General features: G+C 35.3%; 1 protein-coding gene across 24 annotated transcripts; it reads right to left on the bottom strand.

Annotated features, from left to right (window-relative positions):
* Positions 1 to 167,179: 167,179 nt before the first annotated feature.
* Positions 167,180 to 914,684, bottom strand: DGKB (diacylglycerol kinase beta). Of its 24 annotated transcripts, none has more exons than XM_078342642.1 (26): positions 914,147 to 914,684; positions 849,893 to 850,149; positions 761,155 to 761,231; positions 757,438 to 757,458; positions 739,817 to 739,970; positions 723,599 to 723,739; positions 708,918 to 708,967; positions 705,393 to 705,467; positions 702,104 to 702,223; positions 693,418 to 693,535; positions 690,948 to 691,036; positions 690,748 to 690,864; positions 681,171 to 681,269; positions 646,279 to 646,314; positions 637,320 to 637,436; positions 629,072 to 629,145; positions 623,728 to 623,802; positions 600,302 to 600,387; positions 598,087 to 598,176; positions 590,809 to 590,969; positions 492,076 to 492,140; positions 365,153 to 365,243; positions 358,562 to 358,757; positions 212,731 to 212,851; positions 211,487 to 211,547; positions 167,180 to 171,033 (listed from the first exon to the last, which is right to left on the bottom strand). In XM_078342642.1, exons 2-26 carry the CDS (start codon positions 849,960 to 849,962, stop codon positions 170,926 to 170,928), a joined length of 2,412 nt encoding a protein of 803 aa, XP_078198768.1. In that variant the 5' UTR covers positions 849,963 to 850,149; positions 914,147 to 914,684; the 3' UTR covers positions 167,180 to 170,925. The 24 variants fall into 24 exon arrangements, with proteins under 24 accessions (XP_078198768.1, XP_078198771.1, XP_078198769.1 ...); XM_078342645.1 differs by having other exon boundaries at positions 646,279 to 646,311; XM_078342643.1 differs by lacking the exon at positions 914,147 to 914,684 and adding an exon at positions 913,567 to 913,752.
* Between the last annotated feature and the right edge of the window lie 175,828 nt (positions 914,685 to 1,090,512).

The raw sequence follows: 1,090,512 nt of genomic DNA, 5'->3' as shown, positions 1-1,090,512 counted from the left end.
ATAGCGCTGTTGTGCGGTTCTTGTATACACTTCGAGGAGCGATCCACAATGCCCCTACCTCCGTATTCAGCCGCCCTCCCCTCAGAATCTCCAACCCCTCGACTCTTGCCCTGACTAGGAGCCCACCTCGCTCTCTAGCCTCATTCCCACTAAGCTTTTGGACCAATTTCTTTTCCCGTTTTTCAAAACCCACCATCACCATTATGGTTTATCCAGACCTTTTTTAAAACAGACATCCTCAACTAAAATTAGATCCTGTCGTTCGTGGGACAGAAACATAAAGAATCTATGAGGAAGGCATCTAGGAGATGCAGAATTGATGATTAGCAGAGGCTGTGATGGGAGGACAACAGAGTAAGCTAGGTGAAAAAGTGTAAGTCAAAATTGTCCCTACGTGTGCACTGGGAAAAGGTACTTCCAGTCCACTGTGGTTGTGGGGAGCAGGAGGGAGGGCTTGGGGTGGCTCGTATATCCTAAGACCCGCACGTTTCCTGAGCCTTTGTTATGTATACACGAAGGCGGAGGGTGTCACTTACTGTACTTGACGCTTTCACTTCCTCTCCAGCTTTTAAACAGCCAGAGCCCAGGGTTGGGGGCGAGCGGTGAGGCGGCTCGGGTTTCAAGGACAATAACTAGGACGTTAAGAAGTGAGGGCTGCATCTCTGAAGCCACTTGCCCTGACCCTCCTATGGGACTCAGTACAGTAAAGCGTCACTTTAAGGAGCCAGCGTCCAACAGGGGACGGGAGGCCGCAGGGATGGGACCAGGGACTCGATGCTGTTGAAATTCATATGTGACCAGAACTGGTGACCAAAAGACGTTTCCGGCAGCTGTTCCGCCCGTTAGGAAACGTGCTGCAGTTCTCAATTTCTATTTGAAAGTTTCCTTCCTTAAATGGAACGTTATGGAGACACATGAAAATGGAGTGTAAGAGCGCACAGCACTCAACCCCGGACCTATGCCGGAGAAAGACCTGTTTCCAAAACAAGCAAAGAAACAAACAAAATCACACTTATTACTGGGAAAACAACCAATAACTATGGACAGCAAAGACAGACCCCGCGCATTCCCTGAAACTACTAAATCAGAGTTCACAACGCGCGCACCTATAAGCATTTTGAGCGGGAACTACATTTTAACCCCTGCCCGGGAGAGATTCCAGGAACAGCCTGGGCCCCGAGGCCGGAACAGTGAACCTCACAGGCACTCTCTGAGGGTGCAACTAAGCAGGGGGTCAGTAACAGGGGTGCACCACCACCCTGCACTCCTGGAATAACCCAGCCCCTGTAATCTGAGCAACAGTTTCCAAAGACCTTCTCCACAGCCGGAGCCTGACGGGTATCCAGGGTAACCGCGAGAGGGCGGAGCTTCGGGTTAGGTCCCCGCGAGGTTCTTTCCGCAGCCAATAACGAGCCGTAAATCTCCAGCTCATTGTTTTTTATTGCTGACCCCTCAGCGCTCCGCTAGGAGATTGGCCGCTTTGGGGAAGGGGGCGGAGTCCCGCCCGCCCCACAGCCACCTTTCGTCTCCATTCACAAAATTCCGGCCTCTCTTGGTCACGTGGTTGGGGGCGTGGAGGGGTAGGGGAAATGACACAACAAAGGCCCAAGTATCCCAAACCACAAAACTTTTTTAGCTCGCTGCCTCCTCTTTGTCCCGTCCCTGCAACGGATACTAGATGAGAAAAAAGAGGATGGGGTCTGGGAGTAATAGCAAGAGAGAAAAAAAATTAAGACCAAAATTAGAGGAAAGCTCACGTGGGGATAATTCCGGCGTGCACTGGTTAGGCAGCTTTTGCACTAGAGGAAAGAATTGTGAGGAGAGTCTTAAGGACTGGGAACTTTTTCTTGCTGCTTCAAGTCATTGCTTTTAAAAAGACAAACTGTTCGACTGTAGATGGATTTCAGTTATTTCACTTAACATTCTGTAATTTTCATTTCTACATTTGATGTATCCTACAGTGTCTTGTTACTTTTTTAAAGCTTTCTTTTCCTTCATTTTAGGAATATTGGGAGTTTTTGCCGGCTGATAGTTTTAGTTTCCATTTCCAAAGTCTCCTCACTCCTTCCCAGGCCCCCATAAGCTCTATGCCCCTTCTCCCTCCCTTTAGTGGACTGGCACTCTCAGGAGCCGCGCTGTAAGCCTCAGATTTTATTACGTACTGCAGTGGCTCGGTATTTTCCCTTTTGAGTTCTTTAAACGAATTCATATCTTTTAACTCTTTGATCTTCATAGTAACTGAAAATGATGTTCTCATGTGAATAAGCAGCTAGTCTCGCTACAGCTCGGTTTTGTTGGAACAGCATACAGTTTTGAGATAAATGTGTCCCTCTTGCCTGTGAAGGATTGAACCTCGCTCTTTTCTTTCTCCCACTTTCTCTTCTGTCCTTTCTCTGCATTGATACTTAATGAAACACTCTTCTGTCCTTTCTGTGCCTTGATACTCAGCGAGACACTAGCTTCTAGTTTGACAGTTGTTTATCTTCTATGCTTGGCACTGGGAAAAACCAATAGACCCATTTACTGAAGACAGTGGAAGGGCTGAAAATTTGTTTTTCAGTAAATGTAAGATCTTGGAAAATATCTTCAGCGGCAGCTGTTCTGTCTACAAGACAGGAACATAAAAAGCTGGACAAAGTTTCCACTACTTTTTGAGAATGTCTTTTAAAAATCAGTTTAGTAAATGCCAGTCCTTCTGAATGGAAAATTTCATTTTGGCAGGATTTCAGGCATAGAATGGTAGAGCAGAGGCCAAGAGGCTTTGACATTTATTTACTTGTATTTTGAAATCCCATTTGGATTTTGAAATAAGAGTTCTTGAGAGAAAGCTACCCACCCCCTCCAAAGAAAGTCCATTTTTGAGTTTGGAAAGTTTTTAGTTGCATGTAAAACTATTTAAATGTTTATAGTTCCCTTGCTGTTTTTTAATAAAGTAAAACAATATTCATTAGTACTTCTCTACAGTTAACTCACTATGGCATTATGCTGAAAATGCATGTTGTTAAAGAAAGTGAAAGGAAACAAGCTAAAATGGCGCTGCTTGTTTTAAATGGTTGCTATGATTAAAATCAAATGAATTTGCTCAAAATTCAGTAGAGTATTAAGTACAACAGTAACTTCTAAAATTTGTTTTATTAAAACAGTATGTAAGGCAAATTGTTAACGATCTAGTTTGCACAGAGCTACATCAAATAGATAAGAAAAAGACAATTAAACAGCAAAATTGGCCAAGAAAATGAACAAGTGAAAATAATTCCAAAGGAAAACATACAGCCTTCACAGAAGGGTGAAAGATAATCAGTGGCTTTATGAATGCTCTGTGGGAGAAGTAGCAGAAATTTGGGAGGAGGGTGGAGGCTGGAAGGTAAGGGTATCAAGGAAATTGATATTATGTAGATGTACCCTCTCTTACTCTCGATACTGTCATTTCAGCTGGTGAGTATCTGTAAACTCCCTCAAGTAGAGGAATTGCAAACAACTTAAATAAATGTGATTTTTAAAAAAAGGTAGGTGCCGTGGCTTATGCCTATAATCCCAGCACTTTGGGAGGCCAAGACGGGCAGATCACAAAGTCAGGAGTTTGAGACCAGCCTGGCCAACAGGGTGAAAACCTGTCTCTCCTAAAAATACAAAAACTAGTTGGGCATGGTGGAGGACGCCTGTAATCCTAGCTATTCTGGAGGCTAAGACAGGAGAATTGCTTGAACCCGAGAGGCAGAGCTCTCAATGAGTTGAGATGGTGCCACTGCACTCCAGCTTGGGTGACAAAGTAAGACTCCATCTTCTGGGGGGGACTTGATTTAAAAAAAAATTTTAACTGCCCCCCAAATCAGTACATTACACTGTACACTTAAAAAATAAAGAATGCTTTTAACTCATCAAGTTGGAAGCAAGTTTCTAATATATGGAGAGTTGGATCGTAGGATAAGGGCACTCATATATATTGCTGGTTGGAACATGACTTTTTGAAATCTTTTTAAAGTAAGCTTACAATATCTAGCAGACTCTAAAATGAACATCTATTAGACCCTAAAATTATACTCAATAATCCTCACTCAGGAAATCTATCCTACAAAAATAAAAGCAATGATGCATAAAGACATTTATTGAAATATTATGTACCAAGGAAAAAAAAATCTGGCAGCAACTTCAATATCCACCAGTAACGAAATGGATTTAACAAAGTATGATTCTCTTATACTTCAGAGTTCAATTATGGTTACATATCTTTTAAAAAGGATGCTATATGGTTGGTTCTCAAATTTCAGATTATATAAGAAACTTCTTGTTTAAAAAGTGAGATCCCTGGCTGGATTCATAGAGTTTCTGATTCCATAGACTTGAGCTAATCACATTGAAATTCTGTTACAGGAGGTTGTCTGCAGTTAGTCTGTCAACACTTCTTTGAAAAATCTGATTTGGCTGGGCATGGTGGCCCACGCCTATAATCCCAGCACTTTGGGAGGCCAAGGCAGGTGGTTCACCTGACGTCAGGAGTTGGAGACCAGCCTGGCCAACATGGTAAAACTCCCACCTCAACTAATAATACAAAAAAATTAGCTGGGCATGGTGCACACCTGTAATGTCAGCTACTTGGGAGGCTGAAGCAGAAGAATCACTTGTACCCAGGAGATGGAGATTGCAGTGAGCTGAGATTGCGACTCTAGCCTAGGCAACAAGAGCAAAACTTGAAAGAAAAGAGGAGAGGGGAGGGGAGGGGAGGGGAGAAAGAAGGGAGGGAGGGAGGAAGGGAGGAAAGGAAGGAAGGAAGGAGAAAGAAAGACACTGAGTTGAAAGAAGGAAAGAAAGAGAAAGAAAGAAAGAAAGAAAGAAAGAAAGAAAGAAAGAAAGAAAGAAAAGAATAGAAAGAGAGAGACACTGAATTTAACTTCTGCCAGAAGTCCAAAGGGAAACCAGAATGTATGCTAGTGCAGACCCATTTTTGCTTGACCCATATAAAGTTGACCCTCATAATGTTGATCCTCATGGGAAAGTTATTGTCAACATTCAATATTCAGACTATACATAAAAATTTAGACTTCCTTTGCATGAAAAATTAGAGAACATGATAACACTGTCCTAAATTCCCACATAGCAATGATCATCTGGAGCTGATGTAAAGGAGCAGATGTTCCCTACAAAGAAGCATGGGCTCACAGTTTGCCATGGTCCACACTCTTCCCAAAATGTTGTTTGTTTTCTTGATGTTACATACCTTACCTCTGAAATGATTTACAAACAATTATGATTTACATGTGACATCCACGTTAAATGATAATAGAAGCAAGAGACAATACACAGTATCATGTATCCTGTTTTTGTTAAAAAAAAAATGGTGTACATAAAGGTGTGTGTATATACACACATACATGTATTCACAACCATTTTTTTTGTTATTGCCCCAAGGAGCTTTTTTAGACATTTTTATTCCTTATCACCTCCTTCCCATTATATTTTAATACCACAGTTTTACGGTATATCTGTTTATGTCCTATAATCCTTTAGAGTATCACAAACCATTATCATGCCTCAGATACATCCCTCCAAGAACCAGTTTTCAACACTTGGGGGCAATATCACCCCCACTAAGAATGTGTGGTATATATCTATAGTTTTATTTTTAAAGATACTATATTATCTATACATTAAAATGCTTATGATCAAATTTAATGGCATGGAAGTATGCATACTTATCCTTCACATTAAGTTACATTTATTTCTAATAGGTTGGATTGCAAGTGGAAAGCAAAAGATAATTTTTTTCTGATACTTGAAATGGTTCGTTACAACATGCATGTTTCAGAGACATATTTTTCTTAATCCACTACTTGAAGGAAGAAATCAGTAGTTTATTAGAGTTAACTAATTAAAGATAAATTATTAGAGTTCAAATTAGGGTTTGCAAAGACAACAGAACTTTTTATTTATAGAACAGCAATATATCTAGGTGGTTACAGATCTTAATTTTTGAGTGATACATAATGTTTGGAATAACTAATAAGCACAAAACACAGACACTCTACCTGCCTTTAAAAATGTGATCATTTGGCCTGGCATGGTGGCTCATGCCTGTAATCTCAGCACTTTGGGTGGCCAAGGAGGGGTGGATCACGAGGTCAACAGATCGAAACCATCCTGGCCAACATGCTGAAACCCCATCTCTACTACAAATACAAAAAGTAGCTGGGCATGGTTGTGTGTGCCTATAGTCCCAGCTACTCAAGTGCCTGAGGCAGGACACTCCTTTGAACCAGGGAGGCGGGGGTTGCAGTGAGCCAAGATCGCACCACTGCACTCCAGCCTGGTGACAGAGCAAGACTCTGTCTCAAAAAAAAAAAAAAAAAATCATTTGCATTTCTTTTAGAATGAAAAGTATGATTTTGATGACTTTTAAATAAACAGTAAAACATCACCAGACTTCACTAATCTCCACTTTGTGTCCTTGATTTAAGGACAGCAATGAGAGATGCAGGTGTGGTTGCTATGATTTCTTTACATTTAAAAGACAGGTTAGTAACAAAGAAAAAAAGGATCCCAAAAGTTTGATTAGAAATATAATTTTATTCTTCTGAGTTACAACTCAATTGGGAATGATTTAAAGCACAAACAATAAAGTTAGTTTTTTATATGTATTACCCATTAGAAGGAATAATATTTCCAGCCTGGCTGCCTAAAGTACCTCCTCTGTAAGGTCTTTCTGGAATAAGTTGGTTTTCCCCAGTTCTGAATCCCCAACTAGCCACAGGGAACCTCTTCTTGTGAGCTTTCACAGCTGACATTTCTCCATAGCTCTATATTCTGTATTAAATATTTGTTACCATTTTTTTAATTTGATAAACTTTTTAGGACCTTGTGTTCCTATTCTCTGGCACATAGAAGGTATTTAACGCATGTTTTTGGATGAATGAATTAATGAAAGGGTAGCATATTTTTGAACTGCCTTTCTCTACAAATTTAAACCAATTTTAAATATTAACCTAAGCAATGTTTTGGGAAATAACATTTCTGAAAACAAACAAACAAACAAAAAATTACTGGACAACTAACACAGCCTGATTATCTGTGTACAAATAAGTTCTGGTTAAAAGATCTTGCTTATTTTTCTGAGTAGATCTCTTACCACATTCTCCCCAAAAAAAGTAACTATGTGTGGTGATGAATATGCTAATTAACTTGAGTGTACTAATCACTTCACAACATAAACACAGTCATGAATAGCTTAACGATTGGGATATGTTCTGAAAAAAATGTTTGGTTAGAGCATTAGTCAATTTTTATGCTGCTATGAAGAAATGCCAGAGACTAGGTAATTATAAAGAAAAGGAGGTTTAATGGACTCACAGGTCACCATAGCTGGGGAGACCTCACAATCATGGCAGAAGGCAAAGGAGGAGTAAAGGCACATCTTACATGGTGGCAGGGAAGAGAGCATGTGTAGGAGAACTTCCCTTTATAAAACCATCAGCTCTCCTGAGACTTAGTCATTATCACAAGAACCGCAGAGGAAAAGCCAACCCCTTATGATTCAATTACTTCCCACAAGGTCCCTCCAAAGGTGGGGTTTGTGGGAGATACAATTCAAGGTGAGATTTGGGTGGAGACAGAGCCAAAACATATCACGTTGCCCCTGGCCCTTCCCAAATCACATGCCCTCACATTTCAAACCCAATCATACCTTCCCTCCCAACAGTCCCCTAAAGTCTTAACTCATTTTAGCTTAACCTCAAAAGTCTGAGTCCAAAGTCTCTTTTGAGACAAGGCAAGTCCCTTTTGCCTATGAGCCTGTCAAATCAAAAGCAAGTTAGTTACTTCCTAGATATAATGGGGGTACAGGCATTGGGTAAATACACCCATTTCAAATGGGAGAAATTGGCCAAAACAAAGGACCTACAGACTCCATGCAAGTCGAAAATCCAATAGAGCAGTCATTAAATGTTAAAGTTCCAAAGTGATCTCTTTTGACTCCTTGTGTCACATTGAGGTCACACGGATGCAAAAGGTAAGTTTCCATCATCTTGGGCAGCTCCACCCCTGTGGCTTTGCAGGGTACAGAGCCCATCTCAGCTGCTTTCTAAGTGTTTGCCCCTTTTCCAGGCACACAATGCAAGCTGGTGGTGGATCTAATATTTTGGGGTCTGGAGGACTGTGGCCTTCTTCTCACAGCTCTACTAGGCAGTGCCCCAGTAGGAACTCTGTGTGGGAGATCTGACCCCACATTTTCCTTCTGCACTGCCCTAGCAGGGGTTCTGCCTGAGGGCCCCACCCCTGCAGCAAATACAAAAACCTGTAATAGTCATTTATTATTAACTATTATGTACCATATGAAATTGTGCTGTATATTTTATACAATGCCGGAGGTTTGTTTCTATCAGCATCGACACAAGCGGGTGAGTATCACATTGCACTACTAGGCCATGCCCATTAGACAATAGAAACTTTTCAGTTCCATTGTAATCTTATGAACCCACTATTGTATATGCGGTCTGTGGTTGACTAAAAGGTTGTTATGCAGTACATGAATGTATATTAAAATGCCACATTATATACTTTAAATATATACGATTTGTATTTGTCAATGATACCTCAATAAGCCTGAAAAATAAAATGAAACAAGTTTTTTTTCTTAAAATCATTATCAAAAGAAAATTAAAAGCTGTACTGAACTAAATATATTTCTCTAATGCGTAGGTTTGTTTCCTTTTTTTTCCTTTGGCACAGAAACAGATTCTTTGTGATTTCTAAGGATGTGATATTTACATGACCAACACAAAGTATCTGAAGTTTATAATTCAGAGTCAGAGCTTGCACTAATGTGACCTTTCTTTCACTCTCTCTTTTCTTAACATATTAAATAAGGGATTTGTACTGGGTGCCCTTAAGATCTCTTAAAAGAGAAATCCCTGGTTTTAAAATTTTTAATCACTGGTTATGTTTAACTCACTAAAAAAGCAAAAAACAAAAACACAATATAGTAGAAAGAGGATTTGGCATGAGACACAATCGTGGATTTGAATGCTGGCTGCATCATAGGTCAACCAATTCACCTCTCTGAGTCTGTTTCCACATGTGAATAATGGATATAAAAACCTATATTCCTAAATTGGTGTGAGAAGAAAATATGCTAACATATATAAACTGCCTTGCAGAGTTGGTACTCTGTAAAAGTCGCCATTTTGGTTTGTTAGAGCTTTTTCTATAACATTTGATAATAGACCTCTCCTCTCTAGTTCAGCCTCCATTGGCCTGTTGCCATTGAAATCTACCCATATGACCTTCTGGATGGCTTTTAGGACTGTCCTTCACATCTGGCAATAGCCTGACATCCTGCCTATGTTTAGAAAAATTTTCTAGCTTCCTGTTCCTGTAGGAGCAAATTCCTGATACGCAACATTCACTTTCTCAGACAGGGGATTGCCACATCAGAGTCCTCTTCCTGGTCTTCGGTGGTCAGCTGACCTGATGCCTGCCACAGCATACCAATTATATTGCAGTTGAGATCTTACTGAGTTCAAAATGCCTAGCACAACAGGAGAATTAGTCTTAAGGAAGTTAAACATAATAGTGATCCAAAATCAAGAGTTTCTGAAAAGGGGGCAAAAGAATGGCCTCATGTCTATCACTTCCTTAAACCCTAGAAAGTATCCCCTGAATGAGGGTCACCAATGGTATTTAAGTCTGCTTCTTGATATTTGAAGAACAATGGGTCTTTGAACTTTTGTAATAGTGATTTCACTTCTTTGTGATCTCCCTGAATTCCCTTTTATATTTAAAATGTTCCTTTTGTCCTGAATTTCTTCTCAAGTTTAAAAATAGCCGTTTGACTACAGGCATTTCATGTGAGCACATCAAAGAAAGCTACAAATCTTCTTTGTATCTTATGACACACTCTAAATAAAACTCAGAGTTTTGTTCTTGATTCACTTTTACATTGTAAGTTAAAATTACTCATTTCTGTTGTGTCATATCACATCAATGCACACTGGTTTATCAAATATATTTGGAAGCAAGTGATCCATCCAAAAAATAAGTTATTTAGGAAGAAGAGTTTTACCTTTGTTAGGAGAAATTTGTATGCAACACACTTGACAAACATTTGAGTCAATAAAGTCAGGCAGCGTTTTCAGGAAGGCATTCAGGAAGGAAAGTAGCATTACTTCAGGTACGTGTATGGATGGGACCTAAAAATAATCTTTGCATTTAGAGTTAAAGCAAAAATATTCTTTTCTATGCATACGCACATTGTCACACCCACTCCTACTAAAATCTACTGAGAATTCTTAAAATAATGTGTTATCAGTTAAAATAGAGGAAAAGGCCATGACATTTATTATAAATAGCTCCTGCTACTTGACTCATTTCTGTTGTAATGGGGGATATCAGTGCTAGGATTCTGATACCTCAATCTCAGAAGAGGAAGAGGCATCAGTAGATCATCTGATTTATGATCAATGCCATACTACTCTTCTTATTTTCCAACACAGACTCATGCTTAATATGAATTTGTCAATTCATATTTGAGCCTTGAATATATTTTTATTGGGCAAGAACACTGCAAATTATTGTTTCTCAAACTATCTGCAGTGAAAGACCTGTATTAGTTTTCAATCGCTGAGTTACAAACTATCCCAAAATTTAGGAGCTTAAATTTATAGTCTTACAGTTTCTATGACTCAAGAATCTAGGAGCAATTAGCTGGTAGTTTCTGGTTCACAGTTTCTCTTGAGGTAGTAGTTAAGCTGTTAAGTAGGGCTACAGACATCTGTGGCTAGGAAATCTCCTTTTAAGCTCACTCATGGTAGTTGGCAAGGCTCAGTTTGTTGTTGACTTTTGGCCATATACTTTCACTTTTTGCCCTGTGAGTTTCTTCATAAGGCTGCTGACAACATGACCTTCCTTGTTTGAATAAGCTGAGAGAGCTTAAGATGGAGTCCATGGTCTTTTGCAATCTTATCTTGGAAGTGACTTAACTATCACTTCTGCCATATGTTATTGATCACACAGGTCAATCTTCTTACAATATAAGATGGGATGTGAATAACAGGAGACTGTGATTGTTGGTCATCATTTTAGAAGTTGGCTAAAGACGTATTTTTCTTTTTGGGATGTTCGACTTATCACAGATTGAAGACATTTATTGGCTGTCCTTGTTTATGAAATATTGTTTCCACAATTAGACTTATGATTCCAGGAGGACAGGCATTTTACCTTATTCACGATTGTAATCTCATCATCTAGCAGAGTGTTTGCCACCTTGTAAATATTCAATGACTTTGTTGGTGGAATTAATAGCTATACATAGTATTTTTAAAGCTGCTAAAACAAAGAAGATTCATAGCTTTAAATAATGATATTATTTAGGGACTTGGGGTTATATTATCTTGGGATTAGGTTATATTAATTATACCTAAACTAAATCTGTTATGCCAAAGTTTAAATTTATTTCCTCATGTTAAAATCTCTATTCACATTCATTGTCTGCAGTGTGCAAACATTGTATTATATTAGGAATGCACAGATAATATAGCATACCCCCACTAAATCAAGAGCATAAACTAAAAATAGAGACATAATAACCATGAAACACCTCTTCAGGGGGTCTTCTGTAATCCTCCTCATGTTTCCTCTGTTAAGGAAATGATAGCAAGTTCAAAATGGAGTTACTCATCCTAAGGTACTGCACCACCAAACTGAAACCTAAGTTGATTACTTGTAAGATCTGATCGTCCAAGAAATCAGGAGGAAGATAAATAGCCAAATCTCATTAAACCAACATGTTTTTGTTTACATCCCTACAAGGAAAGTAACTTTGAAATGGCCAATCCACTATTGCCCCTTTTTCCTGCTTTCCTTCCAATTTTTTTGCATGTAAAACTTACCCACTCAGTTTAGTTCATCAGAGCTCCCTTCTAATTTATAGACTGAATGCTGCCTGATTCACAAATCACTAATAAAAAGCTAATTAGATCTCTGAAACTCAATTTGTTGAAACTTTGGTCTTTGACACTTCTGACTCAGTCCCTAGCATATTAATCTGTTTTATTTTCATCATAGGATTTAGCCTGTTTGAGGCAAAATGGAATCTATTACTCTTTTCTATAAATCCTGTTTCAGATTTTCCATGACGAGGTATAAAATTCTGCTTTGTTTCATTATGGTTTCACTTAAACTCTTAACTTATCAACATTTTTTAATTACTGTTTCATTTTTACTCTGAGTCCTCATGCTCTCCCTAGTTTTTAAATTTAAGTTGTGGAGCAACAATATGAGCACAAGGTTCTTGTGTCTATTCAGTTATTTTGCTTTTATAATTTACATTACCTAATTTAGTTAAGAACTAAGTGATGCCAATGGTAGTTTTGCATGAATAAGGACTACAAATGAATCTCTTCAAATTAAATGAAAATTAAAGAGACATTTTCAAGGGCATTTGTTCTGAAAATTGATCTGCTTTGCAGTTATCCATATGTAAAGTTATTTTTCAGTAGTCATGGAAATAACAGGTAGCCTGCTAACCCAAGATTAGTAGAGTAAATCATTTCCTTGGAATTTATAAAACTTTGTATTGGAGAGGCATTTTTTTTTAAATTAACTTTTAACCGTTTGTTAGTGTTGGGTGGCAGAGGGCTGAGAACAAACATTTAATGGAGTTCTGCTTGATGCTATGTGGTGAACTGAACACTTCATTTACTGCATGAATTCTTTCACTGGGTCTTTAGAACAACCGTGCTTCGGCAGATGAGTGTGCCATTTTACAGCAAAGAAAACAGATGCTAAAGAAAGTGAGAGGATTCACCCAAAGTCATAGAGCCAACAAATGGATGAACAGAACCACTCAAACTGTGAATAACTGGTTGCTAGTTAATTGTTCAGGTCTGATTTGCAGCCCTTTCTAATGTGCAGTCTAAATGCCTGCAGTTAACACAATAAACAGAAGGACACAGTTTCCCAAAGTATGATCTGAGGAAAGAACATTATCAGGGAATGCTAATAGAAGTTATCTGGAAATAAAAAGCAAAAAGTTCAGAGGGTAAGTTTGAAAGTTTGAGAAATGCTGGTTTGGACACAATTAAACTGATTTTAAACAACATTAAACAAAAAACCCTCTGGCACTTTTCAGAGCCTTTACCAAGCTTCCTGTGAATAAATCTCAGGGTTAGTGTTTTGGAGGGGAGGGTGCCTCTGAGAGATGGGGATAGGCCAGGCTGGGGTAAAGACAGACTATGCTAAACTTTCCAAATGTGTTTGATCATTTTATTCCCTTGGCAAACATCTTGTAAGACTGATACTGTATGGATTGCAGTTTGTGAAATATGCGTCTAAATTATGAGAGTGAAAACAATAAAATATTTTTCAGGGAGTTTGCCGTGAGGACTGCTAAATATATTGATTCGACATCACCATGTAGGCATAAAGTTGCCTTTTTCTAAGAAAAGCTTATAGTAAGAATAGTGTAAGTTGATATCAACTAATACTATCTGAAATGCTTGCTTGAGGCACATTTCTTTTTCTCTGCCTTTTTTCCCATCTCTATTTTTCTTTTTTCTTCTAATGGTGCCCTGAGTCTATCAGTTCATCAGGTACCACTTAGTCATGTAGGAAAATAGAGAAATTGTTTCACACTTAGAATACCAGAAACAGTTTTTTGGTAGAGACTTGATGGTTTCTAAATAGCTCTTCAGTTTGCTCAAATTTTAGGTTGATAAAATGTAAAAAAAAAAAAAAAAGATATCGAAAGGTCAACGTTAAGCTAACAACATTTTATTTTGCCAGATAAGAACACAAGTATTGTAAACATGGTGAATACATATTCATCATACTCTTCTATATTTCAAGAATATGATATGTATTGTATTGAAAAACTGAAAAATGCTGAGTAGATTGTAAGCATTCTCACCACAAAATAGATAACTATTTGAGGTAGCAAATAGGTTGATTAACTCAATTTAGCCATTCCATAATGTATATATATTTCAAACATCATATTGTATTTGGTAAATATATATAATTTTATTTGTCAATTAAAAGCAACAACAACAAAAAGGTGGGGGGGATAACCTACTTTTGACTATCAAATTATTTTATGAAAGGAATACATTTGTTCAATTACATTTATAGGGTATCGTTGGTTTGGAATGAACTCCTGCACTACACTCAACAGACCAAAACAAAATGGAGTTATTTACACTGACGTTTCAAACCACCAGGCAGAAAATAAGTCACTTATCTGACCCTCACTGAAATCAGAAAAGAGAGACATGATAACCAATTCCCCACAAGCTAGTTTAGGCAGTATGACAAGGAAGTCCCCTCTGCTTAAACCTTTACAAACAAACAAACAAACAAAAATACCCTTTGAAACTACCAGTCTGCTTTTGTTTTTTGATTCTGCTTTCCTCAGCTCTTTTCTATCTATATTACTAAAAGCAAGTTTCTCTGCTGGGCTCATCAGAACACACATTCTCTTTTATGGAATGAGGTGTTACTGCATTCTAGAATAGCAAATAAAACCCAATTATTATCGTTATATTAAATTTGTTTAAACTTTGTCCTTTCATGCATTTTAACAACAACAAAGAAAGTACAAAGAACATATATTTAGAATATGTTCTATATGTTAAATGGTATAGCCTTCTAAAATCTCCGTGTGTGTTGTGTGTATGTATATATTTCATTTTGCCTCATACTTGTGAAAACTTTTTTTCTGTATAAACACTTGACTGTGGACCACAATTGAGAAACTACGTTTTTAACCTGAATCTCTAAACCAAAGTACCAGCCCACAATCTCTTATTTGAAACTTGTTATTTTTCACAGTAGGGGAAAGAAATCTATATCTCAATATACAGTGTACTGTATAATTCTTAAAGATTATTGGACAACCCTCTGGAATATAATACAGATATATTTTTCTGCAGAAAAATATAGATCTATATTAAAAATTAAATAAATGTAGACTATAAAAAGGCCTAATGTCAAGTTTACATAAGGATGCAGCATCAAAACTACCTTTTGGTAGCCAGGCATGGTGGCTCACGCCTGTAATCCCAGCACTTTGGGAGGCTGAGGTGGTAGGATCACCTGAGGTCAGGAGTTTGAAACCAGCCTGACCAACATAATGAAACCCCGTCTCTACTAAAAATACAAAACATAGCTGGGTGTGGTGGCACATGCCTGTAGTCCTTGGGAGGCTAAGGCAGGAGAATCGTTTGAACCTGGGAGGCGGAGGTTGTGGTGAGCTGAGATCGTGCCACTGCACTCCAGCTTGGTGACAGAGCAAGACTCCCTCTCAAAAACAAAGAACTACCTTTTGGTTTTCAGAGCATTATTGAACCTATGCTGTGTACCCTGTCCACAAGTGCCCCCCACCCCACCAAGTATATATGGCTTTCCATTAATCTAGCCTAATAAAAAATTTTAATCACAGAATTTGTGAAATTGACATCAGCTGTGTGTTATTGAGTTTACAAGCACCTTCCCGTATGATTCCGAGTATGGGATTTAGCAGTAATGAGTGATATTTGCTAGAAAAGGAAGATCATAAATAATAGGTAACTTATTGAAAAAATTATTTTCACAACTACATTTAAGAATGTTTGACTGTGGGCCAGGTACAGTGGCTCACGCCTATAATCCCAGCACTTTGGGAGGCAGAGGCGGGTGGATCACGAGGTCAAAAGATTGAGACCATCTTGGTCACATGGTGAAACGCTGTCTCTACCAAAAATACAAAAAATTAGCTGGGCATGGTGGCACGTGCCTGTAGTCCCAGCTGCTCGGGAGGCTGAGGCAGAAGAATTGCTTGAACCCAGGAGGCAGAGGCTGCAGTGAGCTGAGATAGTGCCACTCCACTCCAGTCTGGGTAACAAGAGCAAAACTCCATCTCAAAAAAGAATGTTTGATGTTGTTTGTTAATTAGGGGCGCGTGGCACAGTGATTAAGATAATGGCTGCATACTGGTTTTTACCGCCCTGTGTACTTTTTCATTAATTGAGGAGAACGCAGTGCTTCTCCTGTTTTCCCCTAGATTCAATTTGAGTAAAAAAAAAAAAAAGAAACTTGAAAACTAAGGCAATACTCCATTATAGATGTAAACTTTTTATCATTAGAATATCTTTCTATCTTCTCAAATTTTTACAAACACAAATTCTTTCTTAATGTGTAATTAGTATGATCAATTTAGCCTTTGCTAAAAAAAGAAAGAAAATGATGAAGTAGGAGAGAAATGTTAGGCACCATTTCCAATTACATCGATTGTATGTATCATTTATTCTGAGGAGGAATCTTAGATAAATAGACATAACTAAGAACGATTGAGATAACATGTAATGCAGGCCAATTCTAAATATTTTTGGGACCAGGGACAAAAGTACAAGTGAAGGCCCACAGACCATATTTCATTATAAAGTTTGAATTAAGCTAAGCTCACAGCCCAGCAACAGCCTTCATCCCAAGACAGACTATTTGCTTGATGCAGAGGACCTGAGCACTGTTGCCTGTGAGTCTGCACCATGGCTCGGCAGAGCAGGATGGAACTTGGTCCCAAGTGGGGGTTGAATCTGCCTCGGCCTAGGATGGGGACTGTCCTGTTCCAGCACTTCAACCAGCCAGGTAGGCAGGTTTCCGTCTCCTGCATCTCACTTCTGCCTCTCAAGAATTTTAGGCAGTTCTAAGTGTCGATCAAAACTGGACCAACCAAGAAGAGAGGGGGAAATGGTTATCTTGGCAACCAAGTCTAAGTACCTCTCTTGGGGTGATTGGGTGTTGCCAGTTTAAGCAAACTCCCCACTCTACCTGTGGTTTCCATGGTGTCTTCTCCAACACGGACTCCTGGGCTCTCTACCCTGGTCCTCTGGCCTGAGGGCATCCTCTTCTACATTTCTGTTTTGTGTAATTCCCACTTACTCAGCCAGATACCAAACTGTCAAGAAAACTTTTGTATATGACAAAATACACACACGCACACAACATAAAAACACTGTTTTTGTGTTTGTAAAACAATGAGTTTTTCTTGGTTGAGTCTAAAGACAAAACTGCTTAGAGCCATCAGTGTCTCCCAGTCTCTTCTCTTACACTTTTAAGAATAAAAAAGAGTGGGATATACACATATATTTGGTATCCATTATCTCATCCTAATGGCTGGCTTGTGTTCAACAAAAGTTTCTAATACAATGAAGTGGTATATCTTAATGGAAGAATTACAGAGAAGGGAAATTTGTATTTTCTGCTTAGTAAAATGAATACAATATATAAAATTTAAGAAGTGGCTGCTAATATTGTCAAGAGGTGGTTTATTACAGAGATTTGCTTCCTGACTGAAGTCATATATATGGGCTTAATTTTTGTGTCTATAAAGGAAAGAGTTGAGAATTTTAAACAGAGAATTAAAAACATAGGTACTTTAGGGTCTTTGTGTGTGTGTCTGTGTGTGTGTGTGTGTGTGTATACATATATATGTACCTATAAAGGTGAATGAATATTTCAAAAGTAACAAGGTGCAGAGGGTGGGGAGGAAACATATTTTTTACATATTTGTATATTTATGAAATATACAAATTTTACAATATGCAAATCTGCAGTTTGACTGCGTAGCTTATTTTCTGTAGGTCACGGAAACCAAATATATGACTCGTTTGTTGTTTAGATGTAAAACATTCACAGAGAGTTCAATAAGACAGGCTCCATCACCCATGGTACTATTGGGGCTCAGAACACAATACCCCAAAGTGTGGTGCCTTGAGGTGCTGAGTACTTTGAACTGAAGGACAATAAAAAGACCTCACAAGCAAGGTCTGTCTGACCTCCAATCCTCCTGTCTCTCACCCACCTTTCTCTTCTGAAGCAAGTTATTGAAAGCAGAATTCAACTTCCCCAAGGCAAGTCAAAGGATTAGAATCCTTCTTCCCCAAAGCAAGCCATAAAAGCTACAAAGGTCACTCTCTTCCCTCTCCCTTCTCCCTGATGATCTCTATTCCAGAGGGGTCCTGCCCCATATCTGGGATGGAGAAATGCTACGCTGAAGGACCAAGAAGAATATGGACAGACATGCTTTTTTGGGTTTTCCCCTTCAGTCCACCACCATAAGATCATACTGTTTGGGCAGTCACATCTTTACCGGGCTGTCCACTCTTTATCAAATCTAAGCGTTGAAAGACAGTTTTCCCTGGACCTTGAGATCTTCATTTCTGAAATTTCCCATGTAATTTAAATACATTTGTTATGCTTTTCTCTTGTTAATCTGCCTTTTGTTATAAGAGTATTGGCCATGACACTTAAGATGGGTGTTGGAAACAAGTTTATAACTTTGGAAAAAATCCACATCAATCCAATGGATTACTGAGCAAGGCTAGTTTACTTCCTGCGGGAAGGGTGCAACTCTCCGGAAGTCTTGCCACGAGAGCACACCTGAACAAAGGAAACAGGGACATTTATAACTTTCATAATCTCATGCAATCGCCCTAATGCTGTATTCAGTTTTCATTGGCCGGAATGGGACCTCACATTCTGTGCTTGATTCAATCGGCTAAAAACATGGCAATTTTCTAAAGAAATAAAGGCAGAGGAGAACAAAGGAAAAGAGGATTAACTTGAGGAATGCTTAGAGAAACGATAACATTTCCAGATAAGGGAGGGGAATAAGCGATGAGCTAAGACTTGCCTGGGCTTGTCCAGGTGTGTCGGCAAATATCTAGGTTGAAGTGTAAGAACTAAGAACACAGGCTGCACTTACTTCTTTATTATGACTAGCAGCTACTTTAAGATTATTAGCAAAAACTTTAAAGTAAATTAACCTTTGAAGACACTATATTTATTTGTAAGGAACTAAGAAGAAAGCTTTGAAAAGGAACCTTTTATTTATTCTTATTTCCTACAATGGGTGAAGTATTACACTTTTCTGTCCCTACAGTATTCTCTATTTTGTATTAGTTATTTCTATTATTGTTTCTTTAGAGAATGTGAGAAAATTCACTTTACTGGCTAAATATTCTTACACTTCAGTAAGTACAAAGTATAACCACAAAGATTTACTGAGGGAATGAATCTATCTGACCTTAATTATAATATCTATTACTATCAAAATGAAAGACAAACAGCATAAGATTATTTGTATTCTCGACTTAACAGTACCTACTCCATAACTTTGCAGAAGTCAGTGATGTCTATGTTGTAAGTTTTCTGAACTATAAAACGGAATCACTGCTTTTGTCCGCTTTCCAGTCCTAAAAGCATGTGGACAAATGCAAATATTTGGAGTTCAAATGAATGCCTTCATTTTAGTCTCGGTAAAGTATTATAAACAATTCTCGTTGATAAGCGCTAAGGTACAAAAATGTGTATACAAATTTTGATTTTTACAATGATTAGCCTGATTTCCAGCAAATATTTAAGAACTTTAGATTTAAAAGAATGTGGGCCGGGCGCGGTGGCTCACGCCTGTAATCCCAGCACTTTGGGAGGCCGGGGCGGGTGGATCACGAGGTCAAGAGATCGAGACCATCTTGGTCAACATGGCAAAACCCAGTCTCTACTAAAAATACAAAAAATTAGCTGGGCATGGTGGCGCGTGCCTGTAATCCCAGCTACTCAGGAGGCTGAGGCAGGAGAATTGCCTGAACCCAGGAGGCGGAGGTTGCGGTGAGCCGAGATCGCGCCATTGCACTCCAGCCTGGGTAACAAGAGCGAAACTCCGTCTCAAAAATAAATAAATAAATAATAAAAGAATGTTGGTGCTCTGAGATTCTGTATCTTTGCTCCACGGTTGGCACGTGCCTATTATATGTGTCTGGAAAAGAGCATTTTTAAAGAAAATCATAATTGAGACTAATGCACATTCCTTGTTTTTAGTGAATTGAATGCAGTATATACACTAAAAGATGATGCTGATTTCAAAGATGCTGCCATTCCCTAAAACATTTTCAGATCTCATCCTTTGAAGCTAGCTGACAGCATATTGTTGGTAAATAATTTGAATGTAAGAGACTCTTTGAGTGTGGGTTTTCACTGAAACAACTTAAACTACTCTGAGGGCTTCTTGTGAACAAAACAAGGTGGCTAATGCTGGCTTTATTCAACACTGATGTGAGTTTTCCTAGTAGCATTGAGACTTTGATGTGTTACTCAAATGGACTCTTAAGACACGAAGAAAAGGGAATTCTGAAATCGATACTTGATGACAGAATCATTTTTTGACTACTTTAACTGGCAGTATTTCTTTTAGATGAATGACAGTGAACGTGGCAAGATTTGGGATATTTGGCTAAAGAACAGGAAAATAAAATGTTTCAAAGTATTAGGATTATAAAAGAAATTTGGAGTTGGTTGAAGCCACAGAATATCCTATTACAATCTTTTTAATTTACAGGTGATACCACTGAGAATCAGAAGAGTTAAGTGATTTAACCAAATCCACTTGTTAAGACTAGAATTGGGGCTAGTCAGCGTACTTGACACAGTATGTGAATGATGACAAGTTCACTGGGTCCTCTCTCAGAATAACTAAACTTTATAGAGTCAAACCTCCTAAATGTTTGGTGATAGGTATAGATAAGTGCTAAAGAATGCTGTATTTTTAAAATTTTGGTTTTCATTATTTGGGTTTATACAAATAAATTCAGCCGCTTTAAGTTTTTCTATGCACTGAAAAATCCTAGAGGTTCTTTACCTATGATAATCTATCCTAACAAACAAGAACGCTGTTTTAATTCTATTTTAACATTTATGTTTATTTGATATATATGGTTTGAACTTTTCATTTTGATATGTACATAGGAAAATAATTTTAATCTCATTATTCAGAATTATGTCTATGATTCATTTGCTAAGGACGTTTTTATTGCTCAATACTTGCAGTCATTATAATTTCTAGTTCCTAAACTCTCAAGCAAGAAATGTCATATTATCTTTATGTCATTAAATCAAATTGAATCTGATTTCAAACCTTATCTCTTTTGGCTGATAAGAGAGCCAACCTCGGTGTTCTAACAACATCCATCCACCTCTTTAGAGCAACTGGGGAATTTAGGATTTCCCTCGATGACTGGAAAATGAGGGAAGATCTCTGTGGCTCAGTCAAGTACTACTATGATGAAATGCTCCGTATCCAAGCCCACTTTTTCTTTTCTTAGAAATTATTTTCAGTTTTTGTTCAGGAGAGATACGTGTTTGTTTGTTACATAGATATATTACATAATGGTGGGGGGTAGGGCTTCTAATATAACTATCACCCAAGTATTGAACATTATACCCAATAGGTGATTTTTCAACCTTCACCCTCCTCCCACCCTCTCACCTTTTAGAGTCCACAGGGTCTATTATCTTCTTTATGTCCATATATATCCATTGTTTAACTCCTGCTTATAAGTGAGAATAGGAGATATTTGATTTTCTGCTTCTGAGTTAGTTCACTTAGGATAATGGCCTGCAAAGGACATGATTTAATTTTTCTTTATGTCAAGCCCACTGCTTGAAGGTAAATAATGCCAGTCATAGGGATCTTTGCTAAGCCCTTCAGGAACAGTCTCTCTGGACATCTCATGTCTCAGCCAACCTCCCCCAGTTCTTCCATACCTCAGGGAGTTCAGCAGGTGCTGGGACATAGATCCCTGTTAATCATGGGACCAGCAGATCTCCACCCCCTTCCTAGTCAAGATAACCTTATTTCTCTTCTTTGATGCTCGTGGTCCCCTGCAACTTCCCCCCAGTTCTTTGCTTCCCTCTCCAGCCTCCGGCATCATCCCTCAATAAGCTGTGCCTTTTGAAAACAAAAGCTGGGAAAAGATTGTATCTTCAAGTAACAAAAGGAACACAAATTCTGGCTACTTGTTGGAATGAGGAAGGAGGGGAATACGGCCATGAAAATACAGATAGATCTGATTTTTTTCTAATCCTTTTCTATCAGTGAAAACAAAACACAAAATAGTATCTCAACAAATTATCCTGTCACATGCTCCACACCTCAGTCTGGAGTATGGATTGATATTAAAAAATAACTAAACAGAAGTCTCTACTACTACAATAGCTTAGCATTAGAGGAAGCGCTGAGATGATGCAGTACCAATTCTTTATTTTATTTATTTATTGAGACGGAGTCTCGCTGTGTCGTCCAGGCTGGAGTGCAGTGGTGCAATTTTGGCTCGCTGCAACCTCTGCCTCCCAGGACTATAGGTGCACACCACCGCACCTGGCTAAATTTTGTATTGTTAGTAGAGATGGGGTTTCACCATATTGGTCAGGTTGGTCTTGAACTCCTGACCTTGTGATCTGCCTGCCTGGGCCTCCCAAAGGGCTGCACTTACAGACACGAGCCACTGCACCCAGCCCTAATTCTTTATCTTACAGGTAATAAAATTAAGGACCAGGATGGGATATCTTACCATTAAATACTTTGTTACTCAGTGAAGTTAGTATTATTTACCAGCCCAACATTTTTTGCATTAGAAAAATTCGAAGGGATTTTCTTCTGAATAGTAATAAATGATTCTAATGAGAGCTGAAGAATTTTTTAAAGCACCAACATTGCCAAAGTGAGCGATAGTTTCAGAGTAATTTGTACATAGCTCTTGCCTTGACCTGAACCCTAGTTAAGCCAATTAGTAGAACATAGGGAAATCATCACAATAAACAACTTATTTTCATCACAAATTACTTCAAATTGGAATTCTCCTCTTGCCTCTCCACCCCAGCTTATACACATTGCAAAATAAATGAAATGCTTAGACAATAATACGTAATTTTTGGTATTTTTCTTTGATGAAAGTTTGAAAATGGGGGTCCATTTTCCTATGGGACCTCCTTTACCCATTCTTACCTATTGTGACTTGGGGTGAATAACACATTCAATGTGTCACCTTCTTCAGAATTCTTGGGAAAAGAAAAGAGAACCTGTTGTTATTAAACTGTATATGGCAAAAGAAAAACAAAGTCAGAATGGTTAACCTAGACCTGAAATTTATTGCTGCAGGCATCTTGTGTTGCTCTAAAATGATCCTGAGGCTGAATAACTTAAGAAGAAAAAAGGTTTATTTGGCTCACGATTCTGGTGGTCAGAACATTCAAGATTGGGCGCCTGCATCTGGAGAAGGCCTCAGGCTGCTTTGACTCACAGAGGAAGGTGAAGGGGAGCTGTGTGTACAGAGAGCACATGGGGAGAGAGGAAGCAGGGGAGAGGGGAGGAAGGAGCCAGGCTTTTATGGTTAACAACCTGCTCTTGAGGGAACTAACAGTGAGAATTCTTTCACTCCTCCCTCCAGCTCCTCAGCATATGAACTTATTGATTAGGGATCCACCCTCACGACCTGAACACCTCCCATTAGGCCCCATCTCCAACTTTAGGAATCAGATTTCAACATGAGATTTGATGAGGACGAAAAAACCATATTCAAACTATAGCATTTATTATCAAAGTCGGCTAAGGATTTTTGATAGCCAATCTAAAGAGATTCAAAATAACAGAGAGAATTCAGTACTTAATCTCTAAATTTTGCCACAGTAATACACTTTATTTGTCTTCATTTATTTGTTTATTTTAGACAGAGTCATGCTCTCTCTCCCAGGCTGGAGAGTAGTGGTGTAATCTCAGTTCACTGCAACTTCTGCCTCCTGGGTTCAAGCGATTCTCCTGCCTCAGCCTCCCAAGTAGCTGGGATTACACGTAGGCACCACCAGGCCCAGCTAATTTTTGTTTTTTCAGTGTGGACAGGGTTTCACCATGTTGGCCAGGCTGCTCTTGAACTCCTGACCTTAAGTGATCTGCACACCTCAGCCTCCCAAAGTTCTAGAATTACTGGCATGAGCCACCATGCCTGGCCTACTTTAAACTATTTTTTTGCTTTCATTTTCAGCTTCAAGGTTTTAGTTATGACCATTATACAGCAGTTACTAGTTGCATGTTAATTTTAAAAAATCATTATTAAGCTCTAAATTCTCTAATTAACGCTTTCAAACACTGACCCATCTTATATAAAAGGGGCTTGAGAGGAATTTCCGGCTTTGACCATTGTATTATTAACACAAATATGCAGCTATGGATTTTACTAAGTTTCATGGCAAAGTAGTAAACTTCTGAAATGAGATTATGTATAAATAAGATAGCCTAGCAAAGTACTTATATATAAAATTTTCCTTAGATTTTAGGCAATCATGCAGGAAGCCAAAGATTTGGTAATATATATATATAAGCGATTTTGGCTCACTGCAACCTCTGCCTCCCAGGTTCAAGCATTCTCCTGCCTCAGCCTCTCAAGTAGCTGGGACACAGGTACGTGCCACCACATCTGGCTAATTTTGTGTATTTTTAATAGAGACCATGTTAGCTAGGATGGTCTCAATCTTCTGACGTCATGATCCGCTCTCCTCAGCCTCCCAATATTTTAAAATAGAGTTTTACTCATTTAAATTGCTAGCCTGAATACAGTCATTGTAATCTTTCACAGTAATAGAACTAAAAATAATAAAGAATAGTACAGCCAGACATATGAACATTTTGTCAAGTTTGAAGTCAAAACTATTTGTTTTTCAGTTTCATAATGGTTACATAGAAAATACATTTCTATATGACTAATTTTCACTTAATTTCCTACAAGTTGCCTGATGTTACAAAGAGTAACTATAATTTTATCTTTAGGAATGAATTATTTTGATATATGCAATCCAGTTTTTAGATATTTAATATAAATATATGCATAATAAAAAGTAATCATAGAGACAGGTGGTAGGTTGGTCAGTGTGCTCCTCACATCTTTCCCATACTTCCATGCAATTTGCTATGTGGCTTCAGAGTTTTCTCCACTAGAAATGGTGTTGTTGGACTTGACCAAATATTTCTTTTGGCCAATGGAACGTGGACAGAAATGATGGGGTCTAGTGACATGCCAAGAAAAAAGGTAAGCCCCAGGTGGTTGCTGCCTCTTTAACTTGGTCTTCCAGAAAGAACACACATGAATAAAACATTAACCCGCTTGTCCATCTGCAGCTAAGCCCACTGAACGGCAACCTGAAGCAGAACACAGTGTAGTTCAGGGGAACTACAATCAACTACTGTCTCCTAAGCATGAGGATATGTGCTTCCTCTACACTACCATAACTTTATGATTGTTAATTATGCAGCATTGTTGTAGCAATAGGATAGGCATCTACAAAAGTTAAAAAAAATTCATGGTGAAATAAATGTATAAACGATTTGGGTAGAGACTTAGTCCAAAATACTTTCTGTCCTAGTGTCATTCTTAGCAATACTATTTGAGCAAGCCATTGTGGTTTTCAGATTTATTAACTGTAGTGAGAATGTTTAGATGGAGTGAATTCTTAGGTCCATACACTTTCAGTAAAGTAAGAATGCCTTTTCATTCAAAGAATAATTAAAAGTACCCAAAGATAAATATTTTATAAGTTGAGTGTCTCTAGAGATCATTATTGCAAGTTACATGTTACTATCATTTATTTGTTCAGTGGTTACTTTAGAACGAATATCATGAGTTCAGAATTATGTCAAGCACTATGAGGGATCATAGGATGAAGAGGCAAAGTCTTCTTCACCTGTACGAAATTAAAAACCTAATGGGGGCATAGCAATACAAAGAAAAATCTGAGGGTTATAAAAGTGCTCCTAACTAAGGGTTTTAAGAGGGTACTCTCCATCTGGAGAGATTAGTAAAAGCTCTTGGGAGGAGATGGTATTTGAACTGGATCTTGGTGGGTATCATTTCAACAGGAAGAAAAAATTTTTTTTTTTTTTTTTTTTTTTGAGACAGAGTTTCGCTCTTGTTACCCAGGCTGGAGTGCAATGGCGCGATCTCGGCTCACCGCAACCTCCGCCTCCCGGGTTCAGGCAATTCTCCTGACTCAGCCTCCTGAGTAGCTGGGATTACAGGCACACGCCACCATGCCCAGCTAATTTTTTCTATTTTTAGTAGAGACGGGGTTTCACCATCTCTACCGAGATGTTGACCAGGATGGTCTCAATCTCTTGACCTCGTGATCCACCCGCCCCGGCCTCCCAAAGTGCTGGGATTACAGGCGTGAGCCACCGTGCCCGGCTCAACAGGAAGAAATTTAATGTCATTTGCTGATGGAAGTAAGGGCTTGGAAGCAGGACAGAAGAAAGTATTTAAAATGGTAAGTTCTTTTTTGTTTCAGTGGGGTATACTGTGTCATGGACAGGATGGAAATATGGCTGAACGGAGAGGCAGGGGCTATATTTTTTGAGGATTTTGATTTCTATGTTCAGAAGCTCAGAATTTATCATGTAGAGAATGATTACTAAAAGACTTTGAAAAAGACAGTGTCTAATGAGTGTTTTAGAAAAATCCAACTGGTACTGTGCAGGGAAAAAAGAGATGAGTAAGACTCAAGAGAAGATGGTCTCAGAATGGGAGCAGTTTTATATGGGCCCGAGCTCAGATGGCTGGGGGGTGCGCATTTCAAACACAAAACCCAGCAATGTGCATTTGTTTTCTTCTAGGAATAAGAGAGCCTGTTGATAAGATACATGATGCAGTTACTTAAAACAGGCTTTATAGTGCTACGAGATTATAAGAAAACAGTATTTAAAAATGAAACTAATGGATTTCGGTAATTATCTTGAAATTTTAATGTGCATAAGAATTCCTGGGTTCTTTTTAAAAATACAGATATCTGGATTTCAACTCTAGAATTCTTGAAACAGTAGGTGTGTGACAGACCCATGTATCTGTATTTTAGTAAGTACCTCAAGTTATAAGGAAGCAGGTGGTCTGCAAATCACTCTTTGATGCTGGCTGGAGAACATACTATTAATAATAAAAGGAAACATTTATCACCCACTTCCTGTGTATCCAACACTTGGCTAAGTGCATATATACATTACCACCTTTCATCCTCATAGTAAGCCTAGGAAGTGACTATTAATATTATTTTCTAACTTACTGAAAATCAAAAGTAGGAGGGGTTCAATAGCTTTTTGCAAGTCACTGAGCTGTTAAGTGATGAATTAAGGATATGAACTAAGGACTGTCCAACCTCAGAACTCACATCAGAGAAGTTCATGATATTAAAGGCTGCAGTTTTTTGTCTTTTCTCTTGTACATTCTTTTTTTTTTTTTTTTCAAAAGTTTCAACTGATTGGGACCAGTGCCACATTTAACAAGATTGCCTGATTAAATTTACTCCAGTAAAAAATTTCATTCCTAAGTAGAGAAAGACCAGCTGGAACATAATCAGTCATCATAGTGGGATGCCCTAGATATGAAGATGCCCATCCTACCAAGAATAATACATATGCACATAGCAGTAATTCCAAAATAAATATAGAAAATTTCTACAGCATGTGTTATTATAACCATTTAAGCAAAAACACAAGAACTTTAAAGTGGGACATTATCATTGCCTTGAACATTTTTTTCCTCCCTGTCTTAAAATTGACATCTCAAAATAAATTCGTGGTCTTGAAACCCAAGAATTAATTGTCTGAAGGAATGGCCCACAATAAAACACGATAAAAGTCAGATTTAATTTTATTCTTCTTAACTATCTCTTGGCCCAAACTAGTATGTCTTTTTAGACTGAAAGGCCACTCATTTATCTACATTTCCTATGATAATGGAAACATAGTAGCTTATGTTTCTTCAAGATAAAAAAATGAGGTAAAAAACGTTATGAGTCATATTCAAAGTCCAATCAACCCACCACAGATGTTAATTCTCTCCACTGTGAGAAACAGGCTTAAGAAAGGAATCATTAATATAAATTTTTGTCCTCAAACTGAAGAAGAAAAAAATGCAACAAATTTTCCATGAGTTGGGGTGGCAATTAATATTTATCATCAGCTGTAATTTTCCAGTTTAAGACCCAACAGCTCTTCACTGTGAGTTTATTTGTTCTGGAAGACGGTGGCTGAGGAACAGGTGGTGATAGTAGTATATGTCCATTTGAATTGACACAGCGTTTTCATTTGCTTTTTTATCAGTGGTGTTTTTTCTTATAGTGATATTGTCCCTAGAAGTGAAGATGACAGTGTTAGAAAGATCTCCTTTTAATTTCAAACTTATTATTGAAAGTCAGTTTATCAATTTTTTATTGTTTGTCTAGGCCTTTTGGAAATGGCTTTTGTTGAGAGTTTATTCAAAATCAGCTGTTTCTCAGACGCGGTGCTAAACTATGTGCAGTACACCAGTGGACAATGATTTCTCTGCTTTACTTTCTGTTTCCATTTGCTGTGTATCTTCTTATGTCTTTAAGGAATTTATTAACTCCCCCAAAAAAGAAAGGAAAATGAAAAACCTACTCAATACCAGAGACATAAATTTTAGCATATAATAAGGAATATAAACAATAAAATCAAAAAATTAATTAAATTAAATCAATTCAAAAATTGATTAAATTAAATTAATTTAAAATTTAATTTAAAAATTAGGTTAAATTGAAAAAAATACCATATGCAGAAGTTGCAGATTTTTAAACATTTCTTTTAAGGAATCATGCATTACAGGTGCTAGACATTTGGCCCTGACAGAAGGTACATTGGATAACCCTTCACATCCCATTCCACATATGTCTTCTGATGACTACACTTGGAAACATACTTTTTGATTGCCTGATAATCTGGCAGCTTTTTATAGAAATGGAAGACTGAGAGCAGAATTGCAAAATCATTCTATACTTACAATTTTTTATTGGTAAATCAAAGGAAATCAACTGAAACAGCATAAAACTAATGTATAAATATAAAAAGTGTATAAAATTGAATGCATTTACATCAATAACATTTTTATAAGTAGCCAAAAATAGCTACAAGATAAAAAGAGTCTATTCTTAATAACAACATATCCAGCATAAAAATGGACAGAACTTATACAGAAAAACTATAGAATATTAGTATCGTTTTTATATAACAAGCTTGCATAAATGAGACATGACATGAAAATACTCAATTGCAAATATGTTGATTTATTCCAAACATACTATAAGTTTCGCATAATTTCACTCAAGATCCCAATTAGATTTTTCTTATAAAAAGGAACAAATTTTAAAAGCCCAAATTGTGTCTTAAGAAGAGTATTTGAAGTACAATTTAAATGTATCTTATACATTATTAATGAACGCAATGTGGTTTAGGCACAAGTCTTAACAAGCATATAATTGGAATGAAAGGGAAAATCTGGAAATGGAAGGTAATATATGTAGCAACTCAAAATGTAATAAGGTAACTCTTGACTAATAGGAAACATAATTAAATATTTGGTACTGGGATAATTGGTTAATCATTTAGGAAACACGTATTAAGAGTTCCTTATCTCAAAGTACTTTATTGCCATTAGATTTGAAAAGGACGAAAGACAATACTAGCTAATATTAGTCAGCTGAAAAATTTGAGCAAGAATTTGGCAAAATGTATTAAAAATTTAAAAAGTCACATAAGAAACTAATAATTTACTTTGTAAGAATTACAGTAAGAAAAACATTGAACAAACATGAAAATATTTATGTATAAAAATTTAGCGTATTAGAACTGACTAAATGGCCAATAGTGGAGAATGTTTTGATAAATTATGGCAAATATTATGCAACGGAACATTATGTAACCATTTAGAATGATGACTGGAATGTTTATTCAGTCCCGTTTATTCAATATACCAACATTTTCTTTTGTATGTAAATATAATTTTAAAATGTTTCCAAAACACATACCTTGAAGGAAATACATAGAAATTTTAATACTAGTTATCTCTTGATTGTACAGACATTTACATTTTTGAGAACTCTTTCCATTTTTTATTCTGCTTATATGAATTTTCTTATTTTCAAACACAAATATGCTCTGCTTTTAAAACTAAAAGGGAACAAAAATATTCATTTTTTTCTCTATTCTGGAAAATGAAACAGATAAAAATTAAGTAAATAAATATCCCTCTATTCAATGTAAACTTTCATTGTCATTTTGATCGAATTTTCTTCCCACATCAGTCTTGTGAGAGTAAATTCCCAAATTATCGGTACCAGGATTCATTCACTAAGTTATAAAAACCATTTGGTATCTCCGGGTAACACAGAGGAAGTGAAGTCATTTGACTTGGAGGATCTTAGGAGATTCCACTACCTATTCAACATTTATTTTGCGGTGAAAGTTAGGCAACATCTTTGCACAAGAAAAACAGAGGGAATGTTTTTAAAAACTTCACTATAGCATATCCTCTCCAGTCTCTTCCAAATCTCTTTCTTTAGTCATAGCCCACAGAACAAAAGGGTAAGTAGAAATGTTTCTGATGTTTATCATGTCACAGGCATTAACTTCCATTGGATATGGCATGGGCAATCACTTGGACATTCCATGCCAGGCATTTCAAATCTTAGATGATCATGATCATGAGGCGGTGATCATGTACACGCACTCTCCAGCCTGTATGTCTGGGTTGAAATTCTAACTTTGCCTCTTAGCCAGTTGTGCAAATCTGAGTACTTTGTACAACAGTTTTCTAATTTCAGCCTGGGAATCTGGATTTTACATGAGTTTTTCTGATTTTTAAATGTCATGTTAAGTTTCCTCTGTAAACACTACACTGTTTTAACCAAGTACATACATAGGCAACTAAGTCTGGGAACTAAAGTTATCAACTTTATGGACCTTTTGAGGCTTTCAGGATAAACCTTAAACTACATGGGTTAGCATGAAAGATCCATCTTTGATCTGATTCTGTCTTTCCTCATCTATTTCTTAAAACTTTTTAAGCAGCTCTCAATCCTTCATGCACAGTATACTCAACTCAATGCTTTTGCATGTCATATCCTTCTGTCTGAATTCTATCCCGACTTGTTCCTTTTCTGAAAAGCTCTTCTCATGTAGAACCCAAGCATCATGTTCCCCAGGAAGCACTTCTGACTTTCACTATTAGTCTAAGCTGTATTTCCTTCTTAGATTTTCACAGACCCTCATATGTATTGCTCTATCATAGCACGTAGCAAATTATATATCTACCTCTCTAAACTGCAAATTCTTTATACTAAACACAAACTCTCTACACTAAATTATATATTTATTTCTCAACACTAAACAAAAAAGTCTCTACAGTAAACTATATCTATATCCATCTATATATAGAGGTATATGTATCTCTCTATATATATGTCTCTATACTGTGTGTATATATATATCTGTACTAAACTACAAACTCTTGGAAGACAGGAACTGCATCTGTTATTCTAAGATTCTTCCACAGTTCCTTGCCCCAAATGGATGTCAACAAATTCCTTGTGTTTCCCCGTCTTTGTACCTGGCAACGATGATCAAATTCACACTTGTTTATTTCTCACAATCCTTAAGTATGGCTTGTTTTCTGATCGTTATATTAGCTGTAGGTTCCCTCATGTAGTAACACAAACGAACAAATACTTATCACTTTATTATTTCTTCAAGGTCAACTATTTGGTGTTCTATTTATGATACTGCACAGAAGACACATAAAACATGAAGGATTCCGAATGTTTAATGATGAGTATTCTGTTTGCTTGTTTGCTTTCTTCCTCTGTTTGCTATCTGTTAGGTTAACTGTTAAGATGGAGAGAATCTAAAGTGAAAAGGATAGAAGAAGAACCACTTATAAAGAACATGAGTAATCTATAAATTGGATAAAAGTTGTTTCGAATATTTGAGAATTGACTGCTTTACTCTACTGCAACCCCTCTTCCTAAGAGCAAATCGCTATAGTGGAATAAACTGCTTTAAACTCCTACTAGTAAAGACATGGCCCAGTCATTTACATATAAACTCTAAAATTAAGACTCACAAACAATTATCTAGTCTCAGTTAGAATTAAACTGTTTTTTTTTTTTTTTTGGTGTTCATAGGAGATATAAAATAAATGAAAGGAACAAATAGCTAAAACATAAAATATGCTTATATTTTATTCCAGAAAGATAACCTGAACCTGTAGAACCTGGGCCTTCTTCAATTTCACTATAGTCCACTTCCTTGCCTAGCTCTCAGCATTATAGCATGCCTGCCCAACATCTCATCACAATCTCAAAGACCTATGTAGCTCTAACTCTATTAATAGAGTTTCTCATCACATTCATTCAGGACTGTATCATCAGAATCGTCCGGACATGTTTATTAAAAATGCAAATTCATTGGCACTATTCCAAACCTACTAAATCATTTTCTGAATATTATCAGCAAAAATCTTCACTTTTTCACCAGTTCTCCAGGTGGTGATTACTCACAGTACAGTCTGAAAACCACTGCTACAGATGGGGGAGAAAATGCTGTGTAGTGCTGCATAATTGTGGAAAAATTATACAAAATGAAAAATAATATCAGTTACACAAACCCTGAATCATGAGTCATAATTTTACTTGTTTTTCAACAATCAAAAGCACAAATATTTTATTAATATATCAAAATACAGGTGTATACACACACACACACACCCATACACAGACACATATATACACACACAGAGAGGGGGAAAAAACATGTAATAAAGATATTTATTGCTTTCTCATCAGATTTTGCTCCCGTTTGCATTTTTCCCCACTCAACATTTAGGGTAGAATTCAAAAAATCTGTTCTTTTAGTTTAAAAAATAATTACGACAGACTAGTTTCTTCCTTGAAATTAGTGCATTTTTTTTTTTCATGAAATGACTTCCTACTTCCAACTTTTGCTTCATCTTCTGGAAACTATTTATATTCTTTAAATGAATTATCAGCATGCAAACCTCCTGTTATTTTTCCTAGTTAAAAAAGCCTCTCTTGACCTCGCTAACTCCTCAAGCTAGCGCTTGTTTCCCCTCCTCTATTGACAGCAATACTCCATCAAAGATTTGTCTATACTTAACATTTACAAATTTCCCTTTACCTATTCCTTTTTCAATGCATCTTATGCCCGCCAGAATGCTGTTATCATGGCTACCAGTGACTTCCATGTTGCTAAAATCTATGGTCCATTTTATTGTATATGTCCCGTCAGCAGCATTTGACAAAAGAGATGTATTTAAACACAACTTACCTAAGCAGTTTTTTTCTCTTGACTTCTAGGACACTGCACTTCCCTGGTCTTACTTCCTGATAATCTGGTCTCTCTCAGGATCCTACTTATAAATTCTCCACAGCTCCCTGACCTCTAAATTTTGGGATGATTTTCAGTTCAGTACTTAGATTACCTTTCTTTTAGTTAATGTAAAGCTCTAGAAGGTCTTATCCAGACTTAAGGCTTTAAATGCTACGTGTATTTTGCATATTCTTAAATTTATATTTACAATTCTCCCCTGATCGTTTGATTCACACCTCTAGTTGATCACTTGGAGCTTCACTTGCATGTCTAACAGGTATATTAAATGGGACAGACCTCACACTGAGCTCTCATATCCTTCATCTTTAAATCTACTTCTCCTGTAGCTTTCCCCATCTCTGTAGATAGCATATTAATCTTGTCAGATACTCTGGAGACCTTCTTGACTTTTTCCCTTCTATTTTACAGCTTACCTCTATCCCATCAGCAAAGCCTTTTGGCACTTTCTGCAAATGTGTCACACTCTGACCACTTCTCATCACTTCCGCTGCTTCCACTGGAGTTCAAGCCTTCATCATCTCCCACATGAACTAGGGAAATAGCTTCTAAACTCCTATTCATGCTTCTGCCTTTATTTCCCCAAAATCATACTCAATGCAACAGCAGCAGCGATTCTTTTAAAACATAAGTCATCACTTCTCTTCCCCAAATCTTCTAACGGTTTTCCATTGCATTCAGAGAGATGAAAGTCATCAAAATGACCTATGAGATCTTGACTAGCATATATTAGTCATCTATGACTGCATAACAATTTGCCCCAAAATGTCACAGCTTAAGACAACAAACATTTACATATCACAGTTCCTGTGGGCCAAGAATTTGGGTGCAACTTAGTTGGTTTCTCTGAGTTAGAGTCTCTCATAAGGTGTCCGCTGAGGCTGTGGTCTTCTGTGAAGAAACCCCTTGTGGAAGATCCTCTTCAAGTATTGCTGATGAGGATGTTGGCAGGTTTCACTTCTGTTGGATGGAGGCCTCTCTTCATCCTTGCCATGGCCCTCTACTTAAGTCAGCTCACAACATGGCAGCTGGCTTCCATCAGAGGGTGAGCAAGGAAGTAAGAGTACATGAGCAAAATTGGAACTATCGGCTTTTTGTAACCTAATCTTGGAAGTGATATCTCACGATTTCTGCTGTACTTTATTCATTAGAAGCAAGTCAGTAGGTGCAGCCCACACTCAAAGTGTGAGTGTTAAACAAAAACATGAATTCCAGGAGGTGGGATGCATTAGAGTGAACTTAAAAACTGCCTACCAGAAATAAACTGCACCCCACCCTCCCATTATATATCTGAATTTATGTCTTGTGACTTTTTGCTTGATCACACTGCTTCAATTACACTGGCTCCTTTGTTATTCCATGTGTGAGTCATACACTTTCATGCCATTTGGCCTAGACATGTAAAGAGATGTTTGATTTTTAAAGGTTACATCAAAGCTCTAAGAAGTTATCTGAAGCAACAAGGATGGTGGTGATCTCATATCAACATCGTAGGAGTCCATTGTTGTCTTGAAGTCAGTGGCATGTTTAGAGTCTTGTTGCTGAGAGTGGGCTCTGTAACATATTACCGTGAACTTATAGCATCATGCGTAATGAAAATTATCTCAGGATTCTTATGGAGCTGGATTTGTGAGTTACAGGATTCTCTTGGCCAGCACAATTCTATTAGCAGGGAGGAAGTGAATCACTATTATCCCAGCATTTGTGTATTGGTAAAGACAAGAATTTCATGATGGATGCAATGCTCAGGATGATCAGAGGAGAAATACTGTGTAAAACTTCAAAGAACAAAAATCAGATGGAAAGCAAAAACCAACACACTATTCATTAAACAAAGAAGAGGAAAACAAAACTACTACTGTACAAGTTAACCAGATTGAGCTTCAGAGGAACTGAAGCAGCCTCTACAGACAACCCCAAAAGTCCTCATAAATGAAGTGCAAAACTCGGTATAAAAAGATATGGGTAAAATAATCCATTGTTATAGAAGCAAAACCAGATATACAGCCCTGAAATGTAACTATAAATACAGTCCACATTAATAATCTGTTTTGATAGAACAGTGATAAGAAATGAAAAAGTCTAAAAAAATATTAGAATGCCATTTTGGTAAAACGTTTGTCTTTCATCTACTACATCTTTCACTAGTACCTCCTTACAAAGGCTGGTTATGTTACTATATGCACACTCAGACAAAGATCAGGCTTTGTGGGTTTTCAATGAATTTTATAGATGCTTCATAAAGATTAAATAATCAGTTTCAACTCAGCAAACAATGACAAGATCTTCAATAGTAGCACTACATTTTTCTGACCATTACATTATATACAGATAAATGAATTTTTTAAAAAAAGACTGAATGGGACGTTTATTTAAAATATATTTTCTTAATTATTTTACTATCTCCTATAAAACAGTCATAGCTCATTTATTATGAAATCATGTTTTCTACTTAAATGCCAACATAATCTTTGAGTATTATAATTGCTAATGTAAGTATCAAATACTAAGAAAGAATACTTTTTAAAAATAATTTTGCTATGTATTTTAAAAGTCTAGAACTTTAAACATTTTTATTCTGAAAAAATTTTACAGTAAGTTAGATTAGTAAATCAAACTTCCCAATTTCTATGTAGTACACGAAGAAGAAGGTTTTAAATATTATATATTAACAGAAAAGGACCAGTTTTGATTAAATGTATCTACTATTTGCTAATTATATTCTCAGTCCTCTTTGCTCACCATTGTTTACCTGACATTTGAAAATTAAATAGAAAGAAATGCATCAAAATCTATGCTATCCATTTGAAATTGATAGTTTATATTCAGTGTAAAACGGATAAAATTTATAGTCCTGGGTGACAATTTTATGTAACAAGGCATGAGAATGTAAAATTCCATTCAAATTCCTTTCTTATCACTATTCATGAAAACAGCATTTCTCAGCTGGGAAAGCTAACAGTGATATTACATGGTGACATTATTTCAGAAGAGTTGTCTACGATGCAGAATATCTAATTTTTTCACACATGAGTAAGGACTATGTAAAATTTAGCATTTAATTTGCATTCTATATGCAATATTTTAAAGGGCAAGGTTAAGTATTTTTGAAGTACTATCATAACCTAAAATTAATTTGAAAACAAGAATTTAATATTTATGGACCTCTTTTCTTCCAAGTCTTTTCAAATAGCTTTGCCAAAAATAATAGTTTATCTTGATATACTAAAGATACAAACACTATTATTGCTGCTTTAGTAAGAAGAAAACTGGAGCATGGAATTGCATAAACGATTTTTCCAAGGCAATCCAAATATAGTATAGGAGCATAGGAATCATAATATGGCTACAGCTTAGTATTCCTCATTTCAGTGTTTGATACTTTTCTTTAAAATATCAAAACCAGTAAAATAGCCTAATAACATCATGTGCAGGGGACGAAACTTTTAACTACACTGTTTTCAAGACGTTATGGAATCACAGTTAATGCAAGATCATGCAATTTTATTGCCTGACCTTATGTACAGGAAACCTTAAATCTATAAAGATTGTGGCTTGCCCAAGGCCATGGAGTATGTTAATAGCAGTCTACACTGAAATCCAGGGGTCCTCTACTCCGTGCACAGTGCTGTGTCTACCATGATTAAAGTGAAATATTGAATCAGGCTAATCAAGATGCCTTGACCCTTTCATGTAATTGGATTAATGATATAAAGAGTTTTGTTACAGTAGATTCTGACTTTAATATGTTTCAAATATAATCTGCATTTGAGGCATTAGTCTCACCTTTTATACAGAAGAGACAATTTTAAAAATCATTTTTGCGTAATTTGGAAAGGTAAAATGTTTAATACTCTTCACTTCTTATTTTACACTTTACTTATTTATTTATTTATTTCATTTATCAAACAACACCACTAATCTTATATTCTTGTAGTTTGATCATCAAAAGCAGGGGTCAACAAAATTTATTTGCAAAGTGCCTGATAGTAAATGTTTTTGAACGACTCAATTCTGGTGTAATTACTGTTGTTTGTAGCACCAAAGCAGCTATAGACAGTGTGTGAATAAATGAAAATGGTTGTGTTCCAATATAACTTCCTTAAGAAAATAGGTGATTGGCCCATGGGCCATGATTTGTCAACCCTAATCTAAAGCCTGCTGATTGCAGAATGAAGAAACAAGATGATGACAACTTGTGGTATTTCATCCCAAGAGTATTTTAGTTCTGAAGCAAAATCACCATCAAAGTCTGGAGCACAAAATTTTCTAAGTTATGTATATCGACTTGCTGAATTGGCATACCTTTTAAAAATAAGACTTATCTTTATCCTCTCTGAGATTCCTTTTTTTTGGTAAAGTTATCTTTAGTGTTATCATTGGCATAATTTTTTTGTAGGCGAGAAAACCCAAGAATTTGGCAATATATAGGGTTTAAATAGCACATTATGTGATTTCTTAATTTAAACAAAAATATTCTAAAACCTTTTATCCTCATTCTGCTTTGTCTCATATCTCACCTCTGCCTCTTGAGAAACCCCATGAAATGTCAATAAAATAATTTTAAAAGGTTTAAGCCGTCTAAGTTGTAGAGAACAGGAGAGAAATCAATGGAGCACAATTCTTAGCACAGTTTGGAAGGTAAAAAGGAGGAGTGATGGTGACTTAGATTAGTGGAGGAGGCTAGCATCAAGTGCTGCAGAGGAGGGCATGAATGAGAAGTGGGCCAATTCAAACTTCAAAGTGCAAAATTTCGGGAGATTCAGACCTTGAAGCACCAGTTAACAAGGAAGTTAAGATATGAGGCATGGGGGCAAAAAAGTAGGAGAATCAGGTTAAAGTTTGCACATAAAATGTATACTTGTATCCTTAGCCCACCCAGATCCCAAACACTTTTGCACCCCTCCAAATCTCATTGACACCTCCTAAATAGACTGGAAGCGTACTCTGAAGAAACTAAGCCACAGAAGCTCAGGGTCCAGGGACAGCCAGTCCAATAGGAAACTGCAGAGAGGAATGGAACAGAAGCAATCAAGTCACAATCAGCACAGTGAATATTAAATCCTCTGCGATTCTTTTTCTATCTTGTTTCTGGTACATCAGCCATACTGCCAGAGGAGTTTCTTCTTGGAAGATGCATGGTCCTTCAGAAAAAGTAATCACTATATATTGACACATGAGGGCCCCAATTATCCAACTTTAAGTCCCCAAACTTCTTTCTTTCTCCTCCTTCAGTCTCTTCCTCTTCCTATCCCCTGCCCACAGTTTCTATCAGCTTTTTAGCTTCTTCTTATTAGATGTGATTTGTCAGCTAAGGTTTACTAATTAAGGTAAGAAAATCTCCAATCTGAAGAAAAACGACAGCAAATAAAAAATTAAAAACAATAAACTCCCAAAACAAAAACCCGGAAGACATAGACCCAACACATAAATGGAAGGGAATTTACATTTAATATTATCAGAGAGAAGAAAATACTTATTAAATCCCTGAAATGGAAACAGAAAGCTATTATAAAGAAACAATAATAGAATTAAGAGAAATCTTTTAAAATTAAAAATATGACAATATAAACCGTGGGTACTAAACTGTAAAAAAGAAAATCTCATAAATTGTAGCAGACAGAAATAAGGGAAAAATAAAGGAAAAAAAAAAACAACTTAGAGGATTAATCCTTATTTCCTAAATGGCCAACATCCAACAGTTTCCAGGAAGAGATGAGAGACAAGAGGAGTAAATTATCAAAAGAGCAATAAGAAAAACGTTTTTGAAAATTATGCACGTTTTAAAGAAATGTATAAAGGGTCAAGAATATGTAAATATTTTCTAATCTATGCTTTTTTTTTTTTTTTGGAGGCGGATAGAATTTCACTTTTGTCACCCAGGCTGGAATGCAATGGCGCTATCTCTGCTCACTGCAACCTCTGGCTCTCCGGTTCAAGCGATTCTTCTGCCTCAGCCTCCCGAGTAGCTGGGATTACAGGCACCAAGTAGCCGGAATTACAAATTCTTGCCACCTCGCCCAGCTAATTTGTGTATTTTTAGTAGAGATGGAATTTTGCCATGTTGGCCAGGCTTGAATTCCTGACCTCAGGTAATCCACCTGCCTCGCCTGGATTACAGGCATAAACCACTGCACCCAGCGTTTGCTATTGTTATATGTAGAGAGTAGTTCTATTACACATATGAGAATGTAATACCTGAAATTTAGAGTAAGTTTAAAACTTTGACAATGAAAATAAATTATGTAAAAAAGGCTAATTTTGATATATTTTGTTTTAGTCAGATCTCAAATAAGAGTAGTTTATTCTGTGTTGGGTACCATAATTTCATAGAGATAGAAACTCTAAATGATTGGAAAGGGCAATGGGCAGTTTGCTGTATTTATTATTTATTGCTCGGTAACAAAGCAGACCAAAACTTTGTGGCTTCGAACAACAATAATTTTATCTGTTCATGCTCAGGTGAGTGGCTCTTCTGCTATTCTCATCTGGGGTCATTCATGCAACTGTAATCATCTGGTTGTTAGGCTGGGGCTGAATGCCTCCTATAAGTGGCTGAAGGTTGCTGATGGCTGACAACAGAGCTGGTCTTCCCACAAGGACACTAGTTCAGGCTTCTTCACAAGGATCTCTCAGGTTCCAGGAAAGTGAGTGTGGAAGTGACAAGTCTTCTCAAGGCTTCTACTTGAAATTCCTGTCACATCACTTCTGCTGTGATGCTCAGAGCAGAACACAAGACGAACCCGGATTCAAATTTCCAGAGCACGTATATCCTCCTCTACCTGGGATAAGCTCCATGTGCATTCAGGGATTGAAAGAATTTGTGACTATTATTTTGCAATCAACTGTATTTACTCCAAACCACATCACATGAAGACTAATTTTAAAAAATTAGGCCTGATTAGCCTATAGTATGGTATAGGAGCTATGGTAAATATTTTGGACATTTGAAGTGTTGTAATGTGAAAAGGATATTCCTTTTTTTACAAGCACTGAAGGTCAAATCAAAGATGTGGATGAAAGTTTGAGAATGCCAATTTCTGCTCAATGCAAACAACAGCTCTTTAAAAATTGTGAAATGTTGTATCACAAGAAGGCTTTAGGTATATGTTGGTCCAACCCACAGATGGCAGGCTGCGTGAGGCCTATGACGGCTTTGAATGTGGCTCCACACAACTCATAAACTTTCTTAAAATGTAATATTTTTGTGATTTATTTTTAGCTCATCAGCTATAGTCAGTGTATTTTATGTGGTGCTTTTTCCAATGTGGCACAGGGAAGTCAAAAGATTGCACACCTCGGTTTAGAATATGGCAGAGAGACTTGCTTTAAGATGTTAGGCTAGAGTACTTTTAATGTCTCTTCCAGTGTGGAATCCCTATGAGCCTTTACAATTTGTAGGGAGCATAAGTTGGTGGTCAAGACTAGATATGATGTTTGGGGAAGATCTGTGAATAAATGACTCATCTCAGTTGTGAGTTTAAAACAGGGAGAAGAATAAAAGAGAAGGGCAACAGAACCTTGGCTGATACGGGACTCTAGGGAGGAAGAGCAGCAGTGAGAAAGAAGTGCAGGGGAAAGAAAAAACAAATAAGAACGACTGATTTAATATAGTATGTCACCTCAGCATTTATCTCCTCATGCAAAATGTTGTACTGCTTTCAGAATATCTATTTCACCTGGTTCTTCTCTGATACATAAATCTTTTTCATCTGAAATTCCTATTTGTGAAGTTATTACTTGGTTTCAGAGTTATTCAGGCTCAAACGGCTCCCTCCCCTTAGAGTTTTCCATTTATTACAGCATTCTAACTAGTATATCTTTCCTAGGAGGATAAATTACTACAGCTGTGGGTTTAAAATCTGTGGTTACCTCCCAACCTCCTGCATTTTTAACTGAGTTTATATTCAGGCTCTTCAGAGAGAAATATGACTGAACAACCAGAAGAATGTTGCATTACCTAATCCAATTGTACATTAGTGGCAGGATAAAGACAAACTCTAGGTCCAATAAGCAAGGTAGACAATTTCCTGGAGACTCTTGTATCTGCAACTTCTCAATTTAGCTTTTACCTGCGCCTGATTCCAGTATCAAAATGGTGAAAGTTATTGATAAAGAGACATCCACACTTTTATGAATCCCTCCCTACTTATATAGCAACAAGACTTTTGTGTTGTAAATTTAGTAGATGGAAGACCACAACGGATAAAAACAAAACTGTCACTAAAAGATTATTAAAAAACTTTCAAATGGAAAATGGATGCTGCAGGTAAATCAGATCAATCTAAAAGAGATAAATGTAGTGTTAGCAGGAGAAATTATGAGCAAGCAAGGCTCTGAGTGAGATTTCTTCCACAATCAGATTTAGAATTGTATAGATTTTGACTTGTGGGTGTGTCATTTTGTTGAGCAGTTGAGGAGGAGGGTATTTCTGGTGCTTGGGAAGATGGCGTGGCTTGGTCTCATGCATTCCTTAGGCTTTGCTGAACTGTGCCTTAACAATGAACAGGTATGCCTGCCTGCCTGTTTTCCTACCTGGAAATTTCCTGGCTGGCATAATTGACATTTATTTCCTTGAGGAATGTCTGTTAATATAGATGTCTCTTCTAATACATCTGTTACTAGTATTTCCCTATGTTCTATAATTGCACTGTCTATGGAATTCACATTCAAGATACTTGTGATGGTAATGTTTTGCAGCAAGGTAACCCATGTAGTGTCTTTGTTCTCCTAGCTTTCTAAATAAACTTCTAACTTCTAATTTGTACATATATCTACACACACACACATACACACACACACACACACACAAAGTTATTTCAGTTTTCTTTTTCTATATCTTGTGAAAATGTGAAAAATCAAAACAGGTCTTTTAGAATTCCTTAGGCAGAGTTTCCTTTTTGATTCCTGTGAGCCTTGGTTTTTGTCCTCACTTTCTTTTTTTTTTTTTGAGATGGAGTCTTGCTCTGTTGCCAGGCTGGAGTGCAGTGGTGCAATCTCAGCTCACTGCAACCTCCGCCTCCTGGGTTCAAGCGATCCTTCCGCCTCAGCCTCCCTAGTAGCTGGGACCACAGGCGCGAGCCACCACGTCCAGCTATTTTTTTCATTTTTAGTAGAAACGGGGTTTCACCATGTTGACCAGGATGGTCTCGATCTCTTGACCTCGTGATCCACCCGCCTCGGCCTCCCAAAGTGCTGGGATTACAGGCATGAGCCACCGCGCCCGGCCTTGTCCTCACTTTTTAACAGAATACCCAGCACTTTATTTATACTCACAAAATAGAAAACATTTTAAAGTAAAACGATCACATTTCAATAACGTCAGCACCTAATTTGTGTGTCTTCTTCCAACACCTAAGCAATCCATGCTTCAAATGCTTATTGCACATTCCTCATTTTCACCAAGAGCGTCCCTCATTTACCTCAGTGTCAGTAGTTACTATATTAGCTGGCTCAGGTTTTACGACTTATTACTGGTAAACAACAACCCATATTTAAGACAAATTTGAGAAAAATGTATCAAGTAAGAAGGGAAAATTATCTACTCTTTCACTAAACTCAAGCCTTTTTGAGATAGAGTTTCACTTTGTTACCCAGGCTGGACAGCAGTGGCATGATCCGCGCAAAAAACACAAACAATACAAGAGTGAGCAGAGGATGTAAACAATCAAGTTACAAAACTAATAAGTAACAAATAAATAAGTGACACCGGTTACTTCCGCTACACATTAAATAATTAGCAATTGAAGTTTTTTTTTTTTTTTGCGCATTAAAGCTCTAAAGCTTAAAATACTTTGACACGATTATTGGAGAAAAGATATTCTCAAGAACTGTTGGTGAAAGTACAAATTGATACAGCTTTTTGTTGGCAGGTAATTTTTAAAAATTATTCAATTTCACTTCCAGAGTTATGCTCCATAGAAAAAAATAGTCTTTTTGTCCCTCTGTGTGGTATATACATGAATTTTCACTGTGATTTTGCAACAGAGAAAACAAGAAATGCATTTTGCATGATTATTAATAAAGAAATCATTAAATAAAACACGGGAATATTCTGCAGCTCTTAAACAAATGATAGGACCATTTGTGTGATCCAGAACAATGTCAATAATATGATGTTATCAAAATAAAAGTATGTGGCATATTGCCAGCTAATGAGGAGAACAAAAGATCAATGTGGGGGGAATTTGAAAGGCCGCAGAAGTAAAACACTCAGCAGGGATTACTTTAAGCCTTGAGTTGGCCGGGCACAAAGGTTCACACCTCTAATCCCAGCAGTTTAGGAGGCCGAGGCGGGTGGACTGTTTGAACACAAGAGTTTGAGACCAGCCTGGGCAAGATGGTGAAACTCCGTCTCTGTTAAAAATACAAAAACCTAGCAGGACGTGGTGGTGTGCACTACTGCTCCCAGCTACCAGGAAGGCTGAGGTGGGAGGAGGGCCTAAGCCTGGGAGGTGGAGGTTGCAGTGAGGGGAGATAGCACCACTGCATTCCAACCTGAGTGACAGAGCCAAATCCTTTAAAACAAACAAACAAACAAAAAAAAAACGCTGGGCGCTGGGGCTCGCCCCTGTAATCCCAGCACTTTGGGAGGCTGAGGCGAGTGGATCACAGATCAAGATCATCCTGGCTAACACAGTGAAACCTCATCTCTACTAAAAATACAAAAAATTAGGTGGGGATGGTGGCACGAAATTATAGTCTCAGCTGCTCGGGAGGCTGAGACTCTCCTGCTTGAATCGGGAGGCGGAGGTTGCAGTGAGCGGAGATCACACCACTGCACTCCAGCCTGGGTGACAAAGGTAGACTCCATCTCAAAAAAAAAAAAAAAAAAAAATACACACACACACACACGTATAATTTTACCATATATATTTATATATAACATTCTCTCTTTATATAGAAGTATATATAAAAATATATTTCTATCTAAAATGATGTGTACATTTAGAAGCAATATGGTGCTAAATTTTGCTTGTTTGAACTCTATAAAAATGAAATTCTACTGTTTTTATTCTTGTGTACTTTGCTTTTTTCACTCAATAGAATATTTTTGAAATATAATTCATGTTGAAATTTGTAGCTGTAGTTTATTTCTTTTCACTAATTATTCATGTTCAAAAAACTTGCTGAACCCTATTATTAATTATAATAAATTGTCCATGTATTTGGTTATGTTTTCTATGTGGACAATCATAAGTTTACCAAGTAATGATTTTTATGTCTTCCATCCCAACCACTATTTTAGTTATTGTCCTTACCTAACTGCTCTAACTTGGCCCTCTCTCAATGGTATGTTGACAAATTAATGCCCTTCCACTCACCTTCTTACTCTTCCAATTACTAATTTGTAATGTTGACAATTTCCATAATGCAAATACTTCAACTGGGGTCAAACATGTGCTACAACAGGCTCATGCCTGGGGAAGTCAGTGGTCTTACCATCTTCCCCATTATCCTGAAGCAGCTAGCTTGATAAAATGGTGAAATTGCCTTTTAAAAACACAGTTATATTGCCAGTTAGGCTGGGGCAAAGTTCTCCAGAAGGCTGTATGCTCCGAATCAGCATCCAGTATATGGTAGTTTTTATAGCCAAGACTGTCCCTACCAACTAGACTCCGTGTGATCTGGGTCCATCAGGCCACTACATTGCAGGCATACTAGTCTATTTAATAGTTCCCAACCTCTTATTATTAAATTAGATGTTTGCTATAAGTTTTGTTTCTTAAGTAGAAACCCTAGAAAGGTGAGAGAGTTCTCTTCCATTTCAAGTTGCTGCTAGTTTTCATCATGGTTTCTGAAAGTTCCAGCAACTTTTCTGCACCAGTATAAGATTATCTTGTTTGTTTTTTTCTACTTCCTCCTTGAAACTGTTAGTGTGTAAATGAAGTTCATAAATTGTCCTGTGCTGATACTCTTTTACTCCTGGGGTAGCCTCACTTGGTAATTATCTGTTATTTTCTTTACATAATGCTAGAGTCAGTATGATTCAACTGTCTAAAGGCCCTTTCTCATGTCTCTCACTTATAAATTATATTCTTAGGATGAAGTATATGATTGGTTCTGCTTTGGTTTCCAGACATTTCTGGAGTAATCCACCAAAGTCAAAGGTGACAACATATGTGGAATAGCTCTCCTTGCTGGAGCACTTCACGTTGAATTAAAGTTTTCTGAAAAGGAGACACTGTTGTTATGACATTGTTAGCTGTACTAAGAGATCTTTAGTTATCCACTATGAAGGATACTCTGAGTATAATGTATACTAGGCATTTCACTTTTTGGAGTACGTTAGGGGAGAAAGTATTGAACACCATCATGAAGTAAATACATAAATTTCATAAAGACAATTCAATGATAAACATTACATATGCGATGTTTTGTTTTTATAAATTCTTGACTTTTGAGTTTACCACTTTAATGTTTTGGGTGACATTACTGCCAAAATGTAAATTTAATAGAATTTTAAATTGACAAATAATAGTATATATTTATTATATTAATTTCACATGTTGTGATGTTTTGAGATATGCATATATTATAGAATGATTAAATCAAGCTAATTAACATAGCCCTCACTTCACATACTTTTTTATAGTGCAAATAATTAAAATCCGCTCTCTTTGCAATTGGGAAACATACGTCTCATTATCATTAACTATAGTCACCACGCTGTGCCATGGGTTTCAAAACCTTATTCCCCTGTATAACTGACATCTTGTACTCTCTGAACAATATCTCCTCAATCTTCCTCGCTACCACCCCAGCTCCTGGTAACGGCCATTTTACTGTTTCTACGAGTTTAATTCGTTTAGATTTCACGAGTGATATCATGAGTATTTGTCTTTCTGTTCCTTGCTTACTTCACTTATGTTCTCTAGGTTCATATATGTTGTCATAAATGAGGGGATTTTCTTCTTTTTAAAGGGCGACTGGCATTCCATTATGTGTATACAGCTTTTCTTTATCCAATTATCTTTGTCCTCAAGTGTCTTCAGGGACACTTAAGTTGATTGCGTATCTTGGCCATTGTGAATAATTCTTCAATGAACATGAAAGTTCAAATATTTCTTCTACATACTGATTTACTTTCCTTTGACTATATACCCAGTAGTGGGACTGCTAGATCATAGGGTAGTTCTATTTTTAATTTTTTGAGAAACCTTCATACTGTTTTTCATAATGGCTATACTAATTTACATTTTCACCAACAGCGTACAAGGGTCCATTTCCTCCACATCTTTGCCACATTTATCTTTTATTGTTTTTGGATGAGAGCCCTTTTAACAGTCATGCAATAATACTTCCTAGTTTAACTTTGAATTTCCCTGATTATTAGTGACATTGAGCATTTTTATATACCTGTTGTTCATTTGTATGTTCTTTTTTTGAGACATACCTACACAGGTTCTTTGTCCAGTTTTTAAATTGAGTTATCTGGTTTTTCTTTTGCTGTTGAGATCTTTTAATTTCTTATATATTTTGAATATTAACACTTTATCAGATCCATGATGTTGGAGCATTTTCTCCAAATCCATAGGTTGCCTTTTCACCCAGTTAATTGTTTCCTTTGCTTTTTAGTTTTATGAAATTCCATTTGTCTAGTTTTGCTTTTGTTGCCTGTACTTGTCAGGACAACAAAATGTAAGTGCAAAGTGCAGTTCTTTAAATACATACTAGAGTCTAATAGTAAAAAAAAGTAAGCAATTAGTTTCACCAGGAGGTAAAAAATAAAATTTCTTAGATAATGAAATTATGTTTATCACATTGCTATTGATTTAAGAAGAGTAGTGACTGAAAATCAGAGTGTTACTTTAGTTAGACATGAATAGAGACTAATAATTTTGACCTATTAAAGAAGAGATTATAAGAATTAAGTATACTTAGAGGTATTTAGGAATAAAATTAATACCTCTTTTATTAGGAATAAAATAAAAGTTGAAAAGATGACCTTGTAAAGGTTTATTCATGGTGTACTTTTCCCTGAATAGTTTTACCAGATAACTGTTAGCTTGCGAATTCCCTGAGGACAGCAACCAAGTTCTTGTCACTCATTATTCCTAAAAATTGTGGCAAATGTTCAGTGACTGTGCATTTGGTAGAAGGAAAGTAGTCCTGTGGGAAAAAGACAAATGGAATTACAATGAAAAATATACTTAAAATGAGACTAATAAAACGATATTGTAAAGGTGAACTGGAATAGAGACTGATCAGGAATGTGTACACAGAAGGGGGAGAATTGGAAAAGTAGAGGTCACATCTAGGCTGGCCCAGAACACAGGCACATGCAGGAGAACTTGATCATCTCTTAAACTCTGCTACCCCAGGCAACCATTAATCTTCCTCTTGTATTTGTGCCAGATTTTCAGTCTCCCCTGATTCCATGAAACCATGCAAATTCTGTAAGAGTCCAAGGAATATTTCTCTTTTATGGCTTTGAAACTTTAAATCATATTGGGTTGATATTTGACATACTTGTTGACAGCCTAAATGGATTTTTTAATAGTGTAGCTTAGATAAATCTTTCTTTTGTTGTAGGGAAGCCAAAAATGTTTTTATGGCGAACTCAAGCTTAATAAGCAGCCAGAGTTTTTAAAAAATGCAACCATTTAATTTTTAATATGGATTGGTTCCTTTTGGTAATTAAAAACAAACATTTTGTAAAATTGCCAACATCTTAATCAAAATAACGTAGGATTTTGTACATATGGCATTTAAATATGTTTTAAACCCTTCTGAGATGGAATCATGAAATAAAACAGATTGAAATGAATCTTTTATTGCCTATTTTCTATTTAGACCAAAGGTCATATATGAAGTTCAGCAAAGGCCATATTAAATTTTAATAGAGTCTAAATTTACTTGGAGTAATACATGTCTAAATACTTTTTCTGTATTTGCCACACTATACCAACATGTGGCACCCGAAGGTAGAAGAACTAGGTATTGCCTTGGTTAAATAGGCCTTGAAGTTTTTGCCACTAGTTAAGCTTGATCAAAGATGACCCAAGTCTCTTCCATTTTTGTCATTAGCAGCACTGCCAATATGTTGCTTTTAAGTCGGGATACCAATGTAGCCAGAATGTTTTGACAACTAGAGATAGAAATTCTCTTGTTTCACCAAAGCCCAAATAAAAGAGGTCAAGTGGAGAGTTTTACTTTCTTTTGTGTGCCTAGAAGTCTATGTTTCATAAGCATTCAGACATAAGCATTATCAAATATATTCATCTCAAGGGCCTTGAAAACGTTATGCTTTGTGCATTTCTATACAGTGTGCTGGCATTTCATTTACTTCTTTTATTTCTCTACGGCCAGAAATATTTTAGAATTTCTTCTGCTGTCTTAGCCATTACATCAGTAAAACAGAAATCAAATACTAGTTATCTTACACTGGTTTGTAATAAACATTAGCACAATAACATTTTTATTATTAAATATCATGTGTCTTACTCTTTTACTAATATCTTACTAATTTTCCAACTTCAAATCCTAATTATTAAATATATATTCTATAATGCCATCTTGACAGCTCTTTTAATTAGTCTTAGATAATTCATATGTTAACAATGATCAGACATATTTTGACTATCTCAATTTCATTCTTTCAAAAGGTTAGCTGGGACGGTGATAAAGTTCTGAATGCTGAACTTAATTTTTCTCAATAAGTAAAGCTTGTTTAATAATATTAAATAATAGTCATCAATTAAATAATGAGCTCTAGTGAAGTTAGTTTAACAAACTGAATTCAAAAGAATATCATCCCTGCTCAAAGGCAATGCAACGTCATTATAGAGACCTAATAGCTTCCAAGTGCTAATACTTTGGCCTGCATCACATTTAGAAGTTTCAAGCACTTTGAAATAATGTGAAAGTATATGTGGAGATGGAGTTTGGGCTGAAACTTGAACTGCTATATAGATCTGTCTGCTTCCTCCTGATTGTTAGTTTTTTCCATGTATTTTCGCAGTACTATGAAGGTGAAGATCACTAGGCTCTCATTTTCTTTATATTGATGGAGCCACTGAAAGCCCCAAACTACCACAAAGTCAGGAAATGCAAAGTGTGGTCACTTTCCACAACCTATTATGAAATAAAATTGCTTAGTATTCTTGCGTTATGTGAGGTTTCAGTTATTGATCTTGAGCATATCATCAACAAGCAAATAAGTGAGTGTGGCCCTCTTTCCCCCCTTTATTTTCTGTAAAGAATTAGCCTGATATTATGGCCAACCACAAACTTTACTCTGCCCCCAAAACGATTAGTGCACAGATGCTACAAAAAAGAACAATTGATGTGTTTTTTATTATGGTATATTATTAATGTGTAGTTTATTTTTGTGATAAAATTCTAAAATTACTATTTTTTTTAAAGGTTAGTAGTAGTTCTGTGTTTAGGAAACACAAGCATAAACATTAAGTGATGCTTCAACTAAAATAAATTGTGCTGAACTTTTGGTCTTTGGAGTATAAGGCAATTGTATAGATGCCACTCACCTGAAAATGGTCTTCAATTATTCACTGATCAAAAGATAAGACTTATATTTTGCTAATTAATGCAGCTTTCCAAATAAAAACGTATAGACTAACACAAGCTTCTAAATATTTAAAATAAAATTTCTCTACAGTGTGAGGTATATCTGTTCTTTAAACTTTTGATGTTTTCTTAAAAAACATTATCAATTTCTACCCAAAATGATCTGTCTTCTCTTTGCCTATGAACAGAAATTGTTAAGAGACACATGGAAACCCTGAACATTTTCTCTAAGGTTGCCCAAAGTGTATCATACAAAAGACTATAGGATTAAAACCTGTTCTTTGTTTTAGCATCATTCTTTGTCTTTAGAGAAAAACACAACACATCTAAACCAAAACAAAAAAATGAACCACTCCTCGCTTGCAGAAAAATTCTGTAAGTACAATGTGATTTTGAGCATGGAGATTTGCAATGAGATAAAAAACTTGGATTTGAATTTTAGCTTTCCTTCATTGCCTTGACAAAATATAAATTTTCTCAGCTTTGACTTCATATGTGAAGTTCCAGGCAATAATTGAGTTAGACTTAGAAGATTTTTATAAAGATTGTGTGACATACTCTGCTTAACAGAGCACCTGGCACACAGGAGATAGTGGTTAATCAGACAAAAGCATGATGGTTCTTACCTTTGTGTATTGTTATGGGTTGAATTGCATCAGTGCAAGATTCATATGTGGATGCCCTAACCCCTAGTACCTCAGATTGTAGCTGTATTTGTAGCCTTTAAAGAAGGAATCAAGGTCAAATGAGGTTGTTTTGGTGGGCCCTAATTTAATACAATGGGTGTTTGTATAAGAAGTGATAATAAAGACACAGACATGAGCATGCCAGAGGAAAGATCATGTGAGAACATAGCAAGAAGATAGCCATCTATAGGTCAAGAGAGGGTCCTCAGAAGTCAAACCTGCCAACATCTTGCTGTTGGACTTCTGGCCCCCAGAACTGTGAGAAAATACATTTCCTATTGTTTAAGCCAGTTAGTCTATGTACAGTCCATTCTCCACATTCCTGGGTTCCCCATCTATGGATTCAACCCACCATGGACTAAAAATATTTGGGGAGAAATAGTCAATAAAAATAACAATATAATAATAAAAAATAATAAAATGAAAAAACAAATGCTTAACAACTATTTATAGAGTAATTACATTGTATTAGGTATTATGAGTAAATCTAAGCAATCTAGAGAACAAGGTAAGAGGTATGTAGGTTATACGCAAATCCTATGCCATTTCATATCAGGGACTTGGGTATCTGTAGATGTTGATATCAGCAAGGGTGTCCTGGAACAAATCCTTCATGGATCCCAAGGAATGATCGTGTTTTGTTATGAGTAAACAAATATGTCTACCCAGGACAACTTTCTTTCTAGTTTTTGGAACAGACTTACTGCATTGGACAAAAGTGTTGGGCTTATGACTAAACTAGGCCATGATCACAGTGTCTATAGCAACCACAGTCATTTGCCCAGACCCAAAACAAGGTTAGTCAGAGTCCTTTTCTAGGTGTTTTCTGTTAAAGAACACGGGGTTATTCTCTAATTCTTTACTTAAAATCATGGTCCTAGAACACATACCCAGTGATGCAAAGATTAGCCTGAGAGGAAATGGCAGGTACTCAAAGAGAAGAAAAGCAGAGAGGCAAAGAGGGGGAGTCCCAGAGTTCCCTTAGTTCCAACAACTGTATAATTTTGTGAACTTCTCTCCAAAAAGTTTTCTTTATAAGTTGGCTTATTGTCATTTTTAGCTAGAAGAAATCTCTACTACTCTTTTCAGTTTTGTTATAAAACTGAACATACAGTTCCATGAGAAAAAAGAACGCTTGCATCAACAGAGCTGATACATTATGGGTTGAATTGTATGTTCTTCCCGGCCAAAAAGATGTGTTGAAGTCCTAACCCCCAGTTTGTTAGAATGTGACCTTATGGGAAATAGGGTTTTTGCAGTTAAATTTAGTTAAGATGAGCTCATACTAGAGTCCAGTGAGTCTCTAATCAAGTATGATTGGTGTCATATAATAATGCAGCCATGTGAAATGCAGAGATACACAGGCCGAGCGCTATGTAACGATGGAGGCAAAGACTGGAGTGATGCATCTACAAGCCACCTAACGCCAGTGATAGTTGTCAGACTACCAGAAGCTAGAAAAGGCAAAAAAAGATCCTCTCCAGATTTCAGAGGAAGCAAGAACATGTCAAATGTGGATTTCAAATTTGTAGCTTCCAGAACTACGAGACAAAAAATTCACTTTGTATTAAGCTTCCCAGTATGTGGTACTGTAACTTGTTGCAGAAGAACTTCTAAGAACCTCCTACAGTATTGAAGAAAGGGGTTATGGTTATGGTTCATGTCAGTCTGAGTTTTCCATTAAGATCGCACATTTTGTCTAAGAAGACCCTCCTCTGATATCCTCTAGTCTTTATTTGCACTTTCCATTTTTTCAAAGGACAATCCAAGTTGTATAATTTGTATATGTTTTAACATATTTCTTGTGTCAACAGCTAGAAGGTAAGTCTTTTGAGGTCAGGACCTATGTCCTTTAGCTTTCCACTACCCAGCACAGTGAATAAATTCATGTATATCATGTTGTCACTGTCATCATCAACACATCAACATCATCATTATCAGAATCATTACCATCAATACCATCAACACCACTAATACAGCTACTGTTTATTATTATAGTGTTAAACAAAGAACCTTTCATATATTATACCATGGTCTTCACAAGACCCATGTGAAATAGCTATTAACCTATTTAAAGAAGATGAAACTGTTGCTAAAAGAGAAGTTTGGGAATTACATTCCCAAAGTTCCCACAGTTGATGGAGAGGAGGATTAAACATAATCTTAAGGATCTTCCAAGTCCAAGTCTTGAAGATAATGTGATTGTTATTTTGTAATTCCTTTCTACTTTTGCAACTGTTAAACATTCTAGAATCCCACTCATGCTCTGAGTCACCCCAAATGATACTCTTAAACTTTTTCAAGGGCTGCAAATCAAAGTTTCTTTTTTATTCTAAGATACTATCATAATAATTATATTAGTACTGTTTCTATCCCCATCTCTCTCTCTCTCTCTCTCTCTCTCTCTCTCTCTCTTTCCTTCTCTCCCTTTACTTAATCTTCTGGCCATCATTGTAGTTTAGGTTAGGTGAAATGAAATTACTATTTTTTTCAATACTATATAGAGTCAAAATTTCATAAACACATTCTCAGAAAATAAATGATACCGGCATTAGCTACTTTTATAATTTCCAGAACGAAATAAGAATCTCTTAAAAACCATTGGGATGACCCTGACTCCCTTCCATTCCCAACTTTGAACTAAAGCTGCTCTGTTGGGTTACTCAGGACCTCAGATTTCAGCTCTTTCATTGTTTTCTCAGAAAACTCTTTCTTGGCTTCCCACTCTAGATAAAGCTCTGCATTATGTATTTTAACAGTACCATGCGCTATCCTTCTATAGAAGTTATTATTATTAGTTTTTAAACTGTATTTGTGTGATTATTTTTTCATTTTTCCCATTGACATTATCCACTTTTCTGTAAATGTCATGAAGACATGACACTTCTACCTTATTTTACTCAACACTGCCCCGGTAAGAAACTCATTCAGTACCTGGTATATAAAGAGTATTAAAAAAAATTGACCAGATGGATGAATGAATACATAGCCCTAAGTGTGACGGTTTTTGCTTTTTCCCAGCCTTTACTCTAGGTTTATATGACTGGAGTGGTTGAACAATCCTCCTACCTCAAACTATTTTTCACTTGGTTTCTCTGACATGGTACACTGAGCTCTTCCATCTCTGTTCATACTCTTGATATCTTTTCTAGGTTAGTGTCTTCTTCCTCTTCATGTGGGCATTTTCGCAGTCTATTTTTTCTTCGGACATTTTTTATTGGATAATCAGTGTCAGTTGTCATCCTGTCTTCCTCTTTAGTCAGTGCTTTCTCAAGTGCCTGGATTGCAGCCTGTACCTGGTGCGGTCAGATGTTTTCAGTGTGGTGCAAAAGCTTCAGAGTCCATAGCATTCCCTTGTTAATGTGTCTGTCTATACTCCCATGTCTCCCTCAGTGATGAGAAAGATTTACGTCTTACTTGTTTCATCTAGCATGGTGCCTTATTCATATATGTATGAAAGAGAGATTGAATCACCTCTCTGCTCAAAAGCCTCCAATAGTGTTTGTCACACTTAGAATAATACCCAAAGTCCTTGGCATAGTCATCAAGTCCTGACCTCAATTACCATCATTTGCTCTCTCACTTAGCTCAACTTAAAATGGTCTTTTTGCTGTTTCTTGACATACCACACATCTTCTTATTTCAGATTTTTGATCTGCTGTGCCATAAGCCTTGAATCTATTAATGCATAGACTTTAGGACATCTGTGAATTGTTTCCCCCATGTATTCCTATGGCTCGTTCTCATTAAAGGCTCCACTCAAGTGACATCCTCTTGGAGGAGGCCTTTAATGACATTATCTAAAACAGCAATGCACTTTACTTTCCATCCTGTATTCTGCTCTAGTTATGTTGCTCTTGATAGCACTTAACAATATCTAAGATGGGAGACTTATTACCTATTTATTATCTGTCTCTGGTACTAGAATGTAGGCTGTGAGATGGAAGGGTCATTTTCTATTACACTTATCGCTGTATTCTCAGCACTAGGAAGAGCCCTGTAGTAGGTATTCTGAGTGAATGAGTCAATCAATATTTTCAAGCTTTTCAATGACAGGCATCATTTCACGTTATGTTACAATCACCTGGCACCCTGTCCTCAATACAAGAGGTTTTCAAAAACTATTTGTTGAAGCTACATTCCTATGGGGTTCCCATTTCATGAGTGGGAGGAGCTCCAAAATAGGTTCTGTTTGAAACTTTGGATCACTGTTCTGTTAGATATCAGAAAAGAGTCTTGCCCTTGAATTGTTGACTTCGAATTTCTTACTTTTTCTGCTATGAAATTACTTTATTTCATCCTCACATCTTATTTTTCATATTATGTATTCAGTTTTCAACATGGTATATAGTAATTGTATAAAATACCTAAATGAATGAGCACATTTGTAATGGAGCAGGGTCTTTTAGCTGGGACACCTCTCATATTGACAAGAATTGCACACACTTCCATATATATTTTAGAAAGTTATAGTAGACACATTATAAACAAGAAGTGGAATAGCTTTTTATTGAATAATTTTCATTAATCATAACTTTGTTCTTTATGGACAAATGAAAATCATTAACAAACTAGGCTTTTGATACCATATAAAGGATAAATAGTGATCACTTATCAGAGAAAAAAGAAAATGCATAACAGTTTTGAGAAATATTCTGTAAATTTTTTTACATAATATGGCTGAGCAATAGGAGACCCTGAACTAAATTTTGGAAAATCAGATTGAGGTTTAACTGCATAATAATTGTGATTTAGAACCAAATGACTTAAACTCTTAGCATCTCAGCTTTCTTATATATTATCTTCAAAGAATCTCATCAAGATAAATGAAAAGAGGAGCCTTATTCATCTCTTCTTTGAATGAAGTCTTATTCATACTTGCATGTGAGGGATCAGCCCTTTCTTTAAAAGCAAAAATATATGGCACAGACAGTATGGGAAGTTATAGCACTTCTTAAAATGAAAAGTTAAGTAGACATATAACTAGCACACAGTAGGGAATCCAGACTATGGGTTTCTCACTTAAACTTTATATTTTGATCATACCATGCAAACTGAAACAAAAAAAATGAGACATTTTTGCCTTCTCTCCAATTCACCCAAATAACAAGCATTCAGAGTTTTCCATTTGAGTCAAACACATTACTAGCTAAAGGGATGGGGAAAAAGACAAAGAAGGAACCAAAGCAGTGTTCACTGTGAAAGGAATCTAAAAAAACTAAACAACTTAGTGGAAGATACTCTAAATTATAGGTATTATAAGGAGGAAGGCACTTTTGTAAAATTTAAAATTCTATGTCAGAGGTTCATAACATCAGGTACACCAAGCCCATGGCCCATAAATCGATTTCAAGGGCTGTGTGAAGTTGGATGGGGAAAAATTACATCTTTATTCTTATTAGTCCCCAAAAGAAATTTAGCATTTCCTTCAATTGTAAATGTAGGCAGCAAGTAGTGCTTATAATTTTATCATGGCAGTAGCAGTACCTATAATTTTATCATGAATAGACATCAGAGATATTTTTATGTCATATTACAGTTCTTGGCAGTATCACAAATTATTGTTTATGCTCATCACTGCTGTGGCAGTTATTTTGCATATTGCGAGGTCTTGTTTTTAATGTGTTAATAGAATCAAACAATTGAAAAATATTTGAATATCAGTATTTCAATACAGTAGGTTTCCTTTATAATTCTACATATTTTGTTTATGCATTCCAAAATGTTTTTCTGATAACTTAGGCTTCAATAGACTACCAAAAAGGTCCATGGCACAAAAAGAGGTTAAGAATCTCTGATAGCTTAGTATTTTGTATTGAATTGAATTATATATTCTGCTACAATTTTTTCTTTCTTTCTTTTTTTTTTTTTTTGAGACACAGGTTCACTCTTGTTGCCCAGGCTGCTGGAGTGCAATGGTGTGATCTCTGCTCACCGCCACATATGCATCCCAGGTTCAAGTGATTCTCTTGCCTCAGGCTCCTGAATAGCTGAGATTACAGGTGTGCACCACCAGGCCTGGTTAATTTTTGTATTTTTAGTAGAGGCGGGGTTTCTCCATGTTGGTCAAGGTGATCTTGAACTCCCGTCCTCAAGTAATCCATCTGCCTTGGCCGCCTAAAGTCCTGGGATTACAGGTGTGAGCCACCACGCCCAGCCTAAGATGTTTTTTTTTTTTGAGATGGGGGTCTTGCTCTCTAGCCCAGGTTGGAGTGCAGTGGTATGAGCTTGGCTCACTGCAGCCTCAACCTTCCATGCTCAAATGATTCTTCCATCTCAGCCTCCCAAGTAGCTGGGACTACAGGCTAATGCCACAAGCCCAATTTTTGTATATTTGTAGAGCTGAGCTTTATTGCCCAAGCTGGTCTCGAACTATTGGGGTCAAGCAATCTGCCTGCCTTGGCCTCCCAAACTGCTGAGATTACAGGCTGAACCAACACACCAGTCTTAAGCAAACATAAAGGGCAAAATAGTATTAAGAATTGGGGAAAAAAGCTTTCTTAAAAATTATGAAATTGATATTGTAATGAGTTCAATATAAGAAAGCATTATCGAAAAGCTTACACACTTATTAATTTATATATTATAAAATAAATGGGAAGGTGACTATATTCCAATAAGGAGTATCCATATAATCCTGAACACTGACTCTATGCCAAAACGGAAAGCTTTGTGATCTCCCAAAACATAATATTGATAGCATGCACACAGACTGCCAGAGAACAGATAGAAAGACTTTCCATTGTCTTTATACTGCCTTTAAAGTTACACATATATAAATCCCTCAAGGATGATTAGATTTCTTGATATATTTAACATGAACTCTTCTATTAATGAACACTTTTGTTAGGAAATTTTCTAGATAACGTTTTTCTGATGAAAACATAATTAAAAACAGGTTTTGTTTTTTTAGAAATCTAAAAAAGAAAAATTGAAATGTAACATTGGATTTGCGGCATGGGAAATATCATGCATATCATCAATCTGTACTTTGAGACCATCTAATTTCTAGAAAGATATTAACTGATTTTTCTAAATTTTAAGTTTTGAGGAATTATTGAGGTATTGTTTCTTTCTTTGAGTTCTGTTTTTTCTTTTTTCTTTTTTTTTTTCCAAGATGGAGTCTCGCTCTGTTCCCCAGGCTAGAGTGCAATGGTGCGATCTTGGCTCACTGCAACCTCCGCCTCCCAGGTTCAACCAATTCTCCTGCCTCAGCCTCCTGAGTAGCTGGGATTACAGGCACGTGCCACCACACTTGCTAATTTTTGTATTTTTAGTAGAGACGGGTTTTCACTATGTTAGTCAGGCTGGCCTAGAACTCCTGACCTTCTGATTCGCCCCCACTTGGTCTCCCAAAGTGCTGGGATTACAGGCATGAGTCACTGCGCCCTGCCTAAGCTCTCCCTTATTATTTTATCCAACCCTTACTAGAGGTCAAGAGTAGATATAGTGATGTCCTGAAGCTAATTTATCTTTCCTGAAAGCTGATTGTTGAAGAGTCATTATTTCCTAATTACTTCCCTACAAATGCTATCAATCCATACTTTTTCCCTAGGCTAAGTATGATATTGTTTGGCTCTGTGTCCTCACTCAAATCTCATCTAGAATTGTAATACCCATTTGTCAGAGGAGGGGCCTGGTGGGAGGTGATTGGACCGCGGCTGTGAACTTACCCCCTGCTGTTCTTGTGATAGTTAGTGAGTTCTCATGAGATCTGGTTGTTTAAAAGAATGTGGGACCTCCCCTTTTGCTTTCTTTCTTTCTCTCTCTCTCTCTATTTCCTGCTGCCATGTAAGATGACAGCCTTGCTTCACCATTGTCTTCTACCATTAAGTTTCCTGAGGCCTCCCCAGCCATGCGGAACTGTGAGTTAACTAAACCTCATTTCTTCCTAAATTACCCCGTCTCAGGTAGTTTTTTTATAGCAATGTGAGAACAATGTGTTAAGGTAGCTATTAACAGCCTAATTTTACTAATGAGAAAAACTGAATTTTTTTCTTTTTCTTTCTTTCTTTTATTTTTTTTTGAGACGGGGTCTTACTCTGTTACCCAGGCTGGAGTGCAGTGGCACGGTCTCAGCTCAGTGCAGCAACCTCAGCCTCCCAGGTTCAAGCGATTCTCCTACCTCAGCCTTCCAAGCAGCTGGGATTACAGGCGGCTGCCACCACACCCAGTGAATTTTTTTATTTTTTAGTAGAGACGGGGTTTCTCCATGTTGGCCAGGCTGGTCTCAAACTCCTGACCTCAGCTGATCCCTTGCTCTGTCCTCCCAAAGTGCTGGGATTATAGGCTTGAGCCACCACACCTGGCCAAATTACTGAATTTTAAAGACTGCAAGTAATCAACCTACTCAACACAGTGGTGACTAGTGTTGGGCCTCTACGACACAGCTACTGCCTTTTTCTTTTTTTTGTCAGTTACATAGTCAACAAATATTAAGCGTTTTACCTACTAAGGGAAATACATTAAAACTGGGAATTTACAGAGAAACCTAATACCTCCTTCCCCATCCTCACTCTCAGCTGATGACTTCACTTTCTATTCTATAGCGCAAGGAAAAAGTCTCAGAAGAAAACTTTCTCAAGCTCCCTCGGCCACATTTTAACAAACTCCTTGCAATGCCTAAATTCACTCTTACCCATGCTTATTCTGCTGTTCTTTGAACACACTTGGCACGTTGCCACACACGGCCTCTTTGTTCATCCCTCTGCCTAGAATTTTCAAGCTTATTCATAATAGTGCTCTTATTTTCCTCAAGCTTTTACTCAAAAGTAACCTTCTTGCCGATTCCTTCCACGGCCACCTTATCTAAAAATCATCCCTCCTTTTTTCTTCTGTATATTATATCCCCTTTCTTCATCTTATTTTCTTTTCCTTAGCATTATCACTATCCTATGAACTACATTTAACTTATGAATTTTATTATTTTTCTATAATGTAATTTTCAGCACATTAGGGATTTTTTGGTCTTTTTTCATTCAACATCATAACCTAAAACCTAGAACAGTGCCTAATGCATAGCAGATGCTAAGTAAATATTTATGGAATAAAAGATTAAACAATAAGACACAAATATAAAAATTAGAGCAGTGAACTATCTAGTTAGGTTTATTTAAGTATGAAAATGGAAACTCAGCCAAGCTTCTCCACACTATAGGGAAGTGACTGTGAGTACACGTACCTGGGAAGCCGGGAATTTTGAGGCTTACTTCCTATTAGTTCCAAGTCAATTCAAGGCAATCGATCGATGAGCATTTGTGGATCCGTACTCTCATTCTGAGCCATGAAGTCGATTTATCAACTCCAGCAAGGTCTTGCTCTTCCTTCTCCCATCCACTTATATGATATACACAAAACATACTTTCTGTCTTTCCTTGTTTCTGTTTGCATATACTCTTGGCTTGAATGTAGCTCTTGTCTTCCCTGCACCCCACATACCCACACTCCTGGCTCTGTTCATCATAAACTTTCAGCTTCAGTTTCCACTATTGTTTACTTTTCTCTGTTTCCTATGGGAAGATTATAAGAGATAGTATCTTCCTTAGCAAATATTTTTACAATTTAGGTAATTGACCAGACTAAGAATTGGCTATCTTCAGACAAACTCCCAGGACACCATCTGTGACAATGGCAGTACTGTCTTATAGTACAGAATGGTTTCCTAAGGACTCCTTGTTTAGTAGGGGCTATGGACAAGCCATGGTACTTAGAAAGAGTCACAGGAAAATTGTGGCATCAAGACTGCTGCGTTCAGTAAGACCTAAAGACATAAGAAATATCACAATTATCCTAGAAATATCATACTTATGACATATGCTAGATTGGTCAGTTGTTTAGCACATTACGTGAGCATTTTTAATCTCCATATACTGTTCTAGGCACTATACCATGGTGGTGAACAAACAATTCCTTGTTTGTGACACTTAATGCTGAAGGACAAGATGGGCGATAAACAAGTAAATTAAAGAAGTTCTGATGGCAATAAATATTAGTAGAGAATTAAGGCATCAGGTACTATTTTAGAGTAGGAAAGAACATCCCTCTGAGATTAGTATTAAACTGTGATGTGCATGACAAAATGTTATCAGCCAGGTGAATATTGAGAAGATCACATTGCCGGCCAGTGGAATACATTTGATATATTCAAAGGTAACTGACAAAATTGTGGTTGGGGGCTTACCGGTTGAGGTGGCTATTAATATGCCATGAGACCAAAGAGACACTGAAGTGAGAATCTTCAACCTGGAATCATCCAAGTGAGAAATGAGAGAGGCCTAGACTCGGAGGTGTCAGTGGAGGTGGCAGAAGGGAGGGACCTAGGATTGTTTTAGAAGTTAAGTTCATAGGACTTGGCTGATTTACTGCATGTGAGTCATATGTAAAAAAAATACATCGACACATAGTAGGGAACAACACACACTGGGACTTGTTCGAGGATGGCGAGTGGGAGAGAGAGGATCAGGAAAAATAGTTAGTGGATGCTGGGCTGAATACCTGGATGATGGGATGATCTGTGTGGCAAACCACCATGGCCTATGTTTACCTATGTAACAAACCTGCATATCTTGCACAGGTACCCCTGAACTCAAACTAATTGGTTTGAAGAACTGTTGTAATATTATTTACTGAGTTAGAAAAACTGAAAAGTATGAAGTTTGGTTATGTCTAGATATTGCTTATTGATTCTCAGAGAATGTCTAGATATTGCTTATTGATGCTCAGAGACTTTACTCTTAAATTGTCCTCTGTAAGCAGTGACAGAAAACCTGGAATCTACCTTTCTCGTTTTTGCTTACCAGCAGTTACTGGTTTAGGTTTTGCCAATGAGAAACCCTTGTGTGAGATCTGGAAGGTGAACCAGAAGAAGCAGCTGTCATTCTTTTCTGGGAGCTGTAGGCAGCTGTATGGGCATTGAAGATGGCAGATATTGAGTTTTCCCTGGTGGATTTAAGATGTCCTCGTGAGAATTACTTGAACCTGGGAGGCGGAGGTTGTAGTGAGCCAAGATCGCACCACTGAACTCCAGCCTGGGTGACAGAGCAAGACTCCGTCTCAAAAAAAAAAAAAAAAAAAAAAAAAAAAAATAGTAATCACCTTCTTGAGTGCTACAATTAGCTGAGACTGTTAACAGTCATTTCTGTGTTCTCTGCATATCCCGATTTCCTGTCCCTGGCTGTGGCTTTCCCAGTCCTGCCAATGGTTGTACAGTGGTCCCTGCCTTATCCACAGGGGATATGCTCCAAGGCTTCCAGTGGATGCCTGAAATTGTGAATATTACCAAATCTTGTACGTACTATTTTTTTATACATAAATACCTAAGATGAATTTCAGCTTACAAATTAGGCACAATAGGAGACTAACAGCTATAACAATATAATAGAACAATAACAATATATTGTAAAAGTTATGTGAATTTGGTCTCAAAATATCTTACTGTATGTGATATTTTTGGACTGGTTAGCACCAGGTAACTTAACTATGGAATGTGAAACGATTAAGGGAGGAATACGAAGCAATTCTCTAGTTCTGAGTTAAGTCATTTCCTGTACAAATGCTTAGCATGACTAATATTTTCCTCAACAAACTCTGACTGACATGGAGAGAATAATCAATTTTTCTGCTTTCTGGACTTCTATATATAGAGAGATGTGAGCTGGAGATAAGGATTTTAGAATCGCTGGTGTTTACATAATAAACGGGACCAATTGAGGTTTCTTTACAGATAAGAGAAATGGAAGCTGGGTGTGGTGACTCACACCTGTAATCCCAGCACTTTGGAAGCTGAGGCGGGTTGATCACCTGAGGTCAGGAGTTCAAGACCAGCTTGGCCAACATGGTGAAACCCCATCTCTACTAAAATACAAAAAGAAAAAGAATTGCTGGTGTGGTGTCATGTGCCTGTAGTCCCAGCTACCCAGGAGGCTGAGGCAGGAGAAGTCTCTGAAACCCGGGAGGCAGAGGGTGCAGTGAGCCAAGATCATGCCACTGCACTCCAGCCAGGGCAACAGAGCCAGACTCCATTTCAAAAAAAAAAAAAAAAAAAGAGAGAAATGGGGCAGTGGGGCAGGAGGGAATCCAGGGAATATAAAGTTTTTGAAGCCAAATAAAAGACAAGTCAGAAAAGAATACCACACGAGGGGAGAGGTCAGTGAATCAGAAGGAAATTCAGGTGGACATGGTATTTAATGTCAAGAGAAGAAAGTGTTTCAACAAGAAGGTCTTATAGGCCTTTCTCCTTAGTTCAGCTAAGAGATGGGTTCTTGTCTCACAGCCAAGAAATATTAGCCTCACAGACACTTTGAAGGGTGAGAAAAATAAAATTTATTGGGCAAAAAGGTGAAAAAAAGAAGGGGGGGAACAGGATCTCAGCAGAGTGAGAGCCCTGTTAGTATAAGCTTCTCACCTCGCAGACTGAATCTCAGGTTCCACCCTGGAAGAGGAGAGGCTAAGCTCCTCCCCTGTGCAAATACACCAACAACCCAAGGCTCCTCCCCAGTGCCCACTCCTCCCAGTGTGCAGGCTGGTCAGAGGCTCTCTGGGCACCTGTTTACACTAGGCTGTTTCAAAGGGAGGTCACTGAAGGCCAGGCGCATTAGGGAAGGTTTTGTTGAAGAAAAGGGGCCTTTGCAGATGTAGGAGGAGAGCAGGGAATGGGTAGCATAGTACTCAGGGGAGATGGTTTATCTGCCAAAAGGACCCCAGGTTTTAAAATTTAGTTAATTTAGAAACCAAATCAAAGAGTATTATGGCTAAAGTCTACTGCTGCTCTTATAGTCACATAGAAAACCCTCCCTGTTAGATCTTTTGAAATAAAAAGTGCAAGTTCTTTAGGCTCGGTAGCCTGCATGCTGCCACCTTGAATCCCAGAGAGCATCTGTGCATGGAATAGTTCCCCATCTCTCTGCCTCCTCCTCACTTTCTGTGCAAGATGATTTCTTGGTTTAACTTCCTTCTTTCCATCTACCCCCTCACTGAAACCTTTTCCAAGAACTTTTGCATTTTCTCATAGATGGGCTTTGATTTTCTGCCCCCTTTCCATGTCTGCAAAGCTCCAAACTCTTCTCAGGAAGAGGAAACCTGGACCTGACTGGACAGTGGAGTGAACTGGGATCAATTAAGTACAGTCAAGTGAAGGTGCGTTCATGGAACAAAGGGGTGTGCTCCTTCTCATTCTAGATGTCTTCTTCATGCGTTCACAGCCCCGTCTTATTACACCCACCCACCATGCTCAGCCATCTGTTTTCTCCATGGCCAGTGAACTTCAGCCTTATCTAGGAAAGGGGGAGTGGGGTGCACTTATGATACAAGACGAGGTCTTCCCCAGCTTACCCATCATCCCAGCAGGTGAAAATATCAGACATCCCTCCCCTGACCTTCCCCCTTGCAGACACCACTTCCCAAACAGAGCCATTTTTACTCTACATTTATAATCACACACCTGTACAGCATTTTTCATAAGATATATAGTAAATATTCTGAGTGATTTGTGCTTCTAGTGCTCTCTTTTGGAATTGAGGCAGGGTTCTATGAAATGTGAGGAAAAGAAACCACATTGTATATTTTGTAGTACCATCTCTGTGGCCTTGCCTACTCCCACAGTCTTTAAATATGCAAGTTAAACCAGGGCAGGAGCTCTGGCCATCTTTGTAAGCCAATGATTTTATATATATGTATATGTTATATATATACAAAATATATATATATATATTACTGAACTTTAGGTTCTGGGGTACATGTGCAGAATATGCAGGATTGTTGCATAGGTACCTACATGGCAATGTGGTTTGCTGCCTCCATCCCCCTGTCACCTATATCTGGCATTTCTCCTCATGCTTTCCCTCCCCAACCTCCCTGAGACCCCCGCTGTCCCTCCCTTATTCCCCATTAACAGAACCCAGTATGTGATGCTCCCCTCCCTGTGTCAGTGTGTTCTCATTGTTCAACACCTGCCTATGAGTGAGAACATGCAGTGTTCGATTTTCTGTTCTTGTGTCAGTTTGCTGAGAATGATGTTTTCCAGATTCATCCATGTCCCTACCAAGGACACAAACTCATCAGTTTTTATGGTTGCATAGTATTCCAGGGTGCATATGTGCCAAATTTCCCTTGTCCAGTCTATCATCAATGGGCATTTGGGTTGATTCCAGGTCTTTGCTATTGTAAACAGTGCTGCAATGAACATACATGGGCATGTTTCTTTATAATAGAATGATTTATAATCCTTTGGATATATACCCAATAATGGGATTGCTGGGTCAAATGGAATTTCTATTTCTAGGTCCTTAAAAAATCACCACACTGTCTTCCACAATGGTTGAACTAATTTACACTCCCACCAACAGTGTAAAAGTGTTCCTATTTCTTCACATCCTCTCCAGCATCTGTTGTCTCCAGATTTGTTAACGATCACCATTTTAAATGGTGTGAGACGGTATCTCAATGTGGTTTTGATTTGCGTCTCTAGTGACCAGTGATGAGGAGCATTTTTTCATATGTTTGTTGGCCTCATAAGTGTCTTCTTTTGAAAAGTGTCTGTTCATATCCTTTGCCCACTTTTGAATAGGTTTGTTTGTTTTTTTTTCTTGTAAATCTGTTTTAGTTCTTTGTGGATTCTGGATATTAGCCCTTTGTCAGATGGGTGGATTGCAAAAATTTTTTCCCATTCTTTTGGTTGCCAGTTCACTCTAATCATTGTTTCTATTGCTGTACAGAAGCTCTGGAGTTTAATTAGGTCCCATTTGTCTATTTTGCTTTTGGTGTTTTAGTCATGAAGTCCTTGCCTATGCCTATGTCCTGAATGGTTTTGCCTAGGTTTTCTTCTAGGGTTTTTATGGTGTTAGGTCTTATGTTTAAGTCTTTAATCCATCTGGAGTTAATTTTAGTGTAAGGTGTCAGGAAGGGGTCCAGTTTTAACGTTCTGCACACGGCTAGCCAGTTTTCCCAACACCATTTAGTAAACAGGGATTCCTTTCCTCATTGCTTGTTTTTGTCAGGTTTGTCAAAGACCAGATGGTTGTGTATATTTGGCATTGCCTCTGAGGCCTCTGTTCTGTTCCATTGGTCTATATCTCTGTTTTGGTACCATGCTCTTTTGATTACCATTGCCTTATAGTATAGCTTGAAGTCAGGTAGCGTGATGCCTCTAGCTTGTTTCTTTTGCTTAAAATTGTCTTGGCTATGCAGGCTCTCTTTTGGTTCCATATGAAGTTTCAGGTGGTTTTTTTCAGTTCTGTGAAGAGGGTCATAGGTAGCTTGATGGAGATAGTGCTGAATCTATAAATTACTTTTGGGCCGTATGGCCATTTTCACAATATTGTTTCTTCCTAATCATAAGCATTGGAATGTTTTTCCATTCGTTTGTGTCCTCTTTTATTTCCTTGAGCAGTGGTTTGTAGTTCTCCTTGAAGAGGTCCTTTACATTCTTTGTTGTATTCCTAGGTATTTTACTCTCTTTGTAGCAAATGTGAAAGGCAGTTCATTCTTGATTTGGCTGTCTTTAAGGCTGTTACTGGTGTATAGGAATGCTTGTGATTTCTGCACATGGATTTTGTATCCTGAGACTTTGCTGAAGTTGCTTATCAGTTTCAGGAGATTTTGGGCTGAAATGATAGGGTCTTCTAAATGATAGGGTACAATCATGTTGTCTGCAAATAGAGGCAACTTGACTTCTTCTTTTCCTATTTGAATACCCTTTATTTCTTTTTCTTGCCTGATTGCTCTGGCTAGAACTTCCAATACTATATTGAATAGGAGTGGTGAGAGAGGGCATCCTTGTCTAGTGCCAGATTTCAAAGGGAATGCTTCTAGTTTTTGCCCATTCAGTATGATATAGGCTATGGGTTTGTTGTAAATATCTTTTACCCTTTATTTTGAGATATATTCCTTTGATACCTAGTTTATTAAGAGTTTTTTTTTTAGCATGAAGCGCTGTTGAATTTTGTTGAAGGCTTTCTCTGCATCTATTGAGATAATCATTTAGTTTTTGTCTTCGGGTCTGTTTATGTGGTGAATTAGGTTTATAGACTTGCATATGTTGAACCAGCATTGCATCCCTGGGATGAAGTCTACTTGCTCATGATGGATAAGCTTTTTGATGTGCTATTGCAATTGGTTTGCCAGTATTTTATTGAACACGTTGCACTCTGTTCATCATGGATATTGGCCTGAAGTTTTCTTTTTTTGTAGAGTCTCTGCTGGGTTTTGGTATCAGGATGATGTTGGTCTCATATAATGATTTGGGGAGGATTCCCTCTTTTTGGAGTGTTTGGAATAGTTTCAGAAGGAGTGGTACCAACTCCTCTTTGTATGTCTGGTAGAATTCAGCTGTGAACCCATCTGGACCTGGGCTTTTTGTGGTTGGCAGGCTATTAATTGCTGCCTCAACTTCAGCCCTTGTTATTGGTCTATTCAGGGTTTTGACTTCTTCCTGGTTTAGGCTTGGGAGGATGCAAGTATCCAGGAATTTATCCATTTTTTCCACATTTACTGGTTTATGTGCATAGAGTTGTTTGTAGTAATCTCTGATGGTAGTTTGTATTTCTGTGGAATCAGTGGTGATATCCCCTTTATCGTTTTTTATTGCATCTATTTGAATTTTCTCTTTCCTTTTTTATTAACCTGGCTAGTGGTCTCTCTATTTTGTTGATCTTTTCAAAAAAACCAGCTCCTGGATTTATTGATTTTTTTTTGAAGGTTTTTTTTTGTGTCTCTATCTCCTTCAGTTCTGCTCTGATCTTAATTATTTCTTGTCCTCTGCTAGCTTTTGAATTTTTTTGATCTTGCTCCTCTAGCTCTTTCAATTTTGATGATAGGGTGTCTATTTTTGATCTTTCCTTGCTTCTTATGTGGGCATTTATTGCTATATATTTTTCTTTAGACACTGCTTTAAATGTGTCCCAGAGATTCTGGTATGTTGTGTCTTCATTCTGGTTGGTTTCAAAGAACATCTTTATTTCTGCCTTCATTTCATTGTTTATCCAGTCAACATTCGAGAGCCAGTTGTTCAGTTTCCATGAAGTTGTGTGCCTCTGAGTTAGTTTCTTAATCCTGAATTCTAATTTGTGCACTGTGGTGTGATGATTTTCATTCTTTTGCATTTGCTGAGGAGTAATTTACTTCCAATTACGTGGTCAGTTTTAGAGTAGGTGTGATGTGGTGCTGAGAAGAATGTATATTCTGTTCATCTGGTGTGGAGAGTTCTGTAGATGCCTATTAGGTTTGCTTGGTCTAGATCTGAGTTCAAGTCCTGGATAGCCTTGTTAATTTTCTGTCTCATTGATCTGTCTAATATTGACAGTGGAGTGTTAAAGTCTCCATTATTATTGTGTGGGAGTCTAAGTGCCTTTGTAGGTTATTAAGAACTTATTTTATGTATCTGGGTGCTCCTGTATTGGATGCTTATATATTTAGGATCATTAGCTCTTCTCGTAGCATTGATCCTTTTACCATTATGTAATGCCCTTGTTTCTTTTGATCTTTGTTGCTTTAAAGTCTATTTTATCAGAGACTAGAATTGCAACTCCTGCTATTTTTGATCTGCATTTCATTGGTAAATCTTCCTCCATCCCTTTATTTTGAGTCTTGTGTGTCCTTGCATGTGAGATGGGTTCCCTGGATATAGCACACTGATGGTTTTTAACTTTTTATCCAATTTGCCAGTCTGTGTCTTTTGATTGAGGCATTCAGTCCATTTACATTTAAGGTTAATACTGTTATGTGTGAATTTGATCCTGTCATTTTGATGCTAGCTGGTTGTTTTGCCCATCAGTTGACATAGTTTCTTCATTGTGTTGATGCTGTTTACCATTTGGTACGTTTTTCGAGTGGCTGGTATTGGTTGTTCCTTTTTATGTTTAGCATCTCCTTCAGGAGCTCTTGTAGGGCAGGCCTGATGATGACAAAAATCTCTCAGCAATTGCTTGTTCGTAAAGGATTTTATTTCTGCTTTGCTTATGAATCTTAGTTTGGCTGGATATGAAATTCTAGGTTGAAAGTAAAGTTCTTCTCTTTAATGTTATTGATATTGGCCCCCACTCTCTTCTGGGTTTTAGGGTTTCTGTGGAGAGATCTACTGTGAGTCTGGTGGGCTTCCCTTTGTGGATATCCCAACCTTTCTCTCTGGCTCCCCTTAGCATTTTTTTCCCTTCACTTCAACCCTGATGAATCTGACGATTATGTGCCTTGGGTTGCTCTTCTTGCAGAATATCTTTGTGGTATTCTCTGTATTTCTTGGGCTTGAATATTGGCCTGCCTTGCTGGGTTGGGGGACTTCTCCTGGATAATATCCTGAAGAGTATTTTCCAGCTTGGATTCATTCTCTCCATCACATTCAGATTATCAAACATAGATTAGGTCTTTTCACAGGATCCCCTATTTCTTGGAGGCTTTGTTCATTTCTTTTCACTCTTTTTTCTCTAATCTTGCTTTCTTGTTTGATTTCATTGAGTTGATCTTCAATCTCTGATATCCTTTCTTCTGCCTGGTTGATTTGGCTATGAAACTTGTGTATGCTTCGTGAAGTCCTCGTGCTATGTTTTTCAGCTCCATCATGTCATTTATATTCTTCTCTAAGCTGTTTATTCTGGTTTGCATTTGGTCAAACCTTTTTTCAAGGTTCTTAATTTCTTTGCATTAGGTTAGAACATGTTCTTTTACCAGAGAGAAGTTTGTTTTTACTCACCTTCTGAAGCCTGTGTCTGTCAATTCATCAGACTCATTCTTGATCCAGCTTTGTTACTTTGCTGGTGAGGAGTTGTGATACCTTGGAGGAGGAGAGGCATTCTGGTTTTGGGTGTTTTCATCCTTTTTGCACTGGTTTCTTCCCATCCCTGTGGATTTATCTACCTGTGTTTTTTGTAGTTGATGATTTTCAGATGGGGTCTCTGAGTGGACGTCCTTTTTGTTGATGATGAAGTTATTTCTTTCTGTTATTCAGTTTTCCTTCTAACAGTCAGGCCCCTCTGCTGTAGGACTGCTGGAGGTCCCTTCCATACCCTTTTTGCCTGGGGATCACCTACAGCAGCGACAGAACAGTAAGGGTTTCTGCCAGTTTCTTCTTCTGTTATCTTTGTCCTAGAAGGATACTCACCAGATATCAGCCTGAGCTCTCCTTTATGAGGTATCTTTTTGGATATATAGGGGTCAGGGAGCTGCTTGAGGAGACACTCTGTCCTTTATAGGAGCTCAAGTGCTGAGCTATGAGCTCCATTGTTGCATTCAGAGCTGTTGGGCAGGTACATTTAAGTCTGCTGCAGCAGAGCTCATAACTGCCTTTTTCCCCAGGTGCTCTGTCCTGGGAAGGTAGGACTTCATAAGTTCTTGATGCGCTGCTGCCTTTTTTAATAGCTGCCCTGCCCAGCTAGGGAGGTAGCCTAGTCACAGTCTGCCAGCAGAGGTGTTGCTGAGCTGCCATGGGCTCTGCCCAGCTGCTGTGTGAACTTCCTGCGGGTTTGTTTATAGAGGTATAGTTAGAACTGCCTTGGTAATGTCAGTCTGCCTTAGTACTAGCAGACTGCCTCGGTAATGGTAGAGTGCCTCAGTAATGGCGGACACCCCTCCCTTCACAGAGCTGGACCATCCTGGGTCCAGCTGTGCTTGCTGTGACACTCTCAATCCAGAGCATTTCAGACTGCTGGTCTTTGTGGGGGTGGGAAACACTGATCCAGATCACCTGGCTCATTGTTTCAGCCCCTGTTTTTTCAGTTGAATGGGCAGCTCTGTCTCCCAGGCATTCCAGGTACCAGTTGAAATGGCTGCCGAGATTTGTGTGCCTTTTTGTGCAGAGACCTGCTGTGCCAGTTAAAACAGCTGTGCTGGAAACTCGTCACTTTTCAGACCAGGAATCTCCTGGTCTGTGGGCAGTAATAACTCATTTAGAAATGTGGTGTTCACTCATCCTCTGTGTTGTTCTTGCTGGAGCTGCACTCCAGAGCTGTTCCTATTTGGCCATGTTGGATCTGCCAAGCCAATGATTTTTTAAAAAAATTGGATCCTTTTACTTGAATTGATTGTAATATCTTTCTTTTTTTTTAAAATTGTTGTGGGAAAAGATAAATAAACCCCCCCCCCCCGTTAGAGGGAAGTGGCCTTGAAAGGTGAAATTATGTTGGATTAGAAAGGCACAATTGTTTAGTTGCTTATTGAAGGTAGCCAGATGAGTGTGAACATGAAAGTAGGAGGGCTAATATATGTGGAATCTCTGTAGATGGAGTAGTGCAAAAAAAGAGTGTGTCAAAGAAACAGCAAGGCAAAGATGATCAATTGTATGTAGCTATGAGAGGTAACCAAGGAAGTCTGGACTTCTTTTCAGTAATCAGTGAGAGTCACTAGAGGTTATGGGGCTGGTTATGAGTGGGGCAGGCCATTGAAAAAAGAAGGTGAGAAAAGCAAATGGCATTTTGATGGAAGACATGTAGTAGGCTTTGATGACCTTAAGTATTGTCATAAAATAGATGATTTTAACAGTTTTAAGTTGCACTGATTAAGAATAGGATAATATTATTGATAAAGAGGGAAGACAGAAGAGGCAACTGATATAGCCTTTTGTGTACAGGTGACTTTAAACTTTTTTTAAAGAGATGGCATCTCACTGTATCACCCAGGCTGGTGTACAGTGGCATTACTGTAATTCACTGTAGTTCTGAACTCTTGGGCTCTAACTAATTTTTAAAAAACATTATTTTTTAGAGACAGGGTTTGGCTTTCTAGCTCAGCCTGGTCTTGACTTCTGGCTTCACCCAATCTTCCCCCCTCAGCTAACTGAGTAGCTTGAACTACAGGTGCAAGCCACTGTGCTTTGTGATGTTTTTTTTCATATAGAATCATGGTCAAAAGTTAAGTCATTTAGTAAAAATCTTATTTGGAGAGAATTTGGTTTTCTTTGTTGCTCTCATTATAATGAACATTTCAAACAAATACCAAAGTAGAGAGAGGATAATAAATAAGACTTGTGTGTCTAATATCCACTTCAACAGTGATCAACACATGCCGACTCCTGTTCCAGCATTCCAGGCATTCCATATCAATCTCCCATCTATTCCATATCAATCTCCATATTATCTTGAAGTGAATTCCAGTTATTACATCATTTAATCTGTAAATATTTTATATGTGTCTCTAAAAGATAACTCTAAAAAACCCCATAATATCATACACATCTTAAAAATTGACATTATTTCTCAATGTAATTCAATGTTTGGCTAGACTTCACATTCCTCTATTTTCATAATATTTTTTGTTATTTTTTTATTAGTATTTAAGTTATGTGTACAATTCTCTTTTAAGAAAACATATAATTTTAACTCACAAAATAGTATATATAAAACATATAGGTAAGATATTAAGCATAATAATAAAACAAATACTCTGAATCTCAAATCCCAACTCAAAAACTAGAATTTATCAATGCTGACAAATCTTCCTGTTTTTTTCTCTACTATCCAAATGTTGTGCCATTATATCAAACATTAGCTAGCACTGTTAATGTAAATTTCATCTAAAGCTGCCTCAGATATTTTAAGTATAGTCAAAATGTTTCTCTGAATATGGTAAACTAACCTAACTGGATGAGTAAACAGACTGTTGCACATTCTTGTGCCAATCACCAAGTTTTGACCTATCAAAGACAGCCGACCGTTCAAACTGGGTTCAAATAAGGCAAATGTGGAGCTTAACCAATGTGACTGCCTCTGTACCTCACTTCTGCTTTTTGTATATCACTTTCCTTTTTCTGTCCATAATGTGGCTACATGGGAGTCTCTCTCAACCTATTCTGGTTGAGGGGCTGGCCCATTTGCAAATCATTTACTACTCAATTAAAGTCTGTTGAATTTATTTTGTCTAAGATTTTTCTTTTCATAGCTATATCCTGACTTTTATATTTATTATTCCCTTGCTCTCTTTTCTTTTTTTAAAAAATAGTTTTACCACATATGTATGTGTTCTTAAACAATATGTTGTTGAGTTTTGCTTGTTTTTAAGTTCTAGAAAAATATCATATAATGTCATTGGCTTTTCTTTCATTCAACATACTGCTTCTAAAGTTCACCTAAATCGTTTTGTGTAGCTATAGTTAATTAATTTGTATGGCTGTATAATCTTTCCAAGAGTGGCTATCATTGTTTATTTACCTGTTCTGTTCATGGGTATTTTGTTTCTAGCTTTTTCCACTATGAAATTTTTTCATGGACAATATGTCTCCTATAATTTGTATAAAAGTTTCTACAGGGTGAACCAAGAATTGGAATTGCTAGGTCACAGATTAATGCCATGTTCAACTTTGCTACATAATGCCAAATTGTTTTCCAAAGTAGTGATACCAGTTAACATTTTTGCTAGCAGTTCATTAGAATTCTCACTGAAGCACATCCTTACCAAATTAATAATTTTCAGGGCTAAGTGTGGTGGATCACACCTGTAATCCTAGCACTTTGGGAAGCTGAGGCAGGTGGATCGCCTGGGGTCAGGAGCTCAAGACCAGCCTGGCCAACATGGTGAATCCCTGTCTCTACTAAAATACAAAAGTTGGCCAGGCAAAATGGTGGGTGCCTGTAATCCCAGCTACTCTGGAGGCTGAGATGGGAGAATCACTTGAACCCAGGAGACGGTGGTTGCAGTGAGCTGAGATCATGCCACTGCATTCCAGCCTGGGTGACTGAGAGAGCTCTTATTTTTCTTTTATGGTCTTACTTGATAAAGAGAAATTCTTGATTTTAATGTAATCAAAAGAATAAATTACTTTAGTGTTTGTGATTTTGGGGTCTTGTTAAAAATCATTTTCATTAATACTTCAAATTTACAAAAATTATATTTTCTTATAAAAATTATATGGGCTATAACTTAACAGGCACCTCCTAAGATCAAAGCAGTTTCTGGTGAGGGACTGAGGTCTGGGCCTCAGTAAGTAAAACTTTTGGCCATTGAGGAATAATGTTCCTGAAGAGCATCTGGTAGTACACAAGATTTGCTATCATGATTTTGGAAAGTCAGATTAGAAAGTTATGCTCATTGTTATGTCTTTAGTAACAAAACAAAGTCAGCAATGTAGTAGGCATCCAATAAATATTTGTATTGAGAGTGAATGCACCATGAAGTTCACACAGTGGAAAAATGTTTCCATTCCCACTAGTTGCTTTTAGCCGTGTATTAAACAATTCCATACATCACACTGAACAGGCTTTAGGGAAGTCTAAGTTTTGATCATCATAGTGGTAATTGTTGTACTTGATAACACTCAGGTTGCATAGTAGTTTGAGTAGACATGTGGTGGAAGCTCAAGTTGAAATAGCTGAAGAGACAGAGGGTGATTTATTTTCACTTATAATAAAATAAATGTCTAACAGACATTTCAGGTATGGTTGGTTCTATGGGCTGAAATGAGTTCAAAATGATTCTCTTACTTTATTCTTTATTTATTAGTTCTTTCTTTGTATTGGCTTCTTTCTTATTCAGGCTCTCCCTACACAGAAAAAAAACATAGCCATCAGCAGCTCAAACTCAGATCCTACTATGATGGCAATGGCATAAAGATTGAGCTTTGCCCATAACCAGCATTTTTTTTTTTTTTTTGAGACGGAGTTTCGCTGTTGTTACCCAGACTGGAGTGCAATGGCACGATCTCAGCTCACTGCAACCTCCACCTCCTGGGTTCAAGGAATTCTCCTGCCTCAGCCTCCAGAGTAGCTGGGACTACAGGTGTGTACCACCATGACCAGCTAATTTTTGTATTTTTAGTAGAGACGGGGTTTTACCTTGTTGACCAGGATGGTCTCGATCTCTTGACCTCGTGATCTACCCGCCTCGGCCTCCCAAAGTGCTGGGATTATAGGCGTGAGCCACCGCGCCCGGCCTCGTAACCACCTTTAAGAAGGTCTAAGTAAGACATGAAGTGACTTGGCTATGTCCCATACACAACCTTCAGTCCTTCACTGTAACTGGCCGAACAGAATACTGTGACTAGGCCTGACTCGTGTTTCCCCATGGAGCACAGAGAGCAGGTATCCCCTTCCCTGTAACTGCATAGCCTGGATGGTACCGCTTCCACCGAATCACCATCTTAGGAACCAGACAGCATGGTGTCCACGTCACCCCAGCCACAACGACTGAACAACATTGTGTTCACCTCACTCCAACCACATGGACAGGACAGGATTCTTATGAGGAAAGGATGGTTTCTGAAACTGATGGTAGAAAAATATGTATAAATATTTATGTACCTGTATTCAGTTTTTAAAATTTTGTTTTGTATAATAAATCTTTCTTGAAAAAGAAAAACAGTATTATGCCCTTGCAGAAGTTAGAACTTGTTAGGCCCTTTCAAAATAATGTACTAATTATAATATCTCTTTCAAATTAAGCTCCTTAGTTTAAAAACTTATATCTGCTCCAAAATAATATATCACTTATATATAAAGTTATGAAATGTATCATTTATTTTCTATTTTAAACTATGACTGAAAAGCTATGTATTTGCAAATACTTAAAATTAATTATAATAAACAAACACATTTTCAAATATAAACAAAGACTTTCCCTGGAATCATTGATATATCAAGAAATCCAGATGGACAAAGTTTTATCACTTTGGAAGGATTTGAGCCTCCAGACTAGTCTAGAAGTAAGGATCCTTTAGGCAATAAGTTTCCTATTTCTACTTGCTAAGTCAATTTTTGAGAAATTTTTGGTAGGTTTTAGAGATGATTGCCTCTCCTCCCTGCCCAGCTTACTCACTCACTCTGTCTGCATTGCACTTTGTGACCTCCATGGACTTGACTTTTAATGTTATCTTTATATTAAAGTCAGGAGGTTTAGGTTGGAGGCCTTTTCCCTTTTTAATGAAATGATATGATAATGACTAAAAATTATCGTTAAGGTAATCATCATCAAGAGAACGATGAATCTTGAAATATTTAATCTTCTATAATTCCATCAGGCCATAAATGTTATTTTGCTTAATGGATGCCAATGTCAGTGTATATAGAACACAATACTTGTCTGAGACATTTCTTCTTCATTTGTGAAATTGACATAGCTGGGGTAGTTTTTGCCATGTTGTTTTTCATTACTTCATGTGGCACCCAGGCTTATATTACCATACACTCTATACCGAGAAGTCATGGTTAAGGGTCTTCTATAGTTGCTAATAAAGTTCTGTTTCAGAATTTGTGATATGTTGAACAAGTACGGTTGGGTAGAATTTCTTTTTATTCTCCAAGGGAAACAAAAGCATTGTTACAGAGGAAAATATTCTCTTAAGAAAAGAAGATGCGTTCAACTTTTGATGAATTTTCCATGAATCTAAATTGTCTTCATTATAAACCACATAATTTTAGTCTTTGACAGGTATTATTCAGCTCATATTGGTATTTTTGTGAACTAATTTTAAATTATTTTCTACCCAGAAAGGCAAAATATGTAAGTTTTTTGGTTATGCTTGTTGGATGTAAAAAAAAAAAACTGTATCTTTTTAAAACAAATATTTAGGTTGTATAGTAGTTTGAGTAGGCTTTCTATAATTAATTTGAATTCACAGGAGGTTTTTGGACTACTTAATTCTTTTGTGGGTAGGAGGAGATGGTAGAAAAGAAGTGATACCCTGAGGAGGGTAATTACCAGAGGTTTTGGGGAAGTATTTTTACCTAAGACAATCAAATATTTTTTTAATTAAGTGATAATATATGGGAATGGGACGCATATGTGTAATTTTTCTAGACATTTGATTTCTTTCAACATGATTATGCAGAGCACCTAAGAAATTGATGATCAATTTCTTCTTTGATTTATATGGTTCCTTCTTTTGAAAATTACCTCCTACTCTCATTCATATGGTTATAGGGGAGGCAGGAGAAGTTTGGCAGAGCATCTCTCTCTGCCTCTTCTCATAGTTTATTAAGCCAATGGTGTGCCTTGGACTTAGTCTGGTTGTTTAGAATCCTGTCTCAGGATTTTTGGAATGGGCAACCAAAATACTAAGTTTGTCTCTTTCTTTTTTATTATTATTTTTTAGCGTAGTCCCGCACTGTCACCCAGGCTGTAGTGCAGTGGCACGATCTCTGCTCACTGCAATCTCCACTTCCTGGTTTCAAGCAATTCTCCTGCCTCAGCCTCCCAAGTAGCTGGGACTACAGGCATGTGCCACCACACACAGCCCTCTCTCTCTCTTTTTTTTTTTTAGTCTTTTTAGTCGAGATGGGGTTTCACCATCTTGGCCAAGATGGTCTTGATCTCCTGACCTTGCAATCCATCCATTTCAGCCTCCCAAAGTGCTGGGATTACAGGCGTGACCCACTGTGCCTGGCCAGATTGTCTCTTTCTAATGGCAATTATATACTGTAATGTGTGAACTATTTTTTTTTTTTTTTTTTTTTTTGCTGATGTGAAGTGAAGGTAAAGAATAAAGCTGACATGGAGAGAAGAGCAAAATTGAAAGATGCAGAGGATGCCTGTGCATGTTAGTAACAATGTATTTAGTCATTTCTCTTACCCAGGCACATTCTAGTGTTAAGTTCTAGGAAATTTAGTGTTTTGTTATTAATGATTATTGTTGTTGGTTATAGAAAGGAAATTGAATCTATGTCACTTGCTACCAACAGTCTAGCCTAATACAATTACTGTTTCCCCAATGAGGTCTAGATATAGACTAGGTTTTATTTTGCATGACACCTATAGTTCCTATCTGTATTGGCTGCCTGAGATATTGTGGGAAGCGGGGGGGGGGGGGGGCGGGGGGAGAGAGAGAGAGAGAGAGAGAGAGAAGGTGGCATAGTTATGCAGAACAGGTTTCTCAATCTTAGCACAAGTGAATTTTGAGCCAGAAATTTTTTGTTGTGGGTGGCTGTTTTGTGCATTATAGGACGTTTAGTGGAATATTTGACCTCTGCTAGTATATGCCAATAGCACCTTCCCACCCAGTTGAGACAACTAAAAATATCTCTAGATATTACCAATTGATCAATGTCCCTGGGGAGTGCGGTGTGTGGGGTGGAGAATCACTCAACCAAGACCCAATAGTATAGAGATATTTGCAAGGAAGGGCAAAGTTGCAGAAAGTAAACAAGTTGTTTTCCAACCCCAATTTAGACCATATAAAATGTGTATCCAACTTATCAAAAGGTTATACATCTGTTTATTTGCAAGTTAGCTGCTCTTTCAGTTAAAAAGATGGTTACGTATCTACAAACAAGCTAAAGAAATGCACAGAAGAAAATGTGAGCAAATTGTTTTGTACACTTCTGTTGCTTTCATGTGCACAGTTTGATATTTGCTGTCCGAGGCTTCTGTTGGTGACGGACATTCCTATGGGCAGCCACCAACCTACAATGACTTTGACACTCTTAAAAGTGATACATCTGGAGTAGTGAGGGCCAGCATGTAGTGAAAAATTGTGGAGAATAAAACCATTGAAGAGAAAAGATGAACTGAGAAATAGATAACTCCATTTGAGTCTGGGAATCCAGCAGTAATTGGAGTCATTATTTTTTGGGTACACAAGTATATTAGTAAGGGTTTTCTAGAGGGACAGAACTAATAGGATAAATGTATATATTGAAGGGGAATTTATTAAGGAGTATTGACTCACATGATCACAAGGTGAAGTCCCACAATAGGCCAGCTGCAAGCTGAGAAGCGAGGAAGCCACAACCAATTTTTTGTTGTGGGTGGCTGTTTTGTGCATTGTACAAAATGTCAAAAGTAGGGAAGCCAATAGTGGCTCGAGATTCCCTGGAAAACCACTAGTATAAGACCAAGAGTCCAAAAGCTGAAGAACTTGGAGTCTTGGTGTTCCAGGGCAGGAAGCATCCAGCATGGGAAAATGATGAAGGCTGGACGACTCAGCAAGTCAGCTCATTCCAGCTTCTTTTTCCTGCTTCATTCTAGCCACATGGCAGCTAACTGGATGGTGCCCACCCAGATTGAGGGTCAGTCTGCTTCTCCCAGTCCACTGACTCATATGTTAATCTCCTTTGCCAACACCTTCACAGGCACACCCAGGAATAATACTTTGCATCCTTCAATCCAATCCAGGTAACACTCAATGTTAATCATCACAAGGAGGCAATGAATTTCCTTTTCTTATTTAAACTGATGTGAGTTCAATTTTCTTCATTCACAGTTGTGGTCATCACGAGTAATGCAGAAAGGTATAATAATCAGGATATCATTCTTCTATTATAAATGGTGTTTCTTTGATACATTTTGATGCTGTCGTACCAAAAAGGGAATTTATGAAAAAGAACTGAAGATGATTCAGTAAAGAGAAAAAATGTTTTATGATGTAGAAAAATGGATTTTTAAGATTGAAGTTTATACACCTAGAAGGGATAAAATATAAAACTGCTTAAATATAGTTGATTTTTTTCTATGAAAAATTTTGCCCCACAGATAGATTGTCTTAGTCCAATAGAGCAGCAGTAACACAATACCGTAAATCAGGTGGCTTATAGTCAATACAAATATATTTTTCACAGTTCTGGAGGCTGGGAAGTCCAAGGTGAAGATGCTGGCAGGCATTTGGTGAGAACTGCTTTCTCATAGACGGCACTTCTTTGCTCTGTTCTTAACATGGTACGAGAGGCAAACAGGCTTCCTTGGGCTTCCTTTATAAGAGCACTAATTCCATTCATGAGGGCTCTGCCCTCAGGAGCCAATAAACTCCCAAAGGGCCTACCTCCTAATACCACCTAATACATTGGAAACTAGGGTTTCAACATATAAATGTTAAGGGGATGCATACATACAAACATTCAAACCATTATATATACATATTACATAATGGTCTGTTATATAATATATAATTAAATATAGTTAACATATATGGTTAATATTTAATATATTAACAGTAAATATATTTGATATATTTATATAGTTAATGTATATTTAATATATTTAATATGTGCAAATATTAAATATACATTTAAAATATTCATATATACATTTAATATATAAATATGTAATAGTTTATATTATATATTAAATATAAAATATAAATTATAATAAATATACATATAATATTAAATATAAGTACATTTATAATTAAATATATTTATACACACACACACACATATATATATATATATATATATATATATGCTCTAATCACTCTCCCAGGCCATGGCCCTTGCAATGAGGAATTATCCATCGATGACTCCTGCTGTAGAGGGTTTCCTGAGAGCATTTTTTTTTTTACCGTGTGACTCACCTCCAGGTACAGAACCATAATCTAGTGACTAGGAATGGGCCCCAGACAGTTCATCTATGTGCTTAATCAGGCTGGCACAAAACAATAAAGTTTGTTAAATAGACTCTCTCTCTTTCAGGAACTTAGGATATTAATGACTGATTGAAAGCATAATTTAGAAATGGAAGTTGGCCGGGCACAGTGGCTCACACCTATAACCCCAGCACTTTGGGAGGCTGAGGCGGGTGGATCATAAGGTCAGGATTCAAGACCAGCCTGACTAACATGTTGAAACCCCATATCTACAAAAAATACAAAAATTAGCTGGGCGTGGTGGCACGCACCTGTAATCCCAGCTACTCAGGAGGCTGAGGCAGGAGAATCCCTTGAACTCGGGAGGTATAGGTTGCAGTGAGTGGAGATCACACCACTTCTCTCCAGCCTAGGCGATAGAGTGAGCTTGTATCCCTTAAAAAAAGCATGGAAGTTGAAATGGCTCACATAGAGAAGAGTTAGAAGGACCGTGATGGTAATGTACAAGATACAATTGTTTAGAAGGAAGCTGACAGTGGGGCCAGAAGAGCAGAGTAGACTAAGAGTTACACTGAGAAAAAATTTTCAGTCTAGAGAGACTGAAAGGACAACCTTCAGTTAAGAGAGAGAAACAAACAAACTGGTTTCTAAGTACAGACTTCATTCCTTATGATTTTCTAGTGTTAGTTATTCCATCTCATCTGTGCAATAATGGTCATTTTATTGTCCCTGAGCTTCAAATTCACCCTGTATTACCTGCATTGCAATAATGGATTGAACACTGAGCATTTCTGTTATGGTGAACACATGTTAAGTACTGTCAGTAGAGGACGCTGGAGAGACAGTGAGAGGACGAGGGATTCTTGTAATTCTCTACACCTGCTAGAGTCTCAGCTCATCTGCGTGACTAGAAAGGTTGCTTCCCTGACCCTCTCTACCAGAAGACTACCGTGTCCCAATTCTTATGCAAAAGACTCATCCTCACTCCCTCTGTAGACATTCACTTACGAACTGTGGCTGACATCTCATTTCCTCCTTGCCCAGCTACCGTGGACCAGCTCTGATCAGAGTGACCTAGCAAACTTCTCTGGAGGTTGCAAGTATACCTTCTCCAACAAGGTCTGAACTCCACCTTGGAATCCCCACTTCAAACTTGTTCTTCGTTGTATCCTTTCTCTGAGCCCTAGGCTAACCAGCAGAGTTCTCTTTATATCCTTATAGTTCCTTCCCTGTCATATTTAATAATTCTTTACATTAAAAAGTTCCTGTTCAAATTACTGTGATTCCTTTTTCCTGATTGAATTTAGATGGATATATTCTCTTTATAATAAATTCCATTTCTCTTGGATTAACTTGAATGAATTTCTGTTTCTTGTGATCACAAGAGCTGGCTGCAACTAGGCAGGATACAACAACTGAGTTTCCTCTGTTTGTTATTCTTGCTCTTGTCCTTTGACTCACAAAGAATTTTATAAAACTGACCTCCATGCCTACAACTGACTGCAGACGACAAAAGGCAGAACACTTAGATGTGATGATCACAAGGCTTGACATATTTGTCAATAGTACCAGGAACAGTTTTGCATACTATAATATTTAACAGCCACAGGAGAAGGGCAAACCAATATAATTAAGGTTAAGGATATGTGGAGTAATTGAATAAGAGAGGCTTAGTGTGTCCCCATTTCTATTTTAACTTGTTCAGTTTCATGAATCAATGAGCTAAAGCAAAGATATGTAAAAAGAGTAAATACCTGAACAGGATTTGCTAGAGTTTCCTTAAGTGAACTGTTAGCCATGCAGGTTAATTTATCCTTTGAGAAAGCATGTAATTTTGCTGATATACCTATCTGTTCTGGTGCTGTAAGTCAACACATGGACACAGGGAGGGGAACATCACACACTCAGGCCTGTCGGGGTTGGGGGCTAGGGGAGGGATAGTGTTAGGAGAAATGTAGATGACGGGTTGATGGGTGCAGCAAACCACCATGGCATGTGTATACCCAGGTAACAAACTTGCACATTCTGCACATGTATCTCAGAACTTAAAGTATAATAATAAAAAAAATAACAACTTGTACTCCACCTAGGGCAGAAAAGGGTACAATAGTACTGATATGGTTTGGCTATGTCCCTTCCCAAAACAAATCTTGAATTGTAGTCCCCATAATTTTACATGTCATGGGAGACACCCAGTGGGAGGTAATTGAATCATGGGGATATCTACTTCCACGCTGTTCTAGTGATCGTGAGTGAGCTCTTGCAAGATCTGGCGGTTTTATAAGACGCTTTTTCCTTAGTTTTGCTTGGTACTTCACTTTCCTGCCTCCATGTGAAGAAAGATGTGTTTGCTTCTCCTTCTGCCACGATTGTAAGTTTCCTAAGGACTTTGCAGCAAAAAAAAAAAAAAAAAAATCTTTCATTAAAAAAAAAAAAACTCAAAGTATCTTCATTGGATAGTCAACAACTGGTTTCTCTAGGATGAGTGCCTAAAAAATTCCTGCAGAATTAGATTCATAGATATTAGTCCACTGTGCCATGGAAAATGTTACCAAATGGAGAGTAGGAGTGAAGCTTTTCTCCATGTAAATGTGCTTAGTCATTAATTACATAGCTAATAGGCTAAAAATTTGCTATATAATTATTTTTTGTAAACATTGATACAAAAGTATAGAATATAGTTAGGATAAAGATTTAAGGGATATAATATGGTAATTTATGGGATTTTTAAATAAAATATTTTAAAATGATATAGCATATATCAACAAGAGAGAATTAAAAGTAGTCTGGCAATCAATAATTATGCAATAATACTGGAAAAAGCAAAGTACAATGGTTTCCAGTATAGCTGACTCTTTAATTATAGCTAAAACATCGTACAGAATTTGAAAAAATGAAGAGCGTCTCTGCTTAGAAAAGCTGATTAAACATTATAGTGTGCAATCAATATCTTATTTGCAGAACATCAAAAATTAGTACCTAAATATTAACTTCCTCAAAGAAAATTATGGCTACATCATGCCATATTAGAGAGTGACATTGAAAGGAGACATTAAAAAATGTCTGTCTGAATAATTTACTTTTTTATAGCTGAAAAGTATAAAATCAGATTAAAATAGCAAATGTTTGGGAAAAGCTTTTAAAATGCTTTAAATATATTTTGAAATAGCACTCAACTGAAGTCTATGTTTCTACTACCTGGAGTTGAAAATAGTAAAGATGGCCAGGCACAGTGGCTCACACCTGTAATCCCAGCACTTTGGTAGGCCAAGCCGGTGGATCACCTGAAGTCAGGAGTTTGAGACCAGCCTGGCCAACATGCTGAAAACCCATTTTTACTAAACATGCAAAAATTATCTGGGCATGGTGGTGCACGCCTGTAAACCCAGGTACTTGGGAGGCCGAGGCAGGAAAATGGCTTGAACTCGGGAGGTGGAGGTTGCAGTGAGCCGAGATTGTGCCATTGCACTCCAGCCTGGGTGACAAGAGTGAAATTCCATCTCAAACAAAACAAAACAAAATAATAAAGGCATGAGTGTTTTTGGTGAGGCGAGGTCAAGAACCAATTATGATACCACAGGAGTGCTTTCTCCTGAATTAAGGAAATAAATAGTATTAAACTATTTATAGAAAGCAATGAATTTCTAAAGGAAATACCCTTATTCTAAAGAACATGCTTTCATGCAATATTTTGGGGGTATTCTCCTTAAACATTTTATTTACAAGTAGAATTATCTACTTAGAGTGTAAATCAGAAGTGTTCAAATATTTTGAAGGAGTTTAATAAAACTGAAATAAAAAGATGGTCAGAAAATGCCCTTAAAATTAAATATTATAGCTTATTAGTGAAAATATTTAAATGTGAAAAAAAGATTCCAGGAAAAATATTTAATAAATAACTCAGACCCTACATAAAAGGAATTCATGAAAAGAACACAATGAAAATATATACAGAAAATTAAAGTTCTCATGTCCTTTTAAAAAGATAACTGAATGTCTGATGAATATAATTCAAGAGCTTATAGGTGACATTTGATAAAGAATTCAGCTATTCCTTGAACATGTTGAGCCAAAATTTGAAATATTTTATAGGTGAGTCCACAGGTTGTGTATTCTTACTCTTTTTAAAAAACTCTAAAATCCTCTTATCGCCATAGAATGATAAGATCAAGTATTAATTAAGAATAGAGTGCCACTCAGCTCCATGTCTTATTTCCTGGGGTGAACTTGGATAATTTTCTTAGCTCTGTGTGACTCAGTTTCTATCTGTAATAGAAGAAATTAATATTTAACCTCATATAGTCATATGAGGATTGAATAACTACATATAAAGTATTTAAAATAATATTGAACCCATAGTAACCACTCAATAATATTATAACATGATCTGGTTATTTAGTGTCTTTTCAACAGTATTTGTTTTTACATATACATAACAGTTATCGTTGAAGATTAAAATTGTTAATTTTATATATGAGCCTACTGACTGCTTCCAGAATAGTCTCATTTAAATTCTTTTTTTCTTTTTTATTCTATTTCGTTGCTCAAGAACTTACAATGATTCCCCTGTGCCTAGGCCATCAGAGGTAATGACATCTGGATTCTAAAACTCTCTGTAATTGAAACCTGTCTTACTTATTTAAGTTCCTTTCCTGTTTACCCAGCATGGTAGTCCATCTGTTTCACTTGAGATTTCCCACTCTTTCCTAACGTGCCATGTCTTTGTTCATGTATCCTGCTGGCCTAAAACAGTGTTTCTCCTTTCTAGTCTTTCAGAGACAATTCCAAAACATTTCATCAAGCTATTTTTTGTGCTTGGAGTTGCCTTCCTCTTTCTTTCTTTCCTTCCTTCTTTTCTTCTCTTCTCTTCTATTCTCTTTTCTTTTTCCTTCCTTCCTTCCTTGCTTCCTTCCTTCCTTCCTTCCTTTCCTTCCTTTCCTTCTTTTCCTTCCTTCTCTCTTTCTTTTTTTCTAGTCTCTCTCCATATCCCCTAGGCTGGAGTGAAGTGGCCAATCTCCTCCGCTCATTGCAACCCCCACCTCCTGAGTTCAAGTGATTCTCCTGCCTCAGCCTCCTGAGTAGCTTGGATTACAGGTGCGCACCACCACACCTGGCTAATTTTTGTATTTTTAGTTGAGATGGGGTTTCATCATGTTGGTCAGGCTGGTCTCGAACTCCTGACATCATCATCGGCCCATCTTGGCCTCCCAAAGTGTTAGAATTAAAGGCGTGAGCCACCATGCCCAGCCCCTCTTTATTCTTTAATCAGAAATATTTATTAAGTACCAAACCATTCCAATACTCAGGTAGGTATAGCAGAGTCAGTGGGCATGGCCCCTGACTTTGTTAACATTACAGACTTGGAGGTGAACAATGAAATAAACAACTGGACTATTATTCATCTGCCTAGATCGTTCTTCCCCAGCTTTTCACAAGGCCAGTTCCTTCTCATCGTTCAGATCTCAGCTCCAGCATCATTTTCTACAAGATGCCTTTTTTGACCATCCTTTCTAAAAGCTACCCACAGTCAATATCTATCATAATACTGTTGATTAATCTTTATAGCATTTTACTGTTACCTGAAAGTATCTTTCCAGAGATGGATTTACTAGTGAAGTGGAGAGCTGCATTGTCCTCCACCCTGCAGCATCCTTTGAAAATAGTGATGTGGTTACTGGCATTGATGCATTCTCAGCTACAAGGTGGGACCTGATTGGCATAAACTCATCATAATAATGCAACCACCTATGCCACATTAAATGGTTCAGTAGAAGGCAGTAACTGAGGCCTAAGTCCTTCCATGCAAGAGATCCTCCTAACCCTAACTGTGTAAATCAGAGATGCTCTGGAGAGTATGGTATATGCTTATGATATCTGGAATTGCTAGCCATTTTGCTGCTCCAAGAGCAATTAGCAATTACCCAGTCTCAGGTATTTCTTCATTCAGTGGATTATACTGAATGATATTCTAAAGTTGGTCTTCAGCAAACTGTGGTAATTCTTCTCTATACCTCATTTGCAGAAAGTTTCTTTTTTCTTTTAAATTATAAATCAATGTTGGATTTTGTTATTTTTGTGGGCCATTTAAAATAGCCATATACTTTTCTTTAGCCTGTTGATATGATTGTGATATGGTTTGGCTGTGTCCCCACCAAAATCTCATCTTAAATTGTAGTTCCCATAATCCCCATGTGTCATGAGATGGAACCAGTGGGAAGTAATTGAATCATGAGGACAGTTACCCCCATGCTGTTCTTGTGATAGTGAATGAGTTATCATGAGATCTGATGGTTTTATAAAGGACACTTTGGTCAGCACTTCTCTCTCTCCTGCTGCCATATGAAGCAGGAAGTGTTTGCTTCCCCTTCTGCTATGATTGTAAGTTTCCTGAGGTCTCCCGAAGCTTGTGGAACTGAGAGTCAATTAAACCTCTTTCCTTTTTAAATCACTCAGTCTCAGGTATTTCTTCATTCAATGGATTTCCCTGAATGATATTCAAATGTTTAATCGGTCTTACATATTTGGAATTAATGCCATTTGGTAATGGAGGAAAGTTCTTTCTATACGTTTAGTTAGATTGGGTTTCCTAATGTTTTTGTTGATGGTTTTTTACGTAAATTCTTTTTTGTTATCAGTTATGTAATTAGGTTCTTAAGGAATTTAGAACACCAATTTGTGAGGATAAATTCATTTCGTGCAGGTGGTCCTGGAGCTGAGGAATAGCTTTGGTTTGGGGGAAAATTTGTGAGCCCACAGCTTTATAATCAATCTTGTGTTACTCTGTAATCTCATATTTGTCTTTTTCTGTGTTGAAGATCTCACCTTCCTGGTGTCTAGGCTTCTTCTTGAAATAAACGTAGGTAAGATGTTTTGGAATTTTTACGTTACTGATATCAATTCTGGTTGAGATGGCAATGACAAATTTCTGTTGTGTTCTTTGTAAATGAACTCAATTAAGGACCAGAGGTCCAGTCACAGATAAGCCACTAGCCACCTGCTTCAGGAAAACCACTCCCTTGCCTCTGTAGCACCCAGTGAGAATAATCAGAATTGTCTCATGTGATGATGGCTTGCTGTTTTCTCAAGGGCTAACTGAAGAGTTTATTGCTGTGGCTCAACAGCTTTCAAGGCACATCTTCATTAGAACAATAATGGGACTTTGTGAAGTTTAGTTTCCTGGGAATACCAGCCTTCTTGTCACCACCAACCTTCATTTTTTTTTTCATCTTTGGATTTAGTGGCTAAGTACTTCCTCTTGTACTTGCCCTTCTGGAATACATAGCAGAAAGGAATATCTGCCAGTTCCTCAGACAAGGACAGGATTTCAGCTGCCATGAGGCTTCCCCTTCTTGGGCTTTTTAACTTTGAAGTCACCCTTTTGCACCCTGTCACTATCAGTCTTCTTGGTTTTGAGTTTCTTCTCTTTAGTATCTGGCTTATCGGCTTTTTCATAGACCATATTCCAAGATGAGAAAGTGTCTTGTAAATTCTTGGGAGATATTGGCCTGTACTGTGTTTGGCTTTGATAAAATAAATTAGAAAGTGTCCCTTCTTCTTCCAACTCTTAAATAGGTAGTGTGAAATTGGCAAAATTGGTGTTAATTCTTCTTTAAATGTTTAGTTGAATTCACCAGTAAAAACAACTGACTCTAGAGATTTCCTTTTTGTGTCCTTTTAAAATATGAATCAAATTTCTTTAATAGCGATAGGAATATTTAGAACATTTATTTCACTTTGGGCCAGTTTAGGTAGTTTGCAGCTTTTGAGGAATTCGTTACATTTAAGTTGTCAAATTTATATGCAAAATTGTCTGCTATACTTTCTCATTATTCTTTTAATGGCTATAGAATCTGTGATGCTGTCCCCTATATAATTCCTTATATGGATGATTTGTGTTTCTTTTATTCTTGTCAGTCTTGCAGAGGTTTGTCGATTTATTAATTTTTTGGAAGAAATAGCTTTTGTTTAATTCATTGTCCATATTCTCCTAATTTTAATTTTTTTTACTTCTGCCCTTTGTGATTTTTCTTCCATTTTTTTTATGAAAAATTTTTAATGGTTGTTTGCTTTCCAAGTATTTAGACATTTTCTTGTTAAATTTCTGTTACTGATTTCTAACTAGACTCAGTTTAATCAGATAACACACTCTATGATTTCAGTTATTTAAACTTTCTTGAGATTTGTTTTCTGGTCCAGGGTATGACTTATCTTGGTGAATTTTCCATGAGTAATTTAAAAAAATGTGCATTATGCTGTTAATGGACAGAGGGTTCTATGTAAGTGTTTCATTTAATTTTGTTGTTCAATTCATCTGTAGCCTTGCTTGTTTTCTGTCTGGTTATACGATTAGTTGCTGAAAGAAGGAATTTGAGGTTCCCAGGAAATTACTGCTTAATTCCTGAAGAAGGAAGTTAACAGTTCCTTTCTTTCAGCATTTGAAAAATATTGTACCACATGATCTGGCCTTCATGGTTACAGATAAGAAATCAACTGAATTGGTATTCCCGTATAGATAATGTGCTGTCTCTCTGGCTGTTTTCAGAAGTTAATGATTTTGTGCTTTAGTGTAGATTTGCCTGGGTTTATTCTGTCTGGGGTTCACATGATTCCTTAGATGGAAGGTTTGTGTCTTTTGTCAAGTTTGGAAAGTTATCAGTAATGATTTCTTTAAATAATATTTCAGTCCCATTCTTTTATTCTCTCTTTATGGGACTGTAATGATATGACTGACATATGTTTGTTTTTAACTCACAGGCTCCTGAGGCTCTGTTCACAATTTTTTGGTCTATTTTTCTGCCTTATATTCAGATTTGGTAAATTCTGTTGATTGTCCTCAAGTTCACTGATTTCATCTTTTGTCATCTCCAGTCTTACACTAAACCAAGCCAGCGGTTCTATCTTTTCCATTTGTTTCTACTGGTTCTTTTTATAAATTCTATTTCTTTTCTGAGTTTTCTGTTTTTATTTATTTTAAGAAAATCTATAATTGAAGTTGAAGTGTTTTTTTGATGACTGTGTTAAAGTTCTATGTCAGATAATTCCAACAGCTGCTTTATCTCAGTGTTGGCATTAGTTGATGGTCTTTTTTCATTCAAATTTTTATTTTCCTAATTCTTAGTATGATGGGTGATTTTTTTTATTGTATTCTGGAACTGTTATCTATTGTGTTAGGAGATTCTGGCTCCTATTTAAATCTTTTATTTTAGCAGTCAGTCACGCTGTTAAGCCATGCACGTCTTAGCCTACTTCTGTGGGCTGCTGTTCTAATGGTAGTTCAATTTTATAGCTTTTTTGGGTCTTTATGGCTTTTATTTTTGCCTGTTTGGTTTATCTGGTACTACTGAGGCTCCCACTACTCCGTGTTCATACTGCTTGAGGGGATGGAAGTTAGAGGGGTTTAGCCAGGCTGGGTGACCTGGTATTGCTCAATGCAAGAAGAAAGTCTCAGGTCCAGAGGGACAAAGAGGCTTTTCTTTCCTGACATTTGATGTAGTGGGATACTCCCTGACTATAATCCCTCACCTCTGTGGAAATATGCTCCCTCATGGGATGCCTGCTCTCCACTCATCTTATGATTGATGCTATAATTAGCAGGGCACTGTGACTTGCTACTAGGACCTCAGGAACATGCAAAAGAGGCAGGCAATAACTTTTTTTTCCTTCCACTTCCTCATATGAAACTTTAAGATAATAAAGGAGGCGACTATTCAGAGTCTAATTACATCGAAGGGAAGTCTTGGGATGGCTGATTAAAATTGGTGTGCAAAAGGAGGAAATTGACAGTGTGATCACCTAAAGCTTGGTGGAATTTCATAGGAAATTGTGGGACTCATAACCATCTCTCCTCAAATACTCCCTGATGTTAAAAATATCAAGAAAGTTATGCTCAGCTTATTTGCACCTAGATAAAATACAAGCAAAGAAAAGTTTTAATGAGCTTCCAGTATTAGGGGCCAAAATGCTCTCTTTTAACATTTAGTTTGTAATATAAGAATAAAATTGACATGAAGGTCAGTGTCTTTAGATCCAATCTACAGTAACACATTGTGTGGTTGAAATGGCCTGGAGGTGGAATGGAAACTATTTTAGGTCTATTAGATAAAGAAGCCCAGTGTACAGTACTGCCTAGTCCCGCTCATGAGTCTTTCAGGGCTAACAAAATTAATTTACAGGGATGTGGGGATGCTATTGCAGTAGGGTGAAAATTTAAAGACTGGATAACATTTGGAATGTAGGATTAAAAACCCTCAAATTCTCTCAGATAATGTGATATGATGACATGGGATGTGGATCTAGTGCAACTGGCAGTGTTCTATTGATGATATTATAATTATCTTAGAACCTAAGAATCAAGCCCAGCACAAATTTACTACAGTCACAAATTGCTTGATAATCAGGAATGGTTGATTAACCCCACACAACGCCAGAGCCCCACATAAATAGTGAATCTTTTGAGCATTGCATGGACTTGAGCAACCTATGACTTATTGCAGACCAATAATAATCAGTTACTCTTACTGCCTGTTTCTTAACCTGAGCAATGTCTCTTGGCTTTTCTTGACTTTTAGGGAAAATCACATCCCTCGCTTTCGAATGCTGTTGGATGCGATCCTTAAAATCATTTAAGTAAGGCCATGTTTAATGGAGGTCTGTAATGCTAGTTATTCTTTTGGATAACATGGTCCTAGAGTTGAAATAATATTAGAAGTATTGGCCACTCATATTTAGCCAACTGGAGTCCTTCTTAAAACCCTATAACCACTGCTACTCAACAGTTATCTTTTGTCTTTTGTACTGTAAAATGACCAGATGCTCCTCTCTGGGTATACTCCTTTTAAAAGGTAGTTACTAGTAGCAGGAAATGGTGGCTGCTGTAATCCCAGCACTTTGGGAGGCTAAGGTGGGTGGATTATCTGAGGTCAGGAGCCCGAGACCAGCCTAACATGGTGAAACCCTGCCTCTACTAAAAATATAAAATTAGCCAGGCATGATGGCACATGCCTGTAATCCCAGCTACTTGGGAGGCTGAGGCAGGAGAATTGCTTGATCCCAGCAGGCAGAGGTTACGGTAAGCTGAGATTGTGTCATTGCACTCTATCCTGGGCAACAAGAGCAAAACTCCATCTCAAAAAAAAAAAAAAAAAAGAAGAAAAGAAAAAGAAAAGGTAGTTACTGGCTTATTCCTGGCTACCTACACAGAAATCCCAAATACATAAATGGTTTAAGGCCATATTGAAGCCCCAGTGAAGCATTGCAAAAAGGGAGAGATGCCAAAAGAAGTTTCCAAATAAGACAGAATAAAAAGGGCATATGTAACAGCATCCTACCAGATAATTTACAGGAGAGACTCCTCTCATCAGTAAGCAAGTAGACGTTTTCTTCGTATGACTATAAAGCTGTGCAATGACTTGCTTCCTGTTATTGTTGAATGGACACATTTTTGAGCGATTGTCTTAGCCTAATTCACAAAGGACAGTTCCAGAAAGAAGTGCCAAGACTTAGCGTGAACATCAGGGCTAGATGCAAGGGCTCATATCTGTGATCCCAGCGCTTTGGTAGGCTGAGGTGAGAGGATTGCTTGAGGCCAAGAGTTTGAGACCAGCTTATTAACATAGCAAGACTCTGTCTCTACAACAAAATAAATCAGCTGTTGTACTTTCAGCAAATAGTAAAATACTGTTGGAAAAGCCTGTATTACAGGCTGTCTGTGTTCTTTGCAATGATAGAAGAACTTAAAAAAAAAAAAAGAGCTCACTATTTGGGCCTATATTGACTTTTAGGCTTTCAATTTGTTCTGGAAAATGGATCAAATGGACCGCAGAGGGACCTCCACATAGTATGCTGCTCTTTGTAAATATTTATGGAAATTCTGAGATAACTCAAAGGCACACCAATGCTCACCAAAGCAACTCTGTATCAGGGTCTGTGATGACTGAACTCAAGTAGTTGATGTCTTACTTGGATTTCTTGAAGTGGTGACTTCAAGGTCCATGACGCGGATGAACACAGACAAATTGAAACCATCCGATGATGTGCCAAATGACAACACACTTTGGTGGCCTCTACCAAAGCTCAAAGTATTAATATAAATTTTTCTGTATGTCACCAGAAAAGGCAAAATCTACAGTTCACGCTTGCCAGCATAGTTGACAAGTAGATTACATTGGCTTTTAACCTATTGCTCCAGGGAAGGGTACTTAAACGGGTATTGACAGAACTTGATACACATTCTGGGTTTGGATTCCCATACTCACTAACCAAAGCCAAAGCTGTTTGTGTTATCAAAGAACTGTGACAAAAAAAATACTGTATCATTTTGATGCTTCTAATTATATTTCATTAGATTAAGTAATTAACGTCTAGAGAAACAGCAGGTAAAGAAACAGAAATATCACACTCAATGGACTTTTAAAATATATTCCCAAAGTAGTGGGTTAATAAAAACTGACATGTGCAATTAAAATGTCTATTTAAAAAGATGCAGGTAACAAAGGATTGAAGGGCTGCTTTCTTCCAGCTTTATCTTTTTAAATTTTATTTTATCAAGAGGACTAATGATGGGTCTCCATTAGATAAGTTATTGTGCATTTGAAGTAAAATTGGAAAAGAAGGGAGAAGAGACAATACAGGAGCTTACATTCAAATCTTCCCTTATATGTAAACAATTTCTTTTCAGTGCTATACCCAGTTATTCCTAGTTAGAGTTACTATCCTAGAGGCTGGTAATATCCCCCCGCCCATAAAAATAATGTCTATTAATCTGAATATAACTGAAAGATTCCCAAAGAGATTGATGGGATAAATTATTTATTCTCCAGTCTTTGCCAAGTTTGGCCTAACAAACTTGTGGCAAATATTTTGTCTAATGGCTCTATTTCTTTGTACTCTTCCCATCTAACTCACTATGACTGGGAATAGAATAAAAGGAGAAGACTTCCTATGTGTCATCTTGCTCCCGGCAATATGGACTGGACCATGGGCTGGACTAGAGAGACCTATCTTATCAGAAAAGCTTTAGATAAAAATTAATGATAGAAGAAAGGAAAGTGAGATTGTAAACAAGGGAAAGAGAATCAATTAATGGCTGTTAAAAAAGGAAATGCTAATATAATTTTGTCTCTTCTTGTGAGAGGCTTGGAGCAAAAGAATACTAGTTCATTTAGTTTTGACTCAGATACCCTGGGGCATCTGCTGAAATCTGTTTCTCTTCCAAAGGTCTAAACTGAGCTGGCTAACAGGCGTACTAACAAACCCATGTGTAGGAGTGGTCTATGTCCTCAAAATGGAAAAACTGATAAAAGCTCTGTGACTACATGAAACAATATTAATATGGCCATGTATTTTGATTCTTGTTTCTCAAGATGTGTCTATTAAAGACCCATGAAAGGAAACAAATTACTGAGAATATTTACCAAATGAAATCTGAAGAACACAGATTCATAATAATTTGAATGAACACTGTGTGGCCATTGATTGCGACGATGAAGTTTAGAAAAAGGTGCCGTCATATGATCATAGAAGATTTCCTGCTGTATGTGGCATCTGTTATGCTTTCTTATATATAAAGAATTGCTTACTTTGTTTTTACTCTCTTTGTTACATGTTTTTCATCACAGTTTAAAAATGAAAAAAATACCCTAATATTGATGTGATGTCAAATATCTTGGCAGATTAAATAAAAAAACTCCTCAGATAATTTTGCATGTGGAGGAGAATTGACCTGAAGAGGATTCAGACTTGGTTTGTTAGATGTATACTATAAAAAACTGATAGCTGAAAATGAGAGAAGCAAAAGACTTGTAAAGTTAGTATAAAAATAACAAAGTTTGTGCTGATATTGATGGCTTGTCCAGCTATCTATTTAAACACATACCAAACTTTAGCAGGCTGTTACAAAAGTACAAATTTAATCTCCAGGTGGATTTTTACTGTCTTTTTTTTTTTTGAGATAGCATCTCACTCTCTTGCCCATACTAGAGTTAAGTGACACACTCTCTGCTCACTGCAACCTCCACCTCCTGGGTTTAATCGTTTCTTGGGCCTCACCCTCCTGAGTACTTTGGATTACAGGCACATGCCACCATGCCCAGCTAATTTTCATATTTTTAGTAGAGATGGGGTTTAACCATGTTGGCTAGGCTGGTCTTGAACTCCCAACCTCAGGTGATGACCTGCCTTGGCTTCCCAAAGTGCTGGAATTACAGGCGTGAGCCAACCGCTCCAGGCCTACTGTCTATTTGATTATGCAGTGCTATTAGACTAGTGAGTGGTTAATGACCAATAGAATCACTATCATCCCTGAATTTGTTATTTCACCATTATAAATGCACATTTGAGCCCAAATTACATTCTTTGTTTCCTAATACTAATGTACTGATTGCTTTGGGTGACTGTAATGGATTAAGCCACTAGGCTTAAACAACAGGAATGTCTCATAGTGTTGAAAGCAGGAATTCCAGGATCAGGGTACCAGCAAGACTGGGTTCTGAAGAGAGCACCCCCGACTTGCAGAGTGCCAACTTCTCAGTGCAGCTCAAATGGGAGCCTTTCTGTCTGCTTGTTATTAGGGCACTAATGCCATTCATGAGGGCTCTGCTTTCATGACTTAATGAACTCTTAAAGACCTCCCCTCCAAATACTATCATATAAAGATAAGGATTTCAACATATGAATTTTGGGAGAACATGAGCACTCTGCCATTTCAACTAGTAAGTTTTTTGAAATGACAAATAATCTGGGATAACTGTCGTTTACTAGCCCAACTTGCTATACAAAAAAGATTTCTACTTTAGAGCTCTGTTCATTCATTCCAGACAGTGAATGCTAATAGATTTACTAAAAATTGGTTAGATTTCAAGAAATACAGGTGAAAAGTCCATTTCTTTAAGTGACCAAACTGCTAGAATAGTTATTAAAAATTCTGAGTGTTTTTCCTCTTAAAAATTTTTTTGGTATCCAGAGTAAGGTTACATTAATTATTATAGCCTTTTGTATAGTTTCACTAAATAACTTAATGGTTCAGCTGCCTGCATAGTTTTGAGACTTTTATCTCTAGTTAGAATAGTTAATAACATGTTGGATAATTAATATTGACTATAACATGTATTTGGAAGGTTTTTTGGTGAGATTCTTATTGAGAAAATTGGGGATAGAATTTTCAGAGTAGTTTTGAGTAAAATAGAAGTGTCAAGTAAACAGTTATCTAAAGGCTGGGTGTGGTGGCTCACGCCTGTAATCCCAGCACTTTGGGAGGCCGAGGTGGGTGTATCACCATGTCAGGAGTTTGAGACCAGCCAGGCCTACATGGTGAAACCCTGTCTCTACTAAAAATACAAAAATTAGTTGGGGGTGGTGGTGTGCACCTGTATTTCCAGATACTGGGGAGGCTGAGGCAGGAGAACTGCTTAAACCCAGGAGGTGGAGGTTTCAGTGAGCCGAGACCTTGCCACTGCAGTCTAGCCTGGTACAGGTGGAGACTCCATCTCAAAAAAAAAAAAAAAAAAAAAGTGATCTAAATATTTCTGCCAGCTTTCCTAATGCATATCTAAGTATCAGCCATCTATGTATAAGTATGCATATATATAATATGCATTAGCTGTATATATACACATAATATACATTAGCTATATATAGATATATATATATAGATTTCCTAATGCATATATATGCATTTCCTAACATGCTTTCCTAAAGCTATATCTCTATGAATATATATATAAATATAATGCCTCATTTATATATAAATATATATACACGTAATACACATATACACAAACATGAGGGAACATCAAAAAGTTTGCAGAAAAATGGATTTAAGAGAAAAATTAAAAATTATAAACCTTATTTCTCAACATAAACTCTGTCAAGGTCAAGACACTTTTGTAAGTAATGATACCAGCCATTTAGTCCATTCTGAAAAAACTGGGTCCTGGAAATTTAACCATATCAATACAGTCTTTTTTACGTATCTAACTGAATAAAAATGGATGCCTTTTAAAGATGTTTTATGATTGGGAAACAATAGGAAGTGAGAAGAAATCAAATCAGGACTGTAAGGTGAATGCCTAATGATTTCCCATCAAAACCGTTGCAAAATTGTTAATATCTGAGCAGGGGAATAGGCAGGAGCATTGTGGTGGAGAAGGACTCTCTGGTGAAGTTTTTCCCAGTGTTTTGTGCTAACGCTTTGGCTAACTTTCTCAAAACACGCTCATCATAGGCAGGTGTTACCGCTCTTTGGCCCTCTGGAAAGTCAGTAGGCAGAATGCCTTCAGCATTCCAAACACCTGTTGCTCTTGATTGGTCTGCTATTGCTTTGACTGGACCATGACTTCCTCTTGCGAGTCGCGCTCGGGCTTTGTCCTCAGGATTGCACTGGTAAGGTCGTGTTTCATCTCCTATTAGAATTCTTCAAAGAAATGCTTCAGGACCACATCTTCCTCTCACTAGTCGTGCTTGTGCTTTGGTGTTTTGTCTTCAGGACTGTAATGGTAAGGTCAGGTTTTACTCCGTATTTCAGTTTTTCAAAGAAATGCTTCAGAATCATGATTTCACGTGTGTGTGTGTGTGTGTGTGTGTGTGTGTGTGTGTGTGTGTGTGTGTGTTTGAGACTGAATCTCACTCTGTTGCCCAGGCCGGAGTGCAGTGGCACAATCTCGGCTCACTGCAACCTCAGCCTCTGTGACTCAAGCAATTTTCTTGCCTCAGCCTCCCTAGCACCTGGGACTACAGGCGCAAGCCGCTAGCCCAGCTAATTTTTTGTATTTTAGTAGAGACGGGGTTTCACCATGTTGCCCAGGCTGGTCTTGAACTCCTGAGCTCAGGCAACCTGCCAGCCTCGGCCTTCCAAAGTGGTGGGATTACAGGCGTGAGCCACCGCACCTGGCTGATTTCTCTTGTTTAAAATTTCCATGGAAAGCTCTGCTCTTCTCTGCAGCTGATCTGGGTGCAATTGTTGTGGCATGCGTTCAGTGGAAAGTTTGCTCAACTTTAGTTCTTCAGTCAGAATTGTGAAGCTGAACCAATTGAGATGACTATGGTACTGGTTATTATCTGTGCTGTTAATCATTGGTCTTCTAAAGTTAAGTCATGAACAAGATTAATTTTTTCCTCACAAACTGATGTGGATGATCCCCGCTGCAGGATTCATCTTCCAGATCCTTTTCTCCTTTCTTAAAAAGAGTTAACTATTTGTAAACTGCTGCTTTCTTTGGGTCATTGTCCCAATAAACTTTTTGTAAGGCATCTGTGATTTTGCCATTCTTCCACCCAAGCTTTACCATAAAATTGATGCTTTTCTTGCTTCAATTTTAGCAGAATTCAGGTTACTCTGCTAGGGACTTTTTTCAAACTGATGTCTTTTGCTTTCCGGTGCTTCAGACTTAGATCCTGTTCAGACATGTTATAACAAGTTAGTACCATTTTTTAAATGCAAAAAACTTGAATCCATGCTTTTTTCATAATATGCATTGTTTATGAACTTTTGCAGATCCTTTGTATGTTTGTGACTGTGTAAAAACTAAAGCTACAATTGTCAATAGTCATCAACCAATGTTTCTTCAAAAATGATACATTTACAAAAGCCTCTACCAAGTCTTCATTAATTTGAATGATGTTATAAATGTGGTGCTTTCTTGAAATTTAGTTTTTTTCATGTATTTTTTTCATTTCTCTAATTGGTTCTTTTTAAGGTGGTAAAACTTAAAGGTAGTAGGAGAAACATCCTAATTCTCTCATGAATTAGCTTCTGAAAATGACCCATTATATCTTGACCTTCTTTTGTTTTTTAAAAAAATCTAGAGTAAAGCACTGATAGCATCAATTATATATATATATTTTTCTTTTTAAAGTCATGGAAAAGTTTATTCAAGCTGTATGAAGAATCTTGATACGTAAACCAGATGAAAATCAAATTTCTTTGATGAGGATGTGAGGGCATCGAAGAACTCTACTTATTTATAATACCCACATTTCTCATACCCTTGTTTCCATCAAATCCCATCCAAAATGGCTCTTCAAAATTACTAGAAATCCACTTAGTTAATTTTGAAAGCCTGTGGATTTAACTATTTTCAGCTTTGTTTACTGACCTAAAGTTCTAAATACAAAACTTAGTTTGCATTTTAATGGTTCACCTAAAAATCAGTCCAATATTTTAGCATGTTTCTAATTAATAATTTACAAGAATTAAATGATACTTGTATTTTGTTCCTGCAACACTTCAAGACAAGGTAACATAACAATGTAACATTAGGTAGCTTTTTATTTCTGTTTCAAGGGAGCCAGAATTTGAGATAAAGTAGCCTAGACCTTCATAAATCAGATTCTTTCTGTGTGTGACAGTGAAGAGAAAGTATAAGATTCCTAAATTATTTTAGTTAATTCAAGTCAAAACAAGGCTAGATGCTCAAAAGAAACGTGTTGTGTTATTAAAATTCAGAACTCATCCTAAGAACTCTCGTTCTATCGGAACATTTAAATTTTAAATCATTGTTGAGAGGACATTAGTATACTCTCATTTCGTGTCAATGGCAACTTGGCATCATGGAGTTAAAAAAGCACTCAGCCCAGAAAAGGTAAAACAAATGCCTAGATGAAATAAGGTACAGAGATGCTTTGGGCAACCATGTCATGAGTATTCTGGTGCTTAGTTTAATTTTTGTTTCGTTAGACCCAGATGGTGCAGTTTCTCAACATACCTAGTAGAAAAGCAAGAGCAAGATGTTCACAAACTGACAGACTTCCAGTGATGAAAATGTGACTGTTAATTGCAAGGTTTTATTTCCAGATGTTCAGATAGCTGAATGCTTTTCAGACAGCACTAAAAGCTTGGCAGAATAGTTTCAAGAAAGCAAAATAAGACAAGAGATCAAAAAAAAATCACTGAAGTTTGAGAAATACGAAGCTACCATAAAGGACTGAATATCCAGAAAAATCTTATTGATGGGAACATCTGGAAGGTATATAGAAGAGGATACACTGGGAAATAGAAACACTGGCAATTTAGGGTCATGTACAGAAGATAAAACTCATCATAATTGATTTAATTTGTATAGTAAAATATACATTATCTTTCTTGTATTAGGCCTTTAATGTGAATGTCAAGAATTCAAGAAGAAGACTCATTCAATATGTAAGTACATGTTAAATAAGTAAAATGATTGTCTGCAAAAAGTATATGGTTCTTATCTTTTTAAAAAAGTGCTCCTGCTCCTACACACAGGAGCGTAAACATGGGAACAATAGACACTGGACTCATACAGTGGGGAGGTAGAGATGCGGGTGTGGGTGGAAAAACTATGAATTTGGTATTGTGTTCACTACCGGGTGATGGAGTTCATACCCCAAAACTCCACATCAAGCAATATCCCAATGTAACAAATTTGCAAACCTACCTCCTGTATCTAAAAGTTGAATTTATTTTAAAATGTTCCTATAATTCATCATCATCATATCAATTTTCCAATAAGTTCCACCAATGGAGAATATTCATTTTTTGTTTTTTTTGAGATGGAGTTTCACTCATGTCAGGCTGGATTGCAATGGTGTAATCTTGGCTCACCACAATCTCCCCGATTCCCAGCTTCAAGTGATTCTCCTGCTTCAGCCTCCCAGTAGCTGGGATTACAGGCATACACCACCAGGCCCAGCTAATTTTGTATTTTTAGTAGAGACTTGGTTTCTCCAAGTTAGTCAGGCTGGTCTCAAACTCTCTACCTCAGGTGATCCACCAACCTCGGCCTCCCAAAGTGATGGGATTATAGGCGTGAGCCACCTTGCCCAGCCTAAGAGTACTGCATTATCTTTAAGGACAGTTGCAAATGTCTGTGCATATATGTTTTTTTATAAAAATCAGATTCTTCATATGTATAAATATTTCTCAGCAAGTACCATTGAAAGGCTTGATTTTTTTTAAATAAGAGAAGCAATCATTTTTTACATATATTAAAATTTTTTTTTTTATTATCATACTTTAAGTTCTGGGGTACATGCGCAGAGCGTGCATTTTTGTTGCATAGGTATACATGTGCCATAGTGGTTTGCTGCATCCATCACCCCGTCATCTACATTAGGTATTTCTCCTAATGCTGTCCTTCCTGTATCCCCCCACCCCCTGCTATCTCTCCCCTAGTACCCTACCCCTTAACAGGCTCCGGTGTGTGATGTTCCCCTCCCTGGTTCCATGTGTTCTCATTGTTCAACACCCACTTATCAGTGAGAACATGCAGTGTTTGGTTTTCTGTTCTTGTGTCAGTTTGCTGAAAATGATGGTAACCAGCTTTATCCATGTCCCTGCAAAGGTCATGAACTCATCCTTTTTTATGGCTGCATAGTATTCCATGGTGTATATGTGCCACATTTTCTTTATACAGTCTATCATTGATGGGCATTTGTGTTGGTTCCATGTCTTTGCTATTGTAAATAGAGCCACAGTAAACATCCATGTGCATGTGTCTTTATAATAGAATGATTTATAATTCTTTGGGTACATATCCAGTAATGGGATTGCTGGGTCAAATGGCATTTCTAGTTCTAGATCCTTGAGAATTCACCATGCTGTCTTCCACAGTGGTTGAACTAATTTACATTCCCACCAAGAGTGTAAAAGCATTCCTGTTTCTCCACATCCTCTCCAGTATCTGTTGTCTCCTTAATGATTGCCATTCTAACTGGCATGAGGTGGTGTCTCACTGTGGTTTTGGTTTGCATTTCTCTAATGACCAGGGATGATGAGCTTTTTTTTCCATGTATTTGTTGGCTGCATGAATGTCCTCTTTTGAAAAGTGCTGTTCATACCCTTCACCCTCTTTTTGAAAGGGTGTTTTGTTTTTTTTCTTGTAAATTTATTAAAGTTCTTTGTAAATACTGGATATTAGCCCTTTGTCAGATGGGTAGATTGCAAAAACTTTTTCCCATTCTATTGTTTGTTGGTTTATTCTAATGATAGTTTCTTTTGCTGTGCAGAAGCTTTTAAGCTTAATGAGATCCCATTTGTCTATTTTGGCTTTGGTTTCCATTGCTTATGGTGTTTTAGTCATGAAGTCCTTGCCTATGCCTATGTCCAAAATGGTATTGCCTGTTTTCTTCTAGGGTTTTTATGGTGTTAAGTCTTATGTTTAAATCTTCAATCCATCTGGAGTTAATTTTTGTTATGATGTAAGGAAGGGATCCAGTTTCAACTTTTGGCTAGCCAGTTTTCCCAACACCATTTATTAAACAGGGAATCCTTTCTCCTTTGCTCATTTTTGTCAGGTTTGTCAAAGATCAGATGGTTATAGATGTGTGCCGTTGCCTCTGAGGCCGCTGTTCTGTTCCATTGGTCTATATCTCTGTTTTGGTACCATGCTGTTTTGATTGCTGTACTCTTGTAGTATAGTTTGAAGTCAGGTAAGGTGATGCCTCCAGTTTTTTTGTTTTTTTGCTTAGGATTGTCTTGGCTATGTGGGCTCTTTTTGGTTCCATATGAAATTTTAGGTTGTTTTTTTCAATTCTGTGAAGAAAGTTAGTGATAGCTTGATAGGGATAGCATTGATTCTATAAATTACTTTGGGCAGTATGGCCATTTTCACAATATTGATTCTTCCTAAACATGAGCATGGAATTTTTTTCCTTCTGTTTGTGTCCTCTCTTATTGCCTTGAGCACTGGCTTATAGTTCTCCCTGAAGAGGTCCATCACATCCTTTGCTAGTTGTATGTCTAGGTGTATATTCTCTTTGCAGCAATTGTAAATGGGAGTTCACTCATCATTCGGCTCTCTTTAAGGCTGTTATTGGTGTATAGGAATGCTTGTGATTTTTCCACGTTGATTTTGTATACTGAGACTTTGCTGAAGTTACTTATCAGCTTGAGATTTTGGGCTGAGATGATGGAGTCTTCTAAATATACAAGCATGTCGTCTGCAAATAGAAACAATTTGACTTCCTTTTTTCCTTTTTCCTAACTGAATATCCTTTCTTTTTCTTTTCTTTTCTTTTTTTTTTTTTTTTTTTTTTTTGGCTGATTGCCCTGGCCAGAACTTCCAATCCTATATTCAATAGGAGTGGTGAGAGAGGGCACTCTTGTCTTGTGGTGGTTTTCAGGAGTGATTCAAGTTTTTGCCCATTCAGCATGCTATTGGCTGTGGGTTTGTCATAAATAGCTCTTATTATTTTGAGATATGTTCCGTCGATACCTAGTTTATTGAGAGTTTTTAGCATAAAGGCTGTTGAAATTTGTCGATGGCCTTCTCTGCAACTATTGAGATAGTCATGTGGTTTTTGTCTTTGGTTCTGTTTATGTGATGGATTATATTTATATATTTGCATTTGTTGAACCAGCCTTGCATCCCAGGGATGAAGCTGACTTGATCGTGATAGATAAGCTTTTTGATGTGCTGTTGGATTCAGTTTGCCAGTATTTTATTGAGGATTTTCACATCAATGTTCATCATGGATATCGGCCTGACATTTTCTTTTTAGTTGTTTGTCTAACAGGTTTTGATATCAGGATGATGTTGGTCTCATAAAATTCATTAGGGAGAATTCCCTTTTTTTGTATTGTTTGGAATAGTTTCAGAAGGTGTGGTACCAGCTCCTCTTTGTATCTATGGTAGAATTTGGCTGTTAACTCCTCTGGTCCTGGACATTTTTTGGTTGGTAGGCTATTAATTGCTGCCTTAATTTCAGACCTTGTTATTCATCTATTTAGGGATTTGACTTCTTCCTGGTTTAGTCTTTGGAGGTTGTGAGTGTCCAGGAATGTATCCATTTCTTTTAGATTTACTGGTTTATGTGCATAGAGGTGTTTGTAGTAATCTCTTATGGTAGTTTGTATTTCTGTGGGATTGGTGGTGATATCCTTTTTATCTTTTTTTATTGCATCTATTTGATTCTTCTCTCTTTTCTTTATTACTCTGGCTAGTGGTCTATTTATTTTGCTAATCTTTTCAAAAAACCAGCTGGATTCATTTATTTTTTTGAAGGTTGTTTTTGTCTCTATCTCCTTCAGTTCTGCTCTGATCTTAGTTATTTCTTGTCTTCTGATAGCTTTTGAATTTGTTTGATCTGGCTCTTCTAGTTATTTTAATAGTGACATAAGTGTGTTGATTTTAGATCTTTCCTCACTTCTCTGATGGGCATTTAGTGCTATACATTTCCCTCCACATGCTGCTTTAAATGTGTCCCAGAGATTCTGATACGTTGTGTCTTTGTTCTTCCTGGTTTCAAAGAACATCTTTATTTCTGCCTTCATTTCATTATTTATCCAGTAGTCATTTAGGAGAAGATTGTTCAATTTCCATGTAGTTGTGCAGTTTTGAGTGAGTTTCTTAATCCTGAGTTCTAATTTGATTGCACTGTGGTCTGAGAGACTGTTATGATTTCTGTCCTTTTGTATTTGCTGAGGAGTGTTTTACTTCCAATTAGGTGGTCAGTTTTCGAGTAAGTGCGAAGTGGTGCTGAGAAGAGTGTGTATTTTGTGGATTTGGGGTGGAGAGTTCTGTAGATGTCTATTAGGTCTACTCAGATCTTGGTCAAGATCTAAGTTCAAGTCCTGGATATCCTTGTTAATTTTGTGTCTTGTTGATCTATTATTGACAGTGGGGTGTGAAAGTCTCCCACTATTATAGTTTGGGAGTCTTAAGTCTCTTTGTAGGTCATTAAGAACTTGCTTTATGTATCTGGGTGCTCCCAGATTGTGTTGCGTGCATATATATTTAGGATAGTTAGTTCTTCTTGTTGCATTGATCTCTTTACCATTATGTAATGCGAAGGGCTTGATTTCATATGAAGTAGATTTGTGAACATGCTAAGAAATCAGATACGGGTGGTTTTTGAAGTGTAAGAAGATAATTGTCATGAATTTTGATGACCAAACTGTTATAATATACCCATATCTGTAAAACAATTTTTAAAGTATGTTCCCCCAGTATATGTGTATAATTTTGGCAATAAAGACTAAACTTGTACTTCTACTCTAGTGTTTGAAACACATTGTATACTATATTTTAAAATATCATTTAAAATGAAGAAGATGGCTTCTGGGTCAGATATAATACATTGTGGTAGGCCAATGAATGTTCTACAACAGAAAACAATAATAGATACTTTCTAAAATCAGAATTTTGAGAATATCAGACTACTCTACATAAGTGAAAACTAGGTGAAATAAAATTCCAGGATGAAAGAGACTTTACTAGGAGAGCTACAATCTCTAGAACGCCAGCATTTTTCTTCCCTGGTGGCATTTAGAAAATAAAGGTATGAGGTAAGAATAACTTGGTTTAGACACAGGGTCTCTGTTAGGGGAAAGAGAAGCCAGCAGAGCTTTTAACAGTTGCATAGTTTTAAATTTAGATTGACACTTGGGGAATCCCACATATATGGCTGGCATTCACTCTGACATATTTGCAGACTTGTGGGGTGGTATGGGAGACTAGAAACTGAGTTGGAAACATCTTTGAAGGAGAGTGAAATATTCTGTATTTTGAAACATCCTTCTTGTGGAACTGCTTGTTTATCTCTGCCTCAAGATACATGTTGAATTTTGAACTCCATGGCCTGAAAGACTAAAAAACTAAACTCAAAATGGGGGAAATGAGTCTCCTACAATGTTTCAGAGCCAAGGAAGCAGAGATTAGGAAAGAACACAATCAAAATTTAGGTGAAAACATAGTTAAAACCCAAATTCATCTGGACCACCATTTCTTTTTCTTTAATCACTTTAAACAATTCATTACACTCTCTTCTAGCTCACATCATTTCTGAAAAGAAATCCGATGTAATTTTTATTTGTACATAGATAGGTAAGCAATTATTAAGTCTTCTGACTTCTTTCAATATTTTCTGTGTTTGGTGTTTTAAAACTTAAATATGATATGCCTAGATGTAGACTTTTTAATGTTTATCTTGTTTAGTGTTCTCTGAATTATGCTAATCTGTGGCTTGGTGTGTGATTAAATTTGGAAAATTTTGAGCCATTTTTTTTTTTATTATTATTTGAGATGGAGTCTTGTTCTGTCACCCAGGCTGGAGTGCAGTGGCGTAATCTCGGCTCACTGCAACTTCCACCTCCCTGGTTCAAGCAATTCCTCTACCTCAGCCTCCCTAGTAGCTGGGATTACAGGCATATGCTACCATGCCTGGCTAATTTTTGTGTTTTTAGTAGAGACGAGGTTTCAACATGTTGGCCAGACTGATCTCAAACTCCTGACCTCAAGTGGTCTGCCCTCCTCCGCCTCCCAAAGTGCTGGGATCACAGGTGTGAGCCACTGTATCTCGCCTTGAGTCATTATTTACATTTTTGTGTTTCTCTTTGTCTCATCTCCTTCTGGTTTTCCTTATGGTATGTGAATGTTACATCTTTTGTAATCATCCTAAGGGTTTTGGATCTTCCATTAGTTTTTTGCTCCTATTGTTCTTTTCTTTTTCTTTTTACTTTTTTTTGAGACAGAGTTTCCCCCTTGTTGTCCAGGCTGGAGTGCAATGGTGTAATCTCGACTCACCACAATCAATTCCTCCCTAGTTCAAGCAATTCTCCTAGCCTCCTGAGTAGCTGGGATTACAGGCATACACCATCACACCTGGCTAATTTTATATTCTTAGTAGAGACAGGGTTTCTTCATGTTGATCAGGCTAGTCTTGAACTCTCAACCTCAGGTGGTCTGCCCACCTGGCCTCTGAAAGTGGTGGGAATACAGGCATGAGCCACCACACCCAGTGCTGTTGTTCCTTTTTATGTTTGCTTGGCTTTGTTCAGTGTTCTGATCAGGGCATCCAAAGCATTCTTCATTTATGTTCACAGAGTTTTTTATTTATATCATTTTATTTTAATTCTCCCTTAGTGTTTTTGTCTCTATGCTTATGTTACCAATCTGTTGTTGCCTATTGTGCATGTTTGTTCATTAGGGATTTTAGTATATTAATCAGAGCTGTTTTTGTTTACAAGCCCGGTAATTCAAAAATCTCTGCCACCTGTATCTGTGTCTGGTTCTGGAACTTGCTTTGCCTCTACAGACCATGCTTTGGCATGCCTTGCAATTTCTTTTTCTTGAAAGCTGCACATAATATAGCAGGTAATAAGAACTAAGTCCATACTAAATAGGGCTTTGGTGTGAAGTTTATGTTTAGCTAAGAGTTAGGCTGTGCTTAATGTTTGATGTAGGTGTCAGAAGTTTCTTCTAGACTTAATACCTTTGTCTCCCTGTTGTGTTTGAGTTTACGCAGAAACTATATCTTTCACCTCCCCTCTGTTATACATCTATTATTATTGGATTTCCATAGAAAGTATATTTTTCACTTCTCTCAGTTATAATTCAATTACTACACTGGGCTCTGTTAATGTGGTAATAGTCATGGGATAGGCAAAGCTTTCTACAGTATGTGTTTTATTTAAATCTCAGAATTTTTTTAGTAGGCCTGAGTCCCTGGGATGTGACTTTCAGAAGAGTTTCTTAGCCTTTGTTTTTTTCCTCTCTTTATTTGAAACATGAAGAATAGCATGAGCTGGAGTTGTTTTATTGCCCTTCTATGTCAGATAAGGCTGTGGTAAAGTAGTTTGCCTTCAGGGTAGGCCTTTGATATGGAGAATTGAATGTTCCAGGCATATTTCAAAGTGTTTACTTTTTCTCTGTGTGTTTTCTGAAGTGGTTACTTTTCCTTCTCCCTTCCAGAAGCACAGAGGATCTTTTCTCTGATCTTTACCAGGAGTACCATGTGGGGCTTCTGGAGGTAAAACTAGCAAAAATGTGAGCAATCTTCCAACAATTGTCCCGCCAGGAATTTTAACCCTCACACTAGTCATGTGCAACCTCCAGCAATTTGTTAACTAACATTTAAGTGTTCTTATACGTTATTAGCTCCAGCACGTTATTCTCCCAGTAAGCTGAACTCAGCTCTGATGTTCTATTTGTTATTCTCTCTAATTTTCAGGATTTGGGGTTGTTGTGTTATCTAAGTTCTCTACTAGCTGTAAGAATAGCAGGTGATTTTGTTCGGCTTTTTCTTCATTGTGAGCATAGGAGTGATGACTTTTAAGCTATTTAAATATCATAGCTAATACTGAAGACTTATGGATGATTTTCAACAAAACTATGGAAGCCGGAAAACAGTGGAATAACATATTTAAAATACTGAAAGAAAAAGTAAGTATCAACTCAAAATTCTATCTCCAGCAAAAATATATTTATAAAGCTATGAAGGCATAGTTAAAATGTTTTCCAACTATGAGAAATTCTGTTACCAGCAAGTGCACACCAAGAAATAAAAAATGGATAAAGGAAGAAAGATCCTAAGTCAGAAGTATGGAAGTATAGGTGGAAAAAAAAGTAAAGGATATTTTTATAAAGGTTACAGATGTGGACAAATGGAAAATATTATATTTTTAAAACTTCATGCTTGTATATGTGTGTGTTAGTATATAAGATATTTTATAGGAAGTGGAACATTTCTAGTTTAAAATATATTGTAATTTATAGTTGCATATTGAGAATGTTAGACTAATGACTAGTATAGCAGCATAAAACTGTAAAACTATAAAGCTAAACAATGAGAAAAAAATGATTATTGAAAAAGGAGGTTGAAATAAGCACATATACAAGTCGTACTGTGTTGTTTTGCATTCTGCTGTATCATCTTGTGCATCCATTTTGGTCCACATACTTCAGTTGGGAGACCATTGGTTAAAAGAGCCCAGTACTAGACTCTAAAATCTTGAATGCACTTGATGGTTCCTCTTCATGTGGTATGTTGAATAATTCTCTTTGTTTAAACAGTAATTATTTAAGAAGTTGACATTTATTTTGTAAAAAGAACTTCATGTGAATGATACATTTTAAGCAAATAAATAACAAATTTAAATGGCTGGTCTACACTTCTACAATAATTCTATAATAACAGTTGCAATTGCAATTAGTACACCAAAAGTCAGGTCAGGTGTGAAACTTAAATTTACAAAATTATTGCTGGTTTTTGTTGCTTTCCAAAATAAATGTAAATAATAAATAATTTTGGATTATATTAAACATGCCATCTATAACATTTACTAACTGGTATTAGTGCCAAAACCTTGAATTTTCTGTGACCTTTACATTAGTAAATCTAGAAATGGAATTTTTATGTGAGGCTCTTTGTACTAAATTATTTTCTGTGGCTGTGATAAAAAATTAGGAAATGTGTTCTTTTATTATGTTTCATTCATTCAAACATTATTTGTAAAAATACTTACAAATCACAGTGAGGGAATAAATCAGATGCTTGAGAAGTATTCCAATGTTTTTATGATTGCTAAGTGGTCACCAGTATGTTTTCTGTCTTATGTAGAAGATTGGGTAACTGCAAATGATTGTCTCTTTTGAGAGACAATTCATTTTCTAGTGAAATGATCAGGGAAGGTTATGAAGAAGTGACTTTTCTTACTTTTAAAATATATATTGAAACCTTTTCACATTTAATGATAATTGTCCAGTGAAATTTTTCATTATAGGAAGGAAATCCATGTATTTAGAACAAAAAAAATCCTCTTTCAGTCTCCCCCAATTGCCAACTCTCAGAGATAATCACTTACTGGATTCTGATGTGCATTTCTAAGCAGGCAATCACACATTCTGCAAACAAGGTAGTGGTAGCTCTTCTTTTCCAATATTTGCACTAATTGTATTAGGCTTGTCCTGTGTACCCCTTTAGGTCCTCTGTGGTTCACCTGTCCCCAGTCTTGCATAATGTCCCTCACTGTTCACTCTTTGCCCCAACTTCATGACTTCCCTCTTGATAACAAGGTATAAGATACTAGACATTTTCAAGCATGTGAAAACCAAAAGTTTGGTGGTATTAACTCCCAATGAGAAACCAGTAGAGCATAGGAGTTAATGGGTGAATCTTAACTCTGTTTTTTTCTCCACGACTAGACTCTTTGAAGATAGCACTGTAGACAGAGCAACCAGTTGTGCTTGACTGCAAATAGTGGCCAACTCAGGAATGCAACTTTGTATTGTTTGTTTCCTTATTCTTGTTTCCTACCTCACTCCTCTTCTCTGTGATTCTACAGCTGTCTCTCATATACACTGGTGATTGGTTCTAGGATCTTCAAGTATAGCAAAATCCAAGGTTGTGCCAGGTTTTTACAGTCAACCAACTGTACTTCTGAAAAAATAGTAGCATGTCAATTTTTGCCTCAAGGTCTGCTTCTTTGGAAATCTAAGCTAAGACACCACTCACCAGTATTAGCTTGTCCTTATTACATTGACTGGGACCTCTAGAAACATGTTTGTTTTTTTGAGCTGGAATCTGGCTCTGTCACCTAGGATGGAGTACAGTGGTATGATCTCAGCTCAGTACAACCTTCACCTCCTCGATTCAAATGATTATCCTACCTCAGCCTCCGAAGTAGCTGGGATTATAGGTGTTCATCACCACACCTGGCTAATTTTTATATTTTTAGTAGAGATGGGATTTCACCATGTTGGTGAGGCTGGTCTTCAACTCATGACCTCAGGTGATACATCCACTCACCTTAGCCTCCCAAAGTGCTAGGATTACAGGTGTGAGCCACCACCCTTAGAATCATGTTTTAAAAAGGTGGTTGTGATAGAGATTTCTTAAATGTCTGAAAATAACTTTATTGGCCTATTCATTCAAATTATAATTTTTATGTATAGACTTATAAATTCAAATTATTTATACTCTAAAATGTAAAATTTTTTGCTGTGGCTTTAGTTGTGATGAGAAGTCTAATGTCAATTTTACTTTATTTTTTTAAGGGATCATATGCTATTCCTTTTAGAAGACTTTAGAATTTTCTTTTTGTCCTTAGCTTATTACCTTTATTTTTTTTATTCTTACCTTTAATGGAAGGTATCTTTATATAAGTCTTTTGTTCTATAATATATTCCAATTTTGTTTCTGATATTCTTTTTCCATCTGAAGACTTGAGTCTTTCTTCAGTGTGAAAATAAAATATTCTCTGGGGCTTCTCACTTTTAAATTTCTTCCTTTCGTTCTTTCCTTCTAATAATTCTCTGGAGACTTGATGTTGGAGTTCCTAAATACATACTTTGTGTCTTTCAAACTTGACATTAACAATTTTCTTCTTTTTGTGATTTGCCTCTGTATTCTAGAAATGTATTTGATTTTAATTTTCACAGTACTGATTTATTCTTCATTCATTTATTCTATTGTTTGGCTTTTTTACTAAGTTTTTAACTTTGCCAGTGATATTTATTTTTTCTCATACTGATTCTTTTTCTTAGTCTCATCTTTTCTTATTAGTCTTATGGTATTAATAGTAACTTCCACAGTCACTTTGAAAAATTATAATTTTTAAATTTGTGTTTATTTCTTAATATTCCTTTTCTATGGGCTTATTTGTCCTGTTTATTTTTTTCAGTCTTTCTATTTCCTGCTGTTTATTTTCCATAATGACAGATAAACCTTAATCATTGGCTAGGTTTTGCTTAAGCAATCAGGAGTATTTTTGATTTTTATAGATGGAATGCCTAGGAGTGATAAAGCAAGCTGAAACAAGATCTCTATCATCCATTTCTAGACTTTGTTTTCTTAGAGGTTCTTTTTGTTTTCAGACAGCAATATCATAGTAGCAGAGATGGCCTCTGCCAACTCCAGGCTGGTATAATACCATCTAACAACACCGAAACACAAGCTTTGCTTTTCACAACTTCAGCAAATATTCCAGAAAATAATCTGTTCAGCCTGATTTAGATCACATACCATAAGTTCATTATAAAAGAATTACCAAGAAAATACATGTTAATTATAACACATTTCAGTCCTAAATCAAACATAATACTCTTTTCAAAAATAGTCCTCCCACTCTTATTTCAAACTAAGAGATAGATCTTTTCAAAGTCTTGGGTTATAGAAATCAATCATTTTTTTCCAATGAGATTTAAAAAGTAAATGTTTCTTTTTCAAATTGCTGTCACTCTTTTCCTTGCAACTCACGGCTTTAAAATTTTCCTTTTGATATATGATGATATCACAAACAAGTTTTTTTCTATTAGAATAAATGCAAAGATATTAGATAATTCTCTTCATAGAACACAGATGAAAAGGTGAAATTCTGTGAAAATGTAAAATGTTGCCACTTATTTACATCTTTATTCCTCACCCTACATGGAATACTTGAACAAAATACAGACTGAAAACTATAAGAAATCATATTTTTTAAAGTCTGTTTGGTTTATAAGTTCACATTTATTACAGGGTTTAGTTTAAGTTCTATAAACTTAAAAAGATCATATATAACTTATGACTTCAAAGAATGGTTATTCTGTATAATCTCATCCACTTACAATCAAATCTATAAATTATTCAAAGTTTAAAACATCAGTAGAGTTATAGATTAAATTGTATTGATTTAGGATAGGAGGACTAGCCTATTGGAAAGGGAAATATTTTCAGTACAAAGAGATTGCTACCAACTAGTGAGAAGTTGAAGAAAGAACTGTGGAGATCAGCATGAACCTGGGACAATTGCATAAGGAGAAGAGCTCTAACCTAGAGATAAAAAGCCTATTTCAGAAAAGGATCAAAGTGCTGATGAGAGAAAAACTGCAAAGAGCAAATTGCTGGAGGAGATCATAGAAATAAGCTCTCTCCTCTTGAAATGAGCTTGCTGAAATTTTGTTGTACCATTGAAAAAACGCTTTAAATACATCATTGAAGGGTTTCTTCAGAGACTCTATCTAACAGCCAAAAGTTCTTTGGTTGAAAGAGAGAGAAGAAAAGGTTTTATTATGTAATGTGTTATGCTTGCTTTGGAAAACTTTTCAGGTATTGAAACATCTATTGTGTACATATACATGCAAAAAAATGGTACACAGGGACACACGCTAGTAAGCAAACAATGCTAATTCAAATGAGGGAAAAAAGTGCATTCTGAGGTGCAGGCTAGAAGACGGATATAATAGAATCTAGGATACTCTTGACCTGATAGATTTAACACACTGCTTAAGGTGATTGTTGAGAAATTTCATAGGTCTGTGTATTAATCCATTTCTGCTGCTATGTACCACAGACTGGGTACTTTATATAGAAAAAAGATTTATTTAGCTCATTGTTGTTGAGACTGCGAAGTCCAAGAACATGGTAGTGGCATCTTGTGAGGCCTTCTTGTTGCTTTATTTCAGGGAAGAAGGATAAACGAACATGCAAGGCAGAGAGAGGAGAAATTAGTTCAAACCTGTTCTTTTCATCAAGAGCCCAGTCCCAAGATAACTAACCCATTCCTGTGATAGCAGCATCAATCTGTTCTTGAGGGCAGAACCCTCATGCTCTAATCATCTTGAAAGGTTCCGTATCCCAATTCTGTGATTCTGTCGATTAAATTTCAACATGAGTTTTGAAGGGGATATTCAAATGATAGAAATCTATATTATACAGTGATTTGTAATTTAGCTAATTATAAGCTTGAGCAACTAAAAAGCAAAAGGCTAGAGTGTAGAAATGAGCTTTAGGCAGTGAGTGAGGTGACACTGAACATTCATATTTTGTTGTGGCTTTATGTTCTCACATGTACAGCATACAAAATTCCAGTAGAGTGCTAAAAAAAAAACCCTCTATTTCTTTATAAAAATGACTCTGGAATCAAATCCAGATGCCAATGGTGGAGCTTTATTAAAAGTATTAATGGTTTTATCCAGAAATTAACAGTTTCAATAAATAAAAAATGAATATGTCAAACTATATGGCGACATGATAATTTAAAGTTATCAATCCTACCATAAGTACTATATGAAAACAAGAAAAACTGATTGTGAACCTGATTCAGCAAATGTTCCAAATAGTATAAAATTTGTTCTTTCTGTGAAAGATAAAACTTTAGTAAAAACTGAAAAAAGCAATTAACTTGTAATATGAAACATGTAGCTTTAGAGGAAAATGTGCTTTTGGAGACATTTATTTTAATAGCTGTGTAAATACACTGTGGTCCCATATTATAGATGCATTTAAAGTCTGAAGGTATTGACATTTTTCAGTTATATTTCATTTCATTTTTAAAAATAAAATTCATGCTTCTTGAATTCGAGAAGGTCTTAGAAAGCACTTTACCAGAATTTGAAGGGTCTTCTGTATTCACTTACCATTATGAGGAAAAATTCATAATGTAGTATAAATAAAATATGATTGGAATCCAGGAAATCTGGATTCTAGGCTTGATTTTACTATGGGCTAGATGTGTAATTTAGTTCAGCCCATATGATCTTTGCCTGCTTTGCACCCTTTCTCTTCTAACTGCAGGGAGCAAAGTAATAAAGGCAGATAGAACTCTTCTAATTCTAAGTTGCTGTGCTTCCTCTGATGTTCTTTGTACACAAAAGAAGTTATCACTGTCCCAAAGTGTGTGCAGATGATTATCAGCCACTTCAGCTGCTCTTCACTTTGCATGTTGGCAGGACTACAACTAAAAAAAGCTTTTCTGCCATGAGATGAGTAAGAGATTGAGATCCATCTACTCTGTGAGCAGACTGGCTTCTCTTCTCTCTGCCATACGCCCTCAGAATGAGTGGGATGTGACTGCCAAGCCAAACTTGATGAAACTGTGTATTTGAACATTAGCCTAAAATACAGAAAAAGTTAAATGCTATTGCAACTGCCTACAGTTCCATCTACCCTTCAACTAAGTATTCATTGATGGGATCCTGTCATTTTAATACATTTTGGTATTCAAATATTTCTGTAGCTTTCCCCCTTCATCCTTTTATCCTCAAGAATAATGTTTATGGCATTTTCTTTGATCTTTGAAGACATATAAAGAGGAGGAAGTAATGGGTTTGATAATACAAATCACTTATGCTCTATATTCATCTGTGACTTTTGTTAGAGAGAATTAAAGAAAAGCAAGAGATCTAGAGCTTGTATCAATGCCGTGCCTTTGCCTAAAGTCCGAAGACAGATGTCAAGATAAAGTTTTATGATACATTTAATTTTAAAGGGCAGAGACTTTTATAATGCTTCTTGATAGCTAAGATGTTTAATCACTAAAATAGAATGAGTTTTTCAGTTGGGCTTCAAAGATCCATTCAGGTCTGACCACATCTGTGAATCTGGGCTGTTCCTGCTGAGCGGATGTGGTTGCTCTTTCCCCCCTCTGTTCCCTGTTCCACAGTCCATTTTGCATACGTGCACTGTAGCACCATCAGTATTAAATAAAATCTGTCTACTTACCTGTTTACAAATACAATGGAGCAGTATTTGAGGGCAGACTTGCTCATTTTTTAAATTATAATCTAAAGGCTGGAAGCCACCTAGCACATAGTAGGTTCTTAGTAAATGCAGGTTGAATAAAGGTGTGAGCCATGCTTCCCAAATTCTAATTGTACCCTCTGGGATTTCTGTTACAGATATTCAATAGATGATGGTGGCACTTTGCCCAACAAATTAATTGTCAGAATTTAAGAGACATTGAGATTGTCTTTCTGAAAATGAGAGAACAATATTCTAGCTAATGTTTATTATAGCAAATATTCATATAGAGCTTAATTTTTGACAGGCTATGTCCTAAATTCTTTACATGTATTAACTTATTTAGTCTTTACTCAAACATATGTGAAAGATAGCATTATGATTCCCACTTTACAGATAAGGAAACAGACACTGAAAGACTAAGTAACTTCATCAGTCTCATAAAGAAATTCGTAGGCCCAGGATTCCAAGGCATGCAATCTTGTTTCAGTGTTTGTGTTCATGACCATAACGCTCTGGTTCCTTGGAACTATGCTGTCATCAGCCAGGTAAAACCGTGCTTTTAAGATTAATAAAGCTGACAAATAGTTAACACTGGAGTACATTATTCAGAAGAGTCCGTAGTCAGTTATACTAGTTAATATATTTCATTTGAGGTTGTTTATATTATTTAAAAATAATTATTTTTATTTTTGGGGGGAAATAGGGACGGACAGCAGTAAGGGGGGTGTTGGGGAGAGGTAGCATGGGGAGAAATGCCAGATATAGGTGAAGGGGAGGAAGGCAGCAAATCACACACACACACACACACACACACACACACACACAGTAAGAATAATTAGTTTGATAAAATAAATACAAATGAAATGCATTGTTAATCTAAGGTTGCCTAAAGGAATGGAAGAAAAGGAGAGAAAAAGCCAAAAGTAAACATGCACTTGGCCTTTATTGTAAAACATTTTGAATTTTCTAGGTCCAAAAGTTATTAGAGTATTGAGCAAATTATAAATATACATTATTTGCTGTATTTTTTTTAACTGAAAAAAAAAAGTGTTGATAAAGCCGTAAGACTTAAGGGGGCATACCCTGAATTATGGAAGGATTTCTTATTTCTTCAACTTCAGCTTCTTGATGGTAAGCCCTAAGTATTATAAATTAGTGTATCGGGACTTGACCTCAGGACCTGACAGGATTTCTAGTAGTTATAAGTTGAATTCCTTTTAGTGAATAAATTACATCTTATTTACATTGAGTGCTAATTTTTGTTTTGCTTAAGAAAACATAAAGTCACTTAAGGTACTCTATATATAATAATTTTTAAATTTGGAAATTGAAGTAGATATTATTAACGTAGAAAGTTGTTTACTAAAGTGCAATAGATGTTGTATTTATTATAGAAGATTTGCTACACCATAGTCATCCGTGATAAATTACTTTTCTCTACAAAGTATTTCTCCACGATTGAAACTTATTTAGAGTATACGCTAACAAAACTGAACTAATACCTATACTGAAAATGGCATTTGCAGAGGCTGATTAGTTTTTAAACTGCTAAATACCTTATCTAACAATAATGCTATGTAAAGCACTATGTCTGAAATAAATATTTTAAATTACTGATTATGACTAGAGCAGTGAAATTATAAGATATTAAACTCAATTCTATTGAATTCCATTGGGCATAATATAATCTAAGCTTCCCAATGCATTGAGAATAATAGAATAATTTTCAATATTTAGGAAATCTGAATACTTGGTAAGGTCTTATTCCAGAAAATTCTGGGCGACTACGCAAATAGAAACTATGGGTGTTGTATATCATGAAAATCAACTGACATTTTAAAATCTTCTCGCTTATTTACCTGTTGGCATCTGACATCCTTCCAACTATTGATTTATCTCTTCTGCTTGTTGTGTGGCTCTTGTAATAATACAGGCTTCTGAAGCGTTTTCTCTGACCTGCCTGGCTGCTGCTTTTTAGTCTGTTTGCCAGTTCTGCAACCTCTACCCATTCCAAAAATGTTGACATATCTCCGCTTTCATAGCCCAGACAGCTTTTTCCTTTGGCAGATATGTAATTTAATGTCTCCATTTGAATTACTAATTTATCTTTTTCCTCCTTCAAAAATGTTTTAATGAAACAGGTTACAATATCTATGTTCTTGGATAATGTTCCCTGTATAGCCACGCATGGCTTAATGACAGGGATACATTCTGAGAAATGCATCATTATGTGATTTTGTCATTGTGTGAACAGCAGAGAGTGTATTTACACAAACCTAGAAGGTATAGTCTACCACACATGTAGGCTATGTGGTATAGCCTGTCGTTCCTAGGCTACAAACCTGGGCAGCATGTTACTGTCTTACTCCTGTAGGCAGTTATATCACAAGGGTAAGTATGTATCTAAACATAAAAAAAGGTGTGGTAAAATATGGCAGGAAAGATTAAAAATGGGCTGGGTATGGTGGCTCATGCCAGAAATCCCAGCACTTTCGGAGGCTGAGGTGGGCATATTGCTTAAGGTCAGGAGTTTGAGACTGGTTTAGGCAACATGATGAAACCCCATCTCTACAAAAAACTACAGAACATTAGCCAGATGTGGTGGGGTGAGCCTGTCTCAGCTACTAAGGAGTCTGAGGTGGGATGATCATTTGAACCCAGGAGGTTGAGGCCGCAGTGAACCATGATGGTGCCACTGCACTCCAGCCTGGGTGATAGAGTGAGACCCTGCCTTAAAAAATACATAAATAAATAAAATAAAAAGATAAAAAAATACATCCGTATAGGACACCTACCATGAATGGAGCTTATAGTACTGTTAGCTGCTGTGTTTAATGGGTGAATGGTAACTGAATGTGAAGGCCTAGGACATTGCTGTCCACCACTGCAGATTTTAAAAACACTACACTTAGGCTACACTAACTTTATTTAAAAAATTTCTTCAATAAGAAGTTATCTTAAGCTTACTGTAAGTCTTTTACCTTATAAACATTTTACTTTTTTTTAACTTTTAGACTCTTCTGTAATACATTTAGCTTAAGACCCAACAGTACATACAGCTATACAAAAATATTTTCTTTGTATCCTTATTCTATAAACCTTTTTTCTATCTTTAAACTTGTTTTTCTACTTTAAAAAAAATTAAAACTGAGACACAACACACACATTACCTTAGGCCTGCGCAAGTTCAGGATCATCAATTTCGCTGTCTTCCATCTCCCCATTTTGTCCCACTGGAAGGTTTTGAGAGGCAGTAACATGCAGGAGCTGTCGTTCTCTATAATGGTAATGCTTTCTTCAGGAACACCTTTTGCAGGACCTGCCTGAGGCTGCTTTACAGTTATCTTTTAAAAAATATAAGTAGGAGAAATACACTTGGAAATAGTAACACAGTAGTTTATCATCATTATCCAGTGTTATGTACTGTACACACTTGTACGTGCTTTATTTTACATGGCTGGCAGCACAGTATGTTTATACCAGTATCACCACACACACGTGGGTAATGCCTCGTGTTACGATTTTATGACAGCTATAATGTCACTAGGTGATAGGAAGTTTTTGACTCCATTATAATCTAATGGGACCACCACCACATGTGTATTTTGTCATTGACTGAAAGTTTGTCATGGGGTGCTTTACTATAGTTGATAATGACACCAAAAGTCATTCCATGGCTTAAGCCAGAAATAAGCCAGTCATTCTTTTCTGTTCTTCCTGTCTTTTCGCATCAATAACCAATAACTATATTTTACCACTGAATATTCTAACATTTATTCCATTTCTTTCACTTCCTCCCTGTTCTTCCCTTATGCAAGGAGCAGCTTCTTTAAAGAATAATTTAGAATGAAACTAAGAGCATTACCTCCATACCATCTTACAAACCCTACATACTTTTTATCTCTATTCACTCCAGTCACCAGTTACCGCCAGATGTTGGAGCTCTGCAGTTTATATTATTATTCTAGTCTTATCTCTGTATTCCTTCTGATATCCTCTAAGCAGACCTAAGCACCCACACATCTTTCCAACAGCAACTCCTAGGTCACCCTCTCTGTAATGAGAACGCTCCCTTGTATCTTTAACCTCCTCTTAGAATATTTTTCTTTCATTCTTGCCTCCAGTGAAATCTAGAAAATAACTAGGTTCATTTATTCTTTTTCATAAGTTGAGGTTGTTTTACCTCTTACTCACCATAGGATCTAGGTATATTTCTTAGAATTTCTTACTTTCCCTTTTTACTTATAATCCATTACTTCCTTGAATTAATTTATTTGAGATTCATTACTCTGGATAAAATACCTTATCCATCTCATTTCTGCTGTCATCTAACAACTGACTTTTCACCAAGTTTGTTCTTGAAAGACTAAAACTTGATTTTCAGTTTTACTCATGTCACTTTTCTTGATAATATTAATACGTACAAATCCTGTCCCCTGGCCTCTCAGCTTCCTGACATACTGTCTTCCAGTGACCTCTACATTTATTGTATCACTGCCTTTCCATTTTATAATAATATTCACAAGCCCTGTTATCACCAGACTTTAAAAACTGAGATCCAAAGTCGTCCATTCTGAGGCAAACAACTTTATTTTTATAGCTCTTCTATCAGATATTCCTATGGCCACAAATATCTGGCTTCACTAAGCTTCCCAATGCATCAACTTCATCGCTTTTTAAATATCCATCAGCTTCTTAGATCTGCCTTGTTTCTGTGGTCCATAAACAGTTTTCTTTTTTGCAAATATTTTCAATTGCTTGTCTGTTTCTCCCTCTGTTTTACTCACCCAGAAAAAAAGCTAGCTCTGGGTGAACCCTGCCACCTCTCTTTTCTGTGTCTAATGTGAACTGCAAAGCTTGGAGGACATTACCCAACTGAGCCAAGGGGTTCATCTATACATTTTGATTACATATTTAAGCTCATTAACTTAATACATTTTGACTTATTGTCAGCATGGCCCAACAGTCATATTATAAGACAAGCTGGCTGATTTCCTTGCTGTCTGAAATTGTTTCACACCACTTTCTTGGTTATCATACATTTAATTATTCATCGGAAGCAGAAGCTAGATAGCTTCTTTCCAATTTCCTCTGTCTCCTGGAATCACAAACGGACTACATTTTCCAGAGCCCTTTGCAGTTAGATGTAGCCATATTCCTGAGTTGCATCCAGTGAAATGTAGGCAAATGTTATATCCATCACTTTCAGATCTGACCCGTAAAAATATCTTCTACACGCAATCCTCTTTCTTCATCTGCTGACTGGATAGAGAAAATTCTGAAGAACTAAAAGATGGTGAAGTCACAGGTTGGAAAGAACTGGGTCATGAGTGACTATGAGAAAGATGACTTGTGTACACAATAAATACATTTTTGTTGCTTTGATCTTCTGAAAAAGAAGCGCATTAAACATTTTGTGCTTTTTTGAATTTTTAAAATAACTGCCATTATTTATTCCAACTAATCCAATATCGTCTCATTCTACTGTATTCTCAGACAATGAACTTGTTACCTAATTCATCAAAAAAACTGAAACCACCAAATGAGATTCTCTATATTTTCCATCCCTAAACTTGCAGCCTGCTTATATTTGTGTACATTTTTTCCCTTGCTCCTTTCTTTTGCAACAGAATAACAGCCCTCCTTATTTTCAAGGACAATCACTGCTAATCCTCTGGGTCCATCCTTTGAAACCTTTTCAGAAAAGTGTTTTCCTTCATTTTGTTATCTCCATTATCACCTTCAGTATCAGTGTTCTAGATATATAGGATCCTTCATGTCAGCATAGAAACATTCTCTAGTTTTCACCACTTGAATGAAAACCTTGCTTTAAGTCTACATGTCCTTTCCATTAAGCATTTCTGTCTTTTTCACCTTTTCTCTGTCTTATTCATCACCAAACCTTATCAATTAATTTTCTACATTTATCCTCTTTCTTACTTTTACTTATCTTATTTCCATCCATTGGTTTTATAATTTTTTACAGGGTGGGGTGAGGGAACCAGAACATTGTAGAAAAACACAAAGAAGAAAATAATAATTTACATTTCTACCATTTGTAATTAGTGATGTTTAACATTGTGAGGTTTTTTTCCTTTTGTGTTTTATTATTTTTTACAAATCACTTTATTGTTTCTGCAAAAGTGGTAAATACTAATTAATTATAAAGTTTTCAGATCATGCACAGAAATTATAAGAATGAAAGTTTTGAAAAAATTCTGAATATCACTCCTTCAGAAATATCTTCATGTACACACAGCAAATTATATATGTCATTCTATACAAAAACAAATGACTGATAAAAATATTTTTAAAAATAAAATTATCTACATTCTTTTGTATAAAATATTGTTTTATTTTAATTGAATTTTATTACCCTTAATTTGTGTTTCTATATTAGTGTATATACACTGTATATTTATTACTTATTTCTTCTATAGAAATGATCATTCTTAACACTGTTCTGATTTGGTTTTCTGTTTTGTGTATGTTTACCACCAACCACTTTGTGCTTATTTTGTGTTTACTATTTGATCTTTCTCTTACATTGCTAAATGGCTTCATCCAAATTTTTGTTGAGAAGAATTTGTAGGTTGTATATTCTTTGATAATTTTCAAGTGTGATATGCCTACTGTCATTATACTTGACTGATACTTTGGCCGGGCATAATCTTTTGGGTCATACTATTCTAAGAACACTGTAGAAATCACTTCATTGTATTCTGGCTTTGAAGGTTGCTGAAGAGAACTTTGACATGCCATTGATTTTCTCCTATTATACATGATTTGATTTTTAATTTAAGATGCCCCCCCCCAAAAAGCCTTTAAAGAAATAATACTTAAATATCTAACTTAGCTTATAGTTTGATATTGAGATTTCTATATCAAATTACCTGGAGCAGCATTTTCTTTCAGTCTGCAGGTTCAGTTATTTTTTTTTAATCAGAGAAATTCTTTTGCATTAAATTTTACAAAAACTTCTGTTCTCTTGTTTGTTTGTTTTTTTTTTTTTTTGCTTCAAGAACAGAAATTACACTTACGTTGGTTTATCTTGCTCTATCCTTTGTGTCCAATTTGTCTCTTTCTAATTCCTTTAATCTTTTTATATATATGTGATGATCTCAAACCCTTTTACCATGTTAATAATTTTAGTTTTAGCTGAGTAATTTTTTTGTGTGTTTTCTAATGTATTAATTCTGTCATAACAATTTAATCTTCATTTTCCCCTTTTATTTGCAATTATAGTCAAATTGTTTCTTATTATTTTACCTTGGATCTTCTGTTTTATAGAAAGCATATTTTTTCTAATTTGTTTTGCTATATGAAGCAATTTTAAAGAATTTCCTTCTGTATCTCAAGATATGTATCCTTATTGGATGGGTTCTTTTTCTTTTTTCTCCATACTTTATTTCGTAAGTAGCTTTGCCTTAGTATGCTTGCTTAATTGTCATGCCAGTTCCTTGTATGTGTCTTATTTATACCCTGTTGTATCTGCCTAAACTCTCTATTTGTTTAGATAATTGGGATAGTAACTAGGCTCTCTTCACACAGTACTGAGGCCAGCTTTGTTTTATTTTCTCTAAGAGACGTGGTATAAAGTCTGGAGGTACTTCCTTTATCAGTGATTGTGGGATAGGGAACAAAATGGGAGTGAAAGTGGTAGCAGTGTCATTTGCAGCAGGATCTCTGGTTTCTCTGCTTTTCTCTTTTGAGTTTTGCCTGTGTGTGTGTGTGTGTGTGTGTGTGTGTGTGTATACACCATACCAAGGCCTACTTTTCCTAGTTATAGACAATGGTGAATTGAGGTTTAATGAGTGTATACAAAGGTAAGGGCCCTCATCATGGAAAATAATGCAACATTCTGAATATAAAATTAGGTTTAAAGTCTTATAAGAGACTCCTGTAAGTGAGGGAAGCCAGAGGCTTAAGCTTCCTTAGCCTTCAGTAAATCTTCCTTTTTGTTGTTGTTGTTTTTTTTTTGAGACGGAGTTTCACTCGCGCAATCTCGGCTCACTGCAACCTCCGCCTCCTGGGTTCAGGCAATTCTCCTGCCTCAGCCTCTTGAGTAGCTGGGATTACAGGCATGCACCACCATGTCCAGCTATTTTTTTGTATTTTTAGTTGAGACAGGGTTTCACCATGTTGACCAGGATAGTCTCGATCTCTTGACGTCGTGATCCACCCGCCTTGGCCTCCCAAAGTGCTGGGATTACAGGCATGAGCCACCGCACCTGGCTTAGTAAATCTTCCTTAACTGGGCCTACTCCGTACCCATGTGACTTCAGGTTACTTTTCTTATGGAATGTGTAGTGCAGAAGTCTTTTCTTCTAATGAAGTCATCCTCTTTGTTCTCCATTTCTACTTTACAGCAGTCTTTCCAGGTGTTGTTCCCTTAGCTTCATGGTCTGAAGAAGAGAAAATGAATATGCTACCTTTGGTTGTTTCATTAAAGAATTTGAGATACTGCTCAGGACTCTGCAAACACCATCATGATTTTGGGACATGGGGATAGGATCTCTGCCGTGCTCTCTTTCCCCACTCTCTATAAAATCTCAGATTTTTCTTTTCCACGTTTACCGATTTAGGTTGTTATTACCACTTGTTTGGCTACTATTTTTAAATTTTATCTAGGTTTTATTGTATTTGAGGAAAGGAGACACACGTTTTGTGAAGAGTTTCTTAGAGAAGCCCTGCACCTTCTCTGCTCCTTTCAAAGGTGCAGTGACCTCTTTCTCTGAAATTGTCTTCCTAGATATCTCAACATAGTTTACCACAATTGTTCATTGGCTTTCTTTTGAAGATTAACCCCCGTGCCTATGCTTCCCTGAAACAGCCTTTTCCTACTTCATTGGCAGAAATTTTTGCTGTCTCTCTGTTAGAGTTTTCTTTCTTAATTCTGAAGTAAAGTTTTCTTCAGAGTTCAACCGTCTTCTTTTCTCTACACTCATTCATGGGCTAAATACTGATTGCATGCTAAAGATTCCCAAACTCATGTTTATAGAAGACTCCTCCTTTGAACTCCAGAAATAAATACCTATCTCAACTTAGATATTTCACAACTATCTGGCACTTACCTGAACAAAGCCGAATTTCACTTTCCCCTTCTCAAACTCTACCTTGGATTCCACATGAATTCTTCACTTGAATGAATATAAATAATAAATTCTATGTTTGCTCATGTATTTACTGTTGATAAAACACATGTATAAAAGGTGTTTATAAATAATATATATGTACGATGCAATGGTTATTGATATGGGTTGAGTATCCCTTATTCGAAATGCCTGGGACAGCAAGTGTTTTGAAGTTTGAACTTTTGCAGATTTTAGAATATTCTCATATATACATAATGAGATATCTTGAGACTGAAACCAAGCCTATTCACAAATTTACTTATGTTTTGTATATAACTTACACACATAGCCTGAAGGTAATTTTATATAACGTTTTTAATGTTTTTGTGCATAAAATAAAATTTTGACTGCCTTTTGGCTGAGACCCATCACTTGAGGTCAAGTGTGAAATTTTCCACTTGTGATGTCATGTTGGTGCTCAAAAAATGTCAGATTTTGGAGCATTTTGCATTTTAGATTTCCAGACTAGGGATGCTCCCCTCATGCTTCCTATGAGCATAAGAAATAGGCCTAGGCTGGCTGCGGTGCCTCATGCCCCTAGTCCCAGCACTTTGGGAGTCCGAGGCGGGGGATCATAAGGTCAGAAGATCGAAATCATCCTGGCTAACACAGTGAAACCTTGCCTCTACTAAAAATACACACACACAAAAATTAGCCAGTCATGATGACAAGTGCCTGTAGTCTCAGCTACTTGGGAGGCTGAGGCAGGAGAATCCCTTGAACCCAGGAGGCAGGGGTTGAGGTGAGCTTAGATCATGCCACTGCGCTCCAGCCTGGGCCACAGAGTGAGGCTCTGGTCTCAAAAAAAAAAAAAAAAAGGAAAAGGAAAAAAGAAATAGGTTTAATATTAGTGGCTTTGAAATCCCTAGTGTGCTCCCCTCAGATGTGTCCCTTTGCCAACTCCCTCCTTGAATCTCAATGTTGACTTCTCTTGATTTTCCTTATAGTGTTTCCATATATATATATATATATATATGCTGATGTCTATGTAGCTGTGTGTGTGTCTATCTGTAAGCAGGTAGCTAAATATAACTTTATATGACTCTTCCCATATATATGTAGACATATAGATATAGATAGAATATATACATATATATATATATATATATAGAAATACATATATTTCTAATTTCAGAAAAAATTCAATAAAAATATCGTGAGTCCTGAAAGTGACTGATATCAATTTGAAAATATGACATATAACAGAGGTGGTACTAGACATCATTGTGGCAAAACTATTGCATAAATGGCATGGGGACAGTTAAATCTGTGTATGAGACAAAATTAAATTGGTTGTCTGTATGACACTATGCATACAAAAACACTCTTTACTTACACAAAAACAAGAAACAAGGCTTGGGAAATGGAGGTGGCACACATCAGAACAAAAGTCATACTATCCTCTTATACATGGTAGCCACTGTCTTCACTGTTCAGTCATTATCAAGAGAAATCATAAAAATAAAGAGCAGATAAATTTATGAGGAGAGAAACATGGTTACAAAAAGAAGTGACAGTTGTAAATCAAAATAGCAGCAAAATTGTAAGCCAAACAACTGGTTTAAATGAGAAAGAGAAAATTAAAATTTAAACAAGAAGCTAAAATATGGAAAACTGTTAGGCTAAAGATTTAATATTTTAGAATGAAGTAATACCTAATAAAAAAATAAAAGTTATGGAAATTTTTTTAAAAGTGATAAAGTTACTATAAATGTAATATTGAAAAGATAAAGACTTAAGAAACATTTTAAAGAAATGAAATTAAGGGTTCACAGAAGGAAAAAAAAAGAAAAAACATGAAAACATTAGAAAGAGACAAGGCAGCAGGACGTGGTGGCTCATGCTTGTAATCCCAGCACTTTTGGAGGCTGAGGCAGGTGGATCACAGTCAAGATATCGAAAACATTATAGCCAACATGGTGAAACCTGTCTTTACTGAAAATACAAAAATTAGCCACATGTGGTGGCACAAACCTGTAATCCTAATCCTACTGAGGCAGGAGAATTGCTTGAACCCGGGAGGCAGAAGTTGCAGTGAGCTGAGGTTGCACCACTGAACTCCAGCCTGGGTGACAGAGTGAGATTCTGTCTCTGGGAAAAAAAAAAAAAAAAAAAAAGACGAGGAAGGTACATCACAGGAAGGTTACTGAGAGCTGTCCAGCTTCCTTGGGTACACTCTCTTCTACTATGAACTTCACTGTCTTTGCTTACTTCTCAGACAGCTGAGGGGCAGAGAATCACAGGCTGCCATTTCTTTATTATATAATGTATTCTATACTAGTTCACAGAAATCTTTTTTATTTATGGTATATACCATAATGTTGCCATTTTACTATCACTTTTTTTTTGATCACAAGAAAAAACTTTAATTTGTCCATTTCAAATCTCTAAAATTGTGAGTTTTTTTTCAAGTACGAATAAAACCCATGCCATACTGAGACAGAAAGCTTTTCACAGTGTACTAAGCATAATTTATGTATTTAATGGGCAAGTATTTGCTCCCCAATACTTGGGAGCAAGAAGTACCATATTATTATTATTTAAAACAAGTTATACTCTGATTTCCAATAATGAGGATCTTTGGGGCTTACAGGGTTCTTGAAACACAGGTGAAGATTTATTTGGTCCTTAAGCTGTGGTGAATTCCATTGCTGTTTTCTCTCCTCTGTTACTGGTGAAGGAGAGGAGTCCTCCAGGTTCTTGGCTTTTTGAACAAAGAGTTAAACAAAATGCACTAACAAAGTAATGAAAGAATGAACCAACAAAGGCATAGATTTATTAAAACAAAAGTACATTCCACAGAGTGGAAGCAAGTGGCTTACCAGCCCTGGTTACAGAATTTTCTGGGGTTTAAATACCCTCTAGAGGTTTCCCATTGGTTACTTGGTTACATTCCATGTAAATGAAGACCTGGCATGAGACCAGTCTGGTTGTGGGAGGCAACCAATCAGGTTGAAGTGAAATTACAAAGGTATGGTCTATACAGAGACGGCTTGTGATCAGTCTGATTGGTAGCAGGAGGGGACCAATCAGAGGTACTTTCCATTTTTCATCTGTAATGCAGAAAGAAGGGGAGTTGCAAAAAGAGTGGCCTCTGAGCCTGTTGTTACTTAGGCATGGAGAGGTGGGGTTTTCCTTTTGATCCAGTTCTAGGAAGTCAGCGTGAATGGGCCTTAGGTTCCCAGCCTCCAAACCCTGTTCTCCTGATGCACTTCTGCTGCATAATCAATGACAGTCTCCTACAGTTTCTGTCAAGCAATGCTGCCTCTGAGAGGCTCAGAGATGAGTGCCACTCAGAGTGGACTTAGCCACAAAGGAACTTGCTCCTCTTCTCTCGTGCTGTTTCAGAGCCAGGCTTCTTGGGTGTCCTGTTTCCACTTCCTGTCTGGCCTGCTGAAGACAGTGTCTGTATATATTACCATTCAGTATGTCATTACTGAAGAGCTACACCAATCTCAAAAACCCCTTGAAAGAAAAATTCTAGGTTGACTTTGACCCTATACCTTCTATGATACTTCTTGATTTCAATCTAAACCGGTAACTCCATTCTCCAATCCACTTGCAATGATAAAAACTTCATGAAGTAATGGTTTCTTGTCCATTTCCCTGTGGGATACATAGATTCTAGCAAACTTCTATACTCAGCCAAATCGTGAAAAGATTTTATTTAGAAACTCACACTCATAAAGGAAAACTTTCCTTTTATCGGCTGCCTTTGTTTGGCAGTGTCTCCTTGTAGCAACTGACTCAGCTCTAGTCTGACAGAACTCAGATGAGGCTTCCATCGGCTCTCTTATAACATCTTAGCTCTTTCATTGTTCCGGGTTAGAAAAGATTGGGAAAAAAAAGTAACAAAGCAATGAGATTTACCCCCTGGGGTTTTGAGAACAATCTAAAACTTTGAAATTTTCATTTTTGTTCTAGAACAATTTTCTGGGTGATAAAAAAAATTTTCATTTAATTCAGGTATTTTCTTCTTCCATAGAACGTTGCAGTACCTAAAATCTACCTTGTGGAAAATACTGGTCTACTAAAAAAAGGTTGCTATTGTTTCATTCTTTAGAAATACTTAAATAGATCTTTTCAGTTTTTCCACAATTCTCTTAACATCCAGGGCCTTAAACAGGAAGATGAGCCTAAAAATCAATGATCAGTTAGTAATTTCTTTTCCATAAGTCACAAAGTCAATTATATTAAATTGTTACATTAAAATGTACTGTTCTAAAATAAAAAGTGAGTATTGCTTTTATGTTCACAGGGCATTTCTATTTTTGTAAGTAATATAGAATAAACACTGAGAATTATATCACTTTTTAGTCATTGGGGTTGAAATTTTATCCTGAAGAAGTCACTTAAAAATTCTTCAAATACAAGTTGGAAAGAGAATGTCTACTTCCTAACTAAACTATGGAAAAATTCCTCAGCTGCCTGCTTGTACACTAAACACAGCCATTCTTGGACAGCACTTTTCTCTTACTTTCTTATTCTATTAGCACTATTTTTGAAGCTTCTGACCTTCACTGCCAGTGAAAGTTCTTTTGATGCCTGTCTTTGATCCATGTGCATTGTAATTCAGATGGAAAGTATAGCATACATCTAGCTTGAGAGTAGCAAAGATATTTATACATTTGAAAAAGTTTGCTGGTCTTGGCTAAACATTTAAGCTTTCAAAAATAATTTACTGGAAATTAAGCGTGCAATATAGTAATAATGGACATTGTAGTTACAAATGGCTGAATATACTTTATACTTCTTCAGTAGGCCATTTTTTGTATATGACATATTATGAAAATCTGAAATATTTTTTCTTTGCTTTCTGTATTTTCTTGTATGCAGAGAATGACTCCTTCAACCCTTGCCTCTGCTTACTATATAACTTTGCCTTTTATTTTAAACAAGCCATGAGGTGACATCATCTCTTAGCACAGACAACAATTTATCCTTTTGATGTAGAGAGGTTCAGAAAGTTAGCCACACTAAATATGGTTTTGGTTTTTATTATATAACAAATGCCACAACCTATATTGACAGCAGAGTCACATCTCTGTACTGCAGATAGAAAATGAGAGAATTGGAACTTGCTGTGCTAAACTGCTGAGATCACCATCATACATTATTAATTAAAATAAATAAGAAATAAAAGAAAAAATGACTTTTGCTCTTGCTATTTGAAAGGTCTGTAGTGCATTATCTAGTCATCAATTCAATTTCTTTTACCACATCATGCACCAAATTTATACTATGTGGGTGCCAAAATTCTCTCTATGACCTTGTCACTTTAAGTTTTCATAAATTCTCCCCCACACCCAAGTATCTATCTAATATTCACTAGAAACTCCCTTCCCTGAATCTTATATTTACAATCACAGAGCCTACGAATAAAATCCAAGCTGCTGTCATCAATGGGATATTTCAGAATAACTAAAAAGAATATGAGCAAATCTGTCACTTGGAAAACTTAAACTACATTCCACGTTTTGTTGGGTGACCTTGAAAGAAACACTTAGGCTACATCTACGAGGTTCCAAAACATAGAGCTGAGGTGAAAAATTGAGTAATCAATTTTAGAAGAAGGAGGAGGAGGAGGAAGAGAAAGAGAAAAATGAGAAAGAAAAATGGAAAATCAGTATTTTGAAAATATCAAATATTTTAAAAAGAATTTCTTAGATATAAGACTAAAATAATCATCACCCAATTAAAAAATGGGGAAATCAATCTATCATGTAATCTTTGATAATTTGAAAATATTTCTGCAAATTCATTGCTATTCTTTCCTTTAAAAAAAGCATAATTTCTCTAGTCTTGAATGTAGGCTGGTCTTGTGACCTACTTTTAATAGCTAGAATATTCTGGAATTCTTGCAATGTGATTGTAAAAGGCATAATAGGTTATAAAAGGGATAACTCTTGCTTGGCTGTAGTTCTTTTGCATCACTTTTGAAGGATGCCAGTACTTTTAAAGGATGCCAGTTGCCATATTGTGAGGACACTCAACTTCCTTGAAAAAGGTTTATATGGAGAAGAAGCAAGGCCTTACAACAGCCAGTGTTGATTTACCAGTCATGTAAATGAGCCAGCTTGGAACCGGATACTTCTTCCTTAGATGTTCAGTTGACTGTAGTCTTAACCAACATCTGACTGCAACATCACTGCAAACCAAAAGCCAGAACTGCCCATCCAAACTACTCCAGAATTTATGACCCATGGAAGCTGAGCAATAACAAATGCATATTGCTGTTTTCAGATATTAAAGCTTTGGGGTAATATCAATAGCTACATATCAATAGATAATTAATATTTAGTCACAATATTAATATTTATTTACAATCTACTCTTTGAAATAAAGATGAAGAGAAATGTCTATTATTTTATACATCCTCTATTACCAACCTGGTTCTTACAGTCCTCCACTTCAATTGCAAAATTAAAAATGTTTAATGGGAGCAAACATAGAAGTTAGTGTTATAGATGGGTTTTAGCTATTTTCCCCATTGTCTTGTGATTAACATTCAGCTTCTTATTACTTTTGCAGATTTCTATAGTGGGCTCTAATTTCTGCCTAGAAAATGGATTTTTCTTTTCTATTGCATTGTTAGGCTGCAAATTTTCCAAACGTATGTTCTGCTTCCTCTTCAATGCCTTGACACTTAGAAATTCCTTTCTTCAGATACCCTAAATCATCTCTCTTAAGTTCAAATTTCCATTAATCTCTAGGGCAGGGGCAAAATGACATCAGTCTCTTGCATAGCAGGAGTGACCTTTACTCTGGTCCCAACAAGTTTGTCATCTCCATCTTAGACCACCTCAGCCTGAACTTCATTGACCACTATCAGCATTTTGGTTGAAGTTATTCAACAAGTCTCTAGGAAGTTCCAAACTTTCTCACATCTTCGTTTCTTCTTCTGAGCCCTCCAAGCTGTTCCAACCTCTGCCTGTTACCCAGTTCCAAAGATACCACATTTTCAGGATCTTTATAGCAGCTCCCCACTACCGTTACCAATTTACTGTATTAGTCCTTTCTTACACTGATGTAAAAATACTACCCAGACCTGGGTAATTTTCAAAGGAAAGAGGTTTATTTGACTCACAGTTCAGTATGGCTTGGAAGGCCTCGGGAAACTTATAGTCATTCCAGAAGGTGAAAGGGAAGCAAAGCACCTTCTTGATGAGGTGGCAGAAAGGAGAAGTGCTGAGTGAAGGGGAAAGAACCCCTTATAAAAATCATCAGAATTTCTGAGAACTCACTATCACAAGAACAGCATGGGAAAAATCATCCCCATGATTCAATTCCTTCCATCTGGTCTATTCCTTGACATGTAGGGATACTGGGGATTACAATTCAAGATGAGATTTGGGTGGGGACACCAAGCCTAACCTTATTAGTGTCTAACTGTGATATCACTTGCATATGTTTTTGTCCACAGCCCCTGGTCCCTAACTCCCATAGCTCTTTGTTAAAGTGTTGGGGTGCTTTAGGCCTCAGAAAACAGAATCTCTATCTCTGATCTTCTCCTGCCCTCCTTTCACTGGCCCAAAGCGGGACTCTAATCTGACTGTGGGTCTTTCAAGAGAGGGTCCTGATCCCTATCCTGGAGGAATAAATGCTGTAGAGAATGGTCAAGAAGCATGTATTTTTAGAGAGGGCTTTCTCAGCTGAGATCCTGCTCTTTTTTGTCCTAGTACATTTCTACATGGTTGTCAGTCATGCCTACCCAGTGAAGTTTCATTAGAAGGCCATAGAGGACTGAGTTTGGAGATCTTTTGGATAGTGGTGCACATGAAGTTTCCTGTAGGGTGGTGTACCCAGAGACAGTATGGAAGCTCATGCCCCTTTCTTCTTATCTTGCTCTATTTATCTCTTCATCAGTATCTTTTGTGTTAAACTGGTAAATTTAAGTAAATGTTTCCTTGAGTTTTGTGAATCACTCCAGTAAATCAACCCAAGGTGTTGTGGGAATCCAAACTTGATGCCAGTCACTGAGAAGTCCTGTAGGTCCAGAATTGTAACTGGTGTCTGAAGGAAGGAAGGGCTGTCTTGGGGACTGAACCCTCAACCTGTAGGATCAGACACTATCTCCAGTTAGATAATGTAGGAATGAAACGGGAAAACACCCAGTCCGTCTGCTGCAGAATTGATTGCTTGCCTAGTGATGGAAAGAATCCAATATTTGGTCACAGAATTTTTCTTCTCTGTTGATGATTATTGTTGTGTTGAAAGGATAGGAAAAATCCCTTTTGAATGTGTTTGAGTTTTTTCCCAAGCACTGATTCTCTTGTCACTCTCTCTTATTCCCTCACGCCATTAGCTCCCTGTTTAGGGTCACTTTCTCCACCACAACTCCTGCTGTAATTATTAAGAATTTCAGTATCTACTGAGATGATATTTTCTCCTTTCCTCAATATTTGTGTCCCCAGCTACTCACTTGCAAGATCACATCCTAAAACTTGTCATTACCAGTAACGGCAGTTCCTCTAAATTTTATTAACAAGTACCCCATTCTCTAACAACCGCTTCCTATCTTTCCAGTTCACGTAGTCTAAAACCCCAACTCCAACAATCTGTTTAACTCTTGGGCCTATAGTCAGTTGGCCAACCATGTTTTGTTATCCCCTAATAGTAAAAATCCTTCCTCCTATTTCTGTTTCTCTTCTTATATGATTAAATTCCATTTTCATTAGCTGCAACCACTCCTTGGCCCATACACTTATCTCCCTTGACTTTCACTCACTTTCCTGTACTCTCTTGGCAGAGCCAGCATGTGTCACATATACATCCAACTTGTCTCCCTTCTACTTCTGCCCAGTAGAAAGCTGGCTAGAGAAAAGCACACCACATCACTTTAAACATGACCGCAAATTTAAAGTGAGCTTTTAATGATGCCTATAATTCACATGGTGGTTTCCTAATCTAGTCACTCTCCCATTTTCTTTGATGACTATTTCAAATTGTCTTTCCTGTCTTCAAATCTTCATCACCTGCTCCTTTATGCTCAGTCTCAGTCCATGACCTGACATGCTATTTTTCTGAGAAGATTGAAGCACTCAAAAGAGAATTACAGAAAGCCTCAGCAAACACATTTGCCTAATTATTACCAGTGCCTATGAACTGTGTCTGTTGCTGAAACCTATCTTTACTGCAAGCACTGGACAATTCTTCCATCTATGTGCAGTTTCTGTGTGCCCACTCAAGCATATTGCTTAAGAAAATCTTCTCTCTTTGCTGTATCGTTACTTCTTTTCTCTCTACTGAAATTGTCCTCTTAAATCAAATTTTTCTGTATATCTCCCACCTTAAAATCATTCTCCTTGGATCTTTCACCTCTCCCTGGTTACCACACTGGATTTTTTTCATTACTTAGAAAACTTCTCAAAACAGTTGTCATCAGCACTCTAATTTCCTTGCTGTTGTTTTTCTTGAATTTATGATGTTTAGGCTTACATGCTTACAACCCCATTGAAATTACTCTTGTCAAAGTTACCAATGACTTCTGCATTGCACCTATTCTTAGTCCCATATTTGGCCTATCCACTGCATTTGACAGGGTTGAAGGACCTTTTGTCCTGAAGATGCTGTCTTCACTTGGCTTTCAGGATACCCCACTGTCATGGTTTTTCTCCCGAGTTACAGGTTGCTCATTCTCAAGCTCTTTTGCTGATGTCTCTTCTACTTACCTATCTAAACTTAAAGTGTTGCAGGGTTCCATCTTTTGTTTTTAATTCACACTTTAGCTTTAGGTTTAATAAAATATCAACTTTAAGACAATCAAATCTTGATTAATCCTAAATGAACCCAGATATCATCCTTGAATTTCCAACTTGCATAATTAACTGCCCATTTGACATTTTTACGTGGATGTCTAATGGACCTCTCAATATCAACATATTCAGAAATAAGTTCCTTATATTCTTTAAAAGCTGATTTTTCTTCAGTCTTTCTCATCACTTAAAGACAGTTCCATCCTTCCAGTTGCTCATGCCAAAATTCCTTGAATCATCCTCTTTCTCTAATACCACAATTCAGTCTGTCAGCAAATTGTTTTGGCTCTGTCTTCAAAATATATCAAAAATCTGATCATTTCTCACCATATCTTCTTTTACCACCTGTCCAGTCCAGTTCCATCATTCTCAAGCCTCTTCAGCAGTCACCAGCATCTGCCATAAGCCCCTTCAATTTGTTCTTATTACAACTGTCCATATCTTTTTAGAAACATGAATTCGATCAGATCAACCCTCTGCTCGTGATTCTTCAAAGGCTTTCCATCACACTTCAAATAAAACCCAAGTTACTGGAAAAGACCTAGACTCCTGTTAAGACCTCTGGCCTCATCTCTTACAATTTCACCTTGCTCACTTTGCTCCAACCACAATGACCTCCTTACTCTTCTCTAAACAAACTGGACATGTCTCCACATCAGGGCCTTTGCACTGGATGTTTCCTCTACTGACACTGGCACTTCCATGGCATTTTCTTCACTCGAATGTCACTTTGTCCATGAAGACTTTTTGGCAAATCTATTTAAGATGACCTACAATCCTTCTCTTCTTTGGTTTTCTTTATAACACTGTCTATTATGCTGTGTGTTTTATATAGTTTATTTAGGGCCTGTACCCGCTCACTAAACTAAAAGTCTTGCAAAGGTAGAGATTTTCCTCTTTAACTCTTTTATTTCTAGCACCTAGAATAGTCTTTGATACAGAGCATAAATATTAGTGGGATTTCTGTTATGAGTGATATTACACAAAGGAATCAATTGAGTAATATGAGCTGAATTAACATAATAAATTTTTTTTTACATCCATAATGATATGAACATGTGCTAGAAAGTGTGTTGCTTTTAATTATTTATTGTATTTAGCCTGGGGTGGTTTCTAGCACAGGTCCAGAGATGAACAAGAGTGGAAGATCTAGAATCTTCTTATATTGGATAGATAGGGCAAGCCAGCCTGAACATGGTTAGGAGGGGAAACTTGAGGACAATTAATAAAGGTAAGGAAGGCCCGGTTTTTTTCCCCTGTGGGTTCAGCGCTAAACAGAGCAAATAAACATAGTACATATGTGTGCATCAAGGCATGGAAGATAGTTTTATGAGCTACAGTAATTGTCCAGTAATGTCCAGTAATTCAGACCAAGAAAAATGTACACAGTCTTATAGGCAGATAAAAATACACAAGCAGGAGCCAGGTTATACTTTTTAAACTAGGTGCTGAGGACTAGCAATTTCTAACATGGACATAACTCTTTACTGATTTCAAAGATGTTTTCGCACGAATTCTCTCATTTGTTCATCATAATGCTTGGAACAAGGAAAAGACTCATTTCAGTTTTACTGAAATGAAATTTAGAAGTTATGTGCCATGCTCCATGTCACGTCTTAGTCAATTGGCCAACCATATGTTTTTGTCCACAGCCCCTGGTCCCTAACTCCCATAGCTCTTTGTTAAAGTGTTGGGGTGCTTTAGGCCTCAGAAAACAGAATCTCTGTCTCTGATCTTCTCCTGCCCTCCTTTCACTGGCCCAAAGCTGGACTCTAATCTGACTGTGGGTCTTTCAAGAGAGGGTACTGATCTGTATCCTGGAGGAATAAATGCTGTAGAGAATGGCCAAGAAGCATGTATTTTTAGAGAGTCCTTTCTCGGTTGAGATCATGCTCTTTTTTGTCCTAGTACATTTCTACATGGTTGTCAGTCATGCCTACCCAATGTGAGCTAGTGTCTTTGCCAGTCTCCTAGTCCAAAGCATTTCCCTTTGCAACATTCTGTACATTAATCCAGGAACCCTGATAGGCTTGAATGTACACAGAGAATGGCCTTCATCTCATTTGCATGAAGTTGCTGTCTGGCCTTTGGACTGGGACCTTCTGTTCCAAGATGCCATTGACTATTTCATGTGGACAAATCCTTTCAGAGAAGCAGGGCTCCATAATTATTCAAGAAGGGGTATTTTAGTCATCTAATGTGCATAATAATTTATCCCACAACTTAGTGGCTTAAAACAATAAAAAGCATTTATTATCGTTCAGCTTCTGTGGATTAGGGATTTGTGAGTAGAAGAATTGTGTGATTTTGGCTTAGAGTCTGTTATGAGGTTATAGTTAAGATATGGGCAATCACCTGAAGTCGTCACTGGGCATAGAGAATCTACTTTTGAGGTTGCTCATTCATGTATCTGGAGTGCTGTTGTTGGCTCTTGCGAAAGGCTCATTTCCTTGACATGACACTTCACCCTAAGGCTTCTTAACTATCCTTAGGTAATAACAGCTGGCTTCCCTGTGATAAATGATCCAAGATAACAAAGTGGAAGTATCAATGTCTTTAATGAACTAGCTGAAGATATCACATGCCATCATTTTTGCAATGTCCTATTGATTATACAAGACTGCTCTATTTAATATGAGAAGATACAACACAAAGGTATGACTACCAGGAGATGAGCATCATCAGGGATCATTTTGAAGGCTGACTGCCATAGCTGCCCACAAGAGAAACTTTTCCCAGGTTTCTATCAAGAGCATTATATTCATGAGAGGATGGGCATGAATGATGAGACCTAGATAAGTGAACTTTTCTAATGTTATTAGTTATAGTTACTTTAACTCAGAAAAATAGTTTACGATTCATACTTTCTTGCCTGTGTTCAAAATACACCTCAGCATTCAATTTTTCAGGAAGCTTTGCCACATCAATTAGTGTACAAGCAAAATAGTGAGAAGAAGGAATCTCTCTATTCACATAATAATAAAACATCTATTACTGGCACTCTAGGAGTAGTAATGGTTGCATAATCCTCATTAATTTAACATTAAATATCCAGCAAGCATTACCTCATCACATAGGTCTTGTTGATACAGCACTATCAATTCAACTGTTTTCTAATCAGTTTAAATGTATTTTTTACTGGAGATGGTGATGAAACCCATGTAATCTGTAGATTTACAATGTAATTTCTAGATTGGAGATAAAAACTAATATGATCCAATTGAATGGGATTGATTGTACTGAGAATTTCTTCACTCTTAGGGAGTTAATTTTTTTGTATTTGTTAAAAGATAAGAACATGTTATATATATTAGCAAAACAATTTGCTCCAGATCAAATAATAAAAATATATAGTAATTGTAATTTTAAAGTGTCACCTAAAATTTAAAATAATCTTATCCAATAGTTAACCAAATAAACCCGGTTTCAACATGGCTAACTGGTGAGCATCTAGACCAGCAGACAGCTAGCTTTCTCTGTGAGCAACTAGAGAGTGAATATTTTAGATTATCAGACTATAAGGTCTTCTGCAAACTACTAAAATTTGTACCTGTTTTGTGAAAAGTCAAGTAATTCATAAGTTAATGAACATGGCTGTGATACATACAACCTTTCTTATAAAAACAGGGAGCAAACTGGATTTGACCCATGGGCCATAGTTTGCCAACCTCCAGTCTACATCATGGTTTTGGGTATGACTCTAGTCAGCCCTGTGCTTAACAGCAAAAGTACAGCGGGCACTTTTTCTTTTCTTTTCCCTTAAAAGTGTTTACAGATCATTTTACATATTCTGAAATTTAGGGAGGAATGAATGTGAAGCCTTTGATCTAGCAGGACTGTCTCTGCACAATTCTCACCTTTTGACCTTTCCATTGATCTTCGTAGTGCTTCAAATACAATGATAGGGACTCTTTAGAATCCTGGGATATCATGTTTCTGGACCACAGATAAAACTTCTTAAAACAGTCGGTGCCCTCTTTCAGAGTCCTCATCTATTTTTGACTAAATTCAGCCTGGCAAGTGAAGAGTTTGTCAGATGCTACTGGGACTCTTTTGGAATACTAATGAAGTAAGATTCCTTCATCTGTAACACATATAACTGACAGAAGATTACTATTCAGAATATGTAAAAAAAAATGTTTCTAGAGATCTATGGAAAAGAACTAACCAGCAGATTGATGGGCAAAGATAAGACTACAAATACACAGAACAGGAAATTTTCACGATAAACCTACTTAGTAATCAGGGAAGCCCTGTAATAATTGTATGGACATATGTAGTTACTTATGATAAAATTTCATGTTTATCATTCCCTGGATACTCACATATAAGAAGCTGATGCAAAATTATGTTACTCAAACTGTTTTCAGTTGTTTTACTTACATTGGTTACTCTAGTTGTTATTTTTTAAGATTCTTTTTTTCTACTTATTTCTTTTTCTGAGAATATTAGCTCCAGCCATCACATTTCATTTAAATCTCTTCTTTAATCTGATAGATAGATAGATGATAGACAGGTAGATACAGAAACTTTGTCACTTCTATATTTTTTATTTCCTCTTCAAATTCCTAATTTCCTGTAATGAAGAGTTTGAAACCATCAACAGTACCCATATAACTTCCAATTTCTTATCACAAAAAAGATATATGTTTCACTTCTCTTCTAGATACATTCTAACCTTCAGCATTGTAGAAACTCAATACATATTTGTTAGATTGAATTGAAATGCAGAATTTGCATTTTGTTTTCATGTGAAATCATAAAAGCAGGCAGCAGTGAGTGGGGTTGATAGACTGTTTTCCTTATAGCCATGTTACACTAGGTATGTTAAGTAGCCCTCATCAATGGGTAGGTTACAAGCCAGTTAGTATGAGAATTAGTATAAATATTCTTCAACTCTACCATCACCAAGTGTCTTTTTTTGAGTTTTTTTTTTCCCTCCCAAGGCCTAGATTGCAGCATTGCAAATTAATATGAATGGATCATGAAATCAATTTACAATCAACATTAAAAAAAATAAGGTGGTATCTTAGTCTGCATTTCCCTGTAAAAAAGTCATTGAGCCTAGCGTATTATGAAAATGGTTTATATGAATTTGATCCTAAAGAATCGCAGTTGGGGACTGAGAGTAGTGAAGCTGGGAAGAAGGAAGAAACAATCCACAGCTGTGTTATTCTGTCATTATTATGTGCATGAGATTCCACTGCTGAAACTGAAAAATTGTCAGTCCTGTGCTTCAGAAAAAGGAAAGAGAGGAATTTTTTTTTTCAATGACTCCAGTCCCCTAACAGTCAAGGAGTCCTCCAAACTACATTATTTACCTCGCACTTGTAGTGTTCTGCAGCTATCAGAATGGTTGATGGCATTCTTATCTAGTCCTGAGCAGGAGTGGTTGAGAAGCTTCAGGGCAGAAAGCAAGAAATGTGTGATGTGATGCACCTGGGGCACATCCTACCTCCTGGATGTGTAAAGGCAATAGCAAATATCTGGAGCACAGAAATTGCCCCAGGTGAAAGAGAATACAATGGGTTGGGATGAGATGAGATAACACGGAAATTGTAGTTTTCATAATCTCCACGTGTCATGGGCGGGATCTTGTGGGAGGTGATTGGATCCTGGGGCAGTTCCTGCATGCAGTTCTCTTGATAGTGAGTTTTCAGGAGATCTGGAGATTTTATAAGGGGCTGTTCCCCCATTTGCTCTGCACTTCTCTCTCCTGTTGCCGTGTGAGGAAGGATATTTTTGTGTCCCCTTTTATCATGATTGTAAGATTCCTGAGATCTCCCCAGCCATGTGGAACTGTGAATGAATTAAGCCTCTTTCCTTTCTAAATTATCCAGTAGCAGGTATTTCTTCACAGCAGCATGAAAATGGCCTAAAACAATGGAATAGATAGGTTGGAAAATAGACTATGTCTCCCGTGATGATAAGGGTTATTTCATGAAAATTTTATCTTAGCTCTTTCTCTTCTCGTGTGTATATGTGTGTTTGTGATGGTGTGTGATCATATGTGTATACGTTACTGGATGATGAAGTTGGATATGTTTCTTTCTTTCTTTTTTTTTTTTTTTTTTTTGAGACAGAGTCTCGTTGTGTCTCCAGGCTGGAGTGCAGTAGCGCGATCTCGGCTCACTGCAACCTCCGCCTCCCAGGTTCAAGCAATTCTCCTGTCTCAGCCTCCAGAGTAGCTGGGACTAACAGCCCAGCTAATTTTTGTATTTTTTAGTAGAGGCAGGATTTCACCATGGTCTTGATCTCTTGACCTCGTGATCCGCCCGCCTCGGCCTCCCAAAGTGCTGGGATTACAGGCGTGAGCCACCGTGCCTGGCCAAAGTTGAGTATATTTTTTGCTCTGTTCTGTGTATAAAAGTTTGAAAGGCACTTGTGCCATGCTCTTCCACTCTTGCACATAATGATTCTACCTTTATTTTTGTCTCTGTAACCCAGATTGGCTTTTTTTCTTAGTTTCTCTGTGATAATTTTGTCTTGAACCGTCATAAATAAACAGAATAATGAAAAGCAGTTCTTCAACATTGTTCATCTCTCTTTCATCATTTGTAGCTGAGTGTTTGTAGTTTGATTATTTTGACCAAAGTGCAAATACATTTGGGCTGGGGTGTGGTTTACCACACTGAATTTTTTGATGTTATACATTTTTAAGATAAAAATATATACATTTCAAGGATTAACCAGCCTTTGTTTGGCTTAGAACATTTGCTTTGCAAATATTACAGTAGTGATATATAGGTTTATAAGCATTTGAAATATTAATAAGATAGGCAAAAGCTATACATTATATTTTGTTCATATAGTTCAGAATACAACTTTTGAGACAATCAAATGTGGGCAACCCATAGAACTAAAAAAGAATGAAGCTCATGGAGTTTGAATGTCGTTATTATAAAATGAATCCCATTTTAATCAGTTGCTTGATGCATTAGAAGAAAAACATACAGAGTAATATTCAGAGGCCTACAAATAAGATACAGTCTTCTTTTCACAACTTCTGAGTTTTGAGTATTTTATGATCTTTTCTGATTGTCTCCTTTATAGAAGTGTTTTTTAGCCACAGTTGGGATATTTTCCAGACAGTGGTAAAACGTTAGAGCCTGAAGGAAAAAACAGTGAGCTGGATCTTTCACCTTCTGTGGCATTCATGTTGAAAGAGTACATTAGGGCGTATGAATTGACAGCTTTAGATAAATTATTCAAAGCCCTCTATACATTTTGGTTGATCAGGGGCAAAGCCTTTTTCTCCAAGGTGTTCCACCTGACTTTTTTCAGAGAAACGCTGTAGAGGTTAGCATAGCCTGGAAGGTCTGAGTAGCATAGCATGGAAGGTTTTATTTAATGTGTAACTTACTTGGTAGTATTAGTAATGCTTGGTAGTATCAGATAGACTAGGAAAGATTATTTTCATATTTTTCAAGGTTATACATTTTTAAAATAAAAAAATATATATTTCAAGGGTCAACCAACCTTTCTTTGGCTTAGAACATTTCTTTTGCTTTTAAAATAGTATGTTAGTGATATATAGGTTTATAAGCATTTGAAAAATAATTGTAAGTGCCAGAAGTCCACTAATAAATTGTTGATTTTTCTGCTTTGGATTTGGACACTCATTTGTCATTAGTGTTACACTTTCTTATTTCATACTTGGGCATTTCTAGCTTTTAAATGAGATACTGGTTTCTCCCTTTCCATTTTTTATTGCATTTAGCAGCTTGAATCCTAATAAAGCATAGCAGCTATTTTTTTTTTTGAAAGGTGTGTTTCTGTTCTAAAGTAGAATGCTTGATAGTATTACTTAGAGGATAAATGCTACTGATTTGTATGCTAATCAGTAGCATTTTGGCTTTGTGTGTATGGCTTTTTGAACTAAGATATCATTAAGCAAACTCACCTGGGGAAAGGACCAGAAGAAGGTTGCATAATAATGAAAATGATCTCTCCTGGGAAAAAAATCATTGGAATATATAAAGATGGATACTTAAACTGATAGACTAAGAGAGAGCTAGAGAGAGAATTGAGGTGTTATCTTTATGGCAATTACAAGAATCTCGAACTACCAATATTTCTGGTTTTGCAGGATTACAAGAAAGGTTACAACATAGGATGGTACAAATAACCCCAAATTCAAGTGTATTCTTTCATCATACCAAAATAGGCTGAAACTTGTGTGAGTCAAGATTCCTTCTGCCTCTTTAACATAAGGGTGACAGTAAGTCCAGCCAAACAGTGTATCTTGCTCCTTTTCCTGGTCTTAGTCCTGAAGATGTACTACCCTCATGTGATTAGAAAGCATAGGAAGTGTAACACAGAAAAGGAATCCTTGTCTCCACAAAAGTGTTCTCCGTGGTCCCAAACCCCACCTGGACCTGCTAGTCTTTTCAAAGTAGGGGAAGTAGGTCTATGCTTGTCTCTCTACATTCTCCATTTGGTAGGGATTATAGAGAAGAATGAAAATGCTGTCCATATTCATTAATATAATATGCAATTTTTTTGTCTCTTCCTCTGTGTCAGAGGACATGTAAGCTCTTTTCATATACTACCTTATTTCATGGAATATAAGAACAACTACTTATCCCATTGCGTAGATTAAAAACTGGGGGCAATTAAGAGTTTAGCAGAGGCAAATGTTAAAAAGCTGGAGAGGAGCTGCTGTTCAATAGGGAATTTTGAGAAGGTGTCACAGAAATAAAATGCTTTATTCACCTCACTCTTCCCACCTAAAGCCTTGCCCTCTGGCCATATGGCTCCATCATGCATATTTAAGTCCTCCTATTTATTGTATCATAGAGACAGTCATAGAAGAATTTGGTCTGCAGAGAAAGAAAGTTCTTAAATGTTACTATTTATTTTTATTTTTTTGCCTCTATTGTAAATATTCTTTCCAATTACAGACTTCCATGGACTTCCAAGGAGGGAGTGTCATAGGTTTCTTGAGAACAGAATCTGTTGAATTATATGCATTTACTGAGGTGGTTCTACAAACATTTAGCTTCTGTTTAATACCAATGTCAAAACATCCATGTGTGCTCCCAGAATCGTGCATAGCTAATCATCTAAAATTATCTATTCAGAGCCTGTGCCGTTGAGAGTTAGTGTCCTATGGGATGTCCTCACTTAGGATGCCATTTAGAAGGGAAGAGATATTTTTACCAACTCAGTTTTTAACATTTATTTTACTCTCCTGATGAACTTGCTTTTTCCAATCTGCTCTAAGGACAGGAGAAATTAATAGTAATGAGCTCATTTAGAAAGTAACGAGCTCGTGATCATTTTGGCTTTGTTCATGCTGCAGTAATGGCTCCTGCTCATTTTATTTTAAGGAATTTTGCTTAGGCAAGATGCTGAGTGCAGCAAGGTGGTTTTCACTAAAATAAACTTATTGAATTTTGGTGAGCCTCTGGGACAAAAAGGGAAAGACAATTGCCTATAAAATGTGAAATTGTTATCTTTTGGCGAAGAAGAACAGTAGGTATATGCAGCTTCTAAGTGATAAACATGTACATTTCTAACTTCATTTGTACACCTGCCAAATCTCCCCAGCAGCTGTCTTTATTACAGCCATCTGAGCACTAATAGAACAAGTCTAAAATTTCCTAAACAACATGCATCATAACTAAACTTTCAAAAGGTTTTTATATCATCAGTTGGAAAGTTTCTGACAGCATGCATAGAAAATTTTAGAGTGCAAACTTTGTGGAGATTTGGTTATTTTACATAAACACTATGGTTTCAGAAGAAAGCCCATTTGATAAATGAGAAGGAAAACAACAGAGTCACTTTCATGAACCCAAGTATCTGTACCACTTAGAGAGATGCTGGCTAGTAAGACTGTCTTAATATTCTTAAGGAGATGATCATATCCTGCCATAGGCTGCTATTTTCAATGCATGCAGTTGCGAATACCTGATTCCCTGCATTTGTGCTGGAAAAGCTTGGAGAATATGAAAGGAGGGGAATGTTTTTTTCTGGTGGAGATTCTTCAAGGTCCTAGGCACAACTCTGACCAACTCAGGAGTTTGCTTATTCGTGAAAGCATTATGCGGTAGAATTGGGAAGTATCCTTATATGTAACCCTCTATTGCTCATTGGTGTTGGATGACACAGAAGGATGGAACTGTATGTGAGTTAAACAAAAGTTGTTTTTCTGTCAGAAAAGTAGGTAAAACAGAACATACATATATTTTAATTTTTAAAGTTGGATGTTCTTTCAAATTCTGAGGTCTCTTGATAGACTAGATAATTTATGGACTTTCAAAGCTGTTACAGTTAGATTTGAATTCAACATCTCATGGCTAGGGAGTTTTAGTCAAGTCAGTTTTTGGAACTGAATGTGTTTAGACAATGGGGGATTTAATACTTACATGATTATTATTGAGTGATGTATGAAGTATCTAGGTTTGTGCCTTATTGCTGATGCTTGAGATATACTATGTTAATCTTTTTCCATTTAATAACAAGAGCTACTATGTTAAACCAGGGGGATGAGGTAGCTAAAAAGTCTATGGATATGAATAATAAAAGATGTTTTACATAAAATAGAGTAATTGAATCGGATGTTATTGGGAGAAAATGATAATTCAGTAAAGTCAAACACTTTGTAATTGAAAACTAGTTTATCGAACTCTTATTATGTGCCTGACGCTGTTTTAAGTTCTTTAGTTCTCACAAAAGCCCTTTGACAGTGATTACTCAAATTTTAAAAATCAGCAAACAAGCCTTGAGAGATTTAGCATGGTGCTCTTCTCTTTGGTTAATGTTAAATATTGCTCTCATTCCATATATAAATAAAGATAAAGAAAAAGCAGATGCAGCCCAGGTACATAAGTGGGTAGACAGGTTCTCATTTTCTTAAAACTCTTATTTTCTAATTTGACCTAAGACAGAAGAGAAACATAAGAATTTTCCATATTTTGGTTTCAAGTAAGACATTTAAGTTAGTGACAGGAAGTTAGATACTGTTTTGAGGTACTGTTTGTTTTTAATAATGACACTGTAATAATGATACCTTAAACTTGCCTGTGGTATATATTTTTGAGAGTTTGAGAATTTCACTCACCTTTCACAAGGATCCTGGGGTTTTAATTCCAAAGCTACTGCAATCTAACTGCAACTTTGAGAAAGTAAAACTTTTTGGATCTCTGCTTTCTCCATCATGAAAATGAGAGTATGGCTAGACTTTCTGTTTTATCTTTTCTCCTTCTAAAGATTGCTTCAAGGTCACATTAAAAAAACTAACAAAAATCTTTTGGAATGACTGCTTTTCAGTGTAAGGACATCCTTCCTACTGGGAAGAATTAGCTGTCTGATTTCACAACATGGTGAAGTGAATATTTGAAATTATTTATGAGACATTCTCATAAGAAATATTCAATTAGATTTGTAATTGTATTATTTCAAGGATTGAAGCTTGGTTTCGTATATGCTGACTCAAATTACATATAAATTTAAAATCTCTTACATATTAAATGCCATTGTTGAATAACAGATATCAGGAAAGCCCTTTCCAAATCAATCCATACTAATTGCTTTCATATTCTGATCTTTTGGTCATATTAACTATATATTTTCCTTTATTACTGGCATGTAAAATTATAGTGCCACTGGTAATAAAACGTACAAAAAGTGTTCTGTGATCAATTAACATTGCATATTAAATTTACTCTTCTACCGTTTTCCAGAAGAATTCTTAAAGTTGGCATTATAAAAGACTTTTGTTTAAAATTAGGGGGAAAGTAAAGTGGTTTCAGATTCTGGTTACATGAGGGTAACGTTAGCAAATGAAATAAACGTGATTTGGGGCTTTCTAGCACTTAGAGGCATAGTTCACTTTGAACTCTAAATTATTTATGGCACAGAAGGAGACACTTGGTAAATAACAGGAAAAGCGCAGAAATCAAATGCAGATTGTGGTATCTGCTAACTTTAACACTTAGGTTACCAAAACCCAAGTCTGCTGATAATTTATTCCCTCCGAATTACTTACCAAAGAATAGCTTTATTTCTGAATGAGAAAATAAATTAGACCATTAGCAAATGACTAAGAAAACATCATTGGGAAGAAGAAAATAATCGTTTTTATTTGCCATTAAAGCAAGTTTTATAAAGCCATAAGTAATCTGAAAACATTTTTTCTTAGAACTGATGAATATTTTATTAATAGCCAGTCTTATTTTGGCATAAATTAATGACAGAATCTACTTATGAAATGTAATATGTCACTGCTAGGGTGGTAAATAAGCAAAGATAGGAAAGTTGGAAAGCTAGGTGTATATATAAATTGTTACATATGTGTAAGTAACTATATATGTATATATGTGTATCTATGTAAATATATCAAAAGTTTGAGAGAGCTACCGAGTTAAAAAACAAAAATCAGAAAAAAAAACACGGTGCAAAACACCATGAACTAAAGTCTACCTATTCTAAACCAAATTAGAGTTACAAAAATGTTGAACTCATGAATTCTCTTTCATTTAATGAATTTCAATCTCCTCTGTGATATGCAAATAACTATCCTGTACTTTTAAAGCATTTTCTTTTAGAACTTCTCAAGAGTTTCTTTATGCTTCATTTGAATTGGTTTTACTAGTGAATTTCACTTCAGACACCATGGCTTGTATCCCAAGGATCTGGCCGGCCTCCTTATTTTACAGAAGGAAATGGTCATAGATGATGCGTCTTTCTAGTGTATTCAGTAGTAAAATCGTTCATTGCCGTCTGCTTCTGATGACATCTGGATTATTTGTTATGAACAGATTTACTTTTTATAATGGTTGAAATCAGAATCCTTTTTTTCCCCTGGAATTTCCTTTTAAGTTTCACTACGCATACCTATTTTTGAAAATTCAGTATTAATTATTTATACTTTCTTAAGTTCACGGGAAACTCCTGTGAAATATAAACACTGCATCATTCATTTCTCTTTCCTAGTGGCACTGTTCAAATGTAATAGTAACTGTTAGTACAGGAGCAGCTTTTACCTCTTTTCTCATTTATCGTTGCACATTTCTGTTCCTTCTTTTCCTTCTCTTTTTGTTTTCATTTTTTCGGGATTTTGGAATTACGTCTGGCTGACTGCAAAACCAGTGAATTTTACGGTATCCTAGGTTGCTCCTTAAAGGAAATATTTTGTAAAAACGAAACCCCTACATATCAAAGATCTGGTAATAAATATTCTACATTAATGTCTGTAACATGATCAATTGCTTGATTACTGAATCAGTAAGATCAGTTTCAGTCAGAAATATTAATCATTTTTGATAGAATGCAACAATCTACAGTTGGCACTGCCAAGGGGCTTCTGAAAGAGGGGAAGAAACACTGAAGGTGGGTAAGCTCTGCCAAACTAACAGTGTTTCCCAGGCCAGACCAGGGTACACACACTGACATAAAAAAGCGTGCTTGAGCAGGCAGGGTTTAGTTACTTATATCCCCCAAAACAGCAGGAAAGTAGACTTCTCAATTATGGAATGTGAAGTAGAGGAGCTGAGGAAGGTGAGGGACCTGTAAAAGGATATAATAAAACTTCTTGTGAATCCATCACAAGTTCTTGAGGTTCTTGGGTTTCTTCACTGGTCACGGGAAATGGGAAGGAAATAATGCGATGATTGTGAGACTTAGGACACAAATAACCCTTTGCTCCTTCCTGAGACCCTGAGATTTAAAGGTAAAGAAACAAGAGTGGAACAGGTTATCTTCTGAAAGCTTTCTAGTAGAAAAAAGAAACCATCTCCCAAAATAAAATATGGAGGAAAAGTAGAATTTAAGCTGGTATTTTGGTTAAGACAAAAGTCTAAGTAGTAATGAAACAGCTGGTGTGTGTACAATTTTTACCTGAAGGAGGAAGCCAAATTCCACAGAGCAAACATTGCATGGTGTCATATTTGGGGTAATCATGGTCAAGCATAAGTAAGGAAGAGAAATGCAGCTTCAGAGCTTACACTTGGGGTGTTGTGGCGCTACAGGACTGACAAGCACTTAACATCAGCACAGACCTCAGCACAGGCAGATTGTTGAGCCTGGAGGGCAAATTCCAACCCTGTCACCTAGTGGGTGTGACAACACAATTGTATGTCATAACTCATCTTGGCCTCGCTCTGTGTGATCCTACATTCCCTCACATATTAAAAGGTCCTGGTGATTCCCACACCAAAGGGAGATCCTGATTGCTTTCTGTCTTGATAGGAAATGTGATAAAGTGAGCCATAAATGGTTAAAAAAAATATGTGATTATATTTAAATTCTGGGTGGGTAGAGAAGGTCAAAGATTTAAACATATACCCATTTTCTTCTCTGTCTGCCTCCAGCTTACATAAGTGACCAGAAAAAGACCCTGAAAATCTGTTGAAATCACGCTAACATGTGGGCCAGACACCACAGCAGAATAGAAGTAGATGGAGAGTGGCAGAGCAAGTGTGAGGGAAGCACACTTCCTGGCCATTGCCAGGCAATACCAAAGGCTGAAGATGAGCCTTGGAGATGGTTTTTGACTCTAGTTTAAAATCCGTATTAAGTTGGTAAAGAAAAGCTAAAAGTGAGTTAGCATATTACGAAATAGACATAAGATATTTATTCTTAAGGTATCTCTATTTTATTGGTGTTATGGCTTCCAATCAGCTTTTAATAAGTATATTTTTTGTTACAATAAAAGAAGAAACATATGCCCTTCTCTATCTAAAATCAAGTGTTATTATAATATTTATCTTAACATTTCAGATGATTGTGGCTAGAGAACATTTTTGTTACCTGGCTGTGGTGTTTCTAAACCAAAAAGTCTTGAAAGAAGCAGGAGCTTAACTTTTCAGTCAACAAATAATATCTTAATATATGTGTGTGCATGATTAACTTTTCTTTTTTTTCCCCCCTCTTTTTGAGACAGAGTCTTCCTCTGTCGCCTAGGCTGGAGTGCAGTGGTGTGATCTCGTTTGACTGCAACTCTGCCTTCCAGGTTCAAGCGATTCCCCTGCCTCAGTGTCCTGAGTAGCTGGGACTACAGGCGTGCGCCACTACACCTGGCTGATATTTTGTATTTTAGTAGAGACAGAATTTCACCATATTGGCCAAGATGGTCTTGATTTCCTTACCTCGTGATCTGCCCGTCTTGGCCTCCCAAAGTGCTGGGATTACAGGCTTGAGCCATCACGCCTGGCTTAGTATCACTCGTTCTTTCCCCCAGCCTATTTCTAAAACATTAGTTCTCAATCATTTTTTTATTTTTATTAGAATCACCAGTATGGCTTGTTAAAAGCAAGAGCTGGGCCCTATCTACAGATATGATATGATATATAGTTTGGGCATAGGGCCTAAGAATTCCCAGATGATTCCAATGCTGCTAATATTGAGCCCATGTTTTGAGAACCTCTGTTCTAAATAAAATTGAGGTGACCAATGGCAGTTACTCTTATTGGCCATTATAATAACTAATACACCTAAAGAAATTAATAAAGACAGGCTTAGTGTGTGCTGTTCCCACCATGTGTCTTCACGTTCTCACATGATTACGTTTTCTTCTGGTGTTGCTTCTATTTTTCAGTTATTTCAATTATAGGTTTTGATGAACTTAGTTTCTCCTCAGGATAAACAACTCAATCATACTTAATCTTCTAATTAATGAGGATTTAATCAATTCTGCTCTTCCTTAAATTCTCTGGGTAAAAGAAATTATCCCAAAAATATAAAAATTAAAACTGGACACTATATGTTAATAAGGGCCTATTAGGTAATTAAGTGGAAGCAGCATTCTTCGGCTCTTGAAAATAACCCCATAACTTAAAAAAATCCAAGTATCATACTAACTTTTTAGATGAAAGCATAATATTGCTCATGAAAGGCCCACTAGGCTCCTTAGCTAATCAAGCACAAAATTTATTGTTCAGATTTCCTGTTTTTTAATAAGTATATATAGAGAAGTAGTCTATTTTTCTTTGAAGTCTTTTTTCTCCAACTTTTATTTTAAGTGCCTGGGTACATGTGCAGGATGTGCAGGTTTGTTACGTAGGTAAACGTGTGCCATGGTGGTTTGCTGCCTAGATGCATCCAACACCTAGGAATTAAGCCCGGCTTCCATTAGCTACTTTTCCTGATGCTCTCCTCCCCTCGCCCACCCGACAGGCCATAGTGTATGCTGTTCCCCACCATGTGTTTATGTGTTTTCATATGATTATGTTTTCTTCTGGTGTTGCTTCTATTTTTCAGTTATTTCAATTATAGGTTTTGATTAACTAAAATGATTTGGGGTTTTGCAGTTTACCTAAGACATGTATTAAAATTCTGTGAAAAAAATTACAAACCACTATCAACCCCACTCCTCAATTATCCTCATTATCATCAGACATTGTTTATTCAGGATAAGCAAAGTAATTTTAATATTTGCCTAATAAAGCAGAATTATGTAAATTGCCTCTAAAATTACTCATACTGTTTCTCTAAAACCAAATATTTTGGAAATAACCATTCTGTCACTCAGATTTGACTATACTTCTTTTGTTTTAAAAGTCTCAGGGATTTTTTTTTTTCTTTTTCTTTGCCAATTTGAGCTATTTCTGGAGGTAGAAGTAGTTCTGGAGTAAATGGGTGCTGTATTTCTAGTTTTATCATTAGTTTATTCTAAGAGCGTGGCCAAAGACTCAAGTTGATACAGGCGTAATTTTAAAAAGGGTTTATTAAGAGGTTCTTCTAGCTCTCAATATTTTTTGATTCTAAAATGTACAAATTAGAATTATGATAGAAATTAAACATATTATAGAATAATACTTTTGTTCAGATTAAGATACGAGAGAGTAAGCATGATAATCAGATATTTGAAATATGTTCAAGACTTAGAAAAAGAATAATTTAATAAATTAAAATGAAGTTATGTACTTAAAAACATTAATGTATTTAAAATATTTTCAAATTTGAAAATTAAAATTCCAACATAATTCTAAAGTAAATCAAATTCCCAGGGATTTCTCTGTAGCTACAAAATTAGATGCTACTGTGCTTTGCAAAAAAATATTTTAACTAGAAACCAGTAGAAGACTGAGTTCTCAAAAGAAGTATAGATTTGATGTTATTGTTTTCTATTTTTAAATTTTATTTTCCTTTCTCTTAACAGGGATTTTAAATTTAAGAGCATTGATAAAGTAGAATAACACTCAGAATAAGATAAAAAGAACTTTGTTCTTTAGTTTACACATTTCATTGTTCTAACATGTTAATAGCATGTATTTGTCAACAAAAATAAGTTATTTGAAACCAAAGGATTATTTAGAAAGCTTCATTGATGCATTTATTAAGCAACAAACCATTTTTATCAAAGGGTCACCACTGATCTTTTAATTGCATGAACAAAAGGGAACCTCTCTTTTTGCGAATGTGTTTCTCTTATTCTACAAAAAGACAAAAGATATAGAGTACAACCAAACGAACATTTATCAATAATACTTTAAAATTCTATTCATTAATATAAATTTTAATGCCTTTTAATTAAAATATGTTATACATGACTGTAATCTCTTCCATTTTTCAGTTAAGTTTACTTTGCCAAATTGTGTGAGGTGGCCTGCGTTTGTGTGTGAATAAATGAGTGTTAGGCAAAATTTGTCATGCTCTAAAAAAGCCTCTAAAACATAGACACCACATATTGAGAACAAGAGAAAAAAAGTATTTCTATGATGTAACAACATTAAAAGAATTACCACATATTTAGAACTACATCTGTTAAGGTAATCCAGAATATGCCAAACCCCAACTAATTCTTCATGGATGTGCATATAGAGCTCACAGCATGTAGTTTCTAGAGAGCATAGAAAAAGTTGCAAACATATATAAACATTTCAAAAATACTATTTAGCCCATCTGCAGCTCTTTTAGATACTAAGTGCTTTGAACTCCTATTTTGTCCATTATTTCTTAAACCAGTTATGATAAGTCACAAATTTGTTTTATGACTGGATACAGTAGAACAAGCTTTGAATGCATTAACGAGTTATCTTGTGAATAAATAGACATTAAAATACATACATTTTCTAACATAGCAAGGATAGACGAGGGTAAAGAAAATATGAGGGCAGAAGGCTTGGAATTCCTTGGAGAGCTCAGAGTTGTGCTAGAAGGGTGGTCTAGGTCAGTTATTATTCAACAGGTTTTTCTACCAATGTGTGGTCCATTCCTCACTACCACTCACCTGACTGAACTCTGGAGTATGATTTTGATAAGATGTTGTTGGTGTTTCTAATATTCTTGCCTTTTCCTAACTCATTCAAAATAGATTATACTAACACAAAGGGTTGAAGACACATTATCAGATAAGAACTTTGAAGCTAATTCACAAATATGTGAAAAATTAAAAATTCACTTCAGTAATGAATAAATATGAATTCTTCAGTGTGTATTGGTAGTATATTAGTACTTCTTTGATCAAATTATTTGTGATACCTTAAAAATATCATCTATTTATTTTCTTAATATTAGTTGCATGTCCACTGTGAACCAGGTTTTATGCTAAATGTTGAATAAAACAAAATGTAAATATAAGACTGTTTCCACTATCTTTACAAAGGTTACATTTCCCTGAGAGAGAAATATTAATTTTAAAAATACATAAGTGAGTTGGAAAACTGCTAGATGCCATGAAGTTGATAGATACAGTACTATAAAAAATATTGTATACTTATAGTATTGTATATGAAAAAGTATACTTGAAAAAGTATTGTATACTCATAGTATTGTATGTCTGAACTTCATGGCATCTAGCACTTTTCCAACTCACTTATGTACAGGAGGATGTTTTGAAGTTGAGATATATAATACAATGAGAATATATAGCAGGATTTTTTGCAGATTTTCTCCGCACATATTGTCTGTTGTACCTCTAGGGTTGGAAACCTGCAAATCTGGCTTCTTTACTAATAGGAGGTACTCTCAGGAGGCTCAAACCAGAAAAGAAGGCATTAAGACTTCGTTTTTCCTGCTGCTCGTTTGTGGCTGTTGGTGTAGTAATACCAGCAGACATGATGGCCGCATGAGACTACAGGTTCGTCCCAGCAGCATTAGGAGGGATTTGAGTTAACACCAGTGAAAATCTGGGACCCTAAGTGTCTGCTAAATGGTGACACTGTGATTCCAACAGCTGCAGTCGCACTAGTAGCACCTCTCACAGTTAGTTGAACAACAGCAAGCTCAGGGAAAGATTTTATTAAAGGGTTATTTGAGCTATCAGAAAGCACAGGCTACTTGTTCTGCCTGCAAGATACTTTTTCTTCTCTTGTTATCAAAACAAACAGACTATGCAAAGAAGCCCTCTATGGAGGTATGTTTTAGGGACGAAATGAACATGTGCATGGCTGATAACCAGAAAGCACGGGGAAGGAGTAATTAGAGAAAAGCTTAGAGAGGAAGGTAGATGAAAGAATATGCAGAATTCTAACTACCTTCTGATAGTACAGAGAAGGTGTAAAAGGATTTGAGACATACGTATTTTCAGTTTTTTATTTCAAAATGTTAACTTTGAACTTTGCCATTAAAAGATTGCCACATAATATATGGGAAGTTTTGTCCTAAATTACTTGAAATGGAGTTCTCATTCTTTGGGACATAACAGGATTTTGTTTGTCCAGTTGATCTACGTAATAATAATCATGATAGCGGCAAAAACGATGGTCCTATCACTGTGCATAACAGGCCCTGGTTTTGAGCACTTTCTCTGTAGCAGATACTGTTAGAAGCATTTAACATGTACTTGTTAATTCTAATGAAATTAACCTTGGTGGAAAAGTCTAATTTAAAAAAAATTATAAATGAAGAAACTGAACTGTAGTGTTCTTAAGTAACTCTCCAGAAGTCAGATTGCTAATATGGTATAACACTGTCCCGTTTGCTATAATATCAGCTTTGTGCTTTTCTGCCAACTACCGTCTTACAAAAAAGGAAAAATACGATGCTCATCATTGATATTTTTTTCTAAAAATAATGTTTTATTTTTCCTCTCACAGTTATATAGTGTTTTCAAGACATTTAATCCCAAAGTTCATCTGTATACATGGTTAAATGTGGGATAAGTGGATTAAAAATGAGGGGGCATTGTCTTTGCACAACTAAAAGTCTGATACACCTAAGGTTATGTGATGGCTACAATGCTCCACTAACCAAATTCTCTTGATTTCTGTAATTTTGACACATAGAAATCTAGAATTTTTACACGTCCTTGTAGTTAGATTAGGGCCATGCAGATGGGGTCTGGTGTGACTTGTTTTGCTAGTAGGATATGAGCAGATAGGACGCAAGCCATTCACATGCCTGTTTGTAAAGGATCTCTGTTTATCCCCACTCTACTTCCTTTCTATCGTGACCTCAGAGGTCTTTTGCTTAATTTAACAACATCATATAATCCAATTCATGAGAGATTATAATGTGAGTGAGAAATAGACTTTTCTTTCTTGTTGGTGTTACCACTGAGATTTGTTTTTTAAAAATTTAGCCTAATGTTAACTACCTTGGCCACTAGAAGACAGGGCCGCTGTAGCTGATTTAGAGTGCTCAGCATCTTCTTTGGGAAGGCCCATTCTAAGTACAACCGCTGGTGGTCTGGACTCTGTTCTAGAATCACTCTGTGGCCGAGGCTGTAGACTGGATCCTGGAACCTACTGCACTTGCAAGATCTGCTCTCTTTTCTCCTTTATTTCAGAAGAATTCTATTTCAGTGGCCTGAGAGATCTACTTAATAGTATATTCATTTCTACTATGCTATCTTTAGCTTCACATGCTATAATTTTGGCCTGAATCATATCTAAAGTCACACTTTGGTGACCATAGCTTCAGTCTCTAAAAGCACAGACCTTTACTTTATTAACTTATTAATGTGAGTTTCCATTCACATTTAATGCAGAGGAATAAACAAGGGGGAAGTTGCAGATGTTTAAAGACTCCTCAGATTTAGTGGACAAGAAGATTTTAGAATATTGACACCTGAGATGAATAAATAAGGAGTTGACATTGGAAACAAGGAGGATTATTTTGAGGAGAAGGCTGGTGTGCTTGTGTGTGTCCCTAATCTTATAAATGCTGGGAATGTAAAGATGAAAAAGCATCAGTTGTTACCCTTAAAAAATTCCCAATCTATTTAAGAATTAGGTATCTACATAAATTATTGCAGTACTGTAATGGAGCAGAGAGTTTAATGGTGAAATTAATAGATTCTAGATTGGAAAAACTAATCAGAAAGGGCTTCCGTATGATCATTAAGCTGATCAGTAAAAGAGAAACGGAAATTTCCACAGTGATCCATATGGTAACTAGCAAAGACAGAAGTGTGTTATAAGATGGAGTCTCTTGAAAATTACATTAGAGAATAGTTTGAGTATAGAATATTAGAAGGGTGGAGTAGCAGGAGATCAAACTGTATAGGAAGCCATAGAGTTGATCATTAAAGCCCTCGTTCACTGGGTTAATAAGTTTAGATTTTACAGTAGCTTATGAGAACCAGTGAAAGGTTGTGAACAGGTAATAGCATGGTAATATTTTTTTAGAAAAATTTATTGTGTCATGTGGTAATCATTTGAAAGCAGAAATTATTACCAGGAGTTTAGGTAATTTTTTAGAGTTCAAATGAAAGATAAAGACCAAAAATTAAACAATAGCGGTAGGAATAGAAGGAGAACATGAATGAAAAGATGAGAAATAAATGAAATGGAAGAGACTTGGTGGCTACATATATAAGAGTGGGCCATGTTTCTGCGAAGGTAGAAAATCAAATACAAAGAGGAAAGCCAATTGTCATGTAAGAAAGTGGTCGAATCACGTTTTGAAGATGTTGAGTCTCTGATACCTCTGGAACATCCAAGCAGAAATACAAGTAGGTTACTGGTCTGTAGCTTAGAAATGAGATCCTAGCTGTTGGTGAAGATGTGAGTGTGGGTCAGTGGTTTCCCAAAACACTTTCCAAAGTTCTGACCGCATAAACTAGGGAGCCTGGGGGAATAATTTAAGTGATCTACTGGAAACATGAAGTTTTGCTTTAATTTGTTTTACTTTATTTTTTCCATCTTACACGTGTATGAATTTGTGTTAGTTTTTGCATAAAATTAATTTTTTTCCCAAATATTAGATAATTCCAGAAGAAACTAACTTTCCCTTCTGGCATATTGTTACCTACTCTACCTTGAGAGGCAGTCATGTAGAGTAGTGAAAAGTATTTGAGGGAGTCAAGGTGGTATTCATTTCCTACTTTGAGCTATGTGATCATGAGAAGATTATCATTAGCCCTAATAATAAAAAATAGGAACATTATATAATGTAAATAAATCACCTACCACATTGACAAACACACACACACACACAGACACACACACACAGACACACATATATTATTGTGTTTTAGGTTCTGGGGACATGTGAGGAACTTGCAAGATTGTTGCATAGGAACATACATGGCAATGTGGTTTGCTGCCTCCATCCCCATCACCTATATCTGGCATTTCTCCCCATGTTATCCCTCCCCAACTCCCCACCCCCTGCTGTCCCTCCCCTAGTTCCCCCGGGCAGACCGCAGTGTGTGATGCTCCTCTCCCTGTGACAATGTGTTTTCATTGTTCAACACCCGCCTCTGAGTGAGAACATGTGGTGTTTGATTTTCTGTTCTTGTGTGAGTTTGCTGAGAATGATGGTTTCCAGGTTCATCCATGTCCCTACAAAGGACACCAACTCACTGTTTTTTATGACTGCATAGTATTCCATGGTGTATATGTGCTACATTTTCTCTGTCCAATCTATCATTGATGGGCATTTGGGTTGGTTCCAAGTGTTTGCTATTGTAAACAGTGCTGCAATGAACATTCATGTGTATGTGTCCTTATAATAGAATGATTTATAATCCTTTGGATATATACCCAGTAATGGGATTGCCAGTTAGAATGGTGATCATTAAAAAGTCTGGAGACAACAGATGCTGGAGAGGATGTGAAGAAATAGGAACTCTTTTACACTTTAGGTGGGAGTGTAAATTAGTTCAACCATTGTGGAAGACAGTGTGGCGATTCCTCAAGGACCTAGAAATAGAAATTCCATTTGACACATTGACTTTTTATCCTTTCATTTTAGCATGTGGTGGTAGCAGTAAAAGTAAGAGTCAATTTAATTGATTAGAAAACCTGAGCAAAATAAGGAAAGAGCAAAAGATGAAATAAACTTTGCAAACCTAATAAAAAAAAACATAACATGAAAGCTATTGCTTCTGTTATAAAAATACTTGCATGTAAGCTTCCCAAGTATACTGCAGGTCATGAAATATATAAATTATAATTATTACGTAAGATAATGCCATTTTACATGGTTTATAGAGATGGCTCAATAGTCATATCAGTTAGAATATAATGCACATGAGGCCAATGGACTTTGGCTGTTTTATGCATGGATGTTTGTTTAGCTCATAGGCATTCAAAATAAACACACGGTAAATAACAAAGGATTCAAGAGATCCACACTTTGGTACATCAGTGTTTTAGCACATTTAATTTCAGTATTTCAGTTGAAACAAGTCACAGCAATTGTGATTCCAAATATGGTCCAATTTTGCAATTAAATTGGAGCTGGTGAGACAGTGGTGAGTCTTATCCTTGTCAGATAAACACATAGCTCAACTCCTGACGTTAGATCTGATATTTTCCAGTGAAAAATGTTTTCAAGTAAAAAGTGATGAGAACTTAGATTTCATGGGTTAAATGAAATCTACAGAGGAATTTTTGTCTGTCACAGCATTTTAACATTAAGGGATGTTTAAAAAGATACGAATTTGTCACTTCCCCGGAATAATAGGAGAAATGGCAATGCTAATCTAACGTTTTCATATAGCAACAAATTGCTTATCCTGATTAGCTATGGCCACCTATAAACAAAGTATTCATTCTCCAATTGCAATACAGTCCTCACCATCATCCAATGACCACTTATGCAGTTTCACGAGTGGATTTCACTCCTTATGTTACTCTTTTGGCCTCTTGAGGCAAAAATTGCAAATCATTTGATTTGCAGCTTTTCCTTTAGCCTTTGATGTTTAGGTCTTTTCAAAAGAACAACAATCTTAGGCCAGAGGTTTATACTGTCTTTGTATTCCCTCAAAAGTGGAGCCTGAAATAAGGACTTGCTAATTTGCTTGGAAGATAAAACTAGAAGTGAATGTAAGAAATAGGGAAAAATGAGAAGAGAGGATAAAAAGCCAATAAAGAGCACAATAATGAGTGGGTTACTAATGTGGACAGTTTGGGCTCACTCTCACTGGGTGGATCATTCCTTTGAGTTGTCAGAGCTAAAAGAACAGGGAGGCAGGGACATTTCTCACTGGATTCCCATCTCCAGTTGGTTGAGGGTTGAGCAGGGGATATTACTCTGCTGCACTTCTGGGTTGAGCCTAGGCATGCCTTAGAATGTTAGCTTCCTTGTAGGAGAGTGTTTTTAGGCAAGAAGTGGTCAGTGAGTAAGGAACTTAGCTGGAGGGAAACTCAGGTGAGGTCTGAGAGTTCTGGTGCTCTGACAAGTGTTCATATCATAGAATTGCAAATCATCAATATTTTAGAACTTTGCATGGGCAAAAACAATTATTTCTACCTTCTAATTTAAAATTTATTTTTTTCAATTATTGTAAATCTAGTTGAATTGGAATGTAAGGTGAAAAATGCCCTTAAGGGAACATTAATTAATTAATTAATTAATTGATTGAGGGAGAGTCTCACTGTTGCCCAGGCTGGAGTGCAGTGGTGCAATTTTGGCTCACAGCAATCTCTGTCTCTTGGGTTCAAATGACTCCTGTGCCTCCACCTTCCTGGCTTTAAGTGATGCAACCACGTAGGCCTCCCGAAGTGCTGGAATTACAGGCATGACCCCCCATGCCCAGCCTAGGAACATTATTTAACATAACTGCAATTCTGGAACATTCATTAGGATCTGATAATATATGATCTTTATACCAATCTTCTATTATACCAAAGCCAAAGCTGTACTCGAAAAACCATTGAATAGATCCATTAATTTCTTCCATATATCTGGATTGCAATAGAATCTCTAATAGTTAGAAATAACTCAGTTAAAAGAGTGAAGGCCCTGGAATTGTAAAAGAACTCAAGAACATACCGAGCTTTCATTTGGCTGGCAACCATTTTTTGACTCTGGAAATTCTGATCTATGAACAAGAAATCTAGAAAGTTTTTATACTGTAAAATATTTGCAAAGCACCTTAATTTTGCCCTCTAAACACCTAGTAATTTACACAGAAACTGGTTTACATTCCTTAGTGTTTGTCAGTACACTTTTCTTATGAAGCTTCAAGCTGTAATATCAATCCAAATGCAAAAAGTAGGACTCTGACCCAGCTTGCAAGGGAGCCTTCATTAGCAACTCGGTTCAGTTATTGCTCCCGCTGAAGCTGAACTTGTGAAATGAATGTATCAGAAAATGTGGGGCAGGCATAACATAAGCAATTTGACTCCAGAGGTGCACGCTAACCCTCTCATTTGCAGACATCTTTATTATTATACCTACAGAGAAAAGAAAGTGCCTTAATTTTCCTGAGACGGGAAGAATACACATTATATTTCAAATTTCCCAATACTTAAAACCAGAGTTCAATGCATCACCTGGAAAAATTAATTGAGATAGCTGTCTTCAGTGAAGTAGGTGTCATTACACCAGATGCTTTTATTGTTTTGTTTTTTTCCCTGTTAGAATGTTATCAATCAAAAGCTATGAACCAGACAATAAAATCAGTCTTTCTCTCTCTCTCACCAATTTATCTGTATTAGCATCAAATGTAAGAACATAGAGGTACTGGGTTCTAGCAATCCAGATGCAGTAAGTGAGGATTAAACTATCCAAACATTTTAAAGATTAAGTGAGATAACCTTTATTTTCATGAGCATCATCCGTGTGTCATCTGCTTGCCTAGAGTGGCAGTTCTGAATAGGAGATCCTACTGTAATATCTTTCTATCACAGTTTCCAATTGCTACTGTAACAAATTACCAATAACTTCATAGCTTAAATAATACAGATTTATTATTTTATAGCATTTAAGCTCAGAAGTTGAAAATGGGTGTCATTGAGTTAAAATCAAAGTATTGACAAGGCAGCATTTCTTTTTTAGGTTCTAGGGAAAAATCTGTTTTTTTATCATTTGCAGATTCTAAAGACCTGCTGCGTTCTTTGGTTTGTGGTCTCTTGGTCTCTTTCACCATCTTCAAAGCCAGCAGTAGCATCTTCAAATCTCTCTCTGACACTGAGGACCTCTTCTGCTTTCCTCTTTTACTTGAAAGGATCTTCAGCATTACAGCATGCCCACCTGGACAATCTCTTTATTTTGGAGTCACATGATTAGCATCCTTAATCCATCTACAACCTAAATTACCTGTTGCCATGTATCATGGCATATTCACAGATTCTGAAGGTTAGCATGTGGACATCTTTTAGGGGCCATTATTCTGTCTACCACCTTTCAGCATTCTTTGGAGAATCAAAGACAGCTGTCCATGACTCTATCCCCACTAGTCTGCAGATCCTGAACTGGCCCAGTGATTGTCACTGTCAGTGACAGGATACCATATTGGTTACTGAATTACCTGAAAAGTTAGAAATGTTTTGCTGTTGCATCAGGAAAGTGGCAGGAGGTAAAAAGGACATCAGGATGAAGTGTAAGTTTATTCAGTCAAAGTTTATAAGGAATAATAAAAATATTTCTTTTGTAATGCTGACGTACATTTACGCTTTCCCCAATATAGATGATTTGTGTTTCTCCTTTTGCTATTTGAAACAAGTAATATATTTTATTGCAACCCAGAAGTTTTTTTGGCAGCTGTCATTCATTCATTCAAAAATTATTGGATATGTAATATGAGATTTCCTGTGGGGAATAGTGGTGAATAGGACCCAAGGCTGGCCTTCAGGTGACTCACCAGTTCAATAAAAGAATAAAACAGTAATCATTTAAAATACAGAAAAAGAGGCATTTTAGTATGGGTATCAGGAGGTCTTAAGGGAGTACAAAAAAGACTCACTAAAAAGTCAACATGATCTGTGCTGGGTCACAGCGGTTCCAGACATTCTTCCAAAGAAAGTGAACGAACCTTTGAGGAAGGAGATGTGGCCATAAGTACAAAACTTGCTGAAGTGCACAATCATGAAAGAACATGGTGATACATGGGGATAAAAGGGGAGAGGGCATAGGAAATGTTGACATGGTCCAGCGCATGAACATCCTTGCTTACTTGAGGATGCTGGACTTGTATCATATAAAAAATAGTGATCTCGAGTTCAGGAGATCGAGACCATCCTGACTAACATGGTGAAACCCCATCTCTATTAAAATACAAAAAATTAGCTGGGTGTGGTGGTGCTCAACTGTAGTCTCAGCTGCTCAGGAGGCTGAGGCAGGGGAGTCGCTTGAACCCAGGAAGCGGAGGTTGCAGTGAGCCGAGATCATACCACTGCACTCTAACCTGGTGACAGAGCAAGACTCCATCTCCAAAAAACAACAACAAAAAGATGATTTAATAAGGGAGATTACCTATTTGTAAAAAAAACACAATAGTAATTGTAGAACAAGAATGACAGTAGGGATAAAGAAGACTTTATGCTGCTGATATAACTATTATGACTATGACTATGACTATTGTCCAGTATTTCTGTTGCAGCTAAAAGATACTATTTCAGTGCTTGCCAGTAGAAAATAATTTTGAAATCTATATCCAGTTAATCTTCACAACAATTCTGAAACAGGTGCTGTACTTAACCTTATTTGGACAGATGAGAAAACTACAGTTCAGAGACATTAAGTTTTCCTGGACACACATTCTGTAAAAATGGGCAACTGGGATATAGGTTTACACCACTGTCCCTGGGACCCTCTTACAGCAGCCAGAGCCTGACTTACCTTGAAGTCCTCAAGTTGAAGCTACCATTTCCCTCACTTGCATAGGCCCTTTCCCAAACTTGATGAATTCAAGCAGAGAGCAAGCACCCAGTCAGTCACATGGCAGAGCCACAGGCTGCTGCCCTACTATGGGGCCACCACAACCACCAGGTCTCCAGGCAATACTCTGAGTAGCCCAGATGATTATCTCCACCAATCTTGACTCCAAGAAAGAGGATCACAAAATGCTTACTGGGCATTTTGACTCCAGCCACCTGTTCTTCTGGCCTTGTGAAAACCTGAATGAGCTGGACCATGACCACCAAGGTCAGAGGTCTAGAATTCTCAGAGGCATCACCTGGGCAAGAGGCTTTAAAGGTATTACTGTTGTGACATTACCAACAGAAGTTACAAAGCCAAAATAAATTTCTAAACTATCAATTTAAAACCTTTTAGCCATTCTGGAGGAAAGATTGAGTTATATTTATATTTTCTCAGTAAAAATATTATAGAATTGTTGTCTACAAAGAGAAGATCAAAGGGGATGCAGCCAAAAATACAGGAAAAAATATGGAAATGGGTCAGGCAATTAGTTTTCTTTCTAAATGTCTGTTTTGCCTTGTAATTTTATATTCCTTTCCTTAGTGAGATCTCACTAAATGTGGGAGTTTTAGGACCCAAAAAACTTGGATCCACACCTGCCTGCAGCTATAATTTATGCAGGAAATGATGAAGGTCTAAGCAAAGGCCTCCACTGTGGAGGTGGTAAAAGGGAATGGACTTGACAAATATTAGGGTGGTAGGTAGAGTCGATGGTACTCTTAGGAATGAATGGCAATCTGAAAGAATGATTGAGGATTTTCCTGGAATTCTAACTTGAGAAACTAACTGGTGAAATTCACTGGGAAAGTTACACAGGTGGTAGGAGGTGAGATGTTAGGAGGTGAGATCAATTTTATTTGGAAGATTTAAATTTAATATGCCTGTGAGATATTTAAGTTAGGCTGTAGGAATAGCTGGTAAAATTATCAGCTGAGTTCAGAAAAGGTTGAATTGGAGATACAAATTTGGAAGTCCTAGGCATATAGCTATATTTAATTTCATGGATAAAAAATGTATATATAATTAAAAAAAGAGAGAGGGTTAGAAAAAACATTAAACAGATAGGCCAATAACCCAGGGTGAAAATTTGAAGTATTCAATAGCCTACATCAGTGGTCCCCAACTTTTTTGGCACCAGTGACAGGTTTTTCCCAGATAGGGGAGTAGTGTGTGGTTTCTGAATGAAACTCTTCGGCCTCAGATCATCAGACATTAGATTCTCATAAGGAGTGCCCAACTTAGATCCCTCACATGTGCAGTTCACAAAAGGGTTTGCGCTCTTGTGAGAATCTAATGCCACCACTGATCTGACAGGAGGTGAAGCTCAGGCAGTAATGCTCCCCTGCTGCTCATCTCCTGCTGTTTAGCCTGGATCCTAATATGCCACGGACCAATACTGATCCATGGCCCTGGGGTTGGGGACCCCAGCCTACATAAGAATATAAATGAATTTGTGAATCAAAAGTGTTTTTACTTTTTGTAATTCTAAAAGGAAAATTACCTATTCATCTATCTGTCCTTCTATCCATTGATCTGTTTATCATCTGAATGCAACTAATCCATCAGATCATTGTAATGATTTTAAAATTACTTGTTACAATACAGAAGTTGCTGATGTGGTCTTTTATTTGATGTGTTTATTGCCAGATGAATACCACTTGGCTCCAAGCTGTGTTTTGACATGAGAAACATCACCAACAACTTCTCTATTAAATTGATAGTCATTAGGTAATTCTGAGTTTCAATAATGTTCTTTTAACATCAGGATATGGTTCATGGTCTTGAATCTTCTTGTGGCAATTGCTGTAAAAGTAACAATTGAATCAATTTTTTCTACTCATACTATGAGATGAGAATTTTATTGTTTAATATTTCTATTACAAGTTAAGCAATAAATATAGGTTTTATCATGTTACATTGAACCTGATCCTTCAGGCCTGGTGAAAGACAATTGTATCATGGTGAATATGAAAAGAAGATACGTTTTTGCATTTATGGGCTCCATTACTGACTCTGTCACAGAGGGTTTTTTTAAGTTTTAATTTCTTTTAATGAATATTTTTATTATACTTTAAGTTCTGGGGTACATGTGCAGAGCATGCAGGTTTGTTACATAGGTACACACATGCCATGGTAGTTTGCTGCATCCATCACCCTGTTATCTACATTAGGTATTTCTCCTAATGCTATCCCTCCTTTATTCCCCCATCCCCTGCTATCCCTCCCTAAGCCCCCCACTCCCTAACAGGCCCTGGTGTGTGTGATGTTCCCCTCCCTGTGACCATGTGTTCTCATTGTTCAACTCCCACTTATGAGTGAGAACATGCGGTGTTTGGTTTTCTGTTCTTGTGTCAGTTTGCTGAGAATCATGGTTTCCAGCTTCATCCATGTCCCTGCAAAGGACATGAACTCATCCTTTTTACGGCTGCATAGTAGTCCACAGTGTATATGTGCCACATGATCCTTGTATAGTCTATCATCAAGGGGCACTTGGGTTGGTTCCAGGTCTTTGCTATTGTAAACAGTGCCGCAGTAAACATAACTGTGCATGTGTCTTTATAATAGAATGATTTGTAATCCTTTGGGTATATCCCCAGTAATAGGATTGCTGGGTCAAATGGTATTTCTAGTTCTAGATCCTTGAGGAATCGCCACACTGTCTTCCACAATGGTTGCACTAATTTACACTCCCATCAACAATGGAAAAGGTTTCCTATTTCTTTACATCCTCTCCAGCATCTGCTGCCTCCGGATTTTTTGATGATTGCCATTCTAACTGATGTGAGATGGAATCTCATTGTGGTTTTGATTTACATTTCTTTAATAAGCAGTGATGATGAGCTTTTTTCCTTTTTTCATGTTTGTTGGCTGCTTTTTTAATTGACAAAGCATAATTGTACATATTCATGGGGTACATGGTGATGTTTTGATACATATAATGTATCAAAAGTGATCAAATCAGAGTAATTCGCATATCCATTTTCTCAAAAATTTATTATTTCTTTGTGTTGGAAACATTTAATATCCTCTTTTGAGCTATTTGAATGTATATAATATATCATTGTTAGTTATAGTCATCCTACAGTGGTACAGAACCCTAGACCGTATTTCCTTTAACAAACTAATTTTGTTTCCTTTAACGAACCGTAATTTTGTATCCTTTAACAAATCTACTCTCCAACAAAAGTACTCTGTTGTACTTTTTACTTCTATGAGATTAACTGGAAGTTCTAAATGTTATCTGTGGACCTCAGTTTTCTAATGTGTGAAATGCAAGTGGTGTTGATAATTACGGAATTCTAATGAGTTCATTTATGTGTAAAATCACGCCTGGAACAAAGCAAGCACTATAGAAACATCGGCTTCTACTTTGATTACTAAAATTGACATTGTTAGTACCTGTGATGGGTGAGGATTTAATGGATTTCAACAAACTCGTCCACTTAAGTGGAGGGCTAATTCGTCAGGATAGTGCAATATAGGATACCTTTGAGGGGCCCCTCCTGATCCTATTCTGCTCCAATGGCCTTCTCTATCCACAGCAGCCTCCTTTTTGTAGCTCAGTGTCCCTGCTTCTGCCACAGTGGCTTCTCATTACTGCCTACACTCCTACTTTTCCAGCCTCTCCCCTCTTTCCTCACAGCCCAAAGTTCATGAAGTCCATGGTTTCTGCAGTTTCTACCAGAGCCCTTGAGAGGGCAGCTCTGAAGAAATGCTAGCTGGCAGGGTGAAGACTGCCGATGCCCTTGCTTGTCTCTGACCAGGGACAAATTAGAGAAACCCCAGTGTGTGGGAGCCATGGAAGTGTAATGGGCTGTAGACACTCTTGCTACTCCTGGTGGGTCTTCTCCTGGCCTGCCAGGCCTGGGTGTGTGGCATAGCAGGAACGAGGGGAGCTTTCTGGATCCCTGCTAGGGGGGTTGGGGGAGGAAAGACTGGCAAAAGCTCTCCAATTATGTGTGGCTTTTGGGATCTGACAGGCATGGGCACCAGTCAACTATTATTGGTCCTGGTGTTTTCCAAAGAGAGGTACGTTTAAGGAATGTAAGAGGTGTACTCATTGCAGACTTTGAGTGTTGACAGTGAAATTTTGAAATTTAAATAAAACTGATTTGGGTTTGAGGGATGGTTGTACGGTTAAGGGAGAAACACAAAGAATATAAATAAATATTTAATGGAGACTTCAAGAAAGGCGTGCCTTTCAACAGTGGCCATGGGTTTTGGTGATGTGTCTCATGATGACATTATATTTAATTCTCAAAATGCTATGAAGTTATATAACTGTAGAATTCTCTTGGTGGTCTAATAACATTTGCTCAGATTTAGAGATTGTAGGTTATTCTGGCCTATCTGCATATGTCCAGATAATTTGGTGAAGGAATTAGTTTAGGGAGAGTCCAATGTTATACACATAACCTGAACATACAATGACAAGTTATTTTGAACCTGAAGTTGACAACTAGGTTTCTAACAGATAAACACCAACAATTTTTCGGCTGTTTTTCGAGAACAGAATAAGATCTGCACTGTGGATTGTATTGTCCTGCTCTACCACACACCCAGGCCTGGTGTATTAATGTCGATGTGCCAGAACTGCTCTAAATTATTTAATGTATTTAATTTTTAATACATATTTTAACTTCGCAGTTGAGAAAACTGAGGCTCAGGGATCTTAAATAACTGGGCTGAGGTCACACAGCAAGTGAGCAGCAGATCCAAGCACTGTAGCGGGGTCTGGCACCAGAGCCCTCATGCTAAAACATGTCAGTATGCTGCCCATGACTGCAAAGCCGAGAAGGCACTGGGGACTCAACATGGGGTGGTCTTCAAACTTCACAAAATGTTGAAAGAAACTTTTGTGAGACTGTGAAGTCCCATCTTTTTGAGTGGCAGAAATGATGTAGAAGCACTATGTGGTACTTGAAGACGGAAGATCTTAAAAATGTAGCTGCAGTAGAAAAAATATACACATTAGGCAGTCGCCTTCTTTTTCTTTTTCTTTCTTTTTTTTTTTTTTTTGAGACTGAGTCTCACTCTGTTGCCCAGGCACGAGTGCAGTGACATGATCCCGGCTCACCGCAACCTTTGCCTCCCCGGGTCAAGCAATTCTTGTGCCTCAGCCTGTCGAGTAGTTGGAACTACAGGCACATGCCACTGTGCCTGACTAATTTTTTGTATTTTAGTAGAGATGGGGTTTCACCATGTTGGCCGGGCTGGTCTTGAACTCCTGACCTCAGGTGATCCAGCTGCCTTGGCCTCCCAAAGTACTGGGATTACAGGTGTGAGCCACCATGCCTGGCCATGTTTCTTTCAGCTCAAACATGGTTTCTAATTTTTCAACCAATATATTATGAAGTCCCTGGTAATTTAAGGATTATTATCAATACTATTTTAAACAAAAATGTTTTTCTGAGATCAACTGACTTCACGGAATGGACAGTTGGATCCAAATACGGAGTAAAAGAGAGAGAGCTTTTTGGATCTGCTAGTGACTCTGCCACCAGTTGTAATTTGTTGGAAAGATTTCATATTCTATTAAAAATTTTTAACTTGTTTTACATGTATTTTTAATACTCAGTTTTAAAACACTTAGCATCAACATTTTATAATTAGTGTTCTCTAGTTAGTTTCATAAGCTTTAGAGAGTTTATGAAGTCACTTACATTCACAGAATATAATCTAATCAAACTCCCTGAATATGGAGAATGACCAGATACTGGTTTCAGAATTTTCAAGCCAAAATACCTGGGAATTATTTAATTTTTTCATTGTTTCTCTTCCATAATGTACAATTGATTTTTATAGCCATTTCTAATTTGGGGGGTTTGCGTTATTCTTTCCCATTCCCTCTCTTACTTGCTTCCTTGCCTCTTTTTGTGCTTTCTTCTTCTGCTCCTTGTTTAGCTAATAATTTTAAGTATAAGCATTATCCAAATGAGTTATCTGCAAATTCCCTAACTTTTTAATGAGATGAGTCCATGAAGAATTTAGGACTTGATTTCTGTGTTCCTGCTCCCATTCACCTTCTCTTATTCTGAATTTCCTTAATTCGACCTTCTTTCCTCATGTAAAGTTTTAGCTTTTCAAAAAGCCTCTTGCAGATCTACTTTCTCTAAAAGCCTTTTCAGATTTATTCACTAAATTATCATTTCCTCCGCTGAATACGTTGGCTCTTCCCTTATCCAGTTGTGTAACATGGTCATCTGTTTACTTAATTCTTCTAAAAGATCCAAAGGTGTTTAGAGAAGAAATTGTTTCCTTAAGAATGTTTTAATTGCTGCAGCCCCTTTGCATAATATGTTGAACCTAGTCAGTGCCCGAGAGATATTTGTTGAAGTCTGTTACACAAAATAAGAAACTGGTTTCATGCAGAAAATTCAGCTTGTGTTCCCACAGTTTAATCATTCAGGTTGTTGGCTTACTTAGAATCTAAAATTGCTGGAATAATATGCACAGCAGCAACTTGGGGCCCAAAGTACCACAAAGTGGACTAATTTGGTTCTTAATTGCATATAATTCAGTCCCTAATTACTCCCTGACAAAAGGTAGGGTGTCTGGCCTTATATCCCTAGTGGATATATTCAGCGAGGTCGGAGGATTGTGGAGCGGCTGGAGGAGTTCATTTAAGAGACAAAATCTGGCCAGAATGGCAGTAACAAATGACACTGAACTGAGTGGTTAACATTTTTATTTCAAAAAGCAGGATATTGCATATATCACCTTCTGAGAAAATAATTAAGGTACTATAATTAAATGAGTTCCATGTTTTTAAACACAATAAGGTTATACAGAATCTCTCAAATGTGAGTTTACTCAAACTTTATTGAAACACAGCAGAATTTAGTTGGGAGCTTTAAATGGTGATTTCTGCCTCTCACAAAATAATAGCTCTTTAACAGGGTTTTATTTATTTTCTTTAGGTTTACAGCCTTAATATATGTTACAAGGGTTTAATTTTTTAATGGAGATAATTATTTAGTTATTTGAATAATAATGGAAAATAGGATTCAATATTATTTAATTATTCTGTATTGAATAATTCTTTGGGGGTTCTATGTGCCATGAAAAGTACATTTCCCTTTTTATAACCAATGAGCAACAAACTGACATTGACACAGAAAGGAAAAGAATTCTCTCAAAGTCTTGTCTCATTCAAAGAGAATACAGTCTGAGATACCAAACAGATTCTTCCCTGAAAAATTCCAATTGCTTCCCATACCCCTAAAAAAGAAAAACAAAATAAAATGTGGAAACACACATGCGATTCACTAGCCCTCACTAGATTTAAATTTCTGTCTGCAGTAGACAGACTATGCTAAACATCTGAGCCTTTGTTTTATTCTGGCTATGATCACATGAACCCGTCTTAAATAAAATAAAAACAGTTTTAAAGTGTTAATTTTTTTTATCTTCCTACAAGCTATCTCCTTCCACCACAACACATTGACCAGCATTTTCACATCAAATACACATGATATACACGTGGAAGTGGAAAAAATAAATTTATGTCTTTTAAACTTTCTGGTTCAATGTAGATGCCGCCTTTCCTATTTCTTAAAAGTGTGGATGTTGAGGTTTATTCTGGAATCTCTCTCTGGAATCTCATCGATGCAGTGTATGGCAATATTTAGCAGAATGCATGTTTGTTTTTCCCCTTTGCTTTTGAGTACTGTTAAGTCCAGCATTAATTTACTTTTAAGACTTTCGTCCACTTAAAACTTTATACAGCTGTGTCTTCTATATTAAAAGAGCACAACTCAGCAGCTCAAAATTCATCCACACATGTAGAAGTTTTCATCTTGTAAAGGTAATATAATATCATCATTCAATATTTTATATTCCAGAATTTCAGTTCAGAGTTTTCCTTAAACTATATGTTTTTCATATGAAGCTGTGATAAAACTGGGGAGAATATCTTCTCTGATTTCGAACTCAAGTTACATTTTTAAAAACTACTTTCCAAACCCCAGGGGTCGTATACTTGAAGGGGCAAGCGCATCAGTGTCTTTAGAAAATGAGTTGAGAAAAGTCAAATTGGATTCATATTTGAACGTTTATTATTGGTACCGAAGAATCCAACTGACTGAAAATGTAACACTATTAGCACTAATTGCAGTCATACAGCTACGTTGGAGTGGAGCTGCATCCCATTATTTCAGTTATTGAAGTCTTACAGGCAGGTTGTTTAATTTGTCTCATCCCACTGTCTATCCAACAGTTTCTACTGCACAGATTGTTAAGAATGATTCACAAACTGTTGCTGCCTTCAAATGATATACTATAAAAGGTAGCCAAGAAGTAATTGTATGTTGTAGCGAACATAAAATAATTTGTGGCTTCAAAATATATTTTTGACACAAAGCCTGCCTGCCCATTGTAGAAAATTTTGTCAATTCATGTGAAAATATTTATTACCTGTAACCATAGAAACAAAAATCAATGTGTGTGTTATGTAACATTGTGTCAGTAATGCACTTGTTACTGTTGTGAGATTTCTTTTGGTCTAGATTACTGCTCTGCCAAACAACTTTTTTATTTTTTATTATACCAGGGCAAGTGATTGCTGTACTAAATTTGCAATTGTAATCATAATTTTCCTGGGAATGCTAAATGATGTCTTAATTTTATTCAGAAGCTTTATTTTTAAAGTAATTAAGCTTATTGTTGGTTGATATTTACCATCCAGTGTTCCAGGAACACTAAAAGAATATACTTTGTACATAATCTTCCATTATAGCACATTGCTTGAGAGTAGCTATTTGATATAACAGCATTCAGTTGAGTTTTCAAACCAAAGAACTAAAATTATAGCAATTTCACTTGAAATCCATAAATCCATGCACAGGATTGTGTTCAACAGAATCACTAAATGCTATTTGTTATTCAGAAATGTATGAATCAATAACAAAATAGAACTGATAAATCAATTAGCACTTTAATGCAGAGTGGAGAGAAACTAATAAATCATGCAGTTCAAGCACTCGTTTTCCTTATGGCATGTTTGAAAACATAAAACATGCAATGATGAGATGCAGGTCAATATGAATGAACAAGATTCCAAGACTGTTCAGAAGCATTTCATTTTATATCATAGGCTTAATGAAACACTAAAAGAAAAGTACCGTTCCATGATTTCTTTAAACAATCAGAGAACCCAGCCATGCGGTGAACACCTTCAACAGTGATCTAGGCCGTCGTTTCCATGTAAACATTTGAAATGTCATAGAGATGGGGGTGGAGTAGGTGAGGAGGAGGGAGCTGACTGCATGCATGATTTGCTTCCAAGAGCTCAATATTGTTACAGGTACCAATTTCTACTAGAAAGAAACTGATACAATCATTTACTTCCTTCAAGTGTACTTAACCGATTCATGAAAAATTACACCTATATTTATAAATGACTGAAAAAAGCAAGAAATCATTTATGGAGCTTTGATTATGTTGTCTGGTCTACTGTCTGTCTGTGAAGGTGAGAATTTTAATCATAATGAATGGGTAACTCACTTTCTTTCCAGCATTTTAGTCATCAGAAAATGAATCACAGGAACCACAAATTTGCTCCACCATGCTTAATTAATTATGCATTAACCAATTTCTCTCAAGCATCTGTTTCTAAATCTTTGGTGGGAAACACATTGATTAGGCACATGGTTTAAAATATCTATTTGGTTATTGGTGTGGTTATGAATTCTCTCCTAGATTCTCATGCAGAAAGGAACAAGGCTTGCCGTATTACCACACTTTACTGTCAAGTAATATGTTTTCACTTATTTCTGGAATTAAGAAGAAAACTAAGCAAATTAAAACTGTTTTTCAGCACGAGAAAACTTTATACCTGATATTTTTATTTCCACTCCTCTGAGTTGTTGAAGAAAAACTAGGTATAAATAGCAAGATATTGTAGTCAACTATTTAATAAACCTTTGAATTAAAAGTTTCTCCTCAAGTCATAGGTCACTGATACACTGATTCTAAAAGGGAAACATATAGCAATCTGTAATTATGATCATTGTAGCATTACTGATTAGTACATAGTAATAATTAGAATCATACTGAGCATCACATTTCCCATGGTATTTCCTTTTTCATGTTTCACAGGTTTTTCTCACAGGTTAGTAAATGGAAATTGGAGAAGAGATGGGTGGGAGATGTAAAAATCTGTGGGAATGCATGCAACCAAAATACGCAGTTTCACTTCATGTAAACTTCTGCTTTCTTCATGCAAAGATGCCTATAAAAACTGAGACAATAAATTTTCTAATAGCTGAATTTTACATTAGCCCAGTAACAAAAACTATTAAACCAATTCCATGATTTTGCATGAGCAGGAGACTTGAAATGGTTCAAAGACTTCCAGCATATGTGTCCCAGGGCCCAATTATGCTAATTCAATTTCTAAGAATGAAACAAGACAGGATTATTCCTTGCTTCGGTTTCTTGTCCTTTTGACGAGGGAGCAGAATAACCCGGTTTTTGGAGGAGGGCCCATCAGCATTGGGGCTTGGTTCTTGTGTGTAATTTTTATCTAGAAGAAAAGAGAGAGAGAGAGAGAGAGAGAGAGAAAGTAATCTCCAGATATAATACCAAATTGTGAGACTCTCTGTTAAGGTTAATAGTATTTCATGAATGACGGAAACACCACAAGTGTGAAATGTAATTTCAGAGTTTCTATTATTTCCAAAATACTTTTAAAGGAGATAAGGATGTGCACTTAAATCGTAATAATTTTTAAAATTCTCCAAAGTCACATTTTAAATACTACGTTACCTCTAATCTCACTTGTAGTAACATCCTAGAACTGCTCCCTTAGGTTACACGATTATCCAGTATTATTTCTTGACCATTAGTTATGCATTATTTATTGAAGTCAGGAAAGAACGCACTATTAGAGTTTCCAGAGTCCTAGTTATAGCCCAATATCAAGATGAACTCAGTATCAAGGCAAGCCTTATTTATCTTGCTAATCAGATTGTTTCTCTCTTTCAACATGAACTGCAAGGCTTAATTTCCAAACAGTCATTAGAAATGAAAGTCAAAAAGTTAACATGCATAAAAGGTCAGAAATGATGAACTAGCTTTCTAATTTGTTAATTAATTGGTAATAGAATAGGATCAAATATTGAAAAGCCTGCTTAAACCACTTTGAGAGACTGTTCTAAAGCTACTCGTTTTGATTTCTTTGATATAAAACTACGAATCACCTTAAATGAGACAACCTTAAAGTAGATTACGTCTGCAATTTTCTCTAATTCAACTCGAAATTAGAGAAGACATTTTATGAATATATGCTATGCTCAAAGCTAATTGAAAGCAATTATCAAAGTGGCATTTTGTCTGTGACTTTAAGATACATTGTAAGATAATAAATGATTCTCATTATGTAATAAAAAGGTCACATCTTGCCTTTGGGCTAGTGACGCTAAGAGTTTTTCAAAAGCAATGTGAGACATTTTCTTTAGTGAACTGCGACTAATACGAGAACCATCGCTTATTAAATATCAGTTGTCACCTGCACAGCATCCGCATCAGAGATGAGTATTTCTTTCAAAAAGAAACACCACCTCATTAACAGCTGAAAAAAATATATCTCTTAAAGTGCACACCTGACATTTTCAAGTTAAAATGAATATCCTTCACTTGTCATTCACTAATGGCAATGAAACAAAAAAATGTATATCACGTGGACAGGATCATTAAAATCTGCAGTGGGGCTTTTGGGAAATGGAAATTTACTTCACAGTCTAGAATGATAGAAGTATGTGGAAAACCTTAAAAGAATGAACAACTTTATTTAAGTCTGTTGGAATCAGGTTATTCTGGAAGGATTCAGTGTTCTCTTCCCTACAAAAATAAATTGAACCTGTAAAAGGCCTCTAAGGCTGACCCAGCCTCAAACTCTGGATATCCAAATTTATCTTATGAATTAGGGAATTGACAGATAAGATACCAGAATGCACTTATCTATGTAGATTGAAAATGATCTCTACTAGATTTTCCCTCAATAAGTCAGCATTAGATTATACTCTACCTTATATGACTGATTTTTAAACTCCTCTGAAATTCTAGCAGTAGACAGGATCTAATATGGCATCATTCATCATTTATTCATTTTACAAAATTTGTTCAGCCCCTACTATGCTTCAGACACTGTATCAAAAACTTTGAATAAATAGACAGTATACAGTCTGCCCCGAAGAAATTATAGTCTAGCAGGAAAGATAAAATGAACAAGCACATTGAATAGTGTTATAGATGCTGAAATGGGAGGCTAAGCAGAAAGACACTATTTTTTACCATTGAAAATGGAAATGAATCATTTTCCGCACAAATGTCATTTTTAAATGAGTACTGGGAAAGCAGTTATCATGTATTACTTACATGATAACCTTACATTCAAATAGAATATTAGGAGCTAAAGGAAGAAGGTTGAGATTTCTGGGTTCATAATTTCTGGACTAAATGCTTTACAGGGTATAATAGTATTAGGACATTTTGGGAAATTAGATCATTATTCCCAAATAGTTGATAAGACCATGAAAGAAATATATCTCTCCAGCCATTTATATATGTTAGTATCAATTTATGACAAAGCATAGCAAAAATGTCAGATATTTATTATCTTTAAGATTTAGTTTCTTTGTGTTTTTTTTGTGGGGGGATATATAAATTTTGTTTGATTATGACTATTAAAAACCCTTTTTAAAAAAAACAAATTACATGATTCTATGTCTTTAAAAATAGCACAGTATCTCATTCAGTTCTCTTGACACAATGGGACTTTTAATCTATGTGACTAAAACACAAGTTCCAGTTTTCAGTCACTAAACAGAATAATGGCCAGTACTATTTGAAAAATTATATGTAACTTGTCTTCTTGGTAATTATTCTATAGTCAAAGTACCCAACTATTTCTTTAAACTAAGTATATTTTTTTTGGGAAAAAAAAGAAATCCACATCCTTTTTGTCTGTTTATGGAAATGAGAACCAATTGTTTGTATTTTCTTCTTGGTTAGTAGAGAACACACGGAGGAAACTAGCGTTCAGTAAGTGCCTGGCTCTTCTCATCCCTTATTTCACTGGATTATTCCATGTCTTGGTATATTTGGGCAGAAGCAAAATTACTAAAGATGAGATTAATTCTAAGCCAGGTGGATTGTTGGCATCCCAGTCACAGAAATTCCAGGTGTCGGCTCTAGAAAGCTGCAGAGACTCAAGGGAACCCTCAGGCTCAGGTTGCTCACGTGGGGAAAATCCTGGTTGAGGGGAGTTTACAGAGATTGTAATTATGACCCTGATGCCTGTTTTGTATACATTAAATATTCTTGTTTTATTATTATTCTTACTTTTCTATCCACTAGAGAAATAACAATGAGTTAAAACTTTTATAAGTTCTGGGGTACATATGTAAAACGTGCAGGTTTCTTACATAGGTATACATGTGCCATGGTGGTTGGCTGCATCCATCCCCCATCATTGACATTAGGTATTTCTCCTAATGCTATCCCTCCCCAATCCATCTACCCCCTTCTATTCCTCCCCTAGCCCTCACTTGCCAACAGGCTGTGGTGTCAGACGTTCCCCTCCCTGTGTCCATGTGTTGTCATTGTTCAACACCCACTTATGAGTAAGAACATGTGGTGTTTGGTTTTCTGCTCCTCTGTTAGTTTCCTGAGAATGATGGTTTCCAGCTTCATCCATGTCCCTGCAAAGGACATAAACTTATCCTTTTTTATGACTGCATACTATTCCATGGTATATATGTGCCACATTTTCTGTATCTAGTCTATCATTGATGGGCATTTGGATTAGTTCCAAGTCTTTGCTATTGTAAACAGTGCTGGTATAAACATACAAGTGCATGTGTCTTTATAATAGAATGATTTACAATCCTCTGGGTATATATCCAGTAATGGGATTGCTGGGTCAAATGGTATTTCTATTTCTAGATCCTTGAGGAATTGCCACACCATCTTTCACAATGGTTGAAATGATTTACATTCCCACCAACAGTGTAAAAGCATTCCTATTTCTCCACATCCTCTCCAGCATCTGTTGTCTCTTAATTTTTTAATAATCACCATTCTAAGTGGTGTGAGATGGTATCTCAATGTGGTTTTGATTTGCATTTCTCTAATGACCAGTGATGATGACCTTTTTTTCATGTTTGTTGGCTGCATCAATGTTTTCTTTTGAGAAGTGTCTGTTCATATCCTTTGCCCACTTTTTGATGGGGTTGTTTCTTTCTGGTAAATTTTTTGAAGTTCTTTGTAGATTCTGGATATTATACCTTTGTCAGATTGGTAGATTGAAAATTTTTTTCCTATTCTGATGGTTGCCAGTTCATTTTGATGTTAGTTTCTTTTGCTGTGCAGAAGCTCTTTAGTTTAATTAGATCCCATTTGTCAATTTTGGCTTTTGTTGCCATTGCTTTTGGTGTTTTAGTCATGAAATCCTTACCCATGCCTATGTCCTGAATAGTATTGCCTAGGTTTTCTTCTATGGTTTTTGTGGTGTTAGGTCTTACATTTAAGTCCTTAATCCATCTGGAGTTAATTTTAGTGTAAGGTGTCAGGAAGGGGTCCAATTTCTGCTTTCTGCACACGGCTAGCCAGTTTTCCCAACACCCTTTAGTAAACAGGGAATCCTTTCCCCATTGCTTGTTTTTGTTGGGTTTGTCAAAGATCAGATGGTTGTAGATGTGTGGTATTGCTTCCGAGGCCTCTGTTCTGTTCCATTTGTCTATATCTCTGTTTTGATGCCAGTACTATGCTGGTTTGATTACTGTGCCTTGTAGTATAGTTTGAGGTCAGGTAGTGTGATGGATCCAGCTTTTTTCTTTTTGCTCAGAATTGACTTGGCTATGTGGGCTCTCTTTTGGTTTCATATGAAGTTTATAATGGTTTTTTCCAGTACTGTGAAGAAGGTCATTGGTAGCTTGATGGAGATAGCATTGAATCTATAAATTACTTTGGGCAGTATGGCCATTTTCACGATATTGATTCTTCCTATCAATGAGCATGGAATGTTTTTCCATCTGTTTGTTTCTTCTCTTATTTCCTTGAGCAGTGGTTTGTAGTTCTCCTTGAAGAGGTCCTTCATGTCCTTTGTTAATTGTATTCCTACATATTTTATTCTCTTTGTAGCAATTGTGAATGAGATTGCACTGATTTGGCTCTCTCTTGGTCTGTTATTGGTGTATAGGAATACTTGAGAGTTTTGCACATTGATTTCGTGTCCTGAGACTTTGCTGAAGTTGCTTATCAGCATAAGGAGATTTGGGCTGAGACAATGGGGTCTTCTAAATACACAGTCATGTTGTCTGCAAATACAGACAATTTGATTTCCTGTTTTCCTAATTGAATACGCTTTACTTCTTTTTATTGGCTGATTGTGCTGGCCAGAACCTCCAATACTATGTTGAATAAGAATGGTGAGAGTGGGTATCCTTGTCTTGTGCCAGTTTTCAAAGGGAATGCTTCCAGTTTTTGCCCATTCAGTATGCTCTTGGCTGTGGGCTTGTCATAAATAGCTCTTATTGAGAGTTTTTAGAAAGAGAGCTGATGAATTTTGTCAATGGCCTTCTCTGCATACATTGAGATAGTTATGTGGTTTTTGTCTTTGGTTCTGTTTATGTGATTGATTACATTTACAGATTTGCATATATTGAACTAGCCTTGCATCCCAGGGATGAAGCTGACTTTTTCGTGATGGATAAGCTTTGTGATGTGCTGTTGGATTTGGTTCGCCAGTATTTTACTGAGGAATTTTGCATCAATGTTCATAATGGAAATTGGCGTGAAATTTTCTTTTTTACTTGTGTTTTTGCCACATTTTGGTATTGGGATGATGTTGGCCTCATAAAATGAGTTAGGGAGGATTCCCTCTTTTTGTATTGCTTGGAGTAATTTCAGTAGCAATGGTACCACCTCCTCTTTGTACCTCTGGTAGAATTAGGCTTTGAACTCGTCTGGTCCTAAACTGGTTTTGGTTGGTAGGCTATTAATTGCTGCCTTAATTTCAAACCTTGTTATTGGTCTGTTCAGGGATTCAGCTTCTTTCTGGTTTAATTTTGGAAGGGTGTAAGTGTCCAGGAATTTATCCATGTCTTCTAGATTTTCTGGTTTATTTTCATATAGGTGTTTGTAGTAATCTTTGATGGTAGTTTGTATTTTTGTGGGATAGGTGGTGATATCCCCTTTATCACTTTTTATTGCATCTATTCAATTCTTCTCTCTTTTCTTTTTTATTAGTCTGGCTTGCAGTCTATTTTGTTGATCTTTCCAAAAAACCAGCTTCTGGATTTATTGATTTTTTTAAAGAGTTTTTTGTGTGTGTCTCTGTCTCCTTCAATTCTGCTCTGATCTTAGTTATTTCTTGTCTTTTGGTAGCTTCTGAATTTGCTTGATCTTGTTCCTCTAGTTCTTTTAATCGCAACGTTAGGGTGTCAATTGTAGATCTTACCTTGCTCCTTTTGTGGGCATTTAATGCCATAAAATTTCCTTCAGACACTGCTTTAAATTTTTCCCAGAGATTCTGGTACATTGTGTCTTCCTTCTCATGGTTTCAAAGAACATCTTTATTTGTGCCTTCATTATTTATCCAGTAGTCATTCAGAAGCAGGTTGTTCAGTTTCCATGTAGTTGTGCAGTTTTGAGTGAGTTTCTTAATCCTGAGTTCTAATTTGATTGCACTGTAGTCTGAAAGACTGTTATGATTTCCATTATGTCAATATTAGACCAATCAACGAGACAGAAAATTAACAACGTTCTCCAGGACTTGAACTCATATCTGGACCAAGCGGACCTAATAGACATCTAAAGAAGTCTCTACCCCAAATCCACAAAATATACATTCTTCTCAGCACCACATTGCACTTATTCTAAAATTGATCACATAATGGGAAGTAAGTCACTCCTCAGCAAATGCAAAATAATGGAAGTCATAACAGTTTCTCAGACCACAGTTCAATCAAAAATATTATCCTCAAAGACTTTAGAATATATTAAGTTTTAGCAATCTGAGGACATGTAGCAAATGGCCTCTCTTTGAGTGCCTTCTTTTATTAAGAGTCACGTAATTACTTCTAAGTTATTCCTTGATACATCAAATATTTATTGGGTACTGGCTATGAACAAGGCATTTTGCAACAGCGATTTTGGTTGTTTACTTTCTAGAGAATCTGACATTATTATTTGAAAGAGAAAACTGGGCACTCGTAAACAGTGGTGATGGGACTCCTAGAAAGCGGAATGGCTCCATGAAGGTAGAAGAGCATGCAAGGTAAATGCTATCAGATACAGAATGGTGTCCTCCTATAAAGGACACCATTTCTCCTATCATGTACCCTTTCAGAAAAGAAACAGTGGCAGAGAAATGTTATTCTGCTGCCCATGACTCTTTCTATTTGTCTTCCCATTTCAAATGAAGACTGGCCACTTCGAAAAAGATAAATCCAAAGAATGTGGGTTCAGTTTCACTTTTATAATTATTCAATAGGAAATAAGAATGAACATATAGAAACCAGGACCAGAATCAAAGATTATAAGGCATAGTCTTCTTATTTCTATTACATTGTTAAGGTTGCATAGTTTGATAGTTGTGATAGTTCTACCTCATAGTTACAATGTTAAGAATAAGAACCAGAATAAAAAACAATATTGATCTGGCTCTTGGTGTATGCTGAGCTTTATGGGACATGTTTTACACATTATTCAGGTGTCACCGATTTCATCCACCTCTTTGAGTTGCCCTCAACAAAAGTCTATTCCCATAAAAAATATTATAGAACAGTGTAAAACTGAAGTAGAATTTCATAAAATGGATAGAAGAGGGTATTTGTGTCTCACAGTACGTAGCAAATAATGTTTAGTCCCCAGATATTTGTGTTCTTTTCAAAGACTTTCTTCAGGCCAACTAGCATGAGAGGGAAGAGAGATGGGTCTTTCCCTGATTAGTTTTCCAGGCAGTATTTGGTTCAGCTTGTTGGTGATTTTGTTCCTGCTTCCCTGTCTTCCAACATCAAATATTTCCAAAACCCTTTATTACGAAAAGTAGCATTTTTTTTTCTCTTGCTATCTAAACTGCTCAGCATCCTTTCCATAAGCATTTATTGAAGCATTCTGATAAGTTTAGAAGAGAGGTGGGTCTCTCTTGTTTCAGGAATTCTTATACCTCCTATTGAAATTATGTAAAAAATAATTTTATCATATCCAATTTTGGCCTCCTAGCAACTCTGGGAGGTAGCTGTCAACATCTTCATTCTACACTGAAGGACAAAGAGACTTAAAAGGGTTCTGTTACCTGCATAACATCAGTCAAGTGGGTAAATGCAAGAGCTGGGTTTGATGGTTGACTCTCAAATCTCCTGGGCCCTCCTTGCTAATTCCCACCTCTGCACCTTTGTGCTAGTTATTGCCCTAGAGAGCATTCCCTGTCTTTTTTGCCAATCAAATTTCTATCCCTGTCCTGCCCAGCTTAAATCACACATTATTGTAAAATTTCAAAGTGCAGGGATAAAAAGAAGATTCTAAATGTCCTCAGAGAGAAAAAAATAGGTCACTTACAGAAAAATAAAAATCAGCATGGCATCAGGCTTTTTAAAAACATTAGTGCTGGAAGACAATGAAGAAGCACCTTCAAACCCCAGAGGAAAAGTTAATTTTATCCGAGAACTGTATACTTAGTCAATGTATTGATTAACTGCAAGGGTAGAATGAAGACATTTTCAGTCACGAAAGTATCTGGAGAATTTGCCTCCTATATACCCTTTGAAACATATTTGGGATGTTCTGTAGCAAAGTAAATGAGTAAGCTAAGAAAGAGAGTCAAAAAACAACAGATTCAACTCAAAAACAAAAGATCCAGGATGGCAGATTGGCAAGAGAACTAGACAGAAACCTAAAGGGAAGGGCTTCTGGCGTACAAATAAAAGGAGTTTGTATAATAGATATATTGGTAGGGTAGAGTTTTTTTTTTTTTTTTTAAGGAAAATGAAAACTATTATAAGGATCACTTTGCAAAGAGAAGATAGAAATTCTAAAGCTTTACAGGAAAGAAAATGTGATTGTGGGTCAGTACTTGGTTCTGCAGTTGACAACATTTTCCTAGTCTCAATGATTATATATTTTTTATTGATTTAAATAAAATTATTATATACTTCTCAGAAGCAGAACAGCTTAATGGCTGCTGGGGCCCACCATTTCCTATCTGGGGACTTTGGGCAAGATACTACGATTCATTGCCCTTATCAATACTATAGAGCTTTTAATAGAGTGTCTTATTGGTTTCTTATAAGGATTAAAGGAATCAATGTACATAAAATGCTTAGGCTGTTACCTGGTACACAAAAAGCACTTAGTAAATGTTAACTATTAGTAACAGAGTTGAATACAGTAATGTAAGAGTGTTAGAAACCACCTTTGTATAGCACTAAGCACAGGATCCCTGAAACTAATCCATACAAATATAACAACAAAGGGTATTTACAGATATGGAGTAAACGATGAGAAGAAATAGTCCAAGAATTCAAGTAGCATCTGATGAGACAATCTAGTGGCAAAGAAATAAAGGACCCAGGATAGCTATTTTTCTTGAAAGTCTGTACCTTGTTTAGTTCCATGTGCATATACTACTTCGGTACCAACTTGTAAATATTTTTTAAAAATCCCTCTGTAGGTGAGACTCCTGCACTCTAGTGTTTTCATTCTCCAAATATGATCCACAGGCTAGGAGCACTAACATCATTATTAGAAATGCAGACTCCACGGTCCCACCCGAGATCTTCTGAATCAGATTCTGCTTTCTAATAAGAACCCCAGGTGACTCCTCTGTACTTTTAAATTTGAGAAGCCCCAGACTATTTGTCATTTTAGTTCTCTTCTTAAGGGGCAAGACCAATAAAATCTGTTGACTGACTGGCCAACTGAATAAATGAATGAAAACAGTGCCTTTTTTACACCTCCAAAACACATGGAAACAAATATCCTAACTTACTCAACTTTAATGACCTTTATTGTTAATATACTAGGTACCAGCCTACCTTATTTCAGTGTGGAGGATTTTTTAAAATGTAACTGAAGTGTTTGTAATATAATGATGATAGAAGACATGTGATGGCAGAATGTAATATGCTTTGAGCTGGGGATATTTTCAGGGTACAATAAGAGTAAAAAAAAATGCCATTTAGATCATGGTGGAAGGACAGTGGCAGAATTAAAAGTTTTAGTCACATCATTCTGACAGCAGAGATTAGGGGTTGGTGCCATTGCAGAGGCATGGAGATGAAGTGGAAGGTTAATGTGGTATTCCAGAAAGAAGTGAAATAGATTTGAGTCACAGCAGTGCAATGGGAACAGAATGGAGGCAGACTTAACAGACACTGAGGAGGCACAAGTACAGGATCTGATGGATTAGTGGGTTCATGGGGCACTGGGAAAAGAGGAAGATTTTATTGTAATTTCCATGCTTTTGGTCTTCATTGTTATGTGTATAGCGATGCTCTTTTTTTTTTTTTTTGAGATGGAGTCTGACACTGTGTCACCCAGGCTGTAGTGCAGTGGCGTGATCTCAGCTCACTGCAATCTCTGCCTCCTGGGTACAAGCGGTTCTCCTGCCTCAGCCTCCCAAGTAGCTGGGACTACAGGCATGTGCCACCATGCCCAGGTAATTTTTTTTTTTTCGTATTTTTAGTAGAGACAGGGTTTCACCATTGTTGGCCAGAATGGTTTTGATCGCCTGACCTCGTGATTCGCCCACTTCAGCCTCCCAAAGTGCTGGGATTACAAGCATGAGCCACTGTGCCAGGCTTGTAGTGATGCTTCTTATAGAAAGAGAAGCATTTTTGGTAGGGGTGAAAATCAGGAGGATGGTGAAGCCACTGTTGAGGGTGACATTCTGAAGGAGACAGCATCTTTTGAGTCTGTGGGTGTGGTGTTCGGAAGGGAGAACAGGTCTTGAGATAGATTTAGGTCTGATCATCTTATAACGATGTCAGCAACTGAGAAGGAATTACTGAAGGGCAATGTGGCAAATACGAATAGCAGATGTTAGACTTTATAACTGGGGAATGCTGACATTTGAGAGTACAGCAGGAGAGTACGAATAGTGAGAGAGGTAGGTGAAAAACTGAAAGAAGTGCTATTATATAAACACTTCCAATCAGTCCTCGGTGTGCTGGTTACTCCTCTATTAATTAGGGTGAAACCTTCAAACTACATGAAATGAGGTTTGCTACAATGGTCTATATGTCCATGATAGAAGCTATTATGTTGTTTGACTTAATTCTAAATATAAAATTATTATATTTGAGAGTGATATATTTAAGTAGTCATTCATATTACTTCAGGGGTCAGCAAATATGATTTGTAAAGGATTAGACAATAAATGTTTTAGGCTTTGTGGTCTCTGAACTACCCAATACTGCCCTTATAAAGTAAAGGCAGTTTTGGGCTATATATAAATAAATTAATGTTACAATAAATTCTGTGTCTACAAACTGTAATTTTAATTCCATGTAATTTTCACGTTAGGAAATATTACTCCTTTCTGGATTTTTTCAGCCACTTAAAAATGTGAAAACAACTCTTAAGCTTTGGGCTATGTAAAATCAGGCAGCTGGCCAGATTTGGCTCACGAGCCATAATTTGCTGACCCTCAAAATAATAAAGTCAAATACTGAAAATTAAATCTAGCATTATGAGGCATAAGGTGAAAGAAATCATTTTAATTTAAAATCATGATTTATTGGGTCAATAGCTAAAACAAGAATAAGAGGAAATAATTTTCTTTGGCATATCTTTGCTATACTAAGTGCCACCATTCAGAAATCATTCTGTGAAAATTCTGAATTAGAATATATACTAACATTCCTCAATTTCGATAATGTACCAGCTGATCAACTTTGGCTCAAATGAATTCTCTTTTAAATTAATTCTCATTGCTTTGCACCAGGGTGGGCTTAATAATATTATGATTCTTCAAAAATACCTCAGCAGGTAGCATTTTCCCTGTTAAATATTCACCCTGTATCTAGCCAAAAATTTTCTCCCTGCTTCATCTCTTTCAGATTTTATTATCACTGAATTTATTCAGCTACCTGAAAAATGAATGGGGTTTTCAGAGCAAAATAATTGCCATAAAACATCTGTGAGTAGAGCTTAATTTGGCAATTATCTGGATCATTAAAAGTTACCTAGCTCGATTCTGGAATAAGATTGTTTCCTTCTAATCATGGAAACCATTTTGAATTCATGTGTGTAGCTGAGCCATATGACAGCAGGAATAAAGTACATGCTAAATTTTTCAGGTCCATAACTGCCAAAAAAGCAAAGCAATGAAACATAACAATTTTCTAAAATCCTTTTGCCAGTTTTTAAAATGATTCTAGCCATTATTTTCTGGAATGGTAATTTCCAAGTTTAATGTTAAAGTCTTTGATCTAATATCAAATTCAGAGAAATCAATGTGAAGACTTAAAATCCTTCAAAAATGGATTTGAGAGGTTTACTTGCCAATGAGATTCATAGGAAGTTTAAATATGTATGAAAAAGAGAAGACTTATTCCTAAAAGTGATGGGCTGTTTGGCCACATTGCATGGGAAATGTGCATACCTGGACTTGAAATCTCTTTTAAAATATAAATTGTGTTCTTAATTTCAAAATATTTTTGTGGCTCGAAGCTGGTTGCCAGGGAAGGTCAGAGACATTTTAAAAGCATTTTTTTTATTTCCATGTCTCTACAGAGAAGTAATCCTCACAATTTTAAATGAGTAACTGTTTATCTTTTCTTAGAGCATCTGCAAATCTTTGCTCACATGGAAAATAGAAAACAAAAACTTAAGAAAACAACAAAAAACACTTCTTTTCCTGACTATAACTAGACAATATTTACAACTTTTGACTTGACTTTTCTTACCGAGTAATATTTCAGCAAACTTTTTCTATATGGCCTTCTTCATTTAGGAGACGGTTAAGAACGCGGGCCCAGGACATGAGGCAAGGATTTGTTTCCCAGATTAGTCACTGGCAGCTATAAAGCCCTGACCAAGGAATCTCAGTTTGACCCTCAGTCTCTATTTGCTAAAGTAATGTAACAATAGTGCTTACTTTGAAAGACCACAGCAAATATCAAATAAGGCTATGCATGTCGTACACATGCTTCATAAATGTTATTAATTTTAGCATCACTATACTTAGTGCTGTGGAAAACGCATTTTCCTAACTCCTCTTCTGAGATAACACAGCTTTCTGTGTTCCTTGGGTGGCATTGGAAATGGCATATTATGGCTATCTGCCATCTCCTTGTGACACCTTGCAGCATTCCTGCTACATTCCAGATGCCAATTTTACCCAAAAGAAAGATTAGAAAAAAATTAATGTGGGACATTTAGTAACCATCAGAGAGCATACTTAATTTTGTTTGTTTGTTTAACCAATGGAGACTCAACCATACCCCTGGCTATTTGGAGCATCATAGCACTGATCTGAGAGTTTCTCCTCAGCATTGAATTACATCATGGTAATACAATTGGATACAGATGTCCAATTTTGATAACTTATCCACAAAACAATTGTCATTGCTTGGTGTTATGATAATTGATATTTCTAACAATGTGCTTGGGGATAGGGAGAGTAATTCAGTTGAAATATACTGGACTACAGAGGAAACTGATTGTTTTTCAGGTCCTCCTGTTTCAAGGTATTGTTTTATTATTTATTAAGTTATTGAAGATTATCCAGAAATCCAGCTCATCCTTGACACCTTCTTTTCCTTACCTCCCCTAATCAATCATCTGGTTAGATTCAGTAATAATCAATTTCATCCCTCAAATATTTTTTATATCTGATGAATTTTTTTCCTTCTTACTACCATGTTCTAAGGCCTCAACTAATTGCAGAATTCTTCTAACTGGTCGTTGCCTCTCCTGCCAATTCATTCCCCACCTTGACTGCTCTTGTCACTGAGCACATCTGTTCACATCACTTTCTGGTTTAAATCTCTCTTTACTTCCAAGTTATCATTAAATTAAAGCTAAACATTTCTCCTAAGGGCTCCCTGGTCCTGCTGCTCTGCTCCCACTGAACCGCGTGCCTCACCCCATGCTGCCTGTCTTCTATTTCACATCCATCATGTCTTCCTTCTGACTCCTGTACATACCGTGTTCCTTCCCACACTATGCTGTTTTCTCTGCATAAGACTTTCTTCCCTCTCTTTGTGCCTAGTTATATCCTCCTCTTTTGGTTTTCAGGTCAATTTTGAGTTTCTTTGAAAACTTTCCTGGACCTCCTGAGATCATATCACAGTACCATAATATCACAATTCATAAGACCATGAACTTTCTTTCACTGACCTTATATCATTATTGAGATTTTGTATTTGCAGGACTATTTGAATTATGTGTACCTGCACTGAGTTCAGAGATCATGCCTTTTTTTTGGTTCACTCTGTATTTTTCTCCACTGTAACACTAGGACAAAATTTCTGCAACTTAACAGAGAAGGCATAGAAGGAATTCAATTAATGTTTGTTGAAAGAATGAATAAATGAATCACTGATATTCTTTTTTTCTTAAGACAGAGTCTTGCGCTTGTCACCCAGGCTGGAGTGCAGTGGTGCGATCTTGATTCACTGCAAGTGATTCTCCTGCCCCAGCCTTCCAATTAGCTGGGATTCAGGTGCCCGCCACCACATCCAGCTAATTTTTTGTATTTTTAGTAGAGAAAGGTTTCAACCTGTTGGCCAGGCTGGTCTGGAACTCCTAACCTTGGGTGATCTGCCCACCTCAGCCTTTCAAAGTGTTGGGATTACAGGCATAGTTCAGTGCACCTGGCCAATCACTGATATTCTCGACTTGGCTTAAATAAATAGTTGTATTCTCCTTCTAATTTATATATTTAAAAATCACATTTAATAAAAGCTATTTTGTTTACCTCACAGATTTGTCATGAGGATGATACAATATAATCTATTAAAAGTCTTTGAGTTGTAGGACTTCCACCAAGATGGCCAAATAGGAACAGCTCCAGTCTGTAGTTCCCAGCAAGAACAAGCCAGAAGGCGAGGGATCTCTACATTTCCAACTGACTCTTTAGGACTGGTTAGATAGTGGGCGCAGCCCAAGGAGGCTGCCTCACCTGGGAAGCACAAGAGGCCGGGGAACTCCCTCTCTTATCCAAGGGAACCCATTAGGGACTTTTCCCCATGCTCTGGCACTCTGGCTCAGATACTGCGCTTTTCCCATGGTCATTACACCCTGCACACCAGGAGATTCCCTCTGGTGCCTACAACAGCAGCACCCCAGGTTTCCAGCACAGAACTGTGCGGTTGTTTTAGCAGCAGCAGTTTTTTTTTTTTTTCCTCATACCCCAGTGGCACCTTGAATGCCTGTGAGACAGAACTCCTGAAAAAAAGGAAGCTGAAGCCAGGGAGCCAAGTGATCTGGCTTGGCGGGTCCCACCCCTCTGAAGACCAGCAAGCTAAGAGCCTTAAAATTCACCCAGCCAGCACAGTAGTCTGAGCTCAGCCTGGGACATTTGAGCTCAGTGGTGGGAGGGACATCTGCCATTGCTGAGGCTCAGGTAGGTGGTTTTACCCTCACCTGTGTAAACAAAGTGGCCAGGAAGTTTACACAGCAACTGGGCACCGCCCACGGCAGCTTGGCAAGGCGTTTGCGGGCAGACTGTCACTAGACTCCCTTCTTGCTGGGTAGGGCATCTCTGAAAGAAAGGCAGCAGCCCTTCAGGGACTCTCCCACCTTCCTGGGACAGAACACCTGGGAAAAGGGGTGGTTGTGGGTTTCGCTTCAACAAACTTAAACATCTCTGGCTGGCAGCTCTGAAGGGAGGAATGGATCTCCCAGTACAGCACTTGAGCTCTGATTGATAAGAGAGAGACTGCCACCTCAAGTGGCTCCCTGATCCCCATTTTTCCTAAGAGACACCTCATACAGGAGAACTCTGGCTGACATCTGGCAGGTATCCTTCTGAGATGAAGTTACAAGAGGAAGGAACAGGCAGCAATCTTTGCTGTTTTGCATCCCCACAGGTGATTCCCAGGCAAGCAGGGTCTGGAGTACACTCCCAGCAAACTCTGTCGAGCCTGCAGCAGTGGGGCCTGACTGTAAGGAGGAAACTATAAAACAGAAAGAAATAGTTTCACCATCAACAGAAAAGATGTCCACTCAGAGACCCCATTTAAAGGACACCAGCTTCAAAGACTAAAGGTAACTAAATCCACAAAGATGGGAAGAAGCCAGCGGAAAAAGGCTGAAATTGCCAATAACCAGAATGCCTCTTCTTCTCCTAGGGATACAACTCATTACCTGCAAGAGAACAAAACTGGATGGAGGATGAGTTTGACGAACTGACCAAAGCAGGGTTCGGAAGGTGGGTAATAAAACTTCTTGGAGCTACAGGAGCATGTTCTAACCCAATTCAAGGAAACTAAGAACCTTGAAAAAGGGTTATACACAATGCTAACGAGAATAATCAGCATAGAGAGACCATAAATGACTTGATGGATCAGAAAAACACAGCATGCGAACTTTGTGAAGCATATACACGTTTCAATAGCCAAATTGATCAAGTGGAAGAGAGGATATCAGAGATTGGAGATCAACGCAATGAAATAAAGCAAGAAGGCAAGATAAGAGAAAAAAGAGTGAAAAGAAATGAACAAATCTTCCAAGAAATATGGGATTATGTAAGACCAAATCTACATTTGATCGGTGTACCTGAATGTGACAGAGAGAATGAAGTCTATGGGTTATTTCAAAATAATAAGAGCTATTTATGACAAACCCACAGCCAATATCATGCTGAATGAGCAAAAGCTGGAAGTATTCCCTTTGAAAACTGGCACAAGACAAAGATGCCCTCTCTCACCACTCCTATTTAACATGGTATTGGAAGTGCTGGTCATGGCAATCAGGCAATAGAAAGAAATAAATGGTATTTAAATAGGAAGAGAAGAAGTCAAATTGTCTATGTTTGCAGATGACATGATTGTATACTTAGAAAAACCCATTGTCTCAGCCCCTAAACTCTTTAAGCTGATAAGCAACTTCAGCAAAGTCTCAGAATACAAAATCAATGTGCGGAAATCACAAGCATTCCTATACATCAATAACAGAGATCCAAATCATGAATAAACTTGCATTCACAATTGCTACAAATAGAGTAACATATCTTGGAACACAACTTACAAGGGATGTGACAGACCTCTTCAAGGAGAACTACATACCACTGCTCATGGATAGGAAGAATCAACATGAAAATGGCCATACTGCCCAAAGTAATTTTTTTTTAAATTTTTTATTGCATTTTAGGTTTTGGGGTGCATGTGCAGAACATGCAAGACAGTTGCATAGGTACACACATGGCAGTGTGTTTTGCTTCCTTTCTCCCCTTCACCCACATTTGGCATTTCTCCCCAGGCTATCCCTCCCCAGCACCCCCCCCGCTGGCCCTCCCGTTTTCCCCCCAATAGACCCCAGTGTTTAGTACTCCCCTCCCTGTGTCTATGTGTCCTCATTTTTCATCACCCGCCTATGAGTGAGAATATGCGGTATTTCATTTTCTGTTTTTGTGTCAGTTTGCTGAGAATGATGTTCTCCAGATTCATCCATGTCCCTACAAATGACACGAACTCATCATTTCTGATTACTGCATAATAATCCATGGTGTATATGTGCCACATTTTCTCAATCCAGTCTATCATCAATGGGCATTTGGGTTGGTTCCAGGTCTTTGCTATTGTAAACAGTGCTGCAATGAACATTCGTGTGCATGTGTCCTTATAGTAGAATGATTTATAGTCCTTTGGATATATACCCAGTAATGGGAATGCTGGGTCAATTGGAATTTCTATTTCTAAGGCCTTGAGGAATTGCCACACCGTCTTCCACAATGGTTGAACTAATTTACACTCCCACCAACAGTGTAAAAGTGTTCATTTTTCTCCACATCTTCTCCAGCATCTGTTGTCTCCATATTTTTTAATGATCACCATTCTAACTGGCGTGAGATGTTATCTCAATGTGGTTTTGATTTGCATCTCTCTAATGACCAGTGATGATGAGCATTTTTTCATATGCTTGTTGGCCTCATATATGTCTTCTTTTGTAAAGTGTTCATATCATTTGCCCATTTTTGAATGGGCTTGTTTGTTTTTTTCCTGTAAATCTGTTTGAATTCTTTGTAAATTCTGGATATCAGCCCTTTGTCAGATGGGTGAACTGCAAAAATTTTTTCCCATTCTGTTGGTTGCCGATTCACTCTAGTGACTGTTTCTTTTGCCATGCAGAAGCTGTGGAGTTTCATTAGGTCCCATTTGTCTATTTTGGCTTTTGTTGCCAATGCTTTTGGTGTTTTGTTCATGAAGTCCTTGCCTACTCCTATGTCCTGGATGGTTTTGCCTAGATTTTTTACTCGGGTTTTTATGGTGCCAGGTCTCATGTTTAAGCCTTTAATACATCTGGAGTTAATTTTATTGTAAGGTGTCAGGAAGGGTCCAGTTTCTGCTTTCTGCACATGGCTAGCCAGTTTTCCCAACACCATTTATTAAACAGGGAATCCTTTTCCCATTGCTTGTTTTTGTCAGGTTTATCTAAGATTATATGGTTGTAGATAGGTTGTGTTGCCTCCGATGCCTCTGTTTTGTTCAATTGGTCTATATCTCTGTTTTGGTACCAGTACCATGCTGTTTTGATTACTGTAGCCTTGTAGTATAGTTTGAAATCCGGTAATGTGATGCCCCCTACTGTGTTCTTTTTGCTTAGAATTGACTTGGTTATGTGGGCTCTCTCTTGGTTCCATATGAAGTTCATGGTGTTTTTTCCCAGTTCTGTGAAGAAAGTCAATGGTAGCTTGATTGAGATAGCGTTGATTCTGTAAATTACTTTGGGCAATATAGCCATTTTCACGATATTAATTCTTCCTAACCATGAACATGGAATGTTTCTCCATCTGTTTGTGTCCTCTCTTATTTCGTTGAGCAGTGGTTTGTAGTTTTCCTTGAAAAGGTCCCTTACGTTCCTTGTGAGTTGTATTCCTAGGTATTTTATTCTTTTTGTAGCAATTGTGAATGGCAGTTCGTTCTTGATTTGACTTTCTTTAAGTCTGTTATTGGTGTAGAGGAATGCTTGTGATTTTTGCACATTGATTTTATATCCTGAGACTTTGCTGAAGTTGCTTATCAGTTTCAGGAGTTTTTGGGCTGAGGCGATGGGGTCTTCTAGGTATACTAACATGTTGTCTGCAAATAGAGACAATTTGGCTTTCACCTTTCCTATTTGAATGCCCTTTATTTCTTTTTCTTGCCTGATTGCTGTGGCTAGAACTTCCAGTACTATATTGAATAGGAGTGGTGAAAGAGGGCATCCTTGTCTAGTGCCGGATTTCAAAGGTAATGCTTCCAGTTTTTGCCCATTCAGTATGATATTGGCTATTGGTTTGTCGTAAATAGCTTTTATTACTTTGAGATACTTTCCATCGATACCGAGTTTATTGAGGGTTTTTAGCATAAAGGGCTGTTGAATTTTGTCAAATGCCTTCTCTGCGTCAATTGAGATAATCATGTGGTTTTTGTTTTTGGTTCTGTTTATGTGGTGAATTACGTTTATAGACTTGCGTATGTTGAACCAGCCTTGCATCCCCGGGATGAATCCTACTTGATCATGATGGATGTTTTTTGATTGCTGTTGCAATTGGCTTGTCAATATTTTATTGAAGATTTTTGCATCTATGTTCATCATGGATATTGGCCTGATGTTTTCTTTTCTTGTTGGGTCTCTGCCGGGTTTTGGTATCAGGATGATGTTGGTCTCATAAAATGATTTGGGAAGGATTCCCTCTTTTTGGATCATTTGGAATAGTTTCAGAAGGAATGGTACCAGCTCCTCTTTGTGTGTCTGGTAGAATTCGGCTGTGAACCCATCTGGACCTGGGCTTTTTTTGTGTGGTAGGCTGTTAATTGCTGCCTCGACTTCTGACCTTGTTATTGGTCTATTCATAGTTTCAGCTTCCTCCTGGTTTAGGCTTGGGAGGACACAGGAGTCCAGGAATTTATCCATTTCTTCCAGGTTTACTAGTTTATGTGCATAGAGTTGTTTGTAATATTCTCTGATGATGGTTTGAATTTCTGTGGAATCTGTCATGATTTCCCATTTATCATTTTTTATTGCATCTATTTGGTTGTTCTCTCTTTTCTTTTTTATAAATATGGCTAGTGGTTTGTCTATTTTGTTGATCTTTAAAAAAAAAAACCAGCTCTTGGATTTATTGATTTTTTGAAGGTTTTTTCGTGTCTCTATTTCCTTCAGTTCAGCTCTGATCTTAGTTATTTCTTGTCTTCTGCTAGGTTTGAGTTATTTTGATCTTGCTCCTCTAGCTCTTTCAATTTTGACGAGAGGGTGTCAATTTTTGATCTCTCCATTCTCTTCATATGGGCACTTATTGCTATATATTTTCCTCTAGAGACTGCTTTAAATGTGTCCCAGAGGTTCTGGCATGTTGTGTCTTTGGTTTCGAATTACTTCTTTATTTCTGCCTTCATTTCATTGTTTATCCAGTCAACATTCAAGAGCCAGTTGTTCAGTTTCCATGAAGCTGTGAGGTTCTGGGTTGGTTTCTGAATTCTGAGTTCTAACTTGATTGCACTATGGTCTGAGAGACTGTTATGATTTCAGTTGTTTTGCATTTGCTGAGGAGTGCTTTACTTCCAATTATGTGGTCAATTTTAGAGTAGGTGTGATGTGGTGCTGAGAAGAATGTATATTCTGTGGATTTGGGGTGGAGAGTTCTGTAAATGTCTATCAGGTTTGCTTGTTCCAGGTCTGAGTTCAAGCCCTGGATATCGTTGTTGATTTTCTGTCTGGTTGATCTGTCTAATATTGACAGTGGAGTGTTAAAATCTCCCACTATTATTGTTTGGGAGTCTAAGTCTCTTTGTAAGTCATTAAGACCTTGCCTTATGTATCTGGGTGCTCCTGTATTGGGTCCATATATGTTTAGGATTGTTAGCTCTTCTTGTTGTATTGATCCTTTTACCATTATGTAATGGCCTTCTTTGTCTCTTTTGATCTTTGTTGCTTTAACGTCTATTTTATCAGAGATGAGAATTGCAACTCCAGCTCTTTTTTGCTCTCCATCTGCTTGGTAAGTCTTCCTCCATCCCTTTATTTTGAGCCTTTGTGTATCCTTGCATGTGAGATGGGTTTCCTGGATACAGCACACTGATGGGTTTTGGTTTTTTATCCAATTTGCCAGTCTGTGTCTTTTGATTGGTGCATTTAGTCCATTTACATTTAGGGTTAATATTGTTATGTGTGAATTTGATACTGCCATTTTGATGCTAGCTGGCTGTTTTGCCCGTTAGTTGTTGTAGATTCTTCATTATGTTGATGCTCTTTAGCATTTAGTGTGATTTTGGAATGGCTGGTACTGGTTGTTCCTTTCTATGTGTAGTGCCTCTTTCAGGAGCTCTTGTAAAGCAGGCCTGGTGGTGACAAAATCTCTGAGTACTTGCTTCTTCACAAAGGATTTTATTTTTCCTTCATTTATGAAGCTCAGTTTGGCTGGATATGAAATTCTGCGTTGAAAGTTCTTCTCTTTAAGAATGTTGAATATTGGCCCCCACTCTCTTCTGGCTCGTAGTGTTTCTGCCGAGAGATCTGCTGTGAGTCTGATGGGCTTGCCTTTGGGGGTGACCCGACCTTTCTCTCTGGCTGCCCTTAGTATTTTCTCCTTTATCTCAATCCTGGTGAATCTGACGATTATGTGCCTTTGGGTTGCTCTTCTTGCGAAATATCTTTGTGGTGTTCTCTGTTTTTCCTGCATTTGAGTGTTGGCCTGCCTTGCTAGGTGGGGGAAATTTTCCTGGATAATATCCTGAAGATTATTTTCCAGCTTGGATTCATTCTCTTCGTCACATTCTGGTACACCTATCATCAGACGTAGGTTAGGTCTCTTCACATAGTCCCACATTTCTTGGAGACTTTGTTCATTCCTTCTTGCGCTTTTTTCTCTAATCTTGGTTTCTCATTTTATTTCATTGAGTTGATCTTCGACTTCTGATATTCTTTCTTCTGCTTGGTCAATTCGGCTGTTGAAACTTGTGCATGCTTCGCGAAGTTCTCGTATTGTGTTTTTCAGCTCCTTCAATTCATTCATATTCCTCTCTAAGTTATCCATTCTTGTTATCATTTCCTCGAATCTTTTTTCAAATCTTTTATCAAGGTTCTTAGTTTCTTTGCATTGATTTAAAACATGTTCTTTTAGGTCACAAAAGTTTCTCATTATCTACCTTCTGAAGTCTAATTCCATCATTTCATCACAGTCATTCTCCGTCCAGCTTTGTTCCCTTGCTGGTGAGGTGTTTGGTCCTTTCTAGGAGGCGAGGTGTTCTGGTTTCGGGTGTTTTCCTCCTTTTTGCACTGGTTACTTCCCATCTTTGTGGATTTATCCACCTGTCGTCTGTGTAGTTGCTGACTTTTCGATTGGGTCTCTGAGTGGAAGCCCAGATTGTTGATGATGAAGTATTTCTGTTACTTGGTTTTCCTTCTACCAGTCTAGCCCCTCCACTGTACGACTGCTGAGGTCCACTCCAGTCCCTGCTTGTCTGGAGTGCACCTATAGCAGCTGTGGAACAGTCAGGGATGCTACCAGTTTCTTTTTCTGCTATCTTTGTCCCTGAATGCCTGCCAAGTGTCAGTCTTCTGGATATAGAGGGGTCAGGGAGCTGCTTGAGGAGACAGTCTGTACTTTATAGGAGCTCAAGTGCTGATCTGTGAGCTCTGTTTTTCATTCAGGGCTGTTAGGCTGCTACATTTAATTCTGCTGCAGCAGAACTCATAAAAAAAACCCTTTTTTTCTCAGATGCTCTGTCTCGGGGGGTTGGGGCTTTCTTTGTGAGTGTCCGTTGTGCTGTCCTGCCCAGCTAGGAGGCAGTCTAGTCACTATTTGTCTGCTGAGGCTCTGCCCTGCTGGTGTGAGGTCTGCCCTGTTGCTGCAGGCTCTGCCCTTCTGCCATGGGCTACGCCCTGCGGTGGAGTCTCTCTGTTGTGGCGGGTTGCCTCGGCAACAGCAGGCTCCATCAGCAATGGGAGTGTACCTCAGTAGGGGCGGGTTGCCTCAGTAATGGCAAACGCCCCTCCCCCACCGAGCTGCACCATCCTGGGTTCAGCCATGCCCGCAGTGAAACTCTCCACCCGGAGCGTTTGGAATTGCCATTTTGTTTGTCCCACTGCCCTGGCCCAAACGCCGTTTCCCTGGAATCTCCTGGCCTGGGTAACTGTCCAAGTCCCGTTCAATCAGATGGATATGCCAATCTGCCCTCTCAAGTCTCAGATTGCTGGTTCATCAGGGCACCCAGACCAGTGCGCTTTGTGCGGAGCACTGTGGAGTGCCGCTGTGCTGCAGCACCAGCCAAAACCGCTTCACTGGCGTCCCACATCTATTTTATACCTGGGAATTTCCCCGTTCTGTGGGCAACAAAGATTTGTCTGGAAATGCGGCCCTGACTCACCCTCCGCGCGTTCACCGAGAGCTGCAATCCTGGGTTGTTCTCACCGCGCCATCTTGAGTCGGTCTCTCCCCAAAGTAATTTATACACTCAATGCTATTCCCATCAAGCTACCATTGACTTTCTTTACAGAATTAGAAAAAACTAACTTTAAATTTCACATGGAAACAAAAAGGAGCCCATATAGGCAACACAATCCTATGCAAGAAGAACAAAGCTAGAGGCATCACACTACCTAACTTCCAAAACAGAGATATAGACCAATGGAACGGAACAGAGGCCTCAGAAATAACACCACACATCTACAACCATCTGATCTTTGACCAAGTTGACAAAAACAAGCAATGGGGAAAGGATTCCCTATTTAATAAATGGTGTTGGGAAAACTGGCTAGCCATATACAGGAAACTGAACCCCTTCCTTACACCTTATGCAAAAATTAACTCAAGATGGATTAGAGACATAAATGTAAGACCTAAAACCATAAAAACCCTAGAAGAAAACCTAGTCAATACCATTCAGGTCACAGGTGTAGACAAAGAGCTCATGACTAACACATTAACAGCAATGTCAAAAAAAGATAAAACTGACAAATGGAATCTAATTAAACTTAAGAGCTTTTGCAAAGCAAAAGAAACATCAGAGTGAACAGGAGACCTACAGAATGGAAGAAAATTTTTGCAGTGTATTGATTTGTCAAAAGGCTTACATCCAGAATCTACAAGAAACTTCAACTAATTTACAAGAAATAACAACTCCATCAAAAATTGGGTGAAGCATATGAACAGACACTTCTCAAAAGAAGACATTTATGTGGCCAACAAATATGAAAAAAAACTCATCATAACTGGTTATTAGAGAAATGCAAATCAAAACCACATTGAGATACCATCTCACATCAGTTAGAATGGCGATCGTTAAAAAAAGTCAGGAAACAACAGATGCTGGAGAGGATGTAGAGAAATAAGGTTGCTTTTACACTGTTGGTGGGAGCATAAATCAGTTCAACCATTGTGGAAGACAGTGTGGCAATTTCTCAAGGATCTAGAAATAGAAATACCGTTTGACCCAGCAATCCCATTACTGGATGTATACCCAAAAGATTATAAATCATTTTATTATAAAGACACATGCGCATGTATGTTTACTGAGGCACTATTCACAATAGCAAAGACTTGGAACCAACCCAAATGCCCATCAAAGATAGACTAGATAAAGAAAATGTAGCACATACACACCATGGAATACTATGCAGCCATAGAAATGAATGAGTTCTGTCTTTTGCAGCGATGTAGATGAAGCTGGAAACCATCACTGTCAGCAAACTAACACAGGAACAGAAAACCAAACACTACATGTTCTCACTCATAAGTGGGAGTTGAACAATGAGAACATATGGGCACAGAGAAGGGAACATCACACACCAGGACCTATTGTGGGGTGTGGGGAAGGGGAGAGATAACTTTAGGAGAAATATTTAAGGTAGATGACGGGTTGATGGGTGCAGCAAAGCACAATGGCACATGTATACCTATGCAACAAACCTGCAGGTTCTTCATATGTATCCTGGAACATAAAGTATAATTAAAGAAAAAAAAGAAAAAAAAATCTTGGAGTTTAAGTCTCCTCAAAAGAAATATGTGCAACAGTGTTCTGAATATTCATGGAAATAAAAATAATAGACAATGACATTCTAGTCAGTTCTTTTGATTAAAAATTGGTATTCTATCCCAGCAATATCCCTAGGAAACACTAGACTGGTTCTGTATTAGTGCTAAGAAGGCTCACTTTTTAAGTTTTTCAACAATTACCTCTTCATGAAGAGCTTAGAATATGGTAGTCTCATTTTCTAATTTTAATACATAAAATTAAAGATCAGGGAAAATGAATAGAGAAGGCAGATGTATGAGAATAGTCCGGCCAGACCTTGAATCCAGTTTGTATCCATCAGAAGAGAGATTTCTAACTGCTGAAAGCCATCAAATCTGTACATTATTTGGCTGATGATACCCGTCACCTGGGAGATTATTCCCAATTTTGCCCATTCCTGAGAAAGATACTCAGTTTTGAACTGGATGGGAATATTGGTCCTCTTGCAAAATAATGACAAAATTCTGGTAAGCATCATATTTACAGGCTTGGTTCACATCAATGTAAGTACATAAGGTAGTACATCTCTGGTATATTTCTCATTTAAATTTTAACCTTTCATGTTTTTAGACACTGTGTCCAATGTAGGCTTGGAGTACCTACAGGAGAACATGACTGGGAGATACTGCCATTACCTAAAATGAAATTAATTTTTTGAATTGGAAACCAATGACTAGATTAATTCAGGTTTCAAAGTAAAGAATAAAAGAAAACCTTAGATTCATTTAACAATATCTGAATTGAAGGTATTCAAGTGAAGAACTACGAAAACTTACGTTTAATTGTAAACAACATTTGGGATGGCTAACATTTAAAATATGCTATGACAAGAAGAAGATTTTTAAAAATATTTTTGTACAAAATGCAATCATATCTAATCAGCTTGGCATTAATTAAGCTCTAATAATGTACTTCAGTATCTTTCCAAAGTAGTGTGATCCATTTCCCCTTTATCCAGGTTGATTTGTGCACATTATGGTGTCATCATAATTTTAAAACATACTGCGAAAATGACAGAACTGCAAAATTAAAATAAATGATTAATGGTATTTTTTTTCGTGTTTTGTACTAATAGGTATTACTGAGACTTTAAATTAATAGAGCTGTCAAGCTCACGGGTGTTACAGATCCAGCAATGAACCACAATGGAAATTACATATTCCAGAGACACCTAAAGATGACACCTTGGAATATTTTAAATTTTAATTAGTAGGTGCAATGGTTTTTGTTCCCCTGTAACTACTGCAAATTAATTGGAAATTAGTCACAATCAATCCTTTTTTTTTTTTGTTAACAATCTGAAATGAAAAGATTGGTGCTTTACTCCTTAACATTCTTGTTTGAGAGCCAGAAAGCAGACATGCAGTAAATTGCATTGTCAATTACAAAAAACAACTGTTGTGAAATTAGGCGAAATTATGCACAGGTAAACAAAACTAATGAATGCAAAAGTAATGGGAATGCACAAAATAATGCCCAACTAAACACTAATGTGCTAGTCTTTGGAAAAATAAATGTTTAAAAATGTAAATTTATGCAAAAGAATTTACCAATGAAGATTTAGGTAACAAAGGTGCTTTTGGAGCCTTCCTACCACTCACAACCTAAAACATATACTCACAAGAACAGCAGTCTGCTCATGAAAGCATGTTTCAAGAGGGCAGAAGACAATTTTCTATCTCTTCAAAATGTCATCATTTAGGCTTACTAAGTAACAAACTGACTGGGCGCAGTGGCTCACACCTGTAATACCAACACTCTGAGATGCCAAGGCGGAAGGATCACCTGAGTTCAGGAGTTCGAGACCAACCTGGCCAACATGGTATGAAGCCTCATATCTACTAAAAATATAAAAATTAGCTGGGCATGTTGGCGGGGCACCTGTAATCTCAGCTTTTTGAGAGGCTGAGGCAGGAGAATTGCTTGCACCAAGGAGGTGGAGGTTGCAGTGAGCTGAGATTGTGCCATTACACACCAGCATGGGCAACAAGAGAGAAACTCTGTCTCACAAACAAAAAAACTGTAGTATTTATTTCTGTATCAGATATCTGTAGTATTTAAATATAATGCAAAATGCAGTTTCTAGGCACATCAGGAAAATACTCATTATCTACATCTACCTGTTAAACCATTTTCTTACTGATTATTTATGGGTCACTCTTTCTCTTTCATCACTAAAAATACATACACATGTTCTTCTGTTGATTTCTGTCCCCTGGCAAAATAAGCCATTAGAGCAACTTAAGATTCTTTAAAAATGGTGCATCTAGCAGGTCAGCAAGTGTTAAGTTTCTGTGCAACTTTTAATTAGAAAATAATACTCATTTCACATTTTCAAAACAAGGCTACCATCCAGAAAATCAACCTGGCACATTAAGAAGAATTCTTTAATGATACTTAAAGCTAAACAATTTAATGCAAGGGTCATGGGAGATTCAAGAGTTATGTAACTCTGTGGGTAAATTTCATTGCACCATTTCAGAGCACTATTTTCAGTGCATCTATTCTAGATAAGTTTTACCATAGTTTTATGTAATTATTAAAGTTAAATACGCTAAAATATCCTTTTAAAATATCAGATTAACTGTAAATGACAATGAGAAAACAATAATGTTGCTACATTTTCTGTAACAGTATGGCTGAATTTCAAAGATGTCAAATATTGTCCCACTGTAGGAAAACACGGTTTAACTTTTTTAGGGGTATATTTAGGGATTACAGGGAAGTCAGTCTAAATTATGAAAAAGAAGAAAATTCAGGTGCATTATTAAATATAACCATACTTAAAATGCACCAGAAATTAATTAATGCTTTCTTAGTGTCACTAAATGGGATGTATGGTAATTTTCAACAACCATTTAATACTTCTTTGTGACTTGTAGGTAGCAGGTTTTAAGAATATAAAAATAATTCCAAGAAATATTAAATAACTCTCCAAACTCCAGAAGTCACTGAAAAAAACAAAGGGTGACCATGGATTCCAGCCCTCATTCCTATTCTCTACCCCTTTGGAAAGTAATCTTCTTAAGCAGTTTTTCCCTTCCTTCCTCACAGATATCCCATAAAACAGTATTTTCAAGGAGTGAAAAATATTTTTAACCTCAGACTACACTGAATTTCTGTTAAAGTGCTAGAAAAGTTGACTATTTCAGTTGCAGATGCCAACTTTCTCAAAATAACTTTTAAAATAGAATCTAGAACGGGTTTTAAATAAAAATCTGGTAAACAAAAGTTTTAATAAAATGGCTGAGATTCTTCAATAAGAGAGTGGTAAGGTTGTCTAACTTACTGATTTGTTTCTAGTCCTCTGGTCTGTCATCAGTTAATTTAGGCAGTAGATAAAAGGTGATCTACCTATCACAAAAAAAATGCAAATTCTAGTGATTTTTTTATTTCTCAAATTTGCCCTATTCCTGCTCTATTTTCTCCTTTAATATTTATATTTAGGCTTTAGTAGCTTCTAGTCAAGAAACACAGTTCTATCCCCAAGTTAAATTTAAAAATACCTTCTGTTTCTTGAACCAAAAATTAAGATGTAAGCACACAGACTATGGGAAAAAAAGTGATCAATAGATACCGTTATATTTTCTAATATATATTATGGGAAGGGCTCATTTAAATGGTATTTGAAATAGAAAGGATTTTCATGTTATTCAACTTTGGGCCTTTGAAAGGACCATTAAAACAATTTCTTCTTAAAATGGTTTATGTTGCTTCTTTGCCTGGATGCCCTAGGCTGTGTTTGCTAAGTTTAGAATTGCTAGAGAAAGTCAAAATATAAAGGAGTCTCATTGGGCTCCTGTCTTACACCTGTGCTCCTTGATTCATCACTGTGCATTTCAGAAAGCACGGAAGCATGGTATTTCTTCCTCTCTGAACTTTTCATCCTTAGGCAAACAAACTTAATGAACTGAAGACAATTTCAGGAATAAGAGAAGTCAGGAACGGTCCCAGTTGTGTAACTCTTTGCTTCATGACCTTTGACCTAATAACCTCATCCGTAGCATCTAAAAAAGTCTTCCATACTAACAGATAACTTACTTGGAATAGTCCTAAAATATGCTTGCCTGCAATGTAATTTTTAAAAAGAAAATCTTATGTGGTCATCCACATCATTACTCACCTATAGAAATACCGAAAACCTTAATTATCTTCTAAGTGAATAAAAACAGCTAAGCTTTTTTGGTCAGTTATTTTCTCTCAACACAGTAAATGCTTTCTCAAACTGCTTAAATGTAGGGCACAAGAGTAGAAAAAGTATCAGTGATATTTTCTCAATTGGGTACATTTTAAGATTCAAAGTTTAGGGCATTTATTAGACTTACTTAGTATTTTTGTAAAAAATATGAAAATTGAGAATAATCTATGAAATCTCCAAGTGAGCACATAAGTATTTCTAGCTGATAATATGCCAATCTGATGGAGAGAATTTAGCCAGATCTCAAAATAGCCATAAACAAGAAAATCTAATGGAGTGAGGGTGTGGGTACCAATTTTAGTTAAGAAAGAGTAAACGCTCTTCACTCTCTCTCTCCTACTGAATACGACTATAAACCCTAGACAGGACACAGGTAGCAGATATGTGAAGTTGCTGAAAAGAAAATAATACAAGGCAGACTGGGGAAGAAAACCAGAACATGAAGTACCATGAAACCAGTGATGAGTAGTTTTTTGCTCTCCTCTTGTATCTCCTGGTCTGGACTTAAAAGCAGACCAAAAACTGAAATTGTGTGCCAGGTACAGATAGAAAGCTCCAAGAAAAACCCTGTCCTACAGGTACAAGGAATAGGAAAATATTCTGTTAATCGGGCCAGAAGCAGTGGGTGGCTTACGCCTGTAATCCTAGAACTTTGGGAGGCCAAGGCAAGAGGATTGCCCAAGCTCAGGAGTTTAGCAGGCCAACATGGTGAAAAGCTGTCTCTACTAAAAGTACAAAAAAATTAGCTGTGCATGGTGGTGCATGCCTGTAGTCCCAGCTAGTAGGGAGGCTGAGGCATGAAAATTGCTTGAACCTGGGAGGTGGAGGTTGGAGTGAGCCAACTTCACATCACTGTACTCCAGCCTGGGTGACAGAACGAGACTCCGTCTCAAAAAAAAAAAATTCTGTTAATCATTTCCATTCCAGTCCTCTGGCAATTCCATGGCAGTGGAAGGTAACTAAAACTCCAATGGAGGAAACACCTTTTCTCTGACTAAAGAAACTATGTTCCCCAAAGCAAGGGGAATCCTTAATGATTTTTTTCTCTATATATTCCTTTATCATAGAGCCTTGGAGGCTGATGCTACTTCAGGAAATACATGACAAAGCAAGGAAACGAAAGTCTTGGATTCCTAATCAGAGAAAGTATGAGAGCCTTGAGAGTAAAGATATGTCCGAGAGATCATGGAGAGGAGCAGGCTCCAGAAAGCTATCCTGTGAAGTTGTGTTTGATCTCCTGAGTTTATCCCTGAGCTGTGTATGCATAGATTTGACCTTCACAAACATACTAATGACTTTAAGAACTGAGTTTGGGGTAAGTCACCACCAAATTTTCAGACAGGCATATGGATATTTTACAAGTAAAATAAATTTGAATCACATTGCAAAGACTTTGAAAGCCAAACATATTGGAACCACAACTCACAGAAGATAGATCAGCTTTTGTAACCTGAACCTCACAGAGTCAACTAACTACATGCTAAAATAATAACAGCAACAACAATAAATTAACATTTCCCACAGGAATAGAAAATACCTAGAGTCTCATAACACAATATTAAAAATGTTCAGAATATAATAAAGTTTCTTAACATATTAATCATAGAAAAATCTGAAAAACACCCTAAGGGAAATATAGCCAATGACACAAATCCTGAGATGATACAATCGTTAGAATTCACAAACAAGGAATTAAGAGCTATTATAACCATGCTCTAAGAAGTAATGGCAGACACTCTTGAAATGAAAGACACAGAGTCTGAACAGAGAAATAGAAGATATTTAAAAAATGAATCATTGGAAATTTTAAAACTTAAAAATACAATACATAAATTGAAAGGACTCAATAACAGAATGGAGATAAAAGAGAAAAATGGCAGTGAATTCAAATACAGGTGTATAGATATCCAGTGTAAACCTCTGAAAATATAAAAGGAAATTAAAAATGAACAGACTCAAAGATCTATGAGAGAATACATAAAGTGCTTAACACGGCATCAGAGGTGTTTTTGGAGAGGAGAGAGTGTGTGGTGTAGAAGTCAGTATTTGAAGAAATAATGGCTGGAGATGTGCCGATTTGGCAAAACACACAGCTACAGATTCATGAAGCTCAGTGAAACCAAAACAAGATAGACTTAAAGAAACCCATGCCCAGACTCATCAAAGTCAAAGTGCTGAAAACTAAAGACAAAGAAAACAATTCTGAAAGCAGCCTGAAAAAATGACGTATTACATATTGCAAAGCAGTGATTCAAATGGATATGAATTTCTTATCAGAAATTGTACTATGTAAAAAGACACTTGCAAAGTATAAAGGGGAATTAAAGATAAAATTTAAAAATGCTTACAATTAAGTTAGAAGAGCTAGACGCAGGCATGTGTAGCTGAAATACAAGTCTGTGAATTGGAATGCTGATAAGATATCAACAGAGTCACAGGAATACAAAGGATCAGGCAAATATTTCTGACAGATGGGAAGTTAAAAAGGCTTCAGGAGGAAATTGCTTCTAAGCTTGGCATTGAAGGAAGAGATTTTATTTTATTTTTAGTATGTATGTATTTATATCTTATTGCCTTCCAGAAAGATTTTGAAATAACTTATAAAAATACATATATCCCAATGGGATAGAATAATTAATTCAGGCAATCTGAGTAAAAGGGAAAAATTAAGTATATGAAATTAATAAACCATCGTTAAGACTAGATGAAAGAGATGCAAACCATGGATCCTAGATAATGACTGGAAGAAGCCACAGATTTGTTGGTAGCCTGCCTGGAGACCAGAAGAATGAATCTATTTCTTTCTGTTTTTTTTTTTGTTTGTTTGTTTGTTGTTGTTGTTGTTTGTTTTTCTGAGATGGAGTCTCATTGTGTTGCCCAGGCTGGAGTGCAGTGGCAAGATCTCAGCTCACTGAAACTTCCACCTCCCTGGTTCAAGCAGTTCCCCTGCCTCAGCCTCCCGTATGGCTGGAATTACACGCATTCCACCACACCTGGCTAATTTTTTTTTTTTTTTTGTATTTTTAGGAGAGATGGGGTTTCACCATGTTGGCCAGGCTGGTCTTGAACTCCTGACCTCAGGCATTCTGCCCACCTTAACCTCCCAAAGTGCTGTGATTACAGGTGTGAGCCACCACGCCAGGTTGAATGACTCTATTTGTAAAGCACAAAATAGAGGGTAAGGATTTGAGGCAAAAAATATAGTACCATGCATGGCAAAACTCTGGGAAGTGGTTCCTATGACGCAGGACAGTCTGGTGCCAGTCCTGGGAGAGTAACTTAATCCCATGACAAGGATTCTATAGTTTTCTACATAAAATGAGTAGGCATTGAACTTTGAGATCAAGGGAGTAAGATCATCAGAGCTGTGTTGTTCAGTAGTAATTCTGTCAAAAATATGATGGATAGCTTTGGCTGCACTGGGAAGCAAAATATGCATTACATAAAATTAAATAACATAGGCCTGGAGCGGTGGCTCACACCTGTAATCTCAGCATTTTGGGAGACCAAGGCAGGCGGATCACGAGGTCAGAAGTTCAAGACCATACTGGCCAACATGGTGAAACCCTGTCTCTACTAAAAAATACAAAAATCAGCTGAGCATGGTGGCTTGTGCCTGTAATCCCAGCTACTTGGGAGGCTGAGGTAGAAGAGTTGCTTGAACCGGGACCTGGGAAGTGGAGGTTGCAGTGAGCTGAGATCGTGCCAATGCACTCCAGCCTGGGCTACAGAGTGAGATTCCAACTTAAAAAATTAAATAAATAAGCTGAAAAGGGATTTTCTGTTTTAAATGATAGAGTTGTAATTATTAGTATTAGAAATACATTAAGGCTCTGAAGAATGACTGAGTGAGGCAGCAAAGCATCATAATTAAGAGATTAAAATCCAAAGGCCTAGTTTTGCCTTTTGCTGTGTGGCCTCGGGCAAGTTACTTGACTCCTCTGGCTTTAGATTTTTTCTTAAATTTATAATATGGAGATTATATTAACTTTACTGACTTCTTAGAGTTGCTGTGGGGATTAAGTAAGCAATAAATATGAACACATAGAACAGAAACTGGTACATGGTAAGCGTGGTAAACGTTTTCTCTTGGCATTATCACAGAGTTTCCTCTATCTCCAGGCTGTTCTTATATTTTAAAAAATCCAGCAACCTTTATCTAGCTGAGTCTAACTTGCTGGGTCTTGAAAAACTTAAGTTCATACAATTTTTCAATTTATACCTAAATGGCCTGAGATTAATGTGTATTTAGCAAGTGATTAAAGAGTAACTAGTCCTTTAATATTATGATTATTTTGAAGAATTGAAAAAACCACATAAATAAAAAATGTAATAAGCTCCAGAACACTGTTTTTTTTTTTTAAATAATTGGCATTTAAAAGTTGTTTTGAGGTGTACAAAAACAAGTGTCAAAATGAAGATGAACTCCAAATAATTACAGTGGCTAGGACAATGGAGAAAAGACCAAGTCTTCCTAGCACAGGATACAAACGAAGGCAAAGCCAGTAGTCAGGGTCCAAGTCAAGGAGGTGCTTGTGCCAGGGAGGGAAACTGGCATTCAAGTGAGAAAATAGTATCTCATGGAATGGCTCACACAGTAGAAATCTGGGCAGCAGGAGGCAGATGCTCAGAGGGTACCCAGGAATTAAAAGGATCGTACCTAAGATACCAAGACTACTAGACTTGGTAGGGATTGGTCCTGCACCAGGTCAGAGCTCAACTGCATGTTGAAGGTAGTTGTAAGCTAGGACTGGGCAGACAAGTTCAAGATCTGAAGAAGTACTATGCCAGGGAAGATACAGAAAAAAGGCAAAGAGAGGTTAAAACATATGTAAATGTTGTCTAGAAGTTGCTGTGGCCTCAGCTATCACGTGTTGAGTCTTCTGATTCTACCTGTGGTCATTTACCTATTTAATGTATCATCTGTTCATAACTTCCTTTTTGTTTTCTACAACATGGAAGTTTCAGAAGTTTTTTCTGTCTTCATCATAAAATACCCAGAATAATTTTGCATTAAATCTTGTTGGCATTACTTTTCATATATGTGTCATGAATAATAATATATGCCTATTAATATTTCACATAATTGACAGAATGCAGCTTTTAGAATGTGCAAAATCAATATATAATTGGTAATGCAGAGGCAAGTGGCCCAGAGAAGTTTAATCATACCATTCAGGAAATAGAAGGATTAAATCTTTTGAGATTGAGAAAGAATTTCTCCTCTGAACATTTAGATTCTTTGCTTTGAGAATATAATGAATAAAGATAACTCAAAATAACTTTTACATGTATTTATATATAAAAATATGTGAATGAATTGCTAGCCAACCTACATTATGTTCAGTGAAAGAAGATTTAGTAGAAAACATTTTTAAAAAATGTTATACTACCTCAAGAAGTATTTCAGAATTTTGCAAATTCAAAATGCACTTGGTATTGGCAATCTAATTACTTGTGAGGCACAGTGCTATACTCCGGGGCCACCAAGAAGACCCAAATCACGGTCCACGACCTCAGTAAGCCTGTGTCTAAAGGAGCTGGACATATAAAGTGACATTGTAATGTTGTTAGTGTTTTGATAAAACTGTGAAGCATCGAGGCTGAGCTTTTAGGCTATTTGGAGAAAAAGGAGTGGAAATGTAGAGGGGTCATGCATGACTTATGGAGGAGGGAGAGCAGGGAATGAGTCTCAAAAAATTAATTGTGTTACCAAACTAAAGAAGAAGAAAAATTGGTTCGGACAAGAAGGAAATACATGAAAAGACTTTTTAAAAAGTAGGAGATTATGTTGGTAAAACAGGAAGCCTCACTCAAACTACATTTTATTGGACAGAAACTAACGAAAGTATATTTTAAGTAGAAGAGTGTCACGGTGAGGTTCATATTTTACAGTGACCATTGTGATGGAAACGTACAGCACAGATTTCATTAAAACAAAAACTGAGATGGGAAATATTGATGTGGTTCTGCCAGGAATGAGAGAGAAATGAAATGGGCCAAATCTAAGACAGTGGGCAGGAGGGAAAGAAAGAAAGGCAGATTCCAGAAATACGTCATATCATTATATGGACACATAAATGGGATTTGAGGTTATAGAGAGAAGTGCAGGATGACTTTCAGATTTCTACCTTAGGAAACACCAGGTGTTTCAGTGGTTCACTATCTCAGTATGATGATATAGGAAAGTATCACAGTTCTAAGGTGTGAGAAGACCAGATTATTTGGGGAAGGAGAAATGTGGAGAGGCAAATGATGAGTCCATTTTAGTTAAAATAAATTTGGGGTTCCTGAGGCTTTGTATAGTCATTTCTCACTTAAGAAAACTTACTGGTCACATATGACTTAAAATAAATGGGTAGTAAGGGGGTGCTGGTTTTACAGATACAAAATAAAATCTGACCTAGTCTATGTCCTCTCCTATCCTACCAATCCCCCTACTCTCCACCCCAAGCTGCTCTTTCTTCTTCCCATTATAGGAACATATTGACTACAGAATCATATGTTCTGTATGCTCAGGAGGAAGGATGGGGGAGGAAAAAGAAAGAAGAAAATAGGCTCTGGAGTGAGCCTAAAGACAGCTCTTCTCAAACTATTTTCAATATACGCTCTTCCAGAATTAATATTCTCTTTAGTTGGTGCTTAGTCCCACAAGCAATAGTTATATGGCTAAAATCATTCGGTGTTAACTCAGTGATTATTACAAAACAAGGAAGACAGGAGCACTTAACAAGAGTTTATATTGATGGCTCTATAGTGACAGAATTAAGAGGGTCCTAAAAATAATTATAAAATACGTATTTGAAGAGTTAGTATTAAGCTCTTTGGTGTTTTCTTTTCCTGATCTTTCAACTCAATATTGGTGGAATTCATAAATAAATGTTACATTATTTTTTTCTCAATGCCTTTTTCATTACCGTAAAATAGATGTGACACAAAATTCACTATTTTAACTTACATTTCCAAGCGTGTAGTTCAATGGCGCCAAGTTCTATCACATTGTTTTGTTATCATAACTACCCACCAGCTCCAAAACTTATATTGTCTTGATTTTTAAGCAAGAATTAATTGATATTTCCATTTTACTTACTCTACTTAAAGAAAAACAGAACTTCTGTTCTCCTCTAAAATTATATCTAGAGCAATGCCTTCATAAATTGAGTATCAGCTTACAGATATTTAAATTCAGCAGAGAATTGTAACATTGTAGCATTCTTATGTTCTGTAAGAAAAATATTGTGTTATTCAATTGAAGCAAAAAACACTCCATAGTTAACCATACCAGTGTTATGAATACTAAGTCTTCTCTCCCATTACAGTGAAATATAAAGGTCAGAACCCTATGTGGCTCTAGGAAAAAGAGAGTATGCCAGAATGTACAATCACAATAATGAGCCACAGTCTACTATGATTCTTGGCTTGCTGTAGGCTGCAATAAATGTTCTAAATGAGTAAGTGAGTTTACAAGGGAAGAAAATTAAATATAAATTACATAAAAATTATTGTTAATTTAACAATTGTAAATCATGATCGTTACCAGGTGAAATGAATGTCTTATTACTTATTGAAATAAAAATTTACAAAAGTAGTATTAAAAGTGCTTGTGTTAAACAAGCTAAAATTATTCTAACACATTAATTAAATTTCAATAGGCAGACATTTTCTAGCTGGAGAAACTTGAAACGTAGTCAGAGAGAAAGGATGTCAGTCATTTGCCAAAGGTCACACACACTGGAGGGAGATCTTCAGGAGGCACTGGGGCCATTTTTTGTTGAGCTTCACAATGAGGAGCAGAGATGAGGCATGCAGATGCTGGAGCCAGACTACCTGGGTTTCCCTTGCTACTCTGCTGTTTATTAGGTGTGCAGAATTGACTATTTAACCTTTGTCTTTCTCAGTTATTTCATTATAAAACAAGGATAACCATAGACTTTTTGTGGGAATTAAATGTGTCAACATGGGTCAAGTGCCTCACACTGTACATGACATTCTGGGAACTTAATAAATGTTGGGTATTATCACACCTGTGACTGCTTCTTAACTGAAAACATGGCATAAGGGCTAAGTGCCTCTTCTCCTGAGAAGAGTCCAAAATAATACAAAGAGTATTCATGGAAGCTAGTTGGTTATATTGTCTTTGATTTACTTATTCTTTTGTTATCAACGCCAAGGAAAAGTGACTTTTCATTAAAAACAGCGCCACTACCAACCACTACTATCTTGCACTGCAACCACCACCACTGCACCTAGCACCACTACCACAAGTTTTACCACTATTTCCACCATCAAAATCATCATTATTACCCTTACCACCATCATAACCATCCCCACCCCTGCTAACAGCATTATAACTCTCACCATCACCATCATTAACAACATCTTTAACATCCATGTGAGTATAATCATGTGAATTTAGAAGTGTCATTTGGAGAGTGAAAGATTGCAGAAAATATGTATGTGTTTACATGCTGGTGAAGGGAGGAAAAAACGTGTAATCTTCAGGTAGCTAAACAAATACACCAGAAACAAATACAAAGTTATGTTTATGTCCTGTACACAAAGTTTGAGCCAATAGCTTCAGAGTAAAACCGTTACAAAGGTAAGATGAAAAACCTTCTTCCATGCTAATCTGTGCTGTTTGAAATCTGTCACTAGAGCTGTCTAAACTAGTGGTTCAGAGAATGGGCTTTAGTTAAAGAGTCTTAGATTTTAGTTCCATATCTAGTTCAGACCTGACCTTGAGTATGCTATTTAACCTCCTAAAACTTGTATTTTTCCCATCTAAAAAAGGGTGGTTCCATTATTTAGAATTTGTGTGAATATTTAATAAATACTTACATATAACATAAGCATTTAGCACAATGCTTGAGCAAGATTAGGAGCTTCCCCTGTTGCCCTCTAACCAGTTTCTCTCTTAATTTTAACTACTCAGTAAATGACACTATCATTCTCAGGTAAGTGTAAACCTTACACCTTACACAATAATTAACTTCAGATGGATTAACCATTTAAACATAAGACCTAATATTATAAAAACCCTAAAAGAAAATATAGGCAATACCATTCAGGACTTAGGCATGGGCAAGGACTTCATGACTAAAACACCAAAAGCAATGGCAACAAAAGCCAAAATAGACAAATGGGACCTAATAAACTTCAGAGCTTCTGCACAGCAAAAGAAACTATCATCAGAGTGAACCAGCAACCAACAGAATGGGAAAACTTTTGCAATCTACCCATCTGACAAAGGGCTAAAATCCAGAATCCACAAAGAACTTAAACAAATTTACAAGAAAAAAAACCCATCAAAAAGTGGGTAAAGGATATGAACAAACACTTCCCAAAAGAAGACATTTATGCAGCCAACAAACATATGAAAAAATACTTATCATCACTGGTCATTAGAGAAAGGCAAATCAAAACTATACTGAGATACCATCTCATACCAGTTAGAATGGCGATCATTAAAAAATCAGGAGACAACAGATGCTGGAGAGGATGTGGAGAAATAGGGAAACTTTTACACTGCTGGTGGGAGTGTAAATTAGTTCAACCATTGTGGAAGACAGTGTGGCGATTCCTTAAGAACTAGAAATACCATTTCACCCAGCAATCCCATTACTGAGTATATACCCAAAGTATTAGAAATCATTCTATTATAAAGACGCACACACATGTACATTTATTGCGGCACTGTTGACAATAGCAAAGACCTGGAACCAACCCAAATGCCCATCAATGATAGACTTGATAAAGAAAACGTGGCACATATACACCATGGAATACTATATAAACATAAAAAAAGGATGAGTTCATGTCCTTTGCAGGGGCATGGATGAATCTGGAAACCATGATTCTCAGCAAACTGACACAAGAACAGAAAACCAAACGCCACATGTTCTCACTCATAAGTGGGTGTTGAACAATGAGAACACATGGTCACAGGGAGGGGAACATCACACACCAGGGCCTGTCAGGGGGTAGGGGAGCTAGGGGAGGGATAGCAGGGTATGGGGAGATAGGGAGGGGATAGCATTAGGATAAATATATAATGTAGGTGACGGAGTGATGATGCAGCAAACCACCAAGGCCGTGTATACCTATGTAACAAACTTGTACAGTCTGCACATGTACCCCAGAACTTAAAGTATAATCATAAAAAAAAATTTAAAAAGAGTTAACTTCGATTCAGTTCTTTCCTTCCTCCCCCATCCTGTACCCTCAAGAACTCATTAGTCAATTTTTCCTGTTTAACCTCCGGAATGCAGCTTAAATTCATCCACTTTCATTTCACCTCCCTGCTGTCATCCTTCTAGCCCAGAGTACTAGGATAGACCAACCTCTCAGTTGCTGCTCAGTACAATCAATCCTCTACAGAGCAGCCACTGTAAACTTAAAAAATGTAAATCAGATGATGGTTACAGTTTTCAGTAGTTTCCTATTGGGCTTAAAATCAAAATTTAACTCTTTATCACAACTTTTTCTATGTGATCTATTTTCTGTCTATGTGTCTACCTTTCGTACTTGATGTCTTACCATTCTCCCCTAATTCTAGAAGCTTTGGTCACACCATCCTCCTTAATGCCTTTATTTTATTTTCATTTGTATTTCTTGAGATGGAGTTTTACTCTGTCACCCAGGCTGGAGCACAGTGGCAAAATTTTGGTTCACTGCAACCTCTGCCTCGTGGCTTCAAGCCATTCTCCTGCCTCAGCCTCCTGAGTAGCTAGGACTACAGGTGAGTGCCAATATGCTCGGTTAATTTTTGTTTTTTGTTTTTGATTTCATACTGAGCTTTTGGCTCGGTCCTTTCAAAGAGTTCTCCTAGATCCACTTATCTCAAGAAGTATTTGCCACACTTAATCCAGTTTCTCTTCATCATTTCTCCTTATTTTTTTTAAATCACTCTTACAATATGAAGTTATATTTATCATATATTTGTTTATTTATTTGGTCCACTGTTAGTGGAATGTAAGTAACTTGAAAAAAGTTACATTGTTGGTCTTGTTCATGTTTCTACTCTCAGTGCCAAAAGCAGTTCCTAACATGTTTTTGAAATGTAATAAAATATTCACTATGCAAATGAAAATTGAATTTTTTTGAGGGGCAAAATGTCTGACTTAAATATCTCATTCTACAAAAAACAACTATGGTAAAAACTGGAGAGGATTTTTTTTTCCCCTGCGGAGAAGAAAGGCTTCAAATCCCCAAATGGAAGCAAAAGAACAGATGAGAAATAAATTCAGATTTAAGTTTATGTCTGCAGGTCTTGTGAATAATATTTTCATGAGGTGCTCTGACAGAAACACAAAAAGTTTAAGAGAAACTTTTGTTAATATTTTAGTTTCATTCCAGAGTTGATAATTGGTCTATGGCTTATAATTGATCTATTTAAAAGATTTATTTATACTTAGGATATCACAAACATTCAAGAGCAAAATTGTTGCCAAGGGTATGTAATGTCTAACACCTAAGTGCAGTGGCTCTGACACACAACTACAACAACAACAAGACTTTGCTGATAAGTTGAAAAGACATAAAAAAATCAGATATAGTGGTTATTTAGTCATAAAGGAAAGCAAAACACGGCACATCATCTACTCTGTACTCACTGTGCATGGGGTCTGCATCCATGGCTCCCCATCAATTTGCATTGGCAGAGACTTGCTAGTCCTGGGGGAGAACATTTCATTTTAGGTACAGCACTGAAATACTTTATATTACAGACTATATGTGAGATAGAAGATGATGAGACCAGGGAAGGCAATATGGTAATAGCTGGGCTCTAAATTTATCTCCCATGAGAGGAGCTTCAACTCTCCACTATTTATAAATACCCTGAAAAGTATCTTAGTTGCAAGAATATTATGAGCTTCCTGGTAAAGGTGGTGGTTTTAAAAAAAATTCTTAATGCCAAAGAAAAATATCAAGGTTTGTGTTTAATGGCATGATCAGAATTTCCACAGCCAAAAGAGCTTCCTTGTTTTCATAAGCCTGCATTGCAAACCAGGAGAAAGGTGTTTGATATCTCAGATTTTCCAACACCAACACTTTCAGATAAATAACATCAACTATGTTTGTGCTGCAATCCGTGGTTTCACTCGGGCAGATCACGAGGCCAGGAGTTCAAGACCAGCCTGGCCAATATGGTGAAACCCCGTCTCTATTAAAATATAAAAATTAGCTGGGTGTGGTGGCGGGCATCTGTAATCTCAGCTATTTGGGATACTGAGGCTGGGAATCGCTTGAACCAGAAAGGTGGAGGTTGCAGTGCGCCAAGATCGTGCCACTGCACTCCAGCTTGGGCAACAAGAACAAAACTCCATCTTGAAAAAAAAAAAGAGAGAGAGATAGAAGACCTTTATTATTATTATTTTTCTCCTGCAGATGAAATTTTGGGGAAAAATATACTTGAAAAAGTTCAAATTTAAAACATATAAAATCTTACTGCACAATAATTTTTTATTTAATTTTATAGAAACATTGTGACACTTTAGTCCATTAAACAATGGTGTCTCATCATTGTTTTCATTACATTTTTAGCCCAGTAAATACTTTGGGGCTTCAGTAGACTAACGTGAGTATAAACCATAGAATTTGTATCTTTGAATTCGTGCATCAATGCGTCCATGGTAGTCAACAAGAGAGAATCAGATTCCACCAAACCGGATAAGTAATAGGTAACCAGTATTTTATAAAATCTGCCAATGCTCATTATTTTGAAATATATTAGCATTAATTACTGATCATTTGGAGCCCAAATAAGACAATGTTACTATCAGAGTTCTGCATACTTTTAATTAGTTTGAGGCTATGCCATATCAAACACCTTTGTCAATTATAGAAAGAGAACTACCTGATGACCACGCAGGAACACTGAGCCAGTCGTCGGCCGGCACTTTTCAGGCCTGTGTATATTTGCCCCATCTCCATGGCTCCTTCCAAGCCAACCACCTCCAGCAGTTGGTCGCTCAGATCTGAAAGAAAGCAGATGCCTTTTAAGTTACAATGTGTACACATATGTCCACAATTTAATACTATTGGATATTATGGAGATTTAAAAAAAGCCACTTCACAAAAAAAGCTTGTCTTAGAAACCTAAAGTAATAAAAAGATGGCCTACTTTTATAACTCTCAGTTTAACTAAACCTTGAGGTTCTGTAGAAAATGATTTGCTGTCAGCTTATTCTAAAACAAAATGGGAAGTGCAGATTCTGAGCCAAAGAATACCAAAAAAATATATACCAGTAGTTTTTAACATCAACAAACTTAATGTTATTCCACATATATATATGGACCATTTATACACCCCACATCAGACAATTGGCAGCAAATACACATTTCAACACTATAAATAAAATATGAGGATATGCTGTCAAACATGACTTTGTTAAGTTGCTCGAACAAGAGACCTTAGAGATCATGGAGTAGAAGCTTCTCATTTTATACCTTAGAGGATGGAGTCCCCAGATTTTTGAGTAATTTGTCCACAGTAATAGGTTAACTTTGTGCACAGCAGAAGTTCAACTTTGAGCAAAGAAGAAACAATAGTTTTGTGAAATGTTTTTTCTGATGTTAAGCAATACCCTACCAAAATACTGTTTTGGAGTAGACTAGATAATTAGTCCTATGCAATAATTATAATTAATTCTTTTTAGCAAAGGATATTAGAAAGGGGCTAATAGTAAGAGGTATCACTTGTTGAGTATTTACTAGGACTAACTGCTTTGTACTATCTCATTTGCTCCTGCTCCAGACCAACTTCAGATAAATGTGATTATTTGCATTTACAGATAGAGAAGCTAACCTTGAAGAAGTTAATAACTATTCATATTCACATACCTAGAAAGCGACAGAGCCAATATGTGAACCCAATTGCTTTGATGCACTATGCTACATTTGATAAATTAATCATATGAATAGGGCAGACTTTTCAAAATTTTAGAAATCATCTTAACATAAAGGTAGGGGGTTGGACTGTGTGAGCTTCAGGGTTCCTTTCCATCTGAATATTTGCATTCAGCCAGAAAGCAGAAGTTGAATTCACATCAACAGAATCCCAGACAGTCCTGTCACAAGACTCAGAGGGCTGGGAACCTTGATTTGGAGGCCGAAGTCTAGGTGAACATATATGGTTCTTTTCCATTGTAATATTCTTATGTGTTTTTGTGCATTTTCAAATGTAAATAAATAATTTTATATTGTTGAGTAGCAGGAAAACTAAAGGAGCGGAATACAGTGGAAGGCATGACTATTATACAAGATACCTACGTAATAGTTGGTCATAGCTGAGGTTGGACTCATAGAAAAGCAAACAAATATGTTTTGTATGGAATCTTTTGTACCGAATGTGCTTACTCGTCACTCATGACTCCATTTTAGCATAGAGTTTAGAGATGCTAATGATTTATTTTCAGTGTAGTTCAACTGTGTGGTAGCAAATAGTGCTTTGCAATCTCAAAGTTCATTAAGCCCAGGATTGTAGGGAAATTTAATAAAAGCACTTTAAGAAGAATACGTAACCAACCCACCAAACTTTTAAATGAATAATAAAAACCTATTATTTTTAACTGTAAGCTGTAGCAGTAGCATGAGATTACTCCAAGTAAAAACAATATTTTAGCTACAAAATCAAATGTTAATGTAGAGCATCCACCTTGCTGTTCTAAACGCCATTTAGACATATTTCTCATGAAACTTATTCTGTGTTTCTAGTTTAAATTTATGTTGCCAAGAACAGATGGACAAGGAATGGAAACATATTCTTTCAGCTGTAGCCGGCACTAAAATGTGCTTGGCTCTATAGCCTGGGTGTTAATATACGCATTTCTTAGATATATGTCAACCAGAAAACGACATTGTGGCAAGCACTAGAGTCCCAGATGTTTGCCTGCTGATATTTATAAAACAACAACTACCACCACGATGATCACCATCACAGGATTTGAGTTCACATTTAGTATTTTGCACAGCCTCATTCCTAAATAGGTAGAATTTTGTGTTGATTTCCGCAATGATCTGAAACTGGTCGATGGGAACAATTCTATAAGAAATGAAACACTTTCTCAAGACGGAGTTAATCTGAGCCCTAACTTCTTCATGAATCACAGGGATCTGTCTATACCCATACCATATTGCTACTGTCTACCACCCTCCTTCTGATTTTTTTTCTTTCTTTTAATTTGTCTTTGTTTTTCTGCTTGCAAAAATGCCTTGAATATCCATTCTGCTGTTAATAATCAGTAATGAAGACATTTCTCATAGGTTTAGGATACCCGGGCTTTTAAACTTTCATGTTCTTGCTAACACAAATAAGTTTATAGGAATAGTGCCATGTTTACTAACTCTAGCAAAGGCAAATAAATACCATACCCCTTTTAATTAGGTGTTCAGGGAGAGAAAACAAAAACAAAATGAAACTCTACATTTGTATTGCACAAATTTGTTCCCATAACACTGCCGCATTTTTTGATACAGCACGATCTGAAATCTGTCTGTATATAACTGATTCTCCCTCCCTGTTATCTTTGAGATCAGGGTCCTGATTGATTTCAGACAGAGAGAGTTTCTATGTAATTTTGAATTTTGTTTCTATATGTGGTATCCTTTGGCACATCACACTTCCTCACCTCACATTCTAGCTAAGAGTTATTTTAAATACAGTTCTCCTTGGGATGGCTTAACCAGCTAGATCAGCCTACTTAATGGGTTTGCTACCCGGCTATTGGCTTCATATTTAAGAGTGGGAGCAGCAAAAGATGATGTATGGACCAAATCTGGCCCCTTGCTATTTTTTGTATGGCTCACAACAAATTAAGAATGAGTTTTATATATTTTAAAAAATAAAAAACATTAAAATAAGGTATTACAGTATCTAAAAATTACATAAAATTCAAATTTCAGTGCCCATAAATTAGTTTTTCATTGGAACAAACCCACATTCATTGGTTTAGGCCTTGTCTTTGTCTCTTTTTGTACTACAAAGGTAGAGTGGAGACCATATGGTCAACAAAGCTGAAAATATTTACTGTGCAGACCTTTAGATAAGTTTGTCAACCTATGCTTTAGAGAAACATGAACACTTTGAGATCAGAACGGTTTTCACTTTATTACTGCTGTTATAAATGCTAAATGGAGATTTTTTTTTTATTGCCTGAAAGACATAATGTTTCAGCATTAATTCCACAGTGTATGTAACCATGAATAGAACAGCTGTTCTCAACCAGGGCATCTCACCAGGCTTGTGTACTATGAGGATTGCCACAATCCATTTGTTATTTATCAGGGAACACCAAAAGTTTCCAAGTAACTTTATTATAAAAGAAAGTAAAACAGTTTAACATTCATTAGTGTGCTCAATCATTGCTTCTGCTTGGCTTTCTTGAGTGTGAGAAAAAGAAAAGTCATAAATAGGAAGGCGGAAGTTGCAACCAGACCTGGAGATATCAGGTGGGAAACAGCTTTACCTTCAAAAGTAATCTGTCAAGCACTGTGAAATACTGACATTATGATATTGAGATGCATATGTGTCTATCTAGAGGAAGATGTTGCCTTTGTTTGATTTAATGTTATAAAGTATACTTTTGAAGGAAAACACAGGACATTTCTGAAAGAGTTTACATGTCTTTTAAAATATCTCCATGGGAGTAAACAGAGACAAGACAAGCTTTCAAATTAGGTATTTTCACATTTAAAACAGAACATCTGTAAGAGGTGCTTCAAAGGGAAGAAACTTAAAATCATCGAAACTGGGTCATATTGGATCAGGATTCTTAACACATAGTATGTGAATCTGAATAGGAGAAATGCAACTTTATTTTCACTAACATGTAATTGAAATTAAGCATTTCTTTCAAATATAAATTTAGGCAGGAATACCTGTGACTTTGTCACTGATAAATATCATGTTATAGTTGTTACAATAATTCCTACTTTAAGAGAAGGCAATACATTTTAATTATCTACAATACCCAAATATCTACAATAGTCCCTATAAAATAATACATTAAATTTTATTTTTATTTTTATTTTATGCAATATTTCAAAATGTTATTTATATTAATTATGTCAAATTTTAATAATTATTGAACTTCTAGATTTTAATTTGTTAGTAAGAAAGCATATATATCTCTAAATCAAAATTTCTAACAGTATTTTAATATAATTTTTAATAGAAAGCATATATATCTCAAAAATCAAAATTTTAACAGTAGCTTAATATAATTGACTTCCTTTTTTAGCCCACATATTTTATTTTATAAATTTTAAAACATTATGTCTGAGAAGAGTCAGTAGATTTCATCAGACTGGTAAAAAAGACTATTGCACAAAAATGGTAAGAAACTGTACTTTAGAATAGAATTTGCCATTTTAAAGTTTATAAATCTTTACAATCTTCATATATCTCTTTCTGAACATAATTAGTGCTGCATTCATTTTTGACACAGGTAATCAGGAATGTGAATGTAAATCTGAAAGTCAGGGGCACATATAGATTACAGGACACACGAGCAGCACGGCTAATAAGTGAGTAATATTTATTCATAGCTTAGTCTTCATTTCTGACAGTTATGCCCTGATAAAATGTCTCATTATGTAATTGTTTCAGACTGCCATATGTGAAGGAACAGAAGAGGATGCATTACAAATACAGACTGAATGTGGGTTGTAGCATTTCACAGAATATAGTGGGTACTGAAAAGGGGGAGAGAGGCTGGGGCAGAATAGGATAAGCCCCTTTGTGCAGAGTGTCCAGCAACATTCTGCACCATCAGAGGCCATGTGGAGGTACTCATTGTCTCAGCAGGAGCATTTTGAAATCAACATAAATTGCTAATTATATTGATATTTAATGAGTCATTCTTTGGACATAGTGAGACCAGACTGGCTACGGAGTTGTACCTTTTGAGTGTTTGTAAATTGTATATCTTCCAGTGATCTTTCATTTATCCAGCAACAATATGAAATGTGTCTAAGAACTAAGAATAAACTTAAAAAGCCAAGGAACATATGAAACCCATTCACCAAAGTGAGTAATTCAAAGATTTTTCTTCGAAATGTCCATCTATTTCTAATTGATTCTTAATTTAGATATTATTCTCTCAAGCATAAACAGCTGTTTTCCATGACCTACATAATCCAGAAGACAGAAATCTTAAAAGGGGATGGGTAGAAAGAGTTTTAGCAAAAACACATTAATACAAACTCTATGTTTCAGAGTACAAGCATGTAAAACATAAAGGTTCTTTTTCGGACCTTAAGGAACTTACAATACAATTGCAGGTCTATTAACAAAGGAGAAACAGTATGGGGAGGGCTAATATATCTACTATATGCCTGCTACGAGCAGGCTCCCTGCTAAGGGATTTACAGGCATTTTTCCATTGGAGACTCGCAACAGTCCTTTTGAGGTAGGTATTATTCCCCTCATTTTATTGACAGGGAAACTCTGTCACTTGCTCAAATCTTTACATAAAATTGAAAATCTGCTTTTCTAAGTAGGTATGCTTGACTCTAAATTCCATGTTACTTACTGTGACAACAGTAAGAACTAACCAATTAAATGTTATCAGTTATCGTGGATCATCATGGCAAACTGGAGGCCGGACTAGATTGTAGCTCTGGACAGAGCAGCTCACATTGTAAATTTTAGCTCGATAGACTGCCAGAACAAACCAGCAATCCTGAGAGGACATACAGACTCTTGAAGGAAGTGATTGCTTCTGTAGGACCCAAGAGATGCCCCAAGTACTGTGAGTTCCCAAACTGAGGAAGTGGGAAAGGGAAACACACACCCCAAGTAGAGAAGCTGATGGTTCATTTGCAGGAGAAGTTTCTGACTTTAGCAGGAGCTGAGTCACTGGAGAGCTGAGCCAAATGCAGGGGTAGAGGAAGCAGCAGAAAGGCCCTGGGAGCTCACCGGGTACCCTAACAGGCCATTCCTACCCGGCCCCACAGGGATCCAATGGGAGGGCGGCCAGAGAAGCAGGGGTAGAACTTCGCAGGGAGAAGGAAATTTCTAGCTGAATTATAACAATTCGTACAGAGCGAGAAGCCTCCCGGCCAGAATTTAAAAAATGATGCAAATCCAGGGTGCAAACTCCACGGGTTGGGTAAAAACCAAGACCTTTTCTTTCACAGCTGGGAGGCAGGTTTTGAAACCTGTCTCACCCTCCACCTGGATACTAACTCGGGGCTGTTGGTGGGGACACCATGGGAGTTAGACTGGCCCTTCAGTTTGCATGGGAGCTGGGTAAGCCTATGACTGCTTCCCTGACAACCTGCTCAACTCAGCAGAGGCAGTCATAATCCTCCTAGGTACACAAGTCTGGTGACCTGGGAATCTCAACCCCATCCCCGACAGCAGCTGCAGCAAGACTCACCCAAGGCTCAAACATGCCTAGCCCTGCCCCCTCCTGATTGTCCTTCCCTACCCACCCTGGTAGTGGAAGAAAAAGGGCATATAATCTTGGGAGTTCTAGGGCCCCACCTACTACTAGTTTCTCTCTGGAAAGCACCACCTACTGGCAGGAGGCCAACTACTATAAAACTAAAAATACAAAAGATTAGCTGGGTATGGTGGCGCATGCCTGTAATCCCAGCTACTCAGGAGGCTGAGGCAGGACAATTGCCTGAACCCAGGAGGCGGAGGTTGTGGTGAGTCGAGATTGCACCATTGCACTCCAGCCTGGGTAACAGAGCAAAACTCTGTCTCAAAAAAAAAACAACAAAAAAAAACCCAGAGCATTAAACCACCAGAGCTAAGAACTCTCAAGGAGACCACTGCACACCCCCGACCCCTGCCACCTCCACCAGAACAGGAGCTGGTATCCATGGCTGAGAGACCCAGAGATGGTTCACATCACAGGACCCTGTGCAGACAACCCCTAGTACCAGCCCTGAGCCAGGTAGACCTTTGCTGGGTGGCTAGACCCAGAAGAGAGAGCCAACAATCATTGCAGTTTGGCTCACAGGAAGCCACATTCATAGGAAAAAAGGGACAGTACTATATGAAGGGAATACCCCCTAGGACAAAAGAATCTAGACAGCTCTAAGTCCTAGACCTTCCCTCTGACAGAGCCTGCCAAAATGAGAAGGGACCAGAAAACCAACCCTGGTAATATGACAAAACAAGGATCTTCAACAGACCCCCAGAATTACACTAGTTCACCAGCAATGGATCCAAACCCAGAAGAAATCACTGATTTACATGAAAAAGAATTCAGGGAGTTAGTTATTGAGCTAATCAGGGAGGTATTAGAGAATGGTGAAGCCCAGTGCAAGGAAATCCAAAAAAAGATACAAGAAGTGAAGGGAGAAATATTCAAGGAGATGGATAGCTTAAAAAACACACAATCTAAAATTCAGGAAACTTTGGACACACTTTAAGAAATGTGAAATATTCTGGTAAGTCTCAGCAATAGAATTGAACAAGTAGAAGAAGGAAATTCAGAGCTCAAAGAAAAGGTCTTCGAATTAACCCAATCCAACAAAGACAAAGAAAAAGAATAAGAAAATATGAACAAAGACTCTAAGAAGTCTGAGGTTATGTTAAACAACCAAACATAAGAATAATTGGTGTTCCTGAGGAAGAAGAGGATACTAAAAGCTGGGAAAACATATCTGGGGGGAATAATTGAGGAAAACCTAGTTGCCTGGCTAGAGACCTAGGCATCCAAATGCAAGAAGCACAAAGAACATCAGGGGAATTCACTGCAAAAACATCTTCCCCGAGGCACATTGTTGTCAGGTTATCCAAAGTTAAGATGATGAAAAGAATCTTAAGATCTGTGAGACAGTAGCACCAGGTACCCTATAAAGGAAAACCTATCAGATTAACAACAGATTTCTTAGCAGAAACCCTACAAGCTAGATGGCTTTGGGACCCTATCTTCAGCCTCCTCAAACAAAACAATTATCAGCCAAGAATTCTGTACCCAGTGAAACTAAGCATCGTATATGAAGGAAAGATCCAATCTTTTTTCAGACAAACAAATGCTGAGAGAATTTGCCATTTCCAAGCTACCAGGACAGGACCTGCTAAAAGGAGCTCTAAATCTTGAAACAAATCCTGGAAACATATCAAAACAGAACCTCTTTAAAGCATAAATCACACAGAACCTACAAAACAAAATTACAAGTTAAAAACCAAAACCAAAAAAAAAAAAACCAAGTACACAGGCAACAAAGAGCTCGATGAATGCGAGGGCACCTTAAAAGATACAGAACTGCAAAATGGACAAGAGCTCACCAACCAACTTTCTGCTGCCCTCAGGAGACTCACCAAACACAAAAGGACTCAAATAAAGCAAAGGGATGGTAGGAAAAGGCATTTCATGCAAATGAATACCAAAAGTAAGCAGGGGTAGCTATTTTTTTTTTTTTTTTTTGGAGATGGAGTCTCACTCTGTCCCCAGGCTGGAGTGCAGTAGTGCGATCTCGGCTCACTGCAACCTCTGACTCCTGGGTTCAAATGATTATCTGCCTCAGCCTCTCAAGTAGCTGGGATTACAAGGCACATGCTGCCATGCCCAGCTATTTTTTGTATTTTTTTTTTTTGAGACGGAGTTTCGCTCTTGTTACCCAGGCTGGAGTGCAATGGCACGATCTCGGCTCACGGCAACCTCCGCCTCCTGGGTTCAGGCAATTCTCCTGCCTCAGACTCCTGAGTAGCTGGGACTACAGGCACGCACCACCATGCCCAGCTAATTTTTTGTTTTTTCAGTAGAGACGGGGTTTCAACATGTTGACCAGGATGGTCTCGATCTCTTGAACTCATGATCCACCCGCCTCGGCCTCCCAAAGTGCTGGGATCACAGGCTTGAGCCACCATGCCTGGCCTCTATTTTTTGTATTTTTAATAGAGACAGGGTTACATCACGTTGGCCAGGGTGGTCTCAATCTCCTGACCTCGTGATTCATCCGCCTCAACCTTCCAAAGTCCTGGGATTACAGGCATGAACCACCGTGCCCAGCCTAGCTATTCTTATATCAGACAAAACGAACTTTAAAGCAACAGCAGTGAAACAGACAAAGAGGGATATTATATAATGATACAAGGCCTTGTCCAACAGGAAAATACCACAATCCTAAACTTATACGCACTTAACACTGAAGCACCCAAATTTATAAAACCTAAGATTATTAATAGACCTAAGAAATCAGATAGACAGCAACACAATAATAGTGGGGAAAATCAGTACTCCACTGACAGCACTAAACAGGTTATCAAGACAGAAAGTCAACAAAGAAACATTGAATTTGAACAATACCTTGGAACAAATGGACTTAACAGATATATACAAAATTTCATCAAACAACTGCAGAATATACATTCTATTCAACAGCATATGGAGCTTTCTCCAAGGTAGACCATATGACAGGCCATAAAACTAGCCTCAATAAATTTAAGAAAATTGAAATCATATCAAGCACTCTCTCAGACCACAGTGGAATAAAACTGGAAATTAACTCCAAAGGGAAGCTTCAAAACCATGTAAAACATGGGAATTTAATAACCTGCTCCTGAAAGAGCATTGGGTCAAAAATGAAATCAAGATGAAAACTTTAAAATTCTTTGAACTGGATGACAATAATGACACAAGCTGCCAAAATCTCTGGGATACAGCAAAGGCACTGCTAGGAGGAAAGTTCATAGACCTAAACACCTACATTGACAAGGCTGAAAGAGCACAAAGTGATATTCTAAGGTCACACCTAAAGGAACTAGAGAAACAAGAACAAACCAAACCCAAACCCAGCAGAAGAAAGGAAATAACCAAGATCAAAGCAGAACCAAATGAAATTGAAATGAAAATATATGAAAGATATATGAAACAAAAGTTGATTATTTGAAAAGGTAAATAAAAACTATAGACCATTCACAAAATTGAGTAAAAAAAGAAAAGAGAAAATCCAAATAGCCTCACTAAGAAACACAACAGGATATACTACAGCTGACACCACTAAAATACAGAGGATCATTCAAAGCTACTATGAACACCTTTATGCACATAAATAAAATGTAGAAGAAATGGGTAAATTCCTGGAAAAAAATGCAACCCTTCTAGCTTAAATCAGGAAGAATTAGATGCCCTGAATAGACCAATAACAAGCAGTGATATTTAAATGGTAACTTAATCATCACCTACCAAAACAAAAGTCCACCACTAGACAGATTCACAGAATTCTACCGGACATTCAAAGAATAATTGGTACCAATGTTTTTGACACTATTCCACAAGACAGAAAAAGAAGGAATCCTCTCTAATTAATTCTATGAAGCCAGCATCACCCTATCACCAAAACCAGGAAAGAACATAATCAAAAAGTAAACTACAGACTGATATCCTTGATGAACGTTGATGCTAAAATCCTTAACAAAATACTAGCTAACCAAATCCAACAACACATCAGAAAGATAATCCACCATGATCAAGTGGTTTTCATACCAGAGATGCAGGGATAGTTTAACAATGCAAGACAATAAATGTGATACACAACATAAACAGAATTAAAAACAAAAATCACATGATCACCTCAATAGATCCAGAAAAAGCATTTGATTAAATCCAGCATCTCTTTATGATTAAAATTCTCAGCAAAGTTGGTATACAAGGGACATACCTTTATGTAATAAAAGCCATCTATGACAAACTCACAGCCAACATAATACTGAATGGGGAAAAATAGAAAGCTTTGAGACCTGGAACAAGACAACAATGTCCACTCTCACCCTTTTTCTTCAGCATAGTACTGGAAGGCCTCACCAGAGCAATCAGACAAGAGAAAGAAATGAAGGGCATCCAAATCGATAAGGAGGAAGTGAAATTGTCACTGTCTGCTGATGATATGATCTTTGACCTTGAAAACCCCAAGGACTCCCCCAGAAAGCTCCTGGAACTGATAAAAGAATTCAGCAAAGTTCCTGGATACAGGATTAATGTACACAAATCAGTAGTTTGTATATACGGTAACAGCGACCAAGCATAGAATCAAATCAAGAATCCAACCCCTTTTACAATAGCTGAGAAAACAAAACAAACAAACAACAACAACCAAAAAAAAAAACCTTAGGAATATACCTAAGGAGTCAAAAGATGTCTACAAGGAAAACTGCAAAACACTGCTGAAAGAAATCATAGACAACATGAACAAATGGAAACACATCCCATGCTCATGGATGAGTAGAATCAATATTGTGAAAATGAACATCCTGCCAAAAGCAATCTACAAATTCAATGCAATGCCCATCAAAATACCATCATCATTCTTCACAGAATTAGAAAAAAACAATTCTAAAATTCATATGGAACCACAAAAGGGCCGCATAGACAAAGCAAGACTAAGCAAAAACAACAAATCTGGAGGCATCACACTACCTGATTTTAAACTATATTGTAAGGCCATAGTTACCAAAACACCATGGTACTGGTACAAAAATAGGCACATAGACCAATGGAACAGAATAGAGAGCCCAAAAATAAACCCAAATACTACGGCCAACTGATCTTTGACACAAAAGACAAAAACATAAAGTGGGGAAAGCACAGCCTTTTTAACACATGGCACTAGGATAATTTGCTAGCCACATGTAGGAGAATAAAACTGAATCCTTATCTCTTACCTTACACAAAAATCAATTCAAGTTGGATTAAGGAGTTAAACCTAAGACCTGAAACTCTAAAAATTCTAGAAAACAACATTGGAAAACCCTTCTAGACACTGGCTTAGGCAAAGATTTCATGAGCAAGAACCCAAAAACGAATGCATTAAAAACAAAGGTAAGTACCTGGGACCTAATTAAACTAAAAGCTTTTGCATGGCAAAAGGAACAGTCAGCAGAGTAAGCAGACAACCCACAGAGTGGGTCCATACATCTGACAAAGGACTAATAACCAGAATCTACAACAAATTCTAACAAATCAGTAAGAAAAAAACAACTCTATCAAAAAGTTGGCTAAGGACATGCATAGACAATTTTCATAAGATATACAAATGGCCAACAAACATATGAAAAAAAACTCAACATTACTAATGATCAGGAAATGCAAATCAAAACCACAATGCTGTACCACTTTACTCTTGCAAGAATGGCCATAATCAAGAAATCAAAAACAGTAGATGCTGGTGTATACGTGGTGAATAGAGAACACTTCTACACTGCTAGTGGGAATGTAAACTAGCACAGCCACTACGGAAAACAGTGTGGAGATTCCTTAAAGAACTAAAAGTAAAACTACCATTTGATCCAGCAACCCCTCTACTGGATATCTAACCAGAGGAAAAGAAGTCGTTATTTGAAAAACATACTTGGACACACATGTTTATAGCAGCAAAATTCACCATTCCAAAATCGTGGACCCAACCCAAATGCCCATTTATCAATGAGTGGATAAGGAAAATGTGGTGTATATATATATGATAGAACACTATACAGCCAAAAAGGAATGAATTAATAGCATTTGCAGTGACCTAGATGAGATTAGAGACTATTATTCTAAGTGAAGTAACCCAAGAATGGAAAACCAAACATCATACGTTCTCATGGATATGTGGGAGATAAGCTATGAGGATGCAAACACCTAAGATTGACTTTGTATTCTTGGGGGAAAGAGCTTGAGGGGGGCAAAGGGTAAAAGACTACAAATGTGGTGCAGTGTATACTGCTCAGGTGATGGGTGCACCAAATGTCACAAATCATCACCAAAGAATTCACTCATGTAACCAAATACCACCTGGACTCCAATAACTTATGGAAAAATAAATAAATTTTGTCAGTGATGGAAGAGAAAAAAGTATTGCAAAGGAATACATACATAATACTTTAAAACAGTCCAGCTAACAATCCTACCTCTAAATTATTTCACATCATCACAAAATTAAAATAAAGTACAAAGCTCCTGTTTATAATACTACATGGGGTAACATGTGAAGAATACGCTGAAGAATCTCCATAAGAAGGCTAAGAGCCTGGCCCTGCTGTACTCACATGTGCCTTTGCCTAGCCCAACAGCTGGTTCAGCAGCAGCCTTACTTGCCTGGACAGACAGCTATAAGCCTGCTTGGCATCACCACACCTGCACACACTAGAGCCCAGGTAGTCACCCAGTCTAGTGGTGGTTCCATTTCCTTGCAAAGACTATTGCAGGAATGCCTGGTATGGCACCACTGCTGTCATGCCTAGTCCAACAGCTGGTCCACTGACAATTCTGCTTTCCCAGCAGACTGCCACAGGGTCCAGCAACGAGCCCAGTGTTCCTGTCGTCAGCAAAACTACACCCCTGCCATCACAAACTCCTGTAACCTAGACCAATAAGGCAATCATATATATCACTGATGAGGATTACAGCTGAAGAAACGGCATAAAGACCGCAGCACTGAGTCGACCTAGAGCTAAAGCCAATGCACCACACTAGGACCCATCTACAGGAAAACATTTAACCCTACAAAAGCTACTCAATACTGTTGAAAACAAGTGACTATTCAATTAGATTCACAGATATAAATGTGGGGACACAAGAAACATAAAAAAGCAAACAAACATGGCACTCACAAAATGTCTCCAATAACAGAACACCAAAAAAGACATTCATATAATATCTGAAAAATAATTCAAAATAATAATTTTAAGGAAACAGCAAGGTATAAGAGAACACAGAGAAACAATTCAATAAAATCAGAAAAACAATTCAAGATCTGAATGAGAAATTTAAAGAAGATATATATATATCTATAGATATAGATAAAAAGATCTATATCTATATCTATAGATATATATATATATATATATCTTCTTATCCATGTATATATATACACAAAAAAGAACCAAGCAGAATTGGAGAAATGAAAAAAATATATATAATTCACAGCTCTGACAACAGACAAGATGAAGGAGAAGAATTTATGAGCTTCAAGAGAAGTCTTTTGAAATAACCCAGCCAGTGGGGGTGGGGGGAAAGTAGAAATAATAGAGAATGAAGAAAGTCTACAGGACTTATGGATCACCATCAAGTAAATAAATTTTCTCATAATGGGAATGGCAGAGGGAAAGAGATGGAGAAAAGCAAAGAAAATGTATTTAACAAAATAATGGCTGAAGAATTCCCAAGTATTAGTAGAGAGATGGACATCCAGATTCTGGAAGTTAAAAGTTCCCCAATTACATTCAACCCCAAAAATTCTCTCTGAGGAATATTATAATCAAACTGTCAAAAGTCAAAGACAATGAAATAATTCCAAAATCTACAAAAGAAAAGCATCAAGTTTCATATAAGGGAATCTGTATTACACTATTAGCAGATTTCTCAGCAGAAACCTTACAGCTGGGATAGAAAGGGATGATATTCAAAGTGCTGAAAGAAAGAAAAGCTGTTAGTCAGAATATTATATTAAGCAAAGATTTTTTTCCAGAAATGAAGAAGAAATAAAAATCTTCTCAGATAAGAAAAAGCTAAGGGAATTCATCACCATGAAGTTGGTGTTACAAGAAGTGCTTGAGAGAGTGCTATAAATGGAAATAAAAGGACCATAATTACTAACAGTAGGCAAATGATAAAACTCACCAGTAGTTGTAAGTTAATAAATCAAATTCATAATATTCCAGTGATATGAGTGCTACATACATCTTTCAATCCTCTAATAAGAACGTTTAAAGTCAAATGGTCAAAAACAAAAATTACAATAAATAGCTAAGGAACACACCATGGATAAAGAAATAAATTAAGTGAACAAAAATGTAAATTTTAGCGGGGAAGGAAAACGATCTAGAGTAATTTTATGTTGCCATCATCTTAAAACAGTTAAGCTGCCATCATCTTAAAGCAGTCGATTCTTAATACAGGACTCCTTATGTTAGCCTCTGGTAACCACAAACAAAGAAAGTACAGAAGACAATCAAACGAGAATGAGAAAATAAATAAAGCTTAGCACCACATAAAACCACCAAACCACAGAGATAAACAGTAAGCGAAGAAGAAAGAAAAAAGAATCTACAGGGAAAAACTAATTAACAAAAAGGCAGAAGTATGTACTTATCTAACAATTATAACCTTGAATATAAATGGATTAAATTCTCCAGTTAAGAGATAGAGTGGCTGAATAGGCAAAATAAAATAAAATAAGACCCAACTATACACTACCTGAAAAAAGACTCGCCTCATCAAAAAAGCCAGACTGAAAGCAAAGGGATATAAAAAGATATTCCATGCAAACAAAAACCAAAATTGAACAGAGTAAGCCATATGTGTATCAGATAAAAGAGATTTTAAGTCGAAAACTGTTAAAAGAGGCAGAGAAGGTCATTATTTATAATGGGAAAGGGATCAATTCAACAAGAGGATGTAACAATTGTAAATATATATGCAACCAACAGCAGAGCACCCAAATATATAGAATAAATGTTATTAGATCTAAAAAGAGAGACCACAATACAAAATAGTAGGGAACTACACCCACTTTCAACACTGGGAAGATAATGATGAAAAATCAACAAAGAAACAGCGGATTTCACCATAGACCAAATGGACCTAACAGACATTTACAGAACATTTTATCCAATAGCTATAGAATACATATTCTTTTCGTTTGCACATGGAAAATTCTCCAGGATGAATCACATATTAGGTCACAAAAAAAATTGAAAGAAATTTAAGAAGAGAGATCAAATCAGCTATCTTTTCAGGCCATAATTGTCTAAAACTAGAAATTAACAAAATAAAGTTTTAGAAATGCAACCAATACATGCAAGTTAAACAACATTCTTTTAGATAACCAATGGGTCAGTGAAGAAGTTGAAAGAAAAATTAAAATTTTCTTGAGACAAATGAGAATGGGACACATCTCACCAAGCCCACGAGACATAATAAAACCCATTCTAAGAGGAAAATTTATAGTAATAAATGGCTACATCACAAAAGAAGATGTCTAAGAAACAATCTAACAGTACACCTCAGAGACCTATGACTTGTTACTGATTTAATAACAAACTAAAGCCAAAATTAGCAGAAGGAAGGAAATAATAAAACTCAGAGCAGAAATAAACAAAACTGATAGTAAGAACAAAAATTCAAAACATAAACAAATGAAGAGTTAGTTTTTTAAAAAGATAAAGAAATATCAACAAATCATCAGTTAGGCAAAATTAAAAAAAAGAGTAAAATAAATAAAATCAAGAATGAAATAGGAGATATTAAAGCTGATATCAACTTTATTTGCAATAGATTTGCTGCCAGAACACCGGAGTCATGAAAACCATCCCTAAAGTCAACTGGGAAAGAAAAAGACTCCCATCACATTGTCATAAAAGGACACACTGATTCAGACAAGTCCATCGCTACTGGCCATTTGATCTACAAATGTGGTGGGATTGACCAAAGAACTATGGAAAATTTTGAGAAAGAGGCTGCTGAGATAAGAAAGAGCTCCTTCAAGTATGCCTGGGTCCCAGATAAACTTATAGTTGAACGTGAACGTGGTATCACCATTGATACTCTGTGGAAATTTGAGAGCAGCAAGTACTACTTGACTATATTTGATAGCCTGGGACATAGATGCTTTGTGAACAACATGAATACAGCCACATCTCAGTCTGACTGTGCTGTCCTGATTGTTGCTGCTGGTGTTGGTGAATTTGAATTCATATCTCCAGGAATGAAGAGACATATGAGCATGCCCTTCTGGTTTACATACTGGGTGTGAAACAGTTATTGTCATTAATGAAGTGGCTTCCACTGAGCCACCCTAGAGCCAGAAAATATACAAGGAAATAATTAAGAAAGTGGAAACTTAAGAAAACTGGCTACAATGCCAACACTGTAGCATCTGTGCCAATTTTTGGTTGGAATTGTGACAATATGCTAGAGCCATGTGCTAACATGCATTGGTTCAAGAGATGGAAAATCACCTGTAAAGATGGCAATGCCAGTGGAACTATGTTGCTTGAAACTCTGCAATGCATCATCCCACCAACTCATGCAACTGACAAGCCCTTATGTCTGGTCTGAATTGGTGACTCTACAGAATTGGTGATTCTGGTACTGTTCTTGTGTGCTAAGTGGTGACTGGGTTACCTTTGCCCCCAGTCAACGTTACAGCTAAAGAAAAGTCTATTGAAATGCACCATGAAGCTCTGAGTGAAACTCTTCTGGGGGACACGATGGGCTTCAATGTCAAGGATGTCCTTGTCAGAGATATTCACTGTGCCAACATTGCTGATGACAGCAAAAAATGACCCACCATTGGAAACAAATGGCTTCCTTACTCAGGTAACTATTCTGCACCAACCAGGCTAAATCAGTAAAGGCTATGCCCCTGTACTGGATTGTGACACAGTTCACATTGCTTGCCAGTTTGCTGAGCTGAAGGAAAAGACTGATTGCCATTCTGGTAAAAAGCTGGCAGACGGCCCTAAATACTTGAAGTCTGGTGATGCTGCCATTGTCGATATGGTTTCTGGTAAGCTTACGCATTTTGAGAGCTTTTCTGACTATCCTCTGAGTCATTTTGCTATTTGTGATGTAAAGGTAGTTGCTGTGGGTGTCATCAAAGCATTAGACAAGAAGCCTGCTGATGGTGGAAAGGTCACTAGAGTTGGTGAGAAAGAAAAGGCATCTAAACTGGGAAGGAGGTAGTCAAATTGTCCCTATTTGTAGAGGGTATAATTTTTTACATAGAGAAAACCCTAAAGACTCCACCAAAAACTAGTCAAACTGATAAATTCACTAAAGTTGCAGGATACAAAACCAACACACAAAAATAAGTAGGATGTCCATATGATAATAGTGAACTCTCTGAAAAAGAAATTTTAAAACTTTCTTTTACCATAGCTACAAAAATTTTAGATACCTAGGAATATATTTAACCAAGGAGGTGAAAGATCTCTACAATGAAACTATATAACTTTGATGAAATAAATGGAAGAAGACACAAATAAATGGAAAGACGTATTATATTCATGAACTGGAAGAATTATTTCTTAAATGGCAATACCACCCATGTGATCTACAGATTTAATGCAATTTATATCAAAACAATGATAACATTCTTCAGAGCAGCAGTCCCCAATGTTTCTGGCACCAGGGACTGCTTCAAGGGTGACAATTTTTCCACAGACCATCCACAGGGACGGCGGGGTTGGTTTTGAGAGGATTCAAGTGCATTACATTTACTGTACACTGTACTGACATTATTATTACATCGTAATATATAATTATATATTATTTTATTATGTATTACGATGTAATAGTACAACTCACTATAATCTTGAGTCAGTGGGATCCCTCAGCTTGTTTTCCTGCAACTAGACGGTCCCATCTGGGGATGATGAGAGACACGGACAGATCATCTGATGTTAGATTCACATAAGGAGGGCTCAACCTAGATCCCTTGCATGCGCAGTTCACAATAGGATTTGTATCTCCTATGAAAATCTAATGCTGCTGTTGATTTGACAGGAGTCTGAACTCAGACGGTATTGCAAGTGATGGGGAGCAGCTATAAAAAACAGATGAAGCTTCACTCTCTCACCTGCTGCTCACCTCCAGCTACACGACCCAGTTCCACACTCCTACCAGTCTGTGGGCTAGAAACTCCTGCTTCAGAGAAATAGAAAAATAAAATAAAATTCTGTAGAACTACAAAATACCCTAAATAGCCAAAGAAATACTGAGCAAAAAGAACACAGTGGAAGGGATAACACTACCTGACTTCAAAATATACAAAGATATAGTAACCAAACAACATTGCACTGGCATAGAAACAGACCCACATAGACTAATAGAATAAAATGGAGAGCCCAGAAATATGTTCAGCATCTACAGCCAATAGATTTTTGACAATGATGCCAAAAACACACGTTGGGGAAAAACAGTCTCTTCAATAAATGGTGCTAGGAAAATTCAATAATGACATGCAAAAGAATGAGACTAGACCCTGACTCGTATTATATACAAAAATCAACTCAAAATGTATTAAAGATTTAAACTTGAAATTTGAAACTATGAAACCACTAGAAGAAATCACAGGGAAAATGCTTTATGATGTTAGGGTGGGCAAGGACTTTTTAAATAAGATCTCAAAAGAACACACAACAAAAGCACAAAGAGACAAATGGAGTTATATTGAACTCAAAAGCTTTTGAAGAGGAAACTATTCACAGAGTAAAGAGATAACCTAGAAAATGGGAGAAAATATATATAGACTATACTTTTAACAAGAGGTTAATATATAGAATATATAAAGAAAGGTAAACAACTCAATGGGAAAAAAATTAATAACCCATTTAAAAAATGAGCAAAAGACTTTAATAGACATTCTCAAAAGACAACATAGAAATGGCTATTAGGTATGTAAAAAAAAAACACTCAGTACCGCTAATCATAAAGGAAATGTAAATTAAAGCCACAGTGAGATATTACTTAATTCCAGTTAGACTGGTGGTTATCAAAAAGACAAAAGAAATCAAGCACTGGTAAGGTTGTGGAGAAATCGGAACACTCACACACTGTTGGCAGCAATATATACTAGTAAACCTATTATGGAAAACAGTAGGGAGGTTCTCCCCAAAATTAAAAATAGAATTACCATATGATCTAGCAATTCCACTTCTGGATGTATATCCAAAAGAAATGGAATCAGTACGTCAAAAGAGATTATCTGTACTCTCAACTACTTTAGCACTATTTATAATAGCCAGTATATGGAATCAACCTAAGTGTCCAACAATGGATAAAAAAATATGGCATGTATATATATATATATACACACACACCATGGAATATTGTTCAGCCATAAAAAGAATAAAATCCTGTCATTTGTCACAGCATAAATGAACCGGGAGGACATCATGTTAAGTGAAATAAGCCAGACACAGAATGATGAATACCACATTATCTCACTTATTTTTAGATGTGGAATAGTAAAAATAATTTTTTTTAATATAAGAAGAAGATTAGAATCTGGTACATAAATGGATTGACAAGAGTCATTTAAAAAAAATCTATCAGTGTGGGGCTGGGCGCGGTGGCTCATGCCTGTGATCCCAGCACTTTGGGAGGCCGAGGCGGGTGGATCACGAGGACAAGAGATCGAGACCATCCTGGTTAACATGGTGAAACCCTGTCTCTACTAAAAATACAAAAAATTAGCTGGGCATGGTGGTGTGTGCCTGTAGTCCAGCTACTCGGGAGGCTGAGGCAGGGGAATTGCCGGAACCCAGGAGGCGGAGGTTGCGGTGAGCCGAGATCGCGCCATTGCACTCCAGCCTGGGTAACAAGAGCGAAACTCCGTCTCGAAAAAAAAAAAAAAAAAAATCTAGCAGTGTGAAATCTATTCCCTGTTGAACTCTAAAAAATGGGTGGTTAAGGTATATGTACAGAAATACATAAACATTCATAGAAGAAGCCTGACTTTAAAAAGAACTTTTAAAGAATGGATTTGATCATTTCTTTTAAAGCCATTTAGTTTTTGAAAAGAATGAGCCAGAGCTGACGATAACTTGGTTTTTATGCTAAAACTCTGAACTTCTCTTAATGAGTCTAAAAATAAGGAAAGACAAGAAATCACAGTACAGCATAATGTCAACAACCTCTCTATTGTGACCGTAGCAGTTCAGGGCCTGCAAGTCACTGTGTTATAGTGTACTTGAAAAGTCATCTTCACCACAGGAACACAACCAAAGAAATTGTAAGTATTTTAATGACAAGACCCATAGAGAAAGAGTTTAAAGACTTCCCACAGCAATCCATTGCTGCCACTGGCCACATGTATTATCAGTAATACATGTGAAAGTAGAGTTTCTGGGGATAAACTAGTGGTGAATATGAACGCTGGTGCTTCTGGGTTCTTGAAGCAGTTTGTTCTCGTTAAGCTTTGTGAAGGGACTGAAGGCTCTCACTTGTTTTCTGTGTGAATGAGCCGTTAGTGTGTGTGGGAATGTTTTCACAGCACCATGCCTCTTCTGCCCTTTTCTATAAACCAAGCGACTTCACGTGTCTCCTCATATTAGTGCCATCGCTAAACAAAGCAAGCACTCATGAATGAAGGCTGATGTCAGCAAATTCTGAATAGCTTCTGGAGGGGCATCCTGGACCCTAACACTTATGCCAGCTAAGGGGATGAAGTCACCAGGGACATCACCCACTCTTAATCTCATAAGAATTGAGCAGTCCCAGCAATGAAAAGCAATACAAAGCAAACAAGCAAATATTCCATTTAAAATGCAGTGTAATACAGGGAACTGCCAACATTACTTGACAAATGACTACACAGTATTTACATTAAACATCCAGAAACAGTGTGAAAATCAGTTATTTTCTTGAAATATAAACTACAATGAGATGTTTCTCTGGTCCCTTTATTTTACTTTCAGTAAAACACAAAAAACATATAAAAAATAAAATTTTAGAAACATGGTTGTGAATTTGAACCCACATATAAACTTAATGCTGAAAATTAAATTAAGGACAGTACATGATGATGAGTAAAAGTGATTTATGGTAAACATTTCCCTGTATAACAGAGCTCTTTCTGGTATCCAATTTACCCTGGTAACATAGAAGTCTTATATGCCTAGCAAGAGATTGAAAGACTGTAATATTTGAGGTTATTGTGCATAAAAGCATTGCTGGTCAGAATCTTACTGGCTTGGCAGTTTGTCTTCAGAGAATAGGCTACGTGACTAAATAGAATTAAATCTCAGCAACCTTCATGTAGAACTGTCTGGTGCCGAAAAATATAGGATTATATCACGAAGTCTGGTGACTTGCCAGAGAACCCTTGAAAACCCGCTGAGTTCAAGGCTCTGCACAACAGGAATGTCATAGTTTCTGCTTAGAACAGTGTGTGTATTTAAGGAGTTTTGCTGTTAATGCAGGATGGAGGACCCCTCACTCACGAACTGAGACAGGGATTGTTATTGTCGAAAGCACTAAACACACTTTCCTCATTGCCTCACCATTTAAAGATGAGCAGTTCTTGACTCATGCCTCAAAGAAAGAATTATTCTAGTCAGAAAAGACTGCTAAAGTTTTCTTTTTTAAAGCTTATAAACAGATTGTGGGCAGATGGACCATCATATCTAATCAGCTAACTGTTAACAAGTTAGTACAGTTTAGGATACACCTGAATACTTCTATTTTGTATATTCTTCTCCTCCCCCGACCCGCCCTTTCTTTTGAAGTAATTTTGTTTCATGACCTTATGTTTCCAGACAAAGAATTATATTACTGTCTTGGATTACTAAATTGAATTAATGTTGACATAAATAGTTTCATTTGGATGGAATTTTTAAATTAATTCCATTTGGAGATAGCTGTAAGAAATACAGTCTCCACTGCCATTTCGATCACAAAGTCGCAGAGAAATCTTTTACACATAAAATCACTTAGAAGAGAGGACTTGCAACTTACTACACTATAAGAGATTTTCAGTATCTAGTCACCTTATGACATGTATTAACTATGTACTGACAAGTTTCCAAAGAGCTTGAGTTAAAAAAAAAGCCCTTGTACATAGGCAAGTTGAGGGACTCAGATAAGTACAAAAAAATCTCTGTGAAAAAGTTTTCCTTGATGTTTTAAAAAAACATGTAATGTTATCTTTACAAAGGAACTGCACTAATATTAATCTAGCTTTTGGAAAACACAGCAACATTCATGACTAATAGTCACGTGAAAAGTAGACATGGACATTAAAAGTACCAGTACCTCTAGCCACACTTGCAACCCTAAGAGAGATTCAAATGCAAACTTTCGGATTTTCAACACTGAGAAACTAAGGACTTTATCTTCTCTTTCAAGGAGTTGCTTTGTGGGGTGGGGGAAACCAAAACCTCTTTTGTAGTACAAACTTTGCCAATACACCTGATTCTTTTTCTGCCTCCTCTTAGAAGAGATATATCCCCTTTTTAATAGTTTAAAAATACTATTGCAGTGAAACTCTTGGTACAAAGGAAAATTATTCTATTTAGTTGTATTCTTTTAAAAGTTATTTGTTTAAAAGGGCTTCACTGTACTGGTCTTGCAGCCCTTCATACAACAGAACAAAAGCAGTTCTATGAAAGAAGACTAAACTTGAACAAACCGTAAAAAAAAAAAGCAAAGTTCCTCTCTGTTTTTATCAAATTTGATTGCTGCAGCTGTTCCCAGTTTCTGTATTTTAAAAATAGCCTTATTCAGTGCCTTGTTGGCTAAAGGCCAGAGTGCCATTAGAACATGCTGTACGGAAAACCTCTATTCAGTTACAGATACAGAAATATATTTAAGATCAGTGGGGGTCATCTGCAGCAAACACTTGTAAAGGAAAATAGAATTTTAATGTGTTTGGACTGATTGCCACTTTTACCCGATAGTTTAAAGCGTCCACATAGAACCTTTCTATTATTTTTTTTCTTTTGGGTAAAAATGCAAAATGAGTATCAACTTCATTGGAAAAATATTATTAGAAAGGTCTGTTTCTCAAATAACAATTGTGCAGCTGAGATACACATTTCAAAGAATACCTACTAGTGGTTTCTGTTTGACAAACTCACAGGCATTCATCGGGTGAAAAGGTAGGTATTATTGAGCAAATGTTACAAATGGAATCATAACTTCTCTCTGATGGAGGCCTCCTAACTAAGGTCATGAAATAGACTGATGTGCCCAAGGAAAATGAGTCTGGGGACTCATTTTGGACTCGAAAATATGTGGGAAAAGGGTGAAAGAATTGAGTTATTTGGTGAAGTTTCAGAGTTGACCTTCACATCTCTTCAGTTCTTTCCTTTGCCTCAACAAAGGACTGAAATTAGCATTTGGGGCTAAACAGATTCATGTAGGAGTCCTAATTTGAGTAGTAAGTAAAAAGGATCTGCTCTGCATAAATTATCAATAAAAAGAAATTTTGGTTCCAGGTACTGAAAATACTAAGAAAAAAATTAGAAAGCAGAGGTCTAGGGAAAACTTAGGAGAGAAGAGAACTTTCATTAGGGAAATATACACCAGTTTTCAAGGTATGGGAACATCTGAGATTTCACCTTTCTTGAAAGTTAACATGTTAGCCTGCCACAGCTTTGTTGAAGCTGGCAGAAGACATGAGTCCCCTGCATCAGAGACCCAAGACTTTACTACCCATAGCAATAGCAGTAGCCAATCTTAACATCTGAATCAGTCCCCCAAGCCCTAATTTCCATAGGATGAAATAAAGAGGTCTGGGATAACCTGCACACATAATGGCTGCATTATAGAAGAGGAACCCATGGCTTAGGATACCTTATTTCATCATAGAAAACAAGCCTCCTTGATCTCTTTCCAGCTGCCAAACTGGCTAAAAACTGAAGCTCTTATTAACAGTTTTATGGTCATGTGTGAATTGCTACCATGATGGTATTAAAATAGAGGAGATATCAAAATATTTCACAGTCAGCAAGAGTTCTGGCCAAAGTGTATCGTAGATATTGTAAGGAAATAGGGTCCCAGAGGTCTCTCTAAGGCACCTGTCATTGACACTTTAGGTGTTGGATCTGGAAAAGTCTGGGAGGTCATGGGGAAGGATGGGGGGAACCCGGAAGGACAGGGCCAATTGTACAGAAATATTTAAATAATTTAACATTTGGTACAACCATGCTGAAGGTCCAAGTGGAAGACACTAAACTGAAATATGTCTCAGAAGTTCTGATTTCCAGTCCTGTATTTCCATTTAACTAAAGGGCAACTTCAGATAAGTCATTTAATCTGTCTGGGATCCAGCTACCCTATCTCTAAAAGAGGAATGGTACTGATCTTACCTTGCAATTAAATTCATTGTTTCAATCAGTTCCATAGTAATTTTCTTGCTCATTCTCTAGTTCCATAGTAATTTTCTTGCTAATTCTCTTTTTCAGCTGGCCTAAATAAACTTTATTTATAAGTAATACAATTGTAAATTCTGTGACTATTCCACTTTTGATGGACCAACATATCCACAAGAATAGCTTGAAAAATATTGGCAGTGAAATGATTGATAGTGGTGGGGGTCAGATGAAAGACATTTGGCTACAAATATTAAAGTGTTAGGGGAATGCAGAATGAATAGGAAAAAGGAATAGAAGAACAAAAGGACAGCAAATAAAAATGTCTGATCGAAGAAAGCATTTGGATCACATGAATGGGAAATGTAATTAGGCTGGACACCTCAGGATATGACCAGAATATGAGCATTTCCACCATGAAATCAAAGGAAGATAGAGTAACTAGGTCAGCACTCTGCAGGCTGCATGGGACAGGATTGGGCTCTCTGTGAACCTAAAGGCAGAAATAAAATCCACACTGGTCACATTTCCACAAGGAATAGAACAAATAGAGGATGCCCAGGTGTTCTAGGCATAAGGCATTGTAGAGCAAAAGGTTCAGTGGGATTCAGTTAGGAAGTAGAACAAAGCTTCACTATAACTGGGAAAGTGGCAGAGGACTATAATGAAGCTCTTAATTAGGCTTTAAGATTTTTGAAATAAAAGAAGTAGTGATAAAGTACAAAATTTCTTAGCTTTCCAGATAACAATGTTGCAAAGCAAAATATTTTTTATGTAGCTAATACTTACTATAATGTCAGAAACTACAAAAACAAGAATCAAAACAAGAAAAAATCTAGTTCCTGAGTATACAGTGGTGCACAGGGCATAAACAGAGACCTTGAGTACAATAATTGACAAGGAGATGTTCAGATTTCACTCTAGGTTCCTAGCTGGCCATAAGTCTAGAACTTCTGGAGGCCAACTTGCTCCTGCATGGAAGTCATTCTGCTTAATAAATTGAGCATGTGGATTCACCCATTTCTGAATCTAGTTCTTTAAAGTGCTTAGTAAGAATTCTCCTTTAATCCTTTCTCTTATGTTGCCAGCCCTCTGCTAAATGTTATAAAAACATAATGTGTTTATGACCCCTTTGGTATTCAACCTACACTAAGAGGCAGCAATAAGAGAGTCAGAAATTAACATAGTCTGGCCCCCAGAGTGCAAAACCTAGCAGTTAACAAATGATACCTATCACTTTGTACTTTGGCTATCTCACCACCTAGTGAGACAACTCCTCATGTTGAGCATAATCACTAAAAATATTTTAGTGCAACTCATTTATTCCCCACATTATCCACCAAAGTTGTCCCCATTTATACATAGCTGTTATGAATTTCTAATTTCCTCTCTTTGTTCCTTTTTGATTAGGAATTTGGCAAGAATTTTTATTTTCTTGGCTTACATTTTATCACCATATTTATTTTGTTATACATATTGTTTCATAACACTATGTATGTTTTCTCTGCTCATTTATTCATTTACTTCATTCAACAAGGTTACATTGAGCACCAATAGATGCTTAGTAGATCGATGTATGCCAGGTACTCTGGAAAGTGACTGAGAGAGATGTAAAAAGTTATTAGTCTCCTTAAGAGCACTAGCATGTAAAAAATAATGTAAGGCAGGATTGTCAAAAAGGGAGAGTGTTTAACTCTATGGAGGGTAGTTGGCTGTGGGAGAGTTGGGATTGTAGAATCTTAGCGAAAGTCTAAAAAGTTGTGAGAAATTAGGTAATGAAGTCTCAGCCATGAAGGGCCTGAGAGCTTGGATTTTCCTTATATTTGACTAGGGTGTAGCTAAGATTTCTAAGCAGAGAAGCAGTTAGATTGCATCTTATAAAGGACACTTAGGGAGTTGTGAAAGATGGTATCTTCATTCACTTAGGCTGCTATAGAACTATACGATAATGTGGATCACTTATAAACAACAATATACTTCTCACAGTTCTGGGACTAAATAGATTCATGTAGGAATGAATCTCACCAGGCAGTGTCTGGTGAGAGCCTGTTTCCTAGATAACTGTCTTTTCACCGTAACCTTACAAGATGGAAGGCTTGGGGGATCCTTGTGTGGTCCCTTTTTATAAAAGCATTAATCCCAATTATGATCGCACTACTCTCATGACCTAATGAACTCCCAAAGCCGTCGTTCGTAGTAATATCAGCTAGGGGTTAGCATTTCAACATATCAACTTTGGGCAGACACAAACATTCAGACCATTGCAGGTGGATTCAAGGGCAATGGGGTAAGAAACAACAGGTGATCAATTAGACAAGCATTGAAATAATGCTGGTGAGAGATAATAACGGGTTAAAGTAAGCTGTGACCAGGTGCATGAGGGCAAAAGTTGCTTCAGAGGTAGAACTGACAGTATCATGAATAGCCACATGGGGAATGTTGGAAGGCCTGGCAGTGCCCCCCTGGGTTCAGATTTGGTAGACAAGCTGATGATGATGTCACCAACTAAGAGGCAAAATCTGGGGGGACAAGCAAGTGGGAAAGTGGGAAACATGTTAAGTTTAATTTTGGATGTGCTGGTATAGTGGATGCTGTGGAGTATCCACATGGAGCTCTCTATAGAGAGGACTTCCTAGTGAATATATATCTGTAGATGTGAATACTCCAAATTAATTAGAAATTTTTTAAGGATAAGAATCATATATTGTGTTGCTTTGAAGTCTGTTTTTCTGTTTTCAGATGTCCAAATGCATAACCTGGCACAGAGCAGACAATCAATAAGCATATGATGAATTAGTAATAATGTATTCTATTAAGTATACTTGAAGCATTCCTGACAGTCTTCTATAAGAGGCTTCAATAAAGGAGAGATTCACCTTTAAATATGGCTTACAATGAGTAGTAACTAGGAACAAAATAATGGCTCATGATTTCAGGGAACACTTCTTGAAGTGACAGATATATTTCTTTTGCTAAAGGTAACCATTAATGGATTATCTGTAATATAGTAATCACTCTTATATTTATCTAGCTCTGTTTAGTTTCCCACTCTTTTTTCTTATTTAATGTACTCATGTGTTCATATGCTTAAACCACTGTTACTGGATTTTTTTTTTTTTTTTACTTGTAACCAATAGCTTTTCTTACTGTTACCAGTTTTACAGATGGAGGAAAGAAGTCAGAAAGGATGAATTGTTTGCTCACAGTAATCCAGCAACTGTCTAGGGTTCTTTCCACGATATCATAATTCCTCTCAACATTGTAAGGATACTGATGGAAAGTGCCTTTAGGTATCTGTCATTAACTACTAACGTCTTACCAAGGTATTTTTCAAGGGCAAAAGCTGTTGTTATTTACTCACACCTCTAAAAACTCCTTTGTCATGACTAATTCTTGTCAATCCTGATAATGATTCAAGAAAACTGATAACATCATTATTTCTTCTGACTTCCCTAAAGACTAAAATCAATTTGCTACATTCTTAGGTATCTTTTAAATAGCATAAGTAAATTAGAAGTCTGTAACAATATAATAAAGTATTATATAGAACTGCCTACCAAATGTTTTGTGTTTCCAAATATTTCTAGAAATGATTACAATTTGATAGTATAAAAATTTAAAAACTCCTTCTCTGAAACAGAAATAGCCAGGTACTGATCTGTTACTGTAAGATGCTAATCATATTTTCACGTTTCCAGTTGTTAAAGTATTTTATAAATTTTGAATTCTGTTAAATAGTGAATTATTTTTTCCAGATAAGTCACCATGCAAGAGGCTCTTATTACACATGTTTTTCAGCATATGTTGCAAGTTTATTTTAATGCTGAAGAGGCACATTATGATCAAAGCAGAATTTTGCCCAATTTAAACTGTTCCAAGCTATTTTCATACATTCACTCATGTAATACTGTAAGATTTACATTAAAATGAATGCTCGTCTACAATTAAGCGATTCAGTCAACATTTAAAAAAAAGGTGCAAGTGTGTGCAACGTGAAAAAAAAATCAACAGATGTGCGAATAATCTCTGCTTTGGGGCCAGTATCAAACAGAACAGTAGCCAAAAGAAAAAAAAAAAGTTAAAAGTTTCAGTATTTATTTTTTTGTCTATCCTCTAAGGTTTTCTACACATAAGTTAAAGGAGACACACCAAAAACAGTCAAAGCCATTTCCTTATGATGATAACTGGATTAGTCAATAAAATTCTGTTGAACAAATAATAAACTGCAGTATTCACAGTAGAACTTAAAGATGGATATATACTTTGTTTTCTCCTTATTTGTCTACTTCTCTATTTTGATAATGAATATATTCCAAAGCAGCAGTGATTCACCTATGTTCAGGAAAAGTACACATGTAAAACCAGAATATTTAGCACTAACATATTTAAATAAAAGTTAGCCAGCTGGGATATAGTAACAAAAGTAAAAAGAGCTTCCGATCCTAGATGTTCATAAACCTGCAAGCCGATACATGCGTGCAGTCGTGCAGGCTGTGCAGTGCATAACTCCGGGGGTCAGCATTCACACTGTGGGCTAAATGAATGGCCTCTGCTTGGATTTTATAGAGCACAGCCTGCTCAAGCATATGCACTAGGGCCACGGAAAACATCGTGAATATGAAGGAAATGTAAAGAGGTTTGTTCAAATAGGATAATTGAGATCAAAGCGCTTCATAACACCTTATCTCTGTTTCCATGAGACGTATTTTGGTGACCATTGGAAAGATATCCACTTTTTTTTTTTTATTATTGCATTTTAGGTTTTGGGGTACATGTGCAGAACATGCAAGACAGTTGCATAGGTACACACATGGCAGTGTGTTTTGCTTCCTTTCTCCCCTTCACCCACATTTGGCATTTCTCCTCAGGCTATCCCTCCCCACCTCCCCCTCCCGCTGGCCCTCCCCTTTTCCCCCCAATAGATCCCAGTGTTTAATACTCCCCTCCCTGTGTCCACGTGTTCTCATTTTTCATCACCCGCCTATGAGTGAGAATATGCGGTGTTTCATTTTCTGTTCTTGTGTCAGTTTGCTGAGGATGATGTTCTCCAGATTCATCCATGTCCCTACAAACAACACAAACTCATCATTTCTGATTGCTGCATAATATTCCATAGTGTATATGTGCCACATTTTCCCAATCCAGTCTATCATCAATGGTCATTTGGGTTGATTCCAGGTCTTTGCTATTGTAAACAGTGCTGCAATGAACATTCGTGTGCATGTGTCCTTATAGTAGAACGATTTATAGCCCTTTGGATATATACCCAGTAATGGGATTGCTGGGTCAAATGGAATTTCTATTTCTAAGGTCTTGAGGAATCGCCACACTGTCTTCCACAATGATTGAACTAATTTACACTCCCACCAACAGTGTAAAAGTGTTCCTTTTTCTCCACATCCTCTCCAGCATCTGTTGTCTCCAGATTTTTTAATGATCGCCATTCTAACTGGTGTGAGATGGTATCTCAATGTGGTTTTGATTTGCATCTCTCTGATGACCAGTGACGATGAGCATTTTTTCATATGATTGTTGGCCTCATGTATGTCTTCTTTTGTAAAGTGTCTGTTCATATCCTTTGCCCAATTTTGAATGGACTTGTTTGTTTTTTTCCTGTAAATCTGTTTGAGTTCTTTGTAAATTCTGGATATCAGCCCTTTGTCAGATGGGTAAACTGCAAAAATTTTTTCCCATTCTGTTGGTTGCCGATTCACTCTAGTGACTGTTTCTTTTGCCGTGCAGAAGCTGTGGAGTTTGATTAGGTCCCATTTGTCTATTTTGGCTTTTGTTGCCAATGCTTTTGGTGTTTTGTTCATGAAGTCCTTGCCTACTCCTATGTCTTTGGAATGTTTGATATCCACTTTTCATCTACTTCAGTAGCTGTGGGGCAAAGTAACCCTTGATGCCAATTGACAGTCTGTAATATTTAGATGATCTAAAGATTCCAGCCAAATAACATGGATAAAAGCTACCTAGGTCTCATCGCTACTCTTTCCTCTCCCATTGAATTAATTGCAGGATATTTATTCCTTCATTATTTTAACTGAGCGTCCCAGAGACAACTATTTGAGAAAATAAGACATTCCTAGATAGGGAGACAAGCACATTCCTAGATAGGGAGAAAATGAATTTGTATAATTTTACTTACAAATATTGTCCATTAATGTTTCTCAACATGTTTAAATTTATGAAAACATTGATCTATGTTACAGTAAATTACATATTGTACTTTAAAATGAGGACTGTGCTTCTTTTTACAAATTTCAACATGCTTTGCTATCCTACATGAAATCTGAATACATGAAAACTTGAGGGGCCTTATATAGGTACCTATGTTCAATCCTGATGTCACCCAAAACTTCAACTGTTCAGATTTATTGCAGTTCTTCTACACAGTTCTACAAGTAGCTTGGTGAGCTGACACATTTCTAAGTTTGTCTATATGGATTAATCTGAGCAAGAAAATGATTAGCCTGAAATCTCTGGTTAAATCACTAACAATACTTCAATCCATTAGATGAACCCACCGATCTACTCACATTTTAAATTGGGAAACAGAAAACTGCTGAGAAAATATAGGGCTTATGATTTGGTGATTAGTAGATATGTAAAACTCTTCATTGGCCCTTTGCCCACAAGAACTAAAAGGTTCAGCTGCTTAGTCAACTGGCTAAAAGGAAGTTTAGCATGCTTTTGGAACATTACAAAATAGCCAAGACCTGTGTTGTCACAACAGGGCAGTAATTACTCTCCTCATTGAAAAAGGGATGTTAAAAACAGGGTCATGAGTATGGGAAGAGAACGTATGTTCATATAGGTAAATACTAGGGGAAAAAGAAATGTATTACTATGAACTGTTGGTAGTTATTTTCTGGCAATTCTTTGATATGAGTGAATGTATTTTTATTTGGAAACACTTTAAGCACTTGTATAAGCTTTCATTGTGTGTATATGTGTCCACAGCATTAGCTAATCAATAAATATCATATGTTTTTATCCTCTTAATCAACTTAATTCTGCCTTCATGTTTCCATTACTTCAACCTATTAGTAAATCCCCTCTCAGATATCTTAAAGGCCTATTTCCTCTCTAAAGATTGTATAACAGCTAGGAAAATGTGAAAACAGCCTCTCATTTTAGTGCGTCATATTGTCACCATGTCTTCATGTGATATAAGCTCGCATTCTGATGCCAAGTCCATGTGGGGCTGAGGGAACTTGGGAGAGTCATACTGATTACTGCCTCCCCTAGATGCATTCAAATCTCTTTCAGCTGACAATGCCTTTCTACCTCCTCAAAACTCTTCCAGGGAGCACTGGTTCTACACTGTTCTTGAGACCCACCCACAGTAACCATATTCTTTGCTTGGACCATCAGAATCTCTCCTATGTCTTTTCTTTTCTTTTTTTTGCCAATCAGTTTGAGCTTATAAGGTTGCTCAGGTTAGCCTTGAACTCATGACCTCGCCTTCACAAGTGCCACGACCTCTGGCGGGAGCCACTTTGGACACCTCTCCTATCTCTTTTCTTACATTTTAAAGCTTCTCTTTCTTGGGGACACCTCATATCACCTCATCTGGGAGCAGAAGTTATACACTATTGGCCAGAGGGCTGAATCTGGTTCACAGAATTGTTTGGCTGATACCTTATTGTGTTATTCATTTTTCAATATTTGCTAAAGGTTTTGAAAAATAAGTGGATTCTACATAAACATATGATTCTGAGACTATCTTCAAAGATTGGAGGATCAGACACTGGGCCAGCTTAGAAACCTTTTCACCTTTAGGCAGGGCATGCTCTTCCCAGTCACCAAAGTCCCTGTCAAGGGTGCTTCATTTCTGGGCCAAAAGGCATTTGTGATTTGTCTTCTGAGCTGTTTTATATATATATATATATATACCATCAACCTAATTCTGCCTTTATGTTTCCATTACTCCAACCTATCAGTAAATCCCATCTCAGATATCTTAAAGGCCTATTTCCTCTCTAAAGATTGTATAATAGCTAGAAAATGTGAAAACAACTTCTCATTTTAGTGTGATGGTGATTTCAGGAGGAGAAATAGCATGTGCAAAAGTACAGCAAAAGATGAGATGGAATCTAGTGCTTCAATTTACTTAGAAACCATTCAACATATACATATATAACATATATATATATTAGAGAAGATAGATCAATTCACTGATAGGTAGATAGAGGCAAGAAAAATGAGAGACTTTGGATAAGATCATTTCTGGTATATTACATCAACCAGTTGATAATTAGTTGAATAATGCACGTATTCAAAATAAAAGCTTGCATACTAACTACAAAATGTAAATTCTTTTAAAAATTGGCTTTACTGACGTGAACTACACAGACATAATATATGTCCTTATGGAGGTTACAGTCTATAGAAAGAGATGTAAAGAGATGTTGAACCCATATAGGAAAACATGTAATCAAAACACCAATTGCAAACACTGCATGGTCTCACTTATAGGTGGGACTTGAGCAATGAGAACACATGAACACTGGAAGGGGAACATCACGCACCGGGGCCTGTGGGGTTGGGGGGTTAGGGGAGAGAAGGCATTAGGAGAAATACCTAAAGTAGATGATGGGTTGATGGGCACAGCAAATCACCATGGCACATGTATACCTGTGTCACAAACCTGCACTTGCTGCACATGTACCCCAGAACATAAAGTACAATAATAACAAAACCAAAAAACACCAACCGAAAAACACGATAGTGGTTATGACAAGGCTAAGTTCAAGGTGATAGATAGTTTGTAGGAAGAAAAATTAACCAACCTTAAGGGAAGATGTGTCTGAGGAAGTCATGTGTAAGCAACAACTAGAAGTGTGTGAAAGTCATATCCAGGTGAAGAGGGAGGTGATGGTGGTTTCAGGAGGTGAAACAGCATGTGCAAAAGTACTGTGGAAGATGAGATGAAATCTAGTGCTTAAATCTACCTAGAAACCATTCAATATGGCTGCAGCACAGAATTTCAGGGCATATGGCAGAAAAGGCATATTAGGCTCAATAAAGCAAGCAATACATGGGCATATGACCCGGATAAATCATGTTAAAGAGTTCGAACTTACATAAAGAACTGTTGGCCCCACTGACATATTTTTTACAGTAAACAACATAATCAGATTTTTGATGCTGATAAATCATATGAACCCTCTGAAATTTAGTTTCTTTATCCACAAAGTAGAAATAGTGTCATATATCCTGTTTGTCTCATTAGATTGCTGCAAAGATCAAATCAAATAATATATGCTAAAATCTAGCAAACTCTAATATACAAAAAATCTTACATTGAATAACATTTACTTAATGTTGGAACTATTTTTTGAAGGAGGTGATAGATTGTACTACATATGACAATGAACAGTAAAGCACAACTCATGTAAGTTATTAGCAAATAATTAAAAGATATGTGAAGAAACCTAACTATTAGGGTAAAAATTTATGAGATGGAATTTATAAATGTTGGCAATAACTTTTAATTAATCTTTTATTATACTGTTCCTCTTATTGGGAGTTGAAGAGATTATTGGTCATGCTTCTTGCTGCCCAACATTTTTTAAGGAACCTCTATGTTTCAGGAATAGGAACCCTGCCCTTTAGAAGTCTACAGAAGCTCTTTCCCTCTGCCTGCTTTGGGGTCAACATGTGATCCATCAGCATGTATGATCTGATAGAACCTGATACCTCAGACTGTAATCTATCAGAGTGTGACCTATCAGAGTGTGAGCCATCATGTGTGATTCCTCAGTGTGGGATCTTTCAAAGTGTAATCCGCCAACATGTGACCTAAGCTTTGCCAATCAGGTGCACCGATATGAGATGTGAGCTTGGAATGCAGTGGCTTGAAGAAGGAGATACCAGGAAGAAATAGTTCTGGCCAGGATGGCATGGAGATGTTCTGTTCTCTAAGGGCATGGGGTTTGAAGTCCTAGGGGTAGTAGCCTGTGCCCAGCTTCTCTATGCTGAGGTGTTGGACTCATGCACAGAAGCAGAGACATTAAGGTTACTTGTGGGAACGCCAGGCAATGTACTCTGTGAGTCGTTCCTGTCTGTATGGCATTTAAGCCTAATTATATGTCCTTTGGAAAGATTTTGGGGGTAACTAACATCAGTAAATATATTCCTTTTCTCCTTCCACAAATGAAAGTGGCTTCTGTTGTTTACAAGTAAAAATCCTGACTGATATATGTGTCAAAATAAAACTATGATTTTCATCTTAAGGTGGCAACCTCTTTTTTACTCCTTTATTGTACTTGGGAACCAGGGCACAAAAGCCATGAGGATGAGTGTATAAATTTGGAACAAAAGAGGGGAAAGAAATGGATTCCAATACTCCATCTTCAAAGTGAACTAAAAAAAATTTAAAATGAATAACCCAAAAAATCATATATAACTTGTCAGCACAATGTCTCATTTGATCCTTGAACCAGCATCTACAGAACTTTGTAGATGAACTTCTACGGAAGTTTGTTTGTAAAGCTCTACTCTATGATATTCTCAGTAAAGTTTTATAGTGATTAAACATGCAAGCTTTTTATGAGTTCTGGGTCCAGATTGTTGCTCCTCAAGTTACTGTGTGACTTTGAAAACAGTATTTAATCTTTGTGAGCACCTGTCTCTCTTGTAAAATAAAATAAAATATCCAGTGAAAGAGTATATTCAATACACTTAGTACTATGCTTGGCCAAAAACAGACCTTTAATAGTTGCTAATACTGTTAACTATTAAAAGAAAACATTGACTTGAGCTTGAAAAATCTTTCAAGGCTGGGACAGGAATAGTGGGTACTAGTATTCGGGTTTTTTAAACTGCTGGTGGACATGCTATATTAGAAGGTCTTAAAAACTTGAAGAAAACAAAGACTAGTCTAGGATAAAGAAGTATATTCTATTTAATCTTCATGTTTGAAGTCAGAGGCAGAAAGGATTAATGGGGGTTCAACTTGTACTTCAAACAGTTTCCCTCCCTTTTGCCGGTTGCAAGGGATTGTAAACAGCCTCAATTTCTCCTCTGTACACATCTTCTTCTCCCCTCCTTTCCTCTGTGTTATGCATTTATGTTTCTTTGTTTGTGTGTGCACATATACCAGTATTTCTGTGTTCAACAAAAGAATTCAAAATAAGAACAGTTGCATTAATTTTACAATAGTTACAGGAACTGGCTTTATTGGTTCCCGTCTTCATTTTTTTGCATTCTAGCCTTCTCTCTTTAGTTTTGAAATATAGGAGTACTAGGTAGCCTCTGTAGCTAACTTGATTCTTTACTCAGTGAAAACACAGCTAGTGTTTTTTTCGGTCCTATATGAGGGATCTAAGAGTTGTTAGAAATAAACAAAAGAATATTCATAGCCTCCTGAGAATAGCTAGTTTTTTTTTTTATTTATCCTTTTTACTTTTTATTTATCCTTTTTAGATTCTCTTCTTTTCACTTCATTTTTTAATTGGCTAGCTTCTTGGTAGCCTATATCGTATATTCTATACAATGACTTACTAAATTACTGGAGTAATATCAACATACTTGCATACATCATTTATCTTTTTTTCTATGGTGCACATGTCTCCAACAGAATACAATTATAGCTTAATGCTGAGTGGGAAATAAGCAGTCCTTATGTATTGAGGACTTGAGTATCAGCCTGAGTAACTACTACTACTGATAGAAACAAAATGCCAAACGAACTTTAAAAACCATCACTATTCATCAATTTTTAAATTGCATCTCATGTTTAAACATTTATTTGCTTCAAATGAATAATTAACATCAGTCCCATCTCCCCCAAACCAAAATTAGGTAGCATTGAAATTCCTTTTCATAGAGAGATATACGACAAAATGGGGTATTTGGTAAGATACAGACACTGTTTGCAACTATAAAAACAGGATCAAAACATTTGGATGCCCTTTCTCCACTTCAGTAGGACAGCAACTACACAAGGCTATTCTCTGGAGTAATGATCCTGCCTCCTTCCAAAGGCTTTTTTATCCTATATTCAGGAGGTCATATGCAGTCTTCAGCTGCACAGAGCTCCACTCCTATTAATTTAAAATGGGGGCTCCAGAGGTTCACATTCAGCAAAATCTGTCCCTCAAGAGGTAAGCTTTACCAATCTCCTATTTGAAGAAAAAAAGGAGCATTTATCTTTGGAAAAAAAATAACCTTCTTAAATAATCTATCTCTTCCCTAATAAGAAATAAAGAAAAGCTTAAGACATAAGTTAATAAAATATCCTTTTTATTAAGCAGAGTTCCCTTTATTGCCATGTTTTGGCAACACTGTTTTAGAGGATTTGCATGGGGGACTCTGGAATTGTTATTTTATCATTATATTATCATTTTGTTAAGCTATCTGGCAAACGGAAAAGGTTATTCACCCTATGGCTTTTTTTTATGTTGAGCATTCATTGAAAAGAATGAAAGAAATCTGGTTGAAGATGCAGGTGCACTAATAAATGGGTGGTCTTTGGATTACAGTATTTATGTGTACTGTGGCAAAGCTGAACAGAAACCTAAATGTTATACATACAAAGTGGTACAACAAGAACATCTGTGTTGGGGGGATTGAACTGGCATGGCTAACACCTACAGTGCCAGGTGCAAAGGAAATTTCAATACAGCTTGAGTAATCTTGACTGCTAGCATCTGCCTGCATCAGATTATCTCCTATGTTCCTAGTCCACCACTATCCATTAGAGTATTTATATGATACATCTGGTGGAGCAACGGCCAAGCAAGAAGTAGCGAAGCCTCCGTTACTGGGGGCAAATGCCTGACTCTTTAACTCAATACAAAGGCAAACAGGAATTCATTTCAGGCCCACAGGCAGCCAGCCAACTCTTCAAGACTAATTAGCAGATAGCACTCCAGTGTGATGGTTGCTTTGTCCTTTTAGTTTAGCTAGTTACATATCCATGTGCATAATCTGGAGACATTTAACTTTGCAGTTTAAAATCCTATTTCTAAATATCATTGCCAGGAAAATAACAGCGTTTTAATATGTTGCCAGAATCACCACAGAGCTTTAATGTGACTTGGCTCAATCCAAAGTCTCAACATACATCTGATTTTCAGAATGAATCACTGTGGTGGGGTGAGAATGGTGGAGATCATTAGTCCATTAGTCTCCACAACATCAAGTCTCACACGTCCAAAAAGACAAGGATTATGTCCCTCTCTTCAAATCTTTCTCACCTCAAGAGATTACTGTACCACACTGAATGCAGAGAAAATCAATGCACATTGCTTCAGCAGTCCACCATCTAAGAATCTATGTAAACCAGCACCTCCCTTTCCTCTCTGCTTCCTGTTACCGTAGATGTGTCACACCTGTTTTTGTATTTATACAGCAAATCCAAATCTTCCTGCTTTATATATCCACCTTTCTCTGATTTTTGTATGCACTGCCCCCTCCACTGTATCCTTGCCATCTGAATATATTAATCCACTTGCAATTCTCCTCTTCGAAGAATACATGTGTAAATGTTGTGTTCCCCTACAACTACAACCTTTCCCAGGTGAAGGTTCTTTCACAATCAAACATCTTTACAGGTTTCTTCACTGTGTTCTCCTCCAACTCACACCTCAGTCTATTCAAATCTGGCTCCTTTCCCCAACATCTTATGAAACTGTATCATATTAATTTTAATAGGTCCCATCTCTTCATGCTGCTAAAATCAAAAGACTTCATCATCCTAATAGCTATTGCTGCAGTATTTGAAATGTGTGACCATTACTTCCTCATGAAGTCTCTTTCCTTAGCCTCTGCTGTGATACTTACACTGATGTTTTGTGATATTAACTCCCACGTTTTGTGTTCCTCTACATCTCTGGACACTTATTCCTAATCTTCTTTGCCCTCCCTTTTCACTGTATTTAAAAAATTAAAGGATGTAATTATGCAAGGCTTTGTCCTGAGTCATCTTTTCACTATGCTTTTTCCTTAGAAATTCTCATTCACCAGTACGACTTCAATTGCCATCATCTTACATATGAGGTACATAGTTTAATCTCCAGCTTAGAGTAAATCTGTTTTCTAAACTTCAAGCCCTAGCATCAAACCATTCATTTGACATCTAAATCTGAATGCTCATCAATACTCCAAATCTAATACTTCAGAGTCTAACTCATTGTCCTCATAGCCCTCAAAATACTTTTTTTTCTAAAGTAACTAGTCCTTGCAAATTTCACTACCATCTATCTAACTGATTAACCTATATAATTCACCATTTTTGACACCTCTGTTTTGCTTCCTTTCCAAATTGATCAATTACTAAGTGTTGACAACTTAAAAAATTAAACATTTTACATGACTGTGTACGTCATAAAAAATGGCAATAATGTCCTTTCATCATCACTTCTAACTCTTGGGCATCTTTCTTTATACAGAGGTAATATTAATTATAAAATATATTCAAATTTTTGTTAATTCTTATACTCATATATGTACCAGTTCAATTTGAAATATATCACTTTTGTATACCAATTTTTATGAAAAAAAAAGTAACATGCTCTAAAATTTGATTTATTCAGGGAAAAACATGTCCTGGAAAGCTATTTTTGTATATATATATCAATTTGATTCATTTTAATTAATGCCCAAAATAACACAGTATATATATATCTCTCTGTTAGAGTTTCTTCTATTTAAAGTTGGGCTTTCTCATTTTTTCTGTTACAATGCTGCAATGAATATATTCAAGCATGGTTCCTTATATGAGTGATTCTTGAGATAGAGAAATAAAGATTGAAAAGATATTGCCAGATTATAGTCCCAAGTGGTACCAGGAGGAAATTCTCCATGAATTTGTCACTTGTCTTTATGTCTGGCAAGCAAAGCATTGGCTATCATTTATTCCATGCTATCTTTTAAAGAGACGTAGAGTGAACAGCCTTGGAAGATAACATGTTTCCCTCTAGAGCAAGGGGAAGGCATGCTAACTCTTAAGTATTACAGCATTTCTCATAAGCTCAGAGTTCTTCTCCTATGATGCAAACCATTGCAGAGGCAGGTGTTATCTGGCCTCCTTAGTGTTGTCCTGCGCAAACTGGGGCTTGAAGAACTAGTGAAAAAATGCTGATTGTTCTGGTTGCTGTTACTGCTATGAGTAATAAACTAAATTGATCTCTGGCCCAGGATTCTCGTGCCTTCCACCAGCGTTCACAGAACTGTGGTGATGGTGGTACATTTTACTCTCTCATCATACAAGTACAAACAATATCAGCTTTCTCACATTACAGCCAATGATTGATAGTAATAAATGTTTCTTTTTTGTTTCCAATAAAACAAAAGAAAAAAGGTATTTTAGTTTGCATTTCCCTAGTTACTAGTACAGTGAGGTTGTACATGTTGCATTCTCGCTCTTTCCTTCTTCCTCTTTTTCTGTCTTGCCATTTATATCTTTTCAAGTACTCCTTACACTTTGACTTTTGCTCATCTCTGACGCCACCACCCTAGTTCTAAGTAGCTGCACTTACTTCCTAACTGGTCTCCCCACGTCTACTCAGCCTCCCTCAGATGCAAATATGATCAGATGGCTTCCTTGTTTAAAGACACTTGTTCTTTCCAATTGTCCTTAGGATAAAATTTGAAACTTTTGACACGGCCTCCATGCCCTGGATAATCTTATCTCTAGCTCTATTTGTTGCCACTCACTTGTCTTCATTTTCAACTCACATTTAGCTTTTCACTTTCTTGCATATGGTACACTCTTTCTTCTATTGGAGATTAAAAAAAAATTCCATGTGCTATTTCATATTAATGTTTTATAATGAAAATTATGCTTTAATGTTTAAGAAATAAGGAACACAAATATATTTTGCTTATAAATTTCAATAGAAAGAAAAGAAAAATGTTAGGAAGAAAAAATATATACATTATAAGGCACTTATTTTTGGATAATGGAATAAATGCATTTTCTTATTTTAGTTATTTTAATTTTCCCTATTATTTCTTCAACAAACATATTTTGCTCTATTAATTAGAAAAAATCTTAAAATACTGCTTTTATTATTGGTCTCTATCCTGCTCTCTTCTATTACATAATTACAACAAAGCAAGTAATGAAGTTTCAAACACAGTGACTAATATTACCCACAAAAAGGTAACACAATTCCAAAAATACCAAGAGAAAATTAAATGCCCAAACAGCTTCTTTGTCATCATCTAAGCTAATTTCAAATGAATAACACTAAGGGAATACAGTACTGAATTGAGAGGAAAGTCCAATGCCTGCCTCACCAGTTTTAGAGTAAGAGTCACACAGTACCATCCTGAAGTTCATTCCCTCCTCCCTATTTCTCCGGCTCCTTTGCTTCTCCTCCCACTTAACCTTTAATAAGCACCGTCTATGTGCGGTGAAGTGAAAGTCCAAGTAGTTCATGCTGAAACGGAGTAGTTGATCTGTAAGTACCTAGACTCATCATGACGCCAAATGAAAAGACCACAATGCATGAACGCAATGATTATGATCGGAGGCAGCAGCTGAGTGGAGTCTTGAGAAAAACGTGGACTCTTGCTTGGTGGCTGAGAGATGCAGTAACATTTCTCATACAGAATAAACAGGAAAAATATGGCAATGTAGGGCAAATATAAACAATCCCATAAGAAAGGAACCTGTAATATAGGCATGCATGTGTGTCAAGGTGATTAATGATGAACCTGGGAGAAAATTAAGGTTTTTGAGCCACATTATTCTCAAGGGTAAAACAGAGATAATATATTTATAAAGTGCCCCACAAAGTGCAGGACCCCATAGTAGGCATAAATACTATTCATTTTTCTTCTTCTGTCTCTTACAGGTACACTCCCTTTCAAATTTCATAAAAGTCTATGTCATGCAGATGTATTCCAAATAATAATAAAGATGGTAATAATAGTAAAAGTAACCACTAATATATAGTAAGTACAATTAGTGTACAAGTGTTTTACATGTTTTATGTTGTTTAATCTTCAATAACTCTCATAAGGTGGCTACTGGTATTATTCTCATTTTGCTGATGAGGAACTGAGACACAGAGTTAAGTATATGGCCTAATTAATTAACGGCTGAGGTAGGATTTGTAATCAGCCATTCTGATTTAGGACTTGAGCTCCAAGATAGTAACATAACTAAAAGTGTAATTAGTAACCAGTGTTACTTCTCTATGCAATGAAATTGTATGTAAATGGACAAAACAAGATTTGAAAGATACACATTTTATTCACAACTGTCAAACCTTAAAATAAATATTTATACACTGTTAAGCATGTTTCTCTCTGTATGTTTGCCTCTGTGTATATATGGCCTGGATATTGTTTCTTTACACAGATTAATTCACAACTAGTTACAAAACTCTTACTGTATGTTAATGTTTGTTTAAAACTCAAAGGAGTTGAAAAAAAGCAGATAACAATCTTGCCTTCCTCGAGTTTACTGTCTAATGAGTATAACAAATTTAAAACAAAAACTAAGATATACAATTGCAAACTATAACAAATGCCATTAAGGAAATAATATGAAGATGATATAAAATAGAATAAGAAGAAGACATAATTTAAAATTTTTTCTACTTTAACTTTTTAATCTGGACAGAAGTTGCAGATAAGGAATATGGTTAGAGAGGAAATACAGTTCTGCTGGTAAACATGAGTAAATATTACTCAACTCTCAGCCATGTCTAAGACTTTTTTGGATTTTCAAGGTCACACTAATGTACTGTTATGTGTCATGAGTCATGCATTTGGTTTAAATGTTATTATGAACCGAAGTTATACAATAAAATGTGACTATGAAAATGCACATAGCAAGTTTCCTCTTTTGTCAATGTGCATGCGTATGTGTAGGTGGGGAGGGAGGTGTGTGTGTTCTTAAAGGATTTATACCAATATTTTGGTAACCATTGTCATTGGTAAATGGAATTATGAATGATTTTTTTCTTTCCAACCGTCTACAATCTCTATTTTCTATACAGTTTAAGAGTTTTTATGCAGTACATTGAATTAAAAAAATGCACAAATATATAGTTTTTAAAGTTCTTCTGAACCTCTAAGCTAGTATCTCATTTCATCTCACACATTGAATGAAGATGTGTATGGATTGAGAAAGCCACTTTATTCCTTATAACCTGGGCTTCACATCAAATGACAAGAAAAAGGGCCAGAGAGCCTAGTCTCTAAGGAGCGCCTAGAGATCCAGAGTGTATCGAAAGCAGATGCCTAAGTATTCTAAAGTCCTATTTGGATATTAAAATTTTAAAGTGAGAATAATTCAGTTTATTTATAAGTAATATCATCATTTTTAGAAATAATTTTTATAATTGAACAATTGTTCACGAATTTCCTCTACCTTTATTTGTATTTAATGTTTGAACTGTTGTTTGCTTCCTCGATACTCGGATTTTTTTTCCTAGACTCTTTATCTCCGAAGCTAGTACCTTATTCCAGTTGCAATCTCTGTAATTTCACTTTTCTCATGTTTATCAACATTAAGGAAAAAAAAATCATCACAAATATTCTTGGTTGTCTATCTGGACCAGTGATCTCAACTATTCTAAAGCTCTAAGACCACTGTAAACCTTTGAAATGAGTAATTACACCAGGTTTATACAAAAGTCATATGCTGACCAGGGACATGGGAAATTAAAAAAGAAAACCTATTTAGAACATACATGAGAAGAAGAACAGACCTCAGAACACGCCAAAAGTGAGATGCAAGTAAAAAATACATCATTTTTCCACACATAGACCTGTATGAATATTTTCCACATGGAGCTTAAACAATCTAATCCCTTATTCCTTCCCTGTGAGGTCACCACGGGCTTCATCAATGGACTGATCCTTGATAGAAAATTATGCTCTCCTCAAGACAGCGGACTCTCCATCTTTCTCACTTTTTATCTTTTTCTTTCTTTGTCCATTGAAGTCTAGGTGGTGGCACTCTACTGCATCTGAATCCATGGTCTTGCCCATACTTTTGTAATAATAAATGCCTTTGTAAATAAACCCTTCTTAAGTTATCCTACTTGAGTGTTTGTGTCCTAGTAGGATCACTGCTAAAATGCAAACATTAGCATTCATTTGGCTTTAAAATAAACTAAGCTTTATATGGAGGGGTGGATTCATATGAAAGCAGACCCATGTCCCAGATAGAACTTTGTGTTCAAAATACTTTAAGTCTTCAAAGAGTTCAGATTATGTAAAATTTGAGAGAAAAGAATAATCCATTTCAATATGAGGTATTCCAGTATTCATGTGTTCAAACTAGATAACAGAAAAAGAAACTTAAGAGTTTGAAATATTTTCCAACAGATCATACACTTGACCTCTAGCTTATCTTAGCTATGATACTTAAAGTCATCTTTACAAGGTCATAGTTTAAAAAGGAGTTATAAATCTTGATCAAGATTACTCTGTTCATCTCTACACTGAAACCACCTTGCAAAAGCACTCAATAGTTAAATAAAAATATCATTCTAATAAAAACTAGTGAAAACCACAATGATATTTACTCAACCTCATCGGTGAATTTGTTGGTGGTCTAAGATGCCTGCCAACAAAAGCTCTTTTTGTGCTTTGATTTGACCAAAGGCCAAATGCTAATGGAACGAATACCTGATCTGCTTTCAAAGTGAATCCTGCCTACAATGAATAAGAGATGGCTTGAAGGAAGATAAGGGGAAGCTGAACATACTTTTGTCCATTTATGGACTTTCTAAACTAAAATATTACATTATATCCTTTGAAAAAGAAGCTGAACCACCCTTCCAGGGACAGAGATTTTTTTATAGATTTATTGAAATGTAATCCACATATCATTCACCCATTTAAAGTGTGAAATTCAGTTTTTTTAGTATATTCAAAGATATGTGCAACCATCATCACAATTTTAGAACATTTTCATCACTTCAGGAAGAAACCTGTATCGTTTAGATATTGCTACTGTATTCTCCAATCCCCCACCTCCCATCTTCAGTCCACTATTTTCCCAGCAACTAATGATCTATTTCTGCCCCTATAGATTTTCCTATTCTGAATATTTCATACAAATGGAATAATAGAATATGTAGTATTTTGTGATTTGCTTCCTTTATTTAGCATGTTTTTAAGGTTACTTCATGTTCTAGTATGCATCAGTATGTAATTCATTTCTATAAGTGAATAATATTTGTTAGTATGACTATACCATATTTTCTTTATCCACTCATCCCCTGAGTGGCATTTTGATTGTTTTGACCTTTGGCTATTATGAATAATGTTGCTTTAAACATTAATATACAGGTTTTCTGTAGATATAACCTTTTAGTTTTCAAGGACACTGCCCTAAGAGTGGTGTTGCTGAGTCAATGTTCTAAGTTTATGAGTCTATGTTTAGCCATTTGATAAACTTAAAAAATGTTCTCTAAAGTGGAAAAACTATTTTACAATCTGACCAGCAAGATATAAGGGTTATTATTTCTCCACATTCTTGTCAACAGTAGCGTTATCTGACATTTTGATTCTAATGGATGTGAAGTGGTGTTTCTTTATGGTTTTGATTTGCATTTTCCTGATGACTAAGGATGCTGAGCACCTTTGCATGTGCTGATCAGTATATCTTCTATACGTATGTATACCATTTGTATGTGTTCTTTGGATAAATGTCTGTCAAGGACATTTGCCATTCTTGAAATGGACTATTTATTTTTTTGTTATTGAGTTGTAAGAGACTATTATATTTACAGAAATAAGTCTCTTATAAGATATATGCTTCCTAATTATTTTCTCTCACTGTGTTGTCTTTTCACTTTCTTAATTGAGTCCTTTGAAACACAGGTTGTAAATTTTGATGAAGTCCAATATTTTTTATTTTGTTGTTCATGCTGTTGGTGTCATATGTAGGAATCCATTGCTGAATCAAAGTTAGGAAGATTTACTCCTGTTTTCTTCTAAAAATTTTATAGTTTTAGGCTGTGGGTCATGCCTGTAATCCCAGTACTTCGTGGGGCTGAGGCGGGCAAATCACCTGAGGTCGGGAGTTTGAGGCCAGACTGACTACCATGGAGAAACCCCATCTCTACTAAAAATACAAAAAATTAACCAGGCGTGGAGGTACATGCCTGTAATCCCAGCTACTTGGGAGGATGAGGCAGGAAAATCATTTAAACCCAGCAGGTGTAGGTTGTGGTGAGCTGAGATCATGCCATTGTACTCCAGCCTGGGCAAAAAGAGTGAAATATAGTTCAAAACTATATATATAGTTTTAGATCTTACGCTGACGTCCTTGATTATTTTTTAGCTAATTTTTCTATACAGTCATGGGTCACTTAATGGCTGTGCTACTTTCTGAGAAATACATTATTAGGTGATTTTGTCATTATGACATTATAGAGTGCATTTACATGAATATAGATGATATAGCTTACTACACGCCTAGGCTAAATGGGATAGCCTCTTGCTCCCTGGTTATAAAACTGTACAGCATATTTACTGTATGGAATACTATAGACAACTAACTGTAACACAATTGTAGGTATCTCTGTAGGTCAGCATGTCAAAACAGTAAAACATAGTAGAGGCACAGTAAAATTAAGATATTATAATCTTATGGGACCACAATTATGTATGTCATCCATCATTGACTAAAGTATTGCTAATGTGGAGAATGACTGTATAGTATGAGATAAGGGTCTAACTGCTTTCTTTGTATGTGGATGTCCAGTTGTCCCAGCATATTTTGTTGAAGACTATTATCTCCACTAAATAGCCTTGACACTCTTATCTAAAATTAGCTGACCACAGATACATGCATTTATTTCTGGACTCCCAATTCTATGCTATATATGTCTATCCTTATGTTACTATCACACTGTCTCGATTACTCATGCTTTGTACTCTTGTTTTGAAATCAGGAAGTGTGGATACTCCAACTTTGTTCATCTTTTTGCAATATTATTTTGGCCTGAATCTCTTGCAATTCCAAATGCAAGAATTTTAGAATCAGCTTGTTGATTCCTGTAAAGAAGCCATCTGGATTCTGATGGTGACTGCACTGAATCTGTAGATCAAGTTGGGGAGCATTGCTATGTTAACAATATTAAGTCTTCCAATCCATGAACACAAGGTGTTTATCTATTTATATCTTCTTTAATTTCTTTCAACAATGTTTTGCAGTTTTCAAAGTATGAGTTTTGAATTTCATTTGTTAAATTTATTTTTAGCATTTTATTCTTTTCTGATGATATAATAAAAAACTAATTTCATTTTTTGTTGTTAATTGCAAGGGTCTAGAAATACAATTGATTCCTACCTATTGATCTTGTGACTTATAAGCATGCCAAACCCAGGACTTGAACATTTTTACTATGTGTGTATTTGTGGATTTCTTCATTTTATCCTGTTTGGAATTTAAGATTACTAGATTTGTATATTAATATTTTTCAAAAAGCTGAGGAGTTTTTAGCCTTTTAAAAAATATTTTTCCTGCTTCCTCCTCTAGTTCCCTTTTATTTTCCATCATGCATATGTTAATATTTCTCTGAGTATCATTTTTCTTCATTGTTAAAAATTGTTTGGATTATATAATCTTTACTGGTCAATTTTCAAGTCATTAATTATTTCTTTGCAATTTCAATGCAGTGAAGTTTTCACTTCAGTTATTTTTCAAACCTTGAATTTAAATGTTTCTTTTGAAATGGTTTCTATTTTTATTTATAATATATTGATAGCATTTATTTTCTGTGTTATTATCATTCTCTCCTTTAATCATAATTTCTTACTTCTTTGGATATACTTATAATGGCTTATTTGAAGGCTTTTTCTGTTTAACTCAACATCCGGTTGGAATCACGGGTAGTTTCTGTTGCCTGTTTGTGTATGGGTCAGATTTTTGTTTCACTTCAGGTATCATACTTTTTTATTAGAAAGTTGACACTTTTGATAATGTATTTTAGCTATTCTGGGTACTTACATTGGGAACTGTTTACTTGTTTCTTTTGTGACTGTCTGGCTTATCTCTGTGAATTCTAGTTCACCACCAACACCAAATGACCCATTTTGCCCTCTTCTGGAATGAAGTTTCTAATAATGCTCCTAAGGGAATACAACCTTGGCTATGCTAAATAGTTGCCTTGCAATGACTGACTTTTTCAGGACCCTCTTTGACTATCTCTTTCTTTGACCATATTCAGTTGCACTAATTGCCAGCCTCTTATTCTCTTATTTTCAACAATTCCCTGGTGCATAGATTGCTTGACGAACAGATCCAATCAAATTCAGGATTATGTAAAGAGACAGTTCCTGAGGTCAGTATTTGAGATGTTTTCAAGTTAGAAGAACACTTCCTAGTTGCCTCTATCCATGGTTCTCTCCAGCAAAGTAGATACCCTACAGTGCAGCCTGTATTTTCAAAGAATCCACCAATCTCCTCCCAATTGCCTTTCATCATTACCTTCACTGTTTTTGAAAGCACCCTTAGGTTTGAACTTACTCACTATGATAAAGTAAGTTAGTTCTGTGGAAAGAAATATGGAGCTTTCTCTTTTGCAATCTGTTTCTTCCCTTTGCAAAACCTCTGAACTATAGCTTTCAAACTGGCATGGGATAACAATACAGTCTTTTCTGAATGACATTCTAACTTTAGGAGCTGAGTACTCATATGGGAGACTCAATAGTTTTAATAGATTTTCTTGACTACATATTTGTTTATTTATTCATTACATGATCCGTTTGTGCCTTTTTAAGGACCATTTCCAGAGACTTGTTGCCCCTAAGATGATGTACAGTGACTTAAACACTTTCTTGAAACAATTTTTTATCAGTTTCATCAAGGAGTGGGTCCACAGAGCTCTTTATGTATAAAGAGAAACTTTGACTTAAAGAAAAAATCCAGCTACTTGTATTAATGAAATGCTTGTCCTTTTTTTATAGCTTGAATGTGGTCAATGCCACATAAGCAAATAATTCTTACATATAGATATGAACAAGAGTGATCAGAATATTGTGTTTCATTACTTTTGATCAGTTTAATGATATATAGAATCGAATCAGATGATATACTTTTAAAAAGTGATAGAAATTAAGAAAATAATAGAAATTAGTGGATTAATTAAGAGCATAGATTTCTACTTTGTCTGCAACACAAAAGCCTACATTTAGTCTTTAAATATATAGTCGGTCATATTTATGATAATACAACATGCTATTATTATATAAAGGGAATTATTTATTACTTAACAATTTAGACCATTTAGTCTTATACTTAATTTCTCATACTTGGTAGAATTTCGATTCATTTTTGCCTCCCCATAAGTCACCGATCTCCTCATTTCTAAACTAGTTAGTAACTTTCCATTTGAAATATCTGAAGGTCAAATTATTATTTGGCTATAGATATCCAAGGATTGAGAAAATGTCCAATCACATCTTAAATAATCTTTTAGAATCCCAACAAGGTATAAGAGAAATGAAGTAAGCAAACATAAATCAACACACAGAGACAGAAGGCTATGAGAAATTATTACAAATGGTTGAATTTCAGGGAGAAATGATATTATAAACAAGTAATCCCTAGTTACTCATTTTTTTTCTTGATTCTTAGATTTAAAGCCAGATTCCTTCATTATTTTTGACCTGATATGAAACACCATCTGGCATGTGCACGTAAGAGGATTATATGTAAGCAAAACAGATATTTTTTTCTCATTCTAACTCTAAGATTTTTTAAAGGCATGTAGATTATTTAGGTTTGAAATGTGAAAATTAAACTGATAAAGAGAAAAGACGGTTTCTAGTACTGTATTTTTAAAAATTAAAGCAATTACACATTGCTTTAACAATGAAGTATTTTAATTGGCATTCTGTAATATCTCTTTTAAATTTTAACATCATGACTATTTTCCCTGAAGATTATAAATTAAGATTCCCTAGAGGAAATGATAAAGATTTTCAGAATTATCTTATGATTTATACACATGTCAAACTGACTCTCATAGCTCACTAAATCTATGTTGGCCTAATTTTTTAGATAATTATTAAATATTTATCAATATCGAGTTTAACTTATAATACATGAAATGACTCAATTATATAAAACATATAAGATTACAATTCATGTTTGGGATTACTTTTGAAAATGAAAAATTTCTGCCATCTTTAACATTTACTTTACAAAATTTTAAAGCTAGTAGTTTATAAATTATATGGTTAAAAAAGAATCTCATTTATATATTTAATAGGGGTCTCACTATGTTTCCCGGGCTGCACTCAAACTCCTGGGCTCAAGTGATCTTTCCACCTCAAGCCTCTAAGCAGCTGAAACTACAGGTGTCCCCACTACACCAGGCAAAAATCTCATGTTTTGTTTGTTTTAAAAGAAAACTGCCATCTAGAAAGGATATGAGACTTATCTCAAGGCCCACAGCTATTTGATGAGAAGTCCAGATTAGACTATGGATGTTCCAAGCCTTGGTCCATTCTACCTTGGACACTACTGTGCTTGCTTCACAATCCTGATGAACTCTGTACAATAATTTCACTTTGGAGGGTCTGACAATATATATAGTTGCCCCAACATCATGCATACCACACTGTAAATTGAACTAGATTCACACTTTGGAAAGTAATCTTTTCCTACAGTCTTACTCAAACAATTATAGTGGCTAATGTCTGAATTTCAAAACATTTCCTAAATATGTAAACTACCGGAGAAATCAATGAGAAACAGCCAAACAAACAAAAAGAATAGATCGTAATCAAAGCATTCAAAAAGGATCTGCTAAGGCCGATTTACTAGACATAAGGGTGATCTAAATTTCTATTTCATATATGGTATAACTAAAACTTATTTGGTTCTATCTTGACAAAATTACACAGAAAGTGTGAGAAGAAAGAGAGGAGGCAGAAAGGAGAAAGAGGCACCCATGTTGTTTATTGGCCGAACCCTGTGTGCTGGAGTATATTAAAAATGCAAATACTAAAAGCATGGAACAAGGGCATATAATGGCATACATATTTCACACATACCTATGTGATCACATTTATATATAATTTCATTAAAATAAAAAGCAGCAGGAAAATGAAGGGGCACTTAAGATGTGAAATTCTATTAAAATTTTATCTATTCTCTTTTATCTCTTGCATTTAAGATCATATCTATGTTCAGAATTCTAAATGACTATGTATGCCACTAGAAAATACAAAACACAATAGTTTAGCAAGTTTTTTTTTTTTTGGCTATCCTTGTCATCTTGTGTCTGACAAGAATATCAATTTAGATGGCATTTGTTAAGCCCTTGTTTATGCTGAACTAGCTATGGTACAGAGTGGTTTAACCCATCTTATCCTATAGGCTCAGAGAACTCCATTTCTGAATCAAGGAGAATTTCTGGCTTTGAAGATGAGGGTTACTATGTCACCAGCTTCTGTGTCTCACTAATTCCAGTGATGACAAGATTATTTGGCATTTATTTTTATTTTATTTTTACAACTGATGTCGTTTAGGTTTGTAGAACAGCTGCAGTTAGTGTTATTATTTTTTCACTTTGAAGGGAATAAGAGGCTAACAACAGTGATGGACAAAGACCAAGCTGTTTCTGGACACACTTTGGCACATAGGCCACTTCCCACTGCAAAAGGTCCTCCATAAATGCAGGAAATTTCTTTACTATTATTTTAATGCTGCAGTCTCCTGAAGTGACTTGTCTATTGCGAATGGGAGTTTCAACTCATTATTGTTTTATAAAACCTAAGACTCTAACTTGAAAAGATACTAAATTTAATATGAGTACTCTGAAACAACTTTAGACCTGTATGTAGTACACACACACACACACACACACTCACACACATGGTACAATACTACACTGGGTGCTTCATAATGCCACTCAGACAGGACTACCCACGAAGCACAATGGCTTTGCCCAAAACTAATGGATGTGAGCAAAAGTGAAGCTGGTAGATGATTTTGAATTTTGTAGCAATTAGTAAAATCAATCATAAAGAAAAATGAACAGTTAGCTTTTCAGGGTCAAATAAATACTCAATGTCTGCCATTGCTCTGGACATATTAAACACCTTTGGAAAAAATGTATTCTTTTCTGTCTCAAAACTCATTACTTCCATCATCACTAAAGAGGACTAAAGCTTCAACTACCTAGTGTCAGTTTTTTTTTCCTGTGTGTGTGTGTTCAAAAATAATTTTCTATGAGTGGTGATAATGAATTAATGAATTAAGAAGAATAGCATTTAGGAGTACTCACAGTAAATATAAACATATAAATTTCATTAAGAAAATGATTAGGCTGTGCTGAAATTATACACAAAACCAAAGTATATGTATAAGAAAGTCTCCTCTACAAAAGGACAGAACAAATTTTATATTAGCCCAAATTAATTTACTTATATATAAAAACAAGAACTGATTATTTCTTTGTTAGAAAAGTTCTCCAATTTTAAGCATTCTATATTATTTTGCTTGTTTATAATATCTGGTCAGTATTACTCATAATATATACACTCATATACAGTAATGCATGGCTTAACAACAGGGATACATTCTAATGGGCATGTTGTGAGACAATTTCATCACTATGAGAGCATCATGGAGTGTACTTACACAAATGTAGATGGTATAGTTTACTACAAACCTGTATAGCATTTTACTTTACTGAATACTGTAGAGAATTGTAACATAATGGTAAGTATTTGTGTATCTAAACATAGAAAAAGTACAGTAAAAATATGGTAATATAATCATATGGGTCTAGACTTGTATATGCAGTTGTCATTGACTGAAATGTCATCATAGACTGCATGCGTGACTATATATGGATATATAGGAACAAGTATATCTATATTTATGTAGGTAGTATTATTTCTTTCTTTCTATGAAATTTATACCACTATAGAAATGCAAGAAAATTAAGCTATCCAAGGAGAAAATTACTCAGTTAATCTTTAGGGATATTGTTTTTTCAGCAATTACAAACTACACTTATGATGAATGACTGTCCTTCATTCCCAAGAAATCTGTCTCTAAGTGTAAAGGTGTTAAATATTTTGTTAAGTGTAGTAGGAGAAATTATGATAGAATCCATCCCATGCCAAGATAACCAAATGGTTTTAACTGATAGGAAAAAATATAAACAAGTCTCTGTTGTTCATTGTTGGTAACGAATTGTATTAAGCAAGGTTAAAGATACACTGTTTTTTAGAGAAGGTCTCACTGTCTCTCAGGCTGGAGTACAGTGGCACAGTCATAGCTCACTATAGCCCTGAACTTCAAGGCTCTAGCAATCTTCTCACCTCAGCCCCCAGGGTAGTTGGGACTACAGGCCTGCATCACAACCACGCTTAGCTAGTTTTTAAAATATTTTGTAGAGACCAGGTATTAGTATATTGCCCAGGCTGGTCTAGAACTCTTGGCCTCAAGCCATCCTCCTGCCTTGGCCTCCCCCAAAATATGCTTTTTAATGACTGTCAAGGTTATGTTGTATTTTTCTGATAACATTCCATTAAAAAACTATTTAATAAAAATAATTTATTGACATTTTAAAGAACTATATAAGAAAATAACGAAAAGACATCTGCAGAAAAATAATTTCCATATTATAAAATTATGTATGTTTTGTGTTTGTATATTATTATGTATATGTATGAGTGTAATTGCACATAAGTGTGTGTGTATGTGTGTGTCTCTATATATAATCTCTTGGTATGAAATGGATGGTAATTTTCTGCTAACCAGAAAAAAATATTACTTAAAACTAATGCTGTGTTTTATTCCCTGATAGTATCTGAAGGTTCACTTTAATGTGATTCTGATTAAAGATGGTCAACTTCATTGATTTTCAAAGAAAAAGGAAGAAAAGTAAGTCGAGTTGATGTGCAGTTTTTACATTTCTAAAGAAAAAAGTACCTTGTGCTTGAAGGATGTCAGTAACATTATTCAAATATTCAAAAGTAATCAAGTCTTCCTTGTAACGTCCAACTTAGGCTAGACTCATTCAGTGGGTTTGACAGAAGTTGATGTGTTTATTGGATGTTCCTCTTAGTCCTTCTGAGAATTCTTAGGAATACTTTCAAGACCCAAAGATACAACAGGTGGTTGCGTTCTGCAGACCACTAGCCAGATATTTCTACTGGCCCATCCCGGTTTGCTCTAGACCAATTCAGCTTGCAGCTACCCTTTCATATCCTTTGCCTCTCCCTTAATTCCTCTTCTATATGTAATAAAACGAAGTGAAGATCTAAAATAAGAGGATTAAATGAAGAACTGTAAAAGGCTAAAGGAGATTAGATATTCGAGCTCCCTAGAATCCATCTGTCTTATCTTCTCAGAGACCTCTGCATACTGGCCCATTTCGTACTGAATCCTTCAATGTTTTGGTGTTTTAGAATCCATATGTCTTTTTAGACAAAACACTGCTTTGCTCAAAATTCCTTGCCCTCAAAATCTAGAGTAATTTAGTGAAAAAAAGAAGAATTTAATCTCTTCAGGGGTTAAGGGTTGGCTTATTATTATTATTTGTTTTGAACATAGGATGACTGGCCATATGACCATGCATTTGCTTCAGGAGAAGAATTTCATGGCACCATATATAGACCCTGGAGACAAAAGCAAGAGAATCATAAGAGTGAACCAAATACTTCTCAAAATTTGTGTGATTCCATCTTAAACTACCTGGCATATAGTATGCACTCAGGACTAATTCTTAAATTCCTAACTCAGAAAGCAAAAAACTAACTTTTTAAAGGGCGCAGTGGGATTAGAAGTACCTAGATATTCAAATGTGTTACTAATTAGAAAACAATATTTAGTGTGAAGTGTTTTATTCCTTTACTAGCTTAGGGTTTCATTGCTCTCAAAATAATGACAAGGTACTTGTAAGACAAAAAATTGCTCACAAAAGTAGCAACTCCCAGAATGATGAGTCTGTCTGTTTTAGTGACAAATTCTAGGCTCTACTCTATAGGCAAGACTTCTTTCCATGCTCCGTGTCAATTTCCAATCTCCAACAATTTTAAGATCTTCACTACATTCAGAGCAACAGGAAGAGTCTGCTGGTCACTCTGAAATAGCATTTTGTTTTTGGTACACAAAGACTCTTCAAGCTTATTATTCATGCTTGTTATTTTGCCTTAAAGGTTGCAAAAGAAAGAGTAATTTCCTGAGGTGTTTTGGCTTGAGTTGGAAGACAGAGGGGAATACATTGACGATCCCTCAAGACAATGCAAGCTTATGTATGAGAAGGGGCTTGCCTTAAGCTATGCACAGGGAAAGAAAGAAAAAAGACATAGAAAGGAAGTGGTGGGGAAACAATTTTCAGACAATTCCCCACCCTGATTTAGTGACCAATGACAAATGGGACTATCTGAAGCAACTCAGACTGAAGAGCAGTGTCAAAGTCTATCTGTCTCTCTTTTTCTTTGCCAAGGGAGGATGCTCATATTTGCTATTTTGTAATGTGATATTTCATGCCAATGTCCTTTGTTCTTGCCTACAAATTGAGTCCCAGAATTTCCTTTTTGGTATCTTGCAAGTGTAAGGTGGGTGTGATTGGGGAAAATATCTCCCATTGGCAGTCCACACTCCACACCAATGACTTTTCTCTTAGTCAGACGTGCTGTGAACTGAATCAATCAAGGAAGGTTGATAAAGCAGAAATGCTTTGAAATGAATTTTCTACACAATCCTATAAATTGCCTAAATATGATGATTATCATCTGAGAATATTAAGTATAAGATGCATGGTGGAGGGGAGAGAAAGTGGACAGGCAGTCCCAGGGGAAACATTATCTGCTTCATTAAGAACCAACTGTCAAAGCAGAGAAAACAGAGTCTAGGGAGTGTGTGGGCTGCACCTACAGGTGGATGAAGAGGAAAGCCAACCACCTCTCCATCCCCCTCCCACTCCACACCTACTCCCCAGAGAGTGAGAGAAAGCTAGAAATAAAGCTTCTGTTTATCACTCCTCACATCACAAATGCACTTAACTAAACAAAGGCCTGGCAAAGGCAGTTTTAACCCTAAACTTCAGAGTGAGAAGTACACCTGTTTTAGATTCAACAAAGCAGCCTCAAATGCCTGCAAGGCATGGTATCTTCGTGGTCCCCATTTCCAGGCAAGTAGGAGCCCTTGTAAGCTACAAACCTCTGGCTATGGGTTCTTTCTTCTATGTCTACTCTGTACGAAACTGTCAACTATGGGGAAAAAGTAAGCAACATTGTGATGGACTTTGAAATTCCACATAATACCTAGATAGTAAAGAAAAAAGAATCCTCTACTCCCTCTAACAAACACAGTGAAATGTACCCTTGTCCTTGCTGACTGACCAAGGAATGAAGTACATGATAGTAACTACAGATTTAAGACGAAAAGAAATTTCATACACCATTCTCTAAAAGTAAGTGTAAGATTTCTGAAATTTACAATCACATATACTATATGTATATTTATGGTTCTTAAACTACTTGAATTTATCTTAGCAGTAAAATATCCCCCAATAATATATTTCTCTCCTTCTTGAAAACATGAACCACACAATGCTAAGTGAAATACTAGTTACAGCTATTTTTCTAGTGGTTTAAACACTTCAAATGGCAAATAAATTACAAGGAATGAATAATATTTTTGAAAATAGTTTTATTTGAATGGATTGTTTATGCAAATATAGATTTAATAATCTGAATCCAAATAATAAAACAACATTCCAAAATATTTTATCACCCTATCCAGTTTTTACTAACCTTTATGCCCTTAGAAAGTTACTTGATTTTGATGTTTTTCTACTGGCAACAGTAAATTCTGAAGGGACTTAGAAAAGGTGATGGAGGGGGAGTATTCTCAATCTTGTATCATTGCAGTATTCACTTTAAAGCAATGTAGTCCTTTTCTGTTTCTACCCCAACATTTCATAATTATATCATTTTACAAGAATTGTGTAATTTACATAACCACCTAAATTGTCATAATTGCTAGAAAGTGCTGAAAAAGCATACGGTAGGCATTTCAGATTCATTTCTGCTCTCTGTTTGAAACTCATTCTAAATGCCTTTTGCATAAAAAATTCTTTTGGTCAACAAAAAAGTAACTTGCATTTAATTTTGCAGGAACCTTCTCTTCTTCTCCCTCTCAGACTGACTTCTTCTCTTCTTTCAGGAAGGCTTTCCCAGTTATTAGATCTGAGGACTAACCGGGTCACCTGGTAAACAAACCCCTCCTCTTGATCTTACAGAAGAAGCTGAGATCATAGAGGTTAGCTGACTTGGTCGGAGTACCACAGGTCACATCTGCTGAGCCAAGTCTAGAAATCACTTTCATTTAACTTGCATGTTTTGCTCACTGTCCCACACTGTTCTACGCTGCATTTAGAAAGAGGAAAAGGAAAAATACAGGAATGGAATGGTCTCTCTACAGTTTTCTCAGCATGCCATTTCTATTATAATTATCTTAACCATCTGTTTTGCTTGGAACAGGCAAAAGAATTTGATATTAAGAAACAAAACTCATTCTATTCAACAGAGAAGGGCTTCAGAAATGGAACCTTATTTCAGAATACAAGAGTGGATATCAATTTTATCAGAGGTTTCATCAGTGAAGCAGGATGCCAATATTTGACCATTACTGTTTTGAAAATCAGTGGCTCATATAGTTTTGTAAATAAAAAGGTGGAACTCAAAGTTATTGCAGGATATAGTATATAATAATTGCTAAGAGTATAATGTGGAAACCTGAAAGCACCACTAAACAGCTAAAATATAAACAGCTAAGGGTATTGGAAAATGGCAACTTTTTCCAATAACCTTCAGTGTTTACTTTTCTTTCTTGAATTCTGCTTCAACTTCTCTAAAAAGCTCATCTGTCCTTGCATACTTAAAAGACAATGCATTAATGTTTAGCTTCTTGAAATTAATCTATAAAACTGAGTGGCAACATATGTGATAGGCATAAATAACAGACCACATTTCTGGAATGCTTACCTAGTGCATGTGTGCATATATATGGACATGCACAAAACACACACTGCACCGCACAAAACACACACATAGATGCACAAAACATGAACACAGATAAACAAAAACAATTTATGCTATGAATAATTCAGAGTTTTGAAATAAATAAGACATAGGCTGATTTGCTTATTTTACTTTTCCATCAAAAATTACTGTAAAATATGTATTTTATTTCAAATTAGGAAAAAAAAAACCTGAGAGTGATGCACCTGTCTTGCAGTTTTAGACTTTTCAAATTACAGATAGTATTTGTTTTTAAATAATGATTTGAAAGACTTCAAATCATTATTTAAAAGAATTATAATTATACAAATTAACCAAGCCTCAGAACAGATAAACTCCCAACATAAAAGGCAGCTTATCACTTTTGAAATAAGCATGGAAGGCAGAACAATTTTCATAGAACCTTTCCATAAAATGGAGAGCATTCATTCCAATTAATAAAAAAAGGAGTGGTGTCTTTGAGATATTGATGGCCCTAATATCTGCTTATCTCTATCTAAAGGCCTGCATTTCAGCGTTTCTTCACCTCTACTTAATTAAGCAGTCTTGAACCCCTTTCTCTGGTGAACTCTGGCTTTTATCCTCCGAGAAAATAGCCCACAGGACTGGGTCCTCCTTATCCATCTTGCTTTTAACCTATGTAAATTTCTGTGGTGGCTATCTTATGTAAAATATAGTAAAAATTTATTGTATATAGTTTCTATTAAATGTTAAAGAAAACATAAAAAAAAGTCAGTATTTCTGCCAAAACAAGAAAAATTAATAGCAAAAGTAGGATGAACCAGAGACCCTTTCAATATTGTATTCTAAAACATAAAGTTGTTATAACACTAAAGAAGAAAAAAAACTTAAAACAACATATACATTGATAAAAGAATAATTTTTTTTCTGTTCAGGGAGAATCAAATTTTATACAGCTGATAGATGTAATATAGTTCTGTAATTACAGTGAAATAACTTCAGAAATGCTGGGAAATCTTGGCTGAAGGAATCAAAATAAAGTTAATAAAATTTTCTAAAAATCAAAGCCAGAAATTTTTTCCTGCTATGAATTATATATTAGAAATAAGTAATTCATTTCCAACTTTTCTCTTTCCTGTGATAGTTAAAAAACTTATAAACCAATATCTTGACACACGGAAGCCAGTTCAATTCTTATACTAGCACGCATCTCACTAAAATTGAAAATAAATAGAAAAAATATGTAGTGAAAACAATCATGTAGACCCCTAAACACTTTCAGAATTTAACATTAAGTGCTTTTTTTCTCACGGTCACTTTTCTTTTTCCTTTTCTAACTTGTAATGTGATATTTATCCTCCATTTCTTAATTTCTTGGCAATGTGGTAGAAGATCAATAAATCAGTCTGACATGTTAACCCTAGTAATGAGCCCAGATTATGGATAAACTTCTTTCTGTGAGTGCTTAAATTTGTTCTCTTCTTGTAAATGAGGTTCATTTTTAAAACCACAGCTAAAGTCTCACAGTCCAACCTTACACTTGCCTAACACATTTCTACATGTATCATTTGTGATATGCTATTACTTTGTTTAAAATATATATACCCACATATATAAGTATTTACATGCATATATTATTTATGTATATGTATACATGCACATATTATTTATGTATACATGTTTCTTAACGGAAACAAGCAACATGGGATATAAATGGTATGCTCAATGTATTTGTGTTTCATTCTTCCCTTCCTCGATTCCGCCCTTTCTCCCTCTTTTCTTCCATTACTTTTGACTTCCCTCTGGTTTGTGTATTGTCCTTTTTTCCTTCAAGAGACAGGCTGTAAAAGTTCTAATATATGAGGAATTTACTCTTTAATGTAACGTGTTCAATCCACTAACATGCCTGCCACGCCACCAAAGCCATTAATATGAGAACATAGTCTTAAGTATATGTAATATTTTATTTAATATTTTACAGTTATTTGAGGTAATTTTAAAAATGCCATTTGAATTTTCATTCATATGTATTTCATGCTTTTATTTTGAATATGAATCAGAAACAGGCCTGAGAGCAACAAAATAGTTTATGTGGTGGAATCATTAATATGATTACCTAAGATATACAATGAGATGTTAAAATGCATCATTAACTTAGCACTGAAAAATAGATGATCTTTTTAAATTCACCTGTTTAAGATAACATAAAAAAAAATTTATCATTTGGTTTTCTTAATAGTCGGTGTAGTGTTTAAGGAATGTTAATAATTCATTCAATTCATTCAAAATTAATATAAACACAAAAAGTAATCAAGATTCTTGTTCCTAATAGGAGATAATTAATAAATGCCATTTATATTACTACATATATCACTAAAACTTAATTATATTATTTTTCTATTAACCCATTTTGAATGTCTGTTATATTGGTGTTTCCAACATGTACAACCATATAACAAACATATCTCAGGGCTGGTGAAAGAAAAAGTTTCTCTGAGACTCATGACCCTTTTTATCAGAAATAAGAATTAATGAAAACTGTTTGATATAATTTGGCTCTGTGTCCCCATCCAAATCTCATGTTGAGTTGTAATCATCATTAATTGAGGGAGGGACCTGGTAGAAGGTTATTAGATCACTGGGAAGGATTTTCCCTATGCTGTTCTCCTCATAGTGAGTTTTCGTAAGATCTGATGGTTTAAAAGTATTCGGCAGTTCCCCCATTGTTCTGTTTCCTGCTCTGACATGTGAAGACTGTGCCTTTCTTCCTCTTCTGCCATGACTGTAAGATTCCTGAGGCCTCCCCAGCCATGTTAAATAGTGAGTCAATTAAACTTTCTTTATAAATTATTCAGTCTTGGGTAGTTCTTTATAGCGGTGCAAAAACAGACTAATACTATTGGATTTTTTACTTACTTTCTAGGAATTTCAAGGCTACATTTTGGGTTTAATGAGAAGAACTTTTCTTAGAGTACATTTTCTGATTTAGTAAAAATAAAACATTGCAATGATCATAGTCAATCATTCTTAAAATAGTACAGGATGTAGGGTCAAAGTTGTCTTCTATGGAGAAAAGGGAGGTGGACATGAAGTTGAACCTAGGCAGAGTAGTTACAGGCAATCCTCTCTATATCTGAAGTCTGGTTGGTTGAATGGCTGAATGGTTACAAACAGTTGAATTTCATATTATATCTATGTGCACTTAGTAATTAATTTTTAGATGCTTATTGAAATATCATGAATACAGACTAAGAATGTTAGCAGGCTTTATATTGGGTCTTTAATTTTTAAAAAATAATTTTTTACTAGTATTTCTACTAGGGCAAAAAAAGATAAGAGACATCTAAAACAATGATTATGTTACAGTGAAAAAGGATTTTGTTTTGTCAGCAATAGAGCATTTTCCAAGGGAGATAGATGAATGCCCACTCCCAGTGCCTAACTTGTAACTGCTTTTGCTGTTTGTTTCCTCTCATTCATTTTGCATTCGTGTTAGGCTTGCATCTGTTTATGTTACTTGTCTATTATTCATCTACAGGATAACTGCTCAGCAGTCGTTACTTCCTTTCATATCTTTTCTGCATCTTTTGTTTCCATGGGTTGTTTTGGCAATAAAACCAAGAAAAGGGTACAAAGCTTATAAAAAAGTGCAGTTGGAACATCATGTTTTACAGCTCTAAGAACGTTATTGCTGATTTCGAAAAGTTTTTTTTTAATGTTAAAATGTATTCAGCAAAGTTTAAAGCTCATAGGTATGATAAATTTGAAAATTTCAGAAAATGAAATTTAAAAAGTATTTCCAAAACAGCTCACTACTGTTTGATCTTCACATGGCAGGCTGCCTTGTGCAATTTTCTGTTTACTGTACATTTTAATACCTAAGTTTCAAGCAATGAAGTCATAGTAATTCCTTACATTTATATAGCACTTCATAATTTTATTATGTGTTTACTCATTCATTATGTCCTCTAATCTTTCTAGGTAGATAATTAGCATCTTCCTTTTAAGGACAGGAAAAACAAACTGTAGTAACTTCGTTAAACGATATGCTAAGGTCAAAAGGTCAATGAATTTCTGAGCCTGGAATCTATATTAACTTGATACCTACCCAGCCTGGTGTGGGCCAGAAGAATCTTCACAGTATAAAGTTGCTCTAGACTTTCTGCAAGCCTAAGTAGTAAAATAAACTTTGGGGATTTTAGATATGTTAGCATAGCTTTGTGCATGATTTTAAAATCATTATTGGGTCCCAAACTTATTAAGACTCTATTATTGGGGATTGAAGTTTGGTTGGGAAAGGGGACTAATATGTACCTATTTTACCATATTATCTTTATAAATCCTTAAAGGAAGGTATTTTAGGACTTATTTTTGACATGAAGATATGATTAAAAATAATTTGATCCTGTTACCTTACCAGCCACTACATATACATTTTGTTTAAAAAATAATGAAAACACGACAAAGTGAAGAAGATAACACCATAGAAGTATACATATGTTCTATATCTTCCCTTATCAATTGAGTATTACTGATATATGCCCAATAAGCAGAAAACATGTCTGCCAAAGAGATTTCAGTTTTATTTTCCTGTTAAAAGAATTTCTACATTCTACATCCCACTGTTGTAAAAGAACAACCAAGTAATCCCTCAAAGCCTACATTCCATGTAAAAGAAATCTTGTATGATAATTACATACTACTTGTGAAAAATCATAGAATTTTAAGAAAGCATTTGATTTTCACCCAAAACAACCAAGAAGTGTCAATGTTTAAATAATTGCATAATTATTTCTAAAGTTATAATCTTTGGAGTACTTAAATGATCATTAAGTGATAAATAGCAACATAATTTTATTTTGGCCTGTGCCATCCTGGATTCTCTAAGAAATCTTAGTTCATACTTCTGGATCATTATCAGAGCTGTCCCTGTCACCAAGGTGTAAGATGACTCTTAAGGAAAAATAAACTACATCTAACTCCTCAATCAGAAACGTCAGAAAGTGCCCCCTTACGTTTCTATCCCTCCCCAAAGAAAGATCTGTGGTGAAAAAGCTTAGTTTATTTACTTACAGCTGTAAGAAGCTACTTTTTACTCTGACATCTTGTTCTCTGTTCCTGTCTTTCAGTCGCTGAGTAACTCTTAATAAGCTGAGTGAATGGTTATCGTTTAGGAGGATTAGTAAAAGTTGGTATTAATATATATATTTAATAAACACAGAGTGTCTGCAAATTTTTATATATTCTCCCTACTGAATTTGTACAATCTGTTTAGGTAATCACTAACCCTTTAGATAGGAGCTCTCCAGTCTCCTTCAATAGATATGTCTTTAATATCAAGTCAGCTCTGTTCCTTTTTTAACTCTCAGTAATAAATGCCAACTAGAGATTGGACAGTCAAGCATCATCAAGAAATGGTCTGAAAGTGACTTAAATTGTGTTCTGGCCTAGACTAAGCCTTTCAGAACCACAATAAATGTACAGTGCTTTCATCTAACCCAGCCCCATGGGCATTTAGTGAAATAAGTGCTCATTACTGTTACCGTTATAAATTATATGAAGAATTTGTATATATACTGTAAATGAGACAAAAGGTCACAACAGAAAAACAGCGAGCAGCCCAATTTACCTTTAGTAGTCCAACCACAACGTTTCTCCTACCTAAAATTTTTACCTTCGCATTTTCTTTCACGGCTAGCTGTAATTCTATAAGGGTCAGCAAAATACTGAGCTATTTTGATGAGGCAAAGAAGGGTTAAACATAAATCCTAATATAGTGTAATTAAATATATAAATGTTACATTATACAGCTTAGCATAAAAGCTTAGTATAAAAAATGACATGTAAGTAATAACTTATAGCATACATATGTCAGGAAATTGTCCTTAAGAAATCAGCTGACTTTAAGTAGTTTATAAATGCCAAATAAAAATATATTGCAAATGAAAAGCCCTTTGAAAAATTTGTTCAATTTGAATTTTTTTTATAACTGGTTTGATTTTACCTGAAAGTAGGAAAGCTAAGTAATATGAACAAGTGAAATTTACTTCTTTTAACCCCAGGGAGCTTATTAACAAATCATGAGAACATTTATATAGATATAATAGAAAAAGAGAATATTAGAGATATAATATGCAAAGTACAGGAGAAAATATTAAGAAAAACAGTTTTACAAACATTATAACATGACTGCAAATTAATGATTAAATAATTAAGAAAAATATCTCACAATAAATTATTTTTAGAAGCAAAGATAACTAATTTGGATAATAAGATAAACTGAATCAGTATGTATATATATACACATATAGTGTGCGCGTGTATATATATATATATCATGTGTGTGTATATATATATATCATGTGTGTGTGTATATATATATAGTGTGTGTGTGTATATATATATTGTGTGTGTATATATATATATATATATATATATACACACACACACAAAAGTGACCTAATTTCAACACATCTATATTAAAAGGTCAATATGGAGCAAATCAACTTTATTTGACTCATATTTATTAGACAGATAATTGAAGAATGCAGAAACCTTAGCCAATTTCATTTGATTCTTTCAGTCCCTGATCTGCCTACAGGCTGACATAATTTTCCTTCACAGAAACCAGGCTCCAGTGGTTACCAATCTTGATCTTCCAGTGTAGCATGAGTTCTCTTTGAATTACTGGAACAGGGTGTATGTGAGGATGGAGAAATCAGCCAAACCGAAAGGTCTTGCAGGGCAAAGAAGCAGTAGGGCACCTGTCCTTACATTGTCCTGAAAGTGACCTCCAGTGTGACTTTCAGCAAGGTAAGAGGTAATTCTGTCTCTACTTTGGCTTAGCTCATATCACTCACAGTAAAGGTCACAAATCCTGACAGCTTTCTGTGCTTCAGACTCAGATTACTGTGTGTCTGAGAAGGAGCAGAGAGCTGTGAGACCTGCTTCTCTTAGGAATCTAGGTCAGAATTCATTCAGTAATGCCACCCAGGCCCTTCAAAGCAATATCTTACATTGTAGAAATACTTTGAGCAAATCCTGATGGTTGTTCATAAATTATATTACAACCTGAAGGGAGAAAAAGTTATTCTGTCCCTTTTTTGACTCCAGCTTCTCATAAGATAAGTCATAAAATTTAATTGGTGTCCTCAGAGCAAGGTCATAGTTCTTAAATTCACCTATACCCTTAATAGCCTGCAAGTCAATAATAATAACTGAAGATGATGTTAGTGCTGCTAAATTTGATAGAAGTGTCGGCAGCAGTTAATGTACAAGAAACACATCCAAATGTATGAAGGCTGTTTTTAAAAAAGCATGCGAAGCTTTCTGAGTGTCTCCGAAATACTGCAAATGTTTGGAATTTGGACTTTATGTAAATAGGAAGCATATGCACATTTGTTAACAGAGGTGACAGTATGAAGATTGGAGATTGGAAAAGGGTAAGATAGAGGGAGAAAATAAATTTTAAGAAAGCAATTTCAGATATTAAGTGTAAATAAATGGAAAAGTCTTTAAGCAAATGCTGTAAGCCTATTTTTAGGTAATTTACCTTTCCTAGACATAAAGAGAGGTAGGAAAAGAAAAAGAAAATAGAAAAAGGGGAGACTGAAGTGAAAACTTGCTTTGAGGTTGTATAAATGTTGCCAAAACTATGCCCAATGCCTACTTAAGTGTGGGAAACAGAATTGACACTTAAAGAATTGTGCAGGCCAGGCTCTGTGACTCACGCCTGAAATCCCAGCACTTTGGGAGGCCAAGGTGGGTGAATGACCTAAGGTCAGGACTTCAAGACCAGCCTGAGCAATATAGTGAAACCCTGTCTCTACTAAAATTACAAAAATTACCTGGGCATGGTGGTGCACGCCTGTAGTCCCAGCTACTTGGGAGGCTGAGACAGGAGAATTGCTTGAACCTGGGAGGCAGAGGTTGCAGTGAGCCGAGATTGTGCCACTACACTCTAGCCTGAGCACAGAGTGACACTCCATCTCAGAAAAAGAAAAAAAAAAAAAAAGGAATTGTGCAGTGATGACTCTGGAGTCTAGAAGCCTGTTGCTAGTGTGAATGGAACTGAACTCTTCCTTCAAGACATAGGCAAATCAAAGACAGTGAATAAGTGATAAGCAAGCAATGCAGAGACATTAAAAAATTCCTAGAACCATATAGATGTGAACATATTAGATTTTAATAATGAATACTTAATTAAAATATCCTGATTCTCTTGAAAAATCAGTCATGTGTTCCATCCACCTAAGACACTACTAGAAATGTGGGAGCTATACTTTTATACCTTGGCATGGCATTTCACTTTCCAAAGCAAATATATTTGAGACTGTCTCTTTTTAAATGTTTCATTCAGAGATAAAACATGACAGATGGATTACCTCCTTAACACATTACATCCAATAAATAAAAATCTCTGCTCTTAATGTTACCTGTTTCCTCAGTAAGACTGATGATAACTCAGTCATCTTTGACTGTAGCCCCTGTTTCCAATTTGTCTACAATATTGTCAAATCTCTCTTCAAAATGTCTTTTCTATTTCTACAGCCATTGTTATAACTTGAAACGCAGCTGGGCTCCACGGTAACTGATTTATAGTACCATCTTCGCTCTTTGATATTGGTCAAATCACCTAACTTTATTCAAATGAAGGAGTAGAAGATCTCGAAATGTAAATTTCTCTTATTGATATTTTCCTTCTATAAGATAAAGTTTTGTGGGAGATTCTGAGAAAGAGATAGAGATAGATAGAAAGAGAGAGAGAGATTGATTGATCAATTTACCTTCCAGGTGCTTATTATCTCATAAGGGGAATAAGGCAGCTTCTGACAGAATGACTGGGGAAGACATAAAAAGGAGATAGAACATGGACCAAGCCTTGAGTCATGTGCAGAATGTTAATAATGCAGAAGAAAGGGCGGTAAGATTAGATCACCATTCCTCTCGTCATATGTTTTATCAAAATTTATTCTTTCTGAAGAGCCTTTAGCACAATGACACTGTTATAGACTGAATGCTTGTGTTCTTCCCAAATTCTTCTGTTAAAACTAATTCTCAGTGTGATATTAGAAGGGGGTGTCTTTGGGAGTTTATTAGGTCATGAGGGTAAGCCCCATCCAGAGAGTTTCCTTGTCCCTCTCACATGTGAGGGCACTGAGAAAAGACAGTTCTCTATGAAAAGTGGTCCCTCACTAGACACTAAATATGCCAGTGCCTTGATATTGGACTTCCTAGCCTCTAGAACTGTGAGAAGTAAATTTCTGCTATCTGTCAGCCACCCAGTCTATAGTATTTTTGTTATACAGCCCGAGAAGACTAAGACATGAAAGAAGTTCTGGCAACTCTTTTTACCCCGTGACTCTCCTCACTTCTGTTCTTCACATCACATGTGCGGAGGGAGAGTCATGTATGCAGTACTTTTTAAATGCAAGGAAAATGGAGAGTCACGAAGTCACGAGTAAATCTCCCCAAACCTGAAACTAGCCTTCAGATTTACTGTATTTATATGAGGGAAATGTGCATATGTACACATACACACACACATAAACACATACGGGGCTGACGTTTGATAATAATAATAAGAGAAAAAACTACTGGCTAAAATAAATGTCCTACTAAAAAGTTTATTAAACCCTATATTTAATTATAATTACCTGACAATGATATCAGTAAGGAAGATGTACATTTGAATGCAATTAATTAAATAAAATATAGAAAGCATTTTTAATTAAATATACCCTATTGGGAAAAATACTCAAAAACTAAAAGAATGGAGCCGAATAAGCCAGGTAAGCATCGGAAAAGGGATATCACAGAGATAGATTCTAGCCAACAGGTAAGGAGCCTGTCTCTAAGCGGCCTCCAGCATTCAAATATTGTGAGTTCCTTGGCAAGACTAATGGTATAATGAATAAGAGTGCTTCAGGCTATTTTAACTAAAGGACAAGTTTACCAAGAAAAGTTATAATAATTCTTTTTTCTCCATTCAACATGCTTTTGGCAGGGTGGGATGGCTCACGCCTGTAATCCCAGCCCATTGGGAGGCCAAGGCGGGTGGATTATTTGAGGTCAGGAGTTTGAGACCAGCCTGGCCAACAGGGCAAAACCCTGTCTCTACTAAAAATACAAAACTTAGCTGGGCATGGTGGTTGTGCCTGTAGTCCTAGCTACTCAGGAGGCCAGGGCAGGAGAATCACTTGAACCCATAAGGCAGAGGTTGCAGTGAGACAAGATCACGCCACTGCATTCCAGCATAGGTGACAAAGTGAGACCCCATCACAGAAAACAAAATGGATCATATGGTAGTTCTGTTTTAAGTTTTGTGAGAAATTTCCATACTGTTTTCCACAATGGCTGTGCCATATACTTTCCCAGGCACAGTGTCCAAGGGTTTCCCTTTCTCCATATCTTCCCCAACATTTATCTCTTGTCTTTTTGATCACAGCTATTCTAGGAGGTGTCAGATGATATCTCTTTGTGATTTTGATTTGCATTTTCTTGATAATTAGTAACTTCAGGCATTTCCTCACATATCTTTTGGCCATTTGTATGTCTCCTTTAGCTAAATGTCTATTCAGGTCTTTGCCCATTGTTTAATCTGGTTATTTGTTTACTTGCTACTGAGATGTTGGGTTCCTCATATATTTTGACTTAACTCTTCATTAGATGTATAATTTACTAATATTTTCTTCCATTTTATAGGTTGTCTTTTTATGCTAGTATTTACTTTGCTGTGCAGAGATGTTTGGTCTGATGCAATACTACTTGTCTATTTTTTTGTGGCCTGTAATCTTGGGATCGTAGCCAAAAAATAAATCATTGCTCAGACTAATATCGGGTAGCTTTCCCCAATGTTTTCTTCTAGCAGTTTCTAGGTAAAAGTTTTATGTTTAAATTTTTAATCCGTTTTTTAAAAAAATATGTTGTGAAATAAGAGTCTGACTTTATTCTTCAGGACATGGATATCCAGGTTTCCCAACACCATTTGTTGAGGAGACTATGACTTCCTGATTATGTGTTCTTAGGACCTTTGTCAAAGATCAACTGACAGTAAATGTGTGTATTTATTTCTGGGTTCTCTATTTTGTCTCACTGATTGACATGTCTGTTTTTATGCCAGTACTATACTATTTTGATTATTATACCTTTGTAGTATATTTTGAAATCAGGTAGTGTAATGCCTCAGTGCCTCAATCTCCTACTTAGACAAGTTGCTTTGGCTATTTGGGGTCTTCTGTTGTTCCTTATAAGTTTCAAGATTATTTTTCTATTTCTCTGAAAAATGCCATTGGAATTTTGGTAGGAATTATGTCGAATCTGTAGATAGCTTTGTATGTAGTATGGATATTTTAACAATATTTATTCTTACTATTCAAGAACATGGACTTTTTCCATTTATTCATGTCTTCAATTTTTTTCATCGATGCTTTGTGATTTTCAGTGCATAAATATTTTACCACTTTTGACTGTGTTCCTAAATATTTTATTTTTTGATGCTATTTTAAATGGAATTGTTTTTAAAATTCTTTTTTTTGATAGTTCCTTTTCAGTTTATAGAAATGCAACTACTTTTTGTGTGTTTATTATGTATACTGCAATACTATTCAATTCATTTTTAGTTCTAACAGTTTTTGGTATAGTCTGGAGTTTTTTTTACATTATATCATGTCATCTGAAAAGATGCCATTTTGCTTCTTTCTTTTCAGTGTAAATGACTTTTATTTTGCTCTTAGCTAACTGTTCTGATTAGGAGTTCCTATATGTATTATATTGAAAACAAATGTTAAGAGAGAGCATTTTTGACTCATTCCTAATGTTAATGGAAAAGCTGAAAGTTTTTACAATCCACAATTTAATGTGTGGAGTATGTTGGCTTTAGATGTCTCTTATATGGCATTTATTATGTTAATAAATGTACATTCCTTCTATACCTAATTTTGTGAGCTTCTATCACAAAAGTTGTTGATTCTTTTTTGCATGTTTTTTCTGCATCTATTTAGGGGATCACATGGTTTTCGTACATCATTCTGGAAACGTGGTATATCACATTTATTGGTTTGTATGATAAAGCATCCTTACATCTTTGGAATAAATACTACTTAATCATAGTGTATGACCCTTTTAATGTGCCGTTGAATTTGGTTTACTAGTATATTGTGGAGGTTTTGCATCTACGTTCATCAGGAAAATAGCCCGCTAATTTTCGTTTCTTCTGACTTTTTTAAAATCTGGTTTTGTTTACAGTGTAATCCTGGCCTTGCAAAATGAGTCTGGAAGTATTTCTTCTTCTTCTTCTTCTTCTTCTTCTTCTTCTTCTTCTTCTTCTTCTTCTTCTTCTTCTTCTTCTTTCTCCTTCTCCTTCTCCTTCTTCTTCTTCTTCTTCTTCTTCTTCCATTTTTTGAAGAGTTTAGGAAGCATTGGCATTTAAAAAAATGTTTAGTATAATTCACCAGTGTAGCCATCAGTTTCTAGACTTCTCTTTGTTGGGAAGGTTTTGATTACTGATTCGATTTATTTACTCATTTATCGGTCTGTTCAAATTTTCTATTATTTTATAATTTAGTCTGGGTCGATTGTGTTTCCAGAAATTTAAGCTTTTTTCAAGGTTATCTAATTTGTCAACATATAATTGTTCACTATAGCCTCTTATGACCCTTTGAATTTCTGTGGTAACAGTTGTAATGTCTCCTCTATTATTTTTGGATTTAATTGGTTCTTCTCTTTTTTATCCTAGTCTACTTGAAGATTTGTAATTTTTAAAAATCTTTCAAAAACACCAACTCATAATTTCATCAATCTTTTTTATCACTTTTCTAGTGTTGATTTCATTTATTTTTGCTCTGACATTTATTATTTCCTTCCATCTGCTAATTTTGGGTTTAATTTGCTCCTCATTTTTTAGTTTCTTGAGGTGGGACATCAGGTTGTTTGTTCAAAACCTTTTTTCTTTTATTTCTTTGAGACACGTTCTTGTTATGTTACCCCGGCTTGAGTGCAGTGGTGCAATCATGGGTTACTACAGCCTGAACCTCCTGTAGTCAATAGATCCTCCTGCCTCAGTCTCCCAAGTAGCTAGGACTACAGGTGTGTGCTACCACACTCAGCTATTTTTTTTTTTCTTTTGTTAGAGATGGGCTTTCACTATGCTGCCTATGCTGGTCTGGAATTCCTGGGCTCAAACAATCTGCCTGCTTTAGTCTCACAAAGTTCTGGGATTAAAGGCATGAGCCACCACACCTGACTTCTTCTTTAAATGTAAACATTTATTTTTAAGTTTCCATCTTAGAACTGCTTTTGCTGTACCACATGGGTTTCAGTAGGGTTTGTTTCTATTTTTATTAGTCTCAATATATTTTTTAATTTACATTTTAATTTGGCTTTTATCCAGTGGTTGTTCAGGACTATGTTGTCTAGTTTCCTCGTATTTTTAATTTTTCAATTTTCCTACTGTTGTTGATTTCTAGTTTCATACCATTTTGGTCAGGTAAGATACTTAATATGATGTCACTCTTATTAAATGTGTTAAAATTTGTGAACATATATATCCTGGAGAATATTCTGTGTGCACTTGATCACAATGTGCATTTTGCTGTGTTGGATGGAATGTTCTGTATATGTTCCTTGTGTCCATATGGTCAGTGGTGTTGTAGAAGCCCACTGTTTCCTTATTGATTTTCTGTCTGTGTGAAGATAATAGGGTATTAAAGTCCCCTACTGTTATTGCATTGTGGTTTATTTCTCCCTTCAGTTCAGTAGATATTTGCTTTATATACATATGTGTGCCAATGTTTGGTGCATATATGCATACAATTTTTATATCCTTTTTCTGAATTGATTATAATATAATGTATCATAATATATAATAACCTTCTTTGTCTCTTGTGACAGGTTTTGACTTAAAATCTATTTCATCTATGTAAGCAGAGCCACCCTGCTCTTTTTTATTATTATTTGCAGAAAATATCTCTTGATCTCTGTAAACTTTCAATCTATGGGTGTCCTTGAAGCTAAAGTGAGTCTCTTTTATGCATTATAAACCTAGATACTGTATTTTTATCCATTCATCTATGTCTTTTGACTGGAGACTTTACTGAAATTTTATGTAATTGTTACTAGGATAGGTCTTCTCACTGTTACTTTGTTTTCTGACTGCTTCGTATTTCTTTCTTTCTTTTTTCCCTCTGATTATATTACTTCTAAATTGTTGGCTTTTTTGTAGTGGTATACTGTGATTCATTTCTCTTTTGTGTACCTACTAGAGATTTTGTTTTGTGGTTATCTGGGGATTATGAAAAACATCTTATAAGTATTTTTATTCAGCTGATAATAACTTTAGAGATAATAATTCTACACTTCTCTCACTTTTTATTTATTGATGTCACTATTTACATGTTTTTATATTATGTATGCATTCACAAATTACTGTAGCTATAGGCTTTTAAAGTTTTGTCTATTAACTTTTAGACAAGATTAAAAATAATTTACACACTATCACTACAGTATTAGAGTATGCTGAATTTTACTGTATTTCTACCTTTATAGGGAGCTTTATTTTTTACTGTCATATGCTTTATTGTTAATTAGCATTCTTTTGTTCCAACTCGAAGAACTCTAGCTTTTCTTTTAAGTTAGGTCTTACAGTGATCAATTTCCTAGCTTTTGTTTGTCTGGGAAACATTTCTCCTTCATTTCTAAAGGATAGCTTTGTTGAGTATTATACTTCTGGTCAGTCTGCTTTCTTTTCTGTTTTGCTTTTATCTCATTTAATATGTTACACCTCCTCTCCTGGCCTCCAAGCTTTTTGCTGAAAAATCCACTGAATGTCTTACAGAGATTTCCTTTGTGTAACAATTCACTCTTGTCTTGTTATTTTCACAGTTAACTGTCTTTGACTTTTGAGAACTCGATTATAACGTAACTCCATGAAGACTTTGATGTTTAATCTATTTGGGTTCTTTGGGCTTCATGAATTAGGATGTTCATTTTCCTCTCCAGATTGGGAAGTTTTCTGTCATTATTTCTTTAAATAAGCCTTTTGCCTTTTCTCTTGCTCTACTCATTTTGAATCTTCTATAATGCACATTTGGTTTTCTTGATGGTGTCCTATAAGTCCTGAAGGCTTCTTCCACTCTTTTTTGTACTTTTCACCCAGATCTAGTCTGCTGTTGAAATTTTACCCAAAACAAGTCTGCTGTTGAACACTTGTGGCTCACTGAGCTTCTTTAAGATGAATATTTAAAATTATTTTGTCAAGCAGCTTGTAGTTACCCATTTCCCTAGGGTAGTTACTGGTGCTTTACTTTGATACTGTCATGTTTTCCTGATTTTCATGATTTTATGGCTTTGCTTGATGTCTGCTTATTTAAAGAAATAGCAGCTCTCTCAGTCCATACAGACTACTTAGAAAGGGAAAACTCTTCACAAGTTAGCCTATCCAGAGATTCTTGATGTGGTCCAGGGGCAGGCTTGATGTTAGAATACTCTGACAGGCTGGCTGGTGCCTGGGTCAGTGGGTAAGCATTGCTGACATCTGGGTCCACAAGGCTTAAACAGGTACATGGCTCCACAGAAACAGGCCTTTCTCTAGGCCTATGATGCAGGGCCTGAAGTGTTGGTCTGTGTGGGCAGGTATGGCTCTGGAATGGGCCTAGAACTAAGGTCCATGGGGGTTTAACTGGAGCTTGGGTACACAGGAGCCAATCTGGTGCCAGAGTCCACTGAGATGGGCATAGTACTAGGGTTGACAGAAAGTGGAGTGCTCATTTCACTCTTCTTTCCCATGTGAAGAATATCTCTTTTCAGGTTGTGCTATATGGGCTTGAACAAACTGGTGATGTGGATAAGGTGAAAAAGTTCTTCCTACCCTCTTTAATGTGTGCTTTCTTATTTCTGTGTTCCACTCAGGTGCTATAATCTGTCATCCAGATTCCTTAGCTCTCAGGAAGACTTCTTTGCATGTAAAATGATTGTTTAAATTAATTTTTATGTGAGGGCAAGAGTGCTGCAAACTCCTATTGTGTCATCTTACTGTCACTTGAGGAGTCCCCTGATTTTTGTATATATGATCTCTTCTGCATCTCCAGCTGTCTGACCCAGGCTATTAACACTAGATTGTCTAACAATTTATTAAGGGCCCTATTGCCTACTCTTAATAATTGATTATTAACATCTAAAATAACTACAGCTGCCTATCCCTCTATCCTTATTGCTATTGTGTCTGAAATCTTCTGGTATCAAGTTTATCTTATCCTCAATGAGATTAGATTTTTGAATACTGTGATATGGATGAAATTTTAAAATACATTCAATTAAAAAAATATATATATATATGTATATCAAGATGGAGTCTTGCTCTGTCACCCAGCCTGGAGTGTATTGCATGCAATGGGCTCACTGCAACCTCTACCTCCCAGGTTCAAGTGATTCTCCTGCTTCAGCCTCCAGAGTCGCTGAGATTACAGGCATCTGCCATCATGCCTGGCTAATTTTTGTATTATTAGTAGAGATGGTGTTTTACCATGTTGGTCACACTGGTCGTGAACTCCTGACTTCAAATAATCCACCTGCCTTGGCCTCTCAAAATGCTGGGATTACAGGCGTGAGCCACCGCGTCCGGCCCCAATTAAAATATTTTTATACTTGAAGTTGGAAACTAAAATGACCTCCTCACATTTTATTTTATTATATATATCAGAAGTATGCATCTCCTCTGTGTTAGACTGCTTCCATGGAGCTTCTCTTGTATATGTCCGTTTGTCTCCAAAATAGACAGTATGTGCCTTTGGTTTAGGTACTAATACTTGACATTATCAGTTATGACCACATTAATCAGATCATATCAAAATGAATGATAGTTCACGCTCAGAAAACAAAGTATGCCTAGATTATAAAGGTTATGTGTTATTTATGACTGTCCAATGAAACTGATAAACATTTTCCCTGACATTAAGCTGTTTAGACTCAATATTATGTGGGTCTCACTTTCATTGATATGAACTTGTGAAGAGAAAGAGAAAGAAGGAGTGAGAGGTACAAAAGAAGTAGGAGGGGATTATATTTTATAGATGAAAATTTGAGATCTAGAGGGAACAGGTAGCTTTTCTTAGGCTATTGAACTAAGAAAAAGGACCAAAATTTGAGTTGAAAGCCTTATGTCTGCCTTATAATCTCTTGCCACATCCAGAAGAGATTTCAGATTCTTTTTAACATGCTTTCTTCACATCCTCAATCCAGCCTCAGTGGAAGGATTCAGCCATTTATTGGGGATGAAGGGAGATGTATGTAACTAGTGAATTACTGGACAAAAAGAATCTATTTCTTTGATCTTGGTATCACATGATAGAATATCCTCATTAATGAGGAAGGGTGCTGTTTAAAATGGAGCACAGGATATAGAATCAGATGACTGCATTTGAGTTTCAACTCAGATACACACTAGATAACATGATAGTTACATCAACCCTCACAACCCTGAATCTTACTCAGTTTAACTATATGCATGTTAATTAGCATTGATCAACTTTAAACTGCTGTAATACTATATATTAGAAAGTACTTCTCTGTATGTTTTATCAGCCCTATGTATACAGAGTACTTTATATATTTCAGTTGTTATTTTTAGCTACTTCTAGATACCTAAAAATCTTCCTTTTTGTGCAAAATTGTCTCTGGTTTCCTCCACAGTAAATGCAGCATCGTGATCAAGTATATTCTAAAAGTAAAATAAGAAATAAAAAATATAACCCATCTGAATTTTTCCTTCTTCATTCCATCTTAAGCCTCTCTGTAGTACCTTGTTAGGCATTTTTTTTTACCATGAGTATTCACAAATTCTGATTAATTCCCTAGAATTAACAATATCCCTTAGCACTGGGTAGTGTAAACAACTGAGTTCTTTTAAATGTGGCAAGGCAGCCAGTAGAGGTTGGAGGAAGTCTCACATTCATTATAGTAGCAATATAAAAAATTCACAAAGTTTTAAGTAAATAATGTTATAAAACAAAAGACAAATGGGCATGACAATGAGATGAAATCTAAATATGGTGCCAGAACTAAGTAGCTTTCTTAAAATTTCTCCATTGCCTGGGTTAAGAATTATTTGTAATCAACCAGCTTGGAAACTCTTTTTGAAAGAAGATGTAAACTTGAAACAAAAATGAAAACATTCCCATTTAAGCCTTTGAAAAAATAAAATAATTTAATTAGATGTGTTTTAGTGATTAAATATTTTAATATTAATCACCCTCCTATTGCTACTACACATAATGCAATCAGCAGAATCAATATGTGTATACTCTTATGATGATAAAGATGAAGACATAGAATTCAATTAAAGACATTTCACTCTACTTGCTACATCTCCCTTGGCCCCTAATTAAGTGGGAAGAAAGAAAAAAGAATACGAATTCTTGAAATCTTTTCAGAGCACTGTGAAACAGGAGGCATGTTCAGAGATTACTTGGTGACCCCTCTGTTGTTGCTAAGGTAAGAATAAATAACAAGGTTAAAATAATGCCCTTGCTAAAGACTTTCACACACAGAAAATAATATAATGTACACCTACTGCTAGCTCCTGTACTTCATGTTAATTCTCTCTACTGATTCATCCACTGGAGAGAATTACACTGTCTTTTATTACACTGTCCTCCCATCTCTTTTGTTTTTTTTTCTCCTCTTCTCCTTGCTGCTAAGCTTTTAGCATGGTTATTTGTACTTTTTTATTTGCTTTCTCACCTTCCATTTTACTGTTTTGTAAACTGCAATCAGGCTTTGAGCATGTGCTCCAAGCCAAATGTACCTGTCACAGCAAAGATCACTTAGGTCCTATTAAGTGTGAGAGACAGTGCACCTATTTCTGTCCCTATTTTCTTGACCTTTCTGAAGCTCAAGAAATAATTCTATGTTCCAGAAATCCTTATTTCTAGCTTTTTGAAATAATGTTCTCTTTCGATTCTCCTCATTTGTTATTAATCATTCTGTCTAAATATTGGCAGAGTTTTGTCTATATCATTAGACTTTCAAAGAACTAGCTTCTTTGTTTTTTTTTTGCTTATCTATTGAATCTTTGCTTTCTACTAAATCAATTTTTACTCTTACCTCTTATATTATCTTCCTCCTCCACATTTTCTGCATTAACTCTGTCATTTTTCTAAATTTCTGAGTTGATCCCTTAGGATTTTTATTTTATAAAAAACAATATTTTTATGCTTTCTTCTTTCCTGGGACTTCTTTGTTAGTACTTTTTCCTTTTCTAGCACTTATATTATAGTCATATTGATTCTCTAGCTCATACATTTTTAATATTCTTTTTGTAGTACTTATATAAACCCTCTAAACGCTACTTGGAATCCATTCTTAAAACTTATCCACCACGATCCAGTCAGCTTCATCCCTGGGATGCAAGGCTGGTTCAACATATGCAAATTCTGTAAATGTAATCCATCACATAAACAGAACCAAAGACAAAAATCACACAATTATCTCAATAGATGCAGAGGCCATCGACAAAATTCAGCAGCCCTTTATGCTAAAAACTCTCAATAAATTAGGTATCAATGGAATGTATCTCAAAATAATAAGAGTTATTTACGACAAACCCACAGCCAGTATCATACTGAATGGGCAAAAGCTGGAAGCATTCCCTTTCAAAACTGGCACAAGATAAGGGTGCCCTCTCTCACCACTCCTGTTCAACATAGTATTGGCAGTTCTGGCCAGGGCAATCAGTCAAGTAAAAGAAATAAAGGATATTCAATTAGGAAAAGAGGAAGTCAACCTGTCTCTATTTGCAGATTACATGATGGTATATTTAGAAGACCCACCCCACTGTCTCAGCCCAAAATCTTCTTAAGTTGATAAGCAACTTCAGCAAAGTCTCAGGATACAAAATCAATGTGCAAAAATCATAAGCATTCCTGTACACCAATAACAGACAGAGAGTCAAATCATGAGTGAAGATGGTAGTTTTATTAGGATATTCAGGGAAGGCGGAAGATATGCAGACAGACTCAAATATGCATTGAAGATATAATGGACAAAATAAGTAGTAGCATCAAGAATAACATTAAAAAGAAAAGTGAGGAAAGGGTGAGCAAGGGCTGGGCCAGGCAGCTTCTCCCTGGTTTTTCTATATGTATCTCTTCTAACTAAATTATGACAATAACTCAGCTGGGCACAGGGATTTACATCTATAATCCTGGTGCTTTGGAAGGTTGAGGTAGGAGGATCGCTGGAGACCAGAAGTTTGAGACCAGCATGGGCAACATAGTGAGATCCTCTCTCTAAAAACAAAATAGCCAGGAATGGTGGCACACTCCTGCAGTTTTAGCTACTGGGGTGACTGAGGTGGGAGGATTAACTGAACCCAGGAATTCAAGGTTACATTAAGCGATTATCCTGCCAATGCACTCTAGCCTAGGTGATAGAGCAAGCACCTGTCTAAAAAAAAATCAGAATAACTTATATTTGTTTCATGCTTTCTTTTATCTGAGCACTAAATGCATTTACAATTTCTACCCTCAACAAAACACAGACATTTTTATTAGCTTGGAAAACAGACGTTAAGTGGTGTCAGGACAAAAGAATGTCATTCTTTATTTTGAAGAGTCTCTGAGTAGGATAACCAAATAAAGCAAAGGACTATGATGAGTGATATGGTTTGGCTGTGTCCCCACTCAAATCTCATCTTAAATTGTAGTTCCCATAATCCCCATGTGTGGTGGGAGGCACACAGTGGGAGGTAATTAAATCATGGAGGTGATGACCCCCGTGCTGTTCTTGTGATAGTGAGTTCTCATGAGATCTCATGGTTTCATAAGGGGCTTTCCCCCCTTTGCTTGGCACTTCTCTCTCTTACACCCCTGTGAAGAGATGTCTTCAACCATGATTATAAGTTTCCTGAAGCCTCCACAGCGGTGTGGAACTGTGAGTCAATTAAACCCTTTTTTTGAGATGGAATTTCATTCTTGTCACCCAGGCTGGAGTGCAATAGCGTGATCTTAGCTCACTGCAACTTCCACATCCCAGGTTCAAGCAATTCTCCTGTCTCAGCCTCCTGAGTAGCTGGGATTACAGTGGTGCCTGTAACCACACCCAGCTAATTTTTGTATCTTTTATGTAGAAATGGGGTTTCACCATGTTTGCCAGGCTGGTCCTGAACTCTTGGTCTCAGGTAATTACCTGCCTCAGCCTCCCAAAGTGTTGGGATTACAGGCATGAACCACTACGCCTGGTCTAAACCTTTTTTCTTTATAAATTACCCAGTCTTAGGTATTTCTTCACAGAAGTGTAAGAACAGTCTAATACAATGGGTAAAAGTTGACATATTCAACAGAGAAATTTCTTCTAACTGTGAAAGGGATTAATATAAATGTTGTTCAACATTCATATTTTTGTAGATGAGTAGGACTTTGTGATACCAGGTATTCAAGTATGGTTGAATTTAATTTTTAATAGAATACCAGAAGAATAAGACTGTGATAAGAATAGATGTAATCGTGTTTGGAGAATGTATTTTGGATGAGAAGAAGAATATGGATTATTTTTGTCTGTACATTATAACTTTTTCAGTTAAGAGTCAGTATAGTCTGGATTAAACACTTTTTAGATTTGTTGACTAGAAGAATAACTAAAGATATGTTTTCAAAGACTACATATGAAATTCATAAACAGCTGAAATTAGGAGGAAATGCAACAGGATATTCTCTGCTACTTTCTCCTATAGCTTCCTTGCAAAATCCAAGAACATTTAATCAGTTCAAATCTGCCTGAATGGAAGAGAAGAATTGCTAGAGGGTGAAAGGAATGGGAGGGAACAGGCCCAGAGACAGCAAATGCAGCTGCAGCTCTCCAATGGCAACAAGTGTTATGGAAATACACATAAGCACAATCAGGTCTATGTACAGCAGGATCTCAGTCTTTGGTGCAAAAGGGAACAGACTTTTCAGTTTATTTAATTTGTCTATGTTATAAATGGAATCGTAATCATATAAAGGAATAAAAAAGAATCCGTAGCCCTAGGGTAAGTGTGTTGCTTCAACTATGCCCACCCCTCAAAGAAATGTGATTCTTGCTAGGAAAATCTGCAGCTTTTAAATTATTATTGGGAGGTACCATTTTTAAAACCAAGAAAATTTTGACTCTTAAAGCCTGATTGAAATCCTGCTCTAATTTGTAATATAGATTTTAGATAGGTTTGTCTATGAACTTTGTTCAATAGATTCAAAGAAACAATTCTATGTAGTGTAACTTTTATTTTTAAATTCTCTACCATTCCTTGTTGAACAAGGTTTAAAAAAAAAATCCCTTGAGCACTCATCTCTGGCTTTCCTAGTACAGAGAACAGATTCACAAGTGGGCACTAACTGTCTCTGTCTTACCAAATGAATTTCTTCATACAAAGGCAAAAGCTGAATATAACTCAAAGATGATAGTGCAATTACATGCCGAAATTGTTGACATATAAGAGCCTATTTTATATATTTATGAACAAGAATTATGTAAAAATGCAATACTGGCAATTTAACAAGGTCTATTAAGTTAACCCCAGTTAATTTTTTTGCATTTATTCAAAATATAGTAAATTCTCATTTAGTAAAGTCAATGTATTTTAAATGTCCATTGTCATTGCAGTTGCCTTGTAACTACAGATCATGGGTGGTTACCAGTGAATAGCTACGGGATTCTCTTTTCTGGTACATAATAGGAATTTCTGGCATTGGTAAATGTTAAAGGTACAGGAACGTTTAATTGTTTCCTACCATTTCTCCTTTTATGTCTGATCCAATGTTAAATGGTGCTCCTTAATTTCACAAGAATGTTAGGTAAAATAAATACATTTCAAATTGTTGAACACTGTTATCTTCTGGGTTTGCAAGTATGCATGTCCTGAGTTTGAAACTTTACTGCAGATTAAAAACAAATTAAAACACACATACATCCCTACACGTGTTTACACACACACACACACACACACACACACACACACCCTGTTGAATTTGCTTAGGAAAGAAATCCATCAAAATAAATAATTCATGTTGGGATGGACTGAAATCTAGTCTTTTAGGAGGTGCCAACAGATGGTTTACATTTATAGAATGCACACTTGCTGACTTCCAAACAGAAATTAAAATTCATAAAGTATATCATTAGGACTCCTTATAAGCAGCATTATGTTTATGGTATGAATTTGGATTTTCCCAGGTGAACCGTTTTCCATCATAATTTTACTAAGACAAAGTGAAACAAATTACTTTCCAGTTACTATTTTGTGTTAGCAAGTTTAAAATCAAACCCTGCTGGTGATCATCCAGCAGCACAGGCCAATAAACTCAGTCCTCAATAAGGCTGTTGTTTTCATGACGATCATCATGTTATAAGAAGTGTTGGTCATTTTTAATCATAAGAACAATAGGCATCATTGCAACCGATAAAATAAGGCAGTTTCTTTAGCTTTCACTTCCTATTACATCAGTCAGGTTACGAACTTTCTACCAGTATAATTAAGAGTGAGACCTCAGATTATTAAAGTTCAGGCAACACGGCACTTTAGTTAATTTTAACAATCCTTCTGGCTTACATAGAGCTACTTAATACCATGGAATAATAGCAATATTTCATTTTTAGTAAATGTTGCTACTAACCAAAACGTTAACATTTATCTCAGGTAAGGTTATAATTAAAACTTGTTTTACATCTATAAAAAGATAATTCACTACTCATGAAGATTTTGTCTACACAGTCAAATGTAAAATGGAATATGGCCAATTATACATTTAATGAAATCAAAGAGTCATGAAAACCACATAAAACCAAAACAAATCTGAGATTTTGTTCATTAAGTGTATCTAGTAGTTTACTTGATCAAATTAGCTAAATAAATGACAACCCTATTCAGAATGGTAGTATTTACAAATGCAGAATATAAGAAAAATTGTAACATAAATTAATTGGGCAATTGCTGGATTTTTTTAACGATATTTTAACTGGTCTAAATTATGCAGGCAATTGTTTTCAATCTCTTTTTGAACATGTTGGGTTGCCCAATGCCAAAATAATTTAGACAAATATTACAGTGGGAAAAATCTGTCATTTCAGTGAAAAAGAAAGCCAAACTATAAATGTTTTGTATCATAAAAATAAAATAGTGTTTTAGGCTGAATTTGCTGCTTTTAAATCAATGATTTTAATAATATATAGATAACCTCTTCATACTTTTATGCAGAAATACCTAAGTGTTGGCATGAATCATTCCAAGCAAATATGATATTCTAATATTCTCCCTCTGTAAGCTTTAGATATCATATACCATATGGTGAAGGATGAGTGAAGAACAGAAGTTTTGGACACATCTATTCAACAAAACACCTAGAGTTGATATTTTTGTCTTTCCAGTGATTGACTTGATATCCTCAATTAGGGGAAAAAACTAGATATTATATTTGGATTTAATGAATCCAGAATCAGTTCAATATACAGTCTATACATAATTAAATATAACATTGAGCAGAATCTTCTTCCTTAAAATGGATAAAGGAAAGAAAACAAAACATATTTTATGTAGATAGAGTTGGTGATGTTTTAATAGAGGTAAAATAATCTGGTGATATTTTTGAATTATATATTCTAGGATTCAATATTTTTATCTGTCAGTCTGATTCTTTTACAACTAGACACAATATTCCAAAAGTTTACTTTCCAGATTTTTTTCTAGGAAATCAATTGGCATTAAATGTCATTAAGAACACAAAGCAGAAATAATTTCTTCCCCGGAAAGTTCTCCAATTAAATACCTTAACAGCAAGTCATGATAAAAAGATTATGCATTATGAAATGTGCCTTACACACTACAGAAAACTTTGAATGAATCCCGGGTTGTGTGATGCATAATCAAGAAGATGTATTTATCCTATCTTGTCTTAGGTTAGGAGAAAGTATAAGTGAGGGCAGAGGGTTTCTCTGGAATATGGGAGTTCCCAAGATGATGACTTATCAGTTTAATTTGCTGCCTAAAAAAGGAAACCCAGGCCAGGCATGGTGGCTCATGCCTGTAATACCAGCACTTCAGGAGGTTGAGGTGGGCAGATTGTGAGGTCAAGAGTTCGAGACCATCCTGGACAACATAATGAAACCCCGTCACAACTGAAAATACAAAAAATTAGCTGAGCACAGTGGTGGGCACCTGTAGTTCCAGCTACTCAGGAGGCTGAGGCAGGAGAATCATTTGAACCTGGGAGGTAGAGGTTGCAGTGAGCCAAGATCGTGCCACTGCACTCTGGCCTGGTGACAGGGCAAGACTCCATCTTAAAAAAAAAAAAGAAAGAAACCCAATAGCCCAATGGTCTTGGGTAGAAAGAGTTTAGCATAAATTAGCCTTGTTGAATTTACCTTGAATGGAGAGTACTGTGGTCTGAATGTTTGTGTCCCCCTGCAATGTGGTAGCATTAAGTCATGGAGCCTTTAGGAGATAATTAGATCATGATGGCAGGACTGTCATAAATGAGATTAATTTTTTTATAAGAGACACCCAGGGGATCTTGTTTGCCACTTCCACTTTGTGAAAACACAATGAAAAGAAGCTATGAATGATTGAGAGTGAGAGCTCAAGTCCTCTTCAGATACTGAATCTGCCTGGGCCTTGTTCTTGGACTTTCCAGACGCCACCACTATGATAAATAAATTTATGTTGTTTAAAAGCCGCCCAGTGTGTGATATTTTGTTACAGCAACTTGAGCAAACTAACACATATGGGACCCAAATGTTGTTACTCTTCCTAGAAGAATAGCTTAGAAACTTTCTGGGCTCAGAGCCAGGCATCTTTCTCAGGGCCATTGCAAAGGCCAGTGCAAGAGGATGAAGGTGAAAGAGAGGGAGAGGATGTGGAATGTTAAACTCAGAGTCAGTGACAAACTAGCTCCAACTAATCCGATTAGACACTTAAAAGTAGAATCGGACTGCAGTGTAGAACACTAACTGAGCTAGCAGGAGCATACTAAATGAGGGTCACTACAGAGGGAACCAAAAAAATAAGAAGACATTTTATTCAACAAATCTTGTTTCCCCCTCCCAGCAAGAGGTAGCTTGGGCCACAATTTTCCCATCACACATCAAGACATCTTAGAAGGAATCTGAGGACTAAGACAGGTAGCTAACACCCTGAAGGGCTGCACATTTTATCTTAGAAACACTATGCATTATGTAAAGGGATTCATTAAGAGTCAGAATAAGCTTGTTTTAAAGTAGAGAGGACTGTATTTTGTTTTTATTCCCCACAACTCAACAAAAGGATGTAAATCAACTAGATTAATTATTGATAACATAAACAAAATGTCTTATCTATATCCCTGAGTAAACTGTGAGTTTCCAAGCCTACAACAGTAGGTTGTATGACTACAATTGTCATCACCTTTTTTATTGTGTTGTCTTACAGTTTCCTTTCAGAGTAGTATTTCTAATATAGTCTAGCTATAGTTCTCTTTAAAATATTTTGGTGGATACATAATCATGAGACGAACCTTTGCTGTTAAAAACCTATTTATCTCCCTAAACTCATCGATTGCCATTTTGCCCTAACTGACAACTCATTTTCCAGCCATGCTTTTAGATTTCTGTTCCTGAAGTATGCCATTTTCTCTTTTGCCTCTGGGTTTCTGTGCATGGTCTTCTCACACGCCATGCATAGCTAAATCCTGTGTATCTATTAGAAATCAGTTCAGACAGTATCTTTTCCAAAAGTCTTCCTAAACTATGTTAGGACTGTGGACAGGGCAGTGGATTGACTGTTGCGTGTTCTGTTCTGTACTCTATGTTGGCCACCTTCAGAAGAGCAATATTCTTGCTCTTGAGGACTCCTCAGAACCAAGCTTGAGAAATGATCATTTGAGAACATTGTGGATTCATAAAGTTAAAGGCAAGATCTTCCTAATCCGGGGACTCCCAGTGTCCTAAAAATTGCTACTTGAAGTTTTTTTTATCCCTTAGGCAATGATTTTTCTAAAATTGTATTTGTCTCTTTGGCCAAAGGAATCCTATATGTTATATGCAACTTAACATACTGGAGGTCCACACTGAAACATGAGAGAGAAGTCTCCAAGTAATACTGTATGAGCAGAGTTCTGACATCTAGAAAAAAATCTTTCTGTGGAAATATCAAGATTTTTGTGATAGGAAAAGCCTCTATGGTTTGAAGCTTATAGAAGGCGTACAGTCTGTTTTTGAAATGTATCCAGGACTTCCAACAGGTAGAGTCACAGAGCTCCATGTGATAAAGGTGGATTCATCATGAATTGCCACTAGTAAGATGAGGGACTTAATGGTGTAAAATAGACATTGGCAGATGACAGTGGATTGACTGTTAGTGTTCTGTTCTTTACTGTATGATGACATATACAGCTGAAGCAGAGAACCACAAAAAGATAATTCATAGCTCTTCTTAGGATTAATGCATTTTATCAGAAATCTATTTGAAATAGCTAAGCCACATGTTTTCAGGTTGGCCCTGATTTCTATATTAAGTAGGCCATAGAGACAAATAAAAACACCTGCTTCTAGGGACCTCAGTAGCCTGATTGGGACACACATAGGCAAGCTTCTGTTGATTTGCTTTTTAGGTAAAGGTCCTAAGAGAATATTGATAAGTCCTGACCATAATCAATTATCTCACTCACAATAGAGGCTCAACTCACGAGTACAAGAGATTATTAATGAACAAGGGCTAAATCTTAAGAAAGTCAAGCAACTTCTATTTTTGCACTTTTTAGAACTATGAGGTGCCATATAAGAAGTCTAGCTGTTCTACAGTGACCTTTAGAGAGGTCAAGTGGAAAGTGATAGTTCTTGAGAAAACATAGAAAGAGACCCAGGTGCACAAGCATCCCAGCATAGATGGCAGCTATGTAAATGAGACATCTTGACTATTTCAGCCCATTTGGGCACCCAGTTAACCACAGCCACAGCCAACATCACTAGAAGCAGAAAAGCTGCCAAATTTGGCCCAATAAATGCACAAAATCATGAGAAAAATGGGGGTTGTTGTTTTAAACCACTAAAATGTGTGAAGGGTTGTCATGCCGTCATAAATAACTGAAACGAAGACTTTACCAGAAGTAGGGCTTTGCTGTAACATAAATAAAAATATACGGCATTTGCTTTGTGATGGACACTGGCAGAATCTGTAAGGACTTTAAGAAGACTGCCAGCAAAAGCTGGAGGGACTTCTTTTATCAGTTTCTATCCCCACTGCGCCCAAATTTATGCAACAGCATCTTAATCTTCCTTTCCCCTAATAACAAGTGTAAAACATTCAGAGACACTCACTAAGCACTGAATAGCATTTTTCAGTTTCATACAGGGGCTTCCTGGTTTGGCTTGGGCTTACTTCTCTGATCCTACTGGTCAGCGTACACTTTCTCTATTAGGAATACTTTCTTTTCTCTTGCATTCTTAAATGAGTTCTTTTGCTTAGTAGTCTCATTCACATATTACCCATCTTACCATTTAACTAACCATGCTTTTGTGCCACTCTCCTGTACTGTGTTAATTTCTCCAGCCGGCGCAATTCTCCCCAATCCTCTGACAGTTTCATACTATCTTCTTTCTATTGTGTCTTCTACACCCCTTCCTTGGCCACGCTGATTCCCACATGCCCTTCTGGTACTTCTTTTGGAAAACTTTTACCCGCTTCTCTAAGACTGACTTAGATGACTTCTCCATATATCCCGTAACATCTCATCCTTGCTCTAATAATTACATTTTTAAGCTATAGTATAACTACCTGTTTGTATCTGCCTATCCCTTAGATTCTCAGAATACTGAAGGCAAGAACTGTGTCTGTTTTTCTATGTACCCTCATGGTTAACAGCAGTATCTGGCACATAGGAAATTCTTTATCAGTTTACTTTAAATGAATGAATAAAAATGAATAAATTATTGGGCCAAGTACTTGTGTACTTTTTTTTCCCAAATACCATGCTCATTCTGGCAAAGTTAACATATAGAATACATTTTCCAAATCGGGGTGTTTATGTGAATCTTAGTTTGCTTCTTATCTTTCCCGCAAGGGGACTGTATAGTAAGAATGGTGGCAAAAGAGGGTAGCTTGTTTTGTTTTGAAGCATCCTCTTGCCCCTGCCCCAGACAACGTAGGTAAATGCTATTGAGTGCATGTTAGTGCTACATAAAAGGCAGCCTTTTCTGTGGCGGCCTGTTCTCTGTGCTCATTCAATTGTTATTTTTATAAGGCAAATAGCTATCAGTGTGTAGAGAAGCCATCAGGCTCTTATAGATGGTTTTAAAATACTGTTTTTAGTTTGTATGCCTTCAAATTGCGCCTAAATAACACAGTTATTTTTGACTGATTGATTCTAAGAATTTTGCTATTACAGCCAAACTATGACATTTTGCATCATATATTTTTAGCATTTTAAAAGAATGAAATGCACTTCTATTTTTTTAAATGATTTTTTCATTTTGAGTTTCAGCCAAATATCTCAAAAATCCATAGCTCCTAGAACTCAACAGAAAATTTGCAAGGCCAAATAAAATACATGTGGTTTGCTGCTGCAGCTGTATGTTTTAAAGAAAGTGAATATATTGACTCATTCTTAGAAAAGCATCCATAAATTGCTGTCTTTGAAAAATGTTTACAGTTATAAAGGCTAGAGATGATGCCATTTTTGCTGTTACAGGTAAAGAGGCATCTGTTTTTGACTTTTTAAATATTTCTATTGAGATTCTAAATACCAATGTACCAAATACGTTTACCATTATTTATCCAACAACACTCAAAGTAAAATGACAACATTTTGTTATTCCGCTGTATCAATTTATGTCTTTTAACCCTTTGATTGCTTTAATGTTTTAGCAGCTTTTAATACACAAAGGAATATACAATTGTTCAACTCAATGAATAATACTGTTGATTTTAATAGAGCCTGATAAAGTCATCATTCCATAATCAATTTCCTTGAATAATCACCACTATGTTAAAATACATTAATACTTAAGCTAACTGATGTACATAACTGTAACTGAAGGATTTTTGTTTTAATTTCTTTGTCATCTAAACATTATCTATACTTTAAAGCCAATCTATTTTGTAATATGGATGATGCACAAGTTGGTTTCTCCCTAGAGATGTCTATAAGATATGAAACACGCTTGTGAATGAGTGTATGTCTTTGTGTGTCTTCTATGGTGTAACTGATTAAAATTGCCCCAAGAGTTTTGATGCTTTTCCTATCAAGTCTTAGAAGATCTATTACTGCTTTGACCAAAGACAGTAACAGAAGACAACTGCCTGTTTCTGGGCCATATCTTAGGAGAGCAGTGGCCTCCACCTCCTGTCTCAACACTTGGTCGTAGAGCCCTGAGCAACTGTGTAAAAAATTCAACTAGCTATTCAGCTACACAAATCATGTAAAGAAGCTGAGTCTACATGGGGAGGAAGATAGACCTAGGTGAACTCAGCCTTTCAGACCTCTGCTAAGAAGTCAAATCATCTAGTTGTGCCACATGGAGCAGAAAGATGACAAACCCAATTACTGTCCCACAAATCCATGAGTTGTAATAAGTGCTTATTGTTTAAAGTTACTAAATTTCAAGTGATTTGTTATATAAGTATCAGTAACTAGAACATAGGGTAAATGGCATGATTATCTTGGCCGAGACCCCATTTTATAATTCTTTTTCATCAAACTATTTTAGAACAATTCTACTAACTAGGTTTGAACAATTCTACTAACTAGGTTTCAACAATTCTACTATATATTTTAACTGTTGTTTATCTAATAACAATTCTCCTAACTAGGTTTCAACAAGATAAATATCTAATCTCTATTAATAAATAATATTAGATAAATAAAATTAGATATTTATCTTGTTGTAACCTAGCTAGAATTTATAAGATAAATATCTAATAAAAATCTAATAAAGATCTGATTCCATGATGGCTCACTCCTGTGGCTATTGGCTGGAGGCCTCAGACCCTCAGAGGCTATTGGCAGAAAGCCTTAGTTCCTCGCCATTCAGATTTTCTGTAGAGCTGCTTGAGTCTCCTTATAACATGGCAGCTGGCTTTACCCAGAGTGCACAGTTAGGAAGAAAGGAGGAAGCTGCAGTGATTTTTATCACCTAGTCTCTGCAGTTACAAATATATAAAAAAATTACTCACAGGGTACACAGAAATATTGAAACTATGAAGTCTGTAATTCTGGGGCTAATGGAAAAATCAGGATTTTGCCAGTCAAGTATTACCCGATTTCCATATTTGTTTTGGAGATAAGTCAAATATAATAGCTTAGTATCTAGCCCATGGATCTAACCACTATATAGAACTACATGACCTCTAGATTTAAAAATCTTTATCTTACACATTCAAATCTCTCTCACACACACACTCTCTCTCTCCCTCTCTCTCTCCAAATATTTCTCTCACATCACCAGATTATAAGTTATTATATAAGGATGCTCTGAGATTCACCTACCACCCACAGGCAGCTGCTCTGAAGAGGAATTAATCTACAACAGCAATAAATAAATAAATAAAACATGGAATGAAAAACAACATATGCATTTCAGTATTCAGATATACCTATATAAATACACAGAGATACTTCAAGCATATGCAAGGTTATTGATTTAGAATTCAGCAGGAAGACGTACCCAAAGAGTTCCCAGAATAACATTGTAAAAGTGCGTAAAAAATTCTTCCTTCATTGGTTTTTTCCTAAGATTTAAAAATGAGATTAGTGCAATTTAAGAAATGAATAAAAGAAATATGTTAGATGACATAGATTCTTTGACTGGGAATTCCTAGCATTCAGTTTTGGGGAAATTTTACCTTTCCTTTAAGAAAAGCAGGCACAGCTTATGCTGGTTTAGCAATTTATCTAATTCCTACAAAGCATAACTTATTTAGAACACATAGTGAACATTTTATGATCACTTCTGGCAGAGAAAGAGTTATTAAAAATAATTTGAATATTGGAACATTAACTTTTGCTTTGATAGTGTCTCTGTAAAATGTAAGAGCAGTGTATTAGTTATCTATTATGAATAACAAATTACCTTTATGTTTAGCAGCTCAAATCAATAAACACTTATTATCTCACAGTTTCTGAGGGTCCAGGATTCAGGGACAGGTGACTTTGACTGAGTCTGTCATGATGTTGCAGGTAAGCCATCACCAAGAAGCTGAAGGTTTAACCTGGGCTGATCTGATTTTCATGATGGCTCACTCCTGTGGCTGTTAGCTGGAGGCCGCAGTCCCTCAGAGGCTATTGGCAGAAAGCCTTAGTTCCTCACCATTTTGACTTTTCTGTAGAGCTGCTTGAGTCTCCTTATGACATGGCAGCTGGCTTTACCCAGAGTGCACAGTTAGGAAGAAAGTAGGAAGCTGCAGTAATTTTTATGACCTAGTTTCTGCAGTCACACTCTAACATTTGTGCTTTATTCTGTTCATTAGCAATGAGCCACTGAGTCCATCCCACATTCCAGGAGAGGAAAACTAAGCTCAACCACTTAATGGAAGCAGCATCAGAAAATCTCTGGACATATTTTGAAACCACCACAAGTAGGTTTAAAGACTTGCCAAGAATCAACTTTGTTGGTCTGCTTGGTTCTGAATTAAAGGAGTCAGTATAACTAGTCAACATTTTGTTACAATGAGCTATGGTTAGCACATATTTTGGAGGCTATATTCTTTCACATGCTTATCTGAATTCACTATTTCCCTTACGGTATCTCTGAGTCTTATAAGAATCAAATATATCTTCTCAGGATGCAACCTCATATTATGGCATAGCAGGACCATTATAGGTCAAGATGATAGCTAGATCAGGAGAAATAGTGCAAGGCTGAAAACAACCAGTTTTGAATTGCAGTTCATGGATTTAGAAATTTCCTATTTCAATTCAATCTATGTATCTTTTTTATTTTATTTGTTAGGGAAATTTTATTTTCACTTTTGAGGAATACTGTAATAGGGTTTTAGTCCAAAATAAACCTTAATATCAAGTACACAGAGATTTTATAACATTTTTTTTAAATATGTGGCAAATATCCAATTATCTGTATTAAAAGCCTGTAATACTTCATAAAATTAAGACATGGAATTAATAAGTAGGTACCTTGGCAAGATTATAATGTACTGACCGTTCTGAATCAAGTTGAACGGCACTGATTCCTATGCCGTTCAATAAGTTTCTTATAAGGCTTTTATTGCAAAAAAAAGAGAGAGATTCCTGAATTCACTTCATGATAAAGGGGTTTTGTATTTAATGTGCATGTAGATGGTAGTCGAAACAGAAAAGTAAAGTTGTCCAAAGTGATGCAGCTCCAGCCTTAGGTCACTCGGTTTCTCTCCTATAGGCTATGTACTCTGTCTCTCCAACCATCTTCATTTTTAGTGCACATATGCTACATTCTCTTTTCTTTCTCCTTTCTAACCAATTTCCTCTGCTTACTCATAGTTTCTGCTCCCCGACACGTTATCTGGCATAGGAACCTTCCTGGCCTCTCTTTATACCTTCTAAGTCACTGGTCAGCTTATGGTCTGTAGTGTGTAATACGGGTCAGGGTCTCTCTTATTCTGTCAACTAATCAGCTTCTAGATGGGGCAGACAGGGGCACAGGGTTTACAAAGCAGTTCCTTTTCTGGAAGAGCTGTGGTCACACTAATTACTTTCAAAAGTGAGTTATTGGTAGTATAGACAATCTGAGTCTTTGTCCATGGGGTACAATGATAAATAAATAGGTGCATAAATAAAAATTATATTTTCATTCTCTTTTACTAATTTTATATATGATCTCAAGAAAACATATACATAAGAAATATTTTCTCAGCTGTCAAACAGAAATTGATCTGATCATTTACTAAATAGATGCCCTAAAGTCTTATTGCCTGTGAAGAAGGCCTGGGCTGGAATTTGTGGGTCTTGAAGGTTGCTCAAGAAGATTCCCTGCCTTTGAAAGCTTTCTGTGATTAATAGAGGGGCTGAGGGATGAGATATTCAAGCAGACAAGTAAAATATGATATAGAAAGTGATTTTTCAAGAAGAGAGAAAGCTTAAACATATGGTTACTAGAGTCCAGATTAAAACTAAGTAAATCAGAGATAATAATATCTTCTTTCCCATCTTTCAGAACATGTTAACTGATATAACACAGGTACAAGCCTGTAAGGATGATCTGGGGAAGAACACGGTCCTATAAAAATACAAGGTGTCTTATTATTAAGACGGAAACTGTTTATAAGGCAAAATTTTTAAAAACTGACTTGAATTATATAAAATATTTTCATGAGACTCATATCTTTTTCAAAAATACGTGGCCAAATTAAAGTTCACTTTTCCTTGTATTTTAATGGACATCTGAACTTCCCTTCAAAGAGAGATACCATGAGAAGCAGAATACATAGTGGTCCGAACTGTGTTGCTCACTGTTTTTATGACAGCGTGCACATCTTTGAACATCCAAGGCCTCAGTCTTCCTTAAAAATATGAGACGATTAGACAAAAGTATCTTAAAGGTCCTTGTAGCTCTGTGATTCTATTGAGTCTGAGCCAATTAGTCAAACAGTTACCTGTCATTATAGAGGCTGCGGTGTACACATACATTTTAGCACCAGACCACAATTTAATAACAGGGCACAGAGGCCGCAAAGCCTCCTGATTCTGTTCCATTACTAATTTATCAGGGGCTAAAAGCAACCAAACTTAGGATCCCAGGCAGACAATGGGGCCTTTGAGGGGCAAGGGAAGCATCATTTAAAAGGAAAGCATTACCATTCTAAAATAATGGCAAAGCACATGAACTGAGTGCTCTGAAAGAGAGCACTACAAAAAAGGTATTCTCAGCTCAAATGCCCCAAACACAAAAGCTTTTAGTTAGGACTTAGAAGGGAAAAAGAAAATCGCTCCCAATAAATTGGTTTTACCAGTATCCTTTTGTGTGTGCTGGTGCCAAGGGGTAAGGGTACAGGCAAAGCGTGATTTTCCAAAATCTAGCTGAATGATGCTTCTCTGCAGAACAAAATCCAACATTTTGCTAATGAGGATAAAGAAAATAAAACTGATATTTTTGTGCTCTTACTAATTTGGTTATTGAAAGATCATTCATACAGTATCTGTACCATGTTTGCACTATATTTGCAGGTCTCTAGTATCTTCTCTCCTTGATATTTTGATTTAAAACCAGTAAATAAGCACACAGTACCATATATGCATATACAACTTAATCTGATATGCAAGTCAAAATGAGATTAAAAATTAAAAACTTCATGCTAACCAATTGTTATTTACATACTATTTCACATAAACAACACAAGACGACGGTGTATTTTCTGAAGAACCAGGTAAGTTAATAGTGCGTCAACTTAAGACAATATAAAACGTGAAATTGTTTAATATCCCCGGTCAGGTAGGCAAGTGATTGTTCATAGATGCTCAGCACTAACATTCTCTATGAGAAAATCTACACAAATGCCAGGCATCATTATTAGCAATACATAAATGTAAAATTAGCTTTGTAGGAAAATCTCCTATGATAGAAAAGAAATGCATTTTATAAATCTTTATCGATGGCCTCAACTATAAAAAATTGAAGATTTAGTTCAGGAAAACCTATTTTCTCACCATTTTTCTATTGAGACATATGTTTTTGAAGAAGCTATGAACATAGTTACTTGAAGATAGCATTGCACAGTAGTTATCTTTATCTGCCTTACTGTTTGCCTCTCCTTAACTACGTCTATTGTCATTCTACTTTTGTTGTTAAAAGAAGTCGTACATGACCAAAAACATTTTCTCATAGACCCATTACTGTTTCCACATAAAAAAAACCCCTGTAATAACTAGGAGATGATCATAATGCATATTGTTGATTTTTAACTATTTAAGAATTTCACTTATCTTGCAGAAATGGCTGTTGCCCTACCATCCTTAAGTGAAAGGTAAGTTCCAACTGCAAATTATTTCTTAATAATCAGTTTTGAAAAGAAAAAAAGATATAAAATGTGTAGATTTTCATATTGAGAACAGAGAATCTATTTGGGGGAATACAGGGAGTAGTTGAATGAAAGGATGTACCTGATAGTATCTGATATAATAGGACCAGGAAATGGGGACGATGTTTCCAAATATGTTTGTTATACTATTAGTTCTGAATTTATTGGAAAGATCACAGTGGGGTCTAGCATGGTGGCTCATGCCTGCATATCCAGCACTTTAGGAGGTGGAGGCAGGTGGAAGGCTTGAGTTCAGGACTTTGAGACCAGCCTGGACGATATGGTGAAACCCAATGTCTACAAAAAATACAAATAATTAGCTGGGCATGGTCTGGCAATCCTGTAGTCCCAGGTACTCAGGAGGCAGAGGTGGGAGGAGGTGGAGGTTGCAGTGAGCCATGATCAGGCCACTGCACTGCAGCTTGGGTGACAGAGCTAGACCCTATCTTAAAAAATAAAAATGAAAAAAAAGAAAGAAAAGGAATGTCTCTAACACCCACATGATACGTTTGGCAATCCCATTTCAGATGTAACAGTAGAGTAAAGATATGAAACCGATGTGCATATGTAGTTTATGGATTCAGGATCACTGTCCTATAGTCATAGCCAAGATATTTATATCAAATGCTGTGGGCTTTCTGATTTATTACTTTGTTGTAGTGACACAAGGTTGAAGTGCTAGTTTTGAGAATCATTTGGGATATTAGTATAGTTCAATGGTGAGTTTTTATGTGATAAGTTTTAGAGAACAAATTTTAACTGAATGACAACTCTATATACAAATACTGACTGTATGTCCATTGGTTAAGCTCATTTCTCTTTTGAAAAGGTGTTTTCGAAAACTATGCAGACATACCACCACTTAGTTGTTACTAGTAAGCAGCTCTAAGTTCATTCTTTATTTAATTTACTTATCTTCTTAAAAATCAGTTCATATTGAGGTGAGTATGTATATATGTGTGCAAAAAAGATTCCTGGATATTGGTAATTTCTCATTGTACTTACAGATAATCGAGAAGACAGTATCTAGGATTAATTATCTATAAAACATACTTTAGTAATCACTCATTAGAGGATTTTAAATTATTAGAAACATATTTGTATTTCATTGTTTTGTGGAAGATTGTCCTAGACCTCATGAAAAAAATGTCTTTTTTTGATACACTTGAGGGGCTCTGGTTTATAGGAGTTCATAATTTGCTTGGCTCAACTGCAAAACGGTTCCAGGATTTGCAGTAGCAGGTGATTGCCAGCATGGTCAATGAATGCCTGTTGGTTCCTGAATAGCTCCTCAAAAGAATGTGACAGCCCCATGCTTCACATGTCCCTCTGCTCTTGGCACTGTACTCAGGAGATTCCTTGAAGGTGATATGCAGTGATAGATTCTGTGTTTGGCAGCAGCCTCCAAATTTTATTTTATTTTTTCTCTTGGCAACAACTAATCCTACATTAATCCACCTGGCTGGAGTTTTCTTACTAAAATACAGACGTCCTCAAGTCACTTTCTATTAAACCCTTCAACGAATCCTAGTTACCCCAAACTCAAAATTGTTGGCATGGCATAAAAGACCCTCCCTACTTGCTTTTATATTATCTTTATCACTTGATACCTTTCTTCATTAGCATCAGACTTACAGTTTCTCACTCTGTATTGTTTCTTTTTTTCTTTTCTTTCTTTCTTTTTTTTTTTTTTTTTGAGACAGAGTTTCGCTCTCTGTTGCCCAGGCTGGAGTGCAATGGCACAATCTTGGCTCACTGCAACCTCTGCCTCCCAGGTTCAAGTGATTCTCCTGTCTCAGCCTCTCTACTAATTTTTATATTTTTAGTGGAGATGGGGTTTCACCATGTTGGCCACAATGGTCTCAAACTCCTGACCTCAAGTGATCTGCCCACCTCAGCCTCTCAAAGTGATGGGATCATAGGCATGAGCCACTGTGCTTGGCCTGTATTGTTTCTAACTTTCTGTGTGTCTTAGTTTGCACTGCTATTAAAAAATGGCATAGACTGGATGACATAACAATAAACATTCATCTCTTACAGTTGGGAAGGCTGGGAAGTCAAAAGATCAAGGCGACAGTGAATGTGGGATCTGGTATTAGGTATCTGGTGAGGACCCTCTTCCTGGTTTGCATGTACTTTCTTCGTGCTGTATTCTCAAATGGCAGAAAGAGGGAGAGGGCTCTGGTCTGTTTTTTTACTTATAAAGACACTAATGTCATCACCAAGGCCCCACCTTCATTACCTCATCTGCACTTCATTACCTCTAAAAAGCCCCACCTCTAAATACTATCCCATTGAGGATTAGAAGGTCAACACACGAATTCTCTGTGGGGTGAACATTCAGTACATAGCAGTGTGTGTGTTTGTGTGCGTGTGTCATAAATGTGATTTCTTCTGTTTGAAACAGCCTTCTCTGTTGGCCTAGATGAATGTATTTTCCTCCTTTAAAAGTCATATTAAACATCACTTTCTCTGAAGCATCTCTCTGTCACCTCTGGGCAGAAATAATTCACAGTTTTTATGTTACCATTGCCTTGAATATACTTAAGTTCTATGTTTATCCTCACGACATTGTAATTTTGCTTTGTATTGTTCTGTTTTTAAATGTGCATATCTTCTCATCTTGAGGCAAGTACCGTATTTCATACATCTTTATAGTCTCTATCCTAATATAGGCCCTGGGAGAGGGTTGACATACAATAAAAAGTTTTTTGTATGAATACTTCTTGAAATAATATTTTATTATGAGCATTCTTTTCACCAAGAATGAAACACAAATTCCTTGGTCACAATTTGACATGCATCTATTTCTTCAGCTAATCCAGGCTTACATTTAAGTCTTTCCACATTTTTTCCTTCTAATAGCTTTTCATTCAAGAGAGGAAAGCAACATTTAACAAGCACTTAATTGCAGCGTGTGGGAATGAGTCAAATAGTGTGCATGTGTGGAACTTTTAATAGCTCCAATTCACATAGGGTGTCTGCCCACTAGAAAGGCCATGCTTCCTCTGCCTCAGCTATTTGACAGAAGACAAGCAACAGCCGAAACAAATAGTGTCTTTAAAAAAATCGACTAGCAATTCTTAGTAGTGCTAGGTTTAACAATTACATAATGTCAGTGACATCCCACCAGTAACAGAAGAATTCCAAGTTTGGAAACATCACTAAAATGAATTCATAATTGCCATGTTGTGATGATATGGCCAGTTAAATTTTGGCACAATGCAAATTTTAAATAACAGAATAAGCTGCTGTTTAGTACTCCCTTTGTACAGCACATGAGTGGTTAACTAATTCTTATCTAATTCATAAAGAAATTACTCATATAAGTGCAAATTTCTGAAATCCTATTCATACTTTTAGTTGCTAGCCTCACAAACTATAGCGATAGACCGATTTGTATACAGGGAATAGAAATTAGATGGTACAAAGTTCGTATCACTATGAGGTAAATGGCTGAAGCTTTATTGTTTCTTAATTTAGCACAGTTACATGTAATCTGCCCTGCTAAGAACTGCAGCCTCACCATTTTGTAACAGAAATGTTTCCAGTGATATCACACAGCTATCCATTCATTAAAATAAAGAATAATTCTACCAGTCATTCTCATTGCAGAACTAGCTGTTTTTTTACATTGTATTTACACCATGCAAGCCAAAATCTTTTAATAGTTTAATATTTCTTGCTACTATAGTTTTTTCAAAAAGTATTTTCTCAATCAATATATGATAAAACATGAATTAAGTCAATTACAGTATGTTTACATAATAGAATACTATAATGCCATTGCTATTATGTGTGTGTGTGTGTGTGTGTGTAATTGTACTTTAGGTTCTGGGGTACATGTGCAGATCATGCACATGGGTTGTTGCACAGGTACTGACATGGCAAGGTGGTTTGCCTGTCACCTATATCTGGCATTTCTCCCCATATTATCCCTACCCTACCTGCACACCACTGTCCCTCACCTAGCCCCTGACAACAGACGCCGGTGTGTGATGCTCCTCTCCCTGTGTCCATGTGTTCTCATTGTTCAACACCTGCCTATGAGTGAGAACATGTGGTGTTTCATTTTCTGTTCTTGTGTCAGTTTGCTGAGAATGATGGTTTCCAGATTCATTTTAAAAACATTTAGGACATAAAGGAAATACCCAGAGTATTTCAGTGTTTAATTTCTTTGGACCTACACCCCTAAGTAGAATTGCTGGATCATATCATAGTTCTATTTTTATTTTTTGAGGAATCTGTATACCATTTTTCCATAAAGGCTGCACTAATTTTCATTTCCCACCAACAGTATACAAGGGGTCCATCTTCTCCACATCCATACCAACATTTGCTATCATTCATCTTTTTTACAAAAACCATTTTAACAGATGTGAGGTATCTCACTGTGGTCTTAATTTGCATTTCCTTAATGATTAGTAATGCTGAGAATGTTGTTTGTGAATTTGCTGGTCATTTGTATGTCTTCTTTTCAGAAATGTCTAAAGATTCAACACAATGCCTATAAAAATCCCAACGTCATTTTGGAAACCAACCAACCAAAAAAAACCCATTCTTTACATTCTCATAGAAATGCGAAAGACTCTGAATAATCACAACAATCTTGAGTAAAAAGAACAAAGCTGGAGCATCATATTTCCTGATTTCAAAAAACATTATGAAGCAATTGCTATAAAAACAGCATAGTACTGGCATAAAAACAGATACACAGACAAATGGAATGGGATAGAAAGACTAGAATTAAACCCATGTATTTATGGTCAATTAATTTGAGACAAAGATGCCAAAAACACACAATGGAGAAAGGACAGTCTCTTTAATACATGGCATTGGGAAACCTAGATATCCACTTGCAGAAGAATGAAACTTGATCCCTATCTCATATGATGTTCAAAAACCAACTTGAATGGACTAAAGCCTTAAATACACGACCTAAAACTATGGAACTACTGGAATAAAACATGGGGAAAATGTTCACGACATTGATCTGGCCAATGCTTTTTGGGGATAAGACCCCAAAAACACAGGCAACAAAAAGTAGACAAATGGGACTCATCGAACTTAAAATTTTCGACATGGGAAATGAAATAACAGAGGGAAAAGGCAGCCTACACAACGGAAGAAAATATTTGCAAATTATACATCTGATAAGGAGTTAATAAGCAGAATAATAATATGTAAGGAACACAACAGGAAGAAAACAACCCAATTAACAGTGAGTAAAATGTTTATTATTTTTAAAAAATGAAGTGGAAAATTCTATGTCTAAATCTTACTTAGTGATACTTTCTCACTCTGCATCCTTAGAGACCATTATTGCTCTACACTGAATAAAAAATAATGTCATTTACTCCGATTTTCTAATATATGTATCTTATTGAATTGACCATATAGGTATACTCTGCCCTAACAGGGCTCCTAAAATATACAGCCATTAGGTGGGTGCTACAAAGTTGAACAAGACGTGCAACTTACTAGCCTGTTCAGAGGCAAGTCACTGAGTCCACTACAATTACCACTATAATAGAGGGGCTACAAACTACTACTGGAGCAAAGAGGTGGGAGGACGTAGTAAGTAAATGTGTCATACGGAAATGCCCTTTTCACTGATGTTTAAGCTGCTCATCCTATTCATCTTTCTCAAGGCATTGTAAGTGCAGAAGTCTGAGTGAAGACAAAAAAGCCTAAAATTAAATATACAGTGGTGTAGCAAAAGCAAATAAAATATTACTTTAAGCTGAAAGTCACAGAGTACTTCATGGATGAAGTATCAGTTGGGCTGGGCTCACTAAAAGTTATACTAAACTGTACCTGATAATTCACATTGTACATTAATTGGACACTAATATGTGCCAAAAGGGAGATATGAAATGCTTTTTATATTTGAAAATAATTATGAAATATATTTTTGGAAGGTACAATTATGAAATATATTTTTGGAAGCTATGTATGTGGGAAGATGTTATATAAATAATTTAGAGAAACAAAGAACACAGTTAGGAGACAAATCCATATTTAGCATATTTGAGAAATCCTTGACCTTAAAATCCCTAATGACAGTTAACATTTTTGGAGTAGGTTCAAATACTTAAATATCACATCTCCTTTGGGCTTAAAATTTATTTTAAAAGCCATGTGTTTGGAACTGCCTTTTCTCTATTACCAGAAATTGTATGCATCAATGGATCAGTATAGGTTTTTGTCGCTATAGTTATTTTCTAACTGTCCTTAGAAGGTGACAAAAATTAGAGGCTGGAGATCTCCTTGCCTACTGACCCACAAAGTTTGCAATGTCAGAAATTATTATTTGCAATTAATGTCAGTATACAACCAAGCATTCTCTGCAACCAGAGGCTCCCTGTAACCATAAAGAACTTTTATGGAAGCCCTTCGTGAAATCTATCTTACAGATTTCACACAACACCTGTGAGCCAGCCTTACCCAGTGCTATGTCTTTTCACTTCCTATCCATATGAAAAATGTGCCTCACCGAGAGGGCATAATGCTTTGGAAGACAAAGTATTTATAACTGAAGACACGCAATATAGTTTCACATGTTAGCATGGCGAGGATATCAACTTTTTGGCATCTAAACTTTGAATAGTGAAAATACAGAGAATGTATTACTTGGGTACTGAAGTTCTAAAGGATATAAGATAAACCAAGATTTGGAATTGGATGTTAGACTCTCTTATGGGTAACTATCACAATTTTAAAATGGAAAATGTGTCTGAAAGTAGGAATTGGGTAAATAGTTACATAATGGAAAAGTTTGCTTCGTACCACTGACTTTTACTTATACTCAATACTTTCCTTTGCCCTAAATTCTCATTTTTGCAGTACTTTAAATATGGTGTAAAATACATGTTTTTCAAGGCTTTCTTGATAGGAAACTTTCCTAAGTTTATTGAACATTAAATGTCTGGTTAATTTCTGAGATTCCAGACTGTGTTTCAATAACTGTAGTTATAAATACATAAGCATATTATAACTTAACATATTTTGGTTATTATTAGAATTATAAAATATGTGCCAACAACCTAAGACGATTTTAGAAAAATGTTTCAATGGACAAAAAGGCATGAACAATATGAAAGTTTTTCACCTGCAACCAATGCACTTGCCACTTACATTACCTTTCCTCTTGATCACATCTTTCTACATAAGGTGATATATACACACGTGAACTTTCACAGCAAAACATGTTATTTTTGCTGTATGTGGGGGTGGGGGAAAAGAAGTACCATGTGATCTCTGCCATTTCTTTCAGCATTAAAATTCTGTGACTGTGATGTAAAATAGAGCATTTTTGTCGATTAGAAAAGCAGATTTCTTAACTTCTCATTATGGTAGAATGTATTAATCAGACCCTAAAGACTCTACAATTCAAACTTGATGGAATAAAAGTTAGGTTTTGAGCATCTTGAATATATCTGATTTTTTAAAAGTGAAACTAAAGGGTTTAAGATTTTATTGATCCCTCCACCATCTGTCCTTTTAAAACATTTTAAAAATATTTTAATGGGTTCTTGGGTTCTACATTTCAGTTGATCTCTTCTGTTAAGATTAGCTTTATCTCAATAAAGTAGGGTTTTTGTGAGGCCACTTTTTCTTTTATCTAGAATTTTTAATAGAAAATTTCTGGGGACTTCTAAGTTGTTCTAAATGATTCTTACTATGGTTGGCATTCGGTAAATGCACAGTGAAGATTTGTTGAGTTAGCATCAATTTATTTTCCTATAGTTGCTTTTTACTTATCTCTACTGCATGGTCTACATGGCTGATAATGAAACTGTGCCACTGTAAATACAAGAGTATTATCTGTGGTTAATGTGGTATTAGACCTTCAACAGGAATCCACTGACATCTGACAGACTTCAATCAAAGCTTAAAGTTAAGCATGTTTTTAAACTAGGTGAGGAGTCATGAAGACAGAAAATAGAAAACACCTGGCTCCCGAAATGGGGCTTTCCAGAAGTTGGTATCCAATTATCATTTAATATTTCATGAACATGCTTAAATATAAGACATTTTAACATTTTAATTAATAGAAGGACAGCCTGGCCTCACAGAAGCCATTGTGACATATATCTAACAGGTGAGATTTTAAACATAATGATTCCCTTGATATGGCCTTATTTCCACATTAGTCCTATTGGAATACACTGGACCACATCATGGAGAGAAACGACAGAGACAGCCAAGGCTGTCATGCTTCAGGAATAGTGCAAGCTTTCTCTGCAAATAGCTTTCTTAAGATTCTTATATTGTTAAAATCAGAAATAGAAGCAATGGCAATTTATATCATATTAGAGCCAGAAAGACTGTGTTTGCTTGTATATAAGAAATCATACTTTGAACTTCCTGAACTTGTCAGGAAGAATTTCAGGGTCATTAGAATTCTTGATAATCTGTGTTTTATTTTCATTTTTTTAAAAACACTATCTCTAATTTTTTTTTTTTTTTTACTGGTATAACTCTATACTGGTGTAGCCTGGGAGAGAAGGATCACAGTGTTTATTAAAAAAAAATTTAGTGTCATGTCTGTGGATATTTCATATTCTAAATTTGAATTCCTCAATTTGAAAAGAACTCACTCAGGTATTGATTGCAAAAGTATTTTTCTAGTAGTTAGGCCTAATTGACAATTGCTATCATTTACTTCCGGCAAATTTAATGGTCCCAGGAGTAAAGTGCTTCTTGCACTTTAAACCATTCATTACTCTCTCCTTTTCCTCCTTGCAAAGTTTTTCCTGATTTTCTGTTTTCCTCTTGGCCACCACCGTACTCACACCCCTTCTTTCTACTCTCTTTGCCTTCATCATTTTGTCCTCGTAGAGCAGCTAAAGTCAGCCTTTGATTGTTAGTCAGACTCCACGGGCAATTCTCTCAATGTTTTCATTGTTTACATGAAAGCATCCAAATGTATAGCAAATAGACCAGCTGGAAACCTCCCCATAGACAGACGCATCCAAACAGGAGGTTCCTTGACGTGTTGTGGTGGGTCAGTCTGGTTCTGCTATCAGAGAGAACAGCCCACACCCATATGCACTGTTGCTCTTGAGTGGAAGGCTTGTGATAGCATCCACATGGACTGGGCCTCAGCCAAAACTTAGCCTTTAGCACATACAGCAATACAGAATGATGTGACGACGACAGAGTTTTGGAATACTGTTTGTAGCATGCTGTTCTTTGGCATACTTTTTCAGAATGTAAGAACAGATTTCTCCTAATTTTCCCAAGACATACTGTTTATGATCGAATCAGGCTTTAAAAATGACTATAGATTTGGAGGCAACTGATTGACTTAATATTACTCTCAACATTTAGTGTACATATTTTGGAAATGTATTTTGAAATGTTGCGTTAGTGACTTGTGCTTGGAAAACCCACCTAATTTTTAATATTTTTTAGAGTGTGAAAAGGGCAGCATTAGTAATGAGACAAATACAGTGATCCTTGATTCTAATTAAAGAGATACAGTGAAGACTGTTCAATAAAAGTGCTTAAAACCTAATGCAAATATATTTAAAGACATTTCACAAATATAAGCAGTTTCTGAACAATAACATATTTGCATGAGTATACATTCATGTTATACACTACACTAAAATTGTTTTAAAAAAGCATAACATTTATACATTCTATTTAGAAGATGATGTATATTGTCTAATAACACACATTTAATCAGTACATATTTTTGTCATCAGTGATTTAAGAGAATAATCTGTTTTAAATCTCCATCCAATTCATAGCCCTATGCCATAATGAAGAAGAATAATATTATTAAGAAGTAATTGTCTTGGTTTCATTTTTTTTAGTCCCTTTCTTTACCTATCACTATTGTTTTAAAATACATAAGCAAACACAAATCAGAAAATGGACAAAAAACCCTAATGAAAGCAATTCTACAGAGGTAAATATGGTTAGAGAAACATGTCCTTAGCCTATTCTAAGCAAACACCTTGATAAAGGCAAACAAAATTTTACAAATCAAATATCATCATGACTAGGGAGAAAAAACACCGGCATTTTTCTGTCTTTCATGCTTGTTACTTCAGGTGGTTAACCTGAACTACAAACTCATTAACTGATACTCAAGATGTAGGCAAAATAAAATGCTATATTCCAACCCAAAATGTATGCAGCATACCTACAAACATGTCCTACAACATGGGCAACATGCAACCACCAGTTTACAGGGTTTGCTACCAACTTCTTGCCTGTGTTTACAGACAAACTGCAGGAAACGAACGCCCTGGCCTGACCTTAAAGCCCAACACAGGCTTTGGAGGAAAAGCTGTGTGCCTCATTCCAAGCAACCTCAGATTTTCAATGGATTTAATACCTAGAAAGAGATCTGGAAAATCAAAGAGTAAAAATAACATCTCTTATCTCTCTTGATGAAAGACATAAAAATCCAGAGAACGAATGATTGAAATTTAATTATTTGGTTTTCTCCAATTTGCCTATCTAGTGTCAACAACTTCATTTATGGCCTGAAAGCGTACAAATTATGAGAGAGAGATATAATACCAGTCAAAAAAAAACTAGGTTATCTTGCCAGACAAAGAACCCCTATGTCTTTGTGGTTTTTAGCCATAGAATTTTATTTTTCACTGATGCTCATGTCCATCAAAGCTGAGTTGTCAATTGGCTTCATTTTTCCTTCCCTCAGACTCAGTCTGCCTGGATACCCTCTACCTGATTATTACTATTATTGAGATGGAGTCTTACTCTATTGCCCAGGCTGGAGTACAATGGCATAATCTCAGCTCAGTGCAACCTCCGCCTCCCAGGTTAAAGCAATTCTCCTGCCTCAGCCTCCTGAGTCGCTGGAATTTCAGATGCATACCACCACATCCAGCTAATTTTTGTATTTTTAGTAGAGGTAGGGTTTCATCATATTGGCCAAGCTGATCTTGCACTCCTGACCTTGTGATCCACCCACCTCAGCCCCCCAGACTGCTGGGATTACAGGTGTGAGCCATTGTGCCCAGTCTCCTCTACCTGATTATTGCTGGTGGTTTTGATGGGGAGGGAAAGGACATACCAACAACATGTTAGCTCTTAAAGCTTCTTCCCAGAGGAGACACTAATTATTTCTGTATATATGCTATTGGGTGAAGAGTCTTATGCCATGGTGAATGTCAACAGGTCATGTAAGCAAATATAACTATCTTCTATCAAGAGAACATTTCTGTGGACAATAATACAGTTTACCACAGGAAGCAACAGGCATCATATATTCTGAGAGTTAGGTAGAGGAATGGCCTGCTATTATGGACTTAAGTAGAAAAGGTCAGCTGGGCACCGTTGCTCATGCCTGTAATTTCAGAAATTGGGAGGTCAAAGCGGGTGGATCACCTGAGGTCAGGAGTTTGAGGCCAGCCTGACCAACCTGGTAAAACCCTGTCTCTACTAAAAATACAAAAATTATCCAGGTGTGGTGGTGAGCACTTGTAATCTCAGCTACCTAGGAGGCTGAGGCAGGAGAATCACTTGAACCCAGGAGGCAAAGGTTGCAGTGAGCTGAGATCATGCCACTATACTCCAGTCTGGGTGACAAGAGTGAAACTCTGTCTAAATAAAAAAAAAAAAAAGAGCGTGTTAGTAGATATGTGGATGAGCTGTGACTTAAGGTCAAGCACAATTACCATGAATAGCAGATCCATAGAGCTACCATTAAAGTATTAAGGAGGAAATGGCAAAGTATCATGCTATCTAAAAACAGGCAAATGCTATTCAATATTAAGTATAGGAAGATAAAATATTAAGAAACTTTCTTTCTTGCAAAACAAGGAATTACTTCATTTTTGACCCAGATATAGCAAAGAATTGTATGCTTTAAGTAGCCATGAGACTGCACTGCTTGAAGTTTTAAAATATCTTCTCAGATTTTGGCGCTTTCCTTTGTAATCCCAAAATTGGTTTGGTTCGGAAATCAGTGAATTCTTTTAACATTATTGTAGGGAATCTACAGTTTTTGCGGTCCTGAAGACCTGATCTCCACCAGAAGCTTGAACTCTTTCTCTCTGACACTTTTTTGTCTTGATGGGAAAATTTTAATGTAATCACTTTTATAGGATCCAGATAAAAGTCCCAATTATAAAATTTTACACTCAGATAATTTTTATAGATTTTTACAGTGAGTACCAGGAATGCATCCAACAGAATTATTCAGTGAAAGCAGAAAATACCACCATCATGAGTAAAAACTCATAAATCCTGTGGGGCAAAAATCCTGTTGCCCTAAACATTTGACTTCTCTAATCAGCAGATCTGGTTGTCATTTTAGACAACAAAGCAAACACTGGCGTAGAGAAGCAGGAAGTAATATCGGGAGTTTCCGCTACGGTAACTCCTAGAAGTTGTTAGTAGCTTCTAGTGTTTACCTTCTTTTCAATTTCTTCACAAAAAAAGGCACAATCTCTGAAGGACAAAATGCTTACTTTTAAAGTGTGAACATTATTTTTAGCACTGGTATGGAAAGCGGCAGAAAATATGACAATTTATTTGCTCTGTTCATGAAAAGTCATTTTATTTTTGGGTTTAAAGAAATAGTTGTGAATGTTGTTTGGGAAAATACTTGGATTTAAGGTTTAAATCCAAGAGTCCCTTTATGTGAGAAGTTTTCTCATGTATGCATTTTCACCTATGGTGGCTATGACATGATTATTTATGTCGTCTCTCTTCCCTCCTGCGGGGTCTTCCCTTGCAAAATGGCGCTGCACGGTCAGCACCGACTCAGAATGCGGAGCATGGCGAGGCTGCCTTTCTCACAGTATTTTATGTGTATTCAAGCTGTGAAAAGTGTCACAGCAATACTCCCATCCTGTGTCAGCTGAACTGTTTCTACTCATATTCATATCTTGGATTGACTACAATTCAAACCTGGTTATTTGCTTTTTTATCAATTGTCACAAAATAAAAGGCATATTTCAGCAGTGTTTTTGAGTCCCCAAATAGGAAAACAATTTTTAGACAAATCTATACCATTCCCTCTTTGGGAGTATCAATCCTTAAACCAGCAGGTGAGACTACATTTTATTAAATGCCTCATTCTAATGCAGATCCTGGGGTGGTCTTACTTATGATTGAATTGTGCTGCTATCCCAAGAAAACCATTGAACCTATCTGCACTTAGAGAGTGCCTCTGTGTACCTGCTATCTGATTTCAAGCCATGAAATGAGAGACTTCTGTTTTTGAAATCAGTTTTTCAGAGGTGCTGGTTTTGACAGTGGCTACTCTTTATTAGAGAAAGAACAAGACAAATAAACAGTGGTTTGACCACTACTGGTTCAACATTGGCCATTTCTACATGAAGCAAAATGCCAGGTCATAAATGAGTCATCCAGTAGTCTGGGTTTTTCTGGATGGCCTATTCAGAGACTGAGGAAACTAAAATTATGACTGTAAATCTTTCTTAGCATGAATGAGAGAGAGGGAAAAAAGGAAAAGAGTCAGTGGATACACAGTGACATGTCCTTTGAATGTATGTTTAAAAATTATATTCTTTACATTTTACTTTGCTGTTTATTGAATACGCACATGACCACTTTAATACATATATTATGCTTAACAAAATTTCAAATTATTAAATAATTTGGGAATAAAGTTTCTTTTATAAATTCACTCACAAAAAAAGCAGGAAAGATCTCTGCAGAAATCATGTCAAGAAGAACAGTTTACCTGAATTTGCAGGTGCATGATAAAAATATCCCAGTGCCCAGATTCTATTTGTACCTGCCTAGATGAAGGGAAACAAATACAACGAAAATCTTCCAATGGTTTCTGTTTTCTATTACATTGCTGGGTCATTCTTTGTCTTCTTTCTTTACAAAATGGGAACTAACATACCTGTGTCTGATTTATTCTCCATATGTTATGCCATTTATTGTTTTTAAAAAATCACCAGGTAAAATACACTCAATAAAGAAACTTGTAAGACAGAAAGAAATAAATTTAAAAAACACATAAATCATCTGTCATGTCACCACCAAAAATAACTAACGGTAACATATGGTTTGCCCTTCCGGTAATTTTTCTATGTCTGTGCCTCATCTCTTCCTTGGCCGCCTTCTCTTTTCTATCTGCATTCTTTTTCTAGGTGATATCCTCTAGGCATGCCTATAATCCATCCTTCACAGGATAGATGGAGTTTACTTTTAAAAACTCTCCAGTTTGAAACCCTCCAATGGCTTCCTGCTGCACTTGGAATAAATTTCAAAGTCCTTATGCTCTTCTTGCTGAGTCTTTTACAACCTTCCTCTCTGACTTTGTACAGTCTGAATTTCTTGCCCTCCTCCTTTTTATTTGCTTTCTACTGCTGAAATAAATTGCTACTAATTTAGTGGCTTAAAGCAACACAGATCTCTTATCTTTTTGTTCAAAAGTCAACAATAGGTCTCTCTGGGCTAAAATCAAAGTGTTGGCAAGCTCCATTTCCTTCTGGAGACTCAGTGAAAGAATCCATTCCTTTACCTTTTACAGCTTCTAGAAACCATCTGTATTGCATGGCTCATGGCCCCCTTCAAAGACAGCAATGTTTGGCTCAGTCTCACCCTGTCACCTGTCTGGTCCTCCTTCTTCTGAGTCTCTTTCCCTTATTAAGACCAATGGGATTATATTGAGCTCACCCAAATATTCAAGGATAATCTCTTGGTTAGCCACCTTAATTCCATCTGGAACCTCAATTCTCCCTTATGATGTAAAATAAAATAATCATAGATTCTGAAGATTCGGATGCAGTCATCTTTGGAGAGGGACGATATTTTATCACACTTTGAAGCATTTCTTAGAGAGTCAAAGATAACTATCCACTACTCCCAACCTCACCAAGCATGGAGATGCTGCATTAGCCCAGGGATAGCCACTGTGATATAAAGATTGCGATACCTGGCCAAATGAATAAATTGAAAAGTCAGAACTGTTGGAATATTGCAAACAGTGTAAGAGGTGAGAGAAACATTGGGATCAAGTGCAAGTTTATTCAGCCAAAGTTTACAGGGCTAATAAATATACTTCTTTCATTGTACTTACATCAGTTCATTATAATTTACCAATATAGACTTCAGTTTTATTTCTCTTTTTAGAGAACTTCCTCAGAAACAGGTAATACATTTTGTAGCAACCTATTATCCAACCACTCAAAGATTATTGAATATATTCTATGGGATGGCCCTGAGGATACAGTTTTGAATGAGACTAGAACTGCCTTTCAAATGACTCACTAATCAGATAAGTGACCATTTAAAATACAGACTACATAGGATTTAGCATGGGTTTTGGAGAGTCTTGTTGGAGTTCAAAAGAGGCTAAGTAGAAAGAATCATGTAATGCAATCTAGATTAGAAAGGTTCCAGAACATTTTCCAAATGGAGATAAACCAATGATTCAGGAAGGGCATCCATCAACAGGTATCAAACTTCTTTCTTTGTTGTATTTTCCTTCCCCTAGAAATAGCTTTATGAAAGGCTCTTTCTTCTCTCATCTCATCACTGTTTCCCCAGCATGTACTGATTTCTGGCACATAGTAAGTTCTCTGTCTATATCTATTGAATATGAGAGTAAGATCTATATACAAAATATGCAATTTTACTTTATAGAAATGATATCATACAAAATGGCTTATTTGGTAAACATGTTTGCTTTTAGTAAGCAATATGTAACCTGCAAATGGTGATTGATACCATTTTGACAGAAATTCAGTCTCAAATAAATGTTTATACAACCAAAGCTTTCTACATTAGATTTCTTTATAATTATGGAAAAATAATATTGTTTTCTTTAGTTCTTAAAGGAGCTTCAGGGGCCAAAAATGTGTTTCAGTTATAATTTTCTAAAGCCTAAAATCTGCATTTGTTTAACATAAGTCTATTCAAAGTCCTTTGTATTTTAGGTGTTTTCTTATATATGTTTCCTACCTGAGCTTGGGGCTAGGGATCCTACTGGCTCACTTACTTTGTTTTTCTATAGTCTGGTTTTCTGTGATAGTTGACTTCCAATACAACTATCTCAAAACTTTGAGCATACTCTTGCTTCCCAGTAAATAAAGATGTCAACCTTCAATCCTACTTGAATTTCCTATGGAACCAAAAAAGAGCCTGCATAGCTAAGACAATCCTAAGCAAAAAGAACAAAGCTGGAGGCATCACGCTACATGACTTCAAACTATACTACAAGGCTACAGTAATCAAAACAGCATAGTACTGGTGCCAAAACAGATATAGAGACAAATGGAACAGAACAGAGGCCCCAGAAATAATGACACACATCTACAACCATCTGATCTTTGACAAACCTGACAAAAATAAGCAATGGAGAAAGGATTCTCTGTTTAATAAATTATGTTGGGAAAATTGGCCAGCTATGTGCAGAAAACTGAAACTGGACCCCTTCCTTACACCTTATACAAAAATTAACTCAACATAGATTAAAGACTTAAATGGAAGACCTAAAACCACAAACGCCCTAGAAGAAAACCTAGGCAATACCATTCAGGACACAGGCATGGGCAAGGACTTCATGACTAAACACCAAAAGCAATGGCAACAAAAGCCAAAATTGACAAATGGGATCTAATTAAACTAAAGAATTTCTGCACAGCAAAAGAAAGTATCATCAGAGTGAATAGACAACCTACAGAATGGGAGTAAATTCTGCAATCTTTTCATCTGACAAAGGGTTCATTATCCAAAATCTACAAAGAACTTAAACAAATTTACAATAAAAATAACTCCATCAAAAGATAGGTGAAGCATATGAACAGACACTTCTCAAAAGAAGACATTTATGCAGCCAACAAACATATTGAAAAAAGCTCATCATCACTGATCATTAAGGAAATGCAAATCAAAACCACAATGAGATACCATCTCAGGCCAGTTAGAACAGTGATCCGTAAAAAGTCAGGAAACAACAGATACTGGAGAGGATGTAGAGAAATGGGAATGCTTTAACACTGTTTTGAGAATGTAAATTTGTTCCAAGACTTATCTGAATGTTATTTTCTCTAATACTAACCAGTCCTTCTAACTCTATTTCAAACCTATCAAATTATAGTGAGGTATGGCAGTAGAAGGAGAGTACTGGGGGAAAGGTAGGTAGCAGGAGATAGAAAAAGTAAAGCAGCATTTTTTATAATCATTTCAGGTTGTCTATAATGTATAGTTTTCGAGGGGATAAGTAAAAGTAAAAATGCCTAGGTATAAAAAGCTATTTAATATGTAGAATTACATTTCTGTAACAAGAATCGTTTCCCCAATGTATCACAACCTTCTAGAACAGCTTCTGATAAAATTTAGACTTGATATCAAAAGACTAGATAAATTACAGAATATACTGAGAGGTTCTAAAGAAAAAGTAGTTTTGTTGCAATACAGAAAGCTAAATCAACTTAACACTACAAAGGCGCTTCATGCAGGCCAACAAGAACAATAGTTAACAGGTGAAAACCTATAGCTGTGTTTTAGCTGCCCCTCACCCACAAGGTATACCCATAGGGATGGCACTGTATGAATCAAAAATTGAGTCACATGATTTGACTGAATGAAAAAAACAATGCATGAGGGGAAGAGGTTTTGGAGAAAAGGGAAAGGAGTCACAGTGCATCTGCTCATGAGGGATGCTTTCACACCTGGTACTTCCTACTTTTTTGTACATCACCACAGGGAAGGCCCTTCCCTCCTCATTTCTGAGAAGGACAAGCCAGTGAGCTCTATTAATCAAGGTATTATCTCTCTAAAAGTTATTCAACCAAAAGACCCTCAAAGTATAGCAAAACACAAAATACAAAAAATACACAAAATACAAAAAAACTGAAAAATCTTGTATTTAGAACCACATAAAAATATTTTAAAATGGCATGATCCTCTATAATACAGGACATACGGCCACTATGTTTGTCTAGCAACTACTTCCAGACACACATGGAAGACTATGTAATCAGACTTTTATGATTGCTGAAAGGCATCTACCAAAAAATATAGCAAAAGAGCTCCAGTGTAGTTTCCAAAGTTCATCAATATTTTCAAATCTCATGTTATACAAAAACTTTCTTTAAAAATTGACTCAACGAATGTTTCCTATTTTAGATGTCACTATGACTTTAAATGTTAACATATAATAGCAAAGTGCACCTCATTTTTCCTATTTCATTTTTCTTCCCCCATCAGTTTGACTTTGTTTCTGTAGGGATGCTCTAGGTAAGGCATGAGCTTACAACCTTGGCATCATCAATACTGTCTACTACTCAGTTGTGCATCTAGCACAACCAGACTTCTCTTTAATGGTCAGTGATACGACTCAGACATTGTTACATACCATGATATTGTTATAATCACCCAGTTTATCACTTACTCTACATTTAAAATCCCTGTGTGAAAACAATTGCTTATTTTTATTCATAAACCATTATAAAGCCATTTAACAGAGTTATGTATTGTTATAAATCTCTGAATAGTTTCAGTCAAATTTAAATATTCTCTTAATTTTATATTTCCTCTCTACATTAGATCTTTTTGTTGGCTTTTTAAAGACATGCCACTTTTGATTTTAATATTAAGCATACTGACTTAAGGACATCAAGAATCCAGTTTTAACAAATGTATCATTCATAAAAATGTTTCCTATATGGCTATACTCTTTTTCCATTTCCTGGTTTTGAATAGTCTCATTTCTGTCATCAACAATGAACTTTAAGGTACCTCATTTCAACTAGAGCAAATGACTGTTGAATTCAATGACTCACTCAGCACAGAAATTCATTAGACATTGGTTTATCAGTCAAAGATGACATTTGTTTTGAGCCAGATGGGATTTCTTGAGGAAATCCTCTAACTGGATGCAGATTAGATTGGTTTTTAGCTTTCTGACACTATTAGACATCACTGTTTCATATGGCACACAGAGCCTGCAATATATTTGTACATATTTGACAGGATTTTAATAGGTATGGTTTTAAAAATAAAAGATTACACTTTTTCTCTGGTTTATCTGTTTGTGATATTTGATATTTTATTTGTTTTAAAGCATGCATCATCTTATAAATATACTTCCAAAGCCTAAAATCTTGGGATATATTTTTAAATTAAAATGTTAAACAACAATACTAAAGAAAAATCTCTCGTTTGACTAGGGTACATAGTGACAAGTGGATAGAATAATTGATCCTCAATGAAACTTTTCTTGAGCATTGTCTCTGTATCTCTTCTATTTCTATGTCCTACATAACCTAACATTTGTCAAGTCATGAGATTTCTACTTAAAAAAATTCTGTTTCACAAATACTATACAGTCAAGACTTCCTCATGTATTGCAGAGACCACAGCAATATCAATCTAATTTGCATCCCATCTTCAAATCTTACTCTTTAAATTAGTCCTCATAAAAGCAATCAGTAATCATTTAAAAAGACAGATTAGGGAATGTTACTTATTGTAGTAAGAACTTGGTAATTTGGGCCAGTCCTACCAATGTGGACAACTTGTACTGCTGTATACATATACATCTCCAGATGTATCTGTGTCTATATATACATGCACACACACACACACACACACACACACACACACACACACCTTTGAGGGCTTAGGAAGCTGGTAAGATAGTAAAAAATTTGTGTTACCATCTGGCTAAAGATGGAGAGATGGGCTACTTTTGCCTTACGGGCTTTCATTCATTTCAGGAGGGATGGTTGACAAAGGGTACAGTGCTTCTGTCAGACTCGTGGAACTGAAGGTCTACCAAAGTATGTATGGGGCTTGGCAAATGTCCCTTGTCTTTGGTTGGGACCCCAAGTACTTTAGCAAGAAAAGAAAGTCAGAATCAGATACTCTCACAAGGACTGCAGGTCTGCTTTGATTCTCTCCATCTCCGTAATCCTACAGAGCAACGATGATGAACCAACGAAAGCCAAAACCAACAATAAGCAAATTTCACAAATATAATATAGAATAAACAAATCTAGACATTAAAGAATAGGTACTACGTTATTTTATTTCAACACACAAATCAAAATATGATGTTTAGGAATATATTTTTAGGTGTTAAGGTCATATGAAAAATTAACAAAATATTTATAATAAAAGTCAGGATAATGGTTCCTCTAGTGGAGAGAGGAGAGAGAACATAAGAAGATCTTCTGTGGTACTGCCCTGCCAATCTTCCTCTGCTTTGGAGTGATGTCTACATATGTCATCACTTTGTAATAAACCAGTAAGTGTATACCGTATTTTGAAGTTTGCATACATGTGTGCTTGTATAATACAAGTTTGTATACATGAGTATTTATACTAACAATAAATTGTAAATTAGATAATGTTACTCTGTATGGAAAACATTCCAGTTACCTGTGATTGTCTACCTCCTTGTTCTCATCTGGAAACAGCCTGCCCCTGCCCCCTTGCTCATTTGACTATAGATAGGTGGGATTCCATGCTCTTGTCCAAAGGACAAAAACCCTGCCCATTTTAGTCTTTGGACTTGAACTTTCTTCTTTTCCTGCAATACACTTTTATTGACTTGATCCATAATTGCTTCCCAATCTTTCAGCCTCGTATTCATTGTAACATTCTTAGAGATGTATTCCTTGACCACTCATTCTAAACTGACAACTGAAAACCCACCAAATGTTCCATATTACTGGGTTTATTTCCTTCATATTGGAAAGCAGTTGATGACATTCAATTTGTAATTAATATATCAATGTCAAATCTTTGCTGTAATGCAAGATGTATGATGGGAGGTATACTTTTGGTTTTTTATTCTCAGCACTAAATGAATCATAGGCCGAGGAAAATTGTTTTGAGAAAAGACTTTTTGCAATTCCTAAAAATTAGTCTATTATACCACGGGTGGTAGGAGAAGCTTAGGATCTCATCATATAATTTGGTTATCCTAGCTATGCTGCTAAGCAACACAAATAAATATTTATTTAGCCCAGATATGTAGAATTATCTTAGACAAATTTTTATGTGTCCAGTGCCAATTTTCAAAATGACATCTTTTTTTGGCAACACCTAAGTGAAGTGTTTCTTTCAAGAACATTATAAACAAAGGAAAGGAAGTGCCTCATTTCAGGTAATAATGACAGAGTTTTTGTAATGATAACATTTATTTGTAATGCTAAATTTATTGTATTTCATTTTTACTTGAAGAATTACATATGCCATTTTAGAAACTTGGCTTTGATGTATATGACTATATTTCCCTCCACAGTTTTTTTTAAAGAAAGAATGTTTCACCTAAAACCATATTCACCTTTCCAGAATAATAAATGAATATTTAGCCTTAAGTTAATAAACTATGTTTTTGTTATTATTGGTCCTTTTGATATTGTATCTCTATTTCATTAAAATTAAATAACTTACCTGTCATACTTACTACTTGAATACTAATTTCTTTTCCACTTAATTTTTTTTCTTCACTCTTTGGTGATTTTTTGCTCAAACCTAGCCTTGCTCTAGCTGCACTGTGCTTGCATTCAAGTTCAAATGCATCTAGCGAATCATGGCAGTACTCTCTGTCACCTTACAGGCATCAAAGTGAATCAGCCAGAACAGGGATAGAGATTCCAAAGGTCCCTGACACTTATGTTGAAACACTGACTCCGGGCAAACACTCAGTCATATCTTTAGCTGGGAACAGTGATGTGGCCCAGGAGCCTTTCACTGAACGTGGCCCAGCACATGTTACAGAGTTTTCATGCACTTTGCTTGCATTTACCACCACCATGAAAATCACCCAAGGATTGAACAGTCTATCAAGTGTTAGAGGCAAGAAAGCTAACAGGTTCACAGATGCATAAAATTTAGTGTTTTGATGAAACCCTGGATTAGATAATGCACTTCTCTCTTTTAATGTTACCTTTATGCTATTATACACAGTTTGTCCTTCTATAATACACACACACACACACACACTCTCTCTCTCTCTCACCCCTACCTCAAGCAAAGGAGGTTGCAACTCTTTTTCTCAAAAATAACAAATCAACCTGTAATTCTTCACACTAATGGTAAGGTTTATGTGTTTGCTTCAAGTTAAAATTACTACCTTTCAGATGGATTATCTTTTTATTTTTATTTTTTATTTTTTTGAGATCCACCTAGGCTGTCAGAGTCCCACATTTGGCATCGTTACATCCAGTTAATGTAAGACAGCTTATTTTTATATTGCGGTATTTTATAGATTTTTTTATTGCACCATTAAGAGCATTTTGATTTCTGCAATATTCCCAGATTTTCTTGTCATAATACACAACATCCCACAGTCCCACTTTGTGCCAAATCTCATAGCATTCACTTACATCTACTTTTCTGCCTCAGAAAGCTAGGTAATGAGCTGAGCTTCAGAAAAAGTAATTGCTAGTTTAGCTTTTTACATTAGAGCCCAAACAGATTGTTTTCAATAACTAGCCAATGCTCAGTTCATGGATATTTCCCCTGGTAGGTAAGCATTGGCAATTTAGTGTCCACTAACATGTTTGCAATTAATAAATGTCATTTGATTTTCAGTTTTTAATCTGAGAAATAATACATTTCTTTCAATATTCTGTAAATCTTAATGGAAATTTTGTGGAATTTCTCAGTTGTTCAATAAGGCAAAAATTTGTTCAGTAGGCCTGTTTTAATCCTAATGAAAACTATTAAGGAGTTTATATAATTGACATTGACTATTTTTGACAATATAGTATTACAGAATCATTTCGACAGAAGTAGCCTTTAGCTTTGGAGTTTATGCAGATTATTACTGTATTATTTATGACTTTCACTCACTCAAAGGACATACATATCTCATGAAGATACCATTTCAGATTGCCACCATTTTAAAAATTAATAAATAATTGTTCACATTCATGAGGTACAAGTGATATTTTCATACATGCATACGATGTATAATGATTCAATCACATAACTGGGATATCTATCACCTCAAACTTTTTTTTTATTGTTTCTTTGTGTGGGGAACATTCAAAATCCTCTCCCCTGGTGATTTTAAAATATATGATAAATTATTAACACTGGTCACGCTACTGTGCCGTTGAACACTAACACCTATTCCTTCTAACCGTATTTTTGTACCCATTAACCAACCTCTTTCTCGCTCCTTCTCTTTGATATACTTTCCAGCCTTTGGTAACCAACATTATACTTACTACCTTCATGAGATCAACTTTTTTGCCTGTACATATGAGTGGGGACATGTGATATATGACATTCAATGCCTTCCTGCTTCATTTTTGAGGATATTAAATAAAGGTCTAATACCTAGAGTTCAAGTTTGAGGTTGATATGGAGGAGAGTAAGACAGTTATATTTAGGCTGAAATAGTTTTGAAGCTAATGAATTCTCTCATGTACATGGATGTACATTTGGGATTACTATTCAGAGCTGGAACTCAAAGCATTCTAAACATGTTAACAACAGCATTTATTTATAGGCCTAGTGGCTTGCAATCCATCACATGACACAATTGCCTAGGCTCAGGGTAGATGGTCTTCCTGGTAATGGTCCCACAGATTGCATCAATATAATTTCAGGCCTCGATTTGCCAATGATCTTATCATTGTAGTGATCCCTATATTCACTTTAGCTTTCTCACGTTGTAAGACTGACATTAGAAAGCAGGTTTACAGTAATATCATAGCATTACCAGGTCTTAACACACAGGATCACTAAACTACCAGTCTATTTGAACAGAGGTCTATATTTAAGCTTTTTTTCCAAATAATTAATGTTGGTTAGCAAGAGAATAGAAGACAGTGAAAGCGGATGAGCTTCCAAGAAATTAAAAAAAACTGCATGAGACCTAGGTTAATTCTAGAACTTAACTTTGAAGATTAGATTCATTCATTGAACTGGCCTGAAATCTAAGTGATATTTTGTTCTTTCTTTTTTTCCTCAGAACTAATACTCCCAAATAGACCCTTTAAGTTCATTCTAAAGCAGCTTATATTTTTGAGTGGCTATCTACTTATTTGGATTAATTCAATTTTATCCCAGTGATATTAAATATATTTTGCTTTACTGACAGTATTAATTCATATATTATTATATATTTTATATATATATAATATGAATTAATACTGTCAGTATTTATATTTTATATATTTAATATATGCATATATACACATTATATATTTTATGTATTGAATATATACATAAATACACATCTATTTTAATATATGAATTAATACTGTCAGTAAAGCAAGATTTTAAAAGTTAAATAGACTGGAATCAATCAACTCAATAATGCATAATACCAAAAGAAAGTAAGAAGGAAATAAAATAAAAAATATTAGGGGAAAAGCAGATCATTTAGGAGAGGGATAAATGATTCTACATTTTCTTGTTAAGAAGGAGGTGCTAATTGATTTCACAAGAGCCAGCTGAGGTTTTAAATGCTCACTCTTGTTTTTTCTGGTCAATATTAACAACAATAAAATCAATGTCTAATAGGATATTAGCCATTAAATGGTTATTCCATGTTCATATTTAGGCTTTCACAAAGTCACAGACATCTTTTTCTGAGGATCTGTGGATAGTCCAGTCTGTACAGTAGATAACTGAAATACCGTGTTCCCTGGATCCTTCGGCACTGGGCTTCAGAACTGAGTTTTCTTTTAAGAGGCGCATGTTGTATTGGAAATCACACCAGTTTTGGGAATTGAGTTCTTATCTTCACTTCACTATATACCAACTTTATGAGTCCTCATGGTGCTTAAGTGTTATTAGGAAAGAAAGAAACAAAAGCTGCAGAGGCCAATAATCAGCTAATTTTATTGTGATTTCATGCTGCGATACCTTTGGTGCCTCAAACGTGTTCTCTTGCCCTACTTTACCGGGAACCCAGAAGAACATGAGCATTCCTCTTCCCTTAGTTTACCTAATTTGTTCCCATTCTTCAGGTCTCAGTTTAATATCATGTGTTCTCTTTCTTCCCAAATCTTTTCCACAAGATTTGATGCCCTTAGTGTGCCTTTATCATCAGTACTTTCTCATTATAGCACTTATCATGCTTTATTATAATTACCAACTTAATTTTCTTTTCTGCCCTTGTTTCTGTTTGAACCTACTACATTTCTTGGCATATAATATTGGCACAATAATATTAGTAGAAAATGGATAAATAATTGAGGGTTACATTTAATTGTGTCTGGACTATAGTTGGAATCCAATACCTAATAACTATGATCACTATCTCAAACTATACCTCTAATTTCTAAAACAAAAGAATTTTAATAGTATAGAAAATGCTGATAGTCATTTAATATTTTCTGACTTCAATTAATTAAAGTCTTTCATAGAAAATGATGTGATGTTATAAGCTTTCATTCAAGACATTTAATTCAAGTTTTAACATATTTCTAATGTATGACTGGGCATATTAATTGAATAGAGTTAAATAACAGTAAAGGTTAAAGATTAGAGGATGTTCTAAATGAAAGATGAGCAGTTCGCTGCTGCATATGCATACAGGCAAAGAACAGCTAGAACTTCTCTAGGATAAAGAAATGTGCTTAAAACTGTACAAATAGAAATTTTTACCATGTGCTGTATTGAATGTCAATTTACAAATGGACTAATCTGTGGATAAAATATTAGTAGTTAATATGAATAAAAGTAACGTTAGGCAATTTAAAGCAAGCAATTTGTTTTACTTATACATCACTAACTATATGTAGTGGGCTTCTCCCTGAACACAAATTGTATCACAGTTTTTCCTTTTCTTTTAGAATCACAATGTCTTAGTCAAAGTCTGATATCAATTCTAGATTTTTCCAACATTCAAATACTTCCACATTGACTTCCTTAAATCATGTGAAAGTTTCCTTCTTCGCAGCTCATATGTGTCAAAGAATTTATCTGAAGATCTTACTGGCTTAGGACTTTAAGAACAAATATCAGTAAGAATATTTTTAAATAAAAAGTCTTGAAATAACACACTTTCCTGATTCTAAAAGTAACGCAAAGTAATTTCAGAAAATCTGAGAAAATTAAAATGTATTATCCACTTTTGGAGACAATTGCTTTTCTTTTTTATCTATTTCAAGCATGTATATATTAAAAAAAAAGTCATAAAGATTCCCAGTATAGTTTTATACCGGAATTTCTTCATGTATTTCATGTCATAAACATTTTCAAATGTTATTACAATTCTTTAACCTCACATTTATAATGGCTATGCCATGAATAATTTAGCAATACCCCTACATTTGGAAGATTTACATTATTTATCCTTATGCAATGAATATTTTTGTATGTAATTTATCTTCTGTACTTTGTAAGAAATGTTTTCTATAATGATTACTAAATTAAAATACCTAAACTTCTAATAGAATATTTCTAATAATAAGATACAATTAAATGGAATAAAAACATATTAAAAGAATATTCTAATTACAAGTGAAATTTTTCTTTAATCACAAATGTCTTTGCTAAATCTTATAACCAACAGAGAAATTAATACTGAGGCTTTAGAATCTTCTTTAATATATTATATGAGTGAATGGGAATATATGATTAGTTACAAGACCACAAACATTAAACAACAGTTAGAGAGTTACCAGCTACACCTAAAAACAAATGTGAATTTGTCAATATGAAGGTAGATAAAAGGGAAACGTGTGGGCTACATTAAGGACCTGAAAGAGGGACGAGGCACTATTAAACCTGGTGGGAAGCTTTAGAGAAGAAAGCCCTTAGAGATGATGCCAGGATAGAATGAGTTGTCACTTATAAAATAAGTAAAACACATGGGACACATATTTCTCAGTTCCACAAGTAGGTTTCTAACAATCTTGATGCTCTTTTGTTATAGCATTTGAGTTAAGTGGTCTGAGTTTCTTCAGCTTTAAAAATGGTAAAATAGGCTATGCATGGTGGCTCACACCTGTAATCCCAGCATGTTGAAAGACTGAGGGCGGTGGATTGCTTGAGCCCAAGAGTTTGAGACCAGCCTGGGCAACATGGTGAGACCTCATCTTATAAAAAATACAGAATAATTAGCTGGGTGTGGTGGTGCTTGCCTGTGGTCACAGCTACTTGGGAGGCTCAGGTGGGAGAACTGCTTGAGCCCAGGAAGTCCAGGTTGCAGTGATCCATTATTGTGCCACTGCACTCTAGCTTGGGTGACAGAGTGAGACCTTGTCTCAAAAGAAAAAAAAAGTAAAATACTGTTTTCTTTGCAAGCAGAGCCCTACCTTTCTTTTTCACCATGTATCAGCAGGGGTTAGCACATAGTAGACCTTCAGTACATTTATGTTAATGGCACTATGTGAATTCAAATGCCACGCTGATTAATCATCAATTAAAAGCAAAAAGCAAAAGCCAGAAGTTTCTGCAGCCAAACAGCAAGGAGAGCAGAGGACCAGGTTCAGAACCTAAACACCAAAGCAGCAGACTTCAAAGAATTCTGGTCTATTACCTGATCAGAACCCTGAAAGTTGTTATAATGATACATGAATATCTGGAGCAATGCAATTTAAAAGTTTAAACTTCTAGATTTCCAGATTTTCTCTGGGCCTGCAGAAGTGACCCACTTCGTCTTTCACAAGGTAGTATCTTCCACCGTATGACCACTTGAAGGACATACGAAGGCCTGACAAGGGGTAGATTTCTTATAGGACAATCCTTGCCCTTCAGGGATTACTCTCATTATTCCCTCTGACAATCAGACAAATACTGAAGGTCAAATACCAGCATAACCATAACAAAGATGCTATGGGATTTCCAAGAGAGGGGAAGGGCTGTCACTGAAGTTGCTGAAGGATCTGCAGGAGCAGGAAGAGTTCACAGAGCATGCAGCCCGAGGGGCTCTGACAAAGGGTGAAAGAATATACATTTGGATACAGTAGTTAACGGATATGGAAGCATTCCACTATGATAGTAAGATTTAAAATTCTGGCACATACCCTAGGAGATGATGTTAACAGCTGCTAGGATGGTACTCGAAAAATGTATGGCTTACATTAAGTGAAGTAGAAATTTCTGCACTGCCATGGATGATGAAGGAAGAAGGGATCAAAGGAATCACTGTATTGAAGATGCCTGAGAAAATATATACAGAAGGCTAGATATCTCGCAAGATAAATATAATTCAAAGGATGGACCATTGGGCACTCCATTTACCAAAACATAAAGATTGTGTTGTGGAGAAGGATATCAGCCTTTTTGAGAAGCTCAGTGGGAACTGTCTTCTGAAGGCCAGCTGATAAGAGTTCACATTACCAGCTTTTGGCTGGGATTCTTGAAGAAAAATGGGAATCATACAATCTTTAAATAATAGATGCCAAGAAGAGGTGGTATTTCATTGACAGAATGAAATAAACAAAGATGCAGTTTTGGTAATGAGAAGGAAGACAGGAGAGGTAAACATGGAGTCTAAAATTTATAACACAATAGAATAATAAATGGAGTATGGAGTTCCTATAGAAAAAGACAGAAGGACAGCACCAAGCATTTTGATTGATTTATACAACCAAAACCAATCAAGAATGAATGATCAGGAGGTTAAGGGCAGGATACCTTCTTCCTCCCCCACAAATCTATCTTTTGCCCAGTTTCTAGACCTGCATTGATTCTCAGACTTAATTGAAGATGACTGATTAAAAGAGAAGCAGATCTTTCAGTGAAAGAACCTAATACCATGAACATATGAAGTTGTAATTTTCCCAGTTCTTTTCCAATGGGACCAGAGACCCTTTACTCAAGTGACTATGTACTAGGTAACAAGGAACATCCAGAACTTTTGAGGTTTGCTTGATTCACAACTAAAACTCAAATTGGGTCAGGTATGGTGGCTGATGCCTGTAATCTCAGCACTTTGGGAGACCAGGAGTTTGAGACTAGCCTGGGGAACATAATGAGACCACATCTCTATGGTGGTCAAAAATATGAAAATTAGCCAGGTGTGGTGGTGTGAGCCTGTAGTTCTAGCTACTTAGGAGGTTAAGGAGGGAGGAATCACTTGAGCCCAGGAGGTTGAGGCTGCAATGAGCCAAGGTGATGCCACTGCACTCCAGCCTGGGAACAGAGCAAGACCCTATCTCCAAACAGAACAAAACAAAAACTGAAATTAATACTATGACATGCAAACTGATCGCCTAGTCCTCCTAATAGAATGAAGACATATGGGAGCCAGATAATAAGTAGTTTTGGCTGGCATTTGGCTTACAGTGTCATCACTGGGTCCACAGACCAACTGGGTGGTGTTTTCCAAGATCCTCCAAGGTATTACTGGATTATACACTCTTGGCAGTTGGCTGATACTTCACACTGGTTTGTTTTATATGTAACAGCTATCAACATTGCTTCACCCACCATTTTATTCATTTTTCCATCATTTATTTCTTTTAGTCAAGGTTTCACTCTGTCTTCCAGGCTGGAGTGCAATGGCATGATTATGGCTCACTGCAGCCTCGCTCTCCCTGGGCTCAGATGATCCTCCCACCTCAGCCTCCTGAATAGCTGGGATGATAGGTGCGTGCCACCTTGCCTTGCTAAATTATTTTATGTAATTTTTGTAGAGACAGGGTTTTGTCATGTTGCCCAGCTGGTCTCAAACTCCTGCGCTCAAGTCATATGCCCACCTTGGCATTCTCAAGCCGCAGCATTAAAGTCATTAGCCTCCATGGCTAGTCAGTTTTTTAAAAATCTTTATTGACTTTCCTAACATTCATATTGTCAGAAACAATTTTTTTACAATGCTTTCATATTTTTGGTATAAAATCAAAATACTTCAATAGTAAATTATTTGGCCTAAGCCATTTTCAATTCTCAAGAAGGCAGGGAGGTGGTATCTGGAATATCCCCATTTATGATACCAGCCTAGCAACTATACAAATATAGATAGATAACGGTATATGACAGTGGATAACTGTAAACTTAACCAGACAGTAAGACCAGTTGCAGTTGCTGCACCAGACATCTTTTTCTGAAGACTAACACAACCTTCAACGTGAGACATAAAGCCATGAAAATGGAAAATGCATTTATTTTTACTCATTTCAAAAAGAAAAACATCAGAATCAATTTAGATCAACAAGGAACAAAAAATACACTTACAGAAGTTTAACTTGAGTTCTGTTAACTCTCTTGACACCTACAGTAATGTAATATAGAGACCTGAAACATTTACACAGTATGTGGAACACCACATTGTTCCATTATATCAACAGTTCTGCAAATGTGGTCTTTGAATCCTGAAGGTCCCTGAAATGCTTTCAAGAGATTAGTGAGGTTTACACAAGAGATTACATTGTGTTAACATTTGCACTGATGAGGCCAAACAGTATTGTGTAAAATTTCTGGATCTCTAGCATGAAACAAGTAGCATCTCACTATACTTGTTTGTAATGTCTTGTTCATTGCCATGAATTGAAGTTTTTACACAAAGCTTTAAAATGTCCTTGATGAAGCAGTAAAAACTTTATTAAATATTTACTCTTTTTTTTTTTTTTTTGAGATGGAGACTCACTCTGTCACCAGGTTGGAGTACAGTGGCATGATCATGGCTCACTGCAACCTCTGCCTCCCAGGTTCAAGTGATTCTCCTGCCTCAGCCTTCCAAGTAGCTGGGACTACAGGGGCGTGCCACCTCACCCAGTGAATTTTTGTATTTTTAGTAGAGATGGGGTTTTACTATGTTGGCCAGGATGGTCTCCACCACCCGCCCTCGCGATCCAACTGCCTCAGCCTTCCAATGTGTTGGGACTACAGGCATGAGTCAAGCACCCGGCCTAAATATTTACTTCCGAGGACAGCTTTTCAGTATTGTTTGTAGTTAAATGGGGACTATACATAGAACAATTTGGCTGCATACCAAAAGGTGATACTTGTTTAAAGAAAAATACTTGTGTGATTGAGAACAAAATCAGCTGCTTTGTTCATGGAGTATCTTCAAAGGTACTGTTCATAAAATGATGGTTTTTCAGACTTGGGTATCTTGGGGTAGTTGGCAAATATTTTCTTAAAAATGGAAGGAGCTTTTCAGTTTGTTGGAAAACAACTGACAGTATTTGTTCCCAATAACAAAATAAAAATTTTCAACTGAAAATCAGGAATTTTGAAAATTTTTGTATTTACCAGTCTTAGTTTGAAATCAATAAGTATGATGTTTGATACTATAATAAACTGCATCAGTATTTGGAAGTCTGAATAACATAACTGATATTATTTTCATGACTAATTCATGGTGTTAAAAATCACTCACAGTTAACCAATTCATTCAAAGTTTATGATATACCTGTAGATTTTAATGCAAAAGAGTATGCAAATGGATTGACCTGTTTCTATATTTCACATTGCAAGTAACCTTTAAGAAAATACTACTTCTTGAATTTTGATATAATGCCAATGACTAAGATGAAAAAGTATTTGAACAGACTATTAACATATCACTCTTTTTTCCAACGACATATCTGTGTGAGGCTTCATCTTCTTCATAGACTTCAATTAAAACGACATATTGCAATAAATGGAATGTAGAGGCAGATATCAGAATCCAGCTATCTTCTATTAGGCCAGACATTACAGAGATTTATAAAAACCCATACAGTGCCACTCCTCTTACTAAATTTTTATTTTTTTAATATACTTCTTTTAAAATATATATTATTTTTAATACATAATAGGTTTATTATGACTTTTAAATACATACATTTGTTAATAATTTCTCAGCTTTAATGTTTTATATGGTAACGATAGATGTACCCCACATAAGCAAAAGTTATTTAGGATTTTCACTAATTTTTAAGAGTGGGAAGGGATCCTGAGACTAAAAGTTTGAGAACTGATATACTCTTTGGCTAATTGGACTAGATGATCAATAAGTGATGTATAGGCTGTAAACCTTGTAAGACAGTGACTTGACAGAGTATGAAAGGTAAATTCTCTAAAGAGTCAGGGATTCATCTCTCTATTATGGATCCGGTGGTCTGCAGTATGTCAGGACAGGGTCTCCAAAATAAAAGATAAAAATACTGTATTTTGTACTTACCAGCACTAAAAAAAAGTACAATGTTGGTACATTGCCTCAATCCTGTAAGTTCACCACAGGCATCTCCTTTGGAACACTTTGTTCAGATAGACAAGTCCATGTGTATTCTCACCTTGGGCTACTTGCTATACAAAGGATAACTGGGGATGCTTCCCAGAGCTCTGCTAATTGAGAATTTCTTGTTCCCACTGCCTGCAAAGAAGCACTGTTGTAGTAGCAGCCCTTTTTTGATGCACACTGACAAAGCAAGATAAACCATTCATGAACCATGGTTAAAGTTCTTTCTTCTCTGACATTTGGTCCTAAGAATCAGAGGTAGGAGCTGAGCGGTGGGGGTCCAGCAGTGGGGGGAACAACAGACACTCATGCAAATTTCCTTGCTCTCTGATCCACACGTCTGATCCACGTGTTCTACTTCCATCTTACAATGAACTGCTGAGTTTATGACTTGTTCAGTCTAACAAAACTCAGCATATGGTGGGCCCCTGTGATTGTATTATGGTCACTTACTATGGTCAGATGTTCTATCTTCCATCTTTATAAAGTCCAAGTAGCATGTCCAGAGCTGGTTCACATTTGAATTACAGTTTTCTGCTGCAAATGCCGTCTCCTCAGACTACATTGTGTTTCTGTTATTGAGTTGTGTCATCAACTCCACAAAGCATCTTTTGTGTGCACGTGTGCACGCGCACACACACACACACACACACATACACACACACATATATAAATATAGGGTCTGTCCTATAGCTTAAGTTACAGGGATGCTTGCATTTTGGGTGGGCCTATGATAGAATCGTTTTCTGGTCTGCATCTGACACAAAGCTATAAGCCTCTGTGTCATTAGATAAAGTAGTCAGAGCCATATTCACAAGTGCAGGTCACACTGCCTACCCACTTTGCCCTTTTTGTTTGTATAACCTTATTAAATAAACCTAATGATGACATGATAGAAAAAACATTACTACGCTCATGAATATAGATGCAAAATTTTAAATGTAATACTAATAAGTAAAATCCAGTGTTTTATAAGAAGATAATATATCATCCCAAGTCAGATTTATTTAAGGAATGCATGGTTGCTTTAAAATTTAAATATTAAGCCGCTGGGAAACGTGGCTCATGAATGCAATCACAGCAGTTTGGGAGGATGAGGCAGGTAGATGGCTTGAGTTTGAGACCATCCTAAGAAACATGGCAAATCCCTGTCTCTACAAAAATTACAAAAATTAACCAGGCATGACGGCATATGCCAGTGGTCCCAGTTGCTCAGGAGGCTGAGATGGGAGAATCTCTTGATCCCAGGATTCAGAGCTACAGTGAGCCAGTATCACACCACTGCATTTCAGCGTGGACAACAGAGTGAGACCCTGACTCAAAAAAAAAAAAAAAAAATTTAAGCAGTGTAATTCTCCACGTTCACAGACTAAAGAGAAAAAAGTATGGATCTCTCAATAGATGTACAACAAGAATTTTATTAAAATCAATATGTATTTATAAAAAAACATAGTAAATTTGAAATAAAAAAGTAATCTTTAATTTGAAAAGGTGTATCCATAAAAATATAAAAGGAACATTAGAGAGATGGTGAAGTATTGAAATCTCCCCCACAGTCTCCAATATCAAGAAAAAGACACCAATGTCCATTATCACCTCACATATTGAGCATTGCACTGAAGATTTTAATCAGAGAAATAAGAAAAAAAAAGAAATGAATTAAGTGTTAAAAAAGATGGAAGGAACTGTCATCATAAATGATGACAATGACTATAAAGGGCTAATATCCAGAATCTATAAAGAACTAAAACAGATTTATAAGGAAAAAACAAACAAGCCCATTCAAAAGTGGGCTAAGGATATGAACAGACACTTTTCAAAAGAAGACATACATGAGGCCAACAAACATATAAAAAAATGCTCATCATCACTGGTCATTAGAGAAATGCAAATCAAAACCACATTGAGATACCATCTCATGCCAGTTAGAATGGCTATGATCAAAAAATCCAGAGACAAGATGCTGGAGAGGATGTTTAGATATAGGAACACTTTTATACTGTTGGTGGGAGTGTAAATTAGTTCAGCCATTGTGGAAGACAGTGTGGCAATTCCTCAAGGTTCTAGAAATAGAAATGCCATTTGACGCATCAATCCCATTACTGAGTATATACCCAAAGGACTATAAATCATTCTATTATAAAGACACATGCACATGTATGTTCATTGTGGCACTGTTTACAATAGCAAAGACCTGGAACCAAGCCAAATGCCCATCTATGATAGACTGGACAAGGAAAATGTGGCACATATACACCATGGAATAATACGCAGCCATAAAAAACCATGCATTCATGTCCTGTAGGGACATGGATGAATCTGGAAATCATCATTTTCAGCAGACTGACACAAGAACAGAAAATCAAACACCGCATGTTCTCACTCATAGGCAGGTGTTGAACAACGAGAACACATGGACATAGGGAGGGGAACATCACACACTGGGGTCTGTTGGGAGGGCTAAAGGAGGCACAGTGGGGGGTGGGGCTGTTGGGGAGGAATAACATGGGGAGAAATGCCAGATATAGGTGATGGGGGATGGAGGCAGCAAACCACCTGGCCATGTATGTACCTATGCAACAATCCTGCATGATCTGCACATGTACCCCAGAACCTAAAGTACAATACAAAATAAAATAAAATCCAACAGAGTCTATTGATATACTATTAGAATTGATAAGTGATTTTAGAAAGCTTTGTATTTCTGTTTAACATACATAATTAGAGAGTAAAAGTTAGAAAATGTATTATATAGAATAGCATCATTAAACACCAAATATATAGGCATAAGACAGCTATATAGAAAGTTATAAACCATTATTATGAGAAGCTAAAATCAAAAGAAAAAGAAAAGCCACATCATGTTCTCCATTTAGAAGATTCTGATTGCAAAAATGCCAATTCTCCCTAAATTAATCAGTGTAATTTTATTCAAAATCCCTGTGGTATTTATTTATTTATTTTAGAGGGGAGACATTAACAAACTGATTAACAAAATATTAACTAGGAAACTGTAGTATTGGCACAAGAATTGATGAATAGACCCACAGGGTGTAACAGGTGTCAGTGAACTATGGCTTCAGGCCGAATCTGGCGTGCTGCCTCTTTTTACTGGAGCAAAGCTATGCTTGATTATTTAGGTATTGTTTTTGGCTGCTTTTCTGGTACAGTGGCAGGGATGAGTAGGTATGAGAGAGAGTATATGACCCAAAGCTTAAAATATCTACTATCTGACACTACAGAAAAAGCTTTCTGACTCCTAGTGGGAAATACAGAATTCAGAAATAAATAAACTAATAAATGAAAACCTGGGATTAAGATTATGTTACCACTCAGTAGTGGGTGTGGGAGTCTTTTCAATAAATAGTTCTGCACTAGTTACATAATGATATGAAAAAAGAAATTATTTTTTATCTCAATTTTAAACCATGCACAAAAATCAATTCTATCTTAATGTTAAAATTAAGCAAATAAAGCTTTTTGAAAATAATATAGCAGATGTTCAAAATTATTTTTAAAGACTACAGATAAAAAGGAATAAGATAAAAGTAATAAATCAATACATTGGACTTTAATAAAATTAACATGTTCTGATGTTTAAGACTTCAAAAATAAACTACAGGCAAGGCACACAGTGAAATATTTGCAACCCATAGAGACATCAAAACACTCTAGTTCCTCCAAGTATAAATAAACAATATATAATGCCAGGTAACAAATCGGCGAAAGATTTGGACAGACATTTCAAAAAAGTAAATGTCCAAATGATCTGGTCACATAAAGTGATGTTTCACATCATTCATCAGGAAAATGCATATTTACAGAATAATAAACTAGAATGCCTAAATTAAAGATCTCATCATTCAAAGTGTTGGAGAAAATGTAGAGCAACGTAGTGCACTGCTGGTTGTAGTGTAAATCAGGACAATCACTTTTAGGAGTGTCTACTATAGCTGAACATGGACATACCTTATGACCCAGAAATCTGTATTACTCAATTTATACCCAGAAAAGAAACTGCATACTCATAAAACAAATACTATAAAATAATGAAAATGTGGAATTTAAAAGTCCAGATGCAAATGAATATATGCTATATAATTCTATTTATATAAAATATACAAACTGGAAACATTTATTTATAGTGAAAAAAGTCAGCATACTGAGTAGACAAGTGAATCAGGGGTTTCTGTGGTGTTGGTAATGTTCTATTTCTTGATCTGAGAGTGATTACACAGGTGTACTGACTGTCAAAATTCAATGACTGTACATATATGATGTGCATTTTTCTGCATGACAGTATTCAGATTCATTAAAAGGGTAACACATAGAGAGGGAGTCAGGAATGGGAGGGGATGGGGTAAAATTTTACACAGGGAATCAGAGAAATCTTCTCCTAAGAGACAATATTTTAACAATGACCTGCTTTATGTCACCTGAAAGAAGCGAGTGAGAAGCCATATGAAGTGATGGAACGTCATATTAAGACCTGAGAAAAGAACATTCCAGGCAGAGAGAATATCATTGCAAAGGCTTTGAGATGGTATCATGCTTGGTTTTTAATGAGTATCCAAAGGCTACTTGGGCTTGAGTAGAGTGAGAAGAGTTGTCATAAATTAGACTGGCTGACACATATTAAACTATTGAGAGAATGACTTATGTGAAGATTGACATTTCTGGTCTTGGCATGATTATTTGTTATCTTTCCATTGAATATATATGACATATGTAAAATGGTTTTCAAAAACCCCGTCTATTAGCCTTCGAAAACAATAGATTTAACACCAGGGTAATCACTTTACTCAGTTCACGATCTGAGTTCTATTTCATCTAATCTTCAAAGTTTTGTCCATCCTACACAACTCCTAATGATGACAGAAACCAGCAGTTAATCAAGAAACAAGTTGAGAGAAGAATACATTAATAAAAGAATAATCTGCTCATTTACTGATCATTTATGGGAAAAGAGCTATATGCAAATTTTATATATACTTATGAAAGTTTTAGTGGGCACAGTGGCTCATGCCTGTATTCCCAGCACTTTGGGAGTTCAAGGCTGGTAAGTCACTTGAGGTCAGGCGTTCAAGACCAGCCTGACCAATATGGCGAAACCCTGTCTCTACTTAAAATACAAAAATTAGCCAGATGTGGTGCCATGTGCCTGTAATCTCAGCTACTCAGAAGGCTGAGGCAGAAGAATTGCTTGACTCTTGGAGGCAGAGGTTGTAATGAGCCAAGATCGCACCACTGCACTCCAGCCTGGGTGACAGAATGTGACTCATCTCAAAAAAAAAAAAAAAAAAAAAGACCGAAAAAAAAGTTTTAAGTGGAAAGAATGTCGAATGTCACATTTAAGACATGATACCCCATGGAAAGTGAACAACAGAAAATCTTTCTTTCTAGTACTTATCTCTCTAAAAATCATAATTACTTAGGGTTGTCCATGAAGAACAGGCAATGGCATTTGAGGTGATGGAAGCTCATTACCAGATGGCAAAAAATGAACAATAATTATACTTTCTATATTTTAAAAGAACCTAGACATGCTGGACTTTAACCCTGTGATCTTTTCCTTTTTAATTAAAAAATAGCAGCATCAACAATCATCAATAAGACTAAAACAGTAACACACCCAAGAACAAGATACATATTCAAAGTCCTGAGACCTCACAGTTTCCCTGAGAGTTGCGAATGACCTGCAATGAGACAATGACGCATCTGCCTAGAAAGTTGCTTCAGAAGCAAGAGACACTAAACTTTAAACAAAATCGCAGAACTCTTTCAACCTTTCCTCTTTGAGTCTATGTTAAAGTGTCATAAATCTTGCTGACAGTTATTGCCACATCTATTGGCACAGTCAGCATCTGTTTGAAAAGACTTTTGCAGCATGGGTAGGGCCCATTACCTGCTCTCTGCCTTCTCTTACAATTTATTTTCACCCCAGCAGGCAACACCTCACAATGTCATGAATTTGTTAGGCAGCCTGTACTTTCCCTTACAGTTACTTAGAGAGTGCTCTTATAAACAGCTCTGTGCCTCACCAGAAATACACTGCACCTCTAGGAGGAAATCAGAAATTTCAGAGCACCAAGTACATACGAACTGGTTGCTGAGGTGACATGGTTTCTGCTGCTAGATCATGGGGGTCGTCATGGTGATTTGGTTATGTGGTTCCGAGGCAATCAGTGCTGTTGGCCAACACAATCTTAAGAAAGTGAGAGATGGTACATGTGCAACTGAAGGGAAAGCAGTAAGAAAACACGATATTCCATGATTCACCATGAAGAAGAAATCTACAAATGAGTAGATAAGACAGCAGGAAATTACCTGCATGAATAAGGCATTCTAATCATCCCAACGCCTGAAAAGAGTGAGCTGTACTCAAATCAACTTTCACTGGAACAAATATTCTAATAGGAATTGCCCCTTTCTTCAGAAGGGATGATTTAAAAACAACATAAATCAAAGCTGGACCAGAAAGCAGTCAGAACCTTTCTCCATTACAACATGCTTAAAGATATCTAGTCTTGAGGACTCTACTACTTTAAACATAACATAGTATTTCAGAAAAATAAAAATTTTCCATAAACTGAAATATGGATCCTATTTATTTTTATACTTCAGTGGTGCCAGGACTCATTCCTAGAAGGGCTGCTGGTCCATAGCTAGAAAATGGCCCCTTCACCTCTGTGGTAAATGTGGGCCGTATGTTTGGAAGTGCTTCAAACATACTAGATGGGTAGTTTCATGCATATTTTACATTTTATGGAATAATGTCATCTTACATTTCTATTTATTGTTTAAAACGTATTGAGCTGCACAAATCACCCAAGGAGGTAATTTCATGAAATGTTCATGTCCGTTTTTATAGGTTATGAGATAGACCTGGCAAAGATAATTAGGTCACAGATTTCTTTTCTTTTTTTTTAACAATACAACTTATTGTAGTCATGTGCTTATAGTCCAGAAAACCAAAAACTAAAACCTGTGTGTAAGAAACTCAGTAGCTTTCAAAGTCCATGTCAAAAGTCTTCCCAGTCAAGGGCTGCTAACCAGAGAAGGAAGAAGGGAGGCAGCCTGGATAAGTTGAAAAGTCTAATAAACCAATTGGTATGATATTAATTTGCTCTTTTTTTTCCCCTTGCCCATGGAATATGATAACTCATTGTTATCATGCACCTCTGGGAAGACTGAAAACAAACAAACAAAAAAAAGTCAATAGAGTATTGGAATTAATATCTTCCAACCTAAGCTACGGTTTGGTCTGTAAGTCACGTAGAACTGTTCTGTAAGGGTCAATGGGTTGATTACTGTGACAGGAGTCACTATAGAAGGGACATTCTCATCTGGAGGAGGACTAGTAATAAAATCTGAAGAAAACATTACTCTCGAGATACTATGCAGTGGAAGAAAAGAAAATTAAGACAGAAAAGAATGAATTCTCCTCTCCTGTCTCCACATTTTCATCCTCCTTTTTTTGGAGTAACGACATGATGACTTGCTTCTTTGAGAATCTTGTTTTCTTGTTTCCTGCTATCAGCTTCCTCTGCAAAACAAAAATATCCCCGACCCCGCCTTCCTCTTGAAGGAACATTTTGGTTCTCTGATTTTCATATTTGGGCTTCCAAATAATTTGTGTTCAAGTAATATTTTTATTCTGTGCTTCATTTTGGCATCTACACGTCCATTATTAGCCTGCTCCCATAAAGCAAATAAGTATATACGCAAACACATACATGCACACACACATACACACTCTATTACAACACATACACACAAGACATATCTGAGTACTCACTGGTAAATACTCATGTGAACTAAAGTCTACCACAGGGGTTTCAAATGTCAGTTGGATTTTTTAGTTTAATTCAACTTTTATACCCACAGTAATTCATTTATTTCATTTTTGTTTCTTTTAAATGTTTTAGATAACAGAATGGCTCTTGAATTGCAAAGGAAGTTAAATTTCAGTATCTACCATAAACAGCACATTCATTCCTTGCCTCAAGAATGAAAACACCTGTTATAGTTCCTTTTTCATTGCTGACTTTTATATGAACATTTGGATGAAAAGTAATGTTTACAAGATAACTTATATATAAAATATTCAGAAGACAAACAGCAGAAATGAGAAGCAAAAAGAAGCAAACAGAAATTTAAAAGAATTTATCTTAAAACAATTACAATAAAGAATTTATGAAAATCTTTGGAAGAAACTGTTTCCAGTAATTTAAAAAGTTAACATAAAATATATTAACAAAGAATTGAAAATAGTATCTAACTACACAAATGTATAAAATATCCAACTCAAAATAGCACTGTTAATATGTCAGTATATTTTAGTTACCATATTTTTAAAATGAGACACACAGATTAATTCACTGCATATCTCTGAGAGCTCCTCAAATCCTACACACATTTTAAATTGCTAAATTTGATACAATTACTGTCTTTTTAAAATCAAAAGAGCATTTTCATACTTTTAGACTGAGTAAAAGAGGCAGTGACTCCCTGCTTCCCACTAGGCTCACTAGAAATTCCAGTACTGCACGTGTGGTGAGTCGGCCAGAGTGCTGTTGTCAAAAAAAGACAATCATAGGAGGACATTGGGAGAAGAAGGTGTTTATCACCAAGTATAAACATTTTGGTAAAACAGTAACTGATTAACACATTATTTCATTTTGGCTCAATTACTTACTAGAGAAATTTAAGTAGCATCTTCAGCTACTTGCATGTGACCATGGATAGCAAAATCATGTTAAAATATGAAATGACTTCTCCAACCTATTTTGCACGGAAGTCACATTTTTGTGCATGACTTTTTAATTTTGAAAAGACCTTTTATCACAAATTCCATGAAACTTACTTGCAGCAAATCTTAAAACAGAATGTGTTCTGATACTAGTTGATTTTTCATCTCTTACTATTCTTCTAACAGGATACTCTGCATATGTGAATATCATAGACTTATTAAGAAAGTATGTTTTATTTAGCTTTTTGGATTGAGAATCATTAGTAGGAAAACAAGTCAGTATTTTAAGAACTTTAAGCATCAGAAGAGACACTAATTTATCTATTCGGCAAAATAAAATTATTTAATCTTCTTTGTTATTCAATATTTTTTAAAAATGCTATGTTTGTGTTTTATTCATAGAAATTCAGTTTTACAAATAGTAGCTGTTTATTAAATCAGAGCCAAATTACTAATTTCAGTATTAATATTTAGCTTTGACATGTTTAAAAAGGGTAGAAAGTACTTAATAGACCTGTCTTCAACTCTGAAATGAACAACTGTTCAGGGAAATGGAATTGTTCAAAGATATATTTTCTCTCTGTCAATCTGTGAAATATAATCTAATTATTATCTTTTAATGAATCTCTCAATGAGGAGCAATCTTTCAGAGATTGAGCAGGTAAAACAGAATGACAATAAGAATAGCTTTGTAAATAAAAGGATGAAATGAGATTGTTATTTTGTGCCATATTATGGGATAATTAAAATAACAGCACGGCGTTCATCAGGTATTTGAACTTTCTAAAAAATGCTCCCCAGGGCTCTTTTAAATTAGTCATGTTTATCCATGTGGATTTGTAATCTTATTGCAAATGTTTGTCACCTTATAATATTCAGACCTCAATACTTAATTTGATTAATATCTGATCCTGTAAAACAGCTAACAAACCTTACCTAAAGCAGACATTAAAATAATAAGCTGAGTTGATAAACTCAAATTTATTAAAGGAAGAACAATGGAACTATTTTTATTAAGCCAGAAGAATGATTACTAAGTGTGGCAGGACTCCTGAACTATATGCACTTCTACATATTTCCACAAAACAGAGTGCACACGTCCAAGGAGCTACTATTCACATGATAATTAGCTCTATCTAATAAAATTCTATATTCATGGAAACTAAATTCATGGCAATGGAACTTCAATGGCTAGTTGCTTTGTTTAATTCAAATTCATACAGCTCAAATACAAGTAGATGATGAAATTTGATTCTTTCAAGGAACAGGTTTCTTTGCAGTCTACTGTACCCTCTAAGCACCCTTCTAAGATAAATGTGTACAAGCAGAATCAGGTGCCAGAGGGTGGCCATGATATCACTTCCATTAAAGTTATTAGAAAACAAAATATAAATAAAGAAGTTAAAATAAAAATTTGATATCTCTTGTTCTTTAACTTTAAATTGCTAGTGAGAAGTCATTTCACAAAATGATACAACTGAAGTTTTATTCTCCATTAGGTTATAGTTTTTCTCAGTTATTATTCTCTATCTGGAGGAACAAGGAAAATGGTTTTTAATATCATTGAAAAAATGCAACCATGACTTATGTTTCATACTTTCTGTAGTTGATTTTGTGTCTAATAGTTCTTTCATGCTTATAATTTGTTAAAGTTCTCCCCATTTATTGTCAGATGTCCTGATGATAGAAAAAAAATCATTTTAATTTCCCGGTGAGCCATCTACCCCCTTAGCTTCAAATCATTACCCTCAAAGGGCAAGATTGGTATCACGCTTTATATTTAGAAAATTTGTATGGGTAGCCTCATAATTGGAAACTTTATGTGTCTGCTATTAGAAGGTATACTCTATACACATTAATTACTTAGGGGTTACATTTTCAGGCAATATTTATTTAGTTTGGAAATCTGTTTTCTATTTCTATCACTGTGTACATTAAATTGACTTAAAGCTACTATGCAGCATTACTCTAGGTAGATAATCTGCCATTATTTCCACTAGACAGAAGACCGAACAAGTATGCCACAGAAACAAATATGGTGATAATTTTACCACTGATATCAGATATCGAGGTCTACAGAACATACCCATTAAACCATTTGTATTTTCTAATCTTCTCTAATGTTGCAAAAATCAATAGCTACAAATATAGAATGGTTTTAGAATAGCATGTAGACATTTGAAAATAAACAAGGTATTCTTTCTCAGAAGTCATATAAGAATAACAATGTGAGCCTTAATTAGAAACTTGGAGTTAACACATTCATATCCCTTTTCCCTTGCATCTATTAAATTGATTAATAAACCATATGTTTTTCGAAATGCAACTTCTTAATAAAACTCATTTTTTTCAAGTTTCCCTAGATTCCCTAGATTCATAGAAAGTTGCTCATTATTCTGCCATTCCTGTGTACCTTTTGGGGTATCATCCGTTTTCCTAATTTCAACGACATTTCAATGAACAAGTTGATTATCAATGGTGATGATTTCATTGATGTATTAGAAAAACACTACCCTTCTGTGGATGACTTATCTGTTACATTCAATTTAAAAGGGCTTTGCAGTCTTGCCAATTCTACCATAAAAAGTTATAGAATTATACTGCTTCTCAGATTTTGTTTTTAGAATTATACTGCACGTCAGATTTTTAACATTTTACTGTTAAATGAGGGGAAAGGGGCCAATAATGACAGTCATGAAGGGTAATTTGTATAGCTGCACAAGGGACATACAAATATCCTAGACATTGTCATCTAGTGTCTCAGTTCACCTAAAATATTAATTTATTCACATTTCTAGTTCATGCTTTTGAAATTTCTAGGAGCTACCATTGTCTGCAATTTTTACAGCACTATGACAAATACAAATTTCATAAATGCTTCTTGATAGTGTCTATGCTTTTATAGGATAGCCAAACCAAATATAAAAGTACCTGGCCTTAGATATTGAAAATATTTTTATTTTTATATTTAAGAAATATGCCTCATATTCTCTAATTTAATTACTTCTTACAAACTTTAAAATTATAACTTAAAAAAATCTTAGAGCCATCACATTAAAATACCCAGGTGTATGATGTAATCTTAAATTTAATAGCAATTTTGATATTTAGATAGTTTTATTAAGCATGTGCTATTAGTTGCATTAACATTGCTAAAAAGTTTCAAAGGAGGCAGTTAAAAACATAAGAACTAATTTTGGGACATCTACCTAAAGGTTACTACATAGCAAATGTTTAGATCTATCTATTTTTGATCAATGAAAATATCATGGTATTAGTATAAGCATATATTTTTGTGAAATGCTACATCTCAAATGCCATAATCTTTTTTTCAACAATTTTAAAAACCAGGTATAAGAATGCTGCATGAAATCCATGTCTTTTTTCTAAATTTAATCGATCTAATCACTGAAATTAAATGCTTGGAAATTGTTCTGCTTGCCGGTGTTTGAATGCCAAATACATCATCTACAGTTCTAAAATGAGTATTGCATTTATATTTAGACAACCTAAAACACTGCTTTTTAAATTACCCTAAATAACCCATAGAAATATCTAGAAAAACTGGTAATAGTGAATGAAAAATGTCCATCGCGATCAACTTTCAAATAAGAGTAGCTTTTACAAGGTTTACAAAGTGTGCGAATCTTGCTATTGAAATACTCTTCCTACAATTATCTGGGTAATACAAAGTAAAGCAAACATATATTAATCTCATTTCTTCCAGCACTCACCACCAGTGAGCTCTTCCAAAACTCATCTTTAAAGATGAAGACACTGGAGCTAGTAACTGTATTTATCTTCAGAGGAAAAAGAAATTCAAGTTTTGCCAAGCTTTCACAGACATCAACCCATTTGTTCTTTTTGATCAATTTAGTTTGTATTGTTTTGTTTTGTTTTTCTTCCTAATTTCTGTGAGTTTAAAAGAATTAATAGTAATAAAGTCACTTCATGTAGAGAGACTCCCTGACAGCCAATCAGACATACAGTCTCTCCCAACAGTGCACAGAGTGATCAAATAGGCTGGGATGAGGATGTGTTTGGTGCAAAGTATATGGAAAACCTTATTCTGGGGTAAATGATACACAGTAAATTTTATCCAAGATGATAAAGAATAAAAACAATGTTTACAGTAAAGTATTTCCACATGGGGCTTCTTATTTGATTGTGTGTGTGTGTGTGTGTGTGTGTGTGAGAGAGAGAGAGAGAGAAGAGGGGAGGGGGGAGAGGGGGAGGGGGAGAGGGGGGAGAGAGGGAGAGAGAGAGGGAGAAAGGGAGAGGGGGAGGGGTGAGAGAGAGAGAAGGGGGAGAAGGGGAGAGAGAGAGAAGAGGGAGAAGGGGTGAAGGGAAGAGGGGGGTGGGGGATGGGGGAGAGGGAGAGAGAAGGGGGGGAGAGAGAGAGAGAGAGGGAGAGAGGGAGAGAGGGCAAGAGAGAGGGACGGAGGGAGGGAGGGAGAGAGAGTTTTTCCATGGAGACGGTAGTTAGCATTAGCATTAAGTAGGCTTTTCGTATGCACTGGCCCCTATTCTAAGCTCTTAATCTGGGCTATCTTTTCGCATTCTCACAGTCACCATATGAGGAAGGCACCATCCTTTGCGACCATTTTAGAGATAAGGAGACTAAAGCACAGGGAGATGAAGTTACTTACCCAAAGTTTTCCACATAAACAGCAGAGTTGGGGTTTGAGCCCAGTCAGCTGGAACCTGGAGCCTGCACCATGAACCACTAACACTATGCCGCCTTCAAGAAAGGTGAAGGAGTGATTAAGTATTCCCACATGGGGCTATGCAAACTTGATCAAGGTGGTGAAAACTGCAACAGCTGAGTGTAATTTTCTACACTGTAACAGCTGAGTGTAGTTTTCTACACTGTAACAGCTGAGTGTAGTTTTCTACACTGTAACAGCTGAGTGTAGTTTTTCTACACTGTAACAGCTGAGTGTAATTTTCTACACTGTAACAGCTGAGTGTAATTTTCTACACTGTAACAGCTGAGTGTAGCTTTTCTACACTGTAACAGCTGAGTGTAGTTTTCTACACTGTAACAGCTGAGTGTAATTTTCTACACTGTAACAGCTGAGTGTAATTTTCTACACTGTAACAGCTGAGTGTAGTTTTTCTGGCTTCACTTTCACAATGTTGGCAATATTTAAGTATCTTCTAAATTATGACTTAGGTAGGTTGTTTTACTCTATCTTTACTTAAATGAATTGATTTTTAAAAGAAAATTTAGATTAATATTAAATGTAATAGTAAAACACTCAACATTTCTTACCACAATGTGAAGACAACTATAATAGTAAATATAAAACCATTAAACTTTTAAAATCTTTATCCATGTATCTACTAAACTATCTCATTTTCCATCAGGGGAGCCCTTGCTAGGTTTTGGGAAATTGTGCCCAAAGAAGAGAGGAGCATTGTTAAATGTGAATGAAACCATTCAAAATTTTCTGAACCATATAATATGTTAATTAGTTTTTAAATAAACTTTTGCATGATAGGTACCTGAACAGTTGTATCCATATGCAGGGGAGACAGTCACCAACTTAATGAGGTTTCAAGCAGAAAGTCCAGATGCTTCCTTAGCTTCTGGCAAATGCTTTAAACTCTAGGATTTGAAGATAATTTCTTTCTCTCAGTGGTCATCAAACTTTCTAAAGCAATCAATAACTTCATTTTATTAAAAAAATTTTTTTTTGAGAAGAGTCTTACTCTGTCACCCAGGCTAGAGTGTAGTGCCATGATCTCAGCTCACTGCAACCTCTGCTTCCTGGGTTCAAGTGATTCTCCTGCCTCAGCCTCCTGGAGTAGCTGTAATTATAGGTACCTGCCGTTGCTCCCGGCTAATTTTTGTATTTTCAGTAGAGATGGAGTTTCACCATTTTGGCCAGGCTGGTCTGCAACTCCTGACCTCATGATCTACCTTCCTTGGCCTCCTAAAGTGCTGGGATTACAGGTGAGAGCCCCCGAGCCCGGCCAACAACTTCATTTTAAACAAAGCAACATTTTATAAACCAGTAAGTAAAGAGAAAATTAAAATTTCATTTGTGCAAATACATTTTAGAAGTTCTAATTGCTAACACTCTCAGTACAACCAATCTGTGAGAATAATGGATCTATTTTGATGAAGACAATTGCAATTCGATAGTATCTTATTTTTCACTGATTTCTGCATTTGGTTTGGTTGTGTGATATTGGCAATATCCTAATACAGATATATATATATATATATATATATATAATTACATAGTATGAATGTGTAGCCTCTCAGACATGTTGAAACATTGTTTCCACTACTGAAAACTGGAATAGTTGGACTTGGATCTTCAAAGCTTAATCAATTAGAATAACTAAAATGGTCCCTATTCCTTGAGGAGTCCTCACTCTTGGTTAAAAAAATACTTTTCAAAGGTGTCTTTTTAACAGAGTTTTTCACCTTTGACAAAACAGATTCATGACATAATGATACTTGCTGTATCGTTGAACTGAATTGAATTGCAAAGCTTCAATTAGTCAAATTTATTTTATGCTGCATACATACCTGAAATACTCCAATTTCATTGCTGGCTCCTTAAACACAGTTGTGAGCATGTTTAAAATCTTCTCTGATAAAAGTGTGCTTGATATATAAGCCAGTACAAAATTATTATTAATATTTGGGGGAGCAAGTTAACTGACATAGTTTCTTTAGGAAAAATACATCTAATGGTGGTCTGCATTTTCATTTAGGTATTGCCACTTTTTTTTCATGTCCTTTGATTCCCATGTGTTGTTTCATGCTTGTGCCATGCAAAAGTATCTGAATTTGCTGATCTTTTATTTGCAGGTGGTCCCCATGCTCTGTGGCGGCAATGTGCCCATTTGCATAATATTCCTCATGAAATATGCAAAGACATATTTTTAAATGTCCATTTCAGATTGACAAATTTCCAGTTGATGCCACAGTTATTTATTACTTTATATGTGTATACATATATGTATGTGTTTGTGTGTGTGTGTGTGTGTATGTGGGTATTTATAACTATTTATGCATCTACCTATATAGAAAGAAAAAAGAGGAGCAGGAAGTAGAGGAGGAGAAGTTGTTTTCATCTGATAACACAAGTTAATGATTTGAGAACTGTTAATATGACAAATATATTTTTACTATGGATTTTTTTATTGTCCCAAAATCTGGTGATGTATTTTTTTTACAGTTATTACAGAACTGCTGAAGAATTGCAGTTATAACTCAATGGAACACAGTTTGAAAAATAATGTTTTAGCTGAAGGCCTTTATATCTTTTAAAATGCAAATACCTCTACTTTCATCTGCAATCAGTCATTTATACATTAATGTGAATGAATTTATTAGACATCTTTCTGAGTTTAATTCAGAAGAAGGGGAGGAAAAGATGAACTCAGCTACTGACAGACATGGGAAAGATCGAATATTAAGGCTAGGAGAACTGAAGACTAATTTGGCCTAATTTATAGTTTTGCTTCAAGACTATGCCATCTATATATAATCCATTTATTTGTATTTATAAACAGACTTGCACACAAAGTAAATGTCTACTGCATTAGATGAGTGTGAGTGTAAATATGTTTCAGAATTGCATCCAACTATTTTAGAATATTTTGCTGTAATAATGCAATCAAATGAATTACTTATAATTTTGTTCAACTCTAAAGTAAGTCAACAGTAAAATTTCCAGCTGATGGGTTTATTGAAGATATTCTGATTTTATTATGTGAGTGTCTTCAAAGATTGCAAGCAAATGAATTAAGCAGAAGCCCCAGATTACATACAGCTTAGTATGAATAAGGACTTGATGCTCCAAACTTGATTTCATATCTTTGGACTATGACATTTCTTTAAATTAAAAGAGTAAACTTAAAAAACTTAAATCCCTTTTGTTAAATAAAATAATTTGCCTTTATTATTTGAATTTAGTTATATTAAAATATAGTTATATTAAAATAATTCACCTTTATTATTTGAATTTAGTTTCCCCCATTCTGTCCCCCTCCAAAAGAAACTATCTGAAGTTTATGAAAGCAAGTATCCATTTCATTAGTGTAAAAATTTAGTTGAAACTTCTGATAATTTTTTACAGAGGCATATGAGAAACAATATTAGTTAATAGTTTAAGAAAGTGCTTTCTCAACAAGAAGAAAGTTACAGTATTAAGTTTTTGATTTCTTATATATTTTCTAACAGTGCAAGTTATTAATTTGTTTATAGGTTAAAAATGTGTTGGACTAGAGCCATATTGACCATATTCATTCTAAAGTCAGTGCTAATAGTAAGTTTTTATAAGTTTTTGAAAATATATTTAAATTCAAAATACTGATTGATCCTCAAATTTAATACTATTGCTGTGTGTGTGTGTGTGTGTGTGTGTGTGTGTGTGTGTAAGAGAGATAGAGTCCTTGATCTGTTGCCCAGGCTGAAGTGCAGTGGCGTAACCATAGCTCACTGTGGTCTTGAACTTCCAGGGTCAAGCGATTGTCCCTCCTCAACCTTCTGAGTAGTTCCCACTCCTTCTGTTCCCAGTATGTTGCCTAGGCTGGGCTTCAACTCCTAGCTTCAAGTGATCCTTCCACCTTGGCCTTCGAAAGTATGGGAAATATGTGTGTAAGCCACCATGCCTGACCTATCGCTGCTTTTATTCTTGACATAAAAGCAGCGATAGGTCAGGCATGGTGGCTTACACACATATTTTGTTAGGAAACCAAAATCAAGTCATAGAAATATTGCTATTTAGGAAAGGGATAAATGTAACTACCTCAGTAGTAAATTTTGGTTTTGGCTATTAAGTATAACATGGAAAAATTAGCAGAATAAATATGAAATCAAAACTTAGAAGCATTTTGAGATACTTTTGGTATTCTGTTGCAAAATATCTCAAAGTGAAAAAAAACTTACTGGAATTACTAAAAAGACCAATATATACCAATTTTTAAAAACCTATTCAGCTCAAAAGGTCATTCTTGGTTCTGAGATTATACTTACCCTGAAATAATATTAAACCAAAGCTATAAGTTAGGTGGTTAAGTCAGAGAACCAAAATTGACCCTAACATGCTTCGGTTTTGCTCAAATAATGACCTTTGAAACCTCTCTGATCTCCCTTGTTTTTCGAATTTATCCCATCTGCCTACTAAGAAAAATGTATTTCTGAGTCACAAGGCCTATGTATTCCTGCTTCCTCCTTTCCCAGTATTTATGGAAAATTGCTTCTAATAGTTCCACGGTAGAAAATAAGTAGACAGAAAGGGAAGAGAGAGCTTTTCCAATAGTTATGGGCACTGAAAGCCTATGACAATATGTGAGTCTTATTTGTCTGTAGTTTATTCAAAACGTGTGTTCCGGAAAAAAATCAGACAAGGGAGGGTGACTGAGCCCAGGCAAATGACATGTGTGCAGCAGCTCCAGAGAGAATACATAGACATGTGTCTGGATGGAGCACAGTCACGTGTCTAAGAAACGTTCGACAACTCAGTGGGTGAGTATAGCTGGCAGCATAGCTATTGACAATCAGTTTGGTTAAATATTGAGAATAAGTAGATGCAAATGACATACCGAGTATTGGGATGTGGTGACCAAACAGAAAACTTAACCTGGAAGTTATTTTGTACATAATATTTAGGAAAAATATTTGTAAGGAAGGAAGCAAGGAGTCCATAGGTAGTACCTAATAACACAGTCACACTATTAAAAAAGAGTTTTTTAAGTGTGGTCTAAGTATGTTCCTTAAGCTAATTCCAACTCTTAGAATTTTTCACTACCCTTTTTGGAAATCTATTAATTTTACATTTAAATTTATAGTTAAATACAAATATAAATTAATGTCAATAACGTCTAGAAACTAGTAATTATGTTTACTTTTCCTCCTCTAATTCATGTAACACAAACTTCTCATTTTTTTCTATATATTTCTCCTTTAAAATACTATTTTTCTCCATATTTTCATACAGTTTTATTATATTTTGAATATATAATTTTTTAATTGATTTGTTATAAACTTGCTCGTACTAACACAGTTCTCCCAGAGTACTTATACATTTTAAGGGCATCAAAACCACCTGTCATTGGCAGGTTGTGATAAGTATTTCTTTTAAGAGGATACCTAACGCTTTCTCCAAATGCTTTGTCTCCTAACGCTTTCACTTTCATGGTACCAAATTTTATATAACCGAAGTCACTGCCCATTACCAAGACTTGAACTAGGTACTCAAAGAAAGCAAAACATAAAGCTATTGCCCACCACCATAAAGCCCACCAATCATCTCACTCTATTCTATTTCATTTTTTAGTAATTCATTTATATTAGTCCATGAATGCTGAAATCTCTTCATATTTTGTCCTTGCTACACTGAGCTGAGACAACATGTTTTGATTTCTCAGTGTCATCAATAGTATTAAATTCTAGCAGGTAAATATTATATTATGGAATTATATACATAAATTATTGGGACATGATTAGTTATCAGAATATCATATTAATATCTTGGTTTATAAATCTATAAGAATTAGATATCATGTTCCAATGAAAACTATATTACAATAGAGTTGAAGATCCTGAACCATAGTTAGTTTATTTTTAGGTCTTTGCTCTCTGTTTCCCAGGTTTCCTACTTGTTACTAACTTTCTGGAAAATCTTAGCAGACAACCAAAATTTATCATGGGACATTTAAACATTCTGTTATATATGGTACTTAGAATAACAGCTATGTAACATAGCTTCAATCTTATAGCCAGACCAAAGCATGAAAAGAATAAAATCTCTTATTATAATGCAACCTTAGAAAAGCCTTATTCTAGTAACTCAAATGTCCTATTCAAGGCCATCACATTTAAGAAGAGCTTAATATACAATATCTTCCATTTTATTATCCACTAAAAACCCAAATGTATTTTATTTTCTGTGGGAAGAGATATATACAAAGAAGAAGAATAAAGAAGAAAAAAAAACATGAAAAATGTAGCCAGTTTATAACTGAGTTAGAATCTAGAGTGACGGAATTTAATCACACATGGGTATCTTATAATATGAAAAATACAACTGTATAAATGTATACATTATTATAGTGCAACAGAAAACTCTTTAATTTTAAAGAAGCCTTTGAAAGCAAGTTAAGAAGCAATTTAACAACTAATTTTTAGAAAACTGACCTTGACTTGCAAACTTCAACTCTTTGGCATCTGTAAGGGTGGTCCTTTTGTCAGACCCTTTTTTCTCTATTCGTCGATGGCTTCGTCTTTTCTTAGACTCTCCCCAAAGATTGGATCCTCCATGCATGCTTGGGATATTCAAAATAGCAATTCCTTCCAGAGAGATGTTTATTAAGTCTATCTGTACTCCATCACACTGATCAGTAAAAAGAAAGAAACAGAAACAGTAAAATATTTTATCCCCACTTCCCTGATTTCTTCTTTTTCATTTCCTCATCTTTCATCTTTTAATAAGAGCATTGAAATCCATAATGTTGTCATTTCCAAACAAGCCTTTCGAGAACACTTAATGCTTATCTGGATTCAATATAAAAGATAAAACAGCCCCTAACATTAAATCACCAGTATATCTGTTTGTAGAAAACCTTTGGGAGGGACATGTTAATGTCTGCATATATATTTAACCAGCTGCAAATTTCCAATGTGTTACACAAAGCTTAATTCTGGAAACTATGGTCAAATTTTAGGAAGAAATTATGATGATTGCCCCTATTTAGAACACACTGCAAAGTACTATTGGGGGAAAGTAAAGAAACAGCATTGATGCCTCATGGTCTCACACTTTTGGGGCAGAGAAAGAAGCAGCTTAAAACGCTTTTGTTAAAAAATAAATAAACAAAATTCAAAACAGCAATTCTAAGAGATTTCATTCACACTGATTTTACCAAGGATGGTTTTCTGGACTAGATGAAGTCCCAAGCAGATATCAAAGGCCCTAAGAGGCACCGTTGTCCAAATGAATGTGGAGGACCAGGCAGATTAAGTGAGCGAAATAGGGGAAGAGCAATCCAGCATGATTTTATAGCTACTGCAATCATGGGTTAAAAAGAAGAAAGTTAATCAGCCTAATTTTCCTTGTTTTCCTGGTGACAGAACACCCCAGTGATTATGAAAAATATAAAATTCACTAACAGACAACATTTTGTTATATTCAGAGACGTCATTTCTTAGTTTTTGAAATTTTCCCTTTATCTTCACTGATGAACACATGTGGACAGTGATAAGACTTCTGTATTTTTAAAATTACTATTTATTCGTTTGCCTTAACTTCTCCAAAATGCTAGTTACTATGCATTCCAGAAATAATTATCCCATTTTCGATTATAAGTTAACATGAAAAGAGACATAAGCACTTTGGTTTTTAAAGAATTTTTTAAGGGATATACATTTCCTAAATTGGAGTATATCTACAGTGGTGTCGTTTCATTTGCCATGTCTTATTACAGAAAAATCATTGATACTAACTTCATCATTTCTCACGGCAGTCATGATTTTTGAACTCAGAAGACACAGTGTTCCATGAAAATGATGAAAAACAAACAAAACAAAACAAAAAAAGCTCTCTCTTTCCACATTCGCCTCATCATACTGAAGCTAGAATTGCATCTTGTTCACTGAAAAATAAAAACTGTGAAATAAAGAAACACATCTTGAGACTACTTGGCAGGGGTAAAAACAAATTCTAGAGAAAGTGCCAAGTTTTCGTTTAATTTGTTTCAATGAGGGTGAAACCAAGATCTAGATGATGCCTTTTAAAACAATTTTTCCCAGGAAGCAGTGCCTTTTTTCTCTTTTTCTTGTGCTAAATTAAGATGATTTCTTTTTACTAAAGAATTCTGGTCATGTGTGTACTCACTTACCGCTATATATTCTAGATAAACAGATATTAATTTCATAATTAAAAGTAATCTTGTGTAAATACCCTGCAGGCCTCAATGAATCAAACACATACTGTGTGTCAGGCCTCCCACTGTCTTCAAGTGGAATGTACTGGCTGGATAATTAGATAGTACATATTTTTTAACCTTATTTGCATGCATATTATATCTTTTGCACACTGACAAGCAGCAGTAACAACAAAAGTCAGATTACCATAGGGAATTCCCACAAAGAAGTCTTCATTCCTTATAATTTGCAGCCTAAATTAAAATAATTTGATCTTTGACAAGGATGAAATGTCAAGCAGAAGGGGGTCCTCTACAAGCCACGGCCTGTGGCTTCTGAAATCTGCCTAATTTATGTCAGTCACTTCTTAATACATATTTAAGTATTACACGAAAAAGATGATAAATATGCAATCTGACACCTTTGGTATTTCCCTGCTGTTAATTTATAAAGGTCTGGCTTCCCCCAAACTGACTAAAATCATTTAAATAACAGAAGAATCATGAAATAAGCTGGAGTCAGGGCCTGGCTTCCATTTTCACTCAATATTGAACACAGCAGGTAGTACACTAAGACAATTATTTGACTAGGCCTTAGAACCCCACTGTGACAAGTTACTTTCAGAATTAGTGAAGGAAGATTCCTTTGTTCATCTGCAGAAAAGGAGAGCGTGTTGCAAAGAGGCTTCTTTTTTAAAAAAAAAAAAAATTGAACCAGCGGAGTCACATGTGACAATTGAAAAACATCAGTGTATGCTATTATTCATGTTTTCACTCTTCAGAATCTTGTCATGTGTCGTTTTAAGGAAACAGAGTAAGTAGCTCTCTGAGAAGTGAAAAAAAAATTTACCTAAAGAGTCGCAAAGAACAAGGACTGATGAGGAACACTGATGTTCCTTTGAGAGCAGAACAATGTACTTAAATAAATTGCTATTTATTAATGATTTGTTTCCACTAGTTCTTGACCCCAGGCCACCTTCCTCTGTTTGCTTTAACGTTACATTCATTAGTCTGGAAAATTTCAGTGCCAGTTCTGTTGGCGACCAGTAATTGTAGCACACCAGTTGAGTACATGAAAATAAAAACTGAGGTGACGGCTATGAAATATAAACAAGTTACAGTACTGCGTCAGATAATATTTTCATTCCCTTTAAGATTTATGACTTTTAAAGAGGTAGCTACAGAGAAAAAGAATATAAAAGCTTAAAAGCTAACAGCCTCAGTCAATAAATCCTGAATATTTTTATTAGGTAGAAAAAGGGTCGTTAACATATAGTACTACGGGAGCTATTTATAGAGTGCAAGGCTGGGATACCATTGTCCACGTCTTTCAGTTTTAAAATGGAAGATCTTATTCCACAAACTCATTTATCTAACAGAAAAGAAGACAGTTTCCATTTTTCTGCCAATGTGTTTTAACCTTCATGTATAAATGAGCCCTGGGTCACACTGTACAGAGGTGTTAAAAACAAGCTTTATATGTGACTTTAGTGTTTCAGATCCACTTAACATGTCAGTTGATAGGACTATTCAAAACATGTGAAGAACTCTGGAGAGCTCGAAGTGTGGATGGTAAATATGATGAGATAAAGTTAATGATGAACTGTAATTTTTTCCACGGTGAGTCTGATTCTGTGTATATGTCAGATAAAAATTATTCATATTTTTACTCAATGAAACCTAAAACATTACTTTACAGGTAATTTTAGTATTAGGACATATGGGGCAGAGACTACTCTTGCAAATTCTGGCTACTGCCTTTAAGAACTCTGTTTTCCAGGTTACTAAGTAATAAGAACCTTTTCTTTTGAATCCTGCTAATTTATTTTGTGTTTTGATGCTACACATGTCATTTGCTAATTCTCGAGGTCATTTAGGTTTCTAGGGGAATGTAATCATCACAATAAATCAGTATTTTGGGATGGAAGTTCTTGCCTTTAAAATTTACCACGTGTCCCAGTCTGTCAACCAAAAGACTGAAGTACCAGTAGAACAGGCTTTCTTACTCTCCCAATAACTTTGCCCAGTATGCTGAGCAAACTAAACATTCGTGAACCCGGTATCTTCAGTTGCAAATGCTGACCTGGCTTTCTTAGGCTCATATTTTACCCATCCAAAAACTTTAATATAATGCTTTTAAAATATCTTCTTGTAATTTTAAAGTATTTTATTTTTAATTTATCTTTTGTAATAAAGTTAGAAGATAAATGCATATATTTAAACAAAAAATGCTATTTTGTGTATCATTAACTCTTTACATATATGTGCACGTATATATATTTTTCAGTCAATTTGCTCATTAGATTTAAACATATTGGCAGCAACATAATTCTGATTTCTCTTAAATTATTGAAGAAAATGTTCATCTCTGCAATGCAGACCTAGTAGTATCATAGGCTTTGATGAAGACTAAATGAAATAAAATATGTGCATTTTTGAGCATCACCTCTGATGCAGTTAATAATAGGTAAATCTGAACTATTATTCCATGATATTCATATCAACCCAAATATTTGGCCTCTTTGGAAGGAGCTCACTATGTGAAAGAGGAATATTATATAAAAAGACACACAAAAGATAGTTTGATTTTGAAAAAGCTGCAAATAATACATGTATCTATTGCTGGAGGTTCTGTTGTTACTGAAGTAGTTTATTCTGTTATATATTTTTCAAACCATAATAGGAATAATTTTAGGGCAAATAGGAAGCAACAACAAACAGAATCAAATTTTCAAATTGCTGTTTTTGTTATATTTAATTATGAAATAACCTTGAGGGTAGAAAGTCATATTCTGCTAATATGATAGACAGGATTCATTAAAAAGTGAGCAGAGAAGCAGATTTTGCCTTACTATCCATACACACACATACACAAGATGTGCAAATATACAACGGGGCATGTACACAGTGCTGGCTGTGATTTACAAATGTTATTGTAATGGCACCCCCAAATAAGCCAGGGATGCAGAGCTAGAAGGCCAGGCTGAGAGAGTAAGTAGAAACAGGACCCCAAGAAACATAACTTACTTCTAGTGCCCCAGATTTCTTGGAGAACATTCTAAATCATTTTTCTGTAAGATCTCAAACTCTGTGGATCAAAACCACTCAATTTTATCATTATTTAGCACATTAAAAATCACCATTTTCCAATGTATTTTCATTCAAACTCTTTTGCTGTAAGTACAACACGTTTCTTAAAGATTTTTTTATTTTTGATTCATGACACACAGAATCTTCTTCTATAGACCAATGGATTTTCAATCTGTGCTCAGGGCAGCATAAAATAAAGACAGGTGCAGGAGGATTTAGGATCTCCACTTATATTCCACCAAAGCCATACTTCTAATTTTTCTTAAAACTTTTCAGCTTCTGTGGCAAATTTTATCTGAGCGTAAGTTTTGAGGATAAGAAATTTTCAAAATCTAGCATATAAAGCAGTTTTAAAAAAATAATGATTCTAAGGGTAAAGGGGGAATGTATATGTTTTATTGAATATATATACATCAAAATGTGTATATATATATATATAAAACAATACATGACATATATAACTATATATGATATCTAACTATGTATATAACTGTGTACTACATATATAGCTATTATATAGGTATACATGTATATAGTTATATATGTTATATAAATTGTATTTTATATAGTTATATGTGTCCATGTATCATACATATACACAGATATATAATCCTAAATAGTAATAACAGAAAGTCCATGCTGAACCCAAATCCTTCACCTCTGTGATTATGTGTATTTCAAAGATTATGATTGATTCCATTATAAAGTGCTTTTTTCCCATTCTATGACCATCAATTCTAATACCTAATTCTATTTACCAATCATCGTGAGATAAAAGTGGTGAAAGGTTACACTGAGAGTAGTATCATTTTTTGGTATTATTAATAACAGCAAATTAGAAATCAGGATAATAAAGAATCTACCCAGACCATTATAATCTTATGTGTTCCATAACTACTTCTGTTTACCAAACTTATTACCTGAATATAAGCAACTCATGAATTAGGTATCAGTAGAAAATTTATGCATTTATTTTTAAAATGAAAAGTGTTGAAACCAATGTTTCTTAATTCATATCAACTAGTCATTAAGGGTTCATGTTTCATGATTCTGCTCCTCTGGTTTTGTCTTCACCAACTGTCAAAATATAACTTTCATTTTTTCCTTAACCCCTAAAAATCTCTCAATATAATGAAGTCATATTCTTTTATAATATTTCTCCAAAATGTTGAGTCCTCCAGTGTCTTTTTTTTATAGACCTATTTGCTCCAAGTCTTTTTAAAGTGTGTCTTTTCTTGCTATCTTTGCTCTCTTTCTTGGCATTTCCACTTTCTATAAATGTAATGGGGAAATGGCAACCTTGGGAACGGAGAAAACCTAGTTAATGAATGGGAATGGAATGGAAAAGTATACTTTTTAACCTTTGTTCATAAAAGTAAGCACTATTTTGGCAAACGGTGTTTTAAAGGTTATAAGATACTGAGACCGGAAAATAATATTTTGTATGTATTCTGCAACTTTTTTCTTTTCAACTACGTTTATCTTACATCTTTCTATCCACACTATGCCCAGTAACAAATGCATCGATTTCCAAAGTTGTGTTCCATTTCTTGTTCTTTTATACTATAATAAAACAACTAATATATACACTTAACTTTAGTATGTCAGATAGTGCTACATTCCAAATAAGTGAAAGAAATGACAATTTCAAATCCTGAGTAAATCTCTGTGGATTGCCAACTTATATTTCATTCCATGGGCTACAATGCAAACATAGTAACAACCAAGCTCAAGCCATTTTATCATATTATGAAAAATAATTCACTTTTTTTCTTACTTCTATTTCTACAGATTCATGTAGCTTCTTGCAGGTGGCTGAGAAAGTTTCAGATGTACCAAACTCAAAATACCAAAATTTGTTCTTCATTCTGAAAAAGAAAAGGAAGAAGCACCTTAGGCAATTAGCAATAACAGAAGGATCTTTTAAAAAATGGTCTAGCTCTGTCTTGTATTATGAGTAATAGAAAAGCTCTGAGGACATGTAACATCTAAAATGTAATAGATAATCACATAATTTTCCAAGCTTAAATGTTAGTGCCAAACTGCAGGATGTCCTTGAGGGGACTGTAAGAATGTGATGATCCAGCAGACTCAAGTATACCTTTAATTTTTGTTGGTTGATTACTTTTTAAAAATGGTTTTAATGTCGTGATTCTTAGCTTGTTCTTAGGCAACAAGTGAAGAATGTACAATAGTGGGAAATTATGATGCAGCATAACCTTTTAAGTTCTTTCAAGGACTAACTAATAATATAGATCAAATGACTAAGAAACTAATAATTTTGGCTGGGTGTGGTGGCTCTTGCCTGTAATCCCAGCACTTTGGGAGGCCGAGGTGGGCAAACCATGAAGTCAGGAGATCAAGACCATTCTGGTCAACATGGTGAAACCTGTCTCTACTAAAATACAAAAATTAGCTGGGCGTGGTGGCCCTTGCCTGTAATCCCAGTTACTCAGGAGGCTGAGGCAGGAGAATTGCTTGAACCTGGGAGGCGGAGATTGCAATGAGTCGAGATCCTGCCACTGCACTCCAGCCTGGTGCTTGGCCACAGAGTGAGACTCAGTCTCAAAAAAAAGAGTAATATTATATCAGTATAATAAAAGTTGCAAAGAAAATATAATTAAAATAATTTTAGTACTTAAAGTAAAAGACCAAAATTTATTTTCTTCTAATTAAAATTATAATCACATAAAGTAATTTTACAAAGGTTGGATAGAATTTTATATTATGTAGTATTGGATTTGAAATTTTATTCTTGTGAAAAAATGCAGTTTTTGATTATACATAATTTTAATAGTGATCATGCCCTCAATTAGAAGACAATACATGTTAATGACAGATATTTTCACACATAGAAGTGAAACAAAGAAGTTTTTGTTGTGGTATTCAAATACAACTCTCATATCAAATTAAAGTATTCTGTTTGACTTATAAATATTGATATCTGCTTCTTACATTAGAATGTAAAACATTTTGACAATTAAAAAGACATTTGGCAAGGCCCTTACTACATAATGAAAGCCTATTATTGGTTTGGAAAATGACATTAAACCTCATGGAGTGCTTATTATTATGCTATGTTAAATACACTTCTCTGATATGATATTGTAAAGTACAAAGTCATCTTATATTATCCAACTGAATATAGTCAATTATGTTTAGGCTCTCACAAGGTTTTATTTGCTTACAAAATTCCTAATCCCTTCATGAATCAGCCATATTCAGGCCAGTAATCTGAAGGTCAGTGTAAGTTCCATAAGATTCTAGCACCACAAATTTTTATTCTTTTCCAGAGAATATTTTACTTAGTTTATGGCCTGATTTCATATATTGAGTGGATATAAATAGATAATAGCTAGTGAAACAGACTGGAGGTAAACATTTAATGACAAAATCTGCAGGCCTGTATCTACATATGAATCTACATTAATGTAAATATATATTTTATAGAATGGATATGGTTTTATAAATTTACACACTGAAGTTGTATTAAATTAAAATATTTTTCTATTGAGATTTATCATTCTGATGAAAAACATATCATTCTATAGATGGAGAGAAAAATATTGTTTTATACAAAGTAGTCTGAAGACATTCTTAATGAATATTTTATGACTGTTGGTATAGTCTCTCTATATTCAGCAAATTTCTTATAACATTTTTGTGTTATTCTTTTCTCCAGACCTTCCAGGATTCATTCATTCACTCAACAAAAGTTTAATAAGAACACTCATTGTGTTAAGTCCTAAAGATACAAATATAACTGCAATTACCTTTGTTTCCAAGGAGCTCAGAATGTTATAAGCTTATGGGCATATCAGTTTGTTAAGGGTGGCAGGAAGGTAGTGGAGGGAGTATGCCTGGACATGTGAGGCCCACTGGAAGTCTCCTCCCTACACTGTCTCAAAACCACAATTAGATATCACCTTGTAATCAATAACAAAGGGATCTTTTAAAAAACGGTCTAACTCTGTCTTGTGTTATAAGTGATAGGAAAGGTCTAAGGACATGTGACATCTAAAATGTAATGGATGGTCCTTGTTAGGAAGGCTATTTTCCAAAACACCTCAGATAACAAGTATTGGCAAGGGTGTAGAGAAAAGGGAACAGTTGTATACTGTTAGTGAGAATGTAAATTTGTACAGTCATTATGGAAAACAGTACTGCATTTCCTTAAAATATAGAGCAACCATATGATCCAGCAATCTCTCTTCTGTACATCCATCCCAAAGAAATGAAATCAGTACCTCAAAGAGGTATCTGTACTCCTATGTTCATTGCAGCATTATTCACAATCACCAAGATGAATGAACAACCTATGTGTTCACACACACACACACACACACCCCAGAATATATTATTCAGCCTTAAAGAAGATGGAGATCCTGCCATTTTTTACAACATAGATGAACTTGTTGGACCTTATGCTAAGTGAAGAAAGCCAGACACAGAAAGACAAATCTTGCATGATCTCACTTATATGCAGAGTCAAAAAAAGTCAAACACATAGAAGCAAAGAGTAGAACTGTGGTTATCAGGGGTCCAGGACTGGGGGAAATAAGGAAATGTTGGTCGAAGGATGCAAACTTACAGTTATAAGATAAGTAAGTTTTGGAGATCTAATGTACAGTATGGTGGCTGTAATTAATATTAATGTATGGTAGCAAGGAAAAAGTAATGTTTTATATATTTAAAATTAACTAGGAAAGTAGGTTTTAAGTATTCCCACCACAAAAAGTTACTATGTGAAGTGATTATATATGCATTTAGCTTCACTGTGGTAATCATTTCATGATATCCAAAAACATAATGTTGCACATCTTGAATATATATATTTATATAATATACAATTTTTATTTGTATATTATACCTAAATAAAGCTGTAGAATAATAAATAGACATTATGTTGAGATAATTGTAGATTCACACGCATTTGTAAAAAGTAACATGGGAGTCCAATGTGCCAATTACAGTTTCCCCCAATGAAAATATCTTGCAAACTGTGGTAAAACAAGACAACTACAGCACTGACATTGGATACAGTCAAGATAGAGAACATTCCCTTCACCACAAGGTTCTCTCCTGTTGCCCTTTTATAACCACATCCAGTCCTACCTGCCCCCACTTACTCCTTTATTCCAACAACCACTAATTGTTCTCCAGTTCTATAATTTTATTATTTCAAGAATGGATATAAACACACTCATATAAAAAGCAAACTTTTGGCATTTGAATTTCTCATGTAGATTCATTCAGGTTGTTTTATGTATCAGTAGTTTCTTCCTTTTATCACTGAGTAGTAGTAGTACATGGTATGAAGGCATCATAGCGAAGGATAAGTATTTAGAATATATAAAGAACTCTGATGATTTGACAGCAAATACAACCCAAACAATTTAATTAGAATATAAGAAAAATAATCAGACATTTCACCAAAATAGATACACAGATGGAAAAAAAACCCATGACAAGATGCTCAACAGCATTAGCTTTTAGAGAAACGCAAGTTAAAACCACCTCACCCTACACTTATCAGAATGACTACAATTAAAAAAAGAAAGAAAAACAGTCTTGAATATATACCATTTTCACGTGATTTGTGTCTCAGTAAAGCTGAACATAAAAGCATTGGTCTATTCTTTTTATTTATTTCTTTATTTTTTGAGATGGAGTCTCGCCAGGCTGGAGTGCAGTGGAATGATCTCAGCTCACTGCAACCTCCGCCTCCTGGGTTTAAGCAATTCTCTTGTCTCAGCCTCCTGAGTAGCTAGGACCAAAGGAACACGCCACCACACCCAGCTAATTTTTGTATTTTTAGTAGAGATGGGGTTTCACTGTATTGGCCAGGATGGTCTCCAACTCTTGGCCTCATGATCCGCCCACCTCGGCCTCCCAAAGTGATGGGATTACAGGCATTAGCCACCACACCTGGTCCAACAATTGTCTATTTTTAAATAATAATAATAATAATAAACTTAATATCTAAATAAAATATGAACCAAGTATTGTAGGGACACACTTCAATGATTCAACTGATTTTATTTCAAGAATTCAGCAAGCTTTAGAATAGAAGATAGCATGTGAACAAATAAGTAATAGAAGGCAAGCAGAGAAGGAAGGAGAGAACTTCTGTGCACCTTTGGGAGTGCTGTATGATTTAAGAGTATGCTGAGCACAGACTAAGGAGTGTGGTAGGGTCTGTTTCAAAACATGTAAGCCAAGTTCATGGTTTTAGACTTGATCTTATAGATTAATAAGAAGCTGACAGAAGTTTATTAGCAGAGGGGTGACATGGTGAACTTTGTTTTATGGGCAAACAACTTTGGCAGAAACGCAAAACTGGGCTGGAGTGTTGAAATGCTGGTGTCATCAAGAGAACTGTAGTTACTGGAATCATTCATATAAAATATAATTGAAGGCCTAAACAAATGGCAACAGAAATGGAAAAGAGGAACTCAATTAAAGAGCTATAAATGAGGCAGAATGAAGAGGAACTGGTGATATTTGATTATATTGATTTATGCCATAACTATATTATCTCTGAATGCATATATGAGAATACCAGAGTCTTAAATCCAGCATAAAAAGAGATGTGGATTTATATTTTGGTAGGTACTGTGATCTAATGTACACTGTATTGTAGTTTAAAAATAAAAAAAATATATGCAAGGATTTGGCTTGCATAGAAATAATTACTCCCTGTATTTCCATTATGTCCATCCAAGTTCTTCACAGATTAATTAGGACTATGTGAGATTCTATCAGTTATTCAAGATATACTCACTTTAGCAAATGCATCACAAGAAACAAAAATTCTGAGAATTTACATTCAGCCCTTATTCACCATGTTAGTTAGCATTACTGCTCATGTGCAAAACCTACTTTAAATTCTCCATTATTACAACCATTTTATGTTTCACTTAGATAAATATATGGAGGTAATAAAATACACATGGAATCAGATTCCACATGACAAATTAAAGGCTGTTAAATTTTATTTTTTTCAACCAAACTGGTTTTAGGTTGTAGAAATGCAAAAAAGCACATTTAAGCATTTATGCTATCTACTTTTATGGCTCACATTAGAAAATGATCCAAATAATTCAAACTCAAATTTGTCAGTAAAAACATAGCTTTGGATTTAAGAATATGGTAACTGAACATTTAACCTATTGTGAAATGTTCACAACAAAGTCAAATTTATCATATTCCTGGACAGATTTTGTGACTCCAAGGATAATGACAAATGTCCTATAAACCTCACAAAAAGTTATTCACATAATTATTGTTTGAATTAACACAGTAAACCCTGTGCCAATGAATGTAATTGTAAATCTACAGGTTTCTATTTAATGCTCAAAGTGCTTGGCTATCACATATTCAGGTAAAAATGAAGAAATTGCCCCCATTTACCTGGCATGATCATACTAACTGTAATTTTGTTTCTTTTACATATCCTGAGTAATGTCAACGATCAGAGACTTTGCATAAGCAAAATCCTTCTTGTTGCTATGAAATTTAATTAATATTCAGTTCTTCAAGTTTTTAACTTTCAAATGGGTAATTTAATTTCCAGCAATATATTTTCCGTGGAATTTTTCTTCCTGCCTTGCATGTCTTTTATTTTGGCTATGATCGGCTAAGTAATGTTAACGCACAAAACATAAAACAAAACAAACAAACAAAACTGTAAAGTACCAGTGCATTCCACAAAGAATACAAAGTAACCTAATTGTACATGAAGCTCATTCTAACAAAGATGCATCATAAAGAGGGTAATCAAATTACCTCATTTGTCTTACTGTAGAAGGCTCAAAAGTCACAAGCAAACAAAAAAGTTACAATTTAGTAAAATTAATCTGAGCGGTCATATTTTTATCTTACAGGTGGTTTATTTTTATTTATGTATTTATTTTTACTATTTTTTTATGTATTTAGTGGGGATGTAGGTGGCACAGGAAGATAAGTTATTATATATAAAACAGAAAGATTTCTACTAGACATTGAACCCATTTTCAAGCATCCTTAGCTATGTGATCTGACCTACACTGTCTGGATAACATGCTCAACAGATGAGAAAATAAATCTCTTTTGATCTTTGCTTTTCAAATAAAAACCAAATCATAACTTTTTAAGTATCTTAGTTAAAATAAAATTAAAACCAGTAAGTTTTTAAATTACTAAGGATGTTTCAGAAAACCCATTTTTTTATTAGATGTCTTTCACTTTTTTCCTGTTATTGAAATATTTTAAGTGTCATTTCAAATCTGGTTTTAAAATAATTTACTTATGGAGAACATGGTTTTTAACCAAGTTACGCAATAACTTTATTTTAATACTAAAACTCAGTCTCATAATTCTATGGCATACCCTTGAAACATAGCAGGAGTTTGGACTTGCCTAACTATGCTGGTTAATGGGAAATGTTGACTTATATATAGTAATACTGCAGAGTAACTGTTTAAAGTGATACACTTATGTCATAGAATCAATTCAGTTTTATTCACTTGTTCGTTGCCAAGAAACATTACAGTAAACATGGATTCTAGGTTTACTCATGTATTCCTTAATGTAGTGAGGTATTACTTTAAAAAATACACCACAAGTCAAAGGGAAGGGCCCTGGTGGGACTTGATTCACCAGTGAATGAGCAGTGTTTGAAAGCTGCAGTTCAGGGAAGGAAGAGAACTCACAGAGCAGCTGCCGCAGACAGAATGTTGGCAGGGCACAGAGGGCCTGGTCAGTGAGGGAATCCTAGGTCAGTGCAGACGGAAAGGGAGGTTACATTTGTAGTTTATGTTTTTCATCACTTCTTGAAGTTCCCTGGGAAATTAAATGCCATCTATATGAACTATGACCATACGTATTTGTTAAGAACTAAGTCCTGATCCAATTGAATAAAATCAGCAATTTATTTCTCATTGGCAACTATAAATTCACCAATAAAGAGTTATGAAAAAGGTTGCTCAAAGTATGAAATAGTGGCATGAATGGGAACTTTTACTCCAATTTATAAAAATTATAATATCAGATTTAAGTCTATAAAAAGTTATGTATTTGCTCGAAACTACAATTTTATGGCAATTACTATTCATATGAACATATTAACGGTGAAAGTAACCCTAACTTCAATGCATGTTATAAAAAGACCTCCATTTTACTTAGACCCTTAAACTGAGGCTTTTTTGTTCATAGAAAGGTATACTTTTTTTTGAGTAAGAGAATAATGTTGATAATATTACTTTATAAGGAAGAAACACAGCTATAATCACTATAGTGAAGATATTTAACATTCACACTAAAGAAAGAAAACATTTTTCATGTTTCCAGACAACAGATAGAGATATAAATTTATTCAAATGACATATAAAAATGCTTGTAACTAATGCTCTTTCATAAGATGTGCTTGTTAAGTCCCAGGGAGACAATGAAACAAGCTATAGAAACTTCAGATAGAATTATATGATATTCCATCTTAGTTTGTAAAATAAAAGATGGATATTCTAAAACTATAATTTTTAACCTGAATTACTTTTACAGGAGTAAAGAAACATTTTCATACATAAGTGTATGAAAAGAATGCACCCAAAGATCAAATATTTTAGTTTTTATTTCAACAATTCCCTATAGAAAAAAACGAGGTTATTTAAGTGTGTTGATGTATAAGAATTATCTATTATAATACTAATTATTTCTTACCTAAATGTTCTCTATTTGTATTGCACATTAGAACTAATTAACAGAGTGAAAATGGAAAAAGTATATAAGCAGTAGTGATCCCACATTGCTAAGTGATATCAAAGAAGTATACAAAGTCCCTAAGAACATAAATTCACAATTATTTGAAACATAAAATAAAACCTGTAAAATGTTTAAACAATAAGAAATCATGTTGAGACCTGAATACATTTCAATAATAATTAAATCTTCACTATTAAAATAAATGTTTCACGATAATAAAAGTGTCCCTAAGAAATTTGTTAGAAAGACTGAATGAAACGTATAATAGTAACAATTGCTGTTGTTACAGATCATAGCACTGTCTCAAATGAGGTTAGAAGTGATGCTTCCAACATTTCTTGGGAAGTAGCAAAATCTAACTCAAGAAACCCTAGCTTTTTTCCCATAATGTCTTTCATTATATACAATAATGAATGCAGCATCACTTGAACCTTTTTTCCTGAGCCATAAGGAAAGTGTTAAAGGCCAGAAAGGTCATCATTTGATGACACAGTAGTTCATATTTCTAAGAGCTTTTATTTCCCTCTCCTGAAATAAGCCAACTAAAGTAGATAGTGTAACCTAGAGCTGACTAATGGAACCTGAGAGAAGTATACTGATGGCATCTAGGAAAGATTTTTTTCCTCTGATCAAGACACATACAAAGTAGAAGCTTTGTCCCTATTTTCCTGTTTTTGCACGTTGTCAAGGAAAAATAACGGGAGATGAAGCAACCATCTTGACCCCATGAAGGAAAAGACAAGGGAATCTGAGAGATGACCCAGATTCTGGATGGAGCTGAACTGGCTGATCAGCAACCTTGAAATAGTCTCTGAATTTCTACTCATGAGACATGCATAAATAGCCTCATTTATTTTGCATATTCTTTTACTTGCAGCCAAATGCACACTCACAACATTACACATTATATTTTATAAGAGAATTTTCACATCTATTAGATATTAGAAAACCTAAATGAAGTGATATATTTTTCATATAATACTATTTTTCTAAATGTGGAACGTGGTAGTGGCTGAAAGAAGGAGTTAAAGTAGAGAAATTCTGTTCAGCATAATTCCTTGTTTTTATCTTGTGCTAAGATATGCAAATATCACTGAATATCCTTTCCTCTTCTGACTTGCTGTCCCCCTAAATTTTCTAAAAATGATTTTCACACTTACATACGTAAAATAATTTTTAAAAAACACATAAAATGTTCTTTTTTGGAGTGCCCCCAATTTGCATTTGATACTTAATCATCGTCAGTGAAGTCTGTATAGACTAGTGAGTGGTAAGTTTACATTTTTCACCATCCCCCATCCCACATCCAATAGCATACAAATAGAGTCACCTTGTGGCGATTGAATTCATTAAATATACCTTGATGTCTGATATAATCTTCAAGAATATTTAAGATAAGGGATTTCTCTATAACATAAATAGAAACATGTACAGCCTAGTGAGAATTGATAGCAAAATGTAATAAGGTAGGTGTACCTGTATATACAAAAATGCTGTAGTTTATTTAATTGAATTATATTCAGAAATAGAAAGTGTCCAACACAAAAGAATCATTTTCAATAAGTTTAAAAAATAAGAGGGCACTACAAATCCACATATTAGCATGTTTCCACTCCTGACTTTGAGTATCAGGAGAGGTTAGTATAACCTTCTTTCTGGTAAAATAGAAATTCATTTGTTAACATTCTGAGCATTTACTATAGGTGCAGTACTGTGATACGAACTGGAATTATGTTTATACAAGAAAAGAAGAGGTCTCTGCATAACGCTTACTTTGTATTAGAAAAAATACATTAAATTAAATAATTTAAAATGAATTGAGATCAAGTGCTATGAAGAAGATACACAAGACAATATGTGTGTATACAATAAAAGCAAATTGAGAACCTTCCTTAAGGAAGGAAATTGGCCAGGGCTTCCAAAGAGTCTTTTGTTCTAATTCCATAGTCACCAAGCAATCTGGAAGTTAACTGGGCTATCTATGGATTTTGACACCATTAATGGGATGTTCTAAATTGTGAAATTGTGTATCTGAATCCCTAGAAAGGAATTATCACCTCCCCTATATATTAAGTGGTGTGTAAATTTTGTAGTAAATAACATTAAGCAAGTGAGTAAGAGTCTGACCATTTCTGAGTGTCACAATTCAATTATGTTTCTGCATTTATCAAGATAAGGGTCAGACTCTGGACTATGGGTGATCACATAATCAAGACAGTGCCCACTGGAAAACCCAAATAACCTTCCTAGGCAGCAGAAACAACTAGCTGGATTATACTGGTTGACTATGTTAGCTAGAGAGCAAATAGTGGAAGAATTGCTAGTACCCCCACACCTTTCTGCCATTCACCAATTGACTTTCTTGGGGGTCTCTCTATCTCTTTGTCTCTCCCCCCCACTCTTTCTTTCTCCCTTCCTTCCTCCCTTCTTCCCTCTCTCTCTTTTTCTCCAACACTCGCATCCTGTTTATTGGTCTCTATTGAATGTATTAAGTCAATCAATTATTTAAGCACAGGGGTAAGAATATAAGAATATAAAGTTCATTAGTTTTAATAGAGTTCAACGGATATTTAAGAAGCATCCACCAGTTTCAGGGAAGTTAATTTAATGTAGATGTTTCAGTAGACTTTAAAGACAGCTTAGATTTCCCATCATGAATCATGGGCAACTTTTTACAACTAGAATAGACATTAATTGGTAACTTTGGACATCTAACAAATATTTGAAGGGGACCCACATTATTGGACTAAATAACCTTGTTTAATAATATTTGCTTGGCATATTACAATATGAATGGCACCTCAAATCACTAGGCAAAGCAATCTCAAAATGCAACATACAGAGCTCAACATGTGAAAAAAGAGAGTACACATTTATTTTGGAAAAACACTTTTACTTTCATCACCGAAAGGCCAGATAATACTTTTCAATAGTCTTCAGTGGTATAGAATACTTTTAAACCAGTAATTATGTAGCATTAGAACACATTATATCTGCTACATTTTCCTCTGTTTTTAAAATTTTTAGATGCTATATTTTGCAAAACTTGCAAAGATCAAGAAAAAAATTACACCTCTCTAGCTCCTTCACACATTATTTCCCTTACCTATATTCTGCAAAGACTACCACAGCTTCACAACTTAAAAAAAAAAATACTCCTAATAAAACTTGTTTCTATTCCCTAAAAATTAGTTAAGTGTTTTTTACCTTTTGTTATTTTCACACATCAGCAGTCTTTTTCCAATTCTGTAACAAGAAGCATAGCTTTGCATTTTGAAAATGCCAATCACCTTAAAACTTCTCTCACACTAGAAATAGAAAAAATAGAACAATTCTCCTTTTCCTAATACTATGGAGGAGTGGTTTTACATACACATTAATTATCTTGTAAAAATGATAAGGGATAAGAATCAGGCTACTTGAATTATATTGAAAATACTGATATTTTAATCAAATTGAAGAATTACATAGTCGAGCACATGAATCAGTAGATCCATTATTATTTAGATTGCATTTTTTTGTCACTGATTTACATCTTGAGGGACTCAGATTACTCCCTGAAACATCATGATCTGTTTTTGTTTCCAGTCATGATGCTATAATTTATATAAAATATTCAGGCTGACTTGTACATAAACTAATTGATAGATGTAGGAACTGTCATTTGGGGATTAATCATTGTGCCAGTACAGTACATTCAAGTACGTGTTGGATAATTCTAAGATGTATGTAAAGGAAACATCCCCTCTCCTTTCCCTCCAATATTATCTACTGTTTTATTTTAAAAATATGCCTAGCCTGTATGCCATTTTCTCCTATTTGAAATTATGTCCATATAAACAGATAATAAATAGATATGAATTCCAATTGGGAATATTTTTAAAAGATAAAAGTAGTTTCAATTTGAATTACCATCAACAAATAGCCAAATCATCTTTTTTTTTCTTTATTAAAATACTAGCATCATGTGGTATTCATTTACTGATTTAAATTTTTTAAATGACCTGTATTTTTCCATGAGTCAGAACAAAGTGAGATTATTGTCCACAGAAATAGTACTTCAGTCTGAATCTACATACAGTATTGTAATCACATTCTGAGTATTATTGGATATTTATGGTCACTCATTCATTTAGGTTAGTGACTCACTTAGATACGCTTTCTATGCTGAACAGATTACAGAGATTAGAAAAAGTGTCTTACTGTCATTTTTTATGAATCAATAAGAAAGCAAAATCTCCTGGGGGCTCTTTTTAGTGGGTAGTCACAGGTTCATAAAATAAATCATAAAGATTATTCTTACTTATAAGTTTTAGTGTCCCTAAATTTTGGCAGTTGATTATCAAGAATTCATTGAACCACACGTGTGAGCAGGACCTCTATTTCTTATTATTTCTCTAAAAATTTGGAATTTAACCATTTGAGACAGATGAAAGCAAATGGCAACTTCCCAATGAACATAAAAGGAAGACCGCAGAAAATAATGCTTATTATTTTTGCTAATTCATTCATTCATCCGACAAGTGCTTATTGAATACCTGTTATGCATGATGCACTACTCTAGTTACTGAAAATTCATCAAGGATTCAATTATATAAAGTTTCTGCCCTCACATTGCTTATAATTATTATTTATCTAAATGTGAGATTAGATTGCCTACATAACTTAGAATTAATGTACCACTCTCTTCTCATTCTTAGAGTGTATATACAATAAAAACCACAAACAAAATTCAACAAAACATATAACAGTTAATTCAGTCAATTTCTGGACTAGGTTTTATAATTAAAATTATATTCATATTATATAATTTTTATTGTATTACATGCATATTAATGTATTATATTATACTATTTAATACAATGGTAGATTGTTTAATGGGCACCAGTTCTTCCCATTTCTGTAAGCTTAATTCTGTGCAGTGAGACTTTGCTGCTGCTTCTCCCTGCCAGAGGTGAATCTCTTTCTAGGCAATCTGGAAACAGGACCAACCTTGTGACTTATTCTGACTAATGGAACATAATGGAAGTGATGCGTAAGCTCCAGATCCTAGGCTTCACAGGGTTCATAAATGTCACTATCCCTGTCTTGGAGCATTGTCTTGAGACTTCCATGTTAACAAGCCCTGGATGAAAAACCACTAGGAGAGGGAGACATAGTATGCTGGGTGGGCTTAGCCTCCAGCTCATCCATCAGATTACTACAGCTAAAGAACCGCCAGGCTAATTCACAGAAATATGAGAAACAGTAACTTATTGATGACTAAAGCCACTAAGTTTTAGTCTAGTTTTAGGCTAAGATCAAACAGATAAAGACACAAAAACTTATATACCAGGCGTTGTGCTAAATACAACATATTCAAAATTCAGCAAAATTTTTCATAATCTTTGCCTATAGTGTTTATCATATTGTATAGTAGAAAAGACATGAACTCTTCAAATACGCAAATACTGTGAAATTGCTATGGTAGTATGTAAAAGAAAGAAAAGTAAAAATATTTTATGAGAAGCTGTGATTCCTAGAGGATGGCACATTTCTGGCACAGGTGACTGTCAGTGCAAAGTCCCTGTGGAAGAAAGGAGCAGATACCAGAAACCAATGAAAAGAAGGCCTTTGAGTCTGCAATAGAGGGTTAGCTCATGAAAAGGTAAGATTGCAGATATTTAGCTGTATAGCATATTTGACATATGGAGGATACAGTTAGTAGCAGTGCTTGTAAAAAAAAAAAAAGAAAAAAAAAAAGGAACACCCCAGAAAATTGGGGTTTCTTTGTGTACGTGCATTTTATCTTTTGAGCAATTATTTGCTACAAGAGCATTCAGGAAATAGAAGCAAAACATACTCTAAAAAATCAGCAGAGGCAGTGCTTGAATTTCATTACTAAGACTTCTTTCATATCTAATCTCTTAGAGTAGAAACTAAGTAACCTAAATAAATCTAATAATGAAAATGAATTAGGCAGAAATGAGCTTTGGTAATTGTGATTGTCTTTCAATTGAACAATTAGACTTTAACATAGAAGAGAAGAAATATGATAGGGCAGTTAAATACTGTATGTAACCAGACAATTCCACAAGTTCCTATTGTACAGGTCAGCTCTGTACTTTGTGGTCATCAACTTTATTGATTCAGTATAATACAAAGAATATGCAAAATTTTGAAAGTGGTGAAATTTTCCCAACACTGCCATTGTTCTCATAGAAGTGCCAAATGAAAAATAACAATTCTTTCCAATATAATAATGATAGGGAATATTTCTGTTAAAAACAAGGTTTGCTTTCCTCTAAGCTCTAAAAATACAGCCATAGCAATTAATAGCCCTGAAGTTCTCTTCTTTTGCCTGCAAGACTCACAGTAAAATTATTACCCAGAAGTACTGGCAAGTGACCAAAATAAGGAGGAATTTTGGGGGATTACTGGTTTAAACAATAACAGAAAAAGCAAGGAAGGAAGGAAAGAAGGAAGGAAGGAAAGAAGGAAGGAAGGAAGGAAGGAAGGATGGAAGGAAGGAAGGAAGGAAGGAGGGAAGGAAGGAAGGAAGGAAGGAAATAATTGAGGGAGGGAAGGAAAGAAGAGAAAATCTGTATTCTTTTTGTTACATTCAATCGTCACAATAGAGTAATTTTCTCTCGTCATCCATAAATCTATCATCTTACTAATACTTAGGTAAAATCATTTTCATTGTAGCACATAATATATATTAATAAGCTACTAGACTTTCTCTAATATTCTACTTTCCTTTCCACTTTAGATTTAACAATCATATAATAATCACTGTTCTGCTTGCAAATGAATCATATGCAATAGTAAGGAAATAGCTAAGAGAGAGATGCCGCCCATGAGAGATTTAATCATAGGAAATGGCTGACTTTTTATTTCCAATAACCATCTGCACTCATGGTAAATCAGGTGCTAATGAAGCTCAGGCCCAGACTGCACAGGAGCATAAATCTCAAGAACCAAAAGTCGTGGAGCAACAGACCTCAGAAAAACAGAATTTTCTAAGGAAATGCACCCAAATTATCATATAGAAGGTCACCATCTGCAAACGTGTCACATAAGTGAATATATTTGGTAGGCCTAATACCACTTTGTGACACTGGCTGTAAACATCAAATCTCTTTTCTTTTGAAACTTACCACTTTCAAATATTATGATCATTTGTGGTTTTTTATGTCCTCCTAGATAGTCAACATCTTGAGGGTAGGGAGTGTTCATTCCAGTTTAATTTTTATCTCCTCCAGAGTGCTTTGTCCTTATAAGTACTTGGGATTTGGAGAATGAATAATGAGAATAAATTTACTAATTGTGGAATCCTACTTTTGGGGCAGAAAAGATTTGCAGATTTTTTTTCCTCCAGTGGAGGAGGAAGCCAAGTTTAAATGCAGTAGAATTTGTACCAGCCATAGAATTAGATTCAAATATTGTTTTCTGAAGAGTCAGTAAATGTGCTTATATCTTCTAAGAGTTTTTGTCTCTCAGTCATTATAATTCTTAACTTCATTTCTTGCTCACTCATTGTTGGAGTGATATGCATAAAAGAATCAGAACAGTGTTAGAAGGAGAAGGGACGGCCCAGAACTGAGGACATAAATTCAAATCCTGTCACAAAATGATTCACGTCTAAGGACTTGACAAAAGATTTTTCTTTTTCTCTATAGTAGTATAATACATGTACCACATCTATTCTGGTAATTATGAATGATTACATTCTTAATCATTGGCAAATAATACAAAAGCAAAGACCTGGTAAAGATGAGATAGGAGATTTCTATTAAGTCTTGAACCAACCTAAGTTCTATACCAACCCACAATTCACTTAGCCTCCTTATTCTCTACTTGTTTCCATGAATGTAGACATTTTCATGACGTGTTAATGTCTTTGTTTTTCATTTTTTCTATAAAAATACAATTAGAACAAAAAGGAAATCTGGTTACTAGGGCTCATTAGTCTGTAAATAGCTTTGAAAACTGTATTGAGTAAATATTAATATGTAGAGCTGTGGCTTTTAATTTTCTGGGAATCATGGATACTTGGAGAATTTGATGACATAGGTGCCATATCTGCCCTGATATAAACACATGATATATATATGCACAGAATTATGGCTACAACTTCAGGAATTTTACAGTCTTGAAATCTATTAACAGTGCCCAGGACTGTGTCAGAATTTCTGACTCTAGTTGTATTTACAGACTGAGAGATTAACAAAGATCTTAGATGGAATTTATCATACATAACACACTTCAGATGTAGATTGTTTTTTATTTCTTACCCAAAAAGTTCATCAATACCAGAATTTATCATGCTAGATTACAAATACAATTTTTAAACTGTGTTTCCACATATGCACATGAAATCCACAGAAAATAATAAATCTTTTCATTTAAAACTGAGAAGAGAGACAAATATTACCATTCAGTGTATCTTTCTGGACATAATATATAGAATTGTATTCAGGTAACGTTATGTAGTACTTATAAGCATTCATAAAATTTGAGTTGCTTACAGCTGGTGAGTGGGTTTTAACTCTCAGAAGTTAGTCAATATATACTCCTGCCTCAGGCAAACTGACATTGCTGTATCCCTAATATGTTGGTATTTGACCTATGGGAACCTAACTTGCTGTTAGTGAAAGGAACATCTGTATGCACATCCTACAACACATTATTTTCACATTTACTGCTTTCTTCTCTTTCATTTGTCTTAATACATGACAAAAAAATTGACAAATCTTTGTTTCATAATGCAAATTATTATACCTGAAGCCAAATCCAGTCTATTTTCAATTCAACACATAAGATGAACTGAGAAGGGATTTTATGGCATCTAATATTATAATTAGGCATATTTTTTAAAGAAAAATTATTCTTAAAGATAGATGCTAGTAAAAGCTAAGTATCAGATTTGAACTTCAATTTTCTTCAAAGGTTTTCTCTGCAAAGGAGCATATGTTCATAAGCATATACATTATTGTGTCAAAATTGTAGAAAATTGTAACAAAATGTGAAGAAACATGTAACTTGTGCTATAACCTGTAGTGTAAGGACAACAGTCTCCAATTTACATGGCTCAAAATATGATTTTCATATTTTACAATAGTGTGAAAGCAGTGGACTTTCAACAAAAACTATACTTCAGATTTTGAATTTTGATTCTTTCCCAGACTTTTGATTGCACCAGAGACATGTGGTGCAATACTCTCCTGCAATGCCTGGAAGCAGCAGTGAACCTCAGCTCCCAGCCATGCTATCTTGAGGGTAGACAGATGATAGTCTGCAGTGTCCTGTGTTTCCAGATGATTTTGCCCAACTGTAGGCTAATGTAAGTGTTCTGAGCACGTTTAAGGTAGGCTAAGTGATATGATTTGGCTGTGTCCTCACCCAAATCTCATCTTGAATTATAGCTCCTGTATTTCCCATGGGTCATCAGAGGACTCTGGTAGGAGGTAATTGAATCATGGTTATGGAATTTTTCCCATGCTGTTCTTCTGGTAGTAAGTCTCATGAGATCTGATGGTTTTACAGAGGCGTTCCCCTGCACACTCACTTGCCTGTCACCATGTAAGATGTGCCTTTGCTTTCCTTCACCTTCTGCCATGATTGTGAGGCCTCCCCAGCCATGTGGAACTGAGAGTACATTAAACCTCTCTCCTTTATAAATTACCCAGTCTCAGGTATGTCTTTATTAACAGCATGAGAATGGACTAAATCACTAGGGTAAGCAATGATGCTCATAAGATGTTAGGAATATAGTATTAGTCTGTTTTCATACTGCTGTAAAGAAATACACAAGACTGGGCAATTTATAAAGGAAAGAGGTTTAATTGACTCATAGTTCCACATGGCTGGGGAGGCCTCAAGGAACCTCCAATCATGGTGGAAGGTGAAGAGGAAGCAAACACCTTCACAGGGTGGAAGGAGAGAAAGAACAGGAGAAAATGCCAAACATTCTTAAACATTCAGCTCTCTTGAGAACTCACTATCTTGAGAATAGCATGGGAGAAACCACACTCATGATCCATTCACTCCTCACCAGGTTCCTTCCTCGATATGTCGGGTTTAAGAGGATTACAATTCAAGATGAGATTTGGGTGGGGACACAGAGCCAAATGTATTATATATTAAATGCATTTTTGACATACTTTTTTCTAATTTTTATTTTTAAATAGACTTCATTTTCTTTGGAGCAATTCTAGGTTCACAGCAAAATTGAGCAGAACATATAGAGTTCCCATATAGTCCCTACTTCCACATATGCACAATCCCCCCACCATCAAAATCCTACACCAGAGTGGTACATTTATTATAATTGATGGACTTACACTGACACATAATTATCATCCAAAATCCATAGTTTTCATTAGAGTTCACTCTTGCTATTATACATTCTGTGGGTCTCGATAAATGTATAATGACATGTACTCACTTTTAGTGTATCATACAGAATAATTTCACCACTTTAAAAATCCTCTGTGCTCCACCAACTCATCCAGAGTTTTAAAACATATATCAACTTTTATTTTAGATTCAGTGAGGGCATGTGAAGGTTTGTTACATGGGTATATTGCATGAAGCTGAAGTTTGATATAAAAATGACCCTGTCACCCAGGTAGAGAGCATAGTACTCCATAGTTTTTCAGCCCTTGTCCCAGATCTTCTCTCCATGCTCTAGTAGTCTTCAATGTCTATTGTTGCCATCTCTGTCCACGGGTACCCAATGTTTAGCTTTTATAGGTGAGAATATGTGGTATTTGGTTTTCTGTTCCTGAGTTAATTCAGTTAGAATAATGGCCACCAGCTGCATATATAGTGCTGCAAATGACATGATTTCATTCTTCTTATGACTACATAGTATTACATGGCATATATATATCACATTTTCTTAATCTGATCCTCCACTGATGGGCACCTAGATTAATTCCCTGTCTTGGTTAGTGTGAATAGTGCTACAATGGACATATGAGTGCAGGTGTCTTTTTGGTAGAATCATTTATTTTCTTTTATATATATACCCAGTAATGAGATTGCTGGGTTGAATGGTAATTCTGTTTTAAGTTCTTTGAAAAGTCTCCAAGCTGCTTTCCACAGTGGATGAACTAATTTACATTCCCACCAGCAGTATATAAGCAAGCATTCCCTTTTCTCTGCAGCCTCACAAGCATCTGTTGCTTTTTGACTTTTTAATTATAGCCATTCTGATTGGTGTGAAATAGTACCTCATTGTGGTTTTGATTTGCATTTTTCTGATGATTAGTGATGTTGAGTATTTTTTCATGTTTGTTGGGAGCTTATATGTTTTCTTCTGAGAAGTATCTGCCCATGTCTTTTGCCCATTTTTAAATGGGGTTTACTTGTCTTTGCTTGTTGAATTGTTTTGGTTCCGTATAGATTCAAAATATTAGACCTTTGTCAGATGCATAGTTTGTAAATATTTTCTCCCATTTTGTAGGTTGTCTATTTACTCTGTTGGTAGTTTCTTTTGCTAAGCAGAAGCTCTTTAGTTTAATTAGGCCCTACTTGATAATTTTTGCCTTTGTTGCCATCATTTTTGATAACTTAGTCATAAGTTTTTTCCCAAGACTGATGTTGTTTCCTAGATTAACTTTTAGGATTCTTGTAGTTTGAAATTTTACATTAACATTACTTAGCAATGAGGGAGAGCACAATTCCAGCACCTACTGCTGAGGTGTTTTCCATAGTTCTGGCTGTGGGGGCCTCTACCTCGCTCCAGAGCAGGCACTCCAATCTCTGGCATGAGACTGAAATGCCTCCACGGCCATGCTGCTCGGTCTCCAAAGAATGACTGACTGTGTATGCACTTGGATTAAAAAGGCATCTTGCTCTTGGTCCCAAGTCTGGGAAGATGTCTGCAGCTTTTCCCAGAGTCTTTCTCTCCTAGTACCTCAAAGCCTCTCCCCAAGACAGTTCCAGTGCTTAGGAGAAAGAAAAAGCTCTCCCTCGGCCTAGCTTGCTCAGATACCCAGTGGAAATGTGAGTCACAGAGGGAGACTCTCTGCCCCTCTCACCTACCCGGTCTTCAGTCATGTTTATCAGCCAGATACTACCATAGGAGGTGTTTGCCATAGTTCTGATTGATTCCTTTAGTCCTTCATGAATTTAAGCTCAAATAGTTGACCTTTATGTACTATTCGCTGCTTCCAAGTGGCTCAGGCATGCTACCTCTAATCTGCCATCTTGGGGATGGGCAGAGATGGGAACTATATTTTAAATTTACAATGTGTTTGTGGTAAACTTAACCTCATCATAAGTCGAGGAGCATTATGTACATCACTTGGGACAAGGAGCTGATAAATGAAAGAAACACATGCAAAATACCACCTTGATAAATATCTTTATATCCTTTGACTTGGCTGCTATTGTTTTGTGATCTTTGTCATTATGAGAGATCTGTATAACAGAAAGAATTACAGATGATAATTTCTTAATGTAATTAGTACTAAACATAAATTATATTTATATCTATTAATCTATACTCTTATCTACTCACCTTGCTTTAGAGGCTCATATACTTTCTTGGAAAACATATAAATAGTCTAAATGGCTATTTTTTCAAACATTTTAGCTCTAGAAGGATTTATTCAAGTTTATCCATTGAATCTGTCCATCTATATCTATTTTACTTCATTAGTCCAACTAATTATCTAATTATTACATTGATTATTGCATCAATGGAATCTGACAAATATTTTCACTTTCCCCCTTCTGGGAACAAGGTGGGAGTATATCTCCTGGCCATTTTACGAAGGGGATAAGGCCATGGGGCTACATTTGATCAATAAGCTGTTAGGAAACACGATGTGGGTAATTACAAGTCTGGAGCATTTAATTGCCAGCATGAGATCCACTGGAATTCTCTTTCCTACTTGCACATTGAATGACAAAATTCACGTTAATGGCCACTGTGTCATCCTAGACCCTTGACTAAATTCAGAAGCAGAACTCTGCAACCCATGCAAAGAATCTGGAGCATAATAGAGAATAATCCTTTGTGGATTAAAGCCATTGTTATTTTGGGGCTGTTTGTTACCTTGGCATAACATTTCCTAACTCATTTAAAACATGCACTAATTTGTCTTTTTAAATACAGTTGCTCCACTTCCAAATTATTCTCCAGAAAGGAACCATATTTTTGTTTGTTTTAATTTGTGAAACAGTAACTGTTGTATTGAATACAAATGACAGAAAGATGCTACCATAAAGTAAATAAAATTTAAAAATTTGTCTTTAAATTTATTCTGTAGAGTTAGTTCTTTGCCAAAAATAAAATCTGAGTTCAGTAATTAAAATGCTAGTCTCATCAAAGCTCTAAATCTAATTTAAAGCCGAGGTTTCTTCCCTGCCTTAGCTATTGGCTGATGCAAGAATATTACCCAGGAAAAAGAAAGAGGGGGACAACTTCACTCATTTCTCACGTAGGACTTCTTTTCTCTCGCTCTATCTTGGCTGTCCATATTCTCTGACTGCTCCAATTTGGAACAAGCGATAGAGGTGGTAAGGAGAGAAGGGATAGATAGTTCTTTCTTGATTGGTACAATGGTAGAAAACTTACACCAGTATTTTCTAGCTTTTCCGTATTTTAAAATTCATTTTTCCCATGGGCCTGTGCTTTCATTTTTCTGAGACTCCTCCCTACACCAGTCTTATCTACCCTTTACAATCAACACTGTGTTTATCTCAACCACAGTCCCCAGACAAGATCAAGTGCACGTTTTGAGTTCCTCCTTATTCCCTGGGTATCTGCCAATTTAACTCTCATTTCCTCTACTTAGGTCCCTTTGCCTGAAGGATCTAAGACAGACGCAAAGCAGCTCATACTCTCCTCTTCTCTTCCAATGTCTCTCTCTGGCCCACATCCTGAATGTTTAGCCCTGGCAAACTCAGGGTCCACAACACTTCCCCAAACTGCAATCCCCTACTGTATTATCAATAGCTCCCCACCTTTACTTGCTCATATGTAACTCATACATGATGACCTATAAAGCCGTGGATACTAAGACCTCCAAGAAAGACATTAAACCTCCTCTTTTGACTTTGTGTTAGGAGAGGTTACCCCACTGAGAGCAATGAAGAGGACTTGATAGCATATCTCCCTCCAGAGACACCTCTTCAAACCCTTCCCCTCTCCCACTGGGTGCTCTTCCATACTTTTGGTTTGACAGAGTGCTTTAACCGTCCTCCAACTGGTTCTGCATTAGTGAGGGAATGTATTCCCTTCCTGGGTCGACAGGGGCATGGTTTCAAAGGCAAGAACTTCCCAGTGCCATACCTCCACCCACTTCTCCATCCGGGAGCTTAGAGGTCTTTGTTTACCTTTTGTGCTAGAGGGAAGACAGATTGCCCAGGTGAGCTTCCTTTGTCTAGAAAGCTTGTGAGAAGCTATGGGAGGGCTTTGTGGGCCAAAACAACAAATCAAAGGTCAGAAATCAAAGATCAATCACTCCAGTGGAAATTTAAAGGAACTTCTTTCACAGGACAGAAAACTTGAATGGGGTGGGAATATCTCCCAGGTTAAAAGTCCCCTTCTTGCTCATCTGGACGAACTCCATTTCTGGATCCCCTTCTACAACATCTTGGGAGCTGCTTTTCTGTCTCCTTTTTCTCTCTCTGCCTAAATAAATTACTTTCTGCAAAACTCTTTGGGGTCTGATATTTACTTAAAACGAGCTCACCACATCCGGTGGGGTTCTCTCCCCCATTCTTGGGTGAGTGAGGTATCAAGGGCCTGGAAGAACACATCCTATCTGGGAGTGACCTGAGCCCTCATTCACAATTTGGTCACATTAACATCTCCTTTTTGCAATGTGCCTCAGCCGAAACTTTCCTTGGAATAATTTTCAAATAGAAATCAAGTCTTGCCAACTCCACTTGTCTCCTATACTCTCACCACCCCCCTATACACACATTCTGATAAAAAGCCTTCAGTGACTTCATTTGAATTTAGGATTAAAATCTAATTAAATCTATTAAATCCTACATGGTCTAAATTCTGCCTGTCTTAACAACCTTGTGGTATGATAAGAGCTAGTCACATGAGTCTTCTATTTATCTTATAAAAGAATTCTCTTGCTTTAGAGCAGGGTTTCTCAGTCTCAGTTTATTGACTTTGATTGGGCAGGTAACTCTTTGTTAGAAGGCCCTGTCCTGTGCATTGTAGGATATTTAGCAGTATCTCTGGCCTCTATCAACAAGATTTGAGTAGTACCTCCAACCTTGTTGTGGCAATCAAAAATCCCTCCAGATATTGCTGAATGTCTCTGGGGAGGGCACAGATTATCCATCTGTTGCCTTAGAAACTTCATTTATGATACTCCCTCCGTCTAAAAGTCTATCTTTCTCATTCTCTACCTAAAAAATTCCTACTCATCTTTAACCCTGAATGATTCACCCAAACTAATGCAGTCCTTCTGGTGAGAAAGCATTTCGTACATTAATTTTCCTTTGTAACTACACTGGTGCTTTACAACCCTCCCTCTCTCTGCCTCCCACAGAGATACTTTTGGGCATTGGTTGATGGCATACGCCACATACCAAGGCTACTGCAACAGGATGAGGCCTTCGTAATGCAGCTGAAGGCTGAGGAAAACACAGATCTCACTGGAGAACCTCCCAGGCAATAACAGTTTTCATTTTCTCTTTTCTCATTTAGATATGTTATCGACTGAATCAAAAGCCTTATTTGATGTTTCTTATGTGAGCACAATGGATAAAACGGAGTGAGAGATAATAATAAGAGCTAGCATGTATTGAACTTGTACTATGTGCTTTATGCAAAATAACCCATTCAGTCCTCACAACGAATTAGCTCCTAGCTAGCTTCATCTTACAAAAGACAAAACTGCAACTTGGAGAGAATAAAGCATGAGTTTCAGATCAGGTACTAGTTTCATTGATCTGACTTCATTCTTCAAAGCTGCTTTTCCCTCTGCCAGGAATTTTCTTCCCTCAATTAACCACACGCCTTTCCTCCTCACCTTCCAGGTCTCTCTTCAAATGTCACCTTCTCAGGTAGGATTTCTTGAGCGCCCTATTTAAGGTATAAATAGATGCCTCACACTTGGTATTTCCTGCCTTGCTTTCTTCCATAGCACTTCCTGCCATCTGAAATGCTGCTGTTTTCCTTTGATTGCCTCTCTCTCCTGAAAGACTAGGAGTTCCTCGAGGGCAGTGATTTTGTCGCAAGACTAAATCCTCAGTACCTGAAACATGCTTCACGCTTGGTAAGTTCACCATAGATATTTGCTGAATTAGTGATGAGTAAATTCCCATCCTCAACATGAGGGTCTTAGTATTTGAACTAGGCATACAGTCCTAGGGTGAAATGTTGGTTCAAACTTGTTTCAAGAGTGCTTTCATTTTAGTTTTCTATAAACAAGGATACTGACTGTGCAAATCGTATACAGATAATCCAGGGTACAAGAGAGTAGAAGTGACTCTCTCCTGCCTCTGCAGTTTCTTTCTAGAGAGGAGGGTCCTGAGGCAGAAGAGGCAAGTAGACAACCAGCTTGCACTTGTGCTGGCTGCCTGTCAGCCAGAGGTGAGTTTGAGCTGGCCTGGAGCACCCACAGCGGCTGTGGCCAAAATCAGACTGGGCCAAGAGGATTTTTCATGGTCCACCAACATCACCTGCTGTGACAATCCATCTTGGTAACATTTTATATTTCTCAAAATTCGCCTTAATTTGTGTAAGCAACCTAAATCCATCATGCTATTTTAAAAATACATTTTCTATCCTTCTTGCCTCAAAAATTATAGAAACAGATGCATACTCTCATCACAGAAATAACCCTACATCGGATGAAAATTTTACCAGCTCATGCCCCCAAAATTAACAAAGTTACTAACTACACAATTTTTCATTTTATATTAAATCATAAGAATAATTTCTCTCTCTCCCTAAATCCATTAAAAGTCCAGTACTTTATAGCAGAGATGACATTGACTGATTCACAAATTAATAAAACCATTGTTACAGTGATTTAAATTTTGGGAACTAGAATTATAAAAACCTTATACAACCATGATTCTCCCCGGCCCCGTCAGGAGCACGTGCTGCTTGTTTGAATACTAAACCCGGGCGAAGCCATTTCATGAAAGCTTTGTCCTGAATAACTTTTCTAGGATGAGTAAGAGTACCTAGAGATTTCCACGGAGGCAGATTAGTGACATTCAAATTGTAATCTTGTTCCTTGAAGCAGAAGTAAGCTTTCTATAAATGACCAAACTTGAAAGAGAAATTTTGCCAACAGTGAGAGTTTGAGTTTCAGTCCCTGAAGCCAGGGGCAAATTTTTCAAGAGAGCCTCATTGTAGACTATGTAACTTCAGCTAATTTCTTGAAACTCTGAGTACAATTGTCTATGCATTTTACATGTTTAAGCAATATGATGTGACAGCAGCTGGGTTATTGGATGGGGGTTCTGAACCATGGGAACCCCTAAATTTGAGAACGTTTTGTGTCATGATATGCTGAGCTCTGTCTCAAGGGATTTTATTCTCTGACCCATAGTGCAGAACTGTTTCCTGATTAGGCTTTTTCAAAGCTAAAGGGACAAAAATAGGGCTGAACAGCCAGCCAGCCAAATATACCTTTATAAATCTAACTCTAAACTTGTAGAGAACTCTAACAATGGTTTCATTAATTTAACAATCACTCAATGTCATATCCATTATAATGTACTAAGCTCTTAAGAGAGGAAGAAAAAAGAAAATTGTTTTATTCCCATGATTTAATTTAAAATGAAAAATTACATTGATGGTAGTCTTGTTAAACTTTTTTGATTTGCTTTTTGATTTAAAGTATGGTCTTTCTTTTCTTGAGGGCCATGCTTCTGGCTTCTATTTTAAAACTCCTAAATGATCATTCTTATCTTCTAGGACAGGTGTGAAAACTCTTACTAAGCGATTTTAATAAAAACATATACTATGTACTTACAATTTGGCAACAAATGCAGCAAAAAGCTTGCATATTAATACAGTGTAGCTCCAAATCATATACCTAGCCAGGACCCCAAGATGTCTGTAAGAACAATGAAACAACCTGAGTCACCCCCCATTGCTCACCACACACCTTATTTTGGCTAGATCACTTTCCTGGATCCCTGGGATCTTCTCGGATTCTGGCCCAATCCAGTTTTTAATTCCCAGGCTGTTATACTCCTTTTGCAGAGTTCTTCACAGCCATGGTTTGGGATTGTCCCACAGAAGAATCTGTGTGAACAATATAATACTGTCCTTTTATCAGAAAGCTCCTTTGATAATGTCCTAAAACTTCTGCCTTTCTAATTCACAAAGGATTTTTTCTAGGATGGGAATTTTCTGGATCTCCCAGCCTACTAAAAATCCCCCTGTGATTCTGGAGTATAGTAGAAACATCAGAGTTACTTAGTCAGACATTCTTGAAATAGATTAGACTTTACTGGGGGTGACTGAGCCGAAAATGTTACATTTTGTAGCCATGAAAATGAAAGACTTCCACCGAAAGCAGGACATATTGGAAGACAAATGCATTTGATTCTAGGCTCATGGGGTCCCTTTTATCTGCTACTAATTTTGAAGTTGACCTCTTTATGAACACAGGTTCTCTTTAGAGATCCAGTCATTTCAAGGGGAAGAGAAGATAATATTCTAATCCATTTGCCCATATAAACAGAGTCAAAAAGCATACATAGTGATGTTAATTTCTTGGCGTTGAATAGTCATTTCTTAGTTTGACAAGCGTATCATGATTATGTAAGATGCTAACTTTAGGGACAAATAGATGAAATGGATGTAGTTTATCTATGTGACATTTTCATGAACTCTGTAAATCTAAAGTTATTCCAAAGTAAAAAATTCATATAAAAAATTTGTAGATAGATGGGGCCCTCAGTGATTCAAAAAGTCACTTAAATCCCAGAGAATAATACAATCAGTATTTGTAGAGGATAGAACATGATCTAATACCTTTCCTAGATGCATTAATAATTAATTTGCATGACAGACTGACATCAAATGCCTCAACCTATATATGTTTCTGTGTAAAGCACTCAGAAGGAGGTCTGCAGCAGGACATGAACTGAAAACTTAAAATTCAAAACGTGCAGAAAGTGCCTTATTTTAAATCAACAGTGTACTTAAGAGTACTTACCTACTCATTTTCTTCAGGCTTCCTTTATACAGATGATTATGCAAATAGAATTTAAAAGGCAAAAAAAAAGATCTATGTTTTTGCTCTTGTCCATTATAAATATTTACGCATTTTGGTGAAGTAGGAAAGTGGTTGTTAGCAGAACTGATTTGGATGGATAGGAGGAAATTTTGATTAAAAATAAAGTAAAGCATAATGAGATTGGGGAAAATGTCATCTGAGGAAAAAAATCTAATTTTTTTTTCAGTTTTTACTAACATCCTTTTTTGAGAATACTGTAGACAATTATGTCACATACACAATTTTAAGACTTTTTCCCGTTACACTAGACTTCTTCATTTTCTAAATTTGTTATTTGTAAATGGAATTCATTTCTCTGGCTTCATTTTCTTGTCTCATTATGCTGAATTCAGCGAGTGTTTGTTTTGAAATCCACTTTAAATAAGAGCTCCCATTTCTTTTCATCATCTGTAAGTTCTTAACCATGTACAAAATCATTTTTGTTGAACCAACTTTCCAGTTCACGCACCACTGCTACTAGAAATTCTAGGATGAAATCCATCATTAGGAGACTCAGAGCAATTATGGAGTGTGTGTGTGTGTGTGTGTGTGTGTGTGTGCGTGTGTGTGTGTTTCCACTTTCTGTTTCTTGACAATTATTGAGAAATTTGGTGATTCAGAGAATAAGGAAAGACAGCGGGGAGCACTCTGACTGGTGTCTAGTATAGTAACCCCCTAGTGGATGACTTCAACTGGCTTTAAGCAATTGCTTTTTTTTTTTTGAGATGGAGTCTTACTGTGTCCCTGTGTCGCCCAGGCTGGAGTGCAGTGGCAGGATCTCAGCTCACTACAACCTCTGCCTCCAGGGTTCAAGCAACTCTCCTGTCTCAGCCTATGAGTAGCTGGGATTACAGGCACCTGCCACCATGCCCAGCTAGTTATTTTTTACTTTTGGTAGAGATATGGTTTCGCCATGTTAGCCGGGCTGGTCCCCAACTCCTGACTTCAGGTGATCCACCTGCCTTGGCCTCCCAAGGTGGTAGGATTATAGGCGTGAGCCACCGTGCCTGGCCTTAAGCAATTGCTTTTAATACAATAATTTCTCTTCTAAATTCATTCTGAGGCTGCTGTCAGGAATTGGTTTTGCTAATTGTAAAGTCCAGCTAAAGTGCTGGTGGAAACTGTATACTAATCTCTTGGCAATTATAGTTATGTCCCCATTGAAGTGATCCAATACATCTTGCATACTTAGCTCTATCCAAAGGTGGCAGAAATTTACCTTCAGTGATTAAAACTGTTATCACTGCCCAGCCCTAAAAGATTCATAATCACTGTATACATCTAGAAACCTCTTGTCTATCTAAAAAAAAAATGGCAGCATGTTTTAAATTATGCCTAATTGAAAAAGGAATAAAATCATTTGGAAGTTAGGTAAAGAAAAGTGGATGAAAAGTCAGGTAATCAGTGGTTTTTCTAAAGAAAATAAAATTCTTCTCAATGTAAATCATGTACACAATACTGGGGTGCTTTAAAAATACAGTAAAAAAAATCACACTGTTTTACTGTTTTGACAAAAGTTCAATATAAAAAATAAATATCACTCTTACTGTTTTCATCTATCTTTGCTTTAGGTATTCAAATAGGATATGCATCAGCTCTACACATCATCTGAATATATAATTATGTCATTAATTATCACAACATAGAATTATTCTTATTAACTTTAAATATTTTATTTTGTGAGTATTAGAAAAGAAATTTAAAAATGAGGAGTATTTATTGCTTTCATCACACATTGATTAAATATATTTTTCTGAGGGTCTGTTGAGTGCAAAGAACTACGCTGGAATGGTATATATTTTTCCAGTTTTTCTTTCTGTTGATTTTTTATTTCCTTAGCAATTAAAGCATATAGATAATATTTTAATTCTACAGACATTGTGTTAGGCAGAACAGCTACCAACACCCAGTCCCTGAAATTTGTGATTATGTTTTGGTACACGGTGAAAAGAACTATGCAGATGTAATTAAAGTTAAGAACTTTAAAATAGGAAGATTAAATCCAACAAGTTCTTCAAAGTAAAGGCTTCCTCTACCTGACACAGAAAGTCACAGAGATACTCAACATAACTTGCCATATTTTTGCTGGCTGTAAGCTGGAGGGTCCTAACTGCATGGAATGGAGGGAAACCTCTAGGAGAGAAGGGCAGTCTCCAGCTGACAGCCAGCAAGAAAATGAGGATATCATTTCTACAACCATAAGGGACCAGGTTCTGCCAAGACCTGAAGGAACCAGAGCCTTCCAATAAGAGTCCAGCTGGCTGACACCTTGATTTTCATCTTGTGAAACCCAGGGAAGAGAAACGAGCCATGCCCTCCCTGGCTTTTTTTTTTCCTAATGTTTTCTACATTGTTCTTGGATTTAGCATTCTGTTTTTTTCTTTATTTGTTCTTCAAAAAAAAAAAAAGAAAAAACAAGCAGGCTACATGTGCAGAATGTGCAGATTTGTTACCTAGGTATCCATGCGCCATGGTGGTTTGCTGAACCTATCGGTCTGTCCTTGAAGTTCCCTTCCCTCATCCCCCACCCCCAAATAGGCCGCGGTATGTGATGTTCTCCTCTCTGTGTCCATGTATCCTCATTGTTCAACTCCAACTTATGAGTGAGAACATGCGGTGTTTGGTTTTCTGTTTCTGTGTTAGTTTGCTGAGGATGACAGCTTTCAGTTTCAACCATGTCCCTGCAAAGGACATGATCTCGCTTATTTTTATGGCTGAATAGTATTCCATAGTGTATATGTACCACATCTGCTTTATCCAGTCTATCATAGATTGGGATTTGGGTTGGTTCCAAGTCTTTGCTATTGTAAATAGTGCTGCAATAAACATACATGCACATGTGTCTTTAGAGTACAATGATTTATATTCCTTTCAGTATATACCCAGTAGTGCCACCCATGCTTTTGACCCCCAGAAATTGTGAGATAATAAATTTGCATTGTTTGAAGCTGCTAAGTTGGTGGTAATTTATTACAGCAATGATACATAAAACAGACATGGTGATAATTGCAAAAGAAACTGCGGATCAAACTGCCACTTAAGGGTTCATCTTTCCCATTATTACACATGCTCTCAAATAATGAGCCTTGAAAATGATGTATCATTAGACCTTTAATTTTTGCTGCAATGAAAAATTACAAACCTATCCAATTTAGGGTAAATTGTAAACGGCTCTTATGCCTAAGCAAGAGTTTGACTATGTAGTTCTATTTGAATTTGTCTGTTTCAAGGCCTCATTCAGACCCTCCTCTAGCATGACTTCTTTCTTCCTCTTGCCCAGAATAACAGTCCCTGGGGACACAAGTCCTTGGGCTTCTGCCATCAAGAGTATGCTACAGCTAACTGGAAACCTATACTACTCTGCTCAGATAGACCTAAGCCCACTTCTAGAGTCTGCACAGTCTCCTTCCCTGATGACCGAATGTGCTGGTGTGCACTCTTAGGCTCGCAGGTTGGCAAAGGGCTACTAAATGCAGAAGATATGTGCTGACTGGGGCACCCCGTAGTTGGAAGAAAGGAATCTCACTGTACATGATGAAGCTGTGGGTTGGAAAACAAGAGAGGCCATTGGCTGAGAAGTTAGGGGCTCGTTTTCTCTGTGCTGCCGTCTCTAGGTGAGAAACTCCTGTGTTGGAACCTGGCCGTCAATGTCGTCGTGCCAAGGTTACCAATAAGGTGGAGCCTTTTATTTAATGTCAATAAGCAGGAAGGTGAGGGTGTTTTAAAACTTTTTAAATATATAGGTAGGTGCTATGTGGGGTCTCCATTTGTACTTCTGCTCCAGGTCCTGAAAACTTCACATGTAGGCCTGAGATAATAATTTGAATAAGGAACTTATTGAAGGCTTATTGAATGCCTTCTGTAGATATCATGCAGACAGCTAGGCAAGTACTATTTTTTAAAATGCAGAAACAATTCTTTGAGGTAGGAATAACGTGTATACACATTTTAGAGATGAGTAAATGAATTACAGGGTAGAATGATCTTGCTAACAAATCTTACTAACAGAAAGCATTCCTGTGAAATCTGTGCTACTAAAAAGAGGCTAAAAACAGGTGTCTTTCCCAATTTCCCCTTGTTTTTGTTGATTGCTTTTTAGAGATTGCAGGCTGGAGTGCAGTGGCTATCCACAGGCATGATCATAGTGAACAGCAGCCTTGCACTCCCGGGCTCAAGCGCATCCACTTGCCTCAACTTCTCCAATAGCTGAAACTACAGGTGCAGGCCACTGTGCCCAGCTTCTTCCTGTTTTTAGCTATACTCTAATAGTGAATCAAAAAACTTTTCTTAAATTATATTGGTCCCAGAGGAATACTGATGCTATTTGCTAGAGTTTCAGCTTCCATCTCTACTTAAGGAGGCATAGCAACCAAACACAGCAAGCAACCCAGAGCTCTAGTTCTTGATTCTGCAAAGGTTTTGTTATGAGAAAATCTTTTTGTTTTGTCAGCATGACTTCCTTCTGGAGTCTGAGTTATGCATTTTACGTGAATTCAAGTTCAGTCAGCATTTGTATCCTTTGTATTTACACAAAACAATTAAGTCTGAACTGCAAATAGTTTTTGTCTCAGGTTTCACCTCTGATAGGCTGGTAGCAGCTGTCTGGACGGTCCTGCCAAGAAGGATCAAGAAGCTGCATGTAGATGCAGCAGGAAAGACCACAGTTAGAAGAGGAGACTAAGGTTATGCCTACCATGAATTTCTTATCCATAACCAGTAGAGCCCTTGTGCACAGATATACAATCAGTGGCATTTATCTGTCCACCAAAGGATTATTCAACAAGGAACATACAACCTATAGAGAGGAAGATGCCTCTCTATTCTCTCAAAATACATAGTTTCTTGCATTTCCCATTATCTATTACCAATGATCTTTTCAGTGCTTACATACATGCATGCATACACACACACACACACACACACACACACACACACACACTAAAGCTTGTAAAACTATAGTTTGCCTTATGGAAGGAAAACACTCAATCTTATTTTTATACATCTCTATTGATAGGTATAACCAGCTTGGAAAACTTACTGATTCATTAAGGGCCACAATAGCAACTCATCGGAAATCAAATATTTGGAGAACCTCATAGATGACTATTAACAGAGGAGTATTTATGAGATGAAGGAGCATAAAGCTTATATTTTTACTACCTTGGGTTTTCCTTTGTAATTCTAGATTGGGAAGAAATAACAGAGAATGTTTGAAGAACAGATGTGGCTAGGACAATCTCTCTGAGTGTCTGAATGGCCCATGGTGGTGGCTGTCACCCACACTGAACAGCAGCAATGGTACCCAACGGGCATCAGCAGTGGAAGAGAGGGTAAGGAAGAGGCCAAAAGGGATCCTTTAGGAAATTTAAAACGGGATAAAATATGATAAAAATGTGCTGTCCAGGAAAGAAACAAAATAACCTCATGCCTGTTCTGGCTGACTATTTGGTAATATTTTGATAGTTGTGAACAAGAACTCCCTTCTCCTTTCTTTTGGAGTATACTGCAGAGAAAGACTAGTGGTTCAGAAAAAGGTTCAACTGGAATACTGCTTTGTATTTTTCTATTTTCAATAATATCTCCTGTTTATAATGGTCTGTTTCACTATCAGGGGAGAACATCTTTGGAGATCACAGGGTCTCTAAATATCATCTCTTGTCTCTCCACACCTTTTTTTTTTTTGAGACAGAGTTTCGCTCTTGTTACCCAGGCTGGAGTGCAATGGCGCGATCTCAGCTCACCGCAACCACCGCCTCCTGGGTTCAGGCAATTCTCCTGCCTCGGCCTCCCGAGTAGCTGGGATTATAGGCACACGCCATCATGCCCAACTAATTTTTTGTATTTTTAGTAGAGACGGGGTTTCACCATGTTTACCAGAATGGTCTCGATCTCTCAACCTCGTGATCCACCCGTCTCGGCCTCCCAAAGTGCTGGGATTACAGGCTTGAGCCACCACGCCCGGGCCCTCTCCACACCTTTTAGAGGGAGACTGATGCCTGGTTATAGCTGAGGTACACCAGTTCCTAAAGCAAAACCTAAGAAAGTCAATGTTTTCTTAACTGTTTTGTGTAAATACAAAGACAAACTTGACTTTCATCAAATGATATTTAGAATCAGTTTTAAACTTATAGAGTATTTCAATCAATTATGATGTTTTGTAGCACATATCATAAAGTCCAAATCATTTTAACTTAAAGAAGACAGAGGTCTATTCTTTTTTCACTTACAGTAAGTCAGGAGGGGTGTGTAGTCTTTTATGTTGGCTTTCCATTGTCATCAGGGACCCACATTCCTGTCTTTCTACTCTGCCATCTTCAATGTGTGGTTTTTAACCTCATGATCCAAAGTGGCTTCTTTTGCTCCAGCCCTCATATCAATGTACCAGGCCAGTAGATTGAAGAAGCTAAGGAGAGCCAAAGAAGACTCCTTCCTAACTGAGTCAACTTTCTTTAAGCATTTGTCCTGAAGGTCCCATACAATAGTTTTGCATATTTCTCCTAAGCCAAAACTTGGTTACGTGGCCACACAGAATTTCAGAAGAGGCAGGAAGGTAATGTCTTTTAGCTGAATGCTCTATCATCCTGAATTAAAAGCTGGATTCTAATAGTAAGGGAGAACGAGAGCACGGCTGTGAAGTGGTGTCATTGGGCATAGCCTTTCTACAGAGGACATGTTAATTGGCATTCATACTGATGTTTTAGTAAAGCATGTAGCTTATTTATAAGAACCAAGATTGACTATGCATTGTGGCTATGTTTGTTCATTATCAATAATGGACTGAAAAGCTTTTAAAGACGAGATATGTACCACCTAGCATTCAGTAACAACCCCCTTAGTCATTTCTACCTTAACTTCAGGTGCATGACACCAAAATGTTAACAAATTTGAGTAACAGAGACCAAGCTGATTTAATTTATGTAAATACATTTTTAGATAAGACAATGATAAATCTGAAAATCAGTGTTGTTTAATGATTGATTAGTTAAATGTATATCAAGTAAATAACATTTTCTACTCTAGCATTTTTAAAGTACTAGACTAAAATTATTACATAATATTTAGGGCAAGGATTGGCAAAATACAGCTTTCAGGCCAAATTTGTCTTGACTTCTTTTTTTGTAAATAAAGTTTTTTGAAACACAGTTACTCTCATATGTTTACATATTGTCAGTGGCTGCTTTCATTCTATATAGGCAAAACTGAGTAGTTGTATTAGACACCCCTGATGGACCTCAGCAAAAGGAACTATCTGGCACAACAGTTACTAGTGTTAAGATTGAGAAACTCCAGGGTTTCTCCGTAGTAACTCCCCAGGACTGAATAAGTAGGTTGTCAATAACCAGAAGGAGAAATTACATTCCTTAAAGGTAAAGTATTTTGTGGCATTCTTTCTTGGTGGAGGTTTTGCTGTAATTCCTCCCTGTTTTTATTCTCTAAGTGAAAACACCAGTTTTACCCAACTTAGTAGCTCAAAGTTTTCCATTAACACTTCATATGAACTGACATAGTGTTTCACACACAATGTCATGCATGCTGTATGCTAACTCCTGAATTTTGTTCTGAGAGAGAAAATGAATTCCATTCCCTAAAGAACTAGAGGAAGGATACTCATAATATCATCATCTGGAAGGTTCAGTGTCTACCTCCAGGATATTAATGGCACTCAGAACAGTGGCGGTGAAGGAACCTGGGAACTCTAGAGATCTGAAAGCTGATGAGGCTGCTATTTGTAGACTCATTCCAGGAAAGATGTACTAGGTCAGAGGAGAAGATATCGCGGCAGAATCTTCTAAACGGTGTTCCATGGATGACTTATTCAAACATGGTCCTCAGAGTGAATAAAAAAAGAATTCTTTAGTAAATGAGTTTGGAGATTACTGCCTTTTACAGAGTTTAATAAGTTTAATTAGAGCAAGGGTTTTTACCGTCTTTTTCTGTGTGTGATAAACCCAGTGGCAGTCACAGATCGCTTCTCAAATTAATGTTATTAAATACATAAAGCAAAATGTGTAGGGTATCAAAGGAAATAAATTGTATTGAGGTGCAGTTAACAAAACATAAAAATAAATAGGTGATATATGAATGTAAGTATCTCTTTATTATCACATTAAATAATAAGATCTAGCAGTAGGTCTACTAACTACCATACTTTAAAAATAGTAGTGAGTACAAAGACTATTTCAAGAAAGCTGCCATGTCTGTGATGTGATATGAAAACATCCATCATTTTTATTGGGGACAAAGTCACAAGTGTTGCTAATATTACTATAGCTTGTTGTCTTCATTCAAATGGAAGAAAATGCTGAATTTCAGTGAAGTGAAAACTAAGGTTTAAACTGTCATAGAACTTTAAAATGTTATGTTACTTGTGAATTTTCAAAAGTAAGCATTATGGGACTTATTTGAACTTAGTTGAATATAGAAACTTTAATATATTTTAAAGATAATTTCACATGCCATGTGGGAAATGTTGCCTTGAGCTAGTGCTGTGCGCCTGGAAGCTTCTAACGTAATGATGCGGTATTGCATTTATAATCATTGTTTCAAACTAGCATTTTCAAATCCAGTTCGGCTCCATGATAACAGCTGTTGTTTTCTTTACTGATGTATTTCACTTTTAGATATGATTTTTTAAAAATTTCTTTGAACTTCATACTTCTTCTTAGCAAGTATCTCCATTTAAATTCCCAGAATGAAAATAAAAATGAGTTGTCTCACACCTCCACACTTAGAAAATCTAGGCTGCCTTGGCCCTTTGCCCTAACATGTGACTCCTGTATCATGTATGTTTAACTCCCTTCTAATGAAGTAATAGCATTCATCAAGAAAGTCCTGTGGCAATAAGGTAATTTTTGCCACAGGAATCATGACACAACCATGTGCCAGTGGCGGAAATAGTTGCACAGATTTTAGTGAAATGCAAGAGCTAAGTGAGTAAGAAAGTAAAAATTGTCAGCCCATAAATTACTGCTGCCCTCGGTCTCCAGTAATTACAGTAAAGCTGTAGATACCCATCCCTCTGAGGAACTCTAGCAAAATGGTCTTTTAAATTTATCAGCATATTCAGATACAACTCTCTCAGGAGGGTTTGCCTCTTCTAAATAAATATTCTGAGGGTGGGTCAGGGAAGGATGAAAGATGAGGAAAAAGGAAAGAGGAACATTATTTCCATTAATTAAAGTAATTTTTAAGTGTATTATTTTAAAATTATCTAGTAGAAGCCTTCTTTCTCAGTTATGATTTCTTTAAATGGTACTTGCTATTTTAATGACTATTAAAATAGTCATTAAAATATTAAGTACTAAATGGTACTTGCTCTTTTTATTAATAGATGCAGAAAGCAGGCATGGAGCTAATTATTATATTGTGAAAGTAAAATATATGTGAGACTCATGTAAACAGTTGTGTTTGTTTGTTATGATTATTTACTTATTTATTTAAAGACAGGGCCTCATTCTGTTGCCCAGGCTGGAGTGCAGTGGCATAATCTCAGTTCACTGAAGCCTCAATTTCCTGGGCTCAAGCAATCCTCCAACCTAACCCTTCAGAGTAGCTGGGACTATATATAGGTTTGTGCCAACATGCCCACCTAATTATTTTGCTTGTTTTCTCTAGAGACAGGATCTCACTATGTTGCCCAGCCTGACCCTGAATTCCTGGGCTCAAGCAATCTTCCTGCCTCCCAAAGTGCTGAGATTACAGGTGGGAACCACCATGCCTAGCCTCATGTAAACAGTTTAGATCTATAAACTTAAATTACGGTTCATCATTTGTTATTTTTCTCTCAATAATCTTATAAGATGTGGACTCTACTATTATTCCCATTTTATAGGTTAGTACAGGTTTCTCAGTTGAAGTGTCCTTATTTTTTTTTTTAGACAGAGCCTCACTCTGTTGCCCTGGCTGGAGTGCAGTTGCGCAGTCTCAGCTCACCACAACCTCCCGGGTTCAAGCGACTCTCTTGCTTCTGCCTCCTGAGTAGCTGGTATGACAGGTCCCTACCACCACGCCAGGCTAATTTTTGTATTTTTAGTAGAGATGGGTTTCACCATCTTGGCCAGGCTATTCTTGAACTCCTAATCTTGTGATCCAACTGCCTTGGCCTCCCAAAGTGCTGGGATTACAAGCATGAGCCACTGTGCCTGGCCTGAATTGTCCTTTTCAATCCCCACTGCTAGGAAGTGATGGTGCCATAATTTGAAAAAAAAAAATCTTCTGCAGATTTGGTAAAATGCTCCTGAAATAATGTCAAGCAAAAAAAAAAAAAAAGTGCATAGGCAGTATATACATATATTTATTTAAATACATATACATATTTAAATATATTTAAATATATATGTATATAGGTGTGTATGTATGTATATGTGTATATATATGACATATATATAAGAAAAGACAAAGTAAAAATATTAAAAAGACAACAGTGCTTATTCTAGTCTGAGATTATGCCATCTTTTCAACAGTTAAAATTTTACGTATTGTCTCAATTTTCTACGGTAAGTGTAACTATGCTTTTATTGGCAGGAAGAGAACTTCTTATGAGAAATGATTGATGGTGTTTCTTTCAAATTGTAAGAATAAGTAAATTAGTAAATTCTAAAGTTCAAAAATTAACTTCTATTGATAAGAGAGTTTTAAAAATTCTTTCAGGAAGATGGAGAAAAAAGAACACTGACAATTCTCCTAAGCAGCACCATTTCAAAAAACATTTACGAGATAGTGGATGTGGTGGTGACAACTGAGGAAAGCGCACAGAGGGAAAATCAGAAGCTTGCTGAACTCCTTCTCTCTCTCCTGCCAACCTGGAACAGAGAGCTTTTGTATAGAATTTCAAGTGCTGTCCTTTACCCCTTTGTTAACTCATTCTAAGCATGAAGACAAGCACTCTCGGAATGATCATTTAAAACACTCACTGCCCTTTCACGATAGCTTCCTCAAACCTTGCCAACTTGAACAATAAATTACAAATCATTTTTTTGCTGCTATTGCTGAGGTATAGCTTTCAATATTATCACTATTTAAGAGTTGATGTATTTTGAAAAGTCAGACTAATATGGCAGCATTTCGGATGAGTCCTCCTTTGTGTGTCTGCTTTATTCCTTTGTTGGAGTCACACATTTTCTGTGTGTGGGACTGAGGAATCATGGAAAATTGCCACTTGTGTGATAAATTACTGTTTTCACCCATCAAACACAGAAAATTCTCCATCCGAGCCTTGCACACCATTATGTTGTCCCATCTAGGACCCTTTGAAAGTCAGCAGGGTGCATCTGGCTGAAATTCAGTCAGGCGATTAAATTTATTCAAGCTTGGTGAACTTGAGAGCTTTCAAAAGGAGAGTAGCTGAAGGGATGAGATTATAGTCCTGACAGGGCTCTGGAAAGGGTGCCTGACACCTGACGGCTCACAGCGAGCCATGGTACCTGTTCCCATTGATTTGCAACAAAGTCTTTCTCAGTAAGTATTTCCACTTAACATTTCCTCTCAGGGAACCTGTGCAGTTGAAGATATTTACAAGTTGCTTTCAGCTTAAAAATAAATCACCTCTAATTCCTCTAAGCGAAATCAATCAAAAACCTGTAAAAAATGGACTGGTTGTTTGGTCGATTTTGGCAGAAAAGTAAACAGCACTTCAGCTTTTCTCTGCCATTAAGGCCTAAATGGCCTAGAAAGGAAATCAATATTTCTAGTCAGCCTTCTGGCTATTGTTTAGCCAGTAGATACGGATTTCTCTGGCTTACTGAACTCCTTGGGGACTAGCCTATAATCCTCTGAGAGGAATAATAAGTTCGTTATCTAGTTCAGCTCTCTATTGTACATTTAAATGGACTACATCCATCAGCAGCCCTTGTTAAAGTTAAAGGGTGAGGGCATCCCATTCAACCCCCTTTAGAGTGAAAGACTTCCAACACACAGTGAGGGGGAAATTATAATTCAAAGTTCTACTGGTTGGCAAATGGCCTAAAAACCCTAAGTGGGAATGAGGCAGTAATTTGAGTACGAGAAGGCATAATCATACAGCTCTTTCAAGCTAGGAAATGCTACTTGCCCATTTCTGAGTATACTATGATACACACATAAAGCTATTTGCTAGAGAATCTCTCATTATTTGTACTAGTCCTTCTCAAATATTTTTATTTAAATATTCCTGTGATTCTGAGCAGGAAAAACTATTCAGAACTTTCCTGATGTAGCAAACCAATATGCCTCTACCTCTCCATGTCAGCAAATGGAGAATCTCATATTCTTCCTAATTTTACTTTAATAATTTAATAATTACTATAATAACAGCTTGGCAATAAAGTTTTTGAGGGTTTTAAAAGATAAGAGTCTTATTTAAAAATCATTTCTGGCTGGGCATGGTGGCTTACACCTGTAATCCCAGCACTTTGGGAGGCCGAGGTGGGCGGATCATGGGGTCAAGAGATCAAGACCATCCTGGCCAACATGGTGAAACCCTGTCTCTACTAAAAATACAAAAACTAGCTGGGCGTGGTGGCATGCACCTGTAGTCCCAGCTACTCGGGAGGCTGAGGCAGGGGAATTGCTTGAACCCAGGAGGTGGAGGTTGCAGTGAGCTGAGATCATGCCACTGCACTCTAGCCTGGCGCCTGGCAATGGAGGGAGACTCTGTCTCAAAAAAAAAAAAAGATCATTCCTTGAAGAAGTTAATTTCCCCTTACCTTTCAACTTGATAAAAAACGAAAATTCTCCTTTAAATTCAATCCATGTATTCTGGCTTCATATGAAGCAGTGATAATGCAGGAATAATTTGTTTTGGACTACTTTATACACTTAATTTTTATGTCACTTTGTTGACTTCCTGATCAAAGCTCCAAAGAAAAAATGAATTAAGATTACCTGAAAATTTCAAATGTAGGTATTTATGGTTTCTAAGACATTTCTTTAACAAAACAACAATAGTGTTTCTAAAGGTCCCAAGTGTCTCTTATTATATCTTGGTATATATTTTATTTAGAGATTATTTTCATAATTTTCTTTAAGTACAATTATTACAACAGAATTAATAAAGGGAAATATAATTATTTAGATAAAATAATCACAACAGAATTTAGAAGGCAGAATATGTATGCAACATATACTCATTTAGGAACAGAAGTTATGATATTAACGACTACTACTGAGCTACCATATGAAGCTGACTCGTTATTCAGGGATTTTTGCTGCTGCCTTATTCAAGGACTCACCTCTTCAATTTGCAGAAAGTTTGTTCTAGAGCAAATACTTATTTGGAAATCTGTTATGGGGAAAAATTAAATTCAATAAAAAAAACCCTAAAAGTATGTATTCAATTTCGTACATCTGTTAACTACACTTAGAGGTGTACACTTAGAGGTATTTTGTGATTAAACAATAAATTTACTAATTATTAATGCCACATTAAATTCACTTTTAAGAATTCAGTTCACAATTATTTTTGCATGAAAATGTAGAATTTTAAGTATTTTGGATTTTGCTGTATTTTGAAGAAGTCTATGCTGAGAATTTGTGACAGATTTTGCTTCTCAGAAGCCAAGCCAACTGTCTCACTCTCACCTCTTATATTCTCCATCTTACTTGATGGCTGATGTTCTTCCTAGGAGGAAAGAAAAAGGTGACTTGAAAGATAATGGAGGCCAGGCTTGGTGGCTTATGCCTGCAATCCCAGATTTGGGAGGCGGAGGCAGGCAGACCGTGTGAACCTAGAAGTTTGAGACCAGTCTAGGCAACATGGCTTAACCAGTCTCTACAAAAAAATAAAAACAAAACCAAAAACCAAAATTAGCCCAGTGTGGTGGCAGATGCCTAGAGTCCCATAGTCTCAGCTACTCAGGAAGCTGGGGTGAGAGGATCACTAGAGCCTGGGACGTTGAGGCTGTAGTGATCATACCACTGAACTCTGACCTGGGAAACAGAATGAGATACAGAAAAAAGCAAGAAAGCAAGAAATCAAGAAAGAGAAAGAAAGAAGAAAGAACGAAAGGAAGGAAGGAAGGAAGGAAGGAAGGAAGGAAGGAAGGAAGGAAGGAAGGAAGGAAGGAAAGAAAAGAAGGAAGGAAGGGGGAAGAAGGGGGAAGGGAGGAAGGGGGAGGAAGAAAAGAAAGAAAGAGGTAAAGAGAAGGATTTCTTTTCTGCCTTTTAGATATATTGACACTTGATTTTCATACTTCTAATTCTTTAGTAGTGTTCACATGCTTAAAGTGAAAATAAATGCAAAAGGTTCACTGTTTTCTCATTCTAAAATTGGGTTGGAATGACATAATATTGAGAGACTTCACTAATCAGATGAAATGAGAATCAGAGAGAAATGATGAAATTTATTTGCAAAATTGAGTTAATTTTTCATCTTTGATTATGCTTGAATGTCCCTATTAAAATAAAGTTTTACTTAAATTGTGTGAAAATTTACATAAGAACTATAACTCATAGTACAATAACATAAATTCATGTGTTTTCCCAAACAATTTGGTCTGCATAACGTGACAGTACCAAAATGTATCCACTTCTTACTTATCAGGAAACATTTAGTACCAACAGATTTGGAAGTATAAATGCATGTAAATTTCCTCTCTATTTGTATTAGCTTCATTTTTATTCTGATGTTTGAAAAACACTAACATATGTGAGTAGAATATTGTTATATCTTCTATATAATAGAGAAATATTGTTATATCAATAGGGTTTAATTTGCCAGTCAGACATTATAAGGTTATATTCTTTATCTGGGAGTTGTCCGTCCTGGATAACGGTGGCCACCCAAAAAGGTAGCAAAAGTCTAGTTTGTTTTTTATTGAATGAATATGATATAATCATTTTTCTAAGAAACATTCGTAGGTTACTTCTGCATCCTCAAAATTATCAGTGAATGGAAGATACTATGTATTCAATACATGATTGTTAAAAGAACATATAAATAAATGAATATATATGAGTATAAATTAACACTACTATTTTGTTTCTGCAACAGAAGCTTAGATGATTTATTAATCTGTCCCTGGGGTCTTACCAGGGCATGCAGAGGCATTGACAGAATGAATTAACTGAGTGAAGCTTTTTTGGTGTTGTCTAAACTCAGAAACTGGAGAGTGGCTGACAATAAATGATTTCGGTCCAACCCTAACAGAAATCCCAAATACCATTTGCAAAAACGCGGCTACAACAATTACAACAAATACAGTAGGAGTGAGATCACTCACATTCAACTGACTAAAAGACCCTTATTTTACACATCAAGATAACTTTGGAATAAGAATTTCTCTAATGTTTTTTCACATAGGAGATAAAACTTCTACAGAAATAGCTCTGTTCTACAGCAAAAGTACGTTAGGGAAGGGCTCAGCCAATGATAACCAGAGGGCCAAAACAGACTTGTTTTTATACAGCTGGTATATGTGCAATTGATTTGATGAAAGGGAACACCCATTTTGAACCACTATTAACAAAATGTTACTTCCCCAAGACAGAAATCCATCATTCTCATTAGAATATCGTATGATTAAGAAATCACTCAGTTACTATATTTTTAATGTTATTAACACGTACAATGTAGAAATTTGTTCTTTCTGTGTAACAATCTACATAAATATCTTTAATTTTGCATCTTGGAACACAAAGTTTAAGAGTTCATTATCTGGCCTTTACAGAAAAAGTTTGCCAACCCCTGTACCAGCTTATCACACTGCTCTGAAGAATCATGAAATATTTACATTGCTAATTTAGTTGATACAATGTCTTTAGGCCTTTATCTTCTCTCTCTTCATCTTACCATCTATTTAACTACCTTGTTAATCCACTTTGCTTAGGGAACCCTCAAGGATAATGTTCTTATGGTGTCTAATGATTTCTTTGTTTCTAAATCAGGACATGAAACTCTGTGTCTACTATTTGGTCTAGAAAATGTATAAGCAACCTCTCTGAACTGATGTTAACATATAACATGAATATTGTATATACCACCTCAGAGCCATGTAACTAAGAACAACATGAATCTGATGAAATGGACCAAATGTGAGGGACTAGCTGGATATGGCTGTATAGTGAATTTTTAAAAAGAGAGAAAAAAAAAGTAAGCACTTAGCTCAGTTCAGTTCTTTTTATCTTAAATAGCAAAACATTATCCTTTGTCATTTAATTCACAGCGGTATCTAGAAATCAGTGATGGAAAAGATCAATTAGGTCATTTAGCTTCTTTCCAAGGTTCCAATTTTCTCTTTCAGCATATTAACTTTGGCCTGTCCAAATTTAAGTGACTAAAGAGATGGGTTTCCACAACTTACTTGGGAGATTTTTCTAAATCAAATTTATCTGTACCAAAGCATCATTAAAGACCTTGCTATTAGAGTTAGACTAAATTGTTCTTGCTTAATTGCATCTCATTTTTCCTTTATTCCTCTGGCTACTCAACGCAAACTTTGTTTAGACCAGCTCATCCACATATATTATTGAAAAAGAATATATCATTAATGATTTCTGTTTATTACATGAATTGTGGCTTAAATATTTTTGTTCTTTTGCTCAGAAACTTCAGTGGACAGGAGGCCACTTTGTATTAAAAATTGATAGTGTTTCATAGGACATTCTCTTAAATTCAGTCACTATGTGCAACCTTTTCTAGCTTCAATCTATAGAACACGAATGCCATATAAGTTGCTATTACAACTTCACCTTTCTTTCTGCTATTCATTTCCCCATCAATGCCCATCTTTTTATTTTCTGAAACCTCAGTCACATTAAGCTTTTCTTTTTCTGCCATAAAAAACATGGCTCCCATGCCCCTCATTGATTAAGTTTAACTCAAGATATTCTAAGGATGCTAGGTTCAACAGCATATTGTTCTCTTCTTCCTGCCCAATTGATGGATATCCCGTAACACAATCTTGAATCCAAAAATGAGCTGATTAAAGAAGTATTAAGAAAATCCATATATATGACTAAGCCAATCCATCAGTGTTTTGCTCAGTAGGGTCAACTTTTTCTGTGTGTAGAAAATACCACTGCCAGGAGATAGTAATGAACTATGACCTCTGAGAGTGTTGTAACAGGAACTAACAATAAGGAAACATTTGCTATTAGAGCAAATAGACTCCTAATCAACATATTATTGATCCTTCATTTTTGTCAAGGTCATTTTGTGCTTTAAAAAATGATCCTACAGTAAGGCTTTAATAGGAAAAGTAGATTAATTTGATTTAAAGAGTAAATGCTATTAATTATGAAAGACAGTCAATAAAAAGCTTGTTCTTCCCAACATAAAGGCAAATCTTATAGTGCCTTTGATTTATGATAATGAATACAATGATGAAATAGTTTTATTAGTATCTCATATTCTTACCCTACCTTTTGCTGTTTTTCTTGCTCACACATGAGAATTATTTAAAATAATCTCTTCAAAGTAATTTTTGGAATAAAATAATTTTTATCATTTAGTAACTATACTTTTAAAATAGATAAACCAGCCACAGAATATTTTGATATTATTTCCAGAAGAAATGTAACAAAAAGGAAGAATTTCATTTTATATTTAAAGATACAGGTAAAAAAAATAAGTAGTTTATTATAAGTTGATGTTCAAACATACTATAGAGTAATGAGATTTAAACAAGAATTTTAGCATTCTAAAATCCAGATAAGTAAAACCATATCAGAGAACTACCATGTTTAAAAGATAGCTTACTATATGTAAAAATATGTGCAAATACCAAACATGTAATATTCTATATTCTGGCACATTAAATCTCTTAAAGCTATTTTTAGGTTCCATTAATTTATTATTCACATTATTTTATCTGAAAGAAATTAAGATATACATTATTCCACTGATAATAAACAGTAAATTTTAGAAAAATAAAATTCTTGAACATCTATATATAACCCATTGGATTACTAGTTTCTCCAAGAAAAAAGGTTAATGCTTTATTTCCCTAAAATGACCTAATTATATGCATTGCAAGATATTTTGTATCTCACTTCAGTAAGGAAAAATTCCTTGGTTATAAAATGTACATTTGAATGACTGCTTTCAATATAACTTCTCATTATGAGTCATCAATATGTGAATTGTTTAGTGTCCTAGACTGTAATTACATGACTATATCACTGGAGAATGGTAGAGCAGTTTAACCTTACATGTTGATTAGGATGAGATTTTCTTCTTTTATGAAAGAGTATATTTATTGGTTAGAAATTAATATATCTTAAATACATTAACCGTGAATAGATGCAAAGTCTGTCACCTGAAAAATCTCACATTTAAAAAAATATTAACTGAAGATTTCCTATTTTATAAAACAATTAATTTCAAGGTGAAAATAAAGTAGCATATCTTATGAGAAATAAGAGACATAGCCTTGCATAGTGACTAAGTTATCAAAACCTATATGAAACAAATAGTTTGGGCCATTCATTTAATTACTAACAGATTCTACTTTCTAGAAAAAGAAAGCTATGTTGGCTTACCATTAGCGATCCCATTAATTTTAGATTCAAAGTACTCTCTGTTAAACCTTACATATTGAGTTTTAATGCAAAGCTGATACTCAAGTTCACCTCAAAGCTGAAAGTCCCACATCTGTGTGGCCACGGACCAAAGGCTGTTTGGAGCTTGCATTTGTTGATAGCTTCTTCAAAAACCATGATATTCAACAACATTAATGACGTGTAGGTTAAAACAGATGGCATATTTAAACAGAACAAGTATTTTATTTTTAAATTGCTATAAGCAGTACATTTTAAAGTGCTCTGGCCACATTTCACACCAGGGTGACAATATGCTTCAATCCACACCAAGCTCTCTTTTAGCTAACGCTGCCACGCTATGTGACTATCTACTGAGTTTATAGAGTGACAAAATTGTGAAGACTGAAGCCAGAATGAACATGGACAGGTGTTTCTCTGAATAAAAAAGGCAGAATAGTTGCCCTAGTCTCTATCTTACTGATTCAGAGGAAGGAGAATTCCTAACTTTGAACAAGGTTAAGAAGATGGCTATGACTTCATTTCCATGATTTTTATTATAAATAATTATGTTACATGGAAATATTGAAGAGATTAAAATATTCAGTTCAAGAAGTTTTTCAAGCTTTCTGCGGGGGGGGGGAGAGAGAGAGAGAGAGAGACATTTACTGACAGAAGAAATGGGGGGTATGGAAATCTCTATTAAGCATTACATGTTTCTGGCAATTTTACATAGGTAGACAGGACATGATTTAAATGTTCTTGATGAAAGAATTAGATTATTAGTATGAATAATTGTGTTATACTATATAAAGAGCTAAAGTAACAAATGCCAGTTTCATTAGTATAAAACTGAGCAGGGGATACAACTTGAGAATGCACTGACCTATGGGAGTTTACTGTTCTCTGAAGGTTTAAGTATAGTGGTTGGCTTACTTTTAACATGTGGACTATGTCAGAACAGAAGTACTAGTGCGTATTTGCACCTTTCCCTTGTTCCATAATCCAGCTGTTAGAAATACTCTGTAAGTGTATTCTCAGATTCTACTGTAGAACATTGGTTCTTTTCTTCTTTACTCCTTTTAAGGTAGTAAAGATCACCCATCTGAGACTTGAGAACTTCTGTGTCCTTCTAGTCACAAAGTTGCTTTGCTACTGAGTTTCTTCATTGCTTATTTTCTTCAGCCTTACGGGGTCTCTTTACTACGTCCATCACTACTTGTGGCCTGCATGTTCGCCACCAGGGGCCAATGGACCATTCTTTGCCATATATTTCTCCTTTTGCTTACACATTTTTTTCACTTCTGTTTGGTTATGTTTTGTTTCGTGTTGTTTCTCTTGTACTTCTTCGCTTTCGTGTAAAAAAAGTGGATTGTGCTTCCTAAGTAATTTGAGCATTTATTATATGACTGCTTTCTTATATCAAGTGTAATATTTGGGTTTTCTCCTTCTTTTAGATAGATCAATTGCTCCTGGGTGCTCAACAATTCAGCTTTATTTTCAAGGAACTGGGGACCTTCTTTGGTGTTTGCTATTTCAAAAGGAAGAGTGGTGCAAAAATCTGATTTCAGATGGCCACAATTTTACTGAAATCTCTCAATACTCAGCATCAATATATACATTGGAATCACTTCAAAGAGTGTTTTATGCATTTGGAGAAATGCAAGATAGGCACCATAGATGCACACCTACTGCAACTATCTAAATATCTACTTTGATCTCATCCTCTTGAATGATTTTGATCAATGATAATGACTGGGTGAAAAGATTAAAGATAGGAAAAATGAAGAAGTGCCAAGTTTTACAGTATCCATTGTGAAACATTATGTCAAACCACATTTACCAATAAATAAATGGTCTTCTATGTTTCCTTGAGCTGAGGCCTTGAGAACGTCCTTGTGAATACAAAATGAAAATTAGAAAAACACTTGCTTTATAATGAACATCCGTAGGAGCTGTACATGGTACTAAAGACATAATTCATTCAAAAGGCTGAGCAACTGACAATCAATGCTTTCAGCACAAATTCACATTATGATTTTGACAAGTTCACACTATCATTTTGAAATGAAATAGTGAGGCAAAGCTATAAAATCCTTTTTAAAAAAGAAAACTTACTGGGACGTGTGAAGGCAAAATCTTGGACTCTGTTTGTATTATCATTTTGCTCTTCCAAAATGAGCAAATCATCTACAGAAGTAAAAGATTTAGTAGTAACTTTATTCTGATGAGCTAGAATGAGAATACAGCCAGAATAGAGATTAGAAACTCATCAAGGGGATGGAATCAGAGTGAACAGTTGCTGGCATTTGTTATCTGGAGTCATCTATGAAGTAATGCGAGCTCAGGATGCAAACACATGGTCTATGACTTAAAAAAAAATAGTTGGAGAAACAAGAGTGAGGCAAGATATTGGCCTGCAGAAGGTTACGATTTTGAAATTCATTCAGGTTTTCAGGTTGGTTGTGGGCCCAGACTAATGCTTAGGATAAAGATCTAAGGGCTGCTTGAATGCACCCTCAGCAAGTTATTTTGAGATGAAATATGCCTGTAAAACTTGTAGATCTGAATATCTCACATTTACAACCCATAGACATGAAGGAAAAGTATGGTGAAATTACTAAGAGACTTGGACTCAGAAGATATGAGTTCAGGAGTTTCCTCAGCAACTTATAAAACATATGTATCCAAGTTAATTTTTTAACTTATCCAGGGCTCGTCTTGTGATTGGCAAATGGCAATACCACTATTACCAACACCATTAATATTCCTAGAATAAAAGTGGTATACAGATATTGAGAATATATCAAAAATGTATTTGAAAGCATTTTGGTACAGAAAACAATATGTTAGTATCCATTATTATAAATATATAATAATAGTTAAATATCTACAACTTTTTGTATATGGATCTGAGTAAAAATAATTTACCATATTTGAGTTTTCACTTATTTTATAATCAAAGCTCCATTGAATGCCCTAATACCTAAATATTAGTGAGACAGATGTATGTAACTTGTTTAATATTTAGAAAAATTATATTTTATCAATAATATTTAACAAACTCATAGTACCTTTAGTCCTGAAACAATGATACCTATAATACAACCTTTAACTAATTCTATAACTAAGGGCTAAGGTTTAAGGGGGAAAAAAATGAATTGATTACCATGTATATTGACTGTCCTATATATTTACTTGTCTAAAAAAGTAAGCTTTGATTTTAGCCTGAGACAAAAGAATACTTAGAGTTGATAGTACTTTAATTGAGACAGACAATGGGATGACATCCAAATTATGTGTTTCTAGAATGGCAATGAAAATCTACTTCAACAGGGTTTTCTTTGAAAAAGTCATTCCTCTTGAAGTTCTCAAAAAGAGATAGAATAGGGAACAGACTATTCTGAAGCCTTTGAATCTAACAAAATGACAAAATGAAAGTTTTTTTTTTTAAACAATCTTCATAGACTGCCAGATTTTTCTCTTTTGATAGAAGAGGTACCCGAAGGACAATATTAACAAGAAATTTAGAATATTATGAAAAACACCATAAATTTTGACAAGAATGGTAAGAATATTTTCAAATTATTTTAAAAGAAGTTTTAAAGTATTTAACAGACTCTCCATTAAAAAGCATTTGTATGCTGAAGTGTGTGTAAAAATAATTTCTAAAAATCCATTTTGAAGCATCATATAAATCTCTTCAATTAAAATGCAAATTAAAGAGGAAAACACCCTTTATGGTCTCCTTTAGAGTAAGGACCATGATTTCATTTCCTTGTGACTTAGTAATGCCAAATGTAATGCATGTTCAGTAAATAGTCAGAAGAGCCCACAGACTTCCTTACATTATGTTTAATAATTTCTGACTCCTAGAGAAGTTAAGCAGTGATTCCTCAGAGAAATCACCCAGCTAATCCAATAAAAATTCGAGTATTTCAGGTCTCTTCTGCTGTTTCTACACTAGCCAAGTACAAGTATATACTCTGGCATTTGGACACATACTTGTGCCTCTGCAGAAAGCACCATATTCTCCAGAGATCTGGCAAGTAGCAGACTTCATCTTGCCAGTGTAGAAATAGCATTAGAGCAAGACTAATTGCTGGAAAGCCTGTTCAGAAAGATTTGTCATTCAGGATGGTAAAAATAATCCTGCTTTTCAGCGTACATTCAAACTTTTTTTTTAATTTCCAGTATTTAATGGAGATCAAAACATCACCATTTCCACAAGTGAATGCGTTTTATGTAATGCAGCTATTTCCTTTGATTTGAGTTCAAGCAGAAAAGCTAAAATGAAAAAAAAAAAAAAAAACTCTGTCTAGACGTACCATGTTTGTTCCTTGCATGAGATGAAATTTATTAGCCTGAAATGTGGCTTAAGGAAGTATTTATATGTTTTATAAATATCTTATTGAAAAACAGAAATGCCAAGAGGGAGAGACCTCTTAGACATACCCTTGAAAAGAGAGTCCAGTCTGAGCAGGTCAGACTCACTGCTGGGTCCGGAGATTTCTAATGAGGGAACCTCCCGAGCTATCCTTGACTGCTTCCCCACTCAGTTTGCTGTCCTTACTAGATATTGCTGACTCTTATTGCTGACAAAATCACCACCATATATGCCTGCTTATAGTAGCAGCAGTTGGTACCCTGCATGACCTTATTAACCTGATTCTGCCAGTGACAACATCTCTAATAAAATCCAATGTCTCTGATTATTTTAACTTTTGGCTCAAGGCTTCCACTTTCAAGAGAATATTCTCTTGTCGATTTACAATTTTAATCCAAAATATCTTTCATTGTGCATGGCCAAATTGCCATAGTCTTATCTAAACAATTTAACTCTCAGCCTTTAATAGTAATGAGAACATAGCTGTTGGATTTCTAGCATCTTGTTCCCTTATCTACCATCTCATAAGCCTGAGAAAGCATATCTTTGATTTGTAACACAAGAGAGGCAACGTAACCACAGTACATAAAAGAGAAACGTGTTATGATGTTAAGCCAGTGCACTGCTTGGCATGCATTAAGTTCACTGTAGCTGAAAAAATAACTGTGAGGCTCCATATCCCATTAACACTGTGCTAATTATTGTCATTGTCTCATCAATGTTTTGTTTATGGCAGCTCTGACGGTTAGGAATAGTGGGATGTTCTGTTAGGCCATCACCTGATGAGGTTTTATTGGCCAAAGATCTTTCTTCCCTTTACTTTGTTAGGGGTATCAGTGCTTCATTAACTCCAAACATAATCACTTGCAATAGGCCCAGTTTTTAAATGTTTCAAATAATTGGTATAATAGTCCCTTTCTAGCATTACAGTTAACAAATTCATCCTCTAAAAATAAGGAAGATCCTTTAATCTCTCTGAATGCAAAAGACCACTCAATGGCAGTCAAACATGAAAGGAAAATATTTTCTCACGGGGGAAGACTTTTTAATACTAATTGGATTTTTTATCCCCTTATGTATGATACCTGTGAATAAAGAGAGCCTCCACAGGGGAGGAAATCTATGTCAAGAGAAAAAAACACAATAATTTGTACACACACACACACACATCCTATTCAGCTATGATGAATCATTGCCCTTTTCCTTTTAAATCTTTCTCAATGAATGGCCTGTGGGGTACTACAGATTCTTGGGCAGGGACTAATAATTTTTCTCTTTTAAATTATTTCTCTCTACATATAGACATAGATTATATGAGATAGATCTATTTCATTTCACATATGGCACTCCACGCTTATTTTTTAAAGAAAGAAGGAAGACTGCGTCATTCTTACCATTAAATTGTCTTATCACAGCTTAGCTATTTCTGTAAGTGAAAATATTTCAAGCTAAATGAAAGTTGCTTGCAATTTCAAATTCACAGAATAATTCTAATTTAATGATAAAGATGGTTCTCCTACCCAATCAATGCCTAATTTTAATACCAGGAACATAGTTTCTTACTAACATTGGTTTTGCTTTTTTTCCTTATTGACTGCTAATAAAATTATTTATGACACTGGATGTGGGCCCCAGTCTACAATTTAAGAATTGCATGGTTTAAAATGATCCGGTTTTCTCATTGTGTCATCAGAGTCAAATTTGCTGCTCTGTTTATCTTGCAATACTATTGTGAGACTATGAAATTTATGACTATGACAGCATGTAAAAATAGTTACCAAAATGTGAAGAATTCTTATCCATAGCCCCGACCTGAACCATAGCAGGTACTGTAAGAGTGATGATTAATTTTATGTGTCAATTTGGCTAGGGTTATGATACCCAGTTTGGCCACACACCAATCTAGATGTTACTGTGAAGACACTGTATAGTTGTGACTAACATTTAAATCCGTAGATTTTGAATAAAGCAGATAATCCTCCCTAACGTAGGTGGGCCTTCATCTAATCAGTTGAAAGCCTTAAGAAAAGAGATCAAAGCCTCCAGATTGCAACCTGAAAATTCTGCCTGAGTTTCTAGCCTTTTGGACTATGCACTGCAAGATGAATTCTTGCAGGAATTTCTAGCCAGCTGTTTTGCCCTGCAGTTCTCAGACATTTAAGCTTCACAAGAACATGATCCAATTTCTTAAAATAAATCTTGCTTCTTTCCTCTCTCTGTGTATCATTCTCCACCCTCCCACACCTCATCTACCTATATACATATATACATACATTGATACACACAGATTCTATTGGTTCTGCTTCTCTGGAGAACACTAAAACAGTGTGTGTTAGAAGAAATCATATGTATTTACATACCCCACCCATGTTGAACACAGACTCTCTCCCTTAATGATAATAATAAATAAAAAGCCTGATATTCTGAAACAGGATGCTGTCTCTCTTTCTGCTCCTAGAGAGCAGTCAAATTATGCCAGTAGATACCAGCCCTCCTTCCCCTTGCTTACACAGGCATGAGAGTAATTAATCCTCATGCTTATTGGAGTTTGGTTTGGCTTTGGCACAGTATGCTTTCCCTAGCAAACCATAATTGATTCTGAATAATTGATCAGCAACGAACATTCAATTTTCTTTATCTTCTCTTCCTCTCATTCTCCTATGATATATGTTTTCTTTGGGGAACCATTTTCCATTAAAAAAAAAAAGCCCCAAATGCAAGGCCTTTTAGTGATCAAATCAATTCAGGCTGCTTTCTGCCAATTCGCATCAACTCCAATGCAACTCCTCTTGGAGAACTCTTAGGGAACCCTAATTAGTGTCCCATTGCATCCATTAGTTTTCAATAAGGAAGTAAACTTCTTATGTAAAAACCTCGGAAACTATTTACATATGACTGCTTTGCCATTCATCAACCACCACACTGGCTTGCTTTTTTCAAATAACCTTTGATGAGTTCTGTTATTGAACCACTAAACCCTTCCATGAGTCACGGAATCTGGCTAGACAAAGACACCTAAAATCAGAACCTGTGATATTCATCTAAGCTTCCTTAATTCACCTAATGATGATGTCCCTCATTTTTCTCTTATGTAAAAGATCATAATGGTACCCCAGTTAACTAATTATTATAATTCCTTAGGCACTAGAATAAAACCTCTTACCAAAACAGAAGCAAAAGGTTCTTTGAAGAAAGTAGTCTTCAAAAGTCAAGGCATTTTATCACATCAAAGAGAACTATGTCACTTTTAGGCCAAAGACATCCTTAGTGTAAGGTGCAAAATTAAGCTTATTTAGTGAGGTTGGATATCTACTTTCTTCTAATAATCAAACATAGATGGATAGTAGATGAAAAGTAACAGAATATGTGAGAAACTGTTGGATGCTGGTATTTTGAGATGAATCACACATTTGTCTCAGATATCCCCATTTAACCTACTCTTGAATTTGGGATTCCAAATTCAACAGTATGCCCTTTTTTTCTTTCAACCTCTGAAACAGGAAATGTTATCATGACCTTCTTTTTACTGAATATTATGCTATTACATACATACCTTTCCAACTCTCGTGGGAGTCAAATGCTTAGAAGAACAAATCCACAAGTGGACTTTTTCTCATTGTCCATTCTACACAACAGCAAATTAGCATGCACACTCAACTGCCCACCCTGCTGTATACTGCTCCTTAAAACAAATAGCTCAGCATTCCATCTAATCTAGTTGCATGAAATTAACATTTACCGAGTAGCCCCTCTGTGCCAGAAATGGAGCCTAATTATGGAAATAGAGCTGCAGCCTCATTTTGAAACAGAATTTCCCAAGGCTGAGGTCTCTAGTCACTTTCATCATCACCTCATCCTGCGTCTCACTCAATCCTTCCATTCAGTCCCCTCCTCTATACCAGAAGTGATCTTGTTTGCTCTGCTTGTCTTACCATGGTGCCTTCACAACTGTATCTTCTAGAATTGCTCCTCCTGCTCATGTGTGGGAACTTACACTTTCTGCTTTTCCTGGTCTTTCGATGACTGCTCCTCTTCCACTTCCTTAGTCACTCCCACTTCTTACCTCAGCAATTAAAAACTAGTGCAACCCAAGCTTCAGGCCAGTGCTGTGTCCCTATCCTCTTCCTGGTTAATCTCTGGGTAACCTCATATAATGCTGCGGTTGAAAGCACCACGTAGAACTTAGTTATTTACAGATTTATAACTAACTCCACAGGATATTAGATTCCACCATTTAGACTTCATATTTAATATATCTAAATTGAAATTCTTGATTTCCACATTTCAAATCTATTCTACCTCAAGTTCTCAAGACTAGAAATTCTGTACAGTCTTGCATGTGTGGATAACTAAGACATAATCTAGTTAAGAAAAGAAAGGGTAATATTCTTCTACATGACCTTGTTAGTATCATTCTAATGATTATTTTTGAAATAAATGACAGTGAAGAGTATGAGCTGGGGAATCACAAAACCTGCTTTTTAAATACAGAATCCACCATGTTATTAGCTTTTTAATAAGTTACTTAATCTTATGACTTCTGAAATAATTCATAACAAGCTACTTAATCTCTATAAATGTCAGTTCCCTCAACTGTTAAATTTGGATAATAATAGCAATTATGAAATCAGCTTGTAGTAAGAATTAAATGAGATAGGCTTCTTAAAGGCCATAATCAGATTTTATTCATTCATGTTTTCTTTTTCTCATTTAAGAAATCTGTATCATAAGTCTAACATGTTTCATTCTAGGTGTCGAAGATACAGAAACAATCAAGACGAGCTTTTAGCCACCCTTGATCTATAAATGAGTTGGAAAAGAAAGTCAGCATGCAAGTAAACAATAATCATGCAAGCTAGATACTGTGCCTCATAGAACGAAAGGATTTTGTATGTGAGAGAGTTAACAGAAACTAGGTACAGCTTTGTAAGAGATGATATCTGGAATGAGAGCTAAAGGAGCTTGCCATGAAAAAATATAAGAAAAGCCCAGTCGAAGCCAGAGACATCAGGAAGGACAAAGGAACTGAGGCAGGAAAAGCTTGGTGTGTTTTAGGAATAGATGAAAATCCAGTATTGGGCTAAGGAGGCAACACAAGATTAGCAATGGCGGGAAGTTGCCACTATCTTTAGCTCCCAGGAGAAAAAGGAGGAGGTTGTATTACCAGAGCCCAGGGGTGGAGTGACCCAGCATAACATAGAATCTTAGGTGGTACATTCAAGAGAAGTTGAATCCAAAGAAGAGACATAGCCATTATTAGAGATGTTGCCTCAGAGAGAAAGAATGAGAGAGATCTTGAAAATTTCCTTTAATCCCTCCATTCATTATATCACCAATGACTTCCAGTTACTGAACCAAATCAGATATCAGATGACACAATAGCCTAGCAAATGCAGTCTAAGAATTCAATCTCCAATATACCCAACAGAAAGAACAAAGGGTAAGAAATTTATCTGAGAGCAAGTTGGCTTGGAACAGTAGACCCTTAAAGTCATTAAGGGTCAACTCCTTTAATACTTTGGGAAAATAATCCCATTATGCAGGGAAAGAGGGTGAATTTTAAAATGTCATATTTTGGGTATATAAAGAAAAATTCTGCCTGACCCTGATACAAAGAAATAAGGATATCAGAAAAAAGTGTTGGATCTACATGTCCCTGGATTACTGATTATGACAACATTTATAGGCTCTAAATGATAAGCTTCCTGAAAAGTGGGTGTTATATGGAAAACCAGAAAGAAAGTTCAATGACAATATTTGTTCCTATTAAAAAAACATGTTCTTAGGTTCAAGTAGACTGACCCACTTTGGGACTGACTATCCCTAGGGATCTTGTAAAATGCACAGACTGAGAGAGCCCTTTAGAAGATGCTAAACTTTCTGCTTTTAAGCTGACTAGCATATTGAACAATTTATTTGTACAATATGAGATATGACCATATTGCATCTCATCTTATGGAATTACTCAAGCTATACACAATTTTCTCAAGTGCTATTGCTAGTCTGTATGTAGGAGTGAAGAGAATAAATTGAGGGCTTGATCTATGTTTGGGGTTTTCAGAGAAGACACAGAAAATGAAAGAGGAACAGATTGGTTGAGAATATAATCAAGTGATTATGGGTTCTGTATTGAACAGAGAATTTAGTTCCAGAAGGTGCTTATAGTTATGAAAGAAAATGCAGGGTCAAGGACATGAGGTCTATAGGAGGTTGAACAGTAGTTGAGAAGGAGTGAAATGTGAGAGCTAAAGGATGTAAAGCAGAAGTCAGAAAGTGAGGGCAATGAGGCATTCTAGTGTATGACTGTGACAGGGAGCAGGTGAAGAGAATGAAAGTGATAGTTGTAGTTCAGGAGCTCCAGGAACTACCATTTTAGTTAGAAAGTTGCCCATATCTGTTAGAAATGTGCCCCTACTTTATTCATCAAACGTAGTAAGTGCTATTATGTCTATTGGTCAACATTGCTGAATAACAGACAACCTCAAAATCTTATCGACTTACGATAACATTGTGTCTTATGTTTATCAGACAGTGATTTGACTATATTCAGTTGATCGAGGTTGGACCAATCTGTAATAAGGTGTGGGTCTGGAGAACTTTGCTCCAGGAGTTCAGGTTTTGCTGTGTGTGTTTATTTTAGAGGCCAGGCTGATGGAGAAGAAGCTACCTGGGTATGCTCTTCTCATTGCAAACGACAAGAGTACAAGAGGCAAGCCTAACCACACAAGCAAATGAAAGCCTCAACTCAGTTCACATCTGCTAAAAGGCCATGGGCCAAAACAACTCATATTTTATTAAAATAAATAAAAAAATAACATTAATAAGAGTTTTTTCTTTTCTAATGAGTTGTATTATAAAATCAAATGGCAGACCAGGCGCAGTGGCTCACACCTATAATCCCAGCACTTTGGGAGGCCGAGGCGGGTGGATCACGAGGTCAAGAGATCAAGACCATCCTGGTCAACATGGTGAAATCCTGTCTCTACTAAAAATACAAAAAATTAGCTGGGCATGGTGGCACGTGCCTGTAATCCCAGCTACTCAGGAGGCTGAGGCAGGAGAATTGCCTGAACCCAGGAGGCAGAGGTTGTGGTAAGCCAAGATTGCGCCATTGCACTCCAGCCTGGGCAACAAGAGTGAAACTCCGTCTCAAAAAAAAAAAAAAAAATCATATGGCAAAATCTTTGGTTAAAGACAGAGTAAATATTTCAAGAGATGACACAATAAGAATAAAGACAAATGCTATAAACCATGGGCATCAGTAGACTTTGAGACTATTGGTAAGTGAATGGACGTCAACAGACATAAGCAACAAGGAGAGGTAAAATAGATAGAATCAAGGACTTATGTTTAAAAAAACCCATGATCCTCCCCATTCCCCTACAAGAACATGGAAGAATAACAGTCTAGATAGGGCAAAGGCAATGCAAAATACCCTCCCCAAATCCTCACAAACCAGACAATGTAGGTTTTGGGGGGATACTGATAATTATTTAGTCATTAGAAGCCAACTTATGGAACACACACTGTAAGAAGATAAAACATATTTTATCAAACAAAGTTATGAAGAAAAAACATGGTGGTTCCTGACAAAGTAGGCACCTCCCTCTTTCAGGGTTTAATGATCAATTACTCAGTTGAAGTTTTGGTCTCTGAGGGTGTCAGAGTAACTGTGATTGATTGGGGCTTTATAGAACTTGTCATTAATAAACCCTAGGTGTTGGAGGCAGACGAAGGGCCCATGTCTGGTTAATTATCATGGAAGTACTTAGGATTTTTGTCTTCGAGGGAGTAAGCACAGAATAAAGACATTTCTAAAATCAATAAGCAATTGTTTATTTATGTGCTACCATGTGATTGGTATGGTTCTAGCAATACGGGGAATATAGAAGAATTGTAAGACAAAGCAATCATTTTCACAGGGGTAAAATTAACCACAATATTAATGCTACCTGGTTGTAGATGGAGCTGGAAAAGTCTGAATAATTTATATATTGAGGTATGGGAAAATACCATTGGAGGATACATATAACGACCTTGCAAATGCATAGAACAATTGCCATTTCTAACTTATGTTATAATCCTATTCTTCTAGCTCGCTGTTTTTTTAAAAATTCCTAATATGATATTTTAAATTTCACATTTGTGGTTCATCATTCAATAATGGATTGCAAGCATTAAAAATAAACTGAAAAAATGAGTAAACACAGTTGGCTCTTGAACAATGTGAGGTTGAACTGCATGGGTCTACTTGCACATTGATTTTTTTCAATAAATATATTGGAAATCTTTTTGAAGATTTGGGACAATTTGAAAAAACTCACAGATGAACTCTATAACCTAGAAATATGGAAAAATATGAAGAAAAAGCTAAATATGTCATGAGTGCATAAAAGGTATGTAGATACTAGTTTATTTTGTCATCTACTACCATAAAGTATATATAAATTTGCTATTAAAAGTGAAATTTATTGAAATGTACACACACAAATACTTGCAAGCAATATACAGCAACATTTGCAGTTGAGAGAAATGTAAAGATGGAGTAGCAAATCAGACTTGCATAAAATTAGCTGTAGTACATAAGGTACTACTGTAATAATTTTGTCACCATCTGTTACTGCTTTTGTGGTGGGCTCAAGTGTTGTAAGTATCTGCTTCAAACTCCATGTGATGCTAATCATCCTGAGGGAGCAGTTTCTCTCTAGTAAATTCTGTAGCATGGTAAAAAGCCATCTTTCACAGTCCGTGCATACTTTTCACCGTGTTTAGGGCAATACCATAAACCATGAGGCCCATGTGAAGTGCTACTAATGATGCTTGATATGCTCCCAAAAAGCAGAAGAGTCATGACATTAAAGAAAAAGTTGAATTGTTTGATTTATACTGTAGATTGAAGTCTCTAGTTGCATTTGTACCCATTTCAGCCAAAAACAATTCATCTTATAAACAATGTCAGTTTACAGTATTATAAAAACAGTCAAGTGCTGTAAATGTATTTTCTCCTCCTTATGATTTTCTTAATAACACTGTCTTTTCTCTAGCTTACCTTGTTGTAAGAATACAGTATAATAGTACATACAACATACAACATATGTGTAAACGACTGTTTATGTTATCATCAAGGCTTCTAGTTAACAGCGTATTAATAGTTAAATTTTGGAGGGAGTCAAAAGTTAAACACAGATTTCTGACTGTGTAGAAAGTCAGTATCCCTGACCCTTGTAATGTACAAGGGTCATCTATAAGCCAAAACACTCTTATACCACAAAGAACTAAATCTGTATTCATGCTCAAATGTCTCAAGCATTCTTCCATCAATTTTTCTGACCTTTTAATTACACTAAATATATATATACATATACATGCATGCACACACACATATATATACAGTTATTTTATAATCTTCTTTCAGATAAGCTTGACATATTTAAAATTTTTAATATAGTTGTATATTTTTATAGAGTCTGGTTCTGTATAACTTTCTATTCATTTTTCTCCAAATTCATCTCATGTGTACATTCATTCTATTTCTAAACCTTTTGCTATTCCTATCTCTAAGACATTTTTATTCAGCAAGACACATCTAAAATAGATTTTATCTGCATTGACTTATATAACCAAACATATTTATATTTCCAAGCACATTCCTTTCAAGGATTTTAACATTTATCCATTGTTAAAATGTTTTGAAATGTCAAATCTTATATGCGACAAAAGCTATGGCTGAATAAATTTGGCTACATAAAAAGGTTAAAATGACTGTGAGACTAACATACACACATACATGCACATACATATCCCATGAATAGAATTAAAAGAAATTTGACAAAATGAGTAAATATTTGTCATATCTGAGGTACATGGTTAATATCTTTAATATAAAAAGAGCTCTGAGGAATCAATTATATCTTTAAAATTACAACAAATTAAAATAATAAAAGACTAGATAACTCAGAGAAAAATGCAAATGTGTTGAATTTCTATTGAAGTATAAATAAATAAAGTTGTATTAAAATGAATACAGACCACCTAGACAGATGGTGCCCAACTTATGTTGGTTTGACTTAAAATTGACTTTCAATTGTGTGAAATTCAATTAAACCTTACTTGAAGTCTTGAATTTTATTCTTCTCCCAGGTTAGTGATACGCAATACCCTTGGGATGCTGTGCAGCTGCAGGTTTCTGCAGCTCCTAGCCAGTCACAGCATCAGGAGGGCAAACAACCAATACTGTAGCGTACAGTATACTGTATTCAGTATATTGCATGAGATGTTCAACACTATTGTAAAATAAGCTTTGTGTTTGATGATTTTCCCAACTGTTAGCTAATGTATGTGTTCTGAGTACATCTAAGTTAGGCTAGCCTAACCTATAATGTTCGGTAAGTTAGATGTATTAAGTGTGTTGTTTACTTATTTGACATTTGGTTGTATTTTTCAAGTTACAGTGGGTTTGTTAGGACATCAACCCATTTTTAAGTCAAGGGACACTTGTATTTTCAATAAGTTGGTAATGGCTCATATACAGGAGTAAAGAACTATAAATTAATATCAAATCTCTGGATAATGACAACAAACATCAAAGCATTTAAAGTGTATTATTTAACAAGTCTTTCTGTAATCAGAGTTCTGGGTTCCAATGGTTGGTCTGCCACTTGATTGCTGTGTAATCTCAGTAACTTATTTTACTCCGTGAGTTTTAGCTTAAATTTCTGTATAACAGGATCATAACAATCATCTTACAACGTGGCTGTAAGATAAACAGTCTTATAGTAAGACACACACATCTTAGCACATTTTCTGACAAATGATAACTGCTCTTCATACAAAAGGTTCTACTACAATAGTTTCTCATCATTCTCCCCTACCTCTTTCTTTTTTTCTGGAAAGGGCAGGTATTTCTGTGTATGGATCATACATGAGCATGATATGATATATGAATGTTTGACAGTGTGTGTGTGTATGCGTAGGCACAGAGAAAGGCCAGAAGTCATAAACATTCACCTATTCAAAAAAATTGCTGAATTGCTGCTATAAAGCAGATACCATACTAACTTCTGGTGATAAAATGTAAGAAAAGACAAATACAAATCTGTACAGGAAACAATATGTTGGAAAGATAGTTGTTGTTAGAATAGTATATAAAATAGATTTCAAATTGCAACTGGAATAATGCTACAAAGAAACAATGTGATATGGAAGAATGTAACAGGCATACTGACTTTTGAAAGGAGGGCAGAATTCTCTGCTCAGGACCCAGCTGAACTGAAATCTGCAAAAAGTACAGAAGATACATAGCAAGAAGGGGACAAAAGATAGCCTGGGGAAAGGAGCAAAGGAATTGGTTGTGACTTTTCACAGATGATCTTGGTGCTTAGGGAGTCTGGCGAGGCAGGTGACAGATCAAACTGGATTTAAAAGACAGTGTTAAGGAGAATTGAAGAGGTGATCATAGAAGAGAAATCATCAGAGATCTGTTAGGAAAACCTCACTTTGGCTATAGACTGAAGGAGGGCACAAGTCAGCAATGAAGGCCAGGCACGGTGGCTCACATCTGTAATCCCAGCACTTTGGGAAGCTGAGGTGGGTGTATCACCTGAGGTCAGGAGTTTGAGACCAGCCTGGCCAACATGGCAAAATGCCGTCTCTAGTAAAAATACAAAAATTAGCAGGTGTGGTGGCACATACTCAGGAGGCTGAGACAGGAGAATTGCTTGAACCTGGAAGGCAGAGGTTGTAGAGAGCTGAGATTGTGCCACTGCGCTCCAGCCTGAGTGACAGAGCAAGACTCTGTCTCAAAAAAAAAAAAAAAAAAAAAGTCAGTGAGGAGTACTGTGAAGTTATTTGAGGAATGCAAGTGAGAGATGACAGCAGCCTGGACTTGGATGGAGTGAAGCAGAATGAAGTTATGGATCTAGGAGCTACTTACAAGGCAAAACTAAAGTGATATAGCAATGGACTGAATATGGATAGTACAATACCAAGAAAATTGTAACATCTACCACACAGGATACAAGAATGAAGAAAACAATAAGCCATTCCAGCATCCCACATGAGGCCAGGCACAGGAAGGAACTGATGTTGAGTAAGAAGCAGCTGCTGAAGGTGACTTAGAAAACCTTGACTTGCCTAACAAAATGGATAGGCTTGCCATTCACGGAGATGGGAGATAGGGAACAGTATTAATTTTGAGGGGGACAGTAATACATTTAGTTTTATAAGTAATAACTTTAAATTACTTTCAAAATATTCAAGAAGAGATATCAATGTGGTGGTTGGGCAAATGAGCCTGTATCTCAGAGGAGAGGTCTGGATTGTATATAAAAGTTGAGGTTACATATGAGATCAATAAAGCGAAGCGTGATAGGGCCCAGTAACAAGTCTTGAGGCATTCCAGGGAAAAATGAATAAGCCTGAAGGGGGACGGAGTAGGAGATACAATGTCACAAAAGCAAAGTGAAAGAAAGGGTTTCAGATATCTAACTGTAATAAATCTTGCTGAGAACTTATTTAAAATGTAGATAAAAGAAATCTCCCTGAAGAAAGAGATGGAAGTCATTGGCACCCAGGGCAAGAATGATGAATATATAGACAGTATTGGATCAAGCTTCAGCTGTGAAAATAGAAAATATGAAAAACACCTTCAGTATTTTGGCTATAAAGAGGAGGGACAACAAAGGATATTTACCAGAAAGACATGTGCAAGGCAAATTAGTAGAATTTGCTTCTTAACAGGAAAGATTTGAGCACATTGAGAGTAGAGATTTGCTCTTGGAAGTTAAAGGCTAAATCCACACTAAGTCCTTTTTTCATTCAATATTTATACAATTTTAACAGATTGTACATTTTTAAAAATTTACAAGTTGTGATATTTCACAGATAATTCAAGAAAAGAAAAATTAGATTACAGCAAAAGATATGAAGCTTCAAAATACATCAATAAAATATAAAGTAGATGAATTAGAGAAAACTGTAGACCCTTTACACATGTCTGGAGCTTAGAAGGTGAACAATCATTGTAAGAGACTGGGATAGGACAAGATAAGAGATAAGTGAGTATAAAGAATCTGGAGAGGGTTAGGAAAATTTACCCTCCAAAAGTAGAACACAGCAGGCCCTGGGAAGATTTTAAAACTTACTCATGGGGTCCAAAGTGGCTCCTGTGGGAGGTCGTAGCGCTTTCGAAGGCAAGGTCATGAGTTCAAGGCTAACCTGAGCAACCTTATAAGCTCAAACTGATTGGCAAAAAAACAACAACAACAACAAAAAAACACCTTACTGGCTCAATTAAAAATGAGAGAGTTGAAAAGACTCCTGTGATACTAAGAAGGTTATTTCAAAGTTGTATGACATACAAACTGTTTTGGAGTCGGCACAGTGTGGTACGGCTGAAAAGCAGCCCTTTCCTAGAAGGGCACCAGGTTTGATCTTATCTCTGTCAATAATAAAAAACAGTAGCTTGGAGAAGTCATTTAATTAATCAGAGCTTTAGTTTCTTAATGTGTATTTCAAGAATTTCCCTACATTTTCCATAATTTTCTTACAGCATTGGAATTCTTTGTTTCTCTAACTAAAAGAAGAGAAAAGGTATGCTGTAAGAAAAAAAAATACATTGAGGTAAAAGTATCTCCAGAGCATAACATTATCAAACTTTTTCTTGTATGTCCTGTGTAAGTGGGAATAAAAGCTCCACAAGTCCTTGACTTAATTCTAAATAGGTTGACAGGAGTGTGAAATGACATTCTCCAGTCTTGGGGATGTGTGAAGGGCACTTAACATTTCTGACAAGCTGAGTCATTTGACATTATTCCCTGTGTAATTTATCCATTAAAATTTTATCTGTTGTGCACATAATTTTTAACAACTACATAAAATTTAAATACTCTGAAGAAAGCGGCTAGTCATTTCAAGACTTTCTGATGTAACCTATTTTGAAACAAACAGACAAACACCCCTCCTATAGAGTCTCAACAGAGAACAGGTTTAAAAGTTAAAATATGTATTTCTAAAAGTAAATGCATTATAATAAACATATGAAATAAGGCATATATAATATATATTATATAAAGTGATTACATACAAATATATTTTTATTATTTTTGGAATTCTATTTTATGAATATTAAGATTAGCTTGGTTTTATATATCAAATTAATGATTAACATTGAGTCAAAATGACATTCATGTATTTTTATATAGGGTTTAGATGGGCTTTTAATGTCAATACATTTAAGAAAAAAACTGTATTTTTTTTCAGTTATATTTCATAGAATCAGGATAACTCCTGAAATTTTGGAAGGTAAGAGGATCTTCCTCCCACTGTTATCCATTGCTTCTTAACTTTGTAAAATGTATACTGTTTAAAAATATATATTCCCTTCAAATTGATTTACATTATGGATTATGACCAAGTCCTGGTATGATTTGGCTGTGTCCCCACTCAAATCTCATCTTGAATTTTATCTCCCATAATTCCCACATGGTGTGGGAGGAAACTGGTGGGATGTAATTGAATCATGGGGGTGGTTTCCCCCATGCTATTCTCAAGGTAGTGAATAAACCTCACAAGACCTGTTTGTTTTATAAGGGGAAACCCCTTTCACTTGGCTCTCATTCTCTCTTGTGTGCTGCCACATAAAACGAGCCTTTTCCCTTCCACCATGATAGTGAGGCCTCCCCAGCCGTGTGCAACTGTGAGTCCATTAAACCTTATTTTCTTTATAAATTACCAAGTCTCGGGTATGACTTTATCAGCAGTGTAAAAACAGACAAATACAAGTCCCTTTTTACTGGGTTTCAATTGGTAAGTTTCTACACATATAGGTGATTTTACTCAACAGTCCCTTCGTCTGGTGATCCACTCAGTAACTTTTTCGAATTGTAACCAGTGCCTTCAATGGACAAGATTGTCCCCTGCGCCCCAGGCATCACTCACTGGGCAATCTCTTCCTTCATGTAAGCAATCCAAAATGTCACATTCTCACAATTACTGTAAATGTTCTTGATTATAAAGATACAAATATTTAATGGAAAGAACTGGGACCATAGAAACAGATATGGCATTTTATTGTTTCTAATTAATTACCTTGCGACCTACAGAATGACACTTAAATTCTCTGCACCCTGATGGTTTCCATAACGATTAGTTGTTTTCCGAGATTACATTTCCTCTAAAGTTTTAGGTTTGTACATTTTTGAATATAGTATAATTATTATTAATTCCACAATTTCAAAGACGTAGTGTAAACTTGTTTTGAGATTGTTATATGTAGATGCTGCATTAGAACAAAAAACTGTGAAATAACTGGCAACTTTAATATTCACATAAAAAACTTCAAGAAACATAACAAAAGGTGGAGTTATTCTGGCTCAATGAACTAAGCTATAAAATTTTTGAATGGTAGAATGATGAGGTATCCACTAATTCAGAATATTACATTTGAGATATATACTTTATGAATAATTTCCTTTTTTATCTCAGTTGGGAAAAATTATTCTCAATCCTCAACAGAGAAGTTTGATGAAAAAACATTGAAAATGATTAAAATCATTCACCAATTTAAGAAACTCCCTAAATAACAATCCGCAGCTGAATTTTGGTTAAGTTTTTGCATGGACGTGTGAAAATTGGAAAGTATAATACATTTCTTCTTGTGACGTTCTTTATTTTTATTTGTAAACTATACATTTATTTTACTATAAATGTTAGTAAATAATTAAATATAAACCTCTGTAAAGCGTTCTGCTATAATATTTTGGATGAGAGAATAGTTTGAACAGCAATGTCTTCAGGATATTTGAGGATAGATACCTTGCCATAAAAAAGGAGAGAAAATAAAACAAAAAACTTCTCACCTAGTTTGGATAGAAACCTTCTTGATATTACAAATTAATTTGCTTTTTTCAAAAAACAAGTCAGGGAGTTATAAACATAAGTAAACTTAGGTTTACTTATGCCTGATCATCATTTGCTTATTAATAAATGCAGCTTTCGATATCATAGTGGTGTTTGTAGGACTCTTTACCTATCTCTATTGCTGCATTACACAGCCTCTGTTTATAATACTCCTAGAGTTACAGTTTTGAAAAATATATGTATATATACATATGTTCCTGTGTGTATACATATTTTCTTTATTTCAGAGTACAATATAGCAATTCCCTCTAATTATAATAATAAAGCATATAATAAAAAGTGAACCACAGTGCCTCCTATAAAGCAACCACCCTACAAATGTTAGCTACACTAGTACTATTAAATAGCTATAGAAACCCTGATGGTTTATATCAATCCATTTACTTTTTTTTTAATAAGATATTATTCTGATGCAAACATAAATAACAAACAGTTTTGGACTGTGTTGAAAATGGGTTAGGCTGCAGTCAAAACATCTAGGATTAATCCTGGATAGGTTGCTTAACAGCTATGTTAATTTCATTAGCGTCCTTACCCTTAAGCTTGTTGTCTTAGGTTTTAAAAGCAGGAAAATAATGGTTACCTCACAGATTTGTTGTGAGTAGCAAATTAAAAATAAATGTGACAAAATAGTGAGAAACTGACCATCACAAAAGTATCATACAGAAGGCATTCAGTAAGAGTTAACTGAACCTGACATCAGGAAACAAGGTTGCTTCTAAAACGAACATTTGTAAATATTCACAACATTCCAGCCCATATGTTCTGCACAGCACATCAGGGAGACAGAACCCACTTCTATTAAGAAACCCATCATTGAATATGATTATTGTGATTGAGAGAGCAGAGGAAGGAGAATAGTAGAATCCTTACTCTGGGGTGGCAGAATGTGTGTACTATTAAAGAAAATTCTTTACACAATTATAAGTTATTTTATTCAAAAAGTAAATTCACTATATTTCATAATGTATGAAGAAAATAAAGCTCTGCAAAATTATCTATACTATGGGAAAAAGAAAACGAGAAAGGATTTGAGTAAATTCTACTGTTAGTATGATACATAGTACTTTTTTTTCTTTTTCTTCTTTCTTTTTTCTATAATACATATTTTTCTTTAGAATAGAAAGTATAAATAGAGCTATGGTGTAATCAAAGTTGTACTAGGAAATACACATATAAGGATACTTCAGAGTATTTGTCTAATTCTTAGTCAACTATAAAACTGCTGAGTTTTGAAGATATAAACTTTGAGTTTTGCAAAAGCTCAGATCATTACTTCTTTTGGGCTTTTAGTTACAATTAAGGAAATTATGATTAATCTATTTGTTTATATTTGCTATGTGGCAAAAGACATATAAAAATATTATTAAGTGAGGTTTTGGTGATTGTTACTAGCTGCCACATTATCCTTAAAGTTGTGTTGAAATGATGAAAAGTAAAGGGGCTTGATTTGAAAAAAACAAAAATGTTTAAGTGGAACTGATAGTGTTCCAGAAAGTTGAATGAACTCATGAGCAGGGAAGAGTGAAGAATCTTTTTAGACACAGAGACATATAGGCTCCCAGATAGCTCTGAAGGGCCATTATAATCAAGATATCAGCTATGTGACAAGTGAGTGTAAAATACCAAAGAACTGGCTTCGTTTCATGAAGATAAGAACAGTCTCAAAGGCCTTGTGGTCCACGGATTTCCAAAGAGAAATATGCTTGGCCAGGTCAAAGAGCAAAATGGACATTGTGTCTGGCTGGTATTTGAGACATGGGTAAGGGACATCTAATTTCTTAAATAATGTCAACTTACAGTGCTGTGCTTTTATTGGACAGACGTGTGAGGCTTTGAATATATCCAAACTGAAACTTCAAGAATGAACGTCAATATTACTGGTTATTTTAACATATTTTAGAAGTTCTAACTAAAATGCAGCCCTACTCATAGAAAACTGATGTTAAAATAAATAGTCTTATTCTAAACAAATATATATATATACTACATATTTTGTGTATATTCTTATATAAATAAATTTTTTGGTTTATATATGTATTTTGTTTATGTTTTATAATATATCTACTCTGTATTAAAGATGAAGTGATAATATTTTCACTGTAATATGGCTCAATAGTATGTTTAAATTTTGTGAAGTTCTTGTCTCACTGATCCTTAGCTATCTAAAGATAATCTTCAAGAAGGTTTTCAGATTTCAGTTTTATTCACTTGCCAATATAATTGCTAGAAAATCACATTTAGAGTAAGTTTTGATAAAATATCTCTTTTATTACAAAGTGAGCAGATTTTGGGGGCAGTATCTATCCAGTTATATTAATAAATATATTTCAGAATCTAATTTTTTCTCTGTACTTCTGAAATGAAAAATAAATCATCACAGATGACTTAAAGGTGAAAGTGACTGCCATTGTCCTAAATCTACTGCATGAACTTTCCTTTACCTTAAACTTCAAATTTAAGTTTCATCTATATATGGCTGAGATGCTGATTCACTTCAATTCAAATATTAAGTAACTTAATCCTTACCTGGCTGATGAGAGAGAGAGTTGCCCATATGAAGCAGGAGAATAGGGTCTGGAGGCAGGGAAGCTAAGGCCAATTCATGCTAACTTCCTAGAACTGGATCAAAAGGAAAACCCCACCTCTTCATGATCAAGTGACAAAGAATGAAATGCTACTCCCTCTACAACTCCTACCTGCTTCCACTGTGTCACAAGTGGAAAATGAAAAGTACCTCTGATTGGCCATGGGCCACTGGGCCAAGCATGGGCCAATCTTTTATATGTATAAGATGCCAATCCGTTTCAGTCTCTGATTGGCCAGAGTCAAACCTCCACTTCCGTCCCTCATTTACATAGGGAATAAGCAATGGGAAACCTTTAAAGCCTTGTAACCTGGGCTCTTGAGCTGCTTGCTTGAGCCCGCTCCAATATTATAGAGTGAATTTTCACCTTAATTAACCTATGTTTCTGTTGCCTTTTGCTTCATTAAATCTATGTTTCCGTTGCTTGTTCGTGTGTGCTGTTCCATTCTTTGTTCAACACACCAAAAGCCTAGATGAGTCACACTCAGAATCCTTTGTAAAGTAACACATACTTTACAAACATATATGCTTGTTTTAATTTTTAAAATAACTTTTTGAATAAAATAAGGTATGTTTATACAGTGCTTAGTAAACTGTAAACTATTAGGTAACAAATGAGTAGTTGTTAATTGTTTTCTACTCAAAGTCAATAATATCTGTTCTAAAATAAGTTATTTAAATGTTTTTTGTCTTTTGTCTTATTCAAATGTCAATTGCCTCTAGAATTTTTGATTTTAAGAAAAGGAAATGTTTTTCCTTTCCATCTTTATCAATGGAAAACATTTCACTCAGTCTCAAAATGCAATTTCCACAGATATTTTATTGGTCAGAGTACTTTTAAAAAGCTCTAAAAGAAGAAAGTGATGATAATGGAAAACAACGTTTAGTATCAACATTGAATAGGCACAAAGAGCACTGATGTAATTAGAGATCCTTAGACATGTAGCTAAAGAAAATATACCTCTGGGAGAAAATGTAACTGGCATTACTATTTTCAAACAAATAGGGGACTCAGAAGTATCTATTTCAGTGCCAATATTAAATATCTCACCATATTTCCATTATAAACCCTCCTCTTAGGATTTTATAACTGGGCCATAAAAATTCACTTCAGGCACTCTTTAGTATCCAAAAAAGCTATTATAGCCTCCTGGGAAAATAATAGGCATATTTATAGAAGGTATATATAAAAACGTTGATATATTATGTTTACCTATTTTTAAAAATGCACTTGTGACAACTAATCTCCTTTATCAATTTGCTGAATCATATTACCTTCTTCAGTTCCATTAACCTAAAAGGAAAAATTACAATTAAATTTAGTCTCAATTGTTTCTAACTATGATTAATCTGGTGTCAACAAAGTATCACTGTACTTCAGAATTTGCTGCTGGCCTCTAAAAAGTCAAGGAAAGGGTAATAACTTTTAATGGAGTCAAGACATATTTGTTTTTCTAAAGTTGACATTTTTGTTGTTATTGTTGAGATTTTTCTGTTGTAAACATTGTACACAGTAAAAAACTCTGCTAATAAAGAATCAGAGACAATAAGAAATACATATGTTCTTTTTGATTATTTCTTTGGAATCAGAAAGACTTTAACACATGTACTTTTAATTTTGGCAAAAGCTTATGTAATTTTTTCAGTTACTCGCAAACAGCAGCAAAGAACACAAAAATATTCCAGGCTTTATTAATTTCAAATATCAAAAACCGTCTTGAGAAGAAAATACCTTTATATCATTTTATTTGATAGTGAAGTCTTAAGATTCAATTTCTCTCACAGGTTTTAGTTTGTTTTAGCAGTTAGCTAAAAAGTTTTCCCATGAAAACACTTTAGTACTTAATCCTATGGCTGTCATGCATGAGACGGGTTCATTAAAAAGGTGGAAGGTAGAATAGTGAAGATTTTTCACAATATAATGATTTATGATAATAATAGTAGTAATAATAAGAAATAACAACAATAGGAAGAATACTAACAGCATTCTTTTTGAGTACTTTCTACCTCACTGGTACGCTGTTAAGTTCTTTACATACAATATTCCCCAAGTAAATCTACGAGATCAGTGCTTTGTTTTGCTAGGGAAACAAGGCTATAAAAAATGAAACCACTAATGCAAGGCTATATAGCTAATTATTGTCAGTGCTGAGACTCAAATTACATTCTGAGGATGAAGCCTGTGTTTAATAATCAAGTTCTACCACTCTTTCTGCTTTAGAAGAAAACCAGTATGATTTGGTTAAAGTAGATGCTCTAATAAGAAGGAAATAGCTGACGCAAGTTAAAGATGGAAAACTATAGAGTAAGACAACCAAATTGCCAGACAACAGTCAGAATGATCTAATATCACTATTTTCAAAGTAATAATATATTTTTGCCATCCTAGGAGCTAGTCTTTAAACTTACTACATACCATTGCTATTTAATCATGAATGTAAGATTTAAAATATGGCTCATCTTTAAAATAAATGTCAAAAAGAAGAATGTTATTTACCTTTGAAATTAGCAATATTAGCTACATGAAAACCAGTAAAATTGTCTGACATCTAAGAGGTTTTAAACAGTGTCCTAACTATCATAATTTTAGACTTTACAAAGGGCTGTTCAAATATCTGGTTTATAATTAATATATAAAAGCCAGTGAATCTAGGTGTGTGTACATTTTTATTTAACTGTGTAATTACTAATTAGTAGTTCATAAAATTGGTTTGGATATATTTTGAGAGCGTTTGCAATAACTATGCAACTTTTAACTCATGCAAAAGTGATTCAGTATAAAGTTGGACTAAAATTCATAACAGATTTTCTTTTAAACAGTTAACAGAGATAATAGATACTTCACACAATGATGCCTGCATTAAAATCACTGACACGCATTTAACATTTATAGCTGCTCTAACCCTTGAATTTGGTATATAATATATTGACTCTAAAACTCTTAATTGATTTATCATCAATCTATTTCTGCCCTATTATATTCCTTTTCATAAATGATAACTTGTAGTTGCTCAGGCCCAAATCTTTATAATTTAGTTGTCTTCTACATCTCACGTTAAATCAACTAGTAAAACTTAAAACTCATTAATATGAACTTCAAAACGTACCCATAATCCAGCCATATTTCATTACTTTTCCCACCATCACATTAGTCCAATCAATATTACTCCCTGCCTGGTCTTGGACAATAGGCTCCTAACTGGTTTCAGCATTTAAATCCTCACTCTCTAAGTGTTCCATTCAGAAACCACGATTGGTTCCTGTTCATCCAAACAAATACTACCATTCAGTAACCAAATCCTCATCACTGTCTCTGGGGCCATGTGTGGATTCAACCTCTGCTCATTTTCTGCACTCATTCTCCCTGCCCAGTTTTTTGTGTGTTTTGTTTGTTTTCTTTCAATCACTAAGCTCTTGCTACATTGGTCTTTCCTTGAAGACAGCCAATCTGGATCTGTCCTTGGGGCTTCTTGCCCATTTTCCTCCCTGTTCAAAATACTCTTCCTCCAGATTTCCGCCTGTCACTTTTTTTTTTCATCTTTTTTTTCTTTCAAGTCTGTGCTCAAATATCATTTAGCAAAAAGCCTTCTCTGATCACCCTATATGAAAAAGTTAGGTCTATTCCTCTCTGGAAGCTTTGTTATATTGATAATAACTATCACTTATATTCTAGGCATTCTGCTATATGTATTATATATGCTATTTCATAATCCTCAAGACACTACTGAGAGATATGTTTTATTATTTCTCTTAAGTAACTTAATAAAATTTAAATAACACACTAAAGGTATGGCTAAGATTCAAACTGGGTGTCCAGATTCCTCAGTCCTTGTTCTCCATCAACTGCATAATCTCATTTGTGTTTCAAAACTCCGTCAATTTCATAGAAAGGGAATGTGAGGCTCAAGGGTTTGAGATACTTACCCAGGATCACAGAGCAAGTGAGTGGTAGAACAGGGATTCAAGTGTAGGTTGATCAATTCTGATGATTACTCCCCTGCATCACACTGCCTTCCTATGGACAAGGTCATGTTCCTATTGCCAATTGCCAGCCAAAGATAAGCTGTGTGTTCGATCTCCATTTTTCTGGGCTTTGCATTTGCTCACTTACCCAAGTCTCATTTGAATAAATACTTACTTTAAATATATGACTTGGTTGATGTTGAAATATAAGAAAAGTGCACATATGGTGTAGAACATTAATGATATTGGCATTATCCCAGAAATGACAAAATTTAGGTTTGAAATTTATATGATTTTCATTGTTTTTTCTTCTTTTGTTTGATAATATTCTATCCTCTCAACAACATACTGTTAAACTTTCCTTTGTTCAATGTCCAGTCTTGATCACTGAATTCAAATCCCTCTAAAATAATAAGTAGGATATATCTAAAATATACTTACCCATAATATAAAACATACACATTTAGAATCTTTGCAACATACCATTACACGAAACCCATAATAAAAATTCTCACTTGTCTGTATACTTAGTGAAAGAATAAGATCAATTACACCACATAGTTGCTTTACACAGAAATCAGCCTGTACATATTTAATTGAATGTACTAATTGTCACAGGTGAAAGAATGCCATTTTCATACTGAAATCAAATATAATCCTGACATAAAAGTCATACATTTAAAAATTTATGCAAAGATACATCAAGCTACTACTGGAACACCTATATCCAACATATAGAAACAATACAAGCAATAATCTGATAGTCAGTATTAGACATAAAGTGACTGAACTAGAACTTGATTACAAGAGCAATGTCTCCTGCTTTGAGAATAAACATTTCAGTTTTGTCTCAGCATTTATGTAACAGCAGGAGAGAGAAGACAAGTTACCTTGTGACAACATCCTGCAGTATGTCATTGACATTATCTTATAATTAGACTTGCATTAAAGATGATTAATAGTATTTTCTTTGGTGCCTAATCAGTGCAGTCTCATAGCATATACAAAAATGAGTATTTTAAATCACTTTAAGTCAGTTTTACAGTAGTAAAATAATTATGTTCCTTTTCCCTCAAAGCCATCTCAAACCAAATAATAGTATTTTCATTCATTTTTGTTGGTTACAGTTTGGAAGAAAATGCCACAAGTATTTAGATTGTTGAAATTCAAATTTTATCTAATTAGCCTGAAACTCCTGTATGTTTTAATGCAGATTTAAACCCTTATTATGGCTATCACTAATAGCTATGAATTAATAGAAAATGAAAGATTTACTTCTAAGAGAAAAATACCAAAAGCTAGTTTCATGTGTAGTCAATTTAAAGTTTTATGAATTACCAGACTCAGATTGCCCACAGGCCTGAAAGACAGTGGCTCTGTCTGCTACTGGAGATGCTGGCATATTGCACTGAAAATTTGCTATTTATGTGTAAAAGGTAAGATTGAATTTAGAAATCTGTAAATTAAGCTAAGTGATTTAAAGCCATGCAGTCTACATGTGAACCTAAGAAACCCTTAAGCTTTATCTGTGAGGAAGTGGCCTTCATGTGTGCTTAGCCTACCATGGGAGATCAGTAAACATTTGCAGAATGAATGCATGAATGGATGGAGTGGCCTCACAGCACAATAAAGTCGTGTACCATAATAGTTTGGGGGCACAGCTGGAAATAACAAGTCTATATAAAGTGACTAGACTAAAACAGCTCTACTCCTATCCTGCTACCTATCTGCTCTACTGGGATCTGAGTGATTTGTTGACAATGAAGTATCCTAGGCAACCATGCTAAAATTATGAGTTTATAAAAGGTGAACTATTTAACAGGCTAGTCATACTGATAAAAGCTATTGTGGGGCCTTGAGTTTAAAATCTGTTGAATTTGTGTACTTAGTTCCACTAACTCTGTATCATTAAGAAATTCTACTAGAGGGCAGGCATGGCAGCTCACACCTGTAATCCAAGTACTTTGTGGGGCTGAGGCAGATTGATCACTAAAGATCAGGAGTTTGAGACCAGCCTGGCCAACATGAGGAAACCCCATCTCTACTAAAAATATACAAAAATTAACCAGGCACGGTGGCATGTGCCTATAATCCCCAGCTACTCAGGAGGCTGAGGCATGAGAACTGCTTGAACCCAGGAGGCAGAGGTTAGAGTGAGCCAAGATCATGCCACTGCTCTCCAGCCTGGGCGACAGAGAAAAACAGTCTCCAAAAACACAAAGAGGAACACACACTGGGGCCTGTCAGGGAGTGGGGTGTCCGGAGAGCCTCAGGATAAATAGCTAATGCATGTGGGGCTTAATACCTAGGTGACAGGTTGATAGGTGCAGCAAATCACCATGTTTGTAAATCACATTTACCTATGTAAGAAACCAGCACGTTCTGAACAGGGGCAAAATGTTGCCAGTCTCTTTGCTAAAACACAAGCATTACCTATGCTTCATTTCCCAATAAGTTCTTCATCTCCATCTGAGACCACCTCAGCCTGGATTTTATTGTCCATATCATTATCAGAATTTTGGTCAAAGCCATTCAACAAGTCTCTAGGGAGTTCCAAACTCTCCCACATTTTCCTGTCTTCTGAGCTCTCCAAATTGTTCCAAGCTCTGCCTGTTACCTAGTTCCAAAGTTGCTTCCACATTTTTGAGTATCTTTTCAGCAGTGTCCCACTCTCCTGATACCAATTTACTGTATTAGTCCATTTTCATGCTGCTGCTACAGACATACCTGAGAGATGGTAATTTATGAAAGAGGTTTCCTTACGTTTCAGCGTGGCTGGGGAGGTCTCACAATCATGGCAGAAGGTGAAAGGCATGTCTCACAGTCTCACATGGCGGCAGATAAGAGAAGAGAGCTTGTGCAAAGAGCTCTCCATCAGAGCTCATGAGACTTATTCACTATCATGAGAACAACACAGTAAAGAACTGCCCCCATGATTCAGTTACCTCCCACTAGATCCTTCCCACAACATGTGGGAATTCAAGATGAAATTTGGGTGGGGACACAGCCATACCATACCCATGATTTAGAACACATTTGGCCCTGGAAAACTGTAGATTCAGGTCTACAATCATTTCTCAAAAGTTTTTGCAAATTCTATATGTTTCATTTATTTATTTATTTAGAGATGGAGTCTTGCTCTGTCACCAAGGCTGGAGTGCAGTGTCGTGATCTCAGCTCACTGCCACCTCCACCTCCTGGGTTCAAGAAATTTTCCTGTCTCAGCCTCCTGAGTAGCTGGGATTACAGGCACATGCCACCACACCGGGTTTTTATATTTTTAGTAGAGACAGGGTTTCACCATGTTGGTCAGGCTGATCTCAAACTCTTGACCTCATGATCCACCCATGTCACTCTCCCAAAGTGCTGGGATTACAAGCATGAGCCACTGCACCCGGTCTACATGTTTTAAACTTTCCTAATTATGGAGTTTGTTTCTACCAGCATATCAATTTTTATTGACAGTTCATTTATTTTTTAATTGGCAATCAGAAATAACAGGCAATTATTTAATGCCTATTATACAGTGTTCTATACTTTATGTTTTATACCTTTTTCTGCCATATATTTGTATATAATATATAATTTTCTTTACAATCGTCTTCCAAAATTCTTTCATTTCCACTCAGTTTACATACTTTATCAACTCTGTTCTCTGAGCCCCTTACTTCTCTTTCTCTAATCAGTGACTTTTCACTGCTACTATTTTGAGTTTCACTTCTGTAACTGCTATAAATTTACCTTTAACATATTTCTTGGTCTCTCCTGGTTAGGGTTTTATCTTTGGGTCACTGTACATTCTGAAGTATTGAAATATTGTTTTGTTGTTTTGCATTGAGGTTCTTTGGGGCTATGAGGAAGTGAGAGGTTCATAAAATAAAACAGTATGATTTCCTTCAGCTCATAGCAACATTTTTCTTGTTGCTTTTCTCAGCCTGTTCTTTCCTCCCTTTCTTTTCCTCTTTTTGTTTTCTCACATCATATAGAGCCCATACTCATTCGTTTTCTTCATTATTACTCTTAAATGAAGTGAGTACAACAAAAATTGAGAATGCAAAATGCAGAATATCAGAGATTTCCTCTAATTAATGGAAAGTTTCTTAGGATTAAAACAGGTGTGCACGTGACTATGTAAGTGGGTATGTTCTTACATTATATTGTATACCCTTCTCCCTTTAATTTTATCACTCACTGATTCAGCTAATGGCAAGATCTGAGAACAAAAAACCATGCTCACTGAGATGCTAGAAAAACAGGCTGAAAAGAACAGAGAACATTCCCCATTCCCCTATATTACTGAGGACACTTTGTAATATAAAAAGTATAAACTTTTTATCTTAACAAATGACCATTTTATATTTCTACATAAAAATTGGTGGGTTAATAATACAGGAATAGAATAATGTAGATATTTAATGTTCTTAGAAATTAAACTCTGTAGCCAACAGCCCTCAAAGATTACTAAGCAGAGAAGGCACATTGAAAACAGAAAATTCTATTTTGAAGAAGAATTAGACATATTTTTGTTACTGAGAAAATAATATTTATTTTCATGGACTGAATGTTTGAGTCCCCTCAAAATGTTAAAATTATAATCTCCAGAGTGATGGTGTTAGGAAATGAGGCCTTTGGGAGACCACTAGATCTTGAGGATGGAGCCCTTATGAATGGGATTAGTGGTGCCGAAAGAAGAGAGGAGAGAACTTGCTCTCTCTTTATCTTTTTATTCTATCTTGTGAGGACAGGAGGAGAAGATGTACATCTGTAAATCAGAAAAAGGGCCCTCACCAGAACCAAATGTACAGACACCAATATCTTGGACTTCCAAACCTCCAGAACTGTGAGTAATAAGTGTTCGTTGTTTAAGCCACCCAATCTCTGGAAATTTAATACAGCACTCTAAGACATCTATGATCTCTTTTAGGTGCCTATAGTCCTGGTAGTCACATGGAAGATGTATCTGCAGAGTCTGATCTCCTCTTCACTCTGGACCTTTCCACTTTGTAGTGGATGCACATGAAAATGTACTTTGGGGAAATTCCTTCAAGCATACTAGTTTTAACAAGTATTCATGTGGCTTCACTTTGGAAATGACTGTTTTTTTACTGATTGTTTGCTCCTTCTAGACTTTTTAGGTACATTTTTTCACAGAAAATTTGTTTGACTTGCTGTTATTAAAGTATATAGCGTTTCTCTGTGGTCCATTCTGGGTCCTGGCAAGTGGCTGAGGGCTTGCTTGCACTTTCACACACTGATGGCAACATTCAAAGAATAATGAAGTCAGACTGGACCAAGATACAGACCTTTAGACCGTGCTATGAAATGGTGTTTTAAAAATATTTCATCAAATTTCTTTGCCTTGAAAGACTAACAAAATTTGTTAGATTGTTAATTTTTGAAATCCATGTGACTTACATCTATATATTTGTATGATCAAAATATTTCACTGACTTTTGAGATATACGTCACAACCTGACAATGTATCGTCCTTTTCAATGACCTCTGGATCCAAATTCATGGTTGGTTCACAATGTGAAGTTGGTCCATTAATTTTATCCAGGAAAAAGTTATTGAAAGCTACATATATAGTTTTAAGAATTAAAATTTCAGATTTCTATGACTAATAATTTGTGGAATCCTCCATGCCAAGTCTCCAACACATTGATTCGATAAATGTTTATTAAATTATGTTCAGTACTGAGATGCCACTAAAGTTTCATTTTAGATGAATACAATATAAATTACTTATTAGTTGAATATCTGTTGTATATCTGGGTAAACTGTCCAAATGACTTTATTCAGATATCCATGTTTTATATACATTATTACTTTCACATTTCTGAGTAATTTCACTGGTACATTTTTATGTGTCCCAGAAGCTCTTTCTGATTTGGTGAAAATAATATTTACTTCAATATTTATACCATAGCGTAGCTGTCTTAGAATCTACCTTTACTATCTAATTATAACCACCCTGCCAACAAATCTACCTCTAGATATATTCTCAGTTCTGCACAGACATATCTACCTAGAAGAGTCTACCTCAGACAGGAATCTCCCTCCGAAGTATCATTTTCCTGTGGCCTGTCTTGTTGCCTTCTTGTTTTGATCTTTCAGGCGATGTGACTCTCCTGGCTATAGTTGCATTCCTGGGTCTCTGATCAGCTCCGAACATAAAAAGGCCTCTTCTCCCTTGTGTTGCCTCCTGGTTTTCTCTTTCATTGTTATGTGTATAAGCCTTCCTTCCGCATGCCTGATTCACTGTCTTCCCTGATCTCCTGTTTTGGAAGCTGGACTCATCATGACTGCTTACCTGAACCCTGAACCATCACCCATTCTGCAGTGTAACTTTCAACACCTTTTAGGGTTCCTTAAACCTCACATTTTTATCTACTGAGACTGTGATACAATTTTAAACTATGATATTAAAGTTTGTAATATTCATTTCAAACAGGTATTTCTTCTGCTTTTTTAAGTGAAAAGTTGAAATTAACAATTTAATTGGATCAACCTAATATTAAGTGAATACATAAACTGTGCTGCTGAAAATGTTCAGAAATTCAAACTACTCAGCTTCAGAGCTTTGACACCATGTCATGGACCAAAGAAACAATTTGGTAGCTTTTACATAACAGACTTTCTAAGTATCATGAAACAACATTGCTTACTTTTTAAAGGCAATACTCTATGTAACTTATGAATAAGCTTTATCTATGAAAAGTATTTTTTAAACTATATTTTATTGTGGTAAGTCATTAGCATATTTTCTGAGACTATTTTAACTAGTTTTATACTAATCCAATAATCAAATTAAGTTGTATCGGTATTACTATAGAACTAATACATTCGTAAGAAAAATGTACATATTAATTCATGTGAGATTTTTCACAAAAATCATATGAAAGAAAAATAACCCTTCATATGTAATAATGGAAAAGCCACATGGATTTATATTGTAGTTACAGAAGAGATCATGCCCTTATTACACTCTTCACATCTATGTTTACGTGTGTTATTTATAAACGTAGATTTTGTAATGTCTTGACATTTGTTTGCTGTGAAAGATTATGTCAGCTATGTTTCAGTGGAAAATGAAAGTGGCTACCCAGAAATATAAAAACAATGAGATCTCTTCTCCTAACATTTATATTTTTATTTCTATTGATAAAATAGACTTCAGTGTGGTAGCATCTATACAGAAAAAATTCCTGATTTACAAAATCCCATGCAAACAATTACTGGCTTCTCACTGCAAAGTACTGAAGTTGCTACTGTCCAATCAGAAATACTTCCCTTTGTAACTGTCTGTATTTCCTGTTGCCGTACCATCCCTATAAAGGGATTTTTTTTATGTTGAGTAAGAATTGAGCAATTGGCAGAATAGGAAATAATGAGGAGCAGATATAACCCTTTTAAGAGCCATGTACTCAAGCCCCATCTCCACTTCCTCCATGCAAAACAGTGAGCTGTAAACACCATTCACGTCTGTAGCACTTTTCCAAATGTCTTTACTCCTTCAGGATATAATCCTAAATTAATTTCAGCTCAAACTACTTTTAGCTCTTCACTCTGTTTCTCATTTGTTATTTTACTTCTACTTCCTCAGATTTAGTTCTCCCTCTCTAAATAGTGACTGTTAGTTACTCTTCATGGCCTCTGGCTTGAATTGCAGGCACTAGATTTTCTGGCTTGCAACTACTTTTTAAAATTTATAGACAGAAATTAATCTCTAAGAGTTCATCCATCAAACATAATCCCAAAAAAGGAGAACAATTTGACATGTAGTTTCCATGTTGACCTTCATTCTCTGCCTTAGTTTAGGTTGCTTTAGCTTTATTTCAATTTTTATCTCCTTTATTTCCCTCATTTCATGCTTCTCTGACTTTCCCTGGTCTGCCTTTCTGCTATTTCAGTGCTCCAGAACATTTTTTTTTTTTTTAATTTCAAATAACACACTCAAAGTATCACCTGAGATGAATGAGGAACTATGAAGGCCTAGAAACCTAGGGAAGAAAATCAAATGCAATGAATGGAAGAATTTGTAATAAACACACATGGCAAGAGCATGGTGGAGTGGATGCTTTGGTGATATTCCAGATCCCCTCAGTTAAATACCAAAGTACTCATTCTTTCTAGCTGCTGTGAATGCTAACAACAGACAACAGCTGGGCAGGGGGAGACTCCTTGTCTGAGTTTACAGATGCTCCCAGGGAGCAAGTCACATCTATTGACTGGCCAGCAGGAAGATAAAAGACTTGCTTCCTTTGCTTCAAGGATTACTGTCAAGAGTCGTTCCTATTCTAGAGCTCCCCATGAGATTAGCTGATGCCGTTTTTGAGACTTCATTGCAATTCAACTCTTCTCAATCCAATTTCCTCCACTGCTTTACTAGTATTGATCTCAATAAAATTTTTGCATGCAAATTTGGATATCAGAGTCTTTTATCCAAAAACTTCACCTGAAACAATAGGCTATGGGGTCAGAGAGATCTGGGTTTGATCCAGTTGTACTTTTACTTGCTAGTTGTGTGACTTTGGGGTTTATTATCTCTATAGGAAAAAAGGGTAATAGAAGGCAGAAGTATTCTATGGTAGTGACATACCTGAAGTTGTACAACATAATTCCCTGAAAAAAAAAAACCTACTATGTAAGTGAAAGAATAAATTATATATTTAAAGCAGTGACTGCTGAGTAGACACTTAATAATTTTTTTGTTTTCCTATTTTAACTTTGGAGAGATTGAGGAAAATAAGATGGCAATCAAGCAAAATAGTTAATTAAGAATGTAGTAAACGTAGAGTATCTCTTACCTAAAATGTTTGGGACTAGAAGCGTTTTGAATTTCATATTTTTTTCCTGCTTTGGAAAATTTACATATACATGAAGAGATATCTCAACCCAAGTCTAAACATGAAATTAATTTATATTTTATATACACCTTACACCCATACCCTGAAGGTAATTTTACAAAATATATTAATGATTTTGTGCATGCAACAAAGTCTTGACTATATTTTGACTATGACTTGTCACATGAGGTTAGGTGTGGAAATTTCCACTTGTGGAGTTATATCAGTGCTCAGAAAATTTTGGATTTTGGAACATTGAGGATTTTAGAGCTTAAGATTACAGATGGTCAACATGTTTCAATTTTTGAGTATAAGATAGTTATCTTAGAATCAAAGAGATTTTAAGTTACTTTAATTAGATGAAAACAAATTAAGATGGACAAGTTAACAGTTTGCCACTGCTGAGTTATCTTTATTTTGACTTGAACATACTAAATCCTTTGTGTTAGGCAGAAAGTCCTTCTCTGTCCCCAAGATGTCCATGTCTGATTCCTACAACCTATAAAATATATTTCCCTATATAGTAAAGTGGGCGTTGAAGACATGATTAAATTTTAGTAGTTTGATATGGGGAGATTATTCTCAATTTTCTAGGTGAGCCAAATATAATCACAAGAGTCCTCAGAAATGAGAGGCTGAAAAGAATTAGAGGGAGATGTGACTACACAAAAAATTAGAACGATGCAAGGTAAGATGAGTTCAGCCTGTCACTGCTGGCTTTGCAGATAGAAACAAAGGAGCCATGCTGGAAAAGACACAAAAGTAGCTCCTCCCATAAAGCCCCAGAAAGGAAAGGAGCTCTGCTGGGTACCTTGATTCTTCTTCTGTGAGACCTGTGTTGAATACCTGATCTACAGAACTGTAAGAGAATACATTTAACAAATGTGTATGTTGTTTTAAGCCACTAAATATGAGTTGATTTGTTAGAGCAGAAAGAGAAACTGAGTATACTTTTTAGGCCTCATGGAAAGGTTCCCAACCAGTAGACCATGTCTAGGGACAAAAGAACCTCAACCACATGGAAAGAAAACGGACCAAGATTAGAAAACCAGTAAAACATGACATTAATCATTGAAATAAAATATATTTGGCATACACTGCCAAATGGTTGACTGTACATTTACAACCGGTTTCTTTCACACTAAGCTTGTTACGCCAGTTCCATATCTTGACCTTCTAAGATGTGACTTCTCTTCTTCATCTCCTTTCAAATGCATACATAAACAGAAAAATGATGTGTTTCCCATCACATTAAGAAATATCTGAAAACTTTCTTTCCTTTTTTGCCTCCTACTGCTCACCTTATTTTGCTTAATATTAACACCTGTTAATTTAAACGAGCTTATTATCTAGATTTTTATCTCTCAACTTCTACATAATTTTTTCATCACATTTCTTCAGGAATAAGCATTTGTTTTGTTGTCATAGTTTATTTGTATCACAAGGAAAGACTATAATCACAACTAAACATTCATTGATTCATTACAATAAAAGAAAGGGAATTCTGAGATTTTATGTGCTTTGAAAAAAATACAGAGTTCAGGAGAAAGTGCAGCATGTAGAAGACTAATTAAAATCATACAGACTCGAGTTCAGTTCCTGCTCCTCTACTTGGTCAGTATCTCGTGTCAAGGAAATTACTTAAATGTCTAAATCACAGTTTACCTCCTCTGAAAGGTGGGCTATACTGACTCAACAGAGTTGTGTGAGTAGAGTAAATGAACATAACGTACTCTAGCAATATAGCAGAATAATAAATTTTAAATAAATGTTATTTTAAGAATCATTGACATTCATTAATACTGTCCTGAAAAAGCTCCCATTATATTCAATGCCATGTTATCTTTGATAGCTTTTGTGCCTACATTCACATACTCTTGTAATTTATAGTGTATTCCTCACACAACAATAGTCAAGCAAAAAGTGAAATTAAATAGTTGGTTTTTACCAACTTGAAACTTGGTTTTTGAAAATTATATTTAACTTTCTATTATAAATTCTGTCAGAAAGCAAGCTTATTATTTATAAAACTATTTTTGGAAAAATGTTCTGAGCTTCCAACAACAGTGTATAACTTGAATTTTGGAACCTACTATTGTAATATTTCTTTTTGGGATGTCTATGGCAAATAGATATTCTAACAGACTATGACTTAGAATAATATCAAAGTGAAACTCAACAGAAATTATCAGTCTTTTCGGCACAAATATTTCAAATGGAATCTAACGTCTAATTTTTTCCATGTACGTGTTGGCATATTAACTTAGAAACCATAGACCTTTACAATTGGCATAAAGTCTTGATTATGCTAGATAAAAAATTACGAGATCTGTTGTATAACATTGTCCCTATAATTAAAAATCCTGTAGCGTACATTTAAAATTTTGTGAATAGGGTAGATCTCATGTTAAGTCTTATTACTACAACAAAAGAAAATAAATCAGAGAACTCTAAAAATTAATTTCCTACACTGATGATTATTGTCTATTTATTTTTAATAGTATTGAATATTTAGCTTTTTGACCAAATAGAATTACTAAATAAATACAGGCTACTACTAAATTCAACAAACTAATATTTAACAAGAGTTTGATTGACATCCCAATGCTATTCTTTCTCTGGGCCATAGCTGGTGTTGTTCTTTCTCTGGGCCATAGCCGGGGACTGAGAATTCTTCCCTCTCTCTCGATAAGCATTTCTGACCCCCTTGCCATTTGTTTTTGAATGCTGTCCACTTGGAGACAAGTTGCTATAGCTGTGACCACTCTCTGGCCTCTTTCCCTAAAAAAGGCAGATCACTATCCTTCTTTCCAAAATGCAGCTTTTTGTTTTTAACCTAAATTCAGTAATTACATACTTAAATGGCATTAGATGTAAGTATGTTACTTTTTAATTTCACTCTTAGTGATTTTCCAGTGATTCATTTGCAAGATGTACACATATTTCTACCACAAAACTCATTAAAGATAGTCTAGCCTTAGCTTAAATTTTAAGAGTTTGACCTTTGTTTTAATTAATGAAGTGGCAATATTAAATTATTAAAAGTACTGGAATCAAAAAAGTGAGAATCAACCTCAAAAATATTTTAATGAACCCCAGAGTAAAATTAACTAGGTGAATTATTGAAAACTATATTATAGTTAAAATGCTTTCCTAGTATCCATTAATTAACACAATTTATTTCACCTTTCTTAATGAATGTAACTCCATTGGCATTTAGCATTTTTTCCCTCTTTCTTGGGTTTCTTTCTGCTTATTTATGGGTTTTAGCAGTAAAGAACTGCAATCTCAGCAAACCATAAATTTTATTTTTGGTACACAAAATATCTTCCTGGGAGCCAAGACTTAATGATTTATAGAGAGGTATTTTATTGTTCAATATATAGAGGATCTGAAAGAACAACAACAATAAGAAAAAACTTTACATCAGTCCCAGAAAAATAAGTTCTAATTAAGAATTAAGCTAGAGCTGATTAATTTCGTAACCATGTCCACAAGAGTAGAGAGGAACTTTTTTCTTTATTCAGTAATGTAAAATTAACATTAAATGACTTTGATAATTCTAAAACTATCCATGCTTTTGTAGTTGAGTTTTCTAAACACTAGCTCATTGGTTTCTGGATTAGAAAAATAAAATTAAACACAAATTGAGGAGCAGTACTGACTGTGCAGAAAATATGCTCCACTCTTAAAAGTATGCTAAATATATTCTTTAAAGTTTCTAATTAAAAATTACTTACTTACCAAATGTGATTGCACATGTCGGCTTTATTTAACTGATTTAATATTTTGATTGCATACCTCCTAAATATGTTGTCAACTAAGATAATTGTGTTAATTTGCATCTTGAAAGGAAATCTTTCAAGACAGAGAATTGTCTTCAAGGTAATATCGGGTGAATTAAAAATATTTTTGTCAATAATTTATGATATAATTTTTAAACATTAATTCCCCACTTACTCCATAACCCCCCAAGTTTACCTTAGGGTTATCTTTTAAGACCGTCTTAGGAAGTGACTATAAAATTGTGCCTTAGAGAATTCTAGAAAAAGCTTTTTAACGACAGGACTTGTTGGTCTTTACGTAACTGAAAAACGTGAAAAAAAATAGAAGCTCAGAGTTTAGTAGTTTTTCTTTAGCATAGGAGAGAGAAAATTACAAAAATTCTTTCATTACTGGGTTACAGAATGACAAAAATCATTTAGTTTATAGTACATAAATGACAAAGTCACATTATCTATACTGCTATACTGAAGTTTAAGAAATTTTGAAGTTTCCAAACAAGTCCCCCACCACCACAACCCCCAGAACGAGTATCTATCTAAATCAAATAAGAACTCATGGATACTAGGAGAAATAAATTCAAACGTGACAGATTGCTGACTCAACTTGTCAGTGTAACACTAGAATAGTCAGGATTAAGAAAATGGGGCTCAAGCTCTCTGCCTCGTTATCAGGTTGTATGCTGTCACTGCTTCTTAGCGAGGCTGACGGACTCAAATTAGTAGGTCAAGAGGGCAAAGCTAGTCAGTTTTTTCAAGTCCTACCAAGCACATCACATTTGGAGGATTTATCACAGAATCCACCAAAAACATTTTGTTATTTTTGTACTCATGTTCTAAATATTTCTTTAAAAAGGATTAAATGCAGACCTTCTCATTAAAGAGATACTGCCAAGCCTGACTTTTATTATGTGTTTACTGAGAACAATTTACTACCTAAGGCCTCTATACAGTTAACACAATAATTTCGATAGAAACAGAGAGAAAAGTGCAATGAATCTTGCTTCCTGAAGTCACAGAGGTTGGAGCATGGCTGAAATTTCAATGAACTATACTTACGAGTGGTGAGGAATTACAGATAACAGCATAGTTAGATGCATTATTTTATCTCAAATTAGAGCCAGGCATTGTGAAGCAAGATGTCCTTCCAGCAACTTAGTAAGTGACGGCAGCAAGAAAGGTTTTAATCCTGCAATACATCTCTTCAAAAAGCAGATAATTAAGTATCAACTGATTATCTTTCCTATATCTTTTGAAAGGTTAACACTTCCATGTTTTAAAATCTAAGTAATAAGGGGGGAAAAATGTAGTGACCTGAATATACTCCCTAACCTTTAAATTTCTAAGACTTTTTTTTAACAATTCAAATCCTATATGTGGGATAATTATATTATAATGGGGAAGCCTCACTTTTTTTTTTCTTTTAGTTCAAGTTTTTACCAAGAGTGTCTTGTAAACAGCATAGCCATGTGAAATGTCTCCAACTAAACTGTCTTTACAACACAAACAAGCAAAAACCAACCAAACAAAAATACTTTAAGGGGGTTTGGATTTTTAAAAAAGGAGTTACTTTCATTACATGTGTGAATCCCCAAACTGTCTCCGTCACATTTGACAGTAGTCTCTTTCCTGGTACTAGCTAATGTCATCAGTGTTACTCCTATTTCAACAGAGAAGAAAATGTATCTTCTCATGATACTTCTAAATGTCTGTTTAAGCAAATTTTCAATATGCAGTAAAGGAAATACAAATAGAAACATTTCTAAAGTAACTAAAATCTTTGCCTGAATAATGATGAACAGAAATAATACACAAAAAGACCTGTGTTCTCTTCACCCCTTGACAAAATAAAACACCCAAATAATGAGTTAAGCTCCCTATATCGACCTCTTCACTTCTTCTCCCATTCTCTGTCCTCAGATATAACCACTTTCCTCAGTCTGGGATGCATCATTTCCATGAATTTATGCTTTGTCTATGTATGTATGGGTCTCTAAAACATAAACATTAAAGGGGCAGTGGCTCATGCCAGTAATCTCAGCATTTTGGGAGGCCAAGGCAGATGGATCATTTGAAGTCAGGAGTTCAAGACCAGCCTGGCAACATGATGAAACTCCATCTCTACTAAAAGTACAAAAATAGCCGGGCATTGTGGCACCTGCCTACCCCAGCTACCTGGGAGGCTGAGGCAGAATTGCTTGAGCCTGGGCGGCGGAAGTTGCAGTGAGCAGAGATCGCGCCACTGTACTCCAGCCTAGGTGACAGACTGAGACTGTCAGAAAGAGAGAAAGAGAGAGAGAAAGAGAGAAACGAAAGAAATAAAATGAATATACATATGTATTTATTTTACAGTCTGCTCTTTTTGTGAGATATATTCAGATTGATAGAAGTAACTCAAATTCCTTCATTGTCACTGCTGAATGATATTCTATTGCTTGAATTTGCTTACACAGTGTACTCATTCATCCATGTTGAATCCACAGTAGGTGGATTCCAATTAATTTTATACAAATAATGCAAATAATGTTTAAGACTCTCAAACAGTTATCCTTATACATACCTAGGAAGGAAATTGCTGAGTATTAGCATGGCCAGGTCTTTAAATGTATGTCTACTGACAAGTCGCTCTTCAAAGGGTTTACATCAATGTGTATACACATGGGCATTAAGATTTGCTTTAGCTATCTGATTCATGCCAACACTTGGTGTGGTAGGATATCATGTTTAGTACTTTGATAGCTGTGAAGTGTCAGTTCCTATTTTTATTTGATTTTTCCTAATTGAAAACAGTTGAATTGTTTTTATTCTGTTTATTGGGCATTCATTATTTTTCTTTAGGAATTTTTCTTTTTTTTTTTTTTTTTTTTTTTTTGAGACAAGAGTCTCATTTTGTTGCCCAGGCTGGAATACAGTGGCATAATCTTACAACCTCTGCCTCCAGGTTTCAAGCGATTCTCCTACATCAGGCTCTCTAGAAGCTGGGATTACAGGTGTGCACCGCCACACCCAGTACATTTTTTGTATTTTTAGTAGAAATGGGGTTTCTCCATGTTGGCCAGGCTGGTCTCAAACTCCTGAACTCAAGTCATCTGCCCACCTCAGCCTCCCTAAATACTGGGATTACAGGTGTGAGTCACTAGGCCCGACCCATATCTTTTGCCCATCATAAAGCAGATTGACTAGTCTTCCTCTTCATATTTACAGAAGTTCTTTTCACATTCCAAATAATAATCCTTTGTCAATTATCGACATTGAACTTTTCTTCTTTCTCAATGAAGTTCATCTTTAGTCTTTTGTTTTGCATTTGTTTGATGCACAGAAGTTTTCAATTTTGATAAAGTCAAAAAATTTTTAACTATAAACATGATTATGATTTTGTCTTGCCTAAGACATTATTTTCAACTCTGGACTCATAAATTGTCCTCCTATGTAATTTTGTAAAAATGCTAAGGTTTTGTTTATTACATTTAGATCTTCAGTACAGTACAAATTATTTTCTGTATTTTACATAAATAATAATTGTGAGCATTTTGGATTATTCCTGAATCAAAGGAATGCTTCTAATTTTCATCATTCTGTGTCTGGCTTGTTAAAGTATTTTTGTACAGTTATATGTTTTTTGGTCTCTTATAAATTGCCTTTATTTTTTTGCTTTTAATGAGACATTTAACAAATTATTTTTATATGTGTTCTCCTTTGATAGAATTATTCTATTATAAATGTCCTGATATTGAGTCATCCTTGTATATTGGGGATAATGTAGAACTTTGTCATAATGCAGTAGATACATATACGTATCAGGATATAGATAGCAGGATTTCATTTCCTAGTATTTGCTTATACTTGTACATCTATGCTAATACTTGAAATTAGCTTGTAATTTCCTTCCTCATTCTGTCTTAGATTCAAATGTCATGAAATGAGTGGAAAAAGGATATTTCTTTTATACACTCTCGATCTGTAAGTATGCTTTGGAATATTTGTTAAAATTGCCTTTGAAAATATTAGTGAATGAAGGGGTGCATTGATTCTTAATTACCGACTGAATTTCCTTCAGTGCTTTTTCTTTTAAGGTTTTTATTTCTTTTGGTATCAGTTTTGCAAATAGCATTTTTCTTGAAAATTGTTCTAGTTTTCAAGTACATTAAAACATATTTCTTTATAATATTCTTGTTTGTTATCTAGGTTTCTATATTTTAATTCTTAAATCTTCTTATATTCATTCTTAAAATTCTTCATGATCACATCTGTTGTTTCAGCTGGTACTGGTAGAATATTTGTCTTTTCAATAAACAAATATTTAACTTTGTTTATTCTCTCTAGGTTTTTATTCTATAGCTTTAATATGATCTCTTGGAAATGGGTTTAACCTTCTTCAAATTTTTGGAGTTCATCCTACCTTTTAAAATTGATAACCAACCCATTAATTTTTTGGCTTTCCTCACACAAAATTTAGTGTTTGCAGATATAAATATCCTTTAACATTCTACAATAATTCTGTCATACGAGTTTTAATATGTAATATTGTACTACATCATTTCTGACTTTTTTCTAGTATCCAATATGGTTTTCTTTTTTGGGATAGGATCATGCTATGGTACCCACAGTGGACCGGAACTCCCCAGCTAAAGCCATCCTCCTGTCTCCACTTCCCATGTATTGGGATTTCAGGTATGTGCCACTGTGTTCCACTTTATGCCATATGATTTTAAAAATCTATAATGCACATATGACTTTGAATTTCTAAATAAAGGCTTTTTTACATATTTTCTTTCTGTAGCTGATAAAAATTTATATTGACGTTGATTAACTTTCATGCAAAAATGTGATTTACATGATAATAATTCTTGAAAACATTGCATCACTTATATTCATTTTATAAATCCAAACTGACAATCTTGTTTTATAACTGTCTAGTTTACTACATAATATGTTGGCTGTGTACTTATTTTGTCTTCTCTATTTTTTGCCTTTTCTAAGCATCTTTCACAAATCTTTTCTTATTTCTTTTGCATTCCTTGAGATTTGCTTCATCATGTTTTTCCTTTATTGGTCTCAAAAAACAGAGTAAGTTACAACCATTAAATCCCCTAATGGCTCTCTAAAGTTACACGTTCGATTTTTACTTTGTCGCTGACCTCTCACCCAGACATCAGTGATGTATTCAGCTCATGTGTTTACTTTTACTTATTTTTATACAAGCTACTTGCAAAACCTTTCATTTTGGAAAGAAAGAAAGAAATTTTAGCACTTCCTTAAGTGAAAGTTAATTAGTGAGAAGCTCTCTTGCTTTGTGGAGAAACATATTTTCATTTCCTATTTGGCCTCCAAATGATAGGTTAGCTTATTTTCAAATCATGGATTTACAATTATTTTTTTCAGAGTGTTGAAAGTATCATCCTGCTGTATTCTGACTTCTGTTGAATAATCAGTTGTCACGTCAGCTGTTTTCTTTGGAAGATAATTTGTCCTTTCTCTCTGGAACTCTAAAGGTTCTCTCATTTGGTCTTTCTTTTTCTCTCCTACTTTGTGTTTTACTGAGACACATTTGACAGTTTTGTTGGCTTGTTTGCATGTTTGTTGTAGTTGTCGTTTTGGAGGTGGTGTTATTCTGCATAGGATTTATTAGTAAACATTTGTGTTCTTTCTTAATTCTGCAAAATTTTTACACTCTATCACTTTCAATATTAGCTCTCTCATCTTCTATTCATCATTTACTTCTGGATTCTAATCACATGCTTCTCTACATAATATTTGCTTTCTTTTTTAAGTCTCTTTACCTCATGCTTTTCTCTATCACTGGTTTCACTAATACTCCTTTTAGCTGTGTTTAATATGTTTATCAATTCTCCACTGAGGAGTTTTTTCAAATTTCAATATTCATATTTTACATTTATAGATATTGAATTACGTTTGTTTTTCAAATAAATTGGTTTTGCCAAAAATAGACCTTGTCAAAAATAATGGTATATCACCTGATTTTTATAAGTTCTCTTTACATCTACAAGTGCAACATTTTTATTTTTCCTCCCTAAAAATTTTAACATTTTTGTGTACAATGCATTATTTTATCTTATTGATAATTATATGAGTTTTTTTAGTAAATTTTCTCTTAATGTTAGATTAATATTCTGTATGACAAAATAGTAAACTATGTGTTTATTAGCAACATTAGATAATTGTTGAAAAGTGCATAGACTTTTCAGGTGGATGGGTAAAAATTCATATGCAGTGTCCAATAATTACAAGTTTTGTAACTTATTTGGGTTCTCTAATCTTCAGTTTCCTAAACTGGAATATTTTGATAGAAAATACAGCAACATTAAGTACTAAAATATAGAATAATAACAATATAAATAATATCTGATGTTTATTGAACATTAAACTAAGCCTTTGATATCAGATAGACATTTTTATCTTCAAAGGAGAATATGAAGATAGTCCTATTACTATCCCTAGTTTACAAATATATGCAATAATGCATGTAAAGCTCTTAGCATATTGCCTAGTTCCTTATAATTTCTTCAATAAATAATGGCTATTATGTTTACAACCCTAAAATTTCAAGATGAAGTAATGAATATTATATTCTTAAGAGTGGCATAAAAAACAGAAAATATAAATAATGTACTGTCTCAACCAACATTCACTCGGCCACTAATACAGATTTCTGTTAATTTCTTTCAATAAGTATATTTGAGAAATATTATAACTATTTGGTTATTAATTCAAATTGCCATTTCTTTCAATTGCTGAGTAATAGAAGTATGGCATTAATTCTTAATGTATTTCAAATTCTCTCCCAGTACCACTATTTTCCCCACCTCTGTCACTTATATATTCTCATTCTTTGAGAAGATAGTTGTACAAACTTTAATCTTTTCTCTCTTGTTCCTTTATTCTTGCTCTTTCTTTTCTTTGAAGCTCCTTACCATAATGTATAGAGTAAAAACTTTCAAGTCTTCTAAGATGACACTGAAGAAAAGAGTTAAGTTCCTGAGTTCTTGATTTCCATTTTCCCATTACATATATATATATTTTTTTTGAGATTGAATTTCACTCTTGTTACCCAGGCTGGAGTGCAATAGTGTGATCTCGGCTCACTGCAGCCTCCGCCTCTTGGGTTCAGGTAATTCTCCTGCCTCAGCCTCCTCCCACTACGTATTTTAAATAAGTCACCCAAGAACTGCTACACTGCTTTGATTTATTATGTGGAAGATGAAACTTGTAATCATTATCAAGCAAAAGTCAATTGATATTGAGGAAAAAATCCAAATAGAACTATCCATCAAACTTTGCAATAGCCCTTTTCTTTGTCAGCCATGTTTCTTTTTATTTTCCTAAATTATTTTAAAATGTTTTACTAGGATGTAAAATTCAAAAATGTATATAAAGAGAAAGAACCAACAGAAAGGACGTAATGAAAAGGTAGTAACATGAAGGTAAAATGCATAATCTGAAGTTCTGTGTACATTGCCACAATTTGGCTTTAATTGTGATCATAAGAAGTGGAAGGAACTGCTCAGTAATGATTACAGTTTCTGATCTTAACAGAAATTTTCGCAAGGATCATAAAGTGAAATCTGCATATTAAAAAATAATGTCTCTAATAACTTATATCCATTAACACAGGTGTAAGTTTTATGTTTCTTATAAACCAACAGCATCTTATGAAAATGCTATAAACTTTTTCAATCATTTTAATTTTCTGAAACATAGTCTTAAAGTTGGCTTCCATGAAACTCTTCTTCTTTATGCTGTAGGAATTAACTAGAATTATAAGTTCTACCGAAAGGGAATATCTAAACTGAAGAGATCACAGATATATTCTACTTTTAAGTTAAATTTCAATCACTATGATTTATAATACAAGGAAAACCTGTGCTTTGTTGACTTCACTGAATGTCTAGCTCCCCTTTCACACATATCCCAACTAAAACTTTCTCTCAATACTTCTTGCTATCTCTTGTTTAGTCAATGTATTAAGTACTTCATGAAGGGAATTCCCTTTGAAGTCAATTTGTCCTCTGAAAGACATAGAGAAAATCCTGGCAATAGGAGACCCAAGAGCCATACAAGCCTTTTGTGTTTAAAAAAGCAGCTACTTAACAAATGTTTCACTCAATCAAAAGGGCTTCTTTTCTTGAATACTTATTTGCACATCCTTAAATACCTCTTCTGAGATCCTTATCAAAGCTTCCTGAGAACTTAGGTAAATTGGTTTAGTCTTTCATCAACTGCTGTTTACTCTTTAGGAGTGATAAAATAGGGTAAAGAACAGGTTAATAGAAATTCACCTTGTTAATTTTTACCACATTTAATATATTACTTTAGCAAATGACATGCAGACAGACAATGAGTGGTATAATTAATGGCAACTTAAAAAACAATTCAACTAAACACTGACTTATGATCAAATTTTTGAAAGGTAATATATTCAACAAAATATGATAAAACACAAATTTATTATGGCTGGGTGTGGTGGTTTATGCCTGTAATCCCAGCATTTTGGGAGGCTGAGGTGGGGGAATCAATTGAGGTCAGGAGTTCCAGACCAGCCTGACCAACATGGAGAAACCCTGTCTCTGCTAAAAATAAAAAAATCAGCTGGGTGTGGTGGCACATGCCTGTTATCCCAGCTAATCAGGAGGCTGAGGCAGAATTGCTTGAACCTAGGAGGCAGAGGTTGCAGTGAGCTGAGATCACCCCATTGTACTTGAGCCTGGGCAACAAGAACCAAACTCCATCTTAAAACAAAACACAAACACAAATTTATAAGCCATGTTTTTCTGAGCATTCTCTCGTTTTTCTCTTACTTAGCTCAATATTTGCTAAGTCTGTATGTAAACATGTGTGTTTAACTACCTGGTACAGAGTTCTGTAAAAAGACTTTTGTCCAGGGACACGTAGAGGCTCATGTAAAAACAAATTCATAAATTTGGCCTCATTAGTGTCATGCTCTATCCAGTAGTGAGGGAGGAGGCAGTTAGAGGCTGGCTGGGCAGACAGAGAGGGAAGGTTTCAGGAGAGAGACAGTGCCCATGGAAATGTACCTGTTAGTGTAACTAGCAGGTGGAACTGTGGGTAAGAACTTCCTCTTATACCAGGATATCTGCTCACAAGTGACTCTCCCAACTTAGGCACAGGCACAATAAAGTAGCTAAATGTCCTTAACTTGACCCACAGCTAATTGTAATATCATTATCATTGTGGTTTTGGTCCCACCATGGGTTTTACTTAGGCACTAAAGGGTAGTAACCAAGATGGAGTCACTAGGGGCAACCCCAGGTATGCACAGATGCATCACTCCTAGGGGGTAACTTTACCTCTCCCATCAGAGTGGAACTCACAGAAGACTTCCACTTTTTGCCACAAATAAGAACCAGAACTCAGCCCCATTACTGGCAACCCTCTTTTGGGGCCTCTCTCACTGCTGAGAGCTTTGCTATTGCTTAATAAATCCTACTCTGCCTTACTTACTTTCTGGTGTCTGCATGTCTTATTCTTCTTGTCCAATAACTTGGACCTCACTAAAGAGTAAGGGCACTGTAACAATAGCTTCCACAATGTGGATCAGGAATAGGGTACATTAATTTATTCATATGGGTCTGAAAATTTACATATGCAGTTACTTATCTATAGAAATATTTTCGTGTTGATAGACACTGATAATGTGTGAAGATATTTATTTTTAAGCCAGATAAGATACAGTTAGTTTAAAGCACTGGTGTATTCATGTTTAGTGTGCATCATTTTATCACTTTTAATTTTTTCTGTCATTGGGTCCTAAAAGTAGAGCTAGCAACATGTCCAGATCTCACACATGAAAATATTCAAAATACTTCTAGATACCAAAAGAAAACCTATGTTAATAATCATAAAATGTACTACAGCCAAGTTGTCATAGCACACTTGTTGGTTATAACCACTGACTTTTTCTAAGCTTTTATTGTGTATCAGAAGTTTTTTCTTGACTTGGACCGTATCTGGAAAACCTAATTTATGTGGTTCACTGGGAATTTTAGACAATTTAATCTGATTTTTAGAGAATATCTGATTAAAAACTATTTAAAAACTCAAAGAGTGACATTTAAATGCCAAGAAACTTATACTTTCAATCTCTTTAAAACACAATAAATTTCTTTGTTGAATACTCCAGTTTATGCACACATGCACTAATCTACTCATTTATTTTCTCATTCTCCATAAATTTATTGAGCACTTTTGTGTGAAAGACAGTATGCTGAGTGCTGGTGTGATATTTTCTAGGAATTTAAGAATATAGTGGAAGAGAGATTGTGAATTACAAAAACAACTGAAGAGTCACATAATGCTCTTATAATGCTCTTATCTATATATTGACCTCTTCTGAGTATTGGGAGTATATGGAGGAGAAATGCACTTAGAAAAATGGGATAGGAAAGAAAGCATTATACAGAAGGTGGAGTTAAAGGAGGATGCTGAAAGTTGTGGTTAATCTCACGTGTAATTTGAGGGTAAAGATGGGTGTGGTATAGGGATGATGATCAGCATCCTAGTCTGAGGAAAACTACAGGTTAAAAGATACAGGTGAGAAAACACAACATAAACTGAACACTAATTGGAATGTCTGCCTCCAGTTTTGATAAGTCTGGAAAGTGGAAGGCAGATGGTAGCAAAGACCTTGAATGTCTGGCTAAGAATTCTGAATGCTCTGTTATACAAAGCGAATCCTAAACATTCCTAGCATGACCATGACATTGTAAGTTAAACACTTACAAATGCACTTGTGAGAACATTGTTTAAAATACTTTTCCAAAAAACAAGTAATTTGCTTTTCATAACAACTTTCTAAGATAGGTAGTTTTGTTATCCAGGTATTTCATACATTAAGTAAGTTGCTCAAGGTCACAGTTAGGAAGTGGTAGAGCTGGGATTCAAATCTAGATATATCTGTTTCAAATTCTATATTCTTAACCATTACACTATCAAAGTGAAGGAACAAAGTGAGATTTTAAGATTAATTTGAGTGCAAATATAGATGTGTTCAAAGAACTGGAAAGACTAAGAATAGAATTCAATTAGAAGAATTTTCAGCAGTATGAGCATGAGGTAATGTTATTTAAACCAGATTGGTGGCTGTAAGACACGGATGGATGCAATAGATACAAGTGTGCTTATGAACTCACAACTACATAAAATAACTACGGAGTAAGTTAAACCATGTCATTTATCAAAGAATCTATGCTACCAAATATACTTAGAAAATAGTAGAACTTAATAATCACATATTTTAAATGTTTGATAAGATCAGTTCTTTTTACATACAAACTCAGCAAATAATTTTAGTAATTTTTCCTAATTAGGAAATTATTATTTTTTGTTGTTGATGAGCAATAGCCAAGTGTTAAATGTGGAAAACATTGACTATGGTTTGTTATGTTCTGTTTTACGTGGTGTTAACTTTCTGTTTGTGTACCTTTGCATTTTACTGATTCCCTACAGACAAAACTGTGTCTTTGTGAATTGTCTGTAAGCCTTCTGGGATATAAATTCCAGGTTATTTTGAAGTTATGCCTGTTTGTATCATTCGCCCACTCAAGACATCACACATTCTTCCAAACACCCCCTACACTTGGAACAGGCACCCAATTAATATATGCCATGCAGGCCACCTTGCTCTTCTCCTTCAAAAACTCCTAAAAAACCATCTGCTCTGGGAGGCATTCCAGCTACAATAACCACCTACTACTTTCAACTGCCTATAATATCTGCATTCACTTTCTTGAACACTGCTTACATATTTTACCATTATAAAATCCATAAGACAAGATAAGTTCTAAATACCTTGCAGAGGTAATGTAACCTCCTTGCTAACATCTACATTTCTTTAGACTAGTAGTATCTTTTTACAAATATTTCTTCCACGACAGATTAAAACATACCAACTTTAAAAGAATAAGAGCATTAATACTGTTTCTTGTATCAAAATGTTCAGCCAACCCAGTTAGGTGTTCTGATTAGGATGTAATGCCAAACGCTCATGGAGAATGTTGAGTGACATGATGTAATTAGTTCTTTATGAACATATGATAGTGTGGAAAGTAAAGTAGTGAATTGTTTTTAAATTAGTGCACTTTTCTTCTCAAAGTTCATTACATATTACTTGCTAGGTGACAGGAACTAATTTTGATTTTATGATATTTTGGATAAATTGTTCCACAAGATTAAAAAAGTAAAATATGACAAGGTCACATTTTATCAATATGCAAAATAGATGAAACAGAGACCATTTCTTTTTTAGTTTTGAAATTTTAAATCCATATAGTGCCATGCTTTGTTAACAGCAAATCCTAAATGCCTGTGAATCTCCTACCAATTATGTCAAAAACATGCATATATTCATAGGGATGGCACTGCCCAGGTGATAATCTAAAGACATGTATTTTTTACTTTTGCAAGTGTTAGACCTTGATGAATGATAAAGCATTTTTCTTTGTATTTCCACAGCAAAGATTTCAGATCAAGAGACAAGTCCCAGAGGAATCAGGACAAAATAATTAATATGCCAAAATTATATAATAAGAAGGCACAGTGGGAGATTTCTGCCAAACTAGGAGGGCAAAGCCCTACAGTGGCTGAGTGGAGGTTGGGGGTGGCAGAGCTCAAATCTGGGATTAGAGAATCAAGAGACTGAATGTCAAGATCAGTCCCTCATTCTTGAGGTCAACACCTAAGAGTAGAAAAAAAATTCCTAAGTAAACATGGCAATCCATGAATCCATGGGTAGCCTTGGGAGACCCTTCTGTGACTGAGAAGAATGATGTCCATTTTCCTAATTCTATGCTTGGGATTGCATGGAAGTAGAAAGTAGCAATAACAGAAGGAGATGTCCCATCAAGTGGATCTGTGGAAAGTCTTCGCAGTGTCACATAGACCTTATTATGTTGGAGGAAAAAGCCACCTTAGAATTACAAGACCCTTGAGCAGTGTGGACTAAAAAATGCTAAGAGAATAAACTAGGAGGAAACAGAGGTCAGGACAAGTAGTTGGTGGGTGTGGGTTGTTGAGAATGAAGGTAATTACACAGTCCCCAATCATCAGGAATAGGTATTAGTCAGATGCCCAAAACATCAGGTGGGTCTCCACAGCAGATACCAGGGTATGATGCCCAGAGACCAGGTGGCTTCTGCTACACTTCAGCAGAAGTAGAGACCATCTGTCATCTGGAAGCCAGAATCTTTCCCTATTGTGACTATTAATATTATATGTCAACTTGGCTGAGCCATGAGGTGCCCAGATATTTGGTTAAACATTGCTCTGTGTGTGCCTGTGAAGAAGTCTATGAATAAGATTACCATTTGAATTGGTACACTGAGTAAAGTAGAATGCCCTCCACAATATGTGTAGGCCTCATCTGATGTGTTGAATATCTGAATAGAGCAAAAAGGCTGGGTAAAGGAGAATTTGTTCTCTCTGATATCTTCAAGCTGGGAGATCAGTCTTCTGCCTCCAGATTTGGACTCCAACTGAAACTGTTACTCTCTCCTACTTCTCAGGCTATTTGACTCAGACTGGAACTAAAGCTTCAGCTCTCCTTGATCTCCAGCTTGCTGACTGCAGATCTTGGAACTTCTTAGCCTCCATAATCATGCAAGCCAGTTCCTTATAATCTCTCCCTGTCTCTCTCTCTCTCTGTCTCTCATCTATCTCTCCATCTAATCTCCAGTTAGTTATGTTTCTCTGGAACACCCTAAAATATTCCTACGTTATGAGGAATTGTGCTATGCCCTTTGTACTCAAACCTTGTCCTGAGAATGAGGAAAGGAAAGACAAAGCCAGTGAGTCGAAAAAGATCCCAGAGAAACAGGGTAGTTACATCCATGAGAAAATGAGTTAAACCGGAAAAGATGGAAGTGTCTTTAATGAACAAGACCAGTTTTTTACATCATCGGTCACATGCCCAAAACTCCTACTTCATCCGTAAGAGTGGTAACTTAAAAACAAAATGAGATCAATTATAGAAACTAAGGAAGCTCACTGTTTTGCACAGTCAGACTTGTGATTGTTTTATATTTTACTGTTTGTATTAAAGTGGTTATTGCTAACATATTCCTAATCTTGAGCCCGTCAAGAGAATTTTTCTCTTTTCTGAAGTCATTCAACAAGTTTGTTTTGAATTTTATTTAGATTTATTTGGAAAGGTACACCTGCTTATGACTGTTTAGAAAATATTAATTATCACCATCAATATGCTTGCAATATTTCCTGCCAAATATAAAAGAGCATGCATGACACGCATATGCGGGCTTCAACATCTCAAGAGCAAATAAAATAATTTATTCAAAAGCAATTATTTAAAACTATAAATTGGTAAGCATATGTTATTTTATTACTGAAGCAATAATAATAAGGATCAATAGGTTTCTTAAAATGTAAAAACAACCAGGGTAATTACCTAGAATTGATTAACAACCTTATTCTCATATAAATTCCAAATTATTCAGCAATATATTTAAAATTAATAATTACTTTGAAATTGAGAAAAGTATCTGTGATTCTAGTATTGCAAATTTTATCCTTTAGTATGAAATATTTATGCTTCATCTATTAAGTCTCTAAAGAAATATGTGGATAGCAGGTAACATTTGGGTAACCACTCTTTGCAAATCATTTCGTAGCACAACTTGATAAGGGCATTTCTTACTGAAATTTTTCATAAGAGTCACCTGAAGGTGAATTTAACTCAGAACACTATAAAGACAAAAATGGTCAAGTGAAACTGACTGAATTTATATTAAATAATAAAAATCATAGAATGCAAGAAGGAAACAACTAACATAAGCCAACTCACAACCATGTGTCATTTTACAGAAATACCTCCTGAGAAATACACTGTTTGGAGATTTTGCTATCGTGCAGATATCACAGTGTACTTATACACACTCAGATAGTTTTTATATATATGATATGGAAAACCAAATGTCAGGGCATCATTACTGAATGTCAATCATTTCCTCTACTTGATTTGCAAAACGAATATCAAATGCCCTGTATTAAAGTTCTGTAAATGCTCCATTATAATCTCACAGAACTTACTTATGCATTCCATCATTGGCTTAAACATCGTAATGTGGACCATGACCGTACGCATGTGCATGTAAATAGAAATAACAACGGCTTACACATACACTGATTACTACATGCCAGGCACTGTTCTTAGTGCTTTACCTCCATTCACTCATTTACTCTTTTGCACGCTATGAAGTAAGAACAATTATTGTGTCATTTTACAGAAGAGGAAAGTGCAGCACAGAAGGGATTAGGCGGCTTGCACAGGGTCACCCAGTTTATAAGTGGAGGAGCCTGGATTTGGAATTGGGCTGTCTTGTTCCCCCACCACAGTCATTTCTTGACACCACCACAGCCATTTATTTCAAGCATCCAGTCATAAAATTCTGGGATCTACTACCTTTTCTAAGAAACAAATAAGCAGAATTGACACAGATGAGGGACCAGTTTACTCCATCACTTTTTTGTGTGGTGCATATGGATCTGAACTAGAAAGCATTACACTTTCCAGAGAATCTCAGTTTCTCTACCATGGCTCAACATTCCCATGCTGCTTAAAATGAAGAGTCTCCTTAAATGCCTCATTCACTGTATTTCTAACCACCTCCATTGTATAGATCCCTATACAACAGAACCTGAAGTTTTTACTCCTCTTATCTTCTCTGAAATGTATCCATAATTTTTTGAACACTTTCTCTCAGAAATAGTTTTTCATCTATCACAGGAATAGCAAACTTTCTTTTGCAAAGGCCCAGATAGTAAATATTTTAGGCTATATGGGTCATATGGTCTCTGTCATAACTCATCTCTACCCTTGTACTTCAAATGCAGCCAGAGATAGAAAGTGAGCTTGGCTGTGTTCCAACAAAACATTTCTTTTATAAAGTAAGCAGAGGGCCAGAACTGGCATATGGGCCATAGTTTGCTGACCCCCAAGCTATGTTATTACTCAATAGTGCAAAGTGTTTATATCTTGCTTTCCCTTTTTTGAGGGAAGTATAATTAACGTTTTTTTTTGGAGGTGTTTCATATTATTATTACTTTTGTATATTTTATTGATACAGTTATACACATTGTGGATAAATGTACTATTTTGAAACATGTATATAATGTATAATGATCAAGTCAGTGTAATTGGAATATCCATCACCTCAAACATGCCACTTTTCTAGTGTTGGAACATTACACTTCTACTCTTCTAGTTTTTTTGAAATATACTGTACATTATTGTTAACTATAATTTTTCTATTGTACTATTGAATGCTACAACTTATTCCATCTATCTAAGAGTAGGTTTGTACCCATTAATCCATTTCTAATTTGAAAATAGTTTCCTATTTTAAAAAATCACTTAATTCTATGGCATTTCCCATATGTCTCCAGCAAACCTATATTCTTTTCTTGACTATGATTTTGACTACAATCACATTTTTAGGCAATTCTTTAGTAGCCTATGTTTTTACAAACATTCATATTCAATAGCTGCTGTTAATTCTATGAGATTGTCTTAAGAAAACCATTCCAATTTACAAAGGTAGCTTCCACATTCAGGAATTACAATATGGCTTTTTAATCAAAACTTTGTGCTCTTTTGTTTATGTGACATAATATTTGCATTGCACAGAAATCATATGTGATATCTATGTGTAGTAATCATACATGATTACTATCAGATGTTAACTTTTAAATAATAAAGCTTTCAACAAACTTTCAACTCTATTTTTCACTTTCCAAGAATCACCTCATATTTCTGAAACATCTTCCTAAATCCCAGAGTTATTGGACCCCTGCATTATGGCATCAATATCCAGCATACACTTGAGTCATATGATAGTTTTGATAAATTCTGACGGGAATAAAAGACAAAAGAAATGGTATTACATTAGCCTCATGACATTCAATTCAATTTAATAGTGTAACAATCCTGAGAACTAAGAATCACTATTCTATTCTCATAAGGGATGAGAATAAATTCTAAATAATTTAAATTATTTAGAATATATCTACTAAATTCTAAATAATTTACCCTAGGTTTCAGAGTTGTTAAGAGGCAGAAGCAGAATTCAGACACAGACAGAACCAAAGGTTTGTCTTTTTTGTATGACATCATGAAGTGTCTCAAGGCTATCTATGGAATGCAATGACAGGTTCGAACTTCCAAATCATTAATATACTTTCAAATTTCCTAAAAACTCTGCTTAGAATTCTGTGCATTTCTTTATGATAACCAAGAAAACTTGCTTATAGCATTTGAGCAGTGTAGTTAAATCACAGACATAACTTCAATACGAGTTTTATCACTGGTTATGTGGTAGAGAGCTTGGAACATTCTGAATGGAATTAAAATGCATTTCATTGGTGTGGAATCATGAATACTTGTTAAAACTGTTTTGTAAAAAAACTCCCTAGGTTTTCACAGCTGTAGAAATGCTCCCTCAAAGAAATAAGTGCAAAATGAATAAAAACAGATGTGGCAGTTTTGCATATTATCAACACAAATCTCTTTTTATCTTGTCCATGTCTTACCACAACACTTTTTATGGCATTATTCTGTTCATAACAAAAGCAAAGAAATTACATGACATATCCAGTACAAATATTGGTCTTCAGTAGAGTGTTCTGGTTACTTATATTTCTCTAGAGATTACCTTTGCACAGGAAGTAATTTTGTATGTTTTCTAACTAAACCCCAACCTTTCTTGCTGTGCACTCTGAGAAACACCAAGCATTCTCCACTCTATTTAAAGTAATTGAGTCGGAACATTTAAAGGTATTTTAAATGAATGTGCACTGAACGTTCTTCAACTTGGTTCAGGAAATAGATATAGGAAAGTTTTTAATACCCTGAAATTTTTAACAAGAGGAAATTACCTTTGGTTATTTAAAGCTAGAAAAGATTGGGTTTAAGAACTTTAAGACAAGGTGCTAAAATCAACTCCAAGGCAATGAAAGGGTCTTCCTTTAAAAAGTCAGCAGTGTTTTTTTGTTTATAAATTGTGCCTTCACTGTTTAAAATGTATACACCATATATAGGTTTTGTTTTTCTAATCAAAAAATCCAAAATCCAAAACGTTACAAAATCTAAAATTTTTGAGGGCCAATGTGATGCCACAAGTGGAAAATTCAACACATAGTACTTAAAAATACTGCACGAAAGTGTTTGTGGGTTGTGTGCATAAGGTATATGTGAAGCATAAATGAGCTTTGTGTTTTGTGATATACTTGTGTCATATCACCAAAATATCTCATTATGTATATGCAAATATCCTCAACTATAAAATAAATTTGAAACCCCAAACGCTTATGATCCCAAGCATTTCAGATAAGAGGTACTGAACCTGCAGTACACTTTCAGGCACTCAGATGTAGGGTGAAGTTAATTCTGTACACTGTAAGCTAAAAAACATAATCACTGGCAGTACCTAGTGGTTTGCCAATTCAAGCTTTCAAATCATTAGAAGTTGAGAATGTTAATATATATGCACAAAACAATTTTATGTGACTTTTCAAAGATCAAATTGCATACTCAGTATGGTCAAATGAAGAAATTAAATCATGCTATGAATAAGTGATGTTTTATTAGTTAGATGTTCTAGCAAAACCTAATGCTTTATCTGAGAAGTTAATCACTTCTTACATTATTTTTCCAATTGTTAGTCTTCCCAAGAGTTATGCTAACTTAATATTAATTTGATATATTAGCTGTATTTCCTTAAAAGTTTACACATAAAAATATTTACAACTTATAATTGTTTCAAGTTTATATAAAAAAATTAAGCATATTTTAACTAGCATCTACATAATTGACATGATTTTTTTTTCTAATCTGAAAACCTAATTATCACCTTCTTATAAAGGACAAGGAACAGCTTTGCAGGCAAATTAATGTAGCCTATCAGTGGGACAGTTTGTCACTTGTTTAAATAATCATCATCTTTGTTATAAGCTTCATAGAATAAAGAAAAGAGATGGGACCCCCCTCATACTATTACACATTAAAATTACCTTCCCACAGGTTTTTAAACAGTTTCCTACCCTTTCACTGTGCTGAATCATAAAGTAGAAATGACAGCATTAACTGCTTTCAAAAGATAAGAAGCAAATATATTTCATATCAGCTTTGAAAAATAAAGACTTTAATGACTACACAGATACATCCTATATTCAATTGTACACAAGTTAAAAAGTATGCCACATGCTATAATAATATAATATAGTGCACCAGTAAACAGGGTATGTAAAAAGGACTGCAATATTAAAAATTAATTGATATTAAGTAATTACCTAAAATGGACACCTGCCATTATACTTTTCTGTACATTAAAGAGCTTGTACATGTTAAAAATGTTTTCCTTATCTGTGTATCTAAATAGTGAAAGTGATTTAAATTACATTGAAAAGTACACCTAAAATAGGCAAGATTTGTTAAAATGCTCTTAAATACAGTATGGCTTGCATTTTGAAAACTTTAAAAAATAATATTCTTGCTGTTAATTGCTATATTAAAGCTATTATTTCTAAACTGAATTACTTATAAATAAAAAAAGAATTAAACTGAACACAGCTCCAATTGGCAAATTATTTCAGACATTTTTCATTTATTTAATTTGCAACGCTACAGTTCAGAAAGAGCATCAGCACTTTGACTTTTAGTTTGTCTGAAGCAAAGTCCCTTCCACGTGAGATTAAAACTGGTCTTGTTCATTAACTGTGATCAAAAGCTCCTTAATTAGTCGGCAGAACTAAGGTACACAGATGGCCTTTGACCTCCTATCACAGATTGCTAAAATTTTAGCATTTACAACAGACTCTCAAGTATGCTGGCTGACATTCAAATATAACTCATATTCCACTTTGCTAAAAGAACTGCATACATCCACATGAGAAGGACTAATGGTGTAAAAAATGTAAGTCCCGGTAACACAACACAAATCAAAACCTAGACTTTGCCAATATGCTTAATAGGGAACGACTCATCCAGTGTTCTCTGGATCACTAGAAGTGCTGCAAGGCGGAGTGCATGTGGACTAGCGCCCTCTGCTGGGTGGATCCTTTAACGTCTTTAAATTAACTCTTCAAGCCTTGAAGACAAAAACGATGCCCTGAAGATTCTCTCTTTCTGGAATTAGGAATCTATGGGAAGCTTTTTAAGAATTTAAACTGTAATTCAGTTTCAGGTGTTCCAACCACAAATATTTATGTGAGGATCACAATAAAATTAGGTTCCCAAATTTCTTATATTAAATTAAAAATTTAATAAATTCTTAAGGCTACATAATAAGTGAACCATCTGATAAAATAGTCTAACAATAAATAAAATAATTTAAATAAGTTATTTAAATAAATTTTGAATAAATATCTCTGATAAAATAATTGTTAATAATAGAGTGTGCCCAGTGGTGGCTGGCAAGATGGCCTAATAGGAATAGCTCTGTTCTGCAGCTCCAGCGAATCAATGCAGAAGGCAGTTGATTTTTGCATTTCCAGCTGAGGTACACGGCTCATCTCATTGGGACTGGTTAGACAGTGGGTGCAGCCCACAGAGGGCAAGCTAAAGCAGGGTGGAGTGTTGTCTCACTGGGGAAGGACAAGAGATCGGAAAACTTCCTTCCATAGCCAAGGGAAGCCTTGAGGGACTGTGCATTCCAGCCCAGATACTATACTTTTCCCACAGACCAAGAGATTCCCTTGGATGCCTATGCCACCAGGGTCTTGGGTTTCAAGCATAAAACTGGGCAACCAATTGGGCAGACACCAAGCTAGCTGCAGGTGTTTTTTTTTTTTTTTTTTTTTTTTCATACCCCCGTGGCTCCTGGAACACCAGTAAGACAGAACCATTCATTCCCCTGGAAAGGGGGCTGAAGCCAGAAAGCCAAGTGGTCTAGCTCCATGGATCCCACCCCAAAGGAGCCCAGCAAGCTAAGACCCACTGGCTTGAAATTCTCACTGCCAGCACAGCAGTCTAAAGTCAACCAGGCACACTCAATCTTGGTGGAGGTAGAGGCATCCACCATTACTGAGGCTTGAGTAGGCAGTTTTCCCCTCATAGCATAAAAGGGCTGCCAAGAAGTTCAAACTCGGTTGAGCCCACCACAGCTTGGCAAAGCTGCTGTAGCCAGTTTGCCTCTCTAGATTCCTCTTCCTGGGGCAAGGCATCTCTGAAAGAAAGGCGGCAGCCCCAGACAGGAGCTTATAGATAAAACTCCTATCTCCTTGGGAGAGACCACCTTGGGGAAGGGATGGCTGTGGGCACAGCTTCAGCAGACTTAAACATTCCTGCCTGCCAGTTCTGAAGAGAGCAGCAGATCTCCCATCATAGTGCTCAGGCTCTGCTAAGGGACAGACTGCCTCCTCAAGACTGCATCCTGTGCCTCCTGACTGGAAGACACCTCCCAGCAGGGGTCAACAAACACCTCATACAGAAAGTCATTGGCTGGCATCTGGTGGGTGTTCCTCTGGAACAAAGTTTCCAGAGGAAGAAAAAGGCAGCAATCTTGGCTGTTCTGCAGCCTCTGCTGGTGATACTGAGGCAAACAGGGTCTGGAGTGGACCTCCACCAAACTCTAGCAGACCTGCAGCAGAGGGCCTGACTGTTAGAAGGAAAACCACCAAACAGAAAGGCATAACATCAGTATTAACAAAAAGGATGTCCACTAAGAAACCCCACTCAAAGGTCACCAGCATCAAAGACCAAATACAGATAAATCCATGAAGATTAGGAAAACTCAGCGCAAAAAGCCTGAAGAGTCCAAAAACCAGAACACCTCTTCTCCTGCAAAGGGTCACAACCCCTTGCCAGCAAGGGAACAAAGCTGGACAGAGAATGAGTTTGACAAACTCCTCCAAGCTAAAGGAGAATGTTCTAACCCAATGCAAGAAAGCTAAGAACCTTAAAAAAAGGTTAGAGGAATTGTTAACTGGAATAACCAGTTTAGAGAAGAACACAAGTGGTGTGATGGAGCTGAAAAACACACCATGAGAACTTTGTGAAGCACACGCAAGTGTCACTAGCTGAATTGATCAAGCAGAATAAAGGATATCAGAGATTGAAGATCAACTTAATGAAATAAAGCTTGAGGACAAGATTAGAGAAAAAACAATGAAAAGGAACGAACAAAGGCTTCAAAGAATATGGGACTATGCGAAAAGACCAAACCTGAGTTTGATTGGTGTACCTGAAAGTGATGGGGAGAATATAACCAAGTTGGAAAACACTCTCCAGGATATTATCCAGGAGAACGTCCCAAACCTAGCAATACAGGCCAATATTGAAATTCAGGAAATACAGAATATCACAAAGATACTCTTTGCGAAGAGCAACACCAAGACATGTCATTGTTAGATTCACCAGGGGTGAAATGAAGGAAAAAATGTTAAGAACAGCCAGAGAGAAAGGTCAGGTTACCCGCAAATGGAACCCTATCAGACAAACAGTGTATCTCTCTGCAGAAACCCTACAAGCCAGAAGAGAGTGGGGCCAATATTCAATAATCTTGAAGAAAAGAATTTTCAATCCAGAATTTCATATCCAGCCAAACTAAGCTTCATAAGCTATGGAGAATTAAAATGTTTTACAGACAAACAAATGCTGAGGGATTTTGTCACCACTGGGCCTACTTTACAAGAGCTCTTGAAGGAAGCACTAAATATGGAGAGGAAAAACTGTTACTACCCACTGCAAAAACACACCATCAACACTATAAAGAAACTGCATCAACAAACAGGCAAAATAGCCAGCTAGCATCAAAATGACAGGATTAAATTCACAATATTAACCTTAAATGTAAACAGGATAAACAGAAAACTAAGAAGGGTATCCAGGACTTGAACTCAGCTCTGGACCAAGCAGACCTAATAGACATCGATAGAACTCTCCATCCCAAATCGACAGAATATATATTCTTTTGAGCACCATATCACACTTTTTCTAACATTGACCATATATTTGGAAGTAAAACACTTCCCAGAAAATGTAAAAGAATGGAAATCATAACACAGTATCTCAGACCACAGTGCAATCAAATTAGAACTCATGATTAAGAAACTCACTGAAAACCACACAACTACATGGAAACTGAACAACCTGCTCCTGAATGACTACTGGGTTAATGATGAAATGAAGGCAGATATAAAGATGTTCTTCAAAACCAATGAGAACAAATACACAACATACCAGAATCTCTAAAGCAGTGTCTAGAGAGAAATTTATAGCACTAAATACCCAGAGGAGAAAGCAGTAAAGATCTAAAATTGACACCTTAACATCACAATGAAAAGAACTAAAGAAGCAAGAGCAAACAAATTCAAAGCTAGCAGAGGATAAGAACTAACTGGAGCAAAACGGAAGGAGATAGAGACATGAAAAACCCTTCAAAAAAAAAATCAGTGAATCTAGGATCTAGCTTTTGGAAAAGACTGACAAAATAGATAGACTGCCAGCCAGACTAATGAAGAAAAGAGAGAAGAATCAAATAGAAACAATAAAAAATGGTAAAGGGGATATCACCACTGATCCTACAGAAATACAAACTACCATTAGAGAATACTATAGTTATAGTATATACTAACTACCATTAGAGAATACTATAACTATAGTATATACAAACTACCATTAGAGAATACTACAAACACCTCTTTGCGAATAAACTAGTAAATCTAGAGAAATTGATAAATTCCTGGGCACAAACAAAACCAAGACCAAACCAGGAAGAAGTTGAATCCCTGAATAGACCAAAAATAAGTTCTGATATTGAGGCAGTAATTAATAGCCTACAACCCCAAAAAAGGTAGGGCCAGATGAATTCAAAGCCAAGTTCTAACAGAGGTACAAGGAGGAGCTGGTGCCATTTTTTCTGAAACTATTCCAAATAATAGAAAAAGAGGGACTCCTCCCTAATTATTTTATGAGGCGAGCATCATCCTGATACCAAAACCGGGCAGAGACACAACTAAAAAAGAAAATTTCAGGCCAATATCTGTGATGAACACTGATGTGAAAATCCTCAATAAAATACTGGTAAACCGAATCCAACACCACATTAAAAAGCTCATCCACCATGATGAAGTCAGCTTCATCCCTAGGATGCAAGGCTGGTTCAACATATACAAATCAATAAATATAATCAATCACATAAACAAAAACAGTGACAAAATACATAATTATCTCAATAGATGCAGAAAAGGCCTTCAATAAAATTCAACACCTCTTTCATGATAAAAACCCTCAATAAACTAGGTTTTGATGGTATCTCAAAATAATATGAACTATTTATGACAAACCCATAGCCAATATCACTGAAGGGGCAAAAGCTGGAAGCATTCCCTTTGAAAACCCACACAAGACAAGGATGTCCTCTCCCACCATTTCTATTCAATATAGTATTTGAAGTTCTGGGCAGGGCAATCAGGCAAGATAAAGAAATAAAGCAAATTCAAATAGGAAGAGAGGAAGTAAAATTGTCTCTCTTTCCGGATGACATGATTGTATATTTAGAAAACCCCATTGTCTCAGCCCCAAAACTCCTTATGTTGATAAGCAACTTCAGCCAAATCTCAGGATACAAAATCAATGTACAAAAACCACAAGCATTCCTATACACCAATAATAGTCAAACAGAGCCAAAGCATGAGTTAACTCCCATTCACAATTGCTACAAAGAGAATAAAATACCTAGGAATACAACTTACAATGTATGTGAAGGACCTCTTCAAGGAGAACCACTTCAAGGAGAACTTCTTCAAGGAGAATCAATGTTCAAGAAAATAAGAGAAGACACAAACAAATGGAAAAACATTCCAGGCTCATGGATAGGAAGAATCAATATCATAAAAATGGCCATACTGACCAAAGTAATTTATAGATTCAATGCTATCCCCACAAATTTACCATTGACTTTCTTCACAGAATTAGAAAAATACGACTTTAAACTTTATATGGAACCAAAATAGAGCTGGTATAGCCACGATAATTCTAAGCAAAAATAACAAGGCTTGAGGCATCACACTACCTGACTTCAAACTATACTACAAGACTACAGTAACCAAAACAGCAAGGTAGTGGTACCAAAATTGATATATATATATACCAATGGAACAGAACAGAGGACTCAGAAAATAATGCCACACATCTACAACCATCTGACCTTTGGCAAACCTGACAAAAACTAGCAATGGGAAAGGATTCCCTATTTAATAAATGGTATTGGGAAAATGGGCTAGCCATATGCAGAAAACTGAAACTGGGCCCGTTCCTTATACCTTATACAAAAACTAACTTAACATGGATTAATGATTTAAATGTAAGACCTAAAATCATAAAATCCCTAGAAGAAAACCTAGGCAATACCATTTAGGACATAGACATGGGCAAATACTTCATGACTAAAACACCAAAAGCAATGGCAACAAAAGCCAAAATAGACCAATGGGATCTAATTAAATTAAAGAGCTTCTGCACAGCAAAAGAAACTATCATCAGAGTGAACCAGCCTCCTACAGAATAGGAGAACATTTTTGTAATCTATCCATCTGACAAAGGGCTAACATCCAGAATCTACAAGGAACTTAAAAAAATTTACAATTAAAAAAAAGTCAAAAAGTGGGTGAAGGAAATGAACAGACATTTCTCAAAAGAAGACATTTATGCTGCCAACAAACATATTAAAAAAAAGCTCATCATCACTGGTCATTAGAGAAATGCAAATCAAAACCACAATGAGATACCATGTCACACCAGTTAGAATGGTGATCATTAAAAAGTCAGGAAATAACAGATGCTGGAGAGGATGTGGAGAAATAGAAATGCTTTAACACACTTGGTGGGAGTGTAAATTAGTTCAACCATTGTGGAAGACAGTGTGGGGATTCCTCAACGATCTAGAACAAGAAATACCATTTGGCCCAGCAATCCCATTACTGGATACATACCCAAATAATTATAAATCATTCTACTATAAAGATACATGCACATGTATGTTTACTGCATCACTATTCACAAGAGCAAAGACTTGGAATCAACCCAAATGCCCATCAATGATAGACTAGATAAAGATAATGTGGCACATATATACCATGAAATACTATGCAGCCATAAAAAAGGATGAGTTCATATCCTTTGCAGGGACATGGATGAATCTGGAAACCATCATTTTCAGCAAACTAACACAGGAACAGAAAACCACCACCACACGTGCTCACTCATAAGTGGGAGTTGAACAATTAGAACACATGGATGCAGGGAGGGGAACATCACACACTATGGCCTGTCAGGAGGTAGGGAGCTAGAGGAAGGACAGCATTAGGAGAAACACCTAATGTAGATGACAGGTTGATGGGTGCAACAAACCACCATGGCATGTGTATACACCTATCTAACAAACATGCACATTCTGCACATGTATTCCAGAACTGAAAGTATAGTAATAAAAAATATAGTGTGCCTAGTAATTTTATAATATATGAAATATAATTTGCCAATATTTTTTTCAATCTTTTAAAAAATCATATTACATTGAGTATCGTTCAAAATAACCAAACTTTGTCAACAAATTCAGTTCTAACTACTCTGGATTTTACTGATACTGCAGTTTGCAGTTAATAAAACAAAAATGGCTCCTTTATTGCAATAGCTATTCAACTGCATCATAAATATTACACCTAAATCCAGGCCAGCAAAATCTATTGTCCATGTAATCGATCTAGATATTGCTCCAACACTTCCCATTTAACAGACACAGAATCAAATGCATAATCTTGATCCTGCACAACACCTCTTATTCTACATTTACCTGTTGGTTGGTATTGCCAGCGTTCTGCCTTCATTCACATACTTTCACTCATCATTCCGTTCCCTTTCACGTTCAATTACCAAACTTGGTGTTGGTAACCCCTTTTCTCTTTCACAAATCAATTTCCTTATTCTTATTCAGTCCTTGTTTAAAATCTACAGTTTCCTATTGTGTCCAGGAAAAAGGGCATGTTTCCAACTGGACTACCCAAGTTCTTTGTGATCTTACTATGATCTACATATTTCTTTGAATCTTCTATTTCTACACATTTATTTATTCATTGATTGCTGTATTTATTTGTATTTTATTTTTACTATCTGTGGTCACCACTACTCATTGATATGTTATATGGCTTCACAGTCACTTATAAAACTTCTGTTCATCTTTTAAAATGACGTAATAGGTTTTTTTTTTTTTTAACAAAACCTTCATAATCAACACTATCCCTCACTGCCTAAGAAGTATTTTCTCCTTTCTAGTCCTCCATGTATGATACTCCAACTACTGCACTCATCTTACAGTGTTATATATGTGTTTGCATGTATCTTTTCCCAACTAAGCCATAAACTCTAAGTGGTTTGGATAGTGTCAAACCCATCTTCTACCCTGAGCAAAGGAAGTCATTTCTGGCACATCATAGCCTTGCATCAAATGAGTATTTATCTAGATAGAATGTTTAGTGACTTGCTAAATATGTAAACTAGAGCAAGTTATACTTCTGAACTTGTTTTCTAATATGTAAAGTAAAAATAACAATTGTAACTATCACCTAGGATTGTGTGTGGACTAAACAAAATGATTTAAAAAAATCAGTTAGCAGAGTATCTGGAACATAGCCCAGGCTTTAAGAAATATAAATGATGAGTTTTATTGTAGTATATTGGCACAAGGACAGACAACTATTATGTTTACAACTGTTTATTAGGCTACAGTAATTCAGAATAAAAATAATATTAGGACTAATGATTAATGATATCAGCTTAAGTATTCACGGTAGCCAAGCTTTTTTCCCCCTAATAAAGAGTTGTAAGTTGTATTGATCTAGAAAAGCAACAGTTTTTGTTTTTTTTAAACTTTATGTTCTTTTCTTTATGTCAAATGATACTTTAAATTACTTTAGATATATTTGAAAATAATTTTCATCACTAGGTGAGTACAAAACAGGGTAAAGCATCCAGTTTGAAATGTAAAACAGACAAAATTAATAAAGTGAGTTTGAACCTATATGAATTTTATATTCATAAATTTGCAAACTATATGAAACACAGTACATAAAAGTTTCTAGTATTTTAGAAGTTACTGCAAAAAGTCCAAATGACTTTTATAGTATAAATATGCCCTAAAGATGAAAGCAAAATGAATTAAATAAGAGAACGTTAATAAGAGTGAGATAAAAAATAAGCAAACAAAAAATTAAAAGAATATTTATAAAGAATAGTGTCTATATATTAAAATCCAAACAACTTATGCCATCATAGTGACTAATAAACTTATCAGTAAATAAGAAGAATGCATAAGTAGCATGAGATCTGCATAGTCATACATATACATGTAAATATTCTTAAAAAGCAGATAAATATAGAGATGACTGCTTGCACAGCAAATGGTTTTATTGCATCAGGATTTCTCTTTGTACTTGTTAGGATTTTTATCACATCATTAAAAAGTTCCAGTAGAAGATGAGGATCAAAGAAATTCAGATTTAAGTGACCTCCTTGAAGCTGAGAAATGAATTGCAAAACCCAAAGTCTTTGAAAAGCCCAACTCATTTTAAAAATATATGAAGATTTTGGCAGAGAGTGCTTTTAGACTCCTGCTATTCATTTTTCTTTCTTCCTGTGTGCACAAGAACCTCTCAGAGTTTATGTGGGCACATCACCCTTGCCACTCCTCAGCCAGAGATCACATTTTCCTGAGCTCTTGCCTTTAAGGGTAGCTGGGTCACTAAGGCATGATATAAGCAGCAGTGACATGGGCAACTCCCAGTGGAAAAACTTGGTGAAGATGCTGTGGCCATTGGACATGGGTTGGAAAATACTTTTTGGGGATGATTTCTCCAATTCTCAGACAAAAAAGGCACTTCCTCCTGGCAGCATATTGTACTCAATTTTGCATTTACCTCACTGACAGTCTTTACCACAATTTTTTTGTTTGTTTTTAGAAAGAATTTCATTCTTATTGCCTAGCTGGAGTGCAATGGTGCTATCTTGGCTCGGTGCAACATCTGCCTTTCTGGTTCAAGCAATTCTCCTGCCTCAGCCTCCTGAGTAGCTGGGATTACAGGCACATGCCACCATGCCTGGCTAATTTTTGTATTTTTATTAAAGACAGGGTTTCATTATCGTGGTCAGGCTTTCACCACATTTTATTGTGATTACATGTTTGGTTTTGTCTTCCCCATAGGCCCAAGGACTTTTCAAAGAACAGAGAAGATATTTCATTATTAACTTTACTCATTCTCTAAGTACTTTCATATTATAGACTTATAATAAATATTGATCAAGCTATACAAAATAATGAAAGGAAAACATAAGAGTCTGCAGGTGAGATCCAGATGATAAATTCAGACTTTCGAAGAACAATCAAGGAGGCAAAATGAGGAAAGCTTGGAAGAGAGCCAAAATGTCCTGGAAATAGGTATAGAATGAATCCAAGGAAATGCCAGATGGTGGGACTTGTAGGCGATAAGTGATAAGATCCTCAATCATAATTGCTACTATTTGAGGGGCACACAATATTTACCAGATGCTGTTAAAATGTTCTTCAACCAGTGTTATTTTCTTTGCAACAAACCCCCAAGGTTGATGCCATTAGTATCAATCCTCATAACACTTATTAGAAAACTGGGGCACAAAGAGAGGAGCAATTGTCCAAAAGGTACACAGATAGGAAGTGGAAGAGCCACTATTTGAAGGCAGGGAGCCCTAGGTAACACATAAATATCTGGGGAAATGAAGAGGTAAATTGAGGAGACCCAAGCATGACTTCCCAATAAGATCCCCTACTTATTAGTGTTGTCTTAAGTCTTCAAAGTGAAGTATGGCCCATAGGTCACACTTGCTCACATACGATATAGGGAATGTGAGTCTGACTCCTAGCTGCTGGTGTACATCACAAATATTCAGACTTTCTGAGATGCATCATCCATGGGATTTGCATGAGTTGGAAGTAGACATTTGCATGTGCACACAAGCTAGCCTAAGAACAGAAATGAGCCATCAAGTAGGAGAGGAAATTGCCATATTAATCCTAAACATTTCAGTTCCACATCTACTTCCAGGGATCGTGAACATAAAGAAAGTTAAATAAAGCCGAAATTGACAGTGATTAGGTCACTATGGAACAGGAATGAGGAAATCAAACTGGTGTTCTCTTGCATTGAAAAATATAAACAAGCACTGATTCAGGAACTACTAGTTATCAACAGAGATTTTGACCATGCTTTAAAATAGCAACATTAAGGCTGGGTACAGTGGCTCACGTCTGTAATCCCAGCATTTTGGGAGGCCAAGTCTGGTGGATCACGAGGTCAAGAGACTGAGACCATCCTGGCCAACATGGTGAAACTCTGTATCTACTAAAAATACAAAAATGAGTGGGGCATGGTGGTACACACCTGGAGTTCTAGATTATATTGCTGCAGCAGGTGAAGTGCTTGAATCCAGGAGGCAGAAGTTGCAGTAAGCCAAGACTGTGCCACTGCACTCGACAGAGCAATACTCCATCTCAAAAAATAATCACAACATTAATACGGATGGTGTTTACATAGAAAAGCTAGATGGATTCAGCTTGATAACTTGTAGTCACTGTCTCTTATTTTGGCCAGTCAAGCTACCAGCATTCCTATCTGGAGAGTGATGTGGAGTTGTGCTTGTTGAAGCACAGTTCTTGTACTATGTCCATTGGAGTTTCTGGAGATCACTGTCAAAGTGAAAATTTCTGGACTATATATTGAACCAATTAAACCAAAGCAGAAAAGGACAGAGAGTTGTATATACATATAGCATATTTATATTTATGTGTTCTTCTATGTTATTTATATAACTATTATATATTTATATAAGCTAGTTATAATATATACATTTATATAATTATTTTGTTTACTATTTTAAAATATTTTATTATATAAATATTTATATAATTATTCACTGTATTATTGATATAAAATTGCTAGAAGTTTTCTAAAAGAGATTTTAAATGTTAATTCCACAACAGTATGAGGTGATCCATGTGTGAAATATGTTGATTTAGCCATCCCACAACGTACGCAAGTATCAAAGAATCCCGTTGTACCTCATAAATACAACTGATAGTTTAAATAAAAAATAAAATACATAAAATATAAAGTATAGACAAATGTATACATATATTAAACATATATATGCTTATACAAACAAAAGATGTATCTTTAATTCTGTATGATGTAATTATTATGCTGACTGAAGTTTGGGAACTATGGCTTTACATATCCCAATGTGAAAACATTCTGCAGAAAATACAAACGTCAAAATCCTGCACAGATGAGAATGTTACTTTTCAAAGAGCAATGTTTGTGAGTGAACCATTTTTAAAAAATAAATCAGACATTCAAGCTTAATATTTTAGAATTAACTTCGTTCAGTCAGAAAATAATGTTGTACATTTTCACATAACTACATGTATTCCAACAGGTAAGCATGAGTAACTAATGCTTACGTGGAGGGAGTAGCAAAGCAGAGAGTCTAATTAGTTCCAATTAGCCACTCCAGGGGATTACTTTCTAGGTAAGATTACCTTATAATGAGGTGATTAACCTCTTTGGAAAAAGTTCAAGCCAGGCTTACCTTCTACTTAATATGTCCTGTAAAGAAGTGTTACAAGCAGGGTCCTCAAAATTGTTCCCCAGGACAATTTCCACCAAGAATCAATTGATTCTATTCCAGAAGAACCAAAAAGCATTTTTATTATATTATTGATAACAGTGAATCCTAACACATCTAGATATTAGAAATTAAGTATTTAAATTTCATATCAAATTAACTAAATTATATGGCACTAACTTTACTTATACTAAGAACATAGCAATTGAACTCTAGTCAATTCCAAATGTAGACCTATTGGCAATCTATGAACATTAAATTGGAAGAAAATTTTATCATTGATATTGGTTATGGTCACAGGCTTATTTCAAAAAGTAGACTGTCCATTGTCTAATTAGTTTGAGGATCCCTTCTGTCTCCAGAACACAATTGGATTTTGTTGCAGTTAAAGAGACTGATGCTAACCTAGGTGACAGGCACAAACACAAGGGAACAGAAGCTTCAGTGTTTCCACCGTAAAACACTAGATAAATTGAGAACAGGGTTTTTGAAAACAATAGATTTAACTGTTGTCCAAGCTTATCCGCAGTTTCTTCTCTTTAAATTGATAGTTTATTTATTATGGACTAATTAAAATTTTATTAAATAAAATTTATGTAAAACATCTGTTACATATATATTGTTGTTAGCTTATAAGGAACAAGAAATAATTTACTTTGTGTTTGAATTTAACATGTTTTTCCCAAAAGTTTTCGTGTAGGCATAGAAGCTATAACAATGAGTAGAATTTTTTTTTCCTAAAAGTGATTTTTTTACTGTTTACTACTCTTCACTATAAGAAAATACTTAAACTTGGATTACACTTGTGATCCTGTGGACATCTCTGAATTAATTTCTGTTACTTTACAAATCTTGTTTCTCTATTTGTTATCCTGGAAGTATTTGTATGTGTGTGTATATAAAATTTTTGCATAGACCACATACAAATTCATGTAAAGTAATGATACAAACCCCAGGAATGGAAAGGCAAAATCAAGGGGACAATATTTAAAATATGTGCATGGAAATGATAATAAAATGTAAGTGTCTTGCAAACAGAAACTAGAAATAAATGTTTCTGTTTTATTTAAATTAGAGAATATATAATCAACCCTTACTGCAGCATATATGTTAGAGCTCAACAGTCACCTTAATTTTTAAGCCCCAGGAAATATTCTTCCCTCTGTACATTTACAAAGCAGAATTTTTCTCTGGTTTATATTCTTCTGCAGTACTTATCATTATTAAGATCTCTCTGTAACCACGAGTTCCATTTCCTCATTTGCCTTAGATTCTAAAAATCTAGCATTTAGCTGAATGTCCATCACATAAACAAGGCTCCTTAGTAAATGTGTGTAGGAAAAATAACCAAATCAATAGCAGATAAACAGTATTCTATCCAAGCTTCAGAAACTTTATTAATATTTTTGCTTTATTTGGCACTCCACTGCAGTGGCAACAGTAAAAAATGAACTGGAGAATAAAAAATTTGGTGTAATAGAAGAAGGGAAGTGAGAAGCAAAAATGGAAGGGAGAAAAGTTACTAACTCTCTTCTTGATTCATCCTCTAGTCCTCACTTACTTTACTCCAAAGAGCCATCTTACAAATATGCTTTTGAACAACCTGGATACAAGTAAGTGTTCTGGTTTTATTAATGGTACCAGGAAATGACACAGGAAGTTTCAAGTGAATTGAAGCCCCTTGTGTAAGAACACACACAGTGCTGACTCATTTAACCATTCTCATTTCTACCTGCTCATATCCAGTAAAATACTTAAACCAGTCTCGACATACAAATAAAAAGATATGAATCAAGGAGCATAGTAAACTATTTAAAAAGATTTACATTAGAAATACACACATAGAAGAGCACATGTAATTATAAGAGATTTAGATAAATATGGTAAAATGAAAGCTCTTAGTAAATATACACGTATACAAATATATGCATCACAAAGACATATATGTATACACATATATAAATCTATACATTTACCTTTTATCTATACACTATATGGTTTATAGGCAAATAATAATCTTGTCATATGGAAAAACTGGCCTCATCATAATGCTTACATACACACATTTCAAAGATTTCATTTAAATAATATAGCAAATTATTCTAAGTTAGAATGAAAAATGAATATGTTTCTTCTTTAAAAATGCATCAGTTAGTTCTAGTACACAGAAACTGAAGACATAAAGGTGCTTTAGGACATGAAACTCTCATGAAGATATAATTCTGTTCAAAAGGTCCTTACACAACACCACTATTTCTAATAAAATTGATTTCATTCAAAACACTAAAAATGACAAATATTTAACTTAAAATATCAGTAGTACTATTTACCTAGCTGGCTTATAAAAGATGGTAACATAAACACAAGGTAGAAGTGTGCCTTAAAACATAATAATTTACATTGTTAAATAGAAAAAAGTTCACTATACAATAATGAAGTTGTCTTAAATTAGGCAAAAGTGAGGCCAAATACCTGAGTGATGACATTGTGATAGACTTCATTCTTTCTTTACTTTCACTGTTTTTAATAGATTGTGAATGTCAGTAATTTAAAAATCAATCATACTCCTGAAATAAGTGTAATTCCTAAAAGTTTAAAGTGAGAGAAAATGTGAAATTCCTACAAATGTGATTCTACAAAGACACATGTTAAAAGCTTTCAGAGGAAAATAAATACAAATATCTTCTATATTCTATTTGCTATGTCATGCTTGACTCAAAAATATATGTAAGATACACAAATAAGAGAATATGTCATGAAATTCACTGGATGCCAATTTTCAATTGGCTTTTATTAAATGTACATTAAAAATTCTTACAGAAAATGAAGAAAATTATAAATATGAATACATCATCAGAGCATATGATGTAAGACAGAATTTGAATTGCTTTGGAACTTCAAAAATTATTTCGTTGAATTTACAGAAACGATTTCTCAATGTTTACATGGTAAGTAAAAATATTTGCCTCTGATATACCATTTTTCTGTCACTACTGAACAATTTTATTTTAAACTTATTATATTCTAGACCTTTAGTTGTATTTTTTATGTCTAGATAACAAATGGGAATTTTGTGTTCTATTACTCTAGTCTGTGGGTTTTTCTTTGCATCTATAGCAAAATAGAAAGTTAAAAAACATACAGGTTTGATTTTTCTATTCTTAGAAATGATAATTTTCTGCATATTATGAAGTGTATATCTGCATATACATCCATATGCATACATATATGTATAAGGAGAGTGATATTTTATATTTAGTCTTCAGTTCAATATCATCAACAAGTAAATAATAATAGGTTGATAATTGCATACTGCTGACCTATAAAGTTGATAATAAGAAGCACAAACTAATCTATAAGTAATCTTGTATTGTTTATTTGCAAGACACAATGCTCAGGGATTTATGCTGAAGAATTTTTCTTTATTTTGCACTGCTGGTTCTTTGAGGTTAGGTACATAAAGGTTGAAAAAACTAAAAGGTATTAATATCTGAAAACAATTATGTAGAATCAAGACTCACTCTACATGTCAGAATTCAATCTTTATTGCATTTTGTGCACTATAAAAGCATAAACTACAAAAGTAGTAAGATATGTAGAAAAATTTATAGAAGATAAATATACCATGAAATAATAAATAACTTAAAGGATAAGTATCTATTGAGTGCACAGTATGTTCCACAAACTACATAGTTACTAAAGCCCAAGAGAGAAAAAGCAGAAAGTAGTACAGACATAAATCACATACTTCTGACCAGGGGGCTGAGAAACTATCTTTGTTTCTTTCCAAAAATTAGAGACCAGATAATTTTAAATAATCAGAATGAACTTAAACAGTATTATTGTGATCACTGGCCATGAGTGCTTACTAGCTGATTTCTTTTAGTTTATTCTAGTAAAATGGTTTAACGTGTTATATATTAAGAATTTGAATTAATTCATTGAAATCACACTATGACTGCAGTTTTAAGAAATCTTTCTAAGACTGCCTGATATGATGTGCCTGTGTCCCCATCAAATCTCATCTTGAATTTCCACATTATTGAAGGGACCCAGTGGGAGGTAACATGTGGAATCATGGAGGTAGGTTTTTCTCACACTGTTCTGATGATAATGAATAAGTCTCACAATATCTGTTGGTTCTATAAGGGGGAGTTTCCCTGTACAAGCTCTCTCTCTCTTTTCCTGCCACTATCCATGTAAGATGTGACTTGCTCCTCCTTGCCTTCCTCTGTGATTGTGAGACCTTCTAACCCATGTGGAACTGTAATTCCAATAAAACTTTCTTTTGTAAATTGCCCAGTCTCTTGTATGTCTATCAGCAGCATGAAAATGAAGCAATACAGTAAATTGGTACCAGTAGAATAGAGCACTGCTGAAAAGATACCCAAAAATGTGAGAAAAACTTTGTAAATGGGTAAGAGGCAGAGGTTGGAACAGTTTGCAGGGCTCATAATAAGACAGGAAAATGTGGGAAAGTTTGGAGCTCTCTAGATACTTGTTGAATGGCTTTGACCAAAATGCTTATAATGATATGGACAATGAAATCAAAGCTGAGGTGGTCTCAGATGAAGATGAGGAACTGGTTGGGAACTGATGCAAAGTGACTTGCTATGTTTTAGCGAAGACACTGGTAGCATTTTGCCCCTGCCCTAGAGACTTGTGGAACTTTGGACTTGAGAGAGATGATTTAGGATATCTGGTGGAGGAAATTTCTAAGCAGCAAAGCATTCGAGAGCTGACCTGTGTGCTGTTAAAGGCATTCAGTTTTATCTGGGAAGTAGAGCTTAAATGTTTCAAAAATCTGCAGCCTGACAGTGGGATAGAAAGGAAAATCCTATTTTCTCATGAGAAATTCAAGCAGGCTGCAGAAATTTGCATAAGTAATGAGGAATCAAATATTAATCCCCAAGACGATGGTGAAAATGTCTCCAGCGCATGTCAGAGACCTTTACAGCAGGCCCTCCCATCACAGGCCCAGAGGCCTAAGAGGAAAAAATGGTTTTGTGGACTTGGTGCAAGGTCCTTGTGCTGTGTGTAGCCTACTGTGTCCTAGCTGCTCCAGCGTGGTTGAAAGGGGCCAACATAGAGCTCAGGCCACGACTTTAGAAGGCACAAGCCTCAAGTCTTGGCAGCTCCCACATGGTGTTGAGCCTGAGAGTGCACAGAAGTCAAGAATTAGGGTTTGGGAAACTCTGCCTAGATTTCAAAGGATGTATGGAAATGCCTGGATGCCCAGGCAGAAGTTTGCTGCAGGGGCAGGCCTCCATAAAGAGCCTCTGTTAGGGAAATGAGGAAGGGAAATATGGGGTCAGAGCACCCACACGGCATCCCTACTGGGGTACTGTCTAGTGGAGCTATAGGAAGAGGACCATCTTCCTCTAGACCCCAGAATGGTAGATCCACCAATAGCTTGCACCATGCACCTGGAAAAGCTGTAGACACTCAATGCCAGCCTGTGAAAGCAGCCAGGAGGCGAGCTATGCACTGCAAAACCACAGCTACAGAGCTGATCGAGGTCATGGAAGCCTACTTCTTACATCAGTGTAACATAGATGTGAGACAAGAAGTCAAAAGGAGATCATTTTGAGGCTTGAAGATTTGACTGCCCCACTGGATTTTGCACTTGCATGGGGCCTGTAGCCCCTTTGTTTTAGCCAATGTTTCCCATTTGCAATGAGTGTATTTATCCAATATCTGTACTCCCATTGTATCTAGGCAGTAACTAATTTGCTTTTGATTTTATAGGCTTACAGGCAAAAGGGACTTGCCTTGACTCAGATGAGACTTTGGACTGTGGACTTTTGAGTTAATGCTGAAACGAATTAAGACTTTGGGGGACTGTAGTGTAGGCATGATTGGTTTTGAAATATGAGTACATGAGATTTGAGAGGTACCATGGGCAGAATTATATGGTTTGGTCATGTTCCCACCCAAATCTCATCTTGAATTCCCATGTGTTGTGGGAGGCATCTGGAGAGTGGTAAATGAATCATGGGGGCAGGTCTTTCCTCTGCTGTTTTCATGATTGTGAGTAAGTCCCATGAGATCTGTTGGTTTTATAAAGGGGAGTTTTCCTGCATAAGCTCACTCTCTCTTTTCCTGCCCCCACCCACATAAGATGTGACTTGGTCCTCCTTGCCTTCCTCCATGATTGTGGGGACTTCTCAGCCATGTGGAACTATAAATCCAATAAAACTTTCTTTTGTAAATTACTCAGACTCAGGTATGTCTTTATCAGCAGTGTGAAAACAGACTAATACCACCAATATTTTTCCTATAATGGGTTCCATTTTGCCTATTACTTTTTAATATTTGCCAAGTTCTTTTTAATATTACATAGTTTTACACATGGAATTCCACACTGCTTGCATGTTTTTCTAAAATCATTAAATCCCTTTATAATTGACATTTTAAATGCTTATTTTGGTGTGGTAATAAATAATAATACTTTTTCAAAAAAGGAAGTATTTAAAGTCATCTATCTAGTACCATGAGAAGTATTAAGTATGTGAATTATGAATGTAAATATGTTTGTGAATACTAATTGTCAATTTATATAAATATTTTAAAACTAATATTATGCAATAAATAGTTTAGATTCTAGTAGCATGATACTTTAAAGATTTTCTTTTTCTTGAGTCTGAAGGAATGAAAGATTTCATTCAAATTCAGTTTGATGGAAGAATATCTTAAAGTTTAGAAAGTTAAACAGCATGCTTTCTTTTAACAGTTAACTTGGATTTATATAGAAATTTGGAAGGAATATAATATAAACCTTTCGACTAGCACTCTCTGAAGCACCAGAAAAAATCATTACCTTTCCCATTTCTTTCCATTTCTGTCGTAAGAAGCATAGAGAATAGAACTATATATTTTGGTAATTAATTTCCTTAAGATAATGTTAGAAACATCATGTTCTTTGAAATATAAATGAATTTCAAGGTGAGCATGCTGGAGGATAATATTAATGGCATGTGATTTATTGTGACAAGAGATCTGATCTGAAATACCATTATTAGGAGTACTTAAAAAATCCATTTGCAAATTCCTGAAAATATGAAAGTGCTATGGCTGAGCCCGTCTCAGTGTTAAAATCTGAAATATCTGCCATTGTAAGTATGAAACTGCTTGTGTACAATATGTCATCCTCATAGAAATTCATCAGAAGACGTTCGTATCCTGAATATATTGCACTATGGTTTAGGGAATTACCTAAATGCTTGGAATTATTAATGTAGGCTTAATATGCAAATGTATAGATTGAAACACCCATGTCTGATTGACTTGGTAATATATGGAATTCTGTGGCTGACCATTATCTTAAAAAATATTTGGCCAGTAATACATTGAACATCTACTACATACCCAACACTTGAACTCACAATAGAAATGTGTGACTTTGTGTCATTTTAGAGGGCATTTTCTATGTTATCTCCAGGAAAAAAGTCTGTATAAACTATTTATAAGCAAGATTTACTCATGATTGAAATTTACAAAGAAGTTTTAATAAGGTTAGTTTTACATTTTATAAAAAACATTGCCATTTACAAACATATTGTTGTAAATGACATCTAATCACATAGTGAGCAGTGAGGAATTCATAAATTAGTAGAGCTATTGATAATAAAAAATTAAATAGATATGTGAATAATAGAAGTCTTTATTATTAAGAAGACTTAAAATTATTCTGCAGAAAGAAATTCATTAGCCTCTGACACTTGAGAGAGGATAATAAATATTGGCATTCTTACATATATGTTGTCAAATTTGATTAGCACATAATGTATTGATGTACCTCTCTATACACTTAATTGTCCCTGCCACCCTCTCCCTCACCACAATCCTCTTATTTTTCTGTTGCTATGGCTCTCTTTTTCTCTGCCTTTCCCTCTCTCTTCAGTAAGTATAGGACAGTAATATCTTATAAACTGCAAACATTTTATTCTTTGTATATTTCTTAAAGCCTTTAATGAACTTTTTAATTTTAAACTCTTGAAGAGGTACACTCCATGTGGTATTATCCAAACATAGCTTTTGTTTTTTGCTTGAAACCTATTTTAATATATGAATATAAACTTCATGAATATAACATAAATAATATATACAAATATAAATATGAATGCTTCATAGAATGACATAGGGGAAAACATAGGCTACTCTATCTTAGAATATGTTTTGTGCACATTAATAAGTATATTCATTTCCAGGGTATTCCAGGTGTATAATCAAGTGCTAAAATGCATGCAGTGCATATGATACCACTGTTATATCAGTTTATTTTTATATGTGTTTCATGAACTGAAACTAAATCTTGTAAAATAAAAATGTCTATTCTAGGTACAAGGAAAACTTACAGGTGCAAAATTTTAATTAGATTACTTGGATTTAATTTTGAAATGCACCTGTAGCAAAATTCAAACAGTACAATAAAGAAAAATTCAGTTGTCACCACAGCCACATTGTTTCCCTCTCCAGAAGCAACTAGAGTTACAAAGTGTGTGTGAATTATTCTGAAAATATATGTACACATATATATCTATATATGCATTTCTTTCATTTTCTTTATAATAAAAGGTATAATTTTTTTCTGAACTATGAGGAAAAACGTGAATCATAAGGTCACGATTTATTTGTAGGTTAAAAATAAATCAAGGCAATACCAAACAAGGTACAAGATTGTATTTTTAGTTACTAAAACATCTTTTTTTTTTTTTCTGAGACAGAGTCTTGCCTTGTCTTCCAGGCTTGAGTACAATGGCGAGATCTTGGTTCACTGCAACCTCCACCTCCCGGGTTCAAACAATTCTCCTTTCTCAGCTTCCCAAATAACTGGAATTACAGGTACCCACTACCATACCCACCTAATTTTTGTATTTTTAGTAGAGACAAGGTTTCTCCACGTTGATTAGACTGGTCTCGAACTCCTGACCTCTTAATATGCCCACTTTGACCTCCCAACGTTCTGTGATTACAGGCATGAGCCACCACACCCTGCCTACTAAAAACATCTTAATAGGGAAATTTAATAGCAAATTAAATATGACTTCGCTAATCATGAAATACTTGCTATGATGATTTATGAATAAAGTAGTATACTCAGGTTTATCATTTAGATAACTAAAAAACCATTTTGAAAGAGTTTTAACAGAATTGATTGTGAACCTACATTCAAGAAAATTGTATCAATGTACTCGTGCGTGACAAAATTGAAAGAAATCTAAGAATGTCCAGGGGCAGTTATCTAATAAATAGTCTGTAACATTTATGGCAACATGTCAGCCAAATGCAAAAATAACAAAGCCCCTGGCTTTGAATATTAATAGACAAAGCCACTTAAATATCTATACAGAAATGTTAGTTATGATTTTGTAACTTTGCAAGTGAAAACAGTGGAAATGAGTAAAACTGAAGCAAAAGATAATTGACTTCTGCCCGACTTTTTTAGGAGAGTGAGGTAAAGAGAGCTGTATTTTTTTCTAGCAATGGGGAAGATACAGAACCAAGGCTTTCCCTATTTCCCTGAGTAACTGTGAAGGTCAATGTCTACATTTTTGAAGGAAAAGAAATGCTTGCCTATTGCTCTTATGAGGAAAGTAATTTTGTTAGTCAAGGCTTTCCTCCTTGAAGAAATGTCTCTAAGAAATATTATACTCACATTGCTATTATTATAGTTTCTATTGCATTTAGTTGAGGCCAATTTAAGGCTGATAGTTCAAAGATATATAACCCCTATGTAATACACACTTAGCGTTATCAAATCAGAACCCTTTGTTTTTTCTTGGGATTAATGTTGATTGCTGTTCATAGAAGTCATGCAAACTTCCAGTGTGCCTTAAAACTATAAATTCCATCTTTTACTTGAAAATTTTCTTATATAGCACTTGAGAATGAAACAGATGACCCACTGCATTTCCCATTATAGTTACATCACAACCCAGGAAAAATTTAATTCATTTACCCAGTCATCTTAATATTTACACACATACATTTGCAAACACGTGCACACAAAGCCTCATTAGGACACTATATTATAAAATGTTCTATACCATCTAGTGATCTTTTCATGGCAAAATTCAGCAACCGTATCTATAATTCCATCTCCTATTACCTTACCTACTGTTGAATTTCTCTGGGTGTTTTTCTCTCATGATGTGGAATCTGTGTGCAATGGAGGCATCCTGAGGGGAGAAAAAAGAAAACAAAAACAGGACAGCTTATGATCCTATTTTCTTATGGTAGTATAGACTAAAATTAAAAAATTACATTTTAAAATGAACTTTACAATATTATTGCCAAGATGATTATGGGAAATTAGACAAAAATGTATGATCCATATAAATTCTTACAAAAGTGATTTATATAATAATTTCACGGTTGGCTTTGTGTTACACTTACATCTAAGACGGTTATTACTATTTAATTTATATATATCCTATAATGACTGGCTTTGGTCGCATGGTCAATGTATGTTAAAGATAGCACATATGAACGTAAATGTCAAATAGTAATTGAAAATATTGTTAAACGAGAGTTAGAAGGATGGTCTGAGTGGAGAAATGATCATTACAGAAGCTTCTAATTATTTGAGGTTAATTATGGTTAAAAGACAGTGTGAAGGTGCATGTCTAGTAAAGATAAGTGCAATACTTCAGATTTTGCTTAGGGTGTCTTGATGTGTAATTAATAGATGTATGTACCATGAGCAACTTCCTCTCATATCTCATGGTAATAGAAAAAAACAGCAAAGAGAAACATTTAGTTTGGGTAAATTGGTGACACATATAATTTGTCTTTGAGACCCCAAGTGCATCAGTTCTGATCCTAATGGATGTTTCTTACTTTTAGCAAATACAGAATTTTTCCATGAGACAGAAATCATACTCAATGTGTGAGACTGGCGAAATACTGTTATCCAAGCTTTTCAAGCACAGACTGTTCCACCTGACTCTAAACAATTATCTCTGTTATTCCAAGTGTGGAGATGTTTTCCCATTCTTCATCCACACATGATTAATCACTCAAATGAGAAACTAATATATTTACCAGTCATCTCAATAGAAAAGGGCATTGTTGACATTCACTGTTAATTTTGTTTCATAGTGGAGATAAAAGAAAAAGAAAACCAAATGCAAGAAAATAAAGAAGTTGTGTATTTCAGAGAATCTTGAAAACACTAATCAAGGATTAAAAGTCTAATGAATGGAATGAAAGGCTAATGTGCTTACTCATGCATAACAAAGCATGAGGCACAAAAAGAGAGGGACCAATGCCCACTGCAGATGGCAGAGAGTTGCAGGATAGAGCTAACTGTAATTTTTTTCTGTGTAAACATTTGACACCATAAAATACGTCAAGCAATTGAATTAAACCATGAACAAAAATTACCCAGACATATATATAAAGACATATAGAAGCAATGCGTATAATAAAGGTTACAAAAATTCCCTCCATGGTTTAATATTTAATATGTATTTTGCTATATAAACATGGCCAACTTCTTGGTTTGCCCAGAAGTACAAATATCAAGATGGTTCACTTTTATTGTTCCAATGATAACTCTCAAATCTAGTCACAAAGTTCCTTTTCATAAATATAATTTTATTTTCATCAATATATTATACTTTATAATATGAAGTTGCCTTATTGTGGTATGAGATTACAGAAAAAACACCTGAACTGGGCTATTTATATGTGGCATAATCATCCATTAATTTAAAAAAGCATTTATTTTTACTTTATCCCTAATCTGGTATAAAATCAATTTGGAATACCTTCCAATTAAATGCATACATTCAGCAGACTAGTTAAACAGAAGCAAAGGAATATGAATCAAACACTAAGAATGAATGATCAATATTGCTTCCCGTAGGGAGAATATCATTGAATATACTTCTGCTTGAATTATTTGTTTCTGCTAAGTTGGGGAGACTGAGACGTTTAAAAATAGATTGTGTACTACAATTTTCTTTACAAGTGTATATTTTTGTAAGAACAAATCTCTCCCTTTTCAAAGCAGCATAAACAGAACAGAGAAAGGGAGAAAGGAAAAAAGAGAGGAGGGAGAAAGACATCAAAAGACTATTTAAGTAGACCAGACTTTAATTGGGTAAACTCCTAGAAACACAGGACTGCACAAAGATAAAACTAATATTAGCTTATCTATCTTCAAGATACTTGGGCAATGCATCATTTAGTTCAAAGAGGGAAAAATAAAAATTAGTGTCAAACACTAGCAGGTTTTTCCTTGTGTTGAATAGGTTCCACCATCAAAAGAGAGCTGGCATTGCTGACTGCAGGATTGATAAGGAACAATGACAGCAGGTGTTCATTTGGATGAGAATCCAGACCCAATTCACATGGGACCCCGTCCCTTTGGCATAACCCCAAGGGGCTTGAGAGAGTACGCCAAAATCTGCAATGTTATCCAGCAGTCATTTTTCAAGGGACACTGAAGGTTCTCTAAAGACAGACGAAATAAGAAACAGCTAAAATGGCATTTTAAAATAAATGTTACCATTTCTGTCTAGAGACATTATAGTTTTTAGACAACAGAAATAAACCAGCATTACTTCTGCTCCCGAGAATGCAGAAACTCTGACTTCAGACTCTCTACTTGCATGCCATGCGACTTTAAACAAATTATGTATTTATTGAGAATCACAGCTTCCTAATCTTTAAAAGAGAATACTGATATTCCTTCAAAGTACCTTGGTGGAGATTTAATGAGATCATTCTGTGTAGCAATTGGAACAATATTTTGTATATTTGGGATTTTCATAGACCTTATATGCAAACTAGAATTTTCTTAAAGTTAAAAGGGAATGCTAAACATGGTTAAACGGCATATTTTTGAAACATGTTTTTATAGACTCAAGTTGCTTTTTATTATTTCCTTAACCTATATAGGTTAAGCTATATAGCTATATAGTTTTATTTTTAATTAATTAAAAAAATCCGAAGAAGTAAAAATAAATCAATTTTATTAAAGTAAAACAAATTTAAACCTTATGTGTTATTCAAACATCCAAAAAAGTGATTAGCAACTTCTCTTGCTACATTTACATATATATCAGTATATACAAATATATGTATATTAAAGAATCAGCTTATTAGCCATATCTGTCTCCAATAATTGATCACTAGTATTTTTCTGAAATATGTTTTTCCTAAGTATTATCTTTTATTCTACTTAAAGACTCTTTCTCTCACAAACAGTTTCTAAAACTTGTCAAATAAATTGTTCTTGTTTTTGATGATATGACCATTATACCATATACCTTCTCAATTTTATTCCATTTCAGAATGGAACATAAATTTAGCCGATTAGAAATGAGCATCATCAAAATATTTATTTCAAAATCTAATTGTAGAATTTAAAATGATCTTGCATACTATATGGGTATTTATTGTTGAAATAATTTAATTTTTCTTTGTTTTTGGAGGGATAAATTCCAATCTCTCCAAGCTGTGTGCAAACTTTATCTCAAAAATTATAATTTGCTAAAAAGTTTCAAAAGCTGAAGTTTTTGGTGCTCTATTTGTTATTTTACTAAAACTTTCCAGTAAATTATTTGAAGTGTTATTACATACAAGAAAATTGCCAATTTTAAGTGAACATTTCAATTAATTTTGTCAAAGGTACACAGTAACTACAATCTTTTCCTATGCTTTTATCTATTCATATTTCTTCTTGTACGGACTACATATTGAAGTCTGTCTCGATTTATCTCTGTATATTAAATTGACTGGCTTCAAGATCGAGCTCTAAATTTGACTAAATATTTTGCCTTGAAAAGTTTGCTTAGATTTCCGTTATTACCATTTTCCTATCTTAAGAATAATTTTAATCATATCTGTCTTTCTTTGAAGATCTGATGTTCTAATACCTAGAAGACAGCTATAACTGTGTGTGGCACATAGAAAGCAAAAAAAATGTTAATTTTTGCTATTACTGAATTTCATGATTTTGAAATTCGTAATACCTTCTTCATTTGGTTTACTGAGATGGTTAACTAAATAAATTCCATAATCTTGAAGATGAAGTACATGAGGAAAGTTATGCTTGGTATTCAGAATGTTGTGGGTTATGCATGCATATGTGATAAATTAGCTAACAAACTCAAAAGGCCCAATATATACTTAAACTTCACATAAATATTTCTACACTAGGACATATAAATATTGACTCAAGGAATGATAAATTAACAATGTGAGATAGAGCTAATTATAATTACAGTTACATTAAAATCACTTCACTTGGTAACACTACAAAGAACCGGTTAGTTGAGGTTATAGTTCTCATCAATCAACTACTGAAATTTGGGTTTTCAAAGCTTTGTTATATTGAGCTTTTACATAAGAGATTATGTTTCTGCATTTCCCATCTGGAATAAAACAATGTTTTCTCTCCTGACAATCTTTACCTGAATGTACTATTTATATAAGGCATGATGTTTACCTGTTAATATTTTTTTAAGAAAATTACAATGCCACAAGTGGGATTATTTCACAGTCAGATTGTATCAAATACTGATATCTGCAGCACTGGGATGACAAATAGAGCCAGAAGGTTTTCTTCTTTATGCTGCAGAATAGTTAATAATGCATGGGAATTATTTGTTCTTTAATCATCTGTGAAATGTTGGCCTGGCATTTTTTTTTGAGAAATTCACAGTTTGGTTTTCTTAATTTCTCCTACTTTTTCTATGTCTTCATAAACTAATTATAATTTGTTTATTACATCATCTGTAGTGGGCTCAATGATGCCCCCTAAAAAGATATCAGGTCCTAATAGCTGGAACCTGGTAACTTTTTTTTTTTACAGAAGTGACCTAGTCCATGATTGATATTGATTGGAACCAGCGACCCCTCTCTACATTGCACTTTATTTTTGCAGGAATAGGAATGTGTACAACTGTCATACTTATGCATTTTTTTTGCCACTGTATTTTGAAAGCACATAACTCGTTTTGTATTTTCACAGGTCCACAAAGGGAGAGGTATTTTTACCTGAAGATACAAAGTATCACTTATATCTGAGTTAGATTATTTATATGGTGAGATTTGGGACTTGGAGCTGAAGATACTTAGATACTTGGATCTGATTTTCTACTTAAGTTGATGATGTAGAGGGCTGAGACATTTGTGGATATGAAAACGAGGTAAACATGAACAGACATGAATCTTTGGGGACCAGAGGACAGTTAGTAGCGGGATGACTGCGATCCCTAAACATATCAGGTCCTAGTCTCTAGAACCTTGCAATGTTACCTTAGATGGTAAAGGTTTTTGGAAATATGATTAATAATTTTGTTATGAAAAGATTATCCAGATGGCACCTAACTCCCTTCACAATTTCCTTATGAGAGAGAGAGATTAGACAGGAGGAGAGAATGTGACTACAATGGGGACACTGGGGTGGTGCAGCTACACCTGAAAGAATGCTGACAGCCACCAGAACAAGAAAGTGGCAAGAAATGTTTTACTCCCCATCGCCTCTCGAAAAAGCATAAACTTGGGAGCACCTTGATTTCAGTCCAGGGGTAGTAAATTTGGATTTGTCATCTCCTGAACCAAAAGATAATACATTTCTCTTGTTATAAGCCAACAAGTACTTGGTAATTTGTTACAGGAGGCATGGGAAACTTAAATTTCATCTGTTCATGTAGTTCTGTTTTTTTTTTAACATGATTTTATAATATTTAATTCTTTTCTGAATCCACAGTTATTTTTATTCTCTCAATTCAAATTTGCAGGATTGTTTGTATTTAACTCGCAATTTAGAATCCATAACTTAGCAAAAAGGCATATGAGCACATTAGAACAGGCATAGCAAAGTCTATATATAGGTTATCTCCACAAAGCCCACATACAACGAACAAACAGCAAAACTCTAGATGTAAAAATTGTTGTTTTGGAAAGAAAGACTTACTATAATGCCACAATATAGTAGGGATATTTTCCCCTTTAAATATCATGTTGAATTGTGGTCCCCAGTGTTGGAGGCGAGGGCTCATGGCAGGTAATTAGATCATTGGGCAGATTTCTTATGAGTGCTTCAGCACTGCCTCCTCATTGCTGCTCTTGCTGCAGTGGGTGTGTTTGCATGAGATCTGGCTTCCTAAAATGTGTGACATCTCCCCTCACCTCTTGCTCCTGCTATTGCCATGTGAGGCGCCTCTTGCCCCTTTGCCTTCTGCCATGATTGTAAGCTTCCTCAAACCTCAACAGAAGCTTATGCTGGCAATATGCTTCCTTTACAGCCTGCAGAACTGTGAGCCAATTGAATCTCTTTTCTTATAAATTACCCAGTCTCAGGTACTTCTTTATAGCAAAGCAAGAGTGGCCTAACACACCTCAGCACTGTTGAGTATCTATTTAACAGTGTATGTTAGGTCTTTAGAAATATAACAGATCAAGAATAAAACAATAAAAGCTTTATGTATCATAAAGAAAAAGAAAGACTATCATTATTTATACATAATATAATGTTCTATATAGAAGATTCAAAGAAATAAACTGAAATCCACATAAACTGACATAATAGTTTGAAGTTTCCCAGATACAGGAATTGTAGGTAACAATTAGTGGAACTGAAAACATTAAAACAAAGTAACAGAAAATAATACCATTTACAATGGCCAAAGCAATTATAAATACATAGTGGAAAAAAATCTGCCAATTTGAATCTATGGGGAAAAATGATAATTACTGAAAGACACAGAGACACACACACCTACACACAAAATCAGTGGAGGTGCACGCTATCCTGAGTTACAAAGATTTAGAGAGTTGATGAAAAGATTTAGAGAGTTTACAGTATCTGAGGAATGATACAATCTCTTCTAAATGTGAGTATCGGTGGGAGCACCTGGACTTCTCTCTGTTAGATGGTATTTTCTGTCTTTTAGAACTAATGCTCATGAGGTGTAGGTGTGTGTGTGTGTGTGTGTGTGTGCGTGCAATTCCACCGGAACTCAGATGCATTATGTTGCACATCTGCAACTTCACCTGCTGTGAATACTTCAGATAAAACAACATTTGGATTTTTGTTACTTAGTTTTGGATTACACTGTTAGAATAACTAGGGCATTTTTCTAGAATGAAAGAACTTGGAGACTTGGAGAAGCACATGATTGAGAACAAGTTAATGGGATTTAGAATAAAGCAAATCCCTAGAGTAGGATATGGGATTTGCTGAATGGTGCATGCAAATTGAAAAGCAGATTTTAAATAGGAACACCTGGCCAGGTGTAGGGGCTCATGCCTGTAATCCCAGCACTTTGGAAGGCTAAGGCAGGCAGATCACCTGAGGTCAGGAGTTCGAGACCAGCTTGGCCAACATGGTGAAACCACATCTCTACTAAAAATACAAAAAAATGAGCCAGGCATGGTGGCATGTGCCTGTAATCCCAGTTTGGGAGGCTAAGGCAGGAGAATCACTTGAACCCAGGAGGCAGACATTGCACTCTGGCCTGGGCTACAAGAATGAAACTTTATCTCAACAACAAAAAAAAATAGGGACACCTTTGTATAAAGGAGGCTGTACCTGTGAGCACGTTCCAAGTGAGTTATTTAATTTCTTGGGTAGTTGATATTGGATGATGGCAAAAGTTATAATTCAATTATTAATCTCAAACTTTATAATCCACTTTAGTCTTTTTAGAAAAATAATTATTCCATAAAGTTAAACATAGTCGGCCGGGAGCGGTGGCTCATGCCTGTAATCCCAGCACTTTGGGAGGCCGAGGCGGATGGATCACGAGGTCAACAGATGGAGACCATCCTGGTCAACATGGTGAAACCCCAGTCTCTACTAAAAATACAAAAAATTAGCTGGGCATGGTGGCATGTGCCTGTAATTCCAGCTACTCAGGAGGCTGAGGCAGGAGAATTGCCTGAACCCAGGAGGCGGAGGTTGCGGTGAGCCGAGATCGCGCCATTGCACTCCAACCTGGGTAACAAGAGTGAAACTCCGTCTCAAAAAAAGAAAAAAAAAGTTGGACATAGTCATACCACCCGTGTTGCAGAGGGCAGTGAGACCTGCGTTATGTGTGAGATAAGGCCCGCCTTACTTCAGCATCTTCCCATTGTCAGGAAGGACAATGTAGTAGTAGCTACACACTGGGAGAAGGGGCAGCATCATTATTCCACCAAAAACAGATGGTATCCTCTAATCTCAGAAGTGCACTATTGTAATTGGAGGAAAGTTTACTTTTTTTTAAATGACTACCAAAAAGTCTGTGGGAAACCACATAGAATTATGCATAATACTGGGGTAAGTAAACCACTCTTATGTCTAAAAGGACAAGGTGAGGAGCTAGTTAAGAGACCCAGAAAGAAAGAGTTATATAGAGAAAATGGCCTTGGGAGGAAAAGACATCCAGTCCCAGGTGACTTTTTTTGCAGAGGTATCCAGGAACATGAGAACCCAAACCCTGCTTTCCTTCCTCTCACCTACTGCAGGAATCTCAACTGGTCAACTCCACCAGAAGAAAGAGGGCAAGAAAGCATTGCCATGTTCTATACAGGACATTTGCCGGGGAGATAGCAGAATGGACAAGGCAGAGAGAATATCTGGAGAGGCAAATAGAAGCACCCAGAACACAGAGACCACATCCTTGAAATTCAAAGCTTTTGGTAGAATGGAGAGTTAGCTATGTAGCACAGAAGTCTAAAAAGCAGCAGTACCACATCTATGGCAAAGAATTGACAATTATTAATTAAGGTGACCAATGGAGTATCAATATAAATTGTTTTATATTTTCCACTATACATTATGCATTAAAGATTTACATTTAATCTTTAATAATTTAGTTTAAAAGTATTTCATATCTATAGATTTAATTGAAGTAAAAGATTAATTTACTCTTTATTCTTACTAAAATTGATACATAGCATCACCTTTAACCTTTTCATAATGGCAAGAGTCATCTTGTTAAGGAACACACATCATGGGCTGTGGTGGGCAGAGTGTGTAGGGCGATTCACTTTCCATGCAGTGACTCCAGACTGCTAAATGGTAGTTATGCTTTCTAATCTTCTCAGGATTTTAAACTTATTTCCTCTTCCATCATATTAGACTGTTGAACATTCATATCTTCCTGCAAACAACAAGCCTGTCTCTAGCAGTTTCCTCCTAGTTACTTGATTTTAAATTTCATGCAGTGAAAAGAAATGAAATCTCAGAATTTTAAATTTAGAATTGACCTTAAATAATGCTCATAGGTTAGACTAGTAAAGTGGTTTTAGAAAAGCCAAGATGGATCTAGAATAGGGCCAATAGCATAAAAGGAGCTACATTGAAACTCTATGGGCTTTTATCATAAGGGAATTTTGGTAATTTTGTACATGAACTTTGAGTTATCATTGTAACTACTTCTAAATATTTAATTATGCTTGCTGCCTAGATTTCCATTTTACTCCAAAAAGCCAGAGTTCTTAGAAAAATTCCTTTATTATTATTATTTTTTTTTGAGACAGAATCTCTATCACGAAGGCTGGAGCATTGTGGTACCATTGTAGCTCACAGCAGCCTTGAACTCCTGGGCTCAAGTGATTCTCTTGCCTTTACCACGCAAGTAAGCTGGGACTAGAGGCATAAGCCACAATGCCGGACTAATTTTTTTTTTTTCTTTAGAGATAAGATATGAGGTCAAGCTATGTTGTCCAGGCTACCAGGCTAATCTCAAACTCCTGGACTCAAGCAATTCTCCTACTTCAGCCTCCCAAAGTGTTGGAATTATAGGTGTCAGCCAATGTGCCTGTCAAAAATTACCTTTGACAAATCAATTATTATTGGAAATAAAAAATTTTCTCATCTCCTATAAATAAAAACATATTAAAATTGTAACAGAATATGGCAAGATTGAAAGCAAATGTACAAATGATTACTTTGAGTTTCAATTCAAACAAAAATCCGTGACTACAGCTAGGGAATCAGATGAGGAGATTTTAATTAAGTTTTAATAATCTTACTGAGAATTTCTCTATGTTACAAATGCTTCATACAGAAGAGTTCATGAAACTTGGCAGACTAATTGAGAATATGAAAAAAGTTGACCTCAGAGAATCTAGAGACAATTTCCAAGAAGACAATATAAATGATAAATCCTGCTCTTGCTCTTCTCTGCATGCAATACGTAGCATTAGCAATGCCAGAAAACTACTGCAATGGTCTTTTCATGTCATTAACTGTAAACTTCAGAAACAAACTTGTAGAAGGAATAAACTTATTAAACACTTAGTGTAACTACAAATGTATTATTTCTATGATTAAAATGTTCCCTGAAATACAAAATTTCTTCTACCAACCAAATTCCTAATTTTTAACAGATTAAAGAGAAGGAATTTCTCTCAAGGCATTTATTTTAATAAAAATCTCTACATTTAGGCCAGGCTCAATAGTTCCTGCCTGTAATCCCAGCACGTTGGGAGGCTGAGGCGCGTGGATCACCTGAGGTCAAGAGTTTGAGACCAGCCTGGCCAACATGGCAAAACCCCATCTCTACTAAAAAAATAAAAAGAAAAAAATAGCCGGGTGTGTTGGCATCTACCTGTAGTCCCAGCTACTCTGGAGGCTGAGGCAGGAGAATCACTTGGACTCAGGGGGTAGAGGTTGCAATGAGCCAAAATTGCACCACTGCACTCCATCCTGGGCAACAGAGAAAGACTCCATATCAAAAAAAAAAAAAAAAAGAAAAAAAAAAGAAAAGAAAAGAAAAAAGAAACTCTACATTTAGAGGTCTAGAAATCTAAAATGAAGAAAATTATATGGAGCATACAATCAGCAAGTGAATTAATAATGTAATCCAACATGTCACAGAAGGAACAAATCAACCATGTCTTAACACAGAATCAATCTACTTTCCTAAGTGTCACCTGATGAGAAAACAGTTAACAAAAATCTTTACTAAGATGATCACAGGTCTAGAATATTTCACAAGCTCTGCCTGTTTATATTGAATTATGTAAGGTTCCAATGTTTTTCTCAAATTTTTGGTCTCCCTCTAATAGAATCCTTATCTCGTAGTTTTCATTCCTCTTTCCCAATTAGAAAACATTGACAGATATATAAACTTACATAGCTAAAATATTTACTATAATCACTTGCTTGAGATTTTGAATTCAGAAAAATCAGGTCAATATAATATATTTTAAGCTATTCTTTTCATAGTAAATTAGATACTTACTTCTGTTTTGGTTTCTGGAAACCCTAAGTATTCTGCTGATACATATTATTTTCAATAATCAAGATATCTTTTTCAGTTAATGAACAAATGTTGTATCCATCAATTACATTTATGTCTCAGGTTGACTGGTTATTACAGTATTCATTCAATCTGATAAAACCTACAAATGTGTTCAGTGCTTTGATATAATTTCAGTAAATCTGCAAAGAAAGATGTATTGTCTATGAAAACCCAAGGGTTTAAAATGTGATAGCATAATACTGAGTTTTGCAAAATAAATCCAAGTCAAAACTTGGATTTATGTGCATTCATGTGCATTTGCAGTCATTAAACTGAAGTGGGCAATGACTAAAGTGGTCTGAGTGGTCACCAGTAAGTTGGGATGAGATGGGAGAGTAAGAGATAGGGGTACAGGCAGCAGTGAAGCCTGAGGTGGACACAAAGGAGGAGGGGAAATCAGATGGAAGAAAAATCATGTTTACTATCCACAAGTAGGAATGAGAATAGATCTCAAAGGTGAGGGAGGCAATAAGCCTGCAATTGAGGCTATGGATTCCTTTGAGAATTATACTGGGGCAGAGAGAGGGGAGCTGGTTAGTGTGTTACAACCAGAACTAGAAATAATATAACTTTCATGCTCAAAGTCTGAAGGTATGGCTCTTAATAACATTCATTAACTCAAGAATGACAATAGCATCAATGCTGCACCGAGAGTAGAGTGCAAAGTGCAATTATGTAGTTTTTCATCCCATTTCATTTCATTAGTAAATCTATGATGTAAAATTTTTTTAGAGAAAATAACTGAAACTTATTTGGTTTACATAACTCAGCAAAAATTATCAAGTTATAGTAGCCAAACTTAAACCAGAATATATACATCTATATGTTAATAGCACATAGTTACATAGTCCACTATCTCAAAAGGCTTTAGCTTATGAATTCCAAAAAGAGTCAAGCTTTATTATGAGAATGATTTCCAAAATATGGTTATATTCTTTATACCTGAAAGATAATTATATTAGCAATTTGGTTAGATTTTATCAATTAGAGATCTCAAAGTGACAGCATATAGTTTATTTATTTGCATCTTATTTCATCTAGGCAGCCATGTGCCCAGCTAATAAACAAATTCTGAATGTTCTGAGTTCCTTTGTAACTAGAAACAGTTATCTAGATAGAAGTCCATTTCACTCTTCATCACTATCGCCTTACTCATGGGAATGTGGATTTAATTCCTGAAAGGTGAAAAAGGGGACAAACGGAGTCTAGTCCTTTAAAACAACTTGACGCTGTCATACTGGCTTTGAACTAACTTCTTCCAGTTGTCCTGGGAAAAGACACCTAGGACCTAGAACTTTGTTATCGTTCCATAAAGTCAGTCACAATCCTAACTGAAACATAGGTAATCATGTATTCAGCATCTCACTCCTACGAGAACATAAAATTAGGGAGTCAGTGAGTTCTGAAATGGCAATCTCTATAAAATATTTCACTCAACTATTTTGCTTTATAGACAAAATTACAAAATTTTTATTGATGCAGAGCTGTATGATTTCCAAAGTATTTTTCAGTAAATTATACATTTTGACCTGATTAATTGTGGTAATTTTTAAAATGCAGAAATGGAGACATGTTAATGTCCGCCTTTTAGAAAGAATAGAACTGAGTTTAAGGGACTTTCTAAAGATCACAGAGCTTCCTAGAAGTGAGAATGAATTTAGTCTTTAAACTACCAATCCATGACTCCTGGTGCTACTTCCATATGGATATGGTTTGCCTGTGTCTCCACCCAAATCTCATCTTGAACTGTAGCTCCCATAATTTCCACATGTTATGAGAAGAGGTAGGTGGAGATAATTGAATCATGGGGGCAGTTTCCTGCCTACTGTTCTCATGGTAGTGAATGAGTCTCTTGAGATCTGATTTTTTTTTTAAGGCGTTTCCTCTTTCACTTGGCTCTCATATTCTCTCTCTTTTCTGCTGCCATGTAAGATGTGCCATGCACATCTTACCTTCCACCATACCTCACCTTCTACCTTTACCTTCTACCATAATTGTGAGGCCTCCTCAGGCAGGCAGAACCATGAATCAATTAAACCTCTTTTTCTTTATAAATTACCCAGTCTCAGGAATGCTTTATCTGTAATGTGGAAATGGACTAATACATATCTTAACAAGCAATATGGATTACTGGATAATTCACTTGATGTTATTTTTCATGAAGAACCATGTCTGCTTTTCCTCTAAGGTATTTCATCATTTATTGCTGCTAATGCCATGGGCATCCCAATTTCCTAAAAGAACACGTACTATTCAGAAATTTAGAGGCTGCTTGTGTCCATAATTCTATTCTTAACCTAATGGTAGGTTTTATTTAATTAGTGATTTAGTTCCTAGAGGATGTTAAAAACCAAAATGATGTTGATTGGTTCTTTTTAAATGATAAATAGCATTTGTGCTTATCCTTTGTTCTCAAGAATATTTTCTTAAATGTCCTTTATTGTAATCATAGTAATTAAAGAGAATCACATCAGTAAATCAATAGCTTAACACCATAATGAGAGACTCCTAATTTATCTATCTTAAGTTAGAAGACTTGAGTCCAACATCCCTCAGCAAAAATGTCTCATACCTCAATGTTACAAAGAGCATTGTAAAAAGTGAGTGCAGAACTCCCACAACACTAAAGTGTATTTGAAAGAGAATAAAGGCCCATTACGTCATCCTCATAAATGATTTATATTGAATTCACAAAAGACTACAGAGATAAAAGTATTTTGTTTATAATGTCATATAAAAATTAAAATCTATTGTGTATCTATAAAAAATTTTTAGACATAAAACCTATAAGGGGAAATTCCTCTTGTTAATCTTTGCTTTTATTACCCCCAAACAGGGCTATAACTAGTCCATCGAAGACTTTCCTATGGGAAGCAGAAAAAGGAGCAATAGTGTGAACAGGTTTTATGTACTGCAGAAGGGTCGAATCCGGTTGAGGCAGTTAGGGGATAGCTATAGTCTAGGTCGGGGGTGATGGCTGGAGTTGAAAGCCCTGAGGGAAAATTTCAAGATATCAATAAAAGAACATATAAAAAATATTGCTTTGGTGGCATTTAAAATATATGCTCATGTTTTTCCAACCTAAAAACAAAGGTCTAGTCTTTATGCAGGGAAAACTTTCTGTATTTTAGATTGTTTGAAGAAAAGTAAATGCAGTCAACACATTTATTAGTGTGGTTTAGCTTACAGCATTCACAGAATTAATGGATATTAGATATATTACTTTAATCTCTGTTTCCTGCAAATCATAAACCCTCCCTGATGTGTTTCTGGGAACTCCATATTGGGAGTGGCCACAAAAGCTTAAACTTCTAAATATCATTCACATGGCTTAGTTGAGCAGTTATTACACATAATTTAGTACTATGTATTCTACAAAAATGTATGATAGTGGCTAACTGTCAGGCATGTAACCCTTAAAAGTTAGAATGTATACAACTCTATCTGTGATAGGACAGTAACTGTCAAGACACAAAGACTCATAACTTCTCCTTGCCACTTTTGCCCAATTAACTTTGTTTTCTTTACCTGACTGCTGGAAAGAGAAAGTTCAGAAGCCTTTTGGACCAATTCTCTGGAGAAAATCATGATCTGAAAAATAACTACAGTTTCCCTAGCTGCTTACTGAGAGAGAATATAATTTATCTGGAACACAGTTTGTAGGGCTGTGTCATTGAGAAGAAAGAAAGAACCAAGATGGCTGGATTGACCAGATGCAGTGGCTGAGGTCTGTAATCCCAGCACTTTGGGAGACCAAGACGGGTGAATCACTTGAGGTCAGGAGTTTGAGACCAGCCTGGCGAACATGTTGAAACCCCAGCTATACAGAAAATACAAAAATTAGCCAGGTGTAATGCCAGGTGCCTGTAATCTTAGCTACTCGTGAGGCTGAGGCATGAGAAATCACTTGAACCTGGGAGATGGAGATTGCAATGAGCCAAGGTGGCATGACTGCACACCAGCCTCGGTGACAGAGTGAGACTCCCTTTCAAAGAAAAAAGAGGTGGCAGCCTGATGAAAAAGAAGGGAAGGGAAACCACTGAGTTCTGTCGAAGTTACCGAGTTTAGAGGTGCTGGAGATCAAGAGGGAACAAATAATGTTACGATGAGGTACTATGCGCCAGCAAAATATGAATATACATTAAAGATACTGCCTGGGTCATCGTTCAAATTCAACTTTGCTCCAAGAAAGTACTTAGGAGTTATTTTTTTATAAAAAGTCCGGTATTTTATTTTTTTGTAGCTGTAAATATTTAAAGCTGTTTTTCTATGAAAACTTCCTTCTGTGAATATTTATTTTTACAATGACATATCATAGAAGAAGAATATTGAAAGATTATCATGACAATGGAGTTGAGAATTTACAACTTCATGGCTTTGGAGCTGTCAATCAAGCCTTTCTTGACAAATTTGTGAGCTTTGTTGCCAACTGCTTGAGCTGAGTTTTCTACGGTTCTAGACCTGATGTATTTCTAGGTCTGATCTATTATGACATAAGGTAATTTAACACCTCTAAATATAAAACACATGGTTCAGCTTCAGAATAACAGGGGCCAAGAAATTTAAATCCTTTTGACGTTCAACAGCAATAACAATTCAACAATACGATTACACATTTAAAGTACATGACAAAAAAGAGTTAAACTTTACTGGATTGAAAGACATATTTTAATTATACTGTTTGTAGACTGTAATAAATAGTAATAACCATAGTCAAATTTTGCAAAACATAGAACTATCCCTCAATACATCTACTTTGAATGCTTAATCTATGCAAACTTTCAGAGGCATATTTGCCTAGTGTTAGTATTTCTGATGAAACAGTTTTATGTTAGTTTTCAGCAAAGTGGTTTTCTAATTAGGCAAAAAATATGTGATTAATTATGTTTATTTGAATAAATTATAGATTGAAAATAGAATTTTTGTTCTGCTTTGCTATTTGAAGACTAAAAGGAAGAGATAGTAATGCTTGATGAAACAATGGATGCTAACACCACACTGTCCCCTTACCAACAGGTATACACTGCAGATAGTACAGAACTGTGAATATATATATGTTTTTCCCATACATATGTACATACCTATGAGAAAGCTTAAATGATAATTTAGGCAGAGTAAATAATAGCAATAACCAATAAAATAGAACAATTATCACAATATATTATAATAAAAGCTATGTGAATGTGGTGTTCCTTTATCTCTCTCAAAATATTTTCTGGTACTGTAGTCACCTCACTTCTTGTGATGAAGCAAGATGATATGCAGCTTACAGGATGAGATGAAACGAGGTGAATAGGCACTGTGAGTGTAACGTTATGCTACTATTGACCTAAGTGGCAGCTGGCATATGCAACGTGGATTCCCTGGATAGAGGGATGATGATTCAGGACCTGGGTGGGAGGTCAAGGGATGGTCCAAGATTTCATCATACTACTTAGAACAGTGTGCAATTTAACACATATACATTGTTTATTTCTGGGATATTTTATTCAATATTTCAGACTATGTTTGATTGTAGTAACTGAAACTGTGGAAAGTGCAACCGCAGATAAGGGAGACTACTGTAATATTAGGCATTCTATATTTCTGGACATATCCACCATGTAAACGTCTCACATATAAACTCTAAGAAGAAAAAAAAGTCATCACAAAATACCATGGCTATCACGGTATCATGCCTGTACACACACACACACACACACACACACACACACACACACGGCTATGTATACATCAGAGCAATTAAACTGAAATGTGATCTTAATTATTATTATTGTTATTTTGGCAGCAATGTATTAGCTTCAATGTTTCAAGGTCTTTGAAGGCTTAAAATATATGAAAATGCTCTGCATATTAAATTATTTTAAAGGTTCCCTTGTTTAGAAAAGATACATAATCAGACTGTATTGTCTTATGGAAGTCTTCCTTAAAAGAGTATATTTTCTATGATATTAAATTAGCAGTCAAATATTATTAGTTCATTTCTTAACTAGCATTTTCTTTTATATTCATATATTATTTTATTTTTTGAATTTTATAGAATGAGATTTTAGATGCCTAAGAAAGTGTAAAGCAGCATAAGACAATCTACATTTTTTTTTCAAATGGGACGTTTTTCTGTATTGTGCTGATATTAATTTGTGACCATACCATACAAAAGAAATAAAAATTAGTCTTTGTACATATAAGAATATAAATTTAGCCTACCTTTTTTCATCTTTTCAAATAAGCAATATTTATGGGTCAACCCCACTTACGGCTTAACATGGCTTTCACTTATTAAGAATGATAAACACCTTAAATTAGCCTCACAAACAAAATATTATGGGACACCTTGTATTGCAATGTTTTGCCAGGCAAAACATCACTCATTCTCTGACATCAACTATGCAAAGCAAGTAGAAGGATGAAAGTGCTTATGACTTTTAAAAGGTATTCAAAATTACACATTTGTAAAACACTGCTTTACTTCCATGATTTAGTTAAATCATTTTATGTATGTCAAATTGTATGACTTTGTTTTACTCTAACAGAAAATTAAAAAAAATACATTCTAGTACTGCTAATATATACAATCTCTGTGGATATTCATGTTATATGGCTTCATGATAAAATAGTAATCTATCTTCACATGATTAGTAACACTATTTTTAAAATGTCTTTAAGAAAGACAAAGGTTTAATAGTTGGTGTAGACCAAATTTGAAAGTATTGTTGATATCTATCAGAATCAAATTATTTATTTTCTGTTGCTTAAGTGAAAAGCTCAAATATACTCCTTTTGCATTTCAAGTTGACCCATGATTCTCTAGATGTAGTCCCCACTCATCAGTGGCACCAGTGAATTCAGAGATAAATCCTTTCTGATACACACAATGGAAAATACTTTAATAAGTGAACACATAAGAATCTATAATACCATTGTAGAAAGAGAATAATGGTCAACAAATGGCTCTTTTAAAATGCATTATTTGTCACTAAATACGCTGCCATTATAACAAGAAACCTTTTGTGCTTTAAAAGGGTATGTTTCTCAGTAAAATATTTATGCTTTTAGAAATTACCAGACTATATAGCCCATGCACAACAATTTCACTGTTATTACACAAAATTGTAAATTATTTCTTTTAAATTATTAATGCAATTGAAAAAAGAATTTTCCAGGCTTATAGTCTCTCGAAAGGACAGCAAAATAGACGAAACAAAACCAAGATGACAATTTCAGCATTTAAAATCTACACATGATAATTCAAACAAATGTTATGACATTTAAGATAATGAAACCCTTCATTTATTCTACTATCTGGTATGAGTTTAATTTCACATATAAGGAGTCAGAACAGATGTCCAAATATTGTAATGCCAAAATAAAGTTAGGGCATATCTTGATTAATACCCTCGGAGCAGCCTGTAGTGTCTCTTTAAAACTGGCATGCATTACTTCAAAACAACTATTCAAAATCCATTCTAGGAAACCCAGCTAGACAAAGCATTCCCAAGACAAAAAGAAAACAATAAAGCTTAGTATAACCCTTTTAGCAATCTGAGTTGCATATTATTGACAGACCATTCATTGCAATCAGTAAATGATTAATTGCAAATTTGTTGCTAAATTGACCACACAAAAAAAAGAGACAAGCTTCAGGCTACTGATAAGAGGAAAAACTTATGTTAAAAATTATTGGAGACTTCTTGTAGTGAATTAATTCTAATCAATATATTTGTTGACTACATAGTGAAATAATGACTTCCTTAAATATAAAAGGTCCCCATTATTGTAGACATTCAAATTAATAATTAACCTACTGACTTGCATTTTAAAAAAAATTTACTGAAGCAGCTTTTTCTTTTGACTTACCTTTAACAAATAAATAGTTCATGTCTCATCAAACATGTGCATAAGATTTGTTTTGAATTTCAAATGGAAATTGCAGAACTAATGCCCATATGGTCAAACTTATAATAATTGCCTGAAGCAATTTGTTCTTGGATTTATGAAGATAAACCTCAGTGGCATATTAAAAATATAAAAGGTGGTAAGATATATAGATGGGTATTTGTTTCTCAGTTGCAAATGGCTATTCTTTACAAAAATAGTGCCTTTGGAGTTCTTTTATTCATACCAGAAGGAACAAGCAAAAATGAGTGATATAAGGGTACAATATAATATTTTGCACAAAAGGAACATTTTAATCAAAATAACCTTCAAAGTCATTTTCAGAACATTTATTGAGCACCTACTGTATGCCAAACACCATGCTAAGTTCTGAAAATACTTTTAAAAATTAAATAAAACATAGACTTTCTGTTTAGGAAAATCGTATTTGTAAATCTCTTCTTCCCTTCACTACTCATTTTTCTATGAAACTTACTGGGAATGCATCAGTGACAAAAAAGCAGAAACATTATTCTAAAGATTTTGAAAACAGAAGCAGTATTTTTTGCTACAAAGATAAAAACAGAACATAAATAAAGCTGTCTTAGATACTTATAATAGTTCAATTACTAAAAAATTATGTTGGAGACTATGCAGTCCCATTTTTAGGCATGGTATCCAAAGTCACTATAGCTAATAAGAATGTATTTCTAAAAATATGTGAGGGTGCTTCAAGGTCTATATCATAGGAGGCGGAAGAATGGTCAGAAAGGCACACATCTTTAAAATGTGGTATAATATACATACGGGAATACTAACCGGCCATAAAAAATGAAATAATGTCTTTTGCAGCAACTTGGATGGAAATGCAGGCCACTGTTTGAAGTGAAGTAACTCAGAAATTGAAAACCAAATGCTGCATGTTCTCATTTATAAGTGGGTTGTAAGCCATGGGTACACAAAAGCATACAGAGTACTGTAATGGACACTGGAGACAGAGAAGTGGGGAGAAGGCGAGGGGAACAAGGAATGAAAAACTACCTATTGGAGATGATAGACACTGTTAGGTTGATGAATATACTAAAATCTTGGACTTCACCACTATACAATTCATCCATGTAACCAAAAACTACTTGTACTTCTAAAGCGATTAAAATAAAAATTTTTAAATAAAACATAAGAAATGTTAAAAAAAAAAAAGAAAGAAAAGAAAAGTGAACATCTTTAGTTTCTACACTAGCCCTCTATATTGAGACCGCATTATACTCTTGGGATGACTTCACAAAGATCTCTGAAGTCCGCCCCCGATATCATAAAATGCCTTCCTTAGCTCTATGTTCCTAGGCTCTCCTAATGGTATTTAGCATATATCTAACTGTAATTCTCAGGGCACGCTCAGTCAGGCACAAATGACCATAAATAGCCTCTGCTGCATAATCCAGACCACCAAATGGCATGGAGCTAGCAGACAAGAATCTGAACTTTGCTGCATCACCTCGAATAACAGTAATTCACTCAAGTATTGAAGGTTGGATGTTACTATGCAGAGTGAACCAATGGACATTCAACAATGCTAAGTAATTTGTGCAGTATTGCAAAACCAATAGGTGGGTTCAGCTGGTTTTTAAACACAGTTCAATTGCTTCCTTCTGTTCTAGGAGATGGCTAGTTATCTTACTTCCACAATACCCATTGAATATTGAAAAAATTGCTTTATATCATCAAATGACACTCATGGAAGGATAGCTGATCTTCTAGACCTCAGAGCACAAGCTCTGTTGTACATTCAACTTTACTAACAAACAGATGCATTTAATATAATCTTATCTATGGATTATGTTCCAGTTTTGAGTTAGATTCTTAACTTTCATAAAACATGGGAAACATCCATGCTTAATTGAATCTGAGAATTTTAATGTGAGTATAGAAATATTTTTCACTTAAAAATGTGTATAATTTATACCCTTTTCTGCTTAATTTGTGAAAAGAATCTTTTAAAGCAAACAATAATTGTCTTAGTGAAGCAAATTTGCCACCTTACACATTCTCCTTAATAGTATTTGTTGAAGATGCTTGCCTTGCTCAAATGTGTTTAAATCTCATTAAAATATATCCATAAACAATTACTCCATTTTTAATATTGTTCTGCTAAGAATACATTAATATTGCCAACTTAATTAACACAAAGTATTACACAATCATAATGATACAAATTCAAAAGGAAACCTGAACAGGCAACAAGCCATCACGTTTTAAAAACTTGAATGGTTTGTGGAAAGTCACGATCAGAGATTCAGAGAATAAAATAAAATTGCCGAAATGTTAATGCTGAACAGGAGTAGAACTAAAGTGTTCAAAGTTAAAAGGCAGGCATCCTTTTCAGTTTTACAATTAATCATAAGAACTAAGTCCAACTGAAGGTAATTTTGAGGAATTGCTAATTTAGCTGTTTTTTTTTTGCCTCAAAGCGTACTCCATTCTGCCGCTGTGTGCTATAATTTATCCAGTAGTAGTAGTACACTTTTTGTTAGCAAGGAAAAGACAATCCAACTAATGTCTTTTGCAATGAGAAAATATTAATTCCAACTAAATAACGTCTGAATTACCAATTTCCTTATACAGCAATATAGTTTATTTACTCATCTTAAATTTACCAATTGCTCACATACAAGAAATAGATTATATTAAAGTCAAGAGAGAGGAATCACTTGGAGCTGAATATAAAATGGATTTTGAGGATGAAGAAAAGACACTGTGTGTAAACACGAAGGATTTTGAAAGTATAAAGGTAGGCCGGGCGCGGTGGCTCACGCCTGTAATCCCAGCACTTTGGGAGGCCGAGGTGGGTGGATCACGAGGTCAACAGATCGAGACCATCCTGGTCAACATGGTGAAACCCCGTCTCTACTAAAAATTACAAAAAATTAGCTGGGCACGGTGGTGCGTGCCTGTAATCCCAGCTACTCAGGAGGCTGAGGCAGGAGAATTGCCTGATCCCAGGAGGCGGAGGTTGCGGTGAGCCGAGATCGCGCCATTGCACTCCAGCCTGGGTAACAAGAGCAAAACTCCGTCTCAAAAAAAAAAAAAAAAAAAAGAAAGTATAAAGGTAAAGAGTTTTAATTTCATTTGATTCAAAGTTTACTCCTCTGAATTAAAAATTCTTGAACAGAGGTAGAGAAAAGTTATTTCTTAGAGATTAGGCATATTCTAAGGAGATAACTCTGTGGTTCTGTGTTTCAATTATTATTATTACTCCATAAATAATAAATTTTGCACTGATATCTTGAGTAATAAAATGTAATGTCCCAAACTTCTATATGTTTAAAATTATTTTCTGTCCCTTTTATTGCTTTTTGCCTAGAAAGATAACTAAGTTTGTTCTGGTTTGGCATCTAGGAGTTAATATCATGTGTTATTATTGCTTGAGGCTGAGACTTAATAACTTTGGCAGTAAGCAAGTCTTCATTTGAATTCAAAAACTTGTTTTGCTCATTCAGAATAATTCTTAAAAAGAAAGATGAGCGAGTATTTGCTACCATAATCCATGAAAACATTATTGGTTATCGTCCCCAAAAGATTAATTTTGGTTTGATTTCTCTCACTTCTGGCCTAAGTCTTCTTGAACACCAAAAGTGAAAATGAAGACATGGCAAATCAGTGATAGATTACCATAATCACAAAATCACACAGGTGGAGCCTCACAGATCACCTTGTTTGAAAATTCATTTTACAAGCAAGGAAACTGAGGAAACACCTTAAATGGAATTATTTATAAACAATGAGCTGGTGGCAGAGCTATGGCTCATGATTGCTAGCATATAACCTTTATAATACATAAACTAACTTTAATGCCAAGTAGTGAAGAAATCAAATATTCTTCCAAAAATTAAAAGGCAGAAATTGCACAAAGCATAGCCTCGTGTAGTAAGATAAATGAAAGAATGATTAAATATTTTCCATATGTGGAAACACCAAAATGTAAGAACTGTCACAGTGAATCAGACCCATGGCTTATCTTGCTGTTTTCTTTTTGGCATTGGCTTTGTGAAGAGAATACATTTCTTTTCCCACAGGTCAACTTCAAAAGTTCAAAATTCAAATAAGTTGAACCAAGACTACTCTAACCTAAACAGGTTAATTTCCCTTGCGGAGTTAATATTTACAAATTTGTTCCAGCATTTTTCAATATTTCACATATTTTTATGTTCCCCAATTTTATATGAACCATAAAATTTTTAAACTTTTAAAGACTTTTATTTACTATAAATCAATGCTAACTTTTAAGAATAAAACAATATCCTCCTTTTCTTGTAGTTTCAATTTTATTAACATCTTTGCCCTTTAACTGTGTTGATTTGGACTATAAGTTTTCTTAAGCTTTACCTTTTTGGTAAAAAATTCAAAGGGTTTTCATATTGTTTTTATTGATCAGTCTTTCAAATAAAATTATTTTACCTTTATTAGCATTTAAAAATCGGTAATTTTTATTATGAATGTGTTTATTCATTGAACCATTATTCTTAGCACCAGAGTAAGGGTTTAACATAAGAAAATGAAGAAGACTAAAAAGTTTATTATCATTTTTTTGTTATCATCTTTCCCAAAACAGGACAATCAAAAGTACAAGCTGTATTTGAAATAGCATTTCCACATATTTCGTAAAAATCTTTTTACCTCCATGGTTTTAATTTCACTATTATTATTAACCATAATAAAAACAAGAAGTAAATAACACCTCTCTTCTCCTAAATGTAAGTAGTCTAGTGGTACTGTAAGCATGGTGCCTGGTAGTTGAGTGAAAATTGATTTGTGTACTAGGTGATGGAAAGAAGCTCAAAGAACCTTAGGGGGTCTACTGCTAAAGATTTGACAGACAGTGAGAAAAGTGTTATTGGTGGCTAGAGAAAAGAGGACCCCTGTTGTACAGTGGTGAAATGTTTAGCAACATTCTTGCTTCTTTTTACATGAAACATATAAAACCCCAAGCTAGCAAGGCAGGCCAATATTCAAATCCAGGAAATATAGAGAACACGACAAAGATATTCCTCAAGAAAAGCAACCCCAAGGCACATAATCATCAGATTCACCAGGGTTGAAATGAAGGAGAAAATCCTATGGGCAGCCAGAGAGTAAGGTCAGGTTACCCACAAAGGAAAGCCCGTCAGACGCGCAGCAGATCTCTCGGCAGAAACCCTACAAGCCAGAAGAGACTGGGGGCCAATATTCAACATCCTTAAAGAAAATAACGTTCAACACAGAATTTCATATCCAGCCAAACTAAGCTTCATAAGTGAAGGAAAAATAAAATCCTTTGCGAACAAGCAAGTACTCAGAGATTTTCTCACCACCAGGCCTGCTTTACAAGAGCTCCTGAAAGATGCACTACACATAGAAAGGAACAACCGGTACCAGCCACTTCAAAAACATACCAAAAGAGCATCAACAAAATGAAGAACCTGCATCAACTAATGAGCAAAACAGCCAGCTAGAATCAAAATGGCAGTATTAAATTCACACATAACAATATTAACCCTAAATGTAAATGGACTAAATGCACCAATCAAAAGACACAGACTGGCAAATTGGATAAAAAACCAAAACCCATCAGTGTGCTGTATCCAGGAAACCCATCTCACATGCAAGGATACACAAAAGCTCAAAATAAAGGGATGGAGGAAGATTTACCAAGCAATTGGAGAGCAAAAAAAAGCTGGATTTGTAATTCTCATCTCTGATAAAATAGACTTTAAAGCAACAAAGATCAAAAGAGACAAGGAAGGCCATTACATAATGGTAAAAGGATCGATACAACAAGAAGAGCTAACAATCCTAAACATATATGGACCCAATATAGGAACACCCAGATACTAAGGCAAATTTTTAATGACTTACAAAGAGACTTAGACTCCCACACAATAATAGTGGGAGACTTTAACACTCCACTGTCAATATTAGACAGGTCAACCAGACAGAAAATCAACAAGGATATCCAGGGCTTGAACTCAGACCTGGAACAAGCAAACCTGATAGACATTTACAGAACTCTCCACCCCAAATCCACAGAATATACATTCTTCTCAGCACCACATCACACCTACTCTAAAATTGACCATATAATTGGAAGTAAAGCACTCCTCAGTAAATGCAAAACAACTGAAATCATAACAAACAGTCTCTCAGACCATAGTGCAATCAAGTTAGAACTCAGAATTCAGAAACCAACCCAGAACCGCACAGCTTAATGGAAACTGAACAACAGGCTCTTGAATGTTGACTGGATAAACAATTAAATGAAGGCAGAAATAAAGAAGTTCTTCAAAACCAATGAGAATGAAGACATGACATGCCAGAACCTCTGGGACACATTTAAAGTAGTCTCTAGAGGAAAATATATAGCAATAAGTGCCCATATGAAGAGAATGGAGAGATCCAAAATTGACACCCTATCATCAAAATTGAAAGAGCTAGAGGAGAAAGATCAAAAAAACTCAAAACCTAGCAGAAGACAAGAAATAACTAAGATCAGAGCTGAACTAAAGGAGATAGAGACATGAAAAACCCTTAAAAAAATCAATAAATCCAAGAGCTGGTTTTTTGAAAAGATCAACAAAATAGACAAAACACTAGCCAGATTGATAAAAAAGAAAAGAGAGAACAACCAAATAGATGCAATAAAAAATGATAAAAGGGAAATCATGACAGATTCCACAGAAATTCAAACCATCATCAGAGAATATTACAAACAACTCTATGCACATAAACTAGTAAACCTGGAAAAAATGGATAAATTCCTGGACACTTGTGTCCTTCCAAGCCTAAAGCAGGAAGAAGTCAAAACTATGAATAGACCAATAACAAGATCTGAAGTTGAGGCAGCAATTAAGAGCCTACCACACAAAAAAAGCCCAGGTCCAAATGGGTTCACAGCCGAATTCTGCCAGACACGCAGAGAGGAACTGTTACTATTCCTTCTGAAACTATTCCAAATAATCCAAAAAGAGGGAATCCTTCCCAAATTATTTTATGAAACCAACATCATCCTGATACCAAAACCTGGCAGAGACTCAACAAGAAAAGAAAACTTCAGGCCAATATCCATGATGAATGATGAACATAGACACAAAAATCTTCAATAAAATAGTGGCAAACTGATTGCAACAGCACATCAAAAAGCTTATCCACCATGATCAAGTAGGATTCATCCCGAGGATGCAAGGCTGGTTCAACATACATAAGTCTATAAATGTAATTCACCACATAAACAGAACCAAAAACAAAAACCACATGATTATCTCAATTGACACAGAGAAGGCCTTTGACAAAATTCAATAGCCCTTTATGCCAAAAACCCTCAATAAACTCGGTATTGATGGAACGTATCTCAAAATAATAAAAGGTATTTATGACAAACCAACAGCCAATATCATACTGAATGGGCAAAAACTGGAAGCATTCCCTTTGAAATCTGGCACTAGACAAGGATGCCCTCTCTCACCACTCCTATGCAATAGAATACTGGAAGTTTTAGCCAGAGTAATCAGGCAAGAAAAAGAAGTAAAGGGTATTCAAATACGAAAGGAGAAAGCCAAATTGTCTCTATTTGCAGATGACATGATAGTATATCTAGAAGACCCCATTGTCTCAGTCCAAAAACTCGTGAAACTGATAAGCAACTTCAGCAAAGTCTCAGGATACAAAATCAATGTGCAAAAATCACAAGCATTCCTATAAATCAATAACAGACAAAGAGAGAGCCAAATCATGAGTGCAATCTCATTCACAATTGCTACAAAGAGAATAAAACACCTAGGAATACAACTAACAAGGAATGTAAAGGACCTCTTCAAGGAGAACTACAAACCACTGCTCAATGAAATAAGAGAGGACACAAACAGATGGAGAAACATTCCATGTTCATGGTTAGGAAGAATCAATATTGTGAAAATGGCCATACTTCCCAAAGTAATTTACAGATTCAACACTATCCCCATCAAGCCACCAATGACCTTCTTCACAGAACTGGAAAAAACCACCTTAAACTTCAAAAGAGAACCCACATAGCCAAGGCAATTCTAAGCAAAAAGAACACAGCAGAGGCATCACACTACCAGATTTCAAACTATACTACAAGGCTACAGTAATCAAAACAGCATGGTACTGGTACCAAAACAGAGATATAGACCAATGGAACAGAACAGAGGCATCGGAGGCAACACAACATATCTACAATCATACAATCTTAGATAAACCTGACAAAAACAAGCAACGGGGAAAGGATTCCCTGTTTAATAAATGGTGTTGGGAAAACTGGCTAGCCATGTGCAGAAAGCAGAAACTGGACCCCTTCCTGACACCTTACACTAAAATTAACTCCAGATGGATTAAAGACTTAAACATAAGACCTGGCACCATAAAAACCCTAGAAGAAAATCTAGGCAAAACCATTCAGGACATAGGAGTAGGCAAGGACTTCATGACCAAAACATCAAAAGCATTGGCAACAAAAGTCAAAATAGACAAATGGGACCTAATCAAACTCCACAGCTTCTGCACGGCAAAAGAAAGAGTCATTAGAGTGAATCAGCAAACAACAGAATGGGAAGAAATTTTGCAGTTTACCCATGTGACAAAGGGCTGATATCCAGAATTTACAAAGAACTCAAACAGATTTACAAGAAAAAAATAAACAAGCCCATTAAAAAAGGGCAAAGGATATCAACAGACGCTTTACAAAAGAAGACATACATGAGGCCAACAAACATAAGAAAAAATGCTCATCATCACTGGTCATTAGAGAAATGCAAATCAAAACTACATTGAGATACCATCTCATGCCAGTTAGAATGGTGATCATTAAAAAATCTGGAGACAGCAGATGCTGGAGAGGATGTGGAGAAATAGGAACACTTTTACACTGCTGGTGGGAGTGTAAATTAGTTCAACCATTGTGGAAGACAGTGTGGTGATTCCTCAAGGACCTAGAAATAGAAAGTCCATTTGACCCAGCAATCCCATTACTGGGTATATATCCAAAGGACTATAAATCGTTCTACTATAAGGACACATGTACACGAATGTTCATTGCAGCACTGTTTACAATAGCAAAGACCTGGAACCAACCCAAATGCCCATCGATGATAGACTGGACTGCGAAAATGTGGCACATATACCATGGAATATTATGCAGCAATCAAAAACGATGAGTTCGTGTCCTTTGTAGGGACATGGATGAATCTGGAGAACATCATTCTCAGCAAACTGACACAAGAACAGAAAATGAAATACCGCATGTTCTCACTCATAGGTGGGTGATGAACAATGAGAACACATGGACATGGGGCGGGGAGCATTACACACAGGGGTCTATTGGGGGGGAATAGGGGAGGGACAGCGGTGGCGGGGAGTTGGGGAGGGATAGCATGGGGAGAAATGCCAGATGTGGGTGAAGGGGAGGAAGGCAGCAAATCACACTGCCACGTTTGTACCTATGCAACTATCCTGCATGTTCTGCACATGTACCCCAAAACCTAAAATGCAGTTAAAAAAAAAAGAAACATATAAAAGACATATAAGAAACATGACAGTGGCTGCAAACATTTTTAGGCAAAATGTAGAAAAGTGCTTTGACATATTCTAGCTGCCTATAATAATAAAGAGGACAGGAATAAAGAAATTTAAAAGTTTTAAGGCAAAATTTGTAGAAAATATTCATAAGCTTGATGAGTTTGAGGATAAAATGATTTCTCATTCTGAGAACCTCCCAGATAAATATTCTCAAGATAAGAACTGGCTTCGGGGAAAAAAATCAACTCCAGTAAACTACCAATAACATGGTGGGATTTAAGGTTTTAGGAATCACAACGTTGTAACTATGATTTTTGTTAAGACCTCAAAAATATTTAAGGGCCTACCCAGTAGGGCTTCTAAAGCTCTTAAGAGTATGCTTTATAGGCGATTCAATTAATAGGAGTTTTTTTATCTTCAGTGTTCCAAAGTAGCTCTCAAGTTAGAGAAATATTATCAGCAATACACGGTTATGCTTTTGTCTGACTGAGTGGACTTATAATTTAATACATAAGAAACATACAAAGTTTTTTAAAGGAATGCTTATAGCTTGGCTAAAAGTGACAGTATAAATGAAAAGAGGTTGTTGAACCCGCAACCTACTGTGAGAAGTCAGCAGGTGGAGAAACCTGCTTAATGAAAAACATAAATATGTTTCTCTGGAAAAGAAGTAATGACTCAAACAGCAGAATCAAGGGCTCAGAGAATCATCTTCAGGAAGCTGAACTGATTTATAAATGACAAACTGGCACTACTGTGTTTTGCTGGATTTCAGAATTGCTATGAACAAACGACTGCTATGTATTTTGCATTTCCTTGTTTTTTGAATGGGAGTACCTATTGCTGTTATCCAATGTGATTTTATGTTGGATGTATATATGGGATGCAGATAATTTGTCTCTTTAGTAAACAGGTTTTTATTTAAAGATGAACAATATTCAAGGAGCTGTATCTGAGGAAGAGCACTCAGGAACCTCATCTATATTCTGACCTGATTAAAATAATGGGGTCTGGACTTTGAACAAATGCCATAATAAGATGAGGTTTTTGAGGGTACTGAAAGATGGTGAGTATATTTTGCATATGGGATTACAATGTATTTTTGGGTTAAGAGGGTGGACTTTGTAGCTTGTCTCAGTAATAGCCGCCATTGTTTTTTTCCCTACCTGTTCACATGTGTCATACCCCAGTGAAGGAGGAAATCTATTTATCTCCATGTCTTGGAAGTGGGTTTGACTAACAGAATGTAAGAAAACAACATTCTAGGCCTTGCAACTTTCACCTGTTTTTCTTGGAAAACTTGTTTTGGAAAAACCAGCTTTCACATAAGAATTCCAACTAATCTGTTACCTTCATGTTTTGAGAAGAGAAAGAAGCCTTCTCCTGGAGAGAGAGAAGTCAAGTAGAACCAATGGACTAAGCATGTGGGTAAAGAAAATATTTTAGAATTTTATCCCCAACAGCAGCTGCCAGAGCGAATGCCCATGAATCAATGAAAGGAAAACACCTAGCTCTGCACTTTCCAAATTCTCCTTCTACAAAATTGTAAGTAAAATAAAATGGTTGTTTAAGCCATTACACTTTGAAGTCATGTGTTACACAATAGATAACCCTTAAGTAAACCAAACACAGCTATACTATAATTTCAGGATTCATTTATGATTCTGAAGTATTTTTGGTAATAATTAGTTTTCTAGTAGGAAAATATGTGTATGCAAGTTGAAGCCTTAAATATAGTTGTTGATAGAAATAATAAGATCACAAATTTTGACATTAGATTGAAAACTTAATTTAAGACCTGATTTAGAAAAATGTCTATATGCATAATCCTTAAAAATATGATGTAATCTCAAGAGATTGAAACCGTCCTGGTCAACATGGTGAAACCCTGTCTCTACTAAAAAGCCAAAAATTAGCTGGGCACAGTGTCACACACCTGTAGTCCCAGCTACTCAGAAGGCTGAGGCAGGAGAATTGCTTGAATCCAGGAGGCGGAGGCTGCAGTGAGCCAAGATCACGCCATTGCACTCCAGTATATGTAACAAGAGCAAAACTCTATCTCAAAAAAAAAAAAAAAAAAAAAAAAAAAAAAATATATATATATATATATATATATATATATATATATATATATATGATGTGATCTATGCTACTAATCTCATCACAGAGCATCACAACTGCAAAAGTACTCTGGCTGTATGCACTGATCATTCAAATCCCATCACAATTTCTATTTCTTTTGAAAAAAAACATAACCAGGATTCTGGCTTTCAATATTCCTTTCCCATTAACCTACTCCTCTCATCTTCAACACTTTCCAATCTTCCTCTAAAGGATGAGTTTACATACAGAAACCTGGAATCAACAAAAGAACTACTAGGACAGCTTAACATTTTAGAGGACTAGCTCTTTCTTTGACTTTTTGCCTTAACTCTGGTAACTATCTGTTTTTCTCCCTTGTGATTTATGGCTAACCAGAATCTAATTTCTGTGAAATATCTGCATGCTTCTGTCATTTTTTGCTGCTAATTTGCTCAAAAAATGTGTTTCTTAGCTACCTCAACATCTGTGTAGATCTATTGCTGAATCTTCCTGATATTAATTGTTCTTACAGAGATGAAATAACTTACAAGCTTTAAGCTTTATAGACAATCTGTTAAGACATGCTTCTTAAAACCCTTTCGAAAAACGAACTCCACATTTATGTATCTATCATCTCCAAGGACTAGTCAATCTCTGCCTATCACATTTTCCCAAAGAGGAGATGGTCATTTGAACAGCTGCTTGCTTTCTCCTATAACACTGCCTGAATTACTTCCATTACCTAATTTTTTTAACCTATTTTAAATGTATATCATGATCTATATTTTGACTCACTTTTACTTGACATAAGATGTTAATTGTTTAATTAAGTTAGGAGTACCCTTGATACAAGAATAGATTCTTATCTTTTATATGGAAGTAGTTTAAAAAATTATATAAATAAAAAGGTGGTTTTCAAAAAACCAGTTTAAGTAAGATTAACTCCTGGATTTATTCGACGTGTCTGAGATGAGGCTAAGAATATGCATGTTACTTGCTTTAGGACTCCAGTTGTTTCTGGTGCATATGGCCAAAGACTATACAACAAAATGCTGCTTTAGACAATGGGGATGTGATTTAAGACAATTCCCATAGTAATGTAACTCAGTGAGTGACTAAAGAACAGAGTCCAGTTAGAAAACCCTTGCAAAAATATAGGAGAGATCAGGGGAGGCCTGATCTACATAGAAGCATTAGGAATAGAAAGGAGGGGACAGATGGAAGCTAAACTAGCTATTAACAAGTTCCTGAAACTGTTTTCTATTAAAGCCGCCTTAGAAAATGAAAATGTACTGTTGTAAGCACTAAAACAAACACAACCAAAAAGATGTTTTCTTAACTGGGAAATTATGATGTGCTGTTATGTTTGGTATCTAAATGCAAATTTTGCATGTAGGCTGCATTTATGGAAGAACTGAAAACAACCACAATATACTATATCATAGTAGAAACAAAACAAACTAGCTGTACTTGGCATAGTAATGATAAGCCCTTTAAATTAAATCTTTATGCAGATTCTATTTTATACTCCAAACTTTTCATGGAGCCTTGTGTAATTCTGATGTGGAAACCAACAAATAGATAGGCTCTGTGTATGGAGTAGCTGGTGTGGATACCAGCTGGCTTGGCTGTATGCCTTTCTAATGGTAATGAAGTCACACAGCTGCTAGGACAATCAGCTGGAGTTCAGATTGTCACTAGCTAAATGGATATCCATTGACTAGCTTCTTATCCGGACTCATTAAAGTTTGGTATTGATAAATAGTGGCTGGAGATTTACAGCTAAGAGGCATGTAGAAGTGAACTTGACTATCTTTTCCCTATAGCTATCTCTTTGCGACTTGTTGACTATTTTTTTCCCTGTAGCTTTCTCTTTGTGATTTACAGAATGTCATTCATCTACTTGAGCTGTGTGATTACTAATGCACTGTAAAATTTTAAGCAGTATTCTGCTTATAGTTTTCAAAGTGAGTGAATGTTCTGAAGCAATTAATCACAAGCATCAATAGGTTTTCAGTATTTGAAAGCATGAAGAATAATCAGAAAACACTATTTTTCTTTAAAAGAAATAAAAGTAAGGTACAATTCCCACAAAAAGTTTATAACTTGAGTTGAGGTTGATTTTTATTTTAAATATTCTAATAGGTACTTTAGTGGATAATTTCTAAGAGTTGACTCCATCTACACTAGTCACTATGCCACTAAATATTAGATACTTTCTTTCAACCAAGCAAACTGGATAGATAAGAATGGTCAGTGATAATTTTGTAAATTTTATAGTCAACTCTTGAACATGCTAACATTTCTACAAATCCTCAAAGGAACAAGAACCAGAAATCAACATCTGTTGGGTCAGAAGTGAAGAATAAGCCTCCATGTTGATAAAGCTTTACATTGCTCTTCCTTTATCCCTGGCCATGCTGAATGCATAGAGCTCAGATATAGTGTTCCATTCCTTGCCCTCATATCCTATGCAGTTTATGTTCTTAATAATGTGTTTTGTCTTGTTTTAAGAAAGACTAAACTCGATCAGGTGCAGTGGCTTATGCATGTAATCTTAGCACTTTGTGAGGCCAAGGCAGGCAGATCACTTGAGGTCAGGAGTTTGAGACCCGCTGGGCCAACATGGTAAGATCCTGTCTCTACTAAAAATTGAAAAAATAGCTGGGCATGGTGACATGGGCTATAAACCCAGCTACTCAGGAGGCTGAGGCAGAAGAATCACTTGAGCCCAGGTCAGAGTTTACAGTGAGCCAAGACTGTGCCACTGCAGTCCAGCCTGGGAGACAGTGTGAGACTCTGTCTAAAAAAAAAAAATAGACTAAATTCGACCTTGCTTCCCCACTCATTATCATTCTACTTTGCCTTACAGACTAATTTCTTCCTTTCACTGTGCTGCCTTGTGAAGGTTTTGAAAACATTCAGTTCATGCTACCTATCTTTTACCTCCAAAGATCAATTTATAATTGCCTTCTGAATGTGTGTATAATTATCTGCTTTAGACTATGATAAGAGTTTCAGACTCTTTTTGAACCAGAAAAAAAATTTAACGGGCCTTCATCAAAAAGATACAGAAGTAGAAAATGCTAGAGCAACACAAAATGTGAATGATGCTCAAATGCTCAGTAATTTGCTGCTTTACCATGTCCTCATGTAAATTCTCTATCCCTTTCCTCGATCTACAGGACACTTGCTAACTTTCCAGGTCTCTTTGCTGCTTATTCCAAAGGCAGAACACCATTCTTCCTTTGTCAGTAAAGTGTTCTCACTTTTATTCATACCCAGATTTTTAGAAATATAATTCTGCCTAATATCTTCATGTGTAAGTAATACAAAGAAGATATATGGCATTCATTGCTAAACATATACTCTGTAACTGGCAATGTGAACCACCACAAATATTCCAACTGTGGATTCGAGCTGTTTCTGGTGCAAATGGCCAAAGACTACACAACAAAACACTTCTCTAGACACTATGACTAACGACACTTCCTGTTAACTCAGAATAAAGATTTTGGCAAAATTTTCTGAGAGAACAAAATTCCATCCATGCCTCCCACAAATCAATAGATGTAGACTCACCCACATAAAGGATGTTGTCTTGACTTAACAGAGCAAGCTTAGAGCAAGTCCAGACTTTATATAATGTAAAAGATTTTGTGAGGCAAAATGGAAAACTCCTACAGTCAAAAACTATTGCTTACTCATGTTTTAAATGTCTTAAAGGGGAAAAAATAGGCTATGTAGCTAAAAAACATTTTTTTAAAGGTAGACAATATGCAAATGAAGTTTCTACACAAACTCTAGTTTCCAGAGTTAGCTAGGCCTTCTAAACCCTGACAAAGAGCTGTACCAGGATTTCAAAGGCCTAGCTAACTCTGGGAACTCAAGCAAGTCACTTAATGTCTTTTGATCTGATAAGCAAAATAAGCTTTGATTTCATGAATTCATTCACTCATTCACAAAACAAAGACGTGCCATAGACTGAGCAAGGCACTGGAAAATTGGAGAGCCATGCACTAGCCTCTGAGGCTAGCTTATCTGGAATCCCTAAAGTCCCTGCCAGTCCAGGATACCGTAAGTAGGTGAATAGAGATATCATTCCTTGGCTTTTTCCACACAAAAAAAGAACAGTGACTGCTGATATTCTCTGCTATGGCAAAGGCTGCTATATGCCTTATCTTATGATTTGCTCTCTTTTCCAGGAAGTTGACTATTGACTAGCTCTGGCCAGTGGATTGTAAGTAGAAATCATATATGTCAATTCTGGCCTACAGTAGTTATGTATCAAGAGTTCCATTTTTGTGCCCTCTTTTCTATTCCATCTGCAGGTTGGAAGATGCCAAGGTGACAAACAAATTTGTATTCATATTGTGAAGACAAATATAACAGAGGCACTAGCTGCATGTGCCTGGTGTCTGGGATATTTAAAGGAGAGCAGCCTGACTGATAGATAACAGAACAAATTAACTTCTATTGTGCTAAGCCAAAGAGATTTAAGGTCTGCTTGTTGTTGCAGCATAACCTAGCCTGCTGTGCTTAACTCAAATAGCTGTTTATTATTATAAATCTCACTCAATGGCATCTAAAATTAAGAGCAATGCATTTTTTTGGTGCTTTTCATGGCAATTTATAATCTAGTATCTTATTCACTGGCCCTCACAAATTAAGAGTAGTATTTAGATCCTGATATTTTCTGCAGAGCATATTGCCAGTTTTAATGAAATACTTAACTCCACTGAGCATACTGTTAGAAATGCTCCAAAAATTTTTAAAGTACTACATGAAACTCTCAGTAGACTCACACTAATCAACATTATCATGGAAAATACACATACTAGTTAATAACTGAATATGTCAAACCATAAAGTATGTGAAGATATTTTCATTTTGTATTACAGTTTGCACAGAAATTTTCAGTGTCCTCATTTTTTACTTCCGTTTGGAAGTATCTGTGGTTTTCATATCTTCTTTTACCTCAGGTGTCAAGGGAAGGCCAAATGATGAACCAACGTGGTACCCCCTGAAGAAGGTTTTCCTCTTTAGCATGCTATATCTTGCAGCATTCTATGTACTATTCATCGAAATTCCATTACGTTGGCACAGGTCTGACCAACTTGCAAGTAGGCACAATGCCAAACACGCAGATGGCAGGAGGGGAAAGAGCCAAAAAACATGTGAGTCAACTGTGGGTACTGATGGCAAAATTCCCAGAAATGCAGGTCCAAACACTTGTCCATCCTAAGCTTATAGTACATACTCACAGAGACACAGATTTGTCAACAATAATCTAACACTGAGTTAGATTATTTAAAATATTTTAAATCTGCTTTTGGCTACTGTGGGTAACAACAAGGCAATGATTCAACAAAGGTTGGTGTTTCATCTTTTGTCTTTACCCAGGTGACTTCTCAATAGATAATCAGGTAGCACATTTAAACAATTATTTCCACCTATATTACTTATGAATAAAGGAGAAGAGAGTATATTGTCTTTACTTATGTAAACTGTATAATTAAAACACAAGAAAAATATTAAGATGCTATACACTGAGACTAAAAACTGTTGGCACAATAGGGCTCAAATTGTGGCTCTAATAATTACTCTTTCTTGGTCTCTTCTGTCTGCTTGATCAAAATAATTTATTGTGTTTTATAAACCAGTAAACTTCATTATCAGGACTGGATCTGCAAACACATAAAATGAATAGTAGCTGATTTGAGGATCTTTAAAAGGATCATTCATTTAAGTAATTCACTTTCTGCTGTTTTGGCAGTTTGCCTGAAATGTCTTAAATTATTGCCACTTAGGTTAAGCTATTGTATCTCCTGAAGGTGTTGATTTTAGAAGAAAAACATTTTATTGAGAAAAGAATAAAATTAGGTTTTGAATATATAGGTAGGATGAAGTTTAATCATTGCAGTAAATGCTCCTTAGCGACTATTCTAAAAGACTCCCAGAATCTCTACACCTTACTTCTGAGCTTTAAGAAGGATAATTCTTATTAAATCAGTTTTAGGGATAACATCTGTTAGATAAGTTGATACTAAACTTCCAGAGGCAAGGTTGAAAATACTTTGAAAATTAATTTGGGGTTATACATGACCTATTTATTATGTTGCTCAACAAGCCATATAACTTAATCATGTCCCTCGATCCCAAAGCTAGTGTTTTTGTTACTATACTATCATTTTCTGACATTTTACAGAGTTGAATTGGTTCATTTATGTAACATTTTCAACTTAAGGAATAAGTAGGAACATCACATTCACTCTTCAAGTGAGCATCTATTTTATGAATGAAGTTATATAAATTTAGAATTTTAATCTAGCATGAAGAGAATAATTTGCTGTTTCTAAAGTGAGTCTTTACATCCTGCCATATTTTCATAAATTACTTAAATTTCATAGCATTTAGTACACATGATATTTGGTCTCTCTTTTGATTGGACACCTTGCTGCCATTTATGTTTTGATTCCTGGACAGTTTATGTCCATTACCTACAGGTATATCTTGTATACCAAACACTGAAGAGCTACAGGAATACCTCAGAGGTATTGAGGGTTCAGTTCTACACAACCACAATAACGCTAATATAGTAGGAAAGCGAGTCACACAAAATTTTGAGTTTCCCAATGCAAATAAAATTTATGTTCACTTTATATTGTAGCCTATTAAATGTGCAATAGCATTACATCTAAAAAGTATACATACCATAATTAAAAACACTTTATTGATAATAAATGCTAATAATCATCTAAGCCTTCAGTTACCTGTAATATTTTTACTGATAAGAGGTCTTATCTTGATGGTGAGGCCACTGACTAATCAGGGTGATGGTTGCTGAAGGTTGGGGTGGCTCTGGCAATTTCTTAAAGTAAGACAGTAATCACGTTTGCCACATCCATTGCCTCTTCCTTTCAGAAATGATTTCTCTGCAGCATTTCATACTGTTTGATAGCATTTTATCCACAGTAGATCTTCTTTCAAAAGTGGGGTCCATCTTTTCAAATCCTGCTGCTGCTTTAACAACTAAGTTTCCATAATAGACTAAATCTTTTGTTGCCGTTTCAACAATGTGCACAGTATCTTTACTAAGAGGGCATCCATATCCAGAAACCACGGTTTTTGGCTCATCTGTAAGAAGCAGCTCTTTGTTCATTAATTTTTTAATGACACTGCAGTTATTCAGTCACGTCTTCAGGCTCCATTTCTTATTATTTCTACCATGTGTGCAGGTACTTTATCCACTAAAGTCTTAAGCCCCTCAGAGTCATACATGAGAGTTGGCATCAACTTCTTTCAAACTTCCTGTTACTGTCAATATTTTGATCTCCTCTCATAAACTATTAATCTTCTTAATAGCATCTAGAATGGTGAATCCTTTCCAGAAAGGTTTACCCCAGATCCATTTGATAAATCACTATCTATGACAGCTATAGACTTACCAATGTATTTCTTAAATAATAAGATATGAAAGTAAAATTATTCCTAGACCCATGGCTTGCAGAATGAATGCTGTGTCGGCAGGCATAAAAACATTAATCTCCTTGTATATCTCCATCAGAGCTTGGGTAGGCAGGTGCATTGCCAATTAGTCATAATATTTTGAAAGGAATCTTATTTTCTGAGCAGTAGCTCTCAACAGTAGGATGAAAATATTCAGTAAACAATGCTGTAAACAAGCATAGTTCTCTCCAGGCTTTATTATTCCATTTATATAGCCCAGTTAGAGTAGATTTAACATGATTATTATTAAAGATCTTAGTATTTTCAGAGTGGTCAATGAGCACTCTCTTCAGCTTAAAGTCACCAGCTGCATTAGCTCCTAACAAGAAAGTCAGCCAGTCCTTTGAAGCCTTGAAGCCATGTAATGACCTCTTTTCTCTAACCATAAAAGCATCTTCTTCAGTAAAAGTCTGTTTTGTCCACACTGAAACTCTGTTGTTTAGTGTACACCTTCATCAATGATTTTAGCTAAATCTTCTGGATAACTTTTCTGCTGCAGCTTCCTCACCTTTCTTAGCCTTCATAGAATTGAACAGAGTTAGGGTCTTGCTCTGAAATTATTTTGGCTTTGGCTTAAGGAAATGTAGGTGGTTTGATCTTCTTTCCAGACCACTAAAACTTTCTTCGTATCAGCAATAAGACTGTTTCACTTTCTTATCATTCATGGTTTATGGGAGTTAACTCTTTTAATTCCTTTCAAGAATGTTTCCTTTGCATTCACAACTTGGCTATTTGGCTCAAGTGGCTTACCTTTTATCTCTTGGCTTTCAAAATGCCTTCCTCACTCAGCTTAATCATTTTTAGCTTTTGATAGAAAGTGACAGATATGCAACTCTCCCTTTCACTTGAACACTTAGAGGCCACTGTAGGGTTATTAATGGCCTAATTTCAATAGTGTGTCTCAGGGAACAGGGAGACTCAAGAAGAGGGAGAGACAGAAGAATAGCTGCAGCTTCTCCATCAGCAGTCAGTAAAGCAGTCAGAATGCACATATTATTATTCGTGAAGTTCATTTTCTTTTATGGGTGTATTTGTGGTATTCCCAAACAATTACAATAGTAACATCAAAGACTATTTATCACAAATCACCAAAGTAGATATAACAATAATGAAAATATTTGAAATACTACAAGAATTACCAAAAAGTGACAGACAAAAAGGGGTCATATGCATTTGAAAAAATGGTGCTGATAGATTTGCTCAAAATAGAGTTGCCATAGACCTTCAATTTATAAAAAGCACAGTGTCTGATAAGTACATTAAGGCAAAGCACAATAAAATGAGGTATGCCTGTACTTCAAAATACCAACATACTTATATTTGCAAAACATGAAACAATCATAGAAGCTGATGCTTGAGAAATTCACGTTATTTTTACTTTCTTTATTAGATCGAGTTATTGGTCTTCATTTGATTACCAAGAAGGGTTTTAATAAGTAATATCAAATAATTACTTATTAAAATATTATTACTTATTAAAAATATTTTAATAAGTAATATCAAAAGAGTAGAAATTTCTTTATCAGACTGTGTTTTTCTTGTAACATATTAACGTGTTAAGAGATAGCCTCACTCTTAAAGTTCAACTTGTACTTTAAGATAGATTAAAATGTCATTAGCTTGCTGGAATGCTCTTCCTAAAATCTTACTGACAACTCAATCTTTTCTTTCTTTTTTTTTTTTTCTCAACTTTTCTTAAAGCATTCCTATATGTATCTCAGGTCATAGAAGATGACTTCCAGACACTGAGAAAACAAAAAAATAATATGGTAGTGTATGGTTTCCTCAAATTAAAATTAAGGTGTACATATTAAAATTTGTTGTTTTAACACCTTTTTTCTCCATTAAATGTGATTAAAAGGCTCCCTGTGCCTTATATATTGTAGAACTCAATTATAACACAGCTTATTATTTATTATACATGTTTTGAAACTCTACAAATTATAAAATCTCTTTATCATTGAAAGTTTACACACCAAAATCTAAAAGAGTCTATTTGAACTAAACAAAGAGCCTTTGCATTATGATCTTTCATTTACTCTCTTTCTATATTCCTTCCTTCCTTCAATCATATGGTCATTTATTCATTCACCAAGTAATTGTTGAACATTTACTACGTGTCAAGAACTGAGGCAGATACAAAGAAGATATGGCGTGTAGCCAAAAGAAAATTCCTCCTTGGTACAAGGTTCAGAATTGAAAAGATTATATAACTTCTGCGATGAATACATGAAAGGAGATGAGGTTTTCATTCAAGGTAGAAAATGACATCCATTATAAAAGTGCTATTAATAACAGCCTTTTAATATTTAAAAGAGAAGAGTGATTAAGACAGAATCCATACTTTATTATTCTATCTTCTACATGTATTAAGTAGGTTTGACCACATTTGGGTGTATTACATATAATTAAGAATAAAGCTAAAAGTTCTCTTTTTTTTAATCCACATGGGACATACTAACATAGTAGATGGTGATGCCTGTTTTAAGCTATCATATTTATGTAAACAGCTTACCTTGTCTTTTCTGAGTGTAAATGTGTTATATATTTTGTACTTTCTCATCAAATTGAAACAAATTTGTTATGTGAGCTCGGTCAGAGAAAGACCTTTGAGCGTTTATTCATTCAACTGTAAGACATAGTCAAACATCTCATTCTGTGAGCAATTAGCACTCAGATAATTATCACCTATATTTTTATACTATGTCAACACAACAAGTTTATTAAAACAAGATTTTTTAATATATCCACTGCATTTGCGGCACTATAGCTTAAGGTCAGTTTTTTAAATAAGTGTCAAATTTTATATTAAAATATAAAGTACAATCTTTTATTACTAGATTGTGAATGTCTTTATATGTAGAAACTATATGTTGTTCATCTTTGTCTACTCCATAGGAGCTAGAATAATGTTTAGTTAAATCAAAAAGTTACAAAGTGTAGAACTAAATTAAAATAATGAGCATAAGGATGGTTTTCTAAATATAAAAATGTTTTATCTAGTTATTATGCTCTACTAGTTACTAACTAGTTAAAAATGCTCTACCATTTATTTCAAACCAAAATTTGCTGGTATATCTTTTTATCTACTGACATTTCTAGCATTTAATTACTACAAAAGTAATCTCATTCATTTTTAACATGTTACTTTTTTAATCAATGTAAATAAAATCTTAAAATCCATGAGATAAATGTTAAACGTTAAACATCTATAAAATGCCAATGGAAACCCTACTAATTAACTTGAGAATTGATTAGATTTTGGGTACTATTTAAACCACAAGGCTTTTATAGTTCCATCCAATGAAATTCTTTTTATAATCTCTTTCTAAATTGTGATATGAATTTTAAAAAATCTTTAATTCTCTTGTTGAACCAGGAATATACATTTCAACCCAAATATACAAAAAAATTGAATAAAATGCTGTCTTCAGAATTTAAAAATTTACTTCAGAATTTACAATGAAAGCATATATATGAGGATCATTTTTCCCCGTTAAATAATCTTTTGAAAAATAGGATATTAGCTTGACTTTCCTCAAAGCTACTTACAAGTAGAACTCTAGAACTATCAGTTGCATTATTTGGACAATTTGAAGATATTTTCAACTTTTACTTGACTATAGAATTTGATTATAACTGCAAGTAACTTTTTATTGACAGATTTGAATATATAATTTCATATGGATTGGTAAATTAATTATAAAGCAGCACAGAATTAAATATTTCTGTTATTATTAAAACAGATGTGCCTGAGAATCACATATATTGAGATCTTATTTGTATCAAATCAAGATACTTTATCTTGTATCAAATATAGTAATAAAATGAATGTTCTCAATTAATCATTTCAGCAACCTTACAGGACAGATACCATTAGTGTCCCATTTTAAAAACGGAGGCCAGGTACAATGACTCACACCTGTAATCTCAACAGGTTGGAGGCTGAGACAGGAAGATTGCCTGAGCCGAAGAGTTTACGAGCAGCCTGAGCAACATGGTGAGACCACAACTCTATTAAAAAAAAAAAAACTGGCCAGGTGTGGTCTGTAGTCCTAGTTACTCAGGAGTCTGAGGTGGGAGGATTACTTTAACCCAGGAGATCAAGGCTATATTGAGCCTGGGTGACAGAGTGAGGACCTGTCTCAAAATGAAAACAAAAACAAATAACAAATAAAAGAAAAGGACACTAAGGGCTAGTAACCTCAAGATTTCCTACTCAGAGCTGGGACATTCTCTGAATAATGGATATTTCTTAACCAACCATTCTTACTTTTAGAGGGTTAGAAAGAGTTGATTAACAAATATCAAAATCAAATAAAAATAAAAAGAAGAAACACATGACATCAATATATTATTTCCTTATTTTATTCATTAGCAATTATAGAAAAATTATATAACATCTCTGAGGAAATTGATTATGGCAGATTCTGTGATTATTTGCCAGGAAAACATAAAATCAGTGATGATGGCATTTGAGATCTCATAACAAGGAAGAAAGTTGTTTGCACTGAGATGGATCGTATCTTTGATGTCCCTGATGGGCAGGCCAAACACTATTTTCCCTGCTGTTATAAATAAGTCAGAAACTGAATCAAACAATCTAACATATTTAAAAATTAAAATATATGAAACTATGTTTTTATTTATCTACTGAACTTGCACATCAACTGAAGTCAAAAAAAGATTTAGGCACCTCATCCAGAATATATAAATAAAGGAAAAGAAAAAAAAATCAATAAATTTCACATATTAAGTGTTCAATATCAAGGTATTTACTCAGCATTGTTGTAATCTGACCAACAAACTCAACCTTCTGTCTTTGTCATCTAGAAAAGAGAAACCTCATCACTAAATTATTTGAATAGTCACCCCGACTATTTTTCTTAAAGCTACTTGTATTATATTTAAATTATATAGTTATTATATAAAACGACATCTCATTCCAAATTGGCACTTTAGAAGGGTTAGATTTTATTTATTTTTTGAAAGAAGGGTCTTGCTCTGTTGCCTAGGCTGGAGTGCAGTGGCAAGCTCACAGCTCTCTGCAGTCTTGACCTCTTACGCTCAAGCCATTCTCCTGCCTCAGCCTCTTTAGTAGCTGGGACTACAGGTACCTGCCACCACATTTAGCTAATTTTTGTAAAGGTTTTTAGAGATGGGGTTTCACCATGTTGCCCAGGCTGGTCTCAGACTCCTGATCTCAAGCAATCCACCCACTTTGGCTTCCCAAAGTGCTAGGGTTACAGGCATGAGCCACCGTGCTCAGCCATATTTTTAAAGAAAAACTTTTTTTCATATCACAAGTAAATTAAACAATCTATTACTCTAGTTATGAGTAATATGTTGTTGAAATTCCCAGCAAATGAAACAGAAAAAGAAAACTATAAAGAAGTATGTATTTAAACGAAGTCACTGAACAAAGCCAAAAAAAAGTCTATAAAAATCAAACTAACCACTTTCTCCCAGTGCCATTTGTAACAATACTGTTAATACTTTCTTGCCTACTGAAAGGGTTCAATGTACTTTCCAAAATCTGTAATTTGTATTTATAGTTTGGGATTAAGCTGAAGATCAGATCTGGAATGGGCCATTCACATAGTGAAGATGAGTGAAGAAAGCTGTGTGTTTCAGAGGCTCACTGAATAAGATCACATCCTCTCTCAAGAGAAATCCAGTACCCTGCTTCAGTTCAACAGTGCCACGTAAAAAAGATGAAAGAGAAGTTATACTCCTAGGTATGTTATTCTTTTTGTGGCTATTATGAATCGGATTGCATTCTTGATTTGGATTCAGCTTGGTTGTTGTTGGTGTAAGGGAATGCTACTGATTTTTATACATCGTTTGTATTCTGAAACTTTCGCAAAGTAGTTTGTCGGATCAAGGAGATTTAAGGCAGAGATGATGCAATGGAAATTACACAATATTGCTAAAAAAATTAGAGATAACATAAACAAATGGGGAAACATTCCATCATCATGGATAGGAAGAATCAATATTGTTAAGATGGCCATGCTGCCCAAAGCAATTTACAGATTCAATACTATTTCTATCAAACAAACTGTGAATTATTCACAGAATTAGAAAAAAACATTTAAAAATTAATAAAGAGGCAAAAAAGAGCCTTAGTAGTGAAGTCAATCTTAAGCAGAAAGAACAAAGCTGAAGACATCCCAATATCCAACTTGACACTATTCTACAAGGCCACAGTAACCCAATCAGCATGGTACTGTTACAAACACAGACACATACACAAATTAACTGAAAATAGAGAGCTCAGAAATAAGGCCATGCACCTACAACCATCTGATCTTCAACAAAGCGGACCAAAACAAAGCAACAGGGAAAGAATTCCCCAATCAATAAATGGTCCTTGAATAACTGACTAGTCATATGCAGAAGATCGAAACTGGACTCTTTCCTCATACAACATAGAAAAATCAACTCAAGATGGATTAAAGACTTAAATGTAAAACCTAAACCTATAAAAACCATGGAAGATAGCCTAGGAAATATCATTCTGGACATAGGACTTGACAAAGATTTCACACTGAAGATACAAGAAGCAATTGCAACACAACGAAAATTAATAAGTGGGACCTAATCAAATTAAAGAGCTTCTGCACAGCAAAAGAAACTATCAATAAACAGACAACTTACAGAATGGAGAAAAATTTTGTAAACCATGCATCTCACAAAGGTCTAATATCCAGAATCTACCAGAAATTTAAACAATTTTACAAGGAAAAAAAATACCCCATTAAAAAGTGGGCAAAAAACATGAATAGACACTGTAAAAGAGGACATTCACATGGTCAACAAGCATATAAAAATATGCCCCACATCACTAACCATTAAAGAAATGAAAATCAAATTCACAATGAGATACCATCTCATATAATCAAAATGGCTATCATTAAAACGTCAAAAAACTAACAGATGCCGGAGAGGTTGTAGAGAAAAGGGAACACTTATTTATACAGTGCTGGTGGGAATGCAAATTAGTTCAGCCACTGTGGAAAGCAGTTTGGAAATTTCTAAAAGAACTTAAAGCAGAATTATCACTCGACTCAGCAATCCCATTTTGGGGTATATACCCAAAGGAATATTTATAATTCTGCAATAAATACACATGCATGTATGTGTTAATCACAGCACTATTCACGATAGCAAAGACATGGAATCAATCTAAATGCCCATCAATGGTAGTTTGGGTAAACAAAATGTGGGACATATACACCATGGAATACTATGCAGCCATAAAAAGAATGAGATTATGTCCTTTGCAGCAGTCTGGATGGAGCTGGAGGTCATTTTCCTAAGCAAACTAACACATGAACAAAAAAACCAAATACTTCATCTTCTCCCTTTTCAGTGGGACTACACATTGAGTACATATGAACACAAAGAAAGGAATAACAGACACTGTGACCTCCTTGAAAGTGAAGATTAGGAGGAGGGTAAGGATCACAAAACTATTTATTGGGCACTGTGCTTATTACCTGGGTGACACAATAATCTGTATACCAAACCCCCATGACACACAACACATAATTTACATACATAGCAAAGCTTCCCATATACCCCTGAACCTAAAAGTTAAAAAGAGAAAAGATGAGAGGAGTACTGCCACATCTTGTGATTCTTTAAGAGAAATATGAACCTTAAAACTCTGTAATATGAAATACTTTCACTTAAAAATATTTGCCAGTCACACATTACAAACAATAAGCATTTGGCTTGTGAAGACTCAGGAGGTAAGAGTGTTCTCAAGAAAAGAAAGAATTCTACTACTATAGGAATTTGTAGGACTGTGACTCTTAAATTTTAGCATACATCACTATCACCCAGAGCTTGTTAAAATACAGATTGTTTGGGTCATTGACTTGACATTTTGATTCAGTAGGTATGGGATAGGGTCTTAGAATTCACATTTCCGAGTTCGCAGGTGATTGTGATGCTGCTGTTCCACAGGCCATACTTTGAGAGCGAAATCCCTACACCTGGAGTTTTTTCATTTAAATAAAAGGAATAAATTATGAGACACTTTTAAGTTTTTAAGCAATTTGATTGATGTTAAATATGTAATGTATAATGATGTTAATTGTAATGTAAATATACAATTCAAAGATTTTTGGTAAATATTTTATAGAGTTGGTAACTATACCAAAATTCAGTTTTAGAGCCTAAAACTTAAAGCTACAATTTTTTTTTTCAAATCTGTTTGCAGTCAATCTCTCCTTTGACCACCAGTTTCAAGCAATCTCTGATATATATTTTTTTCTGTGTAAATGGGTTTGTTCTGCATTATTTTATATAAACGGAACATACATGCAGTCTTCCATCCAGCTTCCTTCACTTACTACTGTGCTTGTGAGGTTCTACCACGTTATAGCACATAGCAGTATTTTAACTGCTAGGTAAATTTTACAGATAAATCACATTTTGTTTGCCCATTTACCAGTTTATAGGCATATGAATTTTCCCAGTTTTTGGCTGGGAAATTATGAATAATCCTGATGTGAATATTACATATAACTATCTACATGAACATAAATTTTCATTTTTGGGGGTGTATATTTCTAGGTGCAAAATTAACTTCTTAAGAAACTTCCAAACCGTTATCTAAATTAGTTATTTCACTTTATCTACTGGAAATCGGTGGAAGTTCCAGGTATTGGACATACTCACCAACACTGGGATACTGAGTGGCTTTTTCATTATATCCTTCTTAGTGGGCATTTAGTGATATCTCTTTGTAATTTTAATCTGCATTTCTTTAGTTATTAATAATGTTCATCACATCTTCATTTTCTTATCAGCATTTATTAAAAATCTATCATGAAATGTCTGTTTAAATAATTGGCCTAATTTTTAAATTGGATTGTTTGCCATTATTATTTGAGAGAAATATTTATATAATATGAGTTCAAGTTCTTTATCAGATATATGATTTACAAATGTTTTTCCATTCTGGTCTATCTTTCCACTTTCTTAGCGGTATCTTTTAAAGAACAAAGTGTTTTAATTTTATCAAATTCCAATTTATCTTATTTTTTATTTATGGGTCTTTCAATATAACGTCTGAAGACCCTCTGCCTAAAGCAAAGACACAAAAGGTTTTCACATATTTTTTTCTAGAAGTGTAATAGTTTTAGAACTTATTAGTATTATGGACTTTGGTGACTTGTATCTTTTTCCTATTTTGGGGGGTGGCAGTGTAGCTGGATTTTGTCAGTTTTGCTATCTGACAAAAATCTAGTCTTTGGTTTCATTCATTTTCTCTACTGTTTTTCACTTTATGTTCCACTGGTTTATGTCCTAATGTTTATTATTTTCTTCCTTCTGCTTTAGATTTAGTTTTCTTTCCTTTTCAGGATTTCTTAAGACATAAACTAGGTTATTAAGACATTTTTATATAGTTCCTAATATGGTGTTCTAAACACTGCTTTGGCTACCTCCCATAAAATTTTATATATTAGAGTTAAATTTTCAATGAGGTAAAAATATATTTTATTTTTCTTTGTGGTTTTTTTGATCCATGAGAGATTCAAAGTATATTTCTTTAATTTTTACTCTTTGTTGTTTTCCCAAATTTTTCTGTTGTGAATTTTTAATACAATTATGTCATGGTCAGAGCAAGACTCAGTATGATGTCAATCTTTTGACATTCATTGAGATTCGCCTTGTGAAACACCAGATGGTTCCTAATAGAAAACGTTCCACAAGTGCTTGAACAGAACGTACATTCTGCATTCTTTTGGTAGGGTGCTTAATATATGTCGAGAAATGCTGGCAGTGGAATATTTGTCTTTTTTTAATCTGGGAAAATCTCTTGCCAGAGATCTTTATACGATAATATTGATTAGAACACTGTTATGTTCATCCAATATCTTCATCATTAGACCATAATATTGCTGAACTTACTATTTATGTAAGAGGGTTTTTTTTTTCAGCACATTGAATATGTTATTTCACTATCTTTTGGCCTTTGTTGTTTCTCACTAGAGATCAGGAATTGTTTGTATTGTCCTTTACCTGTATGGGAAGAGTTGTTTTTGTCTAGGTGCTTTCAAACTTGGTGTGTAAAATGTAATACTTCTGTTTAAAAATATTTGCCAAATGCACATTAAAACAATGTACTGGTACAAAAACAGAAACACAGACCAGTGGAACAGAACAGAGAGCCAAGAAGAAAAGCTGCACGTCTACAATGATTTGACCTTTGAAAAAATTGACAAAAACAAGCAACAGGGAAAGGAATCACTACTCAATAAATGGTGCTGGAAGAACTGGCTGGTCATTTTTACTTTCTCTTTCTCTTTCCACAGTTTGACTAAGCGTATCCTGGTGCAGATCACTTACTATTTATCTTTTTCGCGGTTGGTTGATTATATAGAGTGTTGCAGATTAATGTATTTCATCAAGTTTGAGAAACTTTCAAATGTTATATTCTTGTTTTCTGACATCACAGACCTCCTGTTGATCCACTCTAGTGAATTTTCATATTTTTCAGTTATTTTACTTTTCACTTCCATAATTCCCAGTTGTATTTCTTTTTTTAAAATTATCTATTCAGTGAGTTACTATTTTCATGGATCCCTTTAATTCTTTGAACAACTTTTATTTTTAAATCATATTTATAATGACTGTTGATAATGATGTCTATGTTTTAACATCTGGGAAAATTTAGAAAGTATTTCTACTCACTGCTTTTTTTTCCTGAACATGAATCACACTTTCTTATTTTTTTGCCAATCTCATAATTTTCTGTTAAAGATTGAACTTTTTACATAATATGACAACTCTTGATTAAAAAAAAAAAGATGCATATATTTTTTGGCCTGTTACTTGTTTCCTAACTTTGCCTGGACTAAATCTGTGAAGTCAGCCTTTTCACTGTGTATGATCACCTGCAATGCAGACCTCTTGTACTTTTGTTTTTTCCTGATCTTGATTTTTAAGCTTTGCATCTTAAGGCTGTAGCAATATGTTGCTGTTACACATAGCTTAGTATTCATCCAAAGATTGGTCAGAGTTGTGCTTACCACCTGTTAATGTTTCATTTTCTGCTGAAGGATATATATGTGGTCTAGATAGAATACTCATGTTTGAGATTACATTTGAAGTTTCTCTAGGCTTTTATTTTATGTAAGGCTTTCTGACATCTTTGTTGCACATGCATAGGCTTTAAAAGCCCAGGATGTATAGGTGGCTTGGGCCTGTTGCGCTCTCTGTTGTTCATGCACATAAACTATCATCAACCTGGGATATATGGGGCATTTATCAAGCCTTCTATGACTATCCAACCTCCCATAAATGTCTGTCAAATCCCTGGCTAGTCTGCTGATGCACTGAATGCACCATATAAATGTGTACACTCATTCTAACAAAACTGTCGTCTTTCCCGTGCTCTTGCTATTGAGATGGCCACTTAAACTCATGATACTCCAAATCAAATGAGCCCCTTTGGAAGTGGCAGCAAGGCTTCCTCTGTCCCGGTTGAACACAGCTGGAAAGGGGGTTGATGGGAGCATGCCCAGGCAAAAATGCCATGGACTTACAACTGAAGTTCATGCCTTTCATTCATAAACACTTCTCAGTTGGTTTTATGCCTTTGGTTTAATACTGGAGCAAAGAATTACTAGTTTTTGACAAGTTTGTTCAGCTTTACAGTTTTTTGGGGAAAAGAATTTGTTAACTCTCCACTTTTTCATAACTTCCATTGATTTTTGACTTCTTGATTTATATAAAATTATTTTTAAAATAACAAAAGTGTAGATGGAGAAATCTGTGATATTCTTATACAGATAAAGGAAGTGAGACAAGAAAGAGTACAGAACTGGCCTACTTTTTCACCTAAAGTTAATGATCAAGTTGAATCTAAACCCAACTTTCTGATGAACAGTCCCATATTATCTATGGCCTGATATTTTCTGAGGTCAGAAGCTTCAAAATTATACTTCATAGGTCATAGCTGTTGGTTATAAAAGGTAAACATTAATAACAGGAAGCCAAGAACCAACATTAAATGGATTTTAAGTATATTTTTAAACTATAGTTTCAAGTAGATTTCTTTCCTAAATAATGACTTCTCTTTGAAAGCATATTTAAAAGTGAAAATTTTCTCAGCCGTCATAATTTCTCTAAAAACCAGCTTATTTTGACACCATCTTCTTTGAAGAATGCATCATGGAAACCACCTCTGAAAGGAGACTACCATTTCCTTGTTCATTAAAGTTTCAAAATGAAGTGACTACATTATTTCCAACAGCTGATATAAGCCATATCCATGCATGCTCCCACAGATGCAGCCTTCTTAACTGGCCTGAAAAATAGGTCAGTGCTCTATACTAAAGAATTATTTCCTTCTTATAGTTCAGTTAACAGCCTAAAATATAGTGTTCTATACACTAAACTCAGGATCTCAGGATATTTGTGCTAAAATTATACCCCAGTCAAGGCCACATATAAAACATAAATTCTTTTATATTATAATATAATCTGAATAATATCAATTGTATAGTTATATGTTATCTTGTTTGGAAATTATTATATAATGCAAATATATATAATACAACGAATTCTATTATAAGGAATATACAATATTATCTACAAACAATTATGAAGTATATGGATATCAAAACTGCTACTGAGTATGTTTCATGGGGAATATTGTGTGTAGCAGTAGAAAGAGCTTTTTTAGAGTCAAGCATATCAGTGTTTGAATCCTAACCCTATTAATTAATAGCTATGTGATTTAATGTAATTTACTCTCTCTTTGCTATACATTAGTCATCTTATTAAGGGGCTACAGTGTTATGTTGCTGCAATGACTAAATGGTTATACTATATAGAGAACACCAATCTGACTTATAGACCAGAGCTAATACTGTTCACTGAGCCTTCCTTTCCCAGCTTTGGATCAAGACACATGGGCATATCAAATCAACTGATAATTTTGTATCCTCTCCAACTGATGTTTTAGTAATGTTTAACATATATTTAATCAATACTGAGAAACTGATTGTCTAAGGTTTATATGTTATATTTATTGTGTTATATTCAGAATATAAGATGTATTTCATATTCTAAAATTTTCTTAGATGTTACCTCAATAGTTCAAATTTGGAAAAAAATCTGTACTGGAAAAGAGTATTCTTATGGAATTGATTTCAGCTTCTTTCTCTGTCTGTGTTTAGGTAACTACCACCATTCCTTGCTTCAGGCCAATAGCGTGGTGGAAGAATACCTTTTCCTAGATACCTGCCAGGCTACTGAACTATCCCTCGTATCTTGAGCTATCTTGAAACCCTGCTTAACATCTTCAGAAATAGTCTGTGCATTAAATTGTTCTTTAAAAAATCTTAATTTAGGCTGTGCTTGGTGGCTCATGCCAGTAATCCCAGCACTTTGGGAGGCTGAGGTGGGTGGATCACCTGAGGTCAGGAGTTTGAGACCAGCCTGACCAATATGGCAAAACCCCATCTCTACTAAAAATACAAAAATTATCTGGGCATGGTGGCACGTGCCTGTAGTCCCAGCTATTCAGGAGGCTGAGGCAGGAGAATCTCTTGAACCTGGGAGGCAGAGGTTGCAGTGAGCAGAGATCGTACTGCTGTACTCCAGGATGAGTGACAGAGTGAAGACTATGTCTCAAGAAAATAAAGAAGATTCTAATTTAAATGTGTCATCTCTTTCCTGATAAGACCATGAAAATACTAAGGAATTATTGTTAATTTTGTGAGATATGATGAAAGATGGTCATATCTCATGTATAATGAATAAAAAGCCCCTATGTCTGAAATATATACACACAAAAATATTTGTAGGAAAAATGACCTATTTTCTGAAATATACTTACATATACATAAAAACATGGGGTGGGAGGAATAAAACTGGCAAACTATTGATCATGATTGAAGTTGTGTGATGAGTTCATGGTAGTCATCACATGTTTCTCTCCATTTTGTGGAATAATTGAAGGCTTCCATAATAAAAAGTTTGAAAAAAATTTAAACTATTGCTACTTTCAATCCCTTTGATAAGTTATTTTTAATTATGATCTCTAGTTCAGTAACCCTGTCATGAATACAAATAGAACAACCATTTCTAAGCTAAGCAGATTTTCTCTTTTGCCCATTTTGTAGCCCTGATCCAAATAATGCTGTCCCCATTCCAGTTGAAAAACTTCGTTGTGCATGATTCCAAACTTCATCTTCAGTTGTTTCAGGGAAGCTGAAAGGTGCATATGTGACCTAAGTTGCAGATTAAAAAGGAAATATTCTTAGTAGTTTGAGTTAGACTTTTCTGGAAACAAGAATGACTATTCTGGAAATTATACTCTTTTGCTATATTTATACAATCTTGAAATGAGTGTTATCAAATTATCTCCATTAAGCAGCAAGAAAAGAATTGTTCTACTCGACAAGGTATTCCCTCTTGTTAGACTAATGATTGGGTACATGTCCTTAGCAGGTCACTTAAGTAACTTGCTCTAATGACCTTTAAATTAGAGACATAACACTGTTGACAGTAGTCAAGATATGATGACCCAATTACTGACAATTAAATACTTGAAAAGTAGTCAAGATATGATGCCAATTACAAAGTCAATTTTAAAAAACAAAGTTTTATTTGCGTAATAGAAAAGTTTTTAAAAATTATTTGTTAACTAGAATTTCAAAATATTTTCTAGTATTTATTAAAGTGTTATCATGATGTCATTGAACACACAAAGTTAAATTGTGAAGGAAAGGAACAATATTTGAAGAGATATAGCATTGGAAATGGAAGGTTTAAACTTTTTTAAGTCACTAATGATTTAGTATGACATTTTACATATGCTGAAAAATATGTGCACATTCTCAAAAAGCTTAGCAAACTAATTTCTATATATTTTATGTAACATTCATTTTTCAAATTTAATCACATGTAAATATTTTCCCAAAAGATTATTTTCTTCACTTGTTTGTGTTTTAAATAATTTCAAGGAAATAAAACAATGAACATTCTGCTGGAATTCTGTGTGATTAATTATACGCTATCAAGGTCAATTTAATGTGTGTTCATTCATTTAAATCAGGTTTTTAAAACCTCACCACAATGTACAGCCTGAGCGGGATTCTTTGTTGTTGTGGGTGTTTACAGAATCCTGTGCATTACGGGATGTTTAGCAACATCCCTGGTATCCACCCATTCGATACCACTAGCACCCCTACCCTCAAGCTGTGACAATAGAAAGTTTCTCTGAACATTGCCAGAGGTTTCCCTGGGGACAACATCAACTCCAGTGAGAATCTGTGTTTTAAAGCAATGAGTTCTGCATTACATCTGCCTACATTTTAATTACTTTCCAAAGATTACAGCTCAAATGATGGGAAGAGACAAAAAATAAAAATAAATAAAAGATTTTTAAAAAGGCATGTGATATGAGATTGGTTTTCCACTTAATACTTTAAAGAATAAATATTTTTAAAAACATGTGGTCAATATGAAGATATGTAAGAGAGTGCCACAGTGAACTGATATCTAAAAACTCAAGTAGCTCGTAAAGCTGTAGATATGGTAAGCTATCAAACGGCATGTTTTCCTCAAACTGATTTTGATCTGTGCATCTAACGCAGTTCATAATAGACAAAGAATGAATTCTAAACCTTCATACATATAAACCAAAATTAGTTATACACACAGATATACATACATCAATGCGAGTAAATACTTTACTTTTAAATTACTTGGCAGTTCACCTATTTCAGCCATGTTATTTTTTCCATCAAATGTTTAATGTTAAATCTGGTTGTATGAAGATGTAATTGGGTTTATACTTTTACATTTACAAATCCTACTAGTAATATGTTCAATTCATTTATTTAGCTTTCAAGAACGCTTTTAGTAAGTATCCTCAGCATTTATATTCAAAGGTGATGTAACACTACTTTGAATCTACTGTCATATTTCAGCATTGATCTCTGGTTGATTTCTTTAATCTCTTCAAGCACACAGTTAGTCCCATTGTATCAACAGCTCTTGCCTACTATTAAATGTTATGCCTGCAATTTAAAGGTCATCAAAGGAAATTACTTAAATGATTTGCCAAGGACATATATCCAATTGCTAGTCCATTGAAAGAGACTCTTTTATTGGACATAACTCATTGGTTAGCATTGTCCACTCTATATAGAACAGAACTGGTAATTTTTTAGTAATTTGGTTAGTAAACCTAGATAAATATTTGAAAAATTGTATCAAGCTTTCCTCTGTTTTGTCATTTTAGTAGCTCTATCAAAAGCTGTGGGTATTATTTTTCTCAATCACTGGTGAAAAAAGGAGAAAAATAGAATAAGCATGTAAATTTCTGTGGAGAATGCACTGAGAACATTAGAGGTAGAATGGATTTTAACTAAAATTTTTTTCTAGATTCTTATGCATACTTGACCCTATATAAATCATTTTTGGAAGGTTCAAAAGAAGTGTAGAACAAGATTATCCTGAGGAGCTATAATTTTTGTTGGGTTTAAGTTCTATTTTTCCCTGTTAACATAACTTCCAATTTTGTAATAAAATATAGTTATAACATTTATAAAATACAACATTGTACAATTAAATTACCTATTTTCATAGGAAATAGAATCATGTAAAATGATTTCTAAAGCAGCAATTTTTATTTAACTCCCAGAGCAAAAAATTCTCAGTTCTTGCCATGCAACAACTCAATAGAAAGAAAACGTGCTAATTATGAGCTTTTGTGGAGGTGCTGGGTGCTGGCACTAAAAATCTTCTTGCTATATGGAAGTAAGATGAAAGTTTTTAGTGTGTGAACCCTATACTATGAAATTTTAAATGGTTTGTTAGTATCCAAAAAAGCATCTTTGTGTAAAGTGAAAGAAATACCTTAGAGAAAAATGACTTGCTGGAAAGAACAAGTTGATACATTTCTTAAAATTTCAAGGTCAGTGTAAGCTCTGGATTTTCTCTTTTTGTATGTATTTTGTATTCATTTGCTATGTCAAAAATCTGAAAACCAGTCACCACAACCTCCCTTTAACAGGCCTTTCCACTGACTGACACCTGCTCCCACCTTTATAAAATAGCCCACTCTTTCAGGCGTTTTTTGCCCTGATGCAGACTGCAGTGACCTTTCTAAGACTGAGTCACAAATCCCTAAACACAGGGGATGAAATCACCAATGATGCCTTACATATGGTGGTGTGAATGCCTACAATAATTGCTCTGTAATTACATGGTAATTATTGACCATTTAAGTACATTTAAGAAGAGGGTGAGTACTATGTAATCAAAGACTAATTATCTGATTATTTCTGTCTTTTAAACTGCAGGCTTACAAGATATAAAAATTGCAAGTAACATGGTGATTAGTCACTGAACTGCGTAGTAACTTGCAGTATAATTACAAAGTAATCTGTAGAAAATATATTTGTATTGTGGTATAGCAGAGTAGCTATATTGTAATACACAATCTATGAAGTGATAACAGAAAAAATTATCAAGACATGCTAGTAGAACAAAAATATCAAATGATTCATTAAAGAAACATATGAATGGGATATATATTTTTCAAGACAGGTAACTGGTACTTTAAATTAGAATGCTATCATTTGTTTCTAAAATACAGAAGCGCTACTGTACCTTTTAACAGTTCTTATAAAATTTTCTTGCATATTTCTTTAAAAATTACCGTGATATGGCAAATAAGTCAAGCAGGGACAGAAAAAAAGAAGGTAAAAAAAGATGGAGTTCAGAAATTGTTGCATTGTACTAAGATTCAGTGGTTAAACCCAATAAAGAGGGCAGTTTAACTTCATTAGCAATTACTGGGACTGAAGTTGGAGTAATTTAAAAACCCTCAACAACAAAGTAACAAGAGAAGTATCTGGATAACTACAATGATTCTGAAACACACTAAACATATTTACCTAAAATATTTTCAATGCTTCTACTTTAAATTAGAAAGTAATAAAGAAGATTCTCCTAAAAATTTAATTGATGTAGGCTGAATGTAGAAATACAGAAATTGTCGAGTTTTCAAGATGGGCAAGAAGAGAAGTGTTTGGAGAAACTACAGTATAACATGCGTTTGTGGTAGAAGTTGAAAATCAACTACTTTGTTGAGTAATGATGTTAAAAATGAGTAATCTTTAGAGTCTATTTAAGAAAATAACTACTGTTTTCCTTGGTAACATGATTGAAAATATTAATATGAGCCCTGAAATAAAGATCATGTTATTTCATCATGAAGTAATTATAAAATCTTGTACATAATATAGGTATAGAACTCTAAAATGAAAAAATAGATTCTACATGAAAAATATCTTTGAGCAACAGTTAAAAATCCTTTACCTAAGGAATATGAATGATTTGACTACATCTAAAGCAATGATAATACTATCAAAACAAAACTTGGTTACTTTCAAATTCTCTGTTTATTTGATGTAGTTTTAATATCACTATTCTTTAGTAATTTTCTATTTTCTCCAACAGGTCCATGAAACAAAATACACTTTTGAGTATTGTTGCATGGTTTATTTTGGATTGTCAATTTACATTGTTTGCCTGGTATGTTCCTTTTCTATGGAATTCTACACTATAATAAGGTATGAAATACTCTCAAATATTCTCTTGTCCAATTGGTTAGATACAAATACATAGTCCAGTGAAGTGCTATTAGTAATAAGTTATGAACTTGTTAATCTTTTGACCTGAGCAGCTACTCATAAAGTGAAATCAAAATGGACTGAAGTAGATTTATTTGATGAGTATCAATTAACTCATGTATCATTACTGAAGTATTTCCTTTGATTGAGAGCTCATTAAAGGTCTCTGCTTCATATCAAAATGTCAATAATGCTTCTATGATGGAAATGCCATTTTATTAAGGCTATATTTTTTAAAGTAATAACTTAGAATTATTTATGATTTCTTTCCAAAAAATATTTTTTTACAGTCCTAATTCAAAAAATGATATACACTGTTTTGCAAAGCATACAAAAAGGTAAAATAATGAAAAAATATCATGTTTTGAGTTATGCATTTGGTCATCCTGAGAAAAGGAGTTAATAAGTAATTAACAAAGCTTGTCATTCTGTATATACAATAACACATCTCAAATTGCCTTTTCCCTTGATCTCTTTTCATAAAAACCCCTCTATAGAGGTACGATTGACATACAGGTTTACATGCCTCCCCTGACTGCTTCTTAACTTATATAAGGTATAATTTAAAATTTATACCTCCCTTGTAAAGAGATGAGATTTAAAAATTGGATTACATACATTAAACAGGAAAATGAGGTTACTATACAATACTGGGATTCCCATGAAAATATAGATGAGATCAAGCTACCCATTGTATTGAGCTCCCAAAGAGATATGTTCCATATACAAGATATAGCAAAGCATTCAAACTGACTTCTTGACATTCTCACCAAGAATAATATAGGTAATTTACAATTAGACTAAATTGTTCCTTTGTTTTTCATTTCTCCCACTAATTCATTGTTCTTGTAAAGGATGCCATTTCATATAAGATAAAGATGCTAGCAGAAAATGTCATGAATGAATACAAACTATATTTCCCAGTCCATTTTATCTAGGCTATTTTCCTTACAAAACGACTGTGTTCATAGATTGGAAAACAAATATGCCAAGATAGTAGTTTCAAAAAATAAAGGTAATAAAATCCTTATCAAACTGACAGCAGATTTTTTTTTGAGAAATCAATAAGATGATTCTATGTGAAAAGAGAAAGAACTGTGTAGAGCCAAAAGCTTTTGAAAAGGATGAAAACAATTAGAAAAGTTACACTAGCTGATTTAGAAGCAAGCTATTGGAATTAGGACTGTGGTATTGGTATAGAACTAGGCATATAAATCAATGAAAAAATTAAAGAAAAAACATATTTGTGGTCAATAGACTTTTGAGAAGGGCATCAAACAATTCAATAGAGGAAAGAACAGAACTTTCATTATGCTAGTGAGATAATTAGATATCAACATGCAAAGATAAATGAAATTAGACCTTCCCTTTAATTCATATACAAAAATTACCTTGCAATGAATTCTACATCCAAATAAATGGATTAACACTGTAGTAATTTTAGACTAAAATATAGGAGAAATTCCTCATGATCTTTGGGTTAGACAAAATGTTGTCAGATATAACACCAAAAGAACATTTCAGAAAAATAAATTAAATTTCACAAGAAACAACATTTAGGTCATAAGACCTACAAACAAACAAAAAAAAGAGGCAAAATGTAGCTGCAAAGCCAACCATATCAATAATTTCATAAATACAAATGGACTAACACATGAATCAAATGGCAGATATTCTGAGCCAGAATATAAAACAAGATCTAACTATATATACCCTGTCTACAAGAAGCATGCTTTAAAACCAAATATACATATATGCGTTAAATGCAAAATATTGAAAAATAGCTATATTAGATAAAGTGTAAAAATAAGAGAGCTGGAATAGATTTATTAATATATGAGAAGATAAAATTTAAGTAAAAAATAGTGTTAGAGATGGACAATTAAGTTTCATATAAAACAGTGAATATATAAGGAATATATAATAATGAATGTATATACATGACACTAAATCACCAATATGCATGAAGTGAAAAGTGACAAACTTGATATGAATGATAGCTAATTTAACACTTATATGCAAATGTTTAAATGGCATTCTCTTAATATTTGATAAGACAGCTAGAAAATCAGTAGATATAGGTCCTAAACAACATTATCAAGCAAATAGATTAGACTAACATAGAATACTTTACCTACCAACAGGAGCTACATGTTCTTTTAGAGTGTCCATGGAATATTACCCAGGAAATACAACATACTTGGCAACTTAAATTATAAGTGAAGGTCTTTCCCTGACAAAATAAGTCTGTAAATTATTCTGCAAATGTTCTGACACCACTGCAAGAATAAAAGGATCACGAAGAACAAGGGTTACATGGTACTACCAAAGAAAACTAATAAAATTCCCATAATCAAATCTAAAGAAATGAAGGCCTACAAAGTACCGGAAACAACTCAAACTAATCATATTTAATAAACTCAGTGAACTAGAAGAGAACACAGATAGCAACTAAACAACTGAACATAAACAAAGTTTAGCAAATAAACATAAACCATAAACATGAATAGTTGAGACGAAAGAATAGTAGATTCAATTAAACAGTTGAATGAATGAACTTGAAAACAGGTACTTTGAAATTATTCAACCATAAGAGCAAAAAGAACAAGAATAAAGAGACTGAATAAAGCTTACAAGACTTTTGGGATACCACCATGTGAAACAATATATGCATTATACAAGTTCCAAAATGAGAAGAGATAAGAAAAGGGAGGAAAGCATATTTACATAAATAATGGCTTAAAACTTGCTAAGTTGGGAATGGAAATGAACATCTAGATTCATGAAGCCACAAGTAACCCAAATATTCTAAATATAAAGAAGTCTATAATGAGACACTTTATAATTGTGAAAGGCAAAGAAAGATAATTTTGAAATTAATAACTCATCACAAAGAAAGGCAACACTATAAACTACTAGCAGATTTCTCAGCAGAAATTTTTCAGTCCAAGAGAGGGTGGAGTGATACATTCAAAGTACAGAAAGAAAAAAAAAATGTCAACCAAAAGTACTCAGGAAAGCTGTCCTTCAAAAATCAAAGGTAGATACTTTCTCAGCTAAACAATAACTAAGGGAATTCCTTATCACAAGACATATCCTGCAAGAAGTACAAAAGACTCCTTCAAGTTCAAACGAATAGATGTTAGTCATCAACATGAAAGCATATGATAGTATAAATCTCACTGGAAAAGGTAAATATGTAGGCAAATATATAATGTTCTAATACTGAAATGGCATATAAATCATTTAAAATACTATAAAGGTTAAGAGAAAAGTTATTAATTATAACTATCACCACAAAATTTGTTTAACGGGTAAACAACATTAAAAAAGTAAACTCTGATGTCAATAATATAAAGTACATGTGGAGGAGACTAAAACTATAGAACATTCATAAACAGTTAAAGAAAAGTTGCTATCAGCTAAAAATTGACTGTTATAATTATAAAAGGTTAGTGCAGGCTTATGGAAACCATAAAAAAAGGTAGTAGATACACAAAAGGTAAAGAAGAAAAAAATCAAAGTATATCACTACAATAAAATTACCAAACCACAAAGACAGCCAGGAGAAGAGGGGAACAATATAACTATGAAACAGACAGAAAACAATGGACAAAATGGCAACAGTAAAACCTTACCTAACAATATTCACTTTAAATTTAAGTGAATTAAACGGCTTTATCAAAAGACATAAAGTAGACGAATGGACAATAACAAACAAACAAACAAACAAAAAACCAGCTAGAGGCTTTCTAAAAATATGACCCAACTAGATTCTCTCTATAAGACACTCAGCTTATGTTTGAAAACATAGGCTGAAAGTGAGTCAATGAAAAAAAGATAATCTTGCACATGGAAACCAAGAGTTAGGATGATGATACTTAGACAAAATAGATGAACAACAACAACAACAAAACAAGAGAAAAAGTAGAATACATTTTTTTTTAAAGAACATACAGAATATTTTCTGGGATAAAGCACATGTTAGTCACAAAACAAATCTTAAAATTCAAGAAGACTCATTATTCCAAGTATGTTTCCTGATCATAAAGGAAAAACATAGAAATCACTTGCAGAAAGAAAACAGAAAGATCACACATACATGTGAATAAACTCTTGAAAAGTCATTAGGTGAAAAAAGAAATCAAAAAGGAAATGAGAAAATATCATGTGACAAACAATAATGAAAACAACGTATCAAAGCTTATGCGATACAGCAAAAGCAGTATGAAGAGGAAAGTTTATAGCAATAAACATCTCTTTTAAAAGGAAGAAATGGCCAGGCATAGTGGCTCACACCTGTAATCCCAAAACTTTGGAATGTCAAAGTAGAAGGAATGTTGAGACCAGGAGTTCAAGATTAGCCTTGTCAACATAATGAGAACTGTCTCAACAAAAAAACAAACAAAAAAATAGCCAGGCATGGTGGTGTGAGACTGTAGTTCCAGCTACTCAGGAGGCTGAGGCAGCAGGATTGCTTAAGCCTAGGAGTTCAAGGATGTAGCAAGCTATGAGTGCATTATAGCACTCTGGCCCAGGTGACAGAGTGAAGCCCTGTCTCTAAAAAAATTAAAATAAAATAAAAATAAAAAGAAGAAATAACTCAAATCAACAACCTAACTTTATACCTCAAGTAACTAGAGAAAGAACACACTAAAGCTATAGTTAGCAGAAGAAAGAAAATACTCAAGATTAGAACAGAAAAAAATAATATATAGAAAATGATTGACAAAACTAAGAGTTATTTTTTTCAAAAATTTATTTTAGTTTTTGGAGTCTCCCTCTGTCACCCAGGCTGGAGAGTACTGGTGTAATCTCACTGCAACCTCTGCCTCCCATGTTGAAGCAATTCTCCTGCCTCAGCCTATGGAGTAGCTGGGATTACAGGCACACACCATCACGCCCAGCTAATTTTTGTGTTTTTAGTAGAGACAGGGTTTCACCACGTAAGCCAGGCTGATCTTGAACTCTTGACCTCCTGTTCTACCCACCTCGGCCTCCCAAAGTGCTGGGATTATAGGCATGATCCACTACATCCAGCCTGTTTTATAAAGATAAATGATACTGATAAATTCTTATCTATAGATACACTAAGAATAAAAGAGAAAGGCTCAAATAAAATCAGAAATAAAGCAGAAGTCAATACAACCAATGCCACAGAAATAAAAACAACAAAAAGAACTACTATGCACAATTATATACTAAGAAGTTGGACAGTCAAGAAATTAGTAAGTTCATAGAAATATTCAATCTACTAAGAAAAAGAAGAAATAGAAACCTGTTAGAGATCAATAATGAATAAAGGGTTTAAATCAGCAATAAAACATACCAATAAAGAACATTCCAGGACCAGATGGCTTAACAGGTGAATTCTACCAAATATTTAAAAAAGAATTAATACCAATCCTTTTTAAAGTCTTCCAAAAACACAGAAGGGATAAGGAATGTTTCCAAACTTATAATATGAGGTCAGCATCACCTTGATAACAATGTCAATGACACTATAAGAAAATCATATCCTTGATGAACATGAATGCAATAGCCCATATTAACCTGGATGCAAAAATCATCAATAAAATATTTAGCAAATCAAATTCAACAGCATATTAAGTTCTGCACCATAACGAAATGAGGTTTATCTCTGGAATGCAAGGACAGTTTAACACATGCAAATCAATCAATGATATTAAACATGACATTAGCAAAAAACTGAAGGACAATAGCCACACAATAATCTCAAAAGATGCTGGAAAAGCATTTGACAAAATTCAACACTCTTTAATGATAAAAACCCTCAACAAATTAGCTATATATTAGATATAGAAGGAAGTTGTCTCAACACAATAATGGTCACATAAGAAAATCTTACAACTAAAATCATACTCAAAAGAGAAATGCTGAAAGCTTTTCCTCTAAGATGTGAAAGAAGGCAGGGATGCTCATTATCACCACCTCCATTTAGGATAGTACTGAAAGTTCCAGCAAGAGCAATCAAGAAAGAAACAAAAAACAACAAGCCATCCAAATTAGATAAGAAGAAGTAAAATGATCTGTTTGCTGATGACAGCATATTCTATCAAGAAAATGGTAAACATCTTCAAAACAGAGGAAATTAAAAATCAAAATGAATAAAGTTACAAGATATGTAGTAAACACAGAAAAAGCAGTTGCATTTCTATCCATCAACTACAAACTATCCAAATATGAAATTAGAAAAAAGTCCCATTTACAGTGTCACCAAAAAGAAAAATATACCTAAGAATAAATATAACCAAGAAGGTGAAAGACTAGTTTCTTTCACATTTTTCTTATAAAAGAAATTAAACAAGACACAAACAAATGTATACTAATCCTTGAATATGGATTGGAAAATTTAATATTGTTAAAATATTCATACTAGCTAAAATTGATTTATATACTTAATGCAATTCCTATCAAAATATCAAAGAGATTTCATACAGAAATGAAAACTAATTCTAAAATTTATACAGAACCACAAAAGACCACAAATAGCCATACCAATTTTGAACAAAGCTGAAGGCATCACACTTTCTAGAGTAATCAAAATCGTCTAGTACTGAAATAAAGACATATCTATAGACTAATGGAACACAACAGAAAGCCCAGAAATGAATCTACAAATGTATGGTCAACTGATCTTTGATGAAGATGCCAAGAATACACAACAGAGAAAAGAGAGTAACTTCAATAAATGGTGTTGGTAAAATTAGATATCCCCCTCCAAAAGAATGAAATCAGACACTTATCCCATAGACAAAAATTAATTCAAAATGGAATAAAGACTTAAATGCACAATCTGAAACAACAACAAAATCTTTCCGAAGAAAACACAGGTAAAAGCTTTGTTAACATTGGTCTTGACAAAAGCACAGGTAACAAAAACAAACAAAAAAATAAGCGGGACTACTTCAAACTAAAAAGCTTCCACACAACAAAGAAACAATCAACAAAATGCAATGGTATTCTATGGAGTGGGAGAAAACTTTTGCAAACCATGTATTTGAAAAGTGGTTAATTGCCAAAATACATAACGAACTCCTGCAACTCAATAACAAAACAAACAAAAAACAACAAGATAACCCAGTTACAAAATGGGGAAAGGACTTGAACAGATGTTTTCCCAAAGAATATACAATAATGCTCAACAGGCATATAGAAAGATGCTCAGTATTTCTAACCATCAAAGAAATGCAAATCAAAACCACAATGAGACATCACCCTATACCTGTCAGGATGGCTATCATGGAAAAACATAGGATAACAAGTGTTGGTAAGGTTTTAGAGCAACTGGAATTGTTGTATACCTTTGGTAAGAATGAAAATGTTGCAGCCAATAATGATAAAATAGTAAAGAGATTCCAAAAAAAAAAAAAATTGAACTACCATATGTTCCCGTGATCCCACTTTTGAATCTGTATCTAAAATAATGAAAATCAGGATGTCAAAGAGGTATCTTCATACCATGTTCATTGGAGCACTATTCACAATAACCAAGATGAAAACAATCCAAATCTTTATCAACAGATAAATGGATAAAGAAAACGTGGCACTTTATGCATTGAAATGTCATTCAGGCTTTAAAAGATGGAAATCCTAGCATTTGTGACAACACGGATGGACCTGGACATTATGCTAAGTGAAATAAGCCAGTCACAGAAGGACACATACTGCATGATTCCTCTTACAAGATGCATCTAAAACAGTCACATGTATAGAAATAGACAGTAAAATGGTAGTTACCAAGCAATGGTGGATGTGGGATATAGGGAGTTGTTGCTTAATGAGGGTGAAGTTAGTTATACAAAATAAGTAATCCATTTTGTAACTAGACCAATTACAAACCTGAGTAATATGGTACTCATAGTTAATAATTAAAAAATCATAGTTAAAAATTGAGTAAATCTCCTGTTAAGTGTTCTTACTCTAAAACAAAAACAAAACAAAATAGTGAGAATGTATAAATGTAAATGTATAAATGTAATGAGAATGTCTAAACTCATGAAACTTCATTAATTATGTGTGGTTTACTTTTTTATATATCAATTATTCCTCAAAGCTGGAGAAAAATAATGAACCAAATCCCACACTCTCATGTTTTCCTTGAACTAATACATGAAATAAGATATATAAAGTATTGGTGTATAAGAATGCTTGTGATTTTTGCACATTGATTTTGTATCCTGAGACTTTGCTGAAGTTGCTTATCAGCTTAAGGAGATTTCAGGCTGAGATGATGGGGTCTTCTAAATATACAATCATATAGTTTACAAATAGAGACAATTTGACTTTCTCTTTTCCTAGTTGAATGCCCTTTATTTCTTTTTCTTGCCTGATTGGCTTGGCCAGAACTTCCAATACTATGTTGAATAGGAGTGGTGAGACAGGACACCCTTGTCTTGTGCCAGTTTTCAAAGAGAATGCTTCCAGTTTTTGCCCATTCAGTATGATATCAGCTGTGGGCTGGGCATAAATAGCTTTTATTATTTTGAGATACCGTCCATTGATACCTACTTTATTGAGTTTTCAGTATAAAGGGCTGTTGAATTTTGTTGAAGGCCTTCTCTACGTCTATTGAGATAATCATGTGGTTTTTGCTTTGGTTGTGTTTATGTGCTGTTCTATGTTTATAGATTTGCATATATTGAACCAGCCTTGCATCCCAGGGATGAAGCCGACTTGATCGTGATGGATAAGCTTTTTAATGTGCTGTTGTACTTAGTTTGCCAGTATTTTATTTAAGATTTTCCCATCAATGTTCATCACAGATATTGGTCTGAAATTTTCTTTTTTAGTTGTGTGTCTGCCAGATTTTAGTATCAGGATGATGCTGGTCTCATAAAATGTGTTAGGGAGGATTCCCACTTTTTGTATTGTTTCGAAACAGTTTCAAAAGAAATGGTACCAGCTCCTCTTTGTATGTTTGGTAGAATTTGGCTGTGAACCCGGCTAGTCCTGGAATTATTTCCGGTTGGTAGGCTATTAATTGCTGCCTCAGCTTCAGACCTTGTTATTGGTCTATTCAGGGATTCAACTTCTTCCTGGTTTAGTCTTGGGAGGGTGCATGTGTCCAGGAATTTATCCATTTCTTCTAGATTATCTGGTTTATGTGCATAGAGCTGTTTGTAGTAATCTCTGATGGTAGTTCATATTTCTGTAGAATAGTTGGTGATATTCCCTTTATTATTATTTATTGCATCTATTTGATTCTTGTCTCTTTTCTTTTTTATTAGTCTGGCTAGCAGTCTATCTACTTTATTAATCTTTTCAAAAAACCAGCTCCTGGATTCACTGATTGTTTGAAGGGTTTTTAGTATCTCTATCTCCTTCAGTTCTGCTCTGATCTTAGTTATTTACTGTCTTCTGCTAGCTTTTGAATTTGTTTGATCATGCTCCTCTAGTTCTTTTAATTTTAATATTAGGGTGTTCCCTTGCTTCTCATGTGGGCATTTAGTGCTATAAATTTCCCTCTAGACACTACTTTAAATGTGTCCCAGAGATTCTGGTACATTGTTTCTTCCACCAATAGCAGACAAACAGCCAAATCACGAGGGACTTCCCATTCACAATTGCAACAAAGAGAATAAAATACCTAGGTATATTTTCAACATCAATATTACATAGATCAACGAGACAGAAAATTAACAAGGATATCCAGGACTTGAACTCAGATCCAGAACAAGTAAACTTAATAAACATTTATAGAACTCTCCACTTTAAATACACAAAATATACACTCTTATCAGTACCACATCACACCTACTCATAGTTTAAATGAAATATTGGTTGGCTACTGGTTTGTTATTTTCTTCCCTCAATTTTTCCTGTCTCCATTATTAAGCACAATTATTGGCATAAAAGAGGTTTTCAATACCCATTTTTAGACTGCATTCCAGCCCAGGCAATAAAGCAACATTCCAGTTCTCTCTCCCTCTTTCTCTTCCTCTTTCTTTCTCTCCTTTTCTCCCTCTCCCTCTTCCTCTTTTTAAGAAAAAATCATTTTTTTTCTTAAAAAAAAAAGAAAGAAAACTGGCTAGCCACGTGCAGAAAGCTGAAACTGGACCCCTTCCATAAACCTTATACAAAAATTAACTCCAAATGGATTAAATATTTAAACATAAGACCTAACAACATAAAAACCATAGAAGAAAACATAGGCAATACCATTCAGGCCATAGGCACAGACAAGGACTTCATGACTAAAACACCAAAAGCAATGGCAACTAAAGTCAAAAAGACAAACAGGATCTAATTAAACTTAAGAGCTTGTGCATAACAAAAGAAACTATCATTACAGTGAACCAGCAACCAACAGAATGGGAGAAAAGCTTTGCAAGCTACCCCCCTGACAAAGGGCTACTATCCAGAATCTACAAAGAACTTAAACAAATTTACAAGAAAATAACAAATAAGCCCATCAAAAAGTGGGCAAAGGATATGAACAGACACTTTTCAAAAGAAGACATTTATGCAGCCAATGAACATATGAAAAAATTCTCATCACCACTGTTCCTTAGAGAAATGCAAATCAAAACCACGTTGAAATATTATCTCACACCGGTTACAATGGCAATCATTAAAAAATCTGAAGACAACAGATGATGGAGAGGATGTGGAGAAACAGGAATGCTTTTACACTGTTTGTAGGAGTGTAAATTAGTTTAACCATTGTGGAAGACAGTGTGGCAATTCCCCAAGGATCTAGAAACAGAAATACCATTTGACCCAGCAATCCCATTACTGGATATATACCCAAAGCATTATAAATCATTCTATTATAAAGACACATGCACACATATGTTCAGTGCAGCACTGTTTACAGTAGCAAAGACCTGGAAGCAACCCAAATGCCCATCAATGACAGACTGGACAAAGAAAATGTGGCACATATACACCATGGAATACTATGCAGCCATAAAAAATAATGAGTTTGTGTCCTTTGCAGCACTGTATACCATAACAGAGACTTGGAACCAACACAAATGCCCATCAATGATAGACAGGATAAAGAAAATGTGGCACATATATACCATGGAATACTATGCAGCCTTAAAAAAGGATGAGTTCATGTTCTTTGCAGGGACTTGGATGAAGCTGAAAACCATCATTCTTAGCAAACTAACACAAGAACAGAAAACCAAACACCTGTTTCTCACTTATAAGTGGCATGGTCTCACTCATAAGTGGGTGTTGAACAATGAGAACACATGGACACAGGGAGGGGAAAATCACACACTGGGGTCTGGTAGGGGATGGGGAGCTAGGGGAGGGATAGTAGGGGGTGGGGGGATTGGGGAGGGATAAGATTAGGAGAAAAACATAGATGATGCAGGGATGGATGCAGTAGTCCACTATGGCATGTGTATACCTAGGTAACAATCCTGCATGATCTGCACATGTACCCCAGAACTTAAAGTATAATAAAAAAGATACATGAAGTATTGTAAAGATTAATAAAACTTAATAAATAAGGCAAAAATAAAATAACATTCATAGAGAGAATTCTATAACTTTATAAATTTACTAAAAATTGGTCAGGAGATCAAGACCATACTGGCTAACAAGGTGAAACCCCATCTCTACTAAAAATACAAGAAATTAGCCAGGCATGATGTCATGCGCCTGTAGTCTTAGCCATTCAGGAGGCTGAGGCAGAAGAATTAGTTGAACCTGGGGAGTGGAAGTTGTGGTGAGCCAAGATTTCGCCATTGCACTCCAGCCTAGGTGACAGAGCAAGACTCCATCCCCCGCAAAAAAAATCATTGAATTTCACCCCTATAATGAGTTAATCACGTGGTATGAAAAGCTATTTCCTAACTCTGTTTTAAAAATACAATGCTAAGATATGAAACTTTATCTGGTAACATAGAACTTTTTCTGAAAGGTTTTTAAAAAATATCATTTGTAATTTTAAAAACTTACATAATTTACAGTATTCTTGATAGCCATGTTAACTAAGTAATGAAAAGCAGTCCTAGAATTGCTTCTCAATTCCTCAGAAAGCACACTATAAAGGTTTACTCTTAGTACATGTCCTTTGTTCGGCTTCATCCTGTTGAGTTGCTTTAACTCTTAAAATCCAGAGGTGTATATTTTATCATGAACTAAATGTTCATAGTATGTGGATTGACTTGCAGCGTTAACCACTTCAGGGAGTAATACTCAGGTTTATTACTGATCACGATATTACCTTTTTAATTCTCCATAATTTGAAAAATAATTTTAATTAACCTCCTGTAGCATGAATTTTCATGTGATATACAGAAAAAAATGTAATTGAGCATGATTTTCTCATTTATATACTACCCATTTGTGGACTTACCACATCATTTACTTAAAATTTCACTTAAGTAAAAAATTGTTAACATGCACAGACCCTGTACTTGGTCTTCCAAAGAAGAAGCCAATGACATTATGCCCGAGTCAATAGTATCATTTAATAAAAGAACATTCCCATACATCATTTTAGGGGGTATAATATTTGTTATTAACTTTGCAGTTGTTGCTATAATACTATCAGCAAACATATGACATATTTACTATAAAGATGTAATTTTAATGATGCCTTAGAAGTGCTGGTCTCTTCCTTGCCTTTGGCAAAAATAATAATAATTTATATTGTAAACATTGTATTACAATTGTTCTGACATAACTCAATTGGTTTACCAGAGAGATTATTGTGCTTTGTTTGAAAATTAAACGAAAGTTCATGCCCCAATATTGGCAGTGATGTCTAACCTAAAAAGCTCTGGGGTAAGTTAAAAAATCATCAATCCAATAAAATCTCATTTGAAAAGTCTTTTATCTTCATAATTCCTATCATACTTTTCTGTTTTGACTGCTTGTGCAAAGTCATCACACTTACAAATTTGTTTATCTGAGAATATACAGATTTACCTTCTACATTTGTAATATAGTTTCCTATTTGAGTTACAAATTTACGGGTGGTTTTATTTGATCATTACTTTCCTATTGTAGTGATTTATTTTGAGCTTTTGCTTCATTTTCTACGAATTGTGGAAAGAACTCAATAGTAACAATGCCAACTACATATTTAAAACACAGTTGCAGTAACAGGCAAATGGTATGAACTTATTAGCCGAGGGGAAATGTAGCCTGTTAGCCGAACATTTTCTGAGACAATCTGATCAAGACTATCTTCTTTTCAGCCTTGATAGAACCTTTCAAATTCAATGATTTACAGTACGGTAAAATCACTTTGAAAATGGTAATCTTCTTGTTCAAATGTATTCAATGTATATGAACACAACTATCACTGTAGTTGTCTCTGAAGCCACCAACTCCTTCATGATATTTTTGATAGACCACAACGATTCAGCAGTAGTAGGCAGCTGACGCTTTGAGAAACACTGCATTAAGTATATTGTCTGTCTCCTTTTTTTCTTAGACATACTCATATGACAAGCGATGCCATGTGCAAAGATCTGTGAGACTCCTTCACTTGTAGGAGCAGAGAGCGACTCAAGCAACTGGCAGCTGTAGTATTATGGTTATAATAATGATTCTACACTAATAAAAATGAAAATAACCATTTACAAACATTAGATCAGCTATCAATATCACTTCACTTGTGAGCACTGAAGTGCTTCTAAACTGCATGAAAATATTTGGCAATGCCAAAGAACCAAAAGGAAAAAGTGATTCTGTAGTCAATATAGCCTGCTGTCATGTAACACAGCAAACGCAACAGAACGAACTGAGCCCACTGACGATAAGCAAGTCGTAAACAGATAAAATATTATTGAGGTGCCACCACAAATACATGCCCATCTAACAGAAAATTTCTGTGTTTATATTAGGTCACATATGTATGTTATATTTAGAAACAACAGACTGATAATTATTTGTAGAGAGCTCCATGGAAGAAACCTAATCCAAAACCTTCCCAAAGCACATCATGACTAATTCACTATGTCCTAAACTAATTTGCTGTACATTCTGTAAGCTTTTCTAAGCAATCACATCCACATCAATCTACTTAATTTTTATTGCCAACACCCTTTCTTCCCTGTTCCAGACCTGTATTCCCACTTTGACATCAGTGAGTCAGAGAATGTTGTAAAGTAACAACATTTTAATAGAGATTTCAATTTTCAACACCAAATCCATTACGAGAATGGTCTCTTTTGTTCTTAGCATGTTTAAATTTCTAACAGTTGTATCCAAATATCCTATACAAGTTTATTGCATGTTATCCTACAGGACTGTGACTGTGCTAGCCTCCACACTCGTTTTTGGCCTCCCTACCTTCATTTTTATTGAATTTTTTGTCTGCAGTCAGAGTATTCTTCTTAAAACACCATTCCTTTTAAATGATCAATTGCTTTTACAAAATTCTATAATGGTTCCTCAGGGGCCATTCTTAACCTCCATGCTCTTTTAAAATAAATTAATACAGCTATTTTTTATCATTATCATTATTATTATTTGTAGAAAGAGAATCTTGCTAAGTTGTCAAGGCTGGTCTCAAAATCTTGGCCTCAAGGGATCATATCAACCTGCCTGCCTAATCTTTCAACAGTGCTGGTGCAAGCCAGGTGCTCCCTGCTGCTTTTTCCCAAGTTTTAGGATCATCCCCTTCTCCTCCACATCTACTTATCCTGTCAAGCCACAACAGTCGCCTTCCCTAAAATTGACTTGTTCTAACCATATTCTCAACTCCATAGCGTTACTCACATCATTCTTCTTGTCTAGAAAACCCTACATACTCTATTTTCCTATTTAATACCTATACTCCCTTACATGATCCTAGAGGAGATGATTGTCTATATAGTTTCACTAGTTTTGCATTTCACTACTTTGCCTGGTCACCTGAACCATCCTGTAGCTGCCACTCCCCAGCAGAGGCAGAAGAGTCAGACATTCAAACATGAATATAATATTACTGCTTTCTAGGGGTCCAAGCACAGAATTCAAGAGGTCTCTGATGTGAAGTGTTTCAAGTGGGAATATTTGCCTGAGGCTTCAACCACGTGTCTCCTGTCCCAGCAGACTGCCACTTACTTAACAATTGCATCCACAGGACTTTTGGGGATTTCATGTATTACTCAAAGAAAATGCCCTATCTCAAAATCCACACTGCTCCCAAAACTGTGTTTACAGAAATACCAGGGAGTGTTGCTTCAGCTGACTTTGCTGTGATGACTTTGAAAAATGATGGGTTCATTTGGGCCAATTAAGGATTTTGAGATAACGACATGGGTATGTCATTGTCTGAGCTAGGTTGTAACACTTTGAGTTGTAACACGTTACTTGTCCATGTCATTTTTCATTCTACCTCAAAACTGTTAAAAAATTAAATAATTTATACACAATGATGAGCAAGCATCCACTTTATTAATAGTACAGTATATGAAAAGGATATGTTTGTCAAGAAAGACTATGGCCAGGCATAGTGGCTCACACCTGTAATCCTAGCACTTTGGGAGGTGGGAGGATGGCTTGAGGCCAGGAGTTTGAGACAAGCCTTGGCAAGACGGCAAGACACCATTTCTACAAAAAATAGAAAAATTAGCCAGGCATTGAGCCATGTGTCTGTGATCCCAGCTACTAAGGAGGCTAAGGTGGAAGGATCACCTGAGCTTGGGGAGGTTGAGACTGTAGGAAGCCATAATTACACCACTGTACTCCAGCCTGGGCAACAGAGTGACACCTATCTCAAAAATGAAAAAAAAAAAAAAAAAAGAAAAAAGAAAAGACCTAAATATAATAGAGTTAGAAGTTCTATCTGAAAGAATGAAAATCAAACACTGTTTGCATTTTGATATTGCCCCCTCAATACCAGCTGCATGAACTTGAGAAAATTAATCTCCCTCAACTTCACTTTTCTCTTTAACGGAATGAGATAATAATAATAACTTGCTCACAGTGGTATGTAAATAATTAAACTTAAAACTATTTGTAAAGAAACTTGTGCAATGTTACTCTCACATATAGAAACTCAGTAAGTAATAGCCAGGAATTATGTTATGGCCACAAATTTAAAATTTAAGACATTCCTGGTTAAGAAGGTATTGATTCGTCATAATTCGTACAGAGAAAGCACCAAAAATCCTTTCCAGACACCTGCATACATCACAGTGATTTCAAAAGAAGTAGAATGATAATAAAATATAACAAGGGACAGGTAGAGTATTTTTAAAATTAATTACATAATGGACATTTAATAAATTTGTGATAATGCATAGATGCACTAAAATTTCATTTTCTTGTATTATTAAACTGTATTGCTATTAGTACATGATTTTTATTCCCCTAGAATTCAGTGATTAATTCTGAGAACCCAAATCAGGAGATAACTGAAAATATTTCTGGAGTTATATATATAAGACAATCATTTGATATGTAAAAATCATATATATTTAGAAAACCTCAGCAGAACTTCCGAATAAAGCTGTTGTGACTGTTCTGCTTATAAGATAATAGAAGGAAAAAGCTGTCACTTTTTAAGGCCCTTAAAACTGACCTAGAGTCAGTTATTAGAAATATGAACTGACTAAACCATCTAATAAGAATTACACAGTGTAAATTTCTCTGACATTTTGTTTGCAAATCCTTAGAAGAAGAGTGGTGGTTTGCATTAGACTTGAAGACGTTTTAATCAAAGGATATATTGCTAGTAGAACAAAATGAAAAAAACATCAACTGTAGTTTCATTCAAATAATGAAAAACTTGTGCTATAGAATTTTAAATCTCATTAAACTCAAATTACATATTAAGTTACATATTTGTAAATTCACTCATTTTTGTATATAAAAATGTCAATAACATCTCCCTTTATTCTCACAGGTCTCTAACATTGCTGATACACAAATCAAAATTCAGTGTCTAATGGAAAACAATTTAGGTTATTTTTCAAAGAAAAAAATCTAAATTATGTGTCACATTTATAATTACATGGAGAGTAAAAAATATTGGAGTCTGGATAGTAGTAATGATAATAAAAACTTGACAAGTTGTTTTTTGACAGGAAGAGTCTTCTAGGACAGGGTGTTAAATTCCTTAGCAGTGTTGTTTTCTCTTTTATAGAAATCCATCTTTGCTTTCCAGGCTCATCACACTGTGTTTTTCCCTGTAAATCAGTTCTTCCTCTATCTCTGCTTTCTAGGCTTTCTCCCAAATGTCAATTTTCCCCTTTATTCACTCCCACTTGTATTTTTACTGTCAGATGCTTCTTCATGTTGATGCCAAAATGTTTTTTAAAAAAACAGATTTTAAATATTCCATTTTCTTTATACTTGCTACTACGTCCTCTTTTCTATCACGATCTTCTTCAGTCTCCCTCTTTATGTTTTATCTTTTTGTCACTTTTTTCTAAAATGTTGTTTTATTTTTCCAGTCCTTTCTATGCATCCATGCCATGACAGCAATGAAGGCACACTGAAGAAAAGTTACGCTAATGACTTGATACACAGCATATTTTCTCAGTTGCAAAAGATGACTTGGGGGAAAAATGATTAAGGGTGAGAGACTCCCACTGAAGTCTATATGATGAAAGTAACCTCAAATAAAATGAACTCTGAGTGTATTTGACCACGTTCCTGACTGAAATCAAACACTTAAGAAGCGAACGAAGTCTGTAAAATATTTTGGCAAAAGTTTGGACGAAAAGAGGCTGGGAATCTTTCACACTTGTTATAAGCCATGGAGCCTCAACCGTATGTAAGCAGAAAGTACACTGAGAAAACAGCTCTCAAAAATGACACGTATTACCAGATGCTTACATCAGATGAGGCCACAGAGGATAATAAAATGACTAGAGCAAAAGAACCATGAAAAACAAGGGACAATGGAGCCCACATTCAAGGTGTAGTTAGCTTCCACCACAAATCTCAGAGTTGGAATCCTCACAATATCTGCTCAGCAGGATTTAAATATTGCTACAAACTGGGATCTTCTGGGCAATTCCCATTGTTCCCTTTCTGGGAACCTTTGTCTTTCTTAACTTGTTCCTAATCTGCTGTCATATACTGGGTGAGAAAGAGGGCAGAAAACTTCTTGATTCTAGGTCTCTACCTCTATAAAGGCCATATAAAGAACTAAAGTAGATCACTTTTATTACCTTTTAAAGAGGAGACTATTATGACTATTTGACCACTCTGCACAGAATTGACAGGGACTTTTAAGGGTCACAACCTTGATCAGGGAATGAGTGTATTGGTGTCATGGAGAGATTAAACTGAAAATTTTTGAAGCCAGAGCTAACTGATAGTCATGAGACATGTTCTCCAATCTCTAATATGCTGGTTATTCTTCTAATGGTTTGTCATATCTTCTCAGTTACATTGCAAACTTCATTGGAGGAAATATGATTTATTATGGTACTTATGTAATTCATATCACCAAGGAAATTTGCTTGTACATATAAGGAACCCAACCCATCTGAATTTAATTTAATTTGAATTTATTTTTTTCTCAAAGCACTGCCCAAATTTTTAAATGACTTCTAGTAAACAACTTCTTGACTTTGCCTGTCAAGCAACATGGAATCTGTCTTTAGTATGGAGACTCAGGTAGAAATATCCTCACCACCATTACCTTTCCTCTTCTCTAGCATGACTGTAACTCAGGCCATTTCTGAAGCAATTGAGACTGAGTACATACATGCAGAACTGACTTCACGGGATGCAACTGATGCAGTGCAGGGCTTAGCCTGCAGGAGGCCTTCCTCACAATTTAATGCTCAACTAGTGCATTTGAAACATCTCCAGGGTTTTCTGGTGGAACTGGAAGACAAGATTGTGTTTTCCTACTATGGATCTGGAATTTCAGGCAGCAAACTGCCACTACATCAGGAGCTTCTGAGGCAAGCAGATCCAAAAGTGGAAAGAGAACTTGAATCCACACAATACTCCTGGAACCCAGATAGAAAGGAATGGAGTTGAAGACCAAATGACCTGAAAGATGCAAGGAGCAGTATGGCATTGTTGATACCAAAAACACTCCCAGACCAGTGAAATGAGCCAATATAGTTCATTTCAGTTTAAAGTTACATGAGTGGGATTCTGGCCACTTGATCCCAAGTAATCCTGATCAAAACATGTTTTCTTTCTGTACTTGGTCTAATATTTTTCCCAACTTTCCAAAAATATTCTTGAATATGTTTAAAAATACCATTCTTTGCACAAAGTAGGCTCTTTCTTAGTTAACTAATATTAAAAGCAACCATTGAGCTTACTGTAAATTCACTGCCCAATCCAGAATGATCAGGATGAAATTAAAATGTTGATATGGGTTTTAAAGGTCAAAATTCTTTTCTCTATATCATCTGGATTTTTCTATACTTTATGGTACTCAGTGCTATGCCTCTGCTTTTGGCTAAATATTGATTACATATATCTCTACATTTTCAAAGTATCCAAATAAACTTGCCATATTCTGTGTCACAGATAACTAATCTAATCACAAGAAATCAGCTTTATTTTCAAATTTTTAATTTCTGTACATACCACATAAAAGATACAGTTACTTCTGCCTTTCAAATAGAAACAGTAAATGGAATAAAATGAAAATGTATGACAATTTTATTATGATAATATGACTAAAGTATTAAGATGAATTGTTAATCATTACTTAGCAAATTACAACTTTCGTATGCAGAAAATAATACCTTACATATATAATGAATAATATTACACTTGGACTAATATGGTTTTGTAAGTTAATTATAGACTACACAGCTGATTTAGTTTCATTTACCTAAGGAGCTGTTCTGACCGTGTTGCAGATTAATTACATCTTCAGAAATACACTCTCATTTATCATTGTCACTTGGAGCATTATAGCTCTTAGCGAGTGGGTAGAACTTTTGTTTAATGTTAAAATAAATTCCTTAGCTGTGATACATTTTGCAAGTTTAGTCATTAAAAACATATGACAGCTAAAAGCAGGTAAGATTAAATTAGCTATGGAACATTAAGAAAGTTCATGTCCTAGACATTAAATGACTGTAAGAAAATAAAAATTCTGTTAAAATCATTCATGTCAGGCAGAGGCTTCACCTACATCCTAGAGCATTTTTTAGAATATCTCTTGCTTTGAAATATGTGTCTGAAAAATGTTTGGCACGTTATAAATTCCTCGGTACATGTTACACAGCTTTTTAATATTCCAATTTTCTATAATTGTTAGAAATATTTAAAAGAATAACACACTTATCTTTATCTATACCTACAGAGTATAGTTAATTATGATGGGAAATTTATACTAACTTGCTTTTACCTAATGATGGTCATGCTCTTAATGAAGTGTGAACATAAGAAAGAGCTTAAAAAATCGGTCTGTAGCTTTGAATACATAGAATATTTATTTATTTACCTGCGAATGATCATTTAACATTTGTTATGTGTCAATATATGTGCAGAGAAGGCACACTTGAATAACCTACATTCCTTCACCTGGAGGAGCTCAGATTATAGGTGGAAACAGACCAACAGGTGCAAATGAGAAACAATGTGTAAAATGTGAGTAAGGGTACATAAAGATATGCAACAATTAATATGGAGTGCCCAAAATGAGTGGCAAATCCAGTTTGTCACGTCAGAAAAGGTTGTGTAGGGAAGAAAGGCTTCCACTGATTATTTAAAAATGAATAGAAGCTGCGCTTATAACTCCTGAATGAGGAAACAGCCCATGTAAAGAGGAAATTGGAGGAAGGGTTGGGAATGGTCAGTTTTATCCAAACAGAATTGATGATATGAGCCAAGGAACAGAGTAAATTAAAATCATCTTGGAAAATACAGGTAGTTTCTGGAGATGAGGTTGGAGATTAGGCAATGCCAGAACATCATAGAGAGCGTGGAATTCACCTGTATGCAACAGCAGGGCCACTGGAGTCATGATTGGCTTTCGAGAACATGAGTTTGAGAAATTGCGACTGAAAGCAGAGAGAGCAATGAGGAGGCAAGATGACTGCAATGTTAAGAGGTAATTGGAGTCCCAGATACCCAGGGAACAATAAAAATTAAAACAGAAGAGATTTAGAGAAGACTGAACGATAAAATGAACAAGATTCCTTGGTCAATAGCAGGGATTTGTGAAATGCTAAGATGAGCTCTAGATGAGTGATCCAGGGCATGCTGTTTTCTGCACAGAGGATGGTTGAACTCATGAGGAGGAGTAAAATAACCTGTTGGAATGCAGAGAGGAAAGAGTAGAACAAAAACAATCCTGGTGACCATCAGCAATTAAAGGACAAGTAAAGTTACAAAATCTCTTGAAGGTGACATAACCTAGTAAGGTGGTCAGAAAATTATAAAACTTGAGAGAGTGAAAGTTCATGGAAGCCCAAGGAAGTAAGAAAAACATTTCGAAAAACAGAAGTGAGTCAATATTAAGTGTTGCAAAACACTCAGAAAGATGCTACTATTGGAGTGGTTAATGTGATTTCAAGGGTGACCAGGACCAGAGCCAACAAAGTTTTAGGCGTGTGATATGAATATGAGTAAGTTTGAGAAACCAGATTGCACTGGTTCCACAAACGTGTAAAATGGTAATATAAAAGTAGTTGTTTTACCCCCAGAAATGACCTAGGAATAAATATTGTTTTTCAAAATTGATATATATTTTCTATTTTCTTTTTTCACTGAATAACCTATACAGTTATCTTCAAATATTCTATTTCATATTTTATATTATTTAGAATACTTTAAATACTACATTTACTATTCTTTAGAGATCAGAAATTCTTGTTCAGTATTCAAAACCCATTTTAAACTTGGTTGAGCAATAAGGAAAATGCAGGGAACAATAACACTGAAAATGATATTTAAGTCTGAACATTTAAAACAGAAAAGTCATCTGGTGAAAGGAAAGACAATTAAAATCTCTAGCCCTTAGTTGCTTAATGAACAAGCAATTTTTGAAAATGTATTAATAAAATTAAAACAGCAATTTTGTTTTATCCTGTGATTTAAAAATTCTAGTTTGGGGTTTTAAGTTTTGCAGATAAAAACAAATTACACTATTGATTATTGGTTATTATATTATGGATCTGTTTTGAAAAAATTCTACTATTTTCTCTTTGATGCTTAATGTATAACTTATCATTCATTAGAGATTAGGTTAATTTTTTTTTCTAAAAATACCTATTTACTAAAGAGTTTGGTGTGAACTACCTAGTAAAAGAGAAAGAGAATGTAATTGAAAGAAAATAGTTGAAATTATATTTGCAATGAAATTTTATGAGTAAAATAAACTGCTTTGAAGTAAAATTGTCAAATATTTGAGACTAAGAATCTTTTTGTGATTGGCAATTTACTCATACAGTCTAAATCATTCCGGAGATAAACAACCTGTTTCAGAAGCCAATGTCCTACTAGAAAGCACCTTCCAAAAAGGTATGAAGTTAATTTTCCAGGAAAACCATTACAGCAGTATAGCATTGACATTATAAATTTCTTTGTGTCACAAAATAATAATTAAAAAAACAATTGAGAACGTTGTCTTTCTGTAATGGGCTTTATAGTCTTCATTTGGCTGCTATGATCATCCATAACTTGTCAATTTCTCAAATATAGAATGAAATCTCACTTAACACCAAGTAACAATGATTGTCATTAGCATGATGACAGAATTATGTGCAGACCAACAGAACATGATCAAAACAAATTTAAAGTAAAACAAATGACAGCTTCTAAAGATTATATAACAGTTTTACTTAAGAGATAGATAACATAGAAATAAAAGAAAAGGAGGTTAACAAAATGACTTTGATCATTTTCAAAGTCCAATTATATTAACCTCAGAACCAGATAAAAATTATTCCTTTTCTAATCAGTCTGTGAACATTGCTAAATTTCTATGGTTAACGTATTTCCTTTGTGTTTTCAGTAAAGATATAAGAGAATGTGTAAGAAAGGGATGAAAATTGGAGAAATTCTGTAGTTAACTATTCCACTAACTTGAAATTTATGGTTATGTGAATTAAGTAGTCATATTTTTCCTACGCTGGCAGAATAAGAGGCTCTTAGTGACTGACTAAGGCTGAAGGATATTAAATCACAACCATGCAAATATCTATTTGATAGGACATTTGGGTGGTAATATGTGCAGTAAAAGTCCACTTGTCTTTGTCAGATTTCTTCCAGACTTAGAGGAGCTTTCTACAGTTAACATAGACCCAATTCTGATTTCAGAGAACTAATGTGGATAAGGTTTTCATTTTCATGTTGGCTTTCACTTTTTACACAGCATGTGATACTAATTTGTTTCTGGATATGTTCTACAAAAACTGGAGGACCTTTCCAGAAGCCTTTGCAATTCTTATTGCCTTGCTTGTTTCTTCTCGCAGTGCTGACTTCTGTGTTGAAGAGTGTCCAAATTGGAACTTACTGGGATGATTAACAGCTGCTACAAAATCAATACTCTATGTAGGGAAAACAGAATTGGGCTAAGATGGTCTTACATGAGCACTATTTTGTGGCTGAATATCTATTGATGTCAGCAAGCCAAATATAATTTATCTTGGTGGAAGCATTTCCATGGATATAATACATGAGCTTTTCAGACTCGGCCTCAGAGACATAAGAGGTAGGGAAGATAATTCATAGATCTTAATTATGCATAATTATGCATACTCTCAGTTGCAAAGATGATCACTGCTACACTTAGTAAGAAATGGGTTTGCTTAAATCTTTCATTATTTTAACATTGATTATGGTTGAAATGCTAAGTCATACTATTATTGTTACTGCAATCTGTCTCACAAGGAGTCTTAATTTTTTTCTTCACAAATTAAATTGAAACATAATACAGATGTTTGTGGACTTAGTTTATTATGCCCTGATATTCTAATTACAGAACTGTAAGGTAGTTGCTAACATATGACCTAAAAATATTTTATATCTCTTTTTGGAGGTCTAAATAGACTTCATAATATTATTTTGAATATTAAATAATAGGATAAATATGCTAACAGTTTAAAAGGTAATAAGCAATTCCCTGACCCCTACTTATTTGTATATCTTCTAGCCACAAGCAAGGGGAATATGCTTGTGTGGAATGTTTTACATCCAATATACTAGAAATCACTCTTCTTTCTGGCACCATGTTCATCTCTGTATCCACCATAACTCTTATGTCAGCAATTAGAGCAGACAATACGTGTTTGTGGAATGAACTAATAAATGAACTCCTTTTTGATTAAAATACTAATGAGCTAAATGCTAAATGTCCATGATGTCACAACATTTTAGATTTTTATACTAATGTTAGTACACTGTCAGAAGTAGTTAAATGTTATGCCACAATGCCATTTGTAAAGCCCAGTAAGTGACCCATAAAGGGTATATTTTGCAAATCTGTTTAACTGGATTATCCACTGGGACTAATATAGTGCGCTAGCCCTCCTCCCTTTCTGTCTCATGATACTCCCCCTGCTGCATTGTGGTACGTGTTGCTTGGATAAAGAATATGTCACTATGTTTTTCATATTTAAAAGCATGTTCCAACTTCCTAAATCATTCTGTGACTTAGAATGCCTTAACTGTCTGGGAATGCAGCCCAGTGGTTTCAGCCTTATTTTACTTCACTTCTATTCAAGATGGAGTTGCTCTGGTTCAAATGCCTCTGACATTCCTTCATGGACAGAGTCAATATTATTAACATAATTAAGATATCCTGTATCCTGTGTCTCTGTACTTTGTTTAACAAGACTTGGTATAATTGTTTTGTGGGGCAGCTACTATGAATTTGACTATGTGCTTAGCATATTAAGTAAGGAATCTCTTTTCCTTTCTATGTACTAGGAAAAAGAAAATGTTTTGTAATAGGGAGTTATCACAAAATATGGATTCTGCAGTTCTCAGATGTGTGGGCTTTCTACCATCATTTTAACCAGAAATTGATCCTCCAGCTCAAAGCCATAAGGATAAGAACAAGATAAGGCAGGGTCAGTGTTGTTATGGACTGGGAAAGACAGCTATCAACAAACCAGAAAGCTAGAAAATAAAAATTAATGAGCCAGTGGTCTTAAGGCTAGTAAGTGGTCACGGCTTTGAGATCTTTGGAATGCTAAGGCCTAATCCACAAAGGGAAGAGATGCAAAGAAAAAGTCATTTTAAGAAGCAAATGGGAAAAGCAACACATGAAATAGAAGAATTTGCCATAGTCAGCTCAAGCAGCTCAGCACAGAAGAATTCATTCTACAAAATGCATCCAATAATGTACTGCAAGACAAAAACATTTTTCCATCTAAGAGTGAAATAAAGATCCCTACAATATGCACATTCTTAGTCATTTTCCTTCCTAGTACCCTGTATCTTTTCCTTCAAAATACTGATGGCTGTTTGAAATTTCTTGTTTATTGTGTCCCATTCCTAAGAAAATGTAGGCTAAATGAGGACTGGTTTTCCCTCTTGTGTTCTCCCATTTATCTTCTAGTGCTTTGAAGAGTATACGGCACATAGTGATTACTCACATAAATAAACAAAATCACTATGTAAGTGAAGAAAAGGAAAAGACACAAGACTGTGAAATAAAAAAGAATCAGAACTGCAGCTATAGTTATATCTATCCCGTTAAAATGTGATCTAAGCAAATAGAACCACATCCAATCTCAAATCATTATTAAAACAATTCAGTAGAGGCAGCACTGTAGAGCAGGTTGAACATGAATATTTGAATGAGAATGTTAGCATTATGGTATGTTTGGGTTTACAGATGTTTAAATACATTGAATAACATTCTGAAACTTTAAAGATTACCTATGGAACTACCACATCTTTTAATTACATTAAGAAGTTTTATTTCTGTTTTCTGGCATGTGGGAGGTATATATATTTACAGACTTATTTATATGTTTTGGTATATATATTTTGGTATATATATATTTGTAGGTTCCTTTGTATGCTTTAAGAGACAGCTATGTAAAGGCATTCACATTTGATAACTGCTGTCATCCATAACATTTCTTGAGCACTAGTGTTAAGTGTTGTAAGAGCTTTAGAAGTCCCGAACAACTCCTTAAGGTAGTTTCTATATTGTCCTCCTCCACAAAAGTAGGAAATGAGAAATAATGCCATTTATGGATAATTTTTTTTTGTAATTCAATGTTAAATTTTGGAAACCTCTTTTCTGGTTGTACATTATTTTCAAACTGATAAACTTTTTGGTTCCCCCAATTATTATATCACTAAATATATTTTGCCCAGTTATGCTTTTGTACTCTTTTCTCCTGTGAAATAGACTTTTGCAAATGAAATGGATGGCTCAAAGGGTATTCACATTTTTGAATGTTATTAGATACTATTATATATTAATCAGAATATTTTAATTGATAAGGCCATCACAAAATTTGAATGTGCCGATTTTTCTATTGACATCATCATGTCAATAAGTATGACAACATCATACTTATTGACTTACTGACTGATAGAGATAATCAGTCTTTGTAATTTTGAATAATTTGAAAGGCAAAACATGGTAATCCCTTGCATAATCTTATATTTCACTGTTAACTAAAAATTGTAGAGATTTTTTCATCTGCTTTCACTTTACAGACGCCCTTAATTATTTCTTGTGGGAGACTCAAGAAGGTTCCCTTGGGTTCTGGATTGTGACCCCTTTCCTCTAACAGGAATATAACACAAGTTCTTATTATTCAAGTCTTATTTTATAACTTTGCATAACATTATTTAGGTTTCCCCATGTAAGCTGGGTGTCTTTTTTTTTTTTTTTTACCTAAATGTAAACCTTGGCATTTCTTTGGTTTTGCCAGTACTGTTAACAAACTTTTATTCATATTAACATAATAAATGGTAATGTTACAAAGGAAAGTTATAGGTTTAAAATATATATATATTTAGTATTTAATACATTGCTTTATTAGTTTTGAGTTGAATATTATATATAATCACCTTCACATATTAATAATGAATCTCTTACTTTATATATATAAACATTTAAATTTTTCATTATTAAATTAGCTCGCTTTTAAAAAATCATTGACTGAAATAGTGATAGAAAAATTCTTGTCTTCCTCCTGATTTTATTCAGAATGCATCCACTATGCCCCTGTAAGTATATTTTGATTTATAAGAAAACAGTCTAATATTTTTCAATTAGGTTTTAATCACAAGAAAACAGCAATTCTTGTTTTTATTTAAATAAAATAATTGTGCCAATATTGACACATTTTGGCTTTCTTGAAATAAACCCTATTTGGTCAATAGATTGTTGATCTTAGATATACTACTTGAATTTATTTCCTATTATTTTTGTCTGCAATTGTTGCATTTATATTCACATATAAATTTGATTTTGGTAGTTATGGTAATGAGGTGTTGATATTGAGGTTTCCAAGCAATGTAAAATGAATTGGAAAAACTTTCCCTCTTAATCTGCATTCTGAAATTTTGTTAAAATATAATAACTCTTTGTGCTCTTAATACTAAAGTGAATTGACACTAACTTTAGTAGTTTTCTTTTCCTCTTTGGCTAACCAAAATCAGTTTCTCAAAATAGGATACTAGGCAAGCAACATTAGGATCACCTGGAAGGTTGTTAGAAATGCAAATTCTCAGACCCCGCCCCCTCATCTCAGACCTACCTACACTGAAAAACCTGGTTGTAGAGACCTAGGTCTTAATTTAACAAGCCCTTTAGGTGATTCTAATTAATGGCCAAATTTAAGAACCACTGTCTAGGATTTGCTACTGCTTCCTCCTCAGCAAATTTTTGCTATTTATATTTGGATGCAAATGTTCCATTTCTTCTATATAAAAAATTTATTGCCATATAAACACAATGATATACTCATACTTATTTAAGTATTTTCCATAGCTGTGGCTATGTCTTTAAATTTATTATGCTATGCATTTTTTTCTTTCTGTTAAAAAATATTTGTGCCAGTTTTTTTGTATGCTATTTCCCATGTTTTTTTAGGGGAGAAAAAAGCTTTGGGCTTTGTCTGTCATTATACTTCTGTTGTTTTTTCTAAGTTATTTTCTTTAGGTCAATTACATCTTAACTTTCTATTTGTCATGTAGCTTTTACCTATTTTTTTCTTAATTTGACTTTGCTTATTTTTAACTTTTTTTTAAAAAAAATAAAATCTTTATGCCTATAATTTTTTTCTCCATATACAATTTTGGCCATATGCCAAAATTTCTATCATATGCTGTGATAGAAAATCCTCATATATTTATTAACTTGTAAATCATGCTTTTTCCATTTTTATTTCCATTTTACCTAAAAAAAAATTTAGATGCTTATGGAAATTCTAAAATTTCTTAATATTTTTGGTGTCTCTTGGTTTATTTTTATTTTCATATTTATTTCGTTGTCAGGAAATTATCATTCAGCATCCTTATATATCTATTATTTATTATAGTATACAAAAATTCTTAAAATTATTTTCCTGCAATATTGGTTTATTATTTTATCTTATCATTCTTAATGTTTAGTATTTCGTTCTTTTATATGTTTTCTGTAATCAAATTTCCATGGTGTTCTTTTTTCATAGCTTTTTCAAGAAATTCCTTCTAGATATAGCCATTATTGGTCTTATCTGTAACCACATCTCCACATTGTTCTCGCTCTCTATATATAGTTATTATATCCATTATTGCCATTTACACATTTATGATCATATTTAGATAATATATAAACACTTAGATATATACACATATAAATGCCTTCTACTGTATATATAATTACTATATCATTACAGCATTTTTAGTAATTTTCTCTGTTTATCTTTGTATCTAACTTCCTACTATAAATATTAAATTATTTTTTTGTTCTATAAAACAAAAACTTATAAATCTTCCTCTGAGAATGACTTTCACAATTTTACATTCTAATTGTAAATTTCCTGTATAGTTTGCCATTTTCCTTATTTCAACTTTGATGCAATAATTAACCAGAAATGTTTTACAATTTTTAGATGTTAAGATTTTTAGACCAACATTTTATGGACTTCTAACATGACTGAATTATATTAGATCAATTCGCCTTTAAGATTCTGCTTTTTTTTAAATATAGATTTTCTTTGTGGCCACATGCGTAATTGATTTTAATAAATTGTTCATGGATATTCCAGAAAACACACTTATTTCTGAAGGATCTAACTCTCTTGGTATCTTTTGAAAACCCACCAAGGCCCTGAGGAAATCCAAAAGGCTGTATCTAGATATCAGAGTAAGAAACTCAACTCACCTGTTCAGTAATTTTATGGCTGTTGGCGACCAGAAACACTGTTGTAGGTATGGTATGTTTGGCTCTTGTGTTCCTCAGGTCTGCTACTTTCCAGTCCTTAGACCTAGGACTCTGTTACTCAACCTGCTTGGGGAGAAATCCCAGCCTGAAGTACCTCAGCTAAGGCTCCAACAAAGCCAAGGCCTACTATCTCCCAGCTGCCCCTGTTCTCCAGCATTCATTTGAAACAGGAGAGCTGAAGCAATTGAACAAAGCAGATCACGTGTATGTGCCTATTTTCTTAGAAGCCTCCAAATATTTCCCGGGGAAAGCCCACAGGTGTGTGTGAACTGTGTTCGTTTGTGTTCCCTGTGACCAACATAACCTAACACCATTTCCAGTGTAATGGTGATTTTTTTCAAAAACATAGAAATACACTGTAATTCCATGAATTTTGTTAGCACATTAGCTTTTCTGCCTCTAAATTCCTCTAGTACTCTTGGCTAGAATACCCCGTAAAATCTATTGTATTTTCATTGCAGTTTTCCTTATCAATTACACATATCAAGTTTATTTAAAATATCTCTCCTTATACACTATACCATGTTATGTCTCTAAAGCCTCAGTTACATTTTGCTCCCTAGTCCTCCTACATCAATTTGGAGGAAGGGGGAACAGGGTGGAGGCCACTCATTCTGAATTGAAATTTCTCAGAAAACCCTCTAAAGGTAGCTGACCTAAAATTCATGCAGTCTCTTTAGTAGGCCCTCAGGTTAGGCCTTATTTGTGGGGTAAAAGAATAATCTTATGCAATGTTGTATTACCTACAGCGTATGACCCTTAGAGGTAAGGAATTTATACTATACAATTTATCTTTAGAAAAGTCAACTATTTTGTCAGCTGAATTTTTTGTCAGATCATGCATAATAAATTACTGGAAACACTTGATGCATTGAAAACAAAATATTTAGCAGTTGCCTAATCACAATACAAAGGTCATTAAGATGGCAAAACCTTGAATCAGAAACACATGTGTACTGAGTTGTGACGGCTGCTATTTAGTGAAAGTTCAGGATGTCACTTGGCCCCACTGGGCACCGAGCTATTTCTAATTTAAGCATCTTCGAATTATTTCTTTTCTTTTTTTCTCTTTTCTTTTCCCTTCCCTCCCTCCCCTCCTCCCCTCCTCCCTTCCTCCCTTCCTTCCTTCCATCCTTCTCTTCCTCCCTTCCATCCTTCTCTTCCTCTTTTTCTTTCATTTGAGTGTCTGTGAAGAAATGTTTATTGAATCTTTTACTCATTTTGTAACTAAGTTATTGGAATTTTTTTTACTACTTACTTGTGCTAATTAAATATTTGGAGATTAACCCTTATGAAGTAGTGAAATATTTATATTTAGTCTTTCTCTTTTTCTTTTTTACTTTCTTCTTCTTTTATTGTTGCAAGAACAACATCAGAACTTAATATGAGATCTACCCTCTTAACAAAGTATAAAATACATTATTGTAGAGTATAGGTACAACGTTTTACAACACATCACTAGAGTTTATTCATCTAGGTTTACTGAAACTTTATGCCCATTAATTAATAATTTCCCATTTTCCCCTCTTCCTAGCCCTGGTAGCCACCATTCCACTCTTTAGTTTTATGAATTTGGCCATTTTATATACTTCATATAAATGCAATAATGAAATAGTTGCCTTTCTATGCTGGACTTATTTCATCTAGCATAATGTCCTCAAGGTTCATCCCTGTAGTTGCATGTTGCATGACTTTTTTTAAAGCTGAATCACATTCAGTTTTATGTATATACCACATGTTCTTTATCCATTCATCTGTTGATGGGCAGATATATTGATTTTATATCTTGTCTATTGCAAATAGTGCTGCTATAATATATATGAGAGTGTGAACACCTCTCTTGAAAATTCTGATTTCATTTTAGATAGTCTGAAGTGGAATTGCAGAATTATACAACAGTTCTATTTTTGATTTTTTGAGAAACCTCCACATTGTATTGCTTAGCGGCTATACCATTTTGCATTCCCAACACTTCGTAGGGGTCCCAATTTCTCCAAATCCTCACAATCACCTGTTTTCTTTGACAACAGCCATTATAGCAGGTATGAGATGATACATCATTATGGTTTTGATGTGCATTTCCCTGATGATTAATAATTTAGAGCATTTAGAAATATATACTGGTTTATCATTTGAATGTCTTCTTTGGAGAAAAGTTTGTTCAATCACTTACCCATTTTGTAGCTAGATGATATGATTTGGCTGTGTCATCATCACAATATCACCTTGAACTTTAATAATCCCCACGTGTCATAAGAGGAACCCAGCAGAAGACATTTGAATCATGGGGGCAGGTCCTTCCCATGCTGTTGTGATAGTGAATAAGTCTCATTAAATCTGATGGCTGTATAAAGGAGAGTTCCCCTTCATATACTCTCTTGCCTGCCGCCATGTAAAATATGGTTTTTCTCCTCCTTTTCTTTCTGCCATGATGTGCGGCATCCCCAATCATGTCAATCTGTGAGTCCATTAAACCAATTTTTCTTTATAAATTATACAGTCTCAGGTATGTCTTTATTAGCATCATGAAAAGAAATGAATACAGTAGATTGATACCAAGAGTCAGTTGCTGCTTTACAGATACCCATAAATGTGGACATGACTTTGGAACATGGTAACAGGCAGAAGTTGGAACAGTTTGGAGGGCTCAGAAAAATGTTGCAAAGTTTTGAATGTCCTAGATACTTGGAGGGCTCAGAAGACAGTGATATGGACAAGAAAGTCCAGGCTGAGGTGGTTTCAGATGGAGATGAGAAACTTGGGAACTGGAGCAATGGCAGCTCTTGCTATACAAAGAGACTGGAGGTATTTTGCCCCTTCCCTAGAGATCTGTGGAACATTGAACTTGAGAGAGATAATTTAGGGTATCTGAGGAAAAAATTTCTAAGTGGCAAAGCAATCAGATAGAAGCAGGACATAAAAGTTTGGAAAATTTGCAGCCTGACAATGCAATAGAAAATAAAAATCCATTTGCTGAGGAGAATTTCAAACCTGGTGCAGAAATTTGCATGAGTAATAAGGAATCCAATGTTATTCAGCAAGACAAGGGGGAAATTATCTCCAGGGCATGTGAGAGACATTATGCTAGCCCCCCTCATCACCGGCCTGGAGGCCTGGGAGTAAAATATGGTTTTGTGGGCTGGGCATAGGGCCCCCCGCCACATGCAGCCTATGGACTTGTACCCTGTGTCCCAGCTACTCCAGCTGTGGCTAAAAGGGGCCAAGGTATAGCTCAGGCTATAGCTTCAGCAAGCCTGGAGTCTTGGCAGCTTCCACATGGTGTTGAGCCTCTGTGTACACAGAAGTCAAGAACTGAGATTTGGAAACCTCTACCTAGATTTCAGAGGGTGTACATAAACAACTGGATGTCCAGGAAGAAGTTTGCTAGGGAGGGGGACCTCCTATAGAACCTTTGCTAGTGTGCAGATGTGCATAAGAGAAAGGTGGGGTTGGAGCCCCCAAACAGAGTCACCACTGGCTTACTGCCTAGTGGAGCTGTGAGAAGAAGGCCACCATTCTACATACTACAGAATGGCAGATTCACTGGCAGCTTGCACCTCGCACTGGGAATGTTACAGACACTCAATGCCAGCCAGCAAAAGCAGCCAAGAAGAGGCAGTACCTTGCAAAATACACAGAGGTGGAGCTGTTTAAGGCCATGGGAGCCTACTTTTTGCATCAGCATGACCTGGATGTGAGACATGGAGTCAAAGGAGATCATTTTGGAACTTGAAGTTTTAATGACTGAGCTATTTGATTTCAGACTTCCACAGGGCCTGTAGCCCTTTTGTTTTGGAAAATTTCTCCCACTTGGAGTGAGTATATTTACCCAATGTCTGTATCCTCATTGTATCTAGGAAGCAATTAACTTGCCTTTGATTTTACAGGTTCATAGGCAGAAGAGACTTGCCTTGTCTCAGATTAGACTTTGGATTATGGACTTTTCAGTTAATGCTGAAATGAGTTAAGACTTTCAGGGACTGTTGGGAAGGCATGATTGTGTTTTGAAATGTGAGGAGATTTGAGAGGGGCCAAAAGTGGAAAGATATGATTTGGCTGTGTCCCCACCCGAATCTCACCCTGAATTGTAATAATGCCCATGTGTTGTGGCAGGGACCCAGTGAGAGGTAACTGAATCATGGGGGCAGGTCTTTCCCATGCTGTTCTTGTGACAGTGAATGTGTCAGGAGAGCTGATGGGGAGTTCTGCTGCATATGTTCTCTTGTAGGTAAGGCATGCCTTTGCTCCTCTTCTGCCTTCTGCCATGATTTGGAGGCTCCCCAGCCATGTGAAACGGTGAGGTCACTAGACTTCTTTTTCTTTATAAGTTACCAAGTTTGGGGTCTGTCTTTATTAATGTGAGAACAGACTAGGTTATTAGTTTTGTTTGTTTGTTTGTTTGTTTACTATTTAGTTGTGGAAATTATGTACTTTGGAGAAGTACATACTCTTGTAGTGAAATATACATTTTAGTCTTCCTTCTGTTTCTTGACATACAACTTCTAAAATTCTCTTTAAAGTGGTAAGTGCCATTTTGCCTGTTAATGAGTTGACTGAATTGAGGGAATTTTTCAGTTCAATTATTGGTTTCTTGCGTTCCATGATTTCTATTTGATGTCTTTTTACATTTGCTATCTTTTTCTTGAAATTTTCACTTTGTTTTGCATTATTTTCTTGACCTCAGTGAGTATCTGTATGAGAGTTATTTTAAATTATCTGTCAGATAAATCATATAATTCTGTTTTCCTTTTTTTAAAAGTTGGTTCTTGGTGGTTTACTTTGGTACTCTGTTGGGAATATCCTTGCCTAGTTCTTCATTTTCCTTGACTTTCTGTGCTGAAGGAATCTGCACATTAGACAAAGCATTCACCTCTCCCTGTCTTCACAGACTAGCCTTATATGACAAGACCCCCAACATCTAGCCAGGTGAGATACTCTGCGGTCTTCAGAAACTCTTCCTTCCCCAGGGAAAAGCAGCCTGCTGTAGTTTTTCCACTTGTTCTGTGCTCATCAAGGGGAAGGAAGAAGCTATGGTTCCCCTAGCCCACGCTGTCATTTCTGTTCTCCCAAAGACAGCTCTGTGTTAGACTCATCAGGACTTCAAGGTTGATAAGACAAATGCTAGCTCTTTGGGCATCCATGAAGAAATTTAGATGATAAACTCATGGATCTACTTTTCATTTACACAGGCAGAAGCTGAGAGGTAAACATTTTTGTCTGCTTGCTCTATGCTGAGCAAGGGGAAGAATCAATGGTAGCTATTGGTGTAAGCCATTGCCTGTATTCTCCCCTAGGTGGCTGACTCTGCTGGACACATTAGTGTTCCAGCCTGGAAAGACAGAAATTAGTCCTCCAGGGACACACCTTGGAAAAGTGGAAATGCTAGACATTAAATCTAACCCCCTCCCTCCTCTAAGTAAAACTGGGGGTTAGGAGGTTTGCTACTGATTATATGACGCTGTGCCTGGGCCTAGTCTTCAGAGAGAGGGTTACCCAAGTCTTCCTACCTATTTAAAAGAGTCTGGGTTTGCATTCTCCAAGGGTATAGGAACATTTCAAATACTTTCAGATTTCTCACAAAGGGAATTAGTCTGTAAAATGTTTCTGAAGCTGTATGTTTTTCAGGGGAAGAAGATGAAGGTCTTCCTAGTCTGCCATGTTGCTGTTATTTGTATTTTAATATCAAACAGAATTTTTAAAATGCCTGTTTAAAAATTCTCATCCTTGTTACTACATAGTCTATATAGACCCATCGTCACTGGCCCAGTTTCTTCAGTTTTGTCCTGTTTTTACCAGACTTCTCAGCAGCTTTTTATGTGGTTGGCCATTCTCTTCTTGAAGTAATCTTTTATTTTTGCTAACCTAAACACTGTATACTTCTTATTTTCCTGCTGCTTCACTGGTCATTGCTTTCCAGGACATTTCTGATGTCATCTTTCTCTAACAGAATCTAGGTATTAGTAAACCTCAAGGCTTTATCCTGAAGTTCCATTTCTTCTCTTTTTGAGCTCTCCCTATTCATCTCATCAGTCTACACTGATTTAAGTATATGTTTAGGTAAATGGAAAATAATGGACAAACTTTTCTCCCATTCCTGAATGTCCCCTTGAAATGTGAATGTCTTCTATTGAGAGGTAGATTCTACATCTTCACCTCTTGAATATGAGCTTAGTCTTGTGACATTCTTTAGCTAATGACACAATAGCAAGCTTGATGGAAACAGACCTTTGAATAGTACTTGGACATTGGGCTTTATGCTCTTTTTCTACTGAAAATATTTCCACCATTATGTAGCAAAGTCTGGCTTAACCTGTTGGATGCTGGGATTCATAGGCCCCATTACCATCATCATCCTACCAACAGCTAGAACTAACTGTCAGATATGCAAGTAAGACCAGCATGGACTAGTCCCAGATAATCTTCCACTAATGGCACAACCATCCAGTTGACACACAGACTTGTGAATAATAAAATGGTTGGCATATTAAGTCACTGAATTTTAGGGAGGCGATTCATATGGTCATATAGAAATAATAAATACATCAATAACTCCAAATTCTCTCTAATTTACATAGCCTTCTAAGCTTCCAACTTAAATATCTAAACATAGCCCCAACATTTCCACTGACATGCACCTCAAACTGAGTGTGTCTTTATATCCTCCACCAAACCTGAATCACAAATAGTTAAGCCCATCTCAGTAAATGAGACCACCTAGTTGTTAAACAGAAAACCTCAGGATATTTTATTTCCTTCCAATCCCTGGTCCCCTGGACACTGTCGATTTTGTTTTCAAAATATTTCTTAGGTCTATCCAGTTTTTTCAGTATTCATGGCTCTTAGTGTACTCATCTGCGTCTTATTTTACTAGAAGATATTCTAGGATGGCCTCTTTGCTTCCACTCTTGAAAACTTCCATGTTATTCTCCATGAGGCAACCAGAATGATTTTTAACTAATTCCACTTAGTCATTCAGTTGTTGAATAGAGGGTTATCTGTCAAGATGGAAGGAGACTGGGTCACTGACTGACAAAATAGAGCATAGCCTCTCCCCAATTTTTAACCCTTCCTGACCCATCATGTGAAGAAAAACTAATTTTTGTTCATTGTCAGACCATTGATAATTTGTGTGTTTGGACCAGCGGTCAGCCCATTCATGAATAATACAAAGGGTATATCACAATGAATACGAAAATAATATAGCTATATATTTCTGACCTCCTCAGATTTCTTAAAATTGAAGTCAAGGTTCTTTGTAGATTGCACATTGCTAGCAGTCAGTAAATAAGGGACAATAGTCGAAATAATGAAAACAATACTCAGAGTAGACTCAAACTCGGAGATCACTTGGTAACTAGACAGCAGAAGGGTTCCTAGACACAATTTCAAGTATAAACTATGTGCTCATCTTAAGCTTTTTCATGCTGGTTATAGCAAGTTGAGATGCATCCCATATGCTTTAAATTCTGCAACTCCACTATTTGTTATATACTAAGGAATAGTTTGAGATAGTTAATTTATTTTATTTCATTATATTCTACATTCATCGATTGAGGAAGAAGAATGCAAGTTGCTGAGTAGACAACTTTGTTAAATGACTCAAGGTAGAAGATCCATTGCTCTGATTATGTCCCTGAGCATGGAGATTTTGTGTTCCTGGGGTAGGATTAACTCTTTCAGGGAGGAATGCCTCCTCTCTTCACCCCCATCCCAACCCCAATATTATGCTCAGTTGAAGGAGCTCCAAGTCAAAGGGAACAAGACTCTTTAAAAGAAGACTCAGTCAAAGCCACCTTGTTGGTTTAATTAGTTCTGGTCTGCCTTAAAATCATAAACATTCTATCACATGGTTTTTATTAGTTTCTAAAAGTAGTCTTTTAAATTTAGTTCTTTAATAAGTCTGGCATGTACTTATATAATGTGAAGTAGAATTCGAACAAAAGATTTTTCTTTCTAGGGAGTTAGTTTTGAACATTATCAACTAAGTAATCTGTCATTCCCCCAGTGGAGTTTTGTGCCATCTCTATACTAAGTTCCAATATGTGTCTCTGTACTTCCTCACTGATTCGTTCATCTATTATTTCATAGGACCATTCTGTTATAATTATCCAATCCAACTGTAGCATGTCTAATTTGGTAAAACGAATTTCTTTCTTCCTTATTATTAAAATTGACTGTGCTATGTTGTCATACATATTTTAAAATAAGTTTGTCATAAAATCCAGCTCCAATCTTGAGAAGTTACACATTAAATGTATAAATTAATTTGAATATTATATCAAGAAATCTCATATAAGAATAGACAATGTCTCCATTTATTCTGATCTTTTATGTCTTTGCAGTGAGTTTTGAGATTTTCTTTATACAGGTCACCTATATTTTCTATTAATCCCTTGATACTTTAAATTTTTTTGCTATTTTTTGAAACTAATTGATTATTGCTAATATAAGAATATACTAGTGAATATTTAGGTTGATTTTATATTTGGCAAATTTGCTATACTCTCATGTTAGTCATAATATATTTTCAATTGAATATATATATATTTTTTCAAGTGGGACATATATAAATATATATTTATCATTCACCATATAGGATTTACTTATCATTATCTTTGTAATACCTTTGCAAAATTGATTTTGTAATAGGTCTGATTAACATTTCTCAATAATGCAGCTTTCAGTTTTTCTAACATCATGAAATTTTGTTGTTGGTACTCTGTGCCATTTTCTGCGTCATTTCTAGTATAGCTTTCCTTTTCAAGATTTTTGGTATTATATCATTTCTCATTTTCAATTACTTTGACTATTTGTATTTAAATACAACTCACCCTTGAACAACATGGGAATTAGTGGTGCTGACCACTTCTGCAGTCAAAAAATTTTGAGTATAACATTTGACTCCCCAAAAATGTGACAACTAATACCCTACTGTTGACTGGAAGCCTTACCAATAACATAAAGCCAATTAACATATATTTGTATGTTACACATACAAAAGAAAAGAAAATGTTAAGGAAATCATAAGAAAGAGAAGATATATATATATATATACTATTCATTAAGTGGAAATTGATTATCATAACTGTCTTCATCCCCATCATCTTCAGACTGAGTAAGCTAAAGAGGAGGAGGAAAAGAAGGGGTTGATCTTCCTGTCCCAGAGGTGGCAGAGGCAAAAGAAGTGAAGAAGGTGAAAGGATGGGAGGCAAATTACACTGGGTATAACTTTTATTACAAAAATCTGCCTATAAGTCGACCAGTGCAGTTCAAATCTGTATTGTTCAAAGATCAACTATATTTGTGTTTCCTAATATAAGGGTTTTTCAACCTTGACACTATTGACATTTTGAGCTGTTAAATTCTTTACTGTGTATTTGAGGGGTTGTCCTATGCTCTGAGGGCATTTAGCAGCATTCCTAAACTTTACCCACTAGTTAACAACAAAAAATCCCCGCTTTAGACATGACAATCAAGCAGACACTGCCAAAGGTCTTCTGGAAAGAGACAAAATTCTCCTCTGTTAAGAACCACTGGAAATTGACCAGAGCACATTAAAAAAATAAGAATTGTTTATTTAAGAAAAACTATTGAACCTCAGATAGGAACTCTCTAATTAGTGTTATTTCAGTCCTGGGCTGCTTCTGTAGCCTTCAGCTGCCTAGGTGCTGTAGTTCTATCAGGGTGGAATAAGCTAAGAAAACAAGCAGCTTCATTGTCATGGAGCTGACTTGATTTGAAATGGAAGCCAGAAGTTCTCTATGGCCTAGAACTTTGTTTTACAACTTACACTTAGAGTAGTAATATCTGTGGCAAATGAATAGGGAGAGCCAATGTTACACCTAGCCTGAATTCGTGAAACTGACGATAGGGCAAGCAACTAATCAGCAGATTGGCAAGAAATTTAACAGGAGATCTTGGAATCAAATTTTCATATGGGCTGTGACAAACTTCTATATATTTCTGGCTGTCTAAAAATCTATATGGATTTGCAAGGCTACACAAATGTTCAGAAGAGACAAAAGAGGATCCTAGTTATCTATACATCCTTGGTTAAATGAGAGTCTTTGTACATCAGCAGAAGAGACAAAAGAAAGGCCAGATTATAATAAAAGCTGAAGCTGATTTCTAATTACCTAAACTTTGAATGTATTCCTCAGTGAACACATGGATCCAATGACAAAGAAAAGAAGATTTACTCGCTCAAAGACTTTGAGCACAACTTTACACAATCATTTTGACACAGAGTGATCTCTAGGAAAGCAGTATACACCATAAGGAAGAATGGCTCCAAGGGAAAGTCACTAAATAGACAAATAGGAACAACGATAACCACTATGGGCAGATAAAAATCCAGGGAATTAAAATTATAAACATTTTTCAGTTTTTAACAAAAACCGAGGAGATATGCAAAGGACTAGGAAAGTGGGTCATACGTTTGGGAAAATAACAAGCAAAGAAAGAAGGTCTCTGATGGGGCACAGATGTTTGACTTAGTAGACAAATACTTCAAAACAGCTATTATAAATATGTCAAAAGAATTAAAAGATACAGCATTTAAAGAATAAAATATAGGAACAATGACTCTTCAAATAGAAAACATTCATTAAAGATACAAAACTATAAACAGAAGAACCAAATAGAAATTCTGGAGTTCAAAAGTATGGTAAGCAAAATAAAGACTCCTAAGAGACTTAAGAGATTGGCATCATTAATATTCAAAGATGGGAAACGTTCTAAATGTTCATCAATTGGTGAAGCGAAAAGCAATATCTGATACCTGCATGCAACAGAAGCCTATTCAGCAACAAAAAGGAAAACAATATTCATACAGTTCACATGAGTGAACTCAAAAACTTCATCCTAAGTGAAGGAATCCAGGTGCAGAAGTCCTATATTCTGTGATTTTTAAAATTATTTTTCCATAAATTATTGGGGTTCAGGTGGTATTTGGTTACACGCGTAGGTCCTATAGTGGTTATTTGTGAGATTTGGGATTTAAAAAAATATATAAAATGTCCGGCCGGGCGCGGTGGCTCAAGCCTGTAATCCCAGCACTTTGGGAGGCCGAGGCGGGTGGATCACGAGGTCAACAGATCGAGACCATCCTGGTCAACATGGTGAAACCCCGTCTCTACTAAAAATTACAAAAAATTAGCTGGGCACGGTGGCGCGTGCCTGTAATCCCAGCTACTCAGGAGGCTGAGGCAGGAGAATTGCCTGAACCCAGGGGGAGGAGGTTGCGGTGAGCCGAGATCGCGCCATTGCACTCCAGCCTGGGTAACAAGAGCGAAACTCCGTCTCAAAAAAAAAAAAAAATATATATATATATACATATACATATATATATATACATATACGTATATATATAGAATGTCCATCAAAAGCAAATCTTAGATGCAGAAAGCTGATTAATTCCTTCCTGAAATTGAGAAAAGGAGCCAAGATTGACTAAAAATGGACATGAGGCTTCTGATTTGCATAATAAAAATGTTCTAAAATTGGATTAATTTACTAAAATCATTAAAGAGTACAGTTACAGTGAGTGAATTCAGTTGTGTGTAAGTGAAACACTAATAAAGCTGTTAAAAATACTGTCTTTATACCAATGTGAATAGGAGGGCTTCTCTAGATCAATATGCATTGCATTTTTTTCAAATAATAATATTCATCACAGTATTAGTAACCACTGTATATTTAGCCTTTATTATCTACCACTCCATGAGATTCTTTAAATGCACATTCATATTTGTATCTCTATGAGAGAGGAAAAAAACCCAGCATGACACAGGTAAATAACCAGATACTGAGATTAAATAATTTGCTTAAAGATACAAATCTTACGTTCATGGACTCACCCAATGCTTTTTATATTCTATTAGCTTTTTTACAGTGTGTGTGTGTGTGTGTGTGAGAGAGAGAGAGAGAGAGAGAGAGAGAGAGATGTGACATAAAATTAGCATGGCGTGACATAGAATTAAATGGAATGTAATGCTTTATTTTATGTATTTTTAGATTTCATAATTATTGGCTAAAAATACATATAATCACTGTTAAAATTATTCCTTTAGGATTAAAATTTTAATAACTATTTCAACTGCCAAATAATATTTTACTCTGTGTAACATTCTAAAAGAAATAAAGTGGAAAGTCAGCCTTCTGACTTTAATTAATCACCTGAGAATAGTAACAGGATTTTTTTGTAGACTTTCAATAGATATTTAGTAACTTATAATGATTTTATAAAATGAATCTGAAAGATAAAATTTAATGAAATATTTTCACATTTTCAATAATATGGAGCTTCAGCTTATACTCTAAAACTTGTAAGTATATTAAATGACACTCAACTTCATTTTAGTTACACAAACAATTACAAAGAATATATTTTTTCCCTTTGTTTAAAACATGAAAAAATACGTCAATTGCTTATGCTCTAACTTTAAATTAGTAATCAATGATAAAAACAATTATTGGTCATTACAGCAATAATAATTGCCTATTAGAGGAGATGTTTTGCTGGCACAAAGGTAAAATAAATTATTAACAATCAGTAAATTTTCATAGTGTAAAAGGTTTCTTACTGTGATTATCCAGTACAGACTAAAAGTTAAAATTTAGTGGAAAATCTTACCACGCCAATGGAAAAGTAATTATTGATGATACTGTAAGGCACTGGGTCTCCCTTCTCATCTTTATCATTAGGTATGACTTCAAATTTCCACCTGTCCAGCATGATTTCTGTGCTGTTTTCAATGTCTTTTAGAATTTTCATCAGATTCTCACCTTCATAACCTAATGGGGAAAAAAAAATATCTTGACAAAAGGAATCTAGCCAAATAAAAAAGCTGTATTTTTATGTTTGAGTGTGTTATACTCTAAAGAGATATTCAATGTACATAAAGTTTGATTCCAAGAACTCCTGTTAAATTTCTGGCCAATCTGCTGGTTGGTTGCTTGCCCTAGAGTCAGTTTCACAAATTCAGGCAAGCTCTAACACTGGCTCTCCCTGTTCATTTGCATGTGTAATATTCTAAAGATAATGATTTTGAAACACATTCTACTGTCAAATGAAGAATTAATTATAACATTATACTCATACTCACATTTCATTCTTAACCTTAATTTGTAACACACACTGTATTTCTCTTTGTTGTGCAAATTCTCAGTGTATATAACTGCCAAGTGAACATGTCTACTGTATGCCCCACAAAATTTATATCAATAGATTCAAAATTGAATTAATTCTTTGCATCCATATCTTCCTCCTGTGCAGCTGACTTCACAAAGACCCCATCCTCTACCCAGTTGCTAAAGTCAAAAACATAGATGATATTTTAGACTTTTCACTTTCCACCACTCTCTTACCCTCACTTTCCCCCCTCTAGTGATATAGAACTTTGAATTTAAGTAAAAGGTCCTAATCTTTGCAACTTTTAAAATTTTGTTTCTTATTCTATCTACTCAGAGTGCCCCTTTTCTTTTTTGACTGGCTTGCATCTATTTCCTTGGCATAGTTGTATATTTGCAAACACTTCTGTCCAGTGCTGCCGCTTATGCCTGTAGTCTCAGCTACTCAGGAGGCTGAGGTGGAAGGATTACTGGAGGCTAGGAATTCCAGGCTGTGGTGAACTACAATTGCACCACTGTATTCCAGTCTGGGTGACACAGGAATATTCTATCTTTAAAATAATACAATTAAATAAAATGAATAAATGTGGTAACACCTCATTCTGGAAAGCACCCTTTCAAAATAATGGCTTAGATTCCCCTCACACAGTCTCCTACTCAGTTTCAAAACTAGCCATATCTTAGTGCACCATGTTGTCATTACTTGTGTTTTTCTCACTACAGATTCCTCTTAACCCGGCCTGCCATACAGTAAATGCTGAACAAATCAATTTTTTAATGAATCTATGATAGATGGTCAACATGGCCTAAAAATAAAAGTCATCCCAATATTTCATTTTCAATATTCAATTTATCAGTAGGTATATAACACTATAGTTATCACTGCAGCCTAACCCTGACAGAGTTTCTGTTTTCATTTCTTAATCTTCCTCAACATTCGTTTCCTTCCCTATAAAAATCTTACATTTCTTGTGAAGATGAAGCAAGATAACGCATAAAAGGTCTTAGTACATGAGCCTAAAACAGAGAATAGAAAGTTCTCAATAATATTATACTACTGATGATGATACCATCAGAATTTAAAATATTGTCCTAAGTTAAATAATCTCTCTTTACCCATATAACAGTACACACACAGTCCTAAAATGATATTTTAAGTTGGAACAATATTTTCAGTTTTTTTTTCTGTTCATTATTTAATTGTTGAACAAGGAAATGCCAGAGTTGAGTCCTCATTAGAGCTATTAGCATACATGTCACTGAATAAACTCATTGAATGAAAAGAAAACAGGCAGTCTCATATGCCAAAATTCCCTAAAGAGGAATACATTTCACTTAAGGTATAATTGTTCAATTAACTATTAGAAAGCAAAGGCCACCGGGAACTAGAAATACCTCTTTTGGAGCTCATCATCACTTCTTACCTTGCACAGCTTTAAAAAGTAATTATGTGCTATTTAACAAAGTGTATGATAAGTAATTATTACATAGAATCATGGAAAATATTAAATATTTTTAAAAGTATATATCATATAATTTGAAGCTGTAAATATTAATATTATGCATATAACTGTACTCAGTGGCAAAACAGTGAATGGTTTAAACTGTAAGACTACAATAATTGTATTTAATAACATTTCATGTTTCTTAATAGCACTACCTTATTCTAAATGTTTAATTCCTAATTGTTAACTTAATAATAGCTCCACAAATAAATTATATGCATGTATATTTTGTTTTACCTACTGAATTAAATAAAAAAACACTTAAGTATGTTCATCTATTTTCCAAATTCTGCTTTCATTTCAAAATAAGGTTGATAGTCTTTAGGTAAAAATTATTTTGCATACAAGCGTACATATTATAATATAGGAGCATTATCTGTGTGTATGCATATACATATATAGGATGAGCAGAAAGACAAGCAAGTAATATTGCTTTAAAAAAATGTTGAATTTGTTCTCAGTCATGTCTCAGGTTAATAGCAGCACCATTCAATATAACACTAGAACAATGTAGGAACAACAAGTAACCAGGAGAGAAAATGATAGGAATGAATGTAGTAAAAATCAATTACCACAGCTGGATTTTGGTAGGGTAACTCAGCTTAAAATCTTTACCACTGGATATCTGTACAGGGATTTTTATGATTAAACATGAAAATCTGGTTTAAATCTGTCTTCCAGTCAAGCAAAGGTAGAAAGAGGCAATAAATAAATTTTGAGATTACAACATCTGCAATTCAGAAGTGATTCACATAGATGAACTCCAGACTGTAGTGGCCCATTTAACAAATAACTTTTCCCTACCTCTTGTAAGTATCTATGCCCAAGTTAGTTAAATAATGATACGTAGCTATTAATAGGATTACTGAACCCACGAAGATCATGATTTTATGAAAGATAAATCAAACCCACTAAACATTCCAGCAAAATAATTTTTCAAAAATGAATAATGCTATTTTACTTTCATGGTTTTGACTTAAAGCTTGTAATCACTCCAGGGATAAGAAACAGAATGAAAACATAATTAATAGGTATTTTATCTTTAATGATATGTTATTATAGTGACCGGATCTAAATAGTCATAGAAATTGTTGCAAACGAAAATCACATAAAGAAACAGAACAACAAATGGAAAAAAAGTATGCTCCATTTACAACTATCACTTACCTCCTTAATCTACACAAACAAGATTTTCCTTGCAATAATTAAATTTTTGTTAGAGAGACTAATTTTGCCAGAAATTTACAAACAGAATGCTAATCAAGCATTTTTTCAAACACCCTGGGATATCCTACATTCTTACAGTGTCATCTTTTCCAAAATATATTCTTACAAACAAGAGGCTTCAAGTCAATAGATTCCCTGGACCTTAAGTGAACCAAATGATTACTGGTTGAATGAAGTATTTTCTTCTACAAAATTAAGCATAACAATAATTGCTGCAACTGCATAAAGTACTTAGCACAAACAATGATATGGTTTGGCTCTGTGTCCTCACTCAAATGTCATTTTTAGTTGTAATCCCGATAATCCACATTGTGTCAAGGGAGGGACCTGGTGGGAGGTGATAGGATCATGAGGGTGGCTTCTACCATGCACTTTTGGTGGTAGTGAGTTCTCACTAGATCTAATAGTTTTATAAGGGCCTATTTCCCCTTTTCTCATTTGGTTCTCTCACGTGCCACCATGTAAAAAGTGCCTTTGCTTTTTCTTCGCCTTGCACCATGATTGTAAGTTTCCTGAGTCCTCCACAGCCATTTGGAAGTGTGAGTCAATTAAGTATTCTTTAATAAATTACCCAGTCTTGGCTATGTCTTTATAGCAGTGTGAGAACAAACTAACACAAACACTGTGCAAACAATTTATTAGTTTAGCACAGGAACCTACAATGTAGGCACTATAATTTTCTTCAAATTCTGATGAGGAATCTATGGCACACAGTTTTTAAGCAACTTGCTCAAAGTTACACACCCGGCAAGAGACAATTCCACTGAAAAGCATATTTCTTTGTTAATAATCTCTAGCAAAGGGCTTTTCCATTTCCCTAATTGCTCAACTTGGGCAGCTTGTTACCTTGCTTTCCCTAAAATTCCTATCCATTCCACTGATAAGTACAATTAATCTAAGCCTGAAAATGTACCTCCAGTTTGTCTACTTGCCCGATTTACATCATGTAAGCTCTAGTCTACTCATTTTGTTATGTAATTAGAATAACTATAATAGAAGTTCTCATTTGGAGAACTATAGTTCTGCATGTTTTCACATTTTTCTGACCTGCTTATTTTCTATTCCCAAATTAATCCATTTTTGAAAATGTGTCAGTGAGTTACTCTACTTCTGAGACTTTCAAAGCTTCACTTTCCATGTCAAAAATCAATCAAATAAAACTCTTACAATGACAGACAAGTTCTTGCATTACCTGGCTCCCAATTATCTTTCCAAAGTCATAGTACTCACCACTCCTAACTGCCCACCACTGCCCTGCTGCTTCGGCAGCCCCATCAGCACTCCTTCCTTCAGTCCTTGAAACACAGTGAGCTATTTTTCCTCCTTCTGGTATTTTAGATCCATCTTAAATGTTACCTCCTCAGAGTGACCTTCTTGACCATCTAGCTAGACAGTTCATCTCTATTATTCATCCTTCTTATTCCTGATTCCTTGATTAAATTTTGTAATTTCATATTTCATTAACAATTGTTAATGAGCAAAGTCTCCAAGAAATATGGGACTATGTGAAAAGACCCAATCTACGTTTGATTGGTGTACCTGAATGTGATGGAGAGAATTAATCCAAGCTAAAAAATACTTTTCAGGATATTATCCAGGAAAATTTTCCCAATCTAGCAAAGCAGGACACTATTCAACCCCAGGTGATACAGAGAACACCACAAAGATATTCCTCAAGAAGAGGAACCCCAAGGCACATAATCGTTAGATTCACCAGGATCAAAACGAAGGGGAAAATACTAAGGGCAGCCAGAGAGAAAGTCCAAAAAGTAAAGAGCATCAACATAAAGAAGAATTTACATCAATGAATGAATAAAATAGCCAGTTAACATCAAATGGCAGTAACCCTAAATTTAAATCGACTAAATCCCCCAATCAAAAGATACAGTCAAAACCTAACAGTATATCCAAAGATACACAAAGACTCAAAACAAAGGGTTGGAGAAAAATTTACCAACCAAATGGAGAGCAAAAATAAATAAATAAACAAAAAGCAGGAGTTGCAATTCTCACATTTGATAAAATAGATTTCAAAGCAACAAAGATACAGTGGTAAAAGGATCAATGCAACAATAAAAGATCTTAATACCCAGATACATAAGACCCATAACGAGATTTAGACTCGACAAGACAGAAAATTAATAAGGATATCCAGGACTCCAACTCAGATCCGGAACAAGTCAACTCAATAAATATTTATAGAGTTCTCCATTTTAAATACACAAAATATTGATCAGCTATTATTAATACCCATTTTTAGAATAAGCAATATTCCTGTTCTCTCTCCCTCTTTGTCTTCCTTTCTTCCTCTCCTTCTCTCCTTTTTTTACTTTTCAACATCCTAGTTCCTCACCTCTACTCAATTAAAAAAAAAAAAGCCAATTGTCTATTACATTCAATAAAAATGTAATCTCCAAAAAGAAGTCATTTATTTACTTCCTAACTATTATTTAGCACCGAGAACAGTGCCAATACATATCACATACTCACAGGGAATTCATCCCTAATAGATACTTTGACACAAACAATAGTCCTTGCCTTTGACCATTGTTAGTACTTTGTATGTGTTTTCACAAGAATCATTAGAGTATGTCAAATATGGACTTCTTCAACAAATTTGAGATTTAGGCCATTTGTTAACTTGGAAGCCAAAATAAAATTATTTATTTTCAAATATATTAAATATATGTTACAGAAGAAAAGATACACATATTTTCTTTCTTTTTAATCAATGCACTTGTATGAACACTGGCAAATACAAGTATCTTATCAGCATGGTGATGTCTTCATTCATTTCTTTAGATTTCATGAGCTCTAATACAACTCATGAAAATACTCCTAAATTCTTAATGAAAATACCAAATAGAATATATACTAAATTCTTAACTTAGTCTAGCATGAACACAGGTTAGAGCTAGCTGGCCAGATATTCATGGAATCGTTCTCCAATTTTGCTGTAAATCAGAGTTACTTAGAGAGTTTGTTTTAAAAAAAATCATCTGCTCAGGTCCCAACTCCAGATATTTCCATTCAGTGTGTTTGGGGTGGGGTCAGGCCACTGTATTTTTAACAAGCTCCCCAGGGACTCTGTTCACTCTGTCTTAGTAGACACTTTTCCAGCTTCTATAAGTGAGCTTTGATGCTAAATATATTTAGCATTCAATGCCTGCTTCTTTACCAAAGTCTGATGGTATTTAGTGATCTTATCTGGTGGTGGTCAGTGATCTTTAGATAAATATAGCCTATCAGTGATTCTGCAAAATGTTTTAAGACCTCCTTCCGAAATATTCTCTTTATTTACCTCGCTCAATCCACACTATTTCAGTTTCAGTTTCTTGAATATGTCAAGTGCCTTGCCACCTCTAGGCCTTTGAACTCCATGTTCCCTCTGCTTATGAAGTTCGCATCCAGGTTTATATGCCTCAGTCATTTTCTAGCTATTAGTTTTCTCTTCTACATTAACTCATCAGTGAGGCGTTGCCTTATAATGGCTCATCAGTTTACTTTTTAGCATAAAGTCATACATACCGTTTTATATGCCACTAGAAGTTAAACACCCTTTGTTTCTCTATTGTCAGCTCTGTATCCAAAGTGCAGAATACAGCTGGATAGCAGAGAGTGAGTCTCAATATTTAGGTGTTATTTAATGTATTCACTACTGGGAAACTAATTCATTAGCCTTTCATTTTTCCTTTGTTTGTGATTTTACCACACAATTTATAAATGAAAAATATAAACATTACCTTAATGTACATCCATGTTTATGTTATTTCCTAAATGAAAACATCAAAAACTAAAACCAGAGATGTTTGGAATCTTGCCCTTCTGAAGTTTAAGCCTATAATTAATATGGCATTAAAGCCCTGTCCTGTGGTCTCTTTGCCCTCTACTTGTTCTTCTACCCTAGACTGTTGTTCAAAATCATATATTACATATACTACATCAGTTCTACTCATGAAATCATACGGTTTTTGTTTTTTTGCTTGTTATTTTGCAAGGGAAAGGGGTGTTGTGCACTGTTTCTGATTTTGTTGTTGCAGCTGCTTTACCTCCTCCCCATCGCAGGCATCTTGCTAGATCATTGCCAGTCCCAAGAGGCAGAATTGCAACTGGAGGATGCTTGCCTACGTTGGCCTTTTCTGCAGAATAAAAAAATACAAATAAATAAGATTTTGAATGCAGATAAAATAATAGCAAAGAAAAAAAGATAGCCTGATGACATGAAAGGAAGGAACTCTACTAGGTACTTATAAACAAAACAAAATAGTATTTTTTAGATATATTCAATTATGAATTATGAAAAATTTGTACACATTTGTAGCAACTGACAAAACACAAATATTATTTTTCATAGTATGATGGATTGTCAAAACTCAGGCAAGAGGAAAGCTTTTTAAATGTCTTAGCTAAAGATTGTGGCATGTCTTATCTCTATTACAATTATTAGAGATACTATTATATACAGCATAAGATTACAATACAGAGACACAACTAGGGTCGATGGGTACATCCTATATAAAGTCGTTTTGCAACATCAACTCCAGGTACATTTTACTTGAAGGAATAAAACATTTGAAATCTGTTGAATTCTAAAAGTGAGTAAATTGCTAACAATGTCCTTGACTCTTTCCCACCCATGGTGCTCCTTTGTGTCAGAGCAAAAGGAACACAACTTTAACAGCTGGAACACACCAAGATCAGCAGGTTTTCCATGAGATTAATCTTTATATCACATAATGCTTTGGGTTCAGAGCAGTAAAGATCTCTGCTGCTGACATCCCATATGCTTTGATTTGAATCATCATATGCCTTGAATCAATCTCACAAATGTATATCACTTTCTTTTATTTTTTCTTCCTCCTTAGCCCCTCAAAGTCATTGTATGTATGTATGTATGTAGGCATACCAGGGCAAGGTAATTTAGGGATACGTCACAATGAAATAGTTGACATTAAGATTTTGAGGGCTAAACCAAACTAAGAATTCCTGCTATTTTCCCTCTAAAATCCTTACAAATCTTCAGAGACTTTTCCAACTAACTCATTAACGTTTTCAATTCTTGAATTCTGGTTGTCTTCTAAGATAGAACACATATATACTATTTACACTGTTTTAACAGAAGGCCAGATCAGAATTTTCAGTTTCTTTTTAAATCAAATATTAGTAGATTAAAGCTGTTAGATCCTTATCAAAAATGTTGCCAACATGTATTTATTTTTAATGTGAATATTTTTAGTGTATGCAAAGACAGAATGTTATCTGCCTTGACTAATAGATGTCTGTTTCAATTTATACAGAAGGTAAAAGTTCTTTTGAATCAATCTATTTTATGAAACAGCCTGTTTAAAACACAGAATTGGTCAATGCAGTAACTAAAATGAGACCAAAAAGAGTCAATACTTGTTTGGATTTATTTCCTCATTAAGGCCATTTCATGATCTGTTTTTGTTACTAGCAACCCGTTCTAACAATTAACTAGATCTGAAAAATCAAATAATTTTCCTGAATTTATAGTTTTTATTGTGCCGCATACTTACCTTAAATGCTTGATCCTGTTCCTATATTGTTTGCTTATAAAAATCGAGCTCTTTCAATTTGAATAGAGAGGTAACATAGAATAAGATTGAACTGTGGGTTCTATTCCCAGCTCTCTCAGATCACAGCTATAAGACTTTTGTTTTAGTTATTTACTTTTTCCAAGTTTTAGATTCCCTATCTCTACATGGGATTATTAATACTATGTCATAGAGTTTCGAGGAATAAACAAGATAATTTAGCTAAAAATCTTAGCACGGGACTATCAGATAGTACATGATGAATAAAAATTAGCTCTCATAATGATGATGATGGATGATAACCATACGAATATGTACAGAGGGTCAGGTATTGAGGCTCCATGTTTAAATAAAGTAAACACATCTGTTTGGCACAGCCTTTATCACAAATACTAAGACTACTCCTTTGGCTCCTTGTCTGGGGTATACAAACAACTGGATTTCCTAGACTCCCATTTGAAAACAACTCTGAAAGTCTGGTAAGTACTGTAAGAAATGGATTAGGAAGGAAGGACTTCCAGATACTTGTAAATTATTTTGTCTGTTAAATTTTTGAACTATAGAAGAATTACTTAAACCAATAAACAGTGTGTAACATTCCAGATGTCCAATTATATAACTGCTTCCAAAGATAATGATACTTCCAAAGCCATAGATACATAGATAAAACAGAACTTAAACAGCCGTATTAAGTATGTGTCTGCATTACCTATGCAATCCAAAACCCAGCCCACGGTTCCATCGCCACCACAGGCTAACACTCTGAAGTCAGGAACATCGCGGAAAAAGTTTAACCTGAAAAACAAGCATGTTATGGCACATGATGAATAGTTTAAAAAAAAGATATTTTCAGTTTTATATCATTAGCATTTAACCCAATGAAATACATTTTTATTTTATAAAAACTGTAAAACATCTCATTGATACTTTATCCCTTCATCCTATTTTATAACTATATATTCCAGATTCTATAATTTAAAAATATTTTGTAATTATATATTCTAGATTCCATAATGAATATACTCTATGTTTCTTCAATGAACTTTAAAATTTTTTAAGTAAAATTAGTAAATTATAATAACTTTCATTAAGATATCTCCCAGATGTGATTTGCAGTTCACATAATCCTGAATGAATGACATATATTACATTATTTCATTTAGTAAATTTCATCAATCAAAAAATTATCTTTTGAGTGAATATATAAACGTGACAGTTACGTCAGTAAATTTGTCTTTAACAATTTCTACTTTCTCCATTACTGGGAGAAATTGATCAGACTGCAACTGGGGTTCTAGCCAATTGTTTCAGTATTTCCTTTTGACTTGGACCCTCTGAATAGGAGTCAGGCTTCACGTTGAATTTTGACCGGGTTGACAGGGTTTTCCACCCAGGAACACTCCAGCCTAATTGTTGGGTCAGCTGCCATAAATACCCACTGCTTCTGCTGTTACTGCATGCAGCGTGCTTAATAATGTAACCTACCTTCAAAAAAGTCACAAAGGCAGGTCATGCAGCCAGCTATACAGTCTTAGCCTATTTTATTGCAATAAAAACATTAAAATAGGACAGAAATTTTGATATGTGTCTCTTCACCCCCCATGTCCCAACGATAATCACTGATAGTGATATAATATGCAATTGTCCAGGGAATTTTTTACATACTTATATATACAAATGTTCATACAACAATCTTTAATGCACACATATTTTGAACAAGAATAAAACTGTGTTATACATATTATTCATTAACTTGTGTGGGTTTTTTTAACTTCAAGTATGTATAAGGGAACTTTGTATATTAGTATGTAACATATGCATATGTTATGTGTTGCATTCTGTCAGATTAATTTTAACCACTGCATCACGTTTTATAATAAGTGCATGTACTACAATTTAAAATAAATTACTTCTTTTTATGCATTTTCAGCTATTTCTAGTGTCTCATTATTACAAAAAGGTATTGTATTTAATATTATTTGAAGAACATTTGTGTAAACATGTGCATGTGTTTTGCAGGCTACTCTAGAGAAAAATATTCTATTATACCATTATATACCTCTGAATGGCTCCCACTGTGAAATATGCAAGTGTGTCCATTTCCTTGCAACCAAAACACACTACATAAACAACTTTATGATATTTCTTTAACAATGAGTGAAAACCGGTATGTTTTTCTTTGTTGTAAAATCACACTTCCCTGTTTACTAGAGAGTTGAACATATTTTTATACACTTCCTGGAGATGTGTAACCTCCCATCTGAAAAGAATCTTAAAAGATGTGCTTTTCTTTCTCTTGAGTTGTTTTTAAATAATACTTTACAAACTCTTTGCATATAACAGCAATCTTTGCCTTTACATTTGCATCATTTAAAAAAGTTTTGTTAAGGCAATACCAACATTGCATAAATATCATAAAATATATATAAAAATTACTAACCACCATCATCTGATAAAAATATCCATGGATATTTAGAATAGGAAACTTTCATGCAGTTTCTCATTTATTATATTGTGGATATTTAACCTTTGTGAGACTTGTTGCAAATATCTTCTTTAGATCTAATACTGATTGTTTTGCTTATACTAATATAGGTACAATAGAATAAACACATATGTACCAATTGCCCATTCCAGGACTTACATATTTCTCTGTTTTCTTTTCCTATAGCACTGTTCTTTCTAATTCACAAAGGTGAGCACTATTCTAAATACTGAGTTACCATGTGTCTGACAATCAACATGTGTCTTTCTACTTTTCCCACTTAGCATTGTTACTCAGATTCATTCGTGGTGTAGCTGAAGATTTTTCCACATGTAGCTGAAATTCTTTCTACTTCTACTGCTGCGTTAAACTCCATTTATGTAAACATGTCTTTTAAAATCCATGTCAATGGGCATTTCAACTGGTTTGCTTTATATTTTTGCAAAAAGTGCATTCCTGTACAGGCATACCTCATTTTATTACTCTTCACTTTGTTGAGCTTAGCAGATACCGCAGTTTTTACAACTCGAATGTTTGTGGCAACGGTGTTTCAAGCAAGTCTCAGTGCCATTTTTTCCAACAGCACGTGCTCACTAGGTGTCTGTGTCACATTTTTGTAATTAGCACAGTATTTCAAACTTTTTTACCATTACTATATCTGTTATAGTGTCTGTGACCATCTTCAAAGTTACTAATTGTTTTGAGGTGCCATGAACGATGCCAAGGTAAGATAGATAACTTAATTGCTAATGTTGTGTGTGTTCCGAGTGCTCCACCCACCAGCAATTCTCCCATCTCTCTTTCTCTCCTCAGGTCTCTCAATTCCCTTAGACACAACAATATTTAAATCAGGGTTAATTAATAACCTTACAATGTCCTCTGGGTATTCAAGTGAAAGGGAGAGTTGCATTTCTCTTTCAATCAAAAGCTAGAAATTATTGAGTGAGGAAAGCATGTACAAAGCACAAAGAGGCCAAAAGCTAGCCCTTTCATGCCAGGAAGCCAAGTTGTAAATACAAAGGAAAAGTCCTTAAAGGAAATTAAAAGTGCTACTCCAGTAAACACACAAACAACAAGGAAGTGAAACAGTCTTATTGCTGATATGGAAAAGGTTTTAGTGGTCTAGAGAAGATCAAACCAGTCACAGCATTCTCTTAAGCCAAAGTCAGATTTAGAGTAAGCCCCTAACTCTGTTCAATTCTACAAAGGCTGAGAGATGTGATGAAGCTGCAAAATAGTTTGATGCAAACAGATGTTGGCTCACGAAACGTAAGGAAAGAAGAGCAAAAACAGCAAATGCTGAAGAAGAAGTGGCCGCAAATGATCTAGAAGATCTAGCCACAATTATTGATAAAGGTGGTACGCCAAACAACAGTTTTTCAATGTAGACAAAATGGCTTTCTAATGGAGGAAGACACCACCTAGGATTTTGATAGCTACAAAGGAGAAGTCAATGCCTGGCCTCAAAGCTTCAAAGAACAATCTGACTCTCCTGTTTGAGGCTAATGAAGCTGATGACTTTAAGTTGAAGTCAGTGCTCATTTGCCATTCTGAAAATCCTAGGCCCCTTAAGGATTATGCTAAAGCTACTCTACCTGGGCTCTATAAATGGTAGAGCAAAGCCTGAAGGACAGCACATTTCTTTACAGCATGGTTTACTGAATATTTCAAGTCCACAATTGAGACATACTTCTCAGAAAAAAAAAGACTCCTTTCAACATACTATTTTCATTGACTATGTACCTGGTGACTCAAGATCTCTGGTGGAGATGTGCATGAAGATAAATGTTGCTTTCATGCTTGCAAACACAACATACATTCCGCAGCTCATGGATCAAGGAGTAATTCAACTTTCATGTCTTATTTAAGAAATACATTTCATAAGTATTTCTATGAAATAGCTATAGCTGCCATAGACCGTGATTCTTTTCGGGGATCTGGGCAAAGTAAATTGACAACCTCTGAAAAGGATTTAATAATCTAGGTTATTAAGGATTTAATAATCTAGAACATTCACAGTTCATGGGAAGAGGTCAAAATATCAACATTAACAAGAGTTTGGATGAAGTTGATGCCAAGTCTCATGGATGACTTTAAGGGGTTGAAGACTTCAGTAAAGGAAGTCACTGCACATGTGATAAAAATAGCAAGAACTAGAATTTTAAGTGGAGCCTGAATGAGACCTAATTGCTGCAATCTCATGATAGAAATTGAAAGTATAAGAAATTGACTTTTAGAGATAAGCAAAAAATGGAGTTTCCTGAGATGGAATCTACTCCTAGTAAAGATGCTATGAACACTGTTGAAATGGTAACAAAGGATTTAGATTATTACAAAAATTTAGTTGATACGACAACAGTAGGATTTAAGACTGACTCAAATTCTGAGGGAAGTTCTACTGTGGTTAAGATGCTAGCAAATAGCATCACGTGCTACAGAGAAATCTTTCATAAAAGTTATAGTCCATCAATGGGTTGTCTTATTTTAAGAAACTACTAGAGCCACCTCGACCTTCAGCAACCACCACTCTAATCCTTTAGTTTCCATTAAAATCAAGGCTAGACCCTCTACCAGAAAAAATGTTATGATTCTCTGGAGGCTCAGATGATTGTTACTAATTTTTTTAGCAATGAATTATTTTTAAATTAAGGTATATACATGTTTTAAACCATAATGCTATTGTACATTTAACAGACAACAGTATAAACATAACTTTTATATGTACTGGGAAACAAAAAATATTGTGTGACTCACTTTATTGTGATATTCGCTTTATTGTGGTGGTGTGGAACCAAACCTATAGTATCTCCAAGGTATGCCTGTACTTATTTCTTAGTGCTTAAGAAAAAAAAAAAAAAGATGCCTTTTTGTTTATTTGTTTGTTTTTTGAGACGGAGTTTCGCTCATTACCCAGGCTGGAGTGCAATGGAGCGATCTCGGCTCAACCACAACCTCTGCCTCCTGGGTTCAGGCAATTCTCCTGCCTCAGCCTCCTGAGTAGCTGGGATTACAGGCATGCACCACCATGCCCTTTCCCATATGGCTGCATTTCTATTTGTATTCTCTGTTGTGTTTTACTTACAACTGTGAGCATCTCGGCACTAGTAGCATACTCTCCCAATTACTACAGCTTTCCAGTAAGTCCATATCTCAGGGCATGAAGAATCTTACCAATTATTTCTTCCTTTTTTTCATATATATTTAAACTCATCATATTTCACAAAAATTAAAATAACAGCAAGAAAAACCAATCATGATTTTGAAGCTGCATTAAACCTACATATTCATTTTTGGAGAAATAACACATGTATAATATGAATTAAGTTTCCTTATTCATGAATATAGTATTGCTAGATTTATTTAGATATTCTTTAATATTGTACAACAAAGATTTAAATTTTCTGCTAACAGATCTCACATATATTTTGTTAGATTTATTCTTGGTTGTTTTGTAGTTTTTGTTGGTATTTTAAACATCTTAAAATTATGTTGATTAATATTAACATTAATGTTTTTGTTGCTGGTGTATATAAACATATTTGAATTTTATGTATTGATTTTATAAACAATTATATTACCACCGTTTTCCTATTGCTTACATTTTGTTTGTGGATACATTTGAATTTCTATGTATGTAATTGTGGCATTTGCTAATAACAATGGTATAATAATGTTATTATTATAACATTATACCCTCCAGTCCTTATCATTGTTATTTCTTTCCCTGTGTCTTTTTCCTTGACAAAATTCCAACATAGTGTTGAAAGGAGTGTTCATAGTGAATATCCATAACTTGTACCTGAAGCTAAGAATTACTTTTGGAATCTGACTATTTAGGATGATACCTGTTATTGAGATTCTTTTTTTCTTTATACTTTCCTTTACTTGATGACAATTTTTTTATGAGGTTAACAAGGTTCCCTTCTACTTCTGTTATAATAAGAATTTTTTACTATACATAAAAGTTAAAATTTTCTGCATCTTTTGAGATTTCACAGGTCTCTGTCCTTTAATTGGCTAGTGTAAGAGTCAACATTTGCATAATTCTGCATTATTAAAACATCTTTGCAATCCTTTCATGCACCTAAACTAATCCTTGTGTATCTCTGCCCTTTAATTGGTTGGTGTGAGAATAAACATTTATATATTTCTGCATTATTAAACCATTCTTGTAATCCTTTCTTGCACCCAAATTAATCCTTGTGTATTAATATTTTTAAGATAATTGAATTCCTTTTGCTAATATTTTGTTTTGCATCAATATGTATGAACAAATTGACCTATTTTTCCTCCTCATACCACTTTTATTTATTTTTTTAAATTAAAATTATTCTGCCTCATAAAATATGTTGCAGAGTATTCCCTCCTTACTATTTTCATGAAAAAATTTGTTATTTTTTTGAAGTTCTTTGAAAACTGGTAGCACTAGCTAATAAAAACCTAAATTTCTGTGTGTTTTTCTTTAAGAGAAATGACTTAAATAATTGTTTAGATTACTTTAATAATTAATCTTCAAATTTTATGATTTAAAATTTTTCTTGAGTCAGCTTTTTTCTAGCTGTATTTCTGCAGCAATTTGATTCTCCTTTCCTAGATTTTCAAACATTGGCACCGAGCTTAAGAAAACTTGGTAAAACATGGCAGTAGCTGCAATATTTCCCACAGAGCTAATTGTTTTTGGTGAAAGCCTAACCATCCAGTTGACTCACCATTGTTCTTCTATTCCATGATGATGTTTCATCTGTTATTCATTCTTGTTCTCTTTAAAAATTGTCATCATTGGTTCTTCAGCAGGATCCTACCCCCAAACATAAACCCCATGTGACTGTCAGACCAGCTTACTCTCTGTAAATTGCTTGCTAATTGGAAAATTTGACCTCTCTTTATCTCAATATCTTGATCCATTCAATCCATGCAGTTTTCCCTAGAAACTCATTCATTCCTTACTTCATTCATTCATGAATAATAGCCTTGGGAAGTTATTTAGTAATTCTGTCCCTCAGTTTCCTTAACATTAGAATGGAATTAACACCTCCTGGTTTGCTGGGCTCTTTACAACATACGAAGAAAATGTTATATAAATACAACTTACTATTCACATGTTATTATTAATTTAATTATATTTTTTTCTTTATTAAAAGTAGTATATGTGTGTTTTAGGTCAGAGTGCCATTCCTCTATTTCTCCACGTCCTTCACCTGCACTGTTCTGGCAGAATAGTCACAATTTTCTAACAAGCAGTAAGGAGACATTTTCTATATCCAATCTGAAACTATAGCCAATGGACAATTGGGAGACTTGCTTACAGCACTGGAGACAAAAGGTACAGAGGAAAACAGCTGTGATGGATGACAAGTAAATCAAAAGGACTCAACAAGAGCCAAAATGGAGGGTCCTGCATGGCACTGACTTTTCACCTAGGAAGGCTGTGATGAGAAGTAGATGTGAGGCTTCCACATCATGCGTCACCCTTTAATGGGGAGAAATGAGAAAATGAGGAATGTCAGGGAGGACTTAGCTCTGGGGAAACTTCAGTACTATGTATTGTACTTTTTACCCATCAATTTCAAAATGTTCCTCATGAAGAATGAATAAGCATAAACATTTTGTAATTAAATCATGCTTGGGTCCTGAATTTCTTTGCATCATTTTATGAACTTATTTTTTTAATTAAAAGTTCAAATGATTTATGAAGAAATGAATGATGATGAGTTTACAATGTTGGCATTTACAGCACTGGTTCACCTAGAGAGTTTCTTATGTATGTACAATAGCTAAATTTGAAATAGAGCCTATATTTGGGTTTAGCAGCCTTCTGCCAGATGCTTTTTCATCATATTTGTTCTACAGTCACCACTATAACACTCCATAATGTTTCAGTTATCCAAGATGAGTAAGTTGTAGAGATCCACTGTACAATACTGTTCCTATAGTTTACGATACTGTTTTGTACACTTAAAAAGCTTTTAAGAGTATAGATCTTATGTTAATTCTTCTTACCACAACCACGACAGAAAAGGACGTGGTGAGATTGTGATGCTTAATATTACTAAACACAAATTCAGAAAATTTCATCTAAGATTCAGAGGCTTACTTTGTGTTAAGATAAAACTGATAACAGAAAAGGCAGTAAGTTTTCATTTGTACCCAATAAACTTTCTAACAAAGCAAACCAGGAAAGTCGTTTTTAAAACAAAAGAAAATTATAGCACTGATTCCAGAATCTTGGAAAGTGTCATAAAATCAGAATTCTTAATGTCATTATGTAGATATTATTTCTGAGTGCAAGCTTATATTTTATTATTTAAAAATACTGCCACTTATATACAATGTGGATATATGGGTTAGAAACAGATCAAATATATAAAATAAATAAATCTACAGCTCTTAACAGTATACATATATATTATAGATTGTAAAATAATATTTTGATACTTAGAGGAAATCAATGTGAGAGTCAAATATTTTCAGCATATCCATGCATAGTGAATGCTCACTTTAATTATACATATTCACATCTTTTTATATTAAATACAAGGCTGAAGGATCAAAAAACGCTTTACCATGTGTCATCAATTCTCTTTTTCTTCCTCCTTGTTTAGAAAAAAATAAATTCAAGAGTTTGTCTTAAGAAAGATCTGCATTCTGATTTAAGCATCTAGAGAGAGAAAGAAGCATACTCATCTCTGATTATTCTATTCAATTCATATTTATACTTGCATGTACACAGTTTCATACTATATTATTCTTAAAGTTTACAAGGTTAGATGGCTTCAGAATTGCCTTAATAAAATCTGGCTGAGTTTTCTGATTTTTGATGTTACTATTGTTTTTGAAACAATATTTATGGTCTAGAACACCAATTTTTAATAACTTTCAGCTTATTTTCTAATACCCAATCTGTATCTATACATACCTTGGTATCATTGATATTATTATTGCTGCTGCAATATCTTTTAAAAATCCATGCATGAAGTATTCATGTTCCCCAAAGTCTCATTCTATAACATATATTACAAAATGGGGGAAAGGTTATTTCAACTTTTTCTCTGTGGATTTTGATGTTTTATCAATTTAATGTGAATCTCTCAATATTTTAAAGTAAAATTAATTATAAATATATCCTCCAATCTCATATCTTATGTACTTTATTTTAACAATACATTATCAGATTTAGGTAAACTAGGAAATACATCTGTTTCAACAAATTTGATTCGAGTTTTGAGATATTGTATAAAAACTGAATTTACACTGTTTGGGGCAGACATTCCATGTGGATAAGTGGGATAGTTAATTAAAAAGATATGAATTAATCATATAAATCCAGTGTAACTTAATTCTGTTACCATAATAACCAGAAATAAGTTTCAGAGTATTTGACAAATATACATATTCCAGTTGACCATTAATAATTGACACATTCATTTCATTATTTCTGGAAATCTCAAACAAATCTTTGATGCTTCAATGTATGTTAAAAAAAGGAGAGAGAGACAGAAAGGGAAAAACACAGACATAAATGACAAAAGAGAGCATGAGACACAGAAAATGACAGAATAGTTATTCCCTGGGGAATGTGTAATGTTGTCTCATTAAATAACATTAATATTCCTCCTAGAATGAGTTAGAAATGAGAGCTCAGTAAATGATAGGTTCTATAATGCAGCCTAAATAGGTTTCCTTTCTTGACTAGTGTACATATTTATTTAAAAATTAATATTAGCAGAAACATTAACATTTTGGTCATTTTGAGTGAATAAAAACAAATTAATTATTAGTTGAAATATTCTTGCCCTCATCTAGCAAATAATTACAATATATATATTATTTATGATTTATTAGTACAAGTAAAACACTTGTACTTAAAAAAAGCTATTTTGTTAAAATATAAATTTTTTCTATTGAATGGAAAATTATCATCCTTTAAGGATATTTAAATATTTAAAATTAATATTTAAAAACTAAGTAACTGATGCTACACAGAAATGATGAGCGTCCATTGTTTCAGACTAAGCTTCTGCACTAGGCTCCAACAGACCAGACCAAACCCTAATGGAGTCATTGTGCTATGTGCCTTGTAATCAAATGGAACTTTGAAATGTTCCAGTTTAAAAATAAACAAATAAGTAAAATAAAATAAAACAGGAGATTTGCAGCAACCAATCAGAAATGGCTCAGTTCTCCAGAGCTAGCATGATAAGGAAGTCCCCTCTCTTTTGACCCTATGAGAAAAGTAACTTTGAAATGACCAATCCACTTTTCATTCCTTATTTCTGCTTTCTTCAGCCCTCTTCTGCTTATAAAGCCAAACTACTATGCTCAATTCACTGGGACACTTATTCTATTGTAAAGAATTAGGTGTTGCCCAATTCTAGAATGGCAAATATAAGCCAATAAGATCTTTGAACTGAATTTGTTGTAATTTTGTTTTTTGACACTGAAGAACACAAAAGACCCTTTAAAATGCCATTTTCTCTCATCTGTGTGTTTTCTACATTAGAAAGGGAGGCAGTTAATTTAACTCAGTATTTGCATACTGTATTTAGTATATATGCAGCAAAATTTATGGTCATGCTACATGAAAGTCCATCCCTCAAAGTACTAATGATTATAGTTATGGTATCCTGAGATGTATGCATATGTTTGAAAATGCAGTTTAAAATATTTATTGTAAGTTATATGACTAAACATAGAGAACTGACAAACAATTCTGATGTAATGACTTGAGACTGAAGTGAAAAATACGATAGAGTGTCAATTAAGACAGAAGTTAAACAGTCTTCCTGACACTTGAAAGAAGTTAAAATGAAATAATTCATCCTTATTGCTTCTAATTGGAAAGCACATATATATCATTTATGGTCTAAAGTTCATAGTCTATAAAATGAACCCCTAAAATGTAGCAGCACAAGTGATGAAGTTGCTCAGGACTGTTTGACAAAGATTCTCAAATCCGTTCTGTCATGTGAATGTTTTCAATGTTAATAATTAGAATGAGTTTTTATTCTGTATGCATCAGGTAATTCCACTGAGTTAGCTTAGGGTGTAAACTAAGAATGTATTTTGAAAGGAAATTAATCTAGATTTCTATCAGAGAAAAACATACTTTGCTTAGGGTCAAATACAAAAGAATAGCTATAAATACTTTATAAGTGAAATGGCACCTACATTTATCCACTTATTTAATATAAGTGTAGTGACTACAACTATGTACTGGGAGCTGAGTTAGATCCCAGAGACTCAAAAGCAAGGTAGAATTCTTGCCTTTGAGTATCTCGCTGGCTTAACTGAGAAGACAGACAAGAAACCACACAGTTCAGGTCACTAGAAGATAATATTTGAGAGCAGGTAATGTGGACTAGGTGGGGATGAGGGGTGGCTTAATAAACTTGGAGACACCTGAGTTGAATCTTGAAGCTGGGGTAAAATTAATTAGCTGATGAATTGGGGGATAGAAGTGAGGAGAAATTGAGTCAAGGGTTATTATGTAAGAAGGAGGGTAAATATAGATCTTAGGAGAGTGGTTAGATGACAAATCTTGAAAGCCTGAAATGATGTACTGTCACAGGGAATGGGAAAACAGTTCTTTAGTGAATGGCCTTCTCATTCATCAAGTTAGAGAACAAAAGCAGGGTGTGGCCAGGAGCAGTGGGTCAGGCCTGTAATCCCAGTGCTTTGGGAAGCCAAGGCAGGCGGATCATAAGGTTAGACATATGAGACCAGCCAGACCAACATGGTGAAACCCTGCTTCTACTAAAAATAAAATATTAGCTGAGTGTGGTGGCAAGTGCCTGTAATCCCAGCTATTTGGGAGGCTGAGGTATGAGAATTACTTGAACCTCGGAGGCAAAGATTGCAGTGAGCCAAGATTGCACGACTGCACTTCAGCTTGGGCAACAGAGTGAGATCCCATCTCAATAAACAAAAGGCAAACAAACAAACAAACAAAAAACAAAAACAAAAAAGCAGGGTGTAGATTTGGGAAAAGGTGAGAAAATTAGTATCAGGCATGGAATTTGAGATACTTGTGGAATACGTGTTCATGGAGTAATAAATAAAATACATTAATTTCCTCATGATCTCTGATAAATGAGGAGCAGGAGAGTGATTCCTGATTATGTAGGACCTGATGTTTATAAAAATTGAAGCCCTCTTTAAGAAAAAGTATGCAAAATAAATGTGTATACATGTTTATAAAAGTGATGTATACATATGTAAGTACATATTTATAATAAAAAATTACAAGAGATTTTAAACTTAAGATAGCTTATAAACATTACATCATAGGATCTAGAATAATAGCACAGTTTTCATAAATTAATAAACTGCCTAATGCATTGTTTTTACATTTTTACATGGCAATTTTAAATAATATTTGTGTTAAGGTTAAAAGATAATTTTCTTTTCCTCTGGAATGATTTATTAATATATGTTTAAATTGATGACTTGTTAGAAATGTTTCACTCAGCTTCACAACTCATCAATGGTAAAGTAAATTTTTAGTATTATTGTTAAATATGTAAAAATCAATATTTGTTTTTGGGTCATAGCCAAACTGTGAGACTTCCAGGCATTTCAATATTTGGTTCAATGGCTAACCTTAAATACTTTTTGAATTAATGATAAACATTAACCATTGATTGTTATGTTAATGACATGACATATTATAAGTTTTATGTAACTTCATTGATGGTGATTTTCATGGAGATTTATAAAACATATACTTTATACATAAACATGCCTGCTGCTTGTAGAGCTGATATAGGCTGTGCTCTACAAACACAGGAATAATGATAAATTTAATATCATGTAACTTTCATCAATTAAAAAAATTATAATTGTTTATACTGCATTGTTAACTGTATTTGGGAAGAATAATGCTTCTGTTTTGGTGAGGCATTAAAGAGAACTGAATGGGAAGATTAGAAGAATCTTCCATGGACAAGCTTGGAGGTTTACACATTTCAAACTTCATTTCTCCCCTGCTATACACATATTCTGCTACCAGACCGGCTCTGGGCCATTTTTATCAAGACATGTCTTCTGGCTTTGTACATTTATGTCAGAAAACCGTAAAGTCACACTGAGCAATAGGGGTATTCTTGGAAGTGATTTTTACACCAGGAAAACTAGAAATAACAACCATACACAAAAATATCTGTGAACCACATATTATTCAATCATGTAATAGGACCTCATCCTCTTTCAATCAGATCCTAAAATGCTCATGGCCATTCCAGTGCTACTAGTCACTAGGTAAAGTGTGATGAAAAAGGAGTTGGAATGGAGACAGAGGTCTTTTTTTTTTTTTTTTTTACTGTTTTACTTTTCTTTTTCCATATAGATGCTCAATTTTTCTAGTTAATATCAATACATATATAGGGCATGGGGGAGGGGTCTTTATCTTCCATTGATATATTTGCCTCAGTAGGTAGTTCTACTAAACTGGCTTAACATTGTCTATAAAAATTCTTGTAGTTAAAATACCCTTTTAAAAAAATATCAAAAAGTCAAATAAGAAAGGCAATATGAACCATATTGCTAAGATTCTTCCTATAGTCTTGAAAGGAGTCCTTGCAAGTCAGAGACACTGAAATTGAGATTCATTACCTTCAAGAGCATCTGCTTTGGAACACACACCCTGCTATAGCATAATACTGGGCAGAGACCATAATTTAAAATATGAACAACTTAATCACACAGAATTCTAACTATAGGCATAAAGATAACTAAATGAAAAAGATATGACTCATCAAGAAGAGATAGATAAAAATAAATAATTTGAGAAGAAAACGTTATGAATTCAACAAACATCTGCCATTTTCAGGAAATGATATGTATATAATTGAAGATTAGTATCTTATACACCAAGGTATTTATTACTTTAACAGTTGTAAATATAATTTATATCAATTTTATCAAATGTATTATATTCCAGATCCAATTATCTGCCTTTTCAGAGTATGTTTATTAGGTTAAACTTGTCTGGATTACAAACATCACTATTATCCAATAATATAATTCAAGTTGTAGATTTTTATATGTTGATTACCTCTATAATAAATTACCTTAAACTTTCACGCTCCTTGAGATAGATTCTAAATAGAAGACGAGGGTGTGTTTAATCAGGAACAGACTGCCTGGAAGAGTGTTGTCCATAGGGATTTTTGCAGGACTGTATTACTTGAGTCACCCAAGACTTGAGCCTTATTATTATTATTATTTTGGTCCAGAAGGTTCCTGGGTGACTACTGAATTAGTAGGAGAATAACTGAATAATTTATGTGTGTGTGTATGTATGCATGCATGTATACAGGCAATATGATAATTATGGCTTTTAATTATTAGAATATTAACATTTCTTTCCATATGATTATAATTTATGTGAGCAACCAATTTAAAGTACAAGTTTTTATCAATCAGTTTATTATTTCAGTAGAAATCATGTTTTTGCCATGATGGCATGCTTCACCAAAATCTACATTCAAATTATTACCACAGAAGGAAATCACTGTATCAGTAGTGCTAAACTTTTCTACTGATTTTATGATAGCATTATTACGAATATCTAATGTCTCAACTTCATCCAAATGAACTTCCAAAAACTTCAGAGGGCATGAACTCTAAATGAATTAATTCAAATCATCTTTACAGCAAATGGATTTTTCATTTAAAGCATTCTGATAACTCTGATATAAAAATGGCATTACTTGATCTTTTGGAAAAGTTCTTCTGTTAATGGAGTCAAGATATGAACAGATACAATTTCACTAATAATATGCATGAGGAAACCTGGAATTGAAAATGAACACTGATTTTGAAAAATCATTTGATCTAAATGAAAAGTCATGCTTCAAAGAGTGATATGCAAAGGGACTTTCTGCATATTAAATCATTGCTTTGGGAGAGAGAATCAGCTATTCATTTTAAAGCAGATGCTGATATGTTTTCAGCATAGCTGTGTTTACTTATTTCTGCATAGTCAATGATAGCACTAGAGCACTCATTGCAGATGGTAAGTGTTCATAAATATTTCACACAGATGATGTATTCATCAATTCTTTAAGAAACAAATTCAAAACTATTTTTTGTCTTGAAATTCAGAATTTATTTATAAAGAATTTTATTTTTAAGCTAACTTTTGCTGAAAAGTGTTATTGCAAAATAAAAATCTATTATAAAAGTAAATGTTTATAAACTATATGTTTAATGACAAAACATTGAGGAAGTATATTCAAGCTAATCACTCTACATTCTTGACAAAACTGCTCATGCTCTTTTTCTCACATATATTTTATGAACATCTAACCTATGATTTGTCAACATCTCCACGGGCATTGCTGATTAGTATATTTGTGCCCCTTTGCATCTCACATGGAGCTGTGAAGTCCAGGCCACAGCGTAATGGGCTGGCATGACAGAGATACCAATTCTTCAAAGGTTGTTCCTTGTTTTTATGTTTAAAAACATTGAGAAAGAGTTTCTTTTTGGTCACGTTTTAGGTATACTGCTTACCTATTAAAGTGAGAACTCTGTTCATTGGATGTGTGTCTTACACATGATTAGAGAATAATATATAGCAGAAGGTGAATTTGGAAATTGGAGGGCTTCCAAACACATCATCATCATCATTCTTTATTGCAATGCATTCATTAACAGCAATACTTAAAATACAATAGTCCTGGGAAAATGCTAAATTGGGCCAGATGCTAGGACACCAGAAATAGCTCTGAAGAGTCTTACTTAAACCTAATTATTACGGTAACAGTAATTTAAAACCTTGTGTGAACTGGCCCTTAGTAACTTTCTAACATCTGAATGCCCTTCACTCTGTTCTAGTCTCCCTGGCCTTCTTGCTAACGTTTCCCAAACTTGTACAATATTTTCCAATTATTATGCTTTTATGATTGCTGCTCTCATTGCCTTTAAAGCTCTTATACAAGATGCCCATAAGCTACCTCCCCAACTTGACATCTAACTAGGCCAGTTCTTCTCTGTCCATCTCATTTAGAAGAACCACCACAGAATTCCCTGACCAACAATGCTGACTCCTTGTTCACATTCCCTGCTAATTTGTGTATATTTCACTTGTTTATTACTTTAGTATATATTTCCCATCACCAAAATATAAGGCTGTGAGGGCCAAAGTTATTATCCATTTTGTTCAGAATGGACTGGCAGTGATAAGATTGTTTTTGGCATCTGGTAGCCATTCAATAAATGTTTTGAATATATTTCTCTTTTATGGGTTTTCTTCTTTTTACTTATTACTAAGCTATGATCATTTAACTGCCTGGGGTTGATGGTAAATTTGAGCCAGTAGTTTTACTAAGTACATTTAGATAACTAAATGGTAAGAATATTTAAGTAAAATGTGTTATTTATTAAAAATTTAACTCCTATAGTAAAAAATCAGAAACAGATTATTTTAGTTCATTTGTGCTGCCATAAAAATAATGGAAACTGGGTAATTTATAAACAACAGGAATTTATTTCTCATATTTCTGAAGGCTGAAAGTTCAAGATCAAGGTCTGGTAAGGCTTATTCTCTGCTTCAGAGGTGGCCCCTTCTTGATGCATTCTCTCATGGCAGAGGGATTAATGCTATACCTTCCTTCAAGTGGCAGTAGAGGGGGAAAGGAGAGAGCTAGTTCCTGTGAGCCATTTTATAAGGGCACTGATGGAACTCATGAGGGTGGAGCCCTCATAACCCAATCACTTCCTCATTGCTCCACCTCTTAATATGACTGCATTAGCAATTAAGATTCAATATAAACTTTTGAGAGTCACAAATATTCAAGCCATAGCATTATGCCTCTGTTTTCCCAAAATTTATGTTCTTCTGGTACGTAAAATACATCCATTCTATCCCAGTAGCCCCAAAAGTTTTAACAAGTTCCAGCATCAGCTAAAAAGTCTGAAGTCCAGAGTATCCTCTAACTATCATCTAAATCATATAGACTTAACACTCAAAGTACAATTGATTTTGAGGAAAATTCCCCACCAGCTGTGGGCCTGTGAAAACCAGCAAGTTAGGTTCTTCCAAAATACACTGGTGGACCACAGAATGGACAATATCATTGAAAAGGGATAAATAGGAAAGAAGAAAGGAGTAAGGTGCTGCAAGTCAGTACAACACTCAACAAGGCAAACATTAACTCTCCTTGGCTTTGTGTCATGCTTTCTGGACACACTCTGCAGAGTTTAAGCCCCTAAGACTCCAGAAACCCCTATTCCTTCAATGGCTTTGCTGTATGCAGCCCAGAAGGCATTTCTCGTGTGTTAGAGTTGAATGCCTACAGCTCTCCCAGGCTGGCTCTGCTAGTCTCAGAGGTGGTCCAGCCCTCACAGCTCCACTAGGCATTGCCCTAGTGGGAGCTATCTGCAAGGGCCTGAACCCTGCAGCAGTTCTCTGTCTGGGACCAGAGGGTCTCCAAGACCCCTACATCCTTTGAAATCAAAGCAGAGGTAGACATGTTTCGCAGCTTTTGCACTCTGTGCCTGCAGAGGTAGCACCAGCTGGACGCTGCAAACCTTTACCACCTCGGTCTCCTGGAGAGTGGCCCTGGCTGCACTGAGGCGCACTGGAGTGGCCCAGGAGTGCTGCACCAGAATGCCTGGAGCAGAAACTTGAGGCAGCTCCGGGAAGTGAGCGCTGAGATCCCAGAGGTGCTCTGAATCCCTCCTTCAAAGCCTTTCTGTTCTCAAGGCCCTGCCACTGTGGGCCTGTGATGGGAGTGGCAGCCTTGAAGATCTCTGAAACATTTTCAGAGCCAGTCTTCCATTGTCTTGATGAACAGCATTCTGGATTCCTTCTAGCCATACTAATCTGCTTATCAAACTTTCATTGTTGACCCCCTTGGTGTTTTAGCCTGAACAGGCTTTTCTTTCTTTAAAAACTGGCCAGTCTGAGAATTTGTCAAATCTTTAAATTTTGCCATCACTCTCAAATTCAACTTTCCACAAAACAGCAGTGGACACAAGTCAACTAAGTCAACTAAGTGAACTAAGTCAACTAAGCTCCTGGTCACTTCATAAAAAGGATTGCCTTTCCTCTGATTGCTAATCACTTGTTCCTCATTTTTGTATGAAGCCTCATTGCAATGGCCTTTCTCATCCATATTTCTAGCAACATTTTGTTCACAACCATGTAGATCATCCCTAAGACTGAAGCTCTTTCTGTGGTCTTTCTTTCTTCCTCTTCTGCGCCCCCCCATCCCCCGCCTCCTCCTCCTCCTCTTCCTGCTCCATATTGCAGCCTCTAACAATTCCATAGCTCCTTCTACATTTTTAGGAATTCGTTACATTAGCACCTCACTCCTCAATACCAAATCTGTCTTAGTCTGTTCTGGCAGACATAACAAACTACTTTACACTGGCTAATTTATGAACAACACAAATGGTTTGATTTCACAGGGGTGCAGCTGAAGAGGATTGGAGGTCAGGATGGATCATACCTTGAGTCTCATGCATCTCTGATTTTGAAGATACTTAGATGAGAATCTGGATTTGAGATTTTTGAGTTGGTATTAAAACAAATTAAGACTTTTGGGGCTACTGGTATGGAATGAATGTAAGGTATTGGTATGTAAGTAGAACATGAATTCTGGGGGATCCAGTCCAGAATGCTATGGTTTGAACATTTGTATCTCTCCAAAATTAATGCTTAAACTCGGTGCCCAATGCAATAGTATTAGGAGGCGGGGTACCAAGGATGTGATTAGGTCATGAGGCTTCTTCGCTTATGAATGGGATTGGTGCCTTCATAAAGGGGGTTGAGGAAACTAGCCAGCTGTTTTTCTGCTCTTCTGTCATGTGGGGATTCAGCATTCATTCCCTCCAGAGGATGCAGCAAGAAGACACTACCTTGGAAACAAAAAGTGAGCCATTAGCAGACACCAAATCTCCTAGTCCTTTGAACTTGGACTTCCCAGCTTTCAGAACTGAGAGAAATAAATTTATGTTATTTATAATGAGCCAGTCCAAGGGATTTTGTTATAGCAGCCAGAACAGAATAAAACCCAAGTTAAAGCACATATGCAAATATGAACTGGTCATTTCAAATGGCCAATTCAAAACATGTTTTTTTCTTTAGAAGATTTCAACAATTTTGACAGGTGATAATCTTTAAATAGTGACATGCAGATCTCTAGTCTAAGTGCCATTTAGCCTTTATTGGTGAGATAAGTAATAAAAGTTCAGACTTTTCAACATCTTTAAAATCATAGAACATTTGTGGATGTGTGACTACAGACCTATAATGACCCAAATAGGGGAATTTTTGTGAGAGGCAAGCAATTATATGACTTTATTAATTATGGTAATGAATTTTTGTTACTTTTATTAATCTGTAGGTCTTTAATTTAGAAACATAAATCAGTTTTCAAACTCCATCACTCCAGTGGCCAAGCCAGAGTCAGAATTATGCTTACACATTTAACTGGGGGAGAGCTTGCAGAATCACCTGCATTTTATTTTATGAATAATCATAAGAAGAAGAGAGTTAAATGCTACACTTTTACATTAGTAAGAAAATTTTTTTATTTTTGAAACTTGCAACAGAGCTCAACTAAATTTAGATGAACATTTCCTTAGCCTTTTGAGGATTCTGTTCATTTCTGTGTCATAATTATATAACAAGAGGCATACGTAAAAGGTCATAAGCTCAGATTAATGAGAGATTTTACTTAAATAAAATATGGTAGAAAATTGGTTATATAAAATTAAATTTTAAATTAAGAAGTTAATGAAATCTGTGGAATCTGTTACACATTTTCTAAATTACACATTTATTTTAATAGGAGAATATAGTCTCCAAAGTTTTGCTATAGAAATATGCATGATATTTGAATATGTGAATCTGCAGGTTGACTATTGCATTATATTTTTTAAATTATGTGTGATTTGCATTTAGTTCAGGTAGATGAAAGCAAAGATTTCTAACAGCAGCTTTCTCACAAACAATTCATTATTCTTAATTATGCTGATCAATCTGAAAATAATTTGCATATTTTAAAGTTTTCTTGTATTTTATTTAAGTTCAATAAATACTTTCTACTTCTGAATTAAAATTTTAGAAATAATGTGAAAATAAACCATCTGTATTTTCATGAATATTAGAGTCAGAAGGGGAAAAGTAATGTCACAAGTATATAAAAAACTTGATGTGAAATTTTTATAAGTCACATTAACATGTGAAGATGGTGTACAGCTAGAGATATACATACTTATTTTAATGTAGTGAAGGAAAACATATCATTAGGTAAAACCCAAGAGTAATTTATATTTTGTATTTCATCTTTTCTAACTAAGCTATACCTCCAAATAATTTATTCAGTTATATCACAATATGTTCCATCAGGAAGAAAGCAACTTATTTGAAACAGACTATTGTTTCCGACATCTTGAAACAGAATAGTCAGAATCAGGGAGGGATAATTTATATAAGAAGATAGAATGGAGACATATACATACCCATCGTGTTTTAAAAATAATTAAAGAAAAAAAATGAAATGCCCAGTGAGTTTTAGTATTTGCCAGTTAATTTACATTATAAATAGTTTTAGTGCATCAAGAAAGTTATTTCCTCTTATAAACAAAGTTTTTGAAAAAAATAGAGTTGGGATAAAAGAAGAGTTGTATACCAAAAGAATACATCAATCTGATGTGGTAAAGAGGAAAAATTTTTTAAGAAGAATTTGGAACATAGAATAACTACAGGTTCAAAGTTGCAGATAAAATGCATACTACACTTTCAAAAGTATACATTCAAAAATCTATTGTTAGAATTGTTAAAGCAATAAACCAGAAATGGTGATAGAACTAAAATGTATAAATCACCAAGGGTATCAGAGTCATAGGGAGACCTTATGAAATAGAGCAACTTTTAACGCAATACATTAAAAGGGAATTACTGCAATAGGACAATCTTGGCATGATCAGGGGCAGTACAGCTAGAAGCAGGGCAGGGAGGGTTTACAAATGAGCAGATCATTCACTGGGTTCAGAGAAAGGGCAACATCATAGCCGGGCCAGAGTCCCCATTCTGAGCAACTACCTGTGGCATTTGCCTTGAGGATAAACAAAGACTAGCTCTCTAACAGAAGTGTGAGTCTGACACTAGGGATGCAGTGTGGGTATTGATATCAGAGGCAAACAGGTATTCTCATGGTGGTCTAGATGAAACAAAAAGTTCAACACAATTCTATTTAAATTCATTTTTTAAAACCAACTTTGACATTAAATATTTTCAGCTAGACAATCCTACCCATAGCCAGTGATTCCATGAAAATAATTGAACATGCTTTCAAGAATATGCAGACAAAATGATAGATATTCATGTGGCATATTTGATAATAACTGTAAAACACAGGCAATCTAAATATTCAGCAGTAATGAGATGACTGATATAATTATGGAATTATCATGCAGCAGTTAGAAAAATGAAACTGATCAATATCTACTGAAATGGAACAATGTGTAACACCTGCTTTAGAGCATAGAAAGCAAGTTGCAAGGCAATATAAAATCTATACTGTTACATAAAAAACTATCTAACTATATATCTAACATATATATCTGTGTGTGTACAAATGTTATAGAGACACAGAGAGGGATATGCTCATTTATATGTGTTTATTAGATTGTTTGGGACAATATACCCAAACAATCACAATAATGATTTCTGAGGAGTAGTAGTGCTTAAAGTGGGACTCTTAAAATTTTCTAAATAATATTAATTGTAGTGTAGACTTTTGACAGTTACTTATATTACTTTCATTTTTTAAATATGTTAAGATAGAGCAGAGGATAATAGGATGCCTAGAACTGAAAGAGTAGAAGGAAACATGTAGTACATATTTAAACTGTGGTAGGAAGAAAGTGAATGAGAGAACAGGGCTAAAATTAAGTTGATTCCAATATATTGACACAGAGCTGCGAAATAGTCATGTTTAATTAATTATTAATTCATTTTCCTGCAAATAATATAGATAAAAGCTACATTCATTGAGGACATGCTATGCAGTAAGCACATTGTTATTTGCTTTATAGGCATTATCCCATTTAACCTCACAACTCTCCTCTAAGGCAGGCACAAATCCTTATTTTACAGGTAACATAATGAAACCACACAGAGGTTAAACTATAAGGCTTATAATTAGGAGAGCCAAATGACCTCTTGTTTAACTATGAAATACAGGAAAATCCTGGATTTCCTTGGTTTTCCAGGAAGGAAGAAAAATCTGCTAAAAATGGGCTATTTGGAAGTTGGAGTCAACTTACAGGGGTCTTGGAATGACAACGGTTTTGAATGCAAAATATCCTAATTCTACAGAAGATCTACTTCTTTGATGTCCAGAGAATATTAAAGGACAGGAAAAAGAGCCATACTGACTGAGCTTCTGAGTTTACAATACTTTACTTTTGCTTGGCTTTATCTACATGGGGACTTCCAGCATATAGCTGGTTCACTTAGCCAGCAGTCTGATCATGATCCTCTAGATTCTGGAGAGTGGAGCTTTACAAAGACATTGTTCTGAACCAAATTCCTGTGATGAGCCCAACATCTTTAAGAAGGAGGTTCTGCAGATTACTGCTCAGCATTGGGAAACTGATCCCAGATAGCAGGCAGCAAGGCAGTAGAAGAAAGAGCTGAATATAATGTAGGGAGACTATGCTAATTAATTATACTTAATGAACCTATTTTTGTATAAGATGCTATGGTACAAATTTTATTCTGAGTTTTTAAAAGAGTGTCATTTAAATATTTGGTTTCTTATGCCTGAGAATGAGCTATAAGACTTATTTTAAATTAACTGCTTTAAAAAAATGAAGCATGTATAAAGCTTATAGACCTTTTGCTCACTTCATGTGGTCTAATGTTTACTCTCATGTTGATAGAAAAGAGGTCAATGAAAGAAAATGACATTAATTATTTAACTAGTCTAAGTTGATGATTTGTTTAAGTGCATATTGGTGACATCAAAAGTATAAAGTTTGTGTTAAAAATATGTGTCTTATTTTACTACATTTTACCTGTTAACAATGAAGTATATTATAAGAGAGTGATATTGGCTAGATTTTGTAAGTAGTAAATGAAATCATATGCTTTTTTTTTTCTTTAACCCATTTATGCTGGAGGTTACAATTTTTTGAATTTCATTTGAATTTAAAAATCAGATGTTGGCGACGACCTTGAGCAGTAGAATATAAATAACACTCAGATGCTCAGTGTTCCAATAATGGAACACTAGGCATAAATGTGCTAACTAGCTTTCTCTTTACTTTTTAGCAGATATTTTAAATATAAGAAGTACAATAAAAAAGAGCGGTTCTTCAAGTACATGGTTTGGCAGTGTTCAAACTGGCATTCAGCTATTTTGTCTGTGTATATGTATGTGTGTGATTATTAATATTATTAGTACAATAAGGAGCATTACTTCACAATCTTTAGAAGGAAGAAAAATCTGCTAGAAATGGGCTATTTGGAAAACCACTATTTGCACTGGTTTCTCTTATGCAGTTGATATTACATTTCTATGTACTAATATCCTGCTGTATTCAAATAACATTTCTAGATATGTTAGGCAGCTTATTTAATTAATTAACATGAATTGAGTTGATGGTAATAATATAATCCCTGGGCTTACCCTGGCATTGGTCCATTTCCAGCAAGACTGTAAACTTGACGAGGATTTAGTAGATACTGGAATTTTCTGTAAATTCTGTAAAGGTGAAAATGTGGGAAAAAAAGAAAATTTAATACTACTCAATACTTTTAAAAAAAGTAATGTGTCTCAGTGTTATAAAATATATATAGTTAAAATTAATGATATAAATTAACACATAATTTCTATCAATTTAATAAAATTTGAATCTAAATATCAGAAGTCTAAGAGCTCCATAGGAATGATTGGTTTCTTTAAAGGTTTGGTAGCTACTGTAAAGGTAATATAGTTCATAAGTTAGCAATATTGCTTGCATCCTTAATATGCATATATGTTTAGAATATTCTCTAAACCTCTTTTGAACATTATTTAGCTAACTAGATTTCAAATAAATTATGCATTTTAAATATTTCAGCATAAAATTGCTTAAATATCTTCTCTCAATAAATTTTTGTGGATAATTCATCTCTCCATAGATCTCTAATAGATCTGAAAATTATCTATCCCCTACATAAAATGGGACTGTACATTGTACATATGTTCATGTAAGCAAAGAATGTAGCCTCATCTGGCCTAATCATTTCATATAAGCAAATCTTAGTCATCTCACAAAATTGCTAAACCGTCTTAGCAGCACATATTAAATAATTATTTTTTTCTGAAAGAAAACAATTTCTGTAAGTAAATGCAATAGAAATGTTTCTATGCATGCACCTATCTCACATGGTTTGAATTATTAGACAAACAGTAAAAGTGAAGAGATAACAGTACATCAAAAAGTTAATTTAACACAGGCATGATTCCTAGGATAAAAGGTTGGTTCAACCTACACAAATCAATAAATATGATTCACCACATAAACAGAATTAAAACCAAAATCCATATAATTATCTCAATAGATGCAGAAAAAGCATTTAACAAAACACAAAATCCTTTCATAAAAAGGAAATCCTCAACAGACTAGGCATAAAAGGAACATACCTCAGAATAATAAAAGCCATCTCTGACAAACCCACAGTCAACAGCATACCAAACAGGCAAAAGCTGGAAGCATTCCCATTGAGAACTGGAACAACACATGCCCACTCTCACCACTCCTGTTCAACATATTTCTGGAAGTGCTAGCCAGAGCAATTAGACAAGAGAAAGAAATAAAAGGCATCCAAATAAGAAAATAAGTCAAACTCTCTCTTTTCACTGACAGTGAATCTATACTCAGAAAACTCTCAAGATTCCACCAAAAGCCTGCTAGAACTGATAATTTAGCAAGGTTTCAAGAAACAATACAAATGTATAACAATTCATAGCATTTCAATAACATCCAGGCAGAGTCAAGTCAATTATACAGTATCATTTATAATAGCAACACAAACAAAAAATGAAATACCTAGGAATACAACTAAACAAGCAGGTGAAACAGCTCTATAAGGAGAACTATAAAGCACTGCTGAAAGAAATCAGAGATGATACAAATAAATGAAAAAAACATTCCAAGCTCATGGAAGAATCACTATTGCTAAAACATCTATTCTGCCCAAAGTAATTTACAGAGTTAACACTATTTTTATGAAACTACCAATGTCATTTTTCAAAGACTTGGAAAAAATTCTTCTAAAATTAATGTGTAACTAAAAAATAGCCTGAATAGCCAAAGCAAGGCTATGTGAGATCCCAAACAACATTTCTAAAAGAAAACATAGGAAATACCCCACTTGAAATTGGCCTTCGCAACACATATTTTATTAAGTCCTCAAGTTGCAACAAAAATAGAAATTGACAGTTAAGCTACAGAGCTTCTGCATAGCAAAAGAAACCATCAACAGAGTAAAGAGACAACCTGTAGAATGGGAGAAAATGTTTGAAAACTAAGCATCTAACAAAGATGTAATACCCAGAATCTATAAGGAACTTAATGAGAGAAAAATATCAACAGATAATGCCATTCAAAATGGGCAAAATACATGAAAAGACAACTCTTAAAAGAGATACAAGCATCAAACTAACAAACATGAAAACCTGCTCATCATTACTAATCATCATAGAAATACAAATTAAAACCACAAGAAAACACTGTCTCACATCAATTAAAATAGCTATTATTAAAAGTCAAAAACCAGTGGATGCTGACAAGGCTACAAAGAAAAGGAAATCCCTATACACTGTTGTGAATGTAAATTAGTTAAGCCATTGTAGAAAATAGTTTGAATGTTTCTTAAAGAACTTCAAACAGATCTTCCATTCAACCCAGCAATCCCATTACTGGGTGTAAATCTGAAAGGAAAATATACTATATATCAAAAAGATACATGCTCTTTTATTTTCATGCCTGCTCTATTCACAAAAGCAAAGACATGGCATCAACCTAGGTATCCATCAATAGTGGACTGGATAAAGGAAATGCAGTACATATATAGCATGGAATACTACAGAGCCATTACAAAAGAATGAAATCATGCCCTTTGCAGCAATACGGATGGAGATGGAGGCCATCTTCCGAAGTGAATTAACACAGGAACAGAAAACCAAATAGTGCATATACTGCATGCAATGTTAGCATGAACAGACATAAACATGAGAACACTAGACATGGGGACTACCGGAGTGGGGAAGGAAGGAGTGGAGAAAGATGTGAAAAAACTCTATTGGGTACTACGCTTACTACCTGAGCACAATATACCCATGTAACAAACCTGCACATGTACCTACTGTATCTAAAATAAAAGTTGAAATTAAAAATATTTTTAAAAGTTAAGGGATATGTTTAGGTTGCTAAATTGGTGTGAAAATATGATTATATATTTTACAAACACATTCTTATGATATGTACTGATAGAACTCTCCAAATTCACTATGTAATACCTGCTTATATCACCTAGAGTTGTTCTCAATACCCTTTTTTCCTTAGCACCTGAACATACTAGTGGAGAATTCTGTGCCTTCCTAAAAGAAAACTTAGGAAACATCCTTCTTGCCATTGGCCTTAGCAACAAAATTTTTAAAAATGCTTATCAAATCTGGCTATTCCATCCTACTGCCTTAGTCAAGGTCTTCAAGTTCTCTCACCAGTTTTATAAAATTCTTGGCAACCCAGCCCTCCTCTATACTCTTGTCAAAGTACAGTCATGACTTATCCATGATGCAAAGTTTCTGTTCAGGTCAAGTTATTGAGACTTATATAAAAAATAAAATTCAGACATCTTCACAATTCAGCTGCAGGTTCTCTCTTATCTCTCCCCCTCTTTCTCCCTACATTGTTACCTTGGTAAATTCCTCTTGGTTGACACCTTGCCATTTCACAAATCCGTCTTTCTCCTTCTTTCATCTGACAAACATCTATTATATAAGAACCAATACAAAACTACTTCTTCTGTAAAGACTTCTTAGTTTTCAGAGATGGTTATCTCCTTCTGTGAACTTCAACAGCACTTTTATTTTAAACCTTTCTAGTTTAACCTGTAGTATGTGGCATTGCAATAGATCTATTTACGTGCCTGCCTGCATGACTGTGTCTTATGCCTCTTATTCCCAGTCACTAGTAGAGTTTGGATTCAATTTGGTGTTGCTGCCTGAATACATATGTGAATATTTTCAGACTTATTGACTGATATGGAAAACTTTATGCAGAGGTATGATTCTGTAACCTTTTGCAACTTATCTAACATATCAAAGTAAAAAGCCAAAAAAAAAAAAAAAAGAATAGAAAGAAAAACACTGAATGGAATCATCTTGTGAAAGATGTCTTATGCAGACAGAAAAATGTATGTTTACAATTCATAATAGATCATGTTGCAAACATTTTTACATTTCATTTGACTTTGCATGGCCCCAGTCAATGTACAAAGAATAAAACACAAGTGGTTGTGTATCTAGAAGAGCTCAAAATTGAAGCCCCTGGTAAGTTTAATTTCTTTAAGACTTTAGTGTATCTATCTATCTATCTATCTATAGATATCTATTTTAATTTAGGGAAAATTAATTATATGCACTGGCAAAAAGGGAAAGCAAATATTCAATTAAGGGTCATTCTACATGATTCATATTACCTTAATTTGAGAAAAAAGTATTTTTCTTTGAAAATATTAATTTTTTTCTTTAGGCTTCAATTTTCTGTAATTTCCAATGTGGATTTAAGTCTCATCTAATTATTTGTGAAAAGTTTCCTTTTTTTTTTTTTTGCTCAAGCTATCAATAGATGATGAACTGTAAGTAGTAAAGAAGTAATTTCAGCATTATTATTTATTTTATGAGTAAAACTAATTTATTAAAGCATTGTGAATATTTTTAATTATTAACCAATATTAATTTGAAATAATTTCTATCTTGTTTACAGGAGTAAAACATAATTAGATGTTGATGAAAAGAAAAAAAATCTTATACTCTTTTTTTTTTGTCTTTTTTTTCCACCCAAATTTCATCTTAAAAATCTTGTACTCTTTAAAGCAAAAATGTTTTGTTGATGATTCAATAAGGAAAAACATTCTTCATTTCATGGAAAGAAACCTGAAAAGTTAAAGGGTAGAAAAAAATTACTACATTTATGGGAAAATGTCGACTTTGCTATTTGGTGAACCACAAAGGAAATTTGTTGTACTCTTGTCATGTTTGTTATGAGTGCTTTCATCTGCTTGCTTACTTTTGGTTGAGATTAGAAAAGCCATCTAAAACGCATTAAGGCAGGGATGACTGCATTTTTATTTATGACCGTCCTCTTTAGTAAGACATAAGATTAACACTTCAACGTAGTAGTTTACATATTTGTATTAAATAATATAATTTAATCATTGATTTGTTATAAAATTAAAATATTATAAGCCAGAATGCTGAAATACCTAATAATACAGCTCATTATTATTCAGATTAAATATATTGTACTTCTTCAGGAAATATGGCATCATGTTGTCCAAAATGCACAAGCAGAAAAATCATTATAATATATTTTGCCTAGAAGTTGGATATAAATTCTGTTTCTTAGAACTGGGTTATGACTTACCTGAATTTATCTTGTTTACCGTTTAGAAAACCAATTTGCATTCAACAGTATTTATGAAGGCATGCTCTTTGCTAGGGGAATGGGATGATAGGTGGGGTAGAGAGAATTCAAACACCTGAGCTATGATAAATAAAAATATTTACAAAAGGCCATTGTGTTAAAATTTTTGTCCTAAAATTAAGATCATATGAACGTCTTGCGTGCTGGCACCATTTATTTTGCATTAAAATTAGTAAACGGTGAGGAATAATTGTTTTTAAGTATTTTTACATCATAGCTTTGTCTATTTTTTTACACATATATGATATAGACATTTAAATTAATTAAAAAACATACCGTTCTCCTTGTTTTCCACCACTTTTGGGGTTCACAAAAACTAAAAGTGGGTGAGTACCAGGCACAGGAGTGATCTATAAGAAAAGTTATATATATGGAATAAATATTAGGCACATTATATATGAAGAAGACTCACTGTGATTTCTAAATCATGAAATACCAATATACAATTTCAATAATATGACTGTTTTTGTAACGTGTGCGTGTCCGTATGTGTGTATGTGTGCTGTGTTCAACAGGAATACCTCCTCCACGAAGAAAGGCATGCCTATCTAAGTACTGGGCAGAGGGGAAGGCAGTCAGGAAGAGGGAATAACATTTGAAATTCCTGTGAGATGAAAACCAAGTTACAGTTTTCAGACAGTAAGTGTAAGAGACAGAATAAAGCAGAATTTGAGGAAAACACCATAAGAAGCAAAGAAAAAGATCAACTTATAGAGAGACCTCCTTTTATGCAGGAGTCCTAATTGAGAGTTTTGAGGCATGTGCGGGCTTCATCTTCCCAACCACCTGTGAACTAGAAAGGAAATTAAGATCTTTTGAGGTCCTTTTTGGTCTAAAAATCCCTATTTATACAATTTGTTCAGTGCTTTCTTTTCCTGCTTGCTGAATACACTGCTAGTTAATCAAGTCTATTTGCTAAATAGAGTCCGTTAAATACTGATCTCTCTTTCAGGGAACAGGAATTGACTTGTCTGTACTATACGTCATGTGCTGCTGCTTTCATCACAACTCAGCTCTCGGTTAAACAAGAAAGACAAAGTTTCTGTCCTAAGGGAGCTTATATTATAGTGGAGAAATATACAATAAACAAGTATATATTTAGTAATGAAACATGCCATAATGGGAAATAAAGCAGGTAAGGTGACAGCACTTTACTGGTGCCAGCAGAGTTATTTTAGATAGCGTGGGAAAGGACAACTGTTGTCTATTACCTGATTCCAATGTTAACATAATAGACTTTTAAAAATAAAAGTATTCCTATTCAATATAACCCTATATAACTCCCATCTAAATACAGCGGGATGAAAAAAAAATTTAATAACAAAAGTATTCAGCTAATTGTGTCCTCTAAATTATAAGTTGAACTATTTTAGATCAATCTGCATTTTTGAAAGTAGATTCAAATTATCTTTACTGCAGTGTTATTTCTCCCCTAGAAAGTATTATTAAATATTTAATGAGACAATTAAAAACACTCATTTTATCATATCATACCCTTCCTTCCTGTCTATTTAGCAATATAAGTTAAAATATTCTAACATATTTTCCTCCCCTTCTTTAGTAAAATGGCATTTTTCTAATGAGAATAGTCAACAGGGAAATGTTAAAATCTTCACATTACCTAAATGAGAAGACTGAATAAAATATTCTTAATTTTGCTACACATCTTCAACTAGCTCTCATTATAATTTACCATGTCTGTTTCTGTTTTACTTTCCATTGTAAAGACGACAAAGTTTCTTTCTTCCTAATTTGTCTTCAATTCAGCTGGGAGAAGGATGAGCATGAGGAACTTCTGCAGTAACTTCCCAGGTCTTCCCTGAACCAAATGCGTGCAATTAATTAATGTATATAAAGTGTTGATTATCTTTAAGCCTTGGTGGCTACCGACTGCAATGGGTACCCCTTCCTCCCATTAAAAACTAAAATGAAGAAACACCAAAAAACAACTATATCTAAAAACCTATGGTTGATTTTTAAAAATTTCTCATCCTATTACAAAATTGAAACTCCTAATGTTTTCACAAGCAAATAAGCAATGATAAATAGATGTAGATTTTAGTTGACTTTTTAGTCAACTTGAATTGTTTCTCCTTGTTTTTAAATAGAAATGGTAATCTCAGTGTAAATAAGGATTTTTAAGCATGAACAAAGTATTAAATCTGAACCCAAATACTCATTAGAATGAATTTTTCTTTACTCCCTATAAAAGTCAACATTTATTTTATTATTATATGAGATTATACAAAAATTCATACTGAGTCCAATATATAGAATTATTTTCAAACTATGTTTTGAAATGTGTTTCTTCAGAGATATTTGTTAGAATATTTACAGGCATGACTATAAATTATCAAATAAAGCAATTAAAATTGTGTTATAAGTTGCATACCGGTACAAACAAATAAATATCCCACTGGAATAGACTGTAGTCTCTAAGGTATCTCAAAATAAAATACAAACTCTCGATGTAATTTTTAGGGGTAGTGAAATGGAGAAACAAGTTAAATGCATTAGAAAAATCAAAGAGAATTTAAATAATTTAGAACAATGATGATATTCCACAAGTGGCAAAAGTTGAATATCTAATATGGAAAAACAGATATAATACCAATTAGCAACCACTATTTTACATAATGTTATTCTCATTATTGAGTATGAGTTCTTTTTTAGACAATCCTAACATATAAAGTATGAGATAAATTAAAAATGTCAATATTATTACATGTAGTCTTTCAATTAGTTAATTTGATCTGACTGATTCCAGATTCTGGTTTTCAAACAGATCAATCAGGCAAAAACTGCCTTTGCATTGTATTGCAATCATAAAATGTATCTACTGACAAAATGAATATAAACAGTTTTATTAGTTTCTGAAACTCAGTATGTCTGATTTTGGTGAATAGCTTTATGAAAATATCTTACAGTAATATTTTAAAATTTTTACAGTAATATTTTTATTTTTGAAAAAACCTCCAATTAACAGAAAAGTTGCAATGACTCTATAATTAACTGTTTCCCCCTCAACCATTTGAGAGTAAGTTGCCAAAATTATGCTCCATCACTACCACTCTCATTTACATTAGTATTTCCTACATATGAAAACATTATCATATATATATATATGTGTGTGTGTGTGTGTGTGTGTGTGTGTGTGATATATACACACACACAAAATACAACAATCAATAACGGAAAACTAATATGATTCTGGACTAGTTTTGTGGAGAAAAGTATTATTGGGACAACTGATGAGACCTAAATGGGAACTGAGGTAGCAATGTAGTGAGGTACCTATGTTACATTCAAGCTTACTAATTCTCTCTTAGACTGTATCTAATTTATCTATGAATTTAGAATTTTTACTTTCACAAAAAATTGTGATAAAATATGTAAAACTTAGTTATTCTGAAAACAGATTTATTGCCATCCTAAAATATTGTGTCATTTTTGTCATAGATTTTGGTGGAGTATGAGGTGAAAGGCAAAAACACAACAATATCAAAAATTATGTCAGCTTAAAGCTATTCATTCTTGAAAGTACATATTTATACAGCATTTGAGACCATCTAAAATAGAACAGCACATAGAACAGATGACATCCTAGTTGCTTTGCTTAAAGCATGAAAGAACCCTGAACCTGTTCTCAATCTCCCATGACCCTACCATTGTACTTGAGGCTCTCTACAGAACCCTATGTCTTTTCAAAACAGTTAAATAATAATTGAGATACAGTAATAAGGTATAACAAAAATACTGATGAAAAGAACAAGCTTTTAAGAAAGGTTTCTATAGCATCTATTGTAGTTGAAATTTTGAAGAATGGTTATAAATTTGGTGTGCAGGGTATTCCAGGAGACTGTTCACACTGGATTCTCTACAAAACTGATTAGAGTTCATCATGTAAAATCTTATTTATTCACATAAAGGGGCAGTTAAAAATAGTGCATTTAAAGAGTATGTTTTTGGAATTAGACTGGCTTCGGAACCCAGTTCAATTACTTCTCTCTAAATACACACTCTGTCCTTTAATAATTTCATCTCATCTGATGGCTTCCATCAGTGCCTTTCACTCCCAAATTCATGTCTGTCCTTTCTCCTAAATTCTAGGTTCATATATTGGTCTGCCTACTTGATATCCTTATTTGGATATCTAACAGCAATACAAGTTTCCCTCCAACACTCATACAGACGCTTTCCTATCTCAGTCAATGGCAACTGCATCATTTGAGTTGCATGGACTAAACTATTAATATCTTGGAGAAGTTCCTGGCTCCTCACTTTTCTCCTAAATCCTGTAGTCAACTCATCAGCATATCCCTTTGACCCTTTTCTCAAAATATATGTAGAATTCCATCACATCTTTCTATCTCCACTTCTCCATCCTAATAATCCTACATCCTATAACCACTGAATAACTTCAGTACTAATCTACTGGACTCTTGGCTCCCAAACAATCTAATCTTTTATAAGAGTAAGCCTTTTAAAATATAATTCAAGTCATCTCACTCCTCTGCTTATCCCTCCCTCCAATATCTTCTCATCGCACTCAGATCAAAAGTCAATCTTTATTGAAGCCTTCAAGGCTTTATAAAATCTAGCCCCTGTTACTTCTATGAACTACTTGCTACCACTTTCCCTCTTGCCCACCCTACTCCAACTACAGTTCTTCTTGACCATAGAACTTTCCAGGCATATACTTATCTTAGGGCTGTCCATTCCCCATATATCTACATGACCAACTGCTTCATCTCTTTTAAGTCTTTACAAAAATATCAGTTTATTAATGAGGCCTAATCTCACCACTGTACTTAAAATTATAGACAATTCCAACTCTCAGCCCTGATACTTCTTATCTTACTCAGCTCTATTTTTTTACATCATTTATTATCTACCATTTTATGTATATGGAGAAACTCAGTTTAAAAATTGCTGTAATGCTCAAAACTAGAGTAATAATTCTGGATTTAGACAGAGGGTTAGAATGTCAATGAAGGGCTAATGATGAATGAGTCAACAGGGTTGAGAATTCTAAAGTGAACAAAGGACACACACACACATACATCAAAGAAAGTGAATTAATCATATTGAGATAATGTAATACATATACAGGCTATACAGTTACATTTAGTATGTGCATGTATGGTTCATAGTCTTGGTGATTCAAGAATAAGATATTACAAATAAGGAAGATGACAGAAAGAGGCAGTTTTGTGAGAAAAGACACTGGTTTGGTTTTAGATATTTAACCATAGGGTCCTCCTTTTTTTCTTGTGCTAAAAGTATCAGAAACTAGATTTGTTAGTTCTTAAAGGAACTGTTTCTCAAAGAATATTTAGGAACAAGGTAACTTCAACATAATAGAGCTTAAACAATTGTTCTGTTTTTCTCCTTATTTGTTCACATGTGAGAGAGCCATCTGAATTTCCTATCTCTTGCATGTTAAGAAATCGTAGTTTCAATTACATTTGATCATATGTATTAAATGTAAACCTATGGTGTGAGTGATGACAAAGACAGAGTGCCTAACCACCTCTATTTGAAGTCCCCTAGGACTTGGGTTAATTAATGAGACTCATCCTAAGGTTATACATGATCTATTACTTCCTCTAATTAGAAATAATAATCCTGATCATTATGCTGGTTAGCTGCAAAGAAATAAGATGAATGTGCTTAACTATGATTAATAGTCTTCTTTAAGCAGTGTAGATCTCTTCTGTCACTGAATTATATGCAAACTGGACTGCAACTCAATGCTTTTTAATGATATATATTTTTTAAAGCTCATAAAAAAATAATTTCATGGTAGATCTTTTTACCTTTCTTGATCAAAACCAAACATTTTAGTATTTTAAATTGATAAATATAACACAAAATTACCATTTTTTCATTTTGCATATAATTACTATCTAGTACCTTATTCTTTTAATTTTTTCTCCAAAACTATGGGACTATAGATGTGTATTTTATTTTGGTCCTTTCTTCTGAGATACAACAGACTTTCGCACATTATTATATACCTTTTTTTAATTCAAATAATTATTACTACACATATAGTATTTGTTTTTACTAAAGTTTTATTAGGGCTGACTTCTATATTTTTCCCACTGAAAACTTTAGCTGACACTTTTATACGCCAAAGTTATAAAAAGTTATAATCTGGTTAGAGAGTTTAAAAATATCTACAAAGAATGTTAATAATCTAAGATTTTTAATACAAATAACTTAGTTGTAATAAGTTCAAATATTTCAGATTATTTTAAAATAGAAAATAAAATGTAACATATTATTTTGTAAGCTTAAAACCTTTAAAGCACTGCATGTATTATATAATTTTGGTTTTGATGTCTGCGAAAATTCAGGTATGATTATGAAAATCTTAGAAAACTGAGATTAGAGAAGCTAAAACTCTGTTGCATACATGAATTTTATCTCAAAGCCTACAGTAATATAAAAGTACACAGAAGAACAAGATGGTCTGAAATGTAACAGTTACATACACGTTAAAATTTTTTAAGCAAAGAGACAAGGTGTCTTGGGAGTGAAACATAAACTGAGTCAGATGGTCTTTATTCGAACCTTGGCTTTACCACTGACTGTGTTCTTGGGGAAGTGATCTTACATCTGAGCTATGGTTTTGAAAATGATAACAATAATGGTATTAATCTCATATATTTATTGAGAGAATTAAACAAGTTAATATGTATAAAATACTATCATAATGATTAAGCTATACTATTTAAAAAATGATATATGCCTCTCTTCTGTGATGACACATACGGGCCTAGTCACAAGTGAAATACAATTAGACTTCAGAATTAGGCTTCCTTTTAATTAATTTTATTGCAATAACTCAGAATAGCTTAAGATTTAAACATCAATATTAGCCATCCACATATTGAAGTGAAATGTTGATTTGTTTCAATACAAATTTTATAGGATCATTTAATTAAGATTTTTTGCTACTAAAAGTAAGCATAGATTTCATATTTGATACACTCTATGAAGTTTCTAAACATTTAGATATGACTCCCAAAATGTATATCCTGGTTTACTCTTTTTACAAACAAATTTTATATTTTCTAACATATCATAATTTTATCATTCTGAATTTTCTTTTTTTTCTTTTTTCTTTTTTTTTTTTTTTGAGACAGAGTTTCGCTCTTGTTGCCCAGGCTGGAGTGCAATGGCGCGATCTCGGCTCACCGCAACCTCCACCTCCTGGGTTCAAGCAATTCTACTGCCTCAGCCTCCCGAGTAGCTGGGATTACAGGCGTGTGCCACCACGCCCAGCTAATTTTTTGTATTTTTAGTAAAGACAGGGTTTCACCGTGTTGACCAGGATGGTCTCGATCTCTTGACGTCGTGATCCACCTACCTCAGCCTCCCAAAATGCTGGGATTATAGGCATGAGCACCGCGCCCAGCCGCAGAATTTTCTTTTTTATATTTGAGTTTCATAATTTATGAAAAATTTTCTATTCATAACAGATTTTTAGATAAAAACAAACAGTAACAGTTATCAATATTTAGTAAAGTATTATTAAATTTTCAATGAGATATTCAGACCATGAAGAAGCAAGCATTTAGGGATCTACTATGCACCCTGAACTGTTTGCATATTGAAAAACACAAAAGACATAATCTATAGCATCGAAAATAAAGGAATACATAAAAAATGACAGAAAATCAAATACATTAAATGCAAGTGTGTGACATAATTTCTGTGTTTAAATTGTTGGTAAATATTCCCAGAGAATGTAAAACTTGAAGCAGAGAGAGTTGGAGGGCAAAACATAAGTATAAAAACATACTAAGTCCACAATGTTAAAAATTAAGCCAACTTTATTGACCATTCTCCTGTTGAAGTAAGATATATAGTTAAAAAACCAGAGGTAAGTAAATATCATGCATTCGTCCTATACAACGTCTTAAAATGTTATTTTTGGTGCCAGAGACCAGAAGGATAATTTATAGGTTTTTAAGTAGTATTAAAAAACGAATGTGTTTATTTAAACTAGAAATATATTAGGGATTTAAATTTTGACTTAAATTTTTGAAAGACAGAAATATAATAAATGTATTAAAAATTTTTCAGAAACAAATATATTCATACAGAGTTTATTTCCTTCTCTCCTAAAGACTTTTCTTGCTATCAAAATGACTCTTCAAATCATGCCCAAACTAAGTATATATATATAGAGAGATGAAGTATACCTGTAAATAAATAACATATATGTATCTAATAAGTGTGTATATTTAGCAGTAATTGGCAAATCTTTCAAAAGATCTCTTGACAAATTGAGTTTAAATGGAGATAAAATCATAAATGATTAACCAGAATGTTACTGTCAATCAACTATAAGACTGACATTTTGAAAAATTAATAAAAGATATTTCTGAAGGAGTCTACTAAGCTAATATGCACATTAAACAAATGTGTTGATAGCTGAACATATGCCCCTTTGAGGGTCTAGAAGTAACAAACATGAAACCTACTAAAATTTCTACTTAAAAAATCATACCTGCAGGCCTTGCCCATCCACAGTAACAGAGTTGGCTCTCTGCATTTTGTTCTTGTCGATCACTTTGTTTGGCTGCTGGGAACTACTCTTTTCCTTTTTCACTGTTGATTGTCTGTCCTGTTTAAAAAAAAAAAAAACCTTTGATAAAAATAAAAATTAGGAAAATAACATAATAAAATGTTAAGTTGTTTTACTAATAGAGGAGTTTCATGGTTACAAACTAAGGCCCAACTTCCTAATTTGAAGTTCCTAGTGTATGACATGAAAGCTATGGTTTTTAACTGGCTCAAAATATATATGATAGCTTCATGATCAAAACATCATTTAAAAAAATAATGAGAAAGAATACCAAATTGTATTATCCCTATGTGCCCAATTATGACTCTTTATCAAAAGTTATTAAGGATCACTAAAGTTGATTATTTCATATGCAATGATAGAGATACAGGGTATAGAATTACAGTTTAATGAATGTAGTACTGAGTACTAAGAAAAGCTTATAAATACATACAATATTGAAAATGAATTTTAATTGCATGATGGACTTTTAAGTTATTGTTTGTATCAGAGATAGCATATGGCTTAAAACTGACATTCCACCTTGGAATTATCCTTTGTTCCTCATACTGAAAAATTTATTTTAGTAGTTGCCTGCTCCCCGTTTCTATTTCCTCTCTTCTCACTCTCTCTTAAAACAACCCAATCAATTTTTATCACCATTATACCACCAAACTATCTTTTATTAAAATCACTGACGACCATCTCAGTTTCACCTCAAATGGTCAGTCTTCATCTTCTCAAAACTTTCAGCAGCATCTGATATAACTGATCTCTTCTTACTTTTTGAAAACTTGCTTCATGTGGCTTCTAGGACACGTTTCTCTGAGCTCTCTTCTTCCTTTACAACGTCTCCCTCATAGTCTCTTTTGCCCGTCGCTTCTCCAGCTTCACAACCTGTAAGATTCAGCCTTTTCCTTGGACTTCTCATCTTCTCTATTTATACTCACTCCCTAGGTAACTTCATTCATTCCCATAGCTTTCAATTTCATGTTTATGAAGACTTCTAAATGTATAATCCTAGTTCTGATTTGTACCTGAGCCTTAATTCCTATATACAGATACTGTTTCTGTATCTCCACACTAGAGTCTGAAACACCTAATTGTACAATGTCCAAAATTAGTTTCTTTAAAAATTTCCTACCTACTCTCAAACTGAATGACTACTCACCACCTGCCTCATTACATGGTTTAAACAGCCATTATCTTTTTTGGCTTGGATTATTCTAACTATCACCTAATGAATCAATCTACTTCCATAAGTTGTCTCCCTACACCAAGGTCTGCACAAAAGCCAAACTCATCCCTTTTTTTACTCCACTCCAGCTGCCCTGGCCTCTTTCTTCCTTGTTCCTTGATCATAACAATCATGCTTTTAATTCAGAGCTTTTGCAATCATTCTGCACCCTGCTGGAAAACATGCATATTTGTTGACCTTGGTTTTCACTTCATGATGTGGTCAAATGTCAGACAAGATTCTCTAGTCCCTTTAGCCTCCTTTAAAATACGAATTATTACAACCTGTGATATTATTTGATTTGTTTAATTGTCTGCATTCTTTCATATTAACCAAAGTTCCATAAGAAAAAAGGACTTGCTTTGTTTCACTGGTATATATCAAACCCTAAATCATGATTAACAAATGTCAAGATAAATGAATGAAGAAATAAATAAAAACATTTTTTAAATAGTTTTCTAAGTTCTCAAAGCATACGGTTGAGAAGGATTCTTGCGGATCCAGGGTTGATGAGAAAAATTGTCCTAATTGGCAATGTCTGCCATGGTTACTTAAGTGCTTTCGTGGCACACATTTCCTATCACTTACTTAGCTGTATATATTTCCTAGTTTTTGTATTTGTTTGGAAGAGTATCATTTCAGTTTCTGTAATTTAGAAAGATAGGTTTTTATTTGTGCAAATGTATGGGGTAACTGAGAAATTTCTTGCATTTATCTAATGTGTAATGATCAAGTCAGGGTATTTAGAGTAATCATTGCCCAAGTATAATACATTTTTTAAGCATAGTCCTCCTTCTCTGCTATCGAGCTTTGAATTTATTCCTAGAAATATATTTTTAAGTAGCTTCTAAAGTAAAACTATTTTTAAATATATAAGGGCTAGATAAATCAGAAATAGTCTCTGACTAAAATAAATGCTAATCAGTGTAGTCTATTTACCTTGCAATTCCATGGTGCAAAAACAATGAATATATTTTGTGTGTTGCTGAAGATGGATGGCATAATAGGATTCCTGAAATTCAAGTTCTTTAGAAAATGATGTGCTTTCATAATTTCTGGCAAAATATTGATTTTTAAAAGAAAGTTCTTTCTAAGTTTGCAAATTATAATTGTTTATAGTTAAATGGAATAATGTATAAGAGGAGTGGATTATTAGATAAGGTTTGGAATCAGAACTCCTGAGATGAATTTCATCCCTACTGCTTTAGGATCATGTAACCTAGAGGGTTTACACTTTTGCAAAATGTAGGTAGTGATACCTGTTCCTCAGAGTTGTTTAATAGAACATGTATAGTCCTTAATATTGTGTCTACATTGAAGCATGTATTCAATATAAAAATTACTATGAAAGATGTAAAATAGTTGTGGTTGCCTATTTCAGTGCTCATCAACATTGCCATTATACAAAGTGTTTTTATATGTTCAAATCTGTGTGTATATGAAAAAAATTTCAGTAGTTATATCAGGTATATATTTAAATTTAAAAAGTTCTATGCTTATATTTGAAAATGTATAGCTTGTGTTAGCTGTTCAAAAACATAATGCTGTTGAACAGTGTAGAAATAATTTACTCCAGGGTTCTTGCATCCGTATATATAAAACAGAATCAATATTTTGTAAAAATATGCAATGTGATATACCTTAATACAGTTATTCTTCCAAATTACCCAACAATTGTTATTTAGCATTTAAATTTTTAAATGCTTACATTAGAAGAATTAAATAAAATTTAATTTGGTTAGTTACAGTCGGGTGCGGTGGCTCATGCCTTTAATCCCAGCACTTTCGGAGGCCAAGGCGGGCAGCTCTCGAGATCAGGAGTTCGAAACTGATCTGACCAACATGGTAAAACCCCGTCTCTACTAAAAATACAAAAATTATTAGCCAGGCATGGTGGCATGGGCCTGTAATCCCAGCTACTCAGGAAGCTGAGATAGAAGAATCACTTGAACCTGGTAGGCAGAGGTTGCAGTGAGCCCAGACAGCGCCATTGTACTCCAGCCTGGGCAACAGAGTGAGACTCCCTCTCACACACACACACACAAAAAATTGGTTAGTTACAATGGAACTGGGCATTTGCAACCGATTATATATTTATGTGTCAATGGAAATTTAAGACATGCAAGTATATGTCTTTAAAGAGCTACGAAGCTATCTACTAACATTATTTTACTCTTGGCCATTCATACAGCTAAGGAAATTCTTGTGTGCTAAGAACCTCCAACAGGCAGAGATAGCAGTTGATTAAATGGCTTCATGTCCCTCCAACAGTAGCCCCCCTAAGTAAGCTGGGCAGGAGACTAAACGATTGCTTTAGAGTAAGCAATCAGAAATAATAAAAACAGGCTGAGTGTGGTGGCTCATGCCTGTAATCCCAGAACTTCAGGAGACTGAAGCAGGTAAATTGCTTGAGCTAAGGAGTTCAAGATCAACCTGGGCAACATGGTGAGACCTTGTCTCTACTAAAAATATTTAAAAAATAGTCGAGTGTGGTGGTAAGATGCCTATGGTCCCAGCTACTCTGGAGGCTGAAGTGGGAGGATCACTTGAGTCTAGGGGGTAAAGGTTGCAGTGAGACAAGATTATGCCACTGCACTCCAGCCTGTGTGACACAGTGAGACTCTGTCTCGAAAATATATATATATATATATATATATATATATTTTATATATATATATATATATATATATATAATCATTTGTTTTACTTTATTTTCAACTTACATAGAAATCATTCTGAGTTACTCATTATATTTTATTTAAGCAGCACAAGTTAATATGAGGGTAGGTGAATACATTCTACTATATCCAATGGGGAAATTGTCTTTCCTTTTAATATGAGGGACAGGAAGGGAAGGTAATGGCATCCTTGAAAAATTTGCTGTCCTCCAGGTTTCACTAGCTGTTTTGGGAGGTCAGTTGACCCTGACTGGCAGAGCTCTATTATGATATTTATGAGAGTTAGTTACCAATGTTGAAATTACTGAAAAGTTTCAGAAAGAGCTCACCAATCTTAGTTTGCACAATCATTAAGAATAAAATTACTCTCTGATAATAGGGGACAGTGTTTGCCATTTAACCTCCAGTTTTTAAGTTTTGGGCTTTAAATCACAAAATAAATTACATTGTTACAATTAAGGCAAATTTCCTTCTGCCAGATAAATTATCTTAGATATACAAAGAGTTAGAAAATTGTTGCTTTAATCAATAGAAATTATTCAAACACTGAAAAGAACTACTCTAACTTAAAAAAAGTCATGAAAGAATATAGAACACATAACTACAAAATATAATATACAGTTATTGATATTTGGGCATTTTCAAATATCAAGCATTTGTGTTTGCTATGTAGACATTTTAAACGTAGAATTCAGTGTTTTGTGATCCAGAGACTCCACAAGTAGCACAACAGATCTTAACTGGGGAATATATTGTATTAGAATTCCAAAAGAATAATCATCATAATAAACAGAGAAGAAAAGCCAAAAAGACCATTCACAATAAATAGAAAGATGAAATAAATAAAATAAAAAGACCTCACTTTAAATACGTGCTCTAAAAAAAAAAAATCTTTGTCTACGTCATGCTGATTCTCAGAGGTAGAGTATTTGTACATTGGTGAAAACTGCTTTCACAAAAGGGTTGTTTACCACAATACTTAAGCCTGCTGTTATTGATCACTGGCAAACTGCAAGCAGCAAGCAATGATTACCTCAAAAACAGGGTTTTCATCTTTTTGTCCAATCTCAGCATGAGAAACTGGCAGCAGCAAAGCACCTCCACTGGTACAAAGCTACAAAGGCAAGTGCTCTGCTGCCCACAGCTTCACTTGAATCCTAGAGCTTACTTTCCCACTACTACTGCACAACTTGCCTGAATGGAGACTTATTCCTTTCTGCCACTGGTGCTAGGCCACGTGAATTTTCTGGACTGTAGAGTTTTAACCCAAGGTATCACATGGAGATTCACAGCATTTAAGATCTCTCTGATGCAGAAATGTTACCACAGCCCCCAGTGGGGCTTACAAAAATGCAGTCTGAGACACCAACTTACTAACAAACTGCAAAGCTACACCTTTAATCAGTATGGACTTAACGTGGAATTTGAGCATTTTACTGGTTGAAGGAAACAAATTTATTTCAAAAATGGCAAAGGCTCTGAATCTACTAGTAATCTGTGGAATTTGCGGTAAAACTATTTGCTGGCTAGAGAAACAGTCTTGATTTTTTTTTTGAGTTTTAAACACATATAAGAAATAATATAAGGTCTAAAGGTTTTTATTTCTTTAAAACTTAGTTAAGTGAGTAATTTTTAAAAAGCAAAAACAACTTTGGGTAAAGGCAAAAGTATAAGCTTAGAAGCCAAATCACATCTTTGTCTTTTATTTCTGGTTAAGCTTGGGCAAATTATTTACCACTGTTATGTTACCACTAATTTCAACTATGAATGGGAACTTTCATGTTAAAAAAAAGGAAGAAAATTTAGATAAAAGTACTAACATAAAACAGGCACTCAGTAAACAGTAGTGACTTTAAAGTATAGATAAAGAATTTTGACATATTCTATTATTAAGTTAGTCACAGGTATGCTGCTTGGTCACAATAGTAAAAAGCAAGTGTTGTAAAGAAGTGCTTTATTTGACATCTTATACTTTATTTGCCCACTAAGTCACCATAGCTGAGAATAATTGCTGTGGTGATCTGGATGGTGCCTCTGGGGGAAACAGGAGGCAACAAAGCAGACAAAATGACAACTGGTCTTAAAGCACCTGCGGTGTTAGTTGCTTCCTAAACTTGAAGGTGCACTTTGTGACTTGATCAACAAGTCCCGGTTTTCATACATGAGACATGAAGCTCGTATTTGCTCCTAGGATAATTTTATCCTGGATATAAACCACTTACAAGACTTCTGTTAAGAAGATCCTTATTGGAGGGAATGAAATTTAGGAAAGAGAGGGTCTATGCCAAAATAACTCAATTTTGGTTATGTGCTAGCATATGGCAGCACCATTATAAAACAATGTGTGTATGTTTGTGTGTGTGTATATATACATTATATATACATACATATATATACAGTATACATACACATATACATATGCATAAAAGCAGATTTTGGGCTGGGTATAGTGCCTCATACTTGTAATATCAGCACTTTGGGAGGCCGAGGTGGGTGGATCATGAGGTCGGGAGTTTGAGACCAGCCTGGCCAACATGGTGAAAACCCATCTCTACTAAAAATACAACAAATTAGGTATGTGTGGTACTGTGCACCTGTAATCCCAGCTACTCAAGAGGCTGAGACAGGAGAATTGCTTGGGCCTGGGAGGCAGAGGGTGCAGTAAGCCGAGATTGTGCCACTGTACTCCAGCCTCGGTGACAGTGCAAGACTCTGTCTCAAGAAAAAAAAAACAGACTTTGTAACCAATCTCAAACTTCCTCACTCTCTATTCCCTTTGTAAACTACACTGACTGTCCTCACAGTAAACTGACAGGAAGCACCAGGAGGAAACTCTCTCGCATGCTCACACTCATTGCCTTCTTCTATCAGCTAAGTTAAATGTTCAACGTAGTGACTTCTTAGTCCCCACTCTTTTTATGACAGTTCCAAGTAAAACTTACCTTGTAATTGTTAACTGTGCAATGTAATTATTACAAGAATAATTGAATTTTGAATACAAAATGAAAGTCGTCTCTATAAAAAATAACTTGCAAACTTTAGAAAGACAACACAAGCTGTGTGTGTGTGTGTGTGTGTGTGTGTTGTATGGTGTGTATGAGGAGTGGTCAAATTAAGTTCAGAGAAAACAACTGTGAAAGCTTTGGGTATTAATAAAAATAGCGAGTATTTTTACACTCAAATTACTTCACAGATGTTCTTGAGATTTTGTTATACTTTAAAAGAATTGAAGCTATTATAGGCGATAAGCTTGTGATATATGCAAGAAAGGCAGGACACCATTTCCAATTAGAAGATCTGTCCTCATAGAAAAGCCCCTAATCCTCAAAAATATAGCCAATGAATATAAATTTACATATTTTAAGTTAAACATTTAATGTATGTATATATCTTTCTATATGTTCTCCCACATATACTTTAACCACATTTTCCGTTAACCAAGGAGCAACTGTTCCTGATGGTAGAACATAAGGTTTCTTGTCTCTCTGTGTGTATATATGTGTATTCACACACTCAGCCATGCATATATCCATGCAAGGGCTTAAGGAAATTTTTGGAACAACAGAGTTGAAAAATCTTCTATAATGACTTTGAGGGATACTGTAGAGTTTAAGTTAATGTAAACCAATATATTGTGCCAGAAAAAAATAAGTATAGGAAGACTTTTAAACACTTCATATCAAAATAAAGACATTTTTCCTAAAAACTGAAAAAATATATTAAAAATTTAGGTCTATTTACTAAAACCATATGATATCAATTATACAATTGAATACAGGGGGACATTGTGGAGATTAAGAGCTCTAAAGAGAAAACTTTACATCCCAAGTTAAGGGTCCTGTATTCACTTGATTGGGCTGATGATAAGGGCAGAAACAAACTCAAGAACCTGAAGATGCAAAATTAATGGTCTCAAACTGAAATTATCCAATGCAATAATAAACTGTCCTAATACTTTTGTCACCTGAATATATAATTTAGCTCTATTTTTATAATAATAATTATCATAATAATGGCATCAACTCAAAGAATATAAAATCAGTTTAACATTTTCTAAGATTAGAAACATTACATTTAAGTGTATCTCCAAGTATTTTTAAGCATGTTTTTGGCTAAATATGAGAACTTTTTTTTTTTAATTTAACAAAGGGGTCTACACTGATTAAAAAGCCATTTTTGGTGGGGAGAAAATAGCAGTTATTACACTTTCATGCAATCACGTTAACCTCTAAACATATTCATAATCTTATGTAGCATTCATATATTATAAGTAATACTTTCTAAAACAAGCAGATTTAAATTACAATTTTAAGGAAACCAATGCGATTTGGGCATTTCCTATAGAGATAATAACAATTGAATAGTATATTGTCACAGAACAATGTGGTTTTGCTTCATCAGTGCAAAGGTAAAGCAAAAATGTTACTGAAAACAATTGTTGTGGCAATGCTTCCTTTTATTTTCAAAGTAAAAGCCATTTATTCTGTGACTATATTTTATTCTGATGTCTTTCTACACAATGGCATGGGACAGGTGGTTAATGTAGTTGTATTCTTTAAAAGTGATGGGCACTTTCAAGTAAGGAAGAGTCTCTCACAGTACTACCATTGAAACTTACATTTCGATGATTCAAAGAATAAATTGTTTTGGATTTCCTGCAATGTATCCACATTTTAATGTAAAAAAAATGGAAATAACACTATTTTCCTATGCTAGTAAAAACTCTTTGCAAAGTAACCTTTATTTTTCTCTGTGAACTTTAGGTCACATAACTACTTGTTTTCCTATAGACTGAAAATTCTTCAAGTCTATCCCATCACTGAAAACATGAAAATCCTCACTTCTAATTAGTGGAATATGAAAAAAAATAAAATATAAAATGCTGGTATTCAAATGTCACTGAGCCAGCACAAAATGTTCTTTACAGCAATGCAAGATGTATAATGACCTATAATTTAAAGTGTGAAAACCTGTTTTGCTTACGCACCTCAGGAACTGAAACTCCTGAAGTGGGCAGAGTCTGCTGAAAAAGAGAAGTTCATATTAAAGCTGAAAAAGAGTCAAACTCAAAACAAAGTATCAATGAAGTTTTGCATATTATTATACGGCTGTGAAATAAATCCATAAATTAAAAATACATTTCCTTGGTATAGTTTTACTGCTTCCTTGAATTAAAAAATTAAATATCTTTCATTGAATAAGAAAACCTCAAACACAGAGTGGGTTAGGTTGTGAAATTATTTATTCAAAACACAACTTCCTCTACCCAAGGCATGCTGATCAACCTCTTTAGCCAGCTGTATTTCCAGGTTCCATTCTCTTTTATAAACAATTTCCATTAACTTTTTAACTTGCCCTTTGCCCATCCCACTTTTCATTTTGAAGTCCAACTCTCATTCTTTCCTAAAAATACTGTGTCTTTTGAACGTAGACATAGCTTATGTTGTTCATTTTATTTCGTGATACTCTAGAAATAAGAAAACATATTCCATTAATATTAGTAAAAGAATAAAAAGTATAATTAAATAAGTAGTAAGATTTTACTTGAGAGTAATTTTTAAAGATAGGATTAAATACATTGACATTAGCCTTCACAATTGTATTTTCCATTATCTACCACCACCTCCCACTTGGTAGTTCACATTGGAAAGCCTTTGTTTTATTTAGTTTTGTGGTAAGAAACAGATAAAAGGTCACTGAACTCCAAAAGACTACATTCTATGGAAGTAAGAACATAAAATACAAATTTGGATAAATAGTTGACAAATCACACACATAATACTAGATAAAGTTTTCCTATGCTAGAATGGGAGAAGAAGAGTTGGATGGGAAGCCAGGAGTTCTTAGATATTTGTGTGTCCCTGCAAAGAAAGAGGTAGTCAGTATATTCCCTTTTCCTCCCCAGATACAAGTTATATGAGGGAGGGTCTGGCCAATGCTAGATCACTGAGACAGGTATGAAAAATCTGAGAGTCCAAATATTATTATACTCCCTTACCCGTTAGAACTTTAGAAAGGCAGCAAGAACGATAACAACAACAAAATAGCTGTATCTGAGACAGGTAAAACCTGACACCCTCACAGCTGTGCAGAATAGAGATGGACTAAAGAATTCAGTGCACTCAAAGTGATACAGAAGGACAAGAAGAGGTCCAGCACAGCCTCAAAGAAAATTAAGGTGTTCAGGAATACAGCTCTATCTGGAAGATGCTGCCATAATATAAGCAGAAAGTACTGTAGGTACAGATTTCCAGTCAAAAGAAGTCATGAGGTAGAAGAGTATGAACTCTGGTCAGCTATTCCATTCCACGGGAGACTCTAATGGAAGTAACCGCTGTTGTTTTGAAGATAAATTGACAATAGGTTTGGTAGAGCCTTTACTGAAAGCTTTCTGACTTCAGGAACATTCTTAACTTCTGAGTCCAAATCAGTCTACATAACACAAGGGACAATGAATGTTTGTGCTAGTTTCTCTCTTGGTTAATTCGGATATTTGCTAACCTTATTATCTTTCTTTCTTTCTTAGCTTTAGGTTGAAACTTAAGGTCTGAATAAACATTGCAAGACATGAATATAATTCTTCCATCTTTGTCATAATATATACAAGTTTGCTTTTCCTCAAATTCAGATCAAGAATGTTTTCCTATGGATCCTTATCCTATTCTATGCCATGGACCCAGGAAACTCTCAGAGACTCTCAAGCAACCAAAATAAGAGACTTCAAGTAGCCTTCAGAGCATGAGTCAGAGATGTCTTTTACCTTAGAAGAATGTATGCTTACAATGCAGGCATTGGAGAGCAGGCATTGGACAGCCAAGTGAAAAGATTATGGTTGTCTAAATGCTTCAGAATAGCAATCAAATGCAATGCAAGAGCTTCAGATAGCTCCTGGTCCACTTCCACTTTTACCACCCAAAAAAAAGTAAATAACTAAAAGCAACAGAAAGCATTTTTGGGATAACTGTAGACATTTGAATATGGACAAGATAATGACTGATATTATGGAATCACTGTCAATTTTCTTAGTTGAGAGAATAATGTCATTAAGTAGAAAACTGTCCTTGGAGAAGTATATATAAAGAAATTATGGCAACATAATAGCAATTATTGAATATATGTGGGAAATACACTGGATTTGTTATATTGTTTGTGAACATTTTGTAATAAAGTTTGAGAGAAAAAAGTTCTTTCTACCCCTTCTTATATTCTTTAATGCCTAAAAGTGTGTAAAATATTTCTAAAATCAAATAAAAATATGAACATTATCTCAGTGGAAACTATGAAATTGCTAGAAGTTTGGGGGAGAAGTCATGGAGGTGTGTGGGAGAGAGATAAAGGAGTACTATTTTCATGGAGACAGAGCTCTCTTTTAAAACAGAAGTAGAGGTAACTTTCTAGGCTGCTGGGACAGAGGAACAGAGAGACAGAGAGGGAACTATCAAAGATAAGTGAAAAACAAAGGGTTTTTGAAAAAGCAATATTTCAGTTATTGATAGGCATTGCACTTTTCCGAATGTGTTTCTTTTGGATCTCAAATGCCGAAACTCACAGGGGCCAAGAAGATAACACACATGGGTAACACAGATCTGATGTTGCAAAGGCAAGGACTATGCCATGCTGGATAATAAACACCCCATTTGAAATTATCAAAAAAAGAAAAAGAAAAGACATTGTGGCATGAAAGTGAAACCTAGCTACCATTTTTTCTATTAATTGGTAATTTATGGATAACATGAGTGAAGTCTTCCTCTTTCTCGGAGCAGTAGGGATATGAGATATCTACCGATAGAGAACAAGTGAGGTTGGCACAGGGGTGGTGCAATGAAAAAGGTAATGAAACAGAGGTTTGTGGCTTCTTCTCTAAAAAACAAACAAACAAACAAAAAAGCAGTAGCAGATTAACCAACACTGATGATCCAGCTGGAGCCAGTTTTAAATATGTAAGAGAGAAAGCCACCAGCCCTGAGAATTTTATTATGCAACACACAGCCTTCTGAGAGAAACACTAAAAATTTACTCCAAGAATGAGAGTGACAAAACCAAGATATATCTGAGCTCACTTACAACCAAAATGTATAGACAGAGTTATATTTTAAATTTACATGTTCATCAGTAGTTTATTTCTGTTCCAAATAGCAAGCCATGGTACTTAGATCTTTAAGAAAGTAGGAGCTTATTAGGAAATAAATTTAGCTATCCTATTACTTCTTTTTACTCTCCTGTACTTAATTTTTAAATATCAAAGATGAGCAAAGAAAATGTTTTAGTTTTTTTGAAAATTATCACATGTGCATGATTCTAAATGTAATGTATTTTTAATAAGAATTAATATGGAAACTGTATATTTTTATTTAATCCAATGTGAGGTGTGACTACAGAGATATGTGATTGATTTTATTTAATCAGTATCTTTTTAATATTAAATAGAATACACAGTACAGATAATTAGTTTAAAAGATGCATTTACCTTCAGGGCACTTATTAAGTTCAATTTAATATCAAAGAATTTTTTAAAATTCTATTATTCTTAAGTATTAGGATATCTCCTGTCTTCATATTTTCTAATGTGTAATCATTTTAAATTGACAATTTAATCCAAATTGTCATAGGACAAAGAAAAATCTTCGGTGGAAATTATTGGAGGTTTGACTTAGTTAAGATATAATGAGAGCACAGAACTTACATTAAAAGAGTCATTAGTTATTTCAAGACCAAAGGAAAATTTTTTAAATGATATCTTATATAAGAACATTTATATTAATACACATATATTTTATATTTTTGCATATATATTTATTTCATGTTTGTTATTTTGCCTCATTTAATACACCCTCTAAAGCAAGATACTTTATCTTTCAGATTGGGAAGGTGAAATCAGAGCTTAGATGCCTAAGCCCGGAAAATAAAGTTAGTGACAGAATATTGCTTCCCTAACACAGGCTCTATTTGTTCAAATAACAGTAGTAGCAAGAAGATATATTTTTTAAATGACTATTTTTAGTTATGCCTCCATTTTCTAAGTGGTTTAGAAATAAAATTATTTTAAAATATTGATGAATGAAAAATATTTATAAATCACTGTATCTACAAAGTGACACACACACACACACACACGCACACACACACACACTTGTTTTACCTGAAAAACTGGCTTGAATAATATGAATTAATTTAACACAATAACTTCCAGTGCAGTAGTTAGCTTAAGTGCTCCAAATAAAACTGTTTTAAAGAGCGTTTTTTTTTCTCCCTTCATATACAATTGAATATCTGACATCAGAAAAGAAGTGAAAGACAGAGAAAAGACTAGGGCAAGGTAAAGAAAAACCGTCGTCACAAAATGACACCTTGTCTTAGTTGGACAGCTAAAGTTGTTCTCTCACACAAGATAAAATACCTTTGGAGGATCTCTAAGATATAAAAATTACATATATATTTGACTTCCATGAATTTTATTTTCATATTTTGGTTTCATATAATTTGTTTAAACTTTATAATTCTTGAGGTCCTTAATTGTGTACACTCATGCACATGAATGCAATGCAAATTTTAAACAGAAAGTGAAGTAAAAATGATTTTAATATTAATGTCTAAAATATTTATCTTTATTAATCTTTAATAAAAGATTATTTCAGTCATAATACTAGTAAGACAATCAAAAGAATCATAAATTATTTTTCTTTTCCACAAAAACTTTGACATGTCTAATTAAGATGTAATATAAAAACAAAGCATTTTGAAAGTTACACATATTGTAATTTTATCCTGGGTCCTAGGACTGACTAACTACTCACCTGACTCAAATTTTAAAGCTTGCATTAACAGAAATTTAATGGTAATATATATATTTAAATGTGGTTATTTCATTACCCTTCAACTGTAATGGCTCACAAAATATTCTATTCTTACTCCAATAAATGTGATTGTTTATGTCTATTTTAGAGTATCGTCCAGAGGCTACTGACAAGAGGGAGTGTGAAGCTTCGTCTACCCTCTCTCCCTAAATATGTGTCTAGATGTATGTCTGGAAAGGAAATGTAACTGAAATTTCAGGAGAGGTGAAACAAGTGCATTGGGCACCTAGTGCAATGGATGTTTAAAAACATAAAGGCATCAAATGTGTTCAATTAAAATGTTAAATATTTATCTTTATAGAGATATCCAGATCATCTCAAATATGGATTTCTAAATACAAATGCAACCAGTAAGAACAACTAAGCCAAATTTTAACGTTATTGGCTTGCTTACTTGATTAGCTAGCAAAAGATACCATTAGAAATGAGTAACACCCTCTCTGTTTAGCTAGGTTTCATAAAATCATTAGAAGTAGCTATCACTAAAGAGGTGTTCTTTAAGTTGTGATCCACAGTAAGAATATTTGAATATTTACACACTTGTAAAATAATTTTACCATGACTATCATTCTTTTGACCTCATTCTCTGGTACATTCTACTCTTTTTTTCTCCTCACATCTATTTTTCTCTACTTTCTCTAAGTATTGTTTTTCTTTCCATTTCTTTTCTGACAGGGTTTTTAGGTTCCTTAAATTTATTTCATGCATTATTAATTGTTGGGGACTGCAGCATGAACATTAAAATAGCCTTAGAACATGGGATATTGAGAAAAGCAACTATTGCTCCTGCCACTTAACAAATTGTGTGGTTTTAGGTAATTTTCTTAATCTCCCTAAACTTCACATTCCTCAAATGTTCACTAGACATCATAATTACACCTACCTGTAGGATTAAAAGGATAATGCCTGACATATTTAAGTTATTAATAAACGGTTAACTGTTTTACTAACATCAGAACCAAAATGATTCCCTTAGTTTTCACTGCCTGCTTAAGAACTCAGCAAGAAATTATGAGTTACACTTTCTATAGCTAAACATATTTTTTGTTGCGAATAAGTAGAGGGAAACCAACAGAATTTTTTAAAATAAAAACATCTATTTGGGTCTATTAGAGATACAGAAGAAATGATGGAGGAGGGTAGAGAATAGATCAAAGAGAGAAAGCAGTGGAGAAAAATAGACACAGGAAGCTCTTAGAAGAACAAAATCCTCTCTCTGTTGCTTTCCTCAGTATTAGATACTGTTCTTTCCAAAGACTGAGCAAAGAAAACATTGAAAATGAGGAGAATGATGGGAGCTGATATTTAGAACAACCATCTTCAAAATGCATTTCCAAATGAAACATGCACAGCCTATTGACTATTCTTTCAGATTATTCTTCAGAACTCTTAATTTACATATAATTCATTAATAGATATCTACTTATGAGTGTGTTTTCATATATATGATTATGTTTGTGAATGTTCGGGACAGGGGTCTGAGGAAGGTTGGCAGCTTGAAAAAAAATTGCTCCCTTCAAAGAACTCAATATAATAGAATGATACATATAAATTTTACATTCATAAAATTAATCTATAATACTTCCTATTATGCCTATTTTCTCTCCCTGTAAAAACATGAGCCAGTTCTAGAAATTTACCATTGTATAGTTAGTGTATTCCTGCTTTCCAGAATATAAAAATATCACTATAGATAATGAAAGAATATTGATAATAACATTTAGAATTAAAGCTTAGGTCTCCTTTTTATCATCCTTGAAAAAGATCTTGAATAAAAAGCAAAGAGGTTATAATGGGATTTGTTCTTATCTTTTGCTTCTTTAAATCCATTGAGCTCATGACAAAGTATTTTCTAACCAGGTTAAAGTCCAATTCTGTACTCACGTTAGACTAAGATTCAATCGAGTTAAATTTTTGCACTGACTACCAGTCAACACTATCATAAACTTTCATTATGTGCATGTAATTAATTGGGTCCAACGAACAATATCAGTTCTGAGTTATAGACTCTTTTCCCCCGACCATATAATTAGAATATAATTACCCACAGGATATCAGAATGATGCAGAACCTTTCCTCTAAATGCGCCCTCATTAGGAAACAAGTCTCAATATACATTTATTCAATCAGTGTGAATTAATTAAAATGTTACTGAAATAAAAAAGAGTAGCAATAAAGAGTATCTGACATCTATTAAGAGACTATCACTTGAGATCTGCCTGCACAGTTTATATTTAAATCCATTTAGTCGAAATAGAAACTTTGCTATGTAATATGATATACATCCAGTATACTAGGAAATCTGAGTACATACATCTGTGTGTCATCATTTTTGAAAAGAGTGCAAGACATAACTACAAAAACTTTAAGAATTAGGTAGGAATCTAAGAGCCCCATTATTCCATAAAGATGTTATCATCAGATAGAATCTATCTGGTGAGCAAAAATCATTTAACTCTAACTATTTAATCAATTATTATATTACAAATCTGAAAATATTTGTCCCAACATGGCTTAGGAAAAACAATCGGAAAAGCCCAGACTTGTGAAAAACAATAATTATTTTTTGTCTTTTAATAAAGTAACCTGAATTACTTAAGCTAGTTCAAGTAATTACAGGAGCATATTTTCTTTAAGCAGTACATTCATATACAGCTAAGAATAGCTTCTTGAATGAATGAATAATATATCGTACCACACATTCCAATTATAAAAATTATATTAAAAAATAGTAAATGCACAAAGACACTGAGGGACACATGATACATAGCTCACAAGAAGCTGCTGATTCAAACAGTAACATTCTACCTAAGAGCTATTCATCTTTATTTCTCCAGGCATATAGTTATATTAAATAAACCTTTGTTCAATAAATAAATAAATAACCTTGTACAAAGGAATACTAAAATACATTATTTTAGTCAAAAATAATGCCATGAATTGTTAACATAAAAATTTCAGAGCTGCATGTAATAAAGTAAGATACATACACATTTTCAAGCTTTTAATGTTACTATAGATTCCTCAGAAATTTTAAGCTTTAGATATATGTTTTTAAAACATAGTTCTGGTAATAAAAATTTAGCATTTAATTTTACAAGTAGACATGGACCACTTTGTAATGGAAATTCCGCCTGAGTATTAAGATACTAGGCTATATACAAATGTATATGTCTTATATGCTCTTTAGAAGCAAACTCAACCAGTTTTAAATTATTAAATTATTACAATCTTATAGAGTTCAAAACAGGAATTTTTAACTCTATAAGATTATATATTTATGCATGTATATATATATACATACACATGTATGCATACATGTATATACTTGTGATTACAACATTCAAAAATATATTTTATACACATTTTTATATAAATATATGTGTGAATATATACTTACATGCATATATATGTATATATGAATGCATGCTGTAATCACATTCTGTTATCATATTCTATTCAGACACTAAACTGGTCTTGGTGGAGACCAAAAGTGAAAGAAATAATGGTTCCACACTGCTAAGGAAATGAAAATGGTCTTATAAAGTTTTGCTTTATTGTTAACTTAAAATCTTTTTAGAATTTCAGTAATAAAGACATGGAGCTGGCCAGTCACGGTGGCTCACACCTGTAATCCCAGAACTTTGGGAGGCTGAGGCAGGTGGATCATGAGGTCAAGAGATCAAGACCATCCTGGCCAACATGGTGAAACGCCGTCTCTACTAAAAAATACAAAAATTAGCTGGGCTTGGTGGTGTGCACCTGTAGTCCCAGCTACTAGGGAGGCTGAGGCAGGAGAATTGCTTGAACAGAGAAGGCAGAGATTGTAGTGAGCCAAGATTGCACCACTGTATTCCTGCCTGGCAACAGAGCAAGACTCTGCTCAAAAAAAAAAAAAAAAAAAAAGACATGGAGCAATAGTTGCTTGCTGAAAATATTCTATCTGAATAATATTCACTAAAATGCTAGATTAGCTAAGAGTAACTCCTACCAAAAAGCCACAGCTTGTAAACAAGAGAATGTGAATATTTTTGATGTTCCATTTTGTAATAAATATCAATTTTCATTTTCTGAACACAAAGAAGACTGATTATTTATATTACACGAAAACTATATCGCTTAAATTGTTTTTAAAGATATGTTTTTTAAATACAATTTAATATCCACAGAAAAACATCTCAATTCTCCTCAGAATTCTGAAAATGTTCCCTTTATACTCTCTACCTGTTATAGTTCCACATTTTACATCTAAGGCATTTTACACTACCATCTATTGGATATTTTATATAACTACAACCTAACAATCACAAGCAAGTCAAAATTTAGTAATAACTAAAAAAATGCTTCAAGGGCCATTCCAGAAACCAAATAATGATAATTTGGTATCTGCTAATGTTTCCTCATCATCACACACTTTAAACTCAATTTTATTACCCTGTAATAACATAATTCTGAGTTATCAATTTTTTAAAAACTAAGCCTCCTTATCATATATTTGTTTTAATTGTTACTTGATACATATGTGACTGCCTGATTTTTTTTTCTTGACTTGGGGAAAACAGTGGTAAGTGACGGGAATTTTCAAAAGTTGACTGAATGTTATTCATTCACTCAGTAAATATTTGTTGAGAATCTAGTCTACGTCCAAATCAAATTACTTACTAAAGATAAAGAGATAAATTCTTTCCCTGGGAGGGATAAAAATGATGGAGTGCTAGTCAATGAGCATAAGGAACAGTTTCCCAAGAAATTATTTAAGTTCAATTCCTACTATGTTGGCTTTGAGGCCTCTGTGTGATATCCGAGAGGAGATTTAAAACATGAAGTGAGCATTTTGATCTAGATGCATGTGGGGATAATGGGCTCATACAGACATATTCAAACACGGTAGCTGTAGCCCTGGAACTGGATGAGATAATTTAGAAAGTGTGGGTGTAATAAGATGAGAAGTGAACAAAAATGAACGTTTTACATATTAAAGAATGAAAGGAAGACTAGGAATTTAGCAATATTGACAAAGTGTGGCTTCAAAGGTGAAGGAAAACCTAGTGGCAATGCACTGGATGAGTGTCAGAGGCTATGAGAGGTAAGCATCTCAAACAGGGCCAAACACTGTAGAGCATTCAAAAAAGATTATACTTGGAAAGAGTTTCCAGTAGATGCTGGTGGTAGCTCAAAGCAGATCCTCTGCTACCGTGACAGAGCACCCATCACCAGCTGCTGAGTGTTAACTTCTGAAAGCTCGCAGTCATCCCAAGAATTATCCTTTACTCACAAATAGGCTGTGCTAGAACGCACTAGATAATGACTGACTTATGTAAGCAAGAAAAGGCCAGTCTCCTTGCCTTAAGTTAGAAACAATCCTATGATAGGATTTTCTCTCCAAAGCCGTAAAGGTACAGGTCCAACTTAAACTATCACCATGATTATTTTCTTGCTTAGAGCTTGCCTCTTCCTTTTTCTGCCTCCTTCCCTTCATTAAAGGTTGTATTTTTTCTTTCTAAAGAGCTCTTCCTCCCTCATAAATCACACAAAGCTAAATCTTGGTATAATAATCTACTCCTTGGGAATCCACCTCAAAGAGTGCAATTAGATATAGTAAGGATAGCAAGAACAATTTCATATCCATGTTACAATCAGAAGTTACACTAATGTGGGTTGAGAAAAAAGAGAGGAATGTGACACAGTGGGTGTATCTACACACCTGCATATACATACTTATGGATATGTGAAGAGCCAGACAAGAGTCAGCATGCAAATACAAGAACTGCACAGGAGAAGGACAAACAGCTCTTTCACTGGAACGAGTTCTACAACACACTAACAGTAAAAACAAAATTGAACTACTGGACTCAAATCATCATGCTGTTTAGTGCTAACTTACGTAAGTGTGCCTTGGCTATGTTTTTCATATTGTAAATTAGGAAATCGATATTTTACTGATGAGAAATATCATGATAGGGGAAAAATGGGAAGCTCTGGGAGAATTAAGGCAAAGAATAATAGAATGAAAGAAATCTGAAGCATATACATATTGGGAGACTCAAGGATGTTGAAGAAATGATAATAACCAAGGGAAGTAATCTGAAAATATTTGTGATCAAGATAAAGTGGGAATAATGTAACAAAGAATAGGTCACTAGGTACAGAGCAGTAATCTTCCATGGTTTGGCTTTCCTTGGGCAAATGAGGCTGAATAATTCAAAATTCTTTAGAGTATTAGCAACAAAATTTCAACCAATAGATTTTTATAAACTAGACTGGACAGCAAGGAGTGATCATGGAAAGCTCAATGGAACTGTCCTTATTCCACATAAAAGGGAATATGGGTTGAACTAGGGAACAAAGACAGAAATGAGTCAGCGATCATGATATTATTTACAAAATTGATGTGTGGACCAAAAGTTATATGTGAATTAATTCTTCATCAGTTTTCATGTAAAAGTTGAGAATAAACAAGCTATATTTAATAGTAAAACAGAAGAACTCATGTGCATAAACCCTTTCTGATGACCACTATTTCAGTAGGAATCATTAAAAACCACAATTACCTAGACAAGGTGGAATTTATCCTTAAATGACTAGCAGTGGTTAAAAATGTCTGGTTTTCACTGCATTAAAAATTTAAAAATTAAAAGATAAAAATGATATAAAGTATTTGCTTCTACCCTAATGCTATTAGATTTAGATATTTGCCTTGCCCCAATCCCAAATTCCTTTGAAAGTTGAAAGCAGAAATATCAACATAAAAGTTCACATATTTGGGAACTTTTGTGCTATAGCATATGGAAATTTACTTTCACAAGTGTTTAATGAGAACAGTAAGCTTCGCACATCCTGGCCAACACTGGGTATTATCATTTACAAAATATCTGCTAGAATGGATTCAAAAATTATATCTCATTGTTTTAATTTATATTTTTTCATTGCTTTGTACAATATAGGAATTGGTTTTACAAAATAGAGATTGCATTTCACAATACAGGGATTTGTTGTTGCTGTTGTTATTGTTATGATGCTTATCTTTAATTGATTTATAACTTTTGGGACTTAGCATTGTCTTTAAAATAAATTTTCATTATTCAAGGCAGTCAATATTTTATCTTTCTCACTTTGGAAAAAAAAAAAAGGAAAAGGCCATGCCTAGGCAAAATTAAATCTTTAATTCATTTTTTGTAATAATGTAAAATTTACCTTACTTTATTTTCATGTGGTTATACAATAATCCTGATACCACTGATGTTCCACAAGATTTCATATGTGGCTTTTATAATAGACTACACAATTACAAATAGTTCAATACTTCTTTAGACTTTCTCTCACATCTTTAAAACTTCTAGAGCAATTAATATACATTTTGATTGCTGCAAATTTAACAAACATATTTTTAAGAGTTCTTAGAATAAGCATTTTCTTATTACTCTTCCTTTTCAAAATTTTATAATGTTTATGTACATTTATTCTTCCAGGCAAAATTTGAAATTATTTTGTCCAGCCTAAAAACTGCACACAAATTGCACCAAGTATATAAATTAATTTGAAGAAACGTAGGTTCTTCTTCATTCAATGTTGTTTTCTTTACACTTAAGAGAATAATTTAGTTTTTTGTTTGTTCGTCTGTTTTACTTAGGGGTAGCATGATCTCTTTTCACTTAGTTGCCATTCTCTCTAGTAGTCAGAGGAGATTTTCTTAATCCTCTTCTCCAGATTACTTTTTTAAGTTGTCCTCAGTGTTGATTTTGCCTTATTTGAATACAGATACAGTTACTTTCTGCTAAGACATTATTTTTTTCCTATGGTCTTCCTTAATTCTTTTGTTTCTTTCAAATCAGTGCACTATAAAGTAAATGTCTTCTTTTTTATTCTTGACCATCTAAAACAATTACTATTGGTATTTTCTTCTGTTTGACAAAATAAAACTTAATATATGGCATCCATCTAACTTTCATCTGTCATGCTTCTTCTTTATTTTCAAGTTGCATAATGATCACTATTTTGTTTGGCAATAGGTAGACATTTTAATACCAAAATGCACTTGGGTCATAAACTATCAATCTGCATCAACAGTTGTTATAAAAAAGAAAAATAGAAGGAAACAAATACAACTACATTGATTATTGGAATACTGTTTGAATACTGTTTAGATACTCTTTAGACAACTGCACATAGGAAAATTAATCTCAGGTCTCAGTCACCACAAAATAATAAAAAATATTTTCTCTAATTGAATATAATCAAGCCTAGAATACTTATTTTTGCTAAGGCTACCAAGAAACTCAGGGAAATAATGAAAAATTACCCCTGTTAACTTTGAAGGGTATTGTGAAATAAATTTAAGTTTGCACTTAATTTTGGCACAAATTCACTATGCTTTACTTTGCCGCATATGGTATATTATATAAGCTGTTTTGAATACTCTTAGCAATAACTTGTAGAATCATTTAAATCATTCATGAATATACAATCTCCCATCCTCATTTTAGAATCAGACATATATAATACTGTTTGTATTGTTTAAGTCTATTTTTAAAATTTAGATTTTAATACATTTTAATCTTTCTTTGGATAATGCTCATGTATGGCTACATGTTTAAGATTCCAGACACCATCAAGATGGCTGACTAGAGGAACCTAGCACTCACCTCCTATGCAAAGAAGGGCCACAACAGCAAAGAAATAACCACAAGTCAAATGGAGCATCTAAGGGAGAACACAAATTTAGCAAGAAAATGACAAAGCCCTTCTAAGACATGAAAAAGTCCAGATGATACCATAAAAATAAAAGCAAAGCAGCTAGCTAGGATCAACATAGAGGGAGGAGAAACTCTCCATTGCAAGGAAAAGGTGGGTGAGAGATCCCTAGTCATCTACATTCCCACCATAGATGTTTAGAATCCTAGGGAGAGAAAAGCCCATCAGCCTTCATTGACTCTGAGCCTAGTAGAGAGAGTTTCCTGGAGTTCACATGACTGTGTTATTCCAGAGAGAAAATTCAAGCTGGGTGCCCCATACTCCTGAGATCAAAGCTGATGCATCGTGACATTATTTTGAGAGAAGAATCATCACCAGAATACATTTTGACTTGGGGCCCAATAGCCCCTGTATCTCCACATCCATAGCATCCCACTGATATTCTCCCACATCCACTGAGAGGGCTATACTCTCATGAAATCAACTGAAACCAGGGGTGTAACTGTGTCCCCAGCATCTGATCCCCTGTACTGTAACAGCTCCCTATACTGCATAAAATAGGTGATCTAAAACCATAGGAATGCTGCCTCCAGCATATAGGGAACTGAAGAATGTGCTCACCAGAGCTTGAGAGCCACCTGTCTTATCTGCCACCACCAACAGTGACCTCTCCCCCTTTAGCAGTGGGGCTACAACATGTCCATATGCACTGTCAGGAACCTGCAAACCAACTCAACTATGGTCCACTGTCAATGCCCCAGTGTGTGCCATCCAGGGGCCCAAGACCACCCTCCTCATGAATTGCTACCACTACAACCCTAAAAACCTGACCCCTCCAATAGTGGGGCTGCTGTGCACCTCTGCACTCCATTGAGGAGCCATAGGAGTGGCCCACTCAGGGTCTACTGCCACCACCACCCACCCATGCCTGCAAATATCTTCCAAGGTCCTGAAGACTGGCCTACCTGGACTTTTCAAAAGAAAGTCATGACACAGCCTCCACAAACATCTTCAGCCTAAACTTCTGAGAAATTCACAGATGCCACTGATTTTATTACAGTCAAAAATTTAATATGGAGAATATATTACTGTACCCACCTAGAACCAAAACCAAAGCACTCTACCTAATTGACCCTATAGATACATCTACAGGAAAAAGTTTCATCCTATGAAAGCTACTTCATAAAACTGAAAGAAGTGACAACTATATTAAAGATGTAGATATCATTGTAGTGATGCAAGAAACATGAGAAACCAACAAAATGTAACACTCTAAAGGAAAATTATTATTCTACAGTAATAGGCCATGAAGAAAAGAAAATCTATAAAATACTTGAAAAGGAATTGAAAATAATTCTCTTTCAAAAATTTACAAAAGAACACAGATAGTCAGTACCATGAAATCAAGAAAAGAGTTCATGATCTCAATGAGAAATTCAACAAAGATATCAAACAGAAATTCTAGGTAGGACTGAAGAATTCAATGAATAAGATAAAAAATGCAGTTGAGAACTTCAACAGCAGACTTGTCATACAGAAGAAATAATTTTTGAGCTTAAAGACAGGTCTTTTGAAGTATCCTAGTCATACCAAAATAAAGAAAAAATAATTCTTAAAACAGGGAAGGAAGTCTATGTGACATACAGAACATTAAACAAAAACACTTTTAAATTCTGGGAGTTCCAGAAAGAGAAGAGATGGGGAACGGCATGGAAACCTATTGAATAAAATAATAGTTGAAAATGTACTATGTTTTGGGCATCAGTAGATTTCCAAATACAGGATGCTCAATTATTTGCAAACAGACTTAAATTTAAAAAGTCCTATTGATAGTGGCAGGAGGCAGACAGATACCTAGGCAGACAGGTATGGGTCCCCAGTGAAATCTGACCTTCAGGCCAAGGACAGTTAAAAGCCTAAAAACCAAGCTGCCAGTTCAAGTTGAGTCCACGACTGGTGTTGAAAACTTCTATCTCCATCTTACTCACTCTCTCTTGATTGGTTCCTTCTGAATGATGCCTTTTAAGCAATCAAATTATGCTTTTTTCAAGACTACCCATGGACCCATTAGCATGCATTCCCCCCATTCTAAGCCCATGAAAACTCTAGACTCAGTCTCACAAATGGCTACCCGCTTTTGGGTCCTCTCTTGTTGCTGAGAGCTTTCCTTCTGTCACTCAATAAAATTCGACTCCACCTTACTCACTCAATGGTGTGTACATACATTATTCCTCTTTGTCACAGACAAGAACCCAGGATTCCTTGCACTGCAGGAGTAAAAGAGCTGTAATATTCCTGCTTGCAGAACTGGTGATAGTAAAGGAGTGGTTACATTCCCTGCTGCTCACCAAATAACAGGAGAGAAAAAGTCACTGGGAGCCAACCTCTCCTGCTTGCTGAACAATGGGAGCAAAGAAGCCACTGGATGCCCTTTCTCCCACTCACTAAACTATGGAAGCAAAAAAGCCATAACACTATCTGAGGCACATTAAAGTCAAACAGCCAAAAGTCAATGATAACAAGAGAAAAGTATCAAGTAACATACAAGGAAGTTCCCATTAGACTAACAACACATTTCTCAGAAGAAACCATATAGGTCAGAAGAGCATGAGATGATATATTCAAATTTCGAAAAGAAAAAAAAAAATAAACTGTCAGCCAAGAATACTATACCCAGCAAGCTATCTTTAGGAAATAAAGAGTAAAGTTTTCTCAGACAAGCAAAAACTGAGGCAATTCATCACCACCAGACTGGATATAAAAGAAAAACATAAAGGAGTCCTATATTTGCAAGCAAAAAAATAATATGTGTCATTATGAAAACAAATGATAAAGATGAGAAATGAAATGTTATTACTACAGAAAACCAGCAAACTGAAAAAAATAAATAAGAGAGAAAAGAGAAACAAAAGAAATACAATCAGAAAACAAATAACAATGTGACAGTAGTAAGTCTTCAATTATCAACAATTGTGAAGAGGTTTAATTCACCAATTAAAAGAGATTGGCTGAATGGATTAAAAAAATTAAGATCCAACTATATGCTGCCTACAAAAATCTCACCTCACTTGCAAGGACACACATAGACTGAAAGCAAAGGAATAGGAAAAGATATTCCAATACAAACTAAAACCAAAAATAGTCACGATTGTCCATATTTATATCAGACAAAGCAGACTTCAAGTCAAAAAGCATAAAAAGAGACAAAGAAGGTCATTACATAAAAATTAAGCCATCAATTCAATAAGAGGATATAACAATTATAGAAAAATAAACAGATAAATACACACTCAACATTGGATATCATAATACAGTAGTAGCTAAGAGCTTAAGTTCCCCACATTGAGTATTAGCCAGATAATCTAAACAGAAAATAAATTATAAAATATTGGACTTAAACTGCTCTTTAGACCAAATGAACCTAATAGACATTTACAGAATATTTCATCCAAGAACTGCAGAATACACATTATTTTCCTCAGGACATGGGATGGGATATTCCCAAGGATAGACTATATCTTAGCCTTATAATAAATCTCAAAAGTTTTAAAGCATCAAAATTCTCTCAAGTATCTTCTCAGACCACAATAAAATGAAATCAGAAATCAATATCAAGAAAAGCTTTGGAAATTGTACAAATCTATGGAAATTAAGCAACATGCTCCTGAATGACAAATGGGCCAATGAGGTAATTATGAAGGAAGCAAAAAATTTATTGAAAAAATGAAAATAGGAATATTATGGGATAGAGCAATAGATGTACTAACAGGGAACATTACAGCAATAAACACCTATATCAAAACAATTAAAAGATTTAAAACAAAAAACAAAACAATTAAAAGATTTTAAAAAAACAAGTGTATGGTTAATACACTTCAAGGAACTAGAAAATCAAGAATGAATAAAATTCAAAATTTGTATTAAAAAAATCATCAGAGAAGAACTAAACAAAATAGAGACTAAAAAATTACCAAAAGTGAACAAAACAAAAAGTTTTCTAAATAAACTAAAACAAAAATTAGCTAGGCTAAGTAAAAGAGAGAAAACCTTAATAAATAAAACCAGAAACCAAAAAGGAGACATTACAACTGATAACCATGGAAATACAAAGGATCACTAGAAACTGTTATGAACAACTATACACCATCACACTGAGTAATCCAGAGGAAACACAGAAATTTCTGGAAATCTTACAACCTGCCAAAATTGAACCAGGAAGAAATAGAAAATCTGAACAGACCAATGACAAGTAATAAACTGAATCAGAAATAAAAATCTCTCAAAAAGAAAACAACAACAATAACAACAACAAAGTCTAGGACAGATAGTTTTACTGGTGAATTCAAGCAAACTTAAAGACAAACTAAACCAATTATTTTTAAATTATTCAAAAAACAAAAAAGGAGACAATTTTTCCTAACACATTTTATGAGCATAGCATCACCCTGATACCAAAACCAAACATAAACAAACAACAACAAACTACAGGCCAATATCCCTGATGAATATGGGGGTAAAAATCCTTTACCAAATACTAGCAAACCAAGCTCAACATCACATTAAACAGATAATTCCTCATGATCAAGTGGAATTGATTGCAGGGTTTCAAAGATGGTTAGTACATGCAAATCAACACATATGATATATTACATCAATAGAATAAAGGAAAAAGATCACCACAATAGAAACCAAAAAAGCATTTCATAAAACTTCATCATAAAATTTCTTCATCACAAAATCTCTCAAAAATTAGACATAGCATTAGATATACCCTTGCACAATAAAGGTCATACTGAACAGACAAAAGCTGAAAGCATTTTTACAAGAACTGGAAAAGGACAAGTACGCCCACCATTACCACTCTTATTCAACATCCCATTAATAATACCTTAAATAAAATAATAAAATGTTTAGAAATAAATTTAACCAAGGAGGTAAATAATCTTTATAATTAAAACTGCAAAACACTGATTTAAAAAACTATTGAGGACATATAAAACTCAAAAGACATCCCATGCTCATGGATTAGAACAGTTAATATTGGGAAAATGAACACACAACCCAAAGCAATTTATAGATTTAATGTATCCCTATTAAAATTCCAATTACATTTTTCCTCAAATAGGGGGAAAAACCTAAAATTTGTACTGAACCACAAACAAATACAAGTAATCAAAGCAATACTGAGCAAAGGTAGGAATCACACTAAGTGACTTCCAAGTGTATACAAGCAATAGTAACCAAAACAGCATGGCATTGCTATAAAAACAGACACATGGACAAATAGAACAGAATAGAGAACCCTGAAATAAATCTATGTATTTACAGTCAACTCATGTTTCACATAGGCTCTAAGAACATACACTGGAGAAAAGACACCCTCTTTAACAGATGGCATTCAGAAAACTGGATATCTTTGGAGTAGGAAGCTAAAGCTATTTCTGAATGAGTCCCAAATGCAAGAAATTACAGAAGACATCCCCATGAAGACTTTGAATTTGAAGATTGTGTATGTTTCTGTATTAACAACAACAGCAGACTTCTATCATGCACTTAGCAGTGTTCAGTCAGCCTTTCCCTGACTTACACCCATCCCCTTACATATGTGCACACAGACACACATGTGAACACACTGAAGATATTTCCTTCAGGTGCATGTAAAATATGCTTCTTGGATTGAAATTCAAATGGAATTGATCAGTCAAGTAACTTGAGACCTCACAGTAATCTTCACACTTAACCTTAGACACCTATGCAGTCATGTTGGGAGCAGCACCACAGTTTATTGCTATACTTGAGTTCTTAAGTACAGAAGGTAGAAGCAATGTAAATGGTATAGCATATATATCATTTTCTGGCCTTTTAAAAATTTTTTGAGACCTCTTGATGAAATGGACATACTATATATTTCTGCCACCTGGATTTTCCTGGGTAATTTGATGAAACATTTCAAGTTTCAATAATCAGAACAATGAACTCAGATGTAAATGTGAAAAAACAAATTGGATATCCATATGCAGAAGAATAAAACTAGATCCCTGTCTTTCACCAGATCCAAAAATCAACACAAAATGTATTAACAACTTAAATGTAAGACCGAAAACTTTAAAACTACTTGAAGAAAACAGAGGGAGATTTCTTTGGGACATTGTTCTGAGCAGATTTTTAAGGATAAGACTATAAAAGCACAGGTGCCAAAAAGAAAAATGTACAAATAAGACTTTTTGAAACTTTTAAAAAGCTTTTGCTCAGCGAAGAAAACAATCACCAGAGTCAAGAGACAATCTGTAGATTTGGAGAAAATATCCAAATTATTTTTCTGACAAGGGCCTTTTACCTAGAATATACAAGGAACTCAAACAACTCAACAGCAATAATAATCATACTACTAATAATAATCCCATTAAAAGGTGGAAAAAGATCTGAAAGACAGTTCTCAAAAGGAGACATACACATGACCAAAGGGTATATAAAAAAAATGTTCAACATCACTAATCATCAAGGAAATGCAAATCAAAACCATTATAAGATATCATCTCACCCCAGTTGGAATGGCTATTGTCAAAAAGACAAAAAATAAGAAATACTGGCCAGGGGGCACAGAAAAGGGAATTCACACATTGTTGGAGGGAGCGTTAATTAGTACAACTATTATGAAAAACAGTATGGAGTTCCTTAAAAAACTAAAAATGGAACTATCATATAATCCATCAATGCTATCACTGGGGATCTAGACAAAGGAACAGAAACTTGTGTCTCAAAGTGATATCTTCACCCCCATGTTTATAATAATAGCACTATTTACAATAGCCAAGTTGTGATATCAACCTTAAAGTCCACCAATAGATGAGTGGATAAAATAATTATTGTATATACACACAATGAAATATTATTCAACCATAAAAAGAAATGGGATGTTGTTATCTGTGGCAACATGAATGAACCTGAAGTACACTATGTTAAGTTAAATTAGTCAAGCAAAAAGATCAGTACCATGTTCTCACTTATATATGGGAGCTAAAAAATTGAGCTCATGGAAGAAAAGAGTCAAATTGTGGCTATGAGAGGCTAGGAAGTTAGGGATAAGAAGAACAAAGAGAGATGGTGGTTAACTGGTAAAGAATTACAGCTAGATATAATAAATATGCTATGTTCTATAATGCTATAGTGTAAATAGCACTAACAATAATTTATTGAATATTTTCAAAAAGCTAGAATAGAGAATTAGGAATATTTCCAATACAAAGAAATGATAAATGTTTAAGATGATGGTAATACTAACTACTCTGATTTAATCACTACCTACTTTATATATGTATCAAAATATCATTCTGTATCCCATAAATATGTAAAATTATTATAGCAACTAAAGATAAAATGAAGAAAACAAAAAACGCCAAAAAGCAACAAAAATCATGTAAAAATAATTTAAAAATAATGTTTAATTACTTTATTATTTTTGATTTGTGGGACTATAAATTTCACAGCAATTACAATGTGCCTTTCACATCTCACATAGACACCTATAATCTGAACTTAAAGTTTTAGAACATTTCTACCTGTAATAGGTTTTTGGACAGTTAAATTATTTTTTTTTCTAGGTTTGAGGTCAGTGAAGAAGGCTGACATTTTAAATTAATCATAGGCACGATGGCCTAATTAATCTTCTTGATTATAAACTCCTCTGTATCAAGAGTCAATCCATAGGAAACTGCATCCTGAATATATTAAATAACATCTCGATTGTTCAAATATTAAAATAAAAGATTTTCATCAGATTCCTGTTAGCTGAACTTGTAATTTATGCCTTATCAGGCTTTTGTTTGGCTTTTTCATAAATCATGGCAAACCCAACGTAGCACAAGTTTGCTTCTTTAAAAAGTTATTATTGCTTACCCTGGATACAGCTATAGTTTAGGCAAGAATGCTATAGAAACTTCTGGGAAAATTACATGTAAATATACACATATATATGTATAATATTTAACATATATATGTATAAGATATAACATATATATATATCCCTGTTTATAAATATATATAAATATTTAATATATAAGTATATAAATATAAATATATATATATATATATACATATGTCCCTGGTTAAAAAACCCTTTAAGTATACAATTCTACCTTATTCATTTAGGTAGAAACAAAAACAATTGTCTGTAACACTTGAACTTTTTCTTCTAGACTAGACTCTGTTTATAATTGCACATATTGTACATAATAGAAACTAGTTCATGTGAAGATACTTTGTCAGAAACCAACAAAGCCAACCTAAGACAATGTAACAGATACATGATTAGTTAACCTCCCAAGGGTAGATGATGAAATCATCACTTAGTGAGGCTGAGTCCCTTCCAGTTTTCTTAGGCTATATCTCTTTAAAATATAGGTACATGAAGAATATTTTAATCCAAACTGGATGTAAACATATTTTGTAAATATTATAGCACCCTAGTTCTTATTGTATTCCTCAGCATAATTTGAATCAGTGAGATTGTAATCCAACACATTTTAAAAATTAAATAAATAAAAAGCAGCCACCCTTTATGAATAATACCATGAAATTCAGTCTGAGTTAGATTTCCAAAATATGGAAAAATGAGGTTTCTTTTTGCCTATCATTACTATGATGACAATTATGAATTGATCTATAATGAATATTAATTAAATGAATATTAAGTAATGACACTGATGAAACATTTATCGAGAGCTGACAATGTCCTTTATCCCTACTCTTTCAACAGAAAAGAACACTGCATAGACACAAACCTTTGGTAGATGACATAAAGGATTTCAAGAAAATAGATGACTTCAGTAACTTTGCTTAAAGGTTAAAGAGGTAAATTTAAAAGAAGGGTGAAGCAGCCATAAAGATATGAAATAAAAACTGACGCTCCATGTAGTAAGACACATCCTCAGTTATGTGTTCACACTTCCCCACCAGACTCTGTATTTATAACTAGCCTAGGAAGTTTTATAACTAGCCTAGGAAGTAATATTACAGAGAATTTGAAACTCAAATTTTAGAATCATAGAGGATTTGAATATCTCTTACCCTCTTTTTTTAAGCTGATGTGTAGCACTGAGATTGTCATTATTAATTCTCGCTGATTAGAGTTAAGTCAGATGAAAAAAATACATAGAAAGTTTCCATACTACTGAAGCTATGAGAAAGAGACACACAGCATACTTCTACTTCCTAACAAACTTTCTGACATTGCTGAGAAATAATGACTTAGTTAAACACATGCTCTAAGGAAAGATTTAACATACTCTATGCTATTTAAGATTTAATCACCATATTTACAATGAATAATTTAGTAGAATTCTTAAAATTGTGTTACAGTAAGTAAGATCGGAAGAAGAGGAGAAGTTAATATGACATATGGTTTTCTGAGGGTGTTATAGGTAGAGATACGTACATTTACTGCTTCAGCAACATCACAACTGGGCCAAGGTTTCAGAGTTACAGTGAAGAAAAAAGAGATGTGGATTTGGGACCATTTTAAGTCTCAGCAACATGGATGAACTGAAGGTCATTATGATAAATGAAATAAACCAAGCACAGAAAGATATATGTCACATAGTCATATGTGGGAGTTAAAAAGTTAATTTCATGTAGGTAGAGAATAGAATGATGATTTCCAGAGGATGGGAAGAGTTTGCATGTTTGCCGGGTAGGGGGATAAAGAGAGGTTGATTAATGGATAAACAAACACGATTAGATAGAAGAAATAAATTTTCATATTAAATAGTAGGATAATAGTTTACATACACTGTATGTTTCAAAATAGCTAGAAGAGAAGACTTCCCAACACAAACAAATAATACTCAAAGTGATATATACTCTAAGCACCCCAATCTGATCATTACATATTTTGTGCATGTAACAAAATATTAAACGTACCCCATAAATATGTAAAAATATTATGTATCAATAAAAATAAAATTTATAAACTTTTAAACTTATAATTTAAATATTTACATTTTTAAAACTTTTATATCTATAAGAGTAAAACAGGATTAATTAAAAAACTAAAACATATTTTTAAATATACATTTTTCAAATAGTTGTCTTTTTTATGAGCTAACAAGCTTCATTATCTTGATGATATTTTTATAAACTCTATTCTTTTTTTAAAAAATTTTACTTTAAGTTCTGGAATACATGTACAGAATGTGCAGGTTTGGTACATAGGAATACATGTGCCATGTTGGTTTGCCGCATCTACAACCCATCATCTAGGTTTTAAGCCCCACATGCTTTAGGTATTTGTCCTAATGCTCTCCCTCCCCTTTCCCCCAACTACCTGACAGGCCCCGGTGTGTGTGATGTTTCTCTCCCTGTGTCCATATGTTCTCACTGTATTAACTCCATTCTTAAAGATTAATCAGATATTACAACAACAGAGTGTATTCCTGGAAGAACACACCATAATTGGCCTAAACGGATACAAAACAGAACACATTCATTGCTGCACATCCTATTATTTCTTCCTAATGGGTAGCAATAAGATCACGAAATTTAAAAGTGAGATAAATAATTATGTAAAAATGATTTTAAATTTTTAAATAATTATTCTAGGACTAATTTTCTGTTTCAGGAAGTATTTATTTATTTTTATTTTATTTTATCTTATTTTATTTATTTATTTTTTTTGAGACGGAGTTTTGCTCGTTACCCAGGCTGGAGTGCAATGATGCGATCTTGGCTCACTGCAACCTCCGCCTCCTGGGTTCAGGCAATTCTCCTGCCTCAGCCTCCTGAGTAGCTGGGATTACAGGCACGTGCCACCATGCCCAGCTAATTTTTTGTATTTTTAGTAGAGACGGGGTTTCACCATGTTGACCAGGATGGTCTCGATCTGTTGACCTCGTGATCCACCTGCCTCGGCCTCCCAAAGTGCTGGGATTAAAGGCTTGAGCCACCGCGCCCAGCCCTCAGGAAGTATTTAATCATTACTTTCCTCATTAGGAATGGGTTTATAGTACAGAAAGAATTAAACAGCTGTGAAAGCTGACTCATTTGTAGGACAAAATAACATAGTATGGGAATAATGATACTTTACACTTCTCAGTAGAGAATATCTAGAAGATACCATTCTTCATCTAGATGTTCACTATTGTGTTACTTATAATAACAAAATGAGGAATTGGAAAGATGCTAGACAAAAACAGTTTCAACTAAGATATGACATATTTACTTAATGAGATTATACAGGCATTAATAGTGATGTCCCATAGTGTGTGGAAATATATAAACATTTAATGATATCATGTTAAATGTTAAAATAGAATATCACATGGAATATTCAGAATAACTTTAAAAAGGTGAAAAAAAAATCTAAAAATCATGAAGGTAATTTTGATATTTATATATTAATAGTGATTCTTCTTAGATAACTATCACAGGTTTTTATGTTATTAAATTCTTTTTCTTTCTTATTTTAAAATTTTTGTATGAGTGCTTAGTTATGGTATGATAAAATGTTAAAATTCACTTTTTAAATTCCAGCATAATATTTACAATAGTAATATTAAATGATATTATCCTAGCACTCTCCTCCAGCTATGCATAGTTGTAAGCAATTTTCATGAATTAACTCATTCGATTTTATTTTACAAATGAAATACAGATGAACAAATGTTAATAGCTTGCTTCATATCATAAATCTAGTGAAAAGGCCAGGCTTAAAATAAAAATGGCATACTACCAGAGTTCTAAGGTGACTAAAACAATATACTCTCTCACCTGCAGTGGATGAACAATTTGGCTGCATCTTAACAAAGCTTAAGCTTTTTAATCTGCTTGTATCACTATCTTCCATGTCTAGTGTTATCTCCTGATATTTAATATCAATGTTCTTAATGATTAATGATGGTGAGTACTATTCATATGTCTATAGGTGGCTTATAAATAGACTTAGTTCAACTGCCTGTTTAGGTCTCTTTCCCTTTTGAATTGAATTGTTTGCTTATTATTGATTTATATAAATTCTTTTTATATTTCATACACAAATCATTTTTCAACATTCTGAAACTATTGGATGGAAATGAGTTGCCCACAGATCAGCAGTTCATGTTAGAACTCTGGACTCTAGTCTCCTATACTTTCTGGCTATCATTATTCTCTCTTCTTTCTTTCTTTTCTTTTCTCTTCCTTCCCTCCCTTCCTTCCTTCTCTCCTCCCTCCCTCCTTCCCTCTCTCTCTCTCTTTCTCTCTCTCTGTCTCTCATTCTCATGAATCTTCCCACTTCGCCTCTTTTCTAAAACTTTTCATGGGCTCTCTGGAACAGCTGTGGAAAAGAACAAATTATCCTTTTCCTTTCTAAATAATGACCACTTTTGCTAATAACACTTCTGAAAAGAGGCAACTCATTCTCTCAATCCTTACAAGTGCTGCAGTTTTAACGGTAATCTCTTGGCCTACCATCAAAATTACCATTTGTCCAGCTCCAAAATAGACTCTCCTTACACTTGAGGTTCATGAAATCTAATAGTTCTCCTCTCTACCTTTATTCTTTACTGTCAAGTAGTAACTATTTTTAAGACGCTGCCACAAACCCTGGTGGTTTTAAGGATAACATCCAATAAACCATTATCAGAGTTCCTTTACCTTCTAACATCTAATGAACTTCCCCTGCACATCAGTTGAGCCACCCAGACTCATGGCTGCTTACTGGATCTTACCATCATATGAGAATAATCTATTCTGAAATCTCATCAATCCTAATATTCTACTCTCTGCTACAGTCATCTCTCCTGGTTGCATAATTTTCTTCCTCTGTTGTTGTCTTTTGACTATTCAGAATGCAATCTCCTGGTGACACTCTCATATCACTTCTGCTCCCTGCTTAAATTTATTTTACACTCTGTTGCTAGCAAACTTGTCTTTCTACAACACAAAGTGAATCATTTCAGCTCATATGTACATTGGATAAAGCCAAACTGGACAAGACAGGCCAGGAAGCCATTATCTTGGACCTTGTATTTTCTTTTCCTCCAGCATCACCCTTACACATAACCTTTAAAAAAATATTTTGGAATTTCATGATCACACTATGTACTCTCTGGTCACTGAGACTATTTATATGAACATCACTTTACATTTTCCTTCAAACTACCTATTTATTCTTCAAGACTCACCTCATGCATCATTTCTTTAAGAAAAAAAAATTAATTTACTCTTTACCCATGAGATGGATTAAGATTCCTTCCTCTAGGGCTCCTGTAAGTGAATATTTATCATACCCTAATATATAATTTCTTTGGATGCTTTGTCTAATTGATTCTGAATTGCAGGGGAGAAAAAAACTGCTCTTATCTGGATTTTTAGCTCCAGTGATATTAGTAAAAATTAAAGGGAAAAAAAAGAAAGAGGGAAAGAAGGCAGGAAGAAAAGAAAGAGAGGAAGAATAAACAGTAAGAAGCTAGAACTGCAGACAATGTGTATAAAAATAATGCAGTGATCTTAAAGATACCATGAAGACATAAAAATAATTCGTATAAAACAATGGTTACTTATGTATCATAAAACTTCAACTTTAAATAATCAGCATATTAACACTATGTCATTTAAAATTCCAATTTATCAACTTTAAAATATCAATATTGATATTGAAAAATGGCTAGGAAATTAGCCCCTTCATTAGAGAATTAAGAACCTTGCTCTTTGAGATCATATTCTTGGCGGGAACATGGATGGAGCTAAAGGCTATTTTCCTTAGGAAAGTAATGTAGGAACAGAAACCAAATACTAAATGGTCTCACTTATAAGTGAGAGCTCAATGATGAGAACACATGGACAGATAGGGGACAAGAAGAATGACGGAGGGCAAAGGGCACAAGGAGGAAGAGGATGAGGAAAAATAATGCATAGTAGGCTTAGTACCTGGTGATGAAATAATTTGTACAACGAACCCCCATGACACAAGTTTACCTATATAATAAACCTGTTCCTGTACCCCTGAACTGAAAAGTTAAATTAAAATAAAGAACCTGGTTTTTAAATTATAACACAAAATGTATACATACAGAAAACAAAACTAAATCATGCAGCTGAATATAAAAGAAATGACTTTTGTGATAATCTGCTTGATTTTACTCTTCAAACAAAGTTTAAAATGTGATTTTCTCATGAAATATCTCAAGTCTTCTTTTGTGTCTGGTGACAGAATTAACTGAATAAAAGCTGCACCAAAATTGAAAAATAATTACATAAACTTATGCATTATTATAGGACCACTTTATCATAAAGATATAAAACTTAGAATGAATGTAAAACTAAACTATAATGCTAGAGAATTTGATCAGATTTGTAGCTTCCTTTATGAGATTACTCTAATAGCAAAGGAATTCTATAGGCCTATTTCACTGATTTCTGTGAACTCAAAAACGTATGTACTCCCCAAAATAATTTTAAAAGTATAAACTTAAGCCATTATAGAGAAACAGAAATCTATGATAGAATAGTAATAAAGTTACATAATAGCACATACAAATAAATAACATATATTCCAACATTATAGTCCAATGTTGGCATAAATTTAACATTAAACTTATTAAGTACAAAAAAAAAAAAACCATGATGGTAACGACTCATGAAGTCTAAGGGATAACCGGTGACAAACAGAACTGAGAAGGACTTTTGTCAGGGAATGAAGGACATTTCAAAGAATCTTTTTGTTGTTGTTAAAATAGGGAGTTTTATATGATTAATTTTTTAAAATCCCTTTTAAGGCAGGCTGATGACATAATTGTTGAAGCCCAATTTAATTTAAGCCAAACTGCAAAGGGCTAAAACAACATAGACTACATCTGTCTTGAGTTAGGGGTCAATTAGAACACAGACGAGTGAGTGGCTTGCATATGGCCTCATTAGGCCATATTCCATATGAGATTATTAAAATTTATTTGCAATGTCACTTTGTTTCAGATTGGCCAGCTGAGATTTCAGTGTGTTATCTGTGGTAAGAACCAAGAATGCATTTTTTAATAGATTCTATTAAAGGCAGAACATCTGTTTTGACAATCAATTGGGAAGGGTTAATGGCCTTTTATAGAAATTAAGTGTCTTATCATGAGACTCAACGAGTTGGAAGTCATCCTACATTTGTTTGAAAGTACAATAAGGGGAGGATTCAAGGAAACCTACCTTTGTAAACAGTTTCTGACTTCTCTTCAATATGGCAGTAAATGAACTATAGCTATAATTCTTGCCAGATCATTTTTTTAAAAAAGCATGCTAAGTACCTAAACAGAGTCATGGAAAAATCTTGATTAAAAATCCATTGTTAAATAAATTTTTAGCAATATAGGTTTTTGACAGTACTTTCAAAAGATACTAGCTACCAATTGCAACCTCTGAAAACAGCAATTATATCTGATATAGGGAATCATTAATTTTTTTATTTGAATAGAAAAGATCAAATGATAATGATTCTAATTTCAGAGTAGTTGATTTTAACCCATTTTTATGGCAATAACCATTATCAAGACCAATTATCTGTGGAAACCATTTGTAGTGCATGCTCATAAAAAGCATTCCATCAGTGCACAGGAGATGCTTATCTTGCTAATCTCTGAAACCGGTGGGCATATATCTACTGAATCATTAACCTAACACTTATAACAACTATTGGGGAGGAATGGGAAGGCTAAGAAGGGTGGTATAATTTTTTTTAATGACACTGGAGAAGGTGTTTTAAAATATGAGAAGACAAGGACTATAGATCTCGACCTTGTATTATGTCATTAAGATGCAAGGCTATGTGAACCTAAACCAGAAATTAAGGATCAACACTATATTTACAGAGGTCATAAAACAACCAATTTCTAACTACAGAGTCAAAGACTAAGGACGAAATAAAACTAGGATCTTAAGTTCTTTAATGTTTCCTATAATGTGATAGAGATGCTATCAATGACCACTGTGTAATAACTGCATCTGAACCTCACCTGCTCCTCTTAAAAAAGATAAGCACAAGAAACTGGGGCATGCATTTCTTAAAGAGGAAACTGGTATTAAATAATAAGAAACAAAACAAGATGATATTGGATGTCAGGACTAATGATTTTCTTTAAATGAAGAACTACAGGTCATGCAGTATGAAATTATTCCTGTGAGTTACTGAAAATTCACAGACTGAAAAGGCTCAGAGCCCATCAGCTGGAGCAAATTAAGCAATTTTGTGAATGGAACAATTTTATTAATTTGTTTAAAGTATGATCACTTCAGTAGTTAATGCATACTATTGACAATATTTTTATTCCATGAAAAGAAAGTAACCTTTAATTCTTACTCAGTGAGGTTAGCAAAATTTTTAAGTGAAGTATAGTGTATATTTATTAACATCTACAAGACTCAAGGGCTTGAGCGAACAGGTGTCCTTAAAGAATTACAAGTAGTTTAATTATCCTTGGTTTCTAGTGGATAAGGTAGTACATGAGAGAGTGAGCAGGTTGATCCAGTGAAAAAGCCTTGTTTACTGTAATAGAGAGTTGAGGATTCAAACAGTGAATCCCAAAAATATTTTATGAGTGAGAGAGACTTATGATATTTGCACTTTTTGAAAGTTGACCCATGAAGCAGGTTGGGAGCCTACAGAAAGGAGGTAGTTCACAAACATGCTACTGGGACAATCCAAGAGGAAAATTTGTGAAGCTAGCATACCAGAGAGTCATAACTGGGCTGAAGTAAAGAGACAGGATTAAGAACATTAGAATAGTATTGATTAATCTGATATTCCAGATGAGGAATAAAAATCCTACTTAGGTTTCTAGTTTGGGAAAGTCGGGGTGTGAAGGTTCCAGTAGCTGAGATACGACAGGTAAAAGCTCTCTACTGGGATTTGGAAAAAGGGTGGCTATGAAAATCTCAGAGCAAGCTCCGGAGTGATAATGACTCAGGTACCAATTCTGAATTGCCATGTACTACTCATGTGACACCGGGAAATTTACTTAACCTCTTTGTTTCGCAGTTTCCTCCAATGTAAAATAGGAACAATTATAATATTTATCTCATGTTGTCATGGTGAAAACAAAATGAATTCACATATTGTGTTACTTATACTATACCCCTCCTTAATCTCAATTCCTACCTCACCTACTCTCAACCTGACACCATTAAGCTTGATTCCAACAACTTTTGACTTCACTGTAATTTACAGTGTACTATTCCTAAAATATATTACTGTACCTCATTTTAATGTCTTTATTTCCCTCGTTTCCAGCTTAAATTCCATGGTTAAGCCTTACAATTACTCCTTTGCAAATCTTCTCAACTCTCTGGATGCCTTCTCTGTACATGATATTAGCCAAAAGAAACAGTCACATTAAGACTGGGCTATGCCTATTCCACTCATGAAGCTAGCATGTAATTAGATAAATATGAATGAATGTGAGTTGAGAAATATATTCATCTAAGCTGACTGGAATCATATACTAAATGGACGATTATTAACAAGATGTAGCTGTTCTCTTCTCCTTGGAAATCACACTGTTTCTTTCATCCATTTAGTTTCCACTTTCCTGGGTGACACAGGCTTCTTATACATCTTGCACCATCCTAATTCTAGCTAATGACCCAGCTCTCTATTTCTTTGAGAAAATAGAAATGTTGTATCTTTCTGCTGTTGTTGCCCCCTCAACACAGCACAGATTGTTCCTTTTAAAGTCAGATCATTTCTTGTTCTGGTCAGACTCCTCTAATGGCTTCCTATTTTATTCAGAGTAAAGGCTAAAGATTTTACAATTTCCTAAATTGTCCCACCCAATACAAAAATCTTATAATCTCTTTGAACATCTATTTTTCCTCCTATACACTCAAAGCTAGCCACTAATCTCCCCAGTTCCCTTGAGATCTGTCAAGTGTCTATCGCGTCAGAATCTACCTGTAAAATTCTGTCCCCAGATAGCCACCAGGGTGACACCCTCAAATCACTCAATGCTTAACTCTCTCCTCAGTGAATATCTTGACTGTCTCTTTTATAATCGCAGTCCCAACATTTCTTCTTTCTATAATTTAATTTTGCCCTTTACATTGAAAACAAAACTAGTACTTACTGTATATATTAAAGGCATACAATTAATGTACAATAATTGTTTTGATACTGTCAAACAAAAACTATCAAAGGCCACTGTTTTCAACTGAGCTCTTACAGGAGCCTCAAAAGACCAGACCAAACCGAAATGGAGTCACTTGTACTAAAGTGTCACATAATCAAGTTGAAACTTTAAGAAAGCAGATTGATCCCAAAACACACCAGTTGCTTCAGAAAATATGAAACTCCAGTCTACCTGACTTGGTATAATAATGATGTAACCACTGCTTTAACTCTTACCAAAGAGTAACCTGAAGTCACATGATGTTCAACAGTCAGCTTTTGTTTTGCATTATTGTGTTTGCTTATTTCCATCTTACAAAAACCACTGTTCTTCTATGTCTAGTGGAAGCTCTCATTCTACTTTGTAGAGTGGAGGCTGTCCTAATTCACTAATAAATGCCAATTCGATTTATAAATAAAGGTGTTGTTATTTTGTTTTTAATAGTATAAATATATTGTGAAATGAGTATTATAGTCAAGAAAATTAACATATCCATCTCCTCTTATAGTTACGTGTGTGTGTGTGTGTGTTTAGTGCACCTGAAATCTAGCGTATTGGCAGATTTTCAGTACATAATATAGTATATAGTATAACATACTGAAAATCTGCCAAAATATAGTATATTTGAGATGGAGTCTCACTCTGTCATTCCAGCTGGAGTGCAATGGAGCAATCTCAGCTCACTGCAACCTATGCCTCTTGGGTTCAAGCGATTCTCCTGCCTCAGTCTCCCGAGTAGCTGGGATTACAGTGACCTGCCACCATGCCCGGCTAATTTTTTGTATTTTTAGTCTAGATGGGGTTTCATCATGTTGGCCAGGCTGGTCTTGAACTCCTGATCTCAAGTCATCCACCCACCTCGGCCTTCCAAAATGCAGGATGAGTCACCATGCCCAGCCATGTTAAACAATATTAACTATAGTCATTATACTGTACATTAGATTTGTAGACATTCATCTGAAATAGTTGTAACTTTGTACTCTTTGATCAACATCTCCCTACTTCTCCCCCTTCATATCTTAAGAAATCAACATTCTACTCTGTTTCTATGTATTTTAGTACAACCAGGTACTAAATAATTTACTTATTTGTATTGTTTATTGTCTATGTTACCTCTGCTGGAATGTAAACTCCATAAAGGCAAAGATTTGTCTTTGCTTTTAATGTTCTCATGTTTCTCTATAATACTGTCTGGCACATACTAGCTATGCAGTGAATATTTACCGAACAAATTAATTAATATTTTAGCATAGTACCTGGGATAGTATATATGCTCAATCAAAAGAGCTGTAATTGTTACAGTAATATATAATAATATATTGGGCATACAGAACTTAAAATAATATGTGTCCTGCAGGTGGCAGTTCTAGGTTTGGAATTTAGGATGATGAACTGAATATAAATTAGCTTGGTAATGCAATCAACTGAATAAACAAGATCTCATCGGGAAGAACACTAAGAGAGGAACTCCATTAAATAGGAAGGTAGAACCCAGGGACGCACCGACATGGGCATGTCGACATTGTGAACCCAGGAAAGATACTGAAAGCAAGTGTGCAGAGAAACAGAGAAAGGACCAGGAGAATGAGGTATTATGAAAGTCAATGAAAGGTAGGCATTTCAGAAGGATGGAATGCTCAATTGTCATCATACACTTCAGGGTAGATAGTACCACAAAAATGGTAAACAGGAAATGCTGAGATATAAATCAGTTTTAAAACTGTAGGAATATTTAATGATTGGAGATAAATCTTCAGAAAAAAAATGGTCTAAAAATAGCAATGAAAACTTATGCAAGATTGTTCAAAGACAAGAATATTCATGTAACACATGCTCTTTACTTTGGATCTCAAAGAAAGATGTGATAGCATAATTAAAAAAAATACACCTTAGGTTTGAATTTGTATAACTAGAGGTTGACATAAGCGGACCAAGGAGGCAGTCCCCAGGCTGCTGAACTGAGTGCTCTTGCATAGGCAGATGGATAGTAGGAAGAAATCATAGATCTCTTCGTAGAGTTAAAATCTGAGATTGAAAATGCATCTAAACCAGTACAATTGCTGTATTTTTAAATAAAAATATAAATAATACAAAAATCTGGAAGTCTTCAAGAAAATACTTATATGAATAAAAATGACACTAAATTTACCTAAAATGTAAAATGTTTTTATATGACTCTCATTATATTTAATTACTCTTATTTACCATGGGATGTCTAGGAAATCTTACATGAAGAAAGAAAATTTAGAATTAGTTATTGCTACACTCAACAATATTGAGGTATTTTCTTTTCCTCTATTTTTGTAGTTTAAGAAAATGAAGAGCTTTTAATAATTTTGTTAAATAAAGGCATTTTAAATACAACAAGTATTTTACAGATAATTACAAAATGAATCATAAATGGTACAAAATGACTAATACAATTAATTTCTAGGTTGACCTTTAGAAAAGTATTTTTCTAACATTTCTTACTTGTTATAATTTTATTATAGCAAATGGAAGTTCCAGCCATTTAATTTCCATGTTGCTTTTCAAAATGAGAAGGGCATCATGGATATAGTTTGTTTTTTAAAATAACTGTTACACTTTCGAAGCAATTTGGATTTTGAATATGAATTTTGTCATTTGAATATCTGCTTCTCTTCCCACCAAGGTTCGTTCGTTTCAAAGTTACTTTACTCATGCATTTTCACTTCTATATTTATTGAATTATGTAATTATTTTGCAGGTAAATTTATTGTTCAATAAAAGACTTTAAAAAACAGCTAATAGCAGTGCATAACTTTCTTCAAGGTTGTGTCATCATTTTAGGTAGTCTCTAACCTAGATGAGAGCCCTCGATATTGCAGATATATAAGGTGCATCCCAGCAAAATTGCCTGTATGAATAACTTCATTATTCTGGGAAGCTAGATCTATAAAATATATATAATGTAGAAGTGCTCCGCCTTTACAATTCCTGGTAAGTACAGCATGACTAAGTGATAAAATCTGAGTCAGCTTCTGTTCAAGATACCATTCTAAAACATGTATAGTGACATGAAAGAAAAAGAAAATATAGTGGGCAAAGGTGTTCTGTTCCAGAGTAACGATTATTTTTAGAGCTATATAGTTCTACCTTGATTAATGAAAAATTACCTCTAGGAGCATTTAGTGGGATATGATACTGATCATTCACAGCAACCATGAGTTACAGCAGAATGATAAGGAAAAACTCACCAGTACCACTGGACAGATTGTTGTGGGTGGTAAAATATGGTCCTTCAAAGGTCCACAGTCACATTCAGGTTTTAGATGAGAAGCACATTTATTATGGAGCTGAAAAAAGAGAAAGGGGGATAATATTAAATTCCACATGACAACACCTAACATGGAGGAGATTGTAGTTCAATTAAGATGCAGCAAACACATTAAAAATAAAATAAGCAAATTATAAAAACAAATAAACAGAGTCAAGAAGGAATTCCTAATACATTTGTCCTTATATATGTACCATAAATAAACCACTTATCAGCTTATCTGACCCATTCTGTACAGTTTGTAATTCTCAGAAATGTTTATGTTAAAAATATACTTTAGGTTTTGCACCAAAGAAGGCTGATTTCTTTGACAAACACAGATTATTGTCCCTCATACTTCTTTCTTTGCTTATCTGTTAGCATAATCTTAAAACCACTGTGCCTGTGTACGGTTTTTTTTTTTTTTTTGACCCTCATGTTTTCTCAAAGTCATTATAAAGTGCACAGCTCAGTATGGGGCATAATTGATCCCATCATTAGTTTTAACTTTGTAATTCAATATGTAAATGTAACCAGAGATTCATCTCAGTAGGAGCAGGATATAAATAAAAGAAGATGATTATGATTATAAAAATTTATCTGTATATTGTATTTATCAGCTCAACATTAAGTTAGCGTATAATCATACAATGTCATATTTATTTTTAATATGTATGAACCCAAACTAATATTTTTATTAACCTGGTCACAAGTTTACATTAAGGTGTTACAACATGGTGCTTAAAATAGTGATGTTTTTAAATTGAGTTGGTAGTTTTTAAAAAGTTACAGATTTGGTAAAATAATACCTGCTTGAAGGCATCTAGAGATTTCTCCCTCCTGCACTATGCATCAATTTGATACGAACTGTTCATACTTTAGAAAAAATATATATTTCAAAAAGATAACATGTCATGTTCAAAACAAAAAAGAGCCACATCGTTTTTCAGTTTTGAATCAAAAGCTACCTGATTTAAGCCTTGGCTACATTAATTTCTACAACACACATACCTTTGTAAGCAGTTAATTATCAACTAAGCATAGGAGTCTAATGAGTGTTGATTGATTTTTAGTGGCAGAACAGTATCAAAGAGGTTTTTCTGTGGTCCTAGAATCTAAAACTGTTGTCATGCTAACTCCCTACATTGGAATTGAGGTGACTTGTACTATAATTAATGCACATTAGGTTACTTTACATGAAATAACAGTATCTTTACACATTTATCCATAATTAGCAGCTCTGCTTCTCAGTGGCATATAAACGTCTCTATAAAAATGATTTAATCATATTAGGCACTACTGGTCTTTGTCAAGAGGTAGGAAGTGCTGAAGATAGAGAAGCAGTTGAATGCACTATGGAATTAAATAAACTGATACTCAGAGAAAATCAAAATATATAGTTTCCTAAAATAAACTTACTGACCGGTTTAAATGTATTATTAATTTATTGAACCTAATCAAATTTCTTAGAATAAACCATGGTCATGGATGTTTGGATTTAAAGGTAACAGGTTATCAAGTGTTGAGGTGGATCAACTCCTCTCCACCAAAAGATACGTTGAAGTCCTAACTTTTCAATGTGAACTTCACTGGATATGAGGTCTTTCTAGATGTATTTAACTTAAGATTTAGTCATTCTTGGTTTAGTTGGACCTTAATCCAATGACTGGTGTCCTTATAACAAGAGGGAAATCTGGACAGAAAGACAAAGGCATGGAGAGGAGAAGGCCATCTGATAACACAGGTAGAGATTTGAGTGACACAGCTACAAGACAAAGAATTCCAAGGATTGCTGACAACCACCAGAAGCTAGGAAGAAGCAGAAAAGGATTCCTTCAGAAAACCTTCAGAAGGAGGATAACCGGCTGAAATTTGAAATTCTAGCCTCCAGAGCAATGAGTGAATACATTCTTATTTAGACACCTATTTCACGGCAATTTGTTACAGCAGCCCTAGAAAACTAATAAACCCAGTACTATAAAAATTACACTAAAACCAAAGGAAGACTATGTATCTTAAGACTCTGCTATACTATGAATGTCACAGAGAAAGAGCTTTTGCTCTTTGATTTGGGGCAACTTCCTTAACACTGAGAAAACAGACTCTAAGAATCCTCTACAAAAAAAAAACCACACACACAAAAAAAACAGATTCAAGATAAAAATCTATTTGTGTTTACAGCAAGAAAGTGCTGAAATATTACTCTTGATTACAGTGTAAAGCTAAACACGTGACTCTGAGGGCCACAGGGGCAGGACATACTGAGACTCATGCCACACTGACTACAGATGCACAGTCAGAGGCCTCAGCCTCCTCCATGCTTCCATCCACAAGTTTCCAACAATTTGCAACGGATACGGCAAGTGACGACTAAGCTCTCTGTATAGTTATTTGACGGTTACTGATGTAAGAAAGGATGGCAAAAATAAAATTAATTTAATGACAACTTTGGGGCATTTAGGATAGTTTCCCAGACAGAAGGAAAGAATCAAAGACTCAGATAGAATCACGAAGTAGATGAGCTTACCATAGTGTATGTGAAGGGACAACTCTGTGTACTGGGGTTTGGGAGTTTCAGAGTATAGGAATCGACAATTGATCCCATGAAATTCTGGCCTTTGCATAGTCAAATAAAACTAGAATGGAATTTCCCAGTTTGATGACCACTGTGGTCCATATCCCTGAGTTCTGTCTAGGCAGTCATAAGGCACTCTCCCAGAAATATAAGCACATAGTAGGATCTATAAGAAGTTGAATAACCGTATTAATCTGATACACAGAACCACACAATGCAAGAAAATTCTCCTAACCAAGAAGTCTATGTTTAATATGCAGGAATACCTTATACTTGTATTAAGACTAGAATCTGGAGCTAATAAATACATTTGCATAACCATCAACAGCCAAGAGTTTTAAAACTGAGGGCATTATGTTAGGAGTACAGATCATTTTACAAGTTGTGAATCAAATTTGTATGACAAGTTTAGTTTATGCATCATATTTCTTGGAAGTATATTTGAGGAAAAAATATATATTGTGAAATCCAATGTGAAAATACATATCATTTTCAGGACCACCTATAAAGGGTAAAAGTGAACACTGTGAACTTAAAACTGCTCTAAATAATAAAGTCTATTTTCAAAAGCAAAAATCAACAAAATAAAGTTACCTAATAGAATTCAAATGCTACAATTTTTTTTTCTTTAAGATACTAGTAATAGTTCGTTTCCTGATCAGGTGCTTACAGAATATTCATTTGTGCAAAACTCACTGAGTTCTGCCCTTTGGATATAAGTGCTTTTCTATATGTACATTTTCCTTCAATAAAAAGCTTTCTACAGTTTGAAAGAATGAATAAGAACTACTAGTTGACAGCAAAACTGGGTGACCATAGTCAGTAATAATTTAATTGCACATTGTTAATCAACTTAAAGAGGGTAATTGGATTGTTTGTAACTCAAAGGATAAATGCTTGAAAAGACACCCTGTTCTCCATGATGTGCTTATTTTACATTGCACACCTGTATCGAAACATATCATGTGCCTCCTAAATATATATACCTACTATGTGCCACAAAAGTTAAAAATTAAGTGAATATCATCAACAATAAAAATTTGCTTAATCTTGTCACCATATTTCATGGAAAGGAATATAAGAAAAAGGCACAGCTTTTTCTCGGATGTTAATAAGATGCTGAAGGCTGATAATTGTTTTCAAGATGACCTATATCCCAAATCAGCAAAACCCTAAACACGGAGATCCTCATCAAGAACAGAAATAAACTAGAGCACTGAAGATGCTGCCTCTTGAGTAAAACAACCAATAGCGCACCAGAGAAAAGGAATTGTTTACTATTTAAAAATTTTTAAAACATTTTTGTTCAATTATCTTTGTATTTTTTTCAATCTAAGGCAAAAATCCTTAGCTCATTTTAAAATATACATCCAGAAATTCCCATTCATGTTAAGAGATTCAGTGCCATATGTAGGAAAGTCATATAATAGGAACCAGCTTTTCCTGGAAGTGAATTAAACAGTTGGAAATAATTTCAGAGTTTATGACAACTTCCAGTAGCACCTAATTTACAGCCAGATCTATGTTTATTAGAAAAAGCTGTCTCAAGATAGAAAGAAAAAGGAAGTGTGTGAATGTGTGTGTACACGTGTGCCTGCATATACTTCTTGGTGGAGTTGAGAAAAGAGTGAGTGTGCTGGTCAGAGAAGAAAATGGAATCTCAGAAGTCAAGAGGAGGAAAAATAGAAAATAAATGTTCATGGAAATTTAGAGGAAAATAAGAGGAGAAATCAACTATTCCTCTAAAGAAAAACCCAAAGGCCTGCCTTGGAGGAACATATTTATCTGTTTATCCAATCCGCTGGCCCCTAATATTTTCCAGTTTGGTGTACTTCCTAAGACTGGCATTTGCTGAAGCAGAAATGTTTTCACAGCACTGGAAACCTTTAAACATGACTGTTAGGAATTCAGTATCTTAGTAAATAATATTATCTCTATATTATACAAAATTAGTAATTCATTTCAATGAAATAGGTGTTCTTTTTTCACCACTAAATAAAATGCATCAACCTCCTATCCTGGTGAGTCCTGCCTGAACAGTGATAGCTTACCTTGACCAGAAGTGATTTGCAACATGTTCTACATGAAGTATCAAGAAGACACACTTTGAGAAGAAATGAGAAGGTATAAGCAGTGGGATATTGAGGGTGTTAGTGATCAAGACAAAAGAGAGAGCCAAGGTGAATATTTTGCCTGTCCCAGAGGAATGAAATAGAAAACAAAGAGACTGGTTGCCTAAATATCAGAAGGCAGTCTTCCACGGACCTTCCCTAAGCTTTGCGTGATTTTAATTTTGAAGTGACTAGATTTACGAAAGAATATAAAATTTCATTCTAAGAACCTAACTTTGTATCTACAAGATGGCCAACTAGTAAATCAAGAAACCACAAGCGTGAACTGAAAAATGGTGTGAAAATGGATTTTTATCTTTAAGTGTTTGTTTAAGCTTACTTTCATACCTGATGGAGATTTGAGCATTGCAGGACAATATTACAAAACAAACCTTAAATAAAAATGTGTTTGAAATTTAATATCCTACTGTAAGAAGAATAGTGTAGGGGTGAGTAAAGAGATCTTAATGAAGACTTCTCTACACTCAGTACTCTGTCAAGAACTTCAGGTGATCAGGAAACAATGTGTGACGTGGAAAATCAACAGGAGTGGACTAGAGTTAACAGTACAAACAATGTTAGCCGCGGTGTGAAACCACTGGAGAGCATTTCAGTTTTTATTTGGATGTGGAATAAACGTACAGAAACTATTTAGAATCAAGATATATTAGTGTCAAGAAAAATTTCAAGGAAGGCAGGTAACCTAACTTGTTTCCTAAGGTATGGTTAGAATTTAAGACAGGTGCACTCAAGGGAAGGGGATTAACAAAATAATAGGTATGAGGAAAACATGTCCTCCCCAAGGGACTGTCAACAGAAATACTCAGCTAAGGCAGAGGGTGTGTATAGAAGAGGAATATTATATATGGTTATGTTTAGGTTTGGTTCTGATTTCTAAAGAACTAAAACCAAGTTGAGGCAAGGGGTGTTGAGGGCTGCATTTATTATCACAGAACTATTATAGATTGCTAAAGAAGGCATATGATAACAAATTAGTATTTTCAGAAGATCTTTCTGGAGGTGGTATGCAGCCTGCATTATAGGAAAAGTACCTTCTGTTAGGGAGATGAGCCAAGAGATTTTGACTCTAATCTAGTCAAGAGGTGCTAAGAGCTTGCACTAGGGCTGTGAATGTAGAGACAAAACCTCAAATCTGAGAGAGATATTTTAAGTAGGAAATGTCAAGACTCAGTGACAGGTTGTGTACATGAGATAAAGGTAAAAGACAAGAGTAAAAAAAAAATTGACTTATAACTTTTTTTCCAGTGAGTGGAAGCATGACAATGCCATGTCTGATAGAATGAGAGAGCTGTAATAGTCTTCAGGAATGAAAATCCATTCGTTTGGCTTAGGATTTAGTGAGATTCAGGACCACAGGAGTCTGGATGTTTTTAGTGTGTGCAGGTGCTATTCTGACATAGACTGGGCAACTATCCATCCTTCTATAGGTGAGAGACAAATGACATAAGCCTTCTTCATGGAGTGCCCTCTGGAAACCAGGGGTTGGTTCTGTGCACCCAAATAGTATTTCATACACCCATAAATATAATTGTTACTTACTGAGCACTCAATATGTATGAGGTCTTGCCCTAAACACATCTGCAGAGATTTATTTGCCCCTTTAATCTTCATAACAATCTAATAAACTAGGTATCATTAACTTGATTTGATACATCAGGAAATTTGCCCAAACTGGTTACATAAAATGGTCCAAGATGGCACCACTAGGAAGTGAGGAGACGAACTTAAGAATCTGGTTGGTCTGACTTACAACACTCAAGTCATTTCCAAAAGTCATATATAAAAGGAAGTAATAGCTTTTGGGCAAAACCCTGAAATGAAGCCAACCTTTCTGTTTCTCTCTACAATATATTACTCATGGAGCCCATTCAGATAGGCCTTTCTGAAGCCTAGAATTGGTAGTCTCAAAACCCCATACTTTTATAACTGCTACTAGCTCTTTGTTATGTTCATAGCACCTTCTGTAAAATGTAAATGCAAAAGAAAGTAAATTCAGTTGTTTAAAGGCAAGCAGTAGTAGTGAATAGTCATCAGTCAAGAACAGATCCATTTTATGCTGAAACGTTCATGCAATGGCTCAAAAGGAAACTGCAACTACTACTAAGGACATAAATGTTCTAAAGTAAATATATCCTGTTTATCCAAGGCACAAAATCAATAATTAAGCAAATGTGTCCCTAAAATTGATTAAAATTAAAAATCCAGAATTGGATAGAGGCTGAAGTGACTTTTGAGATATAGTCTCTTGGATATATGATAACTTTAAAAAAATTGTACAAGTCTTGTTTTATGCACTTAATACCCATAAGACCCCTGGAGCTCATTTTATATAAAATAAGGCCGAGGTTGGCTAGAAGTCTCAGAATTTGAGAGAGGCAGCATGTATCTTTTTCTTTCTTGCTTGCTTTGCCTTATCCCCATCAGAGATCCCTGGTTAGCCTGTTTCCTGAGTAGAACTTTGGTACTGATTAATTGGTTGATTTACTAATCATTTCAAATAGGGATTTAAGACATTCACTGTTTACGTAGTGCTATGCCATGAGGACAAACAAACTCACATTCAGCTATCCAATGACATGAAAAAATAAAATGTTAAGGGTATATTGTCTTATCTGCTTTGGGACATACAATTTTTAGATTTTAAGAAGTACAGTTTATTTAAAAGTGATATCCCTTTTCCTGTAAAAGAAGGTGCCTCTTTCTTTTCTTGTAAGGCTAGGGTCAGGAACAAGACCAAAGCAAATGCATAACTTGTGAGTAGTAGGGTTGGTGTAGTTTCTGGAGTACCAGAGAAGAAGAACCATGAAAACAAAAAGAAAGAAAGTGAGAAAAACAAGATGGAACAGAAATCAAGGAAAGGAAGGATTTTAAGATGCTTTGAGTACAAATAAGAGACCAATGGCCATGGTACCTCTGAGGACAGTGAGTCCCGTGACTGGAAAGTGTAGAAGACAGACTTCACAGAGATTAAATAGAGAAAGAATGAGAGGAATCAAATACAGAAAACTCTAACAGCTTTGAAATTTTCCCTTAAAAAAGGTAGTAATGTATGTTTTTGGAGTGTTCAAACTGAGTACACACTTAAAAATATTGATTATTTAAGAAATAAAAAAGAAACTATGAATAATAAACCCAAGACAGTATTTTTGAAATTTATGAAGAGTAGGAATACAATTGGAGATACAAAGAAGAAGTAATTTCTAATATTCTCTCATCTCAGTTCATGTTAAAGTTAAGATTTAACCAGCAAAATATTTGCCATACAAAGAAGATAAGTGGAAGCCCCCTACAAGGTCAGAAACAAAAACTACATATTTTTGTAAATGCTTAGCAAAAAACAAACCTAATTTTAAAAAGGTGCATGAATGTTTTAAAAAATGAAGCTATTGTGATCTTCTTAAAACTGAGAATTCATTATGTTTGAATAATTCATGTGTTTAATTTGAATCATAGTTAGACATTTTATTATAAAAACCAAACACTTTTAAAAAACTTTCATAAATGGGAAAATTTCAGATGTAAATATAATGTAACTAATAGTTGAAAATGATTGCAGAAAATGTGTTCATTTAAAAGAAAGTACTTAATTATATTTTTGAAATGTAAGTCAGTTGTTTTTCTCATTATTCTGTATATGCATGTGTGTGGGTGTTTGCGCACATGCACGTGTGTGTGTGTGTGTGTGTGTGTGTATGTATGTGTGTTTGTGAGAGAGAGAGAGAAAGAGAGAGAGAACACTTAAGAGAACTGTTTAATCCCTGGATTGAGGGCAGTGCACCAGGGGACATGGTGGAGACATTTATTTGCTTAACTGATTCAGGGCCTCCTCCTGTTTTAGTCTAACAGAAGCAAACATTTTAGTTCTGTAACATGAATACTTACTGTACGCTGGAAACAAAACTCCAGCCCCATATATATTTTTGTACTACATTATCAAAAATAACTATTCTTGAAAATGTGTGATTCTAATTAACCTCCCAAAACTACACATATAACTGTAGAAGTACCATCTAACATCTACATTCATTCCAAAAATTTTTTCAAACTATTTGACAATCATTAAAACCAGGTAGAATTCTAGAGTTTCCCAGAAGACCAAGTTATTTCTTCTTTCTTAAGTGTGAGCAACATCAAGGACTAGCATTTACATCAGTATCTCTTATACCCTAATTTATGATTTAACTGAAACAGCAAGGCAACACTATGTTGGGAAGAAGGGTAAAATGAATTTTTAGAAGCATCAAGACCTAAAATATAGCCTCCTTGCACTTCTATCTAGTCATGTGGTTAAGGACAATTTGCTTAATTTTTTCTTTGGTCTTTCAGTCTTCACTATATAATTATATCATTGAAGCTCATTGTTTATTTGTCTAATCCTTTTAAGCCCATAGATTTTGAGACTAAAATAAATGTACAAGAAGCAAACCAGAAAACGCTTATCAAAAAGCATTGTGGAATACAGGGAGAATCAAGTTCTACCCAGTCAGTACCCCACTCTCATCTGCTTACTCCTTGCCATGGCCTCTGATTACCTTCCTGGGAACCTCTAGCTCTCCATGGAACACAGTTTGAAAGCCACAGCATGGTATCATGTCTTAGATTGTCACCAGCTCTAAAATTCTGGATTCTATGGAGACAAATCTGACCCTGAGCTTATCTGTTTGCAAATAAGCTGAAACAAGAAGTTTCCATGGTTTTCTGCTTATACAGAAGTTCAGGAAGCCCTTTTAGGGTAGGACTTTCAGAGAGCGTGAGATACACGATCTTCAATGTGGGTAAGTGCTGGGATTTGTTTTCCAATTGCTACTCACTGTGATCTGACACCAAACACAATGCAGTCCTGTCAGGCCCTGGTAACATTTAACAGTTTTGTGGCACTTATCACACTTGGTTGGGCAGTTACCTTCAACCCAGTAATGGTGCATGACCTAGAACAGAATGACATCATTGTGGTAAGAGGACACATCATACAATCGCCAACTTCATAAAGCAAGCATGGACACAAACTTACATCAGTGTTCTTTTTGGACTTCACATAGGTCTTGATGCAAGAGGGAGGTGCTCTAGCCACACAGCGTTCATGGACTGTGTACTTGCAGACTGAAAGGAAACAGGTACACAAATTCAGAGCTAATCCTGGTCCTGGTTGTAATTTCATAGAGAAAGAATGACATTAACAGAGCCTCATTTCATATCCACTGCTCCCTAATCAATCCAATCAGCCACATCAAGGAGAAGTCCCAGTCGACTGTTTTTACCATGGAATATAAAAGGCCAATTAGTACAGGAAATATTATGCATGTGAAAAACCAAGGCTCCTCTATCATGGCATAGCAGGAAATGCTTAATTAAATCAGTCCTCACTCAAATTTTTCACAATAATTCCCAGATGACAAAAATATTAAAGACAAATTGATGACTGCCAAATGGCTTGGTGTCATTTGCTAGAAGGAAGAGATCTATATTTTACAAAGTATAGGCATGAGAGCAGCTGGTGGGCATGGGAATAAAAGCCCATGAGTTTATGCTATTTTGCCTCTTATCTAAACCTTAAATGGCTGATTAGTCTATTTCCAGAGAATAGATTTCATCATACATGCCAGGGCTTCGGTAAAAGTTCATTCTTCACTTGCCATCATGGCATTGTTTGTCCAAAAGCAACAGCCTTTGCTGGGCGGCATATGCAAAAATTGATGTTACTATGCAAATACATATATACATGCATATAAGCAAATATATTTATCTATGTATGTAAACAATATGTGTCAGAAAACCAAGACATACATTTTTGGTATCTTCAAATTCTTTATGGTTTGCATCTGAATATGATTTAGGGTTAAATACATGTGTTCTTTTAATAAAATGCAAATTGAGTTCTAAATGCATAATACAATACTAAAAAATAACCATGTAGCCTCCTCAATAAAAACAAAAACAAAAAACTAACCACTTCCTGAAGTTAGAATGAAACACACTAAATCCACCTAATATTTATGCAGTAAAACTCTTCCAAAATATTCACATCTGTGATTTTCTTTGGCAACACTGAGGGAAAAAACATGCTTTCTCTTTTCCTCCATATTAAAAATAATGTTGAGTATTGCATTCACCACACTAACCAGTAAAAACTTATCAGTGAAATTCTCACTCTTTATATATCATTCATCTTACTTGAGACATATCATTTTCTTTTATGTGTTCTTACTAATGGACTCTACCACAAAAATTCCTTTTCTTAAAAATAATAGGACACTAAAAACAAAGTACTTCTTTTGTATATGGAGAATGTTGTAGTGTCACTAACATGAAATTAACCTATCAAACGTAGCTGTCAGAAACCATAATGTTACACATGGAAAATTTCATGTAACTTTATTAAAATCCTTAAATAGTTCAGATACCATACCCATATGTTGCACTAAAACATGGTATTAAATGTCAAATAATACATCTGAGAGAAAGGAAATTCTTAAACATATTACCAAAGAAACTTCTAGCTAAAAACAAACAAACAAAAAACCTATAAACCGTAGATAGTATGGAAGCCACATAAGAAATAAGATTTAATTAAATGCACAACTATGGGATGTGTTTAATGAACTTGATAATTTCAGTAATTCTTTACAAAAAGAAAAGGTTGGGGAGAGAGAAATTGATGGTTTAATGGAGAACTGAAATGAAGAGGATATAATATCTACTCATGTTTATCAGGACTATCATGGATTGTAACATTTTCTCAGGTAGACATGCTATAGATTTAAAAATGTTCAGGTGCTTTTATAAACTAAATGTTATATACACTTGAAGAACATTCTCCTTGGCAGTACTGAGTTAACAGAATAAAATGAAAATTGCAAAGATGAGTGAACTGAAATTTAAAAAATGTCCACAACCCATTAATCATCAATGCTTTGCATTCCAATATATATTAACCATATATGAAGATTTTCTTTATGTTAGCATTAAAAATAATAGGCTTTGGGTATAAAATCAGTTTGTATTTCTTGCGATTTCTTAATTTGAATGCAAATCTATTTTTAATCAATTAATGTAACTTTAAAAAAATACCCAAAGGAATCAACTCATTATAAGACATCCATGTGAATAAAGTGACTAACTTGGGTAGGGGTGGAGGGAGGCCAAATATGAATAAGATATAAGCATGAAAAACTAGTGAAAATCTTCAAAATAATCCCTAAAGAAATGGGAATCATGAATAAATTAAACTACAGTGGAAAGAAAATCACTGAAGACTTGGAAAATGTCCTTCATTCTTTTCCAAGGGTAGGCTTTTCCAAAACTGAAGAAATAAGTTAAAGTAACCTAAACATTCAAAAACACTCTACAGAAAAATATAAATCACATGTACAGAGATGGTCCAGATCGGTTTTTAGGTCTCCATCTACAAAATCAGCCTATTCCATGAAATTGATTTTTGCTCACTCAAGGACATGATGTCCAGGCAGAGCAAATGTACTCACAGGAACAGCAGAGGCCCTGCTTCCCCACGCCAATCAGCATATTCAGGCAAAGGTTGCAATAGGCAGGTTTGTTAAAGTGCTTCAGTCGCCACACGTGCTGTCCATCATCCTTCACATTCTGCATGGGACAGTAAGAGAAACAGATTTCACTTAATAAAATAAACAGTGAAAGATGTAAGTGCCAATAAAACTCAGAGCTGGACTGAAGCATGTGAAGACAATCTGTTATTTCATCCCTGACTTTCTCCAAGATCACTGCAGAGCCTTTAGAAAAACACATGTGCTCTAGTGAAATGAGATAGTGCTAACAAATCACTGATGCTATAGCAACCCACAAATGCTTGTCTAACATCAACAGCTCAACAGCATACCCCAAGCCATCATCACAACCTGCCAAATGGATCAGGGACGTGACTGCCTCTCCTTTAAATACTTTATCACAATTCCATAAACAAATAAATGAATAAAGAGAAAGAGAAAATACCCTTCAGTCAAAGAGCCTCATAAATAAGAACTTGCAAAGATGTCATTAACCCTGGATTACTAGTAGTGATATACAAAATTCTTGATGGTGATCAGGTCACGTAAGGTGGCAGAGGAATGGGATGGGATGGAAAATGAATACTAAAAGGTAAGTTATGGGTGATATTCCAGGGCTTCATTTGAGAATTCCCTATTCCAATTTATATTAATATGTTGATTGAGTATGCTGCAAATAGTGTATTTTAACAGGTAAACTTTTTGAAGGATTTATGTATGTTACCATTTTGTTTACTCCTCTTTTATAAAATATAAGTAGTTTAAATCTCACAGAAAGATGGTAAAAACATTAAAACTGTATTAATATTTTTACTTATAACAATCACTGTAGTTACTTGCCACAATACAACCTTGAGTTTAAATTAATTCCCACTTTCCTAAAATACTGTCACATTGTTTTCTCTTCTGAGTAAAACTCTCTATATCATAATAGCTACTCCTGTATGTGTTTAATCACAGCTGCATTGTTCAAGATGAAAATAAACTTAAATAATATGATGCTTAGGAATCTCTTAAACTCCTTACAAGAAGGTCAAGATATTAAATTAAATTATTCTGTATCATTATTTTTGCTTTTACTTTTTCCTCAATTAGCATTTACTTTTGTACTCTAATCACCAAATAATATCAAACAGATTAACATTTATTGGTATGCCATTGAAAACATTATTTATCGTAATTTTTCAAGTTAGCCAAATTGTCATATTTCTTAGAATACATTCACCTAATAATTTTTTGAGCATCTACTAAGTGCTTGGGCACTAACATGAGTCCCGTAGTAGTGAGACAATATAAATATATTCAGAACATCTTGTTTCTCTTGATAATAAAATATTAATAATAATGCTCCTAACTACTTTTCCTATTCCCAGGAAAGGGATAAACCACCAGATTTGTAATACTAGAAAAAATCTATAGTAACTAATTCTTACATTGGAACCAGAAATGTCAAATTTGCATCATAACATAAAACATTAATGAAATGCTTCCTGGGTGATACTTCTCAGTGGGTCTCTTGAATTTCTTCATGTTTTGCAAGCAGAAGCACTGTCCTTTCTCATTCCTCCTTTTAAGACTATCTTTTCAAAGATGTTTGAGTAATAAATAACCTAGCCTTGGACAACAGAGACGTGTCTCCCTCCAGAGGAGGGTGGCGGTTTACTTACTATAGTTGCAGTATAATAAAAATAATCACTCCCTTGTAGGCAAAGGATAAACGGGTTTGTTTACTACATATTATGACTCCTTCAGTTTTCCTAAGCCAAGGTTTTGAAAACCTGATGCTATGCTCAAACATTACTTGGGTTCCACGCTGTCGTTCCCATGAGACTTTGGAGGCAAGGTGAACTCATATGTGAAGCTCCTGTTACTTGCTTTGCTGTGAATAACAAAGTCCATTGTCTCTGACTCCGGAGTCTCATGTCCTCTGGGAGCATCCAAAAAACTACTGCAAACTAACACATTAACGTCTAATAGGGTACATTTTGGACCCTTTACAATTCTTGACAATGCTCAGATTTGCTTTTCTGACAAGGGACTAACAAACTCAACAAACACAGCTATGCAGGTGTCATACAGAAAACTTCAGAAAACATAAATGTTTCCATTTTCTTTCAAAACACAAGAAATAGGCCTTGTATTAATTTCTGAATATTATTTTCTGGTTTGGGTGAGTCATAGATTTCTAGTAGCTTTACCACGTGAATAGAATACTTTATATATTTAACTTTGCTATATTTTCAAAACTGTCTAGATTTTAAAATTTCTATTAACACAGACAACATTTAAACATCCTTATGTCAAAAGGTTAAATATGGGGTTAATTTTTTAAAAACTAAATTAATATTTTAAAAATTAAAAGTAGCAGTTAAGTGCTTAAAAACATTTTAAGTTAAAAGGACAAAAATCTAATTTTCATATGTATGACTGTTCTTGTAATTCTTGTCATTTTATTTTTAAATGGTTGCCCATTACATGCGAATAAGCTTCATTCTTTGAAGAACACATATGGACTAAGTTAGCTGGCATTTTCCTTATCAAAAAATAAACAAGGCTGAACGTGGGTGTTCTGTCAATCAGAACACTGAGCCATGTTACAGGCTGCAACTGATGTACAAATCCATTACCCAGGCATAAAACGCTTTACCAAAAAACAAATTAAATAGCTTTATAGCTCTTAGCTGGATACGTTGCCAAAATATGCAAGGGATGAAATATGTATGTGACTTCTTTAAGAGAAGAAATTGAAACCAGGAGCCAATTACTTCTCAGCAGTGCAAATTATACTCCAACTCTCTATTTTCATGTCTTGTCTTGTTTATCTTACTTAGATTGTAAACTTAAGGGAGGAGGGAAAGAATCTGTCCCTTATATTCTATCAGCCGGTAGAGCATATTCCTATTAGTACTTCTATTGCAAATATATATTTATTGCCAAAAAGGGAATTTATTTTTTATAAAACAGAAATAAGCAAGGCATTCAGAAAGGCTTGATTCTTGGCCTACTGTGAAAATGTGGATAAGCCATTTCACCTTTCTTCTTATTTTCCTCTCTAATGAAATGAAAGTACCCACTTCCCTTTTGCAGGCTGTGGTGTGAGGTTTCATTATACAATACCTGTGAAGTTAATTTTGGTTTCTCGGAAGACTGGTGTTACATAAACAGCAAATATTATTACTCTCATTGGGTTGAGTTGTGTAACCTCCCAATGTTTCAACCAAAAAAATTGAGAAAGAGACATAAAATTTCACTTTATCTCATTAAAATTTGCTCTTTTTTCATCACGAGACTTAACACTGTCTATTATAATGAAGCAGTTCAGGTCTGTGCTTATGACAGAGAAATGCTTGATGAATCCTAGGCTACTCCATGCTGAGAAGAAACTTTACGTTTTTCCCCAACTCTTAGTTCCCTAGAAGACAAAGCAATGTTTCAAAGAAAATAATGTTCTTCAGAACTTTTAAAAACCTATTTCATTACCCTAGTGATTTCTAAAGTGTTAGTTTTTCCATAAATACTTCCAAGATCATATAAAATGTTCAAGTGAACTCGGGCTACTATAAATAATTTTTTTTCAGGAGACCTCAAGGAGAAATTTCACTGATGTCCTAATGCAAAAGCTTTTCTCTCCCCACACCTAGCCATGTTTCAACTGACTTAACTTATATATATATATAAATTAAATTACCTTACTTTTTTTCAAGTTCTCAAAAAATTACGACAATGTGAAAGAAATTTGCCTTTTAGACAAAAAGATGAGCTGTATTAAGCCTGGACAAGGAGAATGCAGAGAAAAGTTTTACAATTCTGAGGGGAGTTTGCCATCAACTGTTCATCTCCAGACCACACACTGTAAGGTCACCTGCCATTTCTGAGGCTCAAATGCAAAATCAACAGGAGGTCACACCAGGTAGTCATTTTTTTTAAATGACAAAATCTGGAATCTCAAGAATTTTTGCATTCATCTGGTTTTGTAACTGTTTTCTAGATTGAGCAAGGTACAGACAGCAGAAGGAAAACCCTTAAGCAAATTAAAAACTTTTAAAAATTGATGTGCTGAATATCAGTTTCCAAAAGATAATTTAACCTACCAAGAATACATCGTCTTCTGTCTTCTACTCTCCATCACTCAAAAATTTTATTAGAGAACACATCGCATATTACTTTACTGAGAGTCAGGAAAAAAATGTGTCCTAAACCATCTCAATCAAATGACCTATAAGAATTGAAGACCAGGATTTTATGCACACATATGGTGAGACTAAAATAGAAAACATCCAGAAAACGTACAGGTAAGATATGTGTACGACAATCCACAACAAGAAGTCAAGGTATCCCTATTTCAAGCTAGCCTTCTGCTTAAATGTGCATTTCTCTTCTCCCTATAATATAAATTCAGAAATTTTTCTTGAAAAATTCAATGATGAGCCAAAATTACAGATTTCAGAAATTCAAGAATTATTAATTACCTTGTTCATGCAGAAAAAGGAATGTTTGAACAGAAAGAGTATTAGGAGAGACCAACTTATCTTCCTGACCAACTCTTCAACTTTCCAGAGAGAGCAACCACCTGGCACAATATGACCTCGTTAGTTAATAACAGAGCCAGAATCTGTTATGTGATCAGTTTGATGACTTTCACTGCTCCTGTGCTATCTGTCCGTTAGTCCTCATGTCTTGCTGGGGCTGTCTGATTGTGCCAAAGAAAAGGTATTAGATTCCTTTCTCCCGAATGATTTAACATAAATTTAAACTTTTTCTGTTTGTAATAGGAGAAATTGGCAAACTACTGCACTGACTCCAACCTGGCCAGCAACCTGTTTTTCTACAAGCAGTTTTATTGAAACATAGCTTTTCTGGGTCATTTACATAATTTCTGTGATTGAATTTACGCTGGAACAGCAGAGTTAAGCAGAAGTGGCTGAGACCTTATGGCCCCACAGCTAAAATGACTTAATATCTCTCCCTCTGCAGACAGTTTCCAATCACTAGAACTGAGACTACCACTAGACAAAGTTATTTAGCAAAGAAAAACATTTTAATTACATGGGATTTAAAAAAAACAATTCTCCAGTGAGATGAATTCTGAAGGAAGAATGAATAAGTCTCAGGTATTAATTTTTACTGTGGTAATCAGAAACACGAAGCCATTCAAATTCTAAATATTCCTTCAAATGTAAAAGACACCAAGACACTATACCATTTTTCACCCATACATCTTGTGTTTCGTAAAGTTTTTAGAGCCTCTTCTAAGAAATGACTCTCCAGCATTTGGTAGAGAATCTGGTCCTGATCAACTCCATGTATGATTTTGGTACCAAAACAGATATTCTTTAAAATTGACTAGCTTTTAAACTACTGTTGATGGAGAAAAATAAATTACAACAAAATGGTAACTGTTGGGAATTATGTTACACGTGGAGATTACTCTCCCAGGACTACTTCCTTTTCTGTGTCATTTGGCTAAGATACCACAGTCACTTTCAAATACACTGTGGTATTTTACATGCACTATCAATTAGAATCTACTCCCTGAGCTCATAATTGACAATAGACAATAATATCTAGGACAACATAACAAAGCAAGCTTCGCGATAAATGGCCAACTTCAAGCTGCAGTATCTAGATTTTCAATTAAATAAGCAAAGGTGAGGGGATAGAACCACGGATCAAATTCTCTACAGGCAATAATGTAACATATTAACTGTCTACAGAAAGGAAATACATCTCAATTACTAAAAAAGTCTCCCATCACTCAGTTGTCTTGGTGCCATTCCTGCTTTTTAAAACAATTACCATGCCTTAGAATTAAACAGTTCTAACAAATAGATGCTGTATTTTGTGATCATTACATATGATTATACTGCTTATACATTTTATTAAAAGACAGCTTAAAATGTGAGTGGCTTTCTTTTTTAAAGAAACGAAAGAAAAGGGAAATTTCTCCTTTTAAAGTTGTTCTTTACAGAGATCGGGGGGCAAAATCTAATCTCAGATTTAAGGTGCTCTCTTAAGGTTAAACAATGTGGCTCTGCCATCTAGTGGCCATTTCTGGGAACGCAACTCTGGAACACAGCTCTGATTACTATCATAAAACCCTAAATAGATTTATATTATTTAGCTCCCAAACTCCCGTTTTACTAAAAACATTAAAAAAAAATTACAAACACTATTAGAGGGTAAATATTTATAATTAATAGAGTGCACCTTAAATGCACCAAACTGCCTTACAATTGAAATTACACTAGAAACTAATGAGTTTTTTTAAACTCATTAGTTAGCTCATTAATATTTGTTTAAAATACTCTGAGTTAAATCCATATAGATTTGTGGACTCTATTAACTGTGCTAATTTTTATAACTTCACAAATATTTACATTTATAAAGTAAATACTAAATAATGTATCAACAATAGTTTCCAAAGAAAAACATCATCATTTCAAAAAATCTCTGGTGATCTTTGAAATACGGGCCAGTGGGCTGGGTGCAGTGGCTCACGCCTGTAATCCCAGCACTCTGGGAGGCCGAGGTGGAAGGATCACGAGGTCAGAAGATCGAGATCATCCTGGCCAACATGGTGAAACCCCATCTCTCCTAAAAATACAAAAATTAACTGGGTGTGTTGGCACATGCTGTAGTCTCAGCTACTCGCGAAGCTGAGGCAGGAGAATTGCTTGAACCTGGGAGGCGGAGGTTGCAGTGAGCCAAGATGGTGCCACTGCCCTCCAGCCTGAAGACAGAGTGAGACTCCGTCTCAAAAAAAAAAAATTGTGTGTGTGTGTGTGTGTGTGTGTGTGTGTAGGCAACTGACTGTCCCTTTCTGCACTTTTCTATCCCACCCTCGATTACAGATGATTTGCTTGCTCATTCCTACATCTTCCCTCCTCTCTCATCTTAAAATTTCTATAAATACTTAGAATATAAAACTTTTAGCTTTACCAACATAACATTTCCTTCTAGAAAACCATTATTATTGGAATTTTATCACTAGAGTCATCTGACAACAATTTTTCAGAATAAATTATACATTAAACCTTCAAATGTCAACATTTTGCCAATTTTTCTTTTGTTTTCTCTCAGTAGTCTGATTTACATACTGCTTTTTGTTGTAAGGTACGTGAACAATTAAGTAAATATAAATATCTCTATAGTATACATATATAATTAAGTAAATTAAGTAAATTATATATGTATACTATAGAGATAAATATTGTATAAAAAGATACTCAGTTATGTGTAGTAAGAACTTCAGGTACAAGGAAATATTGTTTCACGGGATTTTAAGTGTAGAAATATATACCTATTAACAATAATATATATATTCATTTTCTGTTTACATAAATTAGTTTTTTCCATGTATCACTCATTATTATTTTATTGTTTTCCATCCTCTGACCATGTCTCAAATCCCATGGGCCTCATGAAAGGTAAGATTCAACTGAGTTTAGAAGAATTTGAAGATCCAGGTAAAAAAGAGACAAATGGTAATCTCTTGAAGCCCATTATTTATTTCCAAATTGATACTTATTCCTAAACCCTCAGCTCATTTGTATACTCCTAAAGCCCATTTATATTCCCAAACGCATATGTGCCAGCATATTTTGATAGACACTCATATGTTTCACAAACACAGTAAGATATCTTGAGATACGACTTTTAAAAACTTGGTGTCTTGAATAACTATGATACAGTCTTGAATCTGTAAAATTGTTTCAGCTGGTAACTACAAGTACGAAAATTTTGGGGTTTGGCAGCAAAGCGGCAAACACTACATTCTTACCTCCCAAAACTCTAAATATTACAATGTCATTGTGCTTCTCAGCCCTAATGTTCTTTGAAATTAAGTATACATATTACTGTATACATATTATATCTAATTTTAATATAACTATTAATGCTGAACTCAAAAATCTAGCATCGACTATAGACTTTATCAGATTTTTAAATTAACAATAACTAAAATCCACTTCAAGGCTGGGCCGGCAAGATCTGCTTTCAAAGTTATTATTATATTACATTCTGATGTTTGGTTTATTTTGTTCCTTCACAACAGTATTTACTTGCAACTAGAGGAACTACTCCAGGGAAACTTTTCACAGGCATAGAATGAGGACCTAGCTGATGCTGATACAAGAAAAACTCATGTTTACATAGGTTGGTGCAAAAGTCGCTGTGGCAGGAACCACACACGACTTCTGCACCACTATTCTTGAAACCACTGCAGATATTTAACTGCTTCCTCCAAGTACTGGTTATCAATAAAATAGATTATCTTTATGGGTAGGAGAAACAGTGAAATAATAAAGCACCACAAGAGCCACAAAACACAGTAATATCGGGGAGTCTCTTGCTTTAGATAGTATGAGGAGGTCAGTAACTTAAAAACACTAGATTGTACTTTAAATAGAGGAAAACAGAGAGAGAATATATTTTTAATCCTAACGTAATACCTAAATTGATTCAATATGTGTGTGGCATCTACGTAAGGAGTTACTGTCAAATTGCACCCTGGCATACTTATTAAAAGTTCCAGGCACACACTACATGCTTAACGGTAGAAAATGGTCAGATCAATTGCAATAGAAATGTGTAATAGAGAACCCCACTGACTCACCACCAGGCCACCCTCCTCTATGTAAATGCTTACATTTTCCAAGCCCAGGAGCACAAGAAGTGGAATCGTTGTCATTCCTCCTTGAATCCACTCCTGCAGGGACACGGTTCCATCATGATCATAGTCAATTTCTTCCATCATTTCATGGAGAATCTGGAGTAGAGGAGATGAGGGAAAATTTGTGATCAATCAATAAAATAAATTTCATATGCTATAACATAGGAAATCGTGACTAAGAGCTAAGTAGAGAGTTGGGATAAATGTCTTGGTAACTCGGTACTACATTAATTCTATTACTAATGAAGAAATGACTTTGCTAGGATTTCTAAACCTGGCGGATCACTGATCACTTTTTAGAAATAAGTGCTGATCACTTTTTAGAAATAAATGCTTAACTTTGTAATATTTTTCCAATGAACAGGATAGCTAAAACCAGAAGGTTTAAGTGTGAAAGTGGTCTTTTAATCACTTTTGTCAGATTATTTTTTTAGATTCGTATATATGCCAGAAAATGTCTGAACAAATTAACTTCATGGCAAAGAGCTCATATAATTCTTTGCTAAGTAGTAAGGGGTGAGGGGATTTAGTTGCTTTTAATTGCCTATCAGAATTTAATAGAGTCAAGAAGTTAAAGGATCAAATCATATTTAATTAAACTTTGTTTCTAAAGATGACTTGCACATAATGTCTGAAAGTGTTCTCTGCAGTGTTTGTTTGCATTACATTTACTTCTCTGTGGTATGGTGACAATATCAGAACTTATCTAGAAGGGTTCTTGTGAGGATTACACAGGCTAATGTATTATAAGCAGATGAGCCCCTGGCATATAGAGCAAGTGCCATACAGTGTTGTGTTATTATTAATGGAAAATATATGCAAGTTCCAAACATATTACCCTCGGTTGCTGGGAAAGCAAAGTGCTTCCCATCCAATGCCATCAAGATGGCATATATAGTAAGAATGCTAATGAAGGAAGGAACTCACTGTCTTTATATAACACCAAAATGTTAATCAATTTGGAAAAAGAAAGAAATACAGAGTGCATTGGAACAGAGATTGGAAAAGACACAATGCATGAAAAATCTGATTTGTCGGTAGAAGTATTGTCTGCCTAAACACTCTTGTGCTTGGCGTCTTTGCTCAGGAAGTACTGTATTTGAAAGTTAGCTTATTGCTCTTCCCCTGGCTTTCAAGAGCATGCTGAAAAATTAGTAGAAATATATACACCACAAGAGAAGTGAAACGATGACATTTGTTTCAGGTGGGTGATGCTTTCCTTTTTGTACCTAATAAATTCAATGTTAAAGCCATCTTCTGACCACAAAGGATAAGATTGAACTGAGTGTAGGGCCTGGCTTAATTTGATAAAAACTTCCAGGGACACTTCAGTCTTCTCCCTACTACAATCAACCTCAAACATTCACTTCTCTTTATTTATATATGCAAACCTATCAGAAACCTGCTGATGTGTAAAGCTGTTTACAATAAGAACTATGGAAGCCTTAGGCAAGATGATGAGGCAGTTCCCAGGGCAGCAGACATAATGTACAACTTTGTACCATTTCAGCTCCCTGGAATAGGAGCAGACTTAGCAGAAATGCACAGGTCAAGTAATGTTACAGATTACTACTTGTATTCTCCAGTCAATAATCTGACAGTAGGTATTTGTTGTAGAAAGACTACTCAGTCACCAATTGTTTTCTTCCTCCTAGAATCCTGATCTCCCCTTTCTCAGGTCTACACATGCACCCACACACACACCAAAAATACATTTACTGGGAAGTGGTAGTGCCCACTGTTTTGAAACCTGGATAGAGAAACAAATCCCCCTCCCCACTCCCTCTAGTGAGCATAAACTGGCTTGATTGACAGATGACTAATCTATACAGGTGGATAGGTGAGTAGGGAAGGAGAAAGCTGTTGTAGATTAGCATAACCAAAAAAAGCAATAGAACTAATAAGAAACCCCTGACTTTCAGTGAAAATAATATTACGGTGAGTGAAACAATAAATTAAATACATGTTACCATCTACATTATCAGCTCATATACAAATGGCAACCTGTTAATGGCATCTGCCACTTTCTATAAGCGCAGCATACACATTTCCCAATAGTTGATTTAAAACTGGAAAAATCCAAATCCTATTAAGAATAGGGAAATGCTATCAGAGTTCTTGCAGCATGTAATCATGCCACTATCCTGTTGTTTACTGCATAAATGTGAACAGAGGTTAAATATACATTTCTTGAGTTTTGATAAAATGCAAACAATTTAAATAAAATTTATTTGTATTTGCTTTATATACACTTTGCTAAAGATTTTTAAAATAATATAAACTCAGTATCTCTTATTAACTTTCCCCAAAATATTTTTCATGGCCAAAGTTATAGTTTCAAGTCAAGTATATTTTAATATATATTTGAATAATGTTGAAATTTTGATGTATATTCAAAACAAAAATTCTATTTTCTTATAAGCATCTTTAGATACTCTTTCTGTAAACAATTTAATTAAAAATTACTGACTCTAACTAGCTGAAAAACTTTGGGCAAGTAATTTTAACATATTTGGGTCTCAATTTACTCCTCTGAAAAATGAAAAAAAAATAGTGTATCTACCTCAGAGAGCTGAAAGCATTGTATAACATATATATGCAAGGTAATACAATGCGCTGTGCATAGAAAACTACCATCTTCTTTTATGGCATGGCCTGACCTTGGCAGTGTCTATCAGCACCTTCTGCTTACCCACATGTTTGTAAGACCACCATTCAAAATAACTGCCACAAGGAAGAAAGCAAGAGTTACCTTTAAGAACTTCAGAACTCCACATATACCTTGTTATCTTATTAAGAATCCACTTGGACTTCTAATTAGAAATTGTAACTTAGTTATAAAAAGCCAAAATCAAATGACAGGAATATATTAGGGTCCCAGAAAAGACAGAAAGAAAGAAAGAAAGAAAGAAAGAAGAAAGAAAGAAAGAAAGAAAGAAAGAAAGAAAGAAAGAAAGAAAGAGAGCAAGAGAGAGAGAAAGAAAGAAAGAGAGAGAGAAAAGGAGGGAGTAAGGGAGGGAGGGATGGAGGGAGGAAGGAAAGGAGAGAAAGAAAGAAAGAATGAAAGAAAGAGAGAGAAAGAAAGAGAGAGAGAAAAGAAGGGAGGGAGGGATGGAGGGAGGAAGGAAAGGAGAAAAAGAAAGACAAAAAAGAAAAGGAGAAAAGAAAAAGAAGACAAAAAAAGAAAGGCAAAAGAAAGAAAAGAAATAGAAAGAAAGACAGACTTCCATAATTTAGCCAATAGTGAAATCATTCATATACCTACTGGATTAAGTTCAGTGACATCCCACTCAAGGTATTCTGCAACATGCATCATCTGACTGATGATATTTTCTAGCTCCTGGACAAGAAAGAGAGAGAAAAAATATGAATCCAGGATCGTAGTAACCTTTAAATCTTTCACTTACAGGAATTGTTTTGTTAAATGTATAGATAAAAACTTTAAATGACTTATATGGAAATATATGTACATAATCCTTTTTAAAGGTCTAATTAACTATATAAAGAAAAGAGAATCCTAAATATAAATCTATCTTGTGCATTGTCTAGAAATGTTCACCAGGAGAGGGCACAACTATACAAAAAATATATTCTCTTCAACTGAAAGAGAGTGTCTGAAGAAAGCAGGAGCAGATATACATTGCAACATATCATCTCTAAGTCACTGAATTCCCTGATCCTTTGGCTTGAAAACAGATGTGAAAGGGTGGAAAAAAGCAATTGAGAACAAGTGAGAAGCCCATTTTGATCCAGATCTATTGGGAGTGCATACTGACTGTTTTAGTCATGTATTGAATAATCTGCTTTTGCCAGAAGGATGTTCAGGGTCAATGTGTGCAGGACAAGTGTACGCAGCATTTATTTTGTAAGAGGATGAAATATTAGCTGGAATTTCCATATTATTCTGCTCAATTATCAATTCTTTGAAGAACTTCAAGTTAATACATATGATCTGGTTAAATTAAAACATTTTTCGTATCTATTTACTTAATGATTTAATTTTTATCTATCTGCAGAAAAGATTAAACATGGCTTTGTGAAATCCTTGTAATTTTAAATGAAAACGTGACATAATTTGAAAAATGGCTTTACAGTATGTTTTAAAATGTATGAAGTATAAAAGAGGAAAGCTTGGAAGTTCCTTAAAGATTATTCTAACCAAATCTCTAATCCAATATATGTAGTCAATTTTTACGGAACGGAGAAGAAATATGATAAAACAGATTCTCTTCTGGGGAGCCATGGTTCCCTCCAAGGAACTAAGAAAAGCTATACTTACACTCTCCGGAAAAAAATATAATTATGAATATGTTATTTAAGTAAGATAGGCTGTCCCAGAAGCAATACAAACAGAAATGTATTTATTACAGATTAAAAAATTTTAAATCATAAATCCCTTTGAATTATAGGTTAAAAGTGCATGTGTGTACGCAGACATAACTCATCTGTCACCGACTCTGTCTTTGCTTACATATGCCTGAATGGTTTGGAAGTGTTAAAGTCCCTGAATATCTCTTAAGAACAGAAACTATTTTTAGTGGACTGTTAGGTAGGCAAGTGATATTAGGTGAGTCATACCACCTAAGACTCAGTTTTCTCGTCAGTAAAATAGCTACTCTAACTTTACCTCCTTCATACAATTGCTGCAAAGATTAAACATGTTACTATGCAAAATGTATGTATTTTGTTGTTTGGCATATTGCAAATGATAAACAAATCTTAACTACTATTAGAAATTAAGTAATCACTGACCATTGGCCTGGCACAGTGGCTCACACCTGTAATTCCAGCACTTTGGGAGGCTGAGGAGGGTAAACCACAAGGTCAGGAGTTTGAGACCAGCCTGGCCAACATGGTAAAATCCCATCTCTACCAAAACTACAAAAGTTAGCCAGGAGTGGTGGCACATGTGTAGTCCCCGCTGCTTGGGAGGATAAGGTAGGAGAATCACTTGAACCTGAGAGGCAGAGGTTACAGTAAGTGGAGATCACACCACTGCACTCCAGCTCCATTGAGCAAGACTCTGACTCAAAAAAAATAAAAAAAGAAATACTAGTCATTTTTTAAAAGATCACTTCCTTTCTGCTTTGCCTCCAGTACGTGAACTGCTACACCTTAAAGGTACAACACATGATGTCAGAAGGTACAATGTAAACCTGACAGTGAAGGGAAAATACTGGAGCAGTAGGTATTGTGGAGAAAACCCTAGAAATGAAATCCAGACCTTTAATTACAAAAAATAGAGACTGGTTTAGCCAAGACTCAATATATTTATCCCCAACTCATTGCTTAGTATTGGGACTATAGTTCTAAATATTTCTAGTCATCTGCTGTATATGCAAACAAAAAATGGCCAAGAAAAAAAAAAGCATTTGGCTGAATTTTCAAATCAACTGTCAACCCATGGCTAAAGCCTAGTAAAGAATCATCATTTTAAAGTAATTAAAAAGCAAACATTACATATAACAACTCTGCATTAAAATATAATTTATATTAGTGTAGTCACAAGTGCTACAATAAGCATAGAAGGTATCACAATTTCTAGTGGTGAAATGGCACCAGAAATTGAGCAAATTTATTATGTAGCTTGATATTTCTAATTGGGAAACTGCAGACCACTAGGCACTTAAAAATAATAGCATCTGAAAAATTACTGAGACTTAAACACAATAAATCCCACAATCACAGCCCTAATTCAGAGTGATGGTCATTTCCTACAGTAGGAGTTATATATTTTAATTTCGCTCTGGAGAAGCTAATATACCATTATCCTACTCAAAGTTACATAAATATGCTTCCAACTTCATTGCTTTGCTTTTAAAAGCCTATTTGAGCTGCCACAGGGAGGTCCATCAGATGAGGAGAAAAGCTCACTCATTTTCAGAGATCATGTCTATTTCAGTCATTATTAAATATATCAAAACATTTATTTTTTAAATGATATTAAATATATGTTTTACATGTGCACTTCAAAATTTCCATAATATGACACTTATTCTATTAGTATTCTTATCTTTCCTTGAAGAACAAGAAATAATATAACATGCAAAACATGTTGCCAAACATAAGGTAGATTATTGGCTGGAAACTGAGATGGCCTTTCGTGCAAGGCACTGATCTGTGCACTAGGACTAAGAATTACTTCCTGTTTCTCTAAAAGCTAGCAATGATTTCCATATATTCCAAACAAACACTCAATTATTCCTTTCAGTTAATCATATAAAGATGGTATTTTCTTATCTTTTCTGACTACAACTATAGAACGTTAGTTGAATATTAAATTGGATGAGTTATTTAAAAGGCAAAATTTGTGAAAGCAATCTAAAATATATTCACCCATTTCAGCAGCATATAGGACTAAAGATACCTTGCAAAACTGGGAAAATAATGAGATAATTAAATGACTTTATAAATCCTTTAAATTCTACCGATAATCTCAAGTTTCCTTAATGTCAAATGTTACAGATAGTTTTTTCTTCATTCTAAATCAATGGTTTCAACTTAATCTTGTTTTATTCATATAAGGCTAGTGTCTTTCTTTTTTTTCCTAACTTCAGTGCAGGGAAAAAAAAAGTCATGTCATGGTAGCAAAACTATCCAATAGAACAAACTGTACTCCTAACAGTTTCCTCAGATCACTCTCTTTCAAACAGGCAAAAGATAGAAACGCCATATGAGTGGATGTAAATTACATTAAGTGTGCCTTCTGTGGTAATAACTATAAATTTATTCATTGCATTTTTCAGAAGAAACTCTGAAATTTTCACAGATAATTCGAAAAAAAAATTACCGAGCTGTCCAGAAAGCCATTCCCATCCGTGTCATAAAGGCGAAACATAACTAGAATAAAAGAGGTATTGAAAACAAGATTATACGCAAATAAGATCAATGTTAGTTTAAAGTACATTCATTAAAATTTAGTTTGCATCGAAAACAAATACTTAACTCCACCCCTACTCCAAACAGTTAATTTGTGAGATTATTTCCCAAACTAAATTGAAAATGAATTAATCAGCTAATAGAAATACTGGATAGCACATACAAAGTCCATCAAATTTTGTTTGTGTCTAGGAGACATTAAAAGCACTATTATTTTTTCAAACTCTTTATTGGAAGATCATTATAAGTCAACTCAAAAATAAAAGAGAAGTTGAAATATTCAAAGCCTGGATATTAAAGAGCAGAGTGCATAAGGAAAAACAAGTAATATGAAATTTTAGAAATCAATTATCATTTGAAATCCACCATTCACTATTACAAGAACTTGGTCAAAAATTCTTTTATCTGTAAAATGAGAAGAATCATTCTACAATAACACACATTTCCTGTGAAAGTCAAAGGAGGTGACAGACACAAAAGTGAACCAAAAGCTAGAGATGATGATCCAAATAGATACCATCGTTAGGATTGATCCCCAAGCAGTATGGAAGAGGAAGGAGGAGTGTGCAATAATGGATTCTTTCTGATGAAGGAAGCCAACACAGAAAAACCGCATTATGATCATGGCTCTCACAGTTTATTTGTTTAAATCTGAGGTAAAGCTTCAGAGGATAACTGATCTTTGAATTAATCAAGTATGGAAAAGGAGAACATTGGCTCTCTGTTAGGGGGCTCAGGAAAGCAGATGACAGAGGTCCCTGATGGGCCTGAGGATTCCCTTGTATAATTCACGTATCTCCAGGAGGCTGTGGAAGAGGCCACAGGTGCCATTTTGAGATAAACAGAGAAGAAAGACACAGCTGTAAAAATAGAAGAATGGAAGTAAGGGTTTATCTTGGGTTTGTATAATTTACTGAATGATCTTGAAGTCTGAAGTCTATATTAATAAAGACGGAAATAACTAAGAGGTATAATTATACAATGACCTTGATAGTCTATCTGTAGGTGATTATTTTTGTATTTAATGGTTACTGCATTTCAGCAACTCTATAAATGATTACAAAGCAATTCTTATAAATGATTATTTATAAGATAATTAGTCTATGGCTAAAAAGAAAAAAGTTAGCAATATAACGATAATATTCTATTTATTGTAAAATGCAAACAAATGTTAAAGATGCTAAAGTGTAAGAAAACAAATGTCTGTCTATTGACTTAAGGGTGATAATACCAAGCCAGCTGAAAGACTTAAATATCTGTATTTGTAAATCACGGTAATTATTCCCCTTCATATAGTCAATAAATGAAATAAAATGCAGAAGGAAAAAGCAATTCACAACATTGTGGATACTAAGCATTTCAAGAGATTGTGGTGCAGCAGCAATGAGTAAAAAATACCTTCATAAAGGGCAAGAATTAAGTGACTACTCAGAGAAAGGGTTAACTACCTGCAAAAGCCTAAATATATTTTAGATTGAGGGACATTTATGACTCTGTTAACCCTTACTGGAGTAAATGACTGCAAAACAACCATTTCACATCACTCAAATATGTGGAAACCCTGTTCCTATTCATGGACCTTACTGGGAACATGAGCTCAAAGAACACACATGGGAAAGACATACAGATATTGAGCACTCATTATTGAAAGTGTCTGAAACTCCTTCCTACATTCTGAAAATCACACTTTATGAGGACCATTAAAAAAGGACAACTCTGGATACCTTTTCTTTACTAGCCTGACTTGAAGCTAGACTGTGCAAAGGACCCAGGCTCCACCACATAGAGGCACAGTCCCAGGTTATCAATAAGATGGTAGTGCCCCAAGCAAAAAAGCTTGCACAGAATCCATTCTGGCGATGGGAGGTGGCAGTGATTTCGGGGAGAACGTCCAGGGTTCTGGACAAGGCAGGGGTGTTTCAAGGCAACCATTCCAGCCCAATTTAATACTTCCTTCATCATTCCTAAAGAAACAGCCTCTAGAATTTGTTCTCTACCTCTCCCAATGATTCCGTGTGCTCCTAAATATCACTCAAAAATAATAACATGCTTTATTAAAAACAACCAGTTAAAATAAACCTGATTCTGTGTCTTTCCCAAGGATCCTGTGTACTTAACATTGGTTTTAAAAATGAACTTACCATTGAAATATTAAACTTACAGATGAATGCATTATTTAATACCTCATTCAAGGGTACACATCAATGCAACTATTACTTCTAAGTCAAGAAATAGAATTGTTATTAAGACATCGGAACCCCTTTCAGCATCCCCCATGATTAGTTTTTCTCCTCTCCCCAAAGATATCATTATCTTGACGTCTACATCCCTTCTTTTGAATTTAGCATCATTTACTGAATAGTTTTTGTAATCTCCATCTGTATTTTTGTGGCCTGCATTAGCATATTCCTTTTCTCATCTGCATAGTATTCTAATGCATAAAAATATCACAATGTATTCATTCTAAACTGGTAAGATATTTTGGTTGTCTCCAGTTTCCTATTTCTAGCAATGATTGGGCTATTTTAATAATTCTGCTATAAACCTTCTTGCAAATGGCTCAGGTGAATGACTGCCAGTTGATTATGAGTCTGGGTCATAGTAGATACTACCAACAGATATTAAAAGTGGTTTCACCAAACTTGTCTCTTAACAGTCTAAGAGAGTTTGAGTTGACCCACTTCCTCACCAATATCGGGTATTGCCAGTTGTCTAATTTAAGCCATTGTGGTGGAGGTATAGTGGTATGTGACAGAGGTTTTAATTTGAATTCCCCTATTAGTGAGATTAAGCTAATTTTTATATACTTTATATGTTTTGGGAGGGCCTGAAACATACACTTATATTTATGACACATAAATACTGTCTTTTGTGAGGTGACTATTAAAGTCTCTTGCCCAATTTTCCATTGGATTACTTGCTCATTTCTATTGATTCATATAAGTTTGTCATGTGTTTTGCACTTAAAACCTTTCCTAGATTATGTGTTGCAAATACACTCCCCCACTCTATTTTTTTACTTTTCTCTTGTTAATGCATTCTTTTGATGAACAAAAGATCATAATTGTAATGGAAGAATAATTCATCAAACTTTTCCTTATGTATAATTTTTCTGTTCTGTATAAAAATCCTTTTACAAAAATTTTTAACTTTTATTTTAGGTTCGGGGTATGTGTGCAGGTTGGTTACACAGGTAAATACTTGTGAGTCAGGCGTACTAACCATAGCTTTCACCAAGATCCTGAAGACCTCCTTTTGTATCTCCTGGAAACAGTAATATTGGAATCCAGTTATGGGTATGGTTTGAGGTGGGGCCTACTTTCACTTTTTTTTGTATATTTAATAGACTATTTGCTAAAGAGGGATTCAAAACTAACTATGCTCCTATATGTTTGTTTGTTTTTTGTATAATGTGATTTGATACTTATCCCATCAAAAAATGAGGGTCTAGAGCCACTTCTCTTGAAGCAGAGTAGTGTATGTTTTGCTTGTATTAAATAATGTGCAGCAAAGTTATGCTGTCCATTTATGTTAAGTCATAAAAGGTGAGGCAGATTCTACCTTACTTTGTAGAAAACTTGCATTGGAGAACTGAGCCACCATGGGAGTAGATCTGCCCTGAGGCTGTTTGGAATTCCAAACTATCCATCTTGGACAGACAAAAGGGAGTATCCTTGAGAATACATGGAGAGAAAGAGACAAAGAGAAAGAGAGAGAGAGAGAGAGAGAGAGAGAAGAGACACAAGAAGGCAGAGCACAGACCTGCACATTCTTAGGTATTCCAGACATCAACTGTTTCAGTTCAAATCTGTGTGACTACAATCATATATAAGATCTACAGACAGGTTGCCCAGTTAAGTTTTCACTTCCCTAAATTTTGACCCACATACAAAAAAAAATATTAAATTAGTGATGTCATCTTAAGCTACTAAGTTTTGAGGTGAGTTATTAATATGGACAATGGAACAATATAAATATCCAATTAACCAAGCACATTACTGGAGTGGTGAACTTGTTTCATTTTCCCCTTTTTTTTCTTTTTTGAAGACAGAATCTCAGCTCACTGCAACCTCCACCTCCTGAGTTCTAGCGATTCTCCCACCTCAGCCTCCCAATTAGCTGGAATTACATACGTGTACCACCATGCCTGGCTAAATTTTTGTATTTTTAGTTTAGATGGAGTTTCACCATGTTGGTCAGACTGGTCTTGAACTCCTGACCTCATGTGATCTGCCCACCTCAGCCTCCCAAACTGCTGGGATTACAGGCATCAACCACTGTGCCCAGCCCTTTACTTGCTTTCCGGTGGCAGCTTTGCTATAATCTCACATCCATGTAAATTTGGGTCAGTTACTGGACTCCCTTTTCTGTACCAAGAGCTTATCTATCACTATAAGCATACCGCACTGTCTAAATTATTTAAGCTTTTAAAAATATCTTACATGTAATCACATATATCCCCTAATTTTGTCTAATTTTAAGACTGCTTTAGCTATATATGACTTTTACCTTTGTATATAACATTTAGAAAATGTTTGCCAATGTCCAATGGCAAAACAAAACAAAACCAAAACCAAAAATAACACTGCTGAATTTCTGGATTTTTCTTTTCTTTTTTTTTTTTTTTAGACTGAGTCTTGTTCTTTGTTGCCCAGGCTGGAGTGCAATAGTATGATCTCTGCTCACTGCAAACTCCACCTCCCAGGTTCAAGCAATTCTCCTGCTTCAGCCTCCCAAGTAGCTGGGATTACAGGCATGACCCACTTTGACCAGCTAGTTTTGTACTTTTAGTAAAGACTGTTTTTTTCCATGTTAGTCAGGCTGGCTGGTGTCAAACTCCTGACCTCAGCAGATGTGCCTGACTCAGCCTCCCAAAATGCTGGGACTGCAGGTGTAAGCCACCATGCCTGGCCAACACTGCTGGATCTCTAAGGAAATTGTACTGAATCTATGTATCTGTTTGGGGAGAATCTTTAAAATGCTGAGTCTTGAAATCTACAACCATGTTATAGTCCTCTTTATTTAGAGCTTTAATTTCTTTCAATAGTTTCATATTGTTCTATATAGATAACTTTCAAATAGTTTTTAAAGATTTATTTCCAGGTATTTAATATTTTGATTTGATAAATGATAAAATTTCTGAAATTGTATTTACTTATTATTAGTTGGTGTCATATAGAAATACAAGTGATTTTTATTTCTACTTTGTAGGCACAGATCTTGCTAAACACACTTATTAATTCAAGTACTTGATCTATATGTAGATTACTGGGTAGTCTCTCATAAACAATGAATTTCAACTTCCTCTTTCCCATCCTATAAACTCCACATATTTCTCTTGCCTTACTGCCATGGGCAATGATCTCCAACACATAGTTGAATTACACTTAGAGTAGTCTCCATTCTTGTCTTGGTTCCAATATCAATGAGAGAAACTTCAGTATTTCACTCCTAGATATAAGTTTGATGGGAGTTTCTTATATACACACATTATTCGATTAATGGAGTTCTTTACTACTTTTAGTTACCTAAGAGTTTTTGCTATTACAGTTGTTCTGTTTTTAATCATAACTAGAATACACCTGGAATATGATAAAATACTTTTATGATTTTCTTCTTTAGTCTCTTAATGTGGCAAAATACCTTGTTTGGTTTTCTAATGTTAAGCCAAATTTAAGTGCCTGTAATAATCCCAAACTGAATTTGGACATGTTATTTCAGCTCCTTTACATATATAACTGGACTTGATTGCTAATATCTTGCTTTCCTTCTGTTTGTCATCTGGAAAACTATATGAATGACTTGTACTTTAATTTCTTAAATTAAATGGAAAAAGCCAGGCTTCCTTCTCCCCAAAATTTGCCCTAAAAATCCAAGTTGCCCTCATACTTCCCCAAAACTTTTAAACAGGTTTTTAAAATATACATTCTGTCCAAATTTTCCAGTTGATTCCAGTAGAAGGTTGGTCTGAAAATCCCTACTTAATTAGTGCCTGAAGAATCTAATATTTTAAATCATTTATTCCTAAACACATTAACAAGAGTTTATGCTCTCTATAGATTTTGTCTAATTCATCAAGGAAGAAAGTTGGAGAGTTATAAGCTCTAGTTAATATAATAACAATAATAAAAAATATCATATATAAACCAAGTCCCACGTACTCTACATATTACCCAGTCAAGGTGAAGGATAAAACTTTCCTTTCATCCAGGAGAAGAAAGCTTCAGTGATTAGTCTACTTTTCTAATTTAAAATTGTAGCTAGGTAGTCAAAACATGAAGCATTGAACACACATATTTACCTTGGTTTTCTATTGAAGTACCATTACAGTAACAGTAAGAGATGAAATAGGCACAAATCTATAAGCAGAAAGAAAACATGAGAAAACACTAACAAAATTTTCAGAAGGTGGAGAAACTATGTACACATGTATACTGACTTAGAGATCTTAGAAATACACATTTAAGCTGGTAGAGGATTAGCAGCATAGATTTTCACAGAAAGGGTGGTGAGTTGGAAAAATAACAGATTATCTTCACAGGAAGATCTCTGAGGAGTATGTAAGCTTTCTTCTCCAACAGAAGACCAGATCTTTGAGTTTTGCAAAAGTCAAATGAAAGGAATTCTGGGCTCAAAGTACTCAGGAATTCTGAGTGCAAGGACACAATACGAAAACAAGGTAATTATGTGAAAGTGAATATGCTAAATATTGAGAGAATAAGTTCCTTTCCTTATCCCCAGTAAGTCAATACTGTCAGCATGGGTACTCACCTACACAGCTACTACCATCAAAAAAGTTCTTTCAATGGAAGTAGTTTGGAAGAAACCAGTAAAGCAGGGAAGAGGGGAAACTTTATAACTAAAAGGAACTTTACAATATACGATATACAAATAGATACATATAAGGATCAAGCTGAGAATAAAATGACTTATCCATGAAGTTAAATGTAAGAAAAACTGAAAAAAAAAAGATCTCAGATATGGAGTGAAAAACATAAGAAGAAAGAAAGAAGGTGGAAAATAGAAAAAGCAAGAAAATATAATAATTCAGAGTTCTGTTTTGGATGTTCACATCCAAATAATAATGATTCTAGAAAGAGAATAACTAAAATAAAGGGAGAAAGTGATTATCAACACAAATATTCAAGAACAAATGAAGGACACAAGTTTATAAACAAAAATTCATGGTGGAGAATTTGGGAATTGACTAATTAGTTATAGAAATAGAGAAAATGAGGCAGGAAAATCATTTGAGGTCAAGAGTTCAAGACCACCTGGACCAAGATGGTGAAATCCCATCTCTTCTAAAATACAAAAATTAGCTGGGCATGGTGGTATGTACATGTAATCTCAGCTACTAGGGAGGCTGAGGCAGGAGAATCACTTGAACCCAGGAGGCAGAGGTTGCAGTCAGCCAAGATTGTGCCACTGCACTGCAGCATGGGCAACAGACTGAGACTGTGTCTCCAAATAAATAAATAAAAAATAGAGAAAAATAAGTAAAAAAAATGCAATTATTAACCCTATGGAAAATAAAAGTTATTTGGCCTGGTGAGCTTATAAAACCTTTCCCTTTTAAAACTGTATTTAAAAATAATATTGACATTATTAATATTGAATCTTCAAATTATGTAATAAGACTATTTCTATTTTATAAAATATTTTACTATTTTATAAAAATAAAGTCAGGCCTGAAAGTCAATGGAATCACTGAACAAAAGGCTCTTACTTTTTACAACAAAATAAGCATATAGATGTTTGGCTGAAAAAATTGAAAAAGCCCAATGTTAAAATTATTCCAATAACATGACAGCTTCCAAATACGGGTACCTGCTTCAATGTTATAAACTAGTTTAACCCACATTTTTCCTATTTTTATGCTCATGTAATTTAACTTTATATAGAAACAATTATATGCCCACACATGTATTTAGTTAAAAGATCAGGGCAAAGGCATATTATGCAAGATAATTTTTATATATCCGATTTTTTTCAATTCCAAAAGATTTTCAAGTTTCTGTTTTCTTATTGAATATCCTACTATGCATACTCTCGTGTTTTGCACTTGCCGTAATATGTTGTTAATATGAGGATTATATGATATGTTATTAATATAAACAATATGAAATATATTTATAAAAGGCATTTAAGCTGGAATTTTTAATTTACTTTTTTCAACTCTTTCATATATTTCAATACTGATTTAATAAACTTTAAAACCAGAGGTGAAAACAATTAGCTGCTTAACTGTTTGACATCCAGTGTAATGGAGTGATAGTTTCTCCTTTTATGCACAAGAGAGAAAACAATAAAAACAACAAAAGACAGCTTTTCAAAATAAAAAGAGCCCTATCAAGTAGCTCAGAAATTGTAGGTTTTAGTCATAGCTAGATAAAGTGGTGGTGTAATTAATCATCACCCTCTCTTGGTCTTTTTTTTTCCATTGACAAACTACAAACTATAGGAAAGTTGACTAGGTGATCTTTAAGGTCTCTTCATTATTAAATTTCAGTGCTGCTAAGGTTAATACGGCACAGGGAAGCAGCTTTTAACATGTAGGTTATGTTCAGTATCTATATGTCATCTATCTACTTTCTGAATATCTTCCTACTGATTTTCACTTTAGTGATATATTTTAAGGAAATGTAAGATAATATAAAAATATTCTTGTTACATCATTAATAACTTGATAAGCACAAATTCAAATGCGAGTATCGTCTATTTTAAAGTTAAAAATACATCGTATCATTTGATATCTTAAATAATTGGCATTATTTTTAGCTTTTCAAGCACTCATTGGTGTTGTTTTCACCCATTGACTTTAATACAGTTCCATTTCACTATCATTTACTGAGCATCTACCTGCTGAAACACACACACACACACACACACACACACACTGGAGGTGTATAGGTACAAAAGAGAGCAAAATAAATCCAATTAGGAGATGGCAAAGGGATTCATGGTGCAGGATGATCCTCAAATGGGGACTGGACTCTGTCAAATATACACTGGGGAGGTGGGGGTGGGGGCGGGGGTAAAACCCAGCAATTGCACGTTGCAATCAAAGGCATGAACATGGACAGGTTCAGCGTTTGTCAGATGATCGAACAGTTGACCCACGTGACTAGGACATGGTTTGCTCATGTGTCTGCTGGTCACAGCCAAAGCAAGCCTGGCAGAGTAGGTCGGGGTCAAACTGCGGAGTCAGATCAGTGTATGCATGCCAAGTTAAGGATTTCAATTTTGTGCATTATGAAATCGGGAACTATCAAAACCATACTTTTTCATTCTGAATCAAAAGAGAGACAGAAAACAAATATTAGTTAATAAGGTTTTAATTACAATAAAATAGTTAAAAGAATGTACACTTAATGAATAAGATGATTATTAAATAGGTAGGTGTTGGGGGGTAAAAAACATCTGGATTAACTTTTAAACAGAAAAGTATAGGAGAGAAACACTGGGCACTGAAGGCCAGCTAACGTTTTGAGTAGAGCTATAATCCATGGAATTATACTTTTATTTTACGAAGTCTCTACCACTCAGTATAGGAGCAAATAAGTTGAACGTCTGAAATTAAGTATGATAAACTAATTGACATCATGGATTATGAGATTAGTTCAAATTTGAAAGGACAGGCAACCAAAAGTCAGCAGGCAAATTCAAGAGGGAGCAGAGTGGTCAAGGGTAAAACAATTTTAATTGACTTTTATTTTACTTAACAAACATTTACATTAACTAATAAATGTGAAGGAATGTATGGGACCAACTATTCGTTTATCTAATCCTCATAGTTATCCTATGGAATGGAGACTATTTAATAATCCCAATTTTACAGCTGAGAAAACTTGAGTCCTGAGGAAGTTTTAAAAATGTACTCAGATCACTGAGACAGTTAATTCTCAACCTAGGGTTTGCATTCAATCATTATAAATTATGAGCCAAGGTTCTTAATTACTATACTATGCTACAAATAAAAAGTTTGAGTGAGAAGTTAAATGAACACAGGCTGGGGTTAAAGTAAAATTGACAGTTTACTTTTAGAATAATAGCAGTTCTTGACAGTTACGAGTCTTGGAGTATTGCAACAGAATTGAAGGACTGAAAAATGGAGACAAAGTCAGAGAATCTGAGGGAAGACTAAGAATGGTTTATGGCTCTGCATAAAGTTCTACGGAGCACTTGAGGATAGAAGGGCAAATCAGTCCTGACACCATGTCCTCGTTCACTCACAGAGGTGGTTGGTAAATGGTACCAACAAGGAGAGATAAAAATGGAATTCTCTCGTAAAGTATCTGTTCATATCCTTTGCCCACTTTTGAATGGGCTTGTTTGTTTTTTTCCTGTAAATCTGCTTGAGTTGTTTGTAAATTCTGGATATCAGCCCTTTGTCAGATGGGTAGACTGCGAAAATTTCTTCCCATTCTGTTGGTTGCCGATCCACTCTAGTGACTGTTTCTTTTGCCGTGCAGAAGCTGTGGAGTTTCATTAGGTCCCATTTGTCTATTTTGGCTTTTGTTGCCAATGCTTTTGGTGTTTTGTTCATGAAGTCCTTGCCTACTCCTATGTCCTGGATAGTTTTGCCTAGATTTCCTTCTAGGGTTTTTATGGTGCAGACATATATGAGGCCAACAATCATATGAAAAAATGCTCATCGTCACTGGTCATCAGAGAGATGCAAATCAAAACCACATTGAGATACCATCTCACGCCAGTTAGAATGGCGATCATTAAAAAATCTGGAGACAACAGATGCTGGAGAGGATGTGGAGAAAAAGGAACACTTTTACACTGTTGGTGGGAGTGTAAATTAGTTCAACCATTGTGGAAGACAGTGTGGCGATTCCTCAAGGCCTTAGAAATAGAAATTCCATTTGACCCAGCAATCGCATTACTGGGTATATATCCAAAAGACTATAAATCGTTCTACTATAAGGACACATGTACACGAATGTTCATTGCAGCACTGTTTACAATAGCAAAGACCTGGAATCAACCCAAATGCCCATTGATAATAGACTGGATTGGAAAAATGTGGCACATATACACCATGGAATATTATGCAGCAATCAGAAATGATGAGTTTGTGTCGTTTGTAGGGACATGGATGAATCTGGAAAACATCATCCTCAGCAAACTGACACAAGAACAGAAAATGAAACACCGCATATTCTCACTCATAGGTGGGTGATGAAAAATGAGAACACATGGACACAGAAAGGGGAGTACTAAACACTGGGGTCTATTGGGGGGAAAAGGGGAGGGCCAGTGGGAGGGGGAGGTGGGGAGGGATAGCCTGGGGAGAAATGCCAAATGTGGGTGAAGGGGAGAAGAAAAGCAAAGCACACTGCCATGTGTGTACCTACGCAACTGTCTTGCATGCTCTGCTCATGTACCCCAAAACCTATAATCCAATAAAAAATTAAAAAAAAAAAAAAAAAAAACATAAAAAAATAAAAAAATAAAAAAAAAAATGGAATTCTCCACAACCTCAACACACACACACACACACACACACACACAGACCCACACACACACCCCCCACACACACGCACATGTGCACATACACACACCCACATGCACGCATGCGTGCAAAAGCACACATCCAAAGGCAACAAACACCTACCTGACAGAGCCTGGGGACAGGCAAGGTCCTCAGAGAGAAGAATTGGAAATAAAGCTGAAGACATGGCTTATATGGTAAGTTCTCAATCTGGTTGCTAGATACTGGGAAGCTTTGACTTCAAGCAAAACAATGTACAGAGGTTTCTCGAATAACAATCCTTTCCTTCCATGACATTTGGTTATAACATTGATGAGCAAAAAAACTGGCTTTATTATGTACATTGTTCCACTTAAAGTCACAGCTTCCAAAAACCTATTGAGGATGTTAAGTGACGACTTCCTGTGATCAGTAAAACATTCGGGAACTTTCATTTGTTAGTTTTGTTTTGTTTTTAAATGGAATAAGCTTTATGATAAACATTGTGTAAATGCCTGGCAGAAAAGACACGCAATGGAAAATGGTAGGAGGCAATAAATAGATTTTAAAAACTTTATTTGGGGAAACAAAGTACTACTTATGTAAACACTGACAACAGTGTAATGTTTTCATTTAGTAACCCAGGCAAAAGCACCTAACAAATACTGCCACAATTCATCAATTCCAAGAAAAACAACTGTCATTTCAGGTGAATTCTTTGTGTCTCTGTGTTTTTACTGGACAGATGAAATTGCATAAGCCAGTGCTTCTCAAAATGTGGTACCTGGAATAATGGCATCAGCATAACCTGGAAGCTTGTTAGAAATGCACATTTTCAGGTCCCATCCCAGGCCAGTTGAATCATATATCCCAGTCCTGCAGTTGATTCTGATATGTGATAAAGTTTGAGAACTTCTAACCTTAATCAATGTGTGTATTTCTTTCTGCTTAGCCACCTGGAACTAAGAGCCAAATTCAACATTAACCTGCAAAACTTAATTTTAGGTGCTTGTTCACACCTATTTTTGTGATAATTAGAACTGCTTTTTATTCTTTTCATTCTTCTGCTCTATACTGCATTTAATAAGTTATAACCCTTTTGGAGTAAGTATATATTAAACTAACCACCAATACACATTTTTGAGGTCCTACTGAGAATTTGTTTTTAAAAATCTATAACTGTATAAGAATACATGTTTGTAATTTTTACATATGCAATTTTAGAAGGATAAAAATATATAGCAAATTGTTAAGAAAGTAGATGAGGAAGATGGATTGTTATTTAATTGACTTGGTAAAGGGCCTGGTACTGGCATTAAAAAAGAAAAACAAAGAAAAAAAAAATCATCCAAACTTGGGATGATTCTGATGTATTGTCAGTAAGAATCCACAGATTAGAGGATAGTAGAAAAGAGACCTATAGCATCATGTACTTTGAAGAGTTTGGTGAAAATTGTAGTGATAATGCTGGGCCATAACCAGACTGCCTATAAGAAGAGTCTGAAGAAATGGTTAAGGAAAAGGAAATGCAATGCATCCAGTGGAAGCTTGGAAAAAAGCTGGGAAACTTAAAAAAAAAAAAAACCAAAAAAACAGAACAGAGAGAAGGGGGTTGATAGCACTAAAGAAAAGTAAATGGCAGGTCAATTGGATGAGATTCCCCCTGTGTTTTTGAATAGTGTGGTGAGTTAACATTCTATCGGCAACTGTAGACAAAATCTATCTGGGTTCAACAATGCAAACTGAAAACTCAAAAGCCTTCTTCTTAAAAGCAACATACTTCCAGTTGACCTAGAAATGGTTAAACTGCAAGACCAAATGCCATCTTAGGGAGGATGGATGGTGCCTTTATTCATTTTCAGATGCAGAAAAAATGTTTGTCTTTATATGTTTATAATCACCCCAACGTGCTCCTGATAACACCTGAGCAAACTTTCTCTCTGGCTATCACTTCAATAGAAATTCACTGAACAGTAATATTTACTTTGGAATGAGACAGATTTCTGTAAGTTCTTAGGAATACAAAATGAATCCTGAATTGCAAATATTCAACCTTTATGAATAATAAATATATATTTAAAGAATGATATTCATATGGTTTATTTATAACCTAAGCAGGTGGGACTCTTAAATAATCACATTACAGTAAATCCTTTATTGATAGAAGAAATGTTATCAAAAAGTTACTATTAAATTTTAGTAAAAATGCCTCATAATTCTGAGACATCATGACAATTTATATTTGCTTTAGAAATATTAAAGTTTGAATTTATTATCACTATCATTCTAGTAGCAAGAATTTTTAATTAATTTTAATGTATCTTATGTACTCAAATTTATCAGATTATTGAGTAAGTTGCCAGAACTATATTTAGAAAGGGCTTCAGAGATAGAATAGACTAGCAAATGATCAGATTTAGAGTAAATGCTTGAAAAATATTTTCTTGTATTGCAGTGTGTACAGTTTGCCACCAGAGAGAGCTCAGTCACTGCTTTATTAAAGAGAGGAATTATTTCCTTTCAACTGAAAAGAAATTCTCTACCTACCATATCCTAAAAGAAACAAAGCTATTGTTTAATTATTTATGATACCCAGAATCAAATACTATAAATGCCGTTCTCAGGTTCAGCATTTGAGAAATCATGTCTCTGCTAATAAGAGTGTTAGTGCTGAAGACTGCAAGGGAGATTTCCACTGGGGAAATGGTGCAGGTTGCACGTTTATAGGCAATTTTCTTGCTCAATACTAGGAATGCTTCTTCACACACTATAAATAAATACTTTATGAAAACAACTCAAAAGATTCTTTCTAACAGCATCTTGTTAACTCTAAAGAACTGAGGAACAGTTTTTAAAGTCATATGATAAACATAATCAAAAAATAATCAGTCATAAATGGAACTTGATAAATAAGAATCTGAAAGAAAAAGATCTTACTATCTTTTAATTGTCTGATTCTCAGTTGGAAGAAATTTTTACTATTAAGCAGGGCCGCTTTATTTAACAAAAATTATACAACCGTACTAGTGCAATTTTAAGTTAATCAATTTCCAGTCCTTTCTCTTGCCCCCAACCATGATAAGTAAACAAAATGAAAAAACACATACACTCAAGTTTATCCTCAGGTCTTCCTCTTTCAAGCAGAGACAAGTAACAGACAATGTCCTTCAGGTGGATTACTTCTGGGGAACATGTATTTGCAGGAGAAGTCCGAGGAGGGGTGACGGCACCTTTATTCATTCTCAGACCTGGAAAAAAAAATTGTCTTTATATTTTGTTAATTATTTAAAGTGATCTCAAACAGAAAACAAATTAAGAAAATGAAAAGAAAAACACAGGCTACAGAGAAACGTATCTCTTTTAGGTGTAGAATAACCACATTCTCTGGACATAGCCTATGGCTGCTGTAAATGAAGGCGAATTCTTTGGGATCCACATACATGGCACTCCTCTGTCACCCACTGGAGGGTATTAGGGTCAAAATAATATTGCCCTAGGTGAGTTGGTACACATTTGAGTGCGTGAAGACCCTCTTTCCTTTCCACCGTTCTCTGCTATCAGCAGTGACAGCTATAAATCAGTTGAGAAGATATTTAAAATGGTCTTTTCACAAACTAAAGAAAAAATGTGAGTCTTTCATAATATAATTTCCCTATTGATAACAAGTAATCATCCATTCATAAAGTCATGTATTTGTTTTAAATATTTGTCAGTACCATGAAGAAGACATCCTTTCTAACTATCAAGGGATCTGCCCATGAGTAAGAATAAAGAGAACGTAAGCAAAACTCTGGATAAATATGATGGATGTTAGAGGGGTCAAAACATGTGAGTAGTTTGATTTTGAAATGGTTCTCACTTTATTTCTGAAACTCATTATCTTTGTCTGTTCTATGTCAAGGGTATAGGTTGCTTATTACCTGTCCGGTAATAATCTAACTGAAACACATTCACAGTAACTTGTTAGTTCCATCTTACCCAGAAGCCGCTGAAGTCAGATTGTGTGTATCTAACAAGGCCTGAAGGTAAACCCCAATTATCCCTTGAGGTACATATGGCAGTTGAAGAGGTATTTGGGAGAAATATCTAATCGGTTGAACAGCTACTAGATTCCAAATCAACCAGGAGCTACTGTAGGGAATAATTTGAACCAAATACAGTACTGAAAGCCTGTCCTTAGCACAGATCCACCTGGCCGCATATCTCTCACTCTAGTCTAGTTTTTCAATTTGTAACTTTCCGCGAATACCCATCATCTCTTAAAGCCATCTCAAGATACCCAGGCATGTAATTCAATGTGCTGTGAAAAGTCTCATTAGTTTTATCATGGGTGATGTTGTCACTAATAAAGGCAACTATTCACTGAGTGCCTAATATGTGGCTGGAATCATGGTTGGAGCTTTAACACATACTATCTCACATTACTCTTACATGAACCCTGTGAGCTATGGTGCATAATTCCCATTTTACAGACTAGAAACAGTCTTAGAGATTGTAATTTTTCAGAGTTTCACAGCCAGCAAGACAAGTCCATCTTTTTGTTTCTACATGGGTAGCTGACAAGCTATTTTTGTTCAAAATCAATCATAAACATGTAAGAAATATAATTTACATCTTAATGCAGCACACACATGCATATGCACACACAGTCACTAGTGGAATTGAAACTTGCCCAGATATTTTCTTTTCTATATTAACCTACTCCTATTCTGTTCTATTCTTAGAATTTTTCTCAAAGACATCTAAATTGAATTTACTAGCCACGAACAGATCAAAAATCACAGTTTGAAAAAACACTGCTTGGTATCTTTCCATCCTTTCTTTCTTAAATGAAGTCTTACTTATTTCAAATGTGTCTTCATGTTTTACAGTAATTCTACCCCTGTTTATAAAATTATCAACAGAGATATACATGGAATTTCCCTCTTAATAGAAGTATTAATGTATATGTAACACAAACTAATAGTTATTTATGAACCAAAGAAGGCAGGGAATTAAAGAAAATCCTGAGCTTCAAAAAAAAAAATGACCAAAATAATTGAAACTAGCCCACTAAAGCTTAGCCAGCTGCAGGAATAAGCAGTTCCAACTTATGATAAAACTAAATTTGGCGCTGAACCTTGACATGACCATAACTTTCAGACGTGGAGAACACAGCACTTGAATTACGGTTGGATAATCCATGACCTAACTCATCTTGCTGATGAGCTAATCCTCTTTTCCAAGGTTTCCCCTTGTGGTATTGAAATGATTTAATCAGCTTGATTTAACTCTTGTATAGAAAAATTCTGAACAAAACAAAAAAGAAAGAAAAGAACATGCTGTGACATTTATTTGAAAGAAGTCCAAATATAGAATAGCTCTTCACTTATTGAAAACATGGCCCAATCATTTGTTTGTACATACAACTAAGGAACATGGTGTTTAATTATCAGCTTTCATCACACTGAACACAAACAATTGAGTATGTAAAGACCACATAGTTTTATCTTTTCTGTGTATAATGTACAGATTGAACATAAGCATACACAAATAGTTTGTATTTAGCATCACTTTTTTGAAGGAATATGCTACTGTACTAAAATTATTTTTGATTGGAAAAATAAGTAATAGTTTCCATTTTTATGAAATACTGTTAACTAAACATTGAAAGCTGTATCATGTATTAATTACGTAAAATATGGTTAACTGAATATTTAAGGCTGTATCACATATTTAATTATGTCACAGTTATACATTTCAATAGCTCAAAGCTTATATAAAAGAAATATGGGCATATATTCCATCTATATATTGAAGGACTAATCAACTCTTCTTCAAGTACAATAGCAGCCAAATTTGAGAGGTAAAATAGAATCCTCTTCCAATCATTTATAGAGTGCACTGAAGAAGAAGATAAAATGTCACAGATCTTTTATTACTTGGCAAAAAGAAAACTGTAGAACAGAATTTGGTTTTTTAAATACCTTATCCTTTTTAAAAAAGTTTGAGGCTCACAACAAAATTGAGACTGTACAGAGATTTGAACACTGCTTGATATCCTTCCTACATTTTCTTTACTAAAGTCTTGCTTGCTTCCGATACTGCTCTATGTTTCACATTAATTCTACTTTCGTTTATAAAGTTATTACTTACCACACATGCATATTCTTCTCCACTACCAACATTTCCCACCAAAGTAGTAGTACATTAGTTACAATTGGTTAAAATACATTGACACCTCCTTACTATCCAATCTCTACAATATACATTAGCGTTCTTTTTTTTTGTTGTATATTCTATGAGTTTGGACAAGTGTATAATGACATGTGTCCACCATTATAGTATCTTTCAGAGAAGTTTCACTGCCCTAAAATATTTCTACTCTGTTTATCTCTGCTCTCCCACCAACCTTAGAAGCTTTTATTTGCTTGCCAGCTTAGCCTTTCCCATAGTGTCATAGAGTTGCAATCATACATACTGGCTATTTAGACTGACTTTTTTCTCTTATAAATACGCATTTACGTTTCCTCCAAGTCTTCTTATGACCTGTAGCTCATTTCTTTTTATCACTGAATGACACTGCATTGTCTGGATATACCACAGTTTATTCATTTATTCATTCAACAACTTTATTAAATTTTGAGGTGTTTAATTCATTAATTAAAAAGCTCACAGGTTTTTTCATTAAAAAGCTCACAGGTTTATTCCTGCTCCTACCACCTCCCCAACATCAGCCCACTTTCTCTTATGTTTCTTTGTTTTCATTTAGTTTTCTGAAAGCAGCCCCTAGTCCTCAGTCTAACTCCATAGGGGTTGTTTTTATACCTACTGTACCCTTTAAATTTTTTTTTTTTTTGCCCTTTCCCTAAATCTGGCGGGAGCTCACTACTTATCTTCCTCAACTGCAGTTCACTACTGAAGAAAAGTCCTTTTTCCTTTTAAGCCGTTTGTACTAATCTAATGGTTATTCAGAAGCTTAGGAGACAACAGGTAAGACCACCAAGAAGTTGCAATGGTGGCTTCCTGACTACAGCTGAGATGGTAAAACGGTAACATGGAATAGTAACTGGGATCCTCTCCAGAAGCAATGGCCTCTGGTGAGAAAGCTCAAACTTCTATTTTTCATTAACAAAGGCCAATTTTACCCAGGCGGTCATCAGTGAAATTCTCTCTTTATAACTGAAATGAAACATAAAGCTGGACAAAACAAAAGGGTTGCTTTGTTTGTTTCTGGTCTCAAGTGGTCAGAACTAAATATTGCTTCAAAGCTTCAGCGCTAAATATTGCAATTGACACTTAAAGTAGTATAACCTGCAGATTCTTCTACTTGCCCAAGGTTATACTACTTTAAACATTTCATCACAGAAGTGAAGCAAATGTGTGTGTATATAATCTATAGATACACATCTATAAATGTATGTATATATTACAATATATATATGACAAAGTACAAAACAAAGTGAAAAATAAGCATTGTAATTAGAGTGTATTAGTCTTATTAGGAATAATTATCTTGTACTGAGCATTTTTTCCGTGTTAAAATAATTTCATTATATATACACACACATACATATAAACATATTCTTTTCTTCAAAGCTTTAGTTACAAAAAGTAGTCAGCATTAGTCAAATGGAATGTTGCCTACTATTATCAAATTTCTAAGCACATGATTTTCATTATTGTCCAATCTAGACAGTTCACTTCTTGAAACAATAACCTCAAAAGTTGTGTTTAATAGATAATTTTAATTCCAACCTTGGGTTCAATTATTAGCAGATTATTCAAATAAGCTTTGGGTACCTGTTAAATTAGTGCCTCTGCTCCAGTTTGTTTTATTTTCAAATACTTGCATTTCAGATAATGAAAATAGTGACATTATCTCTATTTTTTAATGAAATAGTCAAAAGCAATAACATGAATTACATTGCTAAATGTATAAGGCAGTTTAGCCTTTTCTTTTAAAACATTAGTTCATTTTACAGAAATATTTCAGATTTATTTATCACATACTGCAATTATATTTCCAGCATCCATATTATTGAGCATAATGAATAGCATAATCAAGAATAAAAATAGTTGATATTAGCATCATACACTTCATGATTTTTACACTTAATCTTTCAACTATGCTTATTGTAGTTTACTTATATAATAATCTTTTATTCTTTATGCTTATCCAAACTGGCAGCAAAATGAGGTAGATGGCATTTTCAGCAAATAAGAAATGTAATAGAGACAGTGATTCCTTATAAGAGAAGACAGATGGTGAGATACAGTCCCTGATATGAAGCTGGGATCAGACAAAACTGCCTAAGAACATACTCTGGTTTTCATGTTTGGACATTGGCAAAAACCCCAAACAAGCAATTAGAGGGAGAAGGAGTTAAAGTGTAGGGCTTTGGGAGTAATGTTTTAAGAGCAGAGTAACCTTTGTGAAGGAACAATATTAATAACACCTCTGGCTGTGTGCAAAACAACACTTTTGTATAGTGGTCTTATTTGACCCTACAATTCCATTTTGAAGATGAGAAGTTGGCAAGTCAGTAAGTAAAAGGCTCATGGTTATATAGCAGTCATATAGAGATCTCTCTACACCAGTACTATCTAATAAAATTTTCTGAACACTGAATGCAGTGGCCCACACCTGTAATTCTAGTGTTTTGGGAGGCTGACACAAAAGGATAATTTGAGGCCAGGAGTTCAAGCCCAACCTAGGCAAAATAGGGAAATGTCATCCCTATAAAACATTTAAAAATTATCCAGGTGTGGTGGCATGTACTTGTAGCCCCAGCTACTTGGGGGGCTGAGCAAGAGTGTCATTTCAGCCCAGGAATTCAAAGTTACAGTAAGCTATGATCACGCCACTGCAGCCTGGGCAACAGAGCAAGATTCTGTCTCTTGAAAAAAATTAAAAACCCACAAGTTTCTGCACTGTTCATTATAATAAAATTAACTATATATGGCTATTGACCACAATTACTAAGTAATTTAAATTTAAATAGCAATGGATAACGAGTGGCTAGCATATCAGGTTGCGTAGGCTTTATACTACATGCCAGTGGATCATTGAAAGTAATTTAAATTACTCTCAGTAACTTGAATATATCTAAACATGGGACAAAAAGAATTAAACCACCACATATTAAAAGAACACATGATGCCAAATTGTCCATATTTACTACATTGAAAAGAAATTCCAATAATCTCCTTAAATTTCACTGTACAGATATTGTTCAGAATGCATAATATCTTCAAAGATAAGAATATGTTGTTGTTTTTTTTTTTTGAGGCAGGTTCATACTCTGTGATGCCCAGGCTGGAGTGCAGTGGCACGATCCCTACAATCTCCACCTCTGGTGTTCAAGAGATTCTCCCACCTCAGCCTCCAAGAAGCTGGGATTACAGGTGTGTGCCACTACACCCAGCTAATTTTTGTATTTTTTGGTAGAGATGGAGGTTCACCGTGTTGTCCAGGCTGGTCTCAAACTCCTAACCTCAAGTGATCTGCATGCTTTGGCCTCCCCAAATGCTGGGATTACAGGCATGAGCCACCGCGCCTGGCCTGAATGGGAGTTTTATACTCTGAGCATGATTCTGAGTCTGGACAGAGAAAAATAAATCAAAGGAAACTGTCTCCTGCCTCTCAATAAAAGACCTTCATTTTAAGAGTCTAGTTTTCAAGACTCTTTTTTTGGGGGTTGGAGTTTCGCTCTTGTTACCCAGGCTGGAGTGCAATGGTGCCATCTCGGCTCACCACAACCTCCGCCTCCTGGGTTCAGGCAATTCTCCTGCCTCAGCCTCCTGAATAGCTGGGATTACAGGCACGCGCCACCATACTCAGCTAATTTTTTGTATTTTTAGTAGAGATGGGGTTTCACATGTTGACCAGGATGGTCTCGATCTCTTGACCTTGTGATCCACCCACCTCAGCCTCCCAAAGTCAAGACTCTAAAGAGTGGATAGATTAAGCCATAAACATTTGAAAAGAAATTAGAAATCATAGCCATAGCCGAGAACTCTAAATTTTCATTTTTCTATCTGGCCCATGTCTTGAGTTATCCATCATAATGCATTTGTGAACATGTATTTATATGTGTCCTTGCATGTGTAAACATGCACGTCTATTTGCCAAATCTTTATGTATGATTTCTGTTGTTGCTTATCTGTGTTTTTGATATATATACAACTAGCATGCCTGTTATTATCATAAACACAGTAAGTATTGAGGAACCTTAAGATTAGTCATGTAAAACCAGCTTCCAGGTACTGAGGACAAAGCATACACCAAGGCAGGAAAATCCCATTTCCACAGAGCTTGCATTCCGGGGGATCAAAGCAAGTGTCCAACACCATTACATATTTTCTAGCTATGACTAGGTGTTTCTATGAGTGAAATAATGTTATGATTGATTTGGTTCTCTGCAGAGTATTAAACCTCTTATTTCCTTTTACTAGAATTTCACAAACTATAGTTTTCAACATGAAAGTACAAAAATCTTAAGACCACACTATCACTAAGTATGCAATCATCAAGATGAAACTGAAAATACAGAAACTCCGGTATGTTGGGTGAATAAATCTAATAATAAAGTAAAGGTGAAAAATCTGAGGACCACATTTTACTTGGAATATTCAGATGGAAGAAAAACGAAACCTGATTAATCAAGTCTAATATATTTAAAACCATTTAATGATTAAAGGAGAGACTTGAAGAGAAATCTTCCCTTACTGGAAGTAATTGTATTATAAACGGAACACAAAATTATTGCCAGGAAGACGTTGGTTGGATAAAATATTTTTTGAAGTAAAATAATTTGTGGACCATTACTTCTAATGATAACAATTAGAAGTATAAATTTGATACTACAGAGGTATATGAAATGTAAAGGTTGATATAAATAAATGTGTATTTGTCAGTAGACAGAATTTATTTCATCTTCATTTCTGGAGCATTTCTATGTCAGTAAGTTTATTACCTCAACAGTAATAAGTATATCAACATTAGTAAATATACCAATATATTTTAAAAACTATGTGTCAGGTATTTCCCTATCTCATAGTCACATAAGCTACATAGTCTGTTCAGTTTGTGTTTTGGGGACCCTGTCTGTCCTTGTTTGCATTGTGGAAACTGAAATAACTTATTAGTTACAAAAGACCTGTGAAGGTACTGGATAGTAATCAAAAATACACATACACACATACATATTTAATATCCTTAAGACAGTCCTAATAAAAGAAATATCTTATTATCGGCACAATTAATAAAGTATACCTTTCAGCAAGAACATTCAGTAATGCCATTTGGCAAAAGAACATTTCTCCCAAGGTCCAAGTACCTCATTCTATTGTACCGTTTTCTGTTCTTAATTAACTTCCTTATAGACATAAAAGAATTCTTTTTCCTTTTCTACCTACAATAAGTACTTGGGGTGTGACTCAAATGCACAGAAAACATAAAATGACATAATCCTCCTATTGATTTTATAACTTATTGCGATGTGCAGTTTAACAGTGCAAATTAACCATTGCCTCATCAAGCAAGCAATGAGGGAGTTGGGGACCAATAAGCCACCTAATTTTATTTTATTTTTTTTTTAGAATTTCATTCATTTTTTTTTTTAATTTTTATTTTATTTTATTTTTTATTATTGCATTTTAGGTTTTGGGGTACATGTGCAGAGCATGCAATACAGTTGCATAGGTACACACATGGCAGTGTGCTTTGTTTGCTTTCTCCCCTTCACCCACATTTGGCATTTCTCCCCAGGCAATCCCTCCCCACCTCCCCCTCCCACTGGCCCTCCCCTTTTCCCCCCTATAGACCCCAGTGTTTAGTGCTCCCCTCTCTGTGTCCATGTGTTCCCATTTTTCATCACCCGCCTATGAGTGAGAATATGCTAATTTTTTTTTCAGACATAGCCGTTACTACTCTCAATCTGAAATATCTTCTGGACCCTTTTGTACCTTCAGTCTCATTCTCCCTCATGATAGCTTCCACATCACTGGCAGTGTGATTATTTTCTGGCTTAAAAATCTCATAATGGCTTTCCAACTTCTTCTGGATAAAATTCATAACTTAGCATGACAGGCAAAACTCTTCTCCACGTGGCCTTGGCTACCTCTCTCGCCTCTTCTGCAGCAGCGCAACTGGAGTCCAGGCACAGACCTCGACCTCTCAGTGCTCCTAACAAGTCTATCTTCCCCCTGTCTCCTAAGGTCCTCGGGGCTCTAACTTTGCCAGGCCCTCTTCCCTCACCCCACTCCAGGTGATGCCCCATACTTACAAAGACATGAGCATCATCTGCTCTGGGACTAACAGAAATGACCTTTTTGGACTCTTACCCAAGCATAAGTAAATCTTGAGCAGCCCAGACTTCCAGTCATCCCCAGCCTCAAACTGCACTTTCCAGCCTCTTTCGTATACAATTCTGTCAATAGCACTCATTACCATCCATCTGATATGGTACACATATTTACTTTTCTGTTTGTCTGACTCTCCCCATTAGAATGTAAATGCCTATGGGAAACAGGTTCCATTTTGCTCTCTGATATATCCCTAACAACTTGAATAGTAAATACCAAATTGTAAATGATGAATTTTAAATCAATGAATACTGAATGTCTTATAGTTCATACACTGCCCTTTGATGGGACATTTAAAAAATAATGAAATGTATAAAAATGTATATGTTGATTTCTCTTCTTGGAACTCCTTTCTCATCCATTCCCACCCATACCTACTCCCCTCCCACAACTTTACCTGGATAACTCCAATTTATTTTGGATGACTCCTGCAACGGTTTACCTCCTCTTCTCCTCTAGTTTTATTTGGGCTCCTCACTGTTCTCTCCACACAGTCAGTTCAAAAGTGGGTCACAATATTTCTTTTATTATAAAATAATTGATCACATAATTGTCCATCTTTCTGCTTGACTTTAAAGGATCTTCAGCTTTTCTGTGGAATTCCTAGCATATCATAAGTTTAAATAAATGGATGACGGGATACATGAATTAATGAAAGTATAAAATAAATTACTAAATGGCACACCTATCAATTGAGTGCCTATTATTATTTACAGAATGCTAGAAAAATCTTTCTTATAAAACAATTTGTAAGAACAACAACAAAAGCTGTTACACTGACCTGCAACACCTACCAGCCATTTTCTATTACAGATGCAACAGTTGGACATTGTAGAGTCCAACAGAAACATACCATATCAGTGTTTAATGAGTTTATATACTATATTACATCCTTTTAAAATTACTATATTCTTCAAGACACTAACAGTTACTAATAATCGCTGTTGATTGGTATCCTCTATGAAAAGAAAATTTTGCTTTAGGCCATTAATTCAGTTAATGGATACTAAATGGTTGGAGTGGGCATGGGTGGGGATGGAGAAGGGACAGGGATGCTACAAGGGGCAAATGGTGTTGTGTTCTCTACAAGAGTGCCAGGGTTGCTTCCCTGTTGCATGCTCCACGTATGCCATCTTACTGATCATGGAATTCCTAGTGTGGAACACATTGTGTGCTATTTAGAGTGACACTCTGGCTGAAGCTTTAAAGAAGAGTTGGCTTTTGATGCTATAAGGGCAAAGAAAACATTATATAAGGAAACTCAATTCTGAGTGAGAAGAGCAGGTTTAAGTCACCGCAAATAGTTGGATATGGGGTGCCTAAGGCAGGCAGACGGAGAGAACAGAGCTATAGGCAGATGTTATAGCCTACGTGGCATTGCGCTTCACACCTGCAGAACTCAGATTTAATCACTTTTGTCACCGTGACTCTGGATTCTTGAGTCTCATTAAGGTAACTTCAAGTCGGAATGAATGTCTCAAAAGGTGGGGGTGACTACGACTCCATGTACTCATACCGCACCCGTGCCCTTCACCAAAGCAACCCTACTTTAGTTAGCTTTACATAGTGAGGATTTAAGTTTGCTTGAAAAACAAGTTTAATTAAGAAATGCTATGAATGTTTACAGTGAAGGTCTGAAATTTAGAAACCTAGGAGGAATATAATCAGGCTTCTGTTTGAAAGAACCTTTTGGAGAGGGGAAGTCAGGGCTTGTTCTGAGAGCCTGCTCATTGATAGTTTACGGTGTAATGATGAATTAAACTATGACACTGGCAGAACATTTGGGAAGAAGAAGTTAAATTGAGTACTAGACAGTATTTTGCGATTAACTAAATATGGAAAGTGACATAGTGGAGGGTAGGAGAGTCCAGTATTTTAGGACTGGGAAATGGACAGATTCTTGGTTGCCAGTCACCAAAATAGAAGGTAGGAATAGTAGCAGATTTGGGTAGAATCCAATTAATGAACTTTCAGTTAGTTTGGTCTCTAACTGTTTGAAAGATTTGGACGTCCAAAGATTTCCATCTTAAATACAGTAAATAAATATTATTTGTGAGCAAGGTGGGCTATGTGGAGAGTTATTAAGCTACATTTTTTCTGACAGTGCCAATTTTTTACATGATGCAAGAAAAATACAGGTGTTGAAATGAGGCGACGTATTTAAATAAACTTAAGAAAGTTTAAAAAGTTAACATAATTGATCTAGGATACAGTGGCAATAACAAATAATTTTTACAAATTTATTTTAAAAAACTGAAGAGGTCTTAAGGTTATTTAAATATTGGGTAGTAGGAATCTATAGTGGCAGAAATCTGCATATTTATAAAATTTCACGGAGGTTATGTTGAGTGTTCAAGTTGTAGGGACTGATAGAGGAGATCACAATTTTGATTCATGGTTGAGGTTATGAGTGTTAGCCAACTTTCTGCAATCATGTTGCAGCAGAAGAAAGATTCCAACTGATTTAAAAAGTGTATAAAGAGGGTAATTCAAGTGGTGGACGCTAAGGATGAAAACAAGATCAGAAATTGGTCATTGAACGGGCAGAGATGAGAGATTAGAGACCTGACATTTACAATGATGCAGAAGTGTTACGAAAAAGCTGAAGAGATAATGCATTAGGGATATCTTCAAAAATAAAAAGTCAAATATGGCAACAGTAGAAGAAGTGACCTTATTTCAAAATAGGTGATAAGAAGTAATTATATTACAACAAATTATTTTACAAAAATTAGTCATTCACTTCGTGAAATGACAAATAGATCATTACACATTACAATCAACAAAACCCAGGTATACATATGCACATGTCTACACACATACAACCTTTATACCTGTTTATAACTATTTTTAAATTTGTATTGTATAAAACTAAATGTTTTACTTTGACCATATATCCTATAATTATCATTCATTAGTGAGGGTAACATTTTTTTCCTTTTCCATTTTGTTTTTTTGTTGAAATGCCCTTATTTTTTAGTTGCTATATAGAGTAAAAGAATAGCTACTCTACTCCTGCTGGTATTGTGGTAATGAAATATGGTGAACTCTAACAGGATAAACAAAGCAGAGTATAGCCCCTATCTGTTCAAAAGTGTGGGTTTTTTTTTCTTTTCATTTATTTATTTATTTACTTATTTATTTATTTATTTATTATTTTTGAGACAGAGTCTCACTCTGTCCCCCAGGCTGGAGTGCAGTCCTCAGCCTCCCAAGCAGCTGGGATTACAGGTGTGCACCACCATGCCCAGCTAATTTTTGCTTTTTCGTAGAGACAGGATTCACCATGTTGGCCAGGCTGCTCTTGAACTCCTGACCTCAGTTGGTCCACCCACCTCAGCCTCCCAGAGTGCTGGGATTACAGGCATGAGCCACTGTGCCCGGCAAAAGTCTGTTACTTTTCAGCTACAAAAACATCCTGTTATACATTAAATAACAGATTACCGCAAAGCAAGATTCTATGAATTGAAAGACATTTCTTTTGTCAGTTTCTGAGTCAAATCTACCTCAGTCTTGAAAATTTTATTGTTTTCTATTGTTTCTTATTCCTCAGGGAAAAAAAAAACTGTCAAAGGTGGGTCTGAATAAAATATAGGGCTAGAAACAGTTCTAGAGAGGACACAATGCCCTTAGTTTTAATAAGTGGAGGCCAAGCTTTGCAAAGGAATCGGAGTTTAATGTATCATTGCTGTATGAGAGTTACACAGCCCATAATCCTTTTATGTCTGTATAGAATGTATAACTGTCCCAAATCAACTACAATCTGTTTTTCCTTATTTTTTTCTTACATTTTTAAACATGACTTGATTTTTACCCCTAGTAAGTCAGGCACCTTATATTCAGTACTTAATATATGCTATTAGAAGAAATGGAAGTTTTAGGTTTGAATTTCTTACAAAACCACCTTAATTATCAGAATTGTTTTCTTTCTTCTGTGTGTGATACAGTTATTTACAGACAACATCATCCAGAAATATTTTCTTTTCTTTCTCAAAATTCAAGAACAGTATCACATGATGTAGAATTAAATGCAGGACAACTTTCTTATTTAATTCAATTTAAGGTATGTGTGATACATTTACAGCATGCAGCAGAGAACACGATAGTTTTAATTTCTAAAGTAATTGAATAATTTTTAAATGTTCAGCTCAAAACCCTATTAAACTATAATGCTACCCCTTAAGAACAAATCCACTGAAACTCATCCTGAGAAAAACAGCAAGTGTGATGAGGCCTCTCAGCTCATGCTTGAAAGATAATTATTTCAAAAATTAAAAATATTTTATAAGAAGTGAAAAATGATGACAAACATATTAGTCATCACACACCTTGAAGGAATATGTGAACTTGTGAAATATGTACAGTTGTTTTAAAAAAGCTTCTACTAACGTGAGTACTTTAGGAAAGATACCTTATAGTATTAACAGAAGGGAAGGCCAGGCACCATGGCTCATGCCTGTAATCTCAGCACTTTGGGAGGCCAAGGCAGGTAGATCACTTAACGCCAGGAGTTTAAGACCAGCCTGCTCAACACTGCAAAACCCCATCTCTACTAATAATACAAAAATTGGCCAGGTATGTTGGCATGCATCTGTAGTTCTAACTACTTGGGAAGCTGGGGCAGGAGGATCTCTTGAACCCAGGAGGTAGAGGTTGCACTGAGCCAAGATTAAGCCACTGCACTCCAGCCTGGGCAACAGAGTGAGACTCTGTCTCAAAAAAAAAAAAAAAAAAAAAAGGGAGGTGGGGAAACAGCACAACATAAGGCTAAGTACTTTTAATTCATTGTCTAAGTTTTGTTTATGGCTTAACCACCTATTTCTTAATTACATATTCTTGCATTTTGATTTATCAGAACGTCTGCTATTGAACTTATCTCTTTACCAATACTTCATGTGTGTGTGTGTGTGTTTGCATGCGTGCGCATGCACACAAAGCGTGTGTGTGGAGTTTATTGCCCAAGCTGAAGTGCAGCGTGATCATAGCTCACTGCAACCTCTGGCTCCTGGGTTCAAGTGATTCTCCTGTGTCAGCCTCCTGAGTAGCTAGGACTATAGGCACCTGCCACCATGCCCAGCTACTACCATGCCCAACCATGTTGGCCAGGCTACTCTCAGACTCCTGACCTTGCAACCTTCTGATTCGCCACCGTGGCCTCCTGAAGTGCTGGGATTACAGATGTGAGCCACCGCTCCAGGCCTATTAACCAACACTTGTGTATTCTACTTTGTGACGCTACAGCTGGGTCTGTCTAGACCTATGGCTTTCCTGGGATCCCTGAACTCCGTGTAGGAGATTTTTAAGGTCAAAATAATTTCCATAATAATATTATCAGTTGCTTTTCTTACTCTTATTCTCCTTAGAGTGTACAGTGACGTTTTCAAGAGGCTATATGACATATGATACAGCAACAGAAACAGCAGCAGATATAATTACCTAGCTGTCTTCCATGAAGTCAGGCATTAAAGACATTTGCAATGATGCAAAACAATGCTACCCTTCTATTTTATTTTTTTATTTTTGAAAATAGTTACTTTTCATAAGAATGAGTTATTTTTTGTTAACAGGTAGTGGCTTGATTATTTTTGGAAGGTTTCACCTTTAATATAGTGATATCTATTGGGTAATCAAGAGATATCACCATATTAAATGTGAAATATAAATAAATATTAAATATGGTGATATCTATATCATTATGGTGATATCTGTATCAATATGGTGATATCAAGAGATATGGTGATATCTATTGGGTAATCAATAGATATTACCCACATAAAAGTAAGTTTCTTCAGGTCAATTTTTTTTTAAGAGTTCAAAGTGTCCTGTGATCAGCTAGTGAGAAACACTGCTGTAGCCATTTCTTCATTGCCAGGGGATTCCCGTTCCATCCATAGAGGGCACCAGAGAGAGATGAGAAAGCAAGGGAATTGGGACAGCGGCGTGGTGTGCAGGGGAGCGGGGGCGGGAGGAAGGGTCTGGTTCCACCGAAGAACCTGTTCCTCCTGTTGAATCTCTGCAGCGTTTCAGGCCGGTAGCACGTTGTCCAGTGTAGGATCTAGTCTGCCCGCCGACAAAGGCACAATGAGCTCTCCGCTAAGCAGTTTGGACAGGCCATGGTGATACACACTCCTCAGAGCTCTGAGTTCCTGGGCTATAGACCCGTCTTGAATTCCTGAGCTACCAAGGCAGCCAGGAAGTATCTTTTCCACTGAAGCCCAAGGGCGAGGTCCGCCTGGCAACCCCCTCACCTCAGAACTGCATCCCGGCTTCAAGAAATCCCTCCGCAGGGCTTCTAGGTTTTGATTACTGCCATCTAGGGGCAGGGCAGGTTTCCTGTGGGTCTATCTACATCACCTGTCTTCTCATTTTGCCTTTTCAGTCATCCAAAATAGTTTAACCAATTTCCTGTTTTACATTCTTTTGGGTAATATAGTGAAATGGCTGTTTTCCTGACTGGAGGGAGATTAATACAACGGGTATTAACATAATTATGTATCTATAAAAAATACCCATAAAGAGAGAACCACCATTTCTATGGTGACACAAATTTAAGGTATCTAAAAAACCAAATCTCTCTTCTGAGCTTACAAATCTAAACATGTGAAAGTATACTGGCAATTAGTACAATAGATATTAAATATTATACGTTTTTTATAGTTGCTTTGTGACCACATTTTCAAATACTCAGCAATCTATACTTACCTAGTTATTTAAAAAGAGGTTTTTATATTTGGTGGAAATATTTCTTCAAATTATTATCTAAACATAGAAATTTAAAGCAAGTGATAAAGATATGTTTTTTTCTAATTAGCTGTAATTATACTGGAAATATTTTAAATGATTTCCACAATCTTATTGTAAATGTCTAAATCCTGCAACAAAATAATTTTAATGCAAATCATCATTTCTCTTTTATGAAAACGATTTAGCCTTTGAGATGTTTACTACATATAAATGTTTAAAGTAAGCATACTTACCACCTGAGAGAAGAGCAGGCTTACTTTTTACCATTGGACTAGAATGAGGAAACTTGTTGCTAAATGACATGAAAAGGTGTGCAGTGAAATCATCAGGAAGCTCGGCTTCCAGGAATGTCTTCATGAATAGTTTGAAACCTTCAAAATCTATTGTCTGGAAAAAAAATGTAAACATATATTTTAAGATCCAACCAAATGATAAAATTTTGTGCTATGTTCAAAATTGTTAAAAGAAGAAGTGACCTCAAACAACTTTTATATCCAAGTTTAGCAAAAGGAAGGTGCCTATTTGAGAAATACGATGGGCTGTCCTGGGCTAACATTGGCAATGGGATATGCACCTCTTACCTGTGATGACATAGCAGGAAGAGAAAGAACTTTCTAGTTAGATATTTCTGTTTCCACAGTATTTGTATGCCTTGAAAATTTTACTCTTTGAAACTTTGTTTCCTCCTCGCTAAATTGGGAATAATAATCCCACCCCACATAGTTGTTGCAGTGATTAAATCAGGCTATCAATGTGAACAAGCCAATACAGAGTCATACACATACATACAGCAGGCACTCAGAGAGAAAGGAATTTTCCATCTTTTTTGCTTGTCACTAATGGTGATTATTGCTTTTGACAATGTAAAAAGAGATTAACCTTAGCATTTCAACTAAATGCCAAGCTCAATTGATACAACCCTCTAAAACTTCATATGCACACTTTCCAAAGAAACATATGTTAAGATCTTACTCTGATACTCATTGTAGAACTATATAAATGATTATTTGGAGAGAATTGTGGTGGTGTTGAAGATCTCCATACCTATTAGGGGAAATTGTGATGGAAGACACCTTCCAGCCTTACACTTAATTAGAGCGTTTCACAGGAGCCATAGTGGAGAACTTGGTTTCTCCTTGCAGATGACGACAGTAGGCCAGAAACTGACTCCTACCAGGGAAACTGAGGACAAGCATATGGGTACTTTGGGGACAAAGGCAAGAAAATGGTACTATTTTAAGTTGGCCAAAACTCCTTGTGACTGCAGGAACAATGGTGCGTGAGTATTTTCTGGGAAATATATATAGACGACGTGGAGAAGAAGGCCAGTGGAGTAGTCTTGGGATCTATCCAGCAGGGCATCTGAAAGGACTAGAAGACCTACAGAGAGGAGGCTGGAATAAAGCCACATATGTCAGATCAAGAGCGTGCAAGGGATGCGCCTTATAAGGAGCTCTTGAAGGGCAATATTTTTCACCCAGTTTAATGTGCTGAGATGCAACTAAAAATAGGGCAAGGAGGAAATTTGTGTGGCTGATGCTCTTGGTTTTTTTTTTTTTTTTTTTTTTTTTTTCAAATTCCTAGCAGGTAAGATTAAAATTAATTTCAGAATAGAAAGTTTGTTCTTCCTATGTAATAATAGTGGGGGAAATATATGGAGTATGACCACATTTATTATCGTATTATTTGTGACAAACCTAAAATTAAATACAATATTCAGGAATACCATTAGAGACAGTAAGGTTTTACAGATTTGGTCATGTGCCAATTAAGTTTACATATGATGTTTGCTTTTTTTAACTTAATGTAATCTCAGGTAATAAAACAATGAAACCAAAACTTCATTTATTAATAGTTCCAAGACTCTGCCTGTACCTTAATCTAACTTTTTAATTTAGTTTCATTTTGCTTATTGATTAATTCAAGAACACTTCAGATATTTATTTTGGTGGCAGTAGAAAGACTTCATTTTCTTCCATATTAAATAAATTACCACCATCACCACAGAATACTGTTAATTCTACTAGTAGTGTGAACTACATAACTGAAAACTCTGAATAATATAAAAAATGTTAATAATAGCCTCACGTAGGAGAGGTACTTCCAAAAAAGCAATTCGCTGCAAGGAATGCAGCCAACACTTCAAAATATGGCGATTAGGCCAACAGTCAGACACTGGATCCAAATAAAGTTTCTTTAAACAGGAGCACCTATTCTTACCAAGAATGAGCCTTAGAGACAGCCTAGTAAAGTCAAGTATTCCACATTTGTTTGCGTGAGTGACCAACATTGATAGCTAATCTTCAACTTGTATGAAGGCCCCTGAGGAACCAGGAGTTGATTTTATTGCAAAATTGCAGTAAATCAGTGGGATCAAAATATTCACAAGCATTGTGGTTAGAAGCAAAGTTACTGATGGTAACTTCCTTCTGCTCCTAGGTCTTCCATAGTCAGCATTTTGTTTAGCAGTATAACAGATGATAAGCAGCATGGTCTTTGAGGTCAGACTACCCGGATCAACTTTTGAATCCAACACAAGCTGTGTGGCTGTGAACAATGTAAGCTCTCCGTGTCTCAATTTCTTCATCTAGAAAATGAGAATACTACTACCTACTTGTTGATTTGTTAGGAGAAACACATTATTTACTATTTTTAAAGCATCAGAATGACATCTGGCACATAGTAAACACTATGTAATTAAGTACATTTTTGTGTAAAGAATCTCTATTTTAAAAATTCATAATTCCAAATAATATTTGAAGAAGCAGCCTCAAAGCCACATTACATCACATGTTTTCATATGCATTTAACAAGTGATGCCTGGTTCCTTGTTGTCCTTGTTGCTGTTTTAAAAGCTGGTAATAAAATGTGAACTTCTAGAAGAAGCAAAGGACTAGAAATTGCTGAAAGTTTTTCTCTGGATCTGCTTTTGGAACATAACTATACCTTAAAACAGCTCTTTCAAGACAAGATTTTAACTTGGTAATAACAGAAACAAACAAAAACAAAGAGTTCAGAATAAAACAATTGTGTTTTAAATTCCAATACCTCCACTCACCACCTGACTGATACGGGGCAAGGAATTATCTGCTCTTTAAAAGGAAAAATCTGCCAAATCCTAAGTGTGTGCTCTTTACACATCCTTTCAGAATCCATGCAGAAGCTCATTAAAATCGCCACCTGTAATTTAATGATGAAAGCCAGAAAAATAGCCAACCAAATGGAAAAATGAACTTTAATACCTAATGATGGAGGCAGGACACAGACAAATGTCTAGTCGATAAGGGAAGATTCACAGAGAACCTCCAATCTGCCCAGGTTATTATGCACAGGAGGCCTGTCTAAACATGCCCATGGTGAAAAATTCTGTCCCTTAACACATGCTCAGTAAGGAAAATAAACAAATATGGAGTGGCTCCGACTAAGGGCCCACGTGTGCACTGGAAAAATGGGGTGGAGCCACCAGAAATTCATCCCTTAAGCGGGGGAGAATCCTGGCCTCTTCAGCTCATGTATGGTGGCCTGGTATTCAACTTGTGAGGTGGAAAACCTGCATGCAGTACTCCTCTCTTTGCCAAGAGCTTTTCTTTCTCTTAATAAATTCCACCCTCTTCACCCTTCAATGCATCTGCATGCTTAATTTTTCCTGGTTGTGAGACAAGTACCTAAAGTAAGGAGCAAAAATTCCTGCATATCGTAGCCTATATGGGGACATGACGAAGGGTGAGTAAAATGTGAACTCTTTCACTTTCAAATCTCTTTCACTTTCATTTCTGGGCCTTCCAGTCCTCAGGGTTTTTCTGAAGTCAGAGGAAACTGCACACCCCCCCACCGCCCCAACCTCCCGTTGCTTTTGGGTTTGGGAATATTGGCCCCAGTCTAACTGAGTCTTTGCTATGGCATTTTCCTTCTTTTTTTCAGGAATGTATTGTTACCAATCTTTTCTTTTACAATATCAGGGGTGTTCCACCCCAACCCCAACAGCTGTCACATAAGGAAAACAGGCAAACAGTGGCGCCCTGCCCCCATCCCCTGTTCACTCCCTGCTGGGGCACGTGGTTGTGATTGCTGCATGTACATTCAGCCTCCAACAACCATGCAGGGTGGGACTGAGCCACAGGTGCTGCCCGGGCCCCAGGGCAATCTTGAGGTGTGCAGCCAGCTGGCCAGTGTTCCCTGACACACATCCATATACTTCCCCTCCCCCGGCCAAGAGGTCCAGCTCAGTGGACAGCAATTAAAAGTTTCTCTCCCTGTTGGAGAAAGTCATTTGCATAAAAACAAGAGGTTTCTTCCTCAGGCATTTCACTGCCCTATGCTTAAACTGGATTTTTGGTGTTATTTTGTTCTTTTTTTTTCTCCACCAGATCAGGAGTTAATGGATTGGTGTGAAGGTAGCTGCAGTTTTTGCTATTACCTAGATTGGAGGGGACCACAGTTGCTTTTGCAACAACCTAATAACACACCCCTGTGAGTATAGGGGGCTTCTCAATGCCAGAGGATTTTTCTTGAAAGGTGTTTTGTTAGGCCAGGATTCCAATTCACAAGATGCCCTTTTACCTCCCTTGTTTGAGAGGACCCAATTTTAGAGCTTCACCTGAGTGTTTGGCTTATGATAGGGAGGTAATTAATTTGTCCCAAACTCAACTCTAAGCTTTGGGTTGAAGCCCTAGGAAAGAAAACTGGATCTCAGGGGTCCAAGGCAGATGACAATGGTAGTTAAAAGGCACACACCACAGATGAGCATAACTAATTCCTGCAGATTAAGCCAAACCTCCTGTTTCACAGATTGAGGTCATGCAAGTATCCATGGCATATATGAGGTTTAGGGAACTCAAAGGCTACTTACAGCAGGGGAAAGGCAATGTGTGGGGGAGCTGTAGGTAATTCCACACCCTAGGCCCTCCTGTTAACATGAGTGAAAGCCACATTGAATTGACACCCACGGGTGGCACCCTGTTGTGGTCACCAGGACTCAGGGGTATAAGGATGAAAGAAGGAAAGAGGAAGCTTTTTCCTTCTTTTCTTGTACTGCAGGCATTCGCTAGGAAGAGAAAGGAACCAGGGATGCCTTGCTCCCTCTTGCTAGATGAGTAGCCATTCTTCTTCAGTCTGGCCCCTTACTGCTGCATCCGGGGTCCTTTGAAAAAAATGCCTTCTTTTCCCCCCTTGCTCCTCTCTTCACAGATGGGTAATTGTGTCTCCATACTATAGGACACTCCTCTCAAATGCATCCTTCAGACTAAAAAGTTAATTTCCCAAACCTTAAACTGGTTGGCTTATAATTGAGCTCAGGGGAGGGGAACCCAGAAGCCTGACACGCCAGCAAAGGGGTAACATATTTTTTAACAGTCAGGCTTTTGGCATCCCTCTCCCTGTGCAAACCAGTAAAAGGAATGATGAGGATCACAGTTTATATTCTCTGTAAAGCTTTAATGAGAAAGGATTTATGAGGTTGGTCTCAAGCCATAGCCAACTGGTGTGCTTTGCATGTCTTTCTATATGGTTCTGTCACAAAGAGGAGCACCTTAGGATGAGATAAGGACCTAGGACACCATAAGTCCACTGTTCAAGTCAGCCCAGTAAGCTGCCCAATAACAGACTATTCAGCAGGCCTTCATCTTGCTTTATGTCCTTGGGAGGGTGACCTGTTTTTGTCGCCACCATTTTACAATGGCGGCCTGTGTTCAATCCTGGCTTAGGGAATAAGTAGTTTCTGGTAAGTATCTGTGTCACTTTTACCATTTGCTGATTCTCTTCCCCTCACTTTATAATTTCTAGTGTCCTTTTGTAAATCTACCTTTCTCTGACCTACTTTAAAGGTTCTAGGTTTTGTAAAAACTGCTTACCACCCTTTTGAAAATACCTCATACACTCACAGTTAAGCATAACATTTTGAGACTTGTTGGTTTCAGCTGTGAGATCAGTTTTGGTAAAGTTCAAAAGCCAGAAATATTGGACATTTGGCATAGCTAAAGTTAGGTAACAAGGGATTTAAAAGGATTTTCTTAAAGAACACCCAGCTTAATTAAAAGTGGATATCCAAGTTATAGGTATATTTAAAAGGCCTTTATGTTTTCCTCTTAGTGGATCTTGTTTTTCTGAAAATAATTCTTTTTTCCCCAGTCAACTGAATTGCCTTTCTCTATTTTGTCTTGGCACTCTTAATGTACTCGTGAGGGACCCCAAGATAATTTCTGATGGCTTGGAACTTCTTGGGAAAAACAGAAAAGATATCATGTATTCCATTTTTGGAGAAACCCCTGTTTTCCTCATGGAACCCCAGTAATTAGAGGCAGAGAGATCCCTTTCAAAATCTGTTTTTGTCTTCCACCTATATCTACTTATTAGGTATTATTACCCCTGTTTCTGGATGGCTCCACCCTGAGGCCAATTATCCAGTAAGGAGATTGGCAAATGAAAAATCTTACAACCACTGGATCTTCTGTCTGGCTGTGTAGTTATATATGTGTTATGTGTATGATGTTTATATAAAAGCACTCTAATTAATTGGCCTAAAGAAAAATAAGTGCTTATATCAAATATCTTTTTCAGGGAAAATAAAAGCTGTAATACCTTTTAGTTCAATTCATACAGCTTTAATCTTTGAGAAATAAAAACAGTCTTAAAGATTACTGGTAAAATTCCAATGTCATTAGAATGTAAATAGGTGGTCTAAATTATGCAAATCAGATACTAGATTTGCTAAATGTTTGAAGATTGTAAACTGCTTCTTTGGGCTTTGAGAACTGTTTGAGTTGCCTGCTTTACAACTTGGTAAGTTCTGAGGACATACAGAATTAACCAAGCCCTTGAACAGGCTGGATGGAATCAAACTTTATGTTGCCTAGTGCATAACTAAAAGAACTTACTAGATTTTACATTAAAGTTAAAAACTGCTAAGAGTTACCACTATAAAATGTAACTGAGACCACTAAAAATAGATTTACATGCAAGATGTGTAAGAACAGGAAAAGTGTTTTCAGTAAAAGATTATAAGAAGGCATGGAAATGTAAGTACATTTTTGCCTAGGGTTAAATGATTGTTTTAAATTAGATAAGTTAAAATTAAAAGTGTAAAAAAGTTGTGGAAGTTTTTAAATTTAATATTGCACAAGAAATTCTGTGTATGAACATTGACTAAATTCAAATGATTACATGATTTTGTTCTGTAAATTCAAAACAATGACATAAAAGCACAACAAGGTTTCCTTAAGGCACTAATTTGCTCTTTAGCATAATGTGTAATTAGTTAAAAAAAGTTTTTAAGAATTTTATCTCATGGTCAAACTGGTTACAATTGGGTAGAATTATCTATAAAGTTTCTTTAGAAAATTCGGGTTACTAGTAAACTGATGTAAGGGTAAAATTTGGCTCTCTCCTCGTACAAGATTTTCATGTAACAATAAAGGATAATGAAAGATTTTCATTTTCCTTATGAATAGACTGCCAAGGAAAAGAAAGAGGAGACAAGAGACAAATTTTTGGGAAGCTAAGTCCTCCCTCTTAATGAGCAAAGGTTTTTGCCTGTTTTAAAATTTTGGAGTCATCATTTTAACAAAATAACTAATTTATGGTAATCTGGGATTATATTTCATAATATCAAGTGTTTTAAACCTCTAACACTTAAGGGACTTCCCAAAATCAAATTTCAGCTTCAACGTTGTCTTTCCTAACCCCTAACTTTTGGATGCTACAGAAGGTCCCTAGAGCAGCCAGAAGAGAGCTAAACAGTATTATTTAACATGGTTAGGTACATGGGATTGTCAAAATGATGTTTTATTTTCTTCTGGTTATATTTTAGTGAGTAATGTAAATATATGTTCCCAAATTGTATGTGATTTCTAAATTCTAATGAAGGTTGTTAAGTTATTGTAAACCACAGAGATAACCACATTTTGTCCACATTTCTGACTGTAACTATCCTGGTCATTTTGTTATTCACAGACAAGTGTTGTCTTCTCTTGATCCTCTTCAAAAGATGGCTTATAATCAGCTATAGAACTTTGACAGGTGTTCTCAAATACACATTTCTGATAACTTTGGAGATTGTAACATTGAAATAAAGGAAAAACATACAGGACTCATGAGGAGCTGAAATGTTCATGAATATCAAGCAGAATAAGAGTTAACTGAATGGACTGCACTAATTAAAAAACTGAAGTAATCTATTTTTTTTAAGCTTTTGCTTGAAACATTGCTGATCCTTGTTCTGTTATTCAGAGTCAAGAAAACTTTTATTTTGAACTATTTACAGTCTTTAATTATTAAGTAAGGTATACTCCTGTGAACAAAAATGGAAGCATACATTTATCTCTCTGCCTGGTTTCTCTAGAATTTTAAAACTATCTGTGAATATTCTTAACTTATGGCAAATATGTTTATTTGCATCAGTGCAATAAGAATTCATTTTCTTTTGCAAGAGAACACAAATGGAGAAACTGGTTGTTTTACCAAGACTTTGACTGGAGAGGTATGCTTTCCTTTAAGGAATCAAGCTCAACTTGCAAAGCTAATAAAAGCCCCTTGGAAAACTGACCTCATACCTTGTCTACACAGTTCTTGTACAGGGTTGCTAACCTGTGATCAGTAAAGAATGTCACTTTCTAATAAGCTCAAGAACTCTATATTCTCGGAATACAGGAAGTCCTATCTGACATTCCTTATGGAACAGAATTCCATCAAAACCAATTGTAAAAGCTTATGCAAAAATAATTATTCTTCCTGCATTTTATGCAAACAGGTCAAGTATAAAACTGAAGTCTATTTTTCAAACAACTCAGTCCCATCATGATTTGTTTTTAAAAAAAATGAGGACTGGGAGAGAAAAATTTGTTTCAAAATTTATCACACATTTGTCATGAAATTCTAGTCTCATTAGTTGTTTTCAATTTTTTTTTTGCCTACATTTTAGATTAACCCACTTATTCCTGTGAACCATCAAGCAATCTCTGGCTACAACTCAGAATAAACAAAAGGCATGGGTAATGTAATAATCTGGATCAATATTTTAATTCGGAGCAATTATCCTGCAAATCCTGCCAGGAGATAGGAGTAAATAGGGTTCCATAACCCAGAGGTTCCTATAAGATAAAGGGAGCTACACAAAGCCAAGCTCCATGAAACCAAATCTTAGCAGCATAATTATAGCCACCAGTTATCTGAGCATGCTGGTAGCCTTGGGATGTTTAAGCTGCCCTTACCCATCCCTCTTTGTTGGGTTTTAATATATGTCTTCTAATAATCCCATCTGTCTCTTCTTACCTTCAACACATCAAACTCTAGGTGCTCATGCAACCAGAGCCTCAAACATGGCCTCTTTTAACAGAGACCCTTAAATATGCCTTTGAGAGAGTTCTGACTGCCATCTTTCCCAAACAGTGCACCCTGTCAGCAGGAAGCAGTTAATATCGGTCCTCTTCCCTATTCTAATGGCAGTACCTCTTACGTGCCTCTTTAGAAGGGAGCACGATACAGGTAGGAGGCAGACAAATGCCTAGGCACATAAGGGAAGGTCCCTGGAGAAACTCTGGCCTGCCCAGGACATTGTGCACAGGGTGCTTGCTTAAACATGGCCACAGAGAAAAATTCTGTCCATTAACGTATGTTCAGTAGGGAAATAAATCAATGTGGAGTGGCTCAGACTAAGGGCCTGGATGCGCAATGGAAAGATGAAGCAGAGCCACCGGAAATTTGTGCTTTATGCAGGGGAAGAGCCTGGCCTCTTGAGCTCATGTGTGGTGGCCTGGTATTCAATTTGTGAGGGGAAAACCTGTGGGCAGAACCCCTCTCTTTTCTGAGTGCTTTCCTTTAACATAATACATTCTGCCCTCCTTAGCCTTCAATGTGTCCACATGCTTAATTTTTCCTGGTCATGAGACAAGAACCTGGATTTAGCTGAACTAAGGAGCAAAAATCCTGCATTATTAGCATTTCTCCTTATAAGCAATACAATTCTTCTTTACTCTTCTTTTTTCAGCTCTCAGGAAGATTTTCTGAAATTTCTAAACTACAGTTCTCTCTTGCTCAGGAAACAAAATAGTTTTATTTTCTTACAGCTCTGAGCCTTAATTCCCTCCATATAAAGTGGTAGATGAAATCAATAATTCAGGCCGGGCACGGTGACTCACACCTGGCACTTTGGGAGGCCGAGCCAGGTAGAAATCACCTAAGGTCAGGAGTTTAAGACCAGTGTAGCCAACATGGCAAAAAGCATCTCTATCAAAAATAAAAAAAAAAAATTAGCCAGGCATGGTGGCATGTGCCTGTTGTCCCAGCTACTTAGGAGGCAGAGGTTGCAGTGAGTCAAGATCACACCACTGCACTCCCACCTGGGTGACAGAGTGAGACTCCATATATGAAAAAAAGGAATCATTCAGAGTTGATTCAATGTAATAAAAATTGATGTGAAGCACTTAACATACCCTTGGGCACATAAAATATAAAATAAATAAAAGGAAAAGGAAGCACTATCTTAAGCTTAGATGCATTTTTAAGTTATCTCAATCCCTCCCCCTTTTTGTTGACACAGTCTTACTCTTCTTCCCGACACTGGAGTGCAATGGCATGAACTTGGCTCACTGCAACTTCTGCCTCCTGGGTTCAAGCGATTCTTCTGCCTCAGCCTTCTTAATAGCTGACATAATAGGTGCTCACCACCATACCTGGCTAATTTTTGTATTTTTAGTAGTGACAAAGTTTCACCATATTGGCCAGGCTGGTCATGAACTCCTAACCTCAGGTGATCCACTTGCCTCAGCCTCCCAAAACACTGGGATTACAGGTGGGAGCAACCCTGCCCAGCCAATTTGCCTTTTTACTGGTACAGAAAACTGTAAAGTTCGTTGCATCTTTCTGAATAAAAACTTCAGGTTTTGTGTGTCTCAAATACTTTGCTATAATTGTTCTGTGTCATACAACAGTGATAAGTTACCATTTTCATAAGGCAACAATTCAAAAAATATATATCTTATTTTGAAAAATAAAAGCCTATTATAGATATAAGAATGAAATAAAAATTTCCTTAGTTCTTACACTATTTCTATAAGGTGACATCTTATTATTTACCGCTGAAGTTTTACTGACAATGTAAATTTTTTTCTCAAACTTCTTCACTTATTCTTCGGAGCAAAATTAATTTATCTCACATTTTCTGGCATTAGACAGGACTTACAATGTGGTAAAACCCAAACCTCTTTTTTTTGTTTTTTTCTGAGACAGGGTCAAATGAAGTGCATTGGGCCAATCATAGCTCACTACAGCCTCAATCTCATGAACTCAAGCAATCTTTCACCTCAGTCTGCCAAGTATCTGAGATCATAGGCTTGTGCCACCATGCCTTACTATTTTTTTTAAATTTTCTATCTCAGAGCTTTCAATTCATTGAGAATTTTTTTTTCAGTGTGTTTCCTGGTTAATGCATCCCCTTTCTTCTCTTGTTAGTAAAATCTTTTCAAATATCTCCTAAAATTCGATGTTGTCCACACTATTAGACATTTCTGATAAATGGATGATGTCCTCATCTATACATTTTCTTTAGATCATGACTTACAAGAAAATTTCCAGATTTAGGCATCAGAGTTTCTACTGCTGTCATGTAACAGCCTTAGAATTGCTTTTTGAAGACTGTGACCTTTAAATACAATGAGATCATTTATACGCATATCAATGAAGTCATTAATGATAAAATTTCAATCAGACTTAACTGAATGACTCTTCAAAAATTGAATTGTGTAGGTTCAAACACAGCAATGCATATCCACGCGCACACACACACACACACACACACAAATGTGCAAAATTTTAAAAACTGCTTTTTCATTTTTCTTCAAGGAGCAGCCACAGACTATTTAGGGAGATAACAGAGAATTTTTAAAGAATACTGACTGAGGGAGCTGCTCAGATGTTCCTGCCAAATTGGCACAGATTCAAAGCACATTTCTATATGCCTTTCATTATTATTTCTAACCATCTGGATGCTTTGTTTATAAATCCCTGTTAATAATAAAGAAAAGACACTAGTATTCATCCAAGCAGATTCAAAGTGAATGAAAATAAATGTCATCACGCTATCATTAAATTCTTTTGGTAGTTTTTGGTTGTGGTTTTTCTCATATTCAGGAGCACCTACTCTGTAACTGTTGTAGGTGTTGAAGTAAAGATGATACTAGAACACGCAAATTTCTTTCCATGGGGGAGGTTATCTTCTAATGAAGGGAATAAGAAAACAGCAACATTAATGTTCTAAATCTACAATGTCTAATTATATTAAGTGTTACAAAAAATAAAGAAGAGAAAGATTTCTGAGGGAATGTGCTTGCCGTTTCTTAAATCTAATGATCAAGAAATGAGAAGCTATTCCTTGAGTAAAGATGTAAAGGTGATGAGGGAGACAGCTTTGCACCTATTTGAAGAAAGCACATTTCAGGCAGAGAAGACAGCTAGCACAATGGTCTTGAGGTATATGAACGTCCCTATTCTAGAGAAATTTACATAGGACCAATGAGAAGGAGCAGGAAACTAGAGCAGCAATGAAGGACTAGAATGGCAGGAGACAAGGTCAAAGACTCAAGCTGGGGCGATGTGTGGACTAGGGAAGGCTGCACAGGGTATCAGATCATCAAAAGAGAGTTATGGCTTTAACATAAAGTGAGTTTTTAGTAGAAAATTCCATGATCTGACATATTTTAACAGAACTGTGTGACTATAAAAATACTTTTTGTATCAGACAAAAGATTCCGTATGGTCAGTTTTAATGTTTTTCTAACTAGCTTGTATTCACCACTAATTAATAAATGACACCTAAAACACAAAAATGGCACCTAAATCTACAACCATTACAGATAAAGTAACTGTTTGAAACCACAAAGAAATTGCTTTATCTAATCAACAAATGTTGACTGAGTACCTATATTTGTAAAATGCTATGTGCCTCCTGGGCAAAGAACTCTGATGAAATTAGGTAGATAAAAATTTGAATTAAGCAGAATTGTTTGTTTGTTTGTTTGTTTTACAGTTTCCATTTCTATTCTGGATTCCAATTTATATGATTAACTACTTACATTAAATTGAAAAATTGATATCAAGGCCATTGAGTGAAAACATATTTATTAAATATGCAACATGGCATTTTTTTCTGAGATTTCAACATATAATTTTTTACATTAAAATTCATTTAGAAAAATACATATTTTAAATATGGCATTTGCTTATCTTGCACTATAATTGACTATTCATTACTTCACATTTCAGAGAGTTCCTTGATAGTCCCCTAAAGCTGTCTTGTAAATACTTCCTTTGAAAAGAAAGAGTGCAAAGTGTGAAAACCTTGAATTTTAATTTTCAAATTAGTTTTGGCAAATGAAAAATATTTTATCACCTTAGAAGCACATACTCCATTAACTTTAGCTACCTAAGAATAGAATTTATGAAGACTTAGTAGAAAGACAATTAGAAATACATTTTTTTAGCAAAAAATAGGAAATGGCAAGAAATAAAATACTACTACATTCTAGTAATTACAAAATGCAAACCATGGATTGGAAAAATTTTAAGCAGAATATTTTTACTATGATTTTTAATATGTAAAGGATCTATAGCTAACTGTTTTATACTTTAGCTAAAATCTATTTTAGTCTAATGTGACACTGTCTTGTCACACCAGACAGTTTTCGGTGTTGTCACTAGGACAGGAGTGAGTGTTACTGAAACACACACATAAATCCTCTATCATTATTTTCTCCTTGAAAAATAAAACCCAATAAAAATGTCTTGAACACCTTTGTATATATAATTTCAATGAATAAGACTAATTTTTAATTAGTCCTTACTTGTATGTTTACTTTTAAAGAAAATCTCCACAGGTGGGGTTTATAATGCACACATATGGGCAAGCAGATTCCATGCAAAACTTCTCTTTCCTGAAGGGCTATATGATCCAACACTACTTTGCACCACTAAGCGTAAGACACAGTCTTTTACATTATAGGTCCTCATTATGTAACACCTTCCAAATGTTAGTATGTTTCAGGAACTGCACTAAGTATGTTACATGTATGCTATCATTTAGTCATCACAATACCTATAGACAAAGAAACTGAGGCTCAGAATAATTCGTTGAATTGCCCAACACCAAAAGCTTCTAATTGACACTGAAGACATACATATTTCTAACCTCAATGTGCATTATAATTTTATGGACAGATTTTGCAATATTAACACAAGGAACAAGGTAATTAGCCACTGGTTTATCAGTATTAGATGCATTTTTTTACTGGCGTGTCAAATTGGTCTGCCATTTCAAAAAAAAAAAGATATACACAAATAATGTATAACAATTAAAAGTAAAGGTATGATTATTCAGCTGCCCACTCTTGAAAACCCTGTGTTGACTGTAACTGTTTATGTACCCTTTGACATTCAAAACATAACCTATGACTTTTTGTTGTACATATGAAATGTGTTCAAATCTGCCCGGCCCCCATCTCCATTCTGATGCCCATTGTCATCTCAGTGTTCTTACTTGATTGTACTTCTCCCATAACTCCTCTGTAGTCTTGTCTTCTACCCAAGTCCATGGCCCACATTGCTACTGGAGATATTTTGTAAATTGGGAATTTAACTTATTCACCTAAAAATATGGTATTTTTAACCTATAAAAATTAAAATTCTTAGACAGTCTAAGTCTTTTTACCAAAATGTCTAGATTTGTATTCCTTTAGCACCCTGCAGTGCTCTTTTGCTCAAAAAAGTTATTTCTATTTTTTTATTTTCAGACAGAGTCTCATTCTGTTGCCTGAGCTGGAGTGCAATGGTGTGATCTCAGCTCACTGCAACCTCCACCTCCAGGGTTCAAGTGATTCTCCTGCTTCAGCCTCCCAAGTATCTGGGATTATGGGCACCCGCCACCACACCCAGATAATTTTTGTATTTTTGGTAGAGATGTGTTGGCCAGGCTGGTCTTAACTCCTAATCCTCAAGTGATCTGCCTGCCTTGGCATCACCAAGTGCTGGGATTACAGGTGTAATCACGCTTGGCCAAAAAAGCTATTTCTAATGATGAAAAAGAAAAAGTAAAAACAACAGATAAACCTTGAAAATAATATTTAGATGTGACAGAGTAATGTTGGTTTTAACTTATACTTGGAAAAGTACAAAAAGATCACCTAAAAACCCCAGCATTATTTTTTCATTAACCTAGTTTATAATTTTTATATCAATTATTTAGCAAATATTATTTAAAAAATTAAAGAACAAACATTCTACAATGTGAATTTAAAATACCACTTTTCAAAGTTGGCTTTTATTATTAAACTAATGAGAGTTAATTGTATATTTATTTCCCAAACATATTTATATTTGATTTCAAAACTTGTTTGTAAAGACAGCAGTTGATCACAACTTGTATAATTGTATTTTATAGTTGTAGGTAGATTTTATAAGAAGAGAAACATCACTGAAACTATATTGATAGTAATGGTGAAGAGAAGCAGAAAAACTAGTTAACATGCTACTTCTGTTCCTTGCTAACTAACTGTCCTAGCACCATGCAGTTGCAGGAAGTGAGCAACAGAAAAGACAATAGCTCTGCTACCAGGACAGCACTCAGGAGTATGGCCAGGCTTGGCAGAAGAAGCAAATTACATGTCATGTCCCCTACTCCTACCACATGGTGGAAGGAAATTATTTTTGAATGCAAACGACATCAGAGTTATAGTTCCTCAATTTAAAATGAGAAAACAAGGTCCTGAGAAAATGAAGGAAACAGAATTTGTTGGTGGTATGTTTCCAACAGTCTCACTCTCATCTTTGACATGTGCTCTGGAACTTTTCTATGAAATTGCATTGGTCACTAAAGTATGGCCACAGTCACTGTCTCTAAACATTAATGGAACACCTGTATGTGCAAGACACAGAACTAGTTATTGTACATATACTTTAGAATCTAACCCTTTTAACAGTCCAATAAAGCTGATACTCTTTTCATTTTATAGGTGAACAAACTGAAGATAGAAAACTTGTCCAAGGCCCAATAACATGAACTCAGTTCAGTCAGACTCCGACCATATTTTCTCTCTTATACTTTACTTATGCTTTCCATCATGAAAGGGTTGAATTTGGTTCTAGAAGGATAATTATAGCTTACAGTAAAAAGGTTTTTATATCATGGTTAATAATTATATCAGTGTCATTATCTTTGTTAAAGACATTTAAAATATTACTTTAGGCAGCAGCACTACAAAAGGTAGGTTTGGAATCCCCTGGTTCCTTATTAGCGGGTAAAAGCATACTGTCTGACGGTAAAGGGTATACACATTAAGGGAAACTACAATACAGAGAACCAAGTGCAAAAACAAAGCAAGCCCACGTGGAGCTACGTAAGCGTAACTCAGCCTCAGTCCAAGGAACATCTACTGACAAGAAACAGATGGAGAAATGTCTACACTCAGAGAACGCTGATAGACAAGAGCACACATACAGCATTAACATGTGCAGGCTTTCCATTCCTTTCCCCCTTGACTACCCTCTGTTTTGTCAAGTCTTTCTATTCTGTAACTGCAATTGCTTGCCTGCTAAGCCATTGCACATGGAACAAAGACGGGGCAAGGAAAAGGAAAGACAAAACTCATTCTACTGACCCCTAAAAAAGCTAGAGCTTAGTTTGACATGAGTTTCAGACAGCCTCTAGTAAGGATGCAGGTTGTGCAGAAAGGTGCATTTGTTGGGTGCTCAGTATAAACCATTTAATAGCCAAGTCCTGAAAATGTAGAAATTCTTGAAAATAATCATTTACTCCAAGGGATTGCCTTATAAGTATCATAAAGCCCATGTCATCCATATTTGGGGAAACAATTTTCCAGAAAAGTCAGAGATGAAATCGGGAAAAGGTCATCCTCTGAAATGGAGGCTAGCAAAGGTTGCCAAAGTCAATGAGTTGCCGTGTTAGCAGTGACTCATTATAGGAGATTGTACTATATAGGACCTGTATATTACAATCCACTGGTATCATTCTGATGTTATAATTGTAATATGTGTGTTGGACGTAAAATTATACTGGCTGTTGTCATTAAAACTATCAAACAACTTAAGAATAAGAAGCTAGTACATATGTAAGACTGCTCAAAGGAGACGATTTTATAGTTTTAGACAACTCATGCATTTTAGTAAGTAATATTTCTGAAGTGGTGAAGACTACTAATAAAGCTACTCTAGAGTGATTAAAAATATCCATTTAGAGCACCTGAAAATGTGTTGTAATTTTGTGCACCCAACTGAGCTACTGACTTAAAACTGAGCTACTGGTTTACAAAACAGATTTTCAGGGAGAGTGGCTGAAGCAACAGATTGAATCATCTTCCCAGGAGGGCAAAATCAACCATTTTTTGGTTATATTTTCCCCACAGTTTCCATCGCAGCACTGTAGATAAAACAAAACAAAACAAAACACAAAAAGGCCTTATCACTGCATTTTAAATGCAATTTTAAAATTTCCCCTGTAAATTAATAAATTAGGACTTTTACTAAATAAACTATAACAGCACAGCCTGATATATCTTGGTGAAATTAGAGAAATAAATTCTAGAGTCTACAAAACTGAAGGCCACACTTGAGACCCTTTTTGTCTATTAAGGTACTAGCTCCTGTTAAGGTACCAAATCCTTTGACTGATTAAAACGATTTAAAATTTTGTTACATACAACTCAATTATAACTTATGAGTATTACAGGCAATCTTGTACACTATAGACATCTTATTGGTACAGAAGTATAGTTCAGTGATATGGATGAGAAATTCATAAATCATATTAGAATAAAGAAAGAAAAGACAGACTTTAATAGAAAAGAAAATGTCTTACTTGGTTAAGAATGTCTTGTTTCTGTGCATGCAAGGAAAGAAAGAATACATGTGTTAATGTAAGATAATTTATACTCATTATCTCATATCTCTGATTATTTAGCTAAAAGTTCAAATTTACAGGTTGATTTTCAAACATACCCTAGATCCATAAGCCTCAAAATGTGGTTTTGAAACATTGGCAGCAACAGAAGCTGGGAAACTGACAGAAATACAAATTCTTGAGCCCCCATTCCAAAAACACTGAATCAAAAACTGCGAGGAGAAGGGGAGGCAGGCAGCAATCCATGTTTTAGTATACCCAGTTGATTCTGAGATACACTAACATTTGAGAATCAATGACTAGATCCATCTTTGTATATAATAAGCAAACTCTTCTGATATTAAATATAATGTAACACTTATAGTATGATTAAAATCTTTTAGAGGATTAATAGAAATATGACCATGTATATAAAGGTATATTAGATTTTGAATATGTATCTCAAATTCCTAAGCTTTCCTTCTATTAGCATAACATACCTAGCGTCTCTCTATACTTTTAAAGATTAAAATATATTTATAAATACTTCTGCCACTTTCTTCCCATTTCCCAGCTGTAAGTTGAACGATTTGGAATTGACCTTGAAGTCCAAGACCAAAAGATAATAAATGCATGCAATGCTAAACTGGCTCCTCCTTGTACTACCAAATTCTGCTGCTTTCAGAAGACTATTTCTATGGCCTGACTATGTTCTACTGTGAATACTCTCTCATTGAGACTGGATCTCTACTACAAACTAGCTGTAATAATATTCTTAACATTATATTATTTACACAAGAGTAGGTGGAGCCTAATAAGACTCTCTTACCTTGTTAAGCATGGGCCATTAATATGTATGTGTACTGGAAAGTGCCACACTCATTACAAAAGCAATGTCTTCCCATGCCTTCCCCTAACTTGTCTCTTTCTTATCTAAAAGGACATTCTTTTCCCCTATGATTTGGCCAATGAAGTGGAGAGCACAGAGCATTAGCCTTAATCTGGGATTCTAGTCAATTAGGTTTTCATTGTGGTTACTGTCATGAGCTAGCTGGTGAATTTTGGAAAAATCATTTCACTTTTCTTAAAATAGTTTATTTAACAACTTTGTAATTTTATTAGGTTGGGAATCTCAAGGCCTTTTAAAGGTTTTTATTCCTACAGAGTCTTTAAGGCTATTGTTTATATTAATCTTATTCATTTCTTCAAGGAATAATTATCAAATGATCTTTAACAGATAGGTATGAAAAGTAAATGATTCATTCATACATTATACATAACATTTTTTTCTCTATTAAAATAGATTTCAACAGGTCACATCTTTTTGGGTTAAATTTTTATCTATAGCACTTTAAAAATTCAGTAATTCAAGTGAATTATAAACAAAATAGTACATCTACCATTTAAACAGCTTTACATTATAGGAGGATAAGCAATTTAACAGATATTCTCTTTGAAATTACATTTTATATACAAGCCATATTCCTTTTAGAGAACAATGGAATAATTATTCATTTCAAATTTAGGCTGGATTACTCACTTGTCTAATTTTTCTTGTATAATTAAGCATCATTAACTTGTCATCAGTGCAAACAACTTTGGGGTCAAGTTGACCAGTCAATGGAGAGTGATAACTTCACATGTGAGTTGACATTAGGAATTCTGTCATATTGTAAAAGCAATTTTTTATAAATGGAAAGATTATCTATTGAAGAGAAACTTAAGGGCATAAAGAATTATTTCTCATCATTGAATATTCCCAATAAGTTTTTGATTGGCTTTTAGAAGATATATACTAGTTTTTTAAATAATTATATAAACCTTAAAATTTTCTTCTGAAGGAAACATTTTATCAGAATTAATTAAGATCACAGAGTGGTTTAGCTCTTAATTAAGAATTGTTCTTGGGTTATAATGAGATCTAATTTTTTTTCAACTGTTTATTATTTTAATGACACATTTCAACAATAGATCTGTACATTATGAAATGTATTACATTGTTGAAAAGGGTGATATGTGTGTCTAATAATGAATCTAATAACTACCTTAATAGATGCAGCATATGGTGACTGGTAATTCTCATGAAATACATAACAGGAAGACTAAGTCTTGAGAGTCCTATAAATAAGAAATAATTGAAGGAAAAAGCCTGCTTTGCAAACAAAATCACTTAACTGAGTTTGTAGCCAGAAGCTATCATTAGGGAGAAAAAACAGGTTTTATCTCTGTATATAGATTAGATAAGCATGTAAGTTTTCAGGTATTGCTGTGAATATAAATATTAATGACAATTTTTGTGTCACAGGAATTCAGTGTTATAATTCATCTTTGCTTTTTCAACTCTTCTTTCTTAGACATTGAGATTCTTAGTTCTATAGGTTCAGCTGCTAACTTTTTCTCCTCCTCTATGACATCTAAGAAAATAAAATATGAGGGAGTGTAGGTAGACAGCTATTTTTTTCTAATAGAGAAAAATGGGAATGGTTTTAAATAGTATTTATATTCTCCATCATTTATAGGCACCAAATATTAATTTTATTTTTTTAAGAGTAAGTTCTAGGCTAAAGAGTTTTAAAAGTTACAGTAATATACCAGAATGTAGAGAGAAGAAGAAAATATGACATGAAAAATAGCTAACTATGAGAAATACAGATAGAAAATTTCAAAACAATTTGAATATCTTGAGGGTTATAATAACTAAAATTAAGTTCTATAAATCCCTGGGAAGTACGATATTAAAAGACAAGTAAGAAGTGTATTCTTGCAAACATATAGAAACGAAACAATAACAAAAAACAGGTCACATTTTAGTAAGCAAACAAATCTGTCAGGTCAATACATCCAGACAAAAGGGTCTTTTGCAAAGAGACATTCGTTTTTTGCTCCAAAGCAATGTAAATGGTGCCTGCTGAAGCTACAAATGAACTAACAGTAATAATGATCGAACATTTAAAGTGTAACATCTCTCAACTAATATTAAATAGAAGGTAATTTAACAAATAATTAGGAAGGAAAGGCATTCATTCAAGCATGGTGTTCAAAAGAAATTGATAAGACATGCAAAGTTTTAATAAGAAAATAATTTCAAGAAATCTTAAGCTTACTGGTAAAACGTAAAATATAAGATTAAAAAAATCCCTCCCTTTTTGTACAAGTTGTCTCCTTAAGGTGACAGACCAGGTATAAGCAACACAAAATCCTTGTTTGGTCATGGAAATAATTGCCTGAAAAGAGTAACTCCCTACTACTACACCAATATCCATTGAGGGCTGAAATTTGTGGGTCATAGACTGAAAGCCAGGCATACCCTTTCTCTCTTTTGTCCAATACTACTTCCTGACTTCTAGGAAAAGAACTCAACACTATACTTAAATGATGCATATTCTTTCAAGCATACAATATAGAAGAGTTATCTGAATGAAAAATGTAGCACAACATTTAATGTATCTTCTAGAATACCACTGCATTATAAAATTCTTTTTGTTTAGGTCATAGTATATGGTAAATGGTTTATGGTGAACATATGTATATACACACACACATACACATACATATACATATATCTGTATCATACATATATAATGTATATGTGTACATATACATACACACACATACATTTTTCCAAGAATTTTTCACTAAGAAGTACCCTTTTTTAAGCATATATATGAAACTGATATAAAGAAAAAGAAGTTTTACCCCTTCAGGATTATACTTTGCAAGCACACCATTACCATGGAATTCTTCAAGAACATCCTTTAATTTCTTTGTAGAATCTATAAAAAACAGAAAACACACAAATTGTTTATATGCACATACTGTGGTGTGTAGCCCAGTTCAGAAACAGAGGCCACTTAAAATGCAAATAAGCATCAGCAAAAACTAAATTTAAAAACCAACATAAAATGTCTCTTGCCATTTTTGAGACGCCATTTAATTGGAAAAGAAATTACAAAGAAACAAAAAGATCACTGCATTAAATAAAAACAATAGTGCTGGATAAGAAAAATAAAATCTGTAGCTAAGCCTCAATGGTGAGTCCATTCAGAGGGAAGTTGTAGATTTTACTATGCTGTAGATATTTTTAATGAGAATTTTCTCTATATACATAACAAAACTAAATTAAAGCTTACTTTAGTAATTAAAGCCTTGGTAAGTAAGCTTTAATTTAGTTATGTTACATATTTTACTTTCTATATGCATTATGAGTAACACTTCAGTTTTGTTATGTATAAGTTAAAGCTTACTTTAATCCAATGAAGTAACAAAGCTTAGACATATTATCAACAGAAATATAAATTACTTTCTTCAAAAGTACTACTATTTTTAAACCTTTTATATTATTAGTTGGTAACAAAAATTTTTAGTAAAATAATGTCATAAAAGAATTATCAGTATTATTACAGTTAAATACATTAAGATGACATACATTCACCCAGTCTACTAAAATAACGCTCATTATCCTTACTGAAATATAATTTTTGATTGAGAAATCTCAAAATTATAATGCATTTTAAAGTTAGAAGGAAATAATAGCTAACAAATATGGATAAATCGTCTCAATATTTAATCCTTTAAATAATAATAAAAAACTTTGAAATTAAAATGTAGAAAATAAGCAGATTTTCCAGTTTTCTTTTATGGAACAGAGCATGGACAATTGTTTCCTACTATTTGGATATAAGTCTTTTTGACTTTTCCTAAGAATCAGTTATATTTTGACTACCACAACATATATCCCAGTTCCAGAAAACTAATTTACAAATGAACTTTTGAAACATTCTACTAGAGACTCTCATACATGCCCATTGAATACATAATACCTATAGTTTATGAATTGTACTTTCACTTGGAATGTACAATTTCCTTTCTTTATATTGTAATTTCTGTGGGCTTGTGTATGTACGTGAAACAGTATTTTTTTTTTTTTTAGATGGTGTTCTGCTCTTTTTGCCCAGGCTGGAGTGCAATGGCACGGTCTCAGCTCACTGAAACTTCTGCCTCCTGGGTTCAGTCGATTCTCCTCCCGCAGCCTCCCAAGCAGCAGGGATTACAGGCACCCACCACCATGAATGGCTAATTTTTATAATTTTAGTAGAGACAGGGTTTCACCATGCTGGCCAGACTGGTTTTGGACTCCTCACCTCAGGTTATCTGGCTCCCTTGGCCTCCCAAAGTGCTGGGATTACAGGCGTGAGCCACCACGCCCAGCCTGTGACACACTATTTACAAGTGAGATAAAATTCATGCTACATAAAACTAACTACATTAACAATTTCCAAGTGTACAATTCAGTAATATTTAGCATATTCATGAAGTTATATAATCATTACCACTATTTAATTTTATAGTACTTTCATCACCCTGAAACGAAACCTTATACCCATTAAACAGTCACTCTGTATTTTCTCCCTTCTAACCTCTGGCTATCATGAATCTATCTTCTGTGTCTGAATATTTGCCTATTCTGGGCATTTCATGTAAATGGAATCATATAATAGGTTTCCTTTGAGTCTGGCTTCTTTCACTTAGCTTAGTGTTTTCAAGGTTCTTCCATGTTATAGCATGAATCAGTACTTCACTCCTTTTTATAGCAGAATAATATTCCATTGTAATGAATATACTACATGTAAAAAATCTATTTATCAGCTGATGTACATTCAGCATGTTTTCAGGTTTTGGCTGTTATGAATGCTGCTATAAACATTCAAGTGTTTTTGTATAAACATATATTTTAATTCTCTTGGCTGTATGCCTAGGAATAAAATTGCCAGGTCATTCAGTAACTATACATTTAATGTTTTGGGAAACTGCCAAATTGATTTGCACAGCAGCTGTACCATTTTACATAGTCATCAGTAAGGTAGAAGGGATTCAGTCTCTCCATATCCTTCCCAACACTAGTTATTTTCTTGCCATTTCTTCATTATAGCCATCCTAGTGGATGTGAAACAATTTGATTCATGTCTGATTAGTCATTTGCTAATGACCTACAATGTTGAGCATCTTTTTATATGCATATTGGCCAACTTGTATATTCTTTGGTGAAATGTTTATTCAAGTTCTTTGACCATTTTTTAACTGGACTTTTTGTCTTTTTGTTGTGGACATCCTCCGGGGTGTGTGTGTGTGTGTGTGTGTGTGTGTATGTGTGCACATGCATTTGCTTGATGCCTATACAGCTTCCTCTGTATTTGTTTTTTGGTATATAATTTGCTGGCATCTTCCATATTGTGATCAGAGTTAATTTTTTTATGTCATATCCCTTATGAGATTGAAGGTTGTTCTTGGGAAGAAAATGTGTTTTCATTTTTGCACACCTTTCAACTTTATCACAAAGCTGAAACAATAGAATTGCAATAAACATTAAGATTAAATTAATCACAGCTATTCCTCAATGGCAACAAATTACAGTAATTGCTTCAATATGAACTTTATTTGAAACTTACAGGGCAGAGACCAAATTGTGTATTAAAAAGAGACATGAAGCTGATGATCCCTTATTCTCAAATCCTTCTTTGTGGATAATAAGGCACTATTCGAAGTTAGCAGAACTGCTTTTAGTTCTTTTTACTCATAATTGTAGGTGCAACCCATATACATATATATACAGATGCATATACATTCTGGAATATCATCTCAATAGACTATGTATATTTCAACCATATCTTAGACCAGTGATACAATTGTAGATGCAACCCATATACACACATACACAGATATATGATACAATTGTAGATGCAACTGTAAATGCAATTGTTTCATATATCTGTGTATGTGTGTATATCAGTTGTATCTACAATGCAACGATGCACAATGCACAATGATACAATTGTAGGTGCAACCCATATACACACATAAACAGATGCATATACATTCTGGAATATCATATCTCAATAGACTATGTATAATTCAACCTTATCTTAGGCCAATGATACAATGGAAGGCAGAGAAAAACCATTTTGGTTTCTTTCTTTTTTTTTTCTTTCTTTTTTTTTTACACTGCTGTCATTTTTCCCTCATGCACATTAAATAAGTTTGTATGCCTTTTTCTCCTGTTAATCTGTCTTTTGTCAATTCATTTTCAGCAAAACTGCAGTGAGCAGAGAGGAAGCTTTCCTTCTGCTCCTGTAGCAGGAGCGGCCATGGGGAACGGATCTCTCGGACACCAAATACAGGAGGAAGGAGTTTATTTGGCCAGGAGCAAGGTGGCATCATAGTTGCCTAATAGCCAAGCTCCCCTAGCAAAGGAAGGTTCCGTCTTTATATAGGCTTATACTTTAGATGTTACACGTGGAAGAATCTTAGGTTTATAGCTTAACATATGAAAAGGGTCTCTCAGGAATCACATATGAAAAGAGCTTCCATTTACTATCTTAGGAATGAAAAGGGGAAGTTTACAGTCTTAAAAAAAGGAGAAATTGATCTGAGATGCATGGGTGTCTTTCTTCACTCCTACACTGGGAACTTATAGAAATGTGTGGAGTAACCTAATTTTGAGGGGATTGAGATCCTGTATTAGCAGCTGAAGATAAGAAACCACCAATGATGAGTATATTATTATTTTTTTCTTTTTTTTATGGATTGGAGGTTTCAGTGGGACGGGAGAATCACAAGGAATCAGGTGTTCAGAGGATTGTATTGAGTAGAGGTGAGGAACTAGGATGTTGAAAAGTAAAAAAAAGGAGAGAAGGAGAGGAAGAAAGAGGAAGAAAAAGAGGGAGAGAGAACAGGAATATTGCTTCATTCTAAAAATGGGTATTAATAATGGCCGATCAATATTTTATGTATTTAAAATGGAGAACTCTATAAATATTTATTGAGTTTACTTGTTCCGGATCTGAGTTGAAGTCCTGGATATCCTTATTAATTTTCTTTCTCGTTGAGTCTAAATCTTGTTATGGGTTTTATGTATCTGGGTATTAAGATCTTTTATTGTTGCATTGATCCTTTTACCACTGTATCTTTGTTGCTTTGAAATCTATTTTATCAAATGTGAGAATTGCAACTCCTGCTTTTTGTTTATTTATTTATTTTTGCTCTTCATTTGGTTGGTAAATTTTTCTCCAACCCTTTGCTTTGAGTCTTTGTGTATCTTTGGATATACCATTAGGTTTTGGCTGTATCTTTTGATTGGGGGATTTAGTCGATTTAAATTTAGGGTTATGCCATTTGATGTTAACTGGCTATTTTATCCATTCGTTGATGTAAATTCTTCTTTATGTTGATGCTCTTTACTTTTTGGTATATTTTTAGAAAGGCTCATACTGGTTGTTCCTTTCTATGTATAATGCTTCTTTCAGAAGTTCTTGTAAAGCAGGCCTGGTGGTAATAAAATCTCTGAGTACTTGCTTGTTCATAAAAGATTTTATTTTTCCTTCAATTGTGGAAACCAATTTCCTTTATTGGTTTCTTCCACATAGGCTTCTCACACAACTTTAGAGACACTGCCTAGATGGCTTTTTCATTTCAGGTTTTTATGAGAGTAAAAATCCAGTAATTATTGATAAATGGACACAGAGAAAGGGAAAGCTCATGAAATTATTCCTATCATATTTTACTAGTTTACTGGTCATAGTTTATACTGAATATTCTTAGTAGGGAACTCATGAGCTAAATTAATAGCCAAAAACTCCTAGATATATGACTGCCTTTTCCATGAACTGGAGCTCAATAATGACTTGGTCTGAGACAATTTAAGGTGCTCTGGTTGATATTCAGATGAATCACTATCAATTCAACTCACTGCCTCTCCAATTCTCAAATTTCACTTCTAATATCTTAATATCTGAAACTATGGCCTGATCGCCACTACACAATCTAGTCTAAAAACTGCAGCATTATCCTTTTCTTATATTATATTTCTGTCTCAATACCTTTCTTGGGCCCAGTTTCTCTAAAGCTGAGGCCCTGACTTGACTGGTCAATCTTCTAAAGATTAGGATTTGCACATGGAATGCCAGAGAGTTCAGGATATTCATAACCTTTCAATAGCATTTTTTTACATGCATTATCTACATGTCTTCTTGGGCACCCAAATTGCACTGGGCTTTGAAAATCCTACTGCTATGTTTTACCTTCTTTCATGGGAGAGCACACATTTATCTTATTTGTAACTTACCTGCTTGTCCACATTTCTTCCTATCACCTATCACCATAAGCATTCCTATCTTTTTTTATCGTGCCAACTCTGAGTTACATTCTGCCCAAAACTACACTGGGGCAGTGGAAAGGGGAAAGGATCTATAACTGGGCCTGACCTGCCTTCTAAGACAAAATAAACAGAGGAAGTTATACCTGGATGAACAGATAGTAAGACATGGCCTCAGTCATAATTCAGCTAATAATAGAGCTTCAAGAAAGAGCAGTGACAGATACTGGGCTGAGCAATGCTGAAAAATCCAGGCAAGCAGCCAGCCAGGCAGGCAGCTGTGAGCTGGGAGATCAGTTCAGTAAATACATGTCTGTAATGGGAGTAAGAACCTGGAAGATTGGCCAGTGAAGTGCTAGGCAGCCCAGTGCTGAGCAGCCAGGTTGAAAAGACCAGGTTCAGTTCTTGGGATAAGGGAGCTGCACAGATGCACAGTACAAAAGATTGGGTCCACTGGAAAGCAAAGGAAGAGTATGACTTGGGCAATTCTGAAACATGGGGCTAATTTCAGAGGTACCTGTACTTGGCTTGACCAGCAGGACAGGATACTTGGAAAACAACAGTCAATACAAATTACCACCCTTTGACTAACATACCCATTTTCCCAGCAAGTAATTTAATACTGTATCAATAACAAGAGTGAGAAAATGGGCTGTCTTTTTCATCACTATCAGAATCACCTTAGAGCTAAAAATGGTACTGATCATGAAAGGCGGGGGGTGTTTTATTAAGCAAACATTCTTGTCATGAGCGAGGAAAGAACAAAGAAAATGTTTACCAGGAAATGAGTTGACTTTCTCCTATACCTTTCTATCACCTGCTGTGGTACTGCAGTAATTCCAGGGTCCCCAAAAGTGCACATACCCTATCTTCTCATTTCAGCTGAGTCATGTAATAAACAATGCCAGGAAAGTTAAATGGGCTACATTTTAGGAATCAACATTAAATTTTTATTTACTTTTACAACATTCAGAGTTTCTATATGATTTTCAAGAAAAATTAAATCTCCTTTACTTCAGTCTGAAGTGAAAATAAATGACTAATTGCATTTGGTAATGTTTAGAAAACTCCTGAAAAGTACTACTTGAAAAATGAGACACGTTTAGTTCCTCTCACATCTCTTTAGGCATCTGTTATATCCTGAGTGAGCTTCCTTTGTGATTTTCCTGTCTCTTTCCCTCTTTCTTCCAAAAAACTGAATACATACTTGTCAGATTAATCTCAAAGGCTCCACAAAGTAATGGACAGATTTAAAGCCAACTAGATTTAGATTTGAATCTTGGCTCCAGAATTCTTGGCTGAATGTCCCCAGACATATTTTTAACCTCGCTATGGTTCAGTTTTCTAATATTTAAAATTAGAATAGCGATAGGGATCTGACAGTACTGTGTCTAGCAAAGTGTCTGGTGCCCAATAAATCCTTGTTCCTTTGTTCCACCCTAAACGTGACTTTAAACAAATCATCACCCTTAACAGTTTTCTGTTGTCTTCAGATTGAAACACAGACTCCTCCTCTTGGCACCATAGGTGTGTCAAAATAAGACCCAAACCTATCTTCCAATAGTTATTTTTGTATACCTACCATATTTACTATTCAGTATCTAGTTATCCAATTCTGAAGCCATTCTATGACTTTAGAGCTCTTGCTGATTGTGTGTGTGTGTGTGTGTGTGTGTGTGTGTGCGCGCACCCAGGAATCCCTTCAATGTCAAGTGAAGTTCAAACATAATGTATGGCATGCTTTATCTGTCACCTAATCCACAAAATCTCTCAGGATCTCCTCAAACACAGTAGGTCATAACTCATCCTCCATGGGGCACCCCATAATAACTCTCGAATCTCCATCTGATTTGTGCATTGAGCACCAGTAACACTATTAATTATAGCTTAAATGCACAGAGCATTTTAGAGTTTGCAAAGTGTTCTATTATCTCATTTAAAACAATAACATTACCAAATATTCCCTCCACTTAACACATGAAGAAATCAAAGTTAAGAAAATCATTACCCACTTAGGATCACACAGCTAAAAGAGTCTGATGCAGTGATTCAAGCTATTGTATATGATCCAAACCCATTCTCATCAATTTGGAAACTTGTATTTAGAAAAAGAACAAATACAAGTTTATAATTTGGCTTAGGAACCACGTTACCACAGCTGAAATCCCAGAACCAAAAGAGTATACAGTCATGATTCAAACTCCTGCACAGTAAATATGCTTTAAAAGCCAAGGCTAATAGTTGTGTCACCTAAATAGTAGTCATAGCTGCTGTGAAAAGACTATCATATATTCTACTGTTAAAGTCAAGACTCAACTTATAAAATGCATTTGTCATTTTTATAAGTAATGTGTTTTTAGTGGACTGACTATAGGTTCATTATCTGGTGTTTTGTTTACCAAAATAGACAGTGCCATGTTTCCCACTTTGAGTGAAGATACTGGTTTTCCAGGTAAAAATGATAGTTAATAGTCAGAGAGGCTCACTGGGACCATGGAAAAGTCATCTTTTATGTCTCTCAATTCAGTGCTTTCAAAAGTTTCCTTTAAAATTTAAGCTTCCCCCCATATAGCTTTTTCCTCTTATCACTAAAGATACTCTTGGCCCAGAAGACCTTTCCTGTGCTCAGCAAAAGCATTTTTTCAGGAACTACATTAACCCTATAGTAGAGAGGGTTTTGCAATTCCACCTGTTTAAAGAGAAGACTGTTTAAAGAAGTGATAAATACTTTATCAATTATATCACAGTTAAATTTAATTAAAGTTATAAATTATATAATTGTATAATTAAATTGTATAACTGATGCATAGACAACAGAGTAGCATTCAGTCCAATGTTACATTTCATAAAGTTTCCCTTAGCTATATAGTATTTAAAAACAGTGAAATAGCACTTTATCTTCATCTAACCCAGTAATACTTAAACCTGCATCCATACAAGGATCATTCAGGGGGTTTTTAATATAACTGATGTCTGTGCTCAAAACACAGTGATACAGGTTTAATTGTTCTACATCTCCATGACTGGCTAGTTATGAGGACCTTTGAAAAAGCCTCTCAAGTGAGTCTTACATGCCGCAGGGATGGAATTAATCACTGCTCTGATCCTTAAGTACATGCATAAAGAAAGAGAGAGTTAATCAACAATTTTTATCCTGCTAAGTTTTCCTATGTATGATTATATATTTTGTCTGATTGCTATGTGGGGAACTTCTTGTAAGGAAAGAAAAAAAAAAACCTCATGAGAACATTTTATTTAAAGATTTATTTACTCTCACTTCAGGTCACAATAATAAAAATACCGGCAGAGAGATCCAGAAAATAATATTGTCATTAAATGAAATTCCCCAGATGATATAAAAGAAGTTCAACTTACAGCCGGCAGCAGAAAGGAAATATATAGACTATAGAATAAGAGATTTAGAGAACTAGTCACTAAGAAACAGAAGTTTATATCTACTTGTCTGAAAATTTTAATAAAAGCACAAAGAGATTGAAAAAGAAATATGCAACAAATGTTAAAAATAATGAGAGACACATTGTAGCAGTTTATATGCTATTTGAAATCTATACACCTGGATTTTTTTTAAATCCTAAAAAGAATATTCTAATGATACTACTACACTCAGAAAAGCTGCACAAAAAAAGCAAACCATGCTCTAGGCTCCCCACATGATTCCAGGCAAATCCTTTAAGTTGCTCTGAGCACAAGTCACTCTCTACATTTTCCTGCTAAGCTCTTGGGATCACTGTTAGCTTAAAAAGATAATGGGCATAGTATCTTTGAGCAAACTCTTATTCATATAGCAGTAGTATTTCTACTTACTAAGAACAAAAACTATTTAATTCCAAAATGACTACAGATTTGAGAATATGAAGAAAATTTCCTTTCTCCTTTTCATGTTATCATTGTTAATCCTCTTAAATATCAGTTTTATTAACTCTTTCTTGTATTTGCTAGTATTTTTTACTCCTTTATCTATCTACATTTAATGTTTTGATGTATGAATTTCATCTGATGCCTTGCACAAAATATTTGCCAAGGTGACTTTTTTTGAGACACAAATAACTGCTAATTTAGTCAGCAACCCTATCCAGACACTAGGAACCTATGAGATAATTTCCAACTTTATACATATTTATTTATTTATTTTATTATACTTTAAGTTCTGGAATATATGTGCAGATTGTACAGGTGTGTTACATAGCTATATATGTGCCATGGTCGTAGTTTGCTGCATCCATTGCCCCATCATCTACATTAGGTATTTCTCCTAAAGCTAACCCTCCACAATGCCCCCATCCCCTGCTATTCTTCCTAGCCCCCATCCCCCAGGTCCCAGTGTGTGATATTCCCCTCCCTGTGTCCTTGTGTTCTCATTGTTCAACACCCACTTATGAGTGAGAACATGTGGTGTTTGGTTTTCTGTTCTTGTGTCAGGTTACTGAGAATGATGGCTCACAGTTTCATCCATGTCCCTGCAAAGGACATGAACTCATCTTTTTTATGGCTGCATAGTATTCCATGGTGTATATGTGCCATATTTTCTTTATCCAGTCTATTACTGATGGGCATTTGGGTTTGTTCTAAGTCTTTGCTTTTGTGAACAGTGCCACAATAAACATACGTGAGCATGTGTCTTTTTAAGAGAATGATTTATAATCCTTTGGACATATTTTATTTTGTAGAAACTACATTAAGAAAAAGAGTATACTAACCTTTGAGACATTCCTCTATACTATAACTAAAAAAATCTATTGAAAATATAATTGATAATTAAGAAACATTATTAGGGACAGAATTGACTGGTGTGCACCATAAGTGTGCTGGTAAATGTTTAACAACTATTCAGTATGTGAAGGGGCCGACTGTAGTGTTTACCAATTGCTGTGTTGTAAATATTTCCACCATAACAATTTCAAGCCTCCCACATGACATCATTAATGTGGAGTTGGGAAAGACTGCTAACATTCAACTCTGATAAGCAATAATTAATGAATCAATCTATATGGGAGTTTTTGTATTTTAGAAAGAATAAATAGGTCTTTCAAGACAAATCCAGAGATAAAGAACAGAAATAAAATCCTGCAGCTATGACTTCACCATTCTTTCAAATATTCTCAAGCCACCTATTGAGAAAGTACTGTTCTAACTATTGGAATATATCATTGAACACAACAAGAAATATGCCTACTCCTGTGGTTCATTTTCTAATGTGAGAATGTAGAATACAAACATAATAAATAATGAAGACATTCTTATGTGAATGCAGTATAAAGATATAATGGCATGAAAGTGTTAGTGGTGGAGCAGGAAAGATGAATTATTTTGAAAGGAGAATTAAAAAAATTTCCTAACTGATTGGATACAGGTTGTGAAAGTAATATGTCAAGAGTCCCAAAGTTGTATGTTTGAGCAGTTGGAGAGATAAACTTCCCAAAAAGTAAATGAGGGTAACTGCAGATGAAGCATGTTTGGAGTGGGAAGTCCTAAGTTGTAGTGTGAGTTATTTTATATTTGACAAATCTATTAGATATCCAAGCATAGCGATTAGAAAAGCAATTATTTATGTGTGGAATCCAGCAAAGAAGCCTGGGCTGAAGAACTAAATTTGAGTGTCATTTCTATATAAATGATATTTAACTGGATGACATTACATGGAGAGTGACTGTATAGATAAGACAGCAAGGAATGGGTTTTGGAGCACTCTGAAGTTCAAATACCAGGAAAAGAGAAGCAATCTGCTAGGAACCTAAGAATGAATGACTAGTGAAATAGCAAGAATACTAGGAAAGTAATGTGTTCTAAAAGCAAATTGTCATATAATATCAAGTTAAATGAGAAGCAGATTTAGCAGGATTTTTAAGTTTAGCAAGAAGGAAATCATTTATGTCCCTTTCAAGGAGTGTTTCAATTCAGTAGTTTGGAAAAAAACCCAGAGTGAGTTTAAGAGAAAATATGATGAGAGGAATGGATAGCAGCAAATACAGGCAACTCATTCAAAAACATTTGTTGCCATAGAAGGAAAAAATTGGGGCAGCAGCTAGACTGCGAGAAGTGAAGGCAAGATAATTTTTTTAAGAGAAGAGAAAATAGCATAGCATGCTAATAGAAATTATCCAGTGAGGAGTGCAAAACTGAAAATTAAAAAATAAATTTAAACCCACTAGATTATTGTCCTTTAGTGGGTAAAAGAGAATGCAATCTTTTTCACAGCACCAAATCTGGCTTAGGATAGAGGCATGGACAATTCACCTAAGTAGGAAGGCAGATTGACAAGTGCTGTTTAACCCCCTTTCACAATTTGTGGTGGCATCATTGCTATTGGTAAGTGAATATAATACTAATATTTTCTTTGTCCTTAGGCTGGGATTAGCATCTGATGCACAGTATATATCCATTAGCAATCAGCCCTTATCATCTATGCCATCAGACTTACGCTAAGCTCTGGGGATTTCATTTTTCTATACCCTCAATTTCAGATTATTCACAATTTTCTTAATTTTCTTTTACATGTTCACTAAATGTTTTTAACTTCCTCTCTTAAACCCACAACTTGACTACAATATAATACGTCTTAAAGTTATGTTTAAAATAGAAATGGTATAATTTTGTGATCGAAAATTCACTTTTGTGAGCAATAGAATTAAATGCAGTCATTTTATGTGTTTAAATCAAAACGTTTGAAGAAATGCAAGTATGAGTTACATTTTTGAATGTGTACATTAAAAATATTTAAACCCACGCTAGTTCAGAAGATGACAATTTCATTTTATTTTATTTTTTAAGTTCTTATATGGGTTTCAAAACACTTACTGCGAAACCAAACATCCTGGCAACAATTCCGTATTCTCTAGTCACAATGCTAATAATATCCTGTTTTAAGACAATACAAAATTACTAAAGTTTCCAATTCATTTCTGAATATAAAAAGATTCAGCTCTCTGTACACTTACCAACAAACACAGTATTAGGCAATATGGAGAAACCAAAGTCTATTTATCCTGTGAGCATAGACAGTTTAAGGAATATTATTTGTTCACATACATATTTTAAAGAATTTAAAACGAGAAAATATTGTTCCCGAATCCTACATTGAGACCAGAACTCAGGAAAGTGTCATATTTACCTCTTGGCTTTATGCATCAACTCATCTTTATGGTATTGCAGGAGGCGCGAAGCTTTCACGTGAGAAGCAGGCTATAACTAACTGCACACATAATTAAAAGTTCTTAAAGGATTTGCTTCCAGATCTCTGCTCGTTGAAGATCTATAGAATAGCCTTCTCACAGGGTAGACCTTCATTTTCTCTTTCTAATACTTCAAAGAAACAATACGTAAGCACTCTTCCAGCTACAACATTCTCTGATTCTATGACAATGAATACCTCCAGACACTCACCAGTACCTGCAGCCCCACACTTCCTAACCATTCCCTTCCTAGTATTCCTGTCTCTAATTTTCACTCCTCTAAATCCCTACCACACTTTTAAACTGTGAGTTTACATTGAGGAACTTGGCAATTTCTAATCGCACCACCAGTTAAACTGAAAAATACAAAAAAGGAGAAAAAAAAAATTTTAGTTCAGAAAGAAGTCCATTTTCTGGCATGTTAAATTTCCCAATGATATCAGATCCTCTAGTGATATTGGCTCTGGTGTTATATTTCAGGAATATCTTCAGAATTATAGTTATTACTCTAAACACTAATTATTTAATCAAGCTCTTTGAAAGCTTATATTGACTATATTAAGCTGTGAATGTTGCCTATAATGTGACAATCAATCTTTATGTTTGTCAAAAATGTAGGGGAGGAGAACTGACTTAAGGCAAAACACTGCAGGTACATATATTGTCTTCCAGTTCTAAAAAGTCCCTGTGGAATAGTAATTAGAAGGGAAATCTATAATCTTGATTTGTACAAAATGGCACCTTTCACAATCTATGTTCTTACATTGGAATATTTGTTACAATAAACTTTGTCACAATTTGCTATCGAGTTAAAAAATAGCTGCCCAAATGCTAGCTAAATGTGTAGGGTATTTTAAGTGAGATGATTTATGATGTATCTTGGCTGTGTTCCAGACATTAACCTGGTAAAACCAAAGCTATTCCTATATTGTTTAAACATTTTTTAAAGGAAGGAAGAAAGGAAGGAAGGAAGGAAGGGATGGAGGTAGGGAGGGAGGGAGGGAGAGAGGAAGGGAGGGAGGGAAAGAAAAAAGAAAGGAGGGAAGGAGAAAAGGAAGGAAGGAAGGAAGGAAGGAAGGAAGGAAGGAAGGAAGGAAGGAAGGAAGGAAGGAAGGAAGGAAGGGAGGGACATGATGATTTTGTAAAGAAGTTTAGTTGCAAACCCAGTATGAGATGGTTTTAGAGATTTATGGTCCATGCAACACTGCACAATCGGAACATCAAGGATGAGCAGTTCCAATGAGTGAGGCTGCAGCAGTCTTCAAAGTGAATTGCAGAATTCCTTTGACCAATGTGCTTATATTACAAGAGAACGTTCTCAGTCATGTTGATACTGAGATTATTTTTAACAAACACCATCTCACAAATTCATTTAGTAATGAAAAAAAAAACTGCCAAGAACATAAAGCATAAAATCTGCCAAAGAGAAGCTAACACTATTTATTTGTTTCCTAGGGCTGCTATAAAAAGTTACCACAAACCTAGTGACTTAAAACTGAAGAAATTTACTTTTTCATAATTCTGGAGGCTGGAGGTCTGAAATCAACGTGTCAGCAGGTTGTTTTTCTCTGAAGGTTCTGGTGAAGAATTTGTTCCATGCTGTTTCTCTAGTTTCTGGGGGCTGCTAAAAATCCCTGGCAACCTTTGGCTTGCAAACCCGTCCCTCCACTCTCTGCCCTTATCTTCTCTGTCTGTCTTTTATAAAAACACTGATCACTGGGCTTAGAGCCCATGAGAAATGCAGGATAATCGCATCTCGATATATTTAATTTGATTTCATTTATAAAGACTATTTTCCCAAATATAAAGTCACTTTACCACTATCCAGGCGTTAGGATTTGGACATATCCCTTTTAAAGGGGACACTAATTGAATTCAATAGGCAAAACTTTTAAAGGTGATGTTCAACCAAACCTTCACTGATGCACAGCCCTAAAATCCCAGGGCCTAATGGAATTTTGTAAAAGTGTTATGTGGTATGTTCATTTAGGGCCTCTGAGAAGCACATGCAAGGAGCTGAAAGAAACACCCATAAAAGATAAAGAGGAGCAGGAGTAGGCAAGGAGCACCTTCAGGCTGTGATGCTAGTCTAACATCTGCAAGAGGGGACAAGAAGGACAAGGACTGAGTAGCAAGACTTCAACTTTGGCATAGCTCTGAGAATGTCTCCACCAGGCCAGTGAGGGGCTCTCCAGCAAATATCATTCATCAAGAGAATTCTGTTATAAAGAAATGTCCTGGATTTACCATCACAACTGCACTTGGTCACTGCCTAGGAGCAGTCCAGGGAGAACAGGCCTCCACGTCAGTACTGTAGCAAATCTAAAGTGTCCTGCCTAAATGAATCGAGAGCGTCAAAGCTCATGAGCTAAGTTTTCTATAATAATTCATCAAAACGCCAAGAAAAACTGAAGAAAAAAAATTTTGCAAACATAGTTCCTTTGATATCTCCAGGGAATTCTAGAACATCGCAGGACTTCCTTCTAGGATTGGTGATTATAAGATAATATCCAAGAGATCCTTATGTCTTCCAGCACTACTGTTACGATTACAGTCAAGAAGTATTGGCAACTGTGAACACATATTGTTGCAGACCAGGTCTCACTAACAGCTGAACAGACAGGTGTCCATGACAACTGTTTCAGCATTGACTGAGTTGTTAGTTTATATATTAAAAGCTGATAAAGCCAGTGCTCTTACACAAAGGGTGGAATGTAAGTAACCAAAGCCCACCAAGAGTTTTGCCGTGGGCCGTGAAGCATGATAAGATAATGACGGAATTTTTAATAGGATTCATTTAGGATTAAACAAATTTTATTGGACTATCTGAAGGAATTCCTCATACCTCCACCTCCACAAACAAGTTTTTTGTTTGTTTGTTTTGAGGCAGCATTTCACTCTGTTGCACAGGCAGGAGTGCAGCGGCAGGATCTCGGCTCACTGCAACCTCCGCCTCCCAAGTTCAAGTGATTTGATTCTCTTGCCTCAGCCTCTTGAGTAGCAGTGATTATAGTCATGTGCCACAATGCTCAGCTAATTTTTGTACTTTTAGTAGAGGCAGAGTTTCACCATGTTGGCCAGGATGGTCTCAATCTCTTGACCTCATGATCCGCCTGCCTCAGCCTCCAAAAGTGCTGAGATTACAGGCGTGAGCCACTATGCCCGGCCCTAAACAAGTTTATTGGGGTCTAAATCAACTCCCCAAATCTCCTTGATCTAGCATGAGCTAAATAAGGGTAATCATCCCTGACACCTGGACCCATCTGGATAAAGTAAATTTACTAAGGCTCCAGAGCAAGGTCTCAGGACTCAGACCTTAGTTATAGACTAGAAGTTAATCACTTATGTCTTTAGATGAATACAAACTTACATGTAGACATATAGCTTAGAAGATATACCAGCTCTGGAAAACTCTGTAATTTTGAGTTGGTCCAGTGATATTTTCCGAGTATTTTTCTTGTCCCTGGTAGGAGAAATAAACTTTTTTTTTCCCGCAGTTCATCTGCATCTTGTTATTGGACAGCAAGAATAAGCAGCCTGACCCTCATTTTGGTCTGGAACAATATACCTCCTGTTGGTGATGCAGTTTCTGAAGGGGGTGCTTATGGAGATGACTTGGCTTTGATGAAGGATTAATTAAATGGTCCTGGTAGCAATGAGGACTAAGCTCTGATTTCTTGTCTTGCCCAAATTCTTTTATATGGGGCCTGGGGAATCATGCCCTACAAACATAAATTCTCGTCAGATGGGTTTTATTTCACCCTGTATATCATGATTTACTTTCTAATCTGACTCTGGCATAACAAAAGAAAAAAATCAAACATATTTTTCCCAAAATATATTTCCTTGCCTACCTTGAAATTGCCCTGCCAAGTCTCTTGTGGGAAAAATCCACATTCTATAGAGAATCCCCTTCTTCCTGGGGAGTCATGCCCTACAAACCATAAATTCTCATCAGATGGGCTTTATTTAACCTGGTATATGTTGACTTACTTTTCAGTCTTACTCAGGCATAACAAAGGAAAAATCAAAATACAGTTTCCCCAAAATATGTTACCTTGCCACACCTTGAAATTGCCCTGCAAAGCCTCTTGTGGGAAAAATCTACTTTCTATAGAGAATCTCCTTCCCCCTTTGTTTTCCTTCCCTTATTTCCAGATCCAGGAGATGATAAACAAAGAGCCATTCACACCTCTAAGTCTGATAGGAAACAATTTACAACCTGCTCTCTCTCTGAAGTCTGCTGTCTAAGAGATTTCTGTGCACGATAAAACTTGATCTCTACAATCCTTTATCTTAACCTGATTATTCCTTTTCATTGATCCAGGTCTTCAGGTTAACTTAATCAACTGTCAACCAGAAAGTGTTTAAATGTACCTTTTACCTGGAATTCCCTGCTTTGAGTTGTCCCACCTTTCTGTACCAAACCAATGTATTTCTTAAATGTATTTGATTGATGTATCATGCCTCCCTAAAAATAGATAAAACCAGGCTGTACCCCAATGACCTTGGGCACATGTTCTCAGGACCTCCTGAGGGCTATGTCAAGGGCCATGGTAGTCATATTTGGCTCAGAATAAATCTCCTAAAACATTTTACAGAATTTGACTCTTTTTGTCAACAGCAAACAGGTACTCAAATTGGTCACCTGGGCTACGAAATGAATCTCGTGCCTAACAATAAATACAGTATGAAAAAAGAAATGGTTCTATAGTTTGTCACTAAACTTCCAAAATTTTTTTGAAAAGAACTACAAGACAACAGATAATGTGGTGTGGAGGCCTGCTTTACCACACTGGATAGTGAAAATGTTGAAGAATTTTTATGAAATACAGTTACAGAAAAGAATTGCTAAACATATTTCTTGTGAATTAGAAGAAAGCATACATAGTGCATGAAATCTTTAAAGTTTAGATCATGTAGATAACGTGGTAACTGGATGTGACTATGACATGAATGTATCACCTGCTCTCCATCCACCTGTTACACTGACACCAGGAAAGTGAATGGAAGGAGACACAGAATGTGAATTTTAATCCACCCATTGTTTTTGTCTTGGTATCAGTAGATAGTTGATAATGGACAGTCATCCATTTCCAGAGTAGAAAGAACCAGGAGGAAACTGTCCATTGTTTCAGTGAATCTGGACATGGCCAGACCTCAAGCATTTACTTTCTTCCTTTCTCACCCCTCACCAGCTCCCTTCTGCTCATCCTTCCCCTTCAGCAAGCAGCAGCACTGACTACATCTTCCAGCTGTCTTTTCACCACTGTATCTCAAGTGGGATATCTTCAATGCTTTAATTTTCAAAAGTAACAAAACATGCCTTGACTCCTTATGTTTTGTTAAGAGTTAATTCTATTCCTTGTGTCTTTAACATATTATTTATTCTTCAGGTTTCTGCTTAGAAGAAAAATGTAATTTGTATCTAATACTTTACAAGACAGCATCATTGTACATTGCATGCATATGTACTAATAAGCACATAAAGTGCTAAATAATTAGGTGTTAAGTGATTAAATAATTGATGCTTTTGTGCTTTATATTATGCAAAAGTCTTTGTTGACTTTTATATACTTGTTTTAGTACATATTATTACTGGGGAAAATTTGGTTGGGTGCTTTCATAGCTTGAGAATGCATTCTTATTTTCCCTACTATAAATAACAGTATACAGGCCTCTACTGTTTAAAAAAAAAATCAAGCTGGTTTTGAACTCTTGACCTGAGATCATCCACCAGCCTTGGCCTCCCACAGTGCTGGGATTACAGGCGTGAGCCATTGTGTGAGGCAACATGGAGAAATCCCATCTCTACTAAAAAAACACATAATTAGGTTTGCATGGTGGTGCATGCCTGTAATCCCAGCTACTGAGGAGGCTAAGTAAGGCAGGAGAATGGCCTGGACCTGGGATGCAGAAGCTGCAGTAGGCCAAGCTCATGCCATTGCACTTTTGCTCTTGGGCAACAAGAGCAGAGATCCGTCTCAAAAAAAAAAAAAAAAAAATCAATGTTTCACATGTTTACAATAATGTATTAGATTCAGATAATGAAGGATATGCATTAAACTTATTATGTAGAACTAGAAGATATATAGTCAGTGAATTTAAATGAAATGAGGAATTACAGAGAAGTTAATGAAGAGATGACAAGAATGAGAAAAGCTAAAAATAGCACTGGAAGTTAACCAAGCAGATGGGACAGTCCAACTAAACCTGAACAGTATAGTCCCCTATGTTAGCTGCTCTAAATAAGCCATTCTATCTTCATGTGTATAATAATATAATCAATAATGAGGGGCACAAAAACACATGATCAAAACCCTCTTCCTTAGAAAAAGTTCCAGAAAGGAGAGTGAGATGGCTTTTGCTGTAGGCAAAAGCTGAGATCACCAGAACATGTAAATGGGTCACAAATTAAAAAAAAAAAATTATACTTGTCCTACATTTGTGGGAAATTCTTTTACACTGCAACAGGTCATACATTATGATAGAAGCACGTTAGTGCTAAATAGTTACATTTTCGTGAACTCACATTGCCTTTCTTTTTGGAGTCTCTCTGCAAAGAGGAAAAAAAATCTCCTAGATTTTTTTTGTGAACTCACATTGCTTTTTTTTGGAGTCTCTGCAAAGGGGAAAAACAATCAGCTTTTGCAAATAGACTTAAATTACTAGAATTCATGACAGCCAGCTGCCTTGGGTTTTTGTCTGAGTGTTTGTTTTTGCCTTGACACTCCATTAGTATTATTTATTCTCACTCGTAGGCTTGGGAGGAGTAGAAAGGCAAGTTAAAAATCTGTCTGAATGACTGGGCAGAAAAGATTTCTAAACCATACAGAAATTTCATAGGCATTGTTGTTTCTGTAATAGGAAGAGCCTGAGAAAAGACTTGGAAAGTTATCTACTCCAAAGTTACAGTTGGTTTGGAGAAAAGCCATCTAAATAAAGAGTATTTCAAGAAATTACATAAACTTTGATTGTTACCTTGCAAGAGCTTTGACTAAGGCATATTGTCCAAGCACATACAAAAATATAAAGAAGATTTTAACTTGATTGAATATTTGTTCCACTTGAAATGTGAAGTCACAGAAAAGCCAAAAAGATGTATGAAATGGAAAATGTCAACAATCTTAGGTCTCCTCTTATTCACATATTATTATCCCTATTATTTTGCTATAGCATACTGATGATTTTACTTGAATGCTGATATAAATGACGTTATCTAATTGATGACAAACTACTGATGCTTTGAAAATGTTATTTAAAACTTAATTAGATCATAATTGAATATCAATTATTCTTTTTTCAACCTTAGAACAGATATAGTCATGTGCAACAGTCTTCTCCCAATTATTAGATTTTCTCAGGAAATCCAAGTTAATAAGACAGATGGTGAACTAAGTAAAATTGGCAGCAAATTAATCTCAATTTGTGAGATTTTTAAAAAACAATTTGTTATTGTTTTAGAATCCTCCAGTTTCTTTCCTCTCTGTCTTAAATCTTCTTTCGATCACAGATTTCTTTGCATGCCTTGTCTGTATTGTCCAGATTGACATCATTTTAAGTGGCATGTGTTTCTTTGCTTTTAAGCTGGAAGTGGCTTTTAAGAGCAGGATCATTGCATTTTTTATGATTGTATAATTAACAATGCCCATTTCATAAAAATAGTGCTTAAATATAAAAATATATAATCATCCATGATTTCTCTACCTGGAAATGACTACCATTATAACTGTATTGATATCCTTCTAAAATACTTTGTGTGCAAAAATACATATTTAGAAAATTGGGATCCAAAATTACAAAAATTGAATTAGGGATTAAATGGCATTTTCAAGCTACTTTTTAATTTAATATATTTAAATTTCTTTTACTGTTAATACACATATACTTATATCATCAACAGTATTATTTGAATGATAGTTCCTTTATAGCTGTATCATAATTTCATTTACTTACTACCCTCTTATTTGAAGCATTTCTATTACTGTTACATTTTTATTAACTTTAAAAGTAAAATAAACATGATATACATACATTGATAAGGTTTGGCTGTGTCTCAACACAAACCTCATCTTGAATTGCATTAGGTTGGTGTAAAAGTAATTCCAGTTTTGGCCATTGAAAATAACGGCCAAACTGCAATTACTTTTGCACCAACCTAATAGTTCCCATAATCCCCACAAGTTGTGGGAGGGACCTAGTGGGAGAGAACTGAATCGTGGGAATGGTTTACCTCAATGTGTTTTTTATCATAGTGAGTTCTCCTAGACCTGGTGGTTTTAAAAGGAGCTTCTCCCTCACTTCTGTCTGCACTTCTCCTTGCTGAAACCATGTGAAGAAGGGCGTGTTTGATTCTTTTACTTCCAGGATTGTAAGTTTCCTGAGGCCTCCCCAGCCCTGCAAAATTTTAAGTCATTAAAACTCTTTCCTTTATAACTTGCCCAGAGTCAGGTACGTCTTTATTAGTAGCATGAGAAAAGACCAATACAGTTAATTAATTGGTACTGGGAGGAATGGAGTCCTGCTGTAAAGATATCTGAAATGTAGAACCAACTTTGGAACTTCCAACCAACAGGAAGAGGTTGGAAGAGTTTGGAGGGCTCAGAGAAGTCAGAAGAATGTGGGAAAGTTTGGAATTTTCTAGAGACTTATTTGCCAACAGTGATATGCACAAGTTCGAGCTGAGGTGGTCTCAGATGGAGATGAGGAACTGTTGGAAACTGGAGTAAAGATCACTCTTGCCATGCAAAGAGACTAGTGGCATTTTGCCTCAGCCCTAGAGATCTGTGGAACTCTGACCTTGAGAGAAATGATTTAGGGTATCTGCTAAAAGAAATTTCTAAACAGCAAAGCATTCAAGAGGAAGCAGAGCATAAAAGTTTGAAAATATTGCAGCCTGATGATGCCCTACAAAAGGAAAACCCATTTTCTGAGGAGAAATTCTAGCCAGCTGCAGAAATTTGCATAAATAACAAGGAGCTGAATATTAATCACTAATACCATGGGAAAAATGTCTCCAGGGCTTGTAATAGACCTTCATGGCAGACGCGTCCATCACAGGCCCAGAGGCCTTGGAGGAAAAAATGGCTTCCAAGACTGGGTCCAGGGCCCACCTGTCGTGTGCAGCCTAGGGACTTGGTGCCCTACATCCCAGCTCCTCCACTCATGGCTAAAATGGGCCAAGGTATGGCTCAGGCCTTGGCTTCAGAGGGTGCAAGCTGCAAGCCTTGGCAGCTTTTATGTGGTGTTGGTCCTGTGAATACACAGAAGTCAAGAATTGAGGTTTGGAAACCTCTGCTGGATTTCAGAGAATGTATGGAAATGCCTGGATGTCCAGGCAGAAGTCTGCTGCAGAGGAAAGGCCCTCATAGGGAACCTGCTAGGGCAGTGGAGAAGGGAAATGTGGGATTGGAGTGCTCACACAGCACAGAGTTCCTACTGGAGCACAACATAGTGCAGCTATGAGAAGAGGGTCACACCATCTTCCAGACCCCAGAATGGTAGATCCATCAATAGCCTGTATAACATGCCTGGAAAAGTCACAGACATTCAATGCCAGTTGTGAAATCATCCAGGATAGGGCTGTATTTTGCAAGCCACGGGGCTGGAGATTTCCAAGGCTGTGTGTGTTATACCTCTTGCATCAGCATGGCCTGGATGTGAGACATGGAGTCAAAGGAGATCATTTTTGAATTTTGAGGTTTAATAAGCACCCTGTTGGACTACATATGTGCATGGGCCATGTAGACCCTTTGTTTTGGCCAATTTCTCCTATTTGGAAGAGGTGTATTTACCCAGTGCCTGTACCCCCATTGTATCTAGGAAGTAACTCCTTTTTGATTTTACAGGCTCATAGGCAAAAGGGACTTGGCTTGTCTCAGATGAGACTTTGGACTTGCACTTTGAGTTAATGTTGGAATAAGTGAAGACTTTAGGGGACTCTTGGGAAGGCATGATTGTATTTTGGAATGTGAGGACATGAGCTTTGGAAGAGCCAAGAGTGGAATGATATGGTTTGGTTATGTCACCATCCAAATCTCATGTTGAATTGTAATTCCCATAATCCCCACATGTTGTGGGATGGACCAGGTGTGAGGTAACTGAATCATGGTAGCAGTTATCTCTATAATGTTCTCATGATTGTGAGTGAGTTCTCAAAAGATCTGATGGTTCTAAAAGGGGCTTTTCTCCCTCTTCGCTCTGCATTTCTCCTTGCTGCCGCCATGTGAATGAGGATGTGTTTGCTTCTCCTTCTGCCATAATTGTAAGTTTCCTGAGGCCCACCTAGCCATGCTGAACTGTGCATCCATTAAACCTCTTTCCTTTATAATTACAGTCTCAGGTAAGTTTTCGTTAGTAGTGTGAGAACAGACTAATACATAAACATTTAAATCATATTTTATCTGAACCTTACCATAAATTTTTAAAGGTAGTGTGAATGGGTCAAAGGGCTCACAGAATTTAAGGTGTTTTTTCTTTTTTAATATCCTGCTTAATTTGCCCTTCAGCAAGTTTGAACTAATTTAATTTGTCATAGCAGTATATTAGAGGGAAATGTTGGCTGTTGTGTATAGAATCTGGAAATAATTCTAATGTGAAACAAATCTATTTAAATCTAGCTACAATAATCACAAGCTTAAGTAAAAATGTCACATTAATTCAGATTTCATATCGCTGTGAATTAATTAAAGAGACATCAGTATTAGTAAATTCTCTGATTTACTTGCATTGTAATAGTGTGACTAGTGAACACCATGTCCTTAAAGATAAAAGACTAAAAAAGAAAAATGCTTTGAAGTCGAAAGAGGACAGGATTCAGAGTTAGAAGGCCTGTGCAAGTGGGGCAAATACATTCCTTAGACCTTATTGTTATTTTATCTGTAAATAAAGATGACAGACTGAGCTATCTCAAGGCCTTTCCAGTTCTAAAACATTCCCTGTAATGCTATATTGAAGTCTCCATTAAGATAATAACGACGATCTGTTTCCTTAATTTTTTGCATAGAACCTAGGGCATAAAGTACCTTGCATCAAATAGTCATTTTTATGAGCTACATGCACCACATTACAACCTATTTTTAAATAAGCATGCTAGGCTGCTTATTAATCAGATTTCATTTCATAGGACTGTAAAAATAAAGTAAGAATTGATTTTCCAGTATTAATTACTTTGTAGCCTTTGGCAGATGGAATCATTCTTCCAGTTCCTTGATTTTTTTTTAGAAGGCAAAGATAAACTAGAAGGCAAAGAAAAACTAGTTAATTGAGCTCTCATGCAAAGTTTATTAATAGGAAAATATGCCTAAACTAAGAAAGGATTGGTTTTATTCAGTTAGAATAGAGGGCTGAAGAGGGAGTTGACTTGTAACCTTGACTCTTATAGAAAACCAAGTATTTTAAATGTAATTATGAGTTCATTTTTGTGACTCTTAAGTATAATATGAATCACATAGTTTAAAGAAGAAAGTATTTCTTTTTATTTTTATTCCAATTGCTTAAATTAATAAAAATAAATTATGGGCCAGGCATGGAGGCTCACACCTGTAATCCCAGCACTTTGGGAGGCCAAGGCAGGCAGAATACCTAAGGTCAGGAGTTTGAGACCAGACTGGCCAACATGGTGAAACCCTACTTCTATTAAAAATACAAAAATCAGCTGGGAATGGTGGGGCATGACTGTTGTCCAAGCTACTCGGGAGGCTGAGGCAAGATAATTGCTTGAACCCAGGAGGTGGAGGCTGCAGTGAGCCCAGATTGTGTCACTGCACTTCAGCCTGGGTGACAGAGTGAGACTTCATCTCAAAAATAAATAAATAAATAAATAAATAAATAAATAAATAATATATAAAAGATATGTCATCTTTATTTATGACAGACAACTACTCTGTTTTAACATTATTCTATTTTTAATTGTAAAAGCAGGTGGAGGGGGTGGGGCTCACGCCTGTAATATCAGAACTTTGGGTGGCCGAAGCTGGTAAACTGCCTGAGTCTAGGAGTTCAAGACGAGCCTGGGAAACATGGTGAAACCCTGTCTCTATAAAAAAAAAAAAAAAAAAAAAAAAAAAAACACGTAAATTAGCTGGGTCTGGTAGCACACACCTGTAATCCCAGCTACTCTGGAGGTTGAGGCCGAGGACGGCTTGAGCCTAGTAGTTTGAGGCTGCAGTGAGCCAACATAGTGCCACTGTATTCTAGCCTAGGCAAAAGAAAAAAAAAAAAAAAAAATATATATATATATATATATATGTAATTATAATCATCATTTAAGATTCAGCTCATTTAAGCAAAATAATCAAAATATTCAAAAATAACAAAAGGTATAAAATAAAAAGGCTCCCACAAATTCCAGAATTGAATATTTTACCCATTTCTGCTCTGTATAGCCATTTGTTTCTTGTCACAATATCTATTATTTCCTGCTATAAAAGGTGGGAAATATACATCCAACACATAGAGATTCAAAATTTTACTGGTTATGTTTCTAATATTATTCTTCTGATTGGTACTTTAAACTGTAAATATTTTACTAAGAACTCTAGTTGTTATTTCTGCAACTCCAGAGTATCTATCGTCTGTTCTCTACTAAGTCGGCAGAAAATGGTTTGACCTAGCTTTTTTTTCCTTTCACCACTCTTTTCCCACCTTTTCTTAACTATACCTTTATTTTTACATTTGTATTCCTCCAGGGAGATTCCTCTTCTTCTATATTTAATTTTGTTGCTGGGTGCATGGCCAGTTTAGATGTAGAAATGGGGCATGGAATGTATGGAAGTGATCTGTGCTGATTCTAAGTTGGGACACTTAGTGATGTGCCTCCTGCATGCTTTCTCTGCCTGCTTTTGCCAGCTGGAAAATGAGCAGGACCTAGACCCAGCCGAAAGCGCATGATGAAAGTAACATGAGTCTATAAATGACCCTGTGATGGAGAGCCACCCACAGATCTGGAACATTCTCCAGCTGACTCTTTTGTGCAGGAAGGATATAAATGTCTTTGTTCTTTAAATCTTAGAATTTTTGGTCTCTCTGCTTTAGCATCTTCGCCCACCCTAACAAACACATTTTTGTATTTTGCTTACTTTTTGATTCTACAATTTCAAAACCACTTAGCACCATTTACAACAATAGACATAGAATAGTATCATTTATTTCTTAACTAAATAGTGTGGCTGGCCCTGAGGGGAGCAGCTGTGATGCTAGGTTAATTGTGTGCCACTTGGAGACTGTTCCAAGCATCAGGTGGATTCCATTTTCTTATTCTTATATTCAATCAGTAGCTCAGCCCATGCTGTGTTTTAGTTTGCATAGCATTTTGAGCATGATATTCTGCAGATTTCTTTATCAAAATGTCTATGTGTCTTTCTTTATTCTTGCTAAGGTGCTAACTATATGGACACTCGACCTTCCATATTTCTCATATTATGCTCTATGTTCAAAATAGATCCAGGGTTTATAGTCAGATAATTAAGATCATATTCACCTATATAAGTTGCATTATTTAACATTCTTTATGATAACATCACCACAGCATACACTTGCCTTTTTTATGATGCAGCTCTAACAATAATATATGGAAATGCATTTTGCTTTCCAATGAGCTCTTTTCCTCATTATGTGTTTGTTCCAATTCAGCTCTGTCACTTTTTATTTTGATATTTCTCTTTCTGGCTTCTCATTTTCTTCAAATATTTTGTGGTTTTTGATTAAACATTTCATCTTGATGGCAATAAGAACCTACGGTTTATTTCTTTCACAATTTTGTAAGTCTGTTTAACCACAAAAGGCTGGTTCTATCAAAAGGTATGTTTCCCTTAAAAAGTGTGGTTGAGCAAGGGGCAGACTAGCTCACAGCCTTCAAAAATAACAATGGTAAAGGGCAATATTCTGATATAAATTCCTTTTGTATATTTCACTCCTACATGCGATTTGCTTCATTCCACTCATCTTTCAATTCAGTATTCACCTTCTGGGTCCTCCATACGTACACCTTGATTTTCAATTAGAAATTATTATTGTTTACACCAGCTAAATGCGAATGCTTCACATCCAACTTCTTTGATTACACTGGAAGGCAGAGAACTGCTGCAACTCACCACCATTATCCCTACTGTGAACTATTCTGGTTGCCTCCCCACAGCTCTCCTCACCTGCTAACGTTCTGTCTAAAGTCAGTGGTTTCTATATTCACTTTTTCCTAATTACAATTTTGGTTTTCTTTTCTTTGCTCTGGGCTGTCAGTTAAGTCACATTTATTTTGCAGTTGTAATAGAAATTTCTCAGAGACTTGTTTTTAATCAGGAAATTTGAGCTTGCCTATCTTTATTTAAACAAAGTATTCCAAAGTATTCTACTTGAAAAGCATAGTAGTTATGTTTAAGCACCATTCTTATATGTAATATTTATATTATAACATATAACTCTGGGCTTATCCTCATTAATATACCCTAAGATAATCTTTATTAATATACCCTAAGATCATACATTTATCCAAGTTACATCCTTGCAATCCTTTTGAATAATGCAGTTTTTGTATAAGGTCATAACCAGCTAAATCAGAAAATGGTGTTTTCTTTCCTCCCTGCCTCCTTCTTTTTCTTCTCTTCTTCATTCTGAGAAGGCACAGAGTTTTATCATCTGTAATCCTTAGTGTTTAGCACAATACCTGGCCAAAATTAGAAAGCATTTTTTAAAAACCATGATTGATGGAATTATTTCATTTTATTTCATTGAGACAGAATTTTGCTCTGTCACCCAGGCTGAAGTGCAGTGGTGAGATCTTGGTTCACTGCAACCTCTACCTCTCAGGCTTAAGCAATTCTCATATCTCAGCCCCCCAAGTAGCTTGACTACAGGCCTGCATCACCAAACCCAGGAAATCTTTTGTATTTTTCTACAGAATGGGTTTTGCCATGTAGGCCAGGTTGGTCTTGAGCTCCTGGCCTCTAGTAATCAGCCCTCCTCAGCCTCTCAAAGTGCTGAGATTACAGGTATGAGCCACTTTGCCCACGACCTGAATTTTTTAATAAATGAGTGAAGTAATGAATACTAAGATTACACCATACTTGACTTTATTACCATTTTTTTTTCAAAGTTGGAAAAAACTTTCACGAATTGGGTATATCACATTTGTGATAATTTTATTTTTTTCAAGAATATTTATTCAGTGTTTACACTATCCTTTGCTCTAGGTAATGTGGAATAAAAGCATAAGAAACAAAAATATTTACTTTTTGGAAAAATTCACAGGGAGGGGATTGAAGGAAAAGAAGACAAATATTACACCAATAATGATAAAATTGTAAGAGAGAGTTATAGATGATGAAGGAGAGAGTGAGTGTACGGTGGAGAGTGAATTAAACAGGGGGATTGGAGAATGTCGTTCTGAAGAAATGACAATTCTGGAAAGATCTAAAGGAGAAAGCCCCAGAGAAGGTGGGAAAGTCTATTCTAGGTTAGGGTAAAGGCAAACAGTAAGGAGGCTGGTGTTATTGTACCTCAATTTGCTCACAGAATATATGTTTTATTAAGAGAGATGGGGACTGGTTCTGTGGCCCACGCTGGGATGCAGTGATGATCATAGCTCATTTCAACCTCAAACTTCTGGGCTAAAAAATCCTCCAGCCTCAGCCTCCCAAGTCACTAAGATTACAGATGTGAGCCATCGTGTCTGGCTAAGCGAACATATTCTTTTATACTATTCTCTATAAGAGCTCACGGAATTTGCCTTTCTTTTTTAACTTTTCATTTGGCTACTATGTAAATCTTCTGTAAGTTTTTTTAAGGCTCAGATCATTTCAGTCCTTCCATCATCCCTGGTAAGAAACACATAGTAACAAGATTAAATATTACTTGAAATAATGGACAAAAGAGTTGATTGTCTACCTGACCAAATTAATATTAGGCACATGTACATGAAATGGTTATTCAAAATATGGCTCATTCTTCTAGCAAAGAGAATACATTGAGCAAGCATTTGAAAACTCGGATTCATTTGTCATACCACATAAATGAAAGAGGAAGAAATATGTACTCATGAATTACTGTTCACAAGATATTTCAAAGATTTTTGCAAGTTTTGAAACACTTGTAAGTATGAATGTGGAAAAAAGTTAATTTGCCTTCCCAGTGTAACTTGCCCTTACACCTGAATTTCTTCTCATTTATTGAATTCATTTCATTCTGCTTTCATTGCCTGATTTTGCTGTGTGACATCAGGCAACTAATGGAGTGGTTATGTATGGTCATTTCTATCTGCAATAAAGTCTGCTAACTATAAAATTCCAGTGCAAGAATTATTATTGACATTGACAAGTGCAAATATTTTGGCCTTTCTTTTGTCATCATTAAATTTGGCAATTACCTTTCTCCACAGACTGTACATTTATAAGGAAAGGCAAAAAGTAAATACCAAGGATGTTTAGTGCAATTTATTTTCATGTGAGAAAATAGGCCTTGATAGATTCGATAATTTCCTGATGGCTTCCAAAGTAGGTAATGAAAGAGATTGGGTATACATAGAAAGTAACTATTTTTATTATAAAATATTTCACATACATAGAAGAATAAGCATAAAAATGATCCCTTGTTAAATTTTTCTGCTAAATACTTATAATCCATTTGAGGAAATATTCTTGTTTTCCTGGTTTAAAAAGAATTTTATAGCATATATATTCAATATTGAATTTTGAATCACGAATATAATGTTGAGTTTATTGAATGCTTTTAATGTTTTTAACATGACTCTTGAAATGTAAGTTGTGGTTGTTGCATTTTAAGTGCTAAAACACCCTTGCATTCTTGAAGAAAATATAATTAGATTATGATATATATTGCATTTTTGTTCCTATAATCTATTAACTTATCCTCTTCAGCTGAAGTTCTTGTTATTTTACTTTACTGCCTTGTATATTCTATTCTCTAAGCTTTTCTTTGGTTATATTGAAGACAACAATATACATTCTTACATTATTAAGTCTATTTTTAATCAAATCAGAACTCTATAAAAACCTTTTTGACCATATTCACCTTCCTTCCAAATTATATGCTTTTTTTTTTTTTTTTTGGAGTCTCAGTCTGCAGCCCAAGCTCCCAAGCTGGAATGCAGTGGCAAGATCTCAGTTCAATGCAGCCTCTGCCTCCTGGGTTCAAGGAATTCTCCCACCTCAGCCTCCGCAGTAGCTGGGTACAGGTGCACACCACCACGCCAAGCTAATTTTGTACTTTTAGTAGAGACATGGTTTCATCATGTTGGTCAGGTTGGTCTCAAGCACCTCCTGGCCTCAAGCAATCCTCCCCCTTCAGCCTCCCAAAGTGCTGAGATTATAGGTGTAAGGCACTGCACCGTGTTTACATGTGATTTTGGATTAGGATTTTTGTTATCTAGTCTCAGACATTTAAAGAAATTATTACAATTACTTATGCTTAAGGTCTGTTTTATTTTGTTTGCCCCAAGGCAACCTGGCTTCACTGTTCTTTTACCTTCTGTGTCAACAGCTGTTTGTCTTTTTGTATTGTTTTTCAGCCTTTGGTAATTTTTTGAACTTCTTGTGAGTCCAACAATATATTTCTACGTATCTTTGTTGCTGATATACTTTTCAATATGTCTAGTCTGCCATGCTACTGGTCTCTCATTCTTTTATGACAGCACAGCTATTATAAACTAAGGTTGTGTATGTATCGCACTAATATGCCCATTCTCTCTGTCAACTGTGAGAATGTGGTCACAACATGCCTTCTATGAAAAAAGGGCAAGAAAGGGTCAACTAAATAACATGAACGATTTTATCTCTATTTTTCATTTTCCCTTGACATTTTCTACTGATTTTATCACGTAACTTTCAAAGTCTCAGAAAAAAATATAAAGGAAAAAAGTAATGTTGTATAAAAATATGGTACTTTAAGGACTTATAAATAACAAATTGGCATTTTAGAATCATTTTCAGGTATCTTATTACAAGTAATTTGTGAAAAGTATAGAAAATGGCAGGCAAACTCACTAGCTCATTGAAATAGTCTTAGTGTTATCATCTAATATTCTTGTCATTGGATTTATTTTGGCTCTTAATATCTATTAGATCATAGAGTAGTTCATTAAAATCACATGGATACATGCATGATATACATGTATATAATCATATACATACATGGCATAAACCTTATGTCACAATTAAATAAAATTAAATCCATTCACTGCTGTACTTTTGTCTGCAGAACTAAAAGAGACAGAGGTTTTCTTAGAACTAAATTAAAAATTCAAGGCCACCTGCATCAAAAACATGTGGGAGAAAGCATATAACTGGAAGAGCATGCCACAGAGAAATGTAAGCCTGCTCTGCCAAGCTGAAATTAGAAAATAGAAAATTAAATATTGAAACATAACCTTGAAATACACAGCCATTGTACATTCAAAAGCCATAGCGCTATTATTTTTGAAACACCACATTAAATTATTTATTTTACATTGCAAAAGTAGACTACATCAAATTTATTTGAATATTATTAGTACAATTTTTCAGATATGAAAAAATATTTCTTTTATTTTTTGAAAGAGCTGTAAGATCTATGGATAAAGAAAGTGGTCATTCAAGTTTTTATATCACAAGCTTAAAGAATTCTTTACAAAGTAGTTTTTGTATTCCTTGGCAAAAATCCTTTTTGAAAGTCAGCCATCTTTCCTCTTTTTGATCTTCATGACATTTATAAGCAATTGTACAGAAATTTCCTGTGTCACAAATTTCATAGGAATCAAAGATTAGAAAAATTTCCAGGAATGCCCCCCAACACACGCACAGCCTTTCAATATTACATTCTAGTATATAGTGACTAGTTTCCTATGAACTTAGATATGTACAAATAACTAATTTCTGACTAACCCTAACTTCTTATAATTGATTAAATGTGAGCATGTTTGTGGGTGTGTTTATATTTTACCAATCAGGTTATGTCTTTGGAGCACTTTTGCCATTCCTCCATATTTAAACTGAAAATACCTAAAGACCATGTCAATTACTTCCCAAAACAGACTAATCAACTTTCGTAAAATTGATGACAGCTGCTCCCATCTGGAGTGGCTGCTGTAAAGGAGCGGGCTGCATCTAGGGAGGCACGGCCAGGACTGTGTGCTCCTTGGAGCTGGCGGAAGCCAGGAACAAGTGGCATACCCATGCCCCTAAGAGTTGGTGGACCAGGAGCCCCACACTCACAGACACAGCTATAGCTGCCCAGCTACAGCTGCTGACCCAGGCTTCCCTATGCCCGGAAGTACCTGCTCCCATTACCTGGCTTATCCTAACTCCCAGTACCCACTCTGAATTTCAGGGCAAAGTTGTGGCCAAGTCTGTGTGCTGTCACAACCTGGCTAGGTGTGCATGCACTTGGGGTAGTGCTGACATGTTACCCCTCTGCCACCTCAGCCCTCTCTGGACTTTGGGTGCTGATGATCATGGGAGGGAGGCCAAGGGGCCACTGAGGGTGGCACGACATAGGTCTACAGGTGCCTCTTTGCATGAACAGCTAAAAACCTGAGACTCAGCCAGATTTGGGCAGAGGATGGGGTGACCTGCCTGCGGAAAAACCTACCCACTGTGGATCTCCTCTCCATTCAGAGCTTCAGAGACATCAGGACCACCTGGCTGTTGAGAGGAGCTACCCACTGTGAGTCTCTTCTTAGCTGAGAGCTCAGCAGATGTCGGGATGACCTGAATAGGAGCTACACAGTTTGGGTATCCTGAGAGCTGAACTATCACTCAATAAAGCACCTCTTTGCCTTAGTAACCCTCCAGTTGTCTGCATACTTCATTCTTCCTGGATGTGGGACAAGGACTCAGGACTAGGTGTATAGTGGGACTGAAAGAGGTCTAATACAAACGGGACTGAGACAAGTCTCCCTTGCCACATTGCACGTGACAATGAAGGAGAGAAGAGAGAAGGGGAGTAAAGCTGTAGCCCAGCTTTTCAGGAGGCCCAGACCTAGAAGCTCCCTGAGCCAGGGCTGTGACACCCTTTTTGAGGCTTTGTGGTTTCTGGCATCTCCAAGCTTCCGCGTGCCACTGTGCTCCCTGGTGCCAGCAGTGGAAGCTGCTTGTGGTATGCCTGGTCCAGCTGCAGCCTCGCAGGAGTTGATACCTTTGTGGGCACCTGGAGCTGCCTGCCCCACCACAGCCAGCATGGCCTAATGAGCCCAGTGGACCTGAGCAAAACTCAGGTGAGGGCATTACCAGCCTCAGAGCTTTCTGGCTAGCAAAGCAACACCTCCAGGATCCTATGACAAAATCCAGCTATTATCACTGTATTATGAAATTCAAAGTAATTCTATTTGGTCCATTTAATAAAATATATGTAGATCTTTATCACAAGTAGCATATTTTCAAAATTTACACAATTTAAAATACCTAACATTCCACTTTCAAACAACTCTACTGGACTCAGAAAACTATTAAAGATAACATCAACTATTACAAAGATGTATTATACTTGCCGAGAAGGATTTGCAGTAAAAATAACAATTGTTCTTTCTACACTGTGTATTGTAAAAGCAATACTATGTTTGGACAAAAGTATCTCAAGTTTTCATGTACATTTTGCATGATCTACATAACAGCACAAAGGACAAGATAGTAGTTTAAATCAGCAATGTTTATACCACTGCCTGATTTGATGAAACGCCAGCCTTTGCAATGAGCACAGTATTGCTTAAGCAATAACAATAGAACAAACTTTTATAGTGGAATATTGGGGAAGAAGACATACCATTTCAATTATTTATACATTAGCAATTTATTTCAAAATAAATTAGCATTTCACCAGCAATACAATTATTTAGAAATCAAGCTAAGTTCAGAGTTCTACTTCTACTTACTACATAGGAACTTGCAAGAGAATGTCACTCCCATCAATCAAAATAAAAAGGCATTTAGTCTAAAACATTGGCCTTGGGATATGTAAATAATAAAACTCGTTTTTTAAAACACCCTATGCCCAGAAAAATACAATAGCAGTTTTCTCCCAAAAGGTAGGAGGCAGCACAGATAAAGTTCTCTCTGTGCCACAGGCGGTCTTGGCCTGCTGAAGGAGATCAGTGGAGCAGGAACACAGCAAATGCAGTACTCCAGATCTAACCTCAAGCACAAAAAGCTGCAACTTACTACTGGAGGGAATTTTAAAAATTAAATGTTGAAATTTGAGATGATTGCAAATTCACTTATAGACATAAGGCATAGAGATCTCAGGTGTCCTTCCCTCATTTTCTGTAAATGTTAATAACGTGTGAAATCATAGTACAATATTATAAGCAGAATATTGACATTGATATGGTCAATATACAGCTCTGCATCATCACCACAAGGGTCCTTCATGCTGCCCTTTAGGAGTCATACGCTATTCCCTCTGTCTCTCACTTCCTCCTCAAACCCTGGCAAACATTCATCTGTTCTTCATTTCTACAATTGCATCATTTCAAAAATGCTATGTGCATTCAGGTGGTTGTATTTATCAATGATCCATCCATTTTTTTTTTATCACCAAATACTATTCTGTGGTATAGAGCCATGCTACTATGTTCAAGCATTCACCAGTTGTAGAATATCTAAGTTGTTTTCAGTTTGGGGCTATTATAAATGAAGCTCTTTTAAAGATTTATGAATAGGCCTTTTAATCTTTTGATGAGACAGCCTCATCCTGTCTCATATAAAACGACACGATCTTAGCTCACTGAAACCTCCACCTCCTGACTCAAGTGATCCTCCTGCCTCAGCCTCCCCTGTACCTGGAACATACAGATGCATGTTACCGTATCTGGCTATTTTTAAAAACTTTTTGTAGAGATAGGGTCTCATACAGGCTTTTATATGAACATATTTTCATTTCTCACAGAGTGCATTTCCTGAGTCATACAGTAGTGTCATGTTTAGTTGATAAAGAAATGGCCAAAATGTTTTCTAGATGGCTGGAAAACCATTTTGAATTCTCACCAGCAGAAGATGACCAAAACACTGTCTACATCCTTTCCAGAAGTTGATGTCGTTACTACATTCTGTTTAGCTATTCTAACAGCTGAGTAATGATAACTCATTTTGCTTTTGATTTGCATTTGCCTAATGGGTAATGATGTTTAATTGCATTCTATGTGCTTATTTACCATCTGAATATTCTCTTTAAGAAAATATCTGTTCATGTCTTGCTCATTTTCTAATCAGATTTTTTATTTTGTTTTTTACTTCTGAATTTTGTAAGTTCATTATATATTTTATATGCTAGTCCTGTGTTTCATATGTGTTTTGCAAATTTTTTTTTCCCAAGGTCTACCTTTTTGTTCATTTCTCTTAACAGAAGCTATTGAGGACCACAAGTTTTTAATTTGTTTTTCCTTTTATGGATTACACTTTTGGTATCAAGTCTAAGAAATCTTTACGTAGCCCTAGTTCCCAAAGATTTTCTTTTCTGTTACATTTTTCATCTAAAAATTGTTCAGTTTTATGTTTTAAGTATAAGGTCACAATCCATTTTGATTAATTTTTCTGAAGTGCACAATTCAGGCTCTTTTTTTTTGTTGTTGCCTGGTTTATTTATTTAACGGATGTCCAATTACTCAAGCACATTTGTTTAAAAGGGTATCTTTCTAATATTGAACTCTTGTCCTTTTGTCAGAAGTTAGTTGGGCATACTTTTGTGGGTTTATTTTAGGATTCTCTCTGTCATTGTTGATCTATGCTTTTATCCTGCAAATATCACAGGCTTGATGTAGCCTGTACATAGTAAGTTCTTAAAATTGGGTAGGCAAATTTCTCCCACTTTATTCTTATTTTTCTAAATCATTTTGGCCATTCTAGTTTCTTTGCCTTTTTTTAAATAAAAACTTTAATCTTGACTATAAATACAAAAAAAATGCTAGCATTTTGATTGCCATTAAAATCTGTATATTATTTTAAGGAGAATTACTATCTTTGCTAAGTTTAGAATCACAACCATGAACTGTATATCTATCCATTTATTTAGATTTTATTAGATATCCTTCATCAGAATTTTTTTTTTAATTTTTTTGTAAAGAAGGGGGTCTATCTCACTATATTGCCCATGCTGGTCATGGACTCCTGCGCTCAAGTAATCCTCCCACATCTGCCTTGTTAAATGCTGGGATTAGAGGCATGAGTCACTGTGCCTGGCAGATTTTTTAGGTTTTACCATACAAGTCTTGTACATATTTGGTTAGACTTACACCTAAGTACTTTTTGAGAATTATAATTGATATTGTATTTTGAATTTCACTGTCCATATATAGAAATACAAGTGACTCTGGGATTTTATCTTCTATCCTGCAAGCTTTCTAAACTCAGTAATTCTAAAGAGATATTTTTTGAGACCCCTGGAGATTTTCAAAATAATCATGTCATCTGTAAACAGTGGTAGTTTTATTTATTTCTGATATAAATGCTTTTTTATTTTATTTACTTCTCTTATTGCACTGGCTAGAAATTCAAGCACTATGTTGACTTAAAAAGGGGAGAATGGACATCTTTCCCTTGTTCCCAATCTTATGAGAAAAGCCTTCTTTTATCATTAAGTAGATGTTAGTTGTGGATATTGTATAGATAGATGCTCGTTGTCAAGTTGAGGAAATACAAGTTGTTTTGTTTCTTGTTATTTTACAAATGGATGTTGGATTTTGTCAGATACATTTCCTGTACTACTTAATATAATTATAAAATTTTGATTTTTATCCTGTTAATATGAAAGATCACATTGATTGATTTTCTAATATTGAACTAACCTCCCATATCCCTGCACTTACCCATAATTGAACATGACATATTATTGTTTTATGTATTGCTGAACTCTGCATTAGGCATTTTGTTTGGAATTTTTGCACTGTATCCATGAGGGATGTTGGTCTGTAGTTTTCTACATTTTTACTCTTTGGTTCTGGTATCAGGGTCATACTTTATAAGATGTATTGCTAATTATTCCCCTCCCTTCTATTTACTGGTAGAAACTGTGTAGAACTGGTATTAATTGTTCTTTAAATTTCTGATAAAATTCCTCAGTGAAACAATCTGTGCCTAGAGATTTCTTTTTTATAAGATATTAAACTATTAATTTAATTTGCGTAATTGTTGTAGGACTATTCAAATTCTCAATGTTATACTGGGTTAGTCATGGTAGTTTTTTTTTTCCAAGAATTGACATATTTTATATGTCATCAAATTTCTGTGTATTGTTTATAATATTCCTTTATCCTTTTTCTGTGTAAATAATCTGTAGTAATATACCCTGCTTCATCCTTGGTATAATTTCTGCTTCTCTCTTTTTACTTTGCCACTCTTCCCAGAGGTTTGTGAATTTTATTGATGTATTCAAAGGATCATCTTTTTTAAAAATTTAATGTTCTTAATGCCCTTTTGTTTTTAATTTCATAGATTTCTGTTCTTACCTATACTGTTTCATCCCTACTCCTTGTTTTTAGATTATTTAGCTCGTTTTTTTTAGGTTCTTGCAATGAGAGCTTACAGTATAGATTTAGAATTTTTCTTTTTTAAAAAAACATAAATATTTAGTGCTATAAATATCCCCCTCAATACTTCATTACCTTTCTTCCACAAATACCGATATATTTGCATTTTAATTCAGTTCAATATGTGTCATTTCACTTGAGAGTTCCTCTTTGACTAGCTGTGTATTTGGGAGTGTTTGCTTAGTTTTCAATCTTTTTAAGATTTCTTATTATATTGCTATTAATGATTTCTAGTTTGATTTCATTGTTGTTAGGAAAACACAATGTTTATTTCAATTCTTTTGTTAAGGTTTGTTTTGTGGCCCAGGATATGCCTATTGATATGATCTAGGGCCACTTGAAACAAATGTGTATTCTTCTATTGTTGCATGGACAAAGATCCTGTTGGCTGATAACAATGTTAAGTTCTTTTGTATCCTTGTTTCTTTGTTATGTAATTGTTCTATCAACTATTGAGAAAGGATTATTGAATTCTTCAACTGTAATAGCAGGTGTGTGTTTGGAATTTCAGTTCTTTCAGATTTTCCTTTATATTTTAAAAATGTTTTTTAAATTCACAGATTAAATTGTATGTATTTGTCATGTACAATGAGTTTTGAAGTACATATACATTGTGGAATGACTAAATCTAGCTAATCAACATACGCATTACCTCATATAATTACCACTTCTGTGGTGAGAACACTTTACATTCACTCTCTTTGCATTTCTCAAGAATAAAAAGATATTCTTAACTATACTAACCATGTTGTATTAAAGACTTCTTGAATTTACTGGTCCTATATAACTGAAATTCTGTATCATTTGACAAATATCTCTATATTGACAAATATCTCTATAACCCCTGACTCCAACCACCCAATTTCTGGTAACCACCATTCTACTCTCTACTTCTACGACATTCATGATTTTAGAGTCTACATATGAGTCAGATCATGTGGTACTTGATTATCTGTGCCTGGCTTATATCACTTATCATAATGTCCTCCAGGTTTATCCATGTTGTTGCAAATGACAAAATTTCCTTCTTTTAACAGCTGAATCCCATTCTGTATATATAAGATATATATTTTTTGACATTTCCTTTGTTGGACACTTAAGTTGATTACATATCTTGGTTACTGTGAATAAAGCTCATATGAACATGAAAATACAAATAGCTTTTAGACATGTTGATTTCATTTTCTTTATATATATACCTAATAGTGTGTTTGCTGGATCATATGGTATTTCTATTTTTAATTTTTTGAAAAACCTCCATAGAATTTTCTGTGATGGCTGCTCTATTATAATTTATATCCCCATCAGCAGTTTACAAATATTCCCTTTTCTCCACATTCTCATTAAAACTTGTTACCTGTTGTCTAATAGGTGTGAAAATATATCTCATTGTGGTTTTAATTTGCATTTCTCTAGTAACTAGTGATGTTGAGCATTTTCTTTTCATATACCAGTTGTCCATTTCCATGTCTCTTTTTAAGAAGCATCTATTCAGGTCTTCTGCCCATTTTTCAGTCAGGTGGTTTTCTTCCTATTGAGCTGTGTTCTATATATTGTAGATATTAACCCCTTATTGGATGCACAGTTGATAAATATTTTCTCCCATTCTATCAGATTGTCTCTTTATGTTGTTGATGGCTATCTTCACTGGGGAGAGTCCTTTTGGTTTCATGTAATCCCCTTTGCCTATTCTTGCTTTTGTTGCTTGTGTTTTCAGGGTCATATCCGTAAACTCATTGCCTAGATTAATGTCATAGAGTTTTCCCCTAAGTTTTCCTCTAGTAGTTTTACAGTTTTAAGTCTTACATTTAAGTCTTTAACCCACTTCGAATGAACTTCTGTATGTTGTGTGAGAAATATATCTAATTTCATTTTTTGCTAACAGATAAAATTGACTTTTGTATGTGATGTGAGAAAAATACCTAATTTCATTCTTTTGCAAATGGTTATCTAATTTTCTCAGCACCATGTATTGAAAAGACTCTTTTTCTTATTGTGTATTCTTGTGCTTTTATCAAAAATCAGTTGGCTGCAAATGTGCGGATTTATTTCTTGGTTCTCTATTCTGTTCTATACCTTCTCTTACATCTCTTTATCATCCCTCATTAATAATTGCTTTAAATATTTACTCTGCATATCTTTATGTACTTACCAAGGGAAATGAAAATGTTTATAGATACAAAGACTTGTACTTAAATGTTCAAAGCAGCATTATTCATAATTGTAGGAAAGGAAACAGAAGCAGTAACGCTAGAATTGAACAGGCTGATCTGTAAGTCTTCTATATATCATTCACTTATAATCTTTATACTAGTATGCTATTCTATGCTGTATATGGTTTATAAAACTTCACACCTGAAGTAGAGTGGGTGCTCCATGTAAGTCAACAAATCCAACCATGTCTTTTAAGATGGCTTTTACAGGGAAGGCTACAGGAGCAATGGGGTGAGACATTAACACTCACAGGCCTACGGAGGCACAAACCAGTCTTTGAAGACAAATAACAAAAACACAATAAAGATAGAATAATCAGTTTATTTTGCTGATATGTATGCATCTAGTTTAAATAAATTTAAAAACAAATCTGTTTGGCACATCTTATAAATTAGGTATTTAATCTACTTTTATGAATAGTTCACAGAGGTTATTTTCAGCTTTAATATAAAGCATCTAATACAATCTATTGGAAATTAAATATGAGGACATCATTCTTCTTATTGGCTATTCTTTTGCCAAATGTTTCAAAGTTATCCCTTTTTGTGGCAAAAAAAAGACAGTAAGATGGAACACAGATCAAAGGGCAACTAACCAGTTGGAACTGTCTAAAGAATATTCTGACAAAGTTTTCAGTAGTGTGTTCCTTAAAATAGGCAGGTAGGTGGGCGGGGTTATTATTACAATTCTAGAAATAGATTTGCTTACAAAAGTCAGGGAGCCTTGACAGAATTCTGATTGATAGTTTTACAGTCACTTACCTTTTTTCAGACCTATCATTTGTTTTGCCTTCCGAGAACAAAATGTTCTAACCATCACCAAATATAAGAATGAGGAAGCCCTGATGTTTATTCATGCCACCCTAATCCCCAAATCCAATTAGCATTCAGCCTGGTCTGATAGGTGCCCTTCTAATGCTTTTTCAGCTATGTGCAGTTCTGGAGCTCTGATTAAAAACAGTGGGTGGCCTTGATCACTTACGATGCGTTTTCTAAAATCACTGGGAGCCTAGCAGAGAATAAGACCTAACAGAAGGACAGAGACTATATAATAGATGAAAAGGAAACCACATTGATGTATTCCAAGAAAGACATTTTTGCCTTAAAGAAATCATTGATAAAATCTCAGAAGAAAGAGGGAAAATCATATAATACTCATATTATTAAAATAACAAATTAAAAAATATGATCTAGAAAGGAAAAACATAATTATGTACCTACTATATATCACATACTGTTTAGAATTATATTAATCATCTTGTTCATCCTCACAATGATCCTCTAAGATACGTGTTGTTTTCCCCATTTCATAGAGGAGATAAATGAAAAATCAAAGAGGCTAAATAACTTATCTATGTTTGTGGATCCAGTAAGTAGCAGAGAATACTTTAAATATAGGTTTCTTTAAGACCCAGGTGTGATAAAGAACAAGGTCTGATTAAGATAGTTATGGTTGGTATTCCATATCTACTTTATGTATTTCTATGTTCTAATTTTTCAGTTAAATTCTTTGCTTCTCATTTTATCTTATTTCAGTAGCCCTGCTGCATCTTTGAGATATCTATTTTAAATGACTTTATAATGAACAATGAATTCATTTAATGTGAATTTATTTGATCTTCTAAGATACATGTCATTTTCCCAATTTTACAAAGAGGACAGCCTCTTTCATTTTTATTTACCTCCTGTGTAAAATTAATTTGATAAACTGTCATAAGTCAAAGAAGGATACTGTCTAAAAACAAAAACAAATATATATAGCTTTGTGGATCCTCAACAAAGGATGGTAAGATAGAAAATTCCATTAAGTATTAACGAATACAATGTAGCTATAAAGAAAAAAATGAGAATGGATTTTGTAGACTGCTATAAGAATAGTTCCAGAATTTAAGTAAAAAAGCAAAGTGAAAGAGAATATCTACCTTATAAAAGTTGTCTTCAAGAAGGAGAAAATATAACAATATATTTTAGATTTTGTTTATATTATCAGGACAAAATATTGGAATGATAAATAGGAAACTAAGAAAAAGAGTTACCAACAGAGAACCAGAGGTGAGGAAAGGGATGAATGGGGAAACCCCCTTGTTGCTATGGCAATGAGACTTGCCATAGTTAATTTCTTGTTTCACTCAAATGAATGGTTAGGAGCCATAGTTGAGATCTCAGTTGGAACCAGATGGAACACTACATCAAACAACTCTGAGTTTAAAATCTACCTTTTGTGTTTTCTAGCTACATAACATCTACAGGATACTCAGCATCTCTGCGAGCTTCAACTGTATTATTTGCAGTAATTATGCCATTGAATTCAAAAGGATGTAATGAAAGTCAAATGAAACAATGAATCAAGCGAGTTGATATATATTAAGTACTTGATTGGAGTTTTAAAATATCAATTATTATCACCATCATTCTTATCATTTGTTCCTAAATTCAGGTAATAGAAGTAGAAAAGAAAGTAGAAAGGAAATAGATAATATCTCTCGGAAGCCACTCAGGAAAGGCCTGGGACTAGAAAAGTCTCAACTCAAGTGGGTAGACAGTGATAGGAAGAACTAAGAAAAGGTAGTCATCTGTTTTGGGCAAAATGAATCTTTTTTTTCTAATCTTTGTGTAAATGACAACCCTGGTTCCCTGAAATATCTTCATACCTACAGTAAAAATAGGCTGGCAGAGAGTCAAGTGAAGACATGCACACTAAACCAAACAGGAAGATATCTGAGAGCAAAGTTTGAAATTTACTTTGCAAACGTAAGTTAAAATGTGATTTGCTTGTTTTATGTAGTTACACTTCATCATTTTGTATAATCTTTTAGGAGAAGACACCATATCTACAGTATAATTATTATCTCCTGACATTTTGTTCTATTCAAATACTTCCATTTCAATCCACTTGGAGAAATGTATCTTATAATACTAGTCCCATTAAAAAAAACACTATAGGAAATTCTACTTCAAGTTTTTTGAATTCATCAATTAATAAACATAAATTAAATCTATAAAGAAAAATGCTCTTTTGACATAAGGACCAATATATGAATTAAATAGAGAAGAAAAACACTGGTATATGCAAATATACACAGATATAAAAGGTCACATGAGGCACAATCACCAAATGAGATGTTTGCAAAAAGATTGCCCTTGCCAAACATGTGTGTATGTAATACACATTTTACAGGAAAGAGAGTAAAAACAGGAGCCACAGACTTACTAGAATGCCTAAAGGGTTTAATTCAACATAATATTTAATATTTAATTCAACATAAATATTACAATGATACTTAGGAAATATACTGACATTATTCTCACAGTTTATTAGAAATATATTCTATATAAGATATAAATGTCATATAAAATTATTTAAATTAAAAAAAGACAAGTGTAATTGCTCCCCCAATCCTGCCTGATTGGGACATGCATTCCTACCACTGCTACCCCAATCAAACATTCCTGCCTTTTCCCCTACATATCTCAGTTACGACACTCAAATACCATATTGCTCCTATTTCCTGAAAGCATTGAAGATGCTTTGCCTTCTGTCTGCTTTGCATTCTATGCCTAGGTTCCTGAGCCTCAGGATCTTCAGCTGCTAGAAAACCGAGATGACTACATACTTTTTAAAGTATCACTCAAATATTTTCTGTAATTAATAATCAACAGTTTTAATGATGATAATTAATACTGCTTGACAGGAGGAGAAGGAAGTACATACATTCTCAGTTTTTATGAAGAGAATATGTACAAGCTGACAAATATTATGACTTAACTCAGAAGTTATCTATTACATCTATGATGGTCAGTTTTGTATGTCAACTTTGCTGGCCATGGGATATACCCAGATCAAGCATTATTTCTGGGTGTCTCTCCGGAGGAGTTTTGGTATGAAATCAGCATCTAAACCTGTGGATTCAATAAAGTAGATTGTCCTCCCCACTGCGAATGAGCATTACCCAATCCACTGAGGGCCTGAGTAAGACAGAAGTTTTGGGAAGAGAGAACTTCCTTCTTTATGCTTCCTGCCTGCCTAACTGAAATACATTCTCACCATCCTACCTCAAGATTAGATAAATTCTCCCACTCTGCGTCATAATTTAGTTCCCAGGGATCTTGATCACCTTTTCCTTCTGTAAGATACCACAGCAGTCCATTACATTGATGACATCATGCTGACTGGATGAAGGGGGCAAGAATTAGTAACTCCTCTAGATTTATTAACAAAACACTTGTTTTTCAGAGGGTAAAAAGTAAATATGACTAAAATTCAAGGCCCTTCTGTCTCAATGGGAATTTTAGAGGTCCAATAGTATAGGGCAATTCAAGATATCCCTTCAAAGGTAAAGAAAAGGTTGTTGCATTTGGCTCTCCCTACAACTAAGAAAGAGGTACATCTAATGCACCTATTTGAATTTAAGAGGAAACATGTCCTTTGGATGTGTTACTTCAGCTCATTCAATGAATGACCTGAAAAGCTGCTAGTTTTAAATGGGGCCCAGAATAAGAGAAGGCTTTGCAGCAGGTATAGGCTGCTGTGCAAGCTGCCATGCCAACTGGCATATGAACCGAAAGATTAGGATACTGTGAGGAGTCTTTGGTAGAATTCTATCTGGAAAGCACATTGTGGGCCTTTAGTATATTGAAGCAAGGGCCTGCCATCATCTGCAAATAATTATTCTTCTTTTTTTTTTTATACAAAATCTCGCTCTGTCACCTAGGCTGGAGTGTAGTGGCATGATCTCAGCTCGCTGCAACCTCTGCCTCCCAGGTTCAAGCGATTCTCCTGCCTCAGCCTCCTGAGTAGCTGGGACTACAGGTGTGTGCCACTACTCCCAGCTAATTTTTTGTAGTTTTGGTAGAGACGGGGTTTCACCATGTTAGCCAGGATGATCTCGATCTCCAGACCTCATGATCTGCCCTCCTTGGCCTCCCAACATGCTGGAATTACAGGCATGAGCCACTACACCTGGCATATTCTCCTTTTCAAAACAGCTACTAGGCCTGAGTGTGATGGTTAATAACGAGTGTTGACTGAAGGATACAAAATATTGATCCTGGGTGTGTCTGTGAGGGTGTTGCCCAAAGAAATTAACACTTGAGCCAGTGGACTGGGGAAAACAGATCCACCCTTAATCTGGTGGGCAAAATCTAACCAGCTGTCAGCAAATATGAAGCAGGCAGAAAAACATGAAAAGGAGAAACTGGCCTAGCCTCCCAGCCTCCATCTTTCTCCCATGCTGGATTCTTCCTGCACTTGAACGTCGGACTCCAAGTTCTCCAGTTTTGGGATTTAGACTGGCTCTCCTTGCTCCTCAGCTTGCAGACAGCCTATTTTGGGACCCTGTGATTGTATACATTTATTCTTAGTAAACTACCATATATATATGAATCTCATATATATATACTTCATATATATATACCTCATATATATATATATACACCTTATATATACCTCATATATATATATATACACCTTATATATACCTCATATATATATATCTCATACACACACACACACACACACACACACACACACATATATATCTCCTGTTGGTTCTGTTGACTCTGGAGAACCCTCACTAATACACTAAGTAAAGACTAAACACTTAACCATGTGTCACCAGACTACCATACAACCTGAGGTGCCCATCAACTGGGTGTTACCTTACTCATGAAGCCACAAAGTTGGCATTTATGGCAACATTTCATTACATGATCAGGCTTGAGGAGTTCTTGACCAAGTGTCCAAGTTCCCCATTTCTGCTACACTGTTTTCTATTTCCCAGCCTGCATCTATCGCCACATAGGGAGTACCCTAAGATAAGTTGGCACAGGAAGAAAAGACTCCAGCCTGATTTACATATAATTCTGCAGGATATGCAGGCACCACACAGAAGTGGACAGCTATAGCACTACACCTCATCACTGGAATATTGGTGCATGGCAGTAGTAAAGGAAAATCTTCGCCGGGGCAGAACTTTGAGCAGTGTACCTTGATCAAGAAGTTAGATCAAGAAGTGGCCAGTATTGTGATTATATACCAACTCAAGGGCTGCAGTCAGTAATTTGGCTGGATGGTCAGGAACTTGGAAGGAACAGGCTTTGAAAATCCGTGACAAAGAATTTTTGAGGAAGAGGTATGTGGATAGTCCTTGAATGGGCAAAAAAATGAAGATATTTGTGTCCCACGTGACTGCTTACCAAAGGGTGACCTCAGCACAGGAAGATTTAAATAATAAAGTGGATAGGCTGACCATTTCTGCGGATATTAGTCAACCTCTGTTTCCAGCCACGCCTGTCATCACTCAACAGGCACATAAACGAGGTGGCTATGTGGGAGGGACGGAGATGTTTTATGGACTCTGCAACAAGGGCTTCCACTCACCCAGGCCAGCTCGACTGCGGCCACCGAGTGCCCAATCCACCAGCAGCAGAGATCAACACTGAGCCCATAATATGGCATCTTTCCCCTGGGTAATCAGCCAGCTACCTGGTGGTAGACTGATTAATTTGACTGCTTCCATCTTGAGAGGGTAGAATCTTGCTCTAAAGAGAATAAACACTTATTCTGAAATGGATTTGTCTTCACTATATACAATACTTTTGCCCAAACTACCATCTGTGAAGTTACAGAATGCCTTCTCTACCATCAGGGTAGTCCACAACACCAAGCTTCTGATCAAGGAACTTACTTCACAGCAAGGGAAGTGTGGCAATGAACCTATCCATCCATGCTCATGAAATTCACTGCTTTTACCATGTTTCCCACCATCCTGAAGGAACTGGCTTTATATAATGGTGTAGTGGCCTTTTAAAGATTTGGTTATGGGCCAGGCGCAGTGGCTCATGCCTATAATCCCAGCATTTTGGGAGGCCGAGGCAGGCAGATCATGAGGTCAAGAGATCAAGACCATCCTGGCCAACATGGTGAAATCCCCATCTCTACTAAAAACACAAAAATTAGCGGCGTGTGGTGGCACATGCCTGTAGTTCCAGCTACTTGGGAGGCTGAAGCAGGAGAATTGCTTGAATATAGGAGGTGGAGATTGCAGTGAGCCGAGATCCCGCCACTGTACTCCAGCCTGGCACCTGGTGACAGAACAAGACTCTGTCTCAAAAAAAAAAAAAAAAAAAAAAGATTTAGTTATGACATCAGCTGCATAACAGCACTTTGTAGGGCTGGGGCAGTGTACTTCAGAAGGCTGTATATGTTCTGAATCAATGTCCAATAAGGATGTCCTTTCTCTCATGGCCAGGATTCTTGGGTCTGTGAATCAAGGGGTGGAAATGTGAGTGGTATTGCTCACTCTTACTTTTAAGACCCACTAGCAAAAATTTTTCTTTCTGTTCTGATCTTATGCTCTGCTGGTCTAGAAGTTTTGGTTCTAGAGGGAGAAATGCATTTACAAGGAGACCCAGTGTTTCTACTGAACCAGAAGTTAAGACTGCCAGGCCACTTGGACTTTTCCTGCCTTTGTATCTACAGGCAAATAATTGAGTTACAATGATAGCTTAGTATTACCACGCCCTGTAATTAAGGTCAATGGAAAACTACGACAATCCCAACCAAGCAGAAACAGTAATGGCCCCAATCCTTCAGGAGTGGAAGTTTGAGTCATCCCACCAGGTAAAGAGCAATGACCAGTCGAGGTACATGTTGAAAGCAAAGGGAATACATCATGAGTAGCAGAAGAAGGTAGCTACAAATACCACTTATGACTATGTGATCAGCTATAGAAACAAGGACTGCAATGGTCATAAATGTTTCCTCCTTATATGGTTATGAATACATGTATGTATGTGTGTGCATATGTATATTTGATTCCTTCTATTTTTTATTCCCTTATCATGTGGCATAAGACGTATTGATTCTACATCACAGGACTTAAGTTATAGGATACCAAGGAGAACTGTAAACATTACTCATGAATTTTACTTTTTATTCTGGGAAAAGGCCAGTGTATTTTCAGTTGTATGCCGAAAAGTTGCATCATGTTAGGTAGAATTATGATCTTGTTACTGTCTTTAGAGATTAAGAATGGTTTAAGGGACGTTCATGGGTGCTCAGCTGATAAGAGGTGGACATGTGCTGGTTAGTTTTGTGTGTCAGCTTGACTGGGCACGGCTTGCCCAAATTAAACATTGTTTCTGAGTGTGTCTGTGAAACAGACTGCCCTCCCCAATATGAGTGGGCATCCTCCAGTCAACTCAGAGCTTTAATAGAAGAAAAGGTGTAGAAGGAAGAATTTGCCCCTTTTTCTCTGTCTGCCTGATTGAGCTGGAACATCTTGTCTCATTTGCTCTAGCCTTGGGACTAATAGTTACACAATCAGTTCTCCCCATCTCAGGCCTTTGAACTGAGTCTGAATTAACTACACCACCACCTTTCCTGGATCAACAGCTTGCAGAAGGCACATTGAGAGATGTTACAGCCTCCATAATCTTAGAAGCCTGTTACTCATAATAAATTAGTTTTTCTGTCTCCTCCCCATATATGTATATGTGCCTGTGTGTATATATTTATAATATGTATAGACATGTGTGTGTGTGTGTGTGTATACACATGCTTCTGGTTCAGTTTTTCCAGAGATCCCTGACTAATATGTAATATTATGACTGCCGTCCAAGTCTGGGAATGTCCCACGTATTTATAGTCCTTTTAAAGTAAGAGTTTTCTTACTTTAACTTTTATTACAAACAATTAAGATAATTTTAATCATTTCTAATCTTGATTTAATTTCCAAATTTTCCAAATTACTGCCAACACTAATACTGAAATTGAAAATTTTAAGTAGTAGTTATATCTATAATTCATTTTTGGCTTTCTCTTGTTCTCTTTTCTTATTAATTTTACAAAGGCAAACATTTTTCTAGAAATGTCCACTACAGAGAGTAGGCTATAGTGGGCGTTACAACACTGAAAAGAGTAGACCCACTAACAATCTGCCAGCTTAATCATGTCACTATTATGTTTTCTGGCTTCCCTCAGACCAATTTTGAATATTTTGCAAGTATTATTTTTGATTTCTGCAAACGTCTTTAAACATTTTAAAAATCTTGTTAATATTTTGAATATAATTCAATTTAAAAATGAATGCTGAACTGAAGCTTTACCAAATTATGATAGATGAAATTATCATCCTATTAGAAATATTTCAAATATACAGAAAAGTTTAGAGAAGAAAACCATGAATACTTGTGAACCCACCACACAGATTTAACAAATGTTAAAATGTTCATTTTTCAGTTCATTTATTAAAAATCAGCATAAAAATCACAGATCTACTAATATCTGCATATGCATTCCTCTCATCTTCCCCGAAAATAACTACATTCCTAAAAGTGAAGTGTCTCTTCGCCATCCCATCTTTTTATACGTTTGCTGCATATTTATGTGCTCACATAGAGAAAGCTTATTTTTCTAAGATTTACATAAATGGTTATAAAGTTTTCCCAAACTATGTCACTCATACAATAAAAAAGCATAAAACACAATTTTAATATGAGAGTGCTGTAATAGACAAAGCAGATAAAGAAAACTTGGAGTTTGTGAACTAGGAGTCGATTGCAATTTAAATAGAGGCGTGAATGTAAGCCTCTCGGAGAAGGTGTCATTTGCACAAACTTTTTTTTTTCCATTTACTCATTTATTTATTTTAGAGACAGGGTCTTAAGTTTCCCAGGCTGGTTTTGAACTCCTGGCCTCAAGCAATCCTCCTGTCTCATCCTCCTAAGTAGATGAACTTATAAGTGTGTCACAGCACCAGGCTTGAGCAAACAATTGAAGGAGAAGAGAGAAAATGATTTATTTTCCTCGTCTGTTATTACATTGGTCTGGGGATCCAAATACAAGGATAAAACCCTCTTTTTCCTTATTGATGCTTTTAATTTTAATCCTTGTATCTAATATTAATGTTATTATACCAGTTAATGCTATGGGAGTGTGTTTGTGTGTAAGATATAGGAAGTGTAAACAGTGATTACAACGTAACTAAACATGTGCCAGCATTATTTTATTTTTACCTGTTTGGTTTTTTTAAATGTATGTTTCTGATTTTTAGTTTTTGGTTGAAAGAATCAAATGGCTTTCTGTTTATTCGACACTGTTAAAACACTGTCCCTTCCGGGCTGAGTTGGGTATGTTTGAGTTTATTATGAATGCATTTTAATGTAATTTATTTCTGTCACCTGTTGTATATGCATGTGTTTTGGTTGACTAAGATCTTTCTTCGCTCATTTGCTTTTCCTCTCTGGCTTCTGAAGACAGATAAAGCTTTCTGTATGTTCTTAGTATTTACTATGGTCTTTGAAAACTGGGTATACCACTTTTCAAATTAATGACCCTCATATGTTTACTACAGATAATCAATATAATTTTTAACAAAGTCTAAAGTAGTTCAACATTTTATTTCTGTTCCAAAGGGTTCTTAGCATCGTAAATGAACATCTCCCCAGCTTCTGTGCAATCATTATCCAAAATTTTAGTACTTTCTTTTAAAATGTAAATAAATTACTTATTGTTCATAGAAATCAATAACTGACTAAATTTGCCAGTTGTTTCTTTCCATTGAGTTCAGGTATGTGTGTGCTTAGCAATCTATTCATTGAGAGCCTACGGATACTGAACTTGCGACTGCATGCTTTATCTCCCTCCATTCCTGAACTGATTGTCAATTTATAGAATTATATTTTACAGTTAATTTGCTTGACAATTTTGGATTATTTTTCTATTGTCTTCTGATGTCTCTTATTGCAGGGATATCTTCTGTCTTTAGAAAACATAGGTAACTTTTCCTCTAGTCACGGTTAAGATTTTTTCTGCTTATCCTATATATATTGCAGTTTCAGCCATGATAGTCTAAGTATATATTTTCTATGCTTATATTTTTATCTTTCTATTTATCTACGAACATGAATACTTGTATGTATTATTATTTTAACCTATTTCTATTAATTCATCCATCCATCATTCATCTATTCATGTCTATCTTTCCAGGTCAGCACTAGGTATTCACTTTTAGGTAGAAAACATGTGTCCTCCTTCAATTCTGGACAATTCATGAAAATCTTCTTTCAAACATCAACTCTCAACCTTCATTCTCTTTAATTGGCCCTCCTAATAATCTTATTTTGCCTATTTTCAATCTATTGTTGGTCTCCGTTAACTGGTCCTTTGTTACTTCAACTTCATCTTTGCTACTTTTGGAGAATAATCTTCTACTCTCTTTCAATTCACTGATCACTTTGATTGTTTCTAATATAGGCATTTTTTCCATCTACTGAGGTCATAGCATCTCAGTGACTATATTTTCTTGGATTTGTCTCTTTTCAAGTTCACCTGTTATTGTCTCATACCGTTTAATTTAATTCATTATTTTTATTTATTATTATATTTTTTATTTCTTATTGCTGTTGTCTTAAGTTTTATCTCTCAAAATGTTTGGTCATTATAACATTATTATTAATTCTTGTCTTATAGCTGATTATTATTGTCTGATTTTCATTCACTTGGTTTTATTAGCTATTGTGCTTTGATATTTTAGGCACATTTTGAGTAGAAGATATTCTTCTCCTTGTATTATTCTCACTTCTTCCTTTATAGAAATGTTTTAGTTACTCCCATTCAATCCTAAATCCAACTGATAAGACACAAAATTTATGTTAGTTAATTGTTATTTCCAGGCCTGCAGTATAGTGCTATCACTATACAACTCCAATGGAGCCATTGAACTGGACTCCAGAGTGAGTGATAGCCCTGAAAAATGTGTAATACAGCATCTACACACTGCAGGATGCTGCCTTAGGGGAAACCATCCAACAGTAAAAAAGGGAATACACCTGTGAGGGGATTCATTTAAGATTCTAGCTGCTTCTTTATTTTTCTCTGTATATACCGTCCCAAGCAGCAGAAATTTCATTTTCAAAGTTCTTTTCACTAACTGGTTAAATTCATCATAGTATCTAGATTCGACCTTAGAACCTGCTTCTGGTGTCTCATCTTTCATGAGTGTTTTCAGTTGCCATGGATTTAAAGCAACAAAGCTTCAGCTTCTTTTATTGGAACAAAGGGCAAAGTCCAACATACCTGCATATTTGGTTTACACATATTATTTTTTATTTCTCCCAAGTTTTTGTCCATGGAGATGTCTATCTTATTCTTCAGAGAATTTTTTTCTGATTTTTAATATATCTAGCTTATTAACATAGTAAATATTTGTACTAAAATTATATAAACTTGCAATTCTATCCTGACAAGAATCTCAAGGAATTTATTCTTCTTGTTTCTGGTTCTCAAATTTTCTAAGCCGAAACTTCCATATAGAGTAATTTTACCAAAAATTTAGAGAATTTGAATCTAAAGTGTATTTATATCCTTTATTTAAAATATATTTTATATTTCTAATATTTTAGAAAAGGTCCTATACCAATTCAAATGGTTTCAGATTATTCTAAACTTGAGTTGTTTCCTAAAAATTTTCATGTAATAATTCTACTATTTTTATATATTCAATATTAAGATTACAGTTCCTCATATTTAACCCACAAAATAGTTGAAATCTTTTTTTATAAATTTACATTACAAAATGGCATAATATTCTTTGCTTCCCACAAAGCAAAGAATATTATGCCTCTCTTGTTTTCAGAGAGGCTTAGGTTCTACTCTTGTTACAACTCTACCTTAATTTGCAGTCTTCATGAAGACCTAACATTAACTCAAAGTGCTATGTTTTGATGTTTATAAAGATCAAAATATATTCTTTATCCAGTTGATATTTGAATTGTTTTAATTAACACTTTCATATATATGTTAGGATTATTACCTAACATTGTACTATATATACATTATATGGCTATAGAATCTACACTAAAATTCCTAAAAATAATCTGGGTCTTGAATACATATAAATTAAAACTGAGTTAAGCTCATAACATTTAATACCTAGCTATTTACTACTAGTGACATAAATATGTAATTTCAAATTGAGAGATTAGTAAACATAAATGGGTGATTAATCATTTTCTATTTTGTAAAAATATTGTTTTAGGTTTTAAGGTGAAAATTTTAAAATAAGGCATTGTGCTCATGTTCTTAACTCATGTGGCATCTCCTTTATGGATAAAGAGTGTCTCTTCTACGTTTTCCTGTGGTACCTTGTAACAGTCACATCTTTTTCTAGTCAATGAGTATCTGTTATATTTGCCTATTAGGTATTCATAAGCTGCCCTCCTTTTCCTGATAACATAAATTTCCTTTAAGAATCCCTGATGCTCCTATTCTCACATCTTTTGCTCCAGAAGTACCCTTTTTCCAGGACAGCAGGGATAAATATATAACCTAGGCCCAGAAAATCATAGCCAAAGCATTTGTTGCAGGGATAAACAAGGTTGCTGAGAGACAAATTAGCATCATCAGCTCCAGGACTTTCCCGGGAAAATTAAAACCAATGATAGCCTATTCTGCCAGGTTTGCAAACTAGTATTCACAAATACAAGGGTATTCATTTCTCACTGATGGAGTAATCCTGCTATCAGAAGGAAAGACAACAAAGCTCTTAGAGAAAATTTTTTTAAAAAGCTGAGAAATGAAGACAAATTCCTGAGGGCATGAAGCTATGTCTGAAGCTGTAACAGTTCTGGAATTTTTCAGTTAAGTCTATAAATTCTCTCTGTGTCTCTTTCTATAGTAGTCAGTTAGATCTTGGTTTCTCTCTAACTGCAGGAGTTCTACCTCACACATTATATAACTGTCTGGTCTCTCCTCTGTATCACCTACTATGTTTTATTTTTCTTAAGAACAGAGATAATTTCTTGTTATCCATTTTATGCACAGTTCTTATCTCAATGACCAACTTTAATATTTAATAAAGAATATATTAATTTTTGCAGATATATTACTGTAGTTATTAAGCAAAATGATCAACAGATAATTTTGTATAATTCTCAATTCCATATATTGAGTTGGCAGAAAATAAATATGATTTTTCTTCTACCCTGTCCCATGCAAAATCATTAAGAAGAATTAGAATTCAAATTAGATAAAGTTATCAACTAGAATGTCAAATCATATTAATTAGATAAGATCAATATAGTGTTTCACAAGTGATATAAAATGAAGTAGAAAGGGATGGATTTGAAACTCAGTCCTGGAAATAGCTCAGCAGGCATCCGCTCATCTCTGCCATAGAAGCTCTTGCTTCTGACGACGATGTCATCAACAAGCCATTTTATGGTAGAAAAATTTTGACTGTTATTGCTATTTAAAGCATCTGTTTTTGATTTTTCTTTTTTGTTTGTTTTTGTTATAAACATTTTTATATTATGAAAAACATGTCCTCAAAATAACTCTAACAATTTTAATGTTTTGTCATATTTGTTTATATTTCATTTGTGGGTATATATATTTTTGTGTCATTTTAAAGCCAGTAATAGATATATCATGATGTCTCATCCATAAATTATATAATATGTAACTCCTAGGAATAAAGATGTTCTCTTACAAAGTTACGATGTCATTATAACAACTAAAATAATTGTCAACCATTTACAATCTAATATCCAAGCCATATTCTAATCTCTTCAGTTGTCATTAGAACGGTCTTTAGAGGTTCCTCTTTTAAATAGAGCGACACACTGCGAATTACCATTTTATTTATTGTAGACTAACAAGTCTTTTGTAAGTGATGTTTATATGAACAAATAGATTATCACTTCCTGAATGTTCCCCAAAATACTAGGGCCAAAAGTGACAATATTTGCAACATAGAAAATAGTATTATGATGTAAGTAAGTTTTTACAGAAGAAAGTCCTATACAAAACTAATAAATACTTAGAAACATAAAAAGGGTAAGCAGACTTGCAAGTTTAGGTAGTTGTAGAAAATATCCCACACTTTTCAAAAATCATGCATTAATACTTCCTAAATGCTCATCACCCTTCACTGTAACTAGGAAGAATCCAAATGAAATGTAATAAGATAAGATTGACAAGAAAAAAGAGAGATTTCACTGTAAAGAGTTTCAAGGATAGAATAAGGACACCGAATTTGAATCTGTCATTAGTGAAGGAGTTTTGCACCGAGTAAAGACTTGATGGAAATAATAACTGGGTAAAAAATGAATGTAGCAGAAGAGATTGCAAAAATGAAGTGAAACACAGGCTGTTTCACTAAGCCAGGTGAAACTGATGAGTACAGAATGTTTGCTTTTAATTTGTAGGTCTCATTTGGCCAGTAAATGCCAAGAGGCTCTTGAAACACTGAAATTAACTACACTAGAATATAGGTACTCCAAATCCATATCCTAGATCTGTGATCAGCTGAGTGACCTTGTGTAACTCAAGAAGTAGATCTAGTCCTCAACTGAAAACAGAGGAATGAAATAGATGACAACTAAAGTACAGTTCCACATTTCTATTAATTCCAGAATATCATTCTCCATTACACATGTAGCTGCTTGAAGTTTGCAAATGTTGCAGAAATAAAAGCATTTATTTTTAACAGAGGTTAAAAGAACTCTAGAAACAAATTATGAAAAAGTGATAACTTCAATGTAGGCTGAGTTTTCTCTTAGTATTATCTTTTTAGCTACTGTATTATAAAACAACTTTAAAAAAGCAATATCTCATAAGATCAGAGTATCTCATAAGAAATTCTATCTGGAAATTTAAGAATTGTAACTATAATATTTATATCAGGTGCTTAATTTTTTATATGTGCAGACTGTGATTTACTTTACAATAGTTTTAACTGCTCATCTGGTTATAGCACTTGGATTCCTGCTATAGTCCTAGTGTTCCTTAATCTCTTGCATTTCAGGTCAAATAAGAATAGAGGCCACATATTCAACATTATGAAACACGGGAGTGAAATGAAGAAGGGAGGGAGTCATGAAGTTTACGACTTCAAGTTCAAGTGAAGCTAGGAACAAGGAGTGTGCAGATTACATAGGAGATGTCACCATCCTCAAGAACACAAAGATCATATTTTAATAGCATACATGTAAGAAATGTAGGGCTTTTCTAAGACACATGTAAAAAATTTGGGGGCTGTATGCAGTGGCTCATGCCTCTAATCTCAGCACTTTGGAAGGCCAAGGGGGGGCAGATCATTTGAGGTCAGTTGTTCAACACCAGCCTGGCCAAAATGTGAAACCATGTCTCTACTAAAAATTAAAAAATTAGCCAGGTGTGACGGCACATTCCTTGAATTTCTGCTACTCAGGAGGCTGAGTCAGGAGTATCATGTGAACCTGGGAGGTGGAGGTTGTGGTGAGCCAAGATCTAGCCACTGTGCTCCCACCTGGGCAGTAAGAGCAAAACGCCATCTCAACAACAAAAAAAGAAATTTGCAGTCCTCTACTATGTTTGTGTGAGTAGAGAATGCATAACATTGGGACAATTTTTTTGCCAAAAGCATTTTTCTTAACTTTTAAAATATTTTGCAAAACTCCCTTGAATCTCTGCCTGACAAACATCTCCAATGAAATGTGTTTAATAATTCAGTGCCAATTATGTAGACAATAAAAGTACAAGGAGTGGGGAACATTAAAAATAGGGAATGTAGTTGTTACCTCAAGAAAACTGCAGTCTTGTTGCTCTAAACTACATGGATGAAAGTGAGCCACAGATTCTTTATTCAGTATTCCCTGGCACATTTTAGGAATAACGGGGTGTTTATATTAACCAGAAAAATGTTATTTTGTTGATTTTCAACCTGATACATTTAGGATTGCATTTACTTCCCTGTTTTCCTCTAAATCTGATGCACAAGCAAATCAGTGTTAAACATGTTCAGATCCTGTGTTAACTCCTTCAAATCAGATTCTTCTTCATCAAGTCCTTTAGTTTAAGTTTTAACTGGAACCTTGAAAGAATCCATGCATATTGCAAACATGAATTACTTTATATATTTAGGAATTGGCCTGAAACTAAGAAATATGATCCTTAAAGGCTTAGTCTCAGAGGTCGATGACACAAGCACCCATAGTGCTATTCTCAAGATGCTACAATAATTTGGAAACAAGTGACCTATTGTCTGGTTTCTACCAATCTAGTGAAACCTAATCACTCATGGCAATACATCTGCAACGAGACTGAATGGATTTTGGTTTGAACTTGACTCCCGTTGTTATTCTCAGCCATGTTTAGGCTACAACATTATGGGATATCTCAACGTCATTTAAATATAATGCAAGCCATAAATGTGTGCTGCAAACATCAAGTTGAAGTTTATAGTTGTCACATTAAAAAAGTAAAAACAGATATTAACAATTTATTTTATTTTATTCAATATGCCCCAAATATTAACATTTCAAAATGTCATTTTTCAAATACTAAGGAATAAATTTTTGTTACTAAGGTTTTTTTTTTTTCTTGAGACAGAGTCTCATACTGTCATGCAGGCTGCTGAAGTGCAATGGCACAATCTTGGTGCAGTCTTGGCTCACTACAGCCTCCATCTCCCAGGCTCAAGTGATTCTTGTGTTTCAGCCTTTTAAGTAGCTGGGATTACAGGCATGTGCCGCCACATTGGGCTATTAACTGTATTTTTGGTAGAGATGCGGTTTCGCCAAGTTGGCTAGGCTGGTTTTGAACTCCTGACCTCAAGTAATCTGCCTGCCTTGGCCTCGCAAAGTACTGGGATTACAAGTGTGAGTCACTGTGCCCGGCCTACTTACAAAGTCTTTGACATGTGATATTCATTTTATATTTATAGCACATCTCTATTTGAAGTAGCCACATTTCACCTCCTTGATGGCCATGTGTAGCTAGTGGCTACCAGTTCAGACAGTGAAGTTTTAGAATGTTACATTTGCAAATGCTTTAAACAGTGGAAGCACAGCAGCAGGAGCTTGAAGATTATTAAAATGTGCTTTGATTATAATGGTGTAACTAAAAAGTGGCATTCTGGAAGCTCAGAATAGATCTCACTGAAATATGCTAGATTTCTCAATATTTATTAGTATAATCCTTGTAAAAGTTATCTATTTATTCATTTATTTTAGAGATGTAGTCTTGCTTTGTCATCCAGGCTGGAGTGCAATGCTATGATCATAGCTCACAGCAGCCTCAAACTTCCAGGATCAAGTGATCCTCTGGGACTACAGGAGCACTCCACTATACCTTGCATACTAACAAAAATTTTTAATAATACTTAAGTTGCTCTCAGTTTTAAAGTATTTACCCTGAATTACAAAATAAGAATGACTACATACTTTCAAACATTGGCTTTTCTAAATGAAAACCCATGCTTCTCATGAAATTATTATTCAAATGTGAAATTATCCAATGTGAAATGCTTTTCATATGCTTTCTAATTATTCCAAATACATGATAGTGAAAATGGAAAATGAGTAAATCATATCAACTTCAGGTGAAGGTGACAATTCAAATTACTTACATAATTGATTAAAACAATATTCCAATATCAGAATTCCCTGAGTTGATCATTTTTATCCTGCCACTAGTGTTTTAAAACTGGACTATCACTTATTTTGAGGCAAGTAAATATATATACAACATAAATCATAAATATATATGTATGTATATATACATACACATAAAAATTGTATTTTTAACAATTTTTAAGTATACAGTTAGTTATGTGGCATTAAGTATATTCACATTATTGTGCAATCATCAGCACTACATATCTTTAGAACTTTTTTATTTTCTCCAACTGAAATCTCTTTATTCATCAAATCAACTCCCTCTCTCTCACTCCTCCTCAGCCCTGTGAATTTGACTACTCTAGGTCTCTCACATATGTGGAATCATACATTTGTATTTTTGAGGACTGGCTCGTTTCGCTTAGAATATGTTGTCAAGCTTCATTCATGCTGTAGCATGTGTCCAAATTTCCTTCTTTTTTTCAGGTTAATATTTCTTTATATGTATGAGCCACATTTTGTTTATTAGGCCATGCATTTATGGTTGCTTTTGGACCTTTTGGTTCTTATGAATAAGGCTGCTTTGAACATCATTTGCAAATACCTATTTGGGGCCCAGTTATTTTTCATGCTTTTCCCATTAAAATGGTATTGAAGTGACTTTTTCACTTTAGAATGAAACAAAATAAAGTCCTTTTTGTGTGCGTGTTAATAGTATTTATAGTCCTTCCTAATAGAACACATTCACTCACATGGACATTTTGATTCTTTTCTGTCTCTTATTTTTAGTTCTGATTCTACTATATTTTCCTAAAGTCTTTAATATCATTTCACCTGTAGAAATATCAGCATATTGAATTCTGAAAATTAAAAATGTCTATAGAATATTCTAAGCTACAGCTCCCAGGGTCCCAGATAAATTACCCCACATTCACATTTTCTGGTGGAATATATCTTGTCAAATATCCCAGGCTTCAATCTTTCAACCCTCTTCACTCTATTAATTCTCTTTTAGCTCCCACACGTGAACTATTCTTGGTATTAAAAACTCATTTTTAAAGCAATACAATTTCAACAACTAAAATACCATGTGTGCTTGATAAGGATAAATGTAGCCCTATGAAACTGCACCTTAGCAAGTCTGCAGCATCAGTAAGTGCCTCCCCTATCTCCAATTCCCTTTCTCTCCAATCCACGACTCACTTTCCATTGTGATTTCTTCCCCTCTAGTAAATATCACTTTGAGGACAGATGATCCAAACCAAGGAAAAAAAAATAAACATAGTGAAGCAACAAATATGACCTAAAAATAGAACAAAGCTCATAAAATCCTGAGAAAAAGTAGACTATTCTCTAACTTTCTGAATGCCAAATTTGGAAAGTTCAAAGATGTGTGAGAAGTATTCAGTCATTTAATTAATACCCAGAACTATTCGAAGGACCTTCACTGCCGGAATTTCTAATACTCTGCATTCCTTGCTTTAAGCTATTTTCATTTGTAAGTCTTAGAAGAAAAGGAAGATATATATAGATAAGCAGTTGTAAATAAGGCAATGTTTAATTTTTGCTTCAAGTTCAATAAACAAACTATTCTCCTATTTAGTACACCTATGAAGCAAATTTCTCCAACTTTTAGCAATCAGGATTGCTCTTGGGAATGTCAAGCAACCACATAAATGAGTAGCAATGAGTGAGATAAGATGGATGCGAATTAGTCTGCAGCATAATACCCAGGTTGTCAGGGTGTGCCTGAGAACCACCAGAATTGATGACTGTGGAGCCCTTTAGCAGCCAACAGATATCTTCTACCCAAAGAACATTTCTCTCCTCTTTCTTGTGTAACCTTTTTGCTTCACCTTGTATTACCTGTCTCTTATAGATTGTATATAGCTGGATGTTAATTTTAAGTCAAAATGAAACTGTATGCCATTTAATAGAAAAATAACATTATATTTATTATAATAACTTGCTCCCATCATCTTGTTTTATACTTTTAAGTTTTATCCTTTTATATCTTTTGTGATATATAATGTTTTCTTTCAATGCATCTTTTATTCTAGTAATTTTTTAAAATCCTTCATTAACTTCCGTAGGTATGACCCATTTGTTATATTATTTACACATTTTTGTTATCTGATAACTAAGAACTGAAATTGTTTACTCGTGTTTCTCTATTATGTGTTTACTTTTGATGAACAATTTTGAAAATTTCTATTCTATTTTAAACAAATATTTACAATTCATTCTATTTATATTTAATTTTAGTAATTGCTATTAATCTTTATATGCCATACATTTTACCAATTCTGTATATTAGTTTATTTTCTAGTCGTTGCAAGACTATAGTGAACATTACAACTGATTCCTCAGTATTTCTTGCACCCAGACGGGTAATCCAAGCCAGTGAGAGCCTGGTTCAGGGATGGTGAGTGACCCAATCTATTTAATGACTATAAGGGGATATATTTAAGAGAGCTACCAGAGAAAGTGTCTTCTCTCCTAAGACATAACCACAAGAAAAGTTGCTTCTTTTCCTTCTCTGGACATTGGCTGTGACTGTCACAACCCTTTATTACCAGACTGAGGTCAAGCCAATACCAAGAACAGAAAAGAACAGTGATGGAAAAAACTGGGAATTTTGAAATGACAACACTGAGCTATTCTTATCAGGCCTGGAGCCCACATTACCTCTCTCTTTGTATGAAAAAAACACATACATATGTGTTGTAGCCACTTAAGAGTCAGGATTTTTGTTACTGTGGCTGAAAACATTCTCTACAATAAGAATTTTTAATTAATTTTTTATTAAAAATGAATAATTTTCAATATCAATAGACCTTATATAAATGTTTGGGTATCAGTCTCTATTACATTCATTTATTAATGGAAATGTGATTGAGCTAAGAATTTCAGAGTCATTTTCCACTCAACATTCAACTGACAAATTTTTTTTCTCTGAAAATTGGTTCTGAAGAGGTAAAGTATGAAATCTGACCAAATATTCTTCCTTTGGATTACTTGCTTACGGTGCTTGTGAATGTTTTCTTTATCCTTCAAATTTTAAAATGTTATGAACCTACTCTTGGTAACTTTATTCAGTTAACCCTTTTGATCAACAAAGTTATGCTCTTCTTCAGTTCAGAAAAGTTTTATTCTAATACATAACTAATTAATATTTGTGATCTATTCCTTTTGCACATTAATTCTGGCATTTTAATTACAGCATTTTATACTTTCTCTAACCTCCACATTTCTTCTTTTCTCTAATAGTTAATCCTTTCCCCATCATTCTACATTATTACACATGAAATATTATAAATTATGAATAAATGCAGAGGGGTATAAACAGAAAATGGATTGATATAGAAAGTAAGAAAACATGTTCTGCTTTGTTTTTTGTTTGTTTGTTTGTTTTGAGATGTAGTCTGGCTCTGTAGCCCACGCCGGGGTGCAGTGGTGAGACCTCAGCTCACTGCAACCTCAGCCTCCCAGGTCCCGATTCAAGAAATGTTCCTACCTCAGTCTCCCAAGTAGTGGGATTACAGGCACGAGCCACCATGCCCAGCTAATTTTTGTATTTTTTTTTTTTTTTTAGTAGAGATGGGGTTTCACAATGTTGGCTAGTCTGGTCTTAAACTCTTGACCTCATGATCTGCTCGCCTTGGCCTCCCAAAGTGCTGGGATTACAGGTGTGAGCCACCTCGCCCAGCCTGTTTTTTAATGTTTATTGAAGTCTCCTTCTTTTCATATTTATTGCGGCTGCTTATCTAACTATGACTGCTGATTGTCACTATTCACCGTAGAACAGGTATCAAATGTCAGCAATCTCACATGTAGGTATAAAGTCTGCATAAGGGCATCTCATTCACAGACCTTGGCACAGAAAATGTGTCTCCAGCTCATCCTCTCTTGCCCATCCTAAGTTAGTAGAGTCCCCGCTGTCAGGTCCCCTTGCAGCACGCCTCCATGTTGATTATGGCACTAACAGAATAGCTCAAGTCTGGATATCTTTTGGCAAATCCATTTAACCCATTAGGGACTCACACATCCTTGCCATGCCAAAAGATGAGATACAGCTTACCCCCATTTCTGGCCTCCCTTTTTGCAGCTATTCATTCCACATGATTATTTCTTCTCTTGCTTACATAGGTGCTATGGCACATTACCAAAAACTAAGCGGAGATCTGACAAAGAGTTATGTGCCTTGTTCTCTTCCAACCATCCTAATCTCTAGGAATGGTTCTCTTGGAGACCCCATAGCCTGGCTTAAGTGTTGGGGATGGAGAACTTCAAACCACAGAACTACCCACTAAGCAGGTTTAGAACTCCCTCTTCCTCCATTTGGTTGTTTCCTTATTCAACAACAGCACAAAAAGAGGTCATAAGGAGGTCACAGACTGAGTACAATCATGAAAAGAACACGCTGCTGAAAACACATTGTGGGAAGGCATTCTCTGGACCAGATTTGCTGGGCACTAGGGGATGGATAAAACATAACTGCTTAGGTGAAACTGAAGGAAGAATACATAGCTTTTAAATGTAAATGGCTCATGTTGCAAGCTGTTATAATATTAGGCATGGATATATTTTATCTCTGTAGAGAGTTATAGTTACCACAAAGTCCTATTCTTTTACTAAAAATTATCTCAGGTGGGCACAGTGGCTCATGCCTGTAATCCCAACACTTTGGGAGGCAGAAGTGGGCAGATCACTTGAGGTCAGGAGTCCAAGGCCAGCCTGGCCAACATGGTAAAACCCGATCACTACTAATAAAAATACAAAAATTAGCTAGGCATGGTGGTGTGCACCTGTAGTCCCAGCTACTCAGGAGGCCCAGGCAGGAGAATACCTTGAACCTGGGGAGGTGGAGGTTGCAGTGAGCCAAGATCATGCCATTGCACTGCAGCCTGGGTGACAAGAGCAAAACTCCATCTGAAAAAAAAAAAGGAAAGAAAAGAAATAATCTTTATGTTCCTTTTCATTCTCAAAAGACCGCCAATTTGCTATTTGCTTTTCTCAACTCTTATCCATGTTGAATTCTGTAAATTATTGAAACAATCCTTGATCATTGTTTTTAGTCTCTAGTTGTTAGATAAGAGGATTTGTGGCTATTCATCAGAATAGCAGGTGAATCAAGAGTATGGATTACAGAATTAGACTAGATTCACATTTCTGACTGCATGTTATAACTGTGTCACTTTTCTAAATCCTAATTTTCTTGGTTGAAAAAAAAATAGTGAAACAATACTATCTCATATGTTTGATGTAAAGACGAAATGAGATGATGGAGCAAAGGATTTAGTATAATATTTACATAGGGATGAATTTAATTATTCCAGTAGGATGGTATCTACATTCTGTCAATACTTTGTAATAGCTAAATAGAAAACCACCTGTGAACCAATACATGCTGATAATAACAATGACTTCCTTAAGGTACCCAACAGACTTAGGCAACGTTATTCCAGGGTAAACTGGTGACTTTGTGTTTTCTTCTGCTAGTGGGACACAGTAACATAAACACTTGCAGATTATTAACACAGTTTTCTGTATGTAAGTTGTTTCTTTTCATAAGATACACTAATATTTTGTCCTTTTATTTGTCTACTTTCAAATCCCTACTAAAGCTCAGATCTAGTTCCAATTGTTGAGATTTCAAGAAATAACTAAGGGCTAATAGTTTCTTGAAGTCCATCTCCAGGTTACCTTGATTAGATGATCATCTGCCTCAGGACTCTTGACTTTCATTTCTGATAAAATATTCACTTTTTGAACTTTCACTTTGGATAATCTTGACTTTCACTTCTGTGGTACGGTAGTTCCTACCACATGCATGCATCTAACTACATGTTACTGAGATCTTTCAGTTATTTCTTACACTGAGAGTGCATCTCATAGTCTGATAAGTGTTGTAAACTTTTAATCTGTCAATCATAATACATATATAGTTACACCAGAATATGAGTTGATTGGCAAGTGTCTAGGCTAAAAATTTGGTTTTAGTCTGAAAACAACAAACAAAAAAGATGAAATCTAGCCAGACATTATGTTTTTTTAAATCAAACAAAACCAAATAGAAATAAAACCATAAAAGCTTCTAAAGTATTAATGATTATAAAAAACAATCAGAATGGTAAAAGAGTAATTTAAAAATAAATTAAACATTGGGTTTTGATTTGTAAGTTTTTTAAAATTTTTGTCTTTTTTGAGGCATTTCATATCTATGCTTCTATAGTAATTTACTCATTTTTAGAATTTGAATAAGAGTTAGGTCTTTTAATTAACATACATTTTTCATTCTTGCCAGGGAAATGCATGTTTTCATCTAAAATAAGCACAAATGACACAATGTTTAGATTATATTGTCAAAACCAATTGTCTACTTAGTGTCAATTTCCATATCCCTGCCATAGATATTGACAATAATGATATAGTGTAAAGTGAAATCTATTTTTAAACACTTCCTATTGAAACGTAATAAAGCAAATGTACACGTGCATATAGAAACTCACAAATTATGGCAGGATGCTGACAGCAAGAATCAATTCTGGTGACAAAAAAAGTCAGTGGGCGTTTCATGTATCTGCCAAGCCTAATTCTGACTTTCTCTACTAGGTGCTAATATAAGAGAGAGCAACTCAGATACCAACTGGGAAAAACTCCAGATTTTCTCTTTGGTACACAAATTATGTCTTCTGCTAGGAAACTGTGATAATAGCAATATTCCAGAAGATTAGAACGTGAATTCTTAAGAGCCTTAAACCTCTATATACTCACTGAAGGGGGCCCCTTAACAACTAAGGCACATTTATTTCAAAAACATCAAGGGAAATAAGGCCATTGAATCATCCTCCTACAAGTGACTATTGAAAGCAGTTTAAAGGTATTTCCCAGTAATATAAACAAAGTGACTAAATCAAGGGAGGTCCTATTTCTATTCTTTATTAATTCAGATACTTAAATCCGCCCCCTCTAATGCATGCAGTTCTAGAATCTTAAACCAGCAGGCTCTGATGGTAATGCCAGCTTGCAAACATAAAGGGTGAGTGATAAATAGCCAGACTGAGTGGCACACTGTGTTCCCAAGTGGTAAAGAGGAACAGCCCATTATACTTCTGCAGGTACCCTTTCCCTTTTGCCACCCACCTTGTTTCCACAGTATCCAAAAACTGGGTAAAACTCTGAGTAGAGGACATGAAGGAAGGAAATATAGAACAGCTACAACATAATGAAAACAGAAATAGAAGCACTGGCTGCTTGGAAAAGAAAGAGAACCGAAGAATACAATCACCACCAGTAAGATTAGTTCATCAGTCAGGATTCTAAATTCAACTTTTTGTTGTGAAATGGAAGTTTTCTACTGAGGATAAGGGAATAGGGATAAAAAACAATAATATGTTAATTGCAGTTTAATCTATATTTGGACTACTGCATGCTCAAAATTCTGTATATTAGATGTGGTAGGGTGTGAGGAAGAGAGGAAAAAGAAGATAAGAGAGGATGGTGTTATGTGGAACAACTAAGACTTAAAGTCAGATTTAAGTGTGTACTACAGAGATAGGCATAGCTCTGCAATTTAAAAGTAAATGTGATAGCAAAGATTTAATTACTGACCGTGGATCTGAACGTATCAAATCTTTAGGCTATTTGCTCTCTCCTTCACACAAGTCCTGTGTCCACCTTCCACTTCCTCCTGGTTTCCTCTTAGTCTATGCCTCATCATTTTCAGATGTCAATTATTCACTCTCTTTTCATGTTCTATTTCTTTTTTCTACTTTCTTCCATTCATCTAATACATATGGAATAACAAATATGCATAATTCTGGTGGATAAATGGAACATGAGGGCCCTGCATTCAAGTTATATGTTTTCTTTCTGGATAACTAAATAATTTCTTAAAGGAACAACAATAGTGAGTAATGCTAATAATAATTGCTGGTGGGGTGTAGTGGCTCACGCCTGTAATCCCAGCACTTTGGGAGGCAGAGGTGGGTGATTGCTTGAACCCAGAATTTTAAGACCAGCCTGGGCAACAAAGGGAAACCCCATCTCTACAAAAAATACTAAAAACAAAAAACACTGGGAAGACATGGTGGCCCATGCCTGTGGTCCCAGCCACTTGGGAGGTTAAGGTGGGAGGATTGCTTGTGTCTGGGAGGCAGAGGTTGCAATGAGTTGTGATTGCACCATTGCACTTCAGCATGGATGACAGAGTGAGACACAATCTTAAAGAAGTAAAAATAAAATAATCATCACAACTGCTAGTACTACATCCCTATGACATACTTATAATACTATAATTACCCACGTTTTATGGATGTAAAAACTGAGACACAGAGATTAAGTAGCTGAGACATAGAGACGAAGTTGTATGGTTTGTAGGGTTAAAATGTAAGCCTAGGCAGTTAAATATCAAGCTCATATTCTTAACAGTTACACCATGTATCTTTAAGAAACATAAAAACAGTATATGAAGTAAACACACTATGTTAAACATTAAAACTAAAGGAAGGGTCAAATAAATGGCACAGGCAAAAATGCAATAAATTCCAGAGACCAAGATTAGAATAGGTATAAGTATTCAGAGAGGTGTTTGAACAGCTACAGTCTATCCCAACAAACACACAATCCATATCGTGTTTTGGGTTCTTTTAGGGAGAGAGCTTTTTTGAAAAAAAAGAGAAAGTAAAGAGAAGAGAGGTAGAAATCACGATTTTTTTCTCTCTCTCTTTTAATACTGGCCTGATGCTAGCTCACTCCAGTAGGAATAACCTAGTATCATTCAAACATCTAATGATGCTTTATGACTTTAAGCCATGCTTGGTCACCTTTTATATAAATAATATAGATTCTAGATAAATTTTAAAAAATCTTCTAAAACAAATTTAAATTTATGTTTTTTTAAAACACCATTTAGAAAATACTATTTCTGGCCGGGTGCAGAGGCTCACGCCTGTAATCCCAGAACTTTAGGAGGCCGAGACTACTGGATCACAAGGTTAGGAGATGGAGACCAGTTTGACCAACATGGTGAAACCCGGTTTCTACTAAAAATATAAAAATTAGCTGGGTGTGTTGGTGGGTGCCTATAATCCTAGATACTCAGGAGGCTGAGGCAGAAGAATCGCTTGAACCTGGGAGGCAGGATGAGCCAAGATGGTACCACTGCACTCCAGCCTAACAGAGTGAGACTTTTTCTCAAAACAAAACAAAAGAATAAAATACTACTACTTTATTATAATAATATCTAGGCAATCTTGTATTAAATAAACTTGGGATTTAGTAATGTTTCTTTCCTTATTTTTCAAATTGCTTGTGCCATAGTATATTGTTAAAACTCTATAGTATGGTGTGCCAAATGCTAAAATCCTATACAGACCTTGGCAATGATACTCTGCAGTGCCTCTTATAGTGCATGCAACAATTTTCTTGGGTTGGGCATTTTAGAACATTTCAAATCATTTTAAACTGCACACATAATCAGAAAATTCTGTTTTACCATTTTTACCATTTATGGTTTCCAATTAAAGTTTTGCATTAGCTAAGCTTTTTGAAAACTTCAAACTGTTTCAAAAAGAAAACTACAATAAAACAGCAAATACTCAGAGTATCGTTGGATGGATAGTTGGAGAATGTTTCATATGAGTGTGTTGTATATGAAATGTTATAGAGGATAATGTTCCTTCCTTGACATGACCATTCCGTTGGGTTTAAGGCAAGAAACTCTTAACTATGTTAACCCAAAATTAACATACTAAGTTATTTCAGAGACAGAACTTTGAAAAATTCCGGAGCACAAGGTGGCTCTGTAATTAAAACAAGCTGGGCCCAGAGAACTGCATTGAAGACTTTTTGAGCCAAATTTCATACTTATTATCTTAGACCAGGACTCTTTAGAAACAACTCAGGTTCACATAGTTAATATACTGAGTCGTCTGTCCTCTCTAGGAACATGTTTCACCAGATTCCAGAAAGGTCTATGCTCCTACCCATAATCACTTAATTACTTAGTGATAAAAACAGGTCTAGTCACATTTAAGTCAATAACATACCTTCGACTAAAAAGAGCAAAAACCTAAAGTTAGAAAAGTTTATTTTTGTATCAAAGCATCATTTATCCCCTAATATGTTTCTTTCTATATATGAAGACAATAGCTATTTTTTCTATTTATCCTAAGTTTCATTGATTCATTTGACCCATACTTATTGAGTACCCATTATATATTAAATGCTATGTTTATACACTGGATACATATTTGTGAATAAGTAAACTATCCTCAGAAACTGAAGATGATGAAGACAAATAATTTAAATAGGAAATACACAAATCCAATCACATTAACAGTGTAAAAGAAAATGAACAGGATATAGATGTGGATAACACCATGGAGGAATAACTTCGAGTGGCCAGGAGAGGTCTCATGGCGGGATTGGCATTTCGACTGAAAACTGAAAGTTGAAAAGGAAGACTGGGAAAAATAAAAATAAAAATATATTTAGAAAAAGGGAGCAGAATACGACAAGCCTAGTGTGGCTGATCATAGAAGGCAAAAGAGTGTGGTTGTCAGATGGGTTTGAAAGGTGGGCCAGAGACCATCCATATATGTCTTACAGGGCATGATAAGGATTTAGTATCTTGTTTCATGTACAACAGAACATCAAGGTTTTAGGCAGGGGAATGACATAGTTGGATTTTTATTTTTCCAGGATTTCACTGACCTCTCTGTGGAGGACATATTGAAGAGGGACATGGAGAAGATACAGGAAGACCAAGAAGGAGGATACTGTGGTAGTTCAGGAACGAGAGGTGACTGACCTCACAGTGGGAACAGCATAAATTAAGGGAAATGGTGAAATTATTTTAGAGAGTTGACCTGCTGGTACTTGGTATGTTGACAGCGAGGACAAGTCATCTTGGATGCATTAAGGATGAGTCATAACTTTATTTTCCCTCAAAGTTATGGAATGATGGTAGAACAAATTAAAAATACAATAGCCTAAGGGATAGACAGAGATGTATTTAATTTTCAGTTTATTTTAATGGGGTATAAAGGGAATAAATAATTCATTTTTAACTCCTAAATGTATAATTCCAGTGAGCCACCCAATTGAAGATGTCAATTAGACAGCTGTTTATTCAAACCTGAAATTTAGAGGAGAGGATTGGGTTAGAAATATACATTTGGAAGTCATTGTCACATATGTGATATTTAAAGGTTTGGAACAGATGATCACAGAGGAAATGAAAGTTAAGTTTTAAAAGGGAACACAATCCAGGAACCAGTCAAGATTTAGAGGTCAGGTTTAAAAGGAAGACTCTAAAAAGGAGAATGAAAAGGATAATCCAGAGATAGGGTGAGAAAGAGGAAATTATGGATCTAGAAGCAAGACAGATGAGTGTTTTGGGGAGAAATGATTGGTTACTATGTCAAATAATATGAAGAGCTCGGGTAATGAAGTAAAAATTGTTGACAATTATAATCTTAGCCTTAATAGTTTCAGAGATTGTTAAGAACAGAAGCCAGACAGTTAAGTAAAACAGGAAGTAGATATGTTTGGTCAAGCTGTTATATGACAGGCTATTCTAGAGTATATTTAGAGGTTAACAGAATCATAGAGAAATTAAGAATTGTAGGTGAGGGGCTACATAATGGAGGAAATTATTGAAATCAATAAACTTGAGAGCTAGTGAGTGGATGGAAGATTACTATTAACTACTAAATAACAGATGAAAGTGGTAGTTTCTTCCATAACTGTTCTAACACAGAAAATTGCAAATTAAAGGACTGAACTTCTGATTACAAAAATCTATTTCTAAGGACTTTGTTTTTTCATCTCGGAAATCAGAGATGTCTTCAAACATTTTTCTACTTAATATATTAAGTTTAATTGGATGATTCAATCCATTTTCAGCTGAATTTACTAAGGATTTAATCCAATTTACCTATTTTATTGTAAATAATACTTTTTAAAATTTAAGAATTACATATATGTCTAATCTCATTTCATACAAAGAGACCAGTATATCTTTGTGTGTTAAAAGAAAATTAAGTAAAAAACTATTCAAAATTTGTAAAGAAGCAGTGAGATTTCCATATAAACTAAATTAGGTAGGGTATAAAATTAGGCACATTAATGGATAGAGTATTGAAATATGTAGATTGGCTACAACACATAATTGTTGATTTTAAGTCCTATTTCTGCTTAATTACTAATTTTTTATTTATAAAACCAGCAGATTAAAAATATTTTCTCAATTTTAAAATTTCATCTCTGTGGTAAGACTAAATATAGTATGTTTTTGCTGTGTTAGAAATTAGCCTTTGGAGAAATAACAAAGTTATTATAGTATATTGTTCAAGGTAAAAATTACTAATACAGAGAATTTTATATTTTTTGCTAATTTCAACTGAGAGAACTAATTGAAAGAACTGACTAACCATGCTCTAAAATGTCAGAATTTAAAATTTATCTCTACACTAAAGACATCATTATTTTTGACACTGGGAAAAAAAAGAAAAAAACAATGTTTAAAATTTGTCAACCCAAAACAAACTCCCACCAAAACAACAGCAATTAAAAAAAAAAAACAATAAAACTAAGATTGAAAATAATTATAGAGGAAAGTGAGGCTAAGGATATTAAATTTTTCCCTGCTTCTCCATATACTACAGGTTACATAAAAGGAATTATATAGCTTTTAAAAACAAAATGTAAGTTCATCAGTTGCCCTTGCTTACTAATCTATATTAACATAACCTGTATCAACACTGATTTTTCTTTTAGCTCTATGTATTCACCTGTTCTTATGCTGCTAATAAAGGCATATTTGAGACTGGGTAACCTATAAAAGAAAGAGGTTTAACTGACTCACAATTCCACATGGGGAGACCTCAAAATCATGGCAGAAGATGAATGAGGGTCAAAGTCAAGTTTTATAAGGCAGCAGGCAAGAGACCCTGTGTAGGGGAACTCCCTTTATAAAACCATGGGATCTCATGAGACTTATTCACTATCATGGAAAAAAGCACAGAAAACACCCACCCCCATGATTCATTTACCTCTCACCATGTCCCTCCCATGACACATGGGATTTATGGCAGCTACAGTACAAGATGAGATTTGGGTGGAGACACAGACAAACCATATCACTCTATAACCTTGTTCTTCTCATTGTTTTTTTTTTCTTTTCTTTCTAAACAGTCATTGATATATTAAGTTTGCATGTTTAAAAATATACTAATTTTGTTTTTGCCTTTTAGAATACTTGTTTTGTTCTGTCTGGCTTCAAAATTGGTTAAGGACATAGAAGGTATGAGACAGAAAAAATAGGAGAGAAATAGAAATAAGTGAGAAGACAGACTGAGCAAAAGAGAAAGTGGGAGATAAATCAAATTTAGATATTTTATGAAACAAAATTACCAAGTTATTTTTATTCCTAATCAGAATTCAGAAAGCGACATTATATAATATAGTTGAAAAACATCATCAAGATTCTCAAAAATGTCTTTATTAGCCTAGACTTAAAGAAATATTGGTAAAGATTTGCTTTGTGACAGCATGTCACAACATGTTTTCTGAGCTCTGATGCAAGGTGTATTACATGAGAAATTAGAGAATATGTTGTTTATGTACATTTACCCTCTTAAAAATTATCAAATTGACCTAGTCTTTGTCTTTCAAGATCATAGTATATGGAGTTATATGAAAGATCACTTAAAGGACTATTTGTATTTATTACAATGTTACATAATTTTAGATTTTTTATTATTATAATAATACAATCTATCCCATATCAACCAGTCCCAAGAAAAATAGCTGATTTATTGGACATATAAACTGAAGCCAAACTAACAAACTAATATGTACATAGATCCATATCCACACATTTATCTCATAAGTATATGTATTATATGTACTAGGTAAGCAGAGACATATCGAGCATTAATTTATCAACACTGTTGTTCTGTAAGTGTTATTGAGTACTGTGAAATGTATGTCTGGCATGCAATAGGCTTGAATTGAGAAGCCCTCCAGAGCAGGGCTGTGTTCTCAATCAATGGTTCCCAGACTTTTTGGCACTAGGGACCAGTTTCACAGAAGACAATTTTTCCATGGACCAGGGAGTGGGGAAATGGATTCAAGATAATACAAGTACTTTACATTTATTGTGCACCTTATTTCTATTATTATTTCATTATAATATATAATGAAATAACTATACAACTCACCACAGTATAGAATCAGTGGGAACCCTGAGCTTGTTTTCCTACAACTGGAGGATCCCATGTGGGGATGATGGGAGACAGTGACAGATCATCAGATATTATATTCTCATAGAGCACACAATCTAGTCCCTTGCATGAACAGTTCACAATAGGGTTTGTGCTTCTATGAGAATCTAATGCCACCCCTGATCTGACAGGAGGCAAGGCTCACATGGTAATGCAAGCAATGCTGAGAGGTTGTAAATACAGATTAAACTTCAAGGTCTCACCTGCCCCTCACCTCCTGCTGTGCAGCCTGGTTCCTCAACAGCCATGGTACCAGTACACATCAGTGGCTGGCAAGTTGGGGACCCCTGTTTTAGATCAACCAAGCTCTCCATAAATACATTGGAAAAGGTTCACAATTTACACAAATGGTTCAGGCAAATTTTCCCTTCCTTAGAATTAACTCTCTACACAAAACAAAATTATAAGTGAGCTCTTATCTCGGTATTGTATCAACAAACACATACTATTAGGAGGAGGATTGAAGGAACACAAACAGGAAGGTCCCTTGGGCTTTCTGACTAATTCTTGTCATTTCTGCCAATTGCATTAACTCTCCAAAGTTCCCTTTGCCGGCTTATTGGATTATAACTTCAGCATTTCTCCTTACTGCTTCTGCCCGAGGCAGCCTATTTGATTTTGCCTACATCGCTCTGGGGCTTGCACAAAGTAGCAGTGTTAAACTTGCAGCGAAAGTGATCCAAGCTTCTAAGTGCTTACTCAAATGACTTGGCTGACTTCATCATCTTTTTTCCTACGATCGCCTGGAAATGGATTCTGCCTGGGAGAAATAGATCCTTTTCTCTGTGGAAGCTTCTGCCTATAACTTCTAATTATTTTGTGAGACTCTTGATACTTTCAAAATTACTCCATATTCTCTGCCAGTCAGAACTATCTCAAACCTCTCTTAAAGGAAACAGTTTCAAAAGTATCCTTTCTCGGACCAGTTGATTCCAGGAAATATCATACTTTATGTTTTGTCTTCTTAGTCATATCAAACACTTTATCTTTTAAGAATAATTTGAAATTATAGCAGAATAAGGCTTCCTGGTCCCCATATTCATTTTCATTCTTTCCATTTGCATTCTTGCTGGAGAGCAGCTTTGCTGGTTTGTAGTTCGTTTTGATTCTAATGATCACCTAAAAGGTAACATATCAAGAGCCAGTATAGCAGAGTGATGAAGAGCATGGTCTCTGGGAACAACCCACATGATTTGAACCATGATCCTAGTGTTTAAGATCTCTTTGACCTTAGGCAAAGAAACTACTAAACTTTAGGCTTTAATTTCCTCATCTGAAATGTGACAATAATAATAACTAATGGCTTGGCCAATTTGCTATAAAGATTAAATGTGTTGATATAGTTAAAATTTGGGCATTTAGAATAATGCGACCTATAATAATAATTCTTTATAAGTTTGAAATATTATATTTGCTAAGATATGCTCTGAGTGATAATAAATACCAGCACGTAAACATTCAACTTGTCTTAAAAATGCACTACTGTGAATACTCTAAAATAGTCCAGTGAGTTATCTTTTGGTCTTATGAGTATATCCTGGAGTAATGGCTGACCCTAAAGGCACATGACACCAAAAGAATGGCGTTTCCAGCTCTGACCTTGTGGGATTCAAGCAGGATGGAGCCAAAACACTGAGAATGGTATACAAGAAGAAAGAAGGAAAGGAAACAGAAGAAAGGGCACACAACCATAAGCAAGTGTTCTGATCCATCATGTATTCCAGGTGTGTTTTTGATTAGGCATTCACAGTATCACATTATTTGTGGAACGTGGACTGTACAGGGACTACCTTTAAAACATTGCATGAAATAATAGCACGAGAACAACTGGATAAAGCATTACTCAGAATTTCTGAACTGTGGAATGGTCACACCTGAATCTAAGTATGCCACTGAAAGTTTCAGAAGCCTCTTCTGTGGCATTTAACCTGATCATAGAGAGGCCTAGAGAATTTGCGGGGCAGAAAGAGAAGGAGGAGGAGGGAGGCAGGGAGGGAGGGAGGGAAGGAGGGAGAGAGAGAACAAGAAAGAGAGAGAGAGAGAGAGAACGAACTAACAATATGGAGCAATCTCAGCCTCTAGCAGTGGGATTGCTAAAACAACCTAAACTTTGAAAAACTGTTTCTACTCCAAAGTCATAACTAACCCTTGTTATGTGTGTTTATTAGATTGATCCCTCAAAGAAATTTCCTGCGGGAAATAATGGGTCAAGGAGCCTGTTAAAGAATAACTTACCCCTTATTTATTGGGTGTTGATTTTAAATGTGGAAACTCTTTAGAAGAAAGACATATGAGGGGCATGGTTTAGTTTGGGTGGCCTACATAATATCTGCATAATCTACACAGAGACCCTGTGTAGTAGACAATGATGGACAAGTAGCATAGCTTCTGCTACATGTCACTAGGCACTGGAAACTCAAAATATTTGTCAGGCTAGTAAGAAAGTTCTAGGAGAGGAAAACTGGAACAAGCAGAAGATACACAACAGAAACATGAACTCCAAAATTAATGTGAAATGTGGGGAGGTTGGAATATCAGCTTTGAGGTGGCTTATGGGGAAAAATCTGGAGAAACTTGGACAAAGTGGCAGCACAACTGTTTTGCTAAGGTCTCTGAGGATTCATACTTTAGAAAGTAAATCTTTAGTAATTTAGAAAATGCCAAGATATATATGCAAGTTCTTAACCACCTAGACAAGAGATGATAAAATATATGCAATTTTGTGATATACTAGAAAGTTTTTTTAAAGGACACTAGAGAGGACGGCTTAAGAAAATAGAACCAATTGAGATTCAGTTAAGAGCTGGTGGGAGTAATATGTAGCCTAGAGCCAAGCTCTGACTAATAACACCAATCTCTCCAAGATGTCTGAGCACTCCTGTGATTTTGATTAATTCAAATAGAAGCAAGATGAGAAGTCATAGATTATTGATAACCAAGAACAAAACTGAAATGGTTGAAGAGGCAAAGAGCACAAATCAACCATATGATGTGACTTATTGAAAGCTGACATTTTGGTAGACGCCTTAGATAGACTGAATAAGAATTTCCAATCCTCACCTTCATGGGAAGGGGTGTAACATGGGCAAGCTCATGGAATTCCTCTCAAAATGACACCCCACCCTCTGCTACCAATACTGTCTTGGAAAGTGTTTAATGCATGCTAGTAAGTTATACTTCTAAGAAATCCTTTCCTAGAGTTGGACCAAAGGTCATAATATTGGATTTGGTTGGGTTCTGACAAATGTGTCCTATTGGAGCTCCTGTCTTGCAATACTCTGAAAAAAGTGGAAGCACTCCAAAGTTTCTGCACTAACAGATGAAGAATTCTGGACAAAGAGTCTCAAGGGACCATCATTATTTCGTCAATTTCTGGGCATTAGTGTTCACATTTTCCCACAGTGATTACTGACATAACTGTCAGTAGTCTGAATGTAGGAAATCATCTGCACCTGGGCAAACTGTGCTGAAGAGCCCCTGAACTCGTCAGAAGAGATTGAGGAGATAAGAGAAGTGATACATATGAAGCTATAACTTGGAACCAGACCAACGTTGCTAAGCAAGAAGAAAAGTCCAGGTTTAACAACAACCTAGAAAAAAAATAGAAATGGTTCAAGAGGCAAAGATCATAAATCAGCTCAGATGATGTGTCTTACTGGGAGCTGACAGGCTGGTGGATGTGTTAAGTGGCTGGAATGAGAATATCCAGTCTTTACTTTCATGGGGGAAAGTGCATCATGGGCAAGTCATGGCATTCCTCTCAAATAGGCACCCTACCTTCTGCTACCAGTGCCATCTGCAAATTCTAAACAATTTTTGGTATTGACCCCATTACTCATTACCACTTTTGGGAGAGAGGTCTGATATCTTATCATGCTCCCCTTAAATGCCTTTGTGCCCACTTGTATAATCAGATAGAAGTCAGAAAGTATCACAGGAAATTTTTCAGATATCTCAGCCCACAGGCTGTCATGAAAAGAAGTCACACACAAAGTATAACGTTTTGTGACAGTGGAAGATTTTAGACACCCATGCACTTGAAAGAGTCTGTGACAGGGAAACTAGAAGGTAGGAGAAAGAGCTCTCTCATTTTGTGTGAAATGTGGACTCAGGAACAGTGGAGTAATATGCAATTCTACGACACATGGAATTTCATCAGTGAACATTTTAGGAATGTCTATTTCTCCAAGATGGGTTTTTTGAGGGATTGCATTAAGCAATTCTAATGTTATCTGTCTTACTTTTAAATTGTGACCTCCATGCTTTTTTGATCATACTGTAGATAAGGTAATAAAAGGAAAATTAACATCAAACTCTATGATTATGGCAGGCAATAGAAGAAGAAGAAATCCTGCAAGATGCTTTCACCAGAAAGTAGCTTTGGAAAAGAAAAAAATTATTATTAATTGAGGGGTATCACACAGTAGTGCCTCATAGCAGCTTGTGGCAGCAGTTACTGCTACTTCAGAAATACTTCCCAGAGATGCTGAGAACAATGCCTCATGTCTCTGAAACCATGGAAGAGAGAAGGCTCTAGAGATCACTGGGCAGTATTTCTGAACCAGAAAATCCAAAATATTTAAGAACCAGTATCTTTAATTCTGGTACCTGCAAAATTGTATGGGGAGGAGAGTGGAAAATAAAATGTGCCCTTCGTGGAAGGTTTATTTAAAATGCATCTGACCAGTACTTTTAAAAAAATTATAAATGTTGATTTTTCCCATTAAAACCAGTTAATCTGATATTAGTAATAGACTCAGCAGTCATACCAAATCATATCCTATGAATAATCAATAACTATTCTCTGTTCCATGACTGCTGTGGGAGTTGGTTTATTACAGACTTCCTCTTTGAATTCCTTCTAACAAAGGCAGAGCTTTTAAGAGCCCATTTCTAGAGAAATAATTTTATTTGGCAGACATTTCTTAAAATACCATGACTATTCTCTAATATCCATAGTGAGATTATAAACCAGAAATATTTAGCAGAACTTTGTAAATATATGGGGGCCTCTTCTTTCAAAATCAAAGCTGTAGTTACCAGCATTTTATTCCTTTCTTGATGTTCTACTCAAAGCTTTCATTTTCCACTTGCATCAGTTTTGGGGTACGTTTCAAGAGACAATGGATTGTCTTGATCTAGTAAGAAACTAATCCGAAAAATATTCTAGAAGTCTTTCATCATTTGGCAGCTGGAATCACTCAAAAAGCAACACATCCTGCTCCAAGGCACTATGACACCATGTGGGATAGCAACGACATGCTGGACATTCATTCACTTGCAAGAGTTTCCAAAGCATTTTACAAAAGGAGTGACTGCAGCTAGATTAGGGCTATTTGTCCTCTTGTCCCAAATTATTTCTTTTCTATGTTCATTTTATAATAAATTACTGAAAATAACGTAATAACTAATATTGGTGAGAAAAATTGTGTGCACACATTTGTCTGTGCACATGTGTATGAATGTCTGTGTCTTACAAGACTCACCTTTTTAAATAAAATAGAAGAATTAAGACTATTTTTCATGGGTAAGTTCTACAAAGCACAGCAATTATGTGAATTCCCCTCCATTTTTCTTGGACAAATATAGAAGAGTGAGTAAATCTCCTTCTACTTTGAAAAAGTAGGGCACAAAGAAGATGGATCTGAGAACCTCGTTGTAGCGCAAAGAAAGAAAAGGAAAGGTGAGAGACCAAGACAAGGAGACTTCTGGGCACAAATCTGAGGATATATTTACATGGACCAAAAAGCAATCTGATGGGTAAATATGTATTTTCATTACCTTCTGAACACTGATAATGATGTTAATCACTACTATATGCAAATATTTATTGAAATATAATTCTCAATGTTCCTTTCATTTTTCTGTAGATTTCACCAGCAGGATCATCGACTGCCTATGTTTCAGGCTGTTATTCCAAAGATGTTTTTGTCACGAACAACCATGGGAGACAGAGATTATAACTCTCCCTTGAGCGAAAAAGAGATGTGTTTATTGTGCTTTATAAAAGACTCAGATTCCTGAATTTGAGATCTCCTCCTATGACACAACTCTCTGCTAATGCAGATGTGACCTGGCCATTTTTTGTTTCCCAATAAAACTGAAGTAGGAGAATAGAAACAAACATGAGCTACAAGTTGTTTGCTATAACATAATACAGTTCTTTGTCTCGGAGCCAGGAGTCTCATGTCTTCTCCTAGCATCCAAGGATCTACCGTAATAATCTGTAGCAGATTACAGATTATTGGTATCAGACTACAGATTATTATGGAGTATCTCCGACCTTCCACAGTCTGGGCAACGGTCTTTCTTATAAAGGAGTATGAGAAAATAATTGTTGCTCCTAATCAATTTGAAGATAAACTATGTTCATCTATGTTCCAAGAGGTAAAAGAAGAAAATCAGACCCCTATAAGCAGAAGGACATTTCTCACATAGTCTCATCAAAGCAAATTGAAAAATTCAATAAATAATGTATTCTGGAGAAGCTGTGACATAGAACTACAGAAAAAAAAAAGAGTAGAACAATAACTCAGTACATTTTAATAAGAACAATGAAAGCAATAATTAACTTACATATGGTGGTTTGCAGTTTACGATGCATTTCCACACATTATTTTATTTGAGTCTTGTAACAACTTTGTGAAATAGTGTTTATTATTTCTTAATTACGCAGTTGAGAAAATTAAAGTTCAGAAAGGTTACATAATTTGCTAAAAGCCAAAACTAATAAGTTAAGGAAATAAACAATTGATACAGGCTCATGAAAACTGAATAAAACCAGAACAAATATCAAGATATGGCCCTAGGATCACAGTCTTTTGTTACGAATTATTTCCTTTCTGTTTTAAATCTTCCATTTGCCCCCGCAAACATGTCTTTCTCTCCTATATGGAAGAAGAAAATCCCTCTATTTACACTATTCACTTCTGTTATAATCCTTCCACTTTTTTTTCATGGTGGAATTGTACAAAGGGTAGCTTACATGTGTTCTCTCTGTCTTTCCTGTTTTCCATCCATCCTAATATTGTTTTTTAAAAAAGCCTTATTAAAATCATGAATGACATGCTAAATGATAAAGACTCTGGATGCATTTTGGTTATTATCTCAAGTTCAATCTCATTTTTTGAAAACACGTTTCTTCTTTAGATTGTGGAATATTTCCAAGAACTTATTCTATTCTTCTTTCTGGTTAAGATTTCTCAGTTGTTTTCACAGATATCTCATCTTCCAACTGTCTCATAAATAAAACTTTCTGGAGTTCCATCTTCATCCTTCTCTGCTTGCTCAGTCTGCTTCCACTGAACCATCTCATCTACTCCATGCCCATGATTTGATAACTACTCACAGTGTAAAGGCACATCCATTCTGTATGTTTGGTTCTGATTTCTTTCTTGAGCTTCAGATATGTATTGCCAAGTATCTTATTTATATCTCAGTCTGGTAACCTGTACACTTAAGGTTCAATATGTCCAAAATCAAACCACTCTACTTTCCTTCTAAATTATTTTTGTTTCCCTTTCCTGGATTGGGTGAACCACATTGACTTACTTCTAAAAGCTGAAATGCTCCATCCTTCTTCCTCAGTCTCCATATTCCATTGGTAAGTGAATTTGGTTCATTCTGCCTCTAGATACTTCCTGTAACATATGCTTACCTCTCTCTCTGTTAACCTTTATGGAATCCCACATATTCCATAAGCTGCCCTAGTAAAACAACCTCCGAATTGGTTTTAGTCTCCTTTTCATCAGATACAATTTATTTTCTTCTTTCTGAAATTCTAGTCTTATAATTTTACTCTCTTCAGAATATTAAAGATATTGATTTAAATTAATATATATTAATTACTAATTATTTAGATAGTATTTGTTATCTACATATTTATATATTTATTATTTATAATTACTTATATATTAATGTTTTCAATATTCTGGAGATAGTAATAATTTGTTTGTTTATGTTTTTATGAAGACTGATATGTTAATAAATAGATTCTTAATCACATTTCAAAAATAGGAAAAGGTAGACTCCAGGATTTGGATCTCAATACCTCTATCATTAAATGGGACAGAGGCTTGCCCTCCTCTCAGCTGTGTGTATTCAATTCACTGTTAGGCATAGTGATGGATAATATTTTATCAATGGCATATAAGAACCCACTGTTTGTGACTATCACTAAATTCTGCAGCATTACCTTCAGTGCTTATGCTCATGGCCATGTACACACATGCATCACATGCACGTTCACACGCAAATATGTCTAAACACCAACACACACATCAAGTTCTTCCTAATACGTAACGTTCTTTCCTACTTCTCCACGTGCTCTGATAATTGCGTGGAGTTTCTCTTCTTCCCTCACCTGTACTCAATTCTTTCTATTCAAATTAAAATCCCATTTCTTTCTCAACTTATATCCATATGCAGCAGAGTTAAAAGCTCTCCAAGAATCTTGCATACATAATATTCAGCATATGCATTTCATTGCTTGTCATGATCTGCCACCGTATCTGTCTGTCTGAAGAGGCTGCTGAATAATGAGTACAGTTAAGTTCTTCTAGCCTGTTTATGTTATTTATTTATTTATTTATTGTGCTATTTCATATAATAATGTGGAAAGCAGCAAGTAAGTAAACTTGGAAATTTCTAGTAAATCACAACCTTTAAGCCACAATTGAGTTAAAAATAAAGTACCAAATTAAGATATATTAGCCATAGTGGTAATTTTTGTTATAAATTGTTATAATAATATTACTAATAACTATAAGAGCCATCATTTATAGGTAGGTATTATTATCCTCAGTTTATAGGGGATGAAATGAAAGTATAAAGAAATTGTGATGACTTGGCTAACATCCCAAAGTAAATGGTAGTTTCTATTGAACTCCTGTGATACCTGCCAAATTAGTAGTTTTCACCAAATATCTCAGTTCTCCCCTGTCACGGGGCAGATGGAAGAAATGCTACTCCCTTAAAATTAAATGTGGTCACGTGAATTGCTTAGGCCACAGAAATATTAGATTATCACTACCAGCGAGGAGGTCGCAGAGTCAGCACACAGTTACAAGTGCTCTCCCTCTCCTCTCTCCGTCTCAGCAACTGCCAATTTTTAAAGCTGATGGCTGCTCCATCTGACTGGGACTTGATTGTAGACAATGTGAGAATAACCACTTGCTGACTCAGATCAGAAATGGAATATAAGCAAAAAATAAACTTCTGTTGTGTTAACCCACTGAGATTTTGTGAATTTTTCAGACATAGCAGAATTTGGCTTACTCTGACCAGTATTCCACAGATGCCATTACTTCAATGTCAATGTTTGTTTGATCATAAATCTGACTCAAATGGTTTTTTTGTGGGAGGTGGTCAGGTCCAAAAAGTTTAAAGAAATAGATGCTTAAAACTTACCCAAATTTTACATCTTAAGAGTAAGAAAATAATGGGAATTTAGACATTCATAGTTATTTCTTTCTTTTACTATTGCATAATTTAGGTATTGAAAGATTTAAGACATATGGACAGAGAAGCCACCAACAGGAAATTTTGTCTGAAGCAGTACAACAAGTAGGAACCAGAGCCAGAGATGAGGCAAAAGAGATTACAAAGCCAACATACATTCTAGAAATATAATCTGGGTCAGAACCAGGAACTGAGTTAATCAACGTGAATCAGAAGAAAGAGTCAGAAATGAGAGACACGTATTACCTAAAGCAGAGTTGCAGATTCAAGTTTCAGACCAAGTGTCAGGGCGAAGACAAGGCATTTCCAGCAGGTCAAAACATTTCAGATAAGTATTTTAATTGAAAAGGCTTAAATATTTTAAAAGTTCGCATTTCATATTCAACTGCCTCAGCCACCACTATCACAATCCTAATTATAGCAGCCATATATTGAATTCCAAGCACTTCACATACATTTTCATATTTAATCAGCAAGGCAACCCTATGAGGAAACTGAAGCACACATCCCAGCACTAGACTTCCAAACCAGTTTTATCTGACACCAAATTATGTGTTCTCAGACACTGCAAAATGGCCCTGTGCCATTTATCCTTTTGTCTCATACAAAGAGGGTAATTATCAATAAGTGGCTGGGCCTCCGAAAATAGAGCCAATCTAACACAGGGCTCAGGACAGAAGTAAAAGCTAATCTCAGCATGACAAATGGGCAAGAAGGCTAGCGTGCAATCTAAATTTGCCTAAAAATAAATTGACTACACACCTGTGAGGAGGTCAGGTCTCTCTCTCTCTCTCCCCGTTTTCTGAGAGAAATATTATATTATCTGAATCCTGGACTCTAGCTTTTCCTATTTTGGAAACATGACTAAGAACCTGTTTATTAAGATATTAATCTTCATAAGAAACAAACAAATTATTACTGTTTTGACCTTTGTTAGCACTTATTGTGCCACAGTTCTGGTCCAGCTAATCTGCCAGAAACAGCAGTCATTTGTCTCCCTCTGAGGCTTACTGCAAGGACTAAATGAGTTAATACTTGTACACTATTTACAGTAAGGCACTAAAAGTCCATTATTTAGCAGAATGCTGATTATTGTCTCATTAAATCCTACAACACGATTTTGAGGTGGAATTCCGCTTTTTCAAGTGAGGAAGCTGAGGCTCGGGTAGTTTACTTTACATTACCAAGGCCATACCACTGAGAAGTAGAAGACAAGGCTGGATTGTACACCATCAAATATTTGCCTGCAAAACCAAAACTCTTTCCACTAAGTCACGCCACATGCCTCACTCCAATGGAAGAAACTGCACACCAGGTGCAAACGTTACGCACATTGGTCCTTATAGAAAAGAACAAATTTACTGTAATTGTGCAACTCCTTGCAGTGCCAGCTGCTATAAACGGTATGAAATTTAGGAAAGTTTGGAAGGTTCCCGCCATAATAACACAGTATTTTTTGAAAATAATTTAGATGCTATATAACATACATTATACATAGCAAATAAAAAAGCAAATCCTAACTGACAATATGTGGGCAGATAATAAATCACTTGGAAATAACAAGTAGATTTCACACAGAAAATATTGTTATCCATGAAAAGCCCAGGAGTTTCTTAACCCTTTGCTGTGCCATGGAATTACAGCAGGAAGCAGACAGACCAATAACTTAATAAGCTTAATTCTCCACATGGCAGGAGTGAGAGCTTTCTATGCTAAAACAAGGGTTTGGATGACTTTATCTCAAGAGTGCAGAAGAAAATTATACTCCTCTCCCACACATCAAGAGAAATGCTTCCCATGGAGTGACTCAGCCTGAAACCCTAAACAGGGGCACGGTCACAGCATGCTGTAGGCAGCCACAGGAGGCTCCACATCAGCTGCTTTCGGCATTTGTAGGGACAACACAGAGCCACGGCTGCCAATTACACCAGAAGCTTCTACCTGGTGAGAAGAATCTAATCTCGTGGCAGAAAAACAGATACTGACTCTTCATGCTCCAAAATGTGGCTCTTTTCTACTTGATCATCAACAATATGTTCAAACAGCCAGCAAAACACACTCCCTCTCTAGTAAGATAATAATTGTAAACAGTCATATCACTAGCAGTTTGCTAGGCATGGCTCTCATGACTTCATATATACGAATTAATTCAGCTTAATACTTACAGCACTGGACACATTTTTTTCCACATAAAATACAGATATGTTAAGTTACCCAAACTCAGATATCTGAAGTATGGTAGAACCAGGATTTAAACACAAGCTGTCTGGTATGCTAGCTACCTGTGCCAGTATCACCCTACTTATCCTTAATTATTTTAAGAAAAGCCTAACATTTAGGAGAACAAATCATAGTTACAGGGTACAATATGGCAATTGCGGAGAAAATTTTAAATCAGGTAACTTGAGGCAATTATCTTTACGGTATTCTCTGGGTCCACATTGAATGATATGGTTTTGCTGGAATTAGGGTACCATGAGCTGACTCATCTTGCCCAAGAGTTTCTGCAGCCCCACCTTAACCCAAGAAGGCAAGTAAAATACTTATTTGATATATACCAAATATAATCTTAGCATGTTGCAAATTTAACTTTAAATCTTTAAAGGTAATTTTTTATACTACTTTAATGCATATGAAGAAATTCTTATTAAAAGATACAATTCAATTAAAATTAAGAAAGTGAACCCAATATATCATTATTCTAATAGAGTATGGAGGAATGTCACTTACCAATACTGCATTGCAACCTGAAAAATCTAATATTTAAAGCCTCTGATAAACTGATCATAGTTGTTGAACAGCAAGGAAAATATATGACTTCTCTAATCTTCAGGATGATGTCTGTTTCCTGTTCTATTTTGGCAATGACAATTTATTACACAAGATTATATTCCAATCATGATATCCTTTGCCTTCTAATTACATAGGAAAATCCTTGGAGTAACAAATCTAGCACTTTTCATGTTGTCTTGGTTATTTAAAAAGAGTGTAATAATCATGGAATTGGCACGATTTTGTTAAAATTCACAGTTAATCTGTTAATTTGTCTTCTCATAGTATCCATTTTAATAATGCTCTTACACTCGCCATGACATTTCATGCTACCAATTTACTGAATATCCATTGATCTTTGTCTCAATATATTATGAGTTTTACATTTATGATAATTTTTATTACCACTCATTTTAGGAATTTCCACAAATTTATTACTAATTCGTGCATTCTTATGATATAATTAAATGTACCACCATATTCATTAGCCAATTAAATATAAGTAGCAGCCTATAATACATTTAATAATTTAGTAGAAATGTCCTTGTGCTAATCAATTCAAATGGAATTTCTATATCTAAGCATTAGCAATTACAATAATATTTTAGCTATCATAGCAATAATTTACATATTTTATATTAATATTTTACATAATATAGGAACTTTTAAGTATTCAAACACTGGAAAATATATTTTAATAATCAAGCCAAACTCAAAATAACTTAAGCCAAACTCGATGTTTTCTTTACTTGACAGATAACACCATAATGCCTCATTTTAAAGCTGGAGGAAAAAATTTCATCCCTCTCTCTTCTTCTTCTCTCTCTCTCTCTCTCTAAGTTGCAGTATGTTGTTATTTCCCAAGATGTCCTCTGTTAATTTCAATGTTATAAAATCTGAATCCCCACTTTTCCAGTCATCATTCATAATCTACATTATGCAGTCTGCTCCAATAGCCTGCTTACTAGTCTCTAGTATCCTTCCGTCACTATATACCATCTTCTTAGTGGTTAAAGTACACTTAGTGGTTAAAGTACACTTTCTTAATTTTAATTGAATTGTATCTTTTCATAAGAATTTCTTCATATGCATTAAAGAAGTATAATATAAAGTAAATGGTTAAAGTAAACTTCTTGAAGTACAACATTGTTTCTGTCACTCTACCACTTATAACTGTCCAGTGACTCTTCATTGTTTGACTCAAGTATGGTATATTTTGATAATATTTCATTTTTATAGACTTTACTGACTCTCTTAAATTGTGATGGATTAAATGTGCCTCACTTCCCTTGCTCAGATTTATGCTCAATTTTCCTTTTTATCCATATAATTTCCTTTGTCATTTACCTTAAACCTAATTTTTAAAGATTCGTTTCAAATCCTGCTTCTATGAAGAATTCCCTTTCCTTTCCCATCTCCACTGGAATTATAAAACCCCATATAACCTTAAAGTCTGCTTGTAGCACTTAAAATATTCTGGCTAGACAAAGAATTATTCATCTATTAGTTTCTAATAAATATTTCCCTTCTTTAAGCTATAAATTCCTTGAAGGAAGGACCTCTATCTCCTGTACCTCCTGCAGTACCAAACAGAAAACTCATTCCAAAGAAGATGCTCAGAAATATTTACTGTATGACTGGGTTACTGCCACAGCAAAGAGCATGTGGAAATTTGAAATCATAGACAAATCAATTTTTAACCAATTTAGAAAGTATTGAGTATAAGAATGCAGGTAAAAATAATTTGGCCATTTTGAGCTAAACTTTCTTTTCTTTCACCTCCTCCTCTTCCTGCGCCCTTTCTCTTTCCCCTCCTCCTTTCCCCTCCCCTTCCTCTTCCTCCTCCTTCTTATTATTTCTTCCTCTTTTGAGACAGAGTCTCCCTCTGTCAGCCACAGTGGACTTCAGTGGCACAACCACGGCTCATTGCAGCCTAAACCTCCCAGCCTCAAGTAATCCTTTCACCTCAGCCTCCCAAGTAGCTGGGACTACAGGTGCATGCCACCATGCTCGCTTACTTTTTTTTTCCATAGAGACAGGGTCTTACTGTTTTGCCCAGGCTAGTCGTGAACTTCTGGGCTCAGGCAATCCTTCTGCCTAGGCCTCACAAGCCTAAATGTTTTTAATGTGATAAATGCATATATTGTACATCCAGAGGGTCTAAACACTTTTGAGTGTGAGAAACATATTTTGATGTCAAGGTTTCCAAATATCATATATTTTATAATCATATTTTTATTATTGACTCTTAGTCAATAGTCATAGGCATTTTTTAAAAAACGCCTATGAATTATAGATTAGGAACTTCCTTACAAATACCCAACAGCATTTTCATACCTCTCTCAATCCTCAGATTAAGAAGGTTCTAGAATACCTTTGAAACTGGTCTTTGCAGATAATATACATGAAGCATTTATTAGTGTTCCTGACTCATAATATGTACTCTAAAATGTGAGTGTTAGTGCTCACTATTACCATCATATCTATCTTCATGTTCTAAATTCCAATTCTGTGTTTAACCCTTTTCTCTGCTTCTACTTTATAATGTTATTAAGCTCATTCCTGAAACACGTTTCACAGTTTCATATGACACAGTATCTTTTTGCATCAGTCTCCCAGATGCCTTAATTTTTACCTCTTTCACTAATTTTCTTTTTTTTTTTTTTTTTTTTTTTTTTTGAGACAGAGTCTTGCAGTCTTGCTGTCGCCAGGCTAGAGTGCAATGGTGTGATACTGGCTCACTGCAATCTCTGCCTCCCAGGTTCAGTCCACGAAATAGCTAGTACTACAGGCACATGCCAACACAACCCAGCTAATTTTTGCATCTTTAGTAGAGATGGAGTTCCACTATATTGGTCAGGATGGTCTCGATCTCCTGACACCATGATCCACCCACCTCAGCCTCCAAAAGTGCTGATATTATAGGCAAGAGCCACCACGCCCAGCCACCTCGTTCACTATTATGTGCTGTTTGGTTATTTTTCTCCTTTCCACCTCTTGCATTTCATTCACCCTGTCACCATGTTATTCTTTATATTCTTACCATCCCTGCTGCATTTTCAATATACTGCCTTTTCTGGATGCATCATCTGGACGCATCATGCACCTTTTGGTGCCTGCTATTAATTAGTTGCTTTTTTTCTCTCTTCAAATCTGACCCAACTGCTATTCATATTATAGTTGAAAGTCACTTTATAAAATAGACATATTCCTGAATATCGAGAATAAAAACAAATTTCTTATAAATAAACTCTTACTCTACATATGCAAAGAAACAATATTTTTAAATAAACTTACTGTGAAGTGAATGATCATAGCTTGTCCTTTGTATCAATGTACAGACTAAAAATGTGTGGTCCTGACACCTCTTTCGTTTACAACCTCTGAATCTAACTCTGTATTTTATATATGACTCCCTACTTCCTACTCTCTTTTGAAGCGCTAGTTTAACAAACAGAAACACACACACACACAGGGACACAAACACCCCTCCCTTTTTCCTCCCTCCTCATACCTGTGAGTCAGACCAAACTGTCTCAAGCACAGCATTGCTTTTCTCTCCTCCTCCTTCCTGCTCACCCTCCGCAGGTGTTTGCCCTTCTCCCTGTCTGTTACTGTATTACCACTCTCCATTTTGCCAATCTGTCTCATCCTCTGCTTTATTTCCATTACAGCTAGAGTGTTTTTCAAGCTTAATATCTAACATATTAATTCATTTCCTTCACCATGTAATACTTGATTTAATTTGCCTTTTCTTTTCTCTCAAGTCAAAAAGGTAGTCTCAAGTCAACCTGACTTGTAAACACAAAAGACACATCTGGATCTATCCCCATGATTGCGGGAATATGTTCTCGTTCCGGGTCCATGAGGGGGCGTAGCTTTAAGGGCAATAATTTTCCCAGCGCCATGCTCAGTCCCATCTCTCTCCATCCGGGAGAGTCAAAGGCTTATGTCTGAATTTCGCGGGCGCAGGAAGAAACTAAAAGTCAATGACTCCTGCGGAAGTTCTAAGGAACTCCTTTTATTGGCCCAGGGTCTTGGAGAAGGTGGGGGTTTCTCCCAGGATAAACGGTCATGCTCCCTCACCTGTGCGCAAGGGACTTCCAGCTTTCTGGAATCCCCTGCCACACTGGGGGAGCTCCCTCCAGGATTTCCCCTTTGGAATCCCCGTCCACACTCTTCGTAGAAGCCTTTCTCCTCTTCTCCTTTCCATCTCTTTTCTCTACCTAAATAAAATTACCTTTCTGCGACACATTTTTGGGTCGGATATTCACATTAGGAGCAGTCCACCTGCAGTGGCCACACCGGTTATTCCTTAAGAGATTGGAGGCCAAGAACCCACAACGATCACCGGCATCCGAGAAAAACCCAGTTACATGATGAACAGGATCTATGCTCCATTCTTATAAATAAACGATACATTGTCTAGCACAAATGTCAAATCATATCTTAATATCAACATGAATACTTACACTCAGCATATTTCTGAAGTTGGGAAAACTCTGAAGGGCTGAGGTGGGCCCATTTTTCCTGGTTTGTCATGGTGGTGGTGAGAAGGTCTGTCACATACCAGGTAAGGGATTCTTTCTTCAGGTGCTGCGCAGAGCTCTATGCTTCAGAAATTCCACATGGCATGTTTCATGAGAAAATACCCCAGGCTTTCAAAATATGCAATCTGTCCACATGAAACTGCTTTGGATGTTTGTAGTTTCAATAATGTGTTAAAGAACTGCAAAAAAAAAAAGGATCAAGATCAAAAGATTAACATGATTGCACAAAGGAAAAAATATCAAGGTGTGGAATGTTTGTTAAATATTTGTTAAATAATATAAACTAAGAGTACAAATTGTGAAGAGAACTTTATAAAGTACGTTTCCGTAAATGCAAATTTTTATGTTCAGCGTTACAAACACCACATTCCAAGAATAGACAATGGTATCATTTTTATCAGTCTGTACCAATCCATTTTTTAATATGTAAACAACATATAAAATATACACCTAAATTATTAAAGGAGGCTAAAATAAGCTCTCCAGCTTCCTGTGCATACGATTTGCTGGTTTACAGTATAGACTGCCAATAATTGCTTGGAACGTTCATCAGCACTTGTAGGTATATTTCCAACCATACAAATTAATTTTGGAGAAGTCACATAATTTTTTTCTAGCAATCAAATAAAGAGAAAGTTTTGGTTATATGATTTTTTTAAATTCCAAAAGATTGGCCAAGTTAAAGCAATTCTGAATGTCTGAAAGACTTGTGTAATGACAGTAGATGACTCTATTGTGAATCATGCTTTAAAATAAATCTCTAGGTTGTCATGGACCTACATTCACTGGCTATATCTGTAAAGGCAAACAAAATGCAAAACCATCTGGTTTTAACATTTTTATCAGACACTATTATCAACTGCTCAATAATCAGCCAGATTGGCACCGTATTCTTTACAGAAAATGAAGTACTTAGTGAGAATTACTTTTTTGTATAATTGTATCATTGCAAGGCTTATTTATACAGATGTCATTACTTAAAGTCACCGTACTTCTGCAGACAAGACTCATTTGGTCTTAGTGCCTTTCCTTTCTTCAGCGTCTCTTCACTGTTTTCCAATGTCAATCCCAGGACATCACTGTCAGATCCTGGCATCCTTGTCTTTAAAAACTGCCGTTTTTGGTCTCATGGGGTCAGGGTTCCTGCACTCCACTTTACAATATGGTAGAGTTTGCTATATAATGGTGGGAAATGATGACATTGATGTGTTCACAGATGCCAAACTGCTGCATGTCTTTTGTCTTTTCTCCCAGGGGCAACTACAGGTTTGGGGAAGCAACAAAAGTAAAAGGGAATGGGAATGTGCGATAGACATTTGTATATATCTTCCACCCAGTTTCCTTCTGCTGATTTCATCTTTCACACTAGTTTCATCCTAACTCTCTGCCTCTCTCCAGTTATAGACAGTTTTGGTGGGACTGTGAAATGATGTGTTCTGTCCTCCACTAACTAAAGGGAGACAGATGATTCTGCCACACTGGCACATTATACTCTGTCTTCCAGTGCTTTAAATGTTGAGTGAAGTGATTCAAGGACAGGGTGAAAATGGTTGTACCTAAATCATAACAGAAATAATTGGATACTCGTTCCTCTCTAAGCCTGACTTTCCAGCTATCTTGTCACTTCCAGAAGCTTGTGATTATTTCTTTTAATAAAAGATTAAGGCCAGGCATGGTGGCTAATGCCTGTAATCCCAGCTTACTGGGAGACTGAGGCAGGAGAATCGCTTGAACTTGGGAGGCTGAGGTTGCCATGAACTGAGATCACACTACTGCACTCCAGTCTGGTGACCCCATCTCAAAAAAGAAAAGTATATATATACCGAGACATCATGCTATACCCTATAAATATAGACAATTATAATTTGTTAACTAAATTTTTAATAACTTTTTTTAAAGTCAAAGATTAGGTGAGTCAGAATACGTTTTTAATTGCCAACAATGCAAATATCTTAACTGGTGATACCAGTTTGTTGTTCAAATATTCATTCAAATATTTGTTAGGCCTTGCTGTCTGCCAGAAAGCTTTCTAGGCACTGAACATAGAGTGAAGAGCAAAACATACAAAAGATGAAAATGATGCTAATGCAACAATGTGCCAGCTTTACTGAAAGCTTACAGTTAGCAAAAGACACTTTCTTAATCACATTACCTTGTGAGGTCATTCAATCTTTAGAAAGCAACTCTGTGACATAGGCACTAACAGTCTCCCCTTTGACAAATGGAGAAAGTGACACTGGTGACTGAATCTGGTAGGTACAGCACAGACTGCTCCAAGCCAACCAGTGTCCATTCTTTTTTGCTTATTTGGTAACAAGAAAGATGGTGGAAATATATCTCTTTAAATGACTGCATTTCCCAGTTTCTTGCATGAAGCAGCGGCCAATGAGATTTAAGTAGATGTTGGTGAGGCATATAGAAAAGTTCTATTAGAAGAAATAGTCACTGGCAAGTGCTCTTTTGACGTTTTTTTCTTTTCCTCCTCCTTACTACCTGAAATGCTACCATGTTGGCTGCAAATCCAGAAGTTTCTTGTGCTAAAAAGATAATTTTAATATGGAAGCTATGTATTAAGGATAGGAGGCCCACATAAACTAGAGAGGGGTAGGCAAATAACTAATTGGGGAACAAATTTGGTCCACTACCTGTTTGTGTAAATATAGTTTATTGGAGCACACATCCATAAGAGAAACCAGCAAAGGGTTGTTTTTGAAGGGATTTTAATACTAAATAACTATCCTCGGGGAAAAAGATACAACAAAAGGACTACAACAAAAAAACAGAAACCTGATCACTCTTACATTTCTGAAATGTCAGTGTCTTAATTTAGTTCCTTTCTCTCTCACTTGCATTGTCGTGATAGCATCTTAACTGGCTCCCTGAGCTCTGTCCCTTTCCTAACATGGTCACTTCTCAAACCCCCTTGGTATCCTCAGAGGGTCATGAACAAGGATGCTTCTTGAGGACTGTCTCAAAAACTACCAACAACAAGTTAATTAGTAAACTATAATTGTAATAATTGCGTTAATTTTATCTTTCTACCTGGCTATCTGATCTGAAATTAATTAAAATCTCCCAGCTGGGCGCATTGGCTCATGCCTGTAATCCCAGCACTTTGGGAGGCCAAGATGGGTAAATCACTTGAGCTCAGGAGTTCTAGACCAGCCTGGGAAACATGGACAAACCTTGCCTCTACTAGAAATACAAAAATTAGCTGGGCATGGTAGCACATGCCTGTAGTCCCAGCTACTGAGGTGGGAGGACTGCATAGGCCTAGAAGGTAGAGGTTGCAGTGAGCTTTGATTGCACCACTGTAATCCATCCTCAGTGACAGAGTGAGGTCTTGTAACAAAGATGGGGGGAGGAGGGAGAGAGAGCAAAAGAAGAGAAAGAAATGATGGAAGGAAGAAAAAAGGAAGGGAAGGGAAGGGGAAAGATAAAGGGAAAAGAAAAATATCTCCTCGTTAATTATGACAAATTAAAACTTAAAATGACTGGTGAACTGACATCCTTAGGTCTGTACAGGAATGCTAATCATGTGTCGAGGCTCACCTGGTTATTCAGTTTAAAATTACATGTTCACGAACACCATCCCTTCATTAGTTTTGTATTTCTTTGAATATAACATTTTAACATCGAACACTTCACTTATATGTATTATTTAACATTTGTCTCCACACACTACAATTAGAGGAAACATAAGTTCTTTTGAGCCCTGATGGAATTTAACAGAAAGACGAAAGCAACTAAAAGTGCTAGGTTGCTATACTGCATGACATAAGCCCCATGGAGGGCAGGACGTTTTGTTCATGTGTTTACTGCTGTTTTCCCAGTGTTTAGAAGGATGGTTGGTTTATAGTCTCAGGTCAATACATACTTCTTGAATGAATTCACTTATTTCCTTTTTACTCATAAAACAAAGGTTGAGTGGAAGAATTAATTAGGAGGCCTCGAGGTTGAGTAAGAGAAAATGGTGCATAAAGGAGACGAGAACAGAAGTCACTCTGGGCTTCCGTTTTCCTAGGGACTACATCCATTTTCTTCAACTGGATGGACATTAAAAAAAAAGAACAAAGAGGAGGAGGAAGAAGAGGAAAAAGAAGAAAGAAGGAGGAGGAGCAGGAGGAGAAACTGCACTTTCAGGTACAAAGCAAAATTTTAGAGTTGCAAATGGATGGCGTTATTTCACATATTTTGTGAATTTTTTAAATATAGGTAACTCCATATAAATAAGCATTATTCCCAAGGGATGCCTTGTAATGTCAGCTAAACAACTGACCATAACAACACTTACACATGACCACCAAGTAGATTTTTAAATCATTTATCAATATCTAACAAAATCACTACCTTTCTTTGATTTAGCATGACCTGGTCAATTCAGGTCTGCACTTTCTATAACAAGAACAGCTCTCTGAATTGATCTGCCCCTATATGCATTTTGACAACTGATATTTACAGAATAATGGTATCTCTGAGGGGCTCAATGTAAATTTACTTTGGCTCTTTGATTTGGTTTAGCATATCCAAATACCAAAATGCTTTGAATAAATTCTTTCTCACCTTTCTTCTAGTGAAAGCCATTGGTTTCTCATAATTCTGACAGTTCTGACTCTCATCATGTGATACAACACATAGCTAAATAGTAAAAATAAGGGTGGGGTACAGGTGAAGAATTTTTCTTTAGTCAAATATGTTTACTAGTTGAACTGACATACACAAGTCTATGAAAAGAGAAATGTTTCAGGTATAGTTTTAAATATGGAGGCACAGCTATATTTCATGCCTCAGAAGGTAATGAAAATGATGGCAGTATGTTCTTATAGTCTCTGCCTCTTCATAAATGGCTAGAAAGAATGTGACAATATTCAGCTGAGATTCCCTACAGTGCATTCAGTAATGCTGTGTTCCCCTGCAGAAATCTTTCTTTAGGTTCATAAAATGAGTATCAGGAGGGATCCACTTTGCTGGCTTTTAGCAAGCACTCTAATCCTGGCTTTCTCATCCAGTCAGTAGAGGTGTCACTTTGCTTAGTTTGTTAGCAGGAAATAATTACATTGAAAAGTTGAAGAAGGCTCTTTGAGCCATTGTACCTGGGCTAAAACACAATCCCTATATGTAGGGGAGAAATCAACCTCCTCATGAAGAAGCCATTAGGTAATGTCTAGATAAATCAATCCATTGGGTTGGATGTGTTATCTGTTAGTCACATTAAGTGTAGATTTATAAGTAATTATTAGAAGTCAGTATGCCATGACTTCAATCGCTGAGAAGAAGTTAATAAACATTAAGATACACTGAAGAATATATGTATACTGGGTCTCAAGGGTCATAAACTTCAAACTGTAAGACACCCAATGGAAAAAAAATCCTATTGATAGGAAAGGATAGAGAGCCAAAACAACAACTATAGAACCACTGAAGAAAAAGTAGGATGAAATTACATGGAATGTAAAATCTGTAGGTTGGTTTATAATTGTTTGTTCATTTAACCATAAAAAGAAGTCTACATTTGAGACCCAATGAATGGGATGCAAGGCATCATGCCAAACACTGGGAATAGAGTGTTATGCTAAACAGATATGTTACCTGAGCTATTAAATAATGTTTAGGAGGAAAGAGGTATAATAAATAAAGGACCTACACCCATAAATAAATGCAAACTGTTATAAGTTACATGAAAACAGGCAACAAACTACACTACAACAGGAAGTCTTGATTTCATTTAAGAGATTCAGAGAACAAGGTTTATTTAAACAAAGTAATAAAAGTTAAGTAAGTAATTGTAAACTTGTGTGAAGATTAAAAATATTCTGAGCAGAAACGTAGAAGCAAAGAAAAATCCTATAAATAAAGGATCTTTAAAGAAGTGAGTTATGACTGGATCCTGGTAAGCAAGAAGTAGAGGAGCACATGATTAGGCTGGAAAAATTAAAAAGAGCTACATAACTGAGATTATTTGAGGCCATGATAAGGGCAGTATAATTTATCATAAGCAAATTATGAAGCCATTGAAGTGTTTTTGTGCAGGAGATTAACATGACTGATTTATATTTGAAGGAGTCCACTTTCATCAATGGATGTGAATAGGCAAGAATGAAGAGGGAAGACCAATTAAGATGCTATTCCAATATTGTGTAAGAACCGGAGGCTTTAAGGAATGGCAATTAAGATCAAGGTTAAAAACAGAACTCAAGACATAGTTTTGAAGCAGGACTTGATAATGGAAAGGATAAATTCTGCGCAGAAGGAAGGGATAAAGGGTGACTCCTGTATTTTCATTTGAGTGCAGGAAATGGAAAGGTAGAATTTAAGCAATTTTTAAATACTAGAATAGAACGAGGATTGATGAGAATAGACAAATCACTATGTTGTTTTGGGAGGTATTAAAGTTGAGATGATTATCATATATCTGAATTGAATGAACATATCTGAATCTACAAGAACATTTTGAGTCAAGCTTAGAGCTAAGATAAGAGATAAGAGGTATAATATCATGAGTTTCCTATATAGATGATATTTCAAGAATTGGGAATGGCTGTTTGCGTGATGAGGTGACAAAGAAGCTATGCCCCTAAGCTCTGTGTCAAGATAGAACTTGCCATTCAAGGGCAAAGACTGCAATTAGCAGTCTGTACTTCTGACAGCCTGTACTTCTTGTCTTTAGAAGTCAACTTAGATTTTGAACTAAGGTCACACCTTTCCCAGACAAGAATCGCTAACAATATGATGATGGATGTACTAGGACCATGGTATTTCTGTCCTGTGGAGACCCTTTAAATGATCCATAGTTGCTGCACTGCTCCCCAGGGGGCTGGCTGAGACTTCGTTAGATCTGCTCTGGGGTATGAGACTATTTCGGACCAACCCTGCATATCCTCTTCTCTTTTCACAAGTGTCAGTTTTGTATTACAATCTGAAAGCTTTCCTTGCCCAATTCTGCTTGCTATTCCCCCATTTTTTATGCTTCATAAGAACAATGATCTGATATGCGTTTGTTTCCTAGTGAGGATCCCACATGTCAGGATCCCAGTAGGAAACAGATGGTACACCTAAAATCAGTAATTAAGACTTTAATGCAAAGATTATTTAGGACATGTAGACAGGTAAGGAAAGCTATTAGAGACTGATGCAGTATCCTGGACTAGCAATAGCAGGAAACGTACCGAACCTCCTGAAGGGACTAATGATGTTTTTGCTAAGAAACCCCAGAGTAACTGTATACAGTGGGTCACTTGATAGGAGCAGTTACAGTTTGAATATTTGTCCCCTCAAAACTGATACTGAAATTTAATTGCCACTGTAACAATACTAACAAGTGGGACATTCGAGGGGTATTTAGGCCAGGAGCACTCCACCCTTCTGAATAGGATGAATGACATTATAAAAGAGCAAGTTCTGCCTCCTTTGGCTCTTTGCCTTCCATCTTCTACCATGTGAAAATGAGCAAGAAGGCCCTCACCAGATGCTAGCACCTAGATCTTGGATTTCCCAGCCTCCAGAACTGTTACAAAATATTCTTCTGTTTATTATAAATTACCCAGTATCAGAAATTCTGTCAGGAGCAGCACAAAAAGGACTTAAGAGTAATTTCCTTTGAAAACAGGACACATTTTTTTCGGAGTGACTTAGCTGGGCATGAGGTGGAGTAATACATTTCCTAATGTTATCCTTCGCCAAGCCTCCATTCTCCTCCAGCGTCACCATAAACCCGAGGACACAGACCACCACTGATCAGTCTTACCAATTTCAAACAATCTCATGAGGCACAGAGGCTCAAGACAAAGATAAAGGGAGGATATGAAGGGAAAATATACACTATCCAGCACACATGAGGCAAGAGCATAGTGGAAGAAAGACACAGAGAACAACGCTCTGAGAAGACAAGTTCTAATATTAAGAGATGAGAGGTGAGAAAGTCCTCCCCTACTTCATCTACCCCACCCTGCCTCTATCAACAACTGAAAGAATATGTCAAAAGAGACAACAGAAGAGAAAGAAAAGAATCCCTCCTGGAGAGAACAGAAGACACTTTTCAAAAGTTTCTGAGTAATCAAACAAAGATGACAATTGAAGCATCCATTGGTAACATGGTGGCCACTTACGACTTTAGCAATAGCAATTTCTTTGAAGCTGGGCAAGTTAGTAAAGGTGGCATGGTGAAACTGACTACAGTAAATGAAGACTGACTCATCAACCCTTGGAGAGTGTGATTATGGCAAGCAGAGAGACAGAAGTAGCTCTCCAGAGAAAAATGTGAAATCAAGAAACTTTTTCTTTCTTGTAGAAATTACTGGAATAAATTTTAAAGTTAACAAGAAATGTTTATTAGTGAGACTGGTTCAAACTTCAGGAAAGACAAGCTGACTAGTGTTTTAACTCCTGAGAAAAGAGGGGGAGATAAGTCCCAGAAAGTATGTGAGGGCAAAATTAATCTTAATGATGGATACAGATGCAAGTAGTTTTGTGGACTTTGTGTTTAGGAAATGGAATATCTCTGGTCGATTACTTCTGTTTTCTCAATGATGTATAAGTCTTAGTGACAAGCTCAGAATTGAGTTAGGAGGAAATGATAGGGGAAGAAGGAAGTAACAGTGTGAAGATAGGAAAAAATTACATAAAAATGTAGTGAAGTGATCTCACTAAAGACATGTAGTAAAAACAGAGTTCAAAGCCAATATTTTTGCATATTATTATTCATCAAATTAGAACTATAACAATCAGCTGGTTTTTAATTATTAATATATAGAGTAAAGAATCTAGAGGACAAATAATCATATTCTCATACATTTGAGTCAGACAGACCTGCATCCTCATTCAGTTTCTGAGCTATGAGTCTTCACTGTGTGGTGAATCTTTAAATCTACCTGAGCCTCAATTTCCTTTCTCATGAAAAGCAGACAATACCACCCACTTCACAGAACATTGGCATTTAAAGAAACAGCATGTGCACAATACATAACAAGTAAGAGATTCTCGATAATGGTTTTCTCTTTGCTTTTACAAGTAGTATTGCTTTTATTAGTAGAATTGAAATTCGACATATATATAGCACATATATAGGGGAAAAAGACTGAGAATCCTAACTCTTCTAGAAGAGTATGTGGGTGGCTTAATATAAAATTCATAATTGTGTTATTTTTGGGCTCTGCTGACACAAAAATCTAAAAGAAAAAATTCAAGGGAAACCTTTGGTGATGCAAAAAGGGAAATATAGCAAGCTTTGTATTCTGTATCTTTTTAAAGTTAAGATTTTGAATTTGGTTTATTATTTTATTCCTGTTAAGAAAGTTACTTCAAGTGAATTTTCTATTCTCTTTCTTTTCACATATGATTTTAAAACATCTTTTGGAATTGAGACTGGCAAGTTAAGTGAAAATGGGGATTGGGTATGGGGGTAGAATATTCTCATTATGAAATACTGAACGTAGAGTGCTCGGATAGATTCTGTTTTCCAAGAATGATGATACAGTATCTTTCACCTCACATGATCTTCAGAAACACTGTTATACTTTTTCAGCAGGTGGTGTCTGTGGCTTCTTCCCTTGCACTGTGAATACCTTTGTGACTTTCTGAAGCAATAGCTTACAGCAGAAGTGATGCTATATGACTTCCATATATACGTTCTAAACTGTCACACACTTCAGCCTTTCTTTCTCGGGATACTTGTTCTTGGAAGCTTGCCATCATGTCCTAAAAATGCTCAAACTAATTAATGTGAAGAGATCACATAAGAAGCCATGTGTAAGTGCACCAGGCAACAGCCCAGCTGAATCCCAGTCAAGCCTGCTTCTACCCCCAAATATGAGTGAAGACGCCTTCAGATGATTCCAGCCCAAGCTATCTGTCTAGTAGCCCCATTCTCGAACCTTGAAGTTTTCTCAGCTCAGCTACCAGGATACCGTGGAACAGAGACAAGCCAATTCTACTATGCCCATTCTGAATTCTTGGCCTACCAAATCTATAAACAATTATTTTACAGCACTAATTGTTGGTAGTTTGCTATGCACTAGTAATTAGAACTAGTTACTTTGGGCAACATTTGACACATACAAAAAGGAATTAAAATATTTTTACTATTCCAGTTATTACTACTACATTTTAGCATGTGCTGAAAGAAGTATGTGTGTGTGTATGTTTAACTCGTCATTTGTTAAGTTATTACTGTTACCATTTTTACATGTTGGCATGTGCTGAAAGAAGTGTGTGGACGCATGTTCATGTGTGTGTGTGTGTGTGTGTGTGTGTGTTTACCATTCTTACATTATATGGCCAGGTACATATTGTTTATCAATTCTCATCTCCCTCTGAAGTGAAGAATAAGGCCTTTGGGAGTTGAGTATGAATAATTGATCTGAGTTTTCTTCCTTTACGGAGAGGAATAGCTGAAACACTGAAAGTCAAAAATTAAAAAACAGAAATCAAGCATAGTACATTCTGAAAGAAAAAGTTTCTAAATCCAAAAAGAGAGAAGATTCATTTTATAGGCAATGTTTTGTTATTTTGCTACATTTGTTTATGTCTTTTATAAAGGTTTTCCTAATATAAATATGAGCCCAAATGAAGCAAAGAAAAATGACTCTGAATAAAGCGTAACTCTTTCCTTCCCTGCCAGAATAGAATACCAATTAGGAAGAATGCTCTTGAATGGCTTTCTCAATCTGTCTGACCTGGGGCTTTTTCAACAGAAACAGATATTTCCTAGAACATTGATTATTCCAAGTGGATAAATGTATCTTTATTTTCCATCCCCAACTTAAGAAAACAGAAACTTACTAAAAAATAATTTCTAACTAAAACTCCTTTCCCAAGGAATCTATAATACATATTCTGACTTTGTATTGAATTAGGAATTCATGTGCTTAACAATTACACAACTTTTTCTATTAATTAATAAACAATAAATTCAACAACAAGCACTCCCTGGAAACTGATGATTTCTGGCATGGAACTAGTATCTTTCAAATCTTTAATCCCTGGAAAATAATCTACTCTAATGCTGTTATACAATCTTAAGACAGAGCACAAAACTGCCTAAGGAAATCACTACTAAAGTACGCAAGGGACCATTTTACCAAACAATATTTGATGTCTCAACTGATAAACAAATAATATTTGCAGTAAATCCACAGTATAAAAACAGAGAGCTGGATTCAATTTATGCAGGTATAGATGTCACCAATGGAAAAATATGTATTTTGGCTGTATATGGTTTTATTTTCTTCTAAAAGCACTGCCTTATAAACCTTTCATGTACATACTGGTTCACCAAATACACCACAAAGAAACATTTACAATATCATTTTCTCACTTGTTTTCTGTATTAGATAGCTAGTACTAAAATAGAAAATATTGCCTTTTTCTGCTTGATAGCATATTACACGTGCTTTGCTTTTTAAAAAATTATTCATGAATAGGGATGTTTAAACCGTAAATTGCAAATACTTTAAAAAGTGAGTTTAAGAAGTTTTTGAAATGTAATTATTCTTTAAATTTATCATAAAAATGGTAATTGGTATAAACTTCACATGACATTCTCTAAGCAGAATATATTGTTTTCATCCCTCTGGTCATTGAATTGCTTCACACCTTTGTCGCATCTTGCCTGACTCATTAGCAGTGAGCTCCCTTTATTTCATTATCTGCACTAAAATCAAGATACTGGTTCTAGAAGTCTGTCTGCAAATGATTTCCACATCTGGCATCTTTTAATAGTTTTATATTACCTATGGGATTATATGCAATTAGCAAGGTTAAACATACATAATTCAGCCACATACTCTGAACTGGTTAGCAGGTGACTTTTCACTGAGTTAACTCTGGAGGTTAATCTGTCTAAAAACTGTCACTTTGATATTTAAGTTCTTTATGCTTGATCCTCATGGTGAGCAAAAGGATAATACAAGTGATCTCAGGAAGATCAAATCTTTTGTGTAAGCCACTTAGTGCCTGTCACAATGTTTATTATTGTAGATCCGCAGTTCCCAACCATTTTTGGCACCAGGGACTGGTTTCACGAAAGACAATTTTTCTATGGGCAGGGGGTGGAGGTAGGTGCTTATAGAGTGGGGTATACGGTTTGGGGATGAAACTGTTTCACTTCAGATCATCAGGCATTAGATTCTCATAAAGAGTACATAACAAGCGGGGCACAGAGGCTCAAGCCTGTAATCCCAGCACTTTGAGAGGCTGAGGCAGGTAGATCACAAGGTCACCAGATTGAGACAATCCTGGCCAACATGGTGAAACCTTGTCTCTACTAAAAATACAAAAAAATTAGCTGGGTGTGGTGGTGTGCACTTGTAGTCCCAGCTACCCGGGAGGCTGATGCAGGAGAATTGCTTGAACCTGGGAGGTGGAGGTTGCAGTGAGCCGAGATCATGCTACTGCACTCTAGCCTGGTGCCTGGACACAGCTAGACTCTGTCTCAAAAAAAAAGGGTACATAACCTAGATCCCTCACATACACAGTTCACAATAGGGCAATAGGGTTTGTGTTCCTATGATAATCTGATGCTACTGCTAATCGGACAGGAGGCAGAGGTCAGGCAGTAATGCTCCCTGGCCCACTGCTCACCTCCTGATGTGCAGCCCCGTTCCTAAAAGGCCACGGATCAGTACTGTAATAGATAACTGAGCTGAAAGATGGGGCTGTTATTAGAAGTTTGATTTTATTTTCAATTAATAGAAGTTTATCTACAGAATTACAAAATACCTGATTGATTACTAAAATTGGTCTACTCTGTGCTACTTTGCCTATATGGGGTAGGGGGACCATGTAATAGTTTTTAAAACCAAAGAATGATTTTAAAAAAATGAACAAATTCTGACCTGGAATAATTGCATGACGAGGTGTAATGCATTCAAGAGAACCCAAGAGACACCATTCAAAAGAACAGAAACTCTAAAAAAACTGAACCATATTAGAAAGGTTCTAATGTAGGTTTCAAAAAAAAAACTACTGGAAATAAATTACTCTTTTTAAAGACAAATTCAAGGTGTGAAATGAGGTTGTAATATTTTAAATTAGATTGGTGAACAGCAGCAGCTGTTTGGAGATCAGCAGAGAAATAGCATGCCTCAGCCTCTACTGGTTAGAATGAACTAAATTTAGCAACACTTGGAAATCCAGGGAGAGCCTAAATCACACCGTGACACTGAGTTTCAACTAACACATTCCTCCTTCAAGGTTCTTTCAGAGGCAGAATATATATCCCTTCTACTTACGTATATAGTTTTAATCTTGGGGTATTTATTATAAATATGTGCTATATATAACATTCTAGGACATGCTAGATAAAGATACTGAACTGACAATTCGATTGCATAAATCTGTATTTCCATTGACCAACAGACATAGCTAACCTTCAGCCTAAAAACCCGAAATGCATGCACACAGGCGCGCACACACACACACACACACACACACACACAGAGTACACACCCAGGCATATGCACACATTTTGTCAGATGCTGATTTACCATTTTACTTTCCTAGGTTATAGGTGAGTAAGTTCTTTAAGGAAAGTCTCATTTATTGCCTTACTTACCAAAAGATTCTTTTGATTATAATGTTTTTAGAAAGCCCAGATTCTTTTCACACTTAATTTCTTGTCTTTATTTTCATTCCTAAATATTAACACCTTATTTGATATGGATTAGATATGACTTTTGATATAACTTCCATTCTATTTCTGTGAAGGGCAATTCATATGTGCCTTTAAAAAATATCCTAACTAATAAGTCATAAATAATAGAAACATAAAACTTTAACATAAAATGTTGAACACACTATATTAAAATATTATTACTTTCATAGTAATATTAGTATTTAGTGACAATATACTAATTTAGATAATATATAAATACCAATAATAAATATATTCCTAAACCTTCACAGTGTACTTTTTTTGAAGCACATGTCTATCAAGTTTAATGACAGATAAAATCAGATATGAAAGTCAGCTGTAAGTCTAATGGCATTAAGAATAATTTTTATAAAGAACCCATAAGTGAATCACTTTCAACTTATGAATATTTCCATATCAGTCTCCTGAGGCTTATTTCTAAGAGTTGTAAAATTCCAGTTTAAAGTTTGAAAACTACCTTAGTGGAACAGACAACACAAAGATCTTGAACTAATGTTTGAAATTAGATTCTCATTGAAATACAAAAATAAAAGTATGCTACTACGATTGATGTTTTTTTTTCAATTGGTAAGCCTACACTTTATTCCACATCCACAGAAAACTCATGCCTTTTCAATTCCAGATGTTAATGCCACTGTTTATTATTTCTGTGCTTCCTTTATTCTTTTACTGTGTAATATATATAGTATCCACACTGAATAGCACCATTTTACATGTGTGAACTTTGACGTAACTTGTATCAAATGGCCTTTTTCTGCAGCTCCCTTGTTTATGTTTATTCAAGTTTTTCAGATGTATCCATATTAGCACATGAGGCTCACTCATGTCACTGCTGTAGAGTAAAAGTGTTCATTGTATACACATATACCAAATGTACTCATCTAGTGTTAGTGTTCTACTCAGGAAGATTTAAATTTTATTTTTAATTTTTAATTATTAAAACCAGTAACACAAGAAACATAGCCACACATCTCTTGGGCACATTATTATGCATAGTATTACTGGGTTTTAGGGTATGCTTTATTATAGGCTGCCAAATTTCTCTCAAACTGGACTGACTGTCATCAGCTTCTTAAGTGTTTGCCCATAAAAGAGTGTGGGGAATACATCTTAGAGTAAGCCCTCAAGAATCACCCAAACCTCAGGTCCCCTCCCCTTGTACGTGGGTAAAACCTGCAAGATGTTCCTGACCAATAAAGCATGGCAACATGAATGAGATGTCCATCCCTGCATTAGATGACATATTTCCAACTCAGGTGCCATCAAAATTCCTAGTCAGTTGACTTTAAGTTCATCAAAAGAAACTTATTCTGGGTGAATTCCATCTAGTAGTTGAATTTTTTAAAATAAGTTCTAGGGGACAGAGAATTGAAGGAGCAAGGAAGATCTCTCTCTCTCTCTATCACCCAATCCCCTGGGGTGTGTATGTGTGTGTGTGTGTGTGTGTGTGTGTGTGTGTCTGTGTATGTCTGTGTGTGTGTCATTGAAGGAGCAAGCGTCAATGAATCCCATAGCTTCAAGGGAATACATTTTGTCAGCAACATGAAGAAGCCCAAAAGTGGCTCTTTTCTCTAGTCAAACCTTCAGATGAGAACACAGCCCACAAGCACTTTGATTTCAGCCTTGTGAGATGTTGACCAAAGAATTAATCTACACCATGCTCAGATTCCTAATCTACAGAAACTGAAATAATAAATAGGGGATGTTTAAAGCTGCAAAACTTGTGGTAATTTGTTAAAATGTAAAGTAATAGAATGGTTATGAGATGGCACCTTGTTTTAATTTCCATATTTCAAATTCTAAAACACTGAACATATTTCTATGTGCTTTTTGAAATATCAAACACTTTGTTCAATAAACTGCCTACTTATAGCAATTTTTTCCATGTTTCTATTGGGATGCTTTCATTTTTCTTTTTATATGTAAGAGTTATTCATATATAGCTTCTTTGTTTAAAGCATTTTTCAGTTGGTGGTACCAGTTGGTACCTTTGTTGTTACAATTTTAAATTTTACTTTATTTAAATATATCAATATATATATTTTATAATTTATTATACTATACACTTTTGTCACACTAAATTCAGTTTTATGTATCCCATTAAGAAACATGAAGTCTAGAAAAGATGTGTCCAATGTGAATGAATCTTTGGCCATATGGATAATTGTTTACTTGACTGGTGAACCTTTATAATTAATACTCAAAGGATAGTAGTTCTCAGCCATAATTAAGGTTTATATTCCCATCACACATAACAGCATTTTTCATTGTTATGCAAATGGATACTCACGACTGGAGTGAGGAATGGGTATATGAGGTAAAACTGTTTTCCAGTATTAACCTTCAGCAGTTTAAAAATCTACATTGGAACCACAATTTAGGGCTTCTTTTTTGCTTTAAATTGCCACAATACAATGCTGCTTCACTGGAAACTGAAGTATTTCAACTTTTTTATGTTCTTGGCTCTAATTGCCACAGCCAAATTGTCCACAGTAGATATCTATGTTTAAGAATGACTACAGTTTAACCATAGGACTTTGAAAATCAATAGTAATACATAGCAAAGAAAAAACGATGATACTTTTACTCGTGTTAGGATATGAATGTATTTCTTCTGAGAAAATAAAAATCGGACCTATATACAGAAAAATATGAATATATGCAAAAGCAATGAAAGACTCATGGAAAAGGGGACAATAACCTCCACATTAGATTATGATCCTTCCTTGTGGAGCAGGAACAAATAGGATTTGATAAGTGGGGTGGCAGCTTCAAAGGGTTATGCAGTAATTACTGGGCCTGCAGAACGTGGATTATCATTAGGTGGCAGAGGACTGAGAGGGATATTAAGTTGTCACAGTGTCAAATGGCAAGAGATCAAAGAGTAAAGGAAAAGAGAAAGATCAACCAGATCAGCAGAAAGCCAAGAAATATGAGTACGAACTCTAGGTAATTGACGGAAAGCTACAGACAAAGTAAATTATCAAGGCAGTTGATAAAGATTAGCCAGGAAACAGGCGCAGATATTCTGACCAAACATTCATTGAGTGACAAGTGCATGTCACTGTCATAGGTTCCGGGGAAAGTAAACATGATTAAGCAGTGCCTCAGGTCTCAATAATCTCAATCTATTTGGGAAAACAGACAAATATATTCATCTTTATATGAGACAACTTGATAAATAACAGAATGCTTTGAAAGCATGGAGGTCAAAGTGTGATTCTAACTAGAGCGATTAGAGAAACTTGCAAAGAGGATGTGGAATCAGTTTGCCCTTGGATTATGTGGTGCTCACCAGGAGCAAAAGAGAGAATACGAGAGAAGGCAAATTCCAGGCAGCAGAAATGTCATGATCGGTAATCAAGAAATGATTGAGGCAGAAAGTATGGGCTGTGGGTGGATGTTGGAAATAGAAACTAAAGTCTAGGCAAAAAGCAGTTTGTACCTGGACAAAAGACCTGAATATCAAGAAAAGAGGAAAGTAAAAAGGGAGGCAGAGTCAGTTTGAGTCTCCTTTGTCAGTCTCAGTAATGAGATTTGATTTCCCAGTTATATGTGAAAGCCACAAAATGTTAGTATTTCATTAGATATATTTTTTTCAGAGTCAGAAACAGACTATATAGGTGAGTCAGAAAGAAGATAAACTTGACTTCAAAAGGTGAAGCAGAGAGCTCAAGTACAGGAGAATACTGCACTCTATCTTTAGAATGTGCAAGAGTGAGAAAGAGGTAAATAGTGGGTTATAATAGATACAGAAGCAACAGCATAAAAGAAAAATCTGAGAATGGCAGGAAATACACATTTTCATGGTTTTTGTTTTCATTATTGTTGTTGGAATTCACAAATTGTCTTCCATTCTCTACCCAAACCACTCAAAGTGACTACATTATCTTGATGCAACATTTATGTGGGAAATTTAATTATGAAATGTGCATGATGTTTAATATTTTCCTATCTCCCCTTACCTCCTTTTCTGACTAAATGCAAACATCTGAAATGCATAACTGTGCATCTCACAATGGTTTGTGTCAAAGCCAATGATCCCATCTAGGTTATAATGTCACTTTATAATACATAACATGGGCAGTTGATTGGACACCATGCCAACTTTGGCTAAAGTTGTACCCAAAGCCCAGAAATAAAAATTTAGGCAGAAAGTTTTCTTCTTAAGGAATAAGAAGCAACTTGATGATACCTACTTACTTATTTTTCTCTGTCAAAAACAAAATGATAAAAAGAAATACCGATAAAAAGGCAATGGATCTGAGCACGGATCCATTTCATTAAGCACTGAAATAATGGAAAAAGCAGCTCTGTGTTTTCATACTTACATGATATACTCTAACAACAATGGGCCAAGTATTTTTCTTGTTAAATGCTGTCTTTGACTAAAAACAAAAAGTGTAACGGTTACTTAAAATAGCTATCATTTTAGAAATTGCAAAATTTCAGAGCACAGATCACTTACTTAGAAATATTTTAGATTTCAGATCTATAAAGAAGCATTTTCTTACAAAAATGACTTTCCTTCTTTCTAATTCATCACTGTCTTATAACATAAGTGTTTCTTAGACCAAATTTGAATTTTGATGACAACTGCATACATTCAAATATGTCTCCCACTGCTATTTCTTTTGCATGTGGGCTTGATGCCTAATAAGTTGATACAAAAGAAATCATTTCATGAAGGGCAGACAAAACCCAAGATAAGTAGGCAAGTAGAAGAGAATTGTAAATATGGTATTTTACTGTATTTTCCCAAATATATATGTTTCATTCTCTTTTTGTCACCTCTTGAAATGGGTAATATGTAGCCACTAAGAGACGAGTATTTCAGTGTCCAAATATTAATCTAGAGAAAAATTTTAATTAGATGATTTTTACTGTTATTTATCAATTTTGGAGTTTCAAATCACATAGTTACACTATGTTTAGAGGATTACAGTAACAATCTCCTTGGCTTGTGTCTTTTCCCTAGGGTATTAAGTTGTTTATGTACAGCTTCGGGGGTCTTTGGACAACCTGATCTTATGCGCAAAGCTGTATGAATGTGGGTGTATACCTAGAAAATTTATAGATTTTGTGACATTTTCTTAAGAATATACAATGATAAATATTAAGATAATATATTTTTCTGGGAATTAAAAAAGATGCAATGTATGTCCTTCATAAACACTGCATGCCACATTATATCCCTGGCAATTAGTTGCCGTTAATAATCATTTTCTTAGTAGTGATGTAACAGGTCAATTCAGGGAGAATTCAAACTCAAAATGCAAAACCTGAGTGATTTTTACATAGTCTCTGTATTTCGGGTTAGATGGTACATGTGTGTAATAAATTCTAGACCACTGAAATTCTCTGATCACCAAACTTGGTAGATAAATCATAGAGGTTTATCAAATATTTTACTCTTTGTATTTTTAATATTTTATATTCTCTAATCATGTGGCATCTAATAAGATGTACAAAGCTATTTCTGCTCAGTTATATGTTCAAAAAAGAAAATACAGGTACTACGTAAGATTTTTTAAGTATAAAAATGTATTAAAATATTTGACTTTCAATATAATCCATATTAGGAAGTTTCTGATATGGTTACAAATAACCAAAGAAATGGTTAGCAATAAGTTTTCAAATACAGTAAACATAGCTGTTCTTTTTTCATTATTTAAACATTTCACTTGTGACGTATATTGTACATATAGGAAATACATAAAATTTTATAAAAGGTTGAAATAAAAATAATAAAATATACTCCCCGTACCTGCTCCTCAGTTTATGAAATAGAACATTAGCGGCATATTAAATGCCTGTTTGTCTATCTCTGAGAGCACTCCCTTTCTCAGTGTTTCTCATTATGTTTTTATGATTCTCTGTATAGTTTTACCACCTATCATCATTTTGCCTGTTTTGAACTTTATACTGATGGAATCATACTCTATTTATTCTTCTGTGCTTGCTTCATTTCCTCAGTATTATGCTTTCTGAGATTCATCGACATCGAGGCATAGAACTGAATTTCTTCATTTTCACTGCTGTGACAATTCCATTGTCTGAATACATCATAATTATTCTATTCTACTGTTGAAGGATATTTAAGCTGCTTGCAAGATTTGTTCTTATAGAAATGCTGTCAGGAATATTCTTATACCTGTGAGGTGATATGTCACCATTTCCCAAAGAGTATCTCTCATTTATATTACCACCAGCACTTACCGAGATTCACATTATCACCAATACTGTATAATATCTAGCTTCTTATATTTAGTCAACTTGAAATATGAAATGATATTGTAATTTTAAATTTTTGCTTCCTTAACTATTAATAAACTTGAGAATCTTATTTTCTTCCCCCTCCCTGAGTTTCAGTGGGGTAAAATTGGCAAATACATATACATATAAGGAAATGATTTGATATGTGTATACATAGTGAAATGATGACCACATCAAATTTATTAACATTCATCACCACACACAGTTACCACTGTGTGTGTATGTATGTACATGGTGAGGACACTTAATGTACCCTCTTATCAAATGTCAAGTAAATAATTCTGCATTCTTAACTGTAATCACCATGCTGTACATTACAGTAGCTGCTAACAATTTCTAAGTATTCTCTATAACCTAAGTACCTTTTTTAGAATTTATTTTTATTTAGTGGTTGTAACAACTTTCTAGGTGAGGTATTATGATATTATTATTTTGATATTACAGGTAAAAAAACTGACATAAAGAGATTAAATTATTTTCCAAGTCACCCAGTTAACAAGCAATGGAGCCAGAATTCAAACTCTTGGAATTCAATAAAGGAACCTCAACTCTTAGCCGATTGTAATTACACTATAGTGTGTTCCCTCCCTTATATATGGACTAAACATTTTATGTTTGCATTTAAAAGTACAGAATTCAAAGGAAAAAGAGGCAAAATAAAGGAATCAAGAACCCCATCCCTTATCTGCACAAAATGTTCACTTTTGTTTTTAACATACAATGCAACTTTACATCCTCATTCAACATTCAATTATTTCGGATATTTATATTTTATCTCGGCCACTTTAATTCTACTACATTAAACATACTATACACTCACAGAATTTAGTATATTTACTTTTGATTTTTTTTCTATGCTTTCCCTTTGAAATGATTATTTTTAATGACTTTCGGCAGAACTCATTTTACATTAGATACTGTAAGGGGTCACGATAGGAACACTTGTATAAAAAGTCAGGAAATGTAGATATGGTCATAGTGGTGGGCTCACATTAAATGCTGGATATTATTTTAAATAATATTATTTTTAATTTATTTTTATGTGGTGGTTTAAAACGCCAAACCGTTTAAATTACACCCCCTTAACTTTTAGTGAAGTTGTAAAACTTTTTATATTTATTAAACATTTGTAATTGTGTATGTGTGAGTAAGTTTGTGGGAGATTGCCTCTGTGAATTTTTGAATTTTTTCTACTAATTTTCTTAATAAAATAGTTTATATTAGGTGCTAACCATCTGTGTCTTTTGTTTTATAAATATTACTCTCATTTAGATTTAAAAACTATTAGTCCAATTTTTAAATGATGGCCAAAAAAAGTAATAATATTTATATTAAAATTAAATAGTTTAGAATTAAGTATAAAACTAAAATTTTCCAATACACTATTTGTAGAATCTTGTCTTTGTATTAATTCTAAACCACATTATTTTAATACAGGGAAGAGAAGAAAATCATTGTAAATACAATAGAGTTGGGCATATACTACAGATTTATGGTGGTATACAAATAAATAAGAATGCTATAATACAGATTAAAATATAGTTCTAAAGTTTTAATTTTATTTGTAATTGACAAATAATCATTGTATATATTTATGGAGTACAATGAAATGTTTTAACCTACATATACATTATAAACAGACTCAATCAAGCTAGTTAACACATCCATCACCTCATCAACTTTTCACTTTTTTGTGGTAAGAGTGAGTTTGGGCAGTATATGTTAAATTTTAAAAACATATATTAACTTAAAAATGGAACACTGACACTGGAAAATTGAAATTATTTGAAAATCTATAACCAGTTGTATTTGTTATTTTATAATTATATTATTTTTATTTTAGATAATAGTTTTGTACAGATAAGTTTCTGTGTTTTCCTAGTTGTGTTTAAATCACTTAAATAGCAGAGTCTATGTCAAATATTTACCAAAATACTATAACAACAAACATACACATGCATATACAAACACACCCATATAATCAGAGTAAAGCTATCTTAATGGATCATACGAACTCCTGAAATGCATCTTCCTTCAATCAATATGCATTTATGCATTATCTACAATAGGCCTAGCATGTTACCATATTCTAGTGATACAAAGGTAAATGAAACACAATATTTGCCCTTGAAAATGAAACAGTCTGATTGGGAATAAATGTTTTATTTATATATATATATATAATAGAAAGATAAATAAAAATGGAGTTATGCCCAGGCATAATGAGTGGTAGAAAACAATTGATTCTGTGCTTTAGAGAAGTTTCACAGAAAATAGCATATCAGAGCAGAATCCTCTAGAAGCAGTAGGGATTAGCCAAGCAAAAAGAATAATGTGCTTAAAGACAGAAATGTACAACAGTCAGGGGTGTTATAAGCCATGTAATGGGACTTAGTAGAGGCTATGGACAAAGGGATGATAGATGATGATGAAAAAAAAAATGGGGCCAGAAGCCACATCAGGTCTTAAGACTTAATCTTTTAGGGATGGGTAACTATTTTTAAAATACGAGTGGGAGAATCTCATGGGTGTCATTCATTTTCTAGACAGAATTCTGCTGGCATTTAAGGTAAGGCTGGTGGTGGAGCTGCTAATGAGAATGCCTTCCATGGATACTAGAAGAGACATATTAAGGGTAGAAGCAAAAGCCTTGGCAGTGGAGATGAGGGTTGAAGAGGAAAAGGCAATTCCAGGAATATTTTGGAGTTAAAACTGTAAAGAATTGATGACCTACTGGTGAACTAAAATGTGATCAAGATGATCCATGTAAATGTTAATTCCATTCATGGAACTCTGGAGGAGCAAAAGACTTGTGTTAGGGTTAAGACAAAATGACTTTAATGAAAATTAGGTTGCATTTCTGACATCTGTAAATCCCAGTTTTGGCTTATTTATGCTCAGATCCATTGCCTTTTCTCCTACTACATTTCCTGGGCTCACTTGCCATCTGCGTTTACCAAACTATCTTGTAGGAATGAAGAGGAGGAAGTAGGAGTGCTCAAGGTATTTCTTTCTCTCTTGCTCTGCCTGCATGTGGATAGTTCTATTTCTGGCAGTTGGCTGCATCTCATTTATATTCCAGCTCCTCATCTTACTGCCCATCCCACTGTGGACTAAGATCCCTGACGACAGCTTTAAGATTTGGATTCTTGTTAAAACTTCCCTTTACTGTCATCAGTCCGAAAGTAGTAGTGGCTTCCTGCTGTTGCTATTCTCTGACTTCTTTCTTCCACTGTCTTTGTTACCAAATGCCTTAAATGGTTCCTGTATCTTGGCTGAACTTTGGTGGATTCACTATAGAATATTCAAGCCATCATTTACAGTGAGAATGAATACATGCCACAGTGGTAATCCAGGATGGAGTTAGAGGTCAAATTTAAGGGTCTGGGAGTCATCATGTGCATAGGAGAACTACTCCAAGACAGTATTCTGAGTAAAAGGAAGACCAGGAATAGAGTTAAGCTAAAATGAGAGGTAAGGTTGAGGGACAGAGGACTTTGTATGGCTCAGAATAATTTGAAATATACTCCAGAAAAAGTGAAACCTAAAGAGACCACTGAAAATAAAACTTTCATGAGTTAAGGTAGAAAACAAGGCATTTCACCGTATAAGCAAAGACACAGAGATGAATACAAAAACACAGATGATAATAGAAGGGAGATGAGAAGTGGTAATAGAGAAAGGTTACTTTCAACACTGAAGAGTCCTGGCTAAGAGAAGTATAGATTTGTTTTTTAAAGACTTAATTTTTTTCAAAGAGCAATTTCAGATTCACAGCAGAACTAAGAGGAAGGCTACAGCAATTGTTCAAATACTCCCTGCCCATATACATGCATAGCCTCCACTCTTTTTAAAATCCCCCACCAGAGTGGCACATTTGTTGCAAATGATAGGCTTACGATGAGACGTCATAATCGCCCAAAGTCTATAGTTTACATTAGGATCTCTCTTGCACATTCTATAGGTTTGAACAAATGTATGATGATTTGTATTCATCATTATATAAAATGGTTTCATTGTCTTAAAAATTCCTATTGTTCCACTTATTTATCCCTCCCCCCAACTCTTCGCCAACATTAATCTTTTGTACTGTGTCTGTAGTTTTGCCTTGTTTAGAATGCTATATACACTTGGAATCATATAGTATATAGCCTTTCACTTAGCAATTTGCATTTAAGTTTCCTCTATGTCTTTTCATGGCTGGATAGCTAATTTCTTTTCAGCACTATATAGTATTCCATTGTCTGGATGTATCACCATTTATTTATCTTGTCACCCTAGAAGGACATTTTGGTGGCTTTCAAGTTTTGGCAATTATTAATGAAACTGCTATAAACATTCATATGCAGATTTTTGTGGAAACAATTCTTCAACTCCTTTTGGTAAATACTAACTAAGGCACTTGGTGAATGGATCGTACAGAATAAATATGTTTCATTTTGTTAGACACTACCCAGATGTTTTTCAAAGTGACTATACCATTTTGCTTCCCACCAGCAATGAGTGAGTTACAGTTGCTGCACATCCTCATTGGTGTTTGTTGTTGTCAGTGTTCCAGACTTTGGCCATTTTAAAGGTGTGAGCGGTATCTCACTGTTGCTTTAATTTGCATTTCCATGATTACATATGAGTTAGAGCATCTTTTCATGTGCTCATTTGCCATCTGTATGTTGTCTATGGTTCAGTGTCTGCTAAAGGTTGTGGCCCATTTTTAATTGAGTTGTTTTCTTATTGTTGAGTCTTAAGAGTTCTTTGTATTTTGGATAAAAGTCCTTTACGTGGTGTGTGTTTTGCACCACATTTTCTCTCAGTCTCTGCCTTGCCTTATCATACTCCAAAAAATTGTCTTTCACAGAAGTTTTTTTATTTAATTTTAATGGAATTCAATTTATCTTTTTTTTTTTCATGAACTGTGCCTTTGGTGTTGTATCTATGTCACTACCATATTCAAGATCATCTAAGTATTCTCTTACCTTCTAAGATTTCTGTACTACTGTATTGTATAGATAGGTCTATAGTTCATTTCAACTAATTTTTGCAAACAATGTAAGGTCTGTGTCTTCTGGTTTTTTAAATGTGGATGTTTACTTGTTCCACATTTTTGTAATGTGGATGTTTATTTGTTGAATGACTATATTGTTCTTTGCTCCAATGCATTGCTTTTGTCCTTTGTCATACATCAGTTGACTAAATTTATGTGGCTCTACTTCTGACCTTTCTATTCCATTCCATTCATTATATAGCAATCTGTGTTCCTATTTTCCTAGCCTAGCTAAAGATATATTAATCTTTCTGTTTTATATATGTTCTCTTGATTTCCTGTTTTTAGTTTCACTGATTTCTGCCCTTATGTTTTGTGTTATTACTGCTTACTTACTTTGGATTTCATTTGCTATTTTTGTTCTAGTTTCCTGAAATTGATACTCTGATTACCTATTTTAGATCTTTCTTCTTTTCTAATAGATGTGCTCAGTGCTATTCATTTTCCTTTAAGTACTGCTTTTGACGCATCTCACAAATTTCGATAAACCATGTTTTCTTTTTTGTTTAGTTAAAAATAGTTTTAAATTGCTCTTGAGATTTCTTCTTTGACTCACTTGTTTTTTAGAAGTATGTTTGTTAATCGCCACTATTGTGGAAATATCCAGTTATCTTCCTCTTAAGTGATATCCAGTTTAATTCCACTGTGGTTTGAGAGCAAACATTGTATGCTTTCAATTCTTTTAAATTTGGTAAGGTATGATTTACAGGCTGAAATATGTCTGAATTGGTAAATGATCCATGTGAGCTTGAAAAGTATGTGTATTCTACTGTTATTGGATGAAGTCATCAATAGATGTCTATCATACTGCTTTTCTTTTTTTGTCATCAGTCACCACAGGAGATCTGTTGTATACAATAATATAAGTATATTTCAATATAACTAGAAGAAAATAATTCATATATTTCTAGCATAAAGACAAATATTTAATGTAATGGATATATGAATATACTGCTTTTTCATAAATAATATGAATGTATTAAATTATTACATGCACCCCAAATGTACACTATGTATTAATAAAAATAATATATACATCTTAAATTCAAAAGTGTGTTTACATATTTGTCCAGTTTAAAAAGAAGAAAACATCCATGCCATGTATCCTCTCAGAGTTTCACAAGTAGAAACTCTGTGTGCCTTACTCTCACAAACATCCCATTCTTCACCCATAGTCAGTCACTCTCCTGAACTCTATATAAACATTTCCTTTTTCTCTTAAATTTGTACTTTCTAGGTGTGTGTGGTTTCCCTGAAGAATATATATTTTGCCTATTTTTGAATTAAATATATATATATACAGTTGATTGATGGTAATGTTGAGCTCAACTGTGCCTACTGATTTTTTTTTTGATAGATTTGTCCAGTTCTGAGAGGTGATTTTAAAGACTCCAACTATGAGGGGATTTGTCCATTCACTGCAGTTCTAGTAGTTTTGCAGCACATAATTTCATGCCCTGTTGTTAGGTGCATACCTAATTAAGAATTATTATGTGTTCTTTGAGAATTGACCCCTTTATCATTAAGTGATGCAATTTTTTATTGCCGACAAATTTTCTTGCTTTGAAATAAGTTCTATCTGAAATTAATGTAACTTTTCAGGCTTTCTTTTGATTCTTGTTAGTGTGTGCGCTGTTTCTCTCTCTCTCTCTCTCTCTCTCTCTATATATATATATATATATATATATATATATATAATCCATTTACTTTTAATCTCTATGTACCTTTATATTTAAAATGGTACATATATATTTAATCTCTATGTACCTCCATAGACAACTCACTGGGTCCTGTTTTTTGATCCACACTGACAATCTGTGTCTTTTAATTATTGCATTAATATCACTGATGTTCAAACTTATCATTTATATTAGATTAATTTGCATTTGTTAAAATTTGATTAGTTGACATTGTTCTTATTTTCTATTTTTATTTTTCACCATTTTTTTGCCTTTCGTGATATTATTTTATAATTCCAGGTTTTCTCCTTCTTACCATATTATTTATATTTTCCTTTTTACTGTAGAATTTGAAATATACATTTACAAATAATCCAAGTTCATTTTTGGATAATACTATACCATTTCATAGAGTACATTATAACAAAATAATCATAATTCCTTCCTCCAATCTCTTTTATTATTGCTGTTTTTCATTTCACATATATATATATAACCATTTTTAATCATATTTATAGAGACAATACATATACATAAACATAATTTAATATGCTGCAGCTTTTATGAATTGAAGCACTTTATCACTTATGTATGAAACAATAACAATTTTTATTTTATCTTCTCTTATTCCTTCTTTGAAGCAATTCCATTCTATATGTGGATTAGTGTTCCTGACCTACATTGTTTTTCTTCTTTCTTAAGAATTTCTAATTTAACATTTCTTGCAATACAGGTCTACTGGCAACAAGTTTTTTCAATTTTTATGTTTCTGGAAGTCTTTATTTCTTTACTTTTGAAGGATAATTCTTCAAGGTATAGAATTCCAGGTTGGTAGGGTTTCATGTTTTGGGGGTTTGGTTAAATAATTTAAACATTTACTTCACTCTCTTATTGCATGCTTGATTTCCCAGGAGAAATCAAATGTAATTCTTATCCATGTTCTTCTATATCTAGTATTTCCCCATCTTCCCCTCTGCCTTCTAAAGGATTGTTCTCTTTATCTTTGATTTTCTGTAGTTTGAAATGATATGTCTAGGTCTAGTTTGTTGTTATTTGACATTTATCATGCTTTGTGTTCTCTGAGCTTCCTGGATCTGTGGTTTGGTGTCTGACATTAATTTGGGGGAATGTCTCAGTCATTATTACTTCAAATGTTTATTGTATTACTTTCTCTTTAGTCTCTTGATATTCCCAGTATACATATGTTTTATCTTTTGTGGTTGCCCACATACTCCTGGGATATTCTGTTGATTTGGTTTGGTTTTTTTTTCAGTCTTTGTTCTCATTGCTTTTTGGAAAGTTTTCAAAGTTTCTGTTGCAATATTCTTGAGCTTAGAAACTATTTCCTCAGCCATGTCCTGTCTACTAATTATCCCATCTAAGGCATTCTTTATTTTTGTCACATAATTTCTAATCTCTTAGTTAGTTTTTTTTGTTTTGGTCCATTCTTAGGATTATCATCTTTCTGCTTACAATGGACAATGTATTGCCCATCTTGTTCTTACAGGCTATCTACTTTACTCATTAGAGTCCACAGCATATAAATCAAGTTCTTTAAAACGTGCAGTCTGACAATTACAACATCTCTGCCATGTTTGGTCCTGATGCTTGTTTTGTCTCTTCATATTTTGTTTTTTGCAGTTGGTATGACTTGTAATTTCTTTGATAGCTGAACATGATACACCAGGTAAAAGGAATTGCTACAAACAGGCATTTAGTAAAGTGGTGGCAAGGTGTGGGGGAAGAAGAAGTATTCTATAGTCCTTTGATTAGGTCTCAGGCTTTTAGTGAGACTAAGGCATATCCTTGAAAGAAAATTGTTTTAGTTTGATCTGTATTTAGCAATCAGCTTTTAATATTTGGTTATCAGAATATAATTTCCATATATATATGAGCTCCCACAGTGAAAACAGACAAACTGATCTAGTTTTATACATCTGAAGTTGTTTCAACTAGGTATGGAGTATCGATGACACCTAATTTTTCAATTGTACTTTTATTTATTGAGCTCTTGCTTAGAAAAGTACACAATCCTGACTGTCATTTATTATGCTGTGGAAAAATAAAATTGCTAATAGCTTCATTTCTAAAAAGTAAAATGAGAGTATCTGTCAATTAATTTAACACCCCTTAACAAAATAAGTCCATTCATAGACAGGGCATTCCACATGTACAACCAGCAAAACCATGCAGAACTCCATACCAAACATACCCAGATATTCAGTCATCTTAAGAATAAATTTAGTCTCTTTCCATTACTTTTAAAAGTACAGTCCCTATATGAAGTCTGCAAAGAAATGATAATTAGTGCCAAAGATGTGCATTTTCAGCCTAATTAAATGCCTTAACTTATTTTAAAACTCAAGAGTTTTCTCAAATAAAGCAACTTTTATTTCTTCATGTATTCATAGTAAATAATTTTTTTAACTGATAGACGTGGAGAACAGTATGTACTAATTCTTATTGAGCTACACTCTTAGGCAAAGTTTCTGGAAAGTAAACATAAAAAGGATTTCTGAATTATTTGTAATAATTATCAATAATATTCATGAACATTAAGCCTTAAAATAATGTATAAAGCTATCTCTGATGGAGTTAAATTATTTTTATAGAACAATGCTTCTCAGGCAGAGATAATCTTGCTCACAGGAGACGTTTGGCAATATCTGGAGAGTTTTGTCACTGCTGTGAATATGAAGGTGGGGGATGCTATTGTCATCTAGCAAATAGAGTCCAGGGATTCTGCCAAACAGTCAACAAAGCATTATCTGGTCCAAAATGTGAACAGTGCCTAGGGTGATAAACTCTGTTAACAGGGCATTGCAATATAAGCTAGTGTTTTTAAAATACTGACCTGCATAAACCTGGGGGGAATATATGTTTATGATGCCAGTGACAATTTCCTAGGCTGTCTAATCAACTGAAAACAGTAGTCCTGATTTTTGATACATTCACATATATTTGTGTTTCAGAAAATAATCATTTATAATTAGACTGTTTTTCTAAAATTTCAGACATTTTGGGTTTCAAGAGCTTTAAGAACTAATTTCCAATCACATGTAAAATATTTTAAAGAAAAGATTTTTATTTGTTCATTTTATAGTAATAAAATTCTCAAAATACTGTATTTCCTTTACAAATACAATACTGATTAAATTACTCCTTACATTTAAAAACTGATTTTGTGTTTCCTGATGTTGGAGCACAACTTTTTTCAAACTTATTTGTGGCATAATCTTTGTGAAAACTAATTATAAAACTCTAAATAAGTATAAATTATTTAAATATAAATGTAATTAACCTATATAAATATCCCTAATGCATCATATTTTCACTTTCTTTTAATAGACTGTAAAACTAATTTCAGCTTCTGTTTACTCCTTTGAGAATGCTCTTTATAAATATACTAGCAGAGCAGAGAAAATACAGTTCCTTAGCATATGCACACAGGAACAATTAGCATGGATTCCTTAACCTATGTCTAATTCTAACTGAGGTATCTGCCAGAACAATCAAATCAGCTGTCTCAGTCAAACATCATTAGCACTAACTAAGGTAGCATCAATGAAGAATACCGCAGCATTCTTGAGGTGCTCCCCACTGGATTTATAGATGATTTCAAATTGCACACACAGTGATATATGAGCAAAACAATTGAGATTTGAAGTCAGACAGGCCTGGACTGTATCTCAATTTTTCCTCTGCATCTCCATTTCATCATCAACTATGTCCATATAACTGGACCTTCTTCTTCTGGCTCTGATGTAACCAAGAACCCTCCTAGGGTCAGTCATTCACTGACAATAACATAAATTTTGTGGAAGCTTTTGTGGAAAAATACAGAAGCAGCAGCTATGGTACACATTTTACATAGCAAAATGCCCCTTCTGTCACTGTCCTCTACGCTTGCCTCTCGCCATGTTTTTCTGGAGTCAGACTTCATAGATCTTTTATGTGGAGAAGTAGCTCTAGCTCTGCCCCTCATCCCAGTTTCTTCTCACCTTCTTCCCTTTAACTCTCCTCATCATTTCACCTTTAATGAGCAATTGCTCTTTTCAATTTCTCCAATTTTCCAATTTCCATTCTTCCTCTTTAGAAGTGGAAGACAAGGTAAATGTTCCTTCTTAAATATAATGTGGGAAAACGGTACCTAACTCAAAAAGCTGAGGTGAAATTGAAGATAATACTTCAGAATCTAGCACAGACTCTATTGTGGATTTAAGCACTAAATCAGTGTTAGTAAACTGTTAGCTCTTTGCTTCCTTGCATGGATGCAAATTTTAAATTCCTCAGGGAAGACAGAGACATAAAGTAGCCCCAGAAAGACATTTGGAGAAAGAAATTCTCACCACTGTTTGTCTTAGAGGTAAAGACCACATTTTTATCGAATCGTAACGACAGTCCTTCTAGATGTTATAGTCTAAACATTGTCAGAATTCTTCATGACTAAATGTTATCATTTCTACCCTGGCATGGTAATCTCTAAAATAACCAATCCCACAGAGATAAGGAATGGCATCTTGCCAAAGGGAATATTACATTAAAAAAAGAAAAACTTGTTTCTCATCAAAATGAGTAATGAAAAACTAAAAATATCCTATTGTAGTTCTTGGAAAATAAAATTCAACTTAGATTTTAACCTTACCTTTACTACACATTGGGGTTTACCTTGGAGACTTCGATATTCTGTCAGATTTTGACAGGATTATAGACTAATCTTAAATAAACTTAAGATTTAATAAATTTAATAAAATAAAAATAATTTTTACTAAACCTAAAGTTAACTGGATCCATAATTTTCTGTATATTTTAAAACCAAAACAATGTAAAGGTTTTTATTTTTTCCTGCCACATTGTATTACAACTTTGCAATCAATATATGTGCCCCCAATTAACTTTTTTTTGTATTTTTAGAAAAGTGTTTAAACTGTCATGTACTATCATGCTATTTTCATTAATGCTCATGCTTGAAAGATAAACTGATTCATATCAAGCAATTACATGCTGTACTTTTAAAGTAAAACACAATCAACCATACTTCCAGAGAAGCTTTTCTGAGAGTTTATTCTCACTGAACTATGTGAAAATAGATCATTAATAGAAAAGATATATTATACATAATTAGTATGCTTGGGCACTTCTCTATTCTATACTTAAGTAACTAGTATTTTTCAACAGTTATATACACAATATATGTTCATATATTTAAATTAATTTTCCTTTATATTTACATATTTTTACACATATGCAGTCAGTATTGATGGGTTATGACACAGTAATAAACAAACAAGAGATTACTCACTTATGCTCCTGCTATACCAGATCCAGTTTATGATTTGAAAGACAATATTAAATAATGTTTTATAAGCCATGATTTTTTATGACACACTACCCTGACTTCTCCAACCTCTCTATTTTTAAATTTTTCTTTATCCAATTTTTTCTATCAACATGTTAAATACTGAGACTTAGAGTTGCATTTTGGGTGTCTTGGCTCTACATGCTATTCCCTGAGTGGTCTTATTCACACCTGTAGATTCCATGGCCACTTATATGAAAAACGTTTCTAAACTTATCTGTAGCCCACGATTCTCACCTGACATCCAGGCCCACAGAGCCATGTACTCACTGGAGATCTTTACCTAAGTAGCCTACAGATGCCCCAGATAAAGTGCCCTCTCCACTCTTCTGTTTCTCCTACCTTGTAACTTCCTGTAATCTGCATTGTATGTGCTCAAACAATAGATACTGAATAAATGAGTAAAATGAAATGAATAAAGACGTGAATTAATGAGTCAATTCTTTAGAAAATACCTTTGCCTTCTGCTCAGAAAAATTTCCCAACAATCTCTGAAAAACTATTTTCTGATTTTCTCTAATTTTGGAAATCCTGACAAAGATTTAAGTACAAATTTTGTGAACATTATATTTTACTTTAAATTAGCAAATGATAACTATATATATTTATGGGGTAAAATGTGATGTTTTGGTACGTATACATATTGTGGAATGATCACATCAGCTTAATTAGCATGTCCATCACCTCATATATGTATCATAGATTTGTAGTGAGAACACTTAAAATCCATTCTTTTAGCAATTTCAAAATATACAATAAGTATATTTTGGCTGTGCCAAAGAGCACCAGAACTTATTCCTCCTGTTACCAGAGGCTGGTGGAGGATGAGGAAGTGTGATGGGAAAGGGGAGATGCTGGTCAAATAGTAAAAAGTCTAATCATTTTGAAAAAAATTGTCTTTAGCTACCATGATCCACCCTACTCCTTTTTACTATCCTCAAAGTCACTCCTGTATACTTTATCACTTATTTATGAAGCTCTTGCTGTTCTCTGGTTTGGGGATGCTAATATGCTAAGATGTTTGGTGTACTACCATCACCTGGAATTTAGAATAACTGAGAAGGATTAGGCTCCTGTTTCTTGTAAACATAAATAACACAATGCTGAGGAAATAATTTAGGAACACACAGCTCACTCAGCATCAAATCATGAATAAGCATTTAGTGAGCCTTTACTAAGTGCCTAGCACTTTATATTTTACAAAAATACTAACCTATTTAGGATGTGGATTGCTATGTATGAGGCGGTGCGATGATGGATGGCATCATGCAGACATTAGTGGATTATGATTAAAATGAATTTTCAATTTTACCCATTTAGTTTTCATACTTTTATGTTAAATAACCTTTAGAAGTTTGAAATACAAGTATTCTCTGAAGTCTTTTGCTAAAATGCCTATGATATATGACACTTTGCCCTAAATAAAACTATCTTCCAGACAGAAATGGGATTCTCAAGAACATTAACCTCTGCAAGTTCTTTGTGAAGCAAAGGGCAAAGTGATGATTCACTTGATCTAAAAATAAATATGAATTTTTCAAAGATGAAGAATCAAGCATCATAAGTCATCTCTGGGGTTTAATATAATAAGAACCTCTCATATATTAATCTGTTCATATTTCTCATAACATAAATATGCTACTTATAAATAACACCAATTTCTCCAATGAAATGTTATTTCTATATAAGGGTGGTAGAATAGGAGTAACAAACATACAATATACCAACAGCACCAATCATAAATAAATGATTAAAACATTTTGCTGATGATTCCAGAGACAGCAGACTCCGGATCTTCACAGAGCACACTATAGGCAAATACTATCAGTTGATTGATGTTGGCATATATGATAAAAACTATTTGTCAACACCTGCTCTAAAATTGCAGAATTTACAGAAAGTAACTTCACAGCTAAGATTCTACCTTATATTATAGGCCCTTTCTGTGCTTAACACAGGGCCTATAATATAGGTCCTGTTCTGATTTAAGGTAGATACTGGGTAAATTTTGGTTAAATGAATAATGTAATATTCTGGTGAATGTTTATAAAGCACAGTGGCATCATTATACTCACTGCTTAAAGAACCCAAGTTGCTGCAAAAATTCTGAAACTGAAACTTGCTTCACTGACATTAGATACCATGCAGCCTGAAGGTTTCTTTTCTCTAAGATGCTTTCTAGCTTCACTCCTGGCTTCTGGAAAGAGAGACCTGCTTCCTAAAATCCCAAATTTGGTTGTTTTTATAATATATATTTACATATTATAATTTATATTTATAATATATTTTTATAATATAATTTATATATTTAATAAAGCTTTAATATATAAAAGCTCTTCCAATTTAAAAATCAGAGCTGACACAAAAGCAGCTAAGAATTCAACCTTTTATTTGATAATGCAGAGAGCAAGAATACAAATATTTAATGATAATCATAACACATTAAAATGTAATCCCTTACTTCTGATGCCAAAATATAAGTTCAAAAAAGTAATCAAAACTGAAAATAATCTAAAATAATAGACTCAGGTAATGGGAAATTTAAACTTCCCTAAAAGATTTTGTTTTCAAAAACATCCAGGCTAAGAAATAAAATTTTCCTGAATGTTCGTTAAACTTCTCAGGAATAACTTTTTATCTTCAAAAAGTTCTTGACTGGTAATAACTTTCCTGACATAAGGTCAGTGAGGCTAGCACCCCTTTCTATTACACTTTTGTGGTATTGCATTGAGATACTCACTTAGTTTAGCCCATTTTTACTTGTTCAAGTATAAAAGACATATAGCTATTATCATATTTTGTTCTTAAGACAACAGCCTTATAGTACCATAACTGAAAATGTCTTGAAACATGTAATGAATTAATTTTCCTATGTTCAGATCACAGTAAGAGTAAAGATATAAAGCAGGAAGATAATAAGGCTGCTATAAATTAGTAATTTACTCAAGCATAACAAACTATAGAAATTCAAGAACATTCGATTTTTATTTTGAGCAATGTATCTATGATTTTGTTGGGAAGGATTCAAATCAAAAGAATAAAGATAAATATTACCAACCTAATCTCCATTAACTTTTTATCATAGAGGTGTATTTATACATACATATGTATGCATGTTTTTCAATGATATGTACATACACAACAGTTTATAGTTAACTTTGAGTCCACTGTTGCGAGCAAAGTTGCCTAACAGTCCAAAATCATAGATTCATGATTGCTGGAAGTCGAATTAAGTGAAAATTATTTTAAAATCACTCTGTTTCTATAAAGAAATATAAGAATTAGAATTTAGTAATGGCTCTATGTATTACACTGGTAACCTTTTGTAATTACATGAGTAGTTGGTGTAAAATATGGAATAATAATCTTATTAATCAAAACATCAGAAATAGAATGCTGTATTACTAAGAAGGAAACAAATAATATGCAGTACTAATTATAAAATATTTTTAGTAACAGTAATCTCTCTTTAAATAGAATTCCACCAGGCCGGCTATGTATGAAACAGAGGTTGGGTTTCTCTAGTTGAGGATGAGGAAGGGATTTACTCAGTTATTCAGCAGTGCCACTGACACACACACAAGCACAAACATTTCCTTGAGAAACTTGCTTTTAAGCATTCAAAGCCTGACATTCTCGATATGTGTCAGGTTCTCTGGTTGCCTTACTCACTTTTCTTTAATTAGTTGTTATTAAACCACATTTGAACTCAATGAAAATTTAAGCAGACATACACTTACAAGAAAACAATTTTTACAGAGACAAGTTAGTTGATAGCTTAGCATTGAAAACAGCATGCCTTTTCCACATTTCCACAGATTAATCCACTAAGCTTACTGTATATTTTTCAATCATTTATATTATCAGTAAAACATAATATATGAGAATCCCAATTTTTGTATCCACAAAATCTTATGAGATTATAGTGAGGAAAGTTCACTACAGTATTTTACAGTGAAGCATATAATATCATATAATTCTCCCTTCCTCTCTCTCTCTCTCTCTGTTTCTATGTATAGAAACATAAAACATAAAAAAGTGTGTACATAAAAAGATGTATGGGTATATGTGTATGTGTGTGTGTGTGTATGTATGTGTATAAACTATAAACTATACACATACATACACACACACACATACACATATACCCATACATCTATATAAATGGGACAGTTAATATGTTTCCTCTATATGAAAAAACAAAGATGTGGGGGAATATTACTATAAAAGATTAAAGCCATCCAAAATATTGCTTTTTAAAATGTAGATATGATAGTTATAAAGGTCTTATTTTTTAGCTGAATGATGCTCAACAGTGTAAGGAGATGATTTCCTTTTACCTCAAGGGTGTCCAATCTGGGTCCCAATGCAGGAAGGAGGATTATCTTGGGCCCCACATAAAATACAACTAACACTAATGATAGCTGATGAATAACAACAAAATCACAAGAGGATCCCATAATGTTTTGAGAAAGTTTATAAATTTGTGTTGGGCCACATTCAAAGTAACAATTGGAAAAAAAGGAACAATTGAAAAAAGCATCAAGAGCAACAAAATTCACTGTATCCCAAAATCAATTCCCCTACACCAATTTTTTTTATTAGATACAATATAACATTTTAGATCACACAATCCCCTGGATGTCAATGTTCAAGTTGTTTATCCAAAATAAGTAGGAAAAAAAACAGCTTTACAGTATCTTCCCTTCCCAAACTCTTTTTATTTTGTTAGCTTAAAAAACAGAAACAGAAAAAAAAAAAAGAATTAAACAGCTGGATATTTTACATAATTCCATAAGGGCCTTTACATGGTAAGGATTTTTTTTTGTCTAGGGCTTACTGTACGAACTTTAGTCACAATATTAGCCATTTGACTTAACATTTTGATAATGCAGATGATGGATGAACCACATAGCTTTAAAATCCCCTTTGAGAATCCATACAGAATTTTTTAACATACAGTTCATGGACTATAAAAATTGTCCTATCTTCAAGAGTACACATTTAAGAACAAATTATCTACCAGTTAAATCATCACCAGGGAAGACAGCAATCTCAGGCACTCAATACTCTAATTTTAATAACTTAGGTTGAAAATTATTTTAAAAATCTCTAAACATTTAAGGCGAATGAAATCCTCTCTCCTGTAATATGAACCTATGCTCTACTAGCCTTAGGTCAGAGTTTCCCCTCTTTTAAAAAGAATAGCCTACTAGTTACAAGAATTGAAATAAAAATGCATTGTGTTCAATTGTGGTTTTACTTCTGTTAGAAAAATACCCATCGTTTAGGGAGAAGTTTGGTTTTTCATTAAACAGATGTGATGGAGCTAAGATGAATTTTCCTGAAAGCCATGGGGAGCATACCAAAATAATAATAATAAAAATCATTTGATCAATATCATAGTAAGATAAATGATTATGACAAAATGAAGCTGTCTCTATAAACTACAAAGAAATCAAGTTTCATACCTCTATATTTATTTGCCACCTGGCTTTTTCTAACATTCTCACTGACTGCTAAATGCTATTTATTTTCTTTAATTCTAAAAGGAAATTCTGCTTCTTCAACCTGCTTATAACTTAAAATCTAGAAATACTTAAATCATTTACTTTTTAGAAGTCATCATGCTTTTTTAAAAAAATTAAGCCACATAGTTAATTGAACACTATAAGCAGAAATATACTCATTTGCAACACTGTGAAATAAGAAGGCCTGTGTCAAGTATAATATAATGTATTTTGTTTTCACCTTTGTTTATTTATTGGTAAAAGTAAATAATGCAAAACTGTTAGGACCAGTGTTGATCTTGCTGCTCAATAATTATCAATGAAGATCATTCCAAAATTCATGTGAATAAGTGTGTACATGTTGAATACATTTCATATTTGTGTGTGTGAGACATTTTAGTCCCAGTAAACAGATTAGGATAAAACAAGTTTTCCATCCCACCCTGGGCCACATGCAGCCGGCCTACGACAGCTTTGATTATGGCCCAACACAAATTTATAAACTTTCTTAAAACATTATGACATGTTTTTGCAATTTTTTTTTGTAGTTATTCATCTGCTATTATTAGTGTCAGTTGTATTTTATATGGGGCCCAAGATAATCCTTTTTCCAGTGTGGCCCAGATTGGATACTCTTGAGCAAAAAGGAAATCATCTCCTTACATTGTTGAGCATCATTCAGGTAAAAAATAAGACCTTTATAATTATCATATCTACATTTTTGCCTTTGAGGTAGGAGGCAGGACTCTACTCCAGAGGCATGGCTTGAACAACTCATCAAATTGAGGACTGGGTAAAACAAGGTGGAGTGAAAGCAGCTTTCTGTAAGACATGCCCACAAGTGTGCCATGTCAATTTATCATTGCCATGACAACACCAGGGAACTACTGCCTTTTTCTATGGCAACGACACAATGACCCAAAAGTTAATGCCCCTTTTTTAGAAATGTCTGCATTAATGGCCTCTTAATCTACACGTAATTAAAGAAAATATAAATATGACTGCAAAACCGCACTGAGCCGCAACTTTTTGACAATGGGTACCAATGCTCTGCAGAAGCAGTGACAGAGCTGTAACAAGGCCAGAAACATAACACTGCCTATTCAATAAAGCTGTTTCCTTCTACCTCTGGCTTGCTGTTGAATTATTTCCTGGGCAAGACCAAAAATAATAGGGGGCTAAGCCCCACTTTGGAGCTTGCCTTTTTAGCATCACCTTGGTTACTGATCAAGCTAGCACTCAGCCAACTTTCCTAAACTTCTTAGGTTTTTTAGATTTGATTGCTTATTTACTATCAGTTCTACAGTGTAAGTATTATATTGTTGTTTTTATAAGTTGCATCAAATTCAGCTCAGTACAATTTTGCTTTCCTGGACTTGTTAGCTGTACAACTGATGTTGAGACTGAATCATGTGATGCTACAGATTGTCAGCCAATGACATAGACTCTAAATTCTGTATGCTCCTTAACTAACTACACAACATATATTAAAAGTACATTGTGTGTAGCAAAATTGCTATACATTCAGTGCAAATATTTGTATTCAGTTGAATCAAGTTATAAATAAAAACTTAATCTATATTTCAAATTACTTTTCTTATATGTTATTTACTAAACAAGATTAGTAATACCCATCAAATTCTGTTTACAGAATAGAAAAATTAGACAATGTCTATGATTTCAATATCTTGCACATTTTACGTGCTAAAACTGTTTAGTACTACAAAGAAGCACCAAATATGTGGAAAATAAGTAAAATAACTCATATGACCACAGATAATCAAGAACTTTTTTCTCATTTAACAATGCTGGGATGCCAGGGAGTTTTATAATTATACACCACATGTTGCTACTCTTTTTAATCTCAGAGAATTCAGCATTCACATGTGCTTTACCCCCTATAATATTATTGCTGAACGTTGGCCAAATTTTTGTCTCATTCTTACTTAAATACCGTTTTGAAAAATACTATTTGGGTGGCCCCTCCACTATTGCATTTCCATCTCCCTGTAAGGTTTGCTTATGTAAATGTTTATAACTTAAAACTTTTGTTTTCAAATGTTCTGCAGAAAACCAAGCTTGTGATAAATGCTTAAGGAATATTTATTTACCAAGTTGACTTCAAATTTTAACGTTTTACCAAGAAATAAATAATTCTCCACAATGCTAAGTTCCACAAACAGTAGTTCCTTGAAGCTTTTGAAAATAAACTGACTTGCTATCAGGAAAAATCATATATAGAAAAATGAAATCAAACTCCCAGATTTGAAAGGCTGATTATCATATTACAACTTTGTATATCTTTAGTGCTTATTTTTATGTATTTGTTCAAGTAAAGAACCTCTATTTGTGATAACAACTCTTAAAGAAGGACAAAAATAGACATTTTAATTCATCTAACATATGGTGACATTGGAATTGCCAGAAAATAGAAAGAAAAAAAAACAGGAGCTTATCTACACACACAAAGAGAGCCTGTCAACAAAAATTATTTATGTATTACCCTTGCACATATAAATCTATAAACCAAGTTGACAAGAAAATAGTCATGGCAATAACAATTCACAAGTTAACAATAGTTTTTACATCTACCTTTTGATTTTATTTGCATTCATAAATGGAAATGTAGGGTGCAATTTTTACTGACTGCTTTATCTTTGTCTTACAATTGCTCTAATGTTTCTGCCTCATACCTTTAAAAGATTGTCAGCAACCAGAGCAGTTACGTGACTATACATTTCACTGTGTAATTCCAAAACAGGTGAAGAGTCACTTCTAAACTATAATTTTATTGGGTATTAAAAAATCAAAAAGTTAAATATTTATTATTTGTATCATGTGATTTATTAAAACATCTCACAAACTAATTTTGCTTTCCTTATATTGAATCTATTACAAGTCTTGTGTATGTTTTAGCATATGGGCTGTAGGTTATAATATCTGCAGGCCATTCTACTTCACATAAAAAGTCATCAATATCTATTTAAATATCACTACCAAAATAAATTGTAAAGCTCCATAAATTGTTATGTTTTGGTGCTCAAAAACACATGCTTTTATGTTATACTAAATTAAATACTCATGGTCTCGTTACTAGACAGAACAAAACATCGTAGATATCCTTGATATATTTGTTTTAGCAAAAAACTAATGTATATCAAGACAATGATTCACAGATCAAGGTAAAGTAGCTCTTCTCAAATAATGACAAATAAAAATAATCTTTTTTAGTGTATTTCAAAATATTTATGACCTGAGGTATAGAATATTCTGTTTAGATTTCTGATTTGTCTATGTTAGCCCAGTCTAGCCAATAAAATTATTTAATATCATAAGCTTCCATGCTTTGCATTCAGTAAATGAATGTTATAATTCAGGGTCAGTTGCATCACTTGAAAGACTGTTTCTGTCACTTCAGATGTGAGTTTGCTCTCTTTCAAGTTATTTGGCTATTTCATACATTATCTTGTCAGGCTTTCTTAAATTAAAATTTCTTTCTATGTATATATTTATATCTTTAGAAGGTACTAACCTGAGTGGCAAAAACTTTTTAAAAATATCTGAAATGACCTAAGGCTGTGACACCCCAAGTATCTCCCTGTGATACTAAATATTTCTGTTAGTACACAAACTTGTAAAACCCCTTTCTTCCACCCAACAAAAACATTCATAGTAACAGTCCCTTTAGTTGGGAAAAATAATCAACAAGCCATTCATTCTTCTCCATGGTAAATTACCTCAATGCTGAAAGAATCTTGCCTAATAAGACTTTTGTACGACATGTTAAAATTCTCTTAAAGTGAAATAATCCAAAAGCTTTTCAAAATTACTAATAAATGACAAATGTATGTCTGATTCTTATTTTCTATCATAACAGAACTCCAGTTTTAAGAAATTATATTTAATTTCTAGTCAATCATGCCCAGCACACTCAAAATCTTCCTATTACTTAGCATTTCTCAGCCTCACAAGATGCCAATTTGATTTCTATTTTAAAAACTATATCCCTAAGAATCCTTATGAGAATTCATAACTGGGAGGAAATAATTTTAGTTGAAGGATCAAAGTGGCAATTTCAGGGAAGATATTTAAAAGGAAGTAGCAGAATACGGAAATGATGGATCCAGCCAGAGGGAGTATGACATGAAAAGACAGGTTCTAAGGTAAGAAACAGCTGCATTCTTTCAAAATAAAATAAAAGTTGGATATTGATTCTAGATGAGTCAAAGGATTGCTTGAGTTACTCAAGGTCAAGCTGAAGCAATAGCATAGTTGAACTGTAAGGAACTTAGAGATGGAAGAGGTTTGGATTGCATCCTCATGCCATAAGAAGCCCCCCAAAAGACTTTGAGCGTGGAACTTGAGATATAATAATGTCTAATAATTTATAATTATTCATAGCTATAATTACGAAATTAATGTTCTTTTTAACAAAATGCTGAATTATCAAACTAACGATGTCTCTAGGTGCCTCGTACCAAGCTCAACACTTTAACCACCATAAAAGAGTATAGATTTATATTTCCTTATACAACTACATAATATATAGGGAATAATGTTTTGCTATGAATTCAACCATATTCCTATTGATGTTTATTTGCTCTTGTTTCCAGTTTTATGTTATAGTAAACAATGCTGCAATAAAAATTCCTGGTCATATGTCTTTTAAGTATCTATTTTATTGAATAAATAAATAACAATGAAGCTGTTAGGCCAAAAATTATAGGAAATTTGAATTTTAATAAGTTATGGTAAAATACATTTCAAATATTTTATAGTAATTTACAATTACTGGCAATTTACAAGAATCCATTTCCTTATTCCATGGCCATTACTAGATGTTACCAACTGTTTTAAAATTTTGCCAATCTGATGAGAGCACTTTGACTTATACTGTTATTGTTGGTACTATGATCATCGTTTCGGTTCTATGACTGTTGTAGATATTGAATATCTTTTCACATAGTTGGCCATTACAGTCACTTCTATGAATTCGTTGCTCTTATTTTGTTGAATTATTTCTAGTTCTGTCACCTTTTCATCAACCATTTTTAGTACATCTTTGAACAGTAGAATAATTAACCCTTTGACTATTATGACAACAAGTATTTTCTCTCAACAAGTGACTTGCTTTTGATTTTTACTAAGATAACTTTAGTAAGATATTTTAAATTTCTATATAACAAAATTACCAAAAGAACATTCTTGCCATTTTCTTAAGAGTAAATTGGGAATTCAGAGTGTATGCAGAATATTTAAGTCATAAACATTTATCAGCATTTGGGAAATAGGCAAAAAGATCACTCGATATTATTTCCACAGAATGCTGGTTGTTGTGTGCCAAGAACACAGTGGTGGAGATTTCTGATTTTGCAGGTTGTGTACCTTTCTTCAACTCAGAATCACTATTGACCTAAATATGTTGAACTCTTTAAAAGCCATGTTTAACCTGTAGAAGATTGAGTGAAATGCTCATGATTCTTCTCTCAGAAAAATTTAAATAATTTTTGTCCAAAAGAAGTGCAAATGACTTTTATACCATAACCCAAAGGTTAGTATATATCGCCTTGTTCACCATTAACCACTCTAGTAACCCTTGGCAAATTTATTTCTGAATTCCTTTAAGTTCAGCTCTATAAATCTCACATCTCTTAATTTTTTTGAATCATTTCTGCTACTTTACTAGTTCCTTTATTAATTAATGAGCCAAATAATGTATTTGAAATAAGCTCATTTTGTATTTCTATGTAAGTTATATTTTTACCTTTAAAAATTCTACTTCAACAGAAGATTCCTAGGCAAGAGATTTTCATGGTCTCAAAACAAATAATAGAGGGAAGGAAATTTTTGAATTAAAAAATGAGAAAGTGGGAGAAGCGGTGGGTCAGGTTAATTCTCCGGGCACTTGAGGACACAAGGCTATGCATTAGAGGCCAGCCTGGGCAGCATAGCTAGCTCTCATCCACTGAAAATAATGAAAAAGTAAGTATGAATGTGTTTGGGAGTCTGAGGGGTAAAGACAAATTGAGGATGAAAAAGAGAGGAAGGAAGGAAGGGAGGGAGGGAGGGAGGGAGGGAGGGAGGGAGGGAGGGAGGGAGGGAGGGAGGGAGGGAGGATGAATACCTGATGGATGTAGTCCACAAAAGGGCAGTGTTTGATAGTCAGCATTTATATAGTAGTCTCGGATTTCACACAAGGACCTTATCTTCTTTGCTCACAATAGCAAAAGGAGGAGAGAGTAGGGATGAGGTACGTTTATAGATTAGCAGGTAGCATTAATTTTTTTGTTTAATATTTAAATTTCTATTTCTTTTTCTTACTTAAGTAAATTTATGGAATATAAGTGCAATTTTGTTACATATATAGATGGTGTAGTGGTCAAATTAGGGCTTTTAGTTATCAATCACTGGAACAACATCCATTGAGCCAGTCATAATTTATCATCCTTCGTCCTCTTCCCATCCTTCCTTCACTGTAAGTCTCCACTGTCAATCATTCCACTGCCTACATCCATGTATACAGCTGTTAGCAACCACTTAGGAGTGAAAGTATGCAATATTTTTCTTTCCACATATTGCTTGTTTTGCTCAAAATAATGACCTTCAGTTCTTTCTACGTTGCTGCAAGATGCATGATTTCATTCTTTTTTAGGCCGAATAGTACTACATATGTATACACACCACATTTTCTTTGTCTTATCATCTGTTGATGGACACTTAGGCTGATATCTTTGCTGTTTTAAATAGTGCTGCAATAAACACAGGAGTGCAGGTATCTTTTGATATATCACTCATTTTCTATTTCTATATGAAATATGCAATATGGCTATTTGAGAGTTAGGTGAAAGGTAATGGCTGAAGATTTAAGAAGAAAAGTTCTGTCATTTTTGATGACATAATAGCATACTTTCCAGAAAAAATATAACATTATTACAGTAGAGTATTTGGTTGTAATCATGAATGCATAAAGATATTTTCTGGGATATATTCTCTCCTCCTCCTTTCTTGTCTTTGTCTAACTTAGATTTGTAATTTAGTTATAAATTTTGCATGTAACATACATATATGTACACACATAATATCTATATATTTGTTTGCAAAGTTTTAAGTGCTAACCATCCCCTAATGTATGAATTCTCAATAAAATGAGGAAGCAAGCCATTTTGCTCCCCTTTGGGACAGAGCACAGTGCTAATGTTTGATTAAATGAGTATGACTCAATGTCCATGAACCACAAACAGATGCATACTATAACACAAAATACGTAGATCTATAATACAGTGAATGAATTCAAACTTTCTAGCTTCTTTAAATAAATATTAAAATGGGAGAATATACACATATATAGAGAGTTAGAAATGAAGATAGAGATACACAGATGACAGAGATAGAGATGATGGAGTTAGTTATGTGGAGATTGAGACAGCTGCAAGGTATTTTCTTGGAGTCTACATTCAAAGCCATGTGGTTATACTGTGACTATTCGTACTTTTGAACAAATTCAAGAATCCTTTTTTCCGATCCTCTTACGAAAAAAAAGAGACCTGAACCTAAAGGCTTAATTGGCATTTTGCACACATAAATGGATTCAGGAGCTCTGCAAATAATACCTAATTATGTACCACAACTAATTAAGGTCATAACAAATGCTGCAGTGAATGAAGCAGATATAAATTTATTTATTTTTTTCACTTTCAGCCCTGTTCTAAACCCAATTATACTCAACAAACAAGCGAATCAGTAGAATAAGACTACCAATTCATAAATAGATGCTTCCATCACCATTCTGTCACCTATCACAAGGAGAGCCAACTTTGTATTAACATCATTATAGAAAACAAAGTAAACCAAAAAGAATAAACACCTCTGAATCTCCAAGTGTTCTTCTAGGCCTGGGGTCACTTCACTTTTTCTTAAAGTACTGAATAGGAAATATTTTAGCAACTAGTGACCTCTGTCACTGCAGTGCAAAAGCAGCCCTAAAAAAACATATAAACAAAAGAATTCAACCACGTTCCAATAAAACTTTATTTAGAAATACAATCAGATCCCTGTTCTAGGCAATCCTGGGAGAATTATTAATATAATTATTTGTGTTATACTGTATCTATTATTGAAACTGAAACATTTAACTATCCATATTCCCCCAGTATTACAGAGGGAAAAAAAGTCTATCCTTAAATGATTGTGGATTTCAGTTCACTCGTATGTCTAGGCAGCCTTTAGTCATAAACAAAATGGATAGAAAGCCATGTCAGATTGACCTTGTCCCTTACTTTAGAAAGTTTTCACACAGCTTTTTAAAATATCTGTACTTCTCCTGCTCTGCTTCCCAAACGTGGAGATAAATATGTTCCCTGACAGCCTGACTTTTTCTGAGGCAGCACTCAATTTATCACTCTGCTCCTTGAGCACATTTTCCAAATCCTGACAAAAACATCCCTGAAACCTTCAGAGAGGAAAAATAAACCCTCATCTCAGGCTCTGTAAATTACCACCAAGTATAGCCATGAATAAAATAAGAATCAATCCTGATTCATGTTTTAGAACATCTTACAAAACAGCAACTCATGCTCTAAAGGCCATTGTCAGAACTTAGACCAGAGGAAATTAGGTAGGAAACAGAGAAGATACTAAATATGCTCTTTCACGCCACATTTTTTTTTAAAAGCCAATGATTAGAGATCTCTGAGTGAAACAGTATTAACCTCGTGATTTCTGCTAAGCCTGCTTTCTTTAAATTACATAAAACTCAGGGAAAATAAAAAACAACGGACTTAGATCGCAAAAGCAGGCCCATCACTGAAAGAAGGACTTAGCTGAAATGCACTTAGACTTCCTGAGAGCACAGAAAAAATACATTAGCCGTGATTGGTTTAGAAGATTGCTGACTTGAAAGCTCCTATTTTTAAGAAAGATCCAAGCGAGGTAACTTGATGTTCCTTGAATGATGAGTAGAGCCAAAAGCAGTCCGTGTAGGAAGGAAAGGAGAGAATATCTACATGTAACTGAAGGAATTGCTAACACTGCAATCACTTATTCACAAATATTATTATAACTATGGGCACTACACAAATAAATTTTCTGTACTCAAGGACAACCATGTAGTAGAAGATCTCAGAAAGCCATAGACATACATAAGCCTAATAAGATCAACATTAAAACATACAAAGGTGGAATACTGAACCTGGAGTTGCGGATGAAGAAAGGGTTGGGAGAGAAAGCAATGTTTCTTGGAGACAGTGAGAACAGAGCTGCCCCTGGAAAGATGGAAGAAATATGACAGGAAGAAACTGTTGTGAGGAAGGTCAACTGCTGTGAGAGAGGAAGGAGAATGCAAGGGGTATAAAGTGGCACACAGAGAGAAAATAAAAGGTATGCTTCATTAAGTGTTTAAATGTGCCTACATACATGGATGGGGTGCAGTTAATAATTATTCTTTTGTTAATAATAATAGGAGCTGCATCAGTTGATGCTAACTTTGTACCATGGACTGTGCTAAGAGAATTGCATGGATTTAGGCCTTAAAACAACCATTTAAATGAGTTGCTATTATTAATCCCATTTGAAAAACGAACACCGTGATTAAATGACTTAGTCAAAATCACACAACTAGTAAGTGCTAAAGTCAGGATTTAAACAAAGCAGTTCTTAATCACTGTGCTAAACAACTGTAGCAAGCTAAGGGAAATCTACAATTTTTTTTTTTAAGCTTGAGTGCCAGGCCAAGGTGAATCTATGGCTGACTTAGAAAAAATAAAGAAGGATCTGCTGAATTATATTGAGCAAGAACATGGGAAAATCAACACCCTATACAAGAAAATTGATGGTGAGGAGGATAGAATACAAGTAATAAGCAAAAAAAATGGATTAAAAATGAAGAGACAATATAGCAAGTTAAGAACACAGTCAAGGGAAATGTAGGAGTTTGTAACTGTCTAGCAGGGACAGAAATTGAAGGAAAAGGACAAATGTGAGAGGCAATAGAGAAAGAAAAGATTAAAAAACAGAATTTGAATTAAGTCAATATGGAAGCTGGGAGGTTACTACAAAGAGGGACCATTTCAAGCTGACTGAGTTCCAAACATGGGAAGACGTGTTTGGAAAGATGCAGATAAATTCAGTTTTGATGTATTATTGAGGGGAGAGCAAGATACATAGACAGAAAAATCTAGTAGGCAGATGGGGATGGCTCAAAAGTCCTTCAAATTGAGCATATTTAAACTGAATTCATGAGACTCACAAAAATAACAGCAAACCAAAGACTCCTGCTCTACCTCTGTCTCAGTTGGTATAGGCACTGGCTTCCCTGTTACAAATACCAGAAGGCTAAACGTCATTCTCAACTTTTCTACATCACTTCCTCGTATACTCATTTCAGACTGTCACAAGTCCTGTTAATTTCACTTCATAAATATCACTAAAATTTCTCTTTCTCACCGTTTACACCATTACTGTGGTAATCAAGCTAAAATAATCACTCGCCTTTATTACTACAATGGCTGGCTGGCTACCACCTTCCATCCGGCCGACCTACAGTTCATCCAGCACATTGCAGCTAGAGTAATCCCATCAAAACGTAAATTATCGTGTCCACATATCCCCACCTCCCTTAAATCCTCAATTATTTCCAATGCTCTAAGGTTAAAGATAAAACAGGCTTGCACCATCTGACTCCTGCTTAATCTCCTATCATCCCCACTCCAGCCAAAATGGACTTCTAGCTCTTAAGTCTGCCCTGCAATAAAGTGTTTTCACATGCTTTTCTGCATTCTCTTTATTATCTAGTTAATACCGACTCATCCGTCAGATCTGTTTATAATTATGTCTTCAAAAAGCCTTTCGAATCCTCCTGACTATGTCAAACAATACTGTTATATTTAGAACATTTCTAGTGTGATTTCCTATTTATTTGTGTGGTTATTATATATATTTTCTCTCCATTTCAACACCAACACATCACACTTTACCTGCTTTAATCAGGCTTTTGCTCCTCCACACCACTTAAAGTCCCATTTGCAAGGCCATCAAAGATCCATCTTTCCCAATACTGTGGTTGATCCCCAATCATCCTGTTGATTTTCTCAGTAGCAACTGACACAGTTCTTTCTTCTTGAAACATTTCCTTTCTTGGCACCAGGGCCAGTGTGTTCTCTTGGCTTTCTCTTCCTGTTCTTTCTTAATTACTTTGCAGATTTCTCTACCTCCTCTATTGCACAAAGTTGGTTTACACTAAGGCTTAGCATTGGACCTTCTCTATGTACACTCAGTCCCTGGGCATTCTTTTCTGGTTACAGGTCTACACACAACTCCCAGAGTTTTGTTTCCAACAATTCCTCTTAATTTCAGCCTCATATATCCACTGTCTACTTAACATTATCAGCTGGAAATCTTACAGACATTTCAAATATAGTATGTCAATAGGAGAACGAATATATTTTTAAAATAAATCTAAAATAGCACATTATTTAAAATAGCACCCACTCTCCATCACTCTTGTTCCTCTTGCCCTGACTTATGTTCCTTATCATATAAATATATAATTGTATTACAGCTTTAATTTTGGCTCTCTAGCTCCTCCAAGAAAATGTAAATTTTAAAATGTGCTACTTTAAAAGTACATTTCCAATGTCTAGAACAGCACCTGGCATCAAGTAGCTGTTGAAAAGATATTTGTGAAAATTGATCATAGATAATATCAATCACTGTCACTACACTGAAAATTGAATTGAGACAGAAATGTATTACGTGTTTGATTACCATTGTTTTCCCAGTGCCTGTTAAATGGTAGTTATTAAATGCTTTTTGACTGCTTGAATAAGTAGAAATAACACCAGGGTAGTGCAATCTTACCAATGACAAAGGAGGACAGAGTTACAACAAGCAGTGAAGCTACTAATATCAGGAAAAGTGAGGAGGACAAGAAAGGATAAAAGGAAAGTGTATTTAATAATTAGGAAATTATTAAATCATTTTAAGGTCAATTTAAGTATGGTGTATACTGATAGCAGATGGTAATTGGCTAAGGAAATAGTGGGAGGTACAGAGATAGAGGCTCCAAAGGTAGGCATGATATGGAACATACTATTCTAAACACATGGGTTTCTTTCATTCCATACCCCAGTGTTGAAATTTCCTACACAAACACAGCCATAACCCTCTTTCCCATAGTTAGAGAGAGTTCCCTTCCTTACTGGGCATCTTAGATACTAAAGAATTGTCCCTCTTCATTTTCCTCTGTGTGAAAAAGGAGCTATACATCCGAAAGTTGTGAGGACTGGTAATCGCTTAGAATACATTATATTTCATTTTGTATTTCAGGCTTTATAGTAAAAATATAAATGATACCCCCTTATTTATTTGTTAGTATAAGGAAAATAAAATAAGAAGTCACTGATAGATTTAAAAGCAAAGTGAAATTGGAATACAAATAAAAGACTGAGCAATCTAAAAGAGAATATTTGTTAATTCCTCAATATTTCCCTTGGTTCCATCCCTTCATTTCCTTCTTTGTGTAAAGAAGGTTTTATATATCTGAAAATTGTCAGGATAGAACACTATTGTGAAATTAAGTTTCATAGTTGTCTACATGTAGGTAGTGTTTGAAGCTTCTTATTTAAATATTGAAACTGGGAAGTATAAGTACATAAAGATTCAGTAAGCATGGTATTTCCTGGCCTGTCATAATTTTTAAGTTTAATGATTGTGAAAACATTTAGCTAGACTATATAGCTTGCATCTCGGTGTGTGACTCTGGGTGAAAGAGTAACATCATGGATTGCAGCAGCCAGAAAATGCTAATGACATTATTAAAAAAGAAGTTATAAGTGTATGAGCCAGTTCCCTAAAGACTCTAAGCTGGTCAGAACAAAAGGGCTGTTCAGGTTCTAGCACTGGCAAGAATGAGGACCATGACTCAGCTGTGTTCAGCATTCACTTTGATTTACTATCACACCAGCAAATTATCTTTGTGAAGAATAAACACAAGATTAAGAATGCAAGTGAATAGAAGCTTCCTGAGGCTGTTTTATTCCACACAAGGGTATATCCAAAGTTCAGTTCTACCAGCATTCCATGCAGAGGGAGGAATCCTCTCAGTCAGCAAAGTGCAGAACATGGGAATTGATCTCATAACCATCTGAATGGGAGGTAGTGTCAGGACTAAAGGGCTAGGCCCTTTCATTTTGGGGAGCTTCTTGTTGCATTTCAGATAAACACATCTGCATTTTATTTCTTAATGCTTTTTTAGACCATCTAAACTTCCAGTGCAGTAGGCCTGGCTATGGCCCACCAAAAGCCCACTTGAAGGGAGATGGGAAATTGGAGAGAAAGCTCATCTCACAAATCACTGCTTGGTTTAGGAAACTGAAGTTGCATATCCAGCGGGGAAAGAATAAATAATCCTCAGGTAGGAACAGACCACCAAAATTTTACTCATTGTATAAGAAAAACAAGTTTCATAGGGATCAATTAATAGTTTATACTCAAACTCTATGCAATCTAAACTAGAAATGGAAAGGAACATTCCTAAAATAAATACACAAAATTCCACTCTAACAAAAACAAAAAGTGTGAAATTGGTGGAATCTGAACAACATACGATAGAGATAACTTTGACTTGAAAGAAGTAGACATAATTTCTAACTCAGACCTATTAAGGAAGTATTTCTGCAAAGTCAAAATACATTTTTCAATTTTTTTTCTGTTTGGCCTGGGATAAATATAATATAGAAATACATTAACCCTTTTGGCTGATGTCTAAAACTAATGAAAAAGAGGAAATGTAATACATGTGTGCATTAAAAAATGCACAACTTGTCAGAATTTGCCTAATCATAAAATCTAATGATATTCCTCAGCCTGAGAGTCTTTTCATTCTCTTTAGTTTACATTATCTTGCAAAGTTATACCACTAAAACTCCCACAGTTTCAATTAATAAGGGCACATACTATATTATATTCTAGACAAAATGGCTAAGTATACATTTTTAGGTCACAGCTAACTCTATTTGTATGGCTTATGTAAAATTACAAGGGAAAGAAATACCAGATATTTAAAAGTTATTCCAGGAACAATATCATTTTATGATTTTTGAAGCTAAATATGATTTTTGATACATGAGAAATGCAAGCTTGCAAAATAGACTAGTATACTACTATGAATAAATCCAGTTTGAAGCTACAATTTGACATAAATCATGCTTTGTCCCTAAAAAGCCTTCATTTATCTCATTGGTTAATATTTGTTTCCATGGAAAGAATGATGTGGGAATAGTGTTGTAAGAAACGAAATCCCAGCACAAGTAACCACCCACTCCTGAACTGTACCTGGAAATCATGACAAAAATCCTTAATAAGCGTTTTTTCACACTTCATATAGTAAATATTAGATGTGTCTGAGAAAAAAATTTTCTTTCCATTACTACGGGCATATTATAATTTATGTGAGACTCTGAGAAAGTGACATAGCACCTAGGAAAATACACTAGCTAATCGTCTATTCTCCCCATATGTGTGACCTCTTAGCCTTCTGTTTACTGCAAATAAGACCTCGGAAACTCCATGCTTGTTCTTGTCAGATACTGAAAATAACCTTCATCCCTCCTCTTTATATCCAGGTTCACAATCTGAATACCAATGATCAATTCAAAGAATGCCAAAAATAAAGAAAATGCCTAAATCCAACTTAAGCTTCTGAGATTGGATATAGAAAGCTCCAATGGCTACACTTAGTCAAATTAAAAATAATTTCATACTCTCAAGATAGAATAGCATTATTGAATATTATCTCCAGAATGAAAAAATATAGGTATTACTGTTAAGTATGAAAGAGGGGAAAATATGCTAATGTACAGGTATTTGTTCAGCATCAGTACAAACCATACTGATAAATGGACCAAGAGGGGGTACAAGTACTCCCTCCTTATCCACAGAGAAATTCCAAAGCACCAAGTAGATGCCCAAACCCGCTAATAGTACCAAACTCCATTTATATCATAATATGCTGCATTTCAGAGAATAAAGAAGATGTCACTTACCTCCTCAAAAATGTATAAAAAACAGTAAAAACACTGTTGACCCAGAGAGATGCTTTATAAGATAATTCACCATCCCCAATCAAGAAAGGGGCATTATCACAGTGCATCTATTTAGACGGCTTTTTAGGTACCTCTTTTATGCCAGGCAATGCTCAAACCACTGGAAAAAAAAACAAAGAACTAGAGACAAAATAGGAAGGCAAGTAAAGTGGAAAAGTATCAGTGAAAGAATGAATACTTTAAGCAGCTTAATGCCAAAGGAACATTAGATTGGAAGAGAACAAAGTGGCAGTAGGTATTGTTGAAGAGATAAAGAGGGACCATGTCATGAAGTTTTGCGTAAAAACAAGGGATACGGAGAAGGTGATGTGTAGAGAGAAGTAGGGTTAAAGTCACTGTGGATATTAATAATTTTTAAATCAAAATTCAAATTTAATTCAAATGTCTAAATGCCAGTACCCAAAATAAAAATAAATGACACAAAGAGGAAGTCAAAATACTTGTTTCTCTTTTCATAAAAAACATGGAAGTACATGGGTGGCTTGTGTGGACAGTGAAAAGAAAAATAAAACATGGACATTTAGAAGAATTCCCAGGGTCAGACTAAGATGAGAGATCATAGACTTATTACCACACCAGTTTTCATAGTTTCGTGATTTTCAATAGCATTCAATAACCCAAGTGAAAATGCAAATCCTGATTGCTCAACTGAGAAAGAATAAGGATTTTGCCAGATAGAAAAAGGAAGGAAAAGAGTACTGCAAGGAAATAAAGAATTGTGCAAGGGAGCTATTTATGTTGTATACTAGATCTTGTCATGGAAGAAAATGAGGTGGGTCGAGCTACTGGATATTGGCGGCAGGAAGAGAGAGCAGTGTGATTACTTTATTGCATCTCATGATTTCAGAGATAACATCAAGATCCAGAATGGAAGCATTGCCCAGTGAATACTATGGAAGGAAGTGGAATGTCAACGAAGGTAAGGTGATTAAGGGATTTATGCCAAGGGTAGCTGACTTACCTTACCTACATACTTTAACCAATCCTAACAGATGACAAGAGGTATAGATAAAGAAGCACTGCCATACAGACTTCCACATCAGGAGTAAAAAGGAAGACAATAGATGACACTGAGGAGTAGAAGGCAGTAATGTAAGTCAAGGCAAACTAAAAACATACATACATCTTGGACCAACTTTATATTTTCTATGCCACATTCTGAACAACTGAATAAAGTTACAGATTGAGGGAAATTATCATTGTAAATTCATGAGTGTCTAGTCAAACGTCTGCCCGCACCTGCCCAGATCATAGCATATGCCTCTGGTCAAAAACTTGTCTAACTTTATCTGTAAACTCAGATGTTCTCCACCTTGTTCGAACTCCACAAAGAAAACTTAAATTCCAGAAATATCCCCAACTTATGACTATAAAACCTAAATACCGTTCAAATTGTTATATTCTTTCTTTTCTCTGCTCTTTCATTACAGGCAGTGTACCTTCTGGTCAATAGCCGATATGTCTTAGATCTTATTCAGTTCTACATTCTTACACATGGATTCTCTTTTCCATATATGTATATATATCCCCATGTTTCTATTCATACATTTTTCATAGATATTTAAACAATCAAAAATTCCCAATTCAGAAAAGTAAAGGCTCTTTCAAACTTCTATTCTTCAGAACCAGCTCTATGTTTTTTTAAACCTTCTCAGATTAACTCTTCGAATGAGTCACTCTGTTTCCATTTCCTGAACTCCTACTCATTCAACAAGTTTTTGTCTGGGTTTCACCCCTCATCACTCCAGCAATACATGTTTAGCTAAGATCAGCAGTAATCTTCTAGTGTTCAAATCCAATGGTTATGTTTTAGTCCTCATCTCAATCTCGCAGCAACATCCAACAGTGATGATTACTTTGCCATTCTTGTGAGACATTTTTTCCTGTCTTTAGAACGTGCCAGGTTTCTGTTGTTGTTTTTCTCCTCTATGACTAATCATTTTCATTCTTTGCAAACTGATGTATTCCAATGCACTCTAAAAGTATTAGGATATGTCAAGATTTGTTCCTAAAATTACCTCCTTTTTCACTCTACGTTCCCTTCCTAGGGATATGTAGTGATGCCAAAGACTTCATTCCCCATCTATACCACCAAATTTATGTATCTCTTTCAGAGTTCACTGCTGTCATCTCTTTAATCGTATAACCAACTGTTCACTCTAGAATTATGCTTGAATAAATGAAAGAAATACTCTTTTTCACAGGAGGATAAAAGAATAAGGATTTGTAGATATATCTTGGGAATTGTTTTTATTGTCTCTTCTTGAGTAAATTCCTATTCTCTTCTCAAGACGTAACTCAAATTCTACATTGTCTGAATAATTCCTGAGTCTCTCTTTCTCCAAACTCCTATAGCAACACATGCCCATTTCTACAACTGCACACAGCCCATGGTATCATAATTTCTACATGTGTCTTCCTCAAACCCTCAGTATAGGATCTCCATAATGTCAAAGTCAGGTTGTATTCATAATTCTCTTTCCAAAATGTACTACTCCGAGGTATGGTAGGTGCTAAAAAAATTTTAAATGAATAGTTAAATGCCAGTAGACCAGCACATCCTAAAATGTGCTCCAGGGTTTTCAAAGATGTTTCCAGAAGGAGAGATTGTGTGATTAAATAAGGCTAGGAAGTTTATACTAAATCCTGTTTTAGAGATGCTGATTTCACATGTGAAGGACTATAAGAAGTTCTTAAAATAAAAAACTGTTCAATTTTAATATTTAAATAAGGAAGGTATCTTTCTCTTTTCCTCTTTTAACATACATATTAGCATTCCTCAAAAAGTCTTTCTTTATCTCTTAATATAGTTTGAATTTTAACTCATGAGGATCAGCAAAACACATGTTAAAGAACTAGGGAGGATGTCACTTTCTCTTTGATCAGGATGCTCCATGATGATAAGACACAGGCGCTAATTTCTTTAATGTAGCTTTTAAATTTCTTAGTGGAAAAAGGCCTTTGATCAATATGGCACTGCTATACACTGACATATACATCAAATCTAACATATTCTTTTTGTGTTTTGTTTTCTACAATGTCACTAATTTCAAGACATTGCCTAACCATTGCAATATAATTACAGCCACATTCAAGCCATTGTTTTGCTTGTTTTCTGAATGTGCTCTTAAAATGATAAATAGTTGCCTAAGCAGCAAATGTACCACCATGCAGGCAGCTTGGACAATAAAAGCATTAACAGCTCTAAAACAAAATTTCCACTTGAAGCTCAAAAACCTTATTATCACTTCACCTTCAAAATACTTTGACTAGTAGCGTTTAGAGTACATTCAAAACCAGACACCCAAAACAATAGTGCTCCCCTAAATGGCTTTTATGCTATGTTACCTTTAATATGCAACAAAGAAGTAATCTCTATTTGCCAAATAGAAACTTCTAATATATATCCTAACAAACAACATTACATAACAATAGAACACCCTTCCTAGTAATCAGAATTCTCATTAAAAACAACACAATAGCGAAATGACTGACTCATCAGCTTGCGTGCCCTTTGTCTATTTGGGACAAGTGTAGGGAAGTTACAAGTTGTTTATGTGCAGCCCAAGTGACAGGCAGGAGAAGTTACTAAGCAACATTAAGTACTTACATTTTTCTAATCTTTAAAAGCTGTCCAAAGTGGAATAATCCTATAATATACAGGTAATAGAAAAAGCAATGTGGGAGTTATGTTTTTGACTGAATGAAAATGTTTTGCTTAATAATTCTAAAATTCTGATTCACTATGAATTCATCTGTTTTGGTCTTAAGAATTGCTTCAGGTGTTTAAGCCTCTTCTACTCAGTCACCTCTTCTACTCACTGTCAACAAGACAGACCAGGTGTGCAGTGAAAAACGGCATTAATGTGGGTTTGCAGGTGAGGCTGGAGTGGTCCTTATGCGTCCTGAAACCAGCTTGTTCTCCTACTAATTATCTTATTCCTATTGTATGAATAGAATATTTTGTTCATCTCAGCATCAGCTCTTTGTTCCTTTCACAGCACTATTACAACAAATAATCATGCACTTGTTTCTTTGTTTAGATCTGTTCGCATCTGTCTTTCACCAAAGTGCAACCTTTAGTACTATAAGACCTTTTCCATCCATTCCACTTCTTCCACTTATCTGGCAGACTGCCTAACACAGAGTAGCCCATCAATGACTGAAGGATGAAAAGGACACAGGGCCATGGTTAAGTAAGGAGTTCTGTCTCTAAGGGATAGTTTTCATATCTCTATATGAACCTTAAACTTCCCAGAACTAGCTATTACTAACAATCTCCAACATACACACTAGGAAAGGCAAGACAAGTGAGAATTCTCCAGCCCATATTTCTTTTCATTAAGGAACCAAAAAAAACAGATTTCTTGGTCAAGAGCCAAACACGAAACACTTTCTTGTATTTTCTGTCTCAGCAAAACAAGTTACCGAATAAACTACAAACTCATCTTTTCTGCCTGAAGTTTTGTTTTCAAGTCAAGGATCTTGTCATGCTTTTCTATAGTACCTCTGTTTCTCCCTCCTTTCCTGTTCATGTAATTCAAAGGGAGTCTGATCTAGACACTAACAGGTTTCTTCACATCACGGGTCATGTTTCCCCAGCATGCTATTAGGTACAAATAGCAGAGTAGCCAATACAGAGCAGAACAGAATATCCTTCTGTTATTAAATGATGATAGCTATGGCTATGTTTTAAGAAGATCAGAGGAGAAAAAAAAGGAAGACCTTTCATCACCATTTTACGTAACGGAAAGGGAGTTAAAATTTCTGAGCATTAATTGCATGCCAGCCACTCTTCTAGGTACTTTACCTGTGTTGTCTAACTTATCTATCTATGTTAATGGTTATTTCTTTTTTATAGTTTAATAAGAATATTCTGGGCACAAGGGTAAGTAATGAAATCTTACAGAGTGTTTATATTTAATAAATTTAAATACTTTATTAATATAAAACTAATAAATACTTTTAGGTTTAGATTTTATTTAGAACATTTTCTTTACTCTTGATACTTTTTCTCTGAGACAATAATCCAAGGAAAATGGAAATAATAAAGACCTAATATTTTTAATGTTTATTGTGTGCATTCTGTTTAAGCCCCTTACATCCATGATTAAATCATTTAATTCTAAGTAATGGATTGCATTTTTATTAACCCTGTTTTACAAAGAGAAGTCTAAAGCGTAGAATTTAAGTTACTTACTCAAATCCATCCAGGTACTAAGTATTTTACGTCCAGATGGTTTGAATGTAGAAACTAAGTTTCAAGCTTTATATCATCAAAACTAAGAAAATGATGAAACTCAATAAAGCTTCTTTTTATATTGAGAAATTATATGGAGAGTTGACTTCTCCATACCCTTTTTCACAATTCCATCTCATTATGAACAACCAAAACACAATATACAACTTGGGATTCTAAGAGAAAGTGTATTATAAAGCACGGCCCAGCTGTCTCACTGGGGGAAACTCATTCTGAGATTACTCTATTGATGCAACTCTAAAGACATTTCAAACAGCTACGTACTTCTCATCCCATCTGTCCTTCCCCTGATTTGATAACTGATTCACGTGGATTAGAAAGAAGACTAAAATAGAATGATTTGACCTAAGATGGTACTTTCAAAAAGGAATTTTTTTGGAAAGCCTTAAGTGTTATACAGTTCATATAGCTATAATATTTAAATACTACACGAAATAAATGCATAAAACATTTAAAACTAGAATTTGAATTGTTGCATAAATTAATAATTTGTGGGATGTGGTTTGTAGACTGGGTTTTCCACCAGCAACCATCGCTTTAATCTTCTCTAGTGGTAATGAAGTCCTGAATGTCTGCTTGCAGATATGATTCATGATTTGTGAGCTATGGCTCAATTAAAATAGGTGTGTTTTTCTCAAGGGAAGTAAGAGTTGAAGAAACAATTAAAAATGACTTTTTCACAACTTCACACTATTGTCCCACAAGAGCAAAATATCTCTGATGAACCACTTATTCTACTATTTGTTTTTTTTTTCCCCCACCTCTAGGATACATTAATAACCTGAAACCAGAAAATAGGTATCCATAAAAATTTTAATTTCATGATCTGGAAATAAATATTTTATCTGCCATATTCCAAAATATTGTTCCATGTATTCTAAATATGTCATACCATAGAAAGTAATAAATGTGTTCTGAGCAGCTGTATACAAATCATGACTTCTACTTATTAAAACACACACTTGCTCTAAGACATTATAGTTTATATTTGAAAGCCAATTTTCTAGTCTTTGGTGAGTGGGGGGCAAAGGCTAAATATTGAGAAAGTGGGATTACCTGCTCCTTCAGCAGACAGAATTAGAACCTGTAATACAGTTTATTAAAAGAAGTGTTTATTAAACTCTAATATTGTATTAGACACTGCATTAAGCATTAACTTCCAAAGATAAACAAGGTTGATCCCCTTCCTCAATGGAGAAAACAGATTATTTCTATTCTCTGCGGCATATTCAATAACGAAGGTTCCACAAGATTCAGTGGAACCACACAGAAAGACTGGGGGTTCTTGGTAGATAGAATACAAATAGATACCTCAAAGTATCTTGATACTAGAGTAGAGGCTTAAGAAACAAAGACACATTACCAAAACACATTAGTGTGGAGAGAGGGCAGAGGAGTTGGGGTATCCAAAAGTAAATTACTGAGAGGTAAATATAAGCAGAGAAAAGGAAGATGCAACATTGAGTGAACTGTGGAGGGTTATAATAAGCCAGCGGCAGTTAATAGCCAATTTAGAGCCTTTTGATTAAAAAGAATGGTCTCTAGAGCTAGACGGCTGGGTTCAAACCTCGGCTCTATTCCTACTAGTTTGTAACTGTGTCAAGTTAGTTAACACTGTCGTCCTTCAGTTTGCTCTTTTGTAAAATGAGAATGAGGATAATAATAAAATTATCCCAGAAGGGTATGATCAAGATTAAATATTCAAAATAGCTATAAAGGCAACTTCCAGGTAGTAAGCACTCAATAAAAGTTACTAACATTATTTTTAAACTAGAAGACGAAGAGAACCAATGGGCAAGGAAGCCGATTTTAGCATCACATTCAAAAATCAATCCTGAAAACTAACTCTTCCAGCCCTAACCTGAAGTGTTGCAAATGACAAGAGAATGAATCAGGGACAACAACGTGAATGTATTTTCAAAACTCTGTCACCACATATGCATCTGACAACAGCTCAGGAGCATCAAGTTTGCTTATGGAGCGTGTCCATTTATTCTCTGATTTTGAAGGTACAGCTTTTGTGTTCCTTGCAGCTATAGTGATTGGCACATTGCCAATCAAAAGTAACTGAATTGAGGACATTGTGTTTCAAATTTACAATGCAATACAAACTCCCTGTTAAAAGACAAATCCTTCATTTCAAATTGTTGACTCAGAAAATCCTTAAAAAAGAATTCCGGCTGTTTAAATTTAGCATGCTGAGAAAGACCAATCTTAAAATATTGTTTGGCTCTATGCCTGTAACATTTTCATTTTATTCCTTGTTAGTGTTTGTCTTCTGTGATAAGAAGACAAGTGAGAGTAATCATGTTAGTCTCTGTAACACTTCACGTTCTACCTAAATGAACCATTTTGTTTTTATCCTAACCAGTTAAAGATGGCCTTTTACATCCTGGCAAACTTTCAGAAAATCATTAAGCAAGAACCAGTGATATTTCCAATTACTTTTGTACCTCTTCGGTCAGCATCTGGCCTTACTCCCCAACTTTTCTTTGAATCATTGTTTTTCCACTTTTAAAAAGAGTATGTAAAAGAGATTATCTGATGACAAGCATAATCTTTTTCTAATAAGACCTTACAACTATTTAAAGAGATGTTTTGAGTCTGTACTTCATCTGTGACTAAAGATCTCTACCCCACACACAGCCCAAAGAGTTTGTTATTTAGTGTCCCTCAGGACAAAGAATGTGGACATAATTTTGGACCAGCCTTCTACTATATGATTATTTTCTTTTCTTTGTATACCCCTCTGTGTTTGGATCTTCCAACTTTTCTCCACATTAAGTGCATTATCTTCCTTCCTGGCCATGCCCTCACGTTCATTTCCAGAGTCTGTGCAGCCGAAGCAGAGCCTGAAATTGGAATGGTGAATATGCCAAGTTTGGATCTATGCAAAGGTCAATGCAGGTAGATTCCAGTTTAGGTGGATCCAATCTTATGTATCATGAGCAAAGGAAGAGTTCCCAAGCACTACTCATCCACGGCACCCACAAAATAATACGCTTACCCCCCACCCTGATCCATAGTACAGTACCATTTTAATTTTTTTTAAGTAGCAAAGCAATTAAGAATCAGAATGAGTCACACCGCGTAGTTAACTCTAACTCAGCATTCACTAAATATGTTGCTTTCAGTAATTTGTTTATTCCTTCTGAGTTTGAGTTTTTCCAAAGGGGAGAAAATGCCATCTCCCTCTTGCAGCTATTATACGGTAAATGAGAGGCCATATTTAAAGCTCTTGACCCAGTACCTGCAACTACTATACTCAGAATAACCACCACTGCTCATCCATTGTGTGATGAACATAGCACATGAGAAAATAATCCAGGGCTATCAAGCAGTTGAACCTACTTCATAGTAAATACGCAAGGTATTGACTATGGTATTGGGACATACCATATGCAACTCACTTGGTTAGAATTTGCGTTAGTGTTTTACAAGAGAGAGAAAATGCTATTGCTGGGAGAGAGCTAATAGGAATAGGCTTTTTCAGAATTTTTCCTAGAGTTTGCTCTGGGCAAGTGCTCCTCTGCTAGAGGTATTACTCTTAAGAGAATACTGCAACAGTATCATGCATATATAAATACAGCTCTGCTGCTGAAGGCAGTCAGGAGAAGCATCCAGGCAAAGATCATCTCAAAATGTCATTTCAAGCCTATCCATCGCATCAAAGTTGTTATTAGTAGGCAGATTTTGATTTAGTGATCAGGAGCTATCTTTGTCTGGCTTGTATGGCTACAACTCTCCCTTCTTTCAGTAGTGTGCAAGAAAAAGCATCATAGGATACTACTCACAGGATCCTAGTTCAGGCACAATCCCAGCAAATGATTTACCAATCATTTTACCAATGATTTTAACTGAAATTTTAAAAACAATTTAAATAATTGTTTTATTTCACAAATGATTCTGACAATCTTCTTCCCAGTCATAACATGAGCTTTGCTTACGAGAAGGACAAGAAAGTAGGAAGCAAAGGCATTGCCACCACTCAACTCCAACTACAGAAATTTCTATATTTAAACAAATTTTCTCAAATTTTTATCAGTGCTCTTAGCCTAATTTTCCTTCTCTTTAAAGACATTCAGAGTTCAGGTAATGATAGTCTACTGTAGAGTATCAAGGAACTGCTTGTGAATGTGCTCCAACCATATTCTTCTATTCCTCATGGAGACTTTTCTTTTCCTCACTGTTGTCAAAAATTTTTAATCACCCTCATGTATCCACTATTGTAGCAAATATATCCCGAGTTACATTTTACTCGGTGATTCACAAAGTCACATGTAGACTTTATGCACAGGGATACTATGTACGTGTGTGGAATCGATCGCCCATAACAAATTGGGAACTCCCTTAATGCCAAAAAAAGTAAGTAAACCTTTATACTGGAGATCCCATGATGAGTAGAAAATTAGTCAACACAATTCCAATGCCATTCTTGACATGTTTTATTTTTGGTAAAAGTACGAAGATTTGGTGGATTAGAGAAAGAGTAACACAATTTAAAACTGAAATTACAGCATAAGAGTAGTCCTTAGTTACCTTTTTTCTAAAGACAGAGGATTTCAGAATTACTTTGCTTTTCACAATAGTTATTTCATAAATTTTGAAGCCTTCTTATCCTATGGAATTTATGCTAGCCCATGGAAATATCCAGCTTAAAATCCTAGATTCTCTTTTAGGTAATTGATGTTTTGTCAATAATCTTTCTTGGAGAAAAATGTACTAACATGGTGTTTTCTCCAATGATCCTCCAACTAAGTCTAACATTTTTGTGGTATGTATCCTTTCTGCTTGAAGGAATTTTTCTCCCCAACCCCCAACTATAAAAATTTGGTCAATGCAATAGGACCTGGTTAGGTACCCCAACATCTTTAGACTAATTATTTCTGATTCCTATTCTAGAAAAGACCTTCAGTATTCTGCTGGCATTCATGTTTCTTTGGTCATTTGCTTTACAATGGACTGGCCCTTGCTGACCTGTTTGTAAAGGAGTTGGTGATCTGCAATTTGAGCAACCAGTTGAAGTTGTTTTTTAAAAAGTTTTAAGCCTTCGTTTTCTGCCAAGGAACACAATGCCGCTTGGTTTCTAAGTATAGAGCCGTTTATGTAAAAATCACCACTTTAAAATCACATGAAAGAGACTGTTCAGCAAGTGGAGGAGACTATTGTAGCAGGAGGAAACGAAGGGAACCCTCTAATGTAGCACCCACTAAAGACTATTCGAATGTTTATCATATCATCAGTGTGGCTTAGGCTGTTGCCTAGCAGTTATCTAGAGACCCACTTCACATTTTATTTTAATAAGGTAAATCAAAGACTTCTGTTTGCTTGCTTGCTTAGTTCACGGATTAAGAATAAATCTGGGCTGGAACTTGTAACAATTTTAAGTAGGGCATTTGAAAGTCTAAGTCAACCTCTTTATGAATTACCTTTTGAAAAGATAAGCTGCTATCTCATTGATAACTTTCAGGAGACCACTCTTGGAATTAAATCAGAAAACATTCACCAGTTGTGTTGCCTAAAATCACAATGGACAGGGCACTTTCTGCATAGCTAATGCACAAGCGGCATCCGCCAGCAAATCACGGAGCACCCCTACAATCGCATAACTAGGACAGGAGTCAGGGAGACGAACCGATTTAACATTTCATGGAGAATTCAAAGCTACGCTTTTCTAACTTTCCTCCCCATTTCTTCTCAGCTTCCCTTCCCCCGTACCACGTACCCAGAAGCCACTCCATTTGTCAACCAGGTCCAGTTTAACTTACTGCAGTGCGATGCAGGCGAAAGCTGGGCGCATCTCTGAAGCGAGAGCCACTGCTTTTCCGGAGAGGAACTGGGACTAGCCAGCTCTCAGGATCCTTTCCAATTCACACGCTCCCCGCACAGTAAGAAGGCTCCCACACAGCTCGGCTTCCCCAGAGGAGCAGAGCTTCAAGAACTCTGCTCACAGCATCCTCCTCCCCACTGCCGCCCCCTTCCAGAACACCCGGCCCATTGGAACTAGTGTCTGAAAGATGGAAATCTACTTCCAGGCAACAACATAGGCTGCCTGCAGTTCACCCGTCTCTGATCATTTGCAACTCAAAAACAGCGGAGGCTGAAAGACGTAGGTTTCCGGAGCCCGAAAGTCATCTTTAGCATCCCCATTCCCCACCTCTCACTCCTCCCACTTCATCCCCGCTCCTCTAACGCGGTCACCTCCAGTCCTCCAGTCTCCCACTCAAGCTAGCGATCACAAACGATTATTTTATCAGCCAAACCAACAAGCAGCGGAAGGAAACAATTTGTCAGAGATGAAATACCTGTTGTCCGTGACTAACGCTCTTCTCTCGTCTCTCTTAGTCCTTATGTCAGGGCGCGGTGATATTGGAAGTCTGTGCGTGTGTGTGTGTGTGTGTGTGTGTGTGTGTGTGTGTGTGTGTGTGTGTTGAGGAGGAGGCGATTTGCACGGCTGCAAGCACCAGCCCTGCCTATCTCTGGCTGCCGCTTCTGCAGTTGCTGTTGCTACTCTTTGCTGATGGAGCTCCGGGGAAAATGAGACAGGGAGACAAGGCTATACAGCTGTTTAACTGCTAGTCCAGTTATGAGACAGGGGAGGAGACAGGGCAGGTGAGCGGCTGTTGAGACAGTGAGCTGGATTCACTGAAATTGCTTCCATTCAGTAGACATCTTAGGCAGGAAATATAATACCTGTCTCCCCTCTCCCTTCTACAACTATAGACCTTGATGGGTCATTGTTGAGGAACCATCTGTCTAACCCACTTCTACCAGTTGTAGCAGCTGCAGAGGCTCTTGCTGCATTCTGACTTGGTAACCTCTGAGCAGGCGGCTGGAGGATGCGTGAGGATAAGGTAGAAAGGCAGTTAAATATTGAGGGAAACTCTAGGTATGTGTAACCAATCAGGGCACAGATAAAAATGACGATTTTGAGCCATGCATGTAAAATAGCGTATTAGGGTAAGGAAAATGCAAGTCGATAATCAAGATTTTTGTAGAATGTGTACAAAACCAGAGAGTTATTAAGCAGTGTGCTTACCAGCTTAAACACAGGGTGTCTTGATTGCTTTTACCTTCTTTATATAATATTCTCAGTGATTTTAATGCATTAACATTTCTCTGTCAGTTACAGACTCCGGTGAAACCAACTTTTTTCTGTCTTCTCTTAACTCTTATTTGCTCTCCTTATCGGCTGCTTACTCTCTGCTCTCATTAATCTCCAACATATTCTGACAAAAAAAAATGACATTTGGCAGAACTTAGAAATAAAAGACCTTCTCAAATCCCCCAAAGACTAGAATACTTTCTAATTACTAGTAGCATTGGCTTTAGTAATACTCTGTCTTCATTTTCTTGTTCTGCAGATTGGGTAATCACGCACAACCCCTCCTAAATACACACAGGCAGATACGCATACCACTTAATTGAATATTACTTTTAATCCACTTTCAGCCTCCACTTATCTGAGCTAAAAATAAACTTAATTCCTTTTGATTTTATTTGTAATACACACCTTTAATTATTTCTGCCTCTGAGTACTTTTCATATTGGCCATATTTTATCCCAGTTTTTAGGGCTTGTATAATCAGGGTTTAATTAAACAGAGGGGAACACAGAAAAAAGAAAGTATCAGCAAAGACCCAGAAGGAAGAAAAGAACCCAAAAGGATTAAATAATACATCTTTTTCTGATGTGTTTATGTTAGAAAATTACTGCCTTTAGCTAAACAAAGACCAATTAATGAGCAAAGCATTTATCAATTATCCAGTAAATACCAATTTGCCAAAGGCAGGCTAACTACAGCTTTAACAGATTTTATCAGCCGCTAATATTTTGTTTTAAAAATAATATAATGTCTTAAATGGAAAGAGTATCTACAACTTTTTAATGTCAAAATTTTAATTAAACATAATGCCAAATAGGCACTATTTTTGTCTCTTCATTTGTCGTTCATTAAATAATTATATCACACAATATTATTAACAGTATGAAGAGTACCTTTTTTATACTTGTGTACACTGCAGAGTAAGGAAGTAGGCAAAAGTAGTCTCTACCCCACAGAAATAGATTTTGATACAGAAGGCCAACTCTATACACAAATGGTACAATTTTAAACTTATCCTGCTCGGCAAATTCATCCCTTACTATAATTAGCAGGATCTCACCATTTGTGGTTTAGGAAGGTTTTCTTTTTGTTTCTTCAGGTTTTGTTTTTGTTTTTAACCTTTACTCCTATTTTGAAATTAAAACATATTTAGGGAAAGCACTAACTCTTTAAACATTCTTGAGAGACATAATGTATTAGCTATCTTCATTATAAATAAGCAGGAGTCTACACATCTGGTCTGGATAGAGATGGAAGAAACACAAGATCTTAAAATAATTGATAATGAGTATTTAACATCTATCTTGATAGTAAAAAAAAAAAAACAGCTTATAGCATTACTAAGATTCACTTTAAGGAAAAAACCACTCTCTTGAAACTACAAGGTTTGGTGATGGAGGAAGAAAATACTCAGTTAAGGATTGATGACTGAATCTTATCCCTGACTCTTAACTCAAGATTCTCTATATTGTTGGAAAAGTAACAAATCACTCCTTTATAACACTGTGCCCATTTCTCCTAGAGGCTTCTCTGTTCCCGTCACTAGATTTTCAGAAACTTCATGGGAGTCTGTTTATCATTCATCAATCTAAAAAATAAGTAACAGAAAAATGAATCTGCTCTATAAACACTCATTAATCAACCTGGTCATCAACTTGTGAAAATATATACAAAGAAATCATATTAATTTTCATCTAAATCTTCATCATCATCAAAACAAGTATTCCCACACTAAATTCTGTAATTTAATTATACTCATTTACTGAAGAGAAGCCAAAAGTTTGCAAACTGTACAACGGCAGAAGCCATGTTTGTTTAATTCACTCATGTGTCTCTAGTATCTACTAAACTGCTTGGAATGTGGTATATGCACAGGAAAATGGCTTTTGAATAAATGAATGAATTAATTAATCTATGAGTGCAGGGCATTGGGAAGATAAGAGAGTTAATAAAGGTGTTTGAATTCTTTTCATCTTTATTCTGCTACTAAATAACTGGCACTTTAAGGATGTGACTCACTTCTCAGGGTCTCTAAGTGTCCTATCATGTGTATCATAGTCTCCACAAAACTACACGATAATATCTGTCCTTAATATTCCTCCAAAATGAATTTTCTACTCTACAAATTCAATCAATAAAGTTATCTAGAATCTAATTTCCTGACCATTTTCAAGGACCCATTTCATCCCTAAGAAATGCACAGCTCTCTGTCTCTACTCCCCCTTTGACTTCCAAATCCCTACCTCTTCTTGTGGTTACTAGACTAGAGCCTTAAAGAAAACAGATTGTTACATATTTACGTGTGCTTGTTTCTAAAATGTTAGTCTTATATATCAAGGATTACAAGCAAGACAACTTTCATTTACCTTTCGTCACTTTTAATAAAGTAATTCTTAAACAAACACAATAAATGAGAAACAGCTTAAATTGTGAAGTATCAGAAGTTACTGATGTTAGATGTCAGAAATCTATCTTTTTGTGTGTATAAGACCGAGTCTTTCTCTGTGTCCCAGGCTGGAGTGCAATGGGGCGATCTCAGCTCACTGCAACCTCCACCTACCAGGTTCAAGCAATTCTCCTGCCTCAGCCTCCTGAGTAGCTAGGATTACAGCCATGTGCCACCACGCCAGGCTAATTTTTGTATTTTTAGTAGAGACGGGGTTTTGCCATGGTGCTCTGGCTGATCTCGAACTCCTAACCTTGTAATCTGCCTGCCTCAGCCTCCCAAAGTGCTGGGATTACAAGTGTGAGCCACCGAGCCTGGCCTTTAGAAATCCATCACTAATCACAGTACTTTATGTAAACTAGTACTTAAAAACTACTTTGTCATGTTAATTTTATTTAACAAACATTTATTAAGCATCTATTATCTGCAAAGCATTGGGGGAAAAAACGTAGTTCAACAGGATATAGCTTTGGCTTTTAAAGAACATATGATCCTATAAATAAGGGTATACTCATTTAAAATTTTTGATGTAAGTATTTTCTGCTTCAAAAAAATTAAATTGCTCAATAATTTAAATGCTTATCAACTTTGGCTTTAATGATGAGAGGAGAGCTACTTCCTAAATTTAACAAAGTGTCATATGGGAACTTTTCCACTGGTTTTAAATCAATGAATCAGTGGACATAAACTGGAAGACTAACAGAGATTCACAAAACAAATGATATTATTGCACTCCCCTTGAAAATAATCATGATCATAAAATCAGGGATTTGATAGGCCTCAGATCTCTCTGAGTCCAATTCTCCTCTTTTACAGGAGAGAAAACTAACAAAGTAGATCACCATCACTTATTTCTGGGTAGGCCATAAACAGATCTTTCCACTGACTTTCTGGCTTTGCCACAAAACAGACATGCTTCCATTCCCAGCTAGGCCAACTACTGGCTGTAAGACCTTGGGAAAATAATTTTTTCTACACCTTAGTTTCTTTACCTATAAAATGAGGATGCATATAGCACCTACCTCACAGACTGGTTGAGAGAATCAAATAACATGTCATGTGTGAAGCACACAGCACAGTGCCTGGCAGCGTTCTACGTGTGCACTTATATGTATAGGGGGATGAACACACACACATATGCACAGGCGTAGTGGTTTCATAACTGTGGCACCCTGTTTTCATTGAAACCATAATCTCTGGGGTTAATATTTAAGTATATTACTTTCAAATTATTCTTATTTCTTTATACATAAATATGTAACTGAATGGTGATGGCAGAATCTGAATGATTCTTAGGGGCAGCAGGCTTATTGTTGATCTAGTAAGCAATTTTTTTTAAATCAGAAAGAAAATTGCACCTCTGATTCAATGAAGGTACCTGGTACTATACAGTGGTCTGAGCAATGATGAATACTCTGAATTAGTGAAGAAGATATTCAGTCAAACTTTCGGAGACACCCATAATATGTGAAGTCCTAAGCTAGAAACATAATTAAGGAACCACAGAAAATGCAGCAGAACACGATTTAAAGCACAGCATAGAAATTCTATGACAGGGAAATTGCAGTTGTCCAACTGAAGTTTTATGTGGAAAATTAGCAGACTGTAACATAGCTCAGCCATTTATTTGGCTGTCTCAGTGATGGATGTGGAGGAAAGTATAATTGATTTAGCAATGGTCATCCACACAGTGTTCCTGATAATGTCCATGTTTAATATTACATGACCTCACTTTATTCAGACCAATGGTTTAAAAAAAGTGAAGGCATACATATTCTGTTGTGAGTTTTTATTTTCTTTTTTTTTTTTCTAAGAAACTGCAAAGGCCAATTTAACTAGTTCTTCTATACCCACTCTAACCCTTAAGCAATATCCTATCACTCTTCCTAACACTCTGGAGGTCATTTATGTGTCTCTACATTAGACCAACAGGCCAAAATTATATTCATATTTACACAGAGCCCTACACACAGCAGGCACTCAAAAGATTTCCAATTGTATTGATATAGACTTGTATCAAAAAATCATTTTAAATATCAGTTTTGAAAGATAACAGATAGCCTCCATCTAATAGCTAATGTTTACAATTTAGAGAAGAAAGCCTTAAGATAAAAGCAGATTTTTTTGGCAGAGTTGAGGAGGGCTTGAATAGCTTTCTATTATTCTTATATGTGATCTAACTTTTTAAATTTTTTTTGAGAGTCTTGCTGTGTTGCCCAGGCTGGAGTGCAATGGCACGATCTCAGCTCACTACAACCTCTCCATTCTGGGTTCAAACAAATCTCCTGTCTTAGCCTCTCAAGTAGCTGGGACTACAGGCACCTGCCACCATGCCTGGCTTTTTTTTTTTTTTTTTTTTTTTTTTTTGTATTTTTAGTAGAGACAGTGTTTCACTGTGTTTGCCAGGCTGGTCTTGAACTTCTGATCTCATGATCCACCAACCGTGGCCTTCCAAAGTGATGAGATTACAGGCATGAGCCACCATGCCCAGCCATATGTGATTTAACTTTAAAGCTATTTTTTATTAAATGAAATAGTACATTTCCAAAACTTCTGTAAAGAATAACTTGAAAGAAAGAGTGGAAATATTTGTAACAGTAATGACAGCCACATGTACTATGCATCAAAACCCATATACATATAGACTATTTTTGGGGTGACTTTAACAAAGCACTTCATTGAAAAAACAGATGCTATATAATTGTGGAAATTTAATAACAGAATTCATTATCATTATCTTCACTGTTGTAAATCAGCCATCTGTGTGGTATTTGTCCTTGAAGTTAGTTTGAAAAAGTGAGGATGCATTTCTTCAATTAACCTTCTCAGTCTATGACTGGCTGGAAGATAAATATGGATATTAAAATAATAAAATGTATTTGTAAAATAGAAAGGATCATTCTAAGCCTCAATTAAATGTCCTTAAAATTGAACTCATGCTTTTTGCGATGGCTTTCTATTGCACATTCTCTGCATCCAACTTGAAGAATTAAAAAAAAAAGCTTAATCATATATGTGAACTGTAAAGCTCAAATAGTTGTGTGTGTTAAAGCCAATTCATTTCATTCTACAGTGAAGAATTTCTTATTTTTATATTGTAACCATATTTTAAAATGACAGATTCTCAAAAAAAAAAAAAAACAACACACAGCATAAAGAAAAACATGCTGAAAGGGGGTGTTTTGGGCAGTGTTGCCTTTTACTAATCATTCTTATGTGCTTTTAATAGCCTCTTTACTCTTATGAATATCAATATTATGCATGCACTATATTATTGGAATTTAGCTTCATAGGTCTTTTTAGAATGTTGTTAAGACACACTTTAATAATTTGTAGAAATAGAAATAAAAATATTTCTTATTTAACGTCTTTAAAATAACTATACCTAGCCCCATGTTTAAAACTGAGGTTTATTGGCCAGTATAAAATTTTAAATCTGCAAATGGCCTTTATTACATGTCAGATTGCAAAATAAGAATAAATTACATAATTAAAGCAATGATTAAATATATATTTAAAAATCAGTCACTTTATTCCTTAATTGTGATGATCTGAATTCAGTAACCATAATTGCCCTGGTCATTTATCCATAAATGGCTTTTGAGGTTGAATAGATTTTAGAAAACATTAGCACATAATTTGTATTTTTACATCAATAGAAACTGACATGAAAACTATGGAAGGAAAATTATGTTCCATTGGGATAATCTTGGGAAACTTTAATGATGCTTTAAATAATCAAAACTATGTATTAGCAGGGAATGGTGGCTCACACTGGTAATCTCAGCAGTTTAGGAGGCAGAGGTGGGTGGATCACTTGAAGTCAGGAGTTAGAGACCAGCCTGGTTAACATGGTGAAATCTCATCTCTACTAAAAATTCAAAAAATTAGCCGGCATAGTGGTACATGCCTGTAGTTCCAGCTACTCAGGAGGTCGAGACAGAGTAATCACTTGAACCCAGGAGGCAGAGGTTACAATGAGCTCAGATTTTACCATTGCACTCCATGCCTGGGTGACAGAGTGAGACGCCATAAAAAAAAATGAGAGAGAGAGAGAAACCTCTATGTTAGAAAAGGCACAAAAACTAACACCTTTGATAAATAATTTATTATGCATTGAAAAGATTTCTTCCAAAATATATTAAAAGAAAAACACTGGAAGACATACACCTTTATGCAAACTTTTTGTTTTCTTTTTGTCCAACAATATTGTTCATTTTAATGAGAAAAAAATATTTTTGTTAGGATTTAATCTAAAATATATAACCAACAAATAACCCCTTATTTATTACAACTATCTTATGAAGCAGATACTGTTGTTACTTTCAATTTTCAGATGAACAAACAGAAGTACAAAGATTGTAACTAATTTTATCCAAAGATAAACAAGCTGTGGGGATGTCAAAAGCACTGGACCTCTCTAATCTGGCTCCAAAGTTCCTATTCTTAACACCTCTGCTATATCGTCTCTCCACTTTAAAGAGATAACCATCATTTAAGATTTGAAATTTGAATGCCGAGGGCAACAGAACTGGTAGTTGATTAATATATGTTTAATCAGTATAGAATGTTTTTAACACTGGAAATACTGATAATTTATATTAGCTTTAGATCTCCTGGGGGTGATAAATTAATAATCTAATTTAACTCCAAATTTAAGTTTTTTTAAATTTTTTCATGTTGTAATCCATCTCAAGCATATGCATACTTACTGCAATGTATAATATGTATCATATACTTAATGCAACATAAGAAATCACTGTAGAAAGCCATTAATTCATTAATCTTAATATATATGTTGAACTTACAATGTATACATGCAGTAAAACATGCTATTATAGTTATCTTTTTTTTTGTGGTGATTCCCAATTACACTATAAACTCATTGACAGAAGGGCTATATTTCATTTGCTCATCTTTAGTTCTTTGCAAAAATAATGTAATAAGAAGCACTATCAAAATTATCACAGCATTAGTAAGTGTAGATGTGTAAGGATCTGTCCAAATGCTGAAAATATTTTAAATAGTTGATCTTAAGTTTTTTTCACAGTCTCGTGTTGGTGAGTAAGTATTTATATTTTCTCATTTTTCTCTCATTTGGCTTAGGATAAGCATGTATGAGCATGACCAGTGGAGAAGATACTAGTTGTCGTCCTGGTAAGTTCATCACTTGCATCTCCAGAAGAAATCAGTTTCACGTCTGTCTTTATAATGTAAATCTTCCATATCAAGTACCAAAATAAACAGAACTCAGATATGGAATCCTGCTGACCTGGTGCTGAATTAAGTTGGTTTCAAGACAGGTTTCCTTCCTCCAGGAAGAGTCTGGAGAGAAAAAAAGGTACACATAGACGCAGAGCCCTGCCAGCACCTCCTCTGCATTGTAGCTGCAAGGAGACCATGCCTGTGGGAGCCAGGCCTCGCTTGTGTGAAGAAGGAAAGATGCCATTTTCAGTGGCTTCTCCCTCCTATCATACAGAAGAGCTTTTGTTGGTTTCTTTCCCGAGCTTGTGCCTGATTGTGCCTGATTCTGTGGCCCAAAACAATCATTGTTAACATCATCATGTATTTTGTTCTGATCTTTCATATATATGATGCCTAGCTAATTTCATTTTACAATAAATGGGAATCTGTTGTAAAAAAAATACAGTATATTTGTTTTTAAATATTTTTAAATCCCATTAACTTATAAGCACTGTAAGTAGAAGGATTCCCAGAGTTTTTCCTCTAACCATGGCTCCAGCACAGCTCAAGGCTGGTGCTTTGTCGTTGAAATGTAATGATTTACTACCCAAGTCTAAATTGAATTAACAAATTCAGGAACTGTTAGTAAATTTTAGTTTTCTCTGTTTCCCCTTAAAAAACAGATTGGCTTTTTCAAATCTATTATCACCTGAGAAAGATGTTTGTGTCCACCTGGGGATTTTGAGCAAGCATCTGGGTACTGTGATCCAGGACAGCAAAGCTGCAACAACACTGTTTCATTTAACCTCACATGGGAGACCAAAGATGTGAAAATGATAATAAAGGCAATTAGTGAAACTAATGGACCATTCTCTGTTATAGAGTTCCTAATTTTGTTTACATAATAACATCTTGGAATATTATAAGTCAAAACAGTATACAGATGTCAGAAAAAAAGGAGAGGCTGATTAATATCTCAACTGTATGGGCTGTGTTCAGAACGCATCCAAGTCTGGTTGTTTTGTACTTGTTTTAGTTCTTTGCTTCTATTCAGTGTCCAGCGCCCTTCTGGTAACAAATTCTGATTTTCCTTTGAATATAATTTTACTGGAATACAAATAAAGGCAACTTTGTTTCCAAAGCCAAGTGGACATGTAAGAGATGAACCAGATTCTCTCTCTAGAAATTTAAGCTTTCCAAAGCACGCAAAGCTGCTGGAATTGATAAAGTCCACAAGAAACATCCTCATACATTTCATATCTAGGTCTCCAAATAGGCCTATTTCCTAATGTTTCTGAGTCCAGTCCTATGGTGGTTTCTTTTAGTCAGCCAACTACTTTATATTTGCTGAATATTATAATTTTGCATCAAGTAACCAGAATTAATTTAACCTTCCTGCAATAAGAACATTAGCAGCTAGATCAAGGAACAAGGAAACACGGAGAGCGTGCATCAGAGCAATGAGTTCATTTGGGGACTGGCTGGACCAATTTATCTGGCGGTAATAGGTAGAATGTGCTGGAACAAAATGAGACAAGCACTTGGAGGACCATGTTGCACTTGGAGGAGGCTGTTGAATAGCTTACATGAGAAGCCAGAACTGTTTTAGTGGAGTTAAAATAAAAAATATTTAGTGTTATGTAGATTCAGACACAAAATTCATCATTATTTCTTTCCTTAGCTGCAACAAAGTAGGGTTAAGTGGATGCCAATGTCGAGACTAAATATTGCAGTGGAATCTATCATCATAAGTTTTATCACTTACGTCATTTTATGATGTTAATTGAGGCTCCAAGCTCTATTTCTCTTTTAGGGTGCAGAGTTTCCCACACATGAATGTCCTACACATCTACTCTTACTTACAGACATACCATCTTTTATGTTGCCTTGTACAGAAAACACTTCTCTGTTCCTTAAGTTGTCTCTGATTATTATTATTACTCTTATTTTGAGGCAGAGTTTCTCTGTTGTTACCCAGACTGAAGTGCAATGGCACAATCTTGGTGCACCGCAACCTCCACCTTCTGGGTTCAAGAAATTCTCCTGCCTCAGCCTCCTGAGTAGCTGGGACTACAGGCGCACACCACCATGCCCAGCTAATTTTTGTATTTTTAGTAGAGACGGGGTTTCACCTTGTTGACCAGGATGGTCTCTATCTCTTGACCTCGTGATCCACCTGCCTCAGCCTCCCAAAGTGCTGGGATTATAGGCGTGAGCCACCGCGCCCAGCTGTCTCTCACTATTTTAAATGAATATTCCTATTTCACTTGTCAAAAGTAATTAATCTCCCTCATTTCTTTCAGACTTTGTGGTTTTCATCAAGCACCCCACTTTGTTCAACCTTCTTTCTCATAGAAGATGTCATTACCTTCAATTTCATCAAGAAATATGATGCTGGTAAACACTCTTCCCACCTTCATCACCTTCACACATAATGTTCCAGCAGCATGGATTAGTAAGTCTTCACACTAATGTCCTGTTATTCACCTTTATACCCTTACTCAAAATGTCTTCGCTGCCCTGAAAGATTGATGACCCTGTGACCTTTCCGTGTTTTGTTTGACACATAGTAGCTTTTTACATCATACTCAGTTTTGTTCTCTTCTACTCTGGAAAACATACAATTTTCCCCTCCTGTTGACTCCCTTTGCACATGCATACTGAGAAATTATTCTAAGTTTTCAGTATTATGGTACTTTTCACATTTTCTAGAAAATTTCTACCAATGCTCCTGTTGCTCCCACTAAACCACGTAGCTTCTTGATGTTATATATCCTGTTTATCATAATATTCATTACCTTTGGATAAGAAAATTGTGTCCTACATGCTAGATATTCTGCTAATTACTATAAATGTAAACACAAATGCCACATATTTCTCTAACATTAAGGACTTTTAAGTAGATGGAACCCAACAAATGAGTCTACTATTACTAGGGGAGTGATAACAATAGCAAAAGGAGGCCTGGAAGAACAAAGAAACAGGCAAACCAAATTAAAAGGGGAAGAAAATGACATGGAAGTTTTTCCTGGAGTAGATGACATTTGGGGAGAATTTTCGAGGATGACTTGCTAAATGAAAAAAATGGTAAAATCTTTTTACTTATAGTTTCAACTCATATAAAGTGCATGAAAGTCATCACTCTCATGCACACATCAAGAAAAAAAAGGTAAACAAGCTAATCAATAACTTTTCCTAGGTTAATCAGCAAATGGAATTCACAGAGTAAACTAGTACCCACAAAATTGAAGAGGCAAGCTGAGATCAGCTCACCTAGAAGAAAACATTGGAGCAAGTAACTGGTGGCATTAGTTAAATGTGGCCCTACTAGGTTCTCACGGTGAAGACTGGAGAAAAATCACTTTCCCTCATGCTTTGGAGAGAGGAAGAGAAAAAGTAATTGTTTTAAAATATCACAGGGGAATTAACTATTTTGAAGTAAGTCCATGGTATTCTTTATAATGAGGAATTGCTCTCAAGAGAAATACTTTGCCAAAGCCTTCTTTGACCTGGAAAAACATCAGGCAAACATCAGGCAAACAAGCTCAGCCCCATCACCCCTTCTTGCTTTGCATAAGGGGAAGGAAAGGAAAGGCTGATAGATGCATCTGAGGTCTCTGCCAAAGAACTCAGACAGACTAAAAAGACTGAGATTTAATCACAACTTTATAGAAAACTACACTCCAAAATACCTAGAACTTCATCAACAGGGCTTACAAATGAAACAGCTACAAAAGACAGACTCTAATTAAGATGGAGTTCTTTAGGAAACCCATTAACAAAAGAAAAGAAAAAGAAACTAGAACAAACTACATCTGTTGGCACATACAATACAGCAAACGTTAATCACAACCCTCACTCCTATCCACATTAACATAAATGATCACACCAAAGTCCAAGTTACCTCAGTTACCAAATATAGCATGTCTGGCTTAGAACAAAAAATTGCAAAGCATGCTAGAAGCGAACAAAAACAAAGTCTGAAGAGACAAAGCAAGCATCAGAACTAGACTCAGATATGACACAGATTTTTAAAGTTATTAAATATGAAACTGAAGATAACTCAGATTAACATGATAAAGGATCTAACAGAAAAAGTAGACAACAATCAAGAACAAACAATTAATACAAATAGAAGGATGAGTGTTCTAACAAAGAATCGAAAGGAAATGCTAGAAATTGAAAAAACAATACCAACACTGTAATAGAAATGTAGAAGATTTAAGATGGCCTCACCAGTAGAAGTGAGGAGCAAATCAATGAACTGGAAGATGTGGGGAGAAAAGGTTTTCTGAAATAAAATACAAAGAGGAAAAATAATTTAAAAAGTAAAGAAGATAAACCAAGAATTATAGAACAATTGCAAACATAACCATCATCTGAAAGAGGAGAAATAAGAAAGAACAAGAGACCAGGCATGGTAGCTCACACCTGTGATTTTGGAATGTGGGGAGGCCAGGATGAGAGAATTGTTTGAGCTGAGGAGTTCAAGACCAGCCTGGGAAATACAACACGATCCTGTCTTGTCAAAAAATAAAAATCAGTCAGGCTTGGTGACACAGGCCTGTAGTCCCACCCAGCTACTTGGGAGACCGACATGGGATGATCACTTGACACAGGAATTTGAGACTTCAGTGAGCTATGATCAAGCTACCACACTCCAGCCCGAGTTACAGAATGTGACTCTATCACCATAAAAAAGGAAGGAAGAAGAAGACAAATTAGTTGATATTATAACAGCTGAGAATCTTCCAAAATTAATGGCAGACGCTAAACCACAAATGCAAGAAGCTCAGAGAACACTAAGCATGATTGTTCCCAGGCATATTATGTTCAAGCTGCAGAAAAGCAAAGACAAAGAGAAAATCTTGACAAATGTCAGAGAAAATAAATGCTTTGCCTATAGAAGAACAAGAACAAAAATTACATTTGACCTCTAATCAGAAACAACACAAGCAAGGAGAAAGTGGAGCCAAGTATTTTAAGTGTGGAAAGAAAAAAACCCACCAACCTAGGATTCTATATCCTGTAAAATTATCCTTCAAAGAAAAATAAAGACTGTCTCAGAAAAAACAAACAAACAAAACAAAAAACAGGGAATTTGTCACCCATAATACTGTCTTGCAGGAAATGTTAAAACAAGTTCCTCAGAGAGAATAAAAACTGTTCAGAAATCCTAATTTGTCAAAGAAAGAATATAAGAGAAGGCATGAATGAAGGTAAAACAAAATGTTTTGCTTTTTTTATTCTTAATCTGATAACTATTCAATATAATAAGAATGTATGGATTGACTATAGTTTATGAATAAGTAAAATGGATGACAACGTCCTAAGAAATAAAAGTGAAAAATCGTGAATATGCTGTTATTTGGTACATGCATGTACCATCTTTGAAACAGTATAGTATACTTGAAAACAGATACAGGTTAGTTGTGAAAATGTATTGCAAACTGAGATAACCCTTAAAATGTTTTAAGAAGAAAAATTAATATAATAAAAGAGAAGAAAAATTGAATCATATGAAATAATCAGTTAAAAGAAGTGAAGCAGGCCTGGTGTGGTGGTGCACGCCTATAATCCCAGCACTCTGTGAGGCCGAAGCGGGCACAGCACGGGGTCAGGCAATCAAGACCATCGTCCCAGCATGGTGAAACCCCGTTTCTATTAAAAATACAAAAATATCCCAGACGTGGTGGCGCACGTTTGTAATCTCAGCTACTAGGGAGCCTGAGTCAGGAGAAGTGCTTGAACCCGAGGGGCAGAGGCTGCAGCGAGCCGAGATCGCGCCACTACACTCCAGCTGGGCAGCAGAGCGAGCGAGACTCCATCTCACAAAAAACCAAAGTGAAAGCAGTAAAAGAGGGAAAGAATTTTTTTTTTTTTTTTTTTAAGGAATAAGTGCAATGAGTAAGAAGCAGTCACAATCAGCTAGACACCAATTCCATTATATAAATAGTCGTTTTTAATGTGACTGGTCTAAATACATACAATAAAAAAATTGTCAGAGTACATGTAAAAAAGGATTCAACCATATGTTGCCTATAAGAAACCCTCTTTAAATATAAAGATTTAACTACATTAAAGGAATGGAGAAAGATAAACCACATTAATACTAATCAAAGTAAAGCTGGATTAACTGTGTTAATTTCAGACAAAGCATTTTTTAGAGCAATAAAAATTACAAGGGATAAAAACATTATGTAAGGATAAAGTAGACAATTCCCTAAGAATACATAACTGTTCTTTAAGTTTGTGTACCTAAAAACGGAGCATCAAAGAACATGAAGCAAAAAATGATACAAATAGAAGGAGAAATAGAAAATTCATTATTATAGTTGGAGAGTTCAATACCTCTATAACTGTTACTGACAGCTCTGAGAGGCAGAAAATTTGTAAAAATACAATTGAACTGAATATCATCATCAATCAACGGTATCTAATTGACATTTATAGAAGATTCTGTTCAACAACAACAGAATATCTGTTCTTCTCAAGTTCCCATGGGACATTCACCAAGCTAGACCACAGTCTGGGCCATAAAACACACCTTAACAAATTTAAAATGCTATAAGTCAAGTGAAGTATGTTCTCAAATAGAACTACACAGAAATTGATAACAGAAATATAACTAGAAAATAACATATTTGGGGAATTAAATAGCATTTTGAAACAACATATAAGTCAAATAAAATGTCTCAGAAGAAATTTTAAAATATTTTAAAGTAAATAAATAGGAAAACAATACTTATGTAAAAATATGTGGAACATAACAAAAGAGGCTAAGTGGGGAAATTTGTAAGCACTGAATTCATATGTTATAAAAGAAGAGAGATCTAAAATCAACAACTGAGACTTTCATCTTAGGATTAGAGAAAATAAAGCTATATAAATGTAAAACAATGAGAAGAAAGAATAATAAAAGCGCAGAGATAAGCAGAATAGAAAACATAATAGAAAAAAAAATCAATGAAAGCAAAAGTTGGATCTGAAAGCAGTAAAATTAATGAATTTCTATCCAGGTCACTAACAGGAGAGTGAAAGAGAAGATGCAAATTACTAACATCTGTATGAAAATAGAGGCAATCACTACTGATCCCATTTACAATAACAAAATAATAAAGGAATGCTACAAACAACTCTATTTTCACAAAATTTATAATTTATTTAAAATGGACCGATTATGTAAAAGACATGATCTATCAAATCTCACACAAGCAGGAACAGATAATCAAAATGGGCTTGTGTTTACTAAAGAATTTAAATGAACAATGAATAAAGTTTAAAAGCAGAAACACCATTTCCAGACAGTTTCCATGTAACATTGAAGGAAGGTAAATTGTAACATTGAAGGAAGAAATGACACCAATTCTCTAAAATCTGTTACAAAAAATACTAGCAGGAAAACCCTTCCCAACTCCTTCTATGAAGCTAGCATTACCCTCATATCTAAATCAGACCTTCACAAGAATGAAAACCTACAGACAATTATATGTCATAAATGATCCTCAACCAAATATTGGCAAATTGAATCCAATAATGTATAGAAAGAACTGTACACCGCTACCAAGTGAGATTTATTCCAGTAATGCAAGGCTAATTCAACATTTTAAAATCAATTGATATAATCAATCCCATCAACATGCTAAAGAAGAAAAATTATATGACCACATTAATTCATGCAGAAAACCCATTTGTCAAAATTCAACATCCATTCTTCATGAAAAATCTCAATTGCTACCAGTAGAGAAATTCCTCTATTTGATATAGAATATTTACAATAAATCTATAGCTAACATCATACTTAATGATGAGAAAATAAGGATTTATTTCTAAAATCCAAAACAATACAAATGTATCTCCTCTTACCACTCTTACTAAACATTGTACTAAAAGTTCTAGGTAATGTAATAGATAAAAACAGGAAATAAAAGGCATTCAAACTGGGAAGTAAAAAACAAAACTCTTACCAGAGACAGGGTTGAATATCTAGAAGTCTGAACAAAACAACAAAAATGAAACAAAGGAAAATCTTCAGGGAACTCATAAACAAATGTAGCAAGGTTGCAGGATACAAAGGTAATATATGTAATTAAATTGCCTTTCTATATCCTAACAATGAACAGTTGTAATTTGAATTTTAAAACACAATACCATTTACTAAAAAATAAGTGAAATAGTAAAGGGAAACTCTTAAGTATAAATTTAACAAAATATATACAGAATGTATATGATGAAATCTAAAAGTTCCAAAAAATATCAAAGGAGATCTAAATAAATAGAAAGATATTTCATAACCATAGTAGGAAAATTCAGTATCGCTTTGATGTCAATATTGATACATATGTCAACTTGATCTACAGAATCAATGCAATCCCAATAAAAATTTCAGCAAGTTATTTTCAGATATTAACAAAATGTTTCTTTAGTTTATGTGGGGCCGGGCACAGTGGCTCACACCTGTAATCCTAGCACTTTGGGAGGCCAAGGCAGGCAGATTACCTGAGCTCAGGAGTTCAAAACCAGCCTGGCCAACCTGGCAAAACCCCATCTCTACTAAAAATACAATTAGCCAGGTGTGGTGGTGGATGCCTGTAATCCTAGCTACTTAGGAGGCTGATGCAGTAGAATTTCTTGAACCCATGAGGCAGAGGCTGCAATGAGCTGAGATTGTGCCACTGCACTCCAGCCTGGGTGCTGGATAACAGAGCAAGACTCCATAAAAAAAAAAAAAAAAAGTTTATACGGAAAGACAAAAACGACCCAGAAATAGGTGACTCAATACTGAAGAAAATCAATGTTGGAGGATTGATACCACCCAACTTCGATACTTACTGTACAGCTAGTGTAATCAGTACAGCATGTTATTGACAAAGAATAGGCAATTAGATCAATTGAATGCAATTGACAGCCAAGAAATATAACCACAGAAGTATAGTCAACTGATATTTGAGAAAAGTGTGAAGGAAATTCAAGGTAAAAAATAGTCTTTTCAACCAGTGCTGCTGGAAAAATTAGATATCCATATGCAAATATATACATACACACAGGTAGAAACCTATACAAACACCTTACACTTTTCACAAAAATAATTCAAAATAGATTATAAAAACTAAATGTAGGAAACAAAACTATAAATCATTGATATCACTTAGATATTTGTCCACTCCAAATATCATGCTGCAATGTAATCCCCAGTGTTGGAGGTGGGGCATAGTGGAAATTATTAGGGTCATGTGGTGTATCACTCATGAATGGCTTGGCGCCATCCCCTTCGTGATGAGTGAATTCTCACTCTATTAGTTCACATGCAAACTGGTTGTTTAAAAGAGACTGGCATCCCCTCTCCTCTCTCTTGCTCCCTCCCTCTCCACATGACATGCTGTCTCCCCCTCCGCCATGACTGTCAGTTTCCTGAGGCCCTCACCAGAAGTAGATGCCATCACTATACTTCCTGCACAGTCTGCAGAACCATGAGCCAAAATAAACCTCTTTCTTATATAGATCACCCAGTCTCAGGGATTCATTTATAGCAACACAAAACCAACTAATACAAACATATAGAGGATAACACAGAAAATCTAGATAATCTTCTGTTTCCTGATGGATTTTTAGATACACTGTCAAAAATGAAATACATGCAAGAAAAGAAAAATGGTAAAATGGACACTAAATTATAAGCTTATGTGCAAAAGATACTGTTAGAAAATAAAAAGACATGTGACAGCCTCAAAGATAATACTTGCAAATTATGTATCTGATAAAGCACTTTTGTTAAAAATGTACAGGGAACTCTTGGAACTCAATAATAAGGAAACAATTTAAAAATGGGGAAAATATACAAGACAACTCATCAAAGGATGGATACAGATAGCAAATAAACATATGAAAATATATTAAACATCATGTTATTAGGCAACTGCAAATTGTAAGAATAAGATGCCATGATATACTTATTAGAATGTCTATAATCCCAAAATTCTCCAATATGCAATGCTGGGGAGGATGCAGAACAACCAGAGCTTCATTCATCGCTAGTGGGAATACAAAATGTAAATGTGACTTTGGAAGACAGTTTGGCAGTTTCTTACAAAGCTAAACATAGTCTTATCATATGATCCAGCAATCACACTCCCAAGTATATACCCAACTGAGTTGAAAACTTATGTCCACACAAAACCCTTCACAGGAATGTTTATAGCAGCTTTATACATAATGGCAAAAAACTGAAAGCAACCAAGATGTTTTTCAACAGACTAAGAGATAAGTAAACTATGGTATATCTCTAAAATGAAATACTATTTGGTGATAAAGGGAAGTGAGCTATGAAGCCAAGGAGAGACATAAATAAACTTTAAATGCATTTTTCTGAGTAACCCTTAAAAGGCTATCATACTAAATTACAATTTCTCTTTAAATTAAAAATTTTTTAAATTTCCACTTCAGGTTTTCATTCCCACTTTAGGTGTAGGGGTACATGTGCAGATCTGTTACACAGGTAAATTGTGTGTTGTAAAGGGTTGGTGTACAGATTATTTTGTCACCTAGGTTATTAGCATAGTCACTAATAAGTCGTTTTTGAATCCTCACCTCCTCCCACCTGAAATTTTCAAAAAGGCAAAACTAGAGAGATAGATAGTAAAATGATCAGTGGTTTCCAGAGGTCTGGAGAGAGAGGAGAAGTGGTGAGTAGGTGAGATTTGTAGGGTGTTAAAACCATTCTACATGAAACTGTAATGGTGGATGCATGAAATGTAGCATTTGTCAAAATCTGTAGAAAAATACAACACAAACAGTGAAATTTAATATAAGCTAGGAACATTAGTTAATGACATTGTACCAATATCGGTTCATTAATTATAAGAGATGTAGGACACTAATGCAAGATGTGTGCTGGCAACATGGGGAAGGAGAAGGGTATGTAGGAACTCTGAACTATTTGCTTAATTTCTCTGCAAAGGTCCTAAAAATAAAGGGTATTAATTCTTAAAAGATGAAGTCTCTACCAAACTGAACAGAATTAGAAAATAAAATGACCTCTGTGAAAAATATAAGTTGTTTATATATCACAGTGGTTCTCCACTGAGGGTTATTTTGCGCTCCAGGAAACATCGGCAATGTCTGCAAATGTTTCTGATTGCCATGACTAGGGCACAGGCAAGGCTAGTAAAATAAAATGAGTAAAAGTCAGGGATCCTGTCAAACATGCTATAATCCACAGAAAAGCTCCTCAAAATAACTGGCCCAAATATCAATATAGAAGAAACTGAGAAAATCTGGGCAAATGTGTTTTGTGGGCCCAACAGTGGAAGGCAAGACTTAAACCATAGGTTATTTTGACAACCATACTGAGGAATTTGAAACTTACCCTAAATACTGTGGATGTCTTTCAAGGGAATTTTAGCAAGATACAATGTGATTAAACTTACATTTTTTAAGAGTCACCTCGGTAGTAGTGTACAAAAGCTTTCTTAACCTCAGTATCTTCCCAGTCCACTGTGTTCTGATAAGGAGGTATGTTGCAAACTATTTGTTACTAATCATTCAATCAGAACTTTAAAAATCATTACCAAACAACCATACAATAAGTGAATTCAAAGTTAACTTTCATACAACCATTCATTCACTTGGATCAAGTCATACCTTTGCAGAAGAGATGCTAAAATGGTGACTTGGACAAAGAGTGTCTTTCCTGAATGATATGCACCATGATGTTTAGCAGAGGTAGAATTATATTCATAAATAATGATGTAGAAAAAAATTGTAAAGATGGAAGAGCAATCACAAACTGTTTCTATCACCTGAGCAGGTAATTTAAAAGGCTAAACCAAAGCAATGGCAGTTGCAAGGGGAAAGGAGAGTAGGGGTGCCAGCAATGGGGTGCCACGTACCTCTATATTTCCACTGTCTCTAGTATAACATGAAGACTATGTATGTATGTATATATGTCTATGTGTATATATATATGTGTGTGTGTGTGTGTGTGTGTGTGTGTGTGTATACACACACTTATTAAGTGAATAGTATGGCTGTTCATAAAAATAAATATTGTTATACTACACCAATATTCTAGCTAGTGCTGTCACTCAAAAAGATTGGGTGTGAGGGGAGAGAAAGAAACACAGAGAAGGTGGGGAATTTTTTGCTCTTTCAGAGTATAGAAATGATTTAGAATACCAACAGTGTTTAGAAGACAGGAGGCAGAAGCATATATCCTTGCTTCATTTCAGCTTGGTGTAGCCAGGAACATCCTAAGATAGCTAAGATAGTTTGTTACCTGAATTTTTATCCTCTTTGCTACTAAACATCTATGTGATTTTAAAACTCTTATTACATTGACCAATAATAATTGAGTATATTTATGAGATAGAACGTTATATTTTGAGCTATGTGTAAACTGAAGACTGAGTCAAGCTAAAAACCATACCCATCACTTCACCAACTCATCATTTTCTGTGATGAGAACATTAAAAAATCTATTTTTAGCAACTTTGAAATAGACAATATATTATTACTGCCATCACTATGCAGTCAATAGAACACCAAAATATATTTCTCCAGTCTAACTGGAACTTTCTATTGTTTGACTAGTATCTCCCCTTTCCCCATCCCTCCTCTTCCACCACAGCCACTGGCAGCCATTCTTCTAGAATTACTGCGTATACAATTATAAACAGGTATTTTCTGTACACAGTTTGAAGTTTTTATTATACTCTCCTATGGGTTCTGATATTGATATTGAGTCAGCTGTCAGTCTAGTTGTGATTTCTTAGAAGGGAATTTGTATTTTCTTTGGTATCTTCTAATTTCACTGTAACAGTTATTTCTCCTTTTAGTTTATAGACTTCCTGAATCTTTCCAAAGTTATAAAAAGTTCTCAGGTGCTATATCTTCAGAGATTTTCCTACTATACTTTTGTCCGTTTTCTCCTTTTGGAGCTCCAATCAGATATCTATTAGACTATTTCTATTTATTTCTGTGAGATTGTCTTTTGTTGATCCCACATGTAAATGAGATGATAGGGTTTTGTGATTTTTAAACGTCACTTTTCCATTCAAAGCCCTGTTTCGTTCTATGTAGTATGTGCAAGTCAGAAGACAAATTATCTAAAATTCTTTGAAATCCATAATCTCAAATACATCCTCCTTTTCCTTTTCTGTATTGTGGTTCAAGCCATCATTATTTCCTCCTTGAAACATTGTATTCATCCTTTTAATATCTGGCATTCATTCTTGCATTTTTCTAAACCATTCTCCATGGAGCAGCCATCAAAATCTTTTTAAACTTCTCTCTATAAAATATTTTTTCTGGATGGATTTGGTGGCTCACGCCTGTAATCCCAGCACTTGGAAGGCTGAGGTGGGTGAATCACCTGAGGTCAGAAGTTCAACACACCAGCCTAGCCAACATGATGAAACCCCGTCTCTACTAAAAACACAAAAATTAGCTGTGTGATGGTGCATGCCTGTAATCCCAGCTCCTCTGGAGGCTGAGGTAGAATAGCTGCTTGAACTCGGGAGGTGGAGATTGCAGATAGCCCAGATTGTTGTCACTCCAGCCTTGGCAATAGTGTGAGACTAAAAAAAAAAAAAATGCTTTATACTAATCTCACAATAAAGTTTCCGCAAATAACCCAAAGGCAGGTCTGTCTTGTTTATTACCTTCTTGTAACTGAGCTCTAATGACACTGTTCTCATTCTGTTTAGTTTGCTGGTTTTGTGGATTTTTGTTTTAGAATTATATTTAATTTTCCATCGTTCTTAAAAATGTTTTTGCTTGGTATGCAGTTCTACATAAGTGTTTTCTCTAGGCAGTTTGAAACTTTTATTTCACTGTCCTATGGGTTATGACATTGCTAATGATTTAGCTGTCAAACTAGTAATTTCCTAGAAGGCAAATTCTATTTTCTTTGGTATTTTCTAATTTCACTCTGATATTTATTTCTCTTTTTAGTTTATGGACCTCCTGAACTTTTCCAAAGCAATAAAAAGCTTTCAGGTGTTATATCTTCAGAGATTTCCCCTGTTGTACTTTTGTTCTTCTTTCCTTTTGGAATTGTAATCAGATACCCATTAGACTCTTTCTCATTCTAAAATCCCGAAACTCTCTTTCATATTTTTCCTCTCTGAGATGCATTCTTGATAATTGGGTCAGATCTATCTTACAGTTCACTAGTGCCCTCTTCAGCTAGGTTTAATCTAATAAAAATTCACCCACCAAAGGTTTTCAAAATGTTTTCTTTCATTTCTAGATGATTTTTAAAATATTAGTCATTGAACTTTGTCTTATTTGCCACAGTATATTTTTAAAATTAAACTTTCTATTATGATTATTGTACAGTCACATGCAGTTATAAGATATAATACAGAAACACCACAGTATTACCCCTTACCCAGTTCCTCCCATGGAAAACTATACAATTTTATTACATTTCTATAGACTTAGAGTGATTCCTCAGGTTGCCCTTTGATAACCATATCAACCTCCCTGCTGCATAGCTCCTCTCCTCCCCAGTCTCCAATCTGGCAACCACAAATGTTTTCTCTATGTCTCGAATGTTCTGTTTTTAAACTTGTTACATAAATAGAATCATATAATAGGTAACCTACAATGATTGGCTTTTTTTCACTCACCATAATTCTCTGTAGATTCAGTCAAGTTTTTGTATGCATTAATAATGTTATCATTTTGATTGCCCAGTAGTATCTGATAACAGTTGCCCCAAAGTCTGCTCAACTATTCATCCACTGAAGGATACCTAAGTTTTTTCCAGTTTTTACATATTACAAAGAAAGCTACTGTGACCATCAATGAAACCTTTTTTGTTTGAACATATGCTTTACTTCTCTGGGATTAATGCTGAAGAGTAGAACCACTGAGTCATATGGCAATTGTCATCAGTATATTTTCTTTGATGAATATCTGATTGGGTCTTTTGCCCACATTTTTAGGCAGATTGCTTGATTTTTTTACTATTGAGTTTTGAGATTTTTTAAAATGTATTCCAGATACAAAGTTTTGCCTGAATTTTTACAGGAAAGGCATTCAACTTATATGTCAATTTATGGAGTACTGATATATTTTATTATGTTGAGTTGTGTAATTCATGAATATGGTATGTCTTTTATTTAAGTCTTCTTTAATTTATTGCATCAGAATTTTTTAGTTTAAGTGTACATATTCTATACATATTTGGTGGGATTTGTACCTAAACATTTCATCTTTTCTAGAATACCTGTAAATCATACTGTGTTTTTAATTTCAGTTATCACAGGCTCATAATTAGTATACACAAATGCAATTTATTTTATATTTTGATCTTACAACTTTACAACTTGTAATCTTGCAAAGCCCACTTATTGTTCCAAGGTATTATTTAGTTTAGTTTTTGTTTTTGGTTCCTATGTGATTTTGTAGGTGGACTTTCATGTCATTTGCAAACGGGAATATTTGGGTTCCCCCCCCATTTCAATATATGTGTCTTTATTTCTTTTTTTTTATTTATTACAGTAGGTAGAAAAGTTTTGATATTGAGTTGAATAAGAGTAGAGAGAATGGAAATCCTTGCTTGATCTCGAACATTCAGTTTTTCCGCATTAGATATGAGGTTAGCTATAGGTTTTTGTAGATTTTCTTTACCAAATGGAAATAAAAATCCTATTCCTAGTTCACAGGGAGTTTTCATCATGAATAGATTTTTTTAAAACACTTTGTTGCATCTATTAATATAATCATATGGTTTTTCTTTAAACTGTTTCTGTGATGGATTACATTTCATACATTGTTTTCACTTGCTTGAATAGACTTTATCATTGCTTTTTGAAGCAAGTTATTATGACTGCTTCAAAATTCTTGTCAGACAAACACAGCATTTGATTCATTCTCATATTGGCATCTGTTGACTTTCTTTTCTCATTCGTGATTATCCTTGCTCTTGATATATAATGAGTGAATTTTTGATTGAACATTTGAATGTTTCATTTTTCAAGTCCTGCAGTTCCTAGACAGCTCGCCTACTTGTTTTCCACCTTTCAGAATCTTCCTATGTTTTTCTCATTGTTTTGCATTATGTTTAGAATTTTTTTAGTGGTAAGTGGGAGGACCTGTGAAGAATAAGCTTCTCTATCGTCATGGAACCAGAAGTCCCATATTTCAAGATATTTTTATTTTTTTGGTTTGATTTTATAAATTTAGTTGGTCAATTTATATGTCTTGTGTTTCTGTCTCATATTCTCAATCATTATTTTTATTACTTGAATATATTTAACATAATATTTTACATGTTATTTCTGATATACCCAATATTTAATGTCTCTGAAGCTGAATCTGTTATTATTTCTTCTGGCTCTTGTTGGTAGTGCCTGCTTTCTTTTTGTGTTTTTTACATTTCAGCAATCTGCTCATTTTCCTTTAAAATTTACCATGGAAATCCTTTGATGCTTTGCTGAGTGTGGTTCCCTACAGAAGATCTGCATTTGCTTCCATCTGGTTGGAAGGGTCTGGTGACCCTTTCATTTGAATATAGTTCTGAGCTTTGATTTGAAATACCCAGTCAGTGAAAATTTGGGCTGCAGACTCTTGAAGGAGCATGGCTATTATTACCAATTCACTGGAATGTTTATTATGATTAATTTTTGTTTACACCAAGCGTTAGCTTTCAAGACAGGCAATATTTCTTAGAGTTTCCTGTTGGAGTGATTGGCTGGCAGACATTTTTTACATATCTGTATAAATGATGATTTAGAATTTTCAGGTTTTGCTTTTATTAAGGGATGAAGAGAATGGCGGTTCATTAGAATGGTCTCTTTAGCTATGAGTGGGGCCTGGGCTTCCTTCCTTTCCTTAATTTAGCTGGTAAGAATTAATTTTATTTCCAGTTCATTGATTTAAATTTGAAACATTTTAATGTTTTTGTTTGTTTGCTTTCTTAAACTGGGTATGGCAAAATATCTGTTCTACCACACACTATCCTCAACTTTTAAAAATATCCAACCTGATCTTTGAGGATGCTAGGCAGGTTTTGTTTTGCTTTGCTTTGCTTTATAGGAGCTCTCTAATTGAGACATTTTAAAACTACAAAAAGTTCAAGGCAAACTTCTACACAAATCAGACAGTATTAAACACAGAAGTAATGGTCAAAATATTAAAATAAAGGTTTAATTATTTACTTTTAAAAGGGTGTACTGTTTTCTGCTTTATAGGAAGTAAAATATACCTTTTTCGTTACCATTTCCCACTTTCTCCTTAAGCTATAATATCTGTGTTCGCAGAAAAATATCAGAGAATGAAAAACAAATTCAGGAACATCAAAAGAATATTTGAAAACATGGTAACAAGTTGTACATAAAGTAACAGCTGACTTACATTTTGCATATTTTTTCCTAAATATTTATATGTAAAATCTGCTCTAAAATTTCTCATTTTTGAGATCTCAGTAAAGATTCAATTTACAAGAATGACATTATTGGCTAGTGTCTTGGGAGGCAATTTATAGTAAATTCTGAGCAAGTCTATAAGAAGGCAAGATTCTTACTACAAATATACCCTTCAGAGTGTTACATCTAGATGATATGACAAGTGTAACTAATGAAACAGTCTGTGAATTTGAAAAATCTAATTAAATAGAAGCCCTTTCAACTCAGAAAAAATATATTTAAAATTACATTTATAACAGTTAACATAAATATGCTAAAATACAGACTAATTCTTTCAACAGATATTTACTGAGCAGATGTGACCAGACAGCGCTGGACTTGTAGAGCTTGCATCCTAGTGCATGAGTTTATAGAAATCTACTTAGTTGCAATTGTAGTGACACAAGAAATTTTCAAATATTCAAAAGTCTTAACCCTCTAAACACCTAGCTTTGCTACTGATACATTAATTTTACTAAACTTTTCTCAGAATTTCACTTAACAGTTTCTCAAAGCAATGAACCAGTATGTATCTTGATTCCTCCATTCAATGAAAAATAATCTCCGTCACACATAGTTTTTCTTATGTTATGGAATTTCTCTGTTCTTTCACAAGTAAATACTTTTTCTCTCATTAGTTATAGACACATGCTACATTAACTTATTCAGTGCCTCATCCCATTGTTATCTGTAATCTGTTTCAGCTTTTGAAATTGCTTTTAAGAATATCATCAGTGACCTCTTGTCAAAACAGAATCGCGCTGTTTCTTTTTGTGTGTATGTTCATTTTTATGTATTTTAATATTTTTATTTGTATGAATTTATGGGGTACAAGTGCAATACTTTTTTACATGTATAGCTTGCACGGGGTTGAAGTTACAGATTTTAGGATATACATCACCAGAATAGTGTATATTTTACAGATTAAGTAATTTGTCATCATCCTAATCCCTCATCCACCTGAGTCTCCAATGTCTATTATTCCACACTCTACATCCATGTGTACACATTATCTGGCTCTGACTAATACATAAGAACATGAAATATTCATCTAAGTCTGACATAAGATAATAGCCTGTTCCTGCAAAAGACATAATTTCATTCTTTCTTATGACTCAATAGTACTGCATTATATACATATGTGTATATGTCTCACATTTTCGTTGTTCAGTCTAGTACCGCATTGTGTATATACATCACATTTTTTATATAGTCATTTATTGAAAAACACTTGGGTTGATTTCATAGCTTTGCTCATGTGAATAATGCTGTGATAAACGTATGAGTGCAGGTATCTTTTTGGTATAATGATATCATTTCCTTTGGGTAGATAACCAGTAGTGGGATTGCTGAATCAAATGGGAGTTCAGTTTTTAGTTAATTGAGAAATCTCCACATTGTTTTCATAGAGGTTGTACTAATGTACTTTCCCATGAATAGTGTATAAATGTTCCATTGTCTGTGCATCCTCACCAACATCTGTTATTTATTGATGAGTTAATAGTAGCCATTCTGATCAAAGTAAGATTGTGGTTTTAATTTGCATTTCTCTGATGATTAGTGATGTTGAGCATTTTTTTATATACCTGTTGGCCATTTATATGCCTTCTTTTGAAAAATGTCTATTCATCTCATTTGCCTACTTTTTAATGAAATTATTTGTTTCCATGTTGTTGAGTTGTTTGAGTTCTTTATATATTCTGGATATTAGACCCTTGTATAATGCAGTTAGCAAATATTTTCCTCCAGTCTGCAGGTTGTTTGTTCACTCTGTTATTTCCTTTGCAGTGTAGAAGCTGTTTCACTTGTTTAAGTCCCATTTACCTATTTTTGTTGTTGTTGCCTATAATTTTGAGGTCTTAGTCATGAATTCTTTGCCTAAACTAATATCTAGAAGATTTTCTCTAACTTTTCTTCTAGTATTAGTTTATGGTCTTACATTAAAGTCTTTGATCTATCTTGAGTTGATTTTGTGTATGGTGAGAGATAGGGGTTCAGTTTCATGCTTTTGCTTACAGCAATCCAATCTTTTCAGCATAATTTGTTGAAAATGATGTCCTTTCCTGAATGTATATTCTTGTCAGCTTTGTCAAAGATCACTTGGCTGAGAATATGTGACTCTATTTCTGGGTTCTCTTTTCTGTTTCATTGATCTGTGTGTCTATTTTTACATGAGTACCATTCTGTTTTTGTTACTATAGCTTTATAGTATAATTTGAGGTCAAGTCATGTGATTCCTCCAGCTTTGTTCTTTTTGCTCAGGATTGATTTGGTCTTTTGGGCGTTTTTGGTTTCCATATGAATTTTAGGATTTTTTTTCTAATTCTATGAAACATGAAATTCATATTTTGATAGGGATTGCATTAAATCTGTAGATTGCTTTGGACAGTGTGATCATTTTAATGATTTTAATTCTTCCAATTCATGAGCATGGGATATTTTTCTATTTGGTTGTGTAATCCATAATTCTTTTAATCAGTGTTTTGTAGTTTTTCATGTAGATACCTTCTATTTCTTGTCCTAAGTATTTTTATAGCTATTGTAAATGGGATTGCCTTTTTAATTTTGTTTTCATCTAGGTCTTTATTATATAGAAATGCTACTGCTTTTTGTAAGTTGATTTTTATTTTGAAATTTTACTAAATCCATTTATCAAGATAGGAGGTTTTTGGTGGAGTGTTTAGCTTTTTGTAGATATAGGGTTATGTCATCAGTCAACAGGGATAATTTATCTTCCTCTTTTCCAATTTGTATGCTTTTTATTTCCTTCTCTTTCCTAAATGCACTGGCTAGGATTTCCAGTGGTACGTTAAGTAGGAGTGGTGAGAATGGGCATCCCTGTCTTGTTCCAGTTCTTAGAGGGAATGAGTTCAACTTTTTCCTGTTCAGTATGATGTTGGTTGTGGATTTGTTGTAAATGATGCTCAGTATTCTGAGGGATGTTTCTTCCATGCCTGGTTTGTTTACATTTTTATCATGAAGGAATGCTGAATTCACTTAATGGTTTTTTTTTTGTCTATTAAGATGATCATTTAATTCTGTTTAAATGAGTTATCACATTTATTAATTTGTATATATGTTAAATCATCTTGCCTTACTGGAATAAAACTTTGATTACAGTATATTATCTTTTTTGATGTGCTGTTAGATTCAGTTTGCTAGTATTTTGGAAGCATATTTGTATCTATGCTGATATGAAATACTGGTTTGTAGGGGTTTTTGTTGTTGTGTCCTTGTATGGTTTTGGTATCTAGATAAGGGGAATGGGGCGGTCCTCAGATCTTTGGTGAAAATGCTTGGGTGAGAAGTCACCAATCCAGGCATGCGGAGGGTGGGACAGTCCCTGCAGCCATAGCTATGACCCAGTTCCAGCATGGATTCCTGTCAGGCCACAGCCATGGCAGCCAGTCTGCCACCCAGTCATTCCTAGCAGTTTGTGCCTATTCTGCAACTAAGTCCTAGATTATAAGATACACTACCTGGCTTAAGACTAAGCCTCAGTGGCAACTCTTCTCCTGTTCAGGTCCCAAGAAGCATGGCGGGGGATGTTGAGTCAGAAGTGGGGATACCTGGTTTCATTCCCAGCTTCTGGAGCCCACTCCACACTCACTTCTCAGAACTGGCTGCAGGATTCTATCCCCTGCTCATGCTCTGGTTTTACAAGCACCACCTGAGTTTCTCCAACCCCTGCAATCAATGCTGCTGGTTCCCAGTACCATCTACAGAGCTAGGATCAAAAATGACACTGCAGAACAGCTGCCTAGATTGGAGAAGTTTCTTTTCACAGTCTTTTGTCTGCTACACAAGTTAGACTCATAGCTTGGGACGTTCAAGGTGCTCTGCCATGTTCTGGACTGTACAAATCCCATAGGGAAGATGGGCTGCAGAAAGGCACTCACTCTCTCCTGTGATGGGGATTTACTCCTGATTCCAGCCAGTGCCAGGCACTCAGGCTACCTATTTTCCTTCTTCATCCTGGATTTCAAGTCTTCCCTTTGCTTTTCTGTTGAACTCCCATGTTTGCTCTGCAATAATATATTGAAAGGATGATTGTCCACACACTCTTTCAGTTCTTTTAAATGGATGAAGCATGATGGAACCTGTTCCACTCAGCCATCTTGGAAAAAATACAGACTGTTTCTCTTCACCTAAATTACAAATAGTTCTCCCTAATAAACATCATTAGCCAGATTATAGTATATTCTGTTAATACTGCAAACCACAAAATTATGCTTTTAAAATTATGTCACTTTATGCCACCCCCACAGGCAAAAGATCTCGGTGCTTTCCATATCAGGTAAGGCACATTCAAAAAGTAGAAATCATGCTATGAATTTCATACATAAGTCACTTTGTAAATAATTGGTTCCTCCAGTATTAAAAATGCAAAGCAAGCATAAGATCTAAAAGCAGCAGCTACAGCACCTAAGGCTTGAGATCCAAGATATCACAAGGGTCACTAGGAACTACAAGTTTATCAAAGCTGCTCTGTTTCAGATAACTGGTATTAGTACCTAGTGGGTTTATGTGATGTATCACATTTGAAAATTTGTATATATGTTACACCATTGTGCATCACTGGTATAAAACCTGCTTATCTCTTTACTCTCTCTCTCTCTCTCTCTAGTGTGAGGCTGGGGGAAAAAAGGAGGCAGTGGGTAACAGAAACTTTATGGTTGGTCATGGGCCGTCTTGGAAAGTGCTGTTTGGTCAGTCCAGTAACACCAAATGGCACTGGAGCTGCTGCTGTGTGCTGAAGCTAAAACAACCTGGGGGCAACAAGAGTCTCCTATCCTCTCTTCTGTCCTTTCAGTCTCACACTATTACCTCTCAGACGGTAAGGGAATCTTAGAGATGGAGTTGCAATCTCCCATCTTTGATATCATGGAGCATATGATAAAAATGATAAACATGGCATTGAAAGACACTAACCACCAGAATTTCCCTCCCTTACAAGAAACCTTTGTTTCCCTAATCTACTACTAAAGCATCATTAATTATTTTCTGTTTGATTATTTTCTATCAACAGAACATATTTAAACTTCCCCATAAGGCTCATAATATCACAATCATTTTGTATCTTTCGATGACATGTCCTGTTCCTTCTCTGCAACTGCAAATTGGATCTATCAGTCTTTCAGTTCTCCTCTTAAATGTGATGGGCCTATAAAATTTCTCCCTGTGCCCCCAGTTAAATTCTTACTCTTAGTACAGTGCTTTGCATATCATATATGGAAACTCTACATATTGAATGAATAGAATGCGTTTGTCATTGACCTTTGTATATCTCTTCTGCCTCTTTCAAATAATTATTATTGTGCTAATTGCATCATTCCAAAAGTTCCTTCAGGATAGAAATTATGTCTTACTACTCTCTTCAGTCCTCAAAATTTAAGTGTTCCTTAACCTATGCAATTTCCAAAACTAATGTATACAAAGACAAAAGAGCAACCAAGGTCTTATTAATATATGAATTTAAAGCTTAGGAACCTGAAAAGTTTAAAAAGCTCCTACAGAATACAAATTTCCTAGCTTGTCTATTTTATATTTTGCTGCTATTCAACTATGATTAATATTTAAGATATTAAAAAATAGCTAATTTTCAGCAGCCCCAGAAGCTCCTCTGTTTGGTTGATATCTGAAAATTACAATGAATCACTTTATTATTTTTCTTAATCAATTATAGCACTTAAACCAAGAACTATTAAAGCTTGTATTCCTGACTATATGACATCCCAATATGCTCCTCTCTGAAATCCACCCACTGAGTCTGAAGAAAAATGATGATCTATCAGTAATAATTTTCTTCCATAGCACAGAAAAGTACTATGAGCCTGAATACCCTTTTGTTGTTTTATTTCTGCAGAAGATCAATTTTCTCAGGAAAAAGTGAGTATTTGAGTGACTTGTCAGCTTTGGATTCAGTAAACAGATTTCAGTGCTTCACCCTCATGAATAATTTCAACTTCCATTTATATGATCAGCAGAGAAATAATTTAAATTATGTTTCCCTCTTAACTTCACTAATATCCAAAATTACTAAATTGTAATAAATTGCTCACAGGAGAGAAAAATCTCTTTTTAGAATTTTTCAACAAAAACATTATGTATTTGTTTACTAACATTCTAAATACATATTTTTAATATAAATTAAAAGTGTGATATATAGAAAAGCAAGTAATTATGTGAAAATATGCTAGACTATCAATACTGTGAGTGCTGGAGTGCTTGGCCTTCTATAAATCATAAACACATAATTTCATTGAATTAAAAATTGGTTTTCATATATTTACTATTAATCATTTTGAGGTGAAGCTACTGCTTTTTGCATGTGCAAAGTAGACATCAAACTAGAGAAGGGACAAGAAATAAGAAATCATCAAATGCTAATTTTAATAGTAAAGTCAGCTTTATACATACATTCCACCAATATTTGTTTTTGTTTATAAATCTAAAATAATATTCGACCTAACATAGTAAATTTTATCATATAAAATTAAAATCCGAAGAGGGGTATATTTCAGAATTAATACTGAAGCAGATGAGAGACAAAGTCAAAAGATTATAATAACGAATGTCTATTTGAATCAATCCCTTAACTTGATTTAAAACTCCATGTGGTTATTGATCTGTCCCTTGACATCTGTCCAACTTTTAATATTTAATGCATCGTTATCAGTGACTGAAACCAATGAAAGTAACCCCATATAACTGAATTTCTTTGCAGTCATAATTCTACCTACAGCCTAATGTTGCATTTAGAGGCTTCCAGCTCTGAAAGCACATTATGTACTAACATTGAGAAAAGCCTTAGAGCTAATTTGAGTATTATTGTACATGAAAGCATTCAACTGCTTGCTTCGTTCTGAGAATATCAGCTGACAAATAGTGGTGCTGGGGCCTGTCTCTTTATGTGCTCTAAGGAGACTGCAAATGGTTTCCCAATTTAAAGTGGCTTTGGCAGGCTTATCGATCTGTGAAATGTGGATTTTTTAAAGGGAATAACTAACAAGAAAGACAGCGTTTATTGTAAAAGAGGTAGGTGTGTCACACTGAGTTATTTATCAAAGAGAAAAACATTTCTTTTATAGCAAAAGCAAGATGAACTCTGAGTTTTTATTGAATTACAAGAGTTTCACCAAGGCTCGATAATAGGCATCAATGATTAGAATGCCTACCAAAAAGGTTTTCTTTAAAAAAAAAATAAATACCATCAGACAATTTTTTACCAAAAAAGTTTACATAAAATAAATGAAACTAATGCACATAATTTTTACTGTATGCAGGCAAATAAACCTTTCCATTACTTATTTTCAGTCAGATCATAATAATCACAAATAGCACCAGTAATTTTATATAAAATTAGGAAATGAGTGAGTATAAAATAGTTACTATGTATATGATGCTCTTTACAAGACCTTCAATGTATACACGCAGAATACTATTTCTTTCTTTTTTTTTTTTGAGACGGAGTTTTGCTCTTGTTACCCAGGCTGGAGTGCAATGGCACGATCTCGGCTCACCGCAACCTCTGCCTCCTGGGTTCAGGCAATTCTCCTGCCTCAGCCTCCTGAGTAGCTGGGATTACAGGCACGCGCCACCATGCCCAGCAATTTTTTTTTGTATTTTTAGTAGAGACGGGGTTTCACCATTTTGACCAGGATGGTCTCTATCTGTTGACCTCGTGATCCACCCGCCTCGACCTCCCATAGTGCTGGGATTACAGGCTTGAGCCACCGCGCCCGGCCGCAGAATACTATTTCTATACTGTAAGACTATTAGTTTTAAACAGACTAATTATATTGTGGATACCCAAGAAGCAAACAACTTATTTTCTCATCTTCTCTTCTCTCTTCTCTCTCCGTCTCTCTCATTTTTAACTGTCTTTTTCTCCCCATTCTCCCCACAAAATCTCATGGTACTAATATTTTTATAGAAAAGTGCGTCTCAAAATGAGTCACTCTAGATTCTTGTTGAAATGCAGATTCTAATTCATTAGGGTTTAGGAATTTTATATTTCCAAAAACTTCTCTGGTGATGCCCACACTGCTTGTCCATCAACTACATTTTGAGAAGCAAGACTACAGAACTCAGTTGGGAAATGCTAACCCAGGCAACAAGTAATGAATGGGTGGCTAATCAGAGGGTGTTGACTATGAGTCTCGGAAAGAAGAAACTGAGATGAGTGATTTTTCGGAGCCAGGAGTTTGAGCAATAAGGAGACTCTGTAGGTTTTTAAGATGATTTATATAGGTAAACTGTAATGTATTTTCAGAGGAAACTGACGTCACTAGATAATTACTGGAGTGTACAAACAACAATATAGAAAAGTGCTGGAGATCTTCTCTTAGTGAAAACAGACGAAATTGGATCAAAGTCACAAGCAGAAGTATTACATTTGAATGAAGAGAAAGTGCTAATCTGGAGCAAAACGAAAAGGAGGGAAAAAATTGAGCATGGGTCATTAATTTTTTTCAGACTCACATGGGAGGCACATCATTTCCTTGAACACTGTCCCCAGTTTTAAACAGTAATTAAAGACAGGTTTTGGAACCTTCTGAAGGGTACAGTAGGAGGACCACTGAAAGCAGTAGACGAGTACCTCTAGAGTACACTTGCTATTTCTTTACCAGTCCTTAAATGTTATGCTTTGATTTGTCTATAATGATTTTTCATGTCTTCAAAAATAAGCAGGAAAGGAAGGAAAAAAAACTTAGGAATGGAGGTGGTCATAGCTCAGGGTTGCACAGAAACACAGGGCAGGACTGTTTGCCGGCTTGGCATCCCCCACCCCCACCTTTTGGCAGCAGACTCAGACTTCCCTTCGGTAAATGATTACTCTCCCATTCCCACGTCATCCTGCTGCGCTGCTTCTCAGGCCTCCAAGTTTCCAGGCCAATAAAACTTGCCTTTCTAGAAATGTGAACCTTGAGCGGTGTTACAAAAGGACAGAGAATACTTAAATCATTGCAGTCATGGCACTTGGAGGAGACTAGCCTTTAATTTATATCAGGGTGGTCCCTGCCCCATCTTCGTTTCTCACATGATGTAAATGATTAAATATCTGCTTGTAGTGACTTCCTGCTTCAGTGTTATAAAACCAGTTATTGATCTGATTATGTTCATCCAGTACACACACACACACACACACACACACACACACACACCCCTTTTGTTAAATGTATAATTATGATACATTTTTTACATTTTAATTGTCCATGTAATATGTCTTCATGGCTTTTACAATTTATATGCCATCAATGAATTAATCAATTAATCTGTTACAAATATAACTTAAATAAAAATAAGTCTTCATGTTTCCAAATATAGCTTGTTCTTTTCAGTATATTTAAATTCTCACTGTATATAAAGTTTATATGAAGACCCTCTAATAAAAAGATGCTGTCCTTTCAGAGAAAAAAGACAACCATGTGTATTTATACTTACAAGGATCCAGGTACATCGCATATTTTCAGCATAATATGGGCAAATCAGCTCCAACCACTGAATAATCACATTCACATGTACACATGAATGGAGACTCCAAGCTTATTGTTCTTTTTTAAATAACCTTATTATATATAGTCTGTGTGTATATGCATTTGCAAAATAGGAAGATGATTCACACCAGCTTCAAAGCATCATTGCTAACATTAAAGTAAGTAATCTTAGCATCTGAAACACAATAAGAAGTATGCATGACTTACTTTGCTTTTATTTACTGTTTTTGTGGTTTCTCCATTTTCCCTGCTCTAATATACAGTTGACTCTTGAACAACACATGTTTAAACTTTGTGGGTCCACTTATATGCTATTTTCTTCTGCCTTTGCTACCCAAGACAGAAAAAAACGACCATACACTTCCTCCTCCTGTTCAGTCTACTCATTGTGATGACCTTTAAGATGATCTACTTTCACTTAATGAACAGTAAATACACCTCCTCTTCTTTAATGATTTTCTTAATATTTTGTATTCTCTGGCATACTTTGTCATAAATGCAGTGTATAATACATGTAACAAACAAATTATGTGTTAGTTGACTGTTACAGATAAGGCTTCGGCCAACAGTTGAGGTTTTGAGCAGTCAAAAGTTATTTGTGAATTTCTTGTATTGTTTAAGGGGGTCAATTGTATATGAATATGTGCATACAAACACACAAGTATTCAAGCAGGTACACATCTGTGTGTATGCCCTTATGCAAAGAGGAATCTAAAAAACTATGGACATTCTGTATGTTGTCTTAGTTCTCAGAATACACAAAATATCAAAGTGCTTTAAAAATGTGCACATGTTGTCTACGGATGCTGAAATGGCTCCCGAAAGTAATTTTAAAGGTGGTATCTAAGAGATTAAACAGAATACAGATCAAGAACAGCTGGTGTTTAGGTGTTTGAGATGGACTGATAATAGATAAGCACACAATTTGGCACTGAGTTTCCTTCTTAACTAAAATAAATAAAGAAAACTTTCAGTTGCCTTATTTTTCTTATCTGATAAAATGTATAAATAAATCTGTAGAGAGAGATACAAACATTTCTGGAATTCTCTGTAAGGCACATTTGTCTGGGACCACATGTTATCAAGAACACAAAATCACTATTCAAAATTTAACATTTCTTGTATTATTATTCTATAAAATCTATTAACACTGATAAAGGTCATTTCAGTTTAGGTATATATCTTTGGACAGTGAGATGAGATTCCAAGTATCTTATTTTATGGAGACACAGCATGATATTTACTGATTTTTAACAATTTATGAGACTGTCTTTCTCAAATAGTTTAGGTCTGAAATAAGACTTTGATAGGAGAGAGCATGAATGCATTATTGAATTCTCAAAGTGTACATATCATACTTCTTGTTATGGTAAGGACCATATTTACATGCTAGATGTGAGGAAGACAGAGTTATATTTTTTCACAAAAATATATGAGATGAATTACTTATTCTTGTTGAAAACAAAGGCCAACTAACTTCAGTAGGGCATGGACAGCAAGAAGGAGTATAAATAGAACTGATTTTGTCATTAAAACTTACCACTTTTCAAGTACTTGCAAAAAAATAATTATTAAAACATAACAGTGCTCTATGTGATGAAAAAGGATCTTAATCTGAGATTATATGGAGTCTAGTCTTATGAACTGATAGCTTTATCCACAAAAGTATTTGATATGTGATTTTAGATAGAACTATGACATTTTGGGATCCAGCTAATTAAAATCAGCTGAATGAATTGAATAGAAAGGAGATTTTTTTTCAAATATTAATTTACACTAAGATTCTTATCCTGAGGTCCACAGACTTACAGAATACTTAAATGGATTTCATATAAAGTGAGTGTTCATTCCAAAAACTGTATGCATAATTTGTAAACTTATAAAATTATTTGTGGAGATGTGGAGATGGTTTATAGTTTAATATTCTTGAAATACCACTCAAACAATTAATGAGGGTGATTTAAATACTGATGAATGACACTGAATGTAAAAACCAATTTTTTACTCATTCCGAGAAACCTGATAGCAAAAGGAGTCCATTTCTTATTATACAATAAGATTACATAACATTTTTAAATAGTACTAGATTTCAGGTTCAAAAATAGTGGAAAGATGCTGAAAGATTGTACTAAATGTTTACATACAGATGAATAAAAGGGATGCTTTGAAGCAAAATACACATAATAAGGTATAATTTCAAAATGGATTAAATCATTTTTTTCAACCCAACCTTTAGTAACAGTTAATTTCAGAATTCAGTAAGTAATTGTCTATTTGGAGCTGCATTCATTATTGCTTACTGGTTCATAAACCTACCTTTGCAACTGAATGAAAAACTTGTCAATTTCAGTAAATTAAGCAATATGAATTGGCAGATTTCTTGTTTGTCCACTCAACAACTATTTTGTTCAATCCTGATTCCTTGTTAGCAGACCCCAGATTTAAAAAAAAAATATTTAGATTAGGCAAAAAAAAAATTGTTTAATTAAAGTGACCTCTTTTCCTCATACCAGATCCCGAAACAGGTATGTCCTAAATGGTAATCTGAGTGTTGCCAATGACTAATTTACCACTGTACCTGACAAGAAGGCTTCATCCTTATTCAAAAGAAAAAAACGGCCGAGAAAGGCATGCATTATGATTTGCTTCTCTTTTAGACTGATTAAAAACGTGATATATTTAGTGACAGAATACAACTTAATTTAATAGTAATAATATTTCCATTCCTTTTCATTTAAATTATTACATTATATTTATATTATTATTATTAATCACTTAACCTTATTTTAAAGTCCTTTTATGTTTCTGTGCTTTTGTAAGTGGATGATTGAGGTCACAGTCTCCTTATTCGTGGCTTAATAGTGGGATATATTCTACTAGTGCTGAAGTAATGACAGCTTCAGGCTGTGATTTTGCACATAGTATCTTTTCCATTTCCCACTCTTCCCCCAGTTTGAAGTGTTCCAGTTTTACTCCCTTCTTTCCATTCCCTGAATTCTCCAAACATGCTTCCATTTCAGGTCCTTTGACACATCCATTTTGTCTGCCTGGAATTTTTTCCCCAAATATTTACGTGGCTCAACTCCTTATGTAATTTAGTCCTCAATTCAAAGTGATTGTTTTTTTTTTTTCAAAAGTCTTCTCTTTATCCCTTTACCTAAAACACCTTATGCATTTCACTTGCAATCTTCCTTTTATAAATTATTTTATTTTTATGACACTTAATTTAGTTGTCTTAAAGTCTGACCTCACAGTGTACACAATTTTTTTTTCATTTACACATTGTCTGTTTTTATCCCTAGAATAGAATCTCTTTGAGTACTAGGATGTGGTCTATTTCATACATACGTAGAATAATTAAATGCCCACACTGTAATTGCTCATTAAATATTAGTTGAATGACTGACTGACTTACTGATAATAATGTGTTTGTTTTCTTTATTTTTATATTCAATATGAAAAAGTGTTTTTAAAATGTCATGCTTGCATTCCTTGACTTGACATATATTTAAACTTGTCTGTTGTGTTATCATATTGCTCTTAGATACCAATAATATACATTATTAAAGTTTATTAAATCCCAGTTTTATAATGAAAAACATCAGGTTCATATACATCAATTAATTATTTTCCTGAATGCTATTATTATGCATAATATGACATAAGAGAAAAACCTCCATAATTAAAAGTCATATTGACATAAATCAAATGAAGTGGACAGTAGACAGAATGATTACTTCTAGATGCTTATTGCATAGACACATTTTATGTTCATGGACCACTCCAATAGATAAGCTTAAAAAGACAATTCTGAGAAGGAACGGTCCTCATTATTTTTATTGTTATAGAATAATGAATATGTTTTAAACTTCGGTTTTAAGATGTTTTGATAATCCAGAGACATTTTGTGGCCAGACAGCTGTTATAAAGAACTTCGATTTCTAATGACCAGTTTTGAAGGGGAAAAAAGCACATTTATATATATATATATAACTTATGTGTTAATTTATATATATATATTACTTATGTGTTTCCACAGTAACTACTCACAAGAGCCAATCATTAAATTTTCACAAGAGCCGATCATTAAAGAGTTTTGTGAAGCCATTGTCAAACACAGCTACCATTAAAACTAAATTACCTTACACTCATTATATTAAAAATAATAGGGAATGAAGATTACAAATCTATTACATCTGAATTGTTTACTACATTTCACTATTAAGTCAATTACCTCCTCTCCTGGCCCCTACAACTCCTTATTTTCTTTTATGGTTTCATCTGTATTCTCTAGCAGTGGATCACTGTTAACCCACTACCCTATAAGGCTATTTCTCACTCTTCTGACAAGTGTATCCATCACAGGCCAATTTATTAACACAGCAGAGCTTTTCTGCAAGCTTATAAATGAATTAAAGCTAAACGTCGATGGCATTGTAACAATTATATTTCATTCTATTAACTAATAAATTCATTAGTGTTGTTTTTCATATCCCAAGGCTTTATATATCTTGCATACAGAATTACACTTCACTGCCATAATTCTACAAGCTAGTGGCAAAACTGTTCTACAGCTGGAAGAACAGAGAATTACAGAGACAAACCAGCTCACTTTTGATCATAAAATTAGTAAATGATAGATCCAGGAATATAAATTTATTTTGTTATTATTTAAGCCCAATATCATGTAATAGAATTGTCAGTATTCAAATTACCTAATGAAATAGGAATTTGTGATATCTGTGAAGAGAACAGAAGGCAGCAACAGCTGATGACAAAGGATTTTGAAATCTAGAGTAACTAAACATTGTTCTTTTGGAATTGGTTATTTTTGAAAATTACAAGTTCATAATCACATTTGTCTTCAGAAATTTTTAAAAGAATTTGTTCGTGAACTTTCATCACTATTACTTATTAATTTTTCTGGAAATTTCATCCCAGTGACTCCTAATGGAGGGTGATTTCTCCTCTCCCTGCCTAGGTCATTTGTCCCTTCTGGAGACAATTCTGATCATGACTGTGTGTATGAGGAAGTTGCTACTCACAGGAACATCTCATTGGTAGAGGCCAGAGATCTGCCAACTAGCCTACACTGTACAGGACAGAACCCCACTATCAATAGATATGCTATCAAAAAAGTAAATAATATTAAGATTGGGAGAAAAAAACCTGAATTAAATCTGCATTTTATTTGGTTGGTATAGACCATGAGTACATCAGAGAAGGTAATATTAGAACTATAAATCTTAGAAAGAATCACAATAATTTATTTTTTCAGATGATCATCATACCAAAATCATATAATTATGACCTGAAAAAATCTAGTAAGAAAACAAGATTTGAGGTATATATGTAACAGAATGAGTTGCATATGCTCTGTAAAGTACACGTACATGTGTTTATAACAGCATATTCATAACATAAAAGTGGGAATAACCTAAATACTCACTATGGAAGAATGGAAAAATAAATTGCAGTGTAATTTACATAATGGAAACTATACAACAAAAATGTAATCAACTCAACTGCAAGCAATGACAGCACTAATTCTTCTCAGACACAATGCTGAAAAGACGTAATAATGTATATATTATATAATTGTGTTAATAGAAAACGTAAAAGCAGGCAAAATACATCTATAGAGTTAGAATAAGGCAGGGGTGTGCTTGTCTTTGTGGTAGTAACCAGAAAGAAGCAGGCACATTGTCATGTTCTGGCTCTTGAACATGGTTCTGGTTACATGTGTGTGTTTTATTTGTAAAAATGTATTGATCTGTATACTTATAATTTGCCCACTTTCTTCATTTTATGTTATCAATTAAACATGTACTTATAATATTAAAAATGGATCTGGTTACAAGCAAACATGCACAATTAGATCTTTTGTAAATATTTGTTACTTTTAGTAAGGGTAGTAATTTTTCTACTATACATTCACACACAGGCACACTCAAGTATAATACCGCATATACCAGAAGCAGATAAATTGGAACACATTTCACTAACAGACGTTAATACAAATGTTCTGTCAATAGAAATCCAACTTTTTAAAATGAAGATAAATGAAAAAGGTAGTATCAAACATCAATATTACAGATATTTGTTTAGTTATTGTACTTGTTATTTAGAATTAGTAAAATTCTTCTTTGATTACTTATAAATATTACATCTTTTTCCTGAAATTTTATACATCTATACTCTAGAAGAAAAATCTCAAATTTCAAGGGGCAAATATTTTTTTACTAATATTACTGAAATGCCACCTCATTATTTTATTTTCAGATGTATCAAAATGAATATATATATATATATATATATATATATATATATATATATAGTATTGTTTTGATACAAATAGTTAAACTTCTTAAATATATGGGTATTCTGGAAATCTCTTTCATTTTGATGTGTTGAGAATATATATACTGTTTATTATTGTTTCTTGCTAAGTTTTCCATAACTTTTCCCAGTTGATTTTGCAGTTTTATTCCATATAGTTTCTAAAGCATTTATGACTTTGATATTTCATAATCTGCTTAACACTTCCAGTAGAATTTAACCTTGACTTTTGACACAGACTTTTAAGGAAAAAATAAATAATAAACCAAGGCTTGCAGAGTAAATGAATGGACCCTTCATTTCCTTAAGTACATCTATCCAAGCCAAATTTCCATTTGTTTTTACACTGTCTTCTTAATACATTTATCTGCATCTTGATCATGGCACTATTTTATTCAAACTGAATCCCCTCATCAAACACATATACACACACCATATAAAATGAAAACTACAATGTGACATTTAATCCTACTTTTTAATTTAACATATTCAATAACAGCATCCTGTTCCCCACTTACAAACTACACACATACACACAAATATCAGGCCCTTATGTTTCCAAATGTCTTGTGCCAGAAAGGAATCTGTCATTACATGAGTGGGGAAACAAAGAAGTTTTCAAATGGAATGTGACTTGTCCCAAATATCCTAGCCATTGAAAAATAGAAACTGGAAAGTCACTTAAGTCTTCTGAAAGAATAGTTCTAAGCTCATTTCTCAGTATTATTTACCACTATATCTGTACTACTTAGTAAGATTCCTCTAATATTTGAATCAAACACTTCAATCTATTTTTAAATTATACTTCACATTGTATAATCCAACAAATCATCAAACTCACATTTATTACCTGATATAAATAATTTTAAAACACTTCAAAATGAAATAGTCTACTTACAACAATTAGAAAATGAGTCAAATTCTAAGAACCTATTTTAAGAAGTGTTGTATTTTTTAAAAGATTAATTATCATAGAGAGTTTGTTTTACTTAAGAGAAGAGTTAAAAAGGGAAAAAATTTAAAAAAGAAATCAGTATTTATTGTATACAATATCAAGGACATTTACCAGGAAAGTGAAATTCTAATTTTTGAGATGATTCACCTTCCTATTTTACTAAGCATCTTTATAATGTTTCAGTTTGTTATGTTTAAACCTAAAAAGTATAAGGTCTGTTTAGGTACTGAGAGCCTAGCAACAAGAAGATTGTTTTAAGCCATTTGTTACTTTGCTTGTAAAACAAACTTCTTTATATAGAAATGGAAAAACAAAACTGTTCTGTTAAGGATCTTTTCATTTATGTTTCTGGCATTCCACTTGTTTCTGGTTGAATTACTGTTAACATGTAAACTTGTACTTTAAAAGATTAATTCTTCAATCCTTCATTTTCAGAAACATATATATATATATAGAATTTATGCATATATTTAACTAGAGCATTTATGTTAAAATAAAGAGACTATAATGACATAAAAGAGTCAATCTGATTGTACAATAGCATAAACTGAATGATATGGATAGGAGAAAAACATTCTTCCTCATATAGATATATGAAGAGCTTTAATAACAAACAAACCTGAAAGTTTGTGTCTGTGTGTATGTATCTTAATTATATCATATATATATATGTTAACATGTATGTTCAAGTCAAAGTTTGGGAAAGAGTTACATTAGATAAGTGGCATATATTCAGTTCCCCAGAACCTTTTTGGTCCAAGCATGTTCTTATTTCCTACAGCAACGTGTTTAATAATTCCCACAAACCCGTTATCGCTCATATACTACTTTCACTGCAGAACTTCTCCCCTTACTTATTCTTATTCTTTCCAAATCATTGACTTCCATACCAAACCAAAATATTGTGATGATTGAAATGGAAAAATAAAACTATCCTTTCCTCCTACTCAATTCAAAGAATAAATAATGAAACCAGACATTTGCTCAACAATACACCTAAAGGCATACTTTAAATGGTCGCTCAGGGGGAATGGTTACATTTTCACAAATTCAAAGTTAATATTTTGGCAATTTTATTTTCCTTAACTGAAGGGGAGTGTATAAACAAAGGCAATTAATTTTTATTGCATGTTAAGAACTAAATGCAGCAGCAAGAATGTATCAGAGCATCTGAAATAGAATACCAAATCTTATCATAGTTCTTTTCCTAATCTATACTAAGGAATAATTTATTTTAACTTTATTTATTATAAACAGTTTTAACAATTCCTATCCTTTGTCTTTGCACTGGATTTTTTCTTGTAAAATTTTTAAGATTTAGAAGTATGGCATCTAAATCGTGTTTCATCAGATACAACTAAGCCTCTGCATGAACTATACTACTGGTTTCATGAAATTTCTGAAGCTTAAAATAACAACAAATACAGAGTTTATACTTTAGCAGTGATACAAGGCAAGGAAAATATAAAGCATAAAATGGTCTGCCTTAAGACATAATGAATTACAGATCTGGATACTAAAAAATAGGTCTTCCAGAAATGTCAGAAGTTGAAGCTAAATCTTTCACATTAATCTAATGATCATGAAAAAGATTAAACTTGTCAGTAGCATCTCTGATCCTCATCAGAAACAGACTAAAAATCTTTCAGGAAGCAGATATTTTCTATCTAATACCAATTTAAGATTATGGTATTGTCTATTACCTTTAGTAAAATGTAAAATACAATAAAATTTTCTATTAAGAATGAGAGTCAGAATTAGATTTAAGATGGTGCTGTAGGAGCAGCTCAGGATTGCAGCTCCCAGTAAAAGTGCAGAGGGTGAGTGGATGCCACATTTCCAGATGGATCTTTATTGCCCACAGACCAGGAGATTCACAGGTGGAGGAGCCCCACATGTTACCAACATGGCTGTTTTGGCTGGCGTGGCTGCTTCAGCTGGCGCGGCTGTTTCGGCCGGCACCACAGTGCAGCAGCTCTTCATACAAAATACACTGGTCTAGTTGCCCTGTTAAACTGGCAATTGGAGATCCAGGAAGGCAGATTAGCACATTCATCTGATTAAATGGGAATGAAACATAAAGCCAGGCCAGGAGATTCCTGGGCAGTGACGTTATTTCAACCAGTGCAGTGGGTTGCCACATGGGAAATCACACAGACCCTGGCACCCTTTCAGCAGGCAACTGGAACACCTGGGAGAGAGTCAACTGTGCAACTTAAAAAAAAAGGGCTCTGAGGTAGGGAGCCAGGTGATCAGGCTCGGTGGGTCCTATGCCCACAAAAACAAACAAACAAAAAAAACACCAGTTGGAAACACTCGGGATTGAGAGTTTCACGGCAAGCACAGCTAAATCCATGATGGTCCAGCTCTGTGGGGGAGGGGCATCCGCCATTACCAAGGCACTCCACCCCTACGGAGGTAGTCTGCCATTGCTGACGCAGCCTGCCATTGCAGAGGCAACCTGCCATAACAGAAACAGTCCGCCATTACAGAGGTGGGCCACCATTGCCAAGGCAGTTCTAACCACACTCATATAAACAGGACTGCAGAAAAATACACATGGCAGCAGGGCGGAGCCCACAGCAGCAGGGCAGAACACAGAGCAGCTCAGCAAAGCCTCTGCAGGCAGTGACTAGGCTGCCTCCTTGCTGGGCAGGACAGCCCTGAAAAAGAAATAGGCAGCAGCACAATGCATACTCATAAATAAAGCCTTAACTCCCCAAGACAGAGCACCTGGGGAGAAAAAGGGGGTTTATGAGTTCTGCTGAAACAGACTTAAACATACCTGCCTAGCAGCTCTGAATGAACAAGAGAGCTCACAGTTCAGCACTTGAGCTCCTATAAAGAACAGACCGTCTCCTCAAGCAGCTCCCTGACCCTGTATATCCAGAGTTACCTCGCAAAGGACTGATCAGACTGCCATTTGGTGGGCATCATTCTGGGACAAAGATAGCAGAAGAAGAAACTGGTAGCAACCCTTACTATTCTGCAGCTGCTGCAGGTGATCCCCAGGCAAGCTTGGCCTGGTGTGGACATTAGCAGTCCTACAGTAGAGGGGCCAGACTATCAGAAGGAAAACTAACAAACAGAAATAACTTCATCATCAACAATCTGGACATCCACTCAGAGACCCAATCTGAAAATCAGCAACTACACAGATGACAGGTGGATAAATCCACAAAGATGGGAAGAAACCAGCACAAAAAAAAGGAAAACACCTGAAACCAGAACACCTCGCCTCCTACAAGGGACCACAACTCCTCACCAGCAAGGGAACAAAGCTGGAGGGAGAATGAGTGTGACAAAATGACAGAATCAGACTTCAGAAGGTGGGTAATGGAAACTTCCATGAACTAAAAGAACATGTTCTAACTCAATGTGAAGAAACTAAGAATTTTGAAAAAATATTTGATGAAATGATAATAAGAATGGACAACTTAGAGAGGAATATGAGTGAATTGACGGAGCTGAAAAACACAACATGAGAACTTAGCGAAGCATGCACAAGTTTCAACAGCCGAATTGACCAAGCAGAAGAAAGGATATCAGAAGTCGAAGAGCAACTCAATGAAATAAAACGAGAAGCCAAGATTAGAGAAAAAAAAGTGCAAAAAGGAATGAACAAAGTCTTCACGAAATGTGGGACTACATGAAGAGACCTAATCTAAGTTTGATAGGTGTACCTGAATGTGACGAAGAGAATGAATCCAAGCTTGTAAATACTCTTCAGGATATTATCCAGGAAAACTTCCCCAACCTAGCAAGGCAGGCCATATTCAAGTCCAGGAAATACAGAGAACACCACAAAGATATTCCTCAAGAAAAGCAACCCCAAGGTGCATAATCGTCAGATTCACCAGGGTTGAAATAAAGGAGAAAATGCTAAGGGAAGCCAGAGAGAAAGGTCGGGTCACCCACAAAGGGAAGCCCATCAGACTCACAGCAGATCTCTCAGCAGAAACCCTACAAGCCAGAAGAGAGTGGGGGCCAATATTCAACACTCTTAAAGAAATCCTTCCCAAATTATTTTATGAAACCAACATCATCCTGATACCAAAACCTGGCAGAGACTCAACAAGAAAAGAAAACTTCAGGCCAATATCCATAATGAACATAGACGCAAAAATCTTCAATAAAATACTGGCAAGCCGATTGCAATAGCACATCAAAAAGCTTATCCATCATGATCAAGTACCATTAATCCCGGGGATGCAAGACTGGTTCAATATATTCAAGTCTATAATTGTAATTCACCACATCAACAGAACCAAAAACAAAAACCACATGATTATCTCAATTGACACAGAGAAGGCCTTTGACAAAATTCAACAGCCTTGTATGCTAAAAACCCTCAATAAACTTAGTATGATGGAACGTATCTCAAAGTAATAAAAGCTATTTACGACAAACCAACAGCCAATAACATACTGAATGGGCAAAAACTAGAAGCATTCTCTTTGAAATGTGGCACGAGACAAGGATGCCCTCTCTGAAATGTGGCACTAGACAAGGATGCCCTCTCTCACCACTCCTATTCAATATAGTACTGGAAGTTCTAAGAAGAGCAATCTGGCAAGGAAAAGAAATAAAGGGTATTCAAATAGGAAAGGAGGAAGCCAAATTGTCTCTATTTGCAGACGACATGATAGTATATCTAGAAGACCCCATCCTCTCAGCCCAAAATCTCCTGAAACTGATGAGCAACTTCAGCAAAGTCTCAGGATACAAAATCAACGTGCAAAAATCACAAGCATTCCTATACACTAATAACAGACTTAAAGAGAGCCAAATCAAGAATGAACTGCCATTCATAATTGGTACAAAGTGAATAAAATACCTAGGAATACAACCAACAAGGAACATAAAGGACCTCTTCAAGGAGAACTACAAACCACTCCTCAACGAAATAAGAGAGGAAACAAACAGATGGAGAAACATTCTATGTTTGTGGTTAGGAAGAATCAACATCGTGAAAGTGGCCATACTGCCCAAAGTAATTTACAGATTCAATGCTATCCCCATCAAGCTACCAATGACCTTCTTCACAGAACTGGAAAAAAACACCTTAAACTTCATATGGAACCAAAAGAGAGCCCGCATAGTCAAGTCAATTCTAAGTAAAAAGAACACAGTGGGAGGCATCACACTACCAGACTTCAAACTATACTACAAGGCTACAGTAATCAAAACAGCATGGTACTGGTATCAAAACAGAGATATAGACCAATGGAACAGAACAGAAGCATCGGAGGCAACACAACATATCTACAACCATACAATCTTGAATAAACCTGACAAAAACAAGCAATGGGGAAAGGATTCCCTGTTTAATAAATGGTGTTGGGAAAACTGGCTAGCCATGCACAGAAAGCAGAAATTGGACCCCTTCCTGACACCTTACACTAAAATTAACTCCAGGTGGATTAAAGACTTAAACATAAGACCTGGAACCATAAAAACCCTAGAAGGAAATCTAGGCAAAACTATCCAGGACATAGGAGTAGGCAAGGACTTCATGAACAAAACACCAAAAGCATTGGCAACAAAAGCCAAAATAGACAAATGGGACCTAATGAAACTCCACAGCTTCTGCACGGCAAAAGAAACAGTCACTAGAGTGGATCGGCAACCAACAGAATGGGAAAAAATTTTCGCAGTCTACCCATCTGACAAAGGGCTGATATCCAGAATTTACAAAGAACTCAAACAGATTTACAAGAAAAAAACAAACAAGCCCATTCAAAAATGGGCAAAGGATATGAACAGACACTTTACAAAAGAAGACATACATGAGGCCAACAAACATATGAAAAAATGTTCATCATCACTGGTCATTAGAGAAATGCAAATCAAAACTACATTGAGATATCATCTCATACCAGTTAGAATGGCGATCATTAAAAAATCTGGAGACAGCAGATGCTGGAGAGGATGTGGAGAAATAGGAATACTTTTACACTGCTGGTGGGAGTGTAAATTAGTTCAACCATTGTGGAAGACAGTGTGGTGATTTCTCAAGGACCTAGAAATAGAAAGTCCGTTTGACCCAGCAATCCCATTACTGGGTATATATCCAAAGGACTATAAATTGTTCTACTGTAAGGACACATGCACACGAATGTTCATTGCAGCACTGTTTATAATGGCAAAGACCTGGAACCAACCCAAATGCCCATCGATGATAGACTGGACTGGGAAAATGTGGCATACATACACCATGGAATATTATGCAGCAATCAAAAATGATGAGTTCATGTTCTTTGTAGGGACATGGGTGAACCTGGAGAACATCATTCTCAGCAAACTGACACAAGAACAGAAAATGAAATACCACATGTTCTCACTCATAGGCGGGTGATGAACATGAGAACACATGGACACAGGGAGGGGAGCACTACACACTGGGGTCTATTGGGGGGAATAGGGGAGGGACAGTGGCAGGTGGAGTTGGGGAGAGAAAGCATGGGGAGAAATGCCAGATATGGGTGAAGGGGAGGAAAGCAGCAAATCACACTGCCACATGTGTACCCATGCAACTATCTTGCATGTTTTTCACATGTACCCCAAAACCTAAAATGCAATAAAAAAAGAATGAGAGTCAATGAAAACATTAACAAACTATTAAGTTAATGTCAGACTTCTCAACAGCAATAATGGAATCTAGAAGATAGGGGAGTAATGTCTTCAATAAAAAGTAATGTCTTCAAAAGAACAAACTCTGATGGAGAGAGAGAAAATAAAGAAACAGGAAGAAATAAGCCAAAAGATTTGCACTTAAAAAAATCCAAAAAACAAGAAACAATTAATTGATATATTCCAAAACATAGCAAGGTTCACCCAAATGAGAGATTTAAGATACAAAAAGGAATAGTGAAGAAAGAAAACATAAATTGAGAAAAGACATTTGCAACTCATATAGCAACACAGAATCTATAATCAGTATCCAAAGGAAAACCTTCTAAGCCAAACATGTTTTTAAAAACATGGGAAAAAAGCTATTTTACAAAAGATATATTAATAAAAAACAAATCTGTGAAAAGACATTCGATCTTATTTATAATAGGAAAATGCCAATTAAGTAAGCAATAAGATACTAGTTGACACTCATTGCTTAAGCAAGTATCAATACCACATGTTGGTGATGACTTGTAGCAAAAGGCTGTGTTATAGCATGTGATTGTGTTAAGTTGGTACAAGTGTTTTGGAAAACCACATGTAATTGCATTTTTACTAAGTTTTATGGTAGAGATGCTTGAATAGAAAAATTACAAACATCATACAGAAAAAGTATACTAAAAGAATAAAAAGGAAAAAGGGAAGAACTATTAACACATGCTCAGAGAAATGTGGTGTCTCACATAGCAAATCAATATATGCATAACAGAAATAGTCAGCGAGGAGATTTACAAGTAGTAAAATATTCGAAGTAATAATTTCTGAACACTTACTAAATTTGATGAAAATTATTAATCTTCAAATTTAAGAGATACAACAAACTCCAAATAGCATAAATGCAAAGAGATCCACACAGGCACATCACAGAAAAATATTGGAAAGACAAAAACAAAGATAAAATGCCAAGTGCTAGGATTATAGGAGAATCTTGAAAGCAGTTAGAAACATGACTCATCCCTTACAAGCAAGCCCCAATAAAATGCAGCTAATACAATGTCTAAAGTGACATTTATAGCTGTAAACTCCTATATTAGAAAGAAGCAATAGCTCAAATGAAAAACCTGACTTTTCAGCTTAGTCACCAGAAAAAAGAAGAGAAAAATCAAAGCTTAACCAATGAGAAGGAAGGAAACTATAAAGGATGGAGCAGAATCTGAAATGGAGGAGAGAAAAGCTTTAGAGAAAATCAATGAATCCATAAGCCTAGTTATTTATAACGATCAGATATTGACAAAATTTTAATTGGATCGATCAAGAAAAAAGAAAAAAGACACAAATTACTAAAATGAAGAATAGAAAATCCAAATAGACCTATAGTAAGAACAGAGGTTAAACTAATATAAAACTTTAATTACTAAGAAACATCCAGGCATACATAGCTTCACTGCTGGGTTCTCCCAAATTTTAAAGATTTAATATCAATTGTTTCCAAAAAATAGAAGAGAAATAAACACTCTCTAACTCATTCAATTAAGTCAGGATTGCACCGATAACAAAACCATACAACGATATCACAAGAAAAAAATACTGCTGTAGCCCAATGTATTTTATGAGTATCAATGCAAATATCCTCAATTAGATACTAGCAAATCAAATCTGGTAAAAGAGATGATTATACATCATGTTCAACTGGGATTTGTTCCATGTATGTAAGCTTGGTTTATATCCAAGCATCATTTAATATATCATATTAATAGAATAAAAAACAGAAACCACATGATCATGTCAATAGACACAGCAAAAGCATTTGACAAAATTCCACTAATCGTGAAGGCATGATTAAAATCACTAAAACTAGGAACAGAAGGTAACTTCCTCAACCTGATAAAGGGCATCTCTAAAAATTCTGCAGCTACCATCCCACGTAATGATGAAAGACGAAATCTTTCCTTCCTAAGATGGGAACAAGACAAGGATGTCTGCTTTTGCCACCTGTACTCCACACAAAATCCTTCACAGAAAGGTTTCTGGCAGCTTAGTTCATAATTGCCAAAACTTAGCAGCAACCATCCAATCTGGCAATAGCAATGGACTAAGCCACAAAGAGACATGGAAGAACCTTAAGTGTAAATCAAGTGAAAGATGCCAATTTTTAGACTACATACTGTATTACTCAAATTATATAAGATTCCGGAAAAGGCTATGAAGACAGTAAAAACATCATTGGGCTGCAGAGGTTTGGGGATGAAGTTGACGAAAGAGACATGAACAGGTGGAGCACAGGGAATTTTTAGAGCAGTAAAATTATTCTATATAATACAATAATGGTGAATACGTGTCATATATTTGTCAAAACCAACGGAATATACAATACAGAGCAAAGGCCAATGTAAACTATGTGCTTCAGTTAATAATAATGTATCAGTATTAGCTCATCAATTATAAAAAATTTTACAATACTAACACAAGATGTTAATAATAGAGAAACCTGGGGAGGGGGGCATTTGAGGGGTATACAGGACTCTATTTTCTATTCAATTTTTCTATAAACATAAAACTGCTGAAATAATAAAGTCTACTAAAAAATAAAAACAAGTAAAAAAATCCATTCTCTGAAAACCATAAAATATTGTTGAGACAAATTAAAGATGATCTAAATAAAAGGAAAGGTATGTTATAGGTTATATATAGTGTCCCCCACCCCACTGATATCCTGAAGCCTTAACTCTCAGTACTTCAACATATGAGCTTATTTGGAAATAGAGTTTTTGAGGATATTACTGGTGTAGATAAGGTCATATTATTGTTTGCAGTTAATCCAATATGACTTTCTTCTTACGAAAAAGGAAAATTTGGATACGTACATATACACAGAGGAATGCGATGTGAAGAATGGAGTTACGTTGGCACAATTTAAGGAAGTATCAGGAGAGAGAACTGGAAGAGATTCTTCCTGAGGACCTTCAGAGGAATATGCCCCTGATGACACCTCAATCTTAGAAGTCTAGCCTCCAAAATTATAAGACTACAAGTCTCTATTTCCCAAGCCGCCCAATTTATGGTACTTTGATATGACAGCTCTAGAAAACTGATATAACACCCCATGTATGTAGATCAGATGACTTAATATTGCTGATAGTAATACTTCCCAAATTGATCTACAGAATCACTGACATCTAAGAAGCCAGAAGTTTGGTTGAATTATCTGAAGAAATTATTACAGTGATTCTAAAACTCACATAGACATTCAAGGAAGCTGGCAAGCTGAAATAATCCTAAAAAAAAAAAAGAATACAGCTTGAGCAACATGGCAAAGCCCCATGTCTTCTAAAAATACAAATATTAGACAGGCATGGTGGTGCATGTCTGTAATGTCAGCTACTTAGGAGGCTGAAACACAAAAATTGTTCGAACCTGGGAGGAGGAAGTTGCAGCTGTGAGCTGAGATCATGCCACTGTACTCCAACCTGAGTGACAAAGTGAGACTCTGTTTCAAAAAAATAAATAGATAAGTAAACTTTGAAGACTTATACTTCCTGGTTTCAAAACTTATCACAAAGTAAAAGTAATTAAGAACGTGGTTCTGGCATGAGCATGTTATATGTCTCAATGGAATAGAACGGAAAATCTAGAAATAAACCATCCCAATTATAATTTGCTTCAACAACAGTGACAAAGCAATGCAATGCGGGAAATACGGTCATTTCAACAAATGGTGCAATTGAACATGCAAAAGTATAGAATTAGACCCCTACCTACCTCACAACCAATACGAAAATTTCCTAAAAATATACCGTAGGCCTAAATGTAATATAAAAGCTAAAAACTATTAGAGAAAACATCAGGGCAAAATTTCTGACCTTGGATTTGCCAATAGCTTCTTAGATACTTTACTAAAACATAAGCAACCAAAGACTGGACTTCAAAATTTTAAAGTTCTGTGTTTCAAAGAACATCAAAAAAATATAGATACAAACCACTGAACAGAAAAAATGTTTGTCAATCATTTATCTGATAAAGGTATTCTATCAAGATTATACATTTACAGCTCAATAATAGAACACTGATCACTGATCATATTTAAGTGGTAGAAAGATCTTAACAGACATACAAATGGCTAATAGGCACATAAAATTGCTCAAAATATCTGGTCATCAGAAAAATGCAAATCAAATCTGCAATGAGATATTGCTTCCCACATCCTAGCATGATTATCTTTATTATAAGGTAATAACAGGCATTACCTGTCTTTATTACAGGTAATAACAGGCATTGCCATAAATGTAGAAATTAGAAAACTCATACACTGCTGGTGGGAACATGTAATAGTGCAGCCATACTGGGAAACATTTTGGCAGATCCTCAGAGTTAAACCTTGAGTAACCAGTTCACCTAGAAAATCTGCTCTTAGGTAGAGACTCAAGAAAAATGAGAACATATGCTCATGCATAAGCTTGTGCACAAACGTTCATAGTAACATTATTCATACTAGACAAGAACTGTAAAGAATCCAAATGTTAGGGTTAAAAAAATATCCTCCCCCAGTTGACTCTGTTGTGCAGCAAAGGCTAAGAACTGCTTATGAGAGTACCACTGGTTCTTAAAGTATGGGTCCCCAGACCTGCAGCATCAGCGTTAGCTGGGAACTTGTTAGAAGTACAGATTCTGAGTCTTTCCCTCCAGCACAAGTGAACCAGAAATTCTGGGGCTGGGGTCCAGCAATCTGTGTTTTACTAAGCCCTCCAGGTGATTAAAACTAGGTATAATTGAATACAACTAGGTATAATCACTTTATTAGAGAAATCAAGAAGGCTTTCTTGAAGATGTTTTATCTAGTCTGATGCCAACAATTTAAATAGGTATAGAAAGGAAAGGAGGTGTGGGCCTGTTTGCCTAAGTCAATAACCTGGGCATCATCTCTGTCTTCTCCACCTTCAAAATGAATTGTTCATTCTGAGCTGAGATTATGCATTTCTAACAAGCTGACAGCTGATGTCCACGGTGCTGACCACGAACAAGAACAGTCTACTGGTAGAGGGGAGGCAGAGCAGGGAGGTGAGCACTGAAGATGAAAAAGCTTGGTGAAATACCTTAAGTGTCAGAAAGGTATGGAATAAGGCTTTAAAAAGAAAAAAAAAAGCAAAATCATGCAGACTTACAAGGCCTCTAATTTTATCCTAAGTCAATAATTAATTTAAACAGTACAGTGATACAACTTGATTTGCATTTTAAAAAATTACTCCAGCCACTGAATTGAGAAACTCAAAAGAAACCAAACTTGAAGGCTGGAAGATTAGAAAGCTATTCTATACATCCAGGCAAGGGTGTTTTTTGGGGGGGTTACTAATATGGCAGAAAGATATACAAATGTGGACATATTTAAGATGCATTCTGCAGGAAGAAAAAATTATTTATGTCTTGGATATGAGGTGAAAGAAAAGGAGATATGAACAGTAAGACATACGTGTAATAAAATATATAAAATTGTAGATACCTACTATACAGCTAAGTGGAGATGAGGACTAAACAGTTGGTTACATAGGCCCGAAATGCTCAAGAGAAATTTAGGTTCAAGTTCAAATCTGATAATCTACATATCATATTGTTTGTATGTATTTATTTTTCCAAATCCACGACAAACTATAGATAGAGCATACAAAGATACACTAATCCACAACTGAGCCTGAACAGACTTCAACATTAAGAGATCTGGAAGAGGAAAAGTACAGCAGAGTCAAGAGAAGCAGCTAAAGGCTCTGCAAGAGCTCCCAGCTGACTGTGGGGTTGGGAAAGGCAAGCAAATGAAGTTTCTGCGATAACAGTGAGACCAGCATTATAAAAAAAATTGCTGAGAAATGGAATAAAACTAGGACATAAACGTGGACATTTAATTTAACAGCAAAAATTATTTGCAAGAACAAATATAATGAAAAATTTAGGGCAGATCCAAGATTTTTTTGTTACTATTGTTCAAGATTCAGAGTGAATAAGAGGAGAAGAAATAAAATGTATGTGAACAATTCTTGCTAAAATTAGTGCTCTTAATCTCCTTCATAAAAATCTAATTCTCTTTCAATTTTCAGAATGTTAGAATTCCTTTTCTCTCATTCTATATACTTTTCCTAAGCTATCTGAACTATATACATTTCTTTAAGCAAAACTTTGTCCTCAGAGCTATTTTTATTCAACAAACTTCTTTCGGGAAGCCTCAAATGACTTAGGATAAACATATCTCAGAGGCATCTCAGAAGAATGTAGGCATCTCAGAGGGAAATAGCTAACAGTATCGATGTAAAGGTTCAGTTCCAGTAAAGCCTAAAGCTGCCTGCACTACAAGATGCTAGAAGGAAAGAATGAAAGAGCTAAAAGAACAGAAAGAAATGCTTGAAAACTTCAACACACAAAAGAAACAGCAAGGCAATGATAAGTCTGGTTAGAATGTCTGGCTAAAGCAATGGTGCTGCTGATAAACTTAGCTGCTCTCTTTAGAGAAAACATCACAGATAATATGCATAACCGTAAGCATATAGGTAATCACCATGTAAGTAATTCTTGTTACAAATATTATAAACAGAGGAATATTTGAAGGATCAGCATAAACTAATTTAATTTTTGCCCACTAGAGATTAACTAATTTGTAAGAACTACCAGAATGAGATTGAGGACTTAGGCATGAGGTGTGTGTAGCTTGAATGGGAGTAGCACCTGTCAGGGAGTAAACATTCTAAGACAGATCACACAAGTATCATTGGTAAAACTCGAGATAACAAGGTGTATCAAAATATAAAAAGAACAAACAGCAATTCAAAATATGCTGACTCATCTCAGGGTAATGTTAAGAAAAATAATAACTTTGACAGAAATAAAACAAGAGCAAAACTCCGTCTCAAAAAAAAAATTTCAAATGCACTGCATTTGAATGGTAGAATCCTCCCAAAACCCAAATGAATCTTGCCCCCTACAATGACTCTTACATCTCCATTGTATATGACTCAATAAATTTGGTAGAAGTTTGAGTACTATTACTCAGCAAAGTTCACTACCAGTATACACCTATGTGCTGCAATTAAAGTTTTTATCAATATTTGGTAAGGATTTTAGGAAGCTTATGTTAAAAATCAAAAGATCCTGCAAAGTAGTAAGTAACTTACTAATGGGCTCATATCTTTAGGGGATGTAAAAATAACTGCTAATGAATTCCTTTTAACCAATCATTAATACACATTCTATCAGTATCAAAGAGGCTACAAGAGTAAGACAGCTTCTCAACCTCTAGAAGCCCTTAGCTTTCAGCAAAATTTCACTGTCTGTACAAGAAATATGACTGTAACATCCATGACCAATGTACTTGCATAGAAAGATACAAGCACTTGAGGAGAAGATAAATATACCCATGAGTGCAACGGAGCAGATGTAAAGGTCCCTAAGTGTCAGCATTAAAGTAATTTTTTGTTTCTTAAGTGTGATATTTCTACTAAAGGCCAAAGTCATTTCAGGTTTTATTTAAGGCAAATGAGCAGTTAACACAAAGCTAAACATTTCTGTCGCCTTTTTTCTTGTCTCCTACCTCCTGGTTTCCTCCCTCCAACCCAACCTTCTGATATCCATTGCAAAAGAATTAAAATTTTAACCTAAAGCCCGTCAATCATACACCAACATTTTTCAGAGGCTATCAAAGGCCTAAATCAGAATTTGTGAACCTTGTGAGCTTTCAAATTTCACAGTTGAAAATTTCTGTTTCAAAGTTTAATGTCTAACTAAATATAATATTTCAGTTTTTAAGAAACAAAGGACATAAAAAACATTGTAAAAATGCTTAGCCTGATTCAATGCCTAAAAAGATGGTTCCCCAGACAGAATTTGAACATCCCTGACAATCCATTGTTTAAAAAGACTACATTACCGATGGAGTTTTCTAGTGATATTCCAAAAAGAAATATTTAAAATGCTATTTTGGTCTATTTAAAGAATTATTTATTGTGTGCTACCAATGGGAGGAATATAATACGTAATGTGATCCAGCATTGCAGACAGCTTCTTACATAGCTAACTATAATACAAAGTAGAATGTGATAACTGAGGTACAAAAGTGCATGAGAATGTAAGAAAGTGAGATAATAATTTCAACTAAGAAGTTGAAGAAAGACTACAGAAATGTGCCTCAAACAATCAGGAGAAATATATGAATATATTTCATGAGGCTAGCTTTTGACACTCCTTCTTTATAAGTTACATATTGCCATTCACATAGTGTATCTTGCTTTGTTAACTATTTCTATCACATGAGACTGCCACAATGTATAATCATGCCTGTTTCTATTTATTACTTTTTCTGTACTACCATTTGTATTTATTACTTTTTTCAAGGATTTTTCTTACTTGCCCCAGAATATTACATATAAGGTACCTGAAATTATTTGACAATAAAGTAAATGGATTCATTTATAGAGTTTTAAATCAATGATATAAATAAAAAGATAGTGAAAGTTCAGAATTTAGTTGACACTCGGAGCCCTATAAAAGTACAATGTTTGTAAGTATTTTCTTAAGATGTTTTTAATAGAAATATACCCTTGTTAACATATAACTACTTGATAAATATTATGTTTATGTAGAATTCGTTAAGGGTAGAATATACTATATGCACAATTTAAATCCATTAATTTATAACTCATACGAATTCTAGATTGTTCTTATATTATTTAAACAATTTTGGCAGCATTAGTTTATAAAAATTAAGTCAACATCCAGTCAATTCTAGTGTCCATATTACTGTGTAGAGGAGACTCACACATCTAACAGGTTAGTTTTCCTTAAAGCTGCAAAGTTTTCCAGGATATAATGAAGAAAGCTTCTGAGAGGCCCTAATGGTCTCATGAGGAAGGTCTCGCCCCTTCAGGGAAAACTACATACAATATAACGGTTTCATTTTAGACAAATAAAGGGAGTAGATGTGACATAGTGAATGTGTTAGACAATTACGAGTTTTCCAAATTATTAAGCCCAAACCACCCCCCACATCAATACATCTTCCAACACACATACACACACACACACACACACACACACACACACACACACCCTCCAGGAGATGTTAATAAAAAGAAAAACAAAGAAGTCTAAGCTTCAGGAAATTTCTCTTTCAGTATTTTAAATCAAAAAGGACTGAATTTCTTCCTTTAATTATTGGCTTTATGAACAAATGTCCCAAAAATGTCATTTCCTTTTCTTAAAGTAACCAGTATTTTCACAGCTTCAAGCCTTTTCAACTCTAGCCTGGGTAATATGACTGCAGGAGTACATGCACATCCTTGTCCATATTGTTATCACCTCCTCAGATCTAACTGTAATTGTTTTCATAAAGTAAGTTTCCTTACACCTGTGGGCACAGAGCTGGATGTTGTCAGGATATTGCCCCCACATAGCGTGCTGGAACCTCTTCTTCCTCCATGGCACACTTCCTTAGGAAGAAACCTTTAGGTGAATTAAAATCCTATGTATAAGAAAATGACTGTGTTTATTTCTAAATAAATAATCCAGATTCAGAATACTAGAATCCAAGTAAAAACCTAACTACGATTCCAAAGTTTTATTCTGGAATTCATCTCTGTCATTTGGTTGAAGAATCACTGATATTCATGTGGTGTCCTGATTTGATGTGGTGTTTTATACAATATTTTGTTTTATAAAATATTTTATACAATATTTTGTATTGTTATATAGATCAGTGGGAGGACAGCTGGATGAAACATGACATCTTTAAAAATGTGTCTTCTCATTTAGGAATATTGACTATTTTATTATTTGTTCAGTTATTTTATGTTCTTCAGAAAAATATGCATTTCTTCATAGAATCAGCACATTTATCAATAAGTTTATTTCTAGGTACTTTATAGTTTTTTTCAGTTACATTTGCTAATTGGTTACAGCTGGTTTAAGTGAAAGCTGTTTATTTTCACAGACTGATTTTCTACCTAGCTGACTGATTTTATACCTGCATTTTCCAGTAAAATAGAGAAATTTTTATTTTATTTTTTTATTTATTTTTTTTTTTTTGAGAAGTTTTTAAAAAAACATGTGTTTTGTCCTTAGGGCATTTTAGATGGGAGGGAGGTTAGATGCCTTTGTTCCTTCAATCTGCCATGATAATCCAGTTTTTTGAATTTAATATTTTTAAATTTGGGGGAGGAAACTAATTTAGGTATTTACAGCCCTAGGATTCACTAAGGACAACATAACTCATTTGTAACCTAGTAACCATGTTTGTCACCAAATTACACATTGCCATACTTACTAAGTAACTGCTCCAGTGTGCTCTTTTAGCGGGCCTGAAAGAAATAACTGCAAAGCTGAGTTAATTTAAGAATTTCATTTCTGGAGAGGTGATTGTATTTATTCTACAATCATGGCTGTAGGGAGAAATGAAAAGCTCTACAACATTAGATTTTTTATCACTGAGATTAAAAAAACAGCAATTTTCTATAGTATTTATCCTTCACTTTAAATCCATTTACCTAAAATATTCTATCCCACTTCATATGAAAATGTATATATATATATATATATATAAATATCTAAATATATACACATATTATAAGCCTAAGAATTATCTTGCTTAAGGAAAAACATGGATGATTATAATATTCAATCATGAGGGAAAACATAACATTTTCTTTCATGACTTTTCCACAAAGCGGTCACATTTGCGTATTTTTATAGGGAAGACAACTTCATCATTAGTCATTTATGACCACAGGCATGAGTTACAAGTTAGAAATTTACCTCAGTGTGGCCTTTGGAGGGCTAATGTACTTTCAAAGTTACAGATATATAACTAAAATCAGCTCGTAACTTTGATGTGTTTATATCTTTTGAAGATCAGTGTGTGAAATATAAGGTTCAAGTATGAGGTGTGAGGAATGCATTTAGTTCACTTACAATATTTTGCTGCCATTCAGAACAACAGCTTGGAACATGGTGATCAATTTAAAAAAGCAAAATCTGAGTTTTTTATATATACTACTTGATTACAGAAAAGAAGTTTCCACCTAAACAGTCTTTTTAACTAACCAGAAATACCAGTACTTTCATTTATATGCTAAAACTACAGGTAATCCTTAGAAGTCATCTTTTATTGTGTTTTACAAGATGGACCTACAAACCGTTTTATTTTTAAATAAAATATATTTTGAGAGTATAATTAATAAAATAATACTACTGTGGTAAAGGTAAATAAGAGTAGGAAGAATATGATCTCCTGTATATTGTAATTTGAGAAAAACTGATTATACTAATATCATTTTGTATAACGAAGTCAGGGAAAATCTAGTCAAATACTAAAATTGACAGTGAAAATGAGGATTTTCTCTAAACTTTCTTTGATACCAACTAAGGTCAATCTGTGTTATTATTATCAATGTCACATCATAGATCATCTTTTTATCCATTTTGACATCAATGTGAATACTGTATACTTTGTACTGTGAATATATTTATCTTGTCTTCTGCCCAGATTTTATAATTCATATTAACATATATTTCTCTTGTCAAATTAAGCCAAATATAAACCATTGGTAAATGTTCTATTACCCATCATCTCAGGCAGGGCTTAGGACAAACATCAGATAACATGACATTCCAATTTAAAGATTTATTACACGTTATTGTGAGGGTTCTAGGCTCTTTTCCCTAAAGGTTCACTAAAAATTACTGATATGAGGTGGATTTCTTTCAGGCCTGCCTGTTGGGCTGATAGATTTTATAAAACCCAAAATGCAGTCTGAAAGTTTCTCCTACACAATCCTGCCTCTTTCTCAACTCACCCACGCCCCTTTTTTATAACAGGTGTTACTCTCCAATTAACTTTTCTATCCCTTCTAAACTTCACTCTCAGCCTCTGCTGCTCAGAAGATCTAACTTCACATAATACAGAATTTTCTACTAGTAACACAGCCCAAATATTGCAGATTAATTATGTTATCTACCCACTGGGTAAAACCACATCCTCATAGCCTTGATATTAAGTGGGATGATATAGTACAAATTCTTTTTTTTTTTTTTTTTTTTTTGAGACAGAGTCTTGCTCTGTTGCCAGGCGCCAGGCTGGAGTGCAGTGGCACAATCTCGGCTCACTGCAACCTCCGCCTCCCGGCTTCAAGCAGTTCTCCTGCCTCAGCCTCTTGAGTAGCTAGGACTACAGGTGCATGCCACCACACCCAGCTAATTTTTGTATTTTTAGTAGAGACGGGGTTTCACCATGTTGGCCAGGATGGTCTTGATCTCTTGACCTGGTGATCCACCCACCTCGGCCTCCCAAAGCACTGGGACTACAGGCTTGAGCCACCACTACCGGCCTACAAATTCTTTAAAATTACAGTATTACAGCAAGGAGCAGCGGCAAGAAACATTGCTCTCAAACACCAAATGGGGAAGGAAGGAGTTTATTAAAATTACAGCCAGGAGCCGGGGGATGATTTGTGTAAATGACCCAGCTCATCTAACAAAGAGAGGCTCCGTCTTTATATAGGCTTCCATTCTAGATATTATACGTGAAAGAATCTTAGGTTTACAGCCTTAAAAATTAAGTGTGAAAGGGTTTTGGGTTTACAGCTTTAGGAACTACATGTGAATGGTTTCTGGTCTCCCGATGGAGGAGTGGGGTTGGTGTTTGATCTTGTTTAAGTAAAAACGTTGTCTTCCAGAGAGATTCCCCAATACCAAGCATGATATTTAGAGGAAGGTGATTCAGGAGGCGCCAGTCTGCTGGCCTTTTCTTCTATTGAAATGCAGTGTGGAAATCAAGGGGGAGGTGATCCCAGATGCCTGGGTCTCCTTCCTCAGTATCACCAATCATAAAACCATTTGTCTAGAACTATAAAAAATAATTGAAACTTTGAATAGTATGTGACACACATCCATAATTCTCAGTCATCAGTTTAATTCCTTATGTATGTAATGGTTTGCATATTTTATGAAGCATTTCCAGATACTCAAAATATAAAAAAACCTCGTATATCCATGTTCTGAGTACCATTGCTTCAACTTCAGAAGTGAATAAGGTAGTTTTCAGTGTGAGAATGGCTGTCTCCAATTTGCATTTTTTATTTCAGCAGCAGATTTTTAGAGCACATCCAACCTTTCCTACTGCATCGATTAAAGTAGCAGCAGCAACATCAGTATGATGTTGCCATTTTTTAGAGATCAAAACTACATTATTATTTTCAGATTTTGAATGAATTAATTTATTCTGTGGTAGAGAGCATGTGTTTATGTTAAGAAATAGACGCCTTTCATCATGATCCTGATAGGTCAAGGTTTGTCTCTCTTTTTTTACTCATTCAAAAAGTAATCAATTAGTCACCTGTGCTTTAACATAACAAATGAACATGTATGGAGTGCTCTGCAAATAGCTATGGCTGTGTGTGTGTGTGTGTGTGTGTGTGTGTGTGTGTGTGTATACAAGCAAATTACTAGAAGACATGTTAGTAAAATAGGCACAGCTAATAAACTTACAATGATTTCAAGTGAGATATATATTTTCTTTTCCACTTTAATATTTTCTTTAAACAAAAATCACAGCTGCTAATATATAAGTTATTATATGACTCAGGATTCTACCAGTTGCAAGTGACAGAAACTCAACAAAAATGAGCTTAAGCAAGATATAAACTATACTGACTCATTAATTAAACTATAGATCTCCAAGCAACCAGAACCAAAAATTTGTGAGCCACTGGCTCAGTTGAGCACTCTCATTCTCTCTCTCCATTTCTCATATTTGTTTCTCTTGCCCTGCTTGTCTTATTCTCTCTTACTGTCTTTCTAAAGCTAGAAACATTGATGGGACAGGTTCTAGGCTCTCCTCTCTTGAGGTTTCCATTCCAAAATAAAAAATCCTTATCGCATAACCCCTACTTTAAAAATTCATGAGAAGAAACTTTTGTTATTTTGTTTGGTGGATGCTCACTTATGTGGCCCAGTGGGGGGTTACTAAAAGGAGAACCTCATATGAAACTACATAGTTGCTCTGGGAATCCTGAGCTTTGGAAGGAAAAAATAAATAGACACACAAAATGTGCCTACTATTTTCTAACAAAAGATGGGAAGTACGGTAGCCAGGGCAAATCAGTTGATGTGCACATCTGTTTCTTTGATCTAATTCAGTGGAAGCTCCTACTAAGTATTTGACTGAAGTGATCAAATTTGCCGAAAGAAAAGTTCAATGGAACAGTTAGAATTTAATTTAATTTATTTAGTTTGTAAATGGTAAGATGAACAAATATTTGAGAATTCAAAAAACGGTTTAACCCTTTTATGAATAATTAATCAGGTGTTTCCTTAAAAGGAAATTCGCCCTGGAGTGGAGAAATGGTGGTCTGCCTGTTGAGAATCAATTCACTTGCTAAACTTCAGAGACAATGATTGGACAATTGTTTGACATGCTAGAAAGTGAAGAGAAAGATTTGATTGACAGACGGGTTTGTTGCAGAGCTCCTCATTTTAAGTATGTGCTAAATCCCCATTTCATAGCTAACATTTATTGAGATTTTTTTGGTCTTCCTTATAGTAGGTGGAAGATATGCTCTAATTTGATCAATATTAATAAAAATCTACCATGCTACAGTCAAGCACTGGCAAAAAATGAACAAATATTGCACAGATCTTGCTCTGTAACTGCACACAGCACAATTAGGAAGACACAAAGGTAAAACCAAAATTATCTATACATAAATGTATACACAGATGTGATATTTGTTATGATAAAGCTATATAAGAAAATGTGCAGTAGGAAAATTATTTTTAAGATAACGCGTGGAAATTTGGGAATACAGAGAGGTTTTACTTTGGAGGTGATGCCCAGTGGACATTTGGAAGAATCAACGTGCTTATCAGTTATGAATAAGAACAAGGAATAGAGTCACAAAATATGTGCTAAGGCATAGAGTCACAAAATGACATCATATCTTGAAGAGTTATAAATATTTAAGATTGCCCAGCACAGTGGCTCATATCTATAATTCCAGCACTTTAGGATGCCAGACAGGTAGATGGCTTAAGCTCAGGAGTTTGAGATCATCCTGGGCAACATGGCAGAACCCCATTTCTACAAAAAATAAAAAAATTAGCTGGGCGTGGTAGATTGCACCTGTGGTCCCAGCTACTTGGGAGGTTGAAGTGGGAGGATCCCATGAGCCCAGAAGGCAGAGTCTGCAGTGAGCCTAGATTGCACCCTTGCACTCCAGCCTGGGTGACAGAACCAGACATTGTCTCAAAAATAAATAAATAAGATAAATGGAAAATAAAATGCATGAGTATTACAGACAGAATTTAGATGGTTAGTAAGCGCCAGTAAATCAATGATCTTGCAGGTTATGTAGAATTTATTCTATATTAACTGGAAGTTTGTAAATAGGAGTTGGGCTAGTTAGGAGGAAATGAGAAGATCCAACTCATTTTTAAGAGATCTTACTGGTAAGACTGAAGAGGAAATATGAAGAATTGACTGTTGGTCATTAAATGAGACAAGAGGCAAGAGGGACAATTTCTTGAATCAAATCAATGTAACTCAAGATTTACATTATAGGCTTTTATGGTATTCAGGGTTCTATTAGTTGAAAGTAATTAAAACCCAATTAAGAATGGCTTATGCAACAGCTAGTAATGGATCATAACCCAACCATAATTACAATTTGAATAGCATAAAGAAGATAAAATAAATAGGGGATATGAATTGACTAGATGTGAGTAGTGAAAAAAGCAGGAGTAGAGGGAATGGATTAATGATATTTCTTTCTTGATGATTGGTTTTATAATGTTAACACCAATTTCATTTGGGAGGATCAGAAGAATATAAGATACAAGGCTAGGTGGATGATAATACATTTTATTTTGAGATGTAGAATTGCATATACTCCAGATATGCAAGCAGAAAAATCCTGGAAATAGGTTATATTGGTTTATACTTGAATGGGGTTGTCATTTTAAAGACACAGATTTGGGAGATAAATTGTTTATACTGTACTTTGAAAATAAATATATTGCCATAAGTATACAGTTAAGAATGAGAGGAAAATTGTAAAAATTAATAAGCAACTAATATTTAAGTATGAGGAGAATACATTTACTACCCCAAGTAGAACTCAGAGCATAATTTTATATGAATAACTTATCCCAAGTAGATGGAATTTATTAAGAAGTTCTTGTGAAAATTGTTAATAGAAACTTGAGCACCATTTATAGTATGGTTTCTAAGAAAAATGTGCCCCAAGTTTCAGAACACTAAATAAAACAATAACACTTTTTTCTTTATTATAAATCAGTAGCAGTGCATATTCATGGTTATCAATGATTACTAATCTCACATACATTCATAAGTAAAATTTTAATTGCTTTAATGTATAGTAATGAAATAGAACTGAGTGATAATAACATACCAAAGCCTCAAACTTCATATGGAACCAAAAGAGAGCCCACACAGCCAAGTCAATTCTAAGCAAAAAGAACAAAGCTGGAGGCATCATGCTTCCTGACTTCAAACTATACTATAAGGCTACAGTAATCAAAACAGCATGGTACTGGTACCAAAACAGAGATATACACCGATGGAAGAGAACAGAGGCCTCAGAGGCAACATATCTACAAGCATCTGATCTTTGACAAACATGACAAAAAGAAGCAATAGGTAAAGGGTTCTCTGTTTAATAAATGGCGATTGGGAGAACTGGCTAGCCGTGGGCAAAAAGCAGAAACTGGACCCCTTCCTGACACCTTACACTAAAATTAACTCCAGATGGATTAAAGACTTAAACATAAGACCTAACACCATTAAAGCCCTAGAAGAAAACCTAGGCAATTGCCATTCACAACATAGGCATAGGCAAGGACTTCATGACCAAAACACCAAAAGCATTGGCAACAAAAGCCAAAATAGACAAATGGAATCTAATTGAACTCCAGAGCTTCTGTACAGCCAAAGAAACAATCATTAGAGTGAACTGGCAACCAACAGAATGGGAAAAATTTTTGCAATCTGCCCATATGACAAAGGTCTAATATCCAAATCTACAAAGAACTAAAACAGATTTACAAGAAAAAACAAACAAACCCATTCAAAAGTGGGCCAAGGACATGAACAGACCCTTTTTTAAAAAGAAGACATATATGAGGCCAACAATCATATGAAAAAATGCTCATCATCTCTGGTCATTAGAGAAATGTAAATCAAAACCGCATTGAGATATCATCTCAAGCCAGTTAGAATGGCAATCATTAAAAAATCTGGAGACAACAGATGCTGGAGAGGATATGAAGAAATAGGGACACTTTTACACTGTTGGTGGGAGTGTAAATTAGTTCAACCATTGTGGAAGACAGTGTGGCAATTCCTCAAGGACCTAGAAATAGAAATTCCATTTGATCCAGCAATCCCATTACTGGGTATATATCCAAAGGATCATAAATCATTCTATTATAAAGACACATGTACACGTATGTTCATTGTGATACTGTTTAGAATAGCAAAGACTTGGAACCAACCCAAATGCCCATCAACGATAGACCGGACAGGGAAAATGTGGGACATATACACCATGGAATACTATGCAGCCATAAAAAACGATGAGTTTGTGTCTTTTGTATGGACATGGATGAATCTGGAAACCATCATTCTCAGCAAACTGATACAAGAACAGAAAATCAAGTACTGCATGTTCTCACTCATAGATGGGTGCTGAACAATGAGAACACATGGACACAGGGAGGGGAGCAACACACACTGGGGTCTGTTGGGGGTGACTAGGGGAAGGACAGTGGGGGACAGGGAGTTGGGGAGGGATAACATGGGGAGAAATGCCAGATATAGGTGATGGGGATGAAGGCAGCAAACCACATTGCCATGTATGTACCTATGCAACAATCCTGCATGTTCTTCACATGTACCCCAGAACCTAAAACACAATAATATATTTAAAAAATAAAAATAAAATAATATATCAAAACCATCCATCATGCTCTGTTAAACTTACATTTGCCTGACATCAAAACAATATAAAGCTATTAAAAATAAAGTCTCATTAGTTCAAAATGACATATTTGGCCCCTTACTGCTCTGTGTTATTTGGTACCTGTCCTATATAATAAAAACCGTGTTTCAGCTCACACACAGGCATATTCTATTCCCTGGTTGAAGTTTTTTTGTTTGTTTTTGTTTGCTTAAAGCCTAGGTTTATTGACAATAATTTTATAAGTATTCTAAAATGACTTCAAAATTTCTAAACTTAAAATGTCTAAAACCTTCTGTATAATGGGTGAAATAAAATGTTAATATCAGTTGTTTTATTACAACAGTCCATGCTAACAATTTCCTTCTTCTATTTTCTACAGGTTAAAGAGCAAAACATAATTTGACTCTTAAAATTTGTCCACCTAATTAGACACATAGTACACTGATGTTTTAAAGGCTTTTTAATATCTCACATAGAACAACATGACAGACATAATAAAAGCTTACTAAATAATTTTTCATGATTCAAGATGGTAATATCAAAATGGATTCACATCCTTTTCCTTATTCAAGGGAAAATTCTAATTAGATAGAAATGCTGGAAGTTTCAAGGAAATATGTGTGTGTGTGTGTGTGTGTGTGTGTGTGTGTGTGTGTGTGTATTATTTTTTCATAGAGACAGGGTCTCACCATGTTGCCCAGGCTGGTGGTCTCCAGCAATCCTCCCATCTCAGCCTCCTAATGTACTGAGATTACAGGCTAGAGCCACCACGCCTAGCCTTTAAGGGAATATTCAATCAAAGTTGTTTACTGCCTGAGCTTGTGCTGCTTCTATTAGAACAAACTGACCAGATGAGAGATTTATTTGGATTTTTATTTTTGGCCCCATTCCATGGAATAACCTCAGGGAATCTAATTAATATTTTATTTTCTTTCCTTTTGTTTGTTAGCTCCAGTATAGAGATATTATAAAGATAAATAATTAAGAATCAGAGAAGGAGAGAATATTTCATTACATACCATATAAAATCTACCTTGCAGAATGTTAAATAAAAGTAAAATAATGTAAGATGCTTAATATCTAAAGCTCTTTAAAATTTATCTTAAGAAAATATGCATGAATTGGACATTGTACAACAGATTTTGATGTATTTTATACATTTTACGTATAATACAAACCCTTGCAATGAACCAATTATTTGAAATGAACCAATTTAGTGAAATGCCTTATGGAAGTTATTGGTTCACTTAAACTACTAAATTGATTTTAACTTTTATTTTTAGACTGCAACTTCAGCTAGTTAGCTGCAGAATTTTTTACTTGAAAGATGGAAAATTTTAAATGAAAACCTTAATCCATATGTGCTGGAGAAAATTTAGGAAGATTTCAAAACTCCTACATAAGAATGCAAACAATTTCATCCATAGCACATTCTAAAGAACAAGTGTTTTCTGACTTGACTTATTTTTATTTTTTTGAGAGGCAGTCTCGTACAATGGCACTATGTCAGCTCACTGGACCCTCTGCCTCCTGGGTTCAAGCCATTCTTCTGCCTCAGCCTCCCAATTAGCTGGGATTACAGGTGCAGGCCACCACGCCTGACTAATTTTTGTATTTTTAGTAGAGATGAGGTTTTACCATGTTAGCCAGACTGATCTTGAACTCCTGGCATCAAGTTTTTCACTAGCCTTGACCTCCCACAGCACTGGAATTACAGGTATGAGCCACCACACCTGGCCCCCGTTTTCTGACTTTAGAAGCAAGTGATCGAGTCTTGTAAAAAAGAATGTCTTTTGTAATTAAAAACAAAACATTTTTTTATTTGGCCTAATATTTATTTTTTTTTGTAAAAATATAATCGTAGAGCTTAAAATATTTGAAATATTCTTAAAGGTGGAATGATTAAAATGCTAAAAGTAAGTAACTTATATAAGACTAATGAATTTCAGTGGAAAATTTTAGAGAGATAAAATAATTTAAATGTATTGGAGATATCAAGAGACAGAGAGAGACAGAGAGGGACAGAAAGAGAGAAAGCTAATTCAAAGCAATAATCTACTTTAATGATCGTTGAGGATCAATGAGTATTTCTATTTCTGACAAATGCATAACGAAGAAAAAAGAGTGACAGCTCATCTGGCCACAATCCATACAGTAGAAAAATTCAAAAATGAAATACCTTTATCCATTTCTGCTTAACGCTACTTGTTGCAAATTCATAATAAATATTTATAGGATCCTCTTTACATCTTTTTATCTCAAGGCAAGTTTAATCTTTGTTCTCTTTTTTTTTTTTCAACAAAACATTAAGGTATGGACATTATAAAAACAAACTGCCATTGATGTACTTTCACATTAGTGAAGGAACACTAAGCCTGCTTTTAGTTGATAAGCAACAATTAGAACATGAACATTTTCTTTTAAATTAGTTCCTAATATGAGGCTTTAGAAAATTTTATTTGAAAAATCTTTGATCTGTTGTGTTTGTCTATGTGACTACTACACTCAAGCTAAATGTAATATTGCTTCCAAAGTAAAAAAAAATCTATGATAATAAATTACCTATTTGTGGCTCCTTTAAATATAGATAGAATCAAAATCACAGGATTTCAAGAGGGCTCTTTGCAAAAATAAATATTTAATAAGTTCTACCTTTGATGACAGGAAATATAAAACCCCTAACTGTCTTTTCCCACTCACTTTCCTCGTCTTTCCTTTTCGCCTTGAGTAATTTACCGAATAACCAAATCTCAGACTTTGAAAGACATTGGGTATCACCCAGCCATGTCTAATAGCCATTGTTTGGATTATCCCTAAGGCTACAGACAGAGTTACTTATTCTTTACCCAAAAATTTACTGTGGCAAAGGTGAGGCCCTTTGCTCTGGAAAAGCATGGAATAATTAAATTGAGCCTGTCAAAATGGAAGTAAAATTTGGTATTTCTCTTGAAATATAGTACATGGAATTCCTTGAGCATATATATTTATTAAAACACAGGCAATTTAATGTTTTTAGCATATTGACCATACATTTGCATCATGCAAATAATGTGATGATTTGATGTATTTGTTTAAAAGTTAATACTGTTATTTTGGGCATCTTCTTACTATGTATCATTAGCTACATATTTAATCTTAAATATAAGAGAGTTTATTCATTTTTGTAGAATTCTTTTTACTTGTTTTCCAGTCTGTCATTTATTTTGATTATTCATTGTCTTGACTGGCATTATGCTATTTGTAAAAGAGTTAACAAAAACTGTAACAATTGCAGCAACAGATGATGATGATACCAGAGGACATCCAAAGGTAGGTAGAATCTGATATGACCATCTGTCAGTTTTTCTTAAGACTTCTTGTATCATAAATAAATTTGAATGAATATCAACTTAATACTTCCAGATCTTGCAAAATACTGATCCTAATCCCTAACACAAATATGCCTGGGTTATGCTAAAAAAGGGTAATTGTAGAACCCTCCAGGTTAGGAAACTGACTTATGGTCAGGCTTCAATTGACAACGGGGATACTTTCTGAGAAACATGTTGTTAGGTGATGTCCTCTTTGTGTCAACATTATAACTGTATTTCTACACACCTAGAAGGTATGGTCTACTACAGGGGTTCCCATCCCCAGGCCAGAGACCAGTACCAGTCTGAGGCCTGTTAGGAACCAGGTTGCACAGCAGAAGCTCAGTGGTGGGCCAGTGTGCATTATTGCCTGAGTTCTGCTTCTGTCAGATTAGCAGCAGCATTAAATTCTTACAGGAGCATGAACCCTATTCTAAACTGAGCAAACAAGGGATCTGAGTTGTGTGCTCCAAATGAGAATCTAATGCCTGATGATCCCAAACCATCCATCTCCCAAACCCTCATGGAAAACTGTCTTTCCTGAAACTGGTCCCTCATGCCAAAAAGGTTGGGGACCACTGGTTCACTATACAACTAAGCTAAATGTTATAGCCTATTGATCCTAGGCTGCAAACCTGTATAACATGCTACTAAACTGAATATTGTAGGGAATTATAACACAATGATAAGTTATTGTATATTTAAACATATCTAAACATAGAAAAGTAATGTGTTATACTGAGACATTTTGACATTATGAAGGCTAAGACATCGCTAGACTATAGAAAATTTTTATTTTCACTATAACGTTATGGGACCTCCTTGTACATGCAGTCTGTCCTTGATTGAAACATCATTATGTGGCACGTGACTGTATTTGAAAGTGAAAATTGATGGGATCAATAGATCATTAATTGCAGTAACATGAGTTGGGCCTAATTAATCCCAATAAATTACATAGTCATTCGTTCTTTCATTTACTGAAAAACATGCCAGGCATCCTCCTACATCTGGGGAATTCAGCACTGAACAATATAGAGTTTCTTTTCTCATGAAACTTACCACTTCCTAAGAGGGAACAAGACAATACAGCAAACATATAGTATGCTTTCCAGAATTGACAAGTGCTATGAAGAAATAAAACAGGGTGACATGAAACTGTAAAACCTTGAGGCAGAAACAAGTTTGGCAAATAAGGTAAAAGAAAAAGTTTCATAAACTATAATGTTCAATAAATGTTAGTTGATTGACTACATGAAAAAATGAGTTGCTCATAGGAAAAATGAAATGAAGGAATTAAGGAATAAATAAATGAATGAGAGGAGAAAAAGACACATAGTATATCCTCAAAATGTTCCCATGTCATCAATTAAAGTGAAAGTGGGTAACAATTCCCACTCATTTTCATACCCCTTCCCCAAAGTTGAATGACTGTCTTTCTGTAATTCACTCCCTGACTCCCAATGGCTATACTTTTTTGTTGCTTTAACAGGGATACAAATCTTGCGGTTGGGAATACACTGTGCATATTCTTTGAATCTCTTTCAGATTTTACCCCCAAACTCTTCCCCAGCCATGGACACCATTTCTGAACGGCAGGCTGGAGTGCAGATGGACAGTGTACACTAGGATGGCACAGATATCAGGGAAACAGGGCGGGGAAGGGGCAGGAAAGTTGTCACACAATTCTTGAACCATTTCTGTGTAAAGCCCTAAAGTTTCAAATGCAAATCTGAATGAAACATAATTAGCATTTACTTTCCTTTTCCCAAGGAGGCAAATAAGGTAAACTTTAGTGTCACAATGAAAAGAAAACTGTCAGAGCTCCCTTCACGATGATTTCAACTGTTAGTATTATATTCTCAGTTGAACAGCGTCTGCAGGTGGGATTATTCTTCTGCTTCTGTTCAACTGAAAATATTTTCTGACAGATGGTGATAGCAAGTAAATAACACATGTATTTCAGAAGCTGGAGAATTCCTGTGCTCATGAAAGGAACAATAGTCATAAATAAATATAGTTCAAGGTGTCCCTATGTTCACTGAGCTCTGAGATATTGGAAGAAAAAATCTCATTCCTACTACAGGAAATCAAGTTTCCTACTTCCTTCTCCACTTCTGAATAATATTAACAAAAAGCTTGTGGTGTATTCTTGGCAGAAAACTCTAGCCACAAAATAGCTGACTGTGTGAACATTAAATACCGTGCTTTTACAAGAATTATTTGGTTCAAGATTTGTAGCTGAGTAAAAATACCTAGACAATATTTCATAGTCTAACTTTAAGACGGTCAACTGAATTTAAAGCAACATTTGTGAAACCAGCTAGGCTTATTTAGTAAAAAGAATGAAAAAAGAAATAATAAGTACATTAACCATTAAATTCATTAAATGCAACACTGGAAAAATTCCTGGATACACAAAAACCTTTTTATTGTTTTTCAAAAAGTCACAGCAATGCCTAAACTTGCCTACAAAACTATATTGAAGGTATTTTTTTTTTTTGAGACAGAATGTCACTGTCATTGCCCAGGCTCAAGTACAGTGATGTGATCCTGGCTCACTGCAATCTCTGCCTGCCAGGTTCAAGCATTTCTCCTGCTTCAGCCTCCTGAGTAGCTGGGATCACAGGTATGCACAATGATGCCTGGCTAATTTTTTGTATTTTTAGTAGAAATGGCGTTTCACCATGTTGGCCAGGTTGGTCTCAAACTACTGACCTCAGTTGACCCACCCGCCTCGGCCTCCCAAAGTGCAGGGATTTGAGGCGAGAGCCACTGCACCCAGTCCTATTGAAGACATTTTTTAAGCAACTGAAGATGGTGTTGCTACAGAAAATAAAGGGCGACCACTTTACATCAGGTTCTAGGTGTGAAAAAAATTAGAGTCTGGAATGTCTATTTTATTCACAAGTGTCATATTCACCATGTATTGCAAATAAACTACCTTCTCTTTCTGAGTTGCTATAAAATCACTGAACTTAAATAAATTTAAAATACTAGGTGAAGAAGCAATCATCGCACTAAAGTGATGAATTAAAGATATGACTAGTATTCCATTAGATCTGAACTCAATTTCTTAAGATTTGAATGCCTCTTATAAGTACCTGATTGCTGATGCCCTTGTCCCCTCAAAGATTGTTAAAAAAAAAAAAAAAGGACAAAATCTACTGTTGCTTAAATCTTCAAACAAAAACTTATTCTTAGGAAATTGGATTCTAAGTTTGTTTAACTCTTTAAATATTTTCAAAGAGACATTAAAATGTAATTATAGTGAAATGTATCATTTGGATTACAGAGAAGAATATGCACATACTTATCTTTCCACCCTGAACACAAAGCATATGAATGAGTATTTGCATATTTGTGTATATATACATATGACTGGGAGCTTGCAGAAAGTGGGTTAACATTATATAGGATATAGGAAATCCAACTAATGCTTGTATTACATGATAAAAATAGGTTAGATGGATGGTTTTGAACAGATTTTTTTAATGATATACAATATGCTCTGCTAAAGGCTTATTTTAAAATAGAAACTATAATTTGTAGGGGAAGTATGCCTCTTGAAAATAAATCTCTTACAAGGCAATCAATTTTGAAGTTTATACACTAAAAATACAAGTCTGAAATCCTCCCTTCTTGCAGTTTCTACACATCCAATAGGTTTTTGAATATATTTCTTCTCTGCTTAACCCTATGCTTATCTCTATTTAATATTTATTTAAAATACAATTAAGAAATATTCAAAACATCCTTAATTTAAATAAAATTTTATTCTTTTGTCCATATCATGTATAAATTAGAAAACATTAAGTTAAAATTAATATAATCAAAATATGTACATCTGGATTCTAAAACAGAAATTGATACCGTAACATATAGATTGAAAATTAAGTTAATCATACTATTTCTCAGAGACACCTGGAGCTACTTATTTTCCATGCTCAGTTTTTCTTCTCAATTGTTCTAAATAGGTATTTGAGTAACACTAAAAACATAGTTGAGTTATTGCATTAGTTAATACCCTGAGACTAACACACCCTTCACCAAGGATATTTGTTTTCCTTTCAGTGTCTCTAGCACCAAAAGATATATTAGAAAAAAATCAATAGCCTTTTAATTATGTTTATGAAATTAAGAAATTATAAGGTATTAAAGTGACCATATCATAGATTACGGCCCATATTATATATGATGTATAAGTCACATTCTCTTAAGTGACCAAAATAAAAAGTAGAATTTTAAATTTAAGACAGGTTACATACACACACACACACACACACACACACACACACACAAATTATAAAAATAAATTTAAGATATATTATTTATAATAAATTTAAAACATTTGTTTTAAAATATTTAAAATAAATTTAAAACATATTATTTAAATTAACCAAGTATTATAAGGAAGGAATTCCTCTTAAGAGTTTCGGATTTGGCTCAGATCAAATAAAAAGGCAAACATTACTGGGAAAATTGCCATTTGTCAACTGTTCCATGACATATCTTGTGGTGATACAGTTCTCTAAACAGCAAATGTCAGAATACTGACACTATACTGTACAAACTAAAACAAGTACAAAAGTGAGCGTAAATAACCCAAAAATATTGGCAGCTCTGCATCTGTAAAGCAGTGGTGTTTGTGATGACTAATATTTTCTTCCTATGAGTATATCTTGCCTGCATTTACTTTCTATAGGACACCCCCAGGGAGAGGGGGCAGAGAACACATGACAGTCATTTTTAAAATTAACAACAACAACAAAGATTTTAAATCTTTGCTTAATTTAAAAGGGAATAGTACAAGTAGATGACTCACTTCTATCTTTAAAAGCTGAAGATTGCAAATTATGCAATATCCTAAAAGTATAAAGACTAATTCAAATGCTGCTTCACATAATAATCTTCAAATATATCTCAGAACTCTCCTACGTAGACTATTTGTTCCTATCAGTGAATTGTACTTTAAGTGCAAAACATAAACAAATAAAGAGAAGGGAATTTATTCCATCAAATAGGTCCTTATATGATAATGATAAAACCAGGCTTCCCTTTTAATTGATCAAAAAAGTTAAAGTATACATTTTTCAAATACGCAAATCTTACCTTTAGAGAAACATTAACATGAACTCTTTCTTCATCCAACTGTGATTCAACATTCCCTAGCCAGTAACGTACTAATTTATGTACAAAAGCAGAGGTCCTGTGTGTTACATTTTATTCAGAAATATAGATGACATTTCCTTTTACTAGGTAGCTTAGAGTGACTAGTTCTTGTCACAATGTTGTCATAGTGATAGTGACATCAACGTACTTCATGGTAATCAGTGCAGTGATTTATCTGAGAAAAATAACAGCACCGATTTCTAGTGTATTTTATATTTCAAAATGCCATCAAATATCCTAGTTAATCTATTACAAGTAAATGGGTTTCTGAGGCAGAGCACCCCAGGACTTTAGATGAATTGATGGATCTATGTATCTGTGAAATGTAGACAAAAACATAGTGTCTGAATGGGTGATGGGGGTATTGGTGAACATAGCCAAGAGATCATAATTAACCGGTTGCTAAGGAAGATTTTGCTCTCATGTGCCTTTGCCAAATACAAAATCTCCTCCAGTCATGAGCTCAGTTTAATTATTTTGTTAAATCCTTTTTAATTTTTTTGGACTCCAGGAGTGATATAGCGGTGATAGTCCAGAATTCTGGATTCTTTCCTACAGAACACTGACAAAATGCTTTCAGTCATCATCTTTCATGACAAAGGGCTATTACTGAAACTTCAGATGTTATTTAGTGGTTCAATTACCTCTTGCTCTGGTGCTATGCAGGTTGCCATTAAAATGAACAATGAGAATGACATTAGCACAACCTCTTAGAGATAGAGAGCTCCAATATTTAGGTCACCAGCATACCAAAAATGAAAAAAAACAACCAAAAAATGTGTTACAATTTTTACATATTTATATATTTTTCTATAAACTATTTTAACACTAAACTATAACACAAAGTAATAGAACTTTTTGGACAAATGTTATAACATTTATTTTTGAAATAATAATTCATAGTGAACCATAATATTAGGCCATTCTTGTACTGCAATGAAGAAATACCTAACTGGGTAATTTATAAATAAAAGAGGCTTAATTGGCTCATGGTTCTTCAGACCTCAGAGGAAGCATGGGGCCAACAACTGCTTAGATTTGGGGGAGGCCACAGGAAGTGTAAAATCATGGCAGAAGGTAAAGGGGGTGCAGACGTCTCAAATGGCAAAAGTAGGGGCCAGTGAGAGAGAGTATGGGAGGGAAGGTGCCACACACTTTTAACTGACTAGATCTCATGTGAACTCAGAGTGAGAGCTCACCAAGGGGATGGCCCAAGCCATTCATGAAGCATTTGTCCTCATGATCCAACACCTCCGACCAGGCCCTCACCTCTAACAATGGGTATTAAAATTCAACATGAAATCTGGATGCGAACAAATATTCAAACTCTATCAACCATGAATGCTGATCATGAACTGGTCCCATGCTGACATCTGGAAGAAAGTTACTCTCTCTCTAGTCTTGGAGGCCCATCTCTGACTGCTGTGCAGCCTCATTTTGAGAAGACCATGATGTTGTTTACAAATGTGTGAATCTGGCCAGACATCAATTCCTTATCTGCTAAAATAATTTTAACTATATAATTAAAATAAAGGTATATCAGAGGCTCTCTGGGCAAAGTAATGTTATTTTCCTAAATATGTTTTTATTTGTGTTAAAACCATTCGTTTGTAGAAGATAAACCATGAGAATTGCAATGCAACTACTTTGAATGAACTATTCACTTCATTTATCATTCTTATTGGTTGAACTCTGAAAAGTAGCATTGCTCCTTTGTCATCCTTGTAATTTTACTTCAAAAATAATGACTTAGATATTGAGATGATGAGGAAATTGATGTGTTTACTAGGGGCTCTATTAAGAAAGGTTTTCATAAAGCTGATTTTGATTCCATATTGTTAATAAAGAATTTTCTTTCCATACAGGAAATTTCACAAGCCACAGATTTAATATGTCATGTTTTGAGTATTTATTTTATGCCATACAATCTCGGACCGTTTTAGTGTGAGCCAATTGAGACAAAAGAGGCAGAAGATGCTGAGGCTATTTTGGCTTCTAAGCACCATCTCTGTCTTAGTTGATCTGACCCTCCAGGAGAGCCTGAATCTCTGCCAGTCTCTCACATTTCCTAAGGCCTGATTGTCCTACCTTTATGTTTGCAGGGGCTGCCACTGATGCAGAAAAGTTGCAACTGCTTACAATAGAGTAGAGCCAGGGATGAGGCTCTTTCACGACCACTGCTACTCTGCTATTCCCAGCAACTGTTAAATCTGAGCCCAGGCCTATTTCAGCCAGTCGGGTGGGGAGGTGGTGGGGTGGGCTTGCTTCCTTATATTTTCAGAATCTAAGAAGGGACTTCTAGAGCATAACATATAAGAGCTACTTACTCTATCTATTGATTATTAGGAAAAAAGACTCAATCTTTCCTGAATGCCACTAGGCCAGGGCCTTTGCGTATGTTAGCTTTTCTAATCCTAACAACCTCAGAAACGATCTATATTTTTATCTTATAAGTAAGAAAAGAAAGTTCAAATCACAATGTGCCCAGTCCAATGTCTTATAGAATTAGAGAAGGCTGATTAAACCATGTCTAAGTCAGTACATTATTGTAACTAAAAAAAAAAGATGAGTAAAAGCTCTGATATCATAAAGAAAATTCACTTGTCACTATCCTATGATACAGTGCCATAGAATGTGTAGCCATGTCTGTCTGCTTTAAACAGTATAATTTTGTGTGGCTATGTTCAAGAGACATTTGCTATTGCAGTACAGGGGTTATCAAGGAGTTATGACTTCTGCATAGTGATAGAGACCTTGACCAAGGATACTCAACTCAGTCTGCTTTCCTTCAACTCAAACCAAAAGGCCTACCAGACATCCCTCTGCATGATCCTAGCAAAGGACTAAAAGTTTTCTGGGTTTCTTTTCTATTATGTCCAAGTTCATACCAGATAACTAAGAACAGAGATAGAAGCCTCACTAGAAATTCATGAAACTATGCTTAAACTGAGATTGAAAAGATTACTCATTGTTATTAAAAGATATAATACAGGGATTTCACCATGTAGTTAAGAATATTATATAATTTATATAATATTTTTAACAAATTTTAAAAATATCATGAAAGAATGGGAGGTTGAGGTCCAGACCTAAAATAAATAATACCTCCTAGCCCCAATAGTTTCACTACATTGTAGTGAGGAGGTATTAGAGGCCTAAAGCAGCACTGAATATGTGTTACTAACAGCACATTATATTTTACATTTATAGAAACACATTCATGAACATACACCGTTTAATAAAATGTACATTTTTTGTTGCGTCATTTGTGTTTGGTCATTATCACTTCTTTTGCAGTCTCACTTTTAAAAGGTTACCATAGATCAGTGCTTCCCAAACACAGGCTATTTTGTCTCCTGGAGACATATGCAATGTCTAGAGGCATTTTTTGTTGTCACAACTGGGTGAGGTGGAGGGGTGCTACTGGCATCTAGTGGGTAGAGGCCGTGGTTGCTGCCAAACATCCTACAATGTATAGGACACTACGTCCCTGATAACAAGCAATTATACTGTCTCAAATGCCTCAAATATCAACAGTGCCAAAGTTGAGAAACACTGCTATAGACGTACACACACACACACACACACACACACACACGCAGGATACATAAAAGTGAATGATAAGGCCACGTTCACTGACTCTATAGAGCAGATGAGATTGTTTTCATCGTATAAGGATGTTAATGTAACACAGCTTAATCTTAAACGTGATATGCAATGTACCATCCTAGTTTTCAGACACATTCTTAGGCTACCTCAAAACCAGAACCAGTGTTGAACACTGTTTCTTATAGGTTATATAAGACATATATGGGAATGGGATTTATTGGATCAAACTGAATAGGTCTTTTATGTCTTTCTGCAATGCATATATCATTAGGAAACTATCCTTCAATTCAGCAAGCCTTGCCAGAAAGGCTAATCCCGAAGCATGGACTGTTTATACTATGAACAAGCCCTGTCTGGAGGGCGAACCATCTTGTGATAAATACATTTTCAGAGCCATCCAAGGAAGGCTTATTGGTTTTTTGAAGCAGCATATGCTTGGTTTTTGTTGTTTAACCAAAAGTGTTAAAAAAACATTTACCACCCAGATAAGTAGAGGTCAAATCTAAGATAACATGTTATTTCTGGTCTATCATAATAGATACTGTATCTGATTTCTTCAGCTTGAAAAAACGAAAAAAAAATTTCCCCTATGTTTTGTGTCTTACTTCCCATAACTTTTCTCCCTAACTGTCTGATCTTATATTTACATTAACATATATTCATGTAAAATATCTGCTATACTCCATAAATTTTCCTAACAAATAATGCCAGGAGTAGAGGAGGTAATTAATAGGCACACATATTCTACAGAAAAAAATCGCCAGTCATTCTGCTGTGAAAGAAAGTCTCTCTAGTACTGGCTAATATGGCAGCAGAGTCATATGTGCCTATTGAGCCTGAGAAATACAGCTAGTTACTAAGAAATTAATTTTTAATTTTATTTACAAATTAATTTTCAGTTAATTTAAAATTTTAAATGCTTTGTGTTAAATTTTGACAAGTAGCTACTGTATGGAAGAATACAATTTAGAATACCAATGATAAAAAAACTGAGGCTAGAAAAAACATACAATATAGATTTGAACAGAAAGAAAAACTAGACACTAAGACAAAAAAAGAATATTTATGAAGAATCAATACCTATCAGTTTAATCTTCTTTTGACATTTGGGTTACATGCCCTTATTAAGGTATAAATGTCATATTACCAATTTCTGTTGAAAGATAAGGTTTTTATTTTGAGGACAATTCTAAGCATTTAGAAAATTTCGGATTTGGGCAAGGAATTCATCTAATTGAGTTAAAATAAAAGACGAAAACTTACACGTTTTATAAGATGTAAAGAGTTTTTTGATGGTGGGACACAGCACACTGATACTAAAATAGATGAAGGCAGAATGCTGTTATTTACAGCTCGAAACAAGAGATGACTGCCAGGTAGGGCCACTAGGAAACTGTATGTAGGGAAAGGGTAACAGCAACCTATAGCTGAAGGGGCAAGTAGGATGGGGTTAGCTAATTTCACAGGCCCCCTGCACATTTGGTGGTAAGTTTGCAGGCTCTTGGCATAAGGTGGGTGTATAGTAGTAGTCCCAGAGTATGAGAGCCTAAGTTGGGGTTAGTGTGCTGGAATATATATGTATGTGTGTATTTTTTAAATATATGTGGAGTATATATCAAGTATATATGTATGTGTGCATGTAAAATATATATTTGATTATAGATATATTTTATATACATATATACACATATTTTATATATACATGCATTATATATGCGCATATACATAAATACTCAATATATATTGAAATATATATATTCAAAATAATATATATTAATATATATTTGTATATATTATATAAATATGTACTCAAAATTTATATATATATATATATATATATACTCAAAAAAATATATATATATATATATAGAGAGAGAGTTGTATCTGACCCCTTGTTGTCTTGACATTAGTGATGAGCTCAGTTATTGGGGTGTTACTGTGGCCCAAATAGTAATGGGGACTTTTAAACAGTAGGGTGTAAGCTTCCCTAATCAGTGTTGAAAAAATATTTTAGTATAAAAGTAGAAAGGAAGCAAACAAGTAGAAATATAAAGAGTCCTTGCAGGCCATCCTGTTACCAAGTTTCCAAGTTATATGGCAAAAAACAGTCTAAAATGTTAAGACTCTCTAACAGTATCTTGGTGGAGTTATAAAGCATGTTTTCTTTTCATTATTATTTTATATTGGGCAGCCTCTTCAGCCAGAGTAGGCTCAGAGACTACCAATAAAGTATGTTTAAATTATGAGTTATATTATGGTTTCGTGATAATAATAACTCAGTGTATTTCTTGAATCAAGGTGGTAGGTACAGCAGTTTTGTTGCTGGAGAATATGAACTGAAAGTGTAATAAGGTATAGGTAAAGCTTAGCAGTATTTGTTACCGGGGAGAGGAGGAGTTGTGGTGGTCATGGTCAGATAAGCAAGGCAGGGAGTTGGGGTGGCAAGGTGGGGGATGTGGGACGGTAGTTTTCTGAGGGGTGACAGGTCCTGTCAAAGTGTAAACCAATAAGAGATAATAACACACATTAATTTTAGAATGGCACAGATAGCAGCAACCTCTATAAGATTTCTCTTTAGGCATGGGAGTACAGATAGAGAGCAAGGAGCAGACCAGGATTCTGAGCTAAGCAAACAGCAAGCTCAGGAAATGCACCATAAAATCTAGTATCAAAAGAAACTATAGTAATAAATGTCCAATATTCAATTTGCCAAAACATTAGTGGAGGTATCCTGGGAATGTTGTTGAGGTAGTCATCTTGGAGTTTGAGGTAAAGTAGTCTCTGGCACAGTGGGTGAAGCCATCGCCAATTCTAAGGTCTCAGCCTGGGTTGACATTGCCTGAGATAATGTCATCGCCAATGGTGAACTCCTATGACAGGTCAATGTGGTCTGGTCTGTGAAACTAGGGCATGTTTTTCAAGTAGGTGCCTACTTGAGTTGCTCTGGGTTTTGTTTACCAATATTATGGTAAGACTGAATCTCTTGGTTAATTTTAAGGCAATGTTGCACCTGTGAGTTTGACTTATAAATATCTTTTAAGACAAGGTTTTATGAGTACATAGATAAGAATGGTAATGTTGGCATTTGTGATGTTTCTGTAATTGAACCAATGTCCTATAACCTGGCTGGAACAATTAAGAACTTAATTAAGAGTGGCTGAACCGAAAAGCTCCTAACAGCCCAAGGTTTTTATAGATGGGTGATGAGAGTTTTGTTGCAAATAGGTTTAAATGATATGGTCAGATTTCCATGTTGTGGTTAATAGGATGTCACAATTCTGTCTATTAAAATACCTGTGGTTGAGCCTAGAGGAGCAGCATCAGCCCATAGGCAGGCCCTCCAATTTAGCCAATGGGCCTTTTGCCTCAGTTGCTGGTTCAGTTGGTAATGGGCAAACCAGGTGGGTATTTTGTTTGTAGGGCTTCTACTCACCTTGCCAAACTCAATGGAATGTGGACCTAAGCATTTGCTGTGGTCAAAACAGGGGCTAACTTAGAGAATCTGAGCCTCTGAGCTACAAAGCAATGGAAGTATCCAGACCTACAGTAATGACACCAGTGGCCAACAGAATGCTGTGTGGCTGCACTTGCAGGACTTTGCTGTCTGATGCTGATTTTCCACCAGCACGAGTTATTGCCAGTGAGAGGCTATCTGCTTTTGTCATTATGGTATATCATGTTGATTTCACTATTATCTTTGAACGTCACTTTTATTTTATTTACTGAGGTTTACTATCTCTTTTCTTGGTAGTCCACATTGTCTATAGTAATTTTAATTTTTTCTGGAGAGAAACAAGAGAAAGCCTGAAGTAATCAACCAGTTCATACAATGTAGGTATTAAAGAAAGTCTTTTGAATGGTGAAAATGTTGACTCAACTGCTTCCTATAGAATGTGGGTGGGTTCTGGCCTATGGGACAATCCATGGTTAATGGGTGTCAACGGAGTTTTTGGCTAGATCTGGTGTATTGCCTTTATAGGGTAGAAGCAAAATCCATACAGATAGGAGGAGACAATAAGGGGTCACATGTATAATGAGTCTGCATAATAATGGAAATTAGACATTTCTTCTCTTTAAATATAGCAGCGCATGATAAGTTTTGATTTATTCTTTTTTAAAAAATTGTACTTTAAGATCTGGAATACATGAGCAGACAGTGCAGGTTGTTACATAGGTATACATGTGCCATGATGGTTTGCTGCACCCATCAACCCATCATCTACATTAGCTATTTCTCCCTTAGCCCTCCACCCCCAACAGGCTCTGTTGTGTGATATTCCCCTCTATGTGTCCATGTGGTCTCATTGTTTAACTTTCACTTATAAGAGAGAACATGTGGTGTTTGATTTTCTGTTCCTGTGTTAATTTGCTGAAAATGATGGTTTCCAGCTTCATCCATGTCCCTGCAAAGGACATGAACTCATCCTTTTTATGGCTGCATAGTATTCCATGGTGTATATGTTCCACATTGTCTTTATCTAGTCTATCATTGATGGGCATTCGCGCTGGTTCAAACTCTTGGCTATTGTGAACTGTGCTGTAATAAACATACATGTGCATGTGTCTTTACAGCAGAATGATTCATAATCCCTTTGTTATATACCCAGTAATGGGATTACTGGGTCAAATGGTATTTCTGGTTGTTGATCCTTGAGGAATTGCCACACTGTCTCCAACAGTGGTTGAACTAATTTACACTCCCACCAACAGTGTAAAAGCGTTTCTATTTGTCCACATCCTCTCCAGCATCTTCTGTTTCCTGACTTTTTAATGATCACCATTCCAACTAGGGTCAGATGATATCTCATTGTGGTTTTAATTTGCATTTCTCTAATGACCCCCAGTCATGAACTTTTTTGCATGTTTTTTTGCTGCATAAATGTCTTCTTTTGAGAAGTGTCTGTTAATATCCTTTGCCCACTTCTTGATGGGGTCATTTGTTTCTTGCAAATTTGTTTAAGTTCCTTGTAGATTCTGGATATTAGCACTTTGTCAGATGGATAGATTGCAAAATTTTTCTCCCATTCTGAAGGTTGCCTATTCTCTCTGATGATAGTTTCTTTTGCTGTGCAGAAGCTCTTTAGTTTGTTGGATCCCGGTTCCTATACACCAATAACAGACTAATAGAGAGCCAAATCATGAGTGAACTCCCATTCACAATTGCTACAGAGGGAATAAAATATCTGGGAATACAACTTACAAGGGATGTGAAGAAGCTCTTTAAGGAGAACTACAAACCAATACTCAAAGAAATAAGAGAGGACACAAACAAATGGAAAAACATTCCATGCTCATGAATAGCAAGGATCAATGCTGGGAAAATAGCCATACTGCCCAAAGTAATTTATAGATTCAATGCTATTCCCATCAAGCTACCACTGACATTCTTCACAGAATTAGAAAAAGCGACTTTCAATCTCATATGGAACCAAAAAATGAACTCATATAGCCAAGATAATCCTAAGCAAAAAGAACAAAGAACAAACCTGGAGTCATCATGCTACCTGACTTCAAACGATCCTACAAGGCTACAGTAACAGAACGGCATGGTACTGGTACCAAAACAGATATATACACCAACGGAACACAACAGAGGCCTCAGAAATAATACCACACATCTACCATCATCTGATCTTTGACAAAGCTGACAGAAACAAGCAATGGGGAAATGATTCCCTTTTCAATAAATGGTGCTGGGAAGACTGGCTAGCCATATGCAGAAAACTGAGACTCCTTTCTTACACCTCATACAAAAATTAACTCAAATGGATTGAAGACTTAAATGTAAGATTTAAAACCGTAGTAATTCTACAAGAAAACCTAGGCAATCCCATTCAGGACATAGGCATGGGTAAGGACTTCATGACTAAAACACCAAAATAAAGTTTGTTTAAAGTAGGTATTTGGTGTGACTTGGCTGAAGAGTCGTGAGTTGACAGATAGTAATGCTTGGGGCAGGAGAGAGATACCCATTTGGGGGTTTATTTGTTATTTTGCAACTTAAATACAAGTTCCTTGAGGAATCCATTAGGCCTCACAGTTAAACCAGTTGTCTTGGACATATTTGGGATATGGAAGTTATATTGAATACCTTCTAGAGCCTGGTGTGATTCTGAGAAATGAAATGTGTGCTTTGAATACTACCACTAGTGTCTGGAACTCCAAGGGGTTTGCTGAACACTCAGTTAATTCCAAGGGGCTCTTCACATAGCCAAGGGGTTTGAGGGAAAGGTGACTTCATCTAACTCCATTACATCTGTCAAGGAACTAAGGACAGTGGAGACCACCCCTTCCAGGTATATTGAGCCAGAGGGACTAGTTTCAGCTCCATATCATATTAAGGAAGCCTCATAGCAGTGCTGTTTTTGGGATACTGTTTTTATGACCCAAGTCATAATGGACAATTAGTTACAGAGAATCACAGGCTCAAAGTCTGCAAGGGCCTCTATTTCCAGGAGGTCCCAGCATGTGGCCAACATTTTTTGTGGTAATGGTATATATATCACAGGACCAGGAAGGCCAGCTTCTTTTTCAAAAGTCCAGGGGCAACCTATAGCCCCCTATTGGTTGTCCAGAGACTTCGGGAGGCATGAAAGGAGGTTGCTAAAGCCTCTATAGTGAGTCTGTGAGGGCACTAACACAAGTACCTATCATTCTTTTTTTCCTAAGTCAATGATTGCAATAGCAAAAATGTACTTCTGAGAAAAATAACTGAGCTCATTGCTCTGTAGTCCTTTAAACTAAGCAATTTGATTTTTAGTTGAGAGTAAGTTTTGAAGCTGTCAAGATCAATACAATTCCATGACACTCCATTTTTATGCAAAGATTTACCTTGTTCTTGTTTCCTCTTACAAGGGTATTCTACTGAGATGAGAAGCCAAATTTCATTTTTCAGGAGATTGTTTTACTTTGAGCTTCATTTTATTCATGTCAAGCTCATACACAATAGCATGCCTTTTAAGACTTTGTTTCATAGCCAACCTTTTGCCATGGCCAGCATGTTCACACATAAATGAGTGCTTCTCCTTAGGAAAAGAAAAAAGACAGTTCTGAAGATTAAATATAGTTCTGCTGCAGTCTTCTCCAGGATGTTGACATACATCTCTTTCTGAGGCATGAGTTTTCACAGGTCACTTGAGATAATCTTCACATTTGAATATTTTCTGGCATACATCGTATGTTATTTCCTTTTTATGGATTTCTCTCATGTGCTTTGGAAGTCCTGTCCATGTTTCTACCACAAAAGAACAACCCTTTTGACATATATTTTTCTGGTGAGCCTGCCCCTGTCCTCTCAGCCTGCTTGGTGAAGCAAAGTGTTTTCCACATACTTCAAGGTTACACTGGAATAGTGATTTCTTTTCATGCTGTCACTGATGGATTTTCAGCAGTCGATGCTTCTTAGAGGTCTTCGTACATCCTCCAAAATTGCATACATATTACTTTTGCAGATTTTCGTGTTTGCATGCAAAATTTTTCTTCCAGTTGGATTTTGTGTGGGATTTTTTTTTTTTTATCACTGCCACTAGCTGCACAAATAAAAGTCTTTCTCCAGGGTAAATCAGGATGTGGCAATTCAGATGGTAGCTTCCGATGAAGGCTTTGCCGTATGCTTTATAGTCACAGGCCCCCTGCAGGATCAGCTGAATTTAAGTTGCACAGAATTTTGAGCCTTTTATTCAAGGAATTCCCATTTAAGATGAGCTTGTTTGAAAACAGCAGTATTAAAGACATTTAAGTAGAATTTGTAAATAGGAATATGTTGCCCCTAGAATGAAAAAAGAACTAAAAGATGTTGAATGTTTATGTTAATAATGAGTGTGTCAAATAAAACCCCTTGGGGGAAGACATTATCAACCTATTCTCAAATCTGTGCTGCTAGAGAAAGGTAGATGCAGTTAAGCTCTTGTCTGCAAAGACTGCATGCAATGGCAACACTGATGTTGTGCCCTATAAGGTGACCTAGGAAAAACATAATTTTTTCCTTGGAGATAATGGCAAAATACAACCAAAAGGCCATTGAAATAGCCACCAAAGATAAATAATAGCAAAATCTATAATGGCAAAGTATTTACTGGTTATTAGCTAAATAATACGATTAATTTTAACAATATTAGGTATGATGCATGGGGACCACAACAGATGAAACCACAGCATTGTAATAAACCACCCTGAGGCATCTGTCTTTACTTTTTTTTTGTTTTTTGAAGTTTCCAATTATTAGTTAGGTTTTATATAAGTAAATCTGAATTCTTGAAGGTCCTTTTAAAATTTACATTGGAACATCTTAACTGTTTTAACAAGGGGGCCCATAGGGTCTTATTTCTCAAGCCAATTTTATTTACTTTTAATGTATACTCATCGTATCAGAACATGTATGCCCAAAATGGAATTTAGGAAACACTGTAATGAAAGTAAAGAATACCTATTTTTTCTCTATTTAAAAGTTTTTAAAGTTTGTTTTTAAGAGATGGGGCTCATTATGTTGCCAAGGCTGGAGTGCAGTGGCTATTTACAGATACAATCATAGCTCTCTACAGCCGCGAACTCCTGGCCTCAAGTGATTCTCCTCAGCCTTTGGAGTAATTGGGACTACAGGCATGTACCCATGCACCTGGATCTATTTTATATTTAGGTACTCTTCCAAGGATATTGGAGGTATTATGTTTAAATGTAGTGAGAACCCCGAGTAAAACTGTAAGTTGAGACCCGGTATGATTAACTCTGTAAAGCTTTGTAAATGGTGTGTTTTAGCAGATCTTAAAGTTAATTTAAAATCTATCTTTTAAAGGCACAAAAGCCGAATCAGTACACTTTTTATATTGTTATAAAAAATATTTTAGCAGATTTTTGGATTTCTAATTGGATTAATTTATGTATAAATTTGTGTGTGTATATGTATATATACTGAGTAATAATACACACACACACACACAAAATGTATTTTAAAATCTCTTCTCCTATATAAAGGTTTTCTCTTTATTCCATTATTTTTCCTCTGTTTTGGGCTTCTAGCCACCTGAAGTCATGGTTTTCACTTGCTGTCTGTATCTAATAGTTCATAATTCAAACCTAGGTGGTTATAGGTAGGAAGGAGATGTGCCTCATAGGCAGCCATTCCTCATTCTGAGGTTTCTCAATCTACCTGTGAAAGACTGGGATTTCACTTGAGATCTACAGTCACCTCTCCTTGAGACAGGGCAGTAAATTTCTTTAAGTAATAAGTTGATACTTATTTAAATTTGCTTGTGATAAAAGAAATCTTAAGAAAAACTGATAGATGATTACCATCTAGATTCTACCTACCTTTGATTGTCCTCTGGTATCACCATCATCTGTTGATGTAATTGTTATTATTGTTTGTTTTTGTTAACTCTTTTACAAATAGCATAATGCTGATCAAGACAATGAATAATCAAAATAAATTACAGACTGCAAAACAAGTAAAAAGGATTCTACAAAAATGAATGGACTGTCTTATATTTAGGTTTAAATATGTAGCTGATAATACATAGTAAGAAAATGCCCAACATAACAGTATTAACTTTTAAACAAATACATTTTATTTTTATTGTTTTTGTTAACTCATACAAACAGCATAATGCTGGTCAAGACAATGAATAATCAAAATAAATGACAGACTGGAAAACAAGTAAAAAGAATTCCACAAAAGGTAAGGGGCACTTACTAAGGCCCAAACACACTGGCTGGGGGCCTCGCATTATTTAAGCAACTGGGTAACTTTTGCAGGTGTTCAGAAGGGGGTTTCTGGGGTGAGATATTTGTTTCCTTGCCACAGACAGACTCTCTGGATTAAGCATTAAATGGCTTGTCTCCAAGGGGGCAGCTCATGATATTCCTGAGGATCTGGGGAACTTGGAGTTACCATAAAACAAGAACAAAATAGTCAGCAAAGAAGGGAAGACAACTGCTATCCCACCAGAGCAACACTGATTATGAGACGGTGCCATTTTACCATGGGGGAACCCAGCCAACATCTTTATGCACAATGGTTGTCTGAAACACATGGACAAATCAGCATTCTGCCCTAAATAATAACTGTAAACCAAAAAGTATCTAAGACAAGTCTCAATCAATTTAGAAGTTTATTTTGCCAAGGTTAAGTTTTTGTCAAGGTTTTGTCACATGCCTGTGACACAGCCTCAGGAGGTCCTAACACTAGAGCAGGGCAATTGTGCTACAGCTTGTTTTAAACATTTTAGGGAAACAGAAGACATCAATCAACACATGTAAGATGTACATTAATTCGGTCTGGAAAAGTGGGACAACTTGAAGTGGTGGGGGCTCCCAGGTCATAGGTAGATTCAAAGATTTTCTGACTGGCAATTGGTTAAAACAGTTTATCTAAAGATCTGGAATAGAAGAAAGTGCCTGCATTAGGATAAGGGTTTGCTGAGATTAAAGTTCTTACTGTGCAGATAAAGCCATCAGGTAGCAGGCTTCAGAGAGAATAGATGGTAAATATTTCTTATCAGACTGAAAGAGTCAGTCCTAGGGTCTCTGTTTTAATGTTGATGCTGGTCAGTTGTGCCTGAATTTTAAAGGGAGGAGAGTATAATGAGGAATGTCCAGCCCCTACTTTCCATGATGGCCCTGAACCAGTGTTTCAGGTTAACTTTGGAATGCCCTTGGCCAAGGAGAAGGTCTAACAGTCAGTTGGTGGGCTTAGAATTTGATTTCTGGTTTACATAACAAAAAAAGAAACAAAGAGGTAAGGGCATCGGAGTAAGCCTCCTTCTGGGGTAAGCCTCTATTGAACAGTGACTAGAAAGAGGACAAAATGCCCAACCCCCAAATGGGTAGTTCAAGTGGCTCATCACTCCCATTTCCATGGGGTGGGCCTCTGCCAAGGCTTTTATTGAGCCTCCAGAGTTTAGTCTGTTAGCACTGCTTATTAAATTTTTCTGAGAGATGTAGGGATACATGGCAAGCACAGACAGACATAGCAGCAGTCAACAAGGCTAAAACACAAGCTCAAATTTTGTCCAAGCCACTGTCACAGAGGTCTGGAACCAATTAGTAAGCCAAGAGCAGCCTCTTCAAAAGCTATCCGAGAGTCAGCAGTCATGGCCATGCTATCTGCACACAGTGCAAATTGTTTTATAAGACTTAAGGATTATTTTGATGGCAGAATACAACACACTGTCACTCAAATACATGAAAGGCAGAATTTCTAATTACTTTCAGCTATTAATAAGAAAAGGCTGCCAGGCAGGGCCATATAGGGAATTGCACTCAGGGACAGGGAAGCAGCAATGGAAAGCTGTAGGAGGCAGCTATATAGGGTATCCATGGCAAGCAACGCAGGGTTACATAGGTTTCTCAGACTGCCTTCTGGTTGGCTGTAATGCTGTGCCCAATTGTCTGATATTTGGCCTGGGGCAATCGGAGATTGTGCATAATGACCCACAGTCTAAGAACCTGATTAAGGAAGTAGACGGAATGTGGAAGAAATCAGGCTCTGAAAAAAGGCAAATGACCAGTCTCTAGCCAGAACCTCAAAACCAAGTAAATATATTAAGAAATTAAAAATCTCAGATCAAAAAACTGTATGTCTACATTATACCACAGGTAAAACAGGATTATAAATAAGGGTAATAATTTTTAAAATTCAGTTTGAAAAGTCTTATTATAAAATGACTGAATTAGGAAAGTTATCTATATATTTTAAAGATGCATTCCCGAGACAGAAAGAAAAAAAATGTTTGTCTTTTACATTTCTAAATTGTCAAGAAACTACAGACATAAATTACTAGTTAAAACAACATAAATGCAAATAAAAAGCATCTCAGATAAAAGAACAGCATTTATGCTCTTATTGTTCTGTTGATGACTCTCAAAAGTTACATGTATAGCTAATATGATAAATTCATATGATTATCTAAAATTTCTATCTTTTAAACTGAATAAATGGTAGTGACAGTTAAATGCTAGGTCTTTTCACAGATGTATTGCACAAATATAAGGGGAAAAGTGGCTTTACTGAAGTACAATTGATATACAATAAACTATCCATATTTAAAGTAATAAATTTTATACTTTTTAATCAAATGTCAGCATACATCTCTACATATTTACATATAAAAAGATAGACTATGTAGGTAAGTAAGTAGGTGGGTAGGGAGATAGATAGATAGATAGATAGATAATAGTTTGCTAGGGTTGCCATAACAAAGTTCCACAAGCTGGGGTTAAACCAGAGAAATTTATTCTCTCATCATTCTAGAGGCTAAAAGACTAAGACAGTAGCAAGGCTGATTTCTCCTGAGACTCTCTCTTTATCTTGTAAATAGTCATCTTCTCCCTGTGGTCTTCCCTCTGTATTTACTGAGTCATAATCTCTTCTTCTTGTGATGACACCAGTTATATGGGATAAGGGCCTACTTGAATTACCTCATTTCATTTAATCACATTTCTAAAGACCCTATCTCCAAATACCATCACATTCTTAGGTGGTTCTGGGGGTTAAGACTTCAACATATGAATTTGGGAGGGATGCAATTCAGTGAGCACACGCGCATGCACGCACACACACACGCACTCACACACGACTGACCCTGTTTGCAGATGACGTGATCCTACATCTAGGAAACCTTATCATCTTAGCCCAAAAGCTTCTTAAGCTGATAAGCAACTTCAGCAAAATCTCAGGATACAAAAGTCAATGTGTAAAAAATCGCTAGCATTCCTCTACACCAACAGTCAAGCTGAGGGTCAAATCACCAACAAACTCACATTCCCTATTGCCACAAAAGGAATAAAATACTTAGGAATATAGCTAACTAGGGAGGTAAAAGATCTCTGCAAGAACTACAAACCACCGCTCAAGTAAATCAGAGAGGATACAAACACATGAAAAAACATTACATGCTCATGGATAAAAAGAATCAATATTTTTAAAATGACCATCCTGCCCAAAGTAACTTATATATTTAATGCTATTCTCGTTATATTGACATTCTTCACAGAACTAGAAAAAACTATTCAAAATTTATATGTAACCAAAAAAGAACCCAATAGCCAAGGCAACTAAGCAAAAAGATCAAAGCTGGAGGCAACACATCGACTTAAAACTATACTACAGGTCTACAGTAACCAAAACGGCATGCCCCTGGTACAAGAAAAGACACATATACCAATGGAACAGAATAGAGGACCCAGAAATATGACCATAGACCTAACTGATCTTCAACAAACCTGAACAAACAAGCAATGGGGAAAGGATTCCCTACTCAATAAATGGTGCTGGGACAACTGGCTAGCCATATACCTAAGATTGAAACTGGACCCCTTCCCTACTCCATATACAAAAATTAACTCAAGATGGAGTAAAGATCTAAATGTAACCTAAAACTATAAAACCTGGAAGACAAGCTAGGCAATACCATTCAAGACATGCTTGGGCAAAGATTTCATGACAAAGATGCCAAAAGCAACTGAAACAAAAGCAAAAATCGACAAATGGGTTCTAATTAAACTAAAGAATTTCTGCACAGCAAAGAAAACTATAAATGAAGTCAACAGACAACCTACAGAAGGCGAGAACATTTTTGCAACCTATGCACCTGACAAAGATCTAATATACAGAAACTATAAGGAACATAAACAAATTTATAAGGAAAAAGAAAACCCACAAAAACATGGCCAAAGGACATGAACAGACAATTTTCAAAAGAAGACATGCATGCAGCCAATAATCATATGAAAAAAAGCTCAATATAACTGAGCATTAGAAAAATGCAAATCAAAACCACACTGAGACACCATCTAACACTAGTCAGAATGGCAACTACTGAAAAGTCAAAAAATAACAGATTCTGGCAAGGTCATGGAGCAAAAGGAATGCTAATATCCTGTTGGTGGAAGTGTGAATTAGTTCAGCCATTGTGGGAAAACAGTGTGGTGATTCTTCAAAGAACTAAAGACAGAAATACCATTCAACCTAGCAATTCCATTAATAGATATATACACAAAAAAATATAGAGCATTCTATTATAAAGACATGGGCATTCATATGTTCATTGCAGCACTATCTACAATAGCAAAGAGATGGACTCAACCTAAATGTCCATCAATGGTAGATTGGATATATAAAATGTGGTACATAGACCTCATGGAATACTCTGCAGGCATAAGAAAGAACAATAATTTGCATAATTACATAAATATTTAGTCATAATTGTGGTAAGTACTGCAAATAAAAATACGGTATCATGACTCTCTCTCTCTCTATATATATATATAGTACAGTATAGGTATACTATATATTTATAGCTCTAAATGCACATTGTACTCTAGTAAAAACTCAGCAAGTATATGGCATTTTTTAATGAATAAAAAACGATATTATTTTATGAAGTCACATAACAATATTGGGTAAAGTGTTTTGTAGTATGTAATAAGATATATGGTTTAGGGGTTACCTCAAAGGTACCTTGCTAATACTGTAAATGTTATTATGTTACATGTTTTAGTGTATAATTTATAATTCACTTAAGGCAAGGATGGTTTAACACAAAATTCAATTTCAAGCATTATTCAGCCATAAATTTATGAAGATAACTGACTCAATATATCAGAGACTATGACTCCTTGCCATGAAAAACTAACTTTAGAGTAAAATTCCTATAAGTGGTACTTTACTTGCTAACAGAACTTTCTTTTCTATTTAATATGGGTCTTAAGTATGAGATGTTTAAAATGTTGTTGTGGATTTTATGTTCCAAAGCAAAATGCAATACAAAATAATAGATCCAGAAATAAAATAGAAAATATTAAATATTTTACCTGCATTTCATTATAAAATAATTTAACATCAAAATATAAGGAATATTAGAGGAAAACTAAGGTGAAATACAGCAAGACTGCAAGTATACTAATGAGAAAAATAAAATAATCTGGATGTATTTGTGATTATTTTGAAAGGAAGCAGTGACTTTTCAGTTCCACTTTTGATGACCAATCTTAGTCTCTCTACTCTTAACACATCAGTATCACACCTGGTTGATAATGCCACCCTTTGACTTTAAGAATATCACTCTTTTCTGGGTATTTTATTAACTTACCGGTTTTCTTTTTGGTCTGTCTAAGTGACTTTCCCTCATTTCCCCAACTTTAATCCTTAAACGTCTAAGAGCTCAGTCCTGGGCCCTAATATCTTGTTTTCTTTTCAATCTACATCCATTCTCTTGATGATCTCAGCTAATAAGCCTATCTTTAAAAAGCCATCCATTCACTGACAACTCTGAAGTTTATTTCTACAGTGGTACTCTCCAGTGAAGTCCAGGTTCATATATCCAATTATCTATTTTATATTTATAATGCCAAATAATGTCAATCTTCATTAGTCATACCAATCATATCAAAATCAAACTGCCACCCTCAACCTCCACCCCACTTTCACATTTTGCACTCTTGCTTCTACAAATAAGTCAAATTGTAATCCTTCAAATTCCCAGTTGCTGGAGGATAGCGAAGTCATCAACTCTTTTCTCATACATTTTTCTCATTCCCACAGTCACCCATCAGCAAATTCTGCTGACTCACCTTCAATATATACCTAGTATGCTTCTAAGTATCCCACCTCTTCTTCTTTGTCCAGGTGACCAATAATTTTTACTTGGATTATGCAAATCTCCTAACTGGCTTCCCCGCTTTCACTCATCCCTCTAAAGGATATACTTCTATGTATATCCATAATCCTTTTATAACTAAATCAGAACATGTCTTTTCCCTGCTCAACTATTATAGTGGGTTTTCACCTTAATTAAAATAGGAGTCAAAGTCCTTACCAGGGCCTATAATCCCTAATCGTTCCATCTGATGCCACTAACCATCTAACTACACATGTAGTAACTCTGCTTCTGTCTCACTGGCCTTTCTTAACTTCCTTGAATGTACTCCAGGGTAATTATTTTTCCTCAAAATGTCCTCATTTAAGTCACCTGCTCAGGTCTTTGCTCAGATGTCCCTATATCAGCGATCTTCCCTGAGTACCATATATTAAACAAACCCAGCATTTTCTAGCTTTGCTGGTCTGCTTTCCTTTCTTATCCAGCTTTCATCATCAAATATATATTAATCTGTTTATTTCCAGGCTCTCTCCAGGAGAATATCAGTTTCATGAAGGCAGAGCTTTGTTTATTTTTTTTCCTCTATATATAAAACCAAAATAACAATCAGTTACCCCTATTCACAATCCTGAGAAAATGCTTCTAGAATGATAGGAAGCTTAACTACTACTTGTGGAGCAAGTAAGTGATCAGATAAGTAATAAAAATACCAACTTTTCATGAAGCTCGCATTATCAAATAAGACAGTAGGGATGTGAATTAGAAAACAGACATTTTGGCTCTCGAGCAGCAAAAACTAAAATTTAGTATCTAGTCAGTGGAGAAATCTTTGTATTATTCAACTTTTAAATATAATTGCAAAATAACAATTGGTTACTTGGAGAAATACATAACCTATTTTCACTAAAGTTGAGGAAAATAAAAATGAAATTAATGTCAAATGCAATTTCACAAAAATGGAATGCAATTATGCCAAATTGCCATCTGCCTGTATTTGTTTCATTTTGTTTTGTTTTATGTTTTTTTCAGGGTGGGATATGTAGCTTGTTAACCACAGCATTATATAAGTTGAAGTTATTTAAAAGAACTATTCACTTAAAGAAATTAAGCAATTTATCTCAATGGCTAAAGAACTGATAGTTCTTCCGATTCTGTGGTCTCTCTTAGATTCCTGTACTATAGTTGAGACAGTACAAAACATTTTTAAAATTATACCACTTCCAGAAAGCACTGATAATGCTACAAAGTTCTTCAACATGCTCAGTCAGATAAAACCAGGCTTTGCTTTGCATAAATCAAAAAAGAAATCATCCAATATAAATATGTAAAAATTATGACAGTCTAATTTGATAGAGCCAATTTGTGTTCTCACATCTGCCGAAGAGGTGAGAAAATGTTCCTATAAAGGCCAACCATAAATATGTCCTCTCATGATAACTTCCTTTAAAGGTAGAGACCAGGTAGAAAAAGAACTAGAGGCCGGGTGCGGTGGCTCACGCCTGTAATCCCAACACTTTGGAAGGCTGAGGTGGGTGGATCACCAGGTCAGGAGATCAAGATCATCCTGGCTAACATGGTAAAACCCCATCTGTATTCAAAACACAAAACATTAACTGGGTGTGGTGGCACACACCTGTAGTCCCAGCTATTCGGGAGTCTGAGGCAGGAGAATCCCTTGAATATGGGAGACGGAGGTTGTGGTGAGTCGAGATTGCACCACTGCACTCCAGCCTGGCGACAGAGTGAAATTCCGTGTCCAAAAAAAAAGAACTAGAAACAAATCAGAGACCTCAGGTAGCAAAGACAGTTACATGTACCCCTACCAGTAATGACTCAAAGGAGCCCCATGTTTTTGAAAACCTCTGTTAATCACCAACCAGCAACCATGTGAAAGATTATTTTCAAAAACAGGTTATATGCCTACTGAGGAAGATAAGCAAGATGGGCCATGTCAATGCAGTTTAATATAACAAATTAAGTATTTCAATTCCTAATAAATGTTAGAAATTGTATGTGAATGTATTGACAATGAGTTTTCAAGATAATCTCTACATGATTTTCGAGTATTGTAGTTTGAAAGATAGGGCATCCTGGATTACTCAACCTGTGGCTACATGGTGAATCTTAACAGTCAAGCAGTAGTCAGAATCTCTGAATCTGCTCTCACAGAACACTTAGTCTTGACTCAACTTTTCAGAGCAACACGGTGAGCTTTAGCGAAGTACATGACACATTCAGTAGTCTAAAGAAATCTGACTGCTAGGGTGAAAGCATGGCATTAATTAAGTACCCAGCTCACAATGTGTAAGTATCTAGAGGACTGATTTTTAAAATAGTATGTTTAATAATTGAAAAATTCATGTTTTTAATCCTTGAAAAAGAAACCAAATGTTAAAATGTGTATTTAATTTTCTTAATTATTTTTAATACACATGATTCATTGGCTTCTTTGATGAGTTTCTTTTTAAAATATTCTGTAATTCCAATAAAAGAGAAATGATGTCAAATCCTCTCACATGAGTATTAATTTGAAGCCTTGGGAGAGTTACTAAATTTGTAAAGTTTGATATTTATCATAAACCTACTAAGGAATTCCTAACAATGATTAATTAAGCAGAATTAGGCAAAGTAAAATACTCTTAGCCAGTAAAATGTTTTATAAAACAAAAAATGAACAGAAACTATAATAGATTTTAGGACTTTTTATAATGTAATTTCAGGGCTTTTAAACATCCAAGTTAATACAGCAACCTAATGTAACTTGCACGTGTAATTATAATGGTTTCATGTAGATTTGTCCAAGGTGACTTCAAATAATTCTTTACTACTGCTCAGCAATCTATCTGTTACTCTATAAACTTTCTGTCTCAATTTTCCCAATGATTACTTCAATTTTCTCCAGATCTGTAAATGTCTCCTGACTTCCTATTATATTCCATCATCCTTCCCATCTGTATTTTTGGGCTCCATTATACTTTCTCAGCAATATAAGCCAATTTCTCTTTCCAGAGTACTGAACTACAACTTCTCAACTATATATTTTCCATCAAATATAGTCATTCTCAGGCCTCTATCCCATATCTTCCTAAACTTACAGATCTATCTCTCCTCCACCCAATGGACAGTCTTCTCTTAAAAATTATTTATGGCTGGACACAGTGGTTCACACCTGTAATCCCAGCCCTTTGGGAGGCCAAGGCAGGGTGATAACCTGAGGTCAGGAGTTTGAGACCAGCCTGGCCAGCATAAAGAAACCCAGTCTCTACTAAAAAAAATTCAAAAATTAGCCAGACATGGTGGTGAGTGCCTGTAATCCCAGCTACTCGGGAGGCTGAGGCAGGAAAAATTGCTTGAACCCGGGAGGCAGAGGTTGCAGTGAGCCAAGACTGCGCCACTGCACTCCAGCCTGGGCAACAGAGTGAGACTCCATCTTAAAAAATATATATATTATACTTTTTTTAACTCTCTTCTCCAACTTCCTATACAATTACTAAGACACTCCAAGCCAAAATGGCTCTATGGCATTATTTTATGGACGATTCCTTCCTACAGTCATCGATGGCCCTCATTTTGCTAAATCCAAGGAACATTTTTAGTTTTCATTTAATAGTTTATCAGCAGCATCTGAGACTGTTTCATCTTTTTTGAATCACTCTCTACTATAGTTTGGATATTTGACCCTCCAAACCTCATAGTGAAATTTGATATCTAATAGTGGAGGTGGGGCTTAAAGGGAAGTGTTGGGTCATGGGGGCGGAACCCTCATGAAAGGCCTGGTGCCTTCTTTTTGATAATGAGAGTTCTCTCTTAGTCCCCCAACCCCCACTGCCCTTGTGCTGGTTGTGAAAAAATGTCTGCAACCTTGCTCCCCTCTCCCTTGCGTTCTCTCTCACCATGTGATCTCTGAAAATGCTACTGGCTCCCCTTCACCTTTCACCAGGTGTGAAAGCAGCCTGAAGCCCTCACCAGAAGCAGATACTGGTACCATGCATCTCTTGTACAGCCTGTAGAAATGTCAGCCAAATAAACCTTTTAAAAGAAAAATGACCAAGTCTCAGGTATTCCTTTTTAGCAGCACCAACAGACTAACAGACCCTGTTACCTCCTCAGCTTACTCATCAGCTCTCTTTATGTAATATACTTGACCAATGCCAGAATTAAATCAAGAAAGCTCGTACCTGAATTAAAGCAACAATGGGAATGTAAGAAAAAGAAAGAGATAAAACACATGACCAGGAGACTTGACCATCCTACAGATATCCATCACTGCAGAGACTATCAGCTGACCACCAAAATCCATTCTCCTTTCTTTTACAGTAGATAGGCATGTTATTGTTAACCTCCGTTACATTTTTCACCCTCCCTTGCCGTGATTTGTGACCATGTGCTGACTTTCTTATAAAGCAGCACTGTAACTGTCCTAGAAAATGTCCCACATATACTTATACTTTCCTTTTTCATGTGAGCATTTCAGAATGACAGAGATTCAGTTTGGGTCTCTAAATGACTGCATGGAGCACAGTCAACCTCCTTCTCATCCTTATACACATATATCTTCCTGCATTGATTGCTCTGTGAACCTCAAACTTGGATTTGCATCAGAATCACCCAGGAAGGTTTGTTTAAACAGATTGTTGGCCTTTGGTATCAGTTTCTGACTCAATAGTTATAGGGTGGAGGTCAGGAATTTCTATTTCTAACAGTTTCCAGGTTATGTCTACAGGGATACTACTTTGGGGAGCACTACCTTAGACTACTGAATAGAATGAAATAAATGTACATTTTTCTGAGCCATTACTTTTTTTTTTTTTTTTTAAGAAAGAGTTTTGCTCTTGTTGCTCAGTCTGGAGTGCAATGGTACAATCTTGGCTCACTGCAACCTCTACCTCCCAGCTCCAAGTGATTCTCCTGCTTCAGCCTCTGGAGTAGCTGAATTACAGGCATGTGCCACCACACCCAGCTAACTTTGTATTTTTAGTAGAGTCAGGGTTGCTCAATGTTGGTCAGGCTGGTCTTGAACTCCCGACCTCAGGTGATTCACCCACCTCAGCCTCCCAAAGTGCTGGGATTACAGGCCTAAGCCACTGGCCCTGCGAGCCATTACATTTTGAGTCTATTGTAAAGAGCTTTAGTCTTCCCTATCTAATTCAGAAATGATTATGGAAACTTGATGAGAATTATTTTACCTTTATGCTGTCGTGAGCACCTAATTTGGCATAAAATACAGCAAATACAGCAAACTCTTGTAAGGTAAAACTGAGTGACTGGAAAATGGGTCAAACTACTTTATCCAAGTTCTCTGGTTTTCTTCCTACTTTTTGTGCTGTTCTCTTAAAACTAATTCCCCAATACCAGGTAGCAGTTTCCACTTCAAAGTTGTTCAAATGCATGAATAATTAAAAATATGAAGGATTAGACATACAGAAATAATGAGGCAAAAAAGAGGAATAAAGGCACTTCACAAAACAACATGGTTTTGGATTTTGGAAGTAGAAAATAGCAAATAATATTTTGTCCCACGATTTATCTTGTTTTATTAGGTGGGGATGGTAAATATGTGTGCTGTTCAGAGAGGGCGAATGCACCGGATAGGAGTCAGCACTCAGAGGAACTGCTCACTGATTCAAGTTTTCTAAGTGATTAGGTGACAAATCTTGTACAACCAACTTCCACCACCATGGGAGTACAATCTAGAGGAGCGCTAATATGCCAAATACATTTGACAATCTGTAACTCTGTAACTAACTGCTTGTTTTATAAGAAGGGAAAGAATAAGACCTTTAAATACTGTAATAACACATACATCATAGGCTGAAATATTTTTTGATAGACACAGATTGTTTACAATGTTTAAGTAGAATAAAAGGAGACATCCGGGCTTATACTTAACATATGTCAGCTTCAATATCAGTGTTTTTTAACATAAGATTCATGACATGAAACAGAAAATTGAGAAATATGGACTTTTAGCAATTTTCAAGTAGTAAGGACAAAGAAGAGAGCTTTTACTCTTCGAAAGACAGTTTGTATAACTGATAAGGGTGTCCAATCTTCTGGCTTTCTTGGGCCACATTGGAAGAAAAGTTGTCTTGGGCCACATCATACAAAACACACTAACACTAACAATAGCTGATGAGCTTTAAAAAAGGTCCATGCAGAAATCTTATATTTTGAGAAAGTTTACAAATTAGTGTTGGGCTGCATTCAAAGTTGTTCTGGGCTGTATGCGGCCCGCGGGCCAGCTTGGCAGCTTTCCTAATACTTTGTGCTTTAATTTGTCTCAATAGGTGGCCAATTTAATTATCTTATAAAGGTAATTAGGTCATTTAATAACTGAACATAGGGTTTTTTTTTTCTTTCTCATTATTGTTTATTTGTTTTCTACTAGCAGAATTGAGTTATTCAAATTGACAGTCTCTTGACTGGTTGATACTCAAGACACATTGAATTGTTCAAGAAACCACTTAGATAAAATAATATGCCTCAAGTTTTTGTTTATTTTTATAATATTTTCTTCCTTCTTTAATTCTAATCATAAATCCTAAAGATTACACTAAAATTGTCCCCAGATCATTAAAGGTAACCTAATTTTTTTTCCTGGAAACAAATCTTTCATTTTTATAGATTTTTATCTCTCTCCCACTTGGCTATTATGTAAAAAAAAAAAAAGGCAAAATTTCCAAGGAAGAACAAAGTGTGGCAAGTTAGGCAAACCCGAAAATAAAATGGTAAATTAATAAGAAAAAGAAAACAATCCCCACTGAGGAAGCGTAAAGTTCATCTGGTTTTTTTAAGGCAGGAAGAAAAGTAATAGATGATACTAAAATCCATACCTTGTACAATGTATCAGAAAGGCACCACATGCACTGAAGGAAGGCATAAGAGATTATATTTTAATATGAAGGTGATTTCTACGAGGAGTAGAAACCAATTATGGTGTAGAAAACTTGACAAAATCACTGAAAGTCTGTTCTCAAGTCCCAGCTGCTCCATTCCATACCTTACAAGGTTAACTGGCTTACTGAGTGAGCTAAATGTATTCAAGAAGCCCCTTTATTTTTCATGAACTTTTCAAAATCTTCCCACCCCCTGATAGTACATTATGAACATCCCATAACTTTCAAGTCACTTCTATTTTCTTTCAATCATTATGACTCACTCTCTGTTATTCAGATGTTCTTTCCAATCTAAATCAGAGCTCCAATCTCTAATTCCATTCAAAGTTTCTTTCTTCTGCATAACTCAAGATTGATACATAGCTCAAAGGCTTCTAGTGACAAAAGCCATTCACTCTCCATCATCCTTTTCTTTCTTTTTCTGTCTCCTTTGGAGAGGGAGGGCAGTTGGTGGAAGAGATAAAAATGTCTTCCTCCCCTGTATTTCTGTAGTTGGGCCTATGTTGTTATTGCATGGCAACATTCATATAAGATTGTTTATGTAAGATATATAGGTGAATTTTTAAAGAGTTCTTGCAGGGACCTCTACAATGCACATTACTGTTACACGGGTGTCAGGCCCTGAGGACTCTCCTTTTGGTAGGCTTCCTCTTTCTTAGGGTACATTCAAACAGGCTTAAACTGGGCTATGTTATTCTGCCTCTATTGGCCCATGCATCTTTGCCAATTTCAATGGAGGAAGTGCAAAGCCCTTTATTCTTTTCCCTACACGTTTCTGTGTAGTAGTGGGCTGCTCAAGCCGTATTTTCACCCATAGACGATTCCATGCAGTAAAGAGGCCAAAGCCTCCATATGTATGAATGCTTCAACCCTTCAGAGGACTCAGTTAAGCACTGTCTAGTGATCTCCTCCAAGAAATGCCCCAAGATGAGACTGAGAGTCTGTGGCTCAAAGACCTTCAACCACGGCGTGAGAAACAGTCTATCTTTTAAAGCCACTGCCAGTCTCTCTGTACCGTGAGAGACACAGCTTCCATTTCCCATTACTCTCCTCTGGTCTGACAACCCAACAACCCAGAGAATTGTCTATATACATAAACTCCTCTAGACCTGGCCTCATTTAGTCTGGATGGGTTGTGGGTATGAGGATCAAAAGACTTACCCTGCCATCTTTCATTAAATACTGCAGGCGTGATTATTTGTAACTACATGACACTCTAGAATATGGGGGCAATTTCTGCATACTAGTATCAGCTCTGGAGCTTTGACTGAGAATACAGAAAAATAACATTATCTTTCTGCTACGAAGGTATTGTAATGTCAGACAAATTACTTAACCTTTACCTGAGTTCCCCATCTAGGCTGCTGTGTTAATTTCCTTTGGCTGCAATAACAAATTACCACAAACTTGGTGGTTTATGACAACACAAAATTAAAACTAATCCTCTTATATTTCTATAAGCCAGAAGTCAAAAATCAGTTCCACTGGGCTACAGTCAAGGTGTTGACAGGACTTGTTCCTTCTACAGACTCGAGAAGGTTACCCATCTCCTTGTCTTTTGCAGCTTACAGGCCATCTGCCTTCATTGGCTCATGCTTCTTCCTCCCATCATGCCCATCTCTTTCTTCCCAAGTCACTTCCTTTCTGATCTCCTGCCTCCCTCTTGCAAAATTACTGTGACTACATCAGGCCTATGTGGGCAATCCAGAACAGTCTCCATATCTCCAGAAGTTTAGCTAAATGAAATCTGCACATTTTACCTATGTAGTACACATTTTACCTATATGGTGACCATCATAGTATCTAAGGATTGGGATATTGATATTTAGGGGAGTCATTACTTGGCTTGCTATACTTGTTTTGAGGATTAAATTAACAATATCAAGTACCTACCATGATATCTGGCACATATGAGCACTTAACATACTTTCAACTCTTCCTTCTTCTCATCCTATTTACTGTTGTGTGACATTTTGGTTAAGGCACTTGATTTCCAAAGGGCTTTTGCTGCCGCATCTGTAAAACTAGATATATTTATAGTACTCTTTGAAGATATAATGATGAATAAGACTGTCTTAACTTCAGTTATCCTTAAGCTCACATTCCAAGGGAGCAGATAATAAAATAGCTATATATATAATGAGATATTAATTAGTATCAGAAAACAGTTCAGCAATCTAGTCAGGAAAGAAGAGATGGTTTGATGCAGAGTCACGTATGCCTCACTCTCAGTTTATTTAGCATCTGCAAATGGCACCTTCATAGAAAAGACTTGGCTGACCACATGACCTGAAAGAATGTCCCTGCCCACTCCAACCTTTATTCTGTCTTTTAATCTGACTTAACTTTTCACAACACAAATGACTATATAATATTGTATTTAGTTATTTTGCTTATTTTTTTGCTTGTGCCATTCAGAAAAAAATGTAAGTTTCAGAAGAGTGGGGATTGAGCTGATCTCATGAATTATTACATCCCTATAATAGTCTGACAAGAGTAGAAGCTCAATTAATGCTTATCAAGTGAATGAAGCTATAAATCTCATTAAATAATAACTATGAAAATAGGGAAGTATTTCAAATATAGATTGAATATTTTAATCTGTTAAAATAATAATTTATAAAACACACTTTTGTTAAAAGTAAAGCCAGTGGTGATATTTAAATTTTACAAAAACTATTTTAGTTTTCATTCACTTCCAATTAGAGAGTTTACAATGATTATTTCACTTGGTGACATGTTGACAAACCAGCAACTCTTAATTTATGACTTTCAGGATGTCAGACATTGAAATTTATGCCTTTGTTATTGAATTGTTGATTGAAAAAAGAACACATGTATTTCACTATTAGTTTAGTAACCTCAGATATATTTTGTTTAAATGTGCAAATTGATAATGAAATTCTTGCTTTGAAAATCTATTTAAATAAATAATAATCAAGAGAAAAAAAAGTCTTCTTGGGCTGGGCGCGGTGGCTCACGCCTGTAATCCCGGAACCTTGGGAGGCCGAGGTGGGTGGATTGCAAGGTCAAGAGATCGAGACCATCCTGGTCAACATGGTGAAACCCCGTCTCTACTCAACATACAAAAAATTAGCTGTGCACGGTGGCGCGTGCCTGTAATCCCAGCTACTCAGGAGGCTGAGGCAGGAGAATTGCCTGAACCCAGGAGGTGGAGGTTGTGGTGAGCCGAGATCGCGCCATTGCGCTCCAGCCTGGGTAACAAGAGTGAAACTCCGTCTTTAAAAAAAATAAAAATAAAAAAAATCTTCTTAAAAAAGTCCCATTTAAGAATCCAACTTATTTTCAAAGTTGAGTTTGGCCTAAGTTATGTACATAAAATTCAAATAATTTTTCCTAAAAATGTGTATATATACTGATTATATGACCTAGAAAAATTAAAAGCAGAGCTCCTGTCCTCTCTAAACATATATCTTTATGTCAGAAGTTCCTGCTAGTTGCAGCTGTCTACACATAACTCAATCATTTTGAGAGCTGGTGAACGTGAGTACTCTAAATTGTTTCCAAGCTACATTTTTCTATGATTAGGTCAAATCATATATTTTCAGAAAAAAAAAAAAAAAATTCAAGATGGGTGATGCTTAGTGAATGTAGCCTTTCAAACATCCCTAGTTCTCTTAGGGATAAGGTGTGCAGAAGACAGTGAATAGATTCTGCTTGTAAGCTGAGATCGGCTAATATCTCTTGCTTATCTCAGTTTATCATTTTTAACCTGCTGTTTTGCACAACCCTTCTAAAAGGAACTTAAGCCAAGCCCCAAGATCCTATTTAAAACACCTGTCTTAACTTCCTCTGATTCAGAAGCTCCTAAGACTTGCCTGTGGATTGTTCTTCCTTGCTACAGCAAGCTCAATAAATTTGGCATTGTATGGCTACAAATGTGTCCCTGGTAGCCTTTGGCCAATGAGCTCTACAACTACCACTAATTCAATATGTAGTCTTACCTTTTCACTTAACTGTCATGAACCTCGTTTATTCTTCCTTGTATAGTACTGTTAAATATATATCAGTGTGTTGAGAAGTCTAGCAAAGGTGTGTATCAAAAGTATTCAGTATGAGATATAGCAGATATCAAGTGTCACTAAATATTGCCATTTTAAAATTAATATATTTATGGGTTTTGGGGGACATTTTCTAGACCTTTATTTACTCTGCTTTTAAGTATTATATTTAGTCATTTTTTAATTTTTTCCTGCCAAACGCTTTTTAAAGAACTGTTAAGTTCATGGGTACATAGATAGGTTTTTTACACAGGTAAACTTGTGTCATAGGGGTATGTTGTTATTGTACAGATTATTTTTTTCATCATCCAGATATTAAGTCTACTTCCCTTTAGCTATTTTTCTTGATCCTCTCCCCTCTCCCAGCCCTCCAATAGTCCCCAGTGTGTATTGTTCCCCTATATGTGTCCATGTGTTCTAATCATTTAGCTCCCACTTGTAAGTGAGAACATGTGGTATTTGGTTTTCTGTTCCTGTGTTAGTTTAGTAAGGTTAATGATCTCAGGCTCCAACCATGTCCTCGAAAAACACTACCTTGTACTTTTAATGGCTGCATAGTATTTCATGTATTTTGTATATGGACCACATTTTCTTTATCCAATCTATCATTGATAGGCAGTTAAGCTGATTTCATGTCTTTGCTATTGTAAATAGTGCTGCAATGAACATACACATGCCCCTGTCTTTATAACAGAATGATTTCTATTTCTTTGGGTATATACCTAGTAATGAGATTGCTGGGTCAAATGGCAGCTCTGTCTTTAGGTCTTTGAGGAATCACCACATTGTGTTTATTTATGATTTTTTAAAAATATACACTGCCCCTAATAGAAATATAGCAGTGTTCTGGATATAACTTCTGGTTTCTTTTAAACTTAATTTTCACAGTAACCCAATGTCTGCCAATATAAATCTGAACTATCAGACAAGGACATCTTTGAATAGAGATGACTAATTCTAATTTGGAGGCCTAAATATAATTTTCATAGTCTATTGGTTTTTTAAAACTATAACTAAAACTGAATTCAATGACCTTTCAAATTTCTGTCTTTATTAAATCATAATTTTTTTCATCTAAAAAAGAAAGTCAGTGCCCTGTATTTTTGATATGATAAGAATTTAATCAAGGATGTAACAGAGGAAAATGAGGAAAGCATAAGGATTTTTTAGACGAATAGGAAAAACATTTGTATAAAATGATGGTGAAATAATGAGAACACTCATAGATTTTTCAATTTTCTGTTATAATGTATGCAGTTTCAAAATATTATTAATTAGAAAGGAGACCAATGCCAAGGTCCTGAGGCCGATTGTGAGATTTGATATTTGCATGCCACCAGGCACGATGGCTCTTGCCTGTAATCCCAGCACTTTGGGAGGCTGAGGCGGGCCAATCACCTGAGGTCGGGAGTTCGAAAACGTCTTGGCCAACATGCTGAAACCCCGTCTCTATTACAAATACAAAAATCAGCCGGGCATGGTGGCGGGCCCCAGTAGTCGCTGCTACTCTGGAGGCTGAGACAGGAGAATTGCTTGAACCCAGGAGGCGGAGGTTACACTGAGCTGAGATCGCGCCACTGAACTCCAGCCTGGGCGACAAGAACGAAACTCAGTCTCAAAAAAAGCTCTTCAGAGCAATACCTTCAAGAGAGTGAAGGATGCAGAATTGGGCAGAAAGAGAAGGTGAAGGGCGATATAGTTGAAATAAGACTTAGTTGATCCACAGGGGGAGCTCTGATGTTGGTATGGCCCTTCAGAATTTTCCCAAATTGAAGCAAGAAGGCCGGCTGAGCCTCTCTACTCTTCCACGCCTTCACCAGTGAAGAGAGATCGCTCCTTTTGGCAGAAAGCAGCCACTGGGGAAGGACTCTGCTGTGAGCCAGGCATCACTCCCAGCACCTGAGAAACTAGCACTTAGGTCCTAAAGGAGCGAATTCACTTCAGTGAATTCACACATTTACCTACTTTTGTGTTTCAGGACACAGTATCTGTTCTGCTTCTATTTGACCTTTGAAAATGTAATCAAAGTTAAATATTAAGATTTATTTAGAAAAGTTTGATTAGTCTGTATTATTAAAATCAATATTAAGACTTCCTTAAAGTATTTAACCATCCCTTTTGTGCATGTGGACTATTATGCTGCAGTTTTTACCTCACTTTTCTGATCTGTATTTACACTTTGCAATATTTAACTAGGTTTATATGGGGCGGGGGTGGGAATCAACGTCTTCAGTAATGGCTTCCTCATGCCTTTATTCTTTCACCATATTTTAGTGGGTTCCTACTTATTATTTTGTCAATGGCATAACAGTTTAGTTCTAATTTTGTTCTTTTACTTACCCAAAATTGGTGGGAAGCTGCATGAGACAAGTGTTGTACCAAGTGCAGCACAGCTATTAAATTATCTCCATAGACCATTCAATTGCTATTGCATAGAAGAAAGCAACAGCTTTAGGGGAATTTATGTGGGACACAAATCACATGCTAATATATCATTCCAAGTGCATTTCCTTTACAAAAGAAACTGTTACCACTTGATTCATTTATTTAAATGGTGATATAATGTAAAACATTTATGTTTGTATGATTTTTTTTAATTTTTTTCCTTTATTCAGTTTCTGAATATCACATAAATGTGGATTTCTTTCAGTCTATTTCCTGCTGCAGTCCTCGGGCCCATAAAGGCTGTGTCTAGTACTTCATCAGGCAAACATGGAAATTAAATAAGTAATTTTTAAAATGTGGATCACAGAACTGGGCACAAAATTCTTTTTTATTTTTATTTCTTTTTCCTTTTCTATTTTTAGAGACAAAATCTTGCTCTGTTGCCCAAGCTTTAGTGCAGTTCCGTGATCATAGCTCTCTGTAACTTTGAACTTCTTGCCTCATGTAATCCTCTTGCCTCAGCATTCCAAGTTCCCCAGATTGTTTTATACTAAGAAATCCTAGTTAACAATGTACATCATCATGCTTAGATTTTTTTTCTTTTTTCCAAGCATTAGTTTCTGTGATATCACTTTCAAGTCTTACAGCATTTATGAGAAATGCTAAAGTGGATAAGAATAAAATGTTACCCTGCAAGTATTTAAGGTATATATTTTAAACTATAACCTCTTTTTAGCAAGGCTGTAGAACTAGGACGTTCTTGGAGACATAGAGAATGAAATATGAGGCTGACATTTGGCTGAAAATGATGGCTTGTTCTGCTTGAGATGAGTGATAGGCACTTAGTATATAACCTATGCTTCATTCCAGACAGGGCTTTGCCATTATTTATATTCTGCTCATTGGAGTCTTTAAATTGATTGTGAAAGGTTAAAAGACCATTTTAACTTATCTGTAAGGATATGCTTTTGGTTGGTGCTGTTCATTTTCTATTCTCTATTGAGATTCTAAATTCTCTCAGTGGGTATCTTATCTCATTATCTCATTGAGTCTAACAAATCCTGTAGAGTTAATCAATAGTATCCGTGGGATACCTTGTCACCTTTAGTAAATCTCTGAAGAGTGATATAATACTAGAAATGGGAAAAATGTTCTCATAGGTCATGTGTGTGTGCTATTTGGGATGAACAAAATTCCCATTTTAAAGTAAATTATCTTCACTTATCTTTTCTTAGATCAGCAGAGGTAAACACATTTTCTTTACTGTCACACTGTTTTAAGTGTGCTATTCTGATCTAAGTTTAAAAAATAAAAATGCATTGATACATTTTCAGGACTTACCACTTCAATATCTGAAGTGATGTCATAAAAATTTCAAGTTATTTAAAAGCTATTTATATTTTATTCTTTTCAATGGGTGTGTTTTATATTGTATGTCTACAAAAAATTTAGTTGTTATAGTTTTAAACAAAAATTAGTGTTTCACTTTTGCATAATAGCATATGCTTTTAGAGTTACAAATAATAGGCTCCTCCATATATCTGAGAGGCACCCATTCATAGGCTCCATTTTACATATAAGGCCTCAGTTCAGACAAGTTAAGCAAACTGCTTGAGTCCACAATACACGACAGAGCTAGAGCTTAAGCTTCTGCTTCTCAAAACAGTTTCTTCATTCCAAACCATTGTGCCTGTATTTATTGAAACAAACAAGTATGCGTCTTTGTTCTAGTTGAAAAATCCTTTGTCTATGAAAGCTATTAAAATTTCCAGCTTACTTATCAGTGCCAGACAGCACTACCAAGAGTTAAAAACTAAAAAATTACAAGCAATACTTAATAACTGAATTTAAACATATGAGGCAGCAACTTTTGTTTAAGAATTTTATCTCTAAATACTCAGTATTGCACTATTTGACATGTAAAAGGTAAACATGAATAAACCAAAAACAAAGTACTGTAGGCCTAGGACTATTTTTATAGCTCTGTCTCTAAGATACAAAGTAATGCCTGGCACATAATAGGCTCTTTACATGTCTACTGAGTGAATGACATAATTAACAGCTTTGAACAGTCAATCTATGAGAATGATTTACACAAGAATCTCAGCTTCCCAGAAAACTTGTAGTAAGACCCTTTGAGAGGATTTTTTATTTGAAATTACTATTTGAATGGCTTTATTTTGAATGACTATTTGAAATGATTCATTGAAGGATGATTTGGGCCACAGAAAAAATGCTTCATGCTCAGCAAATTTAAATATTTGATTAATTTTAAAATAAATATTATTGAAATAAATGGATAGATAATGCGAACTTGGGGATCTGTCAGTGATAAGCTTATTTGGTATGATGTTTTCTTTAGCTTTCACTGAGACATACTTTTAGTTTTGACATTTCTTAAATAGTTTATAATTAAGCTACAAAGACCAATAGGAGAATCTTCTCTTGAGGGAAGAAAGATTACAATGCATTCCAACTTACAAAAATATACTATTGATATTATATTACTTGTAAACAAATATTTCTGATGCTCAGATATTTGGTCCTTCAGAAATATCTATAATTTATATACTAATAAGGCTTTAACATAATTCTACCTTCATTTCTAAATTAAAATGGTTCCCAAACACAAGTAGAAGGTCATTTTGACCATCTTTTGTGAGATACTGTTACGGTTATTCTCAATTACATTTGAAAAATAAGCTGTTTGCTCTATCAGATAATAGACACAAAGAATCATAGAATGTTGAATCTCAAATGAACCTCAGATAATCTGGTGAAGCCACTTTGCTTTCATAAAGGAAACAGAATGAGATCCAGAAAGATGATGTGACTTGGTCCAAGGTGAGAAAGCGAGCTACGAACAGAGTCAGGATTGGAGGCAAACTCTCAACCCATTCTGCAGTGGAGGATGCAATCACTATAGAACTATGGCCCAGAAAAAAGGTCCTTTTTTCTCTTTTTCTACCCATCTTAGATTCAATGGCTGGTGTCCTAAAAATTAGACTGATAAAAGCCAGGCCCCCTGACAACCTTGTTTCATTTTGCTGTGGCTCATCGGCAAACTCTGCCCCTCAGCCTCACTGGTCTCCTTCCTGTTACTGGGAATGCACCAGCATCTTCATACTGGGGGCCTGTGTGGGTTTATTCCAATTCCCTGGAATGTGCTTCTCCCAGCTATGTTCACATGGGTCTCCTCCACCTCTTTCAAGTCTTTTCTCAAATGTCATTTCTCAGGGTCACTGTTTCTGACTACCAGGTTTAAAACTGCTCGTTACTAGTCCCCTCTGCTCCTTTCCCAGGTTTTTTTCCCCATAGGGCTTATAACCTTTTAATATGCTAAATGATATCCATATTAATTGTTTTTTAGTGTTTCTTTCCCCACTAACCTAACTAAAATATAAGCACCATGGGCATCGTTATGTTTCGTTTGCTGATATATACTTAGTGCCTAGAACTGAGTGTGATTATATGCTAGATGTTCTAATAAAATCTGCTAAATAAGCAATTGGATCCTCCAAGGAGAAAATTGGGACAGAGATATCCACGTGAGAAAGAGTAGATAGATCTTGAAGCCCCAACTCCTAGCCCCAGATTCTTTTTTCTCTTGTGGATCTACTAAGCACAGCAGCCATGACATTGCAGGTTCCAGCTTTGCTACTTTCGGCTTACCCCTCTGGCTCTGGTATGCCACAGGCCTTTCCTATAAGGCCCACAGCAAAATGAAAAAAGCCTGTCCAGACATCATTCAAGGTTCAAGGGTAACAGACCAGAGTGACAGCAGAGAAGATAATTTGTAATTAACTTCCTAGGTTGTCTCTGGAACATGCTCACTGGCCCTTGGCCAGACATTGGCTGACATTCATCTACTTCTTCCTTGCTAATGGAACTCCTTTGGTTCCAGAGATGTGGCTATTATCTCAGGATAAGCCAGGGATGGATCTTATTTATTCTATTCCAGTCACAGTACTGGCATTCTCCTTGCCAGTGACTGATTCAGATATAGGAACATGATGCGGGCCCATGGGAGGTGAGAGGCAAGTCAACTGAAGCCACTGCCAGGAGAATTCCCAGGTTTTTCTAAAGTGTACAAGGACGTCACACTCTCGTCCTCACACACTGCCCCCTGCTCCTGCTTGGGAACATCAGATGTTGTAACCTGAGGATGTGACTCTTAGAAGTGCAAGGTCATGTTGTATTCATAAGAAGACAAAGCCAAGGAACTAAGCCAACATTAGGAGGATGGCAGAAGGGAATGACAGCGAGAAACTCTGTCCTTGATTACACTGTTGATGCACTCATTCGTCCCACCCTTGAATCTGCTTATTGCCAAACTCCTTGTAATGTGAAATAATACGTTTTCTTAATTGTTTGAGACATTTTGAGTTGAAGTTTTCTTTTAGGTGAAGCCAAAATCATTCTCACGGACAGAAAACCCTTTACTCTACCCCTTTTGGCTACCATTTTCTCATAAGCTGAGATATTATTCCCTCAGCCATTTTAATATTAGCTGACAATGCCAGCTCAAAAGATGGATTCCCAAGCGTGTGTGTGTGGGAGGGTCCCTTCCAAATCCAAACTTTCCACTCCTACAATCTGTTCTCCGGGAGATGCCAAACCCTGTGGCTCCAAGCAAGCAACTGGGCCATACAACCAAATTCCCTGTCTGCACAGAAGGTCCGACTTGCTACTTTTCTTCCCTTGGGTGTATAACACATTGCTTCTGGGGTTTAACTAGCGGTAGCCTGAACCTAGCTGAAGGACAGTTTCTGATTCTTGGAGTCTGGAAGCAGGTATTCTAGCCAGTAAAGCAATATGGGTCCCTCTGGACTAATAGCTGTTTACTTCTCAATTCCAGAGTCAGCACTGAGGACAGCAGGTTTTTCTGTGAGTTATATAAGCCATTTGAACATCACATTCAAGGGCACCATATAAAATGAAACGGGAGTCTCTGATATACATTTTTTCCTAATAAAAAAGTCTCTGGAGGGCCAAAGAGCTGAAAAATTTGTGGGCCCTGATTTGTGGCTGCGCTATTCACGTGGAATCATCCTTAGGGAAAGGCTGTGTGCTTATGTGAAGTGTGCTGTCAGGTCACCCAGCATTTCTAAATCTCTGTATGTGCTATACATAGATGACTAATTTGGACAACTACAGATAAGTCCTAGGTAGGTGTGGAGGCCAAACCAACTCCATCTTGGATGTTAATCTGCCATGCTGACTACTTCTTCTTCTTATATTTTAATATTTTTGTTGTTGTTGAATCAGAGTCTCACTCTGTCACCAGGCTGGAGTGCAGTGGCGGAATCTCAGCTCCGCAACTCTGCAACCTCTACCTCTCTGGTTCAAGCAATTCTCCTCCCTCAGCCTCCCAAGTAGCTGGGATTACCAGCACCTGCCACCACACCCAGCTAATTTTTTTGTATTTTTGGTAGAGATGGTTTCACCATGGCCAGGATATGCTCAATCTCCTGACCTCCTGATCCTCCTACCTCGACCTCCCAAAGTTCTGGGATTACAGGCATGAGCCACAGTGCCTAGCCATTTTTTTAATATTTTAAATAGAGATAGGGTCTTCCTGTGTTGCCCAGGCTAGTCCATTTTACACATGTGGAAACTGAGGCTCAGATTGCAGCCTACCAAACTACTGAGAGGTAATGCCTTAGTTCTTTAATTCCTTAGCAGACTGAATGTGAGCTCACTTCTAGCTGACTCCAGAATCCATAAGATTATTCAGGACACCAGTCACACTGACATGGGGGTTAATTATGTTTAATGTTATCAAGCTGCCTATGTTTCCTCTGCAATTTCTCTCTTAAAGGAATATAAAACAAATATAACATCATGAGCAAATTGTAGCATAATTTTTAATAGGAGAGGCATTATGACATGGTGGTTTATACTGCTAAGAAATATCAGACAAATTATCTCTAGTCTTCAGCTCCCTTATCTGAAAAAACAAATGGGATAAAAATACCCACTATTTTTTTTTTTTTTTTTGAGACTCAAGTAAGGGCTTAAGTACTTCCTGGCATTCAGAAAACATTCAATAAAGGTTTTTGCAATTATTGGAGTTATTTGCTTTATTCAGATTCTATAACTTATTTGTTTCTAACTGATCATATTTTAAAGGCATTTTATTTATTTTTGGGTTGGTTTTGTGTATTTAAAAAGCATGTTTGTTTAGCCTGATTAAAAAAAAAACACAAAACTAATAATAAAAAATTAAAGTACCCACTTGGGCCTTAAACAACACTCTCATTCAGATGATACTACTGTCCATATATAAATATACATATTATATATTGAAACATTGTTTAATGTTGAGTATATTATAAATTATATATTATATATATATTAGTGCTCTTCATTTCTTTGCTGGCCACTAGTGACCCTTAAAATGAACTTGAAACATTGTGTATCTGACAACTAGCTGAAATGAACAATCGAAGTATAGAATATGTACACTTAGAGCACAGAGTGAAGCGCCTGAGTGCACATCTATCCATTTGCAAACTGGATGGATGACAAGACAGGCATTTTTCAAGCCAGCTGATGGTCACAAATAGTAATAAAATATGCCCAAACTGGCACATATATCCCAAAAAGAGTATAAACCAGCAAAAAATAAAAATAGCAACTGCAAAACCTAGGTCACCACTCTGCTCACCTTTCCTTCACTCCTCCATCTTCCCCATTCTCCACCCTCACACATGGTAATCCAGGTGCGCCCTATTTAAAATCAACTCCAAGGGCAAAGTCGGTGAGCCAGGAGGGAGGGGAAGCCCGGGGTTGCTGGAAGGGAGGAGGTGGGAAAGGAGGAGGCTGCCTGGGTTGCCTTGGCAATACAAAGGAGAATGTCAAGGGGGAGGGATTTATGCGCTGATGCTAATTGCATTTGCTAATTACATTCTATTGTGCTGACCTGCCTGCTTCCCCAGTTCATCTTTCTGAGTCCCTAAACAGATCCAAAAGCTTCCCTAGCAGTGTGTCCTTCCTCACCTAATTTTATCCCTCTACCAGCCCCAGGCTCAGTTACCAGAGTGCCACCTTTGCCAGAGAACTGGGGAAGGCTCTGCTGAAACGGAGTGTGCAAGGTTTTAAAAATCTTGCTGAAAAATATATCCCTGCTGGAGCTTGCTGGAATATTTCTTTGCTGCTCAACGACAGCATGGATTTACAGCTAAAGAAAGCTGCTGGAAAACCAGAGAAAATGAATCTGAAAGAAAATGCCCACAGTGAAAAGCCGGCTGCAAATGATTCACCAGGAAGAAAAATAAATAAATACTGAGCAGTTTCCTCGGGTATCTAGCGTACCTTCGGTTGGAAAGGTGCCTGTACATAGGGCCTTCAGATTTATTTTCTTGCTCCCCCTAGTGGGAGTTCTATTTAATTACAACAAGGAGCCCAGCTTCTGTGCACATCTGAATAACCACACTGATACCTGCTGTAAATAATGCTGTTATTATAAACTCACACCAGTGACATTAAGTATTCGCTTACAGCACTGTTGCTGTAAAAATCAACAAAGACACTGTGATGCATGTAGTTTTAATTGCTATGTGAATACATTCTTAAATCATACTATAATTTTAAGTATTTCAAAAGTAAAACGTAAGTTTTATGCTAAAGTCAGTTGTTCACAGTAACACCTTTTTGTTTCCGGTTATATTCATTCTTCCCTTTGGTTCCTTTTTACAAACAGGACCTAAGAAATGGTAAAGTCTTTCTTCAGTCTGTGTTTTCCTTAACAATTTTTATTCTCCTTGAATTGAACATTTGCTCTCAGGGTGGTTCGGTGTCTATCTTCCTAAGAATAAGACGTCAAGTTTAACAACAACCACAAAAAAAAAAAAAAAAACCTCTTGCATTTAAACAAGAAACCTCCTCTGAAGTTTCACCTGGTGTTTCTACATTTCTCAAGCACTGACTCATTTCATTGCTCAGAGCTCAAATTGGCTCCTTGAAGGCAATAAAAGGCAGGTCAGGCTGTCTCTAGGCTGTTCACTGTCTATCATCCTGTTTTGCATTTGCTCATAAAGTGTGGCAGACTTATCTCGGTGGAAAATTTTTTCAATGGAAAAGTTTAGTCACCATGCACACTGAAAGAACATTCCCTGCAAAAATACAGACTCCACATCAACCCTAGTCCTTAGGCTCACATTTGTGTTTTCTCCTTTTATATGCATGTGAAATTCCTTGGAATCATTGGTGGTGGTATGGGAAAAAGGAGAAAGAAAGAGGTTTTGGCAGGGATCCCCGATGCTTCTGATGGATTTGCTGTATCTGTACCCGAGGCCCATTGCTGCCTGAGTGACGTAAAAACCACATTCCTTATTTTGTCTTTGTGTAGTGTCACAACACATAGCAATACCAGCAATATCATGCTTGAATTCCAAAGCATTTTCCATTAGACCTGAAAACAGAGCTGAAGCTGCCTGGGTGCCATATTTGTTTTCCTACTGAAACATAATTTGGGGGTGTGGGATCCTCAATTGTGTTCCATGTCCAGGAAGCAGTTGAGAATTGTTGTCTAGATATGCCTGTGTGTAAGGATGTAAAACAGCTCTCCTCGGAGTGAGACCTGTTTTTGAACCACGTCAAAGCCTCAGTTACCAGAAGGCTAAAGTGATGATGAGAAAAGCATGGAACAGTCTCTAGATTTGTATCTCACTCCGGCCTCATGGATTTATGCCTGAATTCTAAAAGAGGCAGCCATGAATTTAAATAGCATAAATAAATAATCAAACTCTTCTCTAAAAAGTCTGCAGAGCACTGGAATACAAGGTGTTATTATTGTCATAAGGTATAATTCAGGAGAAAGCAAGCAGCCTTCTCTCTTTTTCTATATGTTACTCAACAGAGTGGGTCTACACAAAATATTTCACCCAACACTTCCAGAGCAGCAGTAGCATGGAAATTGGCAGAGACTGTTGATGTTATTAAAGGGTAACAAATGGAAGTCTATCTTGCTGAGAGTTGGGGGACGGTGGCACGGTACCGACACATGACTGCTGGTGACAAATATTAAGCAAGCAGTGGGTCAAAGAGGAGGAGACAAAACAGCAGACTTCACGATGGCTGATGAAAATGACTCATGAGCACACATGTAAACCCCTCAAGACTTCCAAAAAATAATGAAAAAGAACTTTTCAGAGGATGAAGATCCTGTATTAGTAAGTAAGGATAAGAGCCTGTCTTACAAATTGATTTGTGTTGATGTTCACTAATTTGTACAGCGGGAAAACAGAAATGACAAATACATGAGTTCTAAATTTTCATTTGCCTCTTGTCTACAAACACTTACCAGAGACTTATTGTGATGGTTAATCTGGAGTGTCAACTTGATTAGAATGAAGGATGCACAGTATTGTGCCTGGGTGTGTCTGTGCGGGTGTTGCAAAAGGAGATAATATTTGAGTCAGTGGACTGGGAGAGGCAGACCCACTCTCAGTATGGGTGGGCACAATCTAATCAGCTGCTAGTGTGGTAGGATAAAAGCAGACAGAAGAACATGGAAGGACTAGATTGGCTGAGTCTTCCAGCTTCCATCTTTCTCCTATGCAAGATGCTTCTTGCTGTCAAACATCAGATTCCAAGTTCTTCAGCTTTTGGACTCCTGGATTTACACCAGTGATTTGCTAGGGGCTCTCGGGCCTTAGGCCACAGACTGAAGGCTGCACTATTGGCTTCCCTACTTTTCAGGTTTTGGGAGGAGGACTGGCTTCCTGGCTCCTCAGCTTGCAGAGAGCAGATTGTGGTACTTCACCTTGTGATCATGTGAGCCAATTCTCCTAATAACCTCCCCATTCATGTCTTGATCTATCCTATTAGTTCTGTTCCTTTAGAGAACCTTGACTAATACACTTGTTTAGTCTCAGTTCTGCTCTAGGAAGTTTTAAGAAGCTGATAAGGTAGCAGTAAATTTGACAGATTTGGTCCTTATGGATGGTAAACCAAAACTACTATCAATAAGATAGGTTAATTTAATTAGAAATGGGATAGGATACACATTTAAAGCACGTGACAACACATTTTGGAGGGAACCTATGCAAGACTCAGGAGGTGGGATGGGAGTCAGGCAGGGAAACCTGCACTGGAAAAGTAACTTTCAGATGAGATTTGATGAGATAACAGAATGAGGAAGAGTTAGCTAAAAGGAGCATGAGTTGAGAGATCCATAGGGGCAGAAGCAGCAACATCTATGAAGGTACTGAGTAAGGGAGTTACATGACTGATTCAAAAGAGTGCAGAAGGCTGATTGATGTGATGAATACAGGCAGGTCTAGATAACATAGAACATGCTAATAATTTAACATTCTTTGCAAAATAGTAATGTCCTCATGCTAAGTGTGTTCCCATAGATAATCAAACCATTTATTCTTGCAAATATTTATTCTGAAAATACTGTGAGCCAGGCAAGATACTACGGCTACTCTAGCAAACAAAACAGAAAGATCAGATCTCTGCCTTCACAGCTTAACATCGCAGAGGGTGGGGCTGGGAAGAGTTAATGCTGGTATAAAAAAAAATCAATAAAATGTAATATAAATATTTTAAAATATTCAATAATAAAATAATGAAACAGGATAATGTTACAGAGAGAAACTGAGTGGAGGGCCTTACTTTATATAGGAGGGTCAGGAAATGCCTCTTGGAGGAAACATTTGAGCTGAGACATGAAATAGAGAAGGAGCTAATCACCAATAGAGAAGCAATCACCGTGATCCTGAAAGGTACAACAGCTTGTCTTCTTCAGCAACAGAAGGAAGGATAATGTGACTCAAGAATCATGAGTTATGGTAATAGTAAGTTACTAAGAAGTGGGCCATAGAGAAAATGATGGCATTTATTTCAACAGCAATGGAAGTCACTGAAAGATATGTGGAGGAATAATGTTGCTGCTGTTTTTCTTATTATTATCAAATATTTCTCCATTGCTGACAGTGAGTAGATGAAAAAGGAGAAAGAATCAAAGCAGAGAGACCAATTAAAGGTTATTCTATTTATCTGGGAGAGTAAAATGACAGCAAAGATTAGTGGTAGTGAAGACAGACATAGATGACTTCTAGCTATCTTTTGAGGATTAGCACTGACGTGTTGTTGGTGCATTGAGTTATGCCTAAGAATAGAAAAAAGTTATAATTAAGTGATTATTAAATTGATAATGAAGTCATTTCCTGAGACAGGAAAATTTAAGGAAAACAGCAGAAGCTCCAATTTAAACATATTAAGCATGATCAATTTTAGTTATTTGATGAAAATGTAGGAGCAGCTGGGTGTGAATCTGGAGCTCAAGAGGAAGGTAAGAGTCTAAAGTCATGAAAAGATTTATAAACTAGTGTTCCACAGGCGACATCTGGCTCATAGATATGTTCCACTGGCCTATATAATATTTTGTTGTGTTTTTAATTTTTAAATAGTCATCAACATGTATAAATCAGGAGAATTCACAGTAAAATGAGATCTGATACTAAGAGAGTAGCTCGGCATTTTCACATGACCTCAGTCACCTGGACTCAGTGATGCCTGTGCCTCTTCCATAGGGCTTATGCCCTTCCACTTGCTGTATTCACCACACCTCATTGTCTCCTCCAAAATAAGGCTGTGTATCAGCTACCATTGACAAAATGTTTCATAGTAAAGGAATATTGTTTTACTCATCTCTCAAGAGGGTAAACAAACAGGAGAAAAATAGGAAAAAATAGATGAACCCTGAAGGTCCAATTTCACTTGTGTCCAGCTTGCATTACAGACAGAAGTGAGAATAGGGCTCATAATACAATTTAAGATGCTTATAAATGGTGTGACTCTTCCTGGGATGTACTTTACTGTGATGAATGACCAAATCCTTTTCTTAAAAAATTATATATGTATGTATTTATTTAGATACAGGGTCTCTCTCTTCTCTCTCTGTTATCCCTGCTAGAGTGCAGTGGTGGGATTATATTCCACTGGAGCCTTGAACTCCAGGGCTCAAGCTATCCTCCTACCTCAGCCTCCCAAGTAACTGGGAGTATAGGCACACATCACCATGCCCCGCTAATTTTTTTATTTCTTATTTTTTATAGAGACGGTGTCTCACTATCTTGTCAAGTCCGGTCTTGAACTCCTGGCCTCAGGGAAATCTCTCACCTCAGCCTCTCAAAGTACTACCATTACAGGTATGAGCCACCATGCCTGGCCAAATCCCTTTAGAAAGGGAGCAAGCAGATAACGAGAGGAAAAAAAGTCACAGGAGCAGATGCCAGGAAGACGATATAAAGGATAGGGGTGAAAAGTGGTACTGGGATTACTCCAGAACAGATGGAAAATAATAAGGTTAAAAAACAAACGAATACAGCAAGCAAACTGCCCCTCAACATCAAGTTCACGATATTGAAGGATGGCCGCAGTAGGATTGGTGCCATAGCAAAAAGTTCCTATATAGAGGTCATGATATTATGGCTCTAAACTCATGGCAATTTTAGAAAAATGAGCCTTCTATTTTCTGACATTATGAAGGAATATGGTGGTCTAGTTCATCAACTATTCTCAGGAGCAGTGGTCATATAAGCCCCATTGACATACCACATATACCACAAATATATCCGCACTTCAAACTTATGAAAAGCATGAGCGCTTTCATGCAGAGGGGGTAGCTATCTTCATGACTTAGCCAAAATAAAGTGTAAATATTCCATCTTAACAGTCTTGGACAAACAAAATTTCAGCATGTGAGAGTGATTATACAACTATCAATCTTCAGTGCAAGAAAAGTAAGTGCAATTTTCAAGTGAATAGATATTTCCAGATGATAAAATAGTGAATAATAGCTGATATTGGCATATAAGGTTTTGTGTACAAATATTTGTATATCACATAAGAAGGTGTGTTAATTAATTAAATGTATCTCAGGAAAACATAAGCATAAGCAGTAGAAGACAGTGTCAGAACTGATTTAAACCCAGCTGAGCTCACCACTCCCCTAAGAGGTACAATCTGTTTTTGCTTCCCTTGAACCCACATAGTCCTTGTGACTGTTTTTGACCAACAGAAAGACTCCAGTGGAGAAGATGCTACCAGTCCTGGATACAACAACCCTTAACTCAGCTTGACTGTTTCTCTTTTTTGAAACCACGTAAGGAGAGTGACTACTCTGAGATCGCCATGCTGTGAGAAGCCACATGGAGAAGCCATAAAGGATGTGAAGCCAGGTAGAGAGAAAGAGAGAGAAGCCAAGGGGCCCTAGGACACCACACGTGTGAGTCCAGAAGCATTTTAAAGGTGGATCCTTCGGTCCCAGCTGCCTCAGCTGACCCCACAAGTGGATCTGAGACACACCCTCCAGCAAAGACTTTCCAAATTCCTGATGCACAAAACTGTAAAACTGTGCAAAAAGATTTAAGCCACCCATTTCAGGGTTATTTGTGATGTGGCAATTGATAACCAAAACACTGTGCAACAAGTTTGTTTTGAAAACAAACCAAAATAACGTGTATGAAACACTGCATGCTTGCTACCTCACATATCCTTCATAATTTATGCTAAAATATTTGCAAACAATTATTTATATAATCTGCTCCCTACTGTTTACAAAGGATTTTAAAAAAATGAATCCCCAGTATTCCTCTCTGAGCCAGAAGTATTACCTTCACTTTAAAAATGACTAGTGAGCATCAGAGAAGCTAAACGACCAGCCCAGAATACTACATGTCTGTGCCAGAAATAACACCTGGTCTTCCAATTCGAAGCCAGATGCCTATGCACAGCTGTGCTCTAGAAAAAGTAATTTTCTCATCTCAGCATTGATTAGACCATGGAACTATCCACACTAGGAGAAAAACAGCTAATGGTATCTCTTTCCTTTTGCAATATCTGACTTTACACGGTAGAGAAAGCATTCCTAGCAAACATTTCTGTGATCAATATGGGAAAACCCTACAGTGACACCCATTTTCATAATGAATAGAAGGCAAGTCAAGGACAATTTCTTCCTTGGACTAGAAGACCTTGGGGCATGAGAAATATGATTTAAATTGGGTTAAGTTTATAAATAACACGAATTATAAATCATAACAAGAGTAAATAGATCTATGAACATGGACATTTTTACATGGGCATCTGTACCCATGTCAGTTTTCAGGAGCAAATTACATTTTCCTTATTGTGCATTTACTAAATTGCAGAATTCATCTGACTCTAAAACTTTGCTTTGGAAAACTTGTTTACCTGTCGTTTGAGATTCAAATGCTGGTGGGGGCAGGCAAAGGTAGTCCCCCACTAGACCCATCCCCTGAGGGTAGTCAAATGCCCAGTCATCAGTGATGACTGCTAATATTTTGTATTGTCATGACTTGTGTGATAGTGTTATTACTGAATAATAGTAACTGTTTCACAGCTTTCCTCCAGTTTTACACCATTTTCCCCAAAAACTGAGTGACAGCAGCATCAAAGCCTGGTATAACCCATACTACTCATCAATGAACTTGCACTTTTTTTCTAGGCCGGAAAGGCACCAAGAAAGAGTCATGCAAAAATATAGATATATATTTATGAAATATATAGAACTTTGTAATTTTTCCATGAAAACTTTGTATCTACTAAACTTTCCTGAAATATATTTCAAGCAGAGACAGCTATTATAAATCATCAGAAAACAGAAAAATGCATACATATACATATATTCTAATGTTGGGGTGTGTGTGTGTGTGTGTGTGTGTGTGTGTGTGTGTAATTTTTGAGACAGAATTTCACTCTTACTGCCCAGGTTGGAGTGCAATGGCAAGATCTTGGCTCACCACAACCTCAGCCTCCCATGTTCAAGCAACTCCCCTGCCCCAGCAGGGATTACAGGGATGCACCACCATGCCTGGCTAATTTTTTTGAATTTTTATTAGAGACAGGGTTTCTCCATGTTAGTCAGACTTGTCTCAAACTCCTGACCTCAGGTGATCTGCCCACCTCGGGATCCCAAAGTGCTGGGATTACAGGCATGAGCCACTGCACCAGGTCTCTATTTTTGGTTTAAAGGCATTTTTGTATTATGAAAAACAGTAGGTATCATTCCATTATGGTACCAAAAAGGAAACCCCACATCTGCTTAGCATGAGACACTGTGCAATTAGGGAAGGAAGATGGAAAGAGGACATATTTAGCAGTAATACACCCTCTCAACATAATCTCAGTTTGAAAAAAACTAGTTTGTCCTAAGGACACATGAGTGTATAATGACTTCATGTTGTACTTAACTAACCAAATTATATATTTTTAAACCTCCTTGTGTTAAATAGGGCTAATACAACGTATATGCTGTGCTCTGCTTATATTTCACTCAATACTTTAAAAAATTACCTTTATAACAAAATATTTTTCTTCTCTGGGAACACTTTTTTTTTTTTGAGACGGAGTTTCAGTCTTGTTACCCAGGCTGGAGTGCAATGGCACGATCTCGGCTCACTGCAACCTCCGCTTCCTGGGTTCAGGCAATTCTCCTGCCTCAGCCTCCTGAATAGCTGGGATTACAGGCACGCGCCACTATGCCCAGCTAATTTTTTGTAATTAGCTGGGTTTTCACCATGGGGTTTCACCATGTTGACCAGGATGATCTCTATCTCTTGACCTCATGATGTACCTGCCTCCGCCTCCCAAAGTGCTGGGATTACAGGCTTGAGGGAACACTTTCTTAACATACACACATAAACACACACAGACATACACACACTCTTAATAGGACTGATATTTTTTTATACTTTTACTTTTCAACTACTTTCCTATCCATTTCTTAACTTTCCAATATTCTTACAACTTCAAAACCTCATATTTGTTTGCTTAGTTTGTGAGTTCATTTTATAGAACTCCAACATAAGTATAGTTGCTTTTTTCCATTAACCACCTTTGTCGAAAGTATGTTTTTGTTACTGTGCAGTATATATCTAATTTCCACACCAAGATTCTTACTCTCCAGGAAGGGTGAAAATCGCAAATGCTCCCAAAACTACTGACATCAGCCAGTGATTCTAATATATCTTAGTGAATAGTGGAATCATATATCCCCAACTGCTGTCAGCTACAGAAGCCAGATACCATTGAGAAATTATGACTATTATGCCCCAAGTGCCCAAGTTCATATTAGTTTGTAGTGGAGCTACAATGGACTGAAGACCTATTCTATCTTGAGGTTAAACATTAAAAAAAGAAATCCTCAGTCAAATAACTGGCATTAATTGTTTTTCTAATATCTGTAGATAGAATGGTTATGAGATCTACCTTGTCAGGGTTTGCATTGCTGTGAAATCAAGATCATAGCAAAGGTAAAGCAACTGGGTTCCACCTTAAGGTAACACTTGGCATTCCGTCTTCTATCCAGCTGGTAAACATCTATGATTGCCAGTGCAATACCAGTAGGCCTTAAGGTTGGCTGTAAATTAGAGTCATTTAAGGATCATTTAAGACCAGTTAAATCAAACGTCTTGTGGTGGGGTCTGAGCTTCAGCAAAATGAAAAAGCTTCCCAGCTGAGTCAGGGCTAGATCTGCGGAAGCCATTCTCATTCCATTACAGAAAGGCCAGATGTTGGCCAAGGCCACACACTTTGACATTCTAGTCCCCTGGATTCAATATATAAAACCTGGTGATTTGTCCCTCAGCTGCTATAGAGAATGGGCTGTAGCTGTGCAAGGATTATAAACCTGAAACAAAATAATGATCCAAAGACAATCCTTTTGAGCCTATGAAACCCAACTCTAGCTTTCAGCTGGCTGAATGTGTTTCAAGCCAGGTATGGAGGTGCCAAAGGGTGAGCAGCCACCAGGAACAACTTCCCCTTCATATACTGGTTCAACACAGCAAGCACAATGAATAGAACTCAAGAGGAAAATGAAATCTGTCAATCAACGGGTCCTGTTCTCAGATATATTATCATCACATTTGAGGACAATAACTTGGCCTTAATGGATATTGAAGGGAAGCCAGATCACGAATATAGAGGCCCCGGAGGATGTAAGAGATGAGGAAGGGAATCAAGAAAATGGAGATTTGGGTGCCATTAGAATGATTTTCCTACATTAATTTTTTTCTGAGTTTATTATTATATGCAGGAATGATAAATACCATGTAATCACTGTGAGTTAGGACTAAGGACCTGTGAAAGGAAACTAAATCTTGAGGCCCAAAATCATTAAGCTAAAGGGAAAAGTCAGGCTGGGAACTGCTTAGGGCCAACCTGCCTCCCATTCTACTCAAAGTCACCCCTCTGCTCTCTGAGATAAATGCATATCTGATTACCTCCCTTGGAGAGGCTAGTCAGGAACTCAGAAGAAGGCAACCATTTGTCTTTAATCTACCTGTGATCTGGCAGCCCCCTCCCTGCATAAGTCTTCCCACCTTTGCTTTGAGTTGTCCCGCCTTTTCAAACTGAACCAATGTTCATCTTAACATATGTCGATTGATGTCTCACATCTCTCTAAAGTGTGTAAAAACACTGTACTCTGACCACCTTGGGACAGGTCATCAGGACCTCCTGAAGCTGTGCCACTACTGTGTGTCCACAATCTTAGCAAAATAAACTTCCTAATTTAACTAAGACCTATCTTAGATATTCAGAGTTCAACGACCTATGATTTAATACTTAAACTGCTCAGCTTTTAAGTCTCTGAAACTTACATCTTAGCTCAGGAAGAAAAACATAACCTTACATAAAAATATAGTCAGTTAAACTTAAGATACCCAATTTGCCTACTCCAAATTCTTTTTCTAGCAGGCATAAAGATATTTGGTTTCATTAACACTAAAACACACACACACACAAATTACACCTAGTTACAGATGTTCTAAATTGCATGGAACAACTTATTTTTCTATTTTTGGTTCAGCTAATGAGCTTTCTCAAAGAAAATGACTGAAATGAATTAAAAGAAATCAAGTAAAATGTGATTCTGGAATCAAATTAACTATAATATGTTGGAGTTTGAAAAAATAGTTCATATATACTAAAATAAAATAGGCAACATTCCTGCTGTGCTTTTCTATGAATTTCTTACTACAGTTGGATCTTGGTATCTGAGTTCCATGTTCATGGATTCTACCAACCTCACGGGAATAAAAAGGACGATTGTCTCTACTGAACACGCACAGACTTTTGCTTGTTACAACTTCCTAAAGAATAAAGTATGATAACTACTTAAATGACATTTACATTGTATTAGATAGTATGAATAGAGGTATTTAAACTATATGTGCATGGGTTATATGCAAATGCTATACCATTTCATATACGAGATTGGAGTACTCTTGAGTTTTGTTATCTGATGGGGGTCCTTGAACCATGGATACTGAATGTTGACTGCATTTTCTTTTTCACTGGTAATATCAATCAAGAGGTGGGTCTTGATGTGGTAGAGAATGTTCTGCTTTAGAAACCAGGACACTGGGTTTCAGGCTTTAGTTATAAATGCTATAATCCATTTTATACCTTCTGATAAATCATAAACTGCCACTCATTCAATTCCTTCTTCTTTAAAATAGAGCAATATACCTTGTCTCCTTCTGAAGACTTGTGAGACTACTAAACTAATGAACTCAAGGACACAAAGCACCTTACAAATGTATAAAGCTACTTTTGTTCAGCAACTGCCTCTTGTTGGTGTGGTATAGACACCGTTTATGAAAGTAACTAATATACATAAGGAAATTCACAATTCTTTCATGTGGGAACCATTAGTCCCTGGATAAATATATGACCTTGACAAAAAGGTAATTTCTGTGGCTGTGAATGAAGGAGAACATGATGTGAGGTGGCACAGAGAAAAAAATAAATAAATCCAGGAATAATGACCTGGTGTCCAACAGTTGCCTTAGTGGGAGCCAATATGAGAAAGACCTACCAGCAGGGTTAAGCAATGCTCAAAAGCCAAAGTGATTCTGGGAAGAATATGAAGGAGGCTACTCCAAAGGAACAGCTCTCCAGGATGTTTCTGTGGGCAAGATTTTCCTTTTTCCCAGCTATTGAGGACCACCTCTCTGCTAATGTTTTCTTCTTTAATTAATTTTACTGGATACCTCATAAATAATGTCTAAAGCTGTCAAATAAGCAATTAAAGCAGACTTTATTCACTCAACTGAGAAGTTAAACACATTTTTAGACTCTGAACTACATTTTTTTTCCTTTGTCTGAAAAGACTTAGAAAATTAAAAGTTGCCAAGAGAGGCAAAATATATTCCTTTTTACAAGACTTTATTGGCCAGGCACAGTGGCTCATGCCTCTAATCCCAGCAACTTTGGGAGGCCCAGGTGGGAAGATAGCTCGAGCCCAGGACTTTGAGACCAACCTGGAAAACATAGTGAGACCCTGATTCTGCAAACAATTTTAAAAAATTAGCCTGAGCATGGTGGTGTGTGCCTGTGGTCCTAGACACTCAGAAGGCTGAGGTGGGAGGATAACTTGAGCCTAGGAGGTTAATGCTGCAGCAAACCATGATCAAGGCACAGCACACCAGCCGGTGCAACAAAGACCCTGTCTCAAAAAAAAAAAAAAAAAAGGACTATGTTTTGTGTCAAAATGACATGTATAATCAAATTGTTATTAAAAAATTTCCACCTATATGTCTCTATCCATGTATTCTTCCATTTGTGTATGAAATAGAGATGCCTGGGATAATAAGTTGATGATCAATCACATTTATCTGCACATAAGATATTAAATGATCTACTACCTTCCTTGGATTTTATATATATAAATATTTTTTTGAAATAAGCATTTGTTATTTGAAAAATTAAGTCAGTCATTCAAAAACCACTATTCAAATATCTAAATATAGACATAATTCTTATAGTGAAAATTCTCAAGAACCTACACATGTATGGTACGTTTTCTTTTAGTCACAGTGAAAAAAAAATGTGGAAACTCAGACTTTATCACTGACAATAATGTATGATCTGTGTCACAGTAGTCTACACATTTTTCAGCAAATTTGTTATCTGTGACAGTGCTGGAAACCTTGCATGGATTATGTTTACCAGAAAGAATGTGATGGGGTAGCAAATCCTAGACAACAGAACAAACCCTGTAACCGCTGCTTGGAAGCTATACTTAGCCATCCTTATGTTTTATTATTTCCGTTAGCATTAACAATAATAATCGGTATCCTTATTATTAAATGATCCAAATGTTAAGGCAATGTTTAATGTCTTCCAATTCATGGAAATTGCTTTGAGGGAAGGTAATATTTAAATTGCAAAGGTAAACTATAAGGTACTTGAGAGTATGTCTTATATAATTTTATGCTTACCCAAAACAAAGAGCTTAGGCTCTATAAAGCATAGAATAAGATCAGTAAATGTTTGAGGAATGAATAAATGGAAGAGGTATAGGTCCTGCTTCCTTGAGTTCCTGGTTGGCTAAGAAAAACAGTAATGAACTCTATTCACTTCCTGTGTGATAGCGAGAGCACAGGCTTTTGAATTGGACAAATCTGGGCTTGAATCCTAATTTTGTCCGTTAATCCTATCCAGTTTATTATGCTAGTTACTCTTTCTGCCTACAAAGGGCTCAGTAACAGTCTTTGTGTGTAGGATTGTTGGGTAGATAAAACAAAATTGAGATGTAAATCCCAAATAACTCCTGGCATGGAAATTGCCAAATGGAATCTATTTTTTTTTTATAAAGGCAGAGGAACAGAGAGTGATTCTATAATTTTCGCTCTGCAAAACTACACTGACGTGGGCAATATGACCAAATACAGCAATTATAGGATGGTTCAGGTTTGAAGGTGAAGGTAGAGCTGGAGAAAGTCACTAGTAATGGACAAATAGAGTCTCCACTAGGACGAGTCAAATTTCACATGCCTTTGAGACTTGCCTATGGTCTAATTCAAGAGAAATGTCTTTATTGAAGATAGAAATTAAAAAATTATTTGCATTTTAGTGATTATTGCAGTCTTGCAAGTCGTCAACTAACCCAAGGAAAGACTTCACTTTTCTGTGTTATTGACATCTTTGATAAAATGGAAAAGTCTCTGAAAACTTCTTGGATAAATCATCTAAATGTATCATATTAAATATATAGGGTCTGAAAGAAAACCACTTATTAAAATATAATTACCAAAATATTTATAAAACATATTTGAGTTATGATCATACATTTGCATCTTTACTAACAACTTGAATAACAAGCTCTGTGGAAAAATCTAACTATTACAACTTTAAACACTTGCTGGGTGTAAATGGTATAATGAGTATCTATAATAACTATCAGGTGACATCAACATACTCAATTTCTGTCAGTAACAAGATGTAGGTACTGTAATACTCTTGTGGCTTCTTGTCTACATTCAAAATTTAAATTATAAGTTAATAAAAATTAACATATATATATTTTCTAGATACCTTGAATTCTAGGAATAACTTTGAGCCTATAAACCTTCAAGTTAAGAATGTTTGACTTGGAGTGTCAAACCCTGGAGAGAAAGAATTCTTGAGGGTGATACACGAGAGGAGGAACTACCAGTAAAAGAACTTGAGGAGAAATACTAGATAAGAAAAATATTTAACAGAATATAATATTTCAAAGTAAAGGTAAAATACAGTTATCTATCAGTAGGGGTTGGCCAATGCAGTGTAATGCTTGAAAGAAACCAAATCGAATAAAGATTGAAGAGCAAATACTAAATTTATCAGTCAGGAATTCATTAGTATGTTTTATTTATCCAGATCTTATTAAATACACAAAAAAACTCAATGTTTATTCTGAGCCCAAAATAGAATTTAAGACATATTTAATAAAGCAATCACTGAGGGAATTTTGACCATATACCTTAGACTTAGTGGATATTTTGAAATAAATTAAAATTAGAACAATTCAAAAGGTAAAAAAATGGACATTCGACATTATTGTGGTCCATACTAGATCATACCATGTCTCTGTGATTATTACGTTTTATTTAAGATTAATAAGATTTTGATGACAAGAAGTAAATTGTTATTTCAGAACTTCTGAAACTAAAATTACAGGCAAATTTGGCATGGAACAAGTCAGAAGGTGAAACATATAGAACATAGTCCTGGTATTTTTCGTAAAGACAGAATTATTAAATAATAGTTAATTAATAAACAGGTAATAATTGTAAATTTGCAACATACTGAGCAATGTCCTAGGTATTCCTATGGTTGTAGTATCTTTAAGCTAAATTTTGATAGCATATGAACACATAGGGTGGAACGATAGTCCCTATTTTATAGGGGCTATTTTGTTAAAAATTTTATATTTTTAACAATTAAAAATTAATTATATATTACACGCAAATGAAAAATCCAGCACTGCAAAAGAGGTCCAACATAAATCTCTGTTTACAAGTAATACATTTTCCTCACAAAGTCTACTTTTTTGTGACTATAAATTTCTTTCATTCTCAAGAAATTTTCTATGTGTAGAAAATCATATATACATAGTGTGTCAATACATACACACATCCTTTTTATATTAAAATAATATATTGCAAACCTTTACCTTTCACTTTTTACTTGAGAAAATAGTTTAGAGATGAATAAATACCTTCTAAAAGTTATTGCATAGTAATCTTTAAATGACTGTACACAGCTCAGAGAAGTGATTTATTCAACCAATGACCTATGGGCATTTAGTTTGCTTTTAGATTTTTTATTGCAAAAAAGGAAAAAACCAAAGAGCTACGATGCATATCTTTATGTGTGAAACATATCTACAAATCTACCTGTAGGCTAAATGTCGAGCAGTACAATTTTTGATTAAAAGTTAGACATCCTATCACCCCCATCCCTGGTACCCAGTTACTTTCCCACATTCATTAGGTGTATGAAAATCCCTGCCTTCTCACATTCTTATTCTGTGTAGTGTTAAACTTTGTGCTTTTGCCAAACTGATAAGATAAAAATATCTCCTTGTTTTAACCACAATCATTTAGCCATGAATGGAGTTGAGCATTCTTTCAATATTTCAGAACTCTACCACATACCCAGATAGCAGAAATAATGCTATGAAATGCAGCTGTTAAATTCTTTGGTTATTTCCACGAGTACAAACGCACAACCCTATTAAAACGACTTCAGTAGAAGGTTCAAGGCATAAAACTCTTTCAGTAGAATGTTCGAGATCAACACAGAGTCGATCTTGATTTCCCTCTTTCTCTCATATCCCACATTCTTTCCATTAACAGATCTTTTATCCAGCGTCTCAACTCTTCTCAACCTCTCTGTTTCTACATTGTAGTCCAAGCCATTAGCAACTCTTGCCTGGATTTTTGCAATAAATCTGCCTGAAAAAAAGTCACGTACTCACCGTTTCTACCCAGCACTCTTTTCTCAATACCTGCACAGAAGACTTCCATGAAAACGTAGAACGCATCAAATCCTCCCCAGCAAAAGCAGTAGTCCCTAAAATGGCGACGAAACTCCACGTGAGCAGGAGCTCTACAAGCCGCATCTGCTGCTTTTCTATTAACAAGGCCCAGGCTTACCCGCTGTGCTTCTAATGGGCCCATTCGGCCTAGGAATTTCACATTTAAGTTTCTCTTCTGAGACAACTGAAAAAATAAAGTTTGCAATGGAGAAGACTGAGACACGTGCGGGTTGTTGATGGAGGTGGGTATTAAATTCAGAACTTTTGTTTTGCAACTGAGAGTCTGAAATATTTATTGGTTCATATAATATCATAGCAGTATTCTGATAAAAGTGAAAACATGCTGATTTTCAAAAATATAGTCAACAATAAATAAATAAATGAAATGTTATGTTATTTGTAGAGGTGGTACAGCTTTTCATTGAGGAGTTTTAGCCTTATCACCTGATTCCCTGCTCTGGTTTAAGGAAATCTGATATAAAGACCATGTGCACAACTAAGAAGGAAGTGTTAAGGAAGGACCCTGATAGATACTATACAGAGGCAGCCTGTTATAGGTGCACCAAAGTTTGTCAAGAGAATCTGTAAACAGTTAAAACTGTTTTCTTTGATAAGCCATCGAACTGCCAGGAGGCGGAACACCCTGACTGGCCTCTTTGACGGCCGCCAGCTAATGTGAAAGGAAAAAAAAAAATTTACAGAAGCCATCTGTTGTGCTTTTTTTTCTCCTCTCTCTCATATTTTATGTAAATTCTGCTATTTGTTTCCCTCGTTGCCTGAAAACAATTTATTGGTTGTTGTATGCTATCTACAAGTAAAAGAACTTCCTAAAAATTATACATTTTAAAATTATTCTTGTGTTTATAGTAATGGGAAACTTGAGCTTATTTTAAAAAACATCTTTATATGTACTTCCTCATTTAATTTTTTTTGAACGTCAACTGCTCTTCTGAAAGACTGACAAGGGCCCAGATCTCTGCTGATCATGGTAAGGCATCGCATTTTCTCATTTGTTCTTTTACAGAAGCCTCTAGTCCCATGGGAAACAGAAACTTAACAAAAATCTGTATCTAGTTTAGCTGTAGCTCAGTTTCTGGAAGCAGCGGGGAAACACTTTATTTGTTCTTGCTCCTCTGTTATCCTACTTGTATAGCTTTTGGGTATGGAGAGTAAATGCATGTGGAAATGATGATATGGTACACATTCTCAGCCTGTGTTTCCATAAGATAGAAGACCAGAAACTGATAGAACTATTTCTTTATGAAAGACTTCATGAGATTCGCACCGATGAGTCATTAGATTGAGGGCACGCAAAAGGCACCATTTAGGGGATGTTCAGCTAAACATGGCAGGTAACATTAACCAACTCAATAGTGTGCTAGCAAATGTTAACAACTGGCCCTGGGGTTTGTGATGGTTAATACTGAATGTCAACTTGGTTGGATTGAAAGATGCAAAGTATTGTTTCTGGGTGTGTCTGTGAGAATGTTGGTAAAGAAGATTAACATTTGAGTCAGTGGACTGAGAAAGGCAGACCCACCCTCAGTGTCGTAGGCACAATCTAGTCAGCAGCCAGTGAAGCCTGAATAAAAGCAGGTAGAACTTAGAAATAGTAGACTGGCTGAGCCCACAACTTTCTTCAGTGCCGGATACTTCCTGCCCTGGAATATCAGACTCCAAGTTCTTCAGATTTGAAAATCAGACAGGCTTCCTTGCTCAGCAGCTCTCAGAGTCCTATTGCAGGACCTCACCTTGTGATCATGTGAATTAACACTCCTTAATAAAGTCAGCTTTGTATATACATCATCCTATTAATTCTGTCCCTCTAGAGAACCCTGACTAATACAGGGGTGTTGCTGTATTTGTATAGCTAGGATCATGAGATTTTGTTTGTTTTTGTAAACTTTTAATTTGCTTGAAATCCCATGTTGAAGAATTCTGCAATTGAACTTCCAGGAGAACTCTCTCTGATATAGATGACATGGACTGGAAAAAGCACTAGATAAATTAACCGACAAAACTGAATCACAAATCTAAAACTCTGGGACATTTTAAAATGAACCTGGTATCTAGGTGGCAGTAGAAACTAGTAGTGCGGCTGGGCACGGTGGCTCACACCTGCAATCACAGCACTGTGGGAGGCCGAGGCGGGCGATCACAAGGTCAGGAGATCCAGACCATCCTGGCCACCATGGGGAAACCCCATCTTTACTAAAAATACAAAAATTAGCTGTGCGTGGTGGCACGTGACTGTAATTCCAGCTACTTGAGAGGCTGTGGCAGGATAATCACTTGAACCAGGGAGCCAGAGATTGCAGTGAGCTGAGATTGTACCACTGCACTCCAGCCTGGTGACAGAGCGAGACTCCATTTCAAAAAAAAAAAAGAAAGAAAGAAAGAAAAAAGAAAACAAGAAACTAGTAGTGTATGTGAAGAAAATGTGATAAGAAATAAGAAAGAAGGTAAAGAGGGACGAGGGTGGAAGAACATGGATAATTTGATAATTGTTTGCAAAAGTGTTTCACTGGGTAAAATGAAATAAAAAAACATAGAAGAGAAAAAAAATATCATATTCATCACATAATTAAGTTTGCTTTAGTATTACACATTTGAAGAATTGTATAATGCTACAATAACTAAGTAGGCTGATGTTCACACTCTACATTAAAATATATAAAGGCTTGTTAAGAGATAATTGAAATAATTCTAAAAATAATATACTAGGGAAATTGATTAAGTCTCTTTGGACAAATAGTCAAGACTTTTCCAAATTTTTAAATGAAATGACCAAATAACCATTTACTTAGGATAAGAAAATAGTCATAAATGATATAGGAGTAATCACAATTTCCTGAACATTCCCTCACTTTTATTTTGATTGCTCTTATGAAATCTTCAAAAGCTGGCTTAAAATTGTTTAATTCTCTTGTGGTGATAAAATGCTTCTGAATTCTAGTATATAATATAATTTCAAGTATTCCACTGTAACAACTTTACTAATGTAAAAAAAGTTTATATTAGTCACATTATAAATGGTTTCTTAGACATTTTTGTCATTTTTCTAAATATTTAGAGAAGACTGAACCACCTTTCAACGTGAAGCACTGTCAAATGAGTAAATCAGAGTAAAAAAAATCAGTGGAGGGGACTAAATTTGAATGGCTGAGAATCGTCTCAGTGACTGTTTCTGGTGGTTCAACGTGATTCTCCCCTGTGCACCTTCTGACAAAAAGTGCTGATGCCGGGTACACCAGTGAGCACAGAATCCAGGGAGAGCCACACTAATGCCCAAGCCTGCGACCCAGCAGGGACAATCATCAATGTCCTTCTCTGGAATTTGCCTCTAGTGGATGGGAGGCAAAGAGGAGTATATTTCTGTTCTAAATATTAATGTGCATAAACAAGGAACTTGGAACAGCCATTATTACGAACCACAAAGTAGATGAGTGCCAACTGTGGGAAGCAATACAAAAAAATTAAACAGAACTGAGTGATAGCAAAGATGAAGAGGAGGGCACATTGCAAGGGATCTAGTTTGCAGGGGCACTTCATTGTCATCTGGGGTGTCTGGGAGGCCTTCCACTAGGAAGGGAAATGCAGGTCTTCGCTCTCCATCTCTCCCTTCCTGCTGCGGTTTCCTCCACTTTGCCTACTTAACTGCTATTCACTCACAGGTCAGATAATCATCATTTCTTCCTGAAAAATTTCTTTGTCCTTTATAGTTAGATGAAATCTTGTTAAAACAGTGTTAGGATATGTTTTCATACCACCATGCGCTTTTCTTTCAGAACACTTCCTCGGAATTGCAAGTTTATTTGTGCAAGAATTTGCTTTGCTTTTTTTTTTTTTTTTCAATCCTTGGACTATAGTATCATTGGGGGCCAGGGAACATGTCTGAAGTTACTTCCCAGTATTGCCATAGTTATCTGGCACATTGTATGTAGTAAATAGAAGTTTCCTGAATGAATAAGGAATAAAATATAAATGTGAAACATAAATGTGAAGCTAATCTGGTTGTGAAGTAAAAGACCAAGTATTGTCTAAACAGAGGAAACAGCATACCTGTAAACACTGAACAGATTGGAGTCTTATTTCAATGAAGAAGTTGTTTCAAAGAAAAACACAATGAATGGAAGAGAGAGAGAATGAAAATGGTGGAAACACTGGGCAAACATTGAAAAGTTTTAAGGAGAAAAATGAGATAATTCATTTTTCCCATAACTAGGATGTCTCTGACTCCTGTAAGGAAAATGACTGGAAGTGAGTAGCGTGGATGTAAACAGAACAGATAGGAAGTGGTATGTGGATCTAGCAAGAAAATAACTGGAGTTGAAGTGGAATAGTGACAGGGGAGATAGACACCAAAAATATTAGAGGGTGTTTGGATGAGAACATGTAACAGTTTATATTTAATAACTACGGCAGTCCAGATTTTTATTATAACTGGCTAGCGCTGTCTTTTAGCAAACAATGTCAATTTTACATTTACATAAAAACTTCTCAATATATGCTTCTAAGGTTAGATTCTTTAGTGCCAAGGAAACAGAAATGAGGAGTAGTAGTAATAAATGAGTGGAAAGTCAATTATTTGCTATTGAAATCCTTCAGACATTCAATTTTATGGAGGTTATGCAATGAGCTAAGAAAGAAACCAATTCATAAAAATGTATAAATGCACTTCATAAGGTTCAGGATATGCTCACTTATATTTGCTGTATTGATGGTAAGTTCCAGAGCTTAAATCAATGGGTAGACAAATTAGGCATACTAAACTGAAAGTTTTGTTTTATGAAATATGAGATGCTTAATTCTATTAGCAATGAAAAAATGTTGAGTGGGATGCTTATATTAACAGTTCCCAATAACCAGGAAAAGTCGTTAATGTTTTTAAAGAATATAGACAGGTTAGCTTTTTCTTTGTTATTCTATTGACCTTTAGTCAACAGCTGGGAATCAGGAATTTGCCTATTATTCGAAAATTAATTGGTACAGTAGTCAGATTTTTAGATAACAATTGTATATTAATCAAATACATAGGTTCAGATGGGTGATTGAATACTTGGAATTTTCTCTGATGTTTTTGAGAAAACCTATTGAAACGTCAAAAATAAACACTAGTAGAATAATATCTGTGCTAGCGTTAGCAGCTGTGAATCCATAGAGGTTTGCAGTGACTTGTTTCTTGCCTCCTCAAAGGAAACAATTTGTCTGAGGGGCATAAGGCAGAGTGAGAGACCACAGCAAGTTTCTGCACAGAAGTGAGTGTTCATGAAAAAGCTTTAGAGCAAGAATAAAATGAAGTTAAGTATGCTTGGAAGAGAGCCACGCGGGCAGCTTGAGAGATCCAAGCGTGCTGTTTAGCCCTTTAGCTTGAGTGTCATACATCGGCATGCTTATATGTTACACATGTGTCTTACATGTTATACATGGTTATATGTTATACATGTGTCTTTCCTCCCTAGACGTTTCCTTAGGTGAACTGGTCCCATGCGCAGTGATCTGCCAGCACTTGGGAGGGACTAAGTACATTAATTTTTTACCATTAGCATCCGCCTGTATCCCTGAAATAAATTCAACTTGGTTTAGATATAGTATGCCTTTTTTCTGTTTGACATTTTGTTGGAAAGGATTTTAATATCTATGTTCAGATCCACCTGCAACTTTTCTTTCTTTTATTGCCTTTGTCAGTTTTGTATCAGTGTTTTGCTGGCCTCATAAAATCTGTTTGAGAAGTACTCTTTTTTTCCGTCATATGGAATATCTTGTGTAAATTTGGTACTCCTTGATTTACCAATGAAATCCTCCAGTCTGCTGTTTTCTTTGCAGAGAGGCAGGCATCTCTTTATTTGATATAACAATCTTATTGAGGCATAACTCACACACTGTACAATTCCCACATTAATAGTACCAATTCAATGCTTTTAGTATCTTTCTAGAGTGATGTAATCACTATAATCAATTTCAGAACATATTCATCATTCTACATAGAAATGCCATATCTATTAGCAGTCACTCCCCATTTATTCTCAACGCCTCCAAACTTAAACAACCATGAATCTACTTTCTAAATGCATAGACGTCCTTATTCCAGACATTCCATCTAAATGCAATCATACGTATGAACTTTTGTGACTGGATTCTTAAGCATTATAATAAAGTTTTCAAGGTTTATCCATGTCATGGCATATATCATGCATGCTTTTTTCTTTATTACCAAATAATATCACATTGCATGGATACAATAAATTTTATTTATTAACATAGATCAGTTGGTAGATAGCTGAATTTTTTTGGTTAATATGAATAATGCTGCTATTAACAATCATGTATAAGTTCTTGTTTGTATATAGTTCCCAGTGCTCTTGGGTACATACCTAGGAGTAGAACTGCTGGCTTTTATGCTAACTCTAAGCTTCCCCTTTTGAGTAACTGCCAAAGTGGCTGCAACTGTTCAACATCCTCATAGCAAACTATGAGCGTTCCAATTTCTCCACATATTATATCCAAAACTTAGTATTTGTCTTCTTGATTATAGTCTCCAGAGAATGTGTGAATTGATATCTCCTTGTGATTGGTTTGCATTCTTGTGATTAATAAAATATTGAACATGTGCTTACTGGCTATTTTTGGAATAATATCTACTCAAACCCCTTGTTCATTTTTAAACCTGGTTACTTGTCTTTCTCTTGTTGTTTCTTTATTCATTCTGGACACAAATCCCCTATCAAACATGTGATTTTCAAATGTTTATGATAAAGGGTTCCATGATTCAAGAATAGAAAGTCGGCATCGTGTTAATGTACCTAACAACAGAGTTTCAAAATATATTCAGCAAAAACTGACAAAACACATGTGTGACCCAAGACCCAAATATGAGACCCCAGAAAACTATTCATATGTGCTGTCATGACATTTTGGTAAAATAAAGTCTTGCGTGGCTTAACTGCAAGTTCTCCTTTGTGTAAGTCCCCTAGTCAAGGGGACCAGACACGGTTCCTGCTTATCTCTGAATAGTGGGTTACAGTTCCCTGCCAGCCCATGGAATGATTCAAACTGGTCAACCACATCCTCCAGTGGAAACAAGGGGTTACCTCACCTTCTTGATACCACAAAGCCTGCCTCCCACAGCCCCTGCCTGTTCACTCCCTTCCCAAGTGTAGACCCTGTATGGCATGCAGGTCCTTCTCCCACAGGTTGTGAATATATGTGACTAACAAAGTGCAGTAGATCGCATCTGTCCAGTGTCAGGTGGCATGTGTTTGGCCATCTGCTTAACCCTAGGGTGAAATTCATCCCACACCAATGGGAAGAATCTGAGGCAATTAAAACGACTGCATAATAAACAGGATGGCCCGACCATAACCTAAGACACCTGGTCAGCTTTAATTAACTGTTCCTTGCTAACTAACTTGTTCTGTGATCCAGTGAAGCCTTTAGAGACAGAACTGCCAATTATTGGTCAATTTATGCTTTTGCCTGTGCAGTTTGTTACCTTTTTTGAGTGTTGCCATCTCTTCCCACCCTAAAACACTCTCTCCCTAAGACCAGAATTGTTAATAATTGACTATACCCCAGCAGAGCTTAATTTCAGACTAAGCGCATGTTTGGCAAGTCAGAAGGGCAGTGACAACACAGTGCTTTGACTAACCCGTGCTTGAGTCCCACTAACCAGGGGACAGGGTGGAGCTCTTTGCTCACTGCATCTGTCCTGATGACTGTCACTGGTGGCTTGGGGCAGCCATATCAATTGACATCACAAACAGAATGGGATGGGGGATAGGTAGGGATAGGGCCAGTAGTGGACCTTTGTGAGGCTTGTGGAAATGAAGGCTACCACCACTCCAGAGAGAATTAAGTGTGGCCCTTGATTACTTAATGTGAGTCAGTGATATTCAGGCAAGGGTAGTGGATTTGCTCATGTTCTGTGCTTCTGCTTCTTTTGCTGTTGTCCTGTATTGTTCCCTGACCTCCAAGGGTATTGAGTTGCCCAAACATGGCAGCCTGTGGTTCAGACACCGATGAGACAAGGGGAAGGAGAATGCACAACTCCTAGCCAGTGTGTCTAGGCTTTGCTTAGTACTGTTGCTTACCAGCAGACCAAAGGAATAACCTTGCAATCACAAGTTTGATGGCTGTCGCCCCCAGCAAGATAAAATCTATTTATGAATGTGAAGCTCTCACCTGGGAAGATTTACTGGCACTCCCTGGAGAAGGAGGGAAGCATTCATGAGGGTGACTGCTAGGGTCCCGGGTTTTTCCCTGTAACCACTCACGATGCACTTTGCACCCTGAGTCATCAGACATAAATAGAAACTGAAAGTCATGATTTATGTGATTAGAAATTCAAAATTCTCAGAAGGAATGTGTACAGAGAGAAAAGGGAAGAAAAGGAAGCCTGCACTGCAGAATAGTTGAGGGCAGAGCAGAGGATGGTTATAGTGCATCAGTGTCTGGGTTGTGGGCCCAGCACTATAACTGTGCCACTCGGCTGCCTTTGTCTCTCTCGCAACAAATATCCTGATTCTCTGGGTGGTAGGGAAAACACCCAAAGCACCTCTGAGGCACAATGGAAGAGTAAATTTTAGTCTGACTTAAGCTTGTGGTTCTTAATTCCTATAAAGCAACCATTGCCATAGGGGAAGTCTCTAACCACAATGATACTGATTCAAGGCTCTCTGGAGGAATAAATTTATAAATATGAATAGAGTAGAGAGGAAACCCCCCCACACACATGTATATACAGTGACAAACACAAAAAACAAAAAGAGAAATGAGGAAATGAAAGACAAAGGGAAAGGAGGAAGAAACCTTGACAAATGAAAAAACAAACAACAAAAAAAAAAATGAGAAAAAAAAAGTACACACAGTGGCCTAATTGGAAATCCAAACTTTACTAAAATAGTTTATATAACAAAAATATAAAGGTAGTTGATTAGCTTTTGCACCTCTACAAGATATGTTCCAAATTAACTTTACCATCTACTAAAATGGACAAATTGCCTTTTGCACAAAGTTTTACAACTTAATTAATATTGGGAATCAAATTATAGTTATAATTGGAGATTCCACTAAAGTTAAACATGACAACTCCTGTAGTTTTAGGAAAAACTGCTGAATATAAAATAGAGCACAAATAGGTATTTGCCATCATGTTCTATCTGCAAATTCTCCTCTGATCTCTCCTCCCAAAGGTAAGGTCCATAGCCAAGCCACCCTTCTTTTCAGGGGAATTAGGCACAGGTTCCATTTATGCCTGGCTTCTCTCTATCTTTCTCTCTCAGAGACTGCGTATAAATAATGTATAGAATTACATGATGTGGACATATGCACACACCTGTGAAACTGTCACCACAAAAGGCAGCAAACCACATTGCCATGTATGTAGCTATGCAACAATCCTGCGTGTTCTGCCCATGTACCCGGAACATAAAGTGCAATAAAATATATTTTTAAAAAAAGTCAACAGATGTATACATCACCTCCAAATGTTTCTTTTTGCCTTTTTAAAAAGCAAGAACACTTCACTTGAGATCTAGCCTCTTAATAAATTGAGTGTGCAATAAAGTATTTTTAGACATAGGCACAATGTTGTATAGCAGATCTCTAGAACTTACACATCTAGCATAACAGAAACTTATATTCATTGACTGACTCCCCACTTCCTCCTCCCACTGCCCTTGGCATTCACCATTTGATGCTTCTGAGTTTGACTATTCTAGATACCTCGTATAAATGAAATTGTGTTTTATGCATCTGTCTTATTTCACTTTGCATAATGTTCTCCAGCTTCATCCATGTTGTCACTAATGATAGGATTTGCTTCTCTTTTAAGGCTGAATAATATCTTATTGTTTGAATTCCTCTCTGACTAGCAGGTTTTAGTTCTCTGCTACCCACTCGATTCAAACAAATTAATCACAACTGCCTGGGAGGAGAGGTCACTCTGTTGTCGTGATTCTATAGAGCCTGCCTCTCACAGCCTACCATTATTCATATTCTTCTGTGGAGTCAATAAAATTTTAAACAAATTTCCAACAGGATTTTTGCAGACAAGTTAACTTATTATTAAAATTATACAGAAAGGCAAAGGAACTATAACAGATAAAAAATTTTGTAAATGAAAACTAAGTTGGAGAATCCTTGCTGCCATATTTTCAGATTTAACCTGAAGCAATAGTACACAACGTCATGTAGTCTTTGAAAAGGATATATGTATACATAGAGAGAGAGATACATGGAACAGAAAAACGAGTCCAGAAACAGGTTCACATGAATATATGCTCAACTGATTTTCATCATTAAATATCACAAACACACACACACACACACACACACACACACACATACACATTATATATCACATATATCTACATTCTATAGAGAGAGAGAGAGAGAATAATTTGGACTTTATCAAAATAAATAAACTTTTGCTCTGTGAAAATCACTGCTAAGATATTGAAAACTCAATGCAAAAAGTTAGAGAAAATATTTTCAAATCATAGACCTGATAAAGGACTTGTGTGTAGAATATACCAACAACTCACAAACACTCCTAAGAAAGTAATGAAAAAGTGGGCAAGAGATTTAAACACACTTCACCAAAGACAACATCATACAGATGACAAGAAAATTAAAAGGCTCAATCTCTTGGTCACTTGGTAAACTAAAACCACATATATGTAATATATACCTATTAGAACAGCTTCTTAAAAAAGAAAAAGAAAATCAAGTGCCGGCAAGAATGCAAAACTGGAACACTCATACACTGGTGGAAGAAATGTAAAATACCCAGTTTGGAAAACAATTTGGCAGTGTCTAATTAACATTTGTTTATGTTATGATCCAGCCTACTTGGCATTATTTATAGTATCTGTATTTGTACTCACCCCAAACTCGAACCAAAACAAACCTAATAATCTATAACTGATGAAGCATTAAATCAGCTGTGGTGTAACTATAAAACGGACTACTGCTTGTAATAAGAACCAAGGAACAAAATGGATAAATCCATGTAAAAGAGGTCGTACTAGAGTGTCTCCTCCCTCTCCTGATTTCTGTCTCTGTAAAGGGGAGCCTCTTCCTTCTGCCTTCTCTTTTCTTTCTTGCCTATTAAACACTCTGGTCCTTAAAACCAAAAAAGAAAAATGAAAAAAAAAAAGGAGGAGTCAGGCTCAAATGCTACATGCTGTTTGATTCCATTTGTCTGATGTTCTTGCAGTAGCAATACTGTGCAGATGCAGGGTCCGCAGGGCCACAAGCTGGAAAAACAATTTTGAAGGAGATGAGTTTATTTTTAGAATATAATCTAACGGTTCCATATCTTGATTGTGGCAGTGGATACACAACTGTACATGTTTCTCAGCACCCACAGAGCTATACACAGAAAGCCTGAAAGGTTTTACGTGTAAGTTCTATGTTAATGTAAAATATCTATTTAAAAAAGAAAATAACAGCCTTATTAATAATTCATACTAATAAAACAAAATCTCATGTGGTGAAGCTACCTGGTCCTGAAAGCCATGGAAGGTGGCTCTTGAGAGTATTGCTGATACTTTTTCTGATGGCCATCGTGCTGTGACAGAGGAGCTCACTTTGTAGTTACTGACTTTATACTCACTGTTAACTTTTATGTTGTGTGATATATTTGACCTTAAATATTTAGAAAAGTTAAAAAAAAAAAATCTAACCTGGAAACAACCGGAATCCTAAGTCTTATCTTATGAATACATACCAAACTTAGTACAATATAGACTAAATCAAGGGAAGAATTCAAGAGAAACATATTTCTTTACATTTTGAGCATCCTATGGAATTCTGTAAAAATAGCAGCAGCTGATATATGGGCTCATTACCTGCAAAGACAAAATCAAGGGATGTGCTGGCATTTCTCATTTCAAAGGACTCCACAAAATGGCAGGGGGCTGTGGCTAATGAAAAAACAAACCATATTTATAAGAAATTAAATTTATTGCATGGGTTTGGGTTGAAAGTAGAGGGCTTCTGGGGGAAATTAGAGTGTGTGCTTACTAAAGGCGTAACCATGTATCGACAGAGTTCTGCCGGGAAAGTAAGATCTGCTCCTAGAAGCTCCTGTGGCATTGTCTTAAACAACCAGGATTGTCAGGTCCCTCAACCTGCTGCTGAAGAAAGTTTCTAAGTGTTCCAAGTAAAGTTGGAAACAGAATGAACACTAAAATATCCAGCCCTACCTCTCTTTCATCTATCGTCTCAGATTCTAGAGGAGTCTGAATGGGGCATGTACATCTCTTTCTGTGTTTTTGTGAAGCATTAGTTGGAGAGGAGCATTCTAATATCATCATCTTTGTTATCAAGGCACATTCTTTTATCTCCAAATCCTCTCTCCATTCTAGGAATTAAGATTTGCCATATAAAAGGCAAAAATATTCTGTACATTTTGAATTCATCTTTCCATCATATCCACTTCCCCAGGCTTTATACTCAGTGCATAATGAGAAAGAGAAGAAAAAGGGAAAATATAGAATAAGGCAATATGTATTAACATCTCAAAATATTAACACTTATGATTAATAATAAGTTTAAAGACTTACAACTCTAATTGTGAAGTGCACAGATGAGGAAAACTCTAATATATAAATTACAGCATGAGTCAGTATTAAGTATGCTTGTCCTTAGATGGGAAGGTATTAGACAAATGTCAACTCTCCTAAATTAATCCATACATTTTGTGATTTCGGAGTGGTGCGAGATATCCACCAGATTTTTTAATAGTCATACAAAAGATTAAACAACCAGGAGAAATGTAACAATAATAAATGAGGAACTCACAATCCTTTTGAGTTCTTAAAATCTCTATGATCATTGTTTAAAAAGCAGTAGTAATACATCTAAAAACATATGGGAATTTAAAACCTGGCCAAAGTGACATGTTAACTAATAAGAGAGCATGAACTGTCTCGTTAACACTCTCAGAAAGATTGCATAAAGATTTCAGGAAAATAATGCTGGATTTATGATTTCTTTCTTCTGCAGAGCCGGATCAAACATTTAATGTAAAAAAATAGTGACCATAAATATACAGAGAAACAGAATTTTAAAAGGAGATTGAGCCCAAATCAATGGGCTATCCATCCCATGCAAGTCTAGATCCCAACAGAGCAGTCATTGAATCTTAAAATCTTAAGTCAAAAATGAAGCCCAGAAGTCATGCAATCAAATTATCTTTTATTCTGGCTGCATACAATTAGAAATATTTAAACAGTAAGCAATATTATAAACATCAAAACAAAGGTTATAAAGAACAAACAAAATAAGAAACAGTGGTTGCCAACTGTTTTAGCCTGTTCTCACACTGCTATAAGTAACTATTTGAGACTGGGTAATTTATAAAGAAAACAGGTTTAATTGACTCACAATTTTGCATGGCTGTGGAGGCCTCAGCAAACTTGTCAATACAGCCAAAGCTGAAGGGGAAGCAAAGCATGCCTTACATGGTAGCGGGAGAAAGAAACAGCAAAGGGAAGTGCCATACTTCTAAAACATCAGATCTCCTGAGAACTCACTAACACCAGAACAACATGGGAGAAATCACCCCCATGAAGCAATTACCTCCCACCAGGTCCCTCCCTTGACACATGGGGATTACAATCCAAGATGAGTTGGGTGGGACACAGAGCCACACTGTATCACTCCATCCCTTGCCCCTCCCAAATCTCATGTCCATCTCAACATTGCAAAATATAATTATTCCATCTCAACAGTCCCCCAAAGTCTTAACTCATTCCAGCATTAACACAAAAATCCAAGTCCAAATTCTCAACTGAGAGAAGGGAAGTCCCTTCTGCTTATGAGCCTGTAAAATCAAAAGCAACTTACTTACTTTTGATTGCATGTGTGTGGGTGGAAAGTAAAGAGAGCTTCTGGGGGACATTAGTGTCTGGCTGGGAGGTACAGGCAAGGGGTAAATGCTCCCATTCCAAATGGAAGAAATTGGCTCAAACCAATGGGCTACAGGTCCCATGCAAGACTAATTCCCTAAAGGGCAGGCATTGAATCCAAAAAAATCTTTGATTTCATGTCTCAAATCTAGGGCATGGTGAATGCAAAAGATGGGCTTCATCCCTGTGGCTCTGCAGGGTACAGCCTCCACAGCTACTTTCATGGGCTGGAGTTGAGTTTCTGTGACTTTTTTTTTTTTTTTTTTTTTGACAGAGTCTCACTCTATCACCCAGGCTGAAGAGCAATGGCTTGATCTCCACCTCCTGGGTTCAATTGATTCTCCTGCCTCCGCCACCCAAGTAGCTGCCATTATAGGCGCCAGCCATCATACCAGGCTAATTTGTTGTATTTTTAGTAGAGACAGGCTTTTGCCATGTTGGCCAGGCTGGTTTCCAACCCCTGACCTCACGTGATCCACCTGCCTCGGCCTCCCAAAGTGCTGGGATTACAGGCATGAGACACTATGCTCGAATGTTTTTGTGGCTTTTACAGATGCATGGTGCAAGCACTCAGTGGATCTACCATTCTGGGGTCTGGAGGACGGTGTCCCTCTTCTCACACCTCCACTAGTTAGTGACCCAGTGGGGACTCTGTGTGAGGGCTTCAATGCTCTGCATTGCCCTAGCAGAGCTTTTCCATGAGGGCTTTTCTAGTGCAGCAAACATCTGCCTGGACATCGAGACATTGTCATACATCCTCTGAAATCTAGGCAAAGGCTATCAAAGTTCAACTCTTGTCTTCTGGGCACTCACGGGTCAACACCACATGAAAGCCGCCAAGGCTTGCAGCTTACAACCTCTGAAGCAATGGCCTGAGCTCTACCTTGGCCCCTTTTAGCCTTGGCTGGAGCTGGAGAATTTGGGAAACAGGATGCCATATCCTGAGGCTTCATAGAGCAGCAGGACCCTGGACCCAGCCCACAAAACTATTTTTTCCTTCCTAAGCCTCCAGGTCTGTGATGGGAGGAATTGCCATGAAGATCCCTGAAATGCCCTGGAGACATTTTCCTCATTGTCTTGGCTATTGACATTCTCTTTAGTTATGTAAATTTCTGCAGCTAATGGCTTGAATTTCTCCCCAGAAATGGGTTTTTCTTTTCTACCACAAAGTCAGGCTACAAAGTTTCCAAATTTTTATGCTCTGCTTTCCTTTTAAACATAGGTTTCAATTTCAGAAAATCTTTTATTAAGTACATATTACTGTACAATTTTAGGAAAACCCAGGTCACCTCTTGAATGCTTTGTTGCTTAGAAATTTCTTCTGTAAGATACATTAAATTATCTCTCTCAAGTTTAAAGTTCCACAGATCTCTAGGGCAGGGGGGAAATGCCACCAGTCTCTCTGCTAAAGCATAGCAAGAGTGACCTCTACTCTATTTCCCAATAAGTTTCCCATCTCCATCTGAAACCACCTCACCAGGACTTCATTGTCCACATCACTATCAGCATTTTAATCAAAAGAATTCAAGAAGTCTCTAGGAAGTCCCACATTTCCCCTCATCTTCCCATTCTCTTCTTAGACCTCCAAACTGTTCCAACCTCTGCCCATTAGCCAGCTTCAAAGTCCATTCCACGTTTTAGCGTTATCTTTACAGCAGCATCTCACTCCTGGTATTAATTTTTTGTTTTATTCCATTTTTACACTGCTATTAAGAACTACTTCAGATGCATAATTTAGAAAGAAAACAGGTGTAGCTGGCTCACAGTTTCTCATGGAGGGGGATGCCTATGATCCAATGACCTCCCCACCAAGTCTCTCCCTAGACACACGGGGATTACAATTCAAGACAAATTTTGGGTGGGGACACAAAGCCAAACCATATCAAAACTATCAACTTCTCAAACTTAATTTATAAAATTGGGAATAAATGAACACAAGTATTTACACATTAGGCTGGGGAGCTGATTGTGTTTAATTTGGTGTTGTTTTGTTTTCTTGAGGTGTTTAAGAGCAATCAACATTTATTGAGCTAAAATTATTTTTGTTATTACATCTCACAGCATATGGAAAATATCTTCATTGTTTCAGTTGTTTCCTAATGGGGTTCAACTTCGTTTACAGTTTAAATTAAATCACAATAGCTATATGATCTAATTCTAGAAAGTATGACAAAATGAAATATGTTCTTAATAACTATGCTGAAACCATCTATACTCTGAAAAAATATCTTAGTTTATAATTATTAACATATCAAACTTGAATGAAGAAAATTGCAGCATCAATTAAGTAATAAATCAAAAGCTTTAAGTAAATCAGAATTAATTTAAATGGAAAAAATATATCATATATCTAGCCAAGTATGTGGATATTAAGGATTTAGCTGTTATAAACCTCAGTCATACCTGAATATCACTCTGCATCACTGAACTATCACATCTCACCCCTTCTACTCCTCAGGGAACCTGAGGATTCAGTAGCCAATCTGACACTCTCCGGCTACCACTCTGGGCCACACATGGAATAGCAGGTGCAAAGAAGCCAGTTGGGAAAAGCTGGATTTCAAACTCTAATTCAGACAACTTTTGCATGTTGTGACCATCTTGTTTTCTTAGATCGTTGCACTCTCTTGGTCATTACAACAGCAGACAGCTTTCTTGAGTTATTTTCTCATGAGAGGTGATCCACCTTTGATTACATGAAACAAACTGTCCAATTGTTCCTCCGAGCCTTCAGATATCTTCCCACAGGAGTGAGGGTTTTGATGTAAAAGGATGATGCTTTCATACACTTCAGGAAGTTTCTCTCTATTTCTATGTGATACATTTCCTCCTCTGCTGATTTTCTGCAAAGTTTGATTTCACATTCTTGATTTAGTTCAGGCAGCGTCTGGAGTTTCAAAGGAAGCTTTTAAATCTCAATTTGAAATTGTGCATTTTTCACTTCACTGCTCTAATTGGGAACTCTTAAAATACTGCTTTTCTCTCGTACTTTTTTTTAAAGGAAATATTTAAGTTAACAGCATTAATGAGTTTCTTCAAATTGATATTTGACTGATAATCTTGGTTTCCATTTTCTGAAACCCTTCCTGTCTACTGTCAATTTGTCATCATCTGTATAAACTTCTCTAAAGAAGTTTACCATTTTCAGCATAGAGTCCATTTGAGATTTTGACTCATTCTCTTTATAATTGACCTACTTTCCCTTTGTGTTTTGATGTTTTCTAACATATTTTTCTGTTCCTTTAGCTCTCACAGCCTTTTCTTCTTTTCTTCCAGCAGCTTCTTGGACAAACAGCTTTCTGAAGCTGAATATTTTTATCGAAACCATTAACAACTTTTCTCTGATACTGTTCTATAGTCTTCCAAAATGGCATTAATGTATTTTGGGCTAAGTTACTTGACACTGTTGGGATTGTGATGCCTCATTCGAATGAGTGTTTATATCTTTCAAGATGAGCCATCATTACTCAGAAATAAAATTTTGTGGAATTGGCTCTTCTGTATTCCCCAGTGACAAGATGAACTTGTTTGTAACTTTATTAGGTAGTGCCAAACACAGAGTTTGTAACATCAGAGGACTGACCACCACTGCAAGTGACTTCAGAGCTCAAAGGCTTTAATTAGTGAGTCTGATATTTCCAAGTCTTCACTTTTCTCACTTCACCTCAGTCAGGAAGTCCCTGGGCTAGTTCCTTTCCCTTCATAGTCAGTGTTTTCACAATAAAACAAGTAATGAACACAATAATACACTCAAAGCAGCACATACCAAAATTTTCAAAGGAATCCAAAACAGACTTGAGCTTTGTGTCCATAATTCAGCTGACAGCATCAGCACACCATGCAGTGGCCATAGGAGTAGATGGAAAGAGATTTTTGTGGCCGTTGGGCGACCTTCCATATATCCAGCTGACTACAACTTCCTGCCCAGACTCAGAGAGTATCCTACCTTGAAATAAAACAAGTCTCTGGGCAACAAGAACAGGCCATCAGTGGAGCTGCATGGGGAAGAGTATTGGCAAGTTTACAAACTAGTGCTCTTTAGCTTTACTCTGATCACCACACAAGCAGAATGTACTACTTGCTCAAAACATTGAATCAATGATTAATAGCCTTTTAAAACAGAGATTACCAGGCCCAGATGGGGTTGCTGGTGAACTCTAAAAAGCACTTAAGGAAGAAATGATGCAAATTTTCTACAATTTTTCCAGAAAACAGAAGTAGAGGAAACACTTTGTAACCCACTCTTTGAGGTAAGTATTGCTGTAATATCCAAACTAGGCAAAGACATTGCAATGGAGAAAAACTGCAGGGCAGTGTCTGTCTTAACATAGACATGAAAATCCTCAACAAAATATTAACACATCAAATCCAATAATACAAAAGAATAATTATACATTATGGTCAAGTGGGATTTATTTACTCCAGGTGTTCAAGTCTGTTTCAACATTCGAAAATATTTATATATTTTGAGTCTATTTTGCTCTGGGGATACATATCCAAAATGGCCTCAAATTCTATTTTATTATTATGAAGTATTCCTTTTATGATCCACAAATACCTTGAGGGGAGAATATGGTATAGCTTAAAATAATAAGAATATGATGATTTTTCCCTGTGTACATTAGAAATATGTTTAATTCATTTAAACTAATTACTCAATTTCATTCATTATTACACCAGAAGTTTTGATTGTGCACGTTTACTTATACATTTGAAATTTTCAGGTCATCTTATAATTAATGTTCTATCTTCACTTTTCAAAAATGCCCCATATGCTTTCCTCTGTGAGGGATTAGCTAATATATAAGACCAATTTTCTTGTCAAGAACAAGTAGCAAAGCTGACGAAAGAGAAATAAAACCATATGTTTGAAGGCATAAGAGAGCAACCAAGACTAAAGCATTAGAAAAGCCAACATTCTGGTAGATGAAAGAGTCAACTGATGAGAAGGACCCTGTCCTTAAGGTATAAGTTTTGAACTTTTAGCAGCATTAACAAAATTACTTATTAGTGATATTCTGTATCTTCAATAATTCAAAATTAATATTATATTTTTTATGTTTCTAGAAACAGTTCTCAAAATTTTTATTCTTGTGTCCTTAAATGTAAGTGTTGACAGAAGTCTTTTACAAAGCTAAAATCTGACTATAGCAAATACATTGCAAATATACCTCCAAATAACAGAAATTTAAATTGGACTGAGTGGGTATATAATCTTTTCTACATACTGGCTTCATGTGAAAAAAAAAATCTGATCTGAGATAAAGTTTCTTAGTAAGATAAATTAGAAATCTGGGCCAAGAAATCATGTCTAAATCTTCAATGAATACAAGCTTGTACCTTTCCTCATTGGCTTCATGCAGAATCGGTCTACTGTGTAGAGAAGATAGGACTTTCTGTCAAAGAGGAATGAAAACTCATCCTTGTTGACACCAAGTATCTGCTGTGAATGAAGCTGATGACATTTTTTTCTATGTAACCTATTTTCCAAATGTTCCTTACCAAAGTCTTGTATATTCCAAGAAAAATAATATATAGACAACTTTACAGTAGTGTTTTCAAAAGTCTGATAAAGACATACGAACATGATACTTCAACTGGTTTACGATCCCTTTTTTTTTTTAATTATGGCATTTTGATTTTTCTATTTGGTGAAAAAAATGCAGGTAGAAAAAATTTATACAAGATATTTATACAAGATGTTTTGTTCTGAGTCTTGGAAGAGTTCTTTAAAATTGTACACCTTTCTAAGTATGTTTTATTACATGATATAATTAAATTTGACATGTACAAGTTAACAATGTCAGGCTGAGAGTATTTTGAAAATGACCATTCTTGTGGTTCAATTCAAGAAGTTGAAAATACAAGATTTGGAGGATTTGTATTCTCAAATTTGCAACAACATAATAAAACTCAATATTTGTGATACATTCAATGTTAGGAATGAATCACTTCCTTTTTATTGTTGGAGAAACAGTATCCTTAAGGAAGGTCAGCATTGCTTTTTCCCTAATTACACATGTATTTTAAGATGATCTCCAGTACATTTAAGTGTTGTGATTATAATGATTTTTTTCTCCTAATGAGGTCTTCCATCTAAACTGAAGGTTTGTCATTTTATTAGGTATACACTAGACATATGTCTGCATAGTGAAGCATATAAAGAGTTAGCTGCAATGGACCATGATTAGAAACTCCTTCCTGACAAATAAACATCTTTTTGCTACCAAGTTCAGTCTTGTAGTAGAGTAATAACCAACTTGTAGAACAGAGTAACTGGGCTGGATTCAACTTGAGCAAATATTTAATTTAATGATTCTTCATTTCACAGAATACTTTTACCTGAGAAACTTTTAATGTGTGTAAGAAAAAATGAAATCTGTATTTTGGACACCCGCAAATCTCTATGCTGTATATTACACATATTGAAGCAGGTCAGTGACTTTCTACTGAAGCAAAAAGATGCCAGTGAGAGTGAAAAAGCAAATTAGTCCCAGGCATTGAGGCAACAGTTTCATTTTCAGGATAAATAATGTATTCCTGAAAAATGAGCTAAAGTTATAAGGACCTGAGCTTATAGTCAAAAGTCTAAAAGGCATATTCATATGCAGCTGTTACTCCATATTTTACTCCAAACAAGTCACTTTGTGAACCCGAATCTGTTTCTTTTTCTAACTTCTTTTATAAAGTTACAAGACTTAAAGAAGATCACACATTTGGAAGCTCCTTGAAATCTGTTGAGTGCTGAAAACGTAAGACATTGTAAATGATATTCAGCATTCCTAAAGTTATATATATCTGATTTGGCAAACATGAACTCAATATTTATACATTAAAAATTATATTGATGGAATTGTATTTAATATATTTTATGTGTTTTTAACATTCAGTTTTTTTTCTCAATCCCCTTAAAAACTCTAACAGTGACTACACATAGCAGGCTAATCAGTTTTGTTAAATTGGATAACATATTAATTGTACATTATATGTATAATTGTACATATATATTTAAATAAAATTAAACACTTTTATATTTGTAGTATTAATTTGGGGCAGAAAAATCAAACTCTATGGCATGAAAAAACAAGTAAAAAATCTGGAAAGTTCATTTTAGACTCCCAAAGGGATTAATGGTTGATACTAGACAGATGTAAACTGTTGTGTCTTGCTATTTATTCATACCTATGCAATGTACCATCATCAAAAACCCAATATGCCTATATTGTAACAGTTATACTTTTTGTCTTTGGAAAACTGCTTGTCTTTGAAACTTAAACATATACAAACATATTAATAATAATAAAACATTGAAATTATAAAAGAGAAAATGGAAAGTAGCATTACTAAAGTTTAGAAAAGTAATATGAAGTTCATTTAAAAATAGACAACTCGGCCAGGCGCAGTGGCTCAAGCCTGTAATCCCAGCACTTTGGGAGGCCGAGGCGGGTGGATCACTAGGTCAAGAGATCGAGACCATCCTGGTCAACATGGTGAAACCCCGTCTCTACTAAAAATACAAAAAAATTAGCTGGGCACGGTGGTGCGTGCCTGTATCCCAGCTGCTTAGGAGGCTGAGGCAGGAGAATTGCCTGAACCCAGGAGGCAGAGGTTGCAATGAGCTGAGATCGTGCCATTGCATTCCAGCCTGGGTAACAAGAGTGAAACTCCATCTCAAAAAAAAATACAACTCAAATAAAAAATAAATGATTTTATTTTAATGTATTTTCCAGTGAAAAATTGTTTAGTTAATTTGCTTCTGGAGTCAATGAGGATACTGATATTCACCAAATATTTAGTAATCAGCTCTAGGCTCCCAGACATCCATGACTGGGGTCAATTTTTGTCAAATGTGTCAAGATATACATTTCCAATACATTGTATGGAGGTTGATTTTTTTCCCAAGAAATAATATGGAAACTTTTATACATTTCTATTTTTACTTACAAAATGTTAATTAGCAATATATCAGATTATATGTAAAGTCAATAGTATTAAAATTTGCAAAAGCTTGAATGATATGGTGTCATATGTACATGTAACAAAGTGTCCACTCCAGATGAGGGTTAAGAATGAATAAACCTGACAGATGAACTTAAATGTATTGAATAGTAGTATGCATTCATTTACATGGCAACCTCTGGGGAATTCCTTGGGGAAAATTATTTTTAACCAAATCTGTAACTGATATTAGGACGCATACAGATATATTTGACAGATTTGGAGGCCCAAATGGAAATCAGGTTGTAGAAAGCTAATTAGGTGTTTGATAGAATTCATCATAATAAAAAAATGTCCAGCACAGAAGTCAAACTTAGCATCAGAACACACGTTTTAGATGGGATTGGTTGTTTTAAGAACTGGAATCAGCTGAACCCAGTAACTCAGTGGGTATAAAGATGTCTGGAGAAAAGAGTAGAAAGCGGCCGGGCGCGGTGGCTCAAGCCTGTAATCCCAGCACTTTGGGAGGTCAGGGCGGGTGGATCACAAGGTCAGAGATCGAGACCATCCTGGTCAACATGGTGAAACCCTGTCTCTACTAAAAATACAAAAAAATTAGCTGGGCATGGTGGCATGTGCCTGTAATCCCAGCTACACGGGAGGCTGAGGCAGGGGAATTGTCTGAACCCAGGAGGCGGAAGTTGCGGTGAGCCGACATTGCGCCATTGCACTCCAGCCTGGGTAACGAGAGTGAAACTCCGTCTCAAAAAAAAAAAAAAAAAAAAAAAAAAGAGTACGAAGCACTTGAATGGAAGAGACTTTTCTGGTAAGCTTTGCAACATGAAAAAAAGGTATGCATAATTTAGGGGAAGAGACGACAAAAATCAGTGATTTAGTAGCCTTCAAATGGGGGAATATTGGGAAATAAACATTTATATATATAAATTTTTAGTAATAGTGGCAATTAAAAATTTGGACAATATTTGAAAATATAAATACAGTTTTATTTGTAAAATTGTTTTTCTTTGTAAATTAAAAAATACATAAAGGATAATTATTTTCAATATTATTTTTTTCAATATTGAAATTATTTATGGAAATTAAGCCAGATAACTCTACCATGTACCTATAATATCCTCATGAAATATGTATGATGTAATACATGAGGTTTTCTTCTTCATGACATTTTACATTTTGAAGTATCTTTTGTATTTCTTTTATTCTTTTTCTCTTTCCATTCTTTTTCCACTCCTGTATCCCACATCCTTTTCTGACATTCAAAACACCCTCATTCATCTCAAGAAAGCAAGCTATCAAAACATTACTGGTAGTCTTCAGGAATATTGCAGGCTGAGGAAAACTAGATAGAATATACAGAGTCCTTATAGAGAATAATATAATATCATTACATATTGCCTCTGTTGCTTGGTAGAGGAATCAATCTAAAGAAAAAGTATAGCGGATAAACATTACTGAAAAACCAATGGGACACAAACATTTGTTGCTTTTAAACAAAATATGAATAAAATGAACTTGGTTCAAAGTCTAATATATTAAGAAATTATTTCCTCATTGACCACGAGGACCTAAAAATAGCACAAAATCTCGCAAACACTTTACTGCTAATAAATTTAGAAATTTGTTCTAAAGGTTGTTTTTTTCTTTAATATAAGATTACAATACCAATAATTTAAAATTCACCAAGTAATTTGATATAATCATTTAATATAATGAATGAAGGCATACATTAGGATAAAAGGGGAAGAATATATCATTGGGCCATTTTATTTACTTAGGAGATCTAAAATGAATTAAACATCTTATACTCCAGCATGAAAAAATGTGAAGCTAGTAAATTTCCTACTGTAAACGTCCATATCAGGTTCCCAAGTATAACTGTATACATAGAAAAACAATCTGTGCAGAAAAAAAGTTATCTCTGAATATTGAAATTACAGAGTTTAAGAAAAAGAATATGAACTTGCAAGTGGAAAAAAAAGCCAACAGAATAAAAAGCATGCTCTTTTAATGATATTATTAAATGATCCATTTCTAATAAGCATCATTTAATTATCTGTCGATCCTAGGGGAGTGTGTCTGTTTTTGACTTTCCTACTTACTAAGTAATTGTAGCCCATTGTCATGTTACATATTAATCTGTAGATTTCTATCTGGTAGATAAGACTAGCTCCAAAGATTATGGTTTTATTGCCATATAGGACCTTAACCACGATTGTAACTAATTAATAATCTTATTCTTATATCATTCTTCTATTCTTCCTCCTCCTTCTCATTGTATAGCCAGCTAATTTTTGCATTTTTGTAGAGACAGGGTTTCGCCATGTTGGCGAGGCTGGTCTTGAACTCTTGACCTCATGATCCACCAGCCTCGGCCTCCCAAAGTGCTGCGATTACAGGTGTGAGCCACCATACCCAGCCAATAATGTATTTTAAAATGAGATTAGAAATTTTTTACTAATGCATATTATATCAATGCATAACTAAATTTTATTATCCATTAAAGTAACAATGGATGTATCTTATCTAGTCTTTTTCTAACAAGGAGTATTAAAATGGTGACCAGACGACTGCCTCATCAGATGAACTGAATCATTCTCAGTGCTTTGTTTTGCCTTTATCATGTTCTTGAGATTTAAACAATGATGAAATGTTGCTCATATCCGAAGGAGCTGAGGTTCCTAACTAACTATTGAGTTTTCTTCTATGTTTTCTTAAGATATTATATTATCACAGTGAGTAATTGTTCTTAGGCATCAATAATGATAGTTTTTTTTGTTTTTGTTTTGAGACAGTCTCACTCTGTTGCCCAGGATGGAGTGCAGTGGCGCAACCTCGGCTCACTGCAACCTTTGCCTCCTGGGTTCAAGCAGCTCTCCTGCCTCAGCCTTCCAAGAAGCTGGGACTACAGGAGCATGCCGCCATGTCAGGCTAATTTTTGTATTTTTAGTAGGCATGGGATTTTACCATGCTGGTCAGAATAGACTCCATCTCTTGACATTGTGATCTGCCCACCTCGACTTCCCAAAGTGCTTGAAATTACAGGCGTAAGTCTCCTTGCCCAGCAAATAAGCCCATTTTAATCAAGTGACCAAATCTCAGATAATCTTTTAAATTTTGTCTTCTACCAAATCAGAACCTAAATTTAGTGAGGAAAAGTGTATGTCTTTTATACTTACAACCGAGAACTTTCAGTTTCTCAGAGGGTTTCTGGGGAGTCACAAAGGTTTTTTGCCTTACCCAAAGAAAAATATGGGGGAAAAAAAAAACATTCATTTGGTATGCTGCCCATTTCTTGATTTGCTTCACACTATTAAAAAAAGATGCTGCATGGAAGGAGATTACAAACCAAATAATGAATTTATGTAAGTGAATTCTGAATTGTGAGTACTACAAATATTTCAGATATTCTGTAATTTATAAATCGAAGTTGAAGGCCCTCAAGGTTGTCAATTCTCTTTCTATCTGTATTCTCAGCGGCAACACTGATACAATTTTTATGAAAGGGTTATTTACTGTACTCCACTAAACAACTTTGTTCCTTTCCAAACTGGTATCATGGGTTTCTACAACAAATTAACTGCAACTATTGACTCTCGTCTACAGATGTTTGCTGTTTTCATCTTATGCTTGCCTGAAGGCTCCAGCGTAAATTATAGAGTGAATTTTTGTCTTCAATAAAGAAAACTGAGCTCAAAGTCTCATGGAAAGCAATATACTGGGACTTTTAACTATTGATGCTTCAAGGCATAGACTCATGATTATAGGCTTTGGAGCTTAAAGCTGACATCATTTAGGCAAGTGTCAGATCACACCAGAGTCAGGACACCTAGGCCATTTTTAAGACTAGAAGCAGAAAACTTCATTAAAAACAAAGCTGACCCATGACTCAGTAAAAGAATTAATTCCATTGGACTGAATGAACTAATGAGGGAAATTTAATTGTAAATTATCTGGTTAATCAATAATTATCTGGTTATTATTGATTAATAATAATAACCAGGGAGGGAAATTATCTGGTTAATCAATACCTTTTGCTGAAACAACATAAATAAGCAGTACAAACTTTGTGTTCAAGAATAACCTTTGGAAATTGTATATTGAAATGGGGGAACTGGTGAGAAAAACCATTAAAAGATGGAAGAAAGACAAAAGAAAGAAAGTGCCTTATTTTTTTTAATGTTATATTGGAGCTGTTTCCACAGGTCCGGATAAGGGATATTAAATCCTCCAGGACAATTGTACTTGGGTTTGATGTTGTTATTTACTATTTGACTAGAGCTCAAAAAACAAAGAAGTTATATAGTAACTCTTAGATTTCTATCTGACAGAAAAAATAAATCCAAAGGGTTTGATTTTATTGCTATGTAAGACATTAATGATTTTTATATCGAAACTAGAAAACTTATCAAACATTTCCTTTTAAATATACCTTTGAATACTCAGTATGCTGACAACTACTTTTAACATCTTCCTAGTACCTTCATTAATGAATTAAAATTTTTGATGCAGATTCATTCTATAAATGTATATACACATATGTATGTGGATGTATAAGAGTCAGATATTTATATTTTTGAAAAAAATATACTTTAAGAAGAGGAATTCGGCCTTCTTTTTCTTTCTTTCTTTTCTTTTATTTTGAGATGGAGTTTCACTCTTGTTGCCCAGGCTAGAGTGCAATGGTGCAATCTCAGCTCACCACAACCTTCACCTCCCAGGTTCAAGGGATTCTCCTGTGTCAGCCTCCCAAGTAGCTGGGATTACAGGCATGCGCCACCACACCGGGCTAATTTTGTATTTGTAGTAGAGACAGGGTTTCTCCATGTTGGTCAGGCTGGTCTCAGATTCCCGACCTCAGGTGATCTATCCAACTTGGCCTCAAAAAGTGCTGGAATTACAGGCATGAGCCACTGCGCCTGGCAAATTTGACCTTCTAATTTCTATATTGCTTAACATGTCTACATTGATTTTCTATTACCTTATCATCAAAAAAATAGGACAAATAACTAAAATAGATTCTTTTGTGTCTAATCAAGCAAAACTACCTTGTGGGGATATATTAAACTGCCTCATGTCATAATATTTTAAGACAAGTAAATCCTTTTTTTATACTTCCATGTTCCAAAATGCCAATAGCCACAAGGCAGTAAACACCAAGTCCACCTGAAATATATATGAAATATATAAGGTACAAAGCTAAGATACAGCCCTGGTATGCACTCCCTCCAATACATGCTCAAGGGTACCACTGTTCATTTGCATTGATTAGAACGATTTTTACCTTTACCTTCCTTAACACTATTGGCCCTTTTACTAAGGTGAACTGAGTCTGTCAGATAATAATGCTCTGCAAGCCACTGATGAAAAAGTACAGACAGGTCAAAGCTTTATGCTAAACTCTCTGAAAATAGAAACTCAGCACCACTCTCCCACCCTTTTCTAGTCACACCCTGAAAATTCCCATGGAGGAAAGAGCTACATACCCAGCCTAGTCCTACCATAACTATATCAACATGGAGGCTCAATTACATAAAAGCAAGCACAATTGTCCCAGAAAATAAAATTGTTTCTGTTTATTTTAATGTTATTTTGAGTGAAGTATAAAAGAAAAACTCTGAAGGAAAAAAGGATGTACTAGGATTTTACATCAAGTAATGATTTACTAAATGGAAAAAGAAACCTCATCTTTTGCTATGTTTCCACTGAATTTGTGAATGGAAGACTGATGAAAACTTTTTAATTTCAATTCCCTGTGGCAACAAATTTCTCAGTTAAAATCACATTAGTTAAAGAAAATTCAATTTTTAGACTGAGACTTGTCAAATTCAAAGAAAATATTAGAGACAAATCTCTAAATTTAATATTTTATTTGGGAAGAAAGAATTATAATTCAGGGCATACACACAGGCCACGCATATTGGGTGGTCTTCTCTATGTGTGAGGCACAAAGAGGAGGTTAGAGGTTTTATACAAAGGAGAATGTTAGTATGGCTATTTGAGAAAATCCACTGGCACTGGTAAGTCTGAGGAACTGGCAAGTTCTGACTGGTGAGCAACAGTGGCAGGTAACACTAGTCTTAGAATCGCAGCAGGCTGTTTTATAAGACATCAGATAAAACTTGTTTGGGGTTACAGCAGGCAGCTTCAACAGCTAGTCTTGCAAAGAATTATATTCTTGGAACAATGCTGTGTGTGTGTCCTGAGTGCTTTTTCCCCTCAATTCAGTTTTGGATAGGTATAAAAGAATGACCCGTTTTGTATAATTAACTGTAACAGACTGTTTTCCAGGTTGCTTTTTGGTTTTGACGCCTTTTGCCAGTAATCTTTTTCCTGGCTGATACATGCTATATTAGTACAACTTGTAGCAAAAATTAGAGAAATGTTAAAAATCTACCCAAAAAGGACTTTTAGACCCAATGAACTTCTATTAAAGGATCTTCATAAGGCATTTTAAAATTTTAAGAAAAACACAAGATAGGTGTGTATACTACCTTCAAAGTATTGACTTAGAAAGGGAAAGTGGGCTGTGTTGAACAATGAGATCATAATATATTGATAATGCTTTGGAAGCATAAACTTGCTCTGATACTTCAAAGACATTGATGTTATCAACAAACTTAATCTTTTTCTAAAGGGCTATATATTTCTGAAATACATCTTCATATTTAGGGGTCCTTTTTTAGAACTTTAGAGAAGAAAGCTATTAAACTATGAGAAGATGGGGTCTTCTAAACATACAATCAAGTAATCTGCAAATAGAGACAATCTGACTTCCTGTGTTCCTAATTGAATATCTTTTATTTCCTTTTCTTGCCTGATTGCCCTGGCCAGAATTTCCAACACTATGTTGAATAGGAGTAGTGAGAGAGGGCATCCTTCTCTTGTGCCAGTTTTCAAAAGGAATGTTTCCAGTTTCTGCCCATTCAGTATGATACTGGCTATGGGATTGTCATAAATAGCTCTTATTATTTGGAGATACATTCCATGGATATCTAGTTTGTTGAGAGTTTTTAGCATAATGGGCTGTTAAATTTTGTCAAAAGCCTTCTCTGCATCTATTGAAATATCATGTGGCTTTTGTCTTTAGTTCTGTATAGGTGATGGATTATGTTTATAGATTTGCATATGTTGAACCAGCCTTGCATCCCAGCTTGATCATGATGGATAAGCTTTTTGATGAGCTGTTACAGGATTTGATTTGCCAGTATTTAATTGAGGATTTTTGCATCAGTGTTCATCATGAATATTGGCCTGAAATTTTCTTTTTTAGTTGCTTCTCTGCCAGACTCCATCTCAGACCAAAATATCCTTAAGCTGCTAAGCAACTTCAGCAAAGTCGCAGGATACAAAATCATTGTGCGAAAATCATAAACATTCCTAAACACCAGTAATAGACAAACAGAGAATCAAATCATGAGTGAACTCCCATTCACAACTGTTACAAAGAGAATAAAATACCTAGGAATACAACTAACAAAAGATGTGAAAGACCTCTCTAAGGAGAACTACAAACCACTGCTCAAAAAAATAAGAGAGGAAACAAACAGATGGAAAACATTCCATGCTCATGGTTAGGAAGAATCAATATTGTGAAAATGGCCATACTGCCCAAAGTAATTTATAGATTCAGTGCTATCCTCATCAAGCTACCATTGACTTTCTCCACAGAATTGAAAAAAAAAACACCTTAAATTTCATATGGAACCAAAAAGCTCCACATAACCAAGGCAATACTAAGCAAAAAGAACAAAGCTGGGGGCATCACGGTTCAAACTATGCTACAGGATACAGTAACAAAAACAGCATGGTACTGATACCAAAACAGAGATATGGACAAGAGGAACAGAACAGAGGCCTCAGAAATCACACCACACATCTACAACCATCTTACCTTTGACAAACCTGACATAAACAAGCAATGGGGAAAGGATTCCATATTTAATAAATGGTGTTGGGAAAACTGGCTAGCCATATGCGGAAAGCTGACACTGGATCCCTTCCTTACACTTTATACAAAAATTAACTCCAGATGGATTAAATATTTAAACATAAGACCTAAAACCATAAAAACCCTAGAAGAAAACCTAGGCAAAACCATTCAGGTCATAGGCATAGGCAAGGACTTCATGACTAAAATACCAAAAGCAATGGCAACAAAAGCTAAAATTGACAAATGGGATCTAATTAAACTAAAGAGCTTCTGCACAGCAAAAGAAACCAAAATTAGAGTGAACCGGCAACCAACAGCATGGGAAAAATTTTTGCAATCTACCTATCTAGCAAAGGGCTGATTTCCAGAATCTACAAAGAACTGAAATAAATTTACAAGAAAAAAACAAATAATCCCATCAAAAATTGGGTTAAGGATATAAACAGGCACTTCTCAAAAGATGACGTTTATGTAGCCAAAAAACATATGAAAAAAAGCTCATCATCATTGGTCATTAGAGAAATGCAAATCAAAACCATACTGAGATATCATCTCACACCAGTTAGAATGGTGATCATTAAAAAATCAAGAGACAATAGATGCTGGAGATGATGTTTATTGCAGCACTGTTTACAATAGCAAAGACTTGAAACCAACCCAAATGCCCATCAATGATAAACTGGATAAAGAAAATGTGGCATATATATGCCATGGAATACTATGTAGCCATAAAAAAAGAATGAGTTGATGTCCTTTGCAGGGATATGGATAAAGATGAAAACCATCTTCTCAGGAAACCGACACAAGAACAGAAAACCCAACGCTGCATGTTTTCACTAATACGTGGGTGTTGAACAATGAGAACACATGGACACAGGGAGGGGAACACCACATTCCAGGGTCTTTCAGACATTGAGGAGCTAGGGGAAGGATTGAAGTGGGTGGTGAGATAGGGGACGGACAGTATTAGGAGATACATCTAATGTAGATGATGGGGTGATTGATGCAGCAAACCACCATGGGATGTGTATACCTATGTAACAAAACTGCACGCTCTGTCCTTGTACCTCAGAACTTAAAAGTATAATAATTTTTAAAAAGTGGAAAAAAATAAATAAAAAATAAACTATGAGAAGATTAACTTAAATATGATTATCCATTAGGTATCTGGATAAAAACACCTGTATTCATTCTGACAGACTCATCAGAATGACATATTGAAAAATAGTTTTGCATTAAAATATAAAAACGGATTCATCATTGGACATTTAGACTTTTGCTCCCAGCAGGACACTATCACAGACATATATAGCCAAGATTAGGAAATCTCCCACCCCTTAGGTTAACATGCACAAAGGAGCTGATTGGAAGCCCAAGTTGTAACAAGTGCCCTTGCTTAACTCCAAAGCGAGTCCTCCAGCAGAACACGTTCACTTCTCTTTCATATTTCTCTGTTGACTGCAAAATGAGCTGTAAATATTTCTGTTTCTTTACTTCCCTGTCTTTCTCTTGATGAGTGTTGGCTTCATTTATCCATTTGGCTTGAATGAGTTTGACATAAAATAGGCTATGTATTTTCTGCAATCTACTTATTGCTAGCCAGATTTTTTAATTTTTTGAAAGAAAATTTCAAGAAAAAAATCTGCCTTGTATGGTTTATTTAACTGATTTATATTCATGAGTATGTGTAGATGTGTACATAATTTTATTTGGAAGGACGGCTTCAATGTAAAGAAGTAGCTGTAGCTTAAATGCAATGTTATTTCATATTAACAGTAAGTGTTATGTTAGACAATGCTAAAAAAAAAACTATGTCTCTGTTTTCACAACTTTATCTTATCCCTTGAGGCAAATTCAAAAACAAAAGGGAAAAGTTTCTAATGCATCAGAGAACATATTTTTGCTTAGATTAATTTTTTTTTCAATCCAAGTAACAGAAAAGAGAAAAAAGATATCTTCTAAGGAATCAATTGAACCTGATAATTAATTCAAAGAAACATTTCTCTTTTTGTTCTTTAATCACTAGTCATAAAAAACAAGTCAAAGAAGAAGAAAATACATTGTGCAAATTACTTCAATGCAATCTGCAGAAAAACTTAGGCTAGTTTGAACTATGGCAGGAATTTTAAAATTGCAAAATTATAATTCCACAATAATGGTATTATTTCTCTGTTATATTTTGTTCTCATTCCTGCTTATGGGAAAATGATTTTGTTTAATAATGATTATCCTCAAAGCATACTTTACAATAAATTACTTGTTTAAAGTATTTAGTAGCAATTAACCCCAGCTGGCCCTTCCAACATTTCCCAACCTATTTTTTCGAGGAGAAAATAGTTATATGTATACATATATAAGAAGTTAAAAGTTGTAATTTTAATGACTTTTCTTAGAAGAAATCTAGCATCCTTATACTTTAAGTTAATCCTACACATTTGTTGCAAAGCACAGTAACAAGTGTAGTCAAACTTATACCTGCAACCTAAATACTCCAGGCCTAAAGCATAATTTGCATCTTTTCCTTTAGTAAATGACCATTTTAAATTATATATACAGTGTTACAATACATGTGTCTTTACATGACATAAATATATGCATGCATACATTCATACATGAAAGAATTGTCAATTCATCTACTGAAAATAAGTGACAGGAAACAAAACATCTCTGAAAAAATGAATTTAACATTTAAATAATTTATTTAAAATGTTGACATTTAGAAATAAGTTGATACAATCATTGATTACAGTATCAACCATATGATACTTTACTAAATCTGGATGTATCTGAACTTTTTATCTATTTGGTGCAAAACAGTTTAGTATGCCAACTGCCTTCCTTGGGCAAATCAATCTGATAATTCAGGTAGTTCAAAGCCAGTGGTAAAAAAATAAAACAAAAAACCCTTTTTATTTAAAAACTCACAAAAATGTTTATTCTTTAATACATCAAAGGCTAAGTTTTTAAAGAGGTGGACAGGATAGGATGGAATACACATAAATGTAGTATATTAGGGAATCCTCTTTTGACCAAGCTTTTATTACAATCCTAATATTTGTCAAAAGACACCAGTAAAAGAGAGTGCAAAAGCAGCCCACAGAATGAAGGCAATATTTGCAGAGTATATACATCTAACAAAAACTGATTTTTCAAACTAAATTTATTTATTAGAGAAAGAAACCCTAAAGAATAATGTACAAAAGATTTGAACAGACACTCCACACAGGATACTATTTAATAAACCAATCAATATTTGAAAAAGTACTGACCTTCTTTAATATTACTTATTAAATCACTAGAATGACTAAAATGTAATATTCTTACAATAGTACATTACTCAGTAACAAAAATAATCATAGGCAACTACATGCAACAGCATAGATGAATTTCCCAAATAAATTTTGAGAAAAAGAAGGCAAACAAAGAAGTGTACAAAATGTATAATTCCAATTACAGTAAGAACAAAAAAGGCAGAACTAACCTACATTTTTAGAAGTCAAGAAAATGTCTACCCTTATGGGGGTGCTAAGTGAAATGGGGCACACAGGGTAGTTTTCTGATGTTCTAGGAATGCTTTGCCTCTTGATTGGATGCCAGTTATGTGCTTGTGTCCAATTGTTTGAATAGTCATTGAGTTTGACACTTTGCTGACAAGTATTATGCTTAACAAAGGGTTGAAACATGAAAGCATATCTTCTAAATGCTTCCGTTAGGATGAATAAAGATCATATATTTTGGAAGGAACTGTATCTTCTAAAAATTATTTAAAGTAATTTATGTTTAATTCTTACTATTTCAAAGGTATCTATATAATAAACTTTTTGAACCATAGGGTTATTTCCAAATAATTGCCATTCATAATACAGTAAGTATCAGGGTTATATTGTACCTCTATTTGGTTTTAATTATAAAAATATCAATATGTAATATAGGTATTAGCAGTACACACACATAAAAAGATTTGAAGGATTCGGAGTGCTAGGCTCCATTATTTACCCTTCATTTCACCTGCATGGCCTCTGATAAAATCCATACAGATTATGGTGTATAAGGGTGACATACTGTAAATTATTATAGCAGTATTATCAATTGAAACTGCTGTGTCTACCATGGAATAGGTTGAATCAGATCAACACCATCTCTGGTGTTTAGTATGCAGAAATTCATTTGGAAAAAAAATATCTTCTTGGGATCTCCAAGATGGGAGGTCAAAAACAGTTTGCCTTTATATGTTAAGACCAGCAGGACAACTGAAACACAGAACTCTGATTAATTCTACTCTTTTCTGTCATAATGTATTCATAGAGACTTTGATTTTTCTTGATATGCCACAAAACAATAAACATGATTCATATATGGCCTATAGACTATCACACATGCTCTGCTATCAATTACATCATATTCCTCCCAATGAGCAGAATGCTCCAAGTATCCTAGGTACTCTAGAAATTCACATATGCCAGTATGAATAATATTTTTTGGAGCTGGTTTACAATATTTTGGGAGACCTGGGGGTACATATCTCTTCCCAAAGACACATTAGGGATGCCCAATTAATACTTTGAAATCAGCCATAGTAGGAATATTTATATTTAAAAAAATAGCAAAGCTAAAAATCAGGACCTTTTCTTTTTACCTGGAGAGCTGGCTGTTAAATATTAATTTATCAGAACAGCACTGGAGAAATTCTACAAATACTGAGGAGCTTACTGCACCAATTCGATTTAGAGGAGGGAAGGACCACTGGTCTAAGATGAGGAGCAAGTTTTGAACCTTATTCCTTTTCAGAAATAAGCACAACAGTTTCAGGCCTTTTGGAATTTTTAAAAGCATCATATAGTACACTTGGGAATGCTTTTCTGCTTCATTTATCACAAGTTGTGAAAGGCTGTTTGTTCTAAGTAGGTCTCGGGGGAAGAGGGGGTTCTGAATTAAGTTCAAACTATGGTTTAAGTTTCCATGCCAATTAAGCTATATTATCCAAAACTTTTGACAGGACTGGCATTTTCATTGGAGAATGGAGATCTGAATGAGGTCTCTGATAAGACCTAATAGATGAGTTGCAATACAGATACCTTGGAATCTGGAACAAAAATATGTTTACCATGACTGAGAAAAAATTCTACTTTGGGAAACATCTCTCCACCTGCTACTGGTATTTTCTGGAGAAAGTAATGACCATTGGACAATAAGTAAATATGAGTTTGAACTGCCATTTATGAGCTGTATATTACTGAGTTACCTAAATCATGAGTTAATGGATGTTTCAGAAACGCATCATGCAATGGAAATTTTACATTTAGGACAGGACTCAAGAAAGTTTGAACAGCATGAGTAAAGCACATGAACTGCCACTGTTCCGCCAAGAGACATGGGTATTAATTCTGCCAGAAAATGACTGGTCTAAAGAAGTTATTCAAATACTTTCTTTCAGAAAAGTGAACTGAGAAGCACAGAGAGGGAAGTTTATCTTCTCTGCACTTCCCTCAATGGTCAAAATTCATTCTATGGAGAGTTACTATCCCTGAATTTTAGGCTGTATTATCTGACCCTTTGAGAGCCATTGACAGTCAGTTCCGTGCCACGTGGTGCAGTACTTCATCAGGCAGTAGTAGCAGGATCACAAGACTCTGAGCATCAGTCTCAGGAAGGAAGAACATCATTGCAAATGGAATTGGTGGTCATGGTAGAAGCCAGTATAGCAAACAGCTAAAAATCCAAGAGTCAGTTAAAATTGAAGCAATCTAAGGATGTGCACTAGAGAGCCAGTTTGCATCCATAAGAAAATTTGTCTCATACAAAAAATTTAAAATCTGAGCATATTTACTTGAAACAAACAAACAAAAACACTATATGCTTATTATGTTTTGGGTATTTTTAAAGTGATTTATGTATATTAGATCATTTAATCCCTGTGAAACTTCATGAGGTAGGTGCAATAACCTAGAAAATTTAAAAATAAAAGGAGATTAAAAGATATATAAGAAAATTATGAGAAATGAGAGACAGTGAACTATAAATATAGGACAACGTAGCATCCAATGAAAAAAATCAGTAAATGGGAAAATAAGTCACACAATAATTCAAACAGGTTTGTATTTTACAAACACATAAGGGCTAAAAGCATGTACCAACACTGGAATAACAGCATGGTATACCTAGTGAACAAGAGTGCAGATTCAATCTAGGAAACTCCATTCAGTAATAACCAACTAACAACCCAACAAGAATGGAAAATTACATTCTACACAACTCTATGCCTTCAGTATAATCAGATAACAGAGAATGCTGAGATGTTAAAATAACTTAAAAGAAAAGAAAAGAATTCATCAAATGGCAGCATGTGACCTCTCACACTGCCACACTACTGCCTCCCTGTCAAGAGGGAATAAAAGCGGATGATTAAAAACTTCAAGGAACCCAGAAGAAGGGGCCAAAGGTACTGATTTTATACTCCCAGTCTTAATGGAATTTGACCACTTTGCCCATTTTCATTGCTTTGCAATGATTTTTAGAGCATTAATCTGGTTTTTGAAAATTTGGTAGAAGTTCTCTGTGAAACCATTTGAGATTGATGTTTCTGGGCAGTTCCTTAATAATTATTAGAAAATTGGCCTGTTGAAGCTTCCTAACTCTGAGGGGTTAATTTTGGTAATCTTATTTTACTAAGAAATTAACCAGTTCATCTAAGTTTTCAAATTAGTTTTCATACAAGTCTGCAAAGTAGTCGTGCTAAACTTCTCATGTTTAAATATTTATTTGTCCTTATTTCTTCTTTTGAATATTTATGCCTTCTTCTGTTTTCATTTGATTAGCTTAGCTAGTGGTTGGCTTGTTTTGTACTGTGAAAGATATAAAAATACAGGAAAACTAATCCTTTGGTGAAAGGAATAGACCATATGTCTATTGTAAATACATTTCTTTTCACGATTACCTTCTAGTGGTTTCTATGTTCTTCATTCTAGAAACTTAAGAGCATCTATAAAGATGACTCATTACTTGCATTTTTTTTTGTTACTACCTTCTAATGATTTCTGTGTTCTTTACTCTCGAAACTCAGAAACATCTATTAGGAGTCTATTAAGATAACTCGTTACTTACATTTCTTTTTATGATTATCTTCTAATGATTACGGTGTTCTTTATTCTAGAAACTCAAGAACATCTATTAGGAATCTATGAAGATGATTTCTTACTTATATAGTTCAAAATAGAAAAAAATAATTAAATGTCAAATATTTAAAATAGAAATAACCACCATTCATTCCTGATTACAAACAAACAAAATTTTTAGTAAAATATCAGTAGCAAAATATTCCCTAATATAATATAATTTATCATCAAATGACAAAATAGTACTGATTGGTGAGAAGAGAGATATTTCTATTAATTTGAAAACAATACAATAACTACTGTTAGGAATACATTTGTTACCTGAAAATGTTAGCTAATACAGATTAGAGAAAAAAATAAGTGCTAACATCTTTTAAGCAATGTAAAAATTATTAGTCTCACAAAGTGAATCATTAATTCTGAGACTTTTCAGGCATCAGTATCTTTTTGAGAATCTGATAATTATTATTCAACCCTGGGGAAAAATGTCACCTAAGTTTTCAAAGTCACAAATTTTAGTATGAAATATAGTTTATCCTTTTGAAATTTAGTTATTATTGTCATATAATATAGAAACAGTACTATAAAGACATAGGCCTCATATAACTACTTTATTATTAGTTGATTACCATTTCAGGAAAAAGGGGGAAATTAATACAAGCTGTATAATAAAACAAAGATATTCTTTATTCTCAAAAGTGATTTTCAAAATACTTGATATTAAATAAAGTTTAAATAAGCATTTGGAAATGTGAAAGGGTTTGAGAAATGACAATGTACATGCAGTTATTTATACATAACCACTTCTTTTTTTCATAGCTATATATGCTGAAATTTCAAACTCATAGATACATGAGGGAATAAAATAAAAATCAAGGCTTTCTTAGCTCACTTCGACAAATATATCTAAACTGTGTTTCTTAAGGAACCGGAATTCTCTAACAATTCTCAAGGTGAATTTATGCTATAGCTCCCCTTGCATTTATGCCAATTAGATAATATTGATTTAGGTGTCAAAATTGCTATCATTTTTTGTTTTATTTCATATATATATATATATAAATAAATTGTACTTTAGGTTCTGGGGTACATGTGCAGATTGTCCAGGACTGTTGCATAGGAACATACATGGCAATGTGGTTTGCTGCCTCCATCCCCCCATTATCTGTTTCTGGCATTTCTCTCCATGTTATCCTTCCCCGACCTCCCTACCCCCAGCTGTCCCTCCCCTAGACCCCCCTAACAGACCCCAGTGTGTGATGCTCCCCTCCCTGTGTCCATGTGTTCGGTTGTTATCTGTATAAAAACAATTGAGAAATTACCTTCCAGTTTGAAGTAATCTGAGCAGGTAACCTGCCAAAATGTTTTGTAATCTTTGCAGGTAACTGAATATTTTATCTTTCACAGAAAATAAAAACTATTGTCATCCTTGATTCCTATCTCCTATAGCACTTCTTCAGCTTTATATGGTTTAATACTTCCAATATATGACTTTTTAATTCTTTTTAAATTTTTTAATAATACTTCCAATATGACTTTTTATAAGACTTTATATGGTTTAATACTTCCAATATATGTAAAGGAGATTAAAAATATTTGAAAGAAAAACTATTTCAGTTGATCAGTTAATTAACTAAAAATTATAAAATGTTAATATATTTTTAAATATATATAAACAGAAAGTTGACTCAAGAAAGAAAAAATATGAATACACAGATAACTGCAGAAAATATAATAAAAATTCAAGAACTACATGAAAGAGTAAAGCTCTCAGATAATATAACTTGCCAGTGAGTTCTTTTAAGCTTTCAAAGAATGTATAATTCAATGCTATATAATCTTTCAATGTTTCCCTTAGGTTGCCAAGATATCTTAAGCTTAATTCCAGACATGGAATTTCAGTATATGGATATCTGAGGATGCTAAAAGAAGCTGAAACAGCTGAATAATCAAACCTCATGAAAGAATAAGATCTGGAAGAATACACAGCACAAAACTATTATTAGGTCAATTGGCCAATTAATTTTATTCCATCACTGGCAGACGTATATTGATACCTGATCTAGAACTTCTTCTCTACAGGGATTCAACCACTTTAGGTTTCTTTAAAATCTACTTTTGTCTTATTCTTCACTCTTTGAAAGTTATACATTCAAATGCCTCATGGAGGGAAAAGACAAAAAAGAGAGAGAAAATAACTAATTTGCCAAGTCAGCGTCCATTATTGGTCTAGATTGAATAATGTTAATGTTTTCTCATATAGGTTCATATGCACAGAGCATAGATTAAATCAGTAGTAAAAATTTAGCCATATACATATTTATAAACAACTAGGAAACATTGTATAGGAACAAAAAATATAAAGATAGATGTTAAAATCACAAATAAATGCCCAGGCAACTGAACTCAAACACCACGATGAACTTAGATTTATCCCTTAAATTAAACTATAATGTATATTACAAAATCACTTCACATGCCCTGGGCCACTAGGAAATAAAATGTTCACAATTACATTAACAGCTGTCTCTAGAGAATTCAATTAAACTGTTCTTCAGTTAAAATTACTTGTAAAATAAAAACAAAATTTTTAAACTGAGGGCTAATTGGAAACTGGATTCATTCACATTCATATTAGAAGACTACTGTCGATATTATTATTTAGTTTTTCATTGTGAACATCTACTCCCTCCTCCAAAAAAGAGTGTTATACAGATGAAAAGGAAGAATCTAAATTTTTGTCTTCTTTAAGCAAATAATTTATCTGAATTACTTTGCCTAAAACGTCCAAATAAAAAGCTGGTACAATAAATCCAACTGCTACAATTCAACATACTCAATGTGAAATAAAGTCATGCTCAGGCGTATAGGTCTTTAAACTCTTAACTCTTGATCTCTTAGAGAATATACTCCACCAAAACTGGAGAGTAAATACCAGAAAGGAAGATATGAGATCCAAATAAATGAAACTCAACAGAGAGGAGAGGGAAAGCAAATTCCCAAGATAACAAAAAAACTGGTAATTTCCCAATGCCAGACATGTAATGACTTTGTGAATAAAAAGGTCCCATGAGAATAGAGAAACAGAGAGGTACTGAGGATCATTTTAGAAATCTGTAAGTCAGTTTGTGTGCCAAGTTAATGACAGGTACATAGGAAGAAAAAGAAACTGAAGAGAATGAATAACTCCAGGATAAACAAACAAAATAATGTATCCAATAAAGTATAAGTGCCTTTAACAAAAAAAAAGTCAGAAAGTTTGGTCAGAATCACAACTAACAGTGGTATTTGCAAAACCATAAAATGTGAATCCTGAAATTTGACCTAACTAAGAAGGGGAATGTTATTATTTCAGGAGAATGACAGTAGAAGTGCTGAATGGAAGAACATTGTGAGCAATACTTTTCTTCTGTATTCTAAGTCAGTAAGTAATGTCTAACACTGAAAAATAAACAATTAACTCTATAAACTATGTTAGAATTTGGAAATATGTATTTTTAAAAAGAAGATGATGGAGGGTATAAGAAAAGTAGTAATTAATGAAGGCATAGAAAGAGCATTTTACTATCAGCTTTGTAGTATAATTACATATTTTCAAACAAAATGGAGTACTGCTATTAAGCGATACTTGGTATTTAAAAGATTTATCTTTAGCCCCAATTTGGCCACTTACTGTTAGACTCTGGATAACTAAAGAAACCTCTATGTTTTAATGTTTTCTTCATCATGAAAATAGGGATAATGCAGGTAACTACCTAAGAGAGGCATAAAAGTATAAATGAAACTAATGCACCCATGGTATTTATTTTAAATGTATATATTACTTTTTTAAAAAGTGGCAATTATGTTTTTATAAGCAATATGAAATATTAAATGAGAAAAATCTCTTGATGACAATAATAAATTTACAAAGGAATAATTCATATGAATTATGTATAAAACCTGTACAAAGTATTAGCAAGTTGAGAGAGGTCAAAGTTATGAAAAATTCTGAATATGAAATGATTCCATTTAAAATTGCTCTCCATTCTAATAAAGATATATTTTCATGCTGCTTAATTTTATTTAGAGATAAATACATACACTGGGAATAAAATAAACATCATAATATTTTATAGTCAGTTAGAAAAACAACTGGCCATCCCTTATGAAGAAAGTGTTAAACCTACTATATAAATGGAAGAGGTTCTGTGAATATCAGGATTTTGGTGATTTTTAAATTGACCCTAAGGCAGGCCTTTTTCAATTCAGCCTCTTACACGGACTTCAAAATTTCTTTCTTTTTAATATCACTGTGTTTACCATTGCCTTTTTGCAGCTTTTATTTAAGCAATCGGATATGAATTTCATTTTACCATCAATGTTTGTAATTAGTTATTGGTAATTCAAATATAAATATCATTTGGATGCAATGGGGAAGGTTCATGAAGAAATGACTTAAAAATCTACACACACCTAAAATCTTAAAGATAAGCACAAAACTGTCCTGAACTTTAAGGAAAGCAAAGTAGTTCACAGACTCCCCTTTTCCCCCATAAATGGAATACTTATTATAAACAGAGGCTGATCTCATAGAAACTATTAACTTTCCTTATAAATTGAGGAATTTAACCACCCAATGTGTGACATCAATGGAATTTACAGTCTCAAAGTAATTTGTCTGAATATACCCGAAAAACCATTTACACTTATGAATATATCCTGGCAGAGTGGATAAAGAGTCTGGACAAAAGTCTACTTTGCTGGTTCAGTCTCTTCCTAATCACTGCTGTGTGCACACCAGTTTGTTATGAGACCCTCCCTGGCTTAACTGCACAAGCATCCCACTAAGTGACCTGGTAACTTTTAAGATCTTCTGAAAAAATATATATATATATAAAATTTCACCACATTTTCCTGCAGAGGTGGTCCTGTAAAAGAGACACTGTATGTATTTACTTCAATGATATTTTAAAAGAACTTTTAAAGGTTTCTTTCTTTCAAAATACTTCAATGATCAAATACGGTCCTACTGTAGGGATAATTCAGTAGTTTCCTACCAGAGAAAAGACAATGGGCGACTGGACATAAAACAAGCCTTGGTGGAAATGTATAATCCAGGTAATTTCTGGGGTGGGCAAGCTAAGGTAGGATGCTTGTGACTGGCAAGGCAAAAATGAGACAGCAGAGGCACCTCAGGGAAGAAGTTGCAAGTCCAGCCAAGAGCTCCAATGCATAGATTTGAATTCCAGCTCAGCCACTTACTAGATGTGTGCTGTGTGATCATTTTCACCACCTTGTGCCTCAGCTCCTCAGCTGTGTAATAGAGATAATGATACTACTCACTGCCATACTACAAGATTGTGGTGAAGATTACATTAACTCCTGTACCTAAGTATTTAGAAAAGTTTCTGATATATAGCAAACCATAACCATCCTTTCATTATGAGAAGCATTCAAAAAGAACATCCAATTGGGCAATCCAAACTATAAATTTCCTATTCTCCAATTCTGTCCAGGTCTGTCTCTGATTATTTTTATTACCCCAGATTTGTTGCACTGTGGCCTTTAGAGATCATTTCACATCTGTGTGAAATACTTCATGTGAAAATTCAAGCGGAGGACTGACCTCCCTCAAAGGAGGATTAACTTGTAAATGATTGCCAAGCACTCAGAACAGTTGAAGAGTTCCAAAAATGTTGCTTGTTAATTCTCCTCATCCTGTGAAGGGCCAGCTGATGACAATCCTAGCCTGAAGTGTCTCATCTCATATAAATATTCAGCCCAAAGTTGTTGTGAAATTTCCAATTTGTGAGTGGCCAGAGGGCACACCAAGAAGACATTCATTGAAGAGCGTCACAGTCTGCACCTGGCATAAGATTAGTGGCTGCTTAAGGAAAACGTTATTTCCGGCATTCAGCTTTCAGTTTAGTTTATTTTTTTACATTTTCACATCTGACTAGTTAAGTGGGCTTTACATGGCCATCTTTCTGTCATATATACAAACATCATATGGTGAAAGGCAATGTTACCCAAGAAAAATCTGCTAGATTGAGATTACAGAAATAAAGAGCAGTTTTCAGTAAATTTAGTAAGGTCTTCAGATGACATCACAGTCACAATTTTTGTCATAGTAAAACCTCTAGGAAAAACCTTTAATGGTCCCAAAGGCATCTTCAGCAAAAGTACAGGATGAAATGTAAAAGGAAACAGTTTTTGTGAATTGTGAATTGCACAGAAGTACAATCTAGAGATAAATATTCATAAGTCAACAAATTCCAGATCAGTTCATGATTATTCATCATTAGAGCACATGTACTCCATTTTATATGAATTATTCATTGGCTTTGTTTATGAACATCTTTAACTGATTAATGGTAAATCCTGATGAATATTCTCAAATTGTTCAGACTAAAGCATAGATCATAATGAATGAAGTCATGTATTGCTTCTTAGGAGTGTGAGATGAATAGCCGATACAGGAAGAAAAATAAGAAATTGCAATGGTTTTTGCAAATATGTCTGGTTTAAAAATCTGAGGGCTTAACTTTTTATTAGTAACACATTGACAATCAACATCCAACTCTTGAAGCTATTGAGCCTTGGCTACGAAGTCAGAAAAGGTGATGCAAGACACAGCCAGGAAACACGCCTCAAGCATTTTAGAGAGTTTCTCTGGCCCAATTTTCTGAAACCAGGGCTCAAACCTTAAAGAAGTACACCATGCATTTAAATTGCTTCCTTCAATAAGGTATTAAATGCTAATTTTTAACTCAATAATATTCTTGATCATCAAACATAACTTAATTTTTTCGTAAGAGCGAAGATTTTTTGATGAGGAATTATTTTAAAAGTCAGCAAAAGAAAAACATTAAAAAATAGACAAAACAAAAGAGCAAGATTGTCCATATTTTTGTCTGAAACTTAGTAAGTCGAGTCCTGGAATGTATTTGTGTCTAGTCATGAGTCAATTTTCACTTACATTTTTCTTATTTCTACACTTTAGCCTGATTTATAGTATATCAAGATATTCATCGTAAAACCACATATTCTACAAAGAAAGTGGGAAATAACCCTCTCATATTATTAATTGTTATGACATGAAAAGAGTGAAGGCTAAAATGATTTTTGACACAGGCTTTAGTCAGAGTTTATTACTAAGTTATTATTAGAATAGCCCATTGAATCAGAGTGAGCCACAGGATGAAGATATGTCCTTTGGGATATCTAGATAAAGTGGAAAATCTTGACTAAAAAATAAAGTAGGTAGTAAGACCAAGTGAAAACATAAGACAGGGAATTTAAGACGAGTTTTTCATTGAAGCTAGACATAGGACCACGCTCAATGTTTATATCCTGAAAAGCAAGAACAATGGGGCAAATCGTAACACCTCAGGAAGACAGTTTCCTTTGTATTTATAGCTTTCTTTTTTTTAGATATGTGGATGGCCTGAAGCTGGTAAACTGACAATTCCTAAAATAGAAGAACACTCTCCTTAAGACAATTAAATTGCCATGCCATAGCATCTGGTATTACTTCAGGCTAATCATTCTCAAACAGGTTATACACTTCAATCATTTCTTTTTAGCCCAGAGCTTCTACAAAATGTGGAGCTCTGAGTCTAGTAATCCAGAGAATGCAGGTTACTAGTCTCTGACTTTCGTTTTAATACATAAGCACCTTGAATGAGAATGTTTGAGGGGGGGTGGCAATGCATGTGTAGATTAAAATGTTCCACAGATGATTATGATCCCTTATGGGAATATTCAATGTGTTTATAGCATATGTGGTACATTGATTTCTTTATTGTCCCTGATCTATTCCTTTCCATGTATTCATG

The sequence above is a fragment of the Callithrix jacchus genome, chromosome 11 (assembly GCF_049354715.1).
Source record: "Callithrix jacchus isolate 240 chromosome 11, calJac240_pri, whole genome shotgun sequence".
Taxonomy (NCBI): domain Eukaryota; kingdom Metazoa; phylum Chordata; class Mammalia; order Primates; family Cebidae; genus Callithrix; species Callithrix jacchus.
Note: the sequence above shows the minus strand (reverse complement) of the source record. Positions and strands in the feature narration are given on the sequence as shown.

Bases quoted from the DNA above. Each gene is read 5' to 3' on its own strand.
- DGKB (XM_078342642.1), bottom strand. From the start codon at position 849,962: ATGACAAACCAGGAAAAATGGGCCCACCTCAGCCCTTCAGAGTTTTCC. The intron at 739,971-757,437 runs GTAAGACATTTT...TTTTTTTTCCAG, and splicing joins AACAAGACATTCTTAACCAA to ACAATAGATTTTGAAGGTTT. The intron at 623,803-629,071 runs GTATGTTTTTTA...TCACCTTTACAG, and splicing joins GGTGGAAAACAAGGAGAACG to AATTTACAGAAAATTCCAGT.